General features: G+C 34.5%; 38 protein-coding genes, 3 long non-coding RNA genes, 1 other non-coding gene and 1 pseudogene across 75 annotated transcripts; 19 read left to right on the top strand and 24 right to left on the bottom strand.

Annotated features, from left to right (window-relative positions):
* Nucleotides 1-9,845: 9,845 nt before the first annotated feature.
* LOC111515360 (uncharacterized) lies at nucleotides 9,846-23,583 on the bottom strand. Of its 3 annotated transcripts, none has more exons than XM_023171587.2 (2): nucleotides 23,213-23,583; nucleotides 9,846-12,323 (listed from the first exon to the last, which is right to left on the bottom strand). In XM_023171587.2, exons 1-2 carry the CDS (start codon nucleotides 23,499-23,501, stop codon nucleotides 11,287-11,289), a joined length of 1,326 nt encoding a protein of 441 aa, XP_023027355.2. In that variant the 5' UTR covers nucleotides 23,502-23,583; the 3' UTR covers nucleotides 9,846-11,286. The 3 variants fall into 3 exon arrangements, with proteins under 3 accessions (XP_023027355.2, XP_074033833.1, XP_074033834.1); XM_074177732.1 differs by lacking the exon at nucleotides 9,846-12,323 and adding an exon at nucleotides 14,795-15,638 and having other exon boundaries at nucleotides 23,213-23,559; XM_074177733.1 differs by lacking the exons at nucleotides 9,846-12,323; nucleotides 23,213-23,583 and adding exons at nucleotides 14,795-15,638; nucleotides 16,860-16,994.
* A 2,359-nt stretch (nucleotides 23,584-25,942) lies between these two features.
* LOC141483235 (uncharacterized) lies at nucleotides 25,943-27,057 on the bottom strand. Its single transcript, XM_074177715.1, has 2 exons — nucleotides 26,530-27,057; nucleotides 25,943-26,223 (listed from the first exon to the last, which is right to left on the bottom strand). Exons 1-2 carry the CDS (start codon nucleotides 26,944-26,946, stop codon nucleotides 26,092-26,094), a joined length of 549 nt encoding a protein of 182 aa, XP_074033816.1. The 5' UTR covers nucleotides 26,947-27,057; the 3' UTR covers nucleotides 25,943-26,091.
* A 3,756-nt stretch (nucleotides 27,058-30,813) lies between these two features.
* Nucleotides 30,814-159,446, bottom strand: LOC111511411 (4-aminobutyrate aminotransferase, mitochondrial). Its single transcript, XM_074177727.1, has 8 exons — nucleotides 159,284-159,446; nucleotides 113,566-113,684; nucleotides 104,100-104,267; nucleotides 86,798-87,098; nucleotides 71,724-71,906; nucleotides 58,889-59,150; nucleotides 45,369-45,637; nucleotides 30,814-31,026 (listed from the first exon to the last, which is right to left on the bottom strand). The coding sequence occupies exons 1-8, from the start codon at nucleotides 159,330-159,332 to the stop codon at nucleotides 30,905-30,907; spliced, it is 1,473 nt and encodes a 490-aa protein (XP_074033828.1). The 5' UTR covers nucleotides 159,333-159,446; the 3' UTR covers nucleotides 30,814-30,904.
* LOC141483248 (uncharacterized) lies at nucleotides 135,183-538,769 on the bottom strand. Of its 9 annotated transcripts, none has more exons than XM_074177739.1 (5): nucleotides 537,552-538,769; nucleotides 532,546-536,268; nucleotides 399,278-399,533; nucleotides 398,997-399,218; nucleotides 398,275-398,940 (listed from the first exon to the last, which is right to left on the bottom strand). In XM_074177739.1, exons 3-5 carry the CDS (start codon nucleotides 399,446-399,448, stop codon nucleotides 398,293-398,295), a joined length of 1,041 nt encoding a protein of 346 aa, XP_074033840.1. In that variant the 5' UTR covers nucleotides 399,449-399,533; nucleotides 532,546-536,268; nucleotides 537,552-538,769; the 3' UTR covers nucleotides 398,275-398,292. The 9 variants fall into 9 exon arrangements, 3 of the variants coding, with proteins under 3 accessions (XP_074033840.1, XP_074033841.1, XP_074033839.1); XM_074177740.1 differs by having other exon boundaries at nucleotides 399,278-399,488; XR_012465981.1 differs by lacking the exons at nucleotides 398,275-398,940; nucleotides 398,997-399,218; nucleotides 399,278-399,533 and adding exons at nucleotides 135,183-136,125; nucleotides 136,183-136,438 and having other exon boundaries at nucleotides 537,552-538,757.
* On the bottom strand, nucleotides 178,377-357,490 carry LOC111515695 (4-aminobutyrate aminotransferase, mitochondrial). Of its 10 annotated transcripts, XM_074177703.1 has the most exons (16): nucleotides 357,323-357,468; nucleotides 352,915-353,096; nucleotides 352,740-352,861; nucleotides 347,140-347,307; nucleotides 329,031-329,111; nucleotides 318,567-318,726; nucleotides 295,232-295,471; nucleotides 291,954-292,212; nucleotides 266,961-267,229; nucleotides 229,549-229,685; nucleotides 224,218-224,385; nucleotides 209,289-209,369; nucleotides 198,191-198,436; nucleotides 189,516-189,934; nucleotides 188,817-189,085; nucleotides 178,377-178,604 (listed from the first exon to the last, which is right to left on the bottom strand). In XM_074177703.1, exons 2-16 carry the CDS (start codon nucleotides 352,964-352,966, stop codon nucleotides 178,483-178,485), a joined length of 2,793 nt encoding a protein of 930 aa, XP_074033804.1. In that variant the 5' UTR covers nucleotides 352,967-353,096; nucleotides 357,323-357,468; the 3' UTR covers nucleotides 178,377-178,482. The 10 variants fall into 10 exon arrangements, with proteins under 10 accessions (XP_074033804.1, XP_074033805.1, XP_074033806.1 ...); XM_074177704.1 differs by lacking the exon at nucleotides 329,031-329,111; XM_074177705.1 differs by lacking the exons at nucleotides 352,740-352,861; nucleotides 352,915-353,096; nucleotides 357,323-357,468 and adding an exon at nucleotides 352,655-352,678.
* LOC141483234 (uncharacterized) lies at nucleotides 330,841-332,823 on the bottom strand. Its single transcript, XM_074177714.1, has 2 exons — nucleotides 331,850-332,823; nucleotides 330,841-331,792 (listed from the first exon to the last, which is right to left on the bottom strand). Exons 1-2 carry the CDS (start codon nucleotides 332,016-332,018, stop codon nucleotides 331,386-331,388), a joined length of 576 nt encoding a protein of 191 aa, XP_074033815.1. The 5' UTR covers nucleotides 332,019-332,823; the 3' UTR covers nucleotides 330,841-331,385.
* On the top strand, nucleotides 364,759-393,760 carry LOC111516004 (uncharacterized). Of its 4 annotated transcripts, none has more exons than XM_074177723.1 (3): nucleotides 364,759-365,344; nucleotides 367,149-367,382; nucleotides 392,191-393,760. In XM_074177723.1, exons 1-3 carry the CDS (start codon nucleotides 365,026-365,028, stop codon nucleotides 393,246-393,248), a joined length of 1,611 nt encoding a protein of 536 aa, XP_074033824.1. In that variant the 5' UTR covers nucleotides 364,759-365,025; the 3' UTR covers nucleotides 393,249-393,760. The 4 variants fall into 4 exon arrangements, with proteins under 4 accessions (XP_074033824.1, XP_074033826.1, XP_074033827.1 ...); XM_074177725.1 differs by lacking the exon at nucleotides 392,191-393,760 and adding an exon at nucleotides 378,269-381,317 and having other exon boundaries at nucleotides 364,762-365,344; XM_074177726.1 differs by lacking the exon at nucleotides 392,191-393,760 and adding an exon at nucleotides 378,300-381,317 and having other exon boundaries at nucleotides 364,763-365,344.
* On the top strand, nucleotides 405,041-421,131 carry LOC141483244 (uncharacterized). The gene is made up of 2 exons (XM_074177731.1): nucleotides 405,041-405,669; nucleotides 419,991-421,131. The coding sequence occupies exons 1-2, from the start codon at nucleotides 405,348-405,350 to the stop codon at nucleotides 421,043-421,045; spliced, it is 1,377 nt and encodes a 458-aa protein (XP_074033832.1). The 5' UTR covers nucleotides 405,041-405,347; the 3' UTR covers nucleotides 421,046-421,131.
* LOC141483257 (uncharacterized) lies at nucleotides 422,726-427,910 on the bottom strand. Its single transcript, XR_012465985.1, has 3 exons — nucleotides 427,805-427,910; nucleotides 427,664-427,684; nucleotides 422,726-427,605 (listed from the first exon to the last, which is right to left on the bottom strand). It is a non-coding gene; the product is annotated as an uncharacterized lncRNA (long non-coding RNA).
* LOC141483247 (uncharacterized) lies at nucleotides 434,785-437,348 on the bottom strand. Its single transcript, XM_074177737.1, has 2 exons — nucleotides 436,932-437,348; nucleotides 434,785-435,720 (listed from the first exon to the last, which is right to left on the bottom strand). Exons 1-2 carry the CDS (start codon nucleotides 437,242-437,244, stop codon nucleotides 434,924-434,926), a joined length of 1,110 nt encoding a protein of 369 aa, XP_074033838.1. The 5' UTR covers nucleotides 437,245-437,348; the 3' UTR covers nucleotides 434,785-434,923.
* On the bottom strand, nucleotides 446,123-449,516 carry LOC111516638 (uncharacterized). Its single transcript, XM_074177736.1, has 2 exons — nucleotides 449,136-449,516; nucleotides 446,123-448,222 (listed from the first exon to the last, which is right to left on the bottom strand). The coding sequence occupies exons 1-2, from the start codon at nucleotides 449,401-449,403 to the stop codon at nucleotides 447,303-447,305; spliced, it is 1,188 nt and encodes a 395-aa protein (XP_074033837.1). The 5' UTR covers nucleotides 449,404-449,516; the 3' UTR covers nucleotides 446,123-447,302.
* Nucleotides 456,124-477,945, bottom strand: LOC111515235 (uncharacterized). The gene is made up of 2 exons (XM_023171462.2): nucleotides 477,301-477,945; nucleotides 456,124-465,140 (listed from the first exon to the last, which is right to left on the bottom strand). The coding sequence occupies exons 1-2, from the start codon at nucleotides 477,629-477,631 to the stop codon at nucleotides 464,089-464,091; spliced, it is 1,383 nt and encodes a 460-aa protein (XP_023027230.2). The 5' UTR covers nucleotides 477,632-477,945; the 3' UTR covers nucleotides 456,124-464,088.
* Nucleotides 479,987-486,976, top strand: LOC141483254 (uncharacterized). The gene is made up of 2 exons (XM_074177746.1): nucleotides 479,987-480,603; nucleotides 485,446-486,976. The coding sequence occupies exons 1-2, from the start codon at nucleotides 480,447-480,449 to the stop codon at nucleotides 485,694-485,696; spliced, it is 408 nt and encodes a 135-aa protein (XP_074033847.1). The 5' UTR covers nucleotides 479,987-480,446; the 3' UTR covers nucleotides 485,697-486,976.
* Nucleotides 481,322-488,981, bottom strand: LOC141483242 (uncharacterized). The gene is made up of 2 exons (XM_074177728.1): nucleotides 488,242-488,981; nucleotides 481,322-483,482 (listed from the first exon to the last, which is right to left on the bottom strand). The coding sequence occupies exons 1-2, from the start codon at nucleotides 488,789-488,791 to the stop codon at nucleotides 482,602-482,604; spliced, it is 1,431 nt and encodes a 476-aa protein (XP_074033829.1). The 5' UTR covers nucleotides 488,792-488,981; the 3' UTR covers nucleotides 481,322-482,601.
* Nucleotides 490,953-496,876, top strand: LOC141483245 (uncharacterized). The gene is made up of 2 exons (XM_074177734.1): nucleotides 490,953-491,483; nucleotides 493,474-496,876. Exons 1-2 carry the CDS (start codon nucleotides 491,264-491,266, stop codon nucleotides 494,517-494,519), a joined length of 1,266 nt encoding a protein of 421 aa, XP_074033835.1. The 5' UTR covers nucleotides 490,953-491,263; the 3' UTR covers nucleotides 494,520-496,876.
* Nucleotides 498,875-500,551, top strand: LOC141483259 (uncharacterized). Its single transcript, XR_012465987.1, has 2 exons — nucleotides 498,875-499,864; nucleotides 500,070-500,551. It is a non-coding gene; the product is annotated as an uncharacterized lncRNA (long non-coding RNA).
* On the top strand, nucleotides 502,490-503,445 carry LOC141483255 (uncharacterized). The gene is made up of 2 exons (XM_074177747.1): nucleotides 502,490-502,657; nucleotides 503,107-503,445. The coding sequence occupies exons 1-2, from the start codon at nucleotides 502,584-502,586 to the stop codon at nucleotides 503,300-503,302; spliced, it is 270 nt and encodes an 89-aa protein (XP_074033848.1). The 5' UTR covers nucleotides 502,490-502,583; the 3' UTR covers nucleotides 503,303-503,445.
* On the bottom strand, nucleotides 517,767-526,539 carry LOC141483243 (uncharacterized). 3 transcript variants are annotated; one of them, XM_074177729.1, is made up of 2 exons: nucleotides 525,836-526,286; nucleotides 517,767-521,725 (listed from the first exon to the last, which is right to left on the bottom strand). In XM_074177729.1, the coding sequence occupies exons 1-2, from the start codon at nucleotides 526,149-526,151 to the stop codon at nucleotides 520,656-520,658; spliced, it is 1,386 nt and encodes a 461-aa protein (XP_074033830.1). In that variant the 5' UTR covers nucleotides 526,152-526,286; the 3' UTR covers nucleotides 517,767-520,655. The 3 variants fall into 3 exon arrangements, 2 of the variants coding, with proteins under 2 accessions (XP_074033830.1, XP_074033831.1); XR_012465975.1 differs by lacking the exon at nucleotides 517,767-521,725 and adding an exon at nucleotides 523,467-525,757 and having other exon boundaries at nucleotides 525,817-526,539; XM_074177730.1 differs by lacking the exon at nucleotides 517,767-521,725 and adding an exon at nucleotides 523,531-525,757 and having other exon boundaries at nucleotides 525,836-526,284.
* LOC141483253 (uncharacterized) lies at nucleotides 528,549-529,999 on the bottom strand. The gene is made up of 3 exons (XM_074177745.1): nucleotides 529,505-529,999; nucleotides 529,245-529,454; nucleotides 528,549-529,149 (listed from the first exon to the last, which is right to left on the bottom strand). The coding sequence occupies exons 1-3, from the start codon at nucleotides 529,529-529,531 to the stop codon at nucleotides 528,904-528,906; spliced, it is 483 nt and encodes a 160-aa protein (XP_074033846.1). The 5' UTR covers nucleotides 529,532-529,999; the 3' UTR covers nucleotides 528,549-528,903.
* Nucleotides 538,770-540,051: 1,282 nt separating the features above from the next.
* On the top strand, nucleotides 540,052-549,171 carry LOC141483246 (uncharacterized). Its single transcript, XM_074177735.1, has 2 exons — nucleotides 540,052-540,590; nucleotides 547,481-549,171. Exons 1-2 carry the CDS (start codon nucleotides 540,281-540,283, stop codon nucleotides 548,407-548,409), a joined length of 1,239 nt encoding a protein of 412 aa, XP_074033836.1. The 5' UTR covers nucleotides 540,052-540,280; the 3' UTR covers nucleotides 548,410-549,171.
* A 13,361-nt stretch (nucleotides 549,172-562,532) lies between these two features.
* On the bottom strand, nucleotides 562,533-588,735 carry LOC141483239 (uncharacterized). 3 transcript variants are annotated; one of them, XM_074177718.1, is made up of 3 exons: nucleotides 588,434-588,735; nucleotides 586,898-587,155; nucleotides 562,533-563,946 (listed from the first exon to the last, which is right to left on the bottom strand). In XM_074177718.1, the coding sequence occupies exons 1-3, from the start codon at nucleotides 588,630-588,632 to the stop codon at nucleotides 562,580-562,582; spliced, it is 1,824 nt and encodes a 607-aa protein (XP_074033819.1). In that variant the 5' UTR covers nucleotides 588,633-588,735; the 3' UTR covers nucleotides 562,533-562,579. The 3 variants fall into 3 exon arrangements, with proteins under 3 accessions (XP_074033819.1, XP_074033821.1, XP_074033820.1); XM_074177720.1 differs by having other exon boundaries at nucleotides 588,313-588,439; XM_074177719.1 differs by lacking the exons at nucleotides 586,898-587,155; nucleotides 588,434-588,735 and adding an exon at nucleotides 570,953-571,320.
* Nucleotides 572,905-575,939, bottom strand: LOC111513494 (uncharacterized). Its single transcript, XM_074177721.1, has 2 exons — nucleotides 575,426-575,939; nucleotides 572,905-575,373 (listed from the first exon to the last, which is right to left on the bottom strand). Exons 1-2 carry the CDS (start codon nucleotides 575,832-575,834, stop codon nucleotides 575,204-575,206), a joined length of 579 nt encoding a protein of 192 aa, XP_074033822.1. The 5' UTR covers nucleotides 575,835-575,939; the 3' UTR covers nucleotides 572,905-575,203.
* Nucleotides 576,414-578,297, top strand: LOC141483240 (uncharacterized). Its single transcript, XM_074177722.1, has 2 exons — nucleotides 576,414-576,552; nucleotides 577,408-578,297. Exons 1-2 carry the CDS (start codon nucleotides 576,547-576,549, stop codon nucleotides 577,747-577,749), a joined length of 348 nt encoding a protein of 115 aa, XP_074033823.1. The 5' UTR covers nucleotides 576,414-576,546; the 3' UTR covers nucleotides 577,750-578,297.
* Nucleotides 588,736-594,514: 5,779 nt separating the features above from the next.
* LOC141483232 (uncharacterized) lies at nucleotides 594,515-601,512 on the bottom strand. The gene is made up of 2 exons (XM_074177702.1): nucleotides 601,196-601,512; nucleotides 594,515-594,914 (listed from the first exon to the last, which is right to left on the bottom strand). Exons 1-2 carry the CDS (start codon nucleotides 601,491-601,493, stop codon nucleotides 594,586-594,588), a joined length of 627 nt encoding a protein of 208 aa, XP_074033803.1. The 5' UTR covers nucleotides 601,494-601,512; the 3' UTR covers nucleotides 594,515-594,585.
* A 928-nt stretch (nucleotides 601,513-602,440) lies between these two features.
* On the bottom strand, nucleotides 602,441-604,285 carry LOC141483231 (uncharacterized). The gene is made up of 2 exons (XM_074177701.1): nucleotides 604,041-604,285; nucleotides 602,441-603,610 (listed from the first exon to the last, which is right to left on the bottom strand). Exons 1-2 carry the CDS (start codon nucleotides 604,219-604,221, stop codon nucleotides 602,979-602,981), a joined length of 813 nt encoding a protein of 270 aa, XP_074033802.1. The 5' UTR covers nucleotides 604,222-604,285; the 3' UTR covers nucleotides 602,441-602,978.
* Nucleotides 604,286-612,273: 7,988 nt separating this feature from the next.
* LOC141483230 (uncharacterized) lies at nucleotides 612,274-620,941 on the bottom strand. Its single transcript, XM_074177700.1, has 2 exons — nucleotides 620,289-620,941; nucleotides 612,274-614,026 (listed from the first exon to the last, which is right to left on the bottom strand). The coding sequence occupies exons 1-2, from the start codon at nucleotides 620,545-620,547 to the stop codon at nucleotides 612,996-612,998; spliced, it is 1,290 nt and encodes a 429-aa protein (XP_074033801.1). The 5' UTR covers nucleotides 620,548-620,941; the 3' UTR covers nucleotides 612,274-612,995.
* Nucleotides 620,942-624,402: 3,461 nt separating this feature from the next.
* LOC141483229 (uncharacterized) lies at nucleotides 624,403-639,084 on the top strand. The gene is made up of 2 exons (XM_074177699.1): nucleotides 624,403-624,837; nucleotides 634,411-639,084. The coding sequence occupies exons 1-2, from the start codon at nucleotides 624,546-624,548 to the stop codon at nucleotides 635,094-635,096; spliced, it is 978 nt and encodes a 325-aa protein (XP_074033800.1). The 5' UTR covers nucleotides 624,403-624,545; the 3' UTR covers nucleotides 635,097-639,084.
* A 3,692-nt stretch (nucleotides 639,085-642,776) lies between these two features.
* On the bottom strand, nucleotides 642,777-647,197 carry LOC141483228 (uncharacterized). Its single transcript, XM_074177698.1, has 2 exons — nucleotides 646,708-647,197; nucleotides 642,777-645,478 (listed from the first exon to the last, which is right to left on the bottom strand). The coding sequence occupies exons 1-2, from the start codon at nucleotides 647,039-647,041 to the stop codon at nucleotides 644,400-644,402; spliced, it is 1,413 nt and encodes a 470-aa protein (XP_074033799.1). The 5' UTR covers nucleotides 647,042-647,197; the 3' UTR covers nucleotides 642,777-644,399.
* A 1,911-nt stretch (nucleotides 647,198-649,108) lies between these two features.
* Nucleotides 649,109-662,174, bottom strand: LOC141483226 (uncharacterized). Of its 2 annotated transcripts, none has more exons than XM_074177696.1 (2): nucleotides 661,819-662,170; nucleotides 649,109-654,846 (listed from the first exon to the last, which is right to left on the bottom strand). In XM_074177696.1, exons 1-2 carry the CDS (start codon nucleotides 662,072-662,074, stop codon nucleotides 653,657-653,659), a joined length of 1,446 nt encoding a protein of 481 aa, XP_074033797.1. In that variant the 5' UTR covers nucleotides 662,075-662,170; the 3' UTR covers nucleotides 649,109-653,656. The 2 variants fall into 2 exon arrangements, with proteins under 2 accessions (XP_074033797.1, XP_074033798.1); XM_074177697.1 differs by having other exon boundaries at nucleotides 654,710-654,846; nucleotides 661,749-662,174.
* Nucleotides 662,175-666,686: 4,512 nt separating this feature from the next.
* On the bottom strand, nucleotides 666,687-673,737 carry LOC141483237 (uncharacterized). The gene is made up of 3 exons (XM_074177717.1): nucleotides 673,480-673,737; nucleotides 672,448-672,619; nucleotides 666,687-668,806 (listed from the first exon to the last, which is right to left on the bottom strand). The coding sequence occupies exons 1-3, from the start codon at nucleotides 673,573-673,575 to the stop codon at nucleotides 668,025-668,027; spliced, it is 1,050 nt and encodes a 349-aa protein (XP_074033818.1). The 5' UTR covers nucleotides 673,576-673,737; the 3' UTR covers nucleotides 666,687-668,024.
* Nucleotides 673,738-675,209: 1,472 nt separating this feature from the next.
* Nucleotides 675,210-675,316, top strand: LOC111516516 (U6 spliceosomal RNA). The gene has a single exon (XR_002723687.1). It is a non-coding gene; the product is annotated as a U6 spliceosomal RNA (small nuclear RNA).
* Nucleotides 675,317-676,056: 740 nt separating this feature from the next.
* Nucleotides 676,057-679,528, top strand: LOC141483224 (uncharacterized). The gene is made up of 2 exons (XM_074177694.1): nucleotides 676,057-676,605; nucleotides 677,407-679,528. The coding sequence occupies exons 1-2, from the start codon at nucleotides 676,197-676,199 to the stop codon at nucleotides 678,333-678,335; spliced, it is 1,338 nt and encodes a 445-aa protein (XP_074033795.1). The 5' UTR covers nucleotides 676,057-676,196; the 3' UTR covers nucleotides 678,336-679,528.
* Nucleotides 679,529-679,655: 127 nt separating this feature from the next.
* On the bottom strand, nucleotides 679,656-681,507 carry LOC141483225 (uncharacterized). The gene is made up of 3 exons (XM_074177695.1): nucleotides 681,296-681,507; nucleotides 681,015-681,236; nucleotides 679,656-680,957 (listed from the first exon to the last, which is right to left on the bottom strand). Exons 1-3 carry the CDS (start codon nucleotides 681,464-681,466, stop codon nucleotides 680,730-680,732), a joined length of 621 nt encoding a protein of 206 aa, XP_074033796.1. The 5' UTR covers nucleotides 681,467-681,507; the 3' UTR covers nucleotides 679,656-680,729.
* Nucleotides 681,508-691,162: 9,655 nt separating this feature from the next.
* E(bx) (nucleosome-remodeling factor subunit NURF301 E(bx)) lies at nucleotides 691,163-801,295 on the bottom strand. 5 transcript variants are annotated; one of them, XM_074177693.1, is made up of 17 exons: nucleotides 801,042-801,295; nucleotides 793,284-793,566; nucleotides 781,788-785,038; nucleotides 777,642-777,777; nucleotides 772,514-772,782; nucleotides 769,762-769,842; nucleotides 769,250-769,534; nucleotides 766,891-767,375; nucleotides 756,198-756,690; nucleotides 743,722-743,936; nucleotides 725,385-725,628; nucleotides 718,409-718,697; nucleotides 707,948-708,140; nucleotides 703,222-703,667; nucleotides 700,338-700,533; nucleotides 696,689-696,773; nucleotides 691,163-691,900 (listed from the first exon to the last, which is right to left on the bottom strand). In XM_074177693.1, the coding sequence occupies exons 2-17, from the start codon at nucleotides 793,559-793,561 to the stop codon at nucleotides 691,695-691,697; spliced, it is 7,152 nt and encodes a 2,383-aa protein (XP_074033794.1). In that variant the 5' UTR covers nucleotides 793,562-793,566; nucleotides 801,042-801,295; the 3' UTR covers nucleotides 691,163-691,694. The 5 variants fall into 5 exon arrangements, with proteins under 5 accessions (XP_074033794.1, XP_074033793.1, XP_074033790.1 ...); XM_074177692.1 differs by lacking the exon at nucleotides 801,042-801,295 and adding an exon at nucleotides 798,581-800,386 and having other exon boundaries at nucleotides 766,891-767,114; XM_074177689.1 differs by lacking the exon at nucleotides 801,042-801,295 and adding an exon at nucleotides 798,581-800,385.
* Nucleotides 800,614-801,989, top strand: LOC111515357 (uncharacterized). Its single transcript, XR_002723526.2, has 3 exons — nucleotides 800,614-800,942; nucleotides 801,292-801,387; nucleotides 801,444-801,989. It is a non-coding gene; the product is annotated as an uncharacterized lncRNA (long non-coding RNA).
* A 10,192-nt stretch (nucleotides 801,990-812,181) lies between these two features.
* AIMP2 (aaRS-interacting multifunctional protein 2) lies at nucleotides 812,182-821,293 on the top strand. Of its 3 annotated transcripts, XM_074177687.1 has the most exons (5): nucleotides 812,182-812,327; nucleotides 812,389-812,610; nucleotides 814,431-814,565; nucleotides 814,615-814,858; nucleotides 820,905-821,293. In XM_074177687.1, exons 2-5 carry the CDS (start codon nucleotides 812,416-812,418, stop codon nucleotides 821,264-821,266), a joined length of 936 nt encoding a protein of 311 aa, XP_074033788.1. In that variant the 5' UTR covers nucleotides 812,182-812,327; nucleotides 812,389-812,415; the 3' UTR covers nucleotides 821,267-821,293. The 3 variants fall into 3 exon arrangements, with proteins under 3 accessions (XP_074033788.1, XP_074033789.1, XP_074033787.1); XM_074177688.1 differs by lacking the exon at nucleotides 812,182-812,327 and having other exon boundaries at nucleotides 812,334-812,592; XM_074177686.1 differs by lacking the exon at nucleotides 812,182-812,327 and having other exon boundaries at nucleotides 812,334-812,610.
* Nucleotides 821,294-824,326: 3,033 nt separating this feature from the next.
* Nucleotides 824,327-835,631, bottom strand: LOC111516483 (probable ATP-dependent RNA helicase DDX20). Its single transcript, XM_023172639.2, has 3 exons — nucleotides 835,336-835,631; nucleotides 829,821-829,994; nucleotides 824,327-826,739 (listed from the first exon to the last, which is right to left on the bottom strand). The coding sequence occupies exons 1-3, from the start codon at nucleotides 835,520-835,522 to the stop codon at nucleotides 824,599-824,601; spliced, it is 2,502 nt and encodes an 833-aa protein (XP_023028407.2). The 5' UTR covers nucleotides 835,523-835,631; the 3' UTR covers nucleotides 824,327-824,598.
* Nucleotides 835,632-849,243: 13,612 nt separating this feature from the next.
* LOC111516768 (PFTAIRE-interacting factor 2) lies at nucleotides 849,244-856,516 on the top strand. Its single transcript, XM_023172882.2, has 2 exons — nucleotides 849,244-849,935; nucleotides 855,861-856,516. The coding sequence occupies exons 1-2, from the start codon at nucleotides 849,369-849,371 to the stop codon at nucleotides 856,446-856,448; spliced, it is 1,155 nt and encodes a 384-aa protein (XP_023028650.2). The 5' UTR covers nucleotides 849,244-849,368; the 3' UTR covers nucleotides 856,449-856,516.
* Nucleotides 856,517-857,853: 1,337 nt separating this feature from the next.
* Nucleotides 857,854-859,824, top strand: LOC141483222 (uncharacterized). Its single transcript, XM_074177685.1, has 3 exons — nucleotides 857,854-858,687; nucleotides 858,747-858,968; nucleotides 859,026-859,824. The coding sequence occupies exons 1-3, from the start codon at nucleotides 858,517-858,519 to the stop codon at nucleotides 859,671-859,673; spliced, it is 1,041 nt and encodes a 346-aa protein (XP_074033786.1). The 5' UTR covers nucleotides 857,854-858,516; the 3' UTR covers nucleotides 859,674-859,824.
* A 3,824-nt stretch (nucleotides 859,825-863,648) lies between these two features.
* LOC141483184 (uncharacterized) lies at nucleotides 863,649-864,212 on the top strand. The gene has a single exon (XM_074177658.1). The coding sequence runs from the start codon at nucleotides 863,649-863,651 to the stop codon at nucleotides 864,210-864,212; it is 564 nt and encodes a 187-aa protein (XP_074033759.1).
* Nucleotides 864,213-903,995: 39,783 nt separating this feature from the next.
* On the top strand, nucleotides 903,996-906,338 carry LOC141483221 (uncharacterized). The gene is made up of 3 exons (XM_074177684.1): nucleotides 903,996-905,339; nucleotides 905,399-905,620; nucleotides 905,678-906,338. Exons 1-3 carry the CDS (start codon nucleotides 905,169-905,171, stop codon nucleotides 905,903-905,905), a joined length of 621 nt encoding a protein of 206 aa, XP_074033785.1. The 5' UTR covers nucleotides 903,996-905,168; the 3' UTR covers nucleotides 905,906-906,338.
* Nucleotides 906,339-933,741: 27,403 nt separating this feature from the next.
* Nucleotides 933,742-935,408, top strand: LOC111510309 (uncharacterized). The gene is made up of 3 exons (XM_074177683.1): nucleotides 933,742-934,480; nucleotides 934,681-934,887; nucleotides 934,959-935,408. Exons 1-3 carry the CDS (start codon nucleotides 934,416-934,418, stop codon nucleotides 935,053-935,055), a joined length of 369 nt encoding a protein of 122 aa, XP_074033784.1. The 5' UTR covers nucleotides 933,742-934,415; the 3' UTR covers nucleotides 935,056-935,408.
* Nucleotides 935,409-946,357: 10,949 nt separating this feature from the next.
* Nucleotides 946,358-946,690, top strand: LOC141483183 (ADP-ribose glycohydrolase OARD1 pseudogene; annotated as a pseudogene).
* Nucleotides 946,691-999,845: the final 53,155 nt, after the last annotated feature.

The raw sequence follows: 999,845 nt of genomic DNA, 5'->3' as shown, positions 1-999,845 counted from the left end.
ATAACAATTAACAAAGTTACATCACATTATACACTGAAGAGGCACGAGTCTATAGCAGGGTCTTAACAAATATTCAAACAAATTGTAAACTACTAACCCAAAAAAGTGAATAAACGTGAGATAATAATAATCACATTAAACATCGTTGTGTTGTTTTGTCTGTTGGGTTGGCTTGATCCTTGTTCTGTATTTTTTGTTTAATTCTGTTTTTTAATTTATCTATTGTCTTTTGGGTGTATCAGTTTTCGTTCGCTATTTAGTATATGATTTTCCGTTCTTTGTTTCGGGCTTCATTGCTAAGTGGTATCCTTAACATTCTTTATATGAAATATGAATGCGTTATAGGCAGCCATTTTTTGTGATGGTGTATGGTTTGAATTTGTGGGTATGATGGAGCTTGTTTGTGTAGGTTTCCTGTATATTGCCATTTGAAATTGTGTTTTGTTGTGGTTATATCCGATGGTTATGTCTACACAAACAAGCTCCACCGTACCCGAAAATTCAAACCATACACCATCACAAAAAATGGCTGCCTATAACGCATTCATATTTCATATATAGAATATACCACTCAGTAATGAATCCCGAAACATAGAACGGAAAATCATATACCAAATAGCGAACGAAAACGGATACACCCAAAAGACAATAGATAAATTAGAAAACAGAATCAAACAAAAAATACAGAACAAGGATCAACCCAACAGACAAAACAACACAACGATGGACAGCATTTACGTACGTAGGACACCAAACCAAAAAACTAACAGATATCTTCAAGCCATTGAACATGAACATCACATACAAGCCAAACACGAAAATAACGCAAACAATAAACAGCTATGAAAAAGAAGGAGACAAAAACCAAAACGGGATATACAGTATACAATGCTCGGACTGCAACAAATTCTATATCGGCCAAACCAAGAAAAAACTGATCCAAAGGCACGATGAGCACAAAAAGGCATACATAAACCCAATAATATATAAATCAAACCTCGCAACACATGCCATATAAAACAAACATACTTTCCCCCTACCAGAGAACATAAAACTCATAAAACAAGTCAATAAGGGAAACCGCATGGACATTTGGGAAAACTCAAACATCCATAAATTTAACAGTCATAAATCACTTATCGAGGAACAAGTACAAATCAAAACACAAGACCTAACATTCCATATATTAAACAAATCAATACACACTCCTAGAAACAATAAACCTATAGAAGATCCAACACAAAGAATAGTACCTGATGTAATCCAAATACAGGCAAATTTACCTAAAGTACCTGAAGTAACTGTATTGAGACGTTCGGGCCGTATAAAAGGACACACAACAGGATGACACGTTCAGATAGAGTAGGGCCAGAGGATGACAGCACGACCAGCTGTCGAAAGCGCTCGCAGATAATTAACTAGAAGTTATGGAGCTTCAAATCATTTTTGTAACTTACATTAATAGTAATATATATATATATATATATATATATATATATATATATATATATATATAATATTATAAATAATTTATATTAATTTACAAGCGTTAAACATGAAAAATAAAGGAAAAAGTAAAAGTGAATTTAACACTATGATTTTTACAATATTAGTTTCAATTTAACAAATAAGAAAATTTATTTTAGTAGTAATTATAATCAGTTAGAATTATGATGATAAATCAATAATTTGTTTGACTATAATGTTTCTAAACATATTTTGAGTTATTGACCAACCCAGATCAATGAGTGTGTTATAACAATTTTCTAGTCGACATATGGATGTGAGAGGAGCTCTAGTAGTTCAATGTAAAACAGGGATATTTAATGTAACAGAAGAGCGCATTCTCCTTGGAGGCATATTAAATCTCAGTAAAGAAAGTAACGTTGGTGAATAAGTTTTATTATTGATAATTTTAAACAAAAACATCAAAATGTTAAGCATTCTTCGATCTTCCAAAGATATAATTTTGAATTCATGTCCAAGATGGGTAATTCTAACTAAATTTAATCGGGATATACATGATGCTTTTTATAATATAGGTATCTTAAAAATTTGTTTTGAATTTTTTCTAGCAAGAATAATGTAGTCTGGTATTCTCCTGATAAAAATTTTTCAATTCATATCTATATAATCGAAAACAAAGTGTGATAGTGAAAGGGCATAAGTCCAGTCCATCTATTGCATCGTCTGGAGTTCCCCAGGGTTTCGACTTGGGTCCTTTGTTATTTATTTTATTTATCAACAGTCTTGTAAAAAATATCACATCATCTTGCTACTTGTTGTTTGCAGATGACTTCAAAATTTTTAGAAGAATTTCAACAGTTGACAATTGTGTACATCTACAAAACGATATAAATAACATCGTTGAATGGTCAAAAAAAGAACAAATTGTTATTCAATGTTCCAAAGACTAATACTAAGACCATCTCCCGAAAAAAAAAACAGTATAACATATAACAAACAAGGTCTCAAAAATGTTTGGGTTTGTAGTTCGCAACTCTAAGCAATTAAACAATATTACCTGCATCAAATATTTCTATATCACTCTTATCAGAAGCATTTTGGAATATGCTTCTATTATCTGGTGTCCTCAATATAATTGTCACAAATATAGCATTGAAAGAGTTCAAAACAAATTCCTGAGATGTTTTCACTTCAAATAAACAAGTGACTTATGACCTTGCTATTTCCAAAGTAGTGCTATTTCAAAAGTACAGCATACAAACCCTCAAGAAAAGAAGAGTATTTGCATACTCAATATACTTGTACAAAATGATACATGGTGAAGTGGATGATCCCTGTCTTTTATCAAAAATCAATTTCAATGTACCTGCTTATGAAACTAAATTGTTTCTCACATTTTATATTAAATCGGCAAGAACAAATTATTATCAAAATGCCCCATAAAATGCTATGTGCAATGCCTATAATGATGTACAAAATGACTGTGATATCTTCTTCCAAAATTTTACTTTAGAAATAGGATGTATGAAATTGTATAACTCTTTTTGAATATTTTTTTATATAACTTTTTTGTCATTTTGTTGTATGTACAAATCTATTTGTGATATTTACCTTTCCTACTCTGTAACTGGGCCATGGTTTGTAGAGTTTGTAAACAAATAAAATAAATAAAAAACACATATTGCATAAAACTGTATTTATTCTGTCTACAAATTACAATAACAAGACATGAGTGTTTTTCTAAAAAACTTTAATGTTCATAGTGAACATACTTCGATAAAAAATATTTCAGAAAAAACATTTTCTTCCGAGTATTTATGAAAACCGTTCCTGAAGAAACATGAATTTAATAAATTGTATGCTATAAGCTGTGCCAAATGGACCCTCAAGTGATTAGAAAAATATCTTGATTGAATTAAAAGGCTCATATTGTTAGGAGAGAATAATTTTGTCCATTGGTGTTGTCCAGATTGGTGCTGAAGAGGAAATACAACATTTGTCTCATTCCGAACATTGATGTCTGCCATCGAGGATGACAGTGTTCCAAGTAACTGAAATTTCACCTCTTTCATACAGTGTCACCATTAAAGTGCGCACCATATGGGAAACTTTTTTTTCGAAAAGTTTCAATGAACTTCGGCACTTATTTGTGCTTTAAATTTAACTTAAAATGATGTGGCCAACTGCGACCCACTGACGTTCAGAGTTTGTCAAATTCAACTTTTTTTTTGAAAAAAATTGAAAAAGTGCATTTCTAGATCGAATTTAACAAAAAGTTACTTGAAACAGTTGTGTATGGCAATTTTATATCCATATGCCAAATTTTATGCAACTAGGATAAAGTTAACGTTTTGTTTATTTTTGACAGATATCCCCTTTATTTTAAAAAACAAGTTCGGTTAATTGTCATCAATTCATGTATACATAACAAACTCATCATGGAGTTTAACTTTTCTGATCTTATACGGACCTTTTTAGAGAGAAATTAAAAAATTTGCTATAAAAATTTTAACATGAGTGGTGCAAAGTTTCAATCACTTGGCTATTTTCTTAAACACACCTTTGATTTCGAAAAAGCAGAGGCAACTAAAAAAAAATGCAAATAATTTCGATAGAACTATTAATATTATTATAAATTTTAAACAACAATAATATTATAGAAAATACAAATGGGTACAAAAAATTACTTATTGATCTAAATGAGGTTGTCAAACACTTATAGCCTACATTTCAGTATGTCGTCCTCCACGTTCAATACAAATTATGGTCCTTCTACTGACATCTGCAACTGCATTTTTAATAAATCGGAGATTTATATTTGCACAGCACTCGCGAATGGTATTTTCCAGATGTTGTATGTCAGTAAATGGTCAACTTCAGTACACTTTTTGTTTCAGGTAACCCCACAAGAAAAAATCTAAAGGCGTCAAATCGGGTGATCTAGGTGGCCCATAATGTTCCCAGTTATGTCCAATAATCTCGCCTCTGAACATTTGTTGGCGGGACTGTTTTACAGCAACCGGGTGATGTATTGGTGCCCCATCAAGCTGATACCATAGGTCGTATTTAATATTTGAAGACATATTATCTGAAACTTCACTAACCTCATTATTTAAAAGGTTTAGAAAACCGACGGATGATAAATTTTCCCTAAAGAAAAATGGCCCAATCATTTGGTCATTAAGTATCCCACACCATATATCATTTTTAAAGGAATACTGATCACCACATTCAACTGTGAAATTGGGATTTTCTTGGGCCCACCATTGGCAATTTTGAGAATTTACCGTTCCTTCCTTCGTATTACAGAGCCCAAAATCACGGTCTAATAGAGTCTTGATGATTGAGAAAGGTCTCGAGAAGGAACTAGACATCATCAAAAATTATCTTCAACGGAATGGCTACTCCAAAGCGATGGTAGAAAAGACTTTGGCTAAAAGACAGCAGGAGCCTCGCAAGGAAGAGAAGCCGTCACAACCAGTGCTTGCACTTCCCTACATCAGAGGATTATCGGAGAGGATAAGAAGAATTGGTTCCAAGTACTTGGTGAACCCTAATTGCATTCCTAGGAGTATAGCAATGACTTTCAGATCACCACAGATGTGCCACTTGTGTTGTTCATATTTGATTGATTGGAGAAGTGTTTTCATATTTATATACGTTTCCTTCATGTGAACTGCATGACCTATAGGAATAGAGGGTAGCTGATTTCCATTATGCAGAAGTACAGCTTTTAAGCTTAGTTTTGAAGAGTCTATAAACAGTCTCCATTCAGATGGAGTGTGATCCAAATTCAAGCAGTCCATCAAACCATTAACATCAGAACAAACTACGAGGTTTTTTTTTTTCTCAAAAAAAGGAAGCAAATCTTTTTGACGCTGTCTGTACTGAGATATTTTCACATCATGTTTTAGAAAATTCCACTGTTGTAGTCTTGACCCTAACAGCTCAGCTGTTAGGGTCAAGGGTTGAAAACTCAATATACATATATATAATATAATCTGTTTTAAAAAAATCTGTTTTTCCGTTAACCAGCTGTCGCACCCCTACGAACGACAACCCTCAGAAGTCGAAACTTGTGCGATCTAAGGATCAACGAGGTCTTACCTTTTAACGTGTGATTCCTAACACGGGTTGGACGATAGCAAATGATGATCGATCGTTCAGACTAGGGCTTGAACCACCGACCAACACGGCAATCAATTCGAGTGAGTGAACAAAGCACCCAGGCCGAACCGCTTGGCTACCGACCGACTATACCTTGAAAACAAGAGCTAATATATAATTTTTATGGTCACTTTCGGTTTTAACACGTGGAAATACATTGAAATCATCTAATTTCAACCCCGAAACAAAAACTTTGTTGTGTTGTGTAGTCATCTCTCGGAGGAATCAGTCCAGTCATCACCCGAAGACGAAACATCGTGAACTAACGTGACTTGGAATCTCTACACTTTTAATTTTTTTTTTCATCCCTTTATTTTTATTTTGTTTTTATTTACTCAATTGTTCTATTTTTACTTGTAGTTTATTTCACTATTATTTCATTTCAGGTTTATTTTGTTTAATATATAATTGTTATTTTCAGCTATTCATTTTTAATTATTCTTTTTTAGTTGTTTCAGGGATTTCAAATCATTTTATATAGTAGACAATGGAAGTCCGAACTAGTGAAATAATTGGAATTGCACCAAAGAAAAGCAACTAGTGCACGTAATGATTTTCAAATAACACTCTATTTGCCAAAAACAATCCTGAAGTAAGTGATTACGTTTGATCTGATGAAAACATTACCTACTCCTTTACTGTCAACAGGCATTTGTTATTATAAACGACAACTATGGACATATTGTTTCGGAATCCACAATATGGAAAACGAAGATGTTTATATGTTTCTTTGGGATGAGTCAGTGGACCCCCCAAGAAACAGGATCTTGTCTTTTGAAGTTTATAAAGGAATCTGTTTCAACGGAACATCTAATTATGTATTCCGATCAGCGTGTTGGCCAAAACCGAAACATCAAGCTATCTGTTTTGTGTCAGTTCATTGTTTCTAGTCCTGATTACTCAGTTGAAAAATAGATCATACATTTTTGGTCAGTAGGCATTCATATTTGCCATGCGACCAGGACTTCAGTCTTGTGGAAAAAAAAATTGAAAAAGAATATCACAAATAGAAAAATTGATGTCGTCAACGTAAAAAAACGAAACACCCACCTGATCGACAATTTAGATTTACTTTATCCCAATGGAAACTGTATAAATGTCCTAAAAAAAAAGACATGTTGAATTTGTTAGATTATGTTCCACCCATTCACCGTGCATTTTATAATAGTCTTAAGGCCAATGCTCAAATTGATGTTGATTTCGCTAGCGATGAAGATGTTTAATAAAATTTAAAACCAAATATTTTTGTTTTTCTCTTTAAAACCGTTTGATTTTCATAGGGATCATCCACACAAAAAAGAAGAAAGTTGATCAGGAATTGATGATATTTCTGGGTTTACTCTTAAATTTGTCAGTGATATAATATGTAATGCACTATCTTTCATAATTAATAAATCCTATGAAAAAGGAAAATATCCAGAAGTTCTCAAAAACCTCAAAGTCTGTGCCAATATTTAAGGGTAAGAGATCTAGAAATGACGTCGGAAGTTATAGAAACGTGTGTATACAATCTCAATTCGCGAAAGTCCTCGAAAGCAGTTACAATACAAGGTTAAGCAATTTTATAGAACAAAATAATCTTATTCTAAATTGTCAGCATGGCTTCAGGCATAAAAAATCTACAGAAACTGCTATAAAAGAATTATGTAACCATATTTATTACTGCTTGAATGAAAAACAAAATCCAATAGCCGTTTATTATGACCTTAGTAGGGCTTTTGATACTATAGATCAGTGGTACCCAAACTATGGGTCGTGACCCACTAGTGAGTCGTGGGAGCAATTTAGGTGGGTCGCGGAAACAAATTAAAAATACTTAATACTTTTAAATTGTTTTTCCCATTTTGGATAAAGGCTAGGTTAGGTTAGGTTAGTATCCAGTTCTTTCCAACATAGCTTTAAAAGAGGTTTTCAACCACATATTTGTATGAGAGGACATTCTCCACTTTGGTATATTTAAAAAATAAATGTAGAAATAGGTTTGGCAACGGACCTGCATTTAAAGCTTTCATCTTTAAACACAGATTTAGAATCTCTTTTAAATCGTGAGCACCAGCTCCACAAGTCACATAAGTCTCATTTTTTGTATTCATTTAATTTTAGGATCCTGAACTAAAAGTTTTTTTTGTACTGTATTTCATCTTCAATTATATCATCTTTACCATTTTCTTTTAGAGGTGTATTCGTCAATAGAGAATTTTCACGATAATTTTATTAAAATATTATTAGTAATAATAAATATACTTAATATTATTCAATATGTGGGTCGCGAAAAAAAATCCATAATGAAGGTGGGTCCCCAAGCAGAAAAGTTTGGGAAACGCTGCTATAGATCACAGATTATTAATAGAGAAACTTTATAGGATAGGTATTCGAGGGGTGGCCAACACTTGGATAGAATCCTATTTAAAGGATAGGTCACAGACAGTGGTTGTAGACAAAGTGAAATCTAACCGATTAAAAGTAACAACTGGTGTACCTCAAGGCTCTATTTTAGGTCCTTCACCATTTATTGCTTTCATTAATGATATTATATATTCATGTATTATCAGTCAACATCAATAAAACTTGTTTTATGGTGTTTCAACAACAAAATATCAGTCTTGACCATAGTCCATTAATAAGAATGGATCATAGGTCCATAGAGCAAGTAAAATATTGTAAATTCCTTGGAGTATACATAGATCAGAAGCTCACATGGAATGTTCATACAGATCATATTGTATCCAAACTAAGCAGTGCTTGCTTTGTTATTCGACAACTACAAGGAACAGTATCTCTGGAAACTCTTAAGCTAGCTTATTATAGTCTTGTTCAGTCCACACTGAGTTATGGTCTTATTGTTTGGGGCAATTCTGCTCATATTCAAAAGGTGTTTATAATACAGAAAAGAATTTTAAGATGTATGGTGAGAGCCAACCCTCGAGAGAGCTGTAGAGAAATCTTTGTTCGTTTGAGAATTCTAACTCTTTCATGCTTATTTATATTTAATAACTCTTGAGGTGAAAAAACGGCACTTCAGCCATGAGAGGGGTTTTATGATCCACAATTATAGTACACGCAACGCTAATTGTATACGTTTGCCATTCTCTCGCTTATCACTGGGACAGAGTTCATATATGTATCAGGGAATTATTTGCTATAATCACACAGTCACACTAATGGGTGAAATTGAGAGCTTTAAATTAATTAAATCTAAATTGTTTGATCTTTTATGTTCAAATGCCTTTTATTCAATGGACGAGTTCTTAGCATTCTGTTCATAGTATATATAAATTGGTATAGGGTAGCTTATGCTTTTATTTTTATACTAATTGTATTTGTTGTATGTCTGACTAGTTCGATAAGTTTTAGGGAGACAAGTTTATATGCTGTATCTTGTAAAACTTCAGTGATGAATAAACATATCTATCTATCTATCTATCTATCTAATGTGCTGAAAATAAATTTTGTTACGGTTTTGGCTTTTGTAGAATCTTTCTCATAAAAATAGCCATTTTTTATTTTCCATTTATCTCAATTTAAATAATTTGGGCTTAGTCCATTATTGCGCTGAAGGCCTCATATATATTTTAAGCGTATTGTTTTTCGTGGTGTTCTTATATTGGACTGAATATTCATTAGGTAGTTAAGTAATGTACTTTTATCTCGAAACAGGCGTTTGCTCACTTATCGAGTATCATCTATGCAAAAAAAAATATTCACTGTAAAAAGTTCTCATTATTGTTTGCTTTTTGTATTACACTGTCATTTCCATATACCGGGTGTCCCACATTTTATGTGACAGGCAATATCTGGTTTGTTGAAGGAGATACACAAAAATGTTTCATACAAAAGTTTTAGGAGTTCATGAGAGCTATATTTTGATATAGGGTGTTTGGTGTAGGTGCTACAGACCAAAATTCCATGTTTTAAAATAGAACGCCCTGCATATCATTACATATTCAGATCCTACGTTAAATTCTGATATCATTTCATGTTTGGTTTTTGAAATTCGGTTACGGCGTTGTTGAGTTATTGCTTAAAATGTAAAGTCTTGAGAACGACTATTATTTTTAAAAATATCTCATACAATTATTGTCTCTGCATCAGATCACATGAAAATTAGTCAAAATTTTGGGTGTTCGAAGTAATGGTTTCAATTTTGAGTTGTGGAATTCAGTCAGGAATCATTTTGAACATGAAACAATTGCGAAATTGAAAGAGGTGTGTTTGAAAACAAATCTTTAATTAATAACAATGTAAATAATATAACTTGATAAATCATTTCATAAGAATGGTAGGTACCTAGAAACAAGTCATAAAAATTGTTCAAAGTGATGCCCATTAGATATTATACAGGCTTCGAAACGTAGAATCATTTTTCTCGTACAAGTCGCTCTTATAATATCAGGCGTAATATCACTGCACGCTAGTCGAATTTTCATTTTCAGATCATCCACATTCAAAGGGGGAGTAGTGAAAACAATATCTTTTAAATAACCCCATAGGAAAAAATCAAGCGGTGATAAATGTGGGGAACGAGCCGGCCACCGAATTGGACCCTTATTACCAATCCATCTATTCGGGTACGTTCTATCCAGATATTCAGTAACAACCTGTGAATTGTGAGGAGCAGCACCATCTTGTTGCCACCAAATTCCTTGTCGTTCTGATATGGGAATATCTTCCATTAACTGGATCAAATCATTTTCTAGAAAATGTAAATATCGCAATCCATTGAGATTTTCATTGAAAAAGTAAGGTCCTATGATGCGGCCATTGAACAATCCACACCATACATTAATACCCCAAGTAGTTTGAAAATTACTTTCGCGGACCCAGTGGGGATTTTCTTGAGACCAATAGTGACAGTTATGTCGATTCACAACTCCATTATTGTGGAATCGCGATTCATCGCTCCACAAAATTTGACTGAATATGTTAGGAATTTCATGTAATATTACCTGAATTCAAGCAATGAATTCAAGTCGTCGTTCAAAGTCCGTGGGTTTCAAACCTTGTACCAACTGAATTTTGAATGGGTGGTATTTATTTTCTTTCAGAATTCTCTGTACATTAGATTTACTCACACCGACTTCTTCTGCAAGAGTACGGATAGAAACATGTGGATGAATAATAATATAAGCCAACACATTGATCTCTAAATCTTCAGTTCTAACAGATCTCGTATGATGACGATGCTTTATAGTAGAAGGAAATGACCCAGTTTGCAATTTTTCTACAACTCTCGAAAAAGTTATTCGTGACGGAATGGGTCTGTCTGGAAAACGTTCTTGGTACAGACGTTGTGCTTGACGGCAGTTTTTCTGACATTCCCCAAAAATTAATAACATATCAATGCAATCACTTGGACTAAACGCGAAAGGCATACTGGAGTTTTCGCACAAAGAACACAGTTACTGTTTTGCAAAGAATCACTGAATCGAACTGACAAGTAGATACAATTCAACAACATTTGTTACTATGGCATCAACAAGCATAAGCTACTTGATGAAATTGTGCAATATAAAGCAATTCACCCCAGGAATCTGGGCACCTGCGCGTACTCTCTTTTCATTATCAATAATTGATATTATTATTATCATGTGAAAGCATTATGAATGAGTTTTTTCATAAGCTTCCAAATTATTGCTTTGAATAAATGACTTTTTACACTGGCTTTTCAGTAGTATGTATCCTTTCATGGGTTTTCAAACTACTACTTTGAGTGAATGACTTCAAGCAGATTTTGCACTGATATGGTTTTATTCCAGTATGTATCCTTTCATGAATTTTCAAGTAATTACTGTGAGTAAATGACTTCTGGCAGATTTTACATCGAAATGGTTTTTCCTCACTATGAGTTTTTTCATGGAATCTCCAATAACTACTTTTAGAGAATGACTTCAAACAGATTTTGCACTGAAATGGTTTTGTTCCAGTATGTACTCTTTCATGAATTTTCAAATCGTAACTGTGAATAAATGACTTTTGGCAAATTGTACACTGAAATGATTTTTCGACAGAATGTCTTTTTTCATGGGCCTTCAAATAACTACACAAAACAAACGACTTTGGGCACATTTTACACTGAAATGATTTAATCCCAGTATGAGTTTTTTCATGTGCTTTCAAATTACTTTTATTGATAAACGGTTTCAGGCAGATTTTGCACTGAAATGGTTTTATTCCAGTATGCGTTCTTCCATGAATTTTCAAATAATTACTGTTAACGAACGACTTTAGACAAATTGTACACTGAAGTGATTCTTCGATAGAATGTGTTTTTTCATGGATCTTCAAATAACTACACAAAACAAACGACTTTAGGCAGATTTTACATTGAAATGGTTTTTCCTCACTATGAGTTTTTTCATGGACTCTACAACACCTACTTCGAGTGAATGACTTTGAGCAGACTTTGCACTGAAATGGTTTTTCACCAGTGTGAATTCTTTCGTGGGCTTTCAAATTACTTCTTCGACTGAATGACTTCAAACAAATTTTACATTGAAATGAATTTTCCCCTGAATGAGTATGTACATTGGACCTCTCTGTTGTATCTACCATCTCGAGTTTCACAATATTATCGTTTGCAGTGCCGAACTCCTTTTGACATAACGCTGATGACTTCTTTTCATTGAAGCTATCTTCTCTCTTCTCGATGACTGTTTCATCCTCTGTTTTGATAAAAACGTTCCCAAAACCTGTAAAAAATTATTAATGAAGAAACAAACAAACTAAATTATTTGTTTGGAGGAAATATTCATTTTTCACTTTTTTACTGTCGATTTATCTTCACAGAAAATTTTCTGCATATGCAATTGGCAATACAACTGAAACAGTCGACCTTCAATATTGGAACGGGCAAACTTGCAGACCGGTTTCGGGCTCCTTAGCCCCTCGTCAGTGTAAGAATGGAATGTCATTGACTTTAGGTCGATGATGGTGACCATCATCGACCTAAAGTCAATGATATTCCATAATTGAAAATCGAAATCCTTTCAGAGTATTTAATTTCATTCCAATGCTTGAAGACTGGCAGTAAACAAATCTAAAGAAATGAACTTTAAATGTTCAAGCCAGTCCATTCAACCTACTGTGTAGGTATATCCGAGACTGGCTTGAACATTTAAAGTTCATTTCTGTAGATTTGTTTACTGCCAGTTTTCAAGCATAGCCCACTAACTAATAAGAAAGTTTTTCTTCCTTATTCAGAGGAATCGGTCAATTTTTTTTTTTTTTTTTAATATACTTTATTGTCTGAAGAATAAATTCTTATTGACAAAGCCTTGTGCGAAATATAAATAACATATACATGAAATCACAAAAGTAAAATCACTAAAAGTAGGTTATAACATGAACTGAAAAGAGACATGTAAATAATAACAAACGTTCAAGATATAAGAACATGGTCAACAAAATGTAAATAAATCAATTTAAACTAAATTGAATGAAATGAAATCAATAAAATACCGTAGATATTACAGTTAGTCTTCTCAATTAAAATTATCATCATAGAATTCTGCTAAGCTATAATAAGGTCTCCCAGAGAGCAAGTCTTTCAACTCTTTCTTAAGAGCTCTAAGGTCATTTATGGTTCTTATGGTTCTTATTTCGGATATGCAATTGGTTAATACCTCGTCCACTAGATGGAGTGACATTTTTGTTGTTCGCTTCAACTTAGGACGAGGAATGAAATACTCCAAAAGAATTTCGATTTTCAATGCCCGCCCCCCTTAGTCGCCGTTGGGCGGCTTGATGATTTGATTTTACTAATAATGAACCTAAATTCTGAGACACCAACATTTGAAAGTGCGAATAGTAAAATTCATCATGAAACTTTGTCAACACTTTCAAACACCCGGTACAGCGACTTATTCTGAGGATATGAGAATACTATGATCAAGTTTACCAAGGAAGAACCTCATTTCAGTATTTTGCGCAGAGCAACATAATTCCCAAAGGTTTTCTAGTGAAATCGTGTCCTAGGTGAAAGAGCCAAACGCATATTCTCAAATTATTGGCATTCTTGAACCAACATAACATTTTATCTACAGTACAATTCGGTTTTCAAACTTCTAAACGCACAAGTGATGCAATTTTCAACTTTTTAAATGAACTATATGTTGGCCTAAACGATGGAAGAGCTATTGGAGCAGTATTCTGCAATTTTTCAAAAGCATTCGACTGTGTTAATCACAGAGTACTGCTCAAAAAATTATATTGCTATGGATTTAGAAGAGTGACACTCGACTGGTTTGCAAGCTATCTTTCGAACCGAAATCAGACTGCTAAAGGTCGAGACACACATAACCGCACCGAGCCCGCACCGCGTCCTCCCCGAGCAGAGATAGCGACACGGACAAATGTTGGTGACGGTGGTAGGAGAACACACTAGCCCGTCACCGTTCCGGGTGACGGTCGTTAGTATATCTTAGTACACTACTCAGCGCGGTGGTTTTGTCTGTTTCGGTCATGTTCTCAAAATTTCGAAATAGTGATTTGGCAATGATTGCCTTGGCTCTACAGGAAGGAGATGAAGAGGCAACTTTGAGGGGACGAAGAAAGAGGATTTGGGTTGACAGTGCATGGAAATCAAGACCCATTGAAGGAGAATTTAATACCCTGTTTCCCCGTCTCATGGATGATGAAATCAAGTTCTACGGATATTTTCGAATGACACAAAATACTTTCTATCTTCTTCTTAACAAATTGCAAATAACACTAAAGAAAAACGACACTTTCTGGAGGACATGTATTCCACCAAGAGAACGTCTGGCTGTGTGCTTAAGGTTAGTGCCAACTTTTTTTTGTCAAATACTCATTTTTAAAAGATGATTACCATTTTTACGCAGGTTTCTTATTCGTATGCCATATCACCTACTGATAAAACTCAATGTCTCAAAAAATATATCATGTATATTCAATTCAATGTATTGTAATAAAATAAATCAAAATGCAGTTCGATCTTACAACCGCAGGTTTTATAATAAGCTATCATTGAAGATGTTAGTTTTGTAAAAAGCTCATATTACAGAATTCAGTATCATTTAACAATTCAGAATTATATTACAGAATAATTTTGGAAACAGCTCATTTACCAAATTTTCTGTTATATTTTCTGTATTTTGTAAAATTTTATTAGTCTAATAAAAGGTAAAGAACACATACGATGTATTGTCAAAAAACCAATACTTTAATATGTAAACATTTTTACAAATCAAAGAACGATGTAGAACAATCCATATGAGGAGAATTCTCATGAGGAGATTCGTTGGTTAATGACGAATGTGAGGTGCTACTGCTGCCTGCGGCTGTTGCAAATGAGGGCAGGTCCGCCATATCCAACCCAAGCGGGTTTGTTGTTATTCGGTTTAATTGCTTCAACTCAAACTCCTGTACAGTGGCAAATATTGCAGTTTTTGCTTGGTTCAGCAATATAGGATCCAGAGATTTTAGAGTAGGAGCCAAGCTGGCAAGAAAAATATCTACAGGGTGCTGCGGAGGATTGGTTGCACATATTGTTTGGTTCCTTTCTGTTTCTTTTTCAGCTAATATGTACGCCATAAGTTGGCTCGAAGGAGACTCGTGAGCAGTTTTCTGAACATTGGCTCCAGTTCGTTTTACATTCACTGGCCTAGCAAAGTAGTGCTTTTTTCTTGGAGTAGCTTGCGTGCGCCCAGCTAGAGGAACTGGAGAAGTAGGCTGAACTATAGTTTGAGAATTGCCAGAACACTGTGAAACCTCCTTTTGGCTCTCAGCCTCACTTTCTGGATCAAGTTCAGACTCTTCCATCCTTGGGTTCAATTCTGAATCATCCGTTTTCTCTTCACATGAGGGAACATTCGACAAGGTTTCTCTGCCCATAATATGAGGAAGCAAAAAGTCTAATACTTCTTCATATTTGTATTTTTGTTTTTTGGCTGCAGCTTGACCTGATTTTGTCTTCCTCTTCTGTAGAGTCCGACGGAACTGGTCTCGAATTGAAGCCCACTTTTTTTTGCACTCTTCTGGCCCTCCTGGAAACAAAAAATATTCTTTAATAGTTTAGTAGAACCCCCTTCCCCTAAATAAAGGGACAGAGCAGCTTCAGTAAATTTTTTTGGTCAATCCGAATGGACTTGATTTTACCTATACTTATTTTTTTACAAAATAAAACCATGTTTGCATAAGTCTTAATAACACAAATACTTTTTTTTCAGGTTCCTTGCAACTGGTGATACTTTCAAGACTATTTCATTCAGCTACAGGATGGGAAGATCCACTGTAGCTTCTATCATTCACAGTACATGTAAAGCAATTGTGGACGTTATTTTAAACGAGGTCATGCCTGTGCCAGATGAAGCAAAATGGAACACTGTTGCCTCCGAGTTCTGGGAAAAGTGGCAGTTCCCCAACTGTATTGGTGCCTTAGATGGGAAGCATGTTACAATTCAAGCTCCGAAGTTATCGGGAAGCCTGTACTGGAATTACAAACACACATACTCCATTGTACTTCTTGGTTTAGTTGACCCATGCTACAACTTCATTGTAGTAGATGTGGGAGGTTATGGAAAAAACTCGGATGGAGGAATTTTTTTAAACTCGAATTTCGGTAGAGCTCTGGAGCATGGCCAGCTCAATGTTCCTAACAGTAGAACACTACCCGGAAGCAATGTTGAACTGCCAATGGTCATTGTAGGTGACGAAGGCTTTCCTCTCAAAAATTATATGATGAGACCTTACCCAGGAAAAGGTTTGACAGATGAAAAGAGGATATTTAATTATCGTCTAAGCAGAGCAAGAAGGATTTCTGAAAATGCGTTTGGAATTTTAGTACAGAAGTTTCGCATATTCTCTCGGCGGTTACAAGGAAAACCGGAAAACATATCAACTTTAATACTAGCTGCTTGCACCCTTTACAATTTCATAAGACAAAATGAAGGAAGTAACATGGCAGCATCAACTGATAACACTGAGGATATTGAAAGCACCACAATTGCTGGAGGGGCCTGCAGTCTTCAAGACCTACCCCGTCTACGAGGAGGATCAACGAGAGCAGCATTTGATTTGCGTGATAAACTCAAAGACTTCTTCAACTCTCCTGTTGGAAGTGTAGAGTGGCAAGAAAGGGCTGCACTGAGAATATAAGACACCCAACTAACGTTTGCACTTTTACCTTACAAATTTGAATAACTTCAACCTTTCTGTGTACATTCATTTGACACACCAACTACGTACTATAAAAACATGTAACATACCTGGCACTTTTAGTGTTTCGGAAATTATTTTCCATATCCTTTCCTTGTATTCGGTATTCCGATACTTAACATCACTCTGATCGTACAAAACAGGAAATTTCCGCACTTCTTCAATCAGTTTTTCGCCCTCCATGTTGAACGTGGCCGCACCGTCACCGTCAAAAAGTAAACTGAGCTAGCCTGTGACGGTGCGGGCTCTCTGCGGTCTCCGAGCACGGCCGCGGTGCTGGCGCGGTGCGGAGATATGTGTCCCTACAGTTAAAATACCTTATTTTTCTTTCTTGCCGTAGCACGTCCAACACTCGGCCGTGTGTTGGTGCGGGCTCGGTGCGGTTATGTATGTCCCGACCTTAAATTGCCGAATTGTTCCTCTGATATCTCAAAAATAAACTGGGGAGTTCCCCAAGGATCCGTTCTTGGTCCAATTTTTTTCCTTATTTACATTAATGACCTTAGTAAGATTGATATACATGGAACCTTTACCATGTTTGCAGACGATGCCACCATACTATGGCATGGAAGTGATATAGAAATTCTGAAAGAGCGTATCTTTCTAGACTTACAGAAAGTTAAAACCTGGTGTGACTGAAACTATCTTTGCTTCAACGGAAATAAAACCAAAATCCTGACCTTCAAGTTCAATTATGAAAATCTGACCTTGAATGAACAAATCATAAATAACAATACCAGCATAAAATTCTTAGGTATATACGTTGATGATAAATTACGATTTGATGACCATGTAAGGAGCATAAACAAAAACCTAGCCTCGGGCTGCTATGCAATCAAAGATATCACTACAGAACTCGGAACAAGGGCAGGCAGAATGGCTTACTTTTCTCTCATCGAATCACACTTAATGTACGGCATTTTGTTCTGGGATTTTTGCTGTTATCAGCTAATGAGCTCAGTATTTGTCTTACAAAAAAGAGCTCTCAGATATTTATCAAAAGCTGAGTCCAGGGATCAGTGTAAACCACTTTTTATAAAACATGGAATTCTGACCCTATAAGAATTTTTATCTTTGAGACAGTGTGCTTGATGCATAAGAAAAAATCTAATATGACAATTGTAAGACCATATAATACTCGTAAAAAAGACGACTTACCCCTACCGCTACCAAAAACGACATTAACCAAACACTCTCTCATATTTGAGAGTAAAAAACTCTTCAATCATCTGCCGAGTCAAGTAAAAATATATCATGCCCGAGAATCTTTCGGAAAACCGTCAAAAGCATATTTTTAACTAAAGGATACTACAGCCTGCAGGAGTATTATAGTGACAGTATCTTGGGCTAACTGTAGCTTTTTGCATTTCATCTAACGGGTGATTTTTTAAGAGCTTGAGAACTTTAAAAAAAAAAAACGCATAAAATTTGCAAAATCTTATCGGTTCTTTATTTGAAACGTTAGATTGGTCCATGACATTTACTTTTTGAAGATAATTTCATTTAAATGTTGACCGCGGCTGCGTCTTAGGTGGTCCATTCGGAAAGTCCAATTTTGGGCAACTTTTTCGAGCATTTCGGCCGGAATAGCCCGAATTTCTTCGGAAATGTTGTCTTCCAAAGCTGGAATAGTTGCTGGCTTACTTCTGTAGACTTTAGACTTGACGTAGCCCCACAAAAAATAGTCTAAAGTCGTCAAATCGCATGATCTTGGTGGCCAACTTACCGGTCCATTTCTTGAGATGAATTGTTCTCCGAAGTTTTCCCCCAAAATGGCCATAGAATCGCGAGCTGTGTGGCATGTAGCGTCATCTTGTTGAAACCACATGTCAACCAAGTTCAGTTCTTCCATTTTTGGCAACAAAAAGTTTGTTAGCATCGAACGATAGCGATCGCCATTCACCGTAACGTTGCGTCCAACAGCATCTTTGAAAAAATACTGTCCAATGATTCCACCAGCGTACAAACCACACCAAACAGTGCATTTTTCGGGATGCATGGGCAGTTCTTGAACGGCTTCTGGTTGCTCTTCACTCCAAATGCGGCAATTTTGCTTATTTACGTAGCCATTCAACCAGAAATGAGCCTCATCGCTGAACAAAATTTGTCGATAAAAAAGCGGATTTTCTGCCAACTTTTCTAGGGCCCATTCACTGAAAATTCGACGTTGTGGCAGATCATTCGGCTTCAGTTCTTGCAGGAGCTGTATTTTATACGGTTTTACACCAAGATCTTTGCGTAAAATCTTCCATGTGGTCGAATAACACAAACCCAATTGCTGCGAACGGCGACGAATCGACATTTCACGGTCTTCAGCAACACTCTCAGAAACAGACGCAATATTCTCTTCTGTACGCACTGTACGCATTCGTGTGGTTGGTTTAATGTCCAATAAAGTAAACTGAGTGCGAAACTTGGTCACAATCGCTTTAATTGTTTGCTCACTTGGTCGATTATGTAGACCATAAATCGGGCGTAAAGCGCGAAACACATTTCGAACCGAACACTGATTTTGGTAATAAAATTCAATGATTTGCAAGCGTTGCTCGTTAGTAAGTCTATTCATGATGAAATGTCAAAGCATACTGAGCATCTTTCTCTTTGCACCATGTCTGAAATCCCGCGTGATCTGTCAAATACTAATGCATGAAAATCCTAACCTCAAAAAAATCACCCGTTATAAGATTAAATTATCTGTATTCTATATTTATCTGTGATTTCATCGAAAGATGTTTTGTTCTTTTTACAACTAGACCAAAGATATATGTCTTATCTATTGTTTATATCTGCAAATTTTAACCATTTTACATAAATCACTGACAAATTAATAATTTAATAGTTTACATAATTAATTAATGTAAACCATGCTTTGTCAACAAGAGTCTTTCCTCTTAGACAATAAAGTACATTGATTGATTGAATTACCACCGTTGGAAGAGGTCAACTCTCATGCAGGATGCCAAAGAACGATTTGAAGAAATAAGAACAGACCATGGAAGAGGATCATGGATCAATCTTCGACAAGATTGACAGCACATGCTTGAAGATCCGTCAAGACAAGGAGAATACCCACAACATAAAGTGGGGGAATTTGGTGAGGAAACATTCCCCAAATGAAGACCGAAAACAGGACCACTACGAACCCGCCAAAGTCATCAACATGTGTTCCCAACCGCTCACGGACATAGAGGAACCCTTGTTATGGAAAGGTCTCAACTTCGCCATTGCACCAAAATTTGGAGATAATTACTACAATGGAAGAATTTGAGTGGAAAATTATAGAGAACTTCTGGATCGAGAACCAGTTCCAACATCTAACATCAGCAATGAAGAACGAAGAGCTATGAACAGCCTACGGAGAGGTAACACCATCAAGATCCTACCTGCAGATAACGGAAACGCAACTGTTGTGATGGAAACTGATCTCTTCGAACAGAAGGGGCAATATACAAAGATCGCAAGGGATCCTACTGCATCAATTGAACTTAATAAGCCCTCACCTGTATGGACTATCCAAAATCCGCAAGAAGGGTGTTTCGCTCAGACCAATCATTAGTTACAGAGATTCAGCTACTCAAAATTGATCTAGATTTTCAACACACTTTTATTAGCGTCACCTGTATGTATGTATGTTTGTTTGTAACTTTCCTTGCTTGATCCATTCGCGGGCAGATGGCGCTGTACCCAACCTCCTTGATATATCGACATTATTGCTTGATCGATTCGCGGGCAGATGGCGCTGTACGCAACTTTCTTGATATATCAACATTATTGCTTGATCGATTCGCGACAGGTGGCGCTGTATGTAAACTCCTTGATTTAACTCAAACTCACTTTACACGTATTTCTTCATTTGTAAAAAGTATTTTTTTTATTAACAAGCGCACCTGCTGCCTTGGGCTTGGTAGCTGATTTCAGGCTCTCTCTACGGAATCGGAAAATATCAATGGTTATTTTTTCAAACAATATATGGCTGATTGATCCCAAAGTTTAGATAAAATAAATATAGTTTAAAAAGACAAAAAACACGCTTTTATAGCATACGAAACTAAAAAATTAAAAATAAATATATGTAATTTAAAAAACTAAAAAACACGCTTTTAAAGAACATCGAACTAAAAAGTTGAAAATATTTTTTTAATAAACTTAAAAAAGTGTGGACGCTTTGTGCCATATTTTTTGTATATCAAGCTTTTTAGTTCGATGTTCTTTGAAAGTGTGTTTTTTAGTTGTTTGAACTATATTTATTGCTTCAAATTATAAACAAAAAAAATTCATATGTTCCGAATTAAAGGAAAAACATCTTTCAAAGATCTTAGTCATACCTAGCTTCTCATTTATATAATCTCGTCCCACATCATATAAAAAATATCAGGAGTACCATTCAATTCAAAAATAAACTGAAAACCTGGTTATTGAGCTTGCCAAGGCTTCAGATACACCAGTACGTTGATATGAAAAATGTTTACTATCACAGTGACATGCACAGAAACTGATTCACATCTTTATACAGAAAATTTGAAGATATAATTAAATTAATATGTCTAATACTCCTTCTGGAATGTCTTACCTTTTAATAATAATAATAATAGCCTTCATTACCCAACAGTTAAAAACCATTTACAGGGTTAACTAAGCATGTTGAAAAAGTACCATAGCTCCTTATAATTACAAAGTTACAATTTGAGAAAATGAAGTTACAAAATGAATAACAAAATTATATTATAAAATAAAAAAACTATATCAGAAAATTAAAAATTCTCCACGAAATACTGAAATGCTGTGTTAACAATATATTCTAGGGAATAAAAATTGATATCACAAATATTTGAAATAAAATTGAAATTATTGCAAATGCTAAAGATAGGTGACTTGAGATACAAATTGGTTCTGGCCAGTTGGTTGTAAAAAGTTGTTGTACTTCTAGTTCTAAAATGAAGCACACAGAAATTTATAAGAGATAACACCTCCATAGCATCCACATTATTGTGACAGTAATTTATACAGAAAAATTATTCCAGCAAGATTTCTGCGTAATTCAAGACTTTCAATATTGAATGTTATGTTAAGAGAGTCACATGATGGATAGATACCATAAGCTTTCAAGTAAATAAACTTTAGGAAATGACGTTGAACTTTTTCAAATAATGTATTATAGCAATTGTAGAATGGAGACCATAGAACGGAGCCATATTCTTATTTTGGGCTACATAAAGAGTAAATGGAGCAGATACGTTTGAAAATGATCTACAATTGTGAACTATGAAGCCATAAACTCTCAAAGCTTCACTTACTTTTGGTGTAATGTGGTTGGAAAAAGACAAATTTTGATCAAAACATGCACCAAGATCTTTAATTGAGTTACTTCGTGATAGTGACCTCTAAAAATGTTGATATCTTTGAGTTGTGGTACCAAAATTTGGTTTGGAGTTAGGTGATACTTGGAGGCTTCCCACACTTTAGCGTAATCTCTGTTACTTCAATAAAGGGTGATAAAAAGATAGTTTTTTCGTTTGCTTGAAAAAGTGAATGCAAACTAATTATTTCAAATAGAACACCCTGTGTATTATTACAAATTCAGGAAGTTGTTAAAATTTGCTTTCTTTCAATGTATATCATGCATATACACAATCAGTCAAGTCTTGGATCAGCATTTATTTATGAAAATGTTCCTTCAGAATGGTGTTCTCATTCGGTATTTTGTAAGCAGGTCATATTTACAATTTGACATTAATGTTGTGACATTCTTCTAATAATACTGACATTTTCACCACTTCAGAAGTTTCAAATACCTCCAAAACGATGCAACAAAACTATTCAAACGAAGTTTTCATGAATTTGTTTATTATTTTTGGACAGTGTGCTAAAATCAACAGCAGAACATGTAGAAAGTTCAACAAAAGCTATCCAAATCTACGGTTAATGAACCTCAAGCAATTTATGTGGGCTACATACATTCGATTAGCTATTCTTCTATGTTGGTACACTCGTCTCAAACATATGTTCACAGTTTCAGCTGTTTAGTTTGTTGATGAGAGGCAAAAAAGTTACAAGAGATTTGCGTGTACGGTGTTTTTCTGCTATCGAAAAAAATTGGTCAAAGAATTAGTGTCAAATATTGTGAGGAGAATTGAAAACAATTGCAATGTTGACAGTGGCATACGGTGATTGTACTCTGAGTCGGAAAAATGTTTACAAGTGGTACAAGCTTTTCAGAGAAGGCCGAGATGTGATTCTAATTCGGTGATGTTCATTCCAGTGTGGATATCAAAGCAACAAAAAGTTAACCACCTAATCGTTTTGAATTGGATTGGAAAATTAGTGAATGCAAAAAAACCTTTATCAGACTACAGTACCTGTGGTGAAGCAAAATGTGGGTTTTGAATCATGAGTCATACCTTACCCTGTATATCAAGAAACTCATTTTGAGGGCCTTCACTTATGTCTTCTATACATTTTTCTGATTTGGGTTCATGGTAAACACCAATAACATTTTCACCTTTAATCTGATCTATATCGCATTTTTCTTGGAAGTTTTGGGTAACCATTTCACTACCAAACATATCATATTTTCCACACTCACGGACCATTTCAGTTTCACTTGTTTCACATTTCATGATATTTGTTTCAAAAATCACTTTATCAGATTCAAGCTCTCTTTTAATAATTTTTTCAGAATCATCGGTAGCCATTATCTTTGAATACAGATGATTTGTTTTCAATCAACAACGAATTATTTTTTATCAATTTAGTCACAGTGTTGCCAACTGAATGAACTATGCTACCTATGAAACAAAATTCCGTTTCTTCTTCTTATTTTTCAATTAATGGCTTCATCTGCCAGGGATATCCAGCCAGGAGTTCCAGAATCATGTTGCTACTACAGTGGAGCCCACACTGAAGTGGATCTAAGTCGTACCCAAACCCCACCTGGGTTTGAGCTGAAAAAAAGTTCTGTAATTTGAAGTCAATTAAGAAGCAATGACCGACTGCACTAGAGTATAAGCAGTAATGCAAGGTGATGATGCACTACGGTTATGTGTATGGGCACTACGATCAGCTCTCTCTTAATGATTCTTCCACAATCATCGGTGGCCATTATCTTATTTTGATAATGAGGATTTGTTTTCAATATGGAGGGTAGAGGAAAGGAGAACCGCCTCTGTATAGTCTGTGTATGAAAAAGTGTTAGTTAAAATGTGCTTAATTAAGGGTGGTGCTACAATAGCAAAAGGGTAAATTTTAAAGAAGGCGCTGAAAGTTTTCAGAATAGGATAGAGAAATAAGAAAGGATGAAAGAAATTCCGTCGTTATGGCGCACTTTTCAAAATAAGCATAAAATGAGAAGCGAAGTTTCAGAATCAATTGTTTGCTTGCCATTTCTTAATCTTGATCAATATAACATTTAGTAAGTGATTCATGAATGAAATGCGCGAATTACAGTTGAATAAGTAGAGAATACAAGTTCTTGAAAAGGAAAATAATAAAAGAGTGTATTTCATAAATGTCAGTTTCAAAATATATGTAAGAATTAATGTTAATAACTAATGAAGAATATGAATTTCATTAACTCGGACTTCCATTGTCTAATATGATATGATTTGAAATCTCTGATATGACAAATGAAAATGAAAATTAAAAAGAAAAGCTGAAAATAACAACTATATTAAGCAAAAAAAAACTCAGAAAAAAATTACAATGAAATAAAAATTAAGCAAAAAATTGGAAATTGAACAATTAAAATGAAATGAAAAATAAAAATCAAGAGATTTCAAGTCCAGTTACTTCAACTCTAAGTTCGCACAGCAAACATAGAGCTAGTAATGAGACTTGGGGACAAGGGAGATTACGACCTTGTCCTTGAGTCATGTAAGTAGAAATCTAAGTGATTCTTGAAAATGGCTCCAAAGCAGGAGCCGAAACGTCGAAACGATGAAAATTACAGGCGTGGTTCAACCCGGACAACAGTATATCAAATTACTGACCGCGGAAACCTATTCGAACACATATATAAAATTTAGTAATTTAGTACATTACATTTGAATCTGGTACGAAAAAGAGTTCATATCTAGTACAATAAATTTCAAGACAGGTAACATCGCTGACGCTAGCTAGAGATCATCCTGCGACGTTATCGAATGAAATGGAAGGAAAATCCAGTAATGGTAACCGTCACTGGAACGATGTAAAATGTTCAAATTTAGGGTTTCGTTCCACACGGAGTACTGATAAGATTTGACTAATTCTCAACACCACATCAACCTACGATCACATCAATCTATTTTGTTCATAGATATATTTGTGAATTTTTTAACCATAATGGAACTTGTTTAGCAATTAGCAATATTTAAAACAAAAATGTAGTATTTTCAATAAAAACGTAATGAAACTATTATCAAATCACTTACCTGTTACTGAAGAATTGTTTTTATATTTGTAGTTCAATAAAAAGTAAACTCTTTTGTTAACATTCTGGGCCAATTTCATAATAGTATATTGTGTAACAAGTGCGTGAAATCGACTTTTTTACACAAGCGTGGAATTTGCGACACGAGCCCTCAGGCGAGTGTCGCAAACAACGCGAGTGTAAAAAAGTCTTCACGCACATGTTGCACACTATACTTTTTCTACGACCATACAGAGAAAATTAAGCACCATTAGTTTAAAGAGCTTCATTGAATTTCAGAATAATTAGTAAGCACCTATATTATAAAATTAACAATTAATTCTTATACTGAGATTATTATTTTTGGTTTTCATTCTGATGTGGAATAATAATGATTATTAATAGTAATATTGGAACCTGTGACCATTCCAAAACTTACACCTGCAGCATTTGATTTTTCTATTAGTGTGTTTCTTGACTTGGAAGTTGAGATGATAGAAGTAGTGGCGATAGGGGCTGAGGAAATTTGATTTTGAGGCGATAAAATTTTATTTGCCACATAAATTTTCTGAGTAATTGAGTTTTCTATATAATGCTCTGCCACTGCAGAGGATTTCCAACCTCCATGTTTTTAAGGTAAGCAAATCGCCACCAGCTTCTACTAATAACATGGCGGATGACCGCCTAAAACAGTGGCCTGTATATTGTCCAGCATGAGGTAAATTCAGGTATTTTGCGATTACCGAAGGAACTTTACCAATTTTATTTATACCAACGATCTGGTAGGTACATTTTCCACCTTGATAATTAATAAATAATTTTTTTTCTGCGTATTTTTGCGGACGGAGTGCCGTATATTTTCGGTATAATTCAAGATGTTCCGTGATGGTAAATTTTCATGAGATTTTGGTTTTTGTATCATGGACGTTTACTATGAGTATTGTACCTAAATCTTCAATATCATCTAATTTCAGTTTATACAGTTCATATCTTCTAAGAGCTCCAGCAAGTCCAAATATTAGTATAACCTTAAAGAAAAAGAAATTACAATATAGAAACTAAAAAAAGATTATGGCTGTCAGAAATCGAACCCAGGTCCTTGAGCGCGCGAGGCCGACGCACTACCGCTGAACCATTCGTATTTACAAATATATGTGTGAAAACGCGATTCTCAACGCCCAATTTAAAATAATTTAGAAGATCATAGTTAGATATCACATTAACATAGTTTTAGATAATATATCTGATTTGGCCAACTATACTTATTAGGATCTACTTAATTTATAGATATTATTTTCTATTTATTTAATACTACCGTGAGACATTAAACTTACCTTGGTCAATAAAAATTTTTCGTCAGGAGCTTCTTGTATAAACTTCAGTATTTGTTCTTTCTCCAAAACTCTGGATTTTTTGGGAACGTATCCCTCACTCTTCCTTTTTAAAAAAGCACGTACCTTAGGATAGTCAATATTTATGGTTTTTTTAATGCTGATGGTACTTTTTAGCATTAAGAAATTACTCCAAAGTGTTGCTGCCTTAAAGTTCTTGGATAATTCTGACAAATATGCCAATATTACTTTTTCAGAGGATGAATTGATATTCTTTGTTTTCCTCCATGCCATGAATTTCTCATACGTATTATCATACACGCTCAATGATTTTTGGGGTAATAAAGTCTTATTAGCCTCATTGGCTGCATCCATAACATCCGGCGGGGTACTTCGTATATCTGAATGATCAGAATCCATTATAATATAATGTTAAAATATTAATAATTAACTCTCAACAATGAGCTCACAACAATAATGATCAAGCTATTTTGACAGTTTATTTATGATTTATTGCTGCTCTTAAACAAAAGATGCACTAAAATAATTTCACGCACAAGGGCGTGAAATTACATTTTACGATTCGTGAACGGTGTGTGAAAGTACTATTTCACGTACGGGAGTAGAAAAAATTCGTTAGAGCTTCATGAATTATTCTGTAAAAACATTATATTTTACATTTTATCTTTCAACTCTAAAATATGTCGATCCAAATATTAGTTTGATGTTAAAATTTATAATTACTGTATAAAATCAATTTACTGTGGAATATGTTTATTTTAGTTTTAAAATAATTACTTACTTACAATTATTTACTGGGTAATATTCTTGTGATGCACTATTTGAAACCTTTGGTGTAGTAATGAATATTACTGGAGTTTTATCCCAACATCAAACCATTATTTCAACACTTCGACACATGTTTCGATCACCAAGTGATTATCTTCAAGAGAAAAATAGAACTTTCTCTTGAAGGTCGGACGGTAGTCGGTCGGTTCGACGTGAGTTCTTTGTTGACTCACTCAAAATCGCTGTGTTAGTCGGTGGTTCAAGCCGCAGATTGAACGATAGATTTTCACTTGCTATCGTCCAACCCGTGTTAATCACACATGAAAAGGTAAGACCTCGTTTGTCCTTAGCTCGGACAAGTTCCGACTTCTGAGAGTTGTCGTAAGTAGGGGTGCGATATTTAGTTAACGGTGTTATAAGCCTTTTGAAACATCAAAATCCCTTATTAGCCTGGATTAAATCTGTTTGTCTTGTATTCTAACAATCAGACGATTTTGTGGCCGACTGGTACGGGAGGCAATAGAGATCCACAAACACATGTATAATTTTGACAGAAAAGAAGAAGCGTTGAACCTCAATCAAATATGGAACCCCATTTTAAGGAATTCGAGAATAACCCCACATAGCAATAGATATTCCAGGTATATTTCATGAATATACATTTAAGGATATTGTATTATGCTATGAATATGCCATGGATATATATATATATATATATCTTCTGGAGAATATTCCCTGGAAGTGCTCCTGGCGAACCTTTGATATATTTTAAGAATATTCCTTGGGAATATTCTTGGAATATCTTATAATATTCTTAGAATATGTAAGGTATATTCTATTAAGAATATTCCAGGAATAGAACCCGAGGAATATTCATAAAATATTCAGGATATTCTTAGTTTATTGTAGGAATATACAATAGGGAAACACCATAGAATATTCTTTAAATATATTTTATGAATATTCTAGGAATATTTGGAATATTTCAAAAATGTGACGAGTAAACGCTATTAGGCATGTATATATTGCATTTTCATTCAAGATTCACACAAGTAATAAAACACATAATATTCATAAACAAATATATTTTAAAAACAATATACACTGAAATATTTGACGTTTCAACCAATATTAAAAATAAAAAATCTAATTCAAAATATTTATTCACTGAATAGAATATTCCTGAATACTGTCATATTACAAATATTAGAAATGTATTCAAATTAGGATGTTCCTACTCTCAAACAAATGTATACTAAAAATCATACTAAAATAACAACTCTGTGAATTCATCAGCACTAATTAAAAAATAATAAATATATCATTTCATTGAAAAAGAAAAAATGTATTACATCAAGAAATAGGTTAGGTTAGGTTTCTCACTTACAAAAATAAACCCACAAATGAAGTATTTAAAATGAGTGGTATGATGGGTTCTTCAATGAATTTCACTTACTCAAAGTTATCCAAAGTTTGCTCACCAGAATAGTTTTCCTTATATTTGTCCAACAATGCATCAGCCAGTGTTTCAATAGTCATACCTGGAACAAAATGCACATTAACGTTCATTATCACTATTTGAAAGTGGCACAATTAAACTGGAATAAAAATCAAATAGATATTTTTCACATAGGTTACTCATGAACATTTACAACATTTTATGACTTGGAGAGCAACTTGCATTGTCTTGTTGAAGAGTACTCGTTACGTTTTCAGTTCTTTGGCGCACCTGCCTGTACCAGGTACCACTCTGTTTCTTTTCGGGCAAATTGATACTATCTTGAAAACGAGTGATAAAAATTATGAAAACAAATTATACAAAAGAATGTGTCATTCACTTACTTTTCTCTATTGAAGATACACAACTGAAATCACTCTAGTTCAAACATGTACTTAGTCAAACCAACAAATCCCACACTCTCCTCGAACCTAAAATGAGGTATAGTAGGTTAATCACCATGACTTTACTATCGATACTGTTGCATTTTACTTACTTTTCTTAAAGACTGAATATATGCAACTCTCCTGTTTGAAGATCCAAAATCAAACTATTCGCTGTCCTGCAAATTGGACAACCCCAAATTATATATGGTACACTGAACGTGACAGAATTATACTTCGATAATAACACCAACACACCATGCATTACACACGCGAACCTGCCACATCAACCGCCATGTTGAATCAAATGTCGAATTTAACGCAAAGGTACCAAGCATTAAGGGACAGCCGCTTTCACAGAGCTTATTCGACTGTCGCGCGCTACACTTCAATTGACCAATGAGAAACGTTTACTCCAATTCTTCACTTCCCCATTTCTCTGTTTCCAGGATTTTTCGCTTTGTAATTAAATAATTTCAAATACAAAAAGACAAATAGGATGAGAATTAACCAATTTATTGATGCAATTGGTCCATTTATTGGCCCATTCAAATTTTTTTGTCGTTTCCAACAGTTGCTGTTGGAGCATTTCATCCAGAATCTTCGCGTTGAGTTCAAAAACTAGTTAACACTATCAGGGTTATATACATTAGGTTATGCATTCGATTAAGATCCTCAAATATTTTTGTTTTTAATAATATTGAATTATTTGAATACGTTATTATAAGATAATTCAAAATTCCATTGTATAGAATATTCCAAAATATACCGTGGGGATATATTCTAAGAATATACCATATGGTATATTCGATCGACAATATTCTTAGAATATTCAAGGGAGAATAATCCATTTATAGACATTCTATGCACATTCTTTCGGGAATAATCCTGCCATATTCATTCAAGCATATTCTATGAATATTCTAAAGGCATGTATATATTCCAAGAATATTCTATGAATATTTGGAATATATACGTTCGTTTTATGATATACAGGGAATATTCCATGAATATCTGGTGCTGTGTGGGACGAACAGGACAACAGGCAGCAAGATTGTTAATGTTCCAGGTTTAAGTGCAGGTACGAATACCTGCAAGGCATAAATACGCTTTACGAAGCCTAAAAGATAGTCATCGGTCAGCAAGCCATGATGGTTAAACCTCTGAAGAAGCTAGCTACTCGCGCCAGCGAAACGTCAGGAAGTAATTCAAAAAACCCACGGCTTTCAAACTCGAAAAGCAACGACACTAGCTCCCTAATGTTATAAATACAATTGCCAAATTACAACAAAATTAGGTAAAGGATATTTGAGATATTTATGAATACTTTTTTTTTTTTACTTTCATTTCAACACCCTGTATCTTGAGAACAAAGGATTTGCGGACCCATGTTTATATGAACATTTCGTCGTAAAGTTACCTAAAGAATAATCTCCTGTTAAATGTATGGTACATACTCAATTAACACCCTATATGTATTATTTCGTTTTCTCAATTTGAAAACTTTGATTTTTTTAAGAAACTTACAACTTTTGAAGTCGAAACTTCGACTTCAATTTGTGAATATCGACTATAAAACTCATTTCAATATGCCTACTTTGTACAGAAAATGACATATTTATTAAAATAATCTTATTTATTACCTTATTTTTGTATACATTGATATTTGGAAATTGATTTTTCATTTAATATATTCTTATAATTCGATTCATTTAACTTCTTTCAGTACTTGTCTCAAACGGTCCAAGAAAATATCTGCATGTTGCTCTTGGAAAGTAAGGGCCGGTCTCAGCCTCACAGACTGGTTTCCACATCCACCACTGAGGATACCTACAAAATTTACGTAAGTTACTATCGACAGAAGATTCATCATAGGAGCAAAAAAAAATAATCTAATCTTTCTGTACTAGTTATGATGTAAGATTGATGCAAAAGCAGTGAGAACAAATTGGCACTATAGAAATATCAGAAAGTTATTTAGAAATGGTATGATATTAAATTTGATTATGTAGCATGACACCGTTTGCCCTATTCTACGAGACGCCTATGACTCTCCCTGGTTGCTAACAGGAAGCTTGGAACAAGTATTTTTGACAGCGAGTATGATTGCTGTCTCTGTTCTGGCGAGTGCCGCCCTTATTAGTAGACAGTAACCTCATAACTAGTGTAGAGGATAGCGAGTCTATCCTCTACACTACTTATGATTCAATAAATTGTGTATTTTCGGTAACCTAGTGTTTTACCCACGAAACCCTTAAGGCAATAATAATAGCCTTATAACTGGCGCCCATACAAGTGGCTATCGAAAATCATGAAATAAAACTGTTGATGAAAAGTTTTCGTGTCGTTTGTTGGTATAAACGAGAGTAGTGCGCGCGAAAGTTTTCCGAACTGTGCTTCTACAAGTAGGACTCCTCAATCATCGCTTTTGTGAACTGTCTCCAGTGTGAATAGACTAGCTTCTACAAAAGTAGGACTGGATCTGTTTCTCGCTTCATAGTGCATGAAAAGATTGAAAAGCTTCGTAGGACTGCCTGGATCTACTTTTCGCTCCGCCGCGTAGGAATTTGCCTGGATCTACTTTTCGCTCCGCCGCGTAGGAATTTGCTGGATCTACTTTTCGCTCCGCCGCGTAGGAATTTGCTGGATCTACTTTTCGCTCCACCGCGTAGGAATTTACTGGACCTACTTTTTGCTCCGCCGCGTCTTCAAAAGAATCGCAAGTATTCTGAAATTTGAAAGGGTTCTGCACAAACTGTGAGTACTTTTCTCTGTTATCACGGCTGATCAAAGGCATACGTATTTTCTCCGTTCCGCCGTTCATAAAACCGAAGTAATTGAAAAAGAGACGGATTCGAAAATGTCTGTCACACTTTCGAATGAACAATTCCAAGAATTATTAGGCCGCATGAATGTTTCAACGAATACGGGTAACTTCTCAAAGTGCTCGAGTAAATTTAGCGGTGATAAAAATGCTGATGTGAACGCGTTTTTAGATGCAGTAGAAGTCTAAAAGGACTGTGTTAATATTTCGGATGTAAATGCATTGAAGAGTTTACCGATGCTTCTCGAAGGTTTCGCTGCAACATGGTACCAAGGTGTGAAATCCACTGTGACTGATTGGAAAGAAGCTACAAAGTTGTTGAAAACAACATTTGGACCAAATAAACCTCCCTATCGTGTATATCGTGAACTTTTCGCCTACGAACTAGATTCAAGAACAAAAACTGATGTGTTTATTTGCAAAGCCCGATCAATACTTGCTCAACTACCTAGTGGCACTCTTGCCCAAGAGGTTCAAGTAGATATGGTGTATGGATTACTCCATAGGAGAATTCGCGAGAAAGTTGCTCGTGATGAGGTTAGCTCTTTCGAAGAATTGCTCACACAGTCACGACTAGCAGAAGAAACTTTTGATTCAACGCCCGAAATGAAACTTTCTGAGGTTGGACATTCAAAGAATAAGAAACGTTGCTCATATTGTCACAATCCTGGTCATATTAGGGAGGACTGTCGCAAATTGGCTAAAGCCCAATATAAAGGTTGTAGTTACTTTAATGAATAAAACGGTTCCTATTGAACTTATCTCGCTTTCTGAATATGAAAATAGCAGAACTCTCCGTAGACTTCATAAGAGCTATCAATGTGATATTAGACATACCAAATAATATGTTTTTCTTCGGAGATGGAGACCAGAGAATGTATCCGTTCTCTAGCGAGCCCAGTACTGATTCTGAATGCGTAGTAAATACAGTACACTTTGAAGCTATTATATTAAGGTTAAACGAAGGAGCGTCGCTGTCCATAGAAGAACGCGAAAAACTTAATAATTTAATATTTGACAATAGACAAATTTTCGAAGAAAATGGTGAGCCTACACCCTACGCAGAGCACACAATCACGTTAACTGATGATGTTCCTGTTGCTGTGCCGCCGTACCGCATGTCTGAGCCTAAGAAACAAATCCTACGACAAGAGTTGGACAAACTCCTGGACAATGGTACCATTGAAGAATGTGAATCTCCCTACGCTGCTTCTGTAGTCCTAGTCCCGAAAAAAGATGGTGGAGTTCGAATGACAATTGACTACAGAGGTTTGAATGCCATCACCCGTGCAGGTCGCTATCCGCTACCTAGGATCGATGATTTGTTGCATGCTGCTAAAAAAAGTTCTTTTATGTCTACGCTAGATCTGAGATCAGGATACCACCAAATTTCAGTACGACCATCGGATCGAGATAAGACTGCATTTGTAACGCCTTTCGGTACTTTTCGCTATACAAAAAGGTCGTTTGGGATGAGTAAAGTCTTCTCCAGACTGTGGTTATTTAAGCTACACCTGAATAGAGATAAATGTACCTTCTCTTGCCAATCGGTACGATATTTGGGTCATATTATTACCCCGCAAGGTATTCAACCAGATGATGCTAAAGTATCTGCGATATTGAACATGCTACCTCCCAAAAATGTCAAGCAACTACTTACCTTTCTGCAAACCGCCTCATGATTCAGGCGGTTCATTGAGAATTTCGCTGACATAGCCAAACCTCTCACCAACTTGACAAAGAAGAAGGCTAAGTGGAAGTGGGAAGATGAACAGACTGTGGCTTTTGAACAACTCTAGTACAAATTGAGCTGCGCACCCATCTTACGACAGGCCGATCCTTGTCTACCCTACATATTACGTACGGATGCTTCGAGCTACGCTCTGGGGGCATGTCTCCTTCAGGGGGAGGACGCGGATGAGAGACCAATAGAGTACGCCAGCCGCCTTCTCACCACCGCCGAACGGAATTATACGACTTCTGAAAGAGAAGCTTTGGCCGTTGTCTGGGCTGTCGGAAGATTCCGTGGCTACGTAGAGGGAGCCACTATTACTATACAGACTGACCATCAACCCCTCCGATGGTTGATGACGCTCAAGTCACCAAGTGGGAGACTAGCCCGTTGGTCTTTAGTTTTGCAGGCCTATGACCTGCGCATTGATTATATCACAGGAAAGTCTAATGTAGTAGCGGATAAGTTATCACGCCCCGCTTGCGAAGAAAACAATATAGAAGTGAACCTAGTCACAGTTGACTTACCTACACGGTCTCCACACTCTATTAGGCAAGAGCAATGCCAAGACCCAGAGTTGAATAAAATTATAGTTTGTCTAGAAAATAACCCCCGCGAAGTCGTCTTCAAGAAATGGTCTGAACGCGGCTTCTTAATGAACAATGGAGTCCTCTATAAATATACCCCAGAGATCGATGAAGAAGAATCCCAGATGGTCGCACCCACCACTGATGTACTACGCATATTGAAGGAGTTCCACGATGCAGAATCTTCAGGACACTACGGAGTTGACAGAACTCTTCGGCGTATCGCTAGCCGATATTATTGGCGTACTATGCGACGAGACGTGACCGAGCATGTAAGTAAGTGTATTGAATGCCAACGCTACAAGGCCCTGAACCTAAAACCCGCTGGCCTGTTGCAAACCCCAATCCAATCTCAGAGATTCAAGGTACTCTCCGTCGACCTCTTTGGACCATTACCAGAAGCCCCTACTGGTGAGTAATGGGTCATGGTGATAGAAGATACTGCCAGCAGATGGATGGAACTACTACCTTTGGAAATAGCCTCTGCTGAAGCCTGTGCTCGCCTTCTCATTGATGAAATTATCCTACGCTATGGACTACCCAGGCGTGTCATTAGTGATAACGGCCCCCAATTCGTAAGCGCTGTGATGCAGCAAGTAGCTCATGTCCTTGGATTCCAACAGTCACTTATCCCTGTGTATCACCCGGAAGCAAACCCTGTCGAGCGAAAGAACCGTGACTTGAAAACTCAGCTAGCTATACTAACTTCCAGTGACCATATCTCGTGGAAGGATAAAATCCCGGCAGAGCGGTTCGCTATGAACACGTCGTTTTGTGAATCTACTAAATTTACAGCCGCATTCCTGACTTTCGGTCGTGAACTACGCGCTCCTGATGATGTATACAGAGACTTACGCGCGATTCTAGACTGTGATACCTTCGCTACCCAGATTAAACCGTATCTTGAAACTCTCTGAGAAATTTTAGGTGAAGCCCGCGAAAATCACGAACTCTCGCAAGACAGACGTGCAAAGCACAGTAACGAGCACCGGCGCTCTGTGAATTTCAGTGTCGGCGACAAAGTTCTCATGGACGCTCACTCTTTGAGTAAGGCTAAAGACTCGTACACCGCAAAGTTTGCGCCTAAGCGGGATGGACCTTATGCAATTATCCAAGTTGTCTCCCCCACTACCTATGTCGTGGCATCGGTGGACCGTCCAGATTTCCCTACAACAGCCAAGAGGAACAAGCTCCGGTTCGCCCACTCCGTACCCGAGGCAGACCCCCAGGAACGAATATTCTTTCCCCAGAAGCTCCACCTCTACTCCCTGACGATTCCCAGACGAATGATCCTAGTGCTGGATCCGACGACTTCGGCCCAGACCCTTGCCCACCAGAGGAGTCAGCAACAGATCGATCCACTGCGGATCCAATCACAAAACCAGTTCCCATGGATAGATCTAGACGAGCTGCACCCAAACCCAGTTGCCACTGCTGTACATAACCTCATTTGGCCTCACACCCGGGACGTTAGTGTGACGCCAAGGGGGAGGTTGTAGCATGACACCGTTTGCCCTATTCTACGAGACGCCTATGACTCTCCCTGGTTGCCAACAGGAAGCTTGAAACAAGTATTTTTGACAGCGAGTATGATTGCTGTCTCTGTTCTGGCGAGTGCCGCCCTTATTAGTAGACAGTAACCCCATAACTAGTGAAGAAGATAGCGAGTCTATCCTGTACACTAGTTATGATTCAATAAATTGTGTATTTTCGGTAACCTACGAAACCCTTAAGGCAATAATAATAGCCTTATAATTAGACTTTGCTATCAAATTGAATAAACTTCACGCAAAAACCGTAAACATCCCTGGAAGTATATAAATAGTAAAAGATCATCAAACTATTTACCCCACACTATGTATTATGAATGAATTTTTTATTAATCTCAAGAAACATTACACGTTCATAGTAGGGACAATGTAACATGTAAATAAAAAACAAAAAAACAAATAAAAATATGTGAAACTACAAAACTGTCATTCTATTTCAAGATATATTCTTTTAGTTGTGTTCTGAATTTCGTTTGACACAGTAACAATTTTGTATACGTGTGTTCAAAAAACAAGCTGAATGTTGAAATTTCGCGAGCTCCGTACATTCGATTGGCGATTTTTTAATTTTTTTATGTTGGTATTCTTGTCTTGAACATGTGCTCTCACTGTCATCTGTTTAGCATGATCAATTTGTTGGTAAGAGGCGTGTTCAGCGATTTTCAGCTATCGAAAAAAATTGATCAAAAAATTTGCATGAAATTTTGTGTAAAAATGGAACTGAGCGCTCAATAAATATAGTTTGAAAAACTAAAAAAACACGCTTTTGAATAACATCGAACTAAAAAGTTAAAAATATCTTTCTTTAAATAAGCTTAAAACAAAAATACTAGTATTATTGTGAAAAAAGCGTGGGCGCTAGATATACAAAAAATATGTAATTGAGCGCCTCCGCTTTTTTCACAATAATACGAGTAATTTTCGTTCGTTAGTTTTTTAAGCTTATTTGAAAAAATATTTTTAATTTTTTAGTTCGATGTTCTTTTAAAGCGTGTTGTTTAGTTTTCTAAACTATATTTATTTTTCATTTTTCAGTTTCGTATGCTATGAAAGCATCTCTAGATACTTCACAGATGTTGTGAGTTCTACATCGTGGTTACCCATCGTGGTTCTGTATCTGAGTAAATATGATTCGTAAGATAAGAATGGTAATATATGTGTTTCAATAACATTTACCATCAATAAATTACTTTTCAACAAACCATGATAATACATCATGGTTCAAATCTTGCTCTGCTATTCTCTTAACTTAATCCCATGAATCTGCTGTGTATAAAATGACCGTGTCATCAGCAAATGAAACATTGTGAGGAAGTGAAGAAAATAATTATGGAGAATCGTCGTTTCACTATTATAGAAGTTGTTGAGGATGTCGGCATATTGGTTGATGCGTTGCCATTATCTGTTAATGACGTAACATTTCATTGCGCTGTTGCCACTTTAGCATCTTTCAGTATGGGATTCCAAATCCGATTGAGCATTACCGCCTCCTATTTCCTGTTGTAGTTTTCCGTATGTTTATGTATGTCTATGGCTTGCCATACAAGCTGACTGTGGTATCCATGATCGGGGGCAAGTAGTTTTGATCTCGATGATGTTGATCTCGGTTAAACTGTTTCCATTCAATCTTAAAGCCACTTAGAGATGTTCCAATCCTTCTTGTAGGTGTTCCAGTTCACATATTCTAAGAGCACGTTCCGTCAGGGTGTTGATATTTCCCCGGTTTTGACTTGGATGGTGTTTCGAAGCTGCAAACAGATATCTGTCCATATGTGTCGGTTTTCGGTAAACTCTGTGTGTTAGTCGTGTGCTACACTTTTCGACGAGTACAAATAGAAAAACTATCCGGTGTTCCTGTTCAGTCTCAATGGTGATCTTAATGCTAGGGTATTGAGCATTTATATGGTCTAGAGGTTCAGTCTGCCCCTCCCATGTCTCCAAGTAACGAAGGTGTCATTCACGTATCGTAGCCAAATGGTTGGCTTGAAATCAGTACTACCAAGTAAGCAAATCGGCAGTAGCGGAACACGCTCTTAGTGAGGCGATCACACGATACTGTTTGAAGATGTGAAACTACTCGTCCCCGATCATGGATACCACAGCCGGCTTGTACGGGAAGCCATATAAATCCATAAACATACAGAAAACTACAACAGAAAAGAGGAGGCGGTAATCCTTAACTAGATTTGGAATCCCATACTGAAAGATGCTGAAGTGGCAACAACGCAATGCAATGCTACGTCATTAACAGGTAATCACACTTCGGCCCATAGCAACGCATCCACAAAAGAAGCGAACTATCTGAGTCAACATAAATAAAACCAACGAACTAGAAATCACCAGTCATCGGTGAATCATCAAGATGACCAGCCACTCGTGCTGGCCAAACCTTAGGTGCAGTTTCAAACTACGACGGCCTCCAAACCCGAATGAAGATAGTGAACCTGAAAATCTCGGTAGCGAACGCCTCAACCAATTTATCATGGTATTACATTGATTCGAACGATTCAAATAACAGAGGTGATATTTTTCTTCAAAATTTCAGATATTTCTTATATTATGTTAGGTAGAGATCTTGATGTTATGTTGATGAGTCCAAACATGCTCTGCTATTCCGGATTTACTGGTTTGTCCTCGCTGTGTGTGTTTCTTGTGCTCAGCAATGCGAACATTCAATGGCTTCTTAGTTTCTCTGATTAGTTTCTATGATTCTCCTCACTCGCAAGGTATCCGGTATAAATGCAATTCTTGGAATCTCAGTCCGCGTTTGGTTGGTTTTGAGACCTTCCTTTGTGTTGCAGAGCCCGAAAGCACGGTCTAGTAGAGTCTTGATAATTCCTCTCTTAGTCGATTGATGGTGGTTGGATTCCTGGTTCAGATACTGTCCCGTGTGGGTGGGTTTTCGATATACAGATGTTTCCCATTTAATGTCGGTCCTCTTCACCAAAACGTCTAAGAATGGCAATCCGTAGTGGACTTCCTTCTTCATTGTGAAAGTGATGGAAGGACTTACGTCGTTGATGTGTTCAGATAAGTGTTTAGTTATGCATTCTCATGGTTCCATATTATGAAGGTGTTGTCCACGTATCTCAAACAGACTCAAAGCTTCTTGTGGGCTTGTTCAATGACCAGAGTTTCAAACCACTTTTTATACAGGGTCCTGCAACAGTGGCGCGGTGTTCCATATCTCTATATAGGAAGCAGATAGGAATCTAATTTTCTATAATATTACCTTATTGCTCGAGCTCGACAAAATAAAAATATTGGCGGTCACACAGGGTGTTCGATTTTTTCTGGGCGGATCCCAACTGTGTCTTTTTAAATGGCAACCTATATTTTTTATCGCTTTTTCGGTTTCTTCATAGAAAATAAAATAAACTTTATGTATATCTGCACTTCGAAAATATTGACGGTTTTCAAGATATCTAGCATGACAGGTTTTTTTTCCAATATTCGTCACTCAGAATATTTGAAATTATAAAGTGGTGCCAAGTCCAGTTGAAATTTTTTTTTGGTCGAATATTCTACATTGGTAACTCTCTCAAACGATATATCTGAAATCGACCTGTGATATACAGGGTATGAAAAACCGCTTGCCAAATATTGTAAATGAAAATTTGCAAAATCTTCCTTAGATTAAATGGAACACCCTGTATATTATTAATCCATAAGAAGCGCCAACGAAACCTCTACAAATTTCATTAAGTATTCCCTATGGCTAAGTTCAATAGTTTTTCTTAAATGAGCATTTCTTTCGAATAATGGTCATTTTTTCAAAGCGAAATCCATTTGACGACTGATAAAAATATACGAAAGATATCTTGTTTCAATTTTGTACATTAGAAGGTGTCCAAACAAATATTTTTTAACGAAATAAATGTATGTACTTATCACTTTTTGCTAAATGGAAAATTATTTTTTCATTGGATGCAGAATTTCACTCATAAATCGTGCAATATCAAACCAAACAAGTTAAAAGAAATAAACATTATAAATAACTATTTTTTTCATGTTATTATATTCATTCAGAGCTTGAGTTCTAGATATTCAAATTTGTCAACTGGCAAATTACAAAACTACAAAAGGGAGAGTTTAATTAAGGTTGATAATGAAACTTTTATAAAATATGTTCAACATGTCTTCCATTTTCTTGAATGCAGAGCTGAAGTCTATGTTTGAAAGACTGTTCTACCCTGCGCAAGACAGCTGGTGTAATGCTGCGAAAAGCATTCGTTATTCTAAGTCGCATATTTTCGGGAGAAGTTGGTGGCTCAACGTAAACCATATTTTTTATGTATCCCCATAAGAAAAAATCTAATTTCGTCAAATCTGGTGATCTAGCGGGCCACCGTACAGGCCCATTCCGTCCTATCCATTTATTGGGAAATACTTCATTTAGATGATCTCTCACTTCTGCCGAATAGTGAGCAGGTGCACCATTATGTTGTAACCACATTCTATTGCGGAGGTCAAGAGGAATATCATCTAACAAACCTGGTAAATCATTTCGTAAGAAATTGAGATACATTGCACCATTCATATGTCCCTCAAAAAAGTATGGACCAATTACATATTCTCCAATGATGCCTCCCCAGACATTTATCGACCACCTATGTTGATAATCCACCTGTCTCAATAAGTGAGGATTTTCTGTCGCATAATAATGGTAATTATGTCGATTTACAAATCCATTTTTATGGAATGTCGATTCATCCGACCATAAAATATTATTGAAAAAATATTCGTTTCGACGAATTTTGTTCATGGCCCAATTGCAAAATCTCACTCTTTTCTCGAAATCAGCATACAGTAGTTCTTGATGTAACTGAACGTGGTATGGATGCAAGCGATGTTTCTTCAATACTCGTTGCACTGATCTCTCACTTATATCCACTATTTCCCCAATTTGTCGTTGACTCCTACTAGGATCTTCTTCAACAGCAAGAAGAACTTGCAATTCATTATCTTCATTAGTAGCTGGCTTGATGCGCTCATGTTTGGAATAATTAATAGATCCAGTTTCAACGAATCGTCCCAAGACCTTTCGGAAAGATCTTTCATCTGGATGCCTTCTATCTGGATACCGTTGAGAATAAATTCTACTTGCCAATAAACAATTCCTGTCTGATTCACCTAATATGAAAATCATATCAATCAAATCACTTTTTGATAACAACATTCTGATGAAATTATACCGACAGTTCAACTTCACGATTGACTAAAAATTTCAATATTCATTTGCAGCCAAATATTTTGTTCTGTCATTTGCCAGACTACTTGATTTCCAATAAATATTTCATTCGCTGAAAGGTTGTTTTAGACCGAAAGAATATGGCACAAATTCCGAGATTTTTGAAATTATTGTAACTATTCAAGAACGTCCATTTTGTGGTGTAATTCGCAACTTGTTTATCTAGCAACAGGTAATTTTAGGAATGGGCGATATTTTAAGGAAAGGGTATTTTTTGTATATTCTTATCAGTCGTCAAATGGATTTCGCTTTGAAAAAATGACCATTTTTCGAAAGAAATGCTCATTTAAGAAAAACTATTGAACTTAGCCATAGGGAATACTTGATGAAATTTGTAGAGGTTTCGTTGGCGCTTCTTATGGATTAATAATATACAGGGTATTCCATTTAATATAAGGAAGATTTTGCAAATTTTCATTTACAATATTTGGCAAGCGGATATATCGTTTGAGAGAGTTACCAATGTAAAATATTCGACCAAAAAAAAAAATTCAACTGGACTTGGCACCACTTTATAATTTCAAATATTCTGAGTGACGAATATTGGAAAAAAAAAACCTTTCTTGCTAGATATCTCGAAAACCATCAATATTTTCGAAGTGCAGATATACATAAAGTTCATTTTATTTTCTATGAAGAAACCGAAAAAGCGATAAAAAATATAGGTTGCCATTTAAAAAGACACAGTTGGGATCCGCCCAGAAAAAATCGAACACCCTGTGTGACCGCCAATATTTTTATTTTGTCGAGCTCGAGCAATAAGGTAATATTATAGAAAATTAGATTCCTATCTGCTTCCTATATAGAGATATGGAACACCGCGCCACTGATGCAGGACCCTGTATAACCGGTGAAAGTGGCGATCCCATTGGCAGTCCCTCATCTTGCGTAAAAAATTCATCCTTCAGTTGGAAGTTTCGTACACAACATCCTAGTAATGCCATGATGACTTGTATCGGTAAGTTTGTTCTATCTTTCAGGTCTCCATCTTCGGATAGCCTCTTCTGTATGATTTGAAGTGCTTCTTCAACAGGAATGTTGGTGTAGAGCAGTGGTCGCCAACCTCTTCAATGTGTTGAGCTACTTTGTTAATTTTGGAATAAACAGCGAGCTACCCACACGGAAGCCACGTAATGCAACGTAAATGAAATAATCCACAGTTAATTTATCATTATATGTATTTATTTTACTATTTAACTGGTAATACATAATACATAGGTACTAATAATAAACTAATAACAAAATAACTAATTTTACTAGTACGTACTTGTTCATAGCTACATTCCTACCTATCAAACGAAGGTGTTTCAAAAATAAACACAAACTTTTATCCAGCCACAACGGCATGTTACATATGATTTAAAAATAGTTAATAATAACAACAAAAAAGTAACGCACTATCATGAACATAAACATTGAAAAATAAAAAAGCACGTTCAATGAGAAGGCTGACACTCAGACTCATGGATAATTTTTTTAATGTTTGCAGTATAATTTGATGCAGCCATTCGAATATAATTATCCAAATGTTCATCTGTAAGTCGATTGCGATGTTTGTTCTTAATAAACTTCATATTGGAAAAAGAAGATTCACACAAATAGGTTGAACTGAATAATGCTTTCACTTTCAAGGCAACACGGCATAGAACTGAATATTTGTCTTTACTTACAATAGGCCAGATACATTCAGTACTTGAGACTAACGATTTTAAGGCTAAATCATTTTGAAACTCAATGACTTCCATTTCTGTTGCAGCGATGTCTTCGCCAAAGTTCTGCATTACACAAGTTGCAACTATTGGATATCAATTTCCATAAAGGGTGAAACAACAAACTGCGCTACTGAAGCCATTTCATTGAAATCCTTAAAACGATTTTTGAAGTTATTCTTCAGGGTAGAAATTATTTCTACATGATATTTGTTGTCATAGGGTTCTAATGAATTTTGAGATATTTTTTCTGAAAGAATAGGAAAATGCTTGGCATCGCTGTTAATTAGGTTTTGTTCCCAAAACTCCAACTTTTTGATAAATGCTTTTATATCAGAAATCATTTCCGCTAGTTCTTTGTCTCTCCCCTGAAGCTGCAAATTAAGTTCGTTTAATTTCTCTGTAATGTCCACGAGAAAACCAAAATCTCTAAGCCAGATTGAATTTCTAGTTCCGGAGTCGGTTCATCGTGTTGTTTGAAAAATTGAACTATGCCAGATAGGACATCATTAAAACGTTTCAGCACCCGTCCTCTACTTAACCATCGGACTTCAGAGTGAAGGAGTAGGTCCCCGTATTGACAGTCAACTTCATCGGCCAAGGTTCTGAATAATCTTCTTTGTAACGCTCGAGCTCTAATCTTGTTCATAATTTTTACCACCAGTTTCATAACGTTGTTCAGTTTCAGGAAATTTCTACATAATGCTTGCTGATGGATAATGCAGTGACAACAGAGAAATTGCGGAAAAGTTTCATCTTTACGACATAACGCCACCAGACCCTTATCACAACCCACCATAGCTGGAGCGCCATCGGTTGTCATGCCTACCATTTTCAAAATTGGAATTTTCTCAGAAGAAATAATATTTTTTAAATGAGAAAACAACTCATGTCCAGTAGTGTGTCCTTTCAGTGGAATGAACTTCAAAAGATCTTCAATCGTAAAATCACTAAAAACCATCCTGACGAACACGGTCATCTGGGCAGTGTCAACGACATCTGTTGATTCATCCAGTTGAAGTGAAAAATAAACACAGTTATCTAAGTCAGTTCTTAACTGTAAAAAAATATCATTGCTCATTACTTCTACACATCTCATCACTGTATTAGAAGAAAGTTGCATAGATTTTATAGCTGAAAATATCTCGTCTTTATTTCTCAAGTTGGCAAATAACGAATCAGCAGCTTCTAAAAACGCCCGTTTTATCATTTTCCCGTCTTCATACGGTTTCTTTTTTTGTGCAATTATCTGGGACACACGGTACGATGCTTCAGTTGCAGCCTTATTTTTGTCGACTGTTCTTAAAAATATTGATTGTTGTCCAATTAACTGCTTTTTTAATTGTTTCAGTTTCTCCTTTCTGGCGGCAGAATGTAGTGGGAATGATTTTTCAAAATTAGAATGTACAGTTTTATGACGTCTCTCAATATTTCCTTTTTTAGCAACGGAGACCGAAGTATTACATAACAAACACACATTTTTATCTTTAACTTCTGTAAAAAAGTATTGTTCTTCCCATTCCGAATGAAAGTGGTATGTCTTTACCTTCTTACAACTGCTTGCCATAATATTATTTTTGTTGTTCTCTACTAACCCAACCGCTGGACGTTGGTTACGCGTTCAGTTTTAAACTAAGCGCAATGTCGCCGCGCCGTGCGTATTTATCCCGTTCAAACCAATCCAGATGGTTCTCGAACACTAACGCGCTGGTCCGGTTGGTCGGTTCTAGCCGATTCTAGCTTGATGGCGTCAGCGGCAGATCGCTCACTGCAACGTTGCCGCTGTTTATGTTTAATATTATGACAATTAGATTTTTTTGTGTAATTTTCGGAAGCTTCTTTGATTTTTGCAGTTTGTATTTTTTAAATTAAAATCGTTGTGGGAGCTACCAGAATTGCCTCCGCGAGCTACCGGTAGCTCGCGATCGACAGGTTGGCGACCACTGGTGTAGAGTGTAGAGCCTTTCCACGTAGAAACTGATTAGTTGATCCTGCTCTTTGACTTCGATTTCCCCTAGAAGTTCAATGAAATGCCTTGAATTTTTCACAAAAGATGATGTTTTTCCTTGCAGTGGTTTAATTACTAGTAGTAAAGATCTGAACAAATTCTGAGTGGCTGAAACTCTGGAGCCAATGATCGGTCTGAGCGGAACATCCTTCTCATGGATTTCGAGGGGGCTCACATTTATGTAATGTTAGCGATTATATCACCTTTTCCGAAAAATCTCAATCGATGCAGTAGGATCTCTTCCGATCTTCGTGTATTTTCCTTTCTGAAGCACCTCTTCGATCTTCTGTTCGTAGAGATTAGTATCCATCACCACAGTAGCGTTTCCCTTTTTATATCATATTAGACAATGGAAGTCCGAACTGATGAAGTAATTGAAGTCTTAGTTGAAGTGTTTGGTTTTATTATCAGTTAAATGAAGTTGACTTTGATTATTGAACAGTGTGATCAATTATTATTGAACCCACGGAGAAAACGTAACATTATAATAGGAGCACATATCATTCCTCACCTTTCTTCTTCAGCGCTGCAACAATTTGATCACGTAAACCAACACTTGTTGCGTTGAATGCTAAAAAGGTTCCTCTTCCTCTAACAGAATTAATCAGTGAAGGAAATTCGTTTTCCAATGAGTGAAGCCCATTTTTCAGTCTTGCTCCGCTTTTATTCACTTGATCCAGAAGATTTTCCCTATTGAGAACATTCAAGAACGATTCCAACAGGTACAGTTTTCCAGGATCTCCCAACCACGTGTTGTAGACTCTGTAGGGCTGTTGTGGTCTGTGGAGTGAAAAAAAATTAGTAATATTTATCAACTGGTTTGGTGATACAATAATTTTTTTCAAGAAGGGTCTGTTGGGTAACAGTATCAATTTTTCTTAAAAAAAAAACAATTGTTTTCTTGCGTTCCGTTTCGAATTCAATCCAGTCCTTCCTCAAGGCTCGTGTAGGATATTAGTGGGAATCATCCTGTGAGTCAAGGATGTATAGTTTAAGTTTTTATACACTGATTTTTTTTATGTACAGAAGGCTCGAGGAGCAACGGATTGTTTTATACAGGCTGATTCACGGTGGATGGCACATTAGACGTTTCTGGTGAACCAGACAACGGATCACTTTGAAAATTTAATGGAGGGCATATTCGGACATTCTCTAGCCAACTAAAATATTTTCGACAATGCGGTGTTGCCGCTTCTATTAGAAAGCAGTAGCAACTTTGATTTTTCAAATGGAACACTCTGTATATAATATTATTTTTGGAATCTCCAACAATTGCCCGACAACTTTTCTTGATATTTCCCTATACCTATCTGTTACCGTTTTCGAAATAAAAATTAATTTCAATTTTTTTCTTCGAAAATCATGACTTCTAAAAATGCCGATATCTTTTAGTTAAGAAGTACTATGATATCGAAATTTGGTTTGGAGTTAGGCGATACTTGGACCCTTCCCACACGTCAGCCTAATCTCCGTTACTTCAATACAGGGTGGTAAAAAAATACAGTTTTTTCGTTTGCTTGAAAAAGTTGCTGAAATTTGATTATTTTAAATGGAACACCCTGTATATTATTGAAAATTCGGAAAGCTGCTGAAATTTGCTTTCTTTCTATACCTATACCTAACTAGTCAAGTTTCGGACTTATGAACATTTATTTGTGAAAATGTCCCTTCAGAATGGCATTTCCATTCGGTATTTGGTAAGCAGGCCATGATTACTATTTGACAGTAGCGTTGTGACATTCTCCTAATAATATCGACATTTTCGTCACTTCAGAAGTTGCAAATACCTTCAAAACGATGGAACAAAACTATTCAAACGAAGTTCTTATGAATTTTGTTTATTATTTTTGGACAGTGTGACAAAATTATCAGCAGAACATGTAGAAAGTTCAATGAAATGTATCCGAATCTACCGCCAATGAACCTCAAGAAATTTATACGAATTCAGAACAATTTCAATATGTTTGGATAAACTTTAAAAAAGCACCAAGAAACTTGAAATTGGAAATATTGATATGAATGATTATAAAAAAGTAAAACAATCATGTGGAATATTTCAAAATATGTTCGAATCGCTGGCTGTTCACTTCCAAGCACTTTAAAATGCGGGTGTTGACTGCTTTCGTGGTGGCAGATCTGATTTCATTGGGATCCAAATCTTCAAGTGTTTGGTCAATCCTTTCTAACAATTCATCTCTCGAACGCACGGGTATTTTGTAAACTTTTTCTTTAAACATTCCCCACAAATAAAAATCTAATGGATTAAGATCGGGCGATCTCGCTGGCCAATTCCATGGTCCCAAGCGCCTCATCCACCGATCGTCAAATAGTCTATCCAGTTCTGCGCTCACTTCTCTTGTGCAATGTGCAGGAGCTCCGTCTAGTTGGTACCAACAGTTTCGATAATCTTCGAGTGGCAGATTATCCACGAAACTGTCTACAGTATTCTCCAAAATATTCAGGTAGCTTCTGGATGTTAATGACTTCTCGTATATCACGTACCTCAATTTGTTGTCCATCAACATGCAGAAGACATTAAAACTAAATTTTTCTTGAAATCCGGCTTCTTTTGTGACGTGAGGATTTTCACTGGACCAATAATGACGATGTTTTCTATTGAAAATCCCGTCTCTCGAAAATTTCGATTCATCAGTCCAAATAATTTTATTTAAAAAAAGTGGATCTTCTTGAATGCGTGTCAACAACATTTCACAAAATTCTACTCTCTGTTGAGGATCTTGAGGCTTCATTGCTTGAATTTTGGTGAATTTATAATCATGCATTTTATGTCTTCGCAAGATTCTTTGAACCGATGAATATTTTATACCCAAATCTTCTTCAGCACTTCTTATCGATGACTCGGGAAATGCGTGAAAATATGCTAAGAAAATATGCTTCGAAAGTTACGGGTCGAGGCAAGTTTCTTGGTGCTTTTAAAGTTGATCCAAATGCATTGAAATTGTTCTGAATTCGTATAAATTTCTTGAGGTTCATTGGCGGTAGATTCGGATACATTTCATTGAACTTTCTACATGTTCTGCTGATAATTTTGTCACACTGTCCAAAAATAATAAACAAATTCATAAGAACTTCGTTTGAATAGTTTTGTTCCATCGTTTTGAAGGTATTTGCAACTTCTGAAGTGACGAAAATGTCGATATTATTAGGAGAATGTCACAACGATACTGTCAAATAGTAATCATGGCCTGCTTACCAAATACCGAATGGAAATACCATTCTGAAGGGACATTTTCACAAATAAATGTTCATAAGTCCGAAACTTGACTAGTTAGGTATAGGTATGATATACATAGAAAGAAAGCAAATTTCAGCAGCTTTCCGAATTTTCAATAATATACTGGGTGTTCCATTTAAAATAATCAAATTTCAGCAACTTTTTCAAGCAAACGAAAAAACTGTATTTTTTCACCACCCTGTATTGAAGTAACGGAGATTAGGCTGACGTGTGGGAAGTGTCCAAGTATCACCTAACTCCAAACCAAATATCGATATCATAGTACTTTTTAACTAAAAGATATCGGCATTTTTAGAAGTCATGATTTTCGAAGAAAAAAATTGAAATTAATTTTTATTTCGAAAACGGTAACAGATAGGTATAGGGAAATATCAAGAAAAGTTGTCGGGCAATTGTTGGAGATTCCAAAAATAATATTATATACAGAGTGTTCCATTTGAAAAATCAAAGTTGCTACTGCTTTCTAATAGAAGCGGCAACACCGCATTGTCGAAAATATTTTAGTTGGCTAGAGAATGTCCGAATATGCCCTCCATTAAATTTTCAAAGTGATCCGTTGTCTGGTTCACCAGAAACGTCTAATGTGCCATCCACCGTGAATCAGCCTGTATATCGCAGTTGGAAAATACACGTGAAAGCAGAAACAATTGTGTAATTTTGAGTAATGACATCGCCCTCAAATTAAGGAAGAAAATATTACAAGTGGCGATGTGTTAATTTCAAATGTCAAGTAGTTAACTTCAGTTAATGTTTCCTTATTGCTGAGCAAACAGCATTGACGATGAAAGACGGAAACGAGCTATACTGTTGAGTTTATTGAATCCATCTGCGTACGGTAATGAACCGGAAACAGTTAAATATGGGGATATAATTTTCTTAATGGACGAACATTTCAAACCAATAAAGACAGTGTCTTCCAACCAAGAAAAATGTTTTGAATCAAGAAAAATAGCGAATGAAAGTCCGAAAGACTGGGCAAAACGGTTACGCAGTTTAGTGGCCGTTTGTCAATTGGAGATGGAAAAAGCATTAGTCAACAATTCATTATCGGTTATGACAAGGGTGCAGTAAACGACCGATTTCATGTAGAGAATGCAGGAATCAAGTTTCCCAAAGTTATTGAGATTGTATCTTTTAAATCGAACAACTACACCTTTCTTTAAGCCGAAGTTAAGCAAGAACCGGGGATTCATTGCGCCGGCGCAAATGCACCTAAATCCAGATCAGGTAACCAGCCACAACCGTCAACTTCTGCGGCATCGACGTCACGAAGCAGCTGTTCCAGAAGAAACAACGGTGGAGGAAAAAATCAAATTAAATGTTCAGTTTGCGGAAGAAAAAACTACACGGTAGATACACGGTTCATTACGTGACGGTTTTTGCCATTCTTGCAATAAAAGGAGTCATTTGGCACCAATGTGCCCAAATAAAAATTCAGGTAGTAAAAATAGGAATTTTCATAAAAACAATTTTCTAGATTTTGGGGAATATTCACTATTCACCTTGAATAACGATACCAATTCGGTTTCAATAGATTTATCTGTGGATAAAAAAATGTACACTTTTACTTTGGATACTGGAGCTAGTTTTTCTACTACGTCGAAATCATTTTATGTGAGTTATATATAACTCAGCGTTTCCCAACCTGTGGTCCGCGGACCCCTGGGGGTCCGCGGTGTCTTCCCTGGACCATACATAAATCGCTCTTTAAATGCAAAAGGGCCGCAAAACGAAAAATCAGCAAACCAGTTTTATTAGAAAAATGTGATCTAAGCACACGATATTTAAAAAAATTAAAAAAGATGCATCCAATGATGTATAACACTATTATTAATCTATACAGGGTGTTCATTTGAAAACTTCCCACCACGGATTTATCGAAAACTACTGATTGAAAGAAAAAACGCCGAGACACGTCAGAAGATACGTCAAAGGGGACAACTTTTTAACCAATAACTACTTCACCCCCTTTCACCCTCTGCACCCCAGGATCATTTCCTTGAAAATTTTAAATGACAAGGGGTATCGAGTGATAGCTTGTTTGAAAAGTCTTCCGAAGTCCTTCATTTTGACGTTTATTTTTTTCAAATCGGTCGATTCGTTTTCCAGAAAATTAGAAAAATCTGCATTAATTTTTATTTGTTCCGATAGAAAACAAAAACACACGAAAATATCACTTTTCATTTCAATTACATTTAAGGTTTGCCAAATCCACAATTCGTTTATAATTCAAAACGAAAACTACCAACATAAACAGCAGTTCGAATGATTAGACGTGGCAATAACCAAATACCAATCCCAATTTTTTCCGCGATTTTTTCATCAACACAGATATCCTAGGCGAACTGTTTTTATTGTTTACATGTGTAGTTATTCTCAGTTGCTAGGTGAAAGAAGGAATTGAATTTCCTGTCAGTTACCTCTGTCACAGTTTTCAGATCGTGAAAAGTAAATCATTGATTCAGAATCTATTTCGAAAATGGTTTACACACTAGCCGAAAGAGTGGAAATTATTCTGATTTATGGTGCCCAAAATCAATGTGCTCGGCAAACTGCCGTCACGTTTAATGCCAGACATCCAGATAAGTTAACTTCGCATAGGTATGTTTTGGACCTAGTTACTAAATTTACTCAAACTGGATCGGTTGCAAATAAAAAACGTGATAATAGAAGAGTTTTGGATGAAGCCGCTCAAATTGAAGTTTTAGGTCATTTTGGAATAAATCCTAATACTTCGTTACGCAAAATTGCTGCTGCGACTCATATTTCATTAGGCTCTGTACACACAGTTACTAAACTCCATAAATTTCATCCATTCAAAATGAAAATATTGCAAGAGTTAACCGAAGATGATTTTGATAGGCGAGTGGAGTTTTGTGAAATAATGACTGCAGCGATTAATGATAATACCATTCGTGTGAAGAATGTCTGCTTCACTGATGAATGCACATTTTATCTAAATGGATTTGTTAATAAGCATAACTGTAGGTATTGGAGCAATGAAGGGCACACCCAGTACCCTCAAAAAATTAATGTATGGGCAGGCATTTTAGGAAACAAAGTGCTTGGGCCATTGTTCATTGATAGAAATTTAAATGGAGACATTTATTTGGATATGTTGGAAACTACTATCAATCCGCTTATCACTGAAACCATTGAAAACCAAATCGAAGAGGATGGAAACCCTACACTTGATGAGGCTCAGATATATTTCCAGCAAGACGGTGCTCCTCCTCACTATGTTCTTCCGGTTCGACAATGGCTAGACAACGAGTTTCCCGATAAATGGATAGGGCGAAGAGGGCCTATAGAATGGCCTGCTAGGTCCCCGGATTTGACGCCATTAGACTTTTTTCTATGGGGCCATTTGAAGTCCATTGTGTTCACTCCCCAACCTGCAAATTTGAATGAACTTTGTCAACGCATTATCAACAGCTGCCATGATATCCAACAACATGTATTTGAAAATGTCCGTCAGGAATTTGAACATCGCCTATATCATTGTTTGGCCACCAACGGGCAACATTTTGAACAATTATTGAAATAAAATGTAATATTTTTGTATGTATTGTTTCGAAAATTCCCAAATTAGGATCAATAATATTTTTCTAATTTTCTGGAAAACGAATCGACCGATTTGAAAAAAATAAACGTCATAATGAAGGACTTCGGAAGACTTTTCAAACAAGCTATCACTCGATACCCCTTGTCATTTAAAATTTTCAAGGAAATGATCCTGGGGTGCAGAGGGTGAAAGGGGGTGAAGTAGTTATTGGTTAAAAAGTTGTCCCCTTTGATGTATCTTCTGACGTGTCTCGGCGTTTTTTCTTTCAATCAGTAGTTTTCGATAAATCCGTGGTGGGAAGTTTTCAAATGAACACCCTGTATAAAAAAAAAATACATAAATTGGTTTTTCAAATTTTGTTTTGGCTCTCCTGTAAAAGAAATTTATTTTGCATTTAATGAGCGAAATGCTTAATTTTTCGTAATCGGCACGCTTACTTAGCACGGCGAACGTGCGGTGAGCGAGAGCGAATGAATGATGTGAGTGAATCAAGTGCGTGCTGTCGTCGCGCCCCGGGCCGGGACTCTTCCCCCACCGCACCGCACCGCACTGCTCGCAAATTACGCTTACACCCGCCGCCCGCGATTAGTGCAATTGTTTTGATTTGTGTTGTGTTGCGCACGAGATTAACTGATTTTTAATTATTATTAGTATTTACAATCTAGCAAAATGTTCATTAATTATCAAATTCCTTATATTTTCTGCTATATTTGGATTATTTTCCATGGGGGGGTAATACATCCTCATCGTCTTCCTCTATTTCATCTTCTTCAGTAAAGTTATCATTCATATCAATGGCAATGTTATGAAGAACTGCAGTTGCGACTATTACTGCCATTATGGTTTCTAGTTTTAGTCTCATGCCAAACCTCAAAACGGGAAATCGTCTTTTCCATAAACCGTATTGACGCTCTACTACATTTCGAGTCCTTATTATAGACTCATTGTATAAATTTTCAGCAGGTGTTCTAGTTTGTTGTAACTTAGTCATAAGATATGGCTTTAGAGAATATCCACTGTCACCAATTAGCATATACTGACCAAATACACCATTTTCAAATTTTTGCTTTAAACTGCTATTATTAAAAATTGTTTGGTCATGCACCGATCCTGGCCATCTCACAACAATATCTCTTATTTTCAATTTAGCATCGCTTACTGTCTGAACATTTAATGCAAAATAAGATTTTCTACATCTGAATATTTCTGCATCATTTCCACCGGGAGAATCAATTTTAACTAATGTGCAATCAATTGCTCCAATGGTCTTGGGAAATGAAGCTATTTCATAAAATTTTTCAACTGCTTCTTCCAATTCCCTTTTATTTTCATACATGCGAATGTGTTGTCGGGCTAGTGAGACAATAGCAATAGACACCTTTTTGATAATCCTGCTAGCTGAACTTCTAGACACTCCCATAAAATCTGATACGATTATTTGCATATTTCCTGATGCGTAGAATCTTAAAGTCAACAATAATTGTGGTAATGGTGTAATGCACCCACCTCTAAAAAATAAATAAATTTTTTTATAATTCTGTTAATAATACAAATTTTACAACTTACTTATTAGTAGGTAACTGAATTTGTTCTTTTATTTCATCTAGTAGATACAAAACAGTTTGTTTTTTTAAGCGAAAACGTTGGTAAAAGTCAAGCTCATCATATTTTTCGAAGCAGTCTGTTCTTTTCCTATACACTTTTGGTCTTCTAGTATAAATAAATTCTTCATCAGATGAACTTGAGCTAGACGTTTCAAAATTATTCATATTTTTATGATTATTATGGCTAAACGAACACAAAACTAGCAAACGTAGCGAGTAGCACAACAAATAACAATTATTAAAATTGAGGTTATGTTGTAGTTAAATGACACTTTGGCGAGTTGAAGTAGAGAAATCGACACTTTAACTTTGAAGGACGTTTTTGGCTTAAAGGACACTTTAACTTGGTTATGAAATCAAAAATATTTATTGTATAATCTGGCCAAAAGATTATAAATAACACAACTAGCGTTCAACGTTGGTAGTTTATTGTATAACATATAACATTAGATATTGTGATCATGAGCACATGTTTGTAGTCATGCCCTGTCAACATAACCCGCGTTAACCATGATTGTCCCGTGTTGCCAACTTGTAGTATCTCATATGTATTACAAGTTGCCTAACAGTGACAACTGTTTTAACACATTATATTACATTTATTAAAGTATCATTTAAAGTTAAAGTAACCTTTATGTTTCTTTATGAAATCGGCCGTTTAGTCGACTAACGGTACTTTAAAGTCCAAGCGTTTCAAAGTTCCATATCTTCAACACAAAATATATTTGGCTGCCGGGGACCTGTTGGTACGTTAAAGTACATTAGAATAACCAACTGAATAAACGCCTGAATGTAGGCAGCTAATAGTGCACGTCACAGTGAGGTTGAAGTTAATGTGTCACATTTGGTTTATCAGCTCTAAAAAAATTCTACTTTTACTGTATTTTATCAAGCCTGAGGTGAGAAAATCTATATTGGTAAATTTTCGTTATCTGGACACCCGGCGATTTTGAAAAAATTTTCGACTGTACTTACGTATTTTGATGCGTAGATTACGAATCCGAAAGAAAAAAGCGGCGCTCTCCCTTATTTAAAAAGTTACGGCCCTTCAAAGTTCAGAAAAGGGCAACTTTTCAGCCTTCTTTTTCACTAAATAAACTATTTAAGAACACAAGCATTTATTCACTAGGTCACCTTTACACCTCATTCCTCCTTCTTCAACACTTTTCACTTCAATAATCAATATTTTTTCTTATAAAAAACTTAATTTAAAAACGAATGCTTCTCCTGGTGACATTATTCTATTTTTAGGTTAGTTACTAGTGACATTTCAGAAAAAAGCGGTTGGTATTTGCCGTCGCCTACTATTTCAAATTCGTAATACACCACCAAAAACCAATTTACGATCTAAAGACTGAAGGTAAAAAACATTTGAATTACTTCAGGAATATGGACTGCATCAGTCATACCAACCATATCATTAACCTTAAAAACGTAAAATACAGTGATATGTAACCAAAAAGCAGCTCCGTACATTTTTTAAAATTTTTATAAGAAAAATATTGATTATTGAAGTGAAAAGTGTTAAAGAAGGAGGAATGAGGTGTAAAGGTGACCTAGTGAATAAATGCATGTGTTTTTGAATAGTTTATTTAGTGAAAAAGAAGGCTGAAAAGTTGCCCTTTTCTGAACTTTGAAGGGCCGTAACTTTTTAAATAAGGGAGAGCGCCGCTTTTTTCTTTCGGATTCGTAATCTACGCATCAAAATACGTAAGTACAGTCGAAAATTTTTTCAAAATCGCCGGGTGTCCAGATAACGAAAATTTACCCCTTCTTGGAAGCATTATTGGTCCACAGGCGATGATATGGCTGTTGCAAGGTTTGAAACGTACTAAATGAATTTTACAAAATGCAAGGTTTGATATCGGTAGTTAGAGGAGGGGTCAAATTCGTCATTGTAGGGATTACATAGGGTTGGATAAACAAAGGTAGGAAAAGTCACAATAGCGGGCAAGTCCCAAGATAAGGGACACAAGAAATGAAATATTTGAAAATCTAGCTAATTGTACTTTACAATATTTACGTGAAAATAGGCTCAAATATTCAGGTTGTTTAGGAAAAGATATTAGGGAATATTGAATTTTATGAGGATAAGTGGATTGGAAAGACCCGTACATTAGAAAACCAACTGGAAAACCCCGATTAGGAATAATGAAAAATCAAATAAGTTTAACAATCTGTTTTGTTGTATACATTTTGGAGCTGGCAACTCTAGGCTAAATACTGAAAAATTAAGATTCACTTGAAAAACATAATAATTTCGATAGCAAGATTTTGAGACCGAATACCAACCTCATACACAAGTTAATAGAAATATTCTCAGACAGTCAAGCGCCGTTGGAAGCTCTTTAATCCAGTCATTTAAGCTTAAATTAGGTAAGAATCTCGGAATTCGAGATACCCAGCTGTAAGTCTGTAAATACTTGTATATTGACACCCTAGAAGTTGTCTCGAAACCTACATATGGTAGGGTGTAAGCAACTATTAAATTTCAAGGTCAAAGGTAACAAAAATCGGTTTTTTTGCGCTTTTTTTGGAAATATCTCATTTCCTATGGGTTTTTTGCTATTTGTATTTATTATCAATATTGTAGAATACAAAATTCTCTACAAATTTTGTTTAAAAAATTGTTTTATACGGTGAACCGTTTTCGAGATAGAGGGCGGAGAGCACGCGGTCACAGCATCACTTCAGGTCAACCGGTGCCTCCGGTCGAAAACGCGCCATATATAGTTGATGAACTATCGATAAATCAATGATTATAAATATTTGCAAACTTATGAGAATTTCAGCTTACGAAATTGGATTAGAGTCTATGAAGAAGATCACCGACTTATCATTTAATGAAATAAAGTTTAAACGCTCCGAAAAAGTAATGCCGCTTTCCAGTGTTAACAAATCTGTAAAAATAAATGATTGTAAAGTTGCAGTGGATCCATTATTACTCTTCCAAAGAATTACTGTCAGCAAACAATTTGAAAGTAATCTTGAAGAATATCTTCAATATGAATTGAGTCCGTATCCAACAGCTCTATTTGATGATGATGGCATGAGAAAAACAACAAAATCGTCATTGTATGACAACATGAGCCCAATTGATTTTGTTCTCAATGAAAATAATGTGACGTTCATTATTGATGGCGGATTTCTTCTTCATCATGTTGTATGGAGCAGAGAAGATACTTTTTCTATTATTTTTGATAAATACATGAATTATTTACAAATGCATTACAGTTCCAAAATAATTGTTATATTTGACGGATATTCAGACTACAGTAAGAACGTAAAAGCTATGGAGCAGCAGAGAAGACCTGCTGCACTTTCAAAAACGTATGAAGTTTGTTTCGATGAAACAATGGTTGTACCAGTTACTCAAGAAAAATTCTTATCAAATCGAAATAACAAAGATAAGTTCATTAATATGTTAATTGAAAAATTACAAGCTGCAAATATTACTACTAAACAAGCCAGAGATGATGCGGATGTTCTTATTGTTGAAACTGCAATTGAAGAATCAAAGTCTAAAAAAACTGCAGTTATAATAGGACAAGATATTGATTTACTTGTCATTTTAATTGGGCGTACACTGTCTTACGAACAAGAAATTTTCTTTAAAAAAGTTGGGAAAAGTAATGTAAAAACGGAGATATACTCGACTAAAAGTTTTGATAATTATCCTTATTTTAAAAAACATATTTTATTTCTGCACGCAATAAGTGGCTGTGACACAACTTTTGCGCTTTTTAAAAAGGGAAAAAATCATTTTTAAAATTTTTTGATAGACTGACAAATTTGGATGAACTAGCTGCAGCATTTGAGGAAGAAAATTGTTCAGCCTAGAGATTATTAGAGTGGAACTCAAACCTTATTGGCAGTCTATAATGCTCCGAAATCTGTGAAAAGTCTCGATCATCTTCGTTATATGTATTACGTCAAGTCTACAAAACTTAATAAACCTGTGCAGCTTTCAAATATTCCACCAACGAGTGCAGCTGCTCATCAACATTTCAACCGTGTATATTATCAAGTTCAAACTTGGTTAGGACATGATTTGGAACCCCAGGTATGGGGTTGGGCAATGCGAAACGATTTTCTGGAGCCTATCATGACAATTTCACCACCTGCTTCAAAAGATTTGCTAAATACAATTTTCTGCAACTGCAACTGCATTCGCGATGCGGATGCAGGAAAGCGGGCTTGCAATGCTCTTTAGCTTGTGGCCAATGTAATGGGCCAGCTTGTCTCAATGCTTTACCATATTAGAGCGACATTAACGAAGATGGAACCTTTGACCCCGAAATCATGTAAGAACTTGAGACAAATATCGTTGAAGATGATAATGAAGACCAGTTTGAAATTTACCAGCAGCCAGAGATGGAGAGGAAGAAGATGATTAAAATTATAAATTGTAGTTTTTGTACCCTTTATTCCATTTCTTTACTTTCAATAAAAATAAATGTATTCAATTGTATTTTTTAATAAAAAGATTAATTCATAATTTATTTGTTTTTTCTTTCATCATGTAAGAAGTTATAAATATTAATTAGGTTAAAATTCAAATATAATTCCTATATTTTCATTAACAATTCTGCAATTACATGGGCAGGTAAGTGTTGTTAAATAAATTAATACTGAATAAAAAGTGGATAAGTTAGGAAAAAAATGATAAAATATAATATAATAGTTGATAAAAATTGACAAATATTTATAATCATTGATTTATCGATAGTTCATCAACTATATATGGTGCGTTTTCGACAGGAGGCACCGGTTGTCCTGAAGTGATGCTGTGACCGCGTGCTCTCCGCCCTCTATCTCGAAAACGGTTCACCGTATAAAAAATTTTTTCAAACAAAATTTGTAGAGAATTTTATATTCTACAATATTGATAATAAATACAAATAGCAAAAACCCATAGGAAATGAGATATTTCCAAAAAAAGCGCAAAAAACCGATTTTTGTGACCTTTGACCTTGAAATTTAATAGTTGCTTACACCCTACCATATGTAGGTTTTGAGACAACTTTTAGGGTGTCAATATACAAGCTGTCAATATACAGCTGGGTATCTCGAATTCCGAGGTGAACTTACTATAATGACTGGACTACTTAGCTCCTACCGAGCAACGTCTAAATTGGTAGCAAATTGCCAAAAACGACTCTCCTCGATAGGAAGACTTAACAGATTGTCTCTGGCCTGGATTCCTGGCCATACTGGCCTGGAAGGCAGTGATGCTGCTGACTCCCTTGCAAAGAAGTGTGCTACAAGCAGCTTCACTGGACCAGAACCTGTCATTGGTATCGCTTTAGGCTTTGCCAAACAAAGATTGAACACCTCGATGGCAAGAAGATTTATGGACTTCTGGCAGAATCTTCCAGGATTGGGTCACTCCAAAGGGTTTATTTACCCTCTGTAGCTTGATACCAAACAGTTGCTGGACTAAAGTAGATATGAACTACGATTTCTAACAGGCCTGTCTCGTACTGTCGGAAGACAGTCAAGGAAGACATAACAGAAGATATTCTTGAACATAGTCAATACAGTTATGAATATTGTTGAAGTAGGTGGAGGATTGCGTCAATGGTTGTAATTGAGAGTATACTCACTTCTGGTCCAAATTGTGGTAGAATCCACCCGTCAACATTTTCTTACTGAACGTTACTATATCCGGAGGTGAATCAAGATTGAAATGTTCGTGGCACCACATCTTTCCCGTAGGACCAGCACCGGTTTGAACTTCATCGATTAAAAATCCGGCACCGTGTTTCTTGGCAATTCTTTGTAATTTCTGGAAAAATTCGGGAGAAGCTTCGTTGTCTCCTCCTTCTGACTGGATAGGCTCCACTATAATTCCAGCAACGGGCACGCCTAATCAGAAAATAATTCATTGATTGTGAATATTCAATGTTGGGTTAGAATAAGCCTGAATAATGAGTATTCTCATGTTATTGAACAATCATTTATAGATAGATGCAATTATGGACTTCTACAAAACATTGTGCGATCAGTACAGTATTTAGTGTTTTTTTGACAAAAATAGTTCAAACAACCGTTCAGAATGACGGAAGAAGTTGTGTTTCGTGTTTTTGGTGCAAGTTATTCAGATTTCTGAATCAAAACTCAGTGGTGAAGACTGAATTGCAATATTTTTTCAGTGTCTAATATACCCTAAAATGTCTGAGTGAATGCAGAGCATTCTTTTCCCTGTAATGATTTACCTCGCAGCACAAGAATTCAAAAGGTTCTTTCTAGAGAGCCGACTGCTGAAATTGGGTTGCTTAAACGACCCGATGGAACATTCACGTCCTCTATCAAAGAAACATTAGAGCTTCTGATAGAAAACCACTCTCCTGGAAATCTGACTCTTGATAACAACAGACCTCACATCTACGAGGGCGCTAAACGCCCAAAAAAAGAACGATTGGAAGGTCACAAAGAAGGTTATCAAAGCACCGGCAGCCCTTCAAATCTCCTGGAGAGGATGGTATATTTCCAGCTCTTCTTCTAAACGGATTGGAAATAATTTTACCTATTCTCACAAAATTGTCCGGCGTGGAACTATACAGGGTGTCCCTGGACTTCCTCTTTTCCTCTCGGGAATGTATAGATGGGGTCAAAATATCACCAGTACTTCATATAACTTTTTTTTTATAAAATTAAGGTTACTTGGACACTTTTATGAATAAAAGTACTCGTGTGGAAAGTCGATCGGAGCAACGAGTCTTGATAAAAATGTAGTTTCACTCGACGACATCAAACCCGCTCGTCCACCATTATTTGAAATGAATAATTATCAAAGCAGAAATAATAATGATAACGTTAATTCAACAACATTTATCCTGAGATGTCTACCAGACGACGAGCTTCTGCAGCATCACAAAATGCTCGTCCATAAAATACATGCATATCTGCATATTCATTGAATGTAAACTGTTCGGCCATATCAAAAAAATTCAAAATATCCTATAGAATATTGACAATACAATGATAGTCATATGACAACGCACCACTCAACAAAACAAAATCGCATTCCAGTTTCTCATTTTTTATCAAAACTTTCTAAAAGGTTTTTTTGTCAACATCTGTGAAAGAAATGGAACATAATTATTCCCTGGATATTTTTCACCTGATGTGCAGCCGTTTTTGTAGTTCATTCGTTTGTTTTTTATTAGTATAGTAAATATTTTTTCCGATTTGCGTTTTTTCAGCTAAATTTAGATTCGTGTTGAAGAATTTCTCCCATAAAATTATAATTATCAGTGAAACTCCTCAACAGTTTAGCTGTGAAGAAGAATTTGAAACATTCGAATGTTGAGTTTCATGAGATTCAGATAACTGATCAACACGAAACGTGATTATTCCACACGTATTATGTACATACAAAATATGGAATGAATTCGATATTTCATAGTAGAGTAGCTTGTTAGTTTAAAAACACCACGAATCTACAGAACTGCTATCACAATTGTGACTTAAACTTCCATATAGGTACTGTACTTTTTGTTTACGACTTCATTTTAGCATACTTTGTATTATTCCTGTTATAAATGTTGTTGAATTAACGTTATCATTATTATTTCTGCTTTGATAATTATTCATTTCAAATAATGGTGGACGAGCGGGTTTGATGTCGTCGAGTAGAACTACATTTTTATCAAGACTCGTTGCTCCGATCGACTTTCCACACGAGTACTTTTATTCATAAAATTGTCCAAATAACCTTATTTTGTTGAAAAATATTGAAAAATATCTGTCATTTCAAAGTTTTGGGGTGTGGACCATCGGGGGTAGTCCGTTCCTGACTTTGTAGCAAAACAACTGACTCCTGCATGAAAGCTCATCGACGGAATTCATTTGTTTAGTCAATTACCAAAATTTGGATGATTTTGAATATTCACTTGAAAAGTTATCAAAGAAAAACATTTTTCATTTTGTAACTTCGAGGGGCCGTAACTTGGTTACGAAGACTTTTAGGAAAAAAAGTTATATGAAGTACTGGTGATATTTTGACCCCATCTATACATTCCCGAGAGGAAAAGAGGAAGTCCAGGGACACCCTGTATACAGGGTGTTCCTTAAACACATGCTAATATTCAAGGAGGTAATTCTTAGACCCATTTTAAGGAAAAAAACTTCCTATGGGCGTATGTCCTAAACGCCTTAACTTTTGAGATATAGGGTGGCAAAGTTTTCAAAAATAATCAGTTTTTTAATAATAACTGAGATAATTTTGTAGACATCTTTGGCATATTTGGTTCATATGTCCTATGCCTATAGGCGCATTTTCTGATGTACACAAATTTGTATTTCTTCAAACAGTGACATCTCTACGGGTTTCGCATTGAAAATTTTTGGGGAAAAAGTACTAAGCCAATGCTTTCTTTCCAAAATAAAATCATTTTTAAAATCCTCATTTGTTTTTGAGAAAATTTGATCTCTTGGTATTTCTTTGTCCGACGCATGATTTTCACTCAAAAAAAATAAAAATCGACAGAAAGCAAATTAAGAAATTAGATCAATTCTAAAATGAATGAGAATCTGAAAATTGCTTCATAACGCATTACCAATTCCCTAGTAATATTTGAAAACATAATCTGCAAAAAAATTAATTTTTCACAAAAACGAGTTTCATTTTATTTTGTGACAGTGAGTCTAAACGAATAGCACAAATTTGTTAATTGGTAATAATACCAAAACTGATTATAAAAATTGTTGGAAGTGGCCACCTGCACTTAGTATGCATGCTTCCGCCCTTCTACGCATGGAATTACGCACCCGTTCAAATATTCCCGGCGTATTTCGTATAGTTTCACACGAGGCAACTATTCGCTCTCTTAAATCTTCTAAAGTATTAACGGGAGTTTTATACACAAGAGTTTTAAGGTGACCCCATAAAAAAAATATAAACTGATGAGATCGGGGGATCTTGCTGGCCATTGCTGAGGTCCTCCGCGACCTATCCAACGATTAGGATAAACTGTATTTAAATGGTTTCGGATAATTACACTGAAATGAGCAGGGGCGCCATCGTGCATGTACCATATTCGATTCCTGAACGCAAGTGGCACATCTTCCAGTAACCCAGGTAAGTCTTCTTCGAGAAAGTGTAAATAAGAACGACCATCAAGGCGTCCTGGTAGAAAAAATGGGCCTATTAGATGATCATCTATAATTCCTGCCCATACATTAACCGAAAATTGGTGTTGGAAATGGGTTTCGGTTATTGCATGGGGATTTTCTTCAGCCCACACATGATTGTTATGGAAATTTTGAATGGCATTCCGAGAAAAATTTGCTTCGTCTGTGAACAAAATTTGTGTCTCAAACTGCGGATTTAGTGCAATACTTTGTAGATACCACTGACTGAAATTCACACGCTGTGTAAAATCTCTTGGGAGTAATGCCTGCACTCTTGAAATATGGTATGGGTATAACAAAAAATCATCCAAAATACACCAAACAATTTGATGACAAATATTCAGAGTTCTAGCGATCTTCCTCGTACTCGTCTCAGGATGTTCCTCAATTTCTTGCAGCACCGATTCCTCAATTTCAGGAGTTCTTACTACACGAGGTCTACCTTCCGGAGTCCCTTTATTGAAACTACCAGTTTCCCCAAGTCGACGATGAATATTTGAAAAGGTTCGGCTATCTGGTAAGGCACGATTAGGATATCTTTCCTTATAATGCGCCTGGCTTCTGTTGCATTACCATCGGCAAGGCCATATACGTAATGCATTTGCGCCATTTCCGCATTCGTATAATTCACCATATTTACTGATATTCAGAAAAACAGCGGACTACCAAAATAACTTCAATAATACTTCAAAATCAATCAAAACGCGCTGTGACAGTTTTTAACAGCAACACCTTACTTTAAACCAACATCAATATTAGCTACTGACGTTTGTACATACAGAGAATTCGTTTTTTATTGCTATGGTGGGTACGCTGTTTTTTCTGCTTTTAATCTTCAAAAGAAATCACATATCGACAAACTCCATATTTCCAAGAGGTGCAGTAAATAAATTCTGCTACTCGTCATTTATTCCAGGATAACTAAATTTATGTTTTCAAAAATTATTAAGCGGTGCTGCGTTATGACGTAATTTTAATTGAGAACAGTGCATCTGACAACAAACAAATACCTTTTAGATCCTCAATTATTTTGCAACAAATCTGATCTCTTAGTTTGCTTTCAGTCGATGCACGATACCGCATCAGATTTTTAAGGAATTTATCCTTAAGTAAAGCGATTTTTAATTTTTTGAGCGAAAACCATGCGTCGGACAAAGAAAACCCAACAAATCAAATGTGCTCAAAAATGTATGGAGATTTCAAAAATAATTTTTAATTCAAGGTAAAGCAGTGGCGTAGTATTTTTTTCGCCAAAAATATAAATTTCAAAACTCGTACGTACGCCACTGGCAGAGAAAATTAAGAAAATTATACATCAGAAAATGCGCCTCGAGGCATGGAACATATGTACTAAATATGTCAAAGATGTCTACAAAATTATCTCAGTTATTATTAAAAAACTGATTATTTATGAAAACTTTGCCACCCTGTATCTCAAAAGTTAAGGCGTTTAGGACATACGTCCATAGGACGTTTTTTCCTTAAAATGGGTCTAGGAATTCCTCCTTAAATATTTGCATGTGTTTAAGGAACACCCTGTATACCTAAAATGGGTCGGAGAGACCCACACCCTAAACCGGTACGACCAATCAGCCTTACATCCTTCCTGTTGGAAGGACTTGAGAGGATACTGGACGGACACATTAGGAGGGTAGCATTATATGCATCCCCCCTGAATAACTATCAGTATGCTTATCAAACCGGAAAATCGACAGATTTAGCATTAAACAACCTTGTTGAGAAAATTTCCCATTCCCTTGACAACAAGAAGATTGTGGTTGCTGTATTTCTTGATATTGAAGGAACATTTGACAATGCACTACCTAAATCTATAGGACTGCCTCTGGCTAGGAAAGGTATAGAATCTACCATAACTGGCTGGATCTATGCTATGCTGGTAAACAGAACTGCAACTACAACACTCCAAGGAGAGGCCATTAGGTACAGGGTCACCAGGGACTGCCCTCAAGGTGGGGTACTATCTCCCCTTCTGTGGCCGCTCCTGATGGATAGTCTGCTTGATGCCCTCAACAGAAGAAAAGTTGATCTGCAAGCTTATGCAGATGACCTTGTCATCCTGGCAAGGTCCACGTTGGGAAGGATTGATTGTAATATCATCCAAAGCACGTTGGACGATGTTCTCAGTTGGTGCCTGAGTTAGCAGATGTCTGTAAACCCCAGCAAAACTGTGTTAATCCCCTTCACCAGGAGGAGAAAATTGGACGATCTAACGCCACTTTCCCTCAATGGTGTGGCCATTCCATTTGTAACGGAGGTGAAATATATCTAGGCATTTTCCTTGATAAAAGACTCATCTGGAACGCTCACTTGAAAAAAGTTTTACCCGAAGCCAGACTGTCTCTATGGACATGTGGAAGGATTTGTGGTAAAACTTTGGGTTTAGGTCCCAAACAAATCCAATGGATTTATGTGATGATTGTTAGACCAATGATTACTTATGGTGCAATTCCCTGGTGGTCGAAGGCTTTACAGAAAACGGCCCAAGCGAAGCTCTTTGGCTTACAGAGACAGGCTTGTCTGGCTATCAGTGGTGCCATAAGTATCACACCGTCAGCGGCAATGGAGATGCTTCAAGATCTACCTCATCCCCACATTCTTCTGGAGAGAGAGGCTGGATGGACTGCATACAGACTTGTGCACATTGCCAATTGCACAAACCAATTAAATGCAGAGTCCAACAGACTGTTGGTTGACATTGGAAGTCACAGCATTCTGAAGATGACCTCTGATTTCATGCCTCCAACTATCAACTACGAACTGCCTTATAAAGTACTATTCCCGAGTAGAGAAGACTGGATCCTCCGGGAGAAGGAAATATTAAGAGCAGATAGTTGTTGGTTCACAGATGGATCAAAAACACCTTTCGGTTCTGGTGCAGGTGTTTTCAGTCGCAGACCCAGGACAGAGATATCTACCTGCCTCGGAACTTATGCAACTGTATTTCAAGCGGAACCTTTCAGATTCCAGGAGTGGAATGAACTACGAAATCTAACAGGCCTTCTTACAGGCCACTGTCATTTTAATCATCATATGAAGAGACTCAGACTGACAGAAACAGTGTGTGTCGCCTCTTTTTGGAAAATGATGGAACAGCAGAGCATAAACTTTGTGCCTGCCCCTCTGGGGACCGAATCAGGTTTTTAGAGTTTGGCAGAGCCGTGCTCTCACCATCTGATCTAAAAGATCACTCACCACTCACTCACCATTAAGAAGCTGGGTGTATTTGATCGAGTGTGAATAGGTGTGAGTCACAATAAACCCTTGCGGGTTGCGATGGAGGGTCGAATAGACCCACTCACTTTAGGCCTAACCTAACCTTTCTGTAATGATAGATGATTATAAAATGTACATTGTAGGACACCTGCCGAATATATTCCAATGTCCTTCGTAGTATTAATCAGGGGTGTAATTGTTTTCTATAGGTGTCAGTCCACAGTGTAGGTTAAGACTGGCTTGACCGAATTGTTCTTTTAGATAATTTGATTTACAGCCAGTCCTCTTATTATATTATTATTTTTTTTTCACCGTAGTGTGCGATGGTCAGGCCCTATCCCCCTAAGCCCCAATACATTCGGGAGGGCGCGCCAGCATAATCAACCAATGACCACTCCCCACACCGTGGGGTAAGTGATCATTGGGTCCGAGAATCATGTGCCCTGAGCAAACGCAGTGAGCCAAGAATGACAGCCTTCTGCATCTGTGCGGCTAAGATTTCTGTCTTAGTGCGGCAAGCCGGTATGATTTTGAGATTCGAGAGTAGAGAAGACATCATTCCACCAAGGACTCCAATAATCAGAACGACCATCTTGACAGAGTGATCTGGATAGAGTCTGCGGAGTTCGAAGAGAAAATCTCGATATTTTATCCGTTTTTCCTCCTCTTTTCTGACGATATTCGTCTCGCCAGGAGCTGAAAACTCCACGACAAATATCGTTTTGGTCTGGTGGTCGAGAAGGACTACATCAGGCTTATTAGCTTGTATGAGCCTGAGGGTGGGGAACGAATAGTTCTAATAAATTCGGCACTTCTCGTTCCCCACAACGGATTCAATATCCCCCGGAGCGTAGGACAACACCGGTTTCTCGTCAATACCGTAAGAGTGCCGTAGATGGTAATATAGCACTCTCAGGGCCGCGTTATGTCGATGGATATAGCCGAGACCGCATATGCTGGACATGCTGATAGCAAGTGCATTAGGGTCTCGGGCGCCTCGCGGCAAGCCCTGCACCTTGTGTCAGGAACCTCTATACCCATCACGCGACTGCGGTAGACTAAGGTGTTGAAGACACCATCCTGGCAAGCAATGATGAACCCCTAAGTTTCCGACTTCAGCCCACTCAACCTGAGAAAAGCGAACGTCAGGCGCTTTGATAAGCCAAGGTCTTCAATATTATTGAAGAAGACCCCTTGCATTGGCTTATCCCTGTGTCTCCGCAGAAGTAAGGTGATCTCTGCGGCTTTTATCTGAGCTTTTTGCTGAACGGGTTCCAACTCGGTGACAGAGTTGTAGTCATCTCGTTCAGAGTCCAATACTATACCAAGTTCATCAGCTGCTAGAGCAGCTGCCCTAAGGAGAAATGCTCCAATTCCTGCTCTCTCATGGGCACGGACCATGCAGAGAAGGGGATCCAAACTCCTGACGACTTTACAGGCTGTATCCAGTACCATTTTGTCATGTAAACACTCCAAACTCAAAAGTCCACGACCTCCCTGTTGTCGGGGGAAGTACAACCGTGGAACGGACGATTTGGGATGCAAACTCCTATAGAGATGCATCATTTTTCGGGTCCTTACGTCGAGTTGATACACTTCCTCCCGAGTCCACTTCACTACTCCGAGTAGAGTAAGATTGGAACGGCAAGCATATTTGTTGCAGCAACTTTGTTCTTCCCCGACAGCTCCGATGACCAGATCTGTCGAAGTTTGTGCTGATACTTGCCGCGGAGAGAGTTTTTCACTGCAGTTACCTCTTGTGAGTGGCGTTGTTCCACCCCGAGGTAAGTATACGTCGCTCCGGCATCCAGATGGTGTAGGATGTTTCCATCTACGAGCTGCACATCCTCTCCGTAGTCCCCGCATCGTCCTCTTTTGAGATGAACCATTGCACATTTGTCTATCCCGAATTTCATACCGATAGCATGTGTGTACTCTTCCACCACCCTCAAGGACTGATGGAGATCCTTCTCTCCAGAGGCATAAAGTTTAAGATCATCCATATAAAACAGATGGGTGACCTTGTGCCTCCGGTTTCCGGGGGTGCCACAGTTATACACTCGAGTATTTATGAGCGCAACGGATAATGGCAATAGTGAGATGCAGAATAGAAGGGGACTGAGGGAATCACCCTGAAATACACTCCTTCTGAAAGTGACCCACCCTGTTTGGACTCTTGCTTGACCAGATGTTATGGTGAAGCGAGTTCGCCAAAGTGGTATGAGTTGTTCAATGCATCTCACTATGTTATCGGGTACCGCAAGGCATCTGAGCAAATGCAAGATGAGCTCATGCGAAATTGTATCAAATGCCTTAAGGTAATCGATCCAGGCCATAGAGAGGTTACGCTTATATTGTATCGAGTCCTGCGTTACACATCTATCGATGAGCAAGTTCTCTTTACATACAGCGACTCCTCTCGTCGACCCTCTCTGCTCATATATCCGTTCGAACACTCGGTCAACTGCGGTGAGTATTCGTGTGTATAAGATGCTTGTTAACAACTTATAACACGAATTCAAGCATGTTATCGGTCTGTAATTCTTAGGAATCGACAAATCTCCGCTTTTAGGGATGAGAACGGTCCGCCCCTCGACAAACCAATCCGGAATCGGCTGCTCTCCGTCCAGCCATAAGTTGAAAACTCTGGCCAGATGGCGGTGGGTACTTGGTAGTTTTTTCCACCAATAAGTGTTCAGCCCATCTGGGCCTGGAGCAGCAAAGTTCTTGGAACCAAAAAGGGCTCTTCGAACGTCATCCGGGGTTATCGGGTTGCGCAGTTCATTGAGCTCAGGCTGTCGAAGCTCTCTGTTGAGAGCTTCGAACTGCGCTAGGGCTGGAGTGTCTAAGTTGAGTGGCTGCGGGTGTTCCTTCCAGAAGGATTCAGCAGTCGGCGGATTATCCACAACACGTGGAATAACCGAGAAGGTTTCTCGCGGAACCTTAGATTTTCCGCGATACTTCTCGCTCGCCTCACTAGTGACTTCTTAGCAGCCACTAGCATTCGTATCCTATCAAGGCAATGCTGTTTGGTGGTCAACAGCACGCCTTGGCTTAGAGTGTGATGGATACGTCGTAAATTGGCGGCTATTCGCCGCACTGCGGGCGTGAAAGGCCTATTGGCCGCCCTGTAGTCCATCACACATTGGATACGAGACGCGTGTTGTCTCGCCGACGTGATCTTAGCCTCCATCTTGTGTACACGCCGTTCAATTTTCCGAACCGCAAGGCCGGGATTTCGTCCTTCCGATTCGGGAAGCGATTGGACGACGTTATACACGGCGGTGTTGATTTGCCAGATGTCAGCCTCTTCTGTTAGAACACTATGAACCTCCGCATCCAAACAAGCCAGTTCTTGTGGCTTCAGGGGCCTAATTCTGTGGAGCGCCCTGCGTGTTCTGATTGTCGTCTCCATTGGCGGTATGGTGCGAGTCTCCTCTTCAGCCGTGCCAACGGGTGGTAGAACTGCCACTTCTACTACTTCGTTAGCAGACTGGGGAGGAGCTATATAGCCCTGCCGCCGAAGATAGGATACGTAATCCCTAAGATTTTGGGCGGAAAAGGCGGCATGCTCCGGATGTGTTTCACACCACAGAGCATGCAATCTCGCCATGTACCCTCTTCGGCCCAGCCCCAGCCCAGGCGCACCCTCTTCCTGGGTGCGCCTGGGCTGCCGGTCCGGTTTTGCACCAGTTGCTCGGGTAAGTGGTGTCGCAACTCACCAAAGGCCAAGGGTGTTAGTGGCCACCCCTGCTTATTTATTATTATTATCATTATCATTATTATTATTATTATTATTATATGTGTTCTTTATTGACTATAATGTCCGTTAACGTTGGATCAACGGTATCTTTCAAAAATGTCCCCAGTCAAATTACCTGGTAGAAAAAGTGGATCAATAATACGATCGCCAAATATTCCAGCCCAGTCATACTGGAAACTTGTAAAACCCCCATATGCCAATTTCGAATCGAATCGAACCACAATTACAAATATCGTCCTCCATCTTGCTTTTTGCATCGACAAAACAATCATAATTTCCTACCCTGAAAATCCCTACATACTGATTTTGATTCGAATCGGACCACAATTACAAACTTCGTCGTCCGCCATCTTGGTGCCACCATATTGTTTTTTTACACTGACAAATAAATCATGATTTTCGACCCTAAAAACCACCACTTATTAATTTTGAACCAAATCGGACAATAATTGCAAATCTTGTCTGCAATTGTGGAGCCGCCATTTTGTTTTTCCCTTAGAAACATTCCTTAATGCATTGTCACCGAATTCATGTTAAATTAGCTTGCAAATGAAGTATCGTAATTTGGAATACGTAACAGTTTTTTTCCCGCAAGAGAGCGCCAAAATAGAAAGTTAGGTCGCGAAAATTGACATGGCCGAATTCCTTTTTATTTATGTTTCACACTTACTACTTTCCCTATTCAAATTGTTTGGATGATAGTCACCGAGGGGTGGGGGGAGAGGTATGACAGTTGAGGTTATGATAGAAAGATGTCCCGCTTGGATTACAAATCGTCGTGTTTTTTTCAGAAAACATGTGTTTCGAAGATATTCGATCTGTTTCCTTTTCAGTGACCTACCCTGTATGACCATACCTTTTACAATTTTTACAAGATGATCAGTCTGATCTTCTGGAGTATGTGTCACTAAATATCAGTCAACAGATATGGTAACAATTGGATGGAGCTCCGGCACATTTTAAATTCAGTGTCCGACACTTTGTAAATATGTGCTTTCCGAATAAATGGATTGGTGTGGGAGGACTACAAAATTGGACATCTAGATCACTAGATTTGATTTGCCTCGATTTTTTCCTATTGGGATACTTGAACGATGAGTTTAATAACACTACTTCAACCACATTGTAAAATATGACGGAGATAGATAGTAAGGACTGTTTTTAGAAGAGTGTTACCAAATTTTATTAAATGTTAAATGTTCAACAGAATGGTCGTCATTTCGAGCAACTACTCGTTTTTCATATTTTGTTGTTGTTTCAATTGAATAATTAAAAATTGTATAGTCTGTTCAATAAACTACTGTCAGAATATAAATGTAATTGATAAGTTCATTTTAGTAAATATTTTTGATCGAGTGAACTATTACAACTGTCAATGAGAAAGCTACCTTGATTCAAAGAATGCATTGAATTAAAAACTACTATTTGAAAAAGTCAATAAGCGAAAAACTTTTTAGGTTAGGTATAGGGAACCCCAAAATGAAATGAAAGATAATTGAATTATGCATTGTTCAAAACAAAAAATACAGAGTATATTCTAATTGTAATAACAAAGTGATCTTTGTCCGAAATTACAAAAATGTGACAATGAATTTTGAACATTTTGTACCTACTATTTTGAGAAACGGGTTTTATCAAAATCAATAGCCCAACATCATTTTTATGCTTGGTCAAAATTCGAAGGGATGAATTCCATACATTTCGATGTTATCCAGTTTTCAATTGTACCTTACATGTTCATAAAAAAATCAATAATTCGAGAACGGGTATTTGTGACTTGTTCAAAAGTATAACGAAATACAGGGTGTTCCATTTGAAAAAACACACCTTTGATATGTCACATTCTTTTGAGCCCTGTAGACTTCCAAAAATGTTTTTTTTCTGCAGCCTTGATCAATATACAAGTGGGAGAATTCCTGAAAAAATCAATGGTTTGGTGTACAGGGACCGTGACGTATGGGGTGCCCCACCCTGAATTTTATATTAACAAACAATCTGATAGGAAACTCATCGTTATCAAGAAATTCAATGGCATTTTTTCGATTATGAGGGGAGCACCATCTTGTTGCCAGTAAATTGTACGGCGATTTATTGCAATTCTTCTATTTTATGTTGATGTCACTTACAATATTCATATTACACATTTTTTTTACAATGAAGTATTGACGTACTTGATGTACTTCACCCACCCAATTCACCCCAAAATTTACCTGTGTTGAATTTGTCTAAGAGCAAACAAGAAGTTGATATAATTGATTTACGAAAACAATTGAATCTATTCAATATTATGTCTGATGAACACTAACCTTTTTTTCGATATTTCTCAATGAGGACTTCCACTTCAGCAAGGCATTTTTCGTCTTCCGCTTGGTTTTCCCTAACGTTTTCCTCTAGAGGGTACTTGTATTTTGGAAATGGAGCCGCTGGCCAATCAAATCCAGGGATATCTATTTTGTGGATGGCTTTCGAATGTGTTGTGGACAGGGTACCTATAAAAGAGGAACATACGGTACATTCTTGTCCTATTTTGAATTTTTAAAACATATTTGATATCATAAACTATCCAAGATACATTGAAAATCGAGGTCTGTTGAAAAATAAGATAAATTCTCTGCAACAGAAGTTAATAGACCAACTTTCAGTAGCATAAAAATGAACAACATCAACGAGGATATTACAGAGGTGAAAAAATCAAGTACTTATTAGTTATAATAGATAATGGGGTAACCATATCAACTATCTAACAAATAAATTGAGAAAGCTTATATATAAATTTCATTAATTACCAGAGATCTTTTCTAACAATCTCCTTTTATTAATTTAAAAATCACTGGCTGAATCACTTTATCGTTATGATATTTTAGCGTAAGGTGGAATGTATGATATTGCACTTCAAAAACTAAATGTGTCATTAAAAATTTTATTTTGAAAATCTATACTAATAATAATACTAATATAAATGTGAAAGACTGTAAGGATGGATGTATGTATAGGGTGTTTCAAATTCGATCCTCACCATTGAAATCTCGGAAACTATGAGGGATACGAAGATGGTTAAATTGGCGCAAAGTTGCGCATTTACCTGACTGACAATATGCCGTTGAGAAAGTTCTAAAATTCCGAGTATATCCGGAAAAAAAAAGAAATTTCGGAAAATAGTTTTCATTTTTTTCTGGCTTTATTTTTCGAAGAATTCGAAAATAAATCGCACTTTCACATCGCCACTTTTTTCCTGCTACATACTGGTGTTTTCAGATTTACTATTTTACTATCCGACGTTTCGTCTTCAGGCCACTATCATCAACTTTATTTTTTCTCATGGGCGCTACATTGCATTCTTTCTTTGAACCAGATTTTACCTTTTCAATGATGTATCATAAGTTATCATTCTTTTTCGAAAAATTGGAGATATAGAAAAAAAATAATTCCTATCATAATAGGCTTTCACTTTGATGTTTCTAAATTTGACTTTAAATTTATTACACTCAATGACATTTTGTTATTGTACAAGTCATTGAACTTAGTACAATTAACTTGATGTAAAGTTTCATTATTTAATCTTACCAAATAGCTTTTATCAATAGTTATATTTTTAGTAACAAAGTTGAGCATTTGAGAATTGGCAGAATTTAGCAGCAGGCCATTTGTAGAACACCACTCCTCAGTTTGATCAGTTACTTCATTAGCTTTGACAATTACTTCGGACATAGTTTCCGCAGATACCAAGATGTTAGTCTCATCCGCAAAAATTATAGTAATGGAAGCTTTCAAAACAAATTTCGGAAGATCACCAATAAAAACCAAAAATAAAAGAGGTCCTAAAACAGAGCCTTGAGGTACCCCTCTTACTATACATTTACTTACAGAGTTAATTCCATTCACAGAGACCAGCTGACTACGGCCAGTCAGGTAAGATCTAACCCAATTCAATGCAGGGCCACGCAAACTGCAATTTGAGTAGCAGTATGTCATGGTCAACGAGGTCGAAAGCTTTGCTCAAATAAAAAAATAACCCCAGAGTCTGCTGTTTGTTTTTCAAGATTTCCAACACATGTTTAATGAGTTGATCAATTGTACCAACTTTGGATTTATTTCTTCTATAAGCATTCTGATTAGAAGAATATATTCTGAATGATTCAAAGTAATCATATAATCTTTGATAGAAACAGTATTCAATAATCTTAGAAAACTGACTAGGTAGCGATATAAGCCTGTAAGGTGCACAGTCAGATCTCGAGCCCTTATTTTTATATATTGGCAAAACCTTTGACATTTTCAGTATATCAGGAAACCTCCCTTCTTTGAAAGTGGAGTTAACTATATGAGTCAAAGGCTCAGAAATTATATCGACAATGTTTTTTCTAATAAGACCAGGAATTTCATCAATACCGGACGATTTTTTCTTACAAACTTTTTTGATAACTTGTTCAATTTCCATCTTAGTTGCTGGATATGTGTGGTGAGCCTAAGTTAGTGTGTGTACCGAAAGAGCTCTTGAAAAATTCGAAGCAATGGTATGTTTCCTTCATTAAAACAAATATTTTGAAAAGATATAGTTATTCTACACCCACAATAATCATCACATCTTATGAAGTCCAGTCAAAAGACGTTGAAGAAATCAAATAACCAATAAACATATAAATACACATACACCTATTGTTCAAACCCATAGTGTTTTTAACAAGTCAAAAACACGATAAGGATTAAAGCGACCATACACAAATAATATAATGTCTCAGGATATATCCAATAAACAACTTTTAGCTGAAATTTTGAAAGGAAATAAAGAATTAAAATCTGAATTACAAGCAGTTGAAGTGAAACTCGCTTTGAAAATCGAGGAAATAAATCATCGTCTCAGTAAAGCGGAGAAGGAAAACGAGGAACTGAAAAATAAAATTGAGTTGCTTGAAAGGAATCAGAGGAAAAATGGTGTCGTAATATATGGATGTGAGAGAAAAGAACAAACCATAACAACAACTTATATCATAAAGTTATTCAAAGATCTTCTAAAAATTGAACTAGTTGAGAGTGACCTCAACAACATATTTCCTTTGGGGAGAACGTTGAATTGTCCTGTGGAAGTTGAATTCACATCATATTTAAAAAAAAAAGCATTCTAAAGGAGGTAAAGAACCTGAAAGGAACCTCAATAACTATAGGTAATGATCTCACTAAACAACAGAGGAAGGAAAATAAAATATTAAGAAAGCATTTACACGTAGCAAAGCAAGATAAACATAATAATTGCTTCATTAAAAACAATAAACTTCATTTAAATAATAAAATTTTCACCCCTTCGGATCTCGAAGATCTGGAAAACGAAAGTGAATTAGAAAATCTAGAAAAATCACAGAGTGACCTAGGCACACCAGTACCTGAAGTCATTACTTTTACTCAAAACACACAGAAAGACTATCAGATAGAAAATATTCCTTCACCAACTCTAATAGCTCAAACTGAAACCTTGGACTATCCCGATATATGCTTTGAAGAGGGCCCGAGCTCTCCGAAAACAACTATTCCCAGGAAAACCAGTAAAAATTTATTACAAGATAAACGAACTACACGAAAGAATTCTACCAAATAGCTATTATAAATATATTATTATTATTATTATTATTATTATTATTTTCCAAATATCTTCATATAATTATATTATATTCACTAACCGACATAATTATATTATATTCACTAACCGCTACAAGCTCTTTAAAACTAACAAAATTGTACTGTACAAAGTGAAACGCTGATAGAAAATAATGAATACATATGTCAAAGATTTCCAAATAAATTCCATAGAAACATTTTCGGCCAGAAATATATCCAATCTTAATGATCTACTGAACAAAACAAACACCAGTCTCAACATAATACATACAAACATACGAAGTATATCAAAAAATTTAGATGAACTGAACATTATTTTGGGTGAAATAGCAAATGAATTTGATTTCATAGTGCTAACAGAAACTTGGGTTATCCAAGATATTTCTGCTCATTACATTGTAGGATATGACCTTATTTATAATGAGGGAACGCTAAATCAAAATGATGGTCTTGTTATCTACTTCAAACGTGGTATAGAATTTCAATATAACATAATAAATATAGGTGAAATCAGGGCTGTAGAAATCCAAACCAAATTTGCTGATAAAAGCATTTTGATTACAGGAATTTATAGATCACCTTCAACAAGTATCAATGTTTTTAATGAAAAACTAGACGAATATCTGCGGCACTGTCCAAAAACTAACATTCATATCATAGTGGGCGATACTAATATTAATATTCTGAGCAACAATGAACAAGTACAAGATTACCTAAATGTAATGACGGCACATGGATATTTCTCAACAATTAACACATACACAAGAAATATTAAAAACTCCAGAACATGTATTGATCATATATTTTTGAAAAATACTATCGGTGAAAGTTTCTGTATACCAGTTGTGATGGAGATGGGTGTTACCGACCATTATCCTATAGTATTACAAATCTGTCTGCCTGAAAAAAAAAGAGAAATTCAAAATACACTTTCAACAAAACAATATCTCAATAAAATGAGATTATTTTCTCACATTCAAGCTGAAAATTGGTGCGAAATTTATGAACACAATGATCCTGAACATGCTGTGAATTGTTTCATAAACTTAATGCAAAAATATATACAAGAATGTACTTCAACAATCAAATACAAGAGATCGGATATTAAAAGGAAAGAGTGGATAACAAAAGGTATAGTAGCCTCCATTAATCAAAAATACCGATTGTTCATTCTTATGAAACAAAACCCCACCCAAGAGAACGTGAATAACTTCAAGAAACATCGTAACAAACTGAATGTACTCATAAAAAAAAACAAAAGAAAATATTACCAAAATAAAATAACTTTCCATCAACATAACTCTTCAAATCTTTGGCTATGTTTGAATGACATGTCGAACAAAAATAAACATCAAAATGAAATTCTTGAAATTGAGACAGAAAATGGACACATTTTAAGGAATAAATTAGATATTGCCAATAGATTCAACGAATACTTTACAAACATCGGAAGAGAACTATCAGAAAAAATAGAAAGTAAAGCCAGCTTCTCATCTAACAAACCTCAAACATGTCGATTAAATTCATTTTACTTAGAAGAAATTACTGAAGAGGAGACATTGAAAACAATCAGAAGTTTGAAAAAAAATAAAGCACCTGGGAAAGATGGGATAACGGCCGAAACTTTACAACTTATAGCTAATCATATATACAAACCGTTGACGCACATCATGAACCTCTCACTGAAGATTGGTATTTTTCCAAAAGCATTCAAAACGGCAATTGTAAAGCCTCTTTTCAAAACAGGATCAAAACGAAAAGTCTCAAATTATAGACTAATATCACTAATCTCAAATCTAGCAAAAATCTATGAGAAACTTTTGAAACACAGAATCACAACATTTCTTAAAACATATGAATTGATGTCGGATAAGCAGTTCGGGTTTCGGGAGAACAGATCCACAGAAGACGCTATTAACCTATTAACAACTGAAATAAGTCAAGCTGTAGACAATAAACAACCTGCTCTATGCATCCTGGTGGATCTTAAAAAGGCATTCGATACTGTCTGCCATGAATTGCTTCTAAATACTTTGGAAAGTATAGGTTTTAGAGGTACTGCGTTTCAGATATTCAAGAGTTACCTGAGTAACCGAGAACAATGTACCGAAATCAACGACTGCATAAGTTTTACCCGAGTCATTGAATTTGGTGTTCCACAAGGCACAGTCCTTGGTCCTATACTCTTCAATATATATTTGAACGACCTATTCAAATTGAATTTAGAAGGAAATGTGATGAGCTTTGCTGATGACACCGCAGTATTCTATAAAGCCAAAACTTGGGATGATTTGAAAATTTTAGTAGAACGAGACTTCGGAATTATCCTTGAATGGTTTGACGGGCAACTACTGACAGTAAATAAGGATAAAACATACTTCATTCCCTTCACTTCTTACTCCAAAAACTTACCTAATTTTGACACCATACGGATCAATCAACCTAATGAAGTTGTGAGAATTAAAAGGGCAGACAGTCATAAATACTTAGGAATTTACCTTGATTGTAACTTGAAATGGAACGTACATGTAAATTATGTAGTCAAGAAATTGAGGAGTATTCTATACAGGATGAAACACTATTCGAATATATTCACCACAAGTCAAATGAAAATATTATACTACGCGCTGATCGAGAGCCACCTCAATTATGGAGTCATTGCTTGGGGTGCATCCAATAAAACGTTTCTTATAAATCTGGAAAAAATGCAGAAAATTATTCTCAAAGTCATTTTTAGAAAACGGTATACTTACCCTACCGAACTACTTTTTGATGAATCGAAAATCTTGGATATTAGACAATTATATTTTGTGAGCACTGTAGCCCGCCAACATAAATACAAAGCAAGCCTACAAGCCATCAGTCATCCATACCTAACACGACAAAAATTGAACATGTCGCAAGTAGCAAGACCATCAAAAAACATACTACAAAGAAGTTTTTTTTACTTAGGTCCAAAACTTTATAATGAATTACCAAAAACCCTGAAAAATATACATAACTTAAGGGTTTTCAAATGAAAAACCAAGTTATGGGTTCTCCGAATCCCCCGCCTTCGAATACATCAATATATTGATGTAAAAAATATGTATAACTTATAATATTCATTCATTTTTTTTCTCTCAAGACGTTTCACTCTGATACATAAGTTTGAATCAGACTTGGAAATGCATTATTTTTCTTGTGATCATGTGTTATTTGGGTATATGTCTAAAAATGTATAGCTTATAGTAAAGCATCTCACGCTCAAGGTTTACCTTTTGTGAGTTATCTTAATTTATTTGCAACGCATTATTTGCACACTAACTTTGTATAACTGTGTAACTTGTATGTGAATAAATTATTATTATTATTATATAAAAAATACTTTGATGTGAAGATGACATATAATTAATATTTTCAGTATCAGGTTTGGATATGCTACTGCTAACAGTTGAAAAATACTCACTAGAAAGGTTGCATATAGCAAAATCATCAGAAAGAAGGACCCCGTCTTCAGCACTTTCTAGACAAGGTATTGCATTGCCAGAATAACCAGTCTGAGTTTCCTTGATGATTTTCCAGGATTCTTTCACTTTATTATCAGCAGAAGAGATTCTATCATCATTGCATTAGCATGCTTCAATTTATCCTGATAAATTATTTTAAGTTCTTGATATTCCCTCTGATATAAACCATTTTTATATACTTTGTTCAGCTCAGATAACTCGGTTAACCTTCTACGAATTTCTCTCAAATCAGTAGTTATCCACCTGGAGTCACCAGATTTTTTTATCTTGACTACCTTTTTTGGAATGAATGTGAGAGGGAATATCAAAATATTGAGTACCTTCAACACAGCATTGTTAGAGAATTCGGAAGATTGAGGAGGAGGGAAATTAATCTTGCAATGAATAATATTCGAAGAAGGGCACAGTTGTGTTATCATGAACAAGGCCAGCATTTTGAGATTTGCTGTGATTTACTTTTGTTTTTACATTTTAATTAATTAGGTATTTTTATGAGTTCAAAGTTCTATTTTCATTGAAAAGGACACAATGTTTAATTTACCTCATACACATCTCATTTATCAAATTTTCATTGTCGATTCTGTCTTGGTAATTTTTCATCTCAACGAATCAAACTATCGTATTTGTAACAAATTTGTATCATATCTCTTGTTTCTTCATTCGTGAAAGCCATTTTTTGCCAAAAATTCAATGACTTGTACAATAACAAAATGTCATTGAGTGTAACAATTCGAAAGTCAAACTCAGAAACATCAAAGCCTGTTATGATGAGAATTACTTTTTTCTCAATATCTCCAATGTTTTGAAAAAATGATAATTTATGATATATCTTTGAAAAGGTAAAATTTGATTTTATTCAAAACAGAAAGAATCCAATGTAGTGCCCATGAGAAAAAATAAAGTTGATGATGGTGACCGGAAGACAAAACGTCGGATAGCAGCAGATCTGAAAATACCATTATGTAGCAGAGAAAAAGTGGCGAATTAGAAGGTGTATTACACTGGTCTACAGTGGTTTTGTTGCCCTAGATATAAAATTGATTTTGGGTGTATCAGTGTCTTTCATCAATTGCCGTATTTGAGGACCATCAAATATTCCACCTTTCAACTTTTCCATACTAAGTTTTGGAAGTTTCCTACAAATATATTTAAAACAATCTCCTTCCTTGTCCAAAGCTTTTACGAATTGCTTTATCATTCCTAACTTAATATGCAATGGTGGAAGTATAATTTTGTCTCTGCTCACCAACGGCTCTCTTATTACATTAGTTTTACGACAGTTAAAGAATTTCTTTCAGGCCAAACATCTTGTTCCCAATGACGTTGCTTTGCTCTACTGTCCCATATACAAATGAAGCAAGGGTATTTCGTGTATCCACTTTGTTGACCAAGTAAAACATTAACCATTTTTAAATCCATACAGATCGACCATTGATGCTCCGAGTAATTGATATTTTCTAAAACTAATTTGACATTTTCATATTCTTCTTTGAGTTTTGTAAAATGGGCAATTGGAATTGATGCAAATTTATTTCCATTATGCAGTAAGACGCATTTTAAACTTCTTTTACAGCTATCAATAAAAAGACGCCACTCAGTAGGTTTGTATTCTTTCAAACCCATGTCCAGAAGCAGCTTCGCAATATTATTACAGTATACCAATCCTTCATTTTCATCAAAAAATTGTAATAGCTCACTTTCTCGCGTTCTGTACGTTGTAATTGTAACTGTCGGTGCCAATAAATTTTTTCTTTCAATCTTGAAGCTAACAGTTCTGATCCTTGTTTTGATAAATTTAGATCACGTATTAAATCACTGAGTTCATTTTGAGAAAACAACTTTGGCGTGGATGTTTCACCCTCCCATTCACTTCCACTGGTAGACTGATTCGATTTCTGTGAATTTGGCAACATCATTGTTTCTGAGGGCATACGAATCACTTTTGAAACATAAATAGGCCGAGGGAGATTTTCACTGTGTAAAACAGGATATTTTGTAGACTGTAAGTCTGGATATCTCCACGTTTGATTTCGATTAAAACCTTTAGCATCTACTACGCAAAAGTAACAATCATCGAAATGATTCTTAGGCTCAATCCAGATCATAGGAATACCAAAGTCTAATCCAGAACGTTCTCCTTTTTTCCACAACCGCAAAGACTCAACGCAAGACTTACAAACTTTATTAGGAACCCATGATTTATCTAATTTGTCCATTTTAAAACCGAAATATTCAGCACAAGTTTCCTTAACAAAGTCTGTGGTATTTCTTTTTTGTTTTATTGATATATTATATAAATACCACAAATATAACAGAATAAATCACTACTATATTTGCACTTCCTTCGTGACAAACTCATGTTTAAAAAGACAAGATAAATATATCAGAACGGACACTCAACAATTGAAACAAAATATTAACATATAACAACTTATTCAGATTTCCGTGTTAGTACTTCAATATTATCAAATAACTGAGTTCTCAGCTGTTTTGCAGAGCAAGGAGCCCGAGAAGTGGGGATCTCGTGATGTTTGTACGCGCAAAGAAGATGCGCAGAAGCCTAATCATGATAGAAAATAATTTTTTTTTACTAACAAGCCGATTATTATTAAAAATACAAGATACGTAAAAATCATAAAAAATAGAGCACATTCAGTACTTACATAAATATATTTGTGATTTAGGCACTCGAAAACATTAAAACTTGCAAAAATATCCAGGGCAACACAAAAATTTTTTTTTGTAGAGCTGTGTTATTTATTCGAAAGCGGAAAAAGTGTAACACCTAGCGAAAGCTATGTATGGTATTATACATTCTAACTTCGGAAAGAGACAGATTTATTCAATTCAGAATTTTCTTAAACGCCGTTTCTGCGTCTCATACAGTGTAACATTAAAGCAAGACCGAGAGAGTATTCATATAAACAAAATTCATCGGCGTGTTTTGAAAATATGCACAGTCAGTCAGTCACGTAGCTGAAAACTGCTCGGGATGTAAATATGGGCATATCAATATCCCACCATTGAAATCGTGAGTTTTGTCAATCCAGCGAAATAAGTTTTCTGGTGGCCTCCGTCGCAGGTGAACAACGGTTACGGGAAACGGTGTGAGAAACAGGGGGACGAAGCACCAGTGATTTATTTCTGTCTTTTTGAAAAGAAAGAGGACAGATAGTTCGGGGGAGGGGGGTCTTGCGAGAGCCACGATAGTCCAGTCATTATAGTAAGTTCACCTCGGAATTCGAGATACCCAGCTGTAAGTCTGTAAATACTTGTATATTGACACCCTAAAAGTTGTCTCGAAACCTACATATGGTAGGGTGTAAGCAACTATTAAATTTCAAGGTCAAAGGTCACAAAAATCGGTTTTTTGCGCTGTTTTTGGAAATATCTCATTTCCTATGGGTGTTTTGCTATTTGTATTCAGTATCAATATTGTAGAATATAAAGTTATCTACAAATTTTGTTTGAAAAAATTTTTTATACGGTGAACCGTTTTCGAGACAGAGGGCGGAGAGCACGCGGTCACAGCATCACTTCAGGTCAACCGGTGCCTCCGGTCGAAAACGCGCCATATATAGTTGATGAACTATCGATAAATCAATGATTATAAATATTTGTCAATTTTTATTAACTATTATATTATATTTTATCATTTTTTTTCTAACTTATCCACTTTTTATTCAGTATTAATTTATTTAACAACACTTACCTGCCCATGTAATTGCAGAATTGTTAATGAAAATATAGGAATTATATTTGAATTTCAACCTAATTAATATTTATAACTTCTTACATGATGAAAAAAAAAAACAAATAAATTACGAATTAATCTTTTTATTAAAAAATATCATTGAATACATTTATTTTTATTAAAAGTAAAGAAATGGAATAAAGGGTACAAAAACTACAATTTATAATTTTGATCATCTTCTTCCTCTTCATCGTCGTCTTCTGGCTGCTGGTAAATTTCAAACTGGTCTACATTATCGTCTTCAACGACATTTGTCTCAAGTTCTTCCATGATTTCGGGGTCAAAGGTTCCATCTTCGTTAATATCGCTCTGATATGGTAGAGCATTGAGACAAGCTTGCCCATTACATTGGCCACAAGCTAAAGAGCATTGCAAGCCCGCTTTCCTGCATCCGCATCGCGAACCACAACCACTCTTACAATTGCAGAAAATTGTACTTAGCAAATCTTCTGGAGCAGGTGGTAAAATTGTCATGATAGGCTCCAGAAAATCGTTTCGCATTACCCAACCCCATACCTGGGGTTCCAAATCATGTCCATACCAAGTTTGAACTTGATAATATACACGGTTGAAATGTTGATGAGCAGCTGCACTTGTTGGTGGAATATTTGAAAGCTGCACAGATTTATTAAGTTTTGTAGACTTGACGTAATGCTAATAAAGAAGATGATCGAGACTTTTCACATTAAAAGCATTAAAAAGCGCAGAAGTTGTGTCACAGCCATTTAATGCGTGCAGAAATAAAATATGTTTTTTAGAATGAGGATAATTATCAAAACTTTTAGTCGAGTATATCTCCGTTTTTACATTACCTTTCCCAACTTTTTTAAAGAAAATTTCTTGTTCGTAAGACAGTGTACGCCCAATTAAAATGACAAGTAAATCAATATCTTGTCCTATTATAACTGCAGTTTTTTTAGACTTTGATTCTTCAATTGCAGTTTCAACAATAAGAACATCCGCATCATCTCTGGCTTGTTTAGTAGTAATATTTGCAGCTTGTAATTTTTCAATTAACATATTAATGAACTTATCTTTGTTATTTCGATTTGATAAGAATTTTTCTTGAGTAACTGGTACAACTATTGTTTCATCGACACAAACTTCATACTTCTCTGCTGCTCCATAGCTTTTACGTTCTAACTGTAGTCTGAATATCCGTCAAATACAACAATTATTTTGGAACTGTAATGCCTTTGTAAATAATTTATGTATTTATCAAAAATAATAGAAAAAGTATCTTCTCTGCTCCATACAACATGATGAAGAAGAAATCCGCCATCAATAATGAACGTCACATTATTTTCATAATAGGGGCCCGTATAATTCCCAGGTATAATTTTCGACGTAGTGGAAGAATTTTAAAATTTACAGATTTTAAAGAGGCACTAAATTATTTTCTATTTAAAATGTCATTAGTGTAAATGGGAATGTAATTATATTATGATTTAAGTTTTTCTCTTAATTATTTTTTAATTTTAGTAAACGGTTATCAGTATTATTGAATAGATATAGATTTAATGCATGAAGAAAATGATAAAATATAATATAATAGTTAATAAAAATTGACAAATATTTATAATCATTGATTTATCGATAGTTCATCAATTATATATGGCGCGTTTTCGACCGGAGGCACCGGTTGACCTGAAGTGATGCTGTGACCGCGCGCTCTCCGCCCTCTATCTCGAAAACGGTTCACCGTATGAAAAAAATTTTTAAACAAAATTTGTAGAGAACTTTGTATTCTACAATATTGATAATGCATACAAATAGCAAAAAACCCATAGGAAATGAGATATTTCCAAAAAAAGCGCAAAAAACCGATTTTTGTGACCTTTGACCTTGAAATTTAATAGTTGCTTACACCCTACCATATGTAGGTTTTGAGACAACTTTAAGGGTGTCAATGTACAAGTATTTACAGACTTACAGCTGGGTATCTCGAATTTCGAGATTCTTACCTAATTTAAGCTTAAATGACTGGATTACGAAGGAAGTCACACACGAGAGCCCGTGAAGGCGGGTTCTGGAGTGTCATCTCTCAGCCTTTGAGGCTGAGGATAGTGGCCTGAATAGGGAAGTTATTTCGTTTCTAAGCGCGGGGTTCAAAATTTAAGGAAACTCAATAGCAAAATTGTGAGCCGGTATTGGGTATAGGGAAGTAGAAAATGAATGAGTTGGTATTGAAGACACACCGGGTCAACAAAACCTATGTTTGACCACCATAGAGGCGTTATGTAAGTGTTTGTTTTTTTAAATACTAACCAGTCGATATTGAGTTCACTTCCTATTTGCGAATAAGTCATATATTGTTGGGTTCCTAGTGTGGGGTGTTTAGCCAGAGTTTAGATTACAATTAAAAAGAAAGCAAATTTAATGTTATACACCACTCTTCCTAAAGTAAAAATAGAACTAAAAGTATTTTGCATTGAGTTTGTGCGATTGTAGTTTTTCAAGAGGTTAAACCAATAGTAAATAGCACAGTCAAATTGGCGATATTTTCTTTGTTCTGTTTTCTTTTATTTCATGAAAGATTTTACACGTTGTGTTTTTGTTCCTTGTTTTACTCATTATACTTTATATATGAAACCTCGGACTTTCGTTTTCTCTTGGACTGAGAAAAAATCCTATTCTCGTGGGATGAGATGAAGTTCGCCATCGTTCTAGAACCATCTAATGAGAGAGAACTATAAGTATATATACCAAATGATCAGGTTTTCAAAAAGACCTCCTTTTCGTGCAGGAGGCTGAATTCAAGCCTTTTTTTCGGATTTGACTAACATCCAAAATTTGATGTGGAGAAATCCGCACCATTAAGAGAGTCATAGTTACGACCGCACCGGGGGGCCTGGGGGGCCGGTTAGGCCCCCAGACGTACCCTGGCGTTGGATGCGATCGGGCGTGGAGGGGTGGATTTTCGGGAAATCCTTGCGGGTACCGCCCCTCACCCCACACCAACAGGATTTCGCAGGGCTTCCTCCCGCTCACCGAACCCGGAATTGCTTCCTTACATCTACTTAGTGTGGCTAACCAAGAGACAGGACCATCGGCAGCGTTCGACCGAACGTTCGTACAAGTTAACTAAGCTCCTCTTTCGCCAGAGAGTGCTCGCGTCGCACACCTGCCCCCGCCAACCATGCCAAATCAATTGGGAATATGGTCCCGGAAGTGGCCGGCCGGGGTCCTAAGCTCGGATACTAGTAGCTCCGTCCAACCGGGTTCCGACACCTCAAGCGTCTGCCTTGGTGCCCTCCAAGGCTAGACTCGGATACTAGAGCCCGGAAGGACCGCAAGCCCCGACACCTCGAACGCTTGGATCCGTACAGAAGCAGGCGAGGATCACGGAACAGCATGAGCCGTCCAGTGCCTCATAATGGGGCTGCAATGCACCCATGAATGGATTACCGCAGCCCTGTATCCCTTTACCCGCTAGCGGAGCCGCTACCCCTAAGAGGCCAACGCCAGTTGGAGATGAGGCTCACTAGCCTCCAGCCGCGAGCGGGCACTCACCTCCCCCCTAGAACTCATGTTAGGAAAGTTCCCTTTCCAACGTTTGATGAGTAACCGTCGAGGACTCTCACGAGCATCCTCTACCACACATCATATGTCGAAGATGTCGCGCCCATTACCCGTGTAGGTGCGGGATAGGGCGGTTCATCAACAACTTTTGGGTGTACGCCGTGTGGTCTGCACCGCATACCCTTACGTTACCCCAAGGGGCACTCATGTTAGGAAAGCTACCTTTCCAGCGTTGGATGAGTAACCGCCGAGGGCTCTTGCGAGACACCTCTCCCACACATCTAGCTTGAAATCGGCAAACGCCTGTTGCCCGCAGATGCGGGATAAGGTGGTTGACCGATAACTTTACTGGGTGAGTGCCGTGTGGTCTGCACCGGGGGACTGTCAAACACCCATAAGAGAGAGACAGTGATCCCCCGCCACTCACCCCGACAGTGGCGACAGTGGCTGCCAAATTTTATTACAATGAAGCTTACAGGAAAAATTCGAGAGGTAGTCGGTAGCCGGGCAGTTCGACGTGGGTGCTGTTTTCACTCACTGGAATTGACTGCCGTGTTGGTAGGTGGTTCAAGCCCTAGTCTGAACGATCGATTTTCACTTGCTATCGTCCATCCCGTGTTAGGAATCACATGTTAAAAGGTAAGACCTCATTAATCCTTAGCTCGTACAAGTTTTGACTTCTGAGGGTCGTCGTTCGTAGGGGTGCGACAGCTGGTTAACGGAAAAACAGATTTAAACAGTTAATGACGTATTATTTCACTGGTGACTCAGCTATAAACCCGTAGATGTTATAGTGGTGACTATAACGACGTTGAACTCCCGCATTTTTATAATTATACACTAGTTCCATTCTTTATTTTGATCAAAGACACACATTATACCCAATAATAGAATGTGATTAAAAAAAAACTACAGGAACTCTTAAAATCAACACTAGAGAGCAGTGTTTACTCAAAATTCACCTTCGCCGCCAGTTTTTACTCACCCATAGTTCTGCCGTGGAAACCACCATGGAAAGATAACAGCGACAGGTTTGGAGCACCAGGTGGCTGATTCACCATGCAGGAGTTCATTTCGAGATCGCTGAAGTCGACGTTTTCCCCCCTCTGATGTTTTCGATATGCGATGAAGAGGCATTTGTAGGCATTTTCGTTAGAACAAGAGCCACACATCATTGTCGTGACGTTGGGTAGATTCGGTGACACCGACATTAGAACTTCTTTCAGCTTGTTGGGCCAGTGCTCGCTGGGGAATGATCCAAGCGCTGGACGGTTGATGAGAGCTTTCTACAAATAAAATATGTAACGTTGGGTACGACTGTGATAGAAAAATAGTAATATACAGTGTCACCATTAAAGTGCGCACCATTTGGGAAACTTTTTTTTCGAAAAGTTTCAATGCAGTTTAACTTTGGCACTTGTTTGTGCTTTGAATTTAACTTGAAATTATGCGGCCAACTGCGACCCACTGACGTTCAAATTCAACTTTTTTTTTTGAAAAAAATTGAAAAAGTGCATTCCTAGATCGAATTTAACAAAAAGTTACTTGAAAAAGTTGCGTCTACGGCAATTTTATATCTGTATGCCAAATTTTATGCAACTAGGATAAAGTTGAAGTTTTGCTTATTTTTGACAGATATCCCCTTTAGTTTAAAAAGCAAGTTCGGTTAATTGTCATCAATTCATGTATACATAACAAACTCATCATGGAGTTTACCTTTTCTGATGAATTTTTACTAATACGGACATTTTTAGAGAGAAATTAAAAATGTGCTATAAAAATTTTAACATGACTGGTGCAAATCAAACACTTGGCTATTTTCTTAAACAAACGTCAGTACCTTCAATTCTGAAAAAGCAGACACAACTCAAAAATTGCAATAAGTATTAATAAAATTACTAGAGTTGAAATTATATTAAAATTTCAATATTCAGTATTTACAGATTATTTATAAACACTAACTAGGGCGGTAAGGGTGCTTAATCACGTTGAATAAAATTTTTAAGTGTGTCTTGACAAACAAAATGCATGCTATGGTAGTGTCAAGTTGTTGATTTACTCGTCAAATTTTTAACAGTTATTGTTGCAATAATGTTGTCTCTTCAGGAAATGATAGAAATAGCTTTAATATGTGGTGAGAATACACCATATCGGCAAGTAGCTAACATTTTTAATGAACGGCATCCAGGAAAAAATGTTCAACATACTACTGTGTCAAGGATAATGTCGAAATTCAGAGAAACAGAATCCGTAGCAAATCAATTTAAGAAAAAGCACACTCCAAGTAAATATGATGATGAGGCCCAACTTAACATTTGTTTCAAAGTTATTGAACGCGGGGAAACGAGCATAACCGATATTATAAAAAATACCGATTACAAGAGAGAATGTGTTAAAAAAAATTTATTAAAGAATAAATTTTGGCCTTACAAGCCAAAACTCATTAACACATAAAAAGAACGAAATTTTGATATCCGTTTGGGGTTTTCATTCTGGTTTCAAGGAGAGAAAGAAGAAAATGTAAAGCTTCCCTATAAAATTTTATGGACAGATGAGGCAACGTTCTTTTCAAATGGAACGGTAAGTTCTCAAAATTGCCGATGGTGGGCCCAAGAAAATCCCAATTTCACAGTTGAATGTGGTGATCAGTATTCCTTTAAAACTAATGTATGGTGTGGGATACTTAACGACCAAATAATTAGGCCATTTTTCTTTAGGGAAAATTTATCATCCGTCGGTTATCTTAACCTTTTAAATAATGAGGTTAGTGAAGTTTTAGATAATATGCCTTTAACTATTAAATACGACCTATGGTATTAGCTTGATGGCCCACCAATACATAACACGGTTACTGTGAAACAGTCCCTCCAACAAATGCTCAGAGGCAAAGTTATTGGACGTAACTGGGAACATTATTGGCCACCTAGATCACCCGACTTTACGCCTTTAGACTTTTTCCTGTGGGATTACCTGAAACAAAAAGTGTACCGAAGTAGACCATTTACTGACATACAACATCTGGAAAATACCATGCTGTGCAAATATAAATCCCCAATTTACTAAAAATGCAGTTACAGATGTCAGTAGAAGGACCATAATTTGTATTGAACGTGGAGGATGACATACTGAAATGTAGGCTATAAGTTTTTGACAACGTCATTTAGATAAATAAGTAATTTTTTGTACCCTTTTGTATTTTCTATAATATTATTGTTGTTTAAAATTTAATATAATAATAGTTCTATCGAAATTATTTCTAGTTGCCTCTGCTTTTTCGAAATCAAAGGTTTGTTTAAGAAAATAGCCAAGTGATTGAAACTTTGCAACAGTCATGTTGAAATTTTTATAGCACATTTTTAATTTCTCTCTAAAAATGTCCGTATAAGTAAAAATTCATCAGAAAAGTTAAACTCCATGATGAGTTTGTTATGTATACATGAATTGATGGCAATTAACCAAACTTGTTTTTTAAAATAAAGGGGATATCTGTCAAAAATAAGCAAAACGTTAACATTATCCTAGTTGCATAAAATTTGGCATATGGATATAAAATTTCCGTAGACACAACTTTTTCAAGTAACTTTTTATTAAATTCGATCTAGAAATGCACTTTTTCAATTAAAAAAAAAGTGAATTTGACAAACAATGAATGTCAGTGGGTCGCAGTTGGCCGCATCATTTTAAGTTAAATTTAAAGCACAAACAAGTGCCGAAGTTAAACTTCATTGAAACTTTTTGAAAAAAAAAGTTTCCCATATGGTGCGCACTTTTATGGTTACACTGTATAACGTTGGGTATGACTGTAATAGAAAAATAGTAACATATAACATTTTTATTACTATTTTGACATCGGATTTCTTCTTATCAGTTTTTTGTTGAATAAAATCCCTTTTTTTAAATCAATACCCACTCCTCTTCTTCCAGTTTTCATTAGTACATCGTTCGATTGTTTCGTTTAAACGGGTCGTGTATTGTTATTTGTTTAAAAATGCCTTACACTACTGCTGAAAGGGTTTCAGTTATTGCTTTATTTTTTTGCAACGACCAAAATGCTAATAGAACATCAATTTTATTCAACGAGCAAAACCCTGGTAAATACCTAAGCAGAAATCACGTTCTGGATTTGGTCACAAAATTCAGGGAGACAGGTTCGGTTTCAAATAAGAAAAGAAATGTTCAGAGAAGGGTAGTGAATGACCATAATGCGATTGGAGTGATTGGTCAAGTCATCGCCAATCCCAGGTTAAGTACCAGAGGTTTATCAGCAATGGCCGGAATGAGCCATATGAACGCATGGAGAATCCTTAAAAACCACAAATTCAATCCTTACAAAATTAAACTTGTTCATGAACTCAATGAGGATGATTTTGACCGAAGACAGGAGTTTTGTGAGGGCATGAGTGAGAGATTATTGCAAAATCCCGAGCTGCTTTATAACATCTGTTTTTCGGTCGAAAGCTCATTTTATTTAAATGGTTGCTTGAACCGTCACAATTGCTGTTACTGGTCGGACGAAAACTCAAGACAATACGCAGAAATACATACCCAACATCCCCAAAAGTTGAAAGTCTGGGCCGGAATATTAGGCAATCATATTATAGGTCCATTTTTCATTGATGGAAATTTAACCGGTGATTCTTATTTACAACCTCTTGAAGAGGCAATACAACCTCGTATAGTTGAAATAATTGAGCGGGATCCAAGATGTCAAGATGAATTTATCCATTTTCAACAGGACGGTGCACCACCCCATTATGCCCAGCAGGTTGGAAATTTTTTGAATAATCATTTTGAAGGACGATGGATTGGCAGAAGAGGTCCAATTGAATGGCCAGCACGATCACCACATTTAACACCACTGGACTACTTTTTGTGAGGATATTTAAAGTCTCACTCAAGTTTATGCTACACAGCCACCTAATTTGGATGAATTGCGTCGTAGAATTATTGATGAATGCCGAGCTATAACTCCTGAGATGTTGAATAATGTAAGAGCAAAATTCGAACAAAATCTTTATTGTTGCATGGAGCAAAATGGCGCACATTTTGAACTTTTACTCAAAATTTCCTACGTGAGTTACCCTTATTAGGTGTTACTTTTTTTGTGTGTGCTTTAAAAACAATTATTGGGATTTATTAACCCCAAAACAGTTTTTTAAACTATTCTGTGTCATCAACATTCAAGAAAATCAGCAGGTTGTATTCGTTGTGTAGGTAAGTTTTTAGTATGATTCACTTTTTTATCAGAAGCATAAAATATCCACGTCAAAAGGCAACCTTCATAAGGAGGTGCCACTCAATTTACCTAAAATGTAAGGGTGGTAACCAACCCCATCCCCCGAAAAAATCTCCTCCTAATAAACAAATAATTCTTACTTTTTCACGAAATTAAATGAACACGTATTAGCAGGTTGTCATAAAAAGCAAAAATTTATTTTTTTCATGAAAGTTCTGAACGTAAACTGTACCTTAAAACAATTTAATTTATTTTAAAAAGAGTCGAACTCAATAAAAATACCTTTAAATCTTCAAATTATCTCGAAAACTAATCGTTACAAAAAATTTTTTTCAGCAGAGGTGTAAAGGTATTCAAAACATCTTTAAAACAAGGTGCCACTCGACCTACTTTCCCTATCTAAATAAGGGTCGTCGGACGCACCCCTCCGAGGGGGTGCGTACTACAGAAAATCTGATTAGTCTGAAAGGTGTCCCCCTTTAATTAGAAATCGACGTGTCCGAGCTATTTTTAAAAATCTTACTTCTTATATTCAAAAACGGCTCTGTTAAGTTTTCATTGTTACACACTGTATACACGCTAGTGAGAAGATGAAATTTTTCACAACACACCCGTAATACGATTAAGACTGCGGAATATATCAAATCAATCCACTGCGTATAACTGAGTTTTTTTCCAAAACCGTTATTTTAACTGTTTGATCTTCCGCTTGAAGATGATCACTTGGTGATCGAAACACGTGTCGTGGTGTTAAAATAATGGTTTGGTGTTGGGAAAAAACTCCGGTAATATTCATCACTACATCAAAGAGTGCATCACAAGTACAATCCATCGCAGTTTAATCTTCCTCTTGAAGATAATAATAATAATATGATTTTATTTCTTCGAGACAGTACAGGCTGTATGGAAAAAGTCGAAGGAAGAGTTTCATACAAAGTGCATATACCATCAACAAACGAATAGCAAACACCGCATAAAAAACATACAAACGGTTATATACAGGGTGTTCCTTAAACATATGCTAATATTTAAGGAGGTAATTCTTAGACCCATTTTAAGAAAAAAACTTCCTATGGACGTATGTCCTAAACGTCTTAACTTTTGAGATACAGGCTGGCAAAGTTTTCAAAAATAATCAGTTTTTTAATAATAGCTGAGATAATTTTGTAGACATCTTTGGCATATTTGGTACATATGTTCCATGCCTCAAGGCGCATTTTCTGATGTACACAAATTTGTATTTTTTCAAACAGTGGCATCCTTACGGGTTTCGCATTGAATATTTTTGGGGAAAAAGTACTACGCCAATGCTTTCTTTTCAAAATAAAATCATTTTTGAAATCCTCATTTGTTTTTGAGAAAATTTGATCTCCTGGTATTTCTTTGTCCGACGCATGATTTTCACTCAAAAAAGTAAAAATCGACAGAAAGCAAAGTAAGAAATTAGATCAATTTTAAAATGAATGAGAATCTGAAAATTGCTTCATAACGCATTACCAATTCCCTAATAATATTTGAAAACATGATCTGCAAAAAAATAAATTTTTCACAAAAACGAGTTTTATTTTATTTTGTGACAGTACCTAAGTCTAAACGAACAGCACAAATTTGTTAATTAGTAATAATACCAAAACTGATTATAAAAATTGTTGGAAGTGGCCACCTGCACTTAGTATGCATGCTTCCGCCCTTCTACGTATGGAATTACGCACCCGTTCAAATATTCCCGGCGTATTTCGTATAGTTTCACACGAGGCAACTATTCGCTCTCTTAAATTTTCTAAAGTATTAACGGGAGTTTTATACACAAGAGTTTTAAGGTGACCCCATAAAAAAAATCTAAACTGTTGAGATCGGGGGATCTTGCTGGCCATTGCTGAGGTCCTCCGCGACCTATCCAACGATTAGGATAAACTGTATTTAAATGGTTTCGGACAATTACACTGAAATGAGCAGGGGCGCCATCGTGCATGTACCATATTCGATTCCTTAACGCAAGTGGCACATCTTCCAATAACCCAGGTAAGTCTTCTTCGAGAAAGTGTAAATAAGAACGACCATCAAGGCGTCCTGGTAGAAAAAATGGGCCTATTAGATGATCACCTATAATTCCTGCCCATACATTAACCGAAAATTGGTGTTGGAAATGGGTTTCGGTTATTGCATGGGGATTTTCTTCAGCCCACACATGATTGTTATGAAAATTTTGAATGGCATTCCGAGAAAAATTTGCTTCATCTGTGAACAAAATTTGTGTCTCAAACTGCGGATTTAGTGCAATACTTTGTAGATACCACTGACTGAAGTTCACACGCTGTGGAAAATCTCTGGGGAGTAATGCCTGCACTCTTGAAATTTGGTATGGGTATAAAAAAAAATCAACCAAAATACGCCAAACAATTTGATGACAAATATCCAGAGTTCTAGCGATCTTCCTCGTACTCGTCTCAGGATGTTCCTCAATTCCTTGCAGCACCGCTTCCTCAATTTCAGGAGTTCTTACTACACGAGGTCTACCTTCCGGAGTCCCTTTCTTGAAACTACCAGTTTCCCCAAGTCGACGATGAATATTTGAAAAGGTTCGGCTATCTGGTAAGGCACGATTAGGATATCTCTCCTGATAAATGCGCCTGGCTTCTGTTGCATTAACATCGGCAAGGCCATATACGTAATGCATTTGCGCCATTTCCGCATTCGTATAATTTACCATATTTACTGATATTCAGAAAAACAGCGGACTACCAAAATAACTTCAATAACACTTCAAAATCAATCAAAACGCCCTGTGACAATTTTTAACACCAACACCTTTCTTTAAACCAACATCAGTATTACCTACTGACGTTTGTACATACAGAGAATTCGTTTTTAATTGCTATGGTGGGTACGCTGTTTTTTCTGCTTTTAATCTTTAAAAGAAATCACATATCGACCAACTCCATATTTCCAAGAGATGCTGCTACACGTGCTGCTACACGTTATTTATTCCAGGATAACTGAATTTATGTTTTCAAAAATTATTAAGCGTTATGACGTAATTTTAATTGAGAACAGTGCATCTGACAACAAACAAATACCTTTTAGATCCTCAATTATTTTGCAACAGATCTGATCTCTTAGTTTGCTTTCAGTCGATGCACGATACCGCATCAGATTTTTAAAAAATTTATCCTTAAGTAAAGCGATTTTTAATTTTTTGAGCGAAAACCATGCGTCGGACAAAGAAAACCCAGCGAATGAAATGTGCTCAAAAATGTATGGAGATTTTAAAAATAATTTTTAATTCAAGATAAAGCAGTGGCGTAGTATTTTTTTCGCCAAAAATATACATTTCAAAACTCGTACGTACGCCACTGGCAGAGAAAATTAAGAAAATTGTACATCAGAAAATGCGCCTTAAGGCATGGAACATATGTACCAAATATGCCAAAGATGTCTACAAAATTATCTCAGTTATTATTAAAAAAACTGATTATTTTTGAAAACTTTGCCACCCTGTATCTCAAAAGTTAAGGCGTTTAAGACATACGTCCATAGGACGTTTTTTCCTTAAAATGGGTCTAAGAATTACCTCCTTAAATATTAGCATGTGTTTAAGGAACACCCTGTATAATAAATAATGAAAAGCAAATAAGTACATAAATAGATGAGGAAAAATGTATACCGGGTGTCAACGAATCTATTAGACAAGTCATAATTTCTAGACTATTAGGAGAATTGAAATGAGATTTGGTATAGTTGAATGGTATGTGGAGAGGAATGTTTTCACATATTTTTCACTTTCCGGTCACTTCCGGTTTCAGCGGAAATGGCTCCGGTTCTGAATTTTTAAATGGAACACCCTGTATTTTTTGGATTTCTGAGACAATTCTGGATCAGAAACTGACATTTTCGGAAGTTTTTCAGCCTACTTGATTTTTTCAGAGTCACTTTTAAAATTGCATCTAGGTGGCCATGATCGGACGTAAACTAATCTATGGACCTCAGGTGATATCAGAAAATTGCAATAGCGGAGTTTTAGTGACTAGTGTGTTGAATATGAATGAGACAAGTTTACAAAATAACATTTTCGTGTCTATTATTTTTCAAATGGCGACCATTTTTTGACGAATCTAACGTTACTAATTTATTTGCGATTGGATCAACAAATTTAACTAATAATTTCAGCGATGCACTTAGATTTTTTGCAATATCCTAAGTTCTTGAAAATTCCACTATAGTAAATTTTCAAAGTGCATCCCTCCTTGTTCAAGACACATTTCAGCTCGTTCAATTGTTTCTCTCAACACGTTTTGTAACATTTGAGGCGATATACTTCTAAATGCCTGTTGAATCCTTTCTTCTAAGATTTCGAGAGTGGCTGGGGCTGTTGCATAGTAGACCCTTTCTTTTACATATCCCCAAATGAAGAAATCTAACACAGTCAGATCCGGTGAGCGGGCAGGCCACCGTACTGGACCGTTGGTTGCAATAACTCTATTATTAAAATGCTCTATTGAAAAATCAAGTACGTCTCTGCTATTATGGGGTGGTGATCCATCTTGCTGGAAGTAAATTTGCCGTAAAACTTCTAAAGGCATATCATTAAGATGATCCTCGATTTCATTTTGAAGAAAACCCAAGTATCTAACCCCTGTTAACTGACCTTGAAACAATATTGGACCAATTATTCTGTTTCCAACGATACCAGCCCAGACATTGACGCCAAACCTTTCTTGAAAATTGCCCTCTCTCATTGCATGTTGATTTTGTTGGGCCCAGTACCGACAATTCTGCTTATTAAACATGCCATTATTTGTAAACCGTGATTCGTCGGAAAATAGAATGAAGTTGATAAAATTTGGGTTAACTCTATGATTTTGAAGCAACCAATCACAAAATACTACTCTTCTATTGCCGTCGTCAGCATACAAATGTTGATGTAACTGATATTTAAATGCTCGATATCCGTGCTTTTTCAGTATTTTTCTTGCTGATTCGTGACTTATCTGCATTTCTCTACTAATTTCTCTTAAAGAAACCGTTTTGTCAACTTCTACCATAGCAAGAACGTTAATCTCAGTCTCCTCATTTATGACAAACCTCTGTTCTGCGTCTCGATTTCCCTCTTGCCTAAAACGACTCTCAACATAGGGAAAATACTGATGAGATGGGTGTTGCCGATTGGGATATCTCTGAGCATACAACTCAACAGCTTTCCTTGAATTTCTGTGGCATTCTCCAAACAATAACAACGTATCCACTTTTTCACTTTGAGTATACATTATTTCGACGAAAAATTAAACTAAAATTGACGAAAATCAAGAGAAACTTCTACTTTCTGCTCATAAAGCTTATGTCACTGTCATAACCTAGGTGAGCGTTTTGTTCTCCAAAGTGGACTTGATGGAAATAACCGCAAAATATTATGCATCATTCCTATCCATGGCACCCTTGACAAAAGTAAATGAATTTGTATCGAGTATTTTCCTCAGTAATATTTAATTTATGTTCTTATTTGTAATCCAATCGCAAATAAATTAGTATCGTTAGATTTGTCAAAAAATCCTTTTTTCGGAAAGTGCTTGTCAAAAAATGGTCGCCATTTGAAAAATAATAGTTAGACACGAAAATGTTATTTTGTAAACTTGTCTCATTCATATTCAACACACTAGTCACTAAAACTCCGCTATTGCAATTTTCTGATATCACCTGAGGTCCATAGATTAGTTTACGTCCGATCATGGCCACCTAGATGCAATTTTAAAAGTGACTCTGAAAAAATCAAGTAGGCTGAAAAACTTCCGGAAATGTCAGTTTCTGATCCAGAATTGTCTCAGAAATCCAAAAATGTTACAATATACAGGGTGTTCCATTTAAAAATTCAGAACCGGAGCCATTTCCGCTGAAACCGGAAGTGACCGGAAAGTGAAAAATATGTGAAAACTCTCCTCTCCACATACCATTTATCTGTACCAACTCTCGTTTTGATACACCTAATAGTCTAGAAGTTATGACTTGTCTAATAGATTCGTTGACACCCGGTATATTCCCTCAGGAGTGATGTTCTATAATCTGTTCTATGGAGTAAAAGCAACTTTGCACTAGAAAATCTTTCAAATTTCGTTTGAATATGAAAATTGAGCTACTATTTTTTATGTTTTCCGGGATCGAATTAAATATTTCTGGAGCCCTGGAGTTTGGAGCATTTTGAGTTATTCTAAGTTTTGTTAAAGGCACTATAAAGTTATTTTTGTGTCTAGTGTTATGCACATGTTTAGAACCAATCTGGGGGAATATATATATATATATATATATATATATATATATATATATATATATATATATAAATAGATAAGTACTTTTTGATCATTCCCATATTGATTTCAATTTAAGAGCCACCGGTAGACAGCTGTTTCAGCCTATTGGGCATCGTCAGTACCGGGCAGGTGGTCCTCGATTGAAGACAAAAGGAGAAAAACCAAGAAAGTACTTGATAAAAATAGATGCGTAAACGCAAGCGAAAGATAAGTGGAACCACCTATTGGTGTGACACCCAAGTCAACTGCTTGGTTGGTCAAACCACCAACACTGACATAAACAACTTGGCAAGTTGACTTGGGTGGCACACCAATAGGTGGTTCCACTTATGTTTCGCTTGCGTTTATGCAGCTATTTTTATCAAGTACTTTCTTGATTTTTCTCATTTTGTCTTCAATCGAGGACCGCATGACCGGTACTGACGATGTCCAATAGGCTGAAACAGCTGTCTACCGGTAGCTCTTAAATTGAAATCAATATGGGAATGATCAAAAAGTATCAGAAAGTGAACACGTAACAGCACACCTAGATAATGACAAATGAGATTTTGTCGAAACTTCGGTGAAATTAGAGATAATATCACATACACGGATCAAATACCCGGAAAAACCAGTTCAGCATATTCCTATCCGTGAAAACTTCAGATTTCATATTCGATACCTTAACGGGGAGATGAGGTCAACTAAGAAGAAGAAGAACTCAGGTAAAACTCAACAACATTCAAGTCGTAGGTAGTAGAGAGTTTATGGACACTCTATCTCTGAACACGTAACGAATACCATTTTACCAGTATAGTAAGAAGTGAGTTGAGCAGGGTCAACAAACTTCTGAACACGTAACAGCACACCTAGATAATGACAAATGAGATTTTGTCGAAACGTCGGTGAAATTAGAGATAATATCACATACACGGATCAAATACCCGGAAAAACCAGTTCAGCATATTCCTATACGTGAAAACTTCAGATTTCATATATATATATATATATATATATATATATATATATATATATATATATATATATATAAAGCGATGGGTAGTCTTGACTGACTAGTTAAGGAGAAATACGGAATAATGTTGGGGATGCAGTCAAAAATTGCTGGGCTGTTGTTTAAAGAATACTCTTTGTTATATGGTCGAGCTTTCGAGAATGTTTATTCCCTTTATCAAGACATCTACAATAAATTGATAACATTGAAGCAAAATTGTAAAACAATAGATAAAAAGTACTTACTAACTTGAGGTTATATTAAAAAGTCGAAAATTTCACTGAGAAACACAAAAAAAGTCCTTTTCATTATGTAGAAAAGTGTCACACATTAAAATTTTTTTATGGTTTAAAGAAAATATATATATAAACTTTATTCAGAAATAACATTTAGAGGATTTGAAATTTTAAATTTTATTTTAACGGCCATGCATGGCACTTACTAGTGGCGTGGTAGCAACTAGAAAGAAAGGAAACAGGAAATATCTGCAAATTGATAATTGACATTATGACATTTGAAATTTGAAAATTTATATATATATATATATATATATATATATATATATATATATATATATATATATATATATATATATATGTATGTATATATATATATATATATATATATATATATATATATATATATATATATATATATATATATATATAAAATCTAGAAAGGTTAATGCAGTCAAGCTGCTGGAAAATAATTCCATGAAAATCAAAAAATAAATAGATAAGTACTCTTTGATCATTCCCATATTGATTTCAATTTAAGAGCCACCGGTATACAGCTGTTTCAGCCTATTGGGCATCGTCAGTACCGGGCAGGCGGTCCTCGATTGAAGACAAAATGAGAAAAAACCAAGAAAGTACTTGATAAAAATAGCTGCGTAAACGCAAGCGAAACATAAGTGGAACCACCTATTGGTGTGACACCCAAGTCAACTTGCCAAGTTTTTATGTCAGTGTTGGTGGTTTGACCAATCAACCGACAACTTAAATGTCAATTTAAATATATATATATATATATATATATATATATATATATATATATATATATATATATCTTTGAATGCATTTCTACAGGAGGTTCGAGAGCTCAAACCCAACATTTAACGTATAATACGTTTTTGTTCTATAAAAATACAAGACGATGAAGTTGATGTTGCCCAGCAAGTCAAGCCATATCGTAGTCTATTTTCTAACTGTGCATAATACAGCTACAACTGATCAGGATTCAGAATTTCTTTCATATTCCTAAATTGAAAGGCAACTGTGTGGAGTTTGGAAACAAGATCCTCACAGTGAGATTTCCAATTGAGATGGTTATCAACATTTAATCCCAGAAATTTCGTTCTTGTGACATGAGTGGAGATCATAGGAAAACCAAATGAGATGTATTTACAGGTTCTTTGCGGGATATGAAATCTAAGGCATTTTGTTTTATCAATGTTCAGAAAAAGGCGATTTCTGTCTGTTTTTAAATCTGTTTTTCCGTTAACCAGCTGTCGCACCCCTACGAACGACAACCATCAGAAGTCGAAACTTGTGCGAGCTAAGGGTTAACGAGGTCTTACCTTTTAACGTGTGATTTCTAACACGGGTTGGACGATAGCAAGTGAAGATCGATGGTTCAGACTAGGGTTCGAACCACCGACCAACACGGCAGTCAATTCGAATGAGTGAACAAAGCACCCACGCCGAACCGCTTGGCTACCGAACAACCGAGAACCAATTATTAACTGCGGATGATCACTTGGTGATCGAAACACGTCTCGAGGTGTTAAAATAACGGTTTGGTGTTGGGAAAAACTCCAGTAATATGCATTACTGCACCAAAGGTCCCAAAGAGTGCATCACAAGTACAATCCACCGCAGTTTAATCTTCCTCTTGAAGATGATCACTTGGTGATCGAAACACGTGTCGTGGTGTTGAAATAACGGTTTGGCGTTGGAAAAAAACTCCGGTAATATTCATCACTACATCAAAGATTCCAAAGAGTTCATTACAAGTACAATCCACTGCGGTTTAATCTTCCCCTTGAAGATGATCACTTGGTGATCGAAACACGTCTCGAGGTGTATCCGAGTAAACCCGGAAAAAACTCAGGCGATAACCATGGGAAGATTACTATCTTCTCCGGCCAGAAAAGTGAGAATCTCTGGAAGGGAGATTGAATGGCAAGCGCGGGTAAAGTACCTCGGCCTTCTAATAGACCGTAGGCTCACTTGGAACCCGCACATCATGTGAGTTAAGTCAAAGATCGAGGATCGGATAGCTAGTCTGTACCCTCTGGTCAATAGGAACTCTCAACTGAGCACAAAGAACAAAATCACCATCTATAACACGATGTTCAAGCCTGTCATCATGTATGCTTCAGGCGTCTGGGGACAAGCGGCTCCGTCCAACATTTCCATTCTGGAAAGGTTGCAAAATAAGTTAATTAGGATGATTGTGAATGCTCCTTGGTTCGTGCGGAACGAAGCCATCCGCAGATATCTGCAGCTGCCTTCTATTCGGCAGTCCATCCAGTCGAGGAATCAGAGAGTTCTTGAAAATACGGAAACTCATGAGAACCCGTTAGTTAGGGAAGCCACAGATTATGCTGTAGACAACCCCTCCCGATATAGAAGGCCCCAACACTCTGTCGAATAAGGCCCTCATGTCCCCCGTTAACGGATGAACAACTTTCTCATCCATCCCACCCCAGCCAGGTAGGGGTATCCCGTGAAGGGCAGCACTGATGTCTGAGGACTTCATGCCGTCATACCATCAGTCATGAACCCATAGGTCAGCCAAAAGGGTAGGGGAGCTGGACACTAATCCTGAATAACACGAAGATGACCTTCCACGTCTCGAGGTGTTAAAATAACGGTTTGATGTTGGGAAATACTCCAGTAATATGCATTAATACATCAAAGGTTCCAAAGAGTGCATCACAAGTACAATCCACTGCAGTTCAATCTTCTACTTGAAAATGATCACTTGGTGATCGAAACACGTGTCGAGGTGTTAAAAAAATGGTTTGTGTTGGGAAAAAACTCACAAATTACAAATACAATTGCTAATGGTTCACTAGATCTCCTAACCAACCTTATCAATATGTGCTTCGGTACTTTTCACGATGTATTCCAAGCAACCAAAGTCATTCCGATTCACAAAAGTGGCGACAAAGACAACCCATCAAATTACCGACTTATTTCGATAACCCCGATTATTGGGAAGTTAATAGATAAACTTGAGGAAAACAGACTAATACTGTACTTGTAAAAAATAAACAGTTCGATTTAAGAAGTTGGCGATCCACGATTCAAGCCGTGGAGAGGGTGGTGAGCGATACAGTTGAGAGCCTTGAAGCAGGTAAAGTAATTGCTATGACACTTTGCGACCTCAGCAAGACTTTCGACTGTGTTTCTCATGCAATACTTCTTCAGAAACTTGAATATCACGGAATATGCGGAATAGGTTACGAATTTTTGTCCTTCTACCTCACCAACAGATTCCAGGCAGTGCAATACCAGAATTCTCAATCAGAGGTCCGATTCATCAAACATGCAGATGATGTAACCGAAGAAAATTCAATAGGAGACATAAAAAAATTGCACCTTGGGTTACTGATGGTTTATTGAACTCTATAAACAAAAAAATAAAATGAAAAAAGCTCTCCTAAGACAACCTGATGGTACTGAACTCAGAATTGAATTCAAAATGTATAGAAATAGACTAAACACTATCATAAAAAAACTAAATCAAAATATTATAAAGATCGAATAGAACAAAACAATCATAATACAGGAAAATTATGGGAAGTAGTACAAGAAATTAGTAAAACTGAAAAAACACACAAATATATTGACTTCGTTTTTGACGAAAGTGGGCGAGTGTTGACAGATAGAAGAGATATAGCCAACGAATTTAATTCCACATTTTCAGTTATGGGTAGGAAAATGGCCAACAGAATCAAAAAAGATCCAAATTTTGTCTTAAGACGAATAACTATGTCCAACTCGTCAGTTTTCACTCCGGTAGACTCAGCTGAACTCCAGATCATAATAGGAGAACTGAAAAATAAAAAGGCGGTTGGTACTGACAATCTCAGAGCTGAAACAATTTAAATTATATGTTATCATATTATTGACCTTTTGAAGCATATTGTAAACAAATGCATTGAACAAGGTACATTCCCGTCAGCATTAAAGAATTCAGTAGTAATTCCCGTACATAAAAAAGGAGATACTCAAGAAATAAGTAATTATCGTCCCATATCTTTAATAACCCATCTTTCGAAAATATTTGAGAACATAATTGAAAACAGATTAGTCTCTTTCCTCAACAAATATAAAATCTCATCAGAACATCAATTTGGCTTCAGACAGAAGACATCTACTGAAGACGCAATAATTGCTTTAACAACAAAAATAACAGAAGCCCTCAATGAGAGCAGTCCTTGTCTGTGTATATTTGTAGACTTGTCGAAAGCTTTCGACACTGTTAGTCACCGTCTCCTTCTGCAGTCACTGGAAGATATTGGTGTCAGATCTGCTTGCAGCTCTTCAAGAGCTATCTAAATAATAGAACTCAGTCAGGAAATGTTGATGGTGTACTCAGTGACGTAAAGCCGATTGACTATGAAGTACCGCAAGGTACAGTCCTTGGGCCTATACTATTTAATATATATATATATATCCTTGATATATATATATATATATATATATATATATATATATATATATATATATATATATATGTATATATATATATCAATGGATTGGACAAACTTTATTCTGAATCACAGATCTTAGACCTGAATCAGTTATACTTCTTCATCACAAGTATCAAATATCATACTTCAAAATACTCCAACCAACTCCCTGCTCATAACTATAACACACGAAATAAAAACTATTACAAACTCCCTTCTATGACTAAAACAACAACACAAAGATCGTTTTCTTGCCTTGCACCAAAATGCTATAATCACATTCCGGAAGAGATTAAATCTCTGAAGAGCACCAATAAGTTCAAAAAACGACTGAAATGCTTCATTAATAGCAACCCGAGAAATGTGATAAGTGAATTGTTAGATGAATAATACTCACAGTCGGTCTGAGTTTTCCCAAATCATGCCTCCTACTTTTTGTATCAAAATCATCATAATCGACTCCCGGTTAATTATATATTATATTACATATATTGTTCATTGTCATATGTGTGTGTGTGTATATGTGTATATGGATATATGTAATATGTGTATATATATGTATATATTGTCAACTTATTTATTCATTTTATTCGTTTATTTATCTATGAATGGTGGATTTATTTATGTATTGTGTATTTATTCATGTTTTTACGATATCCGTGTATTTATCTATGTATTGTATATTTATTCATGTTATTACTTTGTATTAGGCGATATCACGCACAAGAAACATTTTTTCGAAAATGTTTCTTTTGTGATGCCTTTGTTGTTTACCCTGCTATTTTATAATATTTTTGTTGTGATCATTATGGTGAATAAACTCATTTCATTTCATATACGAATTACATAGGCAAATATTGTCAAATTCAATAAATTCACCCCCTCCCACTTTCAGATTGACCATAATTTATCATATTCCCCTCCTTTTCATCCTACTGTTATTTTTTTCGGTTTCAAAAATTATCGACCCTGGTCTAGGAGTACAAAATTGATGTAGAATGAAATAAAGACTGATGAAATTATCAAAAATATCAATAATTCAATACATATGCTTACCAATTTGTTTTCATCCTTGAAGACGTTCAACATATCTGGATGGTTATATCCGATTGGAATTGATGCTATTTGCATGTACACATCCAAATAGGTGTTTCCATCAACATCAACCAAGTAATTTCCCGCACTTTTCTCATAATCGACAAACAACTGGACAGCTGAGCTTTGCTGTAAAAATAAGAAGTGTACGTGACATGAGGGAATGTTAATATACATTTTTTTTGTCTCTGCCTCTACCAGAAAACATTTACAGAAGAAATGAGCCTGCAAGGTAGTTGCCTGCAAGATTACCCGATTCAAGGCTGTTAGATTTTTGAAGGAAAACTTGAAGACTACACCTTATGAAAAATATTGAGCTAGCATCTCTAGAGCGTTAAGGCGAAAAAGAATTGAAAAACAAAGAGTGACTAATAATGAAAAAAGTTCCATACAACCAGTTACATAATATAATTCCAAAAAGGTGGGCACCAAATTCTCAGAAATAACTGATACTTTTGCCTTAATCTGCCTCTTATACTAAATTGATAGAATGATGTTAAATATACAGGGTGTTTATTAAACATGCAGAGCTATTTCTTGGAGTATTTCAAGGATATTTGGTCCTTTGATGAGTTTTGAAAGGGCTGTTTGTTTCGAAGATACGAAGCGAAAAAGAATTTCAACAATAACAATTTATTACCAAACATTACATGTAATGTTTCTCAATATTCAAGAACTGTTGAAAATGAATAACCCCCCTCCGATCCAAGAATCCAATCTTCTCTTCATCGACTCCCGAACTCTTCTTTAAAAATCAACAGGATCGTTTCTGATTACGTTACACCCAGCAATTATCCGATTTCTCAAATCTGCCACATCTTCTACTGGAGGTTTATGTCCGGTGATCGAGGAGGCCATAAGTGAGGTCCACTTTGATCAATTCAGCGATCTCAGTATGTTAATGAACCAAATTGAAGAACTGACTCTCTCAAACAAATTTATTCGCGACAATATTTCACTAATTACATACTAATTTATTTACAACACTTAGCAACTAACGCTTAATTTATTTCCACTATTTGAATCTCTTGTTTAGCCGCTCGATTCATTTTCTGAACTCCTCCTTGGGTCGGGAAGCCGGACTTATATAGTGTAACGGTTCTTTCTCGAAGTTTGTAGTCGCTTTGATACTCGACTAGAGTTTTACCGGCGGTTGCCGCCTGCATTCCTTTTGCGGTGATGTCACGTGGTTGTTCACTGGCCGGCATATCGGTCAGGGAGCTGGAGCATTGAAAAGCCCGAATGGCATAACCGTGAACTGCCACAATCCTGAGCCGAGGGTGAAAGCTGTTTTTTCTCGATCTTCTGGGGCCAATTCAACTTGCCAATATCCACTCTTCAAATCCAAAGTGAGAAAATTGTGAAGCCGGCTAGCGTGTCTGGGGTGTCGTCGATGCTTGGAATAGGTAGCTGTCTTTCTTCGTAACGTTATTTAGTTGGCGATAATCCACGCAGAACCTTGTCGAGCCGCTCTTCTTCTTCACTAATACGACTGGAGAAAACCAGGGCTGTCAGAAGGTTCGATGACTCCTTCTTTTCCCACATCGCTAACTATCTTGTCTGCATCTTCTTTCTTGGCAAGAGGGAGTCTGCCAACAACATTCGTTCTGCCGCCTTTTCCTTCTTCAAGAAGTACCAAGATTTCCTGGTACTTCTTGACTAATTCCCTCAATTTTGATCGGTAAGTTGGTGGTATGTCGTTCTCCAACTCTTCAGGCAAGTTATTGGCTTGGCTAACCGAAATGCGTACACTCCGTATCACAGAGGAAATGCACGAACAGTGCCCCACCATTGGTTCTTTCTTCAAGGTCACGGGAGAGTAGTTGACATTCATGACCCGGACCGACACAACTTTATCAACACGCAACGGGGTCTTCCCCAGTGCGATTCCTCGTCCAATTTTCTCATCAAGTATCTTGGGCTCGAACATTACCACCTTTCCGCTGCTCGCACTTCCGTCCAAGCGAGCCTCCAGGATGGTTTCAGCCCTCTCAGGTACGCACACGACTTCAGCCAAAAGGACCCTGATCATCTCTTCGCTTCTTTCATGGAGCACCAGCTCTTCTTCGCCAACACGTAGGACGCCGTCTTGAAAATTCAGCTCGAACCCTCTGGAATTCATTATGTCCATTCCAATGATCGCGTCGTCCTCAATTCCCGCCACCAATGTTCGATGGTTCAATTTAGTGCTGCCCAACATCAATTCAATTGGTAGTCATCCAAGTACAGTAGCTGGCTCCCCTGTTGCAGTGCGTAGCTTCCACATGCTCAATTCTCCAACAGTTCCAGAATCTTATTTATTTTCTTTCATTACCTTTATTACCTTTGTAATAGTGGTCTCAATATCAGCAGCCATCTGTCCATCTTCCTCGATAGCTCTTGCAGGATTGTTTTGCAACCGCAAAATCCAGAACGCTTGCCAGTGCATCCACGAGATGTTTGGAATGAGCTAGTGTCAAGACCTGCCTCGTTTTTTGGTCGCGCGAAGTCCGTCCAAGAATGCCTGAACTACTAACCGCTCCATTACATTTTCCGGTGTAGCGGGATATGCCAGACGAACCAATCGAGCAATGTCGACTTCAAATTTCTGTAGAGATTCTCCTGATTTTTGGCAGCGGTTCTTCAGCTGTGAATGGTAAACGTGCTCTAGGTGTGCCTGTCCATACCGTAACTCAAGATGCTTTATAGTTTGGTCATAGTCTTCTCCACGCAACGCCAGTATTAATGCCACCGCCTTTTGTCCTGAATTCCATCCATTCGCTCTGGCTGCAACTTCGAATTGTCGGCGGTAATTTGCCTAAGGGGTTTTTCCGTCGAACTGGGGCGGCTTCATGGAAAGCTTTCCTGATTCACAACTGCCTTTGACATCTTTCAGTTTCGAAATTGAGTTTTCGGTAACAGTTTCTATGGTGTGGGCAGAATTAACGATTTTGTTTTGCAACTTGGTAATTGTTTCCTTAATCTTGCTGATTTCTGCCTCAAATCCGCCTTTGATTTCATCGCCTAATATTTTTTCATTCTCTTCATTTCTGCCCAGATTTCATCTTTGATCTTTCCTTCGATTTCCTCTACTTCCGTGTTCATTTCCTTCCTGATTTTGTCTATCTCTATCTCGATGGTTCTTAACAGAACTATGAACTATGACTATGAACTTAAATGTGACCTATTGTTCATCTCAGAACACTGGCAAAACAATATGCAACTTGATGTTATAAAACTGAAAAATTTTAGTTTATGTTCGTATTTTTGTAGAGTTTTTACTAAAAATGGTGGTGTAGCAATTTACAAGAATGATGAAAGCAGGTTAGAAATTTCAATAATTGATTTAACCAATTTCTGCATTGAAGGGGTCTTTGAATGTTGTGGCATTGCGTTATCTGAAAACAAAACGGTTTTTGCATGTATTTATAGACCTCCATCGGGTAGCTTTAAATGTTTTCTAAATTGTTTATACGGGTTACTGACATTATTAGGTGACAAATATGAAAACATAATACTAGGCGGGGATTATAACATAAATTTTGGAGTTGACAGCAGAGAACTCAATCTCTTCAGTGATCAGCTGGCATGTTTCAACATGATATATACTATCAAAGAACCAACCAGAGTAACGGCTAAATCAAGTACGTGTTTAGATAATTTCATTATCAGAGATGATTCTGATTACCAAATAAAAGTTGAAGACTTCAGGCTGTCTGATCATTATGCTCAAATCATTGAAATTCAAGTAGAAGATATAAAAAAAGCAAATAATAATGTTCAAAACGTCCGGCGATTTTTTTCAGAAGAAAACATTCGAAACTTCAAGGCTGTCCTACAGAAGGAGTCGTGGGATGACGTCTATAAAGAAATATGCCCAAACAAAGCTTATGAAAGTTTCAACAATATTCTTCAATATTATATTGAATTGATTTTCCCGGTGAAACGCTTCCGAAAGCAGACAAAAAAGCATAATTTTGACATTTTCACTCCGGAACTTTACGAACTGAAACACCAAGTAAACCTCTATTCAGAATGTGCTAAAGTTGATAATAATTATACGGAGATATATAAGAGAGTGACCCAAACGTATAGGGAAAAACTAAAAGCCAGTTATAAGCAGTGCGTAAATGACAAAATGTCTATTTCCAGCAACAAAGTCAAATCAATGTGGCATATTGTACATACTATTCAAAAAAAAAATACGTGGTAAATGAAATAAAAATTCAACAAGATGGTATTGAAGTATCAAACATAGACATGGCCAACAACTTCAATAATGAGTTCTCAAATTTCATACAGCCGCAAAATGTAGACTTCGATTACATGAATAGCAATATCTCAATATGCGAAAAATCAATGTTTTTGCGTCCACTAACGGAACCCGAAATTATAGAATTGATAAAGAGCTTAAAGCATTCAAACGCAAGTGGTAACGATGAGATATCAAACAATTTATTGAAAAAATGTTCTTATGAACTTTGCAGCCCAATGACGTATATCATAAACTTGTCTACTGAAAATGGAATTTTTCCGGATAGTCTAAAACTAGCAAAAGTAACACCAATTTATAAAGAAGGGGATAGAAACCTCTATGAAAACTACAGGGGAATTAGCTTACTCTCAAGTATTTCCAAGATTTTTGAGCTAAATTTAAAAAATCAATTAATGTCTTTCTTCACAACAAATAACCTTTTTTCAGAAAACCAACACGGTTTCACAAAGAACAAAAGTACAGAAACAGCACTTTATGAGTTCAATGAGCATGTGGTTAATGCACTTGATGGTAAATTCCATATTTGCGGATTGTTCATAGACTTCTCCAGAGCTTTCGATTGCGTTAATCATGACCTGCTATTAGGGAAATTGGAAAGATATGGTGTAAGAGGAGTTGCCCTAGATTTAATGAAATCCTACCTGGAAAATAGAGGGCAACGTGTCAGTGTTGGAAACACTCTCAGTCAGTTGGCAACCATTAGGCAGGGTGTCCCACAGGGATCAATCCTTGGACCTATACTATTTTTGATATATGCAAATGACCTGATGAAATATTTTCAAGGATTGTCAACTATTCACACAGTAGCGTATGCAGATGACACAAATTTCATAGTGAAGGAAATTGATGTAACGACCCTACAGGAAAGAACCCAGGATGTACATAAACAAGTAAACATATGGGCAGAAAAAAATCACTTAACACTCAATACATCTAAAACTGTGATGATGAAGTTCACAATTAGTAAGTGGCCCGAACATTTTGTTATCCATGAAAATGGGGATCTGCCAATTGAATCTTGTACTTCTACAAAAATGCTAGGCGTCACCTTGGACTACAAACTCACATGGACTCCTCATATCGAGACCCTCTGTATTAAATTGAGAAAAAACTGCTATGCTCTGAGATTCATGGCTAATTTTTGTAGTAAAGAGATTTTACTGAGCTTATACTATGCGACCATAAACTGCCACTTGAGATATGGAATTTTGAATTGGGGTACCGGATCTGCTGCTGAAAGAATATTTATTTTGCAAAAATATGCAGTAAAAATCATTGCCGGTATTGGTTGGAGAGAATCATGTAGAAATGCTTTTAAAAATTTCAAGATACTAACTGTTGCTGGTCTCTATATTTATGAATTGTGTATATACGTTTATAGAAACAAGCATAATACACCTTTCCAGCAACATAATTATCCAACTCGTTCTAGAGGCAAACTGATGCCCAATATTCATAGAACAACTCTTTATCAAGAAAGTTTTCTTTGTCTTGGACCAAAAATGTTTAATAAATTAGAAGAATCAATTAAAATATCACCAAATCTTAACATTTTCAAATCAAGACTGAAAAAGGCACTTATTGAAAAAAATTGCTACACACTTGACTAATTTTAAACTGTTTTTTTATATTTTAATGACAAAATATCACAACTATGTGATAAAATTGACTTTCATTTATTTATAGTTATTTTTTTTTACATAATCTAAGCCAAACAAATAATTATATGTATATACCTATATGTATCATATTTTTAGATTATTGATTACTACAAACATTATACTCTGTAACGTGTCCTACCCTCAGACGTTTTCCTTGTCACTGTACGTATAACAATGTACTTTTTAACAAGGAAATAATAAAAAATTATTATTATTAATTATTTCCTATCTTTCCTTCGAGTAGACTCGCCACACAACAAAGTTCTTAATTCAAGCCTTCTGCATTTTCTAGAAGCTTCTCTTCCAGACACTTTGAATTTTATTGAAGTTCATCTTGAAACTCACCGAATATTCGCGAAGCTTCTTTTTTTCACACTTACAGAAGTTTGTTGAAGTTCATCTTTCAGCGATTTGGTATTCTCATCGAGTTTGCTCATTATTGAACTCAAATCACCCACAGAAACTTCGAATAAATATGTTTCGGGATATTCTCCTGATTCAGTCAAGTTATCCCACAGTCTCTTCTGGAGTACTGATTTCTTTCCGGAACAATCTAGCTCCCTCTCCTCCAATTCTTGCTTCAATTCGGCAACTTTCAAGTCCACTAGGTGAACTTTCCTCGAACACATTTTGTCTCTTATTGTCTATTTTCCACAAAACTGTATATGTCCACTTGTGGCAAATTAAAGAATTTATTGTTTTAAATAAATTTATTTCCAATAATATTTCAGTAATCACAAACTAATTTATTTACAACATTTAGCAACTAACGTTTAATTTATTTCCACTATTCGAATTTTTTGTTTAGCCGCTCGATTCACTTTTTGAACTCCCCCTTGGGTCGGGAAGCCGGACTTATACAGGGTGTCCCTGGACTTCCTCTTTTCCTCTCGGGAATGTATAGATGGGGTCAAAATATCACCAGTACTTCATATAACTTTTTTTCCTAAAAGTCTTCGTAACCAAGTTACGGGCCCTCGAAGTTACAAAATGAAAAATGTTTTTCTTTGATAACTTTTCAAGTGAATATTCAAAATCATCCAAATTTTGGTAATTGACTAAACAAATGAATTCCGTCGATGAGCTTTCATGCAGGAGTCAGTTGTTTTGCTACAAAGTCAGGAACGGACTACCCCCGATGGTCCACACCGCAAAACTTTGAAATGACAGATATTTTTCAATATTTTTCAACAAAATAAGGTTACTTGGACAATTTTATGAATAAAAGTACTCGTGTGGATAGTCGATCGGAGCAACGAGTCTTGATAAAAATGTAGTTCTACTCGACGACATCAAACCCGCTCGTCCACCATTATTTGAAATGAATAATTATCAAAACAGAAATAATAATGATAACGTTAATTCAACAACATTTATAACAGGAATAATACAAAGTATGCTAAAATGAAGTCGTAAACAAAAAGTACAGTACCTATATGGAAGTTTAAGCCACAATTGTGATAGCAGATATTTTTTCAAAAGAAATATCAAGTTCTGGTGGTGTTTTTAAACTAACAAGCTACTCTACTATGAAATATCGAATTCATTCCATATTTTGTATGTACATAATACGTGTGGAATAATCACGTTTCGTGTTGATCAGTTATCTGAATCTCATGAAACTCAACATTCGAATGTTTCAAATTCTTCTTCACAGCTAAACTGTTGAGGAGTTTCACTGATAATTATAATTTTATGGGAGAAATTCTTTAACACGAATCTAAATTTAGCTGAAAAAACGCACATCGGAAAAAATATTTACTATACTAATAAAAAGCAAACGAATGAACTACAAAAACGGCTGCACATGATCAGGTGAAAAATATCCAGGGAATAATTATGTTCCATTTCTTTCACAGATGTTGACAAAACAACCTTTTAGAAAGTTTTGATAAAAAATGAGAAACTGCAATGCGATTTTGTTTTGTTGAGTGGTGCGTTGTCATATGACTATCATTGTATTGTCAATATTCTATAGGATATTTTGAATTTTTTTGATATGGCCGAACAGTTTACATTCAATGAATATGCAGATATGCATGTATTTTATGGACGAGCATTTTGTAATGCTGCAGAAGCTCGTCGTCTGTATTCCGAGCATTTTCCCAATCGAACGGTACCGTCAAGAGAAACATTCGAGCTTGTCGATCGCAGCTTGAGGGAGACAGGTATGTAATAATTGATAATTAATTTGAGCACGTTGTTTTATTTCGATATTATTGTAGGTACAGTTTTGCCAAAACGAGGTGGTGAGGGCGCTCCTAGGACTGTACGTACCGTTGTATTGGAGGAAAATATTTTGGAAGCCGTCGCTGATGATCCTTCAATGAGCATCAGAAATCTATCAGAACAGTTCCATACATCCAAATACACTATTCATAGAATAATTAGGGAACAACTGCTCCACCCATTTCACATCCAGAAGGTACATGCCATGACACCTCAAGATTTTCCAGCACGACTGGAATATGCCAATTGGTTCATGGATAGGCAAAGAGAGGATATGACTTTTATTAATCGAGTTTTATTCACTGATGAAGCAGGTTTCAGTAGAGATGGAGTTATCAACTCTCATAATCTCCATATATGGGCCGAAGAAAATCCCCATGGGATATTGCAAACCAAACACCAACGGAAATTCAACGTGAATGTTTGGGCTGGTATCATAGGAAACCATCTTATAGGACCATTCGTTCTACAGGACCGATTGAATGGAGAACGTTATTTGGAGTTCATTCAGAACGATTTGAATGGACTTTTGGAACATGTTCCATTGCAAACCCGAAGAGATATGTGGTTTATGCATGATGGCGCTCCTCCTCATTTTAGTTTGATTGTGCGTGACCATCTGAACCATATTTTCCACAATAGATGGATTGGTAGAGGTGGGCCATATTCATGGCCATCGCGGTCTCCAGATTTAAATCCATTGGATTTCTTTCTGTGGGGGCATCTAAAAAGCCTTGTTTACGCTACACCTATTCACACAAGAGATGCATTGTTGAATAGAATAACATTACATTGTGAAGCCATACGAAACGACCCTGGAATGCTATTTCAAGTACAGAGAGGGTGTCTTCGCAGACTAAGAAAATGTATAGAGAGAGAAGGTAGTCATATCGAGCAGTTTCTGTAGCGGATTTTTCATTTCTGTTTGCTCTTGAGGCTCTTGAGTTCCGTTAGTTAAACGTGTTTGCATTATAAAAATTCGTTATGAACATTTTACCTATCATTTCCATTTTCCTTAAAAACTAATATTTCCGAATAATGGTAGACATCTCAGGATAGATGTTGTTGAATTAACGTTATCATTATTATTTCTGCTTTGATAATTATTAATTTCAAATAATGGTGGACGAGCGACAAAGTTTGGACTTTGTTTCCACAAAGTTAGTAAAATTTGTGAAAATTCAAATATTTATGACACCCTTAGATTTCTTCTGACTTTTCACCAAAAACTCCCTCTACTGAAAATGTTTTCTGCTAGAGTACAATTTGTACAAATACTTACCGTTACAGCATCTAATTCACCAATCAGCTTTTTCGATTTTGGACCAGGCACTTCAGAAGTAACTATTTTGGGTTCTTTTGGTTCGCCATGATTCAAACTTGATGCCGATCTATTGCTCCCTGAAAAACACAAATATAATGTTTTCAAAGTAAGTTCATGAACATATAAACAAACAACAACATATTATGTGTATTTGATGTACACGTTTGGTGTATATAAAATTTTCAAAACAAGTGACAGGGAAAGAAATACTTATTTTCCTATTTTTGTCACCTTGTTTCCTTGTTTTTAGCGATAAGTCTTGAACTATGAAATAATATCTCGCAACATTGAAACGTCAATCCAAACTACAAAACTGTTCAGTCATGTTTATTTATACGGTGCAAATAATCTTTGCATTATCCTTCACACATATGAAGCCTCACTAAGAAGCATTCCCTGAGAATGCTGGGTTCGGAATATTATGTTGGCTGACATAGAGATGGCGCTAGTAGCACCGCAGAACTATTTGTTGAGAGGTCGGCGTTGATGAATGACGTATGTTCTACTTGTCCCATCACCCTGAAGAGGCATAAGCCTATAGCAGGGCCCTACACAAACACATACACTCAAAAATTGTAACAACAACTGTAAATTTGTAAATATACAATTTTCATTCATTCATTCTACTTGTCCCAAAAGTCCATATACTTTTTGGTGGTGAGAAGTTTGTGGAACAAATTGAGACATTCAGGTAAATAATTTCTATTACCCATTCATTTATCATGATAAGAGCTCAATAACTATAGCATACTAATTTATTTTTGTTGATTATAACAATTTTGAAATAATAGCACTAATTTGTGGGGTGAGATTGTGCCATTCACTGGCACAACTTCTCTGCCATGAAAATGGCATATCCTTCATTTGTTTAAAGGTGATTGACAATGTTTCATGATGAATTTCACTAATTCGGAGTTCCATTGTCTAATATATAAAATGATTTGAAATCCCTGAAACAACTAAAAAAGGAGAATTAAAAATGAACAGCTGAAAATAACAATTATATTAAGCAAGAATATTGAGCAAGAAATGAAAGAATAGTGAAATAAAATACAAGTAACAATAGAACGATTGAACAAAAAATAAAAATAAAGTATAAAAAGTATAAAGGAATAAAATGAAAATGAAAATAAAAAGTTAAGAGATTCCAAACCACGTTACTTCACGACGTTTCGATTGTTAGTATCTACAATCGTCTTCGGGTGATGACCGGACTGATTCCTCCTAGAGGTGACTATTTATGGGTCGTTCGAGAACTTTCTCTTATTTCCGCTTTCCATTTTTTCCGCTTCACTGGTTCCATATGTTGCATATCTCTACGCTAGCTTGGTTGGACAACATGTATGCGGCTTCCTTGAATTTTCTCCTGAACCAATGTTCCTCTCTGTGTGTGATCTCAGCTTGGGACCACTCGATGTTGTGTTGATGGGTCCAAACATGGTCTGCTATTCCTGATTTGCTGGTTTCCCCTCGCTGTGTGTGTTTTTTGTGCTCGGCAATGCGAACATTCAATGGCCTCTTAGTTTCACCAATATAGGATTTTCCACACCCACAGGGTATCCGGTAAATGCTATTCATGGAATCGCAGTCCGCGTTTGGTGGCCTGGTTTTCGTGAGGCTGCTACGGATAGTGTTACCGGATCTGAAGCAGGTTCTGATGTTGTACTTGGAACCAATTCTTCTTATCCTCTCCGATAATCCTCTGATCTAGGGAAGTGCAAGCACTGGTTGTGACGGCTTCTCTTCTTTGCTAGGCTCCTGCTGTTCAGTCAAAATCTTTTCCACCATCGCTTTGGAGTAGCCATTCCGTTGAAGATCATTTTTGATGATTTCTAGTTCCTTCTCGAGACCTTCTTTCGTGTTACAGAGCCCGAAAGCACGGTCTAATAGAGTTTTGATGATTCCTCTTTGAGTCGATTGATGGTGGTTGGATTCGTGGTTCAGATACTGTCCCGTGTGAGTGGGTTTCAGTATACAAATGTCTCCCACTTAGTGTCGATCCTCTTCACCAAAACGTCTAAGAATGGCAATTCGTTGTGGAGTTCTCTCTCCATTGTGATGGAAGGTCTCACGCTGCGCTGTTGATGTGTTTCAGGAAGACGTCTAGTTCAGTATTCCCATGGTTCCATATTATAAAGGTGTGTCAAGGTTTTTTGTGGACTTCTTCAATGGCCAGAGTTTCAAACCAACCTTATATTCAAACCTTATTTCCAACCCTCCATATATATATATATATATATATATATATATATATATATATATATATATATGTTAACTCGAAGATTCTCACGGATACTAGACTTTGTCTAGTTGAAAAAACCAGACATCACCAGAAGATGGCAAATGAGACTTTGCCGAAACGTTGTGAAAATAATCCTTATGGGGAGAAAATACACAGAACACGGAGCGAAACCCGAGAAAACAGCTCATCATATATATATATATATACAGGGTGTCCCTGGACTTCCTCTTTTCCTCTCGGGAATGTATAGATGGGGTCAAAATATCACCAGTACTTCATATAACTTTTTTTCCTAAAAGTCTTCGTAACCAAGTTACGGGCCCTCGAAGTTACAAAATGAAAAATGTTTTTCTTTGATAACTTTCCAAGTGAATATTCAAAATCATCCAAATTTTGGTAATTGACTAAACAAATGAATTCCGTCGATGAGCTTTCATGCAGGAGTCAGTTGTTTTGCTACAAAGTCAGGAACGGACTACCCCCGATGGTCCACACCCCAAAACTTTGAAATGACAGATATTTTTCAATATTTTTCAACAAAATAAGGTTACTTGGACAATTTTATGAATAAAAGTACTCGTGTGGAAAGTCGATCGGAGCAACGAGTCTTGATAAAAATGTAGTTCTACTCGACGACATCAAACCCGCTCGTCCACCATTATTTGAAATGAATAATTATCAAAGCAGAAATAATAATGATAACGTTAATTCAACAACATTTATAACAGGAATAATACAAAGTATGCTAAAATGAAGTCGTAAACAAAAAGTACAGTACCTATATGGAAGTTTAAGTCACAATTGTGATAGCAGATATTTTTTCAAAAGAAATATCAAGTTCTGTAGATTCGTGGTGTTTTTAAACTAACAAGCTACTCTACTATGAAATATCGAATTCATTCCATATTTTGTATGTACATAATACGTGTGGAATAATCACGTTTCGTGTTGATCAGTTATCTGAATCTCATGAAACTCAACATTCGAATGTTTCAAATTCTTCTTCACAGCTAAACTGTTGAGGAGTTTCACTGATAATTATAATTTTATGGAAGAAATTCTTTAACACGAATCTAAATTTAGCTGAAAAAACGCACATCGGAAAAAATATTTACTATACTAATAAAAAGCAAACGAATGAACTACAAAAACGGCTGCACATGATCAGGTGAAAAATATCCAGGGAATAATTATGTTCCATTTCTTTCACAGATGTTGACAAAAAAACCTTTTAGAAAGTTTTGATAAAAAATGAGAAACTGGAATGCGATTTTGTTTTGTTGAGTGGTGCGTTGTCATATGACTATCATTGTATTGTCAATATTCTATAGGATATTTTGAATTTTTTTGATATGGCCGAACAGTTTATATTCAATGAATATGCAGATATGCATGTATTTTATGGACGAGCATTTTGTAATGCTGCAGAAGCTCGTCGTCTGTATTCCGAGCATTTTCCCAATCGAACGGTACCGTCAAGAGAAACATTCGAGCGTGTCGATCGCAGCTTGAGGGAGACAGGTATGTAATAATTGATAATTAATTTGAGCACGTTGTTTTATTTCGATATTATTGTAGGTACAGTTTTGCCAAAACGAGGTAGTGAGGGCGCTCCTAGGACTGTACGTACCGTTGTATTGGAGGAAAATATTTTGGAAGCCGTCGCTGATGATCCTTCAATGAGCATCAGAAATCTATCAGAACAGTTCCATACATCCAAGTCCACTATCATAGAATAATTAGGGAACAACTGCTCCACCCATTTCACATCCAGAAGGTACATGCCATGACACCTCAAGATTTTCCAGCACGACTGGAATATGCCAATTGGTTCATGGATAGGCAAAGAAAGGATATGACTTTTATTAATCGAGTTTTATTCACTGATGAAGCAGGTTTCAGTAGAGATGGAGTTATCAACTCTCATAATCTCCATATATGGGCCGAAGAAAATCCCCATGGGATATTGCAAACCAAACACCAACGGAAATGCAACGTGAATGTTTGGGCTGGTATCATAGGAAACCATCTTATAGGACCATTCGTTCTACAGGACCGATTGAATGGAGAACGTTATTTGGAGTTCATTCAGAACGATTTGAATGGACTTTTGGAACATGTTCCATTGCAAACCCGAAGAGATATGTGGTTTATGCATGATGGCGCTCCTCCTCATTTTAGTTTGATTGTGCGTGACCATCTGAACCATATTTTCCACAATAGATGGATTGGTAGAGGTGGGCCATATTCGCGGTCTCCGGATTTAAATCCATTGGATTTCTTTCTGTGGGGGCATCTGAAAAGCCTTGTTTACGCTACACCTATTCACACAAGAGATGCATTGTTGAATAGAATAACATTACATTGTGAAGCCATACGAAACGACCCTGGAATGCTATTTCAAGTACAGAGAGGGTGTCTTCGCAGACTAAGAAAATGTATAGAGAGAGAAGGTGGTCATATCGAGCAGTTTCTGTAGCGGATTTTTCATTTCTGTTTGCTCTTGAGGCTCTTGAGTTTCGTTAGTTAAACGTGTTTGCATTATAAAAATTCGTTATGAACATTTTACCTATCATTTCCATTTTCCTTAAAAACTGATATTTTCGAATAATGGTAGACATCTCAGGATAAATGTTGTTGAATTAACGTTATCATTATCATTTCTGCTTTGATAATTATTCATTTCAAATAATGGTGGACGAGCAGGTTTGATGTCGTCGAGTGAAACTACATTTTTATCAAGACTTGTTGCTCCGATCGACTTTCCACACGAGTACTTTTATTCATAAAATTGTCCAAGTAACCTCAATTTGTTGAAAAATATTGAAAAATATCTGTCATTTCAAAGTTTTGGGGTGTGGACCATCGGGGGTAGTCCGTTCCTGACTTTGTAGCAAAACAACTGACTCCTGCATGAAAGCTCATCGAAGGAACTCATTTCTTTAGTCAATTACCAAAATTTGGATGATTTTGAATATTCACTTGAAAAGTTATCAAAGAAAAACATTTTTCATTTTGTAACTTCGAGGGCCCGTTACTTGGTAACGAAGGATTTTAGGAAAAAAAGTTATATGAAGTACTGGTGATATTTTGACCCCATCTATACATTCCCGAGAGGAAAAGAGGAAGTCCAGGGACACCCTGTATTTATATGATGTGTTGTTTTTCATCTCAGATGGATTATCAAGACGAGTTACTGCTTCTCTTCGAGAGGTGTACACACATCATATTCTACCATCCGTGAAAACCTACATTGTAATATATTTATATATATATATATATATATATATATATATATATATATATATATATATATATATATATATATATATATATATATATATATATATATATATATATATATATATGTATATGTTAGCTATGACTGGTGAAAGTGGCGATCCCATTGGCAGTCCCACATTTTGTGTAAATAATTGGTCCTTCAGTTGGAAATAACAGTTTAGCACACAGCTTCTAGTGATTCCATAATTACTTCTATAAGTAGATTCGTTCTCTCTTTCAGATTTGCGTCTTCGGATAGCTTTCTCTGTATGATTTGGAGTGCTTTTTCGACCGGAACATTGGTGTAAAGGCTCTCCACGTCGAAACTAATTAGTTGATCTTCCTGTGTTACTTCAATTGACCCTAGTAGTTCGACAAAATGCCTTGAATTCTTCACAAAAGACGATATGTTTCCTTGTAATGGTTGTATTATGTATTATGCAAAATGAAAATCTTGAGTAGCCGAATCTCTGGAGCTGATGATCGGTCTAAGCGGAACATCCTTCTTGTGGATTTTGGGAAGACCATACAAGTGAGGGGGCTTACTGTGGTGCGGTGTTAGCCATGATCTTTCCTTGTCCGAAAAATAGACTAGGTGTTTTTTCAAAATCTGGTACAACTTCCTTTCGATTGATGCAGTAGGGTCCCATACGATCTTTGTGTATCGTCCCTTCTGCAGAACCTCTTCGATCTTCTGTTCGTAGAGAACGGTATTCATTACCACAGTAGCGTTTCCTTTATCTGCAGGTAGGATCTTGATGGTGTTGTCTCTACGTAGGCCGTTCAGAGCTCTACATTTTTCATTGCTGATGTTAGATGTTGGAACTGTTTCTCGATCCAGCTGTCCTCTGATTTTCCATCTGAATTTTTCTGCCTCGGTTTGGTCAATAAGGGAACTGGTGGACTTCACTGCAGTGATTATCTCCAAAGTGGGCACATATGTTGGTTCAATGGCAAAATTAAGGCCTTTCCTCAACAAGTATTCCTCTTTTTCCGTTAGCGGGCGGAAACTCGTGTTGATGACGTTGGCGGCTTCATAGTTGTCCTATTTTCGGTCTACAGGGTGTTCTTAATTTTCTCTGCCAGTGGCGTAAGTACGAGTTTTGAAATGTATATTTTTGGCAAAAAAAATACTACGCCACTGCTTTATCTTCCATTAAAAATTATTTTTAAAATCTCCATACATTTTTGAGCACATTTGATTTGCTGGGTTTTCTTTGTTCGACGCATGGTTTTCGCTCAAAAAATTAAAAATCGTTTCACTTAAGGATAAATTCCTTTAAAATCTGATGCGGTATCGTGCATCGACTGAAAGCAAACTAAGAGATCAGATTTGTTGCAAAATAATTGAGGATCTGAAAGGTATTTGTTTTTTGTCAGATGCACTGTTCTCAATTAAAATTACGTCATAACGCATATATATATATATATATATATATATATATATATATATATATATATATATATATATACATATATATATATATATATACATCGGAAAAGTCTAGGAATATTTTTATAACATACTAAATATCAAAAATAAATGCATGAGGTCGTTTAATTTCGATTAAATTGGTACACTCGACCATCCTGTAGATTTCTATGGGTTGCAAACTGTAAGTTTTTGGCTAAAATGAATAATCTGAAAGTGTCGAGTTTGTACATTCTAAGCAGTTCTTGCTCAGCAATTAAACTGGAAATATTGTGCTTTAACATGGAATGCCATCACTTACCATTGACTGAGATGAATTGAGCTGTAAGGCTTCTTCAAGGTGGCATACGACAAAATGATGTAGCTCTTCGTTTGGGGGTCTCCCAAAATGTTATCAGTCGATTGTGACGGCGTTTCCGTGAAACTGGCAGTCCAGCCGAACAACATCCAAGACGAGGACGCGCTACAACTGCAGTTCAAGACCGATTTTTGGTCTTAACCGCAATAAGACAACCGACAATCACAGCACCTGAGTTGGTTAACGTGTTGCAGCAGACGCACCAGGTAACCATTGGTCGTGATACTGTCAGAAATCGACTGCATGAAGCAGATCTCCACAACAGAAGGCCACTTAGATGTCCACCTTTGTCGAGAGGCAATCGCGGTAGAAGATTAGAGTGGTGTCAAGAACATCAAAACTGGGATACAAATGATTGGGCCACAGTTTTGTTTACAGACGATTCCAGATTTGAATTTCATCCAGATTCTCGTCGAGTAAGACTGTGGAGACGATCTGGAAATAATGAACGTTTGAGAGACGTCTAGGAAGTCCACACATACAGAGGTGGTACAGTAATGCTATGGGGCGGAATCATGATCGGCGGCAGAACCGATCTCGTTTTTCCAAATCGCTCCCTCACAGCTCGGCAGTTGCTCGACACCATTCTTCTACCTATCGTCCGTCCGTTTGCTGGTGCTGTTGGTGAAAACTTCCACCTAATGCACGATAATGCTCGTCCACATGTCGCGCGTCTAGTGACTGACTGGCTCACCAACGAAGGAGTTGATGTATTGCCATGGCCAGCACAATCACCGGACCTGAATCCCATCGAGCATGTGTGGGATATGCTTCAACGAAGAATTACTCCGCATATGGGGAACATTCACACAACGTTTCAATTGAGAGAGCTTTTAATCGCTGAATGGGCAAATGTACCTCAACAAGACATTGACAATCACATTTTGTCGATGCACGATAGATGTAGGGCCGTAATAAACCAGCGTGGAGGCCATACTTTGTACTAATTCCAATATTTTTTGTATTATGATTTTTTTTCGGGGTGCCAAAGAAGAGCCATATTTTTTTTAGTTTCGCTTTTATGCGCACTAAGTATTTTTGACCATTTAATGAATTTTGTTGTAAGTTACATTCGTTTAATAATCACCCGTCATTTTTTTTCCCTAAAGCTATCTAAAAAAAATTATTGCCATTTTTAAAAATATCCCTAGACTTTTCCGATGTGTGTATGTATATGTATATATGTGTACATAGGTATATATATGCACATATGTGTGTATGTATGTATGTGTATATAAGTATATATAGCCCTTTATTTGTTTTTTTGTTCATTGTTACATATGTCACTAGCAGTTATAGGCAGAACTATAGTCATGCGCGGATATATATCCTTATGGCTGTTCTTGTGTTTGTTCCTTCACATATGATTTCTGTTATAATCTGTACTAACTCAAAGTTGTTGTTGAATAAACATATTATTATTATTATATCTACATCAAAAATATTTTTTATGTGTTTCATGATTGTAATGAAAATTGAAATGAAGTAATTTATATATACAAAAAAATTAATGGCGCAGTAAATGTTCGAATTGGAGTCCACCCATTTCCAGACATTTATGAAATCGGTTTTTCATATTATTTATTGCCCTTAATACACTTATTTGCTGCATTGTTGTGAAATCATTCAACATCTTTAATCTGGAATATTCCACATTTTCTATCTCTCTGCCAGCGTAAATCCTATTTTTCAATGTCCCCCCATAGAAAATAGTCCAAAATAGATCTGGTGATCTTGCAGGCCATTTTATTGGCCTATTATTTGTCTCGAAATGGAAGGACACCAATTCGAACATTTATTGCGCCATTAATTTTTTTGTGTATATAAATTACTTCATTTCAATTTTCAGTAAAATTATAGTGTTCGTTTCGAATGTTATTATTGCTATCCTTTCTTTTTCTGCTCACAAAAACACAAATAATAAATTTTTGTTGTAGATATGTTTCAGATAATCATAAAAGATTAAAAGAAAAAATGAGTGGAACTCAATTTTTTCAAATGGAACACCCTGCATATTTCAACATTTTTGAGTTCTACATCCAATTTTAGATTACCTTTGTTCAGATAATATCTATTTTGAACCGTTTTCGAGATAATCTGTTTCAAACGGAAATTGACATGGTTTCCTTGTTCATCACTCATTTTCGTAAAACAGATTTCATTTGATGTTTCTCAATTAATCACAGATAATACAATGAAAAGATAATTATTAAAATACTTCTCAACCATCGAATGAAACTTCTCTTCAAACAATAATTTTATTAACGCTGAAACACGAACTGAAAATAATAAACCCATAAATTAATGAGTTAATTTAATCGTCAGTGTATTTCAGAATATGTTCAAACACATCTCCACCTCTACTTAAACAAACATGTAATCTCTTCAAAAGATTGTCATGTGTAGCGCTTCTGATCAAGTCTGGAGTCAAACTATTGAAAGCAGTTGTAACTCTCTATTTCATATCTTCCATTGTTGTTCATATTTTAAATGAAACCCCACACGAAATAATCTAATGGATTGCCATCTGGTGTTCTAGGAGGCCAACGAAAAGGTCCATTATTACCAATCCATCTGTCTTCGAAGATTTCGGTTAAAGCTTCGCTGACTGAATGAGAGTTATGGGGTGGAGCACCATCCATTTGGTACCATACACGTTCTCTTCCTGGTCTATTATTTAAAATCATTTGAATTCCATTCCTCAGTAAATCTTCATATTTTGATGCATTCAAATTATCATCATAAAACTCGATATAAAAAATTAACTCATTCTTTATGGCATAAAATACATTGAATTGTCATCTTTCCTGAAAACCCCTTTGGCGGACAACATGGGGATTTTCTGGCGCCCAATAATGACTGTTGTATCTATTGAAAACTGAATTTTTTGTGAACTTGGCCTCATCTGTCCATATGATATTGTTGAAGAAATGTTCATCCTCTTGAGTCTTGACAAGTAACCATTCAAAGAATTCCACTCTACGAGGTGAATCAGTCTCTTTCAAATGTTGGACATAGTAGAACTTATAGGGATGCCATTTATGGTTATTAAGAATTCGACAAATTGTCACGTAGGGTATACCTATCTCCCTTTCAGCCTCGTGCAGAGAAGCATTTGGAAATGCATGAAAGTATCCCAAAACTGTTATACCATTGTCATCATCATCCACTTTAGTCTTCTTACGAATGATTTTTGGACGAAAGGTTCCATTCAACCTACAGTTTTTTAGAAGTCGATTTACCACATTATTATTCGGCTTCGGAAGTTGTGGATATCTTTCATGAAATACTCGGCATGTTCTACTTGCAATTCTATTGCACTCACCTTGAATTATTAATAAATTCAAGAAATCTTCATTACTGTAACCTAATCTTGACATTATTCTATTATAATTGGGAGCTATCACAATCAGTCAAAATCACCAACGAAAGTCTGACGCACACTATTAAAAAATAATGTACTGTGTAATGTGTACTGTTGTACGTTAGAAACCAATACCTCAATGTATTCAAATTGTAACTTTTTCTAAGGTAGGTACAAACCAATTTCGAATTAACTGATCTGAGACTGTTAAGAAACTGGATCAAAAAGAAATATCACAAAGTATAAAAAAAATTGAATATCCAAAATAAGTATTGCGCCATTAATTTTTTTTGTGTATATAAATTACTTCATTTCAATTTTCAGTACAATTATAGTGTTCGTTTCGGATGTTATTATTTCTATCATTTCTTTTTCTGCTTATAAAAACACAAATAATAAATTTTTGTTGTAGATATGTTTCAGATAATCATAAAAGATTTTTTTATTCTAAGTTAATTGTAGAAAACGCTCAGAGCAATGGAAATATGAAAAAATATAAATAAGCACCTGAAAATGAAAAAAAAACTCTCTAAAAACTCTAAGGTGCATAGGGAGACGTGAAAGTTGCTATTGTGTTTTCATTGAACTGAGTCAACCAATTTCCAGGGCCGTAATTTAAAAGGGAATAATTCATCCAATTATAATTAAATAATACCGAAATATCCGGAAATGTAAAATAAAATTCGATTTCTCAGTGTAAAGTGAACGTCTACGATCCAAAAACTACAACAAAAAATACAGGTCCGTATTTAATAATTCAAAGATGGGGGTGGCCCAAGTCAGATGACACCCTATATGAAAGATTCATGAACATATTCTGATAGCTCACATCAAGTGCCAATAGCAAAATGTAGACAGGCAAAACAATAATTTGGGATTTTTGTTTTTTCCTGTATATCTCCAGAATCAAAAAAGCTATATTCCAGTTTTTCACATCATTGAATAGGTCTCTAAAATAAGCAACTTTGCCACAATTCAACCGTACAGAAACGAATTTGAATAGCCCGTATAAAAACTATCACAACAAAATTCACTTTGAAATAGGATCAAATTCGTTAATAATGCATTAAAAACGAAAATATTTCAGGCAAATCTCGATATCCATTTGCCTGACAATTGCAGTGAATATTTTGCAGTAAATTTCAAAATTTATAAAGATATCAATATCTTTATTTACAATAAATTCGACCTCGTCTTCAATAAAGCATCGTGATAACATAAAAAATGAAGCTTAGTATCAATCAGTTATCAGTTCATTATATAACAAATATAAGGTCAAAGATGTGAATAATCGACTGCAATTGGAATTTTCCAATTCTGCAATCTTGTGTATTTCTATTATTACAGTTTGGATTTTACACAAAACAGATTAATTTCTACTTTTCGTAATAACATATTGTACAATCTCCGCACAGGACAATATTAGAACAAATCAGACCAGGGCTGAAGCCTTTAAAAATGGTAAAAAGTGAAAAGAAATAATAGTAGGATGGAACCCATCAGAAAGGGAGGATAATATAATAAAAATGAAGGGAAAAATAAATTACGGGTGATATAAGTTCGGCACGTGGGAGGGGGTGAGTTTTTAAGGGTAAAAAATGGTTTATCTCGATTTCCGGCAAAACTACGAGTCCTATGGAAAAAGGTTAAATGGCAAAGTTGTAGGTAATAAAAAGATCTACAACTTTTGTATCTGAAATTTTTTCACATTACCTCAATATTTATGTGAAAAATTCAAATAACTAAGTTTGTGGTTTCCTATTTTCTCTTTTTCAAAAAAAAATTTTTTTCTACGAAATTTGGTAAAAAGTTACCTTTTCATGTCCCAAATACACTGTAATTTATTTGATTCAGAGTATTTATTTCTTCACCTTATTTTGATTTGATATTGAAAAGGACACTAATTTTCAATTGAAAATTCTCGCGTCAAAATATCAGCTTTCTTCAGAAATCCGGTGTGCTTTTCGTTCGTTGAAATCTCTACTTTCTGATGGTGTAAAAAATATACATTTTTTTAATAAATCTTTTCAGTAAATGTAAATAATCGAAAAATCTCGAATTCGAATTATGTACAATTTTAAGCTATTTATTGAAATTTACAAATTAATCACTTAAGAAACGTATGATTCCATGTTAAATTGATAAACGAAAAAATTGCAAAGCGAAATATACTACCTTAATTACCAAACAAATAATTCAAGAAAGTTAATATTTTGAGAATAAGGTTGTAGAATCTTCTATAAATAATATTTGTAGATGCCTATACAATATTGCTGCTCTTAAATTTTCATCTAATGAGAAAAACAAGGACAAAATAATAAAAACTTCAATGGAAAGATTACAGTCACAGGGGTTTTCATGTAAACAAATATAGTAAAACCAATAATGATTGAGAGTAAAGCCCGTTGTAATATCTAAATTTTACGTTACCAGTTTATAGCAGAATCAAAATATAGTAAGCAGTAGAGTTGTAGGTTTTGGCAAATTATAGATAATATACAATACTAGTACGATTGAAAGGTATTATTTATGAGAAAAATTAGTAATGAGCTTGTAATGAGTAATACTTATACATTTCCTGATTACTGATCAGTTAAAATTCATTATTTTCTGTAAAGTGTTAGATATTTATTACAACTAGTGGCAACGCTGTACGCAACGATATTTCTGTCTTTGTCACTTTACCGTAACTTCCATCTCATCGTTGCAGTCCTCACTAATATACTTGCAGCCATGAGCGTATCATTGGTTTGTGAATTATGCAGCGTGAATTGTACGTTTTACAGATAAGTTAGTCAGCAATCGACGTGTTGTGATAACAATTGGTGAAAATAATAGTGCTAATAAGTGTTTAAGCGTTACATAATTATATTTCTACACCGTTCTCAAACTACTCAAAAACTGGGAGACATGGTCGGGCCTTCCACGTCGAAAAAGGTAAAACGGTCGGAGTCTCGGTCAGTAAGAGAAAAACAAATTATACTGCGAGTATTTCACTGTCTTGAAAGAGATCATCAGCCAACAAAAAATGACTTTGTGCATATGTGCTGTAATTCTACGTGTGTACCTCCGAATAACCAACCGGGCATTTCTACATCATTAAGTTCCACAATTACAAAAGATAAATTAGTTGATATGTGCTCTGATTATATCGGTGCACCAAAATCATCGATTTACAAAATACTATGAGAAGCAGAAATTCATGGGGACGTACAAACGCCAAAAACTAGTAGCGGACGAAAAAAAATCACAGTTGATGAAGAAGCCAAAACCAGTATACGCAGAACTATTCACAGTTTCTTTTTCAGAAATGAGCTGCCCACACTACAAACAGTTCTGGAGGCACTTAGCGATCATGAATTGGTCCCAAAAATGGGTAAAGAAACTTTTAGGAAACTTGTACACGAAATGAAATTTACGTACGGAAAAGTTGACAGGAAAAGCATTCTCATTGAACGTCAAGAAATAATAGGATGGAGAAGAAACTATCTAAGAAAAATTGACGAATTTTGGAAGCTCAAAAAAAATTGTACTTCATGGACGAGATATGGGTTAACCAAGGACATACGGTCAAAAAAGTATGGCAGGATGGTAATATAACAAGTGCACGACAAGCCTTTATTGAAGGTTTGTCAGTTGGGTTAAAACAGCCATCTGGAAAAGGTAGTCGTCTGATAGTTACGCATATAGGAAGCGACAGTGGATTTTTACCAAATGGTGAATTAATATTTAAATCTAAGAAAACAGGTGACTATCATGAAGAGATGAATGCGGAGGTGTTTGAAAAATGGTTTGAAGGCATCATTCAACTAGTGGAACCCCATACCATAGTCGACATTTAGAACCATTACCGAAACAATCATGGAAAAAAGCAGCAATTCAAGAATGGTTAATTGATAAGAACATCCAATATAACAAAGATAGTTTAAAGGCAGAACTACTTCAGCTAACAAAATTACACACAGACAAATATAAAAAATTCGCAGTGGATGAAATGGCGTTAAGTCGTGGAATTACAGTTTTAAGGTTACCACCATACCACTGCGAATCAAACCCAATAGAATTAATCTGGGCGCAGGTAAAAGGATATGTGGCACGAGAAAACAGAACATTTAAATTAGTGGACGTGCAACATCACCTACAAGAAGCTATTCGAACTGTTTCTGCAGAAGACTGGAAGAAATGCATGCAGCATGTTCTAAAAGAAGAGCAAAAAATGTGGGACGTAGACAACCGTATTGAACACAATATTGAACCAATCATAATTCACTTTGATGATAGAGGTAGCAACAGTGACGAATCTGAGGTTGAAGATTAGACGAAAATTTGTACATTTACAGTTATATTATATTCTATTATCAAAAATTAATATTGTTAGTTTATTTGGTACCTACTATAATTACCACGATTATTACTCCGTTTTCATAAGGCCCACCTAATGACTACAACGATTAGGTAAATTACGATATTGCAAAGTTTTAATGAATTAATTGTACTAAGAATTTTTTTTTCATTCTTAACCCTCTCAAAAATTAATAAGCACGCCCCCGATTTGCTGTCAACTGGGCTTACTTCTACTCTCAATCATTATTGGTTTTAGTATAGAAGATTCTAATGCTGACATAATTAATATCTACTAATGAAACTGTCATTGTTGTGGGTCAAGATATTGATCTATAATCATGGCATTTATTTTCTTAAACCAGGTTCTGGAAATGTAAAGGATCTATTTTTCACGTCTAATAGTTTCAAACATGAATCCTTCAAAAATATTGTTGCATTTCTGCATTGTTTTTCCGGTTGCGATACAACATCTGGATTTTTCGGAAAAGGAAAGAAAAGTATCGTAAACTCATTTAGACGCTGAAAATTTGTCAAATTTGGTCAATGTTTTTCATAAGAAAGATGCAAGAAAAGAAGGTATAAGAAATGGTTTAAAAATAAAAAGATTTCCAAAATATCAATTGATATTTGGAAAAATTGATATTGATACAAAAAAAATACTAGAAATACTAGTATTTCTAGTATGAGAGGTGTTTTAATCAAAGCGTTCGCAGAAGTTATCAAGGAATTGTGGTCAGAAGATTCATCTGATAGAGTAATTAACACAGTCTACTTCAAAAACCAGATTCAAAGATTGGCCCCTCGATTCATGGGTTCTGTCCATCAAGACGCCCACGAATTCCTTCGATATCTTTTAGAAGGTTTACATGAGGACCTCAACAAAATTACTGAGAAACCTGAACCGATCTTAACTGAGATTGACGAAAAATTGAGCGATAACGGAAAATCAAAAGAGTCCTGGCAGAGATATTTGAATATGAACAACTCCAAGATTGTAGACTATTTCGTTGGTCAATTAAAATCCACTATGAGGTGCACACACTGTGGACACTCATCAGTAACCTTTGATCCTTTCAGGGATTTATTTCTCCCCATACCACAAAGAACTGGCAAATTGAATTTTTCCATTGACTTTTCTTCAGATGGATTAGATATGAGCAGTTATGCAGCAGACAATGTGGCTCCTTGTCGTTATAATCTATATGCACTTAAAAATCACAGTGGGGCTACTTATAACGGACATTACACAGCATATTGCTGATACCCATACAGGGATTTTCATGATGAGCGTTAATTAGCAGTTTCTGGCAAACTATTCAACGGATCAACCTGAAAATTCCACAGTGTGCATAAGTCAATATGACCTACACGCCTAAAATATTTTAGACGAAGCGGCGTTGTCGCTTCTACTATAAAGTAGCGGCTTCTTTGATTTTTCAAATGGAACACCCCGTATATAATATCATATTATGATTCATTATTACTTTGTGAACAAATTCATATACTATTTCCCTATACCTATATATTACCGTTTAGAAGATATAAATTAATTTCAATATTTTTTTTACCAAACATGAACTTTTATAAATGCTGATAATCTTGAACTCTCTTGCACTAAAACGATCAAATTTGAAATGGAGTGGAGTGATACTATGAGGATCTTCACTTCGAGTCATATTTTCATTTGCCTCAGACAGGGTCTTCAAACAATGCAGATACTTTGATCTCATGAAAAAATGAGTGGAACTCAATTTTTTCAAATGGAACACCCTGTATATTTCAACATTTTTGAGCTCTACATCCAAATTTAGATTACCTTTGTTCAGATAATACTATTTCTATTTTGATCCGTTTTCGAGATAAACTGTTTCAAACGGAAATTGACATGGTTTCCTTGTTCATCACTCATTTTTGTAAAACAGATTTCGTTTGATGTTTCTCAATTAGTCACAGATAATACAATGAAAAGATAATTATCAAAATACTTCTCAATCATCGAATGAAACTTCTCTTCAAACAATAGTTTTATTAACGCTGAAACACGAACTGAAAATAATAAACCCATAAATTAATGAGTTGATTTAATCGTCAGTGTATTTCAGAATATGTTCAAACACATCTCCACCTCTACTTAAACAAACATGTAATCTCTTCAAAAGATTGTCATGTGTAGCGCTTCTGATCAAGTCTGGAGTCAAACTATTGAAAGCAGTTGTAACTCTCGATTTCATATCTTCCATTGTCGTTATTGGAGTAGAGTAAACCATATTTTAAATGAAACCCCACACGAAATAATCTAATGGATTGCCATCTGGTGTTCTAGGAGGCCAACGAAAAGGTCCATTATTACCAATCCATCTGTCTTCTAAGATTTCGGTTAAAGCTTCGCTGACTGAATGAGAATTATGCGGTGGAGCACCATCCATTTGGTACCATACACGTTCTCTTCCTGGTCTATTATTTAAAATCATTTGAATTCCATTCCTCAGTAAATCTTCATATTTTGATGCATTCAAATTATCATCATAAAACTCGATATAAAAAATTGACTCATTCTTTATGGCACAAAATACATTAAATTGCAATCTTTCTTGAAAACCCTTTTGGCGGACAACATGGGGATTTTCTGGCGCCCAATAATGACTGTTGTATCTATTGAAAACTCAATTTTTTGTGAACTTGGCCTCATCTGCCCATATGATATTGTCAACGAAATGTTCATCCTCTTGAGTCTTGACAAGTAATCATTCAAAGAATTCCACTCTACGAGGTGAATCAGTATCTTTCAAATGTTGGACACAGTAGAACTTATAGGGATGCCATTTATGCTTATTAAGAATTCGATAAATTGTCACGTAGGGTATACCTATCTCCCTTTCAGCCTCGTGCAGAGAAGCATCTGGAAATGCATGAAAGTATCCCAAAACTGTTATACCATTATCATCATCATCCACTTTAGTCTTCTTACGAATGATTTTTGGACGGAAGGTTCCATTCAACCTACAGTTTTTTAGAAGTCGATTTACCACATTATTATTCGGCTTCGGAAGTTGTGGATATCTTTCATGAAATACTCGGCATGTTCTACTTTCAATTCTATTGCACTCACCATAAATTATTAATAAATTCAAGAAATCTTCATTACTGTAACCTAATCTTGACATTATTCTATTATAATTGGTAGCTATCACAATCAGTCAAAATCACCAACGAAAGTCTGACGCACACTATTAAGAAATAGTGTAATGTGTAATGTGTACTGTTGTACGTTAGAGACCAATACCTCAATGTATTCAAATTGTAACTTTTTCTAAGGTAGGTACAAACCAATTTCGGATTAACTGATCTGAGACAGTTTAGAAACTGGATCAAAAAGAAATATCACTGAGTATAAAAAAAATGTTGAATATCCAAAATAAGTGATGAATTCAAAAAAAACGAGCAAGAACACCACGTCAGTTTCCGTTTGAAACAGTTTTTCTCGAAAACAGTTCAAAATAGAAATAGTATTATCTGAACAAAGTTAATCTAAAATTGGATGTAGAGCTCAAAAATGTTGAAATATACAGGGTGTTCCATTTGAAAAAATTGAGTTCCATTCATTTTTTCATGAGATCAAAGTATCTGCATTTTTTGAAGAACCTGTATGAGGCAAATGAAAATATGACTCGAAGTGAAGATCCTCATAGTATCACTCCACTCCACTTCAAATTTGATCGTTTTAGTGCAAGAGAGTTCAAGATTATCAGCATTTATAAAAGTTCATGTTTGGTAAAAAAATATCGAAATTAATTTATATCTTCTCAACGGTAATAGATAGGTGTATAGGGAAATAGTATATGAATTTGTTGACAAAGTAATAATGAATCATAATATGATATTATATACGGGGCGTCCCATTTGAAAAATCAAAGAAGCCGCTACTTTATAGTAGAAGCGACAACGCCGCTTCGTCTGAAATATTTTAGGCATGTATGTCATATTGATTTATGGATACTGTGAAATTTTCAGGTTGATCCGTTAGATAGTTTATCAGAAACGGCTAATTAACCCTCATCATGAAAAGCTCTGTATAGTGGCACGAGGCATGAATACAACGATTCACACGTTTTCCCAATTTCGCCAAAATTACTTGTGAGCGATGAGGCATATGTCCTCTTTTATGAACAGGAGGGAACGAAGCAGCACTTTTGATGATTTTTTTTCTTTCCTTTTTTTATAATCTTAGTTCTTTGAATTGATTTGTATTTCACGATTGTTCCAAACTTCATTTTTTATAACAAATTGTTAAACTAATGAACAAAATGATTATTGGGCATACCAAATCATCTTTCATTTTGGCAAATCTCCCACCCACAGAAGGAGCAGCAGAACAACATTCTTACAGGGCATATTACCTTATCAGCTTCAAACTTGGTAGGGTAATCAACTGACAGCTGGGGCTTCAAGCAATGTGGCATTATGCCCAAAATTACAGAAAAGAATTAATTCCAGAAGCATTGCTTAAAACTATTTGCTGCAGCTGTGAAACTGGATGTAACAGTTTAAAATGTGGCTGTCGAAAACGTGGTTTAAAATGCATTAGTTTATGTTAAAATTGTAATGGTTCTGAAAATTGCTTCAATGTTGGAGAAAAAACCTGCGAGAAAGTTGATGATTCAGATGAAATTGTAGATTAAGAATCTATACAGACTGGAGATAATATTGGAGACGGAGGAGGTGATGGTCTTGAAAATTTCGAAGATCAATTAGAATTGGAAAGGTTTGTCCAATCTATCGATGAGGAAATGCCATCAAAAAAACAGAAACTAATGAATAAGTGATTGAAATTCAAGATAAGGTATGTATAAATAACAAGATTAACGTTTTCAAAAATATTATAATCAATAACGTAATCAGAATGAAGTATCTAAATTCAATAATAAGATTTACATGTATATTTATATTTTATGAGATTTTCTATGACATGAATGTGATTAGAATTCGATAAACTTTATAACTGAATGAAATTGTAGCAATCACATTGATGAAATTGTACATAATGATTTAAAAAAAAATTGGAATTCGCGTTTTTTTTCGATTTTTTGCATTTTCTGAGAACATTTATCATAGTAATGTATATTAGTTTTACACCACCAGAAAGTTGAGATTCCAAGGAACAGAAAGCACGCAAACTTTTTGAAAAAAGCTGTTATTTTTACGCGAGAATTGTCGATTGATAATTATGGTGCTTTTTTGATATTAAGTCAAAATAAGGTGGATAAATCAAAATTTTGAATCAAATAAATTACATTGTATTTAGGACATGAAAAGGTAATTTTTCACCAAATTTCGTAAATTATTTTCTCAAATGATTGAAATAAAAAACCAAAAACTTGGTTATTTGAACTTTTCACATAAATTTTCATCATATTCTCCTCTTTTTCTAAAGGGTTTCATTCTTTTGGTTTCAAAAATTACTGGCCCTGGTCTAAACACAGAAGTGCAAATATCACATCACATGAATAATTTGCTTCAATCTATTTTTAAACAAATCACAAGTGCTACAAATCATAATAAATTAATACTGATTGTGCTAATTGGTGATTGTGAGAATTGGAGATTGTTTTCTGTCGGGAATTATAGAATGTTACAATGTTCCAGCCAACAAATAGCTAGAGCTAGACTTTCAACTTCAGCTGGCCTAGCAAATGAGAACAATTCATAAATAGTCAGGTTTACAACTGTCCACCGTCAACTTTTACCTCCGCCTGCGAGAAATACGAACCATTCGATTCGAAATAGCGTGTAGATTATTTTCGAAAAAATTCAAGTGCTGCTTGCAAACATTGCAAAAGTTATAGGCCATGTTGACACGAAACGTTTTATCGAATATTTATATAATACTACGAATACAATAGCATTTTCCTTTTCCATTTTTTTATATTCTCCGAAATAACAATTCCATTCGAAAAAAACGAAAAACAGCATTTTTGGGTTTCCCCCCCAACTAGCAATTTTGTATTTCATAATAGTTGCGGAAACGTTTCGGAGAAACAAATTATAAAACTGCATTTCTCCCAGAAATGTTTTCAATATGTTTATAAAACTATAAATAGGAAATTGGCACCGTTTTATAAAACATTATAGTTATTATCAATATTTTGTAAGGCCTTTTACAAACACTACAAAACAGTTTTATAAACATTTTAGCAGTTACTATAAAATTTGTCTAACGCTCTTAAAAAGTAGTTTTGTAAAAACTTCCCTTACTGCACTTTTGCAACATATTTAAGCGATACTTATAAAATAATCAGAAGACAATTTTATAACAGTTTTTTAGTAGTTCCAAGTAGGCGTTACAAAATATAATACAGCCGAAAACGATAACAATAAAATAAAAAAGTGTTAAAAATGCTTTCTCGAAGACGCAAGAAGTAATTTTATTTCTGACCGGGATATTATAAGCTTATATCGTCATAGTTACGCTATCAATAAAGAGGGTCATAACTCCCTTGGGACATTATAGATTTTATAATTCCCTCTACCTTTCACAAGTAAAAATAAATAGAAATGAAAACTGAACCATATTTTATTTATTCACGTCATTACAAATAATAAATGTACAATTTTGAAATGTTCCCTGAAAATTACTTCCGCCACTGGAAACAATTTCTTTTTTTGTATGGCTGGAGCTTCTGTTCACTACAGTCGAGGTACCTGCCTCTTCTGATGACAAAGTAGACAACATACGCGCCGTTTTATTTCTCAATTCGATGCTATCCTCCAAATACCCCTCCGCCACCGTGGAACTTTTCCAACCTCCGTGTCTTTTTAAGTTAGTCATAGTTGCTCCTGCATTGGCTAGAGCAGTAGCAGAAGTGCGACGAAGGCAATGTCCCGTATAGGAAGATGAGTTTGGCAATCCTAAATACATTGCGATTTTGCTGGGGATTTTCCCAAACATGTTTTTTCCAATTGGCTGAGATGTACATTTATTTTGTCGGAAGCTCAAAAAAAATCGTTCAATACCTTTAGGACGCAAAGACATATAAAGTCTTAATAAAGGCAAAGCGGAGAACTCTTTTTCATCCACAACTGTAAATTTCTTCGATACACCAGTTTTACTTTCCGGTACGTTCACTACCATAACGGAATCCCGGTCCTCTATATCCGATATCTTCATATTCAAAAGTTCCTGACTTCTGCATCCTCCAAAATAACCCATAATCAAAACAACCTATAACAAAAAAAGGAAATAAATACACACAAAAAGGAAAATAAGAAAAAAATTACCTTATGCAATAAATGAATATCATTAGGAGCGTCCTTTAGGAATCTGATAACATTTTTAGGAGATAAAACAGCAGACTTTTTCGGCTTATAACTCTTACTCTTCCGTTTCAAAAAAGCCTGTAGTTCATTGAACTTGGTGATATCTCGTTTCTCATGTATAGTACCATCGATTTTAGCATTGACCATTTAGTCCATAAAGAATTCGGACTATACGTTTCTGACTGAAACGAATAAACACAATTACTACCAAATCTACCGAAAAACAGAAAATTCCTTACCAGTTCTTGAAAATATGCCAGAAATACAGTTTCAGTGACATCTTTTGGTATAACATTTTTCCGTGTCAGCCAGTCCAGATATATCTTGTATTCTTTTTGGTATACGGCTTCACTTTTCGATGGAATTAATGATTCTCTTGCTTGTTCAGCTTTTTTCAAAATATCCTCCATTATATTTGGGGTAGAAAACACGTTTTCACCGCAAACACAGCTTGATAACAAAGTTCTGTTTATAAACAAGTAACATAGCAACAACCTAACAACAAGAAAACTCTACTATAATCAACGGTACCTGATTCAAATATACCGGGAAGGTAATGAATTGGTACATTTTTCCGTTTCAAAAATGAACAAAATTTTATTGAAATCGGTCAGAAATAAAATTATCTATGTACCACGGGAATTAAGGAGCCTTAATAACCTCAGGCAATTGCTGTCCCTCGGGCCAGAGGCCCTCGGGACGCAAACTTTGCCATCGGTAATTAAGGCCCTCCTAATTCCCTTGATACATAAATAACTATTGTATTGGACACTAGGAAAATATAATAGATATGTCACCAACTGAAAACTAACAAATAGAAAGGTTGAAGCCATTTTAAAATTTCACTTCTGCACTCATAAAACTGTTAAAGACATTGTTTGTGTTTCGAAGATTGATATTTTTACTGCAAATGAAATTTAATTGACAAATATATAGCCTATTATTAGCAAAATTTAAGCGCGCCACTAGTTTATAAATGTTTTCGGTAAAATTATTAATTATACAAAAATTCACTCTGTCGACGTATTAATTTTCTAGTCGCAAACTTAACTCACTTTATTCTAAATAATATAATGTTATAATATTTATGTACTTTTCAGCTGTAAATATCACTATATGTGCGGTATTTCATATTTTCAACTCATCTAATTTCAGTATCCCGGATCGCTATCATTACAAATGGCGTCGTTCTATAAAATGAATTGGTATCAGTAGCAAGCATTTCAACGTATTTTAGCTACTATGTTACCCCTATAAAACTGTTAAGAAACACTTAGTTCTGGGAGTGATGGTATTGCGGCAGAGTCGGACTACTTTTAAAGCTTTAGGTTTCTACAAAAGTGCTAGTATGAATAAAATATTTCTCACATATAGTTTTGATAAATATTATCTGTTTTTGATGTTTTGGCTAAATAGTTTCTTTCATCGATTATAAAGGCTAAACTACGGGTGTTAACCATTATCATAACCTTTTCCTGATTTTCGCAAGAAAAAATTGAAGCACTAGGTTAGGTGGGATATTTTAAAAAGTTTTTTTAGTATTTCCCATACACAGGGTGACTCAAAAAGCTTCCAGAAAGTTTTTTTATGGAACACCAAGTCATTTCTTCGTCTGTTTGAAGCACCTTGAGCTGAATCTAAAACTATTATATACCCCCCAATAAATGTTCAAAATGGCCGCCATTGAGTTACTATTTATTTTTATTTATATATTCGGGATACAAACAGAAAAATCCACTACAGTATCCACACAATGGAATTATTATCAAATTGAAAGTATAAATTAATACACTAATATATGCATATCATAGTGTCTGAAATTAAGGATGAATTAGAATTGGATACAGTAACAATAGAAACTGATTATTAGTTATTGACAAAATGTATCAATTAATTATAATTTACAAAAATTAGTTTTCAATATTTTTTTGGCCGTAAGCTACAATGTATTAAAAATATGGAAGTATTTTGCAAAAGTATAACCTCATATTACTGGAGTTTTCTCCCAACACCAAACCGTTCTAGACCCACTATTAAGATTTCCGACCGTATATTTTTTAATAGATGGATTTTCTGAAATAACTGAAACACAACCAAACTAACCCAAACCAACCATTATCCCTTCTTTCACTAAACAAAAAATTATAAAAAAATATTTGTTAGAAATAGAGTATTCGAACCCACCACAAAAATTAATTAGTCTACATCCTAACATCAGAGCCATTTACACTAACGAGTACCTATGTATACGAACACTGTCACGAATTAATTATAGAAAGCGGGTAGCGAACCTATACAATTGAATTTGAAAGCGATAACACACGCTCAAATCACAAAATTATCGGAAACCTAGATACTCCTAAATGAATTAAAATCCGCGAATCACCTTGTATGGTTTAGCTGCTAAAACTGAACTCCCATCCAACCCTAACAACTCATTTCTATATGAAACTAAGCATCCCGTTATTTTTAATGTTTTTTTTACACAGAATACTAAGAATACAGCCCTATTAATATTTGTTTGCCTTTCTGTTCCGCTGAAGTTCTGCTGTCGGTACACAACTATTGTGATTGTTTATAAGTTAGTTGGCAACATTTTTGCTAATAAATGACACTTTGGTGACTCTTATAATATAAATTACTTATATTCATCACATATTACCTTTTTTATGATAAATATTCGTTGTCTAATGCTAAATACATGTTATATTAGACATAACCTATATGAACGCGGATTAAATATTGTTGATATTTAATTTGTCGTGCGTTTAGTGGAAATGACGGGTAAGTTTTTGATGTCAGAATATATCTTTTAATTAGCTTAAATAATTGATCAGATATTTGATAATTCAGGTCTATATTTTCAGTTGATAGTTTTGTCTTTTTGAAGCTGGATTTGACTCATTTCATCTAAGTTTTAGGTATATATGTTCACCATAGTTCCGTCGTCATGGGTAAATAATAACCAACCCTCATGGCCAAAAATTGATGCTGATAAGCTAATACGAAACCACAATTCTATACCCGACGCCAGTTGGTTTACAATGATGTATAAACTAAAACAAAGTCATCTGATGACCTACCAAATTGCTGAAGAAAAACTATTAGAACGAATGCTGAAGAATGACGATACAGAACAAGAAAAAATTATCAATTCTATGCAACCCAAAAAGCATGCAGGGTTATTTTTATCCAAACAAGTTGTCACAAAAAGTGTGAAAAAGCCAGAGTTATGTATCTTTTATGGGACACCGTCTATATGGCAGTAGGTATTAGTTATTCGAGGAGTTACTTCTGAATACTGTCTGTGAAGCATACCTTGCTGTACCTGAATTTGTCATTATTTAAAGAGTTGTTACACGAAACTGCTTCACTCAGAACAAAATATCCAGGTTTCCTAAATAGATAACTAAAAACTGAAACATGAAAGTGCAAACCCTTTGTATTTTACAGTCTTCCAAATTGTGAATAATAAGGTTGAGTTACTAATCCCAATGCCTTGAAAATATTGAATATGGTAATGAAAATAAAATTGTGTCTGAAAGCATTTTAATAAAATAATTTCATTAGAGCTACAGGAAACAGTTATAAAATAAGCTTGAAATAGTTTTATAACTATCATAAAAATCTCGCAGAAAAGTGTTATAAAACTGCTACATAACAATTCAATTTTATAGGAAAATAAGTTTTATAAGTTAGTTGTAGTAATAATGTAGTTCTGTAATAATTTCCTGACTATTTTATAATGGTTTTTTAATTTTATTTCATAAACGTTTCTATGACAAATTTATAAAACACTTTTATTGCCTACAACTGTATTGTGTTCACCGATCATCTAATACAATCAATTAGCATTTTGGAAGTAATTATAAAATACTAATAAAATAAAACTGTTGCAATTGTTTTCGATGACAGTTACCTTTTTTCCCATTTAATCATCTTTGCATGTGTTACAGTTTTAAATATAGCAATGTTACCAACTGATAAAAGAAACGGCCTGTATTATATCATTCTTGAATTCTGCATCGAAATCCAAATTACTTTTATGAGCCATGTTCTATATAGATACGTACCTATCTCTCACCGTTTTTAAAATATTAATTATTATCGCATTAATCAACTGATACATTGAACTCAAATTGAGATAAGGTATAGTGGTTGTTATTTCAGAACGAAACTTAAATCTTATATTATACAGAGTACCTGAAAAATACGTCTTGTATATTTGATAAACGACCTTAACTATTTTTTTTCTATTTTTATTCAATTTTCGAAATCAGTCATGTGAGCAACTTTGATGAACTATGTCTTATAGTTATCTCTGACCGTTTATGATATTTGAACTATTTTTTTAAAACTGCTTCTATGCAAACATAAAATTTCCAATAAATTTAAAAATCGAGTGCATAATACACACATTCTCAAAACTACAGCTTAGCAAAAATGGCGTAGGTGTTGGTCCTCTGGAAATTCAATTCAATTCATTGAAAATGTTTGTGACAAACTGAGATTATTTTTTCAAGAAATACATTTCAATATTTTCAAATCAATCTGAAAAATTCAATGCATATGGTGAATCTTTTTCTATTCCCAATCGTTTACTCGAATATCAAAAGAGTTTTAAACATTAATTTTGAATTTCGCAACTGAATTTCGGCAAAGATAATGGTGTATCATGATCTGAGTCTGATTTAAAAAACAAAAGGATAGATTTGACCATAACTTGTTTAAATAGTCCGACTATTATATTGAAGTAGTGAAGATGAATAATAATAATCTGAAATCCAAAACTTGTTTTATATTCATGGTGAGTGCACTAAAATCATATCAAGGGCCTGTAGAAGATTTAATGAGTTATATCCTAATTCACCGGCAATTAATGAAAGAAAATTCAGAAGTTCGAACGAAATTACCTCAACTATAGAAAAGTTCGTGCCTCAAAAAATCGAGCGAGTCCGTAGCATCAGTATCTAGTGCTGCGTTGGATTTGGGAATATCTCGAACTTCTATATGGAGAATTTTACAAAAACATAATATGCACGATTATAAATTTATCAGGCTGCAAGTTTTGCATAGAGATAATCCACCAAAGTGGGGAGAATTTTACGAAATGGAACTAACATGGATATACGAAGATCCAAAACTTTAGAAAAAAATTACATGGACTGATAAATCACAATTTTCACGTGAGGGAATATTCAGTCGTCGAAATAATCACTTCTGGGCTTCAAAAAAAATCTCCAGGTAAATTTTCGTTATCTGGACACCCGAAGATTTTGAAAAAATTTTTGACTGTACTTACGTATTTCGATGCGTAGATTACGAATCCGAAAGAAAAAAGCGGCGCTCTCCCATATTTAAAAAGTTACGGCCCTTCAAAGTTCAGAAAAGGGCAACTTTTCAGCCTTCTTTTTCACTAAATAAACTATTTAAAAACACATGCATTTATTCACTAGGTCACCTTTACACCTTATTCGTCCTTCTTTAACACTTTTCACTTCAATAATCAACATTTTTCTTATAAAAAACTTAATTTAAAAACGAATGCTTCTCCTGGTGACATTATTCTATTTTTAGGTTAGTTACTAGTGACATTGCAGAAAAAAGCGGTTGGTATTTGCTACCGCCTACTATTTCAAATTCGTAATACACCACCAAAAACCAATTTACGATCTAAAGAATGAAGGTGAAAAACATATGAATTCCTTCAGGAATATGGACTGCATCAGTCGTACCAACCATATCATTAATCTTAAAAAACGTAAAATACAGTGATATGTAACCAAAAAGCAGCTCCGTACATTTTTTAACATTTTTGTAAGAAAAATGTTGATTATTGAAGTGAAAAGTGTTAAAGAAGGAGGAATAAGGTGTAAAGGTGACCTAGTGAATAAATGCTTGTGTTTTTAAATAGTTTATTTTGTGTAAAAGAAGGCTGAAGTCGCCATTTTCTGAACTTTGAAGGACCGTAACTTTGTAAATAAGGGAGAGCGCCGCTTTTTTCTTTCGGATTCGTAATCTACGCATCAAAATACGTAAGTACACTCGAAAATTTTTTTAAAATCGCCGGTTGCCCTCAAAACGAAAATTTACTCCCTGTATATTTCCTATACTCAACTCAAAATTGGATACTGTGTCTGTAATTGGGTCTAGTGCCTGTTTGGACAATAAAAGTTGTTTTTTGATTACTTCTACTATACATGGTGACACATATCAGAGAAGTGCCCTTCGTGATCTTTTTTAAATGGCATACATTGTACATTATTAAGTTTTACGAATCTCTCGATGAATAATATGATAATGAATTTTGCAATTTAATTATCATCACAATTAACGTAAATGTACGGAGCTGCTTTTTGGTTACATATCTCTGTATTTTACGTTTTTAAGGTTAATGTCATGGTTGGTACGACTGATGCAGTCAATATTCTTAAAGTAATTCAAATTTTTTACCTTTATTCTTTAGATGGTAAATTGGTTTTTAGTGGTGTATTACGAATTTAAAATAGTAGGCGGCGGCAAATACCAACCGCTTTTTTCTGAAATGTCACTAGTAACTAACCTAGAAATAGAAGAATGTCACCAGGAGAAGCATTCGTTTTTAAATTAAGTTTTTCATAAGAAAAATGTTGATTATTGAAGTGAAAAGTGTTAAAGAAGGAGGAATAAGGTGTAAAGGTGACCTAGTGAATAAATGCTTGTGTTTTTAAATAGTTTATTTTGTGTAAAAGAAGGCTGAAGTCGCCATTTTCTGAACTTTGAAGGACCGTAACTTTGTAAATAAGGGAGAGCGCCGCTTTTTTCTTTCGGATTCGTAATCTACGCATCAAAATACGTAAGTACACTCGAAAATTTTTTTAAAATCGCCGGTTGCCCTCAAAACGAAAATTTACTCCCTGTATATTTCCTATACTCAACTCAAAATTGGATACTGTGTCTGTAATTGGGTCTAGTGCCTGTTTGGACAATAAAAGTTGTTTTTTGATTACTTCTACTATACATGGTGACACATATCAGAGAAGTGCCCTTCGTGATCTTTTTTAAATGGCATACATTGTACATTATTAAGTTTTACGAATCTCTCGATGAATAATATGATAATGAATTTTGCAATTTAATTATCATCACAATTAACGTAAATGTACGGAGCTGCTTTTTGGTTACATATCTCTGTATTTTACGTTTTTAAGGTTAATGTCATGGTTGGTACGACTGATGCAGTCAATATTCTTAAAGTAATTCAAATTTTTTACCTTTATTCTTTAGATGGTAAATTGGTTTTTAGTGGTGTATTACGAATTTAAAATAGTAGGCGGCGGCAAATACCAACCGCTTTTTTCTGAAATGTCACTAGTAACTAACCTAGAAATAGAAGAATGTCACCAGGAGAAGCATTCGTTTTTAAATTAAGTTTTTCATAAGAAAAATGTTGATTATTGAAGTGAAAAGTGTTAAAGAAGGAGGAATAAGGTGTAAAGGTGACCTAGTGAATAAATGCTTGTGTTTTTAAATAGTTTATTTTGTGTAAAAGAAGGCTGAAAAGTCGCCCTTTTCTGAACTTTGAAGGACCGTAACTTTGTAAATAAGGGAGAGCGCCGCTTTTTTCTTTCGGATTCGTAATCTACGCATCAAAATACGTAAGTACAGTCAAAAATTTTTTTAAAATCGCCGGGTGTCCGCATAACGAAAGTTTACCGAACTTTCTATTTGCAGTTATGAAGATAAATTGAATTCCGAAAAATATTCAGATATTCCGAGATGGACTGTGAGTGAATTTCTGGACAATTTGCCCCTAAACTTGTCTGTAAATTGTTGGTATCAGTTGGAAGAAACTCCTGGACATTGCACAAGTGAAGTGAGGAGGTAACTAACCGAAATGTTTGAAGATCGGTGGATATGACGTTTGGGTCCTTGGATTTGGCCGCCTCGACCACCGGATCTGACTCTCCTAGATTTTTACCTCTGGGGAAAAATCTAAGAACACATATAACGAGACACGAACTGAAAGATTGGGTTAGATGTGCCTTCGAGAAAATCGACCCGTCGCAAATTCGCATTCAATTATTACGACTGATCACGTAATAATTGAAACTATCAATGTTTATAAGTGAATGGCCAGCATTTCAAGCACCAGAGCTACTGTTTTTTTGTCATGTCATTATCAAATGTCAAATAATTGCGAAGCTGGTTTTACATTATTATCTCTTGCTTTTTGGTGTAGAATTATTTTTGTTATCAATTTAACTTTTAAAAGTTTTCGTTCTTGTGTCATAATAGTAATGTTTGTCATACACACACAATGAAATTTCATTCATGTATTCCATTAAACCTTTCTGAACTGATATAAAATTATTATTCATTATTCGATCTGTTGAATAGTACAGTATAGAAGCAGACAAATTATCATAAACGGTCAGAGATAGGTATAGGACATAGTGGATCAAAGTTGCTCACATTGGTTGGCTGAATTCGAGAATTGAATAATATACAGGGTGTTCCATTTGAAAAAAATAGTTATTGTCGTTTATCAAAGATACAAATTGAGAAATATTTTTCAGACACTCCGTATGAACTAAAATTAGAGTTTCGTTCTGAAATATCAACCAGCATACATTATCTTAATGTTGTCAGAATTTGAGTTCAGTGCATCAGTTAATTCTGCGATATTAAATAATGAAAATACCATGTTTTCGCCAAAAAATATTACAAAATAATTAATATTTTAAAAACGGTACAGAATTCAATAATGATATGATATATAGGGTGTTCCATGTGGAATTTCCAAACTGACGTCTGTCACGACATATACCGGGTGATTCTCTACAGAGGCTCACCCCTATAACTTTTTTATTATTGGAGATAGAAAAACGAAATTTGGGGGTTGTGTCTTATAGTTCAATTTACATCTTTTTACATATTCACTTGCTTTGCCGTACTTTCGGTTTGACCGGAAATGACCCCAACTTTCGATTTTCAAGCTGGACATCCTATATATTTTTACTTATTTCGATCGAGAATGACACTCTAAATCCAACAATACTTCACTTATTCCAATTTTTACTTTTTTGCTCTAGAATTCCACGAATCGTGTAAATCTCTTCATTCTTGACCTAGTAACATGGGAAAAATACGACTTTGAGGCTTATGACTTCACATTCGTTTTAAGAATTATTTCACAACCGCGAATATAAATTTTTTATGAAATTAATTTTTTATGAAATATCTGATGATCTAGAACAGGGGTCTCCAAACTACTGCCCGCGGGCCAAATCCGGCCCGCCAGCGTCATCAATCCGGCCCGCGACAGCCATTGATTTACTGTCATCAATCTGGCCCGCGACAGCCAATGATTACCTAATTGTTGTTACTATTGCTGTGATAAGTTGAAGAAGAAAACAGAATGATAATTACTCGGTTTTATTTACAAGGTAAAACTTAACGACAGAAATGATGACAAAGAAAACTTAACTTAAGTATCTAAGTTTGAGCATATTAATAACTAACAAATAATCGAAATGAATCACAGTAAAACAAAAACACTAATGAGATTTATGTAATTATGATTTTCCACCGACAATACTTTGTAGTTGTGGATCAATTTTACTTGTACCAATTATCAAAAGAGATTTAAGATGCTCATCGGTTAATTGAGATCTGTAAACATTCTTTGTGTACTTCATCTTGGAAAACGTTTTCTCGCACAAGTAAGTATTACCAAAAACAGAAAACAACCCACGAGCAAATTTATGCAAATTATCAAATTGTTCCAGTGGAAGACTCTTATAAAATTCCAACAAAGATGAATTTTGATATTTGTTCTTAAGCATGTCACTGCACCGTAAATCAATAATTTCCATTTGGACTTCCGGAGCCAGGGTTTCAATGTCAGAATCAAAATGATTTTGAAAATCTGAAAAACGAGTATCAAAATTTATCTTCAAAGCACTCAAAAGTTTCGATTGCAAAATTGACAGAAAATTCAGTCTCTGTAGTGTGGCTGAATATTTCACATGTTTCAAAATGTTTGAAACATTTTTTACGTAATTGCGATTGAAATAGTATTATTTTCTGCCTGAAGGATTTCATATTGGTGTATAAATCAGGGAGAAGCTGATTTTCTCGTTGCAATCTCAAATTCAGTTCGTTCATATGATTTTCTCAAATCGACATAGAAGGCTAACTTCCACACCCATTCACTATTTTCTAAATCGGCAAAAGGGCGCTGCTTCTCATTTAAAAAAATTTCGATCTCTGCTCGAAGTTCAAAAAAGCGCTTAAGGACTTTTCCGCAACTAAGCCAGCGTACGGCAGTATGATATGGTAAATCATTTTCTCCAATCTGTTGAATACACTCTCAAAATTGTCAGTGATTCAGCACAGTGGATCTGATGAAGTTAACAACTGATATGACTGGTTTTAGAACTTCAGACATATCCAAACATTTTCCGCACAAGGACTGTTGATGAATGATACAATGTAAGATTAATGGTTTTGAACCACCATCATTTTCTACAGCCTTTGACACAAGTGCAACCACTCCTTTATTTTTACCACATATTTTTGCCTCCATCAGTATCATAGATTTCAAATTTCTCCATCGAAGGTTCTTTTTATTAATGGCATTTTCAACTCCCTTAAAAAATATCTGCCCCAGTTGTCGTGCCGTGAATACTATCAATATCAAGAAGTTCTTCATACACTTCATAGCTTTCATCTACTCCGCAAATAAAAATCAACACCTGAGCAGTATCTGACACATCCGTTGACTCATCCAATGATAGAGAAAACCACTCATGATGTCCATTTTTGTCAGACAGTTGAGATGATATATTTTCTGCGATGTCTTGCACCCTCCGAGCCACGGTGTTTGCTGACAAACTGACACTTTTAAATAAATTTACCTTTTCGGGGCATATTTCTTCGGCTACTGCAATCAAGCATTCTTTTATCATTTCTCCATCGGTGAATGGTTTGCCACGTTTTCCGATTTCAAGAGCCACACGAAAGCTGGCGCGAGTTGCAGACATCCAGGCAGAGAATCACCCGATAGATGTTGTAACAATGCGGTGATGAATTATTTTCAAACGAAGGATCACAGTCATCTACATTGGTAAACAAAATTTTAAACTCTCATCTTTTTTTGTTCTCTAGATACGTCTAATAGACCATCGAATGTGGAATACCCTATACAGGGTCTTTCACGACGAGCGTTCGTTAGGAATATATGGAGAACGATTCAAAATGAAAACTTGAAATTTTGTTGTAGTTGATTTTAAAAAATAGCCTTCTCAACTAAAATATTTTCAACTTCCGGTCTCTATCCGGTATAGGGAAGGTGAGGGCAACTTCCTTATTTCAAATGGAACACCCTGTATTTTAATAATAATAATAATAATAATAACGTCTTTATTATTTCCTCTTTTAATACATAAAAAAAATCCTTCATGATATATTTAAGAAAATAAAGGGCGAAGTTCAACTCGGCAGCGGAGAGTGCTACTCTGTTGTTCTTCCACTTAACCCTGAAAAATACCTATGCGTACCTATTGAATGATACAAAAGAACAATGTATAAAAAAAATATTAAAAAATGTCTATTCAGTTTTTGGTGAAAGCGGCAGTTTTCAACCTTGTCATGTGAAAATAATAAATAAAACCTACTGATAAGTCCTGAACAAAAGATTTTTAAGTTGGGTTTTGAAAGTTTGGATACTTCCTGTTTTGAAATTTGGTGGGATGAGATTATATATCTTGCAAATCTGGTAACTAAACGATCTCCTGAAGAGTTCAGTTCTGAATGGGGGCGGGGACAAAATTCCTCGATGTCTAATATTGACATTATGAACATCAGTGCGGAATGTTATTTTCTGATGAAGATAGGAAGGTCTTCCGGTAAGGATGATTTTATGGAAGAGATTTCCAGAATGTAGAAATCTTCTGTTTTCCATATTCAACCAACCCGTTTCACATATCTTGTTGGAAATTCTTTCTCGCTTCCTTATTCCATATATTAACCGAAGGCAAGAATTTTGTACCTTCTGAATTTTTTGTTTATATTGGCTGGTTAAATTTGGTCCATATACGGAGTTCGCATAATTGAAATTAGATAAAACCAAGGTCTCGCAGAGTAAGGATTTCAACCTAATAGGAAGACACTGACGTATACCATATATAACTCGTAAGGATGAGTATGCTATTTGCACCAATGCATTTACATGTTTTTCAAACCTCAGGTTGAAATCCAATAATACTCCTAGAACTTTGGTTTCGTCTACAATTTCGATACTTTCATTATTAATTTTGATATCTACTGAGTTTAGAACATCAACTCGCTAATTATTGGGACCATATAAGATAGCCTTTGATTTTGAGGGGTTTATAATCAGACAATGATCAATAGCATTTATAACGAATATACCAAGTTCCCTATTGATTATCTCGCATGCGTCATTCGTTTTTTGAGGCGGAAAATTTAAATAAATTTGGGTATCATCCGCATAACAATGAATGTTGCATTGCCAAATACTTCTGAGAAGATTACCGGAGTAAAGAGCAAACAGCACAGGACCTAATATTGAGCCATGTGGTACTCCAGATGTGAGTGGAAGATAGTTAGACTCTATATGTCGTCAATAGAGACTTTCTGGAATCTATTTTATCACCTTTTTGAATTTCTCAGCACATTGTAGGACCACTTTGTATAACAATGCCTATACCCAAATTTGTTAGTTTTCAAGATATTGATTTTTTTCTGAAAAATTTGACTGTTACAGCACCACTCCGAAAAAATCATAACTCATAGACAGTAACCGTTGAAAATATGAAATTCTACAGAATCACACCTTAAGCATTAAGTCATGAACAGGTCCATCGAATTTTCGAGAATAATTTACAGGGTGGTCGAAATTTCCACCTAAAACATAACATCGAGGAAACTGATGAAACACGATTTTTTCAAATAGAAACCATACACTATTCTATTATTTTTGGATACTACGAAAAAAAAAGATAACAAATTCATAAAGAATGTTCTATACCTCAAATACACCCCTGGCAAGATATATCCGATTTTGGGAAATATTTGAAATGTAAATCATTCAAAGTTCGAAGTAATACCAAACCAAGAAAGCTTTGAAAACAAATGAAGTTATACAACACATATATGTACAGTACGATGCAAATGTATGGAATAAATTCGATATTCACAAAAGGAGCGTCTTTCGGAAGAAATCCAAAAACAGGTCAACTTTAATTTTTGACGGCCCATCTCATGATATTCATATGAAAGACGTTTCGTCACCGGTGTTGGCGTGATGACGTAATCGACAATTTTTTTAAATGCAAACAGGGGTCATGTGGCACCCCATTCAAAAGGTCTACTAGTCGTCTATTCAACGGTATAATGGTTTCAATATGTATTAATACAGGGTCAACCGAAATTATGTATTCAGAAGACTGGAATTACAAATAATAGTAATTCGTTGAACCAAATAATGCTATGCACCGCCACTGAGAATAAAGTATCGTACTGTCTTCTATTGTTTTTGTTGATTAGAAAAAAAAATGGTGATAAAAGTCCTACACTCTACTTGAGATTAGTCAATGTCATTGAAGTGAAGTATCATTGAAGCGGTTGACATTATTTCTAGAAAAATATTTAAATCACTTATAATCTGGCAATGAAAGTAACAGAAACCCAAAGAATCGAAATTTTAATTATGATTGGCTGTGGAGATAAAGTAAGGACTCAGGCAGAAGTTCGTGATTTATTCAATGCGAAATACCCCAACCGAGAACCCGTTTCTCAATCAACAATAAGTAAAATTGAGAAAAAGTTTCGAGAAACGGGCCATGTTAAAGATCTCCCTAAAAGTGGTAGAAAATCAATTTCAGAAGTCCAAAAACTTGATGTGGTACTTGCGTTCCAAGAAAACCCCCATACCAGCACGAGGCAAGTCGCACTGGATAATAATTTACACCAATCGACTGTTGTTAGAGTGTTGAAAAAAGAAAAGTGGCATCCGTATAAAGTTCAGCTGGTCCAAGAACTGTTAGAAGATGACTTTGACAGAAGAGTCGAATTTTGCGAAATCATGATGGAGCGCTCGCACAGAGATCGGAGTTTCATACAATATATAATATTTTCAGATGAAGCTACTTTCATGCTCAACGGTCACGTAAACCGTCAGACTTATCGATACTGGGCAAGAGAAAATCCACATTGGATGTAGGAGCATAGCACACAATATCCACAAAAAGTGAATGTTTGGGCCGGAATTTTGAACAACCAGATAATAGGACCATACTTTTTTGAGGAAAGCGTAACTGGTACTCGGTATCTACACTTTCTTCAAGATTATCTGATGCCACAACTGAATCAGCTATTTCCAAATAGAAATGATTTGTGGTTCCAGCAGGATGGGGCGCCCCCACACTACGCCGTTGATGTACGAACCTACCTGGATACTGTTTTCCGAGGAAAGTGGATAGGAAGAAGAGGGCCGATCGAATGGCCACCAAGGTCTCCGGATTTGACCCCGTTAGACTTTTTTTATGGGGATACTTGAAGAGTAAAGTTTACCAAAATCGACCAAATGATTTAGAAGAGTTGAAGGAACGCATCAGAGCGGAGATTGCACAAATAACCCCCGAAGTTCTCGGAAACGTTAGAAATGAATTCAGTGCCCGGCTTTCACATTGCATCATAGCTGAAGGTCATCAATTTGAACATTTATTATAATTTTATTGTACTTCAATAAATAACATGTTTTGGTTCATCTTGTATAAATGAATATTGGCATGGTTATACCGTTGAATAGATGATTAGTAGACCTTTTGAATGAGGTGCCACATGACCCCTGTTTGCATTTAAAAAAATTGTCGATTACGTCATCACGCCAACACTGGTGACGAAACGTCTTTCATATGAATATCATGAGATGGGCCGTCAAAAATTAAAGTTGACCTGTTTTCGGATTTCTTCCGAAAGACGCTCATTTTGTAAATATCGAATTTATTCCATACATTTGCATCGTACTGTATATGCCAAAATTTGATGCGATATAATTGACGTGTATTTCGTAGTTTTCTATTTGTGTGCAAAATGTCTCGTTTGGGGTATTCTAATGAAGATTTCTTGAATTTATGGTGAATGCAATAAGATAATGGAGATAACTTGTCGTGTTTTTGCAGAAAGATTTCCAAATCTACACAGACCCACTACAAATATTCTGAGAAGACTTCTAAGAAACTGCCTTGATTTCGGATTTTTTTCGTCTGTTATCAACGAAAAAACCACTCGTTAACAATGAGGACATCGAAATTGTAGTTTTGGCCTACTTCACAGCCTATCCAGAAAATTCGTTGAAAGACGCAGAAAAGTCACTTAGAATTGCATGTTCGTCAATAAACCGGATTTTAATCAAACATTAGTGGCGTCCCTTTAAATATCACCAGATTCAAAATCTAAAACCTCACGACTTATCTGCACGAGTGGAATTCTGCGAATGGTTTGTTATCAAGATATAGGAGGATCCTGAGTTCATGAAGAACATGATATGGACAGATGGAGCCAAATTTGCCAAGAATGGTATGTACAACCGCCATAATAGCCATTTTTGGGCGACAGCAAATCCAAAGCTCGTTCGCCAGCGCAACTTCCAGGATTCATGGAGTTTTAATGTTTTTTGCGCTTTAGAGGAAGACCGAATTTTATGTTTATATCTTTATGAAGAGAATTTGAATAGCGATAGATATTCGCATATAATTAGGAATGTGGTTGGTGAATCCACAAGGCATGTTTCTGAACAATATAATAATAATAATAATATGTCTTTATTAGAACAGCATGAAAAACATGCGTTTCAAATTATGCTATCAGATGGATGGAGCCCCTGCACATTATACTGATATGGTTGCAACTAACAAATATTATCAAGAAACAATAGAACGATTTACCGAAATATTTTTCAGTTCCGGTCCGTTACGGCATCCCGTCCGAATAATAAAATAAAAAACGAACGCAGTCGTACACTAACCGAGACCAACTGGAGGCTAGTCTCCTCTAACGTAATAATAATCCAGTCATTTAAGCTTAAATTAGGTAAGAATCTCGGAATTCGAGATACCCAGCTGTAAGTCTGTAAATACTTGTATATTGACACCCTAAAAGTTGTCTCAAAACCTACATATGGTAGGGTGTAAGCAACTATTGAATTTCAAGGTCAAATGTCACAAAAATCGTTTTTTTGCGCTTTTTTTGGAAATATCTCATTTCCTATGGGTTTTTTGCTTTTTGTATTGCTATATTGTTGAATACAAAATTCTCTACAAATTTTGTTTGAAAAAAATTTTTATACGGTGAACCGTTTTCGAGATAGAGGGCGGAGAGCGCGCGGTCACAGCATCACTTCAGGTCAACTGGTGCCTCCGGTCGAAAACGCGCCATATATAGTTGATGAACTATCGATAAATCAATGATTATAAATATTTGTCAATTTTTATTTATTATTTTTGATAAATACATGAATTATTTACAAAGGCATTACAGTTCCAAAATAATTGTTGTATTTGACGGATATTCAGACTACACTAAGAACGTAAAAGCTATGGAGCAGCAGAGAAGACCTGGTGCACTTTCAAAAACGTATGAAGTTTGTTTCGATGAAACAATGGTTGTACCAGTTACTCAAGAAAAATTCTCATCAAATCGAAATAACAAAGATAAGTTCATTAATATGTTGATTGAAAAATTACAAGCTGCAAATATTACTACTAAACAAGCCAGAGATGATGCGGATTTCTTATTGTTGAAACTGCAATTGAAGAATCAAAGTCTAAAAAAACTGCAGTTATAATAGGACAAGATATTGATTTACTTGTCATTTTAATTGGGCGTACTCTGTCTTACGAACAAGAAATTTTCTTTAAAGAAGTTGGGAAAGGTAATGTAAAAACGGAGATATACTCGACTAAAAGTTTTGATAATTATCCTCATTCTAAAAAACATATTTTATTTCTGCACGCATTAAGTGTCTGTGACACAACTTATGGCCTTTTTAAAAAGGGAAAAAAATCATTTTTAAAAGTTTTTGAGAAATTGACAAATTTGGATGAACTAGCTGCAGCATTTGAGGAAGAAAATTGTTCGGCCCAGAGATTATTAGAGAGTGGAACTCAAACCTTATTGGCAGTCTGAAATGCTTCGAAATCTGTGAAAAGTCTTGATCATCTTCGTTATATGCATTACGTCAAGTCTACAAAACTCAATAAACCTGTGCAGCTTTCAAATATTCCACCAACAAGTGCAGCTGCTCATCAACATTTCAACCGTGTATATTATCAAGTTCAAACTTGGTTAGGACATGATTTGGAACCCCAGGTATGGGGTTGGGCAATGCGAAACGATTTTCTGGAGCCTATCATGACAATTTTACCACCTGCTCCAGAAGATTTGCTAAATACAATTTTCTGCAACTGCAAGAGTGGTTGTGGTTCGCGATGCGGATGCAGGAAAGCGGGCTTGCAATGCTCTTTAGCTTGTGGCCAATGTAATGGGCAAGTTTGTCTCAATGCTCTACCATATCAGAGCGACATTAACGAAGATGGAACCTTTGACCCCGAAATCATGGAAGAACTTGAGACAAATGTCGTTGAAGACGATAATGAAGACCAGTTTGAAATTTACCAGTAGCCAGAAGACGACGATGAAGAGGAAGAAGATGTTTAAAATCATAAATTGCAGTTTTTGTACCCTTTATTCCATTTCTTTGCTTTCAATAAAAATAAATATATTCAATGATATTTTTTAATAAAAATATTAATTCGTAATTTATTTGTTTTTTTATTTTTCATCATGTAAGAAGTTATAAATATTAATTAGTTTAAAATTCAAATATAATTCTTATATTTTCATTAACAATTCTGCAATTACATGAGCAGGTAAGTGTTGTTAAATAAATTAATACTGAATAAAAAGTGGATAAGTTAGGAAAAAAATGATAAAATATAATATAATAGTTAATAAAAATTGACAAATATTTATAATCATTGATTTATCGATAGTTCATCAACTATATATGGCGCGTTCTCGACCGGAGGCACCGGTTGACCTGAAGTGAGGCTGTGACCGCGTGCTCTCCGCCCTCTATCTCGAAAACGGTTCACCGTATAGAACATTTTTTCAAACAAAATTTGTAGAGAATTTTGTATTCTACAATATTGATAATAAATACAAATAGCAAAAAACCCATAGGAAATGAGATATTTCCAAAAAGAGCGCAAAAAACCGATTTTTGTGACCATTGACCTTGAAATTTAATAGTTGCGTACAACCTACCATATGTAGGTTTTGAAATAACTTTGAGGGTGTCAATATACAAGTATTTACAGACTTACAGCTGGGTATCTCGAATTCCGAGGTGAACTTACTATAATGACTGGACTATAATGTCTGCAACTAAAAGTACAAATCGAGACGTATGTCGCTGGTTGGATCCGTCTCGCGGAACTTGTGTTTTTTAAAACGGTCGGAGGCTTGGCTCCCTTGCAACGTATGACATTTATTATTTCGGGTTGATGCATATTTGAATGCATGTTTCTGGACAAAACCGTTTCAAATTATGCTATCAGATGGATGGAGCCCCTGCACATAATACTGATATGGTTGCAGGGTTGTCGAAGATCAGTGACTTTGCTACAATGGGCCATCCAGACCTGACACCACTGGAGTTCTTCATCTGGGGATATATCAAAGAAAATATTTATGCTGATCCTGTGAGTGATAAAGAAAACATGAAACGAAGGGTTCTGAGAGCTTTCAATAATTTGATTCCTGACTCCATACAGAAAGCTACAGATAGAGGTATGCAAAAATGAATATATTTTTGTTTAGAACAAAACGGCCACAATATTATTTGAAAGCAAAGGAATTACGTTAAATTCTAAAATTAAAGTAAAATCTAACCTTAAAAAATATAAACAAAATAAAATTACTATATTCGATATCAATAAACAAAGATATAATTCATCTCTCTGATAGTATTTTATTTCAATCCATCTATTTTCATGTTGAGTTACCTTTTACCAACGACAGAGTTGATATTAGTTCATTTGTTTTCAAAGCTTTCTTGGTTTGGTATTGCTTCGAACTTCAAATGATTTACATTTCAAATATTTCCCAACATCGGATATATCTTGCCAGGTGTGTATGTTAGGTATAGGACATTCTTCATGAATTTGTTATTCCTTTTTTCGTTGTATCCAAAAATAATAGAATAGTGTATGGTTTCTATTTGAAAAAAATTGTGTTTCATCAGTTTTCATGATGTTATGTTTTAGGTGGAAATTTCGACCACCCTGTAAATTATTTTCGAAAATTCGACGGACCTGTTCATGACTTGATGTTTAAGGTGTGATTCTGTGAAATTTCACATTTTCAACTGTTACTGTCTATGAGTTATGATTTTTTCGGTGTGGTGCTGTAACTGTCAAATTTTTCAGAAAAAAATTAATATCTTGAAAACTAATAAATTTGGGTATAGGCATTGTTATATAAAGTGGGCCTAAAGTGTGCTGAGAAATTCAAAAATGTAATATAATACAGGGTGTTCCATTGGAAATAAGGAAGTTGCCCTCAACTTCCGGTATAACGGAAAGAGACTGGATTTTAAAAAAATGTTTGGGTGTACTCACGTATTTTGATGCGTAGATTACGAATCTGAAAGAAAAAAAGCAACGCTCTGCCTTATTTACAAAGTTACGGCCCTTCAAAGTTCAGAAAAGGGCGACTATTCAGCCTTCTTTTTCACTAAATAAACTATTTAAAACACAAGCATTTATTCACTACGTCACCTTTACACCTTATTCCTCCTTCTTTGACACTTAAATAATCAACACTTTTCCAATAAAAATATGAAAAAATGTACGGAGCTGCTTTTTGGTTACATATCTCTGTATTTTACGTTTTTGAGGTTGATGTCATGGTTGGTACGACTGATGCAGTCTATATTCTTAAAGTAATTCAAATTTTTTACCTTTATTCTTCAGATGGTAAATTGGTTTTTAGTGGTGTATTACGAATTTGAAATAGTAGGCGGCGGCAAATACCAACCGCTTTTTTCTGAAATGTCACTAGTAACTAACCTAGAAATAGAAGAATGTCACCAGGAAAAGCATTCGTTTTTAAATTAAGTTTTTTTATAAGAAAAATGTTGATTGTTGGAGTGAAAAGTGTCAAAGAAGGAGGAAAAAGGTGTAAAGGTGACCTAGTGAATGAATGCTTGTGTTTTTAAATAGTTTATTTTGTGTAAAAGAAGGCTGAAAAGTTGCCCTTTTCTGAACTTTGAAGGGCCGTAACTTTGTAAATAAGGGAGAGCGCCGCTTTTTTCTTTCGGATTCGTAATCTACGCATCAAAATACGTGAGTATTTTTTCAAAATCGCCGGGTGCCCTCAAAACGAAAATTTACCCCCTGTAATTGGCGTGAAGTTATCCACAGATTTCTGGCCACACATGCTGACGTAGAGGAAAATAAAAATCTGTGGTTGGGATACGAAATTATTAGCACCCGTACTAATATCTGTGGCTGGAAATAACTATTCACTATAGGTTGAACGTGAAATTATTGGGACTATTTGGTGTTTAACTTTTTTATAGAATCTTGACTAGACTGACGCGTCGATAATCGTTTTCTCATCAACAATACAGATTTAGGGAATAATAAAATTGAAATATCAGACTTACTTTCCTATAACCCATATAGAAATGATATCAGATGATGTGCGTCCATCAAAATCACACAACTTCTATAGTTTCTTGAGAATATTAACTTGGTGATGACAGTTTTCTTGTCATCTAAACAGATTTTGAAAAAGAAATTGTTGAAACAATCAGACTCATTTTTGAGATTCCTTGATTTCATGAAAATCACACAACTCTTATAGAATCTTGGGTAGATCGATAAAGAGAAAACTGTTTTCTTGTCACCCATACAGATTTCGAGAAAAAAATTGTTGCAACAATCAGACTCACTTTTTAAAATACCTTGTAGAATTGGAACCAGTAAATGTGCGTTCATGAAAATTACACAACTGTTATAGAATCTTGGGTAGATCAATATAGTGAAAACCGTTTTCTTGTCACCCATACAGATTTCGAGAGAAAAATTGTTGCAACAATCAGACTCACTTATTGAAACACCTTGTAGAATGGGAACCAGAAGATGTGCGTTCATGAAAATCACACAACTGTTATAGAATCTTGATTAGATCAATATAGTGAAAACCGTTTTCTTGTCACCCATACAGATTTCGAGAGAAAAATTGTTGCAACAATCGGACTCACTTTTTAAAACACCTTGTAGAATTGGAACCAGAAGATGTGCGTTCATGAAAATTACACAACTGTTATAGAATCTTGATTAGATCAATATAGTGAAAACCGTTTTCTTGTCACCCATACAGATTTCGAGAGAAAAATTGTTGCAACAATCGGACTCACTTTTTAAAACACCTTGTAGAATTGGAACCAGGAGATGTGCGTTCATGAAAATTACACAACTGTTATAGAATCTCGGGTAGATTGATATAGTGAAAACCGTTTTTTTGTCACCCATACAGATTTCGAGAGAAAAATTGTTGCAAAAATCAGACTCACTTTTTAAAACACCTTGTAGAATAGGAACCAGAAGATGTGCGTTCATGAAAATCACACAACTGTTATAGAATTTTGAATAGATCAATATAGTGAAAACCGTTTTCTTGTCACCCATACAGATTTCGAGAGAAAAATTGTTGCAACAATCAGACTTACTTTTTAAAACACCTTGTAGAATTGGAACCAGAAGATGTGCGTTCATGAAAATCACACAAATGTTATAGGAAACGGTTTTTACCATATCAATCTACCCAAAATTCTATAATAGTTGTGTAATTTTCATGAACGCACATCTTCTGGTTCCAATTCTACAAGGTGTTTTAAAAAGGGAGTCCGATTGTTGCAACAATTTTTCTCTCGAAATCTGTATGGGTGACAAGAAAACGGTTTTCTTTATATTGATCTATCCAAGATTCTATAACAGTTGTGTGATTTTCATGAACGCACATCTTCTGGTTCCAATTCTACAAGGTGTTTTAAAAAGTGAGTCTGATTGTTGCAACAATTTTTCTCTCGAAATCTGTATGGGTGACAAGAAAACGGTTTTCACTATATTGATCTAATCAAGATTCTATAACAGTTGTGTAATTTTCATGAACGCACATTTACTGGTTCCAATTCTACAAGGTATTTTAAAAAGTGAGTCTGATTGTTGCAACAATTTTTTTCTCGAAATCTGTATGGGTGACAAGAAAACGGTTTTCACTATATTGATCTATCCAAGATTCTATAACAGTTGTGTAATTTTCATGAACGCACATCTTCTGGTTTCAATTCTACAAGGTGTTCTAAAAAGTAAGTCTGATTGTTGCAACAATTTTTCTCTCGAAATCTGTATGGGTGACAAGAAAATGGTTGTCACTATATTGATATACCCAAGATTCTATAGGAGTTGTGTGATTTTCATGAATACAAGGAATCTCAAAAAATTATTCTGATTGTTTCAACAATTTCTTTTTTGAAATCTGTTCAGATGACAAGAAAACTGTCATCACCAAGTTAATCTACTCAAGAAACTATGGAAGTTGTGTGATTTTGATGGACGCACATCATCGGATATCATTTTTATATGGGGTATTGGAAAGTAAGTCTAATATTTCCAATTTTATTTTTCCCTAAATTTGTATTGTTGATGAGAAAACCATTATCAACGCGTCGATCTACTCAAGATTCTATAAAAAAGTTTTACACCAAATAGTCCCAATAATTTCACGTTCAACCTATAGTGAATAGTTATTTCCAGCCACAGATATTAGTACGGGTGCTAATAATTTCGTATCCCAACCACAGATTTTTATTTTCCTCTACGTCAGTATGTGTGGCCAGAAATCTGTGGATAACTTCACGCCAATCCCCCTGTATATTTCCTATACTCACCACTTTCATCCCAAAATTGGATACTGTGTCTGTAATTTGGTCTAGTGCCTGTTTGGACAATAAACGTTGTTTTTTGAAAACTTCTACTATACATGGTGACATGTATCAGAGAAGTGCCCTTCGTGATCTTTTTTAAATGACATACATTGTACATTATTGAGTTTTTCGAATCTCTTAATGAACAATATGATAATGAATTCTGCAATTCAATTATCATCACAATTAACGTATAGTAAACACTTCTGAATATGAATTCGTTTGTAATACTAAAATGCATTTAGATCCAGCAACCGGTAATAATAAATGATTACCTGTTTTGATAGCATTGAAAACAGAAATATTCACTCGCCTCGCCCACATTCTGTACGCACTGTAAACTTTTTGATAAAGATATATTTAAATTTCCTGCCGAGAAATACTACACATGCACATCACACCACCCGAAAAATACTAACTCGATAATGGTTTAACATTGAACTGTTTGCTGAACGTAACCTTGGAATTACAGAGGCGGCAGTCCCGCTTGCTCTCAGCAACAGGTATTCCTAATCATTTCCATAGTTCTCACATATAGTCAGTGGGCATACTTGAAAACTGGCTATAAATCAAATCATCTGAAAGAACAATTTGTTCAGGCCAGTCTCAAATCCTTACACTGTAGGTCAATAAACTGACACCTTTCAGAAAACAACTACTCCCCTAGCCACAGTATACTATATACAGTAATCCCATTTCGGGTGATTTTTGGTTTGAATTTTCTACACGCAGACCCAGGAGTTGCAGTCTCAGGTCTGCGCAAACGACGAGTTCAAGACAGGCACGCAATCAAAGCGTTTAAACACTGCTCAACATAACAAATATTCATATAAACTGCTCAAAAATATACAGTCGATGAAAACCATGTTGGGCACTTAAGAAAATTGTACAAATGATAATTTTGCATTTGTGTAATATTCAAGTAACCCAGATCATTTCGACAATGATGAACTATGTTTCAAGTAGATTTTAAAAATTCATGGGATCGGATGTGACAAAATATACTTTAATTTCAACAAGAAAAAAGACAAGATGAAGAACGAGTTTTGTTATTCATGAACCATGGTACTGTGCAAGAGCTCTCTAGGAGGAATAACGAGTCCCTGTGTGTATACAACCGTGATAGCATGGTCTGCACTGATGAGGAACACTTCAAAACGGTTCGCAGTTGGTTCCTTGTTCGAATCAGGCGAAGTCCCACTATTTGTCCTAGAGAGCTCTTGCAAAGTTGTTTCTTCAAAGTGAGAATCTTTGCAATTATGTCTGAGGCGACTTGGATTCCGAAAGGTTAACAGTCGTAAGGTATTTTTGATAGTCAAATTTACATTATATAAGAAGTTGCTGACTAATAGGACATGTTTCATTTAGAATAACTGTTTTTAATCTACGCAGCAACTTTTCGGGGTTGATTAGACATCTAGACTTGTATAGATTCAAATATCAACATTTGTCAATATATGTCGAGTTATTAGCTAAAGAAGTAGTTGTTTTCTGTCGGAAAACATATATAATGGTATAGTCAAAATGCATTTGGACTTGTCAGTGATTTTATTATCAATTTTTACTTGGATAAAAGCTGGAAGCAGCAAAACAACCTATTATCTTACAGTGTAAATAATTCATAACTTCCGACTCCGAAAACTCTCACATACATTTATAGTTAGTACATACATACAAAAAAATTATTTTTGTATGATTGAACACTACATACTTAATTACTTTTTTACTTCTTCAAGTCCTGAATAGTAACTACATAATTCAAAAAGAATAGGCTCTACAGATTCCTTAATCTTGAGTGATGAATTCGATTAGGAATATTTTTAATAATTGGTCCTTAATATAATCGAATCGGCAAACTCGTCCGCCATCTTGAATTCTCCAATCAATAAATGAATATGCTATATTTGGCCCCAAAAATCACTACAAAGAAATTTCGCATGGATTCGTACCATGGTTCATGAATAACAAAACACGTTCTTTATCTTATCTTTTTTCTTGTTGAAATGAAAATATATTTTGTCACATTCGAATATGAACATCTGCCGATTCCATGAATTTTTAAAATCTACTTGAAACTTAGTTCATCATTGCCCAAATGATCTGGGTTACTTCAATATTACACGAATGCAAAATTATCATTTGTACAATTTTCTCAGGTGCTCAACATGGTTTTCATAGACTGTTTTTTTTTGAGCAGTTTATATGAATAGTTGTTATGTTGAGCAGTGTATACACGCTTTGGTTGAGATTGTAGTAGGGAGAAATGTCATTAGTGTCAAATACGTCATCATTATAAAAAATGAAACTCCTGGACACCGACATCAAAGGGACCGACGCTGAGTGAAACTACTGTATACAGAAATACTATGCCCTAGCAAATACCACGAAGGCTGTTGGATTATATCCGACAGGTATCAGTGCAAGGTAGTGTCTATCATCAACATGAAGTCGATGATTTCCGATCATTGAAAATCGAATTCTTTCAGAGTGTCATGCCTCGAACTAAGCAGGAGCTGACAACAACAACAGGTTTGTCATCGCCCCATCTGCCTGTGAACGAGGTAACCAACTGCATATCCGAAATTTGCCCAATTCCTCGTATAAGGAAAGAAAACTTCTCACATATAGTCAGTGGGCATATTTGCACTGGCGAATGGTCAAACAGCCCGAAACCGGTCTGCAAGTGTGTTCCAATAATTGAAAATCTAATGCAACAGTTGTATCGCCAACTGCATATGCAATAATAACTTCAGTGAAGATTCCTGCACTGACACCTGTCGGATATAATCCAACGCCCTCGTGGTATTAGCCAGGGGAGTAGTTGTTTTCTGATAGGTGTCAGTCCATTGACCTACAGTGTAAGGATTTGAGACTGGCCTGAACAAATTGTTCTTTTAGATGATTTAATTTCCATAGTGTTTTTTTCCAGTAGGCATCTCAAATACTGCAGTAAAATTAAGTAGTCCACCTACAATTTCAGATTTGTTGTTAAGTAAGTGGGCAAGTAAGACAGGTACTCTAGCTTGCGTAACATTTTTTTTCAAAAATAATTGAATATCCAAATCAGTAATTGAAAGAATTGAGGCATGAATGAACAACAATTCGCGGTCCAGAAGTTGTTTTGGTGATTTTCTAGTTAATTATGCACATTTAATCAACAATTTTTTGGGTTAAAAGTATTTGCTTTCTACTTCCTACACTTAAACAGGAATATTGCAAATGCTTATTGTTGAATAACATGTCGGAGATTTTTTTTGTTTTTTTGGAGTTATTTTTGAAAGGTCTGAAAATAGATTCAAGTTTCCTTTTGTTGTCAACAATTTACTTGGGATAAAAAATAAAAAGCTTCATTATTCATTAAACACTTTTTTTAAATGTTACGAACGATCAATTTTTCATGGTCAGAAGCTTCATGAAAACTATTTTTGAAAGTTTGTATCTGCTATTGTTTAACAAATCCGTTGTTTAAAAGATAATTCAAAAAAAATCTGGTAACATTATCTTAAATGCAGAATTTCACTAGTTCGGACTTCCATTGTCTACTATATAAAATGATTTGAAATCCCTGAAACAAGTAAAAAAGAATAATTAAAAAAGAATAGTTGAAAATAACAATTATATTAAGCAACAATAAATCTGAAATGAAATGATAGTGAAATAACCTACAACTAAAAATATAATAATTGAATAAATAAAAATTAAAGGAATGAAAAAATAAATAAAAAAAAAATAAAAAAAAAAGTGTAGAGATTATAAGTCACGTTAGTTCACGACGTTTCGATTGTTGGTATCTACAATCGTCTTCGGGTGATGACTGGACTGATTCCTCCGAGAGATGACTGTTTTATAGGTCGTTGAAATACTTTCACTTTCTCTACTTTCCATTTTCCGCTTCACTGATTCCGTGAGCGATGACCGATTTGGCGGGAGTTGGTCATTTCTCGTTTGATGAAGCGTTTCCATATGTTTCGTATATCTACGCTGGCCTGGCTGAATACGTTGTTGGACAACATGTATGCGGCTTCCTTAAATTTTCTCCTGAACCAATGTTCCTCTCTGTGCAAGATCTCAGCTTGGGACCACTCGATGTTGTGTTGATGGGTCCAAACATGGTCTGCTATTCCTGATTTGCTGGTTTCCCCTCGCTGTGTGTATTTCTTGTGTTCTGCAATGCGAACATTCAATGGCCTCTTAGTTTCACCAATATAGGATTTTCCGCACTCACAGGGTATCCGGTAAATGCAAATCTTGGAATCGCAGTCCGCGTTTGTGGGCCTGGTTTTCGTGAGGCTGCTACGGATAGTGTTACCGGATGTTCGCATTGCCGAGCACAAGAAGCACACACAGCGAGGAGAAACCAGTAAATCAGGAATAGCAGACCATGTTTGGACCCATCAACACAACATCGAGTGGTCCCAAGCTGACATCTTGCACAGAGAGGAACATTGGTTCCGGAGAAAATTCAAGGAAGCCGCATACATGTTGTCCAACAACGTATTCAGCCAGGCCAGCGTAGATATACGAAACATATGGAAACCCATCATCAAACGAAAAATGACCAACTCCCGCCAAAACGGTCATCTCTCACGGAATCAGTGAAGCGGAAAATGGAAAGTAGAGAAAGTGAAAGTATTTCAACGACCTATAAAATAGTCATCTCTCGGAGGAATCAGTCCAGTCATCACCCGAAGACGATTGTAGATACCAACAATCGAAACGTCGTGAACTAACGTGACTTGGAATCTCTACACTTTTTTTTTAATTTTTTTTTCTTATTTTTTTTTATTATTTTCTTTTTTCATTCCTTTACTTTTTATTTATTCAATTATTATATTTTTACTTGTAGGTTATTTCACTATCATTTCATTTCAGATTTATTGTTGCTTAATATAATTGTTATTTTCAACTATTCTTTTTTAATTATTCTTTTTTACTTGTTTCAGGGATTTCAAATCATTTTAAATAGTAGACAATGGAAGTCCGAACTAGTGAAATTCATCACGAAACATTGTCAATCACCTTCAAACATCTTAAATGCAAATCATGATTGAAAAAAATCATTCTTTATGAAAATGTTTATTGTTTGAAAACGAATGTGTTACAAATTCGATATTCACCAACTGGGATCTCCAACTATGAGAAATACAAAGATGCTTAAATTGGGGCAAAGTTGCATATTTACCTGACTAACAATATGCCGTTGAGAAGGTTCTGAAATTCCAGTAAATCCAGAGATATCCGGAAAAACCAGAAATTTCAGAAAATGGTTTTCATTTTTTCTAGCTTAATTTTCCGAAGGATTCGAAAATAAATTGAATTTCCACATTGCCACTTTTTTCCCGCTACATAATGGTGTTTTCAGGTTGGCTATCCGACGTTTCGTTTTCCGGCCACCACCATCAACTTTATTTTTTCTTATGGGTGCTACATTGGATTCTTTCTGTTTTGAATAGAACCAGATTTTACCTTTTCAGTGATGTACATAAGTTATTATTCGTTCCCGAAAATTAGAGATATTGAAAAAAAAGTATTCTTATCATAATAGGCTTTGACTTCCAATTTGTTACACTCAGTGGTATTTTGTTATTGTTATTGTTGATGAATATTTGGCGAAAAATGGCTTTCAGGAATGCTGAAAAAAGAGATATGATACAAATGTATTACAAATACAATAGAAACAGTGTTGGGACATCGGAAATGTATTTAAATTTGTATTCCGAAGACAACAACCACATCGAACTATGTGTCCTTTTCAATGAAAACAGAACTTTGAACAAATAACAATAATTAACTAAAACTTTAACTCAATCTTCATCCATCAAGTTATTGGATCAAAATTTCACCAAGTTTGGTTCGTTTGAAAAGCCAATGAAAACATATGGAGACAGAATCATCATTCAAAATTTGATAAATGAGGTGAGTATGAGGTAAATTAGATATTGTGTCCTTTTCAATAAAAATGCTCAAAATGCTGGCCTTGTTCATGATAACACGACTGTGTCCTTCGATATCATTCACTACACGATTAATTTCCCTCCTCCTCAATCTTCCGAACTCTCCAACAATGCTGTGTTGAAGGTCCTCAATAGTTTGATATGCCCTCTGAACGTAAACTCTATTTTTCAGTGTACCCCAAAGAATGTATCCATAACACTTAAATCTGGAGACCTTGCTGGCCACCTCACTGGTCCATTATTCCATGTCCATTTATCACCAAACCTTCCAGTCAGGTATTTAGTTACTCGTCTAGTAGTGTACGGTGGAGCATCATCATGTTGAAACCAGATGCTGTTATAGTTAGCCAAAGGTAGATCATCCAAATTGTCTTCGAAAATCGACATTCAATACTGGTGATAGATTTGTCCCTTCACAATTCCGTCAAATGAATGAGGACCCAAAATTCTATCTTTGTAAATTCCTGTCACGTTCCTACACGTTACACACGTTAATACTAAATCGCACTTGAGGTCGAATTTCTCGGAACTGCCTGGGGTTATTTATGCTCCAAATGTGTTTGTTATTTTGGTTGAATATCCCACAATTCGTAAAAGTGCGTTTATCTGTCCAAATTACATTTTCCAGGAAAACAGGAAAATCAGGTCTTCTTATTAGCCCATTTAAAAATTCTAATCGCCTTTCGGTGCAATTTATTTTCGAATCCTTCGAAAAATAAAGCCAAAAAAAAAATAAAAACAATTTTCCGAAATTTCTGTTTTTTCCGAATATCTCCGGATATATTCAAAATTTCAGAAATTTCTCAACGGAATATTAGTCAGGTAAATGCGCAACTTTGTCCCAATTCAACCTCAGACTTGTTATTCAACAATTATCGCATTTGCAATATTCCAGTTTAAGTGTAGAATGTAGAAAGCAAAGACTAAAATTTGTTGATTAAATGTGCATAATAAACTAGAAAATCTCCAAAACAACTTTTTGACCGCGAATTATTGTTCATTCATGCCTCAACTTTTTTAATTCCTAACTTGGATATTCAATGATTTTCGAAAAAAAAAAATGCGCAAGCTAGAGTACCCGTTTAGGATATATTTTCAACCCTCTGGGAAAATTATAAATATTGGTCCTACAGTTCCGGGAGGCAAAACATTTTTTGGGAAATTTCTTCCTCTTTTTGAATCCTTTTTTAAATTTGAAAATTGTCAAATAGTTTTTGAGATATTTGCTTTCAGTTATTTGTTTATAACTTTTGCAATTTTTGCAAGCGGCACTTGAATATTTCGAAAGTCATCGACACGCTATTCCGAACCGAATGGCACCTCTTTCATATTTTCCAGAGGTTGAGAAAAAAGTTTGAGATGAAAGGCGCTAGTTAACTAGACTAAATTGAACAGGTTCAATGTCAGTAATTGAATCAACAGAAAAGGCGTGTTGAAATGCAATGTCAAGCACAGACGAGATAAATAGTCCGTTGTTCTCTCGAATGTCCGCCTCGCCTGCTACGAACGGCCAGTGTATAAATAAGGATATATTAAAATTGTTAATGCAGCACAATTGATATACTGAAGCTTAAGTTTCGACATACAAATAATTGTGATAATTTAGTCTACAAAACTGCTATTATTAGGGGTGACTGCTCAACTTCCATACGGGTAAATTTAATCAACGGTTCATAAAAATTACCTCATAAAAATCAATTCAATCTAATTTATTTCAAATAATATATATATATATATATATATATATATATATATATATATATATATATATATATATATATATATATATATATACCAGGGTGATCTAAGAAGCTTCTGACTCCAACATGACGAGAGCAGCACTCGTAAATGAACCGGTGTGAACTTGGCAGCTAAAAGGTAGCAGCCAAAATCCCGAAAACACCCGAGCGCACATAGACGTACGTCGAAAAATTATTACTGAGAAATAAACATTAAAAAGATGAAAAATGATTAGAAGCTCTATTATTATCGCTGAACGAACACCTCGGGCAACTCTTTCGAATGTGCCTACTAAAAAAGCAGAATGAAAAGAAATTATAAATAGGGGATGAGTACATTTGTAAGAAATTATCTATCACTGAAAACATGTTTTGTTATCAGACGTAGTAGATGAGACCAGCAGTTAGAAGGGCTCAAATAGTGAAATAATTGAAGGGGATCACATGGAGACATACCTATAAAAAGTAATCGAAACTCCTAGAAGAAAAAAGCCCGTCAAATGGGGATAAAATTCAAAACTGAATCGAAAGTCATGAAAGGAAAAATCCTTTCACCATAATTTTATGTTAGAAAAATCGATTTTGAAAATGATATTATACTGTGAGAAGCAAAACCGCCCAGGGATACAAATACAAAAATAATTTGAAACTCATGGAAGAAAATATCCTGTCGAAATAATTTCATATTGAAAAAATCGAATTCAATCATAATAACAATCTGTGGAAATCACAACATGAGACCGCCCGTCGAAGGGGGTCAAATGGGGTTATGAATACAAAAATAAATCGAAACTCATAGAAGGAAAAATCCTGTCACAACAATTTCATGCTGGAAAAATTGATTCCTATCATAATAACAATCTGTGGAAATCATAACATGAGACCGGCCGTCGAAGGGGGTCAAATGGGGTTATGAATACAAAAATAAATCGAAACTCATAGAAGGAAAAATCCTGTCACAACAATTTCATGCTGAAAGAATCCAATTCGATCATAATAACAATCTGTGAAAATCACAACATGAGACCGCCCGTCGAAGGGGGTCAAATGGGGTTATGAATACAAAAATAAATCGAAACTCATAGAAGGAAGAATCCTGTCACAACAATTTCATGCTGGAAAAATCCAATTCGATCATAATAACAATCTGTGGAAATCATAACATGGGACCGCCCGTCGAAGGGGGTCAAATGGGGTTATGAATACAAAAATAAATCGAAACTCATAGAAGGAAAAATCCTGTCACAACAATTTCATGCTGAAAGAATCCAATTCGATCATAATAACAATCTGTGGAAATCACAACATGAGACCGCCCGTCGAAGGGGGTCAAATGGGGTTATGAATACAAAAATAAATCGAAACTCATAGAAGGAAAAATCCTGTCACAACAATTTCATGCTGGAAAAATCCAATTCGATCATAATAACAATCTGTGGAAATCATAACATGAGACCGCCCGTCGAAGGGGGTCAAATGGGGTTATGAATACAAAAATAAATCGAAACTCATAGAAGGAAGAATCCTGTCACAACAATTTCATGCTGGAAAAATCCAATTCGATCATAATAACAATCTGTGGAAATCATAACATGGGACCGCCCGTCGAAGGGGGTCAAATGGGGTTATGAATACAAAAATGAATCGAAACTCATAGAAGGAAAAATCCTGTCACAACAATTTCATGCTGAAAGAATCCAATTCGATCATAATAACAATCTGTGAAAATCACAACATGAGACCGCCCGTCGAAGGGGGTCAAATGGGGTTATGAATACAAAAATAAATCGAAACTCATAGAAGGAAGAATCCTGTCACAACAATTTCATGCTGGAAAAATCCAATTCGATCATAATAACAATCTGTGGAAATCACAACATGAGACCGCCCGTCGAAGGGGGTCAAATGGGGTTATGAATACAAAAATAAATCGAAACTCATAGAAGGAAAAATCCTGTCACAACAATTTCATGCTGGAAAAATCCAATTCGATCATAATAACAATCTGTGGAAATCATAACATGAGACCGCCCGTCGAAGGGGGTCAAATGGGGTTATGAATACAAAAATAAATCGAAACTCATAGAAGGAAGAATCCTGTCACAACAATTTCATGCTGGAAAAATCCAATTCGATCATAATAACAATCTGTGGAAATCATAACATGGGACCGCCCGTCGAAGGGGGTCAAATGGGGTTATGAATACAAAAATAAATCGAAACTCATAGAAGGAAAAATCCTGTCACAACAATTTCATGCTGAAAGAATCCAATTCGATCATAATAACAATCTGTGGAAATCACAACATGAGACCGCCCGTCGAAGGGGGTCAAATGGGGTTATGAATACAAAAATAAATCGAAACTCATAGAAGGAAAAATCCTGTCACAACAATTTCATGCTGGAAAAATCCAATTCGATCATAATAACAATCTGTGGAAATCATAACATGAGACCGCCCGTCGAAGGGGGTCAAATGGGGTTATGAATACAAAAATAAATCGAAACTCATAGAAGGAAGAATCCTGTCACAACAATTTCATGCTGAAAGAATCCAATTCGATCATAATAACAATCTGTGAAAATCACAACATGAGACCGCCCGTCGAAGGGGGTCAAATGGGGTTATGAATACAAAAATAAATCGAAACTCATAGAAGGAAGAATCCTGTCACAACAATTTCATGCTGGAAAAATCCAATTCGATCATAATAACAATCTGTGGAAATCATAACATGGGACCGCCCGTCGAAGGGGGTCAAATGGGGTTATGAATACAAAAATAAATCGAAACTCATAGAAGGAAGAATCCTGTCACAACAATTTCATGCTGGAAAAATCCAATTCGATCATAATAACAATCTGTGGAAATCATAACATGGGACCGCCCGTCGAAGGGGGTCAAATGGGGTTCTGAATACAAAAATAAATCGAAACTCATAGAAGGAAGAATCCTGTCACAACAATTTCATGCTGAAAGAATCCAATTCGATCATAATAACAATCTGTGAAAATCACAACATGAGACCGCCCGTCGAAGGGGGTCAAATGGGGTTATGAATACAAAAATAAATCGAAACTCATAGAAGGAAGAATCCTGTCACAACAATATCATGCTGGAAAAATCCAATTCGATCATAATAACAATCTGTGGAAATCATAACATGGGACCGCCCGTCGAAGGGGGTCAAATGGGGTTCTGAATACAAAAATAAATCGAAACTCATAGAAGGAAGAATCCTGTCACAACAATTTCATGCTGAAAGAATCCAATTCGATCATAATAACAATCTGTGGAAATCATAACATGAGACCGCCCGTCGAAGGGGGTCAAATGGGGTTATGAATACAAAAATAAATCGAAACTCATAGAAGGAAAAATCCTGTCACAGCAATTTCATGCTGGAAAAATCCAATTCGATCATAATAACAATCTGTGGAAATCATAACATGAGACCGCCCGTCGAAGGGGGTCAAATGGGGTTATGAATACAAAAATAAATCGAAACTCATAGAAGGAAAAATCCTGTCACAACAATTTCATGCTGGAAAAATCCAATTCGATCATAATAACAATCTGTGGAAATCACAACATGAGACCGCCCGTCGAAGGGGGTCAAATGGGGTTATGAATACAAAAATAAATCGAAACTCATAGAAGGAAGAATCCTGTCACATCAATTTCATGCTGGAAAAATCGATTCCTATCATAATAACAATCTGTGGAAATCATAACATGAGACCGCTTGTCGAAGGGGGTCAAATGGGGTTATGAATACAAAAATAAATCGAAACTCATAGAAGGAAAAATCCTGTCACAACAATTTCATGCTGGAAAAATCCAATTCGATCATAATAACAATCTGTGGAAATCACAACATGAGACCGCCCGTCGAAGGGGGTCAAATGGGGTTATGAATACAAAAATAAATCGAAACTCATAGAAGGAAGAATCCTGTCACAACAATTTCATGCTGAAAGAATCCAATTCGATCATAATAACAATCTGTGGAAATCACAACATGAGACCGCCCGTCGAAGGGGGTCAAATGGGGTTATGAATACAAAAATAAATCGAAACTCATAGAAGGAAGAATCCTGTCACAACAATTTCATGCTGGAAAAATCGATTCCTATCATAATAACAATCTGTGGAAATCATAACATGAGACCGCTTGTCGAAGGGGGTCAAATGGGGTTATGAATACAAAAATAAATCGAAACTCATAGAAGGAAAAATCCTGTCACAGCAATTTCATGCTGGAAAAATCCAATTCGATTATAATAACAATCTGTGGAAATCATAACATGAGACCGCCCGTCGAAGGGGGTCAAATGGGGTTATGAATACAAAAATAAATCGAAACTCATAGAAGGAAAAATCCTGTCACAACAATTTCATGCTGGAAAAATCCAATTCGATCATAATAACAATCTGTGGAAATCACAACATGAGACCGCCCGTCGAAGGGGGTCAAATGGGGTTATGAATACAAAAATAAATCGAAACTCATAGAAGGAAAAATCCTGTCACAACAATTTCATGCTGAAAGAATCCAATTCGATCATAATAACAATCTGTGGAAATCACAACATGAGACCGCCCGTCGAAGGGGGTCAAATGGGGTTATGAATACAAAAATAAATCGAAACTCATAGAAGGAAAAATCCTGTCACAACAATTTCATGCTGGAAAAATCCAATTCGATCATAATAACAATCTGTGGAAATCACAACATGAGACCGCCCGTCGAAGGGGGTCAAATGGGGTTATGAATACAAAAATAAATCGAAACTCATAGAAGGAAAAATCCTGTCACAACAATTTCATGCTGAAAGAATCCAATTCGATCATAATAACAATCTGTGGAAATCATAACATGAGACCGCCCGTCGAAGGGGGTCAAATGGGGTTATGAATACAAAAATAAATCGAAACTCATAGAAGGAACATGTTCCAAAAGTCCATTCAAATCGTTCTGAATGAACTCCAAATAACGTTCTCCATTCAATCGGTCCTGTAGAACGAATGGTCCTATAAGATGGTTTCCTATGATACCAGCCCAAACATTCACGTTGAATTTCCGTTGGTGTTTGGTTTGCAATATCCCATGGGGATTTTCTTCGGCCCATATATGGAGATTATGAGAGTTGATAACTCCATCTCTACTGAAACCTGCTTCATCAGTGAATAAAACTCGATTGATAAAAGTCATATCCTCTCTTTGCCTATCCATGAACCAATTGGCATATTCCAGTCGTGCTGGAAAATCTTGAGGTGTCATGGCATGTACCTTCTGGATGTGAAATGGGTGGAGCAGTTGTTCCCTAATTATTCTATGAATAGTGGACTTGGATGTATGGAACTGTTCTGATAGATTTCTGATGCTCATTGAAGGATCGTCAGCGACGGCTTCCAAAATATTTTCCTCCAATACAACGGTACGTACAGTCCTAGGAGCGCCCTCACCACCTCGTTTTGGCAAAACTGTACCTGCAATAATATCGAAATAAAACAACGTGCTCAAATTAATTATCAATTATTACATACCTTTCAAAATCTGTGACAAACAACAACAACAAACAAAATCGCATTCCAGTTTCTCATTTTTTATCAAAACTTTCTAAAAGGTTTTTTTGTCAACATCTGTGAAAGAAATGGAACATAATTATTCCCTGGATATTTTTCACCTGATCATGTGCAGCCGTTTTTGTAGTTCATTCGTTTGCTTTTTATTAGTATAGTAAATATTTTTTCCGATGTGCGTTTTTTCAGCTAAATTCAGATTCGTGTCAACAGTTTAGCTGTGAAGAAGAATTTGAAACATTCGAATGTTGAGTTTCATGAGATTCAGATAACTGATCAACACGAAACGTGATTATTCCACACGTATTATGTACATACAAAATATGGAATGAATTCGATATTTCATAGTAGAGTAGCTTGTTAGTTCAAAAACACCACGAATCTCCAGAACTTGATATTTCTTTTGAAAAAATATCTGCTATCACAATTGTGACTTAAACTTCCATATAGGTACTGTACTTTTTGTTTACGACTTCATTTTAGCATACTTTGTATTATTCCTGTTATAAATGTTGTTGAATTACCGTTATCATTATTATTTCTGCTTTGATAATTATTCATTTCAAATAATGGTGGACGAGCGGGTTTGATGTCGTCGAGTAGAACTACATTTTTATCGAGACTCGTTGCTCCGATCGACTTTCCACACGAGTACTTTTATTCATAAAATTGTCCAAGTAACCTTATTTAGTTGAAAAATATTGAAAAATATCTGTCATTTCAAAGTTTTGGGGTGTGGACCATCGGGGGTAGTCCGTTCCTGACTTTGTAGCAAAACAACTGACTCCTGAATGAAAGCTCATCGACGGAATTCATTTGTTTAGTCAATTACCAAAATTTGGATGATTTTGAATATTCACTTGAAAAGTTATCAAAGAAAAACATTTTTCATTTTGTAACTTCGAGGGCCCGTAACTTGGTTACGAAGACTTTTAGGAAAAAAAGTTATATGAAGTACTGGTGATATTTTGACCCCATCTATACATTCCCGAGAGGAAAAGAGGAAGTCCAGGGACACCCTGTATATATATATATATATATATATATATATATATATATATATATATATATATATATATATATATATATATATATATATATATATATATATATATATATATATATAGTGACTAACGAAACTTTCAGATATTATCAAATCATATTTAGATTTGATGAATCTACGTAAAAGCCACAATATTCAACTAGAAATATAAATTTTTACAATTACCTATGCATCCATTTCGCAAATTATTTATTCATATATACTAAACGATGCACAGCTATTGTGTAAGTTGACATAAATTAATTATGGGTGTATTAATTATTAATAGATTCAATTAAATGCACCTCGGATTAATGGTTAGATTGACGTAGATTCGGCAGGTCTTACGTATATAAAGTAATAAGCCAGGACGGTTGAGACGATAACAAACAAGACGGTTATGCTCTCCATTGGAAGGGCTTCAACTTTGTCTAAGATGAAAGTCAACCCAGTTGAACCTCGGTTGAAGACAGAAATAACTTGTTCATCCGGTCAAATTAAACCAAAAAATAGGAGTGAAGGTCCTGGCTTCGGGAAAAAATAGATTTCTCTGTGCCTCATACAATGTAACATTTCGGCCAGACTGTGATGGTGTTTATAAAAAAAATCATCTGCTTGTTCCTCATGAGAAATACTAACTCTGAATTGACGGATGTAGCCGTGGTAGGAAATCATAATGAAGAAAAGAGAACTTCAATAAAAGTGGTAAAAAAATAGGAAGTTCAAATGCTAACTCATCGAAATTCAACTAAACGGGCAGACAAATATATCAGTTTCCGAACCTTGAGATCTTTAGATTGCATGTTAAGCGAAATAGGTTTTCTGATGAAATCCGTCGCGCTTGGGCGACAGTTACTAAGAACGACATGAAGAATTGTTGATAGAGTTGTCACCATCAAGTTACTTGAATTTATTTTTCTGAGATTTGTATATTTATTTTCATCAAAGTTGTTTACTGTTGAATAATCCTGTGTTCGACCTAAAACTCAGCAGGTTATGGGTCCAGTTGCGCATTAGTCAAGAATTAAGTTGAAAAAGTAAACTGTGAAAATGGAAATCTCAAAAGTCGTGATTGATAAGTTAGAAGGCCAATGAAACTGGTTCGACTGAAAGTTCCAGTTGAAGATTCAACGTGCGAAGCAATGATAGCTGTGAAAGGTACGCTTCAGAAACCTGAAGAATTGGCTCCAGGGGCATCATGGGACCAGACAGTTGCTTATAGTAAACAGTTAGCAGTTTATAATGAGCTAGATTAAAATGCCCAAAATATCATAGTCTCTAGTTAATATGTGTAATTTCTCAGGAGATGTGGAATAAGTAACATACCGTTTTCGAACAATGAGCAGAATAGAGACAGGATCGACTGTTTAATAATATTTTTGGTAGCAGATAGTGTAGCAAAGCATATGGCAAAATTAGGAAAACTTTGGGTAGAATTACAAAATGAAACTTGGAAGGAAGATAGAATGAAATAAACTGAATCACTTTTCATAAATAGAGTTTCAAATACCATGCCTCCGGATTACTTCAAATTCATCAAAGGCTGGGAATCTATTCCTGAATCCCGTAAACCACCTCATCCTCGAATATTTGGGAGGCTTGAGCGAACATCAATATGGATTTCGGAAACAAAGATCAACAAGCGACCTTATACCGTATGTCACCCATATTTGGAATAACGCAATCGAGAAATATGGAGAGTTAAGAGCTGTTGCGTTTGATATTTCTAACGCCTTTGAAAGTGTGTGGCATCAGGGTTTGCTGACCAAACTTCAATGCTATGGCGGCTTGTCGGATCATTTTTGTATATGGCTCTTCAGCTTACTGAAAAAAACCTTCTCTCGAATAATTTCAACATCAACGCTGGTGTTTCACAAGGATCCATATTGTCTCTTACCCAATTTTTATTGTATATCAACGACTTATTGGAAAAAAACAAAAATCCGAAATAATGCTTTGCTGACGACAACACACTTGTCTTGAGATATTTCCAAAAAAGCGCAAAAAACCGATTTTTGTGACCTTTGACCTTGAAATTTAATAGTTGCTTACACCCTACCATATGTAGGTTTTGAGACAACTTTTAGGGTGTCAATATACAAGTATTTACAGACTTACAGCTGGGTATCTCGAATTCCGAGGTGAACTTACTATAATGACTGGACTATGATGTCTATTTGTGAAACGCAGGGAGAATAGTTATACTTCTGAAATGTATTTGATTTCTTCAAATATAATGATGTTAAAAATGTTAAAGATAAAATTTTGGACTTAGTTTTCGCTGATGAAATTTCAATTGACGTAAGACTTTCTGATACTACACTGCTCAATCATTTTCCAGCAGATGCATATCACCCTCCACTCCAGCTTGAATTAGATTTTGAGAATATGTTACAGCCTACGTTCAGATATAGAGAAAAAGTGTTTTTATTTCATAAAGGTGATTACGAAGGGCTAAATAGCTACTTAACCGACATTCATTTGTCTTCTAAGATTAATTCGGAAATTGAGTTAGCAGTTTTATCCTTTTATGAAATTTTATTTGAAGGTTTTACTCGATTTGTGCCACAGCGATATATAACTAGTTCAAAGTATACTAAATGGTACAGTTCCTTTCTGATTCAACTTATATAAAAAAGAGCTCCTTATTCAAGAAATTCAAAAAAACTAAATTGGATTGTGATTACAAAGAATACTCCAAGTTGCGCAAGGAAACCAAGTATTATATAGATAAATGTTACATGCTATATCTATCTAATATAGAAAATATGATCCCTACTAACATCAAATATTTTTGGTCATTTTTCAATTCATTGAGGAAAGATAAAGGGTTACCTACTGGCATGACATATAATGGGTTGAACTTTGACACCCCTAAAACTATTGCCGATGCTTTTGCGGTACATTTCAAATCTTGCTTTTCGATTCATTCACCTGTTCAAAATTATGTACCAGTTCATACCAATTACGATATTAACACGTTATTTTTCTTCACCTTCAGTGAAGTGGTAATTGAAAATAAATTGAAAAACCTAGATGTCTCAAAGGGCGCCTGACGGAATTCCGTCAATATTGTTCAGGAATTGCTGTCACAGTTTATCACATCCCCTTAAAATACTTTTTCAAAGATCATTTGATACAGGAATTTTTCCAGGTGTTTGGAAAAAATCTTTCCTTTCTCCAGTATTCAAAAGTAGAAACAGAAATGATATTCAGATTTCTTGTATTCCCAAAGTATTTGAATCTTCAATTACAGATGGAATATTCAATAATTTCAAGCACGTCATAATAGATGAACAACATGGATTCTACGAAAGAAGGTCTACTGCCACCAATTTGGCTGTCTATCAAAACTTCATCACGAATAAGCTTGAGCAAGGGTTCCAAATTGATGTTATCTACACGGACCTTGCTAAAGCCTTCGATTCAGTTTGTCATGAACTATTGATTTTAAAACTTAATAATCTTGGAGTAATGGGTAGATACTTGAAATTCATTGAATCCTACTTTTCCGGTAGATTGCAGAATGTGAGGATAGCTGACAGTGTGTCAGAAACAATTCATGTTACTTCAGGGGTTCCACAAGGTTCGCACATTGGGCCTATATTATTTCTACTCTTTATTAATGATGTTAAATCAGTGTTTAAACACTGTGATATCTCTTTGTATGCAGACAACTTTAGTTTTTCAAAATAGTGCAATCTACCAATGATATTGAATGTATTCTGAATGATCTGGATAGTTTTTGTACCTACTGTGACACTAATTGTTTAAAAGTTAACGTTAAGAAATGTAATTTGTTGAGATTTTATAGAATAAGGCACAGCCTGTCATTGGAAACTACTTCATTAATTATGTAACTCTTCAAACTTATGCGATTTGGGAATTACTTTCGATAAAGATCTAAGCTTTATTGATCATCTCAATAATATCTGTAATAAAGCATTCAGAATGCTCGAATTCATCAGAAGGAATACCCGCCATATTACAAAATATGATGCCATAAAGTCATTATACTTTTCACTGGTTCGGAGTATCTTGGAATATAATAGTGTAATTTGGTGTCCTCTTTATTCTTGTCATAAAGAGAGGCTTGAAAAAGTGCAAAATCGCTTTTCTAAATATATAATTTAGAAACTTGGCCTACCCTACTTTGGATTTACCTCGCAAATGAGGCTGTCTGTATTAGATTTATTATCACTTGAGGACAGACGTAAACTTGCAATGGTTCTATTTCTTCATAAAATAATAAACTTCCACTACAATTGTTCAGCTATTTTAGATGACCTTTGCCTTTCTGTTAACTCAAGATCCTTGAGAAGCAATCGCATTTTTTCATTTGGGCTGTGATTCCACAAGACTAACTATGGCTCGATGGCAATAAGTTGTAGGCTCAAAAAAATTTCAATACATACTTTTCAGAACTTGATCTTTTTCATTTGTCATATTTAAGATTCAAAAAAATGGCAATTAGACGACTTCATCAAGAGATTGTTTATTAAACTTCTGAATAGTCCTTTATTATTTCTTTTAATAATCATAACTTATTCTAGTATTCGTACATGTCTTTTTTTTTAATTTGAACTTAATGCACTATTTGACATATGAAGCAATAACTTGACTCCAGGGTTTGTTTGCACATTGATGTAACATTTGGGACTTTGTTACAATTCTGTAATGCACTTGACATAGTTACGTTTTATTTTATAATTTAATTTAGTGTTGAATGTCTTTAAGCTTATATTTGTCTTTTTAATATTTTTTCTTTTTTTATGTTCCATTTAGTATTTTATCAATAGTTTGTGGTGTATAAGACTGATAAAAAATAAATAGGTTTATTTATTTTTAAGTAATTATAATAGTTATATTAAGGATTTTACTTGTTGGGTTCATAACTGAACTCTAATGCTTGACTGGTTTCAACAATTGAAACTTTCTTGATGTACCATTTGGGATTTTATAATAATTCTGTAGTGTACTTGAGAGATAAATAAATAAATAAATAAATGATTTTTCAATCGTACATTCAAAAATAAAAGGCGGTGTTGATACTTTCCAACATTTATTATTATTATCTCTATTGAAGACAGATGGAAGACATCACAATGGAAGACAGAGTGGATTTAGGTTACATTATTGCTGGCAGTTTTTCTACTGTATCTCTTGCATGACTTGTCTGAAAATGTCCAGGAAGATTTCGACGTGACGTTCTTGAAAAACAAGTGCTGGTCTCAAACGAATTGATTTCTGGCCACATCCACCTCCTTGTATACCTGGATAAAAAAAAATCTTAGTATATTTGGAGATAATATTTTGAACAATATCAATACTAAAGGTTCATTAGCTAGCAAATAGTGTAAGTTTCAATACAGTTTTCCATTGATTATAAATATTACTAATGGGTTATGGCAGACGATGAATGAAATAGAATATTCACTAAACATTTCAGGTACAGGTAGTTTATACCTATGGCATGTCATAAATAATATGGAAGTGAAGAAAAATCGAGAAATGAATAATATGTCTGAATAAATACTATACAAATCACATATAGTTTTGTTTTTAAAGTGATGTGAAATTTGCTTTCAAAATCTTCACATTACTATCAATTATTTTCAAATAATTGGCAATATCCCCTCCTTTAACTAAAACGTTGTTTTCTTTTTCCAGAATATGAATAACTCTATCTATTTCCTAAATGATCCTTTCTTTGAAGGTGATTGACAATGTTTCATGATGAATTTCACTAGTTCGGACTTCCATTGTCTACTATATAAAATGATTTGAAATCCCTGAAACAACTAAAAAAGAATAATTAAAAACGAATAGCTGAAAATAACAATTATATTAAGCAAAATAAACCTGAAATGAAATAATAGTGAAGTAAACTACAAGTAAAAATAGAACAATTGAGTAAATAAAAACAAAATAATAAAGGAATGAAAAAAGAAAATAAAAAGTGTAGAGATTCCAAGTCACGTTAATTCACGACGTTTCGATTGTTAGTATCTACAATCGTCTTCGGGTGATGACTGGACTGATTCCTCCGAGAGATGACTATTTATGGGTCGTTTGAGTACTTTTACTTATCCCCGCTTTCCATTTTCCGCTTCACTGGTTCCGTGGGAGATGACCGTTTTGGCGAGAGTTGGCCATTTTTCGCTTGATGATGGGTTTCCATATGTTGCGTATTTCTACGCTGGCCTGGCTGAATACGTTGTTGGACAACATGTATGCGGCTTCCTTGAATTTTCTCCTAAACCAATGTTTCTTTCTGTGCGAAATTTCAGCTTGGGACCACTTGATGTTATGTTGATGAGTCCAAACATGGTCTGCTATTCCTGATTTGCTGGTTTCCCCTCGCTGTGTGTGTTTCTTGTGCTCGGCAATGCGAACATTCAATGGCCTCTTAGTTTCACCAATATAGGATTTTCCGCACTCACAGGGTATCCGGTAAATGCAATTCTTGGAATCGCAGTCCGCGTTTGGTGGCCTGGTTTTCGTGAGGCTGCTACGGATAGTGTTACCGGATCTGAAGCAGGTTCTGATGTTGTACTTGGAACCAATTCTTCTTATCCTCTCCGATAATCCTCTGATGTAGGGAAGTGCAAGCACTGGTTGTGACGGCTTCTCTTCCTTGCGAGGCTCCTGCTGTCTTTTAGCCAAAGTCTTTTCTACCATCGCTACCATCCGTTGAAGATCATTTTTAATGATGTCTAGTTCCTTCTCGAGACCTTCCTTCGTATTACAGAGCCCAAAAGCACGGTCTAATAGAGTCTTGATGATTCCTCTTTGAGTCGATTGATGGTGGTTGGATTCGTGGTTCAGATACTGTCTCGTATGAGTGGGTTTTCGGTATACAGATGTTTCCCACTTAGTGTCGGTCCTCTTCACCAAAACGTCTAAGAATGGCAATTCGTTGTGGATTTCCTGCTCCATTGTGAAAGTGATGGAAGGTCTCACGCTGTTGATGTGTTTCAGGAAGGCGTCTAGTTCAGTATTCCCATGGTTCCATATTATGAAGGTGTCGTCAACATATCTCAACCAGACTCGAGATTTCTTGTGGGCTTCTTCAATGGCCAGAGTTTCAAACCACTCCATATATGTTCGCTATGACTGGTGAAAGTGGCGATCCCATTGGCAGTCCCTCATCTTGTGGACGAATTCTTCACACTAAGAGGCCATTGAATGTTCGCATTGCCGAGTACAAGAAACACACACAGCGAGGGGAAACCAGCAAATCAGGAATAGCAGACCATGTTTGGACCCATCAACACAACATCGAGTGGTCCCAAGCTGAGATCTTGCACAGAGAGGAACATTGGTTTAGGAGAAAATTCAAGGAAGCCTCATACATGTTGTCCAACAACGTATTCAGCCAGGCCAGCGTAGAAATACGCAACATATGGAAACCCATCATCAAGCAAAAAATGGCCAACTCCCGCCAAAACGGTCATCTCCTACGGAACCAGTGAAGCGGAAAATGGAGAGCAGGGATAAGAGAAAGTATTTGAACGACCTATAAATACTCATCTCTCGGAGGAATCAGTCCAGTCATCACCCGAAGACGATTGTAGATACTAACAATCGAAACGTCGTGAACTAACGTGACTTGGAATCTCTACACTTTTTATTTTTATTTTCTTTTTTCATTCCTTTATTTTCATTTTTTTTTATTTGCTCAATTGTTCTATTTTTACTTGTAGTTTATTTCACTATTATTTCATTTCTGGTTTATTTTGCTTAATATAATTGTTATTTTCAGCTATTCACTTTTTTAAATATTCTTTTTTAGTTGTTTCAGGAATTTCAAATCATTTTATATAGTAGACAATGGAAGTCCGAAATAGTGAAATTGATCCTTTCTTATCTTCAATTGTTTCTCTCAATAACAAAATCTCTTTTTGAAGAGTTCCATTGAACCACGAAATAACGCAATCGAGAAACATGGAGAGTCAGGAGCTGTTGCTTTCGACCGTGTGTGGCATAAGGGTTTGCTGACCCAACTTCGATGCTATTGCTTGTCGGATTATTTTTGGGTATTGCTCTTCAGCTTCCTGAAAGAACTTTCCTTACAAGTGGCCGTCGATTAATGTCTCTCGAATGCTTTAACCATTAACGCTGGTATTCCTCAGGGACCAATATTACTCCAACCACCGCATAGAAGTAAACACAAGTAAGTTCACTCTCCGCCATATTTAGTTCAAGATTCCCCACCATGCTCAGCGAACCTACTGCGCAACCGACTGAATCTGATTGGTTTACCAAGCGAGTTAAGTTGAGGCATGAAATATTATTACAGAGTGAGTCGTTGTAAGTGGTGGTTTTGTATTTGTGAAAAATTCGTGTCTAGTTTCAAAATGAACAAGTGTCGAGCTGTGGGTTGCTGTAATTTGAAGGGTGATGTCGGCATTAATTTTTTTCGATTTCCAATTGACAAAAAAATGTGTCTAGTATTCATTATGTATGATTGAAGCAATGAACATATAACGAAAATCGTAAAATAAATTGTTATAGACCAAATATCTGCATACTTTTTTTTATTAAATTGATTTGATGATAAAAAAACTTTACGAATAATATATAGCTCAACAGTACTGATATAAAATGACAAGACAATCGAAGTTCCACTGGAAATCCACAAAGGAACATATTTGTTGAACCTCATTTTTTTATTTGGTTGGTATGTATCTGTAGGAAAAATATTACTCCCACTGAAATCTCTGCAAAACCAAAGTATCAAAAGTATGCAGAGTGTAACTAAATAAGTGTAAAACATTTGGGGAGGTGATTCCTCATCGAAAAGAAGATAGGGTCTTTCATATAAAGAAATTTCATTGGAGCATCCCTTGTTAAGATACAGCCCGTTAAAGGGGGTACATAAAATTTGTATAACAATTTTTTTCACAAGCACCAAAAAAGTTACAATATTGAAATCAACCTGAGGTTTTGTACTACCAAAAAGACACTTTGCCAGAAATTTATTTGGTTTACCCCATGGTTGTAAAGGGTGGAAAACGCAACCCCTAAAATTTATTTCCAATGTTACTTTTTGTCTTATTATTTCTTTACTATTTGAAAATTCATTTCTGTAATCAGTGAGGTTTTGGGATGGTTAATGTTAGTTCATATTCTCATTTTCTCATTATTAAAACAAAAAAACAAGGATATTTTGTGGCGAAAAATGTTATGCAGTTCAAAATTCTTTCGAAGTACCACTTTCAAAATCACATTTTCAATTAAAAAACAAAACAATCAATTTCAAATGATTTAACTGTTGACAATTTTATATTTTCGTGCCTTCTATGAAATTTCCCTCCAATCGAACACATTTTTCTATGCGCCTTCTATTATTTCCACCAACTCTTCTCCAGTTCTCTAGGTGTGATTTCTCTACATGCTTGTATAATTCTTGCACGGAGATCTTTCTTATTTGTTGGCCTATCCTTAGACACTTTATTTTCAAGTTTCCCCATAAATTAAAATCCAGTGGAGTTAAATCTGGGGATCGTGGTGGCCATATTATGAGAGGGCTATTGGGTCCTATCCATTTCATAGGTAGATTCCTATTCAACCAAACCCTTGTTATGCCACTATTGTGAACTGATGAACCATCTAACTGAAAAATCATGGTGTGTCTCACATCCAAAGGTAGTTCTTCCAACACATCGGAAAATGCATTCTCGAGAAAATCAACGAATAGTCGTCCGTTTGCGCCGTAATATGTTTTACCGTAAAAATTGGATGTTCCATCACGAGTGGCGGACAGTGTATATCACTTTGGACAATCCCATTCAGGTGGTAGGTGCATTTTGAGCATTTCCATCAGTCCTGAGAGTTTCATCGTTCTACCTCGAATATTACGGAAGATACGGGGGTGTTTCCATGAGAAGTGACACACACTGTATGCCTCCAGATTCATTTTTACAAAGTATCATTCATCTAGAGGCAGAATTTCCTTATCGTTTCTATAATTTATGTGTCATATGCATGGCATAGGCAACCAGCTCAAAACAATGTTTTCAAAAATCAACATTTCTCACCCTTGGGATAATTTTCCTTAGGATTATTTATTTTTCCTTTTCACAAGTGTAAGAATTTATTATACTTTGAAATTTGCCAATAGAAGTTTGAAAACAAATGTTGAAAAAATCAAAAACTTTGACCTAAATTTTATAATCTCACCTTGTTTATAAATTGCTTGAGAAAGGCTATTGTGTAGCGAAACAAAAAAAATCAAAAACTCAACATTCTGAAAAACCGTTAGAAAAGATAAGCATAAGTTTTTGACCTAAATTGTATAATCTTACTTTACAAAATATACGTCTATTTCACCATCTTGTCTTATTTTTCATCAATTCCTAAACTTTTCACAATCATATGAGATATTTATTGTGAGCTCCTCGTAGCAATGATGAACGATAGCTCTCAGCCTACACTCTTCTGCCTTGCCAATGCCAGCAAAAAATAAAATATCGACCCGAAACATCAAAGAGGCCAACGGGAGTGAATTTACTTCTGTTTACTTCTATACGGTGCTCCAACCCTCTTTTAATTGTATACCAACGACTTATTGGAAAAAAACAAGAATCCAATATATTGCTAGGCTAAGAGTGCCTTAAGGATTTTTATATAGTGCTTGTATTCTGTACTGAAAATATATTAATTGCATTTGAAAAATCAAACACGGGTTCATTGATATATCGATCAATGACTGGTAGCAGTTATTAGCAGTTATTGCGAATAAAAATTTTATTATTATCATTATATCATGATAATATCAGGAATCTTCTCAGAAGCTATCTTCAGGATCGATATTGTTTGGTTAAGTACGATGGAAATACTTCAGGCAAATTCCATGCTTCTTCTGAGGTACCCCAAGGTACAAACTAGGGGCTCTTGTTCTTTTTGTTATTCATTCATTCATATCGAGCACTCCAAATGGTTGCTTTTTGCCGATGAAGTGAAAATTTTCAAACAGTTGGGATCAGTCAGAGATTGCTTTGCCCTATAGAAAGATTTGAATAGTTTATTGGTTTGGAGTGTTTGATGTGAGTCAGATTTTAATCTAAAAAATGTCAAGTTATGACAATTACTCGCGAAAGGGATCCCATTTGTTTTGACTACTGCATGAACAACGAATCGCTGAAAAGAGTGCATGAATGCAAAGACTTAGGAATAACCTATGATTACAAATTATCATAAAAGAAACATATTGAACATATAAGAAATACCGCAAATCAAGCTTTAGGATTCATTTTAAGACAAACTTCTCTTTTAGTAACATAGATTCCATAAAAGTACTCTATTTCACGCTAGTGAGATCTAAACTCGAATACGATTCTGTAATTTGAAATGGAGAATACCAAACAACCTTACAGGAACTAAAAAAAATACAGAACACATTTCTAAGGTACCTATATTATAAGAAATATCGTAGTATGCCTGATTACAACAGAATTAGGACATCACAATTGAGAACTCAATTTGATATACCCTCCTTAGACTCTATGCGAAAAATCTTTGAACTACTTCTCATATATGAAATTATTATTAGACAATATGATACCGCAGAATTATTGTCACTATTGACAACTAATGTACCTCCCAGACCTACGCGTACTATCTTTAAGTTCAAGATTCCCATCCTGGCTGTTTTTTCCACATCCCCGCTCTTAATCGTTCTCCGTCTGGCAAACGACATCAATTGCTTGCAAGATATTGATTGGAATATGTCTCTCACAAAATTTAGATATCTAGTTCGTAGATATGTTGAGAATTTATCAGTTTAGCAATTAGTTTTTCTGTCATTTCTGCTCGTTGTAGCAGGAGAGCCCACGATACAAAATGGAGATTTACTCGAGCGTCATAGAGACCTATTAGGTTGCAAAGCTTAGATGACAAGAAGAAAAAAATGTTATAAAATGTATACTTTTTCATCGGTGGGAAAAGCTGCTATAGATTATTAAATATGTAAAAAAAAACTGTTGCATGGACATACTCGAGCGCGTCAGATATTGATTTTTAAATAATGTTGGTATGTCAATCTGATCGTTTGCACGATGTGGGTGGTTGTACGTAAGGGTTAAAAGTGAAAAGAAAAAAAAAATTAATCGAGCGCGTCAGATTTTCTAAGGGGGTGTTAAGTGCAACAAAAAAAAGCTCTCATTCAATAATCTGACGATTTTGATCTGACGCAAACTCGTGACCATTATTATAATGTGTAAAAAAATCGTCATTTCGAAATACTCAAGCGCGTCAAATTAAGAGACGTGCTGTCTCATAATCTGACGATTATCTAGAGGGATTCGCTTAATCTGCCAAAAAATATTTTTATTTTTTTTTTTCAAATCATTGAACTCAATTAATTGAAAAGCTCAGGGAATATAATGCAAATAAATAAGTGTGTGTTTTTTTAAGTAGAATACTTCTATTAATAAAAAAATAATTAAAAAGAATGCTCAAAAAATTTTAATTTTTTATAATCAATTCATCAATTGATGAATAAAAGAGAAATGAAACTTTTTATGTTTTTTACCACTTTTATTTGTAACTAACGTTACTGCAGTTACTTATACAATATATAAGTTTGAAAATGTCCTTATAGGACGAAATTGCAGTAACGTTAGTTACGAATAAAAGTGGTAAAAAACATAGAAAGTTTCATTTCTCTTTTCTTCATTATGATTTCCTACCACGTAGTAACGGCTACATCCATCAATTAATTGATTAATTATTCATCATCTTCATCACGAACAGCTGTGATGGCGTCATGGCAACAGAATTCAGAGTGGGGACGGAGTGAGAGAGTAATAGATAGAGATAAAGTGAAAAAGGAATAAAAATGCGGAGAGGGAAATATAGGCATTATGCAGCTGCACGCATTAAACTTTCTATTATTTATTATTCTATTAACTTTGCTATTTCGGCTTGCGGAAACCGTCAGATTAATTATTATTATTATATATTTTTCGATATCCTTGAATTATTTTTTTCAAAATAAAAAGAAAATAGCTACGCTCGAGAATGTCAAGATGACTTTTTTTTACAACTTCGCTGCCCTCCCCTTTCTTTACGTCACTCTCAAATTGTCAGATCACTGGAATATACACTTTTTAGCATGAAATTAACTCACCCTACCTTAATCTGATGCGCTCATGAATGTCCGATGATCAATTTTTTTTTACTAATCTGATCCTTTATCCTTCACGGGCGGCCTTATATATGGGGCTCATATTTGGTGGAGGTACCTAACCGGGTACAAGGTATCCCCCTGTATATTAATCTGCCGCGCTTCAGTAAACCCCGAAATCTCCGCTTAGGCTCCCTTATTATTGTTAGATAATAATACATCCCCATATTACATTATTTTATATAACATACCATTTCGAGTACTTGTATATTCATGTTCATTTCTTAGTTTACAAGGATGTGAAATTGATGAACAAATAAATAAATAGATATTATTTATCGTAACGTAGGAAAGATAATTCATTTGAGAAAATTCAAGCACTTCGATAACTTGTAAAACTTTCGCCAATCAGGCCCAGCCAAAAACGGTCTCCGTCGACTTCATTGAATCTCGAGCAAACAATTTTTATGTTGACGGAATTATTCGACTTGTATTATGTTGGCAAAAGGGCACTGATTCAAATGACCTTTATTTCCATTAAATTAGATATGTATATACTGATTTATTACAGTTTGAAGTGGACTCCCGGAAACGGGCATAACATTTGAAACAACCTAATAAATATGATTCCTTTTCACAAAAATTTCCTTCGACTCTGATATCTTGCCCCGTTCGAAAGTTAAAATGGGGAGATTTTTACGTCCACCCCGTATGTCTTATTGAAATACCCGTTGACATTTTACGTATTATGTGAATTTTAACACGTTGAATGCCGTATGTATCCAACACGGATACACGCGACTCAGTGTTTCGATGGCCGCGTGAATCCATGGCGGATACATAAGTATTTCTGTAAGTTCAGCCACATGTATCTGTGTTGGCTGCATGCCTTGCGCAGATCTTTATGGGAGCGTTCGCACTATGGCCTGGCATACCTAAAAGCATATTTGGCCTGTGAATTTTATTCAGTTTTTTCAGGGGACGATTTTGTTAGGAAGTAGGTTTGAAATTGGGAATTTTTTTTATTCGACAACAATAAGCGCTAAATTATAATGAACAAAATGTATATTCACGGAAGAAATGAACATTACAAAAACAGATTGGGTATTTTATGCCATAAAACATTTGTGTACTTCAAAAAACAAGATAAGCAATAATGTTTTTCACATGTTATACATCTGAATTTACTTTGTGTTGTTTGATTAGCTGCAGCCTTTCTCCCAACCTCTTCAGTTTTTTCTTATAACATCGTACACATCTTCCTCGTTTTCTGCCAGCACCTTGACTTTCTTCCAAAACATATTGTGCTGAAGGTTCATCAGCTGGCGCCGTTTTGTTAGGTGTCTCAGTTGGAAAATGTAACAAATCTGATATAACGCATTCTTTGAATTTTGTAATCGGCATTTTGTCGTTTGCAACCTCTTGATGCAATATATATGTATTCACCAAAGCCGTACCCAATAGAAGCTCAACTGCCAATTTTCGGTACCATTTCAAGCTCCTTCTCAAAGATGATGAATATGCTTTCATTTGGTCTGAAAGGTCGATGAAAGCTTTACATTTGTTATAGTCGCTTATTATTTTTGGTTTCTGTACTTCACCACTCCTTTGACTTACTGTTACTAGTTCATCAGTGTGTTTTGTACTAAGGACCAAAACATCTCTTCTATCTCTCCATTTCAGTACCACCACGCCTGTGTTGCTCTCAGCTGCGACAATTTCATTTTTATTTATCTTTTTAGTGACAACATCTTTGGGATTGAGCTTCCTATTTGAACGTAATGTCCCCACTAAATGTGTCTTTCGGTCTAACAAAGTGTGAGCTAGGGAAACACTTGTATAGTATTTATCAGTATACAAGGTTCTCCCTTGATCTAATAATTTCATTTGATATTCGTCTGATAAATAAACATCTCCAAATAGCGAATTCTCTTCGTCAGACAACAACTCTTGCATGAGTTTTTGTAAATGTAATTGTTCCTGTTCGTAGGACATTGTTTTCGGAATATGCCGTATAAATAATGTAAAGAACACTAATAACTTATCAAAGAGTACGGAAGTTCAGTATCCAAAGTCATGTATCCAGATTGGATACATGCGGCAGCAGTTTTCAAAAATGAATATTGTGGCCGTGGGTATCCAATGTGGATACATACTAATGACAACGTCATAAAATGTCAAAATCTGTTTTCTTCATTTCTAACTTGAAATTATATGAAAGAAGAATATATTTTCGAGACACTACCACAAAAAAAAATTTGGCCTGATATACCCAATTTTCGGCTCCCACGGTGGCGTTCAACGTGTTTAGAAACTTCAGACTGTTTCAGTTCTGTGATCAATTGTTTCTCACCTTTCTTCTTCATCCTCTTTAAAATGTCGTCTCTCAACTCGGCAGTTGTACAAGTAATTGCCGTTAGAGTACCCCTTCCTCTCGCCGCACTCAAATGACAAGGAAAATCTTTCTCCATTTCCATTAGCCCGGATATGAGGCACTCGCCGGATCTCTGGACTTGTTCTAGCAGGTTCCTAGATTTGATGAAAGCCACGATCCGCTCTAAGAGAATGGTTTTTCCTGGATCGCCCATCCACGTGTTGAACACCCTATATGGTTTCTTGGGCCTGAAAATTAGTTTTATGTAGTTTCAAAATAGGTACATGATGGAAATATTTTTGTATAACCTTGTATCATTTTGTGAGGAGAGAATGAAATGAAAAATAATTCAAAAACAAGGACTGTAACCAGAAAACAGGACTGCAAAATTCTTCTGAAAAATATTGTAAACCTCAAATTTCATTTCTAAACTAGTCCTAAAGGACTAGTTTTTGAAACCCGGTAGTTCTAATTTTCTGCAGACTTGTTTGTGATGTTGGCCTTATGAATAATCTAAGTTTGTGACCTCGGACGCCGAACGCAACTTCGTCAAAAATCGAAAAATCTGTTTTTTTCAAGCCAGTGTTTTGATGTGTTTTCTACAATGATAAGGGGCAATGTTAAGGGCTAAATAATCACCCTCCATACAAAATATAATAAAATCCTTCTCATACTCACGACATCTCTTTGGAGTGGAAGTATCCCGCCATTTGCATTTTCTTACTGAACGTCACTATATCCGGAGGTGTCTCCAAATTGAAGTGTTCGTGGCACCACATCTTCCCGGTGGACCCGCATCCGGTTTGAACCTCGTCGATGATCAAAGCGGCGCAGTGTTTCTTGCAGATCTTCTGCAAGCACTGGAAAAACTCGGGAGAAGCATGGTTGTCACCTCCTTCTGACTGAATCGGTTCAACTATCACCCCCGCGACGGGGCAGTTTTTCTTCTTGTAGGTTTCCATCAGATCCTCTACTTCGGCTAAACATTTTTCGTCTTCTTTTTGGTTCTCACGGACGTTTTCCTTCAGAGGGTATTTGTATTCGGGGAAATGTGCAATGGGCCAATCGAATGCAGGAAAATCGAGTTTGTGAATGGCCTGAAATTTGTTAAATAATTGTAATATCGTTCATTATGCGTAATAAATACATTCATACATAAAAGGAAAATAGTTAGCCCAGGGGTCTTCAAACTACGGCCCGCGGGCCAAATCCGGCCCGCCAGTGTCATCAATCTGGCCCGCGACAGCCAATGATTACCTAATTGTTTTAACCATTGCTGTGATAAGTTGAAGAAGAAAACACAGAATGATAATTACTCGGTTTTATTTACTTTTAAGGTAAAATTTAACGACAGAAATGATGACAAAGAAAACTCAAGTATCTAAATTGAAGCATATTAATAACTAACAAATAATTGAAATGAATCAGAGTAAAACAAAAACACTAATGAGATGTATGTAACTGTGATTTTCCACCGACAATACTTTGTAGTTGTGGATCAATTTTACTTGTACCAATTATCAAAAAAGATTTAAGATGCTCATCGGTTAATTGAGATCTGTAAACATTCTTTGTGTACCTCATCTTGGAAAACGTTTTCTCACACAAGTAAGTAGTACCAAAAACAGAAAACAACCCACGAGCAAATTTATGCAAATTATCAAATTGTTCCAGTGGAAAACTTATAAAATTCCAACAAAGATGAATTTTGATATTTGTTCTTAAGCATATCACTGCACCGTGAATCAATAATTTCCATTTGGACTTCCGGAGCCAGGGTTTCAATGTCAGAATCAGAATGATTTTGAAAAAGCTTAATTTCATTCGCAATTACATCAAACTCTGAAAAACGAGTATCAAAATTTATCTTCAAAGCACTCAAAGTTTCGATTGCAAAATTGACGGGAAATTCAGTCTCTGTAGTGTGGCTGAATATTTCACATGTTTCAAAATGTGTGAAACATTTTTTACGTAATTGCGATTGAAATAGTATTATTTTCTGCCTGAAGGATTTGATATTGGTGTATCAATCAGGGAGAAGCTGATTTTCTCCTTGCAATCTCAAATTCAGTTCGTTCATACGATTTGTCAAACCGACATAGAAGGCTAACTTCCACATCCATTCACCATTTTCTAAATCGGCAAAAGGGCGCTGCTTCTCATTTAAAAAAATTTCGATCTCTGCTCAAAGTTCAAAAAAGCGCTTAAGGACTTTTCCGCAACTAAGCCAGCGTACGGCAGTATGATATGGTAAATCATTTTCTTCAATCTGTTGAATAAACTCTCGGAATTGTCGGTGATTCAACACAGTGGATCTGATGAAGTTAACAACTGATATGACTGGTTTTAGAACTTCAGACATATCCAAACATTTTTCGCACAAGGACTGTTGATGAATGATACAATGTAAGACTAATGGTTTTGAACCACCATCATTTTCTACAGCCTTTGACACAAGTGCAACCACTCCTTTATTTTTACCATACATATTTTTGCCTCCATCAGTTGTTATATATTTCAAATTTCTCCATCGAAGGTTCTTTATATTAATGGCATTTTCAACACCCTTAAAAATATCTGCCCCAGTTGTCGTGCCGTGAATACTATCAATATCAAAAAGTTCTTCGTACACTTCATAGCTTTTATCTACTCCGCGAATAAAAATCAACTCCTAAGCACTATCTGACACATCCGTTGACTCATCCAATGCTAGAGAAAACCACTCATGATGTCCATTTTTGTCAGACAGTTGAGATGATATATTTTCTGCGATGTCCTGCACCCTCCGAGCCACGGTGTTTGCTGACAAACTGACACTTTTAAATGAATTTACCTTTTCGGGGCATATTTCTTCGGCTATTGCAATCAAGCATTCTTTTATCATTTCTCCATCGGTGAATGGTTTGCCACGTTTTCCGATTTCAAGAGCCACACGAAAGCTGGTGCGAGTTGCAGACTCTTGTTCAGTATTCGCTTTGGTAAACAAAGATTACTGCGAATTGAGTCCGCGTTTCAAAGTTTCAAATTTTTCCTTTCGCAAACTTCCTGTATACTTGGAGTAACTTTGAAGATGTTTCGATTCATAGTGTCGTTTAATATTATAGTCTTTGAGAACAGCTATGGTTTCATTACAAATTAAACAGTAAGCGCCTTATTACTTGACTCAATCACAAAATACTGAAAGTTCCATTTTTCTTGGAACGTTCTGCATTCACTGTCGATTTTTCGCTTCTTTTCCATACTAACAAATCACAAATAAAAATAATAACTCAAATCAAAATACTTTTATTGACGGGTGTTACTTTATTTCACAATAGGCAGTTCCGCTTCCTTCCCCTTTCCTACGCAGACCAACTCACAGTTGCGCCGCTAGCCTTCTTATATGCAATTATTACTGCCATCTCGAGGTGATCGGAATACACTAGCTTGAACCAGAACTTTCTCGAACCAACGCGGTAATTCCAAATATTTATAGCGGGTAGCTAAAAAAGATAGTATATGGTACCACTACTCGCCACTAGATGCCGTTAAGTGTCACAATGCACAATAATAATTGAAATGCAAAAAAAGCGTAAGTTTGCATAGGTCACGCACTTTGCGACTATCCTAGAAATTGGCCCTTGGAACAAACTGAAAAAATCATTGTGGCCCGAAGGCTTCAAAGTTTGGAGACCCCTGGGTTAGCCAAAGCCTATCTTCCACCCCTCCCAAAAATTATACAGTGAGTGTAAAAAAATAATTATAAAAATACTTATTTACTTATAATATTTACTCATATTTACCCATAATAATGATGGAGGAGAGAAAAAAACTAATAGATCATATCTGCTTATAGTGGGAATAAGCACATAAGTCAAAATGTCGCATTTTTGTATTAAGTCATATTCGTCGATAATAACTGCAGATACATGACTGTGTAAAATCACATAAGTCAAACACGAAACATGAAAAGGTAAAAAATGATTGCGTATACCGGGTGTCCCACATTTTATGTGACAGGCAATATCTGGTTTGTTGAAGGAGATACACAAAAATGTTTCATACAATAGTTTTAGGAGTTCATGAGAGCTATATTTTGATATAATTTTTAAATATACAGGGTGTTAGGTGTAGATGCTACAGACCAAAGTTCCATTTTTTAAAATAGAACGCCCTGTATATCATTACATATTCAGATGCTACGTTAAATTCTGATATCATTTCATGTTTGGTTTTTGAAATTCGGTTACGGCGTTGTTGAGTTATTGCTTAAAATGTAAAGTCTTGAGAACGACTATTATTTTTAAAAATATCTCATACAATTATTCTCTCTGCATCAGATCACATGAAAATTAGTCAAAATTTTGGGTGTTCGAAGTAATGGTTTCAAATTTTGAGTTGTGGAATTCAGTCAGGAATCATTTTGAATATGAAACAATTGCGAAATTGAAAGAGGTGTATTCGAAAACAAATCTTTAATTAATAACAATGTTAATAATATAACTTGATAAATCATTTCATAAGAATGGTAGGTACCTAGAAATAAGTCATAAAAATTGTTCAAAGTGATGCCCATTAGATATTATACAGGCTTCGAAACGTCGAATCACTTCTCTCGTACAAGTCGCTCTTATAATATCAGGCGTAATATCACTGCACGCTAGTCGAATTTTTCAGATCATCCACATTCAAAGGGGGAGTAGTGAAAACAATATCTTTTAAATAACCCCATAGGAAAAATCAAGCGGTGATAAATCTGGGGAACGAGCCGGCCACCGAATTGGACCCTTATTACCAATCCATCTATTTGGGTACGTTCTATCCAGATATTCAGTAACAACCTGTGAATTGTGAGGAGGAGCACCATCTTGTTGCCACCAAATTCCTTGTCGTTCTGCTATGGGAATATCTCCCATCAACTGGATCAAATCATTTTCTAGAAAATGTAAATATCGCAATCCATTGAGATTTTCATTGAAAAAGTAAGGTCCTATGAAGCGGCCATTGAACAATCCACACCATACATTAATACCCCAAGTAGTTTGAAAATTACTTTCGCGGACCCAGTGGGGATTTTCTTGAGACCAATAGTGACTGTGGAATCGCGATTCATCGCTCCACAAAATTTGACTGAATATGTTAGGACTTTCATGTAATATTACCTGAATACAAGCAATGAATTCAAGTCGTCGTTCAAAGTCCGTGGGTTTCAAACCTTGTACCAACTGAATTTTGAATGGGTGGTATTTATTTTCTTTCAGAATTCTCTGTACATTAGATTTACTCACACCGACTTCTTCCTCAAGAGTACGGATAGAAACATGTGGATGAATAATAATATAAGCCACCACATTGATCTCTAAATCTTCAATTCTAACAGATCTCGTATGATGACGATGCTTTATAGTAGAAGGAAATGACTCAGTTCGCAATTTTTCTACAACTCTCGAAAAAGTCATTCGTGACGGAATGGATCTGTCTGGAAAACGTTCTTGGTATAGACGTTGTGCTTGACGGCAGTTTTTCTGACATTCCCCAAAAATTAATAACATATCAATGCAATCACTTGGACTAAACGCGAAAGGCATACTGGAGTTTTCGCACAAAGAACACAGTTACTGTTTTGCAAAGAATCACTGAATCGAACTGACAAGTAGATACAATTCAACAACATTTGTTACTATGGCATCAACAAGCATAAGCTACTTGATGAAATTGTGCAATATAAAGCAATTCACCCTCAAGTTAGTCACATTCTCAAGAATTTCAATATTATATTCAACTGATATCGATATCGTATCGTAGAGGTGAGAATAATGGTTTGTATTCAGTAGTAGTCTAGTTCAATTTAATAAAAGATATAGACTGGATTCGTGTACGAGTAAATAAGTTTTTTTGAAACTTTATATTTAAGGAAAAGTGCAATAACTCAACAACGCCGTAACCGAATTTCAAAAACCAAACATGAAATGATATCAGAATTTAACGTAGCATCTGAATATGTAATGATATACAGGGCGTTCTATTTTAAAAAATGGAATTTTGGTCTGTAGCACCTAGACCAAACACCCTGTATATTTGAAAAGTATATCAAAATATAGCTCTCATGAACTCCTAAAACTTTTGTATGAAACATTTTTGTGTATCTCCTTCAACAAACCAGATATTGCCTGTCACATAAAATGTGGGACACCCGGTATACACATTAGTCAAAATGTTATGATCACGGTGGGTATAATAATATAAGTCAGACTTATGTAGTTTCATAGTACCTTCGTCTCGCCTGGAGCTGAAAACTACGAAAAATATCGTCTCGCTCTGGTGGTCGAGAAGGACTACATCAGGCTTATTAGCTTGTTTGAGCCTGAGGATAGGGAACGAATAGTCCCAATAAATTCGGCACTTCTCGTTCCCCACAACGGATTCAATATCCCCCTGAGTGTTGGGCAACACCAGTGTCTCGTCAATAACGCAAGAGTGCCGTCGATGGTAATATAGCACTCTTAGGGCGGAGTTATGTCGATGGATATATGCCGAGACCGCATATGCTGGACATGCTGATAGCAAGTGCATTAGGATCTCGGGCGCCTCGCGGCAGGCCCTGCACCTTGTGTCAGGAACCTCTCTACCCATCACGCGACTGCGGTAGACTAAGGTGTTGAAGACACCATCCTGGCAAGCCATGATGAACTCAGTTTCCGACTTCAGCCCATTCGACCTGAGGAAAACGAAAGGCAGGCGCTTTGATAAGCCAAGGTCTTCAATGTTATTGAAGAAGACCACATGTATTGATTTATCTTGTGTTTCCGTAGAAGTGAGGTGACTCTGCGGCTTCTATATGAGTTTTTTGCTGAACGGATTCCAAAATCGGTGACAGAGTTGTGATCACCTCGTTCAGTGTCGAAAACTAAACCGAATTCATTAGCTGCTCGGGCAGCTGTCCTAAAGAGAAATGCTCCAATTCCTGCTCTCTCATGGTCACGGACAATGCAGTGAAGGGGATCGGAACTCCTAACGAGTTCACAGGCAATATCCAGTGCCATTCTGTCATGTAGACACTCCAAACTCTAAAGTCCACGGCGTCCCTGTTGTCGTGGGAAGTTCAACCGTGGGACAGACGATTGGGGATGCAAACTCCTATAGGGATGCATAATTTTTCGGGTCTTTACGTCGAGTTGATACAGCTCATCTCGAGTCCACTTCACAACTCCAAACGATTAGAGTAAGATTGGAACGGCAAGCATAGTTGTTGCAGCAACTTTGTTCTTCCCTGACAGTTCCGATGACCAGATCTGTCGAAGTTCGTGCTGATACTTGCCGCGGAGAGAGTTCTTCACTGCTGTTACCTCTTGTGAGTGGCTTGTTTCACCCCGAGGTAAGCATACATCTCTACGGCATCCAAATGGTGTAGGATGCTTCCATCTACAAGTTGCACATCCTCTCCGTAGTCCCCGCATCTTCCTCTACTGAGATGGACCATTGCACATTTGTCTATGCCGAATTTTATACCGATAGCATGCGTGTACTCTTCCACCACCCTCAAGGACTGATGAAGATCCTTCTTTCTAGAGGCACAAAGTTTAAGATCATCCATATAAAACAAATGGGTGACCTTGTGCCTCCGGTTTCCGGGGGTGCCACAGTTATACCCTCGAGTATTTCTGAGCGCAACGGAGATTGGCAATAGTGAGATGAGCAGGTTCTCTTCACATCCAGCGACTCCTCTCTTCGACCCTCTCTGCTCATATATCCGTTCGAACACTCGGTCAACTGCGGTGAGTATTCGTGTGTATAAGATGCTTGTAAACAACTCATAACACGAATTCAAGCATGTTATCGGTCTGTAATTCTTAGGCATCGACAAATCTCCGCTTATAGAGATGAGACAAACCAATCTGGAATCGACTGCTCTCCGTCCAGCCATGAGTTGAAAACTCTGGCCAGATGGCGATGGCTGGCCAGATGGCTATGGGTGCTTGTTAGTTTTTTCCACCAATGAGTATTCAGCCTATCGGAGCTTGGGCCCATCTGGGCCCATCTGGAGTTATCGAGTTGCGCAGTTTATTGACCTCAGGCAGTCGAAGCTCTCTGATGAAAGCTTCGAATTGCCCTAGGGCTGGAGTGTCTAAGTTGAGTGGCTGCGGGTGTTCATAGATATCCTTCCAGAAGGATTCCACCTGATAATCGGTCGGCAAATTATCCACAACACGTGGAGGCTCTTGGAATAAGCGAGAAGATTTGTGGAACCCACGGTTTTCCGCGATACTTCTCGCTTGCCTCACTAGTGACTTCTTAACAGCCACTAGCATTCGTATCCTATCAAGGCAGTGCTGTTTGGTGGTCGCAGCACGCCTTGGCTTAAAGTGTGATGGATACGTCGTAGATTGGCGGCTATTCGCCGCACTGCGGGCGTGAAAGGCCTGTTGGCCGCCCTGTAATCCATCACACATTGGATACGAGATGCGTGTTGTCTCGCCGACGTGATCTTAGCCTCCATCTTGTGTACACGCCGTTCAATCTTCCGAACCGCAAGGCCGGGATTTCTCCCTTTCGATTCAGAAAGCGATTGGACGGCGCTATACACGGCGGTGTTGATTTGCCAGATGTCAGCCTCTTCTGTTAGAACACTATAAACCTCCGTATCCAAACAAGCCAGTTCTTGTGGCTTCAGGGGCCTAATCCTGTGGAGCGCCCTGCGTGTTCTGATTGACTCCATTGGTGGCATGATGCGAATCTCTTCTCCAGCTGCGCCAACGGGTGGTAGAACTGTCACTTCCACCACTTCGTTAGCAGGTTGGGTAGGAGCTATATAACCCTGCCGCCGAGGATGGGATACGTAATCCCTGAGTTTTTGGGTGGAGAAGGCGCCCATGAGCCAACCGATATGCCGACATCCCCATCATTAGTGATTCGACGATTCTTCATAACAATTCTCTCCACTTTCTCAATATTTCCATCGGTTGTTTATGTGCTCGGGCGGGGCGTCCAGGGCGAGCGTCGTCATTTACACCTGGACCTTCTGTGAAAGGTTTATACCACTTGGGAACATTTTTCTGACTAAGAGTACAATCACCGTATAATTCTGTCAGCATTTTGCTTTTGAGCACGTAATTCCTATTCAGCATAAAATTTTATGCAAATCCATTTTTCTCGATAACAGAAAATCGCCGAAAACGCAAAACACTTTCATGCCTGTCACCAACAAAATGAACACGCTGAATAGCTGATAATCAACATATATTCGAAAGGAATGTATCAACATAAAAAAATCGTTAACTGAATGTATATAACGCGCGAAATTTGAACACTCTGCTTTTTTTAAAAAAAAACTTCGTGTCTCTCACTTGTTTGCCGTTTTAAGCATGCTTACGTACCTTTGAATGCGTGGTTGACAGGGCTCCCAGGGTTCTTCCATGGAAGGCTCCAAAGAACGACAGAATTGAAAGTTTAGCAGAACCAGGCGGTTGATTCACCATGGCCGTCTTCTTTTCTTCATCAGTGAAATCGGCATCCTCTCCTCTCATTTTCCTTTTATATGCGATGAAAGTGTTCTTGAAAGCATTCTCGTTCGAACAAGAACCACACATCATTGTGGTTATGTTCGGAAGCGATGGCGATATCTGGAAATCGAATTGTGAGAAATAAAGTGCTACTCTCATAAATTTACTAATCATGAATGAATAGATTTGGGAAGCTGAATACAAAAACCAGGACATAGTACAGTCATAAGACTTGATTTATATAAAACTCAATAGCCTAATAACGAACGAAATACATTTTATAGATTGAGGTCATGTGGTTCAGTCAAAGTATTATACAGTGTGTAAAAGCCCAATGGAATAAAATCATTATTTCGGATACTGTACATATTAAAATAAATCCTGAAACTCGTAGAATGTAAATTATAGTTTGACATTGAAAAATGCCACCCCCACCTTCAACCCCCTTCGAATGACAGGTACAACTCCCAGTTTTTTAAATGGGAAGTATAGGAAACGTATTCCAAAAACACTTTATTGTGAGATTTTCACTAAATTGTTTTACAAAAACGCAACACGTGTTTCGCCATACAATGGCTTCATCTGGCGTGTCTTTCAACTAATTTTACACATTCAATACTAAATATATATATAGTTTATGGAGTACCTGAAATCAAAGTACCTGTAAACGAAGTACCTGAATTTTAAGTAGCTGATATTTTACCTGAGTTTCTAACGAATTAAATTACCTGCACTTATGATCCATTTTCACATTTGAAAAAATATATTCAGTAACGGAGAGTTATTGAGTTCTAATTGATCATTCAGTAAATTACCCGAATTCCTGAATCTATTGATTTCTAAACATTCTAGATGATTAAGTTTTAAACTCTTCTCTTCTAAATGTAACACCTCGTACTCATGATTGAACTCGTGTCCTTCTGCTAAAAGATGGTTTGCAAATGTGGAATTGGTCTTTCTATTTACAAAACTACTCCTATGTTCTTTAATTCGTTGGAAAAATGTTCTTCCTGTTTGCCCAATATACAGTTTTGGACAGGAGCCACAAGTCAGCTTATATACTCCTGATCTATCCGACACCAAAGTTTTGTCCTTATTGTTTTTAATAAATTTACTTAGGTTATTATTCGTTCTATAAGCTACGTTTACGCCTTCTTTCTTCAAAAAACGGGCAATATTCCTGTTTGATTCCCCCACATATGTCAATGTCTTATAACTCACGTTATCGCATCTTGAATATGGGTAGACCAGATCCATGGCTTGCTTTTGTCGTTTTTTGGAAAGAATGGAGCTTACAATATCTATCTTATAACCGTTATTAATCGCGATTTGTTTGATCAAATTCAGCTCTTTCTGGAAATCCCTATCAGACAGTGGAATATTCAATAATCTGTGAATCATACTATTGAATGCAGCAACTTTATGCTGGTACGGGTGTGTGGAGGAATTATGTATGATAATGTCCGTGTACGATGATTTGTGGAAAATTGCAAACTCATGTTTATTGTTATTTTTCGTAATGGTTAAGTCCAGGTAATTTATTGAATTATTTACCTTCCTCTCAGTGGTGAATTTTATTGACGGGTGAATGGAATTGGCATATTCAATGAACTTGCCTAATTGCCTATCTGTACCAGTAAAACATACTAAGATATCATCTACGTATCTGTACCAGTACAAAAAATTGTTGGCTAACTGATTATTATGGATTTCATACTCTATGTTATCCATGAAAATTTCCGCCAGTAAGGGACTCAAAGGATTCCCCATTATTAATCCTTCATTGCATGAAAAGAATTCTCCGTCAAACTGGAAATAATTTTGAGGTGGCGCCCCCTACGAGTAAGAGCAATAAGAACATCAGGTTCGAATTCGACATCTCAAAAACCTCCTATCACCAAGTTTCGTTTAATTAAGTATTTCAAAAGTTATTTAGAAAAAACGAAAATAAAAATAAAACTTCAACATCCTGTATCTTGGAAACAAAGCGTTTTCGGACATTTATTCATTTGTACAATTCATATTAGAATATTGTGAGGGATCACCTCCTGAAGTTTGTCAAAGTACTTTTGAATCACCCTGTATATCAATCTTAAACAAGAGTTTTTTACTTTCTAGATTTTTTACTGTAAACAGTAGTCAGATTTGGGCCATATAACGAATCCGCATAATTAAAATTTGACAAAACTAATGTTTCACATAATTTTATTTTAACACTTCTTGGAAAAATTTCCGGTTCCCATAAATCAATTTTAATGAGCTATATACACGTTGAATCAACTTATTGATATGTTTTTCGAATCTTAGACCTGAGTCTAATATGACTCCTAAATTTTTGGCTTCATTTACTACAAATTAACTTTGATTTTAACGTTTATTTGCTGCGTTTTAGCACGATTATATGCAGAACCAAACAACAATAATTTTGATTCAGTACAGTTGATCAATAAGCAGTGATTAGAAGCTGAATCAATGAAGGTCGCTGATTCCTGATTTATAGTTTCACAAGCATTATCCACTAGTGGGGGAGGAAAACTGTAATAGACTTGGGTGTCATCTGCATAGACGTGAATCTCACATGATTTCAGAGATTTGATCAACTTGAGAGTGTATATAGAAAAAAAGCAACGGGCCCAGGATAGATCCCTGAGGTACCCTTGATTTCAGTGTCAAACATTCAGATTGGACCATTTCAATTTCTACACACTGCTCCCTCTCACTTAAATAATTTCGTAAAAGAAAGTTTGCCATATCAGAAAAACCTATATAGCCCAAAATGTTAAGTAGCAAGTCTGTATTTATAGTGTCAAATGCTCTACTGAAGTCTAAAAGAACTAAAATTATACATTGACCTTTATCGATAGAAGTAATTACATCATCTATTATATTAAGTAAGGCAGTAGTGCTGCTATGACCTTTTCGGAAGCCAGATTTAACAGTAGGCAGTAATAAGAAATTAGTCAAATGCTCTCTTATTGGTACTTCAATACTCTTCTTGGAAAGAATAGGTAAAATGCTCATCTGTGTATTCTGCAGGTTGTTGATTTTTGGGTAGAACCTTTACTACAGCCTTCTTCCAAATTAACGGGACGACACCATGCATCAGGCAAAAATTCATAATATGTCTCAACATAGTTTGATCAGCCTAACATTCACTACTCTAACAGCAGCTTATCGCATGTATGGATTCTTATAAATATAAAAGACTTCGAAAAACCTTCAACATTTAAATTACTTTATTTCACTTTTGTTCGACCTAGGCTGGAATATTCATCTGTCGTGTGTAGTCCCTACTATCAGGTTCATATAAACACATTTTAGAGTTTGGAGTATTACCTAAGTGAAAACGATAAGAATGTCATCCAGAGCGATCTACTGATAACGTTTAGTGTTGCGTATATAAAAAGCACTGAGACATTAGTTGTTTCCAGAACTGAGTGTGCGAAAGCACACATAATAAAGAATTCGTGAAATTCTCTCTTTTAGGTTTTTCTTTTAGTGCCCCATAATGGAGGAATTATAGGGAAAACTGAAATATTTGGAAAAGGAGAACCAAAGACTTCGTCAACAAAAAGACGAACTAACAAGCCTGGTCAAGCAATTGAACGACAGGCTAAACGATGTAGAAGGAATACTTGTCCAAAGAACAATGACGAATTCAGGACCATCTACGGCGCAAACAGGCGCAAAGATCGAGAGAAAACCGGACAAGGAATTGGAAAACGAAGACAAGGAGGAAACGCGACTATGCAAGAGGCTACGCGTATAGCGGATAGCGCATCGAACTCCAACTCAGAAGAAGACGGGTTCGTACTGGTAGAAAAAGACAGACCTAACAAAAAAACCAAGAAGAGACAAGCCCAAGAGAAAGCCGAGAAATTGGCAAGACAAGAGGCGGAAAAACAGATTAGCGAGGACATGGAAACTGACAACGTAACACAGACAAACAACTCAGAGGGGCAAGCCACTGAAAAAGTGGGACCAACCCCAAGAGGGAGAGAGAAGTCGCGACAAACCCGGAGAAAGATTCGACAAAGCCGCCACCGATAGTTGTCCACGACAGTAAAAGGTGGATTGAGATCTCTAAAGGTCTTGAAGACAGAAAAATCGGCTATAATGAAGCAAGGCTGACCAGAGATGGAATTTACATCCACGCCAACAATGAGGATGAGTGGCGTAAACCCGCTACACGCAGTGATTCGCGGGATTCCCGAGAACGTGACGGCGGAGGACGTTGCAAGTGACCTAAAAGCTCAGGGATACACTGTGCTCGAATGTTACAGGATGACATCCAGGCGCACCAGGACGACGATACCGCTTTTTCTGGTAAAAGTACCGAAAAGCGAAGAACGGATCTACGCACTGAGAACGTACATGAACCTCATAGTGAGGGCTGAACCCCAAAGGATAAACAGGGGGCTGATACAACAATGTCTCAAATGCCAATTATTTGGACACGCACAGAGATGCTGTCACTCAACGGCACGCTGTGTAAAATGTGGTGAAAACCACGATACTAGAGAATGCAAAAAACCAAAAGAGGTACCAGCAAAAAGTGCTAACTGTTCAGAAGCGCATCCATCAAGCTACAGGGGATGTAAAACGTTTCCGAAACCGAGGACAAGAGCCTGGAACAGGCCCAGAGAAGCAGACAGGCAGACGCCCAAATAACAGCAGCCATCTGCCAATAAGAAGACACCGCCAAAAAAGGAAAGACAGCGGCAATGAGCTATTCAAAGGGCTGAGCAAACTCACGACAGAGCAGCAAAAGATCGTGCAAGCGGTCTTAGCTGCCCTAATATAGGCTCCCGGACAACAGTAATGCCAGCACGAGTCCCGGAAAGATTATTAGTACTGGAGCTGCTATCGCGTCTAGAAATAGCCGTCATGGCATTGCAGGAGACAAGATTAAGAAGCGGAAAGAGCTACCGAATCCCAGAATATAACGTATATAAGACAGACAGGCCAGGGGGGCGCCGCGCTAACTGTTCAGAAGCGCACCCAGCAAGCTACAGGGGATGTACAATGTTTCCGAAACCGAGGACAAGAGCCTGGAACAGGCCCAGAGAAGTAGACAGGCAGACGCCCAAATAACAGCAGCCATCTGCCAATAAGAAGACACCGCCAAAAAAGGAAAGACAGCGGCAATGAGCTATTCAAAGTGCTGAGCAAACTCACGACAGAGCAGCAAAAGATCGTGCAAGCGGTCTTAGCTGCCCTAATACAGGCTCCCGGACAACAGTAATGCCAGCACGAGTCCCGGAAAGATTATTAGTACTGGAGCTGCTATCGCGTCTAGAAATAGCCGTCATGGCATTGCAGGAGACAAGATTAAGGAGCGGAAAGAGCTACCGAATCCCAGAATATAACGTATATGAGACAGACAGGCCAGGGGGGCGCCGCGCCGCAGGGGCGGCGCTACTAGTAAAAACAGATCTAACACATAACGAAGATAGAAAACCAGAAGTCCAACACGGAGAAGCAGTAGCAGTCAGAGTCAAACTGAGAAGCTACGAGCAGCTGAGAATATCGTCAGTATATCTGCCTCCGCAAGGTATAAGACTAGAAAGAATCGATGTTTTGGCATGTATATATTAAAGGAAAATCAATTTAAGTTTCGGCAACACCGCTCTCGGTTTTGATAGAATAAATCTACTTAGTTGAGTAGTTTTAGTTTTGAAATTAGAAATGTTCGGAACGGCTGGATCGGAAAAGAAATAAGATACGCGCTGGTGATTCTATTGTATAGTATAGACTAATGTGGGCATTGTTCTTTTGTTCAAATAAGTTTTCTTCAACACTGCTTCTCCTAAAACTCCTTGATCCCTCCCTACTTTGCCATAATAGTTTCCCTGAAGCAGTTTGGATCCAACAGCAAAAAACGAGAAAGGGGTAAGTCTCAATCCTGGGTTTATTTAACCATCACTGAGTTATTATTTGATGTATTCTGTGTTTTGAGTTTATCATATCCATTACAGAACATAACAATCGACATGGCAGAAATGTTCCCAGACCACCATCCAACAGTTGCCATTGGAGACTTCAACGCAAAGTCGCGTGACTGGAACTGTAGGAATGGGAACAGGAGAGGCAGAGAACTAGGCAGAATCCTAGAACAATTCGAGGACATCGCGGTAGTAGCACCGAACACCCCAACATACTACGCGCATGAAGATCAAGTTCCGGACATTCTCGACATCGCACTAGTGCAGAACAATGGAACTACGGAGATGGAAGTACTAGACGAAGGTTCGTCAGACCACAACCCCATTCTATTCACAATAGGAAGAGGTGAAGTGAAAACAAACAACTCAACAAAGCGAGTCATCGACTGGATAAGATTCCAGCGCGCCATACACGATGCGGCGGGTGAGATACCACGCATCGAAACAACAACGGATCTGGAGAACGCCACAGAACAGCTGCAGCAGTCCATCATCCAAACCATGGAAAGAAGCGCACGGGAAGTCCCAGCCCCACGCTTCAAGTTCCAAGAACAGCTCCCACCAGAAACGATGGAACTGGTCAGGATAAGAAGACGCCTGAAAAGACGGTACCAAAGGACTCGCGCGCCTATGGACAAAAGGTGCATGTAAAGAGCCAACAGGATACAGAAAGACTACTCGTCTAGAAGAACTAAATACTGAATGCATGGAGAATGCAGAAAGTACTCAGGAAAGGACCTCGACAGTCATGCCCGCCAATACACGGTGAACAAGGAATCGTCTACAAACTGGGCGCTGAAAGTACTACCGCGCAAGGGTATAGCAGCCATAATTAACATCATAAACGCTATACTCAGATTGCAGCACTTCCCGTACCAGTTCAAAGAGGCAACGTTTATCCACATCCCGAAGCCCAAGAAGAACCACCTGTTCCCAGACAATCACAGGCCAATAAGCTTACTACCTTCCATGAGCAAAGTGGCGGAACGTGTCATCTTGAAGAGTCTCGGAGATCAAACTAGAGAGCTAGGAATACTCCCGGATGAACAATTCGGTTTTGAATCAGAACACTCGACAGAGCTACAAGTCCTGAGGATAGTAGACATTGCGGCCAAAGGCCTCAACCTCGGCAAAGGACACCAGTGCAATCTTTCTAGAGTCCAAGGCGTCTCCAAGGCGTTCGACAGAGTTTGGTATGACTGACAACTGGTCAAAATGAGCGATTTCGGATACTCAAAATCAATGGTAAGATTAATTCAGTCTTTTCTAGCTGACAGGCGATGCCGATGCAGAGTAGGAGACGAATTATCAACAGTTCGACTACTGGAAGCAGGAGTCCCGCAAGGAGCAGTCCTTTCGCCACCTCTTCTTCGTATACACAGCGGACGTGCCCAAGCCGGAGACCAACTTTAACAAGTTGGCGCTCTTCACAGACGACACGGCCCTGCTGGCGAGATCCACGAGCCAAGTGCATGTTACAAGATACTTGTAGCAACCTGTGGAGTAGGCCAACCTGTGGAAGATCAGTATAAACCCTGACAAGAGTCAGGCGATACTGTTCACCCGCAGGTTTGTACAATCGGAAGGCAACGTCACCTTCAACGGACAAGAGATTCCGTAGACCAATAAAGCGACATACTTGGGGGTCATCTTGGACATGATATTAACATTTCAGTCTCATGTACGGCGGAGAATTGGAATGGCTAGACACGCCAGACAACGACTGGTACCTATTATAGGACGCAGAAGCAACATGGGGTTGAAAACCGTCCTCATGCCCATAATACTGTATGCCTGCACTGCCCGGGGATAGTGCGCACATACATACAGGAAGAAGATACAGTCTTTTATGAACTCGAGCGTAAGGGCCGCAGTGAACGCGCCGTACTATATCCCAAATAGATACATATACAGAGACTTAGACCTGGACACGCAATATGTGGACGTGTATATGAGAGAACACGCAGAAATCGTGTTCGATAGAATCAGGTCCTTCAGCGCTACGCGATCTACACGATGCGTTGAACATGGATGACCCCAGGTTCCGAGAAAGGGACAAACATCCAAGGCCGACGAAACAGAAACTACGACCATCCCCACGAGTCGCCGTCAGGCGACTTTGGTAAGCATATTAATCTGATTTTTTATCAGCAAGTTCACCGCAGAACAACTCGACCGCGATACAACTATCCTTAGATTCACTGAGGAACGCTCGACACTAATAACAATAGCCGCCGGTTAGTTTTTGGGGGCCCCCATGCAAAAATTCAGTTAGGAATAGTCAGACAAAACATTTTTTACCGATTGCGAAAGAATAGCACCTAAAGGCTGAATTTCTACCAAAAGAGGTCAGATCTTGCTGAAGTGCCCATCAGTAAGCTGAGGACCGCTCGGAGAGCGGGGGTGAATGGAGTGGGGTAGTAGGTTCTCCTCGCTAAATAGCTGAGGGGGGAAGCTTCTACTTCAGGGCACTCAACCCGGGAGGGGGATGGGGGGTTCATATACATCAACTAGAAGCCCTACAGAGGCGCTTCCTATAATATATGTCTTTTAAACTTGAAGGCACGTATCCTAATGTAGGAATACCCTATTATTGATTGCTTGTAACTCACAATTTCTGTAGTCTCGAAGTCATAAACAAGGTCATAAACATTATCATCACCTACTATCAACTGTTACATATGTTGAATTTTTGGGTTCCTAGACGGTTATCTAGGAATAGTGTTACATTTTATCTCAACACTCCGCGTACAAATATAATGGAAAAATCACCAATTTATACAATGTGCGATACCTCTGATTCTGTTAATCATATCCTAGATATATTCAACTGCCGGATTATACAAATCAAAAAACATTTCTTAGCTAACTGACAATTCTGTTTTTGATTTTTTTATATAGATTCACAAATTATATTATGTAAGTACATTTTTGTAAATGCCACTGCTACTCCTTATGTGATTGGGTTCATCCTGTAGAATAGTGTATGAAATAAATAAATAAATAAACGAAAATTTTCAACGGGAACGTCTTGGCAACATCCTAATTTTGAATGAAACTGTCTTCTAATGTTATTTAAAATATCAGGCGTGACCCACCTAATCACAAGCGTTATTCGTTCTTTTAAGTCATTCAAATCTGAAGGTTTAGTGGTGTACACATTAGTATTTACAAATCCTCATGAAAATAAATCTAATGATGAAAGATCAGGTGATCGCGCTGGCCATTCAATCGATCCTCGCCTCCCTATCCATCGATTGGGAAATGTTGTATCGAGGTATTGCTGGACATTATCTTGGTAATGTGGTGGTGCTCCATCCTGCTGAAACCATATCGTATTTACTGAACTTGTGGGTTTCCTGGATCAGGATATGAATTTGCTGAACTTGGAATGACATCATTTTGAAGTAGTGCCAAATAATTATCACCATTTAAGTTGCCTCAAATGAAAAAGGGGCCAATGATATGGTTTCCTACAATCCCTGCCCAAACATTAATCTTTTGAGGGTATTGCGTGTGTTCTTCTCTCATCCAGTGAGGATTTTCCGTTGACCAGTAGCGGCAGTTTTGCCGATTAGCATGACCATTAAGAGACAAAGTACACTCATCAGAAAACATAACGTCTTCTAATTGGATGATATTGTTATCCAGCATGTCCCATCAGTTGCCCACAAAAATAAGTTCTATCAAAATCGTCTTCCATGAGCTCCTGAGTAGGTATCATTTTATAGGGATACATTTTATTTTCTTTTAATATGTTTACTATCGATGTATGGCTAACATAGGATGTAGTGGATACCTGTTTACTAGATGTATGTGGGTTTTTCTCAAACTCAAGCACCACATCTAATTTGATTTCATCACTCATTGCATTGGCAGCTGCTTTTTTTTTTATCTGCCCCACATAACCAAGCTTGCGAAACTGCTTCTCTATTTTGCTTATTGTCCCTTGAAATATGGGCGGTAAATTAGGAAATTCTTCATGAAATAAGCAAGCTACTACCTGTTATTTTATACATTTCAGTTAATCTAACCATTTGTCAGACTTGGAGTTAATGAACCTTAAACCTAAATTAAAATACTGACAACTAATGTTGTAACATACAAAACAAAGTGACACGGAAATTATTTACAGTTTTTTAAAGGATACCATCTGAAAATAATATTTCTATGGTTTTTACTCACTTTATTCAAATTTATTTTATCTTAATTGTTGCAATAAACTTGAAAGCGATAACATTAAAACAATATATCACAAGTCTATACTTCCCATTTAAAAAATTGGGGGTTGTACCTGTCATTCGACAGGGGTTGAAGGTAGGGATAGCTTTTTTCCGTTGAATTATATCAAATTATAATTTAAATTCGACGTGTTTCGAGATTTTGTTGAAATATGTACCGCAACCGAAACAATGAATTGGCTTTCTCGCATATCTCGTCAAACAGGTGAGTTTTCGAGCACTCAAATGATCGAATTGATGACTTATCTTCCGTACAGCCCTGATTTGGCACTCAATGACTTCTTCTTGTTCCCGAATATCAAAGGTGAGCTGCGTAGTCGACAATTCACGAGCCCCAAAGAAGCAGTTGAAGTATTCAAAAACAATGTTTTGGAGGAACGAGAATAATTCGGAAAACAATAAAGGCATTTCTATTTAAAAATATTCTATCGCACAAACTAAAACTCCGTCAGCTGAGAAATTTGTACATATATGGATTCGATAGCAGTAGCGCCATCTGTGTGTTAGCCTACGAACTTTTCCGTTCATCTAGTATTAACATATTGTTTCTATGGTGGAAACAAATTGCTGTTGTTATTATTGGCAGAGACAATAATTATTGTCTCCAAAAGTAAAACATCCACGGGCTTACACACGATAGCATTCAACTGCCTGATGAACAAGTGCATGTCTCTTTTGTAGCAAATGCAAGAAAAATTTGACGACCGGGAAAAGTTGTTTCGAGAAAAGTTTTGAAATGCTCTTCACTTGTAATTGAGATCCCAAATCGCATTTTGTATATCATACCTGTTTGATTATATTCTCCATCCTTTTTGGCCAGTCCACTCCTGGAAATACTCCTAGAGCAGGTCTGTTCACCAAACATCTCTGAAAAAACGTTATTAATACAATAATTTTGGAATATGTCACTCACAACACAGATGCAATCTCAGTGTAAGTCAGCGATTTATGCAGCTGCATAGCGTTAAGTCAGAAATATGTCTGCGCTGTGCGTTTTGTAGAATAGAAAATAATTAGAATAGAATATAATAGAATAGAACATAATAGAACATAACAGAATAGAATAGAATAGAATAGAATAGAATGGAATAGAATAGAATAGAATAGAATAGAATAGAATAGAATAGAATAGAATAGAATAGAATAGAATAGAATAGAATAGAATAGAATAGAATAGAATAGAATAGAATAGAATAGAATAGAATAGAATAGAATAGAATAGAATAGAATAGAATAGAATAGAATAGAATAGAATAGAATAGAATAGAATAGAATAGAATAGAATAGAATAGAATAGAATAGAATAGAATAGAATAGAATAGAATAGAATAGAATAGAATAGAATAGAATAGAATAGAATAGAATAGGATGGAATGAAATGGAATGGAATAGAATGGGATGGAATGGAATAGAATGTAATGAAGTGGATTGAAATGGAATTGAAGAGACTAGAAGTCAGTAGAAGTCAGCTGAACGTAGAATGTTGCCAATTGTTTCATGCTGGGCTTGTACAGTTCACAAAATGCAGGGTCGTACGGTTGACCACGCTGGTGTATACTTGGGTTCAAAATTTTTCGCTGCCGGCCAAGCATAAGTGGCTTTAAGTAGGGTCACATCAATAGAAGGCCTCCTGATAGAAGAATTGGACTGTTCGAAATTAACTGGGACTTGGCCATGTACTAATGAATCCATCAATGAAATGAATAGACTAAGAAATATAACAAGCTAACTCTTCTATATGGAATGCCGGAGGAGTAGGTACCTACCTACTTCTATAGAATATAGTTTATCCTAATAATAGTTGTCCCCGTTCCTTAAGTTTTTCTGTTGAAGGACTCTCCGTTTTATAGACGGACTTTCGTATTGATCGATAACTATCGATTGAAACTAAAAAATATAAAATAAAATGATGATAAACAACTTTTAAAACAAGCATTTATTCAAGTGCCCCAAAAAGATCAAGGTTAAATTTTGAATCACATTAACCACATTCATTTATGACTTTACAGAATTGAAATTATAATAAAAGCTTGTCGCGATGCCTAGAAGAAATCTCTACATATTCAGTCAGATGAAATTTAAATAAAATTTTAAATTTCAAACCCGATAAATCCTATGTGTGCAAAAAAGTTATTCAAGGTTAAAGTTCCACATTTTAAGCATTCACGGCACTTTTATTAAATTACAAACATTATGAGTTGCTCACAAGTTTAGTAAGTGCCTACCTAATTACAAAATTTCAATTACGAATTGAAATCATTGCGACAAGCTTCTATTATATTTTCAATTCTGTAAAGTCATAAATGAATGTGGTTGATGTGATTTATAATTTTATTTTGATATTTTTAGGGCACTTGAATAAAAGCTTTTTTTTAGTTTTTATCATCATTTTATTTATCAAGAACAATGCCAAGATATTTCGACTCCATTCCAAATGGAATGACCTCACCAGACCTCACCAGAAAGTGGCGTTAGATCATTCAATTTTCTCCTCCTGGAGAATGGGATTATCACAGTTTTGTTGGGGTTGACAGACATCTGCTCCCGCAGGCACCAACTGTAAACAATGTCCATCATGCTTTGGAGGATATTACAAGCTACCCTTTCCAACGGCATACCTTGCCTAGGTGACAAGGTCATCAGCATAAGCTTGCAGATATACTTTTCTTCTGTATTATCTTGAAGTTATGCGGCGCTTATTGCAGAAAAACAGGTCATGGCTTTTGCATAACGATAACGCACTTGCTCACTAGTCATTGCTCGTTCGTAATTTTTTGGCCAAAAACAACACTGTAATCATGCCTTGGTTACCGTATTCACCAGATTTGGTTCTGTGCGATTTTTTTCTATTTTCAAGATTGAAGAGACCCAGGAAAGTACGGCGTTTTGCGACGATTGAGAAGATGAAATCCGAATCGCTAAGAGGGCTCAAGGACATACCAAAAAGTGCATATCAGAACTGCTTCAAGGATTGAGAAAAACGCTGGCACAAGTGTATTATATCTAAGAGGGACTACTTTGAAGGGGACAACATAGAAATTGATGAATACATCTTATTTCTTGAACAGACAGTGTATCAGGTACTTTTGGCAGCAGTGTATATCTAGTTGCTACCTGAAACATAAGCACTTCACTTGTGATGTACTGTTTGGAACCTTTGGTGTAATAATGAGTATTACTGAAGTTTTTTCCCAACACCAAATCGTTATTTTTACACCTCGACACGTGTTTCGATCACCAAGTGATCATCTTCAAGAGGAAGATAAAACTAAAAACTACTCAAAACGAAAGCTACTTATACTAATCAGGTACATCATACAAGTAGGTAATCAGTAATACCACCCATACAAGTGTACCACCCTAAATTAATTTTACAATTGGCCTTTCTATTATTTTACAATATGTCCTTAAGTAGTAATCAGTAAACCCAACAATATTATTTCAACAAGCTATATAGTATGCTATTTGGTATTGGTCCGTTATCGTTATTCATAATATTATTATGTTTACTTATTTCTACACTCTCATAGGCATCTAGTTGCCTGTTGTTGTTAACTTGTCTAACTAATCTTAAAGAACTGAAGTCTATGGAATGGTTTTGTTGCAAAATATGATGGGCGATTGCTGATTTTTCAGGTCTTCCATATTTTAAGTGTGCTATGTGTTCCTTATATCTCACTTTAATAGATTTTTTGTCTGTCCATAATATTTTGCATAGCAGTCCTTACATTCAATTTCGTAAATTCCAGACTTTTCCGAATTCTCGACTTTGTCTATTGGACTTCCCAAAAGGCTCTGCAGTATATGACTTGTTTTAAAAACCACCTTCATACCTTGTTCCTTGAAAATCTTTCCAAAGTTCTTCGTATATTGGTGGTATGGAACTGAGATGTATTTATCTTGGTTTTTGTCCTTTCTGAGAGTCGAGGTTTCGTTCATTCTTAACCTAAACTTCTTTTTCCTAATTATGTCATCTACAATACCCCTCGGGAAACCGTTAGTGGCTGCTATTTCCTGTATTGTACATTTTTCTTTTGTGAACCTATCATGTGTTAGAGGGAAAGTCAAAAGACGATACACCAAAAAATTCAATCCAGCACGTTTGTGCTGTCCACAGTGATGTGAACTGTCAGGAATATACCTGTACGTGCTTGTTTCTTTTCCAAATATATCGTATTCTAACCCTCCATCTTTACTCCTCATTACCAAAACGTCAAGAAATGGTAGTTGTTCCTTTATTTTCTAATTCATACGTGAATTTTATTGATGGACATCTATTATTTAAAAAGGAAACAAAGTTCTCGATATTCGATACCTTAGCCAAATCCTAGGAAAATACTTTGACTTTTCTTTACTTCCCATTTCGAATCTGCTCATGAACAGGTCTGCCAGGTAGGGGGACAGGGGATTTCCCATGGCCGTTCCTTCCTGTTGTTTATAAAAGCAACCTTCTACCTGGAAATGATTTTGTTTCATACACAAATTGGTAAGAGAAACGAATTCATCGATTTCGTTGTTATTGAAATTATTTTTCTCTAGCAGTTCCCTGAGGTCTGTGGAATTGGGACGCTAGGAAATAATGAACTAACATCCATTATTTAATTTTATCCTCCTCTTGAAGATGATCACTTGGTGATCGAAACACGTGTCGAGGTGTTAAAATAACGATTTGGTTTTGGGAAAAAACTCCAGTAATACTCATAAGCACTTCAGTCCTTGGCTGAATAGAATGAAATAGAATAGATAGAATCTGATAGAATGGAATGGAATAGAATGGAATGGAGTGGATTGAAATGGAATTGAAGAGACTAGAATAGAAGAGACTATGATTTTATTTCCTGGAGAACTTACATGATGTATGGAAAAAGAATAGGATAGAATAGAATAGAATAGAATAGAATAGAATAGAATAGAATAGAATAGAATAGAATAGAATAGAATAGAATAGAATAGAATAGAATAGAATAGAATAGAATAGAATAGAATAGAATAGAATAGAATAGAATAGAATAGAATAGAATAGAATAGAATAGAATAGAATAGAATAGAATAGAATAGAATAGAATAGAATAGAATAGAATAGAATAGAATAGAATAGAATAGAATAGAATAGAATAGAATAGAATAGAATAGAATAGAATAGAATAGAATAGAATAGAATAGAATAGAATAGAATAGAATAGAATAGAATAGAATAGAATAGAATAGAATAGAATAGAATGGAGACAGTACATGCTCTATGGAAAAAGTCAAACAAGGAGTTTATTATAAATTGTATATACCAGCAACAAACGAATAGCAAACACCTCATAAAAACATAAAAAACAATTAAAAAAAACAGATAATTGAAAGCGAATAAGTACTTTACTTCTGAGGAAAAAAATATTATTCCTCAGAAGGTTGGCTCTGTGCATTTATATTTCTATCTTTTGGTAACTAAGTGTTGCCCATCCTTACACTTGGCTGCACCATACTGATGATGGGCCAAAATCCCATACGAACGGCAACCCTCATAAGTTGAAACTTGTGCGAGCTAAGGAGGTCTTACCTTTTAACGTGTGATTCCTAACACGTTGGACGATAGCAAGTGAAAATCGATCGTTCAGACTAGGGCTTGAACCACCGATCAACACGTCAATCAATTCGAGTGAGTGAACAAAGCACCCACGCCGAACCGCTTGGCTCTATATACACAATTCTTAAATATAAAGTGAGGGTGAGATTGATATTTCCTGGTCTTCAAATGCGTTTCTGCAGGAAGTTCAAGAGCTCAAACCCAACATTGAACGAATAATACGTTTTTGTTTCTCTAAAAACACCTGACGATGGAGTTTCCTGAAAAAAAGGCTTCCCCAGAGATCCATGTTGTTTCCAACCGTCTCTTCATTGTATGTCAACGACTTACTGGAAAAAACGAAGAACCCTATATATTGCTTTGCTGACGACAGTTCTCTTGTCTCATCATTCCATTTGGATTCCAGGACATCGGCTGTAGATGCATATACAGGGTGTTCCTTAAACACATGCTAATATTTAAGGAGGTAATTCTTAGACCCATTTTAAGAAAAAAACTTTCTATGGAAGTATGTCCTAAACGCCTTAACTTTTGAGATACAGGGTGGCAAAGTTTTCAAAAATAATCAGTTTTTTAATAATAACTGAGATAATTTTGTAGACATCTTTGGCATATTTGGTACATATGTTCCATGCCTCAAGGCGCATTTTCTGATGTACACAAATTTGTATTTTTTCAAACAGTGGCATCCCTACGGGTTTCGCATTGAATATTTTTGGGGAAAAAGTACTACGCCAATGCTTTCTTTTCAAAATAAAATCATTTTTAAAATCCTCATTTATTTTTGAGAAAATTTGATCTCCTGGTATTTCTTTGTCCGACGCATGATTTTCACTCAAAAAAAATTAAAATCGACAGAAAGCAAGAAATTAGATCAATTCTAAAATGAATGAGAATCTGAAAATTGCTTCATAACGCATTACCAATTCCCTAATAATATTTGAAAACATAATCTGCAAAAAAATAAATTTTTCACAAAAACGAGTTTTATTTTATTTTGTGACAGTAAGTCTAAACGAATAGCACAAATTTGTTGATTAGTAATAATACCAAAACTGATTATAAAAATTGTTGGAAGTGCCCACCTGCACTTAGTATGCATGCTTCCGCCCTTCTACGCATGGAATTACGCACCCGTTCAAATATTCCCGGCGTATTTCGTATAGTTTCACACGAGGCAACCATTCGCTCTCTTAAATCTTCTAAAGTATTAACGGGAGTTTTATACACAAGAGTTTTAAGGTGACCCCATAAAAAAAATCTAAGCTGTTGAGATCAGGGGATCTTGCTGGCCATTGCTGAGGTCCTCCGCGACCTATCCAACGATTAGGAAAAACTGTATTTATATGGTTTCGGACAATTACACTGAAATGAGCAGGGGCGCCATCGTGCATGTACCATATTCGATTCCTTAATGCAAGTGGCACATCTTCCAATAACCCAGCTAAGTCTTCTACGAGAAAGTGTAAATAAGAACGACCATCAAGGCGTCCTGGTAGAAAAAATGGGCCTATTAGATGATCACCTATAATTCCTGTCCATACATTAACCGAAAATTTGTGTTGGAAATGGGTTTCGGTTATTGCATGGGGATTTTCTTCAGCCCACACATGATTGTTATGGAAATTTTGAATGGCATTCCGAGAAAAATTTGCTTCGTCTGTGAACAAAATTTGTGTCTCAAACTGCGGATTTAGTGCAATACTTTGTAGATACCACTGACTGAAGTTCACACGCTGTGGAAAATCTCTGGGGAGTAATGCCTGCACTCTTGAAATATGGTATGGGTATAACAAAAAATCAACCAAAATACGCCAAACAATTTGATGACAAATATCCAGAGTTCTAGCGATCTTCCTCGTACTCGTCTCAGGATGTTCATCAATTTCTTGCAGGACCGCTTCCTCAATTTCAGGAGTTCTTACTACACGAGGTCTACCTTCCGGAGTCCCTTTCTTGAAACTACCAGTTTCCCCAAGTCGACGATGAATATTTGAAAAGGTTCGGCTATCTGGTAAGGCACGATTAGGATATCTTTCCTGATAAATGCGCCTGGCTTCTGTTGCATTACCATCGGCAAGGCCATATACGTAATGCATTTGCGCCATTTCCGCATTCGTATAATTTACCATATTTACTGATATTCAGAAAACAGCGGACTACCAAAATAACTTCAATAACTCTTCAAAACGCGCTGTGACAGTTTTTAACACCAACACCTTACTTTAAACCAACATCAATATTAGCTACTGACGTTTGTACATACAGAGAATTCGTTTTTTATTGCTATGGTGGGTACGCTGTTTTTTCTGCTTTTAATCTTTAAAAGAAATCACATATCGACAAACTCCATATTTCCAAGAGGTGCAGTAAATAAATTCTGCTACACGTCATTTATTCCAGGATAACTTAATTTATGTTTTCAAAAATTATTAAGCGGTGCTGCGTTATGACGTAAATTTAATTGAGAACAGTGCATCTGACAACAAATACCTTTTAGATCCTCAATTATTTTGCAACAAATCTGATCTCTTAGTTTGCTTTCAGTCGATGCACGATACCGCATCAGATTTTTAAAGAATTTATCCTTAAGTAAAGCGATTTTTAATTTTTTGAGCGAAAACCATGCGTCGGACAAAAATATACATTTCAAAACTTGTACGTACGCCACTGGCAGAGAAAATCAAGAAAATTGTACATCAGAAAATGCGCCTTGGGGCATGGAACATATGTACCAAATATGCCAAAGATGTCTACAAAGTTATTATTACAAAACTGATTATTTTTGAAAACTTTGCCACCCTGTATCTCAAAAGTTAAGGCGTTTAGGACGCCTTAAAATGGGTATAAGAATTACTTTCTTAAATATTAGCATGTGTTTGAGGAACACCCTGTATTCACCAGTAGCAGGAGGTTGCATATCTTCATGAGGATCTAAAAGTGATTTCGAATTGGGGTAAAATAAACCAAGTTCAATTCAATGCCACAAAAACCCTGGCATCAGTTTTCTACAACAAAATAAATATCTCCGAACCGGATATAATAACGTTAGGACAGATAATTATTCCGCTTTCTGCTTCGATAAGTTTTCTGGCAGTCAAAATGGACACCAATATGCCTTGGGACAATTATTTCGCTGGGATTTCAAAGGCTGCTTCTTGAAAGCTTGGAACACTGTCCCGAACCAGAAAACTGTATACGCCTCAACAACTTTTGATGAAGCTCAGATCAGACCTGAAGCTGCTGGATTCTATCCAGAATAGGGTCATCTGCCTGATTGGAGACGCGAACATCACTTAAAACCTTGATAGTCTGGAACATCGAAAAAAGGTTGGGGATTTGTCTCTCTTCTACATATACTTTCACGGGAAGTGTTCAAGTCACTTGGCATATTTGATTCCACCAAGAGCGGTACATATCAGAAATTTTCGATGGACTGTAGCTGTTCATCGTTTTGAGGTTCAACTCAGCAACCCTTGTACTTTATTGTTTGAGAACTTCATTCATTTGGAGGACTGCGTTTATGTGGAATAAACTTCAGCGATTCAAATACAATGTAAATCGCTCCTTTCGCACAGGCACCGCTGTTAGAGCGCGTTGATGATTTTCCTGTAGTGTTCGTGTTTTGTCTTTGAAAAAATGGAGATGAGCAAACAGTCTAATGTGAAATTATCCATATTTGATATAAAAGTATTCAGATGATTCTGGCTAATATAGAATGAAAAATTTCATAACCGTGTATTTTTAATTTGATCCATCCCATAGTTTTTCAATTGATTTTGGAATTTGAATGCAGTTTCACTTTTTTGTTTAGAAATTGATGATAATTTTGGTTGTCTAGTGTTATGACTATGAATATTATTGATTTCTATGAAATTTATGTTTGAAATTTTGATTTTATTATTATTGAATGGATGAAACAACAAATTTTCTGCTTATATCCTGTGTCCGTAAAGTATGGAACAAATTCATTTTCAGCTAAACAGGTCATTTTAAGAAATAATCCTGAAACACGTCGATTTTTGATGTTAATTTACCGTATTTCAAAATAATAATCTAATATACAGGGTGAATTACGTTCGAGTAATGACGTCACCGTCATTTTTTTTAAATGGAACACCCCCATTTTGTCTCAATTTTCGGATTACTCTAGCTGAGCTGATTCCAAAAATGTATCACATGTTGATTCCAAATGGTACAGGGTGGACAAAAATACAGTAGTTGTGTGTGTGCTAATTAAGTAACGCGTAACATTCTTTATTAGGTAAATTAACAATATTATCAAAAATACTTATTGTCTAGCGGCAATTGGTTTAAATGTAACACCCCGTAGTTTGCTACATGTTTAGAGTAATAAAAATGAGCTGTTTCAAACATGTTTGGTACTTGTGGTCTAGCAGATAGAATATGAAAGAAATTATTTCTTATATACATTTATAAAAAACATAGTCGTCTAGTTTTTTGTGAAATATCATTATTTGTTCAGTAATTTATTGATGTTCAGTGACAGTTTAGTACTACAATATTTTTGGTATTCGTGAATATTCGAATGATTGCTTAGATTTAATTGGAAGTAGAAATGGAGTTAAGTGTAAAACAAAGAATTGAAATACTTATGATGATTGGGTATGGAGACAGATCGCGAACTCAGATGGAAGTGTGCAATTTGTTTAATGATAAATATCCAGAAAGACCTATAACGCGTTCAACAGTCAGTAAGCTGGAAACGAAATTTCGAGAAACTGGTACGGTTGCAAATGTACGCAAATCAGGTCGTCCCCCTGCAAATGCTGATACAGCATTAGATGTTTTACTGAGTTTTGAAGATGATGCGCACACTTCTGTTCGTAAAGTTAGTCGCGAAATCGGTGTTGGCAAAACAACGGTACACAAACTATTGAAGCTTGAAAAATGGCATCCTTATAAAATCAAACTTGTGCAAGAATTAAACGAAGATGATCCCGATAGACGACTCCAATTTTGCGAAGAATTGATGGATAAATGTCACCGAGACCCTCTCTTGATACAAAACATTATTTTTTCTGCTGAGTCCACTTTCACGTTAAATGGTGAGGTTAACCGTCAGAATTGTAGATACTGGGCAAAAGAAAACCCCCACTGGATGCGTGAGCATCATACACTATACCCTCAAAAGGTAAATGTTGGAGCTGGAATTGTACAAAATCGAATCATTGGACCCTACTTTATCGAAGGTAATTTGAACGGGGCAAAGTACCTTGAGTTTTTGAGGGGGTATCTCGTACCTACTTTACGTAATTTATTTCCCAGCAGACGTAATCCTCGAGGTTTTGATGAAAGTTTATGGTTTTAGCAGGATGGTGCACCTCCACATTATGCTGTAGATGTTAGAAGGTACGTAGATGAAATTTTTCCGAACAGGTGGATTGGTAGACGTGGACCCACTGAATGGCCAGCGAGGTCACCAGATTTAAATCCTTTGGATTATTTTCTGTGGGGCTATCTGAAGAATGTTATTTATAAAACGAAACCAGCAAATATTGAAGATGTACAATTGAAAATTCGAACAGAAATAAACAATATTACGCAAGAAACCATACACAAGGTTCAACAAGAATTTGTACACCGTTTGGGTTACTGTCAAATACAGCATGGGCTGCAGTTCGAACATTTAATATAAAGTCATGTATTCCAGCATATTCTGTCCGCTAGACAATAAGTATTTTTGATAATATTGTTAATTTACCTAATAAAGAATGTTACGCGTTACTTTATTAGCACACACAAAACTACTGTATTTTTGTCCACCCTGTACCAATTGGAATCAACATGTGATACATTTTTGGAATCAGCTCAGCTAGAGTAATCCTAAAATTGAGACAAAATGGGGGTGTTCCATTTGAGAAAAATGACGGTGACGTCATTACTCGAACGTAATTCACCCTGTATATTAGATTATTATTTTGAAATACGGTAAATTAACATCAAAAATCGACGTGTTTCAGGATTATTTCTTGAAATGACCTGTTTAGCTAAAAATGAATTTTTTCCATACTTTACGGACACAGTGTATAGTGTGTTCGCATCTGATAAATTTTTTTGTTTATACAAATTCACTGTTGGTTCTGAGTACGATAATTTATATATGCATTTAATAGTTTCATTTTGTGAAGATTTCATAAGTTTCAATTCAGAATCATTGGATGATCCCCAATTGAAATAAAATAATGCAGTTGTGAATATACAAGGTGTTTTCTAAGTACGGTGATTCGTTAGGTCGTTTTCAAAAAAAGTTCTTATGAACAAATGTTCGGAGTTGCTACGTGTCTGAGATGCAGGGCATTGATGAATTTCACTAGTTCGGACTTCCATTGTCTACGTCTACTATATAAAACGATTTGAAATCCCTGAAACAACTAAAAAAGAAGAATTAAAAATGAATATCTGAAAATAACAATTATATTGTTATTGTGAAATGAAATACAAGTAAAAATAGAACAATTGAATTAATAAAAATAAAAGAATGAAAAAAGAAAATGAAAATAATAAGTGGAGAGATTCCAAGTCACGTTAGTTCACGACATTTCGATTGTTAGTATCTACAATCGTGTTCAGGTGATGACTGGACTGATTCCTCCGAGAGATGACTATTTATAGATCGTTCGAGTACTTTCACTTATCCCCGCTTTCCATTTTCCGCTTCACTGGTTCCGTGGGAGATGACCGTTTGGCGGAAGTTGGCCATTTTTCGCTTGATAATGGGTTTCCATATGTTGCGTATTTCTACGCTGGCTTGGCCGAATACGTTGTTAGACAACATGTATGCGGTTTCCTTGAATTTTCTCCTAAACCAATGTTCCTCTCTGTGCAAGATCTCAGCTTGGGACCACTCGATGTTGTGTTGATGGGTCCAAACATGGTCTGCTATTCCTGATTTGCTGGTTTCCCCTCGCTGGGTGTGTTTCTTGTGCTCGGCAATACGAACATTCAATGGCCTCTTAGTTTCACCAATATAGGATTTTCCGCACTCACAGGGTATCCGGTAAATGCAATTCTTAGAATCGCAGTGCGTGTGTGGTGGCCTGGTTTTCGTGAGGCTGCTACGGATAGTGTTACCGGATCTGAAGCAGGTTCTGATGTTGTACTTGGAACCAATTATTCTCAACCTCTCCGATAATCCTCTGATGTAGGGAAGTGCAAGCACTGGTTGTGACGGCTTCTCTTTATTGCGAGGTTTCTTCTGTCTTTTAGCCAGAGTCTTTTTTACCATCGCTTTGGAGTAGCCATTCCGTTGAAGATCATTTTTGATGATGTCTAGTTCCTAGAGATGGCATCTGGTCCACACGAATGTTTGTTTTTGATTTTCTCCCTGATAACCTTCAGTATATCATCTTCACTGACATAAGTAATGAACATACTATTTTCAATATTCTGTATCAAATTAGTCCTCAAGGGATTATTTGTAGTTTTATTCATTTTGTCAACAATATCATGTGGAGTATTCACGAAAAAGTTATTTAAAATATTAGCGATATCGAAAGGATTTTCTACAAGACCATTATTACAATCTATAGTTATATTACTTTTCTTTGTGGTTTTTCCTAATAACTCGTTAACAACAGTGCACGTGATCTAATTCACATTACCTAGAGAGTAAATTTTACTTTGATAATATAGACTTTTATTTTTCTTTACCAGAGTTTTGCTTTTTCTGAGTTTGGTAGAGTTCTTTCAGGGTGAGTTCAGTTTTCACCTCCCGATGAAGTTCTTTAAGATTTTTTCTTGACATTTTAATTTTAATGTTTACAAATTCAGTTCCGAAACTTTTATTTTGATCTATATCTGATAGCTTTTATTGGGCATTCACAATTAAAATAAAATAACAGAGTATCATGAAAACTGTTGAACTTGTCGTCTCGATTATCTAGTTGATACATTTCTGACCAGCTCTCTTTTTCTAAAGCATTCGACAATTTTCTGATATTACTGTTATTTATTATTCTCCTATGAATATATGAAGGTCTATCATCAATTCGATGTTGCTTCGTTGAGATGAATACAGTTTTGTGAGAACACCACAAATTTCAATGTTTTTTCAAAGCAGTACTCTTGTAAATTCAACGGAAGTTACATCTAAGTCGGTCTGAGACCATATACCAACTCCAACACCTATACAATTGATTAGAAAGAGTAAAATCATAAAAATTAAAATAGTTTAATAAGCTTTCAGACCATCAGGTCTCTGTTAAACATGAAATTAAGTCGATAATTGTCAGTTAAATATTCAGCACTGATGTAGTCAAGTTTGTCATAATTCAAGCATTCTGCATTTAGCAGCAATAGATCGACTCGTTTTGGTACTTCACCTAAGTTGATGGAGGATTCACGGACCTCCGAAAGTTCAAAAAACGTTGAACGTATGTTCCTTTGGGCCATTCAGTTGGATCCATTACAACATCAAAATCGGATTCATAAATTGAGACTTTGAAAGAAGGGTAGATATCTGAATGTTTGGAAGTTAGAGTCTCAATTTTAACTTCAGAGAAATGAGGAGTTAGAGACTGTTGTAGCTCCTCCGCAATCATCGAGGGATCAACCCTATATACATGTAGACAGGCCATTTTTGGAATGCCCTTCAATTCCTTTCCATTGAGTCTGATGGAACTATTACCTCCAACAACCAGTTTTCTTTTCCGGTTTGCTCTTTTGACTAGTTTCCAGTCACTGCTACCAGCCTCCATATTATTCACTAAATTGATAATCTCTTCACATTTTTTTTGCCTAGTAAGTTGCAGCAAAGGTTGTGTAACATGTTTTTTGGTGAATACCCGGCAACGCTGTTGAGAGGGTTCAGGTTCATAGGCCTAGACACATTCACTTTATCTGAATAGTTTTTTCCCGTGTCTTGTTTTTCCAAAACTTTTTACGGGGGAAACATCCGTTATTTCTTTTAATAGAACAATTTTTTCGTACATCAAATCTATTTTGTCACGAAGTTCTTGTACTACTTTACTTTCGCCTGCTAGGTTTTCCATCGCATCGAAAACGCTTGGTCGTTATCACCACTAACTTTTTCTAAGAGGACAACATATTATCATGTCTTCGTTGAGAAATTTGACATTGACATTTCTCGCACAGCTTGCGAGGGTGCATAGGGTGCACTTTACCCCATTGACTAGGTATTTTTTACACTTATTACAGGATTTGTTTTTCGGAGCACTTTTATGCACATTTGCACGGTTTGCTGCCATGTTGTTAATTGGCCAGCTCGCAGTCCTGATATGAATCCTCTAGACAATCAATGACAAATCGATGGCAGTCGTGTATTTTATCACAAGGTGAACATTTTGCTCATTGATTTTACGGTCAGAATTGTTCATCGTTCACTTTTGGTTTTTATTTTATGTTGTCCATGGATAGTTTTTAGTAGTGATTCTTTTCCTCGAAAACGAAGCTTGATATGGAGGAAACACAGGCGACGAAAAATGTGTATTTTCAGTTGCTCAATCTAAAGAAAATCAGAGAGCACAAAAAGTCAGTGGCGTTCCTTTCTTTCACAATATTGTTTGCTGTTATGCCTACTGAGACGCCACTGGGCCTATTAATTTCAATATCTAGTTGGGGTTAAATGAGTGTGTCATTACTTCGAACAACTGTAGCAGATTTCAACAAAATCGGTGTAAGGATATTTATGATATTTTATGAATACCGTTTTTTTTTAACTTCAACTCCCTGTATCTCAGAAACGAAGTACCTCCGGACTTATGTTTATAGAAACTGTTTTTCTTAAAACAACCTAACGAATAACCCTCTGAAGTTTCGTACCATAGTTGGGAAACACCCGGTATAAGACTGAAATTAATATTTTTCAGAAATTTAAGAGGAATAAAGTTTCTGATTTTGAGAGCACCAATGAGAGGTGCTACTTTTTTATAATAGCCATACTTATGTACCTTTTTTTATACCAAATAAAAAATGGATGGGTGTGTTCGAAACAATTTCGAATTGATAGCAAATTGTTGACGGTCCTTTCAGTTTTCCAGTATGTCAACACTATGAAGTCTCATCTATACAAATGTTTCATACTGAAAAATTGAATTTTCATTTGAAGATATTGAAGAATAGAAAGTAGCTACTCTACCAGAGGAAATAGTAACTCACCAAGTTATGTTCATCAGTAAAAGCCTTAAGTATCTCCGGATGATTATATCCAAGTGGAACGGTAGCTATTTGTGTATAAGTATCTAAAAATACATTATCGTCAGCATCCACTATATAATTTCCGATGGATTTGTCATAGTCTGCGAAATACTGTATAGATCCAAGAAACTGAAAAAAAGTTTTATAAAAGCAAATTGGATATTTTGAAACATCGGTTAGCGTTGTTTGACCATAAACATCAAGGACATAAATTAATTTTGTAGGCCTTTTTGTGTACGAATTTGTTGAAATATCATCAGGAATAGAAACATGGTTTCAGGAACACTCACTGTCGATCAATACCGAGAAGACTGAGATGATCTTTTTCAGCAGGAAAAGAAGTTTATCGGGCTTATAACCTCCCGAAATCTTCAAAAGCAAACTAAACTTCTCTAAAGAGGGGAAATACCTTGGTACTATCCTCGACAGGAACTTCTACCTACAGAGTAGAGCAAAAAGAGCATATGTGACTTATGAGCAATGTCGGAGGACAGAGGGGCTCACATGTGGCCTTTCATCCCATATGGTCACCTGGATCTACACTGCAATAAGACCTATGTAAACGTACAGAGCCATTGCATGGGGACCGAAAGCAAGGGTCGTCCAAAAATTATATCAAATACAGCGATTGGCTTGTTTAAACATCACAGGAGCCATGAGAACAACACCAACCATGGAAATGGAATTAATTACTGGTCTGACCCCTCTGGACCTGTACGTTAAGGAGGTTGCATTAATGGCCATGGTACGATTGCACACGGCTGGTGTAAACTTCGAAGTAGGAATGGGTCAATTGAGGCTGAGCCCATGGCTGAAAGCGCTTACTGTGTAACCTCTACTGCGGGCAACAAGTGATGAAATTGAACCCAGGTTTGTATTTAATGAACCCTACAAAATACAAATGAAAAAAACACAGACTTAGATGTTACAAATGCGATACGCATATACAGGCTGATTCACGGTGGATGGCACTTTAGACGTTTCTGGTGAACCAGACAACGGATCACTTTGAAAATTTAATGGAGGGCATATTCGGACATTCTCTAGCCAACTAAAATATTTTCGACTATGCGGTGTTGCCGCTTCTATTAGAAAGCAGTAGCAACTTTGATTTTTCAAATGGAACACTCTGTATATAATATTATTTTTGGAATCTCCAACAATTGCCCGACAACTTTTCTTGATATTCCCCTATACCTATCTGTTACCGTTTTCGAAATAAAAATTAATTTCAATTTTTTTCTTCGAAAATCATGACTTCTAAAAATGCCGATATCTTTTAGTTAAGAAGTACTATGATATCGAAATTTGGTTTGGAGTTAGGTGATACTTGGACACTTCCCACACGTCAGCCTAATCTCCGTTACTTCAATACAGGGTGGTGAAAAAATACAGTTTTTTCGTTTGCTTGAAAAAGTTGCTGAAATTTGATTATTTTAAATAGAACACCCTGTATATTATTAAAAATTCGGAAAGCTGCTGAAATTTGCTTTCTTTCTATGTATATCATAACTATACCTAACTAGTCAAGTTTCGGACTTATGAACATTTATTTGTGAAAATGTCCCTTCAGAATGGTATTTCCATTCGGTATTTGGTAAGCAGGCCATGATTACTATTTGACAGTAGCGTTGTGACATTCTCCTAATAATATCGACATTTTCGTCACTTCAGAAGTTGCAAATACCTTCAAAACGATGAAACAAAACTATTCAAACGAAGTTCTTATGAATTTGTTTATTATTTTTGGACTGTGTGACAAAATTATCAGCAGAACATGTAGAAAGTTCAATGAAATGTATCCGAATCTACCGCCAATAAACCTCAAGAAATTTATACGAATTCAGAACAATTTCAATATGTTTGGATAAACTTTAAAAAAGCACCAAGAAACTTGAAATTGGAAATATTGATATGACTAATTATAAAAAAGTAAAACAATCATGTGGAATATTTCAAAATATGTTCGAATCGCTGGCCGTTCACTTCCAAGCACTTTAAAATGCGGGTGTTGACTGCTTTCGTGGTGGCAGATCTGATTTCATTGGGATCCAAATCTTCAAATGTTTGGGCAATCCTTTCTAACAATTCATCTCTCGAACGCACGGGTATTTTGTAAACTTTTTCTTTGAACATTCCCCACGAATAAAAATCTAATGGATTAGGATCGGGTGATCTCGCTGGCCAATTCCATGGTCCCAAGCGCCTCATCCACCGATCGTCAAATAGTCTATCCAGTTCTGCGCTCACTTCTCTTGTGCAATGTGCAGGAGCTCCGTCTAGTTGGTACCAACAGTTTCGATAATCTTCGAGTGGCAGATTATCCACGAAACTGTCTACAGTATTCTCCAAAATATTCAGGTAGCTTCTGGATGTTAATGACTTCTTGTATATCACGTACCTCAATTTGTTGTCCATCAACATGCAGAAGACAAAAACTAAACTTTTCTTGAATTCCGGCTTCTTTTCTGACGTGAGGATTTTCACTGGACCAATAATGACGATTTTTTCTATTGAAAATCCCTTCTCTCGAAAATTTCGATTCATCAGTCCAAATAATTTTATTTAAAAAAAGTGGATCTTCTTGAATGCGTGTCAACAACATTTCACAAAATTCTACTCTCTGTTGAGGATCTTGAGGCTTCATTGCTTGAATTTTGGTGAATTTATAATCATGCATTTTATGTCTTCGCAAGATTCTTTGAACCAATGAATATTTTATACCCAAATCTTCTTCAGCACTTCTTATCGATGACTCGGGAAATGCGTGAAAATATGCTAAGACATTAATCTGGTTGTCTTCGAAAGTTACGGGTCGAGGCAAGTTTCTTGGTGCTTTTAAAGTTGATCCAAATGCATTGAAATTGTTCTGAATTCGTATAAATTTCTTGAGGTTCATTGGCGGTAGATTCGGATACATTTCATTGAACTTTCTACATGTTCTGCTGATAATTTTGTCACACTGTCCAAAAATAATAAACAAATTCATAAGAACTTCGTTTGAATAGTTTTGTTCCATCGTTTTGAAGGTATTTGCAACTTCTGAAGTGACGAAAATGTCGATATTATTAGGAGAATGTCACAACGCTACTGTCAAATAGTAATCATGGCCTGCTTACCAAATACCGAATGGAAATACCATTCTGAAGGGACATTTTCACAAATAAATGATCATAAGTCCGAAACTTGACTAGTTAGGTATAGGTATGATATACATAGAAAGAAAGCAAATTTCAGCAGCTTTCCGAATTTTCAATAATATACAGGGTGTTCCGTTTAAAATAATCAAATTTCAGCAACTTTTTCAAGCAAACGTAAAAACTGTATTTTTTTACCACCCTGTATTGAAGTAACGGAGATTAGGCTGACGTGTGGGAAGTGTCCAAGTATCACCTAACTCCAAACCAAATTTCGATATCATAGTACTTCTTAACTAAAAGATATCGGGATTTTTAGAAGTCATGATTTTCGAAGAAAAAAATTGAAATTAATTTTTATTTCGAAAACGGTAACAGATAGGTATAGGGAAATATCAAGAAAAGTTGTCGGGCAATTGTTGGAGATTTCAAAAATAATATTATATACAGAGTGTTCCATTTGAAAAATCAAAGTTGCTACTGCTTTCTAATAGAAGCGGCAACACCGCATTGTCGAAAATATTTTAGTTGGCTAGAGAATGTCCGAATATGCCCTCCATTAACTTTTCAAAGTGATCCGTTGTCTGGTTCACCAGAAACGTCTAATGTGCCATCCACCGTGAATCAGCCTGTATGCAGCAAAAATATCAGCCAATAAAAATAATCCTTGTTATCACAATACATTTTCTAAAGGCTTCAGTGAAACATTTGAGCACTACAGTGATTCGCAACTTCCTCTTCAGGCCAGGATTTGCAAAATACCAAATAACCCAATACTGAATCATAACATTCTCCCATAATTTTCCTGAAAATGCTGCCCTAGAATGCCAAAGAACTACTGCTGAAAATGTATAATGTCATATGGAATACGTACGTTTTTCCGCATATATGGTCAGAATCAATCATAGTACCGTTTCTTAAAATATAAAAACGGATTCGTACAGACCAATCTCATTAACATGTGCCATGTGTAAAGTAATAGAGAAAATAATTAATAGAAGACTGATATGGACCTTGGAAAATCGGAAACTCATCATCATCCCTCAACAAAGCGGATTTAGAAAAAAGAGATCCACTTTCGACAATCTAGTTGACCTTGTATCAGATGTTCACGAAGATTTTGCTGACTCCCAAGAGTGCAAGAGTTGGCAACGAAATTTCTGACACACTAGCTAGAGAGATTAGCTCAAACCCACATAGTCTATCGAGTCTCTGTGTACCACATGAAGATTTGATCCATAAAATACGACAATTAACAATAAATACATGGAGGGAAAGGTGGCAAGATCTGCAGAATAACAAGCTCAAAACAATCAATCCTGGCTTAAACTTTCAAAATTACCTATGACTCTCTCGGAAACATCAGACAATTCTAACCGGTTTCAGGATTGGCCACACAAGGTATACCCACCAACATCTACTGAAGAAAGAAACCTCCAAAAGATTTATTTCCTTTGATGAAGAATTAGATGTGAAACTTATCATCAAAGTGTGCCTTGAGTCCAGATAAATTTAAGATATTACTGAAGTATCTGATATCCATAAATATTGTACATCTAATATGATTGTAATATAATTCGAATTGTACTACGCCGCTAATAACCTTTGTAGTTGATGCAGTTATATTATTGAAGAAAAATCATGCATATCTTCTGAAGACAATTTTTAATTAAACTATTCTATTTAGCTTGGCCTGCTTGTTTGTTTGTTTAGTAACTGAAGTTTGACCCCCTTCCTGTTGACAAATTGATTTGAAATTTGGTACACACATTTAGATTTGATGACAATACAATTTAATCAATTCTGTATTGAAAAGTAGGCTTTCACGGCTGACGTCAATGTCACTCGGACTGAATATTGCGAAAAGTGGGGTCCTTGAAGGTCCACACCTGTACCAAAAATCAAATATCTGCCTTCAAAAATGAACTGAAATGTAGGGGTGTGTTCATCTTAAGGGTACCACACTGTAGTGTATGATGCTAAATTAAAGAATACTTTTTTGTAGCCAAACCAATCTTTATGTCACTTGATCAGAAAAATCACAGAAATCACTTACCGCGTCGTCCTTGAGCAAAAAAGAAAAATTCATTCATCAGTAAAAATATAGCATAAGATATGGACACATTGGTCGAATTCATTTTCAGTTTTTTTTTACCTGTAATTTCTCTAAATCCTTGAATAAAGCCTTCGTTTTGGGTCCAGGAAGTTCGGTTCGAACACAAGGACCATCGGGCTCACCTGGAACCAGCTCTTGGCCTCCTCCTTTTTGTGACGATAATCTGATGGTATTTTCTGAAAAAAAATATTTTTTGTTGAAAGTATTGACTAGCCCTTATTGTGTCTGACAAATAAACAATAACGAATCAAAATTAGTGTTGAATTTGTACGAGTTGTGGTATATTTTACTGGTTTGCTTGGGGAGTTATCAACATGACCTACACAGAACACGATTTCGTGGTTTAGTATAAAGGATTAATTTTCACTACGAAATGTCAAACCGTTCATGAAATATTGGAAATAATCGATGCTAATTTTGTACTTTCGAAGGGCTGTTATTTTTTTGTGTACACATTTGCATTGGGGTAAGTTATAACGAATCGGATTATTTTTGACCCCAGAATGTGGTTCAATTTATGACCTACCTTTTTGTTACACCTTGTAAATCAAGAGAGTAGCCGATGTAGACTTCCCAGAAGGAACCGCTAGATTACAAAAATAAAGCAAACTTTCAACTGAACTGTAAACCAAACTTTTATTGAAACCTGAGTTTGTGGCTCTTAGTTTTGTTACTGTTTGTATTGTCGAGGTAACCTGTATTTTGTTTGAAGGTGGTTGACAATGTTTCGTGGTGTATTTTATCAGTTCGGACTTCCATTGTCTAATATACTATAAATTGATTTGAAAACCCTGAAAAAAATTATTATTTTTATTGAAAAAAACACTGAAATTACGGAGGATTAAGTCCAATTATTATCACCCGAAGACGATTGTGGATACTAACAATCGAAACGTCGTGACCTACTCTTGATTTGAAATCTTTTGATTTCGTTAATTTTAATTTTTTCAGCTTTTATTAATATTTCAATTTTTTTTATTTTTTTATTTGTTTGTGTGTTGCTCTTATGTTATTTCTTTGTAATTTCAGTGTTTTATTTAATAAAAATTGTTATTTTCGGTTAATCTTTTCAATTTTTTAAATTTTGTTCAGGGTTTTCAAATCAAGTTATATAATAGTGTATTAGACAATGGAAGTCCGAACTGATGAAATAACCTGTATTTTGCCTAGTTGAAGGTGTCGGCTTTCTCAAAAGCCAAAAAACCAATACAGAGAAATAAAGCCGCTGCCAACTAGTCCACGTGTGCTGAAGAATTGGCGGTTTGCATTGGATGATTTCTACTAACCGAGTTTTACTAACCGAGATTGGATGAAGAGTCATAAAATTAAATTTGAAGTCATGTTACGATGACGAATAGAATGCGAGCCGTCGTGTTGTCAATGTTTAGTTCAGGAACTGATCGCGATTTGAGTGTTGAAATTCGATATTGGTGCAGTTATGATTACTTAAAATTTTTGTTATCTGTTTGAAATTGACAAGTACTAAAAGTAATAACGAGTGTGATAACAACACAGGCTTTTTCCTGTGTAGTGATTCCAATAGCAATTGTGAACAATGCGAAAAAGAAATATTTGTGAATAAAATTTTGATGTATAAAATTGGATGTATGGAGGAAACCAAATTATTACATGCAATATCAGATTTGACCAAAATTCCTTTCTCAACTGTACGTAAAATAGTTAAAAACAAACCTTATGAACGCAATACGCGATCTGATACGGGATTACCAAAACCTTTAGATGTTCTTCTAATAAAAATCATTGAAAAAAAACAATATACGACTGTTACAAAAGCAATGAGATTCCTACAACTGAAATCATAAGGAATAAATTGAATTCTTCTGGTCATAACGTGAGCTGCTGTGACAAAACTCTACAGAATTGGATAGAGAAACTCGGATTTAGATTTAAAATAATAAACGGAAGTCAAAAATTCATGGAAAGCAGGAGAATAGTGGAATTGCGTAACAAATACTCAAAACAAATAACTAAATATAGACAAGAACGGCAAATTTTCTATTCGGAGGAAACTTGATATGACACTCACGACACAGTTACGAAAGCGTGGACTGATGGTTCGAGAATGTGTACGCCTAACATGCCTGCAAACAAAGGATTGCGACTATTCATTGTGCATTGCAAAGGAATTAAAGGATGGGTTCCGAATTCTTTGAAATTATATGGAAAAAAGTTGAGGACTGCAATGTTGACTATCATGAGAACATGGAAGATAATACTTTCGAGGAATGGTTTGAAAACACATTGATCCCAAATGTGGATACGAATAGTGTAATAGTTCTTGACAACGCTTCCTATCATTCGCGACAGCTCATCAAAGTACCGAATAAACATTCGAGGGAAGATGAAATACAAAGTTTGTTGATGGATAACAATTTGTATTTTGAAGATAACTATAGCAAAAACCAAATACTTGACGTTTTATAGACAAAAACATTTGAAAATGTGTATGCCTTCGAGAGTATTGCTGAAATTTATGAACACACCATACTGAGACTTTTCCCCAATTTTTGTGTTCTCAATCACATCGAATTGATTTGGGGAAAACTGTAACAAAGCTTCAGGTGTGAAAATAATTTTCCAAGATTTGATAAGAAGGTAATAGAGATAGTTATAGAAGAAGTATCTGATATTACCAAGGAAGTCTGACAGAAAAGGATTAAAAAAATTATTTTGTCATTTGTCAAACCCAAAATAATCTTATACATGTTCAACCTTTTCCGTCAGTTTATATGTTCAATTTATTGTTTATTGTTTATTGAAGAAGCTTCCCATTAAAAGCGAAAGCTTGGCAAAGTAGAACAGAGATTTGATTTTTGATTTTTCGACTGAGAGACCCTGTTTATCTATTTTACCGTATATATATATATATATATATATATATATATATATATATATATATATTGATTTTTTCACAATTCGGTTCAATTTTAACAGAAAAAGGTTAATATTGATACTTACAGTAAATATAAAAAAATATATATAAGAGCAATGTATAAAATAATTGTAGAAAGTTTGTAAAAAATTTTTTTCAGAAGATTGAATTTAAATTGACTTAATAGTTGTCAAAATTAATATAACTTCGTTTAACAATTTTGAAAAACAAATAGTTGATGTTCATGGAAATATATAGTTATGTTTGATTCATAACAAAATGTTTATGAAATAAAAAATCTTGTGCTTTGGCTGAGCATTTTCCAAATTACGAACAAAGTATGATTTTACAAATTGAAAACAATTACAAAAAAAGACATTTTCTTGAAATGGTAGAAATTATGAAAGAGCCCAATACTATGAACAAACGAATAGATATCAATCATCTCAGTGCAATATATACTTATTTATTACATTTAGACATGAATAAAAGTAAGTAACATCGTTGGGAATTTTTCCATCATGTATTTTAATTTTCCTTTATTGTGAGTATTTCAATATTAAATTCTACATAAAGGATTTGAAGCTTTATATCTTTTATTAATTATCTGCGAGCGCTTTCGACAGTATGATAATACATAATACAAATCATAATACAAAAAAAATTGGAATCAGTACAAAGTATGGCCTCCACGCTGGTTTATTACGGCCCTACATCTATCGTGCATCGACAAAATGAGATTGTCAAAGTCTTGTTGAGGTACATTTGCCATTCAGCGATTAAAAGCTCTCTCAATTGAAACGTTGTGTGAATGTTTCCCATATGCGGAGTAATTTTCCGTTGAAGCATGTCCCACACCTGCTCGATGGGATTCAGGTCCGGTGATTGTGCTGGCCATGGCAATACATCAACTCCTTCGTTGGTGAGCCAGTCAGTCACTAGACGCGCGACATGTGGACGAGCATTATCGTGCATTAGGTGGAAGTTTTCACCAACAGCACCAGCAAACGGACGGACGATAGGTAGAAGAATGGTGTCGAGGTACTGTCGAACTGTGAGAGAGCGATTTGGAAAAACGAGATCGGTTTTGCCGCCGATCATGATTCCGCCCCATAGCATTACTGTACCACCTCTGTATGTGTGGATTTCCTGGACGTGTCTCAAACGTTCATTATTTCCAGGTCGTCTCCACAGTCTTACTCGACGAGAATCTGGATGAAATCCAAATCTGGATTCGTCTGTAAACAAAAATGTGGCTCAATCATTTGCATCCCAGTTTTGATGTTCTTGACACCACTCTAATCTTCTACCGCGATTGCCTCTCGACAAAGGTGGACATCTAAGTGGCCTTCTGTTGTGGAGATCTGCTTCATGCAGTCGATTTCTGACAGTATCACGACCAATGGTTACCTGGTGCATCTGCTGCAACACGTTAACCAACTCAGGTGCTGTGATTGTCGGTTGTCTTCTTGCGGTTAAGACCAAAAATCGGTCTTGAATTGCAGTTATAGCGCGTCTTCGCCCTGGATGTTGTTCGGCTGGACTGCCAGTTTCACGGAAACGCCGCCACAATCGACTGATGACACTTTGGGAGACCCCCAAACGAAGAGCTACATCATTTTGTCGCATGCCACCTTGAAGAAGCCCTGTAGCTCTATTCATCTCAGCCAATGGTAAGTGATGGCGTTCCATGTTAAAGCACAATATTTCCAGTTTAATTGCTGAGCAAGAACTGTATAGAATGTACAAACTCAACACTTTCAGATTATTCATTTCAGCCGAAAACCTACAGTTTGTAAAAAACTTGATAAAAGAATAGTTACCGTTTTTGCAGGCTTTGTTCAACCCATAGAAATCTACAGGGTGGTCGAGTGTACCAATTTAATCGAAACTAAACGACCTCATGCATTTATTTTTATGATATTCAGTATGTTATAAAAATATCCCTATCCTTATATATATATATATATATATATATATAATATATATATATATATATATATATATATATACATATAATATATATATATATATATATAATATATATATATATATATATTTACCATATTTATATTTATAAATATATATATATTTACCATTTACCATACTATATATATATATATATATATATATATATATATATATATATTTATAAATATATATATATTTACCATTTACCATACTATATATATATATATATATATATATATATATATATATATATATATATATATATATATAAAATCACAAATGACATAATTCGTGGACACAACATTTCTTTTTGGAGTGTGTTGGATCTTCTCTAGGTTTATTGTTTCTAGGAGTGTGTCTTGATTTGTTTAATATATTGAATGTTAGGTCTTGTTGTGTTTTGATTTGTACTTGTTCCTCGATAAGTGATTTATGACTGTTGAATTTATGGATGTTCAAGTTCTCCCAAATGTCCATCTTTGTCCCAAATGTCCATCCTTGTCCCAAATGTCCATCCATAAATCCATCCTGTTCTTTTAAATGTCACTATTTCATACATACTGCAACAGGTTATATTTACAAAAATAAGTCTTCATTTCTACCATCATGTAGTCTCATCATAGAAAAAATAAATCCGTGTGAACCCCGTAATTAAAAAAAAAATAAATGTCGAAGTCAATATATTTCATACACAGAAAGCTGCCGTCATTTCTTTCTCGGATTTTCCCATTATCTCAATATTTAAAATGTCAGTGCTGAAAAAAAATTACGTCAATTTTGATATTTTGACAGGCTATATCTCGAATACTAATCGAGTCAGCCAAAAAATGTATTTCTACCATCATATAGTATTATCCCATCGCGAAAATCCGTGAGTATCCCATAAAGTACAATTTTCCCGAATTTTAATATTCAACAAAACATGAATATACTTGTATCGGCATAAATTATTATTATTTTTTACGGACAAAACACAAGCACTCTAGGAAAATCTATAAGGCAGTCTTAGAGCGGTGTCTGTGAAATATTCAACGAGTTATCGAATAAAAACAATGTGTCTTTGCCATGCCTTTCATCCTATGAGCAGAACTTACATCTGTTACTAGTACATACACATTCCATTAACTTCATAGAAAAAAAATAACGACACTCTGTTCAAATTTGATCACTCACCATATTTAACAGAAACTCGTGCAGCATTCCTCACTAGCTTCGATAACATCACCCTTCAATTTTGATGTGAAATGTGGAGAGATGCAGATACCACAGAGATGACCCAGTAAGGGCAGGGTGATATCGATCGCTGAAAGAGAGCTTTGCGCCTGTTCTAAAGCTACTTTCCACGTTCATGTGTGATATACTGGATGAGACAGAAACCATAAACCGTCGAATGAGCTGATGAATTCATTTTTATTGAATCTGAGATGTGTTATGTATTTTCGGATACAGACCAAACACTTTTAGATCAAACTTTATTACAAATAAATACTTAAGTTTTGGTACTTTTCAGCTTACCTTACATGATTATAATATGTAATATTATCTTCCCCCTCAAATAAAATTAAAACATGTATCTGTCAGGTTTTTTGATAGTTCTCAGTGATCTACGTAATGTAGTGGTTGGGTTTTCAGATAGGCTATTTTCTGCATTATTGTCATAGTCATGACTCCTTTTCACCAAAACTCTCTCATTCTTCTCATTCTCAGTTGCTTTGTTGTCGTAATTAGCACGCACTACCAAAACGAAGTTGATGCGTAGTAACTATAATTTCACCGAGCATTCGAGACTGGAATGGTCGGTAAAAAACCGGTGAGTATGCGAGAGTGTATTTAGTCATGTACGCCATTACTTTCCGGTACTGCCGGAGTGTGTGCCAGGTCCCGCTCCCACATGTGGTTCACTATTGGAATTTGGACGACCGGTACAAAGTCGGCCGTCCAAAATCGGTGTATGTGCAACTAGCGTAATGCTAGTTGCATACACACCGATTTTGGACGACCAGTATAAAATCGGCCGATATTTTATTGGTAGCGGGTGCTTGCACACTCACCGGATTTTTATCAGTCAAACAATCAGTTGCTTTGTTGTCGTTATTAGCACGCACTACCAAAACGAAGTTAATGCGTAGTAACTATAATTTCACCGAGCATTCGAGACTGGAATGGTCGGTAAAAAACCGGTGAGTATACAAGAGTGTATTTAGTCATGTACGCCATTACTTCCCGGTACTGCCGAAGTGTGTGCCAGGTCCCGCTCCCACATGTGGTTCACTATTGGAATTTGGACGACCGGTACAAAGTCGGCCGTCCAAAATCGGTGTATGTGCAACTAGCGTAATGCTAGTTGCATACACACCGATTTTGGACGACCAGTATAAAATCGGCCGTTATTTTATTGGTAGCGGGTGCTTGCACACTCACCGGATTTTTATCAGTCAAACAATCAGTTGCTTTGTTGTCGTAATTAGCACGCACTACCAAAACGAAGTTAATGCGTAGTAACTATAATTTCACCGAGCATTCGAGACTGGAATGGTCGGTAAAAAAACGGTGAGTATGCAAGAGTGTATTTAGTCATGTACGCCATTACTTCCCGGTACTGCCGGCGATACAGTGGCAGTGGACGGCTGCTCACCGGTATTTTACCGGCGACAATCACCGGTAGGCATGTGTGCAAGGTCCCGTTCCCACATGTGGTTCACTATTGGAATTTGGACGACCGGTACAAAGTCGGCCGTCCAAAATCGGTGTGTGTGCAACTAGCGTAACGCGACCTGGCACATATGTCTACCGGTGATCGACAATTTACTAACAGTGGAATGACAGATATGCATTTCTGTTATGGAATGGCTCACGGAAACTCGAATGCTGCAAGACGCGTTTACCATGAAAGATTTCCTCAGCGTGTAAGTACTGCCTAATAAAAGAACTTTTGAACGTGTCCATGCTCGACTTTCTGAAACAGGCAGCTTTAAAAGATCGACGGTTGTCATTGGGAGGCCTGCAGTTCAATTTGAAGAAGCTGTTTCAAATGAGATTGAAGTGAATCCTCATACCAGTACTCGGAAAATAGCTGAAGAACTGAATATTACCCACGTCACAGTGTGTCAGATTTTAAGAGCCCAGCAGCTATATCCCTATCACATGCAACGTGTGTAAACTCTATTGCCCAGAGATTTGCCTGTAAAACTAGCTTTCTCTAATTGGTTACGCGGTAAAATAAGAAGAAATCAAGGTTTCCTAAGCTGAATATTGTTTACAGATGAAGCTTGTTTTCCTCGCAATTCAATTATTAACTTCCACAATAATCACATTTGGGCCAAAAACAATCCACACGCCTTCATAGAAAATGACTTTCCAGAACAGTTTTATTTTAATATTTGCATTGGAATTGTCGATAATCATCTCATTGGGCCTCACTCCCTTCCACCTAGACTCGATGGAGAAGAATACCGAAAGTTTTTAGAGTTTGTTTTACCTGGACTTTTAGAAGGAATTCCAGTCATGAAAAGATTCCGTATGTGGTACATGCACGATGGTGCTTCACACTTTAGTATAGTGGCACGGCAAATTTTTGGATGAAAATTACCATAATCGCTGGATTGGGAGAGCAGGCCCATACCATGGCCACCTCGCTCGCTGGAAACGAATCCCTTAGATTATTCAAGAGCAAAAAAAAAGTTGTATTTCTAATTGCTTGATTCGAAGAAATAATAAAAATTGCACAAAAGTCAGTGGCGTACATTTTTGAGTCAAAAATATTCGTTCAAATCCCGCTCGAGACGCCACTGGACTTGATGAATTTAATCACGCTCGGGCTAAATTTGCTCCTCGATGTTATAAATACCATTGCCAAATTACAAAAAATTAGGTAAAGGATATTTAAGATATTTCCGAATAACTTTTTTTTATTTTTATTTCAACACCCTGTATCTTGAGAACGTAGGATTTGCGGACCCATGTTTATATGAAAATTTCGTCTTGAAATTACCTAAAGAATCGTCTGTTGAATTAATGATACATACTTAAGTAACACCCTGTATACTCTGTACATTATTGGATATCAGATTTACTATAGAGAAATCGGCAATAAAGAATTTTGATTTTGATTTTCTTCCATCCATGGGTCCTGGGTTCGAATCTGGTCTAGAAAAATACACTTTTTCAATTCATTTTATACGTAAGTACATGACTGAATTGAAAATATTTGGTGGTTCACACGATAAAATTAAAAAACCCGATTGTTTGTAGCTAAACAATATAATATTATAGTTGAATCAAGGAAGCATGTGACAGCAGTGATTAATGACTCAATAATAACTGCCGTGAATAATGTGTATTATTAAAATCGAGCGAACATACGTGTAATGGATATATTATACAATAGTAGTGGGTATATATTTTTTACTAGTGCTTTCATATTCTGTATACAGGCTGATTCACGGTGGATGGCACATTAGACGTTTCTGGTGAACCAGACAACGGATCACTTTGAAAATTTAATGGAGGGCATATTCGGACATTCTCTAGCCAACTAAAATATTTTCGACAATGTGGTGTTGCCGCTTCTATTAGAAAGCAGTAGCAACTTTGATTTTTCAAATGGAACACTCTGTATACAATATTATTTTGGAATCTCCAACAATTGCCCGACAACTTTTCTTGATATTTTCCTATACCTATCTGTTACTGTTTTCGAAATAAAAATTAATTTCAATTTTTTTCTTCGAAAATCATGACTTCTAAAAATGCCGATATCTTTTAGTTAAGAAGTACTATGATATCGAAATTTGGTTTGGAGTTAGGTGATACTTGGATACTTCCCACACGTCAGCCTAATCTCCGTTACTTCAATACAGGGTGGTAAAAAAATACAGTTTTTTCGTTTGCTTGAAAAAGTTGCTGAAATTTGATTATTTTAAATGGAACACCCTGTATATTATTGAAAATTCGGAAAGCTGCTGAAATTTGCTTTCTTTCTATGTATATCATACCTATACCTAACTAGTCAAGTTTCGGACTTATGAACATTTATTATACCTTCAGAATGGTATTTCCATTCGGTATTTGGTAAGCAGGCCATGATTACTATTTGACAGTAGCGTTGTGACATTCTCCTAATAATATCGACATTTTCGTCACTTCAGAAGTTTCAAATACCTTCAAAACGATGGAACAAAACTATTCAAACGAAGTTCTTATGAATTTGTTTATTATTTTTGGACAGTGTGACAAAATTATCAGCAGAACATGTAGAAAGTTCAATGAAATGTATCCGAATCTACCGCCAATGAACCTCAAGAAATTTATACGAATTCAGAACAATTTCAATGCATTTGGATCAACTTTAAAAGCACCAAGAAACTTGCCTCGACCCGTAACTTTCGAAGACAACCAGATTAATGTCTTAGCATATTTTCACGCATTTCCCGAGTCATCGATAAGAAGTGCTGAAGAAGATTTGGGTATAAAATATTCATCGGTTCAAAGAATCTTGCGAAGACATAAAATGCATGATTATAAATTCACCAAAATTCAAGCAATGAAGCCTCAAGATCCTCAACAGAGAGTAGAATTTTGTGAAATGTTGTTGACACGCATTCAAGAAGATCCACTTTTTTTAAAAAAAATTATTTGGACTGATGAATCGAAATTTTCGAGAGAAGGGATTTTCAATAGAAAAAATCGTCATTATTGGTCCAGTGAAAATCCTTACGTCACAAAAGAAGCCGGATTTCAAGAAAAATTTAGTTTTAATGTCTTCTGCATGTTGATGGACAACAAATTGAGGTACGTGATATACGAGGAGTCATTAACATCCAGAAGCTACCTGAATATTTTGGAGAATACTGTAGACAGTTTCGTGGATAATCTGCCACTCGAAGATTATCGAAACTGTTGGTACCAACTAGACAGAGCTCCTGCACATTGCAAAAGAGAAGTGAGCGCAGAACTGGATAGAATATTTGACGATCGGTGGATGAGGCGCTTGGGACCATGGAATTGGCCAGCGAGATCACCCGATCTTAATCCATTAGATTTTTATTTGTGGGGAATGTTTAAAGAAAAAGTTTACAAAATACCCGTGCGTTCGAGAGATGAATTTTTAGAAAGGATTGCCCAAACATTTGAAGATTTTTATCCCAATGAAATCAGATCTGCCACCACGAAAGCAGTCAACACCCGCATTTTAAAGTGCTTGGAAGTGAACGGCCAGCAATTCGAACATATTTTGAAATATTCCACATGATTGTTTTACTTTTTTATAATTATTCATATCAATATTTCCAATTTCAAGTTTCTTGGTGCTTTTTTAAAGTTTATCCAAACATATTGAAATTGTTCTGAATTCGTATAAATTTCTTGAGGTTCATTGGCGGTAGATTCGGATACATTTCATTGAACTTTCTACATGTTCTGCTGATAATTTTGTCACACTGTCCAAAAATAATAAACAAATTCATAAGAACTTCGTTTGAATAGTTTTGTTCCATCGTTTTGAAGGTATTTGCAACTTCTGAAGTGACGAAAATGTCGATATTATTAGGAGAATGTCACAACGCTACTGTCAAATAGTAATCATGGCCTGCTTACCAAATACCGAATGGAAATACCATTCTGAAGGGACATTTTCACAAATAAATGTTCATAAGTCCGAAACTTGACTAGTTAGGTATAGGTATGATATTCATAGAAAGAAAGGAAATTTCAGTAGCTTTCCGAATTTTCAATAATATACAGGGTGTTCCATTTAAAATAATCAAATTTCAGCAACTTTTTCAAGCAAACGAAAAAACTGTATTTTTTTTACCACCCTATATTGAAGTAACGGAGATTAGGCTGACGTGTGGGAAGTGTCCAAGTATCACCTAACTCCAAACCAAATTTCGATATCATAGTACTTGTTAACTAAAAGATATCGGCATTCTTAGAAGTCATGATTTTCGAAGAAAAAAATTGAAATTAATTTTTATTTCGAAAACGGTAACAGATAGGTATAGGGAAATATCAAGAAAAGTTGTCGGGCAATTGTTGGAGATTCCAAAAATAATATTATATACAGAGTGTTCCATTTGAAAAATCAAAGTTGCTACTGCTTTCTAATAGAAGCGGCAACACCGCATTGTCGAAAATATTTCAGTTGGCTAGAGAATGTCCGAATATGCCCTCCATTAAATTTTCAAAGTGATCCGTTGTCTGGTTCACCAGAAACGTCTAATGTGCCATCCACCGTGAATCAGCCTGTATAGGGTACGTTTTTCAATTGTGTTGCGTGGCAAAAATGTTCAATTTCGAAATTCATAGAAATGAATTTTCTAACGTAACTAGTGATTTCGCTATTACAATAATACCCAAAAAATAACTATATTCACTGACTGCAGGAAAACGTTACAAACATGTACAAGAAAATTAAAAAACGTAACTTTGACAAAACTTCAATTATATTACAAAGCCAACGATTTTTTTTTCATTTTTTATCATTTTTCTTCCTAGCCCAGGGTCGTGGGCACAGGCTTATTTTCATAATTTTTTTCTTGAAAGTGCTCTCTTTGGTTTTATCATGCTGTGTTTTTTTCTTATCGCATTCCGATTTCTTTCCAGTATCTCCTGAAACGTTGAGCGATTTCTTTTCTGTTTTGCACAATACGCTAGTTTTTTTACCGTAGGGTTTTACTTCATCAATGTGGGCCATGCGTTCTGGTTGTTCCGTTTTTTTCTCGGCTTTTTTAGAATCACAAATAGACGACTTCTCACCAGATGGCTTCTTTGCTAATCGATCTTTCACGGAATCACAAATAGAGGGCTTTTCTTCAGCTGTTTTACTGTGCTTTTTTATAGAGTCACAAATCGAGCGTTTTTCCTTGGGAATTTCGTTGGATTTTGCTGGCTTTGTCGCCGAAAATTCAACTGCTTTTTCAGTTTTTTTTGGGGTGGTTTGTACAGTTCAGTTTCTTTAATAACCTCCTCTAGTTTATCCAAAAATATTCCAGCGTGGTTTTGGTTGAATGTCAGACTAGTTCTCAGGGAAATGCCCTGTTTTCCACATTTGCCGCAAAGAATACCTACGGAAAAAATCCAATTTAGCATTTACTGAAGTTGACTCCTGCAATTTCAAAATTTGTTATCCCAACATGTAGTAACCTCAAATTTGTCAATTCTTGTCTGAACTTGGAATGAAAACATCCAGTATTTAGAATCCTTTCATTAGTATACAGGGTCTTCACCATTGGGATCTCGGAAACTATGAGAGATACGAAGATGGTTGAATTGGCGGAAAGTCTATCTGGAGATATCCGGAAAAAACAGAAATTTTGGAAAATAGTTTTTACTTTTGTCTGCCTTTATTTATGAAAGATTCGAAAGTAAATTGCACTTCCACATCATCACTTTTTTCCTGCTACATAGTGGTGTTTTAAGATTTGCTATCCGACGTTTCGTCTTCCGGCCACCACCATCAACTTTATATTTTCTTATGGGCGCTACAAAGGATTCCTTCTGCTCTGAATAGAACCAGATTTCACTTTTTCAATGATGTATCTAAGTTATCATTCTTTTAAGAAAAATTGGAGATATTGAAAAAAATTTATTCTTATCATAATAGGCTTTGACTTTGATGTTTCTAAATTTGACTTTTAATTTGTTACACTCAATTGTGTTATTGTACAAGTCATTGAATTTTTGTCGAGAAATGGCTTTCACAAATGAAGAAAAAAGAGATATGATACAAATTTATTACAAATACGATAGAAACAGTGTTACGACATCGGATATGTATTTAAATTTGTATCCCGAAAGACGGCAATCACATCGAACTATGTTCAAGTTATTGGATCAGAATCTCACCGAGTTTAGTTCATTCGATAAGTCGAAGAAAAAATACGGAGACAGAATGAACCAGGAAACTAAAGAAAATTTGATAAATGAGGTATATATTAGGTAAGTTGGACATTGTGTCCTTTCCAATAAAAATTAATGATTTGCAGATTGAATGATTGAATTGAATGATTGAACCTGGGAAAATCTACACGTCAAATTTCCTCCAAAATGATTATTTGTCATACAAGTGTTTGGAGACATCTCAAAAAAAGGGGTTCAAAATGTTATAAAATTCATATATCTGAAAAAATGATGGATCCAGGTGATTCCGTGAGGCGATTAAAATTTTGTAACTGGCTAATAAGAAGACCTGATTTTCCTGTTTTCCTGAAAAATGTAATTTGGACAGACGAAAGCACTTTTATGAATTGTGGGATATTCAACCAAAATATAACACATTTGGAGCATAAACAACCCCAGGCAGTTCCGAGAAATTCGACCTCAAGTGCGATTTAGTATTAACGTGTAGGCAGGAATTTACAAAGATAGAATTTTGGGGCCTCATTTATTTGACGGAGTTCTGAATTGACAAACCTATCACCAGTTTTCAATGTCGATTTTCGAAGATTTATTTGGTTGATATACCTTTAGCTGACTATAACAACATCTGGTTTCAACATGATGGTGCTCCACCGCACACTACCAGATGAGTATCTATTCACCTGACTGAAAGGTTTGGTGATAAATGGACATGGAATAATGGACCGGTGAGGTAGTCAGCAAGGTCTCCAGATTTAAGTGTTATGGATACATTCTTATGTTGTGTAATGAAAAACTGAGTTTATGGTCGGAGAGGATATCAAAATATTGAGGACCTTCAACACAGCGCTGTTAGAGTGGTCGGAATATTGAGGAGAAGGGAAATTAATCGTGCAGTGAATAATATTCGTAGAAGGGCACAGTTGTGTTATCTTGTCTTCACACTTTAATTAATTATTGTTATTTGTTCAAAGTTATATTTTCATTGAAAACGACACAATGTCTTATTAACCTCATACTTCATTTAACAAATTTTGATTGTTGATTCTGTCTCCGTATTTTTTCCTCGACTTTTCAAATGAACCAAACTTGGTGAGATTTTGATCCAATAACTTCAACATAGTTTGATGTGGTTGTCGTGGTTCGGGATACAAGTTCATTCACATTTCCGATGTCCTAACACTGTTTCTATCGTATTTGTTATAAATTTGTATCATATCTTTCTTTTCGTCATTCGTGAAAGCCATTTTTCGCAAAATTTCAATGACTTGTACGATAACTAAATGTCTTCGAGTGTAATAAATTGAAAGTCAAATATAGAATCATCAAGGTCAAACCCTACTATGATAAGAATGATTTTTTTTTCGATATCTCCATTTTTCGAAAAAGAATGATAACTCATGATACATCATTGAAAAGGTAAAATCTGATTCTATTCAAAACAGAGAGAATTCAATGTAGCGCCATTGAAAAAAATAAAGTTGATGGTGGTGGCCAGAAGACGAAACGTCACAAATCTGAAAAAAACACCATTATGTAGCAGGAAAATAGTGGCAACGTGGAAGTGCAATTAATTTTTGAATCCTTCGAAAAATAAAGCCAGAAAAAAATAAAAACCAGTCTCCGAAATTCCTGTCTCCGGATATTACTCCAGTCATTTAAGCTTAAATTAGGTAAGAATCTAGGAATTCGAGATACCCAGCTGTAAGTCTGTAAATACTTATATATTGACACCCTAAAAGTTGTCTTGAAACCTACATATGGTAGGGTGTACGCAACTATTAAATTTCAAGGTCAAAGGTCACAAAAATCGTTTTTTGCGCTTTTTTTGTAAATATCTCATTTCCTATGGGTTTTTTGCTATTTGTATTCATGATCAATATTGTAGAATACGAAATTCTCTACAAATTTTGTTTGAAAAAGTTTTTCATACGGTGAACCGTTTTCGTCATAGGATCACTTCAGGTCAACCGGTGCCTCCGGTCGAAAATGCGCCATATATAGTTGATGAACAAAGTCTCATGAAATCCATGAAAATCGAAGGAGGAGTATCTCGTGGTCGAAGTATGAAAAAAAGTGTTTTGTGTAAATGGGTATATGCTATGTACGCCACAAATACTATTTGTGAGGAAATGGAGAAGTTCTGTAATATCTCCTTGGAATCGACCGAGCAACACGTAGATTCCAGAGACTCAAGAGTGAAAAAAGACAATGCTGACGTAAATATACTATTTGACTGGTTTAAACTCCATGATCCTTTTCCAAATACTACGCAGTTAATATCGATAGCTTCTGGAATTGTTGGAAATGAGCAAATTAACTGCCACAGAGCTTACGAAATTGGATTAGAGTCTATGAAGAAGATCACCGGCTTATCATTTAATGAAATAAAGGTGAAACATTCCAAAAAAGTAATACCGCTTTCCAGTGTTAACAAATGTGTAAAAATAAATGATTGTAAAGTTGCAGTGGATCCATTATTACTCTTCCAAAGAATTACTGTCAGCAAACAATTTGAAAGTAATCTTGAAGAATATTTTTAATATGAATTGAGTCCGTATCCAACAGCTCTATTTGATAATGATGGCATGAGAAAAACAACAAAATTGTCATCGTATGTCAACATGAGCCCAATTGTTTTTGTTCTCAATGAAAATAATGTGACGTTCATTATTGATGACGGATTTCTTCTTCATCATGTTGTATGGAGCAGAGAAGATACTTTTTCTATTACTTTTGATAAATACATGAATTATTCACAAAGGCATTACAGTTCCAAAATAATTGTTATATTTGACGGATATTCAGACTACAGTAAGAACGTAAAAGCTATGGAGCAGCAGAGAAGACCTGCTGCACTTTCAAAAACGTATGAACTCTGTTTCGATGAAACAATGGTTGTACCAGTTACTCAAGAAAAATTCTTATCGAATAGAAATAACAAAGATATGCTCATCAATATGTTAATTGAGAAATTACAAGCTGCAAATATTACTACTAAACAAGCCAGAGATGATGCGGATGTTCTTATTGTTGACACTGCAATAGAAGAATCAAAGTCTGAAAAAACTGCAGTTATAATAGGGCAAGATATTGATTTACTTGTCATTTAAATTGGGCGTACCCTGTCTTACGAACAAGAAATTTTCTTTAAAAAAGTTTGGAAAGGAAATGTAAAAACGGAGATATACTCGACTAAAAGTTTTGATAATTATCCTCATTCTAAAACACATATTTCATTTCTGCACGCATTAAGTGGCTGTGACACAACTTCTGCGCTTTTTAAAAAGGGAAAAAATCTTTTTTAAAAGTTCGAAGAAGAAAATTGTTCGGCCCAGAGATTATTAGAGAGTGGAATTCAAACCTTACTGGCAGTCTATATTGCTCCGAATCTGTGAAAAGTCTCGATCATCTTCGTTATATGCATTACATCAAGTCTACAAAACTTAATAAACCTGTGCAGCTTTCAAATATTCCACCAACAAGTACAGCTGCTCATCAACATTTCAAACGTGTATATTATCAAGTTCAAACTTGGTTAGGGCATGATTCGGAACCCCAGGTATGGTGTTGGGCAATGCGAAACAATTTTCTGGAGCCTATCATGAAAATTTTACCACCTGCTACAGAAGATTTGTTAAATACAATTTTCTGCAACTGCAAGAGTGGTTGTGATTCGCGATGCGGATGCAGGAAAGCGGGCTTGCAATGCTCTTCAGCTTGTGGCCAATGTAATGGGCAAGCTTGTCTCAATGCTCTACCATATCGGAGCGACATTAACGAAGATGGAACCTTTGACCCCGAAATCATGGAAGAACTTGAGACAAATGTCGTTTAAGACGATAATGAAGACCAGTTTAAAATTAACAATAACCGGAAGACGACGATGAAGAGGAAAAAAATGATTGAAATCATATTCCATTTTATACTTTTAATAAAAATAAATGTATTGATTCATAATTTATTTAATTTTTTTTCATCATGTAAGAAGTTATCAATAAGGTTAAAATTCGAATTATGGGCAATTATGGGCAATTATGGGCAGGTGAGTGTTGTTAAATAAATTAATACTGAATAAAAAGTGGATAGGTTAGGAAAAAATTATAAAATATAATATAATAGTTAATAAAAATTGACAAATATTTATAATCATTGATTTATCGATAGTTCATCAACTATATATGGCGCGTTTTCGACCGGAGGCACTGGTTGACCTGAAGTGATGCTGTGACCGCGCGCTCTCCGCCCTCTCTCTCGAAAACGGTTCACCGTATGAAAAATTTTTCAAATAAAATTTGTAGAGAATTTTATATTCTACAATATTGATAATAAATACAAATAGCAAAAAACCCATAGTAAATGATATATTTACAAAAGAAGTGCAAAAAAACGATTTTTGTGACCTTTGACCTTGGAATTTAATAGTTGCGTACACCCTACCATATGTAGGTTTTGAGACAACTTTGAGGGTGTCAATATACAAGTATTTACAGACTTACAGCTAGGTATCTCGAATTCCGAGGTGAACTTACTATAATGACTGGACTATATACTCGGAATATCAGAACTATCTCAACGGCATATTGTTTGTCAGGTAAATACGCAACTTTGCCCCAATTTAACCAACCATCTTTGTATCTCTCATAGTTTCTGAGATCCCAATGGTGAGGATCGAATTTGAAACACCCTGTATATTGGCTTTTCGTGATTGACGTTGAGTTATTGGTAAGGATTGAATAGAACTGGTCGATACTTGATAAAAATCCATATTAAAAAACTAATCAATACAGTTTATTGTATGATCAATACAATAAACTGTATTGATTAGTTTTTTTATTAGTAAGGAGACGAATAACTTGAAGTTGACAGAAATAAAAATTTGTGGAATTGTTAAAACGACTGAACACAAGGTGAGCAAGCATTTTCAGATTTTGCATGAATGTAAAATAATTTCGTTCACGTTTTTACTCTTTTGAGAGAAAAATCCAATTTTTTTAATTTGTTTTCATTGATTTCCCAATATTTTTTTATGATCACCCTCAGCAGTTCAATAAGGTAAATACAACTAAATTTGTTGAGCATAACTTTGTTCGAATTCAAGAATATTTGTGAAATCGACTTGGATTAAGTAAAGTAAACTTGGAGTAAATAAAGTGACATTAACTTAGATTGAGTAAAAAAACACGCCCGAAGAAGCCATTGTACGGATAAACACATGTTGCGTTTTTGTAAAACTGTTTAGTGAAAATCTCACAAACTTCATGTTTGTTGCAACGATATTTAACACAACTATAAAATTTCGCAAACCATATTTTCAACAAGGTAAAACATTAGTAACGGTGATATATATATTCAGAAACTCTCATTTGAAGTGAACATTTTGTATTTGATATGTTTATGAAAAATACAAATTAATCGACAAACATGAAATCCTATTAAAATAATCGCGGATACCCAAAGCACAACAAATGAGGGTTGAAAGTGAACATTACTGTCATAAATATCAACAAAGTAATCAAAAATAAATAATACAATGTTTTTAATCGTGTTTGAAAGCGGTGCCGATGGTTTTTACTATTTTTCTCGGCTTATTTTTATTGTAACTTAACCAATATCGAATGTGCGAAGAAATATACAGGGTGTCCCTGGACTTCCTCTTTTCCTCTCGGAAATGTATAGATGGGGTCAAAATATCACCAGTACTTCATATAACTTTTTTTCCTAAAAGTCTTCGTAACCAAGTTACGGGCCCTCGAAGTTACAAAATGAAAAATGTTTTTCTTTGATAACTTTTCAAGTGAATATTCAAAATCATCCAAATTTTGGTAATTGACTAAACAAATGAATTCCGTCGATGAGCTTTCATGCAGGAGTCAGTTGTTTTGCTACAAAGTCAGGAACGGACTACCCCCGATGGTCCACACCCCAAAACTTTGAAATGACAGATATTTTTCAATATTTTTCAACAAAATAAGGTTACTTGGACAATTTTATGAATAAAAGTACTCGTGTGGAAAGTCGATCGGAGCAACGAGTCTTAATAAAAATGTAGTTTCACTCGACGACATCAAACCCGCTCGTCCACCATTATTTGAAATGAATAATTATCAAAGCAGAAATAATAATGATAACGTTAATTCAACAACATTTATAACAGGAATAATACAAAGTATGCTAAAATGAAGTCGTAAACAAAAAGTACAGTACCTATATGGAAGTTTAAGTCACAATTGTGATAGCAGATATTTTTTCAAAAGAAATATCAAGTTCTGTAGATTCGTGGTGTTTTTAAACTAACAAGCTACTCTACTATGAAATATCGAATTCATTCCATATTTTGTATGTACATAATACGTGTGGAATAATCACGTTTCGTGTTGATCAGTTATCTGAATCTCATGAAACTCAACATTCGAATGTTTCAAATTCTTCTTCACAGCTAAACTGTTGAGGAGTTTCACTGATAATTATAATTTTATGGGAGAAATTCTTTAACACGAATCTAAATTCAGCTGAAAAAACGCACATCGGAAAAAATATTTACTATACTAATAAAAAGCAAACGAATGAACTACAAAAACGGCTGCACATGATCAGGTGAAAAATATCCAGGGAATAATCATGTTCCATTTCTTTCACAGATGTTGACAAAAAAAACCTTTTAGAAAGTTTTGATAAAAAATGAGAAACTGTGGTGAGTTGTCATATGACTATCATTGTATTGTCAAGATTCTATAGGATATTTTGAATTTTTTTGATATGGCCGAACAGTTTACATTCAATGAATATGCAGATATGCATGTATTTTATGGACGAGCATTTTGTAATGCTGCAGAAGCTCGTCGTCTGTATTCCGAGCATTTTCCCAATCGAACGGTACCGTCAAGAGAAACATTCGAGCGTGTCGATCGCAGCTTGAGGGAGACAGGTATGTAATAATTGATAATTAATTTGAGCACGTTGTTTTATTTCGATATTATTGTAGGTACAGTTTTGCCAAAACGAGGTGGTGAGGGCGCTCCTAGGACTGTACGTACCGTTGTATTGAAGGAAAATATTTTGGAAGCCGTCGCTGATGATCCTTCAATGAGCATCAGAAATCTATCAGAACAGTTCCATGCATCCAAGTCCACTATTCATAGAATAATTAGGGAACAACTGCTCCACCCATTTCACATCCAGAAGGTACATGCCATGACACCTCAAGATTTTCCAGCACGACTGGAATATGCCAATTGGTTCATGGATAGGCAAAGAGAGGATATGACTTTTATTAATCGAGTTTTATTCACTGATGAAGCAGGTTTCAGTAGAGATGGAGTTATCAACTCTCATAATCTCCATATATGGGCCGAAGAAAATCCCCATGGGATATTGCAAACCAAACACCAACGGAAATTCAACGTGAATGTTTGGGCTGGTATCATAGGAAACCATCTTATAGGACCATTCGTTCTACAGGACCGATTGAATGGAGAACGTTATTTGGAGTTCATTCAGAACGATTTGAATGGACTTTTGGAACATGTTTCATTGCAAACCCGAAGAGATATGTGGTTTATGCATGATGGCGCTCCTCCTCATTTTAGTTTGATTGTGCGTGACCATCTGAACCATATTTTCCACAATAGATGGATTGGTAGAGGTGGGCCATATTCATGGCCATCGCGGTCTCCGGATTTAAATCCATTGGATTTCTTTCTGTGGGGGCATCTAAAAAGCCTTGTTTACGCTACACCTATTCACACAAGAGATGCATTGTTGAATAGAATAACATTACATTGTGAAGCCATACGAAACGACCCTGGAATGCTATTTCAAGTACAAAGAGGGTGTCTTCGCAGACTAAGAAAATGTATAGAGAGAGAAGGTGGTCATATCGAGCAGTTTCTGTAGCGGATTTTTCATTTCTGTTTGCTCTTGAGGCTCTTGAGTTTCGTTAGTTAAACGTGTTTGCATTATAAAAATTCGTTATGAACATTTTACCTATCATTTCCATTTTCCTTAAAAACTAATATTTTCGAATAATGGTAGACATCTCAGGATAAATGTTGTTGAATTAACGTTATCATTATTATTTCTGCTTTGATAATTATTCATTTCAAATAACGGTGGACGAGCGGGTTTAATGTCGTCGAGTAGAACTACATTTATATCAAGTCTCGTTGCTCCGATCGACTTTCCACACGAGTACTTTTATTCATAAAATTGTCCAAGTAACCTTAATTTGTTGAAAAATATTGAAAAATATCTGTCATTTCAAAGTTTTGGGGTGTGGACCATCGGGGGTAGTCCGTTCCTGACTTTGTAGCAAAACAACTGACTCCTGCATGAAAGCTCATCGAAGGAATTCATTTGTTTAGTCAATTACCAAAATTTGGATGATTTTGAATATTCACTTGAAAAGTTATCAAAGAAAAACATTTTTCATTTTGTAACTTCGAGGGCCCGTTACTTGGTAACGAAGGATTTTAGGAAAAAAAGTAATATGAAGTACTGGTGATATTTTGACCCCATCTATACATTCCCGAGAGGAAAAGAGGAAGTCCAGGGACACCCTGTATATCTGTGTCCACCTTCTCGTCCAATTGTTCGATCATGAAATTCACGAAAGAATAGATCGCAACACACTTGCTGAAATATTGCTGCAATGGAATCCTACCGAATTGTCAAGCTCCTCAGCATTATTGAATGGCCGATCCCTGTAAACTCTTGCTTCAAATATCCATGTGAAAAACTCTAATGGGGTGAGATCTGGCGAACAAGGGAGCCACCGTGGATCAGTATTTCGTCCTGACCATTTATCACCAAATATCCCATTCAAACATTCCAGTAGATGAGCAGGACATTCTTCATGTACAAACCATAATTCATGTCGTTATTGAAAGCTCAGATTGTCAAAAAAATCCATAAGTTCGTTTTCCAAAAACTGGTTGTAGCAAAAAATGCCCTATTAATTTGTTGTTGATTATATCGCATCATGCATCATGCAACAAAGAATTCGAACAGTGAAGATGAATTGAGTGTTATAGTCCGTTCATAATTTGTTGAGAGCTCAGTGCAAGTTTGACCCTCATTAGATATAATATGATATAATAACAAAAACCAAACTAAAACTGGCAGTTTAAGATGTTTTCGACTAACCCACCTTGTATCTGAAGAAATACAATACAGCTATAAAACTTTTAATCCGATTATGTAGGTATTTTGAGTGGAAATGAGTGACCAGTGTCGTAGAATATATGATTAAAACATTAGTTACTTTAAATAAATAAATATATTAATATTCTTAAACTGTAGGTACTGTAAACTGTATTTTTATTTTAAAAAAATTTCTTTATTTTATTCAAAAATAATAAGTTACTTGCAATTTGTAAAAGATACATTTATTTAATTAATACCTATTTTTAAATGATATAAACTACGATTACTTACAAAACTATTCAAATTCAAAATAAACAGGATCATCTTCGGAATCCGAGTCGTCTTGCAGGTTAATAATTAGCGGTTGTGTCTCTACAGTCGCATCAATTATATTGTCCAGATCCCACATTTTTTGTTCTTCTTCTATTGCATGTCTTACTGCATCTCGCCAATTTTGTTCTGTAATATGTTGTAAAGACTCATATAACAATTCACGTACAGCTTGTATTTTATATGACGTATTTTTTCTAGCCACATAGCTTTTCATTTGTGCCCAAATGAGTTCAATTGGATTTAATTCGCAGTGGTAGGGTGGAAGTCTAAGGACTGTGATGTTTCGTCTTTCCGCCATTTTGTCAACTACGTATTTCTTGAACTTAGATTTGTGTTGCCGGGCAATTTTTAAAAGTTCTGCTTTAACCATTCCATCTTCGTAAGGCAGGGACTTATTCCGCAGCCAGTCAATGATATCCTGTTTCTTCCACGCAGTCGTTGGAAGTCTTTCAACTAGTCGTGAATGATAAGGTGCATTATCTAATACTATAATTGAGTTTGGTGGTATATGTTCAATCATCTGCTCAAAATACTCTTCGAAAACATCAGCTGTCATCTCCTCGTGATAGTCTTTTGTGCTTTTGGATTCAAATTCCAACAAACCATGCTTAGCAAATCCTTTTTCTCTGCCAATGTGAGAAACTATTAATCTACTGCCTTTACCAGAGGGTGGGGAAATACCAGTAGACCAACCTTCCATAAAGGCTTGCCTGGAGCTTGATATATTTTTATCTGTCCAAATTTTTGTGAGAGTATGACCTGCGTTTACCCACGTTTCGTCCTGATAGTAAATTGGCCTTCCTTCAGCCCGAAATTTTCGTATAGATCTTAGATACTTTCTTCTCCAACATATTATCCCGGTCAATCAAAAGTGATTTTCAGTCTGATTTATCCCACCGGAAATTTAATTCTTTTAAAACTTGCCACAATTTGGTTCGTCCGACATGAGGCAAATCCGGGTCGTCTCTAACTTCTCTAAAATTTTGTTTAAGTTGGGTATTTCTTTTTTGTAAAAAAATTCGTGAATTTTCCTTCGAATACCATTTTTGGCAAATTCATCAATTTCAATAGGTTTTCTTCCCCTCTTTAAGTATTCGTTTGTATTGTTGACTCCCCTACGCCCGTCATGTTGGCACAACTCTTGATTATGTTCTGAACAGTGTTTGTGGGATTCTGAGAAACCAGAGCATCGTGAACGTTCAAAACAATAGTCTTCTCTCTTGGTGAATAGACAGACTTACTGACTGTACGCAACAGTACCGGTGTAAAACTTGATGATGTTGATGATGATGACGGAGCCATCGCAAGCAATCAAACAAAACAAGCAGGAACGAAAGGTACGTATATGTTTGTAGGAATATGAAAAAAAGTTACTCACGCACTGCACAAAATTCGCAAAATAAATATTAGAGACGTTAATTACTGCCGTAGACGCCGAAACACCAACGAGCCGTAAATTAAATGCGATTAAAAAATGTACTGAACCAAAAATTATTTTCGTTCGTAACAACTTCACCCTTTCAAGGCAAGTTTCGAATATAAACTGAAGCTTTATATTTAATGAATAAACACCTCAGGAACCTCCGCCTATGATTTTACGGGTTTTACGACCGTTTTATGACTTGGGCCCTCATTTTGTGCTATCGACAAATTATGAACGGACTATAGTTGATGAGTGTTGAATATAATTCAACTGTGATAGTGAAATATTGTTGAAAATAAATTTGTTCAAGACGGTTAATTCTTTAATTCGTTACAGTAGTCTGGTTGTGCAGTTAATTAAAATAATTCCCATATGTTGCACACTTAAATGACGACACTGTATAATAGTTAGCATACGTTCGAACAGTTATTTTATGTTGGTGTTTTTATTCTATATTATTCCCGCCATGTCTAGAACGGCCATGTCGAACAATCGCGAAACGTCGGTTGAACTGGGAGCGCTCTAGACCTTGTCACAATTGGTTTATGGCTACCAGTGGCGTGATTTTCTTTAGGGCATGATTTACAACAGTATTGATCATCAAGAGGTGTATTTGGAAAAACAATAAAGCAATTTTCATTTAAAAAAAATTGTTATAATTTGCTATTCCCGAAATATAAATAGTACCCCTCGTATTAGATAAATAACTATCTTTATTTTGAGCTTATTGCACACAAGGCCGTAGCCAAGGGGGGATCAAGGGTGATTGATACCCCCCCCCCTGAAAAATGTGAGTATTTTGTGAGGAATACCAAATAAGGGTGCGAAAATGTGAGGATTACGGCAGCTGAAAGTAAATAATTTTGACATCTTACATTGGCAACAATGCTTATGCCGCGTCTGCGGAATATACAGTGCGTTTCTTTATTGTCCCACCCCCTTTTATTTTTTCAATAGGGCAACTCAAAAAATTGAAATTTGGGATAGTGAAATTAATGCTTGAATACTTTATTCTGAAGTGAAATTGACAGGTGAAACTTTCAAGATGGCGACCGTCTGGGAAAAAAATTAAATGGAAAGGGAGTGTCTCGTGACACATCTTTTTGATGCTCTTGACAAATGCTTCACAACCCTAGAATATGATGTCAATATCTTCAACTACTACAAAATGGCGGAATTTTTAATAATTGCCTGAATAAATTTACATTCAACTACATAATATGAGGTAATAAGATTGAGTCTGTCGAGAAGATGCTCCAAATGGTTGCTTTGAACTTTTTGACATGTGAACAGCCTATTCGATAATTCACACCGAACATTTTCGAACACAGTAACGCCAATATCTCTACAAATATTTATTATTCTCTGCCGTATATCGAATATCCAAAATCCAATGAAGCAGATTCAGTTTTGCACAACTTTTGCTTCGAATAACCCCATAAAAAAAGTCCAAAGGCGACAATTCTGGGAAGCGGGCTGGACATTCTGTAGGACTTCGACGGCCCATCCAACGACCGAGAAAAGTAGGGTAGAATGGGAGAATGGCGGTCAGTGGGAAATGCCGGTCAGTTTAAGATATCCATCTTCCCGAAACATCTCATTAAAAATACCAGTGCTTCCATCTAGTATACCTGCAAGTAACCGTATATATATGACGCTATCGTGCTGGCGCACCTATAGTGAGCGTGCCAGCCATTACTGTGTGTAGAGGTGTATTCTTGTTATAATTCGAAATTTTTAACCAAAGGTAAGTCATTTAATATATTATTCGAATAAAACAGCGTTAACCACTAACTATTGCATGCGTATTTATTAATACAATATCTCGGTTTTGATTTTTAAAGCGTATTTTATCATTTGTATTGTCAACTGAAACAAACTTTTGTAGTTTTGGGGTTATGCCAATCATTCGAAGCGGGTAATGGCGGTCAGTGACCGGTATTACCCTATACGAAAATATAGGACAAGTTTTTCACAAACTTTCATATATCTTTATCGCATATAATAATGTAAAAATAGTATCTCATAATTGCTTTTTGTGCGCAGATGCCCAGGAAGAGACCTAGAACAACAACAAAGGCGTCGTGGAGTAAAGCGATCTTGGAAAAAGCTATCGAAGCAGTAGGTGGTGGACTTTCTATTAGAAAAGCTTCCAAAACCTACAGCATACCGTTCAGTACCTTGCAAGAACGGATCAAGAAGAATCTTCCTGCTACTGAACCACGTTTAGGAAGACATTCCACTTTCTCACTAGAGGTAGAAAAATCTATGGCTGAGAATATAAAAATTCTAGCTGAACTATTTTGTGGTTTGACTCCACGCCAAGTTCGTCGTGCAGCCTACGTTTATGCTGAGACAAATAATATAAAGCACCGGTTCAATAGAGCGGCTGGAAACGATTGGCTCTGTGGATTTTTAAAAAGAAATCCTTCGATATCTATCCGCCAACCTGAAGCAACCAGCATAAATCGCGTGACAGCATTCAACAAGGAAGAGGTTAGCTTATTCTTTAAAAATTTGGAAGATATTATGGATAAATATCACTTTCCTGCTTCCAAAATATATAACATAGATGAAACCGGGGTAGCTACCGTGCAAGACCCTGGCACAGTTATTGCGGAAAAAGGACAGAAGAGAGTAGAGTCTGTCACAAGTTATGAAAGAGGAAAAAATATAACTGTCATTTGTGCAGTGTCCGCTACAGGGTCCTACATACCACCTATGTTTATTTACCCAAGACAGCGAATGTCACCACAGCTATCGAAAGATGGTCCAATTGAAGCTATTTATCACTGCTCCAGAAATGGTTGGACAAACCAAGAGTTGTTTGTGACATGGCTAATACACTTTGCCAAGTTTGCAAAGCCATCTGCAGACGAGCCAATCCTTATCGTTTTGAATAACCATTATAGCCACGTGTCTTTAGAAGCATACAAGTTTTGCCGAGAAAACAATATCGTCATTCTTTCTATTCCGCCCCACACATCTCGTAGAATACAACCGTTAGATGTTGCATTTTATGGCCCTCTAAAAGCTGCTTTTCGGAAGGGATGTGATTTGTTTATGAAAAGCAATGCATTACAGAAAATTACCCCGTATCATGTGGCGTCTCTATTTAACAAAGCCTACTGTGACACAGCTACGATTAAGAAAGGGGTTTCTGGTTTCAAAGCATCAGGAATAGTGCCAATTAACCCTTAAATTTTTGGAGAAGAAGACTTTTTCGCTTCAGACTATTTATTAGCTAACAACACCGATCTTGTCATCAATGATTCCATACCTAACACCTCTAATCAAAATCGAGAAACAGGTGAAGATACTTCTGAACCAGAAACCAGCAACCAACTGCAGAATACCATATCTCCGCCTGAAATGGATAATTCCCTTCCAGGTCCTAGTAATATTTTGACGCCAAGTAAAATTATACTATTTCCCTTGCCACTTCCAACAGCAACAAAAGCTACAAAACGTGTGAAAACCAAACAACACTCCGCCATATTGACAGCAACACCTGTAAAAGAAGAATTAGAAATAAAGGGAAAAAACGACAAGAAAAAGTAATGAAGGAGAATAAGAGAACTGGCTATAAATCTGGTCAGAAGAAAACAAAGGTTACAAAAAAAAAACACTAAAGAACAAGCCAAGAATGTCAAGACAAGACAATCCAAGAATATCAAGGCATCAAAAATCAGTTCAGAATTTTCTTCTTCGTATGAGGAACTTTTGGCTTCAAAAAAGAAAAGGCGTTTTGAAAATGTTTGTTACGACAATAATGTTGACGATATTTCTTCAGGAAATGAAGAAGAGATATGTTGCATCTGTAAAGAGTTCGGAAAGAATGAGGTTTGTTATAGATGCCGAAGTTGTGGGCAGTGGGTTCACAAAAATTGTTCCTGTTGTGATTCCCCTGATAAATATGCATGTGATTATTGTGATAAAAAATGGAAGGTTATCAAGCGTCTTGATTTGTAATTTCTTATAATATGAACTGTAATAACTTAAATTAGTTTTGTAAACTTTGAATTGCCTACTTACTTTATAATACATTAGTACTCAATATTTTATTGTTTTATTTTAATTTAAAAGCAAACCTTAGAATAAACCTTATATTTTTTGACTGACTGCCATTACCCCCCCCCCCTGCTGACCGCCATTACCCGAAAGTCCGGGTAATGGCGGTCAATGAAAGATTTACTAAAAGGCATAAAAATATAAAAAACTATACAAAGCTTTGTATTTGTATTTTATATACAGAAAGTGAAGTGAATTAGCTATTCAGTAAGTAAATCACTTTGGCCTTTGCTCATATAAGAAATGAGTTATTTCGATTCCTGCTTAAGTGACCGCCATTCCCCCATTCTACCCTAGTACCCAAATAGTTTCCTACTTGTCTGGAGTAATGTGGTGGTGCTCCATCTTTTTTGGATACAATATACGTATCGAATTCATTATGATTCACTTCGACGATTTCAGTGATAAGAGGGTCAACAGTAGTTTCCAGCATATTCAAATACAGTTCCCCTGTTGAATTTTGATCAATAAATAGAGGTCCTACAATATGGTTTCCCAATATTCCTGCCCAAACGTTAATTTTTTCTGGATATTGGGTATCTGTTATTCGGAAAACGTGAGGGTTGGTGTCACTGCAATAACGGCAATTGCCGTTTAAAAAAGTACATTCGTCACTAAAACAAATATTGTGGAGATAGGTAGGATGCCTTGCGATGGTTCCCGTCATTATTTCGCTGAATTATGTTCTTCGATCAGGGTCATCCTCAGTTAATTGGTGTACCCTTTCAATTTTGTATGGATGATACCTATTCCTCTTCAAAAGTCTCCACACAGTAGAAGAAGACACCTCACAAACATTCGCGACAGAATAAGTAGACTGTTCAGGATTTACAACTATATCATATCATCAACTATATATCGGAAAACGTTCATTAAAATTCCTTTCAGTCTCGTGAAAGTTTCGCGTCGCAACGTAAATAAAAATCGCTTCAATTTTTTTTTCCAATGGACGAGAATTGACCATTTTAGAGATTGTTGACGTGGTACCTTGTTACTAGTGAAAACTAGTAACAAAGAGAATATTCTAACTGAACAATACTGTTCATTGTCGTACTGACATTTTTTGTCGTTATTATGAACAAAAAATAACTTAACATACCTCATCGGGTAATCAGTAATCGGGAAAAATCTAAGGAAACTCAAGCAGAAGGTAGTGTTATTGAAAAGGTGAACAAGCTAGAGATTCTTTGTAATAAGCTGATTGAAAATCTCAAAAATAATAGTAGGAGAATGGAAAGCATAGAAAAACTTATTCAACAAATAAGTAGAGAGTCTACACCTATACTTAATCCAGCAGTTACTACGCCTTCAACTTCCACAAGAAAAGATCGTTGTTTTATCAGTCAAACTAGTCCAGACTACATCATGGAGCCAGAAACTGAATTCAATCGTGCAAAATCTGTCACTTTACCATCCTTCTGGAAGACTGAACCCGAATTGTGGTTCAATACCGTAGAAACAATTTTTAACCTAAATAGCATACATTCCAATAAAATCAAATTTGGAAAGATACTGACAGTTTTAGATTGCAGTATTGTCAAAGAAAATTCAAATCTTTCTTCAATACAGCACAAAAATTCTTCAGATTCATATGAACTACTAAAAAGTCAACTCATTAGAATGTATCAAATATCAGACGAAGAAAAAATGACGAAGTTATTCAGTGAGTGTCAACTTGGAGACAGAAAACCTAGTCAGCTCTATCGGCAAATGAAGGATCTTGCCTCAGGACAAATGACTCCAAATTTCATCTTTTTATCTTGGCTGAAGAAACTTCCAAACACAGTGGAACAACTCCGGGCGTTTTACGAGAAACTTCCTGAGGAAGAACTTATAACTATGGCCAATGGAATGATGAAAGGAATTGCAAATACGAACGTTTGTTCTATTCAAACTGGTCAAAAAGAAAATCGCTTAGAAAAGAAAATTGAGCAACTTATTCAAAAACTTGATGAATCTCGTACCAGAAGACGCAGCCCAGTTTTTGAAGGAGACTGGTCTAGGTCAAGATCAAGATTTAGATCAAAATCAAGGACTAAATCAAAATTTCAAGATTCAAACTCTAACGATGAACTATGTTATTACCACAGACTCTTCAAAAATTCAGCTAGAAAATGTATCCAACCTTGTACTTTCGTCAAAATATCTTCGGAAAACCTATAGGCCAATCGTTAATGACGAATAGCGAAAATGGCCCGAATGAAAGTCGTCTCATAATTTTCGATCCTGAGTCCAAGATAAAATATTAAATTGACACAGGTGCTGAAATATCATTAATACCAAAGTTATCACCATCTACCAGTCTTAAATGAAACACTATATGCTGCTAATGGATCTAAAATAAAAACCTATGGAGAAATACTACTGACATTAACGTTAGGATTGAAAAGACAATTCAACTGGAAGTTTATCGTAGCAGATGTTGATAGAGCCATAATTGGAGCAGATTTTTTGAAGAATTTTAGATTAACAGTTAATTTATCAAATGGAAAATTGGTTGATACTAAAACAAATTTAATGAGCAATGGTGAAATATTACTTGTTGATAAATGTTTCAGTATTAAAACAATAAACACTTATTGTTCTTATCGCAGACTTTTAATTGATTTTCCTAATTTGACAAGTAAATGTCTAAATAAATCGGAAGAAAAAACAAATATTGTACATCAAATAATAACCAAAGGACAACCCACACACTTCAAAGTTCGCAGACTTAATCCCCAAAAACTGGATGCTGCTAAGAAAGAATTCAAATATTCGATGGACAGGGAATAATTCGGCCTTCTAAAAGCCCATGGGCCAGTCCTTTACACATGGTACAAAAATCAAATGGAGACTGGAGACCATGTGGGGATTACAGGTCATTGAATTCTAAAACCGTCCCAGATAGGTATCCCATACCAAATATTAAAGACTTCACCTTTCATTTGGAGGACAAAAAGATATTTTCAAAAATTGACTTAGTCAAGGCCTTTCACCAAATTCCGATGGCTCCAGAGGATATCCAGAAAACTGCTATAATTACACCCTTTGGACTTTATGAATATCTTTTTATGCCGTTTGGGCTAAAAAATGCAGCACAGACGTGCCAAAGATATGTCCATGAAATAACAAAAGGTTTTTATTTTTGCTTCCCCTATTTGGATGACTTCTTAATTGCTTCAGTGGATGAAAATGAGCACAAAGCACATCTGAATCTTTTGTTTGAAAGATTACAAAATCATGGAATTACCATTAATGTGGGTGGATAAAAGTGAATTTGGCAAGGAAGCTATAGAGTTTTTAGGATACTTAGTCACAAAAGATGGAATAAAACCAATTGATGAAAAAATTCAAGGAATTATAGAATACAAAAAGCCAGAAGATATCAATGGACTGAGACGATTTCTTGGTATGGTCAATTTTTACCGAACATCTATACCCAAATCAGCTGAAATTCAAGCACCCCTCAATTAATTCCTGAAAGGAAATCCAAAGAAAAATGAAAAACTCTGTTGGACCATGTCACAAGAGAAAGCTTTCTTGAAAATGAAAGAGGCAATAACTAACGCAGCTTTATTAGTCCACCCATCGATGACTAGTCCATTAGCCTTGATGGTTGATGCTTCAAATGAATCCATTGGAGCAGCAGTTAATCAGTTCGAAGAAAATATTTGGAAACCTCTGGGATTCTTTTCTCAGAAACTCAAAAGTTCTCAGACCGAATACAGTACTTATGACCGGGAATTACTGGCTATTTACGAAGCTATCAAATATTTTCAATATATGTTAGAAGGTCGAGAATTTGTCATTGTTACTGATCACAAACCAATCACTTTTGCCTTCGAAACAAATAGCGAAACTTTGTCACCAAGACAAATTCTTTATTTAGATTATATAAGCCAGTTTTCAACAGATATTTGGTATATTTCTGGGTGTCAAAACATAGTAGCTGATGCCTTATCAAGGATTTCTACTATCAGTTTAGAGAACACAATCGATTATGTAATATGGGAAAAAGAACAAGCAAATGATGCCCAACTACAATATTTGCTAGGAGGAAATACTTCATTAGTCTTGAAGAAAATGGAAATTCCTGGAACTAATTTCAACATAATTTGTGATATTTCAACCAATAATATCAGACCATATGTTCCTGAACCTTTCAGAAGAGAGATATTTGATAAAATTCACAATTTGTCACATCCAGGTATCAAAGCCTCGCTGAGACGGATGAAGAATAAATTTGTTTGGCAAAATATGAACAAACAAATTAAAAAATGTGTTCAGTGTTGCATATCATGTCAGAAATCTAAGGTAACCAAACATATTGTGAGCCTAGCCGGCTATTTTGCAATACCGGATGCCAGATTTGAACATGTAAATATTGATTTAGTTGGACCACTACCCCCATCTAATGGATTCTCTTACTGCCTCACCTGTATTGATAGATATTCAAGATGGGTTGAAGCTTTTCCAATTCGAGACATATCAGCAGAAACAGTTGCCAAAGCATTTTATGACGGCTGGATCACTCGTTTTGGTATTCCTTTCAGAGTAACAACAGATCAAGGAAGACAATTTGAAAGTGCACTTTTCAAAGAGTTTTCACAGATCGTGGGTTTTCAACATATACATACTACAACTTACCATCCAAGTTCAAATGGAGTGATAGAAAAGTTTCACAGATCAATGAAATCTGCACTAAAATGCCACCCTATTGAAAAATGGTCCGAATATATCCCCACTGTGCTATATGGTATCAGAGTTTCTCCAAAAGAAGATTTAAATGGTTTACGTAGTGCTGAAATATTGTATGGTTCTACGTTACGTATTCCAGGAGATTTTGTGTTAACCAATAGAATTTTTGAAAACTTTACAAGAAACCATGAGAAACATAAAAATCAACAATCAGTCCAGTCATCATTGAGAGAAAAAAATGTTTGTACATAAGGACAGATTGTGTTAAGAAACCATTGCAAACTCCTTATTCTGGTCCCTACAAGGTTTCAGAAAGAACCGAAAAATATTTTACACTTTCAGTTAATGGAAAAAGAAAGAATATTTCGATTGATATGTTGAAGCCAGCTTTTATAGAACCATCAAATGAAAATTTACCTGAAAATGCAAAATTTCCAAAAACACCAAATGGAATTCTCAAGAAGAAATCAGAAAATCAAAATGAAAATCCAGAAAAATCAAATTATGTAACCCGCTTTGGAAGAAGAGTTCATTTTCGCGTTTAATATTTTTTTAAGGGGGGGGTGTAATGCAGTGCCCTACAATTTCCTTCAAATGGAGTATGCTAGGTGTTGCTAGGAGATGTGTTTGTTTAGATGATTTTGTTCAGAAAATAAAATAAGGAATTAATAAAAACTTCAATCAAAAACGTTTTTTAAAAGTAGTTTAAAAACTACAGTGCTATAATGCTACAAGTAGTTGTAGTACTTCTGGTGCCGTTCCTGGGACTGCGGATAATGTTTCTGGGCATATTTTAGATGTGGGATACTATACAGGATCGAACATTAAAATTGATGATGATTTGAAGTGCAGAAATATCATTGGATGCCAAAAAAGACATTGAAGTTTCCAGTAAGTGACGATAAAAGAAAGCTGAAATTCCAAATTCAATGAAATGAACGCTTCTCGTGGTTAGTTTACACGAGTTCAGGGCAACAAGGTGCTTTATGCAAATACTGTACATTATTTGCCAGAGATTGCGTAGGAAAAGACTCTCATCAGCAGTTGAAATCCTTAGTTACTAAGCCACTCACTAAATGGAAAGATATTTCACATGATTTCAAACATCACAGTGAAAGTACCACAAATCTTTTGTATTATTGGCTGATTAGTAGCGGATACTTAGCACAAATAGCCGAAAACCGGAAACGGCTCTTTCCGATTATTGAAACAATCAAATTATGTGAATGTCAGGAATTGGCTTCGAAAGGTAAGTGCGACTCAGATCCTATAAAAATTAATGATCCTGAGCTCTGTACTGTAAACGGAGAAATTAAAATTCAGCGAATAACGTCCGGCCAAGAGCATAGGGCAAACTATAACACGGAAGATCCTGAAACTTATTTTAAAATTATCATAATGATTCCACTTCTGAGCGATTTCATTGATCAGCTTTAGCCCAGATTCCAAAATCATAAAGCCACATTATTATCTCTCAACACTTTAATTCCTTCTGTGTGTTGCAAAGATCAAATCAATAGTAAATGTCAAGCTCTATAAAAACTATTTAGAATGGGACTTTGTTAAAGCTGAATTAGACATGTGGCGGATAAAATAGCTGGAAGAATCTGAACTAGATCGACCAACATATTCTATAGAAGCTCTCGGAGAATGCAACCAGCCCTTCTCTGTATCTGTATCTGTAGAGTAGGGAGGGTGAGTGTAAGCCCACGCACTTAGGCCACATGTGACCCATTGTACATCCTCCCGAGGAGTTGTCCTCCTAGGTCGTCGTCCATCCTGTCCTTTCCAGGAAGGTGGACAGGTCGCTGGGAGACATCTCCTTTATATCGGCAGGTGTAGGCCAAGACTCGCCGAACACACACTCTCTCATTGACGATAACTCCGGGCACTCGCACAGGACATGCCTGACAGTCTCATATTCCTGTTCACACATCCTGCATAGAGGTGTGTCCACTAGCCCCATATTATGTAGGTGTTTCCTTAGCTGACAGTGGCCAGTCAGAAATCCTACTGTGAGGCGTAGATTTTTCCTGGTCATCGCCAGATATTTCTTCGGTGCCAGCTTCCCAGGGTCGCCCAAGGTGATCCTGACAAGATTACATCCTTTGATTTCATCCCATCTCTTTAAAGATTGAGCATGGGTGTAACATTTGACTAGTTCCGCAATTGTCGAAGTCATCAGGCCGTGGGTGCCACTTGGTCCTAAAATTCTTAGTCCAGCCGCTTCCTTGGCAATGCGATTACCTTTACTCCTGTCGTGCCCTTTAACCCACCTCTGGATAATGTTATTATCTACCGAGGCTTTGGCTAAATCTTGGTGGCACTTTAGTGCTAGCCCTGAAGTAACATGGTGTCTGTTCAAGGCTAATAGTGCTTGTCTGCTATCAGTGCAGATTGTTATGTTTTTGCCAGAAATTCTTTTCTTGGTTATTTCTTTTATGGCGATTGAGATACCAGACAGTTCTGCTTGGACCACGCTGGTATTTCTTCTCATTCCCCACTTAATCCTTAGGCTTAGTGATCTGGAGTACACTCCACATCCTGAGCCTTCTTTGGTTTTTGAGCCATCTGTATAAATCCGTATTGCATTTGTAGCATCTGACTCTGTGTTCCGCTTAATTTGTATTTTGTAGGGTTTATTAAACACAAACCTGGGTTCAATTGCATCACTTGTTGCCTGCAGCAGAGGTTGCGCAGTAAGCGCTTCCCGCCATAGGCCCAGCCTCAATCGACCCATTCCTACTTCTAGGTTTACACCAGCCGTGTGCAATCGTACCATGGCCATTAACGCAACCTCCTAAACGTACAGATCCAGAGGGGTCAGACCCGTGATTAATTCCATTGCCGCGGTTGGTGTTGTCCTCATGGCTCCTGTGATGTTTAAACAAGCCAGTCGCTGTATTTGATTTAATTTTTGGATGGCCGTTGCTTGTAGAACTTTCGGTCCCCATGCAATGGCTCCATACGTTTACATAGGTCTTATTATTGCAGTGTAGATCCAGGCGACTACACGGGGTGAAAGACCCCATGCGCGTCCCACTGTCCTCCGACATTGCTCATAAGCCACGTATGCTCTTTTTGCTCTACTCTGTAGATGAGAGTTCCATGTTAGCTTCTTGTCGAGGATAATACCAAGGTATTTCACCTCTTCAGAGAAGTTTAGTTGGCTTTTAAAGATTTTGGGAGGTTTTAAGCCCGTTAAACTTATTTTCCTGGTGAAAAGGACCATCTCAGTCTTCTTGGGATTGATCGACAGTGAGTGTTCCTTACACCATGTTTCTATCAATTTGAGCCCATCCTGCGCTTTATCGCACAGTGTGTTTACGAATTTGCCGGTCTGCAAGATAACTATGTCATCTGCGTATGCAATTGTGTAGAATCCATTTTTGTTAAGGTGATTAATTAGGGTATCCAGAACTATGTTCCAGAGAAGGGGTGATAAGACCCCTCCCTGTGGACATCCCCTCATGACCAGTCCTTTTACTGTGATGTCTTTTACATTAATACTTATTGCTCTGCTAGAGAGCATCTGAAGTATCCATTCTCCTACTACCAGGGGTACATTCCTGGAGTGTAGTTGCTGGGTAATTGTTGGAAAGGTTGTTTTATCAAACGCTCCCTCAATATCTATGAATATACCTAGGGTGGATTCTTTGTTGTCCAATGATCTCTCGATTCTGCCAACCACGCAACCAGCCCTTATTTCCAAACATTCACAAACTTTAAAAGATCTTGGCGACACGGCATGTTTCCACATGTACCCCTGAGAGGACTTTCTCTTCTCTGAAATGCTTCAAAACTTATTATTTAAGAAACTCCACAAACCAGGAACGACTAAACGGTTTAGCGTTAATGTCAATCCACGGTAGAATTGGCATCCACACCGAGGAGATAATTGATTTGTTCGCTGCAAAGAAAGCTAGAAAACTAAAATACTCATGTAGCACAATTTTCTTTCTTTCGTTATTTTTATATTTTATGTTTTTCTTCTGTTCCACCAAACCAAACCCCCTCCGAACTTGTTTTCTGGCTACGGCCTTGATTGCACACCTATAGACTACATTCGTTTACAGATACCTTTTTTCCTCAATCTTTCTGATATATCATCGCGTAAAGAAGGACATTGGGCGTTGAAGGCCAGCATTGTTCCCATTCCTCTTGTCGAATGAATCAAATCGTAGTGTTCGACCTCTAGTTCAAAAAGACGCTTCTTCATGAAATCCCCAGTTTTCTTCACGTTGTCCAGCAAATTGAATTTTTCTATAAGGTCCAAAACGGTTTCAAAGACCAACATTTTTGACGGATCTCCATTCCATGTATCCAATTTCCTGTTTGCGTCTCTTTGGCTTAAAAATAATAAATATAATGAGGAGAGTCAAGAAAGGAAAGCAGTTTTATTCCACTATTTCTTCATTTATTCAAAGAAACAAATCTGTTCAGAACATGAGCTTATAACTGGTTTTGAATGGAGCTATAACTGTTACTTCCTTGAACTGATTTATTTTCCTGAAAAACTGACAAGTTTATGAAAAATGAAATTAATAGAAGTATCAAAGGAATTGTTAACGCCCCGCGTTAATCTTCAAGTTTTCATTATTGTTTTATTATTAATTCAATTAACGACTCAATTTGAGTAATCAAGTATTTTTAGTTTTTTGTTATTCATGCTAATTATCACTTTTTTTTTTCATAAGAGTGATGACGCACTAATTATTATTTTTTAATATATTTCTCTTTTAGTCTCCTAATAGTAGCAATCAAACACCCGATATACTATCGAGTGTGTCGAGTTCGCGATCTATCAACCAACATGTCTTTCAAGTGTTGTAAATCCAAAGTATTAATTTACTATGTATGCAAATTGTGCTCAGGCATCTATCATAAGAGTTGTCTGACGAAGAAAAAGGACAAAATTCGATATTTGAGCGAAAATATCATCAACTGCTGTAATGACGATGCTAGTTCAATCGTTGAACAAGTTGAAATAAGTACACTGGAAAAAACCATCTGCGATCTAACTGAGGACAGTCTGAAAAAAGTAAACTACATAAAAAAACTAAAAGTAGAACATCAATCCTTTTTGCAAGAAGCTGTTAATTCTGAGTATGAACTGAATAATTTAGTTCAGCAGCAAAAAATAATAATCAAAGAACTACAAGATAAAATATTCGTACTACAATAAGAAATTGAGAGATCCCAGCTACCATCAAAAAATGTATATACACAAACAGCTGATGAAAAAATCCACCACAAAGACATCTCTATATTAACGGATTTGTCTCTTGAATATTTCAGTGGTGTAGATAGGAAAAATTTAAAGGATATAGCGGCTCAAACCAATTCTGATTTATATATTCCAAACAGAAATTTACCAATGGTCAACAAGAGAGGTTCCAAGGAAATCACAATAAATAAAAAAACAAATATTACCCCAATATCGGCTACTAACGGAAGAAAAATGGCAGAGTTTCTAGTGAGACAAGCTAAAGGACAGTTTTCCGCCCAGTCCATCTTAAAACCCCACTGATGTGAGAGAGAGTTGATAAACACAGCCATCGAAATTATTGAAAAAGGTGGTGAAAATGATATTGTCATACTGTGGTCTTCAAATAATGCTTCCAACTTGAAAAACCTGGCCAATATATTTCCCAATAATGTAACTGCACCACAACTCATTGTTATTACGGAACCTTTCAGATATGATATGAGAAACATCAATGAACACATATAGGCTGATTCACGGTGGATGGCACATTAGACGTTTCTGGTGAACCAGACAACGGATCACTTTGAAAATTCAATGGAGGGCATATTCGGACATTCTCTAGCCAACTAAAATATTTTCGACAATGCGGTGTTGCCGCTTCTATTAGAAAGCAGTAGCAACTTTGATTTTTCAAATGGAACACTCTGTATATAATATTATTTTTGGAATCTCCAACAATTGCCCGACAACTTTTTTTGATATTTCCCTATACCTATCTGTTACCGTTTTCGAAATGAAACTTAATTTCAATTTTTTTCTTCGAAAATCATGACTTCTAAAAATGCCGATATCTCTTAGTTAAGAAGTACTATGATATCGAAATTTGGTTTGGAGTTAGGTGATACTTGGACACTTCCCACACGTCAGCCTAATCTCCGTTACTTCAATACAGGGTGGTAAAAAAATACAGTTTTTTCGTTTGCTTGAAAAAGTTGCTAAAATTTGATTATTTTAAATGGAACACCCTGTATATTATTGAAAATTCGGAAAGCTGCTGAAATTTGCTTTCTTTCTATGTATATCATACATATACCTAACTAGTCAAGTTTCGGACTTATGAACATTTATTTGTGAAAATGTCCCTTCAGAATGGTATTTCCATTCGGTATTTGGTAAGCAGGCCATGATTACTATTTGACAGTAGCGTTGTGACATTCTCCTAATAATATCGACATTTTCGTCACTTCAGAAGTTGCAAATACCTTCAAAACGATGGAACAAAACTATTCAAACGAAGTTCTTATGAATTTGTTTATTATTTTTGGACAGTGTGACAAAATTATCAGCAGAACATGTAGAAAGTTCAATGAAATGTATCCGAATCTACCGCCAATGAACCTCAAGAAATTTATACGAATTCAGAACAATTTCAATATGTTTGGATAAACTTTAAAAAAGCACCAAGAAACTTGAAATTGGAAATATTGATATGAATAATTATGAAAAAGTAAAACAATCATGTGGAATATTTCAAAATATGTTCGAATCGCTGGCCGTTCACTTCCAAGCACTTTAAAATGCGGGTGTTGACTGCTTTCGTGGTGGCAGATCTGATTTCATTGGGATCCAAATCTTCAAATGTTTGGGCAATCTTTTCTAACAATTCATCTCTCGAACGCACGGGTATTTTGTAAACTTTTTCTTTAAACATTCCCCACAAATAAAAATCTAATGGATTAAGATCGGGTGATCTCGCTGGCCAATTCCATGGTCCCAAGCGCCTCATCCACCGATCGTCAAATAGTCTATTCAGTTCTGCGCTCACTTCTATTGTGCAATGTGCAGGAGCTCCGTCTAGTTGGTACCAACAGTTTCGATAATCTTCGAGTGGCAGATTATCCACGAAACTGTCTACAGTATTCTCCAAAATATTCAGGTAGCTTCTGGATGTTAATGACTCCTCGTATATCACGTACCTCAATTTGTTGTCCATCAACATGCAGAAGACATTAAAACTAAATTTTTCTTGAAATCCGGCTTCTTTTGTGACGTGAGGATTTTCACTGGACCAATAATGACGATTTTTTCTATTGAAAATCCCTTCTCTCGAAAATTTCGATTCATCAGCCCAAATAATTTTATTTAAAAAAAGTGGATCTTCTTGAATGCGTGTCAACAACATTTCACAAAATTCTACTCTCTGTTGAGGATCTTGAGGCTTCATTGCTTGAATTTTGGTGAATTTATAATCATGCATTTTATGTCTTCGCAAGATTCTTTGAACCGATGAATATTTTATACCCAAATCTTCTTCAGCACTTCTTATCGATGACTCGGGAAATGCTTGAAAATATGCTAAGACATTAATCTGGTTGTCTTCGAAAGTTACGGGTCGAGGCAAGTTTCTTGGTGCTTTTAAAGTTGATCCAAATGCATTGAAATTGTCCTGAATTCGTATAAATTTCTTGAGGTTCATTGGCGGTAGATTCGGATACATTTCATTGAACTTTCTACATGTTCTGCTGATAATTTTGTCACACTGTCCAAAAATAATAAACAAATTCATAAGAACTTCGTTTGAATAGTTTTGTTACATCATTTTGAAGGTATTTGCAACTTCTGAAGTGACGAAAATGTCGATATTATTAGGAGAATGTCACAACGCTACTGTCAAATAGTAATCATGGCCTGCTTACCAAATACCGAATGGAAATACGATTCTGAAGGGACATTTTCACAAATAAATGTTCATAAGTCCGAAACTTGATTAGTTAGGTATAGGTATGATATACATAGAAAGAAAGCAAATTTCAGCAGCTTTCCGAATTTTTAATGATATACAGGGTGTTCCATTTAAAATAATCAAATTTCAGCAACTTTTTCAAGCAAACGAAAAAACTGTATTTTTTTACCACCCTGTATTGAAGTAACGGAGATTAGGCTGACGTGTGGGAAGTGTCCTAGTATCACCTAACTCCAAACCAAATTTCGATATCATAGTACTTCTTAACTAAAAGATATCGGCATTTTTAGAAGTCATGATTTTCGAAGAAAAAAATTGAAATTAATTTTTATTTCGAAAACGGTAACAGATAGGTATAGGGAAATATCAAGAAAAGTTGTCGGGCAATTGTTGGAGATTCCAAAAATAATATTATATACAGAGTGTTCCATTTGAAAAATCAAAGTTGCTACTGCTTTCTAATAGAAGCGGCAACACCGCATTGTCAAAAATATTTTAGTTGGCTAGAGAATGTCCGAATATGCCCTCCATTGAATTTTCAAAGTGATCCGTTGTCTGGTTCACCAGAAACGTCTAATGTGCCATCCACCGTGAATCAGCCTGTATATAGCAGTAACTTGAAGCTAAAAACGAAACTATGTGAATCTAAAATACCAAATAGTATTATAGAATGCAATGGAGTAATTTAAAGGTTCAACTATAATTCTGACGGATATTCACTCAATAATTCGGCAAAGTGGTTTTTGTGCAAAGCTTCATCATATCAGAACTCACTTTGACTTCGGTTATCGCAACGTTACTGATATCCATCAATTAAAACAAAAAAATCAAAAACCACCCCCAAGATCAACCCCATTGAATCACCAAGGAATGTTGTGTAAAGATATAGCTGACAACCTTACTGATAATACCGATTTACCATATCCTAACCAAAATCAGTCAATATCTCTATTCAATGAACTCCAAAGTGGCGACTCAGGTACCAGTGCAGGGCCAAGTCATGATAATTTTTTATACCCCAGCCAGCTTCTGTGCAGATAGAAGATTGTGTGATCCACGATTCAACTAATATTTGTCCCATTAAGTTTTGCCATGTGAACGTCCAAGGTTTTTTAAACAATTATATCTCAATTGAGTTGTTTGTGAAGGCTGAAGACATAGATTTGTTGTGTGTATCTGAACATTGGGTGAAGGAAGACTATGCAAAAAACAAAAATTATTTTGGTAACTATACAATAGCATCTATATCCTCTAGGAAAAATCACATACGTGGGGGAACTCTGATTTTAACCAAGTCGAGTCAAAAAGTTACCGAAATTGAACCTATCAAAGACCTCTCAGTTGAATGTGACATTGAAATGACTGCAATTTATTATAAAGTAAATAATTATAAAATTTGCATTGTCTCGGTTTATAGGCCACCAAGTGGCAAACTTAATATTTTTACTAAGTGTTTTACTGAAGCTATAAAACTAGCTACTGACCGTTGTAACTTTTTAGTTGTCTGTGGAGACTTCAATATAGATTGTCTGAAAAATGATTTGAATACCAGGTTTCTTTTCGATATCTTTGATTCTTATAAGTTAGATAACAATTTCCTGGGAGCAACCAGAATTTTCACAAACCAATATGCCCACACTAGTTCAATTTGTCTAGATTATATAGTTACTAATCTCCCTCAATCTAGCTACGATATCAAGTTAATGCAGCCTAATATAGCTGACCACTTAGCTCACATATTGATGTATCGAGCACAAAATAATACCACTCACTCCAATTGCAATAATTCCTCGTTAATGAGGCGTCAATTTCATCATTCAAATATTGATGAACTTCAGTACAGGTTACTGGCTGAGGACTGGAGTCAAATTTATCATTTGCCAATACTCGAAGGATATAAATTGAGATTGAGAAATCACAAAGAAAATGTAAAATCAGCAATAAAAAGGTTTTTCAATACCAGAATTTGCGATTCTGAAAATAAAACCAAAGAAACGTGGAAGATAATAAATCATGAACTTGGAAGGAAGAATGGTAAATCAGATACTCAAATTTCTTTACTTAGGGACAGTGACTTAGTAACTGATCCTCATGCTGTTTCAAATCTATTTGTTGAATACTTTTCCAAAGCAGCTGTTAATGCTGTTAATCAAATCATTTTGGCCAAAATTTGTCTCTTCCATGTACTACCTCTAAGGCATGTAATCCAACGGAACTGTTTATTTCTCTTCCTATTACCGACTATGAAATAGTCAGTACTCTTGATGGAATGAAAAACAAAAAATCTGCTGGATATGACGAACTATCTGTAATTACCCTGAAGAAAATAATATTTGCTATTATTAAACCATTAACGTTCCTCATGAATCAATCTGTTATACAGGGCTATTTTCCGGAGGCTCTCAAAAAAGCTATTATCATTCCTGTGCATAAAAAAGGAAGTCCAACGAACATTGAGAACTATAGACAAATTTCACTCCTGAGTTCAATTTCCAAACTTTTCGAAAAAGTAATTGCAGAATAACGAATTATTTGGAATATAATAATATACTGTCTGATTCACAACACGGATTTCGGAGAAACAAATCTATCGAGACAGCTTCGTATCACTTACATGATGAAATAAACAAAAACAAGTGTGTTCTATCTTCATTTTTCGACTTATCCAAAGCCTTTGATATGGTGTGTCCCGAGTTTCTTAGCCGTAAACTTCAAGACATAGGTCTTCCGGGTAATATTAGAAATTGGGTCTTATCTTTTGTGAGTGAGAGAAATATGATAGTCAAGTGTAACGGGACATCATCTACGGCCAAAAACGTTGAACTTGGCGTACCTGAGGGCTCGGTACTAGGTCCACTACTGTTCCTCTTATATATCAATGACCTACCCCAAAATATAGTAGATGCTCACCTAACAATGTTTGCTGATGATACTACCATAACTGTTTCTGGAAATAATGTTGAACAACTCATTAGCAAATCAAACATCTTAATCGATATATTCAGTGCATGGTGTCAAAGAAACAAACTTATTTTAAACTCGAACAAGTCTGTATCGTTGAAGTTTCACTTTAGTAGAGATAACCCAGTAAATCCGATCATAAATGATATCGAAAGCTCTTTTGAAGTGAAACTCTTAGGTACCTACCTAGACTCTCACTTAAACTGGGAAAAGCAAGTCGATTACACTTTCTCTAAAATGAATAAAGGTTACTACGCCCTCAAGCAACTGAAACCAAGTTTAGATGAATCCGGCCTGCTCAGCATCTACTATGCTATGGCCTACTTTCATATGATCATGAACATACTTGTCTGGGGTATGGCTAAAGATTTCTCTCGAATATTTCTAGCCCAGAAAAGAATAGTAAGACTTATCTATAACATAAGCTACAGGGACAGCTGTCGACCTATCTTCATAGAGAAGAAAATTCTTACAGCTCCTTCCATTTTCATCTTTAAATCCATAATGTTTGCCAGATTAAACCTACCCCTATTCAGAGAAAACTCCTCCGAGCATTACTATAATACACGTAATGGTGACCTTCTTAGAATTCCCCAACATAGAATGACACTTTTTAAGAAGTCTCCTCAGTACAATGCCATTACTTGCTTCAACAAGTTACCAACTGAAGTTAAAGGAATTAGAAGCGACATAAAATTTCAGGCAATCATAAAAAACATTTTAATAGATAAGTGCTATTATAGTTATCAAGAATTCTTGAATGACAACCTCACAAACAACTCATTGAGAATTTATGTTTGTAGATATATGTGTGTATGTGTGTAAATATACAGGCTGATTCACGGTGGATGGCACATTAGACGTTTCTGGTGAACCAGACAACGGATCACTTTGAAAATTTAATGGAGGGCATATTCGGACATTCTCTAGCCAACTAAATATTTGTTTATTATTTTTGGACAGTGTGACAAAATTATCAGCAGAACATATAGAAAGTTCAATGAAATGTATCCGAATCTACCGCCAATGAACCTCAAGAAATTTATACGAATTCATAACAATTTCAATGCATTTGGATCAACTTTAAAAGCACCAAGAAACTTGCCTCGACCCGTAACTTTCGAAGACAACCAGATTAATGTCAGCATATTTTCACGCATTTCCCGAGTCATCGATAAGAAGTGCTGAAGAAGATTTGGGTATAAAATATTCATCGGTTCAAAGAATCTTGGAAAGACATAAAATGCATGATTATAAATTCACCAAAATTCAAGCGATGAAGCCTCAAGATCCTCAACAGAGAGTAGAATTTTGTGAAATGTTGTTGACACGCATTCAAGAAGATCCACTTTTTTCAAATAAAATCATTTGGACTGATGAATCGAAATTTTCGAGAGAAGGGATTTTCAATAGAAAAAATCGTCATTATTGGTCCAGTGAAAATCCTCACGTCACAAAAGAAGCCGGATTTCAAGAAAAATTTAGTTTTAATGTCTTCTGCATGTTGATGGACAACAAATTGAGGTACGTGATATACGAGGAGTCATTAACATCCAGAAGCTACCTGAATATTTTGGAGAATACTGTAGACAGTTTCGTGGATAATCTGCCACTCGAAGATTATCGAAACTGTTGGTACCAACTAGACGGAGCTCCTGCACATTGCACAAGAGAAGTGAGCGCAGAACTGAATAGACTATTTGACGATCGGTGGATGAGGCGCTTGGGACCATGGAATTGGCCAGCGAGATCACCCGATCTTAATCCATTAGATTTTTATTTGTGGGGAATGTTTAAAGAAAAAGTTTACAAAATACCCGTGCGTTCGAGAGATGAATTGTTAGAAAGGATTGCCCAAACATTTGAAGATTTGGATCTCAATGAAATCAGATCTGCCACCACGAAAGCAGTCAACACCCGCATTTTAAAGTGCTTGGAAGTGAACGGCCAGCGATTCGAACATATTTTGAAATATTCCACATGATTGTTTTACTTTTTTTATAATTATTCATATCAATATTTCCAATTTCAAGTTTCTTGGTGCTTTTTTAAAGTTTATCCAAACATATTGAAATTGTTCTGAATTCGTATAAATTTCGTGAGGTTCATTGGCGGTAGATTCGGATACATTTCATTGAACTTTCTACATGTTCTGCTGATAATTTTGTCACACTGTCCAAAAATAATAAACAAATTCATAAGAACTTCGTTTGAATAGTTTTGTTCCATCGTTTTGAAGGTATTTGCAACTTCTGAAGTGACGAAAATGTCGATATTATTAGGAGAATGTCACAACGCTACTGTCAAATAGTAATCATGGCCTGCTTACCAAATACCGAATGGAAATACCATTCTGAAGGGAAATTTTCACAAATAAATGTTCATAAGTCCGAAACTTGACTAGTTAGGTATAGGTATGATATACATAGAAAGAAAGCAAATTTCAGCAGCTTTCCGAATTTTCAATAATATACAGGTGTTCCATTTAAAATAATCAAATTTCAGCAACTTTTTCAAGCAAACGAAAAAACTGTATTTTTTTACCACCCTGTATTGAAGTAACGAAGATTAGGCTGACGTGTGGGAAGTGTCCAAGTATCACCTAACTCCAAACCAAATTTCGATATCATAGTACTTCTTAACTATAAGATATTGGCATTTTTAGAAGTCATGATTTTCGAAGAAAAAAATTGAAATTAATTTTTATTTCGAAAACGGTAACAGATAGGTATAGGGAAATATCAAGAAAAGTTGTCGGGCAATTGTTGGAGATTCCAAAAATAATATTATATACAGAGTGTTCTATTTGAAAAATCAAAGTTGCTACTGCTTTCTAATAGAAGCGGCAACACCGCATTGTCGAAAATATTTTGGTTGGCTAGAGAATGTCCGAATATGCCCTCCATCAAATTTTCAAAGTGATCCGTTGTCTGGTTCACCAGAAACGTCTAATGTGCCATCCACCGTGAATCAGCCTGTATACATATATTTTTAAATGGGTGTGTGTATTTACGTGTATGTGAAATTTTAAGTTATGCGTTTAATAGACCTAGATTTAGGTACCTTATTTTTACATAAATATACTTGTATGCTTTATATTTCATATATTATATTTCAACATTTAAATTTTAGTTTTTTAACTTATCTATGTGAAATTTCTGGCTGACGTACCATATATACAAATTGTATCATAAGTGGTAAATTTAGATCAAAAACAACAATTAAACGTTGGTTTGCTGACTTCAAACTTGGTTGAAGAGACACCGATGATGCAGAATGCAGTGAACGTACATAAATATGAGGCACACCAGTAACTCCGCAAAAGCTCTGTTCAAAGTGAGTGTCGCGTGAGTGTCGCGCGAGTTCACAGTTGACCAAAAACACAAACGTTTTGATGATGCGCCACCTACATGGAAGCATATCCGGCGAGTTACAGGGGTTCTAGAATGTTCCTCAAACCAAGGACCACACAACCAGCACGGAACAGGCCCAGACAATCGGACAAAGGCCAAAACTAGAAAACAACACAGTCGGGAGCAAAAACAACGACAACGAACTAAGTGAACTCACGACTGAGCAGATGAAGATCGCGCAAGCGGTATCAGCTGCACTACTGCAGGAAACCGGAAAACATTGATGGCAGAAAGGATTCCAGAAAACTTAACAAGTGGATCGTGGAACATCCACAGCGCCACAGAAAGAAAAAACTAGCCTATTGAGCTGCTTATATACAGCGTGACTCACGGTCGAGGGTAGGTTAGACGTTTCTGGTAAACGCAAAGCATGATTTTTCTGAAAATTTCACCTCTCACATTTCCTTACCTGTTCTATCGATCTAAAATATTTTCAGCATTGCGGCGTTGCCACTTCCATCAAAAAGTCCCAGCAACTTTTTTTATGGAACACCCCGTATATTAATAAATTTTTGAAATCGCTCTGGTATTTTAATACTTTTTTGTTAATACTGTCCTATACCTATCTCTATCTGTTTTCGTGAAAAAAAATAAATTGTACTAAATATGGTCCAAAACATAGCCTTAATTGAAATTAAGTACATCAGTACTCTCAATTCATGAAAAGTTGATATTCTGATGATAGTTTGGACAAACTCGAAATATTCAAATAACACCAAGAAATCGACTCCATATCATACAGGACGTGCTAAAATTACTATTATTTCCATTCTGCATAAAAGTAGTCAAAAGTTCATTTTTTCAAGCAACACCCCCTTTATATTATTCGGTAAATTGAAAGATGGTGAAAAATGCTTCAAGATGATATATCATGTCCCTATACCTAAATCGTCAAGTTTTCTCAATAAAGTCGCTTCTTCTAGAAACATTTTTTTTATTTGGATTTAAGTAGCAGTGGAATTATCAAGCTTATAGCAGTTCGGTTAATTTTGATAAGTAATTTAGAAAGAGTTATCGATGGTGTTTCGAATCATCTTCCAAAGTGAATGCAAATATCGATTATTCATACGAAGTTCTTATGAAATTATTTATTATACACATGAACAAAATGATCAAATCATTGTCAGAACGTGTAAAAAATTCAACCAAATGTATCCTGAATTAACACCAATGAACGAAAGGAAGTTTGTAAGGTTACAAAATGATTTCTTTAACTATGGCTCAAAGTTTCCAAGGAACAACTGTACCAAAAATCAGTAATTTGTAGGTAAAAAGTAAGATTTTGTGGGCTGAAACATGTGAAAGTACAGACAATAAAAGAATAGGATGATTCAAAATAACAAAATTGTAAACAAAATATCACATTTTCACTCATAAAAGTAACCGAACTGTTATAAGGTTGATAATTCCACTGCTACCTAAATCCAAATTCTAAAGAAAAATAATGTTTCTAGAAGAAGCGACTTTATTGAGAAAACTTGACGATTTAGGTATAGGAACATGTTATATCATCTTGAAGCATTTTTCACCATCTTTCAATTTACCGAGTAATATACAGGGGGTTTCATTTGAAAACTGAACTTTTCACTACTTTTATGCACAATGGAAATAATAGTAATTTTAGCACGCCATGTATGATATGGAGTCGATTTCTTGGTGTTATTTGAACATTTCAAGTTTGTCCAAACTATCGTCAAAATATCAACTCTTCATGAATTGAGAGTAGTGATCTACTTAATTTCAATTAAGGCTATGTTTTGGATCATATTTAGCACAATTTATTTTTTATCTCGAAAACAGATCGATCGATAGAACAGGTAAGGAAATGTGAGAGGTGAAATTTTCAGTAGAATCATGCTTTGCGTTTTCCAGAAACGTCTAACATACCATCGACCGTGAGTCACGCTGTATACAGATTATTAACACACTTTCTTACAGATACACACAGACAAACTTAGAAAGACACTTGTCTTACCGGAGACACTTGTCTCCGGCAGCCGCAGAAGGTCAGATGTCAATCCTGCTGAAGTGCCCATCAGCAGGTTACAGAAGTTGAGAAAGTGAATTTTATCTGAAAAGATAACGCAGTGAGTGATAAAAGTGACTGTCACCAGTGCTGAGTGTCAACACACAACACAAAAAGACATCAGTTCTTTTCAGAACTAAACCGTGTGCATGAACACAAATAGAAATCGTTTTTAGGATTTTCAGGCCCCATAATGGAAATTATGGAGGAAAAACTAGAATTTCTAGAGAGGGAAAATTATAGGCTGCGCCAGCAAAAAGACGAGCTAACAAGCCTAATAAAACAGCTGAATGAAAGGCTGAACTATGTTGAGGAAAAATTAGTCCAAAGAACACGGACAAATACAGGACCATCTAGGACGCAGTCTGGCACAAGAGCTGAAGAAGTCGAAAAGCCAAAACAGCCCAGCGAAAACGAGAAAAAAGAGGAAATGCGCCAAACCAAGTGGCCACGTGGCCCGGACAGCGCAACAAATACCGACTTGGAGGAAGACGAGTTTGAATCAGTAGAAAGAGCAAGACCAAACAGAAGAACCAGAAAGCGCCTGGCGCAAGAGAAAGCTGCAAAAGCATGAAGTCATGAAGAAGAAAAAACAAGCGAGGACATGGATACACTGCAAGAAAGGGGCACCATTGTACAAATAGTGCCAACCTCAGAAATCGAAACACCAACCAACAATGCAGAAAGGCCAACCACTGAAGAAGTGGTACCAACCTCAAGCATAGAAGCAAAAGAAGTGGTGCCAACCATAGAACCAGGTGAGCCGCCACCAACAGTCTTACACGACACTAAGAAATGGAACGACATATCAAAATATCTCGAAGCAAAGAAAATTGGTTACAATAAAGCCAAATTAACGAAAGACGGGGTATACAGGCTGATTCACGGTAGATGGCACATTAGACGTTTCTGGTGAACCAGACAACGGATCACTTCGAAAATTTAATGGAGGGCATATTCAGACATTCTCTAGCCAACTAAAATATTTTCGACAATGCGGTGTTGCCGCTTCTATTAGAAAGCAGTAGCAACTTTGATTTTTCAAATGGAACACTCTGTATATAATATTATTTTTGGAATCTCCAACAATCGCCCGACAACTTTTCTTGATATTTCCCTATACCTATCTGTTACCGTTTTTGAAATAAAAATTAATTTCAATTTTTTTCTTCGAAAATCATGACTTCTAAAAATGCCGATATCTTTTAGTTAAGAAGTACTATGATATCGAAATTTGGTTTGGAGTTAGGTGATACTTGGACACTTCCCACACGTCAGCCTAATCTCCGTTACTTCAATACAGGGTGGTAAAAAAATACAGTTTTTTCGTTTGCTTGAAAAAGTTGCTGAAATTTGATTCTTTTGAATGGAACACCCTGTATATTATTGAAAATTCGGAAAGCTGCTGAAATTTGCTTTCTTTCTATGTATATCATACCTATACCTAACTAGTCAAGTTTCGGACTTATGAACATTTATTTGTGAAAATGTCCCTTCAGAATGGTATTTCCATTCGGTATTTGGTAAGCAGGCCATGATTACTATTTGACAGTAGCGTTGTGACATTCTCCTAATAATATCGACATTTTCGTCACTTCAGAAGTTGCAAATACCTTCAAAACGATGGAACAAAACTATTCAAACGAAGTTCTTATGAATTTGTTTATTATTTTTGGACAGTGTGACAAAATTATCAGCAGAACATGTAGAAAGTTCAATGAAATGTATCCGAATCTACCGCCAATGAACCTCAAGAAATTTATACGAATTCAGAACAATTTCAATGCATTTGGATCAACTTTAAAAGCACCAAGAAACTTGCCTCGACCCGTAACTTTCGAAGACAACCCAATTAATGTCTTAGCATATTTTCACGCATTTCTCGAGTCATCGATATGCCATCAACCGTGAATCAGCCTGTATATACATACTAATGATGAGGCAGAATGGCGTAAAGCCATCAGATACCTGGAAGACAGGAAATTGGACTTCCATACTAACACCATCAAGAGAGAGATACCGATACACGCGGTCATCCGCGGAATCCCAGAGAACGTGAAGGCGCAAGACGTTGGGAACGACCTGACGAAACTAGGTTTCACGGTGCTGGAATGCCACCGTATGATATCAAGGCGCTCCAGGAAGGTGCTATCACTATTCCTGGCGAAAGTGCCCAAAAACGAAGAGAAGATCTCCGCACTGAGAACGTGCGCAAAGAACAAATAAGGGACTAGTGCCCCAATGTCACAGGTATCTATTCTTTGGACACTCGCAAAGGTGCTGCCATTCAACGGCACGTTGCGTGAAGTGTGCTGAAAACCACGAAGGCAGAGACTGCAAAAAGACAACCGATACGCCAGCGAAGTGCGCGAACTGCATGGAAGGGCATCCGGCAAGTTATAGGGGATGTAAAATGTTCCCGAGGCCGAGGACAACAACATGGAACAGACCCAGAGAAGCCGAAAGACAGAGACCTAAACAGTAGCCGACGACTGAAAAGACGACCCCAAAAAAAAAGCAAACAGACAGCGGCAAAGAACTAATCAACAGCAAAAGATCGCGCAAGCGGTGTTAGCTGCACTAATTCAAGCACCCGGAAGACAGTAATGCCTGCACATCCCGGAGCAACTAAAAGTAGGATCGTGGAATATAAATGGATCCACAGACAGGCGAAAGGAGCTACTGGAGCTGTTGTCGCGTGGAGACATAGACGTCATGGCACCTTCAGGAAACAAGGTTAAGGAGCGAAAAGAGCTACCGTATCCCAAGATACAACGTATATAGGACAGACAGGCCAGGGGGCGCCGCGCCGCAGGGGGCGCGGCGCGGCAGCTAAGAATATCGTCGGTATACCTGCCACCGCAAGGTATAAGACTAGAAAGAACAGACATTGCAGAAATGTTCCCAGACCATCCAACCGTTGCCTTAGGCGACTTGAACGCAAAGTCGCGAGACTGGAACTGTAGGTATGGAAATAGGAGAGGCAGAGATCTAGTCAGAATACTAGAAGAATTTGAGGACATCGCGGTAGTATCACCGAACACACCAACGCACTACCCACGAGAAGACCATTTTTGACATCGCACTATTGCAGAACATCGATACTACGGAGATGGAGGTACTAGATGAAGGTTCGTCAGACCACAACCCCATCCTGTTTACAATAGGAAGAGGTGAAGTGGAAACAGACAACCCAACAAAGCGAATCATCGACTGGATGAGAATCTAGCGCGCCATACTTGATGCGATGGGAGATATACCACGCATCGAATCAAAAACGGATCGGGAGAACGCCACACACCAGCTGCAGCACGCGTTCATCCAAACGATGGAAAGAAGCGCACGAGAAGTCCCAGCCCTGCGCTTCAACTCCCAAGAGCATCTCCCACCAGAAACGATGGAGCTGATCAGAATAAGAAGACGCCTGAAAAGACGATATCAAACGACATGTGCACCTATGGACAAAAGGTGCATGCAAAGAGCCAATAGATTACTCAGAGACGAAGTGAGAGCGATCCGAGGTAGACAATGGACTACACGTCTGGAAGAATTGAATACTGATGACCAGTCTGCATGGAGAATGCAGAAAGTACTCAAGAAGGGACCTCGACAGCCATGCTCACCAATACACGGAGCAAGAAATCGTCTACACTGACCTGGAAAAAGCGGGAGCGTTTGCGGACAACTTCGAGAGGCAGTGCAGAGAGAACGACGTCCCGTTCACAGAAGAGGTAGAAGACATTGAGACGCAGGTGGAAAGAACGAAACGAAGAATAACATAAAGAACGAACAATGCGTCACCCCTGGCCCCGACATCTCCCGAGGAAGTGAAAGACATCCTAAGATGTCTATCCACTCGAAAAGCCCCAGGCCCGGATCGAATAACAAACCGGGCACTGAAAGTCCTACCGCGCAAAGGTATAGCAGTCATTACCAACATCATGAATGCTATACTCAGATTGCAGCACTTCCCGTACCCGTTCAAAGAGGCAACGGTTATCCACATACCAAAGCCAAAGAAGAACCACCTATTACCAGATAATCACAGGCCAATCAGCTTACTACCTTCCATAGTGGACACGCTCCAAAGTGGCGGAGCGTGTCCTCTTGAAGAGACTCGAATATCGAAACAGAGAACTAGGAATCTTACCTAATGAACAGTTCGGCTCTAGATCAGAACACTCGACAGAGTCCTGAGGGTAGTAGACTTTGCGACCAAAGGCTTCAACCTCGGCAAAGGAAACAACACCAGAGCTATCTTCTTAGACGGACTCCTGGCCAAAATGAGCGATTTTGGCTACACAAAACCGATGCTAAGATTAATCCAGTCTTTTCTAGCTGACAGGCGATGCCGATGCAGAGAAACAGACAAACTATCAACAGTTCAACTACTGGAAGCTGGGGTCCCGCAAGGTGCAGTCCTTTCGCCACACCTCTTCTCGTTATACAGGATGTTCCTTAAACACATGCTAATATTTAAGGAGGTGATTCTTAGACCCATTTTAAGAAGAAAACTTCCTATGGACGTATGTCCTAAACGCCTTAACTTTTGAGATACAGGGTGGCAAAGTTTTCAAAAATAATCAGTTTTTTAATAATTACTGAGATAATTTTGTAGACATCTTTGGCATATTTGGTACATATGTTCCATGCCTCAAGGCGCATTTTCTGATGTACACAAATTTGTATTTTTTCAAACAGTGGCATCCCTACGGGTTTCGCATTGAATATTTTTGGGGAAAAAGTACTACGCCAATGCTTTCTTTTCAAAATAAATTTTTCACAAAAACGAGTTTTATTTTATTTTGTGACAGTAAGTCTAAACGAATAGGACAAATTTGTTAATTAGTAATAATACCAAAACTGATTATAAAAATTGTTGGAAGTGGCCACCTGCACTTAGTATGCATGCTTCCGCCCTTCTACGCATGGAATTACGCACCCCTTCAGATCGGGGGATCTTGCTGGCCATTGCTGAGGTCCTCCGCGACCTATCCAACGATTAGGATAAACTGTATTTAAATGGTTTCGGACAATTATACTGAAATGAGCAGGGGCGCCATCGTGCATGTACCATATTCGATTCCTTAACGCAAGTGGCACATCTTCCAATAACCCAGGTAAGTTTTCTTCGAGAAAGTGTAAATAAGAACGACCATCAAGGCGTCCTGGTAGAAAAAATGGGCCTATTAGATGATCACCTATAATTCCTGCCCATACATTAACCGAAAATTGGTGTTGGAAATGGGTTTCGGTTATTGCATGGGGATTTTCTTCAGCCCTCACATGATTGTTATGGAAATTTTGAATGGCATTCCGAGAAAAATTTGCTTCGTCTGTGAACAAAATTTGTGTCTCAAACTGCGGATTTAGTACAATACTTTGTAGATACCACGGACTGAAGTTCACACGCTGTAGAAAATCTCTGGGGAGTAATGTCTGCACTCTTGAAATATGGTATGGGTATAACAAAAAATCAACCAAAATACGCCAAACAATTTCATGACAAATATCCAGAGTTCTAGCGATCTTCCTCGTACTCGTCTCAGGATGTTCCTCAATTTCTTGCAGCACCGCTTCCTCAATTTCAGGAGTTCTTACTACACGAGATCTACCTTCCGGAGTCCCTTTCTTGAAACTACAGGTTTACCCAAGTCGACGATGAATATTTGAAAAGGTTCGGCTATCTGGTAAGGCACGATTAGGATATCTTTCCTGATAAATGCGCCTGGCTTCTGTTGCATTACCATCGGCAAGGCCATATACGTAATGCATTTGCGCCATTTCCGCATTCGTATAATTTACCATATTAACTGATATTCAGAAAAACGGCGGACTACCAAAATAACTACAATAACACTTCAAAATCAATCAAAACGCGCTGTGACAGTTTTTAACACCAACACCTTACTTTAAACCAACATCAATATTAGCTACTGACGTTTGTACATACAGAGAATTCGTTTTTTATTGCTATGGTGGGTACGCTGTTTTTTCTGCTTTTAATCTTTAAAAGAAATCACATATCGACCAACTCCATATTTCCAAGAGGTGCAGTAAATAAATTCTGCTACACGTCATTTATTCCAGGATAACTAAATTCATGTTTTCAAAAATTATTAAGCGGTGCTGCGTTATGACGTAATTCTAATTGAGAACAGTGCATCTGACAACAAATACCTTTTAGATCCTCAATTATTTTGCAACAAATCTGATCTCTTAGTTTGCTTTCAGTCGATGCACGATACCGCATCAGATTTTTAAGGAATTTATCCTTAAGTAAAGCGATTTTTAATTTTTTGAACAAATCAAATGTGCCTAAAAAAGTATGGAGATTTCAAAAATAATTTTTAATTCAAGATAAAGCAGTGGCGTAGTATTTTTTTCGCCAAAAATATACATTTCAAAACTCGTACGTACGCCACTGGCAGAAAAAATTAGGAAAATTGTACATCAGAAAATGCGCCTTGAGACATGGAATATATGTACCAAATATGCCAAAGATGTCTACAAAATTATCTCAGTTATTATTAAAAAACTGATTATTTTTGAAAACTTTGCCACCCTGTATCTCAAAAGTTAAGGCGTTTAGGACATACGTCCATAGGACGTTTTTTTTCCTTAAAATGGGTCTAAGAATTACCTCCTTAAATATTAGCATGTGTTTAAGGAACACCCTGTATACAGGAGACGTAACCAAGACGGAGAACAACTTTAACAGGTTGGCGCTATACGCGGACGACACAGCCCTGCTGGCGAGATCAACAAGCCAAGTGCATGTCACCAGATATTCGCAGCAACAGGCAGACAGATTAGAGTAACGGGCTAACCTATGGAAGATCAGTATAGACCCTGACAAGAGTCAGGCGATATTATTCACCCGGAGACTGGCGCAACGGAAAGGCAACGTTATCTTCAACGGACAAGAGATTCCGTGGACCGACAAAGCAAAATACTTGGGGGTCAGACAGGAAACTGCCATTCAGGTCTCACGTACGGGAGAGAATCGGAATGGCGAGATCAGCCAGACAACGCCTAGCACCAATAATAGGCCACAGAAGCAACATGGGGCTGAAAGTAAAGTTGCTGATGATAAGAACCGTTCTCATGCTCATAATACTGTATGCTTGCACTGCCTGGGGCTAGTGTGTACTGACAGAACTCAGATTCAAAGCTTTATGAACGCGTGCGTGACGGCCGCCGTAAACGTTCCGAGGTATATGTCTAACAGATACATATACCGAGACCTAGACCTGAACACGCAATATGTGGACGTGTATATGAGGAAACACGCAGAAAGCGGGTTCAATAGAGTCGGATCGCATAACAACCCAGCGCTGCGCGATCTACACGATGCGTTAAACAGGGATGACCCCAGATTCCGAGAGAGGGACAAATACAGAAGACCGACGAAGCAGAATCAACGACCACCCCCGAGAGTCGCTTTCAGGCGGCTACGGTAAGTATAAAAATTTCTTAGCAAGACACTAATTCAGTCCATTTTCAGATACTCCAGGAATCAGCAACACACGCGCGCGATGGAAAGACACGAGTCTCCGGTTAGTTTTTGGGGGACCCCATGCAAAAATTCAGTTAGGAAAGTCATAATGAAACAATTCAAGCAATTAAAAAGTTAAAAGCACCTAAAGGCTGACTTTCTACCAAAAGGGGTCAGATATGTTAATCTTGCTGAAGTGCCCATCAGTAGGATTGTGGACCGCTCCAAGAAAGGGGGTGGATGGAATGGTGTATTAAGTTTTCCTCATGAAATTTATTTTGTGGGGCGAAGTTTTTACTCCAGGGCACTCAACCCGGGAGGGGGCATGGGGGGATCAGCAGGTTGAGTTCCACTCAGGGATGGGTGGGGGTGGATGGACGAGATTCTAGCTCCTGTACACAGTAACCGTGTGGGAAAGATTCCATCTCAGCGCACTCAACCCCGAGGAGGTGTTGAGGCACCTTAATGGAGATTACGCAAAAAAATGCCCTTTCTTTCTTAGGCCCGATACTTTGCAGCCCATGTGTCCTAATATTCATGATCTTCCATACCGTTTCATTTGTCTGCAGTGAGAAGCCACCGTCTGTGACATGCACTATGCCGTCAGAATCCGTTTGTCCACTCGTAAAGTAATCATTTTAAAAAATGACTCAAAATTTGACAGAATGATAAAAACAATTTTTTGGAATCGAGTTTTTTCATTTTTTTTGCATTTCCAAAAAAAACTTGCAATAGTGATGTATATTTTTACAACATCAGAAAGTGAAGTTTTCAAGGAACAAGAAGCACACCAATTTTTTTGAAGAAAAAATATTTTGATGTGAGACTTTTCGATTGAAAATCAGGGTGTTCTTTCGATATTGAATCAAAATAAGAAGAGAAATAGCTATTTAAGATATGAGTGTTGGAAGAAAGGTTTTATTTTGTGAGTGAAAAATTTTCGAAACGAGCGTAGCGAGTTGAGCAATTTCACTAACAAAATAAAACTTACTTTCAACACAATTATCATACACAATTTTTTGTACCATTATCCTGTTTTCATAGTAAAATAGATGAATTTAATTTGAATTGAAGGGGTTATATTTTTAGGAGTAATTTTTGGGAAAGAAAGTTTTTGGTTTTCTACTACTCCATCTTGATACAAAAAAAGAAGGATGAGGGAGTCTTCCAAAGAAAGGAAGGAAGTAACTCTATACATGGATGTGTAGATCATGCAAAGAAGTAACTTTCAGACACAAACTGAAAGAAAGTCCTCCTGAAATAGCTACTTTCATATAAACATTGAATTATACGAAAGAAAAAATTCTTTCGGAACAAATACTTCTATATGAACACTGAATTATACAGAAGATACTTTTCTCTACTCAGTTTGTATTTCAAACATTCGTTGTGGAATAAAAATCAGATATCATTCACATGAGTTCTGCTTTAAATGAATGGTAACAAATTGCACTTACATGGAACACTGTCATCCTCACTGGTATACATCGATGTTTCACCTTAAGACACTACAAATTTTTTGTACAACTGTCATTAAAAGTGACATTTTTAATGGTTGTCAAGAGTATTAAAAGATGATGTTCACGAAGTAGCGTGTTAAAATTATTTTTAACACTAGTGTTGAAAGCAACTTAACACGATTTTTTTCGACCAATAAACAAAACATTATTATTCAATTTCCAAAAAAGTTTTATTACAAACAATAGATATAGTTACAATTAAATTCTGTTACAAATGTATTATATACAATGTATTATATACATTAAACATCAGCAAGAACTTTGAATATGACTTTAAATGAAACGCGTGAGCTGTAAACAATACTGTTTGTACACCAGTCATTTAAGCTTAAATTAGGTAAGAATCTTGGAATTCGAGATACCCAGCTGTAAGTCTGTAAATACTTGTATATTGACACTCTAAAAGTTGTCTCAAAACCTACATATGGTAGGTTGTACGCAACTATTAAATTTCAAGGTCAATGGTCACAAAAATCGTTTTTTGCGCTTTTTTTGTAAATATCTCATTTCCTATGGGTTTTTTGCTATTTGTTTTCATTATCAATATTGTAGAATACAAAATTTTCTACAGATTCTGTTGAAAAAAAATTTTCATACGGTGAACCGTTTTCGAGATAGAGGACGTAGAGCGCGCGGTCACAGGATCACTTTAGGTTAACCGGTGCCTTCGATCGAAAACGCGTGGATCCGTTATTACTCTTGCAAAGAATTACTGTCAGCAAACAATTTGAAAGTAATTTTGAAGAATATCTTCAATATGAATTGAGTCCGTATCCAACAGCTCTATTTGATAATGATGGCATGAGAAAAAACAACAAAATCGTTATTGTATGACAACATGAGCCCAGTTGATTTTGTTCCCAATAAAAATAATGTGATGTTCATTATTGATGGCGGATTTCTTCTTCATCATGTTGTATGGAGCAGAGAAGATACTTTTTCTATTATTTTTGATAAATACATGAATTATTTACAAAGGCATTACAGTTCCAAAATAATTGTTGTATTTGACGGATATTCAGACTACAGTAAGAACGTAAAAGCTATGGAGCAGCAGATAAGACCTGCTGCACTTTCAAAAACGTTTGAAGTTTGTTTCGATGAAACAATGGTTGTACCAGTTACTCAAGAAAAATTCTTATCAAATCGAAATAACAAAGATAAGTTCATTAATATGTTAATTGAAAAATTACAAGCTGCAAATATTACTACTAAACAAGCCAGAGATTTTGCGGATGTTATAGTTGAAACTGCAATTGAAGAATCAAAGTCTGAAAAAACTGCAGTTATAATAGGACAAGATATTGATTTACTTGTCATTTTAATTGGACATACACTGTCTTACGAACAAGAAATTTTCTTTAAAAAAGTTGGGAAAGGAAATGTAAAAACGGAGGTATACTCGACTAAAAGTTTTGATAATTATCTTCATCCCAAAACACATATTTTATTTCTGCACGCATTAAGTGGCTGTGACACAATTTCTGTGCTTTTTAAAAAGGGAAAAAAATAATTTTCAAAAGTTTTTGAGAAACTGACAAATTTGGATGAACTAGCTGCAGCATTTGAGGAAGAAAATTGTTCGGCCCAGAGATTATTAGAGTGTGGAACTCAAACCTTATTGGCAGTCTATAATGATCCGAAATCTGTGAAAAATCTCGATCATCTTCGTTAAATGCATTACGTCAAGTCTACAAAACTTGATAAACCTGTGCAGCTTTCAAATATTCCACCAACAAGTGCAGCTGCTCATCAACATTCCAAACGTGTACATCATCAAGTTCAAACTTGGTTAAGGCATGATTTGGAACTCCAAGTATGAGGTTGGGCAATGCGAAACGATTTTCTGGAGTCTATCATGACAATTTTACCACGTGCTCCAGAAGATTTGCTAAATACAATTTTTTGCAGCTGCAAGAGTGATTGTGGTTCGCGATGCGGATGGAGGAAAGCAGGCTTGCAATGCTCTTTAGCTTGTGGCCAATGTAATGGGCAAACTTGTCTCAATGCTCTACCATATCAGAGCGACATTAACGAAGATGGAACCTTTGACCCCGAAATCATGGAAGAATATGAGACAAATGTCGTTGAAGACGATAATGATGACCAGTTTGAAATTTACCAGCAGCCGGAAGACGACGATGAAGAGGAAGAAGATTATTAAAATTATTGATTATATTTTTTGTACCCTTTATTCCATTTTTTTTACTTTCAATGAAAATAAATGTATTGAATGATATTTTTTAATAAAAAGATTATTTCATAATTTATTTGTTTTTTTTTCATCATGAAAGAAGTTATTAATTAGTTTGAAATTCAAATATAATTGCTATATTTTCATTAACAATTCTGTAATTACATGGGCAGGTAAGTGTTGTTAAATAAATTACTACTGAATAAAAAGTGGATACGTTAGAAAAAAAATTATACAATATAATATAATAGTTCATAAAAATTGATAAATATTTATAATCATTGATTTATTGATAGTTCATCAACTATATATGGCGCGTTTTCGACCGGAGGCACCGGTTGACCTGAAGTGATCCTGTGACCGCGCGCTCTCCGCCCTCAATCTCGAAAACGGTTCATCGTATGAAAAAACTTTTTCAACAAAATTTGTAGAGAATTTTATATTCTACAATATTGATAATAAATACGAATAGCAAAAAACCCATAGGAAATGAGATATTTCCAAAAAAAGCGCAAAAAACCGATTTTTGTGACGTTTGACCTTGAAATTTAATAGTTGCTTACACCCTACCATATGTAGGTTTTGAGACAACTTTCAGGGTGACAATATACAAGTATTTACAGACTTATAGCTGGGTATCCCGAATTCCGAGGTGAACTTACTATAATGACTGGACTATTGTTGCTAACCAGGTGATTCGGCGTCACCTGACACGGCCACTTCACAGCAATGCGATAACATGAAAATAATTAACTGATAAGAGATGTTAAAATGTGTTTTTATAGAAATATGAAATTCATCTATTTTATTATGAAAACAGGACAGTTGTACAAAAAACTTTTTATGATAGTTGTGTTAAAAGTAAGTTTTATATTGTTCGTGAAATTGCTCAACTCGCTACGCTCGTTTCGCTTGCAACACATGCAACACTCATATCATAAATAGCTATTATAATATCCAAAAAATTACACTGTGTTTGAGACATAAAAAGGTAAGTTTTCACCAAACTGATAGAGAAAAAAAACTTAGATAGGAAACAAAAAAATCGGTCATTTGAATTTTACGCATAAATCTTGGGGTTAATTAGAAAAAATAATAGGAAAGTTGTAGATATTTTTATTACCAAAAACTTTGTCATTCAACTTTTTTCTGGAAATCTCAATAAACCGTTTTTTACAATAAAAAACTCATCTTCTTCCACGTCCCGACCTCAGATCACCCGTGAATTATTTTTACTTCCATTTTTGTCATCTTCTCTTTCTTTTCCGATGGATTTCATCCCACTATTTTCTTTAACTTTTTACCGTTTTCAAAGACTTCGGCACTGCCCTATCTGTGAGGTATTTTGCATAAACGTCAACACCGTCATGGTATTAGCCGAGAAAGTAGTTGTTTACCAGAACCTTCTTTGTAGTTAGTTAGCAAAATGAATATTTTCAGATTTCATTTCGAAATATTTGTATTAATTTTGATCTTTATAATATTAGTTGAGGTACGGAAAATACTCACCACAAATTTTCAGAATGGAAAAATCCAGCCAGTTGTGACTTTCCTCCGAAAGCAACAGCATCAGGAGGAAAGCTCAAACAGAAATTTTCGTGACACCAAAATTTTCCAGTCGCACCACAGCCTGTTTTAGTTTCGTCCAACAATAAATATATTCCACATTTCTTGGCTAGTTCTTGAAGCTTCTTGAAAAATTGTGGAGATGGCGACTCGGTACATTCGTTTTGAATCGGTTCCACAATTATTCCAACGACAGGCTTATCTTGAAAATCAAAATTGTTTATTTCAGATGAGATGAAGTAGAAAGAGAATCATTTTTGAGATTCAACAATATATGAAACTAGAAAAGCATTCTTCATTACTGATATATAAACATAATAATCTCTGGGCACAGTGTCGATTCTACTCTCATAGATTCCATTCGTTTTCATATCCATTTATTTTTTCCAGCTTGAACAAATACAGGGTGTTTCCTAGCTACGGTACGAAACTTCACAGAGTGATTCGTAAGGTCGTTTTAAGAAAAAAAGTTGCTTATTTACATATGTCCGGAGTTGCTTCGTTTCTGAGATACAGAGCGTTGAAGTTTAGAAAAAACGGTATTCATAAAATATCATGAATATCTTTACACCGATTTGGTTGAAATTTGGTACAGTTATTTGAAGTAATAAAACGCTTATTTAGCCCCAACTATAGTGAAACCAATAATGATTGAGAGTAAAGCGCGTTGTCATATCTAAATTTTACGTTACCAGTTTATAGCAGAATCAAAATATAGTAAGCAGTAGAGTTGTAGGTTGTGGCAAATTATAGATAATACACAATACTAGTACGATTAAAAGGTATTATTTATGACAAAAATCAGTAATGAGCTTGTAATGAGTAATACTTATACATTTCCTGATTACTGATCAGTTAAAATTCATTATTCTCTGTATAGTGTTAGGTATTTATTACAACTAGTGGCAACGCTGTACGCAACGATATTTCTGTCTTTGTCACTTTACCGTAACTTCCATCTCATCATTGCAGTCCGCACTAATGTACTTGCAGCCATGAGCGTATCATTGGTTTGTGAATTATACAGCGTGAATTGTACGTTTTACAGTTAAGTTACTCAGCAATCGACGTTTTACAGTTAAGTTACTCAGCAATTGACGTGTTGTGATAACAATTGGTGAAAATAATAGTGCTAATAAGTGTTTAAGCGTTACATATTACATATTTCTACACCGTTCTCAAACTACTCAAAAAATGGGAGACATGGTCGGGCCTTTCACGTCGAAAAAGGTAAAACGGTCGGAGTCTCGGTCAGTAAGAGAAAAACAAATTGTACTGCGAGTATTTCACTGTCTTGAAAGAGATCATCAGCCACCAAAAGATGACTTTGTGCATATGTGCTGTAATTATACGTGTGTACCTCCGAATAACCAACCGGGCATTTCTACATCATTAGGTTCCACAATTACAAAAGATAAATTAGTTATGTGCTCTGATTATACCGGTGTACCAAAATCATCGATTTACAAAATACTAAGAGAAGCAGAAATTCATGGGGACGTACAAACGCCAAAAACTAGTAGCGGACGAAAAAAAATCACAGTTGATGAAGAAGCCAAAACCAGTATACGCAGAACTATTCACAGTTTCTTTTTCAGAAATGAGCTGCCCACACTACAAACAGTTTTGGAGGCACTTAGCGATCATGAATTGGTCCCAAAAATGGGTAAAGAAACTTTTAGGAAACTTGTACACGAAATGAAATTTACGTACGGAAAAGTTGACAGGAAAAGCATTCTCATTGAACGTCAAGAAATAATAGCATGGAGAAGAAACTATCTGAGAAAAATTGACGAATTTCGGAAGCTCAAAAAAAATTGTACTTCATGGACGAGACATGGGTTAACCAAGGACATACGGTCAAAAAAGTATGGCAGGATGGTAATATAACAAGTGCACGACAAGTCTTTATTGAAGGTTTGTAAGTTGGGTTAAAACAGCCATCTGGAAAAGGTAGTCATCTGATAGTTACGCATATAGGAAGCGACAGTGGATTTTTAGCAAATGGTGAATTAATATTTAAATCTAAGAAAACAGGCGACTATCATGAAGAGATGAATGCGCAGGTGTTTGAAAAATGGTTTGAAGGCATCATTCAACTTGTGGAACCTGGGTCTGTCATCGTCATGGACAATGCCCCATACCATAGTCGACATTTAGAACCATTACCGAAACAATCATGGAAAAAAGCAGCAATTCAAGAATGGTTAATTGATAAGAACATCCAATATAACAAAGATAGTTTAAAGGCAGAACTACTTCAGCTAATAAAATTACACACAGACAAATATAAAAAATTCGCAGTGGATGAAATGGCGTTAAGTCGTGGAATTACAGTTTCAAGGTTACCACCATATCACTGCGAATTAAACCCAATAGAATTAATCTGGGCGCAAGTAAAAGGATATGTGGCACGAGAAAACAGAACATTTAAATTAGTGGACGTGCAAGATCACCTACAAGAAGCTATTCGAACTGTTTCTGCAGAAGACTGGAAGAAATGCATGCAGCATGTTTTAAAAGAAGAGCAAAAAATGTGGGGCGTAGACAACCGTATTGAACACAATATTGAACCAATCATAATTCACTTTAATGATAGCGGTAGCAACAGTGACGAATCTGAGGTTGAAGATTAGACGAAAATTTGTACATTTACATTTATATTATATTCTATTATCAAAAATTTGTAATTTGTATTTTCTAGTACCCCTGACGATGAGTTTAAGTTACTCGAAAGCTTGAGAATAGTTATAAAGAGTGTTTTTTATTAATATTGTTAATTTATTTGGTACCTACTATAATTACCACGATTATTACTCCGTTTTCATAAGGCCCACCTAATGACTACAACGATTAGGTAAATTACGATATTGCAAAGTTTTAATGAAATAAATAAAAAATGTGTATGAATATCTTAACTAATTGTACTAAGAATTTTTCTTTCATTCTTAACCCTCTCAAAAATTAATAAGCACGCCCCCGATTTGCTGTCAACTGGGCTCACTTCTACTCTCAATCATTATTGGTTTTAGTATAGTGGGAAGAGAATCGCACAGTCGCTTGCACAGGGCGACCCGTCACCGTCGCCATACCGTGGCGATACATGCCGTGGTGAAAATTGCTTATTCATTTCCATGGATGATTTCATGTTTTTGTTAGATTTGGCAATCATTCATAGAGATATTTTATAATATAAATCTATGAAAGATCCAACAACTCACTTTTTTTATTCCACTGGTGGATCAGTTCTTCTACCATCGACACACTTTTAGAATCTTGGCATTCATTGTAACATGCAAATTCTTCTAAAGGATACTTGTAACATGGATAAGTGGCCATCGGCCAGTCGAAACTAGGTATATCTAGTTTATTGTAAGGATCCGAATGCGACGCGGATAATGCTCCCAAAGTACATCCGTGGCTGGCATTTTTGAAGGACAGGATAGATAATTTTGAAGAACCTAGAAAAAATATCGATAAGCGATAAGCAAAGCTTTCACGAAAATGAACCTAAAAAAGTGATACATATCAATAAGGGAATAGGAGAAATGGAACTCTTCGAAAAAAGGAAAAGAAGAATAGGTAATTTGGTTAAACACACATATGAGGGGGTCTGAAAACTTTCCGACATCTACATGAAGATAGCAGCACTCATAAATAAAAGCTAGTGAATTTCGTTGTTCATCTGTTGACAGACAATTATGGAACAATTTCCTGGAAGGCTTTACAGAAAACGGCTCAGGCGAAGCTCTCTGGCTTATACAGGGTGTTCCTTGAACACATGCTAATATTTAAGGAGGTAATTCTTAGACCCATTAAAAAAAAAAACTTCCTATGGACGCATGTCCTAAACGCCTTAACTTTTGAGATACAGGGTGGCAAAGTTTTCAAAAATAATCAGTTTTTTAATAATAACTGAGATAATTTTGTAGACATCTTTGGCATATTTGGTACATATGTTCCATGCCTCAAGGCGCATTTTCTGATGTACACAAATTTGTATTTTTTCAAACAGTGGCATCCCTACGGGTTTCGCATTGAATATTTTTGGGGAAAAAGTACTACGCCACTACACTACTACGAGACAATTTGATCTCCTGGTATTTCTTTGTCCGACGCATGATTTTCACTCAAAAAAATAAAAATCGACAGAAAGCAAATTAAGAAATTAGATCAATTCTAAAATGAATGAGAATCTGAAAATTGCTTCATAACGCATTATCAATTCCCTAATAATATTTGAAAACATAATCTGCAAAAAAATAAATTTTTCACAAAAACGAGTTTTATTTTATTTTGTGACAGTAAGTGTAAACGAATAGCACAAATTTGTTAATTAGTAATAATACCAAAACTGATTATAAAAATTGTTGGAAGTGGCCACCTGCACTCAGTATGCATGCTTCCGCCCTTCTATGCATGGAATTACGCACCCGTTCAAATATTCCCGGCGTATTTCGTATAGTTTCACACGAGGCAACTATTCGCTCTCTTAAATCTTCTAAAGTATTAACGGGAGTTTTATACACAAGAGTTTTAAGGTGACCCCATGAAAAAAATCTAAACTGTTGAGATCGGGGAATCTTGTTGGCCATTGCTGAGGTCCTCCGCGACCTATCCAACGATTAGGATGAACTGTATTTAAATGATTCTGGACAATTACACTGAAATGAGCAGGGGCGCCATCGTGCATGTACCATATTCGATTCCTTAACGCAAGTGTCACATCTTCCAATAACCCAGGTAAGTATTCTTCGAGAAAGTGTAAATAAGAACGACCATCAAGGCATCCTGGTAGAAAAAATGGGCCTATTAGATGATCACCTATAATTCCTGCCCATACATTAACCGAAAATTGGTGTTGGAAATGGGTTTCGGTTATTGCATGGGGATTTTCTTCAGCCCACACATGATTGTTATGGAAATTTTGAATGGCATTCCGAGAAAAATTTGCTTCGTCTGTGAACAAAATTTGTGTCTCAAACTGCGGATTTAGTGCAATACTTCGTAGATACCACTGACTGAAGTTCACACGCTGTGGAAAATCTCTGGGGAGTAATGCCTGCACTCTTGAAATATGGTATGGGTATAACAAAAAATCAACCAAAATACGCCAAACAATTTGATGACAAATATCCAGAGTTCTAGCGATCTTCCTCGTACTCGTCTCAGGATGTTCCTCAATTTCTTGCAGCACCGCTTCCTCAATTTCAGGAGTTCTTACTACACGAGGTTTACCTTCCGGAGTCCCTTTCTTGAAACTACCAGTTTCCCCAAGTCGACGATGAATATTTGAAAAGGTTCGGCTATCTGGTAAGGCACGATTAGAATATCTTTCCTGATAAATGCGCCTGGCTTCTGTTGCATTACCATCGGCAAGTCATATACGTAATGCATTTGCGCCATTTCCGCATTCGTATAATTCACCATATTTACTGATATTCAGAAAAACAGCGGACTACCAAAATAACTTCAGTCGATGATTAGATACTGCATCTTAGTATGGGGTGGCTTATTCAAAACATCACTACATAATCTTGATGTTATACAAAATACATTGATCAAAATCGCATTGAAAAAGGATAGAAGATATTCTACAGAGTTACTTTACGAACAAAGTGGTTTGTTCAGTCAGAAAATTATACGCTCATCAATGTTTATTATGGATTTGTAGGAACCCCATCAACAGCATTTCACATAAATATAATACGCGAATGACCTCCAACCAAGCAATTACCATACCACGCTGTAGATTGAGTCATAACCAGAAATTTGTGACATATTTTGTCCCTAAATTATACAATAAGCTACCACTCCATTTGAAGAATATTAATAATTATCATAAATTCAAGAAGGAATTGAAAGTTTTCATCAGAAATCATTATGATCAATTGCAGGATATCTTTGAAAATGTTTAAGCTAAATTACCTGCTCTCTCTTTCTCTCTTCTTATTTCCTCACTATAGCCATCATTCTCCAACTGCGGTTTTTAACCTAGTGAGGTGGATAGTATTATGTAACCAAACGACCTATTTTAGTTTTTTCTTTTTTTGTATTTATTTCATTATACATTATATAACACACCTTATATCAGTCTGTAGCCACGACACAAGCCTAGCTTAGGTGGCTACAGATTGTGTAATATATGGTTATATGATAAGACATTTGAATTGTAAATCGCACGGAAAACAAATCATGTAACTGAATAATTGATTGACATGAAAATTGAATAAAATTACTCACTAAATTACTCACTTCAAAATCAATCAAAACGCGCTGTGACAGTTTTTAACACCAACACCTTACTTTAAACCAACATCAATATCAGCTACTGACGTTTGTACATACAGAGAATTCGTTTTTTATTGCTATGGTGGGTACGCTGTTTTTTCTGCTTTTAATCTTCAAAAGAAATCACATATCGACAAACTCCATATTTCCAAGAAGTGCAGTAAATAAATTCTGCTACACGTCATTTATTCCAGGATAACTAAATTTATGTTTTCAAAAATTATTAAGCGGTGCTGCGTTATGACGTAGTTTTAATTGAGACCAGTGCATCTGACAACAAACAAATATGAGTTTCACTAGTTCGGACTTCCATTGTCTACTATATAAAATGATTTGAAATCCCTGAAACAAGTAAAAAAAAAAAAAAAAAAAGAATAATTAAAAAAGAATAGTTGAGAATAACAATTATATTAAGCAACAATAAACCTGAAATGAAATGATAGTGAAATAACCTACAAGTAAAAATATAATAATTGAATAAATAAAAATTAAAGGAATGAAAAAAGAAAATAATAAAAAAATAAAAAAGTGTAGAGATTCCAAGTCACGTTAGTTCACGACGTTTCGATTGTTGGTATCTACAATCGTCTTCGGGTGATGACTGGACTGATTCCTCCGAGAGATGACTATTTTATACGTTGGTCATTCAAGGAAGCCGCATACATGTTGTCCAACAACGTATTCAGCCAGGCCAGCGTAGATATACGAAACATATGGAAACCCATCATCAAACGAAAAATGACCAACTCCCGCCAAAACGGTCATCTCTCACGGAATCAGTGAAGCGGAAAATGGAAAGTAGAGAAAGTGAAAGTATTTCAACGACCTATAAAATAGTCATCTCTCGGAGGAATCAGTACAGTCATCACCCGAAGACGATTGTAGATACCAACAATCGAAACGTCGTGAACTAACGTGACTTGGAATCTCTACACTTTTTTATTTTTTTATTATTTTCTTTTTTCATTCCTTTAATTTTTATTTATTCAATTATTATATTTTTACTTGTAGGTTATTTCACTATCATTTCATTTCAGGTTTATTGTTGCTTAATATAATTGTTATTTTCAACTATTCTTTTTTAATTTTTTTTTTTTTAACTTGTTTCAGGGATTTCAAATCATTTTATATAGTAGACAATGGAAGTCCGAACTAGTGAAACTCATCACGAAACATTGTCAATCACCTTCAAACAACAAACAAATATCTTTTAGATCCTCAATTATTTTGACAAATCTGATCTCTTAGTTTGCTTTCAGTCGATGCACGATACCGAAAACCCAGCAGATACAAAGTGCTCAAAAATGTATTGAGATTTTAAAAATAATTTTTAATTCAAGATAAAGCAGTGGCGTCGTATTTTTTTCGCCAAAGATATACATTTCAAAACTCGTACGTACGCCACTGGCAGAGAAAATTAAGAAAATTGTACATCAGAAAATGCGCCTTGAGGCATGGAACATGTGTACCAAATATGCCAAAGATGTCTACAAAATTAACTCAGTTATTATTAAAAAACTGATTATTTTTGAAAACTTTGCCACCCTGTATCTCAAAAGTTAAGGCGTTTAGGACATACGTCCATAGGACGTTTTTTCTTTAAAATGGGTCTAAGAATTACCTCCTCAAATATTAGCATGTGTTTAAGGAACACCCTGTAGAGACAGGCTTGTCTGGCCATCTGTGGTGCCAACAGTATCACCTCGTCAGCGGCCTTGCAGATTATTTTAGATCTACCTCCTCTCCACGTTTTTCTGGAGAGAGAGACTAGATGGACTACTTAGACTTGTGCACATTGCCAATAGGGAATGTTCCTCAATTTGGGTTATTACAGCAAATGCAAGTTTGAACAAAATAAAGTTGAGTTTTTCAAATTCACTTCGAAAAGTATGCAAATTGATGTTTCAAATGTTGGGTTTTAATTTTTAAAGGGATTTGTTTCTAATTCACATATTGGCAACAGCGCCTATATCAAGTTGAAATAATTTATATTTACCTAGATATTCTACTTTAAAAAAGGAAAATTATCTTTATAAATCAACAATTAAGGCAAAATATAAATTATAGTTCAATACCACCTCCACAAGCCACATTAACAACAGTTGTTTTGTTATTTATTTATATAGAGGAAGGTAGGTTAGGTGCACAAAATGTCATATGTCACAGAATGTCTCGGAACTCAGAACATAAGTAAACAGAACAGCACGCCTCTGAAATATGTTTGAAATGCGTTGTTTTAGAGCTATTTTATGAAAACTTCTTGATTTTTGTCAGGAGGAACATTCCCCATTGCACAAATCAATTCAATGCAGAGTGCAACAGACTGTTGGTTGACACTGGAAGTCACAGCATTCTGAAGATGACCTCTGATTTTATGCCTCCAACTGTCAACTACGAACTGCCTTATAAAGTAGTGTTCACGAGTAGAGAGGACTGGATCCTCCGAGAGAAGGAAATATTAAGAGCAGATAGTTGTCGGTTCACAGATGGATCAAAAACACCTTCCGGTTCTGGCGCAGGTGTTTTCAGTTGCAGACCCAAGACAGAGATATCAACCTGCTTAAGAACCTATGCAATTGTATTTCAAGCGGAAATCTATGCTATTGAAGTGTGTGCCGAGAGATTGGTAGAATCCAACCTCACACACAAGTCAGACAGTCAAGCAGCGTTGAAAGCTATTAGCTCCTACCGAGAAACGTCTAAATTAGTAGCAAATTGACAAAAACGACTCATCTCAATAGAAATGCTCAACAAATTGACTCTGGTCCTTTGCAAAGGAGGGTGCTGCAAGCAGCTTCATCGGTGATAATCTATCATGTCTAATAGGCCTTCTTATAGGTCACTGTCATTTGAATCATTATTTGTAGCGACTCAGACTGTCGGAAAATGATGGTACAGCAGACCATATGCTTTGTGCCTGCCCCGCTGCAGACCGAATCAGTTTTTCAGAGTTTGGCAGAATCATACTCTCACTGATCGGCTTCGTTGAGAAGCTGGGTTTACTTGATCGAGTTTGAATAGGGCTAAGCCACAATAAACCCTTGCGGGTTGCGGTGGAGGCTCGAATACACCCACTCACTTTTGACCTAACCTAACCGAACCTACCCACCAAAGTTTCAGCCATTTTGGACGCGGAGTTGTTATGTAACAGTCGTTTGAGTGAGTTGATGTAAGTGTTTTAATGAAAATGGACAAAATCGAGTATCGAGCTGTCAATAAATATTTGTTTTTGGAAGGCAATACGCCTACGTGAATCAAAGATGAGTTGGATTCTTTGTATTGAGACTCTGTACCATCATTTATAGCAGCGGAGCCCACGATGGAAAATGGGGATTTACTCGAGCGTCATTGAGACATATCAGGTTGCAAAGCTTAGATGATAAGAAGAAAAAAATGTTATATAATATATACCTTTTCATCGGTGGGGAAAGCAGCTATAGATTTTTAAATATGTAAAAAAATAATGTTGCATGGACATACTCGAGCGCGTCAGATATTGATAGCATCAATGTCCTACGTATTTATAATAATGTTGGTATGTTAATCTGGTCGTTTGCATGATGTGGGTGGTCATACGTAAGAGTTAAAAGTGAAAAAAAAATTGATCGAGCGCGTCAGATTTTCTAAGGGGGTGTTAAGTGCAACAAAAAAAAGCTCCCATTCAATAATCTGACGATTTCGATCTGACGCAAACTCGCGGCCATTATTATAATGTGCAAAACACATTCGCCATTTTGAAATACTCATGCGCGTCAGATTGAGATATATAAGGTTCATCTTTATGTTTCAGACGTGCTTTCTCATAATCTGACGATTATCTAGAGGGATTCGTTTAATCTGACAAAAACAATTTTTTTTATTTTTTTTTTAATTCATTGAACTTGATTAATTGAAAAGCTGAGGAAATGGCATGCATGCATATTTTTTTTATTTTTTTTTACTCCTTTATTCTTTCTTAAATGACAACCCTAAAAATTGCATTGAAAGTTGTCATAACACTACACCAATAAAATATATAAAAATACATAATACATACGCCTACTTAAAAAATGCAACAATTCAAAACGATTACATACATTTATTCATTGAGATAGTCAGCAACTGAATAGTAACATTTTTCCAACAGAAACTGTTTCAATAATTTTTTTTAAATATGTAAACTTTCCTTTCCTTTTATTTGAGGTGGAAGGTTATTGAATAATCTAGCGCCCATGCTATTTGGAGATTGATTACTCAGCTTTAAACGGACCGTATGAAAATGTATATCTTTTTCCTTTCTCGTATGATAATTGTGCACGTTATCATTAGGTGTGAATTTATTTTTGTTTCGGAAAACATACATACATGCTTCATATACAGGGTCCTGCAACAGTGGCGCGGTGTTCCATATCTCTATATAGGAAGCAGATAGGAATCTAATTTTCTATAATATTACCTTATTGCTCGAGCTCGACAAAATAAAAATATTGGCGGTCACATAGGGTGTTCGATTTTTTCTGGGCGGATCCCAACTGTGTCTTTTTAAATGGCAACCTATATTTTTTATCGCTTTTTCGGTTTCTTCATAGAAAATAAAATAAACTTTATGTATATCTGCACTTCGAAAATATTGACGGTTTTCGAGATATCTAGCATGACAGGTTTTTTTTTCCAATATTCGTCACTCAGAATATTTGAAATTATAAAGTGGTGCCAAGTCCAGTTGAATTTTTTTTTTGGTCGAATATTCTACATTGGTAACTCTCTCAAACGATATATCTGAAATCGACCTGTGATATACAGGGTATGAAAAACCGCTTGCCAAATATTGTAAATGAAAATTTGCAAAATCTTCCTTATATTAAATGGAACACCCCGTATATTATTGATCCATAAGAAGCGCCAACGAAACCTCTACAAATTTCATCAAGTATTCCCTATGGCTAAGTTCAATAGTTTTTCTTAAATGAGCATTTCTTTCGAAAAATGGTCATTTTTTCAAAGCGAAATCCATTTGACGACTGATAAGAATATACAAAAAATACCCTTTCCTTAAAATATCGCCCATTCCTAAAATTACCTGTTGCTAGATAAACAAGTTGCGAATTACACCACAAAATGGACGTTCTTGAATAGTTACAATAATTTCAAAAATCTCGGAATTTGTGCCATATTCTTTCGGTCTAAAACAACCTTTCAGCGAATGAAATATTTATTGGAAATCAAGTAGTCTGGCAAATGACAGAACAAAATATTTGGCTGCAAATGAATATTGAAATTTTTAGTCAATCGTGAAGTTGAACTGTCGGTATAATTTCATCAGAATGTTGTTATCAAAAAGTGATTTGATTGATGATTTTCATATTAGGTGAATCAGACAGGAATTGTTTATTGGCAAGTAGAATTTATTCTCAACGGTATCCAGATAGAAGGCATCCAGATGAAAGATCTTTCCGAAAGGTCTTGGGACGATTCGTTGAAACTGGATCTATTAATTATTCCAAACATGAGCGCATCAAGCCAGCTAGTAATGAAGATAATGAATTGCAAGTTCTTCTTGCTGTTGAAGAAGATCCTAGTAGGAGTCAACGACAAATTGGGGAAATAGTGGATATAAGTGAGAGATCAGTGTAACGAGTATTGAAGAAACATCGCTTGCATCCATACCACGTTCAGTTACATCAAGAACTACTGTATGCTGATTTCGAGAAAAGAGTGAGATTTTGCAATTGGGCCATGAACAAAATTCGTCGAAACGAATATTTTTTCAATAATATTTTATGGTCGGATGAATCGACATTCCATAAAAATGGATTTGTAAATCGACATAATTACCATTATTATGCGACAGAAAATCCTCACTTATTGAGACAGGTGGATAATCAACATAGGTGGTCGATAAATGTCTGGAGAGGCATCATTGGAGAATATGTAATTGGTCCATACTTTTTTGAGGGACATATGAATGGTGCAATGTATCTCAATTTCTTACGAAATGATTTACCAGGTTTGTTAGATGATATTCCTCTTGACCTCCGCAATAGAATGTGGTTACAACATGATGGTGCACCTGCTCACTATTCGGCAGAAGTGAGAGATCATCTAAATGAAGTATTTCCCAATAAATGGATAGGACGGAATGGGCCTGTACGGTGGCCCGCTAGATCACCAGATTTGACGAAACTAGATTTTTTCTTATGGGGATACATAAAAAATATGGTTTACGTTGAGCCACCAACTTCTCCCGAAAATATGCGACTTAGAATACGAATGCTTTTCGCAGCATTACACCAGCTGTCTTGCGCAGGGTAGAACAGTCTTTCAAACATAGACTTCAGCTCTGCATTCAAGAAAATGGAAGACATGTTGAACATATTTTATAAAAGTTTCATTATCAACCTTAATTAAACTCTCCCTTTTGTAGTTTTGTAATTTGCCAGTTGACAAATTTGAATATCTAGAACTCAAGCTCTGAATGAATATAATAACATGAAAAAAATAGTTATTTATAATGTTTCTTTCTTTTAACTTGTTTGGTTTGATATTGCACGATTTATGAGTGAAATTCTGCATCCAATGAAAAAATAATTCTCCATTTAGCAAAAAGTGATAGGTACATACATTTATTTCGTTAAAAAATATTTGTTTGGACACCTTCTAATGTACAAAATTGAAACAAGATATCTTTCGTATATTTTTATCAGTCGTCAAATGGATTTCGCTTTGAAAAAATGACCATTTTTCGAAAGAAATGCTCATTTAAGAAAAACTATTGAACTTAGCCATAGGGAATACTTAATGAAATTTGTAGAGGTTTCGTTGGCGCTTCTTATGGATCAATAATATACAGGGTGTTCCATTTAATATAAGGAAGATTTTGCAAATTTTCATTTACAATATTTGGCAAGCGGTTTTTCATACCCTGTATATCACAGGTCGATTTCAGATATATCGTTTGAGAGAGTTATCAATGTAGAATATTCGACCAAAAAAAAATTCAACTGGACTTGGCACCACTTTATAATTTCAAATATTCTGAGTGACGAAAATTGGAAAAAAAAACCTGTCATGCTAGATATCTCGAAAACCGTCAATATTTTCGAAGTGCAGATATACATAAAGTTTATTTTATTTTCTATGAAGAAACCGAAAAAGCGATAAAAAATATAGGTTGCCATTTAAAAAGACACAGTTGGGATCCGCCCAGAAAAAATCGAACACCCTGTGTGACCGCCAATATTTTTATTTTGTCGAGCTCGAGCAATAAGGTAATATTATAGAAAATTAGATTCCTATCTGCTTCCTATATAGAGATATGGAACACCGCGCCACTGTTGCAGGACCCTGTATATAAACACATGGTGTTATCAATGTACCTAAGTTTGGAAGCAACTGTCTACAAGAATGAGAGCTAGACACTCCTGCCATGCAGCGAACAATCTTTTTTTGTGCTATAAACACCTCAGCACACCTAATTGACAAAATTGACAAACCCCACAATAAAATGCCATATCTGAGTTGGGAGTCTATATGAGGGGAATAAAGAGTTGACTGTTTTCTGGTTAAAAGATTACGCATGTTCCTGACTTATATTGTATAAGTTTGAAAATGTCCTTATAGGGCGAAACTGCGGTACCTAACGTTAGTTACAAATAAAAGTGGTAAAAAACATAGACAGTTTAATTTCTTTTTTTTTCATTATGACTTCCTACCACATAGTAACGGCTACATCCATCAATTAATTGATCAATTAATCATCATCTTCATCACGAACGAGTCTCTGTGTTCAGTTGTGATGGCGTCATGGCAACAGAGTTCAGAGTGGGTACGGAGTGAGAGAGTAATAGATAGAGAAAAAGTAAATAGAGAATAAAGGAATAGAAACTCGAAGAGGGAAATATAGGTATCACACAGCTGCACGCATTAAACTTTATCGACGAATTATTATTATTTCGGCTTGCGGAAATCGTCAGATTATTTATATACAGGGTGTTCCTCAAACACATGCTAATATTCAAGGAGGTAATTCATAGACCCATTTTAAGGAAAAAACGTCCTATGGACGTATGTCCTGAACGCCTTAACTTTTGAGATACAGGGTGGCAAAGTTTTCAAAAATAATCAGTTTTTTAATAATAACTGAGATAATTTTGTAGACATCTTTGGCATATCTGGTACATATGTTCCATGCCTCAAGGCGCATTTTCTGGTGTACAATTTTTTTAATTTTCTCTGCCAGTGGCCTACGTACGAGTTTTGAAATGTATATGTTTGGCGAAAAAAATACTACGCCACTGCTTTATCTTGAATTAAAAATTATTTTTTAAATCTCCATACATTTTTGAGCACATTTGATTTGTTGGGTTTTCTTTGTCCGACGCATGGTTTTCGCTCAAAAAATTAAAAATCGCTTTACTTAAGGATAAATTCCTTAAAAATCTGATGCGGTATCGTGCATCGACTGAAAGCAAACTAAGACATCAGATTTGTTGCAAAATAATTGAGGATCTAAAAGGTATTTGTTTGTTGTCAGATGCACTGTTCTCAATTAAAATTACGTCATAACGCAGCACCGCTTAATAATTTTTGAAAACATAAATTTAGTTATCCTGGAATAAATGACGTGTAGCAGAATGTATTTACTGCACCTCTTGGAAATATGGAGTTTGTCGATATGTGATTTCTTTTAAAGATTAAAAGCAGAAAAAACAGCGTACCCACCGTAGCAATAAAAAACGAATTCTCTGTATGTACAAACGTCAGTAGCTGATATTGATGTTGGTTTAAAGTAAGGTGTTGGTGTTAAAAACTGTCACAGCGCGTTTTGATTGATTTTGAAGTGTTATTGAAGTTATTTTGGTAGTCCGCTGTTTTTCTGAATATCAGTAAATATGGTAAATTATACGAATGCGGAAATGGCGCAAATGCATTACGTATATGGCCTTGCCGATGGTAATGCAACAGAAGCCATGCGCATTTATCAGGAAAGATATCCTAATCGTGCCTTACCAGATAGCCGAACCTTTTCAAATATTCATCGTCGACTTGGGGAAACTGGTAGTTTCAAGAAAGGGACTCCGGAAGTTAGACCTCGTGTAGTAAGAACTCCCGAAATTGAGAAAGCGGTGCTGCAAGAAATTGAGGAACATCCTGAGACGAGTACAAGGAAGATCGCTAGAACTCTGGATATTTGTCATCAAATTGTTTGGCGTATTTTGGTTGATTTTTTGTTATACCCATACCATATTCCACAGCGTGTGAATTTCAGTCAGTGGTATCTACAAAGTATTGCACTAAATCCGCAGTTTGAGACACAAATTTTGTTCACAGACGAAGCAAATTTTTCTCGGAATTCCATTCAAAATTTCCATAACAATCATGTGTGGGCTGAATAAAATCCCCATGCAATAACCAACACCTATTTTCGGTTAATGTATGGGCAGGAATTATAGGTGATCATCTAATAGGCCCATTTTTTCTACCAGGACGCCTTGATGGTCGTTCTTATTTACACTTTCTCGAAGAAAACTTACCTGGGTTATTGGAAGATGTGCCACTTGCGTTAAGGAATTGTATATGGTACATGCACGATGGCGCCCCTGCTCATTTCAGTGTAATTATCCGAAATCATTCAAATACAGTTTATCCTAATCGTTGGATAGGTCGCGGAGGACCTCAGCAATGGCCACCAAGATCCCCCGATCTCAACAGTTTAGATTTTTTTTATTGGGTCACCTTAAAACTCTTGTGTATAAAACTCCCGTTAATACTTTAGAAGAGCGAATAGTTGCTTCGTGTGAAACTATACGAAATACGCCGGGAATATTTGAACGAGTGCGTAATTCCATGCGTAGAAGGGTGGAAGCATGCATACTAAGTGCAGGTGGCCACTTCCAACAATTTTTATAATCAGTATTGGTATTATAACTAATTAACAAATTTGTGCTATTGGTTTAGACTTACTGTCACAAAATAAAATAAAACTCGTTTTTGTGAAAAATTTATTTTTTTGCAGATTATGTTTTCAAATATTATTAGGGAATTGGTAATGTGTTATGAAGCAATTTTCAGATTCTCATTCATTTTGGAATTGATCTAATTTCTTAATTTGGTTTCTGTCGATTTTTATTTTTTTGAGTGAAAATCATACGTCGGACAAAGAAATACCAGAAGATCAAATTTTCTCAAAAATAATTGTGGATTTTAAAAATGATTTTATTTTGAAAAGAAAGCATTGGCGTAGTACTTTTTCCCAAAAATATTCAATGCGAAACCCGTAGGGATGCCACTGTTTGAAAAAATAAAAATTTGTGTACATCAGAAAATGCGCCTTGAGGCATGGAACATATGTAGGTACCAAATATGCCAAAGATGTCTACAAAATTATCTTAGTTATTATTAAAAAACTGATTATTTTTGAAAACATTGCCACCCTGTATCTCAAAAGTTAAGGCGTTTAGGACATACGTCCATAGGAAGTTTTTTTCTTAAAATGGGTCTAAGAATTACCTCCTTAAATATCAGCATGTATTTAAGGAACACCCTGTATTTTTCGTTATCCTTGAATTATTTCCTTCAAAATAGAAAAAATTGGCTACGCTCGAGAACATCGAAATGACGTTATTTTTTTACAACTTTGCTGCCCTCCCCTTTCTTTACGTCACTCTCAAATTGTCAGATTACTGGAATATATACTTTTTAGCAGATAATTAACTCACCCTACCTCAATCTGACGCGCTCGAAAATTTCTGATGATCAATTTTTTTTTACTAATCTGATCCTTTATCCCTCACGGCCGGTCTTATATATGGGGCTCATATTTGCTGGAGGTACTTACCCAGATACAAGGTATCCCCCTGTATATTAATCTGCCGCGCTTTAGTAAATCCCGAAATCCCCCCTTGAGCTCCCCTATTATTAGCACAGTGAAATTTCTGTAGCTAAATTTATACGTGACCGTAAGAATCCAAAAACATCGCCAAATTTCATCAAATGGTGCTAGACGACCGTCGAATTGAAGTGATAGAGATAGCAGAGGTTACGAACATGCCAAAAGAACGTGTTTGTCACATATTAAATCAACATTTAGGCATGAGAAAGCTATCAGAGCGTTGGATGTTTGCTCACTTTAGACCAGAAACGTGTTCGGATGAACATTTCCAACGCTCACAGAGTAGGCGCAATAAATCCCAGTTTTGGCGCTGTAGATGAGACTTCGATTGTTATACACCATTTCACCCCCTAAATAAAAATACAGTCCAAACAAAGCGGGAACTGGCTTTAAAAAAAGCGAAAACTAATAGTCGTGTAGTTATTTTGAACGATTATCTTCAAAAAGGAAAAACCATTACAGGAACATACTACGCATTATTACTTGACAAGCTTAAGGCAGAATTTGCGGAATACGGCCACATTCGACATGGCAACATGCGATGTTGCCAAAGGACTTTGTCTTTTGGATTTCCTCTGGTATTTAAAAATTTAAAACAAGTCATACGCTACAGAGCCCCTCAGCAAATCCAAAGGACAAATTCGAGAATTCAAAAAAGTCTGCGATGCAAAATATTATGGACAGACTAAAAGATCTATTGAAATTAGATATAAGGAACATTTAACACACCGATATCATGGAAGATCAGAAAAATCGGCAGTCGCCCATCATATTCTGCAACAAAATCATTCAATAAACTATAGTTGATTGAGATTGATTGATTGATGAGATTGAGATAGTTGATTAACAATAACAGACATCTAGATGCCTATGAAAGCATAGAAGTAAGTAAATATAATAATATTATGAATAACGATGGTGGACGAATAGCTAATAGTTCTCTGTGTAGCTTGTTGAAATAATATTTGAGGTACCTAACAGAGGTATCTGACCTTATTACTGCCTACGTGTAGGATAATAACCTATTTACCGCGAGAACAAGGTCCATTTAGAGAGCACTCATTACCGTCGTCCACCCAACCATATTCAACAACATCATCTGTGTTGAACCAAGTTTCATCAAGGTACACTATGTCTATCTTTAATTTTTCGTTAATACTGCTACCGCCATCCTACGATACGAGATAACTCTGTTATGACCATTCTTTTATTCATTTTTCTGTATTCGAAGCCACAATCTAGCAAAATATCACGCAGTGTACTAAAGATTTATATTAATAATCGGAATAATCCCATAACTCGTTACAGACCATTTCTAGGGTCGGAACCTTGTATTCTTCGTAAAACTTATATACAATTCGATGGATCATGTCTTTGTCGGCATTATCAACCTTTTTACGCTTCTGATTATTTCTTTTTCGTTTTTACGAATTGTAATACGAGCAAGTTCAGTCAGCTCCACCATGCGATTACTTGAAGCAGGGGTCCCACATGGTGCAGTCCTTTCGCCACACCTCTTCTCGGTATAAACAGCAGACGTGTCCAAGCCAGAGAACAACTCCAACAAGTTGGCACTCTACGCGGGCGACACAGCTCTGCTGGCGAAATCAACAAGCCAAGCGCTTGTCACCAGATACTTGAAACAGCAGGCGAATAGACTAGAGGAATGGACCAACCTTTGGAAAATCAGTATGAAGCCTGACAAGAGTCAGGACATACTGTTCACCCGGAGGCTGGTACACCCGGAAGGAAACGTCACCTTCAACGGACAAGATTTTCCGTGAACCAACGGACGGTAGAGAATAGGGCTGGCGAGAACCGCCAGACAAAACCTATATCCAACTATAGATCACAAAAGCAACATGGGAGAGTCGCTCCGGTAAGTATAAAATTTTTTTTCCAGATTTCAAACTCACTTCTGCAGATTCACTGAGAAACACTTGTTGGCGATTTGAAGATACTCGTCTCCGGTTAGTTTTTGGGAGCCCCATGCAATAATTACATTCAAATGAAGACACGACTCCATAAAATATTGAATTAACAAAGGCTGGCTTTCGACCAGCCTTTAGCTGGCTTTCGACCAGCCACTTCAGCAAGATGTCAATCTTGCTGAAGTGCCCATCAGTAAGTTGAGGACCGATCCGGAGGAGCGGAAGTGGATTGTTGAAGAGGAGGTGGAAAATATAACAGATCACTGGTATAGGTAATAATTTACTCTGCTTGAACAGCAACAAAAACTGAACTTTTTCGCAAATCACACACTCTCAAATGGTGGCACTGTTAAACTCCTTGGAATAATCTTGGACAATAATCTCAACTGGTCCACTCCTATAGATGAACTGGGCAAAAAATATCCAAATACACGTATGTTCTGCGTCTACTCAAAAAGTTTGCAAACATAGAAACCTTATTGAGTGCCTTTCATGGTCTCATACAATCCCATTTGAATCACGGTATCATTTTATGGGGTAATACTTCAAACTTAAAAAAAGTCTTCATTATTCAAAGGCGGGCTATAAGAGTTATAGCTGATGCAGGATCACTGCCGGCCGCTGTTTGTCGAGTATGGAATAATGTCTGTACCTTCATTATGCATATCGAGTGGTCCAACGAAAACTATGCACCTTGCTTTTCTCCTTTTTTTTGTAACTTAACGCAAAAATGCTCGGACAGGTCAATTTTGCTTTTGAGGGGGATACATTTCAGATGTATTTTTCTACCTGTGCCTTCAACCCTCTAGCGAGGGTGAGTAACAACCCTGAAATTTTGAATGGAAAGTGGGGTCGAGTGATATATCATTTGAAAGGGCACAAAATTCTCTTTTCAATGATACCTAATTTGTTGTATTTACTTGGATAGTTATAAAAAAGCAAGAACATTTACTCGATATTTTTTGTATTAATGAAAATGCGGAAAAAACGGCATTTTTATCACTACTACATTCTTCAATTTCTCTCGTGCGTTTTTTGGTTCAAATAACAACAGCAGATAAGTGTACAAAAAGAATTTAGGCAAACGTTCATTGATTCAGTTCGGTTGCTTTTGAAATTATTTCAACTTTACTGTAAAAATGGTTTATTCCATTCCTGGACGAGCTGAAATTGTTAAACTTTATTATCAACATAATAGTCATCCCGGGAAAAATGTGAATGATTCGTACGTTGCCAAGTTAGTCCAAAAGTTTGTCGATACCGGATCTGTCTGTAATGTGAAACACCAGCCACGGAAACCGATCAGAAATGAAGCAGTGGAAGTCGCTGTTTTGGGACATGTTGAATTGGATCATACTCAAAGTACCCGTCAGCTTGCTGCAGCCTTAGGTGTCTCCCGTTCGTCCATAATACGGATATTAAAAGCCTATAAATTTCATCCGTACAAAATTAAATTAGTACAGGAACTCAATGAAGAATATCCTGATAGAAGGTTGCAATTTTGTGAACAACTGAGCCAGCTACTAATTGATGATCCGCACCTATCATTCAACACGTGCTTTTCCGATGAGAAAACATTTTTTTTGAATTGAGCTGTGAATAGGCATAATTGCCGTTACTGGCATGACAGTAACCCACACTTATTCCGAGAGGTCCATACCCAGTACCCTCAAAAAATCAATGTCTGGTGTGGCATATTAGGTACTCATATCGTAGGGCCACTTTTTATTCCTGGGAATTTAACTGGTGAGGTCTACCTGAACATGCTTGAAGATACAATTGATCCTCTTATGACAGAAATAATTGAAAATGACCAAAATCATAATGATGATCGGCTTCAATTCCAGCAAGATGGAGCACCTCCTCACTATGTTGCTCCGGTAAGAGAGTTTTTAGATGACCGGTTTTCTGGACGGTGGATTGGAAGGAGAGGCCCCATCGAATGGCCTACCAGGTCACCTGATTTATCGCCTTTAGACTTTTTCCTTTGGGGACACTTGAAAAATAAATGTTTTGCTTAGCAGCCCGAGTCCATAGAAGATCTTCGCCAACGAATTACAGCAGAGTGCAGAAGTATAACACCTGATATGCTACAGAATGTTAGGAATAGATTTGAACAAAATATGTATTATTGTATGGAAGCAAATGGGTCACATTTTCAGCACTTGCTGAAGTAGGATTCTACTAAGTCAATTACACATTTCAAAGTACTGGATTTAGTTGTTTTTCTTCATAATACCAACATGTTTGAGTGAAATACAACAGATTAGGTATCATTGGAAAGATAATTTTGTGCCCAATCATCAACCAATCGTGATGAAACTTGACATGTATGAGTAATTTTTCATAGAGAAGGTTTCTAGGCTATTGGAACAGCAGCGATACAGTAACATAGTACTAGTTTTTTATATAACGTAGTCAATAAACACATCTATCTATCCATCTGTCTGGATGAGATGAGATGTTCTGCACACAGTAACCGTGTGGGGAAGATTTCATCTCAGAGCATTCAACCAGGGAGCGGCCTTGTGGGTCAGTTAGCTCACAGTCAGTGTTCCATGAGACCCACTTATTTCATTTGTCAAGCAAGTTCAAATATTTGAAGAATCTTGGGTTTGAGGAAGCAAGTCTTTATTCAAAAATTCCGACGCCGTAGAAATATCTTCAACTGAGCTTCCAACAATGTCCATTTCATTATCAGAAACATTACGAAAGGGTCTCCACAACGTCATCCTGATTAAACAATAACAACAAGAACAACTTTCAGAAAAACACGGCACTAATGCAAGCCAACGCAGAATAAACTAATTTCATAAATTCTAACCCAAGCCACAGCACTGATAATTCCTTAGAAAATGCAAACAGATGAGTTCACAGTGGACCACACATTTTTTAACCATAATGTTTTGCTTCTGTGCCCATCCAATATTATTTGTTCGACTAGTAAACCAAGACTGAAAGCCTTCAAAAAATGGTGAAAAGTGGAAAAAAATTATAGTAGGATGAAACCCATTAGAAATAGAAGGGAATATGATAAAACTGAAAGGAAAAATAAATTACGGGCGATCTGAGTTCAGGAAGTGGGAGGGGTGAGTTTTTAAGGGTAAAAATGGTTTATCTCGATTTCCGGCAAAACCACAAGTCCTATGGAAAAAATTCAAATAACTAAGTTTTTGGTTTTTTATTTTTGTCTTATTAAAAAAAATTCTACGAAATTTAGTGAAAACTTACCTTTTTATGTCCCAAATACAGTGTGATTTATTTAATTATTTATTTATTCACCTATTTCTGACTCAGTAATAAAGACACTGATGGTGTAAAAAATATACCTACATTACTATAGTAAATGTTCTCAGAAAATGCAAAAAATCGAAAAAACTTGAATTCGAAATTTTTTTTATCATTATGTACAATAAATATTTGTGCTATATTGGCTTTGATGGGTACCCTGAAATTAAAAAATCGTTACTGTCACAACAGTACCAGCAGCTACTTTAACTGAGAGAAGAGAACGTAGTCTTAGACCTGAGACAACATTCCAGAGTTTGATTATCAAAACCATACAAAAATACCATTTTTGCAAGAAACATTTTTTTCTGACGGAGAAAACAAGAAAAAAGTAATGAAAACTTCAATGAGAAGATTACAGTCACAAAGGTTTTCCTGTGAACAAATAGAAGAAGATGCTGATGCTGACATAATTAAGACCTTGATAAAAATTGCCGGAGATGCTAATTAAACTGTCATTGTTGTGGGTCAAGATATTGATCTTTTGTTCCTTTTAAATTAATTAACTTCTAATAATCATGACATTTATTTTCTCAAACCAGGTTCTGAAAATGTAAAGGATCAATTTTTCTCGTCTAATAGTTCCAAACATGAATCCTTCATTCCTACATTGTTTTTCCGGTTGTGATACAACTTCTGAATTTGCCGAAAAAGGAAAGAAAGTATCGTAAATTCATTATTAGACGCTAAAAAATTGTCAAATTTGGCCAATATTTTTTATAAGGAAGATATAAAAAATGGATTACAATTAATCAAATCTATTTGTAAATGTAAAAATGAAAAAATAACACTGAACCTAATGAGATTTCAAAAATATCAATTGGCAAAAATTGAATCATCTTTCATTTTGGCAAACCTCCCACCCACAGAAGGAGCAGAAGAATAACATTGTTACAGGGCATATAACCAGCTTCAAACTTGGTTGGGTAACGAACTGAGAACAACAGATTGGGACTGGAAGCAGTAACAACGTGGCACTATGCCCAAATTTACAGAAAAGGAATTAATTTCGGAAGTATTGCTTAAAACTATTTGCTGCAGCTGTGAAACTGGATGTAACAGTTTAAAATGTGGCTGTCGATAACATAGTTTAAAATGCAGAATTTATGCTCAAATTGTCATGGTTCTGAAAATTGCTCCAATATGGAAGAAAAAACCTAGGACGAAGTTAATTATTCAGAGGAAACTATGGATGAAGAGCCAATGCAGACCGGAAATAATGCTGGAGAAGAAGAAGGTGATGGTCTTCAAGATTTCAAAGTTCAACTAGAATTGGAAAGGTTTGTCGAATCTAACGATGAAGAAATGCCATCAAAGAGACAAAAACTAATGGATAAGTGATTAAAATTCAAGATAAGGTATTTATTAATAACAAGATTAACGTTTTTGAAAATATTAGAATTAATAACTCAATCAGAATGAATTATCTAAATTCAATAGTACGATTTACATGTATATTTATATTTTATGAGATTTTCTATGAGATAAATGTAATTAGAATGTAATAAATATACTCTTTATCTGAATAAAATTGCAGCAATCTCATTTTTATCATGAAATTGTACATAATTATAAAAAGAAAATTTTCGAATTAAAGTTTTTTTCGATTTTTTGCATTTTCTGAGATCATTTACTTTAGTAATGTATATTTTTTTGCACCATCAGAAAGTAGAGATTTCAACGACTAAAAAGCATACCGACTTTTAGAAAAAAACTGATATTTTGACGCGAGAATTTTCGATTGAAAATCAGGATGTATTTTTGATATTATGTCAAAATGAGGTGAATAAATATTTTGAATCAAATAAATCACACTGTATTTGGGACATAAAAAGGTGAGTTTTTACAAAATTTCGTATTTTTTTTTTTTAATTTTAAAAACTTGGTTATTTGAATTTTTCACATAAATTTTGAGGTTAGGTGAAAAAATTGTAGATCTACTTACAACTTGGCCATATAACTTTTTTCTATAGGACTTGTAGTTTTGCCGGAAATCGAAATGAACCATTTTTTGCCCTTAAAAACTCACCCCCTCCCACATCCCAAACTCACATCGCCCGTAATTCATTTTTCCTTTCATTTTTACAATATGGCCTTCTTTTTCTAATGGGTTTCATCCTACTGATAATAATAATAATAATAATATTTATTTTCCAAAAGACATAGTACAATATGTATAGGAATAGTAGGGACAACAAAAGGTAAAAAAGTAAAAAGTAAAAAGATTGATAAGCTAGACAGTAACAGGCTCATCACCAACTACATATTGAAATATTTATCCAATGAATAAAAACATTTTTCAATTGAAAATGTTTTCAGTATCTTGTTGAATTTCCTACATTCATTGACATTTTTTATATCGTGGGGTAGTCTGTTATAGATTCTCAGCCCCATATGATCAGGTGAGTTATAAGTGATTTTATATTTGCAAAATGGAATGTGAAAATGATTTTTTTGACGAGTGTTAACGTCATGCAGGTTTGCATTTCTGTTGAATTTAGTTTTATTTTGATGAACATAATTACAAAGTTCATATATGTAGAGTGAAAATAATGTCAATATGTTATATTTAACAAACAGTCCTCTAGCAGAGTTCGTGGAGGAAACGCCGGCCACAATTCTTACAACTCTTTTTTGCATGATAAAAACGTCATTTATTGAAGTGGAGTTGGCATACAAACAAATTCCATACCTGATTCGAGATGCTACTTGGGAGTGATATAAGGATAGTAGTTGAGGCTCCTCCAGGACCTGCTTGAGACTTCTGAACATATAGCATAAAGAATTCAATCTTTTATTCAAATAAGTGCAGTGACTTTTCCAGTTCATATTTTCATCGACAACTAGTCCGAGAAATTTTACTTCGTTTATGTTACATATTAGTGTGTCACTAACGCAAACATTTAATGAAAGACAATTTTTTTGCCAATTATGAAATTTGACGATTTGGGTTTTCGTTGCATTCAGATATAAAGAATTTAGGCTACACCACTCGTTTATAGAACTGAAAACTTGTTCGCATTTCTGTTGTGCTGCAATTTCATCCTTGTCCGATATTATCACAGAAGTATCATCAGCGTACATGGTAGCAGGGATCCCTGTAAGGTATTTCTCAAGATCATTGGTATACAATAAAAATAAAATTGGCCCCAATATAGACCCTTGTGGAACTCCCATGTTAACCACTTTAGTTTCAGAATTAACAAATGTGTTTGCTCCGAAAATACGTTCCGAAATTTGTACATACTGAGTACGTTCAGTTAAGAAGGAAGAAATCCAATTAAAAGCAGAGCCTCTGATTCCATAATTGTACAACTTCGATAATAAAAGCTGATGATTAACACAGTCGAATGCCTTGCTGAGATCACAAAAGACCCCAGCAGGGCATTCTCCTGATTCCAAATATTCAATAACTTGGTTAAAGAACGAAATTGCAGCCGTATTCGTTGAATAATTCTAAACCCATGCTGATTTTCACTTAAAATATTAAAAACATCCAAAAATTTCAACAACCGTTCAAGGAAAGAATATTCAAAGATATTTGAGAAGCTTGACGTTATTGTTATGGGACGATACTTATCCATTTCGCTAGTTGAACCCTTTTTATGAATTGGGATGATTTTCCCTGTTTTAAGGGAGTTGGGAAATGTTCCCTTTAAAAATAACAAGTTCACTAAAAAAGTCAAAGGTTTGATGATATTGCTCAAACATTTCTTTAGAAGGAAGAGCGGTATATCGTCATTTCCTGCAGAATGTTTGTTTTCGAGTTTACTCATTAAATTAAGAGTGCTTCTAGTTCTATCTCAGCAAAAGGATTGAGGTATATTGTGAAGTTATTGAATTGAATTTTAGGAAGATCTGTTATTTTTCTATAGATACGACTGGCATACTCTGAGTGACAGGTACGGAATTCATACCACGTCCGATCATTATTTTTATGTGGGAGCTTTTATGTGGTATTAAACAGTAAATTCATCAGACCCGGTACATTTGTCTTTTATTTACCTGTTCGGATTGACTTTGTATAGACTAGAATAGGTTCAGTCGCATAATCAAAACATTTTGGCTGAATAATGTGATAATTTTCTCTGATTGTGTGTTACTTGATTGAGATGGCAATTTCCCCGGTAATCTACAATAAACTCTCAAATCTAACTGAATAAAAGTACATATTACCTGGTGGTTCATTTCGCAGACAAGATTTAAGTTCTTCCATTGATATTTTTTCGCCACCTCGTTGGGCGTTTCGGAAAGTGATCATCATGGATTTGATTGCAGTCTCGATGGCCACGGATTCGCAAGACGACGTGGTGACATTGGGTAGGTTCGGAGATACCTGCACTGAAATGATTGTTCAATGGCAACCAAGGGTGGCAAAAATTCTAAGTTTTCTTTGTAATTTTTGAGGACCAACTCATACTAACATTTACAATGTCTATTAGAAGTGGAATTGAAAAAAAAATCAATATTTCAATAACAATCAATAATACGGTCAAACGAATTATGCTATAATCTTTTTTAATGAGATGAAAATTTGAGTAACATTCATCGCCATACGCAGTGAACTGAAAATTAAATGTAACATTTGAATTTAAATATTAAATGTATAGGGTTTTTCAAATTTTGACAATTGATAATAGCCATCTTGTTGAAGCTATACAGGCTAATTCACGGTGGATGGCACATTAGACGTTTCTGGTGAACCAGACAACGGATCACTTTGAAAATTTAATGGAGGGCATATTCGGACATTCTCTAGCCAACTAAAATATTTTCGACTATGCGGTGTTGCCGCTTCTATTAGAAAGCAGTAGCAACTTTGATTTTTCAAATGGAACACTCTGTATATAATATTATTTTTGGAATCTCCAATAATTGCCCGACAACTTTTCTTGATATTTTCCTATACCTATCTGTTACCGTTTTCGAAATAAAAATTAATTTCAATTTTTTTCTTCGAAAATCATGACTTCTAAAAATGCCGATATCTTTTAGTTAAGAAGTACTATGATATCGAAATTTGGTTTGGAGTTAGGTGATACTTGGACACTTCCCACACGTCAGCCTAATCTCCGTTACTTCAATACAGGGTGGTAAAAAAATACAGTTTTTTCGTTTGCTTGAAAAAGTTGCTGAAATTTGATTATTTTAAGCGGAACACCCTGTATATTATTGAAAATTCGGAAAGCTGCTGAAATTTGCTTTCTTTCTATGCATCATACCTATACCTAACTAGTCAAGTTTCGGACTTATGAACATTTATTTGTGAAAATGTCCCTTCAGAATGGTATTTCCATTCGGTATTTGGTAAGCAGGCCATGATTACTATTTGACTGTAGCGTTGTGACATTCTCCTAATAATATCGACATTTTCGTCACTTCAGAAGTTGCAAATACCTTCAAAACGATGGAACAAAACTATTCAAACGAAGTTCATATGAACTTGTTTATTATTTTTGGACAGTGTGACAAAATTATCAGCAGAACATGTAGAAAGTTCAATGAAATGTATCCGAATCTACCGCCAATGAACCTCAAGAAATTTATACGAATTCAGAACAATTTCAATATGTTTGGATAAACTTTAAAAAAGCACCAAGAAACTTGAAATTGAAAATATTGATATGAATGATTATAAAAAAGTAAAACAATCGTGTGGAATATTTCAAAATATGTTCGAATCGCTGGCCGTTCACTTCCAAGCACTTTAAAATGCGGGTGTTGACTGCTTTCGTGGTGGCAGATCTGATTTCATTGGGATCCAAATCTTCAAGTGTTTGGGCAATCCTTTCTAACAATTCATCTCTCGAACGCACGGGTATTTTGTAAACTTTTTCTTTAAACATTCCCCACAAATAAAAATCTAATAGATTAAGATCGGGTGATCTCGCTGGCCAATTCCATGGTCCCAAGCGCCTCATCCACCGATCGTCAAATAGTCTGTCTATCCAGTTCTGCGCTCACCTCTCTTGTGCAATGTGCAGGAGCTCCGTCTAGTTGGTACCAACAGTTTCGATAATCTTCGAGTGGCAGATTATCCACGAAACTGTCTACAGTATTCTCCAAAATATTCAGGTAGCTTCTGGATGTTAATGACTCCTCGTATATCACGTACCTCAATTTGTTGTCCATCAACATGCAGAAGACATTAAAACTAAATTTTTCTTGAAATCCGGCTTCTTTTGTGACGTGAGGATTTTCACTGGACCAATAATGACGATTTTTTCTATTGAAAATCCCTTCTCTCGAAAATTTCGATTCATCAGTCCAAATAATTTTATTTAAAAAAAGTGGATCTTCTTGAATGCGTGTCAACAACATTTCACAAAATTCTACTCTCTGTTGAGGATGTTGAGGCTTCATTGCTTGAATTTTGGTGAATTTATAATCATGCATTTTATGTCTTCGCAAGATTCTTTGAACCGATGAATATTTTATACCCAAATCTTCTTCAGCACTTCTTATCGATGACTCGGGAAATGCGTGAAAATATGCTAAGACATTAATCTGGTTGTCTTCGAAAGTTACGGGTCGAGGCAAGTTTCTTGGTGCTTTTGAAGTTGATCCAAAACATATTGAAATTGTTCTGAATTCGTATAAATTTCTTGAGGTTCATTGGCGGTAGATTCGGATACATTTCATTGAACTTTCTACATGTTCTGCTGATAATTTTGTCACACTGTCCAAAAATAATAAACAAATTCATAAGAACTTCGTTTGAATAGTTTTCTTCCATCGTTTTGAAGGTATTTGCAACTTCTGAAGTGACGAAAATGTCGATATTATTAGGAGAATGTCACAATGCTACTGTCAAATAGTAATCATGGCCTGCTTACCAAATACCGAATGGAAATACCATTCTGAAGGGACATTTTCACAAATAAATGTTCATAAGTCCGAAACTTGACTAGTTAGGTATAGGTATGATATACATAGAAAGAAAGCAAATTTCAGCAGCTTTCCGAATTTTCAATAATATACAGGGTGTTCCATTTAAAATAATCAAATTTCAGCAACTTTTTCAAGCAAACGAAAAAACTGTATTTTTTACCACCCTGTATTGAAGTAACGGAGATTAGGCTGACGTGTGGGAAGTGTCCAAGTATCACCTAACTCCAAACCAAATTTCGATATCATAGTACTTCTTAACTAAAAGATATCGGCATTTTTAGAAGTCATGATTTTCGAAGAAAAAAATTGAAATTAATTTTTATTTCGAAAACGGGAAATAGGGAAATATCAAGAAAAGTTGTCGGGCAATTGTTGGAGATTCCAAAAATAATATTATATACAGAGTGTTCCATTTGAAAAATCAAAGTTGCTACTGCTTTCTAATAGAAGCGGCAACACCGCATTGTCGAAAATATTTTAGTTGGCTAGAGAATGTCCGAATATGCCCTCCATTAAATTTTCAAAGTGATCCGTTGTCTGGTTCACCAGAAACGTCTAATGTGCCATCCACCGTGAATCAGCCTGTATATGTCAAATAAGTTGTCATTCATTGAATCTGTTTTGGCGCAAAAATTCCAGTGCCGAAAACCGAACCAGGTTTGTTAATGCTCGCAACAGCTGCAAACTTGGGATAAATGAAAGCAAAGAACGTCACAATTGGAGAATTAGGAATAAACTGCTTGCCAATTTCGACGGGTCTAGATCCTTCAGGTCGGTGGCTAAAGCTGTCAATCAAAACTTTACAAAACCCACAATTCCACCACTGTTCCTGCGGAAATTTAATATAAAACGTTTGTTTATTGTTAATCTCGTTCATTTAATTTTATAGTATGTTTGTGTCAATTTTCCTGTTTAACCCTTCATGAAAGACAATTGAGAGGTAGATTTGTAAATAAAAAGTTGGTACGAAAAGTTATCTTCTCATTTCTTTATATTAAACAAACCCAAAGTCTTGACCAAGTCAAAAAGTGAAACCAAGTCAGATACATGAGTGGTGCTTCGAGTTTTCAATAAGAACAACCCTGTTGAAGATGTCTGCTTCACGTTCAGTACCTTTAAGAAGAAGTGGAAGGATAAAGGCAAAAGTACCAGCAATTTTTGAAAACGGCAGTCAAATCCATGACACATCTGAAACCTTGAAATTGCAAAATATAGAAAAACCAGAAATCCCGGCAGAATTTGAAAGTGAAAAGGAAGACATACTTTCAGAAATATCAATTAAAGTTCCTGGAAGTAGCAAAGTTCCAGGTAGTAAATCTATTCGACGCAGACACTTGAAAATTAAACTTGAGAAGGAAAAACGTCTAATAGAGAAAGAAGCTAAGTTCAAACAAACTGAACTTGAAAGCTGTGGTGTGCAAAGCTGTGCAAAGTTTAAAACGTGATGGATATTTGTTGAATCCAAACCTTTTGAATGACGCAGTGATCAAATTGAGCACAAATTTAAAAATAGAATGGGGAAAACCAATAGTGGAATTGAAACGTCTGAAAAAGTCTGTCACAATTATAGAATTTTCTCTTTGGCTTGAAGAAATAAGTGAGGCCATAATGTACGTTGTTACTGAAAGAGAACTGGATAAGAAGAAGAGATATATCTGTACCACATCCATTGCAGATGTAAATTCTGCAAAAAAGATGGACATAAAGTAGAAAAGTGCCACAACTTCAAAAAATTAGAAGAAGAAGTGGCGCTGAATAATATTTTCGAGTCGTCTAATAGACCAAAAGCTATCTGGGAGAACATCAACATCAATATAGGAAGGAAACCTAAAAAAAACAACTACTACGATATCTGCCGAAGAATTTAACAATTCCTTTGTGGATATTGTAAATGAAATAATCAATGAAACTCCACCTTCGAAAGCTCATTTCTCGACACATCTGGGCAAATCCCCTACTACCGTAACTAGAAATTCACTTTTCATCTATCCTCCAACAGAAGAAGAAATAACTGATTTAATAAAATTATTCAAGAATTCCAATTCAACTGACATCTACAATCACTCAGTGTTTATGTATAAAGAAAACCTAGATGCATTACTAAAACCAATAACTCAGATGATGAATAATATATTAACAACTGGAATATTTCCGGATAAACTAAAAATCGCAAAAGTGATACCAATATTGAAATCAGGAGATACAACATCGATATCAAACCACAGATCAATTGCATTGGTCCCTATTCTGGGTAAAATTGCTGAAAAAATAATTGCAATACGAATAGCCTCATTTTTAGAACAAAATAACTTATTCACGAGTTCTAATTAAAGGGGAACACCTTTCGGACTAATCAGATTTTTTGTAGTAGGCACCCCCTCGGAGAGGTGCGTCCGACGACCCTTATTTAGATAGGGAAAGTAGGTCGAGTGGCACATTGTTTTGAAGGTCTTTTCTAATACCTTCACATCTCTGTTAAAAGAAAATTTTTGTAACGATTAGTTTTCGAGATAATTTGAAGATTTAAAGGTATTTTTATTGAGTTCAACTCTTTTTAAAATGCATCAAATTGTTTTTAAGGTACAATTTACGTTCAGAACTTTCATAAAAAAAATTAATTTTTGCTTTTTATGACAACCTGCTAATACGTGTCCATTTGATTTCGTAAAAAAGTAAGAATTATTTGTTTATTACGAGGAGACTTTTTCGGGGGATGGGGTTGGTTACCACCCTTACATTTTAGGTAAATTGAGTGGCACCTCCTTATGAAGGTTGCCTTTTGACGTGGATACTTTATGCTTCTGATAAAAAAATGAATTATACTAAAAACTTAGCTACACAACGAATACAACCTGCTGATTTCCTTGAATGCTGATGACACAGAAAAGTTTAAAAAACTGTTTTAGGATTAATAAATCCCAATAATTGTTTTCAAAGCACACACAAAAAAGTAACACCTAATAAGGGTAACTCACATAGGAAATTTAGAGTAAATGTTCAAAATGTGCGCCATTTCGCTCCATGCAACAATATAGATTTTGTTCGAATTTTGCTCTTACATTATTCAACATCTCAGGAGTTATAGCTCGGAATTCATCAATAATTATTGGCGTGAAGTTATCCACAGATTTCTGGCCACACATACTGACGTAGAGGAAAATAAAAATCTGTGGTTGGGATACGAAATTATTAGCACCCGTACTAATATCTGTGGCTAGAAATAACCATTCACTATAGATTGAACGTGAAATTATTATTTGGTGTAAAACTTTTTTATAGAATCTTGAGTAGATTGACGCGTTGATAATCGCTGTCTCATCAACAATACAAATTTAGGGAAAAATAAAATTGGAAATATTAGACTTACTTTCCAATACCCCATATAAAAATTATATCCGATGATGTGCGTCCATCGAAATCACACAACTTCCATAGTTTCTTGAGTAGATTAACTTGGTGATGACAGTTTTCTTGTCATCTAAACAGATTTCAAAAAAGAAATTGTTGAAACAATCAGAATAATTTTTTGAGATTCCTTGTAATCATGAAAATCACACAACTCCTATAGAATCTTGGGTATATCAATATAGTGAAAACCATTTTCTTGTCACCCATACAGATTTCGAAAGAAAAATTGTTGCAACAATCAGACTCACTTTTTAAAACACCTTGTAGAATTGTAACCAGAAGATGTGCGTTCATGAAAGTTACACACCTGTTATAGAATCTTGGGTAGATTGATATAGTGAAAACCGTTTCCTTGTCACCCATACAGATTTCGAGAGAAAAATTGTTGCAACAATCAGACTCACTTTTTAAAACACTTTGTAGAATTGGAACCAGAAGATGTGCGTTCATGAAAATTACACATCTGTTATAGAATCTTGGGTAGATCAATATAGTGAAAACCGTTTTCTTGTCACCCATACAGATTTCGAAAGAAAAATTGTTGCAACAATCAGACTCACTTTTTAAAACACCTTGTAGAATTGGAACCAGAAGATGTGCGTTCATGAAAATCACACAACTGTTATAGAATCTTGGGTAGATCAATATAGTGAAAACATTTTCTTGTCACCCATACAGATTTCGAGAGAAAAATTGTTGCAACAATCAGACTCACTTTTTAAAACACCTTGTAAAATTGGAACCAGAAGATGTGCGTTCATGAAAATTACAAATCTGTTATAAAATTTTGGGTAGATTGATATAGTGAAAACCGTTTCCTTGTCACCCATACAGATTTCGAGAGAAAAATTGTTGCAACAATCAGACTCACTTATTAAAACACCTTGTAGAATTGTAACCAGAAGATGTCCGTTCATGAAAATTACACATCTGTTATAGAATCTTGGGTAGATCGATATAGTGTGAACCGTTTTCTTGTCACCCATACAGATTTTGAGAAAAAAATTGTTGCAATAATCAGACTCACTTTCTAAACACCTTGTAGAATTGGAAATAGAAGATGTGCGTTCATGAAAATTACACAACTGTTATAGAATCTTAGGTAGATCGATATAGTGTAAACCGTTTTCTTGTCACCCATACAGATTTTGAGAAAAAAATTGTTGCAATAATCAGACTCACTTTTTAAACACCTTGTAGAATTGGAAATAGAAGATGTGCGTTCATGTGTAATTTTGTGTGATTGTGTAATTTTCATAAACGCACATCTCCTGGTTCCAATTCTACAAGGTGTTTTAAAAAGTGAGTCTGAATGTTGCAACAATTTTTCTCTCGAAATCTGTATGGGTGACAAGAAAACGGTTTTCACTATATCGATCTACCCAAGATTTTATAACAGTTGTGTAATTTTCATGAACGCACGTCTTTTATTTCCAATTTTACAAGGTGTTTAAAAAGTGAGTCTGATTATTGCAACAATTTTTTTCTCAAAATCTGTATGGGTAACAAGAAAACGGTTTACACTATATCGATCTACCCAAGATTCTATGAGGGTTGTGTAATTTTCATGAACGCACATCTTATATTTCCAATTCTACAAGGTGTTTAAAAAGTGAGTCTGATTATTGCAACAATTTTTTTCTCAAAATCTGTATGGGTGACAAGAAAACGGTTTACACTATATCGATATACCCAAGATTATATAACAGTTGTGTGATTTTCATGAACGCACATCTTCGGGTTCCAATTCTACAAGGTGTTTCAAAAAGTGAGTCTGATTGTTGCAACAATTTTTCTCTCGAAATCTGTATGGGTGACAAGAAAATGGTTTTCACTATATCTATCTACCCAAGCTTCTATAACAGTTGTGTGATTTTCATGAACGCACATTTTCTGGTTCCAATTCTACAAGGTGTTTAAAAAGTGAGTCTGATTGTTGCAACAATTTTTCTCTCGAAATCTGTATGGGTGACAAGGAAACGGTTTTCACTATATCAATTTACCCAAAATTCTATAACAGTTGTGTCATTTTCATGAACGCACATCTTCTGGTTACAATTCCACAAGGTGTTTTAAAAAGTGAGTCTGATTGTTGCAACAATTTTTCTCTCGAAATCTGTATGGGTGACAAGGAAACGGTTTTCACTATATTGATCTACCCAAGATTTTATAACAGTTGTGTAATTTTTATGAACGCACATCTTCTGGTTCCAATTCTACAAGGTGTTTTAGAAAGTGAGTCTGATTGTTGCAACAATTTTTTTCTCGAAATCTGTATGGGTGACAAGAAAACAGTTTTCACTTTATCGATCTACCCAAGATTCTATAAGAGTTGTGTGGTTTTCATGAATACAAGGAATCTCAAAAATGAGTCTGATTGTTTCAACAATTTCTTTTTCTAAATCTGTTTAGATGACAAGAAAACTGTCATCACCAAGTTAATATTCTCAAGAAACTATAGAAGTTGTGTGATTTTGATAGACGCACATCATCTGATATCATTTCTATATGGGTTGTTGGAAAGTAAGTCTAATATTTACAATTTTATTATTCCCTAAATCTGTATTGTTGATGAGAAAACGATTATCGACGCGTCAATCTAGTCAAGATTCTATAAAAAAGTTAAACACCAAATAGTTTCAATAATTTCACGTTCAACCTATAGTGAATAGGTATTTCCAGCCACAGATATTAGTACGGGTGCTAATAATTTCGTATCCCAACCACAGATTTTTATTTTCCTCTACGTCAGCATGTGTGGCCAGAAATCTGTGGATAACTTCACGCCAATTCAATAATTCTACGACGTAATTCATCCAAATTAGCTGGCTGTGTAGCGTAAACTTTAGACTTTAAATATCCCCACAAAAAGTAGTCCAGTGTTATTAAATCTGGTGATCGTGCTGGCCATTCAATTGGACCTCTTCTGCCAATCCATTGTCCTTCAAAATGATTATTCAAAAAATTTCGAACCTGCTGGACATAATGGGGTGGTGCACCGTCTTGTTGAAAATGGATAAATTCATCTTGACATCTTGAATCCTGTTCAATTATTTCAACTATACGAGGTTGTATTACCTCTTCAAGAAGTTGTAAATAAGAATCACCGGTTAAATTTCCATCAATGAAAAATGGACCTATAATATGATTGCCTAATATTCCGGCTCAGACATTCAACTTTTGGGGATGTTGGGTATGTATTTCTGCGTATTGTCTTGGGTTTTCACCCGACCAATAACGGCAATTGTGACGGTTCACACAACCATTTAAATAAAATGAGATTTCGTCCGAAAAACAGATGTTGTAAAGCAGCTCGGGATTTTGCATTAATCTCTCACTCATGCCCTCAAAAAACTCTTGTCTTTGGTCAAAATCATCCTCATTGAGTTCATGAACAAGTTTAGTTTTGTAAGGATGGAATTTGTGGTTTTTAAGGATTCTCCATGCGCTCGCTCATATGGCTTATTCCGGCCATTGCTAATAAACCTCTGGTACTTAACCTGGGATTGGTGATGACTTGACCAATCACTCCAATCGCATTATCGTCATTCACTACCCTTCTCTGAACATTTCTTTTCTTATTTAAAACCGAACCTGTCTCCCTGAATTTTGTGACCAAATCCAGAACGTGCTTAAGTGTTTACCAGGGTTTTGCTCGTTAAATAATATTGATGTTCTATTAGCATTTTGCTCGTTGCCAAAAAATAAAGCAATAACTGAAACCCTTTCAGCAGTAGTGTGAGGCATTTTTAAATAAATGACAATACACGACCCGTTTAAACAAAACAATCGTACGATGTACTAATGAAAACTGGAAGAAGAGAAGTGGGTATTGATTTTAAAAAAGTTATTTTATTTAACAAAAAACTGATAAGAAGAACTGCTCGAATTTTTTTTTATTTAGGCATACAACTTGTATGCCGAGTGGTCTGTCTAATGTATTATTAACATGGCAATTTTAACTTCAAATTATCTCGAAAACTAATCGTTACAAAAATGTTCTTTTGAAAGAGTTGTAAAGGTATTCGAAAGACCTTTAAAACAAGGTGCCACTCGACCTACTTTCGCTATCTTAATGAGGGTCGTCGGACGCACCCCTCCGAGGGGGTGCGTACTACAAAAAATCTGATTAGTCTGAAAGGAGTCCCCCTTTAATTAGAAATCGACGTGTCCGAGCTTTTTTAAAAAATCTTACTTTTTATGTTCAAAAACGGCTCTGTTAAGTTTTCGTTGTTACACACTTAGAAAAAAAACATTCAGGCTCCAGAATGAACCAAGCACATTCCTTCTGGAAATATTGATCCTCAAAAATCATATTTGTCTTTCCTGAAGTATACTCACTTTTTTTATCAAGTTCTCTATTTTAGCTGGCCAACAATCACATGGATACAATCCCAAAGCAGGTCTGTTTGCGATGATTGGCTGAATTGAAACAGAAAAGAAGCTTTTATAAGGGTTTTTTCTAATTCTTTTCAATATTTGATGGTTATAGGAGAAAGGAACTAATGTAATAGGATGTCCCAGAAATAAAACATATCAGATGCCAATGTGATGCACCTTTGATATTCGAAATTAAATAAATTTTGTTATTACTTTCATTGTGATGTATTTTTTAAATTACTCAAAGAAGTAAATTATTATTAATTTCATTATGAAGTGTTTTCCTAATTATTTAACCAACTAGATAAACCAGGAATGGAAAATTAGCAATATACAGGCTGATTCACGGTGTATGGCACATTAGACGTTTCTGGTGAACCAGACAACGGATCACTTTGAAAATTTAATGGAGGGCATATTCGGACATTCTCTAGCCAACTAAAATATTTTCGACAATGCGGTGTTGCCGCTTCTATTAGAAAGCAGTAGCAACTTTGATTTTTCAAATGGAACACTCTGTATATAATATTATTTTTGGAATCTCCAACAATTGCCCGACAACTTTTCTTGATATTTCCCTATACCTATCTGTTACCGTTTTCGAAATAAAAATTAATTTCAATTTTTTTCTTCGAAAATCATGACTTATAAAAATGCCGATATCTTTTAGTTAAGAAGTACTATGATATCGAAATTTGGTTTGGAATTAGGTGATACTTGGACACTTCCCACACGTCAGCCTAATCTCCGTTACTTCAATACAGGGTGGTAAAAAAATACAGTTTTTTCGTTTGCTTGAAAAAGTTGCTAAAATTTGATTATTTCAAATGGAACACCCTGTATATTATTGAAAATTCGGAAAGCTGCTGAAATTTGCTTTCTTTCTATGTATATCATACCTACACCAAACTAGTCAAGTTTCGGACTTATGAACATTTATTTGTGAAAATGTCCCTTCAGAATGGTATTTCCATTCGGTATTTGGTAAGCAGGCCATGATTACTTTTTGACAGTAGCGTTGTGACATCCTCCTAATAATATCGACATTTTCGTCACTTCAGAAGTTGCAAATACCTTCAAAACGATGGAACAAAACTATTCAAACGAAGTTCTTATGAATTTGTTTATTATTTTTGGACAGTGTGACAAAATTATCAGCAGAACATGTAGAAAGTTCAATGAAATGTATCCGAATCTACCGCCAATGAACCTCAATTATTCCCTGGATATTTTTCACCTGATCATGTGCAGCCGTTTTTGTAGTTCATTCGTTTGCAAAATGAAAAATGTTTTTCTGTGATAACTTTTCAAGTGAATATTCAAAATCATCCAAATTTTGGTAATTGACTAAACAAATGAATTCCTTCGATGAGCTTTCATGCAGGAGTCAGTTGTTTTGCTACAAAGTCAGGAACGGACTACCCCCGATGGTCCACACCCCAAAACTTTGAAATGACAGATATTTTTCAATATTTTTCAACAAATTGAGGTTACTTGGACAATTTTATGAATAAAAGTACTCGTGTGGAAAGTCGATCGGAGCAACGAGTCTTGATAAAAATGTAGTTTCACTCGACGACATCAAACCCGCTCGTCCACCATTATTTGAAATGAATAATTATCAAAGCAGAAATAATAATGATAACGTTAATTCAACAACATTTATCCTGAGATGTCTACCATTATTCGAAAATATTAGTTTTTAAGGAAAATGGAAATGATAGGTAAAATGTTCATAACGAATTTTTATAACGCAAACACGTTAACTAACGAAGCTCAAGAGCCTCAAGAGCAAACAGAAATGAAAAATCCGCTACAGAAACTGCTCGATATGACCACCTTCTCTCTCTATACATTTTCTTAGTCTGCGAAGACACCCTCTCTGTACTTGAAATAGCATTCCAGGGTCGTTTCGTATGGCTTCACAATGTAATGTTATTCTATTCAACAATGCATCTCTTGTGTGAATAGGTGTAGCGTAAACAAGGCTTTTTAGATGCCCCACAGAAAGAAATCCAATGGATTTAAATCCGGAGACCGCGATGGCCATGAATATGGCCCACCTCTACCAATCCATCTATTGTGGAAAATATGGTTCAGATGGTCACGCACAATCAAACTAAAATGAGGAGGAGCGCCATCATGCATAAACCACATATCTCTTCGGGTTTGCAATGGAACATGTTCCAAAAGTCCATTCAAATCGTTCTGAATGAACTCCAAATAACGTTCTCCATTCAATCGGTCCTGTAGAACGAATGGTCCTATAGGATGGTTTCCTATGATACCAGCCCAAACATTCACGTTGAATTTCCGTTAGTGTTTGGTTTGCAATATCCCATGGGGATTTTCTTCGGCCCATATATGGAGATTATGAGAGTTGATAACTCCATCTCTACTGAAACCTGCTTCATCAGTGAATAAAACTCGATTAATAAAAGTCATATCCTCTCTTTGCCTATCCATGAACCAATTGGCATATTCCAGTCGTGCTGGAAAATCTTGAGGTGTCATGGCATGTACCTTCTGGATGTGAAATGGGTGGAGCAGTTGTTCCCTAATTATTCTATGAATAGTGGACTTGGATGTATGGAACTGTTCTGATAGATTTCTGATGCTCATTGAAGGATCATCAGCGACGGCTTCCAAAATATTTTCCTCCAATACAACGGTACGTACAGTCCTAGGAGCGCCCTCACCACCTCGTTTTGGCAAAACTGTACCTACAATAATATTGAAATAAAACAACGTGCTCAAATTAATTATCAATCATTACATACCTGTCTCCCTCAAGCTGCGATCGACACGCTCGAATGTTTCTCTTGACGGTACCGTTCGATTGGGAAAATGCTCGGAATACAGACGACGAGCTTCTGCAGCATTACAAAATGCTCGTCCATAAAATACATGCATATCTGCATATTCATTGAATGTAAACTGTTCGGCCATATCAAAAAAATTCAAAATATCCTATAGAATATTGACAATACAATGATAGTCATATGACAACGCACCACTCAACAAAACAAAATCGCATTCCAGTTTCTCATTTTTTATCAAAACTTTCTAAAAGGTTTTTTTGTCAACATCTGTGAAAGAAATGGAACATAATTATTCCCTGGATATTTTTCACCTGATCATGTGCAGCCGTTTTTGTAGTTCATTCGTTTGCTTTTTATTAGTATAGTAAATATTTTTTCCGATGTGCGTTTTTTCAGCTAAATTTAGATTCGTGTTAAAGAATTTCTCCCATAAAATTATAATTATCAGTGAAACTCCTCAACAGTTTAGCTGTGAAGAAGAATTTGAAACATTCGAATGTTTAGTTTCATGAGATTCAGATAACTGATCAACACGAAACGTGATTATTCCACACGTATTATGTACATACAAAATATGGAATGAATTCGATATTTCATAGTAGAGTAGCTTGTTAGTTTAAAAACACCACGAATCTACAGAACTTGATATTTCTTTTGAAAAAATATCTGCTATCACAATTGTGACTTAAACTTCCATATAGGTACTGTACTTTTTGTTTACGACTTCATTTTAGCATACTTTGTATTATTCCTGTTATAAATGTTGTTGAATTAACGTTATCATTATTATTTCTGCTTTGATAATTATTCATTTCAAATAATGGTGGACGAGCGGGTTTGATGTCGTCGAGTAGAACTACATTTTTATCAAGACTCGTTGCTCCGATCGACTTTCCACACGAGTACTTTTATTCATAAAATTGTCCAAGTAACCTTATTTTGTTGAAAAATATTGAAAAATATCTGTCATTTCAAAGTTTTGGGGTGTGGACCATCGGGGTAGTCCGTTCCTGACTTTGTAGCAAAACAACTGACTCCTGCATGAAAGCTCATCGACGGAATTCATTTGTTTAGTCAATTACCAAAATTTGGATGATTTTGAATATTCACTTGAAAAGTTATCAAAGAAAAACATTTTTCATTTTGTAACTTCGAGGGCACGTAACTTGGTTACGAAGACTTTTAGGAAAAAAAGTTATATGAAGTACTGGTGATATTTTGACCCCATCTATACATTCCCGAGAGAAAAAGAGGAAGTCCAGGGACACCCTGTATAATCACTGTAATCAAGAATGGATATGCAAATATTCAGATTACTATCATCCTTTTCAGACTTCGTAAACATTCAATAAGAATACGTCTAAAAACTTACTTTTGATTTGTGAAAACACGTAATGTCCTGTCACACAGCCTAACGAGGCATGACGCACGCGACGACTGAATTCAATTGAGGGGGGCGCTTCTGGCTATCGTCTGACGGCGGTGAAGCGGTGTTCGTCTGTTGGATCAATCTAGAGAGCATTTGTTACTTTCGACCCGATGTTACTTTTGTACCCGGTCTCCCCTACAAATAGTTTTAAGAGAAGCCCTGGATACAACCATAAACAGGCAATTATGTTGTACTCAGAGGGCAAATCTAACTTCACTTTGTAAAAAACAATTGTAATATTTTTGTACATGCAATACTTGAAAAATTTAACTTAAATCAAACTAACTTGAAATAGAGGCCTTAAAAAATATAATCAGCCTTACATCCTTCCTGTTGGAAGGACCTGCGAGGATACTGGACGGACACATCAGGTGAGTGGCATTACATGCATCCCCCCTGAGTAACCACCAGTATGCTTATCAAACCGGCAAATCGACAGATATAGCATTAAACAACCTTGTAGACGAAATTTCCCAGTGCCTTAACAGCAAGGAGATTGCGGTTGCTGTATTTCTAGATTTTGAAGAAGCATTTGACAATGCACTACCTAAATCTATAGGATCATCTATGGTGAACGAAACTGCAACTAGAACTCTTCAATCAGGGTTACCAGAGGCTGCCCTCAAGGTGAGGTACTATGTCCCCTTCTGTGGTCGCTCCTGATGGATAGTTGGCTTGATGCTCTCGACAGAAGAGTGGTAGATCTGCAAGCTTATACAGATGACGTTGTCATCTTGGCAAGGTCCACGTCGGGAAGGGAAATATTCTCGGACAGTCAAAAGGCTTTGGAAGCTCTTGGCTCCTACCGAGCAACGTCTAAATTGGTAGCATATTGCCAAAAATGACTCTCCTCCATAGAAAAACTCAGCAGATTGTCTCTGGTCTGGATTCCTGATCACACTGGCCTGGAAGGTAATGAGGCTGCTGACTCCCTAGCATAGGAGGGTGCTGCAAGTAGCTTCATCGGAGCAGAACTTGTTTTTGACATCGCTTTTGGCTTTGTCAAACTCCTGGCATTGGCTCACTCACAGGCGTTTATTCACCCTTCGAAGTGATACCAAACAGCAGTTGGACTACAGTAGAGATGAACTTCGATGTCTAACAGGCCTTCTCACGGGTCACTGTCATTTTAATCTTCATATACAGAGACTCGGACTGTCGGAAGACTGTGTGTGTCGCCTCTCTTTGGAGAATGATGAAACAGCAGAGCACGTACACTGTGCCTGCCCCGCTGGGGACCGAATCAGATTTTTAGACTTCGGCAGAGCAGTACTCTCACCCTCTGACCTGAAAGACCACTCACCATACAAACTAATCGGCTTCGTTGAGAAGCTGGGTTTATTTGGTCGATTGTGAATAAGTGTGAGTCACAATAAACACTTGCGGGTTGCGGTGGAGGGTCCAATAGACCCAGTCACTTTGGACCTAACCTAACCTTCAAAAAATAAAATATTTCAACAAAAAAAGGTTAATTCTGTTATTAATTTCATCTAGAAGTGTTTTTTTTGATTATTCAATGAAGTAAATACTTTGCTCATGAATTATTTATTCAATTATTTCATAAAGTTAATTTTGTTATCACTTTCATCATGAAGTATTTCTGTATTTATTAATTGAAGTGAATTTTGTTATAATTATAACAAAGTAATATGAAGAATTTTTTCAACTATTTAATGGCGTAAATTTTGTTATCACTTTATTTTTGGAGTAATTCCTTAATTATATATTGAAGTAAATTTCGTTTTTACTTTTAATGTACTTTAAGTATTTTTTGATCATCTGATGAAATAAATTTCGTTATTGATTTTATTATAATTATAAAGTGTTTTTTTTATTACTCAATGAGGTGAATTTTGACATAACTTTCATTATAAATTATTTTTCTATTATTCAATGACGTTAATTTTGTTAGTGCTTTCATTATGGAGTGTTTTCTTGATTTTTCAATTAAGGTAATTTTGATATTACTATCATCATTTCTCAATGAAGTAAATTTTGTTATTAATTTTTTCATGAAGTATTTTTTTAATTATTCAATGTAGTGAATTTTGCATTACTTTCATTATAAAGTATTTTTTCATTATTTATTGAAGTGAATTTTGTTATTACTTATTATTATTGTCTGAAAAAGTGACATGTTTCGCTATACAATAGCTTCCTCAAGCATAAGCATGAGTTTATGCTTGAGGAAGCTATTGTATAGCGAAACACGTGTCGCGGTTTCTGTAAAACCCTTTTATGTTAGGGCCACACTAACGAGAAATGACATTAATTATCGCGACAATGGACGTTAACCGTAGGTGTAGCCACGACTTAACGCGATAATTTGACGACGGCAGTAACATTGCCGTTTGGCGTTAGGCGATAGCTCAAGTGGCAGTACATCAAAGAGATTAACGCGAGAATTAATGCGATAAAGCGGCTACACTACGTCAGTGTCAGTGTCAACGTCCATCTTCCAAGTAAAATTAACCGTTTTTCCGTTTTTATCGCCAATCATGGACATTCACGTTGACCGTATAATCATACAACAAACTGTATTGATAAGTTTTTCTGTATATTAAAAATACTGCGAGTTGATAAAAAAAGGGAAAATAAAATCGAAATTGTTCAACGGGAATGAAATTCAAAAAATACTTAGGAACGATAATTTGCAAAGGAAAAAATATATTTATTTCGGAGTAAAACAGAAATCAATTTACAAATAACTGAATGATTATTTTAATAATGAACAAACGATAAAGATCAAAGTGAAAAGCCGCTTCATTTTGATATAGGTTGAATTTGACTCTATTGTTAACATCACCGATAAGAGTGAAAATAGCATTTAGAAATCGAACCCCAAAAATGAAATAAAAGGAGGGATTTTTCATCCAGTTTGTAACTGAAAGTTACTTCTTTGCATGATCTACACATCCATGTATAGAGTTATTTATTTTAAAATTAATTACTTCCTTCCTTTCTTTGGAAGATTTCCACATATCAATATGGAGTAGTAGAAAGCCAGAAACTTTCTTTCCCAAAAAAAAAAGTGTATTGTCTTCCATAAAAATGTTTGAGATAGCTGATTCGAAGTTCACGCGATTTTATAACGAATTTGATAATTGATCGTCCAGTCATATCAGTGGTCAGTGGTTTAATCTCGGGATGAAAGAAAATGAGCTATAAACTCGTATACGCTTTTATTTTGCTCTTCTGAAAGTTGTCTCAGAAGTCTCAAAAAATATCGTGTCTGCGATGGAAGTTATTCGAGTTGAAAGGTTACAAAAATCAGTTGATCGCGGTTATCTCGGTTTCTACAGCTCCATTGATGTTTTCGATATTGTCCTCAGATTTAGGAGCATTGTATATACATTAAACACATGCTGATATTTAAGGAGGTAATTCTTAGACCCATTTTAAGGAAAAAACGTCCTATGGACGTATGTCCTAAACGCCTTAACTTTTGAGATACAGGGTGGCAAAGTTTTCAAAAATAATCAGTTTTTTAATAATAACTGAGATAATTTTGTAGACATCTTTGGCATATTTGGTACATATGTTCCATGCCTCAAGGCGCATTTTCTGATATACAATATTCCTAATTTTCTCTGCCAGTGGCGTACGTACGAGTTTTGAAATGTATATTTTTGGCGAAAAAAATACTACGCCACTGCTTTATCTTGAATTAAAAATTATGTTTAAAATCTCCATACATTTTTGAGCACATTTGACTTGCTGGGTTTTCTTTGTCCGACGCATGGTTTTCGCTCAAAAAATTGAAAATCGCTTTACTTAAGGATAAATTCCTTAAAAATCTGATGCGGTATCGATCATCGACTGAAAGCAAACTAAGAGATCAGATTTGTTGCAAAATAATTGAGGATCTGAAAGGTATTTCTTTGTTGTCAGATGCACTGTTCTCAATTAAAATTACGTCATAACGCAGCACCGCTTAATATTTTTTGAAAACATAAATTTAGTTATTCTGGAATGAATGACGTGTAGCAGTATTTATTTACTGCACTTCTTGGAAATATGGAGTTTGTCGATATGTGTTTTCTTTTAAAGATTGAAAGCAGAAAAAACAGCGTACCCACCATAGCAATAAAAAACGAATTCTCTGTATGTACAAACGTCAGTAGCTAATATTGATGTTGGTTTAAAGTGAGGTGTTGGTGTTAAAAACTGTCACAGCGCGTTCTGATTGATTTTGAAGTGTTATTGAAGTTATTTTGGTAGTCCGCTGTTTTTCTGAATATCAGTAAATATGGTAAATTATACGAATGCGGAAATGGCGCAAATGCATTACGTATATGGCCTTGCCGATGGTAATGCAACAGAAGCCAGGCGCATTCATCAGGAAAGATATCCTAATCGTGCCTTACCAGATAGCCAAACCTTTTCAAATATTCATCGTCGACTTGGGGAAACTGGTAGTTTCAAGAAAGGGACTCCGGAAGGTAGACCTCGTGTAATAAGAACTCCTGAAATTGAGGAAGCGGTGCTGCAAGAAATTGAGGAACATCCTGAGACGAGTACGAGGAAGATCGCTAGAACTCTGGATATTTGTCATCAAATTGTTTGGCGTATTTTGGTTGATTTTTTGTTATACCCATACCATATTTCAAGAGTGCAGGCATTACTCCCCAGAGATTTTCCACAGCGTGTGAACTTCAGTCAGTGGTATCTACAAAATTTTGCACTAAATCCGCAGTTTGAGACACAAATTTTGTTCACAGACGAAGCAAATTTTTCTCGGAATGCCATTCAAAATTTCCATAACAATCATGTATGGACTGAAGAAAATCCCCATGCAATAACCGAAACCCATTTCCAACACAATTTTCGGTTAATGTATAGGCAGGAATTATAGGTGATCATCTAATAGGCCCATTTTTTCTACCAGGATGCCTTGATGGTCGTTCTTATTTACACTTTCTCGAAGAAGACTTACCTGGGTTATTGAAAGATGTGCCACTTGCGTTAAGGAATCGAATATAGTACATGCATGATGGCGGCCCCGCTCATTTCAGTGTAATTGTCCGAAACCATTTAAATACAGTTTATCCTCATCGTTGGATAGGTCGCGGAGGACCTCAGCAATGGCCAGCAAGATCCCCCGATCTCAACAGTTTAGATTTTTTTATGGGGTCACCTTAAAACTCTTGTGTATAAAACTCCCGTTAATACTTTAGAAGATTCAAGAGAGCGAATAGTTGCCTCGTATGAAACTATACGAAATACGCCGGGAATATTTGAACGGGTGCGTAATTCCATGCGTAGAAGGGCGGAAGCATGCATACTAAGTGCAGGTGGCCACTTCCAACAATTTTTATAATCAGTTTTGGTATTATTACTAATTAACAAATTTGTGCTATTCGTTTAGACTTACTGTCACAAAATAAAATAAAACTCGTTTTTGTGAAAAATTTATTTTTTTGCAGATTATGTTTTCAAATATTATTAGGGAATTGGTAATGCGTTATGAAGCAATTTTCAGATTCTCATTCATTTTAGAATTGATCTAGTTTCTTAATTTGCTTTCTGTCGATTTTTATTTTTTTTTGAGTGAAAATCATGCGTCGGACAAAGAAATACCAAGAGATCAAATTTTCTCAAAAATAAATTAGGATTTCAAAAATGATTTTATTTTGAAAAAAAGCATTGGTGTAGTACTTTTTCCCCAAAAATATTCAATGCGAAACCCGTAGGGATGCCACTGTTTGAAAAAATACAAATTTGTGTACATCAGAAAATGCGCCTTGGGGCATGAAACATATGTACCAAATATGCCAAAGATGTCTACAAAATTATCTCAGTTATTATTAAAAAACTGATTATTTTTGAAAACTTTGCCACCCTGTATCTCAAAAGTTAAGGCGTTTAGGACATACGTCCATAGGAAGTTTTTTTCTTAAAATGGGTCTAAGAATTACCTCCTTAAATATTAGCATGTGTTTAAGGAACACCCTATAGCTAGTTAGATGCGTATTCCATTTTCGTATAATTGTTGTACAAGGCAGTCTCCTTGCAGAAAAACTTGAGCCAGTTGGTAGAAATTGGCGAGTTTTTCTAGAGATTTGATGGAAGTTTTTTCCCTTCTTCACACTGAATGAATGTAAAGATAATATGTGGAGATGTATATCAAAGAGATATATTTGTCAAAACTGTTTGACGAATAGATTTGTGATTTGAAATTGCTCTTTCCAATTTTTTTAAATAAAATTTATTTTCAAAGTAGTTGAGTGCGTCCAATTGAAATAACGAGCAAATTCGTCTTCTCCGATGATGAGGGATGCCCTCTCATGTTTGGATTTTTCGATAGCTGTTTCAATAATAAGTACATCCGCATCGTCTCTAGCGTGTTCTGTTATAATATTTACACTCCCCAACTTTTCAATGACTATAAAAAAGTTTTTTGCATTACATCGATTTGACAAAAACGTATCTTGACTAATTGACACAAACGTTTCGAAAGAGCAGCTGTTTTGAGTGTGGTCAGGATATCCGTTAAGTATAACAACAGTTTTTGAATCAAAATGTCTTTGTAAATACTCAACGCAGTTATCAAGAACTGCTGAAAAAGTATCGCCTTTACTGCATACGACGAGATGCAGAAGCAATCCACTAGCGATGATCCTTCTGGTCGCTAGCTAAAGCTGTCGATCAACACTTTACAAAATCCACAGTTCCACCACCAAGCAGATGGTTCAATTGCAATAACAGACATAGAAAAAGCAAGTCTATTAGCCGAACAATTTGCATCCCACTCCACAGTCGATTTTCTGGGAAAAATACCACCCACTATTTCCACACTAGAATCCACAATTCCAGAAATTACTTTTCGAAAACATGTAGTCAGGCGATTCTTGAAACAGCTCAAATCTTCCAAATAACTATAGGCTCTTAAGCGATCGAGAAACATGGAAAGTAAAGAGATGTTGCGCTCGATATTTCTAAGGCTTTTGACCGTGAGTGGTATGAGGATTTGCTGGCCAAACTTCGATGCTACCATCAACGCTGGTGTTCCTCAGGGATCCATATTGTCTCCAACCCTCTCTTTATTATGAATCAACGACTTATTGGACAAAACATGAATCCAATATTTTACAATTATACTACTTTACTTTCATGACACAATGATGATCATTGTGTAATGGATGAAAAGGAAAAATTCCGATCGTTAGTCATGAACTCACAACCACCTAAATTGTATCAATTGATTATATTACACAAAGATAACTACCTGATAAGACCGGTAGTTTCTTTCGTTACAGCTCCTTCAGTGAAAATACCCGAAAAACTCATTGCAATTATTCAAAACCACACCAATTACAAATTAAAATTCAGTTTGAGGAATTCATACCATTTGATCAATGAAACTCAAGATATTACACTCCCGGATACTGCCAAATTTATTTCATTCGATTTAAATAATCTGTTTTCCAGCATCCCTCCGAATGAAACGATTACTTTGGTGGATAATCTATTGGACAACAACTCTATCAATCTGGTAGTGAAAAATGAAATATTAGACTTGCTTACGGTGTGTTTGTTACAGAATTACTTCCTATTCAATGAAACGTTCTACTCATCTTGCAAAGGTCTCATAATGGGAGACCCACTCAGTCCTATTCTGGCAGAGATTTTCATGGACGATTTGGAGAAAAGAATAGACAGTAACCCACTGGTAAGAAGTTTCGTGTATTGGTATAGATATGTGGATGATGTCCTGGTATGGGAACGAACAGACAGTTGAAAAACCTTTTAGAAGTTCATCAGTTCTCTCCACCCTTCTATCAAATTCATAATGGAGATGGAACAGGACGAATCTATACATTTTTTTTGACTTGACAATAACAAAAATTAACAACAAATATAACTTTTCAATTTATCGTAAACCGGCAGATATTATCATTGATGATTCGTCCACTCAGCCATATCAGCATAAGGTAGCAGCTTTCAACAGTATGCTCCACAGACTGATAAATGTACCCTTATCAGAAGCGAATTTCAACAAATAATTGAATATAATAAAGCAAATAGCCGTCAACACTGATTATGATAGCGGTCTGATACGTTCTTTATTATCAAAAAAGTTTTACAGTCAAGCTTTGAAAGAAATTTACCCAATTCGAAAAGAAGAGGATGAAAGTTAAAGAACCTTAACCTACTTAGGCCAACCCACTACAAATATTTCAGATTTTCTGCACAGCAAAGGTGTAAAACCAACAACAACTTGGGCATGCACATTAAAAATAACAAAGATAAAAGTTCAGTTTCAGAAAAATCAGGAGTGTATAAATTATCGTGTAGGTCATGTCCGATGTTTTATATAGGTCAAACTGGAAGAACGTTCAAAGCACGCATAAAGGAACACAAATATAGTTTTCAGAATGGAAAAATAAATTCCACATATGCCAGTCATTTAATCTCAGAGGGACAGGAGTTCAACCATGAATACAAACCCCTCCATTTCCAAAAGAAAGGTTTGAAAGTTAACCTGTTGAGAGTATGGAAATAAACCAATTCAAAAACTTGTCATTATTGAATCTGTTCATTCGCAAGTAAAAATGAAGTATATTTACAGGTAGACTTTCGAAAAATGTATTGATACCTGACCTTTTCAGGTAGATTTATTATTTAGCTAGACGAATAGGTACTAGTTCGTAGTATGAAATGGTGTAATTTAGAAGTAACTCTCAGTTTATGCTTGAAGTAGCTATTGTATAGCGAAACACGTGTCGCGGTTTTCGTAAAACCCTTATAGTGAAGATTACAGCGATGCATATCCAACGTGAATCACTACTTTCACACAGACACCGATCTTACAGCGCCTTGAGGATGTTTCTGTAATGCTTGTGTTTTGCCCTTTAAAAAAAGGTCACATTGGTTTAAATATATATGCAAATATACATGCAAATTGTTAATAATTATAATGTATTGACTGATAAATGATACAAATTAGTTATTGTTGATAACATTTCATCAATTCAACTACTTCATACAATTTATGTTTGGAACCTTTGGTGTAGTAATGAATATTATTGGAGTAACAACAATAAAAACCAAAAGAAACTTACCAAACGATTGAAAGACAAGGAAGATTTTTATTTGAAAGCCGACAAACGTAACAAAGTAGTAATTCTGGATAAATTGGACTACTATGAAAGGGTCAATACTACTAACGGACCGTATGCGAAATTTTCCAGGAACCCGTTACCAAAGATGATTGCCGAAGTAAAAGACGTCCCCAAGAAATGCGACAACATACTTACCCCTCAACTGAAACGGAAGTTACAAGTTTCCAACCCAACGGTGTCGAAGCTATATTGCCTCCCAAAAATCCACAAACCGGGAAAATCAATGCGCCCCATCGTGTCAGCTATTGGAGCTCCTACCTACCAAATACCAAAATGGCTCACTAAGGAATTTGAAACCTTCTCTATTACGGAACCTGGTTTTAGTATGAAAAACTCTTTAGAGTTCATATTATAACATACAAGAAACATTGTTCTGCAAGAAGGTGAGATTTTGGTTTTTTTTGATGTTGTTCCTTATTTCCTAGCGTCCCAATTCCACAGACCTTGCAATACCTTAGAGAAAAATAATTTCAATAATAACGAAATCGATGAATTCGTTTATCTTACTAATTTGTGTATGAAACAAAATCGGTTCCAAGTAGAAGGTTGCTTTTCCGTGTTAGGAATCACACGTTAAAAGGTAAGACCTCGTTAATCCTTAGCTCGCACAAGTTTCGACTTCTGAGGGTTGTCGTTCGTAGGGGTGCGACAGCTGGTTAACGGAAAAACATATTTTAAACAGACAAACAACAGGAAGGAACGGCCATGGGAAATCCCCTGTCCCCCTACCTGGCAGACCTGTTCATGAGCAGATTCGAAATGGAAACCAAAGAAAAATCAAAGTATTTCCCTAGGATTTGGCTAAGGTATGTGAACGATATTATCGCGATATTCGATAGCAAAAAATCGAATATTGAGGACTTTGTTTCTTTTTTAAATAATAGATGTCCAACAATAAAATTCACGTATGAGTTAGACGTTTTGGTGATGAGGAGCCAATATAGAGAGTTAGAATAGGATGTATTTAGAAAAGAAACAAGCACGTACAGGTATATTCCTGACAGTTCACATCACTGTGGACAGCACAAATGTGCTGGGTTTAATTTTTTAGTGCATCATCTTTTGACTTTCCCTCTAACACATGATAAGTTCAAAAAAGAAAAACGACCAGTAACGGTTTCTCGAGGGGCATTGTAGATGACATAATAAGGAAGAAGAAGCTTAGGTTAAGAATGAACGAAATCTCGACTTTCAGAAAGGACGGAAACCAAGATAAATAAATATCAGTTCCATACCACCAATATACGAAGAACTTTGGAAAGATTTTCAAGGAACTTGATATGAAGGTGGTTTTTAAAACAAGTCATACACTACAGAGCCTTTTGGGAAGTCCAAAAGACAAAGTCTAGAATTCGGAAAAGTCTGGAATTTACGAAATTGAATGTAAGGACTGCGATGCAAAATATTATGGACAGACAAAAAATATCTATTAAAGTAAGATAAAATATGGAAGACCTGAAAAATCAGCAGTCGCCCATCATATTTTGCAACAAAACCATTCCATAGACTTCAGTTGATTAAGATTAGTTAGACAAGTTAACAACAATAGGCAACTAGATGCCTATGAGAGTGTAGAAATTAGTAAACATAATAATGTTATGAATAACGATGACGGACCAATACTAAATAGCATACTATATAGCTTGTTGAAATGATATTATTAGATTTACTAATTACTACATAAGGGCACAGTGTAAAAATAAATTTAGATAGGAAATTGTGAATATAATTTTTATATAGCTGAAAATTGTTTTATATGTAAATATAACATTTAAACACTATACAGGGTGTAACTAAATAAATGTAAAACATTTAAGGAGGTGATTCCCCATCGGAATCTTTCATATGAAGAAATTTCATTGGAGCATCCCTTGTTAAGATACAGTCCCTTAAAGGGGGTACATAAAATTTGTATAACAAATTTTTTCACAAGCGCTAAAAAAGTTGCAATATTGAAATTAACCTGACGTTTTGTACTACCAAAAAGAGACTCAGCCAGTAATTTATTTGGTTTATCCCATGGTAGTAAGGGGTGGAGAACGCAACTCCTAAAATTTATTTCCAATGTAACTTTTTGTCTTACTATTTGTTTGCCATTTAAAATTTTATTTCCGATAGCCTGTTTCATTCTAAACAAAAAAATGTCTCTGGGGTTTTTTGCCCAAAATAAACCAGTTCGCAGCAAAAAATTATTTTGGGAACAACTACAGAGATACATCGTCATAAATGCGAAAATACGAAACAAATCTATCTAGTAGGTCGCTATCAGCAATAGTGACAATCAAATTGGTATGACGCTGTCAGTTTGTGAATTTTCGAAATTGAATTAATACTAATTGTGTGTTGTTCTGTTCTTAATTTGTTACTTTAATATTTCACTTGTTATTAAAATGGCATACACAAATGAGGAAATGGCTGATATGCATTACGTTTACGGTCTGTCGCAGGGGAATGAGTTAGAAGCTTCTAGAAGATATGCTGAAATGTATCCTCAACGGCAGCATCCTTCACATAGAATATTTGCTCGACTTTATCAACGATTACGAGAATATGGTTCATTCGACAAAAGAACGCAGGATTGTGGTCGCCATCGAGAAGTACGAACACCACAGCTTGAGGAAGCAGTACTTAATTTGATTGAAGAACAACCTACTACCAGTACCAGAAAGATTGCTTTCCAGCTAAATGTTGATCATATGACGGTATTTCGAATTTTAAAGGAACAACTCTTATACCCTTACCATCTGCAACGAGTACAGGCACTGTTACCGCGAGACTTTCCGAACCGTCTTGAATTTTGCAATTGGATGCTGGAGATGATTAGAAGAAATTGTGACTTTCTGAAGACGATAGAATTCACAGACGAATGTAGTTTTTCTCGGAATAAGATTATTAATTTTCATAATTACCACAGATGGGCTGATGAAAACCCTCACGCTATTGTCAAAACTAACCATCAAGAACAGTTTTCTCTTAACGTGTGGCTCGGAGTTATTGGGGATGATTTAATTGGGCCTCATTTTCTACCTCCTCGATTAAATGGTGAAGCATACGTCCAATTAGAGAAGTGCATCCAGTACTGCTGGAGGAAATTCTTTTGGGCGTCAGAAGGGATATGTTTTCTATGTATGATGGGGCTCCCGCCCATTTTAGTCAAGTAGCACGTCAGCATTTAACTGAAACATATTCAAATCAGTGGATAGGTCGAGGCGGATCACAGAACTGGCCCGCTCGATCCCCGAAACTCAATCCTCTCGATTTCTCTATTTGGGGCCATTTACAGCATTTGGTTTATCGTACTCCTGTTCGAGATGTAGAGGACTTGAGAAACCGCATCATCGATGCGTGCAGGGTAATCAGAGAGACTACAGGAATATTTGAGCGAATACGTGGCTCAATGCGCCGACGTCTAGACGCATGCGTAATGTCTGAAGGTAGACAAATTGAACATTTATGATTTCTACATGTTGTGTTGTTATTAATAAATTGGTTTTGTTTATTACCCTCTAATCGTTTAATGCAGGTACTAACTACAAAATAAATCCAGTTCGCATTTATGACGATGTATCTCTGTAGTTGTTCGTAAAATAATTTTTTGCTGCGAACTGTTTTATTTTGGGCAAAAACCCAAGAGACATTTTTTTGTTTAGAATGAAACAGGCTATCGGAAATAAATTTTCAAATGGTCAACAAATAATAAGCCAAAAAGTTACATTGGAAATAAATTTTAGGGGTTGCGTTTTCCACCCCTCACAACCATGGGGTAAACCAAATAAATTACTGGCTAAGTGTCTTTTTGGTAGTACAAAACGTCAGGTTAATTTCAATATTGTAACTTTTTCAGTGCTTGTGAAAAAAATTGTTATACTAATTTTATGTACCTCCTTTAAGGGGCTGTATCTTAACAAGGGATGCTCCAATGAAATTTCTTTATATGAAAAATCCTATCTTTTTTTCGATGAGGAATCACCTCCTTGAATGTTTTACACTTATTCAGTTACACCCTGTATAAGGACATATTGTAAAATAATAGATAAGGCAAATTGTAAAATTAATTTAGGGAGGTATACCTGTATGGGTGGTATACCTATATAGTTCACCTGTATGGTATACCTGTATAGCATAATTAGCGTTAGCTTAGGAAAGTTTCCAGTTTGATGTTCCTCTTGAAGATGATCACTTGGTGATCGAAACACGTGTCGAGATGTTAAAAATAACGATTTTGTGTTGGTAAAGAACTCCAGTAATATTCTTTATTTCATACAAGGTATTATTCACAGAGATTCAAGGTTGACCTTGCATTACAGAAAGTGTGCCTGAGCGCTACGGTTTCCCCGCCGTATGTTTTGGACGAAATGTGTCGCAAATTTTGTGCTGTACAATTTTTGTGGTGAATTATTAATTGGAGCTATAGAAACCGAGATAACCGCGAAAAACTGATTTTTGTGACCTATGACCTTGAATAACTTCCGACGCAGCCACGAGATGTCATGAAACTTCTGAGACAACTCTTAGAACACCAAAATGAAGGTGTATACGAGTTTACAGCTCATTATCTCACATTCCGAGGTTGACCTCTTCTTTTTGCTTACGTGACGGGACTATGAATGGATAAATTTTTCAAATTTCTTAACCAGACAGAGAACCATAAGAATCAGTTCGCAATTCAGAATAATGAAGACTTTTTCACTTACAATATTATGAGGATCGAGGAAGAGTTTCATCAATGGTACACAGTTATATCCCAGAGGAATAGTCGCCATTTGAGTTCTGAGATCCAGAAGAACATTTCCATCAACGTCTTCCAAGTAGTTTCCGATGGATTTCCCATAATGTGCGAAAAGTTCAATATTACTAATGTTCTGAAAATAATAAATCATCTTGGTTGGTATTAGCCCAGGCCTTCGTTAAGTCATAAAAGCTGGAACAATCAATGTATGTCTACAATACAGGTACAAACGAACCCTGGCTACAGTGCTTGGATCGCAGTTAGGCAATAAAGGTGAGTAAAATTGTGTCTGAAATTTGTTACTGTATAAAACTCAGTTTTTAAATATTTTGAATGTAATAATGTTAATCGTCAGAAACCCAGTTCAATAACAATCCCCCTCCCAAGCACTTTTGAAGTATAATTATTTATAATAATACTTTTGCCTGTTACGATATTTTTTTTAATTAATTCGTTGCATCGATTCAACTTCAATTGAATATATTTTCTGTATTACGAACAACCTATAAAAGTAGTCACTTCTTCATAAATGTCTTTTCTATGCGACAAAAACTCTTGGGCTCAGTACTGATTCGAAACGACGCGAATTCGATAGCGATTCCTGGAGAAAATCGTGAAGATATCTGCCAAGTTAATGTTTTTTTTTAACTATCATTGATTGAATTTCGCAAAAGTGCGGATTTACATTTTAAAGGCTGTTAGGGGTTGAATGTCTGGGCCGGCATTCTCATTAATGATATCGTTGGACCATTCTTCATTGAAGGTAATATCAATGTAGACACATACTTAAATCTATTACAAGACTGTGTAGACCCTTTATACAAATTTTAAAAACGATGGCAATTTAGTAGAAAATGAAATAACAATTCAGCAGGATGATGCACCCCCACATTTTGATGTTCGGCTGAGACAGTTTTTGGACGAACGTTTTCCAATACGTTGGATCGGCAGAACGGGTCCAGTGGAGTGACCAGCTGAATCACCTGATCTCACACCGATGGACTTCTTCCTGTAAGGACACCTGAAGTCGAAAGTGTACTATACTAAGCCTACAAATCTAGAAAACCTGCGACAGAGAATTGTTCGGGAATGCCGATTCCTGACTCCGGACATCTTGAATGATGTACGGAACGCTTTCGAGTGTAGTATGGAACTAGGTGGAGGTCATTTTGAACAATCTATCCGTTGATTTTGTTTCCACTAATACTATTTGTTGTTGATTTCCTCATTAAAATGAAGGACAGCGAATTTTCTGTTTTTTCTTAAATAAAATGTTCAACTTTTAATTTATTAAGAACGAATAAACCAATTCTGAAAAAAAATAAGTAATTAAAAGAAAGACAAAAGATATATAGATAGTTAGATAGATAGATAGATAGTTCTTTATTTCCAACAGGTATAAGTACACCCAATAACAGCAAATGTATAAACTGGATAAATGTATATATATATATATATATATATATATATATATATATATATATAAATGTTTTAAATGCGATAGGAATGTGCATTCACATGTGTGTGTTAGTAGGATTAGATACTACAAAAGAGAAAAAAAAAAGTTACATATTGTAAGTAAATGTCGTAATGCAATTTATTATAATAGATAATGGAGATATATTGATGTCACATGAACCACATATAAGATTGAAGTTACTGCAAATAATTGAAACAGGCGATCTCTTCAATTTGTCTGTTCTAATACGATCACAGTAAAATACCTTTGCGTGCCGACTATTTAGTCGAGGTACAGTAAATGAAATTTCTGCTAGCAGGAATTCACAGCTAATGTTATTATGTAGTAAATTATGAAGGAACGTTATAGTTAGAATGATACGTCTAGTATTCAGTGAGATGAAATTACTTTCATTAAGAAGTATAGAGTAATCAATGTTACGGTCTGGGTAAATACAAAATTTTTCATATATAAATATTTTAAAAATTTCCTTTGATGGGGATACCATATTGATACCCCATATTCTAATTTGCTGCGTACGTAACAGTTGAATAGTAATGTCAGAGTTGCTGGATCTGCAAATTCACTACCATTCCCTAATATGAAACCTAAAATTTTATCAGCTGAAGACACGGTACTTTGAATATGAGGATTGAATGACATATTTTGGTCAAATAATATGACAAGGTCGCGCATTTGAGTCAAACGATGCAAGATTTTATTGTTGATATTGTATGGAAACATCAATGCATTTTCTTTTTTCGAGAAGGCAGCAGTTGAACATTTGTTGATATTCAACTCAAGGTGGTTTGTAGTACAGCATACATGTACTGTGTTGAATTTCACTAGTTCGGACTTCCATTATCTACTATATGAAATGATTTGAAATCCCTGGAATAACTTAAAAAGAAGAATTGAAAAATGATAGCTGAAAATAACAATTATATTAAGCAAAATAAACCTGAAATGAAATAATAGTGAAACAAAATACAAGTAACAATTGAACAAAAATAAATAAAAATAAAGAAATGTAAAAAGAAAATAAAAATAAAAAGTTGAGAGATAAGGAATCCACCAGTTCCATTATTGACCAGACCGAGGCAGAAGAGTTCAGATGGAAAATTAGAGAACTGGATCGAGAATCAGTTCCAACATCTAACATCAGCAATGAAGAACGTAGAGCTCTGAACGGCCTACGTAGAGACAACACCATCAAGATCCTACCTGCAGATAAAGGAAACGCTACTGTGGTAATGGATACCGTTCTCTACGAACAGAAGATCGAAGAGGTTCTTCAGAAGGGACGATACACAAAGATCGTACGGGACCCTACTGCATCAATCGAAAGGAAGTTGTACCAGATTTTGAAAAAACCCCAAGTCTATTTTTCGGACAAGGAAAGATCATCGCTAACACCGCACCACAGTAAGCCCCCTCACTTGTATATACTACCCAAAATCCACAAGAAGGACGTTCCACTTAGACCGATCATCAGCTCCAGAGATTCGGCTACTCAAAACTTGTCTAGATTGGTACTTCCCTTAATACAACCATTACAAGGAAAAACGTCGTCTTTTGTGAAGAATTCAAGGCATTTTGTCGAACTACTAGGGTCATTTGAGGTCACATAGAAAGATCAACTAAATAGTTTCGACGTGGAAAGCCTTTACACCAACGTTCCGGTGGAAGAAGCACTCCAAATCATACAGAAAAAGCTATCCGAAGACGGGAACCTGAAAGAGAGAACGAATCTACCTATAGAAGTAATTATGAAATTACTAGGATTCTGTGTATGAGACTGTTATTTCCAACTGAAGGACGAATTCTTTACACAAGATGAGGGACTGCCAATAGCATCGCCACTTTCACCAGTCATAGCCAACATATATATGGAGTGGTTTGAAACTCTGGCCATTGAAGAAGCCCTCAAGAAACCTCGAGTCTGGTTGAGATATATTGACGACACCTTCAGAATATGGAACCATGGGAACACTGAACTAGACGCCTTCCTGAAACACATCAACAGCGTGAGACCTTCCATCACTTTCACAATGGAGAAGGAAATCTACAACGAATTGCCATTCTTAGACGTTTTGGTGAAGAGGACCGACACTAAGTGGGAAACATCTGTATACCGAAAACCCACTCATACGGGACAATATCAGAACCACGAATCCAACCACCATCAATCAACTAAAAGAGAAATCATCAAGACTTTATTAGACCGTGCTTTTGGGCTCTGTAATACGAAGGAAGGTGTCGAAAAGGAACTAGACATCACCAAAAATGATCTTCAACGGAATGGCTACTCCAAAGCGATGGTAGAAAAGACCTTGGCTAAAAGACAGCAGGAGCCTCGCAAGGAAGAGAAGCCGTCACAACCAGTGCTTGCACTTCCCTACATCAGAGGATAAGAAGAATTGGTTCCAAGTACAACATCAGAACCTGTTTCAAATCCAGCAACACTATCCGTAGCAGCCTCACGAAAACCAGGCCACCAAACGCGGACTGCGATTCCAAGAATTGCATTTACCGGATACCCTGTGAATGCGGAAAATCCTATATTGGTGAAACTAAGAGGCCATTGAATGTTCGCATTGTCGAACACAAGAAATACACACAGCGAGGGGAAACCAGCAAATCAGGAATAGCAGACCATGTTTGGACTCATCAACACAACATCGAGTGGCCCCAAGCTGAGATCTTGCACAGAGAGAAACATTAGTTTAGGAGAAAATTCAAGGAAGCCGCATACATGTTGTCCAACAACGTATTCAGCCAAGCCAGCGTAAAAATACGCAATATAATGGAAACCCATCATCAAGCGAAAAATGGCCAACTCCCGCCAAACGGTCATCTCCCACGGAACCAGTGAAGCGGAAAATGGAAAGCGGGGATAAGTGAAAGTACTCGAACGACCTATAAATAGTCATCTCTCGGAGGAATCAGTACAGTCATCACCCGAAAACGATTGTAGATACTAACAATCGAAACGTCGTGAACTAACGTGACTTGGAATCTCTCAAATTTTTATTTATATTTTCTTTTTACATTTCTCTATTTTTATTTATTTTTGTTCAATTGTTCTATTTTATTTCTCTATTATTTCATTTCAGGTTTATTTTGCTTAATATAATTGTTATTTTCACCTATTCATTTTTAATCTTTTTTTTAGTTGTTCCAGGGATTCCAAATCATTTCATATAGAAGACAATGGAAGTCTGAACTAGTGAAATTCATCATGAAACATTGTCAATCACCTTCAAACAAATGTACTGTGTTGATATCATGCTGTAATGAAATGCAATCTTGAGTTATAAAGATAAATTTTCAAGTCATCAGCATATAATAGAGTGGAGCATCGAAGATCCAGTGTGAGGTCATTAATGAATAAAAGAGGCCCAAGATTAGAACCCTGTGGTACTCCTGAAGTTGGTGTTATTACGAAAGAGCGATATTCTTGGAATTTACGCCACAGATTCTGCTGGTTCCCTTTCTATTACGTATAAAATTCCAAAACTGATTCGGATCGTTACTTATATTATTTTCAGCCTCTGAAATAAATTTACTGTAGTCTTTGTGTACAGTTTTTTTGACCTCAGGTCTGAAATAATTAAATTGAGGTAAATAAAAATTTGTTTTATGTTTTCTGTAGTTTTTACGAGCACATTCTTTGCATTCTTTTCTTTGCACATTCTTTTCAAATGATGTATTACTCGACCCTCTCATTCCGTTGAAAAATTAGGAGGGGTAGTTGCTGGCCGCAGGGGGGTGAAGTTTATGGTATGATCATATCAGAATTAGTCCCATTAGAAATTAAAATTGACGGGTTCTTTAAAATTTTCGATCACATGTCCATTTCTGAGTTACAGTGTGGGACGCCCTTTATATAAAAACTGAGCTTTATACTATAACAAATTTGAAACGCAATTTCACTCACCTTTACTGCCTGTTACCTGCCGAAACCACCGCCACCCAAGCCCCATACTCAGGATTTTTTATATCTGTATTTTAGACATACATAGGAAAATGTCCAGCTTTTATGATTCAACAAAGACCTGGGGACCACGGACTCTTGCTCCGTTATCTCGGTGTGTCACTCTTACTTGAAACGGTGCCAGTTTTTTTATGAGTTCCTGGGTTTTCGGTCCAGGAAGATCTGTTTTGATCACAGGACCTTTGGGTTCTGAATTTATTTGTGCCTGTTGGCATGGCTCAGTAGAAAAACCTGCAAAAATTAAACGTTATGATGATGGAAATAATTTTGAGTTTGGCATTTACCTGACTGATGTACATTAGGCTTATTAGATTTCAGTAAAAAATTTGAAATCATTGCGAAGACACAGATAATTTAGCTCTCTTCATCAACATTGATTGGAGTCTGATCAGTGACAGTTCCTTACTTGATGTCTGTCAATGATTTGTCTGAAGTTGTTGGGGAAGCCAACTATAAGATCGGTTTTCTATCCGAATCGAATGAGAGAGACGATATTATTTTTCATAATGTTTATTAATGTTTATTATTAATGTTTATTAGCAATCTCTAGTGTACGACCAAAACTGGTTTTTACGACCTAAACCGAAACCTTAAATGAATTTCGGCAACGGTCTCAGTTTCGCCGAAACTGAAATCAAAATTTCCGGTTTCAGTTTCGCCCGAAACTGAAACCGAAACTTCCGGCTAAATTGTACTTTATGGAATACTCACAGATTTTCGCGATTTTCCAGGAATGATACTACATGATGGTAGGAATTCAGAACACTTTTTATTTTCTGTCGGACTCAAGTAGTTTTTGAGATATAGCCTATCAAAGTTTGTGTGACGTCATATTTTACCTTTTTTTAAGCAATAAACGATTGCAATTCACATTTTGTTTTATTCAACACAACTTTTTCCATATCATCGAACCTTTCTCTATCCCTTTTCAATCACTTATTGCCGAGTTTCCTGAAATTAAAATAAAATTCCATTATTTGTCAAGTGCACACATCGACATAACCTTATAGGTTATGTAGGTGCCCTCACCTCAAACTTAGGGGGCTTCAGACATCTGAACCGCTTTAGAGCAGATGAAACAATTATTCGTCAAATTCCCCGTGCTTGAGAAAATGTTCACGGTGAATACAAACGTGATAACTGGAACTGCCAATGTCTAGACAACCGACATTGCCTAGATCTCTGAAGATAGTCTTTTGGAATGTCAATGGCATTCTTCTTAAAAGACTCGATTTTGAGAATTTTCTCGTTGAACATAACATCGATGTGGCTCTGATTCAGGAGACACATCTGAAGAACGAATCTATTGTCATTCCAAACTACAGATTCTACCACAGAGAACGTGTTGGACGCGGTGGAGGGGGAGTTGGCATTCTTGTCAAACGATCCCTTCAGTGTGTCCAATACGGCATTGACAGTGCCCGTTTACATGGAACTGAGGCCGTAGGGGTCGAAATTCAACTGAGACGGGGTCGTCACAGATTAATCTCGGTTCACAACCCTCCGCATAATCTTTTACTTCCAAAATCACTGGATGAATTTCTGATGGGAAGCGACATTCCGACAATTGCTGCTGGTGACTTTAATGCCAAGCACGGACTATGGAGCAGAGCCACTAATCGAAACGGCCAGGCGCTCCATGCGCATACTGACAGACATGTGCTGGGACCAGATAAACCTACGTACTATCGCGTATCTCTCGTATCAAAGCCTTGATACGAGAGAGAAATCGCCTGAGAAGGCTCTATCAGCGGACCCTCTTCCCAGGAGACAAAACAGTGGCAAACAGGATGGCCAATCAAGTAAAACAGGCCATCTTCGATCACCGAAACGAGAGGTGGGTGGATCTGTTGGAATCCCTCGAGCCTGGGGGTGATGAGCTTTGGCGAATCACTCGTAGACTTAAAGGGAAGAAGACTGCTCCCTCACCCATTCACGGAGAGCGCGGAATGTGCTACTCCCCCGCCGACAAAGCGTTGGCTTTTGCTGACAGGATGAAACGTCAGTTTCAGCTTAACGTTAACGACAATGACGACATCGGCTGCGATATTCTGCTGGAAGATCGGGTTCACCGCATCCTCAGGGAGGAGGATGATGACGACATTCGTCCGGATTCTGCGGAAGAATTAAAGGGCTACATCAGGGCAAAGGCCAAGAAAGCTCCGGGGGTCGACTCAATAACAAATAAGTTATTGAAGAGGCTCCCGGACAACTGCGTTGAAGTTCTCCTGTTTATCAGAAACAGTTCGTTGGCCCTCAGATGCTTCCCCAGAAGGTGGGAGCATGCTGTCGTTGTCATGCTCTCAAAACAGGGGCAGAACCGGCTTTTCCCGCAGAACTATCGCCCGATTAGTCTGCTCTCGTCGGCGGCTAAGCTGGCTGAAAGAGTCGTTCTTCAAAGGCTCAACGAAGAAGTTGAGGACCGAAATGTTCCGCCTGACGAACAATTCGGCTTCAGGAGAGAACATTCCACTGAGTTACAGGCTCTGAGACTGGTCGAAAATACCATCGCGAAGTTAAACCGAAACAGAAAAGTCCATCTAGTCTTATTAGACATTTTGAAGGCCTAATTGCGTTCGATCTGCCTCGGGGCAGACCCGGTGGATTGGGTCCTTCCTGAAAGACAGAACATTTCAGGTTAGAGGAGAGGGCTCTCTGTCTGACAACAGAGAGATCCTCGCTGGAGTGCCACAGGGGGCCGTGCTCTCTCCCACGCTTTATTCGCTTTACACCAGCGACCTTCCGAGGTCCGAGCATGTGAAAGTATCTCTCTACGCCGACGATACGGCTCTCCTCTCATCTTCCATGGGTCGGGAGCTCGGCGTCTCTGGAAGGGAGATTGACTGGCAGGCGCGGGTAAAGTACCTTGGTCTTCTAATAGACCGTAGGCTCACCTCAAACCCGCACTTTTTAAGCGTGAAGGCAAAGGAAATCTAAAATGAGACTGAAAAATGAAGTTACAATCTACAACACGATGTTCAAGTCTGTCATCATGTATGCTTCAGGCATCTGGGGACAAATGGCTCCGTCCAACATCTCCATCCTGGAGATCCTACAAAATAAAATACTACGGATGATTGTGAATGCTCCGTGGTTCGTGCGGAATGAAGCCGTCCGCAGAGATTTACAACTGCCTTCCATTCAGCAGTCCATCCAGTCGAGGAATCGGCAAGTTTTAGATTGGGCTGAAACCCACGAAAATCCAGGGAAGCTATAGATTACGCTGTAGACGACCCCTCATGATATAGAAGGCCCCCACACTCTGTCGAATGGGGCCCCTATGTTCTCCGTTAACAGATGAATAATATCTTCATTCATCTCACCCCAGCCAGGAAAGAGTACACCGCGAAGGGCGGCACTGATGTCTGAGGACACTCATGCCGTCAACAATGATCAGTTATGTCACATTTGTCACCCTGACAAAAACCAGCTCAAAAGGCAAGGGAGCGAGGCTCCTGCCTGAAAAAACCCAAGATGGCTATCGGTACTTACTTCCCAAAAAAAACTTTCGCTCCACTCTAAGACCGCAGCCTTAAGCTGCCCAGAACTCTCTGTCTTTTCTCCTTTCAAAAGCCGGGAAGAATATCACGAGTGCTTCGTCCCTAGCGTTTCTCAAACCGTCTTTTCATCGTTGCCCACGTACGACGTAGGTCATCAAAAACATCTTTCGATGAGTTGACAAAACTTTCAATTCTGGGATATTGATATGCCCATATTAACATTTCGAGCTACGTGATAATTATATCTGACTGGGCATCTTTTCACGCCGATGAATAGTGTTTATATTAACACTCTCGGTCCCTCGGCCATAATTTAACGTTTTATGAGAGGCAGTTACGGCGTTTAAAAAAATCTGAATTGAAGAAATCTGTCTCTTCCCGAATTTAGAATTTATATTACCATACATAGCTTCCGCTAGGTATTATAATAGTTTTTAGAAACTAAAAAACACGTTTTTAAAGAACAACGAACTAAAAAGTTGAAAACATTTTTTTAACAAGCTCAAAACAATAACGAACGGAAAATACTAGTATTATTGTGAAAAGTATGGGCGCTTTGTGCCATATTTTTTTTTTTTTTTAGTTTTTTTAAACTATATATTTATTTATGTGCTGAAAAACGGATCCAGTGAATTTTTCTAAATATTTTTCCGGATCTAATGAACCACCGCACGTATTTTTCCGACACTCATCTTTATTTTTCGCCATTTTCATCTTTTGAACAGTGAGGTTCAAGTTGTTGAGGCGCCGAATTTACAAAATATCGAAACATTTCTTTCCCTGCCCGTTACTTCATATCACAAATAAACTGAATGTAACTGTTTGCTTCATAGATTTCTAAAGCCCTTGTATTTTTCGTTGGAAAAACATTAGAAATAAGCAGTTCACGGGCAAATATTTGATCGTTCGATTGATTTAGGATGTTGTGAAACTTCCGAAACTCAATCAAAATTATTCAGTACACCGTATTCTTTTCTTTCATAATATTCTCAAGAGAAACATCATTTGAAAATTATAAATGTCAGAGATTATTTTATATACTTGAAAGGGGCTGACAAGAGTTCTCTTTTAAAGGAGGAATCCAACAGAGCCTTCAAGACTCTCGTCAAAAATAAAGGAGGTACGTACTGGAAAAAAATTTGAGACTGAAAACAGTTCAAGGCAAAATCATCAATCTATTTTTGTCACTCACCTGGAATGGGGGAATACTCAGATGGTCGTGGTTTAGCTACTAAAGCTGCTAACATTTTGTATGAGAAACACACTTAAACTTTTCACTAGAAATTTTTACCGGTTCAAAAAAAATTACCGAATACTTTCGCTGACAGCAAGTGACAGACGTGAAGTGACAGCAAATTTATCAAATGTTCTCACGGAAAGTAGCATTACTCCCAGTGACTTACATGTGTATACGCTGTGTGTTAAAAATATAAGGTGAATTTTCATTTTTCTCAAAAAATATTTATAATACAGTGTAGTAAGTTAACTATATTATTTTTCGTTAAATATTTATTACCAAAACAGATGGATTTTCGTAGAAAAGGGGCTTTCAGTAATAATTTTAGGTCAACCAGAGCCAAGCCAATCAAAGTAAAAGTTGTAATGGTTGCAATGGTTGACGTACTAAATAAAATCTTGTTAAGTAGAAGTTCTGGGTAAGAGTTATTGATAAAAAATTGGAAAAGTATACTTAAATTTTTGTTATTGATGAGCCTCTATCGTTGTCAAAAACAATCAATTATACCGACAAATGTTTAAATTCGAATACTGAAAATGTTTCATCAAAACCGACGGTCGACGGACAAGATATATGACATGTGCAACGTGAAAAAATAATTGCTTTGTCAGCTAACACGTGAATTACCAAAAATACCGAAATATGTCTATATATTGTTGCACCGTTATTGTTACAGAAGGTAATATAGTTTTGACACTGTTGGGTTGGAAACGTCTCCCAAAAATACACAAACCGGAAAAATCAATGCGCCCCATCATGTCAGCTATTGGATCTCCTACGTACCAAATAGGAAAATGGCTTGTCTATTGCGGAACCAGGTTTTACTATAATAAACTCCTTAGAGTTCATATAACATACAAAAAACATCGTTCTGCAAGAATGTTACATTTTGGTTTTCTTTGATGTTAGTTCCTTATTTCCTAACGTCCCAATTCCACAGATCTTACAATACCTCAGGGAATTACTAGAGAAAAATAATATCAATTATACCGAAATAGATGAATTCGTTTCTCTCACTAATTTGTGTATAGAACAAAACGAGGTAGCAGGTTGCTTTTATGAACAACAGGAGGGAACGGCCATGGATAACCTTGTCACTCGTCCCCCTACCTGACAAACCTGTTCTTGAACAGATTCGAAATGGAAACCAAAACAAAGTCAAAGTATTTTCCTAGGATTTGACTGAAGTATAAGGATGATGTTTTCGCGATATTCGGTAACAAGACTTTGTTTCCTTTTTAAATAACAGATCTTCATCAAGAAAATAAAGGACCACTTCCATTTCATGTGGTTTTGGCAATGAGGAGCCAATATGGAGGGCTAGAATACGATGTATTTAGAAAAGAAACAAGCACGTACAGGTATATTCCTGACAGTTCACATCACTGTGGACAGCACAAACGGGCTGGGCTGAATTTTCTAGTGCATCGTCTTTTGACTTTTCCTCTCACATATGAGAGGTTCACACAAGAAAAACGTATTCGTATTTAATTTAAGATTATTCATTGTGAACCAACTTTCTGCCTTATCATCCACCACATTAGAGAGTTCATCGTTGTGACTTCTTGAGAGGATAAACGCGGTGACGTCAGGAAATAAAACTGATTTATGAGGCTGCGTGAAGTTAAAAATATCATTTATATATAATGAATAGCAGTGGCTCCAGTACTGATCCTTGAGACATCCTATGTTTTACAAGTTCATATTGAGATACTAGCGGACAGTCAATGAATGAGACAATTTAGGAGTTTGAAATTGATACAAAATTATTAAGTATAATAAAATAAATGATATTAGTAAATAAAATAAATGGCAATTGATAAGTAAGAGTGCTCTCTTCAGTGAAGCACCCTGTGATATACATGTGAGCTGTCAGTTGCGTTTCATTATAACACGTTACTATTATCACTGATGTTTTGCCTCTTTCATTTTTATTATTTTTATTGATGAAATATAATTTTTATCACTCATTATTCTATTCCCGATAAAGACAAACTCAAAAACAAAAATCTTAAAAATGGGTCCAGCCGGTCTTGAGTTTTTCCATTATAATAATTATTTTCATTGATGAAATATTATTTTCCAATACTTATTTTTTTTTATTCCCGATGAAGACCAATCCAAAAAGACAAAAAAACATGAAAATCGGTCCAGTTGTTCTTTAGTTCTTTTATTATTATTATTTATATTTTTAATGATGAAATATCATATTTCAATACTTATTATACTATTCCCGAAGAAGACAAATCCGAAAACACAAAAATCATAAAAATTGTTCCATACGTTCTTGAGTTTTTTTTACCGAAGTATGCGCTGATCAGGCCCTATCCCCCGAAGCCCCGATACATTCGAAAGATCGCGCCAGCATTAACCGTAAGTTAAGTGATCTTTGGGTACGAGAATCATTTTCCCTGAGCAAGCGCAGTGCGCCAAGAATGACAGCCTTCTGCATCTGTCTGGCTATGATTTCTGCCTTTCTGCGGCAAGCCGGTATGATTTTAAGATTCGAGAGTAGAGAGGCCATCATTCCACCAAGGACTCCAATAATCAGAACAACCATCTTGACAGAGTGATCTGGATAGAGTCTGCGGAGTTCGAAGAGAAAATCTCGATATTTTATCCGTTTTTCCTCCTCTTTTCTGACGACATTCGTCTCGTCAGGAGCTGAAATGAGTTCTTTTATTATTATTATCATTATTTTTTTTTTTCACCGTAGTGTGCGCTGGTCAGGCCCTATCCCCCGAAGCCCCGATACATTCGGGAGGGCGCGCCAGCATTATCAACCAATGACCACCCCCACACCGAGGGGTAAGTGATCATTGGGTCCGAGAATCATGTGCCCTAAGCAAACGCAATGAGCCAAGAATGACAGCTTTCTGCATCTGTGCAGCTAAGATTTCTGCCTTAGTGCGGCAAGCCGGTATGATTTCAAGATTCGAGAGTAGAGAGGACATCATTTCACTGAGGACTCCAATAATCAGAACAACCATCTTGACGGAGTGATCTGGATAAAGTCTGCGGAGTTCGAAAAGAAAATCTCGATATTTTATCCGTTTTTCCTCCTCTTTTCTGACGATATTCGTCTCGCCAGGAGCTGAAAACTCCACGACAAATATCGTTTTGCTCTGTTGATCGAGAAAGACTACATCAGTCTCATTAGCTTCTATGAGCCTGATGGTGGGGAACGAATAGTTCCAATAAATTCGGCACTTCTCGTTCCCCACAACGGATTCAATATCCCCCGGAGCGTAGGGCAACACCGGTGTCTCGTCGGTACCGTAGATGGTAATACAGCACTCGCGTTATGCCGATGGATATAGGCCGAGACCGCATATGCTGGACATGCTGATAGCAAGTGCATTAGAGTCTCAGGCGCCTCACGGCAGGCCCTGCACCTTGTGTCAGGAACCTCTATACCCATCACACGACTGCGGTTGACTAAGGTGTTGAAGACACCATCCTGGCAAGCCATGATGAACCCCTCAGTTTCCGACTTCAGCCCACTCGACCTGAGAAAAGCAAACGTCAGGCGCTTTGATAAGCCAAGGTCTCCAATGTTATTGAAGAAGACCCCATGCATTGGCTTATCCTTGTGTTTCCGCAAAAGTAAGGTGATCTCTGCGGCTTTTATCTGAGCTTTTTGCTGAACGGGTTCCAACTCGGTGACAGAGTTGTAGTCACCTCGTTCAGAGTCGAAAACTATACCGAGTTCATCAACTGCTCGGGCAGCTGCCCTAAGGAGAAATGCTCCAATTCCTGCTCTCTCATGGTCACGGATCATGCAGAGAAGGGGAACTCCTGATGACTTTACAAGCTGTATCCAGTACCATTCTGTCATGAAGACACTCCAAACTCAAAAGTCCACGGCCTCCCTGTTGTCGTGGGAAGTACAACCGTGGAACGGACGATTTGGGATGCAAACTCCTATAGAGATGCATCATTTTTCGGGTCTTTACGTCGAGTTGGTACAGCTCCTCCCGAGTCCACTTCACTACTCCAAACGAGTAGAGTAAGATTGGAACGGCAAGCATATTTGTTACGGCAACTTTGTTCTTCTCCGACAGTTCCGATGACCAGATTTGTCGAAGTTTGTGCTGATACTTGCCGTGGAGAGGGTTCTCCACTGCAGTTACCTCTTGTGACTGGCGTTGTTCCACCCCGAGGTAAGTATACGTCTCTCCGGCATTCAGATGGTGTAAGATGCTTCCACCTACGAGCTGCACATCCTCTCCATAGTCCCCGCATCGTCCTCTTTTGAGATGAACCATTGCACATTTGTCTATCCCGAACTTCATACCGATAGCATGCGTGTACTCTTCCACCACCCTCAAGGACTGATGGAGATCCTTCTCTCCAGAGGCATAAAGTTTAAGATCATCCATATAAAACAGATGAGTGACCTTGTGCCTCCGGTTTCCGGGGGTGCCACAGTTATACCCTCGAGTCTTTCTGAGCGCAACGGATAATGGCAATAGTGAGATGCAGAATAGAAGGGGGCTGAGGGAATCACCCTGAAATACACCCCTTCTGAAAGTGACCCACCCTGTTTGAACTCTTGCTTGACCAGATGTTATGGTGAAGCGAGTTCGCCAAAGTGGTGTCAGTTGTTCAATGCATCTCACTATGTTGTCGGGTACCGCAAGGCATCTGAGCAAATGCAAGATGAGCTCATGCGAAATTGTATCAAATGCCTTACGGTAATCGATCCAAGCCATAGAGAGGTTACGCTTATATTGTATCGAGTCCTGCGTTACACATCTATCGATGAGCAGGTTCTCTTTACATCCAGCGACTCCTCTCTTCGACCCGCTCTGCTCATATATCCGTTCGAACACTCGGTCAACTGCGGTGAGTATTCGTGTGTATAAGATGCTTGTTAACAACTTATAACACGAATTCAAGCATGTTATCGGTCTGTAATTCTTAGGAATCGACACATCTCCGCTTTTGGAGATGAGAACGGTCCTCCCCTCAACAAACCAATCCGGAATCTGCTGCTCTCCGTCCAGCCATAAGTTGAAAACTCTGGCCAGATGGCGGTGGGTACTTGGTAGTTTTTTCCACCAATAAGTGTTCAGCCCATCTGGGCCTGGAGCAGCAAAGTTCTTGGAACCAACAAGGGCTCTTCGAACGTCATCCGGGGTTATCGGGTTGCGCAGTTCATTGAGCTCAGGCTGTCGAAGCTCTCTGTTGAAAGCTTCGAACTGCGCTAGGGCTGGAGTGTCTAAGTTGAGTGGCTGCGGGAGTTCATAGATATCCTTCCAGAAGGATTCCACCTGATCAGCAGTCGGCGGATTATCCACAACACGTGGAGGCTCTTGGAATAAGCGAGAAGGTTTCTCGCGGAACTTAAGATTTTCCGCGATACTTCTCGCTCGCTTCACTAGTGACTTCTTAGCAGCCACTAGCATTCGTATCCTATCAAGGCAATGTTGTTTGGTGGTCAACAGCACGCCTTGGCTTAGAGTGTGATGGATACGTCGTAAATTGGCGGCTATTCGCCGCACTGCGGGCGTGAAAGGCCTATTGGCCGCCCTGTAGTCCATCACACATTGGATACGAGACGCGTGTTGTCTCGCCGACGTGATCTTAGCCTCCATCTTGTGTACACGCCGTTCAATCTTCCGAACAGCAAGGCCGGGATTTCGTCCTTCCGATTCGGAAAGCGATTGGACGACGTTATACACGGCGGTATTGATTTGCCAGATGTCAGCCTCTTCTGTTAGAACACTATTAACCTCCGCATCCAAACAAGCCATTTCTTGTGGCTTCTGGAGCCTAATTCTGTGGAGCGCCCTGCGTGTTCTGATTGTCGTCTCCATTGGTGGTATGGTGCGAGTCTCCTCTCCAGCCGTGCCAACGGGTGGTAGAACTGCCACTTCTACCACTTCGTTAGCAGACTGGGGAGGAGCTATATAGCCCTGCCGCCGAAGATAGGATACGTAATCCCTAAGATTTTGGGTGGAAAAGGCGGCATGCTCCGGATGTGTTTCACACCACAGAGCATGCAATCTCGCCATGTACCCTCTTCGCGCGGGCTCACTACTCTCGTAGCAATGCATAAAGCTATCTCTCAGCTCATGCGTCCACTCAAAGCGTTCGTTGTCGTTGCCAGGGTTGTCATCAGTAGGCAAATCATCGTTATGGGCCCCACCACCTTGCCTCTGACCCCTCCGAGCGGGTCGATTGTGGGGGCCCCTTCCTTGATCACTGGGAACCAAGTGTTGGGTCCACTGGGTGGTTAGCCCTGTGGACCCACGGCCGGCACCGGAGGGAAAATAGAGTTCTCCTTCCCGGGAGCGCCTGGGCTGCCGGTCCGGTTTTGCACCAGTTGCTCGGGTAAGTGGTGTCGCAACTCACCAAAGGCCAAGGGTGTTAGTGGCCATCCCTGCTAATTATTATTATTATTATTATTAATATTATTATTATTTTCACCGTAGTGTGCGCTGATCAGGCCCTATTAGGGTCTCGGGCGCCCCGCGGCAGGCCCTGCACCTTGTGTCAGGAACCTCTATACCCATCACGCGACTGCGGTAGACTAAGGTATTGAAGACACCATCCTGGCAAGCCATGATGAACCCCTCAGTTTCCGACTTCAGCCCACTCGACCTGAGAAAAAATTATTATTATTATTATTATTATTGATGAAATATCATATTCCAACACGTATTATCCTATTCACGAAGAAGACAAATTCAAAAATCATAGAAATGTTTCTAGCCTTTTTTGAGTTTTTTTATTATTGTTATCAATGAAATATTATATTTCAATACTTATTCTATTCCTATATGAAATATTTTTAGTTTAAATTCGAAATTTATAGAATGAAGTCGAAATAAAGTCGAAATTTCGAATTTATAAACAAATCACTGGAGTAATCGACGAATTTACGAGCGGTCACCGATGTATCAATCGACGGTTGATTTATAAAACTTGCTTCAAAATTCAGACAAAATTTTATTGACAACAGATGCGATAGCAATTTGTATTTCAGTCCTCATTATGAACGGTACTTCAAATGTTTTCGTTATCAATACTATCTGCAGAAACTTTCAAAGTCGGAATTTCCAAGAAACAATAAATGAAAATATGTGACGAATCTGCACGTCCGTACTAGCTGTGTTTTGTTGGCATCAATCATATTCCAAATTTATAATTTCCGCTCTCTCTGTTAGATCTAAATACATCAAGCATAGATAACGAATAACTTTTGAAGGAAATTACTTAATCTGAGTGCCAACAAAACACAACTTCTCCTCGATGTATTTTGATTGGGCAGGAAGTGACAGATCTGGAATAAAACACACCTATGGCAGTGTGTACTGAATTTGGAACTTTTTTTTCTTCTATTTGACTTTGACATTGACACTGATTTATTATTCAAAATCATTTTCTTTTATTAATTGAATAATTTTCAACAATTCACATAAAATATGTATATGAATAATAAAACATATATATAGAAAACAACATATTTAAGATTATCCATCCAGGGGTGCTTCTTATCCGAGACAGCAATTTTGTCTCTGCTACCACAAATAAACAAGAAAAGAAGAAGTAGAATGACATTATTTCTCTTCAAAAAGTATTGACGAAATTGAATAAAAATTCAAAATAAAGAATTGTCGTAGAAAACAAACCCTCTTTGTTCAAGGATAATGGCTACTGATAATTGTGGAATGATTATTAAGAAAGAGCTTGAATCTGTTGGGGATGAAATGGTTTTTGAAACAAATATCATGAAATGTGAAACAAGTGAAACTGAAATGGTCCCTGAATCTGGACAATATCTGTTTGGTATTGAAATGGTTACTCATAACCTCGAAGAAAAATATGAAATAGATCAGATTAAAACTGAAAGTGTCATTGATGTTTACCATGAACCCAAATCAGAAATAGAAATAAGTGAAGGCCCTCATAATAAGTTCCTTGATGAACAGGATGAAGATATGACTCATGATTCAAAACACACCACAGGTACTGAAGTTTGATGAAGGTTTTTTGCATTCAATAATTTTCCAATCATGTTCGATTGCTGACCTATTTATTTTGTAGAAATTCATGTTGGATATAGGTACTGAGAATATAGAAGTAGTAGAATATAGCAAACTGAGTTTACTTGAGAATCGTTTAACAAACTGATACTAGTTGTAACAAATTAAAAACTCAGTAGAAATTAGACAGGTGATTTCAATTTTTTTGCTGAGTTTTTGTTACTATGATATCCATACTGGAAAGAACATTCCTGTAACTTTAATGCTTTTTGATTCCTCTATATAAAAATCGTTGATTGAATGTATGTGGCCTGCAAAATTGAACATTCACCATATTTTTTGAATAGACCTCGTATTTTCTCTGTTATTTATATTTCGTGTATTGAAAAATAGTAGAATATCTACAAAGGTATTGTTGTTTCCTTGATAATTATCAAGCTCAAAAACACCCAATAAACCCTATTTTTAGTCGGGTTAAACTTTTATTGACTTTTATTTTTGACAAATTATCCGAAACATTTGGTTTTGTTATATACAGGGTCATATTTTCAATAAATAAAAGCAAACTAATAAAAAGATGAACAAATCAATATAACAGGTATCTTCCTCTGATTTGCATTCCTGTGAGAAGGGAACAATTGTTGATCCATCTCGGTGAGCCCAGCTCTGAAATTGATGTATATGGTACATCCAGTTGTATATAAAAGGTTCTAACTTAGTTGAAGGTTCGGTTTCAATGTTCAGTTTATAAAAAAATTATTTCTTTTGATAAACTCTCTTAAGTCAACGTCAAATTAAAATTATAAATAATGGAAATAGAGTTTCCGGGGACGGGACTATTTTATCGGAAATTTCCCCCTCTTTAAAGAGCTTTTTTCAAAATTACTTAAATATTAATATTGTTTGAGTTATTAAAGAAAAAATAAATATTATTTTTTAATCTTATTTTGTTAATAACAATTGCAATATTTTACCTGCACAAAAAAACCGTCAAAAACATTTTTCTAGAGGTGATTACGAAATCGAATGAGCTATCGCTCATATTTTTAGGACCAATATCTCTATTTTTCATGTTTTTAAACTTGTTGATTAGACTATTATGCCATTTTATGACATTCCAATTCTACCTATCAATGAAAATAGTGACATAATAATTAATTACAAAAAATCTCCTCATATAATTCATTTCCCTGAAATTTTGTACAATATATTTCTAATCAAATTTTTGATTTTTTCATTCATGTAACCTCAAGAAAGAAAAAATATTATGAATGAATATACTTTGATATATTATTAATCCATTTGATTGGTTTGGATTAAAATCTGTTTCTGTCTGTTTAAAATCTGTTTTTCCGTTAATCAGTTGCCGCCCCCATACGAACGATAACTCTCAGAAGTTGAGAAACTTGTGCGAGCTAAGGACTAACGAGGTCTTACCTTTTAACGTGTGATTCCTAACACACGTTAAAAGGTAGTTTGTTTAATTATAAATTGGAATCTTCATGACCAGTAAATAGTTTGTGTATAAATATACATTTCCTCATTTCATGAAAACTTAAAATTTTATGGTTTATATAAATTTATGGTCGGTTTCAGACACATTACAGAACATTCAATAACTTGGTTTCACGAACTTTTTAGTCGTTGTAAACTATTTGGATAGTAGAACCCCAAAAGGTTACTCCTTTTGGGGAGTTGAATCAACAGTAAATAAGTGAAAAATTAATATTCTTTTCAAGCAAACAATTTTGTATAAAATATATATTTCATTAGTAATTTTTTCACAGATTCTGGGAACGTCTTTGTTGAAACAGAGGATGGAACAGTCAGCGAGAAGAAGGAAGAGAGCTTCAATGAACAGAAGTTTGGCATTGCAAACGATCATATTGTGAAACCGTATCAGTGCAAAATCTGCTCGAAATCATTCAGTTGGTTAAGTCATTTGAAAATACATGAAAAAACTCATACAGGGGAAAAATCATTCCAATGTAAAATATGTCTAAAGTCATTTGGTAGAAAAGGTAATTTGAAAACCCACCAAAAAATTCATACTGGTGAAAAACCATTTCAGTGCAAAATCTGCCTTAAGTCATTTACTCAAAATGATTCTTTGAAAAGACATGAGATAACTCATACTGGCATTAAATCATTTCAGTGTAAAATCTGCTTGAAGTCATTCACTTACAGTGATAGTTTGAAAACACATGAAAAAACTCATACTGGAATTAAATCATTTCAGTGTAAAATCTGCTCGAAGTCATTTTTTCAGAGCGGTCAGTTGAAATCGCACGAAAGAACCCATACTGGTGAAAAGCCGTTTCAGTGTAACATCTGCTTGAAGTCTTTTATTCACAGTAATAGTTTGAAACTCCACAAAAGAACACATACTGAGAAAAAACCATTTCAGTGTAAAATCTGTCTGAAATCATTTACCCAAACTAGTCACTTGAAAAAACATAAGACAATCCATACTGGAAAAAAAGCATTCCACTGTAAAATCTGCTCAAAATCATTTTTTCAGAATGCTAATTTGAAAGCACACGAAAGAAGCCATACTGGTGAAAAACCATTTCAATGTAAAATCTGCTTGAAGTCTTTTATTTATAGAAGTAGTTTGAAACCCCACGAAAGAAGTCATACTGAGAAAAAACTATTTCAGTGTAAAATCTGCTTGAAATCATTTACCCAAAATGGTAGTTTGAAAACGCATGAGAGAACTCATACTGGAAAAAAACCATTCCAGTGTAAAATCTGCTTGAAGTCATTTTTTTGGGGTAATAATTTGAAATCGCATGAAAGAACCCATACTGGTGAAAAGCCATTTGAGTGTAAAATTTGCTTGAAGGGGTTTACTCGAAATAGAAATTTGAAAAAACATGAAAGAACTCATTCTGGAAAAAAAACCTTTCAGTGTAAAATCTGCTCACAGTCGTTTTTTCAGAGTGCAAATTTGAAATCGCATGAAAGAACCCATTCTAGTGCTTTTACATTCAGAACATACTGAAAAAACCATTTAAGTGTAAAAGAAGCTACTTAAAATCTTCAAAAACTCATGGAAATCAGCAAAAACGTTTAATTGTGCAAAGTTACTCCTTGATAATTTTTCTGGTTTATAAAATCTTGAATAAATTCATCATCTCAAATTATAATAATAATAATGTCATTTTTTAAACCTCGGCAAAGTCCAGTAGTAATATCGCTCTGCTTAACGGAGTACCATCTACAGTTATTCAATAGTAAATACATTATTAACACTTACAAAATCAAACATAAGTAAATAATTATACTCAAATTACACACATTATGAAGGTACTATAGTGTTAGTTAGATAGTGTTAGTTCTCACCAGGTGTGGACGTGTTTATCGGCTCTGCCCATAGTGGTGTTTTTCAATCAATAATACTTAGTATTTCTATTTAGAAAATTCACAGTGTTTGAAGTAAAACAAAAGCGAATCAAATTCAAATCATCTAATTATGTCTAATAATAAAAAGTGTAAGGCATGCGAGCAAGTTTGTTCCAAAAAGTCGCCAGGTCTTCAGTGTGCAGGTTTTTGCGGTAATTTTTTTCATGCAAATTCTAAATGCTCCGATATATCGAGAGCCCAACTCGGACTCATTAACAGTCTACCTGGTAATCGATGGGAGTGTATCGACTGTAGATCCGATGAGCAAGGCCGAATCCGAACTCGTAGCTGTACCCAGCAACAAGTAGGATCTAAATCAGCTGATCGGCGTTCTCTCCTTATACAGGACATCGAATTATCGGAATTAGATTCAGAAGAGGATATTTCAAACGAAGACAAAACCTCCGGGTTCAATATTCTGCTTAAAGAGATGAGAGATCTTCGCAAATCGGTTGAGTTTTGTTCCAACAAAATATCAGATTTTGAAAAAAAGTTATCAAAACTTGATAATTATTTTAAAGCCACGGATCAATTAAAATTAGAAAATAATCAGCTCAAATCTGAGATGAAAGATTTACGTAAAAAAGTCGAACATCTAGAACAAATTAATAAAGCAAATAATGTTGAAATCCATGATATTCCAGAGAAGAAAGGAGAAAATTTATTCGTCTTGTTCAATAAGATAGCTAATTTTTTTAATCTTCCTTATACCGAGGAAGTAATCAATACAATCTACAGAACACAAACCCGGACCGAAAACAAACCTAAAAATATTGTCATTCATTTCTTTCCAAGCGTAGCCGTGACAGTTTTCTAAATGCAGCTAGATTGTTACGTAAACAAGATGAATACAAGTATGGATTTAAACTGGATGGTGTATCCCAAAAATTTTTCATCAACGAACATTTGGCAACTCATACGAAAATACTTTTCAAAGAAGTTCGGGAAAAACTTAAGCAAGATAAAAATTGTAAATTCATATGGGTTCAAAACGGAAATATTTTGACAAGGAAGAATGAAACATCAAAAATAAAACAAATTTCCTGTCTTCAAGACCTGAACTTGATTTAACTTTATGGTATATCTCGAATAATATCGCTTTTGAAATTTAAAAATGGCTTCTTTAAGTATAGTTTATCAAAACGTTCGTGGGTTAAGAACTAAACTTCCAGAATTCAATCTTAACACATGTGTCAATAATCCAGATATTTTGTGTATAACAGAATCATGGCTAAATAATGAAATTTATGATCATGAGGTTGTGGACACTAATAATTACATCGTGTTTCGTCGAGACCGTGACACAAGGAAATTGGATGGCGGTGGAGTGTTCATCGCAGTGAAAAATAAGTTTAAAACGTCCATTGTCACTGAATACTTAAGTGAGGCAGAAGATATGTGGGTGTGCTTACATTTTGAATCATTTAGAATTTTTGTGTGTTGTATTTATCTGCCTGGAGATGATCAGCTTTCTTTCGCAAATTTTTCATCAAAACTCGATTCCCTTGTCCTAAATGAAGGAGATATATTTCTTCTTTGTGGTGATTTTAATTTAAGTACAACAAATTGGACTAATGCGAACAACTTCTTGATAGCGTCAAATGTAGATAGAAAATATTCGGATTTAATTGATACCTTTTCATTTAAAAATCTTATGCAATTTAACTCAGTTCGAAATTTGAACGGTAAACTTTTGGATTTGATTCTTTGCAATAAATTTAATATTTCTAATTTACAACAATGCTCTTGTCCACTCGTAAAAGAGGACACTCATCACATCCTTGCATAGAATTTTTATTTGAAGTTTCATATTCTAGGCAATTGAAACCGGTATCGTCGTTATTCTTAAATTTTAAAAAAGCGAACTATACTCGAATCAACGACTCTCTTGCTGATATTTCTTGGGAAGATATCTTAAATACCGGTTCAGTTGATTCCTCCGTTCAGAAATTCAACTGTATTGTAAATAAATTAATTGATCAAAACGTTCCAAAATTTTTTAAAAGTAGACAGTTTCCTTCATACTATTCTGCCTCAACTATTAAAGTAATAAAAGAAAAAAATAAGTTTCACAAAAAATGGAAAATGTATAAAAACTTAAATGATTCAAATTCATTCACGCTTCTCCGTGCTAGATCAAAAACATTAATAAAGAGAGATTTCGACAATTACATTTTAAATGTTGAGGCTGACGTAGTAAATAATCCCAAACGTTTTTGGAACTTTTCATCAATTAAAAAGCACTCGGTCAGCAAGATTCCCCACAAAATGCAGTTAAATAATCATGAAGCAAAAAATGGTCATGAGATAGCAAATTTATTTTCAAAATTCTTCAAAAGCGTCTTTGTTGATAAACATAATGCATTTTGTCAGGACCAATTTACTGAAACAGACAATAATTCTAATTTATCACAAATTATTTTAAGCAAAAAGGAAGTAGAACAAGGCTTAGTAGAATTAGATGTTAATAAAGGCTCAGGACCTGATCAAATACCTGCAATCTGCAAAAACTGTGCTCATACTTTATGTACTCCTCTAACAATTCTTTTTAATATGTCACTTTGTTGTGGATATTTTCCTGTCAGTTGGAAAGTTGCGAGAGTAATACCCATTTTTAAAAACGGAAGGAAAGATAATATTGAAAATTATCGTCCTATAAGTAAAATATCAATAATACCAAAACTATTTGAACGCTTAATTTATAAATATATATTTCATTTAATTAAAAACATTATTATACCTGAGCAACATGGCTTTTTTAAAAATCGATCTCTTGAATCGAACCTATTTTGTTACTCTGAATTTTTACATGATAATTTGGATAATAAAATTCAAGTTGACACTATTTACACAGATTTCAGCAAGGCCTTTGACAAAATTAGTCATAATACACTACTTCGGAGACTTACTGAAGTCGGTGTAAGTGGTGCGATGCTAAAATGGATTGAATCATATTTAAAAAACAGAACTCAATATATCTTTATAGACGGTTATTCATCTGAACCTTATCCAACACCTTCTGGAGTGCCACAAGGGTCCCATCTAGGGCCCTTATTCTTCATTATCTATATTAATAACATTAAACAATGTTTTAAAAATGCCAAATTCTTAATGTATGCTGATGATCTGAAAATTCATCTTCAAATAAAATCATTGTCAGATTGCTTGAGAATTCAGAGTGACATGAATAATTTATTTGAATTTTGTAAACAAAACGAATTATATCTCAATTTTTCCAAATGTAGTTGTATATCATTCACCCGCAACAAAAATATTCTTACATATTCATATCACATAAATAATATCTTGCTGTCACGAGTTAATACATTTAAAGATTTAGGAGTTATTTTTGACTCCAAACTTATTTTCGATAAACATATAGATTATGTAATAAATAAGAGCAGTAGAGCTCTGGGATATGTCAAGAGAAAATGTAAATTCTTCAATCAAACAAAATCAATACACAATCTCTATAACGCTTTTGTATTAAGTAAGTTAATGTTTGCATCAACCATCTGGAGTCCACAGTATAATATATACATCGATCGATTAGAACGTATTCAAAATCGATTTTTAAAATTCGTTGCTTACAAACAAGGTATTCGAATTACTGAAAACAGTGATACTTTGCGAATTAGACGAGACCTCCAGTTAGTATCGTTGGAACATAGGCGTAACATATCAGATATTTTATTTTTACAAAAAATAATAACAAACAAAATAAATTGTCCATCATTATTATCAATCATTTACTTAAATGTTGCAAATAGAACAATCAGAGCACATGAATTATTTAATTTACCTTTCAAGAGAACAAACTGTTCGCAGAACTCTCCTCTATGTCGATGCGTTAAATGGGGTAATTCTCTCGCAAACTACTTCGATATTTTTAATACTTCTTTGCTTACTGCCAAAAAAATATTGAAAGATTATTTTAATAAATTATAATTAACACATTTCGTCAATAACTATTATTCAGTTTTTATTGTTATTGTATTTGATTTTAATTCATCCCTTACTTTAGACGCTGTGTACATGTGTAGTATAGATATTACTCTAATTTAATATTAATATAATTATGTGGATACTGTAGTGGATTTTTTTCTGTTTGTATCCCGAATATATAAATAAATAAATAAATACTAAACATTATACAGATTCAATTGAAAGCCTTATATTTTTAGGAGAGTTTAATTTTAGGGCTATCTACTTCTCCATCTTTATACAAAACAAAATGTGGAAAAACACTTTTCTCTATTCAATTTGTATTCCAAACATTTGTTATGGAGTTGAGTCAGATATAATTCACAGGATTGCTACACAATACCGTATATGAAAGAGGTAAAATTTCACTTACTGTCATCCTCAATAGCATACATTTGATGTTTCCGAATAAGTTACTTGCCTTATTGCCTCTTCAGCACCAATTTGGATAACTCTATGAGATTAAGTACTCAATTCATTCATAACATTAAGAACCCTATGTCAGGAATCAGTTAAATCTACTCCGATGACAGAATGTAATGATATTCATTCGCTTATTTGAATCAATCCCAGCCATAGTAGTCTTGTTTAAATTGAAAGGGGGTATAATTTTAGGACAGGTTTTGGAAAGGAAGGATTTGACTTTCTATTTCAAAAAAATTAAGAAAGCAATCATTTTCAAAATAAACTCCACACAAGATGTGTATGTAGATCATGCTTTTTGACACAAATTGGAATTGAAAACTCTCTCGAAAAAACTGATAATTGTACATTTCATGCTTTGAATATTACTGTAATTTTTCCCAACACCAAATCGTTATTTTTAACACCTCGACACGTGTTTCGATCACCAAGTGATCATCTTCAAGAGGAAGATCAAACTAATCATACTCACAAAGCTATCCTTATTTATACCATAGATACATGTTTTAGGTACCTGAGTCTTGAGTGTCTTAAATTAATTTTACAATTTGCCTTCCTATTAATTTTACAATGTGTCCTTATGTAATAGTTAGTTGAATCTAATATTTAAATGTTATAGCTATATATAAAATTATTTTCAACTATATAAAAAAATTATTTCACAATATTGTCCTATCTAATAATATTTTTTAACAAGCTATATGGTATGCTATTTAGTATTGGTCCGCCATCTTCATTCATAATATTATGTTTACTTATTTCTACACTCTCATAGACATCTAGTTGCCTGTTGTTGTTAACTTGTCTAACTAATCTTAATGAACTGAAGTCTATGGAATGGTTTCGTTACAAAATAAGATTGGAGACTGCTGATTTTTCAGATCTTTTATATTTTAAGTGTACTAAGTGTTCCTTATATCTTATTCCAATAGATCTTTTTGTCTGTCCATAATATTTTACATCGCAGTCTTATATTCAATTTCGTAAATTCCAGACTTTTCCGAATTCTCGGCTTTGTCTTTTGGACTTCCATATAGTGTACGACTTGTTTTAAAAACCACCTTCATATCTAGTTGAAAATCTTTTTAAAATTCTTCGGCATTGGTGATATGGAACTGAGATATATTTATCTTGGTTTCTGACCTTTCTGAAAGTCAAGATTCCGTTCATTCTTGACTTCTTCCTTATTATGTCATCTACAATACCCCTCGAGAAACCGTTAGTGGCTACTATTTCCTGTATTGTACTTTCTTCTTTTGTGAACCTCTCATGTGTTAGAGGAAAAGTCAAAAGACAATGCACTAAAAAATTCAACCCAGCATGTTTGTGTTGTCCACAGTGATGTGAACTGTCAAGAATATACCTGTACGTAAATGGTAGTTGTCCCTTATTTTCTAACTCATACGTGAATTTCATTGATGGACATCTGTTACTTAAAAAGGAAACCAAGTCCTCAATATTCAATTTTTTAGTATCGAATATCGCGAATATATCATCCACATAACTTAGCCATATCCTAGGAAATACTTTGACTTTTCTTTGGTTTCCATTTCGAATCTGCTCATGAACAGGTCTGTCAGGTAGGGAGACAAGGGGTTACCCATAGCTGTACCTTCCTGTTGTTCATAAAAGCCATCTTTTACCTGGAACCGATTTTGTTTCATACACAGATTAGTGAGAGAAATGAATTCATCGATTTCGTTATTATTGAAATTATTTTTCTTTGAGGTATTGCAAGGTCTGTGGAATTGGGATGCTAAGAAATAAAGAACTAACATCAAAGGAAACCAAAATCACACTTTGCAGAACGATGTTTATTGTATGTTGTATGAATTCGAAATAAACAATAAACATTTTTTATATACTAAAAAAAGATTTGTAAAAAATTATATTTTTTCAGTCGTATATCAGCTAGTCTCTCAGCTTCCTCTAACATTACTGTGTATAATACAATCATAAAGCCACACTTTGATTATTGTGCAAGTTTGCTCTATTCACTAGATCAAAATAAAATATCAGCTTTACAGAAACTGCAGGATAGAGGTATGCGTATAATATTAAAATGCAACCATTATACAAATATATCATTAATGCTGGATCAGCTTCAACGACTTTCCGTGAGAGATATTATCTAAATACAATGATTTTCATTTTTAAAATTTTAAACAATCATCTCTCTACCTATTTTAATGACTTCATTGTTTTCAACTCTGATATTCATAGATATTCTACAAGAAATAATGCAAATTTTTATTTACCTCGATGCAATCTGTCAAGTACTATGAAGTCCATGTTCTATAGGGGTTTGAACGATTTCAATAAATTACCGAATGATATTAAAAAAGCTCAGACTGTTAAGGAATTCAAAAAACGCCTTATCAGATTCATACAAATTGTGAAATGAATTTGATACCAATTTTATATTATTTTGTCTTTAGATAAATTTATATGTGACTACCTGTATACTTATTTTTATTTGTATTTTTTAATATTGGTCTTGTCAGAAAGTAAATAACAATTTTTTCAATATTACTACATGTAATTTTGTATGTAAATTATGTTTTTCTATTTTCAATAAACTGTTATTATTATTATTACAAATTGTGAACTGAATTTGATACCAATTTTTTATTTTATATTGTTTTGTCTTTAGATAAATTTATATGTAACTACCTGTATACTTATTTTTATTTGTATTTTTTAATATTGGTCTTGTCAAAAAAGTAATAACATTTTTTTTAAAATTACTACATGTAATTTTGTATGTAAATTATGTTTTCCTATTTTCAATAAATTGTCATTATTATTATCACAAATTGTGAACTGAATTTGATACCAATTTTATATTTTATATTGTTTTGTCTTTAGATAAATTTATATGTAACTACCTGTATACTTATTTTTATTTGTATTTTTTAATATTGGTCTTGTCAAAAAAGTAATAACAATTTTTTTAATATTACTACATGTAATTTTGTATGTAAATTATGTTTTCCTATTTTTAATAAACTGTCATTATTATTATTACAAATTGTGAACTGAATTTGATAGCAATTTTATATTGTTTTGTCTTTAGATAAATTTATATGTAACTACCTGTATACTTATTTTTATTTGTATTTTTTAATATTTAATATTGTCAGAAAGTCAATGTAATTTTTTTTTCTTAATATTTCTACATGTAATTTTTGTATGTAAATTAGGTTTCCTATTTTTTTTCAATAAACTATTATATTATTTATTAAAGAGTTTTTATACTAAAACCTGGTTCCGCAATAGACAAGCTTTCAAATTCCTCAGTGAGCCACTTTGCTATTTGGTAGGTAGGAGCTCCAATAGCTGACACGATGGGGCGCATTGATTTTTCCGGTTTGTGGATTTTTGGGAGGCAATATAGTCTCGACATCATTGGGTTGAAAACTTGTAAGTTCCGTTCCAGTTGAGGGGTAAGTATGTTGTCACATTTCTTGAGGACGTCTTCGGCAATCATGTTTAGTAACGGGTTCCTGGAAAATTTCGCATACGGTCCGTTAGTAATGAGAGTATTGACCCTTTCGTAGTAGTCAGATTTATCCACAATTACTACTTTGTTACCTTTGTCGGCTTTCAAATAAAAAACGTCTTTGTCTTTCAATCGGAATGGTAAGTTCCTTTTGGTTTTTATCGATGTTTATTGAATGCTTCTGTTTATCTACTATCATATTCCGGGATATTTGATTCCTGGCTTTTTCCCGAACTAGTCTCTTCGAGGAATCAGGCATTTATTGAATCGAACTTTCAACACTAGCAACGATATCCTCAAGAACTTTTTCGGGAGGCGGGATGCCAAAATTCAAACCGTTGTTCAAAAGGTTGATCTCTTCATTATCAAACGATTGTGATGAATGTTTTTCGACAATATTTATGACTTTCGGATTGGTTTCTTTTGGTTTATTCTCAGATTCAATAAATGCATCATTCCTCGAAGGGACTAGTTCGGGAAAAAGTGAAGAATCAAATCTCCAGGAATATGATAACAGAAAAACGGAAGCATTCAATAAAGAACAATAAAAACCAAAAGAAACTTATCAAACGATTGAGAGACAAGGGCGTTTTTTATTTGAAAGCTGACAAAAGTAACAAAGTAGTAATTCTGGATAAATCAGACTTCTACCAAAGGGTCAATACTCTCATTACTAACAGAACGTATGCGCAATTGTCCAGGAACCCGTTACCAAAGATGATTCTCGAAGTAAAAGACGTCCTCAAGAAATGCGACAACATACTTACCCCTCAACTGAAACGAAACTTACAAATTTCCAACCCAACGATGTCGAAACTATATTGCCACTAAAAATCCACGAACCGGTAAATCAATGCGCCCCATCGTGTCAGCTATTGGAGCTTCTACCTACCAAATAGCAATGTGACTCACTAAGGAATTTGAAAGTTTGTCTATTATGGATTACGCATTGGTTATAACCAATGCGTAAAATTAATTAGTGAAATAAAAAATTTTTGAAGTTTTCAAAACAACATTCCAGGACTTTTTAATTAAACATGAGTTTTATTCTGTAAATGAGTTTTTAAATTTTCCTATTAATAATTCTTATATGTAAATCTAATAACTATTCATTTATTATCGACCTTTTTTTGGGTAATGGTTACCTTCCACAATATGAAAAAATATAAAAATTATAATAGAGAACTTTATACAAGTGTAGAAGGGCAAACTTTTTAGTTTACCCCGATAAGTTACTGCGTAAAAATCAAAGTATTTTTCACAAAGAAAAATCTTCTATTTATCAGTAACTTGTCGTATTTCACAATTTTGCCTATCAAAAAAATATTAAGAAATTATACTTATCTTTTACGTTTCGGAGGCCAAAATCTGCCTCCGTCTTCAGAAATGGATAAAAATTCGAATAAATATGCAGTTATTCCTTTTTTGAGAGCTTATTTCTTTACTTCTTCGACAGATGTCAAAGAAGTTTTGAAATATATTTCAAAACAATGTAAAATATTATGGACAGACAAAAAGATCTATTAAAACAAGATATAACGAACACTTAAAATATGGAAGACTGAAAAATCAGCCAATCATATTTTGCAACAGGAATACGGGGCAAAACACAACTACTTTTCAGAAGTTATTTGGGTAGCAGAACGCGAATAGTGAAAGTAAACAATACTCTCAGTTCTGAATGAGAAATTACATATGGTATACCACAGGGTACTGTGATTGGATCTACATTATTTTCACTATATATCAACAGCCTACTTACCATGAAGATAGCTGGTTCCATTTACAGTTTTGCAGATGATACGGCCATAATATATACTGATGATAATTGGGAAAAATTGAAAATGAAAGTTGAAACCAAAATTGATGTATTGAAAGACTGGTTTGATCATAAGTCACTCACAATCAATTTTGAAAAAACAAGATTTCTACCCTTTGCAAGCTACGAAAATCAACTACCTAACTATAATGAATTAATAATAAATAAACATGGAAAAAATAGAAGTCCTAAGAACAGACCATATTAAATACCTGGGAGTCACAATTGATTCACATCTCAGATGGAATGAACATATTAAAGAAATAACTAAATCATTGAGATGTTTATTGTATGAATTCAAGTACTTGAGATCCAATTTCGATATCAATCACCTCAAAATAATATACTACGCATTGGTACAATCTAGGCTCCAATATGCCACACTCAGTTGGGGTGGCATATTAGACATCCACCTGAAAAAAGCTGAGGTATTACAAAAAAAAATAATTAAAATTATGTACAATAGAAAGAATGACTACCCCTCTAATTATATTTTTAGAGATTCAAAGCTACTTGATGTACGACAGTTATATATGTATAATATAATATTGTATATCTTCAAAAATAAAACATCAGCAAATCAGTCATGATTATAATACCCGCACTAAAACAAAAGGTAATGTATAGCTAAACGTAACAAAAAAGTCAATTGGGCAACACTCTTACAAATATCACAGTGCAAAAATTTTTAATTACTTACCTCAACTGTACAAAACATACATTCATAAAATAAATAATATTAACCTGATGAAAACCATCTTCAAAAAGTATGTATATAATACTAATAGAGACATTGTTCATGGTATACTAATGAATAAATAAATAATCCTATTTTGTACTTAAAAATGAAATATCTACGTTGTCATTGTTCGTTCATACTCGTTTACTGCTAAATGTATTTTCATTTATACAGTGTGTCCAAGATAAGGATCCTAAGCATGGGAATCTCAGTACCTGTTGGAGATACAGCTTAGGTTAAATTAGGAAAAAGTTGTGTTCTTTAAAGCTTATTTACATGCCGTTTAGAAACTTGAAGAATTTTCATGGCCTGCTGAGATATTTGGGAAAAACGAGAATTTGACAATATCAATTTTATTTTTTTCTGACTTTATTTGAAAAGATATCAAAAAACGAATAACACTTTTCCATTGGCACTTTTAAGGTACTACACGATGGTATTTTTAGATTTTATATCCGACGTTTCGTTTTCAAGAAACCATCATCAACTTTATTTTTTTATATGACCCGAAACAAAAGTACACCCTGTATCTGATTCCATTTTTTATTACGAATTCAACGATGTATCACATGCCATTGTTTTCTTTTTAGTTTAAAGGAAAATTACATTTTTTCTATTTTTAAAAAAATCTTTAAGTAGGCGTTGCAAACAAATGCTTTGACGTAAATACCTGTCACCGAGCCTGTCAAATATTATTTAATTACACGATAAAATAGTAATTGTCGTTGTTGTTAGCCTGTTTGTCGAGTTGTTGTTTTTAGAGTTATTGTTACTGTTGTCGTTATTATTGTTTATTGTTGAATAGATAATATTGTGTTATTATCGTCGAATATGCCGGGTGAGCATTATAGCCATGAAGAAAAGTTTGACATGCTAACGTGCCACAAAAATACTGTAAATACAGCAGCAATGTATCTTAATACATATCCAGAAAGAAAGCAGCCATGTAAGTCCATTTTCTTAGAGCTGGCTCAAAATTTAAAAGAATATGGTTCATTTAAAAATCCTGTTTTATCTCGAAAAAAGGAATCTTCAGAAGAAGCCCAAAATAATGTTTTACAAGCAGTTGTTGAGAACCCTGAAATATCAACTAGGCAAATCGAAAATAATGTAGGAGTAGCCAAATCCACAGCTCAATTTATTTTGCGTAAAAATAGATATCACCCCTATAAATTTAGGATTTGCCAAGGACTTAAACCAGGGGATTTCGAACGGCGCCGAAATTTTTGCGAATGGTATATACGCGCGTGTGAAGAAGATTATAATTTCCCTTCAAAAATAATATGGTCCGACGAAAGTATGGTCACTAATAATGGTATCTTCAACCGCCGCAATACGCATTACTGGGCTCAGCAAAATCCGCGTGTTAAGAAAATATCAAGACATCAAGAACGTTTTGGGTTTAATATGTGGTGTGCAATTTTAGGAACTAAAATACTAGGTCCGTTTTTTTACTATAATTCTTTGACCGCCGAACGATACCATCATTTATTGCAAAACTATGTAGAAGACTGTTTAGATAATTTACCTCTGGCACAGGTCAATAACTGTTGGTTTCAACAAGACGGTGCTCCTGCACATAATTCTATAAAAATATAGACAAGTTCGAGAGTATCTATCGCAGCGATTTCCTGGAAGGTGGATTGGAACCTTTAGTGAAGTGTCTTGGCCAGCGCGATCCCCTGACTTAACTCCTCTGGACTTCTTCATATGGGGTTTTGTTAAAAACCGGGTTTACCAACATTCTTTTGAAACTGAACAGCAGTTACGAGAATCTGTAACTGTCGCATTTAACAGTATTACACCAGAGATGTTACGTGATGTTTTAAGTTCTACAGTTAGAAGATCATACTTATGTTTGGAAAATAACGGAAACCTGTTTGAACACCTCCTTTGAATTAAATAAAAAATGCGTTAATTTCTTTGTTGTTTCCATTACTTTAAAAAATCATTATTAACCTACTTAAAAATACATTTTAAAAATAGAAAAAATGCAATTTTCCCTTAAACTAAAAAGAAAACAATGGCATGTGTTACATCGTTGAATTCGTAATAAAAAATGGAATCAGATACAGGGCGTACTTTTTTTTCGGGCTATTTAAAAAAATAAAGTTGATGATGGTTTTTTGAAAACGAAACGTCTGATATAAAAACTAAAAATACCATCGTGTAGTACCTTGAAAGTGCCAATGAAAAAGTGTTATTCGTTTTTTGATATCTTTTCAAATAAAGTCAGAAAAAAATAAAATTGATATTGTCAAATTCTCGTTTTTCCCAAATATCTCAGCAGGCCATGAAAATTCTTCAAGTTTCTAAACGGCATGTAAATAAGCTAAAAGAACACAACTTTTTACTTATTTAACCTAAGCTGTATCTCCAACAGGTACTGAGATTCCCATGCTTAGGATCCTTATCTTGGACACACTGTATATATATAAAACATACCTTTCTTTTCAACAAATTAATCATTCATTTGTGTCCTTTAGTTTTAGTTTAATAATAATTTTTTTCATCGCCTTGTTTAAATCTAAAATCAATTTTGCACATCAGTTATGCATTGCGCAACTGAAGAATTCCAACGCACAACTTCGGTTTTAGTGGGTTTCTCCATGTTTGTTTGTATTGCTTTGTTTACATGTTACTATCTTGTGCTGCTGTATATTTATAAATAAACATTATTATTATTAAAAAAAACAGTACTCGAAATTTGTCCATTACCGATTCTATCTGCAGAAATTATCAAAGTCGGAATTTCCAAGAAACAATAAATGAAAGTATGGTACCATTCTGCGTGTCCGTACTAGATGTGTTTTGTTGGCATCAATCATATTTCAAATCTATCATTTATGCCAAAAGTTATTCGCTCTCTCTCTCTCTGTTAGATCTGAATACAACGAGCTTAGATAACGAATAACTTCTGACGGAAATTACTTAATCTGTAATCTGAGTGCCAACAAAACATAACTTGTGCTCGATGTATATTGATCGAGCAGAAAATAACAGATTTGGAGTAAAACATACTTATGGCAGTCTGTACTGAATCTCTTTTTTTCTTTTTCCCTTCGATTTGAGTTTGACATTGATACTGATTTATTATTCAAGATGATTATTTAACAATTTATATGAAATATGTATATGAATAACAAAACATGCAGGAAACAACGTTCATCTTTCCAAGGGTGCTTTTTAACAGAGACAGAATTTTTGGCTGTGCTGGGCAACAAGTAAACAAGAAAAAAAGAAGAAGTAGAATTACATTATTTCTCTTAAAAAAAAGTGCTGACAAAGTTGAATCAAAATATAGAATTCGTCGTTGAAAACAGTTCAGCTTTATTCAAATATAATGGCTATAAATGATTGTGGAATATTTATTAAGAGAGAGCTTGAATCTGTTGGGGATGAAGATGTTTTTGAAACAAATATTATGAAATGTGAAATAAGTGAAACTGAAATGGTCACTGAATCTGAAAAATATGGTATGTTTGGTAGTGAAATGGTTACCCATAACTTCGAAGAAAAAGTTGATAAGGGTCAGATTAAAAGCGAACATGCCATTGATGTTTACCATGAACCCAAATCAGAAAAATGTATAGAAGAAATAAGTGAAGGCCCTCAAAGTAAGTTCCTTGATATTCAGGCTGAAGATATGGTTTGTGTGAAGTTATCAATGCTTTTTGAGGAGGAAAATATCAGTCCACTGTTGCCAAGTTTTTTTTGTATGCCCTAGATTATAACATATTATGGAAATAATAGTTTGAGATTTTAAGGGTACCCTAAATGTAATAGAAATAAAAAATTGCTAATTCATCAATATCTTATTTTTTTAATTTCTTTAAAAAAAATTGCAGAATATTGAGAGTGAAAAAGTTGAAACTGATATTTTTGACATATTTTTTCTCATATCTCCATTAATAGTGAATGATCACTGATGAATTTTTCATTGAAATATAACACGTTATTCATAGATATGTACAAGATCAAATCAATTTGCAATTAGTGATGGGCATAATCGAAATATTTTGGTAATCGAATTATTAGTAATCGAATTGTATGAATAATCGAATTATCATTCGAATTATAAATCACTCGCAATGCGCAGGAGAATCACTCAATAGACTTTGTTAATTTACGCATTTATAGATAAGTATCGAGTCGTGCCGTACACTCGTTCAATTTATTTCGATCATAAAATGAGACCGGGTCCATATATATATATATATATATATATATATATATATATATATATATATATATATATATTGTACCTTATTTTATTGAACTGTGATTTTAACTGCCTTAGAATGTTTTATTTTATTTTTATATTGAGAATTTATTTAATTTGGTAAGTTTTATTTTGTTAATCTACTGTTGATTCTTTTCATTCTGTTTTGTGTTTGAACTTTTTATTGAAGTTCAATTTCAATATTTTTGAAAATATTTTAATGCCGACCCTGTTCATCCTTCCTGAATTATTATTCACATATTTCTTTATCCATCCTCGATTGGCTCTGGAACTATCAGTGGTTGACTTATATATATGACAAATAACCAAAGTAGTTGCAGTTCTAATACCATTTGCAATTCGTACTTGCAAACATAACCGCTTTAAAAATTACTGTCATTTTTACGTCAGCCGCCGATAGTATCAAACCTGTGATCTGTGATTGCGAATAATATAAAAATTAATTCGAATTATTGTGATAATCGATTCGATATCTCGAATTATTATGATAATCAAATTATCGATTATTTTCAATTCGAATTAGCCCATCACTATTTGCAATGCCGTCGGTGAGGATATAAAAAATGAAAACTGACATTTTTTGACATATTTTCTCTTATATCTCCATTGATAGTGGATGATCGATGTGTACAAAATAAAAACTGAATTTTTTTGACTATTTTTTCTTGTATTTTTCACTGGAATATAGCACATTATTCATAAATAAAAATTACAAGATCAAATCAATTTGCATTGCCGTCGGGGAGGGTGTAAAACATAAAAACTGACATTTTTTGGCATATTTTTTTTTTAAATCTTCATTAATAGTGGATGATCGTTGATGAATTTTTTTACTTAAAGGGTGTCCCACATTTTATGTGACAGGCAATATCTGGTTTGTTGAAGAAAATACACAAAAATGTTTCATACAAAAGTTTTAGGAGTTCATGAGAGCTATATTTTGATATAATTTTTAAATATACAGGATGTTTGGTGTAGGTGCTACAGACCAAAATTCCATTTTTTAAAATAGAACGCCCTGTATATCATTACATATTCAGATGCTACGTTAAATTCTGATATCATTTCATGTTTGGTTTTTGAAATTCGGTTACGGCGTTGTTGAGTTATTGCACTTTTCCTTAAATATAAAGTTTCAAAAAAACTTATTTACTCGTACACGAATCCAGTCTATATCTTTTATTAAATTGAACTAGACTACTACTGAATACAAACCATTATTCTCACCTCTACGATACGATATCGATATCAGTTGAATATAATATTGAAATTCTTGAGAATGTAACTAACTTGAGGGTGAATTGCTTTATATTGCACAATTTCATCAAGTAGCTTATGCTTGTTGATGCCATAGTAACAAATGTTGTTGAATTGTATCTACTTGTAAGTTCGATTCAGTGATTCTTTGCAAAACAGTAACTGTGTTCTTTGTGCGAAAACTCCAGTATGCCTTTCGCGTTTAGTCCAAGTTATTGCATTGATATGTTATTAATTTTTGGGGAATGTCAGGAAAACTGCCGTCAAGTACAACGTCTATACCAAGAACGTTTTCCAGACAGACCCATTCCGTCACGAATGACTTTTTCGAGAGTTGTAGAAAAATTGCGAACTGGGTCATTTCCTTCTACTATAAAGCATCGTCATCATACGAGATCTGTTAGAACTGAAAATTTAGAGATCAATGTGTTGGCTTATATTATTATTCATCCACATGTTTCTATCCGTACTCTTGCAGAAGAAGTCGGTGTGAGTAAATCTAATGTACAGAGAATTCTGAAAGGAAATAAATACCACCCATTCAAAATTCAGTTGATACAAGGTTTGAAACCCACGGACTTTGAACGACGACTTGAATTCATTGCTTGTATTCAGGTAATATTACATGAAAGTCCTAACATATTCAGTCAAATTTTGTGGAGCGATGAATCGCGATTCCACAATAATGGAGTTGTGAATCGACATAACAGTCACTATTGGTCTCAAGAAAATCCCCACTGGGTCCGCGAAAGTAATTTTCAAACTACTTGGGGTATTAATGTATGGTGTGGATTGTTCAATGGCCGCATCATAGGACCTTACTTTTTCAATGAAAATCTCAATGGATTGCGATATTTACATTTTCTAGAAAATGATTTTATCCAGTTGATGGAAGATATTCCCATAGCAGAACGACATGGAATTTGGTGGCAACAAGATGGTGCTCCTCCTCACAATTCACAGGTTGTTACTGAATATCTGGATAGAACGTACCCAAATAGATGGATTGGTAATAAGGGTCCAATTCGGTGGCCGGCTCGTTCCCCAGATTTATCACCGCTTGATTTTTTCCTATGGGGTTATTTAAAAGATATTGTTTTCACTACTCCCCCTTTGAATGTGGATGATCTGAAAATGAAAAGTCGACTAGCGTGCAGTGATATTACGCCCGATATTATAAGAGCGACTTGTACGAGAGAAGTGATTCGACGTTTCGAAGCCTGTATAATATCTAATGGGCATCACTTTGAACAATTTTTATGACATATTTCTAGGTACCTACCATTATTATGAAATGATTTATCAAGTTATATTATTTACATTGTTATTAATTAAAGATTTGTTTTCGAATACACTTCTTTCAATTTCGCAATTGTTTCATATTCAAAATGATTCCTGACTGAATTCCACAACTCAAAATTGAAACCATTACTTCGAACACCCAAAATTTTGACTAATTTTCATGTGATCTGATGCAGAGAGAATAATTGTATGAGATATTTTTAAAAATAATAGTCGTTCTCAAGACTTTACACTTTAAGCAATAACTCAACAACGCCGTAACCGAATTTCAAAAACCAAAACATGAAATGATATCAGAATTTAACGTAGCATCTGAATATGTAATGATATACAGGGCGTTCTATTTTAAAAAATGGAATTTTGGTCTGTAGCACCTACACCAAACACCCTGTATATTTAAAAATTATATCAAAATATAGCTCTCATGAACTCCTAAAACTTTTGTATGAAACATTTTTGTGTATCTCCTTCAACAAACCAGATATTGCCTGTCACATAAAATGTGGGACACCCGGTATAGCACATCACTCATAGATAACAATTACAACTATGACTCTCTTAAGGTAGCCAAATGTCCCTTCATCTCATTAGTGACGTTTTGGCTATCATTGGCAGAGTCAGGTTACTCGCAAGGCCGGGAGGGGTGGCACAGTAATGCGGCTCGGTAGCTCTTAGAGCAGCTGGATCGTTTGCTATGCAAAAGCCTTCAACAGCAGGAAACAAGCTGGAACGGGGCCCGGCACGTAAATCTAGGGTAACCTAATCGAGTGAAAACCTCAACCGAAGGTGGCGAAGTGGGTAGCTCGACGGCCTCGCAACCTAGTTAAAATCTCACCGGCAAGTCGACTGGCACATCCACGTGGTACCGCCAGGGAAACTCTTTTCTGATTCCAGACTAGAGTAGAACAACGCCAGCGGCGAAAAATAGAGGCATCCTGGCGAAAAACAAGGCAGAGGCAAAGCAAAACTTGAACTAGGTCAGCGTTTCCTCTATAATAGCTACGGCAAGTTGGCACCTTGACCATTTTTGCCGCCAGAACCGGAAAACAATACATACGGAAGGTGGCGTAAGTTCCTTTAAAGGGGAGGAACGCGCTCTAAAATTAAATAATAAAGCTAGAAAAATCGAAACTGGCATAGAAGGGTACAACGGCGGAAGCAACTACACTCTCATGCGGGAAAGTCTATTTCGAGCGCCGGTGGACAACCCGATCCCAGAACTGGGCAAAGGGCGTCGACTGGCTTCATTAGATGTGTGGTAGAGGTGGTTCGAAAGAGCCCTCGACGGTTACTCATCAAACGTTGGAGAGGGAACTTTCCAGACATGAGTGCTAAGGGAGAGAGGAGGGTCAGCCTGGCTATATCGGTCTTTTCTCCAGAGGCGTTGGCCTCTAAGTGGCAGTGCCGTTCCTCGGGGGTAAACAAGGCATCTAAGTTGTCCATTCGTGCGCGATTTAGATATAAAACAAAACTAACGGGACACAGATCCCACTCCGTAATTCCCACCCGTGGATCTTCGGCCCGGGCGCTTGAGGTGTCGAAGCTTCAGCCACTAGAGAGTCTAGTCCAAAGGGTTTTGAGGCAGACGATCGAGGTGTCGGACCGGAAAGCGGTTTGGAGTCGCTAGTATCCGAGTCTGGAGGCTACTGAGCTTTGATTCCATGGAAGGCATAGTAGCCCAGAATGGATAGTTAAAAGATCATTGGAAAGCGGGGGTGCAACCAGAGCGTAAATTCTGGAAAGGGACCAATGTTACTCTTAAGTCTTAGTCGTGGGACTGGATCTCCGCACGTCTTTGAAGGTCCTGCTTGCATCTACACCCAGATTCTCGTGAAAGGCGAAAGCCAAGTTCAAGGGCGAAGAGCCAGAGTGGTCAGAGATTGTACCTGACCGTCGGCAACCCTGGACGATTTCTAAAAGCCGTTCGGCTCGCACACAATCACAGGGGTAACTGATATTAAAGCATCTAGGGAGTTGTGGCGTCCCAGGTTTCAAAAAGAAATTCACTCGGAAATATCCAAGAGGACAGATACCAGTGTGATTGAACAGTTGTATTCGATAGTCGGTAAGCCTTGTAATTTTTATCTATGAATAATGTGCTATATTCCAGTGGAAAATTCATCAACGATCGTCGACTATTAACGGAGATATAAGAAAAAATATGCTGAAAAATGTCAGTTTTTATGTTTTACCCCCTTCCCGACGGCAATGCAAATTGATTTGATCTTGTAATTGTTATTTATGAATTATTTGCTATATTTCAGTGTAAAATTCATCAACGATCATCCAATATTAACGGAAAAAATAGTCAAATTACAATTTTTATTTTTCCACCCTCCCCGACGACACTGCAAATTGATTTGATGTTATAATTGTTGTTATCTATGAATTCTTTGCTATATTTCAGTCAAAAAGCGTGGCTAGAAAAGCGTGGATAAATTCACATAAACATCAGACAAGAGTTATGTTCTTTATCCTATATTCAATTTTCCAATCCCGTTCAATATGATCAGGTGGTTTCAGTTTTATTGCTGAGTTTTTGTTGCTATGATATCCACACTGGAATGAACATTCCTGTAACTTTTATGATTTTTGAATCCTCTACCAGTTGATGATATTTATTGTCTCAGTTGACAAAATCTTCAGAATCGCATCTTTTTATATATATATATATATATATATATATATATATATATATATATATATATATGTGTGTGTGGCGTGGCGTGACCACGCCACTAGTAAGTGCCATGCATGGCCGTTAAAATAAAATTTAAAATTTCAAATCCTCTAAATGTTTTTTCTGAATAAGTTTTATATATATATATTTTCTTTAAACCATAAAAATTTAATGTGTGACACTTTTCTACATAATGAAAAGGACTATTTTTGTGTTTCTCAGTGAAATTTTCGACTTTTTACTATAACCTCAAGTTAATGTCTTGATAAAGGGAATAAACATTCTCGAAAGCTCGACCATATAACAAAGAGTATTCTTTAAACAACAGCCCAGCAATTTTGACTGCATCCCCAACATTATTCCGTATTTCTCCTTAACTAGTCAGTCAAGACTACCCGTCGCTTTATATATATATATATATATATATATATATATATATATATATATATATATATATATATATATATAACTTACCAAAGTAGTCAAAAAGATATTTGTATATAAAATAGATTGATTAAAATTGATAAAATATATAAAATATAGACACTATTGGGTTGCAGCAAGTGATAAGTGAACTCTTTATAACTATTCTCAAGCTTTCGAGTAACTTAAACTCATCGTCAGGGGTACTAGAAAATACAAATTACAAATTTGTCACTGTTGCTACCGCTATCATCAAAGTGAATTATGATTGGTTCAATATTGCTCCTCTTTTAAAACATGCTGCATGCATTTCTTCCAGTCTTCTGCAGAAACAGTTCGAATAGCTTCTTGTAGGTGATGTTGCACGTCCACTAATTTAAATGTTCTGTTTTCTCGTGCTACATATCCTTTTACTTGCGCCCAGATTAATTGTATTGGGTTTAATTCGCAGTGGTATAGTGGTAACCTTAAAACTGTAATTCCACGACTTAACGCCATTTCATCCACTGCGAATTTTTTATATTTGTCTGTGTGTAATTTTGTTAGCTGAAGTAGTTCTGCCTTTAAACTATCTTTGTTATATTGGATGTTCTTATTAATTAACCCTTCTTGAATTGCTGCTTTTTTCCATGATTGTTTCGGTAATGGTTCTAAATGTCGACTATGGTATGTGGCATTGTCCATGACGATGACAGACCCAGGTTCCACAAGTTGAATGATGCCTTCAAACACCTCCGCATTCATCTCTTCATGATAGTCGCCTGTTTTCTTAGATTTAAATATTTATTCACCATTTGGTAAAAATCCACTGTCACTTCCTATATGCGTAACTATCAGACGACTACCTTTTCCAGATGGCTGTTTTAACCCAACTGACAAACCTTCAATAAAGGCTTGTCGTGCACTTGTTATATTACCATCCTGCCATACTTTTTTGACCGTATGTCCTTGGTTAACCCATGTTTCGTCCATGAAGTACAATTTTTTTTGAGCTTCCGAAATTCGTCAATTTTTCTTAGGTAGTTTCTTCTCCATGCTATTATTTCTTGACGTTCAATGAGAATGCTTTTCCTGTCAACTTTTCCGTACGTAAATTTCATTTCGTGTACAAGTTTCCTAAAAGTTTCTTTACCCATTTTTGGGACCAATTCATGATCGCTAAGTGCCTCCAGAACTGTTTGTAGTGTGGGCAGCTCATTTCTGAAAAAGAAACTGTGAATAGTTCTGCGTATACTGGTTTTGGCTTCTTCATCAACTGTGATTTTTTTTCGTCCGCTACTGGTTTTTGGCGTTTGTACGCCCCCATGAATTTCTGCTTCTCTTAGTATTTTGTAAATCGATGATTTTGGTACACCGGTATAATCAGAGCACATATCAACTAATATATCTTTTGTAATTGTGGAACTTAATGATGTAGAAATGCCCGGTTGGTTATTCGGAGGTACACACGTAGAATTACAGCACATATGCACAAAGTCATCTTTTGGTGGCTGATGATCTCTTTCAAGACAGTGAAATACTCGCAGTACAATTTGTTTTTCTCTTACTGACCGAGACTCCGACCGTTTTACCTTTTTCGACGTGGAAGGCCCGACCATGTCTCCCATTTTTTGAGTAGTTTGAGAACGATGTAGAAATATAATTATGTAACGCTTAAACACTTATTAGCTCTATTATTTTCACCAATTCTTATCACAACACGTCGATTGCTGACTAACTTAACTGTAAAACGTACAATTCACGCTGCATAATTCACAAACCAATGATACGCTCATGGCTGCAAGTACATTAGTGAGGACTGCAACGATGAGATGGAAGTTATGGTAAAGTGACAAAGACAGAAATATCGTTGCGTACAGCGTTGCCACTAGTTGTAATAAATATCTAACACTATACAGAAAATAATGAATTTTAACTGATCAGTAATCAGGAAATGTGTAAGTATTACTCATTACAAGCTCATTACTGATTTTTGTCATAATTAATACCTTTTAATCGTACTAGTATTGTGTATTATCTATAATTTGTCACAACCTACAACTCTACTGCTTACTATATTTTGATTCTGCTATAAACTGGTAACGTAAAATTTAGATATGACAACGCGCTTTACTCTCAATCATTATTGGTTTTACTATAGTATAATAATTTTTTCATTTAATAATGAAATAATATTTTCTTTGTCATTAATTATGATGTCCTTGTCCCAAATCATCTGCTTCAGTAACTTGCTATCTTCTTTGAATAAGGATTCTTCAGTTAGGTGGGGTACATTACCATATTCATGAAAGGGTTCATTCAAAGTTTCATCACAGCAAATTTTATTCTTTTTGCACAACTGTTATGATACGGAGTTTTGCACTTCACGCATTCAGAGCCTGTTAAGACATTATTTTTGCAATATTTGCATACTTTCTTTGCCTTATTTGAAACCGCACTTTCATTCGCAGCCATCTTGATATCTCATTCGAAGTCAAAATCCACAAGTCGATTATTAAATGAAACTTCTTCTCACATCACTCACGGAGTATATTTAATACAACTAACTTATCACAGAAATTTTATTTCAGTAAAAAAAAACTCCTCAGTATTAATAATTCATTTCTCCTTTATTTTTTTAACAAATTATTTTTAAATTTCTAATCAAATTTTGAATTTTTCATTCATGAAATCTCAAGAAAGAGAAAATATAAATATATACTTTGATTCATTATTAATTTGTTTGATTGGTTTGAATTGAAATAGTTTGTTCAATTATATATTGGAATCCTTATGAACAGTTTGTGTATAAATATACATTTCCTCATTTCATGAAAAGTTTGATTTTTTTAGTTTATATAAATTTATGGCCGATTCCACATACATTTCAGAACTATTAATAACTTTGTTCCACGAACTTTGTAATGGTTTTAAACTATTTGGATAGTAGAACCCCAAAAGGTTACTCCTTTTTGGGGGGTAAAATCGACAGTAAATAAGTGAAAAATTAATATTATTTCAAAGCAAATAATTTTATATAAAATACTTATTTCATTTGTAATTTTTTTCACAGATTCGGGGAACGTTTTTGTTGAAAGAGGGAATGAGACAGTCATAGAGAAGAAAGAAGAGAGCTTCAATGAAAAGAAGTCATTAGTGATATGTCAAAAGGAGTTTGTCACTGCAAACGATCATATTGTGAAACCGTATCAGTGCAAAATCTGCTTGAAATCATTCTTTTCGAAAAGTCATTTGAAAATACATGAAAAAACTCATGCAGGGGAGGAATCATTCCAATGCAAAATATGTCTAAAGTCATTTGTTGGAAGAAGTAATTTGAAAACTCACGAAAGAATTCATACTGGTGAAAAACCATTTCAGTGCAAAATCTGCCTGAAGTCATTTATTCAAAATAGTACTTTGAAAACACATGAAATAACTCATACTGGAAAAAAATCATTTCAGTGTAAAATCTGTTTGAAGTCTTTTATTCATAGTAGTAGTTTGAAACCTCACGAAAGAACACATTATGGGGAAAAACCATTTCAGTGTAAAATCTGCCTGAAGTCATTTACTCAAAATAGTCATTTGAGAACACATGAAATAACTCATACTGGAAAGAAATCATTTCAGTGTAAAGTCTGCTTGAAGTTTTTTATTCATAGTGGTAATTTGAAACTCCACGAGAAAACACATTCTGGAGAAAAACCATTTCAGTGTAAAATCTGCCTGAAGTCATTTATTCAAAATAGTCATTTGAAAGCACATGAAATAACTCATACTGGAAAGAAAGCATTTCAGTGTAAAATTTGCTTGAAGTCTTTTATTCATAGTAGTAATTTGAAACTCCACGAAAGAACACATTCTGGGGAAAAACCATTTCAGTGTAAAATCTGCCTGAAGTCATTTACTCAAAATAGTTATATGAAAACACATGAAAGAATTCATATTGGGAAAAAATCATTTCATTGCAAAATCTGCTCGAAGTCATTTTTTCAGAGTGCTCATTTGAAATCTCATGAAAGAACTCATACTGGTGAGAAGCCATTTCAGTGTAAAATCTGCTTGAAGTCGTTCACTCAAAGAAGTAGTTTGAAAACACATGAAAGAACTCATACTAGAAAAAAATAATTTCAGTGTAAAATCTGTTCAAAGTTATTTTTTCAGAATGCTCATTTGAAATCTCATGAAAGAACCCATACTGGTGATGTCATTTCTGTGAAAAATCTGCTTGAAGTCTTTTATTTATAGTTTGAAAACACATTATCAAGACGAAGCTTCTATGTAATAGTACCTAAATCGTAACTGCTTAAATTGAGCAGGAGGTCATGATAATTAAATAAAATTAAAATTAAAGTAATGCAAACCAATATGGATTGTCGGATGTTGAAAGAGGATAAACTTATAAATGTATATATACAGTCATGCTACTATAAAATATTTTCACAATACAAAAAAAAATAGATATAAAAACAGTTTTCCCTAATTTATTCTCCGTTGTTTGGTTATAAATGAACACTAAACAGGGGGCAGAGTTGTCAGATGATGAAAATGAAAATATACATATATATCTATTTATTTTTTGATTTTCATGGAATTATTTTCCAGCAGCTCGACTGCATTAACCTTTCTAGATTATATATACATATATATACATATATATATATATATATATATATATATATATATATATATATATATATATATATATATATATATATATATATATATATATATATATATGTATTGGATAATGTTAGCGACTGAAAAAATGTATGGTAAAATGGATTAACAGGGTCTTTCAGAGAGACCCTGTTAATTCATTTTACCATATATATATATATATATATATATATATATAGGGCTTTTCAAATTCGTTTCTGTACATGGGGATCTCGTGTAAACGATAAAAGATAGAGTGTCCGTTAAATTATGGCATAGTTGCGTATTTTAGAGACCTATTCAATGATGTAAAGAAATTGAATATAGCTCTTTTGGTTCTGGAGATATACAGGAAAAACCAAAAAATCCCAAATTATTTTTTTTGCCTATATCTTCTTTATTCGCAGACATATTGAAAATCTGTCCACATTTTGCTGATGGCACTTGATGTGGGCTCTCAGAATATATCCATGAATCTTTTATACAGGGTGTCATCTGCCAACTCCATCTTTGAATTTTTAAATACGGACCTGTATTTTTTGTTGTAGTTTTTGGACCGTAGACGTTCACCTCGTACTGAGAAATTGAATTCAATTTTATATTTCAGGATTTTTCGGTAATATTCGATTATAATTGTATAAATTATTCCCTTTTAAATTACGGCCCTGGAAATTGGTTGACTGAGTTGAATGAAAACACAATAGCAACTTTCACGTCTCCCTATGTACCGTAGAGTTTTTCGAGAGTTTTTTTTTCACTTTTAGGTACCTATTCATATTTTTACATTGCTCCGAGCGTTTTCTACAATGAACTTCCTATATGGACAGGTAATTCATTGAAGACTTTTACAACCTGTGTAAAAAGATTGTATAATCCTTTGTTTGTTCTTACCATGCTCAGGTGTATCATTTCTACCCCTTGTATAATAATCATAAAAGTGGTTGTTAACTAGTAGATCATTGCTTTTGAATCTTTTGTTTTACATAAATATGTTCTTGCATTGCTCAAGTTTAAGTAAGTATTTAATTGGGTGTAGTTCAGTCTGTGAGAATAGATCATTTGTGTGGGTTCGAAATGGAATTTGAAATAAAATTTTTATTGATTTATTTTGTAGCGTTTGCATTTTTTTGAAATTAGTAATGCCACAATTACCCCATTTGATTATCAGATACCTAAGATTCGCCAATATATAGGCATTGTAAACCAAGTATCTATTACTGAAACTCAAGTAACTGGAACACCTATATAGAGCTCCTAACATTGGTACGATTTTATCATTAATATGTTCTATGTGCCATCATCTATTATGATTCCCAAATACTTGGTTTTTAGCAACATTCATTAAGAGTAAGTTATTTATTCTTGATTCAATATTACCACAACTTCTATTTTTTTGTTTAAATAACATGTAAACGGTTTTTGCAGAGTTTACTTTAAGTTTATTATGCATAAGCCAATTTGAGTATTGAGAGAGATCTTCATTAAATTTTACTTACTGTTCTCCAGTAAATGTAAATCATATCCACTGTACAAAAGGACCGTGTCATCAGGGAATGTGAAATACGTTCCCGTAAGCCCGGCCTGCCTCAGTGACAGTACCATCAGTGTATACAACAGGGGTCCCAAAACGGATCTCTGTGGTACGCCACAATTATTTTTAATATGCTGACTCGTGCTCTCGACAACAGCGTCAAACTGAGATGTTTCCTTTCAAGAATGTCACAATGAGAGAATAAGTTTTTCCCCTTATACATGCAACATAGTTTGTTCAGAAGAAGAGCATGGTCAATAACGTCAAATGCCTTTATTGAATCAATGAACACTGCAGTATTGATTCTTTTTTTATCCAATTCTGATGTAATATTATGAATGAAATCTATTGTAGCGCTTTTGAGTGCTGCTCTACTCTCCATTGTTTTTTTGCCATTCTGCTTTGAAATGAATTGATTTTTGTTTCCTTATCTCATTGGTAATTTTATTTTTGAGTACTTTAAAGTTCATCCACATAGCTAGAACTTTCTTTACATACATTTATTACCTTTGTTAGCGTATCCATTGTGTCAATGGATTCACAATTTTGTGACGTGTCCCTAAATTTTTGTTTGAATAAATCAACTACACTAAAGTTTGTTAGTATCTTTGGTTTGTAGTGTACAGTTACAGCATCTACATTGATATTTAATGGCTTATGATCAGACAGAGCATAGTTGTATATTGAGACATCACACTTAATATATTTATTAACCAGGACAAGATCAAGTAGATAATTCGTTTTGCTTGTTTGTCTAGTCGCATTACTCCGGTCAATTATGTTACAAACTCTAAAACCACTCATATTCAATTCAATTCTTTATCCATTCGAGCAAATACAGCTATAGGACAAGTCAAAAAACATATAGACATACAACAAAGTACAGTGAGTAAAATGATAAAATAAAATAAATTATGTACATGCATAACAAGGATTGCAGACAAAATACAATTAACATAGGATAGTGAAATAATACATGTTTACAGGTTGTTCTTTAAAAAATTAATTCATAATAATCTTCTAGAGAGTAGGGACACAGATCAATTAGTATCTTTTTCACTTCAATAGGAAATTTCCGGTTTGAAAAGGATCTATATCTTTGTGGAAGTCGATTATAGAGTCTCAAGCCAAGTACAGTAGGTGAATTTAAGCTAATATTTAAACGTCTGAAGGGAACGCAATATTTGCCTTTCTGTCTAGTATCATAATTGTGTAGTTCATCTACACGCATATGGTCGTTCACGAGCTTTGTGTATATTCTTCAAAAGTTCTAAAATGAAAATACCAGTAACTGTTAAAATCCTCATGTTTTTGAAAAGGTCACGACAACTATGGTTAAATGAGACTCTAGCAATACATCTAACAATGCGCTTTTGAGCCAGAAAAACATTTTGTGCATATGCTGATCCACCCCAGACTGCTATACCATAGTTTATTCTTGATTGAACTTCTGCAAAATAGAATGAACGGAGATGATTCAAGTTCAATGTATATCTAAGATTTCTGATTTGGTAACATTTTGAGTTCAGTGTCTTAGAAAGCTGTAGACAGTGAGTTCGAAATGATAAGTCTTGGTCCAAAAAAATTCCAAGAAATTTAACACTTTCAGTACTATAAATGCATTTGTTATTAATGTTGATATTTAATGGCGGTACGTTTTTGTTTTGATGAGTATGAGAAGTTACACAATTTGTTTTGTTTCTATTAAAAAGAAGAGACATATCAGAAGACCAGACTGAAAAGTTGAGCATTGTGATGTTAATTTTTGTTTTCACAGTTTTCTCCTGTAAAAAGTAGCGTTGAGTCATCTGCATACAATGTAGTGAATGCATTAGTTGAGATCAGAGGTAGCTCATCAATATATAAGACGAATAGTATTGGCCCCAGAATGGAGCCTTGAGGTACCCCAATGTCATTTCTTTGAGGAGATGACCGAGATGTTTTTCCACAATGAGAGATTTTTACAATTTGTTTCCGTCCTTTCAGATACGAGCTAAACCACTCATGAATTTTACCTCTTATACCAAATTTATATAACTTATCAAGCAGAGTTTCGTGTTGAACACAATCAAAAGCTCGACTTAAATCACAAAATATTCCTGTTGGATTTTCACCCTTCTCAGTAGCTATTAATACTTTCTCATAGAAGGAGATAATTCCTGTTGTAGTAGAGTATTGGCTACGAAAACCATGATGATTATCCATAATAACTTTGTTCCTCTCTAAAAACGATACCAGTTGATTTAGAACCACATATTCAATTACTTTTGATATTACTGATGGAATAGCGATTGGTCTATAATTAGATATGTCAGATGGATTACCTTTCTTTAAAATAGGAGACACTAATGAAGTTTTCAATTTTGTTGGGAATATCTCGTCCTCAAGAGACTTATTAATCACGTGAGTTAGAGGTTTAACTATGTATTCTGCAATTTTTTTTAATATTACAGCTGAAATTCCATCATAACCACAGGAGGGCTTATTTTTAATTTTATATTTTATAACATTGAGAACATCTATCTCAGAAACATATTGAACTAACATACTCTCTGTTTGAAAATTATTTTGTGGATATTTAATTCGATGATTTAAGTGTTGTATATTTCCTATTGTTTCCTTAGGTATGTTTACAAAATAATCATTAAATCATAGTTACCACATCAATGTATTTTTTGTTTCCTCTGAATCTGCATTCAGTAGATTAACATTCATATCTCCCAGTAGTTTTATTCTTTTTGTTACATAATATATTTTGAAACATATCTATAAATTCCCTAAACTGATATTTAGGTGGTCTATACAAACCATAGATTTGCAGATTTAAATATTTTTATTTCTGTCCGGGATATTATAATCTTATATCGTCATAGTTACGCTATCAATAAAGAGGGTCATAACTCCCTTGGGACATTATAGATTTTATAATTCCCTCTACCTTTCACAAGTAAAAATAAATAGAAATGAAAACTGAACCATATTTTATTTTTTCACATCATTACAAATAATAAATGTACAATTTTGAAATGTTCCCTGAAAATTACTTCCGCCACTGGAAACAATTTCTTCTTTTGTATGGCTGGAGCTTCTGTTCACTACAGTCGAGGTACCTGCCTCTTCTGATGACAAAGTAGACAACATACGCGCCGTTTTATTTCTCAATTCGATGCTATCCTCCAAATACCCCTCCGCCACCGTGGCACTTTTCCAACCTCCGTGTCTTTTTAAGTTAGTCATAGTTGCTCCTGCATTGGCTAGAGCAGTAGCAGAAGTGCGACGAAGGCAATGTCCCGTATAGGAAGATGAGTTTGGCAATCCTAAATACATTGCGATTTTGCTGGGGATTTTCCCAAACATGTTTTTTCCAATTGGCTGAGATGTACATTTATTTTGTCGGAAGCTCAAAAAAAATCGTTCAATACCTTTAGGACGCAAAGACATATAAAGTCTTAATAAAGGCAAAGCGGAGAACTCTTTTTCATCCACAACTGTAAATTTCTTCGATACACCAGTTTTACTTTCCGGTACGTTCACTACCATAACGGAATCCCGGTCCTCTATATCCGATATCTTCATATTCAAAAGTTCCTGACTTCTGCATCCTCCAAAATAACCCATAATCAAAACAACCTATAACAAAAAAAGGAAATAAATACACACAAAAAGGAAAATAAGAAAAAAATTACCTTATGCAATAAATGAATATCATTAGGAGCGTCCTTTAGGAATCTGATAACATCTTTAGGAGATAAAACAGCAGACTTTTTCGGCTTATAACTCTTATTCTTCCGTTTCAAAAAAGCCTGTAGTTCATTGAACTTGGTGATATCTCGTTTCTCATGTATAGTCACCATCGATTTTAGCATTGACCATTTAGTCCATAAAGAATTCGGACTATACATTTCTGACTGAAACGAATAAACACAATTACTACCAAATCTACCGAAAAACATAGAAAATTCCTTACCAGTTCTTGAAAATATGCCAGAAATACAGTTTCAGTGACATCTTTTGGCATAACATTTTTCCGTGTCAGCCAGTCCAGATATATCTTGTATTCTTTTTGGTATACGGCTTCACTTTTCGGTGGAATTAATGATTCTCTTGCTTGTTCAGCTTTTTTCAAAATATCCTCCATTATATTTGGGGTAGAAAACACGTTTTCACCGCAAACACAGCTTTATAACAAAGTTCTGTTTATAAACAAGTAACATAGTAACAACCTAGCAACAAGAAAACTCTACTATAATCAACGGTACCTGATTCAAATATACCGGGAAGGTAATGAATTGTTACATTTTTCCGTTTCAAAAATGAACAAAATTTTATTGAAATCGGTCAGAAATAAAATTATCTATGTACCACGGGAATTAATGAGCCTTAATAACCTCAGGCAATTGCTGTCCCTCGGGCCAGAGGCCCTCGGGACGCAAACTTTGCCATCGGTAATTAAGGCCCTCCTAATTCACTTGATACATAAATAACTATAACGAAACTGCTATTAAATTATATTGATCAGAACCATGAACTTTTTCTATCTCACTGATATCATTTCGTTGTAAGATCTGCTCGAAGTCATTTTTTCTGAGTCCCAATTTGAAACCTCATGAAAGAACCCATACTGGTGAAAAGCCATTTCAGTGTAAGATATGTCTGAAGTCTTTTATTCATAATAGTAGTTTGAAAATCCATGAAAAAATTCATACTGGAAAAAAACAGTTTCAGTGTAAAATCTGTCAGGTCATTTATTCAAAATAGTAATTTGAAAACACATAAAAGAACTCCTTCTGGAAAAAATTCATTTCAGTGTAAAATCTGCTTGCCGTCATTTTTCCAGAGTGCTAACTTGAAATTGCATGAAATTCCATTTCAGTGTATAATCTGCTTGAAGTCTCATTTATTCAAAGCAAGAATTTAAAAGCTCATGAAAAAAGTCATTCAGTGTTTTTACATCATACGTTCAAGAAAATATGTTATTAATGATTTACTTATGGCAGTCATTTCATGTTCATAGTAAAAATGACCCACGAAAGGACAAAACACAAGCACTATAGGATTAGATATTCTGGTTCATGATATAGAATGCTTAGTTATGATTATTTGTCCTCATATATCTAAAGTTATGCCCGTTATCTGCCGGTTTGAAACCGGCATTGTAATCGACTTTGTCGATTACAGTAGTTGATTGTTAATACCTAGCTAGCCAAAAAAAGGTTTCGTTTGTTTGGAAATAGCCGCTCGTTTCCAAGTAAGTTTCTCTGTGTCCTCGCTTCGATGTTTCGATTAAATTGTTCCATCTTCACTCCAGTAACTGTTCCCATACTGTCGAGAAAGATGAACCTTCGGTGGCGTGTACACTGATGCAACAGGTATCTTGTATAGTTTTTCAACTCTTTCAGTAAGCTCGTGGAAGTGACAAATAGGGCAGTAACAAATCAATTAGAAATGCTATTTTGGAATTTTAGTATAGTATCATTCCAAAACGTAACTATCATCGAAAATTGAAGTGACAGTTTGACATTGACAATGTGCGTCACTTGAGCAGTGCTGCCGTTAAGGTACTATTGTACCGCATTCGGTACTATTCCATGGTTTTGATACGAAGATACTACCCGGGTCAATATGTAGACTATTCGGTACTATTTACTATAATCCCAATTTTTTACATTTTCACGTTGACTTCCATCGAGTACAGTAAAAAATAACAACAATATGTGTGGCAACAAGGCAATTCCGTGTTTCAAGTTCCAGATCAGCAAATATCGTACTTGTGTCAATATTGCGAGCTATCATCATAACTCTGCATTGTTTAATCCTGTGTTCTGTATTGTGCCTGTGAACTGTGGTTCTGTCATCTGTCAGTCAGTCAGCAGAACAGCAGTTTCAACTTCTAACCTCACACCTCACCTTGAGAAATTGGTTTTATTGTTTTGTCAAAATAAAAAGGAATATGGACAGGTAAAAATAAATTCTCGAATCTAGCTACTTGAAAACGTCTTTAGTATTGTTCATTCTATTGTGACAGAAACCTAATTAAAACGAAACACATTTGCAATCGTGAAAGAGCAATTTGAAGATGGAAAAAGACACCTTTTTATCAAATGTTCTGATTATGATCTTTCCCTTAAGGAATATTTCTTAGTTTCCAGCAAATTTTTTACTCCATATATTTTCCGAATTTAAGTGGATAACATTATTACACGTTTGGCATTACTGGCATTTGGTCTGAAATGACTTATGCGCATGTGCCATGCCTAGTCTTGCGCAGTACATTTTGGGTACTATTTTCTTGTAAATTTCAGTACTTTTTGAATTGACGTTGCGGCAGCACTGCACTTGAGTCACTTGAGTTGTACTCAGTATCTCTCATCAAGAATGCCGTGGGTCGAGAGTTTTTTTCACAATGTTTTACACGGTAAAGGAGTCACATACCCAGTGGTCATACCATAGATACAGGGTGTTCCTTAAACACATGCTAATATTTAAGGAGATAATTCTTAGACCCATTTTGAGGAAAAAACGTCCTATGGACGTATGTCCTAAACGCCTTAACTTTTGAGATACAGGGTGGCAAAGTTTTCAAAAATAAACAGTTTTTTAATAATAACTGAGATAATTTTGTAGACATCTTTGGCATATTTGGTACATATGTTCCATGCCTCAAGGCGCATTTTCTGATGTACAATTTTCTTAATTTTCTCTGCCAGTGGCGTACGTACGAGTTTTGAAATGTATATTTTTGGCGAAAAAATACTACGCCACTGCTTTATCTTGAATTAAAAATTATTTTTAAAATCTCCATACATTTTTGAGCACATTTGATTTGCTGTCAAATTTGTGGGATCTTCATAAAGTTCACACACTAGAGACTATCGGAACTAAACGAAGTCTGACAGTTTATTAGAAGAAAAGAGAGATGGAATGCGGAAACGTAAATTTGTCAACACAGAATATCATTTGCGAGTGTAAAAAGGTGTTCCTTGACAATTTACTAATATACGGCTTTCAAAATGAACGTTGAACGAGTCAGATCAAGATTATTCCAATAACTATATACAACATTTATGATTATTTACATGGGCGTGGACACTGTACATGGGAGGTAGGTTGATACGTTTTTATCAGATTGGGTGGTTTAGGAAAACTAGTTGGTGAATATATTACTATCTTTTGCAGTTCCTAAACTGGAGCAATATACAGGGTGGAACTTTGATCACCTTAAAACAAAAATATACGCAGTAAGTGAAAACGAAAACGTTACAATTGCAGGGTGGCGTCCAATTTCGCTTACCTCTTGTTCTGGAAAGGTGTTAGAAACAATGATCAAAAATCGCATGGAATGGTACATGGAGAATCATCAACTTCTCAATCCATTTCAGTTTGGCTTTCGGAAGGAAAGAGGGGTACAAGATAATCTGGGGGCTCTATATTCCAAAGTGGCGGCTAGTCTAGCCGTAAATGAATTTGCTGTGGTAGTACTCATCGACATCTCTTCAGCATATGATAATGTTGTCATCCAGAAATTAAGTCAACGTCTCTCCGAATATGGTATACCGCTAGACTTATCCGATCTCATCATTTCCTTTATAAGGGACCGACAAATATGTGTGATCGAACCTTCCAGTGGATGCATGGAAGGACCTAAGCCAACTTATAAGGGATTTTCACAAGGCTCACCTCTTAGCCCCTCACTTTTCAACATTTATTGTGACCTTATTAAAATTGTTGTAGGTGAGGATTTGTTACTTCTGGGTTACGCGGACGACTTTGCTTTAATTGGTAGTGGTCCCAATGTCGATATTATTATCGATTAACTCAACTCTTCTATTGACGATTTAACTTTGTTTTTGCAGGATAATGTTCTACGACTATCAGTAAATAAATGTAAAGCTATATTATTCAGGGAGGGTATCTTGCCATCGGTCTATACTTGTCAATCATAGTCCACTAACATGGAAATCACAAATAATGTATTTAGGCGTGATATTTGACAGAAACTAATGGAAGCCGCACGTTAACATGATCAGTATGCGAGCACAAAAAGGCATTAATATTTTACGATCTTTATGTAGAACTTGGTAGGGGGGTGCACCATCGACCCTTCTCCTTTTATATCGAGCTTTGATCCGTTCACACTTGGATAATGGAAGCATTTTCCTGAGTCGTTGTTTTAAACAGGTTACCTTTTACAATTGGATCGACTGCAATATCAAGCCTTGCGAATTGCTTTATGTTTAATACAATCTACCCGCGTAAATGTATTATTGTCAGAGGAAGGGGAGTGTCCCTTAGCTACTCGACGACTTTGGTTAGACCACGAATGGGTAGCAAAACTTTTATCATACCGTAATCCTGTTATACACATTATCCTGAAATTACATGATAATAATAATAATAATAATAATAATAATATTCCTTTATTTTATCATTTGAATGCACAAAGGTTACATAAATGATTGAAAACGTCAATATTTCAGTTACATCATTACATTGACCAAGGACATGTCAACAATACAAATTTACATTTACATGTATGTATAAAAAAATCCTGCAAGATCCTCAGTACCGGCGCCGAAGCAATATCCCTGCGATACTTGAAGCATACCACTCACTTTCCCAGAAATTAAATGACATTCTACTTCTCCCAACTCTTCCTTGTTTTATGATTGGTATGGGCACTCTTGCCTCACCATTGCCCTTCAAAGAATTTGACCTATCAAAGCAAAACAATAATAAAGCAGAATTCGCTCGATTAGCTAATTTAAAGTTTCCAAATTACACCCACTTCTATACAGACGAATCCAAGGATACCTCAGGCCGTCTAGGCTATGGAATTTTCTCGCCAACTATTGCCGAAGTAAGTCAGTGCTAGTCTTCCCTCCTACTGGGTGATTCCCATATTTCCGCAGTACATATGGTGATATAATGATTCCAAAAGTGCATTACTTAAAATAACACGAACTGCAATTTCGGCTCACAGTGACCTCTTATCGCTGCAAACCAAACGATATGTCTTACAAGCGATTCACATTGCTATTGTCCTCGTGTGGATACCGAGTCATTGTTACATTCCTGGCAACGATACATCTGACCGTCTTGCGTCGATGGGACGGTATATTGAGCCTACAAACCACCCTCAAGCCGATTTTCGTGAATTTCTTCCCGAGATAAAATCGAATTTATGGATCAGCTGGTCAACAGAATACTCCCGACTAGGACAACACAAAGACGTTACAAATCACTCATCAATACCAGCCCCGTTGAAAAAGCCTTGGTTCAATACTTTCACGACATGTCCACGAGATATCATCACCACTATAACCAGAATGCGCAGTACTCATTGCTTAACTATGGCACACCTCCACAAAATTTGAATAAAAGAGCATGACAGGTGTGAGTGTGGGGAAAGGCAGGATTTTTGGCACATTTTCTTCGTGTGTACACATAACCAAGCCAATATTCGTTCGTTACATACCTCAATCCATAGGATACACAAGCAACAGGGCGCGCTGTCGTTACATGATATTTTATTTGAACATTTGATTATTCATAACTTGAAGGCATTACATTCCTTCCTTACCTCCTTCCACCTCAAGCTGTAACGGATAGATTTGCGCTGACATTGTAGACCATTGACGATAGTTGTGCTCACCTTCAGAATATACTCTGTGCTTACATTGCGAACAGACCTATGTGCTTGCTAGTGCGATGTTTTCGTAGTGCATGGATTTTCAGCTTGCCGTGCCTGACAAGTTCCTGGATAGTAATTTCAACCCAATTGTGGATGGGCCCGCCCCAGGTTCACTTAAGTGTGGCCACATTTGGATTTAACAACTACTTTCGTTACCAACTGGCCGGATAGCCTTAGTTGCTGAGGCCATTGAATCGAAAAGAGAAGAAGAAGTACACATTTTTTTTGCCTTGGAGCAGCACTGAGAAGAGGTAGAACGAAATAATTTTTCTCTAACAGTGTTGACAGAATTTTATAAAAATAAAAATTTTTGTCGTTTAAAACAAATCGTATTTGTTCAAAGATAATGGCTGCCGATGATTGTGGAAGAATAATTAAGAGAGAGCTTGAATATGTTGGAGATGAAGTAGTTCTTGAAACAAATGTCATGAAATGTGAAACAAGTGAGACTGAAATGGTCGGTGAATCTGGACAATATGATATGTTTGGTATTGAAATGGTTACCCATAGCATCGAAGAAAAATATAATATAGATCAGATTAAAAGTGAAAGTGTCGTTGATGAACCCAAATCAGAAAAATGTAAAGAAGAAATAAGTGAAGGCCCTCACAATAAGTTCCTTGATAACCAGGGTGAAGATATGACTCATGATTCAAAACCCACCACAGGTACTGTAATTTAATGAAGGTTTTTTGCATTCAGTAATTTTTCAATCATCATGTTCGATTGATGACCTATTTATTTTGTGTAAATCATAGTTATCTTCTTTATCCTATATTCAATTTTCCAATCCCATTCAATGTGATCATGTGGTTTCAATTTTATTACTAATTTTTTGTTGCTATGATATCCTCACTGGAATGAGCATTCTCATAATTTTATTCTTTTTTATTCTTCTACCAGTTGATATTTTTCATTCCATCTCAATCGACAAAAATCTTCTGAATCAAATATTTTTGGCTTTCTGCGAAAAGCTTGTACCACTTGTAAACATTTTTTTGACTCAGTATAATCACCTTATGCCACTGTCAAAATTTCAAGTGTTTTTGAGCACTTAATTCCATTTTCCACACAAAATTTGATGCAGATTCTTTGATCAAATTTTTTCCATAGCAGAAAATTGCTGAACAGGCATAACACTTGTAACTTTTATGTCTCTCACCAACAAACTGAACTTGCTAAACAGCTGAAACTGTATTTTATATTGGTACAAGAGTGTACCGACATAAAAAAATTGCTGATCAAATGTATGTAGCCTGCGAAATTTTAACTTTCAACTTATTTTTTTATCTGACCTCGTATTTTTATCGTTATCCATACTTTGTATATTGACAAATGGTAGAATATTTACCAAGGTATCTTTCTATGATCTGCATTCCTGTGAGGAGGGTACAACTGTTGTTCCGTCTCGGTGATTCCATTTCTGGATTTGATGTATATAGTACCTCCAATTGTATATAAAAGGATCTAACTTAATCAAATGGTATGTGATATTTCTAAGTTAGCCAGGAATACTACAAATGAAGTTATAAAAAGTAGATATAAACAACTCAGATATATTTATGAAGCACTTATTAAAAAACCAAAGCAGAATACAACTACAAAAGAATTTTGAATTCAAACAATATAAATAAGGAAAGCTGGAAAATCGTTAATGAAATGAACTCAAAAAATGCAATAATAAATAATAAACTTGAGCTTAATAGAATAGAATAGAATTTAATCATCTTGAAAAGCAGAACATAAAACATAATATGTTACAAAATAATTTGGTACACAAATGTTACTACTTCATTAGACTAGTCAACTGAAATCAGAATATATACCTATTTATAAGACTATTCTACATACACAACCTACTTTCAACGCTAAAATTTGTTAAAAAAGGTCATATTCAGTCATTTAAAAATTCCTTCACAGAATAGAATGCTTTTCTCAGCAAGAACTTACTTAAAGAGATTTAAAAGTTTTAAAATTATTGAAATTTTTTCACTGCCATAATTCAGTAAATATTTCTTTGCATGATATTCTTTGATGTACCCCTTTTATGCATCTAATAATTGTCTTTTGCTGTAGAAATAGGTACTTTTTCTTTTTGAGTTGAGCCTCCCCAAAATATCAACCCATAGGATATATTTGATTGTATCAAACCATAGTAAACCAATAACAGCACGTCCATTGACACTGTATTCTTCAATTGTCTTAGTACAAAGCAATTTTTACTCAGTTTATTACATAAGCTGTTAATATGGTTTTCCCAGCTTAGTTTATGGTCCAAGGTAATACCTAGAAACTTCGTTGATGTGACCTGTTCAATACTTCTGCCATCAATTCTAATCAGGGAACAGAACGTATTATTGATGTTTTTTGGAATGAATGAGATAAAATTTGATTTTTCTCTGTTCACACACAAGCCGTTGGTACACCATGTGTGAAATTGGTTTGCAATGGTGTTGGCAGTTTCTACTGTTTTTGCTAAGTTGTTTTCTCTCACTATCATAGTTGTGTCGTCTGCATACATTTTTTTGTGCGCTTGTTTGCATGTTGAGGTGATATTGACAAAAATGGTGAACAGTACTGGACCCACTTGCGATCCTTGCGGTACCCCTACATTTACAGTTTTCTCTTCCGATTTTGCACTACCCAGTATCAATACTTGTTTTCGATTCCAATAATGAACTTATTACAGATAAGTCTAGAATTGTTAATCACTTCAATGAATTTTTCCTGGGAATTGGAAAAGTCAACCCCAATATTGATGAACTTAAGTTATCCCCCCTTTCCATTATTTCTGTATCCTACAACCTAGATTGAAGTGCAAGATATAATTATGAAAACGACAAAAACACCAACGCCTGGAATAGATGAAATTCATGGTGACATAATTTGCTATCCTATATCGCATATAATAAATAAATCATTCATAGAATGAATATATCACAGGCTTATTATTACCTCCATTAATAAATCACTGTTGAACCTCGCTCTGGCAGAAAAATCTTTTACGTACAAAAGAATATTTTCCAAAAACAATAAGCAGCACATGGCAGAATTACTCGATTCTGAAAAGTGGGTCTCTGTTTATGATGCGATTACAAATATAAAAACTTTATCAATATTCTGGCATCTCACTTCAATGTAACATTTCCCTTGAAACACTTCCAAAACAAAAGTAAAGCTAGCAGCACCTGGGTCTCGGAGGAAATAAAAGCCTCTAGTTCATTACTGAAGGATCTATATATTCTTCAAAAATACCGCCCTGATCTAAAAACTATATACAAGCAAAGGCTCGCTGGACATAAACATCTTATTGAGAACGTTAAAAAGTTACACTTCAGTAATGTAATCCAACATTCAGAAAGCAAAAACAAGGCCTCCTGGTCAATCATCAATAAACTTAAAAATAAGGAAAATTCAGAGGGATCTTATATACAAATTCTGCAGGGGAATGAACAAATTACAGACCCTGGTAAAGTTGCAAATATATTCAACAACTTCTTTATATCAGCCCCCAAAAAATCGTTAATGACATTCCAAAAATCCCCCTTGATCGTCCCCGGACGATCTCCCTTGCAATGTAATCAAAGAATTCGGCTCATTTCTATTATCACCAGTCACCCATATTGTGAACTTTTCTTTCGAGACAGGCACAGTCCCTACTCAACTCAAAACATCAAAAGTTATACCTGTCAATCAATCAATCAATCACTGTACTTTATTGTCTAAGAAAAAAATCTTATTGACAAAGCATATGAAAACAATACTATTACACAAAATAACATACACATATATATACATACACATATATAACACATATATGCACAACTCAAGTTGAAAATTACAGGCCCATTACTGTCCCCAGTGCTTTTGCAAAGGTTTATGAAAAATGGGTGTCAAATTCAGTCGTTTCATTCTTTGATCTTCATAAGCTATTCAATGAAAATCAATTTGGTTTTAGAAAGGGACGTTCAACAACACAAGCTATAATAAAACTACTAAAAGAGCTGTGTAATAGTCTAGATATGGGTAATCGAACTCTGGGTATTTTCTTAGATCTAAGTAAGGCATTTGATCTTGTAGACCACAGAATTCTACTAGACAAATTGGAAAAGTATAGTTTTAGGGGAAACTCACGTAGATGGTTTGAAAGTTACTCCAAAATCGAACACAATACGTTGATATAGATCAGTATCAATCTAAACGTTTAAAGTATACTATTGGAGTACCACAAGGCTCTATTTTGGGACCTCTACTTTATATAATTTATGTCAATGACTTTGAAGGAAATTTTGTAATGTATGCGGATGACACAACACTACTGGTTAGTGGTAAGAATGTTACATCCACAGTAGACTTGCTCACAGGGAAATTTTAAAAGCCCAGGACTGGTTTTCTAGCAATAAATTAATCTGCAATGATAAAAAATCATCCTTCCTAAGATTTAGTTATGCCCCAAATGGTCATGATCACAGTTTACTGTTAAAATCGCAGCACGGTTTAATGAAACAGGTGAATTCAATAAAATTTCTAGGACTTACTCTCACTGAAGATTGTAAATGGAATCAACATATTAATGAAATATGTAAAAAAATAACGCCTATGTGTTACTGTATCTATCAACTCAGTAAAATTATAGATAAGTCGGTGGTACTCATGTACTATCATGCCCAATTACACTCAACAATCTCATATAGTATAGTAGCTTGGGGCCTATCACGTGAGGCACAAAGGGTATTTATTTTACAGAAGAGAGCTGTTAGAAACATTCAGAGTGTAAATAGACGTACTAGCTGCAGAGATCTATTCAAAGTTTTAAGAATATTAACTCTCCCATGCATTTATATGTACCAGCTGTTAATTTTCGTAAAATCGGATCAGCGACCTTTTACCTTCTTAAACAAAAATAATTACGGCACAAGAAATTCAACATTGTTAGAAATACCAAATCATAGACTGGCTAGATCAGAATCAAGTCCAATTTTCATGGGTGTCAGGCTATTTAACAAATTGCCAAATCATGTTAGAAAAATGTCACTAAGAAAATTTAAACCGTTCCTAAAAAACTTTCTGATTGATAAAGCCTACTACTCCATTGAAGAGTTTATAAATGACTTATCAATATAACTGAAGAATTGAGATTGTCATCTAGGGTTGTTAATATATTATAATTTTACCTAGTTATAAGTTTTAATATATAATTTTACATAACTGTTCATATCCTATATGTACATAATTTTTTCTTTTTTATATGTTTATTTATATCATATTACACTGACTTGTTCTATATCATTGAGTTATGATCCAGAAGAACCAATAAAATATTATTATTATATACACATATATATATATATATATATATATATATATATATATATATATAAATTGTTATAAATATATAAAATTAGAAGAGTATTTATAATTTAATTAATTTGATTCTTGATTGTTATTCTGTTAGTTCAAATAATTTGAAAATTTTCTGTGATTTCAAAATTCTTAGTGCTCCGGCAGATACCTGTCCTTACCTCTAAATCTTACCTCTATTCTTCAAGGTTGCTCAGCTCAATCGAAGCTCATGCAGCTCTCTTTCTCAGAGTAGAGTTCTTGGAAAGGTGTTATAAATAAAATTTTGTTTATATCATATTACACTGACTTGTTCTATATCATTGAGTTATGATCCAGAAGAACCAATAAAATATTATTATATACACATATATATATATATATATATATATATATATATATATATATATATATATATATAAAAATTGTTATAAATATATAAAATTAGAAGAGTATTTATAATTTAATTAATTTGATTCTTGATTGTTATTCTGTTAGTTCAAATAATTTGAAAATTTTCTGTGATTTCAAAATTCTTAGTGCTCCGGCAGATACCTGTCCTTACCTCTAAATCTTACCTCTATTCTTCAAGGTTGCTCAGCTCAATCGAAGCTCATGCAGCTCTCATTCTCAGAGTAGAGTTCTTGGAAAGGTGTTATAAATAAAATTTTGTTTGTCTGTGTTTTTGAAAATAAAACTTTGTCTCAAAGTTAAAAAAAATATAATGAATGTGAAATTTTTGTAAATGTTTTGTCAAACCAAACTTAAATTACCCTAAAACTGCGCCAAAATACCTTATGCTAAGAATTGTTACAGTAAATGTTAAATTTGAAACAAAAATATTCTTAGAATTGTGTTCCGTACAGTTAAATTCACGTGTAACGGCAAATTAGTTACTTGAAAACTTAAGATGTCTGTGGTTCGTGCATGGGAAACGATTCTAAAAATATCTGTGCTAAATGTCAGTGAATTTTTCAAATTTTCCTAATATTAAATCCAATAATAGTTCATGTAAATAAAATGATGAAGTTCGTTGATAAATAAAAGTTCAGAAGTTGTGATTTTCACACTGGAAGTTCCTTGTGACTGGAAAACTTTTGATTCGATTTGGAGGTTATGAATTGTTCAAAATTTTCAAAAAAATGTATTCTTCTTATGGATTGGGAATTATAAATAATATTGTAATACCTCAAAACTGGTACAGCTTCCCTGGATTGGTTTTCCCTTGATTGGAATTTTGAATTCTTCCAGACACTCTAAAATCTCCAGTAAGTATCCTTTCTTGTTATTATTATTTATACTCTGGCTCCTATTGATGGATTTATATTGATAAGAACATGCAAAACGGCCTTTTCTCTTTCTTTTCCCTTTTTTAATTTCTAACAGCTCTTCAAAAAATTCGCGTCTGGACAATTCAAAAGCTTCTCTCTTCCCTCCTTATTGATTCACCCCTGGCAACCAGACAAAATTTTTCTGCCTACTGCTCTTCCTCACAATAATTTTGAAATTTCTTCAATTTTGACACTTTTCACTGTTCACACATATTATATTTACGATTTCTGTTTCCCAATTTTCACTAATACTAATAATGATTAATTTTGATTACATTTCATCACATTTTGTTTTGAATTTTTCTAATTTTGAATCCAAAATTCATCATTTTTCAGAAGTTAACACCTCCTTTTAAATTTATCAATCTGATTGGCTACTCTATAGTTGCATCCAAATCATGTACTGAGTGTTCTTATCATTTTTCAGATAAAATTCCTAATGTCAGTGTTAATTGAATTTTTGTTATTGATTTGTAGTGTAAATCTGTTTTATTGTATGTTATTGTGTTGTATTAATGTCTTCACTGTTTTCAGTGTATTTATCCCGATGATTGATGGTTTCTGGTTAGTTGTGCTGTTTGGAAATGATCTGAAATACTCTAATACTGATAAGTCACAACTTTGCCTGATCTGGGCATGAACATTATTCCAAATTATACAGATAAGAATTTGAATAAAGGTAAAGTATCTGGCTTTCTAATAAAATTAAACATCTAAGAATTACTTTGATTTTCACAAACTTTCAACACAATATGTGAACAAAATATGTGAACTTTTAACATCAAATTAATAATAATATGAAAAACTTTTAACATCGAACTATCAAAATAAATACAAACTTTTAACTACTAAAATAAATGTAAACTTTTAACTAATTAAAATTTAAAAATCTTTAACTTTGCAATAATCTTATAAAAAAACTTATCATAACAATATATATATATATATATATATATATATATATATATATATATATATATATATATATATATATATATATATATATATATACAGGCTGATTCACGGTGGATGGCACATTAGACGTTTCTGGTGAACCAGACAACGGATCACTTTGAAAATTTAATGGAGGGCATATTCGGACATTGTCTAGCCAACTAAAATATTTTCGACAATGCGGTGTTGCCGCTTCTATCAGAAAGCAGTAGCAACTTTGATTTTTCAAATGGAACACTCTGTATATAATATTATTTTTGGAATTTCCAACAATTGCCCGACAACTTTTCTTGATATTTCCCTATACCTATCTGTTACCGTTTTCGAAATAAAAATTAATTTCAATTTTTCTCCTCGAAAATCATGAATTCTAAAAATGCCGATATCTTTTAGTTAAGAAGTACTATGATATCGAAATTTGGTTTGGAGTTAGGTGATACTTGGACACTTCCCACACGTCAGCCCCATCTCCGTTACTTCAATACAGGGTGGTAAAAAAATGCAGTTTTTTCGTTTGCTTGAAAAAGTTGCTGAAATTTGATTATTTTAAATAGAACACCCTGTATATTATTAAAAATTCGGAAAGCTGCTGAAATTTGCTTTCTTTCTATGTATATCATACCTATACCTAACTAGTCAAGTTTCGGACTTATGAACATTTATTTGTGAAAATGTTCCTTCAAAATGGTATTTCCATTCGGTATTTGGTAAGCAGGCCATGATTACTATTTGACAGTAGCGTTATGACATTCTCCTAATAATATCGACATTTTCGTCACTTCAGAAGTTGCAAATACCTTCAAAACGATGGAACAAAACTATTCAAACGAAGTTCTTATGAATTTGTTTATTATTTTTGGACAGTGTGACAAAATTATCAACAGAACATGTAGAAAGTTCAATGAAATGTATCCGAATCTACCGCCAATGAACCTCAAGAAATTTATACGAATTCAGAACAATTTCAATGCATTTGGATCAACTTTAAAAGCACCAAGAAAATTGCCTCGACCCGTAACTTTCAAAGACAACCAGATTAATGTCTTAGCATATTTTCACGCATTTCCCGAGTCATCGATAAGAAGTGCTGAAGAAGATTTGGGTATAAAATATTCATCAGTTCAAAGAATCGGTTCAAAGAATCTGAATATTTTGGAGAATACTGTAGACAGTTTCGTGGATAATCTGCCACTCGAAGATTATCGAAACTGTTGGTACCAACTAGACGGAGCTCCTGCACATTGCACAAGAGAAGTAAGTGAGCGCAGAACTGGATAGAATATTTGACGATCGGTGGATGAGGCGCTTGGGACCATGGAATTGGCCAGCGAGAGCACCCGATCTTAATCCATTAGATTTTTATTTGTGGGGAATGTTTAAAGAAAAAGTTTACAAAATATCCGTGCGTTCGAGAGATGAATTGTTAGAAAGGATTGCCCAAACATTTGAAGATTTGGATCCCAATGAAATCAGATCTGCCACCACGAAAGCAGTCAACACCCGCATTTTAAAGTGCTTGGAAGTGAACGGCCAGCGATTCGAACATATTTTGAAATATTCCACATGATTGTTTTACTTTTTTATAATTATTCATATCAATATTTCCAATTTCAAGTTTCTTGGTGCTTTTTTAAAGTTTATCCAAACATATTGAAATTGTTCTGAATTCGTATAAATTTCTTGAGGTTCATTGGCGGTAGATTCGGATACATTTCACTGAACTTTCTACATGTTCTGCTGATAATTTTGTCACAGTGTCCAAAAATAATAAACAAATTCATAAGAACTTCGTTTGAATAGTTTTGTTCCATCGTTTTGAAGGTATTTGCAACTTCTGAAGTGACGAAAATGTCGATATTATTAGGAGAATGTCACAACGCTACTGTCAAATAGTAATCATGGCCTGCTTACCAAATACCGAATGGAAATACCATTCTGAAGGGACATTTTCACAAATAAATGTTCATAAGTCCGAAACTTGACTAGTTAGGTATAGGTATGATATACATAGAAAGAAAGCAAATTTCAGCAGCTTTCCGAATTTTCAATAATATACAGGGTGTTCCATTTAAAATAATCAAATTTCAGCAACTTTTTCAAGCAAACGAAAAAACTGTATTTTTTTACCACCCTGTATTGAAGTAACGGAGATTAGGCTGACGTGTGGGAAGTGTCCAAGTATCACCTAACTCCAAACCAAATTTCGATGTCATAGTACTTCTTTACTGAAAGATATCAGCATTTTTGGAAGTCATGATTTTCGAAGAAAAAAATTGAAATTAATTTTTATTTCGAAAACGGTAACAGATAGGTATAGGGAAATATCAAGAAAAGTTGTCGGGCAATTGTTGGAGATTCCAAAAATAATATTATATACAGAGTGTTCCATTTGAAAAATCAAAGTTGCTACTGCTTTCTAATAGAAGCGGCAACACCGCATTGTCGAAAATATTTTAGTTGGCTAGAGAATGTCCGAATATGCCCTCCATTGAATTTTCAAAGTGATCCGTTGTCTGGTTCACCAGAAACGTCTAATGTGCCATCCACCGTGAGTCAGCCTGTATATATATATATATATATATATATATATATATATATATATATATATATATATATATATATATATATATATATATATATATATATGAAATACAAGTTATCAAGTAATTATAATGAAAAATAAAAATAACAGGTGCAGACAAAATAAAAATATAATAAAATATTATAGTCGAAGTTATGTAAAATTTCCAGAACTGTAAAAAGTTCAAAAAATAAAACCTAAATCAGAAGCTGGTCTCAAAGCCTGTCTTCAAAATAGTCTACCAAGCTGAAATACGCTTTTAAGAGCAAAAGTTCTTTTACACGGTTACGGAATACCTTGTAGTTCACTATACTTTTCATTTCGGTAGGTAAATGGTTGAAAATCTTCCGACTCTCAAACAAAACAGAATGTTTTGTTAACGTTGTTATTGGAATAGGCAGAGGTATGTCGTGAATTTGACGGGTAAAGTAGGTATTTTCTGATCTATAGCATTCTCTTCTTTTAAATATGAGACTTACTGTTTCCAAGATAAAAATGCAGTGTACAGTCAGTAATTTATTATTGATAAATAAGGGTTTGCAATGGTCCCTAATATTGGCTTTGTAGATGAATTTCACTGCTTTTTTTTGCAAAACAAAAACAGACTGTAGTAACTGTTTGCTACAAAACCCCCAGAAGGCGACACCATATCTCAAGCGAGATTTGATTAAAGCGTAGTACGCAGTTTTACCAGCAGTTGCTCCCAGTTCTTTAGTGATAACTCTAATGGCATAACAGCTAGATGAAAGTTTTTTGTTCAGATATTTTATATGATCTTCAAATTTCAGAAAGTTATCAATCCAAATTCCCAAGAATTTAGCAGATTGTTTATTTTCTATCACATGAGTTTGGAGGCAGAAATTTCCATGCACAAATTTAAATGATAGAATGTTAGTTTTGCTGAAGTTAAAACATAGTGAGTTTGAGTCACACCAATACTTAATTTTTTCTAAATCAGCTTTAATGGTACTCTTCAAGGAAACCAAATCCGTTCCACGCCACAATAAAGTGGTGTCATCTGCAAATAGTGTAATTTTACCATCAATATTGATGTTGGGAAGATCATTCACAACATCAATATTGATGGTAAAATTACACTGTGCACAAAAAAAACTGTAGAAATAAATTGGATAACTATAGGCCGATCTCTTCAATACCATCATTTTCCAAAGTGTTTGAATATTGCTTGCTAGAAAGACTCGATCCTTTCATAGAGAAATTCAATCTAATACCAACCGAACAGCATGGATTCAGGAAAGCACGCTCAACTACTACAGCTACAACTGAGTCTATAAACAATATTCTGGAAGAGCTTGACAAAAGAAAATGTCCAGTTGGAGTATTCTGTGACTTGAGCAAAGCCTTTCATTGTGTACCTCACAATCAGCTACTAGACAAACTCTAGGCACTCGGCATTAGAGGAAGAGCACATGATTGGTTCAGCTCGTTTCTTGCAAATAGAAATCAATATACAGGCTGATTCACGGTGGATGGCACATTAGACGTTTCTGGTGAACCAGACAACGGATCACTTTGAAAATTTAATGGAGGGCATATTCGGACATTCTCTAGCCAACTAAAATATTTTCGACAATGCGGTGTTGCCGCTTCTATTAGAAAGCAGTAGCAACTTTGATTTTTCAAATGGAACACTCTGTATATAATATTATTTTTGGAATCTCCAACAGTTGCCCGACAACTTTTCTTGATATTTCCCTATACCTATCTGTTACCGTTTTCGAAATAAAAATTAATTTCAATTTTTTTCTTCGAAAATTATGACTTCTAAAAATGCCGATATCTTTTAGTTAACAAGTACTATGATATCGAAATTTGGTTTGGAGTTAGGTGATACTTGGACACTTCCCACACGTCAGCCTAATCTCCGTTACTTCAATAAAGGGTGGTAAAAAAATACAGTTTTTTCGTTTGCTTGAAAAAGTTGCTGAAATTTGATTATTTTAAATGGAACACCCTGTATATTATTGAAAATTCGGAAAGCTGCTGAAATTTGCTTTCTTTCTATGTATATCATACCTATACCTAACTAGTCGAATTTCGGACTTATGAACATTTATTTGTGAAAATGTCCCTTCAGAATGGTATTTCCATTCGGTATTTGGTAAGCAGGCCATGATTACTATTTGACAGTAGCGTTGTGACATTCTCCTAATAATATCGACATTTTCGTCACTTCAGAAGTTGCAAATACCTTCAAAACGATGGAACAAAACTATTCAAACGAAGTTCTTATGAATTTGTTTATTATTTTTGGACAGTGTGACAAAATTATCAGCAGAACATGTAGAAAGTTCAATGAAATGTATCCGAATCTACCGCCAATGAACTTCAAGAAATTTATACGAATTCAGAACAATTTCAATATGTTTGGATAAACTTTAAAAAAGCACCAAGAAACTTGAAATTGGAAATATTGATATGAATAATTATAAAAAAGTAAAACAATCATGTGGAATATTTCAAAATATGTTCGAATCGCTGGCCGTTCACTTCCAAGCACTTTAAAATGCGGGTGTTGACTGCTTTCGTGGTGGCAGATCTGATTTCATTGGGATCCAAATCTTCAAATGTTTGGGCAATCCTTTCTAACAATTCATCTCTCGAACGCACGGGTATTTTGTAAACTTTTTCTTTAAACATTCCCCACAAATAAAAATCTAATGGATTAAGATCGGGTGATCTCGCTGGCCAATTCCATGGTCCCAAGCGCCTCATCCACCGATCGTCAAATAGTCTATCCAGTTCTGCGCTCACTTCTCTTGTGCAATGTGCAGGAGCTCCGTCTAGTTGGTACCAACAGTTTCGATAATCTTCGAGTGGCAGATTATCCACGAAACTGTCTACAGTATTCTCCAAAATATTCAGGTAGCTTCTGGATGTTAATGACTCCTCGTATATCACGTACCTCAATTTGTTGTCCATCAACATGCAGAAGACATTAAAACTAAATTTTTCTTGAAATCCGGCTTCTTTTGTGACGTGAGAATTTTCACTGGACCAATAATGACGATTTTTTCTATTGAAAATCCCTTCTCTCGAAAATTTCGATTCATCAGTCCAAATAATTTTATTTAAAAAAAGTGGATCTTCTTGAATGCGTGTCAACAACATTTCACAAAATTCTACTCTCTGTTGAGGATCTTGAGGCTTCATTGCTTGAATTTTGGTGAATTTATAATCATGCATTTTATGTCTTCGCAAGATTCTTTGAACCGATGAATATTTTATACCCAAATCTTCTTCAGCACTTCTTATCGATAAAGTTTATCCAAACATATTGAAATTGTTCTGAATTCGTATAAATTTCTTGAGGTTCATTGGCGGTAGATTCGGATACATTTCATTGAACTTTCTACATGTTCTGCTGATAATTTTGTCACACTGTCCAAAAATAATAAACAAATTCATAAGAACTTCGTTTGAATAGTTTTGTTCCTTCGTTTTGAAGGTATTTGCAACTTCTGAAGTGACGAAAATGTCGATATTATTAGGAGAATGTCACAACGCTACTGTCAAATAGTAATCATGGCCTGCTTACCAAATACCGAATGGAAATACCATTCTGAAGGGACATTTTCACAAATAAATGTTCATAAGTCCGAAACTTGACTAGTTAGGTATAGGTATAATATACATAGAAAGAAAGCAAATTTCAGCAGCTTTCCGAATTCTCAATAATATACAGAGTGTTCCATTTAAAATAATCAAATTTCAGCAACTTTTTCAAGCAAACGAAAAAACTGTATTTTTTTACCACCCTGTATTGAAGTAACGGAGATTAGGCTGACGTGTGGGAAGTGTCCAAGTATCACCTAACTTCAAACCAAATTTCGATATCATAGTACTTCTTAACTAAAAGATATCGGCATTTTTAGAAGTCATGATTTTCGAAGAAAAAAATTGAAATTAATTTTTATTTCGAAAACGGTAACAGATAGGTATAGGGAAATATCAAGAAAAGTTGTCGGGCAACTGTTGGAGATTCCAAAAATAATATTATATACAGAGTGTTCCATTTGAAAAATCAAAGTTGCTACTGCTTTCTAATAGAAGCGGCAACACCGCATTGTCAAAAATATTTTAGTTGGCTAGAGAATGTCCGAATATGCCCTCCATTAAATTTTCATAGTACTTCTTAACTAAAAGATATCGGCATTTTTAGAAGTCATGATTTTCGAAGAAAAAAATTGAAATTAATTTTTATTTCGAAAACGGTAACAGATAGGTATAGGGAAATATCAAGAAAAGTTGTCGGGCAACTGTTGGAGATTCCAAAAATAATATTATATACAGAGTGTTCCATTTGAAAAATCAAAGTTGCTACTGCTTTCTAATAGAAGCGGCAACACCGCATTGTCGAAAATATTTTAGTTGGCTAGAGAATGTCCGAATATGCCCTCCATTAAATTTTCAAAGTGATCCGTTGTCTGGTTCACCAGAAACGTCTAATGTGCCATCCACCGTGAATCAGCCTGTATATTGTAATCTTTATGACCAGTAAATAGTTTGTGTATAAATATGCATTTCCTCATTTCATGAAAAGTTTAAATTTTTTGGTTTATATAAATTTATGGCCAGTTCAGATACATTACAGAACATTCAATAACTTTGTTTCATGAACTTTTTAGTGGTTATAAACTATTTAGATAGTAGAATCCCAAAAGATTACTCCTTTTTGGGGGTAAAATCGACAGTAAATAAGTGAAATATGAATATTATTTTTAAACAAATAATTTTGTATAAATTTGTAATTTTTTCACAGATTCTGGGGACGTTTTCGTTAAAATAGAGGATGAAACAGTCATCGAGAAGAAAGAAGAGAGCTTCAATGAAAAGAAGTCGTCAGCGTTATGTCAAAAGAAGTTTGGCACTGCAAACGATCATATTCTGAAACCTTATCAGTGCAAAATCTGCTCGAAATCATTCATTTCGAAAAGTCATTTGAAAATACATGAAAAAACTGATACAAGGGAGAAATCATTCCAATGTAAAATATGTCCAAAGTCATTTGTTGAAAGAAGTAATTTGAAAGTCCAGGAAATAATTCATACTCGTGAAAAACCATTTCAGTGCAAAATCTGCCTGAAGTCTTTTTTTCATAATAGAAATTTGAAAACACATGAAAGATTTCATACTGGAAAAAAATCATTTCAGTGTAAAATCTGCTCAAAGTCTTTTTTTTTAAGTGGTCATTTGAAATGGCATGAAAGAAACCATACTGGTGAAAAGCCATTTCAGTGTAAAATTTGCTTGAAGTCATTTATTGCAAATAGTGGTTTAAAAAGACATGAAAGAACTCATACTGGTGAAAAACCATTTCAGTGTAAAATCTGCCTGAAGACATTTGTTCAAAATAGTAATTTGAAATCACATGAAAGAACTCATACTGGAAAAAAATCATTTCAGTGTAAAATCTGCTCGAAGTCGTTTTTTCATAGTACTAATTTGAAAAGGCATGAAAGAATCCATACTGGCGAAAAGCCATATCAGTGTAAAATCTGCTTGAAGTCATTTATTGTAAATAAAGATTTGAAAAGACATGAAAGAACTCATACTGGTGAAAAACCATTTCACTGCAAATTCTGCCTGAAGTCATTTATTCAAAATAGTCATTTGAAATCACATGAAAGAACTCATACTAGAAAAGAATCATTTCAGTGTAAAATCTGCTTGAAGTCATTTACTCGAAGTGGTAGTTTAAAAAGACATGAAAGAACTCATACTGGTGAAAAGCCATTTCAGTGTAAAATCTGCTTGAAGTCCTTTACTCGAAGTTGTAGTTTGAAAACACATGAGAGAACTCATACAATCACATGAAATGGCTTTTCACCAGTATGGTGAAGATCTGTAAGATCTGCCTGAAATCATTTTATTTGTAACAAATAAAAGTGGTAAAAAACGAAAGTTTCAATTCTCTTTTCTTCATTATGATTTCCTACCACGTAGTTAAGGCTACATCCATCAATTTATTCAAATCAAATCACTTTATTCATCCTGTAGAACTTACAAAGTTATAGGATAGGTCAAATAGCATTTGTACATATACATAAAATAATACTTAGAGTAAAATTAAACCAAACATACATGAAAGGTTGTCATATGCATACAAAACATATCAACTTCATTCAACTTTAGCTTCATTAAATTAATGTGATAGGTAATAATATTATGGAAGATTGAGAAATTCATCTATAGTATAAAAATGTTCTAATAAAAACCTTTTAAGGATGGTTTTGAAAACCTGAATTCTGTCGGTAGTTTTCAATGAGTCAGACAGTTTGTTATAAAGTTTTAGCCCCAAGTAAGAAGGTGAGTTAGCAGTTATATTATATTTGACGGGATTTATGTAAAAATCATTGCACTTTCTTGTATTTACATTATGGTAAGATGAAATGCGATCATATTTCGACCTATTGGTGTGAATGAATACTCACATTTCAAAAATTAAAATATCCGGGAAAGTTGGAATTTTCAAATGTTTGTATAAATCTCTGCAGGAGGTTCTCTGATTAACGCCTGAGCAATAAATACATTTGGAGTCAATGAAGAGCTTCCCCAAAAACAAATGCCATATCTGATTCTAGATTCTATATGTGCATAGTAATAATTTACTCAACTGTTCAGTGGTTAATATTGGCTTAAGATTTCGTATCAGATACGAAAGAGAACCTAGTTTTGATATCAGTTTGTTGCAATGACTCTTCCAGTTCAGACAATTATCTAGCGTGAGTCCCAAAAATTTACATTCATCAGATAAAGAAAGTGTGTTTTCATTCTCATTAAATTTAATTTCTAGATTTGAACAGATTTTTTGCCTGTGATGAAACCGTAATAATAAAGTTTTTCGAGAATTGAAATGAAGTGAGTTGGCGGCACCATGAAATCAAATGATTTGACACCGTGTTACAATTTTCTTTCAAAATTGTGTCGTCTTTGTCCGAAATTAAAAGTGATGTGTCATCTGCATACATAACGCACGTATTCTCAGCAACCGCGGTCCCAACACCAACAATATAATAGATAGATATTTATTTTCTCCTTCATTGCCACTATTACATGGATTAGGTAAGTCAGAAATACATAAAATGAAATGTAAAATGTATAAGGTATATATACTAAACACATCTTCCATAGACATGGATTGTGAACGTCAACAAGGATATAAACCAAGGTAAGCTTAGATAGATATTTAGATATAGCATACATGATATGGTTTATAGCAAGTCAATCACAATTAATATGTCATATTGAATGAATATATAATAACATTATCTAAAAACCTTCAGGTATACAATATAAAATATATCACAATCACATAAATTGGGTAATACACGTCAAAATTGAATTTTTGTCTGAATAAACTCGTCTCCAGAATAAAAACAATGTTCGAGAAGATAATTTTTTACATTTATTTTGAACAATTTCTCGTTCATTGATCTAAATTCGCAGGGCAATTTATTATATAGTTTGAAATCTAATGAATTTTTCTCAGATTTGGACAACCTGTAACCTGATGATACTAAATCATCAGCCGTAGCAGCCCGGGTAGTGTAATGATGCAGGCCAGAAACTTTTTGTATATTCTGCCTTTCTGAATGGATTTCTAGTAAATTTTGGTATATATACACACAAGGGAGTGGTAGAATCCTCATTGTTTTGAACAGTGGTTGACAGTGGTCTCTATACCTAGCCCCAGCTGATAGTCTTATTGCGCGTTTTTGTAACCTGAATATTTTTGAGGAATCAACAGCATTACCCCACAGAATCGCACCATAGCTGATCACAGAATGAAATAATCCAAAATAAACATTTTTAACATGCTCGAATTGAGGCAGTACCTGAGCTGTCTAAGCAAAAATAAGAGACTGGATAGTCTCTTACTCAATATATCTATATGAGGAGTCCAGTTCAAACGATCATCTAAAACAACCCCAAGCAATTTACAATGCTTACCTAACGTGATCTGATTATTACAGGAAATTATGAGGTTTTGTGTCTTCCCTTTATTCAGTCGAAGGTTATTGGCAGAGAACCAAGCTTCCGCTTTAGTCATCAAGGTTTCAGCATTATCAAGAAGACGTGAAATGTTGCTGTTTGAACTGATGAAAGAGGTATCATCCGCAAATAGGACAATTTGACATTTCGTCCTCATGTGAAAACATAGGTCATTAATGTAGATGATAAACAACAGGGGTCCAAGAACAGAACCTTGCGGTACTCCATGTTTTATGATTTTCAGTTCTGAATCAGAACTGTTGTTAAGATGGACAAACTGTTGTCTACCTTCTAAGTAAGACTTGAACAGGTTCAACGGCGTGCCTCTAATGCCATAGAATGTAAGTTTTTCTATTAAAAGTTCGTGTGAAACACAATCAAAAGCTTTGGAGAGATCACACATGGTAAGTACTGAATGACCATGTCTCTCTAAACCCTCGACTATGCTTTCTAAAATCTCTAGGAGGGCTTTTGTTGTAGATTTTTTTCTACGGAAACCGAATTGAGCTGAAGACAACAGTTCAAATCTCTCCAAATATCTCGAAAGTCTGTCTTTTAGTAGTATTTCAAAAACCTTAGAAAAAATAACGATAATAGAAATTGGTCTGTAATTGTCAAGCTCTTCCAGATCATCTTTTTTGTGTAGAGGTAAAATTTTTGATATTTTAAATGCATTTGGAAATATACCCTGGATAAAACAGTTATTAATCAAAACTGTGAACGGTTCTACTAAACTGTCTACAGTTTCTTTCAAGAGTGAATCACTCAAACCATATACATCCGTTGTCGAAGACTTTTTCAGCATCTGTATAACTTGAAGTACCTCAGAGGGGGAAATTACATAAAATATGAATTGTATACAATTAAATAGCATACAACAGATACAAACTTATTATACTGGAGATGAAATCCATGTATATACTAATACACTGTGTACACCGATACACTATTTGTGTGTTAGTATACACAGATGTGAGTTATGTATAACTGAAAATCGCAATCAAGATACAGGTCCAGATAACATTACAATATACCAACTGACCTTACACAAAACTAGAGTACAGGTAAACAATTATACCCACTAATTATGCCAACAAGGTTTATTTATTGGTTATGTACCTACTACTATTTATAGTTTTTAAATAATTTTCAAATTCTTGTATATTGTAGAAGCAATCTTTGTTCATAATCTTTCTCAGTTCTTTTTTGAAGATTATTACGGACGAACATTTGATATTGTGAGGAAGCAAGTTGAAATAAGAACATCCTCTGTAGATTCCAGTTTTTTTTAAAGAATGCGTGATTAACCCTGCCCAGTCGCAAATTTTTAGAATTTCTAGTGGCATACTTTGAAATATCTCCGACTTTCTCAAAGTAATTGATGTTTGTTTTGACATACATTAGAATTTTCATGAGATATATACTAGTTAAAGTAGGGATATTGTTCCGTATGAAAGTATCTCGGCATGATTCGTTATAGGAAAGATCAAATATTACACGAATTTTTTGTATTACAAACGGTCTTTCCATCTCTGTGCTATTTCCCCATGACATAATGTTGTAATTCAGAGCTGAGTGAACTAATGCATAGTATACATTTAGTAGAGATTTCATGTTCAAGGATCTCTTCAGTTGCTTAATCGCAAAGCACTGGCTACTGAGTTTTTTGCAGATAAAGTCAATGTGCCGGTTCCAGTCGATGAATGTGCCTAAAAATTCCATTCCAGTGAATTCAATGCATGTTGTCTTACTAATATTGATTAAAAGTAGATTTCTTTGGCACCATTCATGAAATTCATGTATGACTGTAAGGGCCCTGTTATTTGCTTCTTCTGGCGTTTTGCCATGCACCACTATTGAGGTATCATCTGCATACATGAATGTCTCTCCCGTACATGCCAATAGATGACGCTGTCTCACATTTCTTCAATGCTCTAGTATGGTGCTTTGATGTTTCATGTCCAGTTAAAAAAGTTGTTCTGAAAAATAAACCTAACAAAAAGTGGATATCCCCGGATATTATTGAAGAAGGGAAAAACCTAAGAGAAATGTACTGGCTTCTTGCCACTCATCAGGGAAATGGCGTCCTTTGGGAAAGTTATAAAAACAATATGAGGGCACATAGGCACAAAGTTAAATTGGCAAAACAGACATATTACAGGACTAAAATAAGTAAGGCAACTAACAAAACCAAAGAAACATGGAACATAATAAATTATGAATTAGGAAGAAAAAATAGGTAACCCAAAAAATGATATTATTCTTACAACAAATAATTGTCTTATATCTGACACAACTGTGACTGCAGAAGTGTTTGCCGATCATTTCTCCAATGCAGCAGAAATAGCTATGTCAAATCACTTAGGACAGAACATGGTCCTTCCATGCACCCTCGCTAAGGAAATCAATATCAAATGTCCATTTAAATCGCCACCCATCACCGAATACGAAATATTAAAAACCTTATTTGAAATGAAGAACAAATCATCTTCCGGTATGGACGAAATCTCTATTATTACTACCAAACATATATTTCCCGTTATTATTGAACCACTAACTTTTCTTATAGATCAGTCTCTGGTGCAAGGAATCTTTCCTGATGTTTTGAAAAAGGCACTTGTGATTCCTCTCCACAAAAAAGGCAATTTAAATGAAATTGACAATTACAGGCAAATATCGCTGCTCTGTTCTTCATCCAAATTAATAGAAAGGATAATAGTAAATAGAATAACCGATTACTTGGAAAGCAACAACATACTTTCAACTTCTCAGCACGGTTTTGTTAAAAAGAGATCCATTGAAACAGCTTCCTACCATCTTCTCGATTACATTTACACTCATTGATAAAAATAACTACGTCTTATCACTATTTTTTTGACCTATCGAAGGCATTCGATACGGTGTGCGTAGAATTTCTTTTGAAAACAATAAGACAATGTAATTTCTCATCTAACATCAAGAATTGGATCAAATCCTACATGACGGGAAGAACTATGTATGTCTCTTGTAATAATGTACTTTCTGATTCTCATGCCGTAAAACTTGGTATACCTCAAGGATCTGTTATCGGACCACTACTCTTTCTCCTATATGTTAACGACATGCCGCAACATATAACAACAGGTTATGTTACAATGTTTGCCGATGATACTACCACTACCGTATCAGGTTCAACTGTTGAACAACTTGCTTCCAACATGAAGACCGTGATCGATGATTTCAGCTCCTGGTGTCAGAGAAACAAACTAATCCTTAACACCTCGAAGTCAGTGGCTGTGAAATTTTACAGGAAATGGCGACCCCACAACGTTATCGACATTGAAGATTTGCACACGTTCACAGAAGTTAAATTCCTGGGTATTCATCTTGACGCCAACCTAAATTGGGCAAAACAAATCAATCATGTATGTGCAAATCTGAACAAAGCTTTTTATGCTATACGGCAGATGAAGCCCAGTTTAGAAAAAGCAGGCTTACTAAATATCTACTACGCAATGGTTCACTCTCGACTTAGTTTAAATATGATGGCTTGGGGAAGAGGAAGAGACTTAAATAGAGTTTTTGTGGCTCAGAAAAGAATCCTTAGACTTATATTTAATTTGAATTTCAGGGATAGTTGTCGGCCCATTTTTATAGAAAAAAAGATTTTAACCCTCATATCCATTTATATTTTAAAATGTGTTTTGTTCGCAAGACATAACTTATCGGTTCTTGCGACAAATGGATCTGAGTACGAACATAATACACGGCATGGAGCTTCTTTAAGAATTCCACAGCACAGAACCTCATTATATGAGAACTCCCCACGGTACAATGTAATCAGTTCTTACAATAAGTTACCAAATCAGCTGAAACAAATTGTCGATGATAAGGTAGTTCAAAACAAAATTAAAAATGTTTTACTTAGAAAGTGCTATTATAGTTACCAAGAGTTTATAAATGATAATTTGATAGACACAGATTTTACATGACTGTTAAGTTTTTAAATGGTCAACGATATTGAATGTTTGTTTTTTTTTTTTATATACTGACGCTCCAATTCATATGTACGAATTGGAAAGATTTTATTTATTTATACATATGTCCGTTTATTTTATTTTTCTTTAATGTAACAAATTATAATATAATATTAACTTACCATATGTACCTAATGTACCAACAAACGGTTAATAAACTATTATTATTATTGTGTAAAGGCAGATCATTTGTTACGTTTCAATTTAGCACTAGATCAATACTGCTCCTATGTGACCTTTCAAAACACTACCTTACCTTTTAAGATCTTTATTCAAAGGATATTAACAATGTCATTAAGTTACAAGTAGATTTTATTCATTTAACATCATAGTAATGGGAATCTTCCGTTCCATAGAAAACCATACCTGAAATGTACAAGAATAAATGTATGCTCCCTGACTAACTGCTTTGACCAGTACTTACGCATTCTCCTAGTCATATCGCCTGAAAAACAATATTAGTTAGCTCTGGGTTTCTGAATACTGTTTGATATTTTCGGTAAATATTCTGCATAATACGAATGCTTAAATATTTGTACTGAAAGGGAAGGATGTGGCGACTTACCTTATATGTTTCTATTCCATCGCAGGAATAAGGATTGGTAAATAGTTGAAAATAGGTTGGAGTGAATACTTTTGTAAACATTCTATTTATTACAAGGTTAAGAGACAGCTGTTGGTTGACATCCGCCGAACTTTCGTAGTGTCGTTCCGACGAACTACACCGAACTAGTTCTACAGTTGTTCACGGGTGAGGGATTGATCGGCTACTCAAGTTGTCAAGGGTTGTTTTAGGGTTGCATTGCTTTGAGAAGGAGTTTTGATGTGTCATGGACTTGATGATGATGTCTCAAGTGGCTGTGGAGGAATTGATAGATTTATGATGTTGTGCACAGCACCCCCTTGGTGCTTGTAGTGTAGATTGGACGCACTGTGGCAACAACTGGTTAGCTGTCAGATGTGGTAGTCTCTTAGTATTCGGAAGTTGGCCTTCGATGAGCTTGGTTCGGAGTTCAAAGCGTACCATCAGACTGATTGTAGGATATATTTGGTTGTATTTGTGCCATCCTTCACGGGGATTATTTCTACAAGTCAGGATTGTATAGTGGAAGACTGATTGGTCATTTTGGTGTGGATATTTGCAGTCTGAAACTTAAGCTCTTTTGAGGATTTTTGGTGGTTACCGAACTCGTGCCAGGTGGAAGGATTTCCGAAATTAGGTATGTCTGAATCACTGTCGCATCTCTCATGTGGTCTTGGCTATGATATCACCTCTTCAATTCTACAACCTTCGTTTCTCGTCTCTAGATTCATAAGAAACAGAAGGCCCTCAGTCACTCATCAAGTCCCAGTAGGACTTCCGTGCAGAGCACCGCACACGAAGAAACGTATAGAAAACCCCTTGGCCAGGGTTTTTTTTTTCCTGTTTTCCGGTTTTCTTGTTTTCCTGTTTCCCTGTTTTCCTTTTTTTTCTTCTTTAAGGGTTTTTTCCCTATTTTCTTTTTGGGTCTTATTTGGTGATCCATTACTGGTCCAGCTTGTCGTGCCCTACAGGGTGATCTATCTTGGTGGTGCTACAGGATGATCCATCTCCGCCGTACTACAGGGTGATCCACCGGTGCTACAGGGTGATCCATCTCCGCCGTACTACAGGGTGATCCACTTCCGTCGAACCACGGAGTAGTCTAACACCATATACCGGGTGGCCCAAAAGGAGCACGCAAGTTATAATTGATTTATTTGAATATTGGTGACATACTGAGTGATTTAAATAAGTGTTTGCCCTTATGTTTATTGATACCTGTTTGATATAGTGTTTGTTTATTTATACCTGATTGATATAGTGATGCATTTGTGAAACGGAAATTGAGGTATTTTCTTCCTTTCACGATTGCTTGTTGACACCGATGCGCCTACGCCTGAGCTCACGCGACGCAAACGAGTTTGTCTTACCTTCCGATACTAGTATTTACGATTTCACCTACTCAATTTTCGTGGTAGTTTTACTCGACGTATTGTAGTTTTTTTTGGGCGTCGTTACTACCGTAATTTATGGCTGATTGAATTCGTGGTTATATACACCGCGCTCTTGTATTGACATCTGAACATCGCGTAGTAGTGTGAATATTGCATTGTTGTCTTAGAAGCGTTGTTGGTTACTCCATGTAAGTTAGGATTACTGAATAAATCATATTGGGGATCTTTATCTTTTATTTCCAATATTAATTGGTAAGTTATTGATATTGTGAGTTACTTAGGGTATCTGGAGGATTAAATTCACCTGGCGCCCATTAAGATCTATTTGAAATTTGCTAAGTTGTTTAACCCACTCCCGTCTCCACTGTTTAGCTTAGCCGCGGATACCCATCTGTCTTATTTGTTACCGACAGATGAATTAGTCTCCTCTTGTGGTTTGTGAGGTGACACATTGACATACAAGATGAATAGTAGTGGGCCTAGGATACTTCCTTGCGGTGCACCCAGTTCTATGCTAAATTATTCTGATATAACATCTGTCTGTACTACGAGCTGGCGATTGGTAACATATGAAATGACCCAGTTGTTCAGCGAGCCTCGTATGCCCAGCGAGTTGAGTGTATTAGACAATATCCGCGGATTCAGTGTATCGAATGCACGTGATAGGTCGAAGAGAATTCCTAACACGAAATAATTCTGTTTCAGTTTTTCGTATATGTACTGTGTGAATTATGTCGTTGCCGTTTCGGTGGATCGGCCTTTTCTAAAACCATGTTGACACTTATGCAAGATTTCGTATTTATCTAAAAAAGAGGTTATACGATCATATGTAGCTTTTTCGATGACTTTGGAGATGGGACTAACCAGTGTAATTGCCCTGTAATTTTCAATTAGGCGCTCGTCCCCTTTTTTGAAGACTGGTATTGTCTTCAAAATTTTTAAAAGATCTGGGAATTGGCCTGTGAGTAGAGAAAGATTGATTATTATTAGAGAGTGGAACTCAAACCTTATTGGCAGTCTATAATGCTCCGAAATCTGTGAAAAGTCTCGATCATCTTCGTTATATGCATTACGTCAAGTCTACAAAACTTAATAAACCTGTGCAGCTTTCAAATATTCCACCAACCAGTGCAGCTGCTCATCAACATTACAACCGTGTATATTATCAAGTTCAAACTTGGTTAGGACATGATTTGGAACCCCAGGTATGGGGTTGGGCAATGCGAAACGATCTTCTGGAGCCTATCATGACAATTTTACCACCTGCTCCAGAATATTTGTTAATACAATTTTCTGCAACTGCAAGAGTGGTTGTGGTTCGCGATGCGGATGCAGGAAAGCGGGCTTGCAATGCTCTTTAGCTTGTGGCCAATGTAATGGGCAAGCTTGTCTCAATGCTCTACCATATCAGAGCGACATTAACGAAGATGGAACCTTTGACCCCGAAATTATGGAAGAACTTGAGACAAATGTCGTTGAAGACCAGTTTGAAATTTACCAGAAGACGACGATGAAGAGGAAGAAGATAATTATAAATTGTAGTTTTTGTACCCTTTATTCCATTTCTTTACTTTCAATAAAAATAAATATATTCAATGATATTTTTTAATAAAAAGATTAATTCATAATTTATTTGTTTTTTTTTCATCATGTAAGAAGTTATAAATATTAATTAGGTTAAAATTCAAATATAATTCCTATATTTTCATTAACAATTCTGCAATTACATGGGCAGGTAAGTGTTGTTAAATAAATTAATACTGAATAAAAAGTGGATAAGTTGGGAAAAAAATTATAAAATATAATATAATAGTTAATAAAAATTGACAAATATTTATAATCATTAATTTATCGATAGTTCATCAACTATATATGGCGCGTTTTCGACCGGAGGCACCGGTTGACCTGAAGTGATGCTGTGACCGCGTGCTCTCCGCCTTCTATCTCGAAAACGGTTCACCGTATAAAAAATTTTTTTAAACAAAATTTGTAGAGAATTTTGTATTCTACAATATTGATAATAAATACAAATAGCAACAAACCCATAGGAAATGAGATATTTATAAAAAAAAAGCGCAAAAACCGATTTTTGTGACCTTTGACCTTGAAATTTAATAGTTGCTTACACCCTACCATATGTAGGTTTTGAGACAACTTTTAGGGTGTCAATATACAAGTATTTACAGACTTACAGCTGGGTAACTCGAATTCCGAGATGAACTTACTATAATGACTGGACTAGTCTTATACATAAGAACAAAGGTACCTTTACTTCTCTGCCTCATCACAATACTAGACAAGCTTGCCAATCAGAGGTTTCTATCCCAACAAGTAGTCAAATCAAGAACTCAATTATATATAAAACGTACAAGTTACCTTCTTGGAGTTCAACAGAATGTGTCACGCTGCACAATTGGATATTAGATAATGAAGAAAAAATTGAAAATGTGCTCACATTGAAATAATTCAGTTCAACAGATGATTTATTTCACCCTCATTCATAATAAAATACTATTGTTGATACATTTCTTCATTTCAAATTACTTTTTCATGAACAATATTTATCAACAGTTAACATAATCTTTATTTTTCAACTAACTTAGTTAAACACAAGTGTTTACACTTAGCAGAATGTGTTAAAATATTATGAATGTACTAACAATTTTTTAATATTTATTAATATTCTTTTGATATTGTACATTTGTTAATAAATTTGAATTGAATTTGACTTCAAAGCGTGCAAAGACGCAACAGTCGGCTGACAAGGTTATGGTATAAGTATTTTGGGATGCACATGGTATAATATTCATAGACTATCTTAAAAAGGGAAAAAATTATCAACAGCGACTATTACATAGCTTTATTGGAGCGTTTGAAGGACGAAATAGCGGAAAATCGGCTCTATTTGAAGAAAAAGAGAATGCTGTTTCATCAAGACAATGCACCGTGTCACAAATCAATGAAAACAAGGGCAAAATTACATGAATTAGGCTTTGAATTGCTTCCGCATCCACCGTATTCTCCAGATTTGGCCCCCAGCGACTCTTTCCTGTTCTAAGACTTCAAGAGAACGCTCGCTGGAAAGAACTTTAACGCCGATGAAGGGGTAATCGTTGAAACTGAGGCCTATTTTGAGGCTAAAGACAAATCGTACTATAAAAATAGTATCGAAAAATTGTATGACCCCTTCAATGTTAATGTCGCCCTCGAAGGCAACTGTATTGAATATTGAAATCAAATTTTATAAAAAAAAATTCTATATTAGGCTACAAACATTTCAGCGCAAATTTTTATGAATTTTTTTTCACATCAGTTTGGATTAAGGACAAAATAATAAGTTTTTAAAAAAATAATGAAATCATGAGTGAATTACGGGTGATCCAAGTAAAGTTCAGTTCGGTGTCCCACAAGAAACTGTTCTACAACCTTCTTTATTTAACTTTTATTCAATTGAAAAATGAGAAATAAAACTTTCTATGTTTTTTTATACATTATTAACACAAAAGAAAGTATAACTAAATAATTATACTTGAATTATACACATTATGAAGGCAGAAAACATTGAACAGATTGAATTGAAAATGCTATAATTTTGAGAGATTCTATTTTTTTGAGCCACAATAAACTCTTGCGGGTTGCGGTGGAGGGACGAATAGACCCACTCACTTTTGACCTAACAACTCAGAATCAGAATCATTTTATTCATCACAAAAGAGTACACATTGTGTGGTGAAAACTACAGAATATGTAACTTATCGGACTAGTCAAAAAAATATTTGTATATAAAGTAGATTGACTAAAATTGATAAAATATAGACAATACAATATCTAGTGTTATATATATATATATATATATATATATATATATATATATATATATATATATATATATATATATATATATATATATATATATATATATATGGATTATAAAGTGGGAATATGGTACAACTGCAGCAAAGGGACACTATTTAGTGATATAAAAAAAGAGTATAATAAGAATGTACAATTATAACAATTACACAACGAAATCAGTTGAGGTTTGTACAATTATAATTATAAAATATAATCAGGAGCCCAGAAACTCTTCTACGCTATAGAAAGCTTTATCGCTGAGATATGTTGATATTCTAGTCCTAACTGCTGACTTGCTACCGCTCATATCTATTAGATTTTTACACCAACATATTTTGGGGAATTTTGACCAATGAGAAGCCTGGAAAAGGGCAGATGAATATTTTTCTTATTCCTTGTATCATGTGCATGTATTTGATCATTTTTCAGAAACGTATTTTCATTGTCCTGTATAAACAATATCAAGTTCAAGATGTAGAGACAAGGTAACGTTAGTATTTTAGAATATCGGAATAGTGGCTTACAAGATTCTGAAGGGTGAGTTTTATTCATAGCTCTGATGATTTTTTTCTGAGAACGAAAAGCCCCTAGTATGTGAGTTGAGGATCCCCAAAATATTATTCCATATTGCATAGCTGACTGTGCTAGTCCGAAATAAAGTATTCTCAGTACATCAGCTGACACTGTATCCCTCAGATTCCTAATAATGTATGTGATTGTGCTGAGTTTTGAACATAAAGTGGTGATATGGTTTCCCTATGAAAGTTCCCTATCAAGCACAACACCTAAGAACTTCATACTCTCTTTGCTTTCTATCGATTTTCCATTGACTGTTAAGTAGGGATCATTATCAGGATTCATATTTTTTGGTAAGAATCGAATATGATAGGTCTTAGCGGTGTTTAGTGCTAGTCCATTTTTACTACAATAGTCACTGATTTCCTTTGATGCCTTATTACCATTCTTTACTAGTTGTTCATTATTTGTTCTGGACATTAAAATATTCGTATCATCTACATAGAGAATGATTTGATCTGCAGCAACACAGGTGTTCTTTATGTCGCTCGTGAATATTATAAAGAAAAGAGGTCCCAGAATGGAGCCTTGAGGTACACCTTTATGATAACTTTCTCTTGTCTTTGATTTTATGGAATCTAGTACAACAGATTGTTTTCGATTGTCCAAGTAAGAAGTTGCCCAGTTTAGAGCAACACCACGAACTCCTATAGCTTCTAGTTTGAGTCTTAATAAGTTATGGTCTATAGTATCAAATGCCCGGCTTAGATCATAGAATAGGCCAACGACATTTTTTCTTTCATTTAATGCTCTATATATGAATTCCAAACAGTCATAAATTGCAGTATTAGTTGATTTATTTTTTCGAAATCCGTTCTGAATGGATGGCATTAGTTGGAAGTTCTCCAAATAAGCTGTCAATCGTGTGGAGTATGATGTCTCGAAAACTTTTGCAATTTGATTTTGTATGCAGATAGATCTATAAATTTTCATTTCGTTTATAGAACCTTTGTTCTTATAAACTGGAATGCATTTAGACTCTTTGATGGTAGGAAATATCCATTTGTGTTCGTAACTAACGTTACTGCAGTTTCGTCCTATAAGAACATATTCAAACGGATACAGTAAACTACGTATTCGTTTGAAAATGTTCTTATAGGACTAAACTTCAGTAACGTTAGCTAAAAATACCAATCGTTAAAAAACAAAGTTTTATTTCTCAACGAATTATCGAAAGGTAACTTAGCACAATGAAATATTTTTTTTCTGATTTTCATGAGTTTTCGAAGACTTCAAGTAGATTTAACACTAAAATGGTTTTTCTCATTAAAAAGCATTATGAATGTGTTTTTTCATGATTTTTCAAATTACTCCTATGAATAAATGACTTCAAGCAGACTTTACACTGAAATGATCTTTTTCCAGTATGAGTTCTTTCATGTGTTTTCAAACTACTACTTTGAGTGAATGACTTCAAGCAAATTTTGCATTGAAATGGTTTTTCACCAGTATGGGTTCTTTCATGAGATTTCAAATGGCTACTCCGAACAAATGACTTTGAGCAGATTTTACACTGAAATGGCTTTTCACCGGTATGGGTTCTTTCATGCAATTTCAGATTACTATTTTGAATAAATGGCTTGGAGCAGATTTTACATTGAAATGGCTTTTCACCGGTATGGGTTCTTTCATGCGATTTCAAATTAGCACTCTGAGAAAATGGTTTTGAGCAGATTTTACACTGGAATGGCTTTTCACCGGTATGGGTTCTTTCATGCGATTTCAAATTAGCACTCTGAGAAAATGGTTTTGAGCAGATTTTACACTGAAATGATTTCTCTCCAGTATGAGTTCTTTCATGTGTTTTCAAATGACTACTTTGAGTGAATGACTTCAAGCAGATTTTACACTGAAATGGCTTTTCACCGGTATGGGTTGTTTCATGTGACTTCAAATTTTTATTTTGAATAAATGACTTCAGGCAGATTTTGCACTGATAAGGTTTCACAATATGATCGTTTGCAATGTCAAAGTCCTTTTGACATAACGCTGATGACTTCTCATCATTGAAGCTCTTTTCTTTCTTCTCAATGTCTAGTTCATCCTCTATTTTAACAAAAACGTACCCCGAACCTGTGAAAAAATTACAAAATTTATAAAAAGCCATTTGTTTGAAAATAATATTCTTTTTTCACTTATTTACTGTCGAATTTTCCCCCCAAAAAGGAGTAACCTTTTGAAGCTCTACTATCCGATTAGTTTGTAACCACTAAAAAGTTTGTGAAACAACGTTATTGAGTTTTCTGTAATGCGACTGGAACCGACCATAAATTTATATATACCATAAATTTTCAACTTTTCATGAAATGAGGAAATGTATATTTATATATACAAATTATTTAGTGTTCATAAAAATTTCAATATATAATTAAACAAACTATTTTAATCCAAACCAATCAAATAAATTAGTAATATATCAAAGTATTTTCTTGAGGTTTCATGAATGAAAAATTTAAAATTTTATTAGAAATTTAAAAATAAATTGTAAAAAAAATCAAGGGGAAAATGAATTATTAATCCTAAGGAGATTTTTTGTTACTTATTATTGACTATTTTGATTGATATGTAGAATTGGAATGCCTTGCATAAAATTAATCTAATGAAAGCCTTTTTCACACACTATAACTAAAGCATTCTCATGGCGTGCATTTTGACAAATTAGCATCATCGGGAAATGATTGAAACTGAATCTTTCAACAAAGTTATAACCTTTTGTATACAACTGCATGTACCATATACATCAATTTCATAACTGGTTTCATCGAGACGGATCAACAGTTGTACCCTCCTCACAGGAATGCAGATCAGAGGAATGTACCTTTATAAATATTTTACCATTTTTCAATATACAAAATATGGATAACAATGAAAATACGAGGTTTTTCAAAAAATAAGGTGAATGTTCAATTTTGCAGGCTACATACATTCGATGATTCGATGAAGCGATGAAGGTTTTTTTATACAGGAATCAAAAAGCTTTAAAAGTTATAGGAATTATCATTCCAGTGTGTATATCATAGCAAACAAAACTCATCAATAAAATTGAAATCACCTGATCATATTAAATGAGATAACTTTTGTTTGATTTCTACCAAGTTTTTAATTTGTTACAACCAGTTTCAGTTTGTTAAAAGATTCTCAAGTAAACTCAGTTTACTAAAATTTACTATTTCTATATTCTCAGTAACTATATTCAACATGAATTTCTACAAAATAAATAGGTCATCTATGGAACATGATTGGAAAATTATTGAATGCAAAAAACCTTCATCAAACTACAGTACCTGTGGTTTGTTTTGAATGAGTTAGATCTTCACCCTTTATATCAAGCAGCTCATTATGAGGGCCATCACTTATTTCTTCTATATATTTTTCTGATTTGGGTTCATGGTAAACATCAATAACACTTTCACTTTTAATCTGATCTATATCATATTTTTCTTCCAGGTTATGAGTAACCATTTCAATACCAAACATATTATACTGTCCAGGTTCAAGCACCATTTCAGTTTCACATTTCATTATATTTGTTTCCAATTCATCCCCTACAAATTCAAACTCTCTCTTAATAATTCCTCCACAATCATCAGTAGTCATTATCTTTTCAACGATGAACTATTTGATTTTATTCAATTTTGTCTACACTTTTTAAAGAGAAATAAAATGCGCCTCAAATAAAGGAAGTAAAAGCCATTAACATAGAGAGAGAGACAGAAAGAAAACGTCATTCTACTTCTCTTTTCTTGTTCATTTGTGGTAGCACAGCCAAAATTGCTGTCTCGTATAAGAAGCACCCCTGGATGGATAATTTTAAAGATGTTGTTTTCTACATGTTTCATTATTCATATATATATTTCATAATAAATTAGTGTTAAAGTGTCAATGTCTAAGTCGAATGGAAGAAAAAAAGTTCTAGATTCAATATAGACTGCCATGGGTGCGTTTTACTCCAGATCTGTCATTTCCTGCCCGATCAAAATACATCGAGGAGAAGCTATGTTTTGTTGACACTCAGATTAAGTAATTTCCTCCAAGAGTTATTCGTTATCTATGCTCGATGTATTTAGATCTAACAGAGAGAGCGAATAACTTTTGGCGGAAATGATAGATTTGGAATATGATTGATGCCAACAAAACCCAACTAGTACGGACGTGCAGAATGATCACATATCTTCATTTATTGTTTCTTGGAAATTCAGACTTTGAAAGTTTCTGCAGATAGTATCGGTAACGAAAAAATTTGAAGTACCGTTCATAATGAGGAGTGAAATACAAATTGCTATCGCATCTGGTGTCAATAAAAGTAATTTTCTCTGAATTTCGAAGCAAGTCAGAAGCAAACGGGCACACTTTCACAATCAACTGTTGATTGATATACCGTTCGAAAATTTGTCGGTTATTCTATCGATTTGATGAAAAGCATAGGTGCATATTCAGAAAGTAAAATAAACTGTTCACTTTTCAATAATTTGTTTATAAATATTCGAAATTAGGACTTTATTTCGACTTCATCCTAGAAATTTCGACTTGAACCTAAAAAATTTCATATAGGGTGAAGAAAATAGCTATTTTCTAATTTCTACTACGATTTTTATTCGTTAGTAGTGGAAATCAGACAAAAGTTATATTTTTAATACCGGATGAATTTCCACAAAATGAATAGGTCTTCAATCGAACAAGGTGAAAATATTTCAATTTCTTAATTTTGAGTTCAAAGTCGAAATTTCGGGAATATGGGATCATTAGTGGGGTTCTGGTTCACTCAAATGGTGTAATCGTGGGATGTGATATTATTATGTTGGCCTCTCTGAATGAGCGGAACGAGGTTTGAACTGAGTTTCTTGTTGCCTTATTGAAGTATGTGCAATGTCCGCGAGCCAGCATTATTTCTGCTAGTACAATTGTACTATTCCTAGTACTTTTCAATGTTTTCTGTTACGTTAGAATAACTATAGAAAGTTCGAGTCAATTCTAGTACTATTTTCATTTTTTTGTCTCTGATCTATGGCGTTTCCACTCATTGGTCCTTAAATATATATCGTAGTAGAAGAAGAATACTGAAAATGGCATAATATAATAATATAAGAAGACGGTAGACTCCCAGATCATCATCCAACAATAATCATAGGCGACTTCAATGCGAACTCACGTGATTGGAACTGCAGATACGGAAACCAAAGAGGTAGAGAACTAGCCAGGCAGCTAGAAGAATTCAAAAAAATCGCTGTACTCACTCCCGAAGCTCTAACGCACTACCCGCGAGAAGACTAAGTCCCAGACAAACTAGACATCGCCATAGAGCAAAATATCCCTTCATCGGAGATGGAAGTACTAGACGAAGGATCATCAGACCACAATCTCGCCCTACTCACAATAGGGAGAGGCGAAGAGAAATCGGATAATCCGACATAGAGAATCATCGACTGGAGCAGAACCCAGAACACCGTTCACGACTCAAAGCAGCTACAACAGGCGATTATCCAAACTATGGAGATAAGCGCGCGGGAAGTCCCAGTCGCGCACTTCAATTTACAGAACCACATTACACCGGAAGTAATGGAACTCATCAGAAGACTTTTGAAGAGAAGATACAAACGTACACGCGCTCCAATGGATAAAAGGAGAATGCACAAAGTCGGCAGAATCCTGCGGCAAGAGCTGCGTGCAATTCGAGACCGACAATGGACAACCCGTCTTCTGGAAGAACTCAACTCCAAAGACCAATCTGCATGGAGAATGCAGAAAGTTCTTAGGAAGGGACACCGGAAACCATGTACACCCATACACGGCGAGCAAGGAATTGTCTACACGGACCAAGAGAAAGCGGAAGCTTTTGCTGACAACTTCGAAAGGCAGTGTAGAGAAAATGATGTCTCGTTCACGGACGAAGTAGAAAACATCGAAAACCAGGTCGAAGAAACGGTACTAAGGATACGACGGTAAGGAAGGGACAAAGCGCAACCCCTGACACCGACATCACCCGAGGAAGTGAAAGGCATCGTGAGGTGCCTAGATACTCGGAAAGCCCCAAGCCTGGATCAGATACCAAATCGGGCACTGAAAGCCCTACCAAGTGAGGGTATAGCGGCAATGACGAATATCATCAACGGTGTACTCAGACTACAGTATTTCCCGCACCCGTTCAAGGAGGCAACGGTCATTCACATCCCGAAGCCAAAGAAGAACCACATATTTCCGGATAACCATAGACCAATAAGCCTAACCCCTTCCATTAGTAAATTGGCAAAACGAGTCATCTTGGAAAGACTAGAAGACCAAACCAGATAACTGGGAATCTTACCAGATGGACAGTTTCACATCCGAACACTCGACAGAGCTGCAAGTCCTGAGGGTAGTAGACCATGCGACAGAAGGTTTCAACCTCGGCAAAGGATACCACACTGAAGCGATATTCCTAAACGTCTCCAAGGCGTTCGACAGAGTTTGGCACGACGGACTACTAGCCAAAATGAGTAATTTTGGCTACTCGAAACAAATGGCAAGAATAATCGAATCTTTTCTAGCTGTCCGTCGATACCGCTGCAGAGTAGGACAAGAACTCTCCACCATGAGATTACTGAAAGCAGGGGTCCCACAAGGTGCAGTCCTTTCGCTACACCTCTTCTCGGTATACACAGTAGACGTGCCCAAGCCTGAGAACAACTACAACAAGTTGGCACTCTACGCGGACGACACAGCTCTACTGGTGATATTAACTAGCCATGCGCAAGTTATCAGATACTTGCAACAGCAGGCGGACAGATTAGAGGAGTGGGCCAACCTTTGGAAGATCAGCATAAACCCTGACAAGAGTCAGGCAATACTGTTCACCCGGAGGATGATACACCCGGAAGGAAACGTCACCTTCAACGGACAAGAGATTCCGTGGACCAAGGGATCGAAATACCTGGGAGTCACTCTCGGTAGAAGAGTAACTTTCAGGACACACGTACGGCAGAGAATAGGGCTGGCGAGAGCCGCCAGACAAAACTTATATCCAATTATAGGTCGTAAAAGCAACGTGGGACTCCACGTAAAACTGCTGCTAATCAAAACCGTACTACTCCCAATCATCATGTATGCCTGCACTGCCTGGGGCAGCGACATACAGACGCAGTATCCAGATGTTCATGAATGGTTGCGTGCGAGCCGCCGTAAACGCTCCGAGATACATACCAAATAGATACATATACCGGAACCTGGACATCCACTACGTAGACGCGTATCTGAGAAAACACACAGAAAACGTGTTCAAAAGAGTTCGATCACACAACAGTTCAGCGCTGCGCGATCTACACGAAGCACTCAACACGGAAGACCCAAGATTCCGAGAGAGAGAGAGAGACAAACACAAGAGGTCAACCAAGCAGAAGCAGAGACCACCCCTGAGAGTCGCAATCAGGCGGCTCCAGTAAGTATAAAAACTTCTTAACCAGATTTCAAATTCACTTCTTTTTCAGATTCACTGGGAAACACTTGTTAGCGTTCTAAAGAAATTCGTCCCCATGCAATAAATTACATTCAAGTAAAGTCACGATTAATAAAATACCAGATAAGAAAGTAAAAGGATCTAAAGGCTGGCTTTCGACCGCAGTAGGTCAGATGTCAATCTTGTTGAAGTTCCTGCCCATCAGTAAGTTGAGGACCGCTCCGGAGGAGCGGGGGTGAATGGCAAGTGAGTAGTGAAATTTTGCATTCAGGCACCTTCTACTAATGAGCAAATACATTCTTCGTAGATATCTCCGTAACATTTCAAAAGCTGACTCTTCTCTTGAGTCCCAAGCTACAAATATTGTTACTATAAATGAAGCTGATAAAGTTTTCATATCTCATCTCATTTAATAACACAATCGCCTTTTATAATTTTTATTATATTACTCTCAAAAAACATATTTACAAAAGTCATAGAACACCTAACATTAGTTCCGTGATCAATGTCATAGAAAAGAAATACAGTGTTGACAACTTATATTTCTAACACTCCTCCTTAATTTGAAATTTTACAAAATGAAAATTACTTAAGTTATATTGGACTTAATTCTAAGCTTTACAAAAACATCTGTACCTAAAGCTTTGGTTAACATGTCTGCTAAATTTTGGTCAGTTGATACATATTCGATTGTTATAATCTTTTTAGAAATCAAGTCTTTCAAGTAAAAGTATTTAATATCGATGTGTTTAGCCCTTTTTGAGTTTTCATTACTCTTAGACATAAGAATTGAACTCTTATTGTCGCAATAAAGTATTGCATTGTTGTCAACTTTTAAATCATTTAAAATTCCTGTAAGATTTACAAGGTCCTGTGCACAAGTAGCCGCTGCTACAAACTCCACTTCGGCTTCTGCCTGCCCCTCTAATACTTGAGTTTCTGCAGTCTGAAGACTTATGTCCCTGCTTGCCGCATGAATAGCAAGTATATATTGGAACATGGGTGTTTGCTTTAAATGATACTTCAATACTGTTGTCTTTTCTCTGTTTTGTCTTTGCTTTCAGTTCTTCATCTAATAATCGAGATTTTACAAACTCCATTGTTACCTTTGAATTCATTGTTTCAATTGCTGTTATGACAGCCTCGTAATCTTCATTTAGTGTCAAAAGGAGATGACACACTTTGTCTTCCTCATCAACTTTTGATCCCATACTTTCTAATTCTCGTATCAGAGCGTCAAAATTTTGAAAGTGGTCTTCAAGTTTTTCATTTCATATGTGCTTTAGTGTCAGTAATCGCCTTTTAAGGGTTAATTTTGTGAAAACACTTTTTCTTTGAAACACACCTTCAAGTGCCTTCATCATTTCTTTTGCAGTTTTCGAGTCTAATTATATCTAAGTGTTTATCTGTTACGCACTGTACTAAGATGGACTTGGCTTTCGCATCTCTAATTTAAATTCCTCTTTTTTCTTGTCTTCAGTGAAGTTATCAACTGTCTCCTCCAATGTGTCTTGTAATTGCTTTTCTTCGAGGATTGCTTGTACTCTAAAGCTCCAATTGTTGAAGTTGTCAGAGTTTAACTGTGGTATTGCGACTGTATTCATTTTTTTATTTACTAATCTCGTTTCCTTTAACAAAAAAAATTCAGCGTGGCTAACCTACAACTGTTTTTCTGTCTTATATTTCACAATATATTTTTCGATCGTTTCTTCAGAGTGTCTGCGTGCTCTGGGCCCATAACCTGATATTATTAATGTATTTCTGAATAACATATATCCATAGTAGAATACTTTTTAATAACACAATCGCCTTTTATAAATTTTATTATATCACACTCTCAAAATACATATTTACAAAAGTCATAGAACACCTAACATAAGTTCCGTGATCAATGTCATAGAAAAGAAATACAGTGTTGACAACTTATATTTCTAACAACAAGAGATTATCATTGCTTTACTTTTTTTAACGTTAAGTTTCATTTTATTGGTTTTCAGATATTTTTCTACTTTCTCTAAAACCGTATTCATTCTGCCAACAGTTTCTTCTTAATTTACTCCAGTACAGTATTTTTCTCGAGAGAATTTATCTGGTTAAAGCTGGGATGATTCTGCCACCGTGTTAGGAATCACACGTTAAAAGGTATGACCTCGTTAGTCCTTAGCTCGCACAAGTTTCTCAACTTCTGAGAGTTGTCGTTCGTATGGGAGCGACAGCTGATTAACTGAAAAACAGATTTGTTTTTCAAACAGGTCAATAAGGTATCATCTGCAAATAAGTTGTTGAACTCACAGTCTATAAATAATTGTATATCATTCAGATACATAATGAATGATAGGGGACCACTACCTTGTGGTACTCCTGTGTGATTTCTTATATATGATGAGAAATTATCGTTCACACGTACTTTCTGTTTCCTATTTGATAAATAATTACTCAACCATTCATAAACCATCCCCTCAATCCCATATCTTCTCAGCTTCTAAGCCAAAATACTTCTATGAATTGTTTTTGCTTTTAAAATCTAAAAAGTTAGCCTGAAATGATTTATATTATAAATATATACTATCCCTCCGATTATCAACGAAACCAACCGCCACTGTTTTATGGTCCAACTTACTTGCCAAAAACAAACAAAGTTATGCTGCCTTCAATGTAAGGATGGAAAAGGCCTCTCTATGTCTTTTGTTACTCTGAGAAGATAACTAACAACAAAGAACCAACTAGAAAGCAAGTTGCTATTTCAAGTATTAGACCACGCCCATTGGCCAATCCCGTAAGAAGGCCACACCACCACTTCTTTACGGTGGCCAAGGCCTTCTAGGTTGAGTCATGCAATTCAACTGTCTTTACAAGCGCCACCTAGTGGTCAAAAACTCAAACTTTCACTATGTTGGTGCTCTTCAAATATATTGCAGTAGAATTCAGAAGATTTTCAATGACACTGTAGGTAGATTTCTCAAATAAAATGTGGTCACGCTGACAAGATACCTGTTGCATCAGTGTACGCGCCACCAAAACGTAAGGTTCGTTACACTCTTTTATGACAGTACGGGAGCAGTTACTGGAGTGGAGATGGAAGAATGTAATCGAAACGTCGAAGCGAGGACACAGAGAAACTCACTTGAAACCGAGCGGCTATCTCCAAACAAGCGAGACCTTTCTTTGGCTAGCTAGATGTTAACAATCAACTACTGAATTACAAGGCAAATATAGTTTTCAAAAACATATATTAAAACAAATAAAGTCGTATACAATGCTGGTTTCAAACCGTGAACAATATGTTATTCATCACAGATAACGGGCATAAATTAAGGTATATGAGGACAAATAATCTTAACTAAGCATTCTATATCATGAACCAGAATATCTAATCTTGTAGTGCTTGTGGTTTGTCCTTAAAAAAATTTGGTATCAATTCCATTTCTGCGAATAAATCGTACTAAGGCTTATCAAAAAAACATATCCACAAAACTGCGAGACCTTTCTATGGCTAGCTATGGATAGCTGTGTCAACAATCAACTACTGATTTACAAGACAAAGGTAGATTTTAAAAATATATTAAAACAAACAAAACGTATACAATGCAGGTTTCAAACCATGAACAGGATGTCAATCATTACAGATAACGAGAATAACGTAGGGTATATGAGAACAAATAATCCTAGTTAAGCATTCCATATCATAAAATAGACTATGTAATTGAGAAAATAGTTTATATCAACTCCATTTCTGCAAATAATCTATAGTAGTACCTATCAGAAAACATATCCATAAAACTGAACTAATTACTGAGATCAACACATTGATATTACACATAATATATTTTTGTTAATAAATCACGCAAAAACTTGTCATGAGTCATTAACAAAAAGTTACAAATCATGCAATGTTACAGTACTGACACAAAAGTTATTTATAGTGTTATTACAAGTGATTATGGATACAAGATACCAAGGTGTTCAGAGAGTTGAAATGAATATCGCCGTGTTCACAGATTTTATTGAAGCTACTGCACATAAAATTCAATGGTGATCGTAGCATAATATTTGTGCGTGATGCTTCGCAATAGAATTTCAGATTGTGTCGACCTTCACTTCTTGGTACTAAGAAATTGATCTCGGGTAAAAGAACCGTACTGTCAATATTGTTGTTGAGTAATTTATGCAGGAATTTTATACCAAGGAACTCTCCTATTTTCCAAAGATGTCATATCAAATCGTGTCAACAATATGTTATGATTGATGCCTCTCGTGGGGTATGAACCATCAACTCTTAGACATTAGTATTTTAGGAACTTCCTTTGTACGCTCTCAATTGATGTTTTTTGGTAGTCGTAAACCGGATTCCATAACAAAGAGCCATACTCTAACTTAGATCTGGCATACGCAAAATATAGTAATTTTGAGGTGGCAATACTTTTGAAGTTCTTGCCATATCTGTGAATGAATCCAAGCATCCTATTTGCATCAGCAGTCATATTCCTTATATGTGTTGTAAATGTTAATTTACTGTCGTATGTTATACCAAGATCTTTTATCTCATGTACGCGGTTGATTGTAGATTTGTTGATTGAATAATCGTACATTAAAGTTCGCTTTTTTGTTGTAAATGATATTATTTTGCATTTGGATACGTTCAGTTGTAGACGATTATCATTACACCAAAGTTTGATTACATCTAATTCATATTGTACACTTTGGCAGTCAGTAATGTCGTCGATTTTATAATAATAATAATAATAATAATCTCTTTATTTACTCAGATTGATTTGTATAACCACAAGAGTAGAAGTACAAATGAAAAAGAGGAAAACGTCAATGTACAATATTGAAAAGAAATAAAACTATACGAAATAGATAATGTCACAAAGTTATAAATTAAAAAAATGTGTAAAAAATAAAATAAATTATATCTATATATACACATATATATATATATACACATACACACACACATATACACATATGTACACATACACACACATATGTATATATATATATATATATATATATATATATATATATATATATATATATATATATATATATATACGCATATATACAACATACACGATGTATACCACATAAATATAATAATAGATAATTGTTTTCTATACACACATATAGTATTGGATTACAAATAAAAGTCATCAATACTGTAGCAGTTCTTTGACAGAAGAAGTTGCTTCAGTCTTGATTTAAAAATGTGTACATTTTCAGAATTTCTGATATTGTCGGGGAGTTTATTAAAAAGTTTGCAGCCTTGAAACTCAAAACTTCTTTGGAGAAGAGCAGTGCGATGTTGACTAGATAATAATAAGTGGGCATTCCGAGTAGAGTGATTATGATAGGCTCTGTTAGCAGTTAAAGTGTTTCTATTTCGATAGATATATGTGCAAGCTTCCATTATGTATACTCCTGCTAGCGTTAATATTTTCAAATTCTGAAAAGTTTCTCTACAAGAATCTCTATAGCCCAACTTAGCAATGATCCTAATAGCATACTTTTGTATAAAAAACACACGAAAGACGGTAGAGGATGTGCCCCAGTTAAGGATGCCATATCTAAGATGCGAATTGAAGTTTGCGTAATAGACAGTTAATAAAATACTTTGACCACAATGGTGCGATAGAAACCTAAGAGAATAACAGGCTTTTCTAAGTTTATTACATAAGTGGTCAATATGTGTCCTCCATTGAAGTTTGTCATCAAAAATAACACCCAACATTTTTGTTGACTTGGTTAGGTTCAATAATATAGCCTCAGGTCGTCTGCAATAGGAATATTCAGAGGTTGCCAAGTCATTAATAAAAATTAAAAATAATAGAGGCCCAAGATTGGAACCTTGTGGTACCCAGATGTAACTACGTAGTGGGCCGATTTGAAAGATTCATATTCAACTAATTGTTTTCTGTTAATTAGATATGATTCAATTAAAGTGAGCAGTTGGTTAAAGAATCCCAATTTTGTCAATTTGCTGAGAAGAACGTAATGGTCTATTTGATCGAAGGCTTTTTGAAAGTCTAAATAAACAACATCGACTTGTTTTTCTTGTCTAGGTTCGTACAGAGATATTGATTTAAACATACAAGATTTGTCATACATGATCTTTGTAGTAAATGATTTTACACCGAAATGATTTTTTTCCAGTATGAGTTCTTTCATGTGTTTTCAAACTACTATTATGAATAAAAGACTTCAAGCAGATTGTACACTGAAATGGCTATCCACCAGTATGGGTTCTTTCATGAGATTTCAAATTAGTACTCTGAAAAAATGACTTTGAGCAGATTTTACACTGAAATGGCTTTTCACCAGTATGGGTTCTTTCATGAGATTTCAAATTAGTACTCTGAAAAAATGACTTCGAACAGATTTTACACCGAAATGGCTTTTCACCAGTATGGGTTCTTTCATGAGATTTCAAATTAGTACTCTGAAAAAATGACTTCGAGCAGATTTTACACCGAAATGGCTTTTCACCAGTATGAGTCCTTTCATGCGTTTTCAAACTACCACCTTGAGTGAATGACTTCAAGCAGATTTTGCACTGAAATGGTTTTATTCCAGTATGTGTCCTTTCATGGATTTTCAAGTACCTATTGTGAGTAAATGACTTTTGGCAGATTTTACATTGAAATGATTTTTCTTCACTGTGAGTTTTCTCATGGAATCTACAACAATTACTTCGAGTGAATGACTTCAAGCAGATTTTGCACTGATATGGTTTTATTCCAGTATGTATTTTTTCATGAATTTTGAAAGTTTTATTGTGAACAAATGACTTTTGGCAAATTGTACATTGAAATGATTTTATCCCAGTATGAATTCTTTCATGTGCCTTCAAATTACTCTGATCAGCAAACAGTTTCAAGCAGATTTTGCACTGAAATGGTTTTTCACCAGTATGAATTCTTTCATGGACTTTTAAATTACTTTTTCTACCGAATGACTTTAGACATATTTTACACTGAAATGATTTCTCCCCTGCATGAGTATGTTCATTGGGCCTCTCTGTTGTATGTACCTTCTCAAGTTTCACAATATGGTCATTTGCAGTACCAAACTTCTTTTGACATAACGCTGATGACTTCTTTTCATTGGCTGTTTCCTCTTCTGTTTTGATAAAAACGATCCCAGAATCTGTGAAAAAATTACTGATGAACGAACAAAAAAAACAAAATCATTTGTCTAAAAAAAGATTCGCCTTTTACTTTTTTACTGCCGATTTAATCCATATGGGGTTCTACTATCCGAATAGTTTACATTTATAACCTCTAAAAAGATAGGACCTCACTAACTTGAACCATTGGCACATATTATGAACTCATCATTAGCAGAAGAAAAATTACCATCTAGACTGAAAACGTCTATAATCACTACAATTTTGAAGAAAGGATGACCTGAAAATATCGAAAACTGCAGACCACAATCAGTACCCTCTGTAATATAAAAAATAATCGAACAGGTATGCTATGATTGAACATCTTACGAACTTTTTGAATAAAAAAAATGTTTAATATCTTAACAGGAATAAATCCCAATAACAAGACATATTAACATCATTAGCAAGTTTGATACAGTTTTATATCTGCCACCGGTAAGATCCACCAGTAGACAGCTGTTTCAGCCTATTGGGCATCGTCAGTACCGGGTAGGCGGTCCTCGACTGAAGACAAAATGTGAATAACCAAGAAAAGTACTTAATAAAAATAACTGCGTAAACGCAAGCAAAACATAAGTGGAACCACCTATTGGTGTGACACCCAAGTCAACACTAACTTAAAAACTTGATAAGTACTATTCCTTGTGTTGGATCTTCTCTAGGTTTATTGTTTCTAGGAGTGTGTATTGTTTTGTTTAATATATTGAATGTTAGGTCTTGTTGTGTTGTGTAAAACACAAGCACTACAGGAAAATGTCTGTGAGAAAGTAGCGATTCACGTTGGATCTGAATCGCTGGAGATGAAATTACTGAATTCAAAAAAAACTTCATCAGACTACAGTACCTGTGGTGAAGCAAAGTGGGGGTTTTGAATCATGAGTCATATCTTACCCTGTATATCAAGGAACTTATTTTGAGGGCCTTCACTTATTTCTTCTATAGATTGTTCTGATTTGGGTTCATGGTAAACATCAATGACATTTTCACTTTTAATCTGATCTATATCACATTTTTCTTCGAGGTTATGGGTAACCGTTTCACTACCAAAAATATCATAATTTCCAGATTCACATTTCACGAAAATTGTTTCAAAAACCACTTCATTCCCAACAGATTCAAGCTCTCTCTTAATAATTCTTCCACAATTATCGGATGCCATTATCTTTGAATACAGAGAATATGTTTTCAAGGAGGAATTCCTAATTTTTAATTTTTATCCACTTCACTTCACTTAAAGTTCTTGGCCTTTGCTTCCATATAGGCGCATTTAGCCAGCTCGATTCAAGGGGGCGCCGCTGTCTTGCACGCAGCAATGCTGCCACCCCTTTTTTGTCTAAATTTTTTATTATATATTATTATATATATTTATTATATATTATATTGGAGACTTCCAAACTTTTTCACATAATTAACACATTTATTTGTTAAAATCCTGTCTCCACGTGGACATCCGGTCCCCCGGCCTCCAACCGGCGTGAATGGGAGTGCTGTTTCTCTATAACACTTATAAACTTTCACAAAAAACTTTTAATTCAATGATGGCACGTTCTTTCAGCAATAAAGTATACATTTATTGAATTACTAATTGTTTCATGTCTTGACCGGTTCTCTGCTTGCTACAAAATGACAATATCATGAGCAAATGAGTTAATTTTTCCCACATTCGAAGTTGGTAAATCAATTTAATATATGTTAAATAAAAACTTTACTTGGATTACCCGAAATTCACTCTATAAGTAAGATGGCTTTTTATCACATTATGTACCATGCTATTGATGAATTCCTAATTTCCATATTTTTTCGAGAACTTCATCTAAATTAGAGTACCAGGTCTAAATAACGTCACGTTGATGTTACATATTTACTTGTCACATAAAAATTCATGGAATTTAGTAGCAAGGTAGACTACTAAGCTCTCGGTAAATGTATCAAAAAGTTTTTCTTAAGTGATTTGTTTAAACGTGTGAATTATAAATTGAGTTATCTTATTATTTGGGGCAGATATAATTCATTATACAACAGTTGAATTATGGGGTTTATCTTAAGAACTTCATATCTAAAAATAGTTAATTTCACATTTGCAAATTCTTACACTGCCTTTATTACCTCATGTTTGTAGATGTAAAAAGCAGTATAACACGAAATTGGGAAAATTTACATCAGCCTGTCGCCTAACTATTGATTGGTAAAATATACTGTACATCAAGAAATTGGAAAAGAAAGATTTTTGCCTTTCTACTTCTTCATCTATATACAGAAAAATGTGGGAAACTTTCAAAAAAGAAAGAAAACAATTAATTTCAAAATAAACTCTCATAAAGATGTGTAGATCCTGCAAAGAAGCAACTTTCAGACACAAACTGGAAGAAAAAAAGCCTTCTCAAAACAACTACTTTCATATAAACATTGAATTACGTGAAAAAAAAATTTTTGCAACAACTACTTTTATGAACATGGAACTATAGAAAAAAACACTATTTCTTATTCAGTGTATACTCCAAATATTCGTTATGAAATCGAATCAGGTATAGTTCAAACGATATACTATGTGAAAGAATATTTAAGAAACAATTTATTGTGAGATTTTCACTAAACAGTTTTACAAAAACGCAACCCCTGTTTTGCTATATACTAGCTTCTTCAGGAGTGTTTCTTGAATACGTTATGGATGTTTTCACTTACATGGAACACTGTCATCCCCCAATGGTGGACAAAAATGTTTTGGAATAAGACACTTGCCTTATTGCCTCTTCAGCACCAATCTGGAAAACACTGATCTCGAAAATTAATCTCTCCTGAAAATGTACCCCTTTTAATGTAATTAAGAATTTTTTCTTATCACTTTAGGTTACTGCTTATAACTTAGAATATATCAAATTTATATTTCTTCAGGAACGGTTTTTATAAATACTTGTAAGAAAATGTTTTCTCTAGGTCATTTTTTGTGGGAGTATGTTTAGTATAAATTAGGTTTGTTATTTTATAAAAATATTGTTTAAAGTTCTTTCAATAAACACTCATTTCCTGTTATCATTATTTATTATTACAATCAGTTTTATGCAATATGTATTTTTGTGGTATGCAAATAAAAATTTCATGTCTTAATTTTAGTATTTTTTACACTCCTAATATAAGTATTTGAAAATTTGAGAACCTAACCTAAGTCTGTCAAATATTTCATGTTACGTGGAGATTACGGACTACAGTAGAGAACTCCAGTCATCCGGATCAATTGGAATCAACGTTAGTCCGGATAACCAAATATCTGGATAATTGAATTTGGCCAATAAAATGGTTAATTCAAAAGGCCAAGTCTCCGAAAAGGTTTGGGTGATTGAAAAAATTCAACTAATATAGTATTTAATAATATTTTATTCAACGAGAAAGAAATGTGGCCATTACTTGTGAAAGTGAAGTGTGTCGAGTCGAAAACGATCGCTTTTTAATAGTCCTCAAAAAAAAAATTATTTATGACATTGTCTTTTTTTACAAAATAATTAACAAATCCACACATATGTACCATAACTATTAGCTAGATGTAGGTATAACTATCAGCTAGATGTAAGGATAAAATATAAAAAAAGGCAAAAATAAACCAAACTGTTTAAAATAAATCTGTTTGAAATCTGTTTTTCCGTTAACCAGCTATCGCACCCCTACGAACAACAACCCTCAGAAGTTGAAACTTGTGCGAGCTAAGGATTAACGAGGTGTTACCTTTTAACGTGTGATTCCTAACAATTACAATATTTTCACACTATTTTTGAACGATTAGTGTTCTTAAGTCTCAAAATTCTACCTATAGACTCATTCTGGCCATAGTATGATGAAAGTTCCGGAAAATTAATGCTACCATCGATTATTTTGGGAATTCTTATCTTCTATCAGCCACAGCATTCAAGTTGAGAATGTCCAATATAATTTTATGGTTATATTCACCAATGTGATATCCTAGTTTGTTTACAGAGTACCCGAAAGAATTGTTTTGGACACTTTCAAGCATATCAAAATCCACATTATACGGGAGGCACCAAATTGAGGATTTGTATTCGATTTTTGATTTAACAGTTAACAATATATGACTGAAACTTTACATTTTAGGTGCTCTAGAAGTGACATTTGCAATGTGGGGTTTGAATGACATTTTTGGGTCAAGAGTTATTTTCAAGTCTTTGATTATTTTTTTTTGTTTCCAGTTCTGATTGCTTGATGGTTTCGTTTAGAAAAAAATAATCTATGACATTTGTTTATATTCAATTGCAATAAATTTATATCACACCAGCGAACAAATGAATTATATAATAATAATTCAGTACCCTATGAGACATGAATAACTTTGAACATCATCAGATCATCAGCAAAGAGAAGAAATTCAATAGAGAGAATAATACCATTCAAGTCATTTACAAATAGGTTGAAAAGTAACAGTCCTAAATGAGATCCTTGTGGTACAATAGATAGAACTGCGAATGAGGGAGTTATCGACTTACCATATTTTACATATTGGTCAGTCAAGACAACATGGCCAACTTCTTTCAGAAATTCAGTTGTTATTCCCTTACAGAGAAGTGGGGACAAAAACATCGTTACCAATTTCCCTCTTTTTTATCAACTAGAAATAAATATAGATGGAAAAATATTGAAAGTAAACTCTGTAGCTGTGACAAAATACCTAGGAATATATCTAGACACACACACCTTAAATGGGATTATCATATAAGATATGTGACTAGAATATTCCAAATCATTCGATATAAATTTAATATCTAAACACTTACTTACCTATCGAAGAAATGAAAGTAATCTACTTCGCCCTCGTAGAAAGTCATATCCGCTACAGTATTATAGTTTGGGGTAGTGCGCTTTAAACTCATCTCAATCCATTAGAGGTAATTCAGAAACGGTTCTTGAAATTGACTCTACAGAAAAACCTTGAATACAATTCTAATTGCACTCATTAATACAGTTTATTGTATGATTTTCACTATAAAGGGTTTACAAAAACCACGAGATGTGTTTCGCTATACAATAGCTTTGTCAAGCGATAATAATTATCGAGAGCGTTAATAACAATAGCCTGCGTAAGCTATTATATAGCAAAATAAAATATGTTCAATAACACAAAAATAAATTATTGAAATAATTGATTTCATCTTCAACTCAAATTATTTCTCTTTCGAAGGTAAATACTATTAACAAATTCTTGGTACATCAATGGGAGCTCCAATTTCTCCTATTATACGTAATAGAGGATCTTTTTGAAAACATACTTCCTAAACTGAGTTTTGAAATTCCTTTTTTACAGAAATACATTGACAATGTCATTTGTGCAATTCCTTATGTGGGAAATATTATAGACATAACATTCGGCTGAAGTCTGTTTCTGAGGTCATTCAAAAAGTAGTTAGTTTCAAAATGTCCTCATCAAACATGATATCCCCTATGACATAGGGGATATCATGTTTGATGACTACATAGGGCCTATGTAGTCTTTCAGGTTTATCAGTTAAATCGTCTCCTTCACAAGCCATTGCCCAAATTCTAGCCCACCTATCAGTTTTTCCATTATGTTAAAAGTTAAAATTCACGATACGCACAGAACACAGGTAACATATACGACCTAACAAGAGCAAAGCCAAAAGCAGAATGAGAAACTCTGTCACTTCCCAAAATGGCGGACTCATGAACGCGACGGATATGCGCGAACTTCTCCCGCCAAGCGAAGTGATATTTCTGATTGTTACATATGCTGTGACAACGCGACGAATTTTTTCTTTTCTTCTTCGTTTTTTTGGTCTTTGCTTCCCTTCGGCGCAGTAGACCAGTCTCCTCGTATTGCATAACGGATGTTATGAAACCTGGATGAAACGCGGATAAACGCACGCCACACTAAGTCCAACATTCAGGTTGATGAATCAATAACTTCTTCAAGACAAACCTATTCTCCTGTTTCAACTAAAACAAAATAAATCCCTTTTCAGGAAAAGGAATTAGGTTGATAGTATGTCACATAGAAAGCAAAACCTGTTTTTTTGGACGCTTTGTGGGCGACTACCATAAGGAAATGGATGGCATATCTTTTGAGAATTGATTTAGAAATATAGTTCCCAAACTAGAAGAGAATGGTGTAACTGTTTTCTCCATACCATTCCAGAAAAGCTGAAAAAATTCCTACTACAGCCACAAAAATCGCTATAATTCAAGATTAGATACGTTTGAAAAGTATAATATTCGAGGATAACATGGTAAAAGCAGAACTTTTGAGGACTGTCATTGAACATGAAACCAAATATAATAAATACATTGGTGATGAAATTGCTAAAGCACATAATAAAATTGTATTACCTGTACCCTGTACTAGTACGAGCTCAACCCAATAGAGCTTATTTGGGCGGACATAATAAACCATGTTGCCAAATATTTTTAGTGAAGCTGTTTCGTCTATCACCACTGAAAAATGCTATAATTGCGTAGGGCATGTGAAAGGTGAAGTGGAAATTAAAATGTTGAAATTATACCATCTGGTGCAAATATTACCTAATTCGGTTAAAAAATACTCAACTTACTCCAAAAAATGTCGCTAGTTGTTTTCTTCCATCCAATACGTTGGCACTTTCGGAAATTAGGAAGGGAAAGTAGGGAAATGGGCCTCTTATCGAAAGATATTTCGAAAATTGTTCCCACACAAACAAATAAGTAAATTCACATGTATCACGAACCAATGAAAAACAATAATAATCGTCTATCATGATCCTGACCTCGGTCTTTCCATAAGTCAAGAAAACAATCTTTTTACGTACCAATACAATTTCTTCTTCTTTATTTTGGTCCCAGCATTACGACGCTATTATGACCAGTGCTTTTTTTATTATAGTGATAACTATAATGAAAACTTTACACACTATTGTACTCCATTTTTTTTCTTAATTTATTTTTATTCTCTGTTTTTCCATCTCTTCTTCAATATATTCTCCTTCGTGAAAAACCGTAATTTATAGCAGGTATAGACTCTTCTCGCTTTAGGGCAGCTGTGAAGCATTGTCACAAACCGAAATGCTGCCTCGGATGAAAAGAACTCATGATGGAAAAAGTAAAAGATGAGATACCAAAATAATTTCAATAATTTTTTAATTTTTACTTTTGACTATTTATTTATTTAATTCAGGTGAAAATGTATTCTGTCCAAATAGTTCCTGCAGGAAATTTGATTTATTATTTATCAATGATTATGGAAATGAAGCCAGTTTTTCTACCACCTTCTAGATTATTATTTATTATAAAGCCATACATAAATAAAAATCTAGTAAGTGGTAGAAAAATTGGCCCCGTTTCCATAAACATTAATAATAAATCAGATTTCCTGTAGGAATTATTTGAACAGAATACATTTTCACCTGAAATGATTTATTTTATAAATATGTACTATCCCTCCGGTTACAACTAAACCGACCGCCACTGTTTTATGGTCCAACTCCAACTTACTTTCCGTAAACAAAGTTATGCTGCCTTCAATGTAAGAATGGAAAAGGCCTCTCTATTGTCTTTTGTTAGTCTGAGTTCGCTCCCAAAGAAAATGATACTAACGTATGTAAACATTGTTGTAAAAAAGTAGTCCAACAAAGTTAAGTGTAACAAATGTGGTGAACACTTCCACCATGTGTGCCTTAAGCAGTCTAGTGAATAAAAGAAGCTGGATGCAAACATGAATATGACATATGACAGAGGACATAAACCTCACAGAGGAAACCTACCTTAGAGAATAAGTTATAAACACATAAAAGAAACATAGCAGACAAGGATGCAATAATTGCAGATAAGGAGCAAGTAATATCACTATTGGAGAAGAAAATTATCATAATTGAAGAAAAATTGGCATTAATAACATAATAATAATAATATTTATTTGGTAAATAGGATACATTCCTAATACTTATACAATAACAAAATTATAACTAACAAAAATCATGACTTATCATCTTATTAGTAATACTTTCAGTTACATTTGTTATAAATATGATGCAGTAGATCAGTTTTGAACCTTTTTTAATGTTGAAGCATATTTAATTGAATGAGGCAATTTGTTGTATGTATCAAAACCTTTGACATATACGGAGTTAATACTGATTTTGGTATTAGTTCTATGTATATCTATGTCAAGATTGTCTAGTGTAATTTTTGTGAATATCATAATTGAATGTAATATTTGTGAATATCATAATTGAAACAAATAAATTTTTCAAGATATGTTCCAGTTAAATCATTAACAATTTTATGCACAAATATCATTGTCTGGTATAAAAGTCTCTGAGATACCGAAAGCCAATTTAGGGTTGTTAACATTGTAGTTAGGGAAGTATATCGGTTTCTTCTCAATAAAATTCTCATTCCTCTATTTTGTAGTCCTGCCTGTTTGTTCAAATTGAAAGAGTATAAAATCGAAGGGCAATAAACAAAGTGTGGTTGTGTTTTATAGACTACTATCTTTGTGTTTAAAGACATGCTAGTTTTTTCAAAATTTTCTTATGTATGTATTGAAAATTTTCTTCAAATGTGAGATTGCAGTCCAGTTGAAACCCTAAGTATTTTACAGTATTATTCACTTTTATATTTGTATTTTGAAGTGAGGATCATGGCAGTAGTTTTACTCACATTCAATTTATTAATGTTTATATATTTGTCAACTTTTTGCAATATCACATTCATTTTCTGTACAGCAGCATCCAGGCTTATCAATACAAGCTAATAGAGTATCGTCTGCAAACAGGTTGATAAATTCACAATCGACATGTATATTAATATCATTTAAATATATAATGAATAGTAAGGGACCCAAAATACTTCCCTGGGGTACTCCTTTATCGTTTAATATTTCATTTGAAATTGTACCATTGATTCCTATTCTTCGTTTTCTGCCTTCAAGATACGTTATAAAACCATTCATTAACTTTGCCCTCAATTCCGTATATTTTCATATTGCTGAGCATTATATTTGTCGATTGTTTCGAAAGCTCTCTTCAAATCTAAAAATACCGCTACTACAAACTTGTTGTTATCTAATTTGTTTATCAAATAGTTAAGTGACCTCTGTAATGCCGATTCACAAGAGTACTTTTTTTGAAACCCTGCGACTGATTATCAAACAATCTCATTTTCATTCGCAAAGTTTAGCGATTGATTGTAAACAGCATACTCAAGTACTTTCTCCATGGGCGGCAACGTATTAAAAGGCCTAAATTCCTCAGCTCTGATAGTTTTATTCACCTTAGGAATTGGAATAATAGTACTAATTTTTAGCAGATCTGGGATCTATCCAGTCTGAAGCGAAGTGTTGATAAGATTCAATACAGCATGTCCAGCAGTTTCAAAAATTTGTTTAACAATTTTGGCATTTACGATTTCGTATGTATTACATTTATTGTCTAATGAAGCAATAATATCACGTAATTCTCCTAATGAAACCATTTTGAATTTAGTTATAGGCAAGTAAAGGTTAGAATCACAATTATACCACACTTCATCACTTTGAATGCTCTCGATTATCTGGTTAATACTATTAACAAAATAATTGTTGAAATGTTCAACTAAGGATGTCTCTTCCTTGACAATGTACGAGTCTCCATTATAATCAAATAATTGTACCTGACTGAATGAGTTTTCATTACTACTTTTTACAAGGACTTTTAATGTTTCCCACATCATCTGAGAATTGTTTCTATATCTGTCAATTTTATTTCAGTAATACTTTTCTTGCTTCCTTTTTAACATGTTCACAACTTCATTTCTGAGTATTTTAGAGCTATCCCATTTGAGTACTTTTTCAGTTGGAGAAGATTCAATAAATGATTTATAGGCTTTATCTCTTTCCTTGATTTTACTATTTACTTCATTATCAAATCATGGTACACTATTTTTAAATTGATATATTCTCAATGGTGCTATATTGTTGATAACTACAGAACAATTATCAATGATTTCTTGATAAATAAAATTTACATCTACTGAACTCAATGCCCATAAGCATGGAATCAAATTAGTTTTTATTTTATCAAGATTACCCTCACAAAGATTTCTATATTTTTTTGTAATATTGTTTTGTTTCAATGGCTTTAATAGGAAGATGACTGATATTACCATATGATCTGTGATATTGGGGGATAAGTGAACGTTGGTTATAATATCATTTTGATTTGATATAACATAATCAATTAATGTTTCAGATTCTAATGTGATATGTGTTGGTTCGGTTACAAATTGCTTCAATCCATATGTTGAGAATAAAGTCTCGAGTTTATTCACATAGAATGCATTTTCTGAGAAATTCAAATTAAAATCTCCCGCTAGTAAAAAACGATTATTTGCTAACATAATGTCATCAATGATCTCTTTAAGATGTTCCAAAAAAGTAGCATCTGAACTCGATGGGGAATGATATAAACAACCAATAAACCATTTTGAAGATTTTAAATCAATTTTTAGAATTGTACATCGATGGTAATTGTACAAAAATTACCATTGAGCACAAACGATTTATAACTGGAAAACTCAATTAATGCAAATAAAACGAGTACTCAAACAAAACACCAAATCACTGAGGCAACAAAAAAAAAACAAGGAGATAAAGTTGAACCCACAAAAAAATGGTCTTCCACAAAAAAGGGTAAACAAAATCAATACCATAAAAATGAATCATCAGAACAAGGAACTCCCAACATACAGAATGGCCCAAACATCACAGTGAATCAGCTGGCAACAGAAATTATGAAAATTCAAACAGAAAAAAAGGCCGAAGAAATAGTAAATCTTGAAAATGAGAATTTTGTTCTCGAAATTAAACAAAATTCGATATACAACAAAGTAGCTGAAATATTCAGTAACGATGATGAACGAGAACACTTGGACGAATTTATAACAGTATCTAGATAAAGAAGACCGAAAATAACTAAGCACAAAGTAGGAAGCGGTGAGGGTGATGAACAGTTTAAAGGAAACCCCAAAGCAAATAAAAAAAAATCTGGTTATTCCTGTTAAGAGTGCCTGACGAAGTGACAGAAGAAAACATAACAACTTATACAGGGTGTTCCTTAAACACATGCTAATATTTAAGGAGGTAATTCTTAGACCCATTTTAAGGAAAAAACGTCCTATGGACGTATGTCCTAAACGCCTTAACTTTTGAGATACAGGGTGGCAAAGTTTTCAAAAATAATCAGTTTTTTAATAATAACTGAGATAATTTTGTAGACATCTTTGGCATATTTGGTACATATGTTCCATGCCTCAAGGCACATTTTCTGATGTACAATTTTCTTAATTTTCTCTGCCAGTGGCGTACGCACGAGTTTTGAAATGTATATTTTTGGCGAAAAAAATACTACGCCACTGCTTTATCTTGAATTAAAAATTATTTTTAAAATCTCCATACATTTTTGAGCACATTTGATTTGCTGGGTTTTCTTTGTCCGATTGAAAGCAAACTAAGAGATCAGATTTGTTACAAAATAATTGAGGATCTAAAAGGTATTTGTTTGTTGTCAGATGCACTGTTCTCAATTAAAATTACGTCATAACGCAGCACCGCTTAATAATTTTTGAAAACATAAATTTAGTTATCCTGGAATACATGACGTGTAGCAGAATGTATTTACTGCACCTCTTGGAAATATGGAGTTTGTCGATATGTGATTTCTTTTAAAGATTAAAAGCAGAAAAAACAGCGTACCCACCATAGCAAAAAAAAACGAATTCTCTGTATGTACAAACGTCAGTAGCTAATATTGATGTTGGTTTAAAGTAATGTGTTGGTGTTAAAAACTGTCACAGCGCGTTTTGATTGATTTTGAAGTGTTATTGAAGTTATTTTGGTAGTCCGCTGTTTTTCTGAATATCAGTAAATATGGTAAATTATACGAATGCGGAAATGGCGCAAATGCATTACGTATATGGCCTTGCCGATGGTAATGCAACAGAAGCCAGGCGCATTTATCAGGAAAGATATCCTAATCGTGTCTTACCAGATAGCCGAACCTTTTCAAATATTCATTGTCGACTTGGGGAAACTGGTAGTTTCAAGAAAGGGACTCCGGAAGGTAGACCTCGTGTAGTAAGAACTCCTGAAATTGAGGAAGCGGTGCTGCAAGAAATTGAGGAACATCCTGAGACGAGTACGACGAAGATCTCTAGAACTCTGGATATTTGTCATCAAATTGTTTGGCGTATTTTGGTTGCTTTTTTGTTATACCCATACCATATTTCAAGAGTGCAGGCATTACTCCCCAGAGATTTTCCACAGCGTGTGAACTTCAGTCAGTGGTATCTACAAAGTTTTGCACTAAATCTGCAGTTTGAGACACAAATTTTATTCACAGACGAAGCAAATTTTTCTCGGAATACCATTCAAAATTTCCATAACAATAATGTGTAGGCTGAAGAAAATCCCCATGCAATAACCAAAACCCATTTCCAACACCAATTTTCGGTTAATGTATGGGCAGGAATTATAGGTGATCATCTAATAGGCCCATTTTTTCTACCAGGACGCCTTGATGGTCGTTCTTATTTACACTTTCTCGAAGAAGACTTACCTGGGTTATTGGAAGATGTGCCACTTGCGTTAAGGAATCGAATATGGTACATGCACGATGGCGCCCCTGCTCATTTCAGTGTAATTGTCCGAAACCATTTAAATACAGTTTATCCTAATCGTTGGATAAGTCGCGGAGGACCTCAGCAATGGCCAACAAGATCCCCCGATCTCAACAGTTTAGATTTTTTTTATGTGGTCACCTTAAAACTCTTGTGTATAAAACTCCCGTTAATACTTTAGAAGATTTAAGAGAGCGAATGGTTGCCTCGTGTGAAACTATACGAAATACGCCGGGAATATTTGAACGGGTGCGTAATTCCATGCGTAGTAGAAGGGCGGAAGCATGCATACTAAGTGCAGGTGGCCACTTCCAACAATTTTTATAATCAGTTTTGGTATTATTACTAATTAACAAATTTGTGCTATTCGTTTAGACTTACTGTCACAAAATAAAATAAAACTCGTTTTTGTGAAAAATTTATTTTTTTTGCAGATTATGTTTTCAAATATTATTAGGGAATTGGTAATGCGTTATGAAGCAATTTTCAGATTCTCATTCATTTTAGAATTGATCTAATTTCTTAATTTGCTTTCTGTCGATTTTTATTTTTTTGAGTGAAAATCATGCGTAGGACAAAGAAATACCAGGAGATCAAATTTTCTCAAAAATTAATGAGGATTTTAAAAATGAATTTATTTTGAAAAGAAAGCATTGGCGTAGTACTTTTTCCCCAAAAATATTCAATGCGAAACCCGTACGGATGCCACTGTTTGAAAAAATACAAATTTGTGTACATCAGAAAATGCGCCTTGAGGCATGGAACATATTTACCAAATATGCCAAAGATGTCTACAAAATTATCTCAGTTATTATTCAAAAACTGATTATTTTTGAAAACTTTGCCACTCTGTATCTCAAAAGTTAAGGCGTTTAGGACATACGTCCATAGGAAGTTTTTTTCTTAAAATGGGTCTAAGAATTATCTCCTCAAATATTAGCATGTGTTTAAGGAACACCCTGTATAAGGAAACACCAATTCCATGAATATCTATGTCAAAAAACTAAACACACTGCCCGTTAGGATCAATAACCAAGCTTTTATGATTGGTGTAGACCCCAACTTACAACAACAAGTTTATGAAGCAAGCCTTTGGCCGGAAAACATACACTTCAGCCGTTTTGACTTTAGAAAGGGTCAACGCTTCCTGGAGAGACAACAAGCATCTAAGCCACATCAAACGAGCTCAAATTTTCGAAACCACGCCTCATTTCTGACTCCAACATCTTAAAACATCATTTTCAATTAATGCATATAAATATTCAAAGTCTATCAAACAAAATAAATCTTCTTGAAGTATTCTGTAATCGTAATAAACCAACTTGTATAACTGAACACTGGTTGTGCGATGAAAAGTTAAGAAACACTTAGGATAGCGGATTATGAATTAGTCTTCAGCTTCAGCAGGTCTCAACTTGAACACGGCGGTACAGTACTATTTGTTCAGTCTCAGTTTCTCAAACATTGTAAAAACCTATCGTATTTGGTGGATGTATCTATAGAAATTAATTTCGAGTGTTCTGTCACTGTCGGTAGCCAAGCGGTTCGGCATGGGTGCTTTGTTCACTCACTCGAATTGACTGCCGTGTTGGTCGGTGGTTCAAGCCCTAGTCTGAACGATCGATCTTCACTTGCTATCGTCCAACCCGTGTTAGGAATCACACGTTAAAAGGTAAGACCTCGTTAATCCTTAGCTCGCACAAGTTTCGTTCGTAGGGGTGCGACAGATGGTTAACGGAAAAACAGATTTTAAACAGATAAAAGAGAACAAAGAATTGTGCATTGTCACAATTTATCGAAGCTCATCCAATGATGCAGATCTGCAGTTATTCCTTGATAACCTGAATCACATCTTAAACAATGTATCAGATAAGTATGCAAACTCTGCAATCTGTGGGGATTTCAATTTGAATTTTATAGAAAATAGCTACTATAAAAAACAACTTTTCGATCTATTTGAAATGTTCAACATGAATTTACTCTATAACGAACCAACACGTATAGCTAGATATGGAAAACACTTGACCGTCAGTGGGTTTGATTACGTAATAAGTAACATAGAAAACTCATCCTGTAAAATCTTTGACTTGGAAATATCCGACCACTTTGCCCAAATCATGAGTTGGTCCATAACAAACAAAAATAAATTGAAACACAACAATAAAACAAACATTGTAACACGAAAATTCTGCTCAAACTCAATGCATGGATTCAAAACTTTTTATACAAAAAATAAAACAAAGATATTACAAGACAGTAATGTTGAAGTCGTATTAGATAACTTCTCAACTCACTTTGACTGGTGTTTTGAGATAGCTTTCCCAATGCAAGAAATTAAATCATGAAAAAAAAAACATCGATAGAAAAAAACCATTTTCTAGAGAATTGCATTGAGAACTTGAAAGTTATAAATTGGCTGAGGAAAAGAGCCAGTGACTGCTGTCTGAATGAAAAGTATAAGCAAATGAAAAGGGAACTCAATATAAACATATCCTCTGAAAAGAAAATATATCGCTATAACCTATTAAACAATTCTAATAACAAATCAAAGACCTTTTGGAATATGGTAAAAATGAAAAAAGGTACCAATAAGAACGAAAAGGAAAACTTGACTTTCAACTTATAACGGAAAAAAATCCCGACAAACTGAAAGTTGCAAATCTGTTTGGAGATTATTTTTCAACCTCAGTGGAAAGAAAAATAAACTCTCTCAACTTGCCTCAAAATAACTGTACCAAAAATGAGATAAGCACATTATCCTGGGTCTAAAAAAGAAATAAAAAAGAACAAACTTTTTATTGACAAATGTACAACTATCAATTGTTTTGAGAAGACTTTTGTTTTGTATCTTCATAATATGTGTAATTCAAGTAAAATAATTTAATTATATTTTCTTTTGTGTTTATAATGTATTTACTATTGAATAATTGTAAACGGTACTTAGTTTTCAAAGACTTCAATTAGAAAAAAGCATTATGAATGTGTTTTTTCATGAGTTTTCAAATTACTACTTCGATTAAATGACTTCCAGCAGATTTTACACTGAAATGATTTTTTCCAGTATGAGTTTTTTCATGTGTTTTCAAACTACTACTTTGAGTGAATGACTTCAAGCAGATTTTACACTGAAATGACTTTTTTCACCAGTATGGGTTCTTTCGTGCATTTTCAAATTAGCACTGTGACAAAATGACAGCAGATTTTACATTGAAATGATATTTTTGCCAGTATGAGTTCTTTCATGTTTTTTCAAAGTACTACTTTGAGTGAATGACTTCAAGCAGATTTTACACTTAAATGGCTTTTCACCAGTATGGGTTCTTTCATGCACTTTCAAATTAGCACTGTGAAGAAATGACTTTGAGCAGATTTTACACTGAAATGATTTTTTTCCTGTATGACTTCTTTCATGTGCTTTCAAATTACTACTTTGAGTGAATGACTTCAAGCAGATTTTACACTGAAATGGTTTTTCACCTGTATGGGTTCTTGCATGCGGTTTCAAATTAGAACTGTAAGAAAATGACTTTGAGCAGATTTTACACTGAAATAACTTTTCTCCAGTATGAGTCATTTCATGTTGCTTCAAACTATTACTATAAATAAAAGACTTCAAGCAAATTTTACATTGAAATGGCTTTTCACCAGTATGGATTTTTTCATGAAACTCCAGAGTGATACTCTGAAAAAAGGACTTCGAACAAATTTTACACTGAAATTTTTGTCCAGTATGAGTTCTTTCATGTGTTTTCAAATTACTACTATGAATAAAAGACTTCAAGCAGATTTTACACTGAAATGACTTTTTACCAATATGGGTTCTTTCATGCGATTTCAAATGAGCATTCTGAAAAAATGATTTTGAGCAGATTTTACACGCAAATGATTTTTTTCCAGTATGAGTTCTTTCATGTGTTTTCAAATTTCTATTATGAAAAAAAGACTTCAGGCAGATTTTGCACTGAAATTGTTTTTCACCAGCATGAATTCCTTCGTGGAATTTGAAACTACTTTTTCCAACAAATGACTTTAGACATATTTTACATTGGAATGATTTCTCCCCTGTATGAGTTTTTTCATGTATTTTCAAATGACTTTTCGAAATGAATGATTCCGAGCAGATTTTGCACTGATACGGTTTCACAATAGGATCGTTAACAGTGCCAAACGCTGAAGACTCCGTTTCATTGAAGCTCTCTTCTTTCTTCTCGATGACTGTTTCATCCTCTATTTTAACAAAAATGTTCCCAGAATCTGTGAAAAAAATTACAAATTTATACAAAATTATTTGTTTGAAAATAATTTCATATTTCATTTATTTACTGTCAATTTTACCCCCCAAAATGGAGTAACCTTTTGGTTTTCTACTATCCAAATAGTTTATAACCACTAAAAAGTTTGTGAAACAAAGTTATTGAATGTTCTGTAATGTGTCTGGAACCGACCATAAACTTATACATTCCAAAAAACTTTTCATAAAATGAAGAAATGTATATTTAGATAGATAGACATATACTTTATTGTCCAAGAAAATACAATCTTATTGACAAAGCTTGTTAAAAAATCTGGTATGTATAGCACATAAAAGAATGAAAGAAAAGAAACAATTCAATAACACAAATACCCAGAAACACTATTTGAGCAAAACTAAGTTCACATATCTAATAGATTAAATATAATAATAAAAAATAAAATTTAACAAATTTTGAAGACAAAATAGTTTGTATAGTCCATTTCAAAAAATGTAAAAAACAAATATACACAATTTGAACAAAGTTCACATGTCATGGCAATAATATAAGATATATCCCAGTATAAAATATAATTTAAAGTACAGGTGTCAATATAAACAACAAAAAAAAACGCATATATGAAATCACAGCAAAGTTCCGTTGTAATATTCAACGTACGCTTTTGTTGCAAGGGATTGTTTAACAAGATTTCTGAACTTTTTATAGCTTTTTTCCCTTCCTAATTTTGTGAGGTATGTGATTATACAGCTTTTTACTTTCATAAATTAAAGAATACTTTGTCTGACTTGTTTTTGGAACAGGAATATGTGTTTTTTTATTACTTGCTGGGATATGTGAATTATAAAGTATATTTATTCATATTTTTTTCTTTCTGGACTTTTCTTGAATGAAAAATTCGAAATTTGATTAGAAATTTAAAAATAAATTGAAAAAAATTTAAGGGGAAATGAATAATCACCACTGAGGAGATTTTTTGTAATCAATTATCATGTCACTATTTTGATTGATAGGTAAAATTGAAATGTCTGGCATAAAATTAATCTAATGGAAGCCCTTTTCACATGTGTGTGATTGATGACTTGTTTATTTTGTGGTAATTCATGATCACTTTGATGAAATGAATAAAAACACCTTTGTTTAATTACCACTAGTTGATTTTATTTATACAACCGGTTCCGGGTTTGACCCCATTATCAAGTATAAAACTGAGATGTGAAGTTTGAAAACTTGGTTTTATCAGGTATTTGATAGACAGGTAGTTGAGCAAACCAGGAAGCCAACTTTAAAATTCACCACTGAAAATTCTAGGGGTTGTTAAACTTATAAATTCAAGAGAGGAGACCTACATAAATCGAGTTGCTCGTTTCAAGGTATATACTTCTGGTTTTTAATTGATTTGTTAATTTCCATGGCTTCCAACAAATTAATGTTCTCCCCTTTATCCCTTTATCTTGTGTTTTGTTTCTTAAAGATGTTCGTTCATTGTAGATTGTAGATTTTTTGTCCAAACAGATGTGTTCACGCAGCCTTATGTCAAAATTTCTACCGGCTTGGCCTGTATATACTGCAGAGCATTCGCCACACTCTATTCTATATATACCTGATTTTTTCATTCTATCCCGTTTGAGTTTTGCATTAAACAGGGTTCTATCCAAATTATTATAACTTATGAAAGCTGTCGATATTTTGTGTTTAGAGAAATAATTTTGAATATTTTCTGAACTACACAGGTAAACTTTCAGAGTTTATTCAAAATTATTTCTCTAAATACAAAATACCAACCACTTTCATAAGTAATAATTTAGGTAGAACCCTGTTTAATGCAAAACCCAAACGGGATAGATGAAAAAATTGGTGTTCGACCGAAAGTTCGGTTTCGGTCGAGTTTCGGCAAAAAAACGGGTTTTGGTTTAGTTTCGGATTCGGCGGCAAACCTGCCGAAACTACGACCGAAACCGAAACTGCATTCGGGAGTTCCCGCGCTGTGATCGGTCATGTTCGACGCGATTAATTCCATACAAGGGACGAAGACATTTTGCCGCGTCCACGTGCCTGATCATGTCGTAACTTACTTTGTTTATTACATAAATATTAAATTTATCCCAAACGGGATAGATGAAAAAATTGGTGTTCGACCGAAAGCTCGGTTTCGGTCGAGTTTCGGCAAAAAAAAACGGGTTTTGGTTTAGTTTCGGATTCGGCGGCAAACCTGCCGAAACTACGACCGAAACCGAAACTGCATTCGGTAGTTCCCGCGCTGTGATCGGTCATGTTCGACGCGATTAATTCCATACAAGGGACGAAGACATTTTGCCGCGTCCACGTGCCTGATCATGTCGTAACTTACTTTGTTTATTACATAAATATTAAATTTATCCCAAACGGGATAGATGAAACAATTGGTGTTCGACCGAAAGCTCGGTTTCGGTCGAGTTTCGGCAAAAAAAAACGGGTTTTGGTTTAGTTTCGGATTCGGCGGCAAACCTGCCGAAACTACGACCGAAACTGCATTCGGGAGTTCCCGCGCTGTGATCGGTCATGATCGACGCGATTAATTTCATACAAGGGACGAAGACATTTTGCCGCGTCCACGTGCCTGATCATGTCGTAATTTACTTTGTTTATTACATAAATATTAAATTTATCCCAAACGGGATAGATGAAAAAATTGGTGTTCAACCGAAAGTTCGGTTTCGGTCGAGTTTCGGCAAAAAAACGGGTTTTGGTTTAGTTTCGGATTCGGCGGCAAACCTGCCGAAACTACGACCGAAACCGAAACTGCATTCGGTAGTTCCCGCGCTGTGATCGGTCATGTTCGACGCGATTAATTCCATACAAGGGACGAAGACATTTTGCCGCGTCCACGTGCCTGATCATGTCGTAACTTACTTTGTTTATTACATAAATATTAAATTTATCCCAAACGGGATAGATGAAAAAATTGGTGTTCGACCGAAAGCTCGGTTTCGGTCGAGTTTCGGCAAAAAAAACGGGTTTTGGTTTAGTTTCGGATTCGGCGGCAAACCTGCCGAAACTACGACCGAAACCGAAACTGCATTCGGTAGTTCCCGCGCTGTGATCGGTCATGTTCGACGCGATTAATTCCATACAAGGGACGAAGACATTTTGCCGCGTCCACGTGCCTGATCATGTCGTAACTTACTTTGTTTATTACATAAATATTAAATTTATCCCAAACGGGATAGATGAAAAAATTGGTGTTCGACCGAAAGCTCGGTTTCGGTCGAGTTTCGGCAAAAAAAAACGGGTTTTGGTTTAGTTTCGGATTCGGCGGCAAACCTGCCGAAACTACGACCGAAACTGCATTCGGGAGTTCCCGCGCTGTGATCGGTCATGATCGACGCGATTAATTTCATACAAGGGACGAAGACATTTTGCCGCATCCACGTGCCTGATCATGTCGTAATTTACTTTGTTTATTACATAAATATTAAATTTATCCCAAACGGGATAGATGAAAAAATTGGTGTTCAACCGAAAGTTCGGTTTCGGTTGAGTTTCGGCAAAAAAACGGGTTTTGGTTTAGTTTCGGATTCGGCGGCAAACCTGCCGAAACTACGACCGAAACCGAAACTGCATTCGGGAGTTCCCGCGCTGTGATCGGTCATGTTCGACGCGATTAATTCCATACAAGGGACGAAGACATTTTGCCGCGTCCACGTGCCTGATCATGTCGTAACTTACTTTGTTTATTACATAAATATTAAATTTATCCCAAACGGGATAGATGAAAAAATTGGTGTTCGACCGAAAGCTCGGTTTCGGTCGAGTTTCGGCAAAAAAAACGGGTTTTGGTTTAGTTTCGGATTCGGCGGCAAACCTGCCGAAACTACGACCGAAACTGCATTCGGGAGTTCCCGCGCTGTGATCGGTCATGATCGACGCGATTAATTTCATACAAGGGACGAAGACATTTTGCCGCGTCCACGTGCCTGATCATGTCGTAACTTACTTTGTTTATTACATAAATATTAAATTTATCCCAAACGGGATAGATGAAAAAATTGGTGTTCGACCGAAAGCTCGGTTTCGGTCGAGTTTCGGCAAAAAAAACGGGTTTTGGTTTAGTTTCGGATTCGGCGGCAAACCTGCCGAAACTACGACCGAAACTGCATTCGGGAGTTCCCGCGCTGTGATCGGTCATGATCGACGCGATTAATTTCATACAAGGGACGAAGACATTTTGCCGCATCCACGTGCCTGATCATGTCGTAATTTACTTTGTTTATTACATAAATATTAAATTTATCCCAAACGGGATAGATGAAAAAATTGGTGTTCGACCGAAAGCTCGGTTTCGGTCGAGTTTCGGCAAAAAAAACGGGTTTTGGTTTAGTTTCGGATTCGGCGGCAAACCTGCCGAAACTACGACCGAAACCGAAACTGCATTCGGTAGTTCCCGCGCTGTGATCGGTCATGTTCGACGCGATTAATTCCATACAAGGGACGAAGACATTTTGCTGCGTCCACGTGCCTGATCATGTCGTAACTTACTTTGTTTATTACATAAATATTAAATTTATCCCAAACGGGATAGATGAAAAAATTGGTGTTCGACCGAAAGCTCGGTTTCGGTCGAGTTTCGGCAAAAAAAACGGGTTTTGGTTTAGTTTCGGATTCGGCGGCAAACCTGCCGAAACTACGACCGAAACTGCATTCGGGAGTTCCCGCGCTGTGATCGGTCATGATCGACGCGATTAATTTCATACAAGGGACGAAGACATTTTGCCGCGTCCACGTGCCTGATCATGTCGTAACTTACTTTGTTTATTACATAAATATTAAATTTATCCCAAACGGGATAGATGAAAAAATTGGTGTTCGACCGAAAGCTCGGTTTCGGTCGAGTTTCGGCAAAAAAAACGGGTTTTGGTTTAGTTTCGGATTCGGCGGCAAACCTGCCGAAACTACGACCGAAACCGAAACTGCATTCGGTAGTTCCCGCGCTGTGATCGGTCATGTTCGACGCGATTAATTCCATACAAGGGACGAAGACATTTTGCCGCGTCCACGTGCCTGATCATGTCGTAACTTACTTTGTTTATTACATAAATATTAAATTTATCCCAAACGGGATAGATGAAAAAATTGGTGTTCGACCGAAAGCTCGGTTTCGGTCGAGTTTCGGCAAAAAAAAACGGGTTTTGGTTTAGTTTCGGATTCGGCGGCAAACCTGCCGAAACTACGACCGAAACCGAAACTGCATTCGGTAGTTCCCGCGCTGTGATCGGTCATGTTCGACGCGATTAATTCCATACAAGGGACGAAGACATTTTGCCGCGTCCACGTGCCTGATCATGTCGTAACTTACTTTGTTTATTACATAAATATTAAATTTATCCCAAACGGGATAGATGAAACAATTGGTGTTCGACCGAAAGCTCGGTTTCGGTCGAGTTTCGGCAAAAAAAACGGGTTTTGGTTTAGTTTCGGATTCGGCGGCAAACCTGCCGAAACTACGACCGAAACTGCATTCGGGAGTTCCCGCGCTGTGATCGGTCATGATCGACGCGATTAATTTCATACAAGGGACGAAGACATTTTGCCGCGTCCACGTGCCTGATCATGTCGTAATTTACTTTGTTTATTACATAAATATTAAATTTATCCCAAACGGGATAGATGAAAAAATTGGTGTTCAACCGAAAGTTCGGTTTCGGTCGAGTTTCGGCAAAAAAACGGGTTTTGGTTTAGTTTCGGATTCGGCGGCAAACCTGCCGAAACTACGACCGAAACCGAAACTGCATTCGGTAGTTCCCGCGCTGTGATCGGTCATGTTCGACGCGATTAATTCCATACAAGGGACGAAGACATTTTGCCGCGTCCACGTGCCTGATCATGTCGTAACTTACTTTGTTTATTAAATAAATATTAAATTTATCCCAAACGGGATAGATGAAAAAATTGGTGTTCGACCGAAAGTTCGGTTTCGGTCGAGTTTCGGCAAAAAAACGGGTTTTGGTTTAGTTTCGGATTCGGTGGCAAACTTGCCGAAACTACGACCGAAACCGAAACTGCATTCGGGAGTTCCCGCGCTGTGATCGGTCATGTTCGACGCGATTAATTCCATACAAGGGACGAAGACATTTTGCCGCGTCCACGTGCCTGATCATGTCGTAACTTACTTTGTTTATTAAATAAATATTAAATTTATCCCAAACGGGATAGATGAAAAAATTGGTGTTCGACCGAAAGTTCGGTTTCGGTCGAGTTTCGGCAAAAAAAACGGGTTTTGGTTTAGTTTCGGATTCGGCGGCAAACTTGCCGAAACTACGACCGAAACCGAAACTGCATTCGGGAGTTCCCGCGCTGTGATCGGTCATGTTCGACGCGATTAATTCCATACAAGGGACGAAGACATTTTGCCGCGTCCACGTGCCTGATCATGTCGTAACTTACTTTGTTTATTACATAAATATTAAATTTATCCCAAACGGGATAGATGAAAAAATTGGTGTTCGACCGAAAGCTCGGTTTCGGTCGAGTTTCGGCAAAAAAAACGGGTTTTGGTTTAGTTTCGGATTCGGCGGCAAACCTGCCGAAACTACGACCGAAACCGAAACTGCATTCGGTAGTTCCCGCGCTGTGATCGGTCATGTTCGACGCGATTAATTCCATACAAGGGACGAAGACATTTTGCCGCGTCCACGTGCCTGATCATGTCGTAACTTACTTTGTTTATTACATAAATATTAAATTTATCCCAAACGGGATAGATGAAAAAATTGGTGTTCGACCGAAAGCTCGGTTTCGGTCGAGTTTCGGCAAAAAAAACGGGTTTTGGTTTAGTTTCGGATTCGGCGGCAAACCTGCCGAAACTACGACCGAAACCGAAACTGCATTCGGTAGTTCCCGCGCTGTGATCGGTCATGTTCGACGCGATTAATTCCATACAAGGGACGAAGACATTTTGCCGCGTCCACGTGCCTGATCATGTCGTAACTTACTTTGTTTATTACATAAATATTAAATTTATCCCAAACGGGATAGATGAAACAATTGGTGTTCGACCGAAAGCTCGGTTTCGGTCGAGTTTCGGCAAAAAAAACGGGTTTTGGTTTAGTTTCGGATTCGGCGGCAAACCTGCCGAAACTACGACCGAAACTGCATTCGGGAGTTCCCGCGCTGTGATCGGTCATGATCGACGCGATTAATTTCATACAAGGGACGAAGACATTTTGCCGCGTCCACGTGCCTGATCATGTCGTAATTTACTTTGTTTATTACATAAATATTAAATTTATCCCAAACGGGATAGATGAAAAAATTGGTGTTCAACCGAAAGTTCGGTTTCGGTCGAGTTTCGGCAAAAAAACGGGTTTTGGTTTAGTTTCGGATTCGGCGGCAAACCTGCCGAAACTACGACCGAAACCGAAACTGCATTCGGTAGTTCCCGCGCTGTGATCGGTCATGTTCGACGCGATTAATTCCATACAAGGGACGAAGACATTTTGCCGCGTCCACGTGCCTGATCATGTCGTAACTTACTTTGTTTATTAAATAAATATTAAATTTATCCCAAACGGGATAGATGAAAAAATTGGTGTTCGACCGAAAGTTCGGTTTCGGTCGAGTTTCGGCAAAAAAACGGGTTTTGGTTTAGTTTCGGATTCGGCGGCAAACTTGCCGAAACTACGACCGAAACCGAAACTGCATTCGGGAGTTCCCGCGCTGTGATCGGTCATGTTCGACGCGATTAATTCCATACAAGGGACGAAGACATTTTGCCGCGTCCACGTGCCTGATCATGTCGTAACTTACTTTGTTTATTAAATAAATATTAAATTTATCCCAAACGGGATAGATGAAAAAATTGGTGTTCGACCGAAAGTTCGGTTTCGGTCGAGTTTCGGCAAAAAAACGGGTTTTGGTTTAGTTTCGGATTCGGCGGCAAACTTGCCGAAACTACGACCGAAACCGAAACTGCATTCGGGAGTTCCCGCGCTGTGATCGGTCATGTTCGACGCGATTAATTCCATACAAGGGACGAAGACATTTTGCCGCGTCCACGTGCCTGATCATGTCGTAACTTACTTTGTTTATTAAATAAATATTAAATTTATCCCAAACGGGATAGATGAAAAAATTGGTGTTCGACCGAAAGTTCGGTTTCGGTCGAGTTTCGGCAAAAAAACGGGTTTTGGTTTAGTTTCGGATTCGGCGGCAAACTTGCCGAAACTACGACCGAAACCGAAACTGCATTCGGGAGTTCCCGCGCTGTGATCGGTCATGTTCGACGCGATTAATTCCATACAAGGGACGAAGACATTTTGCCGCGTCCACGTGCCTGATCATGTCGTAACTTACTTTGTTTATTAAATAAATATTAAATTTATCCCAAACGGGATAGATGAAAAAATTGGTGTTCGACCGAAAGTTCGGTTTCGGTCGAGTTTCGGCAAAAAAACGGGTTTTGGTTTAGTTTCGGATTCGGCGGCAAACTTGCCGAAACTACGACCGAAACCGAAACTGCATTCGGGAGTTCCCGCGCTGTGATCGGTCATGTTCGACGCGATTAATTCCATACAAGGGACGAAGACATTTTGCCGCGTCCACGTGCCTGATCATGTCGTAACTTACTTTGTTTATTAAATAAATATTAAATTTATCCCAAACGGGATAGATGAAAAAATTGGTGTTCGACCGAAAGTTCGGTTTCGGTCGAGTTTCGGCAAAAAAACGGGTTTTGGTTTAGTTTCGGATTCGGCGGCAAACTTGCCGAAACTACGACCGAAACCGAAACTGCATTCGGGAGTTCCCGCGCTGTGATCGGTCATGTTCGACGCGATTAATTCCATACAAGGGACGAAGACATTTTGCCGCGTCCACGTGCCTGATCATGTCGTAACTTACTTTGTTTATTAAATAAATATTAAATTTATCCCAAACGGGATAGATGAAAAAATTGGTGTTCGACCGAAAGTTCGGTTTCGGTCGAGTTTCGGCAAAAAAACGGGTTTTGGTTTAGTTTCGGATTCGGCGGCAAACTTGCCGAAACTACGACCGAAACCGAAACTGCATTCGGGAGTTCCCGCGCTGTGATCGGTCATATTCGACGCGATTAATTCCATACAAGGGACGAAGACATTTTGCCGCGTCCACGTGCCTAATCATGTCGTGACTTACTTTGTTTATTACATAAATATTAAATACCTATTGTGATATTAGGTAACAACCTAAATAAGTAATTTTATGTTTATATTTTTGAAAAACCATCAAAAATATTCAAAAGAAGGATCTACACCTACTCAAATGAACACCTCACCTATTTTAAGTATTTTTAAGATGCAATGGTATATAATATCTAATTTTATCACTAATGCTGTCACCATTAGTGATAAAATAAACCATGATACCAATAGAATTGAAGAAATCATTATCAGTTTGGGCTTGGATATTGAAGTGAAGAAAGTAACCCGTGTAGGAAAACCTAACAATACTACCAGACCCATTAAAGTTCTACTGAAAAATAAACAACGGATTACCTGACAAGGCATAAATACGCTTTACTAAGCATAAAAGTTAGTCATTGGACAGCAAGCCATGATGGTTAAACCTCTGAAGAAGCTAGCTACTCGCGCCAGCGAAACGTCAGGAAGAAGTTCCAAAAATCCATGGCTTTCAAACTCGAAAAACAGTGACACTGAAACTGAATCTTTCAACTATATAGCATAAAAGTTACAAGTGTTTTGCATGTTCGGCAATTTTCTGCTATGGAAAAAAATTATCAAAGAATCTGCATTAAATTTTGTGTGAAAAATGGAATCAAGTCCTCAAAAACACTTGAAATGTTGACAGTGGTATAAGGTGATTATACTCTTGAGTCGGAAAAATGTTTACAAGTGGTACAAGTTTTTCACAAAAAGCCGAAAGGATGTGATTCAGAAGATTTTGTCAATTGAGACAGAATGAAAAATATCAACTGGTAGATATCATACTAACAAAAACTTAGCAATACACTTGAAACCACCTGATCATATTGAATGGGATTGGAAAATTGAACTTTTGTCTGATTTCTACCAAGTTTTCAATTTGTTACAACAGGTTTCAGTTTGTTAAACTGTAGTGCCCTACAATTTCCCTAAAAATAGAGTATGCTAGATGTTCCTAGGAGATGTTTTTGTTTTAATGACTTGTTTAGAAAAAATTATAAAAAACAATCATTAAAAACTTCAATCAAAAACGTCTTTGAGAGTAGTTTAAAAACTACAATTGGTGACCCCAAGAAGTGAATAGTTCTTACGTATTCGATAAAACCATGGTCAAGTTACTTCAAAACCTTTCACGAGAACAGTTAGTTAACCTACTTGAATATTTCAATGTCAATCCTGGTGGAATTGTTCCTGATATGAAAATAATGCTGGAGGCTGAAATTCCTAAGGAGTGCCCTGGAATGATAAATTCCCAAAACTTTGATTTCATAGAACTTCTTTGCAAAATCAGTAATCGGGAAAAATTTAAGGAATCTCGAGCAGAAGATAGGGTTATTGAAAAGGTGAACAAGCTAGAGATTTTTTTTAATAGGCTGATTGAAAATCTGGAAAATAAAAGGAGAATGGAATGTATAGAAAAAACGTATTTAACAAATGAGTAAAGAGTCTACACCTATACTTAATCCAGCAGTTGCTACGCCTTCTACTTCCACAGAAAAAGATCGTTGTTCTATCAGTCAAACTAGTCCAGATTACAACATGGAGCCAGAAACTGAATTCAATCATGCAAAATCTGTCACTTTACCACCCTTCTAGAAGACTGCCCCGAACTGTGGAAACAATTTCTAACCTAAATAGCATACATTCCAATAAAATCAAATGTAGAAAGATACTGACAGTTTTAGATTGCAGTACTGTTAAAGAAAATTCAAATATTTTTACAATACAAAACAAAAATTCTTCAGATGCATATGAACTACTGAAAAGTCAACGTATCAAGTATCAGACAAAGAAAAAATAATTAAGTTATTCAGTGAGTGTCAATTTGGAGACAGAAAACCTAGTCAGCTCTATCGGCAAATGAAGGATCTTGCCTCAGGGCAAATGACTCCAAATTTTATCTTATTATCTTGGCAGAAGAATCTTCCAAACACAGTGGCATAACTTGTCCGGGCGTTTCACGAGAAACTTCCTGAGGAAGGAATGGCCGATGGAATGATGAAAGGAATTGCAAATACGGATGTTTGTTCTATTCGAACTGGTCAAAAAGAAAATCCCTTAGAAAATAAAACTGAGCAGCTTATTCAAAATCTTGATGAATCTGTTACCAGAAGACGCAGCCCAGTTTTTGTTATTATGTCGACCTCTGTTATTATGCCGGCCTCTGGTTTAAGTAGTGCTGAAATATTGTATGGTTCTACGGTACGTGTTCCTGGAGATTTTGTGATAACCAATGGAGAAGAAAAGGAATAATCGCATATAGAATTTTTGAAAACATTACAAGAAACACTGAGAAACATAAAAATTAACGAGCAGTCTAATCATCGTGGATAGAAAAAATATTTGTACATAAAGAATTGCGAAAAACCTCTCATGTTTTCTAAGAACGGATTTTATTTAAAAAAAACCATTGCAAACTCCTTATTCTGATCCCTACAAGGTTTTAGAAAGAACCGAAAAATATTTTAGAATTTCAGTTAATGAAAAAAGAAAGAATATTTCGATTGATAGGTTGAAGCCAGCTTTTATAGAATCATCAAATGAAAATGTATCCGAAAATGCAAAATTTCCAAATACACCAAATGGAATTCTCAGGAGGAAATCAGAAAATCAAATTCCGGAAAATCTAATTATGTAACCCGCTTTGAGTTCCGGTCTAAAATTTTTTTTAGAGGGATGTAATGTAGTGGCCTACAATTTCCTTAAAAATAGAGTGTTCTAGGTGTTGCTAGATGTTTTGGTTTTAATGATTTGTTTAGAAAAAATGATAAAAAAAGAGTTAATAAAAACTTCGATCAAAAACGTTTTTGAAAGTAGTCTATAAACTACAAAACCATTCTCAGGTAAACTCCGTTTACTATTTTTTACTACTTCTATATTCTCGATACTTATATTTGATATGAATTTATACAAAATAAATAGGTAATCAATCGAATATGATGATTGAAAAATTACTGAATGCAAAAAACCTTCATCAAACTTCAGTACCTGTAACTGGTTTTGAATCATGAGTCATATCTTCACCCTGGTTATCAAGGAACTTAATGTGAGGGCCTTCACTTATTTCTTCTATACATTTTTCTGATTTGGGTTCATAGTCAACATCAATGACACTTTCACTTTTAATCTGATCTATATCATATTTTTCTTCGAGGTTTTGGGTAACCATTTCTATACCAAACATACCATATTTTCCAGATTCACCGACCATTTCAGTTTCACCTGTTTCACATTTCATGATATTTGTTTCAAAAATCACTTCATCCCCAACAAATTCAAGTTCTCTCTTAATTATTCTTCCATAATCATCGGCAGCCATTATCTTCGAAAAAAGAGGATTTGTTTTAAACAACGAATTAAAAGGTTTGTTAACACTTCATTCTACTTCTTATTTTCTTGTTTATTTGTGGTCCAGCACAGCCTCAGATTAATGTAATGTTACTCCGAGAGCACGCCAAAATTGCTGTCCCGAGACAGCAATCAGAATAAACAGCACCCTTTGATGGATAATCTAAAATATGTTGTTTTCTACATGTTTTGTTATTCATATACATATTTCATGTGTATTTTTGAAAATGATTCAGTAAATAAAAAATATGTCTTGAATAATAAATCAGTGTCAAAGTGTCTATGTCAAAGTCGAATGGAAAAAAAAAAATTCTAGATTCATGACAGACTGACATAGGTCTGTCATATCCTGCTCGATCAAAATATATCGAGGAGTAGTTGTGTTTTGTTGACACTCAGATTAAATAATTTCCTCCAGAAGTTATCCGTTATCTGTGTTCAATGTATTTAGACCTAACAGAGAGAGCGAATAACTTTTGGCGGAGATGATATATTTGGAATATGATTGATGCCAACAAAACGCGCAGAAGGGTCACATATTTTCATTTGTTTCTAAGAAATTCCGATTTTGGAAGTTTCCTGCAGATACTACGGGCAACGAAAAAATTTCAAGTGCTGTTCATAATGAGAAGTGAAATACAAATTGCTAGAAATAGAAATAGATTTATTTGAAATAGATATCCTAATATACATAAATATTATACAAATATATCATATCAGTTATTGAACAGAATTACAAAAAACTGAAATATATAAGATGCTATCGCATCTGGTGTTAATAAAAGTAATTTTCTCCTAATTTTGAAGCAAGTTTTTAAAACCAACTGTTGATAGATACATCGGTAAACCGTTTGCCGTCGGTTACTTCATCGATTTGATGAAAAGCATAGGTGCATAGTTAGGAAGAGAAATAAAATGTTTACTTATCAATTATTTGTTTATGAATTCAAAATTACGACTTTATTTCGACTTCATTCGAGAAATTTCGACTTGAAACTGAATATGTTTCATATAGGATAAAGAAAATAGCTTTTGTTTGATTTCTACTACGATTTTTATTTATTAGTAGTGGAAATCAGACAAAAGCTATTTTCTTTATCCTATATTCAATATAAATTTCCACGAAATGAATATGCCATCAATCGAATAAGGTAAGAATAATTCAATTTCTGAATTTCGAGTTTAAAGTTGAAATTTCGTAGCTAAAGTTGAAATTTCGAGACCAAAGTCGAAGTTTCTCGAAAGTTAAATTTTAAGGCAAAGTTTCGACTATTAAAGTCAAAGTTTCCAGAAAACAAATAATAAATAACGGGAACAGGCGAGTTTTTAAATTCAACATGAAAATTATGATCGATGGTTCTGTCTGATAAAAACACGTTAACGTTCCGATTGGACCATCGGATGAATCCATCAGCAAGGAGGAACCATCGGATCAATCGGTGGATTCATCGGTGAATTATAGAACTATTCTAATAACTTAATCTGGGTGCCAACAAAACACAACTGATGTGAAAAGGATTATTCACACAGTCGACCCGCTAAAATTACTTAATATGCGCATAGCGTTACGCAATAACATCAATGATATTGTTACAAAATCCCTAACGCCGCAGCTGACTACAGTCACCCAATTTGACGAAGGGACCTCTACCTGTGCATGACGTCACACGCGCGTTGCCTCCCTAGGCGGTAACTGGAAAAGTCTCGAAAAGAATTCCAACGTCGATCCTGAGAGCGAAACATCGCGATGGATATGGAATTTCTAGAAATTCTAGATGTATCCATCTTACTATAAAAGAGCGAGTTCCTTCGGCAAGAGTATTAGTAAGAGAGTGTTCGAAGTCTCAAGCAAGCGAGTATTCTAAGTGAATTATAATCAGTGCAGTAGTTGTGTATTAAGTAAATGAACGTTGTCTAAGTATTATTAGTGTTGTTGTTTCAAAAACGAACCCCAAGTAAATATCGTAACAATATTAAGAATGTATTTCTCAAATACGTCTCTTATCAAATCATCTGAGATATTTTTGTCCTAGGCAATTGAAACGTTGATTTTTCTGTCAAGTCAGCAGGTACTACATAAACCCAACGCAATTATGTTTCAAATTTAGTTACTCTGAGGGCGATGAAATAAAAACGATGTTATATGTGATGGATCTAAAATTTGAAATGTTCATATATTACCCAATATATTTTAAGTTTTCTCTATCATTTATTTTCTTCTTGATAATTGGCAGTAATGGTAACTGTCACCGGAAAGAGGAAAAGGTTTCATATCTAGGGTTTTTTCCACGTGGAGTACTGGTAAGACTTGATTGGTTCTCCCCGCCACACCAACCTACGAACACATTAAACGGAGATAATCGTGTGAAAAAGCCACATGCAACTGCCTACAGTGCCTACTGTAGTTCCAATATGCCTTTTCGAAAAGAATAACCTTAGCATTTATTTCCCAGCCTGAGAAGTAATAGGCAAATGTGGTGAAGGGGACCAATGAAAATCACATAGCTCTAGGTCTAAATTTTACATGTTGGCGCCCTGACGAGTCTATAGTCTATAGATTTTATCTTCCTCTTGAAGATGATCACTTGGTGATCGAAACACGTGTCGAGGTGTAAAAATAACAATTTGGTGTTGGGAAAAAACTCCAGTAATATTCATTACTACACCAAAGGTTCCAAACAGTATATCACAAATTGCATTGTTGGTGTAGTATATTAAATAAAAATCCACTCAAACCAAAACACGAGTTGATAATCGAGTGAAGATTCTCCAACCATCAATAAAATATGAGAATTAGTGTTAACGAGAATTATTTGAGTGTGTTAATAGAAATATTATGCTCATTCACGCCAGTTAGAGACCGGGATGGAACGGAAGTCCACGTGGGAGTGGGATCGCAGATATTAATCGTTTATGAAGAAGGTGATGCTAGTTTCACATACTGTAAGTAGATGAACAACCAGGTTTCTATGTCGGAAGGGGTGGTGACGTTATCGCTGTTTGAGAGGTAATGATTCGAGTGTGCTTATGAGAGCAATACTATTGGAAAATGTCAATATTGGGTTCAATGATGGGCCACTTTCCATTGAATACCTTTCAGCTGATGTAGACTACATCAGTACCAAAAATTGAGTCAGTAGCAGCCGGCACTGGTCTGCACGTTTCAAAAATCAGCGTCCGAAAATTAAAGAATTGAGCGTCGAAGCACTTCGATAATTTTCTCACCTGTAGATGCTAATCTAGACAACATGAGGATTTGGTAAAGTTTCAACTTCAATAAGGAAGTCATAGTATCTCTACTTTGATAGAGTTGACGTAAGATACTGAACGAGCTTCGACAAAGTGAATTTATTATATGTTTGAAATTTCAGATCAGCATCTAGCAACAAACCCAAGTCCTTGCTTTCTGTAATTATTTGTAGTAAGTCTTGTTCAAGTTTGATTTCAATAAGTCATTTTTGTAGTCACTCAAACCTTTTCGGGGGTTTTTGTCTTTCAAATACGCCTTTTCTATTGGCCAAATTCAATTATCCGAACCAACGTCAGTTCCAATTGATCCGGATAACTAGGGTTCTCTACTGTATTCCATACTCTCCACGTAAGATGAAATATTTGACTTAGGTTAAAGTTCCCAAACTTGATGTTTATTCAAACTAGAAGCTGTTTTTTAAATACTTTTATTAAATGCATACAAATTACTAAAATTAAGACATGAATTTTTTTTTGCATACCACAAGAAACACGTACTGCATAAAACTGATGGGAATGATGGTGTCTACAAATTACGATTACAGGTAATGAGCGTTTATTGAAAAAACTTTGAACAGTATTTTAATAAAAGAACGAACTTAGTTTATATTAAACAAAACTTTCACAAAAAAATAATTTAGGAAAAACATTTTCTTCCAAGTATTTATGAAAATTGTTCCACAAATTTGATATATTGTAAGTGGATAGAAACATTTTTTAATTAAATTAAAACGGGTATATGCTTAGGGAGACATTAACTTTTGATATTGGTGCTGAAAAGGCAATAAGGCAAGTGTCTTATTCCGAAACATCGATGTCCACTATTGAGGGGTGACAGTGTTCCATGTGAGTAAAATATCACCTATTTTATACATTATTTGTATAGCAATCTTTTGATGTCTGATTCGATTCCATAACGAATACTTGAATAACAAACTCAATGGGAAAAGTGGTTTATGTATAATTCAATGTTCATATAAAATTAGTTGGTTCAAAAGTTTTTTCTTTTGTGTAATTCAATGTTTATATGAGAGTAGTTGTTTTGAGGGGGCTTTTTTCTTCTAGTTTTGTGTCTGAAAGTAACTTCTTTGCATGATCAGCACATCTTTCTGAAGAGTTTATTTCGAAATTATTTGCTTTCTTCCTTTATTTGGAAGATTCCCACGTGTTAGGAATCACACGTTAAAAGGTAAGACCTCATTAGTCCTTAAGCTCGCACAAGTTTCTCAACTTCTGAGAGTTGTCGTTCGTATGGGGGCGACAGCTGATTAACGGAAAAACAGATTTTTTATATAAAGGTGAAGAAGTAGGCAAAAACCTTTTCCAAAAATATAGCACTTCCAATTCAATCTGTTGATGTGTGTAATTCAAGTATAATTATTTAGTTATATTTGCTTCTGTGTTCATAATGTACTTACTATTGAAAAATTTTAAATGGTACTCGGTTAAACAGAGCGGTATTAATACTGGACTTTGCCAAGGATTAAAAAATGAAGAAATTATTGTTAATTTTATATTTTGAGATAAGTTCATTTCATCAACTTCTCCATTTTCGATACCAAAAAACAAATTATCAAAAGGTAACTTTGCACAATGAAATATTTTTTCTGATTTTCATGTGTTTTTGAAGACTTCAAGTAGATTTAACACAGAAATGGTTTTTTCTCAGTATACATTCTGCATAAAAAAGCATTATGAATGTGTTTTTTCATGAGTTTTCAAATTACCACTCTGATTGAATGACTTCAAGCAGCTTTTACACTGAAATGGCTTTTCACCAGTATGGGTTCTTTCATGTGTTTTCAAATGACTACTATGAACAAAAGACTTCAAGCACATTTTACACTGAAATGGCTTTTCACCAGTATGGGTTCTTTCATGTGTTTTCAAATGATTACTTTGAACAAAAGACTTCAAGCACATTTTACACTGAAATGGCTTTTCACCAGTATGGGTTCTTTCATGTGTTTTGAAATGACTACTATGAAAAAAAGACTTCAAGCACATTTTACACTCAAATGGCTTTTCACCAGTATGGATTCTTTCATGTGTTTTCAAATGACTACTATGAACAAAAGACTTCGAACAGACTTTACACTGAAATGATTTTTTTCCAGTATGAATTCTTTCATGTTTTTTCAAATTACCATTTTGAGTGGATGACTTCAAGTAGATTCTACACTGAAATGGTTTTTTCTCAGTATGTGTTCTTTCATGGGGTTTCAAACTACTACTATGACTAAAAGACTTCAAGCAGATTTTACACTGAAATGGCTTTTTACCAGTATGAATTCTTTCGTGGGCTTTCAAATTACTTCTTTCAACAAATGACTTTAGACATATTTTACATTGGAATGATTTCTCCCCTGTATGGGTTTTTTCATGTCTTTTTAAATGACATTTCCAAATGAATGATTTCGAGCAGATTTTGCACTGATACGGTTTCACAATATGATCTTTTGCAATGCCAAACTCCTTTTGACATAATGCTGATGACTTCTTTTCATTGAAGCTCTCTTCTTTCTTCTCGATGAACGTTCCATTCTCTGTTTCAACAAAAACGTTTCCCGAATCTGTGAAAAATTACTAATGAAATAGATATTTTATACAAAATTGTTTGCATGAAAAAAAAATTAACTTTTCACTTAGTGACTGTTGATTTAACCCCCCAAAAAGGAGTAGCCTTTCGGGATTCTATTTACTGGTCATAAAGATTCCAATATATAATTAAACAAACTATTTCAATCCAAACAAATCAAAGAGATTAATAATGAATCAAAGTATATTTATCCATAATATTTTTTCTTTCTTGAGGTTTCATGAATGAAAAATTCAAAATTTAAAAATAAATTGTAAAAAATTCAAGGGAAATGAATAATAACTACTGAGGAGATTTTTTGTAATTGATTATCATGTCACTATTTCGATTGATAGGTAGAATTGCAATGTCATAAAATTAATCTAATGAAAGCCTTTTTCACATACTATAACTAAAGCACGCTTTCTTTGCGTGCTTTTTGCTAAACAAGTTAGCATCATCAGGAGATAATTGAAACTGAATCTTCAACTAAGTTAGAACCTTTTATATACAACTGAAGGTACCATATACATCAAATCCAGAACTGGACTCACCGAAACGGATAAACAGTTGTACCCTCCTCACAGGAATGCAGATCAGAGGAAGATACCTTTGTGAATATTTTACCATTTTTCAATATGCAAAGTATGTATAACAATGAAAATACGAGGTCAGTTAAAAAATGAGGTGAATGTTCAAATTTCGCAGGCTAAATACCTTCGATCACCGATTTTTTTATATTGGTACACTCGTGTACCAATATAAAACACAGTTTCAGCTGTTTAGCATGTTTAGTTTGTTGGTGAGAGGCTTTGAAAAACTATCAACAGCCATACAGGTGTGTAAAAAAGAATTAACAACTCAATATGAAATAAAATAAAAAGAAGGTAAGGATTGTATTACAAGGGAATTTCTAGAATCAATAAAAAAACGTGATAAATTATATTCAGAAAAAATAAAACATCCTTTAAATCCGGATTTATCAGGGATATTTCTGAATATAGAAAAATATTGTAGAGAAAAACCGCAAAAAACTGAAACAGGAATACTTTGAAAAGAAATGGAGCAATACAGGCAATAACCAAAGTAATCAAATAACTAATTTGGAAATTGAGGGACAAATTCTTGATAATCCCAGAAATATAGCTGAAAAAATGAACAAATATTTCGTTGATATTGGTAAATCAATAACGAATAGTGTAAACCTACAAACAGCGCCATCTTCTGAGTTTGAGGAAATCATAAGTGATTGTTCAATGTACCTATACAATACAAACTCCCAAGAAGTTCAGGAAGAATTATATAAGTTGAATAAAAATGCAGCACCTGGTTGTGATAACATAAATACTAATGATCTTTTAACACTCGGGGATTATATTATACCTATTTTAGTCAAATTAATAAATGAATCTTTTAAACAAGTTATATTCTCAGATATTCTCAAAGTCAGCAAGGTAACACCTACACACAAGTCAGGACCAAATAATAATGATAACTATAGACCTATTTCAGTAGTTCAGACTCTGTCAAAAGTAATATAAGTTATTTTAAAGAAATGTATTATCAATTACATGACAATTACCAATATGGATTCCAAGAAAATAGTAGCAACCTGAGTGCAACTACAGACTTCATAAACCACATTGCTTCTTCACTGGATGATAAATACTACACTATTGATGTATTTGTTGATTTACGAAAAGCATTTGATGTTGTTGATTTCTCTATATTACTTGAAAAAATTGAAGAAATGGGAATAAGAGGAAATGCTCTCTCTTTACTAAAAACATACCTTCTAGATCTCAAACAATTCACAATGGTTGATGGCATTTCAAGCCAAACTGAAACTACCAAAGCAGGTGTGCCCCAAGGCTCAGTCCTTGGACCCCTACTCTATACATTACATGTTCTGTCATTGAAAACTGCTAACATTATAGGTAGATACTTTAAATTTGCAGATGATACTGGTCTTGTATATAAAGGTAAAGACTTGAAACAACTCGAAACACTAGTAAATACCGACCTGGAGAGGTATCACAGATGGCTTGCAAAAAATAAACTTCAGATCAATGTAAAGAAGACTACTTTTATAATCTCTCAGAAAAACATGAAACAACAGGACATCACAGTGGAGATAGGAGGCAAAGAAATAACGAGAGTCCATAATACCAAATATCTGGGACTAATAGTTGATGCTATGCTGGAATAACCATATCACTCATGTAGAAAAAAAAGTAATTCCAATAGTTAGTGCCCTATATCGTTGTAGAACCTACTTATGCCCATCTTCACTCCATCAAATATACAGTGCATATTTCTTATCAATTTTTAGCTATTTAATTCCTATATGGGGTACATGTGGACAGACATTATTCAAAAAAGTAAAAATACTTCAAAACAAAGTCCTGAAAATGTTATTCAGGCTTGACTACAGAACCTCAGCTGATACTTTATACAGTATAACCAAGATACTGCCTATTCAGGATGTTCTAGAAATCGAGCAAGGTGAATTTGCATACAAGGTTATACATGAACAAGTCAAATGTAATACAAACCTCACTTTCGTTAATCAGCTCCACGAATATAATACTCGTACCCATTATAATGTCTTTTTACAACCTGTACGTACTAATATTGCCTTAAATAATCCCATTACACTATGCATGAAAACTTATAATTCTCTTCCCAAGAAAATAACAGATAGCCCTAATTTAAATATATTTAAGAATAAAATAAGAGTTTTTATACTAACATACTCAACAAAGGAACGGCTTAAATCTATTTAATTCTCTGTATTAATTACTATCAAGTTTTTCATTTTATTCACATTTGTATAATGTATTCTCAAGTGAATCTTGATAATATTATTTTGTTGTACTACATAAAGTATTATTACATTGTTTTTAGCTAGTTTTCCGAGACCAGCATATTGATGCTGTTTTGGATAACTTTTTTTTGGATAGTGCTGCTATCTCAATTACTATTTAAAATGTTTATTGTAACCATGATTGCATTATCTGAATAAAGTTCTTTAAAAAAAAAGTTACAAGTGTTTTGCATGTTCGGCAATTTTCTGCTATGGAAAAAATTGATCAAAGAATCTGCATCAAATTTTCTGTAAAAAAATTTAGTGCTCAAAAACACTTGAAATTTTGACAGTGGCATACTGTGATTGTACTCTGAGTCGGAAAAATGTTTTCAAGTAGTATAAGCTTTTCACAGAAAGCCGAAAAGATGTGATCCAAAAGATTCTGTCAATTGAGATGGAATGAAGAATATCAACTGGTAGAAGAATCAAAAAGCATAAAAAAATTATGGGAATGTTCATTCCAGTGTGGATATCCTAGCAACAAAAACTTAGTAATAAAATTGAAACCAATAAATTGATGGAGGTAGCCTTTACTACGTGGCAGGAAATCATAATGAAGAAAAGAGAATTAAAATTTTCAATGTTTTTTATCACTTTTTTTGTAACTAACATTACTGCAGTTTCTTCCTATAAGGACATTTTCAAATTTATACAACTATAATGTATAAGTATATTATAGAAATTATAGTTTGATTAGATTTAAAGGGTGTCCTAAATGTAATAGAAATGAAAGATTTCTGATTAATCAATATCTGTTAATTTCTTGAAAAAATTTTGCTGAATATTTGACATATTTTTCTTATATATCCGTTAATAGTGGATGATCGTTGATGAATTTTTCACTGAAAAATAGAAAATATTTCATAGATAACAATTACAACATCAAATCAATTTGCAGTGCTGTCAGGGAGGGTGGAAACAAATTTTTTGACATATTTTTTCTTATTTCTCTGTTAATAGTGGATGATCTTTGATGAATTCTACACTGAAATATAGCACATTATTCATAAATATCATGTACAAGATCAAATCAATTTGCAGTGCAGTCGAGAGGCGCCTGCGGCGCCCCTTAATTTCCTCTCGGTCATTGAGCGAGGCCTACTTACTCGTAAATTCCCTATATTTAGCGAAAAAATCGTTATGTTGGAAAAACTAGAATGGAACTCAGTGTTCAAATCGGAGCACCGCACTGCATGCATTTAATTTTACCGGGAATCCCCGACCATCCAGAAAAACATTATCTATCTCTTTTTAACGTTTAAATTAGAGAGAGTTCATGTCATTTTTGATGAAGCGGAACACACTCAGCTCATTCTCATTCATTACATCGGTGCACACACTTAAAAAAGAGTTATTCCAATTATTTTAAAACAAAGAGATGCAGTAATCAGACGATTCATGCCTTTTTTGCCTGATCAGAATGTGGCTACCCCTGTTTTTGTTTTAAATTTTATCAAAGATCACAACTTACAAGAACTGTATGCATATGTATGGATAGCAATTCGCATATTATTAACTATACCTGTAACGGTTACTAATGAGGAGAGGAGATGTTCTAAGTAAGTAAGTAAGGTAATTTCATTATATCTATTTCCTTTTTTTATATGGGTTTGATTTGCAGTTGCAGGGTGAGATGTGATTATGAAGATTTTGACAGTTGAGATGTAATGAAAACATCAACTGGTAGAGAAATCAAAAAGCATAAAAATTACAGTAATGTTCATTCCGGTGTGGGTATCATAGCAACAAAAATTTAGAATAAAATTGAAACTACCTGATCATATTGAATGAGATTGGAAAATCCTGAATGCAAAACAACCTTCTTCAGACTATTGTACCTGTGGTGAAGCAAAGTGTGGGTTTTGAATCACAAGTCATATCTTACCCTGTATTTCAAGAAATTTATTTTGAGGCCCTTCACTTATTTCTTCGATACATTTTTCTGATTTGGGTTCATGGTAAACATCAATGTCACCTTCACTTTTAATCTGATCTATATCATACTTTTCTTCGAGGTTATGGGTAACCATTTCAATACCAATCATATCATATTTTCCAGATTCACTGACCAATTCAGTTTCACATTTCATGTCTGTTTCAAAAACCACTTCATCCTCAACAGATTCAAGCTCTCTATTAACCTGTATTTCAAGGAACTTACTTTGAGGGCCTTCTCTTATTTTTTCTATACATTTTTCTGATATGGGTTCATGGTAAAAATCAATGACACGTTCGCTTTTAATCTTAACTATATCATCTTTTTCTTCGAAGTTATGGGTAACCATTTCAATATCAAACATATCATATTTTCCAGATTCACTGACCATTTCAGTTTCACCTGTTTCACATTTCATGATATTTCTTTCAAAAACCTCTTCATCTTCAACAGATTCAAGCTCTTTCTTAATAAATATTCCACAATCCTCAATAGCCATTATCTTTGAATAAAGCGGAATTGTTTTCAACGACGAATTCGTTATTTTTATTCAACTTTCTCAAACCTTTTCTGAACAGAAGCACAGATTAATCTGTGACAGAAATAATGTAATTCTACTTCTTCTTTTCTTGTTTACTTGTGGTCCAGCACAGCCAAAAATACTGTTTCGGATAAAACGCACCTTTGTATAGATGAACATAAATATGTTGCTTTCTGCATGTTTTCTTATTCATATACTCAGAGTAAAAAAAAATATTCATTACTCTGAGATTCATATACATATTTCATATGAACAATAAATCAGTGTCAATGTCATACTCAAATGGAAGGAAAAAAGAAAGAAAGTTCGTTAAAAGTTATTCGTTATCTAAGCTCATTGTATTCAGATCTAATAGAGAGAGCGAATAACTTGGCATAAATTATATATTTGGACTATGATTGATGTCAACAAAACATATCTAGTACGGACACGCAGAATGGCCACATATTTTCATTTATTGCTTCTTGGAATTTCCGACTTTGAAAGTTTCTGCAATTAGTATCGGTAACGAAAAAATTTGAAGTACCGTTTATAACAAGGAATTAAATACAAATTGCTATCGCATCCGATGTCAATAAAGATTTTTTCTGAATTTCGAAGCAAGTAAAAAGCAAACAGGCACGTTTATAAAATTAGCTGTTGATCAGATACATCGGGAGACCGTTAGTAAATTCCTCGATTACTCCATCGATTTGATGGAAAGCATAGGTGCATCTTTAGAAATTGGAATGAAATATTTATTTTTCAATTATGTGTTAATAAATTCAAATTCAAAATTACAATTTTATGTTGACTTCATTTTATAAATTTCGACTTGAAACTAAACATATTTCAATTTCTGAATTTTGAGTTTGAAGTCGAAATTGTGAGATTGAAGTCGAAATTTTAAAACTCGAAATTTCGAGATTGAAGTTTAAATCCAAGATTATAGTCAAAATTTCGCGGCCAAAGTCGAAATTCGAATTTAAAGTCAAAATTTCGACAATCAAGTTTGAATTTCGAAATCAAAATCGAAATTTCAGGTAAAGTCAAAATTTCGACTTTTAAAGTCAGAGTTTCCAAGAAACAAACAATAGGAATATATGCCCCTTCCGTTTCCGTATCTCTAGAAATGGCGATTAACTTTTGGCGGGAATAGGTAAGTTTTCAAATTCATCATAAAAATTATGATAGATAGTTCTGTCTAATAAAAACACGTTAACGTTTCGATTGTACCATTGGATGAATCCATCAGCAGAGAGTAACCAACGGATCAATTGGTGGATTTATCGGTCCTTACATATATTTCAAGGACACTGAAAATGGCACAATATAAGAAGTATCGATTTCGACGATTTGGACAAGAACTTATGACAGTAAAGGCATATGACTTGAGTTTTTACTCAGAGTAATAATAAGACATAGAGTTGCCATGTCTATACCAATACAAGTATTTTGAAACGGGTATCGTACTATCCTTTTCTGTACAACTTATGTGCGCAGGGGGTGGCGGGTAATGAGAGGTTATCGAGAGTTTGTTTACATTTGAAGTGAGTTGAACCATAAAACGGTTGGTTTAGTTGATAATCGGAGGGATATAATATATTTATAAAATAAATCATTCCATCTGAAAATGTATTATGTTTCAATAGTTCCTACATGAAATCTGATTTATTATTAATGATTATGTAAATAAGGCCAGTTTTTCTACCACCTACTAGATGTTTATTTATGTATGGCTTTTTAATAGAGCGTATGGTTTTCTGGGCTGAAATTAAATTATTCCAAATGAACTAATTCATAACTATGTTAAATGTTAATTTTGTAAGTAATGAACTTTGCTTCATATATTCAGATGAAGAAATTTGGTATTTATTCTCAGATTTGATGAACAAGCGGTACGGTTTGTGAGGTCCGATATAAAGAATTATCGATTTGAAATCATGAACATTTGTAATTACGATTGAGGTTTGATATTATTATGTGATTTCATTCAAAATTGGTATCTTATGGTCTTTGTGGACCGACATTATGTTTTTTTTTCAATAATTCATGCTTATTCATTCTGTGATCAACAGGTCAAAAGCTTTCTGCTCAATGTTCAGTTTGTACAACAACTAACTTACGTCACACGTCACACAAAGAATATGTTTTCCGTTTCACAATCAGACCAAGCTGTAACCATCTGAATCGAGCTGGCTAAATGCGCCTATCTGGAAGCAAAGGCCAAGAACTTTGAGTGAAGTGAACAAATTGTTGACAAAATTTTATAAAAATAAAAATTTTTGTCATTTAAAACAAATCGTATTTGTTCAAAGATAATGACTGCCGATGATTTTGGAAGAAAAATTAAGAAAGAGCTTGAATCTGTTGGGGATGAAGTGGTTTTTGAAACAAATATCATGAAATGTGAAACAAGTGAGACTGAAATGGTCGGTGAATCTGGAGAATATGATATGTTTGGTATTGAAATTTGAAATGGTTACCCATAACCTCGAAGAAAAATATGATATATATCAGATTAAAAAAGAAGGTGTCATTGATGTTTACCATGAACCCAAATCAGAAAAATGTATAGAAGAAATAGGTGAAGGCCCTCAAAATAAGTTCCTGGATATACAGGATGAAGATGTGACTCATGATTCAAAACCCACATTTTGCTTCACCACAGGTACTGTAGTTTGGTGAAGGTTTTTTGCATTCAGTAATTTTTTAATCATGTTCGATCGATGACCTATTTATTTTGTAGCAGTATATATTGAATATACTTATCAATAATGTAGAAGTAGTAGAATATAATAATCTGAGTTTGCCGAACATGCAAAACACTTGTAACTTTTATGCCTCTCACCAACAAACTGAACATGCTAAACAGCTGAAACTTTTTTATGTTGGTAGATGAGTGTACCAACATACACTGAAATTGATGTTTATGGTACATCCAGTTGTATACAGTGCATTTTTTAATGTCCCCCGCCCTTTTATTTTTTGAATGGGTCAACTCAAAAAATTTGGGATAATGAAATTAATGCGTGAATACTGTATGTTGAAGTGAAATTGACAGATGAAACTTTAAAGATGGCGACTGGGCTCCATCTGGAAAAAAAATTAATTAGAAAGGGGTTCTTGTGGCACATCATTTTGAAGCTCCTGACAAATACTCCACAACCATAGAATATGAAGTCAATATCTGCACCTACTACAAAATGGTGGCACATTTAATAATTTCCTTAAGACAAACACATTAATATCAATATTTCTAGAAATATTCCAATAAGGTTTTTTAAGTTATTTTTGGTTTATAAAAACGACAAAAAATGTCAGTATGACAATGAACATCTGAGGCCCTACAGAATGACCAGCCCGCTCGCCAGATTTGACACCATTGGACTTTTTTATGGGGCAATTTGAAGCAAAAGGTGTAGGAAACTGAACCTGCTTCAATATTGGATATACGGCAGAGAATAATAAATATTTGTAGAGATATTGTAGGTAGGTCGGTAGCCAAGCGGTTCGGCCTGGGTGCTTTGTTCACTCACTCGAATTGACTGCCGTGTTGGTCGGTGGTTCAAGCCCTAGTCTGAATGTTTGATCTTCACTTGCTGTCGTCCAACCCGTGTTAGGAATCACACGTTAAAAGGTAAGACCTCGTTAATCCTTAGCTCGCACAAGTTTCGACTTCTGAGGGCTGTCGTTCGTAGCGGTGCGACAGCTGGTTAACGTTAAAACAGATTTTGAATAGATTTTTAATCAGATTGACGTTACTGTGTTCGAAAATGTTCGGCGTGAAATATCGGATAGGCTGTTCATATGTCAAGAAGTTCAAGGCAACCATTTCGAGCATCTGCTGAACTGACCTCAAGCTTATTACCTCATATTATGTAGTTAAATGTCAATGTGTTCTGCCATTTTGTAGTAGTTAAAGATATTGACATAATTCAAAAAATAAAAGAGGGGTCGCATCAAAGAAAATCACTGTATAACTAACTATAACATAGTTAAAATATTCAGTTTTAGTCATCTGATGATGCTAACTTGTTTAGCGAAACGCACGCCGAGGGAGACAGAGAGAGAAGTGCTTTATTTATAGTGTGTAAAAAAGGCTTTCATTAGATTAATTTTATGCAAGGCATTCCAATTCTACCTATCAATCAAAATAGTCAATAATAAGTTAAAAAAAAATATCAGTAGTAATAATTCATTTCAACTCGAATTTTTTTACAATTTATTTTTAAATTTGTAATCAAATTTTGAATTTTTCATTCATGAAACCTCAAGAAAGGAAAAAAAAATATGAATGAATATACTTTGATTTATCATTAATTTGTTTGGTTGGTTCGAATTAAAATAGTTTGTTCAATTATATAATGGAATCTTCAGGACCAGTAAATAGTTTGTGTATAAATATACATTTCCTCATTCCATGAAAGGTTTGAATTTTTTGGTTTATATAAATTTATGGACGGTTCCAGATACATTTCAGAACATTCAATAACTTGTTTTCACAAACTTTTTAGTGGTTATAAACTATTTGAATAGTGGATTCCAAAAGGTTACTTATTTTTGGGGGGTAAAATCGACAGTAAATAAGTGAAAAATTAATATTATTTTCAAAAAATAATTTTGTATAAAATACTCATTTCATTTTTAATTTTTTTCAGTTTCTGGGAACGTTTTTGTTGAAACAGTGGATGAAACAGTCATCGAGAAGAAAGAGAGCTTCAACGAAAAAAAGTCATCAGCGTTATGTCAAAAGGAGTTTGGCACTGCAAAAGATCATATTGTGAAACCGTATCAGTGCAAAATCTGCTCGAAATCATTCATTTCGAAAAGTCATTTGAAATTACATGAAAAAACTCATACAGGGGAGAAATCATTCCAATGTAAAATATGTCCAAAGTCATTTGTTGGAAGAGGTAATTTGAAAACCCATGAAAGAATTCATACTGGTGAAAAACCATTTCAGTGCAAAATCTGCCTGAAGTCATTTATTCAAAATATTAGTTTGAAAACACATGAAAGAACCCATACTGCTGAAAAGCCATTTCAGTGTAAAATCTGTTTGAAGTCTTTTATTCATAGTAGTAGTTTGAAACCCCACGAAAAAACACATACTGGGGAAAAACCATTTCAGTGTAAAATCTGCCTGAAGTCGTTTATTCTAAAAAGTAGTTTGAAAACACTTGAAAAAAGTCATACAGAAGAAAAAACATTCCAGTGTAAAATATGCTTGAAGTCTTTTATTCATAGTAGTAGGTTGAAATCCCACCAAAGAACACATACTGGGGAAAAACCATTTCAGTGTAAAATCTGCCTGAAGTCATTTATTCAAAATAATAATTTGAAAAGACATGAAACAATTCATACTGGAAAAAAACCATTCCAGTGCAAAATCTGCTCCAAGTCATTTTTTCAGAGTGCTTATTTGAAATCTCATGAAAAAACCCATACTGGGGAAAAGCCATTTCAGTGTAAAATCTGCCTAAAGTTATTTACTCAAAGTAGCAATTTGAAAACACATGAAAGAACTCATACTGGAAAAAAATCATTTCAGTGTACAATCTGCTCGAAGTCATTTTTTCAGAGTGCTAATTTGAAATCGCATGAAAGAACCCATACTGGTGAAAATCCATTTCAGTGTAAAAGCTGCTTCAAGTCATTTAATCAGAGTGGTAATTTGAAAGCTCATGAAAAAACACATTCATAATGCTTTTTTATGCAGAACGTATACGGGGAAAAATCATTTCAATGTTAAATCTACTTGAAATCTTGGAAAACTCATGAAAATCAGAAAAAATATTTCATTGTGCAAAGTTACCTTTTGATAATTTGTTTTTTGGTATCGAAAATGGAGAAAGTTGATGAAATGAATTTATTATCTCAAAATATAAAATTAACAATAATGTGTTCATTTTTTAATCCTTGACCAAGTCAAGTATTAATACCACTCTGTTTAACTGAGTACGATTTAAAATTATTCAATAGTAAGTACATTATGAACACAGAAGCAAATATAAATAAATAATTATACTTGAATTACACACATTATGAAGGTACAAAACATTAAACAGATTGAATTGAAAGTGATATATTTTTGAGACAATAATTTTTGGGAAAGAAAAGTTTTTGCCTTTCTACTTCTTCACCTTCATATAAAAAATGTGAGAATCTTCCAAATAAAGGAAGAAAACAAATAATTTCGAAATAAATTCATCACAAAGATGTATTGATCATGCAAAGAAGTAACTTTCAGACACAAAACTGGAAGATAAAAGCTCTCTCAAAACAACTACTCTCATATAAACATTGGATTACACAAAAGAAAAAAACTTTTGAAACAACTAATTTTATATGAACATTGAATTATACATAAAACATTTTTTCCCATTGACTTTGTACTTCAAATATTCATTATGGTATCGAATCAGAGATTGCTATACAAATAGTGTATAAAATAGGTGATATTTTACTCACATGGAACACTGTCACCCCTCAATAGTGGACATCGATGTTTCGGAATAAGACACTTGCCTTATTGCCTTTGCAGCACCAATATCAAAAGTTAATGTCTCCCTAAACATATACCCGTTTTAATTTAATTAAGAAATTTTTCTAATCACATAAATACTTGGAAGAAAATGTTTTTCGTAAATTATTTTTTGTGAAAGTTTGTTTAATATGCAAACTAAGTTCGTTCTTTTATTGAAATACTTTTCAAAGTTTTTTCAATAAACACTCATTACCTGTAATCATAATTTGTAGACACCATCATTACAATCAGTTTTATGCAAGTATTTTTTGTGGTATGCAAATAAAAATTTCATGTCTTAATTTTAGTAATTTGTATGCTGTTAATAAAAGTATTTAAAAAACAACTTTTAATTTGAATGAACATCAAGTTTGGGAACTTCAACCTAAGTCAAATATTTCATCTTACGTGGAGAGTATGGAATACAGTAGAGAACCCCAGTTATCCGGATCAATTTGAACTAACGTTGGTTCGGATAATTGAATTTGGCCAATAGAAAAGGCGGATTTGAAAGACAAAAACCCCCGAAAAGGTTTGAGTGACTAAAAAAAATGACTTATTGAAATCAAATTTGGACAAGACTTACTACAAATAATTACAGAAAGCAAGGACTTGGGTTTGTGGGTAGATGCTGATCTGAAATTTCACAAACATATAATAAATTCACTTTGTCGTAGCTGGTGCAGTATCTTACGTCAACTCCATCAAAGTAGAGATATTATGACTTCCTAATTGAAGTTGAAACTTTACCAAATCCTCATATTGCCTAGATTAGCATATTGCGATATAATCTACTGGTGACGCTGATTTTTGAAACGTGCAGACCTGTGCCGGCTGCTGCTGACTCAATTTTTGGTACATTTCGTCGATTTTCCCAGAATAGGACTCTGCTGTGATGGTTTGGCCCGGTTCTAGTGAATCACACAAGCCGCTGACCTCTATACAGTAACCATGGTCGTTTTTTTGGTGGGTTTTCGCCTTTGGAAAGTGCCTGGGTGGCTCATCGGTGTTCAACCACTGTCCTGAACGCCTCCTGTTGTCACGGAGGATCATTACAAGTGATGATGCGTAAACGCAAAGGAAAACAGACCTCGAAACGTGATACTTCAAGCTTTTAAACCTTTCCAATACGTTTTAAACCATCAAAAACCGCATGGGAGCTAACGCCCAGTTCTTCCACCATCCCACGCACCGTGTGTGATGGATCAGTCTCCAGCAGGGTCTCCAAATCCTCGTTCTGGATAACAGTATTGACCACTTTGGGTCTCATCTTCGAGGCTAATATTTCTCGAACGAAATTTCGCAAACCAACATCGAACAGTACATTCATTAACACTATCATTGCCAAACGCCCGCTTTGGTTCAATTTAAATTCGTAGAGAAAAAATGGCTGAAAGTCGGTTAACGACATCATGTAGTAATATGCTGAAAAGAGTCAAAAAATTTAAATTTGGAAAAAATAAACAGCATTTTTGTGTTCAAAATTGCCTTTATTCATCAACGTATTCTCCATCAAGAGTCGCACAATCATTCCAACACCCCTCTAACATTTCAATACCACTTTTGAAGAACGATCCTTTTTTTTTTCTCAAAATAGGCCTCAGTTTCAGCAATGACCTCTCCATTCGAGCGAAATTTTTTCCGGTGAGCATTTTTTGAGGTGTCCTAACAGCCAGTAGTCCCTGGGAGCCAAATCTGGCGACTACGATGGATGTGCGAGCAATTCAAAGTTCAATTCATTGTTTTGATTGACTTGTGACACGATGCATTGTCTTAATGAAACAACATTTATTTCTTAGTCAAATGCGGTTGTTTCTTTGCTATTTCGGCCTTCAAATGCTCTAATAACGCAATATAATATTCATTGTTGTTGGTATTTCCGTTCTCAAGATAGTCGCGATGAATATTACACCACGCACATTCCAAAACACCGAGCCCATTACCTTTCCAGCCGATCGTTGTGCTTTCGGGCGCTTTGGAAGAGATACATCAGTTGCTCTCCACTCTGATGACGATCGTTTTGATTCCGGAGTGAAGTGTCATGTTTCATCCATTGTCACATATCGACGCAAAAATGTCTGTTTGTAATGTTTAAATATGGCCAAACACTGCTCAGAATCATCAAGACGGTCTTGATATTGGTCGATTGTGAGCACGCGCGGCACCCACTTTGAACAGAGCTTTCTCATACTCAAATGCTCATGCAATATAAAGCCAACACGTTATTTTGATGCTTTACATTTCAGATAACTAGCAACTTTACTCTTCGATTATTCAAAATGATATTGTGGATTTTTTGTTTTCTGGTGTTAATCAATCAATCAAAATATACTTTATTGTTTAAAAAACTCTTGTTTTGTTGACAAAGTAGAATATACACGTACAGAAAACAAATTTAGGCAAAATACACACAATTATGTAAAATATACCTAAATAAAATAGAATAAAAATAAAATTGTTATATAAACAAGCAGTATATAAACATTTATCAATTATACATTTTATTCAATAGAATAAGTGTCAATGAATAAATAAAATATCAATCATAAAATGTTGTTTGAACATTTTGTCAATTTTACGACTTATAATTTAACAGTCTAATCGAGTATGTACAGTACCCGCAATAAATTACAATTTCACTGGAAGTTGTCATTGTAAAATTCTTGCAAACTATAATAGCACAGTATTTCTGTATACAGTAGTTTCACTCAGCGTCGGTCCCTTTGATGTCGGTGTCCAGGAGTTTCATTTTTTATAATGATGACGTATTTGACACTAATGACATTTCTCCCTACTACAATCTCAACCAAAGCGTGTATACACTGCTCAACATAACAACTATTCATATAAACTGCTCAAAAAAAAAATGAAAACCATGTTGGGCACCTGAGAAAATTGTACAAATGATAATTTTGCATTTCTGTAATATTGAAGTAACCCAGATCATTTGGGCAATGATGAACTAAGTTTCAAGTAGATTTTAAAAATTCATGGAATCGGCAGCATATTCGAATGTGACAAAATATATTTTCATTTCAACAAGAAAAAAGACAAGATAAAGAACGTGTTTTGTTATTCATGAACCATGGTACGAATCCATGCGAAATTTCTTTGTAGTGATTTTTGGGGCCAAATATAGCATATTCATTTATTGATTGGAGAATTCAAGATGGCGGACGAGTTTGCCGATTCGATTATATTAAGGACCAATTATTAAAAATATTCCTAATCGAATTCATCACTCAAGATTAAGGAATCTGTAGAGCCTATTCTTTCTGAATTATGTAGTTACTATTCAGGACTTGAAGAAGTAAAAAAGTAATTAAGTATGTAGTGTTCAATCATACAAAAATAATTTTTTTTTTAATGTATGTACTAACTATAAATGTATGTGAGAGTTTTCGGAGTCGGAAGTTATGAATTATTTACACTGTAAGATAATAGGTTGTTTTGCTGCTTCCAGCTTTTATCCAAGCATAAATTGATAATAAAATCACTGACAAGTCCAAATGCATTTTGACTATACCATTATATATGTTTTCCGACAGAAAACAACTACTTCTTTAGCTAATAACTCGACATATATTGACAAATGTTGATATTTGAATCTATACAAGTCTAGATGTCTAATCAACCCCGAAAAGTTGCTGCGTAGATTAAAAACAGTTATTCTAAATGAAACATGTCCTATTAGTCAGCAACTTCTTATATAATGTAAATTTGACTATCAAAAATACCTTACGACTGTTAACCTTTCGGAATCCAAGTCGCCTCAGACATAATTGCAAAGATTCTCACTTTGAAGAAACAACTTTGCAAGAGCTCTCTAGGACAAATAGTGGGACTTCGCCTGATTCGAACAAGGAACCAACTGCGAACCGTTTTGAAGTGTTCCTCATCAGTGCAGACCATGCTATCACGGTTGTATACACACAGGGACTCGTTATTCCTCCTAGAGAGCTCTTGCACAGTACCATGGTTCATGAATAACAAAACTCGTTCTTCATCTTGTCTTTTTTCTTGTTGAAATTAAAGTATATTTTGTCACATCCGATCCCATGAATTTTTAAAATCTACTTGAAACATAGTTCATCATTGTCGAAATGATCTGGGTTACTTGAATATTACACTGTTGCAAAATTATCATTTGTACAATTTTCTTAGGTGCCCAACATGGTTTTCATCGACTGTATTTTTTTGAGCAGTTTATATGAATATTTGTTATGTTGAGCAGTGTTTAAACGCTTTGATTGCGTGCCTGTCTTGAACTTGTCGTTTGCGCAGACCTGAGACTGCAACTCCTGGGTCTGCGTGTAGAAAATTCAAACCAAAAATCACCCGAAGTGGGATTACTGTATATAGTATACTGTGATAATAGGGTCTGCTCGCGAGAAGTTTTTTTATGTATTTTCTGAAGCTGTCAATACTATCGTAGCTATTTCTAAAATGAGACGGTAAGTGATTATACATTTTAACACCGTTATAGAAAATGGAGTCCTTTACTAGGGATGAAGAAGGCAATGGTAATTTAAAATTATTTTTAGATTTTAGGCGAGTGCTATGACACGAAGAAATATATTCAAATTTTGACCTATGCTTGTGTATAAGACACGCAGTTTCCATTACAAAGAGAGCCACAACTGTCAGTATATTTTTTTCTGCAAATAACTGCCTACATGAATTGCACGGTCCTAGTTTGAACACATATCTAATGGCTCTCTTTTGCAGTTTAAGTACTGAATCTAGCAGAGTAGAGTTACATACCCCCCAGAAAGGAATGGCATATCTCAGTTGAGATTCAATTAATGCATAATATGCGTTCATAGCCGTGGCAGTACCAAGTTCCCTTGAAATAATTCTCATTGCATAGCACCCTGAGGAGATTTTATTCTTCAATTGGTTGACGTGTGCTTCAAACCTCAATTTACTGTCAATATATAGGCCCAAAAATGTTGTGCAGTCTTTATTTTCAATCTTCTCATTTTCTAGAGGCATATCTTCTAAAGTACATTTGAAAGTTAATATATTTGTTTTTTTTATATTAAAAGAGAGAAGATTCGAGTCGCACCAAGACTTGATTACATTAATATCTCTGCTTATCTTATTATTCAAATCTTCAACAGTTTTACTATGCCATAAAATGGTGGTGTCGTCAGCAAATAAGGTAATTTTTCCAGAAGTATTTATACACAGTAAATCATTGATATATATAGGTATATAAGAAAAAGAGTGGGTCCCAAAACCGATCCTTGTGGCACTCCATAATCTATATTAACATATTTTGAAGTTATATCACTTTTTACGACTTGACTGCGCCCAGTTAGGTAGGATTCGAACCAATCCAAAGTAACTCCCTCACAGCCGTAGCAATGTAGTTTCCGCAAAAGTATTTTGTGGTCTACACAGTCAAAAGCCTTTTTTAGCTCACAAAATACTGCTGCAGCTACATCTCCGGCATTTATATCTGAATATACTTCATACAGGAAGGAAAAAATTGCATCTTGGGTGTTCTTTTTAGCCTGAAATCCAAATTGATTTTCTTCAATGATTTTATGAGCAATAAGGAATTCATTGAGCCTTTTTTTCACTATTTTTTCAATTATTTTTGCTAGGGTCGGTATAAGTGATATTGGACGATAGTTAGAAGGATCATCTAAGTTTCCGCCTTTGTGCAAGGGAATTATCACAGACTTTTTCAAGAATGAAGGAAATTTACCGTTGCGAAACGAAAGATTAATTAATGCGACAAAAGTTTCAAGCGCTAGTCTTGGAAGATTCTGAAATATATTCATGGAGATGTCATCGTATAATGTAAAAGTATCTCCTGTATGACAGTTATGAACATAGATCATTTGCATTATCGGTGTCTCTACGACCACGTTTGAAGTCGACAAAACAACGTTTAATTGTTGTTTCTGATGGAACCGAGTCCTTATAACACTTTTCAAGCGTTTGCTTCGCTTGAAGGGTAAAATTAAGATACGAAATTGTTTTTGATCCATTGTTTTGAAAAGAACAATAGTAGTGTCACTCTTAGTCCAATAACGCACAACGACATTTTAAAAAGGATTTGTGAGCTGACTAAAACTTGCTCGTACTACAATTTATATTGTTGTTAGAGCAGGAGATGTCATTGATCAATTCGTAAAACGAAAAGTAAATAATCAAAGCTCAAGAAGGTTGATAATGTCAACAAAGACGTTAAACGCCAAATTGTATATAAATTTTACTAATAAAACAAGGTTTCAACTTCAGAAATGGTTCGTAATGAGTTATGAGATTATCCCGATTATGAATATAAATCTTTGAACACGCTGCGTAATATTTTGCTATAAGGTGGCTCCAAAAGTACAGAAAAATAAATGAGTGTTTATAATGAAGTCATCTCGTAACGTAGCATGGCGGCAGCATTATTTACGAAAAATTAGGAAATTCCGCCAATCAAAACAAGAGATAGTGTATCTTAACCTTTTGTGGCTCAGTGGTTCCACTTTGGGACCACCATTTTATAAATTTATCCCTACCGGCGGAGTGATCGAGCGCTGGAACGCTAGCGCAAAGCGATGTTTACATCGTATATTTCATCAGCTGAACATTTTTCGGAATTGAAGTGGGGATTCAGAATTAGCAGAGACAACCAACGAGACTGTTAAGTTAATAGGAAAAATGGTTCTGTTGTGAAGCGATCGCTTCAATCAGGTCAACTATTCATCGATCCTTTTCTGGCACGTTATCTCTTAAGGAGAGTAGCTCTCTTTAAATATATATTTCTTCTTTCTCTTATTCATTAGATTTGTAATTAAACTATTTCCCTTCAATAATTAAAAGCCACAGGGTGATGGCGCTACTATCGCGACATGGAGTGTAGCAACGTAGACGAAGTTCACTATTTATCTCTACAAATGCCAATGCCATCATTCAACTCTGTAAAAAAATAAATATTTATAGTTATTGCGTAGAAAGTAAAAACTTAACTCGTAAACATAGTTGAAGTATAGCGCTTTGAATTATACGATATATAAAAATTTTGAAAATAAAGGAAATGAAAATAGGAAATTATTATTGTGAACACCTCCATAAAATTCGATATGAAAGACGGCAACAGTGTATGTTCGTGATTTTATTTACCTACCTAACCTATAGATCAAAAACGAAACGACCCTGTTTGCTTTGGTTTATTACATTTGCTGTGATATTGTTGTTGTCTTTTCAATCTGGTGTAAGTAGAGATATTTAAAAACAATGTATTGTTTAGTGTGTGGTTGTGATGAAAATGAGGTGCCCAAGATGCATTGCTTTCCAAGGAATGCTGAGAAGTAAGTACATAAAATGTGTTTCATATGTTTGTGTCTGTTATGAAATATACTACATGTCCAGAGCATTGCAAAAAAAACTAGTTGACGAAATGTATTTTCGCATTATTGTATCTTGTTTTGTCATACAACACTGCCTGATACGTTTTATAGCAGATATATTATAGTAGATAACATAGAAAAACTCCAATCAAAAGCAAACTGTCATAAGCCATATCAGTGTAAAATCTGATGTAATCTAACACTTTTGCAAGGTATATAGCTCAAAGATAATGAAAATATTGGTTTGACTCCATCTCAACAATTGGAGTTCTTGTAATCGTTTAATGCTTATTTAAAAGATTAAATTGTGTTCTGATAACTCATATGCCTAAACTGTAGTACATGAGGGTGGGATATTGAAAAAGTTGCCTTTACTTCTTCTGTTTGTAACTATAGTTCAAATTTTTTAGGTGTAAGTTATGGCAGGATAGTCTGGGAATTCAGTATCCAGGAAATATGAGACATTTGAGAATCTGTAGCACTCATTTCAACAAAGCTGACTATATAGAGAAGTCATGGAAGTTAAAATCCAATGCTCTTCCAATTAAATTTATGGGAGAAGAACAAAATGTCAAAATAAATGAGGAGAAAAGGATAAGTAAGTAGTATTAACAAAAACAGTATGCATATGCTAAAAAATTACAAAAGTTCGAGCACTCGTAAAACAATAAAATGAAAGAACATGTATTTACATTATTATATTAACATGAATTAATGTTTTGTAAATAAAATATTTTGTTGTCTTCTAATTTGTTGTCTTTTTTATATATTATTTATTATGTTTAACCAAAAAAGTATGTTTTATTCAAATAATAAACATTAATTATAGTCCTAAAAATCAAGATAAATGTATCAAATAGCAGCAACATTTATACTCAATTTCTTAGTAACGGATATAATTCTACACATAACTAAAGATATTTCATTATAATGGGAAACATAAATCAGTAGCTTGTCTGCGAAACACAACAAATCTCAATTATCTGAAATTGAGTTGGGACTCTATTCTAATATTGCAAATAGAATAACATCGAATGGATATAAGTTAAAATACTTATATCCAATCAATGTTATTCTATTATTTATACTAGAACTGAGTTCTCACTCAATTCCTGTTAATTGTGGAATTGTTGAGTTTTGCTAACAAGTAACAACTAACTGAAGTTTAAACGGGGGTCTAGAATACCTGGCATAATATTTGAATTTTCCCGCCACACTTTCAACTTTCCGAAGAGGACACGAATAATGCCGAAGCTATGCAACTTGACTGCGTGTCATAGAACTAAAGTCTGGGGTTGTTAGTTCTATACTGCACGCCCTCTACAAATGGCTTTCTTTACAGTTCGCCAGTGCAGTTTTCACCGATCAAAATTTTATCATTAAGTTACTCGTCTCGTTGGTTGTCTCTGGAATTAGTAAACAACAGATATTTGGCGCGTTTGCTGATGTGCAAGTGTAACGTTTTTCAATGCGAATTATGCAAACTGTCTGAGGTTATTATAAGGTATGTAATATTTTGATTTGTTCATAAATAAGTACTTCTTTGTGTTGCCTAATGCATTGTTGTGAAATATGTGAATAATTGAGTTATATTTGGTATTTTGATTGGTGGTTCCGTTTGGTGCCACTACGCCGATATATGGGTAATGATGATTATTTTTTGCAGGTTTTCAAGATGAATTGAAATTTCGATTTGAGTGGAATAACTAGTGATAATGCTTACAATTTGCTGGAGGATATTCCATCTGAGGGATCTGATGTTTCAGAGTCTGGGGATGTAGATATTGAGATGGACATGGTACTCGATTCAGATGAAGTAGATCATATTTTAGAAGATCAGGACGATATTTTTGATGGCCAAGAAGATATTCGTGATGAAAATGATGACTTTGACAGTGAAGATGATTTACCCCTCATATCTTTCGTTGGTCGAAATGAAGCGAGTTGGACCACAAACCCAAATAATGCCCCTTCCTTTTGCAGAAATCGTCGGAACAACTGTCCCTGATTGTTTGGAAACTCCGTTGGATTTTTTTTGCATTTGTACAGTGAAAATTTGTTCAATACTCTTGTTTTCTAAACAAATTTATACGCAGTACAAAAGCACAATAAAAACAACACTCCGACAACAATTGAAGAAATGAAATGTTTTTTGGGCATGAATCTTTTGATGGGTGTGAAAAAAATGCCTAGCTATAGAGATTTTTGGTCATGCAGAATTGAACTCAGAGATCAGTTCATTTCTGCATGTATGTCACGCGACAGGTTTGGATGGTGCTTAGTCATAATCATGTAAATGATAATTCATTAGAATTCAAACCAGGTCACGAAAAATATGATAAATTGTACAAAGTGAGACCATTGCTTGATAGCCTGTCAGCAACCTACAAAAGTACGCATTATCCTGGTAGGCAACAATCCATAGATGAATCAATGATTAGGTTCCAGGGACGGAGTAGTTAGCGTCAGTATATGCCCATGAAACCCATAAAGAGGGGGTACAAAGTATGGGTACGTGCTGAACAGTTAGGCTACGTCTGTCAATTTCAAATCTACACTGGGAAAGTCAATGATTTGAGGGAGCAGAATCTTGGATCGAGAGTTATAAAAGACCTCACGAGAGATTTGGTTGGAAAAAATTATGACGTTTATTTTGATAATTATTTTAATTCTGTAGAATTACAACGTGACTTGCTGCAAGACAAGATCTACGCATGTGGAACAGCTAGAAAAGACAGAAAAGGTATTCCGGGTGATCTCAAAACGACGAAAAAAATGAATAGAGGTGATTCAAATTGGAGAATGAGTAAAGATGGTGTGTCAGCTCTGCAATGGATGGATAAAAAGCCCATACTTTTTCTAAGTAACTTTCATATTCCTGAAGATGTAGAAACTGTAAAAAGGAAACAAAAAGATGGAACGACCACAGAAGTGAAGTGTGAAAAATTAGTGAAAGATTACAATAGATATATGGGATTGGTAGATAAGTCCGATATGTTAAAATCCTGTTACGAATTGGACAGAAAATCAAAAAAGTGGTGGCACAGAATTTTTTTCATTTTGTCGACCTAACAGTAGTAAACTCTTTCTTGCTCTTCAAAAATCAAACAACTGGTGCCGGATTATCTTTGAAAGATTTCAAAATTGTAGTGGCCACTGGTTTGATTGGAGCTGACCCAAAAATGCCGCAATTAGGGAGAAGAAGTACGGATAAGCCATGTACCAGCAACAAGTTCAAAGTACGAGTTCCTATAGAAACAAGAACTAATAAAGCTGCTCATATGCCTAAGCAGGGAACTAAAGTACGTTGTTCACATTGCAGTACCAAAGCAGTACCTCATCGCACAAGATGGCATTGTACTGCATGTAATGTAGGTTTATGTCTTTCTGAAGGGAGGAACTGTTTCATTCCATTCCATGTTATTTAACAATTTGTTCGTGGCCTTGTGGTTGCATAGGGTAACCACCTTTTTTTTCGAAAAATATTCAAAATATAACAAAAATTCATCAGTTTTTTTCTTGCCCCGATATACCCTTAAGATTATTCAATTTCATAATAATTCGAAAAAAAAAATAATTCCGTCCACAAAGGGTTAATGAAAGTTAGTTCGACACACATGATGTTATTGAATATGAATGGGTGGATGACGGTAATATGTACTCTCTAAATGGTCTTTGTTCTCGCGGAAAACGGGTTTTCATTCTACACGCAGACAGTAAATAAAACGATCATCTGCTGACTACCATGAAGATATGACCGCCAGTCTTTTTAAAAAGTCTTTTAAAAAAGTAGTTTAATGAACAACTGCTGCCAAATCTTTCCCCAAATTCTCTTACTTTTATAGACAATGCGGCTTATTATTTCCGTCTACATAACAAAAGTTCCTAATATTAGCACAAAGAAAGAAAACGTTCTCAAATTCATAAAATTATATAAGTTCTGAAAAAGGCTACGAAAAAAATGTTATTGGAAACTTAAAAAAAACTTCAATTAAGAATATGTTATCGACAAAATATGCGAAGACCATGGTCATACTTTCCTACTTCTTCCCTCTATTTTTGTGAATTCAGTAGATGGTGATTCCGGACTAGGAAACCAACGAACGGTTATTGATGGGGTAAACGACAGTGGTGAATAGATGAAATATGTCCAGCATGTCATAGAAAAAGAGAATGAATATTACATTTCAACTTCCGTTGACCCCATTATCATAACCCCAAATTTACATTCCAGTTCTGAAAGTTCAGATAATGAATCTTGAGTTTTTATTAAATTCTCATGTAAGTACAATCTGTTTTTTTGTATTACTTTCCACTACTAATAAGAAAATCCGTGTAGGTTTATGAAAAATTTACAATTCCTCCCATGACATACAGAGAAACTGCCGACGTTCAGTAACTATTTAGTTTTTATGCCATTCAAATTGACTTCGTATATACTATACTTGGCAGTTATCATTGACAAGCAAATAATAATAGTAAATGACATTTATTATTATTATTTTCTTCAAGTTATTGAAATTGTGCTCAAAGAAATTGATAAAATTTAAAAGCCTTTTCATAGTGTTACTAATCAAATAAGTGTGACAGCTAGCAAAGCCATACCACTATACATATTATCAAATGTTTAAGAACTGTGTTAGATACAATTACGCCAAATGATTTGGCAACACGATTGAAATATTCCTTCTAATCGGAATTTGGTAAAAAATATTCGAAAACATTCAAAAAGTGCATCTTTTTTTCTGTTGCAACATTTTTGGAGCCTAGATTAAGAAACAAATCATTCAGATGAGCCTCTATCCTTGTCAAACACAATTAGTTATACCGACAAATGCTTAAACTTGAATACTAAAAATGATGATAATTCAATAGCGACTAGTTCTGAATCAGTTGTTTCATCAAAATCGACGGTTGACGGACAAGATACCTAATTTTTCCAGAAGGCTCTGGCTTATCTATCCAATGTACCTTCCTCACTGTCGTAGGGGACTCTAGGAATACTGGCGGTCAATGAGACTTGAGAAACGTAAGCTTATTCAATACATTTTTTAATGAACTCTTCAATATTTTTTTTCGGATTCAAAAGCTTCACATACAAAAGTAGGGTGCTAATGCCGAGTACTATCCTCCCCTCACCCTATTGATCTTGAATGACGTCACATGGCCTTGAGATATGTGCACATAATGTGACTTTGAACGTGAAGTTCGACCTTGACACTCGACTCTTTGATGTCCTTGAGATTGCGCTGTTACGAAATTTTGCAGTAGGTATTCGTGCAGTGAATATGGAAAAAAATTCAATAGGAGTGACGACCTGCGTCATCATCAGCGGGATTCCTTTACTTGCTTGAGTATCGATCTGATTTTTCTGTTGGAAATATAATTCTTTGAGAGGCACATAATTCATTAAATCAGCTGAATTTGGCGCCAATTTCTGTGATAGTTTAGTGAAAGTATTAGGTCAGTAAAATGAAAGGAGAAGGGGAAATTTTCCGCTTCAATGAACAACATTCAGCTATAAATGCTGTGACACTCATCAAGCAGTTATTAGTTCCAATTTGTTTTGTGCTTTGTTCAAGATGTTTCATTTGTTTCCTGTTATTGCCGCTTCCTGCTGTCGTATGGTACCCCTACCTACGGAAATATGGGCCCTGATATTTCGGTGAGTATCTTTTTGTTTCCTATGTTGTGTATAATATTCATCTATCATTTTTATTTATTTAACCAACATAACTTGTCTTTCTAGGATGTTGGACCCATGTTCATTAGTTGCTTCTATCAGAGCCAATCCGCAATGGTGGGATATTTGCTTCGGAGATTCTATTCTGAGACAGAAAATTCGAGAAGGATTAGAACTGGAGAGAAAACACAATCTGGAGGTTGCCATAGACCCACGGACTACTGTCCAAACTTCTCGGTTGGGTAATACCGAAAGGATGTTTTCCAGTAATATGAGAAAAACAGTAGTTCAAAAGAGGTCACGAATACAGATTGAACCAATTCCCGCCAAAAAGAGGAAAATGTTAGTACAACTGACTCCAAGTGATCAGGAGATGAAGACGAAGAGAGCTAGAAAGTGTGTGAAATATCGATTATAAATGATTGATTGTAAAATTTCAAACATTTTTTGTGATTTGAAATAAAATTCATACCTTTTATTTTTTTCTTGTCATTTCAATAAGCGAGTTATTAGTCTTCTGATAAATGAAATGAAAAAAATGTTATTTTTCCAATTTGTTATCAATAATTCACTTAGGTTAAAAATTGAAAAGATTCATTATTCATTGAAAATATATTTTTTGATATGACTAGAAATCCGTTTTTTTAGAATTAGAAGCTACATGTATATTATTTTCAAAAACATTCATCTGTTATTGTTCAAGAAGTTGTTATAATAAACAAATGCGTTGTCTAAAGAAAGTCAAAATTTAACTTCGGAAACATAATCTTTGATGCAAATTATGATTTGAAAAAATCAATTTTTGAGAAAAAATATATTGCTTGAGAACGGATTTGTTAATTAACAATGATTTTTTTCTACCACTTGTGATATATATTAAGGAATCACTTTTTCAGATCAAACTTCATTTTGCTCTTTGATTGTTGATGAATGTTTATATTAGAATGTTCATTGTTGATTTAATAAAGAATTTGTTATAAAGAATAACATATTTCCTATATATCTGTTTCCATCTTTCTACACAGTGTAACAAAAATAACAATGCATTATTTCCTCGAAAAAAAAATTATTTATATTTCATATCGAATTTCAAATTTTCAGTTCTCCTTTACTCCATCAATCTCACCTGGTTTCTTGTTGTTCATATTTGCATTTGTATTTGAGAATTTGTAGAGTATCAAACGAATGAATTTTATCTTATTTTCTACAGTAAATACAGAAAGCTGTGGAGTAATACCAAATTTATTCATTTGTTTTCTGTTATTGCCGCTTCCTGCTGTCGTATGGTACCCCTACCTACGGAAATATGAGCCCTAAAATTTCGGTGAGTATCTTTTTATTTCCTATGTTGTGTGTAATATTCATCTATCATTTTTATTTATTTATCTATCATAACTTGTCTTTCTAGGATGTTGGACCATGTTCATTAGTTGCTTCTATAAGAATAAATCCGCATTGGAGGGATATTTGCTTCGAAGACTCTATTCTGAGACTGAAAATTCAAGAAGGATTAGATTTGGAGAGAAAGCACAATCTGGAGGTTGTCATAGACCCACGGACTACTGTCCATACTTCTCGATTGGGTAATACTGAGAGGATGTTTTCCAGTAATATGAGAAAAACAGTAGTCCAAAAGAGGTCACGAATACAGATTGAACCAATTCCAGCAAAAAAGAAGAAAATGTTAGTGCAACTGACTCCAAGTGATCAGAAGATGAAGACGAAGAGAGCTAGAAAGTGTGTGAAATATCGATTATAAATGAATGATTGTAAAATTTCAAACATTTTTTGTGATTTGAAATAAAATTCATACCTTTTATTTTTTCTTGTCATTTCAATAAATGAGTTATTAGTCTTCTGACAAATGAAATGAAAAAAATGTTATTTTTCAATTTGTGATCAATAATTCACTTAGGTTAAAAATTGAAAAGATTCATTAATCATTGAAAATGTATTTCTTAATATGACTACCAATCCTTTGTTTATAATTAGAAGCTATATGAAAATGATTTTTTTAAACTTTCAAAATTTTCCTTTGGAAACATAATCTTTGATGCAAATTATGATTTGAAAAAATCAATTCTTGAGAAAAAAATATATTGCTTGAAAACGGATTTGTTAATTAAAAATGATTTTTTCTACCACTTGTGATAATTATTAAGGAATCATTTTTTTCAGATCAAAATTCATTTTTCCCTTTGATTGTTGATATTTGAATTTTCATTGTTTATTTAATAAAGAATTACATATTTCCTATATATATGTTTTCATTTCTCTACACAATGTAAAAAAATAACAATGTATTACTTTTTCGGAAAAAACTTATTTATATTTCATATCGAATTACAAAAATTCAGTTCTCCTTTACTCCATCAATCTCACCTGGTTCCTTGTTGTTCATATTTGCATTTCTATTTGCTTTCAGAGTTTGTAGAGTATCAAACAGATGAATTTTATCTTATTTTTCACAATAAATACAGAAATCTGTGGAGTAATACCAAATTTATTAAACAATTCTATGGAATTTGATCCCATATTAGAAAACTAAAGATCATCAGTCATTGGCCCACCATTGGACCTAGTTCTGAATAACCTTTCCAGAAGGCTCTGGTTTATCAATCCAATGTACATTCCTCACTGGCGTAGGGGGCTCGAGGAATATTGGCGGTAAATGAAACAGCTTATTCATTAAATTTTGTAATGAACTCTTCAATTTTTTTTTCGGATTTTTGGATTGAAAAGCTTCATATACAAAAATATGGTGCTAATGCCAGCCCTTATCCTCCCACCACCTATTTAACCTTGAATGACGTCACATGGATTTGAGATAAGTGCACATAATGTGACTTTGAACGTGAAGTTCGACCTTGACACTCGACTCTTTGATGTCCTTGAGATTGCGCTGTTAGGAAATTTTGCAGTAGGTATTCGTGCAGTGAATATGGAAAAAATTTCAATGGGAGTGACGACCTGCGTCATCATCAGCGGGATTCCTTTACTTGCTTGAGTATCGATCTGATTTTTCTGTTGGAAATATAATTCTTTGGGATGCACATAATGCATTAAATTAACTGAATTTGGCGCCAATGTCTGTGATAGTTGAGTGAAAGTATTAGGTCAGTAAAATGAAAGGAGAAGGGGAAAATTTCCGCTTCAATGAACAACATTCAGCTATAAAAGCTATGGGACTCATCAATCAGTTATTAGTTCCAATTTGTTTTGTGCTTTGCTGAAGATGTTTTGTTTGTTTCCTGTTATTGCTGCTTCCTGCTGTCGTATGGTACCCCTACCTACGGAACTATGGGCCCTAATATTTCGGTGAGTATCTTTTTGTTTCCTATGTTGTGTATAATATTCATCTATCATTTTTATTTATTTAACCAACATAACTTGTCTTTCTAGGATGTTGGACCCATGTTCATTAGTTGCTTCTATCAGAGCCAATCCGCAATGGTGGGATATTTGCTTCGGAGATTCTATTCTGAGACAGAAAATTCGAGAAGGATTAGAACTGGAGAGAAAACACAATCTGGAGGTTGCCATAGACCCACGGACTACTGTCCAAATTTCTCGATTGGGTAATACCGAAAGGATGTTATCCAGTAATATGAGAAAAACAGTAGTCCAAAAGAGATCACGAATACAGATTGAACCAATTCCAGCAAAAAAGAGGAAAATGTTAGTACAACTGACTCCAAGTGATCAGGAGATGAAGACGAAGAGAGCTAGAAAGTGTGTGAAATATCGATTGTAAATGATTGATTGAAAAATATCAAACAGTTTTTGTGATTCTGTGATTTGAAATAAAATTCATACTTTTAATTTTTTCTTGTCATTTCAATAAGTGAGTTATTAGTCTTCTGATGAATGAAATAAAAAAAATGCTATTTTTCAATTTGTTATCAATAATTCACTTAGGTTTAAAATTGAAAAGATTCATCAATCATTGAAAATATATTTCTTAATATGAATATCGATCCTTTTTTTATAATTAGAAGCTACATGAAAATGATTTTTAAAAAACTTTCATCTGTTATTGTTCAAGAAGTGGTTATAAACAAATGCGTTGTCTGAAGGAAGTCAAAATTTTCCTTTGGAAACATAATGTTTGATGCAAATTATGATTCTAATTAATCAATACATGAGAAAAAATATATTGCTTGAAAACGGATTTGTTAATTAACAATGATTTTTTTCTACCACTTGTGATAAATATTAAGGAAACCTTTTTTTCAGATCAAACTTCATTTTGCCTCTCGATTGTTGATATTTGAATTTTCATTATTTATTTAATAAAGAATTTGTTATAAACAATTACATATTCCCTATATTTCTGTTTTTATCTTCCTACACAATGTAACAAAAATAACAATGTATTATTTCTTCGGAAAAAAATTATTTATATTTCATATCGAATTCCTAAAATTCAGTTCTGAGTAGGTATATGACAGGAACATCGTGAATTAATAGTTGCTTTGGCAGCTAACACGTAAATTACGAAAAATACCGAATTATACCTATATATTGCGGCACCCTTATCGTATCTCATGGTAGATGCTCACTATGTCTGGGAGAGCTTTGAAGGGACTTTTTCCAACTCAACAGAATTGTCTCTGAAGCATCTCTCTGGGATGGCCACTTCTGCGTCATCTGAAAGATTATATTTATCAAAGCCCGTGTTAGGAATCACACGTTAAAAGGTAAGACCTCGTTAATCCTTAGCTCGCACAAGTTTCGACTTCTGAGGGTTGTCGTTCGTATGGGTGCGACAGCTGGTTAACGGAAAAACAGATTTTAAACAGAACAGAAAGCGGGAAATATAGTCAGGAAAACACGAAACCGTACTTTAGTAAGGAGATAATCCAATTTATTGTTTTTAAAATCCTTAACTAAAAATTTATGGTAATGAATATTCTAGTCAAATGTAAGATGAGGCTGAACATTTGTGAAAATAATTAATTTTAATTTTTCTATTGCTTGAACTCAAACATTAACGAAATATTTGTTTTATGTTACTTTTTGAGACCATAAGATGCTCATCATTTCATTTTATGTTCATTCTAATGAAATATTTGGAGGTACTTGAAATTTGTAGCAATAATATTTGGTTTCCTTAGTTTCCTTTAAAGTTTGAAGGAACATTTTTTTTGATTTTTAGTTTTGAAATCAAAATATTATCATTTTAGTAATTTTTTATAATTATCATTTCTTTTGATTTTTAATCTCATGAATTCTCAACATGAATATCTCAGTTGTATTATTGGCATATAAATAGCATGTAGTTTGTTGAATAATAGTAAAAATCGACTTTTTCATAGAAATCGATTATTTCTTTCTTCTGAAAACGATTTCTGGCAAATCGATCAATACTGAAAAAAGAAAAATCGATTTTTAAATGATAGATTCTTTTTTTTTATCTCAATGAATAATACCTGGTGTTTTAACAGATTCTTTTGTCTTATCAAAAACTCTCGGCGGGAAAAATGAGTTTGACCCAACTTTGTACAGATGTTGATAGATGGCGCAAGAATCGAAATCTGTCGAGTGTATTTTATTGAGATTTTTAATTTATGGACCATAAATCAATGGTGGTTCTTGTTATTTTGAAAACTGATGAACATATTACCCACTAAATAAATGTCATATTATAATTATGGATTCTAACCTAAAACAAAGATATTTCACAGTAAATGAATTTTGTATCGTAATTATAAATTTTAACCCCAAACTAATATTTAAATCGACAGATTTCAGAGTTAAAAGATGAAATGTAAAATATTATTTTTCCACAGAATAATTATTGAAATTTATGAAATTTAGCTCAAAATTGTAACAAAAGGGATTACTTTTTAGCGAATTTCAAATATAAAAACAATTCCTCATTCAAAGGTAATTTTATAGTAGTTTCATTACGTTTTCATTCAAAATACTACATTTTTGTTTTAAATATAGCTAATCATTGAGTAAGTTTCATTAAGGTGAGAAGAACCAAAAATACATCTAAGAACAAAATAGATTGATGTATTCGTAGGTTGGTGCGGCGTTGAGGACCAGTCACGGCTTACCAGTACTCTGTGTGAAACGAAATCCTAGATATAACACTTTTGATCTTTTCGGTAACGGTTACCATTACTGGATTTTCCTGTCATTTCATTCGATGACACTGCAGGATAATGCCTATGCTGGCGTCAGCGATGTTCTATTGGAATTTATTGTACCAGAAATGAACTATTTTTTGCACCAGATTCAGATGTAAGGTACTAGATCACAACAGCATAGGTAACAATTGTTACCTATGCTGTGACTAGATTACATTTTTTAGGTTGTACCTCAGAGTAATAATAAGATATATAGCTGTCATGCCTATACGGTGCCTATACCAATACAATACAAGTATTTTGAAGCGGGTATCGGACTATCCTTTTCTGTAAAACTTATTGGCGAGGGGGGTGGTGGCGGGTAATGAGAAGTTATGGAGAATTTGTTTACATTTGAAGTAAGTTCGACCATAAAACAGTGGCGATTGGTTTAGTTGATAATCGGAGGAATATTATATATTTATAAAATCATTTCAGGTGAAAATGTATTCTGTTCAAATAGTTCCTACAGGAAATCTGATTTATCATTAATGATTAATGGGTCACATGTGGCCTAAGTGCGTGGGCTTACACTCACCCTCCCTACTCTACAGATACAGATTATTAATGATTTTGGAAATGAGGCCAGTTTTTCTACCACCTACTAGATTTTAATTTAGGTATGGCTTTATAATAAAACGCGTGGTTTACTGGGTTGAAATTGAATTATTTCAAATGAACTAATTCATAACAATGATAAATATTAATTTCAAAAGTAATGAACTTTGCTTCATATAATCAGATGAAGAAATTTGTGATTTATTCTCAGATTCGATATTATTATGTGATTTCATTCAAAATTGGTATCCAAGGACATACTAAAAAGGTTTCTGCTCAATGTTCAGTTTGTATACTAAATAGTTATTCTTGTGCAACCGGTGTTATTGCTCACTTAACAACTAACTTACTTTACACAAAGAATATGATTTCCGTTTTGGTTTTCTTACTTGGCACGAGGCTCTTGAGTTGCATATAGACAATATTCAATAAGAAATGATGGTTGTCATTTTTCTAACCTGTTTTTGGCTGGGATATGCCAAATAATGAAATAATTTAAACCTATAGTCCGTTCATAATTTGTCGATAGCACAAAATGAGGGCCCAAGTCATAAAACGGTCGTAAAACTCGTAAAATCATAGGCGGAGGTTCCTGAGGTGTTTATTCATTAAATATAAAGCTTCAGTTTATATTCGAAACTTGCCTTGAAAGGGTGAAGTTGTTACGAACGAAAATAATTTTTGATTTAGTACATTTTTTAATCGCATTTAATTTACGGCTCGTTGGTGTTTCGGCGTCTACGGCAGTAATTAACGTCTCTAATATTTATTTTGCGAATTTTGTGCAGTGCGTGAGTAACTTTTTTTCATATTCCTACAAACATATACGTACCTTTCGTTCCTGCTTGTTTTGTTTGATTGCTTGCGATGGCTTCGTCATCATCATCAACATCATCAAGTTTTACACCGGTAATGTTGCGTACAGTCAGTAAGTCTGTCTATTCACCAAGAGAGAAGACTATTGTTTTGAAGGTTCACGATGCTCTGGTTTCTCAGAATCCCACAAACACTGTTCAGAACATAATCAAGAGTTGTGCCAACATGACGGGCGTAGGGGAGTCAACAATATATAGGTTCCTATCAGAAAGAAAAAAAAAGGTATAGCTAACCCAAATACAAACGAATACTTAAAGAGGGGGAGAAAACCTATTGAAATTGATGAATTTGCCAAAAATGGTATTCGAAGGAAAATTCACGAATTTTTTGTACAAAAAAGAAATACCCAACTTAAACAAAATTTTACAAGAAGTTAGAGACGACCCGGACTTGCCTCATGTTGGACGAACCAAATTGTGGCAAGTTTTAAAAGAATTAAATTTCCGGTGGGAGAAATCAGACCGAAAATCACTTTTGATTGACCGGGAAGAGATAATATGTTGGAGAAGAAAGTATCTAAGATCTATACGAAAATTTCGGGCTGAAGGAAGGCCAATTTACTATCAGGACGAAACGTGGGTAAACGCAGGTCATACTCTCACAAAAATTTGGACAGATAAAAATATATCAAGCTCCAGGCAAGCCTTTATGGAAGGTTGGTCTACTGGTATTTCCCCACCCTCTGGTAAAGGCAGTAGATTGATAGTTTCTCACATTGGCAGTGAAAAAGGATTTGCTAAGCATGGTTTGTTGGAATTTGAATCCAAAAGCACAAAAGACTATCACGAGGAGATGACAGCTGATGTTTTCGAAGAGTATTTTGAGCAGATGATTGAACATATACCACCAAACTCAATTATAGTATTAGATAATGCACCTTATCATTCACGACTAGTTGAAAGACTTCCAACGACTGCGTGGAAGAAACAGGATATCATTGACTGGCTGCGGAATAAGTCCCTGCCTTACGAAGATGGAATGGTTAAAGCAGAACTTTTAAAAATTGCCCGGCAACACAAATCTAAGTTCAAGAAATACGTAGTTGACAAAATGGCGGAAAGACGAAACATCACAGTCCTTAGACTTCCACCCTACCACTGCGAATTAAATCCAATTGAACTCATTTGGGCACAAATGAAAAGCTATGTGGCTAGAAAAAATACGTCATATAAAATACTAGCTGTACGTGAATTGTTATATGAGTCTTTACAACATATTACAGAACAAAATTGGCTAGATGCAGTAAGACATGCAATAGAAGAAGAACAAAAAATGTGGGATCTTGACAATATAATTGATGCGACTGTAGAGACACAACCGCTAATTATTAACCTGCAAGACGACTCGGATTCCGAAGATGATCCTGTTAATTTTGAATTTGAATAGTTTTGTAAGTAATCGTAGTTTATATCATTTAAAAATAGGTATTAATTAAATAAATGTATCTTTTACAAATTGCAAGTAACTTATTATTTTTGAATAAAATAAAGAAATTTTTTTAAAATAAAAATACAGTTTACAGTACCTACAGTTTAAGAATATTAATATATTTATTTATTTAAAGTAACTAATGTTTTAATCATATACTCTACTACACTGGTCACTCATTTCCACTCAAAATACCTACATAATCGGATTAAAAGTTTTATAGCTGTATTGTATTTCTTCAGATACAAGGTGGGTTAGTCGAAAACATCTTAAACTGCCAGTTTTAGTTTGGTTTTTGTTATTATATCATATTAGCTGTCCTATCTGTATTTCAGTTCTCTAATGAGGGTCAAACTTGCAGTGAGCTATCAACAAATTATGAACGGACTATAGTTTCAAAAACTTTATTTATAAGAATAATATCAAAAAAATGATCATTGAAAACATCAAAAATATCACCTTTCATAATGTCGGTCCACAAAGACCCCTATAGATAACAATTTTGAATGAAATCACATAATAATATCAAATCTCAATCGTAATTATAAATATTCGTGATTTCTAATCGAAAATTATATCGGACCTCACAAACCGTATCGCTTGTTTATCAAATCTGAGAATGAATCACAAATTTTTTCATCTGATTTTATGAAGCAAAGTTCATTACTTTTGAAATTGACATTTATCATTGTTATGTATTAGTTCAATTGAAATAATTTAATTTTAACCCAGTAAACCACGCCCTTTATTATAAAGCCATACATAAATAAAAATCCAGTAGGTGGTACGAAAACTGGCTTCCTTTTCATAATTATTAATAATAAATCAGATTTCCTGTAGGAACTATTTGAACAGAATACATTTTCACCTGAGATGATTTATTTTATAAATATATAATATCCCTCCGATTATCAACCAAACCAACCGCCACTGTTTTATGGTTCAACTTACTTCCCTTAAACAAACAAAGGATGGAAAAGGCCTCTCTATTATCTTTTGTTACTCTGAGGGTTGTACAGACGTTAGTAAGACAATGATATCATATTAAAATAGACCTCAAGCGGCGGGTAATTCAAATTACCTAATTTTGAATGTTTATTTGGAACGTTCGTTAAAAATAAAAAAACAAATAGATTCCTAGATTTACTTGTCACTGTTGTGAATTTTCTCGCCCTAATAATCTACCGTATCCGTATTCTATTTATCACTATTTTCATCTTCATTCGAGATATATCATGAGTATTACACCATATAATGTATGTTCCTCATGTCATAAACGTGAGGATCGACCGACACTTAGAGAACGAATACGTTTTGAAAAAGAAATGATGGACACGTTGAGACAGAGGCGTATTAGAGATGAATAGGTTAGATACTATTATATATGTAAACATTTATTTTATTTACAGATGAGTTACGAAGAAGAAAATTGGGACGACAATTTTTCAACTTATATCCCTGATTTAGATTGGGATATAGTTAAAACCCCTCCTGTGAAAAGCCTGAATGTGGCCGTTTCTTTTGTATTTACACCAAAATTTTGTTTTAGTTCGAATTTTCTTTATCGATGCACCATCAAAGTAGGGTGGATAATGTTTTTTTTCGGTATTTTCTGTATGTAAAATCATTATGAATGAGTTTTTTCATGAGATTTCAAATTCTTGCTTTGAATAAATGACTTCAAATAGATTTTACCCTGAAATGGCTTTTCACCAGTATGCTATTTCAAATTAGCCCTCTGAAAAAATGACTGCGAGCAGATTTTACACTGAAATTAATTTTTCCAATGAGTTTTTTCACTTGTTTCGACTATAACTGATAGTTTTGAATCCGGCGGATTCACAATGTCTTTTTTTGTGACTTAAGTAAGGCGTGTTCGATTGTGTTTGCCCTAAAGTTTTGCTCTCAAAACTTCAATATTATAAATTATCTACAGGCAGTCTTAAACTGATGAAGTCCTATCTGGACGACAGACAGCAAGCTGTTTACTTGAATGGCAAATTTACTAGCTTACTTCCTATTGAGTATGGAGTTCCCCAGGGGTCGATATTGGGACCGATCCTTTTCTTGATTTACTTCAATGATATAAGATTTAGTGACACAAGTGCTAACTTCGTGTTGTTTGCTGATGATACAACTGTATCAATTTCTGGAAATAATATTGATACTTTGCGTACCACATTCGAGGATACTCTGACAAATGTCAGTGAGTGGTTTGCCGTAAATAATCTTAAACTTAATGAAGATAAGAGCCAAACAGTCATTTTTTCGTTGCGCGAAGTGCCAGATATCAGTAACCCTGAATATGTTAGGTTTCTAGGTGTATACATTGACCCCAAATTGACTTGGAATGTAAATATTGATAGACTTATAGTCAAAATATCCAAAAATACTTATCTCCTGAGGAACTTACAAAAAGCGGTATCAAAACCAGTTCTGAAAACAGTTTTCCATGGGATTATTCAATCTCACATATCGTATTCGGTACTTGTCTGGGGCCATGTGCCCAATGCATCAGATTTATTTGGCATCCAGAGAAGAGCAATTAGGATTCTTGATAACCTTTCTTACAGGCAAGACTGTAGAAGTAGCTTCATAAATAATAAAATACTTACACTTCCATCATTATATATATTGTAATGCCTGCTACATGTTAAAAAACAAATAAGAGGTTATACTACACATGATGCAATCCACAGTTATAACACTCGAAATAATTCAAATCTGTATCTCCAGAACCATAGAGTCAACAGAACCAGAACTGGCGTAAATTATTATGCTCCAAAAATGTATAATTCGCTTCCCCAAAATATCAAAAATCTACCTTTGAAGGAGTTCAAATACAGAATCAAAAATTTTTTAATTAAAAAAGCTTTTTATTCCTTAGATAAATATTTTAGTGATGGTTTTCGATACATGTAATACCACTTAATCATATATATTTTAACTTGTTTTATATTTCTATTTCATAGTTAGTTTGTTTTATTTGCAGAAATGTATGTATATCTATAGTAATTGTCCATTTAACCATTCAAGTTATCTGAATATTTTATATTTTGTATTTATAGATAAGCAATATCTGTTATGACCTGTGTAAACTTTGTATTAGCACCAAATATATACTACTACTACTACTACTACTACTACATGTGTTTTCAAATGACTAATTCGAATAAATGACTTCATGCAGATTTCACACTAAAATGGTTTTTTCTCAGTATGAAATTTCTCATGGATTTTCAAATTACTACTCTGTGTAAAAGACTTTAAGCAGATTTTAAACTGAAATGGTTTTTTTCCCAGTATGAGTTTTTTCATGTGTTTTCAAATAACAATTTCGAGTAAATGACTTCAGGCAGATCTTACACTGAAATGGCTTTTCACCAGTATGGGTTCTTACATGCGATTTCAAATTAGAACTGTGAAAAAATGACTTTGAGCAGATTTTACATGGAAATGATTTTTTTCCAGTATGAATTATCTCATGTGTTTTCAAATTACCACTTTGAGTGAATGACTTCAAGCAGATTTTACACTGAAATGACTTTTCACCAGTATGGGTTCTTTCATGAGATTTCAAATTAACACTCTGAATAAATGACTTAGAGCAGATTTTACACTGAAATGATTTTTTTCCAGTATGAATTATCTCATGTGTTTTCAAAATAATACTTTGAGTGAAGGACTTCAAGCAGATTCTACATTGAAATGGCTTTTCACCAGTATGGATTCTTTCATGCGTTTTCAAATTACCACTCTGAAAAAATGACTTCGAGCAGACTTTACACTGAAATGATTTTTTTCCAGTATGAGTTCTTTCATGTATTTTCAAACTACTATTATTAATAAAAGATTTCAAGCAAATTTTACACTGAAATGGCTTTTCACTAGTATGGGTTCTTTCGTGCAATATCAAATTAGTACTCTGAAAAAATGACTTCGAGCAGATTTTACACTGAAATGTCTTTTTTACAGTATGAGTTTTTTCATGTGTTTTCAAATGAATATTTTGAATGAATGACCTCAGGCAGATTTGACACTGAAATGGTTTTTCACCAGTATGAATTCTTTCGTGGGCTTTCAAACTACTTCTTCCGACAAATGACTTCAGACATATTTTACATTGGAATGATTTTCCCCCTGTATGAGTTTTTTCATGTATTTTCAAATGACTTTTCCAAATGAATGATTTCGAGCAGATTTTGCATTGATACGGTTTCACAATATGATCGATTGCAGTGCCAAACTCCTTTTGACACAATGCTGATGACTTCTTTTCACTGAAGCTTTCTTCTTTCTTCTCAATGACTGTTTCATCCTCTATTTTAACAAAAATGTTTCCAGAATCTGTGAAAAAATTACAAATATACACAAAATTATTTGTTTGAAAATAATCATATTTCATTTATTTATTGTCGATTTTACCCCCCAAAATGGAGTAACCCTTTGGTTTTCTACTATCAAAATAGTTTATAACCACCAAAAAGTTTGTGAAACAAAGTTATTGATTGTTCCGTATTGTGTCTGAAACCGACCATATATTTATATAAACTAAAAAACTTTCCAGGAAATGTATATTTATACACAAACTATTTACTGGTCATAAAGATTCCAATATATAATTAAACAAACTATTTTAATCTAAATCAATCAAACAGATTAATAAATAACAAATCAAAGTATATTTATTCATTTTTTTTTCTTTCTTGAGGTTTTTTGAATGAAAAATTCAAAATTTAATTAAAAATTTAAAAATAAATTGAAAAAAATTCAAGGGGAAATGAATAATCACTACTGAGGAGATTTTTTTGTAATTAATTATCATGTCACTATTTAGATTGATAGGTAGAATTGGAATGTCTGGCATAAAATTAGTCTTATGAAAGCCTTTTTCACATACTATAACTAAAGCACACTTTCCTGGCGTGTTTTTCGCTTAATAATAATAATAATAATATTCATTTTCCATAAGACATGAACATGTATTGGAATAGTCAGTTATATGAATGATACAATCAAGAAGATCATACAATCACATTAAAAAATTCTTGCACGGTATAAAAACTATAATTCAATAAAAACATTTTCAAATTGAATTTAAAAACATGGATTCTGTCAATTTCTCTGAGAAAAGAAGGTAACTTGTTGAACATTTTCAATCCCAAGTAAAAAGGGGACCGGCCAGTTAGGTTGTATTTATAGGGTTTCACATAGAAATTATCACGATTTCTTGTGTCAATACTATGATAGGAGCAATGTCGTTCGAACTTTGATTGATTTATATGAATATAAACACACATTTCAAATATAAATATATCCGCAAGAGTTAATATTTTGTATTGCTTGAAAAGGTCTCTACATGATGTTTGAGGTTCAACTCCTGCCAAGATTCGGAGAATTTTTTTTTTGTGCGACAAAAACACTTTGCGCTGATGAAGAACCACCCCAGAGACAAATGCCATATCTAATTCGCGATTCTACATGAGCATGGTAATAATTCAGTATTTGATCATTGGTTAAAATCATTTTGAGGTTTCTCATTAAATATGTGGTAGATGATAATTTGGAGGTAAGTTGGCTACAATGTCCTTTCCAGTTCAGACAGTGGTCTAATGTAAGCCCTAGAAATTTACATTCAGTGGCATTAGAAAGTATCCTGTTGTTGGCATTTATTTTGATGTCAGAACAAGTTTTTTGTCGATGGTGAAATCGAATAGAAAAGGTTTTCTCAGAGTTAAAAAACAGAGAATTGGAATTGCACTATAAAACTAAATTATTTAGTGACCGGTTACACTTCTCCTTCAAAGAAATGTCGCATTTATCAGACACTAACAATGACGTATCATCCGCATACATAATGCATGTATACTCAGCGACTGCTGTATTCATATCATTACAATATAATATAAATAATAAAGGTGCCAAAACAGAACCTTTAGGGACCCCAATTTCCAGAGTTTGAGTTCCAGATTTGAATATACGCTGGTGATCGGTAAATGAGACAAACTGTCTTCTGTTTTTAGTAAAGGACTCAATCCAATTGAAGGCATTACCCCTAATGCCGTATGAATACATTTTTTTAACAGGATCATGCCCTACAGTCAAATGCCCTACTGAGATCACAGAGTATCCCAACAGGGCATTCGTCGCATTCAATACTTTCCAAGATTTTCTCATAGAATGCTGAGATGGCAGTTATGGTGGATTTTCTAGATTGCAATCCGTGTTGAGAAGAAGAAATAATTTTATGACTCTCAACAAAATTCATTAATCTCTCTAAGTATGCATACTCAAAGATTTTTGAAAAACCAGAGGGTACAGTGATAGGCCTGTAATTTTCTAAAAGATGAGCGTCAGATTTCTTATGAACTGGTACAACTTTACCAATTTTCAGTTTTTCAGGAAAAACTCCAAACGTAAAAGAGAGATTAACTAAGTAAGTGAGTGGATATATAATATATGGCAGACTTTTCTTAATTAGAAACATTGGAACGTCATCAGGTCCAGACGATCCCTTATTTTTGAGTTTGTTCATTAAGAGTGATAAGAGTTCTGTTTCTGAAAAAGGGACAAGAAATATAGTTTCTGGAATGTTAGGAGGATTTTTATACTTATTTTTTAGGGTATTACATTTGAGATCATCGGTGATTTTCTTAGGTACCTATAGAGAGAAACTATTCATTGAAGAGGTCTGAAATTTCTTGGGGATTCGTGACATACTCACTATTATCAAGAATAGTTATATTTCTTCCCACATTTGAGGAACCATTAATATCATTTATCACTTGCCAAGCTGTTTTTGTGGTTGGATGCCGTTATTTTATTCTGATAAAACTTACGCTTGGTGTTTAATATTAATCTACGATGTAGTTCTTTTGATTTTTTATAAGTTTCTGCCAACCCTGGATAAGAGTTTTTGAGGATGTTTAGATCTTTTAACATTCTACTTGATGTTTTTACTTCATCTGTGACCCAATTTTTTGATAGGTTGAGATGACACTTTTTAAGAGGAAAGGCATGATTAAAATGATAAAGGTATATACTATAAAAAGTTTGGAAAGCTTCTTCCACATTTGAGTTTTCAATGACATTCTGCCAGGTTTCGTTCATGAGAGATGACTGAAAATCCTTCTGTTTTTGTGAACTGAAGAATCTCCTATATGTATTGGATGATGATGGGATGGATTTTTCGGGAAGATTGGTTTCAATTAATATTGATCTATGATCGGAGATTGTATTATCTAGAACACATACTACAGTGTTGGGTATGTTTGTGAAAACATGGTCTATTATACTATGCGAATTAGGTGTTAGTCTAGTAGGCCAGTCCACTTTTGATTTGAGACCGAAGCTTGTGAACATATTTTCCAAATTGAGAAATTGATGTACGCTACGTGAGTTATTGGTGAAATTCAGGTTTATGTCACCAGCTAGAATTATATCAACATTTGGTTTATAGAGATTATCAAGTATAATGGAAAAATTATACTTGATAATCTATTATATTAACAAGTTAGCATCATCAGGAGATGATTGAAACTGAATCTTTCAACTATGTTAGAGCATAAAAGTTACAAGTATTTTGCATGTGCGGCAATTTTTTACTACAGAAAAAAAAATTAAATAATTTTGTGTGAAAAATGGAATTAAGTGCTCAAAAACACTTGAAATTTTGACAGTGACATACGGTGATTGTACTCTGAGTCGGAAAAACGTTTACAAGTGGTATAAGCTTTTCACAGAAAGCTGAAAAGATGCGATTCTGAAGATTTTGTCAATTGAGACGGAATGGTAAATATCAACTGGTAGATATCATAGCAACAAAAACTTAGCAGTAAAATTGAAACCACCTGGTCATATTGAATGGGATTGGAAAATTGATTTCTAATTCTAGAATGAAGTCAAAATTAAGTCATAATTTTGAATTCATAAACAAATAACTGATGGTCCATTAACCTACAGTGTAGGGAGTTGAGACTGGCCTAAACGAATATGTCCACTGACTATACGTGAAATATCTGATAAGTGAAAATTTTATGGTTTTTATCAAATCGATGTATTAACTGCCAAATTTATGAACGGTGTACCGATGTATCTATCAACAGTTGATTTAAAAATTTTGCTTCAAAATTCAGAGAAAATTACTGTTATTGACACCAGATGCGACTGCACTTTGTATTTCAATTCTCATTACGAACAATAATTGAAAATATGTGACCATTCTGCTCATCCGTACTAGATGCGTTTTGTTGACATCAATCATATCCACATTTTTAATTTGTTACAACTGGTTTCAGTCTGTTGAACCATTCTCAGGTAAACCCAGTTTACTATATTCTACTACTTCTACATTACGATACCTATATTCAATATGTACTGCTACAAAATAAATAGGGCATCAATCGAACATGATTAAAAAATTACTGAATGCAAAAAACCTTCATCAAACTAGAGTACCTGTGCTGGGTTTTGAATCATGAGTCATATCTTCACCCTGTATATCAAGGAACTTATTGTGAGGGCCTTCACTTATTTCTTCTATACATTTTTCTGATTTGGGTTCATCAATGACACTTTCACATTTAATCTGATCTATATATTTTTCGTCGAGATGGGTGACCATTTCAATGCCAAACATATCATATTTTCCAGAGTCACCGACCATTTCAGTTTCACCTGTTTCACATTTCATGATACTTGTTTCAAAAATCACTTCATCCCCAACAGATTCAAGCTCTCTCTTAATTATTCCTCCACAATCATTGGTAGCCATTATCTTTGAACCAGCAAGGAAGATTCGTTTTAAACGACGAATTCTGTCAACAAACGTGATCAGATTTTATTTGAGAAATCTATCTAGGGCTGTACCTACGGCCATAGAGCATGCTGTGCTACGGAGCTACGGCAGACCTGCTAGCAGTGCGTTCCACTAAGCACTCACAACGACCACGCTCACGACCACGGTTTTTGCCGTTCCACTTGGTTCTGGGCGTCACAATCATTAACTCAAGTTAATGGAATGGATTTTGGAGCGTTTTGAGCGTTCATTTAAATAATACGCATTACACGTTTAAAAAAACAAAACAAAAAGTTGATGAGGTTATTTTACAATTTGTAAGTGTTATCAATAAGTTCTATTAATTGTTGGTTAACATGATTTATTAAACAAAAATTATGTATATACTTTGATTTTAGAGGAGTATTTAACTAATTTATGTTCGTATATAATAAAAATGCCTTTTACGGTGGCAGTTGCAAATTTGTTGGTGCGTCGAAATAATGCTCCACAAAGGACTAGTTCGTCCAGCTCAGATGAAGAATGGAATACAATTTTACAAAAATATAATCGTGAAAAACGAAAACTTAGACCACGTATTATTGATTACGATAATGTAATTACTCGTCATTCAGATGAAGAATTTAAAAGTCATTTCAGGTAAATTATTTTTTATCACTTGATACACTATAGATTTTGAAAATTTTACTCATGGAATTCTTTATTGATCTCTTTAGACTTTCAAGATGTACGTTAAATTATTTACATGAGCTGATACAAGAAGATTTAGTCCGTCGTATTCCCGGATGTCCTACAATTCCTTCCCGTCATCAATTGATGATAGCTCTTTGGAAAATGGCCATAACAGATTCTTATAGGTTATTTTTTTTTAAATTAACCATTTTAGTATTATATACCATAATTCACAAGTATAAAATTAAACCCTTTTTTTATTTAACGCACGTTCAGCATCTGCAGGAGAAAGTTTGAGATCCACAACAGTATCTCGTTCGGCACAATAGAACGATATTGTTGTTGTCGCCATGTTTGCTGCTTTTAGTTTTAAAAATTGCGCTCAGTTTCTCAAAACGCTCACATCGACCCACCTCTTGAGATCACAAACTACTTACTCTTATAGTAGGTGGTTTGTGCTTGAGATGGGTCGTCATGAGCTAGGCGTGAGCATAAGTAATGACGTCAATAATGACGTTTTCGCCGCGACTACACCGATCGCGGTCGCCATGTGGAACGCCTGAATGAGTATTTTAGGCGTTGTGAACGCTTAGTGGAACGCACAGTAGAATGAAAATGCAAATCATGAAACAAAAAGTAATAAATCCGGAGAAAATGTACTAAACAGAATAAATATCAATATGTACCAAAACGGACTAAAAAGCACTAACACCGAACACAAAAAGTACTAAATAAATGGCGGGAATTTTAAATTATAGATTTATTTTTAATAACAAAGGGACAAAACTTCACATTGTTACTGTAAACCTATATAAATGAAAAATAAATATAAACATGTATTAAAATAAAAATATTTGCTGAAATACATACAGATATAAATACTAATAAAAATGATAACAAAAAACTTATTTGAACATATGTTGCCTATATCAGTTGTACAGCAACTAAAAAAATATCGTAATAAGGTTAAAGAGGTAACAAAAAAAATAATTCACATATGATAAAAACAAATGGATCTATAATATACCTCTTGTATAGAAACTAAAAAGAAAAATTAGTATATACATGAAACAAGAAAAAAAAATCCATGACCATTTTCAATTCTGCCCTCTACATCATCACTGATTAGTGATACCCCTTTTGCTAATAAACTTGTAATCAATGGAGTTGAGTGAGCTGCCCTTTGCCTAAATGAATGCTGCATATTGTTTTTATGTCTCCTTAGATGGACTACACTACCACTAATGTGTTTTTTACAAACACTGGAAAAAGTTTTTTCGTTCTTGGATTGAATCAATTTTAATTTTTCTTATCATTCTTCCAGAAACTTTTGCTTATAAATCCTCTTTCTTTTTCCTGGCGGATATCCCTCTTCATTTTCAGACTCAAATTCTGATAATGAAGAAACTTCACATTCTCTTCCTATTCCATATTATCGTTGTTATGGTTAAAATAAGTGTCTCTATTCTCTAATTCTGCTTGGCTGATATCAAAATGCAGTGTTGCCAATGGATGAGAATGAAAAGATCCTCTTCTGGACTCGAAATTATCCGATTTTGCCCGAAATTATCCGATTTGTTGAAAACAAACAAAAATAGTAAATCAATACTGTATATTCAGGTTTCGTACAAAATAGAAGGCAGGAATAGGTATTTTGAAGCAATAATGAAAAAAATTAGTTATTTCATATTTATTTATATAAAAAAGGAACATTCTACAGAAAATACTCTCATTCAAACTAAAAAATCTTTGGTATCATTGAAATACACTAAAAAAAAGATTGAAAAAAATAACAAGTTTACCTAAAATACATCTATTCTAACTAAAAAAATCTTTGGTAGCATTAACATATAAAAAAAAAGATTGAAAAAACAAAAAAGTTACGTATATCATGAAAGATATTTTTTAAAAGTGGGCACAAAGTATCCATCAGCAAAAAAGATATTTGGTTTGTAGCCAACAGGGCACAAAGTTTTATTTCCGCGATTCTGACGGCAATTTCTTCGCTGTTTTCCGTGAAAAGTTCTGTGATCTTGGTGCTTGTAGACACTTTTTGTCAATTTAATTTGTGTTTTTCACTATTCGAGTGTTTAATAAGGACAGTTTTATGAGCTACCACATCCATATTGCATACGTTACAAAAGGCAAACTCTGTTCCTCGACCTGCTGGTTTTGAAGACTTTTCCAACCAACCCTTAAATTTGGGATTGTTGATCCAAGAAAGTACGAAGCCAATCTTCTTTTCCCTTTCTCCAGGATTTCCAATTTTTTTCTTTTTTCTTTCTGGTTGAGAAATTGCAGCCTAAAATAAACGAATGTAATACTGAATTATCTATTCCAAATATTTTTGTTTTAATAAACAGTAGATTATTTGTACCTTTATGAAAAAATACTCACAAAATCATTTCCAGAGGTTTGCTCTGTCTCTGTCGCAAAGGACGTCGAAGGTTCCCCCCATTTATCGGCACCCCTAGGTCTATCACAGGTTGTGGTAGGAACGGTACTACAACCTGGTTTCTCTTGATCATTTGCCTTTGGCTTTTCGTTCCCGATCACAACCTCTGAAGACGGCTTAATTGGTAGTTCTGGTATCCGTTTTTCCTTCTTCTAAAACCCACAACAAAAAATAGTACTTATATTAGCATATAAAGTTTTACCTTATGATCAATAAGCCACTTGTACATTTTTTTTTATTTCCTTAGGATGTGCAAATGAAGCAACCAACAACGCTTTTATTTAGAACAACTTATTTGAAAACTTCTATTCACTTCAAATCATTAAACGACCGAAACAATAATCAATTATCAATTGCGTAGGTAAATATTATGAAAATGGAACTTCAGTGTGGGGAGAACCGCTCTATACGCGACATCTGATAGTGAATAGCGGAATCTCTCGCGTGACGGGCACTGCGATGGGATAACATGTACTACAGAATTCTACTTTTCATGGAATAAAGGAAATTCGACAATAGAATTCTTCGTTACACAGAATCTCATTATCTCAACCCTATGCTTCAACACGAAATATCGCTGTTGTCAAGTCTAAACATTCAGTCGGATCCTAATTATCCGATTTTCGACAGGGTGAGAAAATTATCCGCCAACCCTTCAAATTATCCGCAAATCGGATAATTATCCGCCAATCGGCAACACTGTCAAAATGTCTAAAAATCCTGGTATATCTACTCATACCTGCAAAAGTTTGGGGTAAAATGAGGGATTTATGGCTAACTTGATTAGCAGAGATCAACGCCGTTTCAGATGGCGCAAGCAGTCATTACAGTAAACTGTAATTATAGACCACACAGGACACAGGGTGTATTTGAATTTATATTTTCATTTTTCATACTGTACTTTTATGATAAGTTAAGAAGTGAGTTAATGAATTTTTTGTGTGTTTTAAGTGTTATTGACGAATTGTCAGTATATTAAATCGAAAGATAAGTGTCTAAGTTCTGGTGAATTATTCGTTGAAGTTTCAACCCAAGCAAAGTTTTGAAGAAATTTCATGTAATTTCTTGATATTTCAACCCAAGAAATGTTGGCAGATGTTATTATATATTTGACACTGGTTGTTTATCGGAACGAATTCCGCAAAACAGGTGGTAAGTATAAAAATTATATACTTGAATACATGTTTTTGGTATGGTATTGGAATGGAAAAACTTCTTTATCCAGCCTCAGAGGTCTCAAACTCTATGTTTCCAGAAAAATTTCGTTTTATTTTGGACAGAAGCTAACATGAACATGAAATTTCTTATTTGTGTGATAGCAATATTTTATTTATTTCACAACTCATAGAACTACAATATTTCCTGCAAGAATCTGATGAAGGTTCCTTACATTTTTTTATTTTATTTCCATTATATTCTTATTGCATCAAGAAAAGTGAATCAACAGCGTGCAAGAAACAGTAAAACATTTTTATTTTCCACTTATTGATACTGGAAATCAGTTTTATTACCAATATACAAACAATAATTACCTACTCATTTGAAAAATCAGCTGAATATGTCTATAATCTTTAATTTTCACACAATTTACATACATATAATACAGGTCAAATCATTATGAAGGTGAGAAATAATAATAACTTCCTCATTTTCCCAAAATGTATTTGCAAACTTCCCAAAAAAATAAATATGATAGGAAGAACATTTCAGCAATAAAACATGAGATAATTAATGTGTAACTATGTTATATATAAATGCAGTGTGTCACAAGAAGTATGCAACAAATTAAAACCTATTTTACTCTGAATGTCACAAAAAAAAGTTATTTGTGATAGAAGTTGGTGCTTCACAAGGAATTCCATGATGGATGATGGGGAAGTTGTGTCGAGTCCTTGGTTTTGTGCATTAAACATCATTCTTTTCAAAAAGTCATTCAGAAGTCTCTCAATTTTTGGAAATACAGAAAAAAATCATTGGAAATATTTTAACGTTTCAAAAAAAGAACAAAAATCAAAAGCAATTATCTCTAATATAAATTTATAATTCATGACATTAAAAATAAAATAAAAATTAATTGGCGCTCCGGGGCGACTTCATTGATTCCAGTGGCGCATTTGCTTTTTCAGCTGCAGGAAAACCCGGAAAAACCTGCAGCACCACATCATCTGAAGATCTTGATCTTTATATACCGTTATGAATTCATGAAACAACAAATATTTCAATAACTACGGAATATTAATTAAAAATGATTTGAATAATGAGGTGATGACATACCAGTGAGATAAAAAAAAATTATAAAACAATTTAATGAGGACCTTCCTAATGTTCAAAATCTGAATAATTCACTAGATTACAAAGAAATATTCCCAGTGAATTCTTTGTAGAACTTTTCGATTACCTGTTAAGAGATCCTTTTGATAAGCACCAACTTTTAACTATTTTTTTTTAATTAATAATAAAAAAGTTTCCTCTTTGATGCATAAAATTTGGAATAAGCGGTTTATATACGAAAAACAATGTAATGTGTAGAAAAACCAGTTGTTTTCTAATAGATATTCAAGCAAAATACATCTACTCATAGTGACTATGGATGTATGTATATCACACCAGCAGTTCTACTCATGAATCAGGACATTGATTTTCTTATACATACATATCTCGTTACATACACAAAATCATTCAAGAGAAATAGCATTACAGTCCCACCTTGAACTCCTCTTGCAAGCCTTTGGGTTCTGCAAATAACTTGAGAGAAATTACAAGGCAAAATTCATTAATTTACAATGGATGTATTGAACATCAGATGTATTGAATAACTTCTTTGGTTCAGAAAGTATGTGAACTATTTATTGTCTGTAAAAGTATATTGAACTTTATAAGATTTCTGTAATTATGGTTATTGAAATTTACAATTCCAGCATAAATTGAACAAAGTTTAATTCAAATATCTTCCATTATTATTGTAATTTGATTTCATTGAGTCATATTTTTTGCTATGATTTCATGTGCAGGCCATCACTGATAGACTAATTTGACACTTGACCCCCACGCCAATTAAAATTTTGAAAAATGTTGAAGTGCCTCCCCCAGCCATCTATCGAGCAATCACAATGTGTTTTTCTTTTCAAAAAATAGTATCGGTAATAGCCCCCAAACGTTTTTTTCATGTTTCTACGTTAAACCGTTCAAAAGTTAAGTTAGTTTCTTATCGATCTGAGGTGAAATGGTATTTAATGTCCTTACCAGTGGTAAATTAATTTCCAGTTTCCTTGTGATGGGATTTCTTTTATATTCAGGTTCCCACGAAAAGTAAAATTCTGTAATATTCAGAGAACATCATGGTTGAATTTATGCAGATTGCAAGCCTAAAGGAACACCTTCTAAGGCAGTGAATTCCAATGCTTTGCCGTTTATTGTTAGAACTTGACCTTGGAAAGAAAATAGTTTATTTTCTTTTAGAATACAAATACGAAATGTCTTCTGATATACTTTAATTGCTTACTACAACCTTTTATATTGAGTGTGTAAAAGAGTTCTTTTTTTTCAAATGATTTGACCATCAATTATGATACAGGTAGTTTTTTGAAAATATTCAGTTAAATTAAAAAAAAAAACACAGCTGATGAGAATATAATATCTCAACAGATATTTTCAGATTTTTCAAAATTTTACTCGCAGAAGAATTGTATTTTTTTAAAATTTTAATTTTCGAGGGCTCTTACACTATGCTCTTTAGCACAGTAGATATTCAATCCAGAGATCAAATATGTCTTCAGTACCTCTCTTGACAATTTTTCCTTGTGGTGTTCACAGCCTACAATATTTTTGGGAGAAAAATTTTACAGTTTGCTTAAAATTACTGAAAGGCAATTTCTTTTAAGTTCCCTCTCAAAAACACCTGATATTGTGGCTTCAACATCGTGAAGAATGCTATTAATTTTTTGTGATGGAAACGTTAAAAATCTCCTGCTCTTGTTTCTTATGAGGGAATTGAATATTTCATTTCCCTTCCCCAATATCGAATCCACACATTCTCCACATTTGGTGTTGCCTTTAATTTTTTTTGCAACATATCCACAGAAAAAATTTCGGAGATATTTTCTTCTATTTCAATATAGAATATAAATTTTTGCTTTTTTTCTTTCAGATCTCCAATATGAAGAAGGGATATTTGTCCAACTTGAATTGATTCACGAGTATTGCATCCACCTGCAGCTCTCATCATCCCAAAAAGTGCTGGAAATGATAACAACAAAGTTGATTAGAATTGTTATGGATATGTGAACATTATCATCTCCAAATGATCTTGGTTTAATCTGGTTGTCATCAAGTATTTGAAACCAAGATGGGGTTAGGAATATTCTCTAGTTGAATACTGCTAGAATTTACCAATGGATGTACAGCGATCAGGATAACAAAACGATGTCCTCACTCTATTTGTTTTGAGAGTCAACTGTCGGAAGTTAAGAACGGATCATAATTTCATGGCCACAATGTGAATTTTGCGGTAAATTCGAATCACAAACAGGTGTGTCCCAGACCACCCGCCGTCCCAATCCTCCCGAATTACCTCTATACATTATTGTTGAAAGAACAAATTTTTTATTGACAAAGCATAAAATTTATAGTTATCAGTTGTTTCGAGAAGACTTTTTCTTTCTTTGCATGATCTGCACATCTTTGTGAAGAGTTTATTTCGATATTATTTGCTTTCTTCAGTTATTTGGGAAATTCACAGATTTTTTGTAAAAAGATGGAGAAGTAAGTAGAAGGCCAAAATCTTTCCCAAAAATGATTCTCTCTCCAAAATATATCACTTTCAATTCAATCTGTTTAATGTTCTGTACATTCATAATGTGTGTGTAATTCCAGTATAATTATTTAGTTATAGTTGCTTGTTTATAATGAACTTACTATGGTATTTGTAAATGGTACTCAGTTAAACAGAGCAGTATTAATACTGGACTTTGCCGAGGATTAAAAAATAAAGACATTATTATTAATTTTATATTTTGAGATAATAAATTTTATTTTATCAACTTCACGATTTTCTATACCACAAAACAAATTATCAAAAAATAACCTAGCAGAATGAAATAATTTTTCCGATTTTTATGAGTTTTTGAATACTTCAAGCTGATTTTACAATGAAATGGTTTTTTCTCAGTATACATTCTGCATAAAAAAGCATTATGAATCTTTTTCTTCATGAGTTTTCAAATTACCAATTTGAATAAGTGACTTCAAGCAGATTTTACACTGAAATGGCTTTTCACCAGTATGAGTTCTTTCATGTCTTTTCAAATTACCATTTTGAATAAATGACTTCGGAAATTATTTCTTTCCAGTATGAGTTCTTTCATGTGTTTTCAAACTACTTGAGTGATTTCAAGCAGATTTTACACTGAAATGGCTTTTCACCAGTATGGGTTCTTTCATGTGGTTTTAAATTATTACCATCAATAAAAGACTTCGAGCAGATTTTACACTGAAATGATTTAATTCCAGTATGAGTTCTTTCATATTTTTTCAAATTACTATTATGAATAAAATACTTCAAACAGATTTTACACTGAAATGGCTTTTCACCAGTATGGGTTCTTTCATGAGATTTCAAATTAGCACTCTGAAAAAATGACCAAGCAGATTTTACACTGAAATGGCTTTTCACCAGTATGAGTTCTTTTATGTCTTTTCAAATTACCATTTTAAATAAATGACTTCGAGCAGATTTTACACTGAAATTATTTCTTTCCAGTATGAGTTCTTTCATGTGTTTTCAAACTACTACTTTGAGTGAATGATTTCAAGCGGATTTTACACTGAAATGGCTTTTCACCAGTATGGGTTCTTTCATGTGGTTTTAAATTACTACTATCAATAAAAGACTTCGAGCAGATTTTACACTGAAATGATTTAATTCCAGTATGAGTTCTTTCATGTTTTTTCAAATTACTATTATGAATAAAATACTTCAAACAGATTTTACACTGAAATGGCTTTTCACCAGTATGGGTTCTTTCATGAGATTTCAAATTAGCACTCTGAAAAAATGACCAAGCAGATTTTACACTGAAATGATTTCTTTCCAGTATGACATTTCATGTCTTTTCAAATAACCATTTTGAATAAATGACTTCAGGCAGATTTTACACTGAAATTATTTCTTTCCAGTATGAGTTCTTTCATGTGTTTTCAAACTACTATTTTGAGTGAATGATTTCAAGCAGATTTTACACTGAAATGGCTTTTCACCAGTATGGGTTCTTTCATGTGGTTTTAAATTACTACTATCAATGAAAGACTTCGAGCAGATTTTACACTGAAATGATTTAATTCCAGTATGAGTTCTTTCATGTTTTTTCAAATTACTATTATGAATAAAATACTTCAAACAGATTTTACACTGAAATGGCTTTTCACCAGTATGGGTTCTTTCATGAGATTTCAAATTAGCACTCTGAAAAAATGACTTCGAGCAGATTTTACACTGAAATGATTTCTTTCCAGTATGACTTATTTCATGTCTTTTCAAATTACCATTTAGAATAAATGACTTCAGGCAGATTTTACACTGAAATGATTTCTTTCCAGTATGACTTATTTCATGTCTTTTCAAATTACTACTTTGAGTGAATGACTTCAGGCAGATTTTACACTGAAATGTTTTTTTTTCAGTATGTGTTTTTTTGTGGGCTTTCAAATTACTTCTTCCAACAAATGACTTTAGACATATTTTACATTGGAATGATATCTTCCTTATATGAGTTTTTTCATGTATTCTCAAATGATTTTTCGAAATGAATGATTTTGAGCAGATTTTGCACTGATACGGTTTCACAATATGATCGTTTGCAGTGCCAAAGTCCTTTTGACATAACGCTGATGACTTCTTTTCATTGAAGCTCTCTTCTTTCTTCTCGATGACCATTTCATCCTCCATTTTAACAGAAAAGTTCCCAGAATCTATGAAAAAAATACAAATAAATTAGGTATTTTATACAAAATTATTCGTTTGACAATAGTATTTAATTTTCACTTATTTACTGTTGATTTTATCCCTCAAAAAGGAGTAACCAAAAAATTCAAACTTTTCAATCAAACAGATTAATAACAAATCAAAGTATATTTATACATAATATTTTTTTCCCAGAGGTTTCATGAATAAAAAATTCAAAATTTGATTAGAAATTTAAAAATGAATTGTAAAAAAATTCAAGGGAAAATGAATTATTAATACTGAGGAGAGTTTTTGTAATTGATTATCAACTATTTTGATTGATAGGTAGAATTGAAATGCCTTGCATAAAATTAATCTAATGAAAGTCTTTTTTACACACTATAAATAAAGCACTCTCTCTCTCCCGGCGTGAGTTTCGCTAAACAAGTTAGCATCATCCAATGATTAAAACTAAATATTTCAACTAAGTTAGAACCTTTTATATACAACTGTATGTACCATATACATCAAATTCAGAACTGGGTTCACCGAAACGGATCAACAGTTGTACCCTCCTCACATAAATGCAGATCAGAGGAAGATATATTTGCATAAATAATCCAAAATTAGTTATTATACAAAGTATGAATAACAAAGAAAATACAAAGTCTGTTAAAAAAATAATGTTGTGAATGTGAATGTTCAAATTTCGCAGGCTACATATATTTGATTAGCAATATTTTTTTATGTTGGTATGTGTAACTAATGTTACAAATAAAAGTGACGAAACTGCAGTAACGTTAGTTACAAATAAAAGTGGTAAAAAACATAGAAAGTTTCATTTCTCTTTTCTTCATTGTTCAAAAACACTTGAAATGTTAATTGTGACATACGGTGATTATACGCTGAGTCAAGAGGTACAAGCTTTTCACAGAAAGCCGAAAAGATGTGATTCTGAAGATTTTGTCAATTGAGAAGGAATGAAAAGTATCAATTGGTAGAGGAATCAAAAACCACAAAAATAACGGGAATGTTCATTTCAGTGTGGATATCATATAGAATGGGATTGGACAATTTGATATAAGATAAAAAAGATAACTTTTGTCTGATTTCTAGTAAGTTTTCATAGTTTGACAACTGGTTTCAGTTCGTTAAACCATTCTCAAGTAAACACAGTTTACTACATTCTCCTACTGACTTCAACTCAGTACCAATATTCAATATGAATTTCTACAAAATAAATAGGTCATCAATCGAACATGATTGGAAAACTACTGAATGCAAAAAAACCTTCATCAAACTACATTACCTGTGGTGGGTTTTGAATCATGAGTCATATCTTCACCCTGTATATCAAGGAACTTATTTTGAGGGCCTTCACTTATTTCTTCTATACATTTTTCTGATTTCGGTTCAAGGTAAACATCAATGATACTTTCACCAAACACATTTTGTCCAGATTCACTGACTATTTCAGTTTCACTAGTTTCACATTTCATGATATTTGTTTCAAAAACCACATCATTCCCAACATATTCAAGCTCTCTCTTAATTATTCTTTCACAATCATCAGTAGCCATTATCTTTCAACAGAGAGGTTTAGTTTTCAACGACGAATTCTTTATTTTTTATTCAATTTTGTCAACACATTTTTGAAAAGATATAACATCGACATAACCTTAAACCGGTTAAGTCCATATGTCGATATATGTCATTCAACTTCTTATTTTCTTGTTTATTTGTGGTCCAGCACAGCCAAAATGGATGGATAATCTTAAAGAAGTGATTTCCTATATGTTTTGTTATTGATATACATATTGCATGTGTATTTTGTTAAAAATGATTCAGTAAATAAAAGAAATATCTTGAATAATAAATCAGTGTATAAATATTAATGTCAAATGGAAGAAAAAAAGTTCTAGATTCAGGACAGACTGCCAGGTGTGTTTTATTCCAGATCTGTCATTTCCTGCTCTATCAAAATACATCGAGGAGAAGTTGTGTTTTATTGGCATTCAAATCGAGTAATTTCGTTCAAAACTTATTCGTTATCTATTTATCTATCTATCAAACAATGTCGGTGCCCTGACAAGTCTATAGATCAAAGAGACGAAATGTGTACTTTTCCTATTACTGCGTATATGATGAATGGTACTGCGCTTTATCAATACGTTTTTGATCTGAAAGTATTGTCCTGTAGGGAGTCTAAATATCTAATATATAAAAATTGATGTTTGTTTGTTGGTTGGTTGGTTGGTTGGTTGGTAAGTGATAAACTTCTACATCGCTCAACCGATCGTGATGAAACTTGACATGAATAAGTAATTTTTCATAGAGAAGGCTGTCAATTTTTCTGTAACTCGCCACTAGATAACGCTGTAGAACAATTTTTCCCAAGTTCGTTGATTCTGATTCTGTCAAAATATTGGAACAGCAGCGATACAGCAACATAGTACTAGTATAAAATAAAAAACCATTCTCAAACCAATACACGAGTTGGATATCTAGTCAAGGCTTTTCCTATGTGTAGATTAAAGAGAATGATTACCACTATAACAGCAGCGAGTACAATTTCAGAAACGGGTGTATTAAGGTACACCACGATAAATATCGAAGAAACCCGATGATCAGGCATGAAGGTAGGTAATTCGGTACGGACATATGGGATCATGAGAGAGGTGTAACTCTCGAAGCGAAGCAGTAACTCGTCTTGATAATGCCATCTGAGATGATGAATAATACACAACGGATGAACACCCGGAAAAACAACACATCATATATATATATATATATATATATATATATATATATATATATATATATATATATATATATATATATATATATATATATATATATATAAAGAAAGATTTTATCGAGTGGGTATGATATAAAAATCAAAAATGAAACAATTAGTGGACACAACACTCCAAAAGTGGGGCAAACCGCGGACACGTGTTTCTGGCTATTGGCCTCATCAGCGTGGTGTAGCCAAGTGTAAAGATGGGCAACACTTGTTTGCCGAAAGCAGGAAATAACACATATGCACGGAGTCAACAACAGAAGCCAACCGCACATTTGTGGTTCCAGTTAGAAGACCTAGAATTCCCAGGCTACATCTAACATGACCACGTAGGCAGCTATAGCTACCTGCGTGACATCCGGGTCCAGGATATAAATACAAAGAAAGATTTTATCGAGTGGGTATGATATAAAAATCAAAAATGAAACAATTAGTGGACACAACACTCCAAAAGTGGGGCAAACCGCGGACACGTGTTTCTGGCTATTGGCCTCATCAGCGCGGTGTAGCCAAGTGTAAAGATCGGCAAACAAGTGTTGCCCATCTTTACACTTGGCAGGTAGCTATAGCTGCCTACGTGGTCATGTTAGATGTAGCCTGGGAATTCTAGGTCTTCTAACTGGAACCACAAATGTGCGGTTGGCTTCTGTTGTTGACTCCGTGCATATGTGTTATTTCCTGATTTCTGCAAACAAGTGTTGCCCATCTTTACACTTGGCTACACCGCGCTGATGAGGCCAATAGCCAGAAACACGTGTCCGCGGTTTGCCCCACTTTTGGAGTGTTGTGTCCACTAATTGTTTCATTTTTTATTTATAATATATATATATATATATATATATATATATATATATATATATATATATATATATATATATATATATATATATATATATATATATATATATATATATATATATATATATATATATATATATATATATATATATATATATATATATATATATATATATATATATATATATATATATATATATATATATATATATATATATATATATATATGCACTCCAAACATGTAGAAAACAACATCTTCAAGATTAACCCATCCTGGGGGTGCTTCTTATCTGAGACAGCAATTTTGGCTGTGTTGGACCACGAATAAACAAGAAAAGAAGAGGTAGAACGACATTATTTCTGTTCAACAGTGTTGACAAAATTTATAAAAATAAAAATTTTTGTCGTTTACAACAAATTGTATTTGTTCAAAGATAATGGCCTGTGGAAGAATAATTAAGAGAGAGCTTGAATCTGTTGAGGATGAAATGGTTTTTGAAACAAATATCATGAAATGTGAAACAAGTGAAACTGAAGTGGTCCCTGAATCTGGACAATATATGTTTGGTATTGAAACGGTTACTCATAACTTCGAAGAAAAATATTATATAGATCAGATTAAAAATGAAAGTGTCATTGATGAACCCAAATCAGAAAAATGTATAGAAGAAATAAGTGAAGGCCCTCACAATAAGTTCATTGATATACAGGGTGAAGATGTGACTCATAATTCAAAACACACCACAGGTACTGTAGTTTGATGTTTCATTGATGAACTATTTATTTTGTAGAAATTCATGTTGAATATAGGTATTGAGAATATAGACGTAGTAGAATATAGTAAACTTGAGAATGGTTTAACAAACTGAAACTGGTTGTAACAAATTAAAAACTTAGTAGAAATCTTTATCCTCTATTCAATTTTCCAATCTCATTCAATATGATCAGGTGATTTCAATCTCATTGCTAAGTTTTTGCTGCTATGATTTCCACACTGGAATGAACATTCTCATAATTTTTGTGTTTTTGATTCCTCTACCAGTTGATACTTTTCATTCCATCTCAATTAACAAAATCTTCAGAATCACATGTTTTCAGCTTTCTGTGAAAAGCTTGTACCACTTGTAAATATTTTTCGGTCTCAGAGAACAATCACTGTACACTATACAATCACATAAAGCACTTATCTGAAGTGAACTTAATAGAAATATCATATGAAATCAATAACATCACATACTCATTAGCATGCTCGTATAGGTCCTTCTCAACAAATTTAGATATATATCTATTGGATCTAGAGAGCTATTTCTCAACCCAAAATATGAGCGATGTGAACATATTCATGGGCGACATAGATGTAAATATTTTGAACTTAGCAGAAACTGCGGTTAACAGATACATATGTCTGCTGGCAGAGGGAGGATTTTTTCTTTTCTAAACAAGCCAACGAGAGGTCCAAGTTTGATTGATTACATATATATTAAAATTAATAACGAAAATATATATAAGAAAAGGGAAATAGACATATTTTCAAAACTGATATAAGTGACCATGATACCTTACTACTATCCATTAAAACTGAAACGAATAAAAATCCAAAAAAATTCAAAGACAAAACTCCCGCAATATCCAACCCAACTCTTATATCGACAACAATACATTGAAACACGTCTTGTGCACTGAAACTTTGGAAACAGTATTCCAAACAAATGCACTGGAACTAGCTTTCACATGTTTTATTAACCAAGTTTTACTACAAATCGATAGTAGTACACAAATTAAATCAAATAATACAAGAAAACTCACTAAATTGAAAACTTGGATGACGCTTGGCTTACTCAAGGGTTTATTATGGCTCACTGCTATTCACACTCGGACAAATAAACCCAGCTTCTTAACGAAGCCGATTAGTTTGTATGGTGAGTGGTCTTTCAGGTCAGTAAGGCTCTGCCGAACTCTAAGAACCTGATTCGGTCCCCAGAGGCGGGCACAAAGTATATGCTCTGCTGGTTCCCCATTTTCCAGACAGAGGCGACAGACACTGTCTTCCGACAGTCCAAGTCTCTGCATGAAACCGAATATGTGGCTCAGATAAAGAAGTAGCAGATAAATTCAACTACTTTATAAATGTAGGTGAAAACATGTCGAAAAAAATAGAATAACTGGCCCAGCCAACATCGGAAATTGAAAGAAGCATTAAAAACTCGTTATTCTTGCATGCTGTAACTGAAACTACAAATATTATCTCTGGTTTGAAAAACAATTCTTCACCTGATCCAGATAAAACTTCAGTATTCTTCGTAAAAACATTTCAAAACTATCTATTGAAGCCATTATGTCATATCTTCAACTCAATTTTTTAGACTGGTAAAAGTCCTTCCGCTTTCAAAGATTCTATCACGTCTCCGATTTATAAATCTGAAGATTAACATAAAATAAAAAACTATCTCAATATGGATTCAGAGAAAATTAATGGACTGAAGGAGCAGTTTTTGAATTGGAAAACAATGTTATCAATGATTTTCAGGATCAGGAAAAATGAATCGCTGTGTTTTTAGACTTAGCCAAGGTATTCGACACCGTCAATCATGATATCCTCTTTCAGCCTAACAGGACATTGGAGATAGAGGAATGCCTCTCGAAATTTTCAAAGATTACTCATTTAACATAATTCAGATAGTAAAAATTATTAATTTATATAGTAATCCGCTACCCGTCGGCATGGGCGTACCTCAGGGAACAGTAATAAGCCCTATTTTATTTTTGCTCTATGTAAACAATATTTTCAATATCAGCCATTTCAATGGAAAATTCTTATCCTACGCCGATGATACTGCTGTAGTATTTGTGGGACGAACTTGGAATGAAACATACGAAAACGCAAACAAAGGAATGAAAACGATATATAACTGGCTAAGTAATAATATATTGGGTCTCAACATAGATAAAACTAAATTTATAACTTTCTCTTCAACAAGAACCATTACGACCATTACGACCATTACGATTCACAAATATACGTGTACAGAAAACCAAAACTGTAGATGTTCTCGAATATGTAAAACAAATACTATCGAACATTTAGGCGTCATGATCGACCAAAGAGCAAAAAGATGAAGCATACCAAATTTTTAAACACAACAGGTGTGAAGTCAACTGGGAAAAATATAAAAGTCTAAGAAACTATGTAGTTAATTTACTGAAAACTAAAAAGCAAGAATATTATTATAATAAAATTGATTCAAGCTCTAAGAACCAACAACTTATGTGGAAAACCATTAAATCTCTAATTAATACTAAGTCTAATACAGTTGACACAAACAATATTGAATTTGAAGGAGAAGGACAAGTAAAAATCCTTAGAGATGAAGCTGAAATAGCAGAAACTTTCAACAAATATTTTGAATCCAGCTTAGAAGAAATTGTTAAATCAATTAAGACTACTACTTCATGGAAAGGTGAAATTACGGCGGTCTCTAGTTTCGAAAGTTTTAATCAACTTGAATTGAAAGATCTTACAGTAATTGTTAATAGATTGGAAAATAAATCTGGAACAGAAATCTTAGATATCAAGTTTATTAAAGCTACGTTTGGAGTCATTGGTCATGTTTTGTTACATTTTATAAATATCTCTCTACAATATGGGCAATTTCCTGAGCACCTGAAAACTAGCATAATAGTACCTGTTCCCAGGTACTAATACTAATAAAGCGGGAGAATTCCGTCCAGTAAACACCTTACCAGGAATGGAGAAACTACTAGAAATGGCTGTATACGATCAACTCCTAAGTTATGTTGAGGCCAATAATATTCTCATAAGTAATCAATCCGGTTTTAGGAAAAATCATTCTTGTGAAACGGCTTTACAACTTACGATTAGTAAATGGACTCAATCTATTGACAACGGAGATTATGTTGTAACAGTATTCTTAGACTTAAGAAGAGCTTTTGAAACAATTGACCGTAATATATTAATGAAAAAATTGGAAGCTATAGGTCTTAAAGGAACAGTGCTAGGATGGTTTAAGGACTACTTAAGCGATCGAAGACAAATCACTAAAGTGGGTAATGTTCTCTCATCTCCTATTAACGCAAAAATTTGGGATACCTCAAGGAAGTGTCTTGGACCCTTTACTATTTCTTATATATATTAATGACATCCGTTTATGTCAAAATTGTGACTTTATGAATTTATTTGCTGATGATACAATGTGAACAACATCTCATAAAGATTTAGAGATAGCTTTGACAAAAATGAATATCTGCCTGGAGGAGATTCATAAATACTTGAATGTCAACAAATTAAAACTAAACGTGTCTAAAACAAAAGCCATGATTCTGACCACAGCATTAGATATATAAACATAAATTACTATTCTTTGGAAATTAATAAAGAAAAAATAGAATTTATAACCGAAATTAAATACCTGGGATTCATGTTAGACAACTGTTTATCTTATAATGCACACTTCAAATACATAACTAAAAAAATCTCAAAGAAACTTTACTTTTTCACTCGAATCTCTTATCATTTGTCAGTTTCTTCCAAGGTCACTATATATAACACAATCATTCAGCCTCATTTCGATTATTGTAGTACATTACTATATGGGTGTGATCAAAACAAAATTTCGACTTTACAAAAACTACAAAATCGTGGAATGAGAGTCATATTAAAATGTAATCATTATACAAGCATAAAGTTTATGCTCGACGCATTACAATGGTTATCAATACAAGAAAGGTTTTATAGATCAACAATGATATTTATTTTTAAGACTATTAATAATATGTTACCATCTTATTTTGATGAATTCATTATTTATCGTGATAGTACTCACAACTACGAGACAAGACATAGTTATCTTTTTCACTTGCCAAGATGCAGATTAACCAGCTCAATGAAAATATTGTTTTATAAAGGTTTAAACCATTTTAATAAGCTGCCAAGAGACATAAAACAAAGCGAAAGTATTTATATATTTAAATCTAAACTAAACAACTATATTAAAACAAACACAATTTTGTAGGAAAAGACTCAATGATGCAGAACATCAGTAGTCTTAAACCCTAACATTTATTATCAGTATGTTTTAAATTGTTAGTATAGTCTTATCTAAGTTAGTTAACTTTGAATTTTATTTCCTTTTCTATTTTATTTCTCAACATTGTTAGGTTACAGTCATATGTATGACTCTAGTTATTAGTTATTATTATTGTTGGTTAAGGACATATTATTATTGTTAACTGATTTATTATTATTATTGTATATTATTATCATTATTATTATTGTATGTAGCCGTGTATATTAGGATTCCAGAGCGTTCCTCTGATGAAATTCCATCTAATAGAACATTCGGCGGCAGAATGTTCTATTAGATGGAATTTCATCAGAGGAACGCTTCATTGACAGTGGGGTTCCACAAAGTTCCGTTTTGGGACCGGTGTTGTTTCTCATTTATGTCAATGACTTGGTCCATGTTAACATAAGTGGTAAATTCACACTATCCTCTGGCATAGCAATACATCCTCCAATTTACTTGATCAAATCATCGTCGACATAAGAACGGTTAAAGAGTGGTGTGATTCCAATCTCTTATCATTGAACATCGATAAAACAAAGGTGATCACGTTTAGATGTAACATAGGGGAAGTACACTTGGAAAATGTAAAAATTGAAAATTTGGAGAAAAACAAATTTTTAGGGCTCTTCATTGATGAAAATCTAAAATTTGATTTCCATGTCGACTACTTATGTAAAAGACTAGCAGGAGGATGTCATGCAGTGAGAGTTGTTGGAAGAGAGTTGGTCAGTACTATCACGAGATCAGTTTATTTTGCACAAATTGAATCCTATTTACGTTATGGAATTTGTTTCTGGGAAAATTGTGCAAAATTTCGCTTCAATATGGTATTCTCTCTACAAAAAAGAGCCATCAGATATTTATGCAAGGCTAGCTACAGGGATTCATGCCGCCCATTATTTGTGAAGCAAAAAATTCTGACCTTAGTATGTCTTTTTATTTTGGAAACAGTGTGTCTTATCCACAAAAAATATAAAAATCAATTTGGGAACACCGCAACTTATAGTACACGTCAGTCTTACTCCGTTTCCCTTCCCACACCTTCTCTAGCCCTTACACAAAATTCTATTATTTTCAATAGCAAGAAGTTATTTAACCACCATCCCATTAATTTAAGGCGAATATATAATGGAAAGAAATTCAGAAAGAAAGTGAAAGAATACCTTGTTGGGAGGCCCTATTATAGTGTGGACGAATTCTACCAAGGCTCTATCGAATAATTGACATGTAGCTTTGTGTAAACAAGTTATTGAAACCAACACAAAATGGCTATCAATGTTCATTATGTAGAATTATATATTTACGTTTACTTAATATTCATAAATTCATGTACTTATATTTGTAGCTGTTCAGCTGGACTTAATATTGTTCTGTCCATATACTCTGCTCCGGTGTTTAAGCATTATTTTATAGTTTATATTTGTTAATTGTCCCTTATACATGTTTTACTTTACTAGACTTTGCCAATAAGATGTTTATATCTTGGGTAATAAAGCATATTTTGATTTGATTTGGGTTGATTCATTCATTCATTGACGGTGTACGGTGCCTTGGTCGAGTCGATGATTAGATACTGCATCTTAGTATGGGGTGGCTTATTCAAAACATCACTACATAATCTTGACGCCTTGAAAAAGGATAGGAGATATTTACAGAGTTACTCTACGAACAAATTGGTTTGTTCAAAGTCAGAAAATTATACATTTATCAATGTTTATTATGGATTTGTAGTAACCCCATTAACATCATTACGCATAAATATAATACGCGAATGACCTCCAAACAAGGAATTACAGTACCATGCTGTAGATTGAGTTATAACCAGAAATTTGTAACTTATTTTGGTCCAAAATTATACAATAAGCTACCACTCCATATGAAAAATATTAATAATTATTGTAAATTAAAGAAGATACTGAAAGTTTTCATCAGAAATCATTATGATCAACTGCAGGATATCTTTGAAAATGTTTGAGCTAAATTACCTGCGCTCTCTCTCTCTTCTCATTACCTTCCTCTAGCCATCATTCTCCCAACTGCTGTTTTAAACCTAGTAAGGTAGACAGTAATATATAACCAAACGACCTATTTTAGCTTTTATTTATTTATTTTATTATGTAACACAACCAATATCAATCTGTAACAGCCACGACACAAGCCTAGCTTAGGTGGCTACAGATTGTCTAATACATGGTTGTATGATAGGATTATTAATGATGATTTGAATTGTAAATTGCAGGGAAATCAAATTATGTAACTGAATGGTTGAATGACATGAAATGAATAAATTACTCACTTACCTACTATATACATTTCCTTATTTCATGAAAAGTTGAAAATTTTCGATTTGTATAAATTTATAGTCGGTTCCAGACACATTACACAACAATCAATAAATTTGTTTCACAAACTTTTTACTGGTTATGAACTATTTGAATAGTAGAATACCAAAAGTTAACTCCTTTTTGGGGGGTAAAATTGACAGTAAATAAGTGAAAAATGAATATTATTTTCAAACAAATGATTTTTTATAAATTTGTAATTTTTTCACAGATTCTGGGAACGTTTTTGTTAAAATAGAGCATGAAACAGTCATCGAGAAGAAAGAAGAGAGCTTCAATGAAAAGAAGTCATCAACATTATGTCAAAAGGACTTTGGCATTGCAAACAATCAAATTGTGAAACCTTATCAAGGCAAAATCTGCTCGAAATCATTCATTTGGAGAAGTCATTTGAAAGAACATGAAAAACCTCATACAGGAGAGAAATCATTCCAATGTAAAATATGTCTAAAGTCATTTGTTGAAGAAAGTAATTTCAAAGCTCATGAAAGAATTCATACTGGGGAAAAACCATTTCAGTGTGAAATCTGCTTGAACTCCTTTATTAAAAATGGTAATTTGAAATATCATGAAAGAGCCCATACCGGTGAAAAACCATTTCAGTGTAAAATCTGCTCGAAGTCATTTTTTCAGAGTACTAATTTGAAATTGCATGAAAGAACTCATACTGGTGAAAAGGCATTTCAGTGTAAAATCTGCTTGAAGTCATTCACTCGTAGTGATATTTTGAAAACACATGAAAGAAAACATACTGGGAAAAAATCATTTCAGTGTAAAATCTGCTCGAAGTCATTTTTGCAGAATGCTAATTTGAAAATGCATGAAAGAACCCATACTGGTGAAAAGCCATTTCAGTGTAAAATCTGCTTGAAGTCATTCACTCGTAGTGATAATTTGCAAAGACATGAAAGAACTCATATTGGAATTAAATCATTTCAGTGTAAAATCTGCTCGAAGTCATTTTTTCAGAGTTCTCATTTGAAATCTCATGAAAGAACCCATACTGGTGAGAAACCATTTAAGTGTAAAATCTGCTTGAAGTCATTTAGTCACAGTAGTAATTTGAAAATTCATGAAAAAAACATTCATAATGCTTCTTTATGCAGAACGTATATTGAGAAAAAACCATTTCAGTGTTAAATCTACTTGAAGTCTTCGAAAACTGAGTACGGTTCACAATTATTCAATAGTACGTACAGTAGAATCTCACTAATCCGGCACTATTAAAAACTTGAGGGTGCCGGATTATTGGAATGTTCGAATTACTGGATGATAGAGAAAAACATATTAGATCTTGTGTTTTGGTTTACTTAATATTTTCAACTACACCTTATTCTTACTTCAAAACAACTGGTAAATACGTTCGCACGTGAACGTGATAAGTTTTGAGGTTAGACTGCTAGACAACGACGTGGCGACGGAGCGCATAGGCGTAGAAGAGTGAAGAAGGCGCTGGGAGAGGGTGCCGGATTATTGGAAGTATCCGTCTATTGAAGTACCGGATTAGTGAGATTCTACTGTACATTATAAACACAAAAGCAAAAATAGCTAAATAGGTATATTTGAATTACACACATTACGACGGAAAAATTTTGGCTTTCTACCTTTCCATCTTTATACAAAAAAATTTAGGAATCTTCCAAATGAAGAAAGAAATCAAATAATTTCGAAATAAACTCTTCACAAGAGGTGCAGATCATGCAGAGAAGTACTTTAAGGCACAAACTGGAAGAAAAATCTTCTCAAAACAACTGATAGCTGTACGTTTGTCAGTCAGAACTGTGTTCTTTCAATAAAAAAGTATAAATTGTTTGAATTACTTATTGTTTCAAGTCTGACCGGTTCTTTGCTTGCTAAAAAATGACAATATCATCATGAAAAATGAGAAGAAAAAAAACAATGTATTTTACCAATTGTTCTTATAGGACTAAACTGCCGTTTAGTCCTATAAGAACGAATACTGTATTCATTTGAATACGTTCTCTTGGGACGAAACTGCAGTAACATTAGTTACAAATACAAGTGGTAAGGTGTGGTCAAAAGAGAGTGGGTCTATTCGACCCTACACCGCAACTCGCAAGAGTTTATTGTGGCTCAAACAAATTTATCTCTCTTAAAAATATAACTCTTTCAATGAAATCTGTTTATGTGTGCAATTCAAGTATAATCATTTAGTTATATTTGTTTTTGTGTTTATAATGTTAAAAACCATATAGAAAGTATTATCTCTCATTTTTCAATTACATATACACTGTGTCCGTAAAGTATGAAACAAATTCATTTTTAGCTAAACAGGTCATTTTAAGAAATAATCCTGAAACACGTTGATTTTTTATGTCAGTTTACCGTATTTTAAAATAATAATCTAATATACAGGGTGAATTACGTTCGAGTAATGACGTCACCGTCATTTTTTTTTAAATGGAACACCCCCATTTTGTCTCAATTTTCAGATTACTCTAGCTGAGCTGATTCCATGTATCACATGTTGATTCCAATTGGTACAGGGTGAACAAAAATACAGTAGTTGTGTGTGTGCTAATAAAGTAAAGCGTAACATTCTTTATTAGGTAAATTAACAATATTATCAAAAATACTTATTGTCTAGCGGACAGAATATGCTGGAATACATGACTTTATATTAAATGTTCGAACTGCAGCCCTTTCTGTATTTGACAGTAACCCAAACGGTGTACAAATTCTTGTTGAACCTTGTGTATGGTTTCTTGCGTAATATTGTTTATTTCTGTTCGAATTTTCACTTATACATCTTCAATATTTGCTGGTTTCGTTTTACAAATAACATTCTCCAGATGGCCCCACAGAAAATAATCCAAAGGATTTAAATCTGGTGACCTCGCTGGCCATTCAGTGGGTCCACGTCTACCAATCCACCTGCTCGGAAAAATTTCATCTACGTACCTTCTAACATCTACAGCATAATGTTTCTGTCTGTTTAAAATCTGTTTTTCCGTTAATCAGCTGTCGCCCCCATACGAACGACAACTCTCAGAAGTTGAGAAACTTGTGCGAGCTAAGGACTAACGAGGTCTTACCTTTTAACGTGTGATTCCTAACACATGTGGAGGTGCACTCCTAACCTAACATGTGGAGGTGCACTCCTGTTGAAACCATAAACTTTCATCAAAACCTCCAGGATTACGTCTGCTGGGAAATAAATTACGTAAAGTAGGTACGAGATACCCCCTTAAAAACTCAAGGTACTTTGCCCCGTTTAAATTACCTTCCATAAAGTAGGGTCCAATGATTCGATTTTGTACAATTCCAGCCCATACATTTACCTTTTGAGGGTATTGTGTATGATGCTCACGCATCCAGTGGGGGTTTTCTTTTGCCCAGTATCTACAATTCTGACGGTTAACCTCACCATTTAACGTGAAAGTGGACTCATCAGAAAAAATAATGTTTTGTATCAAGAGAGGGTCTCGGTGACATTTATCCATCATTTCTTCGCAAAATTGGAGTCGTCTATCGGGATCATCTTCGTTTAATTCTTGCACAAGTTTGATTTTATAAGGATGCCATTTTTCAAGCTTCAATAGTTTGGGTACCGTTATTTTGCCAACACCGATTTCGCGACTAACTTTACGAACAGAAGTGTGCGCATCTTCTTCAAAACTCAATAAAACATCTAATGCTGTCTCAGCATTTGCAGGGGGACGACCTGATTTGCGTACATTTGCAACCGTACCAGTTTCTCGAAATTTCGTTTCCTGCTTACTGACTATTGAACGCGTTATAGGTCTTTCTGGATATTTATCATTAAACAAATTGCACACTTCCATCTGAGTTCGCGATCTGTCTCCATACCACATCATCATAAGTATTTCAATTCTTTGTTTTACACTCAACTCCATTTCTACTTCCAATTAAATCTAAGCAATCATTCGAATATTCACGAATACCAAAAATATTGTAGTACTAAACTGTCACTGAACATCAATAAATTACTAAACAAATAATGATATTTCACAAAAAACTAGACGACTATGTTTTTTATAAATGTAGATAAGAAATAATTTCTTTCATATTCTGTCTGCTAGACCACAAGTACCAAACATGTTTCGAAACAGCTCATTTTTATTACTCTAAACATGTAGCAAACTACGGGGTGTTACATTTAAACCAATTGCCGCTAGACGATAAGTATTTTTTTGATAATATTGTTAATTTACCTAATAAAGAATGTTACGCGTTACTTTATTAGCACACACACAACTACTGTATTTTTGTCCACCCTGTACCAATTGGAATCAACATGTGATACATTTTTAGAATCAGCTCAGCTAGAGTAATCCGAAAATTGAGACAAAATGGCGGTGTTCTATTTAAAAAAAATGACGGTGACGTCATTACTTGAACGTATATTAGATTATTATTTTAAAATACGGTAAATTAACATCAAAAATCGACGTGTTTCAGGATTATTTCTTAAAATGACCTGTTTAGCTAAAAATGAATCTGTTCCATACTTTACGGACACAGTGTGTTTAAAAAATGGCGTGGAACAGTTCCTTGTGGGACATTGTACTGAACTTTACCTGGATTATCCGTAATTCACTCTATAAATAAAATGGTTTTTTATCACATTATGTACCATGCTTTTGATGAATTATGGTTCACTGTATCAGGAGCTTTGGTCAAATCGAGAAATATTCACATAGTTGGTATTGAATGTTAGTAGTCAAATAGCATATGGTATTTTTATTAATTAATTTGTCCTTAATCCAAACTGATAAGATGAAAAAAAATTATTCATATAACAGTTGGGTTGAAATGTTCGTAGGCGATACCATTTTTATAGTGAGCTTTGTCTTTAGCCTCAGAATAGGCCTCAGTTTCAACGATTACTCCTTCATCGACGCTAAATTTCTTTCCAGCGAACGTTCTCTTGAAGTCTGAGAACAGGAAAGAGTCACTGGGGGCCAGATCTGAAGAATACGGTGGATGCGGAAGCAATTCAAAGCCCAATTCATGCAATTTTGCCACAACTTTCATTGATTCGTGACATGGTGCATTGTCTTGATGAAACAGCACTCTCTTTTTCTTCAATTGGAGCCGATTTTCCGATATTTCGTCCTTCAAACGCTCCAATAAGCTATATAATTGTCGCTGTTGATAGTTTTTTCTCTTTTTAAGATAGTCAATGAATATAATACAATGCGCATCCCTAAATACTGATGCCGTAATCATTCCAGCCGACTGTTGCGTCTTTGCACGCTTTGGAGTCGGTTCACCGCGTGCAATCCACTGAGATGAAGATCGTTTTTCGGGGTTTTCAGGTGTAACAGCTTCGAACACTGCTTAGAATAATCATCTCATTGTTGTTTTTGGTCGATTGTCAGCTCGCGCGGCACCCACTTTGAACAGAGTTTTCACATACCCAAATATTCATGCACGATATGTCCAACACGTTCCTTTGATTTCCTCTGAGCCTCACCTATTTCAATCAACTTAACTTTTTGAGTTCATCAAAAATTATTTTCTGGACTTTTCTGATGTTTTCGTCGGTAACATCTTCTTCGGGTCGTCCACTGTGTGCCTCGTCCTCGGTTCTCATTTCACCTCGTTTAAACTTACCCTTGGTTTTTCTGGTGTAAAGTCCGAATAATGTTTATCAAGCGAAGCCTTGGCTTCAACAGTATTTTTTTTCGCCACATAGTAATGCTCTATTAACCCACGAAAATTCATGTCATCCATTTTCTTTAAACTAACAAAAATTACTTCACTCAACATGTTCTATCCCACAAAGTAAAAGTCCGACAGCTGCAAAATTTGTACACGTCTTTTGAAGGTTAGGGTTAACTAAAAATCAGTGCTAATTTAAAATTCAATGTATGATAGTGCAATGAAATTGTTGAATTGACCAAAATAATGTTATATGATCTAATTTTTTTTTCTATCATTGTTTTGATAGTTAATAAGTATATAAGTTTATTTTTATAATTATTTTCTTACACTCACTGTATAATTTTTGGGATGGGTGGAAGATAGCCTTTGGCCAACCCTTCATCTTTTATGTATATACGGATTCACTACTAGTATCGCCATCTGTGTGTTACCCGTTAGCCTACGGAGTTTTCAGCCCTTCTAGTAATTCCTAATTTCAGTATTTTTTTGAAAACTGTTGGAGTAACAAGTCTAAACAATGAGTACGTTGATGTTACACATCTACTCGTCGTGAGGGAAAGATTTTCATAAATACTTGGGAAAAATGTTTTTCCTAAACTATTTTTTTTAAGTTTCTTCAATATAAATAAACTAAGTTCGTTCTTTTATTAAAATACTGTTCAAAGTTTTTCCAATAAACACCCGTTTCCTATTATCATAATTTGTAGACACCACTATTAATTACAATCAGTTTTATGCAATATGTGTTTTTTATGGTATGCAAATAAAAATTTCATGTCTTAATTTTAGTAATTTGTATGCTCTCAATATAAGTATTTAAAAAAAAACTTTTAGTTTGAATAAACATCAACCTAAGTCAAATATTTCATCTTACGCGGAGAGTACGGAATACAGTAGACAACCCCCCAGTTATCCAAATCAATTGGAACCGACGTTAGTCCGGATAATTAAATTTGAAAAGGTTTGAGTGACTAAAATAATGACTAATATAGTAATTGAAGGGGCAAGTGGAAGAAGGGGTCAAGTAACATTTTCCGAAAATATTTCATTTTGTTGTGAAAGAAGGGTATATGACCATATGTAACTTGCCCCGTAAGGATTTGCTTCTATTCCTTATATCTGAGCAGATAGATAGTGGTAGAAGGAGCTATGTTACACTAAATATCTAGGACGCTGTGAAAGAAGGAGCTATGTTCCCATAACCCCTTCTTCCATTATACTAAAACCAATAATGATTGAGAGTAGAAGTAAGCCCAGTTGACAGCAAATCGAGGGCGTGCTTACAATTAGTAAAATATTCATACACATTTTTTATTTATTTCATTAAAACTTTGCAATATCGTAATTTACCTAATCGTTGTAGTCATTAGGTGGGCCTTATGAAAACGGAGTAATAATCATGGTAATTATAGTAGGTACCAAATAAATTAACAATATTAATAAAAAACACCACAATATATATATATATATATATATATATATATATATATATATATATATATATATATATATATATATATATATATATATAACTTTTTTTCACTATTGGGTTGCAGCAATTGATAAGTGAACTCTTTATAACTATTCTCAAGCTTTCGAGTAACTTAAACTCATCGTCAGGGGTACTAGAAATTACAAATTTTTGATAATAGAATATAATGTAAATGTATAAATTTTCGTCTAATCTTCAACCTCAGATTCGATAGCTACCGCTATCATCAAAGTGAATTATGATTGGTTCAATATTGTGTTCAATACGGTTGTCTACGTCCCACTTTTTTTGCGCCTCTTTTAAAACATGCTGCATGCATTTCTTCCAGTCTTCTGCAGAAACACTTCGAATAGCTTCTTGTAGGTGATGTTGCACGTCCACTAATTTAAATATTCTGTTTTCTCGTGCCACATGTCCTTTTACTTGCGCCCAGATTAATTCTATTGGGTTTAATTCGCAGTGGTATGGTAGTAACCTTAAAACTGTAATTCCACGACTTAACGCCATTTCATCCACTGCGAATTTTTTATATTTGTCTGTGTGTAATTTTGTTAGCTGAAGTAGTTCTGCCTTTAAACTTTCGTTGTTATATTGGATTTTCTTATTAATTAACCATTCTTGAAGTGCTGCCTTTTTCCATGATTGTTTCGGTAATGGTTCTAAATGTCGACTATGGTATGGGGCATTGTCCATGACGATGACAGACCCAGGTTCCACAAGTTGAATGATGCCTTCAAACCATTTTTCAAACACCTCCGCATTCATCTCTTCATGATAGTCGCCTGTTTTCTTAGATTTAAATATTAATTCACCATTTGGTAAAAATCCACTGTCGCTTCCTATATGCGTAACTATCAGACGACTACCTTTTTCAGATGGCTGTTTTAACCCAACTGACAAACCTTCAATAAAGGCTTGTCGTGCACTTGTTATATTACCATCCTGCCATACTTTTTTGACCATATGTCCTTGGTTAACCCATGTCTAGTCATGAATTACAATTTTTTTTGAGCTTCCGAAATTCGTCAATTTTTCTTAGATAGTTTCTTCTCCATGCTATTATTTCTTGACGTTCAATGAGAATGCTTTTCTTGTCAACTTTTCCGTACGTAAATTTCATTTCGTGTACAAGTTTCCTAAAAGTTTCTTTACCCATTTTTGGGACCAATTCATGATCGCTAAGTGCCTCCAGAACTGTTTGTAGTGTGGGCAGCTCATTTCTGAAAAAGAAACTGTGAATAGTTCTGCGTATACTGGTTTTGGCTTCTTCATCAAATGTGATTTTTTTTCGTCCGCTACTAGTTTTTGGCGTTTGTACGTCCCCATGAATTTCTGCTTCTCTTAGTATTTTGTAAATCGATGATTTTGGTACACCGGTATAATCAGAGCACATATCAACTAATTTATCTTTTGTAATTGTGGAACTTAATGATGTAGAAATGCCCGGTTGGTTATTCGGAGGTACACACGTGCCCTTTTGCCAACGTAACACAAGTCAAATAATTCCGTCAGCATTAAAATTGTCTGCTCGGGATTCGATGACGTCGACGAAGGCCGTTTTTGCCTAGTCCTGACTGGCGAAGATTCTACTGGTGAGAAAATTATCGAAGTGCTTGAAAAGATGGTTGGCGAGAGGTCTGGGTGAGGTAGAACTTCGACGCTCAATTCGTTTAATTTTCGAACGGTGATTTTTGAAACGTCCAGACCAGTAAGGGCTGCTGCTGATGCAATTTTTGGTACATTTCGATGGTACGATTTCCCCACAACAGGACTCTGCTGTGATGGTTTGGCCCGGTTGCAGAAAGTTATACTGAATCACACCAGCCGCTGACCACTATGCAGTAACCATGGTTCTTTTGGTGGGTTTTTCTGAACGTCTTCTGTTGTCCAAAAAAGGTCTCTTTTTGTTGCGCAAAACCAAAGAAGAACATACCTCGAAACGTGACACTTTTCAAGATTTGTAATACATTATAAACCATCAAAAACCGAATGGTGGCTGGCACCCAGTTCTTCCGCCATCCCAGGCACCGTTTGCGATGGGTCTGGGTCAATCTTTACCAGGATCCTCAAATCCTCGTTCTGGATTACTGTAGGTGGACCACTTCGAGTCTTATCTTCGAGGATAAAAATCTCTAACAAAATTTTGCAAACCATCGTCAAACACTGCGGTTATTAACACTATCGTAGGGAAAAATTGACCAAAAGTCGGTTAACGACATCCTATAAAAGCTGAAAAGAGTCAAAAAATTTGGAAAAAGAATAAACAGCATCAGTATAGAGTACAAAATTCTCCATCGATCAGTATATACCACGACACAGACAGTATTATTAATATTTATTGAGATATGGAGGCACAAAACCACATGACATTAAAAAGGATATAACTTTTGAAACAACCCAATAGCACAGTATATAAGTATACTGTGCCAATAGGTTTGTTCTGGTTCTACGAAATTCAGGTTCTAGGATATAAGGATCATGTGCAGTTGATATAGAGCGTTCTGGTTTTTCGGGGATTGATGAATCCTCTGTTCTGGTTTCGACTGCGAAATGATCCTAAACTGTTTTGAACCGTCCCGAATCGTTCTTGCTCTCGAGGTTGAACTGTTGAGAACTGTTCCCGTTGCTCATGCGCATTCATGTGGAAATTTGTTTGAGCTATTTCCTAAGATGTTTTTTTCATTTATTTGATTCAAACTTACACAAGAGACTCCCTTCTCTTGTCTAAGGATTTAAATAATTTAAGATTGAGGTTAAATAGCCTTTGAACTGACTATAAGAATACGCTACATAACGAATGTTTGGAATACAAACTCAGTAGAGAAAGGTGTTTTATGTATAATTCCGCGTTCATATAAAAGTATTTGTTTCGAAAGAATTTTTCAATGTTTACATTAAAGTAGCTGTTTCAGGAAGGCTTTTTTTCCAGTTTGTGTCTAAAAGTTACTTCTTTGCATGATCTACACATCCGTGTATGCAGTTACTACTTTTAAAATTGATAGCTTCCTTCCTTTATTTGGAAGATTCCTACTTTTTCTTTTGCATCAACTGTTTCCAGACAGTTTCGGATGTTAGATCTACAAAATGTGTACTGTTAGAACATTTCGGTGTCAGTAAATATTGTACAAGTTGAGAGAGAGATATGGGTTTGTTCTGGTTCTAATATCAGAAACTGTTTAGAAACTGCGCAAGACATGATGCGTACAAGCAAAAAATCTCAAACAGTTCGAAATAGTCTCGGACACTTGGTTAAACCAGAACGCATTTTGAGGAGACCACTGTGCTACCTATAGCATATATGAAGAGATGAAGACGAGAAAATACTGTTGATCATGTCCATTTTGTTATGTCTGTAGCGTATCCTTGTAGTCCAAATGTTATCTAACCTTAATCATCAATTATTTAAATCAAATAAATGAAAAAAACATACTAGAAAATAGCCCAAATAAATTTCCACCTAAATGCGCATGAGTAACGGGAAGAGTTCCCAACAGTTCAGTCTCGAGAGCAAGAACGATTCGGGACGGTTCAAGACAGTTTAGGATCGTTTCGCAGTCGGAACCAGAACAGAGGATTCATTAATCCGAACTCATCCTCAATAAACCAGAACGCTCTATATCGACTGCGCATGATCCTAACGTCCTAGAACCTGAATTTCGTAGAACCAGAACCAACCTTAAAAGTTAGTGAAGATAGAAAGGGAGAGAGAGAGAGAGTAAAGTTTCTATTATTACTGTAAAGGCAAGAGAGAGAGAGAGAGATGCGAGTACACATTTACGGTCGAGTAGGCTCTCAAGAATTAGAAAAAAACTATCACACGTTGCCACTAATTTTAACAGATTTCAGTATTAATTTCGCATCCTTGGTAAACTTTCTACAAGATAAATTAGAACTACAAATAATAAGGAAGAAATTCCAAAAATCCACGACCTTCAAACCCGAAAAAAAAGTGACACTGAAAACCTCGGCGTGACAACAAAATGCCCAAGTGTCACCTGTCAACTGTTTCAATGGTCACCGATTAAACCAAAGAGTATACCATTACCTAGAGGTGAATATTTTGTCGATACCTTGATGTTGGTTGTACAAATATTCAGAGGAAATACGTCACAGCACTGACAGAGATACAAATTGATACACTGAGAAAAATAGCACAGGTAGTGATTAAAATGTGTACACTAAGAACTACACTAAGAAAAATAATATTGTTGATTGATATACGTTTTCATTATGATACTTAATATATTTGTGATGAACTAAATTGTTAAGAGGCCGTGGGAGCACGTAACTAACATATTATTTGTCAACGATATTTTCATCTCTGTTCTTTCTTTACTCTCTCTAGCCAAATTAATCAAAGACGCACGTCACTGCTGGCGGGTAGCGGAAGTAAGCACTCGAAATAAGTGCGACGAGAATAAAGTACAGCATTTCTTATTGAATGCCCACATTTGCCTGTCCATCACTTGAGAACGCTGCGCTGGTGAAGTCAAAGACAAGGGTTCAAATACAACCGATTATTATGTTTTCATTCGTTTCTCAATGGCGGGGCCAGAGATCGCAGTGGCGGTGTGCGTTGAAAATTGAAAATACGAAAATGATGTGCAAATTTTCAGTCTTATTTTAGGTTTCTCTTGTTTGCAGTTGAGTTTGTGATTACAAAAAATGTAGCTTTGTGGAAAAAGATTAAATTTCTATTTTTAATCGAAATAGGTTTGTAAAATTAGTATATTTGATGCATTTTATTCTTGGCCATACTTCTAGAATAGCTCTTTATGTAAAGAATTACGAAAAGTTTAATTTTGTATAACGAGCGCGAGTAGCAAGTTACAAAAGATGAAATCCTATCGTGTTACATACAAGATTTTCTCTAATTTCATTAAAACATTGTTTTCATTATTTTTCAATGATTAAGTATCGAATCTACAAAAATTTTCACTAATCAAGGATGCTATTCATCACATGTAGCTTGTAACTTTGGCGTCTTCTATACAATAATTTTTCTCCCTTTAATTTGCGTGATTTCAGAACAGTTAGAGTAATGACTGATTGGAGTTCTGAATGGAAATTTGTTCGTGTGTTGTGTGATTTCCGAGTTGAAAAGTATGATAAAATCACTGAACCGAGGCAAGAATTAGCGAATGATATAAAAATATAGTTATAAAAGGCACATTCGATAATCATTTACAAAAAATAAAACATCACGTGATTGTTTACGAGAAGTCAGGCGTATATATATATATATATATATATATATATATATATATATATATATATATATATATATATATATATATATATATATTTATATATATATATATATATATATATATATATATATATATATATATATATATATATATATATTTATATATATATATATATATATATATATATATATATATATATATATATATATATTTTTATATCATTCGGTAATTATTGAATTTTTAATTCGAGTCGACGTAGGTATTGGCAAGTAGATATGGCAGTTATTTCTGGTTTGCATGGGATTTAATGGGTTATCATTCGATAAATGTCTGTTGTAAATCAAGCATACAGTCTCCATAATGAAAAGGCATGTACGCGTAAGAATTTGATGCTTGATGAATAGTGGTCTACAGTGATCCCTTGCTTTGGCCTTGTACAAATAACGGATTGCTCTCTTTTGTAGAATGAACACAGAACTCCATAAGGTTTTCCTACAAAAACCCCAAAAGGGTAGTCCGTATCTAATATGGGATTATATGAGTGAAAAATATGTGTTTCTGCCAGTAGCTGTACCAAGCTCGTTTGTCACTACTCTAATAGCATAACAGCCCGATGCTAGTCTTTTTTTCAAGGACGTTATATGTTCCTCAAACCCTAACTTTCTGTCAATGTGTATACCCAGGAATTTAGTGCTCGTTTTGTTTTCTACTTGATGTGTTCCTAAGACCAAGTTTTCGAATTCGAATGTAATTATATTAGTTTTTTCCACATTGAAACAAAGATTATTTGAGTTACACCAAGATTCGATTTTGCTGAGTTCATTGAAAATAACTGTTTTTAGAACATCCACATTTTTTCCATGCCATAGGATAGTGGTACCGTCCGCAAATAATATGAATCTTCCTGTGATTGGTAAATATGTTAGATCATTAAGGTATAATACAAACAATATTGGTCCGAGTACCGATCCCTGAGGAACTCCTGATTTGACAGGAGAATAATCCGAACACTTTCCGGAAATTTTCACAATTTGTTTCCTGTCACTAAGATATGATTCAAACCATTTGTAGACAATTCCCCTCTCAAACTTGATGTTTATTTAGAGTGAAAGTTGCTTTTTAAATACTTATATCTACAGCATACAAATTACTAAAATCAAGACATGACATTTTTATTTGCATACCACAAAAAACACATACTACATAAAAGTTATTGTAATAATGGTGTAACGTACCATTACGATTACAGGTAATGAGTGTTTATTGAAAAAACTTTGAACAGTAGTTTAATAAAAGAACGAACTTAGTTTATATTAAACAAACTTTCAGAAAAAATAATTTAGGAAAAACATTTTCTTCCAAGTATTTATGAAAATTGTTCCACAAATTTGATATATTGTAAGTGGTTAGAAACATTTTTTAATTAAATTAAAACGGGTATATGCTTAGGGAGACATTAACTTTTGATATTGGTGCTGAAAACTCAATAAGTATTTGAAGTACAAACTCAATGAGAAAAAGTGGTTTATGTATAATTCAATGTTCATATAAAATTTGTTGGTTCATAAGTTTTTTCTTTTGTGTAATTCAATGTTTATATGAGAGTAGTTGTTTTGAGAGGGCTTTTTTCTTCCAGTTTTGTGTCTGAAAGTTACTTCTTTGCATGATCAGCACATCTTTCTGAAGAGTTTATTTCGAATTTGCTTTCTTCCTTTATTTGGAAAATTCCCACATGTGTCAGGAACCACACGTTAAAAGGTAAGACCTCATTAGTCCTTAAGCTCGCACAAGTTTCTCAACTTCTGAGAGTTGTCGTTCGTATGGGGGCGACAGCTGATTAACGGAAAAACAGATTTTTTATATAAAGGTGAAGAAGTAGGCAAAAACCTTTTCCAAAAATATAGCACTTTCAATTAAATCTGTTGATGTGTGTAATTCAAGTATAATTATTCAGTTATATTTGCTTCTGTGTTCATAATGTACTTACTATTGAATAATTTTAAATGGTACACAGTTAAACAGAGCGGTATTAATACTGAACTTGGTCAAGGATTAAAAAATGAAGACATTATTGTTAATTTTATATTTTGAGATAATACATTCATTTCATCAACTTCCCCATTTTCGATACCAAAAAACAAATTATCAAAAGGTAACTTTGCACAATGAAATATTTTTTCTGATTTGCATGTTTTTGAAGACTTCAAGTAGATTTAACACTGAAATGGTTTTTTCTCAGTATACATTCTGCATAAAAAAACATGAATGTGTTATGAAAAACACCTCATCAGTGCAAGATAGTGACCATCATCGACCTAAAGTCAATGATATTCCACAATTGAGAATCGGAAATCTCTCAGAGTATTTCAATAAGGCCGAAACCGGTCTGCAAGTGTGCCTGTTCCATAATTGAAGGTTGACTCTTTCAGTTGTATTGCCAATTGCATATGCAGGAAGTTTTCTGTGAAGATTCCTGCACTAACGCCTGTCGGTTATAATCCAACGCCCTTCGTGGTATTAGCCAGGGGAGTAGTTGTTCTCTGATAGGCGTCAGTCCATTAAACCTACTGTGTAGGTATATAGAGACTGGCTTGGACGTTTATAAAGTTCTATAGATGCTATAGAATTGCTATAGAATGCTATAGATTTGTTTACGGCCAAAATTCAAGCATAGCCCACTGACTAATAAGAAAATGTAAATGGTACTCAGTTGAGCAGAGCAGTATTTAATACTGGACTTTGGCGAGGATAAAAAAACAAAGACATTATTATTATTGTTATATTTTGAGATGATTAATTTATTCCATCAACTTAACAATTTTCGATATCAGAAAACAAATTATTACGGCGTAACTTTGCACTTTTAATGTTTTTCTGGTTTTTATAGGTTTTTGAAGACTTCATGTCGATTTTACACTGAAATGGTTTTTATCAGTATGTTCTGCATATAAAAGCATTATGAATGAGTTTTTTCATGAGCTTTCAAACTCTTGTTTTGAGTAAATGACTTTAAGCAGATTTTACACTGAAATGGCTTTTCACCAGTATGTGTCCTTTTATGTTTTTTCAAACTACTACTTTCAGTAAATGATTTGAAGCAGATTATGCACTGAAATGGTTTCATTCCAGTATGTCTTTTTTCATGAATTTTCAAATAATTATTGTGAGTAAACGACTTTTGGCAGATTTTACATCGAAATGATTTTTTTCCACTATGAGTGCTTTCATGTGTTTTCAAACTACTACTTTGAGTAAATGACTTCAAGCAGATTTTACACTGAAATGGTTTTTTACCAGTATGAATTATTTCATGAATTTTCAAACAACTACTGCGACTAAATGACTTGGGGCAAATTGAACATTGAAATAATTTTTCAACAGAATGTATTTTTTCATGGGACTTCAATGAACTACGCAGAACAAATGACTTCGGGCACATTTTACATTGAAATTTTATCCCAGTATGAGTTCTTTCATGTGCCTTCAAATCACTTTTATTAATAAACGGTTTCAAGCAAATTTTGCATTGAAATGGTTTTTCACCAGTATGTGTTCTTTCATGAATTTTCAAATAATTACTGTTAACAAATGACTTTAGACAAATTGTACACTGAAGTGATTCATCACCAGTATGCGTTCTTTCATGCGATTTCAAATTACCACTCTGAAAAAATGACTTCGAGCAGAATTTACACTGAAATGATTTTTTTCCAGTATGAATTTTTTCATGTCTTTTCAAACTACTATTTTGAATAAATGACTTTAGGCAAATTTCACATCGAAATGGTTTTTCCTCATTATGAGTTTTTTCATGGATTCTCCAATAACTACTTGTAGTGAATGACTTTGAGCAGATTTTGCACTGAAATGGTTTTTCACCAGTATGAATTATTTCGTGCTCTTTTAAATGACTACTTCGACTGAATGACTTTAGACATATTTTACATTGAAATGACTTTATCCCAGTATGAGTTCTTTCATGTCCCTTCAAATTACTGTTACTAATAAACGATTTCAAGCAGATTCCGCACTGAAATGGTTTTATTCCAGTATGTGTTCTTTCATGAATTTTCAAAGAACTTCTGTAAATAAATGACTTGGGGCAAATTGTACACTCAAATGATTTTTCGAGAGATTGTGGTTTTTCGTGGATCTTCAAACTGGGCATCTCTGTTGTATGTACCATCTCAGGTTTCCCGATTTGATCGTTTACAGTGCCAAACTCCTTTTGACAAAACGCTGATGACTTCTTTTCATTGAAACTATCTTCTTTTTTCTCGATGACTGTTTCATTCTCTGTTTTGATGAAAACGTTACCAGAATCTGTAAAAAAAAATACTTTCGAACAAAAACCCAAACAAAATTATTCGGTAAAAAAAATTCATTTTTTTTTTTTACTGTTGATTTAACACCGCAAAGGGTAACCCTTTTGGGGCTATTATAAAACTTAGGTCACTTGTTAAAGATACAAAAAGTCAATTTTATTTCAATAAAATAAATAACTCTACAAACAAAACAAAACTACATGGCAAGTTATAAATGCGCTAAATGGTAAAGAAATTTAAGGACTTTTTTTTAATAAAAACGCCTAAAAACATCATATTAATCCATTTATTCCCGTTCAATATCCCTCTGCCCGACATTAGCAGGGTTAGTTGATGTTTTTTCCTTTGGATATCTGCCACACATACAAAGTCGTAGGTCTGCATGAGAGGAAAGGGGCAAACTTGAGCATGTCATACAATATATATATATATATATATATATATATATATATATATATATATATATATATATATATATATCATGCACACTCGATAAAATTTATTTATACAGTGTCACCAATAAAGTCCGCATCAAATGGGAAACTTTTTTATTTATCGTTTTATGTGAAATTTGATTTTGCCAGTAGATTTTGCTTAAGAAATGATGTCAAATGGCGTCTACAAAATAGGTCACGTGATTTCCTTAACCTGTCAAAATTGACATTTAAAAAAAGAAACATCGAAAAATGACATTATTCTTCAAAATATCCAAAAATATCAAATGATAAAAACATTTTCTTTTGTAATTTTATACCCACACACCAAGTTTCAAACCCATAATAAGTATTTTATATTTTCACTATTTTTCCGCACTCCTGCTTTTTTTACTTATCAAAACTTAAGCACACCTGTACTAAATCATTTATTTTAACTAAACTCGTCACCGAATCTCTTTTTTTGTAATATAATAATATTTTAAGAGCCTCTTTGATGTTAAAAACAAATTTTGAAAAATAAAAGTTGTCAAACTTGATGCAAAGTTCATCTAGTTTCAACGGGGCTTTCCAAACTATACAGTACTTGAGTTTTTTAATGAGCAAATGGCCTTACAATATGAATTAGAACAAAACGGAACATTAGGAAACAATATCTTAGAGTGTTTATTGTTTTTTTAACAAAAAATACAGTGGAATTTAATCTTAATTAAAAGGAACTGAAAATAAACATGTACCTATACCTAATAGCAAAAAAACACGAAAAAAAGACTCACGACATTAAATACACTACATTTCTGTATGTCTTCCATCGCGTTCTATGCAGATAATTGTCCTTCTTGATACATCTTTTATTGAGTTGCTGATACTCACAGGGTTTATGTTTAAAATAGAGTTTCTAATAACAGTTTCTAGGTGATTCACGTCACGAAAAGGTCTTTGTTTATAAACGATTTGTTTTAAGTAACCCCACAAGAAAAAATCAAGTGGGGTTAAATCTGGCGACCTAGGCGGCCATATTTGCTCCATATTTCGCCCAATAACTTTGCCCCTAAACATTTCTAATAGTTTCTCTTTGACTTGTCTTGAACTATGAATAGGAGCCCCGTCACATTGATACCACAGACTGTGTCTTATTTCAACCGGCATATTGTCCACTATATCACTGATCTCAGTATTTAGAAATTGCAAATAATCCTGAGAAGTTAAATTGTGTCTAAAAAATAATGGTCCCATTACCTGATTATTTAAAACACCGCACCACACATTTGTTTTAAATGAATATTGGTCCCGACATTCTATCACAAAATGAGGATTTTCCTGAGCCCACCACCTAAAATTCTGGGAACTGACTACGCCGTTCGATGTGAAGGTAGCTTCGTCGGTCCATAGGATTTTGTAAGGAAATTTTCTGTTTAATTCTACTTCTCCTTGGTACCAGAAAGAGAAATCTAGTCGAACATCGAAATCTCTTTCCTTTAAGGTATTTATAAATTTGGGTTTGTAGGGTTTGAATTTATTTTTATGTAAAATTGCTCTTACGCTTTCTCTTTTAACGCCAGTTCTATCTACAATATTGGTAATACTTGATTTTCTCTGTTCGATAACATCCAGGCAGACAGCCAACTGAACCTCATCATTATTGCGTGATGGATTATGACGTTTTTTAAAAGTATTTTCAACTGAACCAGTCAGTTTAAATTTTTTTAAAATCCTACTTACAGTGGATTGCTGTACATGTCTACCAGGATGTCTTGCGTTAAAAATATCAGCCACTTGTCGATGCAATGTGTTTTCACCACAAATTAGCACAATTTCAATTTTTTCTTGTAAAGATAACATATTATTTTAATTTTCATACATTACATTGAACTAACGGGCATTAATTTATTCAGTGACAGTGACGTTTTTTAAAACACATTATGTAGTTTCATATTTTTTCACAACCTACCCAGTTTTTTTAAATTAGTGTTGTTAGCGGAGTAGGTAAATGTAAATACTATGAGTTTTTTTCTTTTATTGAATGGGCTTCAAGAATCACGAAATGATGTTTCCTAATGTTCCGTTTTGTTCTAATTCATATTGTGAGGCCTTTTGCTCATTAAAAAACTCAAGTACTGTATAGTTTTGAGAGCCCCGTTGAAACTAGATGAACTTTGCATCAAGTTTGACAACTTTTATTTTTCAAAATTTGTTTTTAACATCAAAGAGGCTCTTAAAATATTATTATATTACAAAAAAAGACATTCGATGAAGAGCTTAGTTAAAATAAATGATTTAGTACAGGTGTGCTTAAATTTTGATAAGTAGAAAAAGCAGGAGTGCGGAAAAATAGTGAAAATATAAAATACTTATTATGGGTTTGAAACTTGGTGTGTGGGTATAAAATTACAAAAGAAAATGTTTTTATCCTTTGATATTTTTGGATATTTTGAAGAATAATGTCATTTTTCGATGTTTCTTTTTTTAAATGTCAATTTTGACAGGTTAAGGAAATCACGTGACCTATTTTGTAGACGCCATTTGACATCATTTCTTAAGCAAAATCTACTGCCAAAATCAAATTTCACATAAAACGATAAATTTTATCGAGTGTGCATGATATAAATAAAAAATCCGCGGTTTGCCCCCCTGTTTGGAGTGTTGTATCCACGAATTTTTCATTTTTGATATATATATATATATATTGATTGATGCAACTAATTTTCCTTTATTTTGAGTGTGTACATATATATATATATATATATATATATATATATATATATATATATATATATATATATATATATATATATATATATATTTATATATATATATATATATACATATATATATATATATATATATACATATATACATATATATATATATATATATATATATATATATTATTATTTATAAAGAGTACTTAACTATTTATTTTTTGATTTTCATGGAATTATTTTCCAGCAGCTTGACTGCATTAACCTTTCTAGATTTCATATCATTTCTAGAAACATGTGGATTCGTTTTCCGATGGCATTTCAGGTTAGCTTCCCAAATTTCTGCTACCGCAGTTGTCGGTTGATTGGTCAAACCACCAACACTGACATAAAAACTTGGCAAGTTGACTTGGGTGTCACACCAATAGGTGGTTCCACTTATGTTTCGCTTGCGTTTACGCAGCTATTTTTATCAAGTACTTTCTTGGTTTTTTCTCATTTTGTCTTCAATCGAGTACCGCCTGCCCGGTACTGACGATGCCCAATAGGCTGAAACAGCTGTATACCGGTGGCTCTTAAATTGAAATCAATATGGGAATGATCAAAGAGTACTTAACTATTTATTTTTTGATTTTCATGGAATTATTTTCCAGCAGCTTGACTGCATTAACCTTTCTAGATTTCATATCATTTCTAGAAACATGTGGATTCGTTTTCCGATGGCATTTCAGGTTAGCTTCCCAAATTTCTGCTACCGCAGTTGTCGGTTGATTGGTCAAACCACCAACACTGACATAAAAAACTTGGCAAGTTGACTTGGGTGTCACACCAATAGGTGGTTCCACTTATGTTTCGCTTGCGTTTACGCAGCTATTTTTATCAAGTACTTTCTTGGTTTTTTCTCATTTTGTCTTCAATCGAGGACCGCCTACCCGGTACTGACGATGCCCAATAGGCTGAAACAGCTGTATACCGGTGGCTCTTAAATTGAAATCAATATGGGAATGATCAAAGAGTACTTAACTATTTATTTTTTGATTTTCATGGAATTATTTTCCAGCAGCTTGACTGCATTAACCTTTCTAGATTTCATATCATTTCTAGAAACATGTGGATTCGTTTTCCGATGGCATTTCAGGTTAGCTTCACAAATTTCTGCTACCGCAGTTGTCGGTTGATTGGTCAAACCACCAACACTGACATAAAAACTTGGCAAGTTGACTTGGGTGTCACACCAATAGGTGGTTCCACTTATGTTTCGCTTGCGTTTACGCAGCTATTTTTATCAAGTACTTTCTTGGTTTTTTCTCATTTTGTCTTCAATCGAGGACCGCCTGCCCGGTACTGACGATGCCCAATAGGCTGAAACAGCTGTATACCGGTGGCTCTTAAATTGAAATCAATATGGGAATGATCAAAGAGTACTTAACTATTTATTTTTTGATTTTCATGGAATTATTTTCCAGCAGCTTGACTGCATTAACCTTTCTAGATTTTATATATATATATATATATATATATATATATATATATATATATATTTTTACTCTTGAAAATTTCCATGCAAGAATCACGTGGCTTCATGTTAAACATCAATCTAACAATTTATTTTGTGTGACAAATATCCTTTTTATTTCGGTAGCATTTCCCCATAACATGATATGAAATGATGGTGTTGAATGTACGAATGCATAATAAACTTGGATAAGAATAGTCTCATGAAGTTCATACCTAAATTGCGAAGTAGGATTTGGAGAACTTTTTGACAACTTTCAATATGCTCAGACCATGAGAGTGACTTATCAATCGTTACACCCAGAAACTTAGTAGAGTTATGTGTCTGAAGGAGTTCACTGTCGATCAGATTCTTCTTATTGAAATATATAATTTATGTTTTCTGTGAATTCAGCATCAGTTTATTGGAATGACAATATTTTGTCATTTCACTAATACAGAGTTCAACTAATAGAATCATATCCTCCATAGATGATTCAGCTATACCAAATGTTGTGTTATCAGCAAAACAGAAAACCCACTCCCCCCGGACAGTGGTTACATGAATGAAAAATTCGTCATTATTTGATGAGAAATAACAATTTGGAACATCTTGCAACAATAACAAATAACTGGTTCAATAAATGGAGGCTCCAGCCAAACCCATCTAAGTCTCAGTTCATCATATTTAATCATCGAAATTCCGCAACTTCTCCAACAATCAACGTTTTCCAACATATCTTACATGCAAAATCGACAGTTAATTACCTAGGTATTACGCTTGATTCCAGACTGAATTTCAACAGCCACGTCGATAACAAAAAAAGGAAGTGATTGCAAGAGCCGCACATTTCACAAGTTTGACAGTCCCGGGAGCAGGTGCAAACATATCAACAGCAAGCCGAATGTATAAACTAATCTGTCGTCCACTTATTGAATATTCGCACTCACTGTTTCTCAATATCAAACAAAGGGCCTTGAAAACAATTATAGTATCTGAAACAACGGCTATAAGGAAAATAACAAGATTAAGGCATCCCAATAACCCCAAACACAACCCTCCGAACCCTCTGCTGTACCAACTCACTGGTATTGAGGAAAGACTACCGTCACTTACTCAGAAGTTTGCTAGAAAAGACGACAATGTAGAAGTCATTAGAAAGTATGCTGCGACAAGAAACCCCCATGCAAGAGTACGACATCGACACACAACAGAAACACTGTTAGAAAAATGAACAACTTTATCAATGAAATTGTTTTGTTTGTTCATTTTTATATCCATATATTTTATTTTTTTTATATTGTAAAATAAGCTATGTTATCTCAAAACAATTTTGTACACGGGCGGAAGGACTTCGGTCGATAATCAGTTGACCAAAATTGTAATTTTGTTCAATAAATTATTATTAAATTTGAAAATAAATTGTAGAAATTTAAGGGGAAATAAATGATCACTACTGGGGAGATTTTTTGTAATTAACTATTATGTCACTATTTGGATTGATAGGTAGAATTGGAATGTCTGGCATTAAATGAATTTAATGAAAGCCTTTTTTACGCATTATAACTAAAGCACTCTCTCCGCGTGTGTTTCGCTAAACAAGGTAGAATCATCAGGAGATGATTAAAACGAAATCTTTCAACTAAGTTAGAGCCTTTTATATACAACTGGATGTACCATATACTTTAAATTCAGAACTGGTCTCACCAAGAAGGATCAACAGTTGTACCCTCCTCACAGGAATGTAGATCAGAATATTCTATTAGTTTTCAATATACAATAACAAAGAAAATATGAGGTCTGTTGAAAAACTAAGGTGAATGTTCAAATTTCCCAGGCTACATACATTCGATTAGCAATTTTTTTCATGTTGGTACATTCGTTTCGAAAATATGTTCACAGTTTCAGCTGTTCAGCATGTTTAGTTTTTTGGTGAGACACATAAAAATACAAGTGTTTTGCGTATTTGGAGATTTTCTGCTATCGAAAAAAAATATCAAAGAATTTGCATCAAATGTGTGAAATATTGGCAGTGGCATACGGTGATAGTACTCCAAGTGTTACCGTCTTTTCTCAGAAGTAATGAAAATATCAGCTGGTAGAGAAATCAAAAAGCATAAAAATTATGGGAATGTTCATTCCGGTGAGGATGTCATAGCAACAAAAACTCAGCTATAAAATTAAAACCATCTGATCATATTGAATGGGATTAAAATTTTTTTCAAGGACAAAACACAAACACTACAGGAAAATCATTAAGGCGCTCTAAGATCGGTGCCTGTGAGAAAGTAACGATTCACGTTGGATTTGAATCAGACTACAGTACCTGTGGTGAAGTAAAATGTGGGTTTTGAATCATGAGTAATATCTTACCCTGTATATCAAGGAACTTATTTTGAGGGCCTTCACTTATTTCTTCTATACATTTTTCTGATTTGGGTTCATGGTAAACATCAATGACATTTTCACTTTTAATCTGATCTACATCACATTTTTCTTCGAGGTTATGGATAACCATTTCACTGCCAAACATATCATAATTTCCAGATTCAGGGACTATTTCAGTTTCACATTTCACGAAAATTGTTTCAAAAATCATTTCATTCCCAACAGATTCAAGCTCTCTTTTAATAATTCTTCCACAATCATCGGTAGCCATTATCTTTGTATACAGAGAATGTTTTCAACGAAAATTCCTTTATTTTTGTTCAATTTTGACAACTCTTGTAGATAAATAATGTCATCCACTTCTTCTTCTGTTTTTATTTATTTTTGGTCCGGCTGTCCAGCACAGCTAAAATTGCTATCTCGGATAATAAGCACTCCTGGATGGATAATCTTAAAGATGTTGTTTTTTACATGTTTTGTTATTCGAATACATATTTCATGTGTATTGTTGGAAATGATTCAGTAATAAAAAACTATCTTGAATAATAATTCAGTGTCAATCAAATGGAAGGAAAAAAAGAAAAATATTTCTAGATTCAGTACAGACTGTTATAGGTTTTGTTCCAGATCAGTCATTTCCTGTTCGATCAAAATTATGCACACAATTTCCGACTGCGCTATGTTATATATCTGAATAAAACGACGATTTCCAATAGACTGTCTTCATTTCAGTTCTCAAGTCAATTACATAAAAAAAGCTGAACTATTAGGTTTCTGTTTCCGCCAAGGATGCTACGATTTACTATGTTTACATGGTGTACAATATATTGACTGAGAATAAGAAATACAATACGTGACACTCTCATGCGGTTTTTGATGGTTTAAAACATTGGAAACCGATGAGCCCTCAGGCACTTACCAAAAAAACCATGGTTACTGTTTGGTGGTCAGCGGCTGGTGTGATTCACCTATAACTTTCTGCAACCGGGCCAAACCATCACGGCAGAGTCCTATTGCGTCGTTCTGCCTCACCCACAATACTCCCCAGACCTCTCGCTAACCATCTTTTCAAGTTTCAAAAACTACACCTTCTCACGATTTGATCTCTACGAACTTTATTTGAGGAATATATCACAATATGTTTCGCTAGCACAGTAGCATTCTCAAGTGATTTTTCAAGCACTTCGATAATTTTCTCACCAGTAGAATCTTTGCCAATCAGGACCAGGTAAAAACGGCCTTCGTCGACTTCGTCCCGAGCAGATAATTTTTATGCTGACGAAATTATTCGACTTGTGTTACGTTGGCAAAAGTGAACTGATTCAAATGACCCTCATTTCGATTAAATTGAATAAGTATTTACCGAGATAGTACAGTTTGAACTAAACTCATAAAAATGGACAAAACTTTTGAAACAACGTAATAATATGTATTTTTTAAGGCGTGTCAATGCAAAAATCATTATATCCTTTCTGGTCAATTTATTTGCTTCTCCATAAACTCCATGGACTTAAAATTTTTGTTCAAAACCGGATACAGCGAGTTTTGCAACGCCACGCCTCATTTTCGCTTTGCTGGAGTTTGACTTTTAATGTTTACAGTAATAAAATTGTATTTTTGTAGGACTATTGAAAAACGTCCGCCTTCAGCTTGACTCGAAAAACTTTATTCTAACAAGTAATGGCGACATTTCTCTCTCGGTAAATAATATACTATCAAATACTATATTAGTCATTTCATGTCACTCAAACCTTTTTGTGGTTTTTGTCTTTCACATACACGTTTTCTATTGGCCAGACTCAATTATCCGCATATTTGATTATCCAGACTAACGTCGGTTCCAATTGATTTGGATAATTGGGGTTGTCTACTGTATTCCGTACTCTCCGCGTAAGATGAAATATTTGACTTAGGTTGATGTTTATTCAAACTAAAAGTTGTTTTTTAAATACTTATATTGAGAGCGTACAAATTACTAAAATTAAGACATGACATTTTCATTTGCATACGACGAAAACACATACTGCATAAAACTGACTGTAATAATGATGTCTACAAATTAGGATAACAGAAAATAGGTGTTTATTGGAAAAACTTTTAACGGTATTTTCTTAATAAAATTGAAAGGGATATTTGTTTAGGAGATTATAATTTTTTAGATTGGTATTGTCTAGATTGGTACTGAAGAAGCAATAAGGCAAGGATCTTATTCAGAAACCTCGGATGTCCGCCATTGATGATCACATTGTTCCATGTGAGTAAAATTTTACCTCTTTCATATATTATATTCTTTAGCGATCTTGTGATATCTGATACCTACATTTCCATAACGAATGTTTGAAGTAGAAAACTGAACAGGAGAAAGTGTTTTTTTTTTGTATAATTCAATGTTCATATAAAATTAGTTGTTTCGAAAGTTTTTTTTTTCTTTGCGTAATTTAAGGTTTACATGATGTAGCTGTTTCAAGAGGGCTTTCTCTTCCAGTTTGTGTCTGAAAGTTACTTCTTTGCATAATTTACACGTCTATGTAGAGTTTATTTTGAAATGAATTGCTTTCTTTTTTTGTTTGAAAGTTTCTCATATTTCTTTGTAAAAAGATGAATTGAAAGGCAAAAACCTTTCTTTCCCAATTTCTTGCTACATACGAGTTTTTACCAATGTAACACTGTTTATACACTTACAAATATATAATTCAACATTTGTTTAATGAATCAGCACTGCCCCAAAATATCAAACCATTCGATTTACACGTTCAAAGGTTTTGTTATTGGTTTTTGTCAATCACTGTTCACATCATGGTAAAACAATTCTCTTGAGAAACAGTTTTTGTTATATTTACTGACAGTAGTCAGTGACATCAACGTACACGTCATTTAGATTTGTTTTTCTAAACATAGCAAAAGTTTTCGAAGAAAATATTGAAATTATAAATTACTAGATGAGCTAAAAACTTCGTAGGCTAACACACAGATGGCGATACTAGTATTGATTCCATACGAATTTTAGTTAACCCCAATCATCAAAATACACGTATATGAATTTTGCAGCTCTCAGACTTTTACTTTTTTATTTATTCATTTAACGGGTAGTCCTAATTACAATTTGTTATAAAAAAATTATTTGTAAAATCTTAACTAAATTAAAGATAATAAATACATAATACAATATAAAACGCAATACAATAATATAGTGATAAAATCACAGTACAATTTTGTCATGGAGAAAAAAAAAGTTTGTAAAATCTTAAACTGAACTAAAGATAATAAATACATAGCACAATAATAATATAAAACAAAATACAATATGATAGTAAATTCACAGTACAATACAATAGTGGTACGATATCTACTATATAAAAATGGATGTTTGTTGGTAAGTGATAAACTTACATTTTTCTGTAACTCGCCACTAGATGGGCTGCAGAGCAATTTTTTTGAAAGAACTGTTCTATACACAGACTATATACTCTAGACGGTTCACAGAGACGGAAAAAAGCGCCATCTGAAGATTTGTATCAGTACCATTGTGACGGACGCGGGATATTCAAATGTTGTATATAGTTGGAATATTCATTTTATTCAAATGTTTTTTGGAAATTTCAGCGTATTGTTTACAGTCTCAAACTACATTTTATATTGAGTGTTGTGTGGACTTTGAACAATACGCAGAAATTTCCAAAAACAATGTAAAAATTATAGTTAGAACAAATTCTTAACCACTTCTTTATGTTGCAAGGCAATAAGGTTTTGAAAAATCAGCTGAATTATTATAGATATTTTATTCAGAACATTTCAACATTAAACATTTTGTGTGATTATATGTTCAGGTTGCTTAGAAATCTTTTTCTTTATTCTGTTCAAACGAATTTTATTGGCTTGTAATTTAATTACATTTTTACATGTATACGGTTTCGATTTTCCCTGTATAATTTGATTTACACGCTTGCACCAATTATGTGTTGTCATGGTGAATTATATTATTTTCATGTTCCTCTTTGTTGCAAGATAAGAATTCAAAGCTAGCCTTGCCTCTTACTGTATTTTCAATTATACGAATTGAATGTTTGGAGTATGGTTGTTTATCTAAACAATATTTTATCACTTTGACAATATCACAAAAAGAAGTGAGAAATGATAACGTTGGGTAACACAATCTTCTAGTGAATGATCCACCATATTCTCTAAACGAAATTAACAAGTTTTGGTGTGAATGATAATTCATTGAGAACATACATTTCAACATATGTCTATATGTTTATATTCATTACCTTCAATACTGTGAGAAGATTCGTTCAATTCTGGAATCTCAATGACTAACTCATTAAATTGAGTACTTTCTTGAGCAGTACTATTTGAAGACTTAGATGTTGATGGAGTACCATATACATCATTTGGGCCTGTTGAACCTATAAAAAAATCTGTTTCATTTAAGTTCCACGAATTAAAATTTTTACTCACCAGGAAGATTTAGAGTTGGAACAGCGTTTCCAAATAACTTGCGAGTCCAAGCAGAAATGTATTTTGCCTCAAAATGACTATCACACAGCCTTCTAGAACCGTAAACTTCTTTTGGGTCCATTTCCATCAGTTCCAAGTTATTAATTACCAGTATCCATTTCTTGAACCTATTTATATCTTTATCTGGATTAGGTAACGCGTGTCTTGTACTAGATATACTTTTGCAATGAGGAACGCAACATTTGTTGTGGTAAACCATTGTAAAACAATCAAAATAACGAAATAAATAATCACTAGGATACACAGTCAAATAACACCACAGACCAACAACACACGAGTGACATGACCATCTTCTTCTTATTTTTGACATACATAACAAACCACAAGAATATATGTGGGTCCGTGACATAAAACCAAAGAACAAATTTACAGTGCCATCTTAAGATTTGCATCGGTACTAAAAAAGGGATTCAAGGTGAAGTAACCTACGTGAACCGTCTAGGGTATATGGTCTGTGTTTCACTGGTTTCTTGGGACTAAAGGCATTTCTAAACGGGCAACATTTTTACTGTAATATGTTCGCAGTAATATTCACAACTATAGCCAATCTATTATGACAACATTGGTAGCAGAATATGGTTCGGCAATATATATTTCGACAATAATTACCTGCAACAGTGTGACACATGTAATCAAAAATAGTTTGTTTCGTAGATGAGCTACATAACCGGGCAACAATGTCTGACGACGAAATGATTATTTTCGCGGCGGCTCATATTGTTTTACAAGAAGACGATTCGACCTTACTTCAATAGGCGTGAAACTTTAGATAACTTGAGTCTAGAAATAAGTCTTGATAATAAGTTATTTAAAAACTTTTCAAGAATGTCAAAGAGTGACTATGAGAGTTTTTTTTAAACAAAATTGGCCAAAAATAAAGAGAAATGATACAAACATGAGAAAAGCAATACCTGTTTACACAAAATTGGCGATAACTCAACGATTTTTAGCGACTGGTGATTCATATAAAAGCTTGATGTATTTGTTCAGTGTCACATTCATCGATTTCTGTTATTGTTTCAGAAGTTTGTGCAGCTTTAATAGAAGGATTAAAAGAATACATGAAGGTAAGTCAACATTGATTTATTAAGTAATAATAATGGTAAGTAAGCAGTAACAATAATATAGTAAGTGATTAGTAAGAATTTAAACAAAGAATCATTCATCACATTGGGGGATAGTAACCAACACAAGTGTCTCATAAGCAGAATTTGCAGTAAGCACAGTTGGACCTGGAGAGGCATAGTGTTCACACTGAGGGCTGATAATGGGTTGGAAAGTATTTTGCGTTGCCTGGGAGTTTGAATGGGACATGTCTAAATATTGGCTTTGTGAAGTTCTAGCTCCGCTCCTGCTATCGTTGTTAGGACTTTGCAACGGTGTACTGGTAGATGAACATTGTTTTTTATACATTCTCATATCAGAGTCAAACATAATTTGCATTATTTTTAGTTCTGCCTGAGCACATGTGTGAGCATCATATTTGCTTAACTTGTTTGCTATACGCTCTCCAAAACCACTATATTCATTTCTCCTTTATTCACCAGCATCATGTATAATCTGTTCAGCCCTTCCTAAAATTGGATCTGCAGTCTTAGTGCTCTTAAAGACACGTGCTTTTGTGGTGGGATGTGAGGATAGCAGAGAGTCCGATGTTTCTGAATCAACACATTCTTCTTGGTCAGCACTGTTGTCAGTGTCTGGGATTTCAGTCACCTGAAAATGCAAGAAATGCTAAATAATATAAAGGAAAAATTATCTAATTAAATTTCTTTATTAGATACAGAATTTAGATGAAATGACCTACTCAGTGCTGAAAACTAAGTTAGAAAAAAATAATTGAAAGGTTGCAGCAGGTTGATTTTTACTCAAAAAATTAGGTCCCTGAATTGGTGCAAAGTTTAATAATTTTTTGTTTTCAGATGCTCTCAAAAGTGACAGAGTGGAAACAAGTCGCGAAAGATTTTGAGGATCATTGGAATATTCCTCACTGTTTGGGTTCAATGGATGGCAAGCATATTGCAATTACTTGTCTACCGAACAGTGGTAGTCAATATTTTAATTATAAACAGTATTTTAGCATAGTGCTATTTGCTGTAACAGATGCACGTTACAATTTTTTGTATGTACATGCTGGAGTTCAAGGAAAAATATCCGATGGAGGAGTTTTTAGGCATACAGCTTTTGGGAAAGCACTCCTAAGCCAAAATCTTAACATACCGCCTCCTGAATCCCTCCCTGGTCGAGTAATGTTAACACCATAAGTTTTCCTAGCAGATGATGCATTTCCTTTAACCGAAAATATTTGTAAGCCCTATACTATAGATTTGAACATAGGGTCTCCTAAACGTGAATGTAACTACAGGATATCCAGGGCACGCCAAATTGTGGAAAACTCTTTTGGTATCTTGGCTTAGTTTTACGTATATTACACACAACTATTAATGTTGACTTAAAGCATGTACAAAGTATAGTTCTAGCTTGTGCATATTTGCATAATTTTCTGCGACGAAACACAACAGCACAAGCTCTGTATTCACCACCTGGGTGCTTTGATCGTGAAGACAGACGTTGGAACAGTAACACCAGGTTCGTGGAGATTGGATGAGCAACACTTACCAGATTTAAGAAAACTGGGGAGAAATGCAACCACAAGAGCAAAAGCAATGAGAGACGAGTTTATGAATTATTTTATGACAGAGCAGGGTCGAGTGGCATGGCAAGATAAATATTCAGCACAAAGAACTTGATATCACTGTACCATATAAAAATATCCTTTGACAAAAAAATACATCAGCTCTTTTACATTCTATTTGTGTAGTACGTTTCATTATAATGTCTGTTTACGTTTTCAATAATTACGTTTACGAAAAGTCCATTTTAGAACAGAACATGAATCCAGTTATCTTTTTATTTAAGAGAAGCGAAATATTTTTTGCTCCGTGGGTACCTACGCTATCAGTCATTAATACAATAATAAAGATACTCACCTGTGTTGCATTTTCACTGTCCAATTCGGTATTTGGGCTATCTTGACTAAGAATAAATGTTATGCGTCGAAAGCAAACCATTTCACTTATTTACCGCCGGCACAACCGCTTATAATCTTCTTTTTCTCCCCATTCTTTGCGTAAGTTCTCAAGCTTCTGAATTTTTTGTAAGCCTCATCACTGGTTATTTCCAAAATTTTCGGAAATAACAGCCCATCCATCTTTTTTAGCACTTCTATCTTTATATATTCTGGTTTCCACATTCCACAACTCAGGGTATAAATGTAACTCATTGATAAAATGAATAAAATTTTCATTAGACCACGTATTAGTCATTTCATTAATCATTATGACCTCCGATGTACCACCAAAACTACCTAAACAAGCCAAAACAATGTAATATTGCAGAGTATTTTCGTTCGCCAAGCGATCGTCCGGCAACTTCGCTGCGACACATATAAATACATGCGGCAATAGAATAGAATAGAATTTATTCATCTGTAAAAGCAGAACATAATATGTTACAAAATAATTTGGTACACAAATGTTACTACTTCATTAAACTAGTCAACTAAAATCAGAATAGAATAGTCTATTTATAAGACTATTCTACATACACAACCTACTTTCAATGCTAAAATTTGTTAAAAAAAGTAATATTCAGTCATTTAAAAATTCCTTCACATAATGTTGCCAGCTACTCTGTTGCAGCCACATTTAGAAAGTTTAGAAACACCTTAACAACGAATGCTTTTTATATTGATTAATAGAATAGAATTTAATCATCTGTAAAAGCAGAACATAATATGTTACAAAATAATTTGGTACACAAATGTTACTACTTCATTAGACTAGTCAAAAAAAAATCAGAATATTTACCTATTTATAAGACTATTCTACATACACAACCTACTTTAAACGCTAAAATTTGTTAAAAAAGGTCATATTCAGTCAGAATAGAATGCTTTTCTCAGCAAGAACTTACTTAAAAGAGATTTAAAAGTTTTAAAAGCATTGAAATTTTTTTCACTGCCATATTTGTTCTTGAAATAATTATAAAATACGATGCCTTTTTATGTGTGAGAGCATTGACCAATGGCAAGTCTCAAAAACGGCTGCTGCAAATTCCCTGCACTTCGTGTATTATAGTTATGGTGAGCACTATTTGTAGGTAGTACTTCCAATTGTTTTTTTTACGTTTAAAATAGTTTGAAATATGTACAATGATGGCACAGAATAGATAATTCAGTAAATATTTCTTTGCATGATATTCTTTGATGTACCCCTTTTATGCATCTAATAATTTTCTTTTGCTGTAGAAATACTTTTTCTATTTGAGTTGAGCCTCCCCAAAATATCAACCCATAGGATATATTTGATTGTATCAAAGCATAGTAAACCAATAACAGCACGTCCATTGACACTGTATTCTTCAATTGCCTTAGTACAAAGCAGTTTTTACTCAGTTTATTACATAAGCTGTTAATATGGTTTGCCCAGCTTAGTTTATGGTCCAAGGTAATACCTAGAAACTTTGTTGATGTGACCTGTTCAATACTTTCGCCATCAATTCTAATCAGGGAACAGAACGTATTATTGATGTTTTTTGGAATGAATGAGATAAAACTTGATTTTTCTCTGTTCACACACAAGTCCGTACTGGTACACCATGTGTGAAATTGGTTTGCAACGGTGTTGGCAGTTTCTACTGTTTTTGCTAAATTGTTTTCTCTCACTATCATAATTGTGTCGTCTGCATACATTATTTTGTGCGCTTGTTTGCATGTTGAGGTGATATCATTGACAAAAATAGTGAATAGTACTGGACCCAGTAGCGATCCTTGCGGTACCCCTACATTTACAGTTTTCTCTTCCGATTTTGCACTACCCAGTATCAATACTTGTTTTCGATTTTCGAGATACGACGTGAGCCAATTTAGTGGCGTCCCTCTAACACCAATGTGATAGAGTTTCTCAACTAGGTTGCAAACATAATTCTGCCATAGCAGAACTGGTAAACTTGTTTTGTCGAAAACCGTGTTGAGATGAGCGTAAGGGATTTCGAGATTCAAGGAAACTTGTTGATCTCGTGTTGAAGGTCATGTCTATGATCTTTGCAATCTGACTCTGTAAGCAGATATTTCTATAATCATTCATGTCATCTCTCAACCCTTTATTTTTATAGATAGGTATTGATTTAGAGATTTTCAAGGAATCAATGTACTTTCCAGAGGTGAACGATTTATTAATTATATGTGAATATGTTGAATAGAATATATTATATACTCAATTTTAGAATTCACTTGCTGCTATCAACTTCTCTGATAGATCACACCTAATTGTAACTTCTGGTTTTTTTATCTATATTGATCCCTTGTGTTGTTCTAAACTTTTTTATCATGAAGCTTAGCAGATTTACACCTTGCACTCACACTCGAATATCAACGGGAAACAGATTTTTTAACGGATTTCTGTATTGTTGTGGAAATATTTTATAGTAGCATGACTCTATAGATAGATAGATAGATAAAATTTATTTGTTCAGGATAAAAATACAGTACCCCTGAGGGCATAGAACATGTCAGTATAAATATAGACATATATCACAATAATATTAGGTTAAAAGAGGAAGGAAAGATGTACAGTACATAAACTGCACAAAAATATATGCATACATATAAAAATAATAATACATGTAGATATAGGCTCTTACGAGTACATGATTGTAGTAATAGCAGTCAATAGTATATATACATTTACAAGTTTATCCACTTTCAACATCCGACAATCCATAGCATTACTTTAATTTCAATTTTATTTAATTATCATGACCTCCTGCTCAATTTAACCCTTTCAAGCTTAATGGTTTCAGCATTTAACCACCTTTTCAACAATTTTATTCATAGCGGCTTTGTGGCTTTATGAATATACCACACTTTCTGCCGTAGCACACAAGCACCATCTATTGGTGAAAAGTCATACTTTTAGAATCGGAGCTGCAAGTAGTCTGTATAGTCCAGTCATTATAGTAAGTTCACCTCGGAATTCGAGATTACCAGCTGTAAGTCTGTAAATACTTGTATATTGACACCCTAAAAGTTGTCTCAAAACCTACATATGGTAGGGTGTAAGCAACTATTAAATTTCAAGGTCAAAGGTCACAAAAATCGGTTTTTGGCGCTTTTTTTTGGAAATATCTCATTTCCTATGGGTTTTTTGCTATTTGTATTTATTATCAATATTATTATCAATATTTATTTATCAATATTTATTATCAATATTATCAATTTATATACAACATTCTCTACAAATTTTGTTAAAAAAAATTTCATACGGTGAACCGTTTTCGAGATAGAGGGCGGAGAGCGCGCGGTCACAGCATCACTTCAGGTCAACCGGTGCCTCCTGTCGAAAACGCGCCATATATAGTTGATGAACTATCGATAAATCAATGATTATAAATATTTGTCAATTTTTATTAACTATTATATTATTTCTTATCATTTTTTCCTAACTTATCCACTTTTTATTCAGTATTAATTTATTTAACAACACTTACCTGCCCATGTAATTGCAGAATTGTTAATGAAAATATAGGATTTATATTTGAATTTTACCCTAATTAATATTTATAACTTCTTAAATGATGAAAAAAAAACAAATAAATTATGAATTAATCTTTTTATTAAAAAATATCATTGAATACATTTATTTTTATTGAAAGTGAAGAAATGGAATAAAGGGTACAAAAACTACAATTTATAATTTTAATCATCTTCTGCCTCTTCATCGTCGTCTTCTGGCTGCTGGTAAATTTCAAACTGGTCTTCATTATCGTCTTCAATGACATTTGTCTCAAGTTCTTCTATGATTTTGGGGTCAAAGGTTCCATCTTCGTGAATGTCGCTCTGATATGGTAGAGCATTGAGACAAGCTTGCCCATTACATTGGCCACAAGCTAAAGAGCATTGCAAGCCCGCTTTCTTGCATCCGCATCGCGAACCACAACCACTCTTGCAGTTGCAGAAAATTGTATTTAGCAAATCTTCTGGAGCAGGTGGTAAAATTGTCATGATAGGCTCCAGAAAATCGTTTCGCATTGCCCAACCCCATACCTGGGGTTCCAAATCATGTCCTAACCAAGTTTGAACTTGATAATATACACGGTTGAAATGATGATGAGCAGCTGCACTTGTTGGTGGAATATTCCAAGCTGCACAGGTTTATTAAGTTTTGTAGACTTGACGTAATGCATATAACGAAGATGATCGAGACTTTTCACAGATTTCTGAGCATTATAGACTGCCAATAAGGTTTGAGTTCCACTCTCTAATAATCTCTGGGCCGAACAATTTTCTTCCTCCTCAAATGCTGCAGCTAGTTCATCCAAATTTGTCAGTTTCTCACAAACTTTTAAAAATTATTTTTTCCTTTTTTAAAAAGCGCAGAAGTTGTGTCACAGCCACTTAATGCGTGCAGAAATAAAATATGTTTTTTAGAATGAGGATAATTATCAAAACTTTTAGTCGAGTATATCTCCGTTTTTACATTACCTTTCCCAACTTTTTTAAAGAAAATTTCTTGTTCATAAGACAGTGTACGCCCAATTAAAATGACAAGTAAATCAATATCTTGTCCTATTATAACTGCAGTTTTTTTAGACTTTTATTCTTCAATTGCAGTTTCAATAATAAGAACATCCGCATCATCTCTGGCTTGTTTAGTAATAATATTTGCAGCTTGTAATTTTTCAATTAACATATTAATGAACTTATCTTTGTTATTTCGATTTGATAAGAATTTTTCTTGAGTAACTGGTACAACCATTGTTTCATCGAAACAAACTTCATACGTTTTTGAAAGTGCAGCAGGTCTTCTCTGCTGCTCCATAGCTTTTACGTTCTTACTGTAGTCTGAATATCCGACAAATGCAATTATTTTGGAACAGTAATGCCTTTGTAAATAATTCATGTATTTATCAAAAATAATAGAAAAAGTATCTTCTCTGCTCCATACAATATGAATAGATATAGATTTAATGCATGAAGAAAATGATAAAATATAATATAATAGTTAATAAAAATTGACAAATATTCATAATCATTGATTTATCGATAGTTCACCAACTATATATGGCGCGTTTTCGACCGGAGGCACCGGTTGACCTGAAGTGATGCTGTGACCGCGCGCTCTCCGCCCTCTATCTCGAAAACGGTTCACCGTATGAAAAATTTTTTCAAACAAAATTTGTAGAGAATTTTGTATTCTACAATATTGATAATAAATACAAATAGCAAAAAACCCATAGGAAATGAGATATTTCCAAAAAAAAGCGCAAAAAACCGATTTTTGTGACCTTTGACCTTGAAATTTAATAGTTGCTTACACCCTACCATATGTAGGTTTTGAGACAACTTTTAGGGTGTCAATATACAAGTATTTACAGACTTACAGCTGGGTATCTCGAATTCCGAGATTCTTACCTAATTTAAGCTTAAATGACTGGATTAGTAATCTAGATATTCATATGGTAAGCTCACGTAAGTAACAAGTTTTCACGACACAAACCGGTTTTACTGATATTATTTTTTGTATTGAGCTCAGAATGGCAGGTAGGTGTTAAATTTTCAATGATTATTGAACATATTTTCGATATTTTTCATTGGTTATGTGAAATTCATTTCAACAACCTGTACTTTGATTGTGATTATGGTGGTTTCGATGAGAAACCACAAAGCAGCTGAACCACATGATGAAATTCAAGACAAATCCAACTTTATTTTATTTTTAGATCGATTTCGGAGTTACGCGAGACTTGAAAACATGGACTACGATGATTACCTCGCAATATTTGAAGAAATTCCATCTGGTCGTGAATCCGAAGCTAGTAGTGGAAGTGATGAAGATAATGATTTGAGACTCTTAGAATCTCTTAAGATGATATTATTTTTCCTGCTCCTTTTCCAGAAGATACTCACGAACAGGAAGGTAGTGAAAATGATCAATACAGTAAGGACGACCTAATAGCTCTGGCAGAACTTAGTAAAAAACTTAATATTACTACACATCACCTGGAGAGTTTTTGGAAGAATGCGGACATTACAATTTTTCTGAGGAAGTCAATTCACCTATTGACATATTTCTTGCGTTTTTCCACAAAAGTTATTTAAATTAATCGTTTATCAGACTAACCTGTATGCCACTCAAGCTAGTAGTCGCTTCGGCAAAGCGTTCCAACTGACAAATATGAATGAAGTGAAAAATTTTATTGCCATCAACATCCTTATGGGCATCAAACATTTGCCGAGCTACCGAGATTTTTGGTCTACTAAATTAGAACTAAGGGACTCTTATATCTCCAACATGGTGCCTAGGATAAGATTTGATTGGTTGCTAGGTAATTTACATCTGAATGACAACATATTACAACCCAAACGTGGAGATTCTGGTTATGATAAACTGTATAAGGTTAGGCCGTTATTAGATATATTGTCTGAAACTTTTGCTGCGCACTATAAACCACCATCAAGAGACATTTCGATAGACAAATCGATGATTCGGTTCAAAGGTCGTTTTCATCCAGTATATGCCTAAAAAGCCTGTCAAATGGGGATATAAAGTTTGGGTTCGTGCGTCACAAAGTGGGTATATAGATCAGTTTCAAATTTACACTGGAAAGATTGGTGAGTCATCCGAAAAAAACTTGGGTCCCAGAGTTGTCACTGACCTTACCAGGTCGCTTATAAATAAAAATCATCATGTTTTTATGAATAACTACTTCACATCATTACCACTTTTACGCCAGTTACAAGGCGAAAAAATGTATGCTTGTGAAACAATCAAAAAGAATAGGAAAGGAACACCCACTGACTTGATTCCAGACAATAAACTGAAAAGAGGAAACTTTGATTGACGAATTACAGATGATGGAATATCATATATAAAGTGCCCCTTGATCATCAAGGATTACAATGCCAACATGGGGTTTGTTGACAAAGCAGATATGCTCAAAAAAATATACGAACTCGACAGGAAAAGCCACAAGTGGTGGCACAGAATTTTATGGCATTTCCTAGATGTAACAATCGTGACCAAATTCAAGCTTAATATTCTTTTGGAATATTACGCCTACATCAAGGCGTTGTGCACTTTGTAGTACCAGAGATGAACCGCACAGAACTAAATGGTCTTATTTGAATTGAAGGGGTTATATTTTTAGGAGTGATTAATTTTTTTGGAAAAGAAAGTTTTTGGCTTTCTACTACTCCATCTGATACAAAAAAAAGGGGATGAGAGAATCTTCCAAAGTCTGAAAGTTACTTCTTTGCATGATCTACACATTCATGTATAGAGTTTCAAATTGATTACTTCCTTCCTTTCTTTGGAAGATTCCCACTTTTTTTGTATCAAGATGTAGTAGTAGAAAGCCAAAAACTTTCTTTCCCAAAAAAAAAATAAATAAATGGTCTTGTACTACATGTTCAGTCGATTTGTGCTTGAAAGATAAAAAAATTGCTTTTCAAAATACCATTCAAGGGATTAAAAATAATTTTTGTAAACGTTCATCAATAAAAGTACTCAACTTTGAAATTTATTTTCTCCGTTAATAGTGCTTTGTGGTTTATCGGTGAAACCACATCATAATTTTTTTTTGTGGAAAATAAAAAAATTTATACCACTTCTAGTAAGTTTCTTGAACCATGTTTTAGTTGATTTCATGTTATGGCAAATGAAAAAGAGAAAAATCTGAAAAGTTGCCTTGAAAGGGTTAAGCAGTTACGATTTCTGTACTATTACATTCAGAAGCTTTGTCTTTAGATGTGTTTTCAAACTACTATTATGAAAAAAAGACTTCAAGCAGATTTTTACACTGAATTGACATCACCAGTGTGGGTTTTTTCATGAGATTTCAAATTAGCATTTTTGATAAATAACTTCGAACAGATTTTACACTGAAAAGATTTTTTTCTTGTATGAGTTCTTTCATGTTTTTTCAAACTACCACTTTGAGTAAACAACTTCAAGCAGATTTTACACTGAAATGGCTTCTCACCAGTATGAGTTCTTTCATGAGATTTCAAATGAGCACTCTGAAAAAATGACTTCGAGCAGATTTTACAATGAAATGATTTTCTTCCAATATGAATTCTTTCATGAATTTTCATATAACTATTTTGAGTAAATGACTTGAAGCAGATTTCACACTGAAATGGCTTTTCCCCAGTATGTGTTCTTTCGTGAGGTTTCAAACTACTGCTATGAATAAAAGACTTCAAGCAGATTTTACACTGGAATGTTTTTTTTCCACTATGAGTTCTCTCGTGTGTTTTCAAAGTACTATTTGTAATGAATGACTTCAGGCAGATTTTGCACTGAAATGGTTTTTCACCAGTATGAATTCTTTCGTGGGCTTTCAAATTACCTTTTTCAACAAATGACTTTAGACATATTTTACATTGAAATGATTTCTCCCCTGTATGAGTTTTTTCATGTATTTTCATATGACTTTTCCAAATGAACGATTTCGAGCAGATTTTGCACTGGAACGGTTTCACAATAGGATCGTTTGCAGTGCCAAACTCCTTTTGATATAACGCTGATGACGTAATTTCATTGATGTCCTCTTCCTTCTTCTTAATGACTGTTTCATCCTCTGATTTAACAAAAACGTTCCCAGAATCTGTGAAAAAAATTACAAATGAAATAAATTCAAAATTTGATTGGAAATTTAAAAATAAATTGTAAAAAAATTCAAGGGAAAATGAATTATTAATACTGATGAGAGTTTTTGTAATTGATTATTGACTATTTTCATTGGTAAGTAGAATTGGAATGCCTTGCATAAAATCATTTTAATGAATATTTGAACTGAGTTAGAGCCTTGTATATACAACTGGATGTACTGTATTAGAAGATAGTAAAGAAGATATTATTATTATTATATACATCAAAATCAGAACTGGGCTCACCGAGACGGATTAACAGTTGTACCTTCCTCACAAGAATGCAAATCAGAGGAAGATACCTTTGTGAAAATTCTACTATTTTTCAATACACAAAGAAGAAATAACAAAGAGAATACACGATCTGTTCAAAAAATAAGATGAATGTTCAAATGTTGCAGCTACATACATTCGATCAGAGATTTTTTTATGTTGGTACACTCGTTTACCAACATAAGAAAGTTTCAGCTGTTTAGCATGTTTAGTTTGTTGGTGAGAGGCATAAAAGTTACAAGTGTTTAGCATGTTCAGCAATTTTCTGCTATGGAAAAGAATTGATCAAAAAATATGCATCAATTTGTGTGAAAAGTGTAATTAAGTGCTCAGAAACACTTGAGATTTTTACAGTGGCATATAGTGATTGTACTCTGAGTCGGAAAAGTGTTTACAAGTGGTAGGTACAAGTTTTTCGCAAAAAACCGAAAAAATGTAATTCAGAATATTTTGTCAATCGAGATGAAGTGGAAAAGTATCACCTGGTGAAGGAATCAAAAACTATGAAAATTATGAGAATATTCATTCCAGTGTAGATATACTAACAACAAAAACTCAGTAATAAAATTGAAACCAATAAATTGATGGATGTAGCCCTTACTACGTGGCAGAAAATCATAATGAAGAAAAGAGAATTGGAACTTTCTATGTTTTTTACCACTTTTAATTGTAACAAACATTACTGCAGTTTCTTCTTATAAAGAAACGAATAAAATGTATGTATGTAAGTTTTAAAATGTTCCTATAGGACAAAACTGCATTAACATTGAACATAAAAGTGGTAATAAAAAACATAGAAAGTTTCAATCCTCTTTTCTTCAAATTGATCAAACTACATCACCTGTGGTGGGTTTTGAATTGTGAGTCATATCTTCACTATGAATATCAAGGAACTTAATGTGAGGGACTTCACTTATTTCATCTATACATTTTTCTGATTTGGGTTCATCAGTGACACTCACTTTCAATCTGATCTACATAATATTTTTCTTCCATGTTATGTGTAACCATTTCAAAACCTAACATATATTGTCCAGATTCACCGACCATTTCAGTTTCACTTATTTCACATTTCATGATATTTGTTTCAAAAACCATTTCATCCCCAAGAGATCCAGACTCTCTTTTAATTATTCTTCCATAATCATCGGCAGCCATCATCTTTGAACAAATTAACAGCCAGTTTCACACTGCTAATTTTGTTTTATTAGGTTTGTTTTGGTTCTGTATTTCGAACTGTTGTTGAACAGTCCCGTATTGACGCCGAATCAATGCGCAGAAATTACAGTCACAGAACAGTTCTGGAACGGTCCCAACAAGTAAAAAACCAAAACATAAAAAAAATATTTTGACAAGTGTATAAATAAAGATTGGAGGTTAGGTAGCTCTACTCTGGTATAACGATCATTGGACTTATGAGTTAAGTTTAAAGACAAGAGTGAAAAAGTTAAGCAAATATATAATTTAAGTGTAATGATGTTTTTTAAAAAATGAGAGTAACAGGACGTTATCTCCGGTTATCAAAAATTAAATTGAAAATATATTGTCCTCTCGTTGTAATCTTATACTAATGAGTTTGACAAAAACATGCCAAGAATAAATTTTTGGAATTGTAAAAGATGTGATAATAATAATGATTATTATTATTGCTACATATATTTCACGTCTATCTGTTATGGTATAAGAATAATGTTGATATATAATTTTGTCCTATTTACAGGTCGTAATGAACTCTCCGAGTTTCTTTGTTTTACCGGAGACAGTAATGTAGATAAAATACCAAATGAAATACCAACTAAAATACGGATAAAAATGAGATTCAGAACACGTTACTACCAAAATCCACAACGCAAATGAAAACTTTTATTAGTGCGCAAGAGCAAATTCGAAGTTCTAAATGGTCCCTACTCAAATGTACGAACTAATAATTACCGTTCTGAAATAGTTCCGAATCGGTTCGGATAAATCCAAAACACTTTGTGAACGATTCTAACTGAACCAAACCACATTTTAATAACTGTGCATGATCGAACTGTACAGAATTGAGAACCAAAACAAACCTATTTTTATTCATTTCTACCTATGTGAAGTTGGCTGCCAGACAAGAAATTAAAAAAAATATTTTTGATACCTTTCGCAAAATACTGCTAAGACGATATATGGGATATGATTTTAGTGACCCATTCTAATTATTTCGTGAAAATAATTCATATACGACAATATTCATTACGCTCGACTGCATTAACCTTCCTAGATTTCTAGAAACATGTGGATTCGTTTTCTGATGGCATTTCAGATTAGCTCCCCAAATTTCTGCTATTGCAGTTGTCGGTTGATTGGTCAAACCGCCAACACTGACATAAAAACTTGGCAAGTTGACTTGGATGTCACACCAATAGGTGGTTCCACTTATGTTTCGCTTGCGTTTACGCAGCTATTTTTATCAAGTACTTTCTTGGTTTGTCTCATTTTGTCTTCAATCGAGGACCGCCTGCCCGGTACTGACGATGCCCAATAGGCTGAAACAGCTGTCTACCGGTGGCTCTTAAATTGAAATCAATATGGGAATGATCAAAGAGTACTTATCTTCAAACTGTTTGAGGAGTGCCAGATGATGACAGTACTACCAACTGTCGAAAGCGCTCGCAGATAATTAATAGAAGATATATATATATATATATATATATATATATATATATATATATATATATATATATATATATATATTTCAATATTAAATTCTATTAAAATGATTCGAAGCTTTATATCTTCTATTGATTATCTGCGAGCGCTTTCGACAGTTGGTAGTACTGTCATCTTCTGGCACTTCTGGAGTATCTGGACTATCGAATAGTACACAACATCCGTTGTGTACTATTCGATAGTCGACGTTTCGATCTAGTGGATGGGAAAAAAAACATTCACTAGATCGACAGAAGACTCTCCACACGACAATCTGTGACATTACCTTATGTCAAAGGTGTGACCGACAAAATCGGGAGAATACTAAGACGTAAAAACATCCGGACAACCTACAAACCGCACAAAACAATATCCAGTTGGCTGCCCAGACCGAAAGAGAGAATTTCACATGCGAGGACTGTGGTCAACAATATATCGATCAGACCAACAGACGTATATCTACCAGAACCCAGGAGCACAAAAACTCGATGAGAACAAAACAAACTTCCTCTGCCCTCTTTCAACACCATCTACAAACAGCTCACGAGATTAATGTTGAGTCCACAAAACAGATAGCACAGGTGCAAAACCCAAGAATTCGACAAATCAGGGAAGCTATCGAAATCGAAAAGCAAGGCCTCATCAACAAAAGGGATGACTCACTAAACATCCTAAGGATTTGGAAAACAATAATTAAAAACAACCTGCAAAGACAACCACAAATCGATAATGAACCATCGCAGGTAGGAGAACTGCCAGAAGCCATTAACAACCCTCAGGTAGAAAAACAGGTAGGAGAACTGCCAAAAATCATCAACAACCCTCAGGTGGAAAAACAGGTAACAAATCCATACAACTTACGCAAGCGAAACCATATAAAAACACCACAAGAAGAACCTAACATCAGTTACACCTCTCGAAGCGAAGCAGTAACTCGCCTTGATAATGCCATCTGAGATGATGGCGAAACGTCGATTATCGAATAGTACACAACGGATGAACACCCGGAAAAACAACATACCATATTCTACCATCCGTGAAAACAAACCTACATTGTAATATATATATATATATATATATATATATATATATATATATATATATATATATTTTGATTGATGCAACTAATTTTCCTTTATTTTGAGTATTTCAATATTAAATTCTACAAAAAGGATTTGAAGCTTTATATATTCTATTAATTATCTGCGAGCGCTGTCGAAACTGTCGGTCCACGTTACCGCAGCTATTTTATTCGCTCTCATCAGTTTGCGCCTTTGCGACCCTGCTAGCCTTTTTTTCTGCAGTTCGACTTTCGTCAATTCTGCAGTGATGCTTTCGGCGGGACCTGTGTCTCTCGCCGTTTGACATGGACTTTACTGGTCAGTTTGTATCTCCAGGATAGTATTATTTTTCGAGGAGTCGCTCGAAGAGTCCTCCTCTGATTTTTCAATAATCCTTTGGTCCATTCAAGTCCCACGAGTATAGGGAAAAGGGTTGTCCACATCCATGGTGCTCCCTGTATGGATGTAGGGCTGGATACTTTGGGAGGTCGCCTGGTATCCCAAAGGCTCCGTTAGTGATACCTGATGAGGCTCAGGTACCATTCATCCTTTGGCACGGGTCGCATAACACCTTAGATTAGGCCTGGGTTCTTCTTAGTCTGACTGATCTGTTACGGCCTCTTCGGCATGGGAGACAGTACCAGCAACTGAGCTGCCGCCGACATAGCCGGTAACTTCATCACAGTACGCAAGCCCTCCATCACGACAAGGTGAAGACCCCTCGGGAGAGGGGTTAAAATTTAGATTTAGCATAACCTATTTCCAACAAAACTTGGTCAACCTTTTCATTCAATGCTCGACTAGACTGTTTCAAACCGTATACAGCTTTTTTTGATTTATAAACCTTATTTGGATTTTCTTTAGAAACAGGGTGCTGCATGAAAACATTTTTTTTGAGATCACCATTCAAAAAATCTGTCTCAACATCAAAATATATTATGCATAAATCTAACTTGACTGCTAACGCGATCAATAATCGCAATGACGAATGCCTCACTACTGGAGCAAAGATTTCTACATAATCTACACCTGCTCTTTGTATATAACCTTTTGCCACCAGTCTAGTCCTATGCGTTTCATTATCACCCTCACTTTTGATTTTAAAAACCCATTTACACGCGACCACTGCACTATTTTCCGGTAAATCAACAAGCTCCCAAGTATCGTTTTCGTTGAAAGACTGGATTTCTTCCATCATAGCCTCCTTCCATGCATGACTGTATGAACTTGAGAGAGCTTTGGCAACTGTTTTTGGGTAGATTGCTTTCAGATGCTGCCGTTCCACCCACATCGACTGCACCATTGAAGTACATAACATAATCATCATATTTTTTCTTCTTCGGTTCTCGTTGTGACCTCCTGGGAATGCCTGGACAGTTTGAGTAATTGCCTGACATATCAGGAATATAATCACTGTCCGAGTCATTTGACATATCAGTATAGAAGGAATCATCAAAGCTGGCATTAACTTGTTTAGCTTCTTCCCCCACTACATCAGATTCTCCTTTCGTTTCTTCGTTTGCCTGAGAAATGGTCTCGTCTATGAATATTTCCATGGTTTGCTTTTCCATAATGGTCACATCTCGGCTTATGATGACTTTCCTCGTCACTGGATTGAAACATCTATATCCTTTGGTGGTTTCATCTGATTTTTGGTCCCACTTATGCCTATCGTCTTTGGGGATATGGACCATGGCCGAACTTCCATATAGTCGAAGGTGACTCATATCTGGTTTCGTGCCAAATCACAGTTCGTAAGGAGTTTTCAAAATTCCAGAAGATGCTGAGCGGTTTCTGATATAGCAAGCTGTCTTGCATGCTTCCGCCCATAAAAATTTACCAAGGCCTTCATCAAGCATAAGGCATTTTGCCTTCTCAATCAGGGTTCTATTTAGTCTCTCAGCCATGCCATTTTGCTGTGGTGTATGGCTATTTGACGTTTGATGAATGATGCCAACATTTTTAAGATACCTGTTGAACTCCTTGCTTCTATATTCACCACCATTATTGCTTCTAAGAATTTTTATCTCCAGGTTTTTCTGATTTTCGATCATATTTTTGAATTCTTTAAACTTCTCAAATGTCTCATAACCGCGACACGTGTTATGCTTGAACAGTTATGCTTGAAGAAGCTATTGTATAACACGTGTCGCCGTTTTTGTAAAACCCTTATAGTGAAAATCATACAATAAACTCTATTGATTAGTTTTTTACTTACTAATTTGGGTGTCTTGTCTAGGTAAGCATCATTCAGATGTCCTAAGCGGGTATGCCAAATTTCACTATTCACAGTGTGAAAACATACAGGTTGATCTTCATAAACATTCAGTTTATAAACCTCGTTATTTAGGCTAGCTGTAGCTACTAGTACATTTTGTGGATTAGAAATCTGGCATCCATGTACACTGAAGCATACTCTATTGCCATTTTTAATTAATTGGCAAGCAAACAAAAAGTGAGTTGTCAAACCAGGGACATACTGAACCCCTTTCAATAAAATATCATGTCTTGCCTCGGAAATTCATCCTACTACCGCCATCTCTAACTTGTCTTGGGATGTCGATTGGCTGCAAACGCACCACGGGTGCCGCCATCTGTTTGCATGTCCAACAATTTTGTCTTGACGGTATCTGTAGTTATGTTGATTCTCGAATGTTCGACGGCGATGATCATGGGTAAATATCTATCAGGAAGCCCTGCCAACAGGAGTGACCCCACTCATTCTTCATCAATTTTGAAACCGGTCCGTCTCAATTTCTGGGATGTCTCGACAATTTGATTTATATAGCTTTCCATGATTTCGTGTTTTTACCAATCTTGACGATATGAGTGTGCGTAGAAGGCCAATTTTACGCATGAATCCACTGTCATCGTACAGGTTTTTCAGACCCGTCCAAACATCCTTGGCCGTTTTTGCATCTTTAACGTGCGAAAACAGGGATGGGTCGATGGTAAGGATCAGCTTAGCTTTTGGAAAGTCTTCGTATCTGTCTCTTTGCCCTCCCTCTATGCATTCATTCAAGCCTTCGAGAATAAGTACATTTTCAACATCAAATGCCCACTAATCATAGTTTTCACGGTCTAAAAGCTTCGACACACTCGTTAGGTAGTTAACGGCCATCTTGCTTTTTGTGAGTATCAGCAAGTGAAAGTCACTTGCGACAAGACAAACCGTTTTCTTTCGCTTTTCGAAGTTTTAACTAACAGTTACACTAAACTTTGCAGTGTTGAGCATTCTGGGTCCATAACCTGTTATTTTTAACAGCAGACTACTCCAGATTCTAAGGAAATAAAACGCCGTTTTCGCTATGAAAAAAAACTTTACTCAACAACTTTATAATAGAAAACAAGAAGCACGACAGTGCTGCCAACTAATATGGATATTGCATACAGATATCGTCCCAGAGGACAAAGAGAACTTTTGGTATTTCTGACAGTGATGTTGCCAGTTCTTGCCTCTTCAACTGATTTTTCAAATCCCTCTCGTTCCTTAATCTTTCTCTATAAAATCTAGAATCCCGACGTTGACAGGGTAAACAAAAGTTATATTCTGATAGCATACTTTCGTAAAGTTTGGAACGTCTCCTGTCATTACACCGATACTTCAAGGGACCATTGATTTGGGAAAGTTCGTTTCTGTGAGTGCTACTACTCATAACATCCTCTTGAATGGGTTTGCTCATACTGCTCTGTAATTGCTCTGTAATATAAGTTGTAAGTTAATTAATTGTAAAAATGAATATTAAAAGTGTGGATTAAATTTTGTAACCCCAAGGCAATGTGTCACTTCATAAATAATTTGAAATTCGTTTGTCATCGAAAGGAGTTAATGCAACTTTTTTTTGATTTATTGTATATACCTCATGTTTTTTATTACGCATCAGATTTTCCGTTACTTCAAAATGTTCATTTCGGAATAGACAATTGTAGTAATTTTTAAAATTTATTGTTTGAACAAAAATGAAAAAATAATAAAAATTAAAAGATTTCGAACCAAGTTATGTCACAACGTTTCGATTGTTAGTATCCACAATCATCTTCGGGTGATAAGAGTTATCAAAATTACCATATCATGATGAAAAATGGTCAAACTATGAAAATTCGGTTTTGATATGTAACTTTTTGCTCCGTATCTACCTTTCCACTTGGTACATAATTTAATATCTGTATATTCACGACAATTTTCTATTGGTTTTCCGAAGACACTACTGTTCATTAGCTTAAAAAAATGTCTCAAATTCATTTTTAATGTTTTGTCTCAACATCGTATTCAAATCAATATTTTTTTAACCAGGGCATTTGTTTAAATTTCAAAATTGTACGAACTCTACTGATTTTGAGATCTAAACTGACTGTTTCAAATTTCTATAATGGATAACGTAGTTCATCTTATCAAAAAGTTCACTTTTCGATAAGATGATATGGATGGAATCATTTTTTGAGGACATAAGGGAAGATCTTCATGAACATTTTGAAGTTCTACAGGAAAATCTAAGTCAACTTCTAATAAGCAAACACATTCAGAATCATCAGGTGGTTTAAATATATCTTCAGAATAGAAATCATTATTATCTATCCACTTGAAATTACCTTCAGGTAAATATTCTGATAAAGCTGTACCATACAATTTATTAACATCGTAGTACATGAGATATGATGAGGGTTGTTCAGGGTTATACTCGTTTTTCATGTAAATATTATTAGCTTTACCATATCTATTGCTACATTGAGAGATTCCTCTAATACCCCTTTCAATAAACATTAGCTTGTCTACATCATCTAACAATTCCAAAGTGACCTTAGAAATTTTCAAACAACTTGCATAAGCCAGACCTGGTGCAGTGTAATATTTCAAACATTCCAAATCGTATGTTTTCATACATACTTTTCGAAAGTTTTCAAAAACATCAGCCAAAACTAATACAACTGTTTTCGAATATAATTCCATATATTGTTGTAAATTTTGAATTTCGAAAGTATTCCATACTTTAACGGCGTGTGAATACTCATCTTCTGTTACACCACACTTTTTCAATTTACTGAAAAAGCATTCGATCCGTGGCAATTTGCCAATGTTCATGTTATCCCAACTATCAAAATAATCATATGGAAATATACCTTCCTTAGATAAAAGTTTGAATTCCTCTTGATTTTTACAGAAACTTTTTGTGATTAACTTTTCTTAATGATTTAAATATGAACTTAATTTATCTATTGAATTGTTGGAACCACATTGAAAAGTACTGGATTTAATTCGAAAGCTAGCTGTTGTAAACATTTGACGAACCAGCTGATACAATCTTTACCAGTATATGATTCGAATTTTGAATTGTTGTACACAATAAGTAAAATGCTACACTACACGGAATCTGTTTTGAAATTTTCGAATTATCTTACTAGGTTTCACATCCTCATATTTTTCCAAAATGCTTTCAATGTCTGAATAAATCACAAACGGTACGGGTTCTTTATTTTTGAAATATGTGAGAGATAAAAATTTTTCTTTTTCAGATGGTGGAGTTATTTTGGTTTTATTCATTTTTCTACAGGTAAATATGTGGTTGTTCAATACTTCCTGCGAATAGAAATGGTTGAGACATTTGGTACAATAAAACTTTTTATGATTTATGTCACCACTTTGTCCACACAACAACCGCGACATGTCTTTTATTAAAACAAAATGATAAATAGTTTTGAAATTATTCACATTTTCATCTAAGTCCATCAATTCCTCTTATCACATGAAGCAACATCGTTAAAATCATATTCAGTTTGAAGTATTAATAAATTAATTGTTGTTAAAAATTCTAGATCACTCAAACGGATAGGAAAGATTTCCTTTTTTTTTTTTCAATAACACGTTTATTGACATATTATTCATTTTCTCAAATTTTGTTATATCTTTGATTGTAATTGGAAATTCAATACCATCATATTTCAATGTATTAGAAAAATGTGGATATGATGATTTTTTACAGACATTTGTTGCACATGGATGAAGAGCTGCCACAATAGACCAAAGAAAACAGTACGGATAATCATTTTAAATATTAAGGACAGCCTTTTTATTTTGAATGAGTTTAGTTATTTCAATATATGTGGAAATACCTACATTTATCGGTGTATAGAAACGGTTTAATTTTAACATACAAGATGATGATGACGTTGACGCTATTCCATCACCTCCACCACCAAAAAAGTTGAAAACATCATCTTCAAAAGAAATCCAATACGACCAGTATCTCTAATAATCGAAGATTGCGAAGAAGAAGAAGAGAACTCGCAACACCCTACGTATTTTCAAGAATCTCAAGATTTTCTTGATTGTAATTATTTATAATTATTATGATAAAATGAACAAAAAATGCGAAAACTATTTTTTTATTTCTTACAATGTGGTAAATATCACATGTACAATGAGAATTTTGCGGCATTGTCAGTCAAATAAACAAATTGACGGTAGTAAATTGCAAAAATATAAAAGTATAATAGCTCCTATAACAGGTATATCGGGAGAAGGTATGTTTATGGAAGAATAACAATAAAATATATTAGATTAGATGGGATGATACAAACGAACTTTGCGACAGATTACGTTTACTACTATCCTCAAGGCAGGCACGTCATTCAGGTCATCAAAATAAAAGAAATTCCACTATTGAAGAACTACGAGAAGCTAACTTAACTGCATGAGAATTTAATAGAATTGATTAGAGAGAATGGAAGTCGAAGCACGAACGCATTTAATACACGAAAGAAATTTCGAAACATTTCAAAGTAGATTCGAAACTTTTGCTCGCAGAGGGTTCAGTGAGCCAAAAGGTCTCCTTTACACACGAACATACCCGCTTCAACACGGTTAGCCTACACCCTTCGGTCATTGACGCTGAGGGCTGCCTCTTCTTACAACACCTTCTGGTCATTGACGATCTACAAGAACAAGGGTTGCTCAAGTGTCACATTGCCAATACTAACTTCGCAAACAAGGTCTTTTTGACACACTTCTTCACCCCAAACAGCCACACCCCTAACGACCTCGATGGAGAACTCGATGGGATGGGTTACCATCGTATCTAGAACCACGTTAGCTGTACTACTCATGTTCCAATAATTTTTTGGTATATCTGTATTAATAATCGATGAACGTTCATGAAATACTCTATAAAGATATTTCAAGATTCAAATGAATAAGTGCCATAGGAAAATGTCTGAGGAAAATAATCTATCATTTTCCAATATTTTTTTTTTTGGAATAACGTTCACGAAACTTTCACTAAAATGTCGAGAAATACTATATAAAGATATTCCAAGACTCAAATGGATTTGAAGTGCCACAGGAAAATATATGAGGAAAAAAATATGTCTTTTTTCAATTATTTTTTGGAATATCTCTGTTAATAATCGATGTGCGTTCACGTGCCAAAGACAGTTCTTTGTTAATTTTTGGTCCCTAAATGCGAAAATGATAGTAAAAATTTCCTAACACGTAAGATTTTCGAGTCACGATTTTTTTCACAAAAATTTATTGAACACAACATTCCAAATTTGATTTTCCCCTAAATTAAGGAAATTGTTTAAAATCTGGCAACACAGCGGCTCTGCCCTGTATTTGAATCTGCTTCCGCTGTATATGAGACTTGTAACGCCGTTTCTCGAACTTCCGATACTCGAAGTTTCCAGAAAATACCAGAAATACTGAACCGCTATAACAGTAGCAGGTTGACAATCGGATCATCAATATTGGTTTAACGCGAGAACTGGTGAGTTAGTATTAGAAAAGCGAGGTGAGCAAACACGCGAATATTAAGAGTATTATATTAGTGTTATCTTTGTGAATAAAATAAGTTGACTTCTGTAAACGCAGTATCATATATTTGAACTCGACGTATGCAACAGTACAAAAATGTCCAAAGTACAGAAACGTGGCTGCGTTAATCCCGCAGATAGTTTTTGCTATATATGTGGTCAGTTTACTTCTAAATCGCAGAAACGGTCAATTATTCAAATGACCAAAGTAGCTTACCATAAGCAGTGGCGGCTCGTCAGACGAGGCAAGAGAGGCTTAGCCTCCCCATAAAATTTGAGGCTATTTATCGCAATGAATTAAAAGATATTGACAAATAATTATGATTATTTTTTTCTAAAGATGCTTGGGTATCATAACTTTACCATTTATTTTTAATATAAATACATAATATATAATCTGTTTAAAATAATATATTGATACATAATATCACTGACTACGTAGTACGTACTGCACTGTATCCTGCATCAACAAAACTTAAACGCACCGCCCATGAACGAATAAACCATCAAAGCGAAATAATAATTGTCATACGTTGCAAGGGAGCCAAGCCTCCAACCGCATTAAAAAACCCAGGCTTCACGAGACCGATCCAACCAGTTGCTGAAATTATAGCGTCAGAGAAAGCTTGCCTCCAGTTGGTCTCCGTTAGTGTACGAATGCGTTTGTTTTTTGTTTAATTATTCGGACGGGATACCGTGACGAACCGGGACTTAAAAATATTCCGGTAAATCGTTTTGGTGTTTCTTGATAATATTTGTTATTTGTGTATAAAACAGGCAGTATTATATTAAACCAGTGCTTTTTGGTGATATTTCTAATGTGTTTTAAAAAGTGTTTTCTTTCAATTTCTAGGCGTTTTCAGATTTTCAGTTTTCAGTATGTTTTTTTTTTCATATACAGGGTGTTCCTTAAACACATGCTAATATTTAAGGAGGTAATTCTTAGACCCATTTTAAGGAAAAAACGTTCTATGGACGTATGTCCTAAACGCCTTAACTTTTGAGATACAGGGTGGCAAAGTTTTCAAAAATAATCAGTTTTTTAATAATAACTGAGATAATTTTGTAGACATCTTTGGCATATTTGGTACATATGTTCCATGCCTCAAGGCGCATTTTCTGATGTACAATTTTCTTAATTTTCTCTGCCAGTGGCGTACGAACGAGTTTTGAAATGTATATTTTTGGGGAAAAAGTACTACGCCAATATTTTCTTTTCAAAATAAAATCATTTTTAAAACAGAGTAATAATAAATCAAAGTATATTTTTTCATAATATTTTTTTCTTTCTAGACGTTTCATGAATGAAAAATTCAAAATTTGTTAAAAATTTAAGAATAAATTGTAAAAAATTCAAGGAAAAATGAATTATTAATACTGAGGAGATTTTTTGTAATTGATTATTATGTCACTATTTTGAATGATAGGTAGAACTGGAATGTCTGGCATAAAATTAATCAAATGAAAGCCTTTTTCAAACACTATAACTAGAGCACCCTCTCTTTTTGCGTGCCTTTCGCTAAACAAGTTTGCATCATCAGGAGACGATTAAAACTAAGTTAGAGCCTATTATATATAATTGGATGTACCATATATATCATCTTCAGGACTGGGTTTACCAAGATGAATCAACAGTTGTATCATCCTCAAAGAAATTCATATCAAAGGAAGATACCTTCGTAAATATTCTACTATTTATCATTACACAAAGTATAAATAACAAAGAGAATACGAATGTGTGAAATGATGACAGTAGTGGCATACGCTGATTGTACTCTTGACTCAGAAAAATGCTTACAAATGGTACAAGCTTTTCACAGAAGGGTGAGATGTGATTGTGAAGATTTTTTAAGTTGAGATGTAATAAAAATTACGGGAATGTTTATTCCGGTGTGGGTAACATAGCAACAAAAATTTAGCAATAAATCTAAAACCACCGTTAGGTTAGGTTAGGTTAAAAGGTAAGACCTCGTTAGTCCTTAGCTCGCACACGTTTCTCGTAGAGAGAGTTGTTCGTAGAGGGGCAACAGCTGATTAACAGAAAAACAGATTTTTTTCTAAAACCTAATCATATTGAATGGGATGGGAAAATCCTGAATGCAAAATAACCTTCATCAGACTATAGTACCCGTGGTGAAGTAAAGTGTGGGTTTTGAATCATGAGTTATATCTTACCCTGTATTTCAAGGAACTTATTTTGAGGGCCTTCACTTATTTCTTCAATACATTTTTCTGATTTGGGTTCATGGTAAACATCAATGACATGTTCGCTTTTAATCTGATCTATATCATATTTTTCTTCGAGGTTATGGGTAACTATTTCACTATCAGACATTTCATATTTAGCAGATTCACCGACCATTTCAGTTTCACATTTTATATTTGTTTCAAAAACCACTTCATCCCCAACAAATTCAAGCTTTCTCTCAATAATTCTTTCACAATCATCGGTAGCCGTTATCTTTGAGTACATACAATATGCAGTGTTACCAACTCTCAAAAATATTTATTCCTAAACCTAAGTCAAAAACCCCTAAAATTGCCTCAATTATTCAAAAATTCCCCTAAAAATATATTTAATAAAAATAATATATAAATATGAAAATACTATATAAAATAAGAGTAATATGCAGTAATATTTCTTAATTTTCTTTATTTATAAATTATCTAAAACGTTATAAATTACATCAATGTCTTCTGAAGAGTCCACATTTTTAAAATCATATATATTGACATTACATAAGCGTAACATTTTTGAAGATGGATTGAAAGTAGAGCATGATCCACCATTCCGAATTAATGTGAAACTAACCATCATTATACTTTGCAACATTTCAATCGATAATCTATTCCGTAGCTTATTTTTGATTATATTATAGATGGAGAAAGCACGTTCAACAGTTGCGTTTGAAATGGGAATCGTAACAAACGCTAATCCGAATTTTCCGATATTTTCAAAACGTTTACATCCAGCTGCGTCCAAATCGTTATATACTTCGTAATATAAACCAGCTGAAGTACAAGTATTAGTCCATGTTCTATTACTCAATTGTTGCCACTCAAACTCGATGTCATTTTTGTTGCCATAGATATGAGTACGATGAATGTGACTCAATATTTGTTTTAAATCGGGTTTGACTTGAGAAGTAGCAACCTTTGGATGCAAATCAGCAACTGTTTTCAACATTGATAAATTATCCGGAAGCCTTTTCTGAATTTGCTCAGCAAAACAAATTAAAAAGTTCTTGCATCTTTCCCTGACATCCAACAAGTCTTTTTCTTCCAATTCCTGGGATACAGTTTGAAAATCAAAACCAAAGTATATTGAAGCTGTATGCATTAGGTGTTCCCGAAAATTGAATTCTACAAGTTCAGAGTCTACCAATTTTTCCAATTGGGAAGGTACAACAAGTCGTCTCAGCAAGTTTTTGTATAGTAACAACAGATCCTCAAATAATTTGGTAGGCTCAACATTGTCACTTTGAAAAAGTAAATTTAATTGAGTCACATTTTTTAATTCATTCCTTAAAAAAATCAACAAAGCTTTGAAAGGTGTTCTCCGCATGATATCATAAACCTGTTCTGCCATGTAACATTTATCATCAGATTTGGCAATCGAAAAGAGCAGCTTTAATTCATCCCACTGCTCCAATATAGTATTAACAGCTTGGTAGCGAGCCAGCCAGCGAGTTCCGCTGAGTCCTGGGATTTTTTTGGGGTCCTTATTGTAATTCATGGATTCATATAAAGGTTTATAGTAGTCCAAACGTTTAGGACTGTATGAAAACAAATTATGAGTTTCTCTTACAAGAAATTCTAATTGGCGTGGTAATGATTCAGCCGCTTTTTCCGCGCATAAATGCAAAGAATGGCTGACACATTTTACAGCAATTAAATCAGGCAGATCTCTTTTTAATAAGGCAGTCACTGAATTATGTTTTCCAACCATAATATTTGCTCAATCAACACCAATTCCGATCATATTTTCAATTTTTAATCCATCCTTTTTAAGTTGATTTATAATTGCTTGATGTAAACTTTTTGCATCACATTCTATTATCTTAATTATTCTATAAAAAGTTGTCACAACTTGCTTTGTCGTATGTGAAAAAAATCGTAGCATAATACATAAGACTTTCTGAGTCGAGAGATCAGTGCTCTCGTCGATAATTATTGAATATGGATAATTTCCTATCTCTTCAATTAAAGCTTCACGCATTAATGGAGCAAGCACATTTTTTATTAACATTGAACACTTAGTGCGATGAAGTTTTATGTTTTTCAGAGCTTCTGATGAAGGATCCAGCTGAGGAAGTATATTAATTAAATGATCTACTGTTAACAAAGAACAGTATTCGGCGATAAAGGCAGCGATTTTCAATTCGGCGATTTTTGTACTTTCTGGCAAAACTGGTTTATATATTTCAGATATAGATTTACATCCCTTTGCTGATCTGTCCCAGGCTACGGCTTTTTCATGCTTTTCAGTTTTAGCGTGACTAACCAAATCTTTTTTGTGGGCTTTCAACACAACATGGCAATATTTACACGTCGCCAATGTGTCATTTGTAACATCAGGTGCAAGCCATCCTGCAATGAAAACATAAATTGGAAATAACGACATAATATCACTTCAGTACATATACACATCACCGCAAATTGGTAAACATTTAAACATGGCAAAACCAACACCACACATTTTTTCAATATTTTTTCATAATTGTAGGTATATGAATATTTTTATGAAACACCAGACCCCAAATCAACTTGAAAAATACTCGAAAATAGAAAAACCATCAACATCCCTTATCACCTGTCCAATCCATTCCAGAAAGCCTGCATTAATTGTTTATTTCAAACCTAAATAAAATAAAAAATACCGGTCTCTGCTGCAATTTGACGGCGCCGATGATTGGATGATTCTATGGTAAAAAATCATGTCATGAATACTAATCGAATCTATAATCTAAGTCTATCTTGATCATTCATATATTACAACTAGGCAATGAAATTTACTTACCTTTTAATTTTGAATCTGTTTCCCAAACCTTCGTGTACTTTTGAGTGTACGTCTTTTTATTTTTAGTTTCTTTGGACATCATTAATAAATTGCTTTTTGACACCGAAGTACGATAATGAAATAAAATTAACAATTGTAGGTAATTGCGTAGTTGAAACACACAAGCAATAACATAAAACATAACAAACCAACAAACGGCTTACTCTTTGAACATAACCTTGAAATCTCCAATCACCTGTCACAGACTACACAGACACCAAAGAAAGTTAGGAAGTAGGAAGGGATACTAGTCATTGGAGAGTAGTTTAATATAATTACACTAGATGTCATCCAGTCCGAAGTCTTTCCATAGGTAAAAGATAAAATATTTGAATGACTGTTATTGGATTGAATAGTTCTATTATAATCAGAAAACCCCTAACAATACCCCTAAACATATAAAACCCCTAAAAAAATCCCATCCCACTCATTTACCCCCTAAATCTGGGGGGAAAACCCCTAAGTTGGGAACCGTGACAATATGTTTTCAAGGACGAATTCTTTTCCTTAGGCATTTTCTAGTGCTCATTTGCAGTGATGCCAACATGAACACATGAGCCAAAATTCCGCTACACTGCTTCATATTCCGCTACACTTGTATAGTTTGACTAGCTTATCTCAAACTCATGATAATAAGTAGTCTCATCCAGTCTTTACGGAAAATTTCTTTCTGTGAAGATTCCTGCAGTGACGCCTGTCGGATATAATCCAACTTCCTTCGTGGTATTAGCCAGGGGAGTTGTTGTTTTCTGATAGGCGTTAGTCCATCCAACCTACTGTGTAGGTATATCCAAGACTGGTTTGAACGTTTAAAGTTCATTTCTTTAAATTTGTTTACTGCCAATCTTCAAACATAACCCACTGACTGATAAGAAAGATTTTCTTATTTATTCAGAGGAATCGGGCAAATTTCAGATATGCAGTTGATTAGTACCTCGTCCACTAGATGGAGTGACATTTTGTTGTTCGTTCCATTTTAGGAAGAGAAATGAAATACTCTGAAAGAATTTCCATTTTTTAATAATGGAATATCATTAACTTTAGGTCGATGATGGCCACTATCTTGCACTGACGAGTGGCTAATGAGCCCCAAACCGGTCTGCAAGTGTGCCCATTCCAAAATTAAAAGTCGACTATTTCAGTTGTATTGCCAATTGCATATGCAGGAATTGTTCTTTGAATATTCCTGCACTGACGCCTGTCGGATATAATCCAACGCCCTTCGTGGTATAAGACTGGGGAGTATTTGTTTTCTTATAGGCGTCAGTTCATTAAACCTACTGTGTAGGTATATCCGGGACTGGCTTGAACGATTCAAGTTCATTTTTTTAGATTTCATATTACAAATTCCTAACGGATATATTCATGGCTTGGTTCTGGTTCAGATAATTTCTTTTCTCTCCTTACCAGATGACAGTAATAAACAATTCAGTGAAAGTTAGTGCCAAAAATGAAAGCAAATATTCATTTTTAGTTCACCATAAATCCGATTGGGAGCGCGAGCGTATATTTGACTCCTATTTGACCAAAAGTCGTGGCAACCCTGTAATACCCAATAAACGTGACTTCGAGACTCCCAAATCAGAATTTCCATATATTTGTATTGAAATCTGAAAAGTTGAAGTTGATAAACTATAAAAAAATTATAACAAAAGCATGAGCAGTTACGATAACATTATAAATTTGATCATTATCGATTAAAGGGCCAGGGTTTCCCAATACTGCTCAAATTAAAATTCCTAACATTCCTGCTCATACTCCAAAAATAAAATTCAGATCCAATATATTAGTCGAGAATCACCATTTGTTCGGTGAAATGGCTGACAATAAGCAATAAATTGTTAATTTATCTACGAAATTAAATTTCTTCCAGTCTTATAGTCAAAAATGATTTCAAATTACAAATTTAAAGGTAAAATAAATTTTTAAGGCTTAGATAAAAATATATTGTCAACTTTGAAGGTTGAAAGTTTTAACTAACTTAAATCCTTAGAAAATTCTAAGGATTCTTGTACAAATAAATAATCCAACTAAAATAAATCTATTTAATGAAATAATTCAAAAATTTAATTTTGAGGGAATAATCAGAATAGATTCATATTTCTTTGAAAAGTTAACGTTGAGAAAGTTATTCGAATATAAAAGAACAAAGGAATTAATGTCAAAATAATTAGAATAAAAGTTATTAAGAAAAAATTATTTTCAATTAAACTATCAATTTAAAAAAATCTGTTATTCCGTTAATCAGCTGTCGCCCCCTATACGAACGACAAATCTTAGAAGTTGAGAAACTTGTGCGAGCTAAAGACTAACGAGGTCTTACCTTTTAACGTGTGATTCCTAACACGTTATTAGACATTTAGGTAAAAATCCTAGAAAGGGCATAAATCTCCTGAATTGAAAAAACTTAGAATGAAAAATGATTATCTTAATTTATATTGCTTTAACAAATCAAATGATTTTTTCAAACAAAAATTTTGCAAAATTTCAAATATATATATATATATATATATATATATATATATATATATATATATATATATATATATATATATATATATATATATATATATATATATATATATATATATATATATAGGTATATATATATATATATATATATATATATATATATATATATATATATATATATATAGGGTGTCCCTGGACTTCAAAATATCACCAGTACTTCATATAACTTTTTTTCCTAAAATCCTTCGTTACCAAGTAACGGGCCCTCGAAGTTACAAAATGAAAAATGTTTTTCTTTGATAACTTTTCAAGTGAATATTCAAAATCATCCAAATTTTGGTAATTGACTAAACAAATGAACTCCTTCGATGAGCTTTCATGCAGCAGTCAGTTGTTTTGCTACAAAGTCAGGAACGGACTACAACCGATGGTCCACACCCCAAAACTTTGAAATGACAGATATTTTTCAACAAATTAAGGTTACTTGGACAATTTTATGAATAAAAGTACTCGTGTGGAAAGTCGATCGGAGCAACGAGTCTTGATAAAAATGTAGTTTCACTCGACGACATCAAACCCGCTCGTCCACCATTATTTGAAATGAATAATTATCAAAGCAGAAATAATAATGATAACGTTAATTCAACAACATTTATCCTGAGATGTCTACCATTATTCGAAAATATTAGTTTTTAAAGAAAATGGAAATGATAGGTAAAATGTTTATAACGAATTTTTATAATGCAAACACGTTTAACTAACGAAACTCAAGAGCCTCAAGAGCAAACAGAAATGAAAAATCCGCTACAGAAACTGATCGATATGACCACCTTCTCTCTCTATACATTTTCTTAGTCTGCGAAGACACCCTCTCTGTACTTGAAATAGCATTCCAGGGTCGTTTCGTATGGCTTCACAATGTAATGTTATTCTATTCAACAATGCATCTCTTGTGTGAATAGGTGTAGCGTAAACAAGGCTTTTTAGATGCCCCCACAGAAAGAAATCCAATGGATTTAAATCCGGAGACCGCGATGGCCATGAATATGGCCCACCTTTACCAATCCATCTATTGTGGAAAATATGGTTCAGATGGTCACGCACAATCAAACTAAAATAAGGAGGAGCGCCATCATGCATAAACCACATATCTCTTCGGGTTTGCAATGGAACATGTTCCAAAAGTCCATTCAAATCGTTCTGAATGAACTCCAAATAACGTTCTCCATTCAATCGGTCCTGTAGAACGAATGGTTCTATAAGATGGTTTCCTATGATACCAGCCCAAACATTCACGTTGAATTTCCGTTGGTGTTTGGTTTGCAATATCCCATGGGGATTTTCTTCGGCCCATATATGGAGATTATGAGAGTTGATAACTCCATCTCTACTGAAACCTGCTTCATCAGTGAATAAAACTCGATTAATAAAAGTCATATCCTCTCTTTGCCTATCCATGAACCAATTGGCATATTCCAGTCGTGCTGGAAAATCTTGAGGTGTCATGGCATGTACCTTCTGGATGTGAAATGGGTGGAGCAGTTGTTCCCTAATTATTCTATGAATAGTGGACTTGGATGTATGGAACTGTTCTGATAGATTTCTGATGCTCATTGAAGGATCATCAGCGACGGCTTCCAAAATATTTTCCTCCAATACAACGGTACGTACAGTCCTAGGAGCGCCCTCACCACCTCGTTTTGGCAAAACTGTACCTACAATAATATCGAAATAAAACAACGTGCTCAAATTAATTATCAATTATTACATACCTGTCTCCCTCAAGCTGCGATCGACACGCTCGAATGTTTCTCTTGACGGTACCGTTCGATTGGGAAAATGCTCGGAATACAGACGACGAGCTTCTGCAGCATTACAAAATGCTCGTCCATAAAATACATGCATATCTGCATATTCATTGAATGTAAACTGTTCGGCCATATCAAAAAAATTCAAAATATCCTATAGAATATTGACAATACAATGATAGTCATATGACAACGCACCACTCAACAAAACAAAATCGCATTCCAGTTTCTCATTTTTTATCAAAACTTTCTAAAAGGTTTTTTTGTCAACATCTGTGAAAGAAATGGAACATAATTATTCCCTGGATATTTTTCACCTGATCATGTGCAGCCGTTGTTGTAGTTCATTCGTTTGCTTTTTATTAGTATAGTAAATATTTTTTCCGATGTGCCTTTTTTTCAGCTAAATTTAGATTCGTGTTAAAGAATTTCTCCCATAAAATTATAATTATCAGTGAAACTCCTCAACAGTTTAGCTGTGAAGAAGAATTTGAAACATTCGAATGTTGAGTTTCATGAGATTCAGATAACTGATCAACACGAAACGTGATTATTCCACACGTATTATGTACATACAAAATATGGAATGAATTCGATATTTCATAGTAGAGTAGCTTGTTAGTTTAAAAACACCACGAATCTACAGAACTTGATATTTCTTTTGAAAAAATATCTGCTATCACAATTGTGACTTAAACTTCCATATAGGTACTGTACTTTTTGTTTACGACTTCATTTTAGCATACTTTGTATTATTCCTGTTATAAATGTTGTTGAATTAACATTATCATTATTATTTCTGCTTTGATAATTATTCATTTCAAATAATGGTGGACGAGCGGGTTTGATGTCGTCGAGTAGAACTACATTTTTATCAAGACTCGTTGCTCCGATCGACTTTCCACACGAGTACTTTTATTCATAAAATTGTCCAAGTAACCTTATTTTGTTGAAAAATAACTGTCATTTCAAAGTTTTGGGGTGTGGACCATCGGGGGTAGTCCGTTCCTGACTTTGTAGCAAAACAACTGACTCCTGCATGAAAGCTCATCGACGGAATTCATTTGTTTAGTCAATTACCAAAATTTGGATGATTTTGAATATTCACTTGAAAAGTTATCAAAGAAAAACATTTTTCATTTTGTAACTTCGAGGGCCCGTAACTTGGTTACGAAGACTTTTAGGAAAAAAAGTTATATGAAGTACTGGTGATATTTTGACCCCATCTATACATTCCAGAGAGGAAAAGAGGAAGTCCAGGGACACCCTGTATATATATATATATATATATATATATATATATATATATATATATATATATATATATATATATATATATGCTGAACTGGTTTTTCCGGGTATTTGATCCGTGTATGTGATATTATCTCTAATTTCACCGACGTTTCGACAAAATCTCATTTGTCATTATCTAGGTGTGCTGTTACGTGTTCAGAAGTTTGTTGACCCTGCTCGACTCACTTCTTACTATACTAGTAAAATGGTATTCGTTACGTGTTCAGAGATAGAGTGTCCATAAACTCTCTACTACCTACTACTTAAATGTTGTTGAGTTTTACCTGAGTTCTTCTTCTTCTTAGTTGACCTCATCTCCCCGTTAAGGTATCGCATATTCCTATCTGTGAAAACTTCAGATTTCATATATATATATATATATATATATATATATATATATATATATATATATATATATATATATATATATATATATATATATATATATATATAGAGGTTGAAGGTTAGCACGACTGGCTAAGTTAAGAAATAGCACGGGGATTGAAACGGGTGTGCAGTCGGAGACAGAGAAAAATGAGAACTCTTTTTTCTGTTCAAGCTTTCGAGACTTTATTGACTCTTCTTCAGGAACTCTAGATGATAAGATGAAAATTAACAATTGTCAAAATTTGTTGTACTTTACTTACGAAAGTTGAGGTTATGTATATGAAGCAAGCATGGGAAGAATTATTTTCTTAAAACACTATGAAACTGTGATTTATGAAACACTCATGATACTTAACCTGTTATCCAGTATATATATATATATATATATATATATATATATATATATATATATATATATATATATATATATATATATAAATATATACAGCGTGACTCTAGGTCGATGGTAGGTTAGTTTCTGGAAAACGCAAAGCATGATTTTTCTGAAAATTTCACTTCTCACATTTCCTTACCTGTTCTATCGATCTAAAATATTTTCAGCTCTATTGCTAATGACAGAAGTTAAAAAAAATCATCATTATGACTATGTTGGATTTAGACTGAATAATGTATTATAATAAACCCAGGGAGCCAGACTTAATGAACTCCTTTTTGCGATCTGGGTCTGTTCCTATGAAGGTTCGTAGACGTATGCGCTCAAGTTGAAACTCTTCTGTACTTAGGAAGTGAGTAATGGTGGGCTTCCGAGCAGACATTGGAAATGCATATTTTTGTGCTTGATTCTGCAGCTGTTACATTCGATCACAAATTTCAGCAATCATTCTGTCTACTGAAGTGATTTATTTCACGGGATCACCCCCATTTGAGAATAAAATTAACAATTATATAATAAAGTAATATACTACATTACATTAATTTATGTTATTATAAAGTACATATCATAATACTAACATGCAGTTAAGATATTGTTTTTGAATTTGCTGAGAGATATACCAGTTACTTCCAATTTTCTTTCATTAATAAGTCGAAGTGTACAATGAACAGGGTTATGTAAGCCATAATTTGTAGAATGAAACCGTAAGTGAAACAAATCGCTGGCCTTAGAATTCTGTTTAGGACATTGAAATTAATATTTTCTAGAATTTCAGGAGCAACAATTAAGCCATTCAGTAACTTGTATATGAAAATTAGATCAACGTTTTCCCTCCTTTTTCTCAACAGATTGAAATCAAGGATTTCTAAAATGTTGCTATAATCATGGTCAATAACAGGCATACTCATTCTATGAGCACAAAATCTTAGGAATTTGTTTTGAACTCTTTCAAGAGTAAGATTGTGATTGTCATAAAATGGAGACCATATCATTGAGCCATAATCTAATATCGATACTACCAGAGACAAGTAAACTATCCTTAAGACTTGAAGGGACAGATGTTTACCATGTCGTAGAATAAATCCAAGACATTTTGCCGCCTTTACCACAATATAGTTCAAGTGGTCTAAAAATTGAAGTTGTTCATCAAAAAAGACACCCAGATCCTTCACAGACGAAACATAAGATAATCCATGGCCATTAATTACATAAGAAGTATCAAATTTTTTATTTCTCTTGTAAAAACTTATAAAACAGCATTTTGCGATATTCAACTGTAAATTATTCTCAGAGCACCATGTAACCAATCTATCTAGGCCATCTTGCATTAGTGTTGAATCATATAGTGATCTTATTGGCATGAAAACTTTGAGATCATCTGCGAACATCAAAAAATCAGTATGATGGAAACATTCAACAATGTCGTTAATAAAGATATCGAATAACATAGGAGCGCAGTCAGAACCCTGAGGTACTCCTGATGGCACCTGAATTATAACCGATGTAACGCCTCCAACTTTAACTTGTTGGGTTCGATTACATAAGAAACTTCTGAGCCATGTTACAGCTGAGTCAGAAAATCCAAATATCTTTAATTTTTTCAATAAGATATTGTGGTCTACTCGATCAAAAGCTTTTGAAAAATCCATATACACTGTATCCATTTGCCCTTTACTTTCCAAAACATCCAATATTTTGTGTTCAAAAATCATCAACTTGGTAATAGTAGATTTATATTGTGAGAATCCATGTTGATTGCATCAAGTTGGGGGCCATCCATAAAGTACGTCACACGAATTTTAGGACTTTTGAACCCCTCCCCCCGTCCTTGTCACAGGTTGTCACATTTTTATAACCCCCCCCCTCCTGATGTGACGTCACACATTTTTTAAATTTATGTATGTATTTAAAAATAATCGAGAGAAAACAGCTATTTTCATTTTTTACTTATTTTTATTAAATAATAATCTAATAAAATCAATATAAAGTCCAACATTTCATAAAACCGAAAAAACAAACGACTAGTTAGAAAATAATAAACGATTAATTATATCAAATTCAAAATTCTCGTGAATTTGAGAATCTCACTTGTATTACAACGCCGCTCTAGAAGTTAAATGACGCATGAGAGATTATCTCATAGCAAGAATGCTAACTTATTAATAAATATATATCAAGTTCGTAAATTTTTAAAATTTTCAATTCACATCCAAACTTTGCGTTTTAGTATTTTAAATTTTAACATGTTACGTCACAAAACTATTGACCCCCCATACCCCTTGTCACACGATGTCACACTTCGTTGATACCCTCCCTCCCCATTAACGTGTGACGTACTTTATGGATGGCCCCTTGTTCGCATAAGATTTTAGAATATTGGAGAGCTACCCTTTCGCTTGGCACGTACATAAAATTTCGCGCGCGATTTTGATTTTCCAAGTATTTTTTACATTTTCCAAATCAATAAATTGGCGCTTTCCGCAGCCCCGTTCCGTATGCCGCCTGGGATCGTGGCCCGCACCGCCCCCTTCTACGCCGCTGGTTTCTCGATTCGAAAAAGCATTATGAATGAGTTTTTTCATGAGCTTTCAAACTATTGCTCCGAATAAATGACCTCATGCAGATTTTACACAGAAATGGCTTTTCACCAGTATGTATCCTTTCATGTGATTTCAAACTACTACTTTCAGTGAATGACTTCAAGCAGACTTTGCACTGAAATGGCTTTTCACCAGTATGTCTTTTTTCATGAATTTTCAAATAATGATTGTGAGTAAATGACTTTTGGCAGATTTCACATTGAAATGGTCTTTCCTCACTATGAGTTTTTTCATGGAATCTCCAATAACTACTTCGAGTGAATGACTTCAGGCAGATTTTGCACTGATATGGTTTTATTCCAGTATGTACTCTTTCATGAATTTTCAAAGTATTATTGTGAATGAATGACTTTTGGCAAATTGTACATTTGAATGCCTTTTCGACAGAATGTGTTTTTTCATGGATGTTCAAATAACTACACGAAACAAATGACTTTGGGCAGATTTTACATTGAAATGATTTTATTCCAGTATGAATTCTTTCATGTGCCTTCAAATGACTTTTATCAATAAACGGTTTGAAGCAGATTTTGCACTGAAATGGTTTTTCACCAGTATGAATTCTTTCGTGGACTTTTAAATTACTTCTTTTACTGAATGACTTCAGACATATTTTACATTGAAATGATTTTATCCCAGTATGAATTCTTTCATGTTCCTTCAAATGACTTTTACTAATAAACGGTTTCAAGCAGATATCGCACTGAAATGGTTTTATTTCGGCATGTGTTCTTTCATGAATTTTCAAATAATTACTGTGAAATGACTTTTGGCAAATTGTACACTCAAATGATTTTTTGACAGATTGTGGTTTTTCGTTGATCTTCAAACTGGGTCTCTCTGTTGTATCTACTATCTCAAGTTTCCCGATTTGATCGTTTGCAGTGCCAAACTCCTTTTGACACAACGCTGATGACTTTTTTTCATTGAAGCTATCTTCTTTCTTTTCAATGACTGTTTCATCCTCTGTTTTGATAAAAATGTTCCCAGAATCTGTGAAAAATAATAAATCAAAGTATATTTTATTCATACTATTTTTCCAGAGGTTTCATGAATGATAATTCAAAATTTGATTAGAAATTTAAAAATAAATTGTGAGAAATTCAAGAGGAAATGAATTATCAGTACCGAGGAGATTCTTTGTGATTGATTATCGTGTAACTATTTTGACTGATAGGTAGAATTGGAATGTTTGGCATGAAACTAAATTAATGAAAGCCTTTTTCACACTATAACTAATGTACTTTCTCTCAGTGTGCGTTTCGCTAAACAAGTTACCATCATCAGGAGATGATTAAAACTGAATCTTTCAACTATGTTAGAGCCTTTTATACAGGGCTTTTCATGATGAGCGTTAATTAGCCGTTTCTGGCAAACTATTCAACGGATCAACCTGAAAATTCCACAGTATGCTTAAGTCAATATGACCTACACGCCTAAAATATTTTAGACGAATCGGCGTTGTCGCTTCTACTATAAAGTAGCGGCTTCTTTCGTTTTTCAAATGGAACACCCCGTATATAATATCACATTATGATTCATTATCACTTTGTCAACAAATTCATATACTATTTCCCTATACCTATCTATTACCGTTTAGAAAATATAAATTAATTTCGATTTTTTTTTTAGCAAACATGAACTTTTATAAATGCTGATAATCTTGAACTCTCTTGCACTAAAACGATCAAATTTGAAATGGAGTGGAGTGACACTATGAGGATCTTCACTCCGAGTCATATTTTCATTTGCCTCATACAGGGTCTTCAAAAAATGCAGATACTTTGATCTCATGAAAAAATGAGTTGATCTCAATTTTTTCAAATGGAACACCCTGTATATTTCAACATTTTTGAGCTCTACATCCAATTTTAGATTAACTTTGTTCAGATAACACTATTTCTATTTTGAACCGTTTTCGAGATAAACTGTTTCAAACGGAAATTGACATGGTTTCCTTGTTCATCACTCATTTTTGTAAAACAGATTTCGTTTGATGTTTCTCAATTAGTCACAGATGATACAATGAAAAGATAATTATTAAAATACTCCTCAACAATCGAATGAAACTTCTCTTCAAACAATAGTTTTATTAACGCTGAAACACGAACTGAAAATAATAAACCCATAAATTAATGAGTTAATTTAATCGTCAGTGTATTTCAGAATATGTTCAAACACATCTCCACCTCTACTTAAACAAACATGTAATCTCTTCAAAAGATTGTCATGTGTAGCGCTTCTGATCAAGTCTGGAGTCAAACTATTGAAAGCAGTTGTAACTCTCGATTTCATATCTTCCATTGTTGTTATTGGAGTAGAGTAAACCATATTTTTAATGAAACCCCACACGAAATAATCTAATGGATTGCCATCTGGTGTTCTAGGAGGCCAACGAAAAGGTCCATTATTACCAATCCATCTGTCTTCGAAGATTTCGGTTAAAGCTTCGCCGACTGAATGAGAATTATGGGGTGGAGCACCATCCATTTGGTACCATACACGTTCTCTTCCTGGTCTATTATTTAAAATCATTTGAATTCCATTTCTCAGTAAATCTTCATATTTTGATGTATTCAAATTATCATCATAAAACTCGATATAAAAAATTGACTCATTTTTTATGGCACATAATACATTGAATTGCCATCTTTCTTGAAAACCCCTTTGGCGGACAACATGGGGATTTTCTGGCGCCCAATAATGACTGTTGTGTCTATTGAAAACTCAATTTTTTGTGAACTTGGCCTCATCTGTCCATATGATATTGTCAAGGAAATGTTCATCCTCTTGAGTCTTGACAAGTAACCATTCAAAGAACTCCACTCTACGAGGTAAATCAGTCTGTTTCAAATGTTGGACACAGTAGAACTTATAGGGATGCCATTTATGCTTATTAGGAATTCGACAAATTGTCACGTAAGGTATACCTACTCCCTTTCAGCCTAGTGCAGAGAAGCATTTGGAAATGCATGAAAGTATCCCAAAACTGTTATACCATTGTCATCATCATCCACTTTAGTCTTCTTACGAATGATTTTTGGACGGAAGGTTCCATTCAACCTACAGTTTTTTAGTAGTCGATTTATCACTATTCGGCTTCGGAAGTTGTGGATATCTTTCATGAAATACTCGGCATTTTCTACTTGCAATTCTATTGCACTCACCATAAATTATTAATAAATTCAAGAAATCTTCATTACTGTAACCTAATCTTGACATTATTCTATTATAATTGGTAGCTATCACAATCAGTCAAAACCACCAACGAAATTCTGACGTTAAATAATTGGTTAATTTATTTTTCCAAAGCACACTATTAAAAAATATTAATGTGTACTGTTGTACGTTAGAGACCAATACCTCAATGTATACAAATTGTAACTTTTTCTAAAGTAGGTACATACCAATTTCGAATTAACTGATCTGAGACAGTTAAAAAACTGGATCAAAAAGAAATATTACTAAGTATAAAAAAAAATGTTGAATATCCAAAAGAAGGGATGAATTCAAAAAAACGAGCAAGAAAACCACGTCAGTTTCCGTTTGAAACAGTTTATCTCGAAAACGGTTCAAAATAGAAATAGTGTTATCTGAACAAAGTTAATCTAAAATTGGATGTAGAGCTCAAAAATGTTGAAATATACAGGGTGTTCCATTTGAAAGAATTGAGTTCCACTCATTTTTTCATGAGATCAAAGTATCTGCATTTTTTGAAGACCCTGTATGAGGCAAATGAAAGTATGACTCGGAGTGAAGATCCTCATAGTATCACTCCACTCCATTTCAAATTTCATCGTTTTAGTGCAAGAGAGTTCAAGATTATCAGCATTTATAAAAGTTCATGTTTGGTAAAAAAAATATCGAAATTAATTTATATCTTCTAAACGGTAATAGATAGGTATAGGAAATAGTATATGAATTTGTTGACAAAGTGATAATGAATCATAATATGATATTATATACGGGGTGTTCCATTTGAAAAATCAAAGAAGCCGCTACTTTATAGTAGAAGCGACAACGCCGCTTCGTCTAAAATATTTTAGGCGTGTAGGTCATATTGACTTATGCATACTGTGGAATTTTCAGGTGGAACCGTTGAATAGTTTGTCAGAAACGGCTAATTAACGCTCATCATGAAAAGCCCTGTATACAACTGGATGTACCATATACTTTAACCCCTTCAGTCCCAGATTTTTATGAAGGTAGAAAAAAAAATAATAACGAATGTTTCGTGATCAGAGGTCATCTTAGGATCATCAGAGGGTAGGGGTTGAACATTATTTTTACTATTATATATTTTAGGAAGTGTCCCGCTCGGTGGACATCAGGACTCAAGAGTAATACAATTGTTTCAGTGAAAACTTTTTTTATTTGAATTATAATTTTACAAATGTATAGGTACGAATTCATTTTCTGTGAAAGGAAAGAAAACAGTTTCTCTCTTTGAGAAAACAAAGATGTAAATTACACTTGTCAAAAAAAACATGAGTTTTTTTCGTGCATTTTTCAAATTTACATCGGGTTGCTTCTTTTTTCGAATCATAATTGGGCATATGATCCAAGCGATCATGACGAACCTCCATAAATAGTCGTTTTCTTTCACTACAATAATGTGTAGGGGTACTGGTGATAGACGAACTTGGAGATGCATCTGACGGACGTCCTCTCTTTCGTATGACGGGAATATTCATTATCATGAGAGAATATGCCAATTGGAGACGAAAGTGGAGCAAGTCTAATGCTTTTTCCTTAGGGTTTTCTTTATTCTCATCGGTATAGTGTTGGCGGTATTCTAACCAGCTATTCACTATAGCTAGATCCACACCATGAAAAAAAATTCTTAGTGTCCACTTCCTTGATCTGACATATATTCTGTAGAGTGCTATCAGATGATCTAGCTTATCCACACCTCCCATATTTCTGTTGTACATTTTCACTACCTGTGGTCTCTTTACAAGAACATATTTTTTATTTGTTTCATCCCATCGTTTCACTTCATCTTCTTTGCCTTTACCAATAAAATTCGAAGCAAGAACAACGGATCTGTTGTCAGACCATTTGCATAGAATTATTTCTGAACCTTCACTAACTATTTCTTCTGAAAAACCTCTCGGTTTTTTCTTTGCTTGCTGGTCAGTGATTAGTGGAGGTTTATTGAACCTGTTCACTCTTACGGTTCCAGCAGCATTTATCTTTTTATATTTCAAAATTTCCAGAAGATTATAAGTGGTAAAATAATTGTCGAAATACAAATGTCTATGCTCTGGAATTCTCTGGGACAAATGCAGAACAGACGTAGCCCCAAGACCAAATTCATTCAAGAGGAATTCATCGAATTCAGTGGTACTGCCTTGATACATGATAAAGTCATACATAACACCACTTCTACCACATAGAACAAAAATCTTGATCCCCCAAGAATTTGGCTTCCCCTTTACATACTGCTTTATGCTGAACTGACCCCTAAATGGTACCATCTGTTCGTCAATACTGAGGTCCTTTTCAACTTCTAATTCGTGACAACGCTTCCGTATGCTATCTAAAAGAGGCCTCACCTTGAATAATTTGTCTTTACAGTCATCGGGTTTTTCCAAATTATTGACAATATGAAGATTGTTTCAGAGAAGAAAGAATCTATTTCGTGCCATGTTATTCCTGAACAGGGACATATTGAAATCAACATCCCAGTACATCCTTATTCTGGGGAATTTGAGGCAAGACATTATGATATGCAATGCAATGAATATTTTGATTTCATTTGCATGGGTTGGCTTGAAACTAGTTTTTCCTTGCTGAAGTGCATAAATATTAGTCATTTCTGCGATAACATCAAAGAGTTGTTCAGGTATATATCTAAGAAAATATTGAATTGGCATCAGTATTTCGTTTGTTTGTGGAGAAAATGTGAAGTCGTATTCTGGTTGGGGAGAAATAGGTTCGTAATTTTTTCGGAAAATAATTTTGTTCTTGGGTGTGATAATTGACATAATGTCTTTATAACAGTCGGGTATTTTATTTTCCTCCGAACGCGAATTGCTCACCTCAGCTCTCAATGTTTCTGCAATAATTGATAGAGGAATATCATCCTCTGTGTCACTGTCAATTACTTCTGTAATTGCAGTAGTATATCTTCGTCACTATCATTATCGGAGAAAAAGTCTATATCTGAAGTTTCCCCAAGATTTCTCAACATTTTCTCGCACTCTTCATCCAATTCATCATCATTCAAAAATTCCAACAGTTCCTCAGCGTCTTTTGGATTTTTAGGATCATATTTGTCCACAAAAAAGAAAAATGTTCAAGACCAAATGTCCTTTGCACTGGACATGCTTTTTTGGTAGGTTATGTACAACTTATTTCTCAATAATTGCAAACTGTATTCATTCAATCACATTCAATGAATTATATTCAACATTTAGTTGAAGTATAATCATGAACTTATTCGAATTATAGCGATCACAATGTAATAAACTTGCCCTTGTAACGACGCGATGAGGTAGCCATGATTCACTTGTTATGCTAAATGGTATATTTTGTTTGAATTCGAAGAGATGGCTTGGTAGTTCGCAGGATACTGCAGTACGAGATCCTAGTGAACTCGTGAAGCGCTTGAATGATTCACACATTACACAAAAGATGGAGTTTTATTCATGGCAAAATCAATGTCCACACCAGTGGACATGGGGACTGAAGGGGTTAAATTCAGAACTGGTCTCACCGAGAAGGATCAACAGTTGTACCCTCCTCAAAGAGAATACGAGGGTATGGTGATTATACAGAAACTTTGCGAGGTTTAGTGATCCAAATAATATTTTCAAATGCTGTTTTTTCATAATAGTTGGAAAAGGAATCAATTTTTTTTTTCGTAGATGAACAAGTTAGTTTCTTGTCAACGTTTCGGACTTCAATAAATCCATCATTAGGGTGCAAACATTAGTTTATCAGCATTTCGATTGTACAGAAAAATGTCTACAAGTAGTACAAGCTGAATATTTTGTCAATCGAGACGGAATAAAAAGTATCAACTGTTCGAGGAATCAAAAAAACAAAAATTATGGAAATATTCATTTCAGTGTGGATATCATAGCAACAAAAACTCAACAATAAAACTGAAACCACCTGAACATATTGAATGATATTGAAAAATTACTGAATGCAAAAAACCTTCATTAGACTATAGTATCTGTGGTGAGGCAAAATATGGGTTTTGAATTCTGAGTCATATCTTCAACCTGAATATCAAGGAACTTACTTTGAGGGCCTTCACTTATTTCATCTATACATTTTTCTGATTTGGGTTCCTGGTAAATATCAATGACATGTTCGCTTTTAATCTGATTCATATCATCTTTTTCTTCGAAGATATGGGAAACCATTTCATATTTTCCAGATTCACTGACCATTTCAGTTTCACTTATTTCACATTTCATAATATTTGTTTCAAAAACCTCTTCATCCCCAACAGATTCAAGCTCTTTCTTAATAAATATTCCACAATCATCAAAATTCATTATCTTTGAATAGAGCGGAACTGTTTTCAACGACGAATTCTTTATTTTTATTCAACTTTGACAACACTTTTTTGAAGAGAAATAATGTAATACTACTTCTTCTTTTTTCTTGTTTACTTGTGGTCCAGTACAGCCAAAAATAATGTCTTGGTTTAAAAGCACCCTTAGATAGGTAAACATAAAGATGTTGTTTCCTGCATATTTTGTTATTCATATACTCAGAGTAATAAAAAATATTCATTACTCTGAGATTCATATACATATTTCATATGAATAATAAATCAGTGTCAGTCAAACTCAAATGGAAGGAAAAAAGAAAAACGTTCGAGATTCAATATAGACTGCCATTAGTGTGTTTTACTCCAAATCTGTCATTTTCTGCTCGATAGATAAACATAGAGCACAAGATGTGTTTTGTTGGCACTCAAATTACAGATTAGGTCATTTCCGTCCTGTGAGTTTCCGTCCAAAGTTATCCGTTATATTTGGAATATGATTGATGCCAACAAAACACATCTAGTACGGACACGCAGAATGGTCACATACTGTCATTTATTGCTTCTTGGAAATTCCGACTTTGAGAGTTTCTGCAGATAGTATCGGTAACAAAAATAATTTGAAGTACCGTTCATAACAAGGAATGAAATACAAATTGCTATCGCATCCGATGTCAATGAAAAAAATCTTAATTTTGAAATAAGTCAAAATCAAACGGGCATGTTTATAAAATTAACTGTTGATAGATACATCGGTAGACCGTTCGATTACTCCATCAATTTGATGGAAAGCATAGGTGCATTTTCAAAAATTGGAATAAAATGGATATTTTTCAATTATTTGTTAATAAATTCAAATTTTAAATTATAATTTTATCTTGACTTCATTTTACAAATTTCGACTTGAAACTAAAAATATATTTCAATTTCTAAATTTTTAAGTTTGAAGTCGAAATTTTCAGATTGAAGTAGAAATTTCGAGATTGGAGTTTAAATTCATGATTATGCAAAAATTTCACGGCCAACGTCGAAAATTGGAATATAAAGTCGAAATTTCGAGAAATAAGTCGAAATTTCGGGAATAAAGTTGGAATTTCGATATTAAAATCGAAATTCCAAGTATAAAGTCAAAATTTCGACTTTTAAAGTCAGTTTCCGAGAAGCAAATAATAGGAATATGTGCCCCTTTCGTACACCGTTTCCGTACACCTAGAAATAGCGATTAACTTATAGCGGGAATAGGCAAGTTTCGAAATTCAACAAAAAAGTTATGATAGGTAGTTCTTTCTAATAAAAACACATTAACGTTCAGATTGGACCATTGGATGAATCCATCGGCAGAAAGGAACCAACGGATTCATCGGTGAATTATAGAACTATTCCAATAACTTAATCTGGGTGCCAACAAAACACAACTGATTTGAAAAGGATTATTTATATAGTCGACTTACCAAAATTACTCAACATAGCGTTACGCAGCAAAATGAATGATGTTAGGATTTTTTTTCGTTCGTCTCTTATTAAATCACCAGAGAAGGGTAGGTAATATAAATACTTTTCTCCTAGACTATTGAAATGTTGATTTTTATGTTGAGTCAACACCAAAAGTTACTATAAAAATCCAACACAATTTCAAATCTATTCTGAAAAAATACATGTACATCGTGAGATGTTAGAACTACTATTGAAAATTCGAAGCAATTCTAGTACTATTTTCATTTTTTTGTTACTGCTCTATGGCGTTTCCACACATCGGTCCTTACGTATATTTCAAAAAGGACACTGAAAATCAACGATTATGGACATACAGGATTGATTACTTTTGAAATTTTGTTAGACACGTCACATGGTCTCGTGACGTAACAGTGGTGAATCTGAATTGATTCAGTACTGCACTTTTAAATTGAAATAAACAAATTTCAGTTAAATCCCTCATTAGAATATTATTTTTATATAGGATTAAATGTTTGAATTGAAAGGGTTATATTTTTAGGAGTGATTAATTTTTGGAAAAGAAAGCTTTCGGCTTTCTACTACTCCATCTGATACCAAAAAAAAAATGAGAGAATCTTCCAAAGAGAGGAAGGAAGTAATCAATTTGAAAATAAGTAACTCTATACATGGATGTGTAGATCATGCAAAGAAGTGACTTTCAGACACAAACTGAAAGAAAGTCCTCCTGAAACAGCTACTTTCATATAAACATTGAATTACACGAAAGAAAAAATTTCTTTCGAAACAAATACTTCTATATGAACACATATAATGACAGTAATGACATATGACCTGATATTTTCCCTCAGAGGAACATTTCTTTTGTTCCTCTGAGGGTTGAGCCTCAGAGTAACAAAAGACTATAAAGAGACCTTTTCCATCCTCCATCCTTACATTGAAGGCAGCATAACTTTGTTTACGGGAAGTAAGTTGGACAATAAAACAGTGGCGGTTGGTTTAGTTGATAATCGAAGGGATATTATATATTTATAATATAAATCATTTCTGGTGAAAAGGTATTCTGTTCAAATAGTTCCTACAGAAAATCTGATTTATTATTAATGAACAAATGAACTAATTCATAACAATGATGAATGTTAATTTCAAAAGTAATGAACTTTACTTCATAAAATCAGATGAATAAATTTGTGATTCATTCTCAGATTTGATAAACAAGCAGTACGGTTTGTGAGGTCCGATATAAAGAATTTTCGATTAGAAATCATGAATATTTATGATTACGATTGAGGTTTGATATTATTCTGTGATTTCATTCAAAATTAGTATCTAGGTGTCTTTGTGGACCGACATTATGTTTTTTATTCAATAATTCATGCTGACGAATTCTATAATTATGAAAAATCATTATTGTAAATGAAAAAAACTGTATACTTTTTCACCTGAAATGATTTATTTTATAAATACATAATATCTCTCTGAGTATAAACTAAATCAACCGCCACTGTTTTATGGCCCCACTTACTTCAAATGTAAACAAACTTAACCTCTCATTACCCTCCACCCCCGCGCCATTAAGTTGTACAGAAAAGGATAGTTCGATACCCGTTTCAAAACACATGTATTGGTATAGCCACCGTACAGGCGTGGCAACTCTATGTCTTATTATTACTCTGAGGGTTGAGCCATCGACATAACCTTACTATGTCGATGGGTTGATCTCGCAGTGGTAAGGGGTAGAGGTAATACAATTTCATTATGTGCTTTACCAATTTCGTCAACAATGTTTTGATTATATTTGGTTTCATGTTCAATCACAATTCACTAAAGTTCTGCTTGTACCATCTTATCCTCGAATATTATACTTTTCAAACGCATCCAATCTTGAATTACAGCGTTTTTCGTGGCTGTAGTAGGCATTTTTTGAGCTTTTCTAGAATGGTATGTGGCGTTGTCGAAAACCGTTACACCATTTTCTTCTAGCTTGTGAACTATGTTCCTAAATCAATTCTCAAAAGATATGCCATCCATTTCCTTATGGTAGTCGCCCACAAAGCGATGGGAAAAAACCGGTTTTGCTTCCTATGTGACATACTATCATTATAATTCCTTTTTTTGAAAATGAATTTATTTTGTTTCAGTTGAAACAGGAGAAACGTTTCTTTTCATACAAATAACATCACATAACAAGTTATCTTGTTCACAAACATACGCGGTTTCTTAAGAGTATAATAAGGTGATTCTTACCTGGAGGGTTCTTCGAGTCATTTGAAGAAGTTGTTGATTCAACCCAAATGTTGGACTTAGTGTGGCCTGCATTTACCCACGTTTTATCCAGGTGATATATTTTTTTATTCTTCCTTAAATTAATCATTAAATATTGTCCTCTTCACAATATTCCTATTGCATAACATCCGTTATGCAATAAGAGGAGACTGGTCTACTGCGCCGAAGGGAAGCAAATAGCAAAGACCCAAAAAACGAAGAAGAAAAGAAAATAATTTGTCGCGTCGTTGAGAACAAATCCTATGTAATTTATATTCAAAAATAATGGCTGTCGATTGTGAAAGAATAATTAAGAGCGAGCTTGAATCTGTTGGAGATGAAGTGCCTTTTGAAACAATTTTCATGAAATGTGAAACAAGTGAAACTGAAATGGTCAGTGAATCTGAGAGTTATGATATGTTTGGTAGCGAAATGGTTACACATAACTTCGAAGAAAAATATGATGTAGAGCAGATTAAAAGTGAAAATGTCATTGATGTTTACCATGAACCTAAATCAGAAAAATGTATAGAAGAAATATGTGAAGGCCCTCAAAATAAGTTCCATGATATACAGGGTAAGATATGACTCGTGTTTCAAAACCCACATTTCCTTCACCATAGGTACTGTAGTCTGATGAAGTTTTTTTTTGCATTCAGTAATTTAATCTCCAGCGATTCAAATCCAACGTGAATCGATAATTTCTCAAAGGCACCGCTTTTAGAGCGCCTTAACGATTTCCTGTAGTGCTTGTGTTTTGTCTTTGAAAAAAATTCCAATGAGCAGATGGTTTAAATTGTATTGGCTAAATTTTTGTTGCTACGATACTCAATCTTCTCGGCCTTTTGTGAAAAAATTGTAACACTTGGAGTACATCACACATTTGATGCAAATTCTTTGATAATTTTTTTTGATATCAGAAAATCGCCGGACACCCAAAACACTTCAAACTTTTATGCCTCTCACCAACAAACTAAACATGTACCAACATGAAAAAAATTGCTAATCGAATATACGGAATATATGAACATTCCCCTTATTTTTTTTAACAGACCTCGTAATTTCTTTGTTATTGTATATTGAAAAATAGTAAAATATTCTGATGAAAAGAGAAATGAAAAGTTTACTGCAGTTTCGTCCTATAAGGACATTTTCAAACTAATACATTAAACTAACAATGGTTCATTACATTGGAACTTATATACCACCCCTATAGTTAATAATAGAGGTACTTGGCTTGATTGAGTACCTGAATTCACAATACGGATATGCCAATTTGAAAACCGGTGAGTAAACTAAATCAATTTGATCATTTAACAGGTTGCACCCGCAATGTTTATGCTTGTGAATTTCCAAGGATTCTAAATAATTGAGTTTGCAACCCTTCCTTGCATAGTGCAGAATTTCCGTATCGATTAGATTCGGAAATTTGTGGTTGCACGTCAAATAATTTTTTTTTCCTAGCCTGAAGGACCTTTCATGTTCAGCATACCGTTTTTGGAAATTTCGTCCGCATTGTCCCACATATACACTATAACACTCCAAAAACCATTGGTTCACCCCAAAAATTAAAGAACTCTCAGAACTGGTTAGGGAAACAGCAGAAACGACAAAAAGACTTGATAATGATAGTTATACATTAAGATATAAATGTTTAAAGAAATATTATGAAAATCAAGTTAATATAGCAAAAAGAACCTTTAATGACGATAGAATACTAAACTCCAACAACATGAATCGGGAATGCTGGAATATAATAAAAGAAAACACAAATAAGGAAAACAAGGATAAAATAACTGAAATGATAAACACTGAGGGTGCAGTCTTAAGAAATGATAGGGATATAACTAACTTCTTTAACACATATTTCATAGAACAAAACAAAAACAAAGGTTCAGAAAATTTAAACCATACCCTAAAAATTAAATCCCGGCTCCACTCATTTTATTTATACCCTACCGATCCTGAAGAAATACATAAGACTATATTAAAAGTTTGCACCAAAAAAACACCGGGTATAGATAATGTACCAGGAAATGTCATGAAGGCTGTTGGTGACATTTTATCACATCCACTTAGTATTTTAATAAATAGAAGCTTTTATGAAGGTAAATACCCTGAACAATTGAAGTTCTCAAGAGTTGTTCCACTCTACAAGCAAAAGGGGTGTAGAAAGGAGGCCAAAAATTATAGGGCAGTGGCGGTTCAGTGTCACATTGGCAAAATATATGAATACTCTTATAACGTAAGACTCTGCAATTATCTTGAAAGGTTTAACATTTTAGATAGTTCACAGCATGGGTTTAGAGCGAAAAAATCTACCACGACAGCATTAGAAGAAGCTATATCTCACATCCATGACGCGTTGAACAAAAAAGAAAACATAATGGGACTGTTCTTTGATATGAGCCGGGCGTTCGATACCGTTGATCACAATTTGTTGAAAGCTAAACTGTATCATATTGGTGTTAGAGGCCTGTGTTTGGAATGGATACATTCATATCTGTCAAGTAGAAATCAACGGTGTCCGATCCGAGCCGATTGAAACTAGAATAGGCACTCCTCAAGGATCATGTTTGTCACCAACCTTATTCAATATATTTATAACTGATCTACCCATGGAGGTAAATAAAACAAGCTATCCAATTATTTACGCAGATGACACTAATTTAATCATCTCTGGGCACTCAAGGGGGGAAATACAGGACAAAGCTGACGAATATATCAAAAACATAACCCAAAGGTGTGGTAATAATAACATATCTCTGAATATAGACAAGTCAATAGCTGTTTACTTTAATACAAAAAATGCCACTGTGAACCAGAGCATACTACTTAAAACTGAAGAAACATCATTAGAAAACTCGACCTGTACAAAATTTTTAGGGGTCCACTTGGATCAAAAACTCACATGGAACGATCATGTTGAACATACATCCTCAAAACTGAGCTCATATTGCTTCATTATTAGAAACTTGCGTAACACAGTGTCAATGGAAGTACTGAAACTACTACATTTTGGCCTTATTCAGTCATGCCTGTCATATGGTCTGATTTTCTGGGGAAAAGCCTATAATAGTGGTCAATTATTTATCACTCAAAAGAAATTATAAGGTGCATGCTGAATTTATCTAGTAAAACATCTTGTAAAAACCACTTTGTTGAGCTGGGTATTATGTCATTACCAAGCTGGTACATTTACTCAATAATTGTTCACATCATAAATAAACATAACTCTATCAAAACAAGAAAGGATGTTTACAATCATAATACGCGGCAGAAGGACACCATCAATTTATGTTTCTCTAGATTATCAATCGGACAGGAGAATCCCAATTATATAGGAATCAAATGCCACAATAAAATATGTGAAATTAAGAAATTTAGAGAACTTAGCACAAGTTTATTTAAAAATTATCTAAAAAAGTTTTTAGTACAGAAATGCTATTATTCAGTTCAGGAGTTTTTGAATGAAAATTTTGACTCTGACCACATGAAACAGTAGTCTTTTGATTCAAATTTTTAATAAATAATTCTAATTAGTATTAATAAACTTATATTTCATTTATTAATTTTTAAAGTGTGTACATGTACCTATTTATTTATATTAATTTATTTCATTTTATGACCAAAAAGTGAAATTGTAATATTATTATAACCTACTTATTAGTGACGATTCCCATAATGTATGGTACTTGTATTGTAACATTCAGTGGAAAATAAATTGTCTTGTCTTGACACTTGAGCTTACTACTTTAAACTAAAAATTAAGTACCATCAAGCATCGCAGAATTTATGGTTCAACCAAGAATGCCTGAGAAGAAAAATTACCCCGAAGTACATTAACATCAGGACCAAGACAAAAACACCAGCAGCGGAGAAGGCGACAATGAAGGCACGAGTAATCTGGCTAAAAGAAGAGTGCAGGACGCTGTTCTCAAAAAGGAATATCCTGCAACATTATTTGAAGGTATTACACTCGGAAATTACTCATAAACTTCACCAGATAGAATTTGACATTTTTGATGACCAAGTTAGGTCTGCAATTAGTGATTTCATATACCGTAAGTATCAAACTCAACTCAAGAAACTTAGAGCACTAACACAGAATCAACAACATATCATACACAGTGTATCAGTCGAACCAGATATCCAGTTCAGTGAAAGAATCGTCAACTTGACCAAAGTAGAATTTAACAAAAAGGAAATATACACCAGCAATAATTAATAAAAATAGTTTGGATACGATGATAACAGATACAGCTGTTGCATTGAAACAGACAGATAATAGAGATATAGGGGCATACAAGATAAATGAAGTTATTCAGAACCATCCATTCTCTTTATCAAACAGTAGAGAAACCGGCATAATAAAAACTATACAACAAAAAATAAGAAATAATGATCTTCTTTTCACGAAAGCTGATAAATCGAATGCCGTAGTTATCCTTGAACGAGAAGCTTATGTTCAGAAAATTGAGTCAGTCATTCGAGATGAAAACCTTACTGTCATCGAGAAAGACCCGACGAAAAATAGTCAAAATGAACTGAAAACTTTCCTCTTAGATACTAAAATCATTTTCACGGAATCAGAGAAACGGAGAATCACCAACATGGACCCCTCTTGCCCTAAACTGTATGGCCTGATAAAAACACATGAAGAGGATAACCCCATAAGACCGGTAGTTTCGTATATAAATAGTCCAGTAAGAGAACTAGGAATACGTCTTAACAAGTTGTTCAAAAATATTACCAATTTCGTCCCACCTCACAGCATTGAAAATTCGCTGACTTTAGTAGAAAATATAAGGAACTAAACCACGCCACATAATTCAATTTTAGTTTCATTCAATGTAGAGAGTATGTTCTCCAACATACTGTACATTGAGTGTAAGCCCCTCATTTTAGACATATTAGATCAAGCCAAAGTAGACCATATCACTTCCTTTGAGGTTTCAACAGCTTTCGATATGTGCCTGAATCAGAGTTACCTAGAGTTCAACAACTAATTCTATAAACAGGATTCAGGTTTACCAATGTCCACTTTTAGCAGACATATTTATGAACAACTTGGAGACCAAGATAGTAAACTCCGACCTGGGTAAAAAACATATTCATTTTTGGTACAGATATGTAGACGATATTCTTGTCTGTTTCAGAGGTACTACACGACAGCTGAACCAATTTATGACATTCATGAACAATCTCAATAGCAACATTCAGTTCACACTCGAAACAGAGATAGAGAAACAAATAAATTTCTTAGACCTGGCCATTACACACAATCAGAATAAATTCGAGTTCAATGTTTTCAGAAAACCTAGTTATACAGACATCACCATCCCAAGCGATTCTTTCCATCCAGACAGTCATAAATTAGCAGCCTACAACTCAATGTTGCACAGAGCATTCGCACTGCCTTTGTCTGCAGACAATCTAGCTAGGGAAATTGATACAATTACACAGATAGGTCATAATAACGGTTTCAACGCAGATACTATCCAGAAGTTAGTCAGGAAACAAAGCCGGAAATTCACTTGCAGATTAATATATCCTCAGGTCAAACAACCAGAAATCAAGAAATGGGTAACGCTAACATATTTTGGAAAAAGAACAGAAATTATCGCAGGTTTCTTCAGAAAAAACAATGTGGAAGTAGCATTCAGACCACATGCCAGGTTATCTCATTTTCTTTTCAATTTCAAATTCAAATTTTTTATTTGGTTCATAACAAAGCTACAGCTTTAGAACGTGTCACAAAATACCATCAAATTAACATATGCCAAAAGTAAAATATAAAATCTTCAGAAGATACAGTGGAATAAAAATAATAATACAGTACATACATACAATCGTGAAAGGCATCTTTGCTCTATGGTCCCGGGAGTGAATGGAAAAAGTCATTAATACCATATAGGGGATTTTCCGTAAGTAATGTCTTCAAATGTTTTTTAAATTTACTATAGTTCAGAGAACGTACTGTGAGAGGTAGGGCATTGTACATTTTAATATCAATAGTATCGTCCATTCTTTGTAACCGGGTTTGAGGTAAAATCAAATTATCTTTATTTCTAGTATTGTGACCGTGTATATCGGACACAACAGAGTAACTATTAATGTTTTGTTTGACATATAGTAACTTTACAAAAATTATCAGAGAGTAAAGTGTCATTATTTTCAACGTTTTAAAGATTGGTTTGCAGGAGTCTTCAAAATTAGCTCCTATGATACATCTTACAGCCCTCTTCTGAATGACGAATATAGCATTTAAATGAAACTGAGCTGCCGAGCTCCAGACAGACAAGCCATATCTAATAATGGATTCGAACAGTGCATAATAAGTAGTTATTGCAGCGGATTGGTTAATAAGTTGTTTAACTTTTCTTATAGCAAATACTGCACTATAATTGTATATATATATATATATATATATATATATATATATATATATATATATATATATATATATATATATATATGTATGTTTCATAATAGCCTGACATCTATATCTACACCCAGAAATTTAGTGTGCAGCATGTCTAGGTCGTTTTCTACATTGTAGAATAGCCTGGATTCGAAAATGAGACTTTTGGTTTTTTTTTCATTGAGTATGAGCTTGTTTGTCAAGAACCAGGTTTTTGCTTGTTTCATAACTTCCCCAAGTATTGTAGCCGGACACTCCCCTTTATTGATACTGATGCCAAATGTGGTGTCATCAGCATACATAATTGTCTCGATATTTGAGGAGAACACATTTGGCAAATCGTTTATATAAATAATAAAGAGAAGGGGGCCCAATATTGATCCCTGAGGAATTCCCCTACTTATCTGAGGAGTGCTTATCTGATTTTCAATACAAACTACTTGAAATCGATTGGACAAGTAGGATTTGATTAGTTTCAGTGCCACTCCTCTTATTCCGTAGTACTCCATTTTCCTCAGTAGTATGTCATGATCAACACAATCAAAAGCTGCACTTAGGTCTGTGAAGATTCCCAAAAATTTTTCGTTTCTTTCAAAACTAGCTTTTATAGCACGAGTTAATGACTTGATAGCATCCAAAGTGGACATATTTTTCCTAAAACCATACTGCTGAGGACTCAGGATTTTGTTCTTTTCGAAGTAATCAACTAGTTGATTATAAAGAATACTTTCAAATATTTTTGAAAAGCAAGGCAAGATTGATATTTGCCTGAAGTTTTGAGTTAGTTTTGGGGATCCTTTTTTATAGATTGGGGAGATTCTTGCCAACTTAAGCATTGAGGGAAAACATCCTTCATTTAGAGAGGTATTAATGATATTTTCAAGAACGTCCAACAATAAATGACCACACTGTTTAACAACATAGACACTTATTCCATATATATCTTCAGTCTTCTTGTTTTTCAATGTCGTATCACGGCTAGAACATCATATCTATCAATTGCTCTAAAAAACATTGAATATCCAGTATTATTCGTTTTGCCTAAATATTCTTCTATATCCTTTGAACTGTTTGGTGAACTGTTTACTAGATTTTCAGCATGAGTGATAAATGACAAGTTCAAATTATTTAAACTTATGTTTTTTGGATACACCCTTTGTGTACTTCTTTTCCCTGTTTCAGTTTTTATAATGTTCCAAATAGTTTTACTGACATTTTCAGAATTTTTAATTTTACTTTCATTAAAAGTTTTACGTGAGTACGTTAACATTTTATTATATACATTTTTACTAAGTCTATATGCAGCTTTGTTATTTTGCCAAAGATAAGTTCGACAAGTTGGAAAAATCTGGAGTTTATAAGCTTAAGTGTCCGGAGTGTAATAGTGTTTATGTGGGACAATGCGGCCGAAATTTCCAAAAACAGTATGCTGAACATGAAAGGTCCTTCAGGCTAGGAAAAAAATTATTCGACGTTTTCAAACCATTCCTTGACGTGCAACTACAAGTTTCCGAATCTAATCGATACGGAAATTCTGCACTATGCAAGGAGGGGTTGCAAACTCAATTATTTAGAATCCTTGGAAATTCACAAGCATAAACATTGCGGGTGCAACCTGTTAAATGACCAAATCGATTTAATTTACTCTCCGGTTTTTAAATTGGCACATGAAGGCCGTAGTTCATACTGACTATTATAGTCCAACAACTGTTTGGTATCAAGCCTCGAAGGATGAATAAACGCCTTGGAGTGAGCCATTCCTGGAAGATTCTGCCAGGAAGATTCTGTTAGAAATCAGAGTTGAATAACTCCCTTGTAACAAATATTTTTTCAAATGTGGAAACTGGGACATAAGCTTAGGTAATTCAATTAATTACACGCTTAGGTAAAACACAGGTATATAGAATGTAGGTACTTCAAATTGTAAAATTAGGTATATTGTGCATTGATTTACCATTATGTAACTTGCCATGTAGCTTTGTTTTTGTTTGTAGAGTTATTTATTCTACCAAAATAACACTTTAACAAGTGACCTATGTTTTATACTAACCTCTTTGTATACATTTATTATTATTATTTATTCATTAAGTAGGCAAGCCTAATATACAAAAAAAGAAAAATTACAAATTCATAAATATCTCACGACATTAACTATGTAAATATAATAACATTTTAAAGTACCTTTCAAGGAAAACCAAATATACATACATATCAATAGATTGTTAGGTTAGTTCACATTAAAAAATGAAAAATTACAAATATCTTAATGAGCTGTCACTAATGATGACTTAAATTGGTTTATTGAATTAGATTCTTTTACAAATTGTGGTAGTTTATTAAATTCGTTTAAGCCTTTATGAAATATACTATTCATTCCAAATTTACTGTTAGTTATATTAATGTAAAAATTGTAATTTCTTCTCGTATTGTAATCATGAACTTCATTATTTCTCAATAAGAATTTTTGAAAGTAATTGGGTAGCAATCCTTCATGCAGCTTAAATATAAAGATCATAGTCATATATAATATACGTTCTTCAACTGAAAACCAGTTTAGACACTGTAACATCGATTTAATTGCTGAGTAACAGCTACATCCCAATATTAATCGCATGCCCCAATTTTGAAGCTTTTGCAATTGCGCCATTTTATTTTTACCAAGTAGAAAAAGTAATGTTGTACAATAATCAAAATGAGGTTGTATTAGGCTTTTAAACAGAGTCAACCTAGCATACATAGACACTTTTTTACATATACGAGAGAGAAATAAGAGTTTTTTAGATATTTTTTTACAAATAAAATCAGCATGACTATTTAGTTTTAAATTTGTATCAATTATAAAACCCAAATATTTTATTTCAGTCACAATTTCAATGCTAACATTATTAATTTTTATAACAGCATTTGCCCAAACAATTTGATCATATTTATAAGATGATGTCAAAAACATACTTTTTGTTTTACTGACATTTAGTTTCAGTTTATTAATAAATAAATATGTTTCAATGCTATTTAAAGACCTGTTCATTTCAACAATTGCCTGATCCAAATCTTCATGTATACAATAAACCAATGTATCATCTGCAAAAAGATTTATACAGTGTGATCCAGACGTGTGATTAATATCATCTAGGTAAATAATAAAAAGCAATGGACCTAACACACTACCCTGGGCTATGCCACTCTCAATTATAAGTTCATCTGACAATTCTTTTCCAAATTTAGTTTTTTGTCTTCTGTTGAATAAGTAACTTTGAATCCAATCGAAAACAATCCCTGATATCCCATAATATTTCAATTTTTCAAGTAGAATATTTCGATCAATTGTTTCAAATGCCCTTTTGAGGTCGAGAAATGTCGCAACAATGTACTGATTTCTATCAATTGTATTTTTCCATTCAGTTATTAAAAATTGTAGAGACGTTTCACATGAGTGTCTAGTTCGAAACCTGATTGGTTGCCTATAAACAATTTATTGGTATCAAAGTACTGAATTAATTGGTTATATACAGACATTTCTAACACTTTTTCAAGAGTTGGTAGTATATTTAATGGTCTAAAGTGTTCAGCTTTAATTGAGTTTGTTTCGTAAAGTTTTTAGTGGTTATAAACTATTTGGATAGTAGAACCCCAAAACGGTTAAATCGGCAGTAAAAAGGTGAAAAATGAATAATTTTTTTCGAACAAATAATTTTGTTTGTTTGTTTATCAGTAATTTTTTCACAGATTCTGGGAACGTTTTTATCAAAACAGAAGATGAAACAGTCATCAAGAAGGAAGAAGAGAGCTTCAATGAAAAGAAGTCATCGGCGTTATGTCAAAAGGAGTTTGGCACTGCAAATGACCATATTGTGAAACTTGAGATGGTACATACAACAGAGAAGCCCAATGAACATACTCGTGCAGGGGAGAAATCATTTCAATGTCAAATATGTCTAAAGTCATTCAGTAAAAGAAGTAATTTAAAAGTCCACGAAAGAATTCATACTGGTGAAAAACCATTTCAGTGCGAAATCTGCTTGAAAATGTTTATTGATAAAAGTCATTTGAATGCACATGAAAGAATTCATACTGGGATAAAATCATTTCAATGTAATATTTGCCCAAAGTCATTTGTTTTGGGTAAGTATTTGAAGATGCATGAAAAAACTCATAGTGAGGAAAAACCATTTCGATGTAAAATCTGCCAAAAGTCATTTACTCTCAATAGTTATTTGAAAATTCATGAAAAGATACATACCGGAATGAAACCATATCAGTGTAAAATCTGCTTGAAGTCATTTACTCAAAGTAGTAGTTTGAAAACACATGAAAGGATACATACTACTGAAAAGCCATTTCGGTGTAAAATCTGCTTCAAGTCATTTATTCGAAGCAATAATTTGAAAGCTCATGAAAAAACTCATTCATAATGCTTTTCAATCGATAAACCAGTGGCGTAGCTTGAGGAGGGCAGTGGGGGCCACATCCTAGGTGACATACGGAACGGGGCGGCATAAAGCGCCAATTTATTGATTTGGAAAATGTAAAAAAATTCTTGGATAATTGAAATTGCGCGCGAAATGTTAAGTATGTGCCAACCGAAAGGGTAGCTCTCCAATATTCTAAAATGTTATGCTAACAACTTGGAATTTCTTTCGAATTTCTAAGACGAATCAAGAGAAATCATATGAGAATGAACTGAGGCGAACAATGTTCACTTCAGTAGACAGAATGATTGCTGAAATTCGTGATCGACTGTAACAGTTGCAAAAATATGCCCCTCCAATGTCTGCAGTGATGGTGGGCAAGGCAGATCTCAACCTAAATACAGAAAAGTTTCGACTTAAGCCTGTACATCTACGAACCGTCGTAGGAACAGACCCAGATCTCAAAAAGGAACGCATTAAGTCTGGCTCCCTGAGCTTATTATAATACATTTTTCAGTCCAAATCCAACATAGTCATAATGTTGAGAATTCTTTTAACCTCTGCCATTAGCAATATAAGTTGTGAAAGTTTTTCAAAATTAATTACCTAAAATCAACTATGTCCACAATGGTTGTGTAAAAGACTCTGTGTTAATAAAAAGCACGTAAAGTAAATTTTTTTTCAAATTTTATATATATATATATATATATATATATATATATATATATATATATATATATATATATATATATATATATATAGAGACTCGATATACAATAGTGTATGGGACAGGAAACAAGCGAATAAGAGTGGGAAATTCAAATATTAACATTCTTACATTGAAACGCATCGAAATACAGAAAACTGATAACCGATCTAGGTTAGAAAGAAATGTCAGATAAAATTAAATTAACATCTGTGATGAAAAAATGAAAAAGGTATGATAAACTAATTGTTATTATTTAGGAATGATGTAAAATTCAAAATTTATTATTGTGAATCACTTCCTTAGAAACTGACATGAAGTGATGCTTTTGAAAACTATTTATATTTACATAACAGTGAGGTTAACTATTGTTGTACGAAACTATAAAATGAAAATGTATCTAAATTTAAGAGCCAATGTTAAATTAGTAGAATAGAAAATTTTCCTGAAAAAGAATTTGAAAATTTGTATATGTGGAAATTGATAGATGGTAACTAGGGGAACGAGATAGATTTTCAATTTATTTATCAACAACGAGATTCTTCTTGAGGCAACGAAAGAGACGCCACGCTAAATTTTTCTCTCCGTAAATTTTGAATTATATAGTATATGAATTAAGAATTGAACAAAATAGTAGTGAATACTGATTAGTAATAATAAATACAGTGAAAAAACCTACCTGTTCAGCCAAGTCGAGTAAGAAATCCATGAGTTCCAGCTTCACAGAAATATCACACCACACACACACCAGCGTTGGAGGAAAGTAAGGCATTTACTTAAACCATTTATAAACAATATATGCATATATTAATGAAAAGACCTACGAACTGAATAAAAAGTACTTGAAATCAAAACCAGAAATTGGACTCTGCCGAATTACAGTGACCTGCAATTCATAAACTGACAATTACCACGGTGTTTTCACGTAGGCAGCTATAGCTACCTGCGTGACATCCAGGTCCAGGATATAAATACAGATAGAGATTTTATCGAGTGTGTATGATACAAATCAAAAATGAAATAATTCGTGGACACAACACTCTATATATATATATATATATATATATATATATATATATATATATATATGTTAACTCGAAGATTCTCACGGATAAAGTATGATGAGCTGTTTTCTCGGGTTTCGCTCCGTATTCTGTGTATTTTCTCCCCATAAGGATTATTTTCACAACGTTTCGGCAAAGTCTCATTTGCCATCTTCTGGTAATGTCTGTTTTTTTCAAGTAGACATCATATATATATATATATATATATATATATATATATATATATATATATATAATTTTTGAATTCAACATATTTTTACTCTGATAATTAAAACTGTTCTACATTTTCTAATATCAATTGTGTCATTTTCCAAATTTATTCACAGGAAAATCTACAAGAAAAGTCAAATTTGGGTAAGTAATTGTTGTGTTTGTGCCTGAATCCACCTGAGAGGTTGAGAAAAATCTCAAGAGGGGTTTCTTGGTGTTTGGATTCTTGTTGAATTATATCCAAACAAGATACCTAAAAAAGACCCCGGAAATGAAACAATATATTAAAATTCTTTATGTCATCAATAGCTTTTCAACGGGTAGAACTTTGTCTGTTAAATTTGGAGATACAACATCTACGCTCATTCAGGTTCCATCAGGGATACCGCAGGGATCCCATATGGGCCCAATGCTGTTCAACTTGTTTTTATCAGTCATAGAGTTTAATATCAAATATTCAGAATTTTTTATGATTGCTGATAATCTCAAATTTTATCGAGCAAATATTTGCCGGGAAGATGCTGAATTAGTTCAAAAAGATCTCGAAACCTTTCCGTGTCATGTAGAAATAATTTATTGGAGGTAAACATTGATGAGTGTCAAATCATTACGTTCGCTAAAATTAGAAGTCCAATAGCAAAATTAATTTTCAAGTATCAAAAATTGTGGCAAAAAGTCTCAAAATGCTGGGTGTTGTGAATTTCAACAGATAATGTAAATATTGATTTGATTGAGAATGTTCAAAAGAAATTCTTAAGGAATTGTGCTTTTCACTTTGCTATTCAACAAAATGAATATGAGTACAGTCAACTCTTAACCAAGGTAAATATAAAATCATTGTGTTGAGGAATTGGCCGCGGTGGTAGTGCGCCCGACTCACGATCGGAAGACCGTGGATTCGATTCCTGCTTCGACCAGATATTTTTATCGAGAGAATTTATCTGGTTGAAGCTGCAACCGTGTTAGGAATCACACGTTAAAAGGTAAGACCTCGTTAGTCCTTAGCTCGCACAAGTTTCTCAACTTCTGGGAGTTGTCGTTCGTATGGGGGTGACAGCTGACTAACGGAAAAACAGATCTTTTTAACCGATTGGAAGATAGGAGAATTTCTATAAACTTGAGTTTCCTCTTCAAATTATTGAATAGTGAGATAAACTGCCCAGAACTACTTCAACTAATACCTTTTCATATTAAACAAAAAAATGCGAGAAATCCTGACATTTTCCATATACATTTTTTCCATACCAATTATGCTTTGAACAGACCGATGCCTCGTATTTTGAAGCTGGGAAATCAATATCATACTAACTTAGATCTGTTTAATGTATCACTTCAGGTCTTCAAAAATCAATTGTTAAGGCTATAGTGTTTTCGAAGCTTTTCTTTACCTTACCATTTTCTTTGGAAGTACCAGATTTGTTACATCTTTTTTCTTGTAAGTACCAGAATTGTTTCATCTTTTAGAAATGTAGTCACTAGACATAAGGATTTATTAACATTTTGTATTTCACACTTCGTTCAATGTTTTGTAAAATTGTAATGTAGACTTTAGCATTCAAAAATACTTTGTAGTTCCCCACACTTTGTAAATCGGCTTCGCCGTTAAATAAATAAATAAATTATTGCAAGAGTCTTCCACTGGAACAATTTGATGATTTGCATAAATTTGCTCGTGGGTTGTTTTCTGTTTTTGGTACTACTTGCTTGTGTGAGAAAACGTTTTCCAAGATGAAGTACACAAAGAATGTTTACAGATCTCAATTAACCGATGAGCATCTTAAATGTCTTTTGATAATTGGTACAAGTAAAATTGATCCACAACTACAAAATATTGTCGGTGGAAAATCACAATTACATAAATCTCATTAGTGTTTTTGTTTTATTGTGATTCATTTCAATTATTTGTTAGTTATTAATATGCTTAAACTTAGATAGTTGAGTTAACTTTTCTTTGTCATCATTTCTGTCGTTAAGTTTTACCTTGCAAGTAAATAAAATCGAGTAATTATTATTCTGTGTTTTCTTCTTCAACTTATCACAGCAATAGTAACAACAATTAGGTAATCATTGGCTGTCGCGGGCCGGATTGATGACACTGACGGGCCGGATTTGGCCCGCGGACCGTAGTTGGGAGACCCCTGCTCTAGAACATTCTCAGGTTACGTTCATTTATATCGAGTGAATAATGGTTAGTTTATTAAATCTTCAAGATTTTATAATTCACCGTTAGCAGATTGTTATTTAATTTATTTATCTTTTTATATATATATATATATATATATATATATATATATATATATATATATATATATATATATATATATATCTTTCGGAAATTTAATAAACTGTTTTCATCATCAGGGGTGCTACAAAATTGTGAGTGTAAGTAATATTAAGGTATAAATAAATGAATGGTTAGACTTACAACTATGTTAAGGATGTTTCATACGATGGTTATGTAACATATTGGGCACGTAGTGTTGGATAAGCATTGATACAATACATTTATAAAAATAGAGAAAGGATGTCTAATATTGGATAAAATATTTGATGAAAAACGTTACAGTCTAACCATTAAATAACCTTGTAATTTTTAGTTAAAATGCCTGGTCGTATTTGTGCAGTGTCAACTTGCAAAAGCGATCAGTTGACTTTAAAAGTGGCGTTACTGATGTAATATTTCACTCTTTTCCTATTGCTAAGGATATGGTTTCCATAACTTTGCAAAAAGAATGGATTCGTCGCTGCAAAAGAGGGGAAAAATTCACTCTCAAAAATGGATTTTCTCAAATTAGAAGCCGTGGTCCAAATGAAATTGAAATTAACGCAGACAAGATTTTAGAGCAGACAATAGGATCAAATTACAGAAGCTCATTTTCATCCAGTAGTTCTGATATTTCTATTAATATTTCTTCAACTTCAAATACAAATATTCCAGAAATAACAGAGGACTCTTTAGAATATATTGCTGAATACTTTGCTAAAAAGCATAAAAATTATCTACCTGGTTTGGGCGATTATACTTATAAAATAAAAGCAGAAGATCATAATTATAATATATCTACCTTCTTGGGTCCAGCAACTTTCTTCGGGAGGTCTTATTGAACCCACAGATAATTGGTTAGAAAAAATTAAAAAGTGAAGCAAGCCTTTCGAAAATCATCATTTAAATGGATTTTGAAAAGGGCCAGGAGTTGTAAAAACTCTTTCGAAAAGAATTGCAAATATTATTTGTGAATTTTGCTAACTGAGAACAATTATTAGAATGAAATATAATGACTTAAAGGCCGACGACAATAGGTCACTTAAAAGAAAAAATTTAAACAATTCTGATAATTGAAAAAAAATCGAAAATCAAATGAAGTAATACATTAGTCCTTTGAATTTATTTTTCTATACATTCATGCAAAAAAGATATATCAAGATCATCAGATGATCTGGTGCTGCAGGTTTTTCCGGGTTTTCCTGCAGCTGAAAAAGCAAATGCGCCACTGGAATAAATAAAGTCGCCCCGGAGCGCCAAATAATTTTTATTGTTGTTTTTATTTTATTTTTATCGTTTTAATGGAAAATAAATTATTTATCAAATATATTTAGTGGATATAGTGGATAAAGTAGTTCCTTTTTGCTCTAATGTAGTATTATAATATAATAAATTATATATTATATAATATATTAAATTATATATACCGCCTTCAAAAAAGCAATGTTTTTTCAATCCCCTTCAACCAAATTTCCTATTTGTTGGAGAATGTCTTGGTTACTACTGAACATATTTTAACATTTGTCATAGTAGATTTGTTATTTTGTTTGTTATGAATGATATTTTTCAAGAATAAATATTGCATTTTCGTCGTATAAATTCATTTATTCAATTCTTTGAGAGTAAATAATTTGAATACAGTACGCCTATGGCGTATATATACACACATCGGAAAAGTCTAGGGATATTTTTAAAAATGGCAATAATTTTTTTTAGATTGCTTTAGGAAAAAAAAAGTTGACGGGTGATTATTAAACGAATGTAACTTACAACAAAATTTATTAAATGGTCAAAAATACTGAGTGCGCATATAAGCGCACTCAGTATTTTTGTTGTGCTTTAACATGGCGTTCCATGTTAAAGCACAATATTTCCAGTTTAATTGCTGAGCAAGAACTGCATAGAATGTACAAACTCGACACTTTCAGATTATTCATTTTAGCCAAAAACCTACAGTTTACACTATATATATATATATATATATATATATATATATATATATATATATATATATATATATATATATATATATATATATATATAGTGCTGTAGTCACCGTCATTTTTGAACAGATTACATCTATATTTTTGATCACTTCGATGTTTTACTTTTACATTCAAACACAAAAATTAGAATAAACTTAAAGTTTGATATAACAAATCTTTGAATTTTATTACAGAAAAATTCGTCATTAAAGTGAATATATCATGGAAAATTTCGGGTAAACTCTAACATACATTAAGGAATATGTTGATGTAAACATTTGTGTACATAATTTCATACTCTTATAATTATTATCTATTTATTGTCACTGTTACGAGACCCATATCTGTATATGTTTGTATGTATCTTTATCTGATCTATATACACAGTTCAAATTTGAATATAACTTTAGATTTTCAGTTTTGGTCATAGTTGTGACCATGTTACTTAAAGATAAAATTGAAACTTATTTTCTGACAACTGAAATAAAAATTTCACTTATTTCAAACGGGAACAGCATATTTCATGTATAGCCACAGACAAACAATAAAAGTTGTTTATGAGTGCTGCAGAGTATTGCATACAAATCATTCATTATTTGGATAACTGGGGTTCTCTACTGTATTCCATACTCTTCCACATTAGATGAAATATTCGACAGACATAGGTTAGGTTTTCAAATACTTATATTAGGAGTTTACAAAATACTAAAATTAAGACATGAAATTTTTATTTGCATACCATAAAAAACACATATTGCATAAAACTGATTGTAATAATGGTGTCAACAAATTATGATAACAGGAAATAAGTGTTTATCGAAAGAACTTTAAACAGTATTTTTATAAAATAACAAACCTAATTTATACTAAATATACTCCCACAAAAAACATTTTCTTACAAGTATTTATGAAAACCGTTCCTGAAGAAATATAAATTTGATATTTCGTAAGTTATAAGCAGTAACCTGAATTGATGAGGAAAATTTCTTAATTACATTAAAAGAGGTACATTTTCACGAGAGATTAATTTTTGAGATCAGTGTTTTCTAGATTGGTGCTGAAAAGGCAATAAGGCAAGTGTCTCATTCCGAAACATTTTTGTCCACCATTGGGGATGACAGTGTTCCATGTAAGTGAAAACATCCATAACATATTCAAGAAACACTTTACACGTCTGAAGAATCTATTATATAGCGAAACACTTGTTGCGTTTTTGTGAAACTGTTTAGTGAAAATCTCACAATAAATTGTTTCTTAAATACTCTTTCATATAGTATATTGTTGTCAATTTCAAAACTAATGTTTGTATTACAAACTGAATAGGATTTTTTTATAGTTCAATGTTCACAAAAGTAGTTGTTTCAAAACTATTTTTCCTTTCGTGTAATTCAATGTTTATATGAAAGTAGTTGTTTTGAGAGGGCTTTTTTCTTCCAGTTTGTGTCTGAAAGTTACTTCTTTGCAGGATCTACACATCTTTATAAGAGTTTATTTTGAAATTAATTGTTTTCTTTCTTTTTTTGAAAGTTTTCCACATAATTTTTTGTATAAAGATGAAGAAGTAGAAAAGCAAAAACCTTTCTTTTCCATTTTCTTGATATACACGATATTTTACCAATCAATAGTCGGGTGACAGGCTGATGTAAATTTTCCCAATTTCTTGTTATACTGCTTTTTACAATTACAAACATGAGGTAAAGGAAGTGTAAGAATTTGCAAATGTGAAATTAACTGTTCTTAGATATGAAGTTTTTAGATAAACTCCATAATTCAATTGTTGTATAATGAATTATCTCTGCCCCAAAACATCAAGCCATATGCTAATAAGAATTCAATAACTCCGTTGATAATTCACACGTTTAAACGAATCACTTAAGAAAAAAGTTTTTGATACATTTACCGATAGCTTAGTAGTCAACCTTACTACTAAATTCCATGAATTTTTATGTGACGAGTAAATATGTAACATCAAACGTGACGTTATTTAGACCTGGTACTCTAATATAAAGTTAAAAAAAATATGGTAATCAGGAATTCATCAATAGTATGGTACATAATGTGATAAAAAGCCATCTTACTTATAGAGTGAATTTCAGGTAATCCAATTAAATTTCAGAATGTTTCCCACAAGGAACTGTTCTACGAACTTTTTTATTTAACATATATTTAATTGATTTAACAACTTCGAATGTGGAAAAAATTAACTCATATGCTCATGATATTGTCATTTTCTAGCAAGCAAAGAACCGGTCAATACTTGAAACAATTAGTAATTCAATAAAAGTACACTTTATTGCTGAAAGAAATTTCTTACACCTTTTTGTAAACAGTTTATTCTGAAATGTTTTGCTTTCTTCTTCTCTTTGAAAGATTTCCACTTTTTTTGTATAAAGATGGAGAAGTAGATAGCCCAAAAATTATTCTCTCCTAAAAATATAATGCTTTCCATTCACTCGGTATAATGTTTAGTGCCTTCATAATGTGTGTAATTTGAGTATAATTATTCAGTTATGTTTGATTTACCAAGTGTAATAATTTATTTACTATTAATTAATTGTAAATGGTACTCAGGTTAAGCAGAGCTGTATTAATACTGGACTTTGCCGAGAATTAAAAAATTAAGAAAATATTATTATTTGAGATGATAAATTCACTTATGTTTTTCAAAACCAGAAAACAAATTATCAAGAGATAACTTTGCACAATGAAATGTTTTTTTCTGATTTCCATGAGTTTTTGAAGACTTTTACACTGAAATTGTTTTTTTCAGTATGTTCTGCATGTAAAAGCATTATGAATAAGTTTTTTCATAAATTTTCAAAACTATTGTTTTGAATAAATGACTTCAAAGCAGATTTTACACTGAAATGACTTTTCACCAGTATGGGTTCTTTCATGCGATTTCAAATAGGCACTCTGAAAAAATGACTTCGGGCAGATTATTTTCCAGTATAAGTTCTTTCATGTGTTTTTAAATTACTACTATGAATAAGACTTCCAAACAGATTTTACACTGAAATGGTTTTTCACCAATATGGGTTCTTTCATGCGATTTCAAATCATTGTGACAAAATGACATCAAGCAGACTTTACAGGCAAATGATTTTTTCCAGTATGAGTTCTTTCATGTATTTTCAAACTACTATTATGAATAAAAGACTTGAAGCAGATTTTACATTGAAATGGCTTTTCACCAGTATGTGTTCTTTCATGAGATTTCAAATTAGCACTTTGAAAAAATAACTTCAAGCAGATTTTACATTGAAATGGCTTTTCACCAGTATGGGTTCTTTCATGAGATTTCAAATGAGCACTCTGAAAAAATGACTTCGAGCAGATTTTACACTGAAATGGCTTTTCACCAGTATGGGTTCTTTCATGAGATTTCAAATAAGCATTCTGCAAAAATGACTTCGAGCAGATTTTACACTGAAATGATTTTTTTCCAGTATGAGTTCTTTCATGTCTTTTCAAACTACCACTTTGTGTGAATGACATCAAGCAGATTTTACATTGAAATGGCTTTTCACCAGTATGGGTTCTTTCATGCAATTTCAAATCAGCACACTGAAAAAATGACTTCGAGCAGATTTTACACTGAAATGATTTTTTTCCACTGTGAGTTCTTTCATGTGTTTTCAAACTACCACTATGAGTGAATAACTTCAAGCAGATTTTACACTGAAATGGCTTTTCACCAGTATGGGTTCTTTCGTGAGATTTCAAATGAGCACACTGAAAAAATGACTTCAAGCAGATTTTGCACTGAAATGATTTTTTTCCAGTATGAGTTCTTTCATGTGATTTCAAATTACTATTTTGAATAAATAACTTCAGGCAGATTTTGCACTGAAATGGTTTTTCACCAGTATGAATTCTTTCGTGGGCTTTCAAATTACTTCTTCCAACAAACGACTTTGGACATATTTTACATTGGAATGATTTCTCCTTCGTATGAGTTTTTTCATGTATTTTCAAATGACTTTCCGAAATGAATGATTTCGAGCAGATTTTGCACTGATATGGTTTCAGAATATGATCGTTTGCAGTGCCAAACTCCTCTTGACATAACGCTGACGACTTCATTTCATTGAAGCTATCTTCTATCTTCTCGATGACTGTTTCATCCTCTATTTTAACAAAAACGTTCCCAGAATCTGTGAAAAAATTTCAAATTTCAAATATACAATTATTTGTTTAAAAATAATATTCATATTTCACTTATTTACTGTCGATTTTACCCCCCAAAAAGGAGCAACCTTTTGGGGTTCTACTTTCCAAATAGTTTATAACCACTAAAAAGTTCATGAAACAAAGTTATTGAATGTTCTGTGATGTATCTGAACTGGCCATAAATTTATATAAATAAAAAAAATCAAAATTTTCATGAAATGAAGAAATGTATATTTGAACACAAACTATTTACTGGTCATAAAGATTCCAATATATAATTAAACAAGCTATTTTAATCCAAATCAATCAAACAGAATAATAATAAATCAAAGTATATTTATTCATATTTTTCTTTCTTGAGGTTTCATGAATGAAAAATTCAAAATTTGATTAGAAATTCAAAAATAAATTGTAAAAAATTCAAGAGGAAATTAATTATCACTACTGAGGAGATTTTTTGTAACTGATTATCATGTCACTATTTCGATTGATAGGTAGAAGTGGAATGTCATAAAATGGCATAAAATTAATCCTATGAAAGTCTTTTTCACATACTATAACTAAAGCACACTTTCTTGGTGTGCTTTTAGCTAAACAAGCTAGCATCATCAGGAGATGATTCAAAGTGAACCTTCAACTAAGTTAGAACCTTTTATATTACAATTGGAGGTACCATATATACCAAATCCAGAACTGGACTCACCGAGATGGATCAACAGTTGTACCATCCTCACAGGAATGCATATCAGAGGACGGTACCTTCGTAAATATTCCACCATTTTTCAATATACAAAGTATGTATAACAATGAAAATACTGGGTCATTTCAAAAAAATAAGGTAAATGTTCAAATGTCGCAGGCTAATACATTGAATCAGCGATTTTTTTATGTTGGACACTTGTGTACTAATATAAAATTTGTGTGAAAAATGGAACTAAAGGCTCAAAAACACTTGAAATTTTGACAGTGGCATACGGTGATTGTACTCTGAGTCAGAAAAATGTTTACAAGTGGTATAAGCTTTTCGCAGAAAGCCGAAAACATGTGATTCAGAATAAAATTGAAACCACTTGATCATATTGAATGTGATTGGAAAATACAATATAGGATAAAGAAAACAACTATGAATTTACACAAAATAAATGGGTCATCAATCGAACATGATGATTAAAAAATTACTCAATGCAAAAAAACCTTCATCAAACTACAGTACCTGTGGTGGGTTTTGAATCATGAGCCACATCTTCACCCTGTATATCAAGGAACTTATTGTGAGGGCCTTCACTTATTTCTTCTATACATTTTTCTGATATGGGTTCGTAAACATCAAGGACACTTTCACTTTTTATTTGATCTATAAAACATTTTTTTTCGAGGTTATGGGTAACAATTTCACTACCAAACATATCATATTTTCCAGATTCACCGACCATTTCAGTTTCGCATTTCATGATATTTGTTTCAAAAACTACTTCATCCTCAACAAATTCAAGCTCTCTCTTAATATATATTCTACAATCATCGGTAGCCATTATCTTTGAATACATACGATATCATGTTTTCAACGACGATACGACGAATTCTTTCGTAGGCGTTTTATGGCGCTCATTTTTCAGTGTTGCCAACAGGATGAACTATAAAGTTGCTACACATGAACCATAATTTCGCTACACTGCTTCATATTCCGCTACGCTTGTATAGTTTGACTAGATTCTCTGATACCCACCATAGTAAGTAGTCTCATCCAGTCTATGAAATTGTACCTGTGTTTTTAATTTGTTTACAATTTTTCAGTAAGTTCTGAAGAAGGAAATAAACATTTCCGAAAGCTTGACGTAATACCAAAGATAAATTGATGGATGTAGCCGTTACTACGTGGTAGGAGATCATGATGAAAAGAGAAATGAAAATGTATATATATATATATATATATATATATATATATATATATATATATATATATATATATATATATATATATATATATATATAATTAAACAATTTGTGGACACAACACTCAAAGCTCGATGCAGCCAAGTGTAAAGATGGGAAACACTTGTTTGCCGAAATCAGGAAACAACACAAACGCACGGAGTCAACAACGGGAGCCAACCGCACATTTGTGGTTCCAGTTAGAAGACCTAGAATTCCCAGGCTACATCTAACATGACCACGGAGGCAGCTATAGCTACCTGCGTGACATCCGGGTCCAGGATAAATACAAATAGAGATTTTATCGAGTGTGCATGATATGAATAAAAAATTAAACAATTTGTGGACACAACACTCAAAAAAGGGGGGCAAACCGCGGACACGTGTTTCTGGCTATTGGCCTCATCAGCGCGGTGCAGCCAAGTGTTTAATTTTTATATATATCATGCACACTCGATAAAATCTCTATTTATATATATATATATATATATATATATATATATATATATATATATATATACATATATATATATATATATATATATATACATATATATATACATATATATATATATACATATATATATATATATATATATATATATATATATATATATATATATATATATATACATATATATATATATTCATTTCTCTTTTCATCAGTTGCAAAATGATTATTCCAAAAGTATTTACCAATACTAAGTACACGTTAAGTAATATTGGAGGATTGACTGTCGTTAACCAGAAGGTTTAAAATATGCGCAGAGCAGCCGTATGTAATAATATCAAGATCTAGCCGCTTCTCTAGCAAGAGACACGTTTTCTTTACGTTAGCGGCATTATCTGTAATAACTGCTCGAACTTTGCATTTCAATTCGCCCTCAGACTTCTCAATGCTATCATATGTAATTGACTCAAAATAATCTGAAATATGAGCAGGGCCTGACGTATCAAAAGTTTCCCATAAATAAACTTCACCAGACTTTGTGGTAACTGTAACGCACACTATGAGATCGTTATGGACATTCGACCAACCATCAAAACCTAAGCAAACAACTTCATTTTGTATAAACTCGCAAAATATTTGCTTTTCTTCATCATAAATATTGTCAAGCAAGTTTCCGCTTATATCTCTTCGACTAGGTGGTTTGTAACCAGGTCGAAGTTCTTCTATGAGAAGAATAAACTGTGGATGATAATCAACACGTCTAAATGGCAAATTTGTAGCAAATATATAACGTGCTATTTGCCTGTCTAGAGCCTCCTTTTGGTTTGTACTTGTTTTGTTAAGAAAGGATTCCATAGAACTACTAGTTTTGCGTCTTTTTCGAGCTACGAGTTGAGATGATTGGGGGTTAGAAGAAGTACTTGGTCTGGATATCATTGCATTTCTGTCTTCAATGCCAGCACTATTGTTTCGCTCTGTTGAAACAAATAATGCGGAAGAGGAGAAAGAGAAAGGAGACGCCCCATCAGAAGTCATAGTTTCTTCATTATCTGAAGACAAAAATTAACTTTTTTTTTTACGAAACATACAAGTTCTCAATAGGGCTAAAAAAAGCAAAAAATAAGACATGAAAAAATGTCTCCTAGTTCTCCTTATACTTTTATAAAAATGTCTGCAATAGATTCGCAAATACATAATACACAAAAAGGGGGAGGTACAATAAAATAAAATCAATATTCAACTATGAATTTATGTGGTATTAAAAAATAAAATCAATATTCAACTATGAATGTATGTAGTATTAAAAAATAAAATCTTGGTTTTATTTCTTTTTGTCATGCTTCTGCTATCTTATTTTAAAAATGCAGGAATATCAAAATGTCTCATCGTGATAGCATCACATATCAAATTTTAAATAACTTTGAACTTTGTCAAAATGTGTACCAAGTGAAGGAATAGGCCAAAATAAAAGCGGGATCATACAATTATTCATGTACAAAAATGTAAAAAAATTGATGATGTTAATTTAAGTGGAGGAGCAATTGAGTGATGTTGGCTTAATGCACCTCAACGGTAGCAAAAGCCATTATCATAGAGAGAGAATTGAGTGATGACTTGTAATCATGTGAATTGAACTTCGCCTTTTATCTTTATATAATAAATGAACTGTACCTGATTGATTTGCTTTAAATGTATCAGAAGATAATAAAGACGATATTATTATTATTGAAGTTCCATTTGCTTTAGATTTGTTTACTGCCAGTCTTGAAGCATAGCCCACTGACTAATAATAAAGTTTTTCTTCCTCATTCAGATGAATCGGGCAAATTACGGATATGCAGTTGGTTAGTACCTCTTCCACTAGATGGAGTGACATTTTGTGATGTTCGCTCCAACTTTGGAAGAGGAATGAAATACTCTGAAAGAATTCCGATTTTCAATCCCGTTAGTTAGGGAAGCCACAGATTATGCTGTAGACGACCCCTCCCGATATAGAAGGCCCCGACACTCTGTCGAATGAGACCCTCATGTCCCCCATTAACAGATGAACAACTTTCTCATCCATCCCACCCCAGCCAGGTAGGGGTATCCCGTGAAGGGCGGCACTGATGTCTGCGGACTTCATGCCGCTATACCATCAGTCATGAACCCATTGGTCCTTCTCGAGACCAACAATCAGTCGAAAGGGTAGGGGAGCTGGACTCCAAACCTGAAAGAAATGAAGATGACATTCTGAGCGATTTTCAATTGTGGAATATCATTGACTTTAGGTCGATGATGGTCACTATCTTGCACTGATGAGTGGCTAATAAGCCCGAAACCGATCTGCGAGTGTGCCCGCTCTATAATTGAAGGTAGACTCTTTCAGTTGTATTGCCAATTGCATATGCAGGAAATTTTCTGTGAAGATTCCTGCACTGACGCCTGTCGGATATAAATCAACGCCCTTCGTGGTATTAGCCAGGGGTGTAGTTGTTTTCTGATAGGCATCAGTCCATTAAACCTATTGTGTAGGTATATAGAGGCTGGCTTGAACATTTGAAAATCCATTTGCTTTAGATTTGTTTACTGCCAGTCTTGAAGCATAGCCCACTGACTAATAGAATAGAATAGTTTATTGGCTACGTGATACATTTGAACAAATATTTGTAGCAAGTCAAAACACAAAAATTTATAAATATGACGTCATATACAGGGTGTTCCTTAAACACATGCTAATATTTAAGGAGGTAATTCTTAGACCCATTTAAAAAAAAAACTTCCTATAGACGATGTCCTAAAAGCCTTAACTTTTGAGATACAGGGTGGCAAAGTTTTCAAAAATAATCAGTTTTTTAATAATAACTGAGATAATTTTGTAGACATCTTTGGCATATTTGGTACATATGTTCCATGCCTCAAGGCGCATTTTCTGATGTACACAAGTTTGTATTTTTTCAAACAGTGGCATCCCTACGGGTTTCGCATTAAATATTTTTGGGGAAAAAGTACTACGCCTGGTATTTCTTTGCCCGACGCATGATTTTCACTCAAAAAAATAAAAATCGACAGAAAGCAAATGAAGAAATTAGATCAATTCTAAAATGAATGAGAATCTGATAATTGATTCATAACGCATTACCAATTCCCTAATATTTGAAAACATAATCTGCAAAAAAATTAATTTTTCTCAAAAACGAGTTTTATTTTATTTTGTGACAGTAAGTCTAAACGAATAGCACAAATTTGTTAATTAGTAATAATACCAAAACTGATAGAAAAATTTGCTTCGTCTGTGAACGAAATTTGTGTCTCAAACTGCGGATTTAGTGCAATACTTTGTAGATACCAATGACTGAAGTTCACACGCTGTGAAAAATCTCTGGGGAGTAATGCCTGCACTCTTGAAATATGGTATGGGTATAACAAAAAATCAACCAAAATACGCCAAACAATTTGATGACTAATATCCAGAGTTCTAGCGATCTTCCTCGTACTCGTCTCAGGATGTTCCTCAATTTCTTGCAGCACCGCTTCCTCAATTACAGGAGTTCTTACTACACGAGGTCTACCTTCCCGAGTTCCTTTCTTGAAACTACCAGTTTCCCCAAGTCGACGATGAATATTTGAAAAGGTTCGGCTATCTGGTAAGGCTCGATTAGGATATCTTTCCTGATAAATGCGCCTGGCTTCTGTTGCATTACCATCGGCAAGGCCATATACGTAATGCATTTGCGCCATTTCCGCATTCGTATAATTTACCATATTTACTGATATTCAGAAAAACAGCGGACTACCAAAATAACTTCAATAACACTTCAAAATCAATCAAAACGCGCTGTGACAGTTTTTAACACCAACACCTTACTTTAAACCAACATCAATATTAGCTACTGACGTTTGTACATACAGAGAATTCGTTTTTTATTGCTATGGTGGGTACGCTGTTTTTTCTGCTTTTAATCTTTAAAAGAAATCACATATTGACAAACTCCATATTTCCAAGAGGTGCAGTAAATAAATTCTGCTACACGTCATTTATTCCAGGATAACTAAATTTATGTTTTCAAAAATTATAAAGCGGTCCTGCGTTATAACGTAATTTTAATTGAGAACAGTGCATCTGACAACAAACAAATACCTTCTACATCTAGATCCTCAATTATTTTGCAACAAATCTGATCTCTTAGTTTGCTTTCAGTCGATGCACGATACCGCATCAGACTTTTAAGGAATTTATCCTTAAGTAAAGCGATTTTTAATTTTTTGAGCGAAAACCATGCGTCGGACAAAGAAAACCCAGCAAATCAAATGTGCTCAAAAATGTATGGAGATTTTAAAAATAATTTTTTATTCAAGATAAAGCAGTGGCGTAGTATTTTTTTCGCCAAAAATATACATTTCAAAACTCGTACGTACGCCACTGGCAGAGAAAATTAAGAAAATTGTACATCAGAAAATGCGCCTTGAGGCATGGAACATATGTACCAAATATGCCAAAGATGTCTACAAAATTATCTCAGTTATTATTAAAAAACTGATTATTTTTGAAAACTTTGCTACCCTGTATCTCAAAAGTTAAGGCGTTTAGGACATACGTCCATAGGACGTTTTTTCCTTAAAATGGGTCTAAGAATTACCTCCTCAAATATTAGCATGTGTTTAAGGGACACCCTGTATACAAATAAAACCATAACAATGCTTGTATAACAGAACAGTGAACATAATAATGAGAACAATCAATCAACTAATGTTAAAAATGAGAACAATTGTTACTCACTCAAAGTCACATGAATTATCTATGTTGTATGACATGTATTCATCTGTAGAATAAAAAGAGTGATTCAAAAAAAAATATTTCAGTTTTTGCTTGAAACAGTAGAAACTGAGTTGTTTTATGTGACATGGTAACTTATTATATAATCTCAAATTCAATGAATTATTTTGTGAGGTGCTCAGCCTGAATCTCTCACTTCTTATCAGATTTCCTGATCTTGTAGGATATTCATGTTGTTGTGATTGTAAAATGTATTTTGATTTATTTTTATAACTTTCAATCAATGTTTCATATACAAAAGCATAAATAAGAAAGTTATTATTATTAATAATGTTGATTTAAATACAGTGCAATTCAAGCATTCTTTTCTTACCTTCAATGTCATCATCATTATCATTCTTTCAAAGTGATTCTAATTTCTTGATACCTGACTCTCTACAGTTATCCTACATTTTTTTACACTTAGCTCTTTCACCTTTTCTGCCGCTCATTTTAATACTACAAAGAAATTCCATACTAAATCACGTCTTCCTCCACTTGAATCTAACATCTTCTCTTTTTACAAATTTAATAATCACTACACAAGCATTTAATTTGTAAAATAATTAGTTGGTGCCATAAAAATTACACTGGAATCGCAGATCAACTTGGGAATTCTCTGAGCCGCCTAATCGCCGCTCACAGCGAACGATGCGACGGGGGAACCACCTTGTTGAATAATAAAATATATAGAGACACCTAAAAGTGATCTCCATCAGGACGTTCTTGGATTTTTTTTAATTTTTGTTAGGATAAAAAAAATGAAGAAAAATATAAATTATTCCAGTGTAAAATTCCAGTTGTTTTAATTATTAGAATGATTTGAAATATATTACTTTGAAAATTTAAATATCAAATTTTTATTTGTAGTTTATTGAGCTGTAGTTTTCATTATTAGAATAATATCAACAACATAAAAAAAAGAAACAATAAAAAACCAGGTTTTTTCTTAAAAAAAAACCAGTTGGTTTAATCCTGCCAACCCTAAGTATGAGTTCTTTCATGTGTTTTCAAATTGCTATTACGAATGAAAGACTTCAAGCAGATTTTACACTGAAATGACTTTTCACCAGTATGGGTTCTTTCATGAGATTTCAAATTACCACTTTGAAAAAATGACTTTGAGCAGATTTTACACTGAAATGTTTTTTTTTCAGTATGAGTCCTTTCATGTGTTTTCAAACTATTACTTTGAGTGAATGACTTCAAGCAGATTTTACACTGAAATGGCTTTTCACAAGTATGGATTCTTTCATGAGATTTCAAATTAGTACTCTGAAAAAATGACCTCGAGCAGATTTTACACTGAAATGATTTTTTTCCAGTATGAGTTATTTCATGTATTTTCAAATTACAATTATGAATGAAAGACTTCAAGCAGATTTTACACTGAAATGGCTTTTCACCAGTATGGATTCTTTCATGAGATTTCAAATGAGCACTCTGAAAAAATGACTTCGAGCAGATTTTACACTGAAAAGGTTTTTTTCCAGTATGACTTTCTTCATGTCTTTTCAAACTACTACTTACAGTGAATAACTTCGAGCAGATTTTACACTGAAATGATTTAATTCCAGTATGAGTTCTTTCATGTATTTTCAAATTACTATTTTGAACAAATGATTTGAGGCAGATTTTACACTGAAATGGCTTTTCACCGGTATGGGTTCTTTCATGCGATTTCAAAGTACTATTTTGAATAAATGACTTCAAGCAGATTTTACACTGGAATGGCTTTTCACCAGTATGGGTTCTTTCATGCAATTTCAAATTAGTACTCTGAGAAAACAACTTCGAGCAGATTTTACACTGAAATGATTTAATTCCAGTATGAGTTCCTTCGTGTGATTTTAAATTACTACTTTGAATAAATGACTTGAGACAGATCTTGCACTGAAATGGTTTTTCACCAGTATGAATTTTTTCGTGAGCTTTCAAATTACTTCTTCCAACAAATGACTTTAGACATATTTTACATTGAAATGATTTCTCCCCTGCATAAGTATGTTCATTGGGCCTCTCTGTTGTATGTACCATCTCAAGTTTCACAATATGGTCATTTGCAGTGCCAAACTCCTTTTGACATAACGCTGATGACTTCTTTTCATTGAAGCTCTCTTCTTCCTTCTCGATGACTGTTTCATTCTCTATTTTAACAAAAAAGTTTCCAGAATCTGTGAAAAAATTACAAATTTATACAAAATTATTTGTTTGAAAATAATATTCATATTTCAGTAACCTTTTGGGGTTCTACTTTTGAAATAGTTTGTGAAACAAAGTTATTGAATGTTCTGTAATGTGTCTGGAACTGACCATAACCATAAATAAAGATTCCAATATATAATTAAATAAACTATTTGAATCCAAACCAATTAAACAGAGTAATAATAAATCAACGTATATTTATTCGTAATATTTTTTCTTTCTTGAGGTTTCACGAATGAAAAATTCAAAATTTGATTTGAAATTTAAAAATAAACTGTAAAACAATTCAAGGGGAAATGAATTATCAGTACTGAGGAGAAATGTAATTTATGGCGGTTCTGGCGTTGAATCTTGTCATTATTACGCCTTGGCCAAAGACGAAACGGACTGGTTTAAGTTTGACGATAGTCAAGTCACTAAGTATTCAGGCGATGTATTGAATTTATTGGAGCCTCTGGAGATACGCTACATTTTGTATTATGAAAGACAGAGAGGACATGGGCAGATCAAGATATTGAGATGATATAGTGCTGCAGGTTTTCCTGCAGCTGAAAAAGCGCCAGTTAATTTTTGTCGTTGTTTTATAATTTCATGACTTGTATTATGGAAGTGTTATCCAATCAATAAAAAATGAAAGCCTGAATCTTTCAACTAAGTTAGAATCTTTTATATACAACTGGATGTAGCGTATACATCAAATTCAGAACGGGGTTCAAGGAGACGGAACAACAGTTGTACCCTTCTCACAGGAATGCAGATTAGAGGAAGATACCTTCATGAATATAGAATGAATATTCTACTATTTTTCAATACAAAAAGTATAAATAACAAAGAGAATACGAGGTATGTTCAAAAAATAGGATGAATGTTCAAATTTTGCAGGCTACGTACATTCGATTAGCGATTGTTTTATGTTGGTACACTTGCTTCGAGACAGCTTCAGCCGTTTAGCATGTTTAGTTTGTTGGTGAGAGTCATAAAGATTGTACAGAAACTTTGCGAGGTTTGGCGAACCAATTAATATTTTCGAATGCTGTTTTTCTATATTAGTTGGGAAAGGGATCAAATTTCTTTTGTACACAAACGAATTAGTTTATTGCCAACGTTTCGGACTTCAATAAATCCATCATCAGGGCGCAAACATTAGTTCATCAATGCTAAAAAATGTTAAAAATATATATAACAGACAACAGACATATTTAAAATGTGTCTGTGTAGTTAGTCCTTATTTTCGTTTGTTTTCATAACTATGTTGTCTGTTATATATACTTTAAAAGTTTTTAAACATCGATAAACTGATGTTTGAGCCCTGATGATGGATTTAATTGAGTCCGAAACGTTGACAAAAACTAAGGCTAAATTGTACTTTATGGGATATTCACGGATTTTCGCGATTTTTTCTGGGATGATACTATATAATGGTAGGAATTCAGAACACTTTATTTTTTGTCGGACTCAATTATTTTTCGAGATATAACTTGTCAATGTTTGTATGACTCATATTTTACTTCATTTATTTATTTAGTTATTCATTCAACGGGTAGTCCCAATTACAATTTGTTATAAAAAAATAATTCATAAAATCTTAACTAAATTAAAGATGATAAATTCAATAAATACATAATACAATATAAAACGCAATACAATAATATAGTGATAAAAATCACAGTACAATTTTGTCATGGAGAAGAAAGAAAAAAAAAAGTTTGTGAAATCTTAAACTGAACTATTTTAATTTAAAAAACGATCCGAAAAAGCAATCGCTTGCCTTACTAATCAATGGAATGACACTGGCATGCACAAGTTGTACAAAATTCCTTGGCGTTCATGTAGACAACTGTTTGAAGTGGTCTGACCATATCACAGTTGTTTGTAAAAAAATCAATCAAGGGTATTATGCAATCTCAAGAATTAAGAATTGTATGCCTTTACGCGCCATTTTAGATGTATATTACAGTCTGGTCTATAGCCATCTAAGTTATAATGTGATCCTATGGGGAAACAGTGTTGACAAAGATAAAGTTTTCATTGCTCAAAAAAAAGTCGTTAGGAAATTACTAGGCATCCCTTGGAGGGAATCATGCAAGACATTTTTCATTAGTCATCAAATTTTAACCTTTCCCTGCATCTACATCTTTAAAATACTTTTATATGTTCGCGAATGTATAACAGACTGTACTAAGAACTCATTCTATCATAGCTACCCAACTCGATATGCAGAGGAGTTGAGCATTCCTAAACATAAAACTATAAAATTCGAACATTCTCCCAAATATATGGGAATAAAATTATTCAATCGGTTACCAGACCATTTCAAACAGATGAACACTGTAGCATTTAAAAAAGCAGTTAAAACATTGCTTCTTTCTAAGGCCTACTATAGTATTGGCGAATTTCTCTCGGACCATCTCGACTGAATGGGTTCATGCGGCTTTGGCATGACGTATTCAATTTTTATAACTACAATTGTTTTAATTTTTGTTATTCTGACTTATTTGTATAAATTTTTATTGTATTATTTTTATCTACTGATCTACAATTTTATCGTTTGATGTGATTTTTATCTGCTTAATACTGACCTATCCTATACGTTTGTCAACGTCTTTGAGGATGAATAAATATTATTATTATTATTATTATTATTATTATTATAACTAAAGATAATAAATACACAGCACAATAATAATAACATGATATATAGTATAAAAAGAAAGCAATATAATGATGAAATAGTATAGAATATTCAAAGGAAATGTTTCAGGAAATAATGCGACTCAGTTCAATTATGATGGTATTTGTGGAGCTGCTAAAGATATCAACCTGTTGATACATATTTCCATTTCTGAGCATTCGAGTGACAGGAGAGAAAAAACCATAATTTGTGGAGTGGAACGGTATTTCAAATGTTTCGGTACTGGCTCTGGTCTGTCGTTGACATTCAAATTAATTAAAGATAAAATCTCCTCACAATTGATGTTGCCAGTCAAAAGTTTGTTATAAAAACATACATCTGAAATAATTCTTCTATTTTTTAAAGATAATAGATTCATCTGATCTCTAATGTTGTTGTATACATATTCTCCCCTTCTTAGACCCAACTTGTATGCACAGATCCTCAGGAAAGTGTTTTGTACAGCTTCAATTTGGTTTATTTGTATTTCATAATATGGGCAACAAATTATTGAAGCGTACTCCAATAATGATCTAACTAATGAACAATTTAATGACTTGAGAGAGTGTTCAAACTGAATTCCTTACATGATCTATTAATGAAGCCCAAAATCTTGAGTGATTTAGCTATAATATACTCATTATGAGATTTGAAGTTCAATTCACGATCGAACATAATTCCTAAGTCCTTTATCACTGATTTCCTATTAATTGGTATATTATTGATACTGTAGTCATGTAGAGCAGGGTGAATAATTCTGGAAAATGTTTGGCAGAAACACTTGGATATATTCAAATTCATTTGATTCATAACACACCATACATAAAATTGTGACAAATCTTTTTTCAAGACTGAGACATCGTTTGTAGAAGAAATTAATTTGAATATTTTTACGTCATCAGCGAAAATCAGTACCTCACATGTTTTATAATTGTAGCAAGATCATTAATAAATAAATAAATCATTACAAACAGGCGATAAATAGTGTGGTGAAAGTTATTAGATAACAAAAATCAATATTTTACAAAGACAAAATAGATAATTGTAGTGGTGACCCCAAAAAAATGTGGAAAACACTGAAACTTTGCTGTCACCAAAAGAAAGAACAAAATTCACCAAGTTAGAGATTGACAATGAGGAGGAAGTAGATATTAATATGATTCCTGATAAACTCAATACATATTTTGTAGAAAGTATCAATAAATTAGTAGAAGAAATACATATTGAGACACAAGATGAAATAAGGATATAAAACACTGCAAAAGAACATTTGAGTGATTTCTAATTGATTAGTTTTGAGGAGCTACATGATATATTGTTGACAATGAAAAATAAAGGTAGCGATGATGATCTAACAACGGAATTCCTAAAAAAAGTATATCATAATATAAGAGGCCCGTTATTAAACCTTGTCAACTATTCCCTACACACTGGTACATTTCCATCTATGCTGAAAGTAACAACAATAATTCCAGTTCCAAAAGTAAAGAATACAAGTAAAGCCAGTGATATGCGACCAATAAATACTTTGTTGGCAAAAGAAAAACCAATTGAGAAAGTTGTCTATGTACAAATATTAAATTTTTTAAATAGTAATAATATTCTAACTGAAAATCAATCAGGTTTTAGAACTGGGCATAATTGTGAAACAGCGATCCAAAGTGTTTTATTTGACTGGAAAATGTGGATAGATCAAAATATGAATGTAGGAGCAGTTTACTTAGATTTGAAAAGAGCCTTTGAGACAGTGAATAGGAAAAGACTCCTGCTTAAATTGAGAAATTATGGAATATCCGGTACAGTCTATAAATGGTTTGAAGATTACCTAAATAATAGAAGACAAGTAACAAAACTTAATAATGTAACGTCCTGTGAAATTATCAATAACAACGGAGTACCTCAGGACAGTACACTAGGACCGCTCTTATTCCTAATATATATAAATGATATTGTTAATGATGTAGACAAGTGTAAAATTCATCTCTTTGCTGAAGACACACTTGTATATTACTGTGCACATGATGTGGAACATTTGATAGATACAATAAATAGTGAACTACAAAAAATAAGTCAGTGGTGTAGTTATAATGTATTGAAATTAAATGGTAATAAATCAAAATTCATGTTATTTACTAATAAAACGGGATATCATGAACTAGAAAGCAGACATTTAAATATCCATATTGATAATATAGAAATAGAAACCGTAAGTGCGACGAAATATCTTGGAGTCTTAATTGATAGAGGCTTAACATTCAAAGAACACGTACAAGAGGTAATAAAAACTATCTCAAGAAATGTTAGCTTTCTAGGAAGGATTTCGTCAACACTTACAAAATCTACGAAAATTATAATATATAACACACTTATATTACCACATTTTACATTTTGTGCATCGATAATATACACTGCCAATAAAAATGAAATGGATATATTACAAAAACAGCAAAACTGAGCCATGAGGATCATATTAAGAAAACCAAGAGAGACACCAATCAAAGCAATGCTGAAGGAATTGCAATGGATGGCTGACAGATCTCATATATTACTATACAATGATAATGATATATAATGATGAATAATCACCTATCACCAACATACCTGAGTAGGCATATTAAATACAATGAGAATCATCATCACTATAATACAAGATCGCGTAATAACATATATGTAGGAGTTAAAAATAAAAAGTATACTGAGAAATCCATTCACCATGCAGGAATGTTAGCTTTTAATAGTTTTAACAAAATTATTAAAGAATGTAGCACTCTTGCATTATTCAAAAGAAAGTTGAAGAGTCATCTATTGGGTGAATGAACTAGTCTTTATATAATATAAATTTTGACTGTATAAACTTTTTTTTTTGTATTTTATATTTATATTTTGATTGTGTTTTATATTGACTAACAACTGTGATATTTTAAGTAGATGTTGTATATTTATTGTAGTACTCATACTTTGAAATTTTATTCCTGAGTTTAGTTGACTAACACATTGTGGTGTCGTATTTGATTATAGATGTATTGTATTAGCAGTTTCATTGCTAAATAAAGGATTTATATATATAATTGTACATGTATTACTTTGTAATGTATCAAGTGCTACGGAAATGGGTTTCAGTAGTAAAAGTAAATCTTTTGCACTTTTTTTAATTCCTACATTCCCTACTTTAGCCGGTATATCTTTGTCTATCGTCTGCCTATTTTCTTCACAAATTTTAAGCAATGTTGGCCAAGCTTTAATACAAGATTCTAGAATTCCATCGAAACTAAATGGGTACAACAAATTTTAAATTTACAAATTTGCAGTAACATGCAGTTGCAAAATGATTATTCCAAAAGTATTTACCAATACTAAGTACATGTTAAGTAATATTGGAGGATTGACTGTCGTTAGCCAGAAGGTTTAAAATATGCGCAGAGCAGCCGTGTGTAATAATATCAAGATCTAGCCGCTTCTCTAGCAAGAGACACGTTTTCTTTACGTTAGCGGCATTATCTGTAATAACTGCTCGAACTTTGCATTTCAATTCGCCCTCAGACTTCTCAATGCTATCATATGTAATTGACTTAAAATAATCTAAAGTATGAGCATGGCCTGACGTATCAAAAGTTTCCCATATTTCTCCAAACTTTGTGGTAACTGTAACGCACACTATGGGATCGTTATGGACATTCGAACAACCGTTTATTGCTTAATAAAAAAAGGTAAAATATGACACCATACAAACTTTGACAGGCTATATCTCGAAAACTAATTGAGTCTGACAAAAAATAGAAAGTGCTATGAATTCCTACCTTCACGTAAGTAGTATCATCAGAGAAAAAATGGCAAAAATCCATTTCCCCTAAAATAAAATTTTCCCAAAACTAAATTGTTCAACTACGAAAAAATGTTTGATCCCTTTCCCAGCTAATATAAAAAACATCATTTCAATTGTACAGAAACATGTCTACAAGTGGTACAAGCTTTCCACAGGAGGCCGAAAAGATGTGATTCTGAAGATTTTGTCAATTGAGAAGGAATGAAAAGTATCAACTGTTAGAGGAAACAAAAACACAAAAATTACGGGGATATTCATTCCAGTATGGATATTACAGCAACAAAAACTCAGCAATAAAACTGAAACCAACTGAACATATTGAATGCTATTGGAAAATTACTGAATATTTAAAAAAAACCTTCTTTAGACTACAGTACCTGCGGGTGAAGCAAAATATGGGTTTTGAATTCTGAGTCATATCTTCAACCTGAATATCACGGAACTTACTTTGAGGACCTTCACTTATTTCTTCTAAACATTTTTCTGATTTGGGTTCATGGTAAACATCAATGACAGGTTCGCTTTTAATCTGATCCATATCATCTTTTTCTGCGAAGTTATGAGTAATCATTTCACATTTTCCAGATTCACTGACCATTTCCGTTTCACTTATTTCACATTTTATATTTTTTTCAAAAACCTCTTCATCCCCAACAGATTCAAGCTCTCTCTTAATAAATATTCCACAATCCTTAATAGCCATTATCTTTGAATAAAGCGGAATTGTTTCAATGACGAATTATTTAATTCTTTACAACACTTTTTTGAAGAAAAGTATTCTACTTCTTCTTCTTTTCTTGTTTATTTGTGGTCCAGCACAGCCAAAAATACTGTCACGGTTAAAAAGCACCCTTGGATGGATGAACATAAAGATGTTGTTTCCTGCATGTTTTGTTATTCATATACTCAGAGTAATAAAAATATTCATTACTCTGAGATTTATATACATATGCCATATGAATAATAAATCAGTGTCGATATCAAACTCAAATGGAAGGAAAAAAAAAGTTCGAGATTGAGTACAATCTGCCATTAGTATGTTTTACTCCAAATCTGTCATTTTCTGCTCGATCAATATAGCAACTACTGACTTGATAGAAGAATCAACGTTTCAATAAACTGGGACAAAAATATTCCTATTACCAATCCTTCTTCAGATGATTTGATAAGAAACGAATCTAAGAAATACATTCTTAATATAATTCATGTTGCTGCGTAACGGTATCCGAGAATACCCACCACAGAGAAGCGACAAAGACGGCCATTTTGTGTCCCTTTTTCGTAGACGCATGCGTCGATTTGGTTGTCTCCACGTCATTCTCGGGCTTAGTTGTCTCCATTAGTCTGTGAGCACTGAGCAAACATAATAAGGTAGGTAGTTAGTTACAAAAGGTACCTACCTAACTCGGTTTACATTAAAATTATGCTATTTAAGCAAAAGTTTTCAGGAGATAATTAGTTTTGAAGAATCCATCGTGAGAGAAATCAATTACTTTTCAAGTTCTAGGTATTATAGACGTCTTAGCAAGTTATTGACTCTTCCAACAAAACGATGTTTGCAAAGGATGACGCAAAAAATATCATGTAGGCCGGGCTTGGAAAATTCTCGTTATTATGGCTAGAGGACTTTATTCTCCCTGGAAACAACCGATTGCTTTTTTTTTCATTAAATCACAGCTACCAGCAAATAATCTACGTGATATTTTGGATAAGTGCATTTCTAAATTATCCAATATAGGTCTGCATGTTGATGGCATTATGAGTGACATGGGCTCTAACTTTTACTAGAAACAATTTTTCATTTTGAAGGCAAAAGTACATCTTGGTCTTTTGTGCGCTCTTTTTATGAGCAAGACATAGGGCAATTTTATAGATTCGCACCAAATCTTACCAAATCACATATAAATCCAAACAATTTTGAAAAAATGAAAGTGAGTCTGGCAACACAAGTTCTAAGCCGTACAGTTGCCAGTGGAATGAATGCATTCGTGGCAATTAACTTAGTTCCTGCTTCTTCTTTTGGTACAATACAAGTAATAGAGAAATTCAATAACCTTTTTGATTTGTTGAATTCGTGTTCTTTACGACATCTCTATAAATATAAAAACTTTTTTGAAGGTTCGAAATTCCAATTAGATTTTTTTGAAGAGGCTCTAACGTTTTTGAAAAATCTTGAAATTTTCAATTCAGAGGACAAAAATGTCACAAATCGAGTCAGATTTAGAAAATGTTGGATTATTTCCATGAATAGTGTAATTTAAATATGGGATGAGCTTTCCAAATCAAATTATAAATATTTAAAAACGAGACGACTTGAAATTTTTTTTGATGCTGTAAGACAACAATGCGAAAATAATGTTAATCCGACCCCCATACAATTTTAAAGGGCATTCCGGAAGTTGTTTTGCCAAAATTATTTTCATTCCAATCATATGAATTGTAAGAATGATTTAGATGATTTATTAATCAGTATACAAATCCACAAACGTAAAATGATATATTTATATCAGATGAGAATCACTTTTCTCCAGCCCTTCCTGATTATGATTATAAAAATGAAGATGTACGTATTCGAAATTCATTCATTTACGTTTGTGGATACATTTTAAAAAAAGCTCTTCAAGTTCATAAATGTTGTGTGTCACTCTTTCAGCACGAAGTTCAGGACTTTGGATATAAATCGTCTGTTAAGCTATTTTAAAGCTTATACTACGGAAAAAAAATTTGCGATCACCATCAGATGAATTCATTAATTTTATATATCATTTAACAATCGATTTACAGAAATTTTTACTATGGGAGCAGTTTCGAATATATTATTCAACCTAATGAAGGATGTAGATTTTCTTCATCCTTGTGAAAATTTTCCAAAAATGTACATAATTAACCTATTCATAAGAATGATTTTTTTTTAATATTATCAAATATACTAATAGAGATATCAATAATACCAAAAGTAAAACTGTAGAAAGGAAACTTAAAATTCTGTCATATTTTTAAAATAGGGATTTTGGTAAAATTTTGGTATTTTTTCATTCGGAACCTTACTTAATTAGAACCCTCAGATTGTATTAATGTTGTTGGTGAAAGTTTAAGTTAAGATTACATAAAATAACAAAAGTCACTTCTATTCATCCTTAGTGGACTTATTTATTTCAGAGGATATAAAATGATTATATAATATAAGCACTATTCCATTATCGTAACTTTATTTTTATTTTCTATCTAATGAATTGGATTTACAAAATAAAGTAATTTAATTCATTTCTTAAAAGCCACGGCTGAGGTTTTCAGTGTCATTGCTTTTCGAGTTTGAAAGCCATGATGGTTAAACCTCTGAAGAAGCTATTCACTCGCGCCAGCGAAACGTCAGGAAGAAATTCCAAAAATTTCGTTAGGTTAAGGATGAACGAAATCTCGACTTTCAGAAAGGACAAAAACCAAGATAAATACATCTCAGTTCCATATCACCAATATACGAGGAACTTTGGAAAGATTTTCAAGGAATTAGGTATGAAGGTGGTTTTTAAAACAAGTCATACACTACAGAGCCTTTTGGGAAGTCCAAAAGACAAAGTCGAGAATTCGGAAAAGTCTGGAATTTACGAAATTGAATGTAAGGACTGCTATGCAAAATATTATGGACAGACAAAAAGATCTATTGAAGTAAGGTATAAGGAACACTTAGCACACTTAAAATATGGAAGACCTGAAAAATCAACAGTCGCCCATCATATTTTGCAACAAAACCATTCCATAGACTTCAGTTCATTAGGATTAGTTAGACAAGTTAACAACAACAGGCAACTAGATGCCTATGAGATTGTAGAAATAAGTAAACACAATAATATTATGAATAACGATGACGGACCTATACCAAAGAACATACTATATAGCTTGTTAAAATAAATTAATGTTGTTGGGTTTACTGAATACTACATAAGGACACATTACAAAAATAAATTTGGATAGGCAATATTGTGAAATTAATATTTATATAGCTCAAAATTGTTTTATATAAACATATATTGTAAAATAATAGATAAGGCAAAATTGTAAAATTAATTTAGGTTGGTATGCCTGGATGGTTTACCTGTATAGCATAAATAGGATTAGCTCGCACTAGTCCTTAGTTTTAATCTTCCTCTTTGAAGATGATCACTTGGTGATCGAAACACGTGTCGAGGTGTTGAAAATAACGATTTGGTGTTGGGAAAAACCTCCAGTAATATTCGTCCAATTATAGTTCAATACCACCTCCACAAGCCATACAAACAACAGTTGTTTTGTTATTTATTTATATAGAGGAAGATAGGTTAGGTGCACAAAATGTCATATGTCGCAGAATGTCTCGGAACTTGGAACATAAGTAAACAGAACAGCACGCCTCTGAAATATGTCATCTTTGTTTGTCTCAGACAGGTAACAGATTCCTTGTCCTTTATTAGCTATAACCGATGTTGCCAAATGGTGAAATAGAAACGAATCCCTTTAAATGTTGAATGCATTATTTCATTCCTCTTTTTTAAGTATTTAAATAATTTTTTAAAGAAAGAGGTTGAAATGATAAGTTTAAAATTCCCCATTACTCCCAGATATTTAACCTCCTTCTACACTGGTATTTCTTCACCTCGAAATTTTAGAGGTCCGAGACCCTCCGTTTTAGTCCTCTTGGAGAAAATATTAAAAACTACCGTCCAGTGAGCAAGCAATCTGAAATTCCTAAGTTGCTGGATTGTTTAATAACTAAAAAACTGAGTAAACTGACATTCGATACAAAAAACATAATAAACGAACACCAACATGGCTTTATATCTGGTAGATCCACCTCTACGAATTTATTGCTTTATCAACATTTTATTTTGAATAACCTAGAGGAAAAACACCAAATTGACTATTTATACTGATTTTTCTAAAGCCTTCGACAGGGTAAATCATGATCTTCTCATGCCTAAGCTCCTAGCATTAGGCATCAATGGTAACATGTCAAAATGGATAAAGCGTTATTTGGATAATAGAATTCAGTATGTTAAATATGCTGGTTCCACATCATCACAAATTCCTGTAACGTCTGGCGTCCCTCAAGGATCGCATATAGGCCCAATACTCTTCATTCTTTTTGTAAACGATGTGTTGGATGTCATACACCACAGCTATTATTTGATGTTTGCAGATGATCTCAAATTTTACAGGGTTGTAGATAACTTTTATAATACAGAACTGTTACAGATAGATTTAAATAACTTATCTCGTTGGTGTGGTAAAAACATGCTTCATTTAAATATAAATAAATGTTATCAAATAAAATTTTCAAGAGCTGTAAAACCTATTGTATATTCATATAAAATCAAAAACATTAATCTAACGTTGACTAACAGCGTTCGAGACTTGGGAGTGTTGTTTGATAGCAAAGTAACCTTTGAAGGTATCAATATGACCTTTATATCTAAATCACTCAAATTATTGGGATTTGTTCATCGATTCACAGATAAATTTTCTATAAATACCTTCAAAATATTGTACTGTTCTTTGGTACGCTCGGTCTTGGAAAATAATTGAGTATATGGAGTCCTCTGTATCAGACAGTTTACAGTTCCTTACCATTCTACTAGCTATGGCTTAAATGAAACCATGACTAGAATGCTTAGCTTAGCAAATAAGAATATAATAGAAATTTATTTATACTGTACAGTTCTTTCAAAAGTTCCTTACATATAGTATTCATTGAGTACAGTTAAAATCGATATAAAATATAACAATATAAAACAATAAATAATAAAATGACCGTAAAAAGATTCAGACACATTTGAGCATTCGAAGGAGTTGTCCCTCTGTAATACTGAATATATAGTTCACAGTTCCTCGCCATTTTGTTAACTTTTTCGAGACATTGAGATAACATTCAGATATTAAGTAATCAATGTGCCGAGAGAAACTGAACACACCAGTAAAAATGATCCCGAGATCTTTCATCTCGTTGATTCTCTGTAAATTGGTATGATTAATGAAATAGTCCTTAATAGTAGGTGACTTCTTTCGTGTGAAACTCATTATTTTGCATTTAGCTTCGTTGAGAGATAGGTCAGATACTGAAAAGTAAGTAGATAGATTATTGAGATCATCTTGAAGCATACTGGAATCTTTTTCGATTTCGATTCTTCTAAACAGCTTGAGATCATCGGCATATAGGAGAAATTGAGGATGCCCGATATACCGATAAATGTCATTAACAAATAACACGAAAAGGAGAGGTCCCAAAACCGAGCCCTGCGGAACTCCCGAAGTAACGGTGAATTTGAAGGAAAGTACGTTGTTGAACTGTACGAACTGTATTCTGTTGGATAGATAGCAGTGAAAGAAATCAAGTGTGTGTTCTCTTCTTAATGTGAATATCCTTTAATGTTCAGTACCTTCATAATGTGTGTAATTTAAGTATAATATAGTAAGAATACTTATTCAGTTATGTTCATCTTTGAAAGTGTAGATAATTTATTTATTCCATCAACTTCATGATTTCCGATACTAGAAAACAAATTATCAAGAGGTAACTTTGCACTCTTAAATGTTTTTCCTGGTTTTTATGGGTTTTTGAAGACTTCATGTTGATTTTAAGCTGAAATGGTTTTTATCAGTATGTTCTGCATGTAAAAGCATTATGAATGAGTTTTTTCATGAGCTTTTAAACTATTGCCTCGAATAAATGACTTCATGCAGATTTTACACTGAAATGGCTTTTCACCAGTATGGATTCTTTCATGAGATTTCAAACTACCACTTTCAGTGAATGAATTCAAGCAGATTTTGCACTGAAATGGTTTTTTTCCAGTATGAATTCTTTCATGTCTTTTCAAACCACTATTTTGAACAAATGACTTTAGGCAGATTTCACATCGAAATGGTTTTTCATCATTATGAGTTTTTTCATGGATTCTCCAATAACTACTTTTAGTGAATGACTTTGAGCAGAATTTGCACTGAAATGGTTTTTCACCAGTATGAATTATTTCGTGCTCTTTTAAATGACTACTTCGACTGAATGACTTTAGACATATTTTACATTGAAAAGACTTTATCCCAGTATGAGTTCTTTCATGTCCCTTCAAATGACTGTTACAAATAAACGATTTCAAGCAGATTCCGCACTGAAATGGTTTTATTCCAGTATGTGTTCTTTCATGAATTTTCAAAGAACTTCTGTGAATAAATGACTTGGGGCAAATTGTACACTCAAATGATTTTTCGACAGATTGTGGTTTTTCGTTGATCTTCAAACTGGGTCTCTCTGTTGTATCTACTATCTCAAGTTTCCCGATTTGATCGTTTGCAGTGCCAAACTCCTTTTGACATAACGCTGATGACTTCTTTTCATTGAAGCTCTCTTCTGTCTTTTCGATGACTGTTTCATTCTCTGTTTTGATAAAAACGTTCCCAGAATCTGTAAAAAAAATACTTTTGAACAAAAAAACCAAACAAAATTATTTGTTAAGAAAAATAATTAATTTTTCTCTTTTTCACTGTTGATTTAACACCGCAAAGAGTAACCCTTTTGGGGTTCTACTATCCAAATAGTTTATAACCACTAAAAAGTTCGCGAAACAAAGTTATATATATATATAAAATCTAGAAAGGTTAATGCTGCTGGAAAATAATTCCATGAAAATCAAAAAATAAATAGATAAGTACTTTTTTGATCATTCCCATATTGATTTCAATTTAAGAGCCACCGGCAGACAGCTATTTCAGCCTATTGGTGGCTCTTAAATTGAAATCAATATGGGAATGATCAAAAAGTACTTATCTATATATATATATATATATATATATATATATATATATATATATATATATATATATGAATGATGCAACTAATTTTCCTTCATTTTCAGTATTTCAATATTAAATTTTACAAAAAGGATTTGAAGCTTTATATCTTCTATTAATTATCTGCGAGCGCTTTCGACAGTTGGTAGTACTGTCATCTTCTAGGTGCCTAGAAGATGACAGTACTACCAACTGTCGAAAGCGCTCGCAGATAATTAAAATAGAAATCTTTTTTGTAAAATTTAATATTGAAATAATGACAGTTGATAAAAATTTTTAGTTGACAATGTCAAGTGGGAAAATTCTGAATGATACTTGAATTACTAGATCTTTTATTTTCTTTATCATATTTTAGTAGGTACTTGTAAATTTTGCTGAGACTATCAATATCAGTTCGCTTATTCATTGAATGTTTTTCGTTATTAATATGTATCATTTCCAAAAATATTCTTTTAGTTGTATTAATTTCTCAATATAAAATATTTGGGTTTTCAAAATTCATTTTATGATCCTCCGAATTAACATGTTCTGTTAATGCACAAGAATCAACATTTCGTCTACAGTCGCTCTTATGGGAAGTGATTCGACTACTTAGAGGTCTAGATAATGCGACCAATGGTATCTTCCATTGATGCACCTAACTCAAAACTTTGTAAATTTCTAACGAATATTTTAACAACTTCCTATAAAACAGACAATCCTTATTAAATTAAAGATTCTTTTTCATTTAGTGAATTTATAAATAATTTTCAGCTTCTTCAAAATTATGTTTTGATAAGTCTAGATGTTGTTTCACTTTTCACAAACCTACCGTTAAAAGTAGTGAAACAAACTTTGAACAAAAATTGGTCTAACATTGTGAATTAGACAAAATTACATTCATGAATATTTTAGATTTTATTTTTGATTCAACATATTTTATATTTGAAGACAAATTTTATAAACAAATATTTGGCACACCTATGGGTTCCACCATTTCATCAATTTTATTGAGTTTTGTTTAAGATGAGCTTATTGATGAATGTATTCAAAAATTATCTTTCCGTATTCCATTCATAAAACGTTTTGTAGAAGATTTGATTCTGACCATACCTACAGATGGAAAAGAAGAAATTTTGAACGTATTTAATTCATATGATCTCAATATCCAATTCACTATTGAAGAGGAAATAAACAACTCTATTCCTTTCCTCGATATGAAGTTATTGAGATCAGAACAAAATATCATCATCACTGAATAGTACAGAAAACCAACATCAAGTAATAGATTTATTAATTACCATTCCTATCATCTAAATAAAATGAAAATTAATTTAATAAAATCATTAAAAAACAGAATCATCAAAATTACCCATCCCGATTTACAAAACCAAAGTTTGTCTAATTTCAGTAAAATTCTGATCCAAAATTCTTATCCTAAATCTTTAATAAACAGAATTTTATTCTGTGAAAGAACAAACTCTCAAAATAATGAAGAAGTTGAACATAACAACGTTATACCTTCATTCATATATAAATCGCTCCCATATATTCAAGAATTGACACCAAAATTAATTAATGTATTTCGAAATGATAACCTCAAAATATCTAAAACAAATGTCACTACTAGGTATATCTAAATTATATAGTAAACTAAAAGCTCCAATTTCAAATAAATAAAAATCCAATTTAGTATACAAAATTTCTTGTATGGATTGTTCTAAAACATATATAGGACAAACATCTAGACCTCTAAGTAGTCGCATCACTTCCCATAAGAGCGACTGTAGACAAAATGTTAATTCTTGTGCATTAACAGAACATGTTAATTCGGATGATCATAAAATGAATTTTGAAAACCCAAATATTTTAGATAGAGAAGCCAATACAACTAAAAGAATATTTTTGGAAATGATACATATTAATAACGAAGAACATTCAATGAATAAACGAACTGATATTGATAGTCTCAGCAAAATTTACACGTACCTACTGAAATATGATAAAGAAAATAAAAGATCTAGTAATTCGAGTATCATTCAGAATTTTCCCACTTGACATTTTCAACTAAAAATGTTTATCAACTGTCATTATTTCATGTTTTTCTATCTGTTTTTGAACCTTTTTATATTTTATTCTCACGTTAGTAAGTTCTCCATATTTTTATATTTTTTACAAGATATATAATCTTATTATTGTAGTTGTCCTGACGAAGGTGTGAAATATACCGAAAGCTTGACATAACAAAGAGTTTTCTTTGTAACAGCCCAGCTATTGACTGTAACCTCACGAATTGAACAGATTTATACATATATATATATATAAGAGACTAATATAAAATATAAAACTTAGGTCACTTGTTAAAGATACAAAAAGCCAATTTTATTTCAATAAAATAAATAACTCTACAAACAAAAATAAATCTTCATGGCAAGATATAAATGCGCTAAATGGTAAAGAAAAAAGTATTATTCAAATGAAAATGAAAGATGATAATGACATACTGGATAATCCATCGATAATGGCAAAGAAATTTAATGACTTTTTTAATAAAAACGCCTAAAAACATTATATTAATCCAGTTATTCCCGTTCAATATCCTAAAAAAAAACGGTTCACACCGTTCTGAAGAGTCCATGTCCGGTACTGATGATGAGGCAATCACCCCGAAACCGGTCTATCGGTTGGTCGAGTCGATCAAACGAAATTAATTTCTGCTTTTCATAGTGGGAAATAACTTGCAACGAATCTTTCAAGTCGAAGACGTTGCACAGGTGCTTGATGGTTTTACTACATCTCTCTGCACGGCATTAGCTGGGTGGGTTGTTGTTTTTCCTTTGGCTATCTTCCACACGTACCTACAAAGTCGTAGGTCTGCATGAGAGGAAAGGGACAATCTTGAGCATGTCATATATATACAGGCCTTATTTTATAGCTGATACCACTATTGCTATCTCGGAAACGGTAGATCCTACAAGGGCGGTTAAATGGAACAAAAGTTGCCTATTTAGGGATGCAACACACTGGTATTTTCAGATCTATAAAATCATCAATGGTTTCTGAGATATTTGCAGAACAATTTTTTTTCAAGGACGAAACACAAGCACTACAGGAAAATCGTTGAGGCGCTCTAAGAGCTGTGCCTGTGAGAAAGTAGGGTTTCACATTGGATTTGAATCGCTGAAGATAAAATTACTGAATGCAAAAAAACGTCATCAGACTACAGTACCTGTGGTGAAGGAAAATGTGGGTTTTGAATCATGAGTCATAACTTACCCTGTATATCAAGGAACTTATTTTGAGAGCCTTCACTTATTTCTTCTATACATTTTTCTGGTTTGGGATCATAGTAAACATCTATGACACCTTCACTTTTAATCTGATCTATATCACATTTTTCTTCGAGGTCATGGATAACCATTTCACTACCAAACATATCATAATTTTCGGTAAATTTTCGTTATGTGGACACCCGGCGATTTTGAAAAAAATTTTGACTGTACTTACGTATTTTGATGCGTAGATTACGAATCCGAAAGAAAAAAGCGGCGCTCTCCCTTATTTAAAAAGTTACGGCCCTTCAAAGTTCAGAAAAGGGCAACTTTTCAGCCTTCTTTTTCACTAAATAAACTATTTAAAAACACAAGCATCTATTCACTAGGTCACCTTTACACCTTATTCCTCCTTCATCGACACTTTTCACTTCAATAATCAACATTTTTCTTATAAAAATGTTAAAAAATGTACGGAGCTGCTTTTTGGTTACTTATCACTGTATTTTACGTTTTTAAGGTTAATGATATGGTTGGTACGATTGATGCAGTCCATATTCCTGAAGTAATTCAAATGTTTTTTACCTTCATTCTTTAGATCGTAAATTGGTTTTTGGTGGTGTATTACGAATTTGAAATAGTAGGCGACGGCAAATACCAACCGCTTTTTTCTGAAATGTCACTAGTAACTAACCTAAAAATAGAATAATGTCACCAGGAGAAGCATTCGTTTTTAAATAAAGTTTTTTATAAGAAAAATGTTGATTATTGAATTGAAAAGTATTAAAGAAGGAGGAATAAGGTATAAAGGTGACCTAGTGAATAAATGCTTGTGTTTTTAAATAGTTTATTTAGTGAAAAAGAAGGCTGAAAAGTTGCCCTTTTCTGAACTTTGAAGGGCCGTATCTTTTTAAATAAGGGATAGCGCCGCTTTTTTCTTTCGGATTCGTAATCTACGCATCAAAATACGTAAGTACAGTCAAAAATTTTTTCAAAATCGCCGGGTGTCCACATAACGAAAATTTACCTAATTTTCAGATTCACATTTCACGAAAATTGTTTCAAAAACCACTTCATTTCCAATAGATTCAAGCTCTCTCTTAATAATTCTTCCACAATCATCGGTAGCCATTATCTTTCAATACAGAGAATATATGTTTTCAAGTTTCAAGGAGGAATTTTTATTCAATTTTGTCCTCAGAGTAATAAAAAATAAGTAGAGATGCCCTCCGTATATAAACACAACAGATTTGTAGACAACCATGATATCCATCTCTCTCTCACAGTAAAATGTTGACAAGGGGACTGAGGGAATTATTTACATAATCCCCTGGACTGGATCCAGGGGCGTGCGGAAAATTAGTTAAGAAAATTCTAATGACTATCAACTATTAATTCAATCGAAAATCTGGGTTACGCCCATGCTCCATTTGTTGTTTACCTGTGAAATGTTACATCAACATGCGAGGATTGCGAAAATCAAAAAACAACGCAGGTTTTCACTATCTTCAAAATTACTTTTTGCACTACAAATTAATTATATCGGTCAATAAGCACTCAAATCACCAAAATAACTTCCAAAAACGACGAAATACCGGTATTATCTATTTCTGTTAGTTGGAGGACTATCGTAAATATATACACAGTAATTTGGCTTCAGAAACAAGGACAGAAAGGCATCTCTATTTATATCATTACTCTGAGATTTTGTCAACTCTTGAAGAGAAATGTCATCCACTTCTTCGTTTTATTTTTTATTCATTTTTGGTCCAGCTGTCCAGAATGATTCAGTAATAAAAAAAACTATCTTGAATAATAATTCAGTGTCAATGCCAAAATCAAATGGAAGGAAAAACAGAGAAAAAATTTTAGATTCAGTACAAACTGTTATAGGTTTTGTTCCAAATCAGTCATTTCCTGCTCGATCAAAATACATCGACGAGAAGTTGTGTTTTGTTGGCACTCAGATTAAGTAATTTCCTCCAAAAGTTATTCGTTATCTATATTCTATATTTATAAACTAAAATAAAATTTCAGTCTTTTGTTTATGAATTCAAATTTGAAGTTACGACTTCATTTCGATTTTTTTCTAGAAATTTCGATTTGAAACTAAAAATATTTAATTTTCGAAATTTCGAGTTTGAAGTTGAAATTTTGTGATTCAAATTGAAAGTAGAAAGTCGAAATTTCGTAGCTGAAGTCGAAATTTCGAAAATGAAGTTGAAATTCCGAGACTAGATTCGTAATTTAGAGTTTAAGGTCAAAATTTCGACTTTTGAAGTCAGAGTTTCTAAGAAATAAATGACAGAAAATGACAGATTTTGAATAAAATACACCTATGGCAGTCTGTACTGAATCTAGAATATTTTTTAGTTTTTCCTTCCATTCGATTTTGACATTTACATTTTAAAACTGAATTGACCTTATTGAATGATGCGACCCCATGGTTGCCAACTACGGTAAAATAATGACATTTAACAATTTGAAATTTGCTAATAAATAAATAACCTATCTTTCTGAGTTCCTTCTGCATTTTCATGGCCGAAAAGAGATTTCCAGTCGTCCTATATGAAGTTGGGGCTCCAGAATTAAGAATCAGTTATGAAGAAATATAAGATAGTCTGTCCCAATTACGTCCTAAAAATGAAAATGCAGAAGGAACTCAGAAAGATAGGTTATTTATTCATTAGCAAATGTCAAATGTCATTATTTTACCGCAGTTGGCAACCATGGAGTCGCATCACTTCATAAGGTCAATTATTATTGATACTCGCTTCGGCAGTACATATACTTAAATTGGAACGATACAGAGAAGATTAGCATGACCCCTGCGCAAGGATGACACGCAAAATCGTGAAGCGTTCCACATTTTTCCCCATACCATATTTTTCTTGAATGTTCGATTACTACTAGTCCAGAAAATTTAATATATAAAAATGAATGTTTGTTGGTTGGTTGGTTGGTTAGTTGGTAAGTGATAAACTTCTACATCCCTCAACCGATCGTGATGAAACTTGACATGTATAAGTAATTTTTCATAGAGAAGGTTTTTAGGCTATCAATTTTTTTGTAAATCACCACTAGATGCAGCAGCGATACAGTAACATAGTACTAATCAGTACTACAACAACAAAATTCTTCGCGGGCGAAACCACGGGCAATAACTAGTAATATATATAATCAATTCAAACAGAAAGGAATAACAGCTCCTCTGAACATGTCTACAGTCCTGGGAAATTGTATGCAAATTCATGGAGTGTAACCATATTAAATTATAATAGCTGGGGGAGGCGGGTACACCCACATCCACTTATTATCCCAAATTTATCAGTTTCAATCCTAACCCTACACAAGCTTTGTATGTATTCTTTGTCCGGTGAGTACCTACCAGCAAGTGAAGATAGAACGCAGATCCTCAAGCCAAAAGTTCTAATTACGCAAGAAAATATCAATTCACGAGGACATACAGACGTAGTTTGCGTTAAGCAAGACGTACACACAACGTCCTCGGACGAAGCGACTGTTGCAAAACATCTGTTATGTAATAGGAGGCGACTGGTCTACTGCGCCGAAGGGAAGCAAAGACCATAAAAAAAGAGAAGAAGAAGAATGTATATCAACAATAAAACATGTAGGAAACAACATCTTTAACCAGGGTTGCTTCTCATCCAAGACAGCAATTTTGGCTGTGCTGGACCACAAATAAACAAGAAAAAAAAAAAAAAAGTTGAATTACATGATTTTTGTTCAAAAATGTATTCACAAAGTCGAATAAAAATGAAGAATTCGTCGTTAAAAACAAATCCCCTTTATTCAAATATAATGGCTACTGATGATTGTGGGAGAATTATTAAGAGAGATTTTGAATCTGATGGGGGTGAAGTGGTTTTTGAAACAAATATCATGAAATGTGAAATAAGTGAAACTGAAATGGTCAGTGAATCTGGAAAATATGATACGTTTGGTAGTGAAATGGTTACCCATAACTTCGGGGAAAAATGTGATACAGATCAGATTAAAAGTGAAAATGTCATTAATGTTTACCATGAACCCAAATCAGAAAAATCTATAGAAATGAGTGAAGGCCCTCAAAATAAATTCCTGGATATACAGGATGAAGATATGACTCATGATTCAAAACCCACATTTTGCTTCACCGCAGGTACTGTAGTCTGATGAAGATTTTTTTTGATTCAGTAATTTTCCAATCCCATTCAATATGATCAGGTGGTTTTAATTTTATGGAAAAATTGTAGTTTATGGGGTTCTCAAGGATTTTCGCAATTTTTCTGGGACGATACTACATGATGGTAGGAATTCAGAATATTCTATATTTTTAGTCAGACTCAATTAGTTTTCCAGATATAGCCTGTATGATGTCATTTTACCTTCTTCTTAACAGCAAAAAACGATTGTAATTCACATATTTTTTATTTACAAATCTTTTTCCATATCATCGCACCTTTTTTTACCCTTTTCTAAGTAGATCATGTTGGATGTTTAGAGGAGATAGGCTTTTCAAAGTTAAATATTCGAAAATACGTTTGTTTTCGAATTCGGAGATCAGGTTAGATGTTGAGGGACGATATTTTTTTCAAATTGAATATTAGAAAATATGTTCCTTTTAGAATTTGGAGGTCAGGTTAGATGTTGAGAGAAGATAGTTTTTACAAAATTAAATATTCAAAAATCCTTTCTTTAATGGCGCCTCGCAAATTTCTTTCCTCACGTGATAGTCCAACCTAACCTAATCTAACCCGACCTAACCAAACCCGACCCTACCTGCCCTAACCTTACTCGACCAAACCTAACCTAACCTAACCTGACCTAAGCTAACCTAACTCAACCTAACCATACCTAACCTAACTCAACCTAACCTATCTCAATCTAACCTGTCCTTTTAGTACACAAGTATACCAACATAAAAAAATCGCTTATTGCTTCATCAGTAATTTTTTCACAGATTCTGGAAACGTTGGTAAAACAGAGGATGAAACAGTTGTCGAGAAGAAAGAAGAGAATTTCAATGAAAAGAAGTCATCAGCGTTATATCAAAAGGAGTTTGGCTCTGCAAACGATAATATTTTGAAACTGGAGATGGAATATACAACAGAGAAGCCTAATGAACATACTGAGAAGAAACCGTATCAGTGCAAAATCTGCTTGAAATTATTCATTTGGAAAAGTCGTTTGAAAATACATGAAAAAACCCATGCAGGGGAGAAATCATTTCAATGTAAAATATGTCTGAAGTCATTCTTTCAAAGAGGTAATTTGAGAGCCCACAAAAGAACTCATACTGGTGAAAAACCATTTCAGTGTAAAATCTGCTCAAAGTCATTCACTCGAAGTAGTTATTGGAGGATCCACGAAAAAACTCATAGTGAGGAAAAACCATTTCGATGTAAAATCTGCTTGAAGTCGTTTATTCAAAATAATTGTTTGAAAAGACATGAAACGACGCATACTGGTGAAAAGCCATTTCAGTGTAAAGTCTGCTCAAAGTCATTCACTCGAAGTAGTTATTGGAGGATCCACGAAAAAACTCATAGTGAGGAAAAACCATTTCGATGTAAAATCTGCTTGAAGTCGTTTATTCAAAATAATTGTTTGAAAAGACATGAAACGACCCATACTGGTGAAAAGCCATTTCAGTGCAAAATCTGCTCAAAGTCATTCACTCGAAGTAGTTATTGGAGGATCCACGAAAAAACTCATAGTGAGGAAAAACCATTTCGATGTAAAATCTGCCTGAAGTCGTTTATTCAAAATTATTGTTTGAAAAGACATGAAAGAACCCATACTGGTGAAAAGCCATTTCAGTGCAAAATCTGCTCAAAGTCATTCACTCGAAGTAGTTATTGGAGGATTCACGAAAAAACTCATAAGTGAGGAAAAACCATTTCGATGTAAAATCTGCTTGAAGTCGTTTATTCAGAATAATTGTTTGAAAAGACATGAAACGACCCATACTGGTGAAAAGCCATTTCAGTGTAAAATCTGCTTGAAGTCATTTAATCAAAGCAGTAATTTGAAAACTCATGAAAAAACACATTCATAATACTATTTTATGCAGAACGTATACTGAGAAAAAACCATTTCAATGTTGATTCAACTTGAAGTCTTTGAAAATCCATGAAGACCAGAAAAAACATCCCAGTGTGCAAAGTTACCCTTTGATAATTTGTTTTCCGGTATCGAAAATCGTGAAGTTGATGATGTCAGTATTTGTGAAAACTAGATCTACCCTCCTGTAGCAGTTGAATGTGTTATCTCATCAATTGAGTTCGTCATCCATAAAGTTCTTTAGTCTTAAACTATTTGTATTTGATTCTAAAATATTCTAATTAAAATCATCACAAATTATTATTCTAGAACTTCTTTCAATTATATTTTCTTCACACCAATCTTCAAACAATTGCAAAAATCGTGCTCTGCTACTACTGGGGGACCTGTATAGATGAAGTCAATATCTTCTCCTACTACAAAATGGCGGAACATTTAATAATTTCTATAAATATATTTCTTTTTATCTGCCATATGGCAATTCCAACAACCCGATAAGGTTTGTTAAGTTTTTCTTTTATAAAAACAACAAAAAATGTCAGCACGACAATGAACATCATTGATCAGTTAGAACAACAACAAATAGTTGAAATGAATCACAGTAAAACAAAAACACTAATGAGATTTATGTAATTGTGATTTTCCACCGACAATACTTTGTAGTTGTGGATCAATTTTACTTGTACCTATTATTATCAAAAGAGATTTTATTTCTGACCGGGATATTATAAGCTTATATCGCCATAGTTACGCTATCAATAAAGAGGGTCATAACTCCCTTGGGACATTATAGATTTTATAATTCCCTCTACCTTTCACAAGTAAAAATAAATAGAAATGAAAACTGAACCATATTTTATTTTATTTCTGACCGGGATATTATAAGCTTATATCGTCATAGTTACGCTATCAATAAAGAGGGTCATAACTCCCTTGGGACATTATAGATTTTATAATTCCCTCTACCTTTCACAAGTAAAAATAAATAGAAATGAAAACTGAACCATATTTTATTTTATTTCTGACCGGGATATTATAAGCTTATATCGTCATAGTTACGCTATCAATAAAGAGGGTCATAACTCCCTTGGGACATTATAGATTTTATAATTCCCTCTACCTTTCACAAGTAAAAATAAATAGAAATGAAAACTGAACCATATTTTATTTATTCACGTCATTACAAATAATAAATGTACAATTTTGAAATGTTCCCTGAAAATTACTTCCGCCACTGGAAACAATTTCTTCTTTTGTATGGCTGGAGCTTCTGTTCACTACAGTCGAGGTACCAGTTTTTGAAAATATGCCAGAAATACAGTTTCAGTGACATCTTTTGGCATAACATTTTTCCGTGTCAGCCAGTCCAGATATATCTTGTATTCTTTTTGGTATACGGCTTCACTTTTCGATGGAATTAATGATTCTCTTGCTTGTTCAGCTTTTTTCAAAATATCCTCCATTATATTTGGGGTAGGAAACACGTTTTCACCGCAAACACAGCTTGATAACAAAGTTCTGTTTATAAACAAGTAACATAGCAACAACCTAGCAACAAGAAACTATAATCAACGGTACATGATTCAAATATACCGGGAAGGTAATGAATTGGTACATTTTTCCGTTTCAAAAATGAACAAAATTTTATTGAAATCGGTCAGAAATAAAATTATCTATGTACCACGGGAATTAATGAGCCTTAATAACCTCAGGCAATTGCTGTCCCTCGGGCCAGAGGCCCTCGGGACGCAAACTTTGCCATCGATAATTAAGACCCTCCTAATTCCCTTGATACATAAATAACTATATTCACGTCATTACAAATAATAAATGTACAATTTTGAAATGTTCCCTGAAAATTACTTCCGTCACTGGAAACAATTTCTTCTTTTGTATGGCTGAAGCTTCTGTTCACTACAGTCGAGGTACCTGCCTCTTCTGATGACAAAGTAGACAACATACGCGCCGTTTTATTTCTCAATTCGATGCCATCCTCCAAATACCCCTCCGCCACCGTGGAACTTTTCCAACCTCCGTGTCTTTTTAAGTTAGTCATAGTTGCTCCTGCATTGGCTAGAGCAGTAGCAGAAGTGCGACGAAGGCAATGTCCCGTATAGGAAGATGAGTTTGGCAATCCTAAATACATTGCGATTTTGCTGGGGATTTTCCCAAACATGTTTTTTCCAATTGGCTGAGATGTACATTTATTTTGTCGGAAGCTCAAAAAAATCGTTCAATACCTTTAGGACGCAAAGACATATAAAGTCTTAATAAAGGCAAAGCGGAGAACTCTTTTTCATCCACAACTGTAAATTTCTTCGATACACCAGTTTTACTTTCCGGTACGTTCACTACCATAACGGAATCCCGGTCCTCTATATCCGATATCTTCATATTCAAAAGTTCCTGACTTCTGCATCCTCCAAAATAACCCATAATCAAAACAACCTATAACAAAAAAAAGAAAATAAATACACACAAAAAGGAAAATAAGAAAAAAATTACCTTATGCAATAAATGAATATCATTAGGAGCGTCCTTTAGGAATCTGATAACATCTTTAGGAGATAAAACAGCAGACTTTTTCGGCTTATAACTCTTACTCTTCCGTTTCAAAAAAGCCTGTAGTTCATTGAACTTGGTGATATCTCGTTTCTCATGTATAGTCACCATCGATTTTAGCATTGACCATTTAGTCCATAAAGAATTCGGAGTATACGTTTCTGACTGAAACGAATAAACACAATTACTACCAAATCTACCGAAAAACATAGAAAATTCCTTACCAGTTCTTGAAAATATGCCAGAAATACAGTTTCAGTGACATCTTTTGGCATAACATTTTTCCGTGTCAGCCAGTCCAGATATATCTTGTATTCTTTTTGGTATACGGCTTCACTTTTCGATGGAATTAATGATTCTCTTGCTTGTTCAGCTTTTTTCAAAATATCCTCCATTATATTTGGGGTAGGAAACACGTTTTCACCGCAAACACAGCTTGATAACAAAGTTCTGTTTATAAACAAGTAACATAGCAACATTTGTTTGAAGGTGGTTGACAATGTTTCGTGATGAATTTCACTAGTTCGGACTTCCATTGTCTATTATATAAAATGATTTGAAATCCCTGAAACAAGTAAAAAAGAATAATTAAAAAAGAATAGTTGAAAATAACAATTATATTAAGCAACAATAAACCTGAAATGAAATGATAGTAAAATAACCTACAAGTAAAAATATAATAATTGAATAAATAAAAATTAAAGGAATGCAAAAAGAAAATAATAAAAAAAATAAAAAAGTGTAGAGATTCCAAGTCACGTTAGTTCACGACATTTCGATTGTTGGTATCTACAATCGTCTTCGGGTGATGACTGGACTGATTCCTCCGAGAGATGACTATTTTATAGGTCGTTGAAATACTTTCACTTTCTCTACTTTCCATTTTCCGCTTCACTGATTCCGTGAGAGATGACCGATTTGGCGGGAGTTGGTCATTTCTCGTTTGATGATGGGTTTCCATATGTTTCGTATATCTACGCTGGCCTGGCTGAATACGTTGTTGGACAACATGTATGCGGCTTCCTTAAATTTTCTCCTGAACCAATGTTCCTCTCTGTGCAAGATCTCAGCTTGGGACCACTCGATGTTGTGTTGATGGGTCCAAACATGGTCTGCTATTCCTGATTTGCTGGTTTCTCCTCGCTGTGTGTGCTTCTTGTGCTCGGCAATGCGAATATTCAATGGCCTCTTAGTTTCACCAATATAGGATTTTCCGCACTCACAGGGTATCCGGTAAATGCAATTCTTGGAATCGCAGTCCGCGTTTGGGGGCCTGGTTTTCGTGAGGCTGCTACGGATAGTGTTACCGGATCTAAAACAGGTTCTAATGTTGTACTTGGAACCAATTCTTCTTATCCTCTCCGATAATCCTCTGATGTAGGGAAGTGCAAGCACTGGTTGTGATGGCTTCTCTTCCTTGCGAGGCTCCTGCTGTCTTTTGGCCAAAGTCTTTTCTACCATCGCTTTGGAGTATCCATTCCGCTGAAGATCACTTTTGATGATGTCTAGTTCCTTCTCGAGACCTTCCTTTGTATTACAAAGCCCAAAAGCACGGTCTAATAGAGTATTGATGATTCCTCTTTTTGTCGATTGATGGTGGTTGGATTCGTGGTTCAGATACTGTCCCGTATGAGTGGGTTTTCGGTATACAGATGTTTCCCACTTAGTGTCGGTCCTCTTCACCAAAACGTCTAAGAATGGCAATTCATTGTGGATTTCCTTCTCCATTGTGAAAGTGATGGAAGGTCTCACGCTGTTGATGTGTTTCAGAAAGGCGTCTAGTTCAGTATTCCCATGGTTCCATATTATGAAGATGTCGTCAACATATCTCAACCAGACTCGAGGTTTCTTGTGGGCTTCTTCAATGGCCAGAGTTTCAAACCACTCCATATATATGTTGGCTATGACTGGTGAAAGTGGCGATCCCATTGGCAGTCCCTCATCTTGTGTAAAGAATTCGTCCTTCAGTTGGAAATAACAGTTTCGTACACAGCATCCTAGTAATTCCATAATTACTTCTATAGGTAGATTCGTTCTCTCTTTCAGGTTCCCGTCTTCGGATAGCTTTCTCTGTATGATTTGGAGTGCTTCTTCGACCGGAACGTTGGTGTAAAGGCTTTCCACGTCGAAACTAATTAGTTGATCTTCCTGTGTGACTTCAATTGACCCTAGTAGTTCGACAAAATGTCTTGAATTCTTCACAAAAGACGATGTTTTCCCTTGTAATGGTTGTATTAAGGGAAGTAAAAATCTAGACAAGTTTTGAGTAGCCGAATCTCTGGAGCTGATGATCGGTCTAAGCGGAACGTCTTTCTTGTGGATTTTGGGTAGACCATACAAGTGAGGGGGCTTACTGTGGTGCGGTGTTAGGCATGATCTTTCCTTGTCCGAAAAATAGACTTGGTGTTTTTTCAAAATCTGGTACAATCTGGTAGCAGACCATGTTTGGACCCATCAACACAACATCGAGTGGTCCCAAGCTGAGATCTTGCACAGAGAGGAACATTGGTTCAGGAGAAAATTTAAGGAAGCCGCATACATGTTGTCCAACAACGTATTCAGCCAGGCCAGCGTAGATATACGAAACATATGGAAACCCATCATCAAACGAGAAATGACCAACTCCCGCCAAATCGGTCATCTCTCACGGAATCAGTGAAGCGGAAAATGGAAAGTAGAGAAAGTGAAAGTATTTCAACGACCTATAAAATAGTCATCTCTCGGAGGAATCAGTCCAGTCATCACCCGAAGACGATTGTAGATACCAACAATCGAAACGTTGTGAACTAACGTGACTTGGAATCTCTACACTTTTTTATTTTTTTTATTATTTTCTTTTTGCATTCCTTTAATTTTTATTTATTCAATTATTATATTTTTACTTGTAGGTTATTTTACTATCATTTCATTTCAGGTTTATTGTTGCTTAATATAATTGTTATTTTCAACTATTCTTTTTTAATTATTCTTTTTTACTTGTTTCAGGGATTTCAAATCATTTTATATAATAGACAATGGAAGTCCGAACTAGTGAAATTTAACATAGCAACAACCTAGCAACAAGAAAACTCTACTATAATCAACGGTACCTGATTCAAATATACCGGGAAGGTAATGAATTGGTACATTTTTCCGTTTCAAAAATGAACAAAATTTTATTGAAATCGGTCAGAAATAAAATTATCTATGTACCACGGGAATTAATGAGCCTTAATAACCTCAGGCAATTGCTGTCCCTCAGGCCAGAGGCCCTCGGGACGCAAACTTTGCCATCGGTAATTAAGGCCCTCCTAATTCCCTTGATACATATATAACTATAAAATGCTCATCGGTTAATTGAGATCTGTAAACATTCTTTGTGTACTTCATCTTGGAAAACGTTTTCTCACACAAGTAAGTAGTACCAAAAACAGAAAACAACCCACGAGCAAATTTATGCAAATTATCAAATTGTTCCAGTGGAAGACTCTTATAAAATTCCAACAAACATGAATTTTGATATTTGTTCTTAAGCATATCACTGCACCGTAAATCAATAATTTCCATTTGGACTTTCGGAGCCAGGGTTTCAATGTCAGAATCAAAAGGATTTTGAAAAAGCTCAATTTCATTCGCAATGACATCAAAATCTGAACAACGAGTATCAAAATTTATCTTCAAAGCACTCAAAGTTTCGATTGCAAAATTGACGGGAAATTCAGTCTCTGTAGGGTGGTTGAATATTTCACATGTTTCAAAATGTGTGAAACATTTTTTACGTAAATGCGATTGAAATAGTATTATTTTCTGCCTGAAGGATTTGATATTGGTGTATAAATCAGGGAGAAGCTGATTTTCTCCTTGCAATTTCAAATTCAGTTGGTTCATATGATTTGTCAAATCGACATAGAAGGCTAACTTCCACATCCATTCACTATTTTCAAAATCGGCAAAAGGGCGCTGCTTCTCATTTAAAAAAAAATTCGATCTCTGCTCGAAGTTCAAAAGCGCTTAAGGACTTTTCCGCAACTAAGCCAGCGTACGGCAATATGATATGGTAAATCATTTTTTCCAATCTGTTGAATAAAGTCGTGGAATTGTCGGTGATTCAGCCCAGTGGATCTGATGAAGTTAACAACTGATATGACTGGTTTTAGAACTTCAGACATATCCAAACATTTTCCGCACAAGGACCGTTGATGAATGATACAATGTAAGACTAATGGTTTTGAACCACCATCATTTTCTACAGCCTTTGACACAAGTGCAACCATTCCTTTATTTTTACCATACATATTTTTGCCTCCATCAGTTGTTATAGATTTCAAATTTCTTCATCGAAGGTTCTTTTTATTAATGGCATTTTCAACTCCCTTAAAAATATCTGCCCCAGTTGTCGTGCCGTGAATATTATCAATATCAAGTTCTTCATACACTTCATAGCTTTTATCTACTCCGCGAATAAAAATCAACACCTGAGCAGTATCTGACACATCCGTTGACTCGTCCAATGCTAGAGAAAACCACTCATGATGTCCATTTTTGTCAGTCAGTTGAGATGATATATTTTCTGCGATGTCTTGCACCCTCCGAGCCACGGTGTCTGCTGACAAACTGACACTTTTGAATAAATTTACCTTTTCGGGGCATATTTCTTCGGCTACTGCAATCAAGCATTCTTTTATCATTTCTCCATCGGTGAATGGTTTGCCACGTTTTCCGATTTCAAGAGCCACACGAAAGCTGGCGCGAGTTGCAGACTCTTGTTCAGTATTCGCTTTGGTAAACAAAGATTGCCGCGATTTGAGTCCGCGTTTCAAAGCTTCAAATTTTTCTTTCCACAGACTTCCTGTATACTTGGAGTAAATTTGAAGATGTTTCGATTCATAGTATCATTTAATGTTATAGTCTTTGAGAACAGCTATGGTTTCATTACAGATTAAACATAGCGCCTTATTACTGGACTCAATCACAAAATACTGAAAGTTCCATTTTTCTTGGAACGTTCTGCATTCACTGTCGATTTTTCGCTTCTTTTCCATACTAACAAATCACACATAAAAACAATAAGTCAAATCAAAATACTTTTATTGACGGGTCTTACTTTATTTCACAATAGACAGTTTTGCTTCCTTCGCCTTTCCTACGCAGCAAACTCGCAGTTGCCCCGCTAGCCTTTTTATATGCAATTATTACTGCCATCTCGAGGTGATCGGAATACACTAGCTAGAACCAGAACTTTCTCGAACCAACTCGGTATTTCCAAATATTTAATTACGCCTAATGCCACCTAGCGGGTAGCTGAAAAAGATAGTACATAGTACCACTACTCGCCACTAGATGCCGTTAAGTGTCACAATACACAATAATAATTGAAATGCAAGAACAGCGTAAGTTTGCTTAGGTCACGCACTTTGCGACTATCCTAGTCTAGAAATATAGTTAAGGGCAGAAATTGGCCTTTGGAACAAACTGAAAAAATCATTATGGCCCGAAGGCTTCAAAGTTCGGAGACCCCTGAGTTAGAATATTCTCATTTATTTTTCGGTTTTACTAGTAGAAAGGTACCATGTCAACAACCTCTAAAATGGTCAATTCTCGTCCATTGGAAGAAAATATTGAAGCGATTTTTATTTACAGTGCGACGCGTAACTTTCACGAGACCGAAAGGATTTTCAATGAACGTTTTCCGAATCGTCCTACCTATAGAAAATATATATTTGAGGGAACTTGTATCCAAATTCAAAACTACCGGTAGTGTACACAACAAAAAGACCACAGGTCATCCATCCATTCCGGGAGAACAGCAAATGCAAATAATTGGTGAGATGGTAGTAAATCCTTATTCCGTCGCGAATGTTTGTGAGGTGTCTCCTTCTACTATGTGGAGACTTTTGAAGAAGAATATATAGGTATCATCCATACAAAATTTAGATGGTACACCAATTAACTGAAGATGACCCTAATCGAAGAACAGAATTCTGCGAAATCATGACGGAAACAATTGCAAGGCATCCTACCTATCTCTAATATTTGTTTTAATGACGAATGTATATTTTTTTTAAACGGAAATGTTATTGGAGTGACACCAACCCTAACGTTTTCCGGAAAACACATACCCAATGTATAGAAAAAATTAACGTTTGGGCAGGAATATTGGGAGACTATAGTGTAGGGCCTCTATTTATTGATCAAAATTTAACATATAAACATTGAATTACATGAAAGAAAAAAATTCTTTCGAAACAAATACTTTTATATGAACACTGAATTATTCAGAAGATAGTTTTCTCTACTCAGTTTGTATTTTAAACATTCGTTGTGGAATAAAATCAGATATCATTCACAGGAGCTCTACTTTAAACGAATGGTAACAAATTGCACTTACATGGAACACTGTCATCCTCACTGGTATACATCGATGTTTCGCCTTAAGATACTTGCCCCAAGGCTCCTCAGTACCAAATTGGATAACATAGAAAATACACACAATTCATTCACGAATTACGATGTTTATTGTCACGGAATAAGCTTGATCTACTATATCGTAATGACATTCATTCACCTATTTGATTCAATCCCAGCCAAGAGGAATCTTATTTGAATTGAAGGGGTTATATTTTTAGGAGTGATTCATTTTTGGGAAAGAAAGTTTTTGGCTTTCTACACCTCCATCTTGATACAAAAAAAGTGGGAATCTTCCAAAGAAAGGAAGTAGCTGTTTCAGATGGGCTTTCTTCCAGTTTGTGTCTGAAATTTACTTCTTTGCATGATCTACACATCCATGTATAGAGTTCCTTCCTTTCAGTGGAAGATTCCCACTTTTTTTTGTATCAAGATGGAGTAGTAGAAAGCCTAAAACTTACCCAAAAATTAAACACTCCTAAAAATATAACACCTTCAATTCAAACATTGAAGATAGAGTTCCGGAAGATGGAGAGCGGCCTTTTTAGATTGTCAACGAACGCTCCGGATATCTCTCGGGATTTCGGCACTGGCCTAGATTATTCGCAGAGGCTTTTCGAGTGCATTCCCGATGAGTTATGCGTTTGCTCGCTGAGATATCAGTCAGGGCCGGCTTCAGATTCATTACATTGCCCCCTTCTTAAAGATGTTTCGCCCCGAAATGTCATCCTTGGCGTGTGTTGATACCTGCAGGACTCCCCATACCTGCACTGTGAAGTTCGATGGAAGTAACACTCCACAGTCTTTATGCTCGGTCGTGGAAGATGGTTACCCCACACCTGACACCAATTGTAACGAATTAATGAATTAACTGTCTTAAACAAATTGATTTTTAACAATATTTCACTTTCACAATTAATTTATAAACAACCCTTAGCAACTAACACTTAATTTATCTTCAAAGTTAGATTTCTTTCTTTAAACGCACGATTCACTTTCTAAGTACAGACTACTGCTCGGGACGGAGAGCGGCCTTTTTATATCGTCAACGAACGCTCCGGATCTCTAGGGATTTCGGCACTGGCCTAGATTATTCGCGGAGGCTTATCAAGTGAATTCCCGATGAGTCATGCGTTTGCTCGCTGAGATATCAGTCAGGGCCGGCTTCAGATTCATTACATTGCCCCCTTCTTAAAGACGTTTCGCCCCGAAATGTCATCCTTGGCGTGTGTTGATACCTGCAGGACTCCCCATATCTGCACTGTGAAGTTCGATGGAAGTAACACTCCACAGTCTTTATGCTCGGTCGTGGAAGATGGTTACCCCACACCTGACACCAATTGTAACGAATTAATGAATTAACTGTCTTAAACAAATTTATTTTTAACAATATTTCACTTTCACAATTAATTTATAAACAACGCTTAGCAACTAACGCTTAATTTATCTTCAAAGTTAGATTTCTTTCTTTAAATGCACGATTCACTTTCTAAGTACAGACTACTGCTCGGGACGGAGAGCGGCCTTTTGATATCGTCAACGAACGCTCCGGATATCTCTCGGGATTTCGGCACTGGCCTAGATTATTCGCAGAGGCTTTTCGAGTGCATTCCCGATGAGTTATGCGTTTGCTCGCTGAGATATCAGTCAGGGCCGGCTTCAGATTCATTACATTGCCCCCTTCTTAAAGATGTTTCGCCCCGAAATGTCATCCTTGGCGTGTGTTGATACCTGCAGGACTCCCCATACCTGCACTGTGAAGTTCGATGGAAGTAACACTCCACAGTCTTTATGCTCGGTCGTGAAAGATGGTTACCCCACACCTGACACCAATTGTAACGAATTAATGAATTAACTGTCTTAAACAAATTGATTTTTAACAATATTTCACTTTCACAATTAATTTATAAACAACCCTTAGCAACTAACACTTAATTTATCTTCAAAGTTAGATTTCTTTCTTTAAACGCACGATTCACTTTCTAAGTACAGACTACTGCTCGGGACGGAGAGCGGCCTTTTTATATCGTCAACGAACGCTCCGGATCTCTAAGGATTTCGGCACTGGCCTAGATTATTCGCGGAGGCTTATCAAGTGAATTCCCGATGAGTCATGCGTTTGCTCGCTGAGATATCAGTCAGGGCCGGCTTCAGATTCATTACATTGCCCCCTTCTTAAAGACGTTTCGCCCCGAAATGTCATCCTTGGCGTGTGTTGATACCTGCAGGACTCCCCATATCTGCACTGTGAAGTTCGATGGAAGTAACACTCCACAGTCTTTATGCTCGGTCGTGGAAGATGGTTACCCCACACCTGACACCAATTGTAACGAATTAATGAATTAACTGTCTTAAACAAATTTATTTTTAACAATATTTCACTTTCACAATTAATTTATAAACAACGCTTAGCAACTAACGCTTAATTTATCTTCAAAGTTAGATTTCTTTCTTTAAACGCACGATTCACTTTCTAAGTACAGACTACTGCTCGGGACGGAGAGCGGCCTTTTTATATCGTCAACGAACGCTCCGGATCTCTAGGGATTTCGGCACTGGCCTAGATTATTCGCGGAGGCTTTTCGAGTGCATTCCCGATGAGTCATGCGTTTGCTCGCTGAGATATCAGTCAGGGCCGGCTTCAGATTCATTACATTGCCCCTTTCTTAAAGATGTTTCGCCCCGAAATGTCATCCTTGGCGTGTGTTGATACCTGCAGGACTCCCCATATCTGCACTGTGAAGTTCGATGGAAGTTACACTCCACAGTCTTTATGCTCGGTCGTGGAAGATGGTTACCCCACACCTGACACCAATTGTAACGAATTAATGAATTAACTGTCTTACACAAATTTATTTTCAACAATATTTCACAACTAATTTATATACAACACTTAGCAACTAACGCTTAATTTATCTTCACAGTTAGATTTCTTTCTTTAAACGCACGATTCACTTTCTAAGTACAGGCTACTGCTCGGGACGGAGAGCGGCCTTTTTATATCGTCAACGAACGCTCCGGATATCTCTCGGGATTTCGGCACTCGCCTAGATTATTCGCGGAGGCTTTTCGAGTGCATTCCCGATGAGTCATGCGTTTGCTCGCTGAGATATCAGTCAGGGCCGGCTTCAGATTCATTACATTGTCCCCTTCTTAAAGACGTTTCGCCCCGAAATGTCATCCTTGGCGTGTGTTGATACCTGCAGGACTCCCCATATCTGCACTGTGAAGTTCGATGGAAGTAACACTCCACAGTCTTTATGCTCGGTCGTGGAAGATGGTTACCCCACACCTGACGCTTAATTTATCTTCAAAGTTAGATTTCTTTCTTTAAACGCACGATTCACTTTCTAAGTACAGGCTACTGCTCGGGACGGAGAGCGGCCTTTTTATATCGTCAACGAACGCTCCGGATATCTCTCGGGATTTCGGCACTGGCCTAGATTATTTGCGGAGGCTTTTCGAGTGCATTCCCGATGAGTCATGCGTTTGCTCGCTGAGATATCGGTCAGGGCCGGCTTCAGATTCATTACAATAACTTTTGCAAATTTTTCGAGCCCCTCTTGAAACTTTTCAAAAGGTCGCTAGAGGTCATTCCGAATCGACTGAGCCCTGGATCATAATTAGTGGTGCCCTTAGACAGAAGTTCCATAAAAGGAGATGCATTAATGAAGGCTTTGACGAGAGGTAATAAAAAAAATAGATAATGAAAACATCATGTAAATGTTTTATTCTCGATAAAACACAGCCGGCATACCAACCGACTAAATATAAAAATCTGAAATATGTGCAAACGTAAAAGACAAAATTTCTGTAATAATCCACTTGGATATTTAATATCTACAATGGCACTATCCCTAAGACTGTTTTAGTTTATATTCAAATATATTTAAAATTACACAATATATCATGAACATGACTGAAATTCAATATTTAAAACTTAAACAATTTATTATCAATAAATTATACAAGCTAGAAACATTTTTAAAACTCCATAATTAAATACTTTGCAATAATAAATAATAACTAAAGTGATATGAAAATAATTACAAAATAAAACTTTTCTCCGTACACGTATTCACAAATCAATTCAGGTATGTACAATATTTAAACTTGAAACAGGTCACTTAAACTAAATAGACCGAGATTAAATAAAGCTGAGATCGTTTCGGACCTGCCCAAAGTCTGCTCTCCAGCAAAAATCTCAGGATTTATTCAAGAAACCATCTAAAGACTTTTTCACTTATTAGTTTCGAACAATTTATCTCGTAAGCATTTGATTTTATTTACAAAGTAAGCTTCCAAAGACTCCGCACATTTATAAAATGGAGATTCCTTCGGATTGTAGTATCTACAGTTGTCGAAAATTTTTGTCATGTCTCCGATGAATTCACTAAGCTTCTTGTACCTCTGATCGTTGATTTTCCCTTCAATCATTTGCAAATCTGAAAATGAAGAGAAAAATCATGAGACTTCATATTATGATTATCGAGTTTCATATTTCACTTGTAAGACATGTAAAAAACTGAAAAATGTTATCTTACAAAAACAATAATAATAATGTATTTCCCAAGAAACATACAATGTTTATAGCAGGAAAAAAAAACTATAATATAACTAAGTACGAACAGAGCATACAAAAAAAAGACAAATCAGAACTGAAACTTGAAAATAAAATACAGTGTGTCTCACTTTTTATGGAAACACCCCCGTATCTTCCGTAATATTCGAGGTAGAACGATGAAACTCTCAGGACTGATGGAAATGCTGTTACGATTAGTTGTAAATAGTTGAACGCTAATTATTAAATTAGGGCAACTCTATTTGTGAAACACCCGATATATAGTTCCAGCCGACTCGATAAGTTTTTTTTGAAAGAAAAAAAAGGAACGTTTTTTTCTTTCGTCCGTCCGCTCTAGGGCATTGGTGAGTGAAACTGAATGATAACGTTCGGAAGATTTGATTTCAGACAAATTCTGGTTTTCGAATATAAAATTACGTCTTTTGACGGATATAAACCTGCCGTGCCTTGTTGTGATATTGTGATTGGGTAATTCTGCTGTGGAGCGACCTTGCAATATCCTTATTATCGATTGGGATGAATTTTATCGAATGAATTATTTCTTCCGGACCGTTTAAAAACATCTCCGGCAATGTTAGGGCAGTCGAGCATTGGGAGATGTTTTTCTCTGATATGGTAAATAGAAATTTCGCCCGGACGGTGCTATCTTTGAGAACACGTCGAAGTGGATGGGGTCAGACCTTTTTGAACTTTATTGCCTTGTACGTAGCGACTAAACCACAAATTTTCCAAAGTCATATGGATGGTGGTGTTCCTATTTCGACCGTGTGGACGTGGAATTAAGAGCTTTTCACGAATTTGCGGGCCATAGGAATTTACACATCACTAGCAGCTAGATAAGTACCGATTAGAAGTTTTATTAATGGTGTTGTTTTGCGGGATTCTGACATTATTGTTTACGAAAGCAATGAACCTCGCTGAAAAGGTGTTTCCGAATAGTTTTGTCTTCGCATTTGTATAAGCGTTTAGTTTGTAGTATAAGTGAAGAATAAATCCGTTGAACAGGCATATTTTGGGGAAGCAACGGTAAATTTTCGTTATGTGGACACCCGGCGATTTTGAAAAAATTTTTGATTGTACTTACGTATTTTGATGCGTAGATTACGAATCCGAAAGAAAAAAGCGGCGCTCTCCCTTATTTGAAAAGTTACGGCCCTTCAAAGTTCAGAAAAGGGCAACTTTTCAGCCTTCTTTTTCACTAAATAAACTATTTAAAAACACGAGCATTTATTCACTAGGTCACCTTTACACCTTATTCCTCCTTCTTTAACACTTTTCATTTCAATAATCAACATTTTTCTTATAAAAATGTTAAAAAATGTACGGAGCTGCTTTTTGGTTACATATTTGTGTGTATTTTACGTTTTTAAGGTTAATGATATGGTTGGTACGACTGATGCAGTCCATATTCCTGAAGTAATTCAAATGTTTTTTACCTTCATTCTTTAGATCGTAAATTGGTTTTTGGTGGTGTATTACGAATTTGAAATAGTAGGCGACGGCAAATACCAACCGCTTTTTTCTGAAATGTCACTAGTAAATAACCTAAAAATAGAATAATGTCACCCGGAGAAACATTCGTTTTTAAATTAAGTTCTTTATAAGAAAAATGTTGATTATTGAAGTGAAAAGTGTTAAAGAAGGAGGAATAAGGTGTAAAGGTGACCTAGTGAATAAATGCTTGTGTTTTTAAATAGTTTATTTAGTGAAAAAGAAGGTTGAAAAGTTGCCCTTTTCTGAACTTTGAAGGGCCGTAACTTTTTAAATAAGGGAGAGCGCCGCTTTTTTCTTTCGGATTCGTAATCTACGCATCAAAATACGTAAGTACATTCAAACATTTTTTCAAAATCGCCGGGTGTCCACATAACGAAAATTTACCGTAGGTTCATTTCAGTTTTAGGCTAGTCGGTGCACAAGAAACTACTTGGCGCCCTTGTTATCATTTTTTTTTGTACATTTTCATACTTATCTGTCTGATTTAACCCACGGCCCTTACGAGCAAGCACATTACTTGCCGTACACAAAAAAAGGACAGAAGTGTTATTCCTAATGTTTTAAAAATAAATGTCTTTGATAGATATTTTTTTTTATTATTGAATTCAATGTAATGGCGCCCCACGTTGGGCGCCAATTTCTATTACTATTAAATTTAATGTAATGGCGCCCCACGTTGGGCGCCAATTTCTATTACATTAAATTCAATAATAAAAAAAATTATCAAACATTTATTTTTAAAACATTAGGAATAACACTTCTGTCCTTTTTTGTGTACGGCAAGTAATGTGCTTGCTCGTAAGGGCCGTGGGTTAAATCAGACAGATAAGTATAAATATGTACAAAAAAAAATTGATAACAAGGGCGCCAAGTAGTTTCTTGTGCACCGACTAGCCTAAACCTGAAATGAAACTACTAAACAATCCAGATACGCGAAAACAATAAGGTGGAATACGACAAAGGAACAAGAATAAAAACGTTGAATGTTGCTTCCCCAAAGTACGCCTGTTCAACGGATTTATTCTTCACTTATACTACAAACTAAACGCTTATACAAATGCGAAGACAAAACTATTCGGAAACACCTTTTCAGCGAGGTTCATTGCTTTCGTAAACAATAATGTCAGAATCCCGCAAAACAACACCATTAATAAAACTTCTAATCGGTACTTATCTAGCTGCTAGTGATGTGTAAATTCCTATGGCCCGCAAATTCGTGAAAAGCTCATAATTCCACGTCCACACGGTCGAAATAGGAACACCACCATCCACATGACTTCGGAAAATTTGTGGTTTAGTCGCTACGTACAAGGCAATAAAGTTCAAAAAGGTCTGACCCCATCCACTTCGACGTGTTCTCAAAGATAGCACCGTCCGGGCGAAATTTCGATTTACCATATCAGAGAAAAACATCTCCCAATGCTCGACTGCCCTAACATTGCCGGAGATGTTTTTAAACGGTCCGGAAGAAATAATTCATTCGATAAAATTCATCCCAATCGATAATAAGGATATTGCAAGATCGCTCCACAGCAGAATTACCCAATCACAATATCGCAACAAGGCACGGCAGGTTTATATCCGTCAAAAGACGTAATTTTATATTCGAAAACCAGAATTTGCCTGAAATCAAATCTTCCGAACGTTATCATTCAGTTTCACTCACCAATGCCCTAGAGCGGACGGACGAAAGAAAAAAACGTTCCTTTTTTTTCTTTCAAAAAAAACTTATCGAGTCGGTTGGAACTATATATCGGGTGTTTCACAAATAGAGTTGCCCTAATTTAATAATTATCGTTCAACTATTCACAACTAATCGTAACAATGCTCAAAATGCACCTACCACCTGAATGGGGTTGGCCAAAGTGATATACACTGTCCGCCACTAGCGATGGAACACCCCATTTTTACGGTAAAATAGGGGCAAATAGGGGGTAAAATAGGCTCAAAATTACTTCAGATTCGTGATCAGGACTACCAACTTACTACGATTCCACTTTTTTCCTGACAAAATTTCAGTCCTGAAAAATCCGAATTCGTCTCACTTCTCATGGAAACACCCCCGTATCTTCCGTAATATTCGAGGTGGAACAAATCATTGAAATTATAAATAAATCAAATATCCAAATGTCATACTCAACTCAGACCTGGTCCTAGCTCGTCAAAAACCGAGGACAAAATACTGCCAAACAATTTTGTGGAAGAAAATAAGCCTTATGAAACTTTGGAAAAATTGCCCGAATCATCAGATGTAGAAGGCGATGAGTATTATCTTGAAGTTATGAGCCCCTTACGAGAAGCATTTAGAAGAAAACGTCCGGTATTGTGAAAAAATCAACGCATGGCTTCTGCGTCAAGAATATACACCTGCTCATTCGTAATTTGTCGGACAAAATCAACACCGTAATCATGCCCCAGCCACCGTATTCACCAAACTTGACCCCCTGCGACTTTTACCTGTTCCCAAGATTGAAGGGACCCATGAAAGGACGGTTGAGAAGATGAAAACAGAATCTCTGACAGAGCTCAAGGACACACCAAAAAGTGCTGGGAAATGTGTATTATATCTGAGAGGAAGTACTTTGAAGGAAACAAAATAGAAATTGATGAATGAATAAATTGCTTTTGAGAAAGATATAAATTCACCTCATTTTTTGAACAGAGTGATACATTTTTTTTAGCAAGTAACAAGTGTATTTCAAATAGCTCTGTGGAAATAGATCTTAGCTGGTTGCCATTGCGACAGGTTGAAAACGGAAATATGAATTTGAACTGAATTCTCAAAAAAAAAAAACATCCTGCATAATGTATGTATTCATGTAAACTATCACATATGACATTGACATTTCCTTCTTTCAACATATGTCAAAAAAAGAAAGCTATTCACAATTTGAGATGAGAGTTTTCAAGTGATGTTTTGGTTATGGAAAAGGAAAAAGATTGTTTTCTGAAACGTCAACAAGTAACTGACTAATTAGACTCTTCACTGGTTTATATTACGCAGTAACTTTCCGAGATACACTTCTCAGTTTGCAGATTCAGCAGATTCTCTATTGATTCAGCATTGTTTATTTTTTATAAAAATAATTTCTTTCCACGAATAAAGTTTTGAAGGTTTCGAAAAACACAAGTTTTCTGATGTTAAAACGAAACTCACCCATTGGTTCTTTTATAACTTTATAATAATCAGGTGCTTCTGTTGGATCGACCGGTTCCATGAAGGGCCAGGCGCTTTTATGAACCTGAAAAAAAAAACACAATGGAGATGTAAAAAACCCAATAGCGTTTGAGGAAATAGTAGTAGTAGTATCTTTATTCACCATTAAAGCAATCTACAGATCTTTGCAGTTGAACACATAAAATGCTTATCAGACTAGTCAAATATGGATTTACATACTAGTTTCAAATCTTAATATTAAAGTAATTATATAATAAAACAAAGATTAAGAAGAATTCATTCATCAAATGTATAAGATTCGCATTAAAATTATCATATTGAAAAATATTCTTCCAGGGAATAAAATGCCTGATCAACAAGAAATTCATATAGTTCACTTTTAAATTTATTCAAGTTATTTTGGCCAGAACATAATTCCAAATATTTATTATAACATTCTATTTGTTGATATCTATGTGATTTTTGTCCAAGAGTCATTCTTGGAAATGGTTGATATATTTTGTTCTTATGTATTGTTTCATGGTGGTGATTATTTGTATTCTTAGGGATATTTTGTTGTTTAAAATCTATGATAAGTTTGAATATATAGAGACAAGGCAGGGTTGAGATTCCAGACCTTTTAAACAATTCTTTACATGATGTCAGAGGCAAAACTCCCATCATATTTCTCAGTATTTTTTTTTTGTATAATGAATGCATCATTGTTCTATATATATATATATATATATATATATATATATATATATATATATATATATATATATATATATATATATATATATATATATATATATATATGCTGAATATATATATATATATATATATATATATATATATATATATATATATATATATATATATATATAGAACATAATAACAGTGTGATACGAATAAAATAGGTAGGTATTTCATTTATCATATATGTGTATATACATATATGCATATATACACACATACACATATATACACACATACACACACCCACATATATAAACATACACACATACATACACATATATAGACAAGACACGTATATAAATTCCTTAGTAAAAATATGGCGCCGAAGATAACACTAAATAATAGTAAGAGGAAAAAAAATAAGTAAAATCATTGCTCAACAGAAATCATCTTCCAGGAATTCATCACAACTATAGTAACATTTTTGCAGCAGCAATTGCTTTACTCTACCATGAAACACTTTATCAGAGGTAATTTGTTTGATCTGCTCTGGTAATTTATTATACAGATTTATGGCATTATACAAAGGGGACTTTTTATATTTCGTTGACTTATGACTTGGAATACGCAAAACATCACCATGACGTGTGTTGTAACTGTGCACCGTTGCGTTTGTTTCTAGTTCATGGATGTTAGATCTAGCAAATCCTATACATTTAAGAATGTATATGGAGGGAGCCGGTAATAATTTTTCCCTAACGAATACTGGTTTACAGCTGTCTCGGTGTTCAATGCTGAAAATTAGTCTAACAATGCGCTTTTGTGCTACGAATACTCTGATGAATTCATTACTGCAACCCCATGCTATGATATTGAGGGATATATGTGAATATGCCATAGCAAAATAGATTTCTAGTAGACCTGCTGTGTCCATGCATGATTTCATTTGCCTTAAAGCAAAGAATGTCTTGTTTAATTTGTGATAGTAGATAGTAGTGATAGATTTATTTTTTTGGCTTTCTACTACTCCATCTGATACAAAAAAATGGATGAGAGAATCTTCCAAAGAAAGGAAGGATTAATCAATTTGAAAATAAGTAACTCTATACATGGATGTGTAGATCATGCAAAGAAGTAACTTTCAGACACAAACTGAAAGAAAGTCCTCCTGAAACAGCTAGTTTCATATAAACATTGAATTACACGAAAGAAAAAAAAATTCTTTCGAAACAAATACTTCTATATGAACACTGAATTATACTTTCTTTCAGTTTGTGTCTGAAAGTTACTTCTTTGCATGATCTACACATCCATGTATAGCGTTACTTATTTTCAAATTGATTACTTCCTTCCTTTCTTTGGAAGATTCTCTCATCCATTTTTTTGTATCAGATGGAGTAGAAGAAAGTCAAAAACTTTCTTTCCCAAAAATTAAACACTCCTAAAAATATAACCCTTTCAATTCAAATAAGATTCCTCACGGCTGGGATTAAATCAAATAGGTGAATGAATGTCATTACGATGTCATCGATGACATAAGCAGATCCAGCTTATTCCGTGACATTAAAAATCGTAATTCATGAATGAAGTGTGTGTATTTTCTATAATGTTATACAGTTTGGTACTGAAGAGCCTTAGGGCAAGTGTCTTAAGGCGAAACATCGGTGTATACCAGTGAGGATGGCAGTGTTCTATGTAAGTGCAATTTGTTACCATTCATTTAAAGTAGAACTCATGTGAATGATATCTGATTCTTATTCCTCAACAAATGTTTGATATACAAACTAAATAGAGAAAAGTATCTTCTGTATAATTCAGTGTTCATATAGAAGTATTTGTTTCGAAAGAATTTTTTTTTTCTTTTTTTTTTTCTTTCGTGTAATTCAATGTTTATATGAAAGTAGCTGTTTCAGGAGGACTTTCTTTCAGTTTGTGTCTGAAATGTACTTCTTTGCATGATCTACACATCCATGTATAGAATTACTTATTTTCAAATTGATTACTTCCTTCCTTTCTTTGGAAGATTCTCTCATCCATTTAAAAATATAACCCTTTCAATTCAAATAGATTTATTTCTTCTAAATCCATGCTGAAATTTCAGTAGTATATTATTTGATTCAAGAAAATTAATCAACCTGTTGCAACATATGTCAAAGACTTTAGCAAGCTGACTTTGTAGACTGATATTTCTATAGTTTTTTAAATCATTTTTCTCTCCTTTGTTTTTATATATGGGTATTGATTTCGACCGCTTCAGTATGTTGAGATATTCCCCACATATGAAGGACTCATTGATGAGATAACTTAAGGGCTCACATAGAACGTGGGCAGCTGCACTTAGTACTCTTCCACATATTTCATCAATGCCAGGACATGGCTTCAGAGATAATCTTTTTAATATTGATTCAACTTCAGTGGTTGTAACTGGGATGAAGAAAAAATATTTTAACTCACGAGGAGGGAGTTTGATATTGTTATAGTTTGGCTTATCGCATGGAACATCTACAAAGTACTCATTAAAAGCATTCACTATACATGATATACCTGATATTTTCTGTCCTTTATAGTTTATAGTATCAGGAACGGTCATACTTTCTTTCCTACTTCCCTGCTTCATTTCTCCAACTATTTTCCAGCTTTCCTTCATCATATTTGTGCTGTTAGCTCACCTGTTATTATTGTAGGTATGTTTTGTACTCATTTTTAGATTTTTGTATATGTTTTTCAAACTCATACATCTATTTTTGATAGTGCCATTATCAGTAGACATTTCACAGACAGTATTGTGTAATTCGCGTAGTTCTTTGGTATACCATGGTTTCTTTTTATGTTTGGGTTTAATTTTTTTGCAAAGACATGAATTGTTGAAATGAAACATGAAAGTATCATAGAATAAATTTAAACAAAAATATTCTCATTCACAGAAATGACTAACAAAAACCGGACTTACCTGTAATTGTTTTATCAATTTACGCAGACCCTCAAAGTCCTTGTGCGACAAGTCTTTCATGTTGGCAAAGTTTACGGAATTATTCCTTTGACATCGTGGGCATATGTATTCATCGATGTTGTCTGCTTCTGACTGCAAAATTCCAACGCACCTTCCGTGGAACCAGTCCTGGCATCGATCGCAGCATATATAAAACCTAAAACGAAAGTGAAGATGAAATTTATACCAGACACTTTTATATGGTATGCTGAGATTTTGTGATATGAGAAGATGTTAAATAATCAATAGTTTTCAACTGGTAGAACTCTGTCTGTGAAATATGGAGATACAACATCTACGCCCATTCAGGTTCCATCAGAGGTACCGCAGGGATCCCACATGGGCCCACTGCTTTCAACTTGTTTGTATCGGACATAGAGTTTGTTTTCAAATATTCAGAATGTCTTATATTTGCGGATGATCTCAAATTTTATCGAGCAATTACTTGCTGGGAAGATGCTAAATTAGTTCAAAAAGATCTCAAAGCTTATTCCATGTTGTGTAGAAATAATTTGTTAGATACTACAAATCTTGCTACGCAATTAATCTTACAATGTTTGAGGATAAAACCCATAGCAAATATGTTGCAAACCCTTCAATGGCTACTGGTGAAGAAACTCTTCGCGTACCAAACACTAATTTTTATTTTTAAAATCAAAATTTTATATTCACCTGTATATCTACAGAATAAATTAACTTATGTGGCTGAAATACATGGGCATAATACCAGAAACAGAAACAATATAGAAGTTGAAAAATATTTAAAAAAATAGTACACGTAATTCTTTATTTTATAAAGGACTAGATTGTTTTAATAACCTCCCACAAGAAATTAAAGATAGTGGTTCGATAAATATATTCAAAAGACGATTGAAGGATTTCTTAATGAAAATATAGTATTGTAACGAATCTGAAGCCGGCCCTGACCGATATCTCAGCCAGCAAACCTACGACTCACCGCGAAAGGAATGCAATCGACGAACCACCGCGAAAATTATAGATGAGTGCCGAAAAGACTAGAGAGATCTGCAGTGATCGTTGCCGATATATAAAGCCGGCCTCCCGTCCCGAGAGGGAGTCTGTATCTATAAAGTGAATCGTGCGTTTGAATACAGAATTCGAACTGTGAATATAAATTAAGCATTAGTTGCTAAGTGTTGTACATAAATTAGTTGTGAAAGTGAAATATTGTTGAAAATAAATTTGTTTAAGACAGTTAATTCATTAATTCGTTACAATTGGTGTCAGGTGTGGGGTAACCATCTTCCACGACCGAGCATAAAGACTGGAGTGTTACTTCCATCGAACTTTACAGTGCAGATATGGGAAGTCCTGCAGGTATCAACACACGCCAAGGATGACATTTCGGGGCGAAACGTCTTTAAGAAGGGGGCAATGTAATGAATCTGAAGCCGGCCCTGACCGATATCTCAGCGAGCAAACGCATGACTCGGAAATGCACTCGATAAACCACCGCGAATAATCTAGGCCAGTGCCGAAACCCCTAGAGAGATCTGGATCAGTAGTCTGTACTTAGAAAGTGAATTGTGCGTTTAAAGAAAGAAATCTAACTGTGAAGATAAATTAAGCGTTAGTTGCTAAGTGTTGTATATAAATTAGTTGTGAAATATTGTTGAAAATAAATTTGTGTAAGACAGTTAATTCATTAATTCGTTACAATTGGTGTCAGGTGTGGGGTAACCATCTTCCACGACCGAGCATAAAGACTGTGGAGTGTTACTTCCATCGAACTTCACAGTGCAGATATGGGGAGTCCTGCAGGTATCAACACACGCCAAGGATGACATTTCGGGGCGAAACGTCTTTAAGAAGGGGGCAATGTAATGAATCTGAAGCCGGCCCTGACCGATATCTCAGCGAGCAAACGCATGACTCATCGGGAATGCACTCGATAAGCCACCGCGAATAATCTAGGCCAGTGCTGAAATCCCGAGAGATATCCGGAGCGTTCGTTGACGATATAAAAAGGCCGCTCTCCGTCCCGAGCAGTAGTCTGTACTTAGAAAGTGAATCGTGCGTTTAAAGAAAGAAATCTAACTGTGAAGATAAATTGAGCGTTAGTTGCTAAGTGTTGTATATAAATTAGTTGTGAAAGTGAAATATTGTTAAAAATAAATTTGTTTAAGACAGTTAATTCTTCAATTCGTTACAGTATATTCCTATGTATGACTTCCTTATGTAACTTTTTATTTATACATTTGTATTTTTAATCAGAATGTTTGTATTTTTTCATATTGATATTATTTTATTTATAATGTGACAATGAATTCGTTTTTCAACTAAATAAAGAGATATGAATAAAAAAAAATAGTTCAATTACTGACAAATATGATGTTATAAATTTCTCCTTTTTTTCTACTGAATAAATTTTTTTTTTCATTATTAATGTCATGGTGACTATGTATTTTATTAAATCTGTTTAAAATCTGTCATCTGTCGCCCCCATACGAACGACAACAATCAGAAGTAGTTGAGAAACTTGTGCGAGCCAAGGACTAACGAGGTCTTACCTTTTAACGTGTGATTCCTAACACGGTAATGTTAGTAGTATGAATTAACTTTCTTTTCTCCGTTATAAAATAAAATATTTTCTTCTCCCATGTAAGTATTTTATACTGCATTGTATTAACTATTGTTACGTTGTCCTATTAAATATTAGCTGATGATGAACCTGTATAGGTTCGAAACGTGTACTGATCGATGATTTTACCGCTCTAACATCTGATGGCGACAATTAAATTGTGGAGACGACTTTGAGAGTCTTTATTCTTTGCATTTCTTCAGAATTATCATCATCATTATTAAACAAATAAATCACACTTACTGAGAATCATCGTAGGGCTGCTGACACAAACAGTACAACTTATGAGTATCCCTCGCTTGCTTGCACTCCGTACAAATGAACTCGGTCAACGTTTTACTGCTCTCCTCCGTAATGTTGACGCAATCGCCGTGGAACCAGTTATTACACAAATCACACCCGACGTAAAACTTGGTTTCATCGTAAGGAGTCCTGCATATGCAATACACTTTTTCCCGCTTGAGACCGGCGCCTTTCGGGCCGGAAGCCGTGGGCGGAGAGATGCCTTGCGCAGGCTGCTTTTGCCCTTTCCTCTGGTGACGCGTCACTGTGGTCTTAGGTGTGGGCGGCGCAATGGCTGCGGTAGTCGCTGTAGCAGCCGATTTCCTTTTGCTGCTGCCCGTTCGGACCTCTTCCTGCTTGGTTCTTTCGATTTTCGTTCTAGCTGCCAACTCTTCGGCCACTTCTCTCTGGAAAAAAATAACATTTATAGTCTATCCATTCCCAATTGGAACGGCAATAAAAATAAGAGTACAGTCATAAACATCTCTTGCCTGTGGCCCCTAGTCGCCCAGATAGTTAGTAAACGTGCTATCAAATGTAGTTGAGGAATAAAGGCTCGGCTAGCTGGACTGACTGAATACTAATTTTTTGTCCGTTTCACAATATTTCTTTATCAGTGCCGTGTGTTCGTGGGGTTAGGTGAGGTAGTGAGTGGTTTTGCAAACCGATTTTTGAAAACTTTTTCTAGGGATCAATTACCCTAACACCAAATGATATTTTTGCACTCGACGCGCGTTTCGTTAACAAGGTTAGCATCTTCAGGAGAATCAAATTGATACTGAATCTAAAGACATGGGTTAGCTGTTTATATACCTAAAGTTTTTTGGTCCGATGTGGACTTTGTTAAATGATGATTATCCTAACTGATTTTTCGGTAATTAACTAGTGGAACCACTACCTGCAAATTAATTTGTTCGCTTTTTAATCTATTGTTGACAAATTAATTTGCAGGTAGTGGTTCCACTAGTTAATTACCGAAAAATCAATTAGGATAATCATCATTTAACAAACAAAGTCCATATATTTTGTAAATATATGTTTGACGAGAATTCGGTCTGATTATTTGTGTTTTCATTGTATTTTAGAGTTTTCGACTCGGAAATCAACTACCTTAAATTTCGAAGTTTTTCATAATCACCCATGGTGGAAAAATTCAATTGAGATAACTTTTTCATGGGGTGATCAATTGCTATGATTGTAAGAATAAGTAACTGAAAAACTACCACTGAAAAATAATATGCCGACGCCTATGTCGAGGCGAGAATTCCTTCTCTCTGCTGTTCCAATTGGTATTGGAAATACTATACAGGGCTTTTCTTGATGAGCGTTAATTAGCCGTTCCTGGCTAACTATTCAACGGATCAACCTGAACATTCCACAGTATGCATAATTCAATATGACCTACACGCCTAAAATATTTTAGACGAAGCGGCGTTGTCGCTTCTACTATAAAGTAGCGACTTCTTTGTTTTTTAAATGAAACACCCCGTATATAATATCATATTACGATTCATTATCACTTTGTCAACAAATTCATATACTATTTCCCTATACCTATCTATTACCGTTTAGAAGATATAAATTAATTTCGATATTTTTTTTACCAAACATGAACTTTTATAAATGCTGATTGATAATCTTGAACTATCTTGCACTAAAACGATCAAATTTGAAATGGAGTGTAGTGATACTATGAGGATCTTCACTTCGAGTCATATTTTCATTTGCCTCATACAGGGTCTTCAAAAAATGCAGATACTTTGATCTCATGAAAAAATTAGTGGCACTCAATTTTTTCAAATGGAACACCCTGTATATTTCAACATTTTTGAGTTTTACATCCAATTTTAGATTAACTTTGTTCTGATAATACTATTTCTATTTTGAACCGTTTTCGAGATAAACTGTTTCAAACGGAAACTGACGTGGTTTTCTTGCTCGTTTTTTTGAATTCATCACTTATTTTGGATATTCAACATTTTTTGTTTATATTTACTAATATTTCTTTTTGATCCAGTTTTTTAACTGTCTCAGATCAGTCAATTCGAAATTGGTATGTACCTACTTTAGAAAAAGTTACAATTTGTATACATTGAGGTATTGGTCTCTAACGTACAACAGTACACATTAATATTTTTTAATATTGTCTTTGGAAAAATGAATAAACCAATTATTTAACGTCAGACTTTCGTTGGTGGTTTTGACTGATTGTGATAGCTACCAATTATAATAGAATAATGTCAAGATTAGGTTACAGTAACGAAGATTTCTTGAATTTATTAATAATTTATGGTGAGTGCAATAGAATTGCAAGTAGAACATGCCGAGTATTTCATGAAAGATATCCACAACTTCCGAAGCCGAATAATAATGAGATAAATCGACTACTAAAAAACTGTAGGTTGAATGGAACCTTCCGTCCAAAAATCATTCGTGAGAAGACTAAAGTGGATGATGATGACAATGGTATAACAGTTTTGGGATACTTTCATGCATTTCCAAAAGCTTCTCTGCACGAGGCTGAAAGGGAGATAGGTATACCCTACGTGACAATTTGTCGAATTCTTAATAAGCATAAATGGCATCCCTATAAGTTCTACTGTGTCCAACATTTGAAAGAGACTGATTTACCTCGTAGAGTGGAATTCTTTGAATGGTTACTTGTCAAGACTCAAGAGGATGAACATTTCCTTGACAATATCATATGGACAGATGAGACCAAGTTCTCAAAAAATGGAGTTTTCAATAGACACAACAGTCATTATTGGGCGCCAGAAAATCCCCATGTTGTCCGCCAAAGAGGTTTTCAAGAAAGATGGCAGTTCAATGTATTTTGTGCCACAAAGAATGAATCAATTTTTTATATCGAGTTTTATGATGATAATTTGAATGCATCAAAATATGAAGATTTACTGAGGAATGGAATTCAAATTATTTTAAATAATAGACCAGGAAGAGAACGTGTATGGTACCAAATGGATGGTGCTCCACCCCATAATTCTCATTCAGTCAGCGAAGCTTTAACTGAAATCTTCGAAGACAGATGGATTGGTAATAATGGACCTTTTCGTTGGCCTCCTAGAACACCAGATGGCAATCCATTAGATTATTTCGTGTGTGGTTTCATTAAAAATATGGTTTACTCTACTCCAATAACGACAATGGAAGATATGAAATCGAGAGTTACAACTGCTTTCAATAGTTTGACTCCAGACTTGATCAGAAGCGCTACACATGACAATCTTTTGAAGAGATTACATGTTTGTTTATGTAGAGATGGAGATGTGTTTGAACATATTCTGAAATACACTGACGATTAAATTAACTCATTAATTTATGGGTTTATTATTTTCAGTTCGAGTTTCAGCGTTAATAAAACTATTGTTTGAAGAGAAGTTTCATTAAATGGTTGAGGAGTATTTTAATAATTATCTTTTCATTGTATTATCTGTGACGAACTGAGAAACATCAAACGAAATCTGTTTTACAAAAATGAGTGATGAACAAGGAAACCATGTCAATTTCCGTTTGAAACAGTTTATCTCGAAAACGGTTCAAAATAGAAATAGTATTATCTGAACAAAGTTAATCTAAAATTGGATGTAGAGCTCAAAAATGTTGAAATATACAGGTTGTCCCATTTGAAAAAATTAAGTTCCACTCATTTCTTCATGAGATCAAAGTATCTGTATTTTTTGAAGACCCTGTAAGAGGCAAATGAAAATATGACTCGGAGTGAAGATCCTCATAGTATCACTCCACTCCATTTCAAATTTGATCGTTTTAGTGCAAGAGAGTTCAAGATTATCAGCATTTATAAAAGTTCATGTTTGGTAAAAAAAATATCGAAATTAATTTATATCTTCTAAACGGTAATAGATAGGTATAGGGAAATAGCATATGAATTTGTTGACAAAGTAATAATGAATGATAATATGATATTTATATACGGGGTGTTTCATTTGAAAAATCAAAGAAGCCGCTACTTTATAGTAGAAGCGACAACGCCGCTTCGCCTAAAATATTTTAGGCGTGTAGGTCATATTGACTTATGCATACTGTTGAATTTTCACGTTGATAAGTTGAATAGTTAGCCAGAAACGGCTAATTAACGCTCATCATGAAAAGCCCTGTATAGGTGTGTATATGTATGTATATTTATATTTTTTTCGAGTTTTTTTTGTGTGCTCTGTTCGTACTTACTTATGTTATTGTTAGTTTTTTTTTTTATTATTGATTTTTCACCTGCTATAAAAATTGTATGTTTTTCGGGAAAATAAATTGTTATTATTATTATTAATATTCAAGTAATATTTATTAACATCAATTATAATTGATGAGACTGCTGTTTCAGTACTTCAGCTAATGTTGGTTTTTTACAATGGGAATTGGAATTGCTGACAAACGATTTATCGCCTGGATATTGAAAGAGAAGGATTGGGGGAAAATGGGAAGACAGCTGTTTGCAGGCGGCCCCCAAGGTGCGACACATTGTCAGAAATTATGATGAGTTATTTGTAAGTATGGTTGTGTTGTTTTTATTTCAAATTCAATGAATTGAAGGAACAACATCAAGAGTGAAACCCCCATTAAGTGAAAATTGATAACTGGTTACCAAAAGACCCAACTGTGGTCGTCACTCTAAGAGCCTCATCAATTAGCATCCCAAAAATAATTGTTTACTTACTTGAATCTCAAACTGCAGCTCCTTCTCTAATTGAGCTCGTTTCCTTAGAATATCCTTCTTCAATAATTCCTTCTGCCTAAATAAACTGACCATAATCTTTGTTTTCATGGTAACTTTTTTCTCTGTTTCCGTAACTTCTCTTATTTTCACCCTGCTTCTTGGCGAAATTGTTTTCTCCTTGACTTGTTCTTGACTGAAAAAATAATAAGACGATAAAAACATAATGAAAACATACTTATTTATATGCTCCTTGAAATAAATTACCCGTTTGCTACCCCTACCTTCAACCACCGTCGAGTGACAGGTACAACCCCCAATTTTTTCAATAATAATAATAATATTTATTAGTCTTAAGAAACACACAGTTTTTAGACACGTCAATACAATTTCTAAAATAGGTTTGAGAGGGTAAGATTTGTCAATATAGTTTAAAAAAAATGCATGTAGATAAATTAGATTTACAAAAAAAAATACAAGTTAGTTAAAATTCCAATCTTATAAGACTTGACTAAAATGTAAAGCCATGAGCTTTTACAAATTATAAACACATAGCTAAGGTATTATATATATTCAAAGTTGAGTAAAAGTTCGGGAGGTGACCACAAAAGTGTCTCTTCTTGGATAACTTCGAAAAATTGATCAATTTCATATAAAGGATGTTTGGTTAATATTTTTTTCAATAAGTTTTTAAATCTTCTAAATGGCAAGTTACGAAATTCGGCAGATAAGGCATTGTATAGCTTAATTCCCATATTATCTGTTCTTTTCAACCTATTTGATTGATTTCTTGTATCACGTTGGTGTATATCCTTCTGAGCAACTTTCATTCAACAAGTTTTGTTGAACAAGAAGCAGATTTTCATAGACAATAACTGAATATAGGGTCATTATTTTAAGTTTTACAAATATTGGTCGACACTTTTCATCATAATTGGCAGAGATTATGCTTCTTACTGCAGATTTTTGAACGACAAATATTCTATTAAGCTGTACCTTTGATGCATTATTCCAATTGATTATACCATACCTAAGGACTGAATGAAGCAGAGAATGATATGTTGCAAGTGCCGCACTTTGATTTACTATTTTTTTGATTCTTCTGATAGCAAAAACCGTCTTACTAAGTTTACTACACATGTTATTTATGTGGTCTATCCATTTCAGGTTGGAATCTATTTGTACTCCCAAAAATTTGGTAGAATTTTTGTAATCTCGATTTAAGCAAATTGTTTCAAAAGTTAGAGTTTCTGTTTTTTGTTCATTGAGAATCAAGTCATTTGGTGTGAACCATGATCGAGCTTTCTCTAATATGTCAGTATGGATCATATGAGGATCATCTATTTTATATATTTTTTTGCCCAAGGTTGCATCATCTGCATACAATATAGTTTCTATGCCTGACGAGTTCATCACGTGAGGTAGGTCGTTGATATATATTAGAAACAGAAGTGGCCCCAATATTGACCCTTGTGGCACTCCTCTTAATATTTTTCTTTTTTCACTTTTGGTATTTCCTAGATCAACAATTTGATATCTTTCATATCCAGGCAGACACTTCTCACTCCATAGAAATAGGAAGTATATGCTTGTGATGTATCATTTGAAAGTTTTTTTTTAATATTTTTCAATAAAACAACAGCGTACAGTTCAACATGGTTGAACTATAAATGTAAAATATGTTGTTATACTCCCTAATCAGCAATAATGCTGGTCTCGGGATTCACAAACATTCAACATGACAAGTGAAACATAAAAAGTAGTAAACCTCTACAAAGCTCATAGTATCAACGTATCAGACATGTGCCTCGAGGTTCAGATGTTCTTTTAAACTATTGATGAATGAACTATAGCCCGGCAACTCGCGTATATGGACAGGTAATTCATTGAAGACTTTTATAGCCTGTGTAAAAGGGTTGATTGTATAATCCTTTCTTAGTTATTTCTACCCCTTGTATAATACTCATAAAACTGGTTGTTGACTAGTAGATCGTTGATGCTTTTGATTCTTTTGTTTTTCATTTTATATATGTTCTTGCATTGCTCAAGTTTGAGTAGATATTTAATTGGGTGTAGTTCAGTCTGTGAAAATAAATCATTTGTGTGGGTTCGAAATGGAATTTGAAATAAATTTTTTATTGATTTATTTTGTAGCGTTTCAAGTTTTTTGAAATTAGTAATGCCACAATTACCCCATATGATTAACAGATACCTAAGATTCGCCAATATATATGCATTGTAAACCAAGTATCTATTACTGAAACTCAAGTAACTGGAACACCTATACAGGGCTTTTCATGATGAGCGTTAATTAGCCGTATCTGGCAAACTATTCAACAGATCAACCTGAAAATTCCACAGTATGCATAAGTCAATATGACCTACACGCCCAAAATAATTTAGACGAAACGGCGTTGTCGCTTCTACTATAAATTAGCGGTTTCTTTGATTTTTCAAATGGAACACCCCGTATATAATATCATATTATGATTCATTATCACTTTGTCAACAAATTCATATACTATTTTCCTATACCTATCTATTACCGTTTAGAAAATATAAATTAATTTCGATATTTTTTTTACCAAACATGAACTTTTATAAATGCTGATAATCTTGAACTCTCTTGCACTAAAACGATCAACTTTGAAATGGAGTGATACTATGAGGATCTTCACTCCGAGTCATATTTTCATTTGCCTCATACAGGGTCTTCAAAAAAATGCAGATACTTTGATCTCATGAAAAAATGAGTGGAACTCAATTTTTTCAAATGGAACACCCTGTATATTTCAACATTTTTGAGCTCTACATCCAATTTTAGATTAACTTTGTTCACATAATACTATTTCTATTTTGAACCGTTTCCGAGATAAACTGTTTCAAACGGAAATCGACATGGTTTCCTTGTTCATCACTCATTTTTGTAAAACAGATTTCGTTTGATGTTTCTCAATTAGAAACATAATTATTATTCCTCCTCAACCATCGAATGAAACTTCTCTTCAAACAATAGTTTTATTAACGCTGAAACACGAACTGAAAATAATAAACCCATAAATTAATGAGTTAATTTAATCGTCAGTGTATTTCAGAATATGTTCAAACACATCTCCACCTCCACTTGAACGAACATGTAATCTCTTCAAAAGATTGACATGTGTAGCGCTTCTGATCAAGTCTGGAGTCAAACTATTGAAAGCAGTTGTAACTCTCGATTTCATATCTTCCATTGTTGTTATTGGAGTAGAGTAAACCATATTTTTAATGAAACCACACACGAAATAATCTAATGGATTGCCATCTGGTGTTCTAGAAGGCCAACGAAAAGGTCCATTATTACCAATCGCCCGTAATTTATTTCTCCTTTCATTTTTATCATATTCCCCTCCTTTTCTAAGGGGTTTCATCCTACTATTTTTTTTCACTTACTTCCACTTTTTCACAAATAAAAATTCAAAGATGAGATCGAATACCATTCAATCGAATATAGATAACAATATTGTTCAGGACACCCAGATAATAACAAATCATTTTGCTGAGTATTTTAATAGTATTCCAACAATACTTTCGAACAATATAAAAGAACCATTATATGAACTCACACTTAAAGATTTCAATCCTTTTACTTTTTCCTTCAAACCTGCTCTAGAAACAGATATAACACGTATAATAAGTAATCTAAAAACTACACATACTACTGGTAATGATGATATTAGCTCTAGCCTGTTAAAAAAGTGTTCAACATATATTGTTAAACCATTAACTTGTGTGATTAACAGCTCTTTGGAGGAAGGAATCTACCCTGAAATTCTGAAAGTCGGTAAAATAAAACCCATACATAAAACAGGTGATAAAACTCAGGTTGAAAATTTCAGGCCCATCACTGTTCCCAGTGTGTTTGCAAAAGTTTATGAAAAGTGTGTGGCACACATGGTAATTTCTTTTTTTGATCTTCATAAACTCTTTAATGCAAATCAATTTGGCTTTAGAAGAGGGCGGTCAACAACGCATGCCATAATAACATTTCTTAATGAACTATATAATAATCTAGATGAAGGAAAGGGAACCCTGAGTGTTTTCTTGGATCTTAGTAAGGCATTTGATTTGGTTAACCATAAAATCCTACTAGATAAATTAGAAAAGTATGGATTTAGGGGCATTCCATATAAATGGTTTGAAAGTTACCTGGGCAATAGAACACAATATGTTGAGATAGACAAGTTTAAGTCTATTCACCGTAATTATACCATGGGAGTGCCACAAGGTTCTATTCTGGGACCATTGCTTTATATAATATATGTCAATGATTTTGCAGGTGATGTTGTAATGTATGCAGATGATACAACCTTACTGGTAAATGGACCAAACATCTCCGCTACAGTTGACTCTGCTCATATAGAAATATTGAAAGCACAGGATTGGTTCTCCAAAAATAAATTAGTTTGCAATGATAAAAAATCCTCTTTTGTAAGATTTAGTTATGCACCAAAAGGGTATGATCACAGCTTACTTTTAAAAGCATCAAATGGTTCGTTAAAACAAGTAACATCAGTTAAATTCTTGGGACTTAACCTCTCAGAAGATTGTAAGTGGAATCATCACATTCATGAAATGTGCAAAAAAATATCACCAATGTGCTATTGCCTGTATCAACTTAATAAAATTGTGGACAAATCTGTATTACTTATGTTTTATCATGCACATGTTCACTCTTTAATCTCATATAGCATATCAGCTTGGGGTTTATCTAGTGAAGCGCAAAGGGTGTTTATTTTACAAAAGAGAGCTGTCAGAAATATTCCAAGAGTAAGTAGACGCACGAACTGTAAAGAACTATTCAAAATCCTAAAAATTTTAACCTTACCTTGCATATATATTTACCAGATACTGATGTTTGTAAAATCAGACAGACAGTTGTTTGCTCCATTGAATAGAAACAAATACAGTACAAGAAATTCAACTTTATTGGAAATACCAATTCACAGACTGGCCAGGACCGAATCAAGTCCTTTTTATATGGGTATCAAATTATTTAATAAATTGTCAACTCATGTTAGAGAAATGTCGCTGAAAGAATTCAAACAGTATGTGAAACAACTTTTAATTGACAAAGCCTATTACTCTGTTGATGAGTATTTGAAAGATCCTATGTAATGTATAATTGGTTAATGCCTTCAAGGGTTGATTAGAATGCCAACACAATTACCAATTGTGGCTCAGTTCATAATTATATTTAATTTTGATGTACCTACGGTTTCAATCATATAATCGACGTTTCAATCAACAGGGTTTTCTATCTATGTATTTAGATTTTATTTTATTTTATTTTATCTATCATATTTATTTTTTATTTTTATTATTGACTTGTTCTATGTCATCATCTTATGATCGTTATGAACGAATAAATATTATTATTATTATTTAAAGGCTTTAGCCCTGGTCTAACTTTCAAATGCGATAAACAAGTCGATAAACAACCCACAATTGTGAAATTTTCCATCCAGGGCTGTTATTACATTTTCTTGAGAATACAAAAATGGAAATTTTCATAAATATGAAGAATTTTGTTATTTAAAAGATAAGTGCAAAGCTTTGAGAAACACTTGCCATCATAAATAAATAAAATTGAGAATAACATCAACAATAATCCTAGAAGTTTCTGGAATTATATTAAAAAAAAAAATCACACTCCTTACCATCTAAAATGTATTATGATGACTCTCTCAGCGAAAATAGTAATGATATTGTATATCTTTTTGCAGAATATTTCCCTTCAGTCTTCAGTGATGAAACATATTTTTAATTTATTTATTATATATCAGGTATAAGGAGTCAGGTTAACGAAATTTTATGGCACATTTTTATACAGTGTGACCCATTTTTAATGGAAACACCCCCCTAAAATTTGAAGTTATGAACCGATTTTAATATTTTTTTTTTTGAAATGTCAAGTACTAAAAGGTCTACCTTGGGACAAAATTTGAAATGTTTATTAAAGTTTCAGGGCATACTACGATATTTTTTCTTAGTCGAAAATCGGGATTTTTTTATTGAAAAAACCACTACGCCACTGGATTCAGAGTGCCTCTAAACAGGTGAGACCATAATTTCATGAAAAAATATTCATTACTAACGAAGTTATGACAATTCAAAAATTCGAAAACTCACACAGCTAACAGTCATAAAAAACACCCTATATCAACAGATATAGCCATGAGAATATTTTTTTTATGATTTCAACAATGAAGTGCCGCCAGATGAAAAAATAAATAAATAGCCTAAATATTTTTAATGAAAATAACGGAATTACATTCAAGTTTTCACGCAAATTGACTAAAACTAAGACCTAATATTTCAATTTAAATATTAGTTGCCATGGAAATGATATTACAGTTTGACACTTGTGAAAGATTTAGGCGTAATATTGTCAACAATATTCACCTTACAGTTTTTCGAATTATTTTGTGTCATGGCTGCAAGATTGAGCGTAAGAGAGAAAATTGAAATTGTACGCCTTTCGGGAGATGGCTTAGAAGTGATAGAGAGGTTTGTAGAGTATTTAATGAGAGACATTCAAATCGTCCTCGTATTAGCTGGGGTACGGTAAATAAAATAAATAAAATATTCAAAAATGTATCAAAAATGATGTTAAAAAGTAATCCTGTACAAAGACGAAACAGGTATGACAGGAATGATCGAATAATTTTAGATTATTTCGGAAATAATCCTAATGCCAGCATAAGGAATGCCAGTTTAGATTTGAATATTCCACGAGAAACTATTCGGAGATGTCTCAAGGCGAAGAATATTAAACCTTTCAAGCCAAAATTTTTACACACACTTCAAGAAGGCGACGAAGCAAGATGCCTGGAATATTGTTTATGGGCCCAAGGGGAATATTTAAACAACAGAAATTTCCTAAAAAATATTTTATATACCGACGAAGCCACTTTCACTACAAATAAAGTAGTGTCATCACAGAATTGTCGCTATTGGGCAGCGGATAATTCTAACTGGGTTATAAACTGTAATAGCCAGTATTCCCAAAAATCAACGTCTGGTGAGGGATATTGAACGAACGAATTATTGGCCCTTTCTTTTTTGAGGAAAACATTAATGTGCAGAGGTTTCTAGAATTTTTAAACGCAGAGTTTTGGGATGCTATTCACGAGCTGCCAATCAATGAACGATCAAATTTAATTGTCCAGTTAGATGGGTGTTCAGTTCATTATGCCAGAGCTGTGAGGCAATGGCTTAACGAACATTTTCCAAACCGATGGATAGGCCGTGGTAGTCCGTTTATAGAGTGGCCACCCAAATCTCCAGACCTCACAGTTTTGGACTTTTTTCTCTGGGGACTTCTCACACAAAAGGTTTACAAAAACCGCTCAAGAGATAGAAATGAACTTTGTTCAAGAATTCGACAGGTATGTGCTGATATTAGCCCTCAAGAACTAAGGAACGTAATCAAGAACATTCGTAAGCGCTACGACACATGTATCGAAATACGTGGTGGATTAGTAGAGGCTACTAGAATATGAGTTAGAATAAATTGTTGCACTGAATCGAAATATTTCAATAATTAGTTATTAGTTACGTTTATTAAAATTTTTTGCTTCATTGTTAGTTGAATTGTGTGAATGTAATTCCGTTATTTTCATTACAAAATATTTACGCTATTTGTTTTTTTTTCATCTGGCGGCACTTTATTGTTGAAATCATAAAAAAAAATGATATATTGTGACTGTTAGCTGTGGGAGTTTTCGAATTTTTGAGTTGTCATAACTTTGTTAATAATGAATATTTTTTCATGAAATTTTGGTCACACCTGTTTAGAGACACTCTGAATCCAGTGGCGTAGTGATTTTTTCAATAAAAAAATCGCTAATAAAAAATCCCGATTTTTGACTAAGAAAAAATATCGTAGTATGCCCTTTTAGTACTTGACATTTAAAAAAAAATTATTAAAATCTATTTACAACTTCAAATTTTAGGGGGGTGTTTCCATTAAAAATGGGTCACACTGTATGTGTGAACTTGTTAATTATCTTGTAAAAAATAGGCACTGCCGTAAATAAATAAATATATAGTGTGTCCAAGATAAGGATCCTAAGCATGGGAATCTCAGTACCTGTTGGAGATACAGCTTAGGTTAAATTAGGAAAAAGTTGTGTTCTTTAAAGCTTATTTACATGCCGTTTAGAAACTTGAAGAATTTTCATGGCCTGCTGAGATATTTGGGAAAAACGAGAATTTGACAATATCAATTTTATTTTTTTCTGACTTTATTTGAAAAGATATCAAAAAACGAATAACACTTTTTCATTGGCACTTTTAAGGTACTACACGATGGTATTTTTAGATTTTATATCCGACGTTTCGTTTTCAAGAAACCATCATCAACTTTATTTTTTTATGTGACCCGAAACAAAAGTACACCCTGTATCTGATTCCATTTTTTATTACGAATTCAACGATGTATCACATGCCATTGTTTTCTTTTTAGTTTAAAGGAAAATTACATTTTTTCTATTTTAAAAAAAATCTTTAAGTAGGCGTTGCAAACAAATGCTTTGACGTAAATACCTGTCACCGAACCTGTCAAATATTATTTAATTACACGATAAAATAGTAATTGTCGTTGTTGTTAGCCTGTTTGTCGAGTTGTTGGTTTTAGAGTTATTGTTACTGTTGTCGTTATTATTGTTTATTGTTGAATAGATAATATTGTGTTATTATCGTCGAATATGCCGGGTGAGCATTATAGCCATGAAGAAAAGTTTGACATGCTAACGTGCTACATTTTGTGCCACAAAAATACTGTAAATACAGCAGCAATGTATCTTAATACATATCCAGAAAGAAAGCAGCCATGTAAGTCCATTTTCTTAGAGCTGGCTCGAAATTTAAAAGAATATGGTTCATTTAAAAAGCCTGTTTTATCTCGAAAAAAGGAATCTTCAGAAGAAGCCCAAAATAATGTTTTACAAGCAGTTGTTGAGAACCCTGAAATATCAACTAGGCAAATCGAAAATAATGTAGGAGTAGCCAAATCCACAGCTCAATTTATTTTGCGTAAAAATAGATATCACCCCTATAAATTTAGGATTTGCCAAGGACTTAAACCAGGGGATTTCGAACGGCGCCAACATTTTAGCGAATGGTATACACGCGCGTGTGAAAAAGATTATAATTTCCCTTCAAAAATAATATGGTCCGACGAAAGTATGGTCACTAATAATGGTATCTTCAACCGCCGCAATACGCATTACTGGGGCTCAGCAAAATCCGCGTGTCAAGAAAATATCAAGACATCAAGAACGTTTTGGGTTTAATATGTGGTGTGCAATTTTAGGAACTAAAATACTAGGTCCGTTTTTTTTACTATAATTCTTTGACCGCCGAACGATACCATCATTTATTGCAAAACTATGTAGAAGACTGTTTAGATAATTTACCTCTGACACAGGTCAATAACTGTTGGTTTCAACAATACGGTGCTCTTGCACATAATTCTAGACAAGTTCGAGAGTATCTTTCGCAGCGATTTCCTGGAAGGTGGATTGGAACCTTTAGTGAAGTGTCTTGGCCAGCGCGATCCCCTGACTTAACTCCTCTGGACTTCTTCATATGGGGTTTTGTTAAAAACCGGGTTTACCAACATTCTTTTGAAACTGAACAGCAGTTACGAGAATGTGTAACTGTCGCATTAAACAGTATTACACCAGATATGTTACGTGATGTTTTAAGTTCTACAGTTAGAAGATCATACTTATGTTTGGAAAATAACGGAAACCTGTTTGAACACCTCCTTTGAATTAAATAAAAAATGCGTTAATTTCTTTGTTGTTTTCATTACTTTAAAAAAATCATTATTAATCTACTCAAAAATACATTTTAAAAATAGAAAAAATGCAATTTTCCCCTTAACTAAAAAGAAAACAATGGCATGTGTTACATCGTTGAATTCGTAATAAAAATTGGAATCAGATACGGGGTGTACTTTTTTTTCGAGCTATTTAAAAAAATAAAGTTGATGATGGTTTTTTGAAAACGAAACGTCGGATATAAAAACTAAAAATACCATCGTGTGGTACCTTGAAAGTGCCAATGAAAAAGTGTTATTCGCTTTTTGATATCTTTTCAAATAAAGTCAGAAAAAAATAAAATTGATATTGTCAAATTCTCGTTTTTCCCAAATATCTCAGCAGGCCATGAAAATTCTTCAAGTTTCTAAACGGCATGTAAATGAGCTTTAAAGAACACAACTTTTTCCTAATTTAACCTAAGCTGTATCTCCAACAGGTACTGAGATTCTCATGCTTAGGATCCTTATCTTGGACACACTGTATAAAGCCGTTTCGATACTCCTGCTATTTGAGAATCCACATTATTATTATTACCTCCCAATTCAAATAGGAACCATACCTTATAAGACTAAGTTCTAAAAGTTTTACTTACTGTGGTTCAGTCTCAAGTTTTTTCACTTCATTATTTCTGTTGGGTCGACTCCGTTTCGGTGTCTCCATCACCCAATCGGTGTCGTCATTTTTGGAACCGCTCGGTGGTCTTTTACGAATCGGCGGCAGAATTCGCGAATTAACAATCGGTTGGCTGTGGCTAAGTTTCGGTACAGGTGCGGGAACTTCGGGCTCCTGTTTCATTTGTTTCTCTTGGTATTTTTGCAGCTGCAACAACTTTTCCTCGATCTCCGGATTGAGATTTTCTTGTTTTAGTGCAGTTTTGATAGCTGCAGAGACATCACAAAGAAAATAAAAATCAAAAGGTGAAATCAAAACAAATAGAAAAAAATCCCAAAGCAAAACGACTACAACGAAAATAAATGCGAAGTGCAAGGGTTTCATGTAAAAAAAACTCAGGTTATTTTCTTCAACAGCTTTATTGTAAAATTATCGAATACAGGCGAAGTTGAATGTTACATCGACAGCCAAAAAACAATCCGGACAGTACCGAAAGATTCCCAATTCGATAATGAAAAAGCACATGGAGAGGAATCGCAACTAGATTGTACGGATGATAAAAAAACCATTATTAAAATGGATCAGTCTCAATTTCAATAAGTCCGCTGATTTGACTAACGGTAATGGGAATTAGAGTTTATCTACATATTTGTCAGACAAAAAAGGGAAATTTCATTAATTCGGACTTCCACTGTCTAATAAGATATAATATGGTTTGAAAACCCCCAAAAGAACAAAAATAAAATTGAAAATTAAAATAAATACCTGAAACAATTATATCAAGCAAAATAACCCTGAAATGAAATTACAATGAATTAAAAATTAAGCAAGAAATCGAACAATTAAAATTAAATAAAAATCAAAAGATTTCAAGCCAAATTACTTCACGACGTTTCGACTGATGGTATCCACGACTTCGAGTGATGACTGAACTATTTCTCCGAGAGATGACTATATGTCATTCAAGTGCTTTCACCTATCCCCTCTTCCCTCTCTCAGCTTCATTGGTTTTAGCGGGAGATGACCCTTTGGCGGGAGTTGACCGTTTTCCGTTTCATTATGGGTTTCCATATGTTGCGTATCTCTACGCTAGCTTGTCTGAATGCGTCGTCGGACATCGTATATGTAGCTTCTCTGAACTTCCTCTTGAACCAGTGTTCTTCTCTGTGTATTATCTCAGCTTGGGACCAGTTGGCCGCTACAAATTGTGTTTCCGGATCTGCGGCAGATGCTGATGTTCTATTTGGCTCCAATTCTTCTTATCCTTTTCGATAACCCTCTGAAGTAAGGAAGTACAATCACTGATAGTGACGGCTTCTCCTCTTTGTGAGGCTCTTGCTGTCTTCTTAACCATCACTTTGGAGTAACTATTTCGTTCAAGATCTTTTTTGATGATGCCTAGTACTTTCTCGAGACCTTCCTTTGTATCACAGAGCCCAAAAGCTTGGTTCTACTAGAGTCTTGATTCCTGTTTTGGTAGATTGATGGTGATGAATAATAACAATCGAAACGTCGTGAAGTAACTTGGCTTAAAATCTTTCAATTTTAAATTTTTTGATTCATTTTTATTTTATTGTAATTTAATTTCAGGATTTTTTGCTTAACGTAATTGTTATTTTCAGCTATTCATTTTGATTTTTAATTTTATTTGTTTTATCAGAGATTTCAAATCATATTATGTAATATTAGACAGTTGAAGTCCGAACTAACGAAATTCCCCATGAAACATTGTCAACCACAAAAAAGGTAAAATTATATGAGCAACCGATAGCTTCGACAGAGAAAAAAATCTCCCAATCTCCCGGGTCAACACAATAAATTTTGGATACATAAAACACAACATCCATCTGTAAAGGTTCTGACGTGTCAAGATAGTAGTCATTATAGACCACAGTTCAAACTGTGGATTAACCGAAACTGACAGTTTAATGGCTAAATAATCGAGATTTTAAAGGATGACAATTATACATAACCGAAAGTACAATTAATTATAAACGACATTTTGAATCGTCGATTTTTTAGGCGCAATCGTCAGAACTGTCGATAATAGATAATCGTATGAACTGTCGATTATAGATAATCGTATGAACTGTCAATTACTGACAATCGTATGAACTGTCGATTTAGTCTAATCAACAAGTTCAAAAACATGAAAAATAGAGATAAAGGTCCTAAAAATATGAGCGATTCGGAATCACCTCTTGAAAAATGTTTTTGAAGGATTTTGGTGCAGGTGAATTTTTTACCTTGCAATTGTTATTAACAAAATTAGATTTAAAAAAATGGTATTTAGTTTTTGGATAATAACTCAAGAAATATTAATATTTAAGCAATTTTGAAAAAAGCTCGTTAAAGAGGAGGAAATTTCCGATAAAAAAGTCCCGATTCCCGAGACTCTATCTCCATTATTTATAATTTTAATTTGACGTTGAAAATAGGGTTCCGCGCGGCTGTTATGACATGCGCGCGCTGCCGCTAAAGAGAGTTTATCAAAAGGAATAATTTTTTTATAACATAAAATGTCATTTTAAAAATTAAAAAAAATCTAGTATCTTCTTAACACTTGAATGAATCGAGTCCCGAAAAAAAAAAGTTTTATCACCAATTTTCAAAAAGTTATTCAATTGTTAATTGACAAATTTTTTCTCAATCTCCGTTGGCATAAATAATGGGATAAAAAGGTATAAATAATTGGCCTATAAATTTTAAACTTAGTGTAGCCCTTTTGATATATATACTTCATACGATCCTGCGATAAAAGTTCATAAAAATTTATTAATTATGATTTTTTATAACTATTGCAAAATTAAATATCTAAAAATTGTTGATAATTTTTTTTTTTCAATTGATATTTAGCTATGTCTGTTTCAAATTAAACACTGGCAGTTATTAACATTGGATATGAATTTTTTACGTAATTTGTTAATTAAATTGTTTTAAACAAATAAAGAAATTCAATATTCTTGAAAAATTTTTTTTGCTATTTTGTTGTCTAGAGATAATTATGATTAAAAAAAATGTTTTCTTAATTTTAATTTTGAATTGTTCAAAATCGATTTTTTAATATTTCGATTGTTTAAATAATTAGTTAAGAAATAATGTTGCTTTGAAAAATCATAATCACTTTCAAATAGTTTAGCAAAACAAAATTATTCATTATTTAATTGTTTATTAGTTTAACAATTTTTTATGAACAAATATTGACTAACGTTATATTTTTTTTTTGAAGCAGAAAAAAATTATAAAAACAGCTATATATATATATATATAAAAGTGACAAAATTTTATTAAATTTATTTATTATAATACTTTTTTTATGGTTTATTAGTTTAGCAATTTATTATAATCAAATATTGACCAACGCTATATTTTTTTTCTGAAGCAGAAAAAAATGATAAAAACAGCTATATATATAAAAAAGTGCCATAATTTTATTAAATTCATTTATTATAATACTTTTTTTACGGTTTATTAGTTTAGCAATTTATTATAATCAAATATTGACCAACGTAATATTTTTTTTCTGAAGCAGAAAAAAATTATAAAAACAGCTATATATAAAAAAGTGCCATACTTTTTTTATTTATTTATTGTGATACTTTTTTATGGTACTTTTTTATATACAGCTGTTTTTATAATTTTTTCTGCTTCAGAAAAAAAAATAACATTGGTCAATATTTGTTTATAACAAATAGTTAAACTAATAAACAATTAAATAATAAATCTTTTTTTTGCCAAACTATTCAAAAGTGTAAATTATGATTTTTGAAAGCAAAATTATTTCTTAACTAATTATTTGAACAATCGAAATATTAAAAAAAATCGATTTTAAACAATTAAAAATTAAAATTGAGAATTTTTTTATCATAATTATGTCTAGACAACAAAATAGCAAAAAATTTTATTTCAAAAATATTGAATTTCTTTATTTGTTTAAAACAATTTAATAAACAATATATGTGAAAAATGCATATCCTATGTTTATAACTGACATTGTTTAATTTGAAAACAGACAGCTAAATATCAATTAAAAAAAATATCAACAATTTTTAGATATTTCATTTTGCAATAGTTATAAAAAATCATAATTAATAAATTTTTATGAACTTTTATCGCAGGATCGTACGAAGTATATATATATATCAAAAGGGCTCCACGACGTTTAAAATTTATAGGCCAATTATTTATAACTTTTATCCCATTATTTATGCCAACGGAGATTGGGAAAAAATTTGTTAGTTAACAATTCTTTTTGAAAAATTGTGATAAACTTTTTTTTCTACGGGACTCGATTCATTCAAGTATTAAGAAGATACTAGATTTTTTCAAATTTTCAAAATTACATTTTATGTTATAAAAAAATTATATCTTTTGATAAACTCTCTTTAGCGGCATCGCGCGCATACCCTCTCATATTTGAGAGTAAAAAACTCTTCAATCATCTGCCGAGCCAAGTAAAAAATATATCATGCCCGAGAATCTTTCGGAAAACCGTCAAAAGCATATTTTCAACTAAAGGATACTACAGCCTGCAGGAGTATTATAGTGACAGTATTTTGGGCTAACTGTAGCTTTTTGCATTTTATCTATAAGATTAAATTATCTGTATTCTATATTTATGTGTGATTTCATCGAAAGATGAAATTTTTTTTATATATTTTTACTTATATATTTTTATTTTCATGTTTTGTTCTTTTTACAACTAGACCAAAGATATATGTATTATCTATTGTTTATATCTGCAAATTTTATCCATTTTATATAAATCACTGACAAATTAATAGGCACATACACATAATCCATGCTTTGTCAACAAGAGTCTTTCCTCTTAGACAATAAAGTACATTGATTGAATTAAAATTATAAATAATGGAGACAGAGTTTCGGGAGCCGAGACTTTTTTATCGGAAATTTCCTACTCTTTATCGAGCTTTTCTCAAAATTGCTTAAATATTAATATTTTTTGAGTTATTTACGAAAAACTAAATACCATTTTTTTAAATCTTATTTTGTTAATAACAATTGCAATTTTTTACCTGCACCAAAATCCTTCAAAAATATTTTTCTAGAGGTGATTCCGAATCGAATGAGCTATCGCTCATATTTTTAGGACCTTAATCTCTATTTTTCATGTTTTTTGAACTTGTTGATTAGACTAGTTATAGATAATCGTATGAACTGTCAATTACTGATAATCGTATGATCTGTCCGTTATAGATAATCGTTTGAACTGTCGGTTATAGATAATCGTATGAACTGTCAATTACTGATAATCGTATGATTATCAGTAATTATAGATAATCGTTTGAAATGTCGATTATAGATAATCGTATGAACTGTCAATTACTGATAATCGTATGAACTGTCAATTACTGATAATCGTATGATCTGTCCGTTATAGATAATCGTTTGAACTGTCGGTTATAAATAATCGTATGAACTGTTAATTACTGATAATCGTATGATTATCAGTAATTATAGATAATCGTTTGAAATGTCGATTATAGATAATCGTATGAACTGTCAATTACTGATAATCGTATGAACTGTCAATTACTGATAATCGTATGATCTGTCGGTTATAGATAATCGTTTGAACTGTCGGTTATAGATAATCGTATGAACTGTCAATTACTGATAATCGTATGATAATCAGTAATTATAGATAATCGTTTGAAATGTCGATTATAGATAATCGTATGAACTGTCAATTACTGATAATCGTATGATCTGTCGGTTATAGATAATCGTTTGAACTGTCGGTTATAGATAATCATGTGAACTGTCAATTACTGATAATCGTATGATTATCAGTATTTATAGATAATCGTTTGAAATGTCGATTATAGATAATCGTATGAACTGTCAATTACTGATAATCGTATGAACTGTCAATTACTGATAATCGTATGATCTGTCGGTTATACATAATCGTATGATCTGTCGGTTATAGATAATCGTTTGAACTGTCGGTTATAGATAATCGTATGAACTGTCAATTACTGATAATCGTATGATAATCAGTAATTATAGATATTCGTTTGAAATGTCGATTATAGATAATCGTATGAACTGTCAATTACTGATAATCGTATGATCTGTCGGTTATAGATAATTGTTTGGACTGTCGGTTATAGATAATCATATGAACTGTCAATTACTGATAATCGTAAAATTATCAGTAATTATAGATAATCGTTTGAAATGTCGATTATAGATAATCGTATGAACTGTCAATTACTGATTATCGTATGATTATCAGTAATTATAGATAATCGTTTGAAATGTCGATTATAGATAATCGTATGAACTATCAATTACTGATAATAGTATGATCTGTCGGTTATAGATAATCGTTTGAACTGTCGGTTATAGATAATCATATGAACTGTCAATTACTGATAATCGTAAAATTATCAGTAATTATAGATAATCGTTTGAAATGTCGATTATAGATAATCATATGAGCTGTCAATTACTGATAATCATATGATCTGTCGTTTGAACTGTCGGTTATAGATAATCGTATGAACTGTCAATTACTGATAATCGTATGATTATCAGTAATTATAGATAATCGTTTGAAATGTCGATTATAGATAATCGTATGAACTGTCACTTTAAGATAATCGTTTGATCTGTCTATTATAGATAATCGACAGTTTGTTTTGTCAACTATCAAAAGTACTGTAGCTTTCAGCACCTTATTCATCCCCCTTCTCAACAAACGAAATATAATAAAATCACAGCAGAAACGTAAATATAGCCGTCTCGATATCACAGAATGAAAACGAACTCTATTAAAAAAAAAGTAAACCTGAAATTACGCGAGAACCCTTGCTCTTCTCGAAACCAAAACGTTCATCTTTTAAGAAACATATTGGAAATATCGTTTTGCGATGGGTACGCACAATTGGGATTGTACACAATTACTGAAGGCTGATAAATAAACATACTTTGCTGAATATAGTCCGGGGTGACAATAAACTGCTTATTGCTATCTAGATTTGCACTTATCACTTGCTGTTGCTGCTGCTGTTGCTGCGGTGGTTGTTGCTGCTGCGTGGCTGCGGAAGATTGGGCCGGAGCCGCTTGTGAGACTTCCGCAGTGGCCTTGACAGCTTGCAGAAGGGCGGAAGTTTGCGATTGTTGACCATTCACGAGAATCTGACGACCGCCAGTCGCAACATTGTCGCAAGTCTGCAAGCATTGTCACACTTAGAAACCCTTTCGTTACACATACGAGGCAAAGTAAAGATGTGCGGGTCAAAGCAAAACAAATTATCATCAAGCACAAAAGTTTATTGAAGAAAGCGTTTATAAAAGCGAATTTCAATCCAATTTGGGTTAAATAATATCATGTAAAATTACTGACATAGTCTTCAATTCTATTATGCTCATTTTATATATACAGCTTAACCTAATGATAAAGCGCATGAAATGAAGCAAAGCAGGAAAACATTTCGAGTGACAATTGAAACACAAATAACCTATCAACATACATAAACTATAACAAATTTCATTATTTGACATCACAAATATGCCAAAGTCAACGTGTATACGCTTACTGATTATTGACTATTTACAAAGTTCTGTGCAAAATAAATATTCATAAAACTAGTTTTAAAACTATCAGTTAATGTATAGTTTCGATGCTCAGACATGAAACTTACAGTTACAGCTACAATATCGATTCTGATGACTAGATTCGTTGAACAATTCAACAGAAACACAACTTCCTTGTCAATGGTTTTTAACCAGTTAAAAAATATTATTCATTACAGTAACTTGAGTGGAAGCTGCATGAAATAACTCATTTCAATGTTAGGATTCAAGTAACGGTTAAACAAGCTTTGGGGCTCACTAGAAATGAAAATGCTAGTTATTGTGTTAGTATTAGGCGCCGTGAGTAAAGATATACAGTGTGTCCCTGACGAGACAGTTATTCCTCAAAGAAATTAATCAGGCAGCATTTTGGGGCTTCCCAAAACTATATACAGGGCTATTCAAATTCGTTTCTGTACATGGGGATCTCGTAAACGATAAGACATAAAGTGTCGGTTGAATTGTGTATTTTAGAGACCCTATTCAATGATGTAAAGAAATCGAATATAGCTCTTTTGGTTCTGGAGATATACAGAAAAAACCAAAAAATCCCAAATTATTTTTTTGCCTATATCTTCTTTATTTGCAGACATATTGAAATTCTGTCCACATTTTGCTATTGGCACCCCCATCTTTGAATTTTTAAATACAGGCCTGTATTTATTTTTTTTTTTAGTTTTTGGATCGTAGACGTTCACTTCATATTGAGAAATTAAAGTCAATTTTATATTTCGGGATTTTTCGGTAATATTTGATTATAATTGTGTGAATTATTCCCTTTTAAATTATAGCCCTGGAGATTGCTTGACTGAGTTGAATAAAAACACAACAATAGCAACTTTCACGTCTCCCTATGTATCGTAGAGTTTTTCGAGATTTTTTTTTTCTTTTTTAGGTACCTATCCATATTTTTTCCATTGCTCTGAGCGTTTTCTACAATGAATTTCGAATAAGAAAACCTTTTATGATTATTTGAAACATATCTACATCAAAAGGATGGAAAACAGTGAAACTCAACAACATCCAACTCTCGAAAACAGCCAAACTCCTTGGTATGTTTATAGATAAAACCTTGTCTTGGGAGCCCCATATTGATTATGTCTGCAAAAATTTGAACCAAGCGTTATTTGCAAGACAGATCAAAGACGTACTTAGTTTAGAGACATATGACTCAAAACGTATTAATGTGGGGTTCTTCTGTGGGGGCAATACGTGTTTTTATTGTTCAAAAAAGAATAATTAGAACTATGTTTAATATTGCACCCAGGGATAGCTGTAGACCTGCTTTCTGCAAGAACAAGATGCTAACGTTACCTTGTATCTATATATATATATATATATATATATATATATATATATATATATATATATATATATATATATATATATATATATATATATAAAACTCTGCTCCATGGGAAAAATAATGTACCCAATCTGAGAGATGAATCAATAGTTCATAACTATGCAACACGGAATAGACATTTATCAACTATCCCAAAACATAAAACATCGACATTCAAGGAATCAATTGCATATAATGGCATAATATTATTCAATACTTTGCCTCAAGATATTAATATTTGCATATTATATATACCATTTAAAATACATTGTTATCATGATTATTGCTTTCACTGCATTTCTTTCATCCTAGTTAAAGATAAATTTACTTGTTTGAAGGTGATTGACAATGTTTCATGATGAATTTCACTAGTTCGGACTTCCATTGTCTACTATATAAAATGATTTGAAATCCCTGACACAACTAAAAATCAAAAATGAATAGCTGAAAATAAGAATTATATTAACCAAAATAGTGAAATAAAATACAAGTAAAAATAGAAAGAAAATAAAAATAAAAAGTGGAGCGATTCCAAGTCACGTTAGTTCACGACTTTTTATTTTTATTTTCTTTCTATTTTTACTTGTATTTTATTTCACTATTATTTCATTTCAGGTTTATTTTGGTTAATATAATTCTTATTTTCAGCTATTCATTTTTAATTCTTCTTTTTTAGTTGTTTCAGGGATTTCAAATCTTTTATATAGTAGACAATGAAAGTCCGAACTAGTGAAATTCATAAATTTACTTTCTGTATATTTATGTATGTGTGTTTGTGTTATTTTCTATATATGTATATAGTTAAGTACCTGTTTCAAGTGTCCAATCTATGTTATACTGTGAACCGTTATTATTGTTTTAGATAATTTTCATATTTTTATTCATGACATGTCCTAAATCATGTATATGATCGAAAAAACGAATGAAGTTATCATTATTATTATTATTAAAATATATTATATGTTTTAATAAGCAAAAAAGAAATGATAGCAATAATAACATCCGAAACGAACACTATAATTGTAATGAAAATTGAAATGAAGTAATTTATATAGGTACCCAAAAAAATTATTGGCGCAATAAATGTTCGAATTGGAGCCCTTTCATTTTGAGACATTTTTAAACTCGGTTTTTCATATTATTTATTGCCTTCAATACATTTATTTGCTGCATTGTTGCGAAATCATTTAAAATCCTCAATTTCGAGTCTTCCACATTTTCTATATCTCTGCCAGCGTAAATCCTATTTTTCAACGTCCCCCATAGAAAATAGTCCAAAATAGTAAGGTCTGGTGATCTTGCAGACCATTTTATTATCCCATTATTTGTCTCGAAATGGAAGGGCTCCAATTCGAACATTTATTGCACAATTAATTTTTTTGTGTATATAAATTACTTCATTTCAATTTTCATTATAATTATAGTGTTCGTTTCGGATGTTATTAATGCTACCATTTTTTTTGCTCATCAGAACACATATAGTATATTTTTGTTGTAGATATGTTTCAGATAATCATAAAAGGTTTTTTATTCGAAGTTCATTGTAGAAAACGCTCAGAGCAATGGAAAAAATATAAATAGGTACCTAAAACTGAAAAAAAAAACTCTCGAAAAACTCTACAGTACATAGAGAGACGTGAAAGTTGCTATTGTGTTTTTATTCAACTCACTCAACCAATATCCAGGGCCGTAATTTAAAAGGGAATAATTCACACAATCATAATCGAATATTACCGAAAAATCCCGAAATATAAAATTTAATTTAATTTCTCAGTAGAAGTGAACGTCTACGATCCAAAAACTACAACAAAAAATACAGGTCCGTATTTGAAAATTCAAAGATGGGGGGTGGCCCAAGTCAGATGACACCCTGTATAAAAGGTTCATGGATATATTCTGAGAGCCCACATCAAGTGCCAATAGCAAAATGTGGACAGATTTTCAATATGTCTGCGAATAAAGAAGATATAGGCAAAAAAATAATTTGGGATTTTTTGGTTTTTCCTGTATATCTTCAGAACCAACAGAGCTTAATTCGATTTCTTTACATCATTGAATAGGTCTCTAAAATACGCAACTTTTCCACAATTTAACCGACACTCTATCTCTTATCGTTTACGAGATCCCCATGTACAGAAACGAATTTGAATAGCCCTGTATATCACAGTTTTTCTCCAAATAAAATATTATAACCGATTAATGGGGGAGGGGCTGTTTCCCTCCAAAGCACACTGCACACGTTATAATGTTATTCATCCACGATTTGACTGTCTATTCAGAAAATTGCATGACTGTTTACACTTACCTTCATCAACAAATCATTATCAGTATTAACAAATCAAATAAAATAAAAAGGACATCAAATTTCAAAATAAACTTTACGTTCCAAGCAAAGAAAATAATGTTCTTCGAAAATCGAGTAATATTTCGGTAGTAGTGAACATAGGAATACGAGGGAGATGCCAGAAGTACCCGGTCTGACCTAGAAATGGCGGTACTTGTTCGAAAGATATCACTGTATAGAAAGTACACAATCTATAAAGCATATGTTTCAAGTTTGAAGACGCTGCCTTGTTTAGTATTTGTTTGGCAGCCATCAATAGCAAACGTTTTCGGCGAATTTGTGAGAATGGCCTTGAAAACAATTAAATTATCTGAAACAACGGCTATAAGGAAAATAACAAGATTAAGGCTTCCCAATAACCCCAAACACAACCCTCCAAATCCTCTGCTGTACCAGCTCACTGGTATTATCCGTATCGAGGAAATACTACCGTCACTTACTCAGAAGTTTGCTAGAAAAGACGACAATGTAGAAATCATTAGAAAGTATGCTGTGACAAGAAACCTCCATGCAGGAGTACGACATCGACACCCAATAGAAACACTGTTAGAAAAATCAACACAACTTTGTCAATGAAATTGTGTTATAGTTTAGCAAAATTGTAATTTTGTTCAATAAATTACAATTATCATTATTATTGGAGAAAACTGGTCATCTGTATGTGGTACAGTACTTCCATTTGAAAGGCCTTAGTAGGCATTTCAAAACTGCGGTAAATCGTATATCATCTGAAAATTTGGACATGAGAAAGCCTTTTTACACCCGAGACAAAAGAACAGTGGTCTCAAAGGCAAACCGTCTCCAAAGAAGGCAAATGTCATCAATGCATCGGTTATTTGGGATGTGCTTGGGTTAATTTTCACTGACTATCTTAAAAAAAGATAAAACTATCAACGGCGGGTACTATGCGGACTTATTGCAACATTTGAGTGAAGAAATCAAGCAAAAACGACCGCATTTGGCTAAGAAAAAAGTGCTTTTTCATCAAGGCAATGCACAGCCCAAATCCATTACAATGACCAAAATTGACGAATTATAGTTTGAATTGCTACCTCATACGAGGGTTGCCTTTTATGTTTCGGGATTTGGCAACCTTGGTTTGCAATCTGGCAACTGACAGCTCTATCGTAAAGTTGGACACTTTTGAGCTTATACAGTGCCATACTCAAAGTACGCACCATATGGGAAACTTTCTTATTAAGGGTTTTTCGACAAAAAGTTATTCTTGATAAAAGTTTGTGCATCCCCTAAAACTAAACATGCCCCAACAGAATACAGTACAACACACTCAATATACGAGGAGCCTTCAAATATTTGATTTTGTGACATGAGTAAAGTACTCTTATTTTGAAAAATCTCGGGAAATGTTATCCAGAAAAGTTGTGTAGCATTGAAAAATACATCTAGATTTGAAGTCATGGCCATATAAGTGGAGTTTTATTTTTTTACCCGTTTTTTTTAAATGGGGACTACGAAAAACAAATTTTTGCTAAAATGATAAATAGACAGCATCCTGTTTACGACGGTTCATTTTAAAAACCTGTAATATTACAAATTACACAACTGTCGTGTTAACCACGGTCAATTTTTTTGAAAAGTAAATTGATTTTCAAAGTTTTTGGTGCAGTTATTTTTATTTTTTGTTATCACCGAAAATTACTCAAAATTATACAGTATTGTAACAAAAACTTAATATTCAATGATATCACAGACAGTCTATGACTTTGTGGGTACCGTTTTGTTTGCATAGCATATTATATTATCATTGATGTCATTTAGTTTCACGCACTATATATAAGTGTTAAATTTTCACCCCACTCTCATTTTATATATTCTTTGTCAATATTTATTTATATGTTTGTAACTATATTATTATTAAATTGTTATATAATTATTGATGCTGTTACTTCCACGAACTATGATACAAGTACTAAATTTTAATATATTCTTATCTTATGTATTTTTATCTATATCATATTGTATATCATATCATACTGTAACATATAATATTATGTATAATGTGTAATTTAGGTGCAAATAAATATTATTATTATCAAAATAAAATAGGTATTTCTGAACAAACTAATTGATTTCCTGGAGATTTTCTTGTCCAAAATAAGAAAGTGTTTCAAGTTGAATCTCCAGAAAATCAATGAGTTTGTTCCGAAATGACTATTTTATTTTAATGTTTTGTGATTTGATATTATTCAATATTGAGTTCTTGTTACAATACTCTATAATTTTGAGTAACTTTCGGTGTTAACAAAAAGTAAAAATAACTTTGCGCCAAAAACTTTGAAAATTAATGAACTTTTCAAAACAATTGACCGTGGTTAACACCATAGTTGTGCAATTTATAATATTACAGGCTTTTAAAATGAACCATTGTATACAGGATGCTATATATTTATCGTTTTAGCAACATTTTTTTCCTAGTCCCCATTTAAAAAAAAAAGGGTAAAAAAATAAAACTTTGCTTAGATGGCCATAACTTCAAATCCAGATGTATTTTTCAATGGTTAACAACTTTTCTGGAGATTCATTTCGAAATTTCGAGATTAAAGTCAAAATATCGAGATTAAAGTCGAAATTTTGAGATAAAAGTCTAAAATTTTCAGATAAAAGTATAAATTTCCAGATAAAAGTATGAATTTCGAAATAAAATTCGAAATTTCGAGATAAAAGTAGACATTTCGAGATAAAAGTAGAAATATCGAGATTAAAGACGAAATTATGAGATTAAAGACGAAATTACGATATTGAAGACGAAATTTCGAGATAAAAGTCTAAAATTCGAGATAAAAGTCTAAAATTTCGAGATAAAAGTCTAAAATTTCGAGATAAAAGTCTAAAATTTCGAGATGAAAGTCTAAAATTTCGAGATACAAGTCAAAATTTTGAGATTAAAGTCGAAATTTCGAGATTGAAGTCGAAATTTCGAGATAAAAGTAGAAATTTCGAGATGAAAGTCGAAATTTCGAGTTTGAAGTAGTAATTTCGAAATTACGAGATCAAAGTTGAAATTTCGAGATAAAAGTTGAAATTTCGAGATAAAAGTCAAAAATTTCCAGATAAAAGTCGAAATTTCGAGATAAAAGTCGAAATTTCGAGATAAAAGTAGAAATTTCGAGATAATAGTAGAAATTTCTGTAACATATAATATTATGTATAATGTGTAATTTAGGTGCAAATAAATATTATTATTATCAAAATAAAATAGGTATTTCTGAACAAACTAATTGATTTCCTGGAGATTTTCTTGTCCAAAATAAGAAAGTGTTTCAAGTTGAATCTCCAGAAAATCAATGAGTTTGTTCCGAAATGACTATTTTACTTTAATGTTTTGTGATTTGATATTATTTAATATTGAGTTCTTGTTACAATACTCTATAATTTTGAGTAACTTTCGGTGTTAACAAAAAGTAAAAATAACTTTGCGCCAAAAACTTTGAAAATTAATGAACTTTTCAAAACAATTGACCGTGGTTAACACCATAGTTGTGCAATTTATAATATTACAGGCTTTTAAAATGAACCATTGTATACAGGATGCTATATATTTATCGTTTTAGCAACATTTTTTTCCTAGTCCCCCCCAAAAAAAAATGGGTAAAAAAATAAAACTTCGCTTAGATGGCCATAACTTCAAATCCAGATGTATTTTTCAATGCTTAACAACTTTTCTTAATAACATTTCCCGAAATTTTTCAAAATAAGAGTACTTTACTCTTGTTACAAAATCAAATATTTGAAGTCTCCTCGTATATTACGTGTGTTGTACTGTATTTTGTTGGTGCATGTTTAGTTTAAGGGGATGCACAAACTTTTATCTAGAATAACTTTTTGTCGAAAAACGCTATTTGTGTTGTTTGTTTACAGTAACTTAAAAGATTCATCTCGGCCCAAAAATGGAATTAAATCGTTAACATTTTCGTGCAATTATTTTTTACAATGTTGACTGTCAAAAAAATTTGCTCGCGTTGGACCCCACACAATTTGTCAATCGCTCACAAAAAGGCTCGTGTCGATTTCCAAGCAAATGGTCGCTTGTTTTCTCGGAAAAACTGGACATGTCGCAACCGTACCACTAGAACAACGCAGAACAGTCAATTCTGAGTGGTACACAACCATTTGTTTGCCAGTTGTCTTCCAAGAAATCAGGAAAACCAACCGCCGAAGACGGATCAGTCTTCACCACGACAATGCGAGCTCTCACACATCGGCTCAAACAACTGCATTTTTAAGCACCCAAAACATCGACTTGATGAGTCATCCACCATATAGTCCTGACTTGGCACCGAATGACTTCTTTTTATTCCAGCACGTAAAAAACAAACTGAGAGGTCAACGTTTTTTGACACCTGAAGAAGCAGTTGCTGCATTCAAAATGAATGTTTTGGAGATACCTCGATCAGAGTGGCAAAAGTGCTTCGACAATTGGTTCAAACGCTTGCAAAAGTGTATATATATTCATAGGGAATATTTTGAAAAACAAAGTGATTTTTGTTTTTTGATATTTGTTTTTGTACTCTAATTCCGAAATATAAAAGACAACCCTCGTACAACCTATTTGCCAGATTTAACCCCCTTGGACTATTTTCTGTTCCCAAACTTGAAAACATGTCTCGGAGGTCAACGATTTTCAAACGATGAAGAAGTGATGTTGGCAGTTGGCAGTTTTTTCCCAAAATGTTCGTGTTATCCTTGTTCGGCCGGGTACTTTATAGAACGCCCTCGTATTCGATAAATAAGTTAACCAAAACATAAAACAAAAGGTCTTTTAGGTTTCAAATTTATCAATTTTGAAAAACTGATATCTGCTACAAGTTTTTTCTTCTCTCTGGGCTCTAATCTTTTAACGAACATCTCAGTTACTACAACGAACAGATCGTAGTTGAAAAATTGACAGATTGTTGATTTAATAGGAGAAAAAAACCTGTGATGAATCTTGCACTGAGTTCTTCATGACTTCATCTTTCTTAAGGCTTACCAAAAACAAAACCCAAACTTCTTTTATGGAAAAGAAATCCGAATCAACGAAACCTCGGCACAAGATTCAACTTTCTTTGGTTTTTTTTGTCCTGAAACCTAGAAGCATGGTCACCAAATACCCAAAACACTCGTATCGGTCAATTATTATTTATTCAGAAGAGACGGAAAGGAGATATTTTATGTTTCTTGTGACGCCACAAAAGCTGAACATATTCCAATGCAACTTCCACTCAACATATCACAAATAACCATATACAACAAGAACATTTGCAGGTACGCAACAATCCATTCGTGACATGCAGATAGAGATTATAAACAGACCTAACAATGTTTTGGCGCAGTGTCATGCATTGTTTTCTCTGGATAATTCATAAAACCATCAACGGACAATAAGTATGTGATAAAACCGAAAACAAACATGGATCATCATCAAGATATGACCTTTTTCATTCATTTTACGAAATTGCAAGACATAAAATACAATATGAATGATTCGATACTGCAAAAGCTATTTTTCGGGTATTCCAGCCGTAGTCTATGTGACGTTTCGTCTACAACTGCGACTGACATTATCAAGGGCGACGTGGTAACCGTCCTAGTTAGTGCCCAAGTTGTTGCTCCCGTTTTTACAAACGCATTGACTACAAAGCTTGCATTTGAAACTGGTTTCACTATATTATTATTGTGCGTTGCTTGGTTTCTCTTAATTAAACTACGCGACCTTGTTTGGTACTATTAAGGCCAGGAAGCCAGATTTTATTAATGTTCATTGCCTCTTCTATGTATTTGAACACAGCGAAATTGTTGAAACGGACAAACCGACGAATCAGCTGCAGCCCAACACGCTCTTAACAAACAAGGCACTCACGTTATTTCAATAAAACTGAAAATTACTACCCAAGAGTATATACAGGGGCAAAAGTATTTCAAAACCACAGAGATCATTTCAATAGAAAAGGAGAGGCAATGAACGTTAATAAAATCTGGCTACCTCTCCTTAATTGTACCAAACAAGGTCAAGTAATCCAATTGAGAGAAACCAAGCCACGTCAAATACAGGGCTTCATAGTCCATGGTAAAAAAAAACCAGAAGTTCTTACACAGCTATCTTCAACCATGAAAGTTTACATTCTTTGATAGTCCGATAGTAATTTTTCATTGTTTCAAACTCAAGTGTTTCAAAACATAATAACCATTCAAAGTTGTACGGAACAGTAAACAAAAAATTGATAATATTGGCCAAGATTTCAAATTTCCTATTTAATATTATTAAATAACCAAAGGCCGGCCTTTTTTTTCAAAAATTAAGAGCAAACTCTGCTTTCTCAGTCTTTCATTTATTTATTTGGTGCTCTGAAATAGAATTCATCATCAGACTGATTCAATATCAAAATTTTTAGATATGCTATCCCAAAATCTTTAAAAAAAAACATCTTTTGCGATACTCAAAGATAAATTACTCTCCGAATCGACAGTTTCGCAGAACCTCTTTGGATTTTAGGTTATGCTGTAACAAAAACGATAATACAACTAAAGAGAAGACAATCCAGACTGGTAGGCGGTTGTCAAACAAAACACAAAGTACCAAACGTTTCTCTTGCTACTGCAGCAGACATCATCAGTGTTACATGCGTCGACTGCCAGAGCGAAGGCTACATCTCGAAGTCAACGCACATAACACTGACGATGCCTGCGGCAGTAGCAGACGAAACGGTGTTGGTACTTCAGGTTCTTTGTGACCAAGGCCAACTAGCTCGGATTGTGTTAATTTTGAAATCAGATATCTGAAAAGTACAAAAAAGGGGTTCCAAAAGGAAAGAATTGATCCAGATGCCTAAACTAGTTCTGGGTGAAAAAATCAAGTCGCAAATATGACCTTGAATGTTACAAGAAACGTGTTTCTTTTAATTTTTTAGGCTACAACATCTCAAAATCTTGCCGAGACGGAGAAGATACTGCCATATCTTCTTATAAAGGGTGTTTTTTATAGAGGTGCAAGTTGGCAACACTTTTTCAACTGGCGGCCATTTTGTCAGATGTCAAGTGATTTATCTTTAGTTTGGTTTGGCATTCCAACATGAATAGACTGACGCCTGAACAACGCTTCCAAATAATGCACACTTACTTCGAAAATCATGGATCTGTTCAAAATACATATCGCCCTCTACGTCCATTTTACGGTCAACATATCACACAGCTCGTATCACGTTTTGGACTCGTGAATTGGCCTCCAAGATCGCGCGATTTAACGCCGCTAGACTATTTTCTGTGGGGATATGTGAAGTCGCTGGTCTACGCCGATAAATCCGAAACGATTGACCACTTGGAGAACCAAATTTGCCGCGTTACTGACGATATACGGCCACAAATGTTGGGAAAAAGACAATATATCTAGGAGAATACTACGAGCCCTACAATCAAGACATAGACAAACATATCATCTCCGTCTATGAATATTGTTTGAACGATCATTACTATCCTACAGCCTGGCAAGAAAGAATAATAATTACCATTCCAAAGCCCAATACAGATCATTCACAGACCTGCAACTACAGATCCATTACTCTTCTTCCAGTGTTAGGAAAAACTTCGAGAAAAACATCAAATATAAACTCAGTGGACATATCAATATACCAATGTATCGATTTGGTTTTAGAGAAAACAGAAATACAACCCACCCTATAGTAATTGTAACATCTAACGTACAAACAGCACGGAAGACCAACCTACATTCTGCGGCGCTGTTTTTGGATATCAATAAAGCTTTCGATAGCGTTTGGTATGAAGGAATGTTATATAAACTTCACGAATTAAACACCCCTCCCCATCTTCTCTGTATAATAAAACAATATTTGGGAACAGAACCCTCACAGAGTCAGAAATTCATTCTCCAAAAAATTTGCTCCCCGACAAGGGGTTCCACAAGGCTCTCCGTTATCTCCAATTCTCTATAATATATACTGCCATGATATACAGTGTGTCCGCAAGTATGGAATAAATTCGATATTTCCAAAGGCAAAGGGCGTTTTACAAAAACCTGAAACACGTCGATTTTCAATATTCTGAATTTCACAACAAAATTTCATTATACAGGGTGATCCATATTAATGTGATGACGTCATCGGTAATTTTTTTAAATGCAACACCCTGTATTTGAGGTTACTTTTAGATAATCCGTAACGAGCTGATTCCGAAAAGGTATGATACTTGGGGTCAACGGATAGAATTTGAAAGCAGAATTTGATATCTAATAAAAGTAGAAATTAATTAATTATTTTATATTTTTTTCTAATGATCAATTCAACAATGGGAAAGTAATCCAGTAATAAATACATGACCTTATTTTAAATCTTCGAACTGCAGTCCTCGTTGTAGTTGACAGTAACCGTGCTAACAAGTATTTTTTATCAAAAAAAAAAAAAAAAAAAAAGTTGTATTAATATTGCTTCGAATTAATTTGAAGTAGTAATGAATTTAAGTGTGAAGCAAAGAATTGAAATACTTATGATGATTGGCTACGGAGACAGATCACGAACTCAGATGGTAATGTGTAACTTATTTAATGAAAAATATCCAGAAAGACGCATAACGCAGTCAGCAGTAAGTAAGATTGAAAAGAAATTTCGAGAAACTGGTACAGTTGGAAATGCACGAAATCAGGTCGTCGTTCTGTAAATGATGATAAAAAACAAGATGTTCTACTTGCTTTTGAAGAAGATGTGCACACTTCTGTTCGTAAAGTTAGTCGTGATTTCGATGTCAGTAAAACAAATGTACACAAAGTATTAAAATTTGAAAAATGGCATTCCTTCAAAATCTAACTTCTACAGGAATTAAACGAGGATGATCCAGATAGAAGAATAGAATTTTGTGAAGCCATGATGGATAACTGTCACCGAGACCGTCTCCTCGTAAAAAATATTTTTTTTTCTGATGAAGCCACTTTTACATTAAATGGTGGGGGTCAACCGTCAGAATTGTAGGTACTGGGCCAAAGAAAACCCCCACTGGATGCGTGAGTTTCATACACAATACCCGCAAAAAAGGTAAATGTATGGGCTGGCATTGTAAGAAACAGGATCATCGGACCCTACTTTTTCGACGGTACTTTAGACGGGCCAACCTTCAGTTTTTAAGGGGATATCTTGTACCTACTTTAATTAATTTATTCCCCAGTAGAATTAATCCCGAAAGTTTTTGGTTTCAACAGGATGGTGCGCCTCCACATTATGCTGCAGATGTTCGAAGGTATCTCGACCAAATGTTTACGAACCGATGGATTGGTAGAAGTGGACACATTGAATGGCCAGCGAGGTCGCCAGACTTAAATCCGTTGGATTACTTTATGTGGGGCCATCTGAAGAATGTTGTTTATAAAACGAAACCAGCAACTATTCAAGAATTAAAAGAGAAAATTCGAACAGAAATGAACAATATTTCTCAAGAAACCATAAACAAGGTTCAACAAGAATTTATTCCACGTTTAGGTTACTGTCAAATACAGCAAGGACTACAGTTCGAACATTTAAAAAAAATATATGATGGAATCGGCCGATACTTGATGAAAATCCAAAACTAACGTATTCCAAAAACACTTTATTGTGAGATTTTCACTAAATTGTTTTACAAAAACGCAACACGTGTTTCGCCATACAATGGCTTCATCTGGCGTGTTGAAAGACACAAGAAAGTCATGTATTTATTACTGGATTACTTTCCCATTGTCAAATCATTAGAAAAAAATATTAAATAATTAATTAATTTCTACTTTCATTAGATATCAATAAAATTTATTTTCTAAGAGCACATCTTTCAAATTCTGTCCGTTAGACCCCAAGTATCATACCTTTTCGGAATCAGCTCGTTACGGATTATCTAAAACTGACAGCAAATACAGGGTGTTGCATTTAAAAAAATTACCGATGACGTCATCACATTAATATGGACCACCCTGTATAATGAAATTTTGTTGTAAAATATAGAATATTAAAATTTTTCAGGTTTTTGTAAAACGACCTTTGATTTTGGAAATATTGAATTTATTCCACATTTTGCGGACACACTGTATACAATCACAACTTGGAAGACAAGAATGGATTTAATGAAAACCTTTACATTTTACAGTATGCAGATGACACTGCCCTAGTTTCACACAACCGCACGCTAGCACTCACAATAGAGGAACTGCAAAATCTCGTTGACAGGACAACTATCTGGTTCAACAAATGGAGATTGAGACCAAACCCGAAAAAATCACAATTTATCATTTTTCATCACAACTCTTCAGAGACGCTACCATCAACAACGAAATGGTAAGTAAGAAAGAGGCAACTTGGGAGTTAACATTGACCACAAAATCACTTGAACAGCCATACATAAATGATTAAAAAAAAATGCATCAATAAAGGAAAATACTTTCGGAGTCTGATATTAAAAAAAAAGAGGAATCAACACTAAAACTACAGCTAAAATATATAAAATGATCTGTCGTCCACTTCTCGAATATGCACATGTATCAAGAAGGAGTAGTAGAGAGCCAAAAACTGTCTTTAAAAAAAAAAAAAAAAATTCAAGTTGTCGTAATCCTGCATTAAAAAATCTCCAAACAGCTGAGACATCTACACTAAGGAGTACTACTAAAATGTGTCACCCTCAGAACATACTACACAATTCCTCAAATGCACTGCTTTATAGAACTACAAAAGTGAAACCTATGAAGGAGAGACTATCAGACCTAGGAAAGTGTTTTGCCAAAAATGAAACCAACTTGGAGACCCTACAGGCATTATGTAGGGAAAAAGCTGAAGGACAACCATCCGAATTCAAATACCCGGAAAAAACTATTTGAGAAAGCATCAAATCACTCTCATAATTTATATTTTTTTGTCAGAAATATTAATGTATCTCAAATCTATTATGTAAGCGAATGTAAAAATTACTGCAAATATTTAAAAATTGTACACTGGCTGAAGGACTTCGGTCAATGGCCTTTAGTATTCACCAATAAATGATATTTATTATTATTATAATTATTTGTTGGAAAAAGTTATCGAATATTAGGCCTCCAGATTAGAGTATGTCCGAGCCAGCCGTGGCGATCATATGCCAGAAGTCATATTTTATTATAATGCCAGAAGATTATCTTTCAAATGAAGTAAATTTCTACAGGAGAGCAGAAGGGCCACATATTTTTATTATTTGTTTCTTGGAAATTACGACTTTGAATCTCGAAATTTCGAATTTAAAGTCGAAATTAAGAGATTAAAGTCGAAATTAAGATATTAAAGTCGAAATCTGGAGATTCATTTCGAAATTTCGAGATTAAAGTCAAAATATCGAGATTAAAGTCGAAATTTTGAGATAAAAGTCTAAAATTTTCAGATAAAAGTATAAATTTTCAGATAAAAGTATAAATTTTCAGATAAAAGTATAAATTTCCAGATAAAAGTATAAATTTCGAAATAAAAGTCGAAATTTCGAGATAAAAGTCTAAATTTCGAGATAAAAGTTTAAAATTTCCAGATAAAAGTCGAAATTTCGAGATAAAAGTAGACATTTCGAGATAAAAGTAGAAATTACGAGATTAAAGACGAAATTACGATATTGAAGACGAAATTTCGAGATAAAAGTCTAAAATTTCGAGATAAAAGTCTAAAATTTCGAGATAAAAGTCTAAAATTTTGAGATACAAGTCAAAATTTTGAGATTAAAGTCGAAATTTCGAGATTGAAGTCGAAATTTCGAGATAAAAGTAGAAATTTCGAGATTGAAGTCGAAATTTCGAGATAAAAGTAGAAATTTCGAGATTAAAGACGAAATTTCGAGATAAAAGTCGAAATTTCGAGATAAAAGTCTAAAATTTCCAGATAAAAGTCGAAATTTCCAGATAAAAGTCGAAATTTTGAGATAAAAGTCGAAATTTCGAGATAAAAGTAGAAATTTCGAGATAAAAGTAGAAATTTCGAGATAATAGTAGAAATTTCGAGATTAAAGACGAAATTTCGAGATAAAAGTCGAAATTTCGAGATAAAAGTAGACATTTTGAGATAAAAGTAGAAATTACGAGATTAAAGACGAAATTACGAGATAAAAGTCTAAAATTTCGAGATAAAAGTCTAAAATTTCGAGATAAAAGACTAAAATTTCGAGATAAAAGACTAAAATTTTGAGATACAAGTCAACATTTTGAGATTCATTTCGAAATTTCGAGATTAAAGTCAAAATATCGAGATTAAAGTCGAAATTTTGAGATAAAAGTCTAAAATTTTCAGATAAAAGTATAAATTTACAGATAAAAGTATGAATTTCGAAATAAAAGTCGAAATTTCGAGATAAAAGTAGACATTTCGAGATAAAAGTAGAAATATCGAGATTAAAGACGAAATGATGAGATTAAAGACGAAATTACGATATTGAAGACGAAATTTCGAGATAAAAGTCTAAAATTTCGAGATAAAAGTCTAAAATTTCGAGATAAGTCTAAAATTTTGAGATAAAAGTCTAAAATTTCGAGATACAAGTCAAAATTTTGAGATTAAAGTCGAAATTTCGAGATTGAAGTCGAAATTTCGAGATAAAAGTAGAAATTTCGAGATGAAAGTCGAAATTTCGAGTTTGAAGTAGTAATTTCGAAATTACGAGATCAAAGTTGAAATTTCGAGATAAAAGTCGAAATTTCGAGATAAAAGTTGAAATTTCGAGATAAAAGTCAAAAATTTCCAGATAAAAGTCGAAATTTCGAGATAAAAGTCGAAATTTCGAGATAAAAGTAGAAATTTCGAGATAATAGTAGAAATTTCGAGATTAAAGACGAAATTTCGAGATAAAAGTCGAAATTTCGAGATAAAAGTAGACATTTTGAGATAAAAGTAGAAATTACGAGATTAAAGACGAAATTACGAGATTGAAGACGAAATTTCGAGATAAAAGTCTAAAATTTCGAGATAAAAGTCTAAAATTTCGAGATAAAAGAATAAAATTTTGAGATACAAGTCAAAATTTTGAGATTAAAGTCAAAATTTCGAGATAAAAGAATAAAATTTTGAGATACAAGTCAAAATTTTGAGATTAAAGTCGAAATTTCGAGATTGAAGTCGAAATTTCGAGATAAAAGTAGAAATTTCGAGATGAAAGTCGAAATTTCGAGTTTGAAGTCGTAATTTCGAAATTACGAGATCAAAGTTGAAATTTCGAGATGAAAGTCGAAATTTCGAGATAAAAGTTGAAATTTCGAGATAAAAGTCTAAAATTTCGAGATACAAGTCGAAATTTCAAGATAAAAGTCGAAATTTCGGGATTAAAGTCGAAATTTCGAGTTTGAAGTCGTAATTTTGAAATTACGAGATAAAAGTCGAAATTTCGAGATTCAAAGTCGTAATTTTCAAGAAACAAATAATAAAAATATATGGCCCTTCCATAAAATTTCATATTGATTAAAAAATTCATCTTTGGTTTTATTCCATTTCAAAGTTCTATGCCTCTATAAAAAATACCCTATACAAATTAAATTCCTAAATCTAATCATGTGCAGCTCATATCGACCTCTGAAAACTGTTCTCAGCGTCATGGATGGAAAACTTGAAAAAAATTAGCGAAACTCATTCCGAGAAAACTGTTGAGGTATTTTGTTGAAGTAATTCTATGATTAAACGAGGGTTTTACGAAAATGTACTTAGACTCTGAGGGTTAAAGGGTTAAGGTTCAAGGTCAAATTCAATTGGTCATTCGATCATCTCTGTTGAAAATCATTTAAGGCGTGACCTTTTCCTTAACCTCTACACCCATGAGATTTACGGGAGTTTCTATACTTTCCAGAGCTTAAAAAACAAACAAATGATCCTATTTTAAAATATAAATATATTTACAAATCTGAGAATGGTCATTCAACATTCCGATAAAAAGTAGTCTTGTGAACCACCCAGAGAAGCGCCAGCAGACCCCCAACCAGGCATCACAAATAGAAGGCTCTATTAACCCGTTCCACGATAACTTTGGGTGATTTGCATACCTGTTCGGCAATCGGCTGGAGGACTTGCTTCACCGGACTCTTTGCCGCCGCCGTGCTAGCGACGACGGGTTGCGCAACGGGCTGTTGCTGGACCGGAGCCAGAGGAGGAGGGTTTGTAGCGGTTGGTTCGTGTTGAGGTTCGCCGCTGTTCGGTTGAACAGCCAGGTAGATTTTCGTCGGACCAAGAACGCCCTGTTTACCCGTGGAAGCTTGAGCTGAAACAAATCAGGAAATCAACATTTCTGGATGGAACCTTCGTATGACAGAGTAATGGTGCCGAAGCAAAAAACTAAACGAGATCAAACGACGACATACAAAATTTGCTTTGAAAATAAAGAGGCTGCTATTAAATTTCTGAAGGAGAAGCCAAATTCATACAAAAAATACCAAGCATCCGCATACAGGTGTGACTCACGGTCGATGGTAGGTTAGACGTTTCTGGAAAACGCAAAGCATGATTTTTCAGCATTGCGGAGTTGCCACTTCTATCAAAAAGTCCTAGCAATTATATTTTTTTAAATGGAACACCCCTATATTAATACATTTTTGGAATCGCTCTGGTATTTTAATACTTTTTTGTTAATAATGTCCTATACCTATCTCTATCTGTTTTCGAGATAAAAAATAAATTGTGCTAAATATGGTCCAAAACATAGCCTTAATTGAAATTAAGTACATCAGTACTCTCAATTCATGAAAAGTTGATGTTTTGATGATAGTTTGAACAAACTCGAAATATTCAAATAACACCAAGACATCGACTACAAATCATACAGGGCGTGCTGAAATTACTATTATTTCCATTGTGCATAAAAGTAGTCGGAAGCTCATTTTTCAAATGAAACCCCCTGTATATTACTCGATAAATTGAAAGATGGTGAAAAATGCTTCAAGATGATATATCATGTCCCTATACCTAAATCGTCAAGTTTTCTCAATAAAGTCGCTTCTTCTTGAAACATTTTTTTTTTTAGAATTTGGATTTAGGTAGCAGTGGAATTATCAAGCTTATAGCAGTTCAGTTACTTTTATAAGTAATTTACAAAGAGTTATCGCCGGTGTTTCGAATCATCTTCCAAAATGAATGCAAATATCGATTATTCAAACGAAGTTCTTATGAAATTATTTATTATACAAATGAACAAAGTGATCAAATCATTGTCAGAACGTGTAAAAAATTCAACCAAATGTATCATGAATTAAACACCAATGAACGAGAGGAAGTTTGTAAGGTTACAAAATAATTTCCTTAACTATGGCTCAAAGTTTCCAGGAAACAACTGTACCAAAAATCAGTCATATCTAGGTAAAAAGTAAGATTTTGTGGGCTAAAACATGTGAAAGTACAGACAATAACAGAATAGGATGATTCAAAATAACAAAATTGTAAACAAAATATCACATTTTCACAATAAATGCTGAAAATGTTGTCCATTACATTCTAATCACTTTGAAATGTTTTTTGTACGCGACTTGTGGTTGTTTTTTCAATTTCCTGGGGATCCAGATCTTCAATACTCCGCACTATTCGCCGTCACAATTCTTCTATGGTAGGCACTAGAGTACTGTATACCCTTTCTTTCAAAACACCCCATAAAAAAAGTCAAGTGGCGTGAGATCGGGTGATCTCGGTGGCCAATCCCACGGCCCTAAACGCCTAAACCAATGATCGTCGAAGAGTTCGGCAAGTTTCCTGGAAACTTCCTGGGTGGAATGAGCTGGCGCTCCGTCCAGTTGAAATCACGAATTCCTATATTCCTCTAAAGGCAAATATTCAAGAAAATCGGTTACAGTCGTCCTTAATATATGTAGATATCTCTCTGCATTCAGTGTGTCTTCATAAATAAAAAATCTAATTTTATTGTTCTTCAGAGTACAGAAAGCATTCAGGTCAAATTTTTCTTGAAAACCCATTTCTTTTGTAACATGAGGATTATGATCAGCCCAAAAATGGTTATTCCTTCTATTGAAAATATCATCCCTCGTAAATTTTGATTCGTCGCTCCAAATTATTTTTGACAAAAATTCCCGATCTTCCTGTGTATGAATCAAAAGGGATTCACAAAAATGCATTCTACATTCGAAGTCTTCTGGTTGTAGAGCTTGAACTTTGGTAAAGTTATACGGATGCATTGCGTGATTTTTCAAAATTCGTTGTACTGAAGCATGTGATACACCTAAACCTTTTTCTGCACTGCGAATGGAAGCTTCTGGATATGCATATAAATATGCCAAAACGTTAACAGTATTGTCCTCATTTGAAGTAACAGGTTCTGGTAATGTTGAAGGCGCTTTTAACATGGAGCCATAGTTAAGGAAATTATTTTGTAATCTTACAAAGTTCCTCTCGTTCATTTGTGTTAATTCAGGATACATTTGGTTGAATTTTCTACAAGTTCTAGCAATGATTTGATCACACTGTCCGTGTATAATAAATAATTTCATAAGAACTTCGTTTGAATAATCAATATTTGCATTCATTTTTGGCGATTTTTTGAAACACCGTCAATAACCATTTATCAATTACTTATAAAAGTCACCAAACTGTCATAAGCTTGATATTTCCACAGCTACCTAGTAATCAAATTCTTTAAAAATTATTTTTTGTACAACTGTTATTGAGAATCTCTTTGACAGAAACACTTCAATCAGAACACCTACCAAAAAATCATTTAGAAAAGTTCATACAAGCAGTTCGTGCTATCGGTAATATTAATTCCCTGTGAAGTTACTGACGATGACGAAGGATTATTCAGTCCAACTGTAGAAAGTCTTTCATGACTAACCAATAATCCTCCTTAAAATAATGTGAGTTGGCGTATGTAGTTGTAACATATGCCTTGTAATCCAAATATCGTGTGTTCAAATCCCATGGACCCTATAATTTTTTTTACTATCAGCAGTAACGTTATACAAAAAAATTTGTATGATAAATTTGTTAAAAGTGATTTTATTTTGCTCGTGAGTTTGCTCCACTTGCTGACGCTCGTTTTGCAATAATCCCCACTCACAAAATAAAATGCCACTTTCAACACTTGTAGATAAAACGTGAATAACTATTTTTCCATAAAAACGGCTTTATTAAGAGAACTTGACGATTTAGGTACAGGGACATGATATATCATCTTGAAGCATTTTTCACCATCTTTCAATTTATCGAGTAATATACAGGGGGTTTCATTTGAAAAAATGAACTTTCGACTACTTTTATGCACAATGGAAATAATAGTAATTTTAGCACGCCCTGTATGATATGGAGTCGATTTCTTGGTGTTATTTGAATAATTCGAGTTTGTCCAAACTATCATCAAAATATCAACTTTTCATGAATTGAGAGTACTGATGTACTTAATTTCAATTAAGGCTATGTTTCAGGCCATATTTATTTATTTATTTCAATGGACAAGCCAATTTTTACAAATATCTTTTTATAAATTGTACATGTGCCTACAAACTAAAGATACATCAGATGTTTTTCATCGATTTTTTGAAGGATAATAATGATGAATTAAACAATTCCAGGTTAAGATGGTAATGATTTGCAGATTTCAATATCCTACATATTGTTTCATTCTGACCATAATTGGTTCTACAAAAAGGAATTTTAAAAATATCACTATTTCTGGTTCTTCTATCATTCACAGAGAGAGTAGTACAAAGCTCAACTATTTCTGGAGAATCAATTTAGCCGTTTAATACTTTGTGGACAAACACAAGATCTGTTTCAAGTCTCCTATGAGTTAAGGTGTTCATGTTCAATATGTTCAATATCTGTGAGTAGTTATACTCTCCTCTATTTATTCCTAACTGAAAAGCAACATATCTCAAGAATTTGTTTTGACACCCCTCTAACAACTCAACATCAACATTATAATAGGGTGACCATACAATGGAGTTATACTCAAGAATGGATCTCACTTGTGCACAATAAATCAGTTTTATAGATTTGACACTTAGGTCTCTAGCAGAACGAAGTGTAAAACCTAACATCTTACGGGCTCGAGATGAGGCTTCCGTTATTTGGTACTTAAATGACATTTTTGAGTCAAAAACGACACCTAAATCTTTTATTTTATCCGTTACTGCTAAATCATTCCCATTAATTTTATACGAGTAATCATATACATTATTGATCCTTGAGAAAGTAATTTTTTGACACTTATCTGGATTCAAATGCAAAAGGTTGACGTCACACCAGCTAGAAAACTGTACCAAATCACATTGGAGTGCCTGAGCATCTGATATATTTTGTATTGATTTGAACACCTTTAAATCATCTGCAAACATTAGAAATGAGCTGGAGGTGAAAACAGTGGAGACATCATTAATAAATAAATTGAACAGTAATGGGCCTATGTGGGATCCCTGAGGAACACCTGATGACACATTTATCGGTTCAGATATAGAGTTGCCATATTTAACGTATTGAACTCTATTGTAAAGGTAGCTTTCAATCCAATTTAAAACATCTCCCTCTAAACCCAAGGCATTCAACTTAGCAATCAGTAGGTTATGATTGACTCTATCAAAGGCTTTAGAAAAATCTGTGTATATAGAGTCCACTTGTAGCCTATTTTCAAGATTATTTATGATGTAGTTTTCATAAAGTAATAAGTTAGTAGAAGTTGATTTCCCTATGGTAAAACCATGTTTTTGATTGATTATGATGTTTCTGAAATCGAATAAAAGTTTTCTAGTGATGAGACAGTCCAGCATTTTGGGCAACTCTGACTGATTGCATATGCCTCTATAGTTTTTAACATTGTTACGAAGTCCACTTTTATGAACTGGTTTGATATAGGTTTGTTTCCAAAATTCTGGGAATATTCCTTTTTCAATAGAAAGATTGAATAGCCAGTGTAGTGGTTTTGCTAGAGTATAAATACAATTTTTAATGAGGTGCAAGGGTATCTTATCAGGACCTGTTGTTAGTTTGAATGGTAGTTTCAAAGCTAAATCTATAACTTCCTTAATATCTATATTATAGTGGCAGACGTCAGCTACATTTTGAAATTTGAATTTGGGGATTTCATTGACCGTAGTGCTGTCATAAATTGTTAAGAAAAATTTTGAGAAAAGATTAACTATTTCATTAGCGTTATCAGTAGAGATATCATCATAGAACAATTTATTTTTTATCTCGAAAACAGATAGAGATAGGTATAGGACATTATTAATAAAAAAGTATTAAAATACCAGAGCGATTCCAAAAATGTATTAATATACGGGGTGTTCCATTAAAAAAAATAAAGCTACTAGGAAGCGGCAACGCCGCAATGCTGAAAATATTTTAGATCGATAGAACAGGTAAGGAAATGTGAGAGGTGAAATTTTCAGAAAAATCAAGCTCTGCGTTTTCCAGAAACGTCTAACTACCATCGACCGTGAGTCACGCTGTATTATTATTATTTGAATTTGTTCATTTCCATATTCTCCAACAGGTTGAGTTTCAAACCTTTCTTCTGGAAATGAAGAGGCTTATAATCATCGTTGAACTCAGGTCCCTCTGTGATTGAATAAGCGGCATATGTGGAATTTATTTTTCCATTTTGGGAACTATTTTCGTGTTCCTTGATGCGGGCTGTGAACATTCTCCCAGTTTGACCAATATAAAACATTTGACATGACCCACATGACAATTTATACGCTCCCGATTTTTCTGAAACTGAACTTTCATCTTTGTTTTTCTTAATGTGCATGCCTAAGTTGTTGGTTTCGAAAGCAATATTTACACCTCTGTTGTGCAGAAAATTTGAAATCTTCCTAGTAGGTTGGCCTAGGTAGGTTAAGGTTCTATAAAGTTTATCCTCATCTCTTGGAATTGGGTAAACTTCCTTCAAAGCTTGGCTGTATAACTTTTTTGATAATAGAGAATGTACTAGACTGCTATCATAATTATTGTTGTTCAGTTCTACTGAACTATGAATGATAATACTTGTACGTGCCGGTTTTGTGATAAGTGAAAAATCATTTTTGTTGTTAACTTTTGTTATTGTCAAGTCCAAAAATTTATAAAGTCGTTCTTTTCCATCTCCATTGTGAACGTGATAGAAGGGATAGACTTGATGAAATTCAAAAACTTAGTCAACTGTCTGTTCCTGTGATCCAGACTGATAAATGTGTCCTTGTCAGAGGCGAATTTCAATAAAGACCCGAACATAATAAAACGAATAGCCGTCAACAATGATTACGATAGCAGTCTAATACATTCTTTACTATCAAAAAAGTTATACAAGCCAAGCTTTGAAGGAAGTTGGCCCAATTCGAAGAGAAGAGGAGAAAAGTTATAGAACCTTAACCTACTCAGGCCAACCCACTACAAATATTTCAGATTTTCTGCATAACAAAGGTGAAAATATTGCTTTCAAAACCAACAACAAGATAAAAGTTCAATTTTTTGTATGGTTTTTCAAATCATTCAACTGTTGTAGAACTGGCCGCGGTGGTAGTGCGCCCGACTCACGATCGCAAGCCGTGGGTTCGATTCCCGCCTCGACCAGATATATTTTTCTCGAGAAAATTCATCTGGTTGAAGCTGGGATGATTCTGCAACCGTGTTAGGATTAACGAAAAACAGATTTTAAACAGAAACAGATAGTCAGGTGTCTCCTTCATTCTATCGAAAATGATACAAAGAAAGCAAATTTAAATTTCATTCAACTTTGAAATATACAGGCTGATTCACGGTGGATGGCACATTAGACGTTTCTGGTGAACCAGACGACGGATCACTTTGAAAATTTAATGGAGGGCATAGTCGGACATTCTCTAGCCAACTAAAATATTTTCGACAATGCGGTGTTGCCGCTTCTATTAGAAAGCAGTAGCAACTTTGATTTTTCAAATGGAACACTCTATATATAATATTATTTTTGGAATCTCCAACAATTGCCCGACAACTTTTCTTGATATTTCCCTATACCTATCTGTTACCGTTTTCGAAATAAAAATTAATTTTAATTTTTTTCTTCGAAAATCATGACTTCTAAAAATGCCGATATCTTTTAGTTAAGAAGTACTATGATATCGAAATTTGGTTTGGAGTTAGGTGATACTTGGACACTTCCCACACGTCAGCCTAATCTCCGTTACTTCAATACAGGGTGGTAAAAAATACAGTTTTTTCGTTTGCTTGAAAAAGTTGCTGAAATTTGATTATTTTAAATGGAACACCCTGTATATTATTGAAAATTCGGAAAGCTGCTGAAATTTGCTTTCTTTCTATGTATATCATACCTATACCTAACTAGTCAAATTTCGGACTTATGAACATTTATTTGTGAAAATGTCCCTTCAGAATGGTATTTCCATTCGGTATTTGGTAAGCAGGCCATGATTACTATTTGACAGTAGCGTTGTGACATTCTCCTAATAATATCGACATTTTCGTCACTTCAGAAATTGCAAATACCTTCAAAACGATGGAACAAAACTATTCAAACGAAGTTCTTATGAATTTGTTTATTATTTTTGGACAGTGTGACAAAATTATCAGCAGAACATGTAGAAAGTTCAATGAAATGTATCCGAATCTACCGCCAATGAACCTCAAGAAATTTATACGAATTCAGAACAATTTCAATATGTTTGGATAAACTTTAAAAAAGCACCAAGAAACTTGAAATTGGAAATATTGATATGAATAATTATAAAAAAGTAAAACAATCATGTGGAATATTTCAAAATATGTTCGAATCGCTGGCCGTTCACTTCCAAGCACTTTAAAATGCGGGTGTTGACTGCTTTCGTGGTGGCAGATCTGATTTCATTGGGATCCAAATCTTCAAATGTTTGGGCAATCCTTTCTAACAATTCATCTCTCGAACGCACGGGTATTTTGTAAACTTTTTCTTTAAACATTCCCCACAAATAAAAATCTAATGGATTAAGATCGGGTGATCTCGCTGGCCAATTCCATGGTCCCAAGCGCCTCATCCACCGATCGTCAAATAGTCTATCCAGTTCTGCGCTCACTTCTCTTGTGCAATGTGCAGGAGCTCCGTCTAGTTGGTACCAACAGTTTCGATAATCTTCGAGTGGCAGATTATCCACGAAACTGTCTACAGTATTCTCCAAAATATTCAGGTAGCTTCTGGATGTTAATGACTCCTCGTATATCACGTACCTCAATTTGTTGTCCATCAACATGCAGAAGACATTAAAACTAAATTTTTCTTGAAATCCGGCTTCTTTTGTGACGTGAGGATTTTCACTGGACCAATAATGACGATTTTTTCTATTGAAAATCCCTTCTCTCGAAAATTTCGATTCATCAGTCCAAATAATTTTATTTAAAAAAAGTGGATCTTCTTGAATGCGTGTCAACAACATTTCACAAAATTCTACTCTCTGTTGAGGATCTTGAGGCTTCATTGCTTGAATTTTGGTGAATTTATAATCATGCATTTTATGTCTTCGCAAGATTCTTTGAACCGATGAATATTTTATACCCAAATCTTCTTCAGCACTTCTTATCGATGACTCGGGAAATGCGTGAAAATATGCTAAGACATTAATCTGGTTGTCTTCGAAAGTTACGGGTCGAGGCAAGTTTCTTGGTGCTTTTAAAGTTGATCCAAATGCATTGAAATTGTTCTGAATTCGTATAAATTTCTTGAGGTTCATTGGCGGTAGATTCGGATACATTTCATTGAACTTTCTACATGTTCTGCTGATAATTTTGTCACACTGTCCAAAAATAATAAACAAATTCATAAGAACTTCGTTTGAATAGTTTTGTTCCATCGTTTTGAAGGTATTTGCAACTTCTGAAGTGACGAAAATGTCGATATTATTAGGAGAATGTCACAACGCTACTGTCAAATGTTAATCATGGCCTGCTTACCAAATACCGAATGGAAATACCATTCTGAAGGGACATTTTCACAAATAAATGTTCATAAGTCCGAAACTTGACTAGTTAGGTATAGGTATGATATACATAGAAAGAAAGCAAATTTCAATAGCTTTCCGAATTTTCAATAATATACAGGGTGTTCCATTTAAAATAATCAAATTTCAGCAACTTTTTCAAGCAAACGAAAAAACTGTATTTTTTTACCACCCTGTATTGAAGTACCGGAGATTAGGCTGACGTGTGGGAAGTGTCCAAGTATCACCTAACTCCAAACCAAATTTCGATATCATAGTACTTCTTAACTAAAAGATATCAGCATTTTTAGAAGTCATGATTTTCGAAGAAAAAATTTGAAACTAATTTTGATTTCGAAAACGGTAACAGATAGGTATAGGGAAATATGAAGAAAAGTTGTCGGGCAATTGTTGGAGATTCCAAAAATAATATTATATACAGAGTGTTCCATTTGAAAAATCAAAGTTGCTACTGCTTTCTAATAGAAGCGGCAACACCGCATTGTCGAAAATATTTTAGTTGGCTAGAGAATGTCCGAATATGCCCTCCATTAAATTTTCAAAGTGATCCGTTGTCTGGTTCACCAGAAACGTCTAATGTGCCATCCACCGTGAATCAGCCTGTATACATAATCATGCCAAACGACAAACCAAATCACTGTCAGAAATTAAAATACAAACAAATTTTGGAAAAAAAATTGATATATCAAGACGGGATCAATATATAAGTATAATCCAATTCCAGAGAAAACAACTGAGAAAAAATCAGAACCTGTCATTGGTTTCGCTTTAGGTTTTGCCAAACAAAGATTGAACACCTGGATGGCAAGAAGAGTTACGGACTTCTGGCAGAATCTTCCAGAGAGATTTTTTGTGGTAATTTATTGTAAAATTTCACAGCCCAAAAATTTGGTCCATTTTGACATCTTTTTAAGCGGCAGTAGTTTGTACTCAAATAATTTTTATGCCTAGTGTTGTAGTCGTGCACATTTTCAAAACTTTCATATTAAGATAGATTATTTTTTATGTATATTAAATTTTCCATGATATACAGAGAAGGAAAGGTTAGTATTTTTAATGTATACGAGTACATAAAAACTATTTTTCATTTGATTCTTTATACACACATCGGAAAAGTCTAGGGATATTTTTAAAAACCCTATAATTTTTTTCTAGATCGCTTTAGGAAAAAAAAAAAGTTGACGGGTGATTATTAAACGAATGTAACTTACAACAAAATCTATTAAATGGTCAAAAATACTGAGTGCGCATATAAGCAAAACTAAATAAAAATATGGCTCTTCTTTGGCACCCCGAAAAAAAATCATAATACAAAAAAAAATGGAATAAGTACAAAGTATGGCCTCCACGTTGGTTTATTACGGCCCTACATCTATCGTGCATCGACAAAATGAGATTGTCAATGTCTTGTTGAGGTACATTTGCCCATTCAGCGATTAAAAGCTCTCTCAATTGAAACGTTGTGTGAATGTTCCCCATATGCGGAGTAATTCTTCGTTGAAGCATGTCCCACACATGCTCGATGGGATTCAGGTCCGGTGATTATGCTGGCCATGGCAATACATCAACTCCTTCGTTGGTGAGCCAGTCAGTCACTAGACGCGCGACATGTGGACGAGCATTATCGTGCATTAGGTGGAAGTTTTCACCAACAGCACCAGCAAACGGACGGACGATAGGTAGAAGAATGGTGTCGAGGTACTGTCGAGCTGTGAGGGAGCGATTTGGAAAAACGAGATCGGTTCTGCCGCCAATCATGATTCCGCCCCTTAGCATTACTGTACCACCTCTGTATGTGTGGACTTCCTGGACGTGTCTCAAACGTTCATTATTTCCAGGTCGTCTCCACAGTCTTACTCGACGAGAATCTGGATGAAATCCAAATCTGGATTCGTCTGTAAACAAAACTGTGGCCCAATCATTTGCATCCCAGTTTTGATGTTCTTGACACCACTCTAATCTTCTACCGCGATTGCCTCTCGACAAAGGTGGACATCTAAGTGGCCTTCTGTTGTGGAGATCTGCTTCATGCAGTCGATTTCTGACAGTATCACGACCAATGGTTACCTGGTGCGTCTGCTGCAACACGTTAACCAACTCAGGTGCTGTGATTGTCGATTGTCTTCTTGCGGTTAAGACCAAAAATCGGTCTTGAACTGCAGTTGTAGCGCGTCCTCGCCCTGGATGTTGTTCGGCTGGACTGCCAGTTTCACGGAAACGCCGCCACAATCGACTGATAACACTTTGAGAGACCCCCAAACGAAGAGCTACATCATTTTGTCGCATGCCACCTTGAAGAAGCCCTACAGCTCTATTCATCTCAGCCAATGGTAAGTGATGGCGTTCCATGTTAAAGCACAATACTTCCAGTTTAATTGCTGAACAAGAACTGCATAGAATGTAAAAACTCGACACTTTCAGATTATTCATTTTAGCCGAAAACCTACAGTTTGAAAAAAACGATAAAAGATTAGTTACCGTTTTTGCAGGCTTTGTTCAACCCATAGAAATCTACGGGGTGGTCGATTGTACCAATTTAATCGAAATTAAACGACCTCATGCATTTATTTTTATGAAATTTAGTATGTTATAAAAAAATCCCTAGACTTTTCCGATGTGTGTAGTTAGTTACAGTCCCTAATTATATTGTTTCTTGGGACAATCTTGGGAGATCACTACAAAAACTTCAAAATCGTGCAATGAGAATCACTTTGAGATGTAACAGATATACACCAATATCATTGATGTTGGGAACATTACAATGGCTGTCAATAGAAAATAGACTTATTTATTTAACTATGAGTTATATCTTCAAAATGTTGCATAATCTTCTTCCATCATATTTTCACAAATATATAACTATAAATACGCAAGTTCACCAGAATGATACGAGAAGTAAACATAACTTACATGTGACTAGGCAAACAAAAGCTTACAATATTAAAACTTTGGTGTTCAAGGGATTCATTGCTTACAACAGTTTGCCAGATGATATAAAGAAATCAGAAACTCTGCAACAGTTTAAAATAAAAATGATAAACCATTTACAGCAAAAGTAAAATCGTTGTATTGTATATCTATCAGGATTAATAATTTTTAGTTTCAATACGAGTATCAATATATGTATCTTCTTACGGGATATGAGTGGGATAGCATAACTTATTGGTTTCATATGTATGTTTGTATATGATTATTGTGGTATTTGGCTGTACGTGAATGGCATCAATATATGTATTTTCTTTCGGGCTATAGGTGTATATTGGGATAGCATTCTTATTGGTTCATATGTAGGATTGTATATGATTATTATGGTATTTGGCTATACTTGAATGGTTTTCTTTTAGCAAAACAATGGAAAATATAACTCGAAATGTAAATACCTAGTGTGTACGTTTAAATTTAAAACAAAACAAATATATTAATACTATCGAAGGAGCTGCTAATTACTATATATAAGATTATACTTTGTGAATGTAGATTAGGATTACCTATTTCAAATAAAGATTATTATTATTAATAAACTGAATTGAATATAAAACTGTGATAATAATCATTTGACGAGAAAAAACAAACTGCCAACTTACCCTTAAGCAGCTGCTGTTTAACCTGCTGCTGAACAGCAGCCAGCTGCTGAGGAGTAAAATCTGCGCCTTGCAACCCCTGCAAAACTATCCTCGGTCCTTGCTGCGTCTGGATAACCTGCGCGGTCACGCATTTGATAACAGTACCAGCCGGTTGACCCACGAGCAACTGATCCATAGTCGCCTGGTCGATCTGATTATTATCCTGAACCTGTTTCGAAGGGGTCTGCGAAGCCTGAGCTGCCTGAGGTTGTACCTGTTGGATCTCCCTCGCTGGAGGTTTAGCGGTGGCATTAGAAGTCGCTATCGGAGTCGATTGCTGAATCGCTTGAGGCGCCAAGTGACCTGGAGTCAGCTGAGCTACGACTTGAGCTTGATTGTTACCCGTCGGGCGAATCAAAACTTGCTGTCCGTTGATTGTAGCTACTTGAACTTTTCCTGTCGCCAATTGCTGGGCGAGGTTTTGATTATTCACCACTATTTGATTTGTTATCACCTGTTGATGGCATAAAAACATTTCAGTGATGAAATCGATTAAAATGAGGCGATTAAAATTTTTTTGTTGCAATTATTACATGTGATGTAGACACAATTTTACCAATACATTTTCTCTGTACCATTGAAGGACTTTCTAGAATGATTTCGTTCCAATAAACAATCCACAAACCAAGAAACAGAAGATGAAATGATGCAATAGCATCAGGACATCAAGTGAGGCAATTAATAATAATAATAATAATAACGGCAACAAATATGCTTGCCGTTCCAATCTTACTCTACTCGTTTGGAATAATGAAGTGGACTCTGGAAGAGCTGTATCAACTCGACGTAAAGACCCGAAAAATAATGCATCTCTATAGGAGTTTGCATCCCAAATCGTCCGTTCCACGGTTGTACTTCCCCCGATAACAGGGAGGCTGTAGACTTTTGAGTTTGGAGTGTCTATAAGACAGAATGGTACTGGATACAGCCTGTAAAGTCGTCAGGAGTTCGGATCCCTTCTCTGCATGGTCCGTGACCATGAGAGAGCAGGGATTGGAGCATTTCTCTTTCGGGCAGCTGCCCAAGCACCTGATGAACTCGGTTTAATGTTCGACACTGAACGAGGTGACCACAACTCTGTCACCGAGTTGGAACCCGAACGAGCACCAATCAATCAATCAATCAATCACTGTACTTTATTGTCTAAGAAAAAAATCTTATCGATATATATATATATATATATATATATATATATATATATATATATATATATGTATATATATGAAATACAAGTTATCAAGTAATTATAAAGAAAAAAATAAAAATAACAGGTGCAGACAAAATAAAAATATAATAAAATATAATAGTCGAAGTTATGTAAAATTTCCCGAACTGTAAAAAGTTCAAAAAATAAAACCTAAATCAGAAGCTGGTCTCAAAGCCTGTCTTCAAAATATCGACCAAGCTGTAATACGCTTTTAAGAGCAAAAGTTCTTTTACACGGTTACGGAATACCTTGTAGTTCACTATACTTTTCATTTCGGTAGGTAAATGGTTGAAAATCTTCCGACTCTCAAACAAAACAGAATGTTTTGTTAATGTTGTTATTGGAATAGGCAGAGGTATGTCGTGAATTTGACGGGTAAAGTAGGTATTTTCTGATCTATAGCATTCTTTTCTTTTAAATATGAGACTTACTGTTTGCAAGATAAAAATGCAGTGTACAGTCAGTAATTCATTATTGATAAATAGGGGTTTGCAATGGTCCCTAATATTGGCTTTGTAGATGAATTTCACTGCTCTTTTTTGCAAAACGAAAACAGTTTATAGTAACTGTTTGCTACAAATCCCCCAGAAGGCGACACCATATCTCAAGTGAGATTCGATTAAAGCGTAGTACGCAGTTTTACCAGCAGTTGCTCCCAGTTCTTTAGTGATAACTCTAATGGCATAACAGCTATATGAAAGTTTTTTGTTCAGATATTTTATATGATCTTCAAATTTCAGAAAGTTATCAATCCAAATTCCCAAGAATTTAGCAGATTGTTTATTTTCTATCATATGAGTTTGAAGGCAGAAATTTCCGTGCACAAATTTAAATGATAGAATGTTAGTTTTGCTGAAGTTAAAACATAGTGAGTTTGAGTCACACCAATACTTAATTTTTTCTAAATTAGCTTTAATGGTACTCTTCAAGGAAACCAAATCCTTTCCACGCCACAATAAAGTGGTGTCATCTGCAAATCTGCCGGATGATTGCCCGGATGATTGCCGAGGCTGTAAACGCCGATAAAGAAACGGTTAAAAAAAATTTACACGAGGAATTTCACATGAAAAAAGTATGTGCGAAGTTGATGCCAAAAAACTTGACTCCTGACCAAAAGCTCTTGCGTCAACAAGTCTGCTCAGATTTTCTTGAAAGGTTACTAGAAGATCCCGGACTGATGAGAAACATTATTACTTGCGACGAAACGTGGATTTTTCAATACAATATTGAAACAAAGCGTCAATCGATGCATTCATTGGAAGACGCCTAAATCGCCCAGAATAAAAAAAGCAAGGATGTCCAAATCAAAATTCAAGGCAATGTTGATTATTTTTTTCGACATTAACGGTATCGTGATGATTGAATGGGTTCCAGAGGGTCAGACTGTCAACCAGACTTACTATTTGTCAGTTTTGGCAACAGTGCGAGAACGAGTTCGTAAGAAACGGCCCGAGTTGTTGAAGAATAATTCGTGGATTTTGCACCAGGACAACGCACCTGCCTATAACGCGCTAGCTGTGAAATTTGACCGATAAACGCACTTTAGTGCTCGAACATGCGCCGTACTCGCCAGATTTGGCACCATGCGACTTTTTTTTGAGTCGATGGAAGCGGTAAAGCAAAAAACGGCAGAACTCCTAAGGGCCTTCACCAAAGAAGACTTCCAGCACTGCTTCGAATGTAGAATAATTTTTATAATAAAACCCTGATCATAGGTCAGGTATTCCCGCAAGGCGTCTACCAGTTCACTTCTCACTCAGTGAATAGCACCGAGTAGGGATGAGATCGAAGCCGGTCTCCCGTCTCTCTCTCTCACACAATAAGCTTTCTCGCACTCCCTACATAGTTTTTGGCCACTATTATTGTTTATCCATCGAGCGTAGATACAGTTTTGCGATGCCACCGAAACTATGAATTATCCAAAAGAGTTTTTGAACTCATTGGATTTGCCAGGCATGTCACCGCATAATTTACAATCGAAGGTTGGATCGCTCCGTAATTTGAATCCACCACGGCTGTGCAACGGCACACGATTATTCATTAAAAAAATGAATGAAAAACGCTGCCGAAGCCAGCATTTTAAAATGACAAGTTCCGAGGTGATAATATATTAATTCCACGAATCTCTATTAAATCTACAGTTGTGCCAATTCATTTTAAACGTGTGCAATTTCTAATTAAATTGGCATTAACGGAGGCGGTAGAACCAAGACACGAAATTCGACAGTTCTAGTTTTTGGCGAATATTTTGAAAACAACCATTGATATTCTCGATTATCTGAGAAGATATTATTTTAGTTGTCGAAATAACAATCTATTGTCCAATTCAACCAACCTTGTGGATCTTACCGTTTTCGCTTATCGTTTCGGCTAAAAAAGCGGATTGTAGTTTTTCCTAATAATGCTAAAATTGCCAAAGTAAAACCATTATTTAATGCAGGTAAAAAAGATCAAATGACGAATTATAGACCAATTTCAGTTTTACCAGTTTTAGTTTAGCAGATTCCTTGCGAAAAGCCTTCTAGTTATCGAGTAACCCAATCATAGAGTACAACTTGATAAGACCTTGAAATAATGTTGAATCCATTATTTTTACATGTGTGATGGAGAATTACGACACTCTCCATTGGTCGAGAAAAAAATATTGATATTAATGTGAAAAAACTGAGATTTTCAGTTTTCTCTAATAAAATTGATATATTTCGACTATTATATACGATAGGGAAATGAAGTTTTTTTCATTATCTAGAGAAACTATTTGGCTTCCTATCAGTATAGAAAGATATGTTTTTATTACTTTCGGAATAAGAGAAAAAGTCAAAATAGTAGGAGGATTGTGCTTTTTCAACACATTTCCGTTCGCTTCAACACCCAATAAGTTCCTTATTCGATCAATAATCGATATTATTTTTTTATATAAAAAACTGCGGAATTTCATAACGATCATTTCGTCTCGATTATGTGAAGATCTATTTTGAACGGATCTCCCGATATAAGCGTTTTACTGCACCCTTGTACCGCCCGCTGCCCGGTTCTCGGGACGAGCTTCCGCGATAATACCGCGCGAAAATACCGCCAATTAAGTATTTCAGTCATTACATTTGAGAAGTTTACGTGTATGAGGTGTCTTTACTGTCAGATGCAATAAACATAAGTGTTGTGACATTCTTTGAATTACTGGTTGGTGAGTAGATCATTCTGAAGATTTATAGTATTTAGTTTAATAGTTATTATTTCGGTATAGTAGGTTCATATCAATAATAGATATATGTTTGTAGAGATACATAACCTAAAAATGGATTATTGTATCATATGTGGGGCAGACTTCGAGTAGTCAAAAGAGGAGGCTGTTGTGAAAAAGCCAACACATTCTGGTATGGATACAATTATAAGATGCGCAAAAAATCGGAACGATGAAAATTCTCTAAAAATCATAGCGCTGGAAACTTCTTTGTTGTCTCACCCAGATCGATTTCGATATCATTATAATTGCAGAAAAACGTTTTGCAGCAAACAAAACATGGCTCATATCAGAATAAATTCAAGTGAAGAATCTAATCAGCCATCTACCAGTAGACAGAATAATGACTCGTTCAATCTAAAAACCGACTGTTTGATCTGCGGGAAAGGCGGTACTAAAAAAAACAGGGTCTTACGAAAATCAGTATGGGAACGGGTGAAAACACCAGGACGAAAATTTTGAATGCTGCTAGATGTAGAGAGGATTTGAAGATGCAAGGACGTTTGGAGTATTTCACTGATCTATTTGCTAATGATGCGAAATATCATCGATTGTGTTATTCGACTTATATTGGTCGAAAAAATGTGGAATACTCGAGACCCAAAGATGTAGAGCAACAAACTGAGGAACATAAATAAATAATAATAAAAATAAAAAAATTATTATTATTAATAAACAATAATAATTTTTATGCTGAGATAAACCAGTCTGTCATCATTGACAGGAAGCCTATGTATATGAATACACTATGCAAGAAATTTGAAAGAATCCATTCCAATACAACAGGTGAGAAGGTAATCACTAGTGGAAATCTGAGAAGATTAATACAGGGTCACTTCGGTGAAAGAATTTCATTTGATTCTAAACCTGGCAAGTCGACAATTATATCAGTGGGAGATATAAATAATGAAAGACACAATTTGCAATCTGAAGTACATACGACAAGTAGTGATTCTGAAATGACCGACTTCTTTGAAATGACCTTCAACGACAATGAAATGACCTTCAACGACAATGAAACTTGTATTTTACATAAAGCTGCTGGTATACTAAGAAAAAAGATTATTGCGCATTCTCAATATTCTGAAGAATCACGCAAAAATATATAACACCTGATGCATTGAGCGAGGAGGAATTCGGAAAAGATTTTCCCGAAGATTCATTGAGATTCGTTTCATGGATCCTAGATAAAAATAGTTTCGATAATGCGGAACAGAAAATTGAATCTTATTGTACCACGCCAGTTCTAGCTACATGTTCTGCCATAATTAATAATTTTGATAAGATACATATTCCTACAAGTTTCGGTTTGAGTATGTCATTATATGTGTATCAAGCAGTCAGAAGTAAAAAACTGATAAATACACTTTATCACTTCGGCTATGGATGTTCTTACGATGAGATATGTGCATTATTGACAACTCTTGCTCATGAAAGTTATAATGAAAATTTTGTCCCTGCTGGTATAGCTCCTATTGAAGAAAATGTTAATAATTTCATACATACTAGCATTGACAATTTCGACCAGAATGAAGAAACCATCGACGGAAAAGGAACTACTCACTCACTGGCAATGGTTATTTTTCAAAAAAAAACATGATAATTTCGAGAATATTTCGCTCGTTAGAAACAAAGATCGAACATTGAGACGAGCAGAAATATTGGGAAATGAAATAATCAATTATATCAAACCAATCAAACGACCTGAACCCACCCGTTCTAGTGACAGTGTCGTGAATTCATATTTTAAAAGTGAATCAGAAAAAAAATTGACATTAGACAATCTGTGGCAGCTTCTCAGGTACCTGAAAAAATCTGAAACATTCATTGGCTGGAATGAATTCAATAATTTAATATCACAAAACAACATGGATATTTCAAACATATATTATCTACCATTCATAAACGCACCTCCCTCTTCGTACGATACCATTTACACAGGGCTCATACAGTTGGTGAAATTATCAGAATCCTTGAAACAGAACCACATTATCGTTGCTGCAGATCTTGCGATCTATAGTAAAGCACAAGAAATACTGTGGAACCAACCCCCTGAGCTTCACAATAAAGTCACTATGCAACTTGGTGGGATGCATTTGATGATGGCCTTTATTGCTAGTATTGGTAATATATTTGGAGATGGTGGATTGGCCAATATTTTAGTTGAGTCGGAAGTTTACGCTGAAAATTCATGCAGACAACTTTTGCAAGGAAAGCAATATTCCCGTGGTATCTGGGCTATGATTTTAGTTGGAGATGCCCTCTCCAGATTATTTTACAAATCATTGATGACTTGGATGAGTGAAAATCGCGATACATCCTTATTTGATCAATCATTCTTAGATCTCCTTGAAAACATGGAAAAATGTCTTATGGAACCGACATCTGACTCAAAATATCACATGGAATCAATTTCAGGAGTGATGGACAGACTTGAAGAATTTGAAAGTATCGTCACTGAGTTTAAGGAATATGAATGTAGCATGTCGCCAACTTTCAAGTATTGGTGCACATTTCTAGAAGCAGTTGACATTCTTATGGCCCTTCAAAGAGCAGAAAGGAATGCAGATTTCAAACTCCATTTATCAGCTGTTGAAGAGACATTACCATTCTTGAGGGCAGGAGGTCGTCATAATTATGTTAAATACACACCTGTTTACCTTATCGAAATGAAAGATTTACAAAAGAAACATCCACAGATGTATGATTATCTTAATCAGGGAAATTTTGTCGTCAAGAGATCAAATAACAAAAAATTCAATTGTGTTTCATCCGACATGGCACTAGAGCAAACTGTTAATAGGGATTGTAAGAGTTCTGGGGGAGTGATTGAATTCACAAAACAGGAAGGGAATATCAGTACCATTAATCGAGATGAAATATTCCTTATGAAATTCCGCAGTTTTTGGAACAAAAACATGATACAGTCAACTTAGCAAATGATCGAGATTTTGATTGATGAAGATTCATCAAAGGTTGAATGATCGAGATAGTATTTCGAAATGGTGAAATTTCTATAAGTTCCCCTGATCAAATATAAATGGATTATATAATATTCGATCGGCAATACTTCAGGCTACAAAATGAGCTCTCATTTGTCTTTCTAGCTGTAATAGTTTTCTTGTTACACAGCTTTTTTGCGGACATATCGAAAAATGCGAGTTTTGTATAATTTCTACTGTAAAAAATCTCTTGACCATGGGGCGATATCGTAATTCCTCATTTTATATGTAGATAATACTCAAGAATGATATTCTTAAGGTCCCATTAAGTTGTACTCCATGATTGGGTTAGTGAACGATAGACCGCACCGTCTGCCGTACTATTTCTTCTATATTCTAGATTGTTTGAATATCTTGAAAAGACAAAAATATTATATGATGGGCAATACGGATTTTGAAAAAATTGTGACACAGAGTCGGCAGTATTAGATGCCATAACCAAATTTCAGCTAGATTTAGATTCAAACAAAAAATGTAGAGTTTTTTCATTAGACCTGAAGAAAGAATTTGATACTGAGAACCATGAAATTTTGCTGAAAATAATGCATAATATAGGTATCAGAGGTTTAGTTTATAATTGGTTTCAATTGGAGACATAATTAGTTAAAAAATAAATATGTGGGGTACCGCAGGGATCAACACTTCGACCCGTTTTGTTTATTATATATTTCAATTCTTCGACTACAGTAAATCTATTTGTAAGTTACAAATGTTTGCTGATGACACTATTTTAATTTACAATAGAAATCAAAATTAATATTTCAAAAGACCTTGATCACACGTGTTAGGAACCACACGTTAAAAGGTAAGACCTCGTTAATCCTTAGCTCGCACAAGTTTCGACTTCTGAGGGTTGTCGTTCGTAGGGGTGCGACAGCTGGTTAACGGAAAAACAGATTTTAAAACAGATTTTTTTTTATGGCTTCAATGCCATGAAATGACACTGAATTTTCAGAAATCTTCATATATGAAAATATAATATAATGAAAATATTAAATACTCTCCTAGTGCTAATTTCTTGGTCTTATTCTAGATGAAAATGTATCATGGAGAAAACACACTGAAACAATAAGAAAAAAAAATTGTTCCCATAATTGGAATTTTATACAAAATAAGAAATGTTGAACCCCTAAAATACCTTAAATTGATTCATTTTTCATTAGTATTTTCCAAAATTCAATAATTTGCATCAGTATAGGAAATGGCAACAAATTCTTTATTAAAACCAATTTAAAAACTTCAGAACAAAATTATAAGGTGTATATACAAATTGAACTACAAGGAGTCTTGTATAAATATTCAGGCAAGATATTCAGGCAATCAGAAATTAATGAAAATGAAAACAAATATTGGACAAAATTTGATCAATTATAAAGGTACCAAATTTTACAATGAGCTACCGAATCCTTTAAAAAAATTTAATAAAAAAAAATTCCGAAGTAATTTGAAAAAAATATTTATTGTTTGTATAGATATATTATCTGAGGAGTAATTTGAAAAAATATTTATTGTTTGTATAGATATATTATCTGATGAGTATATTTATGGTCATGTTGATAAACATATTCAAGTATATATATGTATGACATGTGTATATGTATGTATATTTATATTTTTTTCAAGTTTCAGCTAAGATTAATTTTTTGTGTGTGTTCTGTTCATACTTAGTTATGTTATAGTTAGTTGTTTGAATCATCGTTTGTTTTTTCCCTGGGAAAATAAATTTTTATTATTATTATGTAATATTTGATGAAGCCATTTTAAAACACTGAAATTTTGTGAGCCAATCAATTAAGAGGATTATGCCTCCGATTTATAACAAAATAGGTACTACAATTATAATATTCCCGAGTTGCCAGTTTCAGGATGTCATGGAACTTTGAAAGGAAATGTAGTATTGGTACTGCCGATAGAAATTTTTAGAAAATACTCTGATCTTGTTTCAAACTCTTCTCTTCTAAATGTAACAACGTATTCATGATTGTGTTACATTTAGAAGAGAAGAGTTTGAAACTCAATCTTCTAATTGATCATTCAGTAAATTACCCACCCGAATTCCTGAATCTATTAATTTCTAAACATTCTAGAAGATTTAGTTTCAAACTCTTCTCTTCTAAATGTAACACATCGTATTCATGATTGTGTTACATTTAGAAGCGAAGAAAAAGTTTGAAACTAAATTTTCTAGAATGTTTAGAAATCAATAGATTCAGGAATTCGGGTAATGTACTGAATGATCAATTACAAGAATTAGAAGATTGAATTTCAAACTTTTCTCTTCTAAATGTAACACAATCATGAATACGATGTGTTACATTTAGAAGAGAAGAGTTTGAAACTCAATCTTCTAGAATGTTTAGAAATCAATAGATTCAGAAATTCGGGTAATTTACTGAATGATCAATTAGAAGATTTAGTTTCAAACTCTTCTCTTCTAAATGTAACACAATCATGAATACGATGTGTTACGTTTAGAAGCGAAGAAAGAGTTTGAAACTAAATCTTCTAGAATGTTTAGAAATCAATAGATTCAGGAATTCGGGTAATTTACTGAATGATCAATTAGAAGAATTAGAAGATTGAGTTTCAAACTTTTCTCTTCTAAATGTAACACAATCATGAATACGATGTGTTACGTTTAGAAGAGAAGAGTTTGAAATTCAATCTTCTAGAATGTTTAGAAATCAATAGATTCAGAAATTCGGGTAATTTACTGAATGATCAATTAGAAGATTGAGTTTCAAACTCTTCTCTTCTAAATGTAACACAATCATGAATACGATGTGTTACATTTAGAAGAGAAGAGTTTGAAACTCAATCTTCTAGAATGTTTACAAATCAATAGATTCAGGAATTCAGGTAAATTACTGAATGATCAATTAGAATTAAATAACTCTCCGTTATTGAATATTTTTTCAAGTGTGGAAAATGGAACATAAGCTCAGGTAATTTAATTCATTACAAACATAGGTAAAAAATCAGGTACTTGAAATTCAGGTACTTCAAATTGTAGAATAAGGTATATATAGCATTGAATGTGTAGAATTAGTTATTAAGAGACGCCCGAGGAAGCCATTGTATGGCGAAACACGTGTTGCGTTTTTGTAAAACTGTCTAGCAAAAATCAAACAATGAAGTGTTTTTAGAATACGTAAATAATGCCAATAAAATGAATGTCAATAATATCAAAAAACCGACACTCACCTGCTGACCGTTCTGATTAGTGGTGATGACTTGATTGGTGCCAAGCACTACTTGCTGTTGCATTATCGGCGCTCCAGAAGTGACCACCGAACTACCCTGCGAGATCTTCTGAACGACCGGCGAACCTTGCTTCACCAGCACCTGCTGCTTGACGGAATTTTGTTGCTGCACCGACGGTTGGGCCACAACAGCTTTCATCGGACTGCTCTGAGCCGTAACTTTACCTGCGGAAGTATGTATAGCCTGTTTAAGTATAGCCTTCGGGGTGGTAGTGGTGCCCAGAGGTTTGGGAGTTGTTGCGAGACCCGACGATTGGAGTTGAGCCGTTGTGAAAACCTGAAGTTTACCGTCCGGAAACTGAACGAGCTGCTGACCCGGTTGGAGACCCTTGACGGTGAAACGGCCGTCAGGTGTACGCATTATCTGAACGCGTTGAGGAATTTCTTTGGAGGGTTGTTGATGAGATGTGGAGATGGCAGATGTTGCTGCACAAAATGTTTCAATACATAATTATGTGATAAAAAAAAAACTCTAATTTTATATAAATGATAGATACTGTCGATTAAACTATTACTTATAATAATAATATTGATTTCTTTTAGGACATCCTAATATACATACATTATTTCAAAAATATATAAACAAATGACATAAATAACAAAAATGATGACATGATAGAAAAAAATAAATAAAAACCATATTTTTCAATGATTCCAGAATGGTTTCAGCATGAGGATATACATAACAAATATATTACCAAACAGAAAAAAAAAACAGGGATAAGATTTTACATAATTCATGAGTTTTTTTTAAATTGGAAAACATTTATTGAATCTTTCAACGAAAGTGGGAGTTTGTTATACTAATTGAAACCTTTGTAAGATAAAGACTTCATCGTACTAGTCAAATTAGTTCGAGGAAGGTGGAATTTTTGAGAGCTATTCGCTCTTGTTAATTGGTTACGGATTTGAGATTTATACAGGGTGATTCAAAAGTACTTTGACAAACTTCAGGAGGTGATTCCTCACAATATTCTAACATGAATTGTCCAAATAAATAAATGTCCCGAAACGCTTCGTTTCCAAGATACAGGATGTTGAAGTTTTATTTTCGTTTTTTTCAAATAACTTTTGAAATACTGAACTTAATTAAACGAAACTTGGTAATAGGAGGTTTTTGAGGCGTCGAATTCGAACCTGATGTTCTTATTGCTCTTACTCGTAGGGGGCGCCACCTACATGTCTATTTCTTTTTTTTTAAGATTCATAACTTTTTTGGGCGTACTTCTAGCACATTTTTCAGTAAAAAAATCGATTCCTCTATCATATCTACGTAAATAAGCTACCCTTGTTACTAGTCGCTGTAAGCAACCGTTTTCTAAATATTTGGGCTTGAAAACTTCAAGCCAATTATTTGATAATCGATGCATGTTGAAGTTATTGCATATATATATATATATTTCCTATTTCACATGTATTCCATATTTTATATGTTATCACTTGATATTTTTCAACTCCAATCTTCACTTGTGTATGTGACGATTTCCTTGTTTGTAAAAGTCTCAGGAAAAAAAAAAAAAAAAAAAGCAAAGTAGGGTTTGTATTTTTGATTATTGACCGAATCCGAATGTCGTACTTTCAATCAAAGACTAGTACTAACCCTTGAGTATGAATATTCCGTAACATTAAATGAGGAATAGTAAGATACTGTGTCAGCTCTCAAGTCTCGGCATTGTAATGGGTGCAATAACGTATCACTATTGAGTAAATATCATAAGCAGCTGAGTAATAACGACAACAGTTGAAGAAAAAAAACAACATCCCAGTAACTTTGCACTGGCTATTTGAACTAGTAAAGTTGCCTTGAGTTATCAGTTTAATTCGCGACACGACAGTAATAGCAAGCAAAGAAAACCAGTGAAATAACTTTATGTTGTATCTTTGGATCAATTGTAAAGTGTGCCGCTTATTGACAGTCATTTTGTTTATCTCACCACGTGATTTGGAGTGAAACTGTCTCCAACATGAGTTTCGCCAACAAGTTAGTATCATCAGGGAATGATGCTAACTTGTTTTCATGCGAGAAACGTGTTCCGTAGAATAATTTTATGCCAGAGGCTTCCATTCTACATACCAAATCGAAATTCACCTCAGATAGAGGTAAGAAAAGGTTTAGAAAACTGAAAAAGTTAGCTATTGATTCATAACAAAAAAATCTTTACGATGATTTCATAACTTTTAAATATGAACGATTTTTTTTATTTCTCTATAATTTTCAAATTAAAACAATCATTTGAGTTGAAATGAATGTCGATGTGAAGAGAACAATAAAAATGAACATATCAAAAAGTTATACTCACTCGGTTGTTGAACCTGAACAGTTTGTTGAATTTGATGTCCGCTCGTCGTTTGTGTCTTGATCAAACTTTGCTGGGTCGTCGGAAGATTCTTGGGCAGAATATTCGCGGTACCGGTGATGACTCTGGTGGTTCCGTCGGGTCCCTTTGTCATCAAAATTCGCCTACCCGCCAACTTGTTGCTATTCGAAGTCAGCAGGGAAGTCAATGTGTTTTTACCACCAACCACAGCTTGGCTCGGCATTATGACATTCTTGACAATTTTCATCCCATCGACAGTGGTCGTTACTGTAAAATAAGTCGAGTATTCCAATGAGCTAGTTGAGAAACCAACAAGGAACATGATTGCAAAATTTAAACATTTGAAAAAATCAGCAAATGAAATGATTAGGCTCAGCTACCCCAGACACATAAGAACAAAAATAAACATGAAAAATTCAACATGCAGAAACTGAAACAGCTAACAAAAATAAACTTGAAAACACATCCAGGCGATGTTACATTCAACGGCCTACCTTTGGGTTGTATGGGAGGTAATGACGCATTAGTACTTGTTGCAGGTTTTGTAGTAGTTACAGTAGAACTAGCCGTAGCAGCTTTGAATAAAAAGTTTCGATATAATCATTTTGTAACCACATATTCATATATTTTGAGTATCAAAAGAAAGGAATACAAAGGCCTGTTGAAAAATTAAGGTAAATTTTCATTTTTCTCAAAACCTATTCATTCATTCATCAATTTATCTTGTGTCCCTTTCGAAGCAGCCCCCTTCAGACATAATACAATTGTGTCAGCGTTATTTACAATCCTTGAAGGGGTTCTGATATGCACTTCTTGGTAAGTTCTTAAGCTCTCCCAGCGATTCCGTTTTATCTCCATAATCGTCGCAAAACGTACTTTCTATCTTGGGAACAGTTAAAAGTCGCAAGGGGCCAAATTTGGGGAATACGGTGGCTGAGGCATGATTACGATCAATGATATGGTTTCCTGCAATTTCTGCCCAAACATGAACCTTTTGAGGGTTTTGCGTGTGTTTTTTCTCATACAGTGAGAATTTTCCGTTGACCAGTAGCGGCAATGTTGCCGATTAGCATGACCGTTAAGAGACAAAGTACACTCATCAGAAAACATAACGTCTTCTAATTGGATGATATTGTTATCCAACATGTCCATCATTTGCTCACAAAAGTGAGTTCTTCTATCAAAATCATCTTCCATGAGCTCCTGAGTAGGTATCATTTCATAGGGATGCATTTTATTTTCTTTTAATATATTTACTATCGATGTATGACTAACATTGAATGTAGTGGATGCTTGTCTACTCCAGCAGCTCAAACTCAAGCATCACATCTAATTTGAGTTCATCGTTCATTGCACTGGCAGCTGCTTTTTTTGTCTGCCCCACATGATCAAGCTCGCGAAACTGGTTCTCTATTTTGCATATTGTTCCTTGAGATATGGGCGGTAAATTAGGAAATTTCTCATGAAATAGGCGAGCTACTTCCTGTTGAGATCAGGTTTTATCTCCGTAACCAATAATTTTTAAAACTGTTATTCAATGCATTTCCGTTTAACTAACCATTTGTCAGACTTCAAGTTAACGAACTTTAAACTTAAATTAAAATACCAACAACTAATGTTGCAACATACAAAACAAGTTGACAAGGCGTTTTAAACTAACTCTGCTACGGAAATTATTTATAGTTTTTAAAGGATGCCATCTAAAAAGAACATTACTATGGTTTTTGCTTACTTTCTTATTATCAATACCTCAACATGAAATAAGTTTCGAGTATACCGCAATAAGTTTCAGTGTATTTTATCAAATTTCGGTAACCACATGATTTTAATTTATTTTATCCAGTATTACTGCAATAAACTTGAAAGCGATAACACCGTGTCTCGTGTGTTTTGTATACAAAAGTATGCTATTAGGATCATTGCTAAGTTGGGCTATAGAGATTCTTGTAGAGAAACTTTTCAGAATTTGAAAATATTAACGCTAGCAGGAGTATACATAATGGAAGCTTGCACATATATCTATCGAAATAGAAACACTTTAGCTGCTAACAGAGCCTATCATAATCACTCTACTCGGAATGCCCACTTATTATTACCTAGTAAACATCGCACTGCTCTTTTCCAAAGAAGTTTTGAGTTTCAAGGTTGCAAACTTTTTAATAAACTCCCCGACAATATCAGAAATTCTGAAAATGTACACATTTTTAAATCAAGGCTGAAGCAACTTCTTCTGTCAAAGAACTGCTACAGTATTGATGACTTTTATTTGTAATCCAATACTATATGTGTGTATAGGAAACAATTATCTATTATTATATTTATGTGGTATACATCTGTGTATGTTGTATATGTGTATATGTGTATATATATATATATATATATATATATATATATATATATATATATATATATATATATATATATATATATATGTGTGTGTGTATATGTATATATATTTTTAATGTATTTTATTTTTTTACACATTTTTTAATTTATAACTTTGTGACATTATCTATTTCGTATAGTTTTATTTCTTTTCAATATTGTACATTGACGTTTTCCTCCTTTTCATTTGTACTTCTGCTCCTGTGGTTATACAAATCAATCTGAGTAAATAAAGAGAGTATTATTATTATTATTATTATTTTTGAATAGAGATTATATCAATCCATATAATATTCTACAATCCCTTATCGTAAATGTACCCTTGCCAAGTTTCAGAAAGTACATCAAGGATTGTTAAATAAAACAAAGTTTTTATAGTATGGAGGAATATGTTGCCACAATCTCAGTGCTCGAACTTTTATAATTTCATGCACATTCTATGTTCACTTTCCTTGTGAAATTGTATGTGTAATTTATTCAATTACTTTTCCGTATATTTTATTCAACAATTTTTATGTATATAGGGTGTTCATTGAACATGCGGCAAAAATTTAAAGGACTATTTCTTGGACTATTCTAAGGATATTTTGTCCTTTGATAAGGCGCTTTGTTTCGAAGACATGGAGCGAAATGGAAGAGTTCTTGAACAGTCAAGTTCGAGGTGTACAGAGTTGAACCTCAAAACGACTTTTTTTTAACGAGTGCTTTCTTCAAAAGATTCCCACATTATTTTCGTATAAAGTTGAAGTAGAAAGCCAAACCCTTCACACAAAAAATAATCTCTTCTAAAAATATACCCCTTTCAATTCAAGTTTACATCATTATCGTACCAATAAAACTATAATACAGAGCTCGTCTTACCTTGTGCCGTACTCCCAATCATGTCGAGCAAAGGGCCGCTCTTCACCGTAACGTTTTTCACTTCCATAGCGGCCCGCTTCTGTTGGTGGGCGGCGCGCTGCAGCCTCAGCTGCTGCTCCATCTTCTCCTTGATCTCTTCGGCGCTCGCTTTGCCAGTAACAGTCGCCAACTTCGAGTCGGACGAACTTTCGATGACCAGAGACAGCTTGTTGGGAGGCAGGTTGCCGGTGCGGCTCCTAGTTATAACTTGCTGATTAGCCTTTTCCACCCTGCGATAAAAATCACAACAGGATGCACAAGCGGTTAGTGGTGTGGACAGACATGCCAAAGGGAAGGGGATCACAGGAAACGCCATTGTTAGGTGGGTTCCGTGACTTATAGGGACGAGACAGGGACGGGTCGGAATCTGACAGCAAGGTGCAGAATCTCTATGAAGCTTCATATGTCTCGAAATCAACAGTACGACACCCGAAGGATTCTTGTTTCACTTCTCAAAATACAGACTTATTCACGGTGGATGGCACTTTACAAGTTTCTGGTGAACCAGACAACGGATCACTATACTCAACGGATCTAGCCCCCAGTGACTTCTTTTTGTTCCCCAGACTCAAAAAGAATATGAAAGGAAAGCGTTTTGCCACTGTGGGGGGGGGGGGGTGAAACAAAAATCGATGGAAGGCTTGAAGGACATCCCGTTGAGTGGATTTAAAAACTGTTTTGAACAATGGAAGAATCGTTCAGAGAAGTGCGTTGTGGTCAATGGCGAATACTTTGAAGGTGATCAAAATTTGGTGTTGAAATATGGAGAAATGAAGAAGTTATGACGAAATTCCCGTTTTTTTGGGTCCCCCTTTCATAATTCAACCACGTTTTTTGAATCTCTCCGATACTCACCCCATCCTCTGTTTTCATTCATCTCTCTGAATCTTCGATGACAGCCGACAAAACGACCACCATAAATATCAACAATTTGCAATCACTTCCAACATCTCAAGTTGTTGTCGAGGCTATGGACAAAGCCTACCACGTCGATGACCCGAGTTCTATTCTCATACCGATACATTTATTTAATTGGATTTCCTCAACTGCCGATGACCAACTGCGGAGTCCCAAGGGGGCCCACACTCTTAGAATATCCCCGATACTCATTCATCCTTCTCTGCATCGAACACAAACGACATGCGACCTTGACGTGAATTCGTACCCGTGTTGTTCATCTACTGATTTGAATTTCCCGCTATACGCGCGGTAGCTTCTGATTGGTCGACTGGATGACGGCAAAAGTGGAGGAGTGGGGACGACTACATCACACCTACCTCGAGTTGGGTGTTCCACAAGGTTCCCATCGAAGGTCGTAAAATCGCCAGAATGAAGCGCCGTAAGAAAAAGCATGGGATTTTGGACTGGAACTCTCCTAGCTATATTACTTTCGCGTTTCCAATATTTTCATCTTCATCTTTTATTTTTATAATTCAACCACGCCCTTTAAATCTCTCCGACACTCACCCCATCCTCTGTTTTCATTCATCTCTCTGAATCGTCGATGACAGTCGACAAAACAACCACCATAAATATCAACAATTTGCAATCACTTCCAACATTTAAAGTTGTTGTCGAGGCTAAGGAGAAAGTTCTACCACGCCGATGACCCGAGTTCTATTCCCATACCGATACATTTTTTTAATTGGATTTCCTCAACTGCCGATGACCAACTGCGAAGTCCCAAGGAGGCCCACGCTCTTTGAATCTCCCCGATACTCATTCATCCTTCTCTGCATCGAACACAAATGACGTGCGACCTTGACGTGGGCTCGTACCCGCGTTGTTCATCTACTGATTTGAATTTCCCGTTGTACGCGTGGTAGCTTCTGATTGGTCGACTGAATGACGGCAAAAGTTGAGGAGTGGGAACGACTACGTCACACCTACCTCGAGTTGGGTGTTCCACAAGGTTCCCAACGAAGGTCGTAAAATCGCCAGAATGAAGTAAGAAAAAACATGGGATTTTGGACTGGAACTCTCCTAGCTATATTACTGCCACTTCCATTAGAATGTAGTAGCAACTTTTATTTTTCAAATGGAACACCCTGTATATAATATTATTTTTGGCAATTGTTGTTGATTCTAAAAATAATATTACGTACAGGGTGTTCAATTTGAAAAATCAAAGTTGCTACTACTTTCTAATGGAAGTGGTAACACTGCATCTTTAAAAATATTCAACTTGATAGTCCCCAGGTCATATTGATTTCCTGAGGACGCTACCTTGGTTAACGAAACGCGCGCCGAGAGACCGTATTTTTGTTCAGGTGTTGAGAAATTGTTTTCAATAGAAAATATTTTAGTTGGGTAGAGAATGTCCGAATATGCTCTCTATTAAATTTTAAAAGTGATCAGTTGTCTGGAACCACACGTTAAACGGTAAGACCTCGTTAATCCTTAGCGCGACAGGTGGTTAACGGAAAGACAGATTTCAAACGGACAGACATACAGATTCACCAGAAACGTCTAATGTGCAATTTTTTAAGGACAAAACACAAGCACTGCAGGAAAATCCTTAAGGCGCTCTAAGAGCGGTGCCTGTGCGAAAATAGTAATTGATTTGAATCGCTGAAGACTAAATCCATTCGGAAAAACGTTCCCAGGAAGTTCATTCCACATGAACGCAGTTTTCCAAATGAAACAGTTCTGCGTTTATGTGGATTGCGAAAGTAGTGATTCAAATCAAATGTGAATCGCTACTTTCGCATAGGCACAGCTCTTAGAGTGCCTTAAAGATTTTCCTTTAGTGCTTGGGTTTTGACCTTAAAAAGAAAACCGTGAATCACCCTGTATATAGTTGTAGTATTTTATTTATTTAGGTTAAACTAATATATCATACTTATAGATAATTTATCTCTTATGACTAGGTTCATATAGAATCAAATTTCATAAAGAGATGAAATGACTGATTCAGAAGTATTTTGGAATTGAAGGTTCAATAAATTATTTATCAAATTTTTTTATTTTTTCAATCATTTCAGTCCCATTTTTCAAAGGTGAATAGTTTTGAAAGTTCAATTCCCGAAAACCTAGGGTTTATTTAATAAAGTTCAGATCTACGTCAACTTCAACAAAATGTGTAATCCACAAGTTGTTCTAAGGAACACCTATCGAAACTTTCTATTAACATATGGCATATGTTTAGACTAACATATACCAAATAGTTTCAAATTAATTTATATTTAGGAATATCTCCATGACTCATAACAAGATTTCAAATATACAGTCTGTAAAAGCCAAATGGAATAAATTCATTATTTCGGTTACTGTACATATTGAAAAAAAAAAAAAAAAAAAAAAAAAAAAAAAAAAAAAAAAAAAAAAAAACGAAACACATCAAATGTAAATTATACGAAAAAGAACTATGGATGTTAACGAAGTGGATCTTCAAAATGTTCACCGCGAACGTCTTGATAACATTCTTATCTCAAATAAAACTGTCTTCTAACATTATTTAACATATCAGGCGTGACCGACCTAATCGCAAGCGTTAATCGTTCTATCAAGTCATTCAAATCTGAAGGTTTAGTTTTGTACACATTGCTCTTTACATATCCCCCATAAAAAGAAATCTAATGATGAAAGATCAGGTGATCGCGCCGGCCATTCAATCGATCCTCGCCTCCCTATCCACCAAATGGGAAATGTTGTATCGAGGTATTGCCGGACATTAACTTGGTAATGTGGTGGTGCTCCATCCTGATGAAACCATATCATATTCATTGGACCTTGAGGATTTCCTGGATCAGGATATAAATTTGCTAAACTTGGAATGACATAATTTTGAAATAGTGCCAAACAATTATCGCCATTCAAGTTACCCTCAATGAAAAAGGGACTAATAATATGGTTTCCTACAATCCCTGCCCAAACATTAACCTCTTGAGGGTATTGTGTGTATTCTTCTCTCATCCAGTGAGGAATTTCCGTTGACCAGTAGCGGCAATTTTGCCGATTAGCATAACCGTTAAGGTCCTGAGTATTTTCTTTTTTTTTATAAACTTGAATTTTACTCTTTTATATATACATATCTTTTATATCCTCCATTTCAACAAAATTTGTACCCATGTATTGCATTTTTTTCAAGTATTTACTATCCAAGCTTCGTCTTCAAGATCATGTCTTATGGTAATAAAGCATATTATTATTAATGTATGGATAACATTGAATGCCTGTCTACTCGATGTATGTGGGTTTTCCTCAAATTCAAGCATCACATCGAATTTGAGGTCATCACTCATTGCATTGGCAACTGCTTTTATTATCTGCACATGACCAAGCTCACGAATCTGCTTCTCTAGGTTGCTTATTGTTCCTTGATATGTGGGCGGAAAATTGGGAAATTTCTCATGAAATAGGCGAGCTACTTACTATTGCGTTCGGGTTTTATCTCCGTACCTGTTTTATGCATTTCGGTTAATCTAACCATTTGTCAGCCTTGAAGTTAACGAACTTCAAAGTTAAATTAAAATACTGACAACTAATGTAACATACAAAACAAGTTGACAAGACGTTTTAAAGTAAGGGTGCCTCGGAAATTATTTAGTTTTTTAAAGGACACCATCGAAAAAGAACATTGCTATGGTTTTAGCTTACTTTCTTATTATCAATACCTTGACATGAAATCAATTTTGAATATATTGCAATAAGTTTTCAGTGTATTTTACTGAATTTCTGTAACCACATGATTTTAATTCAACTTAAACTTAATTTAACTTAAAAGCAATAACATTGTTGAATAGAGAATGAAGAGACCTTTCAAACGATATATCACAAGCCTATACTTCTGATTTGAAAAATGGGGGTTGTACCTGTCATTCAAAGGGGGTTGAAGGTAGGGTTAGCATTTTTTCGTTGAAGTATGTGAAATTTTAATTCAAATCTGACGTGTTTCAGGATTTTTTTAAAATATGTACCGTAACCGAAATAATGATTTTATTCCATTTGGCTCTTACACACTGTATATTATTATACACAACGAGCAAATTTTTTTTCAACTATAGTAAACCATAACTAGAAAAAATAACACCTCATCCCAAGGATTAATATGCAAGGGTCTTGATAAAACAAAAGCAAACAAACTCACTTTTCTCCATATTGTTTGATCTCCCACAATTCCAATTTATCTTCATCCACCCACTCTTCGGAAACTTGAGGATCCATGTTTTGAGGAGACTCTGGCCTTTTCCTTTTCCTCAAACCACTTCTAATGGAGGTCACCTCTAAAAACCCGTTGAAAATTAGAAAAACTCAGATGACATCATCAAAAACTTATCAAAATGTTCATTCAATATTTCCTTTTGCGTTTGTACTTATCAAAATATCACCTACATCAGATAATGAATGATGGTGAACCAGTTGTATATAGTGCCAACTGTTTTGAGTCTTTATGCCAGATTGTAGAAACACCGAAACCTAATCCCTACCATAGTCAACTCCAACACAATCTCTGTCAAAACAGAAACAAAAGTAACCAATGCCAAACTGCAGATTTGAATCATGAGTCGACACACTCCCTAATCACACTCAACTGATTTTCAGCTCGTGTTGGAAACGAATATAATGAGTAAATTTTTTGCTGGTGTCTTTTTGGCAACACTGTTTTTGACAGATCACGCGTGAATCGTGTCTTATGTCATTGTCAAATTTGTTCAGTTTGGTCAATACTTCAATCATGAATCGACCTACCAATGAACAACGCTTGCAAATTATTGAATTTTATTATCAAAATTCATGCACTTCTTCCAATTTATGGGCAGTTTCGTCGGCCTATTGAAGGCACTATTCGGAAGCTTGTGACTAACATTGGAACCCAGTTTACATTATTGGACATTAAACCATCAACACGCATACATAGAATGAGGACGGTAGAAAATATTGCGGCTGTATCCGCCAGTGATCGTGATGACCGTAAAATGTCGATTCGCCGCCGTTCGCAGCAATTGGGCCTCTGTTACTCCACTAAGTGGAAAATTTTGCGAAAGGATTTGGGTGTAAAACCTTGTAAGATACAGTTGGTGCAAGTATTGAAGCCACACCGTCCAACATTTGGTGAATGGGCGCTGGCAAAGTTGAAAGAAGATCCACATTTTTATCGAAAAATTGTGTTCAGCGACGAGGCTCATTTCTGGTTGAATGGATACGTTAACAAGCAAAATTGCCGCATCTGGAATGAAGACCAGCTACAAGCATTGCAAGAGCTACTGGTGCATCCCGAAAAAGTCACTGTATGGTGTGGATTACGGGTCGGTGGCATCATCGGGCCGTACTTCTTCAAAGACGACAATGGCCGGAACGTTACTGTGAATGGCGAGCGCTACCGTGTGACGATTGACGACTTTTTGTTGCCCAAAATGGAAGAATTGGACATACCTGACATGTGGTTTCAACAAGACGGTGCCACATGCCACACAGCACCCAAAACAATGGCCCAATTAAGAGCCGCCTTCGGTGAAAAGTTTATCTCACGTTTGGGGCCCATCAATTGGCCGCCTAGATAGTGTGTTTTAACGCATTTACATCATTTCTTGTGGGGTAATGTTAAGGTTCATGACTACAGGGATAAACCAGCAACGACTGACGCTCTGGATGCCAATATTGAAGCATTTATACGTGAAATACCGGTCGATATGTTAGATAGTGTGGCAAAATTGGACCTTGAGCATGGGCCATCTAAAGCGGAGTCGCGGACAACATTTGCATGAAATCATCTTCAAATATCAAATTATATTGATCGCTCTATCGATTCCAACAAAGATTTCATCAATTTTTTCAAATTGTTTGTGTTGCTTTGAAAATCAAATCCTGTACCTCTTAAAAAATCACCAGTTAGTATAATATCATTCAAAATTTTATTAGTCTAATCAACAAGTTCAAAAACATGAAAAAGGTCATAAAAATATGAGCGATAGCTCATTCGATTCGGAATCACCCCTAGAAAAATGTTATTGAAGGATTTTGGTGCAGTTAAAACATTGGAATTTTTATTAACAAAATAAGATTTAAAAAAAAATTGTATTAATTTTTCGTTAATAACTCAAAAAATATCAACATCTAAGCAATTTTGAAAAAAGCTCGTTAAAGGAGAGGAAATTCCCGAAACTCTATCTTCATTATTTATAATTTTAATTTGACGTTGAAAATAGGGTTCTGCGCGGCTGTTACGGCTGTTACGGCATGCGCACGCTGCCGCTAAAGATAGTTTATCAGTTTATGTTATAATTTTTTTATAACATAAAGTGTCATTTTAAAAACTTGAAAAAATCTAGTATCTTCTTAACACTTGAATGAATCGAGTCCCGTAGAAAAAAAAGTTTAATCACCATTTTTCAAAAAGTTATTCAATTGTTAATTAACAAATTGTTTCCCAATCTCCGTTGGCATAAATAATGGGATAAAGGTATAAATAATTGGTCTATAAATTTTAAACTTCGTAGGGCCCTTTTGATATATATACTTCATACGATCCTGCGATAAAAGTTTATAAAAATTTATCAATTTGTTAATTATGATTTTTTATAACTATTGCAAAATGAAATATCTAAAAATTGTTGATATTTTTTTCTATTGATATTTAGCTATGCCTGTTTTCACATTAAACAATGGCAGTTATCAACATAGGATATAAATTTTTCACGTAATTTGTTTATTAAATTGTTTTGAACAAATAGAGAAATTCAATATTTTTGAATTTTTTTTTTGCCATTTTTTTGTCTAGAGAGAATTATTTTTTTTTAATTCTTAATTTTAATTTTTAATTGTTTAAAATCGATTTTTTTATATTTCGATTGTTTAAATAATTACTTAAGAAATAATTTTGCTTTTAAAAATCATAATTAACACTTTTAAATGGTTTGGAAAAAATATTTTTATTTATTATTTAGATGTTTATTAGTTCAACAATTTGTTATAAATAAATACTGACCAACTATAAATTGACCAATTGAACAGGTATAAATTATAATAAACTAAAAAAAAAAAATATGACACTTTTTTATTTATATAGCTGTTAAATTATATATATATATATATATATATATATATATATATATATATATATATATATATATACAAATCAAAAAATAAATAATTAATGGACATAACACTCCAAAAATTAATTATTTATTTTTTGATTTGTATATCATACACACTCGATAAAATCTTCTTTGTCTATATATATATATATAGGTCAATATTTGTTTATAACAAATTGTTAAACTAATAAACAATTAAATAATAAATAAAAAACTTTTTTTTGTCAAACTATTTAAAAGTGTAAATTATGATTTTTAAAAGCAAAATTTTTCTTAACTAATTATTTAAACAATCGAAATATAAAAAATAAAAATAAAAATTTTAAACAATTAAAAATTAAAATTAAGAAAAAAAAATTTAAATCATAATTATCGCTAGACAACAAAATAGCAAAAAAAATGTCATCAAAAATATTGAATATCTCTATTTGTTTAAAAAAATTTAATAAACAAATTATGTGAAAAATTCATATCCTATGTTAATAACTGCCATTGTTTAATGTGAAAACAGACATAGTTAAATATCAATTGAAAAAAAATTCATCAACAATTTTTAGATATTTCATTATGCAATAGTTATAAAAAATCATAATCAACAAATTAATGAACTTTTATCGCAGGATCGTATGAAGTATATGTATCAAAAGGGCTCCACGAAGTTTAAAATTTATAGGCCAAATATTTATACCTTTTATGCCATCATTTATGCCAACGGTGATCGGGAAAAATTTTGTTAGTTAACAATTGAATAACTTTTTGAAAAATGGTGATAAAACTTTTTTCTACGGGACTCGATTCATTCAAGCGTTAAGAAGATACTAGATTTTTATGTTATAAAAAAATTATTTCTTTTGATAAACTCTCTTTAGCGGCAGCGCCATAAATAATGGAGACAGAGTTTCGGGAGTCGGGACTTTTTTATCGGAAATTTCCTCCTCTTTAACGATCTTTTTTTCAAAATTGCCTAAATATTAATATTTTTTGAACGAAAAACTAAATACCATCTTTTTTCAATCTCATTTTGTTAATAACAATTGTAATTTCTTTACCTGCACCAAAATCCTTCAAAAACATTTTTCTAGAGGTGATTCCGAATCGAATGAGCTATCACTCATATTTTCAAGACCTTTATCACTATTTTCCATGTTTTTGAACTTGTTGATTAGACTATATCACACGTATAAAACAATCCTACTCACCTCTAACAGTTTTTGGTAATTCCAAAGGTATGACAACTTTCCGCCTGAGATACTGTGTCCTCTCCATGAACTGCCCAATATGCCTGTGCTTCAGCAACTCCAAAGACAGAATCTCCGTCTCCGTCGTTATCTGATGCTTGCCGTCGGCGTTCGGCGGTTTGGTCTGCATATCATCCCACCTCAAACAAGCCCAAAGTATCTTCAACTGAAGCGCCGCGTTCGCCAACGACTTCAAATTAACCGTTCTATAAATCCAGCACGTTTTGAACAGCGGCCTGGAGCACGGGTACGGCCACACGCTGTTGTTCGCCTTGGCCAAGGCGTGGAACCCGTTAATGTGGATCCTACCGGCGTTCCTCGCCAACTTTCTGGTTTCGTGTCTGGGCAGGACCAAGAGAGAAGAACGGTTGTTCCTGGTACGGAAGGTCGAGCAAGCAGGATACTTGACCACTTGCCTGCGTTTACGTTTGAGCTCCAGTGTCGTCGGCACCCTCTTCAGAATCACCTTTCCTTCGGTCGACATGGTCGTGTACACCCGTTCTGTGCCGTCTTCGGCATGTTCGGCCTTGATAGTTTTCTCCTCGCGCTTCACCCCGAGCTTGTAGGCGCAGAATCGTCGGTTCTGCTGGGCGCTGTACCCAGCAGATCTAGCGTTAAGAGTCTTTATAGTTTGGCTGCTAGTGCCGTTAATGGAAGAACAAACCGTAACGGTATCTATTATGTCTTCGCTTTCAGACACGCTCTTAACCACGCCGTCCACCGCTGTGGTACTAGTCGTAACCGTCGTGGTTGTGGTAAAGGTACTAGTAACCGTTACTTCCTTTTTCTCTGGCTTAGCACCGAGGATCATCTCCTTGATGGCGGTCGGAGACATAGACTTTAAATCTACTTCGTCGCACGGTTCCATTTTAGGTTTCTTTCGCGGCGACTTTAACTGATCACCACTTTCGAGCTTAGGATCGGATTCTTTAGACTCCTCCTTCTCCTCTTTCGGTTCCAGCTTCACCTCATATTCTTTAACAGGCACAAAGGCGTCGCCTTCGTCCTCGAGCTTGGTAGCCACCAATACCGCGTTGACCAAATCCTTACAAATGCTCTCTTTCGTCGGGATGACGACGGACTCCCTTTCCTTCGCAACCGACGGCTGTTGGGGCGACTTCAAAGTTTGTTCCAATATAGAAGGAGGCTTCTGTTCCAATACAGGAGGTTTTTTGGTGGGTGTGTTGACAGTTTGAATTATGGGCAATTTGACAGCTGAATTCGTGGCAAGATTAGCTTTGCCCAACAAGTATAGGAGATCCTTCCGCACCTTGACCCTTTGAATGCACATCGGGGAATAGCAAGTGTTCTCGGTGTTGTTACTGGAGTTGCAACCTTTGCTGTAACACTGGGAACCCTTTGCCAGTTTGATAATCGTATTATAATGGATGCGAAGCGCGTGTATTCTCTTAGCGATCGAGTTGAGCACTTCCCGATTCGGTTGGATCTGAGCGTTATTAGGCAGCGTGACCTTTCCGCTCATCATATTGTTGAGCTGTTTATCTAAACCTTCCGCGTTCGCTTCATCTTCCGCCTCCACGTCTATCACGTCTTCTTCTTTCAGAACCTCCTCCGTCTTGGCCAGAGAAATTTTTCTCTCCTCCAGAATTTTCAGCTGAACACGTCTAGCTAGTAAATTATCCAGTTTACATTTCTTAGCGACCTTCGGATAGAGCAAACGGCCGGGAGTCAGCAGAGCTTTACTGACGTTTATTTCCTCGAAATATTTGGGAGGAAGAGAAATTTCGATGTTCCTCAAAGCGGCGGGGACGTCATCGGCGTCTTCTCTCACTTTACCATCTTTCAGTCTGGACATTAAGAACTCGTACATGTGGGAATCGAGGGCAAGTACTTTGTTTCCGGCGCCATCTTTGATCTGCAGCATCATCTTCTGCGGAGGAGCAGCCAGACCCATTTCCCTCGAATTAACGTGCTGGAAGTTTCTCGGGATGCGGATCCAGAGCCAGCCCCATCTGCCGTGTATCCTGTACTCCTCCCCTTTCTGCTTCCACAGCTGATGCTTGAAACTCATGGTATATTTGACGTATCCGCTGACTATCATGCGGTTCCGTTCCTCCTCCTCCTCGCGCTCCTTCTTCTCGCGTTTCTCAATCTTTTTGCGTTCTTCTCTCTCGGTAGCAGTTATCCTGGACAGTCGCGTATGTCCCAACTGTTCGTGCCAAACGGTAGCGAACACCACCGGTTTAATGCAAGCTTGAAGCACGACCAACACCCTGGCGAAATCTTTAGGCTGCTGACAACTGCCGACGATCGTCAGCCAATGCTTGCGCAGTAGATGCCAGTTGGGATGCATGAACGGCGAGGGAATCTGCTGTTCGAGTTGCAAGATGGTGTGACGCAGGGTGTTCATGATCAGCGTCCTGCTTCCGCTGAGAGTGCCGACCCATTTGAATTCGGACGCGGGCGTCAAAGAGAACTTGTGCGACAGATGTCGCTTCTTGTCCCTTTCTTCGTTGCGCTGCGGTTTGTTCAGAGCGATGACGTTCGTGGTGAACTGGTTCACGTACAGCTTGAACGAGTTCTCCATCCCGAGTTTGAAGAGGTAAGTGCCGCTGGCCATCTGACTGGATTTCAGCCGCGTCATTCGAGATTCGTCGCGCTCATTATCGTCGCGACTCAGAATTCCCAAGCTCTTTCGGCGCAAGTCTTCCATGTTGAACGTTCTGGGTGTGACCGTGCCTGTTTTTGATCGCGTCGAAACGTCCTTGTTCTTGTCGGGCTCGTCGACGTCCATCTGGAGGTCTTTCTCCAAAGACTTGGTGGAAGTGGCAACGGTTTCGGTGTGATTCACTTCCATAGGTGTATCGATCGTCGTGGTTGTAACGACTTCGGTGGTTTCCACAGCCATAGGCACTTCATCGGTAACTTCTGGCAACTCTTCATGCATCTTAGCGACCATATCTTCCGCGTTCTGTCTTTCTTTTTCTTTGCGCTCTTCCTCCATTTTCTCTTCGATTTCTTTATTGGTTTTGATAATCAAAGCGTTTTCAGCATCCAGGTAAGTTTTTTTGTTGCCCTTGTACTGATTTGTTAGCTTCTCTGTTAGTTCCATTTGTCTGGAAATTTCGCCTTTGTATTCCCGTAGTTCTCTGCAGACAATCGACTCCATGTCCTTGGAGTCCAACTGCTTCATCAGTTCCTCGAATTGAAGAACTGTAGAGTAGTAGTGAATTTCGCCTTCCTGACTTTCGCTAGAGAGGAAAAATGTACTTTACCAGTTTGGAAAACTGTCAAGGGAGTCAAAATATATTTGTAGTCTAACTTAGCCAACTATAAATCTAATAAATGAATGCAAAAAAAATTAAAACATATGTATACAGGCTGATTCACGGTGGATGGCACATTAGACGTTTCTGGTGAACCAGACAACGAATCACTTTGAAAATTTAATGGAGGGCATATTCGGACATTCTCTAGCCAACTAAAATATTTTCGACAATGCGGTGTTGCCGCTTCTATTAGAAAGCAGTAGCAACTTTAATTTTTCAAATGGAACACTCTGTAAATAATATTATTTTTGGAATCTCCAATAATTGCCCGACAACTTTTCTTGATATTTCTCTATACCTATCTGTTACCGTTTTCGAAATAAAAATTAATTTCAATTTTTTTCTTCGAAAATCATGACTTCTAAAAATGCCGATATCTTTTAGTTAAGAAGTACTATGATATCGGAATTTGGTTTGGAGTTAGGTGATACTTGGACACTTCCCACACGTCAGCCTAATCTCCGTTACTTCAATACAGGGTGGTAAAAAAATACAGTTTTTTCGTTTGCTTGAAAAAGTTGCTGAAATTTGATTATTTTAAATGGAACACCCTGTATATTATTGAAAATTCGGAAAGCTGCTGAAATTTGCTTTCTTTCTATGTTCATACCTATACCTAACTAGTCAAGTTTCGGACTTATGAACATTTATTTGTGAAAATGTCCCTTCAGAATGGTATTTCCATTCGGTATTTGGTGAGCAGGCCATGATTACTATTTGACAGTAGCGTTGTGACATTCTCCTAATAATATCGACATTTTCGTCACTTCAGAAGTTGCAAATACCTTCAAAACGATGGAACAAAACTATTCAAACGAAGTTCTTATGAATTTGTTTATTATTTTTGGACAGTGTGACAAAATTATCAGCAGAACATGTAGAAAGTTCAATGAAATGTATCCGAATCTACCGCCAATGAACCTCAAGAAATTTATACGAATTCAGAACAATTTCAATGCATTTGGATCAACTTTAAAAGCACCAAGAAACTTGCCTCGACCCGTAACTTTCGAAGACAACCAGATTAATGTCTTAGCATATTTTCACGCATTTCCCGAGTCATCGATAAGAAGTGCTGAAGAAGATTTGGGTATAAAATATTAATCGGTTCAAAGAATCTTGCGAAGACATAAAATGCATGATTATAAATTCACCAAAATTCAAGCAATGAAGCCTCAAGATCCTCAACAGAGAGTAGAATTTTGTGAAATGTTGTTGACACGCATTCAAGAAGATCCACTTTTTTTAAATAAGATTATTTGGACTGATGAATCGAAATTTTCGAGAGAAGGGATTTTCAATAGAAAAAATCGTCATTATTGGTCCAGTGAAAATCCTCACGTCACAAAAGAAGCCGGATTTAAAGAAAAATTTAGTTTTAATGTCTTCTGCATGTTGATGGACAACAAATTGAGGTACGTGATATACGAGTAGTCATTAACATCCAGAAGCTACCTGAATATTTTGGAGAATACTGTAGACAGTTTCGTGGATAATATGCCACTCGAAGATTATCGAAACTGTTGGTACCAACTAGACGGAGCTCCTGCACATTGCACAAGAGAAGTGAGCGCAGAACTTGATAGACTATTTGACGATCGGTGGATGAGGCGCTTGGGACCATGGAATTGGCCAGCGAGATCACCCGATCTTAATCCATTAGATTTTTATTTGTGGGGAATGTTTAAAGAAAAAGTTTACAAAATACCCGTGCGTTCGAGAGATGAATTGTTAGAAAGGATTGCCCAAACATTTGAAGATTTGGATCCCAATGAAATCAGATCTGCCACCACGAAAGCAGTCAACACCGCATTTTAAAGTGCTTGGAAGTGAACGGCCAGCGATTCGAACATATTTTGAAATAGTCCACATGATTGTTTTACTTTTTTATAATTATTCATATCAATATTTCCAATTTCAAGTTTCTTGGTGCTTTTTTAAAGTTTATCCAAACATATTGAAATTGTTCTGAATTCGTATAAATTTCTTGAGGTTCATTGGCGGTAGATTCGGATACATTTCATTGAACTTTCTACATGTTCTGCTGATAATTTTGTCACACTGTCCAAAAATAATAAACAAATTCATAAGAACTTCGTTTGAATAGTTTTGTTCCATCGTTTTGAAGGTATTTGCAACTTCTGAAGTGACGAAAATGTCGATATTATTAGGAGAATGTCACAACGCTACTGTCAAATAGTAATCATGGCCTGCTTACCAAATACCGAATGGAAATACCATTCTGAAGGGACATTTTCACAAATAAATGTTCATAAGTCCGAAACTTGACTAGTTAGGTATAGGTATGATATACATAGAAAGAAAGCAAATTTCAGCAGCTTTCCGAATTTCCAATAATATACAGGGTGTTCCATTTAAAATAATCAAATTTCAGCAACTTTTTCAAGCAAACGAAAAAACTGTATTTTTTTACCACCCTGTATTGAAGTAACGGAGATTAGGCTGACGTGTGGGAAGTGTCCAAGTATCGGTAACAGATAGGTATAGGGAAATATCAAGAAAAGTTATCGGGCAATTGTTGGAGATTTCAAAAATAATATTATATACACAGTGTTCCATTTGAAAAATCAAAGTTGCTACTGCTTTCTAATAGAAGCGGCAACACCGCATTGTCGAAAATATTTTAGTTGGCTAGAGAATGTCCGAATATGCCCTCCATTAAATTTTCAAAGTGATCCGTTGTCTGGTTCACCAGAAACGTCTAATGTGCCATCCAGCATGAATCAGCCTGTATATACAGTGCATGTCTTTAATGCCCCCCCCCTTTTATTTTTTGAAGGGGTCAACTCAAAAAATTGAAATTGGGTTGATGTTTGGTTTTCCATTGCTCAGAGCAATGGAAAAAATATGAGTAGGTACCTAAAAATGAAAAAAAAATCTCGAAAAACTCTACGAGACATAGGAAGACGTGAAAGTTGCTATTGTGTTTTTATTCAAATCCAGGGCCGTAATTTAAAAGGGAATAACTCACACAATTATAATCGAATATTACCGAAACGTCCCGACATATAAAATTGAATTTAATTTCTCAGTATGAAGTGAACGTCTACGATCCAAAAAGTACAACTAAAAATACAGGTCCGTATTTGAAAATTCTAAGATGGGGGTAGCCCAAGTCAGATGACACCCTGTATAAAAGATTCAAGGATAAATTCTGAGAGCCCACATCAAGTGCCAATAGCAAAATGTGGACAGATTTTCAATATGTCTGCGAAGACAGAAAATATAGACAAAAAAATAATTTGGGATTTTTTTGTTTTTCCTGTATATCTTCAGAACCAAAAAATCTATATTCGATTTTTTACATCATTGAGTAGGTCTCTGAAATACGCAACTTTGCCATAATTTAACCAACACTCTATCTCTTATTGTTTACAAGATCCCCATGTACAGAAACGAATTTGAATAGCCCTGTATAATATGTTAGCTAAGTGATTTATAATTTGTAAAAGCTCATTCAATTTTTATACGATTGAAATTTCATCTTTTTAACTTGTATTTTTGTGTAAATCTCATTTATATACAAGCAATTTTCAGAAAAATTCATAAGGTTAATATTGATTTGGACTAAAGAGAAACGTGCAGAAACACGTTCATTGAAAACAATATCCTAACATTAACATCTATCTATCTCTACAAATTACACAACACAACAAAGTTTTTGTTTCGGGGTTGAAGTTAGATGATTTTAATGTATTTCCACGTGTTAAAACCGAAAGTGACCATAAAAATTATATATTAGCTCTTGTTTTCAAGATATAGTATCATTATATTATATATATATATATATATATGTATATTGAGTTTTTAACAAATGAAATATTTCATCACCAACAGTTGGTACACATGTTTGTTTACATAACACCCCTCTCATCAGCTGTTCTTAAGTAGTAAACATAACCTATGTGAGTTTGTCAATTGTACGCACGTGGTTGCTATTGAAATTATCGTGTGAAGTTGATTTTTAAATTAATTTAAGTGCTGATCTGAAATGCCTCGAAAGTGTGTGAATTCTGTCGATAGCTTTTGCTATATATGTGGTGAAATAACATTTAAGGCTCAGAAACGTAAAATGACACCTATCATTAAGACAGCCTATGAACATTATTTTGGTGTGAAAGTTGGGGACCATGGCTTTTGCAGTACCTATGGTTTGGCGTGAGCCTACCAATCATACAGACGACTGTTATTTCTGCTTAACTCCTCCCATTAAGCAAGGTTTATCTATGAAGAAAAGAGGAACGGTTAAATACCCTAATCTCCCATCTGCTCTTCGGCCTGTACCACACTCAGACAATTTGCCAGTCCCTTCTCCACCCCAAAACTATGAAATTTTAGAGGAAGGTGATGAAGACTGTTTAGAAGGAGCAACCCATCCTTCTACATCCTATGACCCTGATTTTGAGGTAAGCGATAGGTCTAGTGATCCGCACAGAATTAGTCAAGCAGAGTTGAGTGACTTTATAAGAGATCTTCGCTTGTCTAAGGAAAAGGCTGTTAGGGTCAAGACTACAACAGTGGAATCTTCTAAAACATGATGTGAAAATATCTCAGTACAGACAGCGTCAAAAAGATTTGCTTCCTTTTTTTGAGAAAAAAGAAAACCTCGTAGTTTGTTCTGATGTTAATGGTTTGATGGACTGCTTGAATTTGGATCACACTCCATCTGAATGGAGACTGTTTATAGACTCTTCAAAACTAAGCTTAAAAGCTGTACTTCTGCATAATGGAAATCAGCTACCCTCTATTCCTATAGGTCATGCAGTTCACATGAAGGAAACGTATATAAATATGAAAACACTTCTCCAATCAATCAAATATGAACAACACAAGTGGCACATCTGTGGTGATCTGAAAGTCATTGCTATACTCCTAGGAATGCAATTAGGGTTCAAAAAGTACTGTTGTTTTTTGTGTCTGTGGGACAGTCGGGATAGAAAATCTCACTATAAAAAAATGAACTGGCCTACACGAGACCTAAACCCTAATGAGAAAAATGTAGTTTACGAGCCTCTTGTAGATCCTAAGGATGTTCTCCTTCCCCCATTACATATTAAGTTGGGACTAATGAAAAACTTTGTGAAGGCGATGGACCAGGAAGGACAAGCTTTTAAGTACTTGAGAGCAAAGTTTCCCAGGTTGAGTGATGCTAAAGTCAAGGAAGGCATCTTTATTGGGCCTCAAATCCGTGAAATCGTAAATGATCCTGCTTTTGACATGATTTTAACAGGAAATGAAAAAAGAGCCTGGGAAGCCTTTAAGGGGGTTGTACATGGGTTTTTAGGTAACAAAAGAGATGATAACTTCACAGCATTGGTTAAAGAGCTTCTTCAAGCTTACCACCAACTTGGATGCAACATGTCCTTAAAAATTCATTTTCTTCACTCTCATCTTAATTTCTTCCCACAAAACTGTGGAGCTGTGAGTGACGAACATGGAGAAAGATTCCATCAAGACATTGCCTTAATGGAACAGAGATATCAGGGCCGTTGGAATGAAGCAATGCTTGCAGACTACTGCTGGTCTGTGTGTAGGGATGCTCCAGAAGTGTTTTATAAAAGACAAGCTAAACGACAGCGATCTTACAATGAATCGGATGGACTTAATTGAAATTTGGTGGTACAAACTTCTTTTATTTGTCAAAACACTAAGAATAATGTTTTTTTTATTAATTTTGTACTTAAAATATTCTAAAAGAAACATAACAATATTGTTTTATGTACTTTCACTTTTCACGTATAGTATAACTACTCTTTAAGATTAAGTACTAGGTATCTCAACAACCAGAGCTAATAAAAATTTTTCATTGTTATTTTCGTTTTTATCACCCCAAAATTAGTAGAAATTGACTAATTTAGTGTAGGAAACATTCAAAAAATATTTTTTTGTTGTGTTGTGTTATTAATGTATACCCATCAAAATGCTAAAAATATGAATATAAACAGTGACTACCATGAATATGATACCAGACAGAAGAATGACTTCCATTTGCACCACTTGCAAAGAAAGCAACATATAAAGAGCCTTCTATATTCTGGAGCACATTTGTTCAATTTTTTGCCTGAAGACTTGAAACTCATCACCAATATGAAATATTTCAAACTATCTTTGAAAAAGTTTCTCATCCCCCATGCCTTTTATTCATTACACAAGTATAAAAAACGTAGCGACTAGGCAATTTTGTTTCAATGTAGTTTAACATGTGTTTATATTTAAATATTTTTTATTTTATTTTATTCATATTATTCTTAATCAATTTGTAACGACTAGAATGTTTGTGATGATTTTTTTCTTCCACTGTTGTTCCTGCACCGAAAATTAACTCAATTAAAGCTGAACACTTTAGACCATTAAATATACTACCAAGTCTTAAAAAAGTGTTAGAAATGTCTGTATATAACCAATTAATTCAGTACTTTAATACCAATAAATTGTTTATAGGCAACCAATCAGGTTTTAGAGCTAGACACTCATGTGAAACGTCTCTACAATTTTTAATAACTGAATGGAAAAATACAATTGATAGAAATCAGTACATTGTTGTGACATTTCTCGACCTTAAAAGGGCATTTGAAACAATTGATCGAAATATTCTACTTGAAAAATTAAAATATTATGGGATAACAGGGATTGTTTTCGATTGGATTCAAAGTTACTTATTCAACAGAAGACAGAAAACTAAATTTGGAAAATAATTATCAGATGAACTTATAATTGAGAGTGGCATACCCCAGGGTAGTGTGTTAGGTCCATTGCTTTTTATTATTTACCTAAATGATATTAATCACATATCCGGATCACACTGTATAAATCTTTTTGCAGATGATACATTGGTTTATTGTATACATGAAGATTTGGATCAGGCAATTGTCGAAATGAATAGGTCTTTAAATAGCATTGAAACATATTTATTTATTAATAAACTGAAACTAAATGTCAGTAAAACAAAAAGTATGATTTTGACATCATCTTATATGTATGATCAAATTGTTTGGGCAAATGCTGTTATAAAAATTAATAATGTTAGCATTGAAATTGTGACTGAAATAAAATATTTGGGTTTTATAATTGATAAAAATTCAAAACTAAATAGTCATGCTGATTTTATTTGTAAAAAAATATCTAAAACATTTTTTTTCTCTCTCGTATATGTAAAAAAGTGTCTATGTATGCTAGGTTGACTCTTTTTAAAAGCCTAATACAATCTCATTTTAATTATTGTACAACATTACTTTTTCTACTTGGTAAAAATAAAATAGAGCAATTGCAAAAGCTTCAAAATCGGGGCATGCGATTAATATTGGGATGTAGCCATTACTCAGCAATTGAATTGATGTTACATTGTCTAAACTGGTTTTCAGTTGAAGAACGTATATTATATATGACTATGATCTTTATATTTAAGCTGCATAAAGGATTGCTACCCAATTACTTTCAAAAATTCTTATTGAGAAATAATGAAGTTCACGATTACAATACGAGAAGAAGTAACAATTTTTACATTAATAAAACCAACACTAAATTTGGAATGCATAGCATATTTCATAAAGGCTTCAACGAATTTAATAAACTACCACAATTTGTAAAAGAATCTAATTCAATAAACCAATTTAAGTCATCATTAAAGAAGTATATTAGTGACAGCTCATTATGATATTTGTAATTTTTTATTTTTTAATGTGAACTAACCTAACAATCTATAGATATGTATGTATATTTGGTTTTCTTTGAAAGGTACTTTAAAATGTTATTATATTTACATAGTTAATGTTGTGAGATATTTATGCATTTGTAATTTTTCTTTTTTTTGTATATTAGGCTTGCCTACTTAATAAATAAATAATAATAATAATAATAATGTTTATATAATGAGAATTTTTCCCTCTTTATGTACTGTGACTTATCTCATGTTGTAAAGCAACCATAAGAGATTAAATAAATATCTATCTATCTAACTATATTGACGAATCTTATCCTCTCAAACCTATTTTAGAAATTGTATTGACGTGTCTGAAAACTGTGTGTTTCTTGAGACTAATAAAATTATTATCATCATTAAACCTATTTTAGAAATTGTATTGACGTGTCTATAAACTGTGTTTCTCGAGACTAATAAAATTATCATCATTACAAACAAAGTACTTACACAAATATCCTCCTACAAAGAAAATAGTACTTCCTTCCGTGACGATCATAACCTAAAGGCTCTTGTCGAGAGAGCTGTCCCTGCTTTTCCGAGTCAAGAACGCAGTCAACTACGCCCGATACCTTGTGCGAGCGACAAATTCCACACTGCCAATCTTCCTCAGGCACATTCACTAAGGGGGGATCCACACACTCCAAGTGGTAGACGGCGGGACAAGTTTCGCAGCACAGCAAATCCCCCAATTTATGACAGACACGACAATGGTCGTCATAGTGCATCGGTACTGGAACAATTGAAAATGAAAACTTAAAAATCCTATTCAAGAAACAGACGATGAATTGCTCTTGAATTTTAAATTAAAAAATCGTCAGGTCCATTTGAAATACCTATATTCAAATTTGAAAGAGTTCTTCCTGTAATTATAGCGCCTGTGAAACATTTAATTAATATGTCATTTGCAGGTGCAGGTGATATTCCAAATCATTTAAAAACTGCTAAAATTATACCCATTTTCAAAAAAGGGAACTGTGGACTTTCTAAAGTATTCGAATAAGCTTTTTTTGAACGCCCCTGTTTCATGTTAAGTCAAATGCAGCATGGATTTCCTTTCAAAAAATCAACAAATATGGCATTGTTTCCATTATTAAACAAAAACCTTGAATATGGTAATGGGAGAGAATGCCCAGCTGTGATTCTCTGAGATTTAATCATAAAAAACTTATTTCAAAGTTAGTAATGTATGGCGTAAGAGTTTTCCCAGTTGGCTGACTTCATTTCATGAAGATAGAAAACAATTTGTGTCAGTAAAAGTCGCCAGAAAAAATTAAATTAATAGAGTAAATTCTGAATGTTTGAACCTAAGTGTGGGTGTGCCACAGGGTTCAATAATGGGTCCTCTGCTGTTTATACTCTATGTAAATAACATTTACTTATTTATTTATTTATTTGACACTGTGGTACATTGAGTACATATGCTAAGTCATAATTAAAAAACAAAAATAAAACTACAGAAGTTGAACAATACAAAAAAATAAATATGGTTCACGTCCACAAACTTTCACAACATAGAAGTATTATATAAAAAATCGGAGAAGCTCTAGCAAATACTCTCAAAATGTCATGAAAAAGTGTCGTGCAAGAATTCCTCAAGACTGTAGTAACACTTCTGTAAGAGAAGTTTCTTCACCTCAATTTTAAAAAGTTTATCTGACTCGATTTTCCTAATAGATGCCGGCAAGTTATTATAACAGTTTGTTGCATTAAATAGTGGGGAGCATCTAAAGTGAGCCGTTTTGTGTGAGGGGGTTCTTAACAGTTTCCCATGACGGGTGTCTCTACCATGTATATCCGCATTTGTGACAAATTCAGTTATATTGTTACGGGCAAAAGTGACACACTTCAAGATAAATAAAGAAGGTGCCGTCAATAGGCCCTCTCTTAAGAAAATTGGTCTACAACTATCTTGAAAATCTATATTAAAAATTAGTCTCAGCAATCTTTTCTGAGCAACAAAAACTCGTGGAAATTCCCTTGCACATCCCCAAGAAATGATATTAAAGCTGATGTGAGAATAAGCCATAGAAAAATAGACATTCATCAATCCAAAATTATCTAGATTGTTTTTCAATTGTTTGATTGAGTAATATGCGGAATTGAGTTTGTTGCAGACCTTCTGAATATGACCGCTCCAGGTCAAATTTTCGTCTAAAGACGTTCCTAAAAACAAGACTTCGCTGGAAGATCGAATACCATTTATTGTGGAAGAGTCACTGCTGAAATTTTTCCTAATAAATGATTTCATTGAAACATCATTAAATCAATAGTTACCAAATGTCATTATGCCGCTTATGTAGATGACTTTTTGCTAGTTATCTAGTTATATTTGCACCAGATACAAAAATAGTAGAAAACAATTGTGCCGGATTGCAAATTACAGACATAACTTACATAAATATCAATATCTCTAAAAGGCTACTCAAGATTTTTCTATTTCAAAAAGCTCACTACTCTGTGGATGAGTTTCTCCTCGATTCTTAATTTGAATTGCAGCTTATTAACTTTTTTTTATGTATGTTTTATGTTTTATATTGACTTTTTTATCTTTTTTTATGTTTGATCTGTTGAATCAGCCAGTTCTTTATGATGATGTTGTGTTTTTTTTCTTGTCTAATGTGATTGTGAAGAAAAACTGATTCAATAAATGTTTGATTGACTGATTGAAAAGAGGTTATTCATATTCACAATTGGCAAAACAGAGTTGAAACCATATTTCTTTAATGTTCTCCCCCTTTCATTTTTTGAAAGGGTCAACTGAAAAAATTTAAATTTGGGATAATGAGATTAATGCATGAATACTTTATTTTGAAGTAAAATTGACAGAAAAAACTTTCAAGATGGCGACTGGGCGCCATGAAGAACATAATTCTGAGAAATCATGACGGAAACCATTGCAAGGCATCCTACCTATCTCCACAATATTTGTTTTAGTGACGAATGTACATTTTCTCAAACGGCAATGTTCATAGACAAAACTGCCGTATTTGGAGTGACAGAAACCCTCACGTTTTCCGGGAAACACATACCCAATATCCAGAAAAAATCAACGTTTGGGCAGGAATATTGGGAAACCATATCGCAGGACCTCTATTTACTAATCAAAATTCAACAGTGGAACTGTATTTGAATATGCTGGAAACTACTGTTGACCCTCTCATGACTGAAATCGTCGAAGCGAATCCTAATGAATTCGATATGGATATTGTATTCCAACAAGATGAAGCACCACCACATTACTCCAGACAAGTAGGAAACTATTTGGATACTACTTTTCCCGATCGTTGGATTGGCCGTCGAGGTCCTATAGAATGGCCAGCCCGCTCGCCGGATTTGACACCTTTGGACTTTTTTTATGGGTCTATTTGAAGCAAAAGGTGTATAAAACTGAACCTGCTCCAATTTAGGATATACAGCAGAGAATAATAAATATTTGTAGAGATACTGACGTTACCGTGTTCGAAAATGTTCGGCGTGAAATATCGGACCCATTCAAAAAATAAAAGGGGGGGGAGACATTGAAGAAATGCACTGCATAATGATATGCTTGAAAATGCTCAAAACAAGTTTTTAAGGTACTCTGCATACAAAGTGAGATATCATATTGGTGAATATAATTATAAAATTATATTGGACATTTTTAATTTGGCTCTTAGAAGATTAGAATCAGATCTTACACTAAATTACATAATAATCAATAGCAGCATTAATTTCCCGGAACATGTTGAACTTATAGATAGATATATTTATTTGATCATGTTAAGTAGGTATAAAATACATTTATGACAAGTCAGAAAAACAAATAGGTGCAAGGTACAGAGTTTTCGATAAAATAAAATAAACACTAAAAATTTGTAACAAGTTTACAGGGTATATTAACATTTTCAAATCAAGTGTGGAGGTTCAGCGAGCATCTTCCTTACGTCAAAAGTGTGTTCACATGTGCACATGTTCTAAATATTCTGAAGTGGAATAAAAACAGTTTTTTTTTTTAAAATATTTTCTTATAACTTTTTTAAAAAACACATTCATATTTTTAATATTGGCAGGAAGTGCATTATACAATTTAAAATCATAAGAGTTTTTTGCGATTCCATCAGCCTGAAACGTTGAGGTCTAATAAAATTGCTGTTACGTGTATCATGATCGTGTAAACTGGATTGCTTGGGCTCTTTTGTGAATATCTAATAGGCTTTAAATAGGAATCCAAAGAGAAAAAGAAATACAGAAATCTTCAAAGTACCCTTTTATCATACCAACTATGACCAGAATGAGTCTATAGTTAGGATTTTAAAACTTGAGAACACTTACAACGTGGATTTAGAACTTGGAATCCTTCAAAAAGACCGAAGAGATTTTAATTGATTGGCTCGTTTTTGGCTTTTTTTTCTTGCATCTAGCTGACAGTCATACTACATATGTGTTAATTTGTTAATTACTTTGTAAATATTATTGTTTCTAGGACTCCCTATTGACGAATTTTCGAAATGGAACAAACATATTGATTGTATAGCTAACAAATTGAACAAAATTTCATATAGACTATGGGTGGTTCACAAATATCTCAACAAAGAATCAGTAAAGATTTTATACTTTGAAAATTTCGAGTCTGTAGCTAGATATAAAACCATATTTAGGGGAGGCAATAGTAATACTGAAAAATATTTGTAATTCAGAAAAGGGCTATCAGAATCATGAATAATTTGAAGTGTAATCAATTGTATAGATATGTTTTCAAGAATAATGGGATATTGACGATATACCTCCTTTATATTTATGAATGCTTAATGTTTCTATTGAAAAATAAACAATATTAATCAACATTCCGATGGAACAAGAAATGATTTCATGCTCCTCATACATAGGTTAACTATAACTGAAAAAACCCCTCATTACATTTCAATGAAGCTGTATAATAAACGACATAATCCAATCAAGGACTTGAGGATCGTTAATAAATCTAAGAAAGAAATGAAATAAATTATTAGATTTAGAACTATATACTGTTAGTGATTATTTTAACCAAACAGAATTATAGAAATGTATAGTTATTAATATATCTGGTGGTCATATGCCAGTAGATTCACATAAATTTTGGTTTTTTTGACATCATTTCATTCTGTGTAGTCTGTACAAGCTGTAATAGTAGGTATATTTTTGAAATAAAGATTGTTATTCTTATTAAATATCAAGACAATTCTAATGTTTATCGTTGAGTAAAAATTAATATAACTTAGGCCCAAAAATTTTAAAGAGTCAGAGTCAGAAAGTAAAGTGAAAAACAGAATCATTAAGATCAACTGACTATCTAGTGCTGAGTACAAAAATTGTATAATTTAATGAGTTGAAATAATTTAATTGTAACATATTATGCCAATACAGGAACTCCTCCTATTTCAACAGTTTTGTCTCTAAAATATAAACAGAACAATGTTCTGATAATGATAAAAAGAGAGTCTAAGACTCTTTGAAATTGGAGTTCACGTTTGTAGCATCCGAACAAAATATAATTTATTTGGTTTGGCAAACAAAATAAAATTTGTCTTTTGAAGATTTACACATGAAATTAATCTAATAAGTAATTATATAATGATAAGAATGAAAAACTAATCAATGTTGGAAACATTCTTTTGGTGATTGCTTTAGAAAACTGTTGGAAATCTTAATCAAACTGCAAAGCTATTATCACTTCAAACTGAAATAGGGAAACAACTCAATATTTTAAATAAATAAGCTTGAAATACCTTCACTCAATAGATCTTCACGAACAGGATTTGTAGTGAGAAACTGATCTGTAAGAAACTGTAGAACTTTGATTCTGTCTTCCAGCGTTGAAAATGGATAATCGGTAGTAGACAAAACTTCCAGCACTTGGGGATCGAAGCTTTTATCGCTCTCAACGTAGGCCCTCAAAACTTCCGGATACGTTATATAGTCAATAACATATAATGATATATTAACACTGTCTTTCTGATCTAGCGGCCCAAAATGGGTTTGTTGGGAGTCTTCTTCCCTCAACAAGGCTTTCAGTAGCATAATGTGGATCTCCGCCAACAAACTACTTTGATCTTCGCACATTAAAGTCGCACAGAAATCTTCTAGTCTGAAAGGTGATAACCTTACGAGGTTTCTGAAATGTCTCAATACTTCATAAATACTGACAACTTCCATAATTCTTTCTTTAGGTACCAACAAATCGTCAGACGACTTTGGTAACATTAAGGAAGGTATTTCCCGGTTTTGTAGCCACAACGGCGGGTCTGGAGTGGGTGCTCTATTTACATTCAATCCTTTTCTTGGAGTGCCACTCATCGTACTGAAGCTGCTCAACGAGAAGTCGCTGTCGCTGCTAGGGCCTCCAACAGAACCCTCCGATTCGCTTTCGGAGAGTCCCAGCTCATCTTCCATGTCACTTTTGTTGTCACTCGAATCATCTCCAAAATCTGACCCATAGTGGTATTCGGAGTCGTGATAATCATTGTGAGATGTATTATTTCCTCTACGCTGGTAAGCAGAACCAGCATAACCAGACTTTCGACCAGCTCTGTGGCCATCTTTTCCCCTTATTCTAGTACTACTACGTCTGCTGGACTCACTTTCATGTGGGGAAGAAGGTCTTGAAGCTGTTGGCGTACTCGACTGTGATTCAGATGCTTTATTATTTAATAAATATGTCGGTTTTTTGAGAAGATGATACTGAAATTTCTTAGTTCTTTCTGCAACCTGAACCTTAGGGGGACGCCCCCTCTTTTTCATACCTCTTGTTGACATATTCTTGGTCAACTGTCAATCACTATTCAAAATGCACGTGGTAGATTATGAAAACAAACTTGTATACAATAGGAATGTCAAAATTTTACTTAAAACGGCTCATGGTCGTTGTCCGCTCTTTTCGCCATAATAATCGGGTAGGTCACGTGACAAACAACAGAAAACGCATTTTTACACGACTGGAATTTGATTTTCAGGGTGTATTTGTTTTTTCGTCCTCAATGCTCATCATCTTTCGCCATCAAAGGGTGAAAAATCACTGATTTCACTAAAATATGCACGAAATAGTAGAATGACGCGTATCCCAAAGCGAAAAAGAACACCTAACAACCGATGTATCAAGCTCTCCTATTGGTCGATTATTCAGCCGCCATGACAACTTGCAAATATAATTTTTTACTACACTACACTTTTACCACTTGATATACAAAACTACTCGAATTTTCACAGATATTAATTTAAACACGGAATATTTATAATCGGCACTGCAAACACTTTGATTTAATACAATATGCAATTTTCGTTCACAAAACTGATGCTGGTCTAAGCTTTTCTCGATGTGGCTCCAAATGTAAACGAAAGATGTCGCTGTGAACCAAGTGTTCGAAAATTTCACTAGAATGGTGAACTATTTAACATGATTATCGTTAGAAGATGGGAAACGAATATTTTATATTATATTTTATACACAAATTTTATTAAATATCACATATTTCTTCATATAAACACCGATAGTTTTATACGGAAAAGAGAAACAGGTAATAATACGCACTGCGCACACTCCACGCAGGCGCCTAACAGGGTGAAAAATTCAATATGGCAACCGAGGTACCAAGTTCGTTTACGTCATTCGTATACAGTGGCGGAGGAATTCGAATCAAAAGGGGTGAAAATCAATACCGCTCTTATTGTTTCACGAGGAATTTGTTCTCATTTGAATTGGAAATGTATACTAGAAATAAAATCTAGAATATACAACTTATTTTTGGGAGTATTTCGTGAATTTTCAAAAGTTAAATTAATATTTAAAGTTGGTTAATTTCGTATCGAGGGGCGCCAATGGAGCGACTCCATTAGTGTAAGGAAACAAATCTGTCGGAATATGGAATGTTAGAAAAGTACTAAAAAAGTGAATATTTTCGAAAGTAAACTATGAAGGGCGGATGAATGATCTGGTAAAAATACTTGTAATGGGAAAGATTCCAACGCACGACTTTGAAGAAAAACCTCTCCCGAATGTTGTAAAATATCCAGCCAAGAAGTGCTAATGAAATGGTAGACAGGGTCTTGCTGATCACGTTGAAGCATCGTACGAAAAATGAATATTTTGACCAGGTACACGAATTTTTGAACGTTTTATCCATCGCGATTGTTGTCCTTACGTTCACTGGTACTTTAAACACTATTTTGAAACCCTTTAAATCGTTTACTTACAATAAAATCTCGAAAATTCCCTTGCATGACACCACACTATCAATTTTTGCCAACGACTGTCAAATAACTAATGAAAAGGAAGGTGGAATTATTAAATGTCCTCCTGATGACTTTTCTTTGTCATATGACTTGTTTTTTCTCTAAGCATTCTTTTGTTGTCCATCCCTGAGCACTTGCATACTCTCCAATATGGAATTTTCTAATTTTTCTGCATAAAGTCTTATTTCTAATTATTAATTTTCATTTTCAGAACATGGAAAATTAAGGCTAAGATCAATTTCGGAAATACTAGCTGACTATGAGGACATTTTTTAATGAGTGAAGTAATTTGTAAAAACTCAGAAAGGTAATAAAAACAGATCTCTTTAATTTTCTTATTTTTAATGACTATACAATTTGCAGGCGAATAACTACATTCCATCGTAACAAGTTAAAGAAATCGATCATCCAAAAACAAGTATTGGTTTTGTTCAACGAATATTTTAACTATTGGATTATTTCAGATCACTCGCCATAACCTCATTTATACATGAAATATCAAGAGGAATGACAAATAAATATTAGAAATGTATATTCAAGAAAGTTATTGGTTTGCGTTTAACGAAATAAAAAGTATGTAGTGACAAAGGTGGCATATCTGTATAAATAAGTGTGAATTTTGTTTAGAGTTTAACGAATCTACAGGCAAATCAAAGTTTCAGTTAAGTTGATGTCAAATCAAATATGTTTTCTGGCAGTAATCAGTAAAATTGGAATAACCTTTATTTGGATCTCTACTTCAACAGTACATATCAGACAACACTCTGATCAACAAGTTAAACTTTGTTCTCCGCCTCCGAAAAATATGAACGAGGTGTCATTTGAGTCGGAATAGCGTGTAGATGATTTTTGAAAAAATTCAAGTGCCTCTTGTAAAAAGTGCAAAAGTTATAAATAATTTGAATTGAAGGGGTTTTATTTTTAGGAGTGATTAATTTTTGGGAAAGAAAGTTTTTTGGCTTTCTACTACTCCATCTTATAAATAATTAACTGAAAAACAAAATGGTGTTTGGTTTTTTGCGAATATCTCAAAAAGTATTTGACATTTTTGAAATTTGAAAATAAATTCAAAAAGTGAAGGAACCAAAAAAAAAACTTCAACCTCCAATGATTTTCAAATAAAGTTGAAGATACATCTTAAAACTGGTACTCAGGCTTGTGCAAGACACCAACTTTGGACCTTCAATAAAAAAATATTTTATTTATTTATCTAACAGGCAGCATCCAATATACAAACATTTTTTCACAAAGGTGTACATAAATACTTATGATTAAGATCAATATTAAAATTAAACCTGAAAAATTAAAACTAAGATTAAACCAAATGACTATAAATGAGTGCAATTAATGCACATATAAATTATATATATATATATATATATATATATATATATATATATATATATATATATATATACACATACACATATATACATATGTATTTATACACATACACACCATATATACACACACACACATCACACGTGCACATCTATGTACTGTTTTTTAGAAATGAGGGCGAACTTTATTTCAAGTTACTTTCAGCGATATTGAACAGATCTAACTGAATATCATTAGAATTAGGTATAATTCTGGATAATGGTGAGTGTTTTCCATAATTGCATCGTCTGAGTGTTACCGAGTTACTCTGGCTAGAACATGTAGACCAATTATATACAAGAGGTATGGACGATCAACATCATAGTTCAAAATCTTATGTAGAAATCTGATATCTGCATAAATTCTACGAGTACTCAGTTTCACTATTTTTGTTATAGTGCGAACTTCTTTCAGTGTATTTTCAGTCAAAGGTATATTCAATTTATAAGCTAGATATCTTGGAAATTTGTTCTGAGTTATTTCTATTTTCTGATGCACTGTTTGGAACCTTTGGTGTAGAAATGACTGGAGTTTTTTCCCGACACGAAATCATTATTTCAAGACCTCGACACGTGTTTCGATCACCAAGTGATCATCTTCAAGAGGAAGATCAAACTAATCATACTTACAAAGCTTTCCTTATTTATAATAGATACCTGCATCTTGAGTGTCTTAAATTAATTTTACAATTTGCCTTATCTACTTCTCTTAAAATCATTTTATAATGTGTCTTAATATAATAGTCCGATAAATCTAATAATTGAAATATTATAAGCTTTATAATTAATTTCAGAAATTGCCTTATCTACTAGCTCAAATTGACTTTACAATGTGTCCTTATGTGTCCATAAATAAATTTTTACAATGTGAATCTAATAATTGAAATATAAGCTATAATATTTCCATTATTAGATGCACATTGTACAAATTTATTCAAGACTAGTAGATAAATTTTATATAGCTTATAATATTTCAACATTAGATTTACCTGACTATTACATAAGGACACATTATAAAATTAATTTAAGAGAAGTAGATAAGGCAAATTGTACTTGTTGTACTAGTCTTAAATTAATTTTACAATGTGAATCTGATAATAGAAATATAAGCTATATAATTAATTTCACAAACTGCCTCATCTACTAGTCTTGAATTAATTTTACAATGGACACATAAGGACACATTGTAAAATTAATTTTAAGACTAATAGATAAGGCAATTTGTGAAATTAATTATATAGATTATAATATTTCAATTATTGGATTCACATTGTAAACATTTATTTAAGAGTAGTAGATGAATTTTATATAGCTTATATTTCAACATTAGATTTACCTGACTATTACATAAGGATACATCATAAAATTAATTTAAAAGAAGTAGATAAGGCAAATTGTACTTGTTGTACTAGTCTTTAATTAATTTTATAATGTGAATCTAATATTAGAAATATTATAAGCTATATAATTAATTTCACAAATTGCCTTATCTACTAATCTTAAATTAATTTTACAATGTGTCAATAAGGACACATTGTAAAATTAATTTCAAGACTAGTAGATAAGGCAATGTCTGAAATTAATTATATAGCTTATAATATTTCAATTATTGAATTGACATTGTAAAAATGTCTGTAAGACTAGTAAATAAGGCAATAAGTGAAATTTTATATAGCTTATAATACTTCAACATAAGATTTACCTGACTATTACATAAGGACACATTATACAATTAATTTAAAAGAAGTAGATAAGGCAAATTGTACTTGTTGTACAATTTGCCATATTAATTTTGCAATGTGAATCTAATAATGGAAATATAAGCTATATAATTAATTTCACAAACTGCCTTATCTACTAGTCTTAAATTAATTTCACAATGGACTCATAAGGACACATTGTAAAATTAATTTAAGACTAGTAGATAATGCAATTTGGGAAATTAATTATATAGATTATAATATTTCAATCATTGGATTCACATTGTAAACATTTATTTAAGACTAGTAGATAAGGCAATATGTGAAATTTTATATAGCTTATAATATTTCAACATTAGATTTACCTGACTATTACATAAGGACACATTATAAAATTAATTCAAAAGAAGTAGATAAGGCAAATTGTACTTGTTGTACTAGTCTTAAATTAATTTTACAATATGAATTTAATAATAGAAATATTATAAGCTATATAATTAATTTCACAAACTGCCTTATCTACTAGTCTTAAATTAATTTTACAATGTGTCCTTATGGACACATAAGGACACATTTTTTTTGGAGTTATTTTTGAAAGATCTCGGAATAGAGTCCCGTTAGAAAAATAAAGGAATTGATATTTCACACTTTCTTTCTCAACAATTTACATGGATTAAAAATTGAAATGCTTAAATAATTATTGAAAATATTTTTTTTTTTCCAATAGCAGATACTAATTTTCCATGAAAATTATTATCTGTTATTCTTTAAAAAAAATGTTATAAACAAATGAATTGTTTATAAGAAAATTTAAAATATTTGTTTGGAAACATTGTCTTTGATGCAAATTATGATAAAAAAAATGTTTCTTTAAAAAAACGGATTTGTTATTTAACAATTTTTTTCTACCACTTTCAAAAAAAAACTATATAAAAAAAAACACAATTTTTAGTTCATTTCTAGTTTGTGAAATGCTGGCTTATAAACTTAGAAAAACATTCTCTTGCTTACTTATTTTTGTTCATAATTCATAAAATAATAAATTCAAAGTAAAATTGATGAGTTGAAATTATTGATAAATATACTTCGGATAAAAAGTTATATGAGTGATGAAGTATTATTTATTATTGTTTATAAGATATTTAAACATGAAAATTGAAAAAAAATGAATTTTTTCTATAAAAAAATGCTATGGATGGAGTAAATAATTAGGTAAGAGTTTGAATTTTGGGCTGAATTTGTTATTTAATTAATGGAGAATAAATTAGTCCTGACTTTCTTCATTGTATCTCAATAAGTCACAATAAATTTAAACATAAAAAACCAGGTGAGAATAATAGGGTAACGGAAAACAGAATTTTTAAAATTCAATACAAAATATAAATACATTTTTTTTCTCAAGAAATAATACATGGTTGTTTTTGTTACACTTTGTAGAATGATAAAAAAAATATATAGAAAAAAAATATTTGTTTATAACAAATTTTTTAATAAATAAACAATGAAAATTCAAATTTAAAAATTGTTCCTTAATATTGATTACAATGGTATAAAAAATTATTAATCAACAATAAATGCGTTTTTTTAAGAAACAATTATTTTTTTTAAATTATAATTTACCTACATCAAGTTATGTTTCCAAAAAAAAATTAATTACCTCATAAACAACGCATTTGTTTATAACAGGTAGGGCCGTCGCCATGGGGGGATGTGGGGGCTTTCCCCCTGTTTTTTCGACTTGGGAAAAAGTTGGGAAATTTTGGGCCGTGAAGAAAATGGAAAAATAATATTAAAAAATGAATAAAAACAAAAAAATTAAAATTAGAGAAAAGAAAGGGAGAGGTAATAAGAAAAAGGAAATAACCAGGAGAAGGTTGGGATTTCCCGACAAGCATAACTTAGGGATCCCATACTTTGAAATTCTGAGTTGTTTGAAAACTTGAAAAAAGTTTAATTTCTCCCAAATAAGAGAACAGTCTTGAACAGTCCACAAATTTTGAAGTGACAATTTTACAAAATTCCCAACTTTTCGCTGTTTTTTCGACTTGGAAAAGTTGGGAAATTTCGGGTCGTAAAGATTGAAAAAATAACAGTAGAAAACAATAAGCACAATATTTTTTTAAGTGTTGTTTCCTTTCATTTGTATTGAATATTCCTATACATGGTCGACATGGTAGAAGACCAAGGACCTTGGTCCAAAGTAGAATAATTCCCATTATTATTTTTATAATTACCAAAATTTATTTCTGTTTGTGCATACCCTAACGGGCATGACCATTAAGCCAATCTTTGGATAGCTAAGTAATAAAATCAATATATTATAGTGGTAACTAATCCCTCGGCTTTCATTTCTTCGAAAGTTGGGAAATTTTGTTGGTGGAGTTGGGGAAATTTGGATTCCCTTCCCCCCCCTGGTTTTTCTTTTCGCTACGGCCCTGATAATTGGTTTTTCAAATAATAGTAAATAAACACTTGAAAATAAAAACATCATGTAGCTTCTGATCATAAAAAATGGTAATATAAAAAAATCAATGATTAATGGAGCTTTTGGAATTTTAACCTAGGTAAATTGTTGATAACAAAATGTAAAATAACAATTTTTGTATTTTTCCAACGGGAATCTATTCTGATAACTTTCAAAAATAGCTCCAAAAAAGACGAAAGTCTAAGATTTATCTTTAAACAATTATCGCACTTGCAATGTCACTGCTTAAGTAGAACTTCTGGAACGTCATTTCATCCTGTAGTGATCCGAGGGCGCGAATTTGGTGGTGATTTCAAGCATAAGAAGCCAATTTATTAAAATGGACGACCCTAGGCTTTCCTCGAGGTGGCTTATGGATTCGGTAGACGAGGTCATTCATCTTTTTCAGGATTTTGTACGGACCTTCCCAGGACTTCCGCAACTTCGGTGATAAACCACGGCGTCGCTTAGGGTTGTACAGCCAAACTAGATCACCGATTACGAATCCTTCAGCATTCGCCTTGATGTCAGACAGACTCGTTCGTGTCTTCCATTCTCTGCCGAAGCCTGCTAACATAGTCTTCCCCCGCAGTGTCTTGTTCTGGCGGCGTCCCAAATTTCAGATCGCAAGGAAGCCGCAGCTCTCGACCCATTATAATACTGGCAGGGGTTTGGCCGGTTGACTCGTGCACAGCCAAAGTGGCGGTATCTGGTCTTATTCATTCGTTCCACCATTCCATCGGACTGTGGATGTAAGGCTGTGGTTCTGGTCTTTAGAATGTCCAACAGTTTACATATTTCTTGGAACAGGTTGGACTCGAAATTTCTGCCCTGGTCCGAATGCAGCTCCAATGGGACACCGAATCGACATATATATTTCTTTACCAGGACGTCAGCGACGGTAAAGGCTTCCTGGTTGGGCAGGGCATAGGCTACCAGGATGTATTTGTTCCCATGGTCGGACTCTGGGAACTACTATCCACGTTATACTGGCGCATTAGAGCTTTCGGTCGTATCCGAGGCCCGTTACTGGCAGCACATACAGTACATTTTCTGCACCAGTCCTTGACGTCGGATTGACAATTGACCTAGTAAAACCGTTGTCTTACTTTCTGGAGGGTCTTCGTTACTCCCAGGTTTCCTCCAGTGACTCCATCATGGATTTATTTGAGCACCTCCCGTCGTCTGTTCCTGGGTACCACTGTCTGGCGCCTTTCTTCTCCACCGTCTTCAGACTCGTAACACCCGCTTCAGAACCCGGTTTTTCAGGTTAAGGGAGTTCCATTGTGCCCAGAAGGACTTAACCGCTGGTGATTAAACTGCTACCTCCTGCCACGATGGTCTTCGATTACTTTTCTTCCATCCGATGACTAAACCAAGATCTGGGTCTTTCTTTTAGTCTTCCTTGATCTTATTATCCTCCCAGTTGTCGTCTATAGCTGTAGTTCTACAAATAGCTGTTTATTTTCTTCAGCTCGTCGGCAATGTGAGAAGTTGGGGAATGGTTTCCGTGACAGGACATCTGCGTTTTTATAGCTAATCCCAGCTCGATGTTCTATTTCGAAGTCAAATTATTGAAGTCTCTCAATCCAGCGCGCTACTTGGCCCTCGGGATTTTTGAACTGCAGAAGCCATTTGAGAGCTGTATGTTTCGTTCTCAATAGAAATCTTCTTCCATGCACGTATTTGTAGAAATGCTCTACACCTTTGACAACGGCCAACAACTCTCGTCTTGTGACACAATAATTGCGCTCTGGTTTACTGAGCGTTTTACTGAAGTAGCCAATAACTTTCTCCTGTTCATCCTGGATTTGAGAAAGGACTGCTCCAAGTCTCACGTTGCTGGCGTCCGTATCTAAAATGAAATTTCCGTCCTTTGATTTTCTCTACTTCTGTGTTCATTTCCTTCTTGATTTTATCTACTCTGTCTTAGTGGTTCCTATCCTTTGCTCGAGTCCATCGAGTTTGTTCATTATTGAACTCAAATCTCCACCAGAAACTTCGAATAAATATGGTTTTGTTGCAAAATAGACTTTAGTTCATTACGATTAGTTAGACAAGTTAAAAACAACAGGCATATAGATGCCTATGAGAATGTAGAAATAAGTAAACAACAATATTATGAATAACGATGGTGGACCAAGTCCTAATAGTATACTATATAACTAGTGAATTTGTATTTCATTTAACAGATTCACATGACTATTTGATGAGGCAACATTGTAAAATGAATTCAAGACTAATAGATAGGCAACTGGTAATTTGAGTAGAGCTTTGATGATGATAACACGACCAGCTGTTGAAAGCGCTCGCATATAATAGGAGTTATAAAGCTTCAAATACTTTTTGTAACATATATATATATATATATATATATATATATATATATATATATATATATATATATATACACATTTTTATTTTTTTTCAAAAACCACACCACACAAATTCTGCAAGATCAATGACATAAGGTAAGAAGCACTGCCAGCTTGAACGACCCTCAACTCGAATATAAGGCGTTTTCTCGCGCTCATGTATTCAAAATGTATTCCTCTGTAATTCAAATACATCCATTCTAGCGTTGAAACGATGACATCAACTTTGATTTGAAACTTATTCAAGATGATTCAAAACTAGCGTGAGGTTAGTTTCGAAACGGAATTTGACGTTACGTTTTGTCAGTTGACAGTTTCTGCTTTATTTTAATCGTTATAGTTCATACAAAATAGAGTTGGGAAATTATTATTTGCATAAATCTGATTCTAATAGGGGTTTGAGAAAATTGAAAAGTTTGTTTTTATTATTGAATTTCACATCTGACACAAATTAAATCATTCCATTCAGGCAAATCATATTAATAATGACGTCACTCACTACGAATCGTTTTTGAAACAAGCTGGAATACAATTATGTTTGAAGATACTTTATATTTATGATGAGAACTTTATGGAGACTTTTTATAATTTTATTTCTAGTAAAATATAACAACTGAACTTGACAATATATATCAACATACAACCATAGAAACATCGAATCAAAAACATATAAATATAATGTGGCTCAAATTCATTTTTGTTGTTAATCTCCAATAAATTAAACGCCAGAAAACGCCTATATTGCAGTCTAAATGAACCAGTACAGCATAGGTAACATAGGTTTACTTCCAAAGAAAAAATAAAATAAATTCATTTTTGGACATCCTTAAGTTACCGAATGTGTCAAGAGTTCCGTTCTGAAATGCTCTGAAATAACAGTACAGAGATTAATTATTTAATTCACAATTTGTCCTAACAAGAGCAAAGCCAAAAGCAGAATTAGAAAATCTATCACTTCCCAAAATGGCTGACTTATCAACGCGACTGCTATGCGCGAACTTTTTCCGCCAAGCGAAGTGACATTGCTGATTGTTACCTATGCTGTGGAACCAGAGTAGATGAGTAGAAGCGACACCTTTTCTCTTACAATTCAAGGTCAATGACAATGATTGCTTTGGAATCTTTTATCTGAACTAAACTTTGATATCTGTGCTGTGCTTTGAACGTAATATGTTCGAATTCTGTCGTCTGTGGTCTGTGGGTGGATCAGTCTCAGAGTAATGATTTATTACTCTGAGGGATCAGTGGCAGTGTTGCCACTTGTAACATATTTTTTCTCCTCAAAATTAAGTCAAACGATAATGTGTAACAAAATCGATAATTGTAACATAATTTTTTAGTCTTGGAATGTTTCAACTTTGCAGGTTTTATTCTTACTGTACCAATAAAAAAAATTGAAATCATGAGGCCTGTAAAGTTTTGCCTCGCTACCGTGAGGATTTGGCCAGAAATATATATGGCTATTTTAAAAACAGCTCTAAGCGGCAAGCTCAATTTACTGAGTTTCAGACATTTTGTAATGTGGAGAATGTGTAGCCCCACAAAATTTTGCGTCCATCACAAACCAGATGGCTCTCATTACTAATGGTGGTCGAAAGGATTATTGAACAATGGAATCCTCCTCAACTATATTTTGAATGAGAATGAACCGAACATAGGTTACAAGCATCCAAAATTATTGCCAACAGACTGAATGATGTGGAAACCAAAATTTTATTATCTTCTTCAATGGGTTTCACCCAAATTTGTTGAATTTAATGAATATTTTCAAAGTGAATCTGTCATAATAACACACGTTTGTGATGAAGTTTGCAGCACTTATAAGGACATATTAGTAAGTTATTTGAAACCATCATATATTCAAAAAACTGAATTATCTCAAATAGATCCTTGCAATGATAGTCAGTTTATTGACTTGAAACAAACATATCTTGGTGTTTGCATATTGAAAAACATCAATAAATTGAATCAAAAAGAGCAAGAAAATTTTGACATTCGGTGTCGCCAGCTTTTAATTACGTCCGCAAATGAAATAAGAAAACGGTTCGATTTCAATGATGATATTTTGTCAAAAATGTTGACATTCGAAAAAGATTCAACGCCAAAACCGACGTCAATTTTTCCAGTAATGAACTTACTACCTAGATTTGTGAACCCAGATAACTTCAAACTTATGCAAGAAATCGATAATCAGTGGCGACTTTATTGCCAGTCGGAGTTAAATGCAGATGTCAATAATGAAACAGTTATTGACAAATATTGGTACAAAATTTCCCAAATTCGTGATGGATCTAATATGTTCATGTTTGAAGAATTGGGAAATTTTGTATTGAATTTACTATAAATATTTGACGCGTCCAGATATTTTCATGTTTTCATAATGGACATATTTGAAGATATATTATTTGAAGAGGAAGATGAGATAGATGTTATAAATATTGTGGAAAACTCAAGAAGACCACGACTTTTTCTACCGCGAATCGACACCATGGACATTTGGATAGACCAGGAATTTATCAGTAGGTTAAGGATGTCGAAAGCATCTGTAGAGGTATTAATTCAAGAAATTGGCCTAAATTTGCATAGGAATACGACACAGTGACTTTTGTGAGTTTTTTTTCATTAAAACAATTAATAATAATGATACATTATCCTTGAGTGAGCGAGCCCATGCCACGGCTTCACTTTTCTTGGATTCCAGAATGTCCTTATGGATTTTCACCAGACGTGAAATATCCTCCACTTCCTGCTTGGAAAAATTGGATGACCTCCTGTTAGTATGGCTCCCGCATTCCATTTTATTACAAAGTCAGATTATGAACTTATCAACAAATTGCATATGGCATTTACGTCAATGTCCGACGGCAGGTCAATTTCAATTCACTTGTCACTTGTCAATGTTGTCGTGTCTACGAGTCTTCAACTGGAAGATATACAAAAGATATTTTAGCATTTTATCTGTTTAAACCTGAGTTCAAATATAAGATTGAACCCAAGTTTAAACTAAACTATAAACGAGACCCATACAACCGGCCCTAAACAGGATAAAGATGAAAATGTTGATATTAATTTCGATACCAAATAATTTCGGACTAGATTTAGGTTTTTGTGATATTTTTTTGTTATCTGTTTTTCATTTGATTATATATAAATAGAAATGAGTGCGGCGTTTTTTTTTTCAAAACAACAAAACAAAGAAAATTGTAACATAATTTTCAAGAGAAATCGATAATTTTGGCAGCTCTGCACGATAATTTCTTCATCAGCTAGTGGCAACACTGATCAGTGGTCTGTGGAAGTGTGGCTGGTGGAAGTGGAAGCAAGCAATTGTAATATCCAGGAGGGGAGGACTGACAAGGTGGAAAATAAAATTTAGATTTTATTTTTCAGGGAGAATATTCAAAAAATATTGTAGAAATGAATGGCCCAATAAAAATGTATCGAACGACACAAATTATAAAGCACGATTTACCCGTGGAATTGCCAAAATGTATGTATGCTTTGAAAAATATCCATTCAAACTCCAAAAGTGATTGTGGAAGTAACGAAGACCACGCTAAAGCATCGAACAAAAAATTGGATATTTTCGACCAGGTTAAGCAGTTTTTGAAGGTTTTATTCGTTTTCGTTATTACATTTGTGTTCATTAACTAATGGAAACGTCTAGAGTTGTTGAATTTATATATTTTGCTGAAAAACAAATCTAGACAGCTCCATAACCATCAATAAGAGTAGAAGAGGTTATCTTATTTTGAGATCATTAAAATTTAAATGTTTGTGCATATGCATTTCGTTGGAAGACGTGGCTTTTTAGGAACTTATCTATAATCTCACATGAAGATGATGATCTTCCAAAGAGAGAGGAAACATTTTACAAATAACAGTAAAATCTCTTCAATCAATGTTGTTTTTTTGAGATACAAATGGGAAGAAAGAACTCATCTGAAATAACTATATTTACTTATCAACATTCATAAATCACTTGAAATTGGAACTTTACACCAGAGAAGATGAAGGAAAAAGTATTGATCTACTTTCCACTTATATGAATAGCTCACTCTCAAACTGGACCGAAGTTCATGTTGAACTTTCAATTTTCTCATCAGCTCAAATAAGATTTCATATAAATTCTTACATGCTTCTTTCCCAAAGAAATGTAAATTCCTAGAGACTGATTAGGATCGTAAATAATTTTTTGGGAAATATCAGTGTTTACAAAAATCTTTTTTGTTTTTTTTTCTTTTACATTAATTGAAAGCCGAAACATGATTTTGCAAACATTAATCACTTTCGAAAATGATATTCATATGGATAGAAACAGGGTAACTATTAGATATGATAAAAGGGTGGACAGTTAATAAAATACTTTGACCACATTGGTGGGAGAGAAACCTAAGAGAATAACGGGCCTTTCTAAGTTTATTACATAAGTGGTCAATATGTGTCCTCCATTGAAGTTTGTCATCAAAAACAACACCTAACATTTTTATCGAGGTTCAATTCTAAAGCAGTATCAATAAACAGATTCAACCCATAATGTTGCCCAGTAATGGGGTGACATGTTCACCATATGGTATACAGCATACAAATCGTATGCAGGCATTTTGTATACGTTGTAACTTCTGTTTGTTATATTGCCGCATAAAATTGTAATACACCGAACAACAATACTCGATATGGGGGTAAATAAGAGTTTGTTTGTTAAAGTATCAGTTATCTTCTGATAACTGATACTTGAATTTATACAGCGATTTGAGTTTGAAGAATGATACTTTGAAAATGTTTGTCACATGTTCGTGGAAAGACAAAGAGCTATCTATGGTTACGCCAAGATTTTTAGCACTGTCTACCCAGTCAATGTCTGCGTTATCGAGAGCGAGCCTAAAGTTACACTGAGTTTCTACTATTTGACTTCGAGACCCTATGCATAAGGCCAAAGTTTTATTTTGATTGATTTTCAGTCCATGATTCTCCGAGTAAAGGAATGTTTTGTGCAAATCTGTGTTTATATTGGCCGCTGTATATCATCTGCGTATGGATGTACTTGACAATGTGATAAGAAAGGGGGGTAATCAAAAATAAACACTGAAAACATCAGCAGGCGCGCGTGTTGATAAAAAAATACTTTTTTAAATAATGAAATACATGTAAAGTGAGTTCGAATTATATCAAGGAGGTTACATACAGCGCCATCTGCTCGCGAATAGATCAAGCAATAATGTCGATATATCAAGGAGGTTACACAAGTGAAGCTAATAAAAGCGTGTTAATTAATTAATTAATTAAAAAGAAAATCGCAAAACACTTCTATCTTTCATACCTCTCACCAACAAATTAAACATGCTAGACAACTGAAACTGTGAACCAACATGATTCAATCGAACATATATAATGCTAGAATTCATCGATTCATTTAAAGATTTCCAATCCAGAATAAACAACACGTTGGTGGAATGGCAGAATTGGAGGCTAAACAAGAGAAGATTTTGACGCAACTGGCAGAGCTCAAGCAACAAATTCTCACCCTAAGAAGTTCACTATCGTTGGCCACACCTGCTCCTTCTAAGGTATAACTACACTAATTCTTGGATCGAATTATAGTCCTTATTTTCACAGATGACGCCTCTGAAGACGAACCTTCAAGACATCGTTATAAACGCAAGTCCGACAAATCCACCCTACTCCCTAGAAATCATACAGAAACTCTTTCAAGACAGGGTTGGTTTGGTTTTCACGACTCATTTGCATTCCAGCATTTCGTCCCTTACGGAAGAAGCTGAGAAACTTCAGACTAGTCTTGTTAACTTCACTCCAAAAACCGGCGTTCCAGTTATGAATGTCAGGCTTATCTGGAAAAATGGTGAGGAACTTTTCGTTTGCTGTGTATTAATTTTAAGTATTTTCTATTCACTTCAATCAATAATTTTCCATTCATTTGAAATATACTATTTTTTTTATTCATAAACATAATACAGCCCACCAAAAAAAAAATTTGTCTTGCTGCCAAAAAAAAATCAACTGATTTTGGTTAAATCATCTGTGCTGATTCCAAAAATACAAACCTTTTCTTTGTACCAGCTCTAGTTTTCGAGATATAACATACTCATCAAATACTTAAATATTCTTACATTTCTGCATATTCCACCACTATAATTGCAATATGTTTTTAAACAAACTCAACAAATTCTAAGACAAATTTATTTATTTATTTATTTATTTATTCATCAACGGGTAACACCCAATTAGGTTTAAGAGATTTCACAATAAATTATATGAATACAACAAATAATTACATCTAACTCACTTGCTAAAAGTAAAACTAATTTATTAATAAAAAAAATAACAGTGAGAAAATAAATTTACTGAATTGAATTAAGATAAGGAAAATTCAATAATTGAAGATGTTTATGTTTATATTTACTACCATTTATAATTTATTTCTGAGCGAGCGTAATGCAAACTCAAACTTTGTTTCGTTCAATGAAAAGAAGTCCAGATCGACTTTATTTCCACCAATAGCAACTCTAGACAGGGAAGAATCTTTACCGTAGTTACAACGATGAAAATCTATTGCAAATGTTTCTGTATTCCTTGTACTTCTAGAAGGAACATGTAAGCCAATTTGCGCTAGCAATGCAGGGCAGTTAATAAGAGAATTTAATAACTGGAATAAGAGTTTTAAGTCAGTTTTCACTCTACGACTACTTAGATTCATTATATCTGCAAACCTACGAATATCATCTAATGAATGGTCCTTCAAGGGCATTTTTAACTTGAACGCCAAAAATTTAGGAAATTTGTTTTGTAACCGTTCAATGTTAAGTGCAGGACTTTCATAGGTGGGTGACCATATGGAACTGCAATAATCTAAAACTGATCTTACCAGGGTGAAATACAGCATTTTCATACATTCAGTATTAGAGAAGTCCTTGGAAGTACGACAAATGAAGCCTAGCATTTTTGTTGCTTTGTTTATAATGTAATTATAATGTAGATGAAAGTCCAGTTTTTTATCCATAACTACTCCTAAAGAAAACCAAAGTGAATTTTGGAGAAAGTGACACTAAAGAGGATTTTGGTATCGAAAGGAAAGTGTGGCTATACTTGTACAGGATTAAGAGGCACATAACTGCTGAAAAGATTGAAAAGTACATAAAAAATCAAACTATTTTTAAAGATGCTGACATAATTGTGAAGGAACTTCCAACAGAAGAAACTAAAAGTAAATGTTTCATGTTTGGTATCAATTTTGACTTCATGGAAGAAATATACAAACCATCTGCCTGGCCAAGAAGTGTTGCTTTTAAAAGATTCAATTTTCAAAGATTTAAAAACTATCAACAAAATGAGGATTTTTAGACAAATCCCCAACTACAACCAATTACAAAAAAATTAAATATTTCTCACTATTTCACCAAAATGTACAATTCATGGGTAACAGTATTCCCAAATTAAAGAAATTTCTGGAAGAAAACGATGATATTCAATTTTTATGCATAACCGAACGAACATTGGAAAACTGAAGATCCACTGAAAATATTGAAAGTTGAAAACTTCGAATTGGTATCATGGTACTGTCGAGGACCTAACAAACATGGAGGAGCAGCAATATACTGTCAATAGGGAATGAAATATAAACAAAGGAAAAAACTGAATGAAATGTCCGTGGGTGACGAATTTGAGTGTGCGACTATCGAAATGTCACTTGATAAAAGTATTTTGATTATAGTGTCGATTTATAGACCCCCTAGCGCTTCTGTGGATGTGTTTCTGAGCAGAGCAGAAGAATTTTTGAGTACCATAATCCAAGAGAATAAATTTATTATCATAGCAGGAGACTTCAACATAGAAATGAAGGATATAAATAAAACAGGTGAAGATATGCTATCACTGTTTCAGTCTTTTGGCTTGAAGCAAACAATAAATGAATACACGAGAATAACATACTCTACAAAAAGCTGCATTGATAATATATTTACTAACCTAAATAATTGTAAAACAAAAATTGTTGAAACTCATATTTCAGATCACAATGCACAAATAATGAGCTTCACAGGCAATTTAATGAAAGCAGATAACACCACCTGTCTCAGATTTTTCAACAAACAGAATAAAATTAACTTCACTAACAGGCTAAAGGAACAAAATTGGGTTGAAGCATACAGTCATACCATATCATCAGTTGACTTGCAATGGAATTCTTTCATTAGTAATTTCATAAATATATTTAATGAATGTTTTCCTCTCAAAAAGGTGCCAGTAAAACAAGACAATAAGAAAACCATGGTAAATGATGAAGTACTTAAGTATAAACATAGATTAGATATTTTACTAATTCTCTCAAGAAATGTCCCAATTTTCAAAGAGCAGTATAATAAAGCAAAAATTGAATATGACAATCTTTTAATAAAAGCAAAAAAAGACTTGTATCACAAAAAAATTCAGGAGTCTGATAACAAAACAAAAGTGCATGTGGAGTATATGTAAAGAATTGACAGGGAAAAACAACATTTCAGAATGTAAAATTAAAGGAAAACCTGAAGTAATCACAGCGGAATACAATAAATATTTATTGAACATTATACCCCAAATGATGAAAGATATTCCTGATGTTCCATCTTTCAATAATATTACAGAAAATGATAAGTCGCTATACTTAAAAAAAGTTACACCAAATCATATCATAGAATTAGGACATAAAATAAAAAATAAACAAAGTAGTGGAGATGATGAAATACCTACTTCACTAATGAAAGAGAATATGGTTTACATAAAAGAAGTCCTATCTTATATCATAAACAACTCTTTGAAATTTGGGATATTTCCCAACACAACTGAAGCTGTCTTTGGTGAAACCTATTGACAAAAAGGGTGATGTGGAAGTGATGGAAAATTACAGACCCATAAGTATACCACCAAGTTTTGCGAAAATATTTGAATTGGCATATTGTACACAATTAATTGACTTCTTTAATGAATGCAACATGTTTAGTAAAAATCAACATGGGTATATCCAAGGAAGGTCAACAATGTCGGCCATTTTTCAGTTCACTCAAAATATATTATATTTCACGGAAAAAAGTCACTAGCCTTGGAAATGTTTTTGGACCTTTCCAAGGCTTATGATTGTTTGGATAGAAACCTGTTGATGGTTAAACTAGAGAGATATGGTGTTAGAGGGAATGCTCTTAAATGGGTTAAATCTTATCTCACTGAACGAACTCAAAGAGTGTGCATTAAGAATCAAGGAAAAATGTATAAATCTGAAATACCATCATCAAATATCGGAATACCACAGGGTAGTATTATGGGTCCAATATTTTTCATAATTTTCATGAATAATCTATGTGCAACTAGTATTGAAAAAGATCAGTTTATTACAAATTATGCTGATGACACAAACCTTTTATGCGGAGGTGATAATTTTCCTGATCTTATGCAAAATGCAAGTAATCTATTTGGCGGTACCAAACATTGGTTTGAAAGTAATAAATTGATTCTTAATGAATCAAAAACTAATACGAAAAAGAATCATAATACAAAAAAAATTGGAATCAATGCAAAGTATGGCCTCCGCGCTGGTTTATTACGGCCCTACATCTATCGCGCATCGACAAAATGAGGTTGTCAATGTCTTGTTGAGGTACATTTGCCCATTCAACGATTAAAAACTCTCTCGATTGAAACGTTGTGTGAATGTTCCCCATATGCGGAGTATTTCTTCGTTGAAGCATGTCCCACACATGCTCGATGGGATTCAGGTCTGGTGATTGTGCTGGCCATGGCAATACATCAACTCCTTCGTTGGTGAGCCAGTCAGTCACTAGACGCGCGACATGTGGACGAGCATTATCGTGCATTAGGTGGAAGTTTTCACCAACAGCACCAGCAAACGGACGGACTATAGGTAGAAGAATGGTGTCGAGGTACTGTCGAGCTGTGAGGGAGCGATTTGGAAAAACGAGATCGGTTCTGCCGCCGATCATGATTCCGCCCCTTAGCATTACTGTACCACCTCTGTATGTGTGGACTTCCTGGACGTGTCTCAAACGTTCATTATTTCCAGGTGGTCTCCACAGTCTTACTCGACGAGAATCTGGATGAAATCCAAATCTGGTTTCGTCTGTAAACAAAACTGTGGCCCAATCATTTGCATCCCAGTTTTGATGTTCTTTACACCACTCTAATCTTCTACCGCGATTGCCTCTCGACAAAGGTGGACATCTAAGTGGCCTTCTGTTGTGGAGATCTGCTTCATGCAGTTGATTTCTGACAGTATCACGACCAACGGTTACCTGGTGCGTCTGCTACAACACGTTAACCAACTCAGGTGCTGTGATTGTCGGTTGTCTTCTTGCGGTTAAGACCAAAAATCGGTCTTGAACTGCAGTTGTAGCGCGTCCTCGCCCTGGATGTTGTTCGGCTGGACTGCCAGTTTCACGGAAACGCCGCCACAATCGACTGATAACACTTTGGGAGACCCCCAAACGAAGAGTTACATCATTTTGTTGCATGCCACCTTGAAGAAGCCCTACAGCTCTATTCATCTCAGCCAATGGTAAGTGATGGCGTTCCATGTTAAAGCACAATATTTCCAGTTTAATTGCTGAGCAAGAACTGCATAGAATGTACAAACTCGACACTTTCAGATTATTCATTCTAGCCGAAAACCTACAGTTTGTAAAAAACTTGATAAAAGATTAGTTACCGTTTTTGCAGGCTTTGTTCAACCCATAAAAATCTACAGGGTGGTCGAGTGTACCAATTTAATCGAAATTAAACGACCTCATGCATTTATTTTTATGATATTTAGTATGTTATAAAAATATCCCTAAACTTTTCCAATGTGTGTATTATGAATAAAGATGACGGACCAAATAGCATACCGTATAGCTTGTTAGTAATAATAGTAGTACATAATCAATAAATAAACCTTGTTGGCATAATTAGTGGGTATAATTGTTTACCTGCACTCTAGTTTTGTGTAAGGTATATATAACTCACAGCTATACATAACTCACATATGTGTAAACTAACACACAAATAGTGTATTGGTGTACACAGTGTATTAGCATATACATGGATTTTATCACCAGTATACTAAGTTTGTATCTGTTGTATGCTATTTAATTGTACACAATTCATATTTTATGTAATTCCCATAAGCTTACCTTGGTTTATATTCTTGTTGACGTTCACAATCCATGTCTATGGAAGATGTGTTTAGTATATATACCTTATACATTTTACATTTCATTTTATGTATTTCCATATCAAATCCATGTAATAGTGGCAATGAAGGGGAAAATAAATCTCTATCTACCTATCTATCTATTCACTGAATAAATATAGTTAAAAAAAACTAAAAAACACGCTTTTAAAGAACAACGAATTCAAAAGTTAAAAATATATTTTTTTAAATAAGCCTGATATACAAAAATATGGCACAAAGCGCTCACGCTTTTTTCACAATAATACTAATATTTTTCGATCGTTATTGTTTTAAGCTTATTTAAAAAAAGTATTTCTAACTTTTCAGTTCGATGTTCTTTAAAAGCGTTGTAATTATTTTTTTAATATGGTGTAATTATAATTGTAAATTATATCGATTATTTTTTCACCAGTGTATTGACGTGTGCATAAATTTATATTTCAGTAGGAGTGACTAATATTATTATGTCCCTGTTATAAAGTCAAGTCTTTTTCTATATTACTGAGGACTTCAATACGTCCATTTTTTTTTTTTAGGGTACTTTTGAAAAAACTGAAACAATAAACAATTAGAAGTTCATTACTTGGTTAGTGAAACACACTTCTAGAAGTGTGTTCCAGTCCATTAAAAAATATTTTAGTTGTTATTTCTTTATAGTGCTCGGCTGTTTCATTGAAAATGTTTTTTTTTGCAGTTGGTAATAATTTGGAACTACTGGTAACTCCTCTTCCGATTTTGGGTGAAGTTAATCTCTTGAGGTATTTGGTCAGAGTCACCGAAGCACCTTTGAATTACGATTCCGATCAAGATTTTCACGAAATTGATTCTCTATTGGATTCCGCCTATATGGTGGTAAAGTCCAGAACTAAAACAGAAAGGACCAGCTTCTTGCAGTTTCTAAACAAGTCTCTAGGAAAGTCGCAGTGGCTAGCCGGAAGAACCACTGCTAGTATAGCCGATATAGCTGCATATTCTGCCATTAAACAAGTTTCGAACGCAGCTGAAATGACTGTTAATTTAGGTAAATGGTTCCAACGATGTGAAACCCTTGTTTAGTCTCAATGAATAAAGAGCTCAACAGTCTTAACTTATTTATTTATCCTTAATGTCAATAACGTTTCCAATTCATTGATTTCTGGAGTATTTTACTCTTCTGTTTGTCCATAAAATCGTTTGATATCCATTTAGTTGAAGAACTCTGGGTCTTGTAAAAAACAGAATGTAACAGGATGTACGAGGTGTGTTCAAATAATAAGGTGAATTTAAATTTTCATCTTCCTCTTGATGATGATCACTTCGTAGTCGAAACACGTGTCGAGGTGTTAAAATAACGGTTTGGTGTTGAAAAAAAAACAGTAATATTCAGCACGTTTATAAATAAATACATAATATGATGTTATAATAATAATGATAATTATTATTATTGATACAGTAATCGCTACTTTCGCACAGGCACCGCTCTGAGAGCGCCATAAGGATTTACCTGTAGTGCTTGTGTTTTGGCCTTTAAAAAGAAGTCACGTGCATTCAGGGAAAGTCACAGTAAGTAAAAAGAGTACATTTTGAAAAATATTTAAAAAAATATCAAAATTATATTGAAGGATAGTGGTAGTACCTGGGTCAAACTATGACTGAGTAATTTTTGTATAAATGTATAAATAAATAAAAACACTACAAAGTTAAGGAAAGGGAAAAAATACATTATATATATAATGTAATGTACCGAGCCTATTGATGGACGCAAAATGATGCTGAGGATATATATATATATATATATATATATATATATATATATATATATATATATATATATATATATATATATATATATATATATATATATATACATCGGAAAAGTCTAGGGATATTTTTAAAAATGGCAATAATTTTTTTTTAGATCGCTTTAGGGAATAAAAAGTTGACGGGTGATTATTAAACGAATGTAACTTACAACAAAATTTATTAAATTTTCAAAAATACTGAGTGCGCATATAAGCAAAACTAAAAAAAATATGGCTCTTCTTTGGCACCCCGAAAAAAAATCATAATACAAAAAAAATTGGAATTAGTACAAAGTATGGCCTCCACGCTGGTTTATTACGGCCCTACATCTATCGTGCATCGGCAAAATGAGATTGTCAATGTCTTGTTGAGGTACATTTGCCCATTCGGCGATTAAAAGCTCTCTCAATTGAAACGTTGTGTGAATGTTCCCCATATGCGGAGTAATTCTTCGTTGAATCATGTCCCACACATGCTCGATGGGATTCAGGTCCGGTGATTGTGCTGGCCATGGCAATACATCAACTCCTTCGTTGGTGAGCCAGTCAGTCACTAGACGCGCGACATGTGGACGAGCATTATCATGCATTAGGTGGAAGTTTTCACCAACAGCACCAGCAAACGGACGGACGATAGGTAGAAGAATGGTGTCGAGGTACTGTCGAGCTGTGAGGGAGCGATTTGGAAAAACGAGATCGGTTCTGCCGCCGATCATGATTCCGCCCCATAGCATTACTGTACCACCTCTGTATGTGTGGACTTCCTGGACGTGTCTCAAACGTTCATTATTTCCAGGTCGTCTCCACAGTCTTACTCGACGAGAATCTGGATGAAATCCAAATCTGGATTCGTCTGTAAACAAAACTGTGGCCCAATCATTTGCATCCCAGTTTTGATGTACTTGACACCACTCTAATCTTCTACCGCGATTGTCTCTCGATAAAGGTGGACATCTAAGTGGCCTTCTGTTGTGGAGATCTGCTTCATGCAGTCGATTTCTGACAGTATCACGACCAATGGTTATCTAGTGGGTCTGCTGCAACACGTTAACCAACTCAGGTGCTGTGATTGTCGGTTGTCTTCTTGCGGTTAAGACCAAAAATCGGTCTTGAACTGCAGTTGTAGCGCGTCCTCGCCCTGGATATTGTTCGGCTGGACTGCCAGTTTCACGGAAACGCCACCACAATTGACTGATAACACTTTGGGAGACCCCCAAACGAAGAGCTACATCATTTTGTCGCATGCCACCTTGAAGAAGCCCTACAGCTCTATTCATCTCAGGCAATGGTAAGTGATGGCGTTCCATGTTAAAGCACAATATTTCCAGTTTAATTGCTGAGCAAGAACTGCATAGAATGTACAAACTCGACACTTTCAGATTATTCATTTTAGCCGAAAACCTGCAGTTTGTAAAAAAACTTGATAAAAGATTAGTTACCGTTTTTGCAGGCTTTGATCAACCCATAGAAATCTACAGGGTGGTCGAGTGTACCAATTTAATCGAAAATAAACGACCTCATGCATTTATTTTTATGATATTTAGTACGTTATAAAAATATCCCTAGACTTTTCCGATATATATATATATATATATATATATATATATATATATATATATATATATATATATATATATATATATATATATATATATATATATATATATATATATATCCATAAAAAACAGAAATTTCGGAAAATGGTTTTTATTTTTTTCTGGCTTCGTTTTTCGAAGGATTCAAAAATAAATTGCACGTCCATAATGCCACATAATGCTCGATTCCTCTGAATGAGGACATTGTCTGAAGATTTAGGGCAAAGGGCAAATTTCGGATATGCAGTTGATTAGTACTTCGTCCACTAGATGGAGTGACAATTTTGTTGTTCGCTCCAACTTAAGTCGATGAATGAAATACTCTGAAAGAACTTCGATTTTCAATTATGGAATATCATTAACTTTAGGTCGATGATGATCACTATCTTGCACTGTCGAGTGGCTAAGGAGCCCGAAACCGGTCTGCAAGTATGCCTGTTCCAAAATTGAAGATCGACTCTTTCAGTTGTATTGCCAATTGTATATGCAGGAAATTTTGTGTGAAAGATTCCTGCACTGAGACGCCTGTCGGATATAATCCAACACCGTTCGTGGTATTAGCCAGTGGAGTAGTTGTTTTCTGATAGGCGTCAGTCCAATCAACCTACACAGTAGGTTCAACCTACTGTGTAGGTTAGGTTAGGTAGGTGGGTAACCTAACCTAACCACAGTAGGTTGAACAGTAGGTTCAACCTACTGTGTAGGTTGAATATTATCTATTTCTTGAAATCATGAACTAATTCAGTTGAAATAATACTATAATTGGAAAATTATATAAAAACAATTACATTGATTTTTTACTTATATTATCACATGCCTTTCATAGCTCTGTTGAAAACAAACTGATGCGTCCCTGATGCAATTCTAATGACCTAAAAAAATCACAAAGACCGCTTCAGAATGATTCGATTCGTCTACTAGACTTTCCCGACGAAAGACAGAAAACTCAGCAGAAATCAGCTTGAAGGGTCTTTATCCAGCGGAGATCATGTGGTCAGCCTCAACGGTTCCCTTACTTTTCACCTGCCATCGTGTTCTGATACCGACTCATTTCCGAAACGTATATATTCTGTTGGACAAAGTTCCGTATGGAATACAACTGTGCCTCCCACTCGTAGTGAAACCAGTCGTCGAAGCTTGCGACATTATCGAAGTTCAACCCGTTCTGCCACAGCTGTTCACTACACTCATTGAAATACGCACTGAGGTGACTGTAGTTCTCGTAATCGCGTTCAACCGTTTGGGAGGTGCAGGTATATCCCGCCTCACGACTTTTACTAGTCGCTTCCACGGGAACCCATTTCATAACCTCAACTTCTTTCTCCTCCGTGCTCATCGCTTCGATTTCTCCATCCGTGTCGATCCCTTCGTTTTCCTCTGTTTGCTCCTGCGTATCAACTTCCGCTGCGACACTGTCTAGAAGTGTTTTCCAACTGTAATTGTCGGACTTAACGATACAGTCGTATCCGAATTTAAACACGTCCTCCATTTTGAACGGAGCGTCTTCTAGTGGCAGGGAGGGGGTAGTACACTGTGGAAGTTTCTCAACATCTTGCAGAGTACCCAAAATGTCATTCAAGCTCAGTTTTGATAGTTCAGACACCTTCTCTCTCTCCTGTTTCTTCAGCATGTCCAGGTACTCCGAAATCGGGGATTCCTCCGAAATAAATCCAGCTTCATCTTTTCCATCCAAGATTTTGGAAACGTTCAGCAGCGCCATGTTTTTTGTGAACACTGCCTTCCGTTTCTGATCGTCAGAATCCATACAAGAATCTTTCCTGCCGTCTTCATTCGCTGGTCTACTGTGGGATTCACCCGCGGTTTCAATATTTTTCTGGTTCAGGAGCGTGTGAAGAATGTTATTGATGGCAGCTCTATCGCTTGCAACAGCGGTTTCTGGTGCTGCATCACCTCCTGGAGGGGGCTGCCGAGTTGAACCGCACCCAGTTCTTTCCTCCATCTCAAACTGTTGAGAGGCTAGAGACTCCAATATCGACTGAGTATCCATATTCGAAATTTGTTTCTGCACCTCCTCAACCTCATTCTTATTATCGTTCAGAATACTCAGTATCTGGGAATTATCAGCAGATTCAGCCTCGGAGCTCGTTTCTTTTTTTGATGCCGTTTTCCCGCTACCCGATTTAGAACCCTTTCCTGATTTCGATTTGCCGTTTCTTTTCGTTAAATCGTACACCCTACTCTTACTCCACAGCTCAGAATTCGAACCGATGATGTAATCAGTCCTGGCGACGATGTGTTCCTCTGAAGACAAATCAGCCTTCAGTAAATCCGATACGTTACCGGAAAAGGTAGGAAGTTTAGGTATGGACAGTGTTGAGCCTCCGATCTGCCCGAGAATTCCCTGCAGAAGACTCAACTCGGCCACTCCTGACACCAAATTAATGCAAGCCCCAAACGACCCGTAACGACCCGCCCTTCCCATTCTGTGCAGATAAGTCGTCGCTTCCAAAGGAACGTCATAATTTATAACCAGATCTACATTTGCGGCGTCGATTCCTCTCGACGTCAGATCCGTGGACAATAATATGCGGCATTCGAACTTCTTGAGGCTATTGACAGCCAACAACCGTTCGTTCTGAGTTTGCGCCGCCGATATGTAAGTGGAGTGCCACCCTTTCTGGTTCAGGAGATTACTTATGCTCTCTGCCCTCGACTGGTAATTGGAGAACACTATACACTGCGTGAAAGAGATACTGGAAAATATCTTCACCAGCTGTTCAGTTTTAACCCGCATCTGCTGAACCACATTTGTGTGAGAGTCGACGACAACAGCAAACTGCTTCAAGCCTAGAAGCAAAGGCGTCTCCAGCTCTGCCGTTACGTGTGTGGGTGAACACATGTACTCTTCTAGAAACTCTGCTAGTTCTTTAGAGTAAGTTGCACTGGTGGTTATGATTTGTTTTTTAGGGGGCGTACTGTTGTAAATTTCGTTGATGTCGTTTTGGAAACTAGACTCCATTAGTTTGTCGACCTCATCGAGTACGAAGAGATGTACGGTTTTAGTTATCAGAACGCCTTCTTTAATCAAATGTTTCAGTCTTCCAGGGGTACCAACGGCAATGTGACAATTTTTACATTTCTCCTTGTCGTCTTGGAGCGGTAGGCCCCCAATGAAGGATTCTACCTTTAATCCTAGAAAAAAGAACAGTTTATTAGGAGAAAAAATGATTCCCTTCCCCCCCACCGGTTTTCCTTTTCGCTACGGCCCTGTCTATATCAAGTTATTATAGTAAAACAAATAATGATTGAGAGTAAAGTGCGTTGTCATATCTAAATTTTACATTACCAGTTTATAGCAGAATCAAAATATAGTAAGCAGTAGAGTTGTAGGTTGTGGCAAATTATAGATATTACACAATACTAGTACGATTAAAAGGTATTATTTATGACAAAAATCAGTAATGAGCTTGTAATGAGTAATACTTATACATTTCCTGATTACCTGATTACTGATCAGTTAAAATTCATTATTTTCTGTATAGTGTTAGATATTTATTACAACTAGTGGCAACGCTGTACGCAACGATATTTCTGTCTTTGTCACTTTACCGTAACTTCCATCTCATCGTTGCAGTCCTCACTAATGTACTCGCAGCCATGAGCGTATCATTGGTTTGTGAATTATACAACGTGAATTGTACGTTTTACAGTTAATTTAGTCAGCAATCGACGTGTTGTGATAACAATTGGTGAAAATAATAGTGCTAATAAGTATTTAAGCGTTACATAATTATATTTCTACACCGTTCTCAAACTACTCAAAAAATGGGAGATATGGTCGGGCCTTCCACGTCGAAAAAGGTAAAACGGTCGGAGTCTCGGTCAGTAAGAGAAAAACAAATTGTACTGCGAGTATTTCACTGTCTTGAAAGAGATCATGAGTCACCAAAAGATGACTTTGTGCATATGTGCTGTAATTCTACGTGTGTACCTCCGAATAACCAACCGGGCATTTCTACATCATTAAGTTCCACAATTACAAAAGATAAATTAGTTGATATGTGCTCTGATTATATACTAAAATCATCGATTTACAAAATACTAAGAGAAGCAGAAATTCATGGGGTCGTACAAACGCCAAAAACTAGTAGCGGACGAAAAAAAATCACACTTGATGAAGAAGCCAAAACCAGTATACGCAGAACTATTCACAGTTTCTTTTTCAGAAATGAGCTGCCCACACTACAAACAGTTCTGGAGGCACTTAGCGATCATGAATTGGTCCCAAAAACGGGTAAAGAAACTTTTAGGAAACTTGTACACGAAATGAAATTTACGTACGGAAAAGTTGACAGGAAAAGCATTCTCATTGAACGTCAAGAAATAATAGCATGGAGAAGAAACTATCTAAGAAAAATTGACGAATTTCGGAAGCTCAAAAAAAATTGTACTTCATGGACGAAACATGGGTTAACCAAGGACATACGGTCAAAAAAGTATGGCAGGATGGTAATATAACAAGTGAACGACAAGCCTTTATTGAAGGTTTGTCAGTTGGGTTAAAACAGCCATCTGGAAAAGGTAGTCGTCTGATAGTTACGCATATAGGAAGCGACAGTGGATTTTTACCAAATGGTGAATTAATATTTAAATCTAAGAAAACAGGCGACTATCATGAAGAGATGAATGCGGAGGTGTTTGAAAAATGGTTTGAAGGCATCATTCAACTTGTGGAACCTGGGTCTGTCATCGTCATGGACAATGCCCCATACCATAGTCGACATTTAGAACCATTACCGAAACAATCATGGAAAAAAGCAGCAATTCAAGAATGGTTAATTAATAAGAACATCCAATATAACAAAGATAGTTTAAAGACAGAACTACTTCAGCTAACAAAATTACACACAGACAAATTAAAAAATTCGCAGTGGATGAAATGGCGTTAAGTCGTGGAATTACAGTTTTAAGGTTACCACCATACCACTACGAATTAAACCCAATAGAATTAATCTGGGCGCAAGTAAAAGGATATGTAGCACGAGAAAACAGAACATTTAAATTAGTGGACGTGCAACATCACCTACAAGAAGCTATTCGAACTGTTTCTGCAGAACACTGGAAGAAATGCATGCAGCATGTTTCAAAAGAGGAGCAAAAAATGTGGGACGTAGACAACCGTATTGAACACAATATTGAACCAATCATAATTCACTTTGATGATAGCGGTAGCAACAGTGACGAATCTGAGGTTGAAGATTAGACGAAAATTTGTACATTTACATTTATATTATATTCTATTATCAAAAATTTGTAATTTGTATTTTCTAGTACCCCTGACAATGAGTTTAAGTTACTCGAAAGCTTGAGAATAGTTATGAAGAGTTCACTTATCAATTGCTGCAACCCAATAGTGAAAAAAAGTTATATATATATATATATATATATATATATATATATATATATATATATATATATATATATATATATATATATATTGTTTTTTATTAATATTGTTAATTTATTTGGTACCTACTATAATTACCACGATTATTACTCCGTTTTCATAAGGCCCACCTAATGACTACAACGATTAGGTAAATTACGATATTGCAAAGTTTTAATGAAATAAATAAAAAATGTATATTAATATTTTAACTAATTGTACTAAGAATTTTTCTTTCATTCTTAACCCTCTCAAAAATTAATAAGCACGCCCCCGATTTGCTGTCAACTGGGCTTACTTCTACTCTCAATCATTATTGGTTTCAGTATATTTAATTTAACTGAGTTATGCAAAACTAGATTATAAAAATAAAAAATTTATAACGAGAGGAGACTTCAGAAACTACAAACTAACTCAAATCCTCGATGTTAGTAGGACAAATTATAATTTGTTTGCTCCCTTTTGAGAATACGAAATATTGAGTGGTTTTGAGTGTTACCAAGAAAAAATCAGATATTCTGATAATAAAATGAAGTGCATATGGAGCATATACAGTGCATTTCTTTAATGCCCCCCCTTTATTTTTTTAACGGGTCAACTCAAAAAATTGAAATTTGGGATAATGAAATTAATGCATGAATACTTTATTTTGAAGTGAAATTGACAGATGATACTTTCAAGATGGCGACTGGGCGCTATCTGGGAAAAAAATTAAATGGATCGTCAGGCAAAACCTGGAAAAGAGCTTTGACATAATACATCTTCACTTCTGAAAAAGGTAACTTTTTCACATATGTGAATGCAATTTGTTAATAATTGAAGTTTACCTTCGATATGACATCCAATGAATCCAATGACCTCTTGAATTTGAACTGCAATTTCCCGGGTTGGTGCAACAATTAAAACTTGTAATCCTTTTTTCTTCGTGATGATATTTTCTAGTGCAATTACAGAAAAAACAACTGTTTTGCCAGTACCTGATTTGGACTTCACTATCAAATCTGTAAAAAAGTGAACGATATGAACAAATGCATATAGCACAGTAATGAGAAGGAATCGAATGCCATTTTTAATAATAATAACAAGTATTTATTGCGCCATAAAATACAAAATCATACACAAAAGGACCAAGTACATTTAAAATGATATCTTGTTCATAGTATCTTTGAGACTAAGTGTAACACATAAGGAAATAATTATGGAAAAAACTTCTCGGCTGTCTAGTATACTACTACTACTATACAACTATATATACACTGCATTTCTTTAATGTTCCCCCCCTTTTATTTTTTGAAGAACTCAAAAAATTGAAATTTGGGAGAATGAAATTATAATAATAATAATAATAATAAATATGCTTTATTGTCTTAAGGGAAACTTGTTGACAAAGCTTGAGCAATAGGACAATTCATATAACTTATTAATATAAGTAAAATCGCAAGTCATAGTAGATAATAAAGAAATTTCGTTTAACTAGTAAAATGCAAACATAAGCTTAAGCAATAAGGACAATTAAATATAACTAATCAATATAAAAAATAATCAAGTTATAATATAACTTTTCGTCTAAAATCCACACATGATACATGGTCATACCATAACATATACAATAAACATGCTAAAAGGTGTCTACAAAGTATTCTTGTAGACTGTAATAGGGCTTATCTACTAAAAATTTCTTTACAGCCTTTCTAAAACGCTTGCCTGTCAAATTAGAGGACCTTACATCGACTGGCAGATGATTGTAAATTTTAGCACCATTGTAAAATATTGAATCCTTGACTGAGTTAGAGGTGGGAATTGGAAGCCTGAGGCTAAACTCCGTATTTCGAATTGAATAGGGTAAGGTCGATACATTACATCTTGATTTGTGTTTATTCACTAAGCATACTGTCTCCAAGATGAGAAGTGCAATGACAGTTAATATTTGATTATTAATAAAGAGTTATCTGCAAGAGTCTCTTGGTTTTACCTTACAGAGGTATCTTACAGCTCTTTTCTGAATAATCAATATAGAAGACAAGAGGGTTGGACAACATGCTCCCCAAAAAGGTATCCCATATCGAATTTGGGAGTCAATTGATGCATAGTAGGCCGTTTTTGCACTGCATAACACCCAGAGGAAATTTTACTTCTGAGCTGTCGGACGTGTTCTTCAAACTTAAGCCTATTATCAATCAATACACCCAAAAATGTTGTTAATGCATGGCAAAGGGGGTCTTGTGACATATCTTTTTGAAGCTCCTGACGAATACTTCACAACCCTAGAATATAAAGTCAATATCTCCACCTACTACAAAATGGCGGAACATTTAATAATTTCCTAAAGTCAAACACATTAGTATCGATATTTCTAGAAATATTCCTTTTTATCTGCCATATGGCAATTCTAACAACCCGATAAGGTTCGTGGAGTTATTTTTTGTTTATAAAAACGATAAAAAATGTGAGTACGACAATGAACATCATTGTTCAGTTAGAATATTCTCATTTAGTTTTCGGTTTTACTAGTAGAAAGGTACCACGTCAACAATCTCTAAAATGAGAACAGCAAGTGCAAATAATTGGTGAGATGGTAGTGAATCCTGAACAGTCTACTTATTCCGCCGCGAATGGTACACCAATTAACTGAAGATGACCCTGATCAAAGAACAAAATTCTGCGAAATCATGACAGAAACCATTGCAAGGCATCCTACCTATCTCCACAATATTTGCTTTAGTGACGAATGTACATTTTTTTAAACGGCAATGTTCGCAGACGAAATTGCCGTTATTGTAATGACACCAACCCTAACGTTTTCCGGGAAACACATACCCAATATCCAGGAAAAAATTAACGTTTGGGCAGGAATATTGGGAAACCATATTATAGGACCTCTATTTATTGATCAAAATTTAACAGGGGAGCTGTATTTGAATATGCTAGAAACTACTGTTGACCCTCTCATCATTGAAATCGTCAAAGCGAATCCCAATGAATTCGATATGGATATTGTATTCCAACAAGATGGAGCACCACCACATTACTCCAGACAAGTGAGAAATCATTTGGGTACTACTTTTCCCGGTCATTGTATTGGCCGTCGAGGTCATACAGAATGGCCAGCCCGCTCGCCAGATTTGAGAATGGCCAGCCCGCTCGCCAGATTTGACACCTTTGGACTTTTTTATGGAGCTATTTGAAGCAAAAGTTGTAACTGAACCTTCTTCAACATTGGATATACGACAGAGAATAATAAAAATTTGTAGAGATATTGACGTTACTGTGTTCGAAAATGTTCGGCATGAAATATCGAGCATCTTCTGAACTGACCTCAAGTGTATTACCTCATATTATGTAGTTAAATGTCAATGTATTCAGGCAATTATTAAAAGTTCCGCCATTTTGTAGTAGATCAAGATATTGACATTATATTCTAGGGTTGTGAAGCATTTGTCAGGTGCGTCAATATGGTGACTGGGGGCCAGATGGCGCCCAGTCACCATATTGACGCATATTGACCCAGATTTCATTATCCCAAATTGAAATTTTTTGAGTTGACCCGTTCGAAAAATAAAAAGAGGGGGGGGACATTAAAGAAATGCACTGTATGTGTAGGTACATATAAATCTAAATATGAAACATTCAAACACGTTACACATGATTACAAACATTTTAAAATGTGCGTCATATTGCACATGATTATTGAAAGAAGAGATGATAGAGAATGTTCCTCAATTTGGGTTATTACAGCAAATGCAAGTGTGAACAAAATAAAGTCGAGTTCAATTCATGAGTTTTTCAAATTCACTTCGAAAATTATTCAAATTGATGTTTCAAATGTTGGATTTTAATTTTCAAAGGGATTTGTTTCTAATTCACATATTGGCAACAGCGCCTATATCAAGTTGAAATAATTTATACGTACCTAGATATTCTACTTTAAAAAAGGACAATTATCTTTATAAATCAACAATTAAGGCAAAATATAAATTATAGTTCAATACCACCTACACAAGCCACATAAACAACAGTTGTTTTGTTATTTATTTATATAGAGGAAGATAGGTTACGTGCACAAAACGTCATAAGTCACAGAATGTCTCAGAACTCGGAACATAAGTAAACAGAACAGCACGCCTCAGAAATATGTCATCTTTGTTTGTCTCATACAGGTAACAGATTCATTGTCCTTTATTAGCTATAACCGATGTTGCCAAATGGTAAAATAGAAACGAATCCCTTTAAATGTTGAATGCATTATTTCATTCCTCTTTTTTAAGTATTTAAATAATTTTTTAAAGAAAAAGGTTGAAATGATAAGTTTAAAATGCGTTGTTTTAGAGATATTTTATAAAAACTACTTGATTTTCGTCAGGAGGAACATTCCCCATTCCTACAAGTAAATAGCGCATTCAGGTTCCATCAGGGGTACCGCAGGGATCCCATATGGGCCCACTGCTGTTCAACTTGTTTGTATCGGACATAGAGTTTGTTTTCAAATATTCAGAAATTCTTATTTTTGCCTATGATCTCAAACTTTATCGAACAATTACTTGCTGAATTATTTCAAAAAGATCTCGAAGCTTTTTCCATGTGGTGTAGAAATAATTTGTTAGAGGTAAACATCGATAAGTGTCAAATCATTACGTTCGCTAAAATTAGAAGTCCAATATTCATTGAATATACATTAAATAATATAGCTCTTGAAAGAGAAACATTTATTCGTGATCTGGGAGTTAAATTTGAGAGCGAAATTAATTTTAATCTTCAATTATCAGAAATTGTAGAAAAAAGTCTCAAAATGCTAGGTTATTATTATTATTATTCAATTAAAACAAAAAAGATTTTATATTGTACTTTCGTAAGATTCTTTCTTGAATATTGTTCGGTTATATGGGACCCATACTATATTGTAAATATCGATTTGATGAGAATGTTCAAAAGAAATTCTTAAGGAATTGTGCTTTTCACTTTGGTATTCAACGAAAAGAATATGAGTACAGTCAACTTTTAACCAAGTTAAATATAAAATCAATGGAAGATAGGAGAATTTCTATGAACTTGAGTTTCCTCTTCAAATTAATAAATAGTGAGATAAACTGTCCAGAACTACTTCAACTAATAAATTTTCATATCAAACAAAAAAATACAAGAAATCATGACATTTTTCATATACATTTTTTCCATACCAATTATGCTTTGAACAGTCCGATTCCTCATATTCTGAAGCTGGGAAATCAATATAATAACTGAGATCTGTTTAATGTATCACTTCAGGTCTTTAAAAATCAATGGAAAAGGCTATAGCGTTTTCGAAGCTTTTCTTTACCTCACCATTTTCTTTGTAAGTACCAGATTTCTTACATCTTCTTCCTTGTGAGTACCAGAATTGTTTCATCTTTTAATAATGTAGTCACATAAGGATTTATTAATATTTTGTATTTCACACTTCACTAAATGTTTTGTAAAATTGTAAATGTAATGTAGACACCAGACATGAGCATTCAAAAATACTTTGTAGTTCTTCACACTTTGTTAAATATGTTTTTGTAAACTGGCTGTGCCATTGAATAAATAAATAAGTACTGTAGGGCTCTATATTACATAAGAATTTTCTTATAGATTTCAGAAATCTTAGCAACGACAATATCTTTTATGGTTTTCAGAAGATTATTATAAAATTTCATTCCAATATAGATATTGCTACGTTCATATAGGGATTTTGCATGGGTGATGAGAAGTCTATTTTTCATCTTATCTCATAAATATGCGTTTAGCGATGTATGTCAAAATGGCCTAGACGATTGATGACAAATTTTATTGATTCATAGATATAGATTGCCGACACAGTAGGTAGTTTATTGATCTTAAAGGCTCCTCTGCTTGGAAACACTGGGTTAGTGAATATTGAGTAAAATTGGAGCCGAATAATTTTGTCGTTACTGTGAAGTTATATTAAAGAAGTAATGGTTTCAGGGCCATAGCTATATTGAAAATATCTTATAGAATTTGTTAAAAATATTTTCAAAGTCACATCTGATGATCTGTCAATAATAGATTCAACAATTTACAGAATATTGCTTCCACAGGGACTCAGCCCCAAAACATACTTTGAAGTAGAGTAATTCGTTTTATTGGTGAGCCCTCATTCACAATGTTTTTGGTAGAAAAGTTTAAGATCTCTCCCAATAGTACAAATAATTTCATGGGTAGATTTCTACATAGATTTCCTTCACCCTTTTATTACCAATTTATCCAGACCAGCCGATTGTTCGTCAGACACTTCTTATACGTTACTCGTTCCTAGTGAAATGACTTAAAATATAATGAGGACTTTAAAAACCAATCATATCTTACCAAATCCACATCGGCCTATTGGAATTGCCTTCAACTGAATGGGAGAAGGCTTTTTAAAGCCCGTTTCAGTTAAACCTTTCAGTACGTTTTCAGATAAAAAAAGAGATTCAAAAGTTACACTTTCCACAGTAATAACATCTCTCGTCCTGGAATTGTCATCCGAAGATTGTGCTAAAACTTGAGCCATTTTAATGGTAATTACTTGACAACAAAAAACTTTTTAAAGTGAAAAATTGTTAGAAATATATTTTAGGTTATATTTATACTTTTTCTCTTTCTTCAGTTTCGAATTACATTGCGGCCTGAGCTGTTTGGACCATCCGGCCAATAAGTAATACAGTACGCACTGGGAACCTATTAAGAGTTTTGCTTTTACGTGGTTCTATGTATCCTCAAGTGCGAGAAATTCCTTTAAGAAGTTATTATTAGTTACAGTTAGTTATTATTATCCTCGCTATCAACGGTGAATTGGCAAGTGGTAGTGTGACGGAATTACGATCCACAGACCGTTAGTTCAAATCCAACATTTTCGTGTAATTTTTCAAGTTGAGAATGGATTATTTCTGCTACATTATGAACAGTTCAATGGATCCTAATGTATATTATTCATTTTACCGTTCTCTTCAAATCGAATGCTCACATATTGTTGCCTATTGTGAAAGTCGAAATCCAGTCAGAAGCTTTGCCTCTAATTCCGTAGTTGTAAATCATTTGACTTGTTGGTTTTGGGGTATCGACTGTATTGAGGTTTTTGTGTATTAGACATACATACTCTACAATAAAAATGTAGGTGAGGGTTAAAATGCCTTTGCTGATAAATAATGGTCTACAGAGTTCACGTATTCGAGCTTTCCACAGGTATCTAACTGCCCTTTTTTGTAGGACCCCGCATATGAACTGGGATATCATATTGGTGAATATAACCATAAAATCAAAGTGAGAATTCTTAACTTGTGATGCACTGTTTGGAATCTTTGGTGTAGTAATGAATAATACTGCAGTTGAACTCCAGGTGAAATTCTTAACTTGAATACTATGGCTCATAGAAGATTAGAATCAGATCTTACACCAATATAAGAACATATAATTTTAAATGTGGATCCAAAGAGAACAGGAGAAAAAGAAATCTTCAAAATACCCTTTTATCATACCAACTATGGCCAGAATGAATATATAGGCAGAATTTTGAGACTTGCAAATACATACAATGTAGATTTAGAACTTTTCATTTCTTCTTTGGAATGGAAAAGATAGTGAAAATATTTTAATTGGTTGGCTCATTTTTGTCTTTCTTTTTTTATTATTTTTTTCTTACAACTAACTGAAAGTTGTGGATTATTTTTAAAGTACATATGTGTGAATTTGTTAATTATTTGTAGAAAATAAGTAATGCTGTAAACAGATTGATGCCTAACCGGGGTTTGCAGGGTTTCTCTCTATGTTGTTGATATTATTCCAATAATGAAAACTACAGCTCCATAAAATACAAATAAAAATTTATTTTTGAATTGATAAATTTTAAATTATTCTAATAATTAAAACAATTGTAATTTTACACTAGTAATATTCAAATTTTTCTTCATTTTTTTATCAGACCAAAAATAAAATAATTAAAGACCGGTCCTGCTGGAGATCGCTTTTGGGCGCCTCTATTTTATTTTATTATTCAACACGGTGGTTCCCCCGTCGCATCGCTCGCTGTGAGCGACGATCAGGCGTCTCAGGGGATTCCCAACTTGATCTTCTGTGATTTCAGTGTAATAGTTTTATGGCCTTACTACTTATTATCATTATCACGCTTTTATTAGCTTCACCTGCATGTATGTTTGTAACTCTTCTTTTCATTTCATATTTATTCTTCTCGAGATCTGTATTTGACAGAAATATCGAGATTATTGCTTGATCTATTCGCGGGAGATGGCGTAAAAATAGGTTTTTTTTATAAATGACTTCTTATATAACATAACTTCTCAAAAGCAATTAAAGAAATAAAAATAAAATTCAAATCTCATTTCGAAATTCTTCTTTCTATTTTTATAACAAAATGTTTCAACCACTATAGTCTATTTAATTTTAAATATACTTTTTATTTTTGATCTAACGTCTCTAACTAGTTTTCAGTTTCTGAATTTTTATTTTCCCTATATTAACATGTGTCTTAGAATTATGTAAAAATAAATATTCACTTTGTTCTAAAATGTTTTGATATAAATCTGCCATCTGCCACAATGTGGCTAGAAAGCTAACTTTCTTTCTTTTGCTGGTCCTTTGTGTTCCGATACTTCTTCATTTCTTCTCGGTATATTTCTTGCTGTACCAAATTCCGAATGCCATACAACTGGGCCTCCCATTCATAATAAAACCATTCATTGAAGTTTTTAACATTACTGAAGTTTGCTGCACTTTTGGAAAGGTGTTCACTACATTCGTCGAAATACTTTCCATAATGTTCATACTTCACGAGGTCCTGTCCAACCGATTTGGAAATACAGGTTGGTTCAACTTTACATTTCTTACTAGGGGGTTCTACTGGGACCCACTTCATGAGTTCAACATCACCACTTTCTTCGATTTCGGCTCTTTCTTCTTCTACGCGAAACTTTTCCATTATTATATTTTGCAGATGATCGACTGTTGTAGGATTTTCCAGCACTTTTTTCCATTCCGTTCCATTTGATTGAACTATACTTTTGAAACCAAATTCAAAAAATTTGCCATCACTGATTTCGATAGTTTCATCAGCACTCCGTTTTGACAAGCGAGACATATCTTCATTGAGCAAGTTTTGCTGATTTGAACTTTCAGTCATTCTCTTTCATTCGCCAATTTTAGTGATAATTACTATTGTCCACATTAACTAGTATCACCGCAAGTAATGATTATTTCTATGGTCCAATTTGAATGGTTATTTAAATTGTCTACATCAACTAATAAATTCTAAATAATAAACATAAACAATAACAAACAGATTCTTAGATTCTTGGGTTAAGTTTTCATCTTCTTTTTTTTTCATATGTACATGTTATATCAGTGTTGCCAATGGTGAATCGTCAAATTACTACAAGTGTGTGAAAGTACCCGTTTTTTGCAAAGACCCAACATTTTCAAAAAGTCGGCGTTGTAAGATGGAAATGTATGTTAGAAACAATCAATGTGTTGCTTCAAGAATCAATCTTCTCGTTGATAAATAAGAAATGTTCGATACCTAAGCTTTTACTTCTCAAAGCTCAATTTGGGAAAATTGTCCATTTCAATTTCAAAAACCACAAATGAGTAAATTAATAGTAAGATAGTTAAACTTGCCTATTGACACATTCCACAGCAGATTATTTTAAAAGAACTCAGATGTCGTGCACAATTAGTGTATGTCCATTCTTCCAACTATATAGTAATGGAGAAAGATAAAAAAAACTGAATATGCACTGAACCTCTACTGCGAAAATAATTCGACATAAAATGTGCGAGTGACACTGTTAGCTACGCTGTTGGGGCTAATTCAAAATAGCGTATTATAGCGATGATCAGATTTGACAAGGGTTAAATAGAAACCGAGTTTCAAATTTAATTGTTGGCAGACATGATTTCTGTCATAACTCTCAATGTTATTATACAAAATAATGCCAAAATGTGTATTCTATCGTGAGTTCGATTACCCGGTAATTACCCAGAATAAAGTTAAAATTTTGTTAGGAAATTACCAGGAAGAACCTTTTACTGTAATTACCAGGTCATTTTCTGGAGAGTGTAGAGGACATATTATAAATAGTGTACGTTTCTATACAACTCTATACAAATTGAGTGAGATTTTGAATTATGCGCATGCATTTCGATCCGAGAAGGCTGCGCATATGCATACTCATTTAGAAATATTTCTTGGACATGTATATACATAGATATATACTGTAAGGGTTATATACGAACGCTGGGAACGTGTTCGATTATTGAAGTTTGGATTTCATCTCAAATGAAATGAAACAGGTATATTTCTTGGAGAGTAAGTGAAATTTTACCTTTTTCGTATACTATATTCTGTAACAATTTCGTCAATAATATCTGCTTCAACCCGATAACGAATGTTTGAAATGAAAACTGTACATAAAAAAACTGTTATCTGTATAATTCTTTGTTTATATGAAAGTAGTTATTTCGAAAGGGCTTCTTTTTCCAGTTTAGTCTGAAAGTTACTTTTTTGTATGATCTACACATCTTTGTTGAGAGTTTATTTCTATGTAAATTGCTTTCTTTGGGAGATTTCACATTTTTTGTATGAAAATGGAAAAGTGGTAAACCAAAAACTATTCCAAAAATTTCAAATTTGCCAACTGTCAAAGTCAAAAATGCCATTATCTCACAAGACTTCTAATAGAAATGAGTATCAATAATACAGAGAGAAAGAGCGTGAAACACAAAAAATTTCAATTTTTTGCCAAGGCCAAGAAATATTTCAGGATAACATGGCAAATTATTGAATTAACTTGGTGAACGACATTATACATGCATACATTTTTCCATGGCTTTATTTATATCTGTGAGAGCTGATATGCTGTGGGAGTCAGGAACTTCCTTACAGATGTAAGGAGGAACCTGACATGTTTTGTGACATTTTGTTCGTTTGAGTAGCAATTTGCTTTTTGTTGAAACGTATGACAAAAATTCAAGCAAATTTATAGTACCTATACAATTTAGGATGTATATTGGCGTAACTTCATGATTAACTATCAAGTATTGTCATCAAATCTAAACATGTATGCAAAATTCCAGACCAATCGGTTGAGTGCTATAGAATTGATTTGTGCAATATTTGACCTGAAGTATACTATACTTTCAAAATAGTAGGGACTGAATTCTCAGAAATGACTGACGTTTTTGACTTAATCTGTCTCTTGCAGTAGCGTACGGAAATCATACTAAACAGATGAGGAAAAATGATGATAAAATATATAGAATCACAGCCTTGATAGTATAATGTTTTCGTTTTATTGCAATATTCCATTTGCAATATTGGTTTGCTTAAAGACTGTTCGAGTTAGGGGTATATTATACTTATCAAGCCTAATCGGTCCCAAAATCTCTTTATATTTGCAGAAAAAAGAGTAATTCGAAAAGCAAGAATTTAAATTGGCCGCGTGTCTGTTGACCAATAAAATTGTTCGTGTCTAGAGCGGAGTTGCCAAGTGTATTGGTTTTTAATATCCAATCACAGATCTGCTGATCTCATTTGACAGACGCCATTTTTGTTGTTATTGTTGTCAACTCTGTGTGAATACAACTGTTACAATTATCTAATTGAAGAACGTTTTTTTGTAAGAGGTAGGTCTCGGCGGGTGCCTATTTTGCTGCATATTCCGTGTCATTAGTTTACATTCCGAAAAATATATTTTCAGGTTATTTTTGGATTGATATGTTCTGGAGTGTTTTCTACATTTCACTGTACATATTTTGGCTTCTATTTTCAGTCACCATACTGCTCCGTGGCCAAGATAAAATAAAAATTAAATCAGAACTTTTCATCCTTCGATAAAAGACAAAGTCTGAAATGAATGTCATACAAATAAAAGGTATCTACTAAATATACCACCTACCGTTGCAGGGTTTCTCTCTATGTTGTTGATATTATTCCAATAATGAAAACTACAGCTCCATAAAATACAAATAAAAATTTATTTTTGAATTGATAAATTTTAAATTATTCTAATAATTAAAACAATTGTAATTTTACACTAGTAATATTCAAATTTTTCTACATTTCACTGTACATATTTTGGCTTCTATTTTCAGTCACCATACTGCTCCGTGGCCAAGATAAAATAAAAATTAAATCAGAACTTTTCATCCTTCGATAAAAGACAAAGTCTGAAATGAATGTCATACAAATAAAAGGTATCTACTAAATATACCACCTACCGTTTCAATTTTTCATTCTTCATTTCGGTATCAAACTACCAAATGCAAATTTTTCAAGTAAAATTCATCGATCATTTCAAAATCGACTCTTGGTAAGTTGTCGGGAGTTAGCTTTAACAAAACTAGGCTCAACATTCATTTTGAAATTATTTTAACAAAAATACGAAGTTTGTGGAAACCGTTGACATTAGAAATATCCACAGACCATAAACCCGAAAGATCACATTGTCGCATTCACTACAGAGGGCGCTGGCTGACTGGATGACAATATGGCTAATATACCAGTAACGTTGAATTTTTTATTTTTGGTGGGTGGCATAATGCATAATTGATTTATTTTATTAGGGTTCATGAGCATACTATACTTGACCTCATTCAACCTTCCTCTCAAGTTTTGGTAGATTCAACAGATTACCCAAGCGAGGATATAACGCTTGAATTCAGTAGCTATATTAGAAAGAGGTAAGTATGTAGAAATAATTTTTTTTGTAATAAATTGCAGTTGTACAGATTGAGGATTGTAGAATAAATTGAATATTTGAAATGATTCTTTAATCTAGTTTGCTATATTTTTTGATTTTCATAGCTGCATATTATTAAATTATGCATATAATCATAGTTTAGTTGAATATTTTGTGATCTATCGACTTTGTGTACTGATTTTAGATATAGAACTCAATTCCAAACATGATTTTTCGTGTATATTTTACGTTAACGGGTTCATATACATTTCCATAATTAAATTGATAATTATAGGTTCCGTAAATTTTACGATTTGGCAATGTTGATTATTTCTATTGTTTCTATTGGTCAATCGAAGAAGCAGCAATAGGGTCGTGACGTCACCACCCTACTACATTCGATTTTTAATAATTAATTACGGAAAAACTACGGTATTTAGAGAGATGAAACAAAGTGCTTTGTTTTTCAGTTTAAAATTTCTATCAAGTGAACTATAAACCAAAAGTAATGAAACAACCTCATTGTACTAATAACATAAAAGCAGGTTGAACTAAATCTTCTGAAGAAGGAATCAGTAATCCAGTTTCATAGATTGTAAACTATTTTGTATCATTATTTTTTGTGTATAGCTAAAGAAAACTGTCATGAATAAAACAATAAAAGATCATCAATATTTTTGTAATTACTAAAAACAATTTCACCGCAATTGCAAGAACTTTCGAAAATGACCTGACAGAAAGTGAATATTAGAATGAAATATGTATGGATTCAATGTTGCCTTTTAGATAAAATAGCGTCGGTTTGAAACATAACCTGAAATGAAACTTCTTTCGTAACCAACTACTTTTAAACCCTGAACATGTCAAATTTCACAAAAAGTTTGTTAAAAAAAAATGAGGTTCCCAGAATGATTTGTCTCAAATCCAGACATTGATCAAATTGCTCGATAAAGAATTTTGTACTTTATGCATCGATGCTGTTCAGTTTTTTTTCCAAATTTTAATATTTTACATTTTTTCAACTCATTACTATGTCACAGTAGAATACAACCAGTAGAGAACAGCCGAGAACCTTCAACCGCTCTTAGGATGAGATTCTCATCCAGCGCATTTAGTGCTGTAGTATCAAAGGATTCGACGGTCCCACGGGCATCGAATTTGTTACAATAAACGGACGAAAATCGATATTGTGTTTAGTTAATTTGCTGTTGTTATCATTGTTTTCAGTTTTTGTAGTTGGCCATTGTTGTTTGTTTTATTATTGATTGATTAGAAAATGGGAGATGTGAAAAAGACATCATTAAAGAAGTCAGGGAATGCTTGCTGCTTCAATGATTGCAATGAGGAATGTTCCTCCTGACAAAAATCAAGTAGTTTTCATAAAAGAGCTCTAAAACAATGCATTTTAAACGTATCATTTCAACCTTTTTCTTTCAAATACCTAAAAAAGAGGAATGAAATAATGCATTCAACATTTAAAGGGATTCGTTTCTATTTCACCATTTGGCAACATCGGTTATAACTAATAAAGGACAATGAATCTGTTACCTGTATGAGACAAACACGTGCTGTTCTGTTTACTCATGTTCCGCGTTCCGAGACATTCTGTAACATATGACATTTTGTGCATTTAACCTATCTTCCTCTATACAAATAAATAACAAAACAACTGTTGTTTATGTGGCTTGTGGAGGTGGTTTGTTTTGAACTATAATTTATATTTTGCCTTAATTGTTGATTTATAAAGATAATTTTCCTTTTTTAAAGTAGACTATCTAGGTACATATAAATTATTTCAACTTGATATAGGTGCTGTTGCCAATACGTGAATTAGAAACGAATCCCTTTGAAAATTAAAACCCAACATTTGAAACATCAATTTGAATACTTTTCGAAGTGAATTTGAAAAACTCATGAATTAAACTCAACTTTATTTTGTTCAAACTTGCATTTGCTGTAATAACCCAAATTGAGGAACATTCTCCATTGTAGTGAGAAATTTTAAAGATTCCCGAAAGATCCCTATAATAAGTTGTTCAATCTGTATGATGTTTATTCTAGGGCAAAAAAATGGTTGGAACCATGCTGCAAACCTGATTTGCTTAACAAATTAGAAACACTAGTCGAAAGCAAATGTCGTTTATGTGGCAGTCATTTTGAAAATAATGTGATAATATGTAGCCATTCTGCGACAGAATGCTGTACCAACGATTATTTATCTGGACATCAAAGTCAGGTACTGATATAGGTATGAATGTCGTTTATGACAATTATGACAATTTATGACAATTAAACAATACCTTTTACTGTTTTGCCATTTCCAATTTTAGGAACCTCTGGGACAGACACATCATTATTAGATTCGGCCATCCCTTTGGCCATCCCTTCGTCATTCCCAAATCTAGTACACTACCAAGAACCTTCGAGAAATAGATTCAGGAATAGTACCATTGCAAGTTTACGTCTGTCCTCAAGTGATAATTAATCTAATACAGACAACCTCATTTGCGAGGTAAATCCAAAGTAGGGTAGGAGAAGTTTCCAAATTATATATTTAGAGAAGCGATTTTGCACTTTTTCAAGTCTCTCTTTATGACAAGCATGAAGAAGACACCAAATGAGATTCCAAATATTCCAAAATACTTCGAACCAGTGAAAAGTATAATGACTTCATAGCATCATATTCTGTAATATGGCAGGTATTCCTTTTGATGAATCCGAGCAATCTGAATGCTTCATTGCAGATATTATTGAGATGATCAATAAATCTTAGATCTTTATCGAAAGTAATTCCCAAATCGCATAAGCTTTTGACAGTTTGAATAGTTACATCATTAATGGAGTAGTTTCCAATGACAGAGGCCGTCTTATTCTATAAAATCTCAATACATTGCATTTCCTAACGTTAACTTTCGGACAATTAGTACCACAGTAGGTACAAAAGCTATCCAGGACATTCTAAATACATTCAATATCTTTGGTAGAGCTGTTTTGAAAAACTTAAGGTCGTTCGCATACAGAGAGATATTACAGTGTTTAAACGCTGATTTAACATCGTTAATAAGGAGTAGACATAATATAGGCCCAATGTGCGAACCTTGCGGAACCCCTGAAGTCACATGAATTGTTTCTGACACACTGGCAGTTATCCTCACATTCTGCGATCTACCGGAAAGGTAGGATTCAATAAATTTTAAGTATCTGCCCGTTATTCCAAGATTATCAAGTTTTAAAATTAATAGTTCATGAATATTTCTGATGTTTTTTCCCAACACCAAATCGTTATTTTTAACACCTCGATACGTGTTTCAATCACCAAGTGATCAGTTTTAATCTTCCTATACAAGAAGTCTACAATAACATGAAAAATGACATTATATTGCTAACTTTTTGGTGAAATTATCATAAACTGAGCTTGAATTATGAAACATTATCTTTAATGTTGATAACTAAGAACAAAATCACAAACAAAGAGAATTTGGCTGTTAACAACTGAATGATTAAATATTGCCAAAACACAAAACTTTTAGGACTGAACATTGATGAAAGTCTTTGTTGGAATACTCATATTGAGATGTTGAAAAAGAAAATCTGACCAATTTTAGGAATATTATTTAGGATTCGAAATTTTATTGGATTAAAATACCTCAAATGTATATTTCTCTGTTTGGTATATTCATATCTACAATATTTAATTTCAATTTGGGGAACAGCTAATTTATTAATAATAAATCCTCTCAAGAGACTGCAAAATAAAATAATAAAATGTATATTTAAATTACCATATCTTGAACCTACGTCAAATTTATATATACCACGTGATCTGTTAGAGATTCAGTCTATTTTCCAATTGAAAATTTGTTGTTTCATTCATTCTGTTAGAAAAAATTACAAACATTCGAATTTGGAATTCAATCAAATAAATACCATCCATGACCATAATACAAGACAAGCAAAAAAGCTACTCGTTAAATCATATCACTCAAAATTTGGGGAGAAATCAATATTTCATTTAGGAGTTAAAATATATAATAATCTTTCAGATAAACTGAAAATGAACAAATTTCAAATCGGAATTGAAAAAGTTTCTGCTTTCTTCCTCTAATTAAAATTCTGATCTCCATATTACCTACATTTTTTTGTTTTTAATTACCATTATAATTTATGTGTTTGTATCTATGTATTTCTGTGCTGTATATTTAACTGATATTTAATTCTGACATTTAATTATTTTAAAAATAAAATAAATACAACAATAAAAATTAATTGGTGCTCCGGGGCGACTTCATTGATTCCAGTGGCGCATTTGCTTTTTCAGCTGCAGGAAAACCCGGAAAAACCTGCAGCACCACATCATCTGAAGATCTTGATCTAACAATGTCCTCTCTCTCATAAAACAAAATGTAGGGTGTCTCCAGAGGCTCCAATAAATTCAATGCATCGCCAGAACACTTCGTGACACGACTATCGTCAAACTTAAACCAGTCCGTTTCTTCTTTGACCAAGGCGTAATAATGACCAAATTCAACGCCAGAACCACAGTGAACAATGACTGCATGAATATTATAACAGTGGTCTGCTAGGTTGAAATGTTCATCTATTTCGAACCTGATATTTAATATTGGAATCATTTATTTAATCAGTACCGTAAAACCGGGTGACTTTGGCCCAGCAGGGTGACTTTAACTAATTTTGGAAAAAAGTTTCTCGTGGCTAAGAAAAATAGTGTTCATGACTTATGGCATGAACTTGGCCGTCAAGGGATTAGACAACTCTTTTTTTGCTGAAAGCACTATATTTGCTGGAACTATCTTTTATATGTAGATCAGAATGAACATTTTAGAGAAGCAAAACTACTCAAGTTGATTCGTAGCTGGAAAATTTTGTAGGCAACCATCAATACTGTTAGGTCTATTGACTGTTGTATAATCACTCGGCATTCTTAATAAAACTAGTAGTATCCTGTGAAGAGCGTTAGTCTTAATCAGTTAGTGAGACGCGTTAACAGGTGTTTTTGAGAGACGGTGCCGTTTTTATCGATTTTCGGGTGACTTTGACTCGCTTTTCAAACAACGATTTTAGTTGCTTTCTGAGGATATTAAGGTTAGTATATGTTCACCTTTCATTAGTTTTCCGAAGTTTTCGATTGAGAATAATTCAAACACTGTTAAAACCTAACCTAACCTAACCTCTCTTTTCAGATAAAACATGCCATCGAAATATAAACGGGTGCTTGGTAGTAAAAAATTACGCCAATTACACCCAAGAAACTTTGGCTACAGCAGTAGAAGCTGTAAGAAGTAGAAACGTATCCCAGAGAAAGGCTTCTCAAGAATTCGGAATTCCAGTTAGCACAATTAAAAATAAATTAAAAAACAGACATAGAAATGCGTATGGTGGTCAGCCAGTATTCACAAAAGTAGAAGAGGAAGCGTTAACGACCCATATTTGCACATTATCTGCATACGGATTTCCATTGGACAAGACAGATCTCCGAAATGTTGTGAAACATTATCTGGATCGAGAAGGACGCACTGAAGAAAAATTTGCAAATAATCTTCCAGGAAAAGATTGGGTAAAAACATTCCTCAACAGAAACCCAATATTAACGCAAAGGTTTGCTAGCAATATAAAGCGTTCCAGAGCCGAAGTTAATGAAACAGTGATAACAGCTTACTTTGATCATCTGAAAAATGAAATCGAACATGTACCAGCCGATTGCATATGGAATTACGATGAAACAAATCTCAGCGATGACCCAGGTAAGAAAAAAATATTAACTAAACGAGGAATGAAATATCCAGAGAGAGTGATAAACTTCAGTAAGTCTGCAACATCGATAATGTTCTGCAGGAGATATGCTACCTCCCTATGTTGTCTACAAGTCTGACAAATTGTGGTCTACCTGGGTAGAGAATGGTCCTCATGGCACTAGATATAACAGATCCAAAAGCGGGTGGTTCGACACATCATGCTTCGAAGATTGGTTTAGCTCGTTGGTTTTACCCATCCTGAGGAGAACTCCTGGAAAAAAGTTTTAATTGGCGATAACTTATCGTCACATATTTCACTGAAAGTAGTACGAGAATGTGAAGCCGAGAACATCAAATTTATTTGCTTACCTGCCAATTCCACCCATTTAACCCAGCCATTGGACGTGGCTTACTTTCGACTTATGAAGGTCGCTTGGAGACATCTTTTATTTGACTATAAAACACCACATATAAAAACAAGCGTGATTCCCAAAAGTTTATTCCCAACACTTTTGAAAAAACTAGTAGAAAAAGTCGACTTAAAAGGGGGTGACAATTTAAAAAGTGGCTTCAGAAAATGCGGAATTTTTCCACTGGATAAAGAGCAAGTCCTGAAACGAATTCCCGACTACAAAGCAAATGTACCACGCAATGATGCTGCAGTGGTGTCTGCAAAAGTGAGCGATACTGTACTGAATTTTTTAGCCGAAAAGAGGGGACTGCAACCTGCAGAACAATCTGTTAAGCGCAGAAAGAAAATTCAAGTTGTTGCAGGAAAAAGTGTCAGTGTTCAAGACCTTGAACAACAACAAGCAGCAATTGAAGAAGCGAAGGTCAACAAGGGAAAGAAAGCGCCAGCTAAAAAAACTGCCAATCCTGATAAAAAACAAAGACTTCAAATAAAAAGAAAGCAAATTGTAAAACTACTAACGGAAATGGAACTGAAATAAAAAAGGCTACAAAGATTTTAGAGCCGGAAAAGAAACAAGAAAACAAAGTTGACACATTAAAAGATTTGAAACAAGGGATTTGCAATAGCAGTACACCAATCAATGAGGATGTGCACAACCAGAATACCAATCAACCTGCTATAACCATAGAGAGTATGAATACAGCTGGTTGTAGTGGATTACAGAAAAAATCTACTAACAAGTTACAAGGGAAATACAAAAAACAGGATTATTATTTCTCAGACACATCAGCTTCTGACTCAAGTACTTGCTACATGGACGAATCTGAATCAAACGAAGAATTTTTGTCTATTGGAGATTATATAATGGTTGTAGAAGAAAGTCCTTGCTCACCAGGACAATTCGATGGAGATTTAACCAATGATAACCGCTTCGGATGGGTGTTGATGATGATCAAGGGGGATGGAAATACTTGGCGATGGCCCGAAGTGAGTTCGCATAGTTATACTGAAAGAACAGGACAAGACTCAAATTTTGTGCATATCACATAACATTCAGTTTTTTTAAAAGCCGGCAAATATTAGTATAAAGTTCAAAATGGGCCAAAGCCACTCGCTATTACGGTATTTTAAATTTCATCTCTGTTATAAACATTCTTGTTTCTTGGGATTAATAAAGATTATTATTATTAATTTTGGTGTTATTTTTTGTGCTATCGTACAGTAGAAGTTGTTTAACACGGTAACAGTTGTTTATTTCATTATTCACATGGAAGTGAAATCCTATGATCAACTGCATGTGGTACAAAAAGCATACCAGCGGTAGGTTGTAATGATATATTCAGCTCATGACTATAGGTTGGTATGACTACTACAATATCGTGAAATAATTGAAATGAAAGAAATGTCAAAATTTTCGTAAAGTCAAAATTTTGTGCCTGAGTTTCAAATTTCAGTTTATTTTCTCAATCAAAATCGTAAGTGTTGAAGAATACGCAGGAAAAAATGGGAGTGTCATGTCAGGATAAATCCGAGAAGAGAAAATTATTACTCGCCAGCCTCAAAGACTTGGTTAATCAAATTGACGGTGGTTGCAGCCCTCCACCCTGTGAACCATGTGTCACGAGCCCAATGGGACCCGTGATCGAAATCTACGATCCACTACCCAAGCCTTGTTTACCCATCTGCACCCCATTCATATCCAACTGCTGTCCCCCTGCATGTCCACCATCTGCTTGTTGTCCTGCTCCTTCCTGCTGCCCTCCAGCTTGCACCCCTGGAACTTGCCCACCTCAGTCACAGAGTGTTCCCATTTCCTGTCCACAGCCGTCCCCACCGATTTGTGTGCCGCCTATTTTGCCGATTTGTACTCCCGTGCCTCCTCCATGTGTGCCAATATGTAATCCAAATCCCGAAGAACAACCCTGTGTTCCGTGTAACCCTCCCCAGATGATGGTGTGCTACAGAAGGCCTACGGGGAAGAACAACGGTGGACCTAGGTCTAAGTCTAGAGAACTGAGAGGCAGCGTTCTTTATGTCGGATGCGACTGTGTCAAAAGAAATGGTTTGCAGGTAGGATTTGTTTTATGGCTTATTAACATTGTGATTTATTCGAAAGTTTTATTGGGAGAAAGATTCGGGTGTTCAGATTTACTGCAATTAACATTGCGAATTTATTTATTTCATATGAAAAGTCCAATGGTAAATAGTTTTTAGTAAAATACAAAATAATAGATGAGTGTCAGCTAAGTAGATATGTGCGTAAGAAGATATTACTTCCTTCGTTTCTTTGGAAGATTCTCTCATCCCTTTTTTTTGTATCAGATGGAGCAGTAGAAAGCCAAAAACTTTCTTTCCCAAAAATTAATCACTCCTTAAAATATAACCCCTTCAATTCAAATAAGATATTATATATATAAAATATGTAAACATGAAAAGATAATATACAAGGTCCTGCAACAGTGACGCGGTGTTCCATATCTCTATTCAGGAAACAGATATGATAGTCCAGTCATTATAGTAAGTTCACCTCGGAATTCGAGATACCCAGCTGTAAGTCTGTGAATACTTGTATATTGATACCCTAAAAGTTGTCTCGAAACCTACATATGGTAGGGTGTAAGCAACTATTAAATTTCAAGGTCAAAGGTCACAAAAATCGGTTTTTTGCGCTTTTTTTTTGGAAATATCTCATTTCCTATGGGTTTTTTGCTATTTGTATTTATTATCAATATTGTAGAATACAAAATTCTCTACAAATTTTGTTTGAGAAAATTTTTTATACGGTGAACCGTTTTCGAGATAGAGGGCGGAGAGCGCGCGGTCACAGCATCACTTCAGGTCAACCGGTGCCTCCGGTCGAAAACGCGCCATATATAGTTGATGAACTATCGATAAATCAATGATTATAAATATTTGTCAATTTTTATTAACTATTATAGTATATTTTATCATTTTTTTCCTAACTTATCCACTTTTTATTCAGTATTGATTTATTTAACAACACTTACCTGCCCATGTAATTGCAGAATTGTTAATGAAAATATAGGAATTATATTTGAATTTTAACCTAATTAATATTTATAACTTCTTACATGATTAAAAAAAAAACAAGTAAATTATGAATTAATCTTTTTATTAAAAAATATCATTGAATACATTTATTTTTATTGAAAGTAAAGAAATGGAATAAAGGGTACAAAAACTACAATTTATAATTTTAATCATCTCCTTCCTCTTCATCGCCGTCTTCTGGCTGCTGGTAAATTTCAAACTGGTCTTCATTATCGTCTTCAACGACATTTGTCTCAAGTTCTTCCATGATTTCGAAGTCAAAGGTTCCATCTTCGTTAATGTCGCTCTGATATGGTAGAGCATTGAGACAAGCTTGCCCATTACATTGGCCACAAGCTAAAGAGCATTGCAAGCCCGCTTTCCTGCATCCGCATCGCGAACCACAACCACTCTTGCAGTTGCAGAAAATTGTATTTAGCAAATCTTCTGGAGCAGGTAGTAAAATTGTCATGATAGGCTCCAGAAAATCGTTTCGCATTGCCCAACCCCATACCTGGGGTTCCAAATCATGTCCTAACCAAGTTTGAACTTGATAATATACACGGTTGAAATGTTGATGAGCAGCTGCACTTGTTGGTGGAATATTTGAAAGCTGCACAGGTTTATTAAGTTTTGTAGATTTGACGTAATGCATATAACGAAGATGATCGAGACTTTTCACAGATTTCGGAGCATTATAGACTGCCAATAAGGTTTGAGTTCCACTCTCTAATAATCTCTGGGCCGAACAATTTTCTTCCTCAAATGCTGCAGCTAGTTCATCCAAATTTGTCAGTTTCTCAAAAACTTTTAAAAATGATTTTTTTCCCTTTTTAAAAAGCGCAGAAGTTGTGTCACAGCCACTTAATGCGTGCAGAAATAAAATATGTTTTTTAGAATGAGGATAATTATCAAAACTTTTAGTCGAGTATATCTCCGTTTTTACATTACCTTTCCCAACTTTTTTAAAGAAAATTTCTTGTTCGTAAGACAGTGTACGCCCAATTAAAATGACAAGTAAATCAATATCTTGTCCTATTATAACTGCAGTTTTTTTAGACTTTGATTCTTCAATTGCAGTTTCAACAATAAGAACATCTGCATCATCTCTGGCTTGTTTAGTAGTAATATTTGCAGCTTATAATTTTTCAATTAACATATTAATGAACTTATCTTTGTTATTTCGATTCAATAAGAATTTTTCTTGAGTAACTGGTACAACTATTGTTTCATCGAAACAAACTTCATACGTTTTTGAAAGTGCAGCAGGTCTTCTCTGCTGCTCCATAGCTTTTACGTTCTTACTGTAGTCTGAATATCCGTCAATACAACAATTATTTTGGAACTGTAATGCCTTTGTAAATAATTCATGTATTTATCAAAAATAATAGAAAAAGTATCTTCTCTGTTCCATACAACATGATGAAGAAGAAATCCGCCATCAATAATGAACGGTTTAGTAAACGGTTATCAGTATTATTGAATAGATATAGATTTAATGCATGAACAAAATGATAAAATATAATATAATAGTTAATAAAAATTGACAAATATTTATAATCATTGATTTATCGATAGTTCATCAACTATATATGGCGCGTTTTCGACCGGAGGCACCGGTTGACCTGAAGTGATGCTGTGACCGCGTGCTCTCCGCCCTCTATCTCGAAAACGGTTCACCGTATAAAAAATTTTTTCAAACAAAATTTGTAGAGAATTTTGTATTCTACAATATTGATAATAAATACAAATAGCAAAAAACCCATAGGAAATGAGATATTTCCAAAAAAAGCGCAAAAAACCGATTTTTGTGACCTTTGACCTTGAAATTTAATAGTTGCTTACACCCTACCATATGTAGGTTTTGAGACAACTTTCAGGGTGTTAATATACAAGTATTTACAGACTTACAGCTGGGTATCTCGAATTCCGAGATTCTTACCTAATTTCAGCTTAAATGACTGGATTATGAATCCAAATTTCTATAATAATACCTCATTACTCGAGCTCGACAAAATAAAAATATTGGCGGTCACACAGGGTGTTCAATTGTTTCTGGGCGAATCCCAACTGTGTCTTTTCAAATGGCAACCTATATTTTTATCACTTTTTCGGTTTCTACATAGAAAATAAAAGACACTTTATGCATATCTTCACTTCGAAAATATTGACGGTTTTCGATATATCTAGCATGACAGACTTTTTTCCCCAATATTCGTCACTCAGCATATTTGAAATTATGAAGTTGTGCCAAGTCCAACTGGATTTTTTTTATCAAATATTCTACATTGGTAACTCTCTCAAACGATATATCTGAAATCTACCTGTGATATACAGGGTATGAAAAATCGCCTGCCACATATTGTAAATAAAAATTTGCAGAATCTTCCTTATTTTAAATGGAACACCCTGTGTATTATTGATCCATAAGGAGCGCCAACGAAACCTCTACAAATTTCATTGAGTAGTGTGGCTAGGTTCAATAGTTTTCTTAAAAAAGCATTTATTTCGAAAAATGGTGGTTCTTCCTATTTCTTCGCCATGAACTCGATGTCCATTTGACGACTGATAAGAATATACAAGAGATATCTTGTTTCAATCTTGTACATTATAGCTTGTCCAAACAAACATTTTTTTTCGAAATAAATGTATGTACCTTTCACATTTTTGTAAATGGAAAATTATTTTTTTCATTGGATGCAGAAGTTTTCCCATAAATCGTGCAATATCAAACCAAACAAGATTGAATGAAAAAACATTATGAATATTACTAATACTTTTTTTCATGTTATGATGTATATTCATGAATTCAGGGCTTAAAGTTCTAGGTATTCAAATTTGTCAACTGACGTACTACAAAACTACAAAAAGAAAAGTTTAATGAAGGTTGATAATGAAACTTTTATAAAATATGTTCGACATGTCTTCCATTTTCTTGAATGCAGAGCTGAAGTCTATGTTTGAAAAACTGTTCTATCCTGCGCAAGACAGTTCGTGAAATGCTGCCAAAACATTCTTTATTCCAAGTCGCATATTTTCGAAAAAAGCTGGTGGCTCGGTGGCTCGACGTAAACCATATTTTTTATGTATCCCCATTAGAAAAAATCCAGTTTTGTTAAGTCTGGTGATCTAGCGGGCCACCGTACAGGCCCATTCCGTCCTATAATGGAAAATACTTCATTAAGATGATCTCTCACTTCTGCCGAATAGTGAGCAGGTGCACATACATTGTTCCATTCATATGTCCCTAATAAAAGTATGGACCAATCACATCTTCTCCAATAATGCCTCCACAGATATTTATTTGATAGTCCATCTGTCTCAATAAGTGGATATTTTCTGTTGAATAATAATGGTAATTATGTCGATTTACAAATCCATTTTTATGGAATGTCGATTTATCCCACCATAAAATGTTATTGAAAAAATATTCATTTCGACGAATTTTTCTCATGGCCCAATTGCAAAATCTCACTCTTTTCTCAAAATCGGCATACAGTATGAGTATGAAAAACCAGAAAAGTACTTTTTTTCACATTTTGTGTTCAATCGAGGACCGCCTGCCCGGTACTGACGAAGCCCAATAGGCTGAAACAGCTATAAATATATATATATATATATATATATATATATATATAATATAAAAATCAAAAATGAAACAATTAGTGGACACAACACTCCAAAAGTGGGGCAAACCGCGGACACGTGTTTCTGGCTATTGGCCTCATCAGCGCGGTGAAGCCAAGTGTAAAGATGGGCAACACTTGTTTTCCGAAAGCAGGAAACAACACATATGCACGGAGTCAACAACAGGAGCCAACCGCACATTTGTGGTTCCAGTTGCCCCACTTTTGGAGTCTTGTGTCCACTAATTATTTCATTTTCTATTTTTATATCATACCCACTCGATAAAATCTCTCTTTGTATTTATATCCTGGACCCGGATGTCACGCAGGTAGCTATAGCTGCCTACGTGGTCATGTTAGATGTAGCCTGGGAATTCTAGGTCTTCTAACTGGAACCACAAATGTGCGGTTGGCTCCTGTTGTTGACTCCGTGCATATGTGTTGTTTTCTGCTTTCGGCAAACAAGTGTTGCCCATCTTTACACTTGGCTTCACCGCGCTGATGAGGCCAATAGCCAGAAACACGTGTCCGCGGTTTGCCCCACTATGCGAGTGCCCGGAGTTATCGTCAATAAGAATGAGTGTTCGGCGAGTCTTGGCCTACACCTGCAGATATAAAGGAGATGTCTCGCAGTGACCTGTCCACCTTCCTGGTAAGGACAGGATGGATCCTCCTCGGGAGGATGTACAATGGGTCACATGTGGCCTAAGTGCGTGGGCTTACACTCACCTTCCCTACTCTACAGATACAGATTTAGTGACTCAAAAGAATGAATTACGCTTGCGATTAGGTCGGCCTAGAGTTTTATTTGAGATCAGGATGTTGCCAAGACGTTCGCGGCGAACATTTTGAACATCTACTTCCTTAACATCCATAGTTCATTTTAGTATTCTACATTTCATTACGGTTTGCATTATATTTTAGTTTTCGAGTATCTTTTATCGAATTTCGGTAACCACATGATTTTAATTCATTTTATCCTAATTGTTGCAATAAACTTGAAAGCGATAACATTTTTGAATAGAGAATGAAGAGACCTTTCAAACGATATATCACAAGCCTATACTTCTATAAAAAAATTGGGGGTTGTACCTGTCAAATTATAAATTACATTTGACGTGTTTCGGGATATATAGTAACCGAAATAATGAATTTATTCCATTTGGCTTTTACACAATGCATAAGTGTTGTAGAAGCTGTTGAGAAATTGATCTTCTTATCAATTTTCAATAATATCAATATTTTGGTAACTTCTCCATTCATCAATGCCACCATTGCCGAAATATTTCCTGCAACTGAATGCATTCATTTCTTTCAGGATGACTGTCAACGATCCGAATGTCATGGATCTCCAGAATGTCTCACCCAACCAGATCCCACTTGCGGACCAAGTCAAGCTGTTAGAGACGAAAATGGCAGAAATGGGAAGTCGAGTGGACTGGAGCAGTATCAATGCTACCCCGCCTATGTCAAATTCCCTCAATGTTCACCTTGTGGAGGCTCGGCTAGTCCTCCATCTTGTTCCCCGTGTGGCCCTCCATGCTGTCCGCCGTCATGTCCCCCGTGCTGTCCGCCATCTTGTGCCCCATGCTGTCCGCCATCTTGTCCCCCGTGCTGTGCGCCATCTTGTCCTCCGTGCTGTCCACCATGTTGTATGCCTTGTTGTCCTCCATGTTGTCCCCCGCCTTCTGTCCCACTGATCGCTCGGGCACCTTGTCCGCCGCCAATTGTCCCCAGCCCTCCCCCACTGGTGCCTATCGGACAGGTCATTCCTGTAGCCCCCGCCGCACCCTGTCCTATACCGTGTCCTCCTCCGTTGGCTTGTGCTCCCCCGACAAGTGGTATTCAGTGTTGTCCTCCATGTTGTCCTTTGCCGTGTTGCCCTCCAGCGTGTTGTCCTTGTTAAGTAGCATGGCTTCAATTATGAAAAAGTGTTGTTTATGTCGTTGGGTAATAAATACTTGTTTGAAATATTGAAGTAGTATATTTTTTACTTTCACGTTAATACAAAAAAAACGATAGTATAACGTTCAAAAATCAAATAATCCGGTCAATCTAGACAATGGAAGGTACATGAATTTACGACAAGCTGCAAACGCGTGTAATTCTTCAAAACAGTTTAAAACAGGATTTTAAAATTCCGAATGATTGCGATGCCTGGAAAAAAATTATTCGAGGTCAAAGGTCAAAAATCTCGAAACAAATTGTTTTTTTGCGATTTTCAGGAAAACGGTGAGTTTTATCATAAAATAACTTCAGATAAAAATTGTAGATCATAAAATTCTCTACAAAACATGTATCAACACTTTTTTTTCTTAGAGCCACCGTTTCTGAGATGCGAAGAGTCAAAAAGTTGTAAAAGTTGTAATCGTCATTATATGCACATGTTTCCACGCCACCTATGAGGTAGTGTACTTAGCGCGTTTTTTAAAACGTAGTTTCCCCAGTAGGCCTATTCCACATGTCTGTTGTGATTCTGTCAAATTGAAAACTTGCATAATAAAATATATTAGGAAGGGTTGGAAATTATAAAAGCGATTGAAATTAAAAAAATTTAAAAATTTATTCATCTGAGTCATAACCTTCAAATACTTCTTCGTGTCGTTCTTCTTCTTGGTCTTCTTCTTGATCTTCTTCTTCTTCTTGATGTTCATCCTGAGTGTAGGTAAACTGCGTCAAGAGTGATTTATCGCATGTTTCCTCGTTGGTATCAAATGAGTCCTCCACTATTGGGGATTCGGCATTAGAACATGGCTGGCCTTGACAATGTCTACATGTCAGAGAACACAACAGTACAACTTTTTTACAACCACATTTAGTGATGCATCCCTTTTTACAGTTGCAAAAAATTATGTTCAGCAGTTTTTCCGGCGCAGGTGGAAGTAAAGTCTGAATAGGATCTAATGCATTGTCGACCAACTTCCAACTCCAGTCTTTTGGGTCTAGCTGATAACCAAGCCACACTTGTTGGTAATAGATGTGTCGATTTTGAAAAAACACTTAACCCATGCTTGGATAGTAGCCATTGTACTTCGTCAAAGGTATTTCACTGTAATAGACTTGAAAGGAGCTTATCAACAATTGAAAGGTAGCCCTAGAGCCCAAGAACTTTTAGTCATCAACACACATTTAGGATTATTCGCTTATACAAGATTGACATACGGTGTCAGTTCAGCACCGGGTATTTTTCAGTCAGTGATGGACAGCATATTGGCTGGATTGAAAAACACTAAGTGCTACCTTGATGATATACTAGTTTTTGGCACAACCTCGCAAGAATGTTATGAAAACGTTAGGAATGTTCTAAAAAATTATTGGAATTCAATGTTAAGATAAATGAAAAAAAAATGCAAATTCTTTGTAGAACATGTGGAATTCCTAGGTCACATTATTGATGTCGAGGGGATTCACCCAACAGAAGATAAAATAAATGCAATAAAGTTAACACCAACACCAAGGTCACTAACTGAACTGAAAGCATATCTTGGATTGTTGAACTACTATGGAAAATTCATTTCAATGCTCTCGTCAAAATTAAAACCACTCTATGATCTATGCAAAAAAGATATTCATTTTTCCAAGAGTTGGACAAAAACTTGTCAAGAGGCTTTTGAGCTAAGCAAAATAGTTATTTATGTATCAAGGGAATTAGGAGGGCCTTAATTACCGATGGCAAAGTTTGCGTCCCGAGGGCCTCTGGCCCGAGGGACAGCAATTGCCTGAGGTTATTAAGGCTCAATAATTCCCGTGGTACATAGATAATTTTATTTCTGACCGATTTCAATAAAATTTTGTTCATTTTTGAAACGGAAAAATGTACCAATTCATTATCTTCCCGGTATATTTGAATCAGGTACCGTTGATTATAGTAGAGTTTTCTTGTTGCTAGGTTGTTGCTATGTTACTTGTTTATAAACAGAACTTTGTTATCAAGCTGTGTTTGCGGTGAAAACGTGTTTTCTACCCCAAATATAATGGAGGATATTTTGAAAAAAGCTGAACAAGCAAGAGAATCATTAATTCCATCGAAAAGTGAAGCCGTATACCAAAAAGAATACAAGATATATCTGGACTGGCTGACACGGAAAAATGTTATGCCAAAAGATGTCACTGAAACTGTATTTCTGGCATATTTTCAAGAACTGGTAAGGAATTTTCTATGTTTTTCGGTAGATTTGGTAGTAATTGTGTTTATTCGTTTCAGTCAGAAACGTATAGTCCGAATTCTTTATGGACTAAATGGTCAATGCTAAAATCGATGGTGATTATACATGAGAAACGAGATATCACCAAGTTCAATGAACTACAGGCTTTTTTGAAACGGAAGAGTAAGAGTTATAAGCCGAAAAAGTCTGCTGTTTTATCTCCTAAAGATGTTATCAGATTCCTAAAGGACGCTCCTAATGATATTCATTTATTGCATAAGGTAATTTTTTTCTTATTTTCCTTTTTGTGTGTATTTATTTCCTTTTTTTTGTTATAGGTTGTTTTGATTATGGGTTATTTTGGAGGATGCAGAAGTCAGGAACTTTTGAATATGAAGATATCGGATATAGAGGACCGGGATTCCGTTATGGTAGTGAACGTACCGGAAAGTAAAACTGGTGTATCGAAGAAATTTACAGTTGTGGATGAAAAAGAGTTCTCCGCTTTGCCTTTATTAAGACTTTATATGTCTTTGCGTCCTAAAGGTATTGAACGATTTTTTTTGAGCTTCCGACAAAATAAATGTACATCTCAGCCAATTGGAAAAAACATGTTTGGGAAAATCCCCAGCAAAATCGCAATGTATTTAGGATTGCCAAACTCATCTTCATATACGGGACATTGCCTTCGTCGCACTTCTGCTACTGCTCTAGCCAATGCAGGAGCAGCTATGACTAACTTAAAAAGACACGGAGGTTGGAAAAGTTCCACGGTGGCGGAGGGGTATTTGGAGGATAGCATCGAATTGAGAAATAAAACGGCGCGTATGTTGTCTACTTTGTCATTAGAAGAGGCAAGTACCTCGACTGTAGTGAACAGAAGCTCCAGCCATACAAAAGAAGAAATTGTTTCCAGTGGCGGAAGTAATTTTCAGGGAACATTTCAAAATTGTACATTTATTATTTGTAATGACGTGAATAAATAAAATATGGTTCAGTTTTCATTTCTATTTATTTTTACTTGTGAAAGGTAGAGGGAATTATAAAATCTATAATGTCCCAAGGGAGTTATGACCCTCTTTATTGATAGCGTAACTATGACGATATAAGCTTATAATATCCCGGTCAGAAATAAAATTATTAACCTCTGATACTGTTTTGACACATTATAATCCAAAACTTCCGATATACGTCACTTCTGATGCTAGTAGTTATGGTGTAGGTAGCGTTCTAAGTCACAAAATAGATGGGGTTGAAAAACCAGTTATGTTTGCTTCAAGCACTCTATCAGAAACAGAAAAAAAATACAGTAATTTGGAACGTGAAGCCTTAGCCATAATGTTTGCGGTAAAAAAATTCCATAAATATTTATTTGGCAGGAAATTTATTCTTTTGACTGATCATCAACCATTACAATTCATTTTTGGAAAAAATAAAGGTATACCTTTATCAGCTGCGGCTCGAATTACCAGATGGGCAGTCAGATTATCAGGATATCAATACGATATTCAATATAGAAAAGGGTCAACAATCTCTAATGCTGACGGTTTGTCGCGTTTACCATGCAATGATAAAACAGAAGTTATTGGCTTTTTATACTCATTTAATCTAGTTAATCAGATACCGTTGAATTCTAGTGATATAGCTAAGGAAATAAATAAATATCATATACTTACCAGAGTAAAAGATTTTATAATCTCTGGATGGCCTGAACATATATTTGATGAAAATTTAAAGCCGTTTTACAAGAGACGAAATGAATTATCAGTAGAGCAAAGCTGTATTTTACTGAGAAACAAAACAATTATACCCAAGTCCTTGCAGAAGGAAGTTTTAAAATTATTTCATGAACAACATAATGGAATCGTTCGTAGTAAAATGCTGATGCGCTCGTACTGTTGGTGGCCTAATATGAATACTGACATAGAATTGTTTATTTCTAATTGTAAAATATGTCAAGAACATCAAAATTATACAACTTCTGGTGATCTATCACCCTGGCCAGAAGCATTACATAACTTTTTTAGAGTTCACATAGACTTTTTAAAGAAAGAAGGGTACACATTTTTATTGTTATTGGACCAAAAATCAAAATGGTTAGAAGTAAGATTAATGAAAAATGGTACAGATGCATTAGAAACGATATGTGAATTAAAAAACATATTTTCTGTATTTGGTTTACCTGTTGAGCTCGTTTCCGATAATGGACCGCCTTATAATGCTATTGATTGTGTATCATTTTTACAAGCAAATGGAATTAAGCCTGTTAAATCCACAGAGTAATGGTGCAGCTGAACGTGCTGTGCAAACGTTTAAAAGGGGTTTGGAAAAGTCATTATTTTCTGAGAGAGGAAAAAATATATCAGAAAATGTTATTGCCAGCCGATTACAAAATTATTTGTTTAACTATAGAAATACCCCTTCTACAGTAACGGGAATCATACCTGCTGAAGCCATTTTCAAAACCATACCTAGAACATTGGCGTGAAGTTATCCACAGATTTCTGGCCGCACATACTGACGTAGAGGAAAATAAAAATCTGTGGTTGGGATACGAAATTATTAGCACCCGTACTAATATCTGTGGCTGGAAATAACCATTCACTATAGGTTGAACGTGAAATTATTAGGACTATTTGGTGTAAAACTTTTTTATAGAATCTTGAGTAGATTGACGCGTTGATAATTGTTTTCTCATCAACAATACAAATTTAGGGAAAAATAAAATTGGAAATATTAGACTTACTTTCCAATACCCCATGTAAAAATGATATCCGATGATGTACGTCCATCAAAATCACACAACTTCCATAGTTTCTTGAGTAGATTTACTTGGTGATGACAGTTTTCTTGTCATCTAAACAAATTTCAAAAAAGAAATTGTTGAAACAATCAGAATAATTTTTTGAGATTCCTTGAATTCATGAAAATCACACAACTCCTATAGAATCTCGGGTATATCAATATAGTGAAAACCATTTTCTTGTCACCCATACAGATTTCGAGAGAAAAATTGTTGCAACAATCAGACTCACTTTTTAAAACACCTTGTAGAATTGTAACCAGAAGATGTGCGTTCATGAAAATCACACAACTGTTATAGAATTTTGGGTAGATTGATATATTGAAAACCGTTTCCTTGTCACCCATACAGATTTCGAGAGAAAAATTGTTGCAACAATCAGACTCACTTTTTAAAACACCTTGTAGAATTGTAACCAGAAGATGTGTGTTCATGAAAATTACACAACTGTTATAGAATTTTGGGTAGATTGATATAGTGAAAACTGTTTCCTTGTCACCCATACAGATTTCGAGAGAAAAATTGTTGCAACAATCAGACTCACTTTTTAAAACACCTTGTAGAATTGTAACCAGAAGATGTGCGTTCATGAAAATTACACAACTGTTATAGAATTTTGGGTAGATTGATATAGTGAAAACCGTTTCCTTGTCACCCATACAGATTTCGAGAGAAAAATTGTTGCAACAATCAGACTCACTTTTTAAAACACCTTGTAGAATTGTAACCAGAAGATGTGCGTTCATGAAAATTACACAACTGTTATAGAATTTTGGGTAGATTGATATAGTGAAAACCGTTTTCTTGTCACCCATACAGATTTCGAGAGAAAAATTGTTGCAACAATCAGACTCACTTTTTAAAATACCTTGTAGAATTGTAACCAGAAGATGTGCGTTCATGAAAATCACACAACTGTTATAGAATTTTGGGTAGATTGATATAATGAAAACCGTTTCCTTGTCACCCATACAGATTTCGAGAGAAAAATTGTTGCAACAATCAGACTCACTTTTTAAAATACCTTGTAGAATTGTAACCAGAAGATGTGCGTTCAAGAAAATTACACAACTGTTATAGAATTTTGGGTAGATTGATATAGTGAAAACCGTTTCCTTGTCACCCATACAGATTTCGAGAGAAAAATTGTTGCAACAATCAGACTCACTTTTTAAAATACCTTGTAGAATTGTAACCAGAAGATGTGCGTTCATGAAAATTACACAACTGTTATAGAATTTTGGGTAGATTGATATAGTGAAAACCGTTTCCTTGTCACCCATACAGATTTCGAGAGAAAAATTGTTGCAACAATCAGACTCACTTTTTAAAATACCTTGTAGAATTGTAACCAGAAGATGTGCGTTCATGAAAATTACACAACTGTTATAGAATTTTGGGTAGATTGATATAGTGAAAACCGTTTCCTTGTCACCCATACAAATTTCGAGAGAAAAATTGTTGCAACAATCAGACTCACTTTTTAAAATACCTTGTAGAATTGTAACCAGAAGATGTGCGTTCATGAAAATTACACAACTGTTATAGAATTTTGGGTAGATTGATATAGTGAAAACCGTTTCCTTGTCACCCATACAGATTTCGAGAGAAAAATTGTTGCAACAGACTCATATTTTGAGTCTGTAAATCTGCATGGGTGACAAGAAAACGGTTTTCACTATATCGATCTACCCAGAATTCTATAAGAGTTGTGTGATTTTCATTTTGGAAAGGTTGCAAAATAAGTTAATTAGGATGATTGTGAATGCTCCTTGGTTCGTGCGGAACGAAGCCATCCGCAGAGATTTGCAGCTGCCTTCCATTCGGCAGTCCAGGAATCAGCGAGTTTTTGAAGGTACGGAAACTCACGAAAACCCGTTAGTAAGGGGAAGCCACAGATTATGCTGTAGACGACCCCTCCCGATATAGAAGGCCCCGACACTCTGTCGAATGAGGCCCTCATGTCCCCCGTTAACGGATGAACAACTTTCTCATCCATCCCACCCCAGCCAGGTAGGGGTATCCCGTGAAGGGCGGCACTAATGTCTGAGGACTTCATACCGCCATCCCCTCAGTTATGAACCCATTGGTTCTTATCGAGATCAAAAATTACCCAAAAGGGTAAGGGAGCTGGACTCCAAGCCTGAATGAAACGAAGATGACTTTCCGCCACATTGGAAAAAATTGTCCTTTGTCTGCAGCAAAAGGAACGAAACCATATATATCTTCCAATGAGTTGGAAAAGTCAGACGCTTCAACTTCAAAATTTGCATTCAGTGCTATACGAAGAAAAGAAAAAAAAAATGAACATCATTTTTCTTACTTAGTGAATAATAAAACAAGTTGGGATACTTGGATACTAGACAGTGGATCTACCGATCATATGACTTCAAATTTTGAGAAATTCATAAATTTCACCAAACGAAACATAGTTGTAGAAATAGCTAGTGGAAAGACGATCCTATCAACTGGTTTTGGAGATATTGAAATGAAATTGGACGAGGAAAATGGAGGATCCGTTATAGTACTTAAAAATGTTCCAGAACTGAGAACTAATTTATTGTCGACGAGTGTAGCAACTGAAAAATGCCTGAAAATAATATTTGAGGAAAATCATTCGGAAATAATTGCTCCAAGTGGAGAACTAGTTGCAAAATCGATCAAAATCAACGGATTATTTTACATGAAAGAGAAGAATACTAATACGAAGCAACATAAGTAATTTGCTAATATTTCTGCAAATGAAGGCATTTCTGAAGAAAATAAATAATGGCAAAGAAAATGCTCAAAGAAGACGGAAATATACAAAATTCTGAAGAAGGTGACGGAATCGAAGAAAATTGTACCATTTGCTATCAAGGAAAGCTGAGGCGAAATCCATTTCCAAAACGAAATCTCAATAGAGAAGAAGCCCCTTTGAAACTTATACATTTAGATATAGTAGGCCCGATTGAACCAGTTTCATTAGGTGATAGCAGATACATTGCCACATTAATAGATGATTATTCAAGATATTGTGAGATTGGTTTTATGAAGAGCAAAGATGGAATTTTCATTAAATTCAAAGAATATAAAGAGAGAGCGGTAAATTTACACAGGAAAAATATTTGCTGTTTACGAAGTGACAATGGTGGTGAATATTTGTCAAATGTATTCAAAGAATATTTGCAAAAACATGGTATTCAACATCAGTTTCGAGGGACTCCGCAACAAAATGGAGTGGCAGAGAGGATCAATCAAACATTGTTCGACGCAGTAGTCTAGTTCACATGACCTTTTTTTGTAACATTTTTCAGCCCTGTCCAAAAATTATGACCAAGGTGTCATTCGATTCGTATTTTTGCCTAGAAAGTTTGAGGAAAGGTCCGAAAACGCGCCGATAAAAATTACAAAAGTTATAAACAATTAAGTGAAAAAAAAATGGGGCTTTAGTTTTTTCTTAATATCTCGGAGATTTTCAAAATTTTGGAAATTTCAAAAAATATTTGAAAAGATCAATGAATTTGCGTAAAAAAAGTCCTAACTCCCGAAACTGTATCTCAATTATTTATAAGTTTTACAGAGCCCTGAAAATAGAGACAAAAGCAGGTAGTCTGGCTTCCGCGCGCCTTTCGTCACTCTGACATAAAAACAAAAAAAAATTATTTAAACATATTAAATGTAAATATTGAGGAATGAAAAAAATCATGTAATGTTGGAATACATCAATAAACAATAATCCGCAGTCGAAAAATTTTTATCCCAATTTCAACGTTAATTATAAATTTGTAAATGAATAACTTTTTCTAAATTGAAAGTTAATATAAAAATCCCTATAATTATTAAACTATAACCCTGGCATTTTTTTCCTTTGGTGAATTTATCCTTAATAGGCAAAAAAATAGATAACCGTTGCAAAAATAAAAAAATTGTTATTTTCTATTTTTTTTATTAACAATTGAAAATTATAATTTAATAAAAAATATATTACAATTTTTTTTAATTTTTTTATTGTTTCAATGTCTCATGGCTAAAAACTGATCAATAATATTTTTTTAATATTTTACAGCTATTGTTAATACATTTATTATAAACAAATACATTGTTTATAAGCAATTCCAATTTTTTTTTGTATTATGTTAATTGAAAAAAATCATAATTTTTAGAAAAAAATGGTTTCTTAAAAAAAATTCTTTGTTGCTAAAAAAAGGCGTTTGTTAATTATAGTCTATTTCAAAAGAGTGTAGAGTAATAAATCATGAAGTGTCATAAAATTTGCCTGAATTTCGTTGTCGTCCATGGGCGTAGGCAAATCTTAGGATTATTAAACTTAATAATTAAAGTAAATTAAAAATTACAGACATAGATAATAATAAAAGGCCATTTTTGGGAAGTAATTTGGTCTAAAACTAAGTACCTACATGTATTTAGGTAAGTAAAATTTCTTTAAAAAAGATTAAGATTAATTTTAGTGGTTCTTGTAAACTTATTTAATATGCAATTTGGGTTCATATACTTGAGCATGATTTCTCAAAAAAGGGTTAACACTTAGTTCCGAGGTGCCATGTCATTATAATAATCCCTTTTTGACCCTGCCCACCAATCATGCAATACCTATTAAACCCAGGTAATTAAGAAAAAGGGTTTAAATATATTGTAATGGTGTCTTAAACATTCGAGTTATAATAGTAATTGTTACTACACCAATTAAACGTACAGTGATATTGTGATATAGAAATAGTGAAAAAGTTATAAAATGGGGACATTTACTCCAAAGAAAAGAAGTGTAAAAAATTCTCCGCTATCTGTTTGCGAAAAAGTTATAATTTTAAATGTATATGATTGCATAAAACACGATCACCCTAGTTTGTCTGTGCAAGAAAGTGTTGAGCGATGTGCCCGAATGACTGGAATTGGACAGTCCACGATTTTTAAATTATTGCGAGAAAGAAAGATATCAGGCCAGGTAAGTCCATGCAAGAGAAAATCAGGAAGACCAATAAAAATCTTAGATGAAGACACCAAATGTGACATTCGAAGAAAAGTTCATTCGTTTTATTTTAAAAAGGAAATACCCACTCTTGAAAAAATATTTATCGAGATAAGCCAAGATAACGATATTCCTTTGATATCCAGAAAACTTTTATGGAAAACTTTAAAAAGTATGAATTTTGCCTGGGAAAAGCACAATCGAAAGGCACTATTACTGGAAAGTGATGAAATTGTTTGCTGGAGACGAAAATATTTGACAACTATAAAGCAGTACCGCAGAGAGCAAAAGAAAATTTTTTATCTTGATGAGACGTGGATAAACGAAGGTTATATAGTCAAAAAAATGTGGCAAGATAAAAATATAACAAGTTCTCGCCAAGCTTTCATAGAAGGCCTTTCGACGGGTATTAAAGTGCCTTCGGGAAAAGGGAAGAGGCTTATAATTGCTCACATTGGAAGCGAAGACGGATTTTTAAAAGAAGGTTTGTTAAGCTTTGAGTCGTGCCGGACGGGAGATTATCATGAGGACATGAATTCGGATGTCTTCGAAGACTACTTCGGGGAAATGTTAAAATTTCTTTCAGCTGATTCGGTCGTGGTTATGGATAATGCAAGCTACCATTCAACGCGCTTAGAGAAGGTACCAACTTCAGCTTGGAGAAAGCAAGAAATTATTAACTGGCTGTCAAATAAAGGTATTCAGTTTGAGACGAATTCAGTAAAGAAGGAACTACTAGCCATAGTAAAACAACATAAATCTCGCTTCATGAAATATGCCGTAGAAGATGTAGCAGAAAAGTATAAAGTAACTGTGCTGCGCCTACCGCCATATCATTGCGAATTAAATCCTATAGAACTTATATGGGCACAAGTTAAAGGATATGTTGCAAGGCACAATACCACATTTAAAATGAAAGATGTCAAGGTATTGTTTGATCAAGCCATTATGGAAATCACATCAGAAAACTGGCAAAAAGCAATCCAGCATGTTTTAAAAGAGGAAGATAAAATGTGGGAACTGGACAACTTGGTCGATCAGGTGGTTGTCCCTATAATTATAACACCAGGGGATGATGACAGTTCTTCGGATGAAGACTATACTGATGTAGAATAATTAAATTGAATTGTAAATATACTGTAGCGGGATAAGCAATCTGGACAGAGACCAGTGTATCAGTGACAGTGACACTTTTGCTTAGGTTAGGGTTTAGAATTAAGGGTAGTCTGAATAATTATTTTCTCGGACGGTTCTCGAAAATTGTACCTAGTAATCTCTAGAACATTCAATTAGGGTATAAATAGAGTGTTGTTAAACGTTAAGGGAAGTTCACAGTTTTAGTATTGTTCAAGTGTCAAATTGTAATAACGTATCCAGTAAAGTTCTTGTCGTTTTTGTGAATAAATTGATTTAAAGTCCCCACAAGTGTTTCAATACGTAAAGTTCGTTCGTGTGTGTTTGTGAGTATTTCCCGATTTCGGTTCGTATATATTTTATTGTTACATTTTATATTTTTTTAATAACACTGTTCTGCTGTATTAAATTTTTATTTCCTTTAACAGTTTTAGTATTGTTCAAGTGTCAAATTGTAATAACGTATCCAGTAAAGTTCTTGTCGTTTTTGTGAATAAATTGATTTAAAGTCCCCACAAGTGTTTCAATACGTAAAGTTCGTTCGTGTGTGTTTGTGAGTATTTCCCGATTTCGGTTCGTATATATTTTATTGTTACATTTTATATTTTTTTAATAACACTGTTCTGCTGTATTAAATTTTTATTTCCTTTAATATAATTTTTATGAATGCATATTCTTTTGGCAATTATCCCACTAGCGCGCCTCTGGCTCAGTATTTATCCGTCGATAACAATGGACAAATCCCTTAAAACAGGGTGATACCTACCTGTTCTTTATGAAACGACATAATTTTGCAATGCGGACTAGGGAAGTGACAGAATTTATTGACGGATCACCCTGTAGCGCTTTTGAATACTTAATGAGATTTTATTACTCTACACTCTTTTGAAATAGACTATAATAATCGTTTTTTGCAACTAAATATTAAAATTAAGGAACCGTTTTTTTTTAAATCATAAATTCTATTGTTCTTTAAGGTTTTGAAAAAACTTTTTCTATTCTTTTTTGATTGTTTATTTAAAAAAAAATTCATAAACAATTTTTTTTCATTTATTTTTTTCAATACTTTGTTCTATAATAAAAGTAACTATGTGTTTTTTTTAATATCACAATATTAAAAGTTTTATGAAAAATAGAATAAATTAAAAAAGAAACACGCATAGTTACTTTTATTATAGAACAAATATTGAAAAAAAAATTGTTCATAGCAAATTTTTTTTATAATATACAACTAAAAAAAGAATAGAAAAAAAAGTTTTTTCAAAACTTTGAAGAACAATAGAATTAATGATTAAAAAAAAAAACGGTTTCTTAATTTTAATATTCAGTTGCAAAAAACGATTGTTAATCAACAAACGCCTTTTTTAGCAACAAAGAAATTTTTTAAGAAATCATTTTTTATGTAAAAATAATGATTTTTTTCAATTAACATAATGCAAAAAAAAATTCGAATTGCTTATAAACAATGTATTTGTTTATAATAAATTTATTAATAATAGCTGTAAAAAATAAAAAAAATATCATTAATTAGTTTTTAGCCATGAGACATTGAAACAATAAAAAATCAAAAAAACATTGTAATATATTTTTTATAAAATTATAATTTTCAATTGTTAATAAAAAAATAGAAAATAATAATTTTTTTATTTTTGCAGCGGTTATCTATTTTTTTGCCTATTGAGGATAGATTCACCAAAGAAAAAAATGCCAGGGTTTTAGTTTAATAATTATAGGGATTTTTATATTAACTTTCAATTCAGAAAAAAATATTAATTTACAAATTTATAACTAACGTTAAAATTGGGATAAAAATTTTTTGACTGCGGATTATTATTTATTGATGGATCCCAACATTACATGATTTTTTTCATTCCTCAATATTTACATTTAATATGTTTAAATAATTTTTTTTGTTTATATCTCATAGTGACGAAAGGCGCGCGGAAGCCAGACTACCCGCTTTTGGCTCTATTTTCAGGGCTCTGTAAAACTTATAAATAATTGAGATACAATTTCGGGAGTTGGGACTTTTTTTACGCAAATTCATTGATCTTTTCAAATCTTTTTTCAAATTTCCAAAATTTTGAAAATTTTCCGAGATATTAAGAAAAAATTAAAGCCCCATTTTTTTTCACTTAATTGTTTATAACTTTTGTAATTTTTATCGGCGCGTTTTCGGACCTTTCCTTAAACTTTCTAGGCAAAAATACGAATCGAATGACACCTTGGTCGTAATTTTTGGACAGGGCTGAAAAATGTCACCAAAAAGAGCTAAGTCGAGTACATGTGCCAAGATGTATGATTATCGAATAAGGTTTACCTGAAAAATTTTGGGCAGAAGCACTTGAAACAGCATGCTATGTCAGAAATCGCTGTTCAACAAATGCTAACGAGGGAGAAAGCCCAATACAAAAATGGAAACCGATGATCTCCATTGTAGAGCTTGGGCACTGAACAAAACAAGAACAAGTAAATTCACTCCTAAAGGTATAAAATGCATATTTTTGGGATACAACAGCAATTCCAAGGCATACATACTCTGGGATACAAGGAAAGAAAAAATCTTCATTAGCAGAGACTTTAAATTTGAAGAAGACGTTTTTCCAGCGTTGCATAGTAAACCGAATATTCCGAAAACAAAACAATGGGTGGAGATGAGATTCGTAATATGAATATGAAGACGAATATTTTTGATTTTGAAACGAATGGATGAAAATATATATTCAGTAGAAGTAGTAGTGATCAGGAGGAGATTACTGAAGTAGAAGAAGAACGAATTTTGATCGATAATACACCCCAAACTATAAACATGGACAACACAAACAACGAAATTGGAGGAGGAGCTGTGAGTTGGTCCAGCCGTAAGCAACACTGTGTTGCACTAAGTACTGTAGAATCAGAATTCATTGTCTTGAGCGAAACAGCCAAAGAACTGATTTTTTTGAAGAAATTGGCTGCTGAAATATCCAAGGAACAATTTTTTGGTGATTGTTTTCCTATTTTTAGCGACAATCAAATGTGTTGCTGCAGCCATTTTGGTGGAGCATTTGAGAGAATTGGGGATCAAAGATCCAAGGGGAGTGTTAGAAATGGTTGATTTTTAGTCAACTCTGTATTGAACTGTCTCATTTAACTTTGAGTGAGCCCTGTGGACGTGCTTTAGATGTCGATTTTTGTTTTGAAGTAGTTGTCAATTTTGATAAAATAATAGTATATTATGCAATGATCATGTAATGATGGTTATTAAGACACGAGCATTAACCGGGATACGAAACGAGCCGAAGGCGAGTTTTGTATGGTTTATGCGAGTGTATTAATAACTATTACATGAGAGTTGCATACGCTATTTTTTCTAAACCCGATAAATGATAAAAAACTATAAATATTATATTTGTATTGAACACATTTACAGTAATAAACTCATATTTTTAAAAAAAAACACAAACTTAATGGTATTATCATGGATATATGAAAACTATAAAGCTTATAATTATATTTATATTGAATATAACAACTGTAATTGATCTGATTTTTTTAAAATATTAAGGTTATTTATTGTGCAATTTGAAAAGTTTATTCCAGGTACCACTAATTTGGAAGTGGAAGGAATATTTACATTTATCTCATTGTTGTTACTCTCAATAGAGTTCAATATTGTATTGGAAATGCTGATTTTATTTTGAAGCGAATTTTCAATGTTGCCTTCCGCCACTGAATTGGATTTCCAGCCACCATGATGTTTTAATGCAGTAATATCGCCTCCGGCATCAACTAATACGGTTGCAGATGTCCTTCGAAAACAATGTCCTGTATATAAATTCGGATCAGGCAGATTTAAATATGTTGCTATTTTCTTCCCTAAATTTCCAAATTTATTAATACCTATGTTTTGAATTGTGCATTTACCATTAAAATAATTAACGAAAAAAGATGGGGTGGGGCAAAATTTCGGCCGTATATTCATATATTTTTTACTAATTTCGTAATATTTGCCGGTAATTGTGAATGTTCTTTGTACTTTTGTTTTAGTTTCTACCACATTAACAATTAAGATTCCATTCATATCTTTGACATTTTCACATTTAAGGTCATGTAGTTCATGCCTTCGACATGCTACCATTATTCCAAAAATCATTGCTACCTAAAACAAAAAAAAAAAATTAAAACAAAGAAAGAAATGAAAAAAATTACAATAAAAAGATTCGAACTTGCGTCTTGCAAAGCCGTCAAGATCGAAATCAACTCCTTAGCTCACTACGCCACAAGATACCTTAATAAGTTTAGCGAAATTAATAAAATATATCATGCATATGTCAAATAGAAAAAGTAATTATAACAAAATAAGTATTTGAAAATTGTTAGGTAGATATGTACTTACTTTTATAAATAAGTATATTTCATCGGGTGCTTCGTCGATAAACGTTTTTAATTGTTCAGGTGAAAATATTTTTGATTTTTTCCAACATATCCTTCGGACTTTCGCTTTAATAAAGCTTGTAGCTTCTTATATTTTGAAATGTCTATATTATGGTTGATGTTTATCAACGATTTTATTATTGAGTAATGTGTCCATATACTAGATGATTTCATAGTTTCCATCAATTCTTGAAAATAGGCAGTCAAAACATTTTCCGAGAATGTCGAAATATTATTTGTATTTCTCCAGTCCATAAACCGTTGATATAGTTTTTCGTACACTTTCTTAGATTTTTGGGGTGAAAGATTTTTTGTTGCATTTTCTGCTTTCTCCGATATGTGTGGAGGAGTCGATGGTATTCCTTCTATATCGCTGTTTTCAGACATTTTGATAATATAGGTAGGTAATATGAAAACTGATTTTGACAAATAAAGCAATTAGTTACTTAGGTTAGAATCTAGGACAAACAAAGGAACAGGATTCTTGATTGAAAAATTATGGGTTTCTATTGGTTGATAATCTGTATCGTTATGAAAAATCTGTATCATAATGGATATCATTATGAAACGGATTATGGTCATATAAGTGTATTGTTAGAGTACCGGTGTAGAAAAAAGTCATTACGCAACTTTATTTTCCTCTTTCGATTACGAACGTATTCAACTATATACAAATAGTAAAACCATTACAACAAAAAGTTCAACAAAAATCACTAGTTGAATATACTACAATTTTTTTATCGCAGACCAGCTTATCTGTTATATTTATTTTTTCTTATAAAATAAGTATCTCTAGTTTCTTTCATTGTATATTGGCTATGAATTCATGATACTTGTACAACGATTCTTTCCTTGTATGAAAATAAATAAATAAATACTTTGAGAGAGATGACTTTGAGTGAAGAACAAATACGGGTTTATTCTCTGCTTCGAATCCGGACATCCTGTATATGAAATTGCATGCATGTTCTAGGCATATTAGAACCAATGATTCGAAGCAATATAACAACTTGAAGTTTGTCTTTAATTACCAGTTTCATTGCCGGAAAAATGCTTGGAATCTTGAAATAACTCTTATACGACATTTATCTCAATTGAACCGTCGAATTGGCCAATTGACTGAATCAGACTGATATTACAAATCGAGAATGTTTCCTCGGGCCGTTTCCCATTTGTGATTGGCAGTTGTCAGGAATGGTTGGCTATCTCTTTCATCTTGAAGGATGCAAGGCTTTGTTTTGCCAAGAGCCAAACGGACCCATCAATTTTTGTTAAAATTTGCACGATTAAATTATTCTTTAATGTCTGCCAAGGATGTTATAGTCCAGTTGATATGGGAATGACTAGAAAAGAGAATGGGCTCGTTTCATGATTTTTGGTTTATAGTTCACTTGATAGTAATTTGGAATTGAAAAACAGTGCACTTTGTTTCGTCTCTCTAAGTACCGTAGTTTTCCCGTAATTAATTAATAAAAATTGAATGTGATAGGGTGATGACGTCACGCCCCTATTCCCGCTTCTTGTTCGATTGACCAATAGGAATAATAGAATGAATCAACATTGCCAAATCGTAAAATTTACGAAGCCTATAATTATCAATTTGTTTATGGAAGTGTATATGAACTCGTTAACGTTTCAATTAATGAAAAATTCTCCACATGGAATGAAATGTACACGAAAAATCATGTTTGCAAATAAGTTCTATATCTAAAATCAGTACACAAAGTCGATAGATCCCAAAATATTTACCTAAACTATGATTTTATGCATTATTTAATAATATATACTTATGAAAATCAAAAAATATAGCAAACTGGATTAAAGAACCATTTCAAATAATCAATTTATTTTGCAATTCTCAATCTGTACAACTGCAATTATTTACAACAAAAAACGATTCCTATACAGGGCTTTTCATGATGAGCGTTAATTAGCCGTTTCTGACAAACTATTTAACGGATCAACCTGAAAATTTCACAGTATGCATAAATCAATATGACCTACACGCCTAAAATATTTCAGACAAAGCGGCGTTGTCGCTTCTACTATAAAGTAGCGGCTTCTTTGATTTTTCAAATGGAACACCCCGTATATAATATCATATTATGATTCATTATCACTTTGTCAACAAATTCATATACTATTTTCCTACACCTATACTGTTTCAAACGGAAACTGACGTGGTTTTCTTGCTCGTTTTTTTGAATTCATCACTCATTTTGGATATTCAACATTTTTTTTTATACTTAGTAATATTCCTTTTTGATCCAGTTTTTTAACTGTCTCAGATCAGTCAATTCGAAATTGGTATGTACCTACCTTAGAAAAAGTTACAATTTGTATACATTGAGGTATTGGTCTCTAACGTACAACAGTACACATTAATATTTTTCAATAGTGTGCTTTGGAAAAATAAATAAACCAATTATTTAACGTCAGACTTTCGTTGGTGGTTTTGACAGATTGTGATAGCTACCAATTATAATAGAATAATGTCAAGATTAGGTTACAGTAATGTAGATTTCTTGAATTTATTAATAATTTATGGTGAGTGCAATAGAATTGCAAGTAGAACATGCCGAGTATTTCATGAAAGATATCCACAACTTCCGAAGCCGAATAATAATGTGATAAATCGACTACTAAAAAACTGTAGGTTGAATGGAACCTTCCGTCCAAAATTCATTCGTAAGAAGACTAAAGTGGATGATGATGACAATGGTATAACAGTTTTGGGATACTTTCATGCATTTCTAAATGCTTCGCTGCACGAGGCTGAAAGGGAGATAGGTATACCCTACGTGACAATTTGTCGAATTCTTAATAAGCATAATAAATGGCATCCCTATAAGTTCCACTGTGTCTAACATTTGAAAGAGACTGCTTTACCTCGTAGAGTGGAATTCTTTGAATGGTTACTTGTTAAGACTCAAGAGGATGAACATTTCCTTGACAATATCATATGGACAGATGAGGCCAAGTTCACAAAAAATGGAGTTTTCAAAAGACACAACAGTCATTATTGGGCGCCAGAAAATCTCCATGTTGTCCGCCAAAGGGGTTTTCAAGAAAGATGACTTGATCAGAAGCGCTACACATGACAATATTTTGAAGAAATTACATGTTTGTTTAAGTAGAGGTGGAGATGTGTTTGAACATATTCTGAAATACACTGACGATTAAATTAACTCATTAATTTATGGGTTTATTATTTTCAGTTCGTGTTTCAGCGTTAATAAAACTATTGTTTGAAGAGAAGTTTCATTCGATGGTTGAGGAGTATTTTAATAATTATCTTTTCAATGTATTATATCTGTGACTAATTGAGAAACATCAAACGAAATCTGTTTTTCAAAAATGAGTGATGAACAAGGAAACCATGTCAATTTCCGTTTGAAACAGTTCATCTCGAAAACGGTTCAAAATAGAAATAGTATTATCTGAACAAAGTTAGTCTAAAATTGGATGTCGAGCTTAAAAATGTTGAAATATACAGGGTGTTCCATTTGAAAAAATTGATTTCCACTCATTTTTTCATGAGATCAAAGTATCTGCATTTTTTGAAGACCCTGTATGAGGCAAATGAAAATATGACTCGGAGTGAAGATCCTCATAGTATCACTCCACTTCATTTCAAATTTGATCGTTTTAGTGCAAGAGAGTTCAAGATTATCAGCATTTATAAAAGTTCATGTTTGGTAAAAAAAATATCGAAATTAATTTATATCTTCTAAACGGTAATAGCTAGGTATAGAGAAATAGTATATGAATTTGTTGACAAAGTGAAAATGAATCATAATATGATATTATATACGGGGTGTTCCATTTGAAAAATCAAAGAAGCCGCTACTTTATAGTAGAAGCGACAACGTCGCTTCGTCTAAAATATTTTAGGCGTATAGGTCATATCGACTTATGCATACTGTCGAATTTTCAGGTTGATCCGTTGAATAGTTTGCCAGAAACGGCTAATTAACGCTCATCATGAAAAGCCCTGTATACATACCTCTTTCTGATATAGCTACTAAATTCAAGCGTTATAGGCTCGCTTGGGTAATCTGTTGAATCTTCCAAAACTTGAGAGGAAGGTTGAATGAGGTCAAGTATAGACAGAATTGATCCAACAAAAGCTTCTGAGGTAATAATACCATTAATCATATGATGAAATTCAATTAATTTTGTTTCATACTTTCAGTATCAGGATTAACTCCAGATAATACTTTCTGTGGAGAATACTTGAAGTTGAAATTAAAAACTCTGTCATCGAATTCAATATTTTCGTTCCTCTTTCATTTATAGTCCCTTTTCAAATGATTTCTATAAAGTCTTGGGAGAGTAGAAGGATTGCAGTTGTTTCTTATCAATACTTTCACCAATTTTTTTCTCATCATTTTATCCTTTGGAAACCTAAACTCATTATATGAAATAACTTATTTATAAACCAATACGCTTTCTGTTTTTTTGTGCTTTTCCGCACAAATATTAATATTCAAATATATCTATATATGTGTAGGTTTTGATGAAAACCAAAACCTACACATATACTAGTCATTCCTACAATACGAGGTCTATTTCTTATAATCTAGTGTCTGTTCCATTTTATAAAAAGTCTCTACCACAAAGATTCATAACTTATTTTGGCCCAAAACTTCTCAACATGGTTCCCGAGTACATACGAAAAATCAAATCGAAACTTAAACTCTCTATAGAATTGAAAAAATTCATTGAAGAGAATTATGTCAAGCTTGGAAACATTGTTTACTGATATACATGTATGCATTAAATCACTGTGAAAAACAGGTCGTTATCACCACACGTAGTATTTGCAACAACAATTTTCTCTCTCTCTCTCTCCATGATCGTAGTTTCTTCTTTCCCTTCTTTTTCTTTTTTGATTGTATCTACCAACCAATATTATTATTAGGTATTCAATCATTTAAATTTAATTTAAGATTTTTTTTTATATTTTGAAAAATGACTCTCTAGCACAAGGTGAGATGTAATACAAGCCATTGGCTTAGATAATGCACCTAGTGCAAAGCATAAAATTATCTTGTAAATATGTCTGAATAAATATGTCAAAAATATGTCAAAATATCTCTAAAACACTTTCAAAACACACACAAACTAAATTCGATGAAAAAACGAATTGTTCCTACGCGAGCTGTCAGCTAAAAAAAAGTTGAAACTCAATGTTGCAAAAACAAGCAGAATGGATTCGATATGACATACATTTTCAATGACGAATAAACCAATAAATTGTGATATGGGCACTCCATTTTCCTGATAAAATGAACCATCAATTGAAATTTTCTGTAATTATTTATTAATTTTTTTAAAGAATAAAGCCAGCAAATGAATAAATATACAATAATAAGATCGCTGGAATCCACGAATTAAGCATAAAAATGGACAATAATATTTGCCTTGATAACTGATATAGTACAAGATATATCTAAATATAATTCTAAATGGAATTAAACGAGCTGTTTTGTCAAATGGGTATCGAATGCTCATGAACCCTAATAAAATAAATCAATTATGCATTCATGCCACCCACCAAAAATAAGAAATTCAACGTTACTGGTATATTAGCCATATTGTCATCCTGTCAGCCAACGCCCTCTGTAGTGAATGCGACAATGTGATCTTTCTAATGTCAACGGTTTCCACAAACTTCGTATTTTTGTTAAAATAATTTCAAAATGAATGTTGAGCCTAGTTTTGTTAAAGCTAACTTCCGACAACTTACCAAGAGTCGATTTTGAAATGATCGATGAATTTTACTTGAAAAATTTGCATTTGGTAGTTTGATACCGAAATGAAAAATGAAAAATTGAAACGGTAGGTCCAGACTTTGTCTTTTATCCAAGAATGGAAAGTTTTGATTTGATTTTTATTTTATCTCGGCCAAGAAGCAGTATGGTGATTGAAAAGAAGCAAAATATGTACAGTGAAATGTAGAATTACTCCAAAAATAACCTGAAAAAATATTTTTCGGAATGTAAACTAATGACACGGAATATGCAGCAAAATAGATACCCACCGAGACTTATCTTTTACAAAAAAACGTTCTGTAATTATATAATTCTAACAGTTTCATTCACACCGAGTTGACAACAATAACAACAAAAATGGCGTCTGTCAAATTGGATCATCAGATCTGTGATTGGATATTAAAAACGAATACACTTGGCAACTCCGCTCTAGTCACGATCAATTTTATTGGTCAACAGACACGTGGCCAATTTAAATTCTTGCTTTTCGAATTATTCATTTTTCTGCAAATATAAAGAGATTTTGGGACCGATTAGGCTTGATAAGTATAATATACCACTAATTCGATCAGTCTATAAGCAAACCAGTATCATTTTTCATAGCATGAAATAAGCCCATTAATACTTCAAATATTCAGTTCTCCACCAAAATAAAACTACTGATTTTCTAAGCATGTTTCGGTAACCACATCACCATCACCAAGAATTGACTAAAATTCAAGTTTTAGTGTTCTGATGTGAATAAAGTAACAGTTTTATACAAAATATGAATTATGAAACAACAACAAAAATTAATTAGTGCTCCGGGGCGACTTGATTGATTCCAGTGGCGTATTTGCTTTTTCAGCTGCAGGAAAACCCGGATGAATCTGCAGCACCACATCATCTGAAGATCTTGATCTGCCAATGTCCTCTCTCTCATAAAATAAATTGTATAGGGTGTCTCCAGGGTATCACAATTTAATTTACACATACGAGTACATACAGGGTGTTCCTTAAACACATGCTAATATTTAAGGAGGTAATTCTTAGACCCATTTTAAGAAAAAAACTTCCTATGGACGTATGTCCTAAACGCCTTAACTTTTGAGATACAGGGTGGCAAAGTTTTCAAAAATAATCAGTTTTTTAATAATAACTGAGATAATTTTGTAGACATCTTTGTCCTATTTGGTACATATGTTCCATGCCTCAAGGCGCATTTTCTGATGTACACAAATTTGTATTTTTTCAAACAGTGGCATCCTTACAGGTTTCGCATTGAATATTTTTGGGGAGAAATTACTACGCCAATGCTTTCTTTCCAAAATAAAATCATTTTTAAAATCCTCATTAATTTTTGAGAAAATTTGATCTCTTGGTATTTCTTTGTCCGACGCATGATTTTTACTCAAAAAATAAAAATCGGCAGAAAGCAAATTAAGAAATTAGATCAATTCTAAAATGAATGAGAATCTGAAAATTGCTTCATAACGCATTACCAATTCTCTAATAATATTTGAAAACATAATCTGCAAAAAAATAAATTTTTCACAAAAACGAGTTTTATTTTATTTTGTGACAGTAAGTCTAAACGAATAGCACAAATTTGTTAATTAGTAATAATACCAAAACTGATTATAAAAATTGTTGGAAGTGGCCACCTGCACTTAATATGCATGCTTCCGCCCTTCTACGCATGGAATTACGCACCCGTTCAAATATTCCCGGCGTATTTCGTATAGTTTCACACGAGGCAACTATTCGCTCTCTTAAATCTTCTAAAGTATTAACGGGAGTTTTATACACAAGAGTTTTAAGGTGACCCCATAAAAAAAAATCTAAACTACTGAGATCGGGGGATCTTGCTGGCCATTGCTGAGGTCCTCCGCGGCCTATCCAACGATTAGGATAAACTGTATTTGAATGGTTTCGGACAATTACACTGAAATGAGCAGGGGCGCCATCGTGCATGTACCATATTCGATTCCTTAACGCAAGTGGCACATCTTCCAATAACCCAGGTAAGTCTTCTTCGAGAAAGTGTAAATAAGAACGACCATCAAGGCGTCCTGGTAGAAAAAATGGGCCTATTAGATGATCACCTATAATTCCTGCCCATACATTAACCGAAAATTGGTGTTGGAAATGGGTTTCGGTTATTGCATGGGGATTTTCTTCAGCCCACACATGATTGTTATGGAAATTTTGAATGGCATTCCGAGAAAAATTTGCTTCGTCTGTGAACAAAATTTGTGTCTCAAACTGCGGATTTAGTGCAATACTTTGTAGATACCACCGACTGAAGTTCACACGCTGTGGAAAATCTCTGAGGAGTAATGCCTGCACTCTTGAAATATGGTATGGGTATAACAAAAAATCAACCAAAATACGCCAAACAATTTAATGACAAATATCCAGAGTTCTAGCGATCTTCCTCGTACTCGTCTCAGGATGTTCCTCAATTTCTTGCAGCACCGCTTCCTCAATTTCAGGAGTTCTTACTACACGAGGTCTACCTTCCGGAGTCCCTTTCTTGAAAATACCAGTTTCCCCAATTCGACGATGAATATTTGAAAAGGTTCGGCTATCTGGTAAGGCACGATCAGGATATCTTTCCTGATAAATGCGCCTGGCTTCTGTTGCATTATCATCGGCAAGGCCATATACGTAATGCATTTGCGCCATTTCCGCATTCGTATAATTTACCATATTTACTGATATTCAGAAAAACAGCGGACTACCAAAATAACTTCAATAACACTTCAAAATCAATCAAAACGCGCTGTCACAGTTTTTAACACCAACACCTTACTTTAAACCAACATCAATATTAGCTACTGACGTTTGTACATACAGAGAATTCGTTTTTTATTGCTATGGTGGGTACGCTGTTTTTTCTGCTTTTAATCTTTAAAAGAAATCACATATCGACAAACTCCATATTTCCAAGAGGTGCAGTAAATAAATTCTGCTACACGTCATTTATTCCAGGATAACTAAATTTATGTTTTCAAAAATTATTAAGCGGTGCTGCGTTATGACGTAATTTTAATTGAGAACAGTGCATCTGACAACATACGAATACCTTTCAGATCCTCAATTATTTTGCAACAAATCTGATCTCTTAGTTTGCTTTCAGTCGATGCACGATACCGCATCAGATTTTTAAGGAATTTATCCTTAAGTAAAGCGATTTTTAATTTTTTGAGCGAAAACCATGCGTCGGACAAAGAAAACCCAGCAAATCAAATGTGCTCAAAAATGTATGGAGATTTTAAAAATAATTTTTAATTCAAGATAAAGCAGTGGCGTAGTATTTTTTTCGCCAAAAATATACATTTCAAAACTCGTACGTACGCCACTGGCAGAGAAAATTAAGAAAATTGTACATCAGAAAATGCGCCTTGAGGCATGGAACATATGTACCAAATATGCCAAAGATGTCTACAAAATTATCTCAGTTATTATCAAAAAACTGATTATTTTTGAAAACTTTGCCACCCTGTATCTCAAAAGTTAAGGCGTTTAGGACATACGTCCATAGGACGTTTTTTCCTTAAAATGGGTCTAAGAATTACCTCCTTGAATATTAGCATGTGTTTAAGGAACACCCTGTATATTAATGTGAAATAAAACAAGAACATATATATATATATATATATATATATATATATATATATATATATATATATATATATATATATATATATATATATATATATATATATATATATAATAATAATGATAGAAACATGATCGTTAATACATAGTATTGTTGAGCTCATCTTGGCAGAACACTGAGAATTGTCGTCATACTATTTCTGCAGGCTATAATAAGCTTTCATGAGCAGTATATTTTTGACCGACTCCCTGAAACGTCTCTGCTCTATTATATCCCTAACTACCTGTGGTGAATAGTTGAACATTTTTCCCTTCGTACATAGAGTGTTATGTTAGAGTCATTCTGGGTATTGGCAGATGGATATTATTACTCCTCTTCTGTCTTGTGTTGTGGATTCTATGTGTATCTGGAGAATCGAGAATGAACATGCTGAATAGAGTGAGGATTCGGTATTCAACAAAAAGTTGTCTACAACTATCCCTATGGTTTGCCCTACATAAAAACCGCGAAGATCTCTTTTGCAACACGAAGACGTGATTCAATAGTTGCTTACTACAGAATCCCCAAAATGCAATGCCATACCTTAGATGAGACTTTACTAGGGCAAAGTGAGTCGATCTAGAAGTGAATATATCAAGTTCATTGCAGACAATTCTGACAGCAAATGATCCTGAAGCCAATTTTGTGCATAAAGATGTGATATGTTCTTTAAATTTTAACTTATTGTCAATATGCAAACCAATAAATTTAGTGCAAGTCGTTTCCTCTATCTTCCTACAATCTAATAGCAAGTTGTCATAGTTAAATTTGCAGTTTACAATTTTGGTCTTGTCTACGTTGGAGGAGAGTAAATTAGAATCACACCACCGTTTGGCTTTTTTATAAATCTAATGATATCATTTGTTTCAAGTTGTTAGTATTTTCTTTTCATGCCATAACAATGTGGTATCATCGGCAAAAATTGTGAATGACCCTTCAATATCGACTGTAGCAAGATCGTTGATGTATAATAGGAAAAAAATGGGCCCTAGAACAGATCCCTGAGGCTCTCCGCAATCTATAGCCGAACATGTCCGAAAACACATCATTTACTTTCGTCAGCTGGAATCTACCTCTTAGGTAAGTTTTGAGGAGCACTTCACTACTCCAAACGAGTAGAGTAAGATTGGAATGGCAAGCATATTTGTTGCAGCTACTTTGTTTTTCCCCGACAGTTCCGATGACCAGATCTGTCGAAGTTTGTGCTGATACTTGCTGCGGAGAGAGTTTTTCACTGCTGTTACCTCTTGTGAGTGGCGTTGTTCCACCCCGATGTAAGTATACGTCTCTCCGGCATCCAGATGGTGTAGGATGCTTCCATCTACGAGCTGCACATCCTCTCCGTAGTCCCCGCATCGTCCTCTTTTGAGATGAACCATTGCACATTTGTCTATTCCGAACTTCATACCGATAGCATGCGTGTACTCTTCCACCACCCTCAAAGGACTGATGGAGATCCTTCTCTCCAGAGGCATAAAGTTTAAGATCATCCATATAAAACAAATGGGTGACCTTGTGCCTCCGGTTTCCGGGTGTGCCACAGTTATATCCTCGAGTGTTTCTGAGCGCAACGGATAATGGCAATAGTGAGATGCAGAAGAGAAGGAGACTGAGGGAATCACCCTGAAATACACCATATTATTATTTTTTTTTCACCGTAGTGTGCGCTGGTCAGGCCCTATCCCCCGAAGCCCCGATACATTCGGGAGGGCGCGCCAGCATTTTCAACCAATGACCACTCCCCACACCGTGGGGTAAGAGATCATTGGGTCCAAGAATCATGTGCCCTGAGCAAGCGCAGTGAGCCAAGAATGACAGCCTTCTGTCATTCTTGGCTCACTCACCTTCATTATAGATATTTTGTTGTATAAACTGTGTAGGTGCTATATAATGCAAATAAAAATATACGACATGAAAAAGCAAAAAATGTCTGAACTTTTTTGAAACCCTCGACTTCTTTCACTCTAGTCATGAATTTAATGAAAGAGAGAAAATTAATATAATTTTTTATTGGTTATATACTACATACAAGTTAATTAGTACATCAAATAATTATCTCACCCTTGTTTGTCTTGCTTGCCTTCTGGTATCCCCTCAGTTGGGAATAACGTAGTCTGGTAATAAATACATCACGTACAGTACATATAGATATGAAAGTATCATCAGAAGTAAAGGATACAGACAAAATTATTTCATTGTACATGAATAAATGTTATATAAAGTCGTTACTGTTGCAATAATTATGGTCCTACCATGTATTCGATCAGTCGCCTGTCATCATTTCCATGAATTCTGAAATTTAAAAAATATATTACTCTCAGGGAAATTGAAATGCAAAATGTTTATTTATCACTGAATTTCATTTCAAACATTCATCATCAGCTAGGGATCACTATTTTTCTATGATTCATTCTTCAAAAAATGTAATAACGTATTCTAAAAACACTTTATTGTGTGATTTTCACTAGATAGTTTTACAAAAACGCATTACGTGTTTCGCCATACAATGGCTTCCTCGGGCGTGTCTTAATAACTAATTCTACACATTAAATGCTATATACACCACATTCTACCATTTGAAGTACCTGATTTTTTACCTAAGTTTGTAATGAACTAAATTACCTGAGCTTATGTTCCATTTTCCACATTTGAAAACATATTCAGTGACGAAGAGTTATTCAATTCTAATTGGTCATTCAGTAAATTATCCAAATTCCTGAATCTACTGATTTCTAATCATTCTAGAAGAATGAGTTTCAAACTCTTCTCTTCTAAATGTAACACATCGTATTCATGATTGAACTGTCAATTTGATACAGAGAATCTCTATTCTGAAACTAATCTGCTTGATATAAGAAGTTTGTAGGCACATCAGTGTCTTATATGGATATACTCAAACAATATCAATTATTCTAAAGCAAATACAAAGTACACCAGAAATGTACATAATTTATCCATACATATAGCCCTTTACAAAAAAAGTCATACCCAACGTTCAGTCTACTATTTCGCTCCAAAACTGTATAACATGCTTCCCCTTGAAATAAAGATAAATACCACATTTTTAAAGTATAAAAAAAATACAAAAGAATTCATAATTGTAAATAATACCCGTATAAACAGTTTATTCAAACATACCCAATAACCCAGAAATATCACTCAGTACATTTTATAATCTTTCAATGTGTCTTTCAGAGTATGTGTACCTATTTCCAATATTATGTAAACCTATAGTCCGTTCATAATTTGTCGATAGCACAAAATGAGGGCCCAAATCATAAAACGGTCGTAAAACTCGTAAAATCATAGGCGGAGGTTCCTGAGGTGTTTATTCATTAGATATAAAGGCTTCAGTTTATATTCGAAACTTGCCTTGAAAGGGTGAAGTTGTTACGAACGAAAATAATTTTTGGTTTAGTACATTTTTTAATCGCATTTAATTTACGGCTCGTTGGTGTTTTGGCGTCTACGGCAGTAATTAACGTCTCTAATATTTATTTTGCGAATTTTATGCAGTGCGTGAGTAACTTTTTTTCATATTCCTACAAACATATACGTACCTTTCGTTCCTGCTTGTTTTGTTTGATTGCTTGCGATGGCTTCGTCATCATCATCAACATCATCAAGTTTTACACCGGTACTGTTGCGTACAGTCAGTAAGTCTGTCTATTCACCAAGAGAGAAGACTATTGTTTTGAACGTTCACGATGCTCTGGTTTCTCAGAATCCCACAAACACTGTTCAGAACATAATCAAGAGTTGTGCCAACATGACGGGCGTAGGGGAGTCAACAATATATAGGTTCCTATCAGAAAGAAAAAAAAAGGTATAGCTAACCCAAATACAAACGAATACTTAAAGAGGGGGAGAAAACCTATTGAAATTGATGAATTTGCCAAAAATGGTATTCGAAGGAAAATTCACGAATTTTTTTACAAAAAAGAAATACCCAACTTAAACAAAATTTTACAAGAAGTTAGAGACGACCCGGATTTGCCTCATGTCGGACGAACCAAATTGTGGCAAGTTTTAAAAGAATTAAATTTCCGGTGGGAGAAATCAGACCGAAAATCACTTTTGATTGACCGGGAAGAGATAATATGTTGGAGAAGAAAGTATCTAAGATCTATACGAAAATTTCGGGCTGAAGGAAGGCCAATTTACTATCAGGACGAAACGTGGGTAAACGCAGGTCATACTCTCACAAAAATTTGGACAGATAAAAATATATCAAGCTCCAGGCAAGCCTTTATGGAAGGTTGGTCTACTGGTATTTCCCCACCCTCTGGTAAAGGCAGTAGATTAATAGTTTCTCACATTGGCAGTGAAAAAGGATTTGCTAAGCATGGTTTGTTGGAATTTGAATCCAAAAGCACAAAAGACTATCACGAGGAGATGACAGCTGATGTTTTCGAAGAGTATTTTGAGCAGATGATTGAACATATACCACCAAACTCAATTATAGTATTAGATAATGCACCTTATCATTCACGACTAGTTGAAAGACTTCCAACGACTGCGTGGAAGAAACAGGATATCATTGACTGGCTGCGGAATAAGTCCCTGCCTTACGAAAATGGAATGGTTGAAGCAGAACTTTTAAAAATTGCCCGGCAACACAAATCTAAGTTCAAGAAATACGTAGTTGACAAAATGGCGGAAAGACGAAACATCACAGTCCTTAGACTTCCACCCTACCACTGCGAATTAAATCCAATTGAACTCATTTGGGCACAAATGAAAAGCTATGTGGCTAGAAAAAATACGTCATATAAAATACAAGCTGTACGTGAATTGTTATATGAGTCTTTACAACATATTACAGAACAAAATTGGCGAGATGCAGTAAGACATGCAATAGAAGAAGAACAAAAAATGTGGGATCTTGACAATATAATTGATGCGACTGTAGAGACACAACCGCTAATTATTAACCTGCAAGACGACTCGGATTCCGAAGATGATCCTGTTTATTTTGAATTTGGATAGTTTTGTAAGTAATCGTAGTTTATATCATTTAAAAATAGGTATTAATTAAATAAATGTATCTTTCACAAATTGCAAGTAACTTATTATTTTTGAATGAAATAAAGAAATTTTTTTAAAATAAAAATACAGTTTACAGTACCTACAGTTTAAGAATATTAATATATTTATTTATTTAAAGTAACTAATGTTTTAATCATATACTCTACGACACTGGTCACTCAAAATACCTATATATTCGGATTAAAAGTTTTATAGCTGTATTGTATTTCTTCAGATACAAGGTGGGTTAGTCGAAAACATCCTAAACTGCCAGTTTTAGTTTGGTTTTTGTTATTATATCATATTAGCTGTCCTCTCTGTATTTCAGTTCTCTAATGAGGGTCAGACTTGCAGTGAGCTATCAACAAATTATGAACGGACTATAGATTATTATTATTATTATTATTACAAGCCACCTGCGCTTAGGCTGCTTTCCTCAAACTCCTAGTGATCCTAACCATAATATAAATAAATTGTATATTAACATATACCAAATAAATTGAATTGAATTGAATTGAGTTATCACCCGAAGACGATTGTGGATACTAACAAACAAAACGTCGTGAAACTACTTTGCTTGAAAAAATTAACAGAAAAAATAAACAGAAAAATTAATTTTTCTGTTTATTTTTTCAAAATTGTTCTATTTTTTACTTGTATTTCATTTCACTGTAATTTCATTTCACGGTTTTGCTTAATACAATTGTTATTTTCAGCTATTCTTTTCAATTTTTCATTTGTATTTTTTCTTTCACGTATTTCAAATCATTTTAAATGATATCAAACATTGGAAGTCCGAACTAGTGAAATTCATCATGATACATTCAAACAAACGGTAAACATAAATCACTTGACAGCTGACAAAATGGCCGCCAGTTAAAAAGTGTTGCCAACTTAAGGTTCTATACCTCTTTTAAAAACATCCTTCACAATGAATTTCAAGCCAGGAGAATCGCAGATGGTCACCAAGGAACATGTGGAGACGGGGTATTACATTTGAGGTTATGATACAAAGATATCCTCCTTGAATGGAAAATCGACTTGTTTTTGCAGTAATTTCTCACCGGATGTGCCTTGAAGATATTCGATCCGTTTCGTTTTTTGAAGGGATCGGAATATTGAGATTATGCAATAACTTTTCGTGTTCTGCATGTTCAAAAAGTAATTGGTTTTTAGTGAACTCATTTCACATCTTATTGCATTTCCACGACTATAAATTTCAAGTTCAACAGAATCACTTTCCCTCACAGCTTGAGTTACACATCCTGTGCAATTATCCAAGCAAGCGCGTGCACGTCGTGCAACAAAAAACGCATATTTTAATTTCTTGCTCTTGTTACGATAAATTGTTGCCGCGGGGGAGTCCAGTTCATCATCTGCCCGTAAATGTGTATGAAAAGCAGTTAGATAGCCCTATTTGGCTTAACCGCAAAATTTATTGCGAGGGTTTGGAGTACTGATATCATTTTGTGATGACTATCGAGTTGGTGCCCGTACAAATTTTCCAGTAAGACAGAGTGGCCCAAATTGGACACTTTTAAAAAAAATCCTGTTTTCAAACTAGATGAAAACTGATGGCCGTGTCTGGGGGATCGGATTTTATAAAGAAGAAGAAGAATATATTTATTGCAATAGGTAACCTTATTATATATATATATATATATATATATATATATATATATATATATATATATATATACCGGGTGTCCCACATTTTATGTGACAGGCAATATCTGGTTTGTTGAAGGAGATACACAAAAATGATTCATACAAAAGTTTTAGGAGTTCATGAGAACCATCTTTTGATATAATTTTCAAATATACAGGGTGTTTGGTGTAGGTGCTACAAACCAAAATTCCATTTTTTTAAATAGAACGCCCTGTATATCATTACATATTCAGATGCTACGTTAAATTCTGATATCATTTCATGTTTGGTTTTTGAAATTCGGTTACGGCGTTGTTGAGTTATTGCACTTTTCCTTAAATATAAAGTTTAAAAAAAAACTTATTTACTCGTACACGAATCCAGTCTATATCTTTTATTAAATTGAACTAGACTACTACTGAATATAAACCATTATTCTCACCTCTACGATACGATATCGATATCAGTTGATAATAATATTGAAATTCTTGAGAATGTGACTAACTTGAGGGTGAATTGCTTTATATTGCACAATTTCATCAAGTAGCTTATGCTTGTTGATGCCATAGTAACAAATTTTGTTGAATTGTATCTACTTGTCAGTTCGATTCAGTGATTCTTTGCAAAACAGTAACTGTGTTCTTTGTGCGAAAACTCCAGTATGCCTTTCGCGTTTAGTCCAAGTGATTGCATTGATATGTTATTAATTTTTGGGGAATGTCAGAAAAACTGCCGTCAAGCACAACGTCTATACCAAGAACGTTTTCCAGGCAGACCCATTCCGTCACGAATGACTTTTTCGAGAGTTGTAGAAAAATTGCGAACTGGGTCATTTCCTTCTACTATAAAGCATCGTCATCATACGAGATCTGTTAGAACTGAAGATTTAGAGATCAATGTGTTGGCTTATATTATTATTCATCCACATGTTTCTATCCGTACTCTTGCAGAAGAAGTCGGTGTGAGTAAATCTAATGTACAGAGAATTCTGAAAGAAAATAAATACCACCCATTCAAAATTCAGTTGGTACAAGGTTTGAAACCCACGGACTTTGAACGTCGACTTGAATTCATTGCTTGTATTCAGGTAATATTACATGAAAGTGGAGCGATGAATCGCGATTCCACAATAATGGAGTTGTGAATCGACATAACAGTCACTATTGGTCTCAAGAAAATCCCCACTGGGTCCGCGAAAGTAATTTTCAAACTACTTGGGGTATTAATGTATGGTGTGGATTGTTCAATGGCCGCATCATAGGACCTTACCTTTTCAATGAAAATCTCAATGGATTGCGATATTTACATTTTCTAGAAAATGATTTGATCCAGTTGATGGAAGATATTCCCATAGCAGAACGACAAGGAATTTGGTGGCAACAAGATGGTGCTCCTCCTCACAATTCACAGGTTGTTACTGAATATCTGGATAGAACGTACCCAAATAGATGGATTGGTAATAAGGGTTCAATTCGGTGGCCGGCTCGTTCCCCAGATTTATCACCGCTTGATTTTTTCCTATGGGGTTATTTAAAAGATATTGTTTTCACTACTCCCCCTTTGAATGTGGATGATCTGAAAATGAAAATTCGACTAGCGTGCAGTGATATTACGCCTGATATTATAAGAGCGACTTGTACGAGAGAAGTGATTCGACGTTTCGAAGCCTGTATAATATCTAATGGGCATCACTTTGAACAATTTTTATGACTTATTTCTAGGTACCTACCATTCTTATGAAATGATTTATCAAGTTATATTATTTACATTGTTATTAATTAAAGATTTGTTTTCGAATACACCTCTTTCAATTTCGCAATTGTTTCATATTCAAAATGATTCCTGACTGAATTCCACAACTCAAAATTGAAACCATTACTTCGAACACCCAAAATTTTGACTAATTTTCATGTGATCTGATGCAGAGAGAATAATTGTATGAGATATTTTTAAAAATAATAGTCGTTCTCAAGACTTTACATTTTAAGCAATAACTCAACAACGCCGTAACCGAATTTCAAAAACCAAACATGAAATGATATCAGAATTTAACGTAGCATCTGAATATGTAATGATATACAGGGCGTTCTATTTAAAAAAATGGAATTTTGGTCTGTAGCACCTACACCAAACACCCTGTATATTTAAAAATTATATCAAAATATAGCTCTCATGAACTCCTAAAACTTTTGTATGAAACATTTTTGTGTATCTCCTTCAACAAACCAGATATTGCCTGTCACATAAAATGTGGGACACCCGGTATATATATATATATATATATATATATATATATATATATATATATATATATATATATATATATATATATATATATATATTATATATATTTCAACTAGAAAAACCAGACATCACCAGAAGATGGCAAATGAGACTTTGCCGAATCGTTGTGAAAATAATCCTTATGGGGAGAAAATACACAGAACACGGAGCGAAACCCGAGAAAACAGCTCATCATACTTTATCCGTGAGAATCTTCGAGTTAACATATATATATATATATATATATATATATATATATATATATATATATATATATATATATATATATATATATATATATATATATATATATATATATATATCTGGAGTTTTTTCCCAACACCAAATCGTTATTTTTAACACCTCGACACGTGTTTCGATCACCAAGTGATCATTTTCAAGAGGAAGATTAAACTGGAAAACCCTATTCATACTATACGGTTATACCATTCAGGTGTACCACACGTTTGGTGTCTTGAATTAATTTTACACTTTGCCTCATCTATTAATTTTACAATATATCTAGTCTAATCTAATCTAATATTTAAATGTTATAGCTATATATAAAACCATTTTCGAACTATATAAAAATTAATTTTACATTTGCCTATCTACTTGTCCTAAATTTATTTTTACAATGTGTCCTTATGTAGTAATAGTCAGTAAATCTAATAATAGATAGATAGATATTTATTTTCTCCTTCATTGCCACTATTACATGGATTAGGTAAGTCAGAAATACATAAAATGAAATGTAAAATGTATAACGTATACATACTAAACACATCTTCCATGGGCATGGATTGTAAACGTCAACAAGGATATAAACCAAGGTAAGCATATGGAAATTACATAAAATATGAATTGTGTACAATTAAATAGCATACAACAAATACAAACTTAGTATACTGGTGATGAAATCCATGTATATACTAATACACTGTGTACACCGATACACTATTTGTGTGTTAGTTTACACATATGTGAGTTATGTATAGCTGAAAATCGCAGTTAAGATACAGGTCCAGATAACATTACAATATACCAACTGACCTTACACAAAACTAGAGTGCAGGTAAACAATTATACCCACTAATTATGCCAACAAGGTTTATTTATTGATTATGTACTACTATTATTACTAACAAGCTATACGGTATGCTATTTGGTCCGTCATCGTTATTCATAATACACACATCGGAAAAGTTTAGGGATATTTTTATAACATACTAAATATCATAAAAATAAATGGATGAGGTCGTTTAATTTCGATTAAATTGGTACACTTGACCACCCTGTAGATTTCTATGGGTTGAACAAAGCCTGCAAAAACGGTAACTAATCTTTTATCAAGCTTTTTACAAACTGTAGGTTTTCGGCTAGAATGAATAATCTGAAAGTGTCGAGTTTGTACATTCTATGCTGTTCTTGTTCAGCAATTAAACTGGAAATATTGTGCTTTAACATGGAACGCCGTCACTTACCATTGGCTGAGATGAATAGAGCTGTAGGGCTTCTTCAAGGTGGCATGCGACAAAATGATGTAGCTCTCCGTTTGGGGGTCTCCCAAAGTATTATCAGTCGATTGTGGCGGCGTTTCCGTGAAACTGGCAGTCCAGCCGAACAACATCCAGGGCGAGGACGCGCTACAACTGCAGTTCAAGACCGATTTTTGGTCTTAACCGCAAGAAGACAACCGACAATCACAGCACCTGAGTTGGTTAACGTGTTGCAGCAGACGCACCAGGTAACCGTTGGTCGTGATACTGTCAGAAATCGACTGCATGAAGCAGATCTCCACAACAGAAGGCCACTTAGATGTCCACCTTTGTCGAGAGGCAATTGCGGTAGAAGATTAGAGTGGTGTCAAGAACATCAAAACTGGGATGCAAATGTTTGGGCCCCAGTTTTGTTAACAGACGAATCCAGATTTGGATTTCGTCCAGATTCTCGTCGAGTAAGACTGTGGAGACGACCTGGAAATAATGAACGTTTGAGACACGTCCCGGAAGTCCACACATACAGAAGTGGTACAATAATGCTATGGGGCGGAATCATGATCGGCGGCAGAACCGATCTCGTTTTTCCAAATCGCTCCCTCACAGCTCGACAGTACCTCGACATCATTCTTCTACCTATCGTCCGTCCGTTTGCTGGTGCTGTTGGTGAAAACTTCCACCTAATGCACGATAATGCTCGTCCACATATCGCGCGTCTAGTGACTGACTGGCTCACCAACGAAGGAGTTGATGTATTGCCATGGCCAGCACAATCACCGGACCTGAATCCCATCGAGCATGTGTGGGACATGCTTCAACGAAGAATTACTCCGCATATGTGGAACATTCACACAACGTTTCAATTGAGAGAGCTTTTAATCGCTGAATGGGCAAATGTACCTCAACAAGACATTGACAATCTCATTTTGTCGATGCACGATAGATGTAGGGCCGTAATAAACCAGCGTGGAGGCCATACTTTGTACTGATTCCATTTTTTTTGTATTATGATTTTTTTTCGGGGTGCCAAAGAAGAGCCATATTTTTTTTCAGTTTTGCTTATATGCGCACTCAGTATTTTTGACCATTTAATAAATTTTGTTGTAAGTTACATTCGTTTAATAATCACCCGTCAACTTTTTTTCCCTGAAGCGATCTAAAAAAAAATTATTGCCATTTTTAAAAATATCCCTAGACTTTTCCGATGTGTGTATTATTATGTTTACTTATTTCTACACTCTCATATGCATCTAGTTGCCTGTTGCTGTTAACTTGTCTAACTAATCTTAATGAACTGAAGTCTATGCAATGGTTTTGTTGCAAAATATGATAGGCGACTGCTGATTTTTCTGGTCTTACATATTCCACTTGTGAAATAGACCATAATTTACCATATTTGAAGTGTGCTTGTGTTCCTTACATCTCACTGTCCATAATATTTTGCATCGCAGTCCTTACATTCAATTTCGTAAATTCCAGACTTTTCCGAATTCTCGACTTTGTCTTCTGGACTTCCCAAAAGGCTCTGTAGTGTATGCCTTGTTTTAAAAATCGCCTTCATACCTTGTTTCTTGAAAATCTTCCCAAAGTTCTTCGTATATTGGTGGTATGGAACTGAGATGTATTTATCTTGGGTTTTGTCCTTTCTGAAAGTCGAGATTTCGTTCATTCTCAACCTAAACTTCTTCTTCCTTATTATGTCCTCTACAATACCCCTCGAGTAGAGGGGTATTGTAGAGAAACCGTTAGTGGCTGCTATTTCCTGTATTGTACGTTTTTCTTTTGTGAACCTATCATGTGTTAGAGGGAAAGTCAGGAGACGATGCACTAAAAAATTCATCCCAGCATGTTTGTGCTGTCCACAGTGATGTGAACTGTCAGGAATATACCTGTACGTGCTTGCTTCTTTTCTAAATATATCGTATTCTAACCCTCAATATTGGTTCCTCATTATCAAAACGTCAAGAAATGGTAGTTGTCCCTTATTTTCTAACTCATACGTGAATTTTATTGATGGACATCTATTATTTGAAAAGGAAACAAAGTCCTCGATATTCGATTTTTTGTTATCGAATATCGCGAAAATATCATACACATACCTCAGCCAGATCCTAGGAAAATACTTTGACTTTTCTTTGGTTTCCATTTCGAATCTGCTCACGAACAGGTCTGCCAAGTAGGGGGACAAGGGGTTACCCATGGCCGTTTCTTCCTGTTGTTCATAAAAACAACCTTCTACCTGGAACCGATTTTGTTTCACACACAAATTAGTGAGAGAAACGAAATCATTTTTCTCTAGTAATTCCCTGAGGTATTGCAAGGTCTGTGGAATTGGGACGCTAGAAAATAGGAACTACCATCAAAAGAAACCAAAATCTCACCTTCTTGAAGAACGATGTTTTTTGTATGTTGTATAAACTCTAAAGAGTTTTTCATACCAAAACCTGGTTCCGCAATAGACAAGCTTTCAAATTCCTTAGTGAGTCACTTTGCAATTTGGTAGGTAGGAGCTCCAATAGCTGACACGATGGGGGTGCATTGATTTTCCCGGTTTGTGGATTTTTGGGAGGCAATATAGTTTCGATATAGCGTTGGGTTGGGAACTTGTAAGTTTCGTTTTAATACAATACAGGAAATAGTAGCCACTAAAGGTTTCTCGAGGAGTCTTGTAGATTACATAATAAGGAAGAAGAAGTTTAGGTTAAGAATGAACAAAATCTCGACTTTCAGAAAAGGCAAAAACCAAGATGAATATATCTCAGTTCCATACCACTAGTCAAAGGACTAGTTATAAAGGTGGTTTTTAAAACAAGTCATATACTACAGAGCCTTTTGGAAAGTCCAAAAGATAAAGTCAAGAATTCGGAAAAGTCTGGAATTTACGAAATTGAATGCAAAATATTATGGACAGACAAAAAGATCTAATAAAGTGAGATATAAGGAACATTTAGCACACTTAAAATATGGAAGACCTGAAAAATCAGCAGTCGCCCTTCATATTTTGCAACAAAACCATTCCATAAACTTCAGTTCATTAAGATTAGTTAGACAAGTTAACAACAACAGGCAACTAGATGCCTATGAGAGTGTAGAAATAAGTAAACATAATAATATTATGAATAACGATGACGGTTAGCTTTGCAAGTTTTTCCAGTTCAATCTTCCTCTTGGAGATGATCACTTTGTGTTCGAAACACGTGTCGGGGTGTTAAAAATAACGATTTGGTGTTGGGAAAGAACTCCAGTAATATTCATTACTACGCCAAAAGTTCCAAATAGTGCATTACAAGAACCCTAATATACAATATTATATAAAACATATTACTAACATTATAGATATTAAAAATAATTATAAGAAACTTAAAATGTATAGATATGATTCAAAATTGAAAATAAAAAAATTAAAATGTTTAGTTTGAAAAATAACGACATATGCTATTAAAAATACGTTGCTATATAAGTGCAGCTCCAATACAATGATGAATAATAGAAAACAATATACAACATACATGAAATGAAGACATAGTTCAATAGTGAAAATAAAGAAAACAAAAAATTTAAAACTTCTGATTTGAAAAATACCAACATATGCTATTCAAATTACATTGCAATATAAGTGTAGCTCCAATACAATAATAAAAAGCAGAAAACAACATACAAATACTATATTTATTAATATTATCTCCCCAAGTATTATTCTATCTAGGATTATAGATGGATTTTAATAACTGTTTTTTAAAAATACTTAATGATAAACTAGATTCAATTACATTTGGTAATTTATTGTATGCATCAAATCCTTCGAAAAAGTTTCAAAAGGTCTCCAGAAAGCCATATCTATTGTTGAAAAATTAATTTGTATATTTAGGTATATAAACAGCTAACCGTTGTCTTTAGATTCAGTATCCATTTGCTTCTCCTGAAGATGCTAACCTCGTTAGCGAAACGCGCGTCGAGTGCAGAAATATCATTATGATGTTAGGGTAATTGCTCTCTAGAAAAAGTTTTCAAAAATCGGTTTGCAAAACCACTCACTACCTCACCTAACCCCACGAATACACGGCACTGATGAAAAATTATTGTGAAACGACAAAAAACTAATATTCAGACAGTCCAGCTGGCCGAGCTTTTATTCCTCAACTACATTTGAAAGCACGTTTACTATCTATCTAGGCGACTAGGAGCCACAGGCAAGAAATGTTTATGACTGTACTCTTATTTTTATTGCCGTTCCAATTGGGAATGGATAAACTATAATATTTTGAACAACTATTTTTGCTTCTTTTGCAATCTTAATGTTTTATGGAATTGTAATTTTTTTGTTCATCAATGTAACATGGAATCTTACGCTATACGAATAATTAAAGTGTTAGTTTTGATAAATAGCTCAAAATTGAACTGAATGATTAGAAACAAATTTTTGAATTCAAGTTTCTTCAGTTTTTGCAATTTTCTGAGAACATTTACCATAGTTACGTATTTTTTTTTACTAGAAAGTAGATTTCAACGAACAAAAAGCCCTCTTTTGGGAAAGAAAGTTTTTGGCTTTCTACTACTCCATCTTGATACAAAAAAAAGGATGAGGGAGTCTTTCAAAGAAAGGAAGGAAGTAACTCTATACATGGATGTGTAGATCATGCAAAGAAGTAACTTTCAGACACAAACTGAAAGAAAGTCCTCCTGAAACAGCTACTTTTACACGTAAGAAGAACTTTTTTCAAAACAAATACTTCTATATGAACACTGAATTATACAGAAGATACTTTTCTCTACTCAGTTTGTATTTCAAACATTCGTTGTGGAATAAAAATCAGATATCATTCACATGAGTTCTACTTTGAATGAATGGTAATATAGTAAGATCCAAGAGCGATCAGACATAACTTATTTTCACACAGATGAAACCTTAAAGTCTCAGTAGCGTCTCGTGTGTTTTGAATACCTGCGTGTTTATGAAACTTGCTGAGTGACACCTGGGCAGGTACCAGGTGAGAAAGGTAACTAAAAATAAGAGCTACTCAACTTAAATTTGTATAACTGATTTTTATACATATTTTGTAGAATATTATTTTGAAATACTGTAATAAGTGTCAGACACTTGTCATGGACCAGAAGTTTTGTGAGACGCTTTAAAGCTCCACTAAAATTAAATGAACTTTACTTACTTTAACATGTCTGATTTTTAAATATGTTATTAATGTGACTATAATAAAGTTATTAATCAGTCAGACAAATTAGAATGACCAAACATCCCTCAAACACAAAAATTAGTTAACCAGAAGTATGAGCGCGAGAGTGCTGTGCTTGCATTTCAAAGTGAGTGAGACGTCCATAATAACTCGGTTCTCCTTCTTTAACTCACAATAGTTAGAGTCTGTCAGAGCACATGTTTTTGTTGTTTATATCGTGTAATTTGTGAGAAATATCAAGTTATTTGTAATAGTGAAAATCATGGAAGAAAACAATTCAAAATGTATATTTTGTAGACAATCCTGTAATGCGTTAAGTTATTAACTAAAGAAACATTTGAAAAAATCAAAATTGTATTAAACAGCGAATAATCCATAACAAATTCCAAGGAAATTCAGTTATGAGATGTTCTGATACTGTCATTGCAATAATTATGTTAGGACATATGCATAATTTATAAAATGATGATTCGAATGTATGGTTAAACGCAGGCACCGGAAATAACCAGAGATACATAAGTTTGACAATGGTTTACGAGTACTTGGGACCATCTTTATGTAGAAGTTTGCCAGGGTTTCACGCTCTAACTGGATGTGACTCTAATCCCGCCTTTTTTAAAAAAGGTAAACAAAGACAATTCAATATATTAATGAAGAAACATGAATATCAGCGAGCTTTCATGCAGTTTGGAGAATCAGAGTTGTTTACCGATGAGCGCATCCAAAAAGATATTTTCAAAATAATCCAAAAATTTATCTGCGAAATTTATAGTGTTCCTGATACGTTCAACATTGATGCTGCCCGGCTTCAGTTATTTTTGAATAATTACAGCGTATCTAATATTAACGAAGAATTCGATCGCACAAATTTAAAAAATTTTTGATGCTAGCAGTTTACCACCATGCCAAAGTGAGTTATTCCAACAATTCCGCCATGCTAATTACATTTCTAGCATATGGAATAATGCAAATGCAAAACAAACAACCATTTTTACTCCTGAACTCAATGGGTGGAGATGAGAAGAAAACCAATATCACTTTCATTGGTTTCATGGTGACCAATTACCAGCAAACGTTAGTGAATTCCTTCAAACTTCAGGTATTATACTTTGATTTCAGGTTTAGAATTTATTATATTTGTGATTTTATGTTTCTCAATTCTTTGAACTATTTTTTGCAGAAGAACCAGCCAGCAACAACATAACTGAGAATGATGAAGATGATGACTCGGATGAGCAGCATCATGATTGATTGAACGATGAAAATTCTAATAATTGCGACAATGAATATGATGATTAAAAGATGAAAAATGTTTGACTCTAAGGTTTCATCTGTGTGAAAATAAGTTATGTCTGATAGCTCTGGGATCTTGGACTATAATAAATTGCACTTACATGGAACACTGTCACCCTCACTGGTATACACCGATGTTTCGCCTTGAGACACTTGCCCCAAGGCTCTTCAGTACCAAATTGAATAACATTATAGAAAATACACACAATTTAGTCATGAATTACGATTTTTTAATGTCACGGAATAAGCTTGATATGCTTATGTCATCATGGAGTAGTAGAAAGCCAAAAACTTTCTTTCCCAAAAATTATTCACTCCTAAAAATATAACCCTTTCAATTCAAAAAGCCCTCCTTTTTCAAAAAAGCAGATATTTTGACACGTGAATTTTCGATTGAAAATTGAGGTGATTTTTTTTTTATATCAAATCAAAATGAGGTGAAAAAATGAATATTTGAAATTCTAAAAATTACAGTGTGTTTGTTACATGAAAAGGTAGGTTTTCACCACATTTCGTGTTTTTTTTTGTGAAAGATAAAAATTGAAAACCAAAAATTTGTTTATTTGAGTTTTTCACATAAATTTTGAGATCTTTCCATTACCTATAACTTTGCTGTTGAACTTTTTTCCATAAGACTTGTAGTTTTGCCAGAAATCGAGATAAACTGATTATTACACTTCCACTTCCTGACCAAGATTCGACCGCAATTTATTTTTCCTTTCGTTTTCGTTATATTCTCTTCCTACTTCTTTTTTTTGGTTTAAAAAATTGTCGACCCTGGTCTTACAAAATATTCTAATTCGATTTAGCGACCACCCCTTAACTACACCACAGAGCCATCACCTGTCCGTCTTATTATTAAGTCAACACATCATCAGAGCATATCACCTGCTTGTCCTTATCGCCTACTCCTCAAATTAGCCAAGAATAACGACGAAAATTTATCGACTTATTACGTAAGTGAACGGTGGAATGTTTTCAGTCATAATAAATTCGAAGGACCAATTAATGTCAAGAAAACATTATCTTTGGGCCGGCCATCGGCATTAAATAGATAGTAAGTGAATACCAAAATAGAAACGAGAGATATAAATTATTCTACGAGATAATAAATTAGATGACCAGTCTTCAGACTGGCAGAGAGTATCCTACAAACGCACAAAAACCGTTTTGTTGTTGGCGACAAAGAACTAACTAACTTCAAGCCAAGATTTTCGGTAAGTAACACTAGATTTAGTAACTGAATCAAATAACTTGAATTTACCTCTTGAAAATTGTCTTATGATCTCCTCTGACGTTAGCAATCTGTTCACGTCAGTCCCCAAATCAGAAACAGCTCAGATTAAAGCTTGTGGATGAAGACATCATAACACAAATTTTAACTTTACTCAATTTTTGTCTCTCACAAGATTTCTTCGTCTTCAACGAAAAATTCTACAGACAACCTGAAGGTTTAGCAATGGGTAGTGCCTATCCCCATTTTTAGCAGATTTGTTCATGAATCACTTAGAAGTTAGCCATATAATGAATGACAATAACAGTGAAATCTCACATTGGTTCAGGTATGTAGATGATTGCCTTGTTTTTATAAAAGGCAACTCTGACACAGCGAACACTCTTTAAAACAAAATCAACTCAATTCACTCCAATATCAATTCCACACTTGAGCTTGGATCAGACAACAAATTAAATTTCTTAGAGTTGGCCATGAGTGAATCAGATGGATTGGAATATAGTAGATAGATACTTTATTCATGTTGTTACACAAAAGTGTTTATACATACGTCACATAAAACAGTTACAACAGAAAGTAAAAATGTGAAAATTACAGCGAATAATTAAGTTATTTAAAATCCATTACAATCAACACCATTTGTGAGACAATTAAAACATATTCAAACACAAATATGTATAGCTTTGTATACTTCATAAATACATAAATTCAGTTACTTGATTACAAATAGGGTATCGGATATGAAAAGTAATTGAAATACTCTTCAAAGGAGTAGAAACATTCCTCGATCAGAATACTCTACTTTCTTTTTGTGTTGCTCAAACTCAACGTTTCGTTTTTCAGATTCTTAGGAAGAGCGTTAAAAAATTTTATCGATAGATACAGAGATGATTGTTTGATCTTAGTTGTTCTAGGCTTTGGCAGTCTTATATCACTTTTTCCTCTTGTGAAATATTCATGTACCTGCTCATATTTGACGGTATCACCACGAATATTTTCATTTTTTATATAAATCAAACATTCATATATGAAACAAAAGGGAAGTGTAAGTATCTTAAATTTTTTAAATAGTGGTTTGCAATGATCATTATAATCAACCCCTGCCATAATTCTTAGAACTCTTTTCTGCAAGACAAAAATTTTGGCTGTATGACTTGATGCACCCCAAACAACTATAGCATACGTCATTGCTGCGTGAAATATTGAAAAGTAAGATACCCTGATGAATTCTTCAGTTAGCTTGCCCTTCAATTGTCTAATAATAAAAGTTGCCGTCGATAACCGTTTGGATAAATGGCTAATGTGTGACAAAAAATTTAAACTGACGTCTAGATGCACTCCTGATAACTTAATATCATTATTAGCTATCGTATTGTTCAGTGTGAAAGGGATTCTTTGTGTTTTGTCCAGATTTAATGTCAGATAGTTGCTTTTGTTCCATATTTTCAGTAATTCTTCAGATTCCATTATATTTTGTTCGACAATACATTTGTCCCTGTTACAATGTAAGATGGAGACATCGTCAGCATAACTAGTTACATGTATATTAGTTGGTTTGGACAAATTGAACATCATATCATTAACATAGATTATAAAAAGTAGAGGACCTAAAACAGAGCCCTGCGGAACTCCATGTTTCATTACAACAAAATCCGAGATATTGTCTTGCCACTTGACTCTTGATTTCCTATCCATAAGATAGGATTTGAATAATTCCAGTTCGTTTTCCCGCACTCCATAGTACTCCATTTTATTTATCAAAATTTTATGATTTACAGTATCAAATGCGCGGGAAAGGTCATAGAGATTTGCCATACAACATTGTTGATTCTCGAATGAGTCTAATATTTTTTCATAGGCTTCGCACAAAGCAGTAATTGTCGATCTGTTTGACCTATAACCGTGTTGGAATTTTGTTGGCAAGCTATTTGTTTCAAAATAATTTGTAAGTCTGTTTTTTAAAATAATTTCAAAAATTTGTGCTAATATTGGAATGATTGAGACTGGTCTATAGCTGCTTGTGTCCTCAAAGTTTCCCTTTTTATGTATAGGTGTTATTTGAGAAAGTTTGAAAATTTCTGGAAATAAACCCTGTTCTATACAGGAATTCATCAGGTTTGTCAGTGGCTCGATCAGAAAATCCTTTATCAGATTTAATAATATGCTGTTCAAATTAAACACATCCATTGCTGGTGATTTTTTAAGGTTACTAATAATATCTCTAGTTTCACTGACAGTAACAGGAAATAGGAAAAAAGATTTTTGTGTGGATGGGGCAAACTTCAAGAAATTTTGAAAATCTTGATCATTTACACCAAGAAATCTGCTAAGAGTTCTTCAATAATATTAACAAAATATTCTGAAAATTCATCCGAAGTCACGTCCGATTTGTAGTTGCTAGTCCTTTTAGTCGCTCTGTTGGCATTTATTATATTCCAGGCAGCCTTCTGTTTATTTTTAGATTGATTGATATACTCCGAATTACTTTCAAGTTTAGACTGTTTTATTTTATTTTTATATATGCATTTCAGTTTTCTGTATGCTTCCAAATCTTCTTTATTTTGAGTTGAGTTAGCAATGACTTGTGTTGCCACTAAAGAGTTTTGTAATTGAACCAGTTCTGAATCAAATTTAAAATTTATTTTTTTAAATTTTTGTTTCTTCACTGTTTTCTCCTTGAAGCATGATTCATAGCAATATGATAGAAAATGTGTAAGATAATTAGCCTTTGAGTTCGCACAAGTCAAATTGTAATACTCTTCGTTATTAAAGTAGTTAACACTATTTACAAACTCCTGTTTATTGTTTTCTGTCATAGGTCTGCATATAATGTATTCATCTTTTATTTTTTCTATATCAAAATTAAAAAATATACCTCGATGATCAGATAAATGTAGTTCTACAACTTGTACATTGTATGTTTCCTTAATATTGGTAAAAATATTATCTATTTTTGTTAGGTTCTGTTAGGTTATGGGACGACATAGTATTTCTACAATTGTTTGAGTCACAGTCATTTATATTAAAGTCGATATTGTAATCCCCCACAACAATTATTTGATTATTTATAGAAATATTTCCCAATACTTCATCTATCGCGTTCAAATATGCCTTCACCCCAAGACCTAAACTAGATCTATATGTACAAATCACTACCGTCTTCTCTGTAACTAATTCAGAAAGCCAACACAAACTGACCGTGTCATACCTTATTTTTCTAATCACCCTCACCAACATAAAATAGCAGCCGTCTAGTGCTACATTCATAGACTGCTCAATGTCCCACATAGAAATTGTAATATTGAGCTAAATATCCTCAAACAGATTGCTTATAACAATGGCTATAACCCTGATATCATCACCAATTTAATTCATGGGATCGCCACTTTCACCAGTCATAGCCAACATATATATGGAGTGGTTTGAAACTCTGGCCATTGAAGAAGCCCACAAGAAACCTCGAGTCTGGTTGAGATATGTTGACGACACCTTCATAATATGGAACCATGGGAATACTGAACTAGACGCCTTCCTGAAACACATCAACAGCGTGAGACTTTCCATCACTTTCACAATGGAGAAGGAAATCCACAACGAATTGCCATTCTCAGACGTTCTGGTGAAGAGGACCGACATTAAGTGGGAAACATCTGTATACCGAGAACCCACACATACGGGACATTATCTGAACCACGAATCCAACCACCATCAATCGAGTAAAAGGGGAATCATCAAGACTCTATTAGACCGTGCTTTTGGGCACTTCCTTATATCAGAGGATTATCGGAGAGGATAAGAAGAATTGGTTCCAAGTACAACATCAGAACCTGCTTCAGATCCGGTAACACTATCCGTAGCAGCCTCACGAAAACCAGGCCACCAAACGCGGACTGCGATTCCAAGAATTGCATTTACCGGATACCCTGTGAGTGCGGCAAATCCTATATTGGTGAAACTAAGAGGCCAAAAAGATGGCGTCCACAGGTGTCAGTGGTAATGATCGTGCTCCAAATAATCAGGAACAAAGTCAAAACAAAAGTTTTAAGTGCTGTCAAACAAAATAAGTGAAGTTTCTTGTTTGTGTTACATGCGGAAATGTTTTCCATCCGTCATGTGCTACTAAAATAAGGTGAAACTGATTCAAATCTGTGATGTTAGAGTGAAATGCTGTCAATTCGACAAATACAGCAACGAGGTAAAGGTTGAAATTAACCATAAGGACAATGGGCAACTAACTGAGTTAATATTACTCAAACAAATTATCAATGAGCAAAATGAAAAATATCGAGTGCTTCTCGAAAATAACAAATTATTGGGTAGAAATGCGGAATTATTAGAAGAAAAAATAAAAGAACTCAATAAACAGATGAACAAAACACTGGAGATAACACATATTCTGGCCCCATTAACTGACGAGGCAAAAAAAGCTGCACCACAAACTGTAAACAGTACGCGAAAAATAAATAAAGATGAATCATCCTTCACTGACCTACGATACACTCCCACCTTAAACCAAAATGAAATGCTTTCTCATCTTGAAAGGGAACAAACTAATCTCATGAATAACATTATAAACATAGGAAATTTCGGAAAAGATAATCAAGAAGAGGATGGAAAATGGGAAAAGGTAAATAAAAAGCCTAGAAAACTCTACAGGAAAACTATCGGAGAAGCAGAAAATGGGAGCGGAAGATTTAAAGGCCGACAGCCAAGAGTTTGGATGTTCTTATATAGAATTGTCACAGAAGTTGAAGAAAGTGATATTAAAGAATCCTTCAGGAAAAAACAGGACAAAATATGAGTGACTTTACTGTAACAGTCCTGAAAGAAGAGAATGGTTTCAAATGTTTCATGGTAGCTGTTGATTTCAAGTATAAGGATGAATTTTATAATTCTGGCCCAAAGGAGTAGGATACCGTAGATATGATTTCAAGACAGATGGACAATCACAGGGACAAGGGTCTTTTTTAGGAGGGATGAAGAAGGCCAATTCCTGAATTGTGAACGAAATTGTGAACGAAATGAAGATAATCCAAATGATAATGCACATGTATCTGAAGAACAAAATTATCAAACAAGTAACCTCTTAAATATATTGCATTTTAATATACAGGGTTTTGCCCCTCAAAAAATAGACGACCTAATGCTTATGTTAGAGAAATTTCAAATTGACATTTGTTGCATCACTGAACACTGGTTAACTTACGACAAATTAATAGTTATTTATGTATCAAGGGAATTAGGAGGGCCTTAATTACCGATGGCAAAGTTTGCGTCCCGAGGGCCTCTGGCCCGAGGGACAGCAATTGCCTGAGGTTATTAAGGCTCATTAATTCCCGTGGTACATAGATAATTTTATTTCTGACCGATTTCAATAAAATTTTGTTCATTTTTGAAACGGAAAAATGTACCAATTCATTACCTTCCCGGTATATTTGAATCAGGTACCGTTGATTATAGTAGAGTTTTCTTGTTGCTAGGTTGTTGCTATGTTACTTGTTTATAAACAGAATTTTGTTATCTAGCTGTGTTTGCGGTGAAAACGTGTTTTCTACCCCAAATATAATGGAGAATATTTTGAAAAAAGCTGAACAAGCAAGAGAATCATTAATTCCATCGAAAAGTGAAGCCGTATACCAAAAAGAATACAAGATATATCTGGACTGGCTGACACGGAAAAATGTTATGCCAAAAGATGTCACTGAAACTGTATTTCTGGCATATTTTCAAGAACTGGTAAGGAATTTTCTATGTTTTTCGGTAGATTTGGTAGTAATTGTGTTTATTCGTTTCAGTCAGAAACGTATAGTCCGAATTCTTTATGTACTAAATGGTCAATGCTAAAATCGATGGTGACTATACATGAGAAACGAGATATCACCAAGTTCAATGAACTACAGGCTTTTTTGAAACGGAAGAGTAAGAGTTATAAGCCGAAAAAGTCTGCTGTTTTATCTCCTAAAGATGTTATCAGATTCCTAAAGGACGCTCCTAATGATATTCATTTATTGCATAAGGTAATTTTTTTCTTATTTTCCTTTTTGTGTGTATTTATTTCCTTTTTTTTGTTATAGGTTGTTTTGATTATGGGTTATTTTGGAGGATGCAGAAGTCAGGAACTTTTGAATATGAAGATATCGGATATAGAGGACCGGGATTCCGTTATGGTAGTGAACGTACCGGAAAGTAAAACTGGTGTATCGAAGAAATTTACAGTTGTGGATGAAAAAGAGTTCTCCGCTTTGCCTTTATTAAGACTTTATATGTCTTTGCGTCCTAAAGGTATTGAACGATTTTTTTGAGCTTCCGACAAAATAAATGTACATCTCAGCCAATTGGAAAAAACATGTTTGGGAAAATCCCCAGCAAAATTGCAATGTATTTAGGATTGCCAAACTCATCTTCCTATACGGGACATTGCCTTCGTCGCACTTCTGCTACTGCTCTAGCCAATGCAGGAGCAACTATGACTAACTTAAAAAGACACGGAGGTTGGAAAAGTTCCACGGTGGCGGAGGGGTATTTGGAGGATAGCATCGAATTGAGAAATAAAACGGCGCGTATGTTGTCTACTTTGTCATCAGAAGAGGCAGGTACCTCGACTGTAGTAAACAGAAGCTCCAGCCATACAAAAGAAGAAATTGTTTCCAGTGGCGGAAGTAATTTTCAGGGAACATTTCAAAATTGTACATTTATTATTATGACGTGAATAAATGAAATATGGTTCAGTTTTCATTTCTATTTATTTTTACTTGTGAAAGGTAGAGGGAATTATAAAATCTATAATGTCCCAAGGGAGTTATGACCCTCTTTATTGATAGCGTAACTATGACGATATAAGCTTATAATATCCCGGTCAGAAATAAACTATATTAATCTGATAGGATACTCTTTAATATCTCATTTCTGTAGAATAATATCTACTCGTGGGGGGAGTATGCATATTCGCCAATTCAAAACTTAACCTAAAAAGAATAAATTACAGAGAAAATATTGAAAAGTCATTCGAGGTAAATATTGTTTCTGTACAAATGGAAAATAAAAAAAATGTGTTTATCATTGCTTTGTATAGAGCACCCGGTAGTGATGAGATATTGTTCATTCAACAACTATACAAATTATTATTAGATATTTATGAAAACGAATCATACTATTTCTTCTGTGGGGATATAAACATTAATTTACTGTCTAATAATAGTTCCACTAGGCAAGTGAACAATATGTTCAATGAATTCAATATGGTAAATGTAATCAAACAACCGACACGAATACAGGGTACATCAAGGACTTTATTAGATGTTATGTTCACAGATGCACAAACAGTGGAAGTAATAGTGGGGGATTCTTATATGTCTGATCATACATTCCTGGTATGTATCATTGAAATTGATACTCCTGAACTGCACATAACAGATAATATAATATATAAAAGACATAATAATGAAACTAACACTCAATTATTTATTGCTTTCTTAAAGAGGGAGCAGTGGAAGGATACGGAAAAGATTCCAGGCTTCAATAACAAATTCCATACATTCTATGATACTTTCATGTTTCATTTCAACAATTCATTTCCTTACAAAAAAATTAAACCCAAACATAAAAAGAAACCATGGTATACCAAAGAACTACGCGAATTACACAATACTGTCTGTGAAATGTCTAGATTAGCTAAATCCACTGATAATGGTACTATCAAAAATAGATATATGAGTTTGAAAAACATATACAAAAATCTAAAAACTAGTACAAAACATACCTACAATAATAACAGGTTAGCTAACAGCACAAATATAATGAAGGAAAGCTGGAAAATAGTTGGAGAAATGAAGCAGGGAAGAAGAAAAGAAAGTATGACCGTTCCTGATACTATAAATTATAAAGGACAGAAAATATCAGGTATATCATGTATAGTGAATGCTTTTAATGAGTACTTTGTAGATGTTCCATGCGATAAGCCAAACTATAACAATATCAAACTCCCTCCTCGTGAGTTAAAATCTTTTTTCTTCACCCCAGTTACAACCACTGAAGTTGAATCAATATTAAAAAGATTATCGCTGAAGCCATGTCCTGGCATTGATGAAATATGTGGAAGAGTACTAAGTGCAGCTGCCCACGTTCTATGTGAGCCCTTAAGTTATGTCATCAATGAGTCCTTCATATGTGGGGAATATCCCAATATACTGAAGCGGTCGAAATCATTACCCATATATAAAAACAAAGGAGAGAAAAATGATTTAAAAAACTATAGAAATATCAGTCTACAAAGTCAGCTTGCTAAAGTCTTTGACATATGTTGCAACAGCAGACTGATTAATTTTCTTGAATCAAATAATATACTACTGAAATTTCAGCATGGATTTAGAAGAAATAAATCTACTATCACTGCCTTAAATGAACTTACGTCCTTTGTTTATGACACGTTGAATAGAAAGGAAACCCCACTTGCGCTTTACTTTGACCTAAGTCAGGCATTTGATACAGTAGACCATGTGCTACTGCTTGATAAATTAGAATATCAGGGTGTGAGAGGAATAGGCAATGACTGGCTGAGATCATATTTGCATGGGAGAAGCCAGTGTATTGTGCTAAATAATTGTATATCTGATATACAATATGTTACGCAGGGAGTACCTCAGGGTTCCGTACTTGGACCACTCTTATTCATAGTATTCATGAACGACCTAACTTACTTAGAAAAACAATCAGATTTAGAAATTGTGTTTGCAGATGACACAAATTTCTGCTTAAAAAACCAAACAGCTCAAGAATGTTGTGCAAGAGTAAACATAAGCGCCCAAGCATTTTACGATTACTGTCAAAGCAATGGATTATCTGTTAATATTAATAAAACATTTTTTATGACAGTTTTACCCAAAAATCTTAGTTACGATCCTAATTTAACTATAAAAATGAATCAACAAATAATTCAACAAATTCAATCAATAAAATTTTTAGGAGTCACAATAGACCATAAATTAACTTGGCAAGGACACATTAATAAATTGTTAGCTAAATTGAGCTCTGTTTGTTTCTTATTAAAGCAGTTAAGAAATACAGTTAGCTACGATATTTTAAAAATGGTATATTTCGCCCATGTACAGAGTGCTTTATTATACGGTCTTATCTTTGGGGATCATCAAGGATGCAAATGATGCATTCATTATACAAAAAAAATACTAAGAAGTATGATGGGAGTTTCGCCTCTGTTAAAAAGGTCTGGAATCTTAACCCTGCCTTGTCTGTATATATTCAAACTTATCATAGATTTTAAACAACACAATATCCCTTAGTCGCTAACTAAATTCACTTGTTTTCATAATATCATTGAATGAGGCAGCGGATGAGCCTAGTACTTTCGAGAATGGAGACTAGAAACTTCTCGCTTCGCACTGAAGCTACCCGCCATCTATTGTACGGTTTGACAACTATCGGACAGGAAATAGTTACTCTCTAGTCCCCTAGATGGCGTTACACTAGGAAACGCGTGTTGAGCGTAAAGGAGCGGTAAAGTTTGTGTTAAAAGCAAAAAAACATTTTCAAATTAGCCATCGCTCTTCTGAACCTCTTCAACGCCCCCCAATATGAACTCGGCTGAAACAATTTTTATCCGAAGTTATTTCATTACAAAACTTACCGTTTTCCTGAAAACCGCGAAAAACCAATTTTTTTTCGAGATTTTTGACCTTTGACCTCGAACAATTCATTTTTCAGGCATCGCAATCATTCGGAATTTTAAAATCTTATTTTTAACTATGTTTTGAACAATTATACGCGTTTGCTGCTTGTTGTGAATTTATGTACCTTTCAATGTCTAGATTGACCGGATTAATATTCTTGGAAATATTTCGAATTCGTTAGCGTTTTTAAAGATATCTCTTCAAACAACGGTGTTACGGCATTGGAACGTTGGTGACAGGAAAAGATTTGTCACCTCACTGACAGATGGTGCTAGTCGTACTACACAAACAGTACCAGTTAACAGCTGGTCATTTCTTCGAAAGGTCGATTAATACTTTTTTCTCCAACGAAATTCTTTTGAATATGCATACACAGTTCAAATTGTATGCTCGCTTTTTTGAATATAAACAATTATTACGAGTATATTAGGTATGAATTGCCATGTTCGATGCCATGTAGTTGGTCTATGAATAAATATAATTCTTATTTTCTTTTTTCAATGAAACTGAGCTTGGACAAAACCAAAATTCAAGACTTTCATCAACTTCTTCTGAAAAATTCACTTTATCTGCAAAATTTGAATATTTTCGCTGAATCATTTTGCTCAGCAATGAAGTGTAGGTACATGATGCTTCAAGGATTATACGAAACAGGTAATCTTCGGAAGTTCTCAGATATCTTTTTCACAGTTTTGTTATTTCATATTATTTTAAATATGAAACCTTTTGAAGTGGGGACGTAATTATTTATATTGCTTGGATAATTTGTATGATCTTCGTATGTGAAATGAAAGTTTGCGTGCCTTTTTTTGAAAAATATTCCTTGTTTATAAATTTATGACAACAGTACATTAGATATCCACATAATAATTGTGATAAAAATCGTCGATATACTTGTATAAGTTATACTCCAATCGATTACACAACACAACAAAGTTTTTGTTTCAGGGTTGAAATTAGATGATTTTAATGTATTTCCACGTGTTAAAACCGAAAGTGACCATAAAAATTATATATTAGCTCTTGTTTTCAAGATATAGTATCATTATATTATATATATATATGTATATTGAGTTTTCAACAAATGAAATATTTCATCACCAACAGTTGGTACACATGTTTGTTTACATAACACCCCTCTCATCAGCTGTTCTTAAGTAGTAAACATAACCTATGTGAGTTTGTCAATTGTACGCACGTGGTTGCTATTGAAATTATCGTGTGAAGTTGATTTTAAAATTAATTCAAGTGCTGATCTGAAATGCCTCGAAAGTGTGTGAATTCTGTCGATAGCTTTTGCTATATATGTGGTGAAATAACATTTAAGGCTCAGAAACGTAAAATGACACCTATCGTTAAGACAGCCTATGAACATTATTTTGGTGTGAAAGTTGGGGACCAAGATAAATCATGGGCTCCTCATATATGTTGTAATTCTTGTTCCGTCATATTGCGAGAGTGGCTGAAAAATAAAAACCGGGCAATGGCTTTTGCAGTACCTATGGTTTGGCGTGAGCCTACCAATCATACAGACGACTGTTATTTCTGCTTAACTCCTCCCATTAAGCAAGGTTTATCTATGAAGAAAAGAGGAACGGTTAAATACCCTAATCTCCCATCTGCTCTTCGGCCTGTACCACACTCAGACAATTTGCCAGTCCCTTCTCCACCCCAAAACTATGAAATTTTAGAGGAAGGTGATGAAGACTGTTCAGAAGGAGCAACCCATCCTTCTACATCCTATGACCCTGATTTTGAGGTAAGCGATAGGTCTCTAGTGATCCGCACAGAATTAGTCAAGCAGAGTTGAGTGACCTTATAAGAGATCTTCGCTTGTCTAAGGAAAAGGCTGAGCTGTTAGGGTCAAGACTACAACAGTGGAATCTTCTAAAACATGATGTGAAAATATCTCAGTACAGACAGCGTCAAAAAGATTTGCTGCCTTTTTTTGAGAAAAAAGAAAACCTCGTAGTTTGTTCTGATGTTAATGGTTTGATGGACTGCTTGAATTTGGATCACACTCCATCTGAATAGAGACTGTTTATAGACTCTTCAAAACTAAGCTTAAAAGCTGTTCTTCTGCATAATGGAAATCAGCTACCCTCTATTCCTATAGGTCATGCAGTTCACCTGAAGGAAACGTATATAAATATGAAAACACTTCTCCAATCAATCAAATATGAACAACAAAAGTTGCACATCTGTGGTGATCTGAAAGTCATTGCTATACTCCTAGGAATGCAATTAGGGTTCACCAAATACTGTTGTTTTTTGTGTCTGTGGGACAGTCGGGATAGAAAATCTCACTATAAAAAAATGAACTGGCCTACACGAGACCTAAACCCTCATGAGAAAAATGTAGTTTACGAGCCTCTTGTAGATCCTAAGGATGTTCTTCTTCCCCCATTACATATTAAGTTGGGACTAATGAAAAACTTTGTGAAGGCCATGGACTAGGAAAGACAAGCTTTTAGGTACTTGAGAGCAAAGTTTCCCAGGTTGAGTGATGCTAAAGTCAAGGAAGGCATCTTTATTGGGCCTCAAATCCGTGAAATCGTAAATGATCCTGCTTTTGACATGATTTTAACAGGAAATGAAAAAAGAGCCTGGGAAGCCTTTAAGGGGGTTGTACATGGGTTTTTAGGTAACAAAAGAGATGATAACTTCACAGCATTGGTTGAAGAGCTTCTTCAAGCTTACCACCAACTTGGATGCAACATGTCCTTAAAAATTCATTTTCTTCACTCTCATCTTAATTTCTTCTCACAAAACTGTGGAGCTGTGAGTGACGAACATGGAGAAAGATTCCATCAAGACATTGCCTTAATGGAACAGAGATATCAGGGCCGTTGGAATGAAGCAATGCTTGCAGACTACTGCTGGTCTGTGTGTAGGGATGCTCCAGAAGTGTTTTATAAAAGACAACCTAAACGACAGCGATCTTACAATGAATCGGATGGACTTAATTGAAATTTGGTGGTACAAACTTCTTTCATTTGTCAAAACACTAAGAATAATGTTTTTTTTTATTAATTTTGTACTTAAAATATTCTAAAAGAAACATAACAATATTGTTTTATGTACTTTCACTTTTCACGTATAGTATAACTACTCTTTAAGATTAAGTACTGTGTATCTCAAAAACCAGAGCTAATAAAAATTTTTCATTGTTATTTTAGTTTTTATCACCCCAAAATTAGTAGAAATTGACTAATTTAGTGTAGGAAACATTCAAAAAATATTTTTTTGTTGTGTTGTGTTATTTATTTGAAGACAGGATTTCGAAGAAAAGTTCAAGAAACATTTACAGGTTGCTTCATTTTGATTTTTTTCAGGAAAGCATTATTTTTCTTTTGTTGAACTTCAATCCTGCAAATAGGTAATCGACAGGGTTTTAAATTGATTACAAATGACAAATGGTCTAACAATAATTCACCTTAATCATCAATTATTATTTGAGTTTTCTTTGAAGCTCATGTTATGAAAAGTTTGTATCACAGTTCATTGACGTTTCTGGCAGTAACAATAATAGTGATAATAATGTTAATTCATTAAAAAACATAAATTTAAATAGAAAAAACAAATGTAACATGATTAACAGTTGAATTCTTTGATTGATTGACTTGTTTATTTTGTGGAAATTCATGTTCACTGAGGATACACCATAACAACTAAAAAAACACACTTTTGTCTATTTTCCACGATAGTTCTAGTTGTTGACTACTTTCGGTCATTACACCATTTTCATAACTATAGTCCGTTCATAATTTGTCGATAGCACGAAATGAGGGCCCAAGTCATAAAACGGTCGTAAAACTCGTAAAATCATAGGCGGAGGTTCCTGAGGTGTTTATTCATTAAATATAAAGCTTCAGTTTATATTCGAAACTTGCCTTGAAAGGGTGAAGTTGTTACGAACGAAAATAATTTTTGGTTCAGTACATTTTTTAATCGCATTTAATTTACGGCTCGTTGGTGTTTCGGCGTCTACGGCAGTAATTAACGTCTCTAATATTTATTTTGCGAATTTTGTGCAGTGCGTGAGTAACTTTTTTTCATATTCCTACAAACATATACGTACCTTTCGTTCCTGCTGGTTTTGTTTGATTGCTTGCGATGGCTTCGTCATCATCATCAACATCATCAAGTTTTACCTCGGTACTGTTGCGTACAGTCAGTAAGTCTGTCTATTCACCAAGAGAGAAGACTATTCATTGTTTTGAACGTTCACGATGCTCTGGTTTCTCAGAATCCCACAAACACTGTTCAGAACATAATCAAGAGTTGTGCCAACATGACGGGCGTAGGGGAGTCAACAATATATAGGTTCCTATCAGAAAGAAAAAAAAAAGGTATAGCTAACTCAAATACAAACGAATACTTAAAGAGGGGGAGAAAACCTATTGAAATTGATGAATTTGCCAAAAATGGTATTCGAAAGAATTTTCACGAATTTTTTTACAAAAAAGAAATACCCAACTTAAACAAAATTTTACAAGAAGTTAGAGACGACCCGGATTTGCCTCATGTCGGACGAACCAAATTGTGGCAAGTTTTAAAAGAATTAAATTTCCGGTGGGAGAAATCAGACCGAAAATCACTTTTGATTGACCGGGAAGAGATAATATGTTGGAGAAGAAAGTATCTAAGATTTATACGAAAATTTCGGGCTGAAGGAAGGCCAATTTACTATCAGGACGAAACGTGGGTAAACGCAGGTCATACTCTCACAAAAATTTGGACAGATAAAAATATATCAAGCTCCAGGCAAGCCGTTATGGAAGGTTGGTCTACTGGTATTTCCCCACCCTCTGGTAAAGGCAGTAGATTAATAGTTTCTCACATTGGCAGTGAAAAAGGATTTGCTAAGCATGGTTTGTTGGAATTTGAATCCAAAAGCACAAAAGACTATCACGAGGAGATGACAGCTGATGTTTTCGAAGAGTATTTTGAGCAGATGATTGAACATATACCACCAAACTCAATTATAGTATTAGATAATGCACCTTATCATTCACGACTAGTTGAAAGACTTTCAACGACTGCGTGGAAGAAACAGGATATCATTGACTGGCTGCGGAATAAGTCCCTGCCTTACGAAGATGGAATGGTTGAAGCAGAACTTTTAAAAATTGCCCGGCAACACAAATCTAAGTTCAAGAAATACGTAGTTGACAAAATGGCGGAAAGACGAAACATCACAGTCCTTAGACTTCCACCCTACCACTGCGAATTAAATCCAATTGAACTTATTTGGGCACAAATGAAAAACTATGTGGCTAGAAAAAATACGTCATATAAAATACAAGCTGTACGTGAATTTTTATATGAGTCTTTACAACATATTACAGAACAAAATTGGCGAGATGCAGTAAGACATGCAATAGAAGAAGAACAAAAAATGTGGGATCTTGACAATATAATTGATGCGACTGTAGAGACACAACCGCTAATTATTAACCTGCAAGACGACTCGGATTCCGAAGATGATCCTGTTTATTTTGAATTTGAATAGTTTTGTAAGTAATCGTAGTTTATATCATTTAAAAATAGGTATCAATTAAATAAATGTATCTTTTACAAATTGCAAGTAACTTATTATTTTTGAATAAAATAAAGAAATTTTTTTACAGTACCTACAGTTTAAGAATATTAATATATTTATTTATTTAAAGTAACTAATGTTTCAATCATATACTCTACGACACTGGTCACTCATTCCCACTCAAAATACCTACATAATCGGATTAAAAGTTTTATAGCTGTATTGTATTTCTTCAGATACAAGGTGGGTTAGTCGAAAACATCTTAAACTGCCAGTTTTAGTTTGGTTTTTGTTATTATATCATATTAGCTGTCCTCTCTGTATTTCAGTTCTCTAATGAGGGTCAAACTTGCAGTGAGCTATCAACAAATTATGAACGGACTATAACTAGATTACATTCAAATCTGAGTAATTTATACCTACATTGCTTATACCTATCATAAATAATTTGGTACCTACCTCAATTAATAGCAGTATATCGATAAACATAACAAAAATTTTGATAAAATGTAGGTTTTGGGAACTGGCTTATAGGTTCAGGAGAGGACTGTTGTTTAGATCATGTTGTTCGTTGAGGATAATAGAATTGGGATTTTTCTTTGACATGTTTATTTCCATAGATTCCAATAAATTCATCATTTTCCCTTTTTCGCATGTGTGGAGGATTTTTGAATACATTAATGATTTTTTATCATGGTACCTTATATCAAAATTTACATGGTGTTTCAAATTCGATCCTCACCATTGGGATCTCGGAAACTATGAGAGACATGTACCTGACTAACAATATGCCTTTTAGAAAGTTCTGAAATTCCCCGTATATCCGGAGATATCCGGATATCTGGCTTTATTTTTGAAAGGATTCGAAAATAAATTGCACATCCACATTGCCACTTTTTACCTGCTACATAATGGTGTTTTCAAATTTGCTATCCGACGTTTCGTCTTCCGGCTACCATTATCAACTTTATTTTTTCTTAAGGGCGCTACGTTGGATTCTTTCTGTTTTGAATAGAAACGTATTCTACCTTTTTAATGATATATCTTAAGTTATCATTCTTTTTCAAAAAATTGGAGATTTTGAAAAAAAATTATTTCAATCATAATAGGCTTTGACTTTGATGTTTCTAAATTTGACTTTCAATTCGTTGCACTCAATGACGTTTTGTTATTGTACAAGTCATTGAGATTGGTTCGTTTGAGAAGCCAATAAAAAAATACGGAGACAGAATCAACAATCAAAATTTGATAAATGATGTGTGTATGAGGTAAGTTAGACATTATATCCTTTTCAATGGAAATAAAACTTTGAACAAATAACAATAATTGACTAAAATGTAAGGATAAAAGTAAATCACAGCAAATACTCAAAATGCTGGCCTTGTTCATGATAACACAACCGTTCCCTTCTTCTCTGACCATAAACTCCCTTTTTGAGTTCCTCATAAGAATGTATCCATAACACTCAAGTCTGGAGACCTTGCTGGCCACCTCACCGGCCCATTATTCCCAATCCATTTATCACCAAACCTTTCAGTCAGCTAATTAAATACTCATCTGTGAAATTAATTTTGTATAGTTGAAAATTGTTTAATATACAGTTAAACATATAACGTAAAATAATAGATAAGGCAAAATTGTAAAATTAATTTAGGGTGGTATACCTGTATGGGTGGTACACCTGTACGGTTTACCTGTATAGCATAAATAGCGTTAGCTTCGCGTTAGTTTCTAGTTTAATCTTTCTCTTGAAGATGATCACTTGGTGATCGAAACACGTGTCGAGGTGTTAAAAGTAACGATTTGGTGTTGGGAAAAAACTCCAGGTTCCAAACAGTGCATCATAAATGTTGAAACCAGATGTTGTTATAGTTAGCCAAAGGTAGATCATCCAAATACTCTTCTAAAATCGACATTAAAAATTGGTGATAGGTTTCTCCATTCAGAATTCCACCAAGAAGAAATCAAGGAAATCAAGGAGAACAAATACTGTGATAATGCTGAAACCATTATAACTGAAATTTCGTATTCACGTAATTTCATATTCACATGCATATTTTGTTGCATATATATCGTCAAACCTTGAAAAAGAGTGTTTGTAAGACAAAGTACTAGTGACTCACCTAGAATAAATATGAGTCACCTTTCATTATGGTGATTATGACAAAGAAAATTATTGTTTATTTATGTCTAATTTAGCTGATTAAAACCTGCTTTGAAAACTGCAGATTGGGTGAAGTGTTGCAAAACAGAATTCATTCTTTTTTTTCGTAGGTTTCTCAACATGTGTTGAATTAATTTTACAATATAAACAAACTGAAACACGTTCGTTTGATAATCAGTGAAAAATTGAATTGTTGCAGATAATACATTGTTAATGATTAGCAAATGCTATTGGGAAGGAACAAATTCAGTTAAAAAAAATTGAATCTCTCGTTACAATGACCTGATGATGACGATAATTACCTCGAAATTACAAAGCTACAGAAAACGGTTCAAAATAGAAATGGTATTATCTGAACAAAGTTAATCTAAAATTGGATGTAGAGCTCAAACAATGTTGAAATATACAGGGTGTTCCATTTGAAAAAATTGAGTTCCACTAATTTTTTCATGAGATCAAAGTATCTGCATTTTTTGAAGACTCTGTATGACGCAAATGAAAATATGACTCGGAGTGAAGATCCTCATAGTATCACTCCACTCCATTTCGAATTTGATCGTTTTAGTGCAAGAGAGTTCAACATTATCAGCATTTATAAAAGTTCATGTTTGGTAAAAAAATATCGAAATTAATTTATATCTTCTGAACGGTAATAGATAGGTATAGGAAAATAGTATATGAATTTGTTGACAAAGTGATAATGAATCATAATATGATATTATATATGGGGTGTTGCGTTTGAAAAATCAAAGAAGCCGCTACTTTATAGTAGAAGCGACAACGCCGCTTCGTCTAAAATATTTTAGGCGTGTAGGTCATATTGACTTATGCATACTGTGGAATTTTCAGGTTGATCCTGAACGCTCATCATGAAAAGCCCTGTATGTCACATTTTAGTTTCACACTTGATAATGGAATTGCACCGAAACCGGTCGTATAAATAAAATCAACTAGTGGTAATTAGACAAAAGTGTTTTTATTCATTTCATTGAGGTGTTTCAAGAAGCATTACGTCAACAAAAATCCTCCAAAGGAATGTTGGCAAATGCCTTCATTCGTGAGAATGAATTTGAAAAGCACCAAATAGAATGGGCTTTGCGCTGTCCATGATTGATTCTACATGCATTTCAAACAATTTGCTCTGGTTCGTTCGTGCAAAGGTGAAGGAATGGATAGTAGGCGCGCCAAACTTCCAGAGTGGGTAATGAAGGACGAAACAATACCTAATAAATCATCTGTGAAGCAAGAGCTCCGTTTAATTAAGTCAGATAATTAAAACTGACTTATTCGAAGACTGAATAAAAATCCTGTAAATATGCCGTAAGTCAGAGCAGGCGTCAAAATGTATTCTTTTGGATTCAATTGGATATCAGAACTGACGAAATTATGTAAATGTAGAACTCTGACAATGAACACTTTTTTGAAGTGATTCCACCAGAATATGTGTGACGAAGATAAATTTTGAAATTTCAATTTTGAATGTAGAGTAATAGGCATTAACAATTTTTCAAGATATATATTTTGTTCACTACCTAATACAGCATTGATATTTGAAGAAAGTCACATTTTTCATGATGAATTTCATATAGGATGAAGAAAATAACTTTTTTGTACAATTGCATTGAAAGTGACATTTTTAATGGTTGTCTATACCTCTAATAGGCATATTCAAACCAATTTTGACAAATTGTGCCTTCCCTGAGCTGTGGAAAACGGCTCGAATTAGTCCGATATTAAAAAAGGCGACTCTAGCGATATCACAAACTACAGAGCAATTTCAATTTCATGTAACTCTTCTAAACTCTACGAGATATGTGTGCAATTTCAATTTCATGTAACTCTTCTAAACTCTACGAGATATGTGTGCAAAATGTTATGCACTCCCATTTTCAAAAAGTTATTTCTCCTACTCAGCATGGATTCGCACAACAAAGATCATGCATGACAAATCTTGCATGTTTAAATCAATATCTCTGTACGTACCTGGACAAGCAAAAATAAGTCGATGTTGTTTATTTAGACTTTCAAAAAGCCTTCGATCAAATAGACCATTACGTTCTTCTCAGCGAATTGACAAAATTGGGACTCTCTAACCAACTGCTTATTCTAATTGAAGTATACAGTGTGACCCATTTTTAATGGAAACACCCCCCTAAAATTTGAAGTTGTAAACCGATTTCAATAACTTTTTTTTTGAAATGTCAAGTACTGAAAGGTCTACCTTGGGGCGAAATTTGAAATGTTTATTAAAGTTTCAGGGCGTACTACGATATTTATCCTTAGTCGAAAATCGGGATTTTGCATTAGCGATTTTTTTATTGAAAACATCACTACGCCACTGGATTCAGAGTGCCTCTAAACAGGTGTGACCAAAATTTCATGAAAAAATATTCATTATTAACAAAGTTATGACAACTCAAAATTTCAAAAACTCACACAGCTAACAGTCACAAAAAACACCCTATATCAACAGATATACCCATGAGAATATTTTTTTATGATTTCAACAATAAAGTGGTGGCACTTTATTGTGATGAAAAAAAAAACAAAAAGCGTAAATATTTTTAATGAAAATAACGGAATTACATTCAAGTTTTCACGCAAATTAACTAAAACTAAGACCTAATATTTCAATTTAAATCTTAGTTGCCATGGAAATGATATTACAGTTTGACACTTGTGAAAGATTTAAGTGTACTATTGTCAACAATATTCACCTTACAGTTCTTCGAATTATTTTGTGTCATGACTGCAAGATTGAGCGTAAGAAAGAAAATTGAAATTGTACGCCTTTCGGGAGATGACTTTAGAAGTGCTAGAGAGGTACTTATCCTCTCCGATAATCCTCTGATGTAGGGAAGTGCAAGCACTGGTTGTGACGGCTTCTCTTCCTTGCGAGGCTCCTGCTGTCTTCTAGCCAAAGTCTTTTTCTACTGAAAGTGGCGATCCCATTGGCAGTCCCTCATCTTGTGTAAAGAATTCGTCCTTAAGTTGGAAACAGTTTCGTACACAGCATCTTAGTAATTCCATGATTACTTCTATAGGTAGATTCGTTCTCTCTTTCAGGTTCCCGTCTTGGGATAGCTTTCTCTGTATGACTTGGAGTGCTTCTTCGACCGGAACGTTGGTGTGAAGGCTTTCCACGTCGAAATTAATAAGTTGATTCCTGTGTGACCTCAATTGACCCTAGTAGTCAGAAAAATGCCTTTAATTCTTCACAAAAGACGATGTTTTTCCTTGTAATGGTTGTATTAAGGGAAGTAAAAATCTAGACAAGTTTTGAGTAGCCGAATCTCTGGAGCTCATGATCGGTCTATCCGAAGACGGGAACCTGAAAGAGAGAACGAATCTACCTATAGAAGTAATCATGAAATTACTAGGATGCTGTGTAGGAAACTGTTATTTCCAACTGAAGGACGAATTCTTTATACAAGATGAGGGACTGCCAATGGGATCGCCACTTTCACTAGTCATAGCCAACATATATATGGAGCGGTTTGAAATTCTGGCCATTGAAGAAGCCTACAAGAAACCTCGAGTCTGGTTGAGATATGTTGACGACACCTTCATAATATGGAACCATGGGAATACTGAACTAGACGCCTTCCTGAAACACATCAACAGCGTGAGACCTTCCATCAATTTCACAATGGAGTAGGAAATCCACAACGAATTGCCATTCTTAGACGTTTTGGTGAAGAGGACCGACACTGAGTGGGAAACATCTGTTTACCGAAAACCCACTCATACTAGACAGTATCTGATCCACGAATCCAACCACCATCAGCAGGAGCCTCGCAAGGAAGAGAAGCCGTCACAACCAGTGCTTGCACTTCCCTACATCAGAGGATTATCGGAGAGGATAAGAAGAATTGGTTCCAAGTACAACATCAGAACCTGCTTCAGATCCGGCAACACTATCCGTAGCAGCCACACGGAAACCAGGCCACCAAACGCGGACTGCGATTCCAAGAATTGCATTTACCGGATACTCTGTGAGTGCGGAAAATCCTCTATAGGAGAAATTAAGAGGCCATTGAATGTTCGCATTTCCGAGCACAAGAAACACACACAGCGAGGGGAAACCAGCAAATCAGGAATAGCAGACCATGTTTGGACCCATCAACACAACATCGACTGGTCCCAAGCTGAGATCTTGCACAGAGAGGAACATTGGTTTAGGAGAAAATTCAAGGAAGCCGCATACATGTTGTCCAACAATGTATTCAGCCAAGTCAGCGTAGAAATACGCAACATATAGAAACCAATCATCAAGCGAAAAATGGCCAACTCCCGCCAAAACGGTCATCTCCCACGGAACCAGTGAAGCGGAAAATGGAAAGCGGGGATAAGTGAAAGTACTCGAACGACCTATAAATAGTCATCTCTCGGAGGAATCAGTCCAGTCATCACCCGAAGACGATTGTAGATACTAACAATCGAAACGTCGTGAACTAACGTGACTTGGAATCTCTCCACTTTTTATTTTTATTTTCTTTTTTTATTTCTTTATTTTTATTTATTTTTGTTCAATTGTTATATTTTATTTCATTATTATTTAATTTCAGGTTTATTTTGCTTAATATAATTGTTATTTTCAGCTATTCATTTTTAATTCTTCTTTTTGAGTTGTTTCAGAGATTTCAAATCATTTTATATAGTTTTATATAGTTTATATATAGTTTTATATAGTTTTATATAGTTTTATATAGTCATTTTATATAGTAGACAATGGAAGTCCGAACTATAGTAAAACCAATAATGATTGAGAGTAAAGCGCGTTGTCATATCTAAATTTTACGTTACCAGTTTATAGCAGAATCAAAATATAGTAAGCAGTAGAGTTGTAGGTTGTGGCAAATTATAGATAATACACAATACTAGTACGATTAAAAGGTATTATTTATGACAAAAATCAGTAATGAGTAATACTAATACATTTCCTGATTACTGATCAGTTAAAATTCATTATTTTCTGTATAGTGTTACATATTTATTACAACTAGTGGCAACGCTGTACGCAACGATATTTCTGTCTTTGTCACTTTACCGTAACTTCCATCTCATCGTTGCAGTCCTCACTAATGTACTTGCAGCCATGAGCGTATCATTGGTTTGTGAATTATACAGCGTGAATTGTACGTTTTACAGTAAAGTTAGTCAGCAATCGACGTGTTGTGATAACAATTGGTGAAAATAATAATTGGTGCTAATAAGTGTTTAAGCGTTACATAATTATATTTCTACACCGTTCTCAAACTACTCAAAAAATGGGAGACATGGTCGGGCCTTCCACGTCGAAAAAGGTAAAACGGTCGGAGTCTCGGTCAGTAAGAGAAAAACAAATTGTACTGCGAGTATTTCACTGTCTTGAAAGAGATCATCAGCCACCAAAAGATGACTTTGTGCACATGTGCTGTAATTCTACGTGTGTACCTCCGAATAACCAACCGGGCATTTCTACATCATTAAGTTCCACAATTACAAAAGATAAATTAGTTGATATGTGCTCTGATTATACCGGTGTACCAAAATCATCGATTTACAAAATACTAAGAGAAGCAGAAATTCATGGGGACGTACAAACGCCATTTTTATTTTTTATTTATTCAATTTTTCTATTTTTACCTGTATTTTATTTCACTATTATTTCATTTAAGGTTTATTTTGGTTAATATAATTCTCATTTTCAGCTATTCATTTTCCATTCTTCGTTTTTAGTTGTTTCAGGGATTTCAAATCATGTTATATAGTAGACAATGGAAGTCCGAACTAGTGAAATTCATGAAAATAGTCAATAGTCAAAATGAGTTTTTATATAAATATTAAATTTATATATTCAATTATGAAAACAGGACAGCCGTACAAAAAACTTTGTATGTTTGTGTCAAAAGTAAGGTTTATTTTGTACGTGAAATTACCCAATTTGCTACGCTCGTTTCGCAAACTTTTTCGCTCACAAACTAAAACCTTACTTTTAACACTCACATCACAAATAGTTATTTGGTACAACTGTCTAAAAAACTTGACAATTTTACATCTCAATTGATGCGTAAATATTTCCTTTTCTTCGCTGGGAAAAAACTATCTTTTTACTGCCAAAATAATTCACAAAATAAACATGATATATAACTTTTTGAAGGATTTATTTTCAACAGAGTCAATTATTATTTCAATGTCGTTTCTCATGGCATCTATAAATTGAATTAAAAAACTCTAAACAATTCTATATTCCCCGGTGGTCGTTGTCATTCAGAAGATTTATATCACAGTGATTTTTCGATCAACAATCAGTCTGAAGTATTTCCTAGCATTTCATAAACTCACATCTACATTCTATTCGATATGTCAGTTGATATTCTCCATCAGTTTCATCAAGTCTTACATCGATTTCCTGTAAGGATCAAGCTTCTTGATTGATAAAATTTATTTCCTCGTATTCCGGCTGCCCTTCACCAGCATTATTCACATGAAATATTGATATTATCGATGTTCAATACGCTTCAAACATGGTACGACTACTAAATATTCTCCAAATCAAATCAGAAACACGTGGACGAAACTGTGGAATTATTTCTTTCTCGGAACGTTTACGGGAGAAGGTAGCTATTATAGTCTGGGTCCCAAGATCCTTTTTTTGGAACTTCTGTCCAAGGGAACCAAAAATTGTTCGATTCGGAATGACCACTAGCAAATTTTTGAAAAATTTCAAGAGGGGTTCAAAAAAATTGCAAAAGTTATAAACAATTTAGTAAAAAAAGGTGGTTTGGTTTTTTTGCAAATATCTCGGAAAACATTAAAGATATCCGAAATTTTAAAAAAGATCCTTAAAGAAGAGGAAATTTCCTAAAAAAAATCATACTCCACGGAACTCCATTACCAATATTTATAATTTTAATTTAGAGGCGAAAATAGCGCTAAAAGCGGATGATGCGCGTCCTGCACGCGCTAACCGATGAGGAACATTTAACAATAAAAATTATTTCAAGCCAATAAATATAATTATAAACAAAAAAAATACATACTATCTAGACCAGTAGTAGCCAATCTCTTCAATGTGTTGAGCTACTTTGTTAATTTTGGAATAAACAGCGAGCTACCTACACGGAAGCTACGTAACGCAACGTAAATGAAAAAATCCACAGTTAATTTATCATTATATGTATTTATTTTACTATTTAACTGGTAATACATAATACATAGGTACTAATAATAAACTAATAACAAAATAACTACTATTACTAGTACGTACTTGTTCATAGCTACATTCCTACCTATCAAACGAAGGTGTTTGAAAAATAAACACAAACTTTTATCCAGCCACAACGGCATGTCACGTATGATTTAAAAATAGTTAATAATAACAACAAAAAAGTAACGCACTATCATGAATATAAACATTGAATAATAAAAAAGCACGTTCAATAAGAAGGCTGACAGTCAGACTCATCGATAATTTTTTTAATGTTTGCAGTATAATTTGATGCAGCCATTCGAATACAATTATCCAAATGTTCATCTGTAAGTCGATTGCGATATTTGTTCTTAATAAACTTCATATTGGAAAAAGAAGATTCAAACAAATAGGTTGAACTGAATAATGCTTTCATTTTCAAGGCAACACGGCATAGAACTGAATATTTGTCTTTACTTACAATAGGCCAGATACATTCAGTACTTGAGACTAACGATTTTAAGGCTAAATCATTTTGAAACTCGAAGACTTCCATTTCTGTTGCAGCGATGTCTTCGCCAAAGTTCTGCATAACACAAGTTGCAAACTGTTGGATATCAATTTCCATAAAAGGTGAAACAACAAACTGCGCTACTAAAGCCATTTCATTGAAATCCTGTAAACGATTTTTGAAGTTATTCTTCAGGGTAGAAATTATTTCTACATGATATTTGTTGTCATAGGGTTCTAATGGATTTTGAGATATTTTTTCTGAAAGAATAGGAAAATGCTTGGCATCGCTGTTAATTAGGTTTTGTTCCCAAAACTCCAGCTTTTTGATGAATGCTTTTATATCAGAAATCATTTCCGCTAGTTCTTTGTCTCTCTCTTGAAGCTGTAAATTAAGTTCGTTCAATTTCTCTGTAATGTCCACGAGAAAACCAAAATCTCTAAGATAGATTGAATTTTCTAGTTTCGGAGTCGGTTCATCGCGTTGTTTAAATAATTGAACTATGCCAGATAGGACATCATTAAAACGTTTCAGCACTTCAGCACCCGTCCTCTACTTAACCATCGGACTTCAGAGTGAAGGAGTAGGTCCCCGTATTGACAGTCAACTTCATCGGCCAAGGTTCTGAATACGCTTGAGCTCTAATCTTGTTCACAATTTTTACCACCAGTTTCATAACGTTTAGTTTCAGGAAATTTCCACATAATGCTTGCTGATGGATAATGCAGTGGTAACAGAGAAATTGCGGAAAAGTTTCATCTTTAAGACATAACGCCACCAGACCCTTATCACAACCCACCATAGCTGGAGCGCCATCGGTTGTCAAGACTACCATTTTCGATATTGGAATTTTCTCGGAAGAAATAATATTTTTTGAATGAGAAAACAACTCATGTCCAGTAGTGTGTCCTTTCAGTGGAATGAACTTCAAAATATCTTCTTTAATCGTAAAATCACTAAAAACCATCCTGATGAACACGGCCATCTGGGCAGTGTCAACGACATCTGTTGATTCATCCAGTTAAAGTGAAAAATAAACACATTACTTCCACACGTCTCATCACTGTATTAGCAGAAAGTTGCATAGATTTTATAGCTGAAACTATCTCGTCTTTATTATTTCTAAAGTTGACTAATAATGAATCAGTAGCTTCTAAAAACGCCTGTTTTATCATTTCCCCGTCTTCATAAGGTTTCTTTTTTTGTGCAATTATCTGGGAGACACGGTACGATGCAGCCTTATTTTTGTCGACTGTTCTTAAAAATATTGATTGTTGTCCATTAACTGCTTTTTTAACTGTTTCAGTTTCTCCTTTCTGGCGGCAGATTGTAGTGGGAATGATTTTTCAAAATTAGAATGTACAGTTTTATGATGTCTCTCAATATTTCCTTTTTTAGCAACGGAGACCGAAGTATTACATAACAAATACACGTTTTCATCTTTAACTTCTGTAAAAAAGTATTGTTCTTCCCATTCCGAATGAAAGTGGTATGTCTTTACCTTCTTACAACTGCTTGCCATAATATTATTTTTGTTGTTCTCTACTAACCCAACCGCTGGACGTTGGTTACGCGTTCAGTTTTGAACTAAGCACAATGTCGCCGCGCCATGCGTATTTATTCCGTTCAAAGCAATCCAGATCGTTCTCGAACACTAACGCGCTGGTCCGGCTGGTCGGTTCTAGCCGATTCTAGCTTGATGGCGTCACCGGCAGATCGCTCACCGCAACGTTGCCGCTGTTTATGTTTAATATTATGATAATTGGATTTTTTTGTGGAATTTTCGGAAGCTTCTCTGATTTTTGCAGTTTGTACTTTTTGAATTAAAATCGTTGTGAGAGCTACGAGAATTGCCTCCTCGAGCTACGGGTAGCTCGCGATCGACAGGTTGGCGACCACTGATCTAGACACTTGAATAAACGGAAATCTTAGCAAATTTTTTCCTCTGATTATTTTATTAGATAAACTTAATTAATTTACTAATTTTTACAAGTTTTAAATTCACATAAAAACCCTGATGATTTTCAAACTGAAAACCTCAAATTTTTTCCACTTCTTGGAGCTTTTCTTTAAAGCGTTCAAAAGACATTCTTGTTGGAAAAATTAGAAAATTTTGGTTTTCAACTTTGTTATTATTAATCAAAGATGTTGAAAAGTGAAAAATTCAAGTAAAGTTCTAATATTCAAATTCATTCGTACCTTTATTATTTGAAATTACATAAAACTGATTTTTCATAATTTTCAGTTCTATTTGTTTAAAAAACAAATGTATTGTTTGTGAGATATTTATGAGAAATTATTTTTGGGAAGATATTTATCAGTGATGAATATTATGATTTTCAAAAACAAAATCGTTTTTTTTTTTAATTTTTATTGCTCAAAAGTGCATTTGTGGATTTCTATTTCTCGTTGATATTATGAATAATTTTTTTTTATTTATATTTTCTCTATTTATTCAATAAACAATTTGTTTCAAACATATTATATTTTACGATATATTTTTTTCAAATACTACCAAAAAAACAATCAGGTGTCACTTTTTGTAAAAAATTATTTTGGTAGTACTTAAAAAATAAATCGTAAAAATTGATTTGTTTAAAACAAATTGTTTATTAAATGAATAAAGAAAATATAATTTTAAAATAGTTTGTTTTTCAGATTAACAAAGAGAAATGGAAATTATGATTTCGAATCGTTCCTCAATATTCATTTTTAGTAGCAAAATGAATTGTTGATGAAAAAATGCGTTTTTAAGTAATTAAAAATTTTTTTCAGGAACGATTTTGTTTTTACAAAAAACATAAAATTCATCTCTGATGCAAATTACCACAAGAAATTTCAAATATCTTAAAAACAATAAAAACACTTTTGTCTATTTTCCACGCTATTTCTTTATTGTGACTAGTTTCGGCTATTACACCATTTTCAAAACTGAAGAAATAGCGTGGAAAATAGACAAAAGTGTGTTTTTGTAGTGTATCCTCAGTGAACATGAATTTCCACAAAGTAAACAAGTCGTCAACCAAAGAAGTTAAAAACAATACATTTGTTTATAACAATTTTTCAAACAAATGGAGTTAAAAATCATGAAAAATATTTTTTTCATGTAACTTCAAATAGTGAGAAAACGAATAAATTTGAATATTAAAAAAAATTACATGGGTTCAATTGAATTTTTCACTTTTTAACGTCTTTGATTATTAATAACAAAGTGAAAAATCAGATTTTTCAAACTTTTCCAATTGGAGTATTTTTTGAAGGCTTCCAAGAAGAATTCCAAGAAGTGAAGATTTTACTTTAAAAATTGTCAGGGTTTTTATGTAAATTTAAAACTTGTAAAAATCAGTTAATTGACTATACTAAAACCAATAATGATTGAGAGTAGAAGTAAGCCCAGTTGACAGCAAATCGGGGGTGTGCTTATTAATTTTTGAGAGGGTTAAGAATGAAAGAAAAATTCTTAGTACAATTAGTTAAAATATTCATACACATTTTTTATTTATTTCATTAAAACTTTGCAATATCGTAATTTACCTAATCGTTGTAGTCATTAGGTGGGCCTTCGGAGTAATAATAGTGGTAATTATAGTAGGTACCAAATAAATTAACAGTATTAATAAAAAACACAATATATATATATATATATATATATATATATATATATATATATATATAAATAAATATATATATATATATATATATATATATATATATATATATATTTATATATATATATATATATATATATATATATATATATATATATATATATATATATATATATATATATATATTTATATATATAACTTTTTTTCACTATTGGGTTGCAGCAATTGATAAGTGAACTCTTCTCAAGCTTTCGAGTAACTTAAACTCATCGTCAGGGGTACTAGAAAATACAAATTACAAATTTTTGATAATAGAATATAATATAAATGTAAATGTACAAATTTTCGTCTAATCTTCAACCTCAGATTCGTTACTGTTGCTACCGCTATCATCAAAGTGAATTATGATTGGTTCAATATTGTGTTCAATACGGTTGTCTACGTCCCACATTTTTTGCTCCTCTTTTAAAACATGCTGTATGCATTTCTTCCAGTCTTCTGCAGAAACAGTTCGAATAGCTTCTTGTAGGTGATGTTGCACGTCCACTAATTTAAATGTTCTGTTTTCTCGTGCCACATATCCTTTTACTTGCGCCCAGATTAATTCTATTGGGTTTAATTCACAGTGGTATGGTAGTAACCTCAAAACTGTAATTCCACGACTTAACGCCATTTCATCCACTGCAAATTTTTTATATTTGTCTGTGTGTAATTTTGTTAGCTGAAGTAGTTCTGCCTTTGAACTATCTTTGTTATATTGGATGTTCTTATTAATTAACCATTCTTGAATTGCTGCTTTTTTCCATGATTGTTTCGGTAATGGTTCTAAATGTCGACTATGGTATTTGGCATTGTCCATGACGATGACAGACCCAGGTTCCACAAGTTGAATGATGCCTTCAAACCATTTTTTAAACACCTTCGCATTCATCTCTTCATGATAGTCGCCTGTTTTCTTAGATTTAAATATTAATTCACCATTTGGTAGAAATCCACTGTCGCTTCCTATATGCGTAACTATCAGATGACTACCTTTTCCAGATGGCTGTTTCAACCCAACTGACAAATCTTCAATAAAGGCTTGTCGTGCACTTGTTATATTACCATCCTGCCATACTTTTTTGACCGTATGTTCTTGGTTAACCCATGTCTCGTCCATGAAGTACAATTTTTTTTGAGCTTCCGAAATTCGTCAATTTTTCTTAGATAGTTTCTTCTCCATGCTATTATTTCTTGACATTCAATGAGAATGCTTTTCCTGTCAACTTTTCCGTACGTAAATTTCATTTTGTGTACAAGTTTCCTAAAAGTTTCTTTACCCATTTTTGGGACCAATTCATGATCGCTAAGTGCCTCCAGAACTGTTTGTGGTGTGGGCAGCTCATTTCTGAAAAAGAAACTGTGAATAGTTCTGCGTATACTGGTTTTGGCTTCTTCATCAACTGTGATATTTTTTCGTCCGCTACTAGTTTTTGGCGTTTGTACGTCCCCATGAATTTCTGCTTCTCTTAGTATTTTGTAAATCGATGATTTTGGCACACCGGTATAATCAGAGCACATATCAACTAATTTATCTTTTGTAGTTGTGGAACTTAATGATGTAGAAATGCCCGGTTGGTTATTCGGAGGTACACACGTAGAATTACAGCACATATGCACAAAGTCATCTTTTGGTGGCTGATGATCTCTTTCAAGACAGTAAAATACTCGCAGTACAATTTGTTTTTCTATTACTGACTGAGACTCCAACCGTTTTACCTTTTTCGACGTGGAAGGCCCGACCATGTCTCCCATTTTTTAAGTAGTTTGAGAACGGTGTAGAAATATAATTATGTAACGCTTAAACACTTATTAGCACTATTATTTTCACCAATTGTTATCACAACACGTCGATTGCTGACTAACTTAACTGTAAAACGTACAATTCACGCTGTATAATTCACAAACCAATGATACGCTCATGTCTGCCAAGTACATTAGTGAGGACTGCAACGATGAGATGGAAGTTACGGTAAAGTGACAAAGACAGATATATCGTTCCGTACAGCGTTGCCACTAGTTGTAATAAATATCTAACACTTTACAGAAAATAATAAATTTTAACTGACGTATTCCAAACACACTTTATTGTGAGTCTTTCAACAAAGAGTTGAAAGACACGCCAGATGAAGCCATTGTATGGCGAAACACGTGTTGCGTTTTTGTAAAACAATTTAGTGAAAATCTCACAATAAAGTGTTTTTGGAATACGTTAGTTATGGACTTTCATCAAGTATCGGCCGATTCCATCATATAAATTTTAACTGATCAGTAATCAGGAAATGTATAAGTATTACTCATTACAAGCTCATTACTGATTTTTGTCATAAATAATACCTTTTAATCGTACTAGTATTGTGTATTATCTATAATTTGCCACAACCTACAACTCTACTGCTTACTATATTTTGATTCTGCTATAAACTGGTAACGTAAAATTTAGATATGACAACGCGCTTTACTCTCAATCATTATTGGTTTTACTATAAAGTATATCTAATAAAATAATCACGGAAAAATTTTTTTTTTATGAATTTTCATTTATTCTAAAGGTCATTCCTAATCGAATGAGCCCTGGATCATAATGTTTCGGTGCCCTTGGACAGAAGTTCCAAAAAAGGATTTTGTAACCCAGACTATTACGGGACAAAATGAGTTCGGAGGTTGGTATCATATCCGAAGAAATGAAGATTTCATTTTGAGCGACGTCTTGTAAAGCACAGGTATTCGATATGAAGGATTCTTTATGCATAGAGAGCGGCGAATATTAAAATTCGCTTTGTTTCAAAACTCAATCTCACAGAACAGGCTTAATGTAAATATGAAGACCAGGGACGGGGAATGTATTTTATAATACGAGCAGCTCGTACATTTGTAAACAACGCCAATTTTGATGCATTTATATTCATTGTGTTACTGTTCCACTCGAACGATTAACGAATTGAAATTAATTATCATTTTTACAAATACACGAAGAAATACCAAACAATAGACGATAATTGAGAAGCGTAATTGTAGCCAGTGAATCCCGGGTAATTCTGAAATTGGAGGGCCTGAAAAATAGAGTTTCGTACTTGGAATCAGAAAGTGAATATCTGAAAAATTAAATTGAAATTCTGGAAAGAAGTCAGAAAAAAAATAGGGTTTCATCTTTGGTATTTCTGAAGCTGGGAATATCTTGGGAAAAATTAAGGAACTCACCGATACGGATCTCACAAATTCAGATATGAATAACATATATTCCTTGAAGAGTTTGTCCTCGAACCCCGTAAAAATCGAATTTATCTCATTTCGAAGTAAACTCCTTTAAAGAAGATTTATTTCAAGTAAATTGGGGTAGTATTTATGCTTTCCTTCTTAAATGATAACTTAATACAAATTTTCAATTCTCATATTCCTAATCGCACAATTAGAGCTACCAAGCCGCCCAAACCCTGGATAACGTACAATATAAAACTAATGCTTGAACTGAAACACAAAGCATTTAATAATAATAAGAATAAACAAATAATAATACAAATAAACACCAACACAGAACATCGCGAAAGCAAAGCTTGTATGCGATGAAACTGCCAAAATTTTCGATTAAAAAATATACGTATTTTATGAAATAAACTATAGCAACAAACAAAAAAGAAATATAGAAGAAATAATCTAGACAGTAAATAAAACTTTTGTATGTAGAAGTTAATAAAAATAATAATAAACAAAAAGAACTACAAACCATTGCAAACAACAGGATTTGCCAATACAAAAAAAAAACAACATACTATGTTACTAGGACGTCAGGCTCTTAGTAATAAATTAATTTGATGTCGTTCGTCCAAAACGAATTTTTTAATTAATTTTTTAAATTTTTTAAAATGTTCTGCCTGTCGAATGGACTCCGAAAGTATATTATAGGCTCGACTAGCTGAATGCAAATGACTTCGATGACCAATTGTTTTGAGTGTCAGTTCTGTTTTGATCAATATTTTTACTTTATTTCTAGTGTTATGTACGTGGTCTATATAATCGTGACGTTTATGTTTATATTGAAAATACACTAACTGTATGTAGTACAACTGACTAATATCAAATATTTTAGCCTCTTGATAAAGAAGGTTTGTAGGATACAACATGTCTCTTTTAAATATTATTTTTAGGAATCTTTTTTGTAGAGTCTCAAGTTTGGACAAATGACAGTTTGCGGCTCCACCCCATCCCAATATTCCGTATTTTAGCCTAGATTCAACCAGAGAGTAATATACAATCTTTATCACAGGTAAGTCTAAGTATCGGTTCAGAAATTTTATTTTATATAGCATAGGCCTTAATGTTTTAATTACATTTTGTATATGTATATTCCATTTCATAGTATCGTCAATTGTTATACCTAAATATTTTATATATATTTATTTCTATTATTTTATTGTTGACATGTAACTGTACAACATTAAAATCTGGTAAACCATTTTCATAACAACTAAATGGAACAAAGCACGTTTTTGAGTAATTAACAGTTAATAAATTATAATCAAACCAGTCTATAATGTGAATAAAATCTTGATTAATTTTTTGTTGTAGGTCAGCCCATGACTCACTCTGATAAAAAACAGCCGTGTCATCTGCAAAACTAATAATGGAACCTTCAGTATTCAAGGTATGTAAATGATTAATATAAATGGTGAACAGAGTAGGCCCTAGAACCGTACCTTGCGGCACACCATATGTTATTAAATTTTCTTCACTTAATTTATCATTTATTTTGACTTTTTGCTTTCTTCCAGCTAAATAGCTTACCATCAAATTATAAACACTGCCCCTGAAACCTAAATCCTGTAAAGTTTCCAACATCCTATTATGAGACACTGTGTCAAATGCCTTTGCAACATCCAAGAAAATGCATAACGATTTTTTGTTTGTATCTAGTGATTTATAAATTTTGCTTGTCAGAAAAGAACAGAAGAGAACACCAATATCATGGGAATACTATAAAGAATTGCGTAATTATGTATCTAGTGCTATCCGCCGTGAAAAAACTGTATATCTCAATTATGTACTTAGACAGAAGAATTCTAAGGCAACATGGAATACTCTTAAATCTCTTGAAGTACTTCGAGACAATAAAACTCCGGCTATTCCGCCGTTTTTGAAAAATTTGAATGATCTGAATGAACATTTCGTTAATATACCAATATTTAAAAAAACCGCCTGTCAAATAGCTGTATGCGAAACATATTACAATCCTAAATATGAACCAGAGTTTATTTTTCATAATGTAAACTCGTATGAAGTGAATAAGCACTTTAATAAAATCAGTAGTAATGCTATAGGCTCTGATGAAATCATGGACGTAGAAAAATAAATGGACTCAGTTATTTACCTCATTAAATGAAGCCGGTGAATGGGAACATTCTAAGATCACGATGTGGATATGGACGTTGCCATATTGAATCCGTGATAATTCTTTAATATCACCAATGCTGTGCGGAACGTCAAAACTAACAAATTACATTCAACAGCAAGTTATGACCTCTATCATGAGGTTAAAATAGACATCAAACTTTTCAGAACCTAAACTAGTGCCACATTCACTTCGAAAATATTTGTCATTACCATATAAATCGGCACAGTTCGTTACAAGTGAACTCGTGGCAACACTGTCGAATTTGTCGTTTAGAAGCCTACTACCTGCCTTGCAGTGATGCCAATTTGCCAGTAATTACTGCATTTGCAAGTAATCCGATTATTCAGAAACTAAAATGCAATAATGAAGATATGCAAGGAATTTGTAAGGACTTTCGATATTCTGCAAGGGTTTTGGATATCTCTCTTTATATTGATATATTTAGTGAGAGAGAGAGAGAGGGAAAGAGAAACAGTTGATTGAATAGAATAATTACATCGGCGACAGGTTGGTATGCATTTTGTACAATTCCCATTGGCAACACTGCTGCCTTGTTCTGTTTGTCTATGTTATCCTCGAGTGTTTACTGTTTCCCGCCACTTCGTGTTGACATAGTTTGGTTTGTGATATTTATTGAAAATAGTGAATTTGTTACTGTGTTTGGTTTATATATAGTTAAATAATAGATAGAAAGTAATAATGGTGCTTTACTGTTGGGTTTGCAAGCAATCCCAATGTTCTAACCAAAAAGTGACCTTACACAGGTGAGTGAATGCAGGTTTTTGCTTATAGGCGTCACAATGAGTTTCGAATTGCTATAGATAGGTACTTCAAAATGAAACCGAAATTCATTTTGCATGGCACGCAGTGAAATGCAATGTTTTCAGATGAAAACATTTCAAATATACAAATTCTAACAATTTCTATCTACACGTATTAATGAATAAAGAGTAAAAATTTTCAGATTTCCAACTGATGCCAATGAAAGAGCAGTTTGGTTTGAGAATTTGGGATTGAAGCAATGCCCCGAAAATACTCTAAAGTATGCAAGAATTTGTTCCGTTCATTTTGAGGGAGAAGCGTTTGAAGTGAAACCCAGTGGAAAAATATTCCTGAAAAAAGGTGCCCGTCCTTTGTCTTTTAATCAAGAGTATATTCCTCCAACTTCAAGGTATAGTAATCATACAACAGTTATCATTTTCTAACAATATTTTTTTCGTAACATAAATTAACTTTTTTCAGAAAGGATGACTCATCTACGGATTCAACAGATACAGCTTCAGAAAACAATTTTTTTGGAGTTGACAAGTCTATTGATGGCCCTCCACTAAAGAGGTAAGATCAAATCCAGGTGGTGTGACATGATTCAGGCTCATTTTTATAACTATTTCTGCTCCTGGTATTGTGCTAATAATCAAATAATGATCTTTTATGCTCACGGAATTTTGTACTCTTAGTGCTAAAAAAATATCAAAGGAAAACTGAATTGGTTCCAATGTTTCCTGTGGGATTTTGAAACTAAGGTGAAATTTGATGTGTAGAATTAGTTATTAAGATACGCCCGAGGAAGCCATTGTATGGCGAAACACGTGTTGCGTTTTTGTAAAACTGTCTAGTGAAAATCACACAATAAAGTGTTTTTAGAATACGTCAGTTATGGATTTTCATCAAGTATCGGCCAATTCCATCATATACACTTATGATATACCATGAGGTACTGTGATTGGCCCTACATTATTTTCATTATTTATCAACAACAGCCTACTCTCCTACTCTTGAAGATATCTTGAAGGAATTTTGAAGATACAGTTTTGCAGACAATACGGCGATAATATATACAGATATAATTGGTAAAATTTGAACATATAAGTTAAAAAACATATTAATGTATCGAAAAACTGGTTTGGCCCCTCACAATCAATTTTGATAAAACAAAATGTCTATCCTTTGCAAGTTACGAAGATCGACTACCCAACTATAATAAATTAATAAAAATAACCACGGTAGAAGTATGGAAATCTTGAAAACAGACCATATTAAGTACCTGGGAGGCACAATAATATAATAATAAAAGTAATAATAATAATAAGCCACAAGAACTGGCTTGTTTGAATGCGGAGGTTCATAATGTTCTAACAGAAGAGGCTGACATCTGGCAAATCAACACCGCCGTGTATAGCGTCGCTTTCCGAATCGGAAGGACGAAACCCCGGCCTTGCGATTCGGAAGATTGAACGGCGTGTACACAAGATGGAGGCTAAGATCGTGTCGGTGAGAAAACACGCGTCTCGTATTCAATGTATGATGGGTTGCAGGGCGGCAAACAGGCCTTGGCGGCGAATAGCCGCCAAACTACGACGTATCCATCACACTTTAACTCAAGGCGTGCTGTTGACCACCAAACAGCACTGCCTTGATAGCATACGAATGCTAGTGGCTGCTAAGAAGTCACTAGAGAGGCGAGCGAGAAGTATCGCGGAAAACCTTAGGTTCCGCGAGAAATCTTCTCGCTTATTCCAAGAGCCTCCACGTGTTGTGGATATCCGCCGATCACTGATCAGGTGGAATCCTTCTGGAAGGATATCTATGAACACCCGCAGCCACTTATTTTAGACACTCAAGCCATAGCGCAGTTCGAAGCTTTCAACAGAGAGCTTCGACAGCCTGAGCTCAATGAACTGCGCAACCCGATAACCCCGGATGACGTTCGAAGAGTCCTTGTGGGTTCCAAGAACTTTGCTGCTCCAGGCCCAGATGGGCTGAACACAAATTGATGGAAAAAACTACCAAGCACCCACCGCCATCTGGCCAAAGTTTTCAACTCATGGCTGGACGGAGAGCAGCCGATTCCGGATTCGTTTGTCGAGTGGCGGACCGTTCTTATTCCCAAAAGCGGAGATTTGTCGATTCCTAAGAATTACAGACCGATAACATGCTTGAATTCGTGTTATAAGTTGTTTACAAGCATCTTATACACACGAATACTCACCGCAGTTGACCGAGTGTTCGAACGGATATATGAGCAGAGAGGGTCGAAGAGAGGAGTCGCTGGATGTAAAGAGAACCTGCTCATCGATAGATGTGTAACGCAGGACTCGATACAATATAAGTGCAACCTCTCTATGGCCTGGATCGATTACCGTAAGGCATTTGATGGAATGTCGCATGAGCTCATCTTGCATTTGCTCAGATGCCTTGCGGTACCCGACAAAATAGTGAGATGAAACCGGGGTGCCACAGTTATGGATGATCTTAAACTTCATGGCTCTGGAGAGAAGGATCTCCATCAGTCCTTGAGGGTGGTGGAAGAGTACACGCATGCTATTGGTATGAAATTTGGGATAGACAAGTATGCAATGGTCCATCTCAAAAAAGGGGCGATGTGGGGATTACAGAGAGGATGTGCAGCTGGTAGATGGAAGCATCCTACGCCATTTGGATGCAGGAGAGACGTACACTTACCTTGGGGTGGAACAACGCCACTCACAAGAGGTAACAGCAGTGAAGGACTCTCTCCGCCGTAAGTATCAGCACAAACTTTGACAGATCTGGTCATCGGAACTGTCGGAGAAGATCAAAGTTGCTGCAACAAATATGGTTGCCTTTCCAATCTTACTCTACTCGTTTGGAGTAGTGAAGTGGACTCGGGAGAGGCTGTATCAACTCGACGTAAAGACCCGAAAAATGATGCATCTCTATAGGAGTTTGCATCCCAAATCGTCCGTTCCACGGTTGTACTTACCAAGACAACAGGGAGGCCGTGGACTTTTGAGTTTGGAGTGTCTACATGACAGAATGGTACTGGATACAGCCTGTAAAGTCGTCAGGAGCTCGGATCCCCTTCTCTGCATGGTCCGTGACTATGAGAGAGCAGGAGTTGGAGCACTTCTCTTTAGGCCAGCTGCCCGAGCAGCTGATGAAGTCGGTTTAGTTTCCGACACTGAATGAGGTGACCACAACTCTGTCACCGAGTAAGAACCCGTTCAGCAGAAAGCTCATATAAAAGCCGCAGAGACACCTCACTTCTGCGGTAACACAAGAATAAGCCAATGTATGGGGTCTTCTTCAATAACATTGAAGACCTTGATTTATCAAAGTGCCTGACGTTCGCTTTCTTCAGGTCGAGTGAGCTGAAGTGTTGGAAACTGAGGGGTTTCATGGTATACCAGGATGGGGTCTTCAACACCCTCAGTAATCGCTACTTTCGCACAGGCACCGCTCTTAGAGCGCCTGAAGGGTTTTTCTGTAGTGCTTGTGTCTTGTCCTAAAAAATCAGTAGACAGTATATCCACGTGAGAAAAAAAAGCAAATTATAGAATCCTGATCACGGAAAAAGGCAGTTCCGCTTTTTTTCAATTGCAAAATGATTACTTCTGGATTATAAATAGTGAAGTAGCCCAAGAAATCTCTTACTTCTTTCAATCGTTTCCTCTACGTCACTGTTCATTTGCGGTAATAGCAAAAGACAAGATTGCTTATTCGACGGCTCATACCGCCTCTGTCAGAAATTTCTTGACGAGATTGATTTTAATAAGAACGCAACAACCGGGAGAATGTGGACGACAGCAATGAGATTGCCGAGATGCCAAACGGGAGAAGAGATTTCGATAAACCAACAACTTTTTGATTACGTTTCCTTCCAGAGACATCGAGTTGCGACTTCTGGGATATTCGTTATTCACGCGGGAACGACAGAAATATTCGAGATATCCCTTTCACTGTTGACAGGTGAGATATCAGGAACGCAAATGAGGATACATTTGAAATACAAAGTTCAGTCCAAACATTGAAGGTAAACTACTGCCTGGGCTGAAAAGTCCCGGGACTAACACATAGATGGCGCTACTGCTTTAATTGCATTCACCGCTTTCCCAGCTATAGTATAACAATTCTCAATTGAAGGGAACTCATATACAAATTGAACTGATAGCTAAGGGCAACAATGTTAAATGTTAGAACTAAATTCTTAACGGGGTCATTTTTATTGTCTAGGCATCGCCATTGTAAATAATTGAAAAGTAAGATGATTCCATTAAATTTGCCCCCCCAATAACAAGATAGCTTCTGCGTATAATAATAATAAAAATAATAATCGTCTTTATTCATCGACATAATATTAAAAATTAAATACAAAAATTTAGAACAATAATTAAGGGTCAATGAAAGGGTGAAGTATCAGCCTAGGCTGCTTTTCATCTTAACCTAGCGAAAAAAAAAAGAAAAATATAGGTGAATCATAGAAGACTATAAAAATATAAGTGAATCATGGAAAAATATAAAAGTAAAATTTGAGTATTAGCGTATATAAAATCAAAAATACTCATTTCCAGAACAATTTATACTCGTGTGAGTATAAAATATAAAAGTACAAATCAAATAAAAATTAAATTTTTAAATAATAATTTAAATATGAAAAAAGTAATAATTTAATTCTAAATATAAATATAAATATGTGCCTAAATTCTTGTAAAATATTTTCACCTTAGTAAACACTTATTAACATTCATTTATAACCCTAGCGTAAACAATAATCATATACAGGTCCGTCTTAAAAGCAACTCTATAGTGACTGAAGTAAGATTTTCAATTTCTTCTGGCAGTTTTAAGATGTTTTCGACTAACCCACCTTGTATCTGAAGAAATACAATACAGCTATAAAACTTTTAATCCGATTATGTAGGTATTTTGAGTGGAAATGAGTGACCAGTGTCGTAGAGTATATGATTAAAACATTAGTTACTTTAAATAAATAAATATATTTATATTCTTAAATTGTAGGTACTGTAAACTGTATTTTTATTTTAAAAAAATTTCTTTATTTCATTCAAAAATAATAAGTTACTTGCAATTTGTAAAAGATACATTTATTTAATTAATACCTATTTTTAAATGATATAAACTACGATTACTTACAAAACTATTCAAATTCAAAATAAACAGGATCATCTTCGGAATCCGAGTCGTCTTGCAGGTTAATAATTAGCGGTTGTGTCTCTACAGTCGCATCAATTATATTGTCAAGATCCCACATTTTTTGTTCTTTTTCTATTGCATGTCTTACTGCATCTCGCCAATTTTGTTCTGTAATATGTTGTAAAGACTCATATAACAATTCACGTACAGCTTGTATTTTATATGACGTATTTTTTCTAGCCACATAGCTTTTCATTTGTGCCCAAATGAGTTCAATTGGATTTAATTCGCAGTGGTAGGATGGAAGTCTAAGGACTGTGATGTTTCGTCTTTCCGCCATTTTGTCAACTACGTATTTTTTGAACTTAGATTTGTGTTGCCGGGCAATTTTTAAAAGTTCTGCTTTAACCATTCCATCTACGTAAGGCAGGGACTTATTCCGCAGCCAGTCAATGATATCCTGTTTCTTCCACGCAGTCGTTGGAAGTCTTTCAACTAGTCGTGAATGATAAGGTGCATTATCTAATACTATAATTGAGTTTGGTGGTATATGTTCAATCATCTGCTCAAAATACTCTTCGAAAACATCAGCTGTCATCTCCTCGTGATATACTTTTGTGCTTCTGGATTCAAATTCCAACAAACCATGCTTAGCAAATCCTTTTTCACTGCCAATGTGAGAAACTATTAATCTACTGCCTTTACCAGAGGGTGGGGAAATACCAGTAGACCAACCTTCCATAAAGGCTTGCCTGGAGCTTGATATATTTTTATCTGTCCAAATTTTTGTGAGAGTATGACCTGCGTTTACCCACGTTTCGTCCTGATAGTAAATTGGCCTTCCTTCAGCCCGAAATTTTCGTATAGATCTTAGATACTTTCTTCTCCAACATATTATCTCTTCCCGGTCAATCAAAAGTGATTTTCGGTCTGATTTCTCCCACCGGAAATTTAATTCTTTTAAAACTTGCCACAATTTGGTTCGTCCGACATGAGGCAAATCCGGGTCGTCTCTAACTTCTTGTAAAATTTTGTTTAAGTTGGGTATTTCTTTTTTGTAAAAAAATTCGTGAATTTTCTTTCGAATACCATTTTTGGCAAATTCATCAATTTCAATAGGTTTTCTCCCCCTCTTTAAGTATTCGTTTGTATTTGGTGTTAGCTATACCTTTTTTTTTCTTTCTGATAGGAACCTATATATTGTTGACTCCCCTACGCCCGTCATGTTGGCACAACTCTTGATTATGTTCTGAACAGTGTTTGTGGGATTCTGAGAAAACAGAGCATCGTGAACGTTCAAAACAATAGTCTTCTCTCTTGGTGAATAGACAGACTTACTGACTGTACGCAACAGTACCGGTGTAAAACTTGATGATGTTGATGATGATTTCGAAGCCATCGCAAGCAATCAAACAAAACAAGCAGGAACGAAAGGTACGTATATGCTTGTAGGAATATGAAAAAAAGTTACTCACGCACTGCACAAAGTTCGCAAAATAAATATTAGAGACGTTAATTACTGCCGTAGACGCCGAAACACCAACGAGCCGTAAATTAAATGCGATTAAAAAATGTACTAAACCAAAAATTATTTTCGTTCGTAACAACTTCAACCTTTCAAGGCAAGTTTCGAATATAAACTGAAGCTTTATATTCAATGAATAAAAACCTCAGGAACCTCCGCCTATGATTTTACGAGTTTTACGACCGTTTTATGACTTGGGCCCTCATTTTGTGCTATCGACAAATTATGAACGGACTATAGGTGCAGAATATGAAAAAGAACGTTGGTACAGTGCAGTTGAGTGTTTGGGAATAACTAGCATATTTTTTTTCCTTGTGTTCACCCCATTGAGATTTTTGAACATAGTAAGTTTATTGAGGAGATACGTAGGTTTGCCAGACGTTATAACTTTGTGTGTCAAGGTAAGTAAATGGAGTTTTCGACAGTTATCTAATTTGAGCCATCCTGTTTCTTTAAATTTCATACTTATAGTTCAAATTTACGTATTCTATGAGAAAAACGTAAACAGGAATTTTGAATAAATCATAAATACTGTCGTAATATGATAATTTAGATATCACCAGCGATTAGCACAACTCAAGTTTCATTTTAGTAGATAGCAAATCACGACTAGGATACAGCTGTCTCAGAATATTGAACGAGCTCTGACAGAGATAGCTGACATGCTTGTTAAATCTTAGGTCAACATCAAACCAAATACCTAGGTTTTTGATTCCACTTACAAAGGTTAACGGCATACCTGCTAACCTGATTTGAAAATTTTGTGTTAGCTGTTCACGTTTTGATTTCGTTCCGAGAAGCATAGCTACTGATTTCGAAGGGTTAAGTGTGAGAATATGTGCGGTTGAGATATTGTATAGAGATGTTGAGTCTTCTTCAATTTGAGAAGTTGCTGAAAGGATTGAATTGCTCGTAAAGTCTAAGTATAATTGAGTATCATCGGCATAGTGGTGGATAGTACAAAACTTCAGACACTCATGAAAATCCGAGATATAGATGGAAAAAAGAATAGGTCCCAAGATTGATCCTTGAGGCACTCCGTAATTCACTATTTGGGCATCTGACTTTAATGAACCTACTACTACCGACTGACATCGTTCCGATAAATAGTTACGAATAAGCCCACAAGCTTCCTGAGAAAAAACGTAGTATAGAAGTTTATCACACAAAACATTACGATCAATAGTATCGAACGCCTTACTATAGTCCAGTAGAATCAGGTAAACTAGTTGGCCTTTATCAATTGAAGTGAGAATGTCATCAGTGATATAAGTAAGCTGTAGTGGTGCTATGAGATTTTCGGAAACCAGATTGAACCGAAGCTATAATATTATTTGTTTCAACAAAATGACATATTTGATCTTTCAAGATTAGCTCAAACACCTTAGATAGAATCGGGAGTATGCTTATTGGCCTGAGGTGACCGAATTCAGTGGGACTTATACGCTTTGGTATGGGAATCACGTTAGCTCGCTTCCAAGCCGCAGGGAAGGTACAAGTAGAAATGGATAAATTAATAATATAAGTAATATGGTCAATAAGTTTAGTTTCTACATAATGCAACACTCGTACAGATATTAGATCCGATCTTGTAGCATTAATAGTGATAGCATTCAGGTGTTTCCTTACGGTGTCTTTGTCTATCACGTGAAAACTGAGAAAATGAGAATTCAATAATGTGGGATTATTTAGGTTATATGGAAGTTCAGATTTTTTATCGTTCCTCATGATATCCAGAGATTTAAGGGTATTCCATTTGGCTTTGGCATTTTTATTGTGGAGTACAAAATTTAGATAAGCTCTTTTTTCGCGTCGTACAGCTGTGGTTGTATAATTACGTATGTCCTTATGAAAAGTAAAGTCAGTTTCTAGTCTGGTATGCTTGAATTTGATCAAGGCTCTATTTCTCATCTGCATCATTTCTTTAATAGTGGGTGTCAACCACGATAAGATGTACGAGCGAATAGGTGAACCAGTTCGTTAAATATTTTGAAACATCGGTAAACTGATCAACACTTCGCAGGTCTATTATATTTGCGTCCTTAAAATGCCATAACTAGTCATTCGGTTTCTTCATTATCAAGCGTCCTTATCTGCATAGGCGTAGTGTGTTCTGTTTCTTGTGAAGGTGACTTTGTTTTATATTTATCAAATATATTTCATTATATTTATTAAATAGACTGTTATTATTAACTTCAAAATATAAGATAGAGTTGGCCGATACGTGTTTTTCAAAATACATTATCATAGATTTTCATCACATTCACACTTTATTGTTAGATAAATTAGTTGACCTAGTCATTAAACTCAGGTATATATGATTGTTAAACTCAGGTATAAGGGTCATTAATTAGTCCCTAGAATATTATTATTTTCTAGGTAGATAGTAATATTTCAAAAAGTATATATGAATCACAATGTATATAGAATTCAGTTTTTAGTGAACACGCTTGAAAAAGCTACTGTGCAGCGAAACAAGTGTTGCGGATTTGTTAATCTGTTCCAGTGAAAATCTCACAATAAACTGTTTTTCAAAATATTTCAACTTTAAAATAGTTTTCGAGGTAAGTAAACAACTGACAATTAGCTGAATAATATGATTGAATTTTATTATTTTTATAGTATTATGATGGATGCCGTAGCAGGTCCAAGTAATGTACAAAGAAAGCGGAAGTTTATGTCGTTAGAAGAAAAACAGATTGTCTGTAGAGTGTTCAAAAATTTAAAAAATACACTCCGTACAGTGGAAGCTGTAGCACAATGTTCATTTTGAACAGGAATATCCGTGTCGACAATTGAACGCACTGTACGTGAAAAAAAGGTGACTGGGATTGTGCAAGCTCCAAAAGTACATTGTCGTGGTAGAAAAAAAATTGAATTGGACGAATATCAGAAAAATTTTGTACGCTATACCATTCATTCTTTCTTTTTTGAGAATAAAGCGCCAACCCTCGAATCCATTAGGACAAGGTAATGGATAATGACATCATTCCAAAAAATGAGCAAAGAGAAGTTGAGGAAAATAATAAAAGAAGATTAAAAATTCATATATGCCAAACCATCCCGTAAATCTGTCTTAATAGAAAGAGAAGATATAGTCTCATGGCGACGGGGATATCTTCGCTCTATTAGAGAAATATGTTCTGCTCACAAAAAGATTTATCATCCGGAAGAAACGTAGATGAATGCCGGTCACACAGTATCTGAGATCTGGCAAGATACCACTGTAACTAGTTATCGTCAAGCATTTGTGGACGTTTTATCAACAGGGTTACGCGGACCAACGGGTAAAGGGCAACGACTAATTGTCGCCCATATAGGTAGCGAGAGTGGCTTTTTAGACGATAGTGCACTAATTTTTTTATAAAAAAAAACGGGGGATTATCACGAAGACATGGACGCCCAACGCTTTGAAGGATGGTTTAAATCCCTTCTTTCACGAGTCGGTAATACTAATGGATAACACTTCTTATCACAGCCGATTAGTAGAACAGCTGCCAACTATGACCAACAGAAAAGCAGACATGCAGAGTTGGTTAGGACAAAAAGGAATTCAATTTTCCGAGGACATGGTTAAGGCCGAGCTTATGAGTGTCATTAAACAGCATCGTGACAGATATCGCCAGCATGTGGTGGATACAATAGCTCGTGCTGAAGGCATCACCATTTTGAGACTTCCTCCTTACCATTGCGAGTTAAACACGATAGAATCAATCTGGGCTCAAGGGTTACGTAGCTCGTGAAATTGTGACATATAAAATTTCTGATGTCCAACGTTTATTAGAACTCGCAATGGAACGGATACGGAAAGAAGATTGGGCTAATGCTGTAGCCCATGTGATCAAGGATTGGACGGGATGGTAGACACTGTTTTCGACCAAATAATAATAGATTTAAGTGTGACTGGAGATTCCTCTTCGGACGAGTCAATGGATTCTGAAACTTCATAAGCATAACATAGGTAATTATTTTTCTGCTTTGTAGTTCTCTTTCTATAATAAAGGAACATAATAATTATTTTGTAAATTTTTCTGATATTTTGAAGTACTCTATTAGGCATAATAAAGAAATGTAATCAGTTTTACCATTGACACCAGGTAGCGCCACCTACTATAACAATTTTACGGAATTACCTATGTGTTTAAATAAATGAATATATTCTTTTGGTACGCCTCTGCAGAGTTGTTAAAAGGATTATCCGTTGGTCACTTCAAGTGCGACGTTGCTAATGAATCACCTTCAATTGAAAATTGTTATAGTATAGTACTAACCTTCAAAATAAAGCTGTTGAAATTTGATGATATTCTACTCATGAGTTTGTGAGTTATTTTACTAAGAGTGACACTATTTTTGTTATATTCAAAACAATGGACCAAAAACAATTTAGTGTTTTAATTTTACACTGCTTCTTAATGGAAAAAAATGCCGTTCAAGCGAAGCAGTGGTTCCAAGAAATGTGTAAACTGTTGGACATTCGAAAGACCAGAACCACAGTCTTACATCCACAGCCCGATGGAATGGTGGAACGAATACTATAAACCGCCACTTATCCAAGGTAGTCCATGACCACCAAAGAGACTGGGACCAGTACCTCCACCTGTTCCTGTTGGCCTATCGTTTGGCAGTGCACGAATCAACCGGCCAAACCCCTGTCAGTACCGAGAGCTGCGGCTTCCTTGCGATCTGAAATTTGGGGCGCCGCCAGAACAAGACACTGCGGGGGGAGACAATGTCAGCAAGCTTCGACAGAAAATGGACAACATCAATGAACGAGTCCATCTGAACATCCGGAGTGCCAGCGATAGGATGAAGAAGGCCTATGACATCAAGAAGAGTGCTGGAGGATTCGAAACCGGTGACCTAGTTTGGCTGTTCAACCCTTAGCGACGACGTGGTTTATCACCGAATTTGCGGAACTCGTGAGAAGGTCCATACAAATTCATGAAGAAGATAAATGACCTCGTCTACCGAATCCATAACTCACCTCGAGGAAAGCCTAGGGTTGTCCATTTTAATAAATTTACTCCTTATGCTGGAAATCACGATCAAGTTCGCGCCCTCAGACCACCAGAGGATGAAGTTCATGTCTTTATACTCGAACGGATAGAAGGTCGTACATGGGGTACCTCAAGAAGAGCCACGAGACCTTTTCAAGGTTTCAGTTGATTACGCACTAGCTCACTGCGTGGCAGAGGATCTCCAAATGTCCAGGGGTATCGCTGTAGTATTCAACAAGAAATTCTCTCAGCTCCAAGCATTACAAGAACATAATCCCGAGGTCGGAGGAGTGCCACAGTTGAAGAAGGGTCAGAGAAACGTTTTCTACTTGTTGACTAAAAAGCATCCTCGAGACAAACCGTCCTACGAAGATGTCTGGAGGAGTCTTACCAGACTGAGGGACCCGATGCTCGAACAGAATCTTGTGGACTTGGCAATCCGGAAATTAGCTTCTGGGCTCAACAGGCTACACTGGAGAATTGTGAGAAGCATGTTGGAAACGATCTTCAGATCCAGCGACATTAAGATTTTGGTGTGACATTTTGGGGCGAAACGTCTTCAAGAAGGGGGCAAAACTTTGCATCACTGCCGCCCCCGAATCGTATCTAGAGTTGGTTGGCAATTTAAAAATGAGATCTTTCAACCTTCCCCAGAGGTAAAAGTCCATAAGCGTTAAGTCCGGTGACCTGGCGGGTCAATGGTTGGGCCCTTTGTTGGTTATCCAATCAATACGAAGATTTGCAGCCCAAAAATTGGTGACAATTGCAGTATTATGGGGCGAAGCTCCGTCTTGTTGAAAATATATTTTTGTGAGCTCCATTTGTAGCAGTTCATCAACAAGGGGTTCAATATTCTGCCTTAAAATTTCTAATGAGGAGTGTGGGAGTGCCATTTTCAATGAACGGGCCGATAATTTTACCCCTGAAAACACCTACTCACACACACAGCTTCGTCTGCCCAAATACAATTAAAAAAAAATCACGCACACGGTTACAACCTTCCAGGAACCACTGACAAAAATCCATGCGGCGTTCAAAATAATAATAATAATACGTCTTTATTCATCAAAAAAAAAACAAATGGAATAGACAAAAATAAAATAAAACGGTATACAGGAACAATAACAAAAACAAAAAATAAAACTTTCTGTATATGGTGAATAGGCAGAGTATCAGCCAAGGCTGTTTTTCAACTTAACCAGGGAGAAACTATAATTAAATAATATGAACAGAAGTCGAGTTAACAATATCAAAAAAAATAGTTATTACTTTAATTTAGAATATTCATTTTAGAAATTCCAAGGTCGGAAACAGACAAGAGGCTAATGAGTTAAATAAGACTTCATTCTTTTTTTAAAGTTTACGATGGTGTATGATTCTATAGAATATTAGAATCACAGATTCCTTAGCAAATACGGAAGACGAATACTTTGCAAAAAATATATGCAATGGAGTCTTCAAGATGTTTATTCAAATGTGGACATTGCTTTACTTATTTTTTTGTATTCCGGCTACAAATTGTTCAGGAGGAATATCTATTTCTACTTTGACAAGAGTAAAAACCGATTCACCTACGTATGGGTCAAGATATACTTAATGAATTGAAGGGGTTATATTTTTTGGAGTGATTAATTTTTGGGAAAGAAAGTTTTTGGCTTTCTACTACTCCATCTGATACAAAAAAATGGATGAGAGAATCTTCCAAAGAAAGGAAGGAAGTAATCAATTTGAAAATAAGTAACGCTATACATGGATTTGTAGATCATGCAAAGAAGTAACTTTCAGACACAAACTGAAAGAAAGTCCTCCTGAAACAGCTTCTTTCATATAAACATTGAATTACACGAAATAAAAAAATTCTTTCGAAACAAATACTTCTATATGAACAACACTCGCCACTCGCGATGGAACACTCCATTTTTACGGTAAAACATATTAAGGGGCAAAATATGCTCAAAATTCTTTCACATTCGTGATCAGAACTACCAACTTACTACGAATACACTTTTTTCCTGAAAAACTTTCAATCCTGAAAAATCCGAATTTGTCTCACTTCTTATGAAAACACTCCCCCCGTATCTTCCGTAATATTCGAGGTGGAACGATGAAACTCTCAGGACTGATGGAAATGCTCAAAATGCACCTACCACCTGAATGGGGTTGGCCAAAGTGATATACACTGTCCGCCACTCGCGATGGAACAGCCCATTTTTAGGTAAAACATACTACGGCGCAAAATAGTTCGCTGCCCATACCCTTCATTCTATCTGGAGAGTACTCACAGGTATGAAAGATACAGATGCTGTGAGATGCTATCATCCATTTTGAGCCTATCTGAGGAAAATGTCACAGTACCACATTCTCAGATTATCGAGATAGTGTGAAGCAGTGTATGAAAAATTATTGATGGCGGCATCTATTATGACTGAAGAAGATTATTCGTAAAACTAATTCTGGTTGCTGAACATCCAAATTACATCTCAACCAGAAGTGAGAGCTCTCGATTGATGAGCAAAAACAGCAAAAAATGGAAAAAATCTATATTTAAAGGTTCACATCTCGATAACTGTACAATTCTGAGCTTTGGCTGTGGACACTTTCAATCAGCACATCAAGAACTACAACATATCAAATTTTCGGCAAAATTCAAGGCAAGCCATTTCTCATAAAAAATGTGCGGGTTCCTTTATCAAAATATTGGGGAAACATTTTACCATCCGAAACAAAATTAATCTTCATACTCATTGCAACACCGAAACAACTGTTAATTGAAAAAATCGCACTCGGTGAACAGGTAGAATTTAGATTATTTTACCTACTTGCTGAATTGTTGTCTGAAATCATTTGAAGGGATTGAATTACATCAGTTTCATTGAATCATGCGGTGCCCTGAAATCACCATGGAAAACAGTTGCTCATTGATATTTACTGTCAACCTGACAATATTGTTGAAAGATCTTGTTGTATTAACCCCCAGACCAGTTTTCATTGCATTTGTTGTTTCCAGTATTGTTGTTTTTGAATCACCGTTGTTCCTGTTGTTTCTATTTCTGTCTGTGTTTATTGTTCCTGTATTTGTGTTGGATATTGTTCCTGTGTTCCATTTGTTTTCTGTTCGTGAGTTCATATTTTAATGTTTCTGAAGTTCCCATTTTCAACATGGCACGTCTGTCACTTCAAACAAAAATTGAAATTGTTTTAATTGTTGGTGTAGGGGTGAGGTCTTATCGTGAAGCGGCCGCTGAATTCAATAGGGGACACCCGCTAGAGGTAGCTGTACACCCTGGAACTGTACATAAAATATATAATCTATTCGTGAGCACCGACCAAGTAACAAAGGACAGAAAAATTGTGAAACATCATATTGATGATGATACGATATAGGCGGCTCATCAAGCTGATCCTAGAATTAGTTTGAGAAACTTATCGCTTCAACTCAATATGAGCCGCAGTAAAATATGGAGGTGTTTAAAGAGGCATAAATGCATGCGTTCAAACCCAAATTTTTACATACTTTGCACGAAGGATGCAGGATGACAGGAATTTTTTAAGTATATCTTACATAGTGATGAGGCTATCTTTACCATGAATGGTGTTGTATCTTCCCAGAACATGAGGTTTTGGGCTGAACAAAATCCAAATTGGGTGGTGAATTGTAGAGACCAAATATCTCAGAAAGTTCATGTGTGGTGTGGTATCCTGAACGAAAATATTATCAAGCCATTGATTTTTTTTCTATCAAAATCTAAACGGACGACTATTCGTTGATTTTCTCGAAAATGCATTTTCCGATGTGTTGAAAGAACTACCTTTAGATGTGAGACACAGTTAGATGGTTCACCAGTTCACAATAGTAGCATAACAAGGGTTTGGTTGAATAGGAATCTACCTATGAAATGAATAGGACCCAATAGCTCTCTCGTAGTGTGACCACCACGATCCGCAGATTCAACTCCACTGGATTTTTATGTATGGGGAAACTTGAAAAATAAAGTTTATAAGGATAGGCCAACAAATAAGGAAGATCTCCGTGCAATAATTATACAAGCGTGTAGAGAAATCACACCTAGAGAACTGAAAAGAGTTGGAGAAAATAATAGAAGGCGCATAGAAAAATGTGTTCGATTGGAGGGAAATTTCATAGAAGGTACGAAAATATAAAATTGTCAACAGTTAAATCATTTGAAATTGATTGTTTTGTTTTTCAATTAAAAATGTGATTTTGAAAGTAGTACTTCGAAAGAATTATGAACTACATAACATTTTTCGCCACAAAATATCATTGTTTTTTTTAAATAATGGGAAAATGAGAATATGAACTAACATTAACCATCCTAAAACCTCACTGATTACATGTCTCCGTTCCTCTTACAAAATTTCCATTTTCTCTCTTATTGAGAAGGAATAACTTTCCTGACAACAGAATAAAAAATAAATTATTTATGTGAAAACAAAAGTCGAGTTTCTCTTAAACAATTTCATTAATGTTTTGATGTCAAAAGCAAAAAAGCAAAAGCAAGAAAATGGCTATCCAAAATCTCTCATTTATAAACTACTCTTTAACAGATCTTCCATTAACACAATTCTAAATAATAACAATAACAATTTGTATTGAAAAAATGGCTATTCAAAATCTCTCATTTATAAACTACTCTTTAACAGATCTTCCATTAACACACAATTCTAGATAATAACAATAACAATTTGTATGAAAATAATAATTTACATAATAATATCAATATAAATATTACCAACAATACCAATTCCCCGCAAATGACATTCTATTTCTCGTTACCTCATCTAGGTAGCCTTTCATATAATCTCAAAAAAATGTTTAGTCAATTTGAACATGTGAAATTAGCTTTCAAAAATCTGAAGACTATTAAGACACTTTTTTCTAACTTGAAAGACAAAGAGGATATCATCAATTTATCCAATGTGGTTTATTCCATCCCATGTTTCAGTTGTGAAAAGATTTACATTGGACAAATGAGTAGAAAATTAAAAGACAGAAACACTTCGCACAAAAGTGACATAAGATGTAACAAACCGTCATGTACCCTTTCTAACCACCCCATAAATTTGGATCATGCTTTTTCTTTTGAAAATGTTGAAATTTTAGACTCAGAAAACAATACTCAAAAAAAAAACTTTCTTAGAAATGTGTCATATATTCAAAAATTCAAATACTATTAATTCCAGGACAGACATTGAAAGTCTCAGCCTGATTTATACCTATCTCCTTTGTTTGAATAAAGAAAATACATTTGATAATACTTAAAAATTTCAGAACAGAAACTCCTTACTTTCACTCTCTGTGATTCATCATTTTACAGTTCTGTGAAATCTCATTGGCAGCAATGCATTGGTCAGAACAAGAAATTCTGTCAAACTTAATGTTTTGTGTCAATCATGTCTGACTACCTGTTGAGTTCAATTTTCAAACCCATTGTTTCATATTATTCGTGCAATCATCTCATATTATTGCAAAATTCTGACTGAATAGTACATGTTTTTAACCAATTTTAATCTTGACATACGAATATGAGGATCCTCTTTGTTACTTATGTGTTAACTTCATTTTAACCTCACTTTCTTAAGTATGAACACGTTGTCCATACCCGTTTGTTTATTCAATTAATTATTGTAGAGTTTTCGATGAAGAGACAATAAACGCCTCGAAAGCTTGAACAGAAAAAAGGGAACAAAGAAAACTCTCTGTTATATGTCAAGCTTTCGGTATATTTCACACCTTCGTCAGGACAACTACAATAATAAGATTATATATCTTGTAAAAAATATATAAATATGGAGAACTTACTAACGTGAGAATGAAATATAAAAAGGTTCAAAAACAGATAGAATAACATGAAATAATGACAGGTGATAAAAATTTTGGCTGACGATGTCAAGTGGGAAAATTCTGAATGATACTCGAATTATTAGATCTTTTATTTTCTTTATCATATTTCAATAGGTACGTGTAAATTTTGCTGAGACTATCAATATCAGTTCGTTTATTCATTGAATGTTCTTCGTTAATAATATGTATCATTTTCAAAAATATTCTTTTAGTTGCATTGGTTTCTCTATCTAAAATATTTGGGTTTTCAAAATTCATTTTAAGATCCTCCGAATTAACATGTTCTGTTAATGCACAAGAATAAACATTTCGTCTACAGTTGCTCTTATGGGAAGTGATGCGACTACTTAGAGGTCTAGATATTTGTCCTATATAGGGTTTAGAACAATCCATACAAGAAATTTTGTATACTAAATTGTATTTTTGTTTATTTGAAATTGGAGTTTTTGGTTTACTGTATAATTTAGATATAGAAGTGACATTTGTTTTAGATATTTTGAGGTTATTATTTCGGAATACATTAATTAATTTTGGTGTCAATTCTTGAATATATGGGAGCGATTTATATATGAATGAAGGTGTAACGTTGTTATGTTCAACTTATTCATTATTATTTTGAAAGTTTGTTCTTTCACAAAATAAAATTCTGGGTGAAATATACCAAAAGCTTGACATATAACAAAGAGTTTTCTTTGTAACAGCCTAGCTATTGACCGCAACCTCATGAATCGAATCGATTTATAGTTAATCCAGTCACTAATTATTCTGTTATATATATATATATATATATATATATATATATATATATATATATATATATATATATATATATATATATATATATATATATATATATATACAGGGTCCTGCAACAGTGGCGCGGTGTTCCATATCTCTATATAGGAAGCAGATAGGAATCTAATTTTCTATAATATTACCTTATTGCTCGAGCTCGACAAAATAAAAATATTGGCGGTCACACAGGGTGTTCGATTTTTTCTGGGCGGATCCCAACTGTGTCTTTTTAAATGGCAACCTATATTTTTTATCGCTTTTTCGGTTTCTTCATAGAAAATAAAATAAACTTTATGTATATCTGCACTTCGAAAATATTGATGGTTTTCGAGATATCTAGCATGACAGGTTTTTTTTTCCAATATTCGTCACTCAGAATATTTGAAATTATAAAGTGGTGCCAAGTCCAGTTGAAATTTTTTTTTTGGTCGAATATTTTACATTGGTAACTCTCTCAAACGATATATCTGAAATCGACCTGTGATATACAGGGTATGAAAAACCGCTTGCCAAATATTGTAAATGAAAATTTGCAAAATCTTCCTTATATTAAATGGAACACCCTGTATATTATTGATCCATAAGAAGCGCCAACGAAACCTCTACAAATTTCATTAAGTATTCCCTATGGCTAAGTTCAATAGTTTTTCTTAAATGAGCATTTCTTTCGAAAAATGGTCATTTTTTCAAAGCGAAATCCATTTGACGACTGATAAGAATATACAAAAAATACCCTTTCCTTAAAATATCGCCCATTCCTAAAATTACCTGTTGCTAGATAAACAAGTTGCGAATTACACCACAAAATGGACGTTCTTGAATAGTTACAATAATTTCAAAAATCTCGGAATTTGTGCCATATTCTTTCGGTCTAAAACAACCTTTCAGCGAATGAAATATTTATTGGAAATCAAGTAGTCTGGTAAATGACAGAACAAAATATTTGGCTGCAAATGAATATTGAAATTTTTAGTCAATCGTGAAGTTGAACTGTCGGTATAATTTCATCAGAATGTTGTTATCAAAAAGTGATTTGATTGATATGATTTTCATATTAGGTGAATCAGACAGGAATTGTTTATTGGCAAGTAGAATTTATTCTCAACGGTATCCAGCTAGAAGGCATCCAGATGAAAGATCTTTCCGAAAGGTCTTGGGACGATTCGTTGAAACTGGATCTATTAATTATTCCAAACATGAGCGCATCAAGCCAGCTACTAATGAAGATAATGAATTGCAAGTTCTTCTTGCTGTTGAAGAAGATCCTAGTAGGAGTCAACGACAAATTGGGGAAATAGTGGATATAAGTGAGAGATCAGTGCAACGAGTATTGAAGAAACATCGCTTGCATCCATACCACGTTCAGTTACATCAAGAACTACTGTATGCTGATTTCGAGAAAAGAGTGAGATTTTGCAATTGGGCCATGAACAAAATTCGTCGAAACGAATATTTTTTCAATAATATTTTATGGTCGGATGAATCGACATTCCATAAAAATGGATTTGTAAATTGACATAATTACCATTATTATGCGACAGAAAATCCTCACTTATTGAGACAGGTGGATTATCAACATAGGTGGTCGATAAATGTCTGGGGAGGCATCATTGGAGAATATGTAATTGGTCCATACTTTTTTGAGGGACATATGAATGGTGCAATGTATCTCAATTTCTTACGAAGTGATTTACCAGGTTTGTTAGATGATATTCCTCTTGACCTCCGCAATAGAATGTGGTTACAACATGATGGTGCACCTGCTCACTATTCGGCAGAAGTGAGAGATCATCTAAATGAAGTATTTCCCAATAAATGGATAGGACGGAATGGGCCTGAACGGTGGCCCGCTAGATCACCAGATTTGACGAAACTAGATTTTTTCTTATGGGGATACATAAAAAATATGGTTTACGTTGAGCCACCAACTTCTCCCGAAAATATGCGACTTAGAATAACGAATGCTTTTCGCAGCATTACACCAGCTGCCTTGCGCAGGGTAGAACAGTCTTTCAAACATAGACTTCAGCTCTGCATTCAAGAAAATGAAAGACATGTTGAACATATTTTATAAAAGTTTCATTATCAACCTTAATTAAACTCTCCCTTTTGTAGTTTTGTAATTTGCCAGTTGACAAATTTGAATATCTAGAACTCAAGCTCTGAATGAATATAATAACATGAAAAAAATAGTTATTTATAATGTTTCTTTCTTTTAACTTGTTTGGTTTGATATTGCACGATTTATGAGTGAAATTCTGCATCCAATGAAAAAATAATTTTCCATTTAGCAAAAAGTGATAGGTACATACATTTATTTCGTTAAAAAATATTTGTTTGGACACCTTCTAATGTACAAAATTGAAACAAGATATCTTTCGTATATTTTTATCAGTCGTCAAATGGATTTCGCTTTGAAAAAATGACCATTTTTCGAAAGAAATGCTCATTTAAGAAAAAATATTGAACTTAGCCATAGGGAATACTTAATGAAGTTTGTAGAGGTTTCGTTGGCGCTTCTTATGGATCAATAATATACAGGGTGTTCCATTTAATATAAGGAAGATTTCGCAAATTTTCATTTACAATATTTGGCAAGCGGTTTTTCATACCCTGTATATCACAGGTCGATTTCAGATATATCGTTTGAGAGAGTTACCAATGTAGAATATTCGACCAAAAAAAAATTTCAACTGGACTTGGCACCACTTTATAATTTCAAATATTCTGAGTGACGAATATTGGAAAAAAAAAACCTGTCATGCTAGATATCTCGAAAACCGTCAATATTTTCGAAGTGCAGATATACATAAAGTTTATTTTATTTTCTATGAAGAAACCGAAAAAGCGATAAAAATATAGGTTGCCATTTAAAAAGACACAGTTGGGATCCGCCCAGAAAAAATCGAACACCCTGTGTGACCGCCAATATTTTTATTTTGTCGAGCTCGAGCAATAACGTAATATTATAGAAAATCAGATTCCTATCTGCTTCCTATATAGAGATATGGAACACCGCGCCACTGTTGCAGGACCCTGTATATATATATATATATATATATATATATATATATATATATATATATATATATATATATATATATATACCTGGACTATACCTCTCGTGATACAAATACTACCAGTAAATACTTGCATTCTATTTTATCGTCTCATTATCCAAAGCTCACTTCATCAAAATATGTGTTTCAAAATCTACATGAAAAACTTAAAGCTTTATATTTCGGAGTTGACTCTAGGAAAACATTAAGTGTGCTACATTCTTGAAAACTTAATTTTGGGCTTTATTGAAATATGCAGGAATATACAGGGCGTCTCATTAAAATAATAGTTTTCCATCAATAACTATTGATATCTCATTTGAAGAAATAATGTGCCTTGGAAATGTTTTCATAGAAACAAGAAACTTTTGACAGTTACTGCAACTTTTCGAAAATGTGCATTTTCGAAAAATATGCTGTAACTCAGAAAAGATGATAGATATCAATATGCGGTTTTCACCATTCAGTTTCTAATAAAATTTGTCGCTTAGACACGGCCATCAGTTTTCATCTATCTAGTTTGAAAAAAAGAGTTTTCCTTTAAAAGTGTCCAATTTGGACCACTCTGCAGACTCGTCTCGAACATTTGTTCACGGACCAAACTTTTGAAACGACCTAACATCATGGTATCAAGTGACGACACTATGTATAAATGTTCAAAGATAGGAATTTGAGCCACTCTGTATTCAGCGGGGGAAACTGGTAGTGACTAGAAAAAGTGTGTTGATCCGTTAATGTGTTTATCTGATTTATGATCGATAGTTATGGCAGTTTGAAAGTACCAAGTGTTGAAATCATGTAAATAAATTCCGAGGACAGTTATTATTTATGATATCGTTAAAAAGTACATGAAAAAAACTGGCGCTGCTCATAGACGTTTTTTTCTATCACACAGCGAAGGCTCCTGAGAGGAAGGAAACGAATGAACATGCAAAGGAGCGGTTCGTGAAGAGGTTTCGTTTCCGGGTATAAAATCGTAGTTGTGAAATGTTGAAGAATGCATCTCTCTGTTGGCTTGACGTGAAAACTTTCGATTACTAGTTTACAGTCAATTTACGACTGTAATGCTAGAGGCGGTTTTTTGTTTATTTTTGGTCCCTAAATGCGAGAATGATTTACTAACACGTAAGATTTTTGAGTTATGATTTTTTTCACAAAAATTTAATGAACACGACATTCCAAATTTGCTATTTCCTTAAATTGAGGAAATTGTTTAAAATCTGGCAACACAGCGGATGTGCCAGAAAAAGACGATACTTATTTTCTGTACAGTGAAGGAAGAACATCCCATTTATCGAAAAACCTGAATTAAATGACCTAGTTCGGGACCTCCACTCGTCCAAAGAGAATGCTGAACTATTATAGTCTGACAATTTTCAATTGTCTGAGAGCTAACGGCAACAATGTTGAATGTTAGAACTAAATTCTTACCGGGGTCATTTTTATTGTATATGCATCGCCATTGTGAATAATTGAAAAGTAAGATGGTTCCATAAAATTTGCCCCCTGTAACAAGATAGCTTCTGCATATAGATAGGATGTACCAGCGAATAGGTGAACCAGTTCGTTAAATACTTTGAAACATCGGTAAACTGATCAACACTTCGCAGGTCTATTGTATTTGCGTCCTTAAAATGCCATAACTAATCATTCGGTTTCTTCATTATCAAGCGTCCTTATCTGCATAGGCGTAGTGTGTTCTGTTTCTTGTGAACGTGACTTTGTTTTGTATTTATTAAATATATTTTATTATATTCATTAAATAGACTGTTATATACGAAAGCGTTGAAGGGCCACACAAAAATATTTTTTTCGATTTGTATAATTCTGACTTTCATCTCAGAATTCTGAGTTGTAAGTCAGAATTCTGACTTGTATCTCAGAATTCTGACTTGCAAGTCAGAATTCTGACTTGTAAGTGACTTGTGTGTGCCAGTCTTCACTTACCTACACAGTAGTTTAATGGAGTGAGATCGTCAGAACACAAATTCTTTCCTGGCTAATACTACGAAAGGCGTGGGATTGTATCCGATAGGTGTCAGTGCAGGATTCTTCGCAGAAGAAATGCCTGCATATGTTTTTGGCGATACCGCAATTGTATCTCCAGTTATATCGAAAGAAGCGATTCAAACAATGAGAAAAATTTCATAATCTTCATATTTTGATAAATGCAAAAAACTGCCTTATAATACTGAATGTATCATTATTATTCCCTGAGATACAAGTCAGAATTCTGACTTGTATCTCAGAATTCTGACTTTGTAGTCGACTAGTTTTATGCCTGTATCGTTGTCCGAGTTGATCTGTTATTTAACAGATAAAACGTCCTACCATAGTGTTTATTGTAGTATTTTGAATCAGTATTTATTACAGTATGTTGTTCTGGGTAGGATGCCAATCATCACTCTCAAAAAAACATTTAGTTCTGTATTTGAGTTTGAAAGTGTAGGTATAAATTAATATTTTTCATTTATACTGTGAACCATTGAATATCTTATTAACAAATGTGCTTTTCGATTATTGATTTCTTAGTGATGCCGACCTAGAAAGCGATATTTTTTGAAAATGAACCAATAAAACTACAATGGAAAATCCTCAAAACATTACGAGGGGGACATGCTGAATAGCCAGTTTAATTTTCATTTACAAGGTGATCAATGGAAAAGTTAACAGTATTCAATTTTTATCTAAGCTATCTCCTAATTTGAAAAAAATAATACAACGTGCTTTATGTTTCTCCAACACCTTAGTCAAATCTAAGTCATAATAGTCCTATTTATCGACTTTGTCGGATTGCCAGTGAATATCTTGTTACAGCAGATTTATTTTTTGGCGCAATCTCGATATTCAAAAAAGATATAAATGATACTTTAAACAGTGCGAGTCTCTAACATGGAAGAAATTCTCTAAATCAAAGGTGTTGTTTCTTTCGGAAATATGCTCGAACACGTCGATTAGTATTTTAAAGTGCAACAAAAATTATACAGTGTGTCTCAAATATGAGATATAACGTCATCGATAATTTCTTTTAAATGACAACCCTTTTTTTTATGACTTCAACAAGTTGCACATGCCTGCCAAATTTCATTTTTTACTCCTTGTCCTTTGAAAGATATTCAACAAACATTATCTAATTCAAAAAATGAATTCAAAATCAATAGTCTTTCGTTAACAAGTGTTTAAAATGTCCATTCACTAACTGACAATACCCTAAACGTAACTGAAACTCGTTTTGAACATTTCTGATTACTTCGCCGGAAATTAGCCTACACTTCTGTCTTATTCCTTCTTTTAAATCCTCAATATTTGCCGGTTTGGTTTTAAAAACTTTGCTCTTCAAGTAACCCTATAAGAAAAAGTCCAAAGGTGTTGAATCCGGAGACCTAGGTGGCCATTCATAAGGTCCTCTTCTGCCAATCCATCTGCCTGGATATACATCATTCAGGTACTCACGGACAGGTCTTGCAAAATGAGAAGGCGCGCCGTCCTGTTGAAACCAGATGTTTCTATTTGGCACGTCAGCTTCTATAGGACAAGGGAACAAAATAGCCAAATTCGGAACTAGGTCCTTCTGCAAGAATTCTAAATATCTTGCTCCAGTAAGATTTTCTTGGAAGAAAATCGGTCCTATAACTCGATCACCAACGATCCCTGCCCAAACATTGACTTTTTCTGGATGTTGAGTGTGGCTTCCGCTCATCCAGTGTGGATTTCTGTCTGCTCAATAACGACAATTTTGACGATTTACCACACCATTTAACAAAAACGTTGATTCGTCAGAAAATATAAGTTTTCTTTATGTACAACATTCCTGTCTAGTAGATCCATCATTTTTTCGCAAAACTGAAGTCTTCTATCTGGATCAGTAAGTTCCTGGAGGATTGTTATTTCATATGGATGACATTTTGCAGCTACAAGAACTCTTGCCACTGAAGACTGGCTAATTTCGAGTTCCCGAGCTATCTGCCTAGTGGGGACATGGGGATTTTCTTCGACAGAGAGAAGAAGATTTATTTTGATCTCTTCACTGAACGCACTCCGACGATGTTCATTTGTTTTTTTTAAATGCCCATTTTCCCAGAATTCTGAGATACAAGTCTGAATTCTGAGATACAAGTCAGAATTCTGACTTGCAACTCAGAATTCTGAGATACAAGTCAGAATTCTGAGATACAAGTCAGAATTCTGAGATACAAGTCAGAATTCTGACTTGCAAGTCAGAATTCTGAGATTCAAGTCAGAATTCCGACTTGCAACTCAGAATTCTGAGATGAAAGTCAGAATTATACAAATCGAAAAAAAAATTTTTGTGTGGCCCTTCAACGCTTTCGTAGTTATATTTATTAACTTTAAAATATAAGATAGAGTTGGCCGATAATTGTTTTTCAAAATACATTATCATAGATTTTCATCACATTCACACTTTATTGTGAAATGATTAGTTGACCTAGGTATAAATGTTTGTTAAACTCAGGTATAACTGTAAGTTCCTGGATTATTATTAGTTTCTAGGTATATAGTAATATTTCAAAAAGTATATATAAATCACAATGTATGTAGAATTCAGTTTGTTAGTGAACACGCTTGAAAAAGCTATTGTGCAGCAAAACACGTGTTGCGGATTTGTTAATCTGTTCTAGTGAAAATCTCACAATGAAATGTTTTTCAAACTACATCAACTTTAAAATAGTTTTTGAGGTAAGTAAACAACTGACAAATAGCTGAATAATATGATTGAATTTTATTATTTTTATAGTATTATGATGGATGCCGTAGCAGGTCCAAGTAATGTATAAAGAAAGCGTAAGTTTATATCGTTAGAAGAAAAACAGATTGTCTGTAGAGTGTACGAAATTTAAAAAAATATACTCCGTACAGTGGAAGCTGTAGCCCAGTGTTCATTTTTAACGGGAATAACCGTGTCGACAATTGAACGTATTGTACGTAAAAAAAGGTGACTGGTATTGTGCAAGCACCAAAAGTACATTGCCGTGGTAGAAAAAAATTGAATTGGACGAGTACCAGAAAAATTTTGTACGCTATACCATTCATTCTTTCTTTTTTGAGAATAAAGCGTCAACCCTCGATTCCATTAGGACAAAGGTATTGGATAATGATCTCATTCCAAAAATGAGCAAAGAGTAGTTGAGGAAGATAATAAAAAAAGATTTAAAATTTATATAAGCCTAACGATCCCGTAAATCTGTCTTAACAGAAACAGAACATATAGTCAGTATCATGACGACGGAGATATCTTCGCTCTATTAGAGAAATGCGTTCTGCTCACAAAAATATTTATTATCTGGACGAAACGTGGGTGAATGCTGGTCACACAGTATCTAAGATCTGGCAAGATACTACTGTAACTAGTTATCGTCAAGCATTTTTGGACGGTTTATCCACAGGGTTACGCAAACCAACGGGTAAAGGGCAACGACTATATAGGTAGCGAGAGTGGCTTTTTAGACTAATTTTTTTATCCAAAAAACGGGGGATTATCACGAAAACATGGACGCCCAACGCTTTGAAGGATGGTTTGAATCCCCACTTTTACGAGTCTAGCCAAATTCGGTAATAGTAATGGATAACACTTCTTATCATTTCATTTCATTTTCCGAGGACATGGTTAAGGCCGAGCTTATGAGTGTCATTGAACAGCATCGTGACAGATATCGCCAGCATATGGTGGATACAATAGCTCGTGCGGAAGGCATCACCATTTTGAGACTTCCTCCTTACCATTGCGAGTTAAACCCGATATAATAAATCTGGGCTCAAATTAAGGGTTACGTAGCTCGTGAAAACGTGATATATAAAATTTCTGATGTCCAACGTTTATTAAAACTCGCAATGGAACGGACACGGAAAGAAGATTGGGCTAATGCTGTAGCCCATGTGATCAAGGAAGAAGGGAAAATGTGGGGATTGGACGGGATGATAGACACTGATTTCGACCAAATAATAATAGATTTAAGTGTGACTGGAGATTCCTTTTCGGACGAGACAATGGATCCTGAAACTTCATAAGCATAACACAGGTAATTATTTCATTGCTTTGAAGTTATCTTTCTATATATAAGGAACATAATAATTATATTGTAATTCTTCCAGTTTTTTTGCAGTACTGTATTATGCATAATGAGAAAATGTAATCAGTTTTACCATTGACACCAGGTAGCGCCTCCTACTATAACAATTTTTACGTAATTACCTATGTGTTTAAATAATTAAAAATATTATTTTGGTACGCCTCTGCAGAGTTGGTGAGAGGATCCGTTGGTCACTTTCGTTGCTAATGAATCACCTTCAATTGAAAATTGTTATAGTATAGGGTCTACATTACAACAATGGAATTTACTAGCCCCTAAATCCAAAGTTACAACATTAAGGAACCTTAACGATGAGCTATACTCGTTGTTGACTATGCAGGATAAAATGTGTGTTTGTGGAAATCCAAATGGTATGATGGTATAACCCGGACGAATGGCGTTTATTTATAGATTCAAATCATATAAAAGAACAATTGGTTCAGGCCAGTCTCAACACCCTACACAGTAGGTTAATGGACTGACACCTATCAGAAAACAACTACTCCCCTGGCTAATACCACGAAGGGCGTTGGATTATATCCGACAGGTGTCAGTGCAGGATTCTTCACTGGAGTTATTCCTGTATATGCTGTTGGCGATACAACTGCCGCAATAGATTTTCAATTATTGGAACACACTTGCAGACCGGTTTCGGGCTGTTAGGCTACTCGTCAGTTTAAGGTAGTGTATATCATCAACATGAAGTCGATGATTTCCGATAATTGAAAATCAAATTCCTTCAGAGTATCATTTCTCGAACTAAACTGAAGTATACAACAAACAACTGGTTTGTCGTCGCTCCATCTGCCTGTAAACGAGGTATCCAACTGCATATCCAAAATTTGCTCAATTCCTCTAATAAGGAAATAAAACTTTTCACATATAGTCAGTGGGCTAACAGTCGCCAACAGCATTTGTAGGAAAATCTTCAGTAAAGTATCCTGCACTGACACCTGTCGGATATAATTCAACGCCCTTCCTGGTATTAGCCAGAGGAGTAGTTGTTTTCTGATAGGTGTCAGTCCATTAACCTACTGTGTAGGGTGTTGAGACTGGTCTGAACGAATTGTTCTTTTAGATGATTTGATTTATAGCCAGTCTTCATAATATTAACAAAAGACCCTCTATTCCTCTTATTTTGTACTAGGTGACTTCATATTCTAGGGTTGTGAAGTATTCTTCAGGAGCTTCAAAATGATGTGTCACAAGACCCCTCTTTCTATTTAATTTTATTTCCAGAGGACGCCTAGTCGCCATCTTGAAAGTTTCATCTGTCAATTTCACTTCAAAATGAAGTATTCATGCATTAATTTCATTATCCCAAATTTATATTTTAAAGGGGGGGAGATCATTAAAGAAATGCACTGTATAGATTACTATTAGATTTGTTTTAAGGTGATTGACAATGTTTCATGATGAATTTCATTAGTTCGGACTTCCATTGTCTAATATATAAAATGATTTTTGAAATCGCTAAGACACCTAAAAGAGAAGAATTAAAAAATGAATAGCTGAAAATAAAATTATATTAAGCAAAAACCTGAAATTACGTAACAGTGAAATGAAATACAAGTAAAAATAGAACAATTGAATGAAAAATTAAATAAAAATAAAGAAATGAAAAAAGAAAATATAAATATGAAGTTAAGAGATTCCTCTCTGTGGAAGATCTCAGCTTGGGACCACTCGATGTTGTGTTGATGGGTCCAAATATGGTCTGCTATTCCTGATTTGCGGGTTTCCCCTCGCTGTATTTGTTTCTTGTGCTCGGCAATGCGAACATTCAATGGCCTCTTAGTTTCACCAATATAGGATTTCCCGCACTCACAGGGTATCCGGTGAATGCAATTCTTGGAATCGCAGTGCGCCTTTGGTGGCCTGGTTTTCGTGAGGCTGCTACGGATAGTGTTACCGGATCTGAAACAGGTTCTAATGTTGTACTTGGAACCAATTCTTCTTATCCTCTCCGATAATCCTATGATGTACGAAAGTGCAAGCACTGGTTGTTACGGTTTCTCTTCCTTGTTAGGCTACTGCTGTCTTTCAGCCAAAATCTTTTCTACCATCGCTTTGGAGTAGCCATTCCGTTGAAGATGATGATGTCTAGTTCCTTCTCGAGACCTTCCTTCGTATTACAGAGCCCGAAAGCACGATCTAATAGAGTCTTGATGATTCCTCTTTTACTCGATTGATGGTGGTTGTATTCGTGGGTCAGATACTGTCCCGTATGAGTGGGTTTTCGGTATACAGATGTTTCCCACTTAGTGTCGGTCCTCTTCACCAAAACGTCTACGAATGGCAATTCGTTGTGGATTTCCTTCTATGAAGAGTGAAAGTGGCGATCCCATTGGCAGTTCATCATCTTGTGTAAAGAATTCGTCCTTAAGTTGGAAATAACATTTTCGTACACAGCATCCTAGTAATTCCATAATTACTTGTATAGGTAGATTCGTTCTCTCTTTCAGGTTCCCGTTTTCGGATAGCTTTCTCTGTATGATTTGGAGTGCTTCTTCGACCGGAACGTTGGTGTAAAGGCTTTCCACGTCGAAACTAAGTAGTTGATCTTCCTGTGTGACCTCAATTGACCCTAGTAGTTCGACAAAGTGCCTTGAATTCTTCACAAAAGACGATGTTTTTTCTTGTAATGGTTGTATTATGGGAAATAAAAATCTAGACAAGTTTTGAGTAGCCGAATCTCTGGAGCTGATGATCGGTCTAAGCGGATCGTCCTTCTTGTGGATAGTCCATACAAGTGAGGGGGCTTACTGTGGTGCGGTGTTAGCGATGATCTTTCCTTGTCCGAAAAATAGACTTGGTGTTTTTTCAAAATCTGTTACAACTTCCTTTAAATTGATGCAATAGGGTTTCGTACGATCTTTGTGTATCGTTCCTTCTGAAGAACCTCTTCAATTTTCTGTTCGTAGAGAACGGTATCCATTTCCACAGTAGCGTTTCCTTTATCTGCAGGTAGTATCTTGATGGTGTTGTCTCTGCGTAGGCCGTTCAGAGCTCTACGTTCTTCATTGCTAATGTTAGATTTTGGAACTGGTTCTCGATCCAGCTGTTCTCTGATTTTCCATTTGAATTCTTCTACGTCGGTCTGGTCAATAAGGGAACTGGTGGATTCCACTGCAGTAATTATCTTCAAAGTGGGCACCACTTTTGGCGCAATGGCGAAATCAAGGCCTTTCCTCAACAAGGATTCCTCTATTCCCGTGAGCGGGCGGGAACTCATGTTGATGACGTTGGCGGCTTCATAGTTGTCCTGTTTTCGGTCTGTAGTTGGGCATTGTTTCCTCACTAACTTCCCCCACTTTCTGTTGTGGGTATTCTCCATGTCTTGGCGGATCTTCCAGCACGTGCTTTCAATTTCGGCAAAGATTGGTCCATGATCATTATGGGAATACTGAACTAGACGCATTCCTGAAACACATCAACATCGTGAGACCTTCCATCACTTTCACAATGGAGAAGGAAATTCACAACGAATTTGCCATTCTTAGAGGTTTTGGTGAAGAGGACCGACATTAAGTGGCAAACATATGAATATGTATCTGAACCAGGAACCAACCACCATCAATCGAGTAAAAGAGGAATCATCAAGACTCTGTTAGACCGTGCATTCGGGCTCTGTAATACGAAGGAAGGTCTCGAGAAGGAACTAGACATCATCAAAAATGATCTTCAACAGAATGGCTACTCCAAAGCGATGGAAAAAAAGACTTTGGCTAAAAGACAGCAGGAGCCTCGCAAGGAAGAGAACCTGTCATAACCAGTGCTTGCACTTCCCTACATCAGAGGATTATCGGAGAGGATAAGAAGAATTGGTTCCAAGTACAACTTTACAACCTGCTTCAGATTCATGGAATCGCAGTCCACCAAACGCGGACTGCGATTCCAAGAATTGCATTTACCGGATACCCTGTGAGTGCGGAAAATCCTATATAGGTGAAACTAAGAGGCCATTGAATGTTCGCATTGCCGAGCACAAGAAACACACACAGCGAGGGGAAACCAGCAAATCAGGAATAGCAGACCATGTTTGGACCCATCAACACAACATCGAGTGGTCCCCAGCTGAGATCATAAGCAGAGAGGAACATTGGTTTAGGAGAAAATTCAAGGAAGCCGCATACATGTTGTCCAACAACATGTTCAGCCAAGCTGGCGTAGAGATACGCAACGTATAGAAACGCATCATCACGCGAAAAATGGCAAACTCCTGCCAAACGGTCATCTCCCACTAAACCAGTGAAGCAGAAAATGGAAAGCGGGGATAAGTAAAAGTACTCGAACGACCCATAAATAGTCATCTCTCGGAGGAATCAATCCAGTCATCACCCGAAGACGACTGTAGATACTAACAATCGAAACGTCGTGAACTAACGTGACTTGGAATCTCTTAACTTTGTATTTTTATTTTCTTTTTTCATTTCTTTATTTTTATTTAATTTTTTGTTCAATTGTTCTATTTTTACTTTTATTTTATTTCACTGTTATTTCATTTCAGGTTTTTGCTTAATATAATTTTTATTTTCAGCTTTTCATTTTTTAATTCTTCTCTTTTAGGTGTCTTACGGATTTCAAATCATTTTATATATTAGACAATGGGAGTCCGGGCAAGTGAAATTTATACAAGTAGGTCTTACATATTCCACTTGTGAAAAAGACCATAATTTACTCACGTAAATCCTGATTTCGTGAGGATATCGGAATAATAAGTAAAATATTCAAATCATTTAAATTAAAAAAACAAGACATAAAGTTTTGAAATGTGATAGAACAGTTGGCCATGAGTAAAACAATGATTTCGTATGTTTTTCCCTTCTAAACCAGAGGTTTTATTCTGGGATGTGTCGGTTGTAATTAACGGCAGTAGACGTAAAATTTTGACACTGATAACAAAACCGAAATTGGGAAGGCGTTGATTTGAACTATATTTCAGGATAATATTTCAACTCTAAATTGCATCCGTGTGAAGCTGGAGCAGTTCGCTAGTATTAATATTTTTAAATGCATCATTCTTCAACAATCGATGCTGGATTCAAAATTCAAAAAGTTATAACCCCTGATCAAAGATGAAAGGCAGAGGAATATAAATTATAGTGGTTCAATCCCTAGGCTGAACGATTGATTTTCACTTGCTATCGTCCAACCCGTGATAGGAATCACACGTTAAAAGGTAAGACCTCGTTAGTCCTTAGCAAGCACAAGTTTCGACTTCTGAGGGTTGTCGTTCGTAGGGGTACGACAGCTAGTTAACGGAAAAACAGATTTCAAACAGATTTTTTTTAACATAATTTTTTTCTGATTTCATTTATTCCTGCACAAATAGAAGATTCAGGTACAATGTAGTTACTTAGTTTAAGTAGTAATTGAATCTTGAATTAAGTCGGTATCGAGATAAAACCACATTTCACAGGAAATAACTTATCATGAAATGGCTATTATAAGTTTATTGCAAAATTGCTCATAAAGTCGTGGAATTGAAATCTGGCAGATTGAAGTCGCCAAATGAGATAAGGAATATGTGTTGTTAATGACTAATTTGATAATTTAAGTTGTAGATAAACAGTGTTTGCTGGAAAATCATTCCTTAATGATTTTTATGACTGTATTATGCCATCTTATATATAATATTTCCATTGAAATTAATACTGCGGATATTGAATATTAAAATACAAATTATTATGGCGACCCGCACTTATGCGCTCAAATAACACCTGAAAACAAAGCGATTTATTTCCAACAGGAGTACCCAGTTACAGGAAATGCTATTATTATAGAGTATACCGGGTGTCAACGAATCTATTAGACAAGTCATAACTTCTAGACTATTAGGTGTATCAAAACGAGATTTGGTACAGATAAATGGTATGTGGAGAGGAGAGTTTTCACATATTTTCCACTTTCCGGTCACTTCCGGTTTCAGCGGAAATGGCTCCGGTTCTGAATTTTTAAATGGAACACCCTGTATATTGTAACATTTTTGGATTTCTGAGACAATTCTGGATCAGAAACTGACATTTCCGGAAGTTTTTCAGCCTACTTGATTTTTTCAGAGTCACTTTTAAAATTGCATCTAGGTGGCCATGATCGGACGTAAACTAATCTATGGACCTCAGGTGATATCAGAAAATTGCAATAGCGGAGTTTTAGTGACTAGTGTGTTGAATATGAATGAGACAAGTTTACAAAATAACATTTTCGTGTCTAACTATTATTTTTCAAATGGCGACCATTTTTTGACAAGCACTTTCCGAAAAAAGGATTTTTTGACAAATCTAACGATACTAATTTATTTGCGATTGGATTACAAATAAGAACATAAATTAAATATTACTGAGGAAAATACTCGATACAAATTCATTTAATTTTGTCAAGGTGCAATGATGCATAATATTTTGCGGTTATTTCCATCAAGTCCACTTTGGAGAACAAAACGCTCACCTAGGTTATGACAGTGACATAAGCTTTATGAGCAGAAAGTAGAAGTTTCTCTTGATTTTCGTTAATTTTAGTTTAATTTTTCGTCGAAATAATGTATACTCAAAGTGAAAAAGTGGATATGTTGTTATTGTTTGGAGAATGCCACAGAAATTCAAGGAAAGCTGCTGAGTTGTATGCTCAGAGATATCCCAATCGGCAACACCCATCTCATCAGTATTTTCCCTATGTTGAGAGTCGTTTTAGGCAAGAGGGAAATCGAGACGCAGAACAGAGGTTTGTCATAAATGAGGAGACTGAGATTAACGTTCTTGCTATGGTAGAAGTTGACAAAACGGTTTCTTTAAGAGAAATTAGTAGAGAAATGCAGATAAGTCACGAATCAGCAAGAAAAATACTGAAAAAGCACGGATATCGAGCATTTAAATATCAGTTACATCAACATTTGTATGCTGACGACGGCAATAGAAGAGTAGTATTTTGTGATTGGTTGCTTCAAAATCATAGAGTTAACCCAAATTTTATCAACTTCATTCTATTTTCCGACAAATCACGGTTTACAAATAATGACATGTTTAATAAGCAGAATTGTCGGTACTGGGCCCAACAAAATCAACATGCAATGAGAGAGGGCAATTTTCAAGAAAGGTTTGGCGTCAATGTCTGGGCTGGTATCGTTGGAAACAGAATAATTGGTCCAATATTATTTCAAGGTCAGTTAACAGGGGTTAGATACTTGGGTTTTCTTCAAAATGAAATCGAGGATCATCTTAATGATATGCCTTTAGAAGTTTTACGGCAAATTTACTTCCAGCAAGATGGAGCACCACCCCATAATAGCAGAGACGTACTTGATTTTTTAATAGAGCATTTTAATAATAGAGTTATTGCAACCAACGGTCCAGTACGGTGGCCTGCCCGCTCACCGGATCTGACTGTGTTAGATTTCTTCATTTGGGGATATGTAAAAGAAAGGGTCTACTATGCAACAGCCCCAGCCACTCTCGAAATCTTAGAAGAAAGGATTCAACAGGCATTTAGAAGTATATCGCCTCAAATGTTACAAAACGTGTTGAGAGAAACAATTGAACTAGCTGAAATGTGTCTTGAACAAGGAGGGATGCACTTTGAAAATTTACTATAGTGGAATTTTCAAGAACTTAGGATATTGCAAAAAATCTAAGTGCATCGCTGAAATTATTAGTTAAATTTGTTAAATTTGTTGATCCAATCACAAATAAATTAGTAACGTTAGATTCGTCAAAAAATCCTTTTTTCGGAAATTGCTTGTCAAAAAATGGTCGCCATTTGAAAAATATAAGTTAGACACGAAAATGTTATTTTGTAAACTTGTCTCATTCATATTCAACACACTAGTCACTAAAACTCCGCTATTGCAATTTTCTGATATCACCTGAGGTCCATAGATTAGTTTACGTCCGATCATGGCCACCTAGATGCAATTTTAAAAGTGACTCTGAAAAAATCAAGTAGGCTGAAAAACTTCCGGAAATGTCACTTTCTGATCCAGAATTGTCTCAGAAATCCAAAAATGTTACAAAATACAGGGTGTTCCATTTAAAATTCAGAACCGGAGTCATTTCCGCTGAAACCGGAAGTGACCGGAAAGTGAAAAATATGTGAAAACATTCCTCTCTACATACCATTCAACTATACCAAATCTCATTTCAATTCTCCTAATAGTCTAGAAATTATGACTTGTCTAATAGATTCGTTGACACCCGGTATATGGAATAAATATTAAAAATAATGGAATATAGAAATGTATAAAAGTAAATGCTAACAAAAAATATTCGTATAAGTAGAAATTCAAAAGAGGAATGCAAAATTGAGTATATAACACAAAAAGTTACAAATCATGCAATGTAGCAGTACTAACACAAATGTTATTCATAATATTATTAAAAGTTATTGTAGATACATGATACCAAAGCGTTCAGATGAAATGAATATGGCAATGTTAACAGATTTTATTGAACCTACTGCACATAAAATTCAATGGTGATCGTAGCATAAAATTTGTGCGTGATGCTTCGCAATTGAATTTCGAAAGAGCCAACTATCCGCAACTGTATAATCAAATATCTCATATTGACTGGCTATTCTTGGAAGTTCTTGATGACTCAGTAGATGCATCCACATATTTCTATGGAAAACTTTATAATGTTTTTGATCGCTGCTGTCCCAAGTATACAGTTGAATCCAAAAATAAATATCCTCCTTGGTATAATAGAAGCATTATTAGAGATTTGCAGGCTAAAAGCAGAATCTGGCGCAAATACAAGCGTGAGTATAATCTGCAGGCCCTTGAAGATTTCAAACATCTTCGAGCAAAAATAAAGCATGATGTTGATGTGGCATATAAAAAATTCTTAGGTGAAACTGAGAAAGAAATACATATCAATCCCAACAGATTTTGGTCATTTATAAATAATAAACGAGGTAACTCCAAAATTTCACAAGTACTGAATTTTGAAGGTCAATTGCTGGAGGGGTCCTCTAATATCGTAAACGGTTTTGCCAATCTTTTCAAACAATCGTATACCGCTTCTTCCCCTTTTCAACCAAACTCTGATATTGATAATAATCACTTTCTTGAATCAAGCTTCAGTGAAAACGAAGTATATGAGGCACTAAGGTCGCTCAAGCCTAAAAAGACCACTGGTCCAGATGACATTCCAGCTTTCATCCTGAAAGATTCTGCACTTGTGCTTGCTCGTCTTCTATCTATACTAATCAATATCTGCTTAAGATTGGCTACAATACCAAGGATCTGGAAATCATCAAAAGTCTGTCCATTTTCAAGAAAGGAGATAGACGAGATATTTCAAATTATCGGCCTATCTCTATTTTTGCAACTTTGCAAAGGTTTTTGAGATTCTGCTGGAGCGAGTTATACAGGGTGTCCCTGAACTTCCTCTTTTCCTCTCGGGAATATATAGATGGGGTCAAAATATCACCAGTACTTCATATAACTTTTTTTCCTAAAAGTCTTCGTAACCAAGTTACGGGCCCTCGAAGTTACAAAATGAAAAATGTTTTTTTTTGATAACTTTTCAAGTGAATATTCAAAATCATCCAAATTTTGGTAATTGACTAAACAAATGAATTCCGTCGATGAGCTTTCATGCAGGAGTCAGTTGTTTTGCTACAAAGTCAGGAACGGACTATCCCCGATGGTCCACACCCCAAAACTTTGAAATGTCAGATATTTTTCAATATTTTTCAACAAAATAAGGTTACTTGGACAATTTTATGAATAAAAGTACTCGTGTGGAAAGTCGATCGGAGCAACGAGTCTTGATAAAAATGTAGTTCTACTCGACGACATCAAACCCGCTCGTCCACCATTATTTGAAATGAATAATTATCAAAGCAGAAATAATAATGATAACGTTAATTCAACAACATGAAGTCGTAAACAAAAAGTACAGTACCTATATGGAAGTTTAAGTCACAATTGTGATAGCAGATATTTTTTCAAAAGAAATATCAAGTTCTGTAGATTCGTGGTGTTTTTAAACTAACAAGCTACTCTACTATGAAATATCGAATTCATTCCATATTTTGTATGTACATAATACGTGTGGAATAATCACGTTTCGTGTTGATCAGTTATCTGAATCTCATGAAACTCAACATTCGAATGTTTCAAATTCTTCTTCACAGCTAAACTGTTGAGGAGTTTCACTGATAATTATAATTTTATGGGAGAAATTCTTTAACACGAATCTAAATTTAGCTGAAAAAACGCACATCGGAAAAAATATTTACTATACTAATAAAAAGCAAACGAATGAACTACAAAAACGGCTGCACATGATCAGGTGAAAAATATCCAGGGAATAATTATGTTCCATTTCTTTCACAGATGTTGACAAAAAAATCTTTTAGAAAGTTTTGATAAAAAATGAGAAACTGGAATGCGATTTTGTTTTGTTGAGTGGTGCGTTGTCATATGACTATCATTGTATTGTCAATATTCTATAGGATATTTTGAATTTTTTTGATATGGCCGAACAGTTTACATTCAATGAATATGCAGATATGCATGTATTTTATGGACAAGCATTTTGTAATGCTGCAGAAGCTCGTCGTCTGTATTCCGAGCATTTTCCCAATCGAAAGGTACCGTCAAGAGAAACATTCGAGCGTGTCGATCGCAGCTTGAGGGAGACAGGTATGTAATAATTGATAATTAATTTGAGCACGTTGTTTTATTTCGATATTATTGTAGGTACAGTTTTGCCAAAATGAGGTGGTGAGGGCGCTCCTAGGACTGTACGTACCGTTGTATTGGAGGAAAATATTTTGGAAGCCGTCGCTGATGATCCTTCAATGAGCATCAGAAATCTATCAGAACAGTTCCATACATCCAAGTCCACTATTCATAGAATAATTAGGGAACAACTGCTCCACCCATTTCACATCCAGAAGGTACATGCCATGACACCTCAAGATTTTCCAGCACGACTGGAATATGCCAATTGGTTCATGGATAGGCAAAGAGAGAATATGACTTATTAATCGAGTTTTATTCACTGATGAAGCAGATTTCAATAGAGATGGAGTTATCAACTCTCATAATCTCCATATATGGGCCGAAGAAAATCCCCATGGGATATTGCAAACCAAACACCAACGGAAATTCAACGTGAATGTTTGGGCTGGTATCATAGGAAACCATCTTATAGGACCATTCGTTCTACAGGACCGATTGAATGGGGAACGTTATTTGGAGTTCATTCAGAACGATTTGAATGGACTTTTGAAACATGTTCCATTGCAAATCCGAAGAGATATGTGGTTTATGCATGATGGCGCTCCTCCTCATTTTAGTTTGATTGTGCGTGACCATCTGAACCATATTTTCCACAATAGATGGATTGGTAGAGGTGGGCCATATTCATGGCCATCGCGGTCTCCGGATTTAAATCCATTGGATTTCTTTCTGTGGGGGCATCTAAAAAGCCTTGTTTACGCTACACCTATTCACACAAGAGATGCATTGTTGAATAGAATAACATTACATTGTGAAGCCATACGAAACGACCCTGGAATGCTATTTCAAGTACAGAGAGGGTGTCTTCGCAGACTAAGAAAATGTATAGAGAGAGAAGGTGGTCATATCGAGCAGTTTCTGTAGCGGATTTTTCATTTCTGTTTGCTCTTGAGGCTCTTGAGTTTTGTTAGTTAAACGTGTTTGCATTATAAAAATTCGTTATGAACATTTTACCTATCATTTCCATTTTCCTTAAAAACTAATATTTTCGAATAATGGTAGACATCTTAGGATAAATGTTGTTGAATTAACGTTATCATTATTATTTCTGCTTTGATAATTATTCATTTCAAATAATGGTGGACGAGCGGGTTTGATGTCGTCGAGTAGAACTACATTTTTATCAAGACTCGTTGCTCCGATCGACTTTCCACACGAGTACTTTTATTCATAAAATTGTCCAAGTAACCTTATTTTGTTGAAAAATATTGAAAAATATCTGTCATTTCAAAGTTTTGGGGTGTGGACCATCGGGGGTAGTCCGTTCCTGGCTTTGTAGCAAAACAACTGACTCCTGCATGAAAGCTCATCGACGGAATTCATTTGTTCAGTCAATTACCAAAATTTGGATGATTTTGAATATTCACTTGAAAAGTTATCAAAGAAAAACATTTTTCATTTTGTAACTTCGAGGGCCCGTAACTTGGTTACGAAGACGTTTAGGAAAAAAAGTTATATGAAGTACTGGTGATATTTTGACCCCATCTATACATTCCCAAGAGGAAAAGAGGAAGTCCAGGGACACCCTGTATATCGGCATGTTAGTTGCAATATAATTATAAACCAACACGGTTTTATGAAAAATCGTTCAACGGTCTCCAATCTTCCGACTGTAACCCAACATATTGCTGAATCTATTGACAATAGGGCCCACACTGATGTTATTTACACACACTTTTCTAAGGCCTTCGACAGGCTTGACCATGGCATTCTACTGAACAAACTAGTAGCCTTTGGATTATCTCCATCCTTAATCGCACTCTTTCAGTCCTATCTACGGGATCGAAAACAATATGTTCAGCTTAATGGTTTCAAATATACCGAATATAGTGCTTCTTCCGGTGTTCCGCAAGAGTCAAATCTGGGACCGTTGCTCTTCAATATATTCATTAATGATATTGCAGATGTTATAGATGTGTATTTCCTTTTATATGCCGATGATCTAAAATTATACTGCCTCGTTGAGAACATAGATGATTGTGTGAACCTCTCAGCAAACGTAGGACGGTGGAATGGTGTTATCGAAATAACTTGTCACTTAACCCGGATAAATGTAAGGTCATGTCCTACAGTTTGAAAACGAATATCTTGATCTTTGATTATTCAATAGAAAACGTTTCCCTGGTGAGACCAGAAACATTTACTGCACTGCATTTAATAGGCATATCGATAATGTTGTAACCTCCTCCTGTCGTTTGTACGGATTAATTGCACGTAACAGTAGTGATTTCAAAGAAACTTCGACCTTGAGAACTTCATTCTATGCTTTCATAAGATCAAAGTTAGAATACGCGTCAGTTGTGTGGAGCCCCTTTTATCTATATGGGCCCACTTCTTTTCATAATTTTCATCAATGACCTAGCTCACTGCATTTTACATTCATTTTGCCTTATATTCGCAGATGATTTTAAGCTGTTTAAGTTAATAACGTGCCTAGAAGACTGCATGAAATTGCAGGAAGATCTTGATTCAGTTTGCAGGTGGTTTGAAAGTAACAAAATGTTCTTAAATATCGATAAGTGCTCAGTTATAACATTCACAAGGAAAATTAACTATATTTCTGCTTCTTACAAAGTAGAAAACGTTCCACTTATGCGTAAGTCTGAGTGTAAGGACTTAGGTGTTCATTTTCAAAGTAACCTCAAATTCAACACTCACTATGAATATATTGTCAACAAAGCCTATAAGATTCTTGGTTTTGTTATTAGAAATACAAAAAACTTTAGAGATGTTGGGTGTATTGTAAAGTTATTTAATGCTCTAGTTAGACCTCATCTTGAGTATGCTTCTGTTATTTGGTCACCACAGGGAGAGACCAACGCAGATTTGATTGAAAAAGTTTAAAAAAGATTTCTTAGATATCTTTATGTCAAAATTTATGGCTGCTATCCCATTATGGTGTCTTACAGAAGCATGCTCAAGGAATTTAACATTGTTACTTTACAGAGCAGGCGTGCATTACAGGATGTTCTTTTTGTATACTATATAATTAATAATGTAAAGTACAAGGTATCATCTCTGGTCAACTATGTAAAATTGTTGGTGCCTAAGGTAAACCTGCGTAGACAGGACAAGAGAACATTCTTTATCGGCCTTTCTGATAACTCGCCAATCACCCGTATGCTAAATCATTGCAACATTTTAACTGAAAATAGCACCGTGGATCTTTTTACTAAAACAAATGCCAAAGAGATAAGGGCCTACTTTTTCTCACAGCCGGATTAATTTCTAGGTATTGGGTAACTTAATTTATAGGTACTTGTATACATTTTAAAAATTGTGATAATTCATTTGATTTCTTTGTTGTTTCCTTTTATATTTACTGTTTTGTTTTATTTTAGTTAGTAGTTCTTAAGCTTATTTTGTTATTGTAGTTTTATCTCTCTTACTTTTAATTACAATTCAATATTGTGTTTGTAGGAGTAAAAAGTAAATAAATAAATATATCACATTGATAGAATAGAAGAAATTCAACGACAATTTTTAAAACTGCTAAGCCTAAAAACTGATGGCATTTATCCTCCAATAGGAACAACCCACTCTGAATTGCTATAAAAGCATAACTTTTGCAGTCTCGAAAAAAGGCGTGAATATTATAGTGTTGCACTGACCTATAAAATTATCAAAAGCATAGTTGACTGCCCAACATTACTGGAAAAGTTTAATATTTGCATTCGTAGAATCTGTTCGAGACACCCGAGTACAGACATCTCGCCCAAATGTTCTGGAGAATTCTCCGATAAATACCATATGTAACGTAACAAATTCTGTTAGCGATAATTTAGATATATTCAGTTGCAAATTGTCAAATATATAATCCCATTTCCTAAAATAATTGTTTTGTCACCTATAATAAATATAAAATGTGTAGTCTTTATAGTCACTTGTTTGTATTGTTTGTAGTGTTTGTAGACTTTAAAGTCACTTGTTTGTGATGCATTTATTATACTCTGTTATTTCCTGCTCTGTAATTGGGCTATGTCCTGTAGAGTATTGTATTACAAATAAATAAATAAATAAATATGATTCGTAAATGTTAATTTACTGTCGTATGTTATACCAAGATCTTTCATCTCATGGGCGCGGTTCATTGTAGTAATGTTGATTGAATAATCGTACATTAAAGTTCGCTTTTTTGTTGTAAATGATATTATTTTACATTTTAATATCACACCAAAGTTTCATTACATCCAATTCATGTTGTACACGTTGAAGTTAGTAATGTCGTCGACTTTACAATATAGTTTCAGGTCGTCTGCATATGGTAGTCATCAATAAAAATAAAAAATAAAAAAGGTGCAAGATTAGAACCTTGTGATACCCCAGATGTAACTACGTACTGAGCCGATTTAAAAGATTCATATTCGACGAATTGTTTTCTGTTAATAAGATATGATTCAATTAGAGTAAGCAATTGGTTAGAGAGTCCCAGTTTTGTCAATTTGCTGAGAAGAACATAATGGTATATTTGATCGAAGGCTTTTTGAAAGTCTAAATAAACAACATCGACTTGTTTTTGCTTTTCCAGGTACGTACAGAGATATTAATTTAAACATGCAAGATTTGTGATACATGATTTTTGTTGTACGAAACCATGCTGAGTAGAAGAAATGACTTTTTAAATATGCGAGTACATAAAATTTTGCACACATATCTCGAAGAGTTTAGAAAAGTTACATAAAATTGCAATTGCCCTCTAGTTTGTGATATCGCCTTTTTTTAATATCGGACAAATTCGAGCCGTTTTCCACTGCTCAGGAAAGGCAAAGGTTGATAAAATTGAGTTGAATATGCCTATTATAGGTATAGAGAGAACGTCGATACAGTCCTTTACCACCAGAAGGAATTTCGTAGAATGTGCTTTGAGTAATAGATCTGCCGTTAGATTTTAGCAACAAGCTGTGTCGAGTTCATTATTTGAGCGACTGATTCTTATGAACGTTGTTTTCTCCATGTTCAAAGCTAATCCATTCGAAGAGAACCATTCCTCATTTATTTTGATTTCTTCATTGGCCTTCAAGGCTGATTGCTCTACATTGCTTCCTATAGGTATGAGGGAGGTGTCGTCTGCATGCATTATACAACTTTCTTTAGAAATGTCATTCTCGTATGTCAGATATAACAAAGGACCTAAAACAGAACCCTGGGTAACCCCTACATCATTTATTGCCTACATCATTTATTGTTTTCTAAGAAGTATGACTGTTTGCTTGAACATACTGCATCCTGTTTGTCAGATAACTTTTTAGCCAATCATATACCACCGTAAAGTTCTAGTTTTGTTGAGAGAATTTCATGGTTGACAAGACTGAATGCCGTGCTTAGATCCAAAAAGGTGCAATCCACTTTGTTAACTTTGTGTAACCCCTCCGAAAGTCTATTTACAAGCGTCACCATTGCTTTTGAGGTTGATTTGCCTTTTTTGAACTGTATTGATGGAACTGTTCTTTATAGGAATGTGCCGCTCGCCTAAATGACTGCGCTAATGAAAGTTAGGGGAAGTTTGGGGTTAATGACATTTTCTCATTTATTTCGTTTTAGGAAGTCCGGGAGTTTTTCGTCCCGAAGTTCAGGTTGTCTTGCCCTGAATTATGAATGAGACAACGGCAAAAGAGGCGAATGAAAATTAGCTGTTGATTTTTGATTCAAATAATGCATTGAAATAAAAATTGCTATTTAAAAAGGCCAATATCTGAATAACTATTGAGGTTAGTTATAGGGAACCCGAAATAAAATGGAAAGATATTGAATTTTATATTGTTCAGACCAAAAAATACAGGGTGTACGATTTGAAATAACAAAATTATCTTCGTTCGAAATTATGAAAAAGTGACAATGATTTTTGAACATACAGTATGATATTGAGAAACGGGTTTAATCGAAATCAATAGCCCATTCATGCTTGGTCAGAATTCGAAAGGATGATTTCTATACAGTGTCACACATAAAGTCCGCATCAAATGGGATTTTTTTTTGTTCATCTCTTCAAGCAACATTTGATATCTTCATTAGGTTGTGCTTTAAAAATGATGACAAATGACATGCATATGACCGATCAAGTGATTTTTCTTCCCTGTCAAATTTGACATTTTTTCCAAAAAATGTTCAGAAAAGCAGTTATTGCTCGAAATTTCGAAAATCGGTAAAGAGAAAAGATGATTGTTTTTTCATAACTGTATACCAATTTTTAGCTCTCTAGTACAAATTTAGTTTTTTTACAGTTTTTCGAAAATTTGACATTTGCCGATTTCTCAAATTTAGCCAAACTTCAATAAAGTTAGTGCTTTATGCCTAACTTATCTTTCCAACGCATTTTTATTACCAATTGCAAGTTAATACAGTTTTTAAAAACAGATAAATATTTCACTTTATTTCTACTTTTTGCGAAATAGCTTGATACATAAGCATAATTAAAAAACAATATCAATGAAAAGTCAATAATTCATTCTTTACTGCACTTTTCAAACAGTTAAACTTTGATTTACTAATTACGAAAAATTACAACGCAATTAAACTTAGGGAAGGAATTATATGAAAGTAATTTCACATTTACTTAATATCTATTATGAGGTATGAATGAACAAAATTACTCCAGAAATCAATTAAGATTTTGTTGCCTAGAAAACTAAACCGTAAAAAAGTCTAACAAACATCTGTTAAAATAAAGTAAGTTATAATTTAAATTAAGAACACTAAATCAAATCGAAACATATGCCTAAACCATGTAAATACCAATAGAAATACAAAATAAAAAGTCACATTTCGGTGTGCCTTCCACCACGTTCAATGCAATCAATTGTCCTTTTTAAAACATCTTTAACTGTATTCTTTATACTACGAGGTTTCGTGCTTACAACACATTCTCGAATAACTGCCTCTAAATGGTTTATATCTCGAGAAGGTCTTTGCTTATTCACCTTTTGTTTTAAGTAACCCCACAAGAAGAAATCTAGTGGAGTTATATCAGGAGATCTAGGCGGCCAAAAGTGTTCCATATTGCGACTGATTACTTTGCCCCTAAATATTTCCAAAAGACGCTCTTTAACCACCCTTGTAGTATGAATAGGTGCACCATCACACTGATACCACACAACATTTCTTACTTGAAGGGGCATATTATCCAAAACTTCAGATAGTTCGGTATTCACAAAGTGTAGGTAGTCCGCAGAATTTAAATTATGTCTAAAAAAGTATGGTCCTATAATTTGATCGTTTAATATGCCACACCATACATTCATCTTAAACGAATATTGATCTCGACATTCGATTACGGAATGTGGGTTTTCTTTTGCCCACCACCTGCAGTTTTGCGAGCTCACAACGCCATTTGAAGAGAAGGTCGCTTCATCTTTCCATGAAATTTGACAAGGAAAATGATAATTTTCTTCTTTTTCCCCTTGAAACCAAAAAGAAAAATACAAGCGCATATCGAAGTCCCTTTCTTTTAATGTATTGATAAATTTCGGTTTATAAGGCGTACATTTATTTTTATCTAAAATACGTCGTACACTCTCTCGGTTAACATCTGTTCTATCTGCAATATCTTGAATACTTGTTTTTTTATGTTCTACGACATCCGAACATATTCCAAATTCCACTTCTTCAGTATGTCTAGAAGGCTGATGTGCTTTTCTAAAATTACTCTCAACCGAGCCAGTAGATTTAAACTTAGCTATTGTCCTACTAACTGTTGACTGATGAATATTTCTTGCAGGATGTCTGGCATTGAAAATATCAGCTACTTATCGGTGACCGGTATTCTCGCCGCATATTAAAACGATTTCAATTTTCTCTCGAAGATTCAGCATTTTTAACACACTAGACAACGAATAAACTATTTTAAATCTGAAACTGATAAACACTATTTTGAGTTATTCAACAAATGTCATATGACAATAAAATATTTTGTTTATTCAGTTCAGTTCAATTGTTTCCACAGTACCCTTAGTTTAATTTCGTTGTAATTTTTCGTAATTAGTAAATCAAAGTTTAACTGTTTGAAAAGTGCAGTAAAGAATAAATTATTGACTTTTCATTGATAATGTTTTTTAATTATGCTTATGTATCAAGCTATTTCGCAAAAAGTAGAAATAAAGTGAAATATTTATCTGTTTTTAAAAACTGTATCAACTTTGCATCATTTTTGGCATAATTTTTTCTGGTGTTTTAAATTTTTGCGAAATAAGTTGTATTTAGAATTGCAATCGGTAATTAAAAATGCGTTGGAAAGATAAGTTAGGCATGAAGCACTAACTTTGTTGAGGTTTGGCTAAATTTGAGAAATCGGCAAATGTCAATTTTCGAAAAACTGTAAAAAAACTAAATTCGTACTAGAGAGCTAAAAAAAAAGTTGATGCGTCAACATTGATTTTTCATCAAAATTTTTTTATACAAATTTTGATCTACTTCTAAATTTCGCCCTGGCACTTTATATCGTTCCCTTACAATTTATTTTATTGTAGATTCTTGATGAAGGATTCATTGAAGTCCGAAACGTTGGCAAAAACTTGATTTTTTCTATAGAGAAAAAAATCAAAAAAAGTCCAATTTGGTTTTTTTCACCCCTCGAACTTTTTTGGAGCTTGTCCGCCAGCCTACTGCAACCCTGATCTTGTCCAACTCTCCATCGACCGGGTAACCGAGTTCCATTAACCAATTAGATATAATTGAAGGCAAGAAGTGTTTCTGGTCGGGGTTAATAACGCGCAGAGCGCTTGCGCGAACATCTGTTGCCAACAATCTTGGAACTTCATCTTCAAGTTCTCTTTTAATAACCGAAATTGAATTGCTGTAATGTTGGGTCGGCGAAAACTTTTAAATATTGTAATGGAATCGCTCAGATAGTGCGAGAAAGTTGATGGTGGCATTATACCGCTTATGACAGCAATAATAACGGATTTCAGTGATGTTTCTCCATTTTTTTCATTGAAGCAACATGTAAATTAGACTTGACAATGACATTAACACGTTGACTGCCCCTATTATATTCTATACTTTTGACAGGTGCCAATCTATTTTTTCAATGAAATTCACATTTTTTATATCAAACATTAAGAATAGGGTATTTCTGTTGTTTTTTTTGTTTCTGACGTCAGAAAAAATAAAACGCGTTTACGCGTCGGGGGCACTGCCTGATGAATTTTTTGACCAATGCCACCAACGCGTTTACGCGTCTTGATTTTCTTAGAGTAAAACACCCCACAACACGTGTTTATATTTATTTATGAAAGAATAACCTATATCTAAAACAAAAATGTCATACTCTGAACAGGTCAAAAAATTTATACAACTAAAACAAAAAAGAAAACTTCATTTTCAGGAAACGAAAAGGATGTTTTAGGTATCAAAGCATTTCCAACTGAAAAAAAACAGAAAACAATAAATTAGAAGTAGCTGGAATATAAAGAAAAATAATGCTCACATTATTAGGTAATTGGTGACTAATTTGACAACAATCCAAGCAATATCCTGGGTTTCCTGGGCATGCTGGACACTCGTATGTAGTTTCTCGTCTCCGTCCATTGGCAGAACAAGATTTACATGTTCTTCTGAGTACAAGGCCGCTCTTAGACTTATCACATTTTTTTAAAACATGGTCTTTAGGTACTAGAGGTTTTTCTACATTTGGTCCTAAAAGTGCTCTTATGATACTAAGACGGAAATCATAGAGGGTCATCTTCTTTCCGGAGTATGTGTTGTAGAGATGGAATGCATTTTGCAGGCTGATTTGTAAGATGTGAATACCAAGTTTTTTTGGCCATCTTACGGTTTTTCGCTCGCACGGGTAATAGGAGAGCATCTGATCTTGGCGATCAATTCCAGACATGAATTTGTTGTACTGAATAATCGGCTTCATTACGCCTATTTCTGGTCTCATTTTTAATGTTTGGAAATTCGGTGGATATATAATGGACGTCGCGTTTGTCCTTCCATTTACCTACCATTACGCCATTGCAGTATTTAGCCACAGTTTCGCCTTTCCTTAGTTTTGCATTTTTCACTTCCATTGGACAATCTCTACGATCTTTTCTTAGTGTTCCCGTACAATTTGTTTTCCTATCTAACAACTGCTTCGCAAGAGCAAAACTGTTATAGAAATTATCCATATACAGCGAATGTCCATTGTCTTATTTCTCATTCATGAGATGTAAGACTACATTTGCAGCGTGCCCTTTACCACCCATGTCGTCAAGGGCACCTGTATATACTGCAAATTTGAGAACAATGCCATTTGGTGTAGTAAGCATATAAAGTTTTATCCCGTACCTATGCTTTTTATTTTTTATGTATTGTCGGAACACTAATCTTTCTCTCCACAAGACCATTGATTCATCGAGGCTAAGTTCTTTACCCGGGTAAAAGACATTATTCATTCTGACATTAAAAAGATCAATTAGGGGTCTGATTTTATGCAGGCGATCTTGAGGCATAGGTTCATTGCCTGAGGGATTCTTCGGCAAAATGTAGAGCTCTCAAAATCAATAGGAATCTATTTCTACTCATGTATTCTCCAAAACAAGAAATGTTGAACAATGGGTCCTTTTTCCAGTAACCCTGCAATCTATTTAGCTGAATTGTGCCTCTATGCAGGAGAAGCCCAAGAAAAACTTTTAGCTCGGGTACAGTCAGATCTCGCCATCTTGATATACGGGAGTGTTCGGTTTTGCCCTCTGAACAAAGTATTTCCACTGCATAAATGTTCGTTTGATTAACAATTAATTCCAAAAAGGTGTTATCAAAAATTAAATTAAAATAATCAATAGGTTCAATGCCAGCCGGCTGCTCTAACAGTTGCTCAGTTTTTACAAATGGTTGCTTTTGAATATTGATATTGTCATTCCAATTTAAAGTCAAATTTGTTGGGTTTGCTGGGTTCCTTACTAAATTGGCCAGAGGTTCATCGTCAGAGTTCTCTTCCGAACTATTACTTTTCCCAAAGTTGTCGCCAAGGTCACTATCTGACAGGAACAGTTCCTCATCATCTGAGCAGTTTGCCTGAATCGTCAATTCCGCATCAGTTAATGCCTTCTTAAATGGAATATCACATTTTCGTTTCTTAATGCCACTTGGACCCGCATCTGAATCAGCCATTTTAGATATCCGGCACTGTTACCAAAAAAACCTAAATTCCGAAACCAACCTCGATTTTCACTTGAATGTACTCTAAGCTAACGCTCACCCCAATATACATAATCGTGGCCAACGCCCAACTGAACTGTAGCTCATAGAAAGCAAACGGACCTAGGACGCGTGAACGCGGTGGGGGCATAGGGCACCGCACATGACGAGCGCGTAAACGCGGGCGGGGCACTGAATGTGTTAAAGAAGATATCACATGATCTTCCTCTTGAAGATGATCACTTGGTGATCAAAACACGTGTCGAGGTGTTAAAATAACGTTTTGGTGTTGGGAAAAAACTCCAGTAATGTATATGTAGATAGTACATTATTGGACCATGTTTGGAAGATTTGAATATTTTGTGGACTTGTAGATTTTTGAAAGTCCTCGATAAACGCTGCAGGCATTCGATTTTGAAATATATGGTCTGCCAAAAATTACAAGCCTGATACTGAACTGATTGTTTCTGCCATAGCTTCCCTCACCTAAAAAGTTGCCAAGTAGCTGACAAAATAGTTCCAAATTCGCACACTATTTGGGTATCGACTACCAAGGGGTACACAATATAGGACACTATTCCCTTTACTTGCAAACACCATTGACTTTCGGCAAATAAATCGTCCCAATGCCGAAATTTCCATATTCGGTGACTTCAATATTCACAATATCGAATGGCCCAAATTTTCAAATATAAACGAGCTAGGTCGGGAAACTGCAATAAGCAGCGGACTTATTCAAATTATAAATGAGTCAACCAGGATTCCTGTTCGTGATGAAGAATATGCTAGTCTTCTGGACTAGGGTGTCCCATATAAAATTACGCGGGCAAATATCTAAAAAATGAAAAAGAATATCCATATTTTGTGAAAGCAGATAATTTTGGTGTCAAAGGGTCCTCTTATTTACGTAGAGATCCAGCACTAGGCGTCATCCGTTAAGGCGTCACGACATCGACACCAATTTTTTTAAACGGTTACCCAGTATTTTCAATTGGTTTTTGAATTCTGCATTAAAGTCTGATTTCAGCCATATAGTACATTTGTAGTTTTCCTTGAATACTGATGAAAAAAGGCAATTTTATTGCGTATTATAAAGAGGGCTATGAATAAGTCAAAATAAATGCAATAATGTATTTATCGATCTGTTAGAAGACCTGTCAGATTTGATGAAAGTGTATTCAGTTTTGTGTTGGTTTTTCTTAAAATTGGGAAATGGTTCAATTTTCAAATGCAGAAAAGTTGGATATGATATATATTTATGGCGAAGCAAGAAGGAATTTAAAAGAAGCAGTGAGAATATATGCTAATCGGTATCCTGACATAAAATTACCGTCAGACAAAACATTTGCTGGCTTAGCGAAATCTTTGGCACGAAATGGATGTTTTAATGAACGGAAGCGAAAAAAACCAAAAACGGGTACTGATGAGAATCTCAGTGTTGGGCATCGTCAGTACCGGGCAGGCGGTCCTCGATTGAAGACAGAATGTTAAAAACCAAGAAAATGGTTTATCGAAATTGAGGAACCTTCATTATTTCCAAATTCCAAATGCAATTATTCACTCCATAGGCAGTGGAGGACTCATTACACCATCCAAATTGGGTTGATTCCCAAAACCTCATACAATAGAGTTGATATAGCTGACTGAAGTCTACAGTTTTAAAGGTAGATGACTATAGCAGGACTTTCAATAGACTTTTATTGAAATTGAAGAAGCTTTATTTCCAAATTCCAAATACAATTATCAACCCAATGTGCAATGGATAACTGATTATTCTATCCAAATCAAGTTGTCACACAGAAACTAATGGAATAGAGTTGAAACATATTTGCTGATTGAAATATAAAGTCTCAAAAGTAGCTGAATATAGCAAGATTCTTTATAGAATAGAGTATATCAAAATTGAAAACTTTATGTCGAATTCCAAATGCAATTATCAACCCCATAGGTAATGGATAACTGATTGCTCTATCAAAATCAATTTATTTCACAGAAACTAATAAAATTGAGTTAAAATTGAATTGCGGATTCAAATCTACAGCCTCAAAAGTGGGTGAATGTAGCAAGATTCTTTATAGAATAAGGTTTATTAAAAATAAAAACTTGATTTAGAATCCCAAATTCACTCATCAACCTCATGGGCAATGAATAACTGGTTACTCTATCAAAATCAAATTATTTCACAGAAACTAATAGAATAGAGTTAAAATTGAATAGCTGATTGAAATCTACAGTCTCGAAAGTGGCTGAATGTAGCAAGATTCCTCAAAGAATAGGGTTTATCAAATATGAAAACTTGATTTCGAATCCCCAATGCACTTATCAACCTCATGGGCAATGAATAACTGGGTACTCTATCACAATCAAGTTATTTTACAGAAACTAATACAATTGAGATAAAATTGAAATGCGGATTGAAATCTACAGTCTCAAAAGTGGCTGGATGTAGCAAGATTATTCATAGAATAGGGTTTATCAAAAATGAAAACTTGATTTCGGATCCCAAATGCAATTATCAACCTCATGGGCAATGAATAACTGGGTACTCTATCAAAATCAAGTTATTTCACAGAAACTAATACAATTGAGATAAAATTGAAATGCGGATTGAAATCTACAGTCTCAAAAGTGGCTGGATGTAGCAAGATTATTCATAGAATTGGGTTTATCAAAAATGAAAACTTGATTTCGGATCCCAAATGCAATTATCAACCTCATGGACAATGAATAACTGGGTACTCTATCAAAATCAAGTTATTTCACAGAAACTAATAAAATTGAGTTAAAATTGAATTGCGGATTCAAATTTACAGCCTCAAAAGTAGCTGAATATAGCAAGATTCTTTATAGAATAGAGTATATCAAAATTGAAAACTTTATGTCGAATTCCAAATGCAATTATCAACCCCATAGGTAATGGATAACTGATTGCTCTATCAAAATCAATTTATTTCACAGAAACTAATACAATAGAGTTAAAATTGAATTGCAGATTGAAATCTACAGTCTCAAAAGTGGCCGAATGTAGCAAAATTTATAGAAAAGGGTTTATCAAAAATGAAAACTTCATTTCGAATTCCAAATACAAATATCATCCCCATAGGCAATGGCAAAATCAAGATATTCACAGAAACTAATATAATAGAGTTAAAATTGAATTGCTGATTGGAATCTACAGTCTCGAGAGTGACTGAATATAGCAAGATTCCTCATAGAATAGGGTTTATAGAAATTGAAAACTCAACTTCCAATTCCATATTCATTTATCAACCCTATGAAAAATTCATAACTGATTACACATGTCCAAATGATTAAAATATTCATGTTGGAGATCAACAGAACTAATCCGCGCCGTTTCAGACGGCTTTTGCACAATCTCAAACTTCTCAGCCTTTCTACAACGTACAATCACCAGTGCAGACGTCAATACGGCCTATACTAAACAAATTAAATTTCTTTCCGTTTTCCGCTGCCACATACAAAATGCAATTAAAGTGATCCTTGGCGGAAACAAGATATTCCATAAAAGACCGTTTCCGCTGCCTGGCAGACTCTTCCTCCGGGTTTTCTGGAAGCTTCAATCTGTTACCGGGAGCGAAACTAGCTGTGATTGATTCAGGAGCGGAGTATACAGGGTGGAGGAAAGTAACAGGTGTCTTTCTTGTGAAATGAACTCTAGAATAAATTGAAGTTTGCTAAAAGTTGAATAGGTGGAAGTGTTGCTGATGGAATCAATCTATTTCGTGATTAGTGAAATCGATGAGGATTTGAGAATTATGGCATGACCGCTTTAGGGAAAAAAAGTTGACGGGTGATTATTAAACGAATGTAACTTACAACAAAATTCATTAAATGGTCAAAAATACTGAGTGCGCATATAAGCAAAACAAAAAAAAAAATATGGCTCCTCTTTGGCACCCCGAAAAAAATCATAATACAAAAAAAATTGGAATCAGTACAAAGTATGGCCTCCACGCTGGTTTATTACGGCCCTACATCTATCGTGCATCGACAAAATGAGATTGTCAATGTCTTGTTGAGGTACATTTGCCCATTCAGCGATTAAAAACTCTCTCAATTGAAACGTAGTGTGAATGTTCCCCATATGCGGAGTAATTCTTTGTTGAAGCATGTCCCACACATGCTCGATGGGATTCAGGTCCGGTGATTGTGCTGGCCATGGCAATACATCAACTACTTCGTTGGTGAGCCAGTCAGTCACTTGACGCGCGACATGTGGACGAGCATTATCGTGCATTAGGTGGAAGTTTTCACCAACAGCACCAGCAAACGGACGGACGATAGGTAGAAGAATGGTGTCGAGGTACTGTCGAGCTGTGACGGAGCGATTTGGAAAAACGAGATCGGTTCTGCCGCCGTTCATGATTCCGTCCCATAGCATTACTGTACCACCTCTGTATGTGTGGACTTCCTGGACGTGTCTCAAACGTTCCATTATTTCCAAATCTGGATTCGTCTGTAAACAAAACTGTGGCCCAATCATTTGCATTCCAGTTTTGATGTTCTTGACACCACTCTAATCTTCTACCGTGATTGCCTCTCGACAAAGGTGGACATCTAAGTGGCCTTCTGTTGTGGAGATCTGCATCATGCAGTCGATTTCTGACAGTATCACGACCAATGGTTACCTGGTGCGTCTGCTGCAACACGTTAACCAACTCAGGTGCTGTGATTGTCGGTTGTCTTCTTGCGGTTAAGACCAAAAATCGGTCTTGAACTGCAGTTGTAGCGCGTCCTCGCCCTGGATGTTGTTCGGTTGGACTGCCAGTTTCACGGAAACGCCGCCACAATCGACTGATGACACTTTGGGAGACCCCCAAACGAAGAGCTACATCATTTTGTCGCATGCCACCTTGAAGAAGCCCTACAGCTCTATTCTTCTCAGCCAATGGTAAGTGATGGCGTTCCATGTTAAAGCACAATATTTCCAGTTTAATTGCTGAGCAAGAACTGCATAGAATTTACAAACTCGACACTTTCAGATTATTCATTTTAGCCGAAAACCTACAGTTTTTAAAAAACTCGATAAAAGATCAGTTACCGTTTTTGCAGGCTTTGTTCAACCCATAGAAATCTACAGGGTGGTCGAGTGTACCAATTTAATCGAAATTAAACGACCTCATGCATTTATTTTTATGATATTTAGTATGTTATAAAAATATCCCTAGACTTTTCCAATGTGTAAATATATATATACATATATATACACACATATATATATATATATATACACATATATATATATATATATATATATATATATATATATATATATATATATATATATATATATATATATATATATATATAAATAGATAAGTACTTTCCGATCATTCCCATATTCATTTCAATTTAAGTGTCACCGGTAGACACCTGTTTCAGCCTATTGGGCATCGTCAGTACCGGGCAGGCGGTCCTCCATTGAAGACAAAATGAGAAAAAACCAAGAAAGTACTTGATAAAAAATAGCTGCGTAAACGCAAGCGAAACATAAGTGGAACCACCTATTGGTGTGACACCTAAGTCAACTTGACTTTGGTGATTTTTATGGAATTATTTTCCAGCAGCTTGACTGCATTCACCTTTTTCGATTTAATATAATTTCAAATCAAGTGTCGTATACAGTTTCGGCTCATATAAAAATACAAAGTCGACGTTTCGTCTAAAAGATGAAACGTCGCAGAAAATTCTGCTTACGTTATCACGAAGTCCTTAAAAAGTGAACATGGCAAAGTGCTATTCGTTTTACATGTCCTTTGAAAATAAAGCTAGGGGGAAATGAAAACGAAATTCTCAAATTTCGGTTTTTCTCGGATATCTCCAAAACTATTCGGAATATTGAAACTTTCTAAATAGCATATCACTAGACACATAAACGCGCTACTTTTCTCTGATTCAATCTACTCCGTATCACTTATCCCAACCAGATAATAATAGCTTTCAAAATTCCTCCACACGGTATAGTGTCGCTATATATCAGGGGGCGGCTCGTTCCTTATCGCCGCCTTCAAGTGTCGCATATCTTCGTCAGCAAACGGACGGGTTTTATTGCATTTCTTCTATTTATATAGCAGAGATGGAAGCTGAGATATAGAAACGATTTACAATAAATATTTCAAAGACTCTTTCGATTGGAAATGGCGTCAACAAAAGAATTTTATTCATCTCGCAATGATTACGTGTTTGGAATACGTTCGCAAAAATCTTCGATCACGACCGATTTGATATGGATTGCTTTTGTTTTCGAGAAGTTTAGAGAGAATCGCGAGATGAGTAGAAATCGTTATTGAATTATGCAGTGCATCCCGAGTGTTACCAAGATTTAGCCAAAGCCTTGGTAGATAATAACATTATCCTGAGGTGGGTTAAAGGGCACGACAGGAGTAAAGATAATCGCATTGCTGACTTTTTAGGCAAGGAAGCGGCTGGACTAAGAATTTTAGGACCCAGTGGCACCCACGGCCTGATGACTTCGACAATTGCGGAACTAGTCAAGTGTTACACCCATGCTCAATCCTGGAAGAGATGGGATGGAATCAAAGGATGCAGTCTTGCCAGGATCACCCCAGGCGAACCTGGGAAGCTGGCGCCGAAGAAATATCTGGCGCTGACCAGAAAAAATCTACGCTCAACAGTAGGATTTCTGACTTGCCACTGTCAACTAAGAAAACACCTCCACAATATGGGGCTAGTGGACACACCTCTATGCAGGATGTGTGAACAGGAAGATGAGACTGTCAGGCATGTCCTGTGCGAGTGCCCGGAGTTATCGTCAATAAGACTTTGTGTTCGGCGAGTCTTGGCCTACACCTGCCGATATAAAGGAGATGTCTCCCAGCGACCTGTCCATCTTCCTGGAAACAACAGGATGGACGATGACCTCCCAACTAGCAATTTCGTATTTTATAATAGTTGCGGAAACGTTTCGGAGAAACAAATTATAAAACTGCATTTCTCCCAGAAATGTTTTCAATATGTTTATAAAACTGCTATAAATAGGAAATTGGCACCGTTTTATAAAACATTATAGTTATGATCAATATTTTGTAAGGCCTTTTACAAACACTACAAAACAGTTTTATAAACATTTTGGCAGTTACTATAAAATTTGTCCAACGCTCTTAAAAAGTAGTTTCGTAAAGACTTCCCTTACTGCACTTTTGCAACATATTTAGATAGATAGATAGATAAATTTAATAATCTTTTAGATGTACAATAGTAATACAAATAAGATAAGTCAAATGCACAAAGTGGAATAAAAAATATAAAGTTATCAATATAAAAAATATAAAGTTATCAATATAAAACGCCTAGTTACAGTTTAAGAGTTAGCAAACATTGCATCACACAAGTAACAAATTTTTTAGAACATGTCAGCTTTAATTACTAGCCAATGGTTCGTGTTGCATTGGATAGGACAGCTACATACTCATCAGTAGAGTATACACAATTTGTTATCAAGAGATCTTTTATATATATTTTGAACATGTACTGATTTAGTTCTTTGACATGGGGAGGTAAAATATTGTAGAGGTTAACATCAATTGAATTCCTCTTCGATTTTTGTAGTCTGAATCTACTTGGCCTTAATAATTCACATCCTCTCGTGTTATAATCATGGAAATCACAATTTCTATTTTCTGTTAATTTATTTTTATGAATGTCTATCAAAAGTTGATATAAATAAATAGAAGGTACCGTCATTATTCGCAACGATAAAAAAAGAGGTTCACAGGAGTCTGAGTAACCAGCCCCAGATATGATCCTCACCGCTTTTTTTTGCAAGATAAATATCCTATTTGCGTTACTGCTATTCCCCCACAGAATTGTCCCGTAAGATATATGAGAATGAAAAAAAGCGTAGTACGCCGACAGTATCGCCTGTTGAGAAATCATTTTTTTTATAATTTCCGAAGAAGAAAGGTGTATTTGGACAGTTTAGTGTTAAGTTGTTCAGTGTGCTCCAACCAGTTCAACGTATCATCAAGATGTATACCTAGAAGTTTAACACTGTGCCCTTCCAACAAAGCGGTGTTAGATGTAAAATCGCGTTAGATGTATATCGCGCACCAAATTAGACTCAATTTTCCCAGATGTCGTGAGAGTAGTATCATCTTCGAAAGCAAAACAATTGTGAGGTGACGTGTAGGAGAAGAGATCATTTACATATATTATGAACAAGAGAGGGCCCATAACCGAACCTTGAGGAACTCCACATGTAACTGGTTCTAAATCAGATACATTATTTGAGTCAAGTGATACATATTGATATCTGTTAGTCAGATATGATGAAAAAAGAGATAAAGGGGTTCCTCTTATGCCATAGTCTTCTAGTTTTTTTAATAAAATGGAATGGGAGACACAATCAAATGCTTTTGTGAGATCACATAAGGCAGCAATAGTGTGTTCTCCTTTTTCAAAACAAGTTATTATATTTTCGACTAATTTTTTGACTGCGTTAATGGTGGAGGATGATTTCCTAAATCCGAATTGATTTGGGTTAAATAACTTGTACTTCAGAAAATAATCATAAAGCCTATTTTTAAGGATGATTTCAAACAATTTTCCAAAGATTGGAACGATAGATATTGGTCGGTGGTTCTCAATTTCATCATCACCGCCTTTCTTAAAAATTGGGACAACTCTTGTCACTTTGAATTCACTTGGAAATACACCCTTTTCAATACAAGCATTGAAGAGTACTGTAAGTGGTTCAATTATATATGAGGCTGTTTCCTTGACAATTTTACTATTCAGTTCGTACGCATATTTAAGCGATAATTATAAAATAATCAGAAGACAATTTTATAAGAGTTTTTTAGTAGTTCCAAGTAGGCTTTATAAAATATGATACAGCCGAAAACGATAACAATAAAATAAAAAAGTGTTAAAAATGTTTTCTTGAAGACGCAAGAAGTAATTTTGTATTGGACACTAGGAAAATATAATAGATATGTCACCAACTGAAAACTAACAAATAGAAAGGTTGAAGCCATTTTAAAATTTCACTTCTGCACTCATAAAACTGTTAAAGACATTGTTTGTGTTTCGAAGATTGATATTTTTACTGCAAATGAAATTTTATTGACAAATATATAGCCTATTATTAGCAAAATTTAAGCGCGCCACTCATTTATAAATGTTTTCGGTAAAATTATTAATTATACAAAAATTCACTCTGTCGACATATTAATTTTCTAGTCGCAAACTTAACTCACTTTATTCTAAATAATATAATTTTATAATATTTATGTACTTTTCAGCTGTAAATATCACTATATGTGCGGTATTTCATATTTTCAACAAATCTGATTTCAGTATCCCGGATCGCTATCATTACAAATGGCGTCATTCTATAAAATGAATTGGTATCAGTAGCAAGCATTTCAACGTATTTTAGCTACTATGTTACCCCTATAAAACTGTTAAGAAACACTTAGTTCTGGGAGTGATGGTATTGCGGCAGAGTCGGACTATTTTTAAAGCTTTAGGTTTATACAAAAGTGCTAGTATGAATAAAATATTTCTCACATATAGTTTGGATAAATATTATCTGTCTTTGATGTTTTGGCTAAAAAGTTTCTTTCATCGATTATAAAGGCTAAACGACGGGTTTTAACCATTATCATAACCATTTCCTGATTTTCGCAGGAAAAAATTGAAGCACTAGGTTAGGTGGAATAATTTAAAGTGTTCTTTAGTATTTCCAATATACAGGGCGACTCAAAAAGCTTCCAGAAAGTTTTTTAATGGAGCACCAAGTCATTTCTTCGTCTATTTGAAGCACCTTGAACTGAATCTAAAACTATTATATACCCCCAATAAATGTTCAAAATGGTCGCCATTGAGTCATTATTTATTTTTATGCATATATTCGGGATACAAACAGAAAAATCCACTACAGTATCCACACAATGGAATTATTATCAAATTGAAAGTATAAATTAATACACTAATATATTCATATCATGGTGTCTAAAATCAAGGATGAATTAGAATTGAATACAGTAACAATAGAAACTGATTATTAGTTATTGACAAAATGTATGAATTAATTTCAATTTATAAAAATGAGTTTTCAATATTTTTTTGGCCGCAAGCTACAATGTATTAAATATATGGAAGTATTTTGCAAGAGAGTTACCTCATATTACTGGAGTTTTTTCTCAACACCAAACCGTTCTAGACCCACTATTAAGATTTTCGACCGTATATTTTTTAATAGATGGATTTTCTGAAATAACTGAAACAAAACCAAACTAACCCAAACCAACCATTATTCCTTCTTTCACTAAACAAAAAATTATAAAAAAATATTTGTTACAAATGGAGTATTCGAACCCATCACAAAAATTAATCATACCTATGGATACGAACACTGTCACGAATTAATTATAGAAAGCGGGTAGCGAACCTTTACAATTGAATTTGAACGCGAACGCATACACTCAAATCACAAAATTATCGGAAACCTAGATACTTCCAAATGAATTAAATGCCGTGAATCATCTTGTATGGTTTAGCTGCCAAAACTGAACTCCCATCCAACCCTAACAACTCATTTCTATATGAAATATTTTTTCGAAACACAACTAAGCATCCCGTTATTTTGATGTTTTTTTTACACAGAATACTAAGAATACGGCCCTATTAATATTCGTTTGCCTTTCTGCTCCGCTGTGGCTCTGCTGTCGGTACACAACTATTGTGATTGTTTATAAGTTAGTTGGCAACATTTTTGCTAATAAATGACACTTTGGTGACTCTTATAATATAAATTACTTATATTCATCACATATTACCTTTTTTATGATAAATATTAGTTGTCTAATGGTAAATACATGTTATATTAGACATAACATATATGAACGCGGATTGAATATTGTTGATATTTAATTTGTCGTGCGTTTAGTGGAAATGACGGGTAAGTTTTTGATGTCAGAATATATCTTTTAATTAGCTTCAATAATTGACCAGTTATTTGATAATTCAGGCCTATATTTTCAGTTGATAGTTTTGTCTTTTTGAAGCTGGATTTGACTTATTTTATCTACATTTTACCGACTCTCATGGCCAAAAATTGATGCTGATAAGCTAATACGAAACCACAATTCTATACCCGAAGCCAGTTGGTTTACAATGATGTATAAACTAAAACAAAGTCATTTGATGACCTACCAAATTGCTGAAGAACTATTAGAACGAATGCTGAAGAATGACGATACAGAACAAGAAAAAATTATCAATTCTATGCAACCCAAAAAGCAAGCAGGGTTATTTTCATCCAAACAAGTTGTCACAAAAAGTGTGAAGAAGCCAGAGTTATGTATCTTTTATGGGACACCGTCTATATGACAGTAGTTATTAGTTATTCGAGGAGTTACTTCTGAATACTGTCTGTGAAGCATACCTTGCTATACTTGAATTTGTCATCATTTAAAGAGTTGTAACACGAAACTGCTTCACTCAGAACAAAATATCCAGGTTTCCTAAATAGATAACTAAAAACTGAAACTTGAAAGTGCAAACCCTTTGTATTTTAAAGTCTTCCAAATTGTGAATAATAAAGTTGAGTTACTAAACCCAATGCTTTGAAAATATTAAATTTACTTATGGGGTACCTATATTCAATAAAAATCAAATATTTAAAAGTTGCTGAAGAACTAATTTCCACCACGACATCGATTGTGCCCCACTTGAATAACTTAACACAAATATTCTTACTAAATACAACTAAAATTTTGAAGAATTTCCCAAAGCTGTGATTAGGAATCGATGTCAGCTGGTTGTTCTTAAATGCTGCATTTCATTCTTGGTGGCAGCAAATATATATTAGCAAAAGCAATTTGATTTTATAACAGTTATATTAGTGTTTTTGAATTGTAGTGAATATACCATACTATAAAATAGTTGGGAAATTATCATTGAAGTGACAATATGGTAATGAAAATGAAATAGTGTCTGAAAGCATTCTAATAAAATAATTTTATTGAAGCTACAGGAAACAGTTATAAAATAAGCTTGAAATAGTTTTATAACTATCATAAAAATCTCGCAGAAAAGTGTTATAAAACTGCTACATAACAATTCACTTTTATAGGAAAATAAGTTTCATAAGCTAGTTGTAAAAACGTTTCTGTGATGATTTCCTGACTATTTCATAATGGTTTTTCAATTTTATTTCATAAACGTTTCTATGACAAATTCATAAAACACTTTTATTGCCTACAACTGTATTGTGTCCACCGATCATCTGATACAATCAATTAGCATTTTGGAAGTAATTATAAAATACTAATAAAATAAAACTGTTGCAACACCGTGGAATTATAAAACAACTTTGCTGGTTGGGACTGAACGGATCAACTTGCATCAGAATTTCTTGTATGAAATTTGTGTTTCGGATGAATGTACGGTTAGTTTGAATGGAAAGGTGAATCAGCAAAATTGTCGATATTGGAGTGATACGAATCCTCATTTAAACCGTCAAGTTCATACCCAACGACATTAAATTCTGAATGTTTGGGCAGGAATTTTAGGTGAACACATTATAGGAGCTTTTTTATCATGACAATTTAACTAATGATAAATATGTGGATGTGTTGGAGAATGTGCAATAGGGCAATTGAGAAGGATATAAGTTTATTCGAAAACGAAATATTTTTCTAGCAGGACGGTGCATCTCCTCATTATGCCGCTCCAGTGCGACAATTTTTGGATGATCATTTTCCTGGTCGGTGAATTGGCAGAAGAGGTCCTACAGAATGGCCACCAAGATCTTCGGAACTCACGCCTGTAGATTTCTTTCTATGAGGTAATTTTGAATCTGGAGTGTACGAGAAGGAATCAACAGCATTATACGATTTGAGAGAGAATATCATGAGGCATTGCAGAGAAAACTCCCGAGATACCCAACCATGTAAGGGCGGTAATGGAAGCTCGTTTGTACCATTGTATGAAAGTTCGTGGAAACGTTTTTGAACATTTACTATAGAATTTTTTTCCTCTCATCGTTCAGTCATCAGATAAAAGAATTAATTAAAAATCTCTTCTGTCTGTTTAAAAAAACAATCGGTTTCAAATCTGTTTTTCCGTTAATCAGCTGTCTCCCCATACGAACGACAACTCTCAGAAGTTGAGAAACTTGTGCGAGCTTAGACTAACGAGGTCTTACCTTTTAACGTGTGATTTTTCTAATTTATTACTTCCATATGTGTCTCTAGAACGAATATTTCAAAATGTGACCTCCTTTATTTTGGACCTGTTTTTTAATTTTTCCTGCAAATCATTGTTTCAAAAGTTATTCAGGGTGGCTCAGCATGGAGCATCTGATAATGCGAAACAATATGAGATGATCCACTTATTTATTACAAAAAGAAGTACAGAATTTATGAAAGTTGACACGTAAAAAAGTATGAAACTATAACCTATATATTAGTTTTACTCTAACGAGTAAAATGTCATGGATTCTAAATATTTGTACAGGGAGTTTTTGAAAATCCTCAGATCTGAAAGATCAATTTTGCTAATAAACAAATCTGTAAAACTATTACAGCAAAGAATACCTTGATATAGCGTGACTCACGGTCGATGGAAGGTTAGACGTTTCTGGAAAACGCAAAGCATGATTTTTCTGAAAATTTCACCTCTCACAGCAATTATGTTTTTTTAAATGGAAATGTCCTATACCTATCTCTATCTGTTTTCGAGATAAAAAATAAATTGTGCTAAATATGGTCCAAAACATAGCTTCAATTGAAATTAAGTACATCAGTACTCTCAATTCATGAAAAGTTGATATTTTTATGATAGTTTGGACAAACTCGAAATATTCTAATAACACCAAGGAATCGACTCCATATCATACAGGACGTGCTAAAATTACTATTATTTCCACTGTGCATAAAAGTAGTCGAAAGTTCATTTTTTCAAATGAAACCCCCTGTATATTAGTCGGTAAATTGAAAGATGGTGAAAAATGCTTCAAGATGATATACATGTCCCTATACCTAAATCGTCAAGTTTTCTTAATAGAGCCGTTTTTGGGGAAAAATAGTTATTCACGTTTTACCTACAAGTGTTGAAAGTGGCACTTTATTTTTTGAGAGGGGATTATTGCAAAACGAACGTCAGCAAGTGGAGCAAACTCACAAGCAAAATGAAATCACTTTTAACAAATGTATCATACAATTTTTTTTTGTATAACGTTACTGCTGATAATAAAAAAATTATAGGGTCCATGGGATTTGAACACTCGATATTTGGATTACAAGACATATGTTACAACTACATTCGCCAACTCACGTTATTTTGAGGAGGATTATTGGCTGATCATGAAGAACTTTCCACAGTTGGACTGAATACTACTTCGTCATCGTCAGTAACTTCACAGGGATTTAATATTACCAATAGCACGAACTGCATGTGTGAACTTTTCTAAATGATTTTTTGGTAGCTAATTGAAGTGTTTCTATCAAAGAGATTTTCAGTAACAGTTGTATAAAAAATAATTTTTAAAGAATTTGATTTCTAGGTAGCCGTGGAAATATAAAGCTTATGGCAGTTTGGTGACTTTTATGAGTAATTGATAAATGGTGATTGACGGTGTTTCAAAAAATCGCCAAAATTGAATGCAAATATTGATTATTCAAACGAAGTTCTTATGAAATTACTTATTAAACACGGACAGTGTGATCGAATCATTGCCAGAACTTGTAGAAAATTCAACCAAATGTATCCTGAATTAACACCAATGAACGAGAGGAAGTTTGTAAGGTTATAAAATAATTTCCTTAACTATGGCTCAATGTTAAAAGCGCCTTCAACATTACCAAAACCTGTAACTTCAAATGAGGACAATACTGTTAACGTTTTGGCATATTTTTATGCATATCCAGAAGCTTCCATTCGCAGTGCAAAAAAGATTTAGGTGTATCACATGCTTCAGTTCAACGAATTTCGGAAAATCACGAAATGCAACCGTATAAATCTACCAAAGTTCAAGCTCTAAAAGCAGGAGACTTCGAACGTAGAATGCATTTTTGTGAATCCCTTTTGATTCATACACAGGAAGATCGGGAATTTTTGTCAAAAATAATTTGGAGCGACGAATCAAAATTTACGAGGGGTGGTATTTTCAATAGAAGGAATAAACATTTTTGGGCTGATCATAATCCTCATGTTACAAAAAAATGGGTTTTCAAGAAAAATTTGACCTGAATGTTTTCTGTATTCTGAAGAACAATAAAATTAGCTTTTTCATTTATGAAGACACTGAATGCAGAGAGATATCTCCAAATATTAAGGACGACTGTAACCGCCGATTTTTTTGAAAATTTGTCTTTAGAGGAATATAGGAATTCGTGGTTTCAACTGGACGGAGCGCCAGCTCATTCCACCTAGGAAGTTTCCAGGAAACTTGACGAACTCTTCGACGATCGTTGGTTTAGGCGTTTAGGGCCGTGGAATTGGCCACCGAGATCACCCGATCTCAAGCTACTTGACTTTTTTATGGGGTGTTTTAAAAGAAAGGGTATACAGTACTCCAGTGCCTACCAAAGAAGAATTGCGACGGCGAATAGTGCGGAGTATTGAAAATCTGGATCCCCAGGAAATTGAAAAAGCAACCATAAGTCGTAGACAAAAAACATTTTAAAGTGTTAAGAATGTAATGGACAACATTTTCAGCATTCATTGTGAAAATGTGATATTTTGTTTACAATTTTGTTATTTTGAATCATCCTATTCTGTTATTGTCTGTACTTTCACATGTTTTAGCCCACAAAATCTTACTTTTTACCTAGAAATGATCGATTTTTGGTACAGTTGCTCCTTGGAAACTTTGAGCCATAGTTAACGAAATTATTTTGTAACCTTACAAACTTCCTCTCGTTCATTGGTGTTAATTCAGGATACATTTGGTTGAATTTTTTACACGTTCAGACAATGAATTGATCACTTTGTTCATGTGTATAACAAATAATTTCATAAGAACTTCGT

The sequence above is a fragment of the Leptinotarsa decemlineata genome, unplaced genomic scaffold, assembly GCF_025532065.1.
Source record: "Leptinotarsa decemlineata unplaced genomic scaffold, Ldec_3_MD MMD2_tig00003192_RagTag_RagTag, whole genome shotgun sequence".
NCBI classification, from domain to species: domain Eukaryota; kingdom Metazoa; phylum Arthropoda; class Insecta; order Coleoptera; family Chrysomelidae; genus Leptinotarsa; species Leptinotarsa decemlineata.
This window is presented reverse-complemented; position numbering and strand designations above follow the sequence as displayed.

Bases quoted from the DNA above. Each gene is read 5' to 3' on its own strand.
- LOC141483254 (XM_074177746.1), top strand. From the start codon at position 480,447: ATGAGAATTAGTGTTAACGAGAATTATTTGAGTGTGTTAATAGAAATA. The intron at 480,604-485,445 runs GTAAGTAGATGA...TTAAATTTGCAG, and splicing joins TGATGCTAGTTTCACATACT to ATGATACTGGTCTTGTATAT.
- LOC111515695 (XM_074177703.1), bottom strand. From the start codon at position 352,966: ATGATTTCAAATTTTTTACTGAAATCTAATAAGCCTAATGTACATCAG. The intron at 318,727-329,030 runs GTGAGTATACTT...ATTTCAGTGCAG, and splicing joins TAGAGAACTTGATAAAAAAA to GTATCTCCGAACCTACCCAA. The intron at 178,605-188,816 runs GTGAGAAACAAT...TTTTTTATCCAG, and splicing joins AAAGAGGATGAAGAAGAAAG to GTATACAAGGAGGTGGATGT.
- LOC111516768 (XM_023172882.2), top strand. From the start codon at position 849,369: ATGGGAGTGTCATGTCAGGATAAATCCGAGAAGAGAAAATTATTACTC. The intron at 849,936-855,860 runs GTAGGATTTGTT...CATTTCTTTCAG, and splicing joins TCAAAAGAAATGGTTTGCAG to GATGACTGTCAACGATCCGA.
- LOC141483242 (XM_074177728.1), bottom strand. From the start codon at position 488,791: ATGGCTATTGAGGATTGTGGAATATTTATTAAGAAAGAGCTTGAATCT. The intron at 483,483-488,241 runs GTAAGATATGAC...AATTTTTCACAG, and splicing joins TAAATTTCTTGAAATACAGG to ATTCGGGAAACGTTTTTGTT.
- LOC141483229 (XM_074177699.1), top strand. From the start codon at position 624,546: ATGGCTGTCGATTGTGAAAGAATAATTAAGAGCGAGCTTGAATCTGTT. The intron at 624,838-634,410 runs GTAAGATATGAC...ATTTTTTCACAG, and splicing joins TAAGTTCCATGATATACAGG to ATTCTGGGAACGTTTTTATC.
- LOC141483243 (XM_074177729.1), bottom strand. From the start codon at position 526,151: ATGGCTACCAATGATTGTGGAGGAATAATTAAGAGAGAGCTTGAATCT. The intron at 521,726-525,835 runs GTACTCTAGTTT...ATTTTTTCACAG, and splicing joins TGATTCAAAACCCAGCACAG to ATTCTGGAAACATTTTTGTT.
- LOC141483221 (XM_074177684.1), top strand. From the start codon at position 905,169: ATGGAGAATATTTTGAAAAAAGCTGAACAAGCAAGAGAATCATTAATT. The intron at 905,340-905,398 runs GTAAGGAATTTT...TATTCGTTTCAG, and splicing joins TGGCATATTTTCAAGAACTG to TCAGAAACGTATAGTCCGAA. The intron at 905,621-905,677 runs GTAATTTTTTTC...TTTTTGTTATAG, and splicing joins ATATTCATTTATTGCATAAG to GTTGTTTTGATTATGGGTTA.
- LOC141483253 (XM_074177745.1), bottom strand. From the start codon at position 529,531: ATGTACAAGTGGCTTATTGATCATAAG. The intron at 529,455-529,504 runs GTAAAACTTTAT...TGTGGGTTTTAG, and splicing joins AGTGGCTTATTGATCATAAG to AAGAAGGAAAAACGGATACC. The intron at 529,150-529,244 runs GTGAGTATTTTT...CGTTTATTTTAG, and splicing joins AAACCTCTGGAAATGATTTT to GCTGCAATTTCTCAACCAGA.
- LOC141483255 (XM_074177747.1), top strand. From the start codon at position 502,584: ATGTATTGTTTAGTGTGTGGTTGTGATGAAAATGAGGTGCCCAAGATG. The intron at 502,658-503,106 runs GTAAGTACATAA...CAAATTTTTTAG, and splicing joins TTTCCAAGGAATGCTGAGAA to GTGTAAGTTATGGCAGGATA.
- LOC141483239 (XM_074177718.1), bottom strand. From the start codon at position 588,632: ATGATGGCTGCCGATGATTATGGAAGAATAATTAAAAGAGAGTCTGGA. The intron at 587,156-588,433 runs GTGAGTGTCACT...TTTTTTTCACAG, and splicing joins TTATGTAGATCAGATTGAAA to ATTCTGGGAACGTTTTTGTT. The intron at 563,947-586,897 runs GTAATTTGAAAG...TTTTTTTTACAG, and splicing joins AAAGTCATTTGTTGAAAAAG to ATTCTGGTAACGTTTTCATC.
- AIMP2 (XM_074177687.1), top strand. From the start codon at position 812,416: ATGAATGGCCCAATAAAAATGTATCGAACGACACAAATTATAAAGCAC. The intron at 812,611-814,430 runs GTTTTATTCGTT...TTTCCAATCCAG, and splicing joins AGGTTAAGCAGTTTTTGAAG to AATAAACAACACGTTGGTGG. The intron at 814,566-814,614 runs GTATAACTACAC...TTATTTTCACAG, and splicing joins CCACACCTGCTCCTTCTAAG to ATGACGCCTCTGAAGACGAA.
- LOC141483231 (XM_074177701.1), bottom strand. From the start codon at position 604,221: ATGTTTTATGTTATTGCTTGTGTGTTTCAACTACGCAATTACCTACAA. The intron at 603,611-604,040 runs GTAAGTAAATTT...TTTTCATTGCAG, and splicing joins AACAGATTCAAAATTAAAAG to GATGGCTTGCACCTGATGTT.
- LOC111516004 (XM_074177723.1), top strand. From the start codon at position 365,026: ATGGCTACTGATAATTGTGGAATGATTATTAAGAAAGAGCTTGAATCT. The intron at 365,345-367,148 runs GTACTGAAGTTT...ATTTTTTCACAG, and splicing joins TGATTCAAAACACACCACAG to ATTCTGGGAACGTCTTTGTT. The intron at 367,383-392,190 runs GTAATTTGAAAA...TTTTTTTCACAG, and splicing joins AAAGTCATTTGGTAGAAAAG to ATTCGGGGAACGTTTTTGTT.
- LOC111515235 (XM_023171462.2), bottom strand. From the start codon at position 477,631: ATGGCTGCCGATGATTATGGAAGAATAATTAAGAGAGAACTTGAATTT. The intron at 465,141-477,300 runs GTACTGAAGTTT...TTTTTTTCACAG, and splicing joins TGATTCAAAACCAGTTACAG to ATTCTGGGAACATTTTTGTT.
- LOC141483234 (XM_074177714.1), bottom strand. From the start codon at position 332,018: ATGGCCGAACAGTTTACATTCAATGAATATGCAGATATGCATGTATTT. The intron at 331,793-331,849 runs GTATGTAATGAT...ATATTATTGTAG, and splicing joins TCGCAGCTTGAGGGAGACAG to GTACAGTTTTGCCAAAACGA.
- LOC141483224 (XM_074177694.1), top strand. From the start codon at position 676,197: ATGTATTCACAAAGTCGAATAAAAATGAAGAATTCGTCGTTAAAAACA. The intron at 676,606-677,406 runs GTACTGTAGTCT...ATTTTTTCACAG, and splicing joins CACATTTTGCTTCACCGCAG to ATTCTGGAAACGTTGGTAAA.
- LOC141483184 (XM_074177658.1), top strand. From the start codon at position 863,649: ATGACTTTCCGCCACATTGGAAAAAATTGTCCTTTGTCTGCAGCAAAA.
- LOC141483226 (XM_074177696.1), bottom strand. From the start codon at position 662,074: ATGGCTATTAAGGATTGTGGAATATTTATTAAGAGAGAGCTTGAATCT. The intron at 654,847-661,818 runs GTAAGTTCCGTG...ATTTTTTCACAG, and splicing joins AATAAGTGAAGGTCCTCAAA to ATTCTGGAAACTTTTTTGTT.
- LOC141483222 (XM_074177685.1), top strand. From the start codon at position 858,517: ATGGAGGATATTTTGAAAAAAGCTGAACAAGCAAGAGAATCATTAATT. The intron at 858,688-858,746 runs GTAAGGAATTTT...TATTCGTTTCAG, and splicing joins TGGCATATTTTCAAGAACTG to TCAGAAACGTATAGTCCGAA. The intron at 858,969-859,025 runs GTAATTTTTTTC...TTTTTGTTATAG, and splicing joins ATATTCATTTATTGCATAAG to GTTGTTTTGATTATGGGTTA.
- LOC141483246 (XM_074177735.1), top strand. From the start codon at position 540,281: ATGGCCTGTGGAAGAATAATTAAGAGAGAGCTTGAATCTGTTGAGGAT. The intron at 540,591-547,480 runs GTACTGTAGTTT...ATTTTTTCACAG, and splicing joins TAATTCAAAACACACCACAG to ATTCTGGGAACGTTTTTGTT.
- LOC141483235 (XM_074177715.1), bottom strand. From the start codon at position 26,946: ATGGATTCTGATCATTCAGATATACGAAGTACCCCGCCGGATGTTATG. The intron at 26,224-26,529 runs GTAAGTTTAATG...TTTTTCTTTAAG, and splicing joins AAAAATTTTTATTGACCAAG to GTTATACTAATATTTGGACT.
- LOC111516638 (XM_074177736.1), bottom strand. From the start codon at position 449,403: ATGGCATCCGATAATTGTGGAAGAATTATTAAGAGAGAGCTTGAATCT. The intron at 448,223-449,135 runs GTAAGATATGAC...ATTTTTTCACAG, and splicing joins TAAGTTCCTTGATATACAGG to ATTCTGGGATCGTTTTTATC.
- LOC141483232 (XM_074177702.1), bottom strand. From the start codon at position 601,493: ATGTACTCAAAGATAACGGCTACCGATGATTGTGAAAGAATTATTGAG. The intron at 594,915-601,195 runs GTAAGATATAAC...CTTATATTACAG, and splicing joins TAAGTTCCTTGAAATACAGG to AGCAATTACAGAGCAGTATG.
- LOC141483237 (XM_074177717.1), bottom strand. From the start codon at position 673,575: ATGGCTACCGATGATTGTGGAAGAATTATTAAGAGAGAGCTTGAATCT. The intron at 672,620-673,479 runs GAAAATTAGGTA...CGAAAATTTACC, and splicing joins TTTTCGTGAAATGTGAATCT to GAAAATTATGATATGTTTGG. The intron at 668,807-672,447 runs GTAAGTTATGAC...TTTTTTTTACAG, and splicing joins TAAGTTCCTTGATATACAGG to ATTCTGGGAACGTTTTTATC.
- LOC111513494 (XM_074177721.1), bottom strand. From the start codon at position 575,834: ATGTCACGGACCCACATATATTCTTGTGGTTTGTTATGTATGTCAAAA. The intron at 575,374-575,425 runs GTGAGTAAAAAT...ATTTTTTTATAG, and splicing joins TCCAACTCTAAATCTTCCTG to GTTCAACAGGCCCAAATGAT.
- LOC141483248 (XM_074177738.1), bottom strand. From the start codon at position 537,822: ATGGCTACTGATGATTGTGAAAGAATAATTAAGAGAGAGCTTGAATAT. The intron at 536,269-537,551 runs GTAATGTAGTTT...TTTTTTTCATAG, and splicing joins TGATTCAAAACCCACCACAG to ATTCTGGGAACTTTTCTGTT.
- LOC111515360 (XM_023171587.2), bottom strand. From the start codon at position 23,501: ATGGCTACCGATGATTCTGAAAAAATTATTAAAAGAGAGCTTGAATCT. The intron at 12,324-23,212 runs GTAAGGTATGAC...AATTTTTTACAG, and splicing joins TGAGTTTCTTGATATACAGG to GTTTTGGGAACGTTTTTATC.
- LOC141483247 (XM_074177737.1), bottom strand. From the start codon at position 437,244: ATGACTACTGATGATTGTGGAGGAATTATTAAGAGAGAGTTTGAATTT. The intron at 435,721-436,931 runs GTACTGTAGTTT...ATTTTTTCACAG, and splicing joins TCATTCAAAACAAACCACAG to GTTCGGGGTACGTTTTTGTT.
- LOC141483244 (XM_074177731.1), top strand. From the start codon at position 405,348: ATGGCTGCCGATGATTGTGGAAGAATAATTAAGAGAGAGCTTGAATAT. The intron at 405,670-419,990 runs GTACTGTAATTT...ATTTTTTCACAG, and splicing joins TGATTCAAAACCCACCACAG to ATTCTGGGGACGTTTTCGTT.
- LOC141483228 (XM_074177698.1), bottom strand. From the start codon at position 647,041: ATGTATTCAAAGATAATGGCTACCGATGATTGTAGAATATATATTAAG. The intron at 645,479-646,707 runs GTACTGTAGTTT...ATTTTTTCACAG, and splicing joins TGATTCAAAACCCACCACAG to ATTCTGGGAACGTTTTTGTT.
- LOC111510309 (XM_074177683.1), top strand. From the start codon at position 934,416: ATGGTGCTTTACTGTTGGGTTTGCAAGCAATCCCAATGTTCTAACCAA. The intron at 934,481-934,680 runs GTGAGTGAATGC...AAAAATTTTCAG, and splicing joins CAAAAAGTGACCTTACACAG to ATTTCCAACTGATGCCAATG. The intron at 934,888-934,958 runs GTATAGTAATCA...AACTTTTTTCAG, and splicing joins TATATTCCTCCAACTTCAAG to AAAGGATGACTCATCTACGG.
- LOC111516483 (XM_023172639.2), bottom strand. From the start codon at position 835,522: ATGGCTCAAGTTTTAGCACAATCTTCGGATGACAATTCCAGGACGAGA. The intron at 829,995-835,335 runs GTAAGATATGAT...ACTTTTTTACAG, and splicing joins AATAGGCCGATGTGGATTTG to ATTTGATAGTGAAGTCCAAA. The intron at 826,740-829,820 runs GTAAACTTCAAT...TCTTTTTTCTAG, and splicing joins CATTGGATGTCATATCGAAG to GATTAAAGGTAGAATCCTTC.
- LOC141483225 (XM_074177695.1), bottom strand. From the start codon at position 681,466: ATGGAGGATATTTTGAAAAAAGCTGAACAAGCAAGAGAATCATTAATT. The intron at 681,237-681,295 runs GTAAGGAATTTT...TATTCGTTTCAG, and splicing joins TGGCATATTTTCAAGAACTG to TCAGAAACGTATACTCCGAA. The intron at 680,958-681,014 runs GTAATTTTTTTC...TTTTTGTTATAG, and splicing joins ATATTCATTTATTGCATAAG to GTTGTTTTGATTATGGGTTA.
- LOC141483230 (XM_074177700.1), bottom strand. From the start codon at position 620,547: ATGAATTTTGATGATTGTGGAATATTTATTAAGAAAGAGCTTGAATCT. The intron at 614,027-620,288 runs GTAAGTTCCTTG...TATTTTTCACAG, and splicing joins AATAAGTGAAGGCCCTCAAA to ATTCTGGGAACATTTTTATC.
- LOC141483245 (XM_074177734.1), top strand. From the start codon at position 491,264: ATGATATGTTTGGTATTGAAATTTGAAATGGTTACCCATAACCTCGAA. The intron at 491,484-493,473 runs GTACTGTAGTTT...AATTTTTTTCAG, and splicing joins CACATTTTGCTTCACCACAG to TTTCTGGGAACGTTTTTGTT.
- LOC111511411 (XM_074177727.1), bottom strand. From the start codon at position 159,332: ATGTGGGCGAGGCGAGTGAATATTTCTGTTTTCAATGCTATCAAAACA. The intron at 113,685-159,283 runs GTAATCATTTAT...TGTGTTTTTCAG, and splicing joins TTTCAATGCTATCAAAACAG to GGAGCAATAGATCGGCATCA. The intron at 71,907-86,797 runs GTGAGTAAAAAC...CCTCTTTTATAG, and splicing joins TTTCCACGGCAGAACTATGG to GTACCCTGTCCACAACACAT.